Source organism: Gymnogyps californianus, chromosome 2 (genome assembly GCF_018139145.2).
Source record: "Gymnogyps californianus isolate 813 chromosome 2, ASM1813914v2, whole genome shotgun sequence".
NCBI classification, from domain to species: Eukaryota; Metazoa; Chordata; class Aves; order Accipitriformes; family Cathartidae; genus Gymnogyps; species Gymnogyps californianus.
The window spans coordinates 133,807,662-134,961,094 of record NC_059472.1 but is presented as its reverse complement, the minus strand read 5'-3'; the positions used below and the strand labels follow the sequence as shown (position 1 = coordinate 134,961,094).

The 1,153,433-nt window shown below is 39.1% G+C and overlaps 6 protein-coding genes across 7 annotated transcripts; 2 read left to right on the top strand and 4 right to left on the bottom strand.

Moving 5' to 3' along the window:
* The first annotated feature begins 52,090 nt into the window (after positions 1-52,090).
* AHR (aryl hydrocarbon receptor) lies at positions 52,091-118,127 on the top strand. Its single transcript, XM_050890844.1, has 11 exons — positions 52,091-52,419; positions 60,280-60,467; positions 96,227-96,342; positions 100,081-100,170; positions 101,960-102,083; positions 107,196-107,326; positions 108,209-108,411; positions 110,107-110,216; positions 111,720-111,861; positions 112,675-113,938; positions 117,929-118,127. The coding sequence occupies exons 1-11, from the start codon at positions 52,364-52,366 to the stop codon at positions 118,082-118,084; spliced, it is 2,580 nt and encodes an 859-aa protein (XP_050746801.1). The 5' UTR covers positions 52,091-52,363; the 3' UTR covers positions 118,085-118,127.
* A 155,251-nt stretch (positions 118,128-273,378) lies between these two features.
* On the bottom strand, positions 273,379-348,408 carry SNX13 (sorting nexin 13). 2 transcript variants are annotated; one of them, XM_050892727.1, is made up of 26 exons: positions 348,358-348,408; positions 326,633-326,745; positions 321,007-321,109; positions 315,862-315,951; positions 315,326-315,447; positions 312,796-312,917; positions 312,538-312,639; positions 311,785-311,873; positions 311,298-311,381; positions 308,687-308,825; positions 308,035-308,123; positions 306,803-306,902; positions 303,209-303,402; positions 301,538-301,642; positions 299,853-299,985; positions 299,071-299,108; positions 292,613-292,682; positions 289,794-289,966; positions 286,968-287,075; positions 285,949-286,059; positions 284,479-284,640; positions 283,189-283,260; positions 280,567-280,712; positions 278,716-278,784; positions 277,439-277,551; positions 273,379-276,942 (listed from the first exon to the last, which is right to left on the bottom strand). In XM_050892727.1, exons 1-26 carry the CDS (start codon positions 348,370-348,372, stop codon positions 276,695-276,697), a joined length of 2,910 nt encoding a protein of 969 aa, XP_050748684.1. In that variant the 5' UTR covers positions 348,373-348,408; the 3' UTR covers positions 273,379-276,694. The 2 variants fall into 2 exon arrangements, with proteins under 2 accessions (XP_050748684.1, XP_050748685.1); XM_050892728.1 differs by having other exon boundaries at positions 289,794-289,933.
* Positions 348,409-405,746: 57,338 nt separating this feature from the next.
* Positions 405,747-894,510, top strand: HDAC9 (histone deacetylase 9). Its single transcript, XM_050892726.1, has 27 exons — positions 405,747-405,852; positions 445,751-445,863; positions 613,026-613,088; positions 665,941-666,182; positions 667,137-667,287; positions 669,481-669,607; positions 671,587-671,708; positions 686,721-686,849; positions 689,696-689,811; positions 695,794-695,916; positions 698,327-698,537; positions 698,952-699,169; positions 707,769-708,038; positions 748,799-748,976; positions 755,380-755,513; positions 763,238-763,358; positions 768,988-769,037; positions 783,907-784,014; positions 796,629-796,684; positions 796,927-797,014; positions 801,363-801,482; positions 801,802-801,899; positions 838,022-838,140; positions 870,145-870,278; positions 879,797-879,881; positions 885,030-885,183; positions 894,471-894,510. The coding sequence occupies exons 2-27, from the start codon at positions 445,845-445,847 to the stop codon at positions 894,508-894,510; spliced, it is 3,276 nt and encodes a 1,091-aa protein (XP_050748683.1). The 5' UTR covers positions 405,747-405,852; positions 445,751-445,844.
* A 48,613-nt stretch (positions 894,511-943,123) lies between these two features.
* On the bottom strand, positions 943,124-945,311 carry TWIST1 (twist family bHLH transcription factor 1). Its single transcript, XM_050892167.1, has 2 exons — positions 944,514-945,311; positions 943,124-943,799 (listed from the first exon to the last, which is right to left on the bottom strand). Exon 1 carries the CDS (start codon positions 945,124-945,126, stop codon positions 944,557-944,559), a length of 570 nt encoding a protein of 189 aa, XP_050748124.1. The 5' UTR covers positions 945,127-945,311; the 3' UTR covers positions 943,124-943,799; positions 944,514-944,556.
* Positions 945,312-962,939: 17,628 nt separating this feature from the next.
* On the bottom strand, positions 962,940-963,509 carry FERD3L (Fer3 like bHLH transcription factor). Its single transcript, XM_050892748.1, has one exon. It carries the CDS (start codon positions 963,507-963,509, stop codon positions 962,940-962,942), a length of 570 nt encoding a protein of 189 aa, XP_050748705.1.
* A 186,112-nt stretch (positions 963,510-1,149,621) lies between these two features.
* On the bottom strand, positions 1,149,622-1,153,352 carry POLR1F (RNA polymerase I subunit F). Its single transcript, XM_050891997.1, has 4 exons — positions 1,153,135-1,153,352; positions 1,152,817-1,152,958; positions 1,151,495-1,151,703; positions 1,149,622-1,150,085 (listed from the first exon to the last, which is right to left on the bottom strand). The coding sequence occupies exons 1-4, from the start codon at positions 1,153,350-1,153,352 to the stop codon at positions 1,149,689-1,149,691; spliced, it is 966 nt and encodes a 321-aa protein (XP_050747954.1). The 3' UTR covers positions 1,149,622-1,149,688.
* Positions 1,153,353-1,153,433: the final 81 nt, after the last annotated feature.

The window sequence follows — 1,153,433 nt, the reverse complement described above, 5'->3', positions numbered from 1 at the left end:
TGTGTTTTAGACACCCTTTAATCCCTCTCCATTTGATCCAGAATTACTCAGCATTAAAGGTAATATTTAATGCAGCTAAAATTAATCAATAGTGTTCATGAGTGATTGATTCATTGTACCTTAAATGTGCAGGCGGATCTCACTCAATGAAAGAAACTAAAAAAAAAGTTTTAGAAATCCAACTGCCAAGGTTCCTCTCGGGCTGAGGTAGACTGATCAAATTCAGACCAAATCTGTTTTTCTCCCCGCATCTGCTCACAGTTTACATGCAAGTACATGAATTTGAAATCAGTGGAATTACGTATGTGTAACTGAGAACAGAATTTGGCCCTTCAGCTGTCTCTGCACCTCTCCTTTCTCATAAAATTTTATTTTTCTTAGCAAATGATTTAAATATGTTCAGTTATATTGTTGTCCAAAATAGATATCTGCTCATTAGGCATCTGTGTTGTGGAGTAAGCTGTGGATCAGCAGTTAAACATGAGATTTTAAACAGATTCCTATAAACCCTGGTTTGTTTCAAGTCCAGCACAGATGTAGAGCTGTTCATCTTCATTTAATAGCTAGTATATCCCTGAGGTTTTGGTATTCAAATGGCATCATTTTCTCTTCTATGCCTCGTAATCTTCATATTGCACCTCTTCATTAAATATTACTTCCAGGCCATGATACTCAGCTTACTGTTATTTAATTTTCCTTACATTTTTTCCCACTACAGCTCTTTCTTCAGAGCCAAAATTGGAGTGTTCTTACAGGATGAAATCTTGGTGAAACTCCCACTGAAACTGATGCAGCCAATATTTGGTGCTCTGTTTTCATTCAGACAAACTTCTTTTTGTGGCAGCTGGCACACATTTAAGAACGCTCAAGGCACCCTTGGCCCCTATGTTAGTCCCACCGATTAAGACAAGGAAAGGAACTCTGAGCTTGGCCCTCTGTGAGTATTTTGCTACTACTTTTTTTGCTAAACCAATTGTTTCTTATGAAAATCTTCCTGCAAATGCTCTGTTAGCACTCCATTCCCTCCCTATTGGTTCAAATCTGATGACTGGGTTACTTTTCCGAACACCTTAAGTACAATATAAACAGTGTTTACGTTATATATTCATAAAACAAACAAGAATAAATTTCCATGACATTTATGCAAACTTCTGGTCTAGCTTGTGTAAATTGTACATTCCCTGTGCATAAAGAATGGACCTTATTACATTAGTGAAAATAGGCTGAGCAGTTAAAAGAAAGTATTACTTATTCCAACTCAATGTAAACATATAAAAAATGAAAATTAAAGATTATAATGTTTGGATCTTGGGGATTAGGTGGAGGGAAAAAACAAACAACATGAATGTGAAAAAAAGAACAAGTTAACCTTAAATTCCCCGCTGGCATCCTTAGCTTGCACATGTGTTTGGCAACCATGAAATATTTGAAATATGAGACCTGGCAGTGTCATGGTGCCAGACATAGTTAGCATTAAAAATATTCTTCCAAATTATTAAAAGGTGCTCTGAAACTACTGCAAAAACAAAGAGTTCCTAATCCTAAAATATACTCCTTACATTGAGCATACATATGCATTATTGTCCTTTAACATTAAAACGAATTGAGGTACGTTTACGTACTCAGGACTGATTATCCTCCATCAAACGCAACTACGCAATGGCTCCAGGTTGCAAAATCACTGGCAATTTGACTTTACAAAGCTTTCATTTTCCCCCATGATGCCATCATATAGACAACTGCTACAGCCTGCAGTGGCCAACAAAGGCTCTCTGTCACTCGACAAGTCCTCTGTGCGTTCTCTTGCCAGAATTTCTTTTTTTTACATTGATCATAAGAAAGTGAGTGGGGTCAGCGTTCATTCAATTTTCATAATCTTATCAGGTTCTAAATGGCACTGATAAATAAGGTATATGTCTTAAGTGATTAAAGTACAGTAATTATTTTAACTTTATTTCAAGTTTAGTTGATGTCAGTTCCTCTAGAATGCTTGTCCATCCGGAATGTGGTGATTACATGAAAGGCTGAAGGTCACTTAGAGGTAAACTTTCCTATCTTTGCACAGGATTTGTGTGCATACACAGTCTCATTTGCCTTCTACAAGTATAGTGTGGTTTAAGGGGAACTGCTGCTTAAATCAAGAAAAATCAAAAGGCTGGAAAAGTGCACTGCTTTGGATGAAAACTCAGTTTGCTTTAAAAAAAAGTAAATTGGGTTATCTGAAAGTGACAAAATAGCCTTTTTTAGTAATATAAAAAAAAAGCTTCTCTGACACCTTAATGGAATGATCCCTATTTTCCATTAAAATGACTTTTTAAAATAAGAAAATTCAACATTTTTTAATATTGGAAGTGGAAACTTTTAAAATGTTCAAAACTGGAACATGATGCTTTATTTTTTTTTAATGAATTAGCTGGATGTTATGTGGGGTTTTTTTTCATGGGGCATTCCAGCACTTTCAGTTAATGCTCTCTATCAGAAAGCAACGAAAGAGAAGAGCTTGCCAATGAAATGGGCAAGCTGGTTCCCAGCCAGCTTTACTGAAGTGTAACTAGAGACAGGCAAGCTAGGTGACTTCCAGCATTACGTTTTACTCGTAATGTTCTACATGCACTTAAGGAATTCTACAGCCAAAACAGGCTGTAGAGAGAGATCCATCACACACCTGTGCCACAAGAGCCCCAGCATATTCTGTAAGTTAGTAAGAATAGCATCAAACTAAGAAAAGCCTACGCTAAGCTAGGCTGACAGTTTCCACAGTTACAAGATCTTCTGTATGAAGAAATATGACAAGTTCCTGATATAAAGACTGTTCAACGTGAAGTGGAAATAAGTTCCTTTGCTGCTTTCTGTAATTTTAACCTGCCCCTCCTTTGGCTCGCTTACTGGGCTTTGCCTGTGTTATGAATCCTCTGGTGATTTTAGTTCACAGCCCTGCTCAGCTTGGTCATCTTCTGACAAATGACTGCAGCTGTCAATCTGTTTGCTGCCTGCAAGGGAGGGTGAGGACTGTGCTAACTCAAGGCACTGCTATCTGTATGGCTATGCTATTATCATTATACGATGACACTGTATTTTCATAAATCAAACTGTGAGTGTCCCTTGGGGGTATAAGTCCTCCAGCTTCATCAAATACATAAGTAAATGTTCACCTGCTGAGGCTGAAACAGTAGAATTTCATGGGTCTTCTTTTGCAGTTAGGCTGCTGGGCTGTTGGCAACAAAATTCTAAGGTCAGTGGACTACTGGCTGGATAATTTTTCTTGTTCCCAGAAGTATTTGTTATATCCTGAAGTTGTGATATTTTGCTGGTATGTACAAGTTCCTTTAACATTCCTATAGTGGCATGATCACCAGTACCCAATGCTTCATGTTGTGACGACACATCGTGTTTTCAGTTTTGTTGAGTAAGATTCTGAATAGAATGGTGGCCATTTCCACTTCTCAGCAAGGAAGACTGCTCCTCACACTTGGTTTCTAGATGGAGTCAGATTTTGAGGCAGAGCATCGATCTATAAAGACTAGCTACTTTTGTTGTGCTGACATTCCTCAAAGGGGGAATGGATAGAGGTTTGACGGTTTCTTTTCCATAACTGGTATTTTATAAGCACATATTTCACATACAGACTACAGCAACAGCTTGTTAAACTTGACCTAGGTAAACCTGCCTCCTGTCATCCCAATATTTTGCTGTGTTTTCACAGCTTTTTGTGCTGATGGGTAGGAAGCTACGAGCTAACACCTTCCTGCATACTGTTACTTTTTCTAGGCATATGTTGTAGGATGTTTTTAGCTGTGGCCCAAGGTAGGAGATTTTACCCTATCATCACAAGAAACTCCACCTGCTCTGAAAGTTCCTTGCTATCTATTATGGTAACTAGCTAAACTGTGCATGCCTACATTGCACAGTGCAACTCTATATAAAGCTATTTAATGATATCACAGAGGCAGTATGACTGTGCAACTGTGTGACAGAAGCAGTAAAACCACGGTCATCTGGGTTGACTGCCCCAGTACTAACATACACTTGAAGTCATGCAGACCTGTAGTAAAGAAAGTTAACAGCACTTTTCTAAAACAGTGCTCCATCTCCCTTCTGCTCAGATGCTCTCCATCAGGTAGTCTGAACATGAAAAATGCTGGTGGTTAATGACTACCACTAACACCTATAGCATATAAATCTGGGCACTGAAGAAATAACCCATGCTTTACCCATGCTTTGCTATCTAGTGAGGGCTAAGTGAACACTATTGTGTGGTGTAATCCCTTTACCAAAAGCAAATTTCTGAAAATATCTGCTTTTGCTTGCAAGGCTTGTGGGCCTTCAGTTGTCTTTCTTTAAATCTGCAAAGGCAGTCCTAAGAGGCAGCCAGTGTCTGCATGGTTAAAAATTTTTTTTTTCAATATTTTCAAAAGAAGATGGGGGCAATGAGCTATGGAAATGCACCGTTTGTCCTCTGTCCCTAAGAGAAACTAAACATGCTTCAGGGAACAACAAAATTCTCTGTTACAGTAACAGCTCTGGCTGTAACCCAGCAAATTCTTCCCTGTTTATAATCCTCTTTCCCCTATGCCAGTTACAAATATGATAGAAAGAACTTATCAGCTGAGAGTATATTCCCTATCCTGGCTTTTCTTCAGAAAACTACTCAAGGTTCTGGCTGTCACGTATCACTCAGTGTAGCGATCCTGGTTAGCTGTAGGTCAGTAAGGGCCAACTACACCCTGGTTTTGATCACTCTTTTTCCCTAGCTGCTTTATTTTTAGAAGATCAGTTAGAGCAAGACATAGTAGGAGTTAAGGGTGCACAAGCTGTCTGGGATGGTGTACAGGGAAAACAAAGATTAAACATTGAGTTTAGTGATATAAAGCTTTTGAAGCTTAGCTGAGTAAGAGAGGGAATGGCAGTCAGAAGCTTTAGGTACAGAGAAGTACTGGAAGGAGGGAAGGAGACAAAAGCCCCATTAACGCTATGCTACACCAACACTGCAGAGTTGTCAGCCTAGCCCACAGAAATGCCTACGCTTCTCAAATAAACTTATCTGCTCTACCCACTTCTGTATACTTGTATAGCTGTGAGAACTGGTGACAGACAGATGTGGTCAGTGAATGCCAGAATCAACAAAACTTTAAGTATAGTCCAATTCTTACGTATCCTCTCTGTTGAAAGACCAGCCTTCAAGCCTCCATCTCTGACAAGGGGATATGCTAGTGTCAGATTGCACGCAAGATAAAGGAGGAGAGACGACATTCATGACCACTATATTTGTGCACCTGGGGTCAATAATCAGCAATTATTCAGTACATAATTGATTATAAGGAAAGAGTAACTAGCTCTATAAAAAGACATACAAAATAGTATCTGAAATTCCCTGTACTGCATGTTTTGCGTTTGTAAATCTCTCTAAGACCGTAAAGCATCTGTTATGTGGGTGTCTAAAATGTTGCTAATTTAACTGGCAAGAAGCCAAAACATAATGTGTAAAAGTAGTTGGTGGTCTCTAATTTAAAATTTCTTACACCCTCCTGCTGGTAGTTTTTCCTGTACACCTTTCTCTTGTGGTTCCTCAGAGTGTGATTTTCAGCAGCCAGAATTTTAACTAACTCCGTCAGATTTAAAGTGGCTTGCCATAATGTACATGCTGAGAGTTGGAGGGAGGTTTGAGAGTCTTTTCGGCTTACCTAGGAACTTGGCACTGAGTTTTGAGGGCAGGTCCTCAACAAAGAAATCATGAAATACATCTACTGCTTCCTCTTAATTCAATGACAGACTCTCAGACTCTGTGGAAATTGTTAGCTTTTAAAGACCAATCTGCCTTTAATTATGCCAATAAACTCTGTATGTCTATCTGTCTATTAGGGAAAACATTGCTGGCATTGTTTTTAATACAATGTTTTTAATTTACTTAAAGGATAGGAAAATAGAGTTAAAACCATTGTCCTCCAAGCAGGACTTAAAGGAGAATGAAAAATAATGCTGGGTTTGCCAGTGGCTAAGAATGGGTTTTCAGCAGTCTGACACAAAATTTTCCTTCTTTCCATGCCAAAATAATGCAATGAAAAGTAGAAACATAAATGAAACACGTGCTAAAAGTAACAGGTCATGGGCCACATCCTAGAATTCCTATTAGTACCCAATAACTTCATTAAACTGGGAGCTGTGGTCATGGAGCACTTGGATAGGAGCTCACTGCAACCTACAGGAAGTCACAGACAGGATTTGGGGCTCCGGATTGGGGAAAAACTAGCACAAGGGGCCCATCATCAATGAAATCATAATATGGGTTTCCACAGAAGCCAAAGAAAGAGGTTTGTGTCATGTCTGTCCTCACTGTGTAGTAGTTGAGGAGCCGCTGTTGGCTGGACACGCACTCTGAGTTTTGGGAGCCTTGTTCCCCTGCCTGTACTCTGAGGGAGGGATGGGGACCGTTTCCCCAGCTGCCCACCTCGCATTCCCCCTGAGGGACTTTCAGGGCTGGCTTGGGGCAGATCCAGGCCGTGTTTGTGCATGTGTGGCATGGGAGGGAGATCAAGAGGAGAGGAGGGGAGGGAGCATGCACTTCCCAGGAGTCCACTCCGCTACTCATGGATAGACCTTGCCTCTCCCAGCATGGACCAAGCCTTCTGCTGCCCAACCTGCCCATACCCTGGGCTTCATCCTAGAGAAACAAGCATTTGTCTCACAGGTCACTGAAGTTCATAAGCAGCTGTGACCAGATGACTTATACCTACTGACAGGACAAGAGGTTGGGTGTCCTGAGCACTCAGGACCCAGGCAGCTAAGGCACAGGTTAGACTTCCTGCTTTTTCTTGCTCTTCCTCAGCTGACTATTTTCTTTGTCATTATAACTATTCCTTTTCCTTCTCATGTTTCTGATCTTTTTATTACATTGAAAATCTTTTACTCCATGGCAATTTCAGGATTTTTTCTGTTCAAAACCTGGTTTATCATTCAGTAATTAATCCTCAAGAGTTTATAGTTTTGTCTTAGCAGGGGCACAAATGATGCGTTGTACTAACATTTCAGAAAAGATAGTTACAAAAGGGAACGTCTTGCAAGTTGAGTCTCTTGGAAGCTTATTCTGTTTGACACTAGTAAAAGGCAAAAGTCCCAGTTAAAATAAAATGACAGTTGTTTATATAAGCAAATCCTAGTTACTTTAATTATTGCTTTTGGCAGGATCCTAGAAGTTTAATCTTTCTTAAATCCCACAGTAATGTCTGCTGGCTAAAGGATTTAGTTACCATGAAAAAATATTCAGCCACTACCTAACCTAAATGCAACTATACACTAGGGCAATGTTACCCAAGATAGTTTCACTTGGATGAAATGGGAAGATTGTTCTCATTTACTAATTCAGTTAGAAGCCTGAGGAACATGAGATACATATAAATCTAATTTCTTCAGCACAGCAATTTAAAAAGACTTTAGGACTTTGAAGTTAAAAGATCTTATTTATATTTCCTGATGTAGGTCGGTCATTGCAGCACAATTGCCTAGTCACCTTTTTTGGGGAAGCCAGTTTTATAAGAAGAAAAAAGAATACATTCATAATATGGATACAACAGTGAAAACAGTCTGTCAGTTGGGAAGGAACTATCTCAGTGTGCATCAAAGAAGATTTCACTACAATTGCAGTTCCACGCCTTCAACTTGTTCTTGAAAACATCACACAAAGTATCAGGAAGCTGCAATGGGCTGTGATTTCCAGGGCTGCCAAGCTGCCCGGTGGGTGCAGCTTCATGACGGAGAGTGTAAAGTCATTCTTTGAGTAAAGTGCTATGCAAGCCGACTCTAACATTGATGGTCAAAAACAACACTGATGGTCAAATACACCAATGGTCAAAAGGAAATTCCTGCTCACTTCAGTGAGATTTCTTTAAAGCTCTGACCTATTACTTTGAAAATCTACTTTGGCTACAGAGTTAGCTGAAATATCTGATTAGTTAAGTTTTCTTGTATAAGGGATGAGTTAAAGCTATCATTTGACAGCACTTTTTCTTGCAGCCTTTCAGCACCATCAGGCCTTAACAACCTTTTCTATTCTCCTGGGCTTGTGATTCAATACAGCCCCATTAATTTAAGAAAACCAGTGCCATGACTTTTTTGGGTTGGCTGGTGATAAAATGCCCTTTTGTTTTTTATTGCAACTCAAGGTGGACTAAATCTCTACTTCTAGTTCTCATAACCCAAATAGAGTAATTCTTTGAGACATTTAAGAAATAAAGATTATTGGTACATTTTACTTCTATATTTTATTTCTATTAGAAGAATGTTTGGGTTTTGCAAAGGTGATTGAAATGTAAAAGGCAACTCAAGGCATGGTTTCACTTATTGTTAAAAGTTAAATGAAAGTTTACATTGTACTTTAAAAAAATTATATAAAAATAACATATGAGATTAAAAATCTAAATATTTCTGGAAAGATAAAAATCTTTCTGGTGAAAAATTTCACTACTGGCAAGCCCTCACTTTTTCAACTAAAGGTTTCAGTCAAAAAGAATCAAGCAATCAGATCTAGTGGCCACACTATCAAAGTATCCAACCATTCAATCAGCGACTGCATGTGGCCAAGCCACATTCACATGACAATTTTGTTAGCCATCAAAGCAGCTGGTCTGTATCCAGCTACGTTATGCTGAGATCATGTATCACCACCAAATAAGCATTTTATTAGTTTAATATAAAGAAGGGTGACATCAGGAAAAAATAAATGACTGCAAAATGCTTGACAGTGACCCTCTGTGAACAGCACTTTACTCCAAGAATGACTTAACTCCCTCCCTTAGTATTATAGTGCTGAGAATCTTTACATTCTTGGAGGAGCCCTTTTTCAGATAAGGTATAAAACTCACGTACTCATCATTTGTGCTAGCTGAAGATTCCCTGATAACATATCTTTCTGTAAAAAAGGTAGAAAAAATAAAGAAAACCCCAACAGATTTCTTCTTAAAATATATTTCCATGTTAAAAAAAAAAAAAAAAAAAAGAAAGTTTCCTTGGAAAAGATTATTTGGAAACAAATCAGTGGCTACCTATAGCTGTCTTCTAGAATGAGTAGGTGTAGTATACAGAAAAAAGTATATATTGTTATGTATACAACACACGGTACATTTTGCAAAAACAGTGATTTCAGCCACATCCAGGAAAAAATAATGCTTGGATCAAAACGTTAAGTGGCTTGTAGCTACTGATTTTTTTTTTACATTTTTCTGTCATCTAGCATTGAGTAAAGCAGCCCATAAATATCTTTTTGTTCCAGTATGTGTTGCCTTAGTGGATGGTTTTGAATCATTTTAGTGGGCTCTGGCATAAGACACTCAAGAAGTACAAAGAAAATATATTCCATACACAGTTCTATAACAAGCATCCATATGCTGTGTCAGAAATAATGTTGGAGATAGTGCTGACAGTCTTTTTGGTAATACAAGAGAAAAAGAGAATGTGTATGGAGGTTAAATTGAATTAATAAAATGGACTAAGCTATTTCTTTCTCATTAAAAATTGAATCTAACTCATCTCAAAATGCCTTTTGGGCTATTGGGTATAGATCTCCTGACAGCTGCAGATGTAGTCACAGCAGTATTAGAAAAACAGAGATTTTTTCTTCCAAAGTTCAAGACCTGAGCACTGCCTAAAAAGGGAGACATGCCTTCGAGCATTGAACTTTTGATATTTTTCTGACTTTAATGCATACTAACACTTGGAGTTCAAAGCATGGATTTAGTAACCCAAGGAAAAAAAAACATTAATTTCAACCGTGATTACATAACAATGCACAATACAACATAACTTTAACTTGGGAAACCTTGAAAATGCCTGGCTGGTTTTCTGTTTTTCTTTTCTTTTCACAGTGAAAAGGGAGCAGGGAGAGAAAAGGATGTTATTCACAATTGTTTGAAACATTTCAAAGTTAGCAAACATTTCCGATATGTGTAAAAGTAGCGATCTGTAGTAGGTAGCAACATGAATGCCTTCAACAACAATATTACATGCTTCCATGCTGAGATAGATGGCTATCCACCCATCAATCCAGACAAACAGCCATCCATTTCATTTGGACCCCTGTAGTGGTGCTCTGTGCAAGGCTGAAGCCAGGGGTGTTTTCTGGCTGGGTGGCAGGTTGGACCTCAGATTATTTTAGGAAAGTTTCAAGGCTGCCCTATGTTTCAGTCAACACCAACTGCGCTATGATTGCAGCCACACCGCTATTTTCACCCAGCCACAGTGCAGGTTGCTGGATTTGTTTTGTCTTTGCTTTCACCAGATCACTCTTCAGGCAGACCGAATCCCTGATCTAGTTCCTGGAGCAGCCACTTGAAGACTAGAGCTGGCACGGAGAAGGACATCAGCCTTCCTCTTTTCAGTGGTGGTGCAGATTGTTGTTGAATTGACAAGGCTGCATAAGTAGAATCTAAAAGTAACTGTTCTTCCAAATGAGGATTTGAGAAGAGGGTGAGGGAACAAGGATAGACCCCTTCTTTTAAGAAAAAAGTCAGATAAAGGGCTGCTATGTCAGACTGCAGCCACCAGGTATTTCTATAGAAAAGAAAAGAATATGTACCAAAATTCTAATATTCTTTACCCAGACTGACCACCAAAAAAAGTTAGGTGTAGAGAAGGGTATTAAAAGATAGTGATGGCACCTTAATATCAATCACGTGCTTAAAATCTCTTAAACATACGAGCAGCTTACAGCATTGAGACAAATGTCACGTCTTTAATGTTGTATCTATAAATTGTCCTTAACTCAGAAAATTTGCGTTAGCTCAGACTACAAGAAATACATTCTTTTGTATTTTTAAGTTAATCTTACAATACTTGATGTCTGGAAAGTGGAAAAAACCCCAAGGCATTCTTTCTAGTGGTAACTGAAGGAAAGTTTCTCAACAGGGGTGTGCTATTCAGCCTCCCTTCTGGGCATGAAAATATTATTGAGAAGACTCAGAAGAGTGCGGTCTATTCTCTCAGAAGTACTAGACCCAGTATTATCCTTTTTCCTATGGGTGCAAATCCCTCCCTTCAGAAAAAATCAACAAGAAAGGTTTACAAGTAACCTGAGATCAAATGGAGTCCTCTAATGTAAGAAATGTTCTCAGGTCCTGGATTACAGTCAAGTCCTGGTCTCACTGAAGTCAATAGAAGTTTTATTGTTGATTTCAAGTGAACTAGTTAAAACTTAAAATTGTGTTAAGAAACAGTTACCATCTAAAATATGCTTAACATTTGACACAGGGGAGCTTCAAGGGAACTTGAACATGAAGCAAACAGAGCTTGGCTTCCAGCGGGACCACTGACCCTGCTGGCCACATTCACAGTTATAATTAGGTTCCTTTTTGCTTGTTTGGCAATGTAATGGGTCTTTGAAGTGTATATTTCCTCCCTGCATTTCTCTCCAAGTCACTGAAGACACAGGGCTCCGCTCCAACCTTGCCTGCAGGTCTCTCACATAAGGCCATTGCTGGTGTGCCACATCATACTCTCCACTGGTTGTCAGCTCCCACCTAGCAGAGGCCCCAGGGTCCCGGACACAGCAGCCAAAAGCTGGCTGAGAGCCACTGGCTCTCTGTTCTTCCCACGGGTTCCTTTAATCTGCTCTGGGGCTGGGTAAATAACCTCTCTTTGCCTTGGTTTCCTGACAAGTTAAAGGAGTATACTAGTGTGTGCAGTAGACCATGGAAAGACAAGTTGTGGGGAGCGAGATCTTCTGCATCAGCACCTTGGAAGTGGACTCCAGTTTCAGTCATTGGCCCTTACCTAGCCAACTATGCATTGCAGTAAAAAAGCCAGTAAAAAAATATTTTCTGGCCCCAGAAAGAGATTATATTGTGCCCCGAAGAATATAACCTGATCTTCTTCTAAGTCTTTCTCACACTGCGGAGAGTCTAACAACAAATGTTAAGCTTAAAATATACCTTATTATAATAAGCTTATCTATATACCTATAATTATTCATTATCCTTGTTTATTACACTTTTTATCTCAAGTGGATTTAAACTCCAAAAAAGGTAGGAGATTCATATTTTCTCAGATGAAAAACACTGGATGCAAAAGTAGACATTGAAACTTTTTGTTGAAATCTCTTCCTAGCTATTTACGTGTATACATATGTATAAACATAGATATGATTACAAGCAAATTTTATTCACACAGTTTTTGGGAAGACAGAAATAAATACCTCTGGTCTTCACATGGCCCTCAAATTTGTATTTACATATATTTAACAGTTACAAATGTGTACAGATTCTTATTAAAATGCAATTAGCTTTTCTAAACACCTGTATGTTTAGCTATATTTACTTTTCATACTGCAAAAAGATGTTGTACAATATGGTATTAAAAAGAAAACATACATAAAGTGGGATTATACTCCATCTCCATACTTCTTGTACTACAGAATTATTCCTTCCATAGGTACTAGGTTTTGATAGTAATTTAGGGAACTTGTAATTTTTAGTTCTTGAGGAATGAGACAAACTATAAACAGAAAGTTCAAAAAAATATTTTTCCAGTTATTTTCTAATTGTTTGTGACAAATTAAACCAAAACACTGTAACCTTAATGAATTCCTAGAGCATGTTACTCATGGTTATTTTGAACTGTAGCAGGATGTTTGCCTTAGAATATATTCTTATTAAGTTCCTATCTTATTACAGCCCTGATGTTAAAGGAACACTCTATATAATTTCAAGTAGCTGGAACAATGAGAGCTAAGTCTTTGCTTAGAGTTAAGAATGTAAAAGTGCTTTGCTGGACCAAAGCCACCATGTTTAACACTGAATCGGGTGTGCCAAGACTTCTTTCTGCCAAAACGCAACTTAGTAAAAACCAAAAAGTTCTTCTTGTTTGGCAAAAAAAAATTAAAAAATGGTTGAGAAGAAGAAGAATTTCTAGTGAAAGTATGCCACAGAGCATAGATTAGCCTGGGGTGTAGGTTTTACTCTGTTGGTAGAAGACATAGGTTTAAATTACTTTTCTGATTGGCTTGAAGCAAAGATTTTGTCTCAGGTCACGCTGAACTGAAAAAAGTATGGACTTTCAGTGTAGAATTTCTAAACTCCAAGTTTGGAATAAGTGCCCTTCCCAGTAGGGTGCGGAACTTTCTCCCCCTCCCATGCTTTTCTTGAATTCATTCTGTGCTGATACAAAAAGAGATTTCAAGACCAATTTTCTGTGTGTGACAAGGAAATGTTCCCAATGCAGATCTATCCAGCAATTTGTAAAGCTCAGCCCTCAGTGAGAACAGGATCTCTAATAGGCAAACCCAAGAAACCTTTCAATACTATGATAAGGTAAATACTATGGTACGTAAAATAAACTAATTTTATTGTTTATTAAGAAACGGTTTTTCTTCAACCTTTCTTTTTCTTCTACAGTGATAGACAGAGACCTGTCTGAAGAAGGCTAAGGATATCACTGAGTGATTCCACAGGTCAGTCTAAAGTATATGTGGGACTTTCTAAAAAATTTTGAAATCATTTCAGCTAAACTGATTTTAAAGTCAGAAAGTATAGGACCAGTCTGAAATATCTGTATCATACCAGGCCATAAAATCCTCAGCAAGATGTTTTCTTTGGAGATCAGTTGTTTGAGCCTAAAAAAATTCAGTTAAAGTGTATTGGATGCCACTTCAGTTCCCTATCCTCAGAGCAGACACATCTGGTGATAAGAATGCCAGTCTCACTGACAGTGAATAAGATAAAGGAAGTTTGCAGTTCATTGAAAATGTTGAAAAAGATTGATGTAAAATTGGATGTAAACCACATTAAAAATACAAAACCAAAAAACCCAGAACATTTTTTACAAACCACTTTCATGTACCTCCAATTTTAGGTTATTTCTTGTTGAAATGGTTTCAGAAGTCAAGAAAATACTTCAGTAAAAACCCATCAACCCCTTTACACAATTCAAGATTCAGGGTGTATTATAGTTTAAATCACTTAGCAGAACCAATTTAACAGTTTTGCAGAAGGCAGATTGGAAGCTGCACATCGTATTGTTCTTTTCTGGTGTGATTTCTAGCTAGCCACTGATAGCTCTAAGCCATAGAACATAACGATGATATTAAGAAAACCTATTTTACACAGTTATTTTTTACAAGAAGTTGGCATTTAGCAGTCATAAACAGCAGCAAAGCAATATTGTGGCTTGACATTGTTTTGGTTGTAGCGATGATGTGGTAGGAAGTGGGTGTCAAGTTCCCTTGGTAACAAATAGAGGATAAATGACACACTCTGAATCACCAATGAATCATTAACAGAGTTCTGCTTCTGATTTTTGGCTTTTATTTCCAGATTCTAAAATTATGATAGTTTTAAGATGATGGATGAAGGTGAGCACAGCATTCACAAGTGTGTGGTAAGGGGTAGATTATTATTAGACTTCCCAACACCGTGAAAACAGGAAGCTTTAACAACCAGCATTTACTGTTTCTTTCAGCCAATGTCATTGAGAGTTAAAGGGTGTCCAGGTTCTTTGTAGAACAGAGAGGATGAGGGTAGAAGTATGAACTCTCAGTGGCCAGCAGCAGAACCACTAAGTTCAGCACAGTTCAGAGGTCTGGATTTCGCTTACAAAGTTTACAAGAACTCATGCCCTGTAAGCACATGCTGTACTACACACTGCACTGGAAAATGAACTACAGTATCTTTTACTGTGAATAAATATATGGATTTTTATAACCAATCAAAATAAAGTGATAACATAGGCTAATTTGAGCAAATGAGAACTCCCTCAAACTTAAGACATGATGCCACAAGTGAAAGTAAGAAATAACAGGCTGTTAAATGGAACAACAAGATTATCTACTTAGAGTATGTGTGTGTATGTGTGTGTGTATACATGTACATACATAGGTTCATTATGTGTGTGTATAGTCATTATCATCAGTATTCGTGCTGAAATTGTTTTAAACAGAAGTTGCAAAAGCAATACCAGATTTCAGACTGTCACTTTTGAATGGGTTTAATTACATAAATTATTTACTATAAAGATACACATAAAGTTTATTCTGCATTGATTCTTAATTCCTGTGGGAGTTCACTCAATAGGACCTGGGCCAGCTGAAGGTCTAGGCACTGGTGCCTTGACACACCAGTTGGAATTGGACAGCAACCAGATCCACCCCATCAGAAGCTTTATCCTCCACTGGTTTTGTCGGTTCAGTACTATATGACAAACGGCACTCATTGAGTAGGCAGGACCAGAAAGAGCCTGGGAAAGTTTTGGTACAACAAGTGAAGAAATTTATTCTGCAGATTTTCGATCTGAATATTTCTAGATGTAAATGTTTATAGCAATGTTTGGATATTTATTGCCAACTGTATTGGCTGTAGTTTTGTTTTCTGTTATTAAGTGATTGCATTAAATTAGCAATAGTCTAGTAATATAATCTATCCAGGCCTCTGTGATGGTTGTCACGTACATTCCAACACTCATGAGCTTATAGAATAGTTGAGTTACAATAAGCAAATGATGCTGATAGAAAAATGCTTTAGGATTATCTAGGGCTATGACATAGTGACAGTGTAATGACTATGATGAAAATGAAGTGTGCCTTATAGACTCACAACATTATATGCTCTGTATTAACACTCGCATTTCTACCAAGAGAAATTTCCTCGGAAGAGAAGCACCATGCTACATGTCAGACTGATTTATCTTTGTTATCATCTAAGCTCTAATAACCCTTTTGTGAAATGTTTAACTCTGGTTAAAAGAAAATTGGCGAATTCAAAACTGGTTCTGGCTGCCATCCCAGGGCACAATAAAGAGTAGGTTTAAATTAGTGCGTAGGCTATTATCTTGGGAACACCACCACCACTACTTTTCTTGACTTTTGACTTTTCTGGTGCATGTTTTAAATTATAGAAGCACATTCAACTGCAAAAGATCTTGTTGGGTCATTTCATACCCTTTTCTTTCTAAGTTGAATTCAATCATAGAAGTTTGCTTCCAGCAAAAGCTTTCAAAGCAAGGACACAATGTTCTTAACTGTTACTTTCCTTCTGTCTTATGAAATCATACATACATCCTGCCAACTTGGAAATCAATGTTTTTAAGAAAATGAGAGGGTTTTGATGTCTTTACTGGAGCTAAGTAGCTTCTTCTTCCATTCCTATTACATTGAATGGTGGTGAATAAATCTCTGTGCGGATCCAGAGGTGAAAATTGAAGCCAAAAGCTTCCAAAACTTTCTCCCACATGTAAATGTGTACTTGAATGTTGAGGTTGTGCAGTCAAAAGCACAATGTAATCCACATTATGCCAGTTCGTGCTGTTGTCAGCAGCAACTAGTGAATCTTAACATGAGAAGATGATAAACTAGTGGCCCAATTAGACCAAGATTCCATCTAACATTGACTTGATACAAGGTTGTTGTCCACTCTGGTTTTTGTAGTATCAGACTTCAGAATAAAGCCTCCATAGCCATAAGGAAAACTGAAGCCCATATTTCTCTATTGGTAAAGGCCCAGACATCTCTGTGCTTGAAATTACTGGAAATAAGTGCAGTTGTGTTGACTCAAAGGTTGAGCAAGGAAGGCTGACTATCGTCAGCTGACTATGCTTTCACTGATTCCTGATACACACTGCCAGCTACTCAGCATAGATTTATGTACATCATGGGCTTCAGCCACCCTGGAGATTACACCAATGCAGCTTCATCAGGTGCTTTTCATGGACTGCTGAGCTTAGTTCTACCAATTGCAGGTAATTCCTCCATGTGCTACAGTTACCTACTAAATCTTCACAGAGCAGAACTCTGATAAAAAAGTGAATGCCTGTTTATGATGCAGCCTCCATCTCTATTTCTACCAGTAGCAGTATCCCAGGTGCTAATTTTGTCAAAGTATTTGAGGTCTAAGAATGGTTACATATTGGCTGAGTCACATTAGAAGATAGATTTAGCCTTGTCAAAAGAAAACTAGACAAGTTGGCCCATGAAGAGATTGATTTGTCTAACATTTTTTCAGTTCCTTATACCCTCACTAGAAGAGGTGGATATCTGTCTAAAATTAACTGGAGAAGATTTCATAAGTTGCCTGTGCATCCAAAGAGATGGAAAGCATCTGTGGTAGATGGACTGGATTTTCCTCACCTGGTCTCCAGAGATGTCTCCCTCTGTCTATTGATTGTACAGAAAATGAAGGGCCTGTGTTGGTGGACTGCCCTTTCCTGGGGCAAGCTAAATAAAACTATGGCAAGGCAGCACTAAAATGAGACTCTGAGTTAGGAGACTGAGTCACTGTAAAGATTTTTGCTGAAGCTACACACAGTTAGTGGGAGTGATTGGCACCATCTCTCTCACCATGCTGGTAGCTCATCTGAACAAAGTTGGGGAGCACACGGTTGCCCCAGTCTGTACGAAAGTAAAGTTTCACTGACTCTGGATCAATGGTGAGAAAAATTCTGTGAGTTTTCATGAACAAACCCAAACATACATATTCAGCATTTACTTGTTTTCAAATATAGTAAGTGCTTATACTGACATTTAAATTTCACAAGTACAAAATTTCTGCTTTTACAGACTAATCTGATCCATCTTTAAAACAGACACAGTCTTTCCTTTGTGCTATTGTGCAATATTTTTTCTCATTTTTTTTGCTTCTACTTCCTTAGTTAAGGAGCAAAATAAAAAGTATACCTTGGGAGTTTAGGAAGTTATTAAGAAGAGAAACTTATTCAGAAAAGGAACTTCTTGTTTCTCATAGATGCCAGACTCAGACAGAAGACATCTTTTTTGTCTCTCTTTTTTTTTTTTCAGCCACAACTTACACTCTCGTTATTTGACTCATTATATTCCACTACAGAAATCATAACTGAACATTGTCCTTATGTTTATCTTCTTCAAACAAAGTCCTGTGTCTGAATATACAGCCTTTTCCAGACAGATGTTTTTATTTTACAGTTGCAACCTCTACAGCTTCACCTGGCCGGCTTCACCTCGGTATTTCATCAGTGTCAAAGGTGGAGATCATTTGCTATGACTTCAAGGTTATTATTCTTTCTCTTTGCAGATGAGAGATAACAGATAAGCTATTATTGTCCCTGAGGGGAAATTATTTTCTCTTGTACTAGCAATGAGTCAGCAACATGTTATGATGTATGGGATCATCTCACTGCATGAATTTTCAGGCAACTGTACACAGGGTGTTAGCTTGTTTGCTGTGCATTATCTGTTTCTTATTGAAGTATTGCATTCAGAGAATCCTTCTGGGTTGAAACAACATAAATAAAATAGTATGAGAAAACAAAAAGAACAGCTTTTACACACAGCAGGAATTAGTGTAATTCGTTTTACCCAGGCTCTGTCATATCTTTACCTTCTAAATTTGTTTGTTTGTAGATACAGGATGCATGTCTCCTGTGTGTTTGACTTCCATCACTTTTTCTATATTCTTGATTTCTGGAACCATTGGTACTCAGAAGGGTCCCACAGAGGTAAGCACAGCCCCCATGCCCAGCATCACCAGCACGCAATCCAGTGCAGAAGAGGCTCCAGCTCTGGAGCCACTGAGATCTACAAGATGCCCTTCCTCTCCATAGTTGAAATTTTAGGAAAAATCACAGAGGAGTGTGTAACAGAGTGCCCAACTTTCAGATGTATCCATGAAACCAAATCAGGTGCTTTGCCATTTAGATAATGTTCCCAGATTTGGCTACACTTACTCTGTCCTGTGATCACTGTCTCTTTACCATCTTGTTTTTTCCTCAGCTTCATTTTACACTTTGATTCTTCCCCTCTTTCCTTCAACATCCTTCCATACTATTTTTTTCTATTTACTTTAGTCCTTTCTAGTCAATAAGGAAACTAACATGAAAGTGCTGCCTTCACACAGCTCAAATATATAATTATTTTACCACTTCCTCTATCTTGGGTCTTCCCTTTCTATTTGCTCGATAAGCCTTACAGGAAACCTATGTCTCTATTTGTATAGATGCTAGACAGAATGATGCAGGGCTTCGTTCTTTGTTGGCCCTCAGGCACTACCAAACAGTATCACAACATATGTTCTTAAATTAAGACCTATGCATTGATGACTGAGAAACTCACCTGCAGAAGAGTTTCTTTCTTCAATTCTGCTTTCTACTTTCCTTCCAGATCAACATGCAAACTTTTAAACTAAGATTCTTCATCTGAAACCATGGAGTTACATGTTTCACAGGCTGATCCTTAAACCCTCATTTTGAAGCTGTTTTACTTTGTCCAGTTAATGACCAGATGAGAGTCAGGCACATAGTGTAATTACACCAGCATGTCAAAGTATTGCACAGCAGCAGTGGCAAAGCAGGTCTTTGTAGGAGAGCCTTTAGTCTGTGACATACACAAAGGAAAGCAACCTGGTGTAATTCTGTCAATGTTATATTGTACCTGAAAGTATCTACTCTCATCTTTTAAATGCTTGATGATAGTAGATTCTGATTTTTTGCGGGGCAAAGGCTGTTTTAGATCACTCATGTAATAAACCAAAGCAGGGGTCATCTGCCTTACCTTCATTTTTTAACATTATTCACTGAAGAAAGAAGACAAATATGTTTACCCAACAATTTTTGAAGTATGCTTATGTTTTGAAAAATTGTGAATGTAATAAATCAACCCAGATGTCTGAGACAACTGTATTTCACATATCTGCCACAGGATTTATCAGGGAAATAGCTAATAAGGGTCAGTTTTGTATAGTCAATATAGCCCTTGAACGACACTTACTGCAATACTCCACTGAGCCTTTGAAAAACTGCAGGGCATGCCGGCAGAAGTCGGAGGTTAGAGTATAAGAAGAGAGACTGAGGAAGGAGACAAGGCTGGAAGAAGAGCTGCGGGAAGGGGTGAAGGTGATCTCTGAGAAGTCACCTGTTGATTATACTGTGCAGATGTTATGTTGCCTGGCATGCCAAAATTGAAAGAAACAACAGAGAAGGAAAAAAAAAAAAGAGGAGGAATGGCATTTCCTTCAATCCTGTGAAACAGAATAAGCACAGTTATTCAGGCCATGCTTTAATCTGAGTTATTGCAATGTGAACAGAATTACGTGCATTGACTGGCTGTCTCTGGAGTGAAAGAGCACAAAGGCAAAAAAAAGGTGGGCAGCAGCTGGGCCCGGCCGGTGCCTGCACTGAGATGTCAGTGGGAACATCCTGGGCTTCACCAGGAGCTTCACTGAAAGTCTCAGACTGGTTTGCATAGTGAAATGGTAAATTTTAGTTTCTGCTAATTTTCTCTTTACCTACCTGTTGAGTTTTACCTCAGGTTCCCTTCTGAGATGTGAAAGAAAACAGAGGAACTGGAAAGTTTTTTCTTAAGTCAGAGGGGTTTGGGGGTTTGTTGAGGGGGGAGATTAAGTTAAAACATTGTCACCTCTTACTGAGAGACTGTCATTGACGACAATTTAGAAATATCTGGAAATAATTTATTCTTTTTTAAATTTCCTCCCTGAGGCAGTGTGGACTTGCGTCCCTTGGATACATTTGTAAAGCTTGTCTTTTGTTATCAGTTCCCATTCTTTATATTTCCCCTTCAGGGAAGAAAACTTCTCTTCAAGTGAAGTCAGTCTTAAAACAACAGAAACAAAAAGCAGGTGGACTACTTATTTTAGATAAAAGGATATATTCTTGAAAGTAATTTGGTTTGTCTGTTTCTGCTGCTCATGTCAGGACCTATTTACTTCACCTGCAGGAGTAATCTAACTTCAGTTATTTCCACACTTCAGGCTGAAATTCTATCAAAAGACAAAAGCACAGATGTGTCTACTACAACCTGCACCTCAAACTTTGTAACAGGCTCAATAAAGCAGTGTGTGGATGTGTTCAGCTTTCAAAAAGTAAATATCTATCTCTTTGAGGACAAATGTTTCAAATTTTCTTCATAAATTAGGAAGAATATATTTACAAAATAGCTAATCAAAACAAAATATACTCATAAAGCTTCCTCTTAAGGATGAAGATTGATTACTTCTATTCTGGAAGATTGTAAAGACATGATCGTTATTTTTGGGTTCTTATTCCCAAGCAAAATAAAACATTTTGCTATTTTTTTACCTTCAGTGGAAACATTCTCCTTTAATGTAAAATACAGACTGTTACTTTCTCATCGCAATACCTTAAATATATGACCTGATCAATTACTTGTTCCAAATAGTATTTGTGTCCCTGAGAAACACATTTCTGTGATGTTTTCTTTAGTCGTGTGTGCACAGAACTTCCTCTGTGCACAGAATCTCCTGCTTCTCATCATTCTGGAGACTGCAGACAAATTACCTGCTTTTCATCTTTCTGCTGGGGTGGGGGAAAGACTACTAGAGGAAAAAAAAGGCTTAGTAAGAGTGTTTGTGTAAGAGAGTTGGAATGTGAGACAAAGATAACAATTTCAGGAAGAAAGACTTTTAAAAGAGCAGAATGGAAAAGGAAGATGAGAAGGTAAGTTATGCCTTCTTTTACATTTATCTTTAAACTTTCTCCCCTACTTTATAAAATTCTTTAGTTTTTATTTAATAAAATGTACCATTTATTAAATCCACTATTGTTGCTATTAACCTTCTGATGGATGAACAAGTCTCAGGGAAGAATTTTAATTTGGCTGCAGAAGAAGGAAGGGAACATACTAATCTGTTTTTCCTTTCTTTTGAAGCAATGTTAGGAAGTAACAATTCAGCTGCTAAACCATTAAGTCTTAATAAAACAGGAGACAATCTAATCACTCTGTGCTTTATATTGCTGTAACTACTCCAAGTTTTCTTGATAAAACACTTGCCATAAACTTGTGGTTTGCCTATATCTCAGAACTACATTGCTAGTTACTTGTATTATTTAGTGATGTTTCATTTTGACTATCAGATTCTAGCATCCCTTACTTCTGTGATTCATTTTTACTAAAACAAATCATCAACCTCCCTCCAAAGTTGCTTAAAATCACTGGCCTGAATTATTAAGAAATGCAGTTCCACAATATCAGAGGACTTCCCAAATTCTCTTTCTTCAAATACTATGTCCTGAAGTTCCTTTAATGCTGTTCCCACAAAGTGACTCATGATTCTTTATTAATTATGAAAGATGTTAACTTAATGATTGCACTAAAAATGTGTTTTTCTCTTCTCACCATAGCTTGAAGGAAATATCATTGCCAGGGTACTATCTCTGACACTGATCTCATACTAGTAGTGTACGTGTAACCTTTTCATGATTGATTCTTTAAAGTCTAGCCAAATGGGGGTTTTTAGCATGTTAATGCAGACCTGATTTCATTTCAACAGACGACATCTTTAATTGTATGAATAATTGTAGACATTTAAGGTTAAATATTAATTTCATTAAAAATGAGGACAAGAACTCTCTGTCTGTAGGGTGGCCAGCATTTTGCTCTGTTCATGCATAAGTTTATTGCTGATATGGCACATTGGGCTTTTATTATTGTTTTTTGCACTGTTATAATCTGAATAATACTACACTGGAAGTAACCTGCTTTTGTGAGTTTGATGGATAGGTTATCCCGGTGTCAAGAAGTAAATGGGAATATTCCAGTGTTAGCTTCAGATACATACTCCTGGTATCATCAAGGGCATGTCTGGAGAAAAATCTTGTGTTTGTATAGAGATGGTAAGTGGAGTAGTTCATATTCTTAGTTATGTTGTGCCCTCTGGCAAGCCTGCCAGGAGAGTGCTGTGCTTGTTTTGTGAAGAGAAAACTCCTCCACATTCCAGCTTGAGCATATCTATTGTTTTCAGACATAAACAGATGTGTTCCTTACCTAAGGGAAGCTCTCAAAAATATGGAAGTAAAACAGAAGAAACTGATGTGAAACCACAACAGTATTTGACCTGTCTGCATGCATTAATAATCCCAACTTTAGCTGAAGGCAGAGGTCTGTTGCATTCAGTTTTATTTATTTGCTTGGTTTCTGCCCTGCAGTATGTAAGAACAATAAAGTACATAAATATTAACTTCATGTTTTTAATTTTAATTAGGATTTTGTTAAATGCATACATGCTTATTATGTCATTATGTCAATCATTAAATGCAGGATAATTCAGATTTGCTTAACAAGAGCTAGGGAAAGGAAGGTAAACATATTCTTTGTTCTGCCAAACCACCCTCTATTCCACAGGCCAAAATCTCAAAACTTGTGACGAGACCAAACTATAGATCCAGAACAGAGCTTTTTATAATAATTCTGATAAGGTGGATGAATTTTATTCGCATGCATCTCTGCTGATTGCTAACAAAATATATATATTTGTTAACACTTGGATTTTTTTACTTCTATACATTTACTTTCTGCAACATGTTGATCTGTCTTTTCTAACCTTAAACCAATGTCTGTAGGATGTTCAGACATGTGTTAGACTTTAGCTGTCCGTGGGAGGTAAAATGATAACCCACAAATGGGTCAGGTTTACAACTCCTTCATGAAGGCAAGGCACGCCAAACTTGTGTAGCTACTGGGTGTGCACCTTCTCCCTTGAGTGCTACCTCTCTCTCCTCTCTCTCATCACCCATCTATGCCACAGTTACAACACAGACTATATGATGAAATTAAAAAATGCTAATATTGAGTAACTACTACTAGTACTGAGAAAAAGTACTGTGTGTTGGAGAAGGACAGCAGGATGAGCGTATCAGCGAAGGGGAAGAAAGGGAAGTGCGGAACGCAATGCAAGTACAAAGGAAGAGGAGAAATATTGGAGCGAGGGGCAGTACCCCCAGCACAGCACTGTACTGGAGCCAGCTCTAGGCACGCTGGGAAAGCAACACGTCACAGCACAGCACTGCCCGATCCAGCATCTCTCCAGCACACCATGCTGCACTGATGCTGGTGCTGTCTTCTCTATCTGTGTTGTATTGCAGAGCAGACGCAGCTGGCCTGGGTTAGAGATCTCCTTGCAAGGTTACATCCATTTGCAGAATTAGTAGCTTGGCTGTAACAAACCTTATTTAAAAGCAAAGATGCCCAGAAACTCAGGTTTTTTAATTATTATTTTTTAATCCACAGATACCAGATGGTCAGAATAGAAGCTGGTTGCAACTCCCTAGTCCTGGAATGATGAAACTTTAGTGCTACAAGAAAAAAAGAATCAGAATCTAGAAAATGGTATGGCAAAAAGTGATGGAAAGATTCAAGAAATAGAAATTAACTTTGTTTTTAAATCTCATAAATTCCAAAGTATTAAATTTTAAAATTTAAGTGCAAGTAGCATCTTACTTCCATAAAAATCAGTGAGACATAATTTAAAATATGAGACTAAACGTAAACTAGAACTACCTGCAAAAAAAGATAATTAATGGTTCAAAACCCTTTTACTCAGAGACAGAAGAATTTAATCAGTCTCATTCATAAGTAAACTGTAAAGTTTAATTTGTTCATAGAGCAAACAAGATTTCCTGTAGAAATTCTTAAGAATTATAGTTATCATGATAGACTGCTATCTTTGTTCTTTATTTGTTATTTCTGAATGTGCATCGTATTAAAACCTTGGTTTCCATGCTACTGCAGTGTGATTCATATCTTGTGGTTAAAAAGACTGGCTTTTGTTTCCAAAATTTCTGCTGTGAGAAAACATCTGCTGAAATGTAGATAGCTTGTGGTGTGTGGATGAAATATGTTTTCTTTATAACCTCCTCCAGTAAGAACAGACTCATCACAAGACATATGACAACACTATTCACACAGTTGCAATCAAGTTGGCACATCACCCACTAATTGTATGATCAAACATTTTTCCTATTTAGAAAGAAAGGTTTCATGTGATATTTGCACATGTATGATTTGCATAATTTCCAGGTTGTAGATGTACGCATTACTCTTGTTGCAGGACAGACTATTTCTATTGCTTAAAATGATATAATCAAAATTATTATTCCATAGAATATAATCATTTTTATTACATAGAGCAAAGGCTCCTTACGATACCAAGAAACACTTGTTCAACTGAAAATCCAGCTTTAAGTCCTAAGAGAAGAGAGTTTTTCTTATTCAGTTGCAGTTTATTGGGCTGTAATGGGAACTGTCTAACACGTTACAACACGAGTACTCATTGACAGGAGCTACATATTGCTGGTCGGATCTCCCAAGCTTCCAAATAGACTTCATATGTCTAGACCAGAAATCCACACTTTTGTGTCCCTGTGCTTCTCTACCCCCTTTCTCAACTGAGGACAACTCCCAGAAGGCGTGGAAGATCCCCAACCTTTCTGTTGCATGCTCCATGGTGTCTACCGAGTAGCCACCTTACCCTCCTCAATACTGGATGGCTTGGGAAATTTTCTTAGATAAGAAATGCAACCTCTTTCTCACCAAATTGGAGCCCCACCTTGTATTTCCAATCTTAAAGCAGCCCAGGCCTGCACCACTTACAGACTGCCTAGAAGTGCACCCATGCCACCCGGATAGAGACCAAAACAGCTCTTCCTTGCTCTGTACATACATAAAAATAAATCGTTTCCTTTGCAACCAGTAGAATTAGTACCACAGTTCAACACTATCTTTCTGGAGAAATGGTATTACTGTTCACACTACAGAGTGGTGGATGCAGCTGGGCTTCCTGGAATCCCTCTGTGGCTGAGACAATGCTGTCATTGTGTATTGTAATGTGGAAGGGAACTGGAATTCCACAAAGTTTTGGTGTGAGAATTTTCATAGACTCCTGGAATCATTTAGGTTGGAAAGGACTTTTAAGATCATTGAGTCCAACTGTAAACCTAACACTGCCATGTCCACCACTAAACCGTGTCCTTAAAAAAAACATGATGGACAGGTAACTTGTGAGGATTTTGAAATTCAGGCTGCCTTAATTGGATTGCTGTATATTTGCATATCTTCAGCAACTTCAAAATGCTTGTATTTAGTGCAAACATAGGTAATGAAATCATTAATACACTGGGGTTTGGCAGTCATGTGAGGAAGAATTTTAAAAAGACAAAACTTGCAGCTTTTTTTTGTGTGTCACAGTATTTGATATCACCAGCTACTCAAACAGCTTCTATTACTTCCTCAGTTAAGAGCTTTGCCAGACTTTTGAATGAATCAGAAATACCTCAAGAATGTTTTTATTCTCTACTTCAGTACTAATTTTGAGTTGCCAGAAAAATTTGCCTAACAATTGCTATCACATAAGAAACAGGTTATATTTCACTCCTATTTTCAGTGCATAAACAGTGCAGTACACCACTGACAGACCTACAGATAAAACTACCCCTCCAATGTTTTTTTTTAGCTGTCGTGTGAGCAGACAAATGTGGATGAACAGGGAAGAATGGGCTATCCGTTCACCCACAAAAAGTGCAAGCACCATGTAGGAGCCTGTACCGCTGTTTTCTGTGTAACACCTGTTTTACAGAGAAAGATGAGCCTCTAGCTTTCACCATGGTCAAGAGGTGCTGCTGGAGTGCACTCATCCTGCTAGAAATCCTGATTGCAGCGGTGCTGAAGAGGGTTGTTACTCTGGCAAAGAGAAAACTAGAAATTCGTTACAGAATGCCAGCGTGACTATAATACTTCTTACCAATAGATTTCTTCTCCTACGTACACATACAGTCTTTGGGGACGTACATTGCTTCCTCTAAACTATTGATACTTTATTTTAATGGCACAGATATAAATGGATTGCCTGGCTATCGCATGGGAGGGTAGAAAGCATAATGAATTGCTTTAAGATTATAATTTGTTCCAATGAAACCTGAGTGTTGTGGTTTTGATGATATGTTTAACTGCATTAAGGAAAGCACCAGGTATGCAGACTGGTAATGAGGGGAGGGAGAGGCTGGCTTCTCTGAAGTGGTTATAGTCTACAAAAATCTGTCAGAGTTTTCTGGTATTATATACCTTTATTGGCTGTAGCTATTTAAGCTGTTAAATAGCTATTAAGTTATTTAGTTTACTTATTTAATCAAAAGGCATATAACAATGAAGAAATGTGCTTCTTCCATAGTGAAAGTGAAAAGAAAGACAGGGGAAAAGCGAAAATTTGTATTTAAAGACTATTATCTTCCTGCCACAAATTCTTCACTAGAAAACCAGCTAGCAGATGCTTAACCATTTCCTAACCATTTCTAAGGGTAAAATACCTCCCTGCAGCCTCGAACAAAGACAATAACAAGATGAGCTATTTACAGGAGATTGTGGTAGTTCCAGTCAGTAACAGTCAGTACTGTATAAATCAACCCTTCTGCTGTGTCTATGCATTTTCTAAGTTTAAACAATACAAAGGCAGATCTCTGTGAAATCCATCCTTGTATTTAAGTGGCCTCCTTCAAATTCTTCACGTGATCTAGCCTGAGTGAATTCTTAGAAGAAAATAAATAGTGTGCTGGCTCCTAGCACAGTTACAAATTTCCCTGTGTATAAGTACTCCTCAGTAGTCATTAAGGTTAGCATTTCATCTGCTGTTAGGTATCCCAAGCAACTCCACTGCAATTGTCAAGAACAGAGGGATAATGCAGCAATGTTTGCAGCAGACTTCACTCTAGACAACTTTTTCCTGTTTCTTCAGCCTCACACATTTAACAGAAATTTCACAGATCCTCTTCACAACCCCCCCCAAAACAGATGCACCTGCTCTCCCTGCTCTATATACCCTATAAAATACAATTGAAAAGAAATTTTTCCCCAATATCATGTTAATGTTTTGCAACACAGTTAAAAGTTACACTTCTTTCACAGGAAAAGAGAAAAAGAGAGTGGCTGAAAACAGCCATTTACTCATATTTAAATAAGTTTTTAAAATCAATGTTACGCACAGGGGTAACACATAGTATGCTCACTTGTCCACAGGAAAGCTCAATTAATTTCTTAATTATTAAAATTAAACTGCAAACTGCATTCTAGATTTTAGAGAATACGGGAAGTAAAATATGTGCTTATATATCCTGGCTGTGAAAACATGTGAAAATGTATTCCCAGAGCTAAGTAGTTAATGTAACAGATGTCTTATCTCCTCCTAGACTGATTTTTTTCTTTGGCTGCTTCCTATTACTGAAAAGCAGAAATATGTATTATGTTTGGTAAGCAGCATGGTTTTCAGACTGATGTATTCAGCTATGATCCTAAGAAAGATTATTTCATCATTGGTTACGACTTTCCCCAGTGGTGGTGTGCCATAATTTTCTCTAACTATTTTTCTTTGGATTTCTTTCTTTTTTACGGCTTGAAATGGAGCTTACTTTCATACAGTTTGTAGGAGTATCATATATGTTTTATTGCTGTTAGCCAGCACTAAAAGAACACTTCTGGTTTGAAATGCTTGAAGAAAGCAGTCATGGAGTGAAGTGGGTGTTCCCCTATTCTCTGACATTTTAATAAGCTGAGCTAAACTTTACAATCATATATGCCTGTTACCTCAATGGGATTGCTCTTGCATGGAAGTGATCAGATGCTCTTAAGAGGGAGCCTCCCTTGGATAAGGAACTGACAGTCTGATCAGCAGAACCTAGGCTGTCTCTGTATGCAACTGTGACCTCATTCAAAGCCCCTTATGGAACTTACGGCATTGGTGACATTTTGAGAAGTCATGTTTCCTTGATTGTCTCTCATTTTTATACACATGACTGCTAACAGTCTGGTTATTCAATGTTAAAAGATTTTTTTTTTGTTTTTTTGGTAGACATGGGGGAAGTCGTGGAGGAAAATTATTAATATAGTTGTTCTGTGTGGGTGTGTGAGCCTATGGATTTAAAAAACCACAGGAGTACAGAAAGATATAGTGGGAGGAGAAACTGCACTGAAGATTTTGTCAGCTTTAGAAGCAATGGGTGTAGCTGCAGATCTATATTTCTCTATTCGGCTGTATCAGTGAGAACTTGGTATTAGAATGAAAACATGATTTTTCAGTCGTGGTTGGATTTCTGTCATTTTATCTGATTAACAAATATAGTAACGTCTTCTCTAGCAAGTGGTTTAACATCTCTGTGGTATAAATGTCAAGAAATGGCAGAAATTTTCACTTCTGAGCCAATATGCCTGAGTATTTAGCTCTGCGAAAAATGGTAAGGGTACAACCCCTCTCTAAATTAGATGGATGAATGGATCAGGAGAGTGGGCCTTAAAGCATTACTAGGCTGCTTTGGTCTGAAACATATCCAGGCAAATGCACACTGTGCAATGGCAGGGGTTCTATAAAAGGGAAAGGTGTGGGAGGGGTGCCAGCCACCCTTTTAGAGACTTTTTAGAGCCTACCAAGAATGCCAAATTGAAATGCCAACACCAAAACAAAAATGCTTTGCTGCAGTATTGCAGACCTCAGTGTCAACATGGCAGCGCTGAATGCAAATCTGCCTTAAATGACTAATGTTTACTGCTCACTATACATCCACTCAAGTATAAAATTTAAATTAACAATAATAACCACCCTGCCCCCCACTCGAACGCTGGCAGCACATGTTTTTTTAAACATAGCTTTAAAGAAGGAAATTTTAGAGACAAATGCTGCTCTTTCTTGCCAAGCCTGGCTAAACTGGGAGTAATGGGAGCTGTTCCTGATCCCTGGCTCTGTCGAGAGACGAGGGAAGAATTCCCTCAATACTGAGGTAGGCTTCTGGCTTACCAAGCGAGGTCTGAACTTCTCCCTCACCAAGCTGTTGAAGTCCCCAGCAGAGGGAGCTTGCCTGGGTGCAAGGGGAGATAAACCAGGTTTCTGGACTATGAAGGATTCTGGCTGCAAGAAACATCTCACAAGCTATCAGCTAAGGGTAGTTTCTTCTCTCTGTGAGGTGTAAACAGCCTCTTAACTTTCACCGGGGACCACAGTGGCTTCTGGTGCAAGCTAAATCTGACAACTTGAAAGCAGCAAAAAGCTCTGCTCTCTGAATCCTTTGACCTGGCTCTTACACTGCAATGTCCCAAGGCAAAATTCATTATTTCTTTGCCACTAGTAAATGTTTACATTTCAAAGGTAGCTTGGAGGCCTTTCAACCTGTACAGAAGCTGTGGATTTGGAGAATGGTTGAAGAAGACTGTCTCCCCACAGTTGCCTTTTGTTTTGATTTTTATTTTTCTTGTATACGTGAAGCCACTGACTTGTAGTCTGACGAACTAGAAATACCACCTTCTCTTTTTGTCAGATAGGTGGACTTCTGAGACGAACATTAACACCTATTCAGTACAAACACGCAGGAGAATATTAATGTGCTAATGTTCAGTGCCTGCTATTGAATGTAGCAGACCTTTCCATGAGAAGCTGACCAGACACAGAAAACATGAGTGATCATTTTGTTAAAAGGCTAATGCTTAAAATCAGAGGCTAAGCTGAAGAAAGAACTGGAAGGCAAGAGTGTAGAGAACTTGCTCTTGCTAAAGGCCAAAGGAGCCTTGCAGACTCATTTGGTAGGCCATAGTTACACATGCATCACCCTGTACAGTGTGGCAGGGGAAGACACCCAAAACCCACGTGGCCACAGGATTTACAAAAGGGAATCGTGGACCTAGTCTCGTGCCCCAGGTCAAAGGTTCTCCAACAGAGATTTAGGAGCTCACAATTAAAAGCAGGTCAGGCTCTGTAAATTTTCAGTGCCTGCAATTAGGGAAAATATAAGGTCATGTTTTCAATTTACAATTTGTTCCTTGCAGTCTGGCATTGCTGATGATACTTAAGTAATGGTTCTTAGAATAATTTACTCATCATGCTCATATTTGGCTCAAGATTTCTTTTGTATTTGTATACATTTAGAGTCGCCCATGTCTAGAGTTTGTTAATTACAGCTTTTGAATCTGTTCTCTTCAGCATTGCAGAGATCCTTTTATTTAAAATAACAGTAGGAACATAATAAACAAAAAGAGGAAAATAATCAAACACAACTGCCTTTAAGCCGATCCACATCATGTTATATTGGATACCCCATCAAAATAAAAACACTTAGAAAAAAGTGACTCTTTTATGGCAGTGAAAACCAAATGTGTTCAAGTTCTTATTGGAAAGATTAATCAAATTGCATCATGTTGTTGCCTTAATCCCATTAGGGCTTAAACAACATTAGTTTATTCACAGCCTTCTTTCATAAAATACTAGACAAAGCCCTATATTAAATCATTATTCAGAGTCGCTTTAATATTGTAGATCCCAGTTCCATGTTCCTCACTTGCAGTGAAAATGGCTCATTTTAAGAACTGACAGGTTAACATTCATATTTCTGGCAAATTAAAAATAACTTTTTTTTCTACTTGTCATGTAATAATGATGTATTAATAATCTCAGTTGTCTTTACTAAGAGAGATGTGGTTTTAGCTTATCTGCACACTAAGGCTTTGCAAAATGATACTTAGTTCTGCTCAGTCATATTCCTAGCAATGCCTCTTTTGTGGTTCACCCTTTTCCCAGGAGCCTCATATTTTAGCTTTTCCATATTATTATCAACACAGAATCTTTCTCAGTCCCCAGAAGGCTTGGTTTTAAGCCACTTGTTTCCAGTTTGTTTCAAATCTTTGCCCACAATATCATTCCATGCCATACAGAGCAGCTATTCACCAGATGCCAGATGCATAAAGTGCTCTTCAGTTGGCTCCTTTCTTCAAAATTACTGATTTCTATGCCAAACTAATTTCTAATTTTTGGACTTCATAGCTGCTGATTGTGCTGTTTCCTCAGGGCAGTTGTTACTGGAAACAGTCCCAGACATCAGTGACTACTGTCACAAAACTTTTGAAAAAATCTCGATATATCCTCTTTCTCATGTATTTTTCCTGGAACTTCTAAGGGTGAGCAACCAAACCTCAGTAGCAGTAGGTAATTGTGGAACCCAGAACTTGCTGCAGAGCTGAAGTATCACTTTCATAATCTATGAGAGCTACATTTCAACAGCTGCTTTTACATCCTAAACAATGTTCTTTTAGCACTTTTTTACAGATATTATTTTAAAACATATGTAGGTATATTCCATTGGAATTAATTTTGCTTGCCTATCCTATTAGGTCTCTTGACATTTTTTCTCAGAAGATGAAAACATGCATAAAACTACATCACAGTTGCAAAGTTGCTCCATAGCTGAGATATCTTACAGCTGACAGTTTGAGGGCTATCCCAAGTTTTATGAGTTACAGAACTGAAATGTATGAAGATAGAACTGCTTAGTGTAAAATGCTACACACTATTGAGTCTGGAAGACAAGCTTTATAGTGCAGGAAAAGATACCAGTAGTGCTATGCTGCATTTGTGTATACCTATTACAATACTGCCTTCGATTACATGATCATGTGCCATCTTATTTCGTAGCAGTCTATGTTTATTCTGACCTCTCAAGAATTACATAAGAAGGAAGATTTAAGGTTTCTCAGACTACTGTAAATCCTAGAATTTTTACTTTCTTGCTTTACAGTAAGCTAAATTTTATTATATTTTTTAATGTAATAATGGTAGATATGGCAGATGTATCTTTGGTAGTTTACAAAACTACATTCAAGCAGCATGTTGGATTCATCTTCTCCCTCATTCTTCTTTAGGCCTATCAAAAGTCTCTTTTTCTAACTACCTCATACCCTACAGCAGATGTTTTGCTGATCCTTTTCTCAGAGAAAGAAGAGAACATAAAAGCAACTGCTCCCCAGGAGCACAATCTGATCCCTTTAAAGGCTTACTTTAAGCCTCCCATCTGAAGGATTTTGTGGGAAAGCACCTGAGTGAATACTTCTGATTTGCAGGGACCTGCTTTCTCTGGAGAAGTGATGATTACAGGGAGACGCTGGGGAGCCGGTCGTCCCTCCCACTGTTCCAGTCACAGGAACACAGAAGCACAAAATAAAGGCCAGAATAATGTATTTGACAATATTTACGTAGTGAAAAGCACATACAGAAGCCCCATAGGTGATTTACATACGCACCTGTGTTGGGTAAATCATTGAATAATCCCTAAAATAAGGATCAAGGTACAGGTTGTCAAACCAACCATTGTTCATATTCCTTTCTGCGTTTCAGTTCATTTTACAGGAAATACTCTTCCTGTATTAAATATATTTTAGAGAATCTCAGATATCTTATTTTTTTTATCTGCTACAACCTCTGTCTGCTGACTATACCATACATTAGCATAGGGCTGAATTCTCTAACCTATAATCAGCCCTTCCTGTTTCTAACTACTATGATCAAATAAAGTTCCTTTAGTTTATACGCTGGCTATTCTGCTTTAGGGCCTAGCTTCCTCAATGCTAACAGAATGGTTACAGCTGACCATTGACAATAGCTGACAGTCTTCTCACTGCCAGCCCTGTGAGATTAACTATATCCAATTGTTTTGGACACAGATGAGGAGAAAGAGAATTCAGCTTCCTCTTTGCATTGTTTCTTATCAAAAGACAGAATGCTCTTGGGTAGTGGTTAAAGAAATAATGTTGTCTGTTCTACACATTCCCTGGCATGACAGACAAGTTAAATGACACAGTAATCGAGACATTGCATCTGCTGGAGAAACTCCTGAGAGTCTTCTGAAATCCATTCCCGTTTAGGAAAGTTTAGGTCCAAATGTGAGTGTTGGGGGTTTTTTTATTATTTTTCTTTTTTCCCAAAGGTTAATGCACATATGAGCAGTATTCCTGAGCGGAGGTGCTGTCCTCATTCAGAGCTTTAGAAGAGTCTCCTGCAAAGCAAAAAGTTTACCATTTTAGATTCTCAAAACTATAATAAAGATCATTAAATACAGATAGGCCTTAGCCATCAGTTTTTGTTTTGCATACCAGCTTCTTCGGTGCGAGTGTTTAGGTTAGAGTCAGTAGACATACCGGGATTTTCATATCTGGATTTGAATGTGCGCAGATCCTGAGAGTGTTTGAATAGCAGATTTGGATCTCAGTCTTCCATCTTCTCCCATCTTTCTAAATAGCTGTTTCATATTGCTGCACCAAAAAAAGACCTTCTTGAACCACCTAAGCTATAGTAGAAATCTTTTCAAAGTTAGGAAAAGACTATGACTATAATTTAAAAGTGTATTGCTCACTTTTTATTTTGTACACACCAGCCACAGAATTTTATTTAATTTCTTGTGAAACTAGTGGACTGGAACATCTTTGTTATTGTTGTTACCATTTTTATGATGTTAAAGGGAAAAGGGAAGTAAACCTGAACTGAGGGGACTTGTCAACACTGCCAGTGTGTTTCTGTGTGGATTCTGTGTGAAAAAAGACAAAGAAATTCTGAGAATAAAGAAGTCTGACAAGGTCTGGGAAATGCTTTACCCTTTACCTCACTATTCTTCCGCTTTTTTTTTTTTTTTTAAAAATCTTCACTTGTTTGCCCTTGTTTTGGTAAAAATAATAAAATGAGCAGATGTATCAAGTTGAATGAAGGAATGACTATTTATAGTCACACTTTTTTTTCTTTTTCCACTCTCCCTTGCTAAGTAAAGCAGTTAAGAAAACTGGAGTCTTACAACAATTAGCAGTATTTGTTTAAAATGACAGTATCTTTAGATGAAATACAGAAGTATTATGATGGATACTAAAGTGAGACAGGCAAAATTTTCCCTTTGAAGAAGAGTTAATTCCCCAGCATGGCAGAAGCCTTTGCTTCTTTTGCTTTAATCCTCAAGAGAGCTGACACCCTTACACATGACATATTACCCTTATACCCTCACGTTGGCCTTAGGACTATATTCTGGTTCATGCCTTCATTCAATATCTTCCCAACTAATGCAGAGAGGGATCCATCTCTCTGCTGCTCTGTCTGGAACAACCTTTAAGCTCAATGTTTCCCCTGTATGTTAGATTTAGCGTCCAGTTGCTGTAAAGGCAGTAAAAGGAGAGACAACTGGTGTCTTGTTCGGAGATGGGAAGTGGTTGAACTTGGTCACACTGCCTAGTCAACTCAAAAGGTCTGCATAGGTTTCTTCTCTTGTGAACTGTGAGGCTCCAGAAGTTTTCCCCAAAATAGGAGGCAGTATGAGTCAAATGTATTTTTCAAATGTCAGTTCAGCAAGTTGCATAACCATGAAAACCATACAAATGGGTTTTACTTTTCTGCAAAATAATTCACACACACACAAAACTATACAATTACATCATGACACAAAATCCTGAAATCTTCAGGTCTATTCACAACTCTGATATTTTCTATTGTGTTAAGACAAAGAAAGCAAGGTAAAAAAAAAAAAAGAAAAGAAAAAAAGGAAATACTGCAGAAGATGCACTGGAATACAAAATATACCTTCATTTCTAATAATCCAAAGTACTATGGCTACCCAACATAGGCAGCAAATTTTGTTATTGATATTTGAAATAGTCCTACGAGAACTGACCTTTTATAGTAGGAGAGGAGATGGGACTCTCAATTTAAGGAAATTTAAGAAAATCTTTTAGGAAAAGAAATCCAGATTAAAAAGATATTGTGAATGTGTCTTAATAATAGTGGCTATACTCCAAAATAAATGGCTAATTTAACCATATTATATCAATGCAAATATTGATCCTTATGGTTAAACAAGGTTTTAAAAATATATTTATATATATAAGATCTTTCTATCTTTTAAATAAAAGGCTGGCTACTTTTTCACAGGAGATTTGTCAATATACTCAGAAGTCACCTTGGATTTAAAAAAAAGATAAACAAACCTGCTGACACTTTGTCTTTTTATATACTGCATACCAGCTACAGACATAGCCTTCAGCATTACGATAAAAAGTATCCATATGCTATCTTCCTTCCCCCAGCTCTCTCCCAGAAAGCATTATTACTGAGAAATTTTCACAGGTGGGAAGAGAGTAAGGAACTGTTTGATGGTTTTTATTTTCAAGTCATTGATAACTTATTTTAATTAAAATATTTCTGAAACTGCATCTGAGCATTTAGTGTGTGTAGAGTGCAGTACATACTGCGCTATGCTGTGGAGTCTTGCAAAAGGAAAAAAAAAGCATCCATGCTTCGTAAATATATTTTTAGTGCCTGGAAAGTTCTCTTGCACAAATAGTTTTGTGTCATGCCATGTGCTGACACCTTTGAAATCTTGCTTGAAGTAGTCCATAGCTTTGTCTAAATTGGGGTATTTGCGCATGATGGTTTATACAATGACGAATTACTCTTTGCGTGTACAGGAGAGTACAGTTGTTAGGTTTAGCACTGCTATATAAAGCATTAAGCTTATTACACCCAAAAGAATTAAATTATGCTGGGGCAATTTGATTAGTTGTGTCCAAAGGAAGACACAATTGTAATGAGCTAAAAGCTTGAAGCGAACATTGTTAACAGTAATACATCGTAATTAAAAAAAAATATTTGCTTAACTATTTTCATTAAATCTGTTTTCCCTTTTATTTGGTCCATTTGCTGTTCTTGTAAAAATGTTATTTGACTTCCAGATGATTCAAAGCATGAAAGATGACTGAGCTTTCTAACCTTATTTCAGTGTTTATACACACTACACACAATCTTGTGTTCACAATCTGTATCAGAAATTCTGGATTTGTTGGATTTCTTTCAAAATGTTAAATTATAGGCATCTTAATTTAAATTTTCTTGAAACATCTAGGTTTGTGTATGAATTGTGATATGAAAATTAAATAGCACATACTCATTTCAGTCTGGCAAACTTAGACCAGTCATGAATGGAAGCTGGTTGATATTTCGTTAGCATTATTTTTAGTTGAAGCAAAGGGAAAATCTAGGTGCCTCGTGGTGGTCTGCTAAACGCTGAAGAGAGAAGACTACTGAAGCAGTGAGGCAACACACTGGGCAAATCAACAGATTCCTGCAGAAGCAGGTTATTCAAAATCAGCACCTTGCCTTCAGAAGCGGGTAGTGATGCAGTGATGGCAAGTGATGTCTCATGGGCAGCCTTCACGGCACAGCTATTTTAGCAAAATATAATTTGATAAGCATTTTCATCTCAGCACAATTTAGCATATTTATTCCTTCGTATGTTTTAATTTCTCTTAAGAGGAATGATCCTATCAACATAAAGGGGTCATACAGATTGCTGCATGATCAGATTAACCTCTCTTCTACTTCATTGCCTCCAAGCTTCAGATCAGTTCTGCTTGATTTTGGAAACAGTTTGTATGCTGTTTCCAGAATGCTCCTTCCATTTTATTGTCATGATACTATATTTATTTATTACTATCTATTACTTTATTTGTTTATATTACTATTTATTGGCCCATTCCTACCATATAGCCTGATTCTATGAGGATTACATATCAGCACTATATTTTGGGACTTTTCTGTCTCTTCATTTTTGTAATGTTTTTTGTAACTAGTTAGTTGTACCAGACATATAACATGGATTTACACCGATATCAATAATAATCTCTTTCCTTCTTCACAAAATGAGGTGAACAAGCACCTGTTAATAATAGGGCTGTTCGCAGTATTTATGCTGAAATCTCAGAGCCATCGGAACTTCACCTTAAGACTAAGGCTACATGGATTTATGAATCTTAGCTCACTCCTATTGAAGTTTTTAAATGCTTGCTATGGTGGTTGATAGGCTAGATGTGGATTCCATACTGTGGTTGACCTCTGAAGCTGCTTACAACAACCCCTAAAATCCCATGCTTTCTCACTGCCTTTATTGAGCTTGAAACACCTGATTCCTGGAAGTCTTATGGGGAGAACTGAGAGAGGAGGCTGACTTTGTTTCTCTCCAAGGTGAAAACATGGAATGCAAGCGAACAGGCACGACTTAGGGTTTTGTCTAGTCAGGGTTTGTGCAGTATGTTTATGGTTAAATAAGTATTTATTAGTTATTTAAATTAGTGTTATTATGCAGCATAACCACTTAAGAGCAATGATTCCTTAAAAACTACATTTCCCTGGGAACTCTTCTCCTGCTTTGCATTGTTTTCCACCCGGTAACAATAGCTCTTTGGGAGCAATTTGGCAACTGGGCATCCATATATTGCTACTGGGTTTTGGTATTTGTTATTACCTGTGTTGTGTGCTAATTGTGTTATTTGTATTTGTAATATTGTTTGTTAAGGAATGTAAGGTATTCCGTATTCGTTAGATTTCAGGCAAGATGTTCAGTTTAATTCTGACTTTTCAAGACTCAACTTATCAGGATAATTCAAATCTATTTAATAATTATTATGCAGAATATAAACTGATGCCTATTTATTTCAGCTGGAAAGCTTCAAATGGAATACATAACACATGGAAAGTGTGCCTGGGAGTCCATTCAAAATCTGAGTCTGAATTGTGTTGGATTAATTGTGCATGCTATTGTATAAACGCATAGCAAAAAGCAAATTTGCATCCATTTCGAGTAGAGCGGGATCCAAGTAGTTTATTTATTATGTGTATGAGATTCACTTATTTCAGCAAATCCACTGAGCACTAATCCTGATTTTGTTTCAACTGACATTGGAAAAAAAAAAAAAGATTGCAGTGCTTTTTAAAGTGTTTATTCCAAAGGCTGGAAACCTTGACCCGTGCCTAAATGAAGGAATTTTCTTTTGGACAAGAAACTTGGAGATAAAGAAGTGTTCATTTTTATAGCAAGTCTGAATTATTGCTGTTTCAGTTCAACACATATCAATCATTTTTCTGATTCTCTCCCACTTTTTTTTTCCCCTCTAGAAAAAAAATGAGTCTACATTATAAGAACAGGTCTCAACTTACACACTACACCTGTAATTTTCCATTATGTTTACAAGTCAGTATTATTGATATCTTCTTCTAATTTCAGCCTCTGTATTTGTTTACTAACATAATAAGAGTCACAGTAGGTAAAACTGCATGTAAGCATTGCCGTAAGAACTATTAAAAAAGAAAAGTATTTATTTTAATTGCATCTAATATAACTTCCCATTTATTTAATTTAGACACCTTAAGCATTCATTCTTGAAGAATACAGTTTAATTTCAGTAAGAAAGCAATTAAAGAGGATATTTCTACTCCTGGATTTTTTGCTTGTTTTGCTCTTGTTGCTTGTTTTCCCCATGCCTTCAAAACAGCCAAAGTTGTGTGTGGTTTTATGAATGTGTCTTTGTGCAGTGTACAGCTGCAGAAGAAACAAAACACATTTTGATGAAGGGTGATGGAGGTACTTTCAATGACTAATGTGTTTAGCTTTGTATTGTTGCCTGCCTGTTCAACAGCTAAGAGTTACATAAAAGAAAGCAATAAAGGAAGAGTTAAAAAAGTGAGAAAGAAAGGTAAAATAATGGTACTGGTACAACCTCCCCACACCTCTTCAAAGCTACAGAGAAAAGTGTTTGCACATTGGGTATATTGGGATAAGAGTGCTTGGGAGGAATACAACATAGATAAGTCAATAATCCTCGGATCAGGGGAAACCAAAGATCTCGAGAATCCTTCAAATAGGAGGAAGCTTGAAAAGAAAGGAGAAACTATAAAAAATGTGCCATTGATATCTGTTCAAAACAACAAGGCGATTTTTTGTCGATTTTCTTTTCAGTGGTAGGATTTGCTCACAAAGAGGATTTATTTATTTATTATTTTTCCTCAAGGCTTTTTACCTTGCAAAAAGTAATATAAATTACTCTGTTTCTAAAGCCCTCTGTCAGTGCAAACATGCCGTGACAAGTTCCCCCAAGGAAAGTCCTGTAGGGTCCAAATCCCAGCTGAAATTCCTGAGTGAGCCATGCTGAATGTTTGAGACTGTTACCTGATTGCCGGTCGGAGTGACTGGATTGCAGATTACCGACTTGAAAGGTACAAAAGCCTGAGGATCTGTACATCTGGCAGTACAGGTGGCTGCTCACCAAACCAAAGAGCGCCACTGGGTTTTTTTTCTGAATCCTATCACTCCTTAGAAAAGTATGATGAAATTGCAAAAGTACTCATCATTAGTGAGCTTCTGTTAACTTCATATTTCGTAATATCTCTTCCTGGATTAGACTACCAAGCTGGAGTGGTTTGTAATTGATCCTGCAGTTCAGCTACCCTGATGCACAGCACACACCGACTTTCCTTCCTATTGGTGTTTCTTCTTCCAGTGTAACCTGGAGTATAGGAAATAAGGGGAGAGGAAGAGAGAAAATGATATTCAATTGCAGCTCACCTCATCCCACCATAGGATGCAGCCAACACCTGCACCCAGGCTCGGGGACTAACAGCACCTGCATTTTGGATGAACCAGTAATTTCAACAGAAGCCCTTGCAAAGCAGCACGCTGCTCAGAGTTGATGAGGAGAGCCAATTCTTCTCTTAAATTGGAGTGATTTCTGGGAATAAAATAGGCTGGATATTAGATAATCCACATGGCAGCCATAGTTTTCTAGAAATTAATATGCTTTTTCTTCCCATATCACCATTGCAATGGTTTCAGTTACAACAGAAGACAGGAATAGTGTCACCAGCTTGCTGTCCTGGTTATTTTCTTGAACAACAAGCTTGAAAAGGACTGATTTGTTTCGATCTGTGTGCCTCTGTGCATCTGTTAAGCTAAATAGATTGAAGGGATTGGGAAATACTACCAGACTAAACACTGTGATTTCTGTGTTTTTTATAGATGGAAATGACCTAGCTACTCAAAAACAATGTTTTATTTCATAAAGAAGACACAAGTGAGTTAGAATACGGAGTACTGTTCAAAGCTTATTCTGTAAATTATGTCATTCTTACCAAGTATTTCTGAAAACATGTAGTATCTATCTCTGCTGTTTGGATACATGCAAATATATTATCAGTGTGAAAGAGGCTCAATTAAAGGAGCACAATATATCAAATATTACCAATATTGGCTGTTCTTACACCATGTGAATACTAAGAAACTCCATTAAATGCCTAGTGTTAGTAATAGTAATTCAACAGCAAAAAGGATGTCATATTCTTTCCTTTCCCTCCCCTGCAACACATTGTGGCTTAAACCAGAATAATTTGTTCATTTGTAGAAAATTCTGCTCTAAGTCTGCATATAGATTGATGTTAGAAATTATTGTTTTTCTGACTGTATGTTAGGCATATATAAATCTTTGTAGTATAGTTTGATGCATATATATGTATATATCTCATGCAGCTTGCACTGCTTATGGACTGCAGTTGTAATAAACTTGGAGAGGATCACAGTAGGTTGTTCTAGCCACCACAAGCCTAAGCTATCTACAGCATCATCATCAAGTTTAATTTCATTAATCATGTCTGTGTGAAATTATGTTATGGTAGCAACTATTCAGCTGCTTATGGGTAGACTGTACATAGATGCTGAAGGAACAAACTCAGCAAAGTCAGAGCATCAGTAACCATAGCAGGAATAGAATGGCACAAACATACCTGAAATTCTTGTACTTAACGTTATTTTCATCTAATAAAAACAGTTCAGGCGACCCACATCCATGATTTTAAGGTAACCATATTTCCAACTGTCAGGAACTGTAATATTTTAGGCCAAAAATCCTAAACTGGCAGTTTTCTTTATTCTGCCCTGCCTACAATAGAAAAATTTGAGATGAAGGGCAAAAAAACCCACTGAGCTGTGTTTCTTCCATCTGTGTAGCTACAAAGGGAAGGAAAACAAGGGGAAAACACACACAAGGTAACTACCATGTTCTGCCTTGATCAAGATAACTGCCTCATTGTGTCCATTATAAATGTTGTCATGACTTTAGTTCAAACTTAGGCCTTAAACAATGGAGACCACAAAATATGTATTTGCTACATATTGAGAATGTTATGGGAATGCCCTAAATATTTTATACAAGGGTAGCAATACATCTTGAACAAATATTATCTAGCCATAACATTCTGGAACATGGACTGCTGAAACAATTGTGGCTGGGGAGAGGTTCCTACAGGAAGACTAATATCCCAAAGTAAATTTGTTTTCAGGTCTCCTTTTAGAAAGGCTTTCTTTTTTCCATTTACTGCAGAAGGACTGTGTGGTGGGGGAGGTGAAGGTTTCCCTGTGTATGCCCTTCCCTGAGGGCTTCACTGAGGAAGAATCATTGTAAATTCACAAGATGCTCTGTGGAGCCAAAAGGCCAGCAGAAGACTCTACGGGAATAAGCTGAAGATTATTCCCATATCTTTCCCTTTCTTTGTCCATTTTTTGGACTGGCTGATTCTAGAACATGGGCGTAAAAGGCAACATCTACCTAGGAAATTAAGTAGAGCCTAGATGTTGGCAATGACCCAGATACTGCAGCTCAGACATACATACACTGTTAAATTTGTAGAATACCTTTTATGGCTCTCTGCCACTGTAACTACTGCCATAAAATGAAAGGTCTTTTTAATGTAACAACATATTGATCACTAGATCCTACAGTGACTTTCCTAAATGAGCTATTAGAAAATAATAACTTCCATGGTTCTGTGAGGTACTAGAGGAACTTTGTGATTTTCCCTTTTGTCTCTTTTTTTCAGATTTTTTTTAATGTCTTCTTTTTGATCACAAGTCTCTCCCTAGCCATTGCCAGTTTTCTCTTCAATAACCACCTCTTTGAACTATTGGCTTATTGTTATTTGTGGGTTTCCTTGTCTGCTGTTCTTATTCTCTTTCCTTTTAATCAGTTTTATCTTCCTGTTCGATTCTGGTTGCGTTTCTAGGAATGTACTGTATGAATCTCACTTTTAGAGAGTAGGACTTTAAAAGGTCTATGACTGATAAAATGCCACAAGACTTTTTGTTATTAAATGTCTCAGGATTGTATAGAGATGCTTAATTACTTTTAACAGAAAACGAATGCATAATTGCACCGAGAACAACATGGTGTTCTCTTATTACTTAGCATGCACAAGACTATTTGCCAGATTTTCTGATCTAATGGAATTAGGGAACTGGATGAAACATAGACTCAATTCACTGCATATTATCATAACTATTTATATTTTTAGTAAGGATAGTAGGAACATTTACTAGAAAACAGAAAAAAGAAAATGTAACTGAGTTGTTGCATTTCATTCAATAAGATAACTTCAGTAACTGAAGTAACCTTCAGCTGTAACTCCTGATTCTTTTAGGGTCAAGGTAGCCACAAGATGAGAAACTATTTCTTCCATCTTTGGAAACACGCTTAAAATAAATCACACTGGTCTTGGGCCATTATGCAGACCACAGGCCACCTTATGCCAAGCCTGAAGGTCAGCTGAAAGGTTCAGATAGACCAACTTGCAGCTGTTTGTTTCTTTCTCAACATAGATGAGACCACCTCACCCAATTTCTGTGCTTATTGCTTGGTCTTTTTTCAAATCCTACTCTACTTCAAAATACTGTCATATGTTCCTTGAAAGGATTATCAGCTACTTTTGAAGGACCATCTATCATGCTGCCCATTATGAGAGAAACCTCAAACTTAATTTTGTAACCTGAAAGAGCCCAGATCCAAACTTACCAAGTGTGGAGTCAGGGAATTCTTATAAGAGAAATTCTGGATGAAAAATTCATGCTTGTTGGAGTCTTGCTGCCTCTAGGGTATCTGTTTTAGTGAGCCTTCCTTACGAAAGAAGTTGCGAACTGGCTCCAGATATATGCCCACAGAAATAAACCAGTAATATTTTATACCTCTGAAATGAGCAACTTTTAATCTCTGGCAGATAGACTAGATAGCAGCTCCATTGACTATTTAGAGGAAATTATAAGCTTCTAAAGCTTTGTGGTATCTTGGTGATGCAATCTATTGTAGCTATAGGGACGCAGTAAGAATACCCGTGTGAAACACTGAAGAAACAGTTCTGAACGCTATTGTGCTGAGATTGCTGGAATTGCTAAGAGCACTGATGGTCATAAAAACTGGCACTGTGCAGCTTTTGAAGATGTTTTTATCTACTGTTTTCTAGAAGATTAAAGACATACACTAAAAATAAGCACTTCTTTTTAAAAGATACTTTATTACAAAGAATGCCTATGATAGCTTTTTTCCCACTTCAATATTTTATCTGTCAAGGACATTACAAAGTTACATATATAATATAGAATACAAATTATAAATAAGGCAACTTCCTTCAGAAGAAACAGAAAAGCAGCTTTTTTCACTGGACAGATAGTTTTCTAATTCATTATCTTCAATGAAATTAATGTAAACAGAAAAATATTTAAAGAACATTCTGAACCGCGAAAGAACATTCTAGATGTTGGTCTGTTTTTTTGTACATCTATAATATACAAACATTTAAGAGACAGCTTCTGCATAGCTGAGATGATTGTTAAAACTTTACTTTTTAGACAGCACCTGGGGCTCTACATTGAAGCTGATGCTACATAGCTAGTTGTGAAAATTAACAGGTAAGTCACTATAATTGAGGAGCTAAACATTTATCTTGCATGCAGGGCACATTGATTAGAAAGTTTTCAGAAGACTCATTACCAGCAAGCGTTAAATACTACAAGTTACTCTGTGGGCCAGATTGAATTCAGAGAACTGGAGATAATGGGACTATAAAGATGATATGTAGCTAGCAACAGTTGTGGCTTGCTTAGGGATACACGTAAACAGACTGGTTAGGACACTTAACAGGGTAACTGTGGAAAAAGAAGAAAGGATAAAGCAAACAATGTATCAAAGGGTTTGTGGGCAGTTTTCAGTGTATGCATGTTCTCCTGTAATGCTGAGAAGAAACAACACGCCGTGACTACTATTTGTAGAATAAAAGTGTTCAAGTGTTTCCCATAGCGAACATACCTGCTCCTGTTACCCTTTTCTCCAGTGTTATTGTTTGCTCTATGTAATGTAGTAGCTCTCTGGATTCATGCTGGCTTTAATTCTCCAGAGACAACTGTTTCCCTGCTTTCCTGCCCTGACAGACTCGCTGTCCTCTCTCTTCTCTTCACTTCCTCAGGTGTCTCAGTCACAGCTGAAATCAAAGAAAATTTATTGTTGGAGTGACAGAAAGTTACAGTCATTCTGGATGGGAGAAGAAGTTACAGGTCGTCCTGGTTTTGGCTGGACAGAGTCTAAATTACACAGATCTAAATGACAAAACCTACAAAAATTACAATTGCTCATTGAGAGACAGTCTCTAAGAGTAAGCGCTGGACAGGTTACCCAGGGAGGCTCTAGTCTTCTTGTGACAGGAGGCTGTAAACGATGGGTAGGGCAATTAGCCATCAGGCATGACACAGGTACAGCTCACTATGCTTTCGAGAACTATGGTCTCAATGAACGACTGCATTTTGTATCATGTTAATGAAAATAGTTTTAATGGAACTAACACATACCACATTTTTTTCTCAAGCAGGCTATTTCCTGAGTAGGTATTAAAATCACTGTGTTTGGGCTTTCTTGTTTGTTTGTTTGTTCTTGTTTATTATTAATTACACATTATGTTCATGGAAATCTCTCTGTGCAATTATACAGATTTCATATTGGTTTTAGCCTTGGCCTTTGGCATTCAGACATCTGTGTATCTATTTGCTATTTTTTCATATTCTTCTCTATGTATACCTACTAGATTTGATAGGAAGTCCCATTAAAAAGAGAGAGAATACAATTGCCATTAATACAATACCTGTAGCTTGTCTTAGTCACGGAAAGGTTTTATGAGGCTAAATTAAAATTCATGACAACTAGGTATATTTATTAAAATTAGCTCAGGTTTGTTGGTACAGAAATTAAACTCTGGCATGGCAACTGCATTGTCACTTCTAATTTAGATAATTTTTTTTACTCGTTAGTCTTACTTTGTGTATACCCTTTCCTCTTAATGAGAGCAGAAAGAAAATTTGCAGCCTACTGAGTTAGCATCATAATTGTAAGCTCGTTTCAGGCCCTCTCAAACCACAGGTTTTGTTAATATTATAAGCCAATTTAGCAACAAAGCACTGTTAATAAATACAGTTCAGCGGTGTTTTTAAAGCAGAAGTAAAATCATCAGCTTTTTGTGTGTTTGTTCTGTGTATAACAGCACAGAAGGTCTTGGTGCAGCAAGATCATATGTTGGTGCAGCTGGATCATATGCTGCCCACATCTGCTGATTGTCATGGTGATTTACTGTTGTGACCAAAACTTTTGTGCTTCTGCATACTAATAATTGTAGGCTATTTGTAACATTTATGGCCAAAAGCATTGGAAATACACTCTAAGGTTATATCTGTACTAGTAAATTTAACGAGTGCCATGGAACTTCCTGGACATTAAAACTCAATCATCAGTAGTTTTAAATGATTAGAATTGTCTTTTACACAGTTTTGGCATGTTCCCACATCATTCCCAGGGGCAGTTCAGGGGTTAGCACAGGCCAGTGGCCATTTGCAGTTTGCATGCAGCCACCTTAGTTTGGAAACTAAGAAAATATAATAATATGGATCTGATTTGTTGTATGCCAGTGAGCCTCCGTGGCAGGGAAGGATCCTGGGAACAGAAGGTATTTGTTGATCCTGATAGTTTGACTGTCAGAAATATTGTACAATATATGCAGAAACACTATTTTTCTTTAAACGGGTTTGTAGTTGCAGACATAACTCTTTGTATATTCATGTAACAAACATAAACTTACCCCTTCAACAAGGAAGGAGGGGAGAAGGAAGGGGTGGCGGTCGGTCATACAAGTGTCTAACTGCTGGTGTCTTAGTTAAGAGGCTCTACCAGGTCCTCCCGACTTGCCCTTGGGAAGGAATGGCTTGTTACCACTGATTAGTTTATGGCTCTCAGTACTTGGTTGGGAGGGATTACATTGGATTAAAATAATGAGTGACTCTCTACTTTTCAGGACAAAAACATGAAGCTCGTTGGGAATGATAATGTAAGACTATTTTAGCTATATAATAAAATTTACTTTTAATGCTTGTGGGGGAAGAAGGTTGCTGAATGTTTTAGGCAGGCAAGGTTAATTTAAGTTGCTTCCTATATCTGTATAGCTCTTCAGAACTTTTTTTGTTTTAGATTTATAAAAGAGAGTTCTCTTGAACTGAGAGGCAGTTTCTGTATAAACTTGTTCCCTTCTGCTCATTGAGAGAAAACCTGAGAATACTAAGCAAGGTACTGATTTTTATACTTACTCTATAATGATATTGTTCCTTTATTCCTGTGCTTACAGGTGAAACATGCTTTTCATTTTACATATAATAGGATCTGACAGAATCATGATCCTGCCTCACAGATTATGCTTACTAATTTCTTAAATTTTCTCAAAGAGGAAAAATCTTGAACACTGTCTTTAAAAGTGTTTTTTGTCTACTCAGGATTTTTTCCTGGCCCCCATTGGAACAATTAAGACTACAGATTTCACTGGATTAGTGCAATTGAATGAATTTAAAATAATTAAAATACCATTAATAACAAAGACCTTTCAGCACTAACCATTATGTGAGGATCATGGTTTACTTGCCCAAATATTAATTATGTTTCATATTTTTCATCCTTTATATGGCTCCTCAACTTCTGGAAATGCTCCCCAAGTTAAATACTCAATAGAAAACCAAGTGTAATTTTAAACACTGGCATATCAGAAGCACCTGCAAGGGTAGTGAGGGTGGGGAGCCAGGTGTAGGGATGGGAGAAGAGAAAAAGAATGTGCTGGTTCTGTCCTATATTGACAAAAATGCAAATAGCAGTGGAAAAAAAAGTATCTTGTCAATCTAATTCTCATTAAAACTGTATACAGTTCAAAACTAGTGCCTGCAAATGAGGCTTCTGTAAGAAAAGTCATCATAAAGCAGTGTACTATTAGTCCCATTACCGAGTTTCTTTTTTCTAGATACAATTATTTCTGTTTAAGTTTTTAAAAGTGGGGCAGAATTTCCCTCAATATTCCTGGTTCCTCACAGTAAAATGTTTGTGTGACCTTCCCAGTCACTAAAGAATCAGTGTATAGGCTATTCACTGACTCTAATTCAACTTCCTTAGATGATTAGTTCCCTGAAATGAGTATGAAGAGAGTCATCTGAGTTACCATAGATATTCTTTCTTAGCAGAACAAAGGTGCATGGAAAACAACGCCTAAATCAGCGGTAGTTCTGTATATCCCCAAAATTTGAGCTGCATAAATCATAATGTTAAATCACAATCCTCTTTCCTCGTCTCCAGGGAGGCAGTAAAAAAATCACAGATAACCAAACCAGATTTCTTCTGTGTTATTTGCACTGGAAACAGCTAGAACAAGTCAGCACACAGAATTAAGCTGAGGGAAGTAAAATTTTGGCCATGGACAGAAAGAGTAGGATAAAGGCTAGAAATGAGTCAGAGATGACTCTAAGATAACAAGCAGTGTTTATAATTCTTATAAATTCCTCCCAAATGACAAGATTTTTGTTGGTCTCGTGGTGATCCTGTGAAACTCCAGCCCACTCAGGAATTTCTGTCTGTTTAATAAAAGTCCCCTCTTCCAAACAGCTCCCACCTCATGAAATGAGTGAGGGGCCAGGAGACAGAGCTGAGGAGGGGACTATGCAGGGCAGGAGAAGCAGAAATGGGGCAGAATGGATGCATGGAGCAAAAGAATACCACGCATTTTGGAGTCAGGGCAGCAGATGTGACTGCTGACAAGCGAGAGCTCTGGAAGCTTCAGAGGATGATAACCACAAAGCATACTGGATACAGAAGAATGAGTTCATTAACATGGCACCTCACACATGCCCAGGATAGGGAAAGGCACGGTTCACTAGATGCACAAACACATTTTTCTTAAAAATCTCATCATTGGATGGCATCATGATTCATTACTATAAAGGCAAAAATGCTGGATTTGAGCAATGAGGAGAAAAGTGATCGCTAACAGTTTGAGATAATTTCTTAAGGGAAGATGTGACCTTTAGTTTAGACCTAGTAAGCCACCTGGGTAGTAGCCTGGAGATAAGATGAGAAGAGACTAGCTAGAGCTGTACAATACACATGAAAGTGATCTGCATAGGAATTAAATCCTTTTAATTGTCCACGACATCAGCCACAGTCATCTTTTGCAAGACCAAACACGTTGTTAAACCTGACAAAATATTACTTTAAAAAAGTAATAATAAGAAAAGCCCAACAAAAAACTTATGCTGTAAAGAAGGCTCTAAGATTGCTGAATCATGGTTGTATAGTTTTTGCTTGTTTTACACTGAATATGAGGCAAGAACTCTACTGTACCCAAATTATCAAATAGACAAGAAAATACTGAGACAATGGATTAGGCAAAGAGACAGTAAGAGCATCAGGTGAGGACAGATTTGCAAAAGCTGCAGATAATGTGATACAGAAATTTTTAGGTAACCGTGTCTAAAAGGCCCCAGTGACCCATAAGCAAGTTCTCCATGCATTCTGTGATTCTCTGTGTGCTGAACATCTCTGAAATCTCATATTTGTTGTTAAATAGGTGGCTGACCCATAGGAGTGGATTTCGAACAGTGGGCAGTGGATTGCGAATGTACAGAAGATGTGGTTTCTGCCCAGCAGCATGAGCTTTCCTTACCCTCCAATTAGGGTAAGGAAATTAGGGAGTTGAAGAGTAACCACAGTAGCTCACTGGTGCCATGCAAGTTCCCATGGCCCCAGAAGGGAACTGGGAGATGAAGTCCATCATGGGAGGCTAAAGCCTACTTCTTTCTTCATGTAGCCCCCAGGAGATTTAGAGCTGGCGGATGAGACAGCATAAGTATGGGTGTCTCTGACAGTATCTAAGTAGCACAAAAGGTCAAGAAACAGTTGAGATCTTGAGGTCCAGTGAAGAATAAGAAGTTGCTGGAGACTTTGTTCAATCTCAGTGAGGAAGTAAAAGACAGACTGGAAGCAATTAAATTAAAAATTAGAAGAGGAGCCTTAAACAATGCCTGTAAGCTTTCAACACAAAGATAATGTAGCTGAAGAGAAGAATGAAAGCTGAGCAGCAATTTATGTTGTGTATGGAGTGATCACAGCACACTTGTGTGGACAGAGGAAGAAAGCAGTGAGCAGGGAGAGGTTAAGGGTGAAAAGAGTACTGAAAGGGACTGGGAAGTTTAGGCTGGAAGAAACCAAGTGCTTGGATAGATGGATGGGTTTGGAGTGAAGAAAATGCATTCATTTCCACTTTCAGCCCTAAAATCAAAAGAAGAAAGGGGCTGGAGAAGAGCAGGAAGGAAGTAAGACATGGTATACAGTATTGCCCACCTGTTTTTCCAGGATGGTGGTAAGATCTTGTGAAGAGAGAAGAGAGTGAAGCAGAAAGGGACTGAGGAGAGACAGAAGCCAGCGAACTGTTGATGTCCTCTGCAAAGGTGTTTGGCCAGGAATGTGGCAGGAATGTGGCTGCAAGGCACTGACCTCGTAAGGCGTACGGTTCTTCTACTATATTTTTTCAAAAATTTTGTTTGCTGAAGACATATTTTTCAAAACGTCATTTGATCAACTCCTGGCGTACCAACAAGCACACTAGCATCATTAAGGTTTAGTCAAATTAATTTTATCTGCATCTTGTGGCTTCAGCTTACTTTGCATCTGGGATAGCTTCCCAGGCAATTAAACCCGAGCAATTAAGCTGGTAAACAAGCGCGCGTTATGCTGCCTAATCCCAGATGAGAGCGCCCGCGGAGGAGGCCCGGGCGGCGGGACGCCCCGTCCCGCGGGAGGCAGCGGCAGCCGGCGCCGGAGCGCTGCCGCGGCCCCGGCCCCGGCCCCGGCCCCGGGGGAAGCCGCTGTGCTGCGGGGCGGGCGCTGCTCTCAGCCCGCCGGTTGGGCTTTGCACGGTAACACGGTCCCAGGTCTTTACCGTACGGTTAATACCTGGGCCACCCCTCATCGCCTCCGTCAGCAGAGCGGAGCAGAAACGCTTGCATAACCGGGGCTTCAGTAACCAGCGAGGGAAGGTGCGAGCTCCCAGCCGCCGGTGCAATGCTGACAGCCCGGCCGGCCCCTGCGGACGGGCAGACGGACACCAGCACCACGGACACTGCCCCAGCCTCCCGGCTGCCGGGCGCGGGCGGCTGCGGGGGGACCGAACCGCGGGACCGGGGCTGAGCCCGCAGCTGCGGTCGCTCTCCGGAGGCTGGGCTCGGCCGTCCCCCGCGGGACGCGGGTGCGTTTGAAGGGGAATGAGGGGAGCTCTTCCCGGCTCTCGTCTCAGCCGTGACCGCGTACAACTTGTGTTTACCCAGGGCGAGTCCCAGGCTCCCAAGTTTAGCGCTGAGAGAAAATTTATTGCGGTTATTCCGGGGGAAGAGCTCTGCTGCTGCTGCTGCGAAAGGAAACAGAGGAAGAAAATGGGCGAGAGAAGCGGCGGCGGGTCAGAAAGGCACCGGGGCTCTTCTTGGATGGTTTTATTTGTCAGCAGTTTGACAGCACCTCTGACTTTTTGCGATGCTGCTCCTTTCCTTTAAAATAAGTGTTTAGCTTAAAATGTCAGTGTAATAATTCAGAGATTTATCCCCTAATGAGATATGAACCACGTCCTCGTCCAGTAAGCCCCGTCGGTCCTCTCGGTGCTTAGCGAGTGGCAACCTTGCCCCCCAGTGACTTCCTCTCTTTCCCCAGGTGTTCTGCTGTCCTTGTCCTCGGGGGAGCCTGGTACCTTTCCACTTCTCCCCCCGCGGACACTCCTACCCAGGGCTCCCCCCCCCACGTTTTGGGCGGTCGCGTATTATTTCTGTTTTTTCTCTGCTAGGCGATCTGCGGCCGTGACGGTTTCAGCCCGGGGGAGGCGGGAAGCGGGGGAGGTGGCAGGCCTGGGGGTGGGGAGGGGTGACAGACACAGGCCTCACCGTGCCATGGAGGTGCTGTCATTTTTCTTTCAAAACTGAGCGCTGTGATTTCCCCCACCCCCGGTTATTTTTTGTTACTGGGGCGACACGGGCGCTTGGAGCTGACCGTCCTTCTCACTCGCCGCGGGAGCGCCCCGCACACCCCTCCCCGGCCACCACAGGCTTGGGGGTTTTCCCTCTCCGACCCCGTCCCCACCTCTGAGCCCTCCCGTCGCGGTCCCCCCGCGCCGCCGGGCCGGCGCCCCACCGCTGCCGCGCCGGCCCTCCCTCTCCTCGCGTGACCTTCCCAACATGGCGGCACGGCCGCCCCCTCCTCCCTCCGCCCCGCCGCGGCGAAGGGGCGGTGGCGGCTGTCAGCCGGGCGGGGCGGGCCCGGCCGGGGGAGCGCGGCGGCGGCGGCGGCGGCGGCCGGCGGCGGGAGGAGCGGGCGCGGGGCTGGGCTGGGCCGGGCGGGGCGGCGCGGCCCGGCCCGGCGCCGCGCACACTGACAGGCGCTCGGCCAGCAGACGGCGGCCGCGCCGGGGTGCAGAGGGAGCCGGCCGGGAGACGGCGTCGCTCGGCGGGGAGAGCGGCGCTGGAAAGCCCCGGCCGCCCCCACACCTGTGCCCTCCGGGGGCGGCGAGTGGGTGTAGCCGCCGCCGATCACCTGGGATCCCCGCCCCGTAGCGCCTCCGCCTCCCCTCCTCGCCCGGCCGGGGAAGGCGCCACCGCCGCTGCGAGCGAGCGCGCTCCGGGCGGCCGCGGGCAGCAGGGCCGGGGCCCGCGGGAGAAGCGAGGCGAGGGCTGCGGTCGCCGGTGAGGCTCGCTCCCTCCCTCCCTCCCTCCCTCCCTTCCGACAGCCGGGGCGAGGCGGGCAGGAGGGCGGCGGCCGCCGGCCGGTGGAGCCTGCGGCGCGGGGCGCTGGACCCGCGGCAGGATGAACCCCAATGTCACCTACGCCAGTCGGAAGCGGCGGAAACCTGTGCAGAAAATGTAAGCGGCCCCGCGGGGCGGGAGGGGAGAGAGGCAGGGAGGGAGAGACCGGCTTCCCGGCGGCTCGCCGTCCTGCCGCGCACAGCGCCGTGGAGGCCCGGCGGGGGCGGCCGGTGGCGCGGTGCGGTGCAGGGGCGCCCGGGAGAGGTGGTGCTTAGAGGTGCCGGCAGGATTTTTATTGTTTTTAGCTTTTTTTTTCTTAAAAAAAAAAAAAAGGGGGGGGGAGTGTCGGGACGCGGAGGGTTGAGGCGGTGGAAGGAGGGAGCGGTGCCGGCAGCGCGGCGCAGCCGGCTGACCTAGATTGGGAGGCATCTGAGGTGACGGCTCCCGAGCGGTGGCTGCGCTCACCCCACCGGAGCGTGTGCCGCGGGTGGGTGCCGTCCCGTCCCGGGCGGGCCCCCGCGCAATAGCTGCTGCGCGCCCGTCTGCGCGCAGGGCGCTCCCGCCGCCCCCGCCCCGCGCTGCGGCGCGCCCGGGCCGCTCCGCACCGCACCGCTCCGCACCGCTGCGCGGCTGCCGGCGCGCTCAGGTGTCTCTGCGGGGAGCGCGGGGTCGGAGCCGGGAAAGGCTCGGCCGATTCCCACCGTTTGGGGCTATTTTTAGCCTGTCTGGGAGGGCTGAACCAGCTTTAACCCTCCGGTATTACATTAGGTGTTTTTATTTGTTCGGCTCCAAACAAACCCAAGTGCTGCAGACCGGTCGGGGGGGGGGGGGGGGGGGGGGGGGGGGAAGAAGTCTGGCCGTATGGTGGTTTTTTGTTTATTTTATCTTTTTGAAACTCTGGGAACAGCTTAGTACCCAAGTAATTTCGTATTATGCACCTGCTGTAGGTTTGAGTCCTAGGCTTTGCATGCTCCACTAAAAGGCTGGTCTCATGAGAGTGATTTTTCAGGCTAGAGGAGCTGCTTAACTTGCACTTTCAACTGAAAGTCAAGAATCTATAGGTCATAAAAAGTAGCAAAGCTAAACTACCGAGTTGCAAGAAAAATAAGCAAAGATCAAAAAATCCCCGTGTATTTCTGCAGGGTACTTCTGTAGATGTAAAATAACTGCCAAGGCTACAGAAGCATTAAAGGAGAGAATGACAAATATTTAATGAAATTCTATTGTGAATGATATGTTTTTAGATTTATAACAGATAACTGTCTTGGGGGGAGGGGAATTAGCTTGAGTGCTTGCTTCTTTACGGTTGGAGTTGTTAGAATGAATGCATGTACATAGCTGGGTTTTCACCCTACAAATTAACACAGAAAGCCTAAAAATGCTTTTTTTAAAGAAAAAAAAAAATTCCCTTGCTAAAAGATGCATTCATTATGAAAATAGCAGGGTTTGCTTTTTTTGACGATTCATTTCCAAAGAAATGTAGAGGTACCTAATTAAATTAATGCTGTCGATCTGGATTTTAAGAATGAAACGAGTGTTTCTTTGTGAAGAAATAAAAATGTATTGGTGGTTTTTGTAGACTATTAGTACCTAAAGGCAAATAATTCTTAAGTTCTGATTGTGAAAGGGCGAGGCGTTCTGCCTTGCTGGTAAGATCGCTTAATGTCTGGCTTACTATTAAATTCTGGTTAGTCTTGGTTAGAGGATGTGAAACCTCTTTTATATTACTGTAGTATCTACATAAGTAATCCTTTTCCATGTATCTGCTCTTTATGTACGTTGGCTGAGCTTCTCTGATTAGTTGAACTTGAAGCCTTTTTTTATTACTAATGGGAACCATTTATCTATTGAGGGACTTTGCCCTTTATGACCAAAGGGAGAAGTAAGTGTTTCTTCTTAAAATAAAAGTATTCATATTAAAATAGTTTGCTCACCCATAAATTGAAGTGGAGGCTGATTATTAACCCACCTTGCTTGGGTTACTAGAAATTATTTTTATGCAAGACGAATTTCTCTCGCATGTAACGCTTACATGTTTCTTTTCTCCTCAAAATGACTATGCTCTTTGGTTGCTTCTTCTGTTAGACCAGCCTTACAGAACATTGCTCGTGGGTCAGAGGGCTCCAATTTCTCACATAACTAATTACAGACCACCTTTAGGCCAAAAAAAGTGAGAGGCAATAAGCTTTTGTAACTGATTGGGGGGGGGGGGGGGGAGGGAGGGAAGATGTACTTGCTGCTAGTTAATAAAGGTTTGACACTACCATGATTTTAATCTGTTTGAAGTTGATATTTCCTCCCCCACAGTAGGGGGGGAAAAAAAAAAAAGGAAGAGGTGATACATTGTTGGGACTAGTATCTTTTATAGAAGAGATTGTTTCTGTAGATAGTTCTTCTAATGTTTTATTTGCCATATATGTAACTCTGAATTGAGCATGATAATTGGTAACCTGTGGCAATAGGCAGCTAGTTTATAGAAATGGAAGAAGCTATTCATATAATGTCATAGTTGCCACGGAAAAAAATGAAGTAGAAGAAATATTTCTTGCTTCAGGTGCAAATAACTCATAAAGCCATGGTGGTAACTCAAAACCAGTTTAAGAAACTTCCCCTCTGCAAATTTCCCTTTTTATTATGTGCCATGTAAAGGACTGTACTTGAGAGGGAATCTTGGGCTATTGCCTGACAGTGCTGGGTGCTGAAATGTGCTTTTTTGATTCAGTAGGGATTTACAGTATCACAGCGAAAAAGAAAAGCAATCATGGAGGAACTTAATAGGCAACTGTTTCTGCAGTTCATCTTGTTATCTTGTCATCTGGAAAAAAAAAAAGCCCACTAAACCATGTGCACTCCAATTGCATGTGATATGCTACAGAAATCACTTTCTTAAAACCTTGGAGCCTTTACATTTCCTCCCCATTTAATGTTTGTACATTGCGAGTCCCCCTGGTGGTAGCACGTCTGTGGGGCGTTTCACTCCCCACTGAAGCTTGGAGAGCAATGGGTGGCCCCTGCTTTTTGTTTGTTGTTTTTCTTTTTCCCCCTAAAGTTTTGAATTCCTTTTCTCTAGTGATTATTAACTGAACTGCTGAATTAATGTACTAATATTGCAGTAGGAAGGATAAAATGCAAATTTTATGGAAGTGGGTTTTACTGTAGATAGGTTCTAACATTAGGTGAAGGATATTATATCTAGCTCTAGTTTTTATATTTTTCTGCCTACTAGCTCTGATTTGCCTTGGTTTTTCTTTTTTTTCCAGTGTTTGGATAGGAATTGTTTTGCATAACTGGATAAATGTAATAGACAAGGAACGGGGTAGGGACATCTAAGTGTTTCATACTGTGCAGGCGCAAAAAGCGTAATGGCATGTTCCTTTAGCAGACTAAATAAGAAATTATGATATCGTTTTTTTCTGTGTTAGCTTAAATGTATTTATGATATTAAGTACTCCAGAGAAATACGTTTGACTGGTTGATCCTTAATTATGAGTAGACATGGTAATTTCAGAAAGCAGTGCAAAGATATTTTAATTTGAAAAATGAAACTATTTATGTATTCTTTCAAGGCAAACAAACAAGAAGTGCCAGAACAAGCTTTCAAAATGGAAGTTCATCAGAAAAGAAAAATAATCATTAAAAGATTCCTTTGTGTAAAGCAATATCTGCTACAAACAGCAATTTGCACCTCTTATTTGAAATGGAGGCAATAAAGGTGTTATCATATGTAGAATAAACTTATTATGTATAAATTATAACCTTGCCAGTCTTGGGGTACCTGTATGTTACATGTAGGCTGCTACTTAAAATTCACTGTTTTTAAGGTTTGTGGGGTTTTTTGGTCGTTTGGTTTTTGGTCAATGCTTCTTGCAAAAGTATGCTTTTTAGAAAGAGAATCTGCAGCAAATGGAGATAGACAAATGTCTATAACATGGTCAGTAGATAGGAACATACTTTTTTTTTTTTTTCCTCTTTCCAAGTAGCCTTGGCTTGTCGTCTTAAACAGTAATGAAATATGAACGTTTCACAGTCAGTTTTAACGTTCTTGGTTGGTGTTCTGGCTGTCTCTATCTGGTGGAGTCCTTCATACACCAAAACAACCTGAGCAAACCAAAACTCTGTTTACTGCTGGAGGACAAACAGTTGCCCAGCATCAGACAAGTAGCGTGCCGCTGATTGAAGTTTTTTAGTAAAAACAACTTTATCCCTTCAGTGGCCTAAATCTTTGCTGGTTTCATTGCCTGCTAAAGGAGCCACTGGAAAGGGTCTCTTGCCCGTTCAAGATAGGTTGACAACAACTTTTGATCGAAGAGGTCGACAGTCTGTGTCGTATCTGTTGCTTCCAAAGGAATAGTCAGCTGAATTTTCAGTGATCGTAAATTCAGTGTGGGAAATAAGAGTAAATGCTTAGAAGTATTTTTCAGTTGCTAAAGTAAATAGAGAATTTTGGAGGATGTCACCTATTATAATACTTGCTTAGTGGTAACTGATGCATTTCAGATACCTGACCTACATTGAATTAAATAACATATGTAAGAATAACATATGTTATTGCATTACTATTAAATGAGATGAAAAAATATACATAGTTGAAAAGATTAAATCCATTAGCTAGGTGACATGTATGTTCTTCCTTATGTCCTTTTTTCCTAAGCAATAAAACAGTTCTGATGAACTTCTAATTAGTTTTTTTAACAGAATTAGTTTTTTTCACGTTGCTGTATCTTCAGTGCTGCTCTTGCATGTTCTTTTATTTCCTGACTTCATTTCACACTTCAGTCTTGTTAATAAGGTATCATTCTTTTCAGTGCTTGGTTGTTGGTTTTTTCCTTCTTTTTCAAAGTTTTTGTTGTCATATTATAAACAAAATAAATTTGTGCTTTCTTTTAATTTTCTCAAAGAACTCCTTCAATTTCCCTTTAAAAAATACAAATTAGCATGTAAATATTGAAACTTATTTTGGCTTTTTGATAATAATTAAGACTTAAGTACTTGTGCACTTTCTTTTTAATAATTTTGTGTTGTTAATGTCTGTGAAGGCACATGTGGTAAGCATGAGTAATGAAAACTACTGATTAAGTAGCCTGTAGCAGACCTGTGAAAATAGTAGTCAGCTAATGTTATGAGGGCAAATCCTTTAGAATTGTTAAAACAAGAATTAAGACTGCTTGCTTGTCTTGCAGCTGTTGGATGATAAGGATTGTAGCTCAGTTCGGAGGCACTGAGTGTATAGAGACCTCTGGCCTTTGATTAGGGAATTCAAATTTCCTGTGAAAGGTAAAAGATCAAGAACTGAAAGATCAGCTTAAAATCCATTCACTCCTTTAGTCTTTTTTTTTTTTTTTCTTTTAAATAAAACACATGCATGGATTTAGTCTTGACATAGCACATAATTTTCCTTGAAGATAATTTTCTGCAATGCAGCTAGGGCTGTCTTTAGCATCAAGGCTTTACATAAGTGGATGGAAGACGGTTTAGCTTGCTACTTATGCCCCTGGCATTTCTGTCCTTATTCCCTTCATCACTGAAGAATCCATTTTTATATAATTGATTTTAGTTGGGTGGCAAAGGGGAAAATTAGGGAAAATCAGTGTTTGATTTGGAGGGAGAGAACACTGTAAGATTTATGCTGCAAATACTGGTAACTTAATATTCAGAAATGTTGTATACTACACTTAGAAAATCCTTATGCTTTGAACTAATCAGAAGTAAGAAAGAGAAATCATTAGAAAGTAAAGCAAAAACAATTAGATCTAACAACTTGACGAGATAACTGCACAGTTGCATATAGTTTCAACTAACTTGTCAAATTGCTTATAGAAGTTTTAAGCAAAGTGGAGGACAGTTGTGAAAATAGTCTAATATTTAGTGCTGATTTATTTGGAAAAGATTGCCTGTTTTGAACAATTTCCATGGGGACTACCACTTTTCGGAAGCAGACCTGTTTGATTTGATAGTAGTGAGCTGTTCACTGATTGTTACACAACTGTTATCTGCTTAAAGTATGGAATTTATTATTCTGTCTCTACATTTATGGCAGTTTAATACATTAAAAATATTTATGAAGTAACTTTTAATGTTACTAGTAATGTCTGGTGATTTTGAGCTTTATTTTGTTAGGGTTATATTTAAATTGTGTTAATGATATAGCTCATGCAAGTGAATATTCTGCCAGAATAAGAGAATGTGAAGAAAGCTTTACTAAGTTAAGTTTAATATTCACTTGGGGATATGGTGAGCTCCAGGTCTCAGTCACGGCTTGTGACTGAAGCACACATCTAGCCAAACATTTAGTTTGTCATCCCTTGCAGTTGATGGTGAACCTATGTTTTTTTTCGAGAGAGAGGATTTTCGTATTTCTTGATTCATCTGTTTTCCCCGCTTTTCCAATGTTTTTAGGCTAAAGCGCTACTAGAACTGTGTCCTAGACAATCTTTACCCTACAGCAAGCTTAACTTTTTCCATCTGGGGAGTAAGTAGTTGCTGCTGATATATTTCTGTGTGTTAACAGCACTTTGTATTATGGCATCTTCAAGTTTCCAGGCTCCACATAAGGAGCATGCCTCCTTTAATGTGCAAAAGGGCAGCCGTAGTGCTAGGGAACAGGCAGCCAGACTTAAGTGCAAGTTTTTGACAAGTGACTCTTGAAAAAACAATGCCTGTAAAAAGAAGGGCTTGAATTTAAACTAACAAGAAGTGTAATTGAAACATAAAGTAAAAACAAGCTAAAAATAGGAATGTCCACTCTCACTACTTATTTGACTGGAAATACAAGGTGAAATTATTTTTCAGTATGGTTTACTTTCAGCAGTGGCAAAAATAACTATTGGAGCTTTTGCAATTTCTCATTGTAAAATTGATATAAGGATGAAACTTGGAAGCAGACTAAATGAAATACTGAAGAAATTAACTGCGCAAGTCTTTATGCTCAGTATTTTTGCAAGCGATACATCTTGCAGAACCAACATGCCTATGACAGCAGCACAAATTGATAACTGCTGCAGATCTCAAGCAGAACTGCAATACTGGAAAAGTGAGAGTGAATCACTCTTTAATTAGAAAACTGTCTAATACATATCATAAAATCTGCTATGGCTTGTACAGATAAATTATTTGGTTTCAGTATTGGCTTGTAATGACTAATTATAATTCAAATGAGTAGGGTTTAAACCTATTCCTAGACTTCTGCGTATGTGGGAAGGTGTGAGCATCCAAGTATCTGGAATTGGAGCTCAGGGTGGCTGTGAATGGAAAACAGCAAGTTTACAAAAACTTCATTATGTAATTCATAGCAGAAAGCTTTTTAAATTGTACTTTGTAAGGTACAAAGGCATGCCTTCATCATGCTGTACTCAAGTGAAATGCCTTCAGCTGAGAGGTGACTTAAAGGATGAGCTCAATAGTGTTTGCTACAAAGATTTTTACCTGCTGACTGAGCTGTAGCTCTTGTTTTCTTGTGCAGTTTTGGATGCCTCATTGTCTAGCAAGTTACTAAAACTTTTGTTGTATTCAATTGACGATAGCCTGTTCCAAACATTGACAAAAATTAAGGACACCTGTGAAAAATTGTAACTGAAGTGAAAAAGTATACTGTCAAATGCATTTGTACACAAATATTACTAAAAGTTATTGAATTATTTGTAATATGAACATTTGGAAGAATTCAAGTGACATTTGAGTGAAAGTGTAGGAAGCTTTTTATAAAAAACGCTGAATCTCAAAGGTTTCAAATGTTCGTTACGTGTTCAAACAGCCATTGTAGCTCTGACTGCTTCATTTAACAGTGTGTGTGTTGGGGGGGGCGGTTAAACTATCTTAGATGAATTTTTTTTTTTCCAATGGGAAACAGAAGTCACTTGGGAGAAACATTTTGCTTGTTAAAGTTTAAAAGACAGTTTGTAACGTTAGGTTTGGCAAATATTTACCTTCGTTTTGGGAAGGAACTTACATTTATATTGTGTTTTGGTTTTTTTGCCACAGAGTAAAGCCATCCCCAGCTGAAGGAGTCAAGTCCAATCCATCTAAGAGACACAGGGACCGCTTGAATGCGGAGTTGGACCGCTTGGCTAGCCTTCTGCCTTTCCCTCAAGATGTTATCGCCAAATTGGATAAGCTGTCTGTGCTTAGGCTTAGCGTCAGTTACCTGAGAGCAAAAAGTTTTTTTGACGGTAAGGGTTGGGAATTTATTTGGTTTTGGACTGCTTGTAAAATTCTGTTCATACTGTATGTTGATTTCAGCTGTTTAAGTATTTAAAACTGTTAAATTTAGCTGTATTTTAATGGAACATCCAATTGCATGGGTATATACAAGGTAACTGTATAAAGTAAGCTTTCCAGTTTCTTGAAAACCAAATGTAACTACTTGTATTTCACTTAAATCCCCAGTCTTTCAAAGGTTTGCATTTGGAAGTAATATTGCCCTTAATGAGTCTTCCAGTCCTTTTCCTTAGACTTTCAAAGATGCTTAAGAGATTTCTTTTTTCCCCCTCTGAAAATCACCTTCATAAAACTATTACTGTTCAAAACATGTCCTATGAGTTCTCATCAGCTGTATGTTTTGCTTAATGATGCATCAAAAATAACTTTGTTTTAATATAAAGTAATTGCTAGTGCCTCTTCCTATAATTTATTGCAAAGGTGACTTGTAAAGAAATAGAGGCAAAGTCTTTCCTGTGTTCAAGCCCTGATTAATGCGGAGCAGGAGGCATTAAGACGACAGCTAAGGTTCTCCAGTTGTGTGGGCAGGTTTTCACTGACCCCAGCCCTGGAAAGGGTAATACAGCAGCGCTCGGCGTAGTAATCGTGCCAAAAGCACGTGTTCTCTTACAGTGTCTCGGAGCTGGCCAAGGAGTCCTACCCCTCTCCTTCACTGCCTGAGCTGTTCTGTAGGGTGAGATGCGATGGCTGGCTTCATGCCAGTTTCTTCAAAGGCAGAAATAGTTTGGTCTCTTTCATTGCTGGAGTAAAGCAGGGAGTTTGTATTTAAATAATTGTCATTTTTTTATCAGTCAGTGAAGTTTCACAATATTATACTGAAGATGGAATTATATTGATCAGCTGTAGCTAAGGAATCTTACTTGCAATGAAGTTGATACCAAATTGCAAGGGTTTTTTTACTAAGTTTTTTGGACATTAAAATAACTTCTGACCTCATCAGTTTAAGATTTAGTGTTTCAGCCTCTTGATAGTGATTCCATGCCACGGATGAAAGGACTGAAGAAACCTAACTGCCTAAGATAGTTCCACTTTTTCCTGTAGGAATACAGAACATTTATTTTCATTTATTGTGTCTAGTGGCTTCAATTTAGTAATGCTCATAAATTTATATCCTGTGTTCTATTGCTTGAAGAATATATGCAAGTGTCTTGATTTCTGTACTTGTTCAGGACAATTCTTAGTATGGAATCTACTCAAGGCTAGAGTTGGTCAAATATTTCTAGCGGTGTTTTTTCAAAAGAAAATATTTGCTCCTGTGAAATGAAAGAGTTCTCTGGGCATATCAGTTTCATCAAAGTCTTTGTGAGACATTATCTTGGGTTGACTGCCGTAAAACAAATGATTTGGGTTGTCTGTGCTCTCTTGATGAATTGAAGAGGAAGTTCTAGTCTCAATGAAATTTTTTTTGAAAAATTATGTTTTCTGAAACAAATACAAGATTGCAAGTTTTTTGCTTTAGTTGGGATGGAGTGATAATAGCAAATTTCAATTTCTCATGCAATGGAAGTGCTTGATTTTTGTTTCTCCCCGCCCTCCCCCCCGCCCCCACTTGAAGGTCCTGGAATAAAGGGGTTTAAGGCTATGATTTCTGTATAGGAAAAAAATTCATGGCTTTAGCTGTAAAGAGACAGCCAGAATCACTTCACACCAAAATTTGCATCAGTTGCTTGTTTCTAATTTGAACGTAAAGGTAGCTTTCAGCCGTTTAAAGTGGTGGTGAATTAGATGTATGTTAATGGCAGAGAAGTTATATTTGCATTTCAGGTTGCAATTTAACTACTGTGGATCCAGAATTGAAGCAAACTTAACCTGTGTTTTAAACTCGGTAGCATACTATTAGGATAGTATCCACATCAGACAAACATACGCACCTAATGCTACCATACTGGACCACGGCTGTAGAATATAGGGTATTTAATTGTGTTATAACGAATTAAGTAGCAGAAGTTGGATTTACCTCGTAGGAAAGGACTTTTCAAGCAACAAGTAAGTGCATATAGTAGGTGCATTACAGCAGAATATTTTTCCTATAGTCTCCATAAAATAAAAAAGCCTGGTAAATGTGAAAAGATAAATAATTTGATGTTGCTTATCTTGTGCAAGACATTCTGAACAGTGTAAGATGAAGCAAGTTTAATTTATACCTTCAGTTAGAATAGCTTCAGTAGAAGGTGTCTTAACATTTTTCAGCAGAAAAAGGCTTTTTGCTACTTCTTTTCAGGCCTTTGAACTGTGGAACTGCAAATCAGGTTAGTAATCAGTATGTTTCTGAAGGTGTTTAAAGGCTGACATCAATGACTAAAGTGAAGATAAACAAGAGTAACCAATCTATGACTATGACAGATCCAGTATTGAAGATAAGATCTTTTATACTATTTTGATGTGCTTAAGTAACATGGAATCTTTTTCAGTTGAAATTTACCCTCCAAAAGAGAAATTAATGCTTTGAAGTACAGAATTAACAAAAATACCCTGAAGACCCCTAGGTTAGAGTTTCACCATCTGTCTATGCAGTACTCCTCACAGAACTGCTTTTTTGAAGGAATGTTTTGTGTAGTTAAATATATGTGGAAAGACCTATAGAATAAATCTGACAAATGCAAGAGTGAGCACTGATTGTCACCTCGAGTGCCTAGACTGAGCCAACAGGTCCACTTTATTAACGCAGCATGCTGAAGTAAAGGGAAACGCTAAATGAATAACAGGATGCAAATGGGGGGTGTGTAAATTCCTGCGGAAAGTAAAATATAAACGCGTAATCATATGATCTTGCTTGAAAGGAAACCCAAGTTTTTGCTGTAACAATAGATATTTTTTTAAAGAAAACACTTGCATTTTTCCAAGTTTAAATAATCCAGAGTGAATGTCTGTTTTCTGAAGACGGAAGTCTGGGGGGGGGAAAGAACTATTTTGTGAAAGACATCTCAAGAAGTTACATCAATTTGAATAAATGTACCTCACTTAGATGTCTACAAGTTTTTTTGTTGTTACTTTAAAAGCTATGTGTGTGTGTGTATATATATATATAAAAAAACAAACAAACAAAAAAGCATCTTCCCCTGCCCCCAGTCATTAAGATGGTACAGAATTATCTCCAGAGCTAAAGACAGGTGAGTTTTTCCATAGGGTTGACTGAAACATGGTAGACTTCTGCATGCTTACCATATTTCAGGTTGTAGGAAACAGGTGTACATTTTTTTTTCTCTTCTACAACCTCAAAACATCTTACTCTCTTCTGTTGGTGATTTGTATTCTGTTAAGCAGTTGCTTTTGATTGATGTAGTTTGTTAGTGAAGTTATTGGGCTGCTAAGTGATCCTTCTGTATCACTGCTCTTCAGATACACTAGTTCTGTGTGGTTAGGTTAGTCTCAAGTCCACATTGTGTCAGAAGGCTTTCTGTATCCCCATGTCAAGCACTCTGGCATGCTCTTATGTGTATGAATTTGACGTTGTAGTCAAGAAGGAAATTTCAGTAGTGGCTTAAAATAATGTGCCTCGAGTCTGTTTCTTTATAAAGTCAAAGTTCTTGTGTGGTGAGTCAAAGCTAAGAAGTGATTTAAGGTGGTGTCGCTTCTCAGCGATGTGGTGCTACCTCCCTGTACTGAAGTGGATTAGCAGTCCTCAGTCAAGCACGTTAGCTTAAATCACTGCTGGAGTATTTATTTTGTGCATGTAAGATACTTTCTGAAAGTGGCTTAAGGCAAGCTTTTTATTTTTAAGAGACTAAGATAAATCACGCAGGTGTCTGCTGACAGTCAGTAAAGAAAGACTTTATATGTTGTCCTGGTATTATTTCACTCCGTTTTGATGCTAAGTGCCCATGCATGTGTGCACTCAGCAGTGAAAAATATAAAGTGGAGTATGGGACAACAGCTCTTTGTGTGGGTGCAGGTTAGTGTGAGTTCAGCATCTGGAGCACAACTGGACGATCATTTAGGCATAGCCAGTGTTCCCCATGCATACTAAAGGAAAAAGCCCTTTTGCCTCTAGCTTTGGTCCTTATATGATGAATTGATAATCATTTAAATACTTTACTGCAGTAAGGAAGAACATTTATAATGAGTCTTCTTGGGGTTTTGGTGGAGCGGTTAGATTAAAGGGATAAAAGTAGAGTTCGTACGATTGATCACTTTTTTTAATGTTAGGGGCATGATTTTTCTTTTTAAAGGTATACTAAGAATTAAGGAGAGGCTTGCAGAATCTAAAATGAAGTAGCTGTGCTGTGTGTGTATTGATACATTAGAAACAAAAATTAACATGTTGCTTATCCTTTCATCCATTTCACTAAGAATTCCTGTGGTTTAAAGTATGCGGGTTTTTTCCCTCTTGCTTATTGGACAGTATTCTGCAATTACAGAAGAAAGTTTGTGCTCAAAATTAGTTTAGAATTGGTTTCTTATGTTGTATGCAAGTGATTCTGGCAAGCACAGCAATAACAAAATAATTAAGAATTTTTTCCAGTAAGTTTGCATTGCTTAATTTTACTTTGTAATATAATTAACACATGTTCCTTGGCATAAGATAGCTTAAACTTGCAATGCACCCATTGTCATCACATAAAATATATTCTTTGATATAATATATTTTTCCTGTGATGCCTGCTGTTCTATCATACTGTGTATTGGAGAGAACAGACTGCATGTGGTTCCTGCTCTGGAGGGTATAGCTTAAGGTAGGATGTACAGATGGGAAAGACAGGCAAAGTGGGAGACAATGTATTTATTCTGTCACACTGAGAAGGGCTGCAACATATCTACAGTCTAGCGGATATAGAGAGCCTTTCTGCCAAGTGTTAGGTGGTGGTCTGAAACAGAAACCTCAAAGTACAAAAAAACTGATTAAGACTCAACCTGTTAAGGCCAGGATAATACAGCAGATCTGGCCTGACTTGCTTTTATTTCAGACTGTTACTATATTTACCTGCCTTGTTTGTCTAATGCAGCTTTCCTCACGTATTTTTTGAAAGTGTGACTTCCCTTTCACGTTACCCTCTTTCCCTGTTCCTCCTGTTGCATACATAGACACTCCCGACTCCTATGTCAGGAGAAGCTAAAGCCCTCCAGGGTAGAGCAGTGGAGTTGGGCTGCACTTACTGCTTTCAAGTGTTTATGTTGATGCCAAATAGGAATTTACTGTTGCCAGCAGTTTCTGGTGGGCTTGACTAGTCTTATTTGATTCATGACTCCGTCTTGAGCCATTTTTGTACTCCCAAGGTAGAAAACACCTCATAGTTTGAGAGAGATTGATTGTGGTTTTTGTAGAACACCATCTGATTCTGATGTGAAGAAGTTAAATGGAGAATCCACCACATCTCTTGGTGATTCTTCTAGCAGATATATCATCCTGTTAAAATATTATTCAGATTTAATTTTGCTTGGTTTCCAGCCTTGGAAGTTATGTCATTCTCTGTCTAATTAGCTTTTCTGTATTCAGTGTTTCTACCATGCATATGAATTCATTTTCACATTTTTGAATGAGCTGCTTTGAATCTTATCTGAGAGTTGGAGGAAAAAAAAAAAAATTGGAAAAAACCCCAAACAAACCAACTGTGTTTTCTTTTGTACTCTCTTCCCCCCTGGCCCCAATATGAAATTATTACAAAATGTGAACCTTGGAATTGTATGGTTATTTCAGTATCAGACTATCGTACCATTCAAGTTATTTCCTAATCCATGCTTGTTCTTCCACATTGCCGAACTTGTCTCTTTTTCTTTTCTTTTCTCCCCCCCCCCCCCCCCCCCCAAACTTTTTCCCCCCTTGCATCCCCTGAGATTCATAGTGAGCATTTGTGGCTGTCTGCTACAGGCTATTTTAGCCTGTATTTTACATAACAGAACATAAGTAGGGATTTAGGCTTTGAAGTCCTAAATTCTGATCCTCAAAAGTGATGATTAGAGCCATGTGGCTGTGGCATCACCTTAAATCTCAAAATGTGTATGTTTTCATTGTTACATGCTCGTTCTTAGCTTGCTCAGAAACATTTTAGTTTTAGGAGTGCTGTGTCACTAGGCGTGTCATGCAGCTAGGCAGCCCTATACCCCTATGGATTGATATAATTGACATTTAATATACCCCAAACTGAACACCTGAAATTGAAAATTCTGTTTATATCACAAAGTAAGAGCTTAGTATGTCAATATATTTGTAGGATAAAGAGGAGAAACCAGGTACAAATACTGATAGTTAATGTATTCTCTGGATTTTCTTTTCCTGTTGCACTGTAGTATTTCAGTGATTAATGTTAATCATTGTTAGAACTCCTTTTGCAAGGAAGAGAAATAAAAGGTTATCTCTTCTTCTCTGCCCTATATGTATTATTTAATCAAAGGCAAAGGGAAAGTCAGTGTAGGAGCCTCTTACATTCCACAAAGCTGTTGTAAAATTTCTTGAAAACCCTCTCCCAGTATGCAAAGCATTTGTCTTTTCTCTGTAGCCCTTGTTAATAGGGAGATAAGTTTTAAGCATACTGTTCTGGGCTTTGCTCTGGATACCTGTTGCAGTGAATATTCTCGTTTGCAAGATCAGAGCCTGAAATATAGTTTATCTTATGCTAACCATATATAGTATTGTCCTGGTTTCGGCTGGGACAGAGTTAACTCTCTTCTTAGTAGCTGGTACAGTGCTGTGTTTTGGATTTAGTGTGAGAATGATGTTGATAACACACTGATGTTTTAGTTGTCGCTAAGTAGCGCTTATCCTAAGTGAAGGACTCTTCGGTTTCCCATGCTCTGCCAGCAAGCAGGTGTGCAAGAAGCTGGGAGGGAGCATAGCCGGGGCAGCTGACCTGAACTAGCCAAAGGGGTATTCCATACCATGGAACGTCATGCCCAGTGGTTAGCTCAGTTGGTTAGAGCATGGTGCTAATAATGCAAAAAAGGTCACGGGTTCAATCCCCAAATTTCAAGTATATAAACTGGGGGGAGTTGGCCGGGAGGCGCAGATCGTGGCTCTGGCATCGGTCAGCGGGTGGTAAGCAATTGCATTGTGCATCAATGGTTCCCCCCCCTTCCTTTTTTTGTTATATTCCTTTTCATTACTATTATTATATTTCATTATTACTATTGTTAGTATTATATTTTACTTTAGTTATTAAACTGTTCTCATCTCAACCCATGAGTTTTACTTTTTCCTTTCCTCCTCCTCACCCCACTGGGAGGGGGGAGGGGGAAGCGGCTGCATGATGCTTAGTTGCTGACTGGGGTTAAACCACGACAAGTGTTCTGGAGACTGACATTGTTAGGGTTAGTATGACATTCAAACCCAGAACAGGTAGAAAGATAAAAAGCCTGGCCTCAGGAAGTACCACTGCTTCTCTCATGCTGTGTATTCCAAATCTTGTAATCTTTGTTAACTTTTTTAACTACTATACTGTAGCACCTAAAGATAATGAGATTTGGAGCTTTTGGTTTTGTTATACAAACCACAGTAACTGTTGGTCCCTCCTCCAAAGACAGTTTGAGTGGAGAAGTATAATTAGAGGTAACACCAGGCTCTCAACATCTGTCTTCCGTGGTCTTCGTGATTCATCCCTTTGAATTTGTGCAAGTAGAGTTTGCTTGACTACGACCTTAAAAATATATCCAGGTAATTTAAGACTTCAGTGTGAATACACTTTAAAAATGTGTACAAATAATCTATAATAGCTTTTAATGCTGTGTGTGCCTTTATGACTCAGCAGTTTTCCTCCTGTGTGTGCTTGTTGATAGGAGAAATGCCCTAGCTTTTCCTGTTTGACTTTATCTGTATTCTGATAAGGAAATAAGACTTGCTTGTATGATTGAGCTCTGTGTATGTTTATAGTTCCAGCCAGTTATAACACTGTTTATTTTTCCTGAGTAAACAAAAACTTTAGCTCTGTTAAACCAGTTTCTGCTCCATATATGCTTTGATATAGTACTAACTAGTTAAAGAATGATTGCTTGGTGAATCGTTTTGGAAATCTAGCTACATAACTAGAAGCTAATTCTAATTACTAGAGCTCTGTTGTTGTAATGAATTAATTTATGATTTATTTTTAAGAGAATCTGAAAAAGGTAAAAGAAATAACCAATTTCAAAAGTGCTCTTCAGAGTTTCAGATGATGTATTGATAAATGTTTCATGGGAAAAGCCTCCTGGGAGTTCCTGCACCTCGGTGCGGTGATGGACTGTCCAAGCTGTATGTTTTAACAAAGTATTATGTTAATGATAAAACTTACCATAGTTATTCTAGAAACTTAAATGAAGTAAACTGTAAGAACTAGAATAATCTGAAACTTCCTTAAGAACATGTAGGTTTGCTGTTTGCCAGCTGTGAACATTAAAGGGGACAAACAAATAGGAATTAGTCGCCCTCAGTAATGCATGCTAAACTCTGGTTTTAATTGAACAAAGAGATGCTCATTTTTTTCCACTGAATAATTGCCTCTTGAAATTCAACCCATGTGCTTTTTGAATTGCTCAGTACTGCACACTTTATGCGTGGCATCATATAACGTCTAATAAGCTGAAAGACATACATACTTGGCCCCTCAAGACAAATTCTAACTGATTGCATAAAGTAGGAATTTACTGGAGCAAGTCCATGGCCTGGCTGGTCAAATATTCTGACTCCTCCATCAGACTCTGTTCTCATGTCTTCAGCAGTACAGTTCCTGTGGGCCAGCACGAGACACTAGCTTTTTGAAGTATTCAGTTTCAATGAATTAATTTTTGCCTCTTGGTGTCTACATCAGAGTGACAAACTGAAGGATGATGTCTTTCCTTTATTGATTTTTTTTTTTTTTCCCCCTCCAATGTGCCTCATAAATATTTTGCATGTTTGGAGGAAAAGGTAGGGGTAGCCCCCAGTCTCCTCCTTGCTTATAACATTTGTTGTTTGATGTACTTTTATCAGACAACCGTAAGAGACGTGCCTAGAACAAACAATCCCAGTCTTTCCTTCTTGTCCTCACAACTGCTCTTAATTTTACTTTGATACCATCATGCTCTGTTTGGTGCTATATGTACTAACTTACCAGAGACCAGGCTGTTGATTTGATCACATTAAAGGATGTTGAAATGTATCTGGTGTCCTACAGCACACTGATGGTGAAGGCTTTTGTTAATATGCTTTCTTGACCTATTTAACGGGAAACTTTGTAGACAGTTGGAGCCTAATATATATAACTTTGTGTTTTGTAGCTGATCCTTCAGAAGGATAGCAATGCAAATATGCATTCCTGGTCAGTATGCTAATCAGGTGGCATAAATGCTAATGAGTAATACCTAGTGATGTGGAAGGAAAAAAAGTTGCCCCTCTTCAGGCACCCCGTCAGCATTTGAAGGTAGAGCGCAAGGCTTACGCTCTCCTGCAGGAAGGGTTTGAGCCCCTGGCTGTAAGAGTTTTTAGCAATGTATCAGCCTGTGTATTTCTGAAGTGTCCACCTTTCCTCTGCTTGTCTCAAGCTGTATTAGCTGACAGCAGACCCTCTGCTGGAATACTTGCAATTACTTAACTTCAGTGTTAGTAGCGTCAGCTGCCCTGAATCCCTCCGTATTTCTTGTGACATGGATGTACTACTCTGAAATGGTTACTGTCTTAGTTAAGTGAAGTTCTTCCTCAGCTTTTACCCTGTGAGAACACTAGTCTTAGTCATCTGTAGACTATGGGCAAATCATGCCTGACAAACCTGACAGCCTTTTGTGAAGGATGCCTGGTTTTGTGGACAATGGGAGAGCAGCGGATATAGTTTCCCTTGGCTTTAACAAGGTCTTCAATGTTGGCTCTCATTGTTTTCATATCACCAAGCTGGTGAGTTAGAGTCTCTCCAGAGCATCCCTCCAGTTCTGTCCCAAGCGATCCATTCCCCTTCCCTTCTGTGTAGTACAATCGTGGTCTAACTGTGTCAACCTCAACAGCAACCTATGAAATGCAGGGGGTGACTGGAGGTTTATGCAAGGGACAAGGAAGGACTCATCTTTCAGACTGAGGACATGCATGTGGCTTTAACAGGATATGTCCATGGACCTTGACAGTGAAATAAGCTGGGAATAAGTCCCATATCCCAAGTAGAGAAAAGACAGTCTTGGGCTGGAAAGGAAGCAACCCTCCAAAAGCCCACGTGACTCCCTTGCCATGCTTCAATCATTGCAGAAAGTCTTCTGCTAAATTGCTGAAAAGTTTTGAGTTGGCATAAAGAGACAACTTCATCTCTTTTGGTGGAACATTGGAATGTATGGTTTTTTCCTCAATTTAAAGAAGAGATGTTTCTGTTAGAAAGCGCTTATTCATTAATACCCTTATATAGCAAGGGTTGGACTTGAATGGTCTTGTAAAGAAACCTTCCAAACCCACCTCCATACCCTTTTAATGTAATAGTGGCAAAACTCAGCATTGCATTTTACTAGTAGAATAATTAAACTGTCCTGTTTCATACATGAAATGTAATCGACTGTTTCCTTTTTTCAGTTAAAATCATAGAGAAATTCCCCAGGCAAAAATTCTTTGAAGTTGCTGTTGAGCCATCAGTTGGGTGAAGCCAAAGTTAAGGCATTGTTTCAGTAGGGGGAAAAAAAAACCAACAGATTTGAGTTAATCATTGAGTACCAGGTCCAAGTTTGAGTGAGATGAGTTCCTCAGTGAAACTGATAGGTAAGAAAATAACTGTGAACTGTAAAAGGAATTTAAAAATCACTTTAGATTCCTAGACTTTATAATTAAAAATGACTATTGATGTATAAAACTGAGAGAACAGTTATTTCGACATGGTTTTTTTTAGCGAAGAGTTTGACCATTTGTTTCAGAATTAGTGATTTAATTAGAAAAAGGTATGGTATTAACTGTCATTTTCTACTTGGTGTTAACATGTCTTTTCTACAAATCAAAAGCGTAACAAATGGATGATGATTTTTAAACAATATGTAATGTCTGATTAGCTTTTTGCATATAAACTTTCTGCATTGTTCTAAGGTGTGGAAAAATTAAGTTATAGGAAAAGAAGACTCTTTTAAGAACCAAAAGTTCAAAAAACCAAAAATATGATAGGTAGGTACCTCTGTGCATCTAGGCTCAACTTCCCATAGATCTCATTCCACAAGGAAGTAAATCACTTGACTTTCTTTTTTGACTTTTCATCCCTCACCTCAAAAAATTTAGCAAGCTTTTTTCCTCCCCTTTTTGTGGCTAAAGCAGTATCATACTAATAGGTCTGATGGTAAGTTATAATTTACAAGCGTGCACCTCTTGCTGATGCTTTTTCTGTAGAAGCAAGGAAGATGTACCCAGACAAGCAATTGAATGGGAAATCCCTCAGAAGAAATGCGGGTGTGCCAGGATATGGTTTTGGTGATTCAGCAGGTGACTGTCATCTCTGTGATAGTTATGGAACAAGAGTTCATTGCCTCTAAGTCTTGAAACCACAAGCAGTATATGGTTTGGTATGTGGTTGTTAAGCTTCAAAGCCCGAGTGAGAGTTGACAAATTTGAACAACTGCGTGTTTCCTGAGATTTACTTTTCTGTTTTAAAGTAAGTGATAAAAGCAAAAGTAAAGTTATTCCCTATGTGTGTTAAAAAAAAAAAAAAAAATCTTGAACTAAAATCCTGGCATCAGGTGACTAGGTACAACTGGCTCGTTGTAAAAGCACTGCACACTAATTGCTGTTCTGCTGTATTATAGCTATGTCATGTACACTCATTCTTCAGGGTTGTGTTTTCTCAAATCCAGACTGTACTTTAAGTTGAGGAGAACTACCACTGATGTATGAGAAGCTCAGAAATTCCCAGACAGCGTATAGATACCATTGACGCTCTCGGACAAAGACATAATAGTTTATTCCTGATCTGACACTTCATGGTCCTGTAACCTTCTGCCTGCTTCTTGCTCTCAAAAATGGCTACTTGCCTTTCAACTCCCATATAAATCTCATTCTGTCTCCCTTTTACATTCTCCCAATCTGGGAGCCTGATGGGGGTATTCTGAGCAAGAAGCACACACATGCTTGTAGGCTTTAAGGGAATGAGCTTTTATTGCATAGTGGTTGTGACAGCTTCTGATTCTTTGGTTTTTTTCTTTTTTTTTCCTCTTCTTCCCCCCAGCTCGGGAGTGGTGGCTCCTAATGCCTACCACACACATAAAATAACTTTGAAGTGTCTTGCATAGCACAGTTTGGGAACATCTGCTTTAGGTAGTGCAAGTGTTTGTGTGAACAAAGACTTGAGTCTTCCAAATGCAATGACTGAACTCTGATTTTTGGAGGTAGGCACATGTTGACTTAGTGTGGTGTTTCTGGAGTGATCAATTAGCACGCTGTGAACTAAGTTCAGCATCACTCAGTCACTTAAGGAAAAAAAATACACAACTTGGTGGTTGGTTTTTCCTTCTACTTAAGAAAACATAGCAGTGTGTTAAGTACCACTTTGTGGCAACTGAAGATATGTCCCTCATTTAAGGGAGACTACTGCATAAACACTTAACATTCCACACTTAATAATGCTGTTACTCTTTCTTTAAAATGCAATGTTAAAAAGGATAAGAACATACAAAACACCTGAGTTCAGCTGTCCTGTGTAGCAGAGCTTGAGTTGGTTTCAATCCGTGTTGTGAGCAATTCAGTGGTGTATAATGGTTTTTAAGATCTTTAACAGGAGATTTATTTATTTATTTATTTAACTCTTTTAACCGTCTTAAGAGAAACACCAGTCTGCTTCAACAAACAGTTCAGGGCGTACTGAGCTGCATTTTGGGAATGGCTCAAAAGAAATTATCTTATGAAAGTTGAGGAAAATCTCATACACAGTCTGGTTAAACTTCAAGTTCTTGGGTTATGTGAATGTTTTAAAACAGGTTTTTTATACCTTTATGGTATATATGTTAGGCAAATCTAGTAAAATCTAATGTCTTTGTTCTGTAAAGTGCTTTTAAATCGAGTAAGTGTTTCTTCAATGTCATAACTTCAGCCATGTTTAAGAATGCCATAGCTACTGTTAATGCTTTTCAAAGAACCCCTGACTCTATGTGGGTGTGATATTGTAGGGAAAAGAATTCAACTACTCTGCAACTTACATTTTGCAAAGCATTTTGTTCTAAGCACGCAGCAGGCATTTTTGTATAAGCCAGTAGGGTTGATTAACATCATCTGCCGTGTAACTAACTTGATAAACTATCCCTCTTCTGATGTCTCACATGGAGGACTAGAATATTATGCAAGGTATTGAAAACAGAATTAATTCTACAGGTGTGGAAAAAACCCAGTTCATTACTTCCAGTCATAATCTTTCTGTAGTTGCTAATACAACTTTATTGTTTGGTAGCAGTAAATTTTATAGATGGTAGCAGCTGTGACTTCAGGAGCGGGATTTAGCCAACAGTTTGTAACTTGTCGGGGTGGGAGGAGAAAACAGTAAGAGCTCAGGCATTAAACTGCTGATGCTTATGCTAGTTTTCCATTTTAGCGGGTCTAGTGCTAGAATGTTTTTTTTCAGAGTTGTGACATTTCTGGTATCTCAGCAATCAAGAGATCTCTGTCAAGAAGTTTTTGAGGATAAACTGCTGATGTTATGAGGTTTGTATATATGAGCTGAATTAGGAAGAGTTTAGCAGAACACTGTCAACAGGCTTTCCAATTGCATTTAGGTTGACTTGTATATTTTGAAAATGTTTTAAACCCAGCACTTAAATATTTAACTCACTTCAGAATTCAAGAGCAAAATAGACATTTGCTTGTCTCAAACCGTATCAGAAGAAAAGGTTACTACGCAGTTTCAGTTCATAAGTTACGGTGTTTCTGGTGCTGTTTTAACATTTTTTGCATTAGTGATACAGAAAGAAACACCAATTGAGAAAATGTTTTTAAAAAGTGGCTAATTACCTGGACTTTTGAGTACTATGTTGTGCAAGGTGGTTTTCTTCTCAGACACAACTTCTGCTTGCTTAATTGAAAGTGCTTGCGGTAGTAGGAACAGGCTTAAAAAAAAAAGATCTTGTTTTGCTGTACAGGCCAAGTAAAGGTTAACTTCTGTAAACAATAAAAGGCCTTGATTGTAAAGAAAAAAAAAATATTTGTGAGAGCGTGTGCAAGCAGATCACCCTTCACCAAATGGATCTGAGCTGCCTACTCATAAAATGTGATTTAGGGTATGTTCAGAATCAAAAGTTGGGGCAAAATTTCAAGAAGCGATGAATGCATGAAATGGATCAGTTGTTGTTTTTTTGACCTCTTCAGCAAATGCTTTTCCAGTAAAATACAGACTGTAAAAAAAAAAAAAAAAAAAAAAAAAAAAAAAAAAGGGAATTGGAGCCAAGACTGAATAAAAGCAGAGGACACTTCTACAAAATCATTAGGATGCTTGGTCAGAGAATTAAATAAGACAGACACCTGGTAAAAGAGAGAGCAAGCTATAAAATCTGTGTATACAAACGAGAAGTTTAAAAGCACAGTTAGACTAACAAGAACATTTTACGTTAAGCAATAAGGAAGCCTGCAAAAAGATGGAATGGTGGAATATTGTAGTAACTATTATAAGCTATATAGGAAAAAATAGTTCAAGCACAGAGTTGGATTACTAATAATATAAAAAATGCAGTAAGCCTTACACTGCCTCTTCTAACTTAAGAAAGGATTAGAGATACTAATGACAGAAGAGGAAGTGCATGAGGAGGCAAACTTTTAAAAATAATATGACATCAGGCTCTACCTGTTATGTGTGCAAGAACACTGGAGGAATCTTATAAGCTTTTTTCTTGCAGGATTTGAATCTGTCTGAATTAGACCAAAACAGAAGAATGTGACAAAAAACTTCCACAAAATGGGGAAACATGGCTGTGTTTGAGAGGAACCTTGGCAAGCGTTTCTGTTCCACACCTCCCAACTTCACATTACTTTGCTGTCATTTTATGTCACCTGCAACATCCATTCCAGTCTATGTTTGTCTAGTGCAAAGGAGATATCTTTCTGGTGCTACCATTTACTTACATTTCCATTCATCAGTTCAAGTAGCAGTGCTGAGGAGCAGCTTGCATTGTGAAATGCATCTCATCTCTGGAACAGTATGGCTCAAACAAGTTGCTACATCTATATACAAAGACATGTTTTTGGGAGGGCTATTACATTTTATAGATAGTTTTCATTCTGTCTTTTAATGGAGAGACGCTATCTGAAGTGCAAGAGTGGGGACAGATTATCTGATGTCTTTTTGTGCCTGCCTCTGACTGAGGTCTTATACCTGACTGTTAGTCACTAACCTGGTGATAAACAGCTAAGACTCTCCCTCATTTTTAGCCCTTCACCTTATTTTCCCAGTTTAAGCTCCTAAGTGTTCTAGGAAGGAATATAGCCGTGTTCATTTTTGCCTGTTCTCTCCTAGGAAACCCATATGTAAATTACTTTATAATCTATTGGAGAGGACTTGTCTGATTAAGCAACATAAATGAAAATGAATAGGGAGGGAAGGTGATATCAGGTGGAAGGGGGCAGATTCAAATGATACACTATTAGATGGTTATAACAGTTCAGAAAACACTTCTCCTTTAAACCTATCTCGGAGAAAATGGCCTTTGCAGAATCTTTCAGTGCTGTTCAAAGTCATGTGGTGCTTGAAACTTTATGGGATCTTATCTGTGTGAAATCGTACAGGAAAAGATCTGTGTCCCTTCTGATTTGGTAATGGCCCCCAAGCCTACAGTTGCTCTCTTTCGTAAAGTGGGTCACATTCCTTTCAGGATGAAAATAAAACATGGGAATTTACACTGTATATAAATATTTTCATACTTGAGGTACCTTTCAAGTATTCTGAAGATTGTTTGGCTGCATTAGCCAACCCCATACCCACAGCCATATTAACGTAAATGTCAAATCAGAGCCATATTAAATTAAATGGAAGGTACAAGAGACTTTTGGAGGAATTGCCTTAGTTTATCTATCTTTTTTTTTTTTTCCCCCTTTCGCAAGCTACAGCAGTGAGAACACAGCTGTATTTCAGACATTTTCAGATTTTCTAACTCAGGATTTCATGAGGGCACTGTCTGCACAGCTATCTGATTCTTACAGACATCCTTCTAGGGCTCCATGATCTTTCCCTGGCAGGAATTCCTGTCTTTATATAGGTGTTTACTGACTTTGTGTCATGACCAGATTCTCTCCTTTCTGTTCACCTTCTCTGATGGAAGAACCCAGTAGGTGCTATTAGGACCCTTCTTAGCCTCAAGAGTTTGAACTCCATGTTCAAGGGACTTTTAAAATGCAAGTCATACCATTAAATGCTCGTAGGCATACTTCAGACCTATAGATATGTGGAAGGTTCTCTGGGAAGCTATGCAGTCAAGATTATCGCTTTCAGTGTTACCACCAGGATATGACACAGGAGGATTTCATCTCCCTTAATTAGAAACTTAATGCTTAACAGAGGGTGTAGCTCATTTGGCAGTATCTGTGAGATGTCTAGGGAATCAGTTCTGTATTTTAATAGGTTTACATTTTTGTTTGTGATTTCATCATTACAATCAGTAGGAAGCAAAGCACTAAAACATTTCACTAAATGTTGATTTTTGACAAAAAGTAGCCTAGGAAATAAAAAACCCATATTATGGGATATTTACTATATTTAGATATGTATTAAAGCCACAAACTGAACTCTCTTCCTCTCAAGACATTGATAATAGCCTTAACCGATTTACACTTAAATGATACTTGTGTAATTTCTGGTAACTCAAAAATTAATCTCAACCTGGTAAATTGTTAGCTGTCTCCTTTCTGAATGTGATAATGGACTGCATGTTTCTCAAATTGAATTTAAAGATGAATTATCACCCCACTTAAAGGCTCTGTGTAAGGAATTTACATGCATAAGATAAATGGAGCTAAGAGATGCAAATAATAGTTTTATAAAAGCTGATTATTTTTGTATTTTTATGCCATGCAACAATGTAAGTTGTAATCAGCTGTGATACCCAAATTTGATTTTTAGTTTTATGAGCAGGATGAGTTGTTTATAGCAGAAGCTTTTGCTGTTTTGCTTGCTGAGTAAGTTGCTTCCAGGGAACAGGTTGAATGTCAAGTATTTTGTCACTTGAATTTATTCTGCAAAGCTGGAAGCTATTTATTTATGTATGCATAGTCGGTGTAATACTGCTAAATGTTTGGAATGAAATAGTAGATTTTTTGGCACTAGGATCTAAGGATGGAAATGCCATTTGGTACATAAAAGAAGAAAGTTGTAAATTACTACAGTACTAACTAGACTAAACACTCATGGTTCCTTTCTTAAGGAATACATTACTGAACTCCATCTAGTTTATTTATAATTCACCCTTAAATTATGCCAGTTATGTTTGAGGGGAGAGGCAAGTATCGGTAGTTTTCCCAACCCTCCATGCGTGAAGAGCAGGAAAACAAATCTGATACTATAGACACTACTTTTTTAATAAGTTCTTTTGTTGCTAAAGCTAGAAGTAGGCTAGGAAAGTTCATAGCAATATGATAACTTTTTGTCTGTCCTAGAAAGCCAGGCTGTCCTGAAGAATGAATGCCTGGCAATTTCATGTCTGTCTTTTATGAGACTGAATGAGACCAGTTCCATCTCAGAGGTTCCAGATGTGCTTTGTGTAAAACAGACCATGTCTATCCCACCTGCCGTTTTAGCTTTTTACAGGTCGGTACCTTCCTCTGCTCACACATTAGTATAGTCATCACCAGTAATATGCCTTTTTAATTCCCTTTTGCACTTGAACATTTGTGTTTAAACGTACCCGAGAGACCAGTCAGAAGTTATGCTTTTAGCAGGGTGAATTTTTTTTGGCTGAGTAGTTGATGCACATGTACCACAAAACTGGAGACAGTACAGGCTCATTTTGTTCTTCTTAAATTGATAAAATAACATAAATTACTAACTTTTCTAGCAGTCTTGCACAGCCTAGTTGTTTTAATTGAATATGTTTGGGTCAGACAGAGTTAAGAGCTGTTTATGGAATATTAATGTTTGTAGGGAAAAGATAGTAGTGGTCATCTTCTCTCTGATCATAAATGCAATGTTGGATTCAGTGACATTTAGTATTTGGTCATCACATTTGCAAATATCATTTAATATATGCAAAGGGGGCTTACAAAATTGGGAGGTTGGAGCTGATGTTACTAAATATGTTCTATTAAACTTTATTTGGGCTTCTGGCTCACATTAGCATTGCTCTGCAGCAATGGCTGAAGCTGGGTGGTTGTGAATGTTGAGTTGCAGCAGTCTGCTACTCGCTGTATTAAGGAAGTGCTATTGTTTTTGTTTTACATGAGCACCATATGCTGTGAACTATCATAGCTTAAAGGCAAATATGTCCCCTGCTAAAGCTGCCCAGGTTGTAGAGCTGGTAATGTCCACTTTCAGGTGGGAAAGGAAGCTGGGGGTAGTGTTTGATGGCTGTCTTACCTTCACAAATCAAACCCTTCCATTCTTTGAACCGTTGCATTAGTTTCCATCTTATTACTTGTGTTTTGCTATAAGAATGAAGATCATTCAACTTTATACTCATTTGGAATGCAGATCTGAAACTGAACTGCAGAATTAATAAACTATATCCAAAATTTGTCTGTATGTAAGTGCTATCAAACTCTTCTAAGAAGTTTTCATCTTTGTTAGAGAAATAGAAACACTTTTCTATTTCCTTTTATAAACTTATGTGAGGTATTAAATGTAAAGGTGTGCTGGGTTGACCCTGGCTGGATGCCAGGTGCCCACCAAAGCCGCTCTATCACTCCCCCTCCTCAACTGGACAGGGGAGAGAAAATAAAAGGAAAGGCTCGTGGGTCGAGATAAGGACAGGGAGATCACTCAGCAATTACCGTCACGGGCAAAACAGACTCGACTTGGAGAAAAAATAGTTTAATTTATTACTAGTCAAATCAGAGCAGGATAATGAGAAATAAAACCAAATCTTAAAACACCTTCTCCTCACCCCTCCCTTCTTCCCGGGCTTAACTTTACTCCCGATTTTCTTGACCTTCTCCCCCCCCGCCCCGAGCGGCACAGGGGGATGGGGAATGGGGGTTTTGGTCAGTTCATCACACGTTGTTTCTGCTGCTCCTTCCTCCTCAGAGGGAGGACTCCTCACGCTCTTCCCCTGCTCCAATGTGGGGTCCCTCCCACGGGACACAGTCCTTCACGAACTTCTCCAATGGGAGTCCTTCCCATGGGCTACAGTTCTTCACGAACTGCTCCAGCATGGGTCCCTTCTACTGGGTGCAGTCCTTCAGGAACAGACTGCTCCAGCATGGGTCCCCTGCGGGGTCACAAGTCCTGCCAGCAAACCTGCTCCAGCATGGGCTCCTCTCTCCACAGGGCCACAGGTCCTGCCAGGAGCCTGCTCCAGCGCAGGCTTCCCGTGGGGTCACAGCCTCCTTCGGGCATCCACCTGCTCCGGCGTGGGGTCCTCCACGGGCTGCAGGTGGATATCTGCTCCACCGTGGACCTCCATGGGCTGCAGGGGGACAGCCTGCCTCACCATGGTCTTCCCCATGGGCTGCAGGGGGATCTCTGCTCTGGCGCCTGGAGCACCTCCTCCCCCTCCTTCTTCCCTGACCTTGGTGTCTGCAGAGTTGTTCCTCTCACATATTCTCACTCTGCTCTCTGTCCGGCTGCAACTGCTACTCCCCTGTAACTTCTTTTCCCTTTCTTAAATATGTTATCCCAGAGGCGCTACCACTGTTGCTGATGGGCTCGGCCTTGGCCAGCGGCAGGTCCGTCTTGGAACCTGCTGGCATTGACTTTATTGGACATAGGGGAAGCTTCTAGCAGCTTCTCACAGAAGCCACCCCTGTAGCCCCCCCGCTACCAAAACCTTGCCACGCAAACCCAATACAAAAGGTAAAATTAATTCCTTAAATTATGATTGGCAGTTTTGTTACAGAAATGGTGACGTGCAAAGCAGTAAGGGAGATGCATATAGCTTTTCCCAAAAATTGTTATGTTGCTGTTCCTTCTTTTGTACTGTAAGGTCAGGGCAATAGTATGAAGCTGTGCCCAGAATCAATCAGTGCTCATTTCTACAAAACACTTCTTAGCACCAGTATATTTGAAAAAAAATTATTATCAGAATATGATGTAGTTGACAACCACTAATTAAAACAGTCTTGATGAGTTCTGAATCCTCCTGCACAAAGGCCTGGGATGCAGGAAGGAAGTGGGGTTCCTATCAGTAACAGTCACCATCTGAATCCTGGGGAGAGCTCTGTGTCATCTTGTAATCTGTCCTCTCTGTGTTTCCCTCACTAACATATTAAAACTAGTAATAGTTTCTTATTCTGTTTTATCAAAGCTAATCTTTAATTAGATTGATTAATTTTACAACTAAAGCAAATGTCTTAAATATAGGAGTAAAACTTAGTTTCTATTAAGATTAAACAGAGATGGTAAATAGTTGCAACTGTACTGAATTGTTTTATATAAAAATATATTTTGTCATTAATGACAGTTGTCAAAGGAATATATTTATAAATGTTGTTAATAATTCAAAAGGCCTAGTAAAGCGGACGGAGTCAACTGAGTGAAATTGTCAGTAGAGTATTTCAAGGTATTTTTGCACAATTTTCTCTCATATTTTAAACTGTTGAGCTAAATGCATATATTTCTGGAATTGTGTGGGTTTTTTCTGGTGAACATAGTGAATAGAAATAGTTAATATAAATCTCTTTACCTAAGAATCAATTGTGCAAAGACAACTTGATGCACATTTTGGGGAGGAACCGCTCAACTACCAGAAGTGCTTTTGCTTTTCTTCCTGGCTAAATCTCAAATATTCTGAGCATATGGAACAATTTAGCAGAAAATACATAATTATCAAACAGATCTGTCTTTGCCACCTTGAACATTATTTCTTGTGGCAGGGTAAGTGAAACCTCATGTTTAGATTTTATTTCATTTGATCTTCTGCTGTATTGGCAGAAGATTACAAAAAAAATATGACAGATGGCACCATTAAAATGAGTTGATTTGTGCTTACTCTAATATGAATCAGAATATACTTGATAAAGGCATGGCACAAACTTCCAACTGAAATTTTGAAACAAAGAAACCAAAGTACATTTATCTTGGTAAGAGCCTGAACAATCTATGTAACTGTAAAAACAAATTTAATATCATGCAGGTGTTCGCAAGCAAATGTATGCACATTATTACATTCATTATAAATAAAGCTGCCATCAAATTTTGGCTCTAAGCTTGTTTCTCTTTTTCTTGTCTATGTGGAGGCCAAAATCAGTGAATGCTAATTCTCCATTGCAGTGTCCACTCTATGGGCAGATATCCTTACTGATGTTGTAGCCTTATCTATAAAACCACTTTTTACATCATAAGAAATGTGCTGTCAAGATTAATTCACTATGCTCCCTGTTAAATGACTTCTGATGTCTCTTAATTAACTTACTTGATCTAAAGTCCTTTCAAAACTGAGTTTTCTGGACTAGGTTATGCATTTCCCATGAAGCATCCATCCCGTAAGAGTGGAATGGCCCTTTCAGCGGGGACTGCATCAGGGACTGATCTTGTCCTTTGTGGTCAGTGCCCCAGCTGGGAACCTGCTTTCTGATTTTAACTTTCAGGCTTGGGAAACTTTTTTTTATTCTTTTCTGTATGATAGAAAATTTTCAACAGAAAGAGTACATATTACCTCTACCCCCAGCTTTAAGACTTACTTCTACTGCAGTGGAAGAAAGGAGTGGGAACTACCTGTAGCAGAGGGGGCAATGAGGGGGGATATCCTGATACTGTAAAAAAGGGCTGTGTAATTTTCTCCAGACATATAAAAGAATCAGTGGCTACCAGCTGGATTTAGGCCATATGGAGGAGAGTCAGGAGAACACCTAGTTTCTGGACTATGCTTGGGGTCAGGGTGAAGTGAGTACCAAGCCATTCTATCCCATCCAGAGGGAGGTATGGCAGCTATACATGGTGGGGCTTATGGTGAAACTTAAGAAACTGAAGTACATATGGTATTTAGACTGTGAGGTTTCCAAATAGTATATTGGGTATAGAACCCCAAATTTCATGTATCAGGTCCTTTATATGGATCTGGCCTTCTGGAGTTGAGTTGTACAGTACTCTGGCCTATAGCCATATCAACCTCTATTACAATTGTCCATGTCAAAACAGTATTTCCTACTATGTAACTGTTTTCAGAAGTCTGGGAGCCAGATAGTAACTGTTCAAACCACCTACTAAAATGTTAAGAATGTTTTTCACTTCAGTAGCTGCAGTTAATAAATACCCATGAAAAGTATTTTTGTAAACTTGTAGTTGTTCTTGTTTCAGCTTTTCTGGTGGGACTTAAATACAGGGATGGGGAGGACTGTTCATTAAGTTGGACTGGTTGTCTTTTGTTTCTTCCTTCTGAAGATTTTGGTGGAGTCTCCTGAAGCAGTCTTGGAGATACTATTGGATGGTCTGTTCCTATAACGCATGGTTACTCCATTTATCAAATTCAGTTTAAAGCAACTGAGATTCTCTAGAAGATCTGAGAGAGAGAGAGAGAGATGTCATTCAGATTGTAAAGTCAAGTTAGGGTCTTACGAATATAATTGGAACAGGTGCAGAGAAGGCCTAGAGAGTGTATACTATAGGAGATGACTCTGAGTTCGTGTATTGGGTTTGCGTGGCAAGGTTTTGGTAGCGGGGGGGCTACAGGGGTGGCTTCTGTGAGAAGCTGCTAGAAGCTTCCCCTATGTCCAATAAAGTCAATGCCAGCAGGTTCCGAGACGGACCTGCCGCTGGCCAAGGCCGAGCCCATCAGCAACAGTGGTAGCGCCTCTGGGATAACATATTTAAGAAAGGGAAAAGAAGTTACAGGGGAGTAGCAGTTGCAGCGAGAGAGAGCGGAGTGAGAATATGTGAGAGGAACAACTCTGCAGACACCAAGGTCAGGGAAGAAGGAGGGGGAGGAGGTGCTCCAGGCGCCAGAGCAGAGATTCCCCTGCAGCCTGTGGTGAAGACCATGGTGAGGCAGGCTGTTCCCCTGCAGCCCATGGAGGTCCACGGTGGAGCAGATATCCACCTGCAGCCCGTGGAGGACCCCATGCCGGAGCAGGTGGATGCCCGAAGGAGGCTGTGACCCCGTGGGAAGTCTGCGCTGGAGCAGGCTCCTGGCAGGACCTGTGGCCCTGTGGAGAGAGGAGCCCATGCTGGAGCAGGTTTGCTGGCAGGACTTGTGACCCCGCGGGGGACCCACGCTGGAGCAGTCTGTTCCTGAAGGACTGCACCCAGTAGAAGGGACCCATGCTGGAGCAGTTCATGAAGAACTGTAGCCCATGGGAAGGACTCCCATTGGAGAAGTTCGTGAAGGACTGTGTCCCGTGGGAGGGACCCCACATTGGAGCAGGGGAAGAGCGTGAGGAGTCCTCCCTCTGAGGAGGAAGGAGCGGCAGAAACAACGTGTGATGAACTGACTGAAACCCAACCCCTTCCCCATCCCCCTGCGCCACTCGGGGCGGGGGGGGAGAAGGTCAAGAAAATCGGGAGTAAAGTTAAGCCCGGGAAGAAGGGAGGGGTGAGGAGAAGGTGTTTTAAGATTTGGTTTTATTTCTCATTATCCTGCTCTGATTTGACTAGTAATAAATTAAACTATTTTTTCTCCAAGTCGAGTCTGTTTTGCCCGTGACGGTAATTGCTGAGTGATCTCCCTGTCCTTATCTCGACCCACGAGCCTTTCCTTTTATTTTCTCTCCCCTGTCCAGTTGAGGAGGGGGAGTGATAGAGCAGCTTTGGTGGGCACCTGGCATCCAGCCAGAGTCAACCCACCACAGTTTGTCATGTTTAGCATGGCAAAATGAAGGCTAAGGGTTATGATTGCTGTCTATGAATATACCAGGTAGGGTAACACTGAGAAGGGAGAAGAGCTGTTGAAGTTAATGGGCAATGTTGTCACAGGAGGACGTAGGAATAAGCTGGGCATGATAAAATCTGCACTGGAGATTTGAAGGTTTCTAGTAGCAAAATAAGCCTTACTAGAATTTCAGAAAAAAAGAGGAGGGACTAAGTATTCTTAAGATTTAGCTTGATATTTACTGTGGTGATGTGGTCCCTCTCACGTCTTATATTCTTACAGCAGTTAGTGACTGAAAATGTTGCTTTGTCTCCTTTAGGATATTGCATCTTCCAGCTTAGCTTTCTAATGGCATTTCAGCTGCAATGAAGGTTGACTGTGCTTCAAAAGCATTTTGAGAGGAAACGGTAATTACTTATGTAGAGCCTTTCAAATGTCAAAGTTTCTTTAGAAATCGGAATATATGGAATTCCCAAACAAGAACGGAATGTGTGTGAAACAAAGAGTCAGTGAAATGGGCCGTTCTTTCTATACATCTAGCAAAGTCTCATATTTTCTGTAAAACTGTGGAACAAAGTTATGTGGAAATGGATGGAAATCCCTTTTAAACTGTGGCATAGAATTGTCAACTCCAGGGATACAAGACACTGCAGCAACACATCATGAGTACCTTATCAGCTCCATGGCCAGGTAGTGTCACAACTCTAGAAAGGTCCCTTGTGCTCTCAGATTCTCACAGTAAGTTGTATTTCTAAATAGTTTGAAAACAAACAAAAAAACCCCCACAACACAAACAGAAAACAAAGAACCCCAAACCCTCAAAACTCCTCAACTCCTGCCTTCCCCAACCAAAAAAAACTCTGCAAGTCCACACAAGTCACGTAGTTCTTCTAAAGCGTGAAACTGCAACAAGAAACTGAAATCTTGTATTAGAAGTCTGAGATACTATTGCTCATCTTTTGGTTTTGTGTGATTGCCCTCCAGGGCAATCTTCTCAAGGCAGGAGCTTTCTTTGTGGGTCAGTTAAGTGGTGATGCTTAATGAAAACTGTTTGAATATCTATCTTGATTTCTGAGGCAGTTTATTAACAGTAGAATGGAAGTATTGAAAATATTGAGACAATTTTATGTGGTTTTTGGTTTACTGAAAAGCTTGGGCTATGAAAGGGATGTATCATTTCTGTCTTTAGAATTATTGGGAATAGAGCCTTAACCGGACTGATTATTTAAATCATAAGTCATGATTTAAACTGTAGATTAATTTTGAATCTTAAAAACATAAAATAAGTTAAAATATTGTTAAAGCAAAACAAAAAAGGTTCTGTCTATGAGAACTGGTAGATGTGCCTGGTAACACACTAATCAAACTAGCCTTTTGCTTTATCTTTACTGTGGCTGTCTTCATACACTTCCCACTCAATTGAGCAGTTAATTTTCTGAAAGACTAGTAAATGAGTTGTCCAGTAGCAAGTGTGTGTTTTAATACTCAGTGTAATGTATCTAAGGTATATTTTAGTATTTATGTAGTTCTGCTGTCTTAAAACGCTGCCATGACTGAAGCCGTGGGGAAAGACAGCTGTCACTTCTGGAGACTGTTGCAGTTAAAACATCATTCTTTTAGGATATTTAACAATAAAGTTTGTGATGTTTCTCCAAAATAACAGTGGAAGCCCAGTGTCTTGTCCAAGTTCTGGCTCAGGAAGTTGCTATGCATTTAGCCCATCACAAACTCATTAGGTAAGGTCTAATTCCTGTCCTGTTTACCTGTCGTTACCTATTCAGCTTTCTGTAGGAGAGCAAGGTTGAGGTTCATTTCTTCTAAGAGGCTTTCTGGTGGTATAAAAATAATACCAGGAAGAGCTGGAGCTTTTTCATAGAGGTTTTCCCATATTTCAGGTGCTAGAAAGAAGGGGGTTATGGTTTTTTTTTTTTTCTTCCTCCTGTTTAGTATTTACCCACGTAGTTACGCACTTAGCAGAACAATGGCTTGTCAGTACAACAAACTATTAAAATATATGTCCTAGTTTTATTGTAATGAGTTTTATGATTGAAATTGTGGTTCAGTAAACATATAACTTTATATGCTGTAAAATGGCAAATAAGTTACTGACTTTCTGGTTCACCTTGTGTAACTTTAAGACATTTTAAAACGTTGCTGATAGGCATTTGTATGACTTTTTTTCTATAGATATGCCATGTAATAATTATTTAAATGACAAAAATGACAAATTCAAATGAAAATTTTCTTCTATAGAAGATACATATTCAAATACATACTGTGTTCAAGTATAACATATCAAAACCAGACTAAAGAAAGGGGAATTAAAATATTATGTTACAGTATTCCAGGATAAGGTGGTTTATCAACAAAACGTGTACAGAAGGGTTTTGAAACTTTTTGAAAGGTTTTTTTCTGCTTTTGTTTGTTGTTAAAGTTGGTAAATTTTACCAAACAGCAAAATTAGATTAAAAAAAATAAAGATTTTTTTATTATTATTATTTTTTTCAGGAGAACAGTAAACTCATTTACTGTCTCATAAATAATCTTGTGAACCAGAAATGTAATTTCTGGGAAATTCGCGGCTCCCTTTGAGTCTTGGCCAGTGAAATTTGATTGAAGTTTAGGTAGGAAAAAAGGTGATACTCCTGCCAAGTTTTTGTCCGTCTTATGATTTATAACTCTGAACATTGGAAATGTATCCTTGCCATAGACCTGGAAACCAAGTAGCACTGGTCTGAGCTCACAGACATGTGACTTTTGAAAGGGCAAGCAACAGACTTCCTTATGCCAAAAATAGCTTTTGTGCTAAATTATTTAAGCATGGTATTTAATCACAGATAAATGGAAAATAATATTTTGCACTTTGGACCTTTTTTATATAGTGGGGGAAACCCAAGGTCATTTTAAAATTAGATGGGTTTTGCTGGGTGAATGTGAAGTATCACACATTCAAAAACCATGGTACTTGGCAATGAGAAAAATGTTGCGTACTGTTTTTATTCCTCATGTATATTTGTTATATATTGATTGCAATGAAGAGAATATTTCAGACTCTTGCAGCAGTTCAAGTAATGTGTGCCACTTCTGCGCTTTTCCACTGTTGAGTGTAAAATATGTATGAAGACATGTCTGAAGTGTAACTACAGCGGGCTCTTGGGAGGTTCTGGAGCTGTACCTTGAGTAATTTCAGTCCAATGCTGACAAAATATTTACTGGTTTATTTGTGATTTGTAAGTCTGTTTTCATCCATGGTCTGTGAAATGTTCAAGGATGATTCTTAATAGAACCTTAATACTGGAAGTTCTTTATCTTGATTATACCAAAAGTATAAATAGTTCTCTTCAGTCTAGCAAACAAATACGGCTTTATTGTAGTAGTTGCTTTGGTGGCAACCCCTAAAGGTTCCTAATAGTTTCTATTGAAACCTTTTGTATTAAGGCACTTTTAACCCTCAGAATCATCCACTTTTAGAGATAAAAATTTCTTTTTTCTGTATTCTCTCTAGCCTAAGCATTTTGGGGCAAATCCTACATTTCTTCCTCCCTTAAAGAAAATTTCTTGTATACTTGAACATCCGCACAGCTGGGTAGACTTGTGCGCTCTCTGCCATGTCTGATTATATAGCTGGTGAGTTTGCATTTTACTCTGTTTGAATTTGGGTTAAACTATGAAGTACTGGATGACTGGAAATTGAGGAGTGCACATGCACAGAACTTGCATCGTGTTCAGTGCAGGTCTGTGGAACTGAGGGCCTCTGGTTTGAGTCACTGGCACAAAATCTGCATTGCAAATGAGACAACCTGGAAATTCTTGATTTCTAGAGATTTATACGCATCAGTAGGCGATCGGTATCTGTACAGCAGTTAAGTTATTGACTCTCAAAAGCCCAGGAAATTCCCAGAACCTGACCACTTACTTTTTACCATTGTTCTCTTCTCCTTTTTTAATTAGTGGAAATAATTTTTTCAAGCTTTTTTTTTTTTTTCATCTCTCTTGTTAAAACTTGTTCTGGTAAAAGTGTTATTCCCCCTCAGTCTCTTTTTTTCTTCCTTCACCAGCCATAACCTACTAATATTTCTTTGAAAGTATTCATGGTGGTATGATTTATCCTCTTGTGATAGCTGCTTCATGGTGTCTTCTTTCTCTTGAACTATGAATAATTTATTTGAGGCCAAATCAAGAAATACCTGTCTCCCATAGGCTCATAGGTTCTTTCAGTTGCTTTTCGTAAATATGTAGACATGTTTCTATGTCTCAGCATTAGCTGAAAATATGCTCATGAATCAAAGCACCATGTCCTCTGAGGTTGAACGTTGGTTGTTACTAATTTTTTAACCTTTGTTTGGCTTTTGTTATGGAAATATCAAAATATAGGCAGCTCCTGCATATGTTTTATTGGTATTTTCCTGCTTTAAAAGTAAAATATATTCTTTGAAAGCAATTCCAGTATTGTCATAATTTGGCACATTCAGTCATTCACATGCTTAAGAGGAAAAAGGTATCTTTTGTTACTAGTCACTCACAAATGTACAATTTCACCCTCATTTTGCTTATGTTTACAAAATCTGGTTATTCAACTTCCATGACTAGTTTTGTAAATTGTTTTCTGCATATATTGCTCTGGACTGTGTCAGAATAGTGATGTATTTTTTTTTATATTTTTATTTATGTATTTACATTTTGGTGGTTTGACAGTAATGGAAAATACATGTTGTTATACATCCATCCATCCACAGTTTACTGTAACTTACAAGCTGTATTGTAAATTGTAATACTGCTTACAAGGAAGACTGCCTTTACATTTTTTCCTCTTCAGTCATGTAAGAAATTAAAAGGCTGATGCATATCACAGCTTTCAGATTTAATTGTTAATAGATGGCAGAATAATTGGAGGCCAAGATACTAGAATTAGAAAATGAAAATGTGGAACTCTTCAATATTAAAAACTTGTCAATATTAAAACCAAGGACGTGTCTACCATACATTGCCTTTTCTTTTTTTTTTTTGTACTTTAGTGTAAATACTTGCTCAGCTTTTAGTAGGATATAGATAAACAATATAAAGCTATCTTGAAAAGTATTCAGAATTCATAAATGAAGGGATAAGAAATGCAAAACTTAAGTATGCAAAATATGGTGAAAACTCTTTTTTCCACATATATGATATAAGTTTTACTTGTACATGCAGCCTACACAGAAGTCTGTCTTACCTCTTTGTGTAACATAACTAAAACTTTAGAAATACAATTATGATAATTCTGAATTGTATTTATTTTCTCTTGTATCTCTAAGTACAGAGCAATCCTTAGCAAGTTTTGTTAATGAAATGTACAGTTTATGCTATCTAGTAGAAGTGTAGCTATTTACAAAATATGCAATCAATGCATGTTTGATCTTTCTAAAAATATCAATGCATTTTTTCTTTGTGTTACTTAATAACTTTCATAAACGTTTTTCCCTTTACAGTCTCAGAGATAGCAGGTGCAAAATGTTTCGTATAATCTTAAGTAATGGAGATCGCTAAGGTTGCGTATAGATACATGGATATATATAATATTTTCTCCCATTTAAAATGGATCTTTTGCCAGTATAAACAGTTTAGCCTATGTTAATGATTTAGGCAAGAGCTTAATATCAAACTCGGTTCTCTCAGTAGTGCCCTCCTTGTCTTGTTTTGGCTGGTGAACTTCGTGTTGGAGGTTAGCATTTGTTGCTGAAGTGAGTAAGACCACCCCCCTCATGAGAACTGTTGTTTTTTAAAGTAATCTAGAACAGACTAGTTGAATTTATAATTCTACTGAAAAGGTTATGAAACAGTCTAAATTGGCTCTGACTGCAAACTTTGACCTGTTTGGCTGAACTGTGGGAACTGTGCCAAAATTTGATAGAAAGCAGTTCTGGGAAGCTCTTTAAGATTAAATTCCAGGACTGCATGACTGCTGTGCTAACGATATACTTGTGATATTAGGCAAGTGTTACTTCAATACAGTTTTAGGCTTGAACAGATCATTCACCTAAGAGTAAAAATTATCTCCAGCCTGATCCAAGTAATTTGTTGCATCTCAATATGATTTTAAAAGACCCAGTTAAAATTTGGCATCTTGATATTCCTTTCTTTACACCTCTCTGAGGTGAGCTACCCTGGCTCCTCAAAAACTTTTTGCTATGCTTTTTCTTTGGGGAAGAAAAGGTAGGAAAGAGAAAAGGTTCTAAGCACAGAGTATCTTGGTGTGCTTTCCATGAAGCTTTTCAGCCAGCAATCACTGAATCAGTTTGTATTCAGCACTCTTATAACACATGGCTGGTTTAGGCAAATTTTGAGATGGAAAGTCTGTTTAATCATACATTTCTTCACTCCTTTAATAATAATGAGACATTTGGTGTGGGAATGCTCAGGTTTCAATGGAGAATAATCTCCCCAGACTCCATGGCTGAGCACCAGCAATGTGGTATTTTTTCTTCATTTATGTCAGAAAAACTTCTTTATTCACTCAACACAGAAAAAATTACTTTTGTTTTTTTTCTTGTTTCTTTTGTTCTTTTTGATGCTTTGCAAAAATGCACTTTTTTCAAATTACATGGTTTCTAGATTTGAGGAAAACAGTATAATAGAACTTGGTTTGGCTGAGTTGAGTATTGCCAGTGTCCTGATATACACTGCTAGGGATGCTCGTCTCTTGTTCTATGACCAGACAACTGAATATTCCATAAGACAGTAGTCATGTGCAGGTTAAAGGCATTTTTATTAGATTTCGTTTTTACTGATATTCCTTTTGAATATTTGTGCAAGTGTTGCAGGTGTCATTTCTTTCATGGAAAGGGGAACTGGAATGGTTTTTGAATGCCTCTTTGTATCACTTTAAGAAGTTTAACTGCCAATATTATTTTCTTAAAGTAATAGTAAAGTAGACAACTCAAGTATTTGAATGTTAAGTCAGGCTTCTATATGAATGCCTGTCAGAAAGTTGGCTAGATAGTTGCTGACATATACCTTATGCTGAATTCTCTGCATCTCCAGTTACTTTATTAACTTTGCAACAGTTAGTACAGGTAGTGCCCTCTTGAGTATGTCAGTAGAGTGTATTTGCACTTGCTCTGTGACAATTTTGCAATTCTCTGCTTTTGTAACTTCTGGTAAACACGGTAAGGAATCACCATTTACAGGATTCCTGCCGAAGGTGCTCTGGTAGCTACAGGTGGCTGCACGGTCATTGATTTTGCAAGCTGAACTGGATGAAATAGTGGAGATGGGACTTCAAAGCAGCTGGCTGTCAAGTGAGGAAATAATGGCAAAGGTTCTCACTGAGAACAGGGGCGACAGCCCGGAAGGAAGAGGACGTCAGTTGCTGTGGGTTGCAGCTGAGGGGAGCATATCTACCAAGTAGAAACCCTAGAGATCAAGAGTTTGAAGGTGAAAAAGGTCTTTTTCATCCTGGTCTAGGGCCTCTCGTGGGGGACAGCATGGAGATTAAATGAGATTGTGGATATACTTTTTTTTTTTTAAATAATTTTCCTCAGATTAACTTCTGAATATCTCAACAGATAGTTCATGAAATTAATCTATCATGTATTATCAGTTGATTCAGCACACTGCTTATAACTCATGCAGTTTAGAATATATCCCAAAGCAGTTTCTCATACTGAATGTTATTCCCTGGAAAGAAGGAAGACTGCTCAATACCTGTTGTCCTTAGGTACTGAAAATAATTTTTCAATGAATACTTACATGGTTTTAAAATGAAAGATGACTTTTGGCAGTAGTTAGAACTCAATTGCTTGAATTCCGTTCCAGACCTGAAGAAGTAGTTGTATGTCAGACTTCCCCCCCCCCCCCCCCGAGACGTACTGTTAGTCTAATAAAGTACACTACATCTCTGTACAAATCTCTCATCACCTGAATGTAACAGTTAGAACCAGAGATAAGAAGCTGGTAAACACTGATGTTACCATTGTTATTTAATTTGTCTTTGTAGATATAATGTAAAACTGACTATCTTTTACATTTGCTGGTTTGGGTGCTAAAGCATTTCACAACTGTAAAACAAATGTACCAGAAACTATAATGTTGTTCTGTGTCTAGAAAAACCTATTAAAGGTCACTATCTAGTTTTGTTGTCTTTGGGATTTAGCTTCTGCCTCAAATCAGGAAAGTCTGGGCAATGGAAATGATGCTTGTTGCTGAACATAGGATTAACCTACTTGGAAAGCAAGTGCTTACAATCTAGCCCTCTTGCTAAAATTGTGTAGCAAAATCTTTTTGTTGTTTTGGTTTTTTTTTACAGGTATAAACAACTTTGCTTTATTTTTGTTGCTTTAAAGTTATTAATGGGAATTCTGAGAAGTAATTTGATTATGTCTTTCATGTATTTTAGAGTACGTATACAGATTTTTTTCTATTTACTCTGTGGGAGTATTCATGTTTTAATTTCCTGTGGCTGAAAATTAAGAGGGGATAGGCCGAAATGTGTAGTACTTAATTCAGAGATTCAAAGATTATAAAGCAATGAACTATTGGGATTATTTCGTCTGACTACATGAGTAACACAGACTATGAGAAGTAGCAGAATACATGGCTGATTTTAAACTAGGTGATGTTGACTGTAATATTACCTTTGGATAAGTTAAGCTTTTTAGTTTTAGTTCTCCTTATCATCAACTGTTACTGTATCTCTAGCTGGTATTTCTGAGGCCACAGCATTGTGTGCTGTGACTAAGCCTTTTCAGTATTACTGCTTTGCAAGATGGCCCTCCCATACTGTAAGGCCACTCGTTGTCAGGATCTGGTAGCCTTCAATTTGACTGTATTGAACCACACATTGCAAGTTTGCATCCAGGTAGCCGGGGTTGCTCAGTCAGGGACCTGTGTTGTCTCTGTTACTCTCAATATTTGTGTCAACCTAAAATCTTACTAGCAATTTTTTTTTAATGTTTGCTTGAAGAGTAGTGATAAAACAGTTTAATCACACAAGGCTAGTAATTACCTTACCTTAATTATATTAGCATTGTAAACTTTACAAGTTACATTTATAGTTTCTTTTATTAAAGTTTATACTAGGTTTGAATACTGATTTTTATTTTTTTTAAATACTTCTTTCTTTTAAATGTTTATTATTCAAAGTTCTGTATCATCCATTCCGTTGTCTTATGTCCCCAGCAGGAAATTCAACAAGCTGTTTTTAAAATCTTGACTAAAATTTATCAAGTCTTGTTGATCTAAAATGTACATATTTGGTCATTTCTGTTTAGCTCTGTTGGACTAAAAGGACTTTCATCATGAAATGTGAATATCTCACTTGTTATCCTCAGAAGTATTAAACAGAAATATTTGGTCATCTTTCCTGGTTTTTTTTCTACATTATTATTTATATTTTTATCACTTCCACCTAACAAGAAACCAATTTTGTTGTTGCGATTATGTGCTTCTAGCTGATTTGACTTTTGATTTTTATGAAATTGGCTTTTTCTAGCACCAGCTAAACAAAATTTATTTTTATTTAATAAAGGGAATTTAGTTTTTATGAAATCAGTGGAAGACCACACCTACCTAAGCACTGCAGTTTTGATGCCCTTTTATTAATCGAGAAGAAGGATGATAAAAATTTTCCTTTCCGTAGATGGAACAGTTAACCTTTTTCCAACTTTAGTCTTTAAAAGCGTGTGAGTGTTTTAGAGCTGTCACTTAGTGGTGCATCTCCAAAGTATCAGAATGTGAAGTCCCCTGCAGTGCGATCTCTTCACCCTACCTATGGGTGTTGAGGGCGGAACTCCAGTGACTTGGGTGGCTTGTAGCAGGCACTAGCAGGCCTGTGACTTATCTGTCAGAACAAGGTAAATTTGGGTTTGGGGTTTTTTTTCAGGAGTTGTACACACCCAATGATGTATACAGCTGTAATTTCCAGTGTATCTTCCATTTTTTTAACCCAGGTTGTCAGCAATTTTCCATCTGTCTCAGTTTACAACAGCTTGATTTCATCCATGTTCCGATTTCTGCAAAAGGTGTAGGTTCCAATTCAGCACAATATGTAACTTCACACGTACCTATTGCACGCTTTGAAAGTTAGGAAGAATATAGCCATACCAGTGCATAGGCTGTGTTTGAGCTCTAGAGCTCCGTTAATTGATAAAAGTAGAGCAGAACATCATTCCCTAGTCAACCACCTGTAATTCCTCCCCCTCATTTATTATTTGCACATTATAAAAGAAAAAAACACCTGTATGTAATTGTATATGGTATTTTTGAGAATGGCAAGCATGGTTAGGTATCTTTACTTGCAACTTCCAAAGCTGAATGTGGGCTTTCTCAATAATCATACAATATAAATTAAGAGAGTAATAAGTTTTCTTCTACTGCCAGTGGACTTCAGGGGGTTTTAGTGAATGTTCTAGATATCCTTTTAAAATGTGCTTAGGAAAAAAATATTGCTACATCTTCCACTCCCTTGAATTTAAAATGAATTTGCAGTTGCAACTCTGTGTGTCCAACAAAACAGGACTTTTTGACTATCTGGTAGGAATAAGAGCATTAAGGTTTTAATTTCAAAGCAAACCCTCAGATAAATTCCTCACTGATTAATCAGTTAATGTCTTTTTAGAACATGTTTTCCCTCTGCGGTGCCTTTGAGGGATATTTTAATGAAAACTGTCTGGCTTGAAAGTTGTTAGCTGCAGTGATAGCTTAAAAAAAACCTGAAAGACATAATTTATCTTTCAGTTAATGTACTTAGTGTAAAATATCATTTAACAGAGTTGAAAAGTGAGTGAACAGGCGTTCTTCAGGATTCTTGACTGAAGTTCTGAGTAGCTGAAAAATGAAGGTTTTTCAGCAGGTTGAAAAATCATTTGGAATTTAAGGTGACTATCTCATTGTTATGAGAGAAACTGTTGGTATTTTACAGAAATGTAGTTGCTTTTATAAACTTCCCTCGCTTTGCAGCTTAGAAATTTTGGGATTGGGGGCGGGTGGTGGTGTTTCGCTTTATGGTAAAGTTTAAGGTACAATTACTCAAGTAATTTTAAGCTGTTTAGACACTACAAACCCACTCAGACTATTTCATATTTGGAGACTTTTTTTTTTTTTTTAAGAACTATGTGGAAAGTAGATAAATTCTGAGTTATGGACAATATTTGAGTATCTAGTTTTACTTGACAACATCTTGTTTATTAGAAGACATGGTACAGAGATGGGAGGTAGTATGTCTTTCATGTACTTTGTAGCAATTTGGTCTGATTCTTCATCCCTTATTCATTAAGTAATTTTTTTCTTTCAATTGGATATATTTGTGACCTGAATAATGATGATTCATGGTTATAGTATTTTATCTGAAGTTGGAAAGTTTGCTTAATTGTTTAAATGGTTACAATTTAACTATGGCAGGAAAAAAAAAAGCCGTTTTGTTTGAAATAGCTTTCTTTGTTTTCTTTAATGTGTAATACGCATTTAGGGTTCCTGTTTCTTTCCTTCCTTCCTCTGAAGGGAGCTTTAGGTCTAGAGCAGGCTTATATCTGAGGTACCATAGTTTCATGTCTGAAATTAGATGGGATAAGAATAAGTGTTGTCATACCTTAAAGCAGAGTTGCTATCAGGTCATAGGAGGCTGTTGTATGAAAACAAAAATGTCCTTTATTAACAAAAGTGACAAACTAAAAGTGAGCCTTATAGTAAAGAGAAGGAGAAGAAAAAAAAGGAATAAAATAATGAGATTTGGATTTATTTCAATAATACTGATTCTGTTGTGAAAGTATTATAGTTTAGAAAGGAGATGGACAACGAAGTTGGTTATCTCTAAAGGTAAGGAAAAAGTCTGACACTGAGAGAGAAATCTTTTATTAGATTGACTTCATAAGCATTTTTAAAATATAATTTTTTCTTACACAAAATAGCACATCATCACAAATTTCTAGTGAGCCTTTCAAAGATCGCTCAACTTTTTTCTTTCTTTTTTCTTTCTTTTTTCTAGTTGCATTAAAATCTTCTAACTCTACAAGACCAGAAAGAAATGGCATTCAGGAAAACTGTAGAACAGCAAAATGTGGAGAAGGGATGCAGATCCTGGAAGGAGAACTCTTACTGCAGGTATGTTTTGCAGTGGATGTATTATACAAAGATTTACATTTAAAAAAAAAAAAAAGGATTATATTATATTTAACATACCAGTTATTCACTGATGAGATTGAAAAATGAAGTTTTATTATTGTCAAATTCTTTCCTCATTTTCTTTAGGTTAATATTATACAGCTCTTGCACTTTTCTCTGGTGGTAGTAGTGACTTTGAAGAGCGGGTGTTAGACTACAGGGTCCTCTTAACTCTTTCTGAGTCATTTCTTAGAGTTATTTTTTTCCCATCTCTTTGCATCTATTGTTAATAAAGATATTAATATAAAGAAACAATCTTCATAAAGGTCAGATAGGTTAGTCATCTACTGTAAATTTGATGACTAATTGTCTAAAAAAAAAAATTTCTCTTTAAAAGACCTTGGGCTTGCTGGAATATCTTGCTTTCTCAGTGGTTTGAAAGAACTCAGAGTTCATAGTATAGGTTCAGGACAAATTTTAAAATGTTTTCAATAACTTGTAGCAATGTGAACTAATGGAAAGTATTAATGAAAAATAGGGTTTTTTTAAATTATATAGTCTCTTTTATGGTCTGTTTTAATGTCCTAGAGTGTCAAAGCATATGAAATATAATGATATAGTACTAGGTCCAGATTAAACTCAAGAAATGACTAATATAAGTATTCCAATGTTCTAATTAGTTTCACAAAATAGATTTTACTGTGACCTGCAGCTCCATTTGAAATATGCTGATAATCTATCTTGTACACAGGTTTCACACTGATGTATCTATCAGAAGTGGCAAATCATTAGGTCAGTCAGAGCCAAGGGTTTGCTTAGAACAAAATTAATTTAACTATTCAAAGGGTAGAAATGAAAACAGGTTCTAAGAATCCCACAAAACAATTACTGTAAACTAATGCTAGTTGAAAATTGTTTCCTAACCAACTAAAAAACTAGGACATGTATGGAGTTTTCTAACCATACTGAAGTATGACAAAGAACTGTTACAAAGTTACTGCAGGTGAACAGCTTTCTTCTAAACAGAAATTATCTAAAAAGGTACAGTATATACTTTATATTGGAAGCATCTATTTGATGTGAAATTTAGTTATTTTTTATGACTTCTGAATGGAAGTTGTATAAGGGAACTGCTATAGCAAACTGCTTTCCAGTATGAAAATGAAATGGGTGATATACTTGTTACTGTAAATTCTGCCCTCCTTGGGAAGTAAATAAATGAACTGAATTTCTTAAATGAATTTGTTCTGTAAATATTTTATATATAAAAAAAATTATGAGAATGAATATGCAGATAGAGTTTTCTTAGGGAATGTAAGAAATTATAAGTGATGACAGGTGGGAATTTTCTAGAAGATACTGAGCATCAGTAAGATGTAAATATTGGTAAAATGCTTCCGTTCTGCCTAAGCTCAGAAGTCTTTTACGTCACAGAAGTTTCCATAAATTATAACCGATGATGAACATTTCCTTTTTATTGTCTCTCTATTTTTTGCAAAGGTGGTATGAATATATACCACATTGTTTATATTTGTTTTTCTTTGTTCATCAGATGTTTTTTCTTGTTTCCTAACAAACAGAAAATTGTTTCTTTAATTTCAAACATAAAAACTGTCTTACAATTCAATATATTGTGGAAGTAGAGATCAAATACATAGATGTGCCTTCCTTAAAATTAAGCTATATCTCCTTTAAAATTATTTAAATTATTTCAAATTCTTATTTTAGATACTTAATCTATTACAGTCTAAGCAAGTTTATGATACGAAGTGCAAGTCAAATGATGACCTCTAAGAAATTTTGAAACATCTTAATTCTCACCAGTGATGAACAGTTTTGTAATTGCCTTTGTATTAGGAATATTGAAAGTATTTTTGTAGAAGCACAAGTATTATCTCCAATGCTCCAAAATAATAAACTCACTGAGAAATTTCATTATACCTTTAAAGATAATTATTTTTAGGATTGCATTTTGCCAAAATCTCCATCAGAACCGATCTCCCATTTATTGGTATATCCTGGATACCTGTGTGTTTTAAGGAACTTCCAGTAATTTGTTGCATTAGATTTTTGGGCAAACAGCTTGCATTTTACAGAATTTTTGGCTTACAGAAGGCATCTGGTTTCTGCAGTAAAATCCTGTTTCAAGATGAACTGAGTACCAGAGCCACTGTAAAATGTGATTGAATTCCAGGTACAGGAGCTGTACATAGCTTTGTATGAAACAGAGCAGAATAACCAATTTTAACATGTGGGCCAGAATTAGATACTGTGCAGCTTGCAGACTTTTTATATCAACCACTTGAGGTGAAATGCCCTGCAGAATAGGTCAACAGAGGACACAAGCACCTGCCATTGTGGCATTCTGCTCCCTTGGAATTACTGTGAACTTCATCAAAACTAAGGATTCTATGTAACTACTCAAGATATCTTGGATTGGCTATGCTATTTAATATCAGATTATTATTAAATTTTTTTAGCTCATACTGTATTCAGGTAAAGTTCACTAAACTTATATAAGGAGTTTTTATAGAGCTCACAACTGTTTATGAGAATAGATTAAGAAATGTCTACACATTAAATGGAAGTGGTTCACAGCATTTAAAGACCAGTCATTTAATCAGATATTTAACTTGACTTAACTAGACCGTATTAGTAAAAGAACAAGAAATAATAAAACCATATCTGTGCGAAATATGGAAAAGCAACTATGGTGGTTACCATAGTGTGGGGCTATGGGAGTTAATGTTTGTGGAAGAATGATGTTGGTTTATAATAAAAATATATTATTATGTTGTTACAGTAAGATATAGGATATCCTTCACTTTACATTTTCTATGTTACAATAATTTTGCATAATAAAGAGTTTTAAAAAATGTGTTTTGAGTGTGCTGGCCAAATTTGACTTGGAATGCGGCTGAGGAAATTAAGTGGCACAATATACTTAATCCAGTCCCTCAAGACAGCCTTTTGTTAAATCTTGACTGAAATCCATAGAAGTAAATCAGCACCTTTCAGATGAGCTGCCAAGTCACAAATGTACTGTTTGCTATCACAACAATTGCCATGAACTGTATTGATTGGGAGTTCAGATAAATGCCCTTTGCGTGACTTTGAGTAAGGAGCCGCTTAGTCTGCTGCTTCATGAAGGGGGAAATCTCTTCAAAAACATTGTTTACTTGCAGCAGTCCGCTTGTGCAGAGGTTTTCTATTTTAAGTAAGCTATAAAATGTTTTCTTGGACTATATAGGGGAGCTTGATCGCTTGATTTCCTGTCCTCTTAGTGCAGACGGGCCTATGAAAAGAACAGATTTTGGGAATGGGTTTGTGACATGGCTCCCGTTCGTGCTGTGGGCAGCTAGGTGTACCGAAGGCTTGAGCCACGCGAGCATTGTGAACTATGGTTGGTATTAGATAAACTTATAGTTGTTCATACTGCTGTCCTGCATATCCTACAATCAAGAGTAATTAAAAGTCATCAACAGGGTTTGGCTTCTCCCCTGAATTTTCCAAAAGAACATTTTTTTTTTTTCTCATTAGATGCGGTTTTCTTCATTGTGCCACATATACTGTAGAGAGATGCAATGAAGAATCCTTTTGTTTTTGCTGTTAGATAATGATATGTTTTTGCATGCTTCACATTTTATTGGGAGACTAGGGTATAGGTCGACTTACAGCCACAATAATTATCTGGAATTTTGTCTCTGAAGCTGACAGATTGGTGTGTTTCCTCCCCAGGCATTAAATGGTTTTGTATTAGTTGTTACGGCCGATGCTCTGGTTTTTTACGTCTCTTCTACTATCCAAGACTACTTGGGGTTCCAACAAGTAAGTTTATTTTTTCCTCTATCTTTTTTCAGAGGTTTTGCTTAATTTCAGAGGGCATCAGTGTTCATATTTAGGGTCTGATAGTTTGTGTAATAAAAATCTCAGATACTTTGGATTGGATTACTTGGAAACCATATTACTTTTCTATCAGCTTACATAGCTGAAATAGGACCTCAGGCCAATCACAACAGGAATATAATTTCCAAAGTTGAGTTAGGCAAGATAGGAAATTTTCACACTTAATTAGTCTTTACTGGAACAACTGTTTGAAATTTATACTGTGGTGTTACCCAGTTTATGATGCTGAGTGAGACATAATTCAATGGGAAGGTAATTATTTTAATAGAAACCTTTCATACAAAATTCACTCCATATGCCTTGACGTTTTAAGTATCAGCTGAGTGATTTTAGTATTTTTAGAATTTTAGTGTTCTCTCATTCATATTTACTTTATTTCAAAACAAGCATTTGTTATTTACAATTTATAGTGCGGATCACGTATGGCTACCTTCCTTGGGCTTGCAAGCCAGGTACCAAAGTAGTAAAGAGCAAGGCCTAGTGGACACATGTTGCCTTCCTTAGAGAACTCCTGGTATTAGTTTATGTTGAGATGATAGAAGCTTAGTCATAGTTACTAATTTATAACTTTTGGTACTGGATGATGATAGATTCCGTTGCTGTCTTAAAAATAGGGAGAAACTCTGCTTGGTCTGCAATTTTAGCTAACTGATAAGAGATTGGGGAATGTTTGTGTAAAAGAAAATATTTCAAACAAAACATTATTATTCCTGGGGTTACAGATTCTTTTGGTCTTGGGGAATGAAGAAAAAAGCTTGGAAAACAAACTGGGCATAAAATTTGTATAGTAATGCCAATAAATCAAGTGCATGGTACAGAAGTGAAGTCTTAAAGTTACAAAAGCTAGCATTTCTGGCAATTTATTCTGGAAAATACTGATTCTGTTATGAAATTCATCAAAGCAAAATTTGAGCTAGGCTTCTGCTTTTGCCAGCTCATCTTAATTTCTTTAGATCTATATTTTATTTTAGATATTTTCTGTTTATATAATGGTTGGGTTTTCGATCCATGCAGAAAACAGGCAATTTAACTCCTCTCAGTTGACTGAGACTTTTCTTGAGTATTTTGGGTGCTTTTTTTCCCCTTTCCTTCTTTCAACCACTGATTCTGGCTGTTGTAGCTTTGCCATTTAGATCACATTCCTAACCACGCAATTGGTGGTGATATGAGAGCTTAATAATTACAGATTTCAATGCATCCTTAAGGAGTGACAAAGCTTTCAGGCAAACAAAACCAATGTTCATAATCTACTTGGCTTAGTTTTGGAAGTTGTTTGGTTCAGGGTCTTTGGCTTCTTTTGTGTTCCTGTAGCACCTGGAATGGGTCAGGTCCAAGTACCAGTTGGCAAGTACTTTATTTACCAGTAAGTAAAATTAAATGATTTAAACAAAACCTAAGCATAACAGTTTCAGGCTTGCTTAGATAAAGCACATAAAGAAATACTTGACATAATGTTATTTTTTCCTAAGGTAATATTTTTTTTTAATTATTTCTTATGTTTGCAGTCACGGATGTGACTGAATTCTTCTCTGTGCTGCTAAAAATTGTTTCACGAAGCTTTGCCACATGCATGCAAATGTATATTTTTATCCCCGAGCAAAATGGATTTGGCTACATCCATAGCAGTCTTGTCAACCAGACAACTTAGATCATGTTGTCATATAAGTTTCTTATTCTCTTTCTTTCCTGCCTTTTTCCTTTTTGTACATAGTCTGATATTATACACCAGAGTGTATTTGAATTGATTCACACAGAAGACAGACCTGAGTTTCAACGACAGCTACATTGGGCATTAAATCCTGCCCAGTCTGCAGATTCTGGACCAAGTGTACAAGGTGAGAATGCAGCCAACTTATGTGTTTGCCTGTCTGATTAGATGAGGGGTTTTTTTATTTGTGTATGTAAAAGAGTTTAGATTCTTTTATATGAACAAAGGAAGGAATAACATCTTTTAAACTTACTTGAATTTTATGGATATGTTTAGCCAACAGTGGGAATTACTGGTTTTTTGCACTTTAAATAAACATTGCTATTCATAGCACAGCACCATTAAAATACTAATTATGCTTTAATTTGGAAGACTTTAATTTGGAGCATAAATAACTGAATGTCTCACACATCTGATCAGTAGTCCTGTGGTAAATAGCAAAGCAGGTAATCCTGTGTGTTTGTGTTACAAACAGGGTACTCAGAAGTGGACAGTTTCTGTTGGTGACATAAGAAACAAGGAAGTTTGACTTTTCTGGGTTCACCCTCAATTATACGGCTCGTCTTTTAATGACTGTTTGAATGAGAAAGTGATTTCTCTGAAGTAATCATCTCTCTTTTTACGTCTGCTTCTCCTGGTTACAGATCACAACACCAAATTTATTAGCTTAGGAAGACCAGCAGACAATTGAGTACAACAGCTTCTTTAAGCTCTTCAGGCTGGTAGATCCATTCCATGACTAAGAATGTGTTAGTTACAGTGTTAGTATATGGAATAGTGCATTCCTGGTCATGGAAGAGTTTTACTCTTCCACATCTATCACTGTTATATGCAGGCTGCCACATAGACCAGTACTTCTCTTGGGAATAAAAGGGTAAGAGGAATAAAAGATGAAATAGATGAGTCTTTAAGACCAAACAGTATGCTTGTTAGAGCATCAGATTGTCACGTTATTGACCGATGCTTAAATAACCTGCTATATTGAGAAACAGCTAAGGAGAAACACATTGCTTATATATTGGAAAGAGATGTGTAGATACAGATAGTTATGTCTAATATGGGAAGGGTATGCCTGCCTCATAATGATGACAAAACTGTTGAGACAACTGTAATGCTCCATTTCGCACAACAGTTGTTTAAATATGTAGGTAAAGCTCTCTGTTACTATAAATTACTTGATTATAGATTTTTTTTTTTTAAACCAGAAAAAGTCCATGTTATTTTTTAATAAATCTACCATTCATAAAGCAACTTGATTTAAAACTCTAACAGTTTCATATTTAATATTTTAGAGTATAGAAATGACATGATTTGATAGAGAAATAAAAACCAGCAAATATTATTTACGTTTGGCTGATAGCTGAGTATATTTCAATTTTTCATTTAGTGCTCAATATTGCTATGTCATCTATGGATCAATCTACACTGTCCAGTTGAAAACATGCTACACAACTAGTTAATATTATAATTTGGTATAGCAAACAGCTGCTGGCACTCAGAAACCAATTTTTTATCTGGTGGCTTACTGTTTGCTTTAGAGTGAAATGGTGTTCTGTAGCACTTAAGCAAGTACCTATGAATTTACAAAAGGTAGTGTTTGAAAAGTACAATGCCAGGTTGACTTGGCATCAGATTTGACTGAATGATGGGAAGTGCTGAGCAGGATTACAAATAATTGTTTGTTTTGTACCTTGTGTTCCTAGCTTACTAAAAGCTGCTAATTATTTTTGGGCCTCAAGTAGCATAAAATGTTTGGACGTTGAGGCTTTTTAAACTGAATTCAGATTTATAACAAAGGATAGTGCTATGATCATAAGGATCCCCTCCATTTTTGCTAATATAATCCATTTCCTTTTTAATGCATCCAGCTAGCATTATGTAGATATTTATAGACATATTATAATTGTGCTCAGGCTTAAGCACAGATTCCAGCCTGAGTCTGGGAACTACTTCTGTTTCAGTTAGCCTGAACTGGTTGTTTCTCACTCAATACTCCGGTGTTCCCCTAGACCACTGGTTTCCTCAGCTGTTGCAGTGCTTCCCAGATGCACCTCCTAGTCCTGTCATGTTCCCAGGGAAGTTTGCAAAATTCTGATTTTTCAGTCCCAAATATCTGCTTCAAGGCCATAAGTCTGGATTATCTTTTAAAGTTCGCTTGCTACGCAACCATGTGTGGTCATGAGCTTAAAGACAAAGAGAAGGACTTAATGCACAGCATGTTCTGCACATTGCTCCATGGTGTTGATGAGATCCAGTGTGAGCTTCATGAGGGATATGGGTTCTAACCCCTATAATGTTAAGTGGTAGTTTTGCTCCAGGGATTGCAGATGCTCTGTAAGACTCTTTGCCTTCTTACAGTGAGTCACTTCCCAAAGATCCTGGCACTAAAACCTCTCTGCCTCCTGTCTGCCTGGGAAAGTGCAGCAGCATTCCCTTCACAAATGTAGAAGGCTTGGGCCTGAAGCCCATTCCCTCCTGTTTTGAGTTCTGTTCCCCTCCTCTCGCGAGCTACAGACTGTGTTGCTTCTTCCACCAAAGCCCTGTTCACTCTTGGGTACTGCTGGTTTTACTAGGGAAGTTGACAGACACTTGAGAGAACCCAGATAAGATACCTGCATTCAAATTCCAGCTCTGTATTTACCAAAAGAATAACACTGAGTTGCTCCTGTGGCAGAAGTGCTGAAGGGCATGCCTACCAGTGCCAAGGATGCCAGCAGAAAGCCTTGCACTGCTTACTGGATACTAGACCTACACTCAGTAGGCGCTCCTCAGCCAGAAGATTTATCTGAGTTGGACGACTTAATCAGAGCCCTTCAAGGAGCCTGCTACTGATGATTAAAGTCTTTCCCTACATCCCCTCCAAGAAGTTGCCCATAGTCTCATTAATCTCCATGAAAGAATCGACTGAACAAACACACACAGGGCCCTTAAGGCACCCTAAACTCAGTGTTCTCAGTATGCTCCTGCCTAGCCAGCAGCTCTTCCAGTGAGCTCTTCTTCTGCCAGTAGCCAACTGTTGATACCAATTTTCTTTTAGCCTCACTAGCTGGCACCTTTCTCAGTAGTAGCTGGTCTTGCAGGAATAAAGTTGTGGCAATAGAAAGGGAATACAAATATTGGGATTGGTTGGAGGAAAAAAAAAAGTGTTTTAGTGGCTTCCTTGGTGCTGATACTTGTGAAACGCAAATGTTGACATGTGGTGTATTAACCATTTTGAGGAGACCTCAAGTAATGTATATGCAGGGATTCTCAAGGATGTCAGAGTTGGCATTTTTGAAAGATGAGTTGGGATTTGCAAGCTGTTTCTTTGATGCCCTTTCTTCATAATCATTGCTTCTTCAGAGAGCATCTAAGCTGTTTCAACACCTCTTGAAGAAGCACTACCTCAGAAGGGTTGAAAATTCTCACCAGCAATTAGGCAATTAAAAAAAAAAAAATCTGCAGCTGTAGGAAGTAAGGAAGTAAGTTTGCTTTTGTGTGTTGAGAACCATCCATATGACAAGTGTGGGAATTTGTTATTTTCTAATATCAAAGTTAGGTGGTAACTATCTTGGACAACAAGTATCTGAGTTTCTGTACCTCTGCGATCAGCTCATAATGGTGGCTTTGGCCAATACACAGTTCTGCAGATGGCTACAATTTCAGATTATCCCTTTTCATACACACTATCAGTTAGGGTCCTTTTTCTCCATAGCTTGAAGTTTGTTCAGCAAAAATTGACCTTGCATAGCAGTTCTTTTCAGGAAAAAAAAAAGATATCTCCTGATTTTATCTGAAAAGCTGGATAACTCAGCATTCTTGTTGAATTTATATGGCCTTAGGTTGCAAGGCCTCTTGCTGATGGTAAGCCATCAGCAATCTCATTTGACTCCAGTTCAGTCACTTGAATTAATAGGAGATTAAATGGAACTGGCTTTTGGTCATGATTTGTTTTCCTTTGGGTTTGATTCGCCATTGTACAAACCACCTAGCCTACCTAAGTTTTTCCGTCTGGCTGAGAGACAAAATTAGGTTCCAGAGAACATAATGTGGTGTGTGGTTAAGTGACATGCTCTCCCTGACTTCATCTCCAAGTCTGGAAGGTCAATATGGGTTCTTTCTTAAAATCTGTATTCTTCTTTTGTCCATACATAGCAATCACGTCTCTCAGAGTATATGGACTATTTTTTAAATTACAGAGTATTTAGCACTATAAAATAGCATTTTACACTGTTTTTTCTTAATTTTCTGCGTGTATGAATTCCTAGGGAATGACCAGCTTGTGGTTTTTTATATGTATTACAAACAAGATCACTTTGCTGAATTTGCTGTGAGTAGACAAGCTCTGGTATCTCTGTATGTGTAGCCTCATGCAGAACATATGTATTCTATCAGAAGTTTATTGATTTACCTTCTGTTTTTACTTTGTATTCCAAATGTTTAAGTGTGTTTTCTAAATACCACTTAGCAGCAAATGCTTGTCCTGAAGTGGCAGAAGAATATCGTGTTATTATCCTAGTTGTCAATCATGTTTTTGAGTCTTTTTTTGTCTTTTTTTTTTTTTTTTAAACAAACAAACCAACCCCACAAAACACAAGTGCTCCAGGTTCCTCTGGAGAGGTAAACATGGTGTTTTCTTGATCAGCACAGCCCAGAAATATTTTCACTATTTAGTAGGGGGTTTTTGCATCCATTCGAGAAAGTACTCACATTGAGTTATTGTGGTAGTACCCTAAAGATGCTTCTTTTTATTTATTGCTACAGCTTTCACCTAGCTTTCTGGAAAGTAACAGTTTCACAGTTTGATACCATCTACTGAGCTTTTGAATACTCAGTTCCAATAGTTACTGTGCCTTTTGCAGATTCTGCCGTTGCAGAAATGTGGGTGTGCTCCCTGCTGAGAACCCTGCTTTCTGCAACTGATTCAGAATCTAGATTGTTGACAAACATAATGAATAAATTACAAAACCAACCAAACAACCCAAAACAAAACACCAAAAAACACCACTTAAAAAATAAATAAATAAATTGCATGCAGTTTCCAAATACCATAGCCTGTAAAACATAATCCCATCAGAAGAACTGATACTTAACCTAGTGTTATAATCAGTATAGGTTCTGAGGATGTTTCCAGTTTACATTGTTCTTGCTCAGGTCATGACCTAACGCTTTGTTTGTAAGACGGAAGATGATTTGTTATAGATAGCCTTCACTAGGTGTTCTTCTAAAAATAATCCTTATAAATAATCCTTTCCTGTAGGAGATAATGGCTTTTCACAGCCAGCAACCTATTATAACCCAGACCAACTTCCTCCAGAGAATTCTTCCTTTATGGAAAGGAATTTCATCTGCAGGTTACGATGCCTCCTGGATAATTCATCTGGGTTCCTGGTGAGTATGGAGTTATGTAAAAACTTCCGTGTATGCTTGCAAGTTGGAAATCTGCATTATCCTTACAATATGTACAACAACTTATGTTACTTGTTAAGTCTCCATAGATGTCTGAGCTGCTTGAACCAGTATGTTTCAGTTAGTGACACTAAATGTGTCCCCTTTAACATGTTGTTACAACCAGGTGCAAGTTCTCTCATTTCCTCATGGCTCAGTTTCCTCAGTGAAATACGAATAAGCATCTGCTTTTGTAAAGTACAGTGTGATTTGTGGATAAAAAAGGATTACAAAATTATTTTCTGTTGGGTATCTTGAGATGCAATAAGTCATAATAACTAACAGAACCATAGTTTTCCCTTACTTGGGAAAACTGTGCTTGCTCTTTTTAGTACAATTTTTTTGTTTGTCAGTGCTGTGGATTTTAAAAGAAATATGGGTTTATCACCCTCTAAGTGACTTCGTACAAATCGAATTGTTTATATGGGTCTTTGCAATGGTACACATTTGCATACTTTCTACTAATGACTGACAGAAATGCAAGAGAAGTAATGTTAAGTTAATTGTATTTATGTATAGTGCCATGTTCATTAGAATATTAGAAGATTCAGTTGGCATTTGCTATGACATGTTTAGGGTTTTTTTACAAAACCACCTTCCCATTAGTTCTTTTTCCAGTAAGTTTATTAGTAGATCTCAAAGTGACATGCTCAGGGGTTTAACAACAGTATACAGTACTTGTTAGCTAACTTTTGTGTATGCCATGCTACAAAGCTTGAATCTGATGGGTCTTGAAAAAAATAAATAAATGTTTTACATCATAACAGAAATATCTCACTCTTAAATATCTCCAACATATACAATTACTTTTTTCCTCATCCTAAGGCTATGAATTTTCAAGGACGATTAAAGTTCCTCCATGGACAAAACAAGAAAGGGAAGGATGGTGCTACTTTGTCTCCTCAGCTCGCTCTGTTTGCAGTAGCTACTCCCCTGCAGCCACCATCTATCCTTGAAATACGAACCAAAAACTTCATCTTCAGAACTAAACACAAACTGGATTTCACACCTACTGGCTGTGATGCAAAGTAGGTGTAAATTATTCTGCATAATGCTCTAATAATTTGCTGATGAGATAGGTTTCAAGTATGTATTTGAAATATAAAGCTGGCTACTGTTTCAGTCAATACTGATGACTGTTTAGGAACTGTTAGGATTTTTCTCTTCAGCCCTGCTAGTAAGTAAAGAGAAATGGGATTGTCATAGTGTACTTCCTTGAAAAGGCATATTGCTTTCTGACTTTCAGTCATTAAAAAACCAAAACTCTGAAACCCCGCAACAACCAAAATAAAAACCTCAAAAGACAGAATACTAATGAATTAGGGAAGAAGAAAAGTTTAATGTTTAAATCTGGTTGAAATTTGGTTTTAGAACTGATAGAACAAGTGTTTCATTTTGTTCTACATGCATATTTTCTCCTTCAGTTCAAACATGTAAAATGCAATGGAAATGTTATTTACTTCAATATAAACAAATGAAGTCCTTTTTGATACTATGACTTTTACCCATTTCCAAACCATTCTTTTCCCTATATAAAAACTGGAAACACTGTTGCATTACTAGATCAACATAATGTAACTATGCATCAACATGTCAAGAAGCCAATTAAGATGCTTCTTTATCAAAAGAAAAGCCTCTGGCCTCCTTCCTTCCTTCCTTCTCCCCTCCCTCCTTATTTTGGCTGATAATGCTTTCAGCTTTCAGACTCATTTTCAGTGAAATCTCTCATATGGATTTCCCTGCCTACTTATAGGATAATGTAGAGTCAAATTACTCTCTACTCTGTCTACTGATAAACCAAAATGTTTTTCTTGGGTTCTTTAAACTGATACGATTAAAAGTTGACAAAATGTTAATACAGGCTTTTCTTTCCTGTGTTTGATCTTTTTCATTATGCTTCACTTGAAACCTTCAATTTTTGTCACATTTTACACTTTTGCATGTATTGTTCCCCATCCTTACTTTTTCCTTTCCACCCCCCCCATCTTTGGATCTCCATTTCTTTGTTCCAAATGCTGTTTCAGTCTCTTTTTGACTATTTCATTCTGTCATGTATCTCGTAGCACTCACACAAATGCTGTTAAGTTCTTCATCGCCCTGACCTCTAGTAAAGTACTCTAATCTTAGGTACCAGGGTCAAACATTACTCTATTGCCGGTACTCCTCTGAGGCATATCTTAGAAAGCTTAAATGCAAACGCAGGGGTCCCAAACCACTCAATAGCAAAGGGGATGTAATTCTGAGATACGCCTTGTTTTGAATTTTAAGCTACTAAAAATACTAAACTAGTTTTAGATACCTAAAGTTAAGACCCTACTTAATTCTACATGCAAGCACCTATAGGTAAATGCTATGAAACAGAGATAAGCAAACAGTGTCTTTCATTGCAACAAATGGGAGCTGCCTGCTCTAAGTGAATATGTTCGAAAGTATGGAATTAAGAGTCCAGCTGAACTGTAGACATACTCTTTTTTTTAATGATCTAACAATGTTGTGAACCCGTTCCTAGTCACTGAAGGCAACTTGGGGGACTAGTAAAAATTTTATGATTTGTTAACTGTATTTTTTATTAGAATTGTCACGCTTCCACATACAATTGATATTGCAACAAAATGTAGTCAGCACTTGCGTCTGAAATGTTCTAGCCATAATTAACTTGCTTGGCATTCGTTCTGTGAGTTGGTTCATCAGCAGTGTTGCAATTTTTTGTTTTTACCTTCCAGAGGAAAGATTGTCCTGGGATACACTGAAGCAGAGCTGTGTATGAGAGGAACAGGATACCAGTTTGTTCATGCAGCTGATATGCTTTATTGTGCTGAAAATCATGTCCGAAGTAAGCTTCATTCCCTAAGAAAAGCTGAAAAATCAAAGCATGGATTTTATTCATACTAAAAAAATACTATAAATTACTCTTAAAAAAAGAAAAAAAAAAGTGGTCGTTAACAAAAAGAACACTATTGATTTCATGTGATCTTTCCCTCCCTATAAAAACTTAAACTGAATGAAGAAATATTTAATATTCCTGTCTAGACCCTTTTAGGTTATATGTTCCAGTTTCTGTCACACCTTGCTCTTCTCGCTTCCTTCTCTGCTCAACCCAACTTCTGCTATTTCAACAACTTCCTTTGGGCAAAGGGACTATTTCAAAGATAGCTTATGTGTTAGGAAGTTAAATAAAGCATTTTCTTTTGATATCAGTGTAAGATTTTTAACAGAAATTAATCTCTGATTTAGCATGCTAGTGTCCTATACGTTTCTGGTTTTGATTCTTGGCAACTTGATTTGGTTTAAGTAACAACTTAAGGAGAGAAGTATAGTGTTTTAAGCTAAGGAAATAAGTATCAGCTATCTGATATGTAACTATTTAGTGGACTTCTTTGCTTTTTTGTTAGCTGTAACATATTTGTCTTTGGAAGTTACAGAAACATCTTCAGGATATTTTGGTGCTGCTTCTTTTCTACTGACTTCTCTTGAAAAACTTTTTTTTCTTTTGTCCCCTTATATACAATTAAATAACCCCCCTCAGTAGGTTAGTTCTCAACCTATATTAAGCAGGTTTTCTGTTTCAGGTATAGCTCAGTCACTGTTGCCTATCAGTAGTTTTGTTTGGTAAGGAATAAGAACAAAAGTATTTCCAGAATAGAATGGGGTGAAACTTTGGTTTGAAATTTTGGTTTGAAACTTTGTCTTAAAACTGGTTTTGCTCCATTTCTGATGCTAAGATAAAGTCTTGTAGCAAAGCTTACTTTTCATTAGGATTCTTAAACTTTCCTAATTTTTTTTATTTAATTTTTCCATCTAGAAATGCAGTTTCCAGCAAAGTACAACAAAAATGTAGTATGTTTATCAAGCATTGCTAGTGAAGTAATAGTGGGAGTGAAAAATAATGGATTTTGAAGTACCTCTGCGTTAACCAGTCAAAATGTGAAAGAATTGCATTCAGAGCTAATGTGTTTTCTAATTTCTTAAGTAATAATCACTTTTTGGATGTAAAAGAGACTTAGGCTTTTGTCATTTACATGTTCTAGTATTTATTAATTTCTGTTATTGCAGAAATAATGGATGAAGCTCCATATAGGATGTTGCAAATCTGTAGTGGATATCTTACAATTGCTTGCAGTTTTGGCTTTTATTTTACCAGTAAATTAAAGTAGACATCTTAAAGTGATCGATCATCCTGTTTCACTAGGAATACATTAGTGCCACAAAGAAATGGGTGATTGAGGACATGAGATTTGTAAAATTGCTCTACAAATGGGATTAATTTCATGACATGCCAGATTTTCCTAGTTTTGTTCACTGGACAGTAAATGGTATGCTTACTCTTTAACTCTAGTGATGAAGACGGGTGAGAGTGGAATGACTGTATTTAGGCTTCTAACCAAAGAAAATCGATGGGCCTGGGTACAGGCAAATGCACGTCTGGTCTACAAAAATGGAAGACCGGATTACATCATTGCCACGCAAAGACCTCTTACGTAAGTCGTCATCACATAAAGCAGTATACTTAAAAAACTGAAAACTTTTGAGTTTGTTTATATTTGGAAAGGAATTCTTTATTTTTAAATAAATCCCCTTTAAATCCTGAACTCCAAAAAGAAAACCTCTTTCAATTTGCTAACAAACATTGAAAAGAATTCTGATATTTCAGTACTTATGTGGCATAGTCCTTTATGTGTAAGACTTTAGACATTTTGATTTCGTATAAAGAATAAGAGCAGCAGTACAAGTGCCAAGTTATTCCATCCAACATATTTTTAATTCAGTATCCCCGTTAGCAAAAATTAAGAAATCCAACTGCAGTTGTGTAGAAGAAACAAGAGATAACATAAAGAAATTAAGTCCTTTATGGTGTTGAACTAAATTCTGCATAATATGGAATTCAGCATTATTATACAGGTTAAATAATTTTTGCTAAGGAGTCTGTAAAATGGAGAAAGAGATACTTCAGTATTGAAGTATTCATTTACTTGTCTTGCCAAGAAAAACGTAATGCATGGAACAAAGCCCACTTATTTTCATTTCAGCTCATAATGCACAGAAAATGGAGTATGCTATCTAGATTTAATTACAAATGTAATATGTAAAGGTGGTATTACAGTCATAAGCTCCTTATTTCATAATCTGCCTCTTGGTTTAACTCAGCCAAGTTGAGCTGGAATAGCTAGGAATTTAAAAAATGCCTACAAATAGAATAGTTCATTTTTTTTAATATTAATTCCAGGGGACAAAAAGACTACAGTAACTGTTTAGTACTGCAGTACTATGCTATATATCTGATTTATTTTCAGAGATGAAGAAGGGGCAGAACATCTACGGAAGCGTAACATGAAGTTGCCCTTCATGTTTGCTACTGGTGAGGCTGTGTTATATGAGGTATCTTTCCCTATGTCGAGCCTTATGGATCCCTCTCAGCTGAAGAATAAAAGCACGACAGCAAAAGGAGCCAAAGCAACGCTACACAATGATTCCGTGGATCCAAACTCCCTCCTAGGTGCCATGTTAAGGCAAGACGAGTCTGTGTATCTCTGCCCTCCAGCATCACATAAACTTTCCTTTGAGCGGAACTTCTTTGCAGACGGCAGGGATGAACTGGGCGGTGTTGTTAGCAGCGGCTGGACAGATAATCTCCTGCCTGCTGGAAATCACAACGTTCTCAAACGGGAGCTAATGGAGTGTTCCCAGGACAGTACTGTTCCACTTCCTGAAGACAGTGCAGCACTCTTTCAAGACAACAAAACCAGTGATTTGTACAGCATCATGAAAAATCTGGGTATTGACTTTGAAGATCTAAAGTGTATTCAGCAGGATGAGGAGTTTTTTAAAACTGAGTTATCTGGTGTGGATGATATTGGGGACATCGACATAACTGATGAAATCCTGACTTATGTTCAGGATTCCTTAAATAAGTCTGACTTTTTATATTCAGGCTGTAACCAGCAGCAGCCCGTGGTCCAGAATGAAGGTTGCCTGGTACAGCAAGAGTTAGATCCACATCAACTTCATCAGCACCAGAAACAGCTCGTGGAGCAGCAGCAGCAGCAGCAGCAGCTCTGTCAAAAGATGAAACATATGCAAGTCAATGGGATGTTCACAAATTGGAACTCTGACACCAGCATGCCTCTTAGCTGCTCACAGCAGCAGCCCCAGCAATATGTATTCCCTGGCATGCATGCCACTACATCCGAGTTCTCTTACAAATCAGAAGTAAACGCTTCCCCTTATGCATGTAGGCAAGAGTTTATGCCTTACAGGCAACCCACAGCGATGATGCCACAACTTTCTAATTTTGCTCAAGTGGATTTCCCTGTAGCGGGTTTTGACAGATCGACCTATTCTGCTTCTTCCAACTTGGAGGATTTTCTCAGTTGTTTGCAGCAAGTCCCTGAAAATCATGAGTGTGGGATAAACTCTGAGTCAGTTATGCTAACTCCTCAAACATGCTATGCAGGCGCTGTTTCTATGTACCAGTGCACACAAGAAGCACAGCCCAGCTGCGTGGATCAAATGCAATATGATCCTGTGATGGCAAGTCAACAAACGTTGTTGGACAAGGTAAGGTAAACAGCATTGCTACATTGCTTGCATTTTGAATCATGTTTTTAATGTTTTGAGTGGCTATCGGGATGCAGAGTTTGTCGTAATTGAATCACTGAGTTTGGAACTGATGGGTTAGCAGTGTGTGAATGTCCTTGCTTTATTTGTTCATTAGATTGAAGAGAGTTGCATTTGGTCAAGTTTTTGTGTACACGTGTCCACAGCCTGGTAGCTCTCTTTGGCAGTATTAAAGCAAGAGTGAGTGAACTAGTCTGTTGTACCTACCAGTAGTTTTCCCAGTAGGAGCAAAGGAAAAGCAGATTGGTCAAAAGCTTGGAACTTGCCTATATACCTTTTTAGAGGAGTGGAATAACGTCAGTAATGTTGTCTGGCACGTTCATTTTCATGAAATATGTTGTAAGGATCCAGAAAAATATCTTGTTTTTAAAGTGTTAGTGTTCTCTAGCTACTCAGATTCTTCAATGATTTTAGGATTGCTTAAAGTATTCAGATTGTAATATCACATAAATAGCATGAAATATTATGAACTATTGCATTTCTACACACAATGATACTGCAAAAATATTTTTATATATTGCCATAAGTGAAAGTCAGTTTGTTCCTCAAGCTGCTGTCTAAATTGTCTGCTGAAGACAAAAGAGAAGGAAAAAATTATATTCACAGTAGATAAGTTGGACCTTTTTCCCATTGTGCAAAGGAGAATGCACGATAAAAGCCACGTAAGAGAGGAGCCTGGCTGTAGCACAGACTACAGTTTTAAGCACAGTTCTTCATAGGTAAAATTAACTTAGTAATTGATTTTTTTTATTTCTAAGGTAGTTCCTGATTCTGAATAACCTTTGTTGAAGTACTTTAAATTGTACCATTTATTTCTGTTAACGCTGCTGAAGTACAGAGCCACAATTCTTTCTTTTTTTTTTTACCTCAATGAATTAATGTTCTAAAGTACTGATCCTACAAATGCTTATGCACAAGCATTTACAGAATTAAAGTATTAATTGGCATTTAACTTACACAAGACAGGTGAGGAATGCAAGTAGAACATAGGCAGTTTTTTGGTATGCTTGATACAAGTACAAAACTTACCATTTTTAAAACTGCTTCACTAGTGGAAAAAATATAATTGCAGAATTGCAGAAATTTAGCTAAAATGTAGGACAGTTCAGCAAGATGAATAGCTTCTGCCCGAGTGCCCAAGGGCTGAAATAGCATGAAGTCACTTTGGCAAACTGCAGTGCGCAAGCTTGCACAGTGCTTGCCTGTATGTTGCCTGGCTGTGGTCAGTGTTATTAGTCCTTCATAGTGCTTGATAATAGGGTTGCAAAGCGGTTCCAAGGTCATCCAAGTTCGTCCCTATAATAGTATAGAATTGTTCTTTTAGCAAAAGCTATACTGGTGTGGTGCATCAGTTTTGAACAGCCACTGCATAAGCAATTCCATTTCTTTTTTTGTAGATTATTTTGTTGTTATGCTGCCTTAATAATTTTTGTTACGCCCCCATTTTGTTATTTTCTTGCTTACTTTTTCCTCTCATCTATCTCTAAAAAGTTTAATGACCAAGACAGCATCTCTGAATGCAATAAATGAATATGTCTGTTACTTCATGTTTACTAGAATGCTGTGCTGCAATAATAATACTGTGTTTAGCTTGTTTGTCATTAAAAAAATGAACAAAGGCCGCTTTGTGGAGAATTATCCTTATTTAAGTTGTTCAAAGGCAAATTCAGCCCCTCTTGCTGTGGTATACCTATGCTGTGTGGATCTGGATAGCATTGCATAAGCAGAAGCCTGGTGCAGAACTGATGTTACCCTTGTGCACGTTAGCTCCTGTTTACCTCTGAAGAAAACTGCTAAACATTTGTCCAAATGAGCTTAAAAGAGGAGCACACTTCTTGATGAGATAAGGAAGGATTATTCCCCCAACCGCTTTTGTAAAAGAGTGGTCGTAGATAGCTGATAGCTATCTCCAAGTCCTCGGGGGTCCAAAACTTATATATGCCAACTGGGTGCAGTGGCGGGTGGGAAGAGACTGCTTGTTCCTAAACCAAATAGCATTGACTTTTGTAGCCCATGCTGCTATATACTGTTCACATGAAAAAACCCAGCATCTCTCGTATCAGACTGTACTCAATTTGACCTCTAGTCACATCTGCCAGTTAACGTTTTTATAGACTGAGGGCAAAGTAAGGCTCTATGTAAACCCAAGTTGTTATGTTGAGAAATGTTATAATGTAGAGACATTTTTTTACCTAGAAATGTCATTGCTCCAGAGAAAGATAACCCTATATTTATATATGCTTATATTACAGAGATTGTATTTAGTCTTGTATCAGAGGAGTTAAGAACTTTAAAATACGTGAACCCGTGGGAAGTAGTAAGTCAGAAGTATAGCTACTGCACTTGAAGTAATCTTGTAAAATATCACCTATGCCAAAGCCATGATGGCAAATAATATACATTTCTTTATTGTAAATAGGGAGAATGTATCACTGCTTATGATAATAAACTTAAGGTTTGATTTTTATTGCTAATTGGTAACTTTAGTAAGGATGCGACTAAGCAGATAGGATACTGCTGTCTGAGCCTACGTTCACACAGCCAAACCAAAGTAGGGCAGTCTGTGTGGCTGGATTTAGCACACTGACATCCCTATCAGCGGTTGGAGTCTGGAGAGAGGACAGACGTTGCTACGCAAGCCATGATTGCTATCCTTTCCTCAGCCTTCTAACTCCCATCGATTTCTACATGAAAAGGCTAGGGGATTAGAAAGCCAGAAGGGTCTGTTGTGGTCATCTGCCTTGACCTTCTGCCTAACTTGTAATTGCGGTAAGATCACAGCCAATGTAGTCTAAAAACACTTTCAGTGATGGAGAAGGGCAGAAAGGCCTTAGATAATTTGATTGCTTGTTTAAGGTCGATATTCCTTTATTAAGCTGGAGAAACCTTGCTAAGTACTAGATTCTGTGCTGAGAACTTTCTTAGAAATTTTAATGAGTGTGCTCATCTTGTTAATGAAGAATATTGCAATAATCTGCTTCTGTCAGAAGTAATCCTAGCTTATGTTGTTATAGCTGTCTTTAAAAGTATGGCAACTTTGATTAAAAACATAATGGCTATAGTCTTGTTGTTAAAAATTTAGAAGAACTGTGCACAGTTAGTCAAATTTCAATGTTTGTGTAGAAGGAAAAAAAAGTTTCCAAAACCCAGCATATTTTGATAGATGAATGAATGAATGTATAATATATGTTTTTAAGGACCAACCTTGAATGAATGAGTACTTACGATATAAGCTACTCCCGAAGAGATGATGGAAATGTTTAAAATACTTTGTTGCATTTTCTTTGCGTGACTGAATGGAGTATTTTGTAGATAAAGTGACTTTGCCATAGCATGACAGGAAGCATTACATCAGATGATTAAAATAATCCTATGAACAATTACGTCAAGACTGATGAAAGCCATTCATTGCTCTTACTTGGCATTGTCAATATGAAGACTGTCAAAAAAGCCCACCCTACAACAGCTCAGCCTGTGGATTGAATGCAGTATACTTCAGCTTACTAATAGGACTGCACGTGCATTCCTGGAAGAGCTGTAAAGTCTGGATCCCATTGCAGACATGAAAATATGTAAATAGGTTGCTTTTAAAATGTAACAGCTGGATGTAGAAATTAGGAGTGCTCAGTCAGACTGTACTTTCTACAAATGGAAACTATATTATGCTTTAGATAATAGCAATGTTTCTTTACTTAGCCAGAAGTAGGACTCCCACTGACTTCAACATGGGTAAGTTTCACTGATGATTCAGACCCTACTTTAATGCAAATTAACTTCTCATCATTCATCATTTAAAAAAAGAAGTTTTAAAGCTATTAATTGTATTTTAAGATTATTTCATCCAATCTGTGTCTTTAGGAGGATTTTTAAAAACTTATAAATGAATTTGTTTCCCATACTAACCGTTTATATTGTCTTTTTTTCTGCAAGTTCCAAAATGGTTTCAATGGAGGAAACGTAAATGAAGCATATCCCTCTCAGTTAGATGTGATCAGTAATGCAAATACTGCCACACATCTTCAGCCTCTTCATCATCCGACAGAACCCAGATCCTTCTCAGATTTGGCATCTAGTGGATTTATGTGATTCAGATCTAGAGCTCCATCTGTGATTTTTGTCTGGGCGTCAGGCTGCTCTGAGGAAAAGCTTGATAAGTCTATCTTTGAGCATCGGACTTTAACAGCTAAATTACATTTTGAGAATCTGAGGTTGGTTGCACTATATACTGGTGGATATGTAATCCAAGACCTGGCTTTTTAGAGTGACAGGTGGAATTAAAACTTCTGACTAAAAGTATGCATGTGCTGTTTTCCATCAGATTGACTGTGTCATTGCAGTATGGATTACATATGTACTACAGACTATGTCATGCTATACAACATAAGATAAGGCAAATGGTTTTGTTGTTTAGAAAATAATTGGGCACTTTACAAATAGCATCAATGGCACAAGGAAGATGATTTCACATGTGGATTATTTCCAGACTTTATTTTTTGAAAACTATTGAAAAGCTCTGAATTCATGAGAATCAAAAGCACTTAATTTTAATGCATAGTAAGCTCTTTAATCACTTATTTTATATTTAAATCCTTTTGTTTTAAGTCTCCATTTCTAGCACTTTAATAGAAGGCTTAATACAAGGATATGATATGCAACTTCAGGTTTTCTATGAAACAGACCCCTTGCATTCCTCCTTTTCTTGTCAACCTTAAGTGCCTCACAATTTAGCTACCTTATTTCTGATGGGAGCTTATTTTAGCAAAACTCACTATAAATGTCATCATTATTATGTGAACTTTTATCTAACATCTACAGTGCTACTGGCTGTATCTTTTTTTTTTTTCCCCAAAGGTAATTTGTTTAGTGAATGACTTAATTCTTTATCTGTGGATTTGTTACACTATTATCAGGAGTTATTAATGTTCTGAATTTAGTTCAGCTAAAGAGTTTTGGTTTATTCTATACTGCTTTTCTGCTTTCTTCAGGTAATACAGGGTATATTAAAAAAGCAGGTTTTGCTGAGGGGGAGGAGCAGATCCTCAGGATTAGTTTTAGATTATTAATGCTGAAAAACATGTGCCTTATCTTGTGTTAAAACGCTCATAATGTTCTTTAGAAATAAAACAAGGCTGCTCTATGCAAATATTTTCATTAAAATGGATATTGAAAAGGATTGCATTTTAAATAAGGGGGAAAGGAGTCTCAATAGTGATTGGTATTGATGTTTACTTCGACTGCGGTTTTCAATGTTCATAGTGGGGAAAGGGTCAGTTTTGGTTTAAACTTTATCCTTAGCAATTGCACTGCAAAGTACAGAGAGGTTATTCTTTTTATGTATGTTGATCCATTTGAAAAGCTTTGTGCAAAATACGAAATTGGAAAAAGAAAAAAAGTCATTAGAGAAATTCTCCTTGTAATAGGTTTTATTTTCAGGAAAAAAGCCCCACATCCATGAAAACATTCTGGGGTTTTGTTTTTATCTGAGAGGATTGTTAGAATTGCAGACACCAATGTTTGGTGCAAAATAATAATCTACGTGAAAAATACAGAAATGTGTATATGTTCAAAATATTTCATACTCTTGTGTGTTGTATAGTTCATATGTAATAAAATGTCTTTGTAAAATATTTTAAACCAGTTATTTTAAAGTGTTACATCATTACATGTTAAGAACAATTTTAGTACATTTGTTATATATAATATAAAATGGCAATTTAGCCAGTTTGTTTAAAACAGGCAAAAGTAAATTGGGTCCCTCCACACGGTTGTTAATATTGTTTAGTACAAGGACAATCACTTAAAATTGGAATCCTTTCATAGCTGAAACATGCTTTCTTTGAAGAAAAGCATATTTTCTTCCATTCTGTGTGATGTGATATGCTAGGCCAAACTCTTAATTTGGTTACAGCTTTTCAGATGAATAACTTCAGCAGTTCTTTTAAGTGAAATTACCATATATGAAAGGGACATTAAGGAAGCAATTACTGTTCAGGAAAAGCCCATAAAGACATTGTGGGTTGTATTGCAAGGTTGCTTTTTTTTTTTTTTTTTTTTAACGTTTCAGATTTTGTTTTCAGCACAAGACATCAGTTACAGATTTAATTAATACCATTTGAATTAATTTGTGATTCTGTCATTTTTTTATTGCAGGTCTTGTTTTAAGCCAATATCTGAAACGTCTTCCATATCTAGCTAGTGTATCATGTTTGCACTTGAACTTGAAAATTAGAAAAATGCTGTAAAACCGGAAGGTTCAAAGGGATAATGTATGTTTTACATCTTACAAACCAGTATATATCCTGTTTATGAATTTAGTTAAACCAAATACATGTTGTCCTATCACTAAGTGCCAAGGATGCAGTACTACAACTGTGCTGCTCTACTTACTGTAAACAAATTAGTTGTTTATATGCATATCAGCGTATTTTGTGCATTACCTTATGCGTACAACATTGACTGTATTAGTGCACTCTTGATCTGCACCAAACTGTCCCTACAGTGCACAGATGTTTCTGAATTGGATCTCTATTAGCCCTTCAGGTCTGTTATAAGTAAGATTATAACCCAGTGTTAGTCAGTATTACTGTCCATTTTTGTACAAGTTTTCTTAGCTTGTTTGTCTTTCCGGTTCTTATCTCTCCTTTGCTATGCCTGCACATACCATGCAATACACCTCTTGCGTTAAGGTATGGTTTTGTAGCGCTCTTGCTCATTTCCAGTAAAGTTTGTAAGACATAATATATGGTAATAAAATAATCACTTGAATGTAGCTGAAATGTATGTTCTTTTACCGCAAAAATGTTTGATTTCAGCAGTATACAAAAAAATATGTTATCATACAGTTACTGATATCTTTTGAGAGCTCGTCATCTAATAGTTTACAAAACTATTGTTATTTACGTCACTGTGGACTTTGCACTTCTCTGAATATTAGACGCAAATACAATGTATATAATTTAGAGTGGTGAACAAATGTGTATTTGTCCATGGAATTAGTATTTTATACTTGCATGAAAATGAGTTTATAAATAAACTTTGTAAATAGTAAGCCACGATTAGCAGTTGGAAGGCTTCTATCTTCATTGCATAGTGACAGTAAATTCACAGTTGAACGGTACTGAGGCAGGAATAGATTTCTGCATAGATGCTGCTAAAAATAAGCATTTTCTCTTTTGAGATTTGTAGCTGGCCATTGGTAGCCTATTTACTGTTTATTGCTATTTGATAAGTAGTGATTTCAAGAAAACAATTCTTTTAGTTTATTTCTAATTACTGATATTACTGTTTCCTGTGTGCTATATTGGCTTTGCATGATAATCTTTTAAAATCAGTTGTAATGCTGAATCAAATGTTTCACTGTAATCCCCTATGCAGTTTACCAAACTTACAGTAGTTCTTTGACTTAGTGACATGATGGACAAGAATTTAATTGGTTTCAACTACACTATTATCTTGTAGTGTATTAAGACACGTCTTATCCAGAATCAGTACTAGGCTATGAACTCCGTATGTAGGTCCTCTTGTTTACTCTTCTTGCACAGCGCAAAAAGACAAGCTAAGATACAAGAGTAATTCAACAAGGCTGCAAATCTATTAAGTAACATCTGGAAATAATCAGGCAATAATATACGCAACACAGGCCATGCTTTTTTGTAGTCTGTTGCATTTGTTAAAAGGATACATTCAAGCCACATATGAACCTGTTCCCAGAAGTGTAATACCTCACTGTCCAGTTTTGTTTGAAGGAGGGAGATACTTTCTTCTGGACTAAGCCATTTTCTTTATGATTTATGGGATTCCACTTCTATTTCTAGTTCAACATGAGAGTTAACAACCATGGTGGTACCTAACCTGCAGTAGGCCACTGCATCATAAGCTCAGACAGTTTGTTGGTGGAAGTCATTGTCTTACTCAAGGCTCTGTCAGAGGGAGACTTTCCCAAATAGCTCTTTTGGAGATGCATTTTCCTAGTGAGGAACCACATTTCCCATTCACACACTTAAACTGAGAGCTGTTTTATTCTCAGGTGAGAGTAGTTAGTCTGAGAACTGGCTTATGAAGTTAGGTTAAAGTTACTATCTAGAATAAGAGCCTGATTCTGCTTTTAATATTTTTATTCTGTCCATTGATTAAGTTGACAAATTATCTTCCCGCCTTCTTCCCTCTCTGCCTAGGCATCCTTCCCTGCAAGCTGACACTTCTAGTGCTAAATCAGTAATACTAGACCAAAACAGCTTTAGACATCCAGAATACAGTTGACAAACTAATAATGAAATTCCACCCATCGTCTGCGCTGCATAATCTGAACATTTAATGACTTCCAGCATGGGCCACTGTTCACTTTTCCCCCTTTCATTTCTGTTACCTCCAGTGAGCAATATATTCACTTTGATTGCTTACCAGGGAGTCTGAGCCAGCTCTCCAGAAAAACATTCATTCTTCCTCTCAAGCAAGTTCTAGTGCATTGATTTTTGTGGTGATCCTATGTTTTATAAATCCTCTTATCTCTTGAAGTTGATCTTCCTGACAAGTAAAGAAGGACAATAATAGTAAGGCGTCAGCAGCTAAGTGCAAAATTTTCAAAGATTAAACCAAAGATGTGAAACCAAAGATGTGATCAGTCTATGGGATAATGAGGTTTCTTCTTTACAACCTAACCTTTCTAGTCAAGGTCCAGCAGGCAATGTTATTAGGATTAAACAAAGCTGTACACAATTTACTTTCCAACGTAGCCAGTCTTTGAGAAAGGGAGAGGTTCCTCAAAGTTAAAGTTACTGTGGTTTTTATAATTTATGCTGAAGCCAACAGGTTCTTATCTTCTCTTGAATCCAGCCTGGCTGCAAATAAAAGTATAAGCAATATTCAGAAATTAATAACTTCAACAGATTTTTTTTTTACACCGTTTTGAAGATTGTGTGTGATCATAACTGTCTGGATGTCTAAAATCCATACAAATAAGTTTGAGAAGTTTCATTATAAAAAGAAATAAATTATAAAAACAGAAGAGGAAGCCTGAGGGATGTTGGGACTAATTGGAATCCTTCATACTGCATAATAATATTCAATGTAACAATTCCTTCTGTATTTACAGAATGACAGGGGAAAAGAGAAAAATTTTTGATCAAATTTTCCCCTTTTTACTGACATGAAGACTTCCCTCAACATGGAATAGTGGGCATCTGTTGGTAGGTGGTATGAGCCAGAGGAACTTGGCTCCTTGCTAATGAAAGTAAGAGGTAAATTAGAAGAAATTATTGAATTTACTTTGTGACACTAGTCAGTGAAGTTTTGAGAGGGAAGTGCAGGAAGAGAAAGGATGGTCTCACCCTTAATGTACTCGAAAGGTGTCTGAGGGTATTTGTATTCTTTTCTAGTTTCTGAATCATTATCCATACTTTTTTAAAGAGCAAAATTTAAATCTTCAGAGTCTCTGCTCAGCTGCCAACTACCTCAATTCTTTCATAACCACTCAGATCCTGGCAACACTGAGCTACTTGGCTACCAAGCCCTTGAGAAGTTGCATAGCAGGTGTTTCCTGCATCTCTGTGGGGCCCAAACCAGTAAGTGGTTTCAGAACATACTGAACAAATTTGTCCAACAGAAAGCAGCTAGAAAGTCTTCTGTCAAAATGAACTAATGGGTGAGCAAAACACACAAGTTAGCTCCATCCTCTACCTTGTTTGGAGTCAGGTGTGAATGAAATCAAGGTCTCTGAAGTGGTTTGTAGGATATCCTGAAATGAAACAAATTCTCCTCTTGAATTGTTCCACTTGGAACAAATAGGTCATGAATAACTGACAGAGTGAGAGAGCAAGGGATGTATCCTTTAGGACCTAGGAAATGCACTTAGGACAACTGGATTCTTCAGTAGGAGGTGCTGGGTACCTAGGGCAATCTGTGGCCCAGCAATTAGGGCACTCATTCTGCTCTTCACCAGCATCTTTTTCATTCTCTTGAGGGGAGAAGTGTCATCAATTCTGGATGGAGGTTTAAATGTAAAAGCCCCAAAACAAACAAAAAAAAAACGGTCTGACCTTCATACTTAGTTTTACATATGCAGTAGATGAAGGATCTCTGTAGCTGAAATATGCTATAGGTGGTCTTATCAGAGAGGTTATTCCCTTTGATTTTAGCTGTCCATGCTGCCATGTATGGTTTTTAAAGCACATATTTTCCAAGTTCTCATCAACATTATAATCATCAGTGTCTCTGAGACTTGTTTCTACAGAAGCTGCAAATTGCTCTTCCAAGTTATAAATGGAACTGTAGAGAAGAGGAGAATGACTTTCTACCAGTAGAGCTTCAAATACAATGCTAAGAGCTGGTCAGGGCTTCACAGTAGTGCCAATCATTATAAAAAATAGAACAGTCTTTTGCTTGCAGAAGTCCCTAAAATTACTGGACAAAATGGTATAGCATTTGTGAGTCCGTGGTGGGTGGTGGTAGCATTGCTGTGTAACATGCACACGCATGCACACAGAGCAGCCTGTGATCATGAAAGCACATGATCATGTGCCAAAGAATGTTTTAATTACACTGGCATCTAATCAAACCTTGAAAGGCTAATAAGAGCCTGTGACACCTCATTCAATATAAAGAAGGATCTGCGTTAAACTTCAGACCTAGACTTATAATCAGCACATAAACTTTTATGTACTTAGCTTTATGGCTCAAGTCTACTTTCAGTCCCTCAATAGTTCTTAATAAAATAAATAAAAGGAAAGAAAAGTTTTGCTAACTTAATGCTTCAATTTTAATATTGCTAGGTAAAACAACAATGGCAGGAACTTCAGACCAAGAATATTATTGTTAAGCAGCAGAAATATGGGAATGATCCGCTAAAAGAATGTAGATAAACCTCATGAACATGCTTCTAAACCTTGCTTTTCCCCTCAAATATAGCTGTGTGAAGTCACATTCATCAAGTTTGTTCCATTCCCTCCTTGTTTTGCAGACATCTAAAACCAACATTTAAAATGTTTCTTGCTACAGATGAGAAAGATACAGATTTTCTGATTCAGCTGTGACTTCAAAACTTGTGGAAGTTCAAAATGCTTTGAAGTCAGCATGCCAGTTGCTCTCTAATGATAAAATCTGGACAAAAGTGAAATGTGGCAAAAGATCCAGATCTGAGTGGATGCACCACTGGAACATTTTTCATTGCTTTTATTTATTTTTAGAAGTAGAGTATTTGTGTGTTAATGGACACGCTTGCCTACCTACTCTCAGGAGTCATATAAACCTTGCATAGTATCTGCTCCAATAGATGCCAGCAGAATAAGACCGATTTAAGGTTGTCATTTAGATGCTATCAGTGTTGTTTGTAGCCTCTGCTGCTTCCTAATGAAGACAGCTGTGTAGCTTCTGCAGAAAGGGCCAAAGTATAGTATGAAAGTCTGTTCAAATCACTTTGGCAGGTAGCTCCCAGATGGCAAAGGCAGACAAGGAGTTTAGATAGCCTATGGGAGTCTGCGTAGCAAGAATGGTTGCTTCATGGCTGGAGCAGTTGCCCATTTCCTCAGGGAACAAGGTAGCCGGACTCCTGCCGCAATGCTGCACAGTAGCTGAAGTCGTGAACAGGACGTGCAAAGGACAAATATGGCTCAGAATTGCTGCCAAGGCTCTTAACCCCTTTACAGGCACTGCGGGGAGATCCGTATTGCTAAGTACTGCTCGCACCACAGGGCCCAGAGCCGACTGTGAGCTCCTAGACCAGACTTGTCCGAGACAATTGTGGAGAAACTGGTGACTCCCTTTTATGCAATAGCCTCGTGGTTCTAGTACAACCCTTCTGCCAGGGCTTGACTGGCAGCAGGAAGGACTGCATTCAAATGTAGAGCGTTGCAACAAACACACCAGTTGAGCTCCCACCCAGGAACTTGGAATAACTGATCTAAATTACTTGATGCTCAAAACGAGCTGACTTCCCTGCTTGCAAACACAGATCACTTAACAGTTGTTATTTAAGGGCGGGCGGGGGGAGAAAATTCCAGTAACTTGGGAAAACAGGATGATTTATAACACCTAATGCCTAAAGCAAATAGCAAACTATTTTAGAGTCTGTTTTCTGATGTGGCAACTGTTGGGTCAACTCTTGTCCACTTTCCAATATCACTTAAGTAGCAGCCCTCAATTGATAAAACCTGTTGGGTAACATGACCCAATTTGAACAGCTGCTAAGTTGCTTGTGTTATCTGCTTTCTGTAGCTTTGCCACACTTCTTTGCTACTGTTCTTTGCAACTTCTCACTGCTCTCGGTGCATTGCTCTGCCAGCCGCTCTCTTTACCACGGCACATTGGTGAGTGGTTCCTGCTATGGTAACTCAGAGCGAGTAACACTGAAAATAACACAGACATCTGACATACATGTTTACGTGTGTTAGCTTAAACAGCTCTTCCTACTTTGCAGCATACAGGGAATTTTTTCATAATAGTCCTTTATTCGACTTTAGTGGAGAGACTGATTTTTTTTTTAGGCCTTGGCCATCAGTCTTACAGCGGAGCTGGCAAGTAGAATACCTGTCTTGGGTCCATCCCTTGTCATCACCGTTCCTCCTCTGCCCCCTGCGTGCTGGGAACAGGGACCTCACCCCAGTGACAGACTCAAGGCGATAGTTCAGCGCTCTCATTGCCAGTTGCTTCTGAGTCATGTCTTCCCTCAAAGCAGTCTTTCTCAATGTTTTGGCCTGTCAGTCTTCATGCAGCCCTGAGTCAATTCTTCTGCCCGGGAGGAACTAAGCCGCTGCCAGCAGTGAGAGGTAGGTAGCAATTCCCTGGCTAAGATAAACATACCCAGCCAGGTATTACAGCCCACTCATGTTCCCTCGTCACTCCCCACGTTAGAGGAGTAGAACTTCTACATACTTCTTCCACCCATTACCTCTTGCAGCCTTTTATAACTTCCTAGTTGTAACCCAGAATTTGAGAAACACTACTTTAAAAATAGCATGCAACAAATGATGAAGGACCTCCTTCCATCCCTCAAAAGCCAGTATTTGACCTTTCATTTACCATAATATATTTTTAGTAGTATAATTGCAGATACAATTATCTACACTCAGCTTCTTAAGTCATGCATGAAATGCTTTTTCAGAGCCACATTAACAACTAGATGCTCAGCTTGCTGGAATTAGAAACCAGATATGTTGTTTTATTTACAATATAAAATCAGACTGTGGTTTTGGTGTAGATTGCTATAATAAAGAGGAAAGGTCCCTTTGGTGTTCTTTAATTTATGACACACTGTAAAATGTCCAGGCACATTTTGCCTAGTAGCAGGAGGAAAAATAGTAACTCTTGGCTGGAGATTAAAAAAGTCTCACCCACCATGAATGTATTTTGAGATCCTGCACGTTTGAGAGCAAATCGGCTACTTATCTGCTTCTGGGATCATGCTCATTTGTAACCACAGTGCAGGCTCTGTGGCTTTTAAGATTTTTTTTGTTAGTCTGCCTAAATAAAATCATTCATATCAGATGAATGTCAGTACAGTGCCATTAAGATCACATTAAAGAGATCTTTAGGCTAACATTTTTGGCCTTGCAGGATAAATTGCATCCTGTTCTGATTTTTCTGATTCTTAACGTCTCAAAGCCTGCTTTTTAGGCACACTAGAAACTAAAAATAGTCAAGTGCTGTGAATTGCAGCTATATTGTGCTCATTGCCCTGCTCATGTAAAGTCTGGTCATCATTCTGCTGGAGTGTTTCCTGGGGAGCTGCATAAACAAGCTATGACCTATGGCTTTCTATAGCTTGTGATCAGACTGTTTAATCTCTGCTTATCAGTCAGGAACCTTCAATATTGCTATTTCACAGCAAAGCCTTTAGTAGAAGTACATCACCTGATTAATCAACTGCATCAGTAAGCAGAAATATTACGAGTGAATCACAGAATGATGCAAAGGCCTCTTACATCATCTCCTCTCACTGACAGAACAGGATTCCTTGTTGTATAAAAGCTTCGTCTGTCTGAATAGGGCAACTGTGGTAAATCCTATTCACTCAAGAGCGCGGTGAGCCTGTACAAGCTTTCCATGGGAGAAAGATTTCTCTTCATTCATCCTACCTTTTCCTGCTCTTCATTTCTTCCTACTAGTCTCTTTATGTCAGTATCTCAAGATACTGCCTCCCAGACAGCCACACAACAAAATATTTCTTGACTATTACCATTAGTCATTTTGTAGTTGAACAGTATGTATTCAGGAACTGGCATTTCCATACAACATGCAATAAAATAGTTGATATGAAGAGACAAGTTAAAAGAAATAGACCAATCCAGCAGAAGTGGCAGGTGACCAGCTACTATTTTTTCTTGAAAAGAAAGCAAGTTCTTCAATAAAAATCCTCAATCCTTTCCCTTGTAACACAAGCCCGTTTTTATTATTGTGTTTCCCAAATAGTTTCATTTTAGCAAGCTGGGTTTTTTGGGGGTTTTTGTTTTTTGGTTTTTTTTGTGAAACAGAATACCGTCCATTATGTCAGTGCTGGACAAAGAGACAGTTGACTCAGTTGTTCATCATATTGGAGACATACATACATGGGAAAATCTCTTGCCTCCTTCTTTGTATGAGGAAATTCCTTATGCATGCCAGATTTGTATTGGTTTGGTTTTGCTGAATATTATGTTGCAAACTCATGTCAAATGTCCTATCCAGTGTCTCTTTCTCCATCACTAAGAATTCTTTGTTTTCTTTGTACTTTGAAAGAGGTGACAGTGCATTTCCCAAACAATAAAGATAAAAAGGAAAGGGAGAACTGTTCTGACAGAAGAGGATGCAGCAGGGAGCTGTTAGATAAAATTGTGAAAGAAAGATAGACCAAAATATTAAGGAAGGTTGGGGGAGTAATAGGAGATCCAGTGACGGTCCCTTGGGGGTTAGTTAGAGGTGCCATGGTGTAGGGCACTCAGACCTAGACTGAGCTAGCTTGTACTCTGGGAACAATCTATATGACTTAATGGATTTCTTCCATCTTTTATTCATGACTCTGCTTAGTCCATGACTGGGGCCTTTCATTATATGGGGAAAACATGTGTGCACAGCCCAAGAGTGGATGCTTGCCTGTGTGTTTTTAAAGGGCTCCTAGTTGCCTACCAAATTGCTTTTTCTTTTTGGTTTCATGTATTTTTGAAAATTATACAAAACCTTTGGAAGTGACTCACCCAAACATTTCAAAATCCATCCAGAAAAATTGGAAAGGGAAGGTGTTTACTCCCTAGCTGACAGCCTTTGTGTGTTATATCTCAGCCTGCAGCGGGTGTCCTCAACTATCATCAAGATGCTCTCATAGCAGCTGAACATACATCTTCCTTTGCTCATGATATTGTTTTATCTCATGGAACTTGACAAACTGCAGCATAAGTTATCTGAGATTCTTTACAAAAATTGCATGTAAATCCTATATTTACTGCTTTTAAATTTTTCTGGCAACATTTTATGGAATCCTTTTGGCCTATGGGAAAAACAAACACACAGTATAGATTTACCCCCACTGACTTTCTGTCTTCCCCTCCATTACTGCCTGTGTCCGTACCCTGACTGTTCTTCCTCACCTGGAGGCCCAGTCACAGTGGATTTAGTTCAGTCTGCAAAGAAAACTAGCTTGTTTAAAGCTGACAGGTGTGTTTAGAAGTGGCCTACCTTACTTAGAAACTATATGCCTCAGGAAAGAGATCACTTCTGCCTATCCATGTAGAAAAATACAGACCATATTTGTGAAAATAACTGTATTCTCCTCATGCACCTAAAACAGTTCTGGCAGTCTCTGGCTCTGAATTTCACCTCTGGGTCCCCTAATTTTGCTCCCATCCCAGCAGTAATGGTTACTGCCTCTGAAGCTGGAGATGATTGTCATTCATATAAAACACAGAAAAGCTCTTATGCCCATTTTAAAAATGAATATGGATCAAGCTTGAAAACACTGACTCTTGTGGGGTTTTTTAACCTTAGTTTTCTGATCTACGCTACAACCTTTTTGGCATCAAAGCAGAGAAGATAGAAAATATCACATTAGAATAAAAACAGGGCTCTTCCCACATTTCAGTCCTGCCACTACTTCGTCCATTAGACAGATATTTTTCATAAATGATGATATACTATTTGAAGTGGTTGAGGCAATAGAAAAAAATTTATACTTTATTTTCTAAACACCTTTTGGAATATTATATTTTCTACAGGTGGAGAAATCAGCTTTTGTGTTTTTCCTTCTGTTTTTTTTCCTCAGCCACTCAGCCTCTCCTCAGCATCTGTGTAGTTTCAAAGAATGTAATCCCTGCCCTTCACTGAGAAATTGAAACCTTTGCTATATTAGCAATCTACTGACACAGTCTTACTGGTATGCATCTTTAACTTCTCGCTCAGCAATAATATCATCATCCATTTTACTCTTAACTCTGAGGAATGAAGAGTGACTATTTGAAATACTTCACTGTTGCAAAGGGAAAGGATCTGTTACCAGATGTAAAGCTAGATGTAGCTTTCTTCTGTATTTTACAGAATATCAAGAGCATGACTAAGGTATAAGATCAAGATCAGCCATTTAATTACTCAGGGTATACATAGCTAGTGGTTACACAAATAAATCTTGAAATTCTGAACTCGTAAATTCAATCTCCTACCCACATCAATGAATGACACACTGGAAGATATTCAGGGACCTAAACACAGGCGTCTAGTGCCATTTTAGCTATAGGCTATCCAAAGCATCTACATAAGCAATCTTGCAACCTTTTAGAGCAGCGCCTGGTAGGCCAGAACAGATTGATGCCTACACCAGGCATATGAATCACTGCCACATTGGGGCATCCTCACATTGTTGAGGAACACTTAGGAGGAAAAAAATTAGTAAAGAATTACATCCCTTTTACATTCTGACATGATCAACATGTGGATTTGTTTAGCACGTTAATAGGCAAACAGTTTGAATTACCTACCATCTCACAGACCTGAAAATTAGGAGGGCGAAACTGAATTTAGTAACATCTTGTCTTTCTAATCCACCAGGTCGTAGTCCTTTTGTGCTCATAAATGGTTAACGTTGTACTGATAAAACTTTATAAAATTTTAAAAAGTTAATTGTATCACCAAAGCATCTGGAATGCAGAAGCAACTTACATTTTTATGTGCAAAAACCTGCCAGTCTTATCTCACTAAAGAAAATGCAGTGCTTTTGTCCAAATGTGACCGCATGATAGCACATCAGTTCTGGCCTCTGGTGCTCAGCCTTCAATATAAAACCATTCTGATCAATTATCCAACATATTCAGCTAGGTTGCATCCTGCTTGTAAGTGTTGTGTGAGCAAAAGACCTTGGGAATCATCCATTTGCTACTGCCGGTGGCATCTTGCCTCTTCCCCTCTCTGTGACAGGGGATAAGAAAGTTGACCAGAAAGCTTTTACAGTGACACGGTGCAGGCTGTTTGCCAGTACCACTGGGTGTTACTGCGATCAGTCCAGGCTGCCTTAGGCAGACAGGAAAGCCAGATACAGTCAGCACAGCACTTCAGCTCTGCTGGAACTGCTGGCACTCAGCTCAGTTTTCTATGCTAATTCTTCTTCCTCCAGGTCTCTGGACTGGTGAGGGAGGAAGAACATTTCTGAAGAGATATTTTTGAAGCAAAGACTTTTAAAGCTGATTGTGATCCCTCAAGCAGATGCTTTCTGTGTATCTGGGAAGCATCAGCTAGCTGGAACTGTGCTGGATATTTTTCATAGATGATGCATCCACTTCTCCAATAGTAGCTCTGCCATAACTGCTCCCCTCTTATCTCCTATTTCTCATTCTGAAGCGTCTTTCTGTTTGCAGATGAGGTAATGGGCCAAAGACAAGCATGCAGACCAGGCCAAAAATTCTGTGGACTGTTCTGCATAGTTTTACAAACTGGCTGATCTGTGACTCAAATACTCAGAGAACCGTGTGGAAAGGCTCGTCTGGGACATATGCACAATGTAAGCCCTCATATTAGCTGTTGTAAGTGATTAAATCATTCAGACTGCCTATCTAAGAGAAGATTTTACTCTAAATAAAATTAAAATATGAGCAGAGAGGTTTCAGGTAGTGTACTGAGAATCTGCATCTCCCCCATGAAGTGAATGAGGCTGAGAACTCCTACCACTCACCAAGGTCTGGGCTCATAGGGGAATCAGGCAGTTTTATCTATATATATCTAAACACGCATACACACATGTACACACAGGAACCAAATTCCCACTGAAATCAGCTTGCTGGAATAAATGCGGTAAGAGCCACTAAAAAAACTATTGTATTTTAGAGAGTCCTAATCTTTAGAAAACCTTCCTGTCACTTCTTCCAATAAACGTGCTCCTTGTATAGATTTCCTCCTGGCCAAATGTGTGTATTGTCAATAAAAGAGGTATTTTATTTTTAAAACACATGCAATTTACCTGACGCTTTAAATTGCCTTTGAAAAAGTTTTCCTTCAAAGAAGTGCATAATAACTATCCCACACCCATGAAGTGAGTAATAACTTCACTTTCTCTGAAAAGCAGTGGTACAGCATTTTTCTTTGGCTTTATGCCAAATGCAGAGGCATTCATTAAGATTTTACTGCATTTTTTTTTTAAACACAGTCTGATTTACCTGAAATCCCAACATGATCTTTGCCAGAAAGGTCATTTACTTAGGGTTTTTTGGTATGACACATTTTTCTTGGGGTCCTACACACAGAATGACTGTCCTTTGAAGTCATGCAGCCACTGACCACGTGTGCCAGGCTCTCAACATCGCAGATACATTCTGACATCCGGCTCCTGACAGATGCTAGGTAGGATCAGGTCTTCAGACTCCTTCTTTGTGTTTAGTGTAATGATAGCATAATATTTTGCTTTCATCCCCTTGACTCACTTAGCAGTCTTTCTCCATCACTTTGGTTAGTTTTGTGAAAGCCCCGTCTTCTATTTGAATTTATGTTTATCATGATTTATTACATTTATTTGGATTCTGCTGTCTGCTGAGAGCCACTGACTTACGTTGAGGAAGAAAAGAATATATACAATGTCACATCAGGCAAATTGCTAGCGTAATTTCATTTAGTTTCGCAGTCTTCTTTGAGGTACCAAAAAGGGAACTAGAAATGTATGGTCACTTCCTCTGTCTACTGCAGTGGAAGAAGTGTGCATTGTCCACAAAATGGAAAAATGAAGGTCTAGGGTATAACATGATCCTTATGGATCTCTTCCAACTTGAGATATTCTATGATTCTATGACCTCCTGCATCAACCTCATTTTCAGTCCCAGGCTAAAAATAAAATGTAAAGTAGTAAATGTAGACTAGTTTTGGGTCCTATTACCTGTATTTCATTTTTTACTAGACATTTCCTGCTTTTTCTGTCTTCACAAATATGTCAAAATAGATTCAAAGAAAAGTAGCTCATTTGATGTACTCACAGAAGTACTCTGGTCCTTTCTCTCCTGACAGAGTCAGGCTCAGCCAGAGAAACTGCTGGGCAGCAGCAACAGACAGTCATGGGCCAGCAGATGTAATGTCAGGGCACACGGGGCAGCAGCAGGACTTCCAAAAGCAGGTAGAAATTGAGTTGCCAAGCACCTGGGACAGTGATTATGAAGACATGCACAGCAGGATTGGGGCCGGGGTGCTGTGGTTCTTGAGCAAGTGGAGATTTTGAGCAGAGGTGACTGGTGAGAGAGGACTGGAAAAAATGGAAAAAAATCCCTATCTGTGTTCAGGTGTGCTGATGTCATCCCCTTATTGCTGCCTATCTCCATCCCTTTTTTTCTCTTGCGAAGAAGTAAGCATAGACCATCTCCAGCATATCATTGCTGAAGTCAGAACTGCTTAAGTTTATTTCTAAACTTTCTGGTTTTCAAGACTGCATAGGCAGACATTGTCAATGCCACCTCATGAAATCAGGCAGGAGAAGGGGCAGGTATTACCGATCTGAAACAGCATAGGCACTGAACAACCCCACACAACTGCTAGAGATAGACCTTTCTGGTCTGGGCAGGGAGAATGAGTGAGCTCCCATGGAAAAGGTTGCTTGTTTTTCTTTTACTGCCTTTGCAGGAGCAGATTTTATTCCAAAGTGGGCCGTTCATCTCCCCCTATAATTATGACTAAATCTTGATGGAAATGAGGAACCTGCAGTCCTGGTTGCTCTCTTGTGAAGCACTGAGTCATGTAATGGGGCTGACCCAAAGCACTGGAGATTACCCCAGTGATAAAATGTAACTACTCTCTAGTTCCCCACTTAAATATGAGGCCCTTTATTTTAATTAAGGTTGACTCAAAAAAAAAGTTTTCATATTCCCTGTATGCAGACCTCAGCATCTGAGACCATTTTACTGAGCGTTTGAAACTTCTTTTGATTTACAGATTCATGGATGAATCAGAATGATCCGTGCCAGCTAGTCTGCATGGTCATAACTTAGCGCTGTCTTGACTTACACGATTGAAAAAGTGCAACAGAAACAACAGCAGAGTGAAAGGGTGGGGAGTCAGCACCAGGTGAAGACGCCTTATTTTAGAATCTACATGTGAGCTTGGTGTCAGTACTTCAATTATTATTGTCAGCAAAGATCTTGACCTACAGTCAGTGAAGTTTGGAGAGTGATTCAGATATTGGAGTCTGGTCTAGTGTAAACAGAATGGCTCTCCAATACCAGTTGAGGGGGACTTCTGGGTCACTAGAGCTAGCCCTTCAGTGTTAGAGGAATCTTCATATCATCCCACACACAAAGTTATCAAGCACCATTGAATTTTTCTGATGGCTAGAAATTTTCTGATTTCTGGCCTAATCATGGTCAGTCAATGATTATTTATCCTCCAAAGCAGGGGAATCCAGATCATACAGTGATAGAACAACAGGACTTAAGGGCTTGCTCCTCACATCATGCAGTCACTTAGGTCCAGCTCAGTACTGTTTTGACTACTACAGAAGTTTCAGGCTCTGATCTGACAATTTCTTCTGGATGAGTTCCTGCTGTAATACTATCGCCTTGCACTGCATGGAGAAACCACACATTCTTCATCAAAGCAGTGGAAAACTGTGCTATTGACTGTATTTACTTTCAACACTTAACCTCATCCTCTGAACTTTCTTTGTGCTGGCTGGTGACCATAATAACCGTGTACGTCACTCTATGTTGTAGATAATGTTTGGATGATGATATAGCTTGTGTAACATTATGCCCATCATCACATCTATTCTGCTTTTCTGAAAGTTCCAGATAGTTAGATTTGCTTCTATGTCAAAACATGTTACCGACTTCTTTTGCAAAAACACTTGCAAGCACTGTGCTTTTTGATTTTTTATTTTGCTTTGGAAGTCCTGTTCCAGAAAGCGACCTGACATCCACTTTTTCTAAACCCAGCTATTTGTAAAGCCTAGCAAATGTTTTCTGCCTTAATCTCGTCTTGAAAATCTGAAGTTCTGCTAAGTTTTTCCTTAATGTTCTAAGTAATAACTTTCTTGTAAAAAAAAAAAGAAAAGGCAGGCACAGGACATGTCCTGCAGCTTTCATGTTGCAGAAGATCAATATCTCTTCCCAATATAATACAGTATCTCTAAAATAGGAACAAAGTGAAAGTTTTGAATCAATTTCTTCAGTGACAGCTGAAGATAGCCAACTGTCGAAACGGAGAATAAAATAAATGTAAGATGGCTGAGACAGGTCTGAAACATGCTCTCAAAGTGCATTTTTACAGCTATTCTATTTCATTCTCTTTGTGTTTTCATACCTTGAAATATTATACCAGTTGTTATATTCTTAAAGAAGTTATTTGAAGAATGGTTCACAGTCCATTTATTGTTATTCTGTACAGAGATGTGATGAAATCAATGTACTCTGCACCGCAGGCATAATATAAAGCAGATGGTTTTTCCTCAAGCAATGAGTACATTAAAATCCAAACTATAGTACAATGTATATAGTGCTTCTAGATTAAAGCTCTTGCATGCCAGATTTGTAGCTTTGATTCTCTCTGATTTTAGTGCTTAGTAGGATTTATTCCAGTGATTCTGCCCTTGGGCCAAAATGAATCAGCTTTTATCTAGGATGATCATATATTGGCTAAGCCCTGTAGTTTTTCTTTTAATAAACATGTAACTTTAACCTACCATTACATGTACATAAAACATTACAAATCAAGCTTGCACACAACACTATAGCCAAAACAGAATCCATTAGAGTTCAAAATGGGGTTCATTTGCAGAATGAACACTTCTAATGTGTGTCCTTTCAATTTCTCTGATTGCCTTCTAGTCAGCTTTCTTATAATCAAATTCATTCTTGCCCAGGCTTAAGCTTATTTGTGGGCACCATAGAAAAGCATCTTCAGGCTCCTGCCTTCAGAGTGAAAAGTCTTCACAGAGTTGCAATTTCTGACTAGAAAGTGACACTGTCATGTGTGCGAAGTGACTCTCTGATTTTCTCATCTTCCTTGGTAGCATGAGTACCAACTTTCAAAAAATGTTTATGTATCTATTTAGCTTATTTTCTTAAACTTTTTTGTTTTTCAAGACTTTCAGGGCTTTGCTCATACTCTAAAAGATTAAATTTCCTGAATCTGGAATTATTATTATTCTTTTCCCAACTCTCCCAAAATACATTTTGTACTTTGAAAATAGTCAAGCAGATCCTCTTGTCCAACATATTGTTTTACCACTGTTCAAGAGGAAAAGCAAAAATCTCTCTCTAAGGCTCCTGCCTGTGATACTTGCAAGAGACATATCAGTTACAGAGTTAACTTCATATGCTCCCCTCTTTTTGGTCCTCAGTGCACATGATGTGACAGGGACATAAAAGCAAGAGGGCAAGTTGCCAGTCTGTTCTAGAACATTTTTGTTTTCTCAGCACGTGGGAAATTCCTGCAGGGTCATATTCAGGCTGTAATTGGAGGGCAGAGGGTCATTAGCAATCCTTGCCACCAGTGATGTTTTCAGTGATTCTTTGAAAGCATCCTGAGATCTCTGGGAATACGGGCTGGTTTTGATTGGGAAGATATTTACAGAGTCTGAAGCTAGAAGAGAATAAGTATCAGGCATGCAGTCCAATCTGCTGTCCAAAAATTTGACTGATAAGTTCCAGGAAAACTAGAAAATAATTCCCTCTCACCCCAAATTGATTTTACATATCTGTCTAGACAACTCAAAGAGGCAGGAGGAGTCTGACCTGAGATATCTCTGTGGCATTAACTATATGCTCCAGTTTCACACATTTAGCTCATTAACTCAGCTATTGCCCGAGCAGTCCCACAGAGAAGCTCTCAGTAGGAGAAATAACATCTAGATAGGGCTGAGCTTTTCAAGACAAAGTGAAAAAATTGTTTCAGCCAAGTCTACCGTGTTGAAGACTACATTTTACTCAGGCAAGAGTCCTGCGCCTGTTTGCACAGGGATGTACACTGCTCCTGCCCTCCCACCAGCCGTTTCTCTCTTTGCCACCAGTTTCATAGATCTACTTAGATTCACTACAGGGTGTCATTTTCACAACTAGAACGTCAGCTCCTCAACAAGACTACCTCAAGCACTGTGCAACATGGTAAAAGAGAAATACTATCATTCATACAAATAAATTAGAGGGGGTTTCCCTCCTGCCTTTTTCTCCTACATGCAAAGCAGAGGCCTGCTTATCATTTCCCGTAAGTCTTTCAACTCTGAGGTTTGTATTGACTCAGAGCAAAATCATTTACACTAATAAAGAAAGAAGGCAAAGCTTTCTCTCTAAATTTAATGCAGACTTTTTCCTGACTGTTCAAATTCAGAAACAAGCAGTATAAGGTTCTCACTGAATGTTAATATAACTCACTTATAAAAGACCAACCAACAGAAATAGTGCAGAAGGTGAAGATAAAGCAGACTCTTCCTACGCTCTCTGGTTTCATGTTAAGATCATTCAGCATGTGACTTACAGCACATTTCCTGCAGCCTCTAAAGATGCTCAGCAGGTCTGTGGCAGGTCTGTAGCAGGTCAACAGGTGAAATAAAAAAGAATAATTATTTGAAACGATTTGTATATTTTACATGTTAATTTAGCATGGGTGACTTTAATGCTGTCTGTCCTTCAGACATTCCCACAGCAAGCTTTCCCAAACCTGTCCTCCAGGGGAATATTTCTAGGGGTAAGAAGTAGGTGCACAGTCCCGAACGCTAAACTCCTGCTTGGTGTGCTGGAACAGCCCGCAAAGCCCCTGATGACAGTGAGAGATTTACTGGTCTGTGGAACTGAAACTACTGCTTCATTTCACTTAGAAAACAGACTTCAGAAGATCTTTATCAAGGACAATAAAAACTTTCGGTTACTACTGACCTGGGCTGCTTCAAGCCAGCTATAGAAAGATGAAAGACGCTGTCTTGCAGTACTTATCTACTGAAACCTTCCAGTCTTTTTTAGCTCTGGATTGAAATATGATCGTTTTTAATCACCATATTGTTAGAACTTGTTCACCCTGCCACAATTAATGCAACGAGAATGCATCTGCACAGCAAATTGTTTGATCATTATTTCATTTTAAATGGAGGATATAAAATTACTGCAGTGCAGAAACTCCCATTTTTTTAATTGAAGAACTCATTGTTCTCTGTGAGATTAACAATGACTCTCCCATATTTTTGCCAACATTTTCTTTGCCAGTCAGAACAGTGGTTTTTTGTGACTGGTAGGAATTCTATTAACCTACATTGAGCATTTGGCTTCAAAGGAGTAATAACAAATAGGATGAATGACTGACATCTGCCTGCACTAATAAATCCCATGTCTAATAATATTGTAGATAGAAAAGTGTTATCTTCCTAACGTATGGAATTCACTCCTTCACAGAAAGAAGATTGCCCTTTTTTTTAGAATCTCAGGTGGAATAAAATGTAGGATTATATATTCCAGTCTTGTTTGGGGTTTTTTTGTGCCATGTACAATTTGTTTCCGAACAATTCAGAAATATGACTTTTGGACAAAATTATCTGTTTAGTATAAAGCTATACTAGAAATGATAGAAAATAAATGTTTTTTCTACTTTTGAAAATTTCAACAGCTGTTTAAATCAGTTCAATCCTCCTTCCCACAAAGGAATGATTTTTTAAGAGGAAAAAAATTCACAACAGAGATAAATCCAAAGTACAGCTCTCAATATGAGAAGAAAAAGAAGTAGTGGAAAACATGCTTGTTACAGAGGTTGCATTTGAGAACATGATGATATGATTGCCTGTAAGTGGTAGGGCATGGTCCTTCTCTCACTTGTATTGACATAAATTAAAGGTAACGGCTGTGTATTCAAGGATATTATAGAGAGGAATAAAGTTCAAGGGATATTAGCCAATGTTATGTTATACATATATATGTATATACATATATAAATATATTTATATAGTCTCCATCGTCATTTTGCTGAAAAATGTTCACGGAGGTAATTTTCATTTTATCCTACCATGCAGGCAACATAATGATTCTGTGGGGCAGTAATGGTTTCATTTGGATATATGCTGTGGTTTAGTGCCGAGTTAATTTAGTTTTTGTTTAAATTTGCTTTTCATTGTTTTACTATGTAGTTAAACATGTATTTGAATTACAGTTTAGTTATGGTGGCTTCTGTATTCAGGGAAAACAAGAGTAAATAAAACTCAAAATACAATAAAACTATACACCAAGTATGAATGCTTTGAATCTTTGCAACGACAAAGGAAGTGAAATGTGAATTCTTTCCTGTGAAAACATTTGGGGAAAGTATGAAATCTGGGAACTGGCTGGGTTCTGCGCCCTGTTTGTTTACCAGAGTGAACACATAATTGCACCAGGTTACGCAATACACTGTCACGTGTTACCTGCGGTCCCTTCACAGAGAAGACTTTCAGGAAGGAAACACTTAATAAAGAAAAAAAAAAAAACAAAAAATCTGCAGTTCCCACATAAAATCAGCCCTTTCTTCTGGAAACTAGTGCTTGCTCCACAGCTCTGGGGAAGAGCAGCAGTTGTCGCTGGGACTGGGAGATCATGGAGGGATCCTGACTGCAGCCTTAGAGAAAATTGGGAGATATTTGGGGAATAATCTGAGGCAGATCAGCCGCAGGCGTGGTGCATGGCCGGAGCCAGGAAAGGCCGTGGGGAGGGAGACTGGGAGGAAAGGCCAGGTTTGGACAAGGTCCTCGCAGGGAGGACTGGGACCTGCCAGGGTGGGACCAGGCCTGTGAGTCAGAAGAGGAGGTTAAGTTTAGGGGCCAGGTGAAGGGATGGAGTCAACAAGAGGTGAAATAAAGGAATATAAGCAGACAGAGAGGCAAAGACCCATTTTAGAAAGGGAAGGGATGATTCTGTGCACCAGTTAATGCACTCTAAGTGGGTCGGATGCAACCAGACCCTGGATTCAAGCTAGGAGTCTCGAGCAGAATTTGGGTGATGAATGCAAAATTAGGACACCGAATACCACCGCACAGCTGCCACATAAGCCTGCAGGCACCTAAACACCAGAGACGCTTTCCTCTTTCACTGCAATTCACCGGTGCCAGGGTTCACATCTCAGCACATTCCCAGAACGGGCCCATTTCTGACAGGGCCGAGCAGCTGGGAGCTGGGGAACCAGGCATTCCTCTGCCTAAATCCCCGAAGGGGCATGATCGGAGAGGCATTTGCAAAGCATGCTGAATGCACTCGTGACTGCCACTTTCCTTTAAACACTGCCACGAGCAGAGGGGCCCCTTTGCAACACTCGTGGGGTTAAAGTGCTTGCCTGGGCTGCAGAAGAGCACCTTTGTTTCTCCTTTGATTCCTCCAGGATCTGGGAACCGAGCCTAGACCTGCACTTATCTTTCCTAGTCAGGCCAGCAGCACGCTATGGTCCCTGGAAGAGGTGTTGGAAATAAGTTTGCATCCAGTTTGTAGCAGTATGTGGGCCCCACCTGGACTAGTATCTGGTACAGATCTGGGGGAATCACATGGCTGCACTGCGGCAGAGACAGGGAGGAGGACGCTCTTGCAAAAGAGAGGGTGAACCAGCCCGGCAGCGTGGACTGCCAGCGCTGCCGCAAGGTCAATGTCTCTCCAGGCTGCCAGCCATGCTGGTTCCCATTGCCAGGTGTCTGCTGGCCCCCATGCACTGCCAGGGAGCCCCGGTGCAGGTGCCGGGGTGCTGGTAGATAGATTAACATAAAAAAGGAGACCCTTAGTAAGACAGAGCATAGTTGTGTTCGCAGGGGCAGACCTTGGCAGCAAAGGTAAAGGTGCGGTTGTGAGCCCTACCTGCTATTGTGTCCCATGCAAGCTAATTCCTATTGCTATGTATTTTTGCAGTAAAAGCACCAAATAAACCTGACTGGCACTTTACACGATGTTGATTTATGGCTTCACTCTCTAAGACTTATTTCCTTTTTTATCTCTTCTTTATTGATTTTACTCAGTGGCATACCATAGACGAGAGCACCCTAATATTTATTACACCCACATATCTTTATCATACGTCAATGCATGACTACAGTAACAGAAGGCAATAACAAAGGAATAGTGTTATAATAACCACTGTGTGTACAGTCACTGTGATAGCTGCTTGATTATGTTATTAAGTACATGCTTTACTTAACCACATATAAAATGCAGTCTGTGTTCCCCATGTGTTGTGGTCTTTAAAACCTGTATCCTCACTCAAAACGGTGATACCTCAAGCTCTGAATTTCTGGCCATGTCTCCGCTGCACTTGGACGAGGCTTTCTTCATGGCCAGACTCCTCTCTATGTACTGTGTGCCTGCAGACGTGACTCCAGGCATACCTGGAGCCCATAATCTGGGGTGCCTGCCCCAGCATGCTTGGGGGTGAGTGTGCTGTCAGGCACAGCCAGGCAAGCTGCCTGTGAGACCTGGCTGTGGCGGGAGGAGGCTGGCACCTGGGCACCACTCAACCTCTGCTGACTTTCATGACTATCTTGGAGATAGTAGTTTTCCACTAGAAAAATATTTCCACACTTCCTCTCAACTCACACATTGGACTATGCAGAATGGGAGCCCGTTCTCTTTGACAAGCTTTTTAATAAGTTAGTCATTTATTTCCTTGTACTTTCACCAGTCTTTCTGTCCTGAGATAAAAGTGAACAAACAAAGAACTTTTTTATCCCTTTTAAAAGCTGTCAGTTATTTCTTGCTCAAGCTACTGTTCCACTGGTAGTGATAAAAAAGTGGGAGGAAAAGAGGATGAAAAAGGCACTGAGGTGGGCTTACATGGCAGCTCACCATTTTATTTTTAAAGGGGAGGAAACACAGAAATACGTGGAACATTCCTTAAACTAAATTTATGTATCCCAAGTTAGGGATTACCACTGGGACCGTGCTGGGAAATGAAGCGGTCTTGCCCATGGAGACCTGACAGAGTTCACACCTCCGCTATAATATTTGGACTGAAACATCTTATTTTTCCCCTAGTAATCCTTGGAATCTCACCACACTTGGATTAATTTTGAGCAAAACAGACAAGGAGTCTCCCCATCACCACCCAGCACACGGAGTGCAAGATAAATCCTGATTTAAAGACATGAGAGGTAATTAGAACACAACTGTAAGAGCTGAAAGTACTGGTGAGAACAACGTATACAATCCATCAACAACCCAGTGGTAACCCCAGGCCACCTTCCAGGTCTCCAGGCAAAGCAGGACTCTGGTACAACTCTGATGGCCCCAGTGTCCATATGTGTAAAGCTACTCAACAGCCTTCCCAGCCCCAAGTAAGTGTTAAGATCCAGCTCCATCCTGACACTATCCCTCATCATATCTCTCTGTATATTCAGTCTCCTGAAAAAATAACCTAAGCCATGTGCCATAGACATCATGATCCTTCCTCAGTATAAAACCTGGTTTTGTTGTTGCTGTTGCAGTCCCATCAGAATCAGCCCCCACCGCACACCCCTCACGTCATTTCCCCTTGAATTCCTTTGCTCTATTCACCTCTCTCTCCATTTACTGCTTCTGTATGTGTCTTGGCATTGGACACTACACACAATAAAAAAAGATTGTGGAATTTCATTATCTTTTATTTATTCAATAAATCTCAGAAAGGGATATCTTTTTATAGATAGGAAACCTTCTTTAAGGAAAGGTAAGAGGAATACAGATTTAGCTATTAAGTAAGGAATCAAAAACTGTAATAATAATGCATGAAAGCCAACAGCTCCTCAGGTGGTATAATATATTATTATTAATCTTATTATGGTATAATACATAACTCTCCTGACATCATAGGAGTGACTCAAACTAAACCAGTTGAGAGTCTACCTACACTTTTTAAGGGGCTTTAAAAAGGTACATAAAAGTCTAACTATATGAGATGTCTGTAATCCATTGACAAAACAAAAATACAGTGAAAGTGTATGCCTGTGAAAAACAGTGTACACGCTCTGCAGACAGCTTCCAAACCACAATATCTTAGCAGCTTTCATTTTCCAAAACAAAAAGCAATAAACTATATAATGCATTGTTACACTGCCAAAATAGTTTTAACCATTATGGTTAGATAAGCACAAACACATCCAAAAAGAATAAGGTTTGGGGCTTTTTTTGTGTGTATATGCTTTAGAACAACCATATTAATTTTTGTCTTATCCACAGGGCAGAAAAATTACTAACACTATAGTACACCACAAGTAGGGTTTACAGCCAAAAACTTAGTCTATTGTATTGCAACTAAACTAGTTCTGTTTTGGCTATTAGGTTTTGTTTTGTGGGTTTTTTTCATCTCAAGAAAAATAATAGGGCTAGCCAGCTGCTCATTTGAGGCATGTCAATGATTTATTACTTGTTTTTAAAGTAAATGGAAAGAGAGAAGTGTCAGTTCAATTTGAAACATAATCTGAAGTGAGAGTGTGTATGTTAACCATTTTGGTTTTTGCCAAGCGTGATCTAAAAATGTGTCTAAAACATCGGTGATGCCTATGCGTTCTTTCAAACAGTAACACAGACCAGACCAGTTCATAAGATGCTACTGGTAGCAATCCGAGTCAAGGGAAAATACACTGTGACAGTTGGCACAGCAACCTGGCCTGAGCTGACACATATAAAGTAACCCGAGTCAACTTGACTGGCATTTATTCCCAGTTCTACATTTGCACCTTGGACATAATGACACTGATGTGTCTGAGGATTTCTGATCATTGCCTGTGACTGAGTGGAGATGGGCACTCAGCTTGCCCTCATCTGGTGAATGTTATATTGATAAATGTTATCAGTTTGTGAACTGGACCAGAACTCCAAGTTAATGCTCTTTAATTATTAGTTACAGCTATAAAAGTTCCCCTGTTATGGGAGAGTGTCAGCTGAATAATCCCATAAGTTCACATATGACATTCTATTAAACCTCACCAATAAAATTAATGCAATAAGCAATGCATTGCACAGCTTGTCCACCTCAAAAATTACCGTACTATGCAGCAGTGGGAAGACTCATCTCACACTCCTGTCTCCCATCACCAAACTTATTCTCCCACTGGAGACGTTTTTCCTCTTTACTTTAGATCACCATGTTTGATTGAAATGTTGCCTGACCTTCAACTTCACCAAGCAGTTGCTCTTCTTGGCTACCCAGGATTCGGGGGAGCAACTGAAAGAGCTACTTAGTATTTTTAATCTTGTTCATCCATGGGCACTGTGAGCAACCACCAAGTTCAAATACTGATGCCCAATTGACCTTACAGCGCCCAGTGCCCCGGCCAGCACAGTTGAGGAGAATGGTGTTTTAGAGCTGTGAATGGTATCATCAACTGGCATGCAGAACTCTGTTGCACACAGTAACATGCAAGGTAGAAACACCACAGCTTGATTTTCAAAAACTGGCTAAAATTAGCATTAAGAAACACTTTTTTTTTTTCTGTACCCAAAATACAGGATTGCACAGTGCCATATTTTCAACTGAAAGCAACACTTTAAGGGGAAGCTTGAGGGTTCAGCAAGGGCATGTCAAATGAAAAAGGAAAATTGAAGGCCTTTCTATGATACTCGCTCTCATGTTTAAACTACTATTTTTCTTATTCCCATCTCTTTCTGAGGTTTTGTTGAGGCAGTTCTTGGTGGATGGGAAGAACATCAGTAAGATGTTCCAATAGCTGAGACCATTACACCATTACTGGGGTGGCAGAAGCTGACATGTGCACCCACTGACCGTTACCTTGAGTTTGCATCTTCTCAGCTGTTCCTGTTCTGCTCATACCCATGATCAATTAAGACAGCATGATGTGAAACAAGGAGCTTTTCCCTGGTGCAGGTTAATGCTTCGTACTGCCATGCCTGGAATTTTTGTTAATGGGTTGTGGCTGGAGATCCCAGAAAGACAGTGCTACATATGGGTCATGCACTTCTCATGTTCCTGCCAACAATAGAGGTCTCCAGTCAAAACTTAACTAACAGTTAGCATGACATTTTGGGAAGGAGGTAACTCTGTAACAAAACATCTTTTAGTCATAATATAAATAAGCTTTAGGAGCTCTAGGTGTCTACATTCCACCGCAAGCTGGGTCTTTAATTCCCCTAAGTTCTTCAAAAATCCTAGGCTTTGTTCATGTAATAATCAACATCATCTCTGTGCTTCAAAAATTTGCAACTAACTAAGCCCCTTAATTCTGGAATTAGCTCTCACTAATGCAAATGAAGACACTAGGGAACCTGATCAAATTTAAATCTGGGCCGTGGGATAAATTCACAAGTGATCTTTAACTGTTTATCAGAAGATTGCTTCTGGAGTCATTTCTTAGAAATTGAATCCAGCTATTAGCAGTAGGCATTAATTTCCCATGAAAATGATCTGAGCTTATAAGCCAAAATGTTGGTTTTTAAGAACAAGCTAAACATGGTTCCAATAAATTTTATGTTCTTTTAAATTGCTTGATCTCAGACTTGGTATTGCAAGTCCTAGAAATAACTACACATTTAAGGTTCTTTCTTCAACTATTAAAGCATAGGAAAATTCAAGGTACACTTATTCATTTTTATTTATTTAATCCTTCTTCTGATTTCTTAAAAACAAGAAATTATATTTATGGGCCCAAAGAAATCGGTACACATTGGGCTCCTACATTAACGTGCTCTAAATTACTGTGTTATGAATTTCTGATGTAGAGAAGGAAGTGTGAATATTGACATTTGCCAGCTGGACAAGCTGAGACCTGGCCTTTCATTATCTTACAGCGGAACTTGCAAGCACATACTCCCTATGTGGAGCCCAACACAGGATTTCAGAAAGCGCTAATTGACGCAGTCTAGCAATCCAGTTCACTTCTTCCAGGCAAATCCATAAGTTCCTTGGGAAAACACCTGGCAAATGTCCAAAATTAGTTACCTGTTGCATTTAGAATGGAGTTCTGAATGCTGTGGAGTAGAAATATTTGTAGCCCTGTGCTCGGTCACACAGTTTTGGTGTGTGAGACCTTTCACACGGTCTACCTACTATGTGTCAAGCGCTTTATTGATGTGAAAAAGCTGTCTTTCTATGGATGTAGCAGAGTTTCATGTATCTTTGGCAGACTAGTCAGATATTCTTATTCTGGAACTGCTGATGTGAGAGAAGTGATATGAACAGAAAGGATGGAGAATTGCTGACATAAAAAGACAAGGAAATTAAGAAAAAAATCTATTGTTTGTACAGGCTTCCATATGATGACACTTCAAAGACAAAGGGAAAACCAGTTAGTGATCGGGGCAGGTTTGATATTGCCTTTTCTGTTCAGAAAAATGGTGAAGCTGATCTGCTGAAGGGGTTTGACTCCCTGAACATGGAAGAGAATTCCAAATTCCTGAAGCGAAAAATTAATTATTTACCACAGATAACTATGACTCCAGAGAGACTCCACCTTCTCTTTTTGGTAATGGACAATATACTATATACAAATAAAACCAAATAGACATAAAGATCTTGAAAACAATGCAAACAAATATAGACAGCATATTCTTGTTCCTAAGTTTATCCTAAGGCTCCAGGTGACAAAAAGAGGGAAACATTTGTTTCAAGAGGATTCAAATTATCATGAATTCTGCTCAAGCATCAACGTACATGATGTTTCTATTGAAAGCAGAACAAAGTCAGAGAGAGGTCACAGTCACTGCTTATTTATTTACTTGTATATTTTTGGAGGATGATGGGAAAGGGATTGTGAAAAAAGTAGCAAAGAATGATACACACAAAAGAAGCAAAGGGGTAGCTAACAACATTAAAAGGACTAGAGGCTGGGTTTAGAGAAAGACTGTAAAGACACCATGGGCTAGAGGGATTTTTTCTGTTCCTGAATTCTGTGAGATTTCCTGTTTGAGTTCTGCATCTTCCCATGGATTGCTGGCAGTTTTCTGCAATTAGCTGTGATTTGTTCCTCTTCACATCTGGTACAGTTTCTAACTCCCGACTCAAGAGTGTCAATGTTTTTAGCCTTTCTGATGGGTCAGGGCTGCATTTTTGCTGCATCCCACCTAAATGAGTAGGACTTCAGAGAGCCCACAGGCTCTTGTGGAGTGCAATTGGGGTGAGAAGACAAACAGATGTGCAGCAGACAACACAGAGGAGTTTGCTACATAGATCAAAGTACTCAGAAGTGGCATCACTAACTCCAAATTATTATGATCCTTTGGTATGAAAGAGGTAGGCTTTAACAAGTATTAGAGGCACCATTTTGCAAAGAGTTTAAGTGTGTGTTCAACTTAAAATGCTGAAGTGTCACTTGAATCAATAGGTTTTAAGTGTATGTCTTGGCATATGCATTGTGTAGTATATGTTGTGAATATTTTGCAAACGTTGATGGTTCTGTGCCTATAGAAAGGCTAGCATAGGAAAAAGTATACTCCAACTATACAGAGTATAAATATCCTTGGAAGTTTCTCATTTGAGATTTGCTTTCATGGACAGAGATATCAAACATAATATAATCAAGCATAGATATAACAACCCATGGTAAAACTCTGTGCAAATGGAAATGAAACATGATTTCTAATAAATAGTGTGCTTTTGGAAAAGGTCTTTATACTGTGTGAGAAGTGCCATGTGCCAGTTTTATATATTCCTATAAACCATCATTTCCTAGAGGCAGTCATTGACTGAAGGTCTATAGGGAAGAGTTTTTTCCATGCTTTCAGAGAGATGAAATATTTTCCTTCTGGAAGCTTCTGGCACCATAAAGTTTTCAGAAAAATCTCTTAAAAATTATTTTCCACTTGGTGGCAAATATATCATGAAGGCTCTGTGACCAGCCAAGAGGAGTCCTGCTGTTGCTGAAGAGGAATAACTGGGTGACACACAGACAATCTGACCCCAGTTTAAGGAAGCACGTTGCAGACAGGCATTCCTGTGCAAAAGGAGCATAGGCCATCCATACCAGATAGGCTTGAGGTGATGGGGGCACGCCTTAAGCAAAATTCAAGAAGTCCCTACTTCACATTTAGAAAGTATTTTTCTATGTTTTTTCATGACTCATGCATCCCAACCTCCCCAACTTCTGCCCACTCCCCATCCCCACAAGTCCCTCTTCCTCAAACCCTTTCAGCCATACACTAGTTCTAACCTTATCGCTGTTTATACCCCTGTGGCATAGTCTTACTTATCTGTGTCCTACCTCAATCTCCAAGCACCTCTTGCGATGCCACAGTGCAAGACCAGGCTCAGAAGCTGTTTCCATGGGCAGGCTATGGCAGAGGAACTTGCTAGGAGAAGGACTGGGTGGGACAGACTAAATAATTCTGGAGCACTCAAACACATGGGGTCTATGGAGCCATTTAAACTGCTTGAGCTTTAGGCCAGCTTTGTGTCAGCATTTCATTTTTCTCACAGAACAGATGCTTGTTTTATGTTGTGTCTTCCATATTCTCTCAGTATCGAGCATTTCGCAATCAACTCCATCCATGACAAATAAAACCTGACAGAATTCAGTGTATGGGAGACAGATGCAAATGAGCAGCGTTGCTTTGACCAGCTGTATCTGGCTGAACCTCAGCAGCAAGCTGTCTGTCAAACTCTGCCATTAAAAAAACCCCCCTCACATCTTGTGAGCCGGTGTGTGTGTGTGCTGCAGAGGCCTGGGCTAGAATAGCAGTCATGCTAAACGGCGAAGAAGAGAGCCTGTGATGGAACAGCTGCTGCAACTCAGCGCAGCTTCATTTAGCTTTTCCCCCTCCCACAGCAAATGCTAAATCTACCCCGCTAAAGAGGAGTTCAAACCATGAAGCTATTCCCCACAGAAGAGGATTATAAAGCCCTGTGATGAGCCTGGAATTAAATTAAAAATAGCCTGTGAAATGAATGTGCTTTTCTTAGTCTGCTTTGGGAGGTTTCGTGAAGGAGGTTTTGCTTCTCAAAGCAGTACGTGTAATCTCTCATGGATAGATCCCAAGTTGTCCGCTGTGTAACAAATGTAGATGGCTGTTCAAAAGGAATGTGGTCGCCTTGTCTGGGGTCTTTTTTTGTGGTGCTGGGGCAAGGGGAGCGTGTGTGTGCATGTGAGTATCTGCGTAGGAAAAGGAGGGCTCAGCCAGTCGATCAGATTTCATTAGGTTTCTAACTGCCAGCTTTAGGCTAGTGGTTTTGGAATATTACTTGGGATCATTTCAAGTATTTTCAGCTTTGAAAAGCAAGTTGTTGTAGTTTCTAATTAAAAGAGAGGAAAAAAAGGCCCCTTTGTCAGTTAATAAATAATGGTCATTGACACTTCAGTTCAAAAAAACAGGAAACTGGAGCTTTCCTTTCTCCCATCTCAGCTAAGGGCTCCTGGCAAGGGGCAGTGTCCCCAGCAGAGGACCACCTGCGGCTCGGGAGCAGCCAAGTTCTTAAGCTGAGATAGAGGAATTTTATACATGACCATGATGTCCACTTCCACTCCAGGCCATCTTGATACCAGATGCATCTCAATTTTCAAGATACAGAAGTGGAGGGTGCCAGATTTACAGTATAAAACACCTTCTTTTAGCATTACTCAGTCTGTGGGATCCTTGGCTGCTTATTTTATCCCTCATAATATTAGAAAAGAATACGGATCCTGCCAAGTTTAGTAGTTTCATGTAAAACACTGACAAATAACCTTAGATGGTAAATTCCCTGGGAGCTCTCTTATGCCTGCAAAGTACCATGCACACTCCTGCTGAACTATATATAACATAGTCTCAAGGATAGGGAGAAGATACGCTTAACATTTCTTTCAGTTCATGCCTCATTCATGTCACTTATTCCATCATGTTGTGAATCATGTTATCCATACACTGATGCCAATAAGAGGGATGGATTTTCAAGTATATCTAAGCACAGACTCCCTTGCTTTGTGGCAAAATAGTTGGTATGGGTACATTTTTAAGGGTGCCTATCACAATTTTATTCCCAAAAGTGTGGCAGCTATGTAGATCCGAAGGCTGCTGAGGGCTGTTAAGTGAGATGAATTGCCCCATAGGTGTTCTTATCTCTTTCTAGTGCCTGCAGAAGCAGCTTTGGCAACCAGCTTATACACAGTGACTATTACATGCCTAAAATCATATGAGATTAATCCAGCCCCTCTCCCTAAGCTACTGTGGAAAATTCTTACCCTTGCCTAATAGCATCAAAATTGTTTCATGTAGCTATTTTATTATCTTCAGAAACTATGGAAAACAGTAACACCTTCATATCTTCGCCAGTTACATGGAGTTTGAGATCCTACATACTTGACTCTGCTAAACTGAAACTACAGATACAATTCATCCTTGGTTTAATCAAGGGAATAGGAAGTTGATAGGACTTGTATCTGTTATGCTAGTGCTATACACTGTCCTAAAACTCACTGTATGTAGGTGTCTGGAAGTTTTATGTGTAGAGATCTGCAGAGACTATAGGTGAAATTAAAACCTAGCTCTAAAATTAACCATGGCTAGAGAGAGCACTACACTCACTGGTTTTTCTGTGGCTCGTGTGAATGTAAGCATGGCCAGGAACAGCTAAGCTGAGCCTTGTGCCTCGATATGAGAAAGGTGGGTTAGTAAAAATTTCTCTGGTCTTTCAGACACTCTTCTTCTCTTTTCTATTTCTGTGATAATGATCCAAAAAATTTTGGAAGGGTCCCTTCATAGAAGTTTTAAATGACATCAGCTTTTCCTGTGACCAGCTCAAAAAACAACTGTAAGAGGTATATATGGAAACAATAAAGACCTACTGTTTTTTATGGAAGTATAATGCCATCCAAATAAAATCCACCATCTATGGAAATTTTCATTAAAAACATAACTGTGAAAGACTCAGTACTAGTAATTCAACAAAAAGAACTCTTGTGTTCTAATGTAAGTGAGAGTTCTGTAATGTCAGGGTTATCACAAAAAAAAAGAGCTATTCACAAACACATCAGAGAGAAGCCTGCATGTGAAGATAATGAAGGACAGATGTTATCTCAGGGAAGATGCTGAGCTTAAGATTTTTTGTGATGGAGGCTCAAGAATAGGTGTTTTATGCATCATATGCCATTGCAAGAAAAATATTTTTTTTTATTATATTCAGTAATATGCCTGTACTTTACAGGGAACACAGAACTTCTTGGGCAAGAACAAGCTCTCCATCAGCTGCTGACAATGTGATAAACTGTCCCTGCTCTTTTTCCTCTGTCTGAACGTCTTTCAGCTCCCTGTACCCAACCCTCTGCCAGTCCCAGAGCACATCTGTAGGAGTTAGGAGAGGGGAGAGCAAGTCTTCTTGCCTGCTTGACAGGGGGAAGAACAGAGATTTCAGGGCGCTCTGTGGGCAAAGGGTGACCTGGGGGTAACTCCTTGCACACCGCTGTCAGGGGAATCACAGGCTCGCCTATGTGGAGAAATTGAGTACTACTGATGGAATTTAGTCCCGGCTCTAAAGGGTTACAAATGTGAGTGGAAGAGGCTCTGACAACTCCTAGGAGAGATGAAAAGTAATTTTACAAGGGCCCGAGCCCTCTGCACACCTAGTGTCTGTCCACTGTGGTTAAACTACTCTTTTATATCTTCCACACATGGAAAATTAAGCTCAATCTATCAGAATTATCTCACTGTATGTACAAAAATATGATTGCTGAATAAGTGGCTGATAGAAGTCCTGGAATAGCCTAGAAAGAATTAAATGCCCTTTGAGAAATATACTTATTATTAAGATAATGAGGTAATATTAATTCAACAAAGGGGCAACAGCATGAATGGTAAAGGTCTATCATGGGTAGGGATTGGCTATAAAGCGAGAAGAAATAGCTTTCAACATGGGAAGTGATTATTAATGTCTATTTTTAATGAGATGAAAAAAACACTACAGTATAAAAAATTAGATGTCCCAGTGTAATGTAGATCAGAATGAAATGTACTCCTGGAACTGTCAATCTGAGGATCAAAGAAGGCTTGCATTCATTTTAGATGACTAACAACTTGTTTATTTTTTCTGATGTTTTCAATTATGTTATTGAAGCAAAAGTTTTCATTTTAGTTGCATTGAGTAATAGAATGCCCACTGTGCTTTTAAGTGAAGAATTAGTTTGGGTCTCATAAACCATTATCTTTGGTGCTTTTCAGTGCCCAGACCTGCTAAAAACGCAACTGCTACATATCATCTGCTGACTTTTTTTTTTTTTTTTTAAATATACTGGTGGGGAACCCTGTGAAAGGGTCTTTAAAACATTTAGCAGGGTTTTAGATAACTAAGTTACAGAGCATGGCTATCATGTAAGCACTCACTGCTTACACGATAAGTACGCTGGGTTTGATAGGTAATACCTTGTACCTACTGTAATTGCTTGTTCCTGCAGATTGCAGGGTAATCCAGAAAGAATTCTATAGTCACTCTACATCATTAACAGAAAACAGGAGAGGTTGCAATGTGTACATTCCTTCTCTGATAACACAGGCATAACAAAAAAATTAAGTAGGTGTGCCACAGACATGTTTATTTCCCACAATACAGGCTGATTGTTTCAAAGCAAAGACAGCAGACGTACTGGTGTGGAGAGCAGCCCTGGAGTAGCACAGCAAGTTCAGACAGGTACAGAGAGCAGCAAAACATATTTACTGCATTTCAGGTGCACTAGCTGAAAAAGCTTAATGTTGACACTACCCAGTCCTTTTCAAGGCTATTACAGAATAGGGCTGAAATATATTTTGGCCTGAACAAGGTATTTCAATTTTAATAGTTTTTGGGGTTTTATCTGTGTTTTTTTAACATACGTTCTTTTATCAGTTCATTTGTTTAATTTGTGTGTGGTACTTTATCTAACACTAATCTTTTTTGTATAAATAATTTCTCTTAGTTTTTCTGGTTATATAAGCAAAATTCTTAAATTTGCCTACGGAAGAGAAACACGATTTATTTAAGGAGAACAAATCATTGTTAGCTTTGTTCACTGATGATGTACAGTTATCATCAACTTTAAAAGTTCCAAGTTTGATTCTCAGAAAGATTAGGTGCAACCCACTGTTGATCTTAATTTATTAATTAGAAAATGTTAGTTTCATGTATCCCTTGACAATAGCCTTCCTGTGATATATTTACACATCATAAAACAAACATAGAACAGGAAGCAAAATAAAAAAGCCTGTGCAATATAAGCACAGATGAAATCCAATAAGCAGCTCAGCTGCAAAAAATAATTCAATTAATTGCATGCTTACAATTTACTCCATCCCAAAACATTTTTATGCTTTGAAGGGTGACTGACAATTGTATTCAAAGAAAGAAACTTCTTCACTCATATTTGCGGTATGCACACAAAACAAAACATTCACAGACACTTGCGGTGGCTGTGCTTGCAGCTGTGCCATGAACAGCACACTGCCTCTGCCAGCTCTTATTTTGCTTGTGTTCACCATAAAAGAGGCAAGGCGCGCTGCCATAACTGATGGGTCAGCAAAGTATTTTGAGAATAGCTTAGCTGCACTGGTTCAAGTGTACTGCTGGCTTTCTGCTGTACTATGGTGAGCAGATGCGCTGAGGCAGGACACATTCCTCTCTCTCTTCAAATAAAGGGAATGGGCAATAGCAAATGGAGCAGGGAGGTAATGTCCTGACAGAATTTACCTGGGGTGAGCTGAAGCTTTTGCTTCGTACACAGTCTCGGAGACCACACTTTCTTATGGGAACGTGAAGGGATGGGAACAGGAGGGAAAAATGTGGATAACAATTTTTAGGAACTCAAACTGCAAGTGTACCAATCTGATATTGGTTAGCCATAGCATTGCTAACGATTACCTCATACCTGAAATCTTGGCCAAGGGTTTCTGTTTGCACAGAAAAAGGCTGGTAGTACCCACAGCTTTTGCTTCAGGCTAAGCCTCTCAGGTTGTTTTCCGTGTTTTTCATCTTTCTAAATGCAGCCTTTTTATAAGGTTCCCTGATTTCATTCTTTCCATATGTTTTCTACTTGGCTTTTACACAGTCACCTCATGTTGTGGGGCTGGGTTCTGCCCCAGGTGCTGTCAGAGAGAGGAGTGGGCTGTGCCCCACCTGGTGCCCCCCCCGGCCCTGGAGCTCCCAGCACTTTCCCCCTCCGGGTGCCGTACCCCGCCGAGGAGGCAGCGTCACCTTTGCTGTCCCTGCAACCTCCAAAGCGCCCCTAGAGCCATCGCCCTGTCTCCTGTCTGGCCTGAGCACATATGGGGGAATTGAGTCCCAGTTGCACAAATGGGAGATCCTCAACAGCCAAATTAGTGCCAGGCAACTGGTAGAGTGCATTTAAATATCTGAAGCCCAGGAGGCTCAGAAAAGACAGCCAGATGCATGTGAGGCAACTTAAGCTGGCCAACAGGGAATTCCCAGGCAAGAGCAGGATTTAGCTCTTTTCTTAAAGGTGGTTCATCTGCAAATTTTGGAGTAGAGGGACAGAGGATTCCTTTAACATATACTTCACAGCCACGAATCATTTTCGGTAGGGTAGATGCAAAAATGTTAAAAAAAGCCAGGAGACAAAGACTGTCTGAAATAAAAGCATTGAACCCTTACGTTCAAGTTGTCATTACATCTGATGTAGAGCAAGGCTTTGAAATAAAATTGCTTTCCTCCCAAGAGAGCTCCCTTACATTTAGACCGTAGAATAAGCTGTGCAAAGTCTTTGTTTGTTGAAGGTGATCCACTTTACACACATTAGTAGCTGTATGAGCAGAGGTTGGGATCTAAATATAGTCATTTTCACACTCTTTCCAAGCTCAATGAATATTTAAGTATTTTTTACACAGTAGGACAAAAGAGACTGAGAGGATATCAGAACTGAACATCTCTAACTTTGCAGCGGTTAGAGGATCTAGGTTTAAATCCCCCACACAGATCAGGCAGAGTAAAATCTGCACTTGGATATCCCCATCCTGCCTAAGCCCTCTCAACATTGACTTCTCAGTGATGAAGGACAGGGGAAGACATGGGCTTTAATCAGTGTGTTTTGCTTGAAAAGCATCACATCATAGGCTCCTAAAAAGAGTGGAGAGGGAAGGCGTACTAACATATTTCTGCAACGTGCTAGAGCTTAGTCATGAGTTACACACTTACATGTTTTATGATGTCAGGATTTAGACAGAAACATGCAAGAATTTAGGCCCTGAAGATTTTAAGCATCATAGGTAAGTCAGGAAGGAGTATGAGCTGAATGGACAGAAAGGCAAGTTTAATCAATCTCTCTAAACTTTCCTAGCTTGAATTTGTAACAGAAGAAAGATGTCTTGATTTGCAGTCACTTGCTCTAGTGAGAAATCTACACTGAAACAAAAATCCATTTAAACTCTGGTAAGAACTCTTGTGGTTTTCAAGGAAGAAAAAAATTCTCAGCAGATTTATAGAAAGGCTGGATCTTCTAATTTGAATTCTTTGGCTGCCATATGTTAAAACTATACACACAGAGCCTATCTCAAAAAAAACACAATATAAAAGCCACATAATTCAGAAGTTAGGAAATGGTAGACTTAAGGGCTGTCTTTGTGACAATAACCCAGCTGTTTTTTGCATATGCGTTAAGGTAGGATCCCAGATCACCCTTGCCTTGTCTAATGCTCAGCATGGATGGGGTGTCCCTAATAAATAGGTATTTAAAAATTTGTTTTCTCTGTGTTTAGTGTGTGGTCCCCAGGGGTGTTTACTGCGAACTGTTTAAATGCTAGTCAAGACAGAATTGATTTTTTTTCCTTGCTTTTTCCTGTGGTCCTCAGGACCATAGTGCCTATGTGGGATAGCATCTGTATTTTTCCCAGCTCAGTGGAAGCTGGGAGCACACAGTGGGCTCTGGCATTGTGCCCCCAAGTCTCAACTGACAGGATATTGGAGGACCTGGACGTCTTCAGCAGAGCTGTTTCATCACCATCCTGTACACTTAACAAGTCAGCAGGTCTTGGAAGCAATTAAATTAGTTAGTTAAAATCCCTATTGCCATATATACATGGAGGGGCGGTGGGGGGTGGTTGTTAAGATCGCTCTTTTGCATGCTTCAGTTGGCAGCCTTAATAACTTCATCACAGCTCAGTAATTTTCTAGCTTGCTTGTTTTTCAGGACAAAACTTTGAGACGTAGCTGGTCCGGGATGATGCCTTCTTTTAGCTATTTGAGGATCCCTTTGGGACAATTTTCAACTCCAAGGTCCCTCAAAGGGAGTGGTCTCCACATCTTGACATGGATAACAACGCTTTCACAGTTGGCTCTTCTGCAATGCTGCCAACAGCAATGGGGACAGACTCTCTGTAGATGATCATCTCATAGCTGCCACTCGTGGCACCTTCCCTCAGCTTCAGCAAATAAATTGTCGTCATCATACAAAATACTCATCAAGCAGCAGTTTAAGATCCCAGCACAGATGAATTTTCTTGTCTTTTCATGCTGCTTCAGATCAGCCACACCCGTTCCAGCTATTTGATTCTTGTGAAATATTTTTTGTGATCCTTGAGCACATGATAAAAGTAAACTCTATGGTTTCTTTTGTTTCTAATAAATCTTTTCATGTTTGCCCGAAGTACCAGATACATCCTATAAATTTTCCTTAGTACTTTCCTTGACAAATGATGAGTGGACTTCAAAAGGCAAAGAGATGTAGCATCTTTAAGCACCAATCCAAACTGGAGATGCTCTGAAGAGCCCACAGTTTCTTTCTGAAAAATATTTCTGAAGGTATTTGGGTTTACAAAGCTTAAAAAAAGACTAGTCAAATTGTATGGTGTATCTCATTTAAAAACAGAAGCCTGTTGCTTCTTCTTAAGTGTTCTCTAAAAAAAACATGAAAAGAGTTGTTTCCTCAGGGTAGCTGAGCTCAGAGTATAGCTGGAGTTCCCTCCTCTGCCTGTGGTTTTCAATATCTCCTCTGTTCCTGTTTTTAATACATGGGCAAACTTAAGACAAGGGCACAGTGAATATTGCCTCGCAATTTACCTTAGCCTGTGGAGTCACGGTGTGGTCTGAAGAAGGGATGGCAGCATGGCTAAACCAGAGATGATTTCTCATGGTATTTCTGTCTGTCTTCTGGCCTGAACTCAGGAACCACGGAGTCATGTAGGAGTTATTAGCATGGGGTTGGAGGGTTTCACCATTATTTTCTTCAGGTCAGGGGTTTCACCTATTAACTTCAACTTTTCCTGTGGAAGATCTCATGCTGGTGATTCACAGAGGAGGGAGTAAGCAAAGGGGCAGATTAAAAGAAATATGTGAACTGTTTGTTATGTACCTGGATTCTCCTCTGCCACTGTAATTAATGCTCTTGTAATGAAAACGATGGTCAGACTCACATAGGAGAACATCAGTCCCCTGCTTTTATGGGAGGAGAAAGTCAGGTACACTTACAGGTTGTAAAAACTGTCTGATGCCTGACCCAGATCTCAGCTCTGCACTGGTAGATTTGTTAGTGCACATTTTGGCTTCCATTTCTTATTAATTCCCTCTTCTGTGTCCTACACCATATCAGACAGATCAGCCTAAAGTACTGACAATTGCAGCCAGTTGGTTCCTGCATCTAACTGAAGCAGCTCTGAGGCCTGAGTCCTTTCCTCCATCCCCTCACCGAAGCCCTGAGCACTGGGAGGAGGTTTACCACCCTTACAGAGACTCTTTGCAGAGAGCTGCCATGAAGGGAAAGAACATCTACTGAGGATCTGGGCCTAGAGACCGTATTGGTTAAGGGGGGTGATTCTCTGTGTTCACCTAAAATCACTCATAAGTGCTGCAAATTACTGGCAATTAAAGCTGGAGTCCTGTGTATCCTTACTTCTTGCTATTAAGATCTAATGAAAAATGAAGCCATGTTACCTGGCAGATGGATGGGGAATGCAAAACTGAGCCAGAGTTTGGGACTGAAACAATTGTGTGTCTTACAACAATTTTGGGAAGCTGGGCTTAGTCTGGAATTTTCCCTATAGTAATTCATATTATTTCTCTAAGTGACTTGAGTGACCTTTTTGTGGCAACACTCATGTTGCTATGGCAAGGTTTGTATTAATATTAAACGGTGCTGTCAGACCGCATGCCTCCACTGAGACATACAAACACTTGAAGGTGGGAAATCTGCCAAGATATTCTACATAGTTAAGAAAAGGAATGTATGGTTAATCATTGTTTTGCTCAGAAGGAAGCCACGAGAGATACATTTGTACCTTACGTATGCACCACTCTTCAAGCTTCAGAACAGAACAAGGCCCAAAACTGCACAGAATTGTTTGCAATTATTACAAAAACATTTGAAAATTTTTCATAATTACAGGTGTCTACGTTTACTCTCAAAAGAGGAAGCAAGACAAAGCTCAGAAAGATATGTTTTCAATCTCGGTTATACCTAAGAAACTTCACTGACTTCACTGGGTTTGTAGAACATTTGGAAATGTGTCAAAAGCCTATGAAAGCAGAAAATAGAAAAAAAAATCATCTTTATAATTATTCTAGAAGGTTCTTTGCAATGTTTGAGGATCAAATACTGCTTTCTTAACTGTCTATGATCCCACATTTAGGAAGAAATGTTTTTCAGTATTACTGCTCTTTACTGGACTAATCTGAACACTTCCTATACTCTACTTTCTTTAGGTTTACATGAACACCAGCCAGTATATGTGGTTGATCTATGGATACATTTCATATAAGTTCCATAAGCAATAAAGGGTTAAACAAATACCAGATTCAGTTAATTGTTTTTGAGAGCCACAAACCCTGATTTTGAGTTTGGCCTGGAGGCATAACTCTGGGTATTGCCCAGACCAGTGATGTGATGGATGGCAAACACTTCTGTATTTACAATGGCACAGTGCCCAGCCTTTATACTGTCTGCTTCCTCCTCTTCACAGCCCATGAGGTCTTCAGTTATTTTTCAAAATTACAGTCCTCAAATGATACCAGAATGCCAGACTATAGCTGAGACATACATGTCTCCAGCGTACCCTCTTAGTTTATGGGAAATGTCAGTCTCTAGATAATGAGCCCCAATAAGCTCTAATTAGCAGAAAGCCTCGTTATATCCCTAATAACAGAAAGGTCAATTGTAAATCAGTAAAGGAGGTCATTATTTTCAATCAGACTCTTCCGTCAAACACCAAAACTTCATAGCTAAGAAAGCAGAGACTTCTTACAAACCACTAATTCTCATTCGCTTCGTAAGTAGCTTAGCAGAGTTCACATGAACATATGAATCATTCTATTTATCTTCTTTCATCATTTTATTTTATAACTGTTCCAAAGAAAACTTTTTTATAACAGTGATTTATAATGTAATAAACTTTCCAGTATATATTTGTGCTATTATTGTTGCAAAATGAAGATCTTTTTTTTTTTCTTACTGTTTTTGAGGAAGTGAATATTTGGATTGTGAATAACTATTTCAGTCCCATTAGTGATAAAGTTCAGAATCCTTTTGGCTAATTCAATGAACAATTCAGCAACTTTACAAACCAGTAGTTTCTGCAGACATACTTTTGGGTAGCGACAGAGATGCAGATAAAGAGAACAAACCTATTTTATGTTTAGGTAACAGAGTGAGGCCACTTTTAACACTTACTGAGCAGCGAGGCTCTTTTCTTTACTTTTACACTATTGGGTGAGAATGGAGTTCCTTAAGAATTCACATGCACTTAAAATGTGTACTATCTAGAGCACACTGAGGATTGAAACTCTTTTTAAATGCACAGAACAGATGCAACAGTGCCACTGACTAGTGTGATTCAGCTGTGGTTTGCAGAGAGCCAAATAGCTCTGTGATAATACTGCTGTTACCATGCTTACGCTATCCTTGAGATTTCAAACATAAAGGCCTACTGACATCATCCGCTGCATTTATTTCTGTTATGCCTCACTAGGAATTGAAGACAAATCATGAAAACAGAGATTTTAAAGTTAGTGGGAGACAATATCAATGAAAGAGAATGGAGGGTGAAGTCTGCTGGAAGTTTTATGCCTAGAGAGTGCGTGTCTGCATACAAAATAATCCTTCCTGTAACAGCATTAATATCAGAGTTTAAACCACTTATGAAATTTGTTGATAAACAATAACTTTAGGCTACCGACAGCCTGTGAGGAATAGACATCCTTTTTATAACTTACAAGGAGATTCAGTATGAGTTAATTGTTTCTAGTATAGGGTTGGGGTGGACAGTTCTGCATCAATGGTTAATAACAATGCTATCCAATGAAACTTCATTAAAGTGACTTCTGCTGGGTGGAAACCTCTGTTAACTGGAGTTCATTGTGCATTTCTACTGCTGTAATGGTGGAGGAAGCAAACTTACTTACAAATTATTTGTTTTCAGTAAGAACAACAATAAAAGTAATATGTGGCAACTCTTTAAACTTTCGCTTAAAAACTATTTTTAAATTATATACAAAACATCTGTTACAGATATTCAGATATGTGGGACTGTCTTCCAGATGTGAAATAATGTTTATTAAAGGATGGAACAAAAAGTAGTTATCACTGAAGTAGGTCAAGAGGGAAGTCTCTGAATTATACAGATCTACCAGCGCTTCACAATAGGCAAGGGGTTACGAAACAAACGTGATCATGGTCAATATAACTTTATTTGCCTTATGAACAGGGTACTTCTTAACAGGACACATCGCTAACTAAGACAAACTGGGATTCAGTGGAGTACACTGTAAGTAACAAGCAGCCTTACCCATACAATTTGTGTTGCGAGTACATTTAACTTGAAAAGTATCTGTCATGTTAACACGGAGATTAATTGTGGTGTTTAGGCACAGCTCCATCTTGAGTCACACCTTCCCTGAAGGAGTTTGGAGAGACGAAAATACTTCCCAGGACTCCTGAGCTTGTGGTGTGAACTTGGCATATGCACCAGCCACAAGCCTGTGCTTTGTCCCTCTCGGTGGGCTGGTCCCTTCTCAGTGAGACCATCAACACCTTCTGTGAGCAGCAACCAGTAGACCCCAAGACTGAACACAGCCCCTACTTTATAGCCATGCTAACTAATGTCATCCTTTCTACAAAGGCTTTCTCTTAAAATTTGGGCTTCCAGCCACGTCTTTAAACTGCTTATGTATCCTCTCCTCTGGAATTAACTGTCGCCCTTTGTTTTCTGATTCACTGATGCATCTGTTTCTTCTGTGCTGCTTTTATGGACTTTCCAGTCATCCGGTATTGCAGTTTTCTCATGCTGTATGTGCAGCCATTTATTTTACTGCCATTATTACAGAGTTTATTTCTCCCAATAAATGGATGTCAGAATTTTAAGAGGGCCACAGCATCAGAGGCATTTTAGGATTCTGAGATCATCCTGATTCAATCTTTTCCTGTTGAGAAGATAGTGCAGACCAGGGCTGCCAACTGACCCACTAATGCTCACAAAGCTTTCATAATGTATTGGTGGTCCCAAAAGTCATGTGAAGCTGTAAATATTGCATGGTTTCAATGTAACCTTTTCTGATTCTGAAATCAAACGTGAAAGCTAAATGAAAACATCAGGAGTGATGAGGTGAAGGCTCCCTTCGCCAAAGCTAAAGAAAGTGCTTGTGTGGGATCATGAAAAGAAAACTACTGACCACGCACTCTTTAGCAGTGCACTGCAATAACGAACGATGGTAGAACATTGCATTCCAATCAAAACCACTTTGATCTTTGCTTGCAAGCAGAGATATTCTGTGTCCAGATACATAACGATGAAGTTGTACCAGAATTCCTATCAAGCTTCTCCAGAACTTCTCAGTCTGCATTACAAGCACCTAAATGAAAGGGTCAGCCTTCTGGAATTGCTCACCATTTGACAGCTTCACATCAATTCAATATTTAAATGCCTCTTCTTTTCAGTAAGGTATAATACTTTACGATGGAGAACCTAATTGACATCAATCAAGTAGACATGAGAAAAATAGTTAGAAACTGTCCTTCTGATAGGTTAATAGACAACGTGTGCATTTTTCCAGTTTGGGGTTTCAAGCTTTAGTGCTTCCACCTGTGTTGCCACCTGGTTCTTGGTTTCATGGCTCCATATTTTTTTATATTCAGCCCACTTCTAAAGCAACACGGTATCTTTAGACCTACTTCCCATGGTACTTCAGTAAATCCACTCCTTGATTTGGCAGAGTAGGATGATTAGGTACTGTTGGTATATTGAAGCAGCAAGTGGAGCTGGTTTTAATGTCTGAACAAATCTGCTTTGGCAGAAGGCCAGAAAAAAGGGAAGGAAACAAGCTCATGACCTCCAGGCAATTGCTGGCAGCTCTTTGGGGAGGCTGCTGGGTCATGATAGTGAAAAAGTCATCACTATAGGTTGTGGTATTTTGTCTCTGAGAAAAAACTGTATTTTCAATTTATTAAATTGTTTTACATATAACAAGAATTCTGTTACACTTCTAAATAGAATTATAAAACAAATTAAAGTCTTGGTATATAAAGCAGATATCATCTATATGCCAATGCTTCCCGTGCAGTGATCCTGGTATCTGAATACAAGTAGTACAGGGTATTGCTTCAGATCAAAATGTATGCTACTTTTTCTTATACAACTGTTGACCTTTTAAAGATGACTGCTGGACTGTGAAAATACATTCTTGCAAAATAGAATCTGTACACCTTTGTATATAATTAGATAAGCCAAGCTCTTATTTACCCAAGGAGAAAGAAAAACAACTCCCCAAAATACCCTCCCTCTCTAGTTCAAATGAGTCATATGATTTCTAACAACATCCTGGTTTTATTCAATATTCCATCTGTGTTGACTAAGGCACCAAGAGGTCAAGTGACTTCAAGGGTGGCTTTCCCATAAAGGCAGAGGCAGCAGCTGTCTAATGGAGAAAAACATAAAAGCAGAATAATACTGGTTGACACTGGATCATTTAAATAACTGCGGGCTGGGGAGAGATGACATTTTCCCATTTCCCCAGAGCAGCTAAGTCTTTAGAGAAGTTGTTAGTGACATGGCTACAAGCAGTGGGCTTTTCACTGAGGTGGCAGCAGTAGTTTTGCATTTCCTAGCATGGATCTTTCATCTCTAGGCAACGCAGTTATGTCCGTAAACATTTACCTGGTCTGCACCTATCCTCCTGATGCCAAAAGAACATTAAAATCAGTTTAAAGGGAAGAAGAGGATAGTCTCATCACTCCTCATAAAATGTTAAAATCACTCATAAAATGTAAAAAATCCCAAGATGGAGCTAAAGCCTTTTATTTGGTCTTATTTTCTCTTTGATTCTTAAGAGCAGTGCTAGACACAAAAAAAGTCAACGTTTGCCAACATCTACTCCGTGGCAGAGGCTGAGGTAAACAGTAATCCTTTCAGCCTGAACAGAGGCATAATCTCTGTGTGGGTGGTAATCTGCAGAAGGTGTTGGATCAGTCTGGTACTTAACTCCTGGTCAGAGGGCGAGGGCTCCCGGCAAGTACAAAGACAGACACTGGCAGCGCTGTTCACACAGACACTGCTCTGCTGCCTTCCTCCATGGCCTGCTATTGAAACAACGTCCAATGCCATGCAGTGCTTTTGTCAACACAGATGAGCTAGCCACCACCTGAGTGAAAGCTAGGAGCAACACTCTCGCTCATGTGTATCTTGATCTGAATATGCTTTTTTCTTATGCCCATCGGTTGTGAGTTGCATCCTGCTGTGCGGCCAACATGTAGCCAGGAAGCCTAGCAGATCCTGAGTGGGGACATCCTCTTGGTGCAAAGGTAGCCCAAGTGGCCCTTGCAATAAAACTGGCCTTGTCAGTCAAAAAGGCTGATGTTATCCTGAGTTATACAACCATTTTGAACAAAGTAGGGAAGCAGGAAATCAACTCTTAATATCTCTTGCAAAGCGGACTGGTATTGTCACACGAGCTGTCCCCTTCCTTCTGTTGCAGACGAGGCATCACGTAGAAGTTCAGCACAGCTGTCTCTGTCCCCTGGCCAAACCAGCTGCGCTTCTGTCAACTCTACGAAAACAAAACTTCACACACACAATTTCACTTTCAATAGATTTCTAGAGGGATTTTTTTTTTTTATTTTGGCCTTCAGTGCACTCCATGCCCAGGCCTCTGTCCAGCAACAATATCCGAGGCTGCAGCATGAGGCGAGCAAGAATTCAGATACCAGTGAAATAAATTTCCCTTTGTAAAACAGAGATAGTGATGGCAATTTATTCAATGGCAATAATACTTAGAAAGTTCCCATTAATTGGGACATTACCGACAATATTCATAGGCATCAGTCCAAGAATAATACTTTTGATCTGGACAGTTTCACTTTAAAGGGCCAGGAAGGAAAAAAATATTAGGCAGGACAAAGTGGATCTTTGAAGCAGTGCATGAGAAAGGAACTACATGATGTTCCCTGGCATTTCTAATGCTTTCTCCCTGGCTGCTCTGTTCTGAGCCCATTTATATAATTAAGACAAAGAACAACTTTCTGACAAAACAAATTAACGCAGCTGACTTGTCTGCTGGAAGTGTGTCTTTATACAGCTGTTGCCTTAGTACCAAAGGTTTCTTGGGTCAATGGACTCCTCTACCAATATGGAGTGAACAAAGACAGGGAAGAGGGAGCCCAAAACAATCTTAGGAAGCTTGTACAGTTACAGAGGGATGTGTCTAAGAAGAAAAGGACTTAAATTTTTAAAGAAGACAGGGGTAGAGTTTCAGGACCTATACCCAAGAAGACAATCTAGAAACTTCCAAATAAACTTGTTTCTAACTCCACAAATCCTTTACTCTTTAATTTTAACATTCTTCAGGTACTCAAAATTCAACCTTGCTCTGTTTTGAAGTGTTTTGCCTAATTTCTCCCAAAATTAATTATATAGAGAGATTTTTCCATATAAGACTCCTGAGAAGAATAATTTCCCAGACCTCCTTCTCTGGCAGGACCAGACTTCACAAAAAAACAGTGGTGATGGTGCCTACTATTAGTTTAGAATGTTTCCCTAAGAAGTGTGAAGAAAGGTTAAAATTTTTCCTCAACTTGAGGAATGTCAAATCTGTATCTTCTGCCTCTTATAAAAGGGCTGCTCAGCACTTCAGAAGTTTTTAGGCCAGTACATTAAGGTAAAGTGAAGTCATGGTTAGTTTACATTCATGCTAGACTGAAAAGTGACATTCTTAGTGCATATGATCAAATATTCTCGTGAATAAGGGCATTAGGAGGAAATACTCAGTTTTGACAGTGTTAGAGTATTTGGTTCAAAGATTCCCGTTCCTGAAACATAATCCTGGAAACAAAGACTGTTTATGCACATTGAACCTCTCACCTTAGAAAATGTATATGCAGCTATATATAAGGGATCCAAAGGTAAGATTCAGCACTTTAATGCTTTTGCTGTTCTTCTCTCCCCATGAAACAGCAATCCTTTCCTAACATTATCAGAGCGTAAAACAAGAGGACTGGAAAGTTCCCTCACCCAGAATATCCCATATCTGGTTGCAAAGTTGCTCTCCTGATATGTGGTTTTGAAATCTTTCATCCAGACGGAAGATCTGATTTACTTCAGCTCTTAGTTCCTGTTTGTAAGCTTTAGCTACAGGGTCATTAAACATAACAGGTCAAAGGTACCCATTCGTCCTTTCAAAGAATACTTTCACTGCCATACTTTTTGGTGTCTGCATCCTTTAGTAGCCTGAGCACAGAATTTTTAACATGAAAGATTAAGGAATAGTTGTCAACTACTGTTGATGAAACTTTCCTTCTGCCATTTCCCTTACCCTCTCTAACAGAGCTTTCTTGCTCTATTAATTAGCAGTTCTGCTTAAAATAGATCCACTAGCCTGAACCAGACAGATGTTTACAATGTGAAGTATTCTGAGCAAGAACTGTGTGAAAGCTGTGATTTTCATTAAATTGTTCCTGTTTCATTCATTTTATGTCTGCTAAATTAATAAAAAATCTGGTAAGCAATACTGGAATATTTAAATTAGCATATAAAATAGTGTAAGTTAGACACTGGAGTTAAACACTTAAAATGTTTATAAACACATTTTATGATATCACACATATACAAACAGACAGTTTGGGCACTGAGAATAAGAAGCTTTACTAATTCCCTCCCAAATTCTGTTGCATTTTATGTCAGCTCTTGGACACTGCAGAGGAAGCTTCCCCTCATTTAGAGTTTAATATATATGAGATAGACCTACAGTAACCAGGTATTATGTAAATGGACAAATTTGGGGAGCTGGGGTGAGATTGTCTATTCAGATTTTGCTGGAAGATTTTTTTCTGTTTCTATTCGCTTTTTTTTTTTTTAACTGAAATCACTGATTAAGAGGCATTCAGTGAGTAAAATAGCATAAGTCCACTACCATTCTTACTTATTCAAATGTATCTTTTTCTCAGAAGGGTTAAAATGAAAATTTCTTTAATTTTTAGAGATTTGGGAACCAGTTTTCTTCAAAGTACTGATAACCTCAAACACTGGTGAACAGATGTGTTAACAGTTATCGTTATTACAAGACATGCAGTGTGGTCAGTCATCAGGGAAAGGGTTAAATAACATTCAAAATCAAAGTTTTATTGGTTTCTGGTCTGGTTAAATCACCGTAAATGCCTACATTTAACAGCACCACGAGACAATGAGATCTGAGTATCAGCTGGTGTCTGCGCTTCACCCTCCATATGATGCAAATACACCCCAGAAAACAATTTAGAGCGTACTGCATATGGACAGCCAGAAGTGACATGGGGTTCCAATTACAGTAAAATGAACCATATGTCTAATTAAATATATATGTTTTCTATTGATCTCCATACTAATTGCTGAAAACAGATGCACATGTTTCATCTAAACAGCAATTAGCTATGGGTAGCTATAATCTGTGATTTTCCCCCATACATCTTTTTCTCACCTGCTGCTCATCTTACCCGTTGTGGAAACACTTTTTTTTTCAGGCTATACATTTCTTTTAACTTGGAATATGCATGAGTTTTCATGCTTGTTCATATGTCACACATGATTAGCTTTCCCTGGTAGAAAGAAATAAGCAAGTATTTTAAAAAGTAGTGATATGACATTTCTCCAGTTTTATGGGAGACATCTTAAAGATTTCCTGAGGGTGGTGCTAAGCACATTATGAAAATCACCCCTGCAAGATCTGCCAAATTAGGAATACACAGAAATACTGCAGATGTTTGAATGGAATTAATTTTCTTGGGTATTTCTTGATGAGGAATATTTCTGTAAAATTATTATTTCCCTAAAACTGTACAGAAGTAGGAGTGACAAAAGTTTTCAATGCATTTCCAGTTTTAGCAAAACATGCCTAAAATGATCGTCTAAATAAACTGCCTTTTTTTTCAAGCAAAAATAAAAATACAACAGCAATTCTTTTCATTATACTAATCTAAGAAAAGTTATATCTCGTTGGTAGACACAAAGTCAATGAAAAAAGACTTTTCAGAAAGAGATTCCTGAAGTAAGAATATGACTTACAAATTTTTAGAGTTGAATAAATTAACTCTGAAATCATCCTGCCCAGCTGCATTCTTAAATGCATTTTTTGCATTTAAGATGGTTTTGCAAGCAGAACATTTAAGGTTTTGCAAACAGAATTTTAACAGCGGTGTAAATTACATTCTGAATAGCATAGCATCTTTAGCTGCAGTACTCCAGCTTAGAGCAAAGATAACTTGTCAGAGTTTTTCTGCTTTTAAATATGACTGTACATTAAAGATTTGTCATATAGAGTTTTTTCCCATAATTTTTAAAATTATCCTTGTAGGCATAATGCTGTTGAACATCCTCATTCACTGAAAACATTTGGAGAGATAAACAGCATAAACGAAGTAAATTCTTTAAACAGTTTTCCATTAAATTTTCAGTGAGGTCTTTTTATAAGAAAAAAATGCTGCTTGGAAACATTCTCCCAGTAACAGATTTCTCTTTCAGTGGACCATGAGATATGTGTGTAAATTCTTAGTAGTATATTTTTCCAAAAGGATTGCTCTGCATTGCTTCTACACTAGGTGTAGTTACACACGAATGGGTATTATTTCCACCATCTGCATTGTCTCAATTTAGGCGTGGGGCTTAGATGTGTTTCAACAAACTGAGAGGCTTATCTTTTCCTCATAGTCAAAGGGAGAAGGGTGGAAGCTTTCAGAGGGTGGGGAGAGGAAAAGGGGGAGGAAGAGAAGTGGTACCTAAGTTAGATGTCTGAAATGGTTTAACCAGTGTCAATGTTCAACATGATGTCAACCACATTCCCTGTATTTGTAAATATTCCCAAATATGCAACTTAAATAAGGTGAAACACAGATTGAGAGCCAATTTAAGTTTAGTATGAGAATATTGTGATCAACAAAAAGCAGTTTATGAAAGCCTGTAAATTTGCAGGTGACTTGCACACATGCTGAGAAGCTTCCTGACCTTCTGGAAGAGATCAGAATGTCGAAGAATGATTCACTGACAGAGTAATGATTTCACTTGGTGAGTAACCTACATAACCAGGGATTCGGTCGGTTATACGTTTTCCTTGTCTCACTTTCAAAGTCCACAAGTTGTTTTATCCAGTGTAGGCAGAGGTGAGCCACACTGTTTTAATCCTGATTTGAATGCAATCTTTCACACAGTTCAGATGCCATTCTGTTTCTGGTCTTTGCTTTGGTCTGCTTTTTGGGAATTAACATATTCATAAAACCTCTATCAGCATTGCTCAAGAGAACAAAAGCCCCCAAAAGATTATGTCTCCCACCTCACATGGTCATTCTCCATTGATAATCAGATTTATTCTTGAATTTTTGAAGAAGGAATGAATTCTATCCACATCATTATCAGGAGAAGTAGTCACACACATTTCATCAGGTGTATTCATATAGCAAGACATTTGTAACGAGTGAGGATGGCAAAACTAGTCATTAGTCTGTTAAGCTGGATTCTTTAATATTACCTTTTTAATGGAATAGACTCTTTTATTTGGTAATACATATTCATTTCAGCAGCAGGATCTTTTATTATGGCCCTGAGAGATGGAATTTGGAGAGGTTTTGTTACATTTACACTTCAAGGAAAGATCTGAGTTAAATGCAGCACTTGCAATTCATATTTTTTCTAGAAAATTAGTTTCTTGCTTCACATTATGTAATGCTTCAAGAGATATATTTGAGAACCATTTTATTCTCTTTTGCCTAACTTTCAGAGTGGAATTTCCAAAATGAAAATAGATCAGACTACTTCATTATCGTACTCTGATGAAGACTTCCTTTTCTGAAACAATTGACTCCCTTTTGTTCTGTTTACATTCATGGGTCATATTGAATAATGCCATCTACTGACAGAAATACAGACGAGTGAGTCATACAATGCAAAAGCTATGGCAGAAGATAAGAAATACTCATGTTAAAGACAGACTAAAGGCCAAAGATCCTGCCTCTGTCAAAGGTCTGAAGCTGATATTTAGGGAAAGAATGCATGAAAACTGTAAGAATATGTGTCTCATGTATCTGCAACAGCCTGTCTTTGAGGCACTTAATAGTATTCAATAGTCCTTGATGGACTTTCTTTCAAAATCTCCCAAGTCCTTCTGTAGCATAATAACTGTTAAAACTACAAATTCAATAATGATCAAAACTACCCTTTTGTCTTATGCTAAATGAAAATCCTACTTACTTCTCTGCTTATGGGTGGGCAGAGCAAAATGAGGCAGTAATGGTGTGAGAAGGATGAGGACAAAAGTAAGTTCAGTAAAACTGAAAATACTTTTTTTCAGGTCTTTATGAAAATTCATCATTACATACACAAAGTTTTTTTCAGCCTTCAGTGGTTGCCTTATCTCTAACTAGATGTGCAGCCTTGCATGAGTAAAACAGCAGAGTTTTGGCTGATAACATCTGACCTTAAAAGAATGGTTGGGGTTTTTATTGATTTTTCTGCCTAAACTGCATTTACAGTTGGGATGATTAATTAATGAATTTCTAGTTCCAGAAAGAGATTACTGCTACTTAAACTGATTAGCACAGAAGTATTTTATGGCTTTCCAGCGATTAATCTTTGTAGCTAAACTGACGTAGGAGTATCTTTTTCACTCTAGCATTTCTAATTTGTACAGCAACTGTAGTTGACTATTACTGATGTCAACAAAACAATAATACAGTTATATCAGAAATGAAATGTATAGAATGTCACAAGACATATGTATCATTTATTAATAGGAGAATACATTAATGACACTGTGAGTTGCACGTGGACCTCTTTGTCATATACTGTACAGATACAACTTTGTGCACATTGTTGTGTAGACAGTGTGGTGGCTTGCTGCCACAATGTACTCATTTAGACAGTGACTGAGCTGCAATACACGCTCTCCTCACCATTGAGAAAAATTCCATGGACTGCTGGTAGCAATACAAAACAAGAATATTTATAAGAAAAAGAAGCTCTTTGGGTCCTGAAAAATAAAGAGGAAAAAGGAAAATGGGAGAGACATTGAAACGTCGCCAGGTTTAGTTTGAATAATCATGACTTGCTGCGGTACTGTGTTATATATGTGTAATGTGCATTACACAACATTGTTTGTAGGAACCGTGCTATATTGGACAACAACTCTGCATTTAAGAAAGAACAAAAAATTCCAAAAGGCTCTGCCCTTGGGAAACTGCCTCACACTGACCTAATTACTTCATTAAGCTTGGATTGAATGGTTGATCCTAAAGTAGATAAAGCTGGAAGCAGGAAAACAGAAAATTCTCCCTCTCTCCCTCTTTCTCTCTCTCCCTCTGGGAAGAAATGTCATTAGGATGATGCTTTGTATCATAAAAAAACAATCTTGCTGTGTGTCTCTGTTCAGGAAATTGGCGTAGGTAACAAATGCATTACACTGTGCAGAGCTGCAATAATTCATGAAAAAAGAAACGGCCATAATCTTCACTTTGAAGAAGGTGGCTGCAAACAGGAAGAAGGTTTGTGTTTTGTGGGTTTTTTTTCTTCAAGTACAAAGGAAAACATGAAGAAAAGAAGAGAGCTGAAACAGGAGAAAAGGAAGGAGAAGATGGGAGAAAGTGCTTGGGCTGTCAAAAAATGTGAAGTGTGAGGGAAGGAGAGGGGGAACCGGAAGCTTTCAAGAAAAAAACTAAAATTTGAATCCCATCATAAATGACATAGGAAAGCAGTGAACAAATCTGATGAGAAAAAATACATTTTCCTCTTTTAGGGACAAAAATTGAAGAGCAAAATGGGGGAAGAGCATGATACTTCTGTTGTCACTAACTATAGTGCAAACCAGTCCCCAGTGAAAACAAATTCTTTATGTGACCACTCCAGTATCCCCTGAGTGATCTGAAATCCCTTGTTAATTTTGGGATTAGCAGGATAGCAAAGGCTCTCAGCTTTCTCTCAGTGTGCCTGCAATGTACCCAGAAGGTGCAGAATCTCTTTCAAGAAGATTTCCAAATATTTTTTAAAGATTACTGGGGCTGTACCAAAAATGAAATTATGCCAGTGAAATAACTAGTCTTAGCTACAAAATTCTTCACCTTATCTCTGAATTGTTCAAGCTTCCCCTTGCAGCCATGTGACCTTGATAAGTTTTTGTCAGCTGTATTGGAGATCCCCATACTGTAAAACCTGATTTTCACAGATATGTGTAACTCAATGAACTGTTAACCTTTGCTTTGAACTAAATCAATAGATTGCTGTGATTACGGTCCTCACAAGAAGCACTTTTCTGAACTCTGTCTCATAAGATATATAAAACCAAAGGTTATAGCACTGCAGTCCTAATCTCCCTAACACCACAGCAACTTGATATTCCTTTGCCTATGTGTCCATATTTGCTCTCTTACCTACAGTGTTGAAGTGGGAGCTGACGTTTAGCTGTCTGTCTGTCATGATTCCCAAGCACATGTGGTCAAAATTTGGAATTTTTATCTTGTGGGAAACTTTGAAGCTTCCATAATTTTTGTTCAAAAATTGAAGCTTCATGAGAAATAAGAATACCAAAAATAAGTTTTCACAAGAGTTCTTTCAGAATAAAGATTCTTTTCAGAATCTCCAAACTTCATCTCAGATGCTATTTTTGTTGCTGTATTGAGAGAAATGTTTTAACTTTACCCCATACCATACTATATGTCTTACAGTCACTACTTACCACTCCTGATACTGAGATGTTAAAAGATGACACTATATAATAGTTGAAATAGTCTATTCTATCTTTAAAGCCATTAAAGACAGCTGCTATTCAGTGCTGATTGAAACATCTTATCTCCTTTTATAGATCAAAGTGTCTACTGTGACACTGACATAGCGTGGCATTTGGATATTCTAAATAGATGGTCTTCAGATGATCCCTATGGATCTCAGATTTAAATTCCACTGGGAAGTAAATCACATGATCCTGACTTCTTCTGGGTTTCGAACAATTGTAATACTCCTTTCAGAAGACAGGTTCTTCCAGAGAAATATGAAGGATTTTAGTGTAAGGGCTTCCTAACACCTGAACTGACATTTTACTGGTAGTTGGAGAGCTCAGTGAAATAACAACTTGTACATAGCCTTGCAGAAAGCTCTCAAATGTGGAGAAAAGATGGACAGTAAAATAAAAAAAGGCTGGATCAGTGGCTGACTTTTCATGTAGAGGCTTTGCAACCATAGTTCTCAGGCTGGACAAAGCTGCCTTGATTGAATTTCCCTCATAAGGGTGGTACTTTTGAAAGATCCAGGAAAAAAGTATTTAAGTTCTACAGGTGGAGAATAAGCTTCAGTTTTGCTTCCAAGTAAAATTAACATTTTGAACACAGGCTGTATTTAGAAAAGTCCATGGGGTTAAAAATTGAAGGAATATCAAAATACCTACAAACCATTGCTGTGCTAGCCACCTTTCTGTTATATTCAGTGTACCTAACAAGGACACAGATAACTCCAGGTTAAATAGACTTTAAATCACATGACTTACATCTCAGACACAAGTAAAGAGGAATGGACACAAGTAAAGAGGAATGATACTGTATTTTAATTTTTTTATTCAGGAGTTTGGTTAGGGATCTGTGTAGGAATAACCAATCACCAGACTCCAGCCTGGCTGGGTGTAATATTATTGCAAAGGGCTGATGGCTGAAAATGCTCCGGAAGAATGTGAGTAAACAACCATATTAATTCAACTTGTATAACTGTATATTCAGGATCCAGATGCTTGAGAGTGAACTATTAATGGCCGACTTGGCTTGTATATTTAATTGTATGTTGGATGCTTCATTTGCTGTACTCTGCTATCCATTTGGACTTGAGGCACAAACAAAAATGGGATAGTTATTTTAATGTAATAAATGGAGACAATGAATAACAAACGTACTACAGTCTCCTGCTTCCCCACTGTTTTCCAAGAACAGAAGTCTCCTGAGAGTAGGATACTTTTCTCTAATTTTCTAATCAGCCACATTTGTGGTTAGTTGAGCTGCTTCCATTTGCTACCATTTATTTTTATTATCCTTGCTCCTCCATATAAGAGAGATATTCTGTGGGGGGAGGGCGGGCAGGAGGGAGAGAGAGAGAGTTAAGGGGTAGAGACAGACAGATAAAAAATAGACAATATCATATTGCACAAATCCTGGTTCCCTGATGTTACAGCTTTAGCTCCAAACTGGTACCATATCCTGAAAACAAACCTACTATTTTTTATTATATGAGTTGAGTAGAGTAAGAAATTTAGCTCAACTGAGAAACAAAAAGCTTTCCACTGTGACAAGCATTAATGTTTCATTGAAGTATGCCCACTGTGTCCAATGCTACTTCATAAGATAAAGGCAGTGTCATTGACACAAGCTTTTGTGTTTCAAAAGTCAAAGAACCACCCTGAAATATGTTTTTAAAATATGCCTTGTAAGATTTAGCCACAATAAGAACATTTAATTGCATTACTTCAGTACAAAAGGACATTAGCCAATGCACTTTCCAGTACTGTGTGTAGGCATGGACTTTTGCAACTTCATAACATTCCAGCTCTTGTTGAAGTAAATAAGTTCTGCATGATCCTTGTATAATTATTTTAGTATTCTGTAGGTAGCAAACATCATCAATAAATAGTTGTGGAAATTTGGTTGGATACAGGCTACAACTGAGTCATTTGGACCAAAAGTCTCTTTTCATTCACTTCCTGTGAAACTTTACATTCATTTTATCTGCAAAGCTATTTATGGGATGAGACGCTGTCATGATTAGGTACTTACAGAAGTGCTCATGCCAGAGGTATGCAGTGGTCATTAGAAACACTTCTGTGGGTTTGGGAACCATCCAGTGGGGACCAATAGGTAACTCACAAAGAGAAAATAGAGATATGTTTGCTGAGTCAATTGCTTGCTAATAATAGTTCTCCCTGCTCTAGCGGCTTATCCCTTGCTTTGCACGTATTGCTGGTTAGGCTTGGGTTGCACATAAACACAAATGTCATGACCCATGTGTGTCAAAAACCTGAGAAGATACTATCCTTGGAAATGTAGCTTTAAGCTCTGTTTTCATAAATACGGGGAAGTAAAAATAGAATCACCATGGATAAACACGTGGAGATGTGAAATCCTCACTGAGTACGACGGGGCCCCGAGGCTGTAGCATCAGCCAAACCCTGCCTCTTGGTGTTTTGAAGGGCTCGTTACTACCTGGGCCCAAAATCCTGTGGCTGCCTGGGCATTTGTGTAGAGATTTTTCTCTAAGGAAAGGCCTGATTGTAACTTCTTGCCGCATGATCTGGTTACATTATCAGCTCTCAGGAGAAAGGAGATGATATAATTGTGCTCTGAATTTCTAGTCAAGGATCAGTGTCCAAACGAATTGGGAATGACTGACAAAAATATAGGTAGGTAGATAAGTAGATCATTGATGATTTGACTGATTGGTCACTGCTACATCAGAGCACCCAGAAGAAAATCGTGCAAACACCCGCTGCATATGTATACAAATACTACAGAAGTCTGATCATGTGTTCTCTGAGGCAGCAAACTTATTTTAGGTGGCACAAAACAGGATGCATAACCTGGAGGAGTGACAGATTGAATGGGAGTTTGGGAGGACAAGAGTAATGATGAAATTAATGGATACAACTCAAATAATACAATCTCATGTTGTAAGAAGCACAATACTCACCTTTATATACAAATAGTGCAATCCTGCCATGTTACAAGAAAATCTAGGAGTATAGAGGCAGATCTAAAGAAAATTTAATACAGCTCTTAAGTCTAAGGAGTATTGAGCTAAGGCAGATGTTGATGGGGCATAGGACTGAGGAGTCTGAGAGACAAGGGTTGAACAGAAACCATGTTCAGCTGGTGATCACTGTTATTGCATCTGCAGAGACATTACTGTTTTCCTTCCAGCTACTACTATGCAGACAATTGCATAGAGTTTATTAAACAGTTTTCCAAGTAAATCCCAATTTATTAGTGTAAATGCTTTCATTTGCATTCTGTTTGCCTTCATATGGTTCAAAGCAAAACTTTGTGATCTGGGAAAAAGCAACAATTCTCAAAGAGTGTCAGAACTTCGATCACGGACATCTTAAATGAGCAGTAGTACTCAATATTGATTCCCCCCCCCCCAGAAGGCAGGAGTGGGCATTGTGGAAGCTCTATCCTTGAGCTGAAATTAAGAGAGATACTATTTTATAGCATCTTGCTTTCTTTAAAACATACTACTGTCAAAACAGATGTTTCTGATAGTCCCACAGGCACTTCATGCATAGCTAAGATTGCAATTTATCAGAATACTATCAGGTGGCACACTGGCTCTTCAATAGATCTTTTGTATAATCCTGTGCACATCACTTCATCCCATTGATTTCTTTCTTCTGCTATGATTTTTTTCACCAGTGTATTTAGGTTGAAGGTACTGATACAGGAATTGCTTAATCATGGGGTCCTGATTACTACTGGAACTCCAGGAATTACTACCACATTATAGAAAAGTGTCTGTACAAAGCACAACTTAGCTGATAAAAAGGACCACTGGGAAGAAAGGTAGATTAGATTTTAATATATTTAACTTTTCATAACGTATATTTGAAGAAATACATTACATGTAGTGTTTATGTCAGTTATCCCTCTGCCATTTTCTAAAGACAGGATAAGGAGGTTGGTATGTTTTGTAACTATGACTTTTTACAGATCTTAACCTTGTAATTTCAGACAAGTGCTGAGATAGCATGAAGTTTTGAGCCCTCCACACTTAGTGGAAAACTAGAAAACATTTTCATAGGCACTAAGATTCCAAGGAACCTTTTGGATCATCTAAAATCTCTGATAATACAGGTCCTCAACTTGTATTCAATAATTGTTCCCACCATTGTATCGCTGTATCTCCTTTTAAATCAGAATCCAATCTACCAGATACAGATAGGAACAACAACATAACCCAGAGCTCTGATAAGAATGGGTTTGATAACAATGTTCTCCACCCCTTCTTCCATACCATTTACGTCATGCTCAGGTACCATGCTATCCAATACAACTTCATTAACCACCACGCCCCTTCCCATTCTTTGATATAATACACAGATATCATTCCATATCCAAAATATCCATAAAATGCCCATAAAATGTCCACAAATGTCCGCAAAATGTCCACTGAGTTCATTTAGTCCATGACTTTGGGCTCCATCTGTTATGGTGGTCACTCAGGACAGGAGAGGTGGTGTGTTGTGTGGAGTTACTGGGCACGAAAGCCAGCTCAGGTCGGGTCGCTGCTGCACTTGCACTGCTTCTTGTAAGGCTTGTCCTCCATTGGTTCGGGTGGTTCCTGCTATAGTAATTCCTATAACATGCAACTCAAATCATGGGTTACAACAATTTAGAGGTATATTCATTACAATCTCCACCCCTGGTCCCTTTGGGCCAGGTTATAGGGTTTAACATTGCAATGAACTCCTCCCCTTGCTCCTGGCTTGGCTAGCAACAAGGGGTTCCTGCTGTAGTAATTGACATAACATGCAACTCAAATCCTGGGTTACAAAAGTTTAAAGGTATTTCCATTACAATCATCTCCACCCCTGGTCCCTTTGGACCAGACCATCAGGTTTAACATTGCAACGAACTCCTCCCCTTGCCCCTGCTCCAGCTTGGACTTATCCACAGGCTGCAGTCCCTTTGACTCGAGTTCACACTGGAGCTCCAGCCTGTCCAGTACAGCAGCACAGAAACAGCTGCGATGCCCTGGCTGTCTGCCAGCCCAGGCGCATCGCCATTGCTGTTATCAAAATGTTCCCAGGCACAGCAGAGTAAGACGATAAGCAGTACAGCAGTACAGCAAGCAGCAAAAGCAAAAAGCAGCCACTAACGAGCACTAGCCTCTAATATACAGTAAGGCAAGCAAGCCCCACGGCAAGCACAGGAGCCTGCCAATTAATAGCTAAACAGCAATAACAGCTATAAATTCGATCTCGCACATTCCAATCAAATCTGTCGTTATCTCAAACCCTTCGAGCCCCACGTTGGGTGCCAAAAAGGACTGTCATGGTTTAACCCCAGGTGGCAACTAAGCACCACACAGCTGCTCACTGTGGGAGAGAATCGGAAGAGTAAAAGTAAGACAACTCGTGGGTTGAGATAAAGACAGTTTAATAGGTAAAGCAAAAGACACACACGCAAGCAAAACAAAACAAGGAATTCATTCACCACTTCCCATCGGCAGGCAGATGTTCAGCCATCTCCAGGAAAGCAGGGTTCCATCACACGTAATGGTGACTTGGGAAGACAAACGCCATCACTCCAAACGTTCCCCCCCTTCCTTCTTCTTCCCCCATCTTTATATGCTGAGCATGACGTCATAAAGTATGGAATATCCCTTTGGTCAGATGGGGTCAGCTGTCCCAGCTGTGTCCCCTCCCAGCTTCTTGTGCACCCCCAGCCTACTCGCTGGTGGGGTGGTGTGAGAAGCAGAGGCGGCCTTGACTCTGTGTAAGCACTGCTCAGCAATAACGAAAACATCCCTGTATTATCAACACTGTTTTCAGCACAAATCCAAAACATAGCTCCATACTAGCTACTATGAAGAAAATTAACTCTATCCCAGCCAAAACCAGCACAAAAAGTTATGAATTTATGTTTTTTCTGCATCAGTTGAGGTAACATGAGAGTCTTGTAAGGGATGTATTGACTATGCCAACATTAGGAAGTAGCACAGACCCAGAGGAGTGGGTCTGTTGAGTAATTGGTCCCCTCATCTGGTGCTAAGGACCTGATGCCCATGTTACACATTTTGGGACTTTTTATTTCAGGCTGTCTCTAGCCTGGTTCAGTGGACTGAATGCCCAGTGATGGCTGGACCACATCAGCTCCGCTCTTGGACCATATAATTGTTTAGTTTCATCCAAAAGAAATCCAGTTGCAGAAGCCCTAGAGACATTGCTCACCAAAGTACAGCAAGAGGGGACAATCAAGAGACTGACTTCAATAGTCCTAATCTGAACAAAAATTACTATGTAAACGCCATAGTTTTCCCATTATATTTCAGGTACTGCAAAAAAACCCCTGGTTTCTGAAAACGTGCTGGTAAGACAAATGCTGCGAGAGTTGCCATAAATCAACTGTCCATGCTAAAGAATCAAAATAACCTTTTCTAATATCAGAGAAGGCAGACCGCTTTCTGTGTTACTTAGTTTTTAGCTTTGAAGAAGAAATAAACAAAGCATTAAACCAGACTACCAGCTTCCCCAAAAGGTCATACCTGCCAGTAACATATCTCGGGGGGGCAAATTTCTCAGTAGATCATGAACAAACCTGTGCTGTAAACATCAAGGTCCCTTCAGATGTTAAAACTGAAAATTGTCAGGGATTTTGTGGAATTACGAACTCCCAACAATAAAGTGGATTTTATGCCTGGCAGGTTAACAACGCGGCGCACTAATGAGTTCCAGTAATGCTGCACTAATTGTGCTCTCTCTGGTCTATCCCTAAAATTCCAAAGATTTTAAGCTAAGCCCACTCCACCCTGGTCTGCAGGCTGCTTACATAGGCTGCTTGAGAATAGCCATACCACCTCTGCCTGTGATTCTCATACATTAAGCAGCATCTGGCAGGGCCATAGCTTCAAGAAAAATGTGAAAGCAAATGGATGGTTTGGTGCTGGAGGCCTTAGACAGTAGTTAGGAAATCTGGATTCATCCTCTTGCTCTGCCACAGGGTTTCATGTGGATCCTGGATCCAAAACCTTAAAGATTTAAGATTTCTTTCATCCTCACACTAGAGCTTTCTTCTCTTTTTGAAGAAAAATTTCCCAGACTTAGACCTTACCTACGTCATCAATCTCTGGTAGAAATAGGAAAGAATAAAAACCACTCTGCAAAAAGCAGTGTTAAGGACTATTTAGTATCACCCTTCCCCAGGAGTCCCATTGTATCTATCCAGCTTGACTTGGGGATATTGTCCTTTTTCCTATTTTAAGCTGACGCTCTAATAACTCTTGACTTTAGAAATGCATTTTTCCATGGGACAAGAGGTGTAATTGGTTCAGTTGGCTTATTTAAAGCTCTGCAATGCTGCACCTACTGGCAGCTAAGTCATCAGAAGACACTCATGGCTCCTCACAACCTTTGAGGAAATTCTCTTCACGACAGCCATAACAGCAACAAGGAGGGAGACTAGAAAAGATACACTGAGCTGTCCAGAAATTTAGTGACATGCAGAATACAAACCCATGAAAGGAAGGCAAGTATCAGTTGTCAAAGCTCCATTATCTGGGCTGTCCCTTTCTAAGGTAAGGGTGATGGTTTCATCTTGACCAGCAGCTCAATAGTTACTTTATACAAAGCCTGTCTTCTGGTTTGGCTCAGAAAACTAGAATTTTATTTATTTGTGCATCCAAAATTCTCATAACAAAAAGTTAGTGATGTGATTTACTTTCTTCAACTGTACTGGGTTATTCAAAGACACTTAGGCAACTGCCACTTTTCTTAGTGTTTCAAGGATGTGTGCAGTTTGTTAGGCACATGGTGAAAGATGTTATGCAAAAATGTTATTATAAAGCTAAAGCAGTAGCCCTTCTAGCCAGAGTGGCTAACCAATAGTTGTTTTTGCTGGGATATTTCAATTAGGAGAAAAAATGGTGCTAGACTTGGGCGTCTTTGAAGGAGCTCTAGTTAGAATAGAAACAGTACTGCTAAATTCTAGCAGTGGAAAGCACAAATGCAGTAGAAATGTTGTACCTCTAATGTGGTTGGAACAGCAGAAAAAGTCCTTGCCTCCTACCAAGTTCTGAGGCTGAGGCATGTGGCAAAAATGTACAAAATCCTTCTTTCTTGGCCATACAATGAAACTAACACTTTCTTAGCCTTCAGCCAACACCTCCACCCCAAAGCCCACTGTCCAGACAGGCTTTTGCAAGCTTTTCTGAAGCTCCCTTCTTTCTCTACTTCTCTGTTCTCCAACTGAGAAGCTTCTTTTCTGTATATACAGTTGAGTAAAACAATATTAAGCAACATCCTTCCACACAGATCATCTGAATTGGCATTATACATGGGTTTTTATTTGTGGAAGCATAGCCTTAGCTCTCTCTTTCAGCTACCTAAAAAGCAGGCTGAATTAATTAATTCTGGTGAAAGATCAATCCAGCATAGCTTCATTTTTTGTTCCAATAGGTCTAAAAGGTAGGCACTTAAATCACCTATTCAAACAAAAAGAAAGAGAAATAACTTAATAGATTATCAATGATGAAAAATAAAACACTGATATATATGCAGTCTTTTCTGGAAGTGTTTCACCTTGTCATAATTCAAGTCCTGTCCAAATCACTTTTTTGAGTGCGTTCCAAGGCCCATGGTAGTTTTTCTTCCGGTTACCAAGGAAGGGCCATGCTCAGCATAGCCCTGACAAGAAACTACAGTTTCTGTAAAGTGTGCTAGCTGGAATGTATTCCGTCCCTACTATTCACTATTTTATGACACTTTCTCTCTTTACTGGAAAATCCTGCAGCAGTACTTCCAATTTTCAGTGGAGAAAAAGGTAAAAAAAAGATGCCTAGAAGCCCTATCTTACAAGCTTCTTAAATTTTGGATTTGTTTCTCTGGAGGCTTTCCAGAAGGAAAATAAGACAGATATTTTTAGCATATGCCCAAATGTAAGTACTGGACTACATGTCATGTATCACAGGCCTGTTTTCTATAAACTATCTAGAAAAAAGGAGCACAATGCTTAACAGGCAGTTAAAACTCTATGATTATAGTTAATGTTTCCACTATCCAAGCAGAGCCTTGCAAATCCAGGATCCATACAACCTCACAGTTTTCAGATCTGTGTTTAAATTTAACTGACAGGGGAATCTCTGCAGATTTCATTCACTAGTGCCATTGCCATTTCCACAGCCTTTTGGTATTTGAATGGATAAGCAGCGGCCAATATTTGCATGTAGCTACAGTCCGTCATGCCCTTTCTCAAAAATACCTTAGCACTTTGACAGCTACATGTTGCAATAAAACTTGTTAAAGTAACCACTGCATATGGGGCCCTCCTCCCTTAGGACAGACGATCTTTGGTAACGCAAGCACTGCCCTTCCTGCACTAATAGCTCTAGCTGAACCTGTAGGCCTCATACGCTATAGATATTTTTCCTTTGTTTGGACAAGGTCTTTTATCTAGAAATACCTAAACGTTTTAGAGCCATCCTAGGAAGGGTATCCCTTTTCAACATCTCAGGTACAACTATCTGATAGTCTGTCTTACTGTTTGCTACTTTTACCTCATTTCTTAGAATCTTACTTGAACTCCTGTTTCTCCCAGAAACCCCGAGATCCTGATGGGATGCTGAATTTGATAGCAGTTGCCTTAGCCAACAAATCTGCTAGCCTCACACGGATTAAATATATCATTTTCTTTAAAGTTATGTGGAAGAAAATCCATTTCATGATATAAGTGCACTGTCAGAGCATCTTAGATATAACTCTGATTGCTGAGATGAACAATCTGGTCTTATGCTAGGACCAGTGATATGTTTTAGCCAAATACAACCATCATTCTACATCTTCACAGTGCTTATATTGAACACTGGATTTACCATTCTGTGAAAGCAACATGAAATACAAGTCCTATCAGGTGTATCTAGGAGTAGCCCTGGATCAGACTTCAAATTTTCAAGGACATCTAAGGAAAACAGCTGCAAAAGCAAGGACATCTGTGAAGTAGATTAGCTGGCTTAGCATGGGGTGCCTAAACACAAACCTTTCTAACATCCGTACCAGCCATCTGTTACTCAGCCATTCTAGCCTGCTACTGATTGTCACACACAAAGCTGGATGATAGCCAGCTATATTTAATCGTGCATTATATCATAAACCTTCTGATCCAATCTTTTGCCATCTCTGCTAGTGCTTCATAACATACCAGCACTGCACCTGTGGTGTGAGCATATAACAGTCAGCTCTACAGAGGAAGTCCCGGACTATCATTTTATATGGATCCATGCAGCTCATCCAGACTGCCTCAGGACATATCTGTGGAATCTCACTGTTAACAGGAATGGTCTTCATTAGTGGTAACTAACTTGTAAGTTTGTTCAGTAGCAAATATAAACCTTCTGATTTTAACCTGCCACATATGGGCCTTGGCAAATAAGTCATGCCAAGGTTGCTTTAGAGCCTACATTCCTATGTGGTCCTCTCTCAAGACTGGTGACAATGACTACAACAAATTAACAGTCTGTCTTGACAAGTTATATATTAACCTAAAAAAGAAGACAAAAGTTGTTTGAAATCACCCCAAACCAGCTTCAACAACTCGTGGAGAATACTAAATTGCATTTATACAGTTGTGGCAACTAGTTTCCATTTTCTTTGTTAAAGACTGCTTTTGCTGCCAATGCACTGCTACAGGAGTCCAGTTTCTGAAGAATGGTCTGAACTTTTTTTTGCAAGCTGTGTGACTGATGTTGATCTTAGTTATACCAGTGCCATGTACACTAATGGAGACTGGTAACAGGGAAGTATTAAAGCAGGGAAAATAGTTTTTGGCGATACACTGGAGAAAAGCTGAATTGCAGTAAATGTAACATGTAACCCATTAGTTAGTCTGTTTACCTCGTACGAGAAAAAATCTTTACTTGTTGCACCTCTAAATGCATTTTAGCTGGTAGGGATCTCAAAAACAATTGTAAAATAGAATTGTGTGTGCATGTGTACAACTTAATTAGAATTTAAGAGAACAATATCACACAAAACCATTAGCAATTAGCAAAGCATTAGCAAGATAGTACAAGGCAAGCATATTTCATTCTTATATGTTGGAAAACAGAAAAAAAGACATTCTGTCTCCTGCATGCCCCTTTCTGCTCTCAGCCTGGATTGCCACATGCCTGCCTCTGCGATTTCAGGGTGAGCCAGAGAACTGCCCATGTAGGGCTGACATGCGGGTGCAATATGCTTTCCAATTCCATGGGTTGTGGTGCCAGACTTGATGTGAGCATACATACCATCCGCACCTAGGGAAAGAGGGAGATAAGATCCAGAAAGATTTTACCAAGTTATAAATTTCTGGTAGGAAATGGGCCTCTGTATCCCCAACGTAAGAGCCACAACTGATCCTCACAATAGTAAGGATTTGGAGATATCACTTCATTTTATAGTCAGTCAGCCAAGTTAAGTCTGTAATCAAAATTAATGTGCAGTGCCATATGAGCCTTCTCCAATTCTGGGATCTATAAAAAGCATCTCAGTACTATCATCTGTTATGATAATATTAAATCTTTTGGAAAATGGTCTGGGGAGCAGAAGGAGAGATTTTTCAGAAGAAGGAGAGATGCTTCAGAAAATTGCAGAGGGAGACAATGATCTTTTCTTCTAATCACATTTGTAGATTTGTTCAGCCCTGCTGCACGCTTCTTTTGCAAGCTGCATGACAGCATGCAGAATTGCCTTCCTTATGACAATTCCCTCCCCTCACACACTTCCCTTCCCTGACCCAGAGACACCAGTGATCCCAGACGTAGAGAGCTAGTTGTCTCCAGCACTTTGATGGGCAGGGAAAGGAGCACCCTCCATCAGGGGAGGCAATGGAGGTGTGAGGTCTGCCTCGCAGTGGTGAGTGATGTGTAGAGAGCCCCGTCATTGCTCTGGACCACGGGCAGTGGAGGCTGAGACATTGCAGGCTGTTGGGGCTCAGGTCAGGGCTCTTCTGAAACACCTGGATAAGATGGAGGAGTGGTATCAGTGAGTACCCAGGTGAAACAATTATGTTAGAACTGGCACCTTAAATTTTTCCCTTTTCAGTACTCCCAACGCTGACATACCATCAAACATAACTTATTCTTACTTCATTCAGCCCCTCATTCATTCATTATAGACACAGGAACAAGATACATGCTTATGTATTTTATTGCAAAGGACTGCAACACCAGCTGACCATTACAGGAGCCGTTGGAGTCCACTCAAGTGTCCTCAGAAACACAAGAAGACCTCTGATGGACCACACCAAGCTCCTCTTTAAGAAGTGCCTTTATAAATCTACCCTAAAGACTCAGAGATACAATCAGACTGCTAATTAAACTTTGACAGACACTGAAAGAACTTTTACTGCATATGAAGATTAAATAAGATGTTCTTTGTCAAGTTTTTTTTCTATCTAAGTGGACTGGATGAAAGACAGGAAGTTTCTCTAGTCTTGTATTTTCATAGAGTAGATTAGAGAAGAGTTAGTTCCGAATTTCCACTTAAAAAGTCCCTTGGAATGCATAGCTAATTTCCTGCAGACATGATTCTTAGGCTTTTATGTAGTGTTGCAATAAATCTCTTAAAAATCTGTCCAAATAACTTTCAGGCATAGGATTTTTTCCTTCCTTTTCTTTTTTGAGTTCTCTTTTTGAATATAAGCATCAAGGTAAAGTCACAACGAGGAACTTACTGTGGTTCTGCTAGACAGTCACTTACAACTTTTTATACAGATCTTCTGAAAAACATTACACTAGATAAAATGCAGTCAATAATGTAGAAGACCTCCATAACAGCACTCAGTAGTACTGAATTTATCAGAAAAGGTAGGAGGGGTTACATACTAGACAACTGTGTTAGACATTTGGGATGACAGTGGTCCTAGACATCTCTATTTTCTCCTGGAAAACCGTAATGTAATAGAGCTACAATATGGAAATCTCATGAGCCATCTACACAGCTTCACTGTGAATCCCATGATAGTGTTATGATGGGATTCCCCAAACTGGATTCCTGCAAAACATTATGGCCACTCCAGCTGGGACTCAGAAATCGTAAAGAGTGGAGAATCAGACTTAATGCGGACACTTCCTGTGGTATACCCTTTTCATTTCCCCCCAGCATTCAGAACTGTTGCAGTAGTGTATATCTCTGCCTATTTTTCTTTTGGTATCCACTTCCCTTCGCTAGTTTCCTACTCTGGCTTGTCCTTTTTTGGTGAGATTTGGTGAAGAACAGTTCCACATTTTGTTTATCTACTCTCTTCACAATTGTGTAAACTTTGATCATATCCCGCCCCAGCCTTCTGCTCTGCAGGCTGGAATCCCAGCTGGCTTAGTCCCTCTGCAGAAGGCAGCTGCTTTATCCTTAAAGTGTTTTAGTTGAACTCTGCACCTTTGACTCCACTGTCCCACTGTCCTGAAGACCAGAGCTGCACACAATGATCAAGATATGGGTGTACATGATTTTGTACAATGGCAAAGTTATGTCTCCAGTGTTCATCTCATTACTCAACTACACCTTCTTGGGTTTTTTGACTGCCATTGTAAATTGAGCAAAAATTGCTGAGGATTTTAAGTGGTGACTCAAAAACCTCTTCCCTCAGTTGTGACTTCCACTTCCAAATTCGGCATTGTATATCTATCCTTAGGAGCATTAACCTTGCATTTATCTACATCCACACTCTGTTCAGCTGGTCACTCAATTTTGCAAGGCCATTCTGCAGTTCATCACCGTGAGTATGTCATCTGACTACACAAAAGAGCATACTATTTCCTCCAGGTTATTGATGAAGATGTTGAACAAATCTTATCCCTGTAGTAATCCCAAGTGGATGCCACCAGTAACTCTTCTGAGAAGCGACCACTAAGACCCTCTTTGCTTTTTGTCCTTAAACCTCCTTCAGTCCATAAAAGAACCTTTCTGTAACTTTTCCTCTTTTCCTATGCACAAGGAAATTCTACAAAACTTGAAAGTATATGCCAATTATCTATTGGTTCATATACACAGTAAATAAATACTACTAGGCTAAGCGGTAATACACTGTGCACCAACGAGACACCCAGTGAGCCTCTCCTGGCCCAGAAGGCACCAGTCAGGTCTCCACTGCCCCCTGGAATGTATCAATCCTTAATCCTGCTCATTTTACTATCTGTTGGTTTTTTTTAAATTTAAGAGAGATATACCTTTTCATGTCAGTATTTTTCCTCTTGAGTCCTTGAGCTCCTAATGATTACTGTCTCAGCAATTACCATCTCATCTGTTTGCTGTGTTTCTATTTTTCTTATCCTGAACACCTTCAGTTCACGCACCTTCTCTCACTTTTAGCAACAATCTTCTTAGCAAAACTGAGCTAAGGTTACACAGTTTTAACACATGAAACTTGTATCACAGGCAGCTGAACCCCTGGGCTGAAGGTTACATTTGCTCCAATCTCATGGCAACTTAGCTTCTTCAGTAATATTTATTGTGAAACCTCATCAAAGGCTCTTTGAATATCCCAGTTTTGGATGTCCAGTGACTGTTCTTTATCCGTATGCTTATCAACACATTCAGAGAGTCTTTAGTTACGGCACTCGTTTTACCTGGCCTGTTAACACAGTATTAGTAAATCATGTAGAAGCATATCCCTACTATAAGCAGAGGTCCAGCAGAAGAGAAAGAGAAAGGAAGAGAAGGGGAAGGAGGGAAAACATTTAGAATGGTAGGATATTTCTTGCAACAAATGCTTTCTTTGAATAGAGCTGATATAGATGTCATGGTGAAATATCTAATGGCAACATATTTATTTCTGAGTTCACAGGTCATCATCTAGAAGAAAAGTGTGTCCCCATATAAAATGGAGTTAAAAAATAATAGTTGGTCTTGAAGGCATATTGGATTTGGTTTAGTTTCATCTAAGCAAAGTTGTTGTTTTCAGTAAATCTCTATTGTTTTCTGCAGGCTGAAGACCATTTCTTTTTCTTTTGTTAGTGACAGTTCTCATAATAAATGGGACTGCAATATGCAAATAAGAGCAACAGGTGGCTACATATCTTGATAGTAAAAAAAAAAAGGCAATTTGTTAGAAACAGAGAAGTTATCCAATTATTTTTAATGATAAAATAGCCTTTCTTAAGCATTCCAATGATCCCAGTTATGATAACATAGAATAAAGCCCTTTTTGGTTGTTCTATAAATGTATTGAATATTTTGATACCACATGACCATGTAATTTTTTCTTTCCACAAAAGCTTTCACTTTTTAACATTTTGTTTCAAATTTTTTACTATTAGGCATGAAGCAGACCCTTAAAAGCTCCTGTAAATGAAACCTGTCGCAGAAGTTGACTTCAAGTTACATATTCACAGCTCACAGACTCAGTGCTTGAGCTTAGTGAACGTGATTAGTGATACACTCCATGAGCCTTTAAAGCTATGTCCATGATATATGGTTATAACCATTACTGTTCAGAATTTGGAGTTTAATGACCTCTTGATCTGATCCCCTAATTGAAAAGGTGATAATCTTTCGGCCATGTCCAAACTGCCGAAATGTAAGACGTACAATATATCTGTTGGTGTCCTGCAGTGTGGACGTAGTAAGTATCCAAGAAGTAACCAGCTGTTGAACCTTTCTTGTATGCATCACTAATGACTTGCTTCATTCATGGAAAGCCATATATATGTTATATTTGCATGTAGACATTTGCTGAACTGGACCTCAATGAGGTGTGAGCTATCTCAAAAATAGAAAAGAACTGAACTACTTTTATCAATCAATCATCAGCTTTATTTTATGAGAGGAGATGGTCAAAAAAGCATTTTCCATAGATCAAATGAGGAACTGGCAGAGGTTTTAATGGTTGTTTCGTGACTTGATTTATCATTTGTTATTTTCAAAATTCTGATAGTGTCATTTACATGTAATGGTGGTGATACAAGAGTATCAGTGACACAAATTTATCCCAACTGTACTTGACTTCAGAGGAAAATTTAGAAATCTCCTATTTACCATCTCAGCTCTCCAAGCAGCTAACTCATTGCTGCTCAGGTAACAAAAAGTCCTTCCTCACCTCAGCAGTCTCTAGGTACTAAAAAATTACTTGGAGTCACAAGCAGCTGCTTAAATTGGTCAGGAAGGAGCAATTCCATGCAGATGGGACCTGGACTGAAGTGTACAGACATGGAGAGTTTCTACCCCTGCCTAACCTCCAGAATTATCCCAGTTCCTTTCAAAGCCACAGCTTACTGCCTGGTCCTAAATTTTTGTAATCTTCATCGGAACCATCTTACACTGTTCTGCCTTTTGCCTGAAATACTCCCTAAATGGGCTATTATTCTTGCACACCAGATACTGCTGCATGGTGCTATGCAATGTTTTGAGAGCTCTGCCTTCTCTCTCTGTCCAGACTGGATTCCTATTACAAATCAACAAATGTTAGAGATGAGGTAGTTACTTGAAAATTAAACGTGGTCCTCATGTGGCCACACATGAATTCTGTACTATTTCCTACTATAAGCTTATGCCTGAAATGATAATTAATTCAACCTAGCCATAGAGACTGATGCACAGACGGAACATACCACTACTGAACAGAAAAAAAATGCCATTCAATATCATGTCCTTTATGGGCAACTGATAACAATCTACATGATACAGTGATAACAGGGTCCCTCTACAAAACACACGGTGGACTTGACAGCCATTTATCTTGCCATGCTTTTTTAAATCCTTGTCTTGGGATACAGAAACTTGAAATAGCCTCCATTAAGTAAAAATAAGGGAAAAAAAAAATACTCTTAAAAGCAGAAAGCCAGGAACTTTACCCTTTATTGGTGACCTTTAAAGACAGAACTAATAAGTGGTTGTGAAAGAGCAGCACTCAGGTAACCTCAGTGATCCTGTCTCTTAAATGTCACTTGATGAAAAAAAATCACAGTGCATTTCCAGGTTCATAGAATAAAGGTATGACTGTAATAATGCGTTCAGGTTAATATGCTGTTACAGAAATATGAAACCATATTACAATTATTAAATACACGTCTGATTCCAGAAACCTTCTATATTTTCTAACTTAGTGGCAGTTTCTTCTGTATACACTCACCTTGAACCAAATGCTTCTCTCTTGGAGGGCTTAAACATTACTTAATTTCTTCCTTGAACAAAAATGCTGATTTGATTCTCAGATGGTCAGTTTTTAGCAACTTGTTTTAGAGTTGATATTAGAGCTATACAGTTTATACATTAACAGTCTGAATATTCACCTGGATCTCCCAGGTGAGTGAGAAAGAGACATTTGGATTTTTATGATATGCTGACTGCTTTGCTGATGACAATGAATTGATTTCTCATGTACGTAACACCCAACAAGTCAGTACTCTCTGTGTCCCTAAATTCTTCAGAAACAGACCTAGATTTGTATTGATTTGTTTTTCCATTTAGCACTTTCTCTGTACAAATGCACTTCAGCCAAAGAATTGCCAGTAAGCTCTTTGATATTCATTATTTGCAGGCTGGATATGTGGTTATAGCTACAACTAATGCTTATCCAGTTCAGTTTAGATTAGGAGTGCACTTTTAAAATTAGTCATACAGTTTTCCCACTTCTTGTGCTTTGGTTCACAGAGCAAATTGGGTTCAAAGTACGTGAGCTGGACTGCTTATTGATGAAGCTAAATTAGAAGACAATGCAGGTGCACAGGAGACGCAGGCTGGCTGTAGTGCAAGAACTGCACAGAGAGGCACATTTTAATTTCCCTCTGCGAATTCCCCAGAAAGTACACAGCTGTGCCATATTCTGGGCACTTTGGCCTTCCCTGGGGTCCCCCAGGTCACGTGTAAAAGTCACCATGGGGAGGTGCCAAATAGAGGCCAGGGATGGAGGTATAGGGTAGTTGAAGGGACTTTTTCCACCGTTTGAGTAGCTGGGGAGGAAAACAGAACAGCGCCTCTACCCATCTTAGGTTCTGCAAGTATCAAGGCCACAAATCCTTTAGCCTTGGAGCTGTAACCACTAAAGAAATTTCAGACACATTGGTGAGGGGTAGAGAGATGTCTTTTGTTTGGCAGGGATACCAGCAAGGTCCCTGCTTTAGCTAAAGAGAAAATCTTGTATTACTGGGAAAAGTTGTTGGCTTGGATCACTTTTGTTTTAAGGGAATAAGTAGCCCCTCGAGTAAAAGATGTGATAAGAGACTAAATTTGGATCTCCAATTGCAGACAGCTGTTAAATAAGTCACAAGTGAAATGGCTTTGGCATTGTTAATTCTTGAAAACAGATACAAGCTGAACATTCAACGTGCCTGACTTCAGCACCTAATTTTTCACTCCATCTCTGTTTTCTGTGAGTCCTTAAACAGAGCAACTTCAATTTTAAATTTATAGTCTCCTGCCAAGAATTGATTGAAAAAATATGGTTTACAAATAACACTCTCTAGGTATATTTTTAACAGTAGAAACTAATTTTAAAGTAGAATAACTATTATACCATGAATTACATTTTAATAAAATTCCTTTGAATAGTTTTAAAAACTAAAATCTTCATAATCTGCAGAAATTATTTTCTGCTAAATTACTTATTATCTGTCTCTCTTGTTAGATATATTTTGATGCATGTCTGAGCGGCAAAAATTAAGATTTTAGAACCATACTACAAGATAAAACATAGATGCTTGCAAAGAACATTATATTTTCATGTACATAGCTTTTTTTAACTTAGATTTCTTGGAGCTCCTGCTGGAGCGCAGGCTAGGAGCTTCCCACCACCACCACCACCGTTGGCTAATGACATCTTATTTGGATTTTCATCTTTCTTTTCTCTTCGTCTTTTCTCTTACTGACCATGAATACTGCAGCCATTTGTAAGGCTGAGTAGCTCCTTTCCTTTTCAAGTCCATCTTGACCAAATCCTTCCAGTGTGCTTCTGACAGAAGACAGTCCAGTGTGCAAGGAGTTTACTTAGGACCTGGGAGATCTCTGTTCTGCTCATTACCCCAGGCAGCCACTGGACAAATTACTTGGTCCCAATATGCGAAATGAGGACAGTAACCCTTACCGCAGACCAGTGGACATGCAGACAGTAAAGACATTCAAAGGCAGTTGTCTTCGCAAACTCAGCTTAGACTCCTTTACCCAACGCGGTGTTCATGGTCAGCTGGTGGTCACCAGCAGGAGCAGATAATCCACACTGCAGAAGCCAAGATCCAGTAAATCAGTGTCTTTGGAAGGTCAAAATATTTTCCAAACCATAAAAAGCATGAATTTTACTGTTGCACAAGAGGTGGTTTTTAGGACAGTGGCACAAATTCAACTAGTGGACCAGCAGTGGTGTCCTCTGAGGAAGTGCCTTTCAGAACAAATATCCCTATGACTAACACCTCTGACAGTGGTTTTACAAAAGGAGACAGATGTGGCCAGATGCGTTTTCCAAGCGAAATCCACTGAGGAGCGGGAAGCCTTATCTGCTTCAGTTGTGCCCACTTGACTCCTTCTTGTCAATGAATCCCTTTCCCTTATCAAACTTGTTTCGGCTTTCAGGGGATTTGACCTTTCTGAATTATACACAGAGCTCTTGTGTAACAGCCCCTATATCAGTGTGTTTACCATCTGTTCTCCCCTTTCAAATGCAGACATGTGTTACTGTTTATCCACTATGTGTCACCAGTTTACTACAACAAATTCAGTCAAGTGGAAATCAGGTCAAGGTGAAATTTATTTCAGGCACTTTTGTTCCACTTCGTTTTACAGTTTGCCACATGCTAATCATATGAATTCTGAACGAGGATCAAAAAAATAAATAAAATTATACTCTGGCTTCTCACTGACATTTTCAATGGATTGTTTCATTCACCTTTTGGAAAACCTCATACTGTACTTGGCTTCACTGAAAAATCTAGCTGCTGGAAATTTTTAGCAGATTGTTGGACAATATGGAGGGCGAAAGCTGTACCCTTAATGCAAAGCCAAAAAAAAGGAGGTATGTTCTTTGTATTTTAATGCTATACAGTGAGGAGAGAAGTTGTATACTTCCCCTCCTTTCCCCATGTGTACCAAATGCGAGGAACATAATGCAAAATCCTGCAAAAAATATCCACACCCACTGTGTAAAAACTTGCCGCCACCCTAAAGATAATGCAAATTTCACTTTAGTTCCCTGGAAATAAGTCTGCATTTTGCCTTTGTGTTATTGAACAATAAAATATCATTAACTAGAGTTGTTATTAATTACAATTCTGTGAGAATGGGGCATAAAGATGGGTTCAGAAGTGAGATGACTTCAGAGGACATGTAAGAGAGGACGCCTATTACCCCGGGCCTCTGTGACCACTGCTGGTGGGAGGAGGTATGGTGGGTGTATTCAGCCCTTTAGCCCTCAGAGAATACACCAGAACATTTACTTGGATTGTGCAAATTGGCCTTAGCTGTGGAAATTTCATGAACTGCTTTCCCCAGAAAAAGCAGTTTTGCAGACCTCAAAGTACATACCAGAGCTATTACTGCTCTACTTATGCAAAGAATCCCTTCCTCCTTACATAAACATAAATTACTTGTTTCTGTAGACCCCTGAGGAAGTTTAAATCTAGACAAGCTTTAAGACATTGAAATTTAGTCAGTGAACACATTTTTCCTTAAAACATGCAGTTCTTTCACATGATAATACTTCTCAGTATTAGCTTTTCTGCAGCAATCCATTTTTATCAAGGAAAAAAAAGACTCTCGCGAAATGTTTTATTTGCCCCCAAATGGGGGCATTTTCTGTTCACTCATTTTATTACCATTTCAGATGTGTTTCATGGCATTTTATTAACAATCATGTTCTAGTCTGCAGGTCAAAGAGCTTTTAGCAGATAGCAGTAAATGGCATCAACCCCAATAACAGCAAATGGAGTCCTGAGCCACCAAGACAGCTGATCTACGGTAAGATTGAGCAAGGATTCACTTCTCTGGGTAAATGTATTGTCACAGGTCAGGTCAGTGTAGAAAACCAACTACGGTTATAGAACATGTTGATAAACTTAGTGGGAGAAAATGTAAATTAATTGGAAATATGGGTTAATAATATTTATCCATATTGCATAAAGACTCACCATTTTGCTGGTTTGCACCTGCACAAATGCTGAATATTTTCAGAGAGCTGTGTCCTACTGCTTACAGATGTGAACCATGTTACCGATTATATGTTGCCATTTTTTGAGAAACTGATAGAAACGCATATGTAATTGAACATTATAACACACTGGAATTATTTTACTTGTGACTAAATATTTATATTTCTGTAATCTGGAAAAGAATCAGCTAGCATGGAGATCCATTAAGCTAGGTAATATAAAAAATATAAAGGAATTGTTGGTCCTGGCCCATATGAACATGTGATCTCTCTTTATATGATGGGGACATTGTAATCCCACCAGGGGAATGGAGGGTGCATGCTGCATACGGGGTTTTCATGGTACTTCCATTTCAAACAATCAATAGAAGTCTTGAAGTCAGCTGCTAGTTCCACAGGACTCCCTGTGCTGTCAGTGGAGAGAAGGTCTCCTGCAGGGTGATGCAGAACAAGAGCCTACACATCCTTTCCTGATTTCCTCGTGAGACCATCCAGATTTCCAGGTACACACACATCTTCCATATGGTCACAGATCTACTGTCAAGGAGCCTCAAAAATAAATTTAGTTGCTGCTGGAGCCAACAGAGTTGTGCTACAAATTTCAAGAAGGACAGGACTTCTTTGCAAGCTTTTTCTGCTCCATCCTGCATTCACACATTCCAACCTGTGGGCTGGTCTTCAGAGAAATGCTGCCTGTCACAGTACTATTTTTAGTACCTGTAAGTTGAGGATTTAAATATTTATTTCCTTTCTCTAGGCCTCATACAACTCTTACTAGGTGCGTTCTCTCTTAGCTGGGGAGAAATGGGTAGGAGCTTTTAAATGTTACACACATTTTTAGATACTTAATTATGATATAAGTTAAATAATGTTTGATGAAAAGAGCTGTATTTTTATAACCAGAAATTAACTGAGTGCATGGAAGAGTTCCTACAGAACACTGAAATTCCTGTAGATTTCAGCAAATTTTTTAATCAGAATAGAGAAATGGCTCTGAGCCCACCACCAGGGAGTTCAGAGCAACTGTGATAACCAGAAATGATTTCTCCTCTTTTTCCCCAACACGGCGCACTGCAGTATGGATGTTTAGGTCACAGCTCTATGTTAGGTTGTTGAGTTGGGAACACAGCACTCCTCGAGGCTCTAGTATTATAGTAAAGAAACATAAAACAGATCCAAAATCAAAGCACAGCAAACTATGTCTTTCTGCCTTTTCCTTATCTAAGCTAGATTCCTAGACTGCCTTCATACGTGGAATAAAGCTGTAAAACGAAAGAGTGCTATTAAATATTTGACCTTTGTAACCTGGCGCCAGTCTTACAGCTCAGTACAAAGGCTCACCACCTTCTCCCGCACCCTCCTCTGCACGACTGAGATCAGCATCCCTCAACTCTGATCATGACTGCTATAAGCCTCAGCTCTGTCAACTTCTAACCAGTCCCACAATTTGTCACCTACTAGGTACCTGACAGAAGAGCTACTTGTAGTGGTGCCTTCCTTTGTAATATTCAAGCCTTATATTTGTGGTACTGTGAGTAATGCTCAGCTCCCTCATTAAATCCATTAAGGATTTACAAATTAGTTAATATTTTCCTAATGAATACATGTTAAAAATAACAGAAAACATAAACAGATGTCTTAAAATGTAGATGTATTGGCAGAAGTTTCTGCACCTTTACTTGATATCTAATTGATTTTTGCAAAATGGTTACAATAACAACTTAATAAAGACTCTTTTGGCTCAGCTCCGGAAAGCTAATATTGTTCCCTTTTGAATGTCAATAAAAAAAAAAACTTTACACTATGAGCATAATAATAAAAAAATAAAATAAAAAAAGAGAAATATTTAAAAGTCCCAAAAGACTGTTTGTGTAAAATTGTGTGGTCTCTTACACAATAAGAGTCCTTAGATTGGGCTTATACAAAACAGTCTACTGTACAAAAAATATCTTATTATTCTAATGAATAGAAAGGTTAAAGGGTTCTATCCCATAGAAATATTTGAAAAATGCCTGTGTTACATCCATCGTAATGTGGGTAATGCTAAAAACTAATAAAGCTCAAGAAACAAATATCTTATCATAAGTGACTGCCAGAATGACTTAACTTGCGCATTATTTTGTAATATGATATAGAATGACCTTATATAAACCTTGTCATTTATAAGATGACTGACAGTAGTTCAGTTGCTTTCAGTAAGAGTTTCAGCATTGGTTATTTCACCACATACACTCCCATTTATTAAAAATTCATTCCATTATTGTTTTTGCAGATGATATTTGTATGTACTATAAACCAAATCAGATTCTATGAAACATGAGCAAAATACCTAATGGTGGAACTTAATTTTTTTCTGAAAAATAATCATATTCTGGAAAATTGTTCCATCACCCTCTAGTCTGTTTCCCACTTTTCACCTAACACTGCTGGAATTCTAAGGTGATCATTCCTCACCTTTTCCTTGTTTTACCTTCAATGCCACCTCATATCACATTTCTGCATGACAGAAATAAAATAACTGCAATTACCAGAGAAAAAAATGTTGTCCCTTGAACAAATTTATTCTATGTATGAATTTAGCCTATTGATCATTACTAGAAAGAGACATTAATTATAACAACTTAATTTAAGAAAGCACAGCCATATCTTGAAGGACTTGGTAAAATATATTGGCACCGTGATTTGGACATTTCATATTTAATATGCTTCATTACTCTTATCACGTATGTATGTCAGCTACAGTTCTCTCACCTTCATTCACAGATTTCTCCTCCTTTGGCTAGATATTCCCATCATGTGAATCCTTTCCTCTTTTTCAAATTATCTGTGTAATCAATCCGAAGAATGGGGTTTCACTTTTCCCTCTACAAATTGTGAAGGCATTTGTTGCAAACCCTGAGAATGTGACCCTGGAAAAACAGCAGAGCTCACCCAATCGAGACCTCCCTGTAAGCAGATTTACTGAGTCAGGTCTCTGCACCAGGCCTGAACAAAAATGGGTCAAAACCAATGGGTTCCATTCATGTGCTTCAGTGACGTTCAGCTCGGGTGGTTTGTAGGTCAGAGGGAATGCAGCAGAGAATGCTCCTCCACTAGGACGTGGAGTTTACTGACGTGGAGCTGGTGTCCCCATCCCAACTCAGAGTCCCTGTCTGAGTCTGGGCCAGCCGCTTGGAGCACATAATACACCTGCAGGACACCACACAACTCCCAGCAGAGATGTTCCCTGAGATCCTGGAAGAGGTACAGCTGTGCTGGCACGCAGTGCTGGAGCCGCTCCCGTGGCAGTGTCAGAGCTCTCCTGTTTGTAACTCCCTCGGGTATCCCCGTGTGCCTGCACTGTGTGCCATGTGCTCCCACGCAGGTGTCCTGATTTCCTCGTCTGCACTTAGAGGCAGCGATTCCCAACTGCAGCAGAAGAGAAGTACATTAAGATTGATGAACTCTCATGCTGTGGTAGTGGAAGCCCAAAGGATAGCTAACGTAACTTATGCATAGTGATACAGTACTATTTTTGCAAAATAAGGAAATGAGAGAGCTAGATAAAACTCAATATTGGAAAAAACCAAGTATAGTTGATTTGAACCGCAGCTCTGAACTTTTTTTTTATTTTTACCAGAATATTCTGTTATATTTTTCAGAACAAGTTCATCCTACTTGTAAGAGAAAAGAGAAGAGGAGAAATAAGGAAAACAGAAAACTTCCAAAAGGCCATCGATCAGTCCCAGAAACAACACAAAAATTAAGAAGCAAGCAGTTCATCCGAATAGAAAAAAGGTTAACATAATGAAAATGTCTGCACTATGGAAATAACGCACTTTGAAGCAACCTGCTTATAGCAAAGTTTCACTTACTGTATTACTTCAAGTATTTAATAACTTGTTGTACTGCCAAAGCTCAGACTAAACTATAGTTATTTTCCCTGTCAAAAACTATTCAGCTGTGCAATGTCAAGCCACCAGAAGTGTTCTTTATTGCATCCGTATGAGAAAACCTAACCGCATTTCATTTTTGTAGAGTAACAGTTTTCTTTTTGTTAGCATGCTATGAATGTATTCAGAGATCAAAAAGCTGTTATTTAAAACAAAATGTTAGAATGGTTCAAATTAAAAATAAATTATATTCATTTGTTTAACTGGGAAGACGATGAGCAATCTAGCTGTGTGATTGTAAATAACACAGACTAATGACATAGCAAATGAACTTATGAAATATAGGTATATTTGTAAAGATTTATTTTAAATATATCCATTAATAATAGTCTTCCAGCTTTCAGGATGTCCCAAAGTCACTCAAGCATGATGATAAATTGATCACGGAATAATATAATCTGCAAGTTTTGTTGCTTGAATGTTCAAGGATAATCTGCTTATGTGGTCAGGTCACCTTGTGAAAAGAAATAGCTCATCCGACTTTCAGAATGCACAAGAAAAGTTTGCATGTGCAGAAAAATGAAGTATGAAGTTCTCCTTTTTGACGTTATACCTGATTTTTAGCCTTCTATGTAGTAACTTATTAAGATGCCTTTGAAAATGTATCTAGCCTCCTGTTGTACCTGGTAGTTCAGTTCAAAATTAAAATACTGTATTAATGCAACCAATAAAATTAGAAAAACTATGTAATTTAAGATTTTTCTTGAGAGATCTTGACTGAAGGCAGATGAAGCCTTCTGAAAATATAATCTGTTGTTTAACAAGCTGTTGAAGTTATACAGTCCTCTCACCTGCTACTTTGGTCCAATATTTCTCTGTTCACTTAAGAACAGAGTCTACATTTGCTTTGATATATTAGAAAGCATTAGCTTGCACTTGTGCATGCGTAATGCCACACTGACAAAACTTTGGGCTAAATTATGGAAAAAAATATCTTCAGTTCTGATCCAAACTTTTTTTGTTCTCATTTATTTTGTCCACAATTGTGGACAAATGTGTGCACGGTCTTTACAGATTCATTTTGATATTGTGATAAAGAACTCTGGACCTTCATAGAATAAAAATTAGGAGAGGATTGCCACTTTGTTTATGTACATAAGTCTAAAATACTTTCTAAGAAAACCATGCCTGCACAGACATCCAGACAAAGCATTTGTTTTAATGCCATTCATATAACTATTAAACACTTTTATGCTTTAATGTCAGCCATTGCTTAGCCTATCTGTCTTTTCTACAGAAATTCCACATGCAGTGGATTGTATTTAGCCAACCATAATTAGCACTTTTGTTTTACAGAATGTCTTGCACAATAAAAACTCATGGAAAGTGAGGTCTACAGAGAAAAAAGTAACAGTAAACACCTTTAGAGACTGCAGGCAGAGGAATGGAAGGACTGTAGAAATAAGGAAAGCTAGAGACAGTTGCTACCAAAAGGTAAAAAAGAACAGGGAATAGTCTGTGTGCTGCCACGTGGAAACCGTAGGAAGAACACATCAAGAAGTTAACAGAAGCATTTACAAGAAACATATGGCTTGTAGGGAAGGCAACATACAGAAGGAACGAAAAACTAGTGAAGAAGCTATAACAGCTGATATCACAGAAGTAGATGGAAACTGCCGAAAGAAGATGTTACCACTGATATTTCTTGGGATAGACATGCAGCAAAAGACCTATCAATACCAGGATTTTAGGTAGACAATCTAGCAAGCCTTTTACTATGTTCATATGTAATGAAGTTGACAAATAGAATTATGTAGGCATTCATTATTCAGTAGCTATTCATTAGGTTCTGTCACACTTGTGAAAAAACAGATACTCCACAGATACCTGGATTTGCCACAAACCTGCTTCTGCATTGATGCTAGACATTCCCTGCACAGTTCTCAAGAACTGCTTCTTAAAAGTCTACTCTAACTGAATTCAGTAGAGAAACTCACATCAATTTTAATGTAGAGGGTTTTTTTCCAATTAGGATATAAAAAATTTCTCTTTCCAGTCCATCTTCTGGAATACATTTATTTTTCAAATGTGTTTTTGGAAGACTATTTTAAACACATGGGCAGCCTATTAGCTTTTTTATCTTGCTGGGTTATTACCACAGAATTAGCAATAGCAGAACCATCTATTGCATATTCAGTATGCAGTACAGACTTCTGCTGAGCCCTAAGGGAATATAATCCAGCAAGGAAGGAAAAATATTCCTCTTTTCTTTTTCCACAGGGTTGTTTTCATTTCCTCCTGCCTTCCACTGGAAGACATCAGACCTTCCCAAGAGAGGCCAGCTTCAGAGTCTGAAAGCCAAATGACCTAGAACAGAGACACCTGTGGGGTTATTCTTCTTTTTTATATCTATTCAACATCTCCTGCATGTAAAAGCTATATACAGCAATGAAGGAGAAATGTTTGTTAATTATTCCACTTAATCGCAGGCAGAAGCTACGCTGTGAGACTGTATTTATTTTATTGTACATGAAGACTTGTGCAAATGAACCAATATTAATGCAGGTAGACAGGAAACAAAGGCAACCAGCAGGTCAAAAGTGCAGTAGACTTGCCATGCCTGTCTGCATAGCTTGTCCTCAGCACAGAAGACAGGGAACTGTGCATCACTGGCAAGAAACAATAGGAAGCAGCCAGCCCTCGAGTATGATTATAAAATAGCCCATCTAAATGTTATAACTAAACTTTCAAGTGTTTGAAGTAAATGTTTAGGATAGTTCTGTTTTTCGTCCTTGATATTTTGAAATTCTAGGGTGCTATGTAACCTTATTTTACTTCTACATCCCTATCTCATGAAAGGTCACGTTAGCACTATAGGATTAATTGAACAGTACAGTAAATGAAATTATCATGAGTTATTTTTACATATGCTATTATTATAATTTCAGAAAGCAGATGTTAAAATCCAAAAAACTTTAACAAAGACAACGCCATGGTCAGGGACAAAAATGCAGATGCTCCATGAGAGCTAGGATTTAAGCTATGGTGCTCTGGGATCATAATTCTCTTAACATTTGCTTCGTAGAAAATAATTCTTGCGCAGCTTCTGCCTTCAGATCTTGCCATGGAGAATGGGATTTATCCCATGTAACTTTCACTATTTAAAAATGAGCTTTTAGTTAAAGTCACTGTCCTAATTAATGAAGAGCTCCGTACCCCCAAAGGCTTCATTTCATCTCAAGCTAGGAGCTGTAAGTCACTAGTTCCAGAAGCAATGTTGTCTGCCTGTTTTCTCCAGTGAGTACCGAGGCAGGACATCTAGACGTGTAGCTCAGGCTACCTATCTAACTTCTGGACACCCAAAGTGAGATGAAACAACTCCTCTCATTTAAATACTTAAATGCAGTTAAATGGCATGAAATGCCTCTCTGTCTTATTTTATATTAGGCCTCATGTCAGCAGACATTAAAGGATGTAAGAGGGCATGTGACTTCACTGTGGCTACTCACCCTTACAGCAGATAATGCTTTAGTACTGTTTTTAAGGGCTGGGACTTAGATAAAGTCTGGGAAAGGGACTATGGCTATAATTTTGAAAAGCAGCTAAATGATTCTGAAATCTGGCCAGAGCAAAGCAATTTGATTTCTTGTTTCTAGGAAACAAGCTTGCTTGTTGTTTCCCGCAGAAGAAACCATCACCTTGAGTGAAAAGGTTCAGAGCTTGTCTCGGTACAGCTACAAGGAAGAGTCATATAATTTAGAAACAGTCTGACACATACAATCATCTCCCCTATGCTTGTGCTTTTTCAAACTGATAAGAGCAAAAGTTATATAGCAAAAGGCTAAAGGTATTTCCTCTCCAAACAGGACAAGATATATTTCAATTCTAGAAGTCTTTGACCTTCCTTAAACTAAGCATGACTTCTGCTAATGATCAGAAGTTTTTTCCTGTAAAGTAGTTTAAAGTTTATCCGTTTCTCAAGCTTCATTTTTGGGGGGAAAAAGATAGTTAGACTTTAAGAAGATAGATTAGAGGCATTTTTGACAAGCCAAGGCAGCTGATTATAGTTATATTACCACAAGCCAGCATTTTCCATTTTATATTCAAAGCCATGAATAATTTACCCAACACACTTTGATATTTCTTCAGACTATTAATTGTTAGCTGACCAGTCTGGATTTCTCTGTATGTAGGGGGTTTTTTTAAAGTATTTTCAAAATAACTTATTACAAAATTTAGCCTCAGAGTTACTTGGGATCTCTTCTTTCTGGGCTTGTTCTACAGAAGTGGTTTCAGCAGGGAAGAAGCATGCATTTAAAAATCCAGTGTTGTGTGTATCATGAAGAAAAAATGGTCTGGATGGAAAACTTAATGGAACTGAAGAACCGCAATGACTCAGAGCAACAGAACTAGGAAATTATCAGTGCACCATAAAAACCTAGTGAATTGTTATTAACATTCACTAAACTTTCAGTCTTCATGTTGGTTTTAGTGAACAATTAACAGCCATCCAAGTAGTCATAAACTGCAATTATAAGATATCACAAAAATCCAAACAAAGCCAATATAGTACTTGCTTGTATTTATGAAAATATTTCTGAATCATCTAGGATATCTTGAACTGATAACCAGTCAATAAACATTCTTTTTAAAGAGATTTTTGGCAAAGAAATGTAATTTTAAAATTACTACTGTTTTTAAGCATCTATCAAATGGATTGAAAGAGAAGAATGCTGCTGAGCAAAATATTAGTATTCATTTTGCCTCAAGAGTTACACTAAACCATGCCTTGTGGGCCATTAAACCAGTCTGTAGGTCTCTGCAATCAAGGGTTAGCTGGCCCACAAACACAGGAAACTACATTGTGTAAGGCTGGGGAGTTATGAGGGTAAGTAATCCATAAGCAACTGTTCCCTACAGCATGCTACAAGGAATGAGAATGTTGGCAAGGTGTCAAAATTAAATATACAATTTGACTATTCCTGCAATATTACACAGAAAGCACCCAAACTAGCTGCATTTTCTGCATTCTCTAAATTACAACAAAATTCAATCTATCAGAAAATTCTCCAGCACTGGTTTCTCTCCCACTACTATGTATGGCTGTGTAATTCAAAATGAAGTGTCTTACAAAGACAGTAATATGCATCTTTAAAATATAGTCCATGATATATATATATATGAACATATATTTATATATTCTAGATATATATATTGTACATAAACCTGTCCATAATTATTGAAAAAGTTCACTGATTTCTTTGTCACAAATATTTGGACGTTTGCTTTTAACCCGCTCTAGTAACAGCTGCTTATCACTTAAAAACTCTTTTGGCAACAGAACCCAGACTGGTCTGAAATCCTCTTCCTGCTAGGAGGAGCGCGATCACCCCTTCTAGCCAGGCAAAGCTGGAATCCCAAAATGCGACAGGGAATCTCTGGAGAGTTAACAGTTCAGGAGTGACTCACCACTTCTGCGAAAGAGAAGGAAGATGAGGACTTCTGTGGAAGATGCCACAGGGGAGCCAAAGGAGGCTGCTAATTTGAATACCCAGTGCAGGGCTTCTGAAGTTCTGGGCCGCCCAGCATTCAGACACACGAATAGCTACATGTGTGCCTGTAAAAATGCACACCTTAAAAATCATATCCCACTGATATTATTTTGATGAGCAGATATCATGTTATCCTGCCAATGATGGGATAAAAGTCCCCAACTTATTTTGGACTCCATGCAGGAAAGCGGCTGAAGTTCGAACCGTAAGGGTAAGCCTTAGGTAAGCCTTCCCAAAACAACTCCATGGTACGACAGAGTAGGCATCCCACAGTTTGCCAGGAGGGCAAGTAGAGAGTCTGGAATTTGTCTGACCTGTCTCTATCAAGTTTGTACTACTAAGCAATCCAGAAAAGTAAAAGTTAATGTTACTGACCACAGAACCATGGTCTGGTAGAAACCAAGATCATTGCTAGACTCCGTGTTTATAAGATGAAAACAGATTTTGATATACACTGCTCTGCTTGAAACTTGATGCAAAGGTGTTTCTTCTAGACAGGAGGTCTCAGATTTTTCTAAATTATGTTAATGACATTCCTCCACAAAGATTTTTAAATAAGGAAAGCAACAAAAGTTAAATTTAAATAGCTTTTAGTGAGCTGTTGGAGGCCATTGGCAAAGGAGCACACAGCTGGAAGCACAGAGAGTGAGCACAAAGTCTGTACATAAAGGGAGGTGGAGTAGCTCAGCTGGTCTAAATCAGTCGAACCCTGACTTTATAAAAGGATTTCAGTTTACGTCAGCTGAGGACACAGCTCTAATATCAAGAAGAAAAAAAAAGGGGGAGAGGAAATGCCACCTTCAGAAATTAAGATAAGGAATCAGCGAATTTTACTCCTACAAGTAATGTTTACAACAACATTTAGCTTTTGGACTTTGATGGGATTACTCACTAATCTTTAAATTAGCAGATCAGAGCTAGTACATTTTAGATTAATAATTTCCATGATGTTTCCTAGGGTCAGTCTGCAGAGCCATACAGTTAAATTTGCCCAAAGCTACATAAAAGAATGAACCCAGAAAATAAAATCTGTTCTCTGGCTAATGTAAATAAGAGAGGTAAAACCACAGATCACATATGGGGACAGAAGTGTAAGGAAACAATTAAAGATTTAAGAAACAGTTTAAGTATGCAAAACACTAATTCTTCCAGGGACTGTCTTCCAAGGACAACTCAAGGAAGCAAAGTCTATTTTCAAAATAAATGCTCATTCCTTGGCCTGCAGCAGAGAAAAACATTAAACAAAGAGACAGCCATTGGATTACCAAAAATTTTCAGGATTACTGATCTTTCTGCCAGATAAGTCATTGAAATTAATTATTAGTCGCGACAAGGATGTAAATTTTAAACAGCAATGACTTAGGATTCCACTTTTTTGACCTTTGATTGGCAATGCATTTTTCTATGTTTTCTTCAAGAAAAGCAGTTTAAACAAGTACCTTAGCTTTTAGCAGTTCATCTGGATTGTGAACAGCAATGAATTTACATGAGCAAGACAAAAGAAATCTTACTTTGAAATGTCATTTGGAAAAATTCTGTTTTTTCCTTTTGTGAACCTGGGGCTTCATTAAGTTCCCAGGCACACTAATGAACATCCCAAGTTTTACTCTAAAAAATCCAACCCATGTAGGGTGTGAAAGCACCAGAGGGAAAAGCCACAGGAGAAATGTTATATGAACAGCACATGCTGATGGCACCTGGCTAAGCAGGTCACCCGGAGCCTTGCACTCGCAGCTTTTCAGGACATCAAATTCAGAAGACCAAGTACAGTGAACACGTCCTGATGACAGAGGTGGGATGGGATGGGATGGGCTGGGCTGGGCTGGGATGGGCTGGGATGGGATGGGATGGGATGGGATGGGATGGAGAGGCTCAGAAAGAGCATAGCCTAAAGAAAGAGATGGCTGCCAACCCAATGGGAACCCAAGAGATGTAAGAAGCACTCAGCAGCTGACATCCTTTATCCCATGTCATCACAAAGAATCCTAAACAGAGCGCCTGGATACATGTGTCTTGTTGCCTGCATGTTGAACAGACTACCTGTATACACACATCTTGGTGTGGGAGTGACGGTGTGAGTATAAATGGGTAAAATCGTTTTTACTTCAGTTTTAATTTTAAATGAAATCATCTTCTCCTCCCATCAAGGCTTGCATTGATCTTTGTTAAATTGTTGCTACCATATTTCAACAGTATTTCCTGTATCTAGGCCTAGGGCATGCCTGTTTCCAAAATTCAGAACCTCAAAACTCCCTCTCAGTAGAGGCACTGAGAGTCCACACATATCTGTATTCCTGCTCATACAGCTCCCCAGACACATGTGCTTTTTCTGGGCCTGTCCAGGTCTGTGTGACACCTGCCCTTGCCATTGGGTTTGATCCTGGAGACGTGCTCTGAACAGAGGAGGAGGCTATGCTGGGGTGGGGCAGCCTCAGCAAATCCTCTCACCACGTGGCAGGATAGCATGTGTTTGCATGGTAGGTCTACACCCTTCCAGGAAGAGTTAGATGTATGAATTAAATCCTGATTTACCCTACACATGTGTAGCATAGCTGGCATTTCCACCACAGATCTACGACACCAGTGCAGAGCATCCAGCATTCTCCTGAAGCACAGGACTCATCCCTCCACTTCTGGTAGAAACCTATACTGCCACTGCCAGTGCTTCTGAAGTCCTGGGCTGCCCAGCACTCTACACACAAACAGCATGTATCTAAAGCTGGATTTGATAATAACAGTCTTTTATCCAACAGCCAAAGGGCTAAATCACTCACCCATGCTGCTGCTTTCCCTGCTCTGCTAGAAAGGCATACTTTCTGAGCAAGCACTGTGGCATCCTGAATAGAAGTCTTCCTTACACAGTTTTTTCAGTCCCTGTTCTTGAACCTGTGCCATCTTGTAGAACTACCTAAATGATTTTTGACAGAGAGAATGAAATCCAGATTTCCACTTTCTCTGAGTTTTGTGACATTGAGCATCATTATAGCAGTCACTTTCATGAGACAACGAATGTTGGATTAAAATAAAACAGCCTCAACAAGAGAGATATATTCCTTCCAGTCATTGTCTGTCCCTTCCTCTGCAGTTATACACACTGATAGAATTATCATCAAGCTTATTGCATTAGCTTGGAAGATGGCAAAGACTCAAAATTCAGCAAGCAGTAGAAGGAAATGAATTTGGTTGTCATCTCACATTCACATGAGTGTCCAAATCACTGAATTACTGCATATAAAGATGGTCAGTGTGGTAGCACCATGGCCACTACATAGGAAACAGGTAAACATGAAAGGGTATCCAATAGTGATCGCCCAGCAAAGCAAGGCATTTCCCTCAACCCATATTAAGTGTCTATCTTCATGGGAGTTTTCTCCTGTCTAGTATAGCCAGTTTTTCACTACAAGTTTACTCCAGATCCCACAGTTCCACTACTTCAGGTGCTAAATCTACCCTAGTTAAGGTTTTTCAGATTTTCTTTTATATTTTCCTATAGACTATAGTGTAGATGTACCTGGGGAAGAGACCACACGTCTCAGAAAACTTAGGTCCATGCTTTTACTAAACAGCAGATGGCCAGAAAGTTACCCCTTCAAAGAAAGCAATCTTGAGGCTAATTAGTTCAGGCATCACATCATGTTTATTCAGCTACGTTTCTACTGAACCCCAAGCTGGTTACTATTGATCGAGCAAGATATGGTATTATGCCACATAAACATACCAACTTGTTTGGTGATAGGTTCAGCTTTCTAACATGGTATTGAATTATGTCATTCTAGCCATAACCTTGCTGATGTAATCAAATACCAAAGACTGTGGTATTTGAGACTCTTTTTATCAAATTCATCATCTTTTGAGCAAGTCTCCAAAACAAAAGTTTGAACCCTTCACTGGTAATACCACACTACCTGGCTGAAAAATTACATTTGGCTTCTGCATCATAAGAAATCACCTTCAATCAGCATGAGGAACAGTCCACCCCAGCATAAGATCACTGTAAAAATCAAATATGAAATCACTCCTCAGGACATAACTGTTTCAGAGAAATGCTGAAGATCTAAATTCCCCACTTACAGAAGTCAGAGGGTTCAATTTTTAAGCCGTACAGTTCTACTTACTTAGAAATCGGCCCTAAAAACATAAAGATAGTGCACAGATTTATGGAATAGTGTGGACCAGTTTTTAAGTTAAAGGAGACCATGCTGATTATCAAGTCCGATCTCCTGCAGGTTTTTTGGGAAGAATGTTTTTTTAATAAAGGCATACTTCGAGCAATCATCTCAAGCAAATTCAACTTTTTGTTTCACACAGTGATATTAAAATCCAAGAATAAAGCTAAGAAAATTCATAGTTACAGTTTACATAATTACAGCTTGTGGTTCACAGAAGACCAGAATCATGGCTCTCATGTAAGCTTTTTACGTTTTTCCTAATTAAAATGGGTCTAGCTTTCTCATAACTCTCTGCTGGTGGTCTGGTTATGTGACCACAAACTCATTTTATTCTCTTACTTCATTGCTGTGAGTGCCAAGTAAAACTTGTTTGTAGGTCTTCTGGAATGTATACTACATTTACTGCTGGACTGCATAGTTTTTTAGTAATTAAATAGATCTCATAAAGCTCAGTAAACCTGGCTTTGCAGCCAGAGGGAAAGTGAGTGGATGGCATGTAGCAGAAAATTAGAATGGCATGCAGCAGCCCAAGGAAAACTACGCAAAGCAGGAATGGGGGTAGGGCAAATGTTAGATATGGAGAGAATATCAGAACATCAGCTAGGAGAGGGAGTAATCCCAGAAGGCACAGAGCTGGCTGAAGGTGATGGAGAAGCAAGAGAAGCAAGTTCCCCTTGCTTTGAGGGATGTTTAAGCAGGAGATCAGACAGACCCAATCCACCTCCTAGATCATCTCAGTAGGTGTGTAAAAGGTGCAATTTTAAAAGAAGGAGTAGTGAGAGATTTGTAAAAAGGACAGAGAAAAGTTGAAGTCTAAAAACAACTAGTTGTGACAAAAAGGAACAAGTCTGTTTCAGCTTACTGTATGCAAGGTCCCAAATGCAATATAGTATATAGAAAATTAAAATTTATTATTGCCAATGTAATAGAAGATAGTTCCCTCCCCACCTGGGGAGGTTTTTTCCACTTTTTTTTTTTTTAAAAACCACAGAAGGTTTGAAAACATGCTAAGTTGCAAAAAGGAAAGAAACAAGTAAAAAGTTAAAGATTATTACTATAATAATGACTATTAAGAATATAAAGTGCAATGTTAAATAAACATTGGGAGCATAAAATACAAACACATGTTCAGTAAAAAATTTAAATAGTTACTTCAACACAGAAGCAATGTTTTTTTCCACAGGTGCATTCTTACTTTTTGCTTTTTGCCTTTTGCTTTTTGTTTGTTTGTTTGTTTTGTTGGGGTTGGTTTTTTTTTTTTTTTGAGTGATCTATGAAGACTCAAAAGAGCAATTATAAAATATAAAATAACTGCATGAAGGTGAAAACATTACATTTCTATGATTTAGTAAGTATTTGTAGACACAACTGTTGAATTTTTCTGGAGTTTATAGCAACAGGTTCAGATACTGTAAAAAAGCTTTTTTAGGAGCTCATCAGCAAGAAGTTTTTAGATTCAGTGGGTAAGATTCGGGTCAGCTTATTTCTGACATCCAAATCCAAGGCACGGGGGAGCTGCTCTCCAAGGTTCTCTTTGCAGCTGAAAAGCGGCTGTATTAAAAATATTAACGAGATGGACATTCCTTCTACTACACTTCCACCAGTGACAGAAGTTTTTGCAGCCAGGCTGTGCAATGTCATCTAACTAAGTAAATCCATAATATTTTCATTTTTTTCAGTGACTTCTATTCAATGCCATTGCCAATTCCAAGTGATTTTGGAGTTCTCACTTAAAGCAGAGCACACTGCTATAGAGAAATAATAGTTCAATTCAGTAAATCCGGGCCAGGAAAATAAAGTAAATAACGTAGGACAAGAGCTACATTTAAGTCACTGTGTTTTAGACCGTGGTTGTTGCAGAGTTGAGCAGAAAGTTCATACTTGTTTGACAACAGGATTAAAAATCACTACAAAATTCTGACACTGAGAAGAGATTGCAGAAAGATATCTGATTTTTGAAAAGGTAATTTGTGTCTTGTTAAATGTCAGCTCACATTCAGAGCTCTAAAACTGGCAAGAAAGTTTTCGCAAAGCAGAAGCGAATGAATTCCGAGGTCTGATCATCTCTGCCACCCTTACACTTTCTCAGATGACACTTCTGCCTATAGGCTCTCAACAAAATGCTCTCTGACATATATTTTAGCACTTTCAACCAATCTCAAGATCTCTGCGCCTTAAAAATTTGGTGCCTCTTTTTTACGTTGGAAAGTGAGACATGGAGATTTAATTAATTGTGTTTGCAGAAAGCTTCAATGGTAAAACCAGAAGAAAAATACAGACATAGGTATTTTTAGGCTTCTGCTACCATTGGAGCAAAAAACAGCAGCACAGCTTGCGGTATTTTATGGGCCTGATCTCCTCAAGGGCTGCTGGTGGTTTCCTGGAGCTGGAGTTCTGGGTGCTCAGCTTCTCCCAAAACCAGATCTATTTTTATGCCTTGAATAGAGAGTCCTCCAAATCAAAACCTTATCTCAGCTCTCTGTGTCCTGATCTCCTTCACTGCTTTGCATTGTCACCACTCAAGAAACCGCTTCTTGCTTTTGTGCTTAAAACCATTTAAACTTAATTGAGCTTTCATAGAGTGCCTCGACTCTGTGCTGATGCTCCGGGCTCAGTTACCTCATGGGCATTTTAAAACCCAAACAAAAGCACAAATCTTAAACTCTTTAATTGCTAAACAAAACCACTCTCAGAGGAATTTAGAAGATGTTCACAGCCGTTGCAATTTGGGAAGGACGGACCGCCCATCAGCTTCTCTCAAGCCTGAATCTCTCTTTGGCTTGAACACATGGGGGCCAGCTGGCTGTCCTTGACAGCAGGAGTTAGTTTTGTATCCACTTTCTATAATACTGAGTTAGATATTTGTCTGAAGGACATCTTGGCATCTGCAAATAAACATCACATTCAGGAAAGCCTGTGTGTACACAGTCTCAGTCGTTTACAGAAGAGCAGGATGCTTCTGAATAAAATGCTAAATTTAGACTGAAACTTCTCATTCACCAAAAAAATCTATTGAAATTAAACTTTTTTCTTTTTTTTCCCAATCACTTTTAAATCTTTCCTTTTGAGTTTACCAAACGTATATGTTTTTCTCCTTGAGCATAATAGCACAAATTTTTCATCCAGAACCAAAGAGAAGGTAAGCAGCAAATAGATATTTATTCAAATGATTTTTTTTTTCAGCCAAGATGTGTCTTCTGTTAAGTACTTTCAACTTTTCTATTGAATACTAGGGTGTTTAGTGTTCTTTGAACTAACTTTAGTGTTACTTTGGGAACAATTAAATGCTTGCTTGCTAAACAGGTCATTCTAATGCCAGACTATAAAAATTAGGAAATAAGTTATTAAATGTACTAGTAGATATGCATAGCTAACAAAGCAAAAAAGCTACTTTCTTTGAAGTGAGCTTGTGTTTTTCATTTCTCTGCTGCACTGAAAATTTGTATTTTCTCACAAAATTTTCCAGTTGATGTAGCACTATAACTGGATATTATTATATTATGTGGTTATATTACTATAACTGGATATACTAGAGAATGTAAGCATAAATGAGGACAGATTTTGTGAGGACAAACAGATGTTGGAGCGATAGGGAGAGGATGGGACCAGGTAGGTGGAAAGAACCTCTATATTATTTACGGAGAGAGCGCGCTTTGGAATCAGACTGTTCTGTCAGGAACATTCACATTTCAAAGGCATTGATTTTAAAAATGCAAAATGTAAATATATGACATACCATTGAAAATGTTGAAGTCTTAGCCTCTATTATTAGGATGTAGTCCCACAGAAAAAAATTTTACATTTCTGTATGCCAGTAATGAGTTCAAGCACATATATGTCTTGAAAAGCAGCAGAAGAGAAAGAGCTATGTAGTGCATAGCATGGAAAACCTCAGCCCTGAAGCTGTAATGGGGGAAGAGCTGTGTGCAACCACTATGACCAGGTTGTGCTAACGCTACTGCACAATCTTCTCCTCTTCATCTACTTGTCGGACAGAGCACATCCTAATTCCCAACATAAAGTTCCTTCTTTGGGGTCCCTACACAAGCATGCAAAGCAGAATAAAATAAAGGTATTTGTTGGACCTGGAAGCAAAAGGTACCAATGCTGAGAGAGTTCTGAGAGATGATTTATTTTCATCCCATTGCAGGTATCACTGGAAATTTATGTATGTGTCATAAAGCAAGATTCTATCAAGTGTGACTCCAAGAAAAGAAACCATAGTAGAAATTACAAATAATATTCCCCTGTTACACGGTTTCTTTTTAAAGATAATTTGTTCTAAATATATATAATAAGATCTCTCAGCAGCTGATGTGGCATTTCATTTCTGAACAGTCAAGCCATCTGTATATTAGTGCCCCAGGCAGCAGCTGTAATTTCATTAGGCAAAAAATAGTTTGGATTTGCTGTCACTGATAGCTGAGAATAATTCTAAAGAAAGTAAACAGACAAGCTGTCCTTTAATGAATGTATTTGTGTGGTGAAGAGGGTAGAATTAAGCTGACAGATGACATGAAAAATATACTGATTCTTTCCGACTAGGGCAAAACCTCTGCTACTCCGTCTATTCTTAGTTTAAAGGTTCTGAATGTTGTAAATAGTGACACTGCATCTTCTGTAACAACATTCCTTGGAGTAAAACTTTGTGGGTTTGATGGCAAGTGAATAGGTAGGATGGTGCCCACCTCTGCTTACAAGGTGCAGACATATAGGCATTGGCATTGCGTTGTGCCAGAGCAGTGGGGAGGGAAGGGCAACAGGTTTTTCTCTACAGCTACACTGTGTTATTGGCTGGTGTGGTCATAGCTTGTTCAAATCCCTGTGCCTTTGATCTCAGAGGAGGGGAGCCAGGACTGCACTGGACCTGGCTTTGTGGAGTGATGGGACAACAAAGAAGAACTCCTTTGCCTTTGCCTTTCTATTTCTTGCACAGAGAGTCTAGAAATGCTCCTATTTCTTCCAGGTTTTGTTCTCTTCCTCATCCTAATCAGCCACCATAATAGAGATCTGCTGTTGTGTTCTCAGAGATGATGAACATAAATTTCATCTCACTCAAGAAACCGTTCGCTTTCCCCATAACACCTCTAGAGTCTAGATAACTTCTGATTAAAAATAATTCCATTTATTAAATCTAAGGTATACAAATATAAAGAAAAAAGTCTGGAACTCAATTCTCTTAATGCTAGCATCACCTAATGGTATTATTAGTCATAATACAAAATTTCACAAAGTTTTCTTCTTCTGGTGTATGGGCATGATTCCAGTCCTTGAAGAAATGCTGCACTGTTTGTAGTTAGGGCTGCCAGACTTTTAGGAAAGCCATTGCATGCAGGGGAGTTTGCTTTCTGCTTTCATGTCTGTAATAGGAACTTAACTCTTGAGGCAGAAAGGCTTGCTGTAACGCAGGCATTGCAATGCAGAATGACATTCCTGAGAAAAAAAAGGGTTCTATCTGTCTGGTTTCACCACCTCTATCTAAGTCCTAGCCTGCGTATGCATAAAATAGATGGGGCTGAAATACCCATGGGAGATGGAATCTCCATGGAATGTCCCATGGAATCTCCATGGGAGAATGGACCTTTAGGCCCTTTATAATCTGATGATACTCAGAAAAGAGGGCCTAGTATAAAGTTTAATTGCTAATAAAGCCTATAGTAAAAATTTGCAATGTTCTTCAACTCCCTTCCCACAGTTCTGTACAACAGACAAAACTGTAGCAACCTCAAGTTTCAAACCAGGATACAGAAACACTGTCGCTGAGATAAGTTAAATGTTACGTGTACCTAACATAGTGTCACCAGGGTGAAGTTCTCTGTTTTAGAGACAGGCGGCAAACTTGCAGCTTACTCCTCTGCTACCTGAATCACAATATGCTTTCCCAGTGACTTTGAAGGAAGAAGAGTCCAGCTGTCATGACTTGATTCTGTATTATCTCGAGATCTGGCAACACTATTATCCTCAACATTTCATAGAGATGCTTCAGACCTTGAAGAAACTACTCAGCACCTCTTAAGAGTCAAATACAGACATGTTTTTGGCAGCTAGATGGAGAAGCAACCCATGTGTTAGGAACATATGGGTTTGATGGGTGCATATTGAGTCATTTTCAGTTCCCAGAAACATGAGATTGGCTCTGAGCTGGTAGAGAAGTGAGTTGTTCTCTTTCTTTTTTATTTTGACAGACCAGGAGATATCCATGCTCTTTACTGTCTGGTGATATTCGTAGCAACACCTGGAAGCCCCAGGTAACACAGGAGTCTTACTCTAGTACAAGGCATACAGATAGATGTTGAAAAGGATATTCATATAATAATCAAGGCTTGTAATCCCGCGTCTGCAGTCTGAAAATTTCTATATGTGCCTTGCCATACTGAACTTAATGAGACGGCTTACCAAAGCAGTGTTATGGACATGCATGTGAGCATGACTCACCCCTCTGATAGATATGTAGGTGGAAAAAAAATGTCCTGAGTAAATAAGCCAAAAGGCTTAACAGTCAAAGGCTGTAGACCAGCCCGTCCTCCAGGCCCTCCTTCTCTTTGAAAAACTGTCTTCATTAATTACAGTGGAGCATGTGGAGCTCTGTTTGAACAGGCATGGTCACCAGCGTGGAAGGGGAATGACTGGTACCTGGCGGGGCAAAGCAGGGATATTGTAACTGTGCCAGTCATCAGGAATGAATCAGTAAATGGAAAAGAGCAGAGGCAGCACGAAGGCTTTTTATGCTGTGTCATTTGGACACATACATGACTCTTTCAGTACATCAGTTAAAGGTATGCTCAGATTGCAATGTCACCTTTATGACCTCAAATTCCTTTTAGGCTGAAACTTCACTGAATGCATTTCATTTAATAAATTTATCAGTAAATATTCATTTCTTACTGTATTTTCACAAGCCTTCCCAAATACAAGGAATTGCTTGAAAATGCTCACAAAAAAAGTTTTAAATCACATTTGCACAAAAGCTTCCTTTGTTCATCAAATATGTCTAACAAAAAAGAAAAAAGCATACTGTCTAAGATTTTTTTGCAGGGGAAGATGTTAAATGATTGTGAAACAGTCTGTTTATGGAGCCTTAATTTTCCTTTAAGTAAAGAAACCCAATTTAAAGAGGTCCCTGTGTTGATTAGTACATACTGTACAGGAGCAGGAGGTTCCTGTGGTGGTGTGTGCTGAGCGGATTCTCATTTTGTGGGTGTTTGTGTGGACACAATGCAGAAAACAAAGCTGTGGTGATTTATTAAATGGTTTCTGGGTATGCAGGTCTCTCTTCCCTCCCTTCCTCTCCTTCCTCTGGCCAGGCAAAGGTCAGGAGGAAAACAGGCATGGAGTGGAAGAAGGAACTGTGGCAGTAGCAGTTGTATCCCCAAACAAAGGCAGAAACACCGCGGTTTGCCTCAAAAGCCCAAAACAAAGTCAAAACCTCCTCAGATATGCCTTCTCAGCACCCTCCACGCTAAGGGGGTGAGAAGGAGTGTTGTCCAGCCATGGTTCACTGGGCAGGAAGGGCACTCAGTGAACAAGAAGTTTATTTGCCTCCAAGAGGAAAGCTGCTAAAATCAAAAGCACCATTTTGCCATGGAGACCAGGAGACTGCATCCTTCCCACACCCAGTTTGCCCAGGTACTTACTCATACACATGCACACTCACCTCTGTCCTGGAATATTACTAAAAGAAGGATGAAAAAAACAGACAGCCAAACAAATCCCAGTTCAGCAAAGCAGCAAGTGTTTAACGCTCAGATGATTAAGCCTTCAAAGTAAAATGGGTGAGATGAACAGCTTTCTGAAAGGCACAAGCAAAAGACTCTGGTGAAAACTATTAGTTTCAATCAAAAACCATATAATTCTTGGCTTAAAAACAAACAGCAGACAGTGATCCTACATTTGAGATATGGGAAATTAAAAAAACCCAAACCAACCTGTATGTAATCTTCCCTTTTGCCTTGTGACAGATCACCAGGGAGTACAGCACATTGCTTTCCCACACTAGTGAGCAGTCCCTTGCACATTTGCTGTACTGGAAAGTCACACAGCACTGCCGGAGAGGGAATAAGCTGTGCTGAGATGTGGCAGGCTTTCAGTGATGGACATTTTCCATACAGCCCTGTCAGTGACTATAGGGAGCTTAGGTTCACTACGTTCTCCTTTTGATAGGATGCATGACACCATTCCTGCTTTAACAGATATGTTGCACGTACCCACGCACTTGGAAGCTCTCCTGAGCTGTCAGTTTGAAGAAAAATGGAAAGTTCATCAATGGTCCAAAAAAGCTTTTTGTGGGCCATTGTTGTTTATGTTGCACTGTTCGCTCCAGGGGTTATTTTGGAATGTGCTTGCATTGGGGTTTGAGGTTTTTCAGAAGAAAAACCCTGGTTTATATTTACATTTAAAATACTCTTTTTTAGAAGAAAGGGCAGAATAATTTCTTTTGTATATTTATCCAAGATGCACTTTATTGTTATATTTTCAGTTCTTTATCCTGCTGTGGTATATCTTTTTGTTTAGGTCTTTGCTCTAAAACATATGGTATGGGCCACTGAGGGATTTTATTTGTCCTTTTCCCATCTCACTCCCACCCCACCCCCACCCCCAAAAAATGGAAGTTGTATTGTCTTGAGTAAAGGTCCTAATCTCAAGGAAAAGACAGGATAATATGATATAGCCCCAGCCACCTACAGAATTTTTTTGGATCAGAAGACTTTAGAAAGCAGTGAAATCAAGAATCAAAATAGTTTTCTTAGGAAAAATAAATTATTTTAAATACCATGAAAATGTTTGTAACATTTAAAATTATAATGCCATTTACCCAAGAGATTATACATTCCACTTCTTCACCAGTAAGGGACCTGTTTAACCCATGGGCTGGAGTGGTAATTATAGTTCTCTTGGTAAGTAGTAAAGGAGTCAGCGGGCTGTGATTTGATACAGACTTGTGGTCTTGTTTAGCAACAATAAATAAAAGACGTCTTAGCCACTCTACAGCTTCTGATTCCCTGCGAAACAATTTTATGCATTAATAACTCTCATTTACCAATGGATACAAGATTTTAGGTCTAGTATTCATGAGTTAATATATCTAACTACTGTAAGTAGAAACATAAATATGGATTTCAGCCAATCAGAATGATGCAAATAGTCTTAAGAGTCATTGCTAAGTAATTACAGAAAATTTATAACTAAATAACATCGCTACTTGAAATCAAACGTTTCAAAGTTGTACTTAAAAGATTAGAACTCCGAAAATGTGAGGGTTAAATCTGCTATACTACAGCTTCTCTAGCATTTCTGGTGCTGCAAAGGAACAAAATCCCAGACAAATAAGAAGTACAATATCTCTGTGTTGTCCATTTTGCAGCCCCAGTATAGAAGGCATGCAAAGATCATGCTTATGGTAGATACAAAGTGTGAGGGATATTTCTCTGCTTCAATGTCTTCTGGAGAAGACACAGCTAAGCAAAATATAGCAAAGCCCTGAATAAGGTTGTTCTCACCTATACTATAGGCAAAAAAGGGGAGACTAAGAAGTAGACTAAAATATTCTTTCTTTCTGCTTTCTCCTCCACTTGTAGACAGAAAATGGTTTGGCCAGAGCAGAGGGTCAGGGTCAGTGTATGCTTTTATTTTGACACAAAACACCATGGCCCATTTAAGCTTAGGGGAAAGACATTGCATTCAGATGGATTTTTAGAACAGACCACAGAGAGGCTATTCTGTACTTTAAATTAACAAGGACATGCATTCCAAATTGTGCTCTGAACGGGATCTGGCTTTGGTGAGGAGCAGAGGTTTGTTGCTCCCACAACAAGGACTTATGAAACATTTTAATAAACAATAAGGCTTTGTCTGAAGAGAGCCTTGACAGCCAGTATGCAGAACTCAGATATATGCACGATACGTTCAAACTGAACCGCCGTTGTATTCTGAGAAACCGTGGCAGACTAGTGGATGAAATCTTTATTTGCACAATTGCGCACTTATTGAAGTGGCCTTTCCCATAGTACTTTCACAGGGGGTTTAGCTCCAAGCCAGTCATGTTTTCTCCTGTCTTCTGTCCTGATGTGAGCATTTTCCACCCTTTAAGTAACAAGGGATCTTGTGTGGGAAAAAGTTTTCTCATTATACCTTGCAAAGAAAGGTTCTCTCATAATCTCTGAAAGATTATGTTGTCATTAATTGCTCTAATCTCATGTTCTACATGTATGCATGTATACATGTATCCAAGGAATACTCTCAAAATTTTATGAACCATAGTTTTTCTTTGTTCATGTTGCTGAAAAACTTCTTAGGAAAACATTTACAGTACAAAAACTGTAAAATTTATTCCTAGCTCTTTTAATACAAGAGAGATACAATTTAGACAACCATACATTAGTTTTACCAGACCTCTGCACCATTCTAGGCTTTGAATACCCACATCTCTGGCCATACATGAGACACATCAGGCTCAGAAAGGCTGGAATGCAGAATCAGAGCTCTGGGTACAACAGCATGGACATTTGCTTAATGGTTCACATATGGGGACGTACTATGACACTGCTCTCTATCTTGGCATTCTCCTAGAAAAGACAGAAGTAAAAAATTTCCACTTTGTAGGCTTACATAGAGACTGAAGGACGTGGAGACTCCCTTGGAGTTTGATTCCAGATTTCATGACTCACTAATGGCGACTATTTCATTTTGTTTTCCAAACTATCTCATTGTTTACTTCCACTGAAGTTGCAGGCAAAATTTCCATTGACTTCAGAGGAAGTCAGATGGCGCCAGTGAGGTTCTTACAGTTTAAGAAAGCTATCCAAATTTGTCACTAGCTTCAAGAGTTTGGTTTGAAAAGTCCTTTTATATGTGGGTTAATTACTGTGGTAATAAATACAGCCACTTGTATGTACCAAGATATTTTAGCTTCGCTTTATACTGTAATTATATGTATTATCTTACATCACTAATTAAGTTCAAATGCTCTCTTCTTAACGCTGTCATTAATAAACTGTAAAAAAACTGTCCAGAACAAAGCTAAAGAAAAAATCCACTGTAAAGACCACTTGTAAGAGCGTAATCTGTTTTTTTTTTTACTGCTGGCTTTCAGATACTGCCTCAGGGACTTCATTTGGGTGGTCAAGTAATTCTGCCTGATGAGTAATAAACAAATAATTCTACACCAAATTCTGTTTTATTCCCACTGAGTGGTAGCTCCTTATGCAAGTAGTTCCACTTCAGTATTTAGGCATGCAGTTAATCCTAGCTATTTATATGGCTAGATACCACTCCCTGAAACAAGGGATACAGTATTAGGCCATGTGTAAAAAAGTAGAAAATTGCCCAATAAAATGCGAAAAACTCCTATGTTGAAAAGATTGAGATTATATTCAGGACTCAGACACCAAACTAATTACAATTTTCAGTTAAAAATAAAACTTCTCAACATCATGTCTTAACACATTTTTTTTTCCTAAATTTGAGAGGGGCATTCATAAAATTCACATACATGTTTTTTGAGTAACAGTGATTTTAATAGGTGGATTATCACTGCTGCCTGGATCTTTCACACAGTCAGGTACTAATGTTAACAAGAGTTTTTTTCGTGCTAAGAATATTTCACTGAATATTAAGTGTTGTTTTATATTATCTTTGAGTAGCAGCTGTTTTGTAATATTAACCAGTTCTGCTTTACTTTTTTTTTCTGGCAAAAATCACTCATCAAGAACTGTTCATGTTACTTCTGCTACCAATATCAACCATAGGAGCCATACGATACACAGAGCTTTGGGACACAGTGGTGTTGCAGGAACCGAATATCTTAAAGATCTGTCAGACTTTGCAATTTCAAGGAAAGAAGATTGTTTATTTGGGGGGGGGGGGGAAGACATTACTGTACCTTCTGGGTACCCACTCCAAAACACTTGCGTGGAAAATCTAGAAAGAATTCCTTTATTAGTGGTTTAACTAAAAACAGAGTTTGGCAGCTAATCTTCTAAACATCTAAACGTCATCAACTACTTTCCTCCTCCTTTGGAGCAAAACATATGCCATACTTTGGAGAGCAAAATTCAGGATGTGAAATAAGTATGCAGACATTTTGATATACGCATACTCTGGCAAAGGTTTTTTAGAAAAATATCACTGCAGCTCAAGTTCAATAAAAAGCTGAACAGTTCAGCCTAGGAGTTTTATCTGCTAGTCTCTAGGGGTGAGATTTTGACCCTTTTATTCAAATTAATGCATCAGAATAAGCAGTGAGGTTTAGTCAGCATCAGTGAAAGCTGCAGCAGGCAACAGAGGCCCGTGGGTCAAAGCACCATGGAAAACATACAACGTGTGTGTTTTTTTACCCTTGTAACCCAGCTGGGTTATAACTGCAGGTAGAAAACACAGTCAGCCTCACTTTACATAAGTATTTAAGCATCATAAAAGGTGCTACATCTGAAGATTGTTTCCAAACACTTCCCCATTTCATAGTGCATGCAGGCACACGCTTGTACACAGCTACATGCCTGCATGCACTGATACATAGCACAGTCTCAAAGGGTCCTGCTGCAGATTTCCTTTTATTGGGAACACCTTTATTATTATTTTTTTCAGATTTCAGTTCAGTCAAATCAAAGATAGTTTACTTACGAAACAAAGATCCTTACTGCCGCTTCTGGCAAATTAGAGAACAGCATCTTAACCTCTGATTTCATAATCAGCATAAGGTGTTTTGGTTCAGGCAACTGCCTGTCTTGAACTTCAGAGACCACATTCTCCTCTGCCTATTCTCAAGCACTTCTTTAAAAATTAAATTTGGAAAAGGTCATGCAGCTGTGGCTGGCACGTTTTTGGCTCTGCATTGTGAGACTGAGTGCTACCGTCTTGTCTTCGTTGTTTCTAATAAAAAAATACCCAGAATAAATCTCAAGGACTGCCAGCAAGTATGATTTAAAAGCAAAATATGACAATATAAAAGGAAATTAAGGATGTTTTATTGTGCCTTAAGATAACTTTCTGTCAGAGTAAATTTTTTAATACTCCTTTCTGTTTCAGGGCAGCAGCAACTTTGAAAAATATATTATTCTTACTCTAATAATTTATAATTATAATAATAATAAAAAGATTAGGAATGAAGGTTAGGAATGACAATTTTATGTCAGACAAGATAAGGATAATTCCCAGGAAGTATATGCATTTGAGGACTATAGTAACTGGCACCTCTGCATTAGCTCTGGAGATGTCATACTCAGCCACAGAAAATACACATTAAAGAGATGAATGAAGATCCTGTTTAATATTGCAATAATAAAGGAAGATAAAGTAAACCAATGACTCTCCACTGCTTCTGGGCAGACACTGTCTTTCCATAGCACGATTCTCCAGAAAGGCCCCGTCTTTGTCATCTGACAAATTGTCTCAATGGAATGGGGTAGAGCACAGCTGCCAACCTCTGACACCTGCAAGATATGTTTCTTGGTTTGGGATCTACCCAACGGTCTGTTAAGCTCTTGTCCTGAAGCTTTTGTAGTTTAGCTTATCCAGTGCGATTTCTACCCAATGTTTTAAAAGTTTAAAGCACAGACTGTGAGTTATCTATGGGGGATGTTTTGCTCCCAAGTATGAACTGGGGATGGGTGTGGGGAAAATCTTTCCTTCTCTAGTGCTCTGTTTTCTTGCTGAATTCACTGGGAACAGCAGAAGTTCAGAAACTCTGAAAACAAGCCTCTCTTATTTAAGCCACTTAAACTGTTGCAACTCTGAATCTTGTTGTCAAAGTGCATTAATTCAAATTAGCATAATAAATTGCACGTTTTGGGGTTTGGCTCAAGAGAGCCTTTAAAGTCTATTTTGCCTATGGATTCCTCAGATGCTAACTATTAGTTTGTTTTCCTGTAAAGTAGGCTATGAATAGAACAGGAATGAAGAGGGTTTGACAAGAAACAGAAGTACGTAATTCAAAACACCAAAATGCTCACATTCTCCCTCACCTCCACTAAGGGTTTCTTCTTTCTTTTTTTCCCCCTCCCAAGAAAGTAGAATTCTGGAGCCAGCACCCACAGCCCTTTACAAGCCTGTCTATAAGTGTAGCTGTTGCTTCATTTAGGACAGAGAACAGAAAGACTTCTTTTTTCCCAGATATAACCATAAATCTCAGTAGAAGGCATCAGTTCCAGCTCACTGTGCCACAAGGCTGACTTTTGCATTTCATTGGTTTCTTTGAAATCATCTGAGTATTTGAGGGAAGTGATTTGGGACATAGCTGTGCCCTGTAATGAAACCCATTTTTTTTAGAGCTCTGAAGGCATCCTCGCAGAGCGTGTGAACCAGTCACACCACACTTCTGTTCATTTTAGATGGTGCTTCTTTTAAAGATGCTACTAAAGTCTTGACCATCTATTATTTTTCCTAAAGAATAAGGTACAAGGCATGAAATGATTTTAATTTTGATGTCCACACCTATTACACAGTGCTGCTGTCAGCTCCGATGGGAGTAGAGCTGTTATAACTGCGTTGTTCTATGAAAGAAAGGCAACTGCTTTAAGGTCTATATACAGGAACGCAAAGGCATGGCTGTACTAAAGAAATAATGACATACAAACTAACCAAAACAACATAGTTAAAGGATAGGTACCATGCAGTAGTTTTATCTCCTGGAAATTCACTTGAGTGCTGTGGAAACTAAAGCATCATGTGATGTGGCTACTAATGGAACAGAACAAATGAGATTGGGAGAGATGCACAGACCCTGAACAAGCAGGGGTAAAATCCATAAATAGGCACCCAGCAAGCCAGTTGCTATGTCCTAATGTCCTTCTTTAATAAACAGCAAAAGGACAAGATGCAGCCCATTACTAAGGACAATCCTGCTATATTGTCTGTCCTGGGAAGCGTACGATGTTAAAAGATCCATTTAACTACAAACACAGCTTTTTAACACAAGACATTACCCTCACATAGCGATGTCCAAAAAGAAAGATGAAGGAAACATTTGTTCAGCCACTCAGATTATCTGTATGCTTGATAAGGAAGAAAGCTCTGCCATCCTTCACATAAATAAATAACCATCATGATCTGGTGCCTAAAATTCTGTCAAAATTATAAATATTTTATATAAAAATGTTTCAAGGCAGGTGGTGCTTCATCTGAAAATATAAAATAAATGTGATTTTATTTCAATGAGACACAAAAACATAATTGAAGACATTAAAATGAAATGTAGAAAATAATTTGGGGAAGCTGGTTCAATTACAATGACATCAAAGAGCCCATTACTGTATCTTGAGTTAAGTGAGCATGCTGTCACTCTAACAGACTGGTTTTAATTTGTTCAAACTACTCTGTTGGGATGATTTATATTCCAATATTTCTGGCAAACACATTTAGGAGAATTAATTATCTTTCCTGAAAGGCACAACAGGTTTTCATTGACTGAACTGAGGTGCACAGTATCTAAGTATATATTCAATAACTTTGAACAGGCTATTTAAATTGGATATTCTAATTAAGCACGTCCAAGCCAAATGAGAATCTACCACTTTCAGTTTAAAAAAGGCCTTTTAATTTTCTTTTTTTCTGATCTTGCATTTTCCATTCACTGTTTAGTTCTGGAGGAAATTTATGGGATGGAATTTATGGGATGGACTGAGAGCCATAGTGACCCCACAGGAGCAAATACTCCAGGGTAGTTTGCTGCCCCTTCAGCCACACCAATGCAACCCTTTACGAGAAGGGGGTTTTTTGCTTTGTTTTTTTTTTTTTTTAATATGTAGATAATTTCAGTAATTCAGCTCACTGAGTAGCCCCACATGCTGCTGTTCTTGTGCAATGAGGATGAGGTTTCTCAACAGCTTAAACCAATCTAAACCGGCTTTGCCACCATCCTCCCGGCCTTTCTCTTGCAATCTCCACCTCTCTTATGCTGGCGCTGATGGTTCCCAGTGACTCGGAGCTGGTTCAAAGGGCTTAACAGAAACCTATTAGGGCTTTCTGTAGGGTTTCCTGGCACTCTCAGTGCCACGGGTAGCACAAGAGAGGCGGTGGGGGAGCCAGAGCAAAGTATTAAGATGAGACCATGGCTATGCTGACTCAAATTGGTTTAATTTGTCACAGAAGTGCAACCTGAGGGTATGTTAAACACTAGCATGGGGGATACAAGGCGCCAGGGCAGAGGGGGGGACTGGAAACTTCTGAAGCCAGCTTTTCCAGCAATGCCAACGTCTTGAGCAATTTCAGCCACAGGGCTAAGATTGGCATAGGTGGAGCCTGTAGCTGCTCACAGCGTGTCCTGTCACAGCTGGGCCCCCTGTGTGTCCCCGTGCTGCCGATTGCAGTAGGGGAGGGAGTGATGGGAGGCAGAGGACTGGCGGATTTGCCACAGCTACAAGACTGTCCTGTGAAGGAAAATTCTACAGGCCATGTTCAGACAGTTTTTAGATTCTTTCCCTCTTTTAAGTAAAAAACTTATTAAAGACACTGCCTGTTATATCACTTTACAAGTTGGGTTGCTGCTTGTCTTTCTACTCTTCCACTCATTGCATCTGCAGTGTATTAACAAGTATTAACAGCTAATCCTATTACTTGGATTCTTTCTTTGGATGATTTCTCACTGGGATCATTTTTGTGCCTTTTGTGGGCAGAACGGCAGATCAGAGTGAACATTCGGGACCCGCATTCACCCAGTAAAGGGTATTCATGTTCAAGCAGAGAAACTACAGTCAAGCCTGCAAGGATAATGTCATGTCTGGTCAGTGGAGGAGGACCGCGCATTCGCTTTACAGACATAGCACTGTTAGAACTGATTCGCAATGAGGTTTTTAAACCCTGTTTTAAGCACCACATTTAAAAAAAAGAGATTGCCCCATACACTGAATTTATGCCTTCAGGGGGTAGTGATTTGAGAAGCATTTCAGGATTGGAAGGGATTCTTAGAAATTTTCTAGACAACTCATCAGGGACAAAATCAACAGTATCATGGAGGAATTCAATTATGTTCTGTACAAATTAATCTAAAAACATGGGGGGGGGGGGGGGGAAGATGGCACTTACATAAGTTGTTTGTTTTGGCAAGCACCCTGCTCTATGTAATTCCATAGGAGCTGCTAGAGAGTTTATTGAAGGTTCAACATTTTTATTTCAATCCTTTTGGCCCATTTCAGAGGACAGTGACCTGTGGGAAGTCTTATGCATGCTTACTCAGAAAAATATCTGAAATACCACTGTATGCTCTGGCTGTTCAAATGAGACGGAAGAAAGATTTAACTGCTGGCCGTGACCAAACGTGGATGACAATAGTTAATGTGGGATTCCCGTCTCAGTAGAAATTTACTTCAGCATCTGCGACATTCAACAATAGAAGGAAATAGTGGAAACCAATAGCAGGATTTCCTTTGACAATTCACTTTTATTCTTTCTTCCCTTAAATCCTTTTATTCTTGCCTAGTAAAAATTGTATACATCAGTAGCAGCTGGAGGGAATGCAACTTCAGGCCTGAAAACACTTCAATCCATCAGCAAAGAGGTGTGGCAGCTGGTCAGTCTGCTGTCACGCAGGAAGGAAGCCATAGCCTTCACTTTGAGTCACGAGAAACAGCCAAGGAGGGAAACATCTATGCTTAGATGGTGGATACAGTAGGGTCAAGCTCTGGAGGAAAGTTGTGCATAGAAGATATCGTGCAAAGCTGCTCAGTCACCCGTTTCCAGCAAACACCAATATATATCTATGTTCACAACAAGAAACTGAGATACTGCCTGTATCTGCATTAGTAAGTGGTGGATTGTAATAGGAGCATAATTTTAGAGAGAAAAGTTGTTCCTGAGGACCCAGCTTCTCCACTTTGCTCATTAGAGAGGATTTTACTGTAGACTAGTTCTAGTCTGGCCCAACAGGTCAGAAGTGGTGTGAGTGCATGAGGAGCCTGGCTGGATCTCTTCTGATTTGAAAGCTCTCCAGTTTGGTCCACATTGTAATGTGGTCTTGGAGTGAACAAACTGCAAAAAGTGAGCATAACAGGAGAATTGTTTCAGAAGTTAACTCGTAATATAAACTAAAATGATAATGCTGATGGTCTTACAGCAGCTGTTTTTCCTCTGCTTCACTAGAGAACGGGTTGTGAGATCAACATGCTGATAACAGGCAGAAAGGAGATATGCTGACCTTGGAAAGGAATGACCAGCAATGATCCTTGGAAGGACGGATCCTATCACTCCCCATGGGATAACATTAGAGGGGTGACTTCTGGTCAGGAGTTATGAGATCACAGCAAATCTACTGCTGAGAATACTCAAGCAGCTACGGAATGACACAAGCTCTCCATTACAACCAAAAACACCTGTGAGAGAGGGTATACAGTTTAACCACATAATACATCTCCGATGAAAGTCTCTCCTATCCATCACCTTTACAAGCTTTTTGAAGTTTCTTAAGAATGAAGGCTAAAAAACTTTTCACCAGACAAGAATAACATGTTCATAGTTGGTGAAAATAAATACTCTCTTTCTGTTCCTTTTCTTGTCCAGAGCTTATTGTGGTGCATCGTAGTAGTATAAGCACCAACCAACAACAGTTAGTTGCACAAGGAAGCTGAAGGATACTCAATCAGCTCTTGATTGGCTGCCTGGCTTCCTCTGAGTTAGCAGCAGGCTCCAAAGAAAACACTTTGAAGAGTTCAGAAAGACTACTTGTGAAGAAAAAGATCATATGCAATACTGACTTCTACCCACTATCAAACAGTAACAAGCCCAAACCTTTGGAAATGCAAGTCATTTATCTTCAGAAGACTACAGGAGAAGCAGCGCTTTTTGGAGGAAACATGAAAAAGCAACCTGGCAAAACTCATACTGTGCCCATCCTGCTGACGCATGCCATACAAGAAATAAAAAGGAAGAGAGGCTGATCTTCTTACACTCTGACCTGGCTGTTTGACTATATGCTGTACAAAACATAGTCAAACACCCAGAAATATTACAAAAACAATGTTACTGTTCTGGCTTGTATATACATAGGTGGAGGAAATCAAGAATTATGGCTGAAACTCCAGCCTCAACACATACAGTGATACTCAAAGACTTCTTTTAAAAGTCTTGGGATGCTTATATATTTAGGAATATGTGGGCCTAGTTATTTATAGAAAATCCAAATCTGCATTTCCTGATTTAGCAAGCTCCTAAAGTCATTGAGTGTTTTTAATTTCATTTTTGTGTATTTTTTTTTTCCACACATAATCAGCTGACTAATCAACATCAAGGGGTTAGCTACTGTCATTATTTCTTCACTGAATGCATCTAAAGACACAGATTTAAATTCTTCATGAATCATATATTGGGGGGGGGAACCAAAAAAAACCCCAACAAACCAGGATCAACTGAATTTAGTACAAAACTCTATTATTTTACCGGAGCTGAGATTTTCCTGTGGTCCAGCAGCAGAACAGGGAATGAGACCAGGTCTTTCTTTTAGTCTTTTCTTTCTGTCTTGCTGTGCCAATATGTTGGTATTTGACTCTGTTGCTAGTGTCTAATATGTTTCAACCAGCATGAGTTTCATTATCATAAAAATTCTTATTTTAAGAGGAGCTGTTTATTGTTATTTTTGTTATTATTTTAGTAAAAATCCATTTTGCAATGTCTATGAAATTGCATCATTCTTCCCTGGCCCTTCAGAGCTGAATATTACTAAGGCAATCCTTGAATGACCATTCTCATTCATTTTAAACAAGAAATCTCTCTCTGTAATGCTACAGCTCTTGCTTTTGATCATTTCCATAACTGATGACTTCTGAAAATTTCCAAAGTAGGATTAAGTAACAAAAACAGTGAACCTGTGGGTTCAATATCTATTGAAAGAGATGTCTTTATGCCTTATCAACTTCAATCTTTCGAAGAGAACACGGTGTTCTTGGGTTGGGAGGAAAAACACGGGGAAAATTAGCACACTGGGACTGAAGCATGTGTACGAACATAAGCACACACTTCATTGTTAAGTCAATCTCTGTGTTGTAAATTTGATTAATGAAAGCTGTTTTCTTCTATCAATGATCAAAGCTTCTGTTAAAACTAAATGGCTTATGTAAAATCAGATGAAATCGCAATCCATCATCCTCAAAGAAAACCTCCAAAGGCGCGCGTGTAGGCACACACACACTCGCATCACCACCTTTGAAAATGTTTCTAGCTGGCTGATCTCAGAGCAGATCTGTGGATATCTCAAATCTGATATGATTGTACTGAAACTGGACACTTCATAAAAGGGCTTAGAAGGAGCAAATGGGAACATGTGGCCCAACTCTCCTCTCACACTCCTATCAGTACAAATTAAGACTAATACTGGATTAACTTTTTTGACAAGTTGCAGAAGTTGCATGAAAGAATCCAGTTTTTGGGAAACCCAAGGCTTTCGCAAATTTGTGTTTAGCCTGACAAAACATTTCAAACAGGAAAGCATTTTTGGCATTTTGCTCAGAAAGCATTTTCATTTTGAAACCAACATTTTTAAAATAAAAAAGTGTTAAATAAATCAAAAGTAAACCCAAACTTTATGGATCATTTCTTTGTCCTTTCTGCAAATGGGAAAATCTTACATCAAGGTGTCGTTTCCATTTCTGTGGTGAAAAAAAATAAAGGTAAACAGATAATTTAATATAGTGCCCAAGTCAGCTCACACCATCCTGACTGTACAAAAGCAATAATGCACTCTCTTTCCATGGGTCTTTTTTGCTTAAACCCTAAAATCAATTAATATTTTCAGATTGTTGCATTTCACAGATCAGAAATGGCCTCCAGCAAATTTGATAAATTCCTTAAAGATTTCTTGCATTTAGACAAAGAAAATTACAAGGAGCTTTACAGAAAATCCATACTTATGAGCCCTGATTAAAGACAATAGATTCCCACTTGCAGTGAGTACCCTTTTCATTGCTAGAACAGCACAAAGTAGTAATGTAAGGTATACTCAGTTCATTTCTATTTAAATTTTAATTTTCCATCTCCCTCCTAGGAAGGTTCAAAGGGGTCTTAACATAAACTGTCAATCAAAACCTAAGTTATATTGCCATTTATGCTTGCAACAACCTTTCAATAAAATGGTAATGAATGTTTTGTTGCAAACAGAACTCAGTGCACTCAGCCAGACCCTATTGGCCTGCAATTCCAGCTCTGACAGACTACCTAATGTTCCACATCTGGCCAAAAGGGAGTTAAAATGCCAATCCTTGAGCTAACTCCTTTTGAGTTGAAATAACAATTCATTTTCTCTACTCAAGAACAGAAGCAGATGCCTCTACTGAAAACTGTGCTAGCTATGAGGGCAGGTTTTGTGATGGGCCCATCTCTGCAACTACCTTACTACTGCAGACTCAGTTTATTTACTTCGTGTTGACAACTTTCAGACTTTTTCAGTCTAAGCCTTGTTTGAATTGGTAACAAAAAAGTGAACCGTTGGGTATGTAATTTTTTTCCAACTGAGCTTTTTAAAATCTTCATAAGGCTATAAGTATTACTAAATTCTAGCCTTAAGATTTTTCCTCTTTAGCTTAAACTCCAGTTCTGGTAAGATATAATTTTCATACACTGACGGTTTGTTTACAGGAGGCTCACTGTGATGGCCTGGCCCTCTTAGTAATAATAATAATTTAAAAAAAACTTTAAAAAGGAAAAATTGTGTATGCCCAGCAGCTTACCAGGGAATCAGGCAACATTCTTGATTACTGAGGAGTTGTTAACATACCGGATTGATGTTACGTGTATGCATACACACCCACTTTGCCTTGTTCACTTGAGCAATCTTCAACATTATTATGACTATTTATCAGTATCACTTGACAGCCAAGACTGCATGATGTGGCCAGAGAGCTGATCCAGTGTCCTCTAAAGTCAACAGAGGATACATTCCCACTCTTTGAAGGATTACTTCTTGATCTCTTTTTGTCTTTGTAAAGTATTTGGAACTTTATCTTCTATGCTTAGTCTTCCCTGAAAGACAGACTTTTTAAGGGTTAAATAACCCCATGAATGGTAGCATGGACTGCTGTCTGTGATGTTTTAAAAGCTGGTAAAATAGCTCCTCCCATTGTGATCTCATTTTCTTAGTTATCTACCTATCTAGGTTAGACCGATAGATAGCTGTCTAGATTAGACAAGCAGATATCTAGGACGGCAGGAGGGAGACAGTAAAAATATCAGTCCTAGATGGACAGGATGGACTGATGGCATTATTATTGGCTAAGTATTCGTTTAGTTCAGGCACAGGAAAAACACTTAAAAATTCTCTCTGTCTTTGAAGGAAAAGTTGAAGAATGACCACAGCTCCAAGATGCTTGTTGGCTTTTACCAGACAAAATGTCTATTGAATATTGTCGTCACACAGATAAGTCACTGGGAAAAAGCAGGAGTGAGGTCATAAGGATGAGTTATGTCTTGCCAACTCTCGTAAGCAGAGAAAGGATATTGCCAGGCCACCGCTGTTAACAAGTTCTCAGACCTTTCCCGCACGCTGTGAAGGACTAGGTCATTGTGTTGGAGCTGCAGTGCATTTCCTTACCAAACCTGAGGCAGGAAACAGGAGCACAAGGGAACAAAAGAAGAAAGAGAAGTCCAGAGATAGTTCCATTATAACTACATGTGACACTGCAAAATATTTCCTTTCTCTTTCTCCATAAAAACATCTAAATTAAACTAAGCTATGAACCTGGACAAGAAGTGGTCTTCAGTGCTCCTTGGAGTTGCCCTCTTTTACTCTATGTTCAAAGTTTTGTCATATGATTGGTATTACTTATTCTTTCCTTTCCTGCCCAGCAAAAAGCCTGAAGTGCCTGACTAGCCAGCCAGGAAAAAGACACAGAGAGATCAGTAAGTTACCAGCAAACCCTCCTGATTAGCTCCCTGTCATTTTAAAGGGGATTCAACGGATTTATTGCTTAAAAATATAATTTAAAAAAAATTGCTTTTCTTTTCCTCCTTTTCCCTGAGCTAAACATTAGTGCTCATTTTTTCCTGGAAAGATATCCATCCTAGTCTAGCAACCGAAGATTAATAAGTCACTATTATTGCTAAACCAAAGGCACTGGAAGAATGCTTGCTCTCCAAGCCTCCATTGACTCCAGTAGGCTTTGTACTGGGACCTCTAGGGGAAACATAATATGACACTAAACAGGTTTTCCAGTAATCGCATTTATTCATTCTTTCTAGTGCAATAAGACGCACCAAAGATCACTCATTATTAACCAAGAACCTTTTTAGATTTCCAAATATATTTTTCCCCAGTTAAATGCGTATATAAACAGCTTGAGGATACAGTTTAATAGTTCCCCTCAGTATTAATCATTGAAACAAAAAAAAAATTAATTCACACTTCCACTGAGATGGTTAAATGATGAAATTTAAAAGGGATCTTTCTGTAACAGGATTGGGAGTATTACCTCTGGGCTAATGCATACAGCAAAGGAAATTAAAAGAGGCTACAAAGCAAAAGTAAAAGTAGAACTGGCTCTTACTGAAGTCAATGGCAAAATTCCTTTAAACTGCAGTAAGACAAGACCAAGCCCCAGCAGCCTGGATTCACTACAAAGTCAAGGGAGATTTTAAAACATAAGTAATAAAAATAAGGAACAGCAAAACAATTATTAATACTACGAAGTTAGAAATCACACCTATTAATATTTAAAACAGTTCTCCAAATGCACATTTTAATTTGTTTTTAGGATTAGTATGCTTGTTATTAATACAAAGCAAGGATCTATTTTCTTAGTCTAATTGTTTTTTTTTTTCTTCACAGTATACATACAGTGTAAATGCATTCATATTTGTATATGTCTTTACCATGTGTGCCTGCAGAGAGGGAGGGACCATAGTTACATGGGCAGGAAACAGAAAATGTTCCATTTTCCAAGCTTATCCTTGCCTTCAAATCATTACAATGCCAGATTTTATCAGGAACGCTGCTTTAAAAAAATTAAAGAGAATTTCAGTTCCAGATGGAGTCTACAGTGATGTTACAAAGATAATATAAGGAATAGAAAGTGGAAACAGATGGGTCATTTTTGCAGAGATGGATTACATTAGCGTAAAACTCTCCAAATGTTATGTGAGTTGTGACATCTGCAGCAATATTTTCAGACCTAGGTAGATCTCTTCCCCTCCCCCTGTGGATTTCCTGGTTTAGATGGTCATTTCTTTCTTTACAGCTTCATAGATTGTAAAGGACCATCTAGCCTGACCCTCTCACAGACTGCAGGACTTCCCAGAATTAATTCCCAAAACAGGCTTGCCTTGAATTGCAGCAATAGACAACCTATGACTATACTCGCTAGGCATACTAATGAATTTTTTGTTGCTAGACCAAAAAGCTAAAACCAAACTTCTCAGAAGAGACGTCCTCTGAGCCTGCTCACAGGATTGTCGCCACTTTTGCACAGTCATTAACTCCTCTGTTGCATTGCTGTAACTTTTTATTCTTGGATGAATGACCTTCCTGTATGAAAATAAATTATTCTCTCTCTCTCTCTCTCTTTGCATCAGTACTCTGAGCCCTTCCTTTTGTATGGTTTCCTTCATGACTGGTCTCAGTGTCCCCTGAAAACCCTATCAGAAATAATTTTCATATTTTCTTTTGTATCACTGATGAAAATGTCACCAATGTAAAGGCCAAGAACCACCTGTCCTCTTATTAATGACAGCTCCCTGAGACGCTCACAATTTGAGACCTCATGCTGAGGTTTTAATCTATGCTATATTACTGATTGTCCCTTTCATGTCTTGACCACATTGCCAAATGCCAAAACACTTTGGTGCCATTGTCTTTATCAACTAAACTTATCTCAATTTTTTAAAAATAAGATATCAAAAGCTGTTTTCTGTAAACCTATGTCAATTGATGCTGACACTAGAACGCTCCCTTCATTCTTCCTGTAAAAGTTCTTCAGCACTTTCCCACAATTCCTCCAGCTATTGGGGTCACCCGCTTGATCTTTTAAAATATTGGTATGGGATTAATTTTTCCCAGCTCTAGATGAGAACAAATATTTAGAGGGAGGTTTATCAAGCTAGCTGATTTTAAAATACATAGTTTGAATGGCATTTGTTCGATGTCCTTCTTAAATACTGGATGACTGGTGTGAATATATCTCTTGGCTCTTTCTCTGTATTCAGGACATGACTACTTACTGAGCAGTTCTGCCTCTTTGTGTCATTATAGACAATTCTACCACTTTCTTTTAGCAATGGAGCAATACAATTGTAAGATTTCTTAGTATATTTTAAAACTTCCCTCTTACACTTTAGAAGTTATCTGGAGTTCTCTCTTTGTATGCTTTTTTTTTTCCTTAACAAGTGTTGAATGATTCCTACCTTCTGACTTGTACCACTGTCAAATTTGCCTGTCTTCCATTTTTATATACATTTTCATTTTTCCTGTTTAGTTTTTGTGTGTGTGTGTGTGTTTCATATCTGTTTCCACTTTCGCTTTGAGCCAGGGGTTTGTTTTGTTTTGTTTTGTTTGGGTGGTATTTTTTTTAAAAACCAATATGGCCTTCTCTCTCAATTGTGGCTTTTGGAGCATTTGGTAAAATATTCCTAAGCAGCTCCCAATTATCATTCACATTTTTCTGTTTAAATGCTTTCTCCCAAATGATTTAGCTCTTAATTGTTTTCAGCTTTATGAAACTGCTCTTTCAAAGCACTAAGAGAGGGTGTGTGTGAATTATTTTTTTACGGTTTTTGCTAGTTTGAACACTGTTTTGCTTTCCTTTACCTAATATAATATTGCTGAAGATGTATAGCTAAGCATTAACTATAGTATTAACACTGGGTTTGAATTTCCCTTTTACCCAGATCTTTTCAAGAGACACGCTCACCACTGCACTTCAGATTTCCACCATTCCTCTGAAACGTTCCTCAAGTATCTTGACTTTTCCTGAATCAATTATCCTGACTTTTGCTGGATGCTTGGTGGAAAGGCAGGCAGGCTTTTCAGTAGAACAACCAATCTCTTCAGGGAACTGGGGAGAATGGGCTTTGAGAGAGCAACAGTACATCAGTTTCTATATTCAAAAGCAATAAAGCTTATATATTCAAAAGAAAAATACAATAAAAAGTTTGATTTTTCAAATGCAGTAAGTGCTGAGCTGCATCTGATCAGCAGGTCAATAGTCAAGCTGTGTCATCAAGCTGAGTTGACAGATGCTTCAGTTTGCTCAGAAGAATTACAAGTGGATGACAATATTTTTTTTTTTTAGAATCCATCCAATCCCAAATTTTTAAATCAATTCAGTGGTGCCTCCTTCTTTGTGCTTGTCAAAGTTAAATACATTTGAAACTGATATTCATTGCTGACCCACTGGAACAAGCACAGAAATTTCTCCCAAGTGTTACATAATTCAATTATGGGCTTTGTTTAATGATTCAGAGCACACTTTAGATCATTTTTCCAATGAGCTCCTTAACTAAATAATCACTATTCTCTTCTTAACAGGATTAAAAGATATGTAGTAACTCACATGAATTACAAGACAATTAGTTGAAGTAGTCGCTTGAAGAGATCCAATGTGGAATAGGCAGAAGTAATTTGGATGCCAAGATGAGTTTCCTTATTATTGTAAGAAGGGAGCTGGTGCTTCTGAAACTAATGACACTGAATTGAAAGACTGTCAAGATTATACTGCCAAATAGTTTTAATAAGTTAGTTGGAAGGGATGAGGGACGGTGACTTATGCAAGATGTGCCAAAACAAGTAGCCTTCAGGTTTAGTGACATATCAAAAGTGTTTCCAGACAACTTTTAGGTATGTGGTCTGGATTCCCCTTTTTACATAATCATCAACTACATCTCTCACTGCTGATGTGTTTTGTCTGTGCCCGGTCAGTAATAATGACTATGAGGGGACCTGGGTGGTTGGGGGAGGGAGAGTGTTTGTTTTACAGTGTAGGCATGGAGATGTTTATTCTTCAGTGGCAAACACACTGACACATCAACCACTGTGCTGAATATTCCCACAGTCAAGAACTATTTCAAGAATAAGAGCAGACTTAGTCTGGTCAGCCACTTCCATTTTGTGTACCAGAAGAAAGGCACAAAATTTTTCAAAGCAGCTAGTCTTCATTTCACTTATCATGGCAAGAAGTGAACGATTTAAACAAGTAAGCAGAAAAGTTCAAATAATTGCTTTTCTCAGTTTGATGACTGATTTGAAGGAAACAAAGCAGCACAGAGTGGTTAGAAATAAAAATACTGTTTTGGCTGAAAGAAAAAAAAATGTTTTTTAAAAGAAGGTGTCACAGACTGAAAGGCAAGTTTGATTTAGAGAGAGAGTACTTCCTTCAAAGTGTCAGAAACAAAACCTAGATTTAAGGAGAATGATTAATGCTTTCCCCTAATAGTTCAACACGTAAAATAATGCCCATACCTCTAGGAACTTTGGTTCCATTTATTAAGGAGTTTTAAATCTACATCACCTAGATCTTTAATAAATGTCTGAACAACCAAGCTGTAGACTGGTGTTGGAGAGGGTACCCTCAATCTCTCATTGCTTTTCCTCACTTCATATTAAAACACAAGGATTGGAAATAATCACAGATCGGAAATCTGGTTTCCCATCTCCCAAGGCATTGGACCTAATTATTTGGCTGGAAAGTCATCTTTTTCTGCGCTTTGAAAAATATTTAGATAACTTGCATAAAGCTAAACACCACTGATAGAAGAGGGCAGCCTGTATCAGGATACATTAGAGAAGATGACTAGAGCACTCTTCCAAGTGCAGTTTATCCATTTTATGTGTACAATGCTGTTAAAACCCTTTAGAGTTGAAAAGTGCTTAGGATCTAAATCTCCCACTTTCCGAAAAAGACCTCTGACTTCTGGCTATTATACAAAAGACTGCTCAACCCTCTTCTCCCAAACACACACCCACCAGTGTGTTAAGATGAATCCTACATGATTACTATGTATTAGGAACCCTAGAAATCACACGCCTAGAAACAAAACTTTCAAAGAACTAAGGCAAGGGGAAGTCTAATTTCTTGACCCCAAACATCATTAAGCAGAAGGCAGGCTAGTGACAAGAGTTTAGTCAAACCAGACGAGCTTCTGGTGCACGCCCAGTCATCTTCTCAAGCAACTGAGAATGCCTTTTTGCCAGTCATCACTGGGAGCTGTTGCATCAGGTATGCTCCCAGGGGCTGGATCAGATTTCTCGCTCTCCATCCTCTACATGTGTACCAAAATTGCAACTTAGCTACTATTGCAAGTCTTGCCTGCCATGCATTTATCTAAAGCTTTGCAGTTATCAAAGGAAATTACTGGTTCTGCATGCACAGATGTATTGAGAAAGATCCAGTAAAACCATTCAGTATTCTCCCAGGCTTCTGCTGGATTTCCACATGCCAGCTGTCCACTGGAGCTCCACCTCATGCTGAGTCTCTCCACTACTGAGGCCAAGTGCAATGGTTGACGGTCTTCTCTTCCTCCAACACCCACATTATTAACACCAGCTCAGGAGTTGTGCTTTACATTGTCCATTTCCGCTTTACAGGTATTACTGTCAGTCCCTAGCTGCCCGGTGAATTACCTTCCTTCCTTAGCAGCTGCATGCTAGATGGTGGCACTAAGAATCTCAGTTTTTCAAAAAAGAGTAAAAGGATGCTCTTAAGTATATTTTGAGGTTCCAGTCACCTCCTCAGTAATAGAGCAGCAGTATGATTAAGGACAGGAGAGATGATAGGGAAGGGAAGGGAATAGAGACCTCCAATGATGGAGAGATACAAAGAGCAAAAGAAAAAAAAATACATACATACAGATATACATAAGCAAATAAAAATGGAAACTAATAAGAAGATAAAACAAACTGAAAACAGAAACAAGATTCAAAAAAATGGTAGTGGAAAAGAAAAACAAAGAGCAACAAAATATAAGAAACCATTCAATCAATCACATTTTTAGCAGTCAGGCTGAAATTAAAAGTGAAAAAAAAAAACCTTTTTCAATTAAAAAGTTCTGTTTAGAAAATGCTTTTCTTGGGAAAAAATTACATTATGAAACTATTTATTTTTATTGCCTTTAAAAGCTATAAGTGTTTTTTCTTCTTTTTTTTTTTCTTTTGTAAATAAAAAGCACTATCAAAAGGTATTACAGTTTTTCTGTTGATGTAGAAAAAAATTCTTAGCTCCACTGAAGTGAATGGAAAAACTGTTTAGGACCGTTTTAGTACATGAATGTTATCCATGCTTTTATAAAAGGTACAAGCAGAACATTTCCAACCTGGTCTTGCCACTAAAACTTGAAAAGCTATAACAAATGGGGTAAAAATACCCAACAGAGAGTTTAATTAGGAGATCCTGATGGATTGTGTCAGCTTTCCTTCTATTCAAAATTTAATCTATCTGGTGTAAATCTGAAGCTGACATGGATAAAGTAATAATGATCAGAAGAAAATATAAAGCAAATGCCCTTCTCATTTCATTCTCATTTATGTATAGTTATATGACTCAGCTGTCTCTCAAACAAATTGGGCAGTGGGAGAGATTTAAGAGAAGTAGCAACTCATCTGAATGGCAGCAGTTTTCCAGAATGAAGAGGAAAACGAATTTTATTTACAAAAACTCAGCTGCTTCAAAGTGGCAGAATATGTCTGTGAGAAAAAACATCTATGGTGAACATAGTTAAGAGACTGAAGCTTTGCAATTGAAAAAGCCTCCCCTCTAAATGAATAAGACATACAGGAGATCTCTTTCCTCTGCTGGTAATGGGCACAGACAGCGATGCAGTGTCACAGCTGTCCCTCTCCCCATGTCAGTGACAGCAGTGATGCTGCTGATGAAAATGAGATTTCCCTGGGTGCACATAGTGTCCGAAAACCAAATAGGAAGGGACAGTGTCAATGAGTTTTTTAATAATCATAGGAACGCTGAGGAGATTGTCAGGGAAATGAGGGTTGTGGGGAGACAGACTGCATTGAAGACTGAAGGTGATGTCTTGAAATTCTGGAGTCAAGGGTAAAACTTTTCCTGGCATCTGCAGGGCCAGGAGCTCACCCTCAGTGTGTAAAACAGTGAATGCAAAACTTACTAAAGGGACCGAATCATTTCCACGTCAGAAAGAATTTTGTCAGGGAATCAGTCCCCCTGATAAACCTACTATGATGATTTAAAAGCAAATCTTCTCATTGCCCACTAATGGTGATGTAAATGAAGCTTAAAATGACCATGAGAAAGAAGCTTCTGAAATTATGGAATGCTTGATATGGCAGCATGTTAAATTGTGACAGGAGTCACAAGACTTCTCCCTAAGCTGAATAATTTGAAATAAACTTCAGAGCACAATAGAGGTATGTCAATTCTGGTATGTCAAGGGAGTTATTGTGGAAAAGCTCCCTAAGCACCCAGGGACCAACACGGGTGAGGGTCTTCCTAAGTTCTAACACAACTGAGTAACATATCTGCAGCCAGCCTTGGTCAGAATACACATATTAATCATCTTATTTTACCTAGTAACAGGAGTAATGTTCCCACTGAAATAAAATGTTAGGAACACCAACAACCCAGAAGAGAATTAGCCTGGATGAAAAGCTTACATCCTGGTTTCCAAAAGCTAAAATCTACCCCAGCTCCTTCCCTCTCCGCTCGTTTTTCTTTGCTGAAAAGCAACAATGATTGATGTCTTCTCCCACCCAAAGTATGCTGTGGTTATTGGTCCTTATGGTTAGAATTAAGCTAACAGCCCAGCTCAAACACTCACCCATTTAGATGAAGTATTTATTAGCCACGAATCCCTCTGTTCTTACACCACCTCAAAGTTCTTGTGTGCGTCACTGAGGAACACAAAGGGAAGGACTCTGGCGTTCGGTCGGAGGCTCCAGCACCAAACCCTCTAATAAGGCGAGCAGGCATGGAACAGCTCTGAAGGCCCAGATGTTTAAACCATATGAAGCTGCAGAAGAAAATAAAGAGCAGCTGAATTACAAAGGAGGGAAGGATACAATGTTTGTCTATGGTTAAACTACTGTAAACTTTGAAATCTGAATTATGGAATCCATTAGAATACCCATAACTTTGATTTAAAAGTAATAGTCGTAAGATTCTTACTTCGCCATTATTTATGGTATAATGAGAAGGTACTAGAATCCCACAAACTAAATAGATGGATTTCATTAAAACTGTCCTGATGAAGAGTAAAATTGAAGGAAAAAGGAAATAACAATTTTTATTTGATGCCAATTTATTTTCATAGAGCGCTTTGCATAGCAGAAACCTAGGAAGATGAAAAGACGAAGAAAACTTTTCCCTTTCTTCCATAGCAGAGTGGAGCTTTTTAATGGTATTTGAAAGGCGGAAATGACCTACTTCCAGTTGCTTCTATATTAAGAATCTGGCTACATATCCAAGACTTGCCTGAAGAATCAAAGCAATGTACAAATTCAGATCAGGATTGATTTGTCAACACATCGGTTAAATAGAAAATTTGTTGCTAAAGAATGGGCTGTAAAAATGAGTACTTGAAAGTCTGCCCTGGTAGGGTCCTTCAGAGACATAACTCAGATGCTCGCCTTGCCTCCCTCCCTGCTCCCTCCTGCTCTCCCTTCCTCTCTCTGCTCTGATGGCTGTCCTGGGGAAGCAGAAATCACAGGAGCATTACAGCTTTGTGCCCCTCTTTCAGGTCGGCTTTTCACTCTAAAGGGCCCACAAACCACGTCTGCCCAAGGTGAAAACAGGACTGTTGTAGTCACTGCAGTTTTTGCAGGGATCCCCTTCGCACTGGACTCAAAGGAGCCCCAGGAGCTCACCCATCCACCCCTGCCCCAAAACTGCTCCTGCCACAGTGGTTGTTCACACGACAAAGCTCTTCCAGGAAGACTGCCAGGATCAGAGCAAAGTGACTGTCCTATCTTATGGATTCAATTTCAAAATAAGTATCAGATGAAGGAGACTGGCAGAAGCCTGGAGGCCTCGTCTTCTCGCTGATAAACCAGCACCGCACCAGTGTGTGCACAGGGTGTACAGCGGAAAGGCTGCTCTCCTCTCCCTCCTCCCCAAGAACACTATGTGGTGGTTTATGCTCGAGATGATAGGTCACGTAGCATCTCTTCTGGGGCTGCACCCCACCCCATGCAGAGTGCAGGTGGGAGAGGAATGAATGATCCAGCATTTGCATATGATTATCTCATGGAGACACAGGAAGCACACAGGACCTCCTGAACTGTTAACTCCAGTCTTGTGTTACAATTAAGGACATGATATAGTGTATTGGGTTTGCGTGGCAAGGTTTTGGTAGCGGGGGGGCTACAGGGGTTGCTTCTGTGAGAAGCTGCTAGAAGCTTCCCCTGTGTCCGACAGAACCAATGCCAGCCGGCTCCAAGATGGACCCGCCGCTGGCCAAGGCCGAGCCCATCAGCGATGATGGTAGCACCTCTGGGATAACATATTTAAGAAGGGGGAAAAGTTACTGCACAGCAGCAATTGCAACCAGAGAGAGGAGTGAGAATATGTGAGAGAAACAACTCTGCAGGCACCAGGGTCAGTGAAGAAGGAGGGGGAGGAGATGCTCCTGGCGCCGGGGCAGAGAGATTCCCCTGCAGCCCGTGGTGAAGACCATGGTGAGGCAGGCTGTCCCCCTGCAGCCCATGGAGGTCCACAGTGGAGCAGATATCCACCTGTAGCTCGTGGAGGACCCCATGCCGGAGCAGGTGGATGCCCGAAGGAGGCTGTGACCCCATGGGAAGCCCACGCTGGAGCAGGCTCCTGGCAGGACCTGTGGACCCATGGAGAGAGGAGCCCACACTGAAGCAGGTTTGCTGGCAGGACTTGTGACCCCATGAGGGACCCACACTGGAGCAGCCTGTTCCTAAAGGACTGCACCTCATGGAAAGGACCCACGCTGAGGCAGTTTGTGAAGAACTGTAGCCCGTGGGAAGGACTCCCATTGGAGAAGTTCATGGAGAACTGTCTCCTGTGGGAGGGACCCCATGCTGGAACAGGGGAAGAGTGTGATAAATCCTCCCTCTAAGGAGGAAGGAGCGGCAGAAACAACGTGTGATGAGCTGACCGCAACCCCCATTCCCTGTCCCCCTGCACTGCTGGCGGGGAGGAGGTAGAGAAAATCGGGAGTAAAGTTAAGCCTGGGAAGAAGGGAGGGGTGGGGGGAAGGTGGTTTTAAGATTTTGTTTTATTTCTCATTATCCTGCTCTGATTTGACTGGTAATAAATCAATTTTTTTTTTTCCCCAAGTCAAGTCTGTTTTGCCCATGACAATAATTGCTGAGTGATCTCCCTGTCCTTATCCCGACCCATGAGCCTTTTGTTATATTTTCTCTCCCCTGTCTAGCTTAGGCGGGGAGTGATAGAGCGGCTTTGGTGGGCACCTGGCATCCAGCCAGGGTCAACCCACCACATATAGTCTATAGTTAGTTTTACAGTAAATAGAGGGGGTTCTGTCACCAAACTCCACCTCTACTTTCCAGCTCAAATGGCCACTTCCCCCCTACTAGTTCTGTGCTGCCACTTTCCTGCACCCTAGATCATGTTTCTGGCATGCTACAGTTGGCTTCCCCAAGCATGCTAGTGCTTTTCCACTTCCAGCCCACACTCACCACCTCCCAAGGCAAAGGACCAGAGCTGGGTGCAGCCTTCCAGGTGAGTGCTCAGCCAGCCTCAGGTCAAAGGTGCTAAAGCTCTTCTGGCTTCACTGGAAACAACTCGTCTCTTTGATTCTAGGCCATACTCACATTTTTCAATGACAGATTATATGAGCAGCCCATTAGTCACTGCCATAACTCGAGCTTTCTTCTCTTCACTTGTTGCCTACCGATGCACTTCTGGCTTACGGTTCCTAGGTGTGAGCCTTTGCATTTCATTTTAGTATGTATATCCCCTTTGGATGGCTGAAGCCCTCACGCTCATCCACCCTTTCAGCACTACATGCCAGTCCTTACCCAGATCAGCAACATTTCCCAAATATGTGTCAGCCACTCATTTCATAAGGGCCTCCGGTGCGTTGTGCTGAGACCCACAGCCCAGTGGAAGCTGAAGTCTGCAAACAAACCACATCTCACTGAATACCTGGAAAAATAAATATTTTTGTTTGCAGCTTTTCATTATGAAGTTGCATCCACTGGTGCACACATGTGTTTCTCAGATGTACCCCTGTGTGCACACACAGAATGTAAGCATTAAAAGAGTAGGCTTTAAAACTGCTCAGTCATTTTGGTAATTTCACACTCTCAACTATTAAGCTAGTGGCCTGAGCAGCTGAATTTTCTTTGGGACGACATGTTCTCAGACAGACTGTAAATTCAAATTACGAAGAAACTTTGATGCTACCATTTCTTGTTCCTATTCTAAAGTTTTAAACCGTTGATGTTGATTTATTAGGAGTCAAATAATCATTGCAAGAAAATAAGAGCCATGAAGTCTTTTTCACTTGTTTATTTTTAAATCTACAGACTTTTTGACCATCATTGCCTTACAGTGACACCTTCTGGAAAATCTAGGAGGAAAGGGAAAGCTGCTCTGTAGAGGAACAGAGCGTGTGTGGGACGGGCGTGAATCAGCACAGATCAGTTTTGGAGCACTCATTCCTGGCAGACTTCTGATGTTAAAATACCTGCGCAGTGTTGTTATAGCCTTCCTACAGCTTCAGCTTTCTTTAAGAAAATGAATCTATTGCTAAGTCATTAGTCTGGTCATATTTGTTTTCTTCCATAAAAGAGTACTCAAGTGTAGGGTGGCAGTAGTATCACATTCTTCTTAGCATCTTACAGAGGTAAAAACAAATAAAAACCAGAAGAAATTATTTTTGCTTGATAAAAATGTATTCTGTTTCAAGTCCTCTCTAAAAATATTGCTGTGTGTCAAGAGGGACATTTGTGTTAATACTAAAAGTCTTTAAGGGATAATAGTAGTCGAAGTACACCGACTTCTAGCTTGGTTAGGCAGGCAAAACAGGGGAAAAAAAACCTCAAAATCCATTAGAGGAGAATAACAGAAGATGTGAAAATACATATTCCATTTCTAGACAGCAGTTCAGCTGCTGACAATCCACTGTCGTGGCACAGCTCCCAGTTTCTTCCGCTGCTCCCTCAGTGTTGAACTCAGAAGGGAGTTACGCCGGCATCAACGGTAGTTTCTGAAGCTGCTCGCAATACACTGTTGCACGAGCGGCTCTGTCATGTCTCACTAGACTTACAAACAAGAAGGGCTTTGAGGTTGGTTGCCATTTAAGTAAATACAAGTTTTACAAGTAAGGTCCGGGGTCTGGGGATGACTGTGTTTGGTCCGTTAGCAGCGCAATGCTGAAGAATAGCTTGTGCAGGAATGGTGTAGAAGTAGACACGGTTTATTATAAAAAGCTGAAATCTAACTGAAAGCAGAGCCGTTAGGCCCCCACAAGGAATATGGCAGGGTGATTTTCCAAATTCTCAGCTATGGACGTCACAAGTAAGAAGTCCAAAATGTCTCAACACCCTTACTCACGTTGTCACTGATGATCCCAGTGCCATGAGTCTCCATCCATTTGTATAACAGTGCTAGCTGTAAATTTCCAGCTCGTTAGTTAGTATACGTAAGCATGAAATCAGCACAGCCATGTGGATTTAAACCAGATGAGGGTCTGACCTTTAGTTTGGACACAGGATCGTGTGGGAGAGGAAATGGTATTATATGGGAAAGAGCCATTACAACTATCAAAACAAAGCATTAATCAGGTGAGCTTGGCTGTACTCGTAGGGGACTGAACCTTGTGCCCAAACCCACCAGGCTGGCTGGCACTGACTCAGCCCAGAGCACAACACGCTGAGTGCTGCTGCTGCCGAGCCCTTACCCCTGAGAGGCAGGGCAGGCTGGCAGTGCAGTGTGGCAAACCCTGGCCTGACCTGCCACCTGTGCCCTGATGTACCTGACGTGGGGACATCCCAGATTTCCAGTCTCAAGAGCAGTTCGGGCTGCACAATTGGCCCATCTGGTCCCAACATGGAACCAGCACATGGCCAAAATCTGCATTCAGTCTCAAGAAACTGAAAATCATCCCGGTGCTGCCAGCAAGAGAGGACTTCAGTCTTCAGGAGTCTGCTGAATTCACAACAGAGATCTTCCCAATGCTGATTAGCCCAATTATTCATTTATATCCAAAGGTTTCCATCATCCTTTGTGTTTTGGTAGTTCCTTTTTCTGATTCCATCTGAAAGAGAACTTTACCAGTCCCAAAAATAAGTTGTACTTACATCACAAAAAGGAGTCGGGGACACTTTGCTATGCAGACACAGTTTCCAGAAGAAAAGAGGAGAAAAATCCATGGAGCAATAAAAAAAGATCTCATATAATCAGGGTTGATCACAGATTTGGTCTAAAAACCATGAAATTTCCAGACTTGTGATTTCCATCCCTTAGAACTGATTTAGTTAGGTCCTCCAGCCTCACCCAGAAGGTGAGGTCCTCAGGTGACAAACCCCCAGCAGCTGGGGGTTTCAGAAATACCAGGTACTGTCAGATTTGCAATAAAGCAAAGAGCAGTCAATCCTGATTTTATTTCTATATAAATCTAATCTCATTACATCTGTGGTGTTGTTCCAAAGGTTGTGCCCTCTTGTACCAACCCACTACAAAGGAGGTGGCAAGGTTGGGTATAATAGGTGTGTTACGGAGAGTGTAAGATGGAAGGAAACATAACATGTACTCACTGGAACTCACAGGAGCAAAAAAGGAAAGGAGAAGCAGCAGGAATGATGAGACTAGTGAAGAGAGACTAGCAGAGTGATTTAAATGAAAGGGGCTTAGAGCCGGAATGCAAGCAGATGGCTGTCATCTTAGAACTTTATTTTCTTTTTAAAAAAAATGGTAATCAGATTTGTCACAATAAGCTCAGACCATTTTTTGCAGACTTGCTATAGCTGCCCTCGCTGAGACTCTAGAAACACCACTGCAGTGGAAGCATTAGAGAAACTGAAAGAGGAGGCTTTTGCAAAGAACAGCTTAAGACAGTGACTATGAGGTTTTCTTTTTTCCTCAAGATCTGCTGAATGTGAAGCAAAAATTATTCAAGGTACAAGGGATGCATGCATTTTTCACTGATAACTATGAGAGTCACATGGCTATAACAAGAAGTTTATTTCAGCCTAGATGTAAACCATTGGTCCTGAAACCACGAAATTAAAGAGAAAAAGAGAGAGGGAGACAGACATAGAGAGAAAGAGAGAGAGCGTGTGTCTTTGCAGGACACAATATGCTGGCTGGTATTGCCCGGTGAAGGACAGGGAACCTTCTGTACTGTATATATAGTTACTATAAGCTGCCCCTCATATAATATTTAAATGCAAGTTTCTTTTCAATTCAAGAAGCAATCTTCAAAAAGGACCCTTTTACTGTAATAGTAATCCATATTAATTTACTACAACAATAACAGAAGTCAGTTTGCCAGTTGGTGTTTTGCTTTTACTACAAAGCTTGAAATGGAAACTGTGGCCTTGATGAAAACTGTAAAATTCCAGTAAATGGGATTAGTCATCCTTTTGTGTGCCCCAGTTCCACATATCACATAACAAGCAGTGACACCCTCAGCTACCAAGTGGAAGCAAACATACTTCAAAAAGGGAAAAAAAGCCACAGAGAGGATGAGTAACATTTGACATTTTCATGTCTGGAATTTCTGTAAATGTCTCTCTCCCAGAGGAGAACTATCTTCCAAAATATTTAGTTCATTGTGGTATTTCTCTTTGATAGAGTACCGTGACATCCAGAGAGGGGAAACCCTTAATGAAAACTTCTTAATATTTAATTAAATCTTTGCAACCTGGGACGGTTTAAGGCATTTCAAATCAAGATGAGTATAGCAGATGGCAAAGGGGAATGGATTTCAATCTAAAAGATTCCTGGTGGTTGTGGAGAACTTCACTGCCTGCTCCCTCCCCATCCAATAGTGCCCTGAGCCTTTTAATTTCATCCTCAACAGAAGAATTCCATCGAACAAGAAGGTGTTGATCACACAAATATTGTACGCCTAATTGCTTTGGTCTTGGTGGAATATGAATTGCATCAGCCTTTAGAGAGGATTAATATTTCCATCCTAAAGCTCACTGTCCCCAGTGGAAACCCTATATATTCTCTTTCTGCACCTCTTGGTCACACAGTATATTGAGTCAAAGCCGGATGCATTCTGCTGCTTGTGCAAGCAAGGCAACCGCATTGAAAAGATTGCATATATAAGTTTCTGAGTTAATTGTCTGTTGTTATTGAGTAAAGCACCCAACTTTCATAAGATTTCAGCATACTGAATGGATCTTAAACAGATTTCCAGTGCAAACATGCTGCCAAGCACGTTGTATAACTGGGTTTTATTATTCTGATCCACGGTCAAATTACAGCACAATAAAAATACATTTAAAAAATGTAGTTACAAATTTCAGCAATTGGCTCAAAATGAAATCAACTGTAGCAAATCCAAATCCTTGCAAGTGCTTAGCGCTTTTATTATTCTAACTTCATGCCATGGATCAGAAATAAAAATCCCAACATAATACCTCACTAGCATCAGTTAAATCCTCACAAATACTGGTAACCCCACAGCATTGGAAACACCCTAAGTCACTTCTCTCCATCTTGCAAGAAAGCCATGCTCCACAGCAATCCCACCCTTCAGCCTGATGAAGAAGGATCTTCCTCCAGAAACTCAGCCCTGGATGTCTTCCTTTGGTAATGTTGGTATAAAAGTCAGAATGGGAGAGCTCTGACCTCCAGGATGCCCATGGCCCGTTTCTAAGTGGACAACTGAAGTTCAGAGAGTGGCATCTCTTCTGCAATGGCAGGATGTCACCACAAAGGGCCACATCCCAGTCTTCCCACCCTGACCAACTGGCCCAACAGAGTGGTGTACAGGTGAAGAACGGACTGAAGCCCTCATAAAAACCACCTGCTCTGCTTCTCTTGGGCACCCACAGCCACAGCAGTAGGTTTACACCTCAAAATGCTTTGTTTTAAATAATAGCCCCAGAAGGAAGACGATCCTGTCTTTATCACTGATACAGACATTAGTTGCACCGTATTCCTAATTAGGAAGGATGAAAATTTAGCTTGCCTTTTGAGACAAAGGGGAGAATCCATACTACATAACCAGGTAATTCTTTGTACGTTGCATACAAGCATTTTGTGGACTTCAGGTTGAAATCCACAGTATTTCAATGTTTGGTTTTCACAAGTTTATGTCTTACATTTGATAGCAGCTCTTTTCAAAGGAGTAGTAAGTTGAATGAAGAAAATTAAGGTACCCTTCACTACGTTCACTCACAGACCATGCCAGGCAATGCCTGTGGATGAAAGAACAGCTGACACAGGCTGGCCAAGGTAGTTTATACAACAATAGGAAAAGGCTGTGTTCTCCAGGCTCACAGCAATTACAGCAGCGAGGGCAGAGGGAGCACACACGTGTTGCACAAAGCCTGGCAAACCCAAGTGAGGCTGCAGGCAGAGCTGGCAGCGATGCCAGCAGAAAATCCCAAACGCCCTCAAAATTCTCCTTTTAAGCTACAGCTGGCTGCCAACTGTTCAACAGCTGCAGAGAAGAGGAGGAGGAACAGGGAAACTTTACAATTTAACAGCATATAACTTTGGTACAAATAATTTCAGGGAGAAATGCAAGAAGGAAGAAAATACATTAAATATATATTGCTCTCCCCCTATTTTAAAAGGAAATACGAGAACTGCAGGAAAATGACATGGCCATTTACAAACACCAAGTTTCTGCACCAGCTGAAAGACCAGCGGTAACAGAACAACAGAGATTATACCATTTGCTAGATGGGAAAAGGACTGGAGTTTAACTGCCCTACAAATATTCAAAGGAGACTCTTCAAAGTATACAAAATACAGATGCACAAAACCCAGAAATTTTGACATTTAAAGAAAGCGAAGGAATATGAACAGGTGACTCAGGACACCTGAATCAGAGCATGATTACCAAATGAGACACAAGACCCGTCAGTACACTGCTCTATGCTCATAGCATCTGCTGATGAGAAGATGTATCACCCATTAAGCTAAATTAAGATGCACAAAGGAAGAGTGGCTTCTGGGAAAGAATTTCCAGTAAAGCCACACAGGCATGAGTAGCACAGACCGCATAGTCTGACACAGAGCAGACCCACCACAGAATAAAAATTAGTATCAGAGCTTCGTGGTTCCCCAGGCTGCCTACTAAAGGAGGCCAATAGGTATGGCACAGAAGAGAAAACCCAGAACAGCATGTTGCTGCTTTTCTAAACACACTGATATGGGAGATTTAAACTCATATGCTGATGATTTCCTCATTAGAACAGTGCTATTGGACTATTTGTAGACTAAGTTACTACTCAGCATGTGCACTATGTCCCTAATCTGGCCCTTAATAGGAACATATTGATACACGCTCCACCAGATGGAATGCATTAGACATTAAATATAAAAGTTGTTTTTGTTTTTAGAAGTCTATGTAACTTCACACACACACAAAATAGTATCCCACAGACTATATATTAATCATGTTTACTGATCTCTGGAGAGTATTAGTACACTTTGAAGTTAGCCTACACTGCCAAGCCTCTGTCAGTTGAAGGCATAAATTTTCTTCTTTGCTCCTTGTGTAACTTTTTCTCTCTCTCCGCACCCCAGCCCCCAATGAAGCAAGGTTAGATTGGAACTAGATGCATTTTTATACTAGCCTGCAAGAGCTTACGAGATGTGTGAATGGGTGACTTCACTTTGAAGGTACGTATTCTAGTACGCAAGCCATCTTTTCCATCCAGTAAACTTCTCAAACAGGCATCTTTTTTGAATCATTCTGCAACAGAAGGAAAACTTTCCAAAATTACAACTCTATCCATTAGTACATCGTTAGATAGCCAAGCTTCAAGCCTAAGGCTGCAAGTTACCTTTAGAAAGCAGTGATTAGAAATAAAGTAACTGAAATATGGTTTCCCCCACGTTGTGAGGCATAGTAATAACACACCTCCTTTAACTGAATACATATTTTGCATCAGAATACAAAAAACATAGGTTCCAGTCGGAAAAAAAACAGCTGCCAGAACATAATGAAAAGATGTGCTGATAAAACTGAGCACAGAGGGCCATGCAGCATTTCCTACCTTAAGACACAATGCCATCTCGCAGTGGAAAAGGAGTTATCTTTCAGCCATCAGCTCGTGTAGGCATGCATAGACATGGCATCAGCAGGGACATGGCATCAGCCAGTCAGCTAGTGGCCGATGTTCCCGGCATCTCTCTACAAAACCTGGTACAGTGGAAATATCTCTGGAGAGTCTTTTAGCAAGAGTCACTGAGAATTATTATGAGTGCCGTGTATGAAAGCACTTACTGGACACTAAAGCATAAGCACTGCTTGATAAGAGCAGCTCAGGAAAGTCAGTCTAAACTATACATGCTTCCAGCATTAACACCATCTTCAGCAGAGCAAACAAGTAAATGCAATACTACAAAAACATAATCCTGTTCCTTCACTCAGAAAAGAAACATAGACTGCATATAAACAAGAAAGGCACACAGAAATCTCAACTATAGCTAGCATACAAATCAAAGTTGAGGAAGCAAGACGAATTTTCCTTGCAGTCGCATCAGCATAAGTGATTATTTGTGGCTATGCATAGTCGATATCTATATCCACCTGCATTGCATTTGAAAATTTAAGCTTCTGATTTTGACCCTCTGAACTGTATTGAAGCAAGCTGCCTGTAGTAGCCTGAAACTAGTGATGAACATACGTGACGTTCTGTATGTTGTGTATAGCAAAGAATGACTTCAGTCACTAGTCGTCATCTGACTACAGTCATTTAAGATCAAAGATAGCTATCGCAGCTGGAAAGGACAAAAATCAAATGGCCTTGAAAGCTTATTGAGAGCCTTTTTCCTCTGCCTTCCAAAAAGACAGCCTGCACACAGCAAATCAAACAGAAATTGAAAGACAGAGTGCACAGAAAGCAAAGGTGCCGCTGAAGCTACCAATAGCACCAAAAATAGCAAAACTGGCAAAACACACTAAAGCATTTCAAACATATTAACAGTTAACTTTATTTATTTATTTATTTATTTATTTTGGTGTGAAGTGGTTTTTTGCAGAGCCAGTGTTAAAAGCCAACCTGCAACCAGTCCCAGTGAGTGAACCTGCTCCTTCAGGATGGACCCAGACCACCAAGCAGGGGAAGAAAGAAGCGCCACCGCTCTGGGTGAGGGAATCATGAAGGGGCTCATACTTGCCAAACGAGGTTTTCTTTGTGCAGCCATGATGCGACGCTGCTCAAACACTACTTTTCTTGACTGTTGATATGTTGAGAATGTATAAAAGACAAGAATGGGAGCGTGGGAGGGGTGTTTAAGACAGGGATGTGACACAAAAGATTGCCTCCCCAGCCCGGGGAAACTATCATTTACTCAACAACACCTGGAAACTCATTGGTTTGACTCATCAGTGGGCAAGTAAATGTCTTTTTTCTGACGATGCAGTCAAACAAATATAGCCTTTCTGAGCGTCTGAGTTGTGTGATCCCATGCCAAGGCCTGTGCTGGCTCTCAGAAAGAACAGGTTTGAAAGGTATCTATCTCCATCTCCTTGGAGCTGCCTGTTCTGTGCTGTGCCTGTAAACCGTGGGTGCCAAAACCTTACCCCAGCCTGGGATCCTCACCATTTTCTACTTTGCTTTTTTCTGGCATTGTCTGGGGACAAGAACCTCAGATTTCTGTAAAGCTTTGTTAAAATATTAAAGAAAAATGCTACATTCGTTTTGAAACTCTGAATAAATCTTAAGACTTTCTAGCCCACTGTCTTCCCACTGTACCCTAAACACACACATTGAAGAGGAAAAATTGCATGATGAGGACACCCATAAAATATATTAGTAGGTCAGACTAGTCAGTGTTACATGATCGTGTCATGAAAGATCCTGCTATCAAAACAAATGCATGTTATTCATAAGGGAGTAGTATTAAGGTAACAATAAGCCACCGGAACTCTAAATTCCCACTTTTCGGATTTATTTCTGAAATTTAACCTCATAGGAGTATGATTTAGTGCATTAAACAGAATGGCCTCTTGGAAAAAAATACCTGCCAGCATGCTTATTGCATCCCTATTCTTAGCACGCCCAGAGTGCATACACTCTTTCACCCACAACCCAGTATGGATAAAGATAAAAGATCAGAGACCCTTTTGAAGGCTTTAGAATTTGTTTCTACTTTGAACAGATTAGTTATTAGGGCTACAATACAATTCAGAGGCAGTTTTCTGATGAAGCTGTAATGGCCACTCTCCTGGGCTGGGAAAGGATGTTACTTAAAGGGCTCCATTAGTCACCAAATATTTTTCTCTTACATGCGCAAGGTTTTGACCTTGGAGGTCAGCAATAGACTGTGCATCTGTTGTTGGTTGGTTTTCCTGAAGACTCGCATCTAAGTGCTCAGGCTGATGTTTCCCTAATTGCATTTCCTTTCTACAACAATTTGCCGTGGCCCCATTCAAGAAGGGCTTCATCCAGCCTGGAAGTGCTTTTTGAGGCACTCGGGACACAGTCTGCTCCATTATTTCTGGCTGAGAAAGACCCGCCAAGCAGAGCAATCGCAGACCTTCACGTCCCAGTAAAACTAACCAAAGGGATCCATTCAGAGCAAGGGAGGGAAAAAAAGAACAATAATAATATACAACTAAATTAGAGCCATCCCACAACAGAGTCCAGTCAGCATGGGCCGGGCCACAAGGGAGCTTTTATTTGCACTCAACTACAGGCAGGGAGCTCCTAGCATATGAACAATGGTATAAGAAGGGGAATGACAGCAATTACTACCAAAATCAACAAAAACTGCAAGAAAGAAATAAAGAGACTTTTTTCCTAAATAATTCAAACAAATGGAGTAAAACTACAAAGAAAAATTTCTCCTTTAAGAATCTCTCTCCTTGCAAAAGACAAATACGTCAAAGCAGGAAGCAAGCACTGTGACGCATCAAGGTTATTGATGGTAAGTGTTCTTGTTTCCAGTAACTATTTTGATCTCAAATGTGTGTTTCAGATGGCTTAAATAGAAGAAAGAAAAAAACCAAAAATACGAAAAACACTTCAGCCAAATATTGAGAGGCAATCTTTTTTTTTCCTTGCTTTTCCTTCCATGTTTCTTGAATCACTCCTTTTTTTGTGTGCATATTTTAAAGCAAATACCTTCAAAAACCTGTTTGCATTCACCCAAGTTGTGATATACAAGAAAGGCAAAACACTGAGTATCCTGTATATATCTTCTGCGTGTGTGTAAGACCTAACGCTTTACAGTGCACATCTATGCGCAAAGTTATACTATTGGGCTACGACGGAGAAACTCAGTTTCTGTTTACCCTACCAGCTGAGCATGTCATTAGTAGTCAAGACAGTGCCTGAAACCACTCAGGATTTCAACATGTTAAAAACAGCCTCTTGAGGAACAGAAAGCAGTCCCCCAGATCACCATGGAGATGATAGATACAACATATGTATTAATATTTCGAATCAAAATCTGAGATTTCAAAGTTCCTTTTTCCTAAAAAACAAAACAAAACAAAAACCCGAAAAAAGTCCAGCTGCACTTGATTTCCTGTTGTCATATCCTTAAACCCTGCCCGTGAAAATGTCACTCATGAACAGCGTTAAATGCACGTGCTACCCCTGTGTGCATCCTTGAGCATAAAACAAGTTTATACAGACACAGAATGGGAAACTTTTCAAAGAGGTCATGAAAAATAACTCGCACTGGCTTTATGAGAAATTACATACCTGAAAAAAAAATGGTCCGTGATGTAATACATACCAACTTGTGGCAATACTTTGTCAAATAGACAAGCCTTTTCACAGTAGCATCAATACAGTCTGTTATTTAAAGTCCAAGCATTTCAGGCTTGAAATCCAAGGAAAATATATTTACTTCTTAAAGCTACTCTTTTACATTTTATGGTATAATTGTAGAAGCTGTAAATTCATTTACTAGAGGGTTGTATAAATTTGCTAATTCTTCTTTACTCGCTAGGTGGCAATATCAGTCCATCAGTCCTATGATAATGAATTTAAAGCTCATCGGCATCTCCTCCTATAGTTGTTGCAGACATCTGTCTGAAAAGCAATGTTATATTTTTAAGCCTTCTTTAAGAGCTCTTCTGGGTTTTAACTTGAAATGCTTTGTTGTCTTGAGCAGGAGAGCAATTTTTCAAAAAGACTGTAGAAATTAAAGCCACAAAATGCAGCACATACATATATCACTTTATATTTATAGTGCTCTGAATGGTGATATAACCACATAAAACGAAAGATCCCGGATGGGGGGGGGAAGAAACAACTAACGTGTGTCTGAAGCTTGACTGAAAGTGTTTATGCTTTACACAAGTTTCCTGTGAAGAAACTACTGAAGAAGCAAAACAAAAAATAATTCTGAGGCAGCAGAAAAATTTATCCATTTCTAAGTGTTCGGTTATGGGGCCTGGGCTGTAATAATAATACATGATACTTACTTTGTATCCATTTCGTTATTGATTACTAAAACTTAAAGCAATAGCCCATGTAGTAGAGGTTTGCTGATCTTTATTGAGAAAACAATGTGAAAATGAGGGGAACTGAAGTTAGAGCCTGATTTTTCTTAACCTGAAGAGCTAATAACGACGGACGCAATGCCCAGTGCTGTCCACCGAGGACCATACACTAACAGGGAGGGCAGATGTACCAGCCCAAGGGTTTCTCACTAAAGCGTGCAGCAAGACTGATGGTGCAGTAAAATGCTCTGAAACCCGGTCTGATCTCTAACGTTGGTTTGGTCAGTAAGTCAACTATTTGCAAGGCTGATTAGAAAGAGAAAGGTGGAAAGAAAAAGCTGATTTTGCTTTGATGGCAAAGGAAAGCAGTAGCCCCTGCTGTATGCCTGTGCTGTTTCTCCGGCACGCTTGGTGGATTACTTTTCCTGGAGACCCCTGCAGCTTGTCCACAGGCTGTGGACACGGTGGGTGCAAGCCAGGAGCTGGCATGGTCTGTCCCCAGCACCAGCCCATGGAGAAAGAAAAGGCAAAGGAAAGCCAAAATAAGAAATAGCTGTGGCACTGCTCAGTCCAAGTGAAGACCCGACGGTTGCCCGTGAAAGGCCGGTGCCCGCTCCCCGTGGGAGTCTTCTCCTTGATGTAAAGGTCACAGACAGGTTCTGCTATAAAGCTCCTTTCCACTTCAACAGAGAAAGAGCCTGTACGTGCGAGGAACAGTTTTTAAGTGGTCTGTGGTCTAGCTACAAAATAGAGCTAATGCTGTAGGTGAGAGCTGAAGAGGAGAGGCCAGAGTGCCAGGGCAGGTCTGACAGGTACCCAGTACCTAGGGAGGAGGTGCATGAGCTCTTGCAAGGGCTTACGAAGGCCACAATCCATGTCTAATTGGTGCATCACAGAAAAGAAAGGTCCATTCACACGTGTGTCCCAGACTTCCCACAGGACAAACTCCAGCCTTGCTCAGAGAGTAAATCATGCACCAGGTTTCCAAATGACCAAGAGGCCTTTAGGATTATGTTTTCAAAGGCACTTACCAGTTTGGCTACTTCTGAAAATCTGGATCTCAGGTGGTGAAACAGGAGATGGGATAAATCTGACTCTTAGAAGGTGTCAGAATCATAAATATTAGAGATGAAAATCCCTGTTAAATCATCCCTTCCACATTAAACATATTTCCAGTGTTTTCATGTGGGGCCTTTTTTTTTTAATCATTTATTAATATTCACAGGAACGGGTGCTTCTGAGTAATTCCCGAGGTCCTTTAAAAGTATTTATTTGAATGTTTTTCTTCTTCCAGTTTGTCACTTGCTCACATATCAGAAGTTTACAAAAAGGCACAGAGCACCACTGTGCTCACAACCAGCTCCCTGAATAGTCCCTCTGCAGCTGTAACTCAGCAGGAAAGCTAAGCTGCTTGCATGTGTTAATTAGTTGGCAGCTCTCCTCAAATTTTCAGCAGTAATGCTTAGTGCTATAGGTCTGTCTCCAGGCACACACTTTCATTTTGCTATTTCACCAAGCAAATCCTGTAAAAGGAAGAACAAGTGCCGAGTTTAATAGGAGTTAATGCATTACTTTATAAGCGCTTCATGGTTGAGAGTCTAAAGTCTTCCTTTCGGTGATGTAACTGAAACAGCTGCAAAACCCTAGTAACAACCTCCGCTAAATGAGTCAGTTGGTTCAGTCCAACTCCCAGCAGATAAATAACGGCAGATATATCTACCCTTCAGCTATTTGACCCAGCCTTGGGAAGGAAACAGCGTATGTGAGCCTCATCCTGCTGTAGCTGCACATAACCAGCTGTACCCTAAGTGAGCAAGCGTGAGGTTAACCCCGCAGATGCGATCTTGCAGCCACAGCGCGACTGGATGTCCCTGTCACACAAACCACCCGAGAGCATGAGCAAACAGCCTCCAACATGGCATCAGTTCATTAAACATGGACCTGGGCAACTTTTTGTTCTGTTTCGTGCTGTGTCAGTGGCTCATTGCATCTCCTCAGCCAAATGCATGATCACCCAAAACTAAGATGGGGATATTTTTTACTTTTTTTTTAAATTCAGAATAGTATCTGCAATGAACAGTTAGCTCAAGTGGTTCTTTTTCAAAGCAAGATTTTAGAAGTGCTTATTTTGTACGTTTACTAAGTTATTTTAAACACATTTGAGTATCATGCTCGATCTCCTCAACACCGAGGGTACTTTCAGACAGCACGTTACCTAGCACTTTCCACGTTATGTGCACTGCAGGAGGCTATCATCTCAGTTTTCAGAAACAATGTTAGACAAAACCAGAGTCATCTCTGAGCACTAGAAGGGTCCAGTTTCCAAAAGCTTGGGAATTTTCTTTTTCTCTGTTTCATCAATAAGCAGTAAGTAATTAGCACCCTCATTATTATTTCTACCTCTGTTTTCTGGACTCCATTAACAAAGTACACACTGAAAAAGTTTCTTTCATAAGTAGGTTTTCTTCTGCAGCTTTTCCTTATTGCAGGGTAACGTTGTGTGCTGGTTTTGGCTGGAGTAGAGTTAATTTTCTTCATAGTAGCTAGTATGGGGCTATGTTTTGGATTTGTGCTGGGAACAGTGTTGGTAACACAGGGATGTTTTAGTTATTGCTGAGCAGTGCTTACACAGTGTGAGAGCCTTTTCTGCTTCTCACACCACCCCACCAGCGCGTAGGCTGGGGGTGCACAAGAAGTTGGGAGGGGACACAGTTGGGACAGCTGATCCCAACTGACCAAAGGGATATTCCATACCATACAACTTCATGCTCAGCAATAAAATCTAGAGGAAGAAGAAGGAAGGGGGGGATGTTCGGAGTGATGGCGTTTGTCTTCCCAAGTCACCGTTACGCGTGATGGAACCCTGCTTTCCTGGAGATGGCTGAACATCTGCTTGCCGATGGGAAGTGGTGAATGAATTCCTTGTTTCGTTTTGCTTGCGTGCGCAGCTTTTGCTTTACCTATTAAACTGTCTTTATCTCAACCCATGAGTTGTCTCGCTCTTACTCTTCCAATTCTCTCCTCCATCCCACAGGGAGCAGCTGTGTGGTGCTTAGTTGCCACCTGGGGTTAAACCACAACAGTCCTTTTTGGTGCCCAACGTGGGGCTCGAAGCATTTGAGATAACGACAGATTTGATTGGAATGTGCGAGATCGAATTTATAGCTGTTATTGCTGTTTAGCTATTAATTGGCAGGCTCCTGTGCTTGCCGTGGGGCTTGCTTGCCTTACTGTATATTAGAGGCTAGTGCTCGTTAGTGGCTGCTTTTTGCTTTTGCTGCTTGCTGTACTGCTGTACTGCTTATCGTCTTACTCTGCTGTGCCTGGGAACATTTTGATAACAGCAATGGCGATGCGCCTGGGCTGGCAGACGGCCAGGGCATCGCAGCTGTTTCTGTGCTGCTGTACTGGACAGGCTGGAGCTCCAGTGTGAACTCGAGTACGAAGGGACTGTGACCTGTGGATGAGTCCACGCAGGAGCAGGACACTCCAAAGCGTCTGTGGCTGTGGATAAACCCATGCCAGAGCAGGTACATCTTGAAGCGTCTGTGGCTGTGGTTATGTCTGTGCCGCAGTAGGTATACCTCTGAAGGGATTGTGGCCCAAGGATAAGTCCACGCTGGGGAAGATACACCTCAAAGCATCTGTGGCTGTGTATGAGGTCATGCTGGAGCACCTCAAAACATGTGGCCATGGATAAGCCCACGACACATTGTAAGAGAACTTCAGTCAGCTGTATGCAGTACATACAGGGTCAGTTCACTTGAGATGACGTATTGGAACTGACAGTCATATATAATTATTTGTACTGGTGCAAAAGAAATGCATGAGGTAAAAATAAAATACAATGCACTAACATATTCAGAGGTCAGTTAAGGTAAATGGAGTTTACCTAGTTTTGTTTGGACAATACAGCATTTAGCCACTTCTCATATACTTCGCATAAGTGGGTTTACTTTTAGTTTGGATGTATGTCTATACAACTTCCATACCGTCTGTCTGCTCTTCCCTTACAGTTGAAAAAAAGGTCATGGAAGCAACTTCAGTCTTCATAAATAATTTTGCATTATGATGGTGTAGCAAAAGTGCCATTTCAGGTGGCATTTGAATGGCAGAAAACAGCTGACAGTAGGTGTGGCCCTTCAAGACAACAGGTCAAGATGACTATGTTTTTAGGCAAACTGTGCAAAGAGCCAAACATGTTGCTTATCTCTGTTATTAGCATCCCAGGGGAGAGATCAGTCACAGTGAGAACCAGTAGCCAAGAGACAGCACAAATGTAATCTGGCAACTGGGGAGAGGACTGGCCACTGTAACCCGTGCACACGGCCAAGGCAAAGGCACCCATCAAGGCAGAGGACCTGCAGCAGGGCTCTCTACCCACAGTGGTCCCAGCCAGGCAGCTTTGAAAAATACTCCCTTCAAAATTATTAAGGATAGAGTTTGTTTATAAAATACTGTGTCATAAGGTCTGTAGCCTCGCTTTCTTCAGACAGACTTATGCCAACTGTAAATATATGTCTTTAAAAACAGTATCTGCAGTAGGAAAGTAAATGTGGCGTTGCTTGCTCCACTGGAAAAATACTAGACTACTTGATCAGTGAAGTGATTCAGTTCTGATACTGCAGTTTCTGCTTTTTAAGGAAGTCACCCTTGGTTTAGAGCTGAATAGGACTGCAAGTGTTCACCCATAGAGCCATACACTGAATATTGAGATATTAACACAGTGCTTAAAACAATATTTGCTAGCTTCATTTCCAGGCATTAAATTGGGGAATTGAAAAGAAATTCTGAAAACAAAGTGTTACTGGTAAACATCCACATTGCTCACCATTGGTTTTTCCAAGAGAGAGTTTAAAGAGATCAAATATGAAATATTTGCCCTTTCTTATCCCCACAGGAATATTTGAGGCACTACAACTCTTTTTTCATTTTTAAGGCAGCAAAACCAGCCCTAACTGGTTGCACTTCCCACACCTATAATTACTTAATATCTTTAAATTGTTTATTATGTATGCCCCCCTGTATTCTACGGCTTAAAAGGGGCCACAGAGCTGGATAAAGGTGATGAACGTCCTCGCTGTGATTGCAGTGGCTTCCCTGCGTGATATCCCTCTCCCCGGGGTATCACAGACTCATCACGATGGGGGAACTCAGTCTTTGACCAGCCGTGCAGTTAGCTAGCACATAGCCAGAAAAGCAGACATTAATACTTACTGTCACCTTAAATCTGTTTAAAAAAAAATATCCCAAATTGCAATGCATCCCATCCAGCTCAGTTTCCAAGGTCTTTCCAGAAGGTGGCAATCTTGTTTCATATTTATGCCGTTTCCAGCTAGACTCCTGCAGCAGGACTGCGACCTGTGCTCCTGCAGAATAAATACAGAAAAAACAACTCGATTTTAAACTGGCAGCTACAGGCTTATTATAGGCACAAAATCAAAAGAAAAGGAAAAAAACCCTCATCTCTAGAAATAAAGATATTATAAAGTTGAGCATTTTGACTGAAAACAATATAATTTTAAAAAGTTGTTCTTGGTAGGTAGAATTATTTTGCAACTGTCCTTTTATTTGTAATTACATTTAGGACTGAGAAACTGATCATAGGCCTATTTTTGTAGGCAGAGCTTTTTAAGTGGAAGTACGTGCAATGGAAAGCTTTTGTTTCTTTACTGGAGGTGCGATCTGCCTACCTCACAAAATGAGCACAGAGGAGCTCTGTACAGGAAAGACGCTGTAAATTTTGCTTCCTGGAAGATCCTGGAGTAATACAAAAGTAATAGGTGTCTGAACACACAAAAAAGTTATTTAAACAGGTATTTGAAAAAAACCAAACACACTACAAAGCAATCCAGCCCTGGTTTGCAGAGAAATAATTTCCCACGAATAAAGGGGATGGAATTACTTCTTGCACAGGGCCTAATCCCACCTGCAACACCTTACTCAGTGAAGGAAATGAGAGATTTACCACAGTAAAGTCTGTGATCCTTATTGAACTGGAGGAAACATGAGTCCAGGATGATTTTTCACTCCTCAGGTCTACTCTTCTCCCACAGCTTTTCTGTGCGTTTTGGGACAGTTTGGCTGTGCTGCCTTTCCAAGGTCCTGGATGCAGACAGAGACACTCTGAGGCACCAAACTGTGTCACAGAAAAGAGTTTTACTGGGAACTTTTACAGGCGTCACAGCCGCAGGCCTAGTTATAACTTTTGCCCTTATGTGTGCTCTCTGGAGGGATTACCGTAACACATGCAATATTTCACATAATTTGATGTTTTGCACCCCAGAAATGTTCTCCAGACCGAGGACCTCTTGAAAAAGAATTCCCTCTTGCAAGCTGTGTGTAAAACCCAGAGATCAGTCTCTACAGAGGTCTAATCAGATAGTAAGAAACCATTTCTGATGTTAAAGATTTCAAAACATGTAATGTTAAAGGAAGAGCTTGTCCACAAACAGCACCAGAAGCTGAGGTTTCTCAGGAGCACTCCATAACGTGCCCGGTGTCAGGATTTCCCGTCACTGTACCTCAGACACATGCCGAGTCAGGCTTTAGGTGCATTAATGTACTTCTGCACCTACAAAGGCGGCAGCTGAAATGGGTTGTTTTCTCCAAGACTCAGCTGTGCCTTGTGGCAGATGCTTTTTCATCGTCATGTAAATTTTTTCAAAGATCCTCCCTGATACTTTAAGCAGTCATATTTTAAAGGAAATAAGAGCATGCAAAAGTAAAATAAAAGTATTTCTGGTTCTTTGAGGCATCATCCATTCAAGCCATGCTGTGGCTGCTGAACCGCAGAGGTCCTCATCCCCTGGCTCTGAAAATACTGGATTAATTGTTGACATGCAGAGGACATGTTTGTGCTAGTGTCTGTAAGAGCATCAATCTCTCCATCCTCTGCAAGTGGCTGTTGTTCTGGGCATCAGTACAGCACAGTAACTGTGAAGGACAGAAAGCAAGAATTAGGCCAATAAATTATATGTTCCAAAGCATAACAATCATTATGTTGTGCAGAGGCATTTGCAGTTAGCTTAATGAAGTGAGAGTGAAGGCCCCACGACCAAAGGGTGTGGAAACCTTCAATCTGCAGACATGTAATAGCAGCAACCACCCAACTCAACATAAGGCCAAAATAAATCGCTAAGATAAGAGAAGATTTCTCCAGGAGACTGAAAAACACTGGAACATCTGGAGAGAAAAAAAAAAAAAAAAGATTTAGTTGAATGTGTGTTTTGGATGCTTTGTAGGAAAAATATCTGCAAGAGACTGTCTTGTCTTTAAGCACTGAACATTGAGACCCAGGACGTTTCCTGGGGATTAATAACTACCTAAGAGAGTTAACGACCCAGAGAAAAGCTGAGGGTCATTAAAACCAGTCAGTCATCAGCTCATCGGGAAATACTCCCTGCTGAAGTTTGTTACGGTTGCTGCTAGCACCCCTCCTTCTTGGTAAATACAAGAAAAGAAAGAAGTAGCAGCATACTTCTTTCTGCATAGCCAGAAAGCCCTGCAGCCACGCCTCTGCAAGGGGAAATGTTGGGGGGCACCACCACTGTGCTAAGCTTTCCAAAAATTCTCCCTTTGAATTTAGATTACATCACATAGACACTTAAATAAAATAGCACTTTTTAAAAGCATTCGGCTAACAAGGTACCGATGAGGTATCAAGAGGAGAATGTCACTAACAGTGCAGCACGTTAACGCATGACAGAAGCTGTCTCTTTCCTTGCTGTTAGAAGAACATCACGGACTACAGGGAAGGGATGGAGAAAAATCTCTGCCAGTTTTCTATGTATCCCCAAAAGTGAACACAGCACAACTCAAATTATAGAGGGGTTGGAAACAAACCACAAAAACATTTCTAAACCTGAGAACAGTTTCTCCCTCCGTTACTTATACTCAGCGAGCTGCTGCCCCTCTCCTGCTTCAAAGCGCCCCTTGCGCTGAGCTGTGCTGCCCGTCAGCCCGCGCATGGGGGATCAAAGGGACGCCCCGAAGCCCAGGTCACCCCCCGGCGGCTCTGTCTTACCCCAGGATTACGGCACATGTGTGAAATGGAGACCTGCTGGGGCAGAGCAGGCACAGCACGGGCTGGGGCACCGCCAGTAATGCACCCAGCCCCCAGCGCAGCCTTATAAAAAACAGCGAGAAGGAAGAGTAAAAGCATGATCTAGAATATATGGTGACAATGTACATTTCTTGCAAAATTTTGTGTAACCATCACTTTCTTCTCAGTTCCCTTAACTCTGGAGTGTGGAGATGCACAAGAGGAAAGGCAATGTTATGTTGTGAAACAGACTGAATAGACCAACTCAGGCAGCCAGACAAATCTTTGCAAAATCAAGTATTTAATCTATAAAATGAGGTATGTATGATTATTAAGGCATTTTACTATCTTGCAGTTTGGGATACATACGGTATCTGCACATTTCAAACACGAAAAGTAGTACTGTTATATCATATTTCAGTGCCCTTAGATTAGGTATACTTGTGCCTGGAAAGTCTCGGACATCTTTCAGTAAATGCTAGATATCTGTCAGTTTAAGTATTACTTAAGAGGTTCTTTACATAAAATATTAACTTTATTAATAAGCGCTCTTACAGTTATTAATAGCACTTTTAGCTGAACAAGGACAGAACAGGTTTCTGTCTAAAGGCACCCAAATATTATCAGTTACTTGTACTCTCTGATTTGGCAATGAACATTGGGAGAAACGTGCTTGTCTGAACATTTTGTTTGTCTGAGTGTTTGCCAGTAACAAGGGCAAGTACAAGATAGGCAACAACTACAGTCACGTATTTCCTACCTTAGTTATACGTCATGATACTGTTACAGGAGCCAGCAGCCAAAAGCAAAGTCACAATTGCTCTGGAAAAGACGTTCTTTCAGGGAAACCTGCGTCTGTATTTAAGTTAAGGCAGTCAGCTATAAAAACTTGAGGCAGCAAAGTTTCCTTTAACAAGTAGATTTGGTAGTGAAGCGTGTCTAATCTAAAAATTCATTCTTACAAAACCTGAACAGTAAGAGACAGGGGGGCACGTTTAACAAAGATAGCTTGAACAAATATCAGTTATCAGGTACAGCCATCAAAAGACCTTAAACACCAATTTTAATTCTCAGCCATGCAGAAAGATCCAAGTGGGCATAGACGGTCTAGGCAGCGAAATAGCGCGGGCAGTACATGACTAGGGTCCTCCATATTGTCCTTAGGGCAGATACCAGGGCAAGAACAACCAGGGACTGCCCAGGCCATCTCCTTCAGCAGCAGAGTCTTCAGATAATTTTCAGAGAATCATGGAATCATTTAGGTTGGAAAGATCTTTAAGATCATAGAGTCCAACCATAAACCTAACACTGCCAAGTCCACCACTAAATCATGTCCCTAGCTGCCACATCCACACGTCTTTTAAATACCTCCAGGGACTGTGACTCAACTGCTTCCCTGGACAGCCTGTTCCAATGTTTTACAACCCTTTCAGTGAAGAAATTTTTCCTAGTATCCAATCTAAACCTCCCCTGGCGCAAATTAAGGCCATTTCCTCTTGTCCTGGTGCTTGTTACTTGGGGAAAGAGACCAACACCCACCTCGCTACAACCTCCTTTCAGGTAGCTGTAGAGAGCAGTAAGGTCTCCCCTCAGCCTCCTTTTCTCCAGGCTAAACAACCCCAGTTCCCTCAGCCGCTCCTCATAGGACTTGCTCTCCAGACCCTTCACCAGCTTTGTTGCTCCTCTTTTGCTGCGTAGTAAAAGGTCTACTGCGTTCTTCCCCCACCATGCTGGGGTGGGCAGTGGAGCTGAGTGTGAGCAATTTAAGAAACACAGGGCAGGAGTTGTTCATCTCAGACAGAAAAATTCATATAGACACTGCAGTATCTATGTGGTAGGGACCTTCTGGAACAGAGAGGCAATTCTTTTAGAAGTCTCATTTTATTGATTTATTTGGGTAAGTTATTCAGAGCTGATAAAATAAATCTCTGTGTTTTCTTCTGTACAGAATCTTGCTGCACTTTCAACTGGGAAACCTTCTTGCTTCTCTTGACTGAACATATGGCTCCTCTCAAGGGAAGCTTTCCACCAAATTTCTCTTCCTCCCCATCCCTGGCAGGAAAAGGATGCACCACTTCTCCTTACAGACTTTGTTTGGATGTTACTTCTCATGACTTTTCAAGATGTGCTGGGCCTGAAATACTCAGGATAGCAACTTTTACTGTAGGAAAGGGAGAAGACTTATTTTTAAGTGGTCCTACTTTTGAGCCAAGTGCCTTAATCGTTTTTTATTACAGAATTTCTCTGCACTTAGAAAAATGAAAGGTCACCAGGACACAGAAGGATCTCAGGAAGTTCAATCCAGCCTGCTCTCACCAGTGCTAATTAGGCAAATGTATTTTCTCAGTGTTTACTTCCCTTCCAAGCTTCACTTTCATTTTCTCTATCTCATTGTGACAATCTTAGGCAGCAGCACCCTTTATCTGGGAGAATGGAAGAGAAATTCAGCAGCCTCCACAGATTAACCCACACATGCTGGAGTTTTACCTGACATTTCTGTCATCAGCAATAGGCACACAAGTGAAATTATTTGCTGTATCAATCAGCCCTGGGATAGCTTTTTGAAAGGGCAGGGTTCAATGTAACGGTTAAAATAAACATGGAAAAGTGAGGCAAGGGAGAGGGAAGACTGCCAGCAAGTCAGAAATCTCTTCCAACATTTTATACAAACCTTTCACTTTCTGAGTTTAGCTGGAAATCTGTCAAAATAGGGTGCTACCATCCACACGTTTTTGACTCAAAATAGTGGCAATCAGCACGAAACATAAGTAAATATAGGCAAACAAACAAAAAAATAGCCTAATAATTCTATTATAGCAAATCTGCAAGACTAGGAGAGAGGAAAAAGAATATATGGAAATTCAAAACATAGAGAAGCTTCCAATTTCACTGGCATAATATTGCCAAATATCAGGGACTACATGGAGAGCGAATGTCAGCAAAATGAACCTCTGTCACTCGGTAGATGGATCTCATGCATCGCACCAGGGCGATTAGGAAGGCGCTGCCGTGAGCAGACCCAGGTCTCCTACTAGCTGCAGCAGCAGCCACCGGACCTCACCTGGGCACCAGCCTCTCTGCTCCACATTTGCTTGAAGAAACATTTGCTGTACACAGAAAGCAGGTTTGAGAGGAGCATAAAGTAGTACAGCTGGGACAGTTTCTTGGAAAAAAAAGTCTACTGCAAATCAAAATGAGGATGTGGAGGTTTTTTAAATATCATATGCTAAAAATTGACAAAGAGGACTTTTCAGACTTTGTTATGGGATCTCTCTGCAGCTTAATTTTTCCTCTTACAATTACTGTTTCTACAGGTTCTTGGGGACTAAAAAGACCACATACTCTGAAAACAGCTACAGCAGGAAAGCAGAAAATTATAATAGTCTAAGTCAAAAATATGGTCTTTGTGACAGCACTCTGGAGAGGTAAGATTGCACTTGCCAAGGCCAGGGGAAAAAGCAAGCTACAATAACCTATATGATGATAGCCTTGACACGCGTTAAGTTTCAAGCTTCAAGCAGTAACCGGCTGTGACAAGAGTGACTTTTCTAAAAATTCCTCTTTAGTCATCATGGGCAAGCAGAGACTTACTAAAAATCAAAACCTGAAGACTGAAAGATTGTTTCTTCTCAAATATCCATCTTACATCCATGAAATACACGCAGAACGAGGGTAACATTTTAATAGATGTCGGTTCCTTTGCCCACCAAGAGCTTTTACAGATACATGGAGGCAAGAAACTGATAGAGAAGGGCAACAGATAATGACCTGCTGAAACTAAGTACGATATCGGGCCATCCTTAATACAAACAAGGCAATTGTTTTGGGGTTGGGGAAAATAAGAAAGGGTTTCTAGAGCTTCCTTACACAGTCCCTGTGAGCTGGCAGGGCTAACAGCTCAGCCACAGCTTCCACCCAGGTCTTTGCCCTTTCTACCTACAAGATCGTGTGTCCGATGCCTGCTCTGCTAACACCATCTGCAACCACGGACTGTGCTGACCAAAACTGCTTCTAAATTAAATGTTTTTCAAATTTTTCCCATGAAGCCAGAAAAAAAAAAAACCTTCATGCAGCTCCTCAGTTTAGGACCCATTTTCAGAAATGTATTTCAATCTAACTTATTATTCAAAGACAACTGTTAATATATTCACTCTCTGGAACAACTTATGGAGAGGAAAAGGAGCAATATCATTTAACATAGGGAATGTACTACTATCCAGGGCTTTTCCCAAATTAAAATGACAAAACTTGGTAACAGCAGTCATATTCTTGCACCAATAATAGCAAACCAGTAATTGTGACAGTGAGTTTTGTAAGACAATGAGCTTATCAGGATGGAAGTATCCTGAGCTAATGGGTTTCAGTGGTAGTCAGAGCTGGTAACTTAGATTAGCTTCTGTAGAGCAAATTAACAGCCTATTTAATAATACGCACCACCGCATACAAACACTGTGATTTTTAGAAATTCACAGAGCTGACAGAAGACAAGAAACATTTGCTCAGGGAGAACAGGGCTGGGCAATTTTCTTCTTTCTTGACCTGGAATGCTGAGATGCTCTAAAGGGAAGCTCTGGAGATAACACTGGCTTCTGTATCTTGCAAATTCGTCATCTTTCAGTCTGTCTGTTAATTTTGCCAGATAGCCATGCATCTTATTTTTGAAGATAGCTGTTGTAGAGAGGAAGGATTAAGCTATCATAGCCTGAGGTCCAAGAAATTAAATTTGCTACCTCTCTGAACGTCACTTTGGGACTGCCTTAAACTTTTCTGGGGCACAGGGGTGGGATGTTGGATTTCTCCAGCCCTGCTGCTTTTTGTTTGCTTGCACATGGGAGGAAAGCAGAATGCAACCCTTATACGTGACATACTCACAGTACAACTGCCAGGCAGCCTACCCTTCTGCAAATACCATTAGGAACTTTTCTGTTCAAAAAAACAAACTTAAATCAACATTAGCACCATAATTATTGCAAAGCTGCTGAATGGGCCACTCTGTTACCCAAAGTCCATTTTAATCCCAAAACAACATAGTTAGGATGGGAAAGACTTTTTAAAAGTATTTGAAATATGCATACTCCATTTCAGGTCCAGGGAATCAAATTACCAGCCTGTAAGCGAGATAAGGCAGCAAGAGAGCGCAGAGACCCCGGGCGGCTGCGGGACTTCGGTAATTTGTTCAGCTCAGTCCTCGGGCCGAGCAAAGCCCCCAGTAACACCAGCTGGAACGTGTGCACTGCAGCCCCGGACAGCTGGGAGGAGAAAAGGCCAGTCACAAATTAAATTAAGAGGTGTAATATGGTGTGAGAAGAAAAACAAATTGAGATTGTGAAAACAGGTGCCAACTGACATTTACTCAATACTCAGTCACACTTTCCTTTCTCTCTATGTGATTAGCAGCTAAGCTGAATTAGGATAGATTTCATGCTTTTGTGACCTTCTAGAACCCCCCTACAGAAAAAGAAAAAACACCTGTAGCTAGAAGGTTTTTTCCAAGTCAGTAAAAGTGTCCAACGACTGTCGAGCTGGGTTGGCCAGACTGACACACTAAGGCAAAAACATATATATATGTTGGGTGATGGCAATCAGATTTTTTTTTTTTTTTTAAATTAGTCCAACAAGTAGCACTAAACACAGGGCTTTAAAGTAACACTAGGCTGGCAAACTAACGGATTTAGTTATCCGCATAATACAAGGCTGTCTTAGTTGTTGTTCAGAGAATAAGCTGAAACCCGTGGGCACTATCCTGAAGTTCCTGGGAAGGACCAAAATGAAACGCAACGGTCACGACATGGGCCCAGTCGTTCCCCGCAGAGCCTCGTGCTGTTTCTGTGCCTCTGAAAGCAGGACTGTGATTTTGTATCGGCTCCATTCAGGGCTCCCTGAAAGAGAGGGTTTAGCTGGGAGGGTGCAGGAGATCACCCCGATACCACTACACCTGAACATCATTCCTCCACCAGAGCTACAGCTGGTCACACCGCACGGCAGGAAACAAAACTCTTCTTCCACTGCCTGGGCAGCCTCTCCTGTTTGAGCATGGAGGCTCCCACAGGCTCAGCACCGAGCCCGGCCCACTCTTGGCTGGAGGGCTCACCGGAGGTTTCTCAAGGCTTCTCCTGCTCAGTGCAGGCTCCGCACAACCAGGTCCTACTCTGAGCTTCTCTCGTAGCAGGGAAGGTACTGCAGATTTTCAGCAAATCAACCTGCAAACACGCCGGTCATTTCTCTTGATCTGATTCAGACACCAAGGAAGTCCCTGACTCAAAAAACCCCTTCTGGTAGGATAACATGAAGTAGAAGATGCACCAGGTCTAACTGCTAAATCCAGGGCAACCTCCTCGTACGCCCCCAGCCCCGGTCATTTCAGAAAAGTCTCCTTTGAAACAAAAGGATTGACAGGTCTGTGAAGTAGGGTCTGTGGCCATAGAGCAACTCTCAAAGCAGACATTTCCCTCTTTCCCAAAAGCACCAGAATTATCAGAACAAAAGATTTTGGTGCAGTTTACCACCAGCTATGTAAGGATATACCCATCCTGCATCATGCTTGGCTGCAGCAAATATTCAGCCCTGTCCTGTGGGGCTCAGAAATACACTCAACTCCTGCCCCTCCTGCAAAACATGAACCACCCCCGAACAACCCCAAACATGCCACGATGCACGGATCCCAAGTGCTTCGGGAGAAAATACTTCAAGCTACACCTTCCGCTCTTTTTTAAGCTCACTGACTTTTATGTGATAACACGAAGTTTTGGGACTCTGTTAAACACAGCAGCATTGAATTAACATTTTTTTCTCAAAACTCTCCACAGCTGAACAGACGATGGCAAGTGCATACCGTAAGACCACTTGATGAAAATGTCAGGGGCCTTAGAAATAGTTCACATTCTCTGGCCTTCAGTTTCATGATCATTATCATAATAAAATGTTTTTGCTTATTGCTTGCACACCTGCTGTGTGTCAGTTTTCCCCCCTTGCAGCTCCGTTACAGCAAGCACTGCTCACACTGACACACACAATCACTTTCTTTGTGCCAAGCAGATCTTAGGCACTATTGGCCCATCACACACTGATAAAAACCACAGCACATAAAACACTTCGTAAAAAGAGAGGAATGTAGACCGGGAACGTGGTTCAGGGTTAGATTAAATGAGAACAGAGATCTGGAACTTGCTGTCATGAAGTTTTGGATCAAAATTCATAAATATTTCTGAACTATTTGTTTTCATCTCATATGACCAACTATTCTTACAAAATGTCAGCAGCGAATCAAGCCAAGAGACAAGCTCCTTGAATTTTGAAGCCACAAGCCATAACCAAAACACTCTGCAGGGAGCGGGAAGGATGGACGGAAGGACAGATGAAAGGGGTGTAGATCCAACAACTCCACCGCCTGACTTCTTTTTAACCTCTACAGTTCAAGGGGGGTTACATTTGGAGTTTAGGTCCTCTATCCCACTTCTTCCTAACTGTGCTCAGTAACTTCATTGCCTGTCCATGAGTACCTTATTACATGCGTCATTCAACCCTCTACACATGCACTATGCAATCATCTCCTTCAAAATAAGTTTGCTTTTAGAAGCATATTATCCTGGTTATTCTTGTAACAGATCAATCGGAGGAATAAAAAATGGTTAAATATTGACTACATAACTGACACAGAGCATGTTTTAAATAGTGTTTTATCTGGTTTAAATGTATTTGGAACTATTTTAATTTTTTGGTAAGTTTAGTTAGTTTAACAAAAAACAGTCTCATACATATTCCTACAATAAACAGTAAACAATAACTGCTGCAGCAAAACCTACTTAGCACAAACAAGACTAGAAATGTCTGTTTTACTTCAAACACAATTTAAAAAAAATCAATAGCAGAATTTTTTTTTAACTTGACATGTTACGCTAAGCAAATGTTGAAAATCTCAGGTAGTTATCCTTGCAAGATTTTCTTCTTAGGTCTTGTGAACTGAAATGACCTAAAAGATGCAGCAGGCTATTAGTATTAAGTGATAGAATTTATCTTACATGTGGAATTGTTAAAGAGAAGATTCATTTAAATGAAATTATTCCAGGCCCATAAGAGACAGGCCCAGAAATAGAAGTCCTAAATGTGATTTCTTTCTCTATTAACTTAAGGAACTGCCACCATGTAGAAGGCAAAAGCATACACGGTCGAATCAGGCTCAAAGACAGTAACTCATGAACGCAGCATTTGCATTACTATTTTGTAATCGGCTTCTGTTAGCCAAGATTTCACCCTGTGTCCTTCCTTTCATTTATACTGAAAAAGCATTATTTAACAACGCAGGCATTTCCATGCTCTGAACATCCGTAATTCCCCCAACGCAATTCTTTGCCCACATCTTCTCTAGACACAACCTCTCTACCTTGAAGCTAGTCCAGTGCTGTTTGAGCAATGCATGGAGCCGTGGCACCACTCACCATAAAGGTGTTTACATTGCCCATATTTCAAGAGCAACTTCATAGAAAACATTCCAAGTAGCTGAAAACATTCCATGTCACCGAAAAAGACATGCAAATGTATGCTAGTCTTTTTTTTTTTTTTTTTTTTGCCACTTCTGGCATGAGGGATTACTGCAAATATAAAAGTACTATGATTAGATTAAAAAAAAGTCAAGAGAACAGTCAACCAAAAAGTTCTTCAAAACAGATGTTAATAGTCATATTTTTTATTTTTAAATGAAAACAAATCAAAAGCATAATTCTTTGTTTCCCCATATCAATTTTAAAACTGTAAAGTTCCTCAAAAGATGGACAGAAGCATGTATGCACTTACATGCTTTGCAACACGCACACATACATTTATGTTTGTATATATAACCTAATGTTATCAAAAATGGTAACGGGTGCATAGCCTTCCTTGTTGTAGGTTTCCTTGGAAGAAGGAAAATGGGATTTGCTGATTGATAAAAAAAAATAATCAGACAAAAAGCATACATTAGCTCTGGCAATTCCTAGTGGTGGTACTTCATCCTTTTTGTCTTTTAACAAAAAGACAAATATTTACTAGCTGAGTTGACTGGCTGATAGAGATTTAACTAATTTTTTATGTGATCAACAAAAGCAGTTTGCAAAGACTATGCAGTTTATTTGGAGAGTAATTCTCTCAATCTGTGATAAAACCTACAAATAGTTTATGGGAAAGGAAACAAGAATATTTCTTGTGAAATAGTATTTCTCTGATGTGAAATGCTTAATGCGAAATGTTTAAGTCTCAGAACCACACATGCACACAATATTAGAGATGCACAAAAAATTTAATAGACCGGTAAAGAAACTGTCCTTTACAACCTGCAAAATTCAATTATTTACACTCTAATTTGTATAAGCAGTATGAAAGCTTAAAGTGTTGGGGTGGGAAGGGAGGTTGGTGGGGGTTTTATTTAAATTTCCAAAATAATTCTGAAGTTGAGGGATATTTCTGACCCATCTTAATTTTTCTTCTGCAGTGCTTTCTTTTCAGTTTATTCAAGTCTCTAAGTTAATGGAAACAGTGAGAATATTGTACTTCACATGCTGTTACTAAATGGGTACAAAGTTTTACTGTTTGTTTTCTGAAGAAACGGGTTAACAGACCCATTATGAGAACACAACTCTTTCAGTTCAGTAAACAATCACTTGACTTGGCATAAATCATCAGTACAATAGTTTTCAGCTAAAATAATTTTTAAAATTAAAAGGTAGCTTCTTATGGATTCTTATTAATTCTAGTCCACAATACTAACAGTGTTATGGTGGCCACGAAAGTGCACAGTTTTATTATATGCATTGATGAAAATCAGGTAAAGGATTTGTTTTCAACACAGCTGAAGCTGTGACTGTCATTTTATTTAGATATGAATTAGCAAGCCAGTTTTCTTAACTACAGATTTAGTAGATGATCTTCCATATAGAATATAACCCAATCACATTTTCATATGCCATTTAGAGTGAAGAGTGTAACAATTGTCTTCCCTCTTTGCATAGAAGACATCGTCAGAATGGGCAGAGAATGCAGAATTTTCTCTCTCCCATCTCAGTCAGAAAAAATGAGAAATGTTTTCCTGTCCAGTATCCACCTGCACTCTAGTCCATACAAGCTAGTGATAATCTGTTATGATAACCTGCTATGATTACTATGCGATCGATTCTAGTGTTTGAATCATAGTACAGCCTTTGTCACAGTAAAAATCTTGTCACATGAAGTACCATAATACCAACAATTTAACTTAAGAAATCAAATGACTGCTCAAGTAATTCTTGTTTATTTATTCTTACTTCAATAAATTACTGCTTTATTTAGAAAAATACTACTCTAATATCCTCTATAGCATCATCCATGAATTTTACTCCTCTTTCCAATACTATCAAGCCAAAAGAGTCCACCTACACAAATAGCCATCTACTGAATATTACTACACTTATGGCTCAAGAAGACACACCCTCTAGAGACTACAATATTCTTGGTAATATCACTACTATTGACAAAAAAAAAAAAAGGATGGATTCTATAGCAAGTGAAATAGCACAAATGCTTATATGTGGAATCACTTGGAATCGCTCAGGTACTTCAGCAAGTTCTTTCACTGGTGACAGCCCGTATCTTGGTTCTAAAGAACCCTTGTCAATAACGCACTTCTGCAGGCTGTATTTATCTTATTAGCAGGATGTGTTAGGCTGTAACGCATTCAAAGACATTTAGCACAACTGCTAACTGCTAGCCTCAGCACCACTTAGAACCTACCTATAAGAAAAATACCTTAGTTTTCTTTTTATATATGTGATGCACAGAGAACCTTGGGCCCATGTTTCCTTTACAAGGCACTGCACAAAAATCAGTAAAATCGGTAAATTTCCAATTGCATGACATTCCGGTTTCACTTTTGGACTGATACAATTACCCAAGACAGCAGAATATTGAATGAAGCTCCTATCCTTTTCTCCCCAAAATACCTCTTGTGTTTTTACATTAGGTATAAGCAGGCCTTGTTTGTTTGCAAAAATGATGTTAGGGATTACTGGGAAGCCAGTGATTTAAATCAACATAGACAAAACAAAATTGAGCAGATAACATGTGAAACCAATTTTTTAAACAGACTATAAAGGCATGTTTTGTATGAAGTCCTTTAAAACAAAAAGGAAAATGTTGTCTTTGATAATCAAATTCTAACTTCACCTTCAAACTGAAAAATAAGAAACCTGTAACTTGCTAACATGAGATGACTTCTGCAAAGAAAGTTTTGTACCTACACTAGTACTGGCTGGCTATTTTAAGAACAAAAAAAAGTAAAATCTCTTTCAAATTCTGGCTATTTTGCGCGTGGAATAACAAGTAACTCGCAGAATCATCTACCACATGTTCTAAACAAAGAAGAGTGTTCCCAATTCTCACAATTTTATGAGAATCTCGTACCTAAGACTCCAGTAAGTTGGTAACAGAAAGTTCCATCGGTATCTCTCGACTTAATTCAGAATTAGCATGTTTCTAGACCTCAAGCTGAGAAAATTCAGCACAAAGACTCAAAAGACTACTCGGGATTCGCTTTTAAAACTGTTATGGTAAGAAAGAACAAGTCAGTTTTTGAAAGCTACATTCCTTACTCCCAATAAGTACCTCTTGATTGCCAACAAATCCAATATAATCTCGTTCTCTACTTAAGTCCAACCTTAGAATTAATTTATGTACTATTCCAATTCTAAAATGTCAAATGAGAATTCCAGTTAGCCCTTGCTGAACCAGATATCAAATAATTTAACTGAGCCATGCAGATTATCCCAACCCCAACATGCCATAGTAATTCAAAAGAGACACAGCATGGGAAACCGTTATTTGAGATATTTGAATACGAAAGTATTCAAACATACTTCTGTGTGCGTGGGAGGGAAACTGCACTGGCATAGATGGTTCAAGTGTTTCATTAAAATAAAGCTTAATTTCTTTCAAAATACATAACAAAAGTGAACTCATTGTTTTCATTATATAATTTCCTTTCTTCCAAGACATAAATCATTAAATTTGTTGTTAAATAAACCAAGGCAGAGTGATGCTGACTACTGAACTTTTACAAAAACTTTAGCAATCCTCACACATTCACTAGACATCAAAACCAAAATAAACCAGATAATGTGATAGACTGGAGAGTTAAATAAGCCACAGACACGTATCACCCTCACTTAGCAAATGGCAGATATTTTTAAGACTTTTAAAAGAAGTTTATAATGGAGTGAATTTCTTGGCATGAAATTATCCTAGGACAACAGCTTCAACAAATAAGAACTTGCCATCAGCTAGATGTGTCCTGAGATGTGTCTATATCCTGTAGCAAAAGTGTGTAAGTTAGTGAAAGCAGTAAACACTTTACCCTAGGGTCAAAGAACTAACATCTCTGTAGCTCAGGACATCTTTTTGATGAATGTGAAACAGCTGGAATAAATATATCAAGGGTAACAATTGTGCTCCCATGGTAGATCCAGCTGCTGCAAAAATAAACCCAGGGGAAAAAGCCGAAGAGTAAAAAACCGCAACAACATAAAAAAACTCCTATACCATACAATCCCACTGTTTCTGCATAAGTCCTTTTAAAATACAGCACTCTCTGCAAATGCTGGTTGAAAATGAATTATGAATTAATGAGATCAATTTGTTAAAAGCAAAACCAGTTCATAAAGTGTTTAAAAAAAAAATCAAGGATTGTTTTATTTAACAGCAATATTTTTATCTTTAATGACTTTTTTCCAGACTTGAGGAACATTCGTACCTGCTAGCAAGAAAGTTATTTTAAAAATAAACAGAGACTCAAAATAATCCTGTTAATACTTTATTAGTGTAATTTTTTAGCTTTCTATCGGACAGAACATAAATGCAAACTCCAAAAAAAATTCAGAGTCCTCTGCCATTCACTAGCAGTGACCATGGCAGCCTGTTTCATGTTCATTCTTTGTTACGGAAACGAGAGGAGGGGAAAGGGAGGGAAAAAGCATCAATAGAACAATTAGGCACACAGCTGACACTTACTGTACAATGATATGCACAAGTAATTTATAACAACTATATTCATGAGATGTGCTCTTCAGATTTTTCCCTTGTAATATATGAGCTTTGCTCAGATGAGCAAGGATCATTGAGAACAAGGGAATTAAAAAAAGGAGTAACAAATAAGACTTTTAAAACAAGTCCTTAAATAAACTAACGCAACAACAGAATGCAGAATTGTTCAGCTGAGAAGACATTTTTAACCTAGACTTCAAAACATTAAAAATTCATTTATTTTACAGTTATTCAAATACACATGCATTAAATGAAAATATTGCACAAAATTAAAATTTAGATTGTGGAATTCATGTATTTTTATTTTGGTACACATTCTGGTAGCACTTAAAATTTACTGTTTAGTTCTAGCAAACACCAGCAGCACAAGCTTGAGGATGAACCAAATGAAAAATTCAATTGCTCATTTTCTCTAAAAAATAATTAAGGCTAAAACAAGTGCATTTGTTGACAATGGCACAATTTTCAGCGGCCAGTCACAGCACCCAAAGGCCAGAAGATACACCCAGACACTTAAGTGCTGTATATTAACATTCAGTTTTGGAGACTTTCTAGGATAATAGGCTGCATGGGTTGACAGGGCAGGTATTTTAAATTGTCAACAGGAAAACCATTTAAATAAAGACATATACAAACTCTTTTTAACAAAAAGCATTCGTTTCTGATGATTCTTGCCAGCCAACAGGCACCAATTAGGAAGCCACATTCTGTAATTAAATACAGAAGACAAAACTTCAATACATATATACATATGCACACACATGTATATAAATGTGTGTATAGGTATATATATGTAATAAATTCATTAAGTAAAATGACTAATAAACATGGCGTATTATGTTCAGTTCACATTCCTAGAGATATTATTTTATTTTTGTACAGAAATGTACCAGATAATTAAAAAAAATCCCAAATTTGCACATGATCCCTATTCTCTTGAAATTTTTCGTGGTACCTACAAGATAGATAAAAGGTTCCACAGATTTGACAGAACAGTATTTGAACTTCCCACCTTCATACTGCATAACAAATTCGGTGATTTAAAAGACATAAATTAGATTTGGTAGGATCAATGATATATTTACTATATCGCCAAGAACAATTGCTGAATGATCTTTCATCAGTCAGATGTCAGGTATGCTTGAGCACCCTAACATCAGAGGAAGATACAGGCATGTAAACAATAGGAGCTGGCTATGTTGATTACTTCACACAGAACTCAATAATTTTGTTAAATTCAACAGCACTTAATCATCACGCTTCTACAGAACCTGCAGAGAGGAAGGGGGAAGGGTTCTTACGGATTTACCAACTTGTCTTCCTATGGATTATAAAAGAATGGGATTTCATTTACAGTATTTAGTTCTGCAATAAAGAAAAAAACAAACAAGTGCACTTGAGCCCATGCATACTGTATGAGAATGTTAACAGTACAATATAATCATCATTAAGTAGTATGATAAAAGGCTACATTGCATTAATAGAGTCCATGAGAAAAAATGATCTATATAGAGGCTTCAGTTGATTTAACTAGGTCCTTTGAGAGCCTTCTATCTTCTCTTAGAACACTTTCATAAAAGGTCTATGTTCCTCCCTCACATAAAAGGATCATTTGTTCCCATTAAGACACAAATTACTATAAGGATCCTTGATCAATAGCTGTATCTTACCCTGTGTTTAGCATTCAGAAAAAAAACCGGACTCTATAGGATTACTTTCTGTTCACCCAGATAGTGGTGCTCAAACAGTTAGGGACTATGAAAAAGAAAAACACAAACTGAGATATGCTGTGGCCAAACAGGATTATTCAGTTGTTACTTCATTTTTAATTGGACAGAAATTCTTCAATGAAACTAAACAGATGGATGTGGGGCCTTGGATGTCAAATTTTTATTAAAATTTTACACTATGCAAAAAATAAAAAAATTATTTAAAAAAATATTGTAGTTTTATCTCCTTTTTATTTTCATATATACACTGAGATGCGTTCAGGAATTTCCAAGTGTTTGCATATGACTAATGAAATCCTTTACCTGTGAGGAACCAACTAATTCTAATATTTTTCCATATGAGGCTTACACACTAAAAGGTAAGGAATCTTTCAATTAAGTAGGACATAGTCTTTTACACCCAAAAAAGTTCCAGATTTTAGTGGGGAGTTGTGTGTAAACTGTGTCTTAGTGCAATTTCCTCATCTTCTAACATGATGTCTACCCTCTTTGAAAAACATACCCCCTTCCTTCTACAAGTATCAACTTGACCTATGTTCAAATACACCAATTGAACATAAATATGATGCCCCTTCTCCACTGAAGTTACATGCAAAATGTATGCTGGGTGCTGTAAGAGCAGAATATGGCCCTTAAAGCTACAGAATAATCAGAACAAAGGGTTTATTTCTACTGCACCTCTGCCTTTACACTAAAACCCCCATTAGACCTAACGTTAGTTTGTTTTTCAAAGCATGAAAGGTGAAGTAAATGTGGCATAAAAGCCACATTACCTCAACTTTTCTTTAATAAATGTACTTTTATGATGGGGCTATAACTATCTCTCCCCTCTCCTCTGAACCTGCTATTCCAGAGACTGCTTTTCCTGTTAGCTCAGCCTTTACAGGAATGTTAAGAGAGCCCTACAGAGCCTCAACAGGCATAACACAGAACAATTCCACCTGATTCTCACACATTGCACTATCTCCCAGTGCCAAAACATCCTTTTCTTCCATTGTATAACCACAGTTGTGCTTTACTTGAACAGTCTGGCACTATTCATTGCGGGCAAAACATCGACTCAGGAATGGAAGGAATCAGCATTCTTATATATTGGGCCAGTATTCTTCTCAATGTTGCATGAAGACGCACCAAATCATTTAAGACACACAAACCCTTCTGGTAGTGGTTGAATTACAAGTGAAGATGAGAAGATCCACAGGTCTTACAGACGCATTAATAATCTAATATGTGACACTAGAAGACTGGTGCAGAAATAACAGCATGTGAGTTTGAAGCCCCAGAGAATCTGCCCAAGTAATTAGTCCTGGACAAACATACACCAGCTTAATAGGTTTGAAGTGTCACCTTTTCTGCAAGGAAGGCGCTTGAGTAGAATGTAGTCTCTGCTTATACCTCTGCATCTGCTTTGACCGTGAATGCAGTTTGTTGAAGAGCTCATGGAACTTATTTTGTGGAAATAAGGTTTCTAGGAATCTCTCCAGAAACACATACACCATTCTCTTATTCAGTTGAGTGTGCTGGAACATTTCAAAGACCCGAAGAATGCCTTTCCGTGTTGTCTCAGCGCCTATGATGTGCTTCAGTTCGTCTACAAAAATGAAAGTTACAGAGTTGTTTAAGCTAAATTCTGCTTCTGTGTTAACAAACTTAAACTGAATATTAACTCTTTCAAATTACGTAGCTTGGAATTTGAAGTAACAGTACCTCTATTATACATAACATGACTAAACTAAAAGTTCTCTTACAGCAGAAAGGATTTCTGAAAATTACTTCACTTTTACACTATATATGTGGAACCATGTTATTTTACATGAAATCATGCTGTATTGGAATATAGGTATTTCATGCACTAAACTTAAATCCTCTAGTGAAACTAAATACCGGGTTGGTTCTAAGAGAATTAGAGTTGCAAAGTCACAGTACATGTGAAAAAGTTCAGTGCTTTAACAATTAAAAACCTTTTTTATTTAAATACAGTTCATATGTCAACATTTCTTTTCAACATTTCAACACTCAACAAGAATACTGACATTAATTCCAATATATGGTAAGAATTACAAGGCTTCAATCCCCGACTCACTTACCTGGCATTACCTCCAGTAATTTGGTCTTCCCGGCCACTCTTGTTCTCATTCTAATAGCTTTGTCCCTCCGTGGAACAGTCTCTGCTAAAATGCCATTGGGCCAAAAAGCATCTCTGTAACAAAAGCAAATCTGTCAAAATACATTAAAATTTTACCAAGTGAAAGGTTCTTTTTAATCCCTCAAAGCTATCTCATAAAATAAATACAAGAAAGTAATTTGCACACAACCTAACACACACTTCAAATATTAGAAAAGGGAAAAGGCGAAAAAGAAATCAAAAGCAAGAAGTACAATACACTCAACCTATTAGTAGCTACCATATACTTTTTTAGTAGAAGAATAAGATGAAAGAAAGTTTTAAGAAAATATTACACACCAAAAACATTCAAATACCACATAGTTGTTACATAAAATACACCTAAGATTTGCTTTTACCAATCAGTCTCTATTGCCACTAAGACTCTAGGCTTAGGTCTATTAATTGCTTCATTAAATCTCTGGCAGTAGTTAACCCATCAACAAGCTAAAGCTGAGATGAAGTAGTTTCAGTGTAGTATAAAGCCCAATGCAAAAGACATGCCTCTGTCTAAAAAGGTATCTTGCCCCAGTGAATGACATACTCTTTTTCTGAGTAAGAAGCACACATTCTTATTCCGTTTTATTAAAGAAAAAACAGAGTATCTGCAAAGTATGACCCTTTGGCTAATACATTATCCTACTTTATCTCTTTCACCCCACCCAAAAAAAACCCCAAAACCAATGAAAAAAAAAAGGCAAGGTGGGTGGCTCTCGCTGAACAGCATTGCAGAAGCCATTAAGATTTTTAGAAAATGGAATGACAGAGCCTTTGATACAACAGAACTGAAGTCTGAGTTTGAAAGTATCTGCCCACATGCAAAACATATTAGCTTAGAGCTAGGGTTTTTTTAGTAATAATTGTTTGCCTTTTAAGGCAAGGCATGCACATGCCTTCATCAAGGTAAACAAGACACTTCATCCAGTAATATGATGAAATTCGTAAGTATACCCATACTCTAGCTCTTCTAGACTGGTTAACAAAGAACTTTTTAAGGAAGAGCAGAAAACTAAAAAATATTCTTCTTCATGTGACAATTAATTTCTCTCACTTAACACACATAAAAAGCAGTGTATGCTCCAACTGGAATTCTGTACAGCAATAATAATTTCCTTACATAAAAAGAATAGGAAGGATACACAGACATTAGACATCAATTGGCAAGTACTTCATATTTAACATCTATGATAAAAGACATACCTGAAGCGTTTCACTGCATCTGCAACTTGCTCAGGAGATGTCATCCAATCAACATGATCAACTATTTTTCTAAAATCAAAGCAACAAGTCTCTCTCATTTCATTTTTAAAACAGAGAACAAATAAGTATAGCATTTTAAAGAGCAATCTAGGGCAAACAAAGTATAATTTCAGTTTTCTCCAACTCCATAAGTAAGTTCTATAAAACTGCACACTAGGAAGGCAAACACCGATTCTCCAGATAAGAATCTAAGCTCCCTGATCACTCCTAAAGCTAAAGCCTTTTTCTTCCTGAGTAAACGTACGATGACTAAGCAGGCTGGAAAACTGATGTTGCGTCTCCCATCAGCATTAGATAAACGTTCTGCTTGTGGAGCGCTCCTCTTCATGGAGCACTCTTCAAGTTCTGCTTCTGTAAGCAAAGAACCTACTTAAAAGCTCAAATTACCATACTTATGTATGCAGTTACTTCATAATCTTTAACAGGAGATACAGCCTGATCATAAACTTTGACCTTCATTCATCAACACATACACACAGCTCAATATCCAAATCTAGTATGTTTACAGAAATGATACAGGCATCTGTGTATCACCATAATCCCAGGATTATTTCCCTAAACATAATTTGAATTTCGTTTTCTAAGAAACAGGAAAACACAGTTTTGCTGCAGAATGCCATTAAACCCCAAGAATCTGGTAGGACAAGGTATGACTGCTGAACCAGAGGAAGCTACGAGTATCTGGAATAGCTCCAAATGCATAAGTAAAATAGTTCTGCACACATCTCTGCAATAAGAAAGCAGCAGCCTGTGCACAAACCCAGCTAGTTATACTACAATCTGAAAACAGCAAAAAGTATTCAGAGTTGTTCAACAGGGCAGCATGTTTTTGGAAGCACACATCTCAAGATAATTGTCACCTGGCCATGAGGAATTATTGGAAAAACACCCAGTGCTATTATTATTACATGGCTGCATCACTACTGGTACCACAAGAACTGTCTATATGTTTAAGAGTGATGATGAAAACATCAAAAATATACTTGTGAAGGGCAAAAAGTAATGATACAGTGAGGAATGTCCTGAAAAAGTAATATGAAACTACTTCTCACCTGCCAGAAATTAAGTTTTTGATTCATGGCACTAATCCAAAGTGACAATTTAGTGCCAATCCTGTTTCTAGAAATCTTTTTGTTCTATATTTTTATTTACTTTTCAGAAGCAAATTATTAGAAGGGAAAGCCTGGAAACAGATTGCCAAGCTGCGGGCAAGAAACATTACTTATTCAGCACTATTAATTTGCTTTGCATTTGCACAAAAAAGGGTATATGTGAATTACAGAGAACATGAAGGGGCAGAATGGACCCCATAACAGTCGCTTCCCTTCCCCCCTCTCCCTCTTTTAAAGTGTGAGAGCAAAACAGCAACTCAGTACAGTTCACATAATTTGATAGTGCCAATTTATCATTTGTGGCATCAAAGAGATGTAAACAGAAATAGCGCAAAAAGTAATAAATAGTACTAACAACAAAAAGTAGAGTGTAAAACAGGGCAAAAAAGCATAGACACCATCAGTATTAAGTTACATTCACAGAAATGTGAACTCTTGTTGATATGTGAAAGCTCTTTCGGAAGTTCTCTGGCATATAAGAGTTACTGGAATTTGTCTTTCAGCAATGTTTTGTGTTTATCTCCATTTTACATCACATTTGTACTTGGTTTTTTGATCCTCTTCAAAGGGGAATGCATGCAGATCTAAACCACAATAATTTAGTAATACCAAAAAGGATTTATAGACACAGTCTATATAGTCTCACTCACACGATCGCTCTATATAACAAAAGCGGTACCTATTAATTGTGTCACCGTATGTTGCTCTAATAAGTTGCTGAAGCAGATTTTTTATATTTCTTCTTAACCACTGATTTCTTTCCTTTAAATCAAAGACTTCATCCATAAGGAGAAGCATGACTCTCAGCGGAATATTGTCATCCACCTGATCAAGCAAGTAAAAGTATAATCAGTAAACTTTTATTTCAGTTCAAGAAAGCTACAGTTTTAGTAGCTACTTCACAGATCAAATGCTTCAGTATAAGCAGAACAATGACAGAACAAATCTTCCCTAAATCTTCTATAACGTCACTAATAGCAAAGAAAGATTGAAAATGAAAGACAAACTAGGCTTAAATCCATTGCATTTTTAAAATAAGACAAAAAGAAACAGTTATTTCACCAAAGTTGAACAAAGTTAATACAAGTAAATATGTCCTAAAGAGAGAGCTTGTCCCTGAACTCTTCCTTTGGTAGCTGTGCTTCCAATTGCCTAACATGAAAACTCTAGAAGGAGCTTTTCTTTGGCATCTTTTTCTTATGGATGCACTGCGCCAAATTCAGAACCTCCTAAAACCAATGACACTTCACTGCAATGAACTGCCTTTTATTTAGATATTGTTCTAACCTGCATGGCCATTAAGTGCTTTTATGCTTGTAGATTAAGAAAAGCATCATCAATTTATTATTTAATAGAAGATGTTACACAGATTGGCTTACAAAAAACAACTTTTATGGAAATCTTAAAACAGAGGATTCAGTAACTATGTAAAAGTTTTTAAAGATGGATGGTGTACACTTGCAGTAACTGCCAACATTTTTTTTCACATACTAAAATTTGAGGGAGAGTTGACTAAATTCTGTAGTATGAAAGTATGAAATTTTCATCTTAGTTGTTATTAATGTTTCTCTTACAGAAACAACAGCAGCTTCTCACGGCCTGCTTATATGCCAAAATACAAGCCTACATATTGTTAAGCTATTGCATAAAAAGATAGCATTTGGAGTTACGGTTGTATTGCACAAGAGACCACAAAGGTTTATCTCAAATACAACAAATGAATTTGCTTTTTGACTGATACATTATTTAAACTTTATATTTACTATTAAAACTTTATGGAATAGCAAGCTAAAATTAAAATCTTACTATATCCTCAGCAAAATTTATTTGAAGACTGAATGCGCTTTCTCTGTGGGTTTTTTTAATTAGGATTTTTACATTCTAAGCATAACATTCAGAATTTTGTTTTGCATTTGAAATCTGATACAGGTCTACCTGGAAGAGTAGTAGTTTGCACTATATTGTTAATCCTACGCTGGAAGAAGTAGCAAGATCTCACAGCTATGTGGACATTTTTTTGGTGGACTACACAAGTATATCTTTATATACAACTGGAAGACAGACAGTGGATTCATAATCCAGTTGGAGTTGCTATAGATCCATGCCTCACTTTTACAGTACTACTTCTCCACATAAGATTCCATTCAAACTGCCATATTTTTTGTCTGATTGAGTGACTAAGTTGTGAACAATGCATCTTAAAAGAGCAGTTGAGAGTTGAAAGGTTTTGAAACATTTGAAATCTGCCTTTCAGAAACACTTGGTATGTTAACTTAGAAGCTATCAAGAATTGTAGTTTCTATTCATTTTACAGAAGATCAATGAAATATTTGCAGAGAAGCTGCCCATATACTTGAATAATACTATTTTGGTTTGCCTGTGCAAAACAGAAACCTCAGGAGTATCAAAGATATAAATTTGTAACTACAAATTTAAGGATACAGTCTGATATAGTGAAAAAACAATGGGGAAGAAGAAAACCCTGAAGAACTCAAGGCTATGTTATTTGAGCAAAAATACATCTACCAAGCCATCACAGCAATTATGCACAGGAAGACAAACTGGAATGCTTTGATGTTACCAAAAAACTCTAAACGTGAAGGGCAGAACAGGTGCAGATTTATGACCATAGTAAATTGTATATAATCACTGCTAATCTTATGGCCTTTCTGTCCTACTTAGAGATAAAAGTTTTTTTCCAATTGTTTTCACATATATGATCAATGTTTCAAACAAAAAAATAGCAAAATACCATAGCTTATGATAACATCAAGAGCTTAAACTTCACTTTCAAGTTCCTAATATTACTACTACGTACATTTTAGGTATCCACATACTAAAGGTTTATTATTTAGGAAAACGTTCTGAAGGTTTTTTCCATAGAAACATAGCAAACACTACTTCTGATCCATTAAACAAATGCCCCCTAAAAGGTCACATCAGAAATCAGAATCCATAAAATGCCAACGGAAACAAATGCTAACAGTATGGTACCATATTATCTTTGAACAGACAGAAATTTGGGGGGGAGGGGAACCCAAACAAACCCCCACCCGCAAAACACAGAAGCAGTAGCATGTACACCCTAAGTTATTCCACTGTTGTGCAAACCATTTTAGTACTAACAAAAATATTAATTTTAGACAGAAGCATGTAAGTTTCTTTTTAAAAAGTTAAGAACTGTTTGTAAGTGCCTGGTATAATATCAGAAAACAATAAATACATAGTTTAACATAAAATAAGTAACTCATTAATTTGGTTTTAGAGGAGTCAACTTTGAAAGGACAAATGTCAGACTCACATTGTCATCAATTGGTGCTGCAACACGGCAATGGTCAGGATCTGAATAGGTTTTCTGGATCAAAGGAGGCACCTACAATGAAAAAAAGGTAATGTTTATGAAGTAAAAAATACCTTAGAATACCAATAAGTCAGATCAATTTTCATAATCAATTTGGTTATGAAAATGAAAACCAAACATTTGGTCAAAAGTCAGTTGCATACTACCGCAGATAAATATACAGTAGTCCTTTCATCTTCCAACAAATCAAGCCGGTAGGTATTCTCCTATAGCTATCAAATTTATCAACACCTTTAAGACAATCCACATATATTTTCTCAAGTGCCTAATGCTTCAACTGAAAAACACCTAGAAATTCACATGGGACTGATATTTCTTCTGGTATTTCCTCTTAAGTCCTGCCCAGTCACGGACTACCCAGTCAGTATAACTGCAGATAAATTGTTAGTCACACACCAGGGAAGTTACCAGCAATGAGAAAGCCCAGAGCCAACCATTTTATCTCACAAGTAATGAAAAAAACCAACCAACCTGCCCCACACCCACCCACCAGATTTATTGTTCCCTTTCATGCTTTCAGGGTTAACTCATCGTGGTTGCTGTTCTACATCTGCCACATATAATTGTTTTGGTAACACAAAATGGAACAATCCCTGATCACAGACCTTACAGCTACACACAGAAAGAGGAGGGCAAGGGAAAGGAAGGTAAGATGGACATGTTAGGAAGATTACTACTTTCATAGGACTTCTAGATATCATGCCATGCTACTATTCCCCACCTCTAAGGTATTACATTTTAGGAATATAAGAGATGAGGAAAGATGGCAGGAAAGACAGAAAGAAAATTTAATTAAAAACAGAATTCAGCAAGGAATAAGCAGAGAAGAAGCTATCTCCTTATTCTAAGTTTCATAATATATGGGTTTTTTTCCTAATGAAAGCAGCAGATGCAGCAAACTTGCTTTACAAGAATGGGTGGTAAAAAAGAATAAGAAAATCAGTGACTCTCTCACTCTTCTCAAATGGCTGCATTGAATTAAGTGAAGAAGGATCGCTGTAACAGTCTGTAGATGTCATCTTAAAATGTGTTACTTAATAGCAAAGAGAACTCCATGCTTGTAGTATAATGACTGCTGAACCTTATTAAAAGGGTACAGGTATAAAACAGATTGCTTTCCTGTCTAATTACTTGACTCTTCATTATAGAATACAACAAAAGTTTAAGTGAGTCAATAGCTAATCTCCTATTAATTCACTAGTATGTATTAACTACCAAATATTTTCTTACCTTGAAAAATGATTGCTTTATGTCTTGTCCCAATCTCTCTGACATTTTACCCATGTTGTCTGACATTTTAGTCATTCCCTCTGCCAGGCTGTCAGGGAGAGACTTGACTGCATTTGATACATTTCTCATAGAGTTACGCAGTGGGTTTACAAATGTGTCCATCTGAAGGGGAAGATGTTTAACCAGAATTGTATAATCTATGAGGACACCAGTATATTAATACACTATGAGAAGTATCACACTGTTCCAGAGAACAATAAAATAAAGAACAACTCAAATTGCTTAACTTCATTACAGAATGCAGAATAAAGTTTTAGCTTCACTTTCATTTCTATCTCTCATTGCTTACAGCCCTACTGTAACTATTTACATCTTTCAACAGATCTTCTTCCTAAGTCATTTCCATTTCCCATCCCTCAGCTTTTCTTAGCTTGAATTTATTTTCCTTTTCTCCTCCATTCAATGCCATTTCTCCCTCCGAAGCTTCCTACTTCCAGATGTTTCACTTTTGCTTTCAACTCTTCATCTTTGAAACATGCCTCTCTTAAACAGTACTGGAGTAATATGCTTTAATATCATGGCAAGTATAATTAAAAACATAAAGTAGTTCCATAGAAACTGTTACAATTTTTCTTTCAGTATATACTCTGCATTCAGTCCAAACAGAGGCACAAATACTAGTGCAATGCCCTTAAAAAGTTAAGTTTCTGAAGAACCTGATAAGCTGGAAATCAAATCTTGCTCAGTCATCACATAAACCTTGATAAATATTTAACTGTTTCACTGTTAAATATTTAAGGAATATAGGCAGAACAACAACTTGAAGTGACAATACAGTTGCAGATGCTTTATATATCAAATTCACTAAAAGTTTAGAAATAACTATGTTTGCAAAGCAGATTCTTTGCAAAGCAAAGAACAAAGAATCACTTGTCTGAAGAGAGTTCTAGTGGCTTAACAAGAAGGATGCACAGCTCAGAGCTCTGAATTTGACCAATGACTCTGAATGGTTACAACGACTAAATACATAACAGCTGCTTTGGAAGGGAAATGCATTTCATCTTTTGGACTGAAGAGTGGAGAGCATGGTAACAGCAGCAAATACAGAGTAAAGAACTGAAAAAAGAAATCAGAAGGATTGAGACTATGAGGAAAAAAAAAAATCACAGATGTCTAACAAAGTAAATTGCAACAAACGCACTTTTAAAGTAGTCTTGGTGCAATACACTGCCTGATTTGAAAATTTTATCTCCTTGTCATACAAATAAATTTACCTGTTATAAAAATGGCAAATTTTTGGTTCCATATGTCCTCAGATACTTTGCCACTCAAAAAGTATTAAAGTAACTCACTTGCAAGTTTTTTTGAGTGCTATATAGCTGTTTAATATCAGTTCAACATCCCTGTTTAATGCAATCATTGCACTAATGAATGCTCTAAAGTTCACCTGACAGTGCAAAACATTCTTACCTTCCGTGCAAAATCCCCCTTCCCTTTGCTGTAGGCTTTATTCTCCAGGAAGTCATACACATAATGGGCTAAAGCTGGAGAAGCCTTCATCACTTCAGGATTTAACAAGAGCTGATAAAACAATTTTTAAAAGGTGCTTTTTAATAAATAATGAAAAGGTCATACCATTCAGTTTAGTAAAAGTTTACTATGCACAATCAAAGACACTACATCTTGCAATGTATTTTTTCATTCATTCTCTAAATTTTATTCCAACATTACACTATTCTCAAGACGGAAAGAACATGCTTCTTGGTAATTCCCATAATTTTAACTAGTATGTTAATTATAGCATCTCACAGAAAAACACACACTTTTATGAACGCTCAAACTGCTTCTAAAACTCCAAGAAAAAAAAAAATAGCCGTGACTGAAAAAAAATATTGCTATTAAAAATGGGGCACATATCTCACAAAGGAGAAAATATTAGCACTCTAAACAGAACAATCAGATTTCACAATGTTTTAGTCATCTTCATTATTTGTTGTTAACATGTCCATTGAGTTGGTCAACATATTTTAGTGCTAAATGATCAGAAAGTCCCTATGAAGTAGGAAAACTGAATTCCTTTACTTGGGCTGATACAGGCCTTATCTGAACGGAGAAGTTGTGTGGTTGTGCTACACCCCCAGAGCGGGCGCCATGCCAATCCTTATGCAACAGCACAAGAGAAAGTAACCACAAACATGAGTGTAACAGAAGAAAGTTAAGCGACATAGAGCTCAAAACCAACACAGCTAGAACCTCACCAGCTCAGAGTTGGGACAGAACCATCTGACAATAAACCAAAACAGCAAAGAAAAGGCAAACTTACTAGATAATATGAAGTTCTTATGGTATACTATTTAGGATTGTATACCAGCGACAACATAATGCTTCCCCCCCCCCTTTTTTTGTTTTAAAAAGCATGCTAGCGAATTTTCTGCCTCAGAAAAAAGAATTCCAACCTAGAAGACAACCAAAAAAAGGTATCAGCTTACCTGCAAATATGCATTTAAATCTTTTTTCCTCTTTTCCAAAAATTCTCTGTCCATATTGTTAAATGTCTTTTTGCCAGGAAGTTTCAGTATATTTGCAAGGTTTTCAAACTAGAAAAAAGAGAAAAAAAATTTTGTTCTGTTTTCAAAGGAGTTTCAAATCACCATATAAGCTCAGAAATTATAGAGGTTATTATATTTACCTATTCTTATCTACCATATAACACATGACAAAATTTCTGCATCAAGCCCAGAACTCAGCTTCCTTGGAGAAGCCAAAATGAAAGGTAGGCCGTCAAGAACAAATGCACGAAAACTCTCAGGAGACTGTCATGGGCAAAATTTAATTTTTGAACACACACATGGTACTCACTTTTGAAATACAGACTAGTATAGCGTGAAAATTATTCCTGTCATCACACCTGCTCAAAAAGGTTTAGGCTCAAGATTTATCATTATTATTTGTGCAGAAGTTAGTAGGGTTATGAGACTACATCAAGAGAACTTGCAAATCTTTCTAAAACACCTTCCCTTTCCTTTCCTGATCAAACCTACTAAGGAAATGATTAAATTTTTATCCCTGGAGTGAATGGCAGCACCCGGTTTACACAAAGGTTATCACACCATGCTTGATATGCCATCAGCTGTGCCTTTTCTCCAGGTAATGACAGTGATTGGCATTGGTTGACATGCCTTCCACTGTTCCAGTTTTACAGAAAGAACTGGTGTTCCAGGGAAGCAGCAGGGAAAGAAGAGGCCCTGACACTTAAGAAGGTTGAACATATCTGCTACAAAGCACAAAAATGAAAGAGTGACAAGAATAAAACTCAAAGAATCAGGATTATCCACATACAGAATCCAGACTTCCTGTAAATAATAAATAATATTCTAAAGGGAGTAAAAAGAAAAAGGTATAGTATCAAGGCTTTAAGAAACAACCTGGAAAAAGGTTGCATCCTTTTCTCTCTAGAGAAGACCACAAAATTACAGATTTAATGAGATTGATTCCATTCAGTCCCTGCAAGGTGTCTTTTTGCCATTAAACTTTGGAAGGTCACAAAGCTCATATAACATTTATGGCCTGAGAAAGCACCAAAGAATAAGTGTTTCCAACTTTACAAATCCCATTCCCTTGCAAATAGGTCATGTGGGAAAATAACTGAACAGAAGATGGTCTAGTTTTTATTTGGATACTTGTATCTAAACACAAGCAATGTAAGCAAAGAACAGGCTCTATTTTAAATATAGGTATCTACTTCAAATGATATTTATTACATTATTGACTAAAGAAACTGCTGTGAATCTATTCAGTACTTTAAGGAAAAAAGCTCATACAGATACTATACACAGGTAACTTCAATTCCATTTTGGATCAAGTACCTATTTTCTCTGAAAAACATGAACAATAATCCCTGCCCTATTGATTTTAAATAAAAGATTCTAACCTTTACCCTTAACATGTCAATAAAAATGTCTCAGGCAAGCACACAAGAAGGGTGCTCAGTGTATCAGTGACATTCCTGTGCCCATAAACTCAGTAGGAATGTCTATTTTACTGTTAAAACAGAGCAAAATTGTTGGGAGTTTCTGAGATGCTACAACGAAGCACAGGAATTTCTTTACTTTTTGCAGACTTAGTGTTGGAGGATAACGTTTCCATTTTCTGTAAATTCAAAGAACTCAGATTTAGCAACAAGAAATTTTTGAGCTTTCATACTTTGAAAATTTTTTGCTTCTGCCATTTTTTCCTAGTCATTTACTGGTAGGTCAGTTTTAAATGACTGCCCCATATCAGCAGAACATTAACTCGCTATAAGGTCAGGGAAGCCATACGTGTTTCAACAGGTCAGGGATTCTTCAAAACAGTGAATTAATTAAAAAAAAAAATCAATTTGAAGAGGAGTACAAAAATTGGTATTTCAAATTTATTGACAGCACACCAAGATAATCAGAAATTCAAAGGAAAGTCAGACTTTGTTTATAATACAAATATTCAACACTGTTTGTTTTTTTAATAAAGCTTTTTCCATTTTTACTACTGTTGTGACTTTACAATGCTAACCTACCTGCACAGAATTTGTTCTCTATGCCTCTCTATTAATAACAGAGTAAACGGATGTAATCCAACACTTCTGACTAGTTCAAAGGTTATGCAGTCAAATCTGACTTCTCCAAAGGCCTGGTTTAAAAGCATTTCACCCTCCTCTTAAAAGCACTGCATTTTCGACACTTTTTCATGTCAGCAGGTTCTACTTTGCACCAGCTGGTGAATTACAAGTCTTTATTTTTTCTTCTTTCATTTTAGGAAGGTTAAGAGTCTGAGAACACAAGTACAGCAATAAAAGGCAGATTGTCTAGCAGTACACTGAACTGCCAACAGCTGTCCCTTTTGAGACCCCACTGATCCTTAACATTTCACTTAAAACCTAAATACCTATTTCCCAAGCTCAGTTTTTATTTCTTAATCTCTGTGACAAATATAACAAATGAAATATGCCACTGTTTGAGACCAATAGCACTTCCATACAAACATTTTCAAGTAAAATTAAGCAACGGGGGGTGGGGGGAAAAGCTTTCTAAGTTCCATTTCCTTTTGTTAGAGCAATTATACAGCCATCAGGTACTAAACTATATAAACATGCACCTGTAAACTGCTTAGTACAAATACTGTATGATATAAATGGTAAAAAAGTACACTTTAATGGAAAATAACATAGTGCTGTAACTCCACATCTTGTCACTTTGAGAAAGCCAATATTCATGCCATACCATCACACAGAAAAAGCACCTTTCAAAGAAACCTTAAAAGATTTTTATGAGATTAATTACCTGCTCAGTGATTCTCATATGAAAGTCATGGAAATCACTGTAGCGTCGATATGTCTTCCATGTCTCTTCGCTGTTTGGATTTCGCCGATGGACTGTGATAGCATACAGTGCATATGTCTTGCCATGGTCATTACACACTCCTGCCACAGCATATGGGTCATAGTCAGCATAGACTAGTAGTTTAAAAACAAAAATAAAAAAGGAACAAACAGAAAGAAGGAAGACGAAAGGACACAAACGTGAAGTGAAGAAATGTCTGGAATGACAGACTTGAGAGACAAAAATGGACATGCAAGCAGAAGAGTAAGCCATCCCTTTATCCAAAACACTGTTTAAGTGATATCCTCCAGAAACTTATTATGTAAACTTAAATATAGAGATTAAGCAGCCTTAAAGTTAGACAAGTTTCACTGACATGCAAAACAAAAAAATTAAGAATAGTGAATAGATCTTTTAAAAAATAATTTTAACCTAAAGAACTCAAGATAGGGGTGAAAGACAACTGTGAAACCAGAAGAAATTCCAGTCTGCAAAGTACTGTAATCATATTGCAAAAGTTTGTCCATCAACAAATCTGTAAATACAAAAGACAGTGCCAGCAATCTGTAAGCTTCATTTTTAATAACAAACTGCTGATGTTAACAACTGTAAGATAAAAAAATACCCCACACACTATTTAAGTCAACAGAAACTATATATACATAAACACGTATGTATTCTGTGTGTGTACACACACAGGCACACATTTTATGGAGAAGTCAATTTATGAACGGAAAGAACATAGTTATCCTAAATAGAAGCAAACACCTGTTTGTTCTCCACTGAATATTTAAGTTCTCTTGGACATTCCTGCATCACAGAATTCCTCCCAGTATAGAGTTTGTTCCAGAAACTTCCATTTAATCTACAGAATAACCTAGAACCAATACTGTTTACACTGCACACTGTTTAAATTGGTAGCATGTTGTATCTCTAAGTATTGAGCCAATACCCAGTAACCACAATTTTCCAGTGGCTAGATGAAAATACTTTTTAATCAAGTTCTGTGAATTTCTCAATGCACCTGCACTCCATAAAATACACTTTTCCTGACAAATCATCAGCTCCAACCTCTGTTGTGCTTCCAGCCTTGACTTCTCTTAAGTATAATGCTGAAGTCTAAGCAGCCAGGGAACACCTGTAGGATAGGAGCACCTGCTGCCAATGTAAGAATTACTCACTAGCAAGGTGCACAGTGGGTACAGAGCATCTTTTCTTTGCCATCTACTCTCTACAAGAAGAATGTTGAGTGCTAAACCTCAAGAGAAAAGAGCGGGCCAGTCAGGATGCTGCCAAAAGACTACCCAGAGAATGGAGCTGGGAAACCCCAGCTCCACAGATGCTAAGCAAGCCCTATCCTCTGATCTCAGGTTGACCACTCTGCCGTGCAGCCACCATACCACATCTCAGGGACACTGCTAAGTTGCACCTTTATGAATACCACTTCAGGACAGGCGTGGCAGAAAAAGAAGGAAGTTGTCCCTGCCGCCCCTTATGTCATAGCCTCTTAATAAGCATTTATTTTCCAACACAGGACAAAGTAAATCCTCAAAGATTATGCAGAAGATCTTGTATACACCCCACAAGCACAGTAAAGGGTAGTAATCGACAGAGGAAAGGAGCCTGCACACAGATGCAAGATGCACCTACTGCCTGTAGCATCCAGAAAGCAGGGACTTGTATTTCTTGTTCAAACATGAGGTGAAGAGGAAGAAGATGTCTTGTTTAATCCTATCTTACAATACGAACCTGTACATATCCCCTGGTTCAACTGGAGTATTATGGATTCACAGAGTCAAGCTGATAGTTATCAATACGCACTGCCATCAAGATTATAAATTTAACATAATTTGTGTGGTTCTAAGTTTACCTTTTTTCTTAGATCAAAACAATGAAAATTCTAAGTTTAATTCAGAAAAAAGTATCACATGCCAATTTAAATGAAAAAGTAAAATTGTGATTCTTAACTTTTAAATGATTTTTCCCCATCTCTAAGGACTGACTACACAAGACTGATTGCATCATGCTCTCACACCTGGTTGGAGTAACAGTTTAATTAAAATGTCAAGTAGTTGAATTCTTGCTCACAGCTCATGTGTCTGCTATATAAATGCATAGATTTAGAAGTCTATTGCATAGTAAAATCTACCAAAAAAAAAAAAAAAAGGTATCTGAAGATTCATTCACAATTTAATTACCCAGTGCAGTCTCACCTAACTAGCATATCTGCAAATAATATCTGAGAAGTTTCTGTTATTTACTCTCACTTAATAAAAATCTTTAATATATTACTAGGCAAATTCTTTCAAAAGATAACCAAAAATTCCACCACTGTAAAGACTGAAGTCACTAACTTAAATTAAGCTAAGTCAATAAAGAAGCACAAAAAATAGGGGAAAAGTATTATAGCAACAGAAGTAAATAGTCAAGAATTAGAATTGTGTGACTAGAAAAAAAAAGAGATGGCTTTTACAATTTGTTCTTTAAATAATTGCTAAAATAAATGCTACTCAATATTAAGTTTAATGAATCATTCTCCAGAGACAGGAAAAATAATAATACCGTAAAAAACAAAAATTAATCACATTTTAAGTACAGATATATAGTTATGACCTACAGCACCAATTCCCATTACAAGGACTTCATGGGAAATATGAACTCAAATGTTCTATGAGGTTAAGAAAAATGAAAGGATTAGGATTTCAAGGGCCTGTAATATTAAAAAACTCAAAATAAATGGTGAAAAACAAGTAAGCAGCCATCATAACAGATTCACTTACCAGTATCTGAGATGTATGCATGGAGTTGAACTGTCTCATCAGAAGGGACATTTGAAAGGTCATCTAAGGACTGCAGAGTGGGGGGGGGCAGAGAAGGGAGAAGGAAGAAACAGGCAAGAGAGAATAAGATCACAGAGACATCTCATTTAAGAGATGCTTTTTGATTAATCTACTTCATTTTCAAACTTTCAGTTCACTACATTAATAGAATAGCTTAATGCACTGTAACAATGCAAATAAGTGTTTGTATTACCTGGTTACTAAAGCCTTTCTTTTACACAGAGTGTAGGGCCCCTCATTTCCCCAACCAGTTTCACATAGTTTTGTGACCACTCTAACATATTTGCCACTTTCATTTGATATCTCAACTCTAAGAGATGAACAGCTACAAACAGTCTTTTACTGAGCATTAAAAAAAAAACCCCAACAAAACCCCCCCGAACAATTGTGGAATCATAGAATAATTTAGGTTGGAAAAGACCTTTAAGATCATCAAGTCCAACCATAAACCTAACACTGCCAAGTCCACCACTAAACCATGTCCCTAGCTGCCACATCCACACATCTTTTAAATACCTCCAGGGACTGTGACTCAACTGCTTCCCTGGACAGCCTGTTCCAATGTTTTACAACCCTTTCGGTGAAGAAATTTTTCCTAATATCCAATCTAAACCTCCCCTGACACAACTTGAGGCCATTTCCTCTCATCCTGTCACTTGTTACTTGGAAAAAGAGACCAACACCCACCCTGCTACAACCTCCTTTCAGGTAGCTGTAGAGAGCAATAAGGTCTCCCCTCAGCCTCCTTTTCTCCAGGCTAAACAACCCCAGTTCCCTCAGCTGCTCCTCATAAGACTTGTGCTCTAGACCCTTCACCAGCTTCGTTGCGCTTCTTCGGACATGCTCCAGCACCTCAATGTCTTTCTTGTCAGGCAGCTTTCCAGCCGCTCTTCCCCAAGCCTGTAGCGTTGCATGGGGTTGCTCTGACCCAAGGGCAGGACCCAACACTTAGCCTTGTTGAACCTCATACAATTGGCCTCGGCCCATTGATCCAGCCTGTCCAGATCCCTCCGTAGAGCCTTCCTACCCTCAAGCAGATCAACACTCCCGCCCAACTTGGTGTCGTCTGCAAACTTACTGAGGGTGCGCTCGATCCCCTCGTCCAGATCGCTGATGAAGACATTAAACAGAACTGGCTCCAATACTGAGCCCTACGGAACACCACTTGTGACTGACCACCAACTGGATTTAACTCCATTCACCACAACTCTTTGGGCCTGGCCATCCAGCCAGTTTTTTACTCAGCAAAGAGTACGCTCATCCAAGCCATGAGCAGCCAGTTGCTCCAGGAGAATGCTGTGGGAAAAGGTGTCAAAGGCTTTACTAAAGTCCAGGTAAACAACATCCACAGCCTCTCCCTCATCTACTGAGTGAGTCACCTTGTCATAGAAGGAGATCAGGTTAGTCAAGCAGGACCTGCCTTTCATAAACCCATGCTGACTGGGCCTGATCATCTAGGTGTCCTGTATGTGCCATGCGACAGCGCTCAAGATGATCTGCTCCATAACCTTCCCTGGCACCAAGGTCAGACTGACAGGCCTGTAGTTCCCCAGATCCTCCTTCTGGCCCTTCTTGTAGATGGGTGTCACAGATGATGTATAACAGATCTTTTGGTTTTATCTTTATACCATTCGGTTTTCTTTCAACTGACTTAAAGCACTACACAAAAGTTACAGTGCAGTAAAAGCTGAATAATTTCTCTGCTGTATGTAAAAAATAGTAAACAATTTTCTCAGAAATGTCTTCCCTCGTAAAAAATGAACAGGTACGTCCTCAGCTAGCTAACACCCTGTCTCCCTATTCAGTAATTATTGGGATCAAAAGAAGCCCAACAGGTCTTTTAGAGAAGCTTTGCTATTATTTAAAATTAATACATCTGACTACTAAGATTTAACATAATACAGCTCTACAAGATTGTTGGGTGGAAAACTTGGATACGCAACTGAAAGAAATGGAGGATGGGCCACTACCCATGTGTTCCTAATCTTAAATTACCAGGTTAAAAAAAAAAAAAAAAGATGGAGGTATTTAAGTAGAAGTCATAGGCACTGGGATCCCAGCTACTTTATGTATTTTACCCCAAAATTCTAAAATTCTTCAAAGATAGCTGCATATTCATTCTGAATGTGTATCAGCTATCTTTTATGGTTTAACCAAGCCAGTTTAATAGTGAGTTGCCACAAAAAGTTACCTAGAATGGGACCTACTGGGTAGCAGTGCCATACCTGTGTCAAACTAAAACCTCAATATACGTCAATCAAGTTTCTAAACTCCTCTGCTTCCTTAAACATAAACCAATCTTATGCAATTACAATCAAAACATAGGTTGGACTTGAAAATGTAAGTTATTTAAAGACTCTGCTCTTGCCCCTTCTTCATCTGAATCTATCATCTCCACGATATCCCTACATAACACTCCACTCCTTCCTTCTCAAGCTCTCTAGAGAGAACGGCTCTTCTCTGCTTCAACCACCTCAATCAGTCTCTGCCTAAATATCCACCATGGAAGGCAAGAGGAATAACATTTCTTTTATAAAGACTAGATACTGAATAAATGGCATCGTTAAAAAGGTCTGAACAGACTAACTATGCTTTAACATGTATTGCAGTAAGGAGTTTCCTAAATATCTTATGACACAGCTTGTAGACTTACAGTACAAAAGTCCCAGACTGAAAAAGGGTAGAAGAAAGAGGAGCCCATTTGGGAAACCTGTTTTGCCACTGCATGCTATAGTGCTGTCATGGTTTAACCCCAGACAGCAACTAAGCACCATGCAGCCACTTTCCCCCTCCCCCGCTCCCAGTGGGGTGGGGAGGAGGGGAAAAAAAAAAAAAAGGTAAAACTCGTGGGTTGAGATAAGAACAGTTTAATAACTGAAGTAAAATAAAATATAATATTAACTAATAATAATAATATAATAATAATAGTAATGAAAAGGAATATAACAAAAAAGAGAAATAGTACCCAAGAAAAGAGAAGCGATGCACAATGCAATTGCTCACCACATGCTGACCGACGCCCCAACAGTGATCCACCCCTCCCGGCCAACTCCCCCCTGTTTATATACGGGGCATGACGTTCTATGGTATGGAATACCCCTTTGGCTAGTTCGGGTCAGCTGCCCTGGCTATGCTCCCTCCCAGCTTCTTGCACACCTGCTTGCTGGCAGAGCATGGGAAACTGGAAAGTCCTTGGCTTAGGATAAGCGCTACTTGGCAACAACTAAAACATCAGAGTGTTATCAACATTATTCTCACACTAAATCCAAAACACAGCACTGTACCAGCTACTAAGAAGAAAATTAACTCTATCCCAGCTGAAACCAGGACAAGTGCAAAAAGTTTGTCTGTTCAATGGTAGAATAGATGAATTCATGCAAAAATATTTTGAGAGCAGACATCATCTTTACCTCAAGAATTCCCAAATCTGTAAGTTACTTTACCAGAATACTCTCCAGCATCCAGTATCACCATAGTGGACTGTTCCTATAATCTTCATTAGAGACTTGCTTTTGCTTATTGTTGGATACAGGGTAGACTTTCTCTGACCTAGTCCACTCCTAAGCAAGTCACCCTTGGACAGCAATAACCCTGTAAGGTGTGCTCTATACTGCAGTGTCCCAATTTAAGAACAGAATATCACCTGAGACTGATGAATGGCAGGAATTTGTGGAAGCTTGGGTAAGTGCTTGATATTCTGAGAGCTCTAGGATTTGATTATTAGTAAGATGGAAGGGATGTTATTAAAGATGACAATAGTCAACTGCTCTATTTTGTTTGCTATGAAATACTGACATTAAGCTACTGTTGTATTTTTTAAAGGGCATCATTATTTCTTGTTTTCCTGCCTCCCTTCATTGCCACGCTAACAGTTCAGGTTTTTTCTTGATAACTGAATGGGGTTCAAACTGACATATACTAATGACTGTCAGAAGTTCAACCCAGCCATTTCTGCTGCCATTCAAGGTCTTGGATATGTAACACCTGTGTAACTCCTTTTATTTACTCAATGCAAAAGCAACATGTAAAGCTCACTTTATGGATCCATTTAGATTAAATCTGCCAGAGTCTATAAATACTCTGCAATGGTTTTATACCCATCAAATATGCCCTACTGGTTTACTATAGTAAACTAATGTGTCAAATTACAAGGCAGAAATTAAGAAGATATTTTTGTAAAATCACTTCTCCTCAAAATACTTTTGAGCCCCTCTTCCAAATAATCCTAACATACATTCTTACAGTGAAAGCATAAACTGCAGGTGATGTATTTTATAATGGAAACTTTAGGAAACACTCAACTGCTGTGGCAAGGCACTATACAGCAACAATTAATACAAGTAAATGAAATGGTTGAAACTTGAACAGATAACACAACAGACAGTTTGTATTTAATATGACCTAATATCTTCGACATTACGTATACTCACAGGAACACAAGTTAATTAAAGAGCAAAAATATCACACCACAACCCAATCCTATTTAATGCACTGTCATTAGCTAAAAGTACAGAAATTCCCTGACCTTTGAAGTAACCTTTCCAAGGTCTATTTTTCTTCATGTAACTGACTAACACAAGGGAACTAAACTATGTGTACAGAAATTTACTCTTGACATGGAATTCAGCCAGGAAAAACTAATCTACCAGTATTCAAACACCTGTAAAAGCACTGAAAACCCTGAACAATATGGACTACAGAAAGCAAAAGTTCTTCTGCACAAACAGAGATTTATTATGCATTTCTGCTAGAATGTTCTTCACTCTTTATAAAAATAATAAATGTAGTATTCTGCAAATATACTTTTCACAACAACAACAAAAATCAAGACTTTGAATTGTCCCATGCAAATATCTATTTGTATTGCAACAGTGCTTGATAAAGGCTTTAAGACTTTCTCGCTTAGTTTGGGAAGGCCACATGAAACTAAGCAGCAGATAACCACTAGCCCCATGAGCCACTGTAATGGCAAATCCCCATCTATAAAATATGACTTTGTCAGAACATTCTTAGAAAAAGTACTTAAGAGAAATTTAAAAAGATCTTTTTTGAAAGATCTTTCAACAGATTAGTAAGTTAAAATAATCTCTTGTGAAATGTTACCAGAATTGTATGTAAATTTATAAGAAATATGGCTAAATTAAGTTTTCCTTCTGCATCTAACAGAAGTTTGTGTAAATTGTATCAGCTGACCACCTCCCCTTTTCTTCATATTTCAAAATGTAAACAAGAGGAAAACAATAGGGAAAAAAATTCCAGCTTCAAAAAAACCCAAACCAAACCAAACAAAAACAACCAACCAACCAACCCCCACATAGAAACACATTTACATTTATGTTAAATGTATTCCTTTACAAAATAAGCTCTGTTCCTCTGCGTGCAAGCATGATCTAACCAATGCACTGGAACGCCTAAGGAGCTACAGCATCTTCCAAGAAGGGCCTATGAATCACATAAGCCAGGAAATTGCATGCAGATTGCAAATCTTTCTAAAACTAAAAGATTTGGAAAAATACTCTCATATGCACAATTGAACCTTGCGTATCTTGTGGCTCAGCTACATGTACTCTGAAGAAACAAGTAAGAGGGAGGGGAGGAAATACATCAAAATTTTTATGATTTTTTTCTTTTTAAATAACTGTGATTTGATTTTCAGTTTAAAACGTTTTAAACCTCGTAAGGTCTATGTGGGACAGGTTATGTGGAAAAGGCTTGGTAGAAGCATACAGTTCTCTTCATACTTATGCAACCACTAGTACATGCATAAGCATATTTCAAATATTGAGGTACATTCATGTAACAAAGAAAAAGTTCTGACAAATTGACCCAGTCAAGAATTGCTTAAAAAAAAACAAACCAGAAATTGAACTTGAAATTGGTCAGATTAGAAAACAAATTCATATTCTGAATAAACTCCAGATACTTTTAGGTTTCCAAATCAAGTCCTAACTCAAAAAACCCAATAACAATCAACCTATAAAAATGTAATTAAATGTCTCATTTTACAGTCTATTTGAATTTAATCCTTCGAGATTTCAGTTTCAAAGGATTTGTTTTCACCTATTATTACCTAACTCCAAATTTATGTCTATTTAAAAAAAACAAACAGGGATAAGAAAGTATGCTTTGCATAAATTAACTATAGATTATCACTGTTTCTGTGAGAAAAAATGCAAAGTTTCATTAAACACAGGGGAAAGTACAAAAGGGACAGTTTTATCTTACAGATTAATTGATACCTTATGTGTATTTCCATTTGATTCAAGAACTTTTTCAGAAATTAAACTGCAGTGAAGTAAAACCTCTAACGTACATAATTTAAACTATTTTATAACACTGTCCCTAATGTAGGGGAGAAAAAAAAAAATAATAATTAAAAAAATGATCCAAGCACTTACCAGATTTATGCTGCCAGTAGGAGACCCATTAAAAGATTCTGGGAGCAGTGAGGAAGGGGAAAGGAAAAAACAGGTTAGAAGATTTTCTCCAATGTAGGGCCACACACAAGAAATAAAAATGCAAAGACAAAACATTATGGAAAATAATGGACAACCGTGGCATTGGGCAAAACGTCGCGCCCAACATATAAGTACTTCAAGTTTCCAATAAAAACACCTAAAGGAAAATGTAAGTTTATGCAGCTATAGATATGAAATAAATACTCCAGAGAACATTCCTTTTTAAAATTTATATCACCACATGAAACTGCTTAATTAAAGAGTCAAGTTTAAGAGTTAAACAATTTCCATTAGATTTGTACTTCAGTTAACAAGAATGATTTTAATTGCTTTAAAAAGCCACACCTCCTATGTACTTTAAGTTTCTATTTCCAGATGAAGAATATAGTTATGTATTAAAACAACCCAACATGTTGAAGAACCTCAAATATTTCTGAATAAAAAATGAGAAAGTCGCATATTTATTTTAGCAACACACTTGTTACCAAGACTTGACAAAAAATTTACATGAGATTAATAAAATTACTACAGAAAAAAACCCATTTGACTCCCAGAACAATTTACAAAAAAAGCACAAGGAGGAAATATTAATTTAAAAATCAGAGATACTACAGGAACTTTTTGATTTCTCAAAAACAGTGTGGTTGTGTGTTCTTATTTTCATTTTAAAGCAGAAAAAAAGAACGGTCCCAGGAAATCCCCCTTCGAGATATAGAGCTCACCTCCTTCACCATCATCTGAACCTCTGAAACTAGGATCCTTCAGCATATCCAGCTCAGCTAACATACGCACATACAACACATTCTGTTTGAACGAAGGGTAGAATCTTTCATCTCGCAGCATCAATTCATACACCTTATTGAAATAAAAATGCCAACCTTAGAAATACTTTTTACAGTTTTTAATTAATCAGACAAGCTTCATAAATTCTACTTGACCAACATGTATCTGTGCATTCTATTATGTGTCTCTCGGTTTCCTTTAAAACCCTAATGCGAGTTTGTGACATTTTGATTCAGGCTTACTCTTAATGGAAAGGTTATGAGAACTAATTGTGCTAAAGTATAATATAGTCTCAGAAAATATCTTTCTAAATAGTGAGACATGCATGTATAGGAAGGGAAGTTGCATATTAACTGCAAATGTTTCCTTCCTCTCCTCTTAAACCTTCCAATTGCACTACAAACATATTTGGTCTTTACCCATTTCACAACAGGTTATCTCTCAGAGTGCTGCTTTGTTGAAAAACTCTAAACGCAAACCTGCAAACACTTAGGGGGAGAGGTGAGAAGAGGGAAAGGAAGGGAGGGAAAACACCACATACTACTTTCCTGAAAATTTCCAGTTCAGCCAATACAGTATAACCCTACCTCACAAAGATTTAACCACACTACCTCAAAAAGTTATCTATATAGTCTATACAGTGACAGTATATATACATACACACATGTATCTATATGTAGTGGGAATTAATTCATAATGTTTAGATATTCATGTCAACTCTGGAGTATTTTAATGATGATTTTTTTTTTCATGGAACACTGAAGTGCTATCACCTGGTAAGAATGGAAAAAAATTTCATGCAGATCTGCAGAAGTCAATTTCTTTTGTAACACATGAGAAATTTATGCTCTTCAGCAGAAACCCCATGCAAGGCCCTGTAACCTACTTTGAGCAATACAGATTTCACAAGGTGTTTCCACTAGTCTTAAATGTGGGTCTCAAGTACAACAGAGTGATTCTAAGTTCTACAGCTCATATCACTAATTTTTAGCATGAATGAGAACATTAAGTTAATGACCTAAAATAAAAAACCTCTCAGACCGTGTATATAATTTACTGCCAGAATATTAATCATTCACTTTTTAAAAAAAAAAAATATGTATTAGACTTGAGTGATAAAATCTATGTATGCAGGTAGTAAAAAGACTGTTTCAGTACTTGGTGCTTCTCAGTGCTACACTGTGCAGGCTTGCAGAAACAGAACAGTCAGATTCACTTCCGGAAAGAGATATAGTATTTAATATGGTAACATGCTTACATCCACCTTTAAAAAAGAGCGCTAAAACCAGACCAAAATTGTACCACTTAGTTATTCTACACAGGCACTTTTCTTAAATTGGTGCACAAATACAAATAATAATCCCATAATTCTAAATTGTGCTTCATAATTAACTTCATACAGGACACCTACTCTTTCTGTCTATTGCTTTGAAAACCATGAGCTACGTATGGCTAAGCAGAAGTTGGCAATTTAGAGTAAGATTTTTATAGAATATGAAAATGGTAAAACAAGTTTTAGGTTTCAGATATTTGAGTTCCTTCCTCCTTTTTCAATGGCTGTAGTGACGTTTAATAGTCTATAGCATTAACAGTTCTTATGAAATACAGGATGAATACAGTATACCTTTCTCTGAATGTCATCAAAGATTTCAGGTGTTGGATCCTCATGGTTCAGTGTTTCTGCCAGTTTTGCTACTAAGTTGTCATCAATATTAACTCTCGGAGATGCCTGTCATAGAGACCTAAATCAACTTTTGCAGCATAAAAATAAGAAAGCTTCTATTTTCACAAATAAAATCCTATACAATTCTCCAATTCTCTAAGTAAACTAAATTTCTTCTTGATGAGTATCTCTAGAACGGACCAGAACACACAACAGGAGTCAGACCCCCTCCTCCTCCCAAAATTAAGTTCAGAGTTTGTATTAAAACTCAGAAGTTTCAGGATTAAATACAAAGAATCACCTCAAAAACAATTTATGCACATTATTTTGAAGCAATATCTAAACCAGATTTACTCAGACTTAAAAACAGATTGTATTTATTTATGAATAGAAAGATCTAGATTCAGAAATGAAGAACAAGCCAGTAAGAAAGTAAATGGATGAAGTCCTGAAACATCTGAGGAAAGGCTAACAGTTTTTCAACTCCCAGTTTCTGGAGAGATTACCAGTAGCTGTAATCATGCTAGCTTTTTATGCAGACTCTATTACAGCTACCAGCATACTAACTATATCAGCCATCAGATTCCCAGGTGTTCCTTGGTGTGACATATTTCAAACCACTGCACGTTAAGTATTCTTTTAGATGGGCCCAAGTTCACACACTTTCCCCATTTCCTGTAACAGAGACAGGGACCCAGCACTGAACCAGACCCAACATAGCTCACTTGATAGCACAGCTGAGAGGCTGAGTTTATCGGCTTTGGAATAGATCTAGTGTTAGGTGGCTTCTGACTTCAAACTGGCAAGCATTCAGTCAGCTCAAAAACCCACCAGAGCAAGCTCTGCACAGACCACTACGTCGATAGACTATTGAGGTGAAAAACCAAAGTGAAAGAAATGATGTGGAAAGAGAACCATTACAAGATATTTGAGGGATAATTTGTTGAGGAAAGCTTTTGAGTGAGTTGAGAGGTGATTTTTATGCATATACAAATTCAGAACAAAGATCCTTTGTTAACACAAGTTGACAAGTGTTTTCTTTCACAGAAGACTCCGTTATTACAAGACTGCTGGAAGCATTCAAGCTTAGCCTATTGAAAGATACCCAATGGTGACATCTGAGCAATTTACATAGACAATTGTAGAGAGGCACAGGAAGTTATTTCATTTGAAAATCCGATCTTAATCCAAGTTTGTACAAATATTGGGTTGCATTTTTTTTAAAACATTTCTTCTTAAGGTGGGGGCGGGGGTGGAGGGCAGAGTAAAAGGAAGGGAAAGGGGAAAGGACAGCATACACAAAGGGACAGAATTTCTTATTCTGTCTTCACATTTTCTCTAGTTTTTCTCTATTCTAGAAAGCTTCTGAGGAACACATTCAGTGCATTTGACAAGACAGTCAGTGCCAGTATGAGCCTTTTTAAATGGAAAGGGGAAAAAGAAAACAAAAAAAAAAGAGAGGAAGACATTTTCTTAATGCTTGACATAAGGAGAGAGAAGATAGCTTAAATGTCAACTTGTAAACAACTTGTGCTACATCACATCCATTTCATATTAACGTAGCCATAACTATCAAAGAAGCATCTGTACAAAGAATAAATTCCCAACAATGCAGAAATAAGTTATTCCTACCTTTTCTGATAAATATTGCTCATAAACTCCAAATGCAGCTGCTCTTAATAGACCCTTGGTTTGATTAGTCTGATGTTTTCCATCTTTCTGCCGGCTTTGAAGTACCTCCAGCTGTTGCTGTGCTGTAACCCTGTATCCTTCCACTGTCATCCAGAAAAACAGATGTGCTTGGCCACCAGTCTGCTGCATATAATCTACAGAAAACAGCCACCACACAACCATAGTTATTGTTGTGCATCTTAGAATAAGAATTCTCTATGAAGTTAACTACATATGGAACTCCAGGATCTGGTTATACATTGGAATACTTATCATCTAGAGTCAAAAAACAAAAAGTACTATATACATATTGGTGATAATCAGTAAACAAAATTGGGAACAAAGTCTAGGAACAAAGCACTGAATCGTAAAATACACATGTAAAAGTGAATCCATCATTACTGTGTGGATGTAACAGGCTTGTACAGCATGATACAAGTTGAGAGGAAGTTCAAACTGGAATTCTAACAAATCACATGCATAGACTTATCGAATAATTTAGGTTGGAAAAGACCTTTAAGATCATCAAGTCCAACCATAAACCTAACACTGCCAAGTCCACCACTAAACCATGTCCCTAGCTGCCACATCCACACATCTTTTAAATACCTCCAGGGACGGTGACTCAACCACTTCCCTGGGCAACCTGTTCCAATGTTTTACAACCCTTTCGGTGAAGAAATTTTTCCTAATATCCAATTTAAACCTTCCCTGGCGCAACTTGAGGCCATTTCCTCTCGTCCTGGCGCTTGTTACTTGGGGAAAGAGACCAACACCCACCTCGCTACAACCTCCTTTCAGGTAGCTGTAGAGAGCAATAAGGTCTCCTCTCAGCCTCCTTTTCTCCAGGCTAAACAACCCCAGTTCCCTCAGCTGCTCCACATAGGACTTGTGCTCTAGACCCTTCACCAGCTTCGTTGCCCTTCTTCGGACATGCTCCAGCACCTCAATGTCTTTCTTGTAGTGAGGGGCCCAAAACTGAACACATTATTATTTGAGGTGCAGCCTCACCAGTGCCAAGTACAGGGGGAACAATCACTTCCCTAGTCCTGCTGGCCATACTGTTTCTGATACAAGCCAGGATGCTATCGGCCTTCTTGGCCACCTGGGCACACTGCTGGCTCCTATTCAGCCAGCTGTTGACCAACACCCCCAGGTCCTTTTCCGACACAGAGCTTTCCAGCCGCTCTTCCCCAAGCCTGTAGCGTTGCATGGGGTTGCTCTGACCCAAGGGCAGGACCCAACACTTAGCCTTGTTGAACCTCATACAATTGGCCTCGGCCCATTGATCCAGCCTGTCCAGATCCCTCCGTAGAGCCTTCCTACCCTCAAGCAGATCAACACTCCCGCCCAACTTGGTGTCGTCTGCAAACTTACTGAGGGTGCGCTCGATCCCCTCGTCCAGATCGCTGATGAAGACATTAAACAGAACTGGCTCCAATACTGAGCCCTACGGAACACCACTTGTGACTGACCACCAACTGGATTTAACTCCATTCACCACAACTCTTTGGGCCTGGCCATCCAGCCAGTTTTTTACTCAGCAAAGAGTACGCTCATCCAAGCCATGAGCAGCCAGTTGCTCCAGGAGAATGCTGTGGGAAAAGGTGTCAAAGGCTTTACTAAAGTCCAGGTAAACAACATTCACAGCCTCTCCCTCACCCACTGAGTGAGTCACCTTGTCATAGAAGGAGATCAGGTTAGTCAAGCAGGACCTGCCTTTCATAAACCCATGCTGACTGGGCCTGATCATCTAGGTGTCCTGTATGTGCCATGCGACAGCGCTCAAGATGATCTGCTCCATAACCTTCCCGGGCACTGAGGTCAGACTGACAGGCCTGTAGTTCCCCAGATCCTCCTTCTGGCCCTTCTTGTAGATGGGCATCACGCTTGCTAACCTCCAGTCAACTGGGACCTCCCCGGTTAGCCAGGACTGCTGACAAATGACGGAAAGTGGCTTGGTGAGCACTTCTGCCAGCTTCCTCAGTACCCTTGGGTGGATCCCATCCAGCCCCATAGACTTGTGTGTGTCTAAGTGGTGTAGCAGGTCACTAAGCATTTCCCCGTGGATTATGGGGGCTTCATTCTGCTCCTCGTCCCTGTCTTCCAGCTCAGGGGGCTGGGTACCCAGAGAACAATTGGTCTTACTATTAAAGACTGAGGCAAAGAAGGCATTAAGTACCTCAGCCTTTTCCTCACCCTTTGTCACGATGTTTCCCCCCACATCCAATAAAGGATGGAGATTCTCCTTAGCCCTCCTTTTGTTGCTAATGTATTTACAGAAATGTTTTTTATTGTCTTTTACGACAGCAGCCAGATTAAGTTCTAGTTGGGCTCTGGCCCTTCTAATTTTCTCCCTGCATAACCTCATGACATCCTTGTAGTCCTCCTGAGTTGCTTGCCCCTTCTTCCAAAGGTCATAAACTCTCTTTTTTTTTCTTGAGCTCCAGCCAAAGCTCTCTGTTGAGCCAGGCTGGTGGTCTTCCCCGCCAGCTCGTCTTTCAGCACATGGGACGGCCTGCTCCTGAGCCTTTAAGATTTTCTTCTTGAAGAACGTCCAGCCTTCCTGGACTCCTTTGCCCTTCAGGACTGCCTCCCAAGGGACTCTGTCAACCAGGCCCCCAAACAGGCCAAAGTCTGCCCTCCAGAAGTCCAAGGTGGTAGTTCTGCTAACCACCCTCCTTACTTCTCCGAGAATCGAAAACTCTATCGTTTCATGATCGCTATGCCCAAGACAGCCTCCAACCGTCACATCACCCACAAGTCCTTCTCTGTTCGCAAACAACAGGTCCAGCAGGGTGCCTTCCCTAGCTGGCTCACTCACCAGCTGTGTCAGGCAAATTATCTTCCACAAACTCCAGGAACCTACTAGACTGTTTCCTCTCTGCTGTATTGTATTTCCATCTACTGCATTAAAAGGACTATCAAAACCAACAAAACTGAGGGATATTCTTAGTAATGACATCAGCAGCCCACTTAATTCACAGAAGAGAATCAAACATTAGAAATTATTAAAAATAATACAACTTTAATCCATCTATCAATTTCTTGATTATATTAAACCTAAAATAGTACATAAATTACTGGTGTATTTTAGCTTCTCACGTAGACAACCTTCAGTAGCCTTGTAATCCTCTAAACTTCAATCTAACATCTATAGTCATTAGTTCCATTAGCTTCAGTGAGACCAGCAAAAGTAAGACTAACAATTGTGGTAAGTTTCAGCGTCATTCCAATTATAAACCTCTCAGCAATTCTTGCAATGGTTCTGTTCTAAACAGAACAAACTTGTGAAGTGACAGACTAAGAAACATTGCAAGAACAGTCTTACAGAGAGATCAGTATTGAAACAAGCTCGATACAAGCTTTTGGAAGTATGGTGTTCTGAACAGTTAATTACAGACTGATTTGCAAAAAGGTTTTGGTTCCCTCTGGCAAGTGGCTTACACACATTTAGCTCTCAGTAGACACTTATATTTAGCGATTTCAAGTGTACAGTCCTGTGAGTTAGCATATTCTTTATAAATAAAAAAGATCAGCTAAATTAACACTTACCCATAAAAAATTGTAGTGCAACATTGTCTACCAGAATATGGTCCAGAGGGACTGTGCAAAGTTTTCCAAAGTTTGCCGCCAGTTTCACAGTATCTATTTCCTGTAAGACACAGTTCAGTGTGTTCATAGGCTTTATTTTTTTTAAATTAGCTTTTAAAACTTCTACTTACCACAAAGCAGACGTAATAAAAAAGAATTTACATTATAGATAATAAAGCAGCTTCTCAATGATTAGTTATTTTCACAGTCACTAATAAGTGAAGATCTAGATCATAAGGTCATGTTCTCTTAACTATTTGCCTTCAACATGGATGATTTCTGCTACATGGGAAGCTGGCTCTTAACACTGCCGTTCATGTAATACCATACAGGTCAAATTAACGCCAAATCCCTCACTAACAGTGACAGTAGCATGAAAATGAATTAACAAGATGAACTAATTTCAGCATTTGATGGGGTGCAGGTCACCACAACTTAAATTCATCTCTGCCCAACTTCTGTCAATATGACATTTCTTGGTATCACAGTAATGCTTCGAGGTCCAGCTGTAGAATAGTCAATAACAGTCAATATGCACAAGATTACATTATCTTGGAGTCAGATTTAGGTCCAATTAAGAGTCAAGAAACTAAGCTAAGTCAAACATACTGACTGTCAGCCTTAAAATATAAAACGAAATATACAACAAGCAAACAGAATAACATGAGGTTCTCAAATTTAACATCCAGTTTGCCTTAGCCTTTTCATTGAACAAAAAGAGGTAAATATGTCTAACAAAAGGCAATACATGGAGTCTACAAGGTGTTGCTAAATCATCAGCAAGTGCTACCTTTATCAACAAGAAAAGAGGTCTTTGCCAAAGACTAAGCTTGAGGCACACAAGCTATGCACTGGAGCAGCAAAAAGAACTGAATCTAGGTGTATAAATACAGAGATGCTTTGCATCTATGTAATATTTTGGGTTAACTCTTTTATTGAGAAAGTAAGAATAGTTTTAAGATGTACTGACATCTAAATTGCTAAAGCCAGAATCCAAAAAAGCCCTAAATATGTGAACCTTTAGAAATTTTTCCTTACTTAAACTGCAAATACAAGACTCACTTCAGTTGTATAATGTATTCCTATAACTGCCTACTTCAAGTTGTTTCAAAATCAAGAATTAAAAAGCTAGACCGAATTAAGTCATTTGCAACTTCACTCTTTCAGAACTAAGAAAATTGTAAAACACTTACTTTTCCTGACTGCAACCTCTGAATTCTTGAATCACATACTTTAATAACATATAATAAACTGTTTATTTGATTTTTTATAGTGTTGATATCTGAAAGCAAAAACAAAGAGGATTAAGCAATGCAGATGAGTAAACAAACTCTTGTTCTGAAATGCTCTAAAAATATCATACAAAAAGTGACATACCACATACAAAACACATCAGCTTTGAAGAGAAGGGGTTTTTTTCAAAACCTAACTGATGGAAGTGAACAAGAAGAAATATTTTTTAGGTTTTTTTCAAAACCTAACTGATGGAAGTGAACAAGAAGAAATATTTTTATCTTTCCTTTTTCAGATTAACTATTAGCTGATTACCCATTAATACCTAAAGTATTACTGAAATTCAGAATCACCAGTCAGGCAAGTTTCAATTGAATGGAAGTACACATACCAAACCAATTAGTCTATATTTAAAAAAACCAAACAAAACAAAACCACACACTTATGAAGATTCAAGTTTTAACACTTCACATATAATTTTTTTTTTTTTACATAACGAAATATTTTATACTATGCTGCATCAGAATTTTTATTTTCTAAGTTTTTGGAATATTTTTCAGAGATCGTGCTGGTAAATGCATTTCATATTTTGCAAAAAAATACAGCACTAACCATCTCCTGCTGTATCTAGAGATCGAAGATATTGCAGTTCTTCACTTGCTTTATCTTTCACTGCTTCCAACTCTCCTATATTATCACTTAATTTAATAATATTCATAAAGGCCTCATAGTTACAGTTGGAATCACGAATCTGAAACAGAAAGTTTTACAGTGTGAATAATGTACTTTTAGCTGTTTTGCATGACATGATTTTTCATTAAGTGAATTATTTTGATACAGCACTGCAAAGCGGCATTTTGAAAACACTTTGATGCTTCTAAACCTTCCTTTTGATACTAAAATTTTACATGGACCAAGAAAGAAGAAGCATGCACACAGTCAAAACCTATTTCACACCATCATTTTCTGTTTTCAAGACATACAACAAAGACACACAGAAAGTCTATCAAACTACTTAATGAAGATCTTGTCCGAAACCCGATCAACCTTCTTCTGCTATTCCCCATCTTCTTAGCTAAGTAGGCAGAAACTAGTGAGACCACTGAAAAGGTTTCAGCTTTGCCAAGGTCCCCTGCAAGTGTACATGCTCCCAACGTAATGGCTTCTTAAGATACAGAATTACAAAAGGAATTAAAACATTCTACAATGTAATCATAACCTACTGGGGGAAAAGAGAAAGGAAATGACTGAATTAATATTCTCTCTGAAACCCTAGTTCAGATACCCTTGTAAATACTATTAAGCTATTTCAATACATACTATTTTCCCAGTATTGGCATAGGGTGAACCTGCTCTAGGGACTCAAAGGAATTTGCGCAAGTGAAGGAAGCCTGCTGTGCTGCCGAGATCACTGGAAACTGTTGTGAATGCAGCATGGAGATCAGGGGAAGGTTGGCAGCTTTACAGCATGTGCACACAGGTGCAGAGGGTTGAGTTCTAATGCTGTCTTTACCATCTGAAGCCAAAAAAAGTCACTTGACCCACATCTTTCATAAATGCTCACTTTGATATGGAAATGTAACACTTGGTCTGTACTGCAGAAGTGCATTGACGTGAGTTGCACAGAGCAGAAAGAATGGAGACTGGATACCTTTGACCAAAGTTAATGGAAAATCTTCCTAGAAATCTGCTTTTAAAAGTAATAGTACAAGCAATACTTGCACTTCAAACATTTTGTAAAAATGTGAATTTCACAGTGAAGAGAGACAAGTTTGGATTAACTTCTAATTTTATATTGAAGCTTCGTATTTTATTGCAAGAGAATTAGTATCGAACTGTGGTGTGCCTAGAAACGTGGCATTAACTCATTTTCAGAAATTGAATTTTTTCATTCAAATCTGATTTTATGCCAAAGGTTCCAAAAGGAGCCAGAATTTATTTCAGTCATCTCTACTTCTGACCTTGATTTCTGCAACAATCTTCATTTCATAAGACTTGTATTAAATTTTTGAAAGCATTTATTCTTCCTTATCTTTCCCCCAGCACATTTACTTCCTCATCTCAGAAAGCAATTATGAAAATTAATATTTGGGACTTTACCATCACAACAGAAAGCGTTATAAAAAAACCCCAGAATTCTATCTTTGGATGCAGCCGGGGACAGTGCTCAGTAAATAAAGAATGACGCCAAATTACAAATAAAGAACATGCGTAGGAGGAAAGGGGAAACAAAAATTGAAAAGCTTGGTCCATATGAGCAGCAGTATTTTTTCTTATTAAAGCTAGGTTCCTGTAGAAAAGCAATGTGCAAATTTTTACATGAAATGGAAGTGGCCGGAGTGAAGGAAACGTTGTACACGTTCACTTGAATTCATTCCATATATAGGAACTTTTACTCTGAAATCCAAGGGTGTTTTCAGCGTAGTACTTGAATGCACACTATAAGACTAAAATATATGAATAAAAGTAGAGATAACTTGGGGAAAGGGAAAAAAATAATTAAACTTGATTCATGACCTATAAGGGATAATAAACTATAAGAGTAAGTTTTAACTTGCTTTGCAAAAAATCAGTAACATTAATTAAAGTGTGCATATTCTATTTATGTTAATTTTACTATATTTTACTACTTTTAAAAGTTTGGGGCTTTTTTTGCAGGTGTATTAGAGAGATATCAAAGTAAAGACTTTGTTTCTTCCCATTCAGTTAAATTATTAAGGGTTACCATAAATATCCCTAAAACAATCACCCTGAGATTCCTTAGCAGAAGCAAAAAAACCCCCAGTCTTACTACTTGTCATTCTGGAGGCCTCTTAAGCTTTAAAGGACACATCGTAAAAACAGTCAAGAAAAAAAAAAACTTCCAAGGTTACTGCCATACTTCTTGAACAGCTAAGTAAAACAGCCAAAGGACTCAACTTCACACTTTGTCATACATCTGTCCTCAGTCAGGCAACTTTTGCCAAACAACCACAACACAGAGTACAGATAATGCAGATAGAGTGTGAATGTGTGTGTGCGTATATACAGAAATATTTTTTTATATATATATACACACATATAAAATTTAATATAGCAGCCCTAAGTTCACTATCTCTGCCAATATCTCCATTGGTAACTTTTCTACCAGATGTCTATCTGCCATGATTACAGGGAACACAAGTAAAGCTTTATATGAAAATATTCTGGAAATATCATTCATTTTAAACATTATAAATCTTACCATCCATATGACATACTGATTAATATAATCAGGATCACTGAGCTGGTTTATTAATGGAAGAAGAATTCCTCGGGAGAGGATTTCCTGAAAAACAAAATATAATAAATCATTTTATACATTTATTCATAAAGCTAATATAACTGCAACAATTTAAAAATCACTGTGTAGAGGCTAAATAAAAAATGTGTAATTACAGAAAACATTCAATAAGCACTAGCGCATTCCCTTCCAATTAACATTAGAAGATGTTAATACCTCAAGAAAAACAACATTCATTTTATCACGCTTTTCTAATGTTGCTAGAGGTAAAAAAACTTCAAAAACATTTCACACAAACTGTTCTCTGCTATTAAATACTTATCAAGATTGTACTGCATTTAAAATAACCTTATATTAAATTAGATCAATTTTACAAAATAAAAGAAGAGCAGCAGTTCAGATCTAAAGTTTTTTACGGCATTAAACTGCTTTTAGAGTCCGTACTTACCCTGACAAAGTATCGCATGATCTTGTTCTGGAAGTCTCCAGGAGGTAGCAATATATACAGTAAAACCTCACACAGATCCCTTAGGAATCCTAGGGAGGGAGAAAAAAAACCCTCAGCACAATTTTATATTATGTTTTTTTACATCTTACCTGATATCGTAAAAACCAACAGATAAATCCTTAAAATTAAATTCAAATATAGTTATATATATTCATATAGTTCAAGCATCACAGTAACACCTTTCAGACTGAACATAAGCAGCATTGATGTTAACCTGAGACAGATGTAGAGTCTCAAAATCAAGACAAAAGACAGACAAATTCCAAGAACCAAGAAACTAACTCCAATGTATTTTCCTTATTTAACATATACAGGGTTTTTTTTTCCCCTCCTTCACACTTTGCCCAAAAAGATAAACTGATTTTTTTAATGAAGACTACGGAGTAGTGATAAGGAAGGCAGATCTAACAAAAAGCATTAAGAATCTGAGAAGCCATCCCCTGCCTCCCAGAAAACATATTTCTATCTTAAAATTCTTCCAATGAAAAGAGCAATAGCTACATATGTACATACTTCATTACAATTGCAGCATTAATAAGTACAAATTAGAGGAAATATACTTGTATGGTAGATAGTCACGTTTTGAAAGTCACGTGCTAAGACTTCAGTATATTTCATATTGTGAATACAACTGTTAATATTTTAATTTAGTCTGCTATACTAAAATAACTTCAGAAAATAATACTGAGAGACCTTCTTCATCTTTGGGAGAAGTGCAGACTAGATCACGACAGATTTCTTTTTCCATTTCAACTTCAACCTCAAAGAATGTATCTACAAGTTCCTCAGCTTGGTCTATACAAAAGAAAATAAAAAGAAACATACTTTTTTGTAAAGATTAGAAACTTGAGAATAAACTTGAATTATAAAGCAAAGCTAACTATATTTCACACATGTAAGATACCTGCCTACTCAGACTCAAATCAAAAAATATTTAAATCTTTACACTACCTTTCATCTGATCGCCTTTCTCTGCTATTCTTTGCTGAGCTTTTCTGAAAACTCGAAGATGAGTGCCAAAGTCATCAACAAGCCGTGTAGTGAAATAAGGCTGCCAGTCTGTTTCCTTTGACCTATCAGACAAGGACATCCATGAAAATGAATTATTTTATCCTGAACACAAAGCACAATAATAAATTTCTACTTCTCCTTCCTCCCTGCCAAGAACCACACTGACAGTAAACATGGAAAAGCAAAGAAATAAATCAGTCTCCTAATTGCCTATCCACTGAAAACACATCAAATATTGTAAAATACCACTCTCACACCACATTAATATTTATGCTTGAATTAGTTTAAGGTCAACGTTAGTATCTGGAATAGTGTTCTGATTCGTGACATTGTCAAATATCTGTGAAAAATCCTGATATAAACAGTGTACAACCTAAAACTAAAATACTCCCCAGGTCTTTTTCAGCCATACTTTCTATCATTTTGGATAGATAAATAAAATCATTTTCTTCTGAATCTGCAGTATATGCATGAGTGAGAAAATACATGTTTCACTTGAAACTACAAGCAACCTAGTATTATCAACAATTGATTCCACAGCTTATGTGAGAAGTAATTAGTGTGCATCTTCAACAATACACCTAGGTTAGCATCAGAAAATAGTCACTGTTAGATTTGCATAAAGCTATTTCCTTAGTGGTATGAAAAAGATGCAGAGATATTCTTATGATGTCCATGCCTGACTAGCCAAACTGAAAAGGCACTTGTGCCTTATAGGTTTAATGAAGCTAGATGTTAGTGACAGCTTTTACTCTGGACTAAATATTCCACTACCTGAATTCTCTCAGATACCTACTTTGTTATAGCAGAATCCTTCTACAACACTTCCTTTTTTGTGTTTGTTCCCTCATCTGCTCTTTCTTCCCTCAAAGAGAGAGAAAGGGGTAAGGAACTCTGGAAGAGAGGGAAGCCTACTGCAAAATCTACATGTGGAAATGAGAAGCAGAGCTGTCTCAAAGGGCAGTCAGTCAAAACCATCAATAATCCAGATCCACCATCCGCACAAGCAACAAATCACACAAAAACACTAGGTGGCAGCCTTACACCACGCTCCCAAATGTGCAACTCGAGGAAAAAAAAAAAAAATCCCACTGTATTCATTCTCTCCAGAAGCTCACAGGGTGTATGAAATCAGAGGTGATGGTACTAATCTAAGACTGCTACAGCTATAACAAGCTACAGTCATTATACATACACTAGATCATTTTCTCTTAATAACAGCAACAACTGCTGCAGCCCTGTGAAACTGATTTGATTTGTACAGAACACCACAACTGCACAGGAGTGGTGGCTATTTTTGAAGAGCTATAGTACTGTAGGGAAAAAAAAAAAAAAATTAAATTTGCTATAACTTGACCTGCTTTGACACAAACCCAGTGCTTGATACTGTTCAATGAAGTAACTCTGCCAAATAGACAAAAACATTGAAGTTGGGTAGTCAGGTCCATTTCATGTAAGCACAGGATTGCTTGCTGTAACATACAGTTTAGTTAGCCTAGTTTTCACTATTTCCAACACAGTTTCCTAGGATTTCCATTATTTCACAATCAATAAGTTTTTATTATAATGAATTTTTCCTAGCATTAAACTTAGCTCTCCATCTTTCACCTTTCTTGCCAGAAAAGCACACTGACCTACATTTTCAAGTCAACAGAGGGAGGGGATAAGACCACCTCAAAATTGCTAAGAAGCTTATTATATTTAGGTGACCCACAACCTCTTCCGAAGAGAAAACGGATAACAATCAGCACAGTGGGATGAATACCTGAAATCATTAATTAACAAAGCAGACGGATAAAAAGGCATGCGGTACCTGGGCTGAGAAATCAACGATACTAAAGAAGATAAATAATTTCCCAGACAAGTTCCCTGACTGTCTGCTACTTGATTAAGCAACAGCACAAAACACATGGGACAATTAACAAACTATTCATTTGTTCTGAATCAACCCTATTTTTAAAAAAAGATTTACATACATGACATATCATTTTGTTCCCCAGATTACCATTCCTTTAAAAATACTCACTGTTCTTACATATTGAAGAGCAATACCACTTTTAAAAGTTATCTGAGCTGATACAGGTGTTTGAATTAAAGGCTTTCAGATTGACTTACCTTGGGAATATCCCTGCTGTTTGTGTGAAACAGACCTGCATATAAAAGTGTGATGATTCATGCAACTCAATGCTGAAGTTGCAGAAAAAAAGCTATTTGGTAATTTTAGACATTAATTTAAATTTTGAAAAGGCCATTTTGCAAAAGACCATGACTACAAACATCATCTCTCTTCATTCTCTAAGGGATCAGCAAAAGACTGTAGTTCTTAGATTATGATCTTAAAATTTTACATGTTCTTTCTGTAAAATGCACTGAACTATGCCAATAGATAAACTTAGTTATTTATCTACCACCATACAACCCACAGAGTTATTCGTCCACTGTGTATTGATGCAAATACAAATAATCCTACCTGGCAGAAAACTGAACAAGTGCATACTGAAGAGCCTGCCTGATTTCCAGAAGAAACGATTCATCATCACTTAGTGTGTAATACCAATACTGCACATAGTCTCTCAGGGAAAACTGGATTACCTGAAATTGGAAAGGTGAAAATAAAGATGAACTAATGAACAAAAGACATCAAAAATAGAAAATAGCTTTTTGTGCCTGATAATGCAACAGCAGTCTTCTTAAAAGGTTAACATAGTGAAGCATACTCCCCTACCATTATGAAATTGTGAGTGAAACAATACAACTCACATACTGAAACCTCTTTTTCGTATTGGTTTGCATGCATTCATCACCGCTATGCTGAGAAACTACAATATACAGAAAACAGACTCAAATATTGCCCAATATCCTGGCCCATCCTCAATGTTTTTTCACTTACCACTCTCAAATATGATAAAATTTCTCAACTTCTATTTGTCTCTCAACTACTTAGATATTACATAGTCAATACCTGCAAAAATAAAAATAGGTTAAGTAGTCCTGGTTAGAACTTACCTGTTGCAAAGGCTCATCAATTATATTTGCACCCGTCAGTCTTCTGTCAATCTTAATAGGTCTGGCTTCACGTTTCATTTCTTCTATGCACTTGAAAGAGATTAGGAAATGTAACTTTGCAGGTTTTAGCTATAATTAAAAATCAGCTCTACTGTTTATGATACATGTATACTTCCAGTAACTACTTCATACAACATTTTCCCTATTATTATAATTTATAGAGTAGATAAGATATAATCATAGCATCATAGAATGGTTTGGGTTGGAAGGGACTATTAAAGGCCATCTAGTCCAAACCCCCTGCAATGGGCAAGGACATGTTCAACTAGATCAGGTTTCTCAGAGCCCCGTCCAACCTGACCTTGAATGTTTCCAGGGATGGGGCATCTAAAACCTCGCTGGGCAACAATAACCTGTATTTTTCACTCTACAGTAAATAACGGTGAGGAACTAACCTGAAGACATACTTCTTGCTTACTGTAAAGGAGCAAGTTTGCTAAAATACTAGATCAGAAGGAAATAAAACTCAAATAAAAGGAAGGAGGGGGGGGACACGACAGCAGCACAAGATAGTTCATGGGTAAGACCCCAGTTCCATACTTGATTATGAACTTCCTGTGCAACCTCAGGCAAGTAATTATTCAGTTGGGGTTTTTTTGTCTCAGTTTCTTTATCCATCTCAGTTTATTCTATATGCCAGAAGAGAAATTACTCTTTTGTACCATCGCTACTTGACAGACGAGTCTTTAAAAAGTAATTGATGAGGGGGTAAAAAATTATTTTATATAAGGACTCGCAAGTCAGAGCAGTTAACTCCAAGAATGACTTCATCAGAGCTGACTTTTGGCAAGTGACACTGAAAAAGAACACCCTTTATCAGTGCTTCTCTGAGTGGACTAATACAGTGTCCTTCTACAAACTTAAGATGAAATCTGCAATAAACCTCTTTATTTTCACAGAAATAACCCAACAATCTACACTATTGTTCAACAAAAATCAAGTTATTTTATTCTTTAATCTAGAGAGAAAGTTATGACTGTACTGGACACATAGAAGAACTGCCAAAAACCATAAATGAAAAAATTATAAACCATACGTCCAGTGTTTCTATTCTACATGACTAAGTATCTCTCATTCAAACCAGTTAACAGTGAATGGCAGTGAAATACCTGAGGCCAGAAAACATTCCTCCTCCTACTTAACCAACTCTGTATCACAACACAAAAGTATTTTGTTGTAAAATTCTGTATATTTTTTAACTTTCAAGACAAGGGAATGGTTCAATGTTACTTTAATATTAATAAAGTTAACTCATATTCAAACATTACTCCAGCTATATACTAATGAATTTGCAAAATATTTTTGTCTTGACAGTGTCAAAAATACCAAAACAATATAGAATGGAATGATTAAATATTTTTACTAAGCACAGCATAGTTCAAATTGCCAAACAAAATTGTTAAAAGAGAGTTTTGAAGTTTGAGGACTGCATGCATAAAACCACATTTGGAAAACAGAAGAAAAAGCAGCAGCAAAAAAAAAGCAGCAGCCAGAAGAAAGAGGGACACACAGAGAATACGCAAGGTTACTTGGTAGAAATCTGAATGTTCATAGGCTCATAGGATTCAGGTTTAAGTCTGGACTTCAGGAAGTCATCTTGTCCAACCTCCTGCTCAAAGCAGCACCAACTACGAGGTCAGACCATTCTTTCAGATTCTTTTTTCTCCAGTGAAATGTTTATGTACATGCAGTATAATTTCATTTGTTTTGATATGTCTGAAGACATCTAAAATTTAGAATATCTGCTTTTATTTCAGTGCAGCTACAAGAGCTGACCATAGTTCTCACTTGGAAAGCATTGTCGGTTTTAAGCCTGGCCTTCCAGATGCTGACTTAGAAGATGGACTTAAAGGAAGGACCCAACTCACATGAAGAAAACTGTCTTATTTGACTGTCATTTCATACACAATATTAGTCTGATGTACTCCACCAGTATTGAATCATCAGTTAGGAAAAATGAATATCACTTGTTATTGTTAAATTTGACACCTACTTCACTTTAAGCAGGTAGGAAGCACTTTGAGGAACGTGGGACATACACTCCACAAAGTGAGATGCTGTACAGAGTAAAGAAACCCAGGCTCCACAAGCACTTAATTGCAGTGACTGAGTAGACTTCAGACTTTTGCTTTGCTGCACTAATAGATATTTTTAAAGTCCTTTTTTGAAACTATGCTAGGTAACTGTTAAATATGAAAAATGCCTCATTTGGACTGTGCCACTATTTCCCAAATTGCATACTTGCGGTCACAGGCTTTCATGAGCGGACAAGACATGGGATTTACATGTCTGCATCAAATCCATAACACAGCATATGACCAACTGACTCAAAATAAAGAGATTCAGAGACTAGTCAGGGATCAAATATGCAACAAGCTCTTAGTAAGTTATCACTGTTATGTTATAGTAATTTTGCAATATTGTACCCAGCCTACAGAAACTCCTTGTCTTTCAGATGAAGCGCAAGAGACATCAGTTATGATAATAACTGAACAATCCAGACTTCTGTTAAAGTTGGACTGGATCTATAATTGTTATTGAAAATAGCATTCCAGTTAACTGTTCACAAGGCTCTAAACTTGCCTTTCATTCAACATTATTTTAATATAAACCTACAGACAATTGTGCATCTTACAGAGCCAGACCATCATGGCATCATCGAGTACATTCCTGACACAAAAGTTATATACAACAGACTTCCAAAAAGAAAAGCAAGTCTAATCCTGATTTTTAAACCTCCCTGCATGTATGCAAACAACAACAACAACAAAGGCAGAAAGGTATATAATCTTCCATCAAACTTACGTAACTATTTCTCCTTAATGTGAAGCATTCATTACATATTTGCTAATAAGCATAATAAGCAGCAACCAAGGAAACGAATCAGTACCAAATCCTGCGTTGTAACTTAGACTCTGGTACATTTTACCCATTACTTCCATCCACAATTTTGGTGCTCTGAATTGTAACCAATTTCTTTAAAATCAAGCATTTGAACGTTAATCTTAGCCTAAAAAAACCCCAAATAACAAAAAACCCTCAAAACAATCGATAAAACTCTGCCTTTGGGGAAAAGGGCTTCTTATAAAGAACCTATATCATCACATGACTTCTCAAAATACAATATCACAAAATACTTTCATATTAAGGTGAATTCAGTTTGTACTTGGTTCATGGAAGAAGCATAACCTATATACTAGCCACTTGAAAGAATATTCATTGCTCAAGGCCACTTAGGGCCACAATGGTTTTAAACATGAAAATGATTTCACGTTAAAAATATTACTTTCCAATAAAGATAAGTCAGCAGAAATTTAATACATAAATGGCAAACACGAATCCCAAACAAACCACACATTTGGTTTTGGTTAGGACTCATCTCTTCTTGAACAGCTCAGCTAAACTAGCTAATGCTATTTTAATATAGTGGTAAAAAAGAAATACAAAACGCTATTGTAGAAGACAAACAGATTTCAGTTGGAGAACAACTTCAAACAGCATATGGTAAGCCAGCTAAAAATAAATACCTTTGTACTACACAACTTAAATCCAGAATTAGTCAGGACAGGTCAGTTAAGAAGTGATGTGTCAATAATCCACACTCAAATCAGAAGTCAAACTACTGAATTTGTAAAGATTATGAAAAAAAACCCACAACATTTTATTCTTTCAGAAAGCAACCAGAGCATACATATGTACTGAGCTCAAAAAAGTAACATTAACATAAAAAAGTTTCAGCAATGTAGAGGAAATTTAAAAGAGAAAAACTTCTTGTAAATCTGCTCTCAAAACACGAGACATAAGCAACACTCCACAATCCATACAATATAAGCACTAAAGTCTATACAGCACCAAGAACCTTAGTCCTCTAAAATGAGGTTTCATTAATGGAACCAAATCATTAGTTGATTGCTGACTTGCCCTTTTTCAGCCTTAAACTTTATATTTTTCATTTGGACCAGTGACGTTACTTTATCATTTAGAATATACTTAAGTTCCAGATTTATCTCAACAGATTCAAAGACTTAAATGAAAAGGCCACTTACCAACTGACCTATGAGCCAGTCACAAAAACAGTTCTGTGATTAGAAAACACACTGCTGAATCACAAAATAAATTTCTAAGTTGAACACACACACCCCCTTTCACAGGCAACATGAAGTGACCTGACAGCTAAGAAAGGGCAGGATGTTTCAGTCAAAACAGTTGTGAGATTAAATATAACATAACTAGCAATCTTTGGGTTAAAGTGTTTTCTCTATTCTGATGAGTACAAACGGATTAGGCCAAGATATATCTAAACTTCTGAGCTGCCAAGATGTATTGGTTCATAAACCAGGAATTCCTAGAAATTCTACCTCTTGGCTATTAAGAATTTATTCTGTACTAAACAGATGCAGGTTTATCCAATTAGGAACCCTGAATTTAGGTCCATCAACCAAAATGATGTGACTGTTAAGAATTCAGAAAAAAAGAAAAGACTTGAAAAGGGGATCCCACTGCTGCTTCACATTTATCTATGCACTTCCAGGATTTTTGCTTGGTCTTAAAGATGCCAAAGATAACAACTTCTACATCCCTGAAGTACTGTAAATCTAGACTTTATTACAGTTTAATCTTCTTAGTTAGGCAAACAACTTTCTGACCACAAACAATCAAAACTGGAGAGACTACAGATCCACTGATGGAAGAATCCTAAATAGTCACAACAATCTTGCAAGAAAAAGCAAGGAGCTACCGCTCCTGCCAAAAAAAAAAAACCAACACGCACAAGTAGTCTAGAAAGGAATGGATTAGTAATTCCCTCACAGATAATACTAGCCAGTTACCTCTTACTCATTTCTCATAATGAGGCCAGAAACAATACTTGAAACAAACTTTCCATAAATGCTTAAAAAGCTTGTATTTCAAAAAGGAAAAATCTTGCATTTCACTTGCACATTGCAGCTGACTGAAAACGTAAAACCAGGCTCTTTTACCTTGGGAAACGGGCACAATTCTTAGATTAAAACTGATTATTAGTGCCATTCTAATTTTCAGTTATAAAATCTGGTCTAGAAGTTAAGACCAGTAAACTCTCCTTACCTTAGGGATCCCAACTGACGTACAAGGAAGAAACGAATGTTCACACTGCTCAAGGTATTTTTCCGAGTTGCTTTTTCCAAATAAAAGAGTAACCACAAAACCTCTAAAATGGAAAAAGAAAGACCAGCTAGAACAACAGTTACCTTCCCCCCCTCCAGAAAATATTTCACAGAAAGTTATAAAATGACAATATATGACAATTCTCACTGTTTACTCTCCTAGTACAGTGCTCTTCCACAGTGTAGCACGCTGCTCAAAATAACTGACACAAGTTTCCCAGTCTTGTATTATCAGTCTTGATACACTGTTATCACATAGCAGATCTATATAGCACAGTCCATACCACACAGCCTGCTGCATGAGAAGAACCTGTGATGGCATGCTACCTATGCTCACAAATATTAGCACATGGAAAGAGGGGTACATACATAAGCTGCTCTGGTTGTATTTATACAAAAATACTTTTACTTCAACACTATGAAGAAATAAGCTCTTTAGAGATACATTTAGGCCACTGCATTGTGGCATAAGCCACAAAAACACAGACCAGGAAGAAACTGGTGTAGTAAGTGTAGTAAGTAACTACTGATTGCATATGTTTAAACAAGTAGTAAGAAAATTTTCAACTGTGAATGTATTTTAAGCTGGGGGGGGGGAACCCAAAACCCAAACCAAGCAGTAGTCCTGCCAGGCTGCATAAGAACAGCGTCAAGGAAAAGGCCTAGAGAGTAACTGAAGTCAAACACAAGGTGTTGGGTTTGGAGTGTTTGGGTTTTTTGGTGGTTTTTTTGTTGTTGTTTTGTTTTTAATTAATTCAGCATATAAAATCTAAATAAATGCACTCCTAGACCATTTATTTTAAAAGAATGTTAGATCAGAAATTCATTATCTTCTTCCCTTACAATTCTACAGTGACATTTAAATTATGACTTACAGTTAAGCAGAACAGCAGTTAATTTTATTATTGTTTTCTTTATGATATAATGAAGGCACAAGGGAAAAAGCAACTACTACAAAAAGTTCAACCTTGCTACAACAGCAATAATTTATTTACAGCTTAGGACACTAGGGCACAAAACCACATAAACGTAAAGCTGGTTTTACTAAAAAATAGATTAAAAACCTAAAGGCTGTGCCAATTATATCATAATCAAAGTATGTAGCCTTTGAAAAGTCAGGCATAAAAAAAAAGAGAATACAAAGTTACTGCTGCTCAGACTAGCCTTGGGATGGCTAAACATGCATAGCTTTTTACACAAATTTCAAAGCATTCAATTTAAAGGCCAGCTGACCAACATTTGTGACCACAGGAACTCACAAAGTTATTCCAGGCTTGAAACATGCTGAAATAATACATTCTTTTAATATAGATTGCTGTTGATATACGATACTCTTATATGATTAGAATAAAATTCCTAACCAAGGTAAAATATGCCATTTGAAGGTTTTAATTCCCAAACCGGGAACCATTCTTTTTAAGTATTCCAGAGGCTCAGTAATTCAGAAGCAGGGAGGTGGTCATTTATACCTGAACAACTCCAGGACAAAGAAAAAGTTACACAAAGTTATCAGTAATTTGCTAATGCATAAGAAAATTTCACTTGATACTCTGATTCCCTTACAGCCATCTTTATCTGCCAGTCTTGTATACTTTCTACATATGAGGACAAAAAAAAAAAAAAAAAAAAAAAGCACGTCTAATTGCTCTTCTGCTCCAGACACTTCCAGATACCTTTAAAATCATAACACCAATGGTGCTAGTAGCATCATAATTCAGTTCAAGGACAAAAACTTGCTTAGAAAAAATCTCAATATTAGTTTCACTATGCTTAAAAGTTAACTAATGTTTTGGTTGGGGGGGGGGGTTGTTGGGTTTTTTTAATTATTAAAAAGTTTGAGTTTTCTTTTTATTATCTACCACTTTTCTATTAGAAACCTCAGTCTTCTTTTAAAGAAAACACTATACCCAAAATGCATTTTTTGGGAGCCTAAAATCAGTTTTAACTTCAAACATATATCAGCAACCGGGGGGGGCGGGGCAGGCAAGGAGGGGAGAGGTGCTTTTCTTTTAATCAGGATTGAAAGGATTGAAGCCTTGGAAATAATTAGCTATAGATTATATATCTGTTTTCTCTCAAATGTTAATGACACTTAATGACTCATTCAAAAATACTAATATGCTACCAATATAGTTTAAATATATGCTCATCTTCTTAGATGCCTTTAAGTATTTCCATTTTTAAGCTAGAAATGCTAGAAGCTTCTGCCTCTATAGCAGAAATTAATAAATTTTATTCTCTAAAATCTTGTGCACATTAGAGAAGATACATAGCCTGACCATTCAGTGTATCTGTTAGCTAACCAGAAACTTCTAGTGTAAATGCTTATATAATTCATCAAGAGGATATTCAATACAGTAAATGAGAAATCATTTTAGTCTTTTCTCTAAATGAATAGAGCAGAAAAAGGAAGATATTGTATTTTACTTAAATTTTTGTTGTTAGTTTTTCCAAAGATTATTGGAAGGCCAGTTTTTCACAGGGACAGATTAACAACAGAACAAAGGTAAAAGACAGAAAAATGAAGACTACAGATTTATCATTTTCCCCTCAAGTCTGAAAAGTAACAGCCTCAGCTGAATGCTTTGTGAAAGTCAAAAAGCAGCTTCAGAACTGTTTCCAATTTGGTCAGCAGTTAGAATCATCAACGTAGACAGCCAGTCACATTTATATGGATGTGATTAAGTATCAATAATTATGTTTTTTGATGACAGAGCAAATTCCTTTAAATGGCAAAGCAACTGATGGTCCAAGAAATTTCAATTCTCACAATAGCAGAAGCCTAAGGCTGTTGGCAGAGCCGCAGTTCACATCATTTTTATTTTACTTCCTTAGGATGGAAAGAGGGAAGGAGAGAGAGTAAGGTAAGAAACACTCATAGTATAAAGAAAAGGCAGATGGTAAAAGACAGGCCCAGCACTCACGTTAAGGGGTTTGCACCAATACTTGAAGTAGAGGCAAAAAACATTTCATGAAGATTAACACCTTGTAATAGTCTTGGCTACACAGGTTAAAGAAACAATATCTATCTTTTGCCTCCTGCTTTTGTGGTGGAAAGAGCTCAGTTCCCTAGGCGATGAGTTACCAGATCCTGAATTGAAGAGTGATGTACTAAAACCCGAAAAAGCTAACATTTTATAAATCAGTCTTGAAACAAAACAAAATGAAACAAAGAGAACTTTTGATTTAGAGCTTTTATTCATATGCACAAACGGTTTCAGTATCCTTCCATGCACACAAACAGTAGTACACTTACTATTGCACAGCTATCTGTGCAAACACACAGTTAAGAGTAAATAAAAAAGAAATAATTAGATAGCACATAACAGAAGTGAAACAGTATAAACAGATTGATTATGTTGATACAGCTATGGCATCACCATTGTTTTCCTTCACAACTCACTGGCGTATAATTTAAATGCTTAGATATGCAATACTAAGAATGCAACCAGCTACGATTCAACATTTTCTTTTGTTTGAACTGCAAAATGGGACAGAAGTGGACTCCCAGGTAGTGGAAGTCAGAAACCTTTGATACAGGCCACTGTTTTTAAGCAAGTATAAAAAGTTAGAAAACTACGTGACAAATTGGATAAGAACTCCAAGTTTCAACATAAAATTCTACCATAAAAATCCATGTCCAAAATGGTTATTTTGCTCCAGATAAGGGTAAGGTAAGTATTAAGGACACTACTATAATCACGAACCAAAATTAGACTTCTATTTTCTGAATTTATATAAATGATGTTATGATATATAATTCCTAATCATAAGCGAAAAAGTTACTTCATAACATTAATTTCTATTTGTTTCTAAGAGAAACCTGACCAAGTGTTTTGTGTAACTTCACAGGAATTAATTCAAAAAGAAAAAGCAGGCAAAAATAATTTAGATATAAACCTATTTGACCAAGTTCACACTCATGGTTCTGCAGGCTGAATGTTAAAACTTAAAGTAGGTGTGTCACTCTGACAAAGATTAACAGTGTAAAAAAGGGCCAGATCACAGCCTTAGCCAAGAAGACGTGTATGTTAAAGTAATGAAGTAATGACATTCTACTTGAAGGGCTGAGACTTCATATCTCTCTACATAAACACATAGTAGAGAGATGGATACAAATTCTGCTTTAACAGATACACTACCACAAGATTAATTTATCCTTAAGATGATCAATGTTCACTGACTAGCTACAAAAATGAACCAAAGCAGCAAAAGAATCACAGCAAAGAGATATCAGAGCTGACTTGAGAATGAGTGAGCTCAGGCACTAGAGGCAGTCTCACGGTGGCAAACTGTAGCTGACTTCACACATACTCCATGAGAGACTGCTTTGACTGTTAGCTCTGAAAAGCCAAGCAACTGAAATTGAGCAAGAAGGAAGGATAAGCTTTTAAGAAATGATTATATCCCACATTATTTTTCATACTGCAAATACTAAGGAAGTGGTAATACAAAAGAGTAAATGGATGAACTCTTGCCCTTTGGACGAACTCTTTGCCTTCTGCCCTGGACAAACAGCCAGCAAAATATGCTAATCATACATGTATCAAGACTTAACAAGACAAAAGCATTTACTTAAAAGTTCGTTTAACTAAATCCTTGCTCTAGTAGACTGACTACTCTGATTTCTCAGAGATGGAATTCCAAGTTCAATACAGTTGAAACCCGAGTGTAGCAGCTCTAATTCTAGCCACTAAACTCTATTACATTTTTTGATGAGACATACAGGAATACACATACATTCTATACTGTATCCAATAAGAACGTTAAAAGAGTGTTTCAAGGGAAGGAAAAAAAAAATTAAAGATAGTCCAAACACCCCATTAGAAGACAAGCAGATCTTGGAGAGCCTAGAAATGTTACTGTCCTGCAGATTAGTCTTATGAGTGAGAGGAAGGAGGAATATCCCACTAATACATTTAGACTTGGCATTAAAAATAAAAGTTTTAATGGTTACAAGGCAGATATAATATACAATGTAACAATGGTGCTAAAGACTATAAAAACCATCACCTGTTTGCTCCCTTCCTATCTATATGGATAAAGTATGAAATGTCTACAGCTGCTGAACTGATCTACTTGAACAAGATGTAGCATCATTTCCACACACCCAGGAAAACATCCACTCACTTTTGTCATGAATGAAGTATCTTAGGTAGGAAAATGAGATTGTGATAAGGAGAGGGGACATAATTACTTAGTAAGTACCTGGGAAAAGAACTGACACAGTAATAGAAAGCATGAACTGAAATTAACATTGTTTTTATGAGAGTATTTGTCCTTTAACACTCATTATAAATAACTACCTTTTTTTTTTTTAATCAGAAATCTTTTTTTTTCCCTGGGCAAAGGTAATATAAGCACTATTCAACTGCAAAAAAAAAATTACTTTTGATAAAACCGAGATTTCAAGAAAAAAAAATTTTGCCCATAAAGAGCTGCTTAAATGTGGAAATATTAATTACAGAGAAGTGACTTCAGATTTTCAGAGCAAACTATTTGCTAATATACACATTTAAATTTTACTTTCATATTAAATTATACAAAACACTAAGTAGTATACTTACCCACCCACAAAGCAGAGGATATAAAATGCAAAGTAAAATATAGCGAAGGGTCCAAAAGTTACTAGAAAAAGCACAAGGCCAAGACTTCCCCATCCCCATATGGAAAGACTGGTCTGTAAACAAGAACACATGGAAAAGGAATAATTAATATGATATTTGTACAACTTTAAGTCTCCAAAGCAGTATTTGTAGTTTCCACAAAGCTTGATACATTTTAACTAGATATGAAAGTTTTGCTTGATGAAATAAAAATTATCTTTATTTTTTTAAAGCATATTACTATCAAGTTATATTGTGAGCTAGCAGTCCAGTTTAGCCAACAATGGAACATTTTTCTTTCAAATATTGTTACTCATCTCTCACATCAGATGCAACTATCACCCTTTAAATTGTCATTTCTTTTTCTTCTCTATTCTCATTTTGTACACTTCTGTTTCTTGCGATCTCTTCCCTCCCCCCCCCCCCCCAAAATTCTCCAGTACTTCCAAGAAAAATGCAGGCTTTGTAACAGAACAGGAAGAGATGAATACAACCTCATTTTACACAACTAAACGTGTCATTTTCCACAACCAAGCAACACTATTTTTTCCCTAGATCAAAGCAGTTGCAAGACCAAAGAAGTGTCCCTTTCTCCAGTCAAGTCACAAATGGGTCAACAGGTGCACCAAATATTTGGTGCAAGTTTACTTTTACTATTCCTTTTAAATAAAAGGGAGGGAAACTTAAGAAACCAATTACTACCTCTAACAATTTTTACCACAGAAATCAAGAGCATTCATACAATTCTCTGAAATATCTAAATACCATTCTGTTTTAAAATCAGGAAATTTTATATATATAAAAAAAAAAAAAGAGATCCCAGATTAACATTTTCTCATACAGGCATTATCACGTTCCTAGAAGAGATCTAGCTTAGCAGGCAGGACTGATACTTTGGCAGTGGCAGGGAGACAAGGGTTGTTTGTAAAGACCATGGTGCAGCTAAAGTCAGCCACAAGAGCATCTGTGGGGCTGGTGGGATTTTGGGGCTGGTGTCTTGCATAACGCAGCAGGCAAAACTTCACCTGTGCTGGCAGATTCACCAGGAGTATGAAAAAAGCAGCAAGATTCAGGTTATTGTGCCGATATAGGTTACAGCATAAGTGCATTCATATACACATATATATACATACACTCTTGATCTATCTAGATAGATAGGTGTGTGTATGTATATATATACACACATCTATTCAGGGTAATCTAAAAAGCAAGGTAGTGAATACCTGACTGAACTGAGCTACAATAGTTTTGGACCTTCACAATACTGCAATGCAGTCAACAAAGATTATATAAATTTAATTCAATCTAGTCTCTACTTCAATATGGAAAGCATGTTTCAGCCAAGTCCCAAGAGTGTGAAACCGATGATGACAAGTATTTATAGGCCACCAAAACTGTTCCAGCTCTAAGGTTCTCAACTTTTCTTTTTTTGTTGTCTAATTTACGCCTTTCCTACCAGTGATCAAATGACACCCTGACAGGAACTCAGACAACTGCTATGTCAACAAGTAACACTAAGAAAGTATTTAAATAAACTCGTCTTGCAGTTTGACATTTAGAAAACAAGCAGAGATCGAACACCATATTTGCCGAGAGCCCTTTTTTAGCTTTTAATACGGAGGACAGGGGAAGCTTGCCTACAGCTCTCATTTCTCTAAAGGGACTATTTAGATTTCATCCTTCCATCTTAGGCATGGGACTGAGAAAAATCAACTTCCTCACAAAAAAGTTTTAAAAGTTCTATAAACAATGAAAAATAATATAAAATAAGGCTCCTACATAAAGCAGCTTCGGCTCTTTTCTGAGAGCAAGACATCAGCCTGCCCAAAAGCAAAATTGTATCTAAGGAGAGACTGTTTCACAGATGTAAATTGTAATCATCAGAATAATATAATTCTTTCTAGTTTATTCTAAGTTTAGAATTTCATCTCAACGTTCCACTATTTTCTTCCTAGTTAGAGTTTCTTAGCAGGAGATGGAGAAGCTATACTGGCTTTTTTCTTGGTGTTTGAGGCTGGAAAAAGTTACACTCATCTACATACTTATATGTTAAACTAAAAGTGCTGCAATTAAACTGGATTGCAAGCTATTCAATTCTCTTTAAGACGAAAAAGTGCTTTATTAGATGCTATTAACCATACAATCCACACAGCTAAAATGCTTACAATCAGTGCTACAGTAAATAAAAATAATCTTGGCCACAGCTGAGTAAAAGATTTTGTTGACTCATAATAAGTAAATGCAGTAGATAAACTGCTTGGAGAGTAGGGAAGGGAGAGACAAGGAGAGGGACACCAATCTAAAAAAAACTGGCAAATACAACAATTAACTAAAAAATACATGAGCTCTCATACATCTCCATTTCAACACACAAAGAAGATTACTCATATTCATGCCCTCAGAAATACATTTTAAAACTTCTGCAGAGCACTACAAGCAACAGGAAGACATACACACAGAGAAGCTAACATCTAATTGTGGTCTTTTTTGTCAAAAAATCAGTATGCTTAATGGCATTATTCAAATAAGTTTAAGTTCTAAATATGGGATAAGGACTTTAAGTGACTTAAAACTTAATTAAACTAGATAGCAGGATGCATATTCAGAGTTGGATGAATGCATAATTAACAAAGAAAGTTCTATAACTCTAATAAATAAAACAGTGACCTTTTGTCCTATGCTCTAGTTTTGCAATTTAGCATATGGCTACAGAGATTCAAATCTCATTTGGTATTTTAATAGGATTTCTTCAAACTCGCACAACTTGGTACACTGCAGTAAGTACAACAGATACTGGCCCAATTCTTGTATACTTTAGATGAGTGGTTTATAGTCTTACAGACTGAGACATTCAAAGGGATCTAATCATCAGCATGGTTCCCTTTAAGCTGACTGTAAATAAAACTTCCCCTAACTTCAGACTTCTTAAAGGGACTTCAGCAGTATAACTCCCAGACAAAAATGAAAACTTTGTTTAAAGTTCCTTTAACACATCAAAATCAACTATTAAAAGAAAAGTCCAAACATTACACAAATATGACTATGCAGGTTGTCAGTATGGAACTAGCTCAGGTATTTAAATTCAACCCCCCCTACTTACAACTTATTTTCAAATAAGTTTTACTTATAATGTCAAGTTTTTAGAAGATTCACAGATTTACTGAAGCTCTGCCTAGCCTTACTAAAGTTAACTGCAGTGTGAATCCTTGTCACTCTTGACAGAAAGAACAAGCTAGTTTTCTGAAGAGATGGTATAACGCTGGCGTTTAAGTCACAGCTATCCAGACCCTTTAGAAGAAGCTGACATGCCCTATGCTGGGAGGGCAAATTGCCAAGCTGAACTGCCACAGTACTATTTACTGAATTTCAAGTAACTAGGGAGAGTTACCTAAATGCTAAAGAAAAATATAGGCCTTAATCCTGTGGTAGCCGTGTATGGGTATATACTGTATGCATACACACATGTGCACATGGATAAAGGATCTTTATTCCAGATCAACAACCGTTCCACCTCATCAGTTTTAGCCACTTTTGCTTACCATCACTACAGATGCCGTACGTTAGCCCCACCATCACTACTTCTTATCTTTCATGTCTAAGATCTTACAAAGACAGACTTCTGTGGTGCATTAGTATGGTCACATACGCAAAGGGCTAATGTAGCATCACGCTCACACACAGTAATTTTCTTCCCACAGTATGGAATTGCTTTAGCAAAATAAACTGCAATTGAAGGGCTGCCTGTAAGCCCAAACAGTGCACTGAAGAGCCTCATCAGGTGAGATGAGACACACTAAGGTGAATATTCACATGAGCTTGATTCAGCTGTTACAGATAACAAGACTATCACCTCTCAATGACGCTTGCTTTTTTTTTTTTGACTAGGCTTTGTCCATTTTTCCCACTCAATGTTTTTTCCACAGTATATGTACTACATTTAGTAGTTGGCTGTAAAGAACTTGCTTTCTTATATACGTCTGCTTTTCCTTTCTTTGGCTTCTGCTTCCTAATTAATGCAGCATTCTGATGGTCCCAGTTGCATACTGTTATGACTAGCAGGGCTGAGCCAAGACTGACTACACAACTTAACATGACCAGTCACACAGGAGCTTATGTACATCCACAAGATTCACTGCCTAGAAACCGTGTACTAAGGCCACACAGACAGTCTTAAATCAACAGTTTAAGAGGAGAAAAATCCCACTGTAATTTAGTATGCATGCAGTTATGCATAATATAATTTACTAGTTATGAATTAGCTGGAGTATTTTGCAGACAAATCAATGGGAGTGTGGCAAGGATTTAATGTACCAACCACAACAGCAATGATTTACTCCAGTAACAAACACAGCTATGTCTTACTATACTTCAAAGTAGCTTCAGTAGGTTTCTTGTTCGCTTAATCCAGCTGACAAGCTTTCAGACCTTTGCCTCCATCCCATGTTTAAAGCAGAATCCTCAGCCTTGACACACCTTTCACTAAAACGATTCACCAAGGTAACTATAGGTTTGTTGTTTGGATTTAAACTGGTGCTGTCAATTTTAGCTTGCAACTGGCAGTAAGATACGTGTTTCTAGTTTAGTGCAAAACCAGTGCTACTCTGGAAGTCCAGCCGACAGGTAGTCCTTTTCTTCCTGTCTTCCCCTTTGCCACCGAACAGCAGACACAGGTGTTTCCTCTCATGAGGCTCTGGGTGCCACCATCCTCCCACTCCAGCCAGGAGCTCCTGTTCCAGGCACTTGTCTTTCTTCACCGTTCCCCCACACGGTCAGAGTAATTGTGGTTTCAAGTTTGGAGACAGGGCAGGAGGGGAAACAAAGAACATCCATACAGGAAGGCTGGGTTCTGGAGCCATCTGCTTCTCAGTCTTAAAGCTTCAGCAGAATACTACTTAAGTCTCACAGCTGTAGCATCCAACAGGCCCGTACCACTTCTGAAGATTGCCATTTGTGATTGTTTTCAAATTTAATGGTTGCAACAGAATAATCTGAACATTGAAAGAACAGTGTCACTTAAAAACAAAGACACACTTCTTTGCTCACATTTCTTTTACTGTGTATATCCAATTACGTTTGTCCATTAATATTTTAAAAATGACAGTAGCTGACCTGTCCTCAACCAGACATTGATAAGCAAACTATTATTTGCCATTTGAGTAGGGTTTTTTTTTTTTTTTTCAATATGAGGTTTTGCCAAATGCATTTAATGCCACCACTGGGCTCACATTAAAAAAAATTGTCAAGGATTGCATATACAGTAGATGTCAAGTTTAATTTTGTTAATTCTACACATCTGCCTTTTAATTTGACTTCCATTTTGAGTGTAAATGGAACGGGTTCACATATAAACCTTTCTATAATTAGGGTGAGTGTCATTTTTGTCAAGTGATTAAAAACATTATTTTAGGATTCAAATTACTGTCTCTTCACTAGCGTGACAAGTAAAATTGGAAAGCTGTATCAACTGGAGTAACAATTTCACCACAGATGAAACTGGCATGTTACACTACTAGGAGAAATATTTAATAATTGTGAAATAAACTATTAGCATCTTTGTAGTTACATTCTCCTATCTGCCAGTTACAGTGATCAAGTGAAAAACACGTCAAGCAGGGTTTTGAAGAGTTCTGCATATCCTCGTTTCCTAACATCACTAAAGGTCTCTTTTTAACCTCTTCCTTCTTACCCTTTTGCCCTTTTTCTTCCTTAGCCCAAAAATGCAAGGCAACACAAAACCCTAAGCTGTCTTCCTACTCCAGACTATGTAAAAATAATTGTAGTGACTCTTCACAACAATTTACTGCAGTAGTCACAAGAAAACTCCTGGGATTTTTTTCTTTTTTAAAAAAAGGAATTTTATATAGTCTATTTTGCTTTTATTGTTCTAAGTTTAGATTTATTTTTTCCCAAAGCAAGCTTAAAATATTAAAGTATATAAATATACACTAATCATCTTTTAAATAAATAAAAAAAATCACAGAATTAATGTTAAGAGTTAAGAAGTTAGGCCAACGAAGTTTCTTCTGGATAAGTGCAGTATTCCTGCTGACCCTCCTGATTACAGAGGCTGGTAACTCTCCTCTCCTAAGCAAGAGTCCATCTGTCCCCTCTCTACCTCACCTCCTCTTCCGCTCAATGCACCCTTTGTATGGCAAATGGCTTAATTGGTTACCAGTTGGATTAATTCAAGTGCAATCATGTCTAACTGTATTCAGTTTGGATTTTCCTGCTGCTCCTCACACTGCATGAGACAGAAAAGCTTTTGGGATCATTTTCCCCTACCCTCCCTCACAGTTATACAAGGTGGTCTAACAAAGCTCTTATGGACAGGCAGTAATTTTTCATCTATATTCTAAAACCACAATTACTGCACTGTTTCAACTATTCATGAAGTTAATTTTTGGAAGTGCAAACCTTTAAATGAAAATATATGCTAACATTTTCTTGAAGTACATAACATTAAAGTACAGTATGTAACTAAAAAGTTTAAAAGCTGTTGTGCATGTTAATTCAATTTCAGTATTTATCCAGAGAGCAACAAATTCCATTACTAAAATAAAACCTGCCTGTTTGCTATAGTCAGAATATTACTATTAAAATAAAAATAGAAAAATTATTTTCCATATTTTGATATAGTTAGTTTGTGCAATGAAGCTGATTAAGAAAAAGAACAGTCTTCTGATTAACACTGATAATTGTTCTACCAGAAATGGTAAATATTTTCAACACCAAAATTTCTTTTCAAGTGAAAAAAACAGAGTAAAATTCAGCCTGGATTCAAGAGTCAAGATTATTTTTTTTCCTCTCTCACACCTGCTCTGCCAGCATTGCTGATCACAACATGAAATTAGGAAGTGGATTTTTTAATTTTAAACTGACCTTCATTTTACTAACCTTTATTTTCAGCACTAACAGCTATTTTATTATACAGCAGAACTATCAGCAAGGGACAGAAAGCCTCATTTCATGTAACCTATTTTGAAAGTGGAATAAGTATTTATCTTACTATGAAAAACAAGAGGCCACCTTCACAGACACACACTCTTTCTGATAAGATGCTTGCATTAAAACCCACTCTGAATCGTATTTAGTCTAAAAGGATATGGAGTTTCGGTCAAGTTTAAAAGCAGCACTTGAACATCTGGGATAACAATGGGAAACAGGAGATGCAAGCCCACTTTCAGCTACTTTCTTAAATATAGAAGTGACATACTCTAACTCATTTTTTAATGTAATTTCAAAGAAAGTGATCCTTTTCCTTTGTAATAATCCATATTGACTTGTATCTAAGCTAGTTTAGCCATGTCAACAGAAAACAGACAAAAAGGATCAAAGCATTTTGGATCACCTTAGGTGATCGACACAGGGCCAGGCTTATTGCTTGACAGGATCACCTAAGGTGATCTAAAGTGAGAAAATAAAGTAATCCCTCTAGCTTGAATTCAAGCCAATGAGTTAATCTAGACTGTTCTATGTTCAGCCTCTGGATAAACAGATTACATCTATTTCAAAACACTGGCAAAGGGGAAAGAGGCAGAAGCCCCCAGAATCTTTATCAAGTAAAAAAAAAAATCTGTTCTCCTAAATGGCTAAAAATAATGAAGTCACATGTTCTTTAGTCAAGAAACTGTTATTGCATATTTCATTTGTGATTACTGCTCAAGCAGCATTTTGAACTTTTTACTTTCTTGACTAAAACTGCAGCAAGGCGTTATTTAAAAGTTCCTTTCACCAATGTTTTCCTTCTTTCACTGCTAAAGAAAGCTGATCCTACTAAACTATTTTAAAGAATCATCAACTTTGCTTCTAGAACAATTTCTACCACTTAAGATTCCCAATATTTATGTTGACAAAAATATATTAAATCAGTCTCTCTCCATAAAAGTCAGATCTAGTAGGCCGTCTCTATGTTCCATCTAATTAAAAACTCACGGGCAGAGCTCAGGGCTACTGCAGAAACAGTCGTACATGACACATTTTTAAAAAGGTTTCTTCATACCTTAACAGCTATGCTTTTTGAAGGTAGAAATGAAATTTCTTTAAACTCTTGTTCCACGGTAGCGGTAACTTCAACTGAGCATCCTTTCTGCCAAGCCATAACCAGCTGCCTAGTCCTTGAACTCAAATCTCCACCATACTGCCCAATTTATGCCATAACCTGTATCAGCTCATACTCACTAAGAAAATATATATAAAGATTATTTACATATAAATGGTTTGGAGCACAGCCTTCTGTTCAAAGGCAACCCATTCTTGTCCATGATCTTTAGAGGGAGGAGAAAGTGGAAAAACGTGGGTTAGAAGAGGTCTGATGAACAATTATTACTTTTCTTAAAATAAATCCATTATTTCTTCTGTGGATATACCACACAATTTCACAGCAGCTGCTGTGTGCAAAATACTTTGCGCAATCTTAAATTGATAGAATTAGCTTAAAAAAAAAGACACACAATGATACAGTATCTAACTTCAGGAAATCTCAGAAACTTCAAACAGTAATAGCCCCACAAAAATAGAAAGTGAAATGAAGTGAAAATGCTTAGTTTTTGCAAACACAGAACTGTCAAAGACATTAACGTATAAAATAAATGCCATAAAATTATGAACATTTCAGAATTGCACACTGCAGCAGCAGTTATTGTGCTTATTTCTTTGCTTTTTCCTAAAAAACTCATCACATGGGAAAGCAGACAATACCTTCAAATTTTATACTGAAAGAGAATAAAATTTTTGTTTCTACCACTTAACGACTTGCTTAAAAGCATCTATAAACAAATAATTATTCTCAAGTAAACTCCTTAAAATCAGTATTTTTTCTAAAAAGACTGATAAAACATACATTTCAATGACGTATCTGCGGGATGTGTGTGATTTTTTTTACTGAGAATTAAAATTATATGTGTTTATATATATTTCACATATACATAAATATTACATATATACACAAAATCCAGTACTTAAGTTTACTGTAGAAAGATTTAGTCATTAACTTCTGAATAATCTTTTAGTACCCTGGCTTCCTCAGGCTATAAGATTAGTCATCTGAGAGTTTTGTTTAATTCTCTAATCCACTGGTAATATTATATCTGCTATTTGCTACTTGCAGCAAAATTTTCAGAGTCCTCTGAACTACAACATTATTCCACCAACTTTAAGATGAAACTGCTTTGGATGCAGTAGAGTATTTTACTGTGGTTTTTTATTATTTTAAAAGTACATACAACAATCTAAGAGTTCCCAAATAAGCAACACTCCTCATCTAGACAAAAAAGTTACTTTAAAAATATTAAGTTAGCAACATAACTTTAGAATATTTTTATCTGAGACTGGACTAAATATAAAGAGAGACTCTAATTGCCTTATTAGGTCAGGTGACAAATGTGAAAGAAGCTAATTCACATTATCTATCATAATTGCCAGAAGGAGTCCTCCAGTAACAGACACGCTCAACCAGACTAAAAATTAATTTCCACATTGTCCCTAGTGATCAAGGCTGTTGTCTCTAACTACAGTCAGTCGTGTCACATACCTGTGGAATTATTTTGGTAAATGAAATAATGTGGTTAAGATCCCCATCCCTCTCTACCCCTGAAAAAAAGTCTTTTTTTTCCTTTATTAAAAAGGAGGAGAAAAGCTATAAACAATAATGTAGGGCTCAGAAAGGAAAAACCACATTGAGTTTCTCAGCTGTAATGTCAAATGGCACCTTGACTACAGGCAGTACTGCAACCGTTATTACGGAATCCAGAAAGCCAAAGCTCAACAGAAAGCCAACATAAATGATTTCTCAAATTATACTGGCAGAAGATGAGGATCTGAAAGGAAGATAGGTCCAGGCCAGGAAGGAAGGAAAATACATGCCAGTCAGCCTCACCTCAGTCCCCAAGAAGGTTGTGAGCAACCAAAACAGATTTACCAAGTGCAAATTATGTCTGACCAACCCAATTGCTTTCTGTGGTGACGTGACTGATGTTGAGGACAAGGAGGGGGGCTTAGATGTTGTGCACCTTGCCTTTAGCAAGGCCTTTGACACAATATCCCAGTCTCCTTATCACAACATTGGTGAGGTATGGGCTGGATAAGTAGATGATAAGGTAAGTGAAAAATTGACTGGATCGCTGGATGCAGAGACACATGATCAGTGGCGCAAAGTTCAGCGGGCAGCCAGTAACCAGGTGGGAACCTTCAAGGATCAATATGGGGACCAATGCTATCTAACGTCTTCATTAATGACCTGGGTGACGGGACACAGTGCACTCTCAGTAAGTCTGCACAGAATACCAAACCAGGGTGAGTGCTCAGTACACTGGAGGGTAGAGCTACTGTTCCGAGGGATGTCGACAGGCTTGAGAAATAGGTTGACAGGAACCTCATGAAGTTTAAAACCAAGTATGCAGCTGGGGTGGAATAACCCTGGGCCACAATACAGTCTGGGAGCCAACTCTCTGGGAAGCAGCTCTACAGAAAGAGACCCAGAGGTCCTGGTGGGCAGTAAGGTGAACACAAGTCTGCAGCGTATCCTTCTAGTGAAAGCAGCAAACAGCATTCTACCCTGTATCAGCAAAAGTGTCACCAGCAGGTCCAGCAAAGCGATCTTTCTTCTCTATTTGGACATGTAAAACCACTCCTGGAGTACTGTGTCCAGTTTTGGTCTCCCCGTTACAATATAAATCCATCTGGAAACCAATGTACAATATTCAATTGCACCACAAGGGCTTTTGTGCCAAAACAAAATACATCCATATACTGAAGCCACATACTGGCAACATTAGCCACCAAGGAAACGGTAGATTTAAAAAGTTTATTGGTGCTCCCAATTAATATCCTGATCCCCCTTTATGTGACTGGGAAATAACACAACTTTTAAAAGTATTACCCCCCCCGCCCCCCCCCCCCCCCGTGCTCACCTTTGTATTCAAAAAAAAAACCAAGCAAGAGCAGTAGTCTCCTACACACCTACCACCAACATAATAAAGGGCATCTACTGCCTAAACAGTGGAATCTGAAGAAACAGCTACCAACATTATATTCATTGATTTTAATACTTTGGGGTGTTGTTTTGTTCTTCTAATTCCAAGACCTCAATCAGTGCCAGCACCATGAATCTAGTTTCAGTTTGGACTCCTGCTTGCAATGATCAGCCCTTCACTATACCTAATATCTCTTCTCAAAAATTTACTCACAGTTCCCCAACATTCAAAAGTATGTAGTGCTTTTTAACCAGCATCATAATTAACAAACTACAAAATGAAATGGATGTAAAAATAGAGGAACCTCAAAGATCAGAGTATGCACCAGAAAGAAGCAGCTTTCAGTAGCCAAGTAACAAATAAATCCCAAGTTGCAAATACAGTGCATTTTTAAGAAGAAACTTAAATCCACTGACAGAATACTAGCACTTTCCTCTGAAGATTGTGATGTTACTCCACTGTTTCCTTCTTAAATTTAAACTTGCTGCAGTTCTTTAAGTGCTGTAAGTTTTCTCCAGTTAAAAAATACAGAAACTGATACAACCACTATTTCACTACAAATTCCCAGTAGTCTCTGAGAGTACGTCTAAAATCCTACAAGGCCAAATTTCCTATGAAGCATGATTACTGGATGAAGACAAAATAACCATGGAAACAGATGTTACACAAAATGACGAAAACCTTTACAAAGCTAGAGTAAGCCTCAAAACTTCCAGTTCCTTGCAACCGTTTTTCCTGAACAGAATATCATCCAGTTGCATAAAATAAAGCAAGAGAAAGATTAGTTCGGTATCTCCAAATTATTCAGTAGTCCACAATATCCAAAGACGACTGCAACTTCTTTAATGAGCAGTTGATGCCTAACAAGAGTTAGGCAGAATGGACAGTGCCATCAAAAAAAGCAGCACTGAGGGTATGGCAAAAAAATGCCCTTACTTAAGAGGGGAAAAAAGTGTTTAAAAGTTATTGTGTTTTTCCAATGGAATAATTGTAATGGGAATATTAATAAAAACAATCCCAATCTTTCCCCTTCATGTGTTTAATATCCCCTTTTCCAATCCCTCCTTCAGTCCTTATTGCTTGTCTGCTTTACCCACTTACTTCCAAGAGATGTTTGGTTCACCATCCCTTTTGGGAAAGCATCGTTACTCTGTGCATCTCTTTCACGGTCCTCTGTGCACTTTTGCCTTTTCCTGAATACTGCTATTGAGAAAACCATTCTGCCTGCTGCCTCCACAACCCCTAAGAAACTTCACAAGTTTTATCCAAGTGATTTGCTACATAACGCTGCTGCCAGGCACTGCAGTGTGTAGCCCAGAAGCAAACAGTTACGCGTAAGTAGAGTGGAGCCTCCTACAATTTCTTCCAAGACTCTGCTCCATAACCTCTGTCCATCTAGCCTCTCTATGGAAGCCAAGAGCCTGTTGAGTATCCTAGATGACTCTTTTAGCCTCAAGTAGTCTTCCTCTCCTTCCTCACAAAAAAATCAGGGCCCAGAGTTACTGTGCCAACTACTCCCTGGATATCTCCCAAGTGCATATACTACCTCCTCCCCACTGCGACACTGAAGAGGGAAAGCAAGCATGAACATCTGCAAATAAAATTTACATAGAGGGACAGTTCTATGAACTCGGTGGAACACTTCATTCCCAAACATCAGGGCATGGAGTATTTCCAACAAATTTCAATGAATGGGGGGGGGGGGGGGGGGGGGGGGCGGGAAGGAAACCACAGAAATGGCGCATCAGCTCTTGCCACTAATACTTTAAGATTATAGACCAAAACTAATTATAGATGAAACTAATTAAGTCATTAGTCTGTAAGCTAAAACAAGTTTACAGAAGATATCTAAAGACCTCAATCATGGCCACTTGCTCAAGAACATCAAGAACAAAAAAGAAACCTAACCAAAGTGGAGCTAGCTAACCTTACTCATAACTTTTTCTGGAAGCAGAGATGCATTCAGAAGTCACAGAAGGAATTACAACATACCTTGTTTTCAAAAGGACAGGAATTATTTTGGATATTGATTCTCTTTAGATCTAAACAGAAGAAAATGCAGGAAAGCACTATGCACTTCCCTCGCACCAGACCATGCAGCTGTTGATTTGACAACTTCTGTGTTCCCACCCTCATACCTCTCCAGGAGGCTGGTTCACCAAGACGAAACAATTCCTCATGCAGTTGATGCTTAGCTGCTAGACCCGATACAAGAAGCAGGGTCACACCAGCTTGTGTCTGGTGGGAGGGAGATAACTGGATCTAGTTTGGGCTGCTACTAAAGACATTAAGTCAAATGTGAAACGGCACTCTCAGTATCTTAAATTCCTTTATGCATGCAGGATATCTAAAGAAAAACATATGGCCAATCCCGTGACAGCAGCAGGAAAACAAAGATAAATATATTAAGGAAGAAAAATAAAGGGGAAGGAAACACATAAGAGCAACAAGTAATAAACAAAAGAAGAACCATACAGACAGCAAGGTGGAAGCATTCATAGACTAACTCAGGTATACTATTCCACACAGTAGCAACACAGTTACTTTGATCACTGGAAAACAGAAAAATGCTTTGCATAATGCACCAAAAAACCAGAGAATAAGAGAAATAACAGTTATGGGCAAATCTCTAGAAATCCAGAGAGGAAAAATTAAGAAGAGTGCAAGTATAATGTTATATTGAGATTATTAAAACAGAAAAATAATTTCAAATAGAAAACAAAAGAAAAGAGGGTATCAGTAAAATAAAGCACAATTAAAGGAAACAGTAATGGGCAACAGCAGACCATCATTAATTGGAGAATTCAATAAAGGAAAATACCCAATAAAGTAATGGAAAAGCTTAGAAACATCCATAGAAACATGAAGTTTGCCTTTGGTCTCACTATTGCTAACTTGTAATCTTCTCAAGAATTCTTTAAGAAGCTGTAGTAGGGCAATTGCCAACTGAAAGACACAAGACTAATACTATTTGAAGTCCAGACCTTAAAACCAACATAAAGAAATAAATAAAACTTATTTCAAAGTTTTAGTCACACACGCAAGTCAAATTAATGCAAGCATGAAGCACAAAGAGAGAATGCAGTATATAGTTTTAAGACCATAGAGCAAGGTGCTAGTACTAAACACTTGTACACACAAAGCGAGAGTAAATTATGTTTAACACAACTACTGCAGAGTACTCAAGTTAGAAAAAAAATGTTGACTGTGAAAAGGAAAGCTGGTAAGAGTGAAAATTTAAAATAAAACCTTATTCTCCTAGCCTAGCACTGTAAAGAAATATAATTTTCATTGTTTTGATAAGATATTTACACAAAACAATTTGTTTTCCACAAGAATTTTAAAATTATATATAAGCAATAAATGAACCGTAATAAGTAATGCCCATTTCATCATATGTACCATCAGATTAAATCTATAATTGAGACATCACAAGATTTAAGATTTCCATAGTATATGATTTTACTTTACAAAGCTAATGAAATTCCATTTTGTTAGCATTGTGATCAGAAATACTAATTTGAGTATATAAACTATAAAAAAAGTATTTTTCTTCCAAGTATGTTAAAAGAGGTTAGCTACCTCAATCAAACATAGATTTCATTAAAAATTAAGATATATCAGTAACAAATATGCCAAGATATACTGGGGAAAAAAAAAAAAAACAAAACACTCGGCATCGCATTTTGGGGTGGGGGGGGGAGAAATCACACACCGAAATACAGATGCAATTTCAAGCACAGATAGTTCCTTCAGTGGATAAGGAATACATATCATTATCACTGATCCTATTATTTTCGACATTTAACAAAAATCATTACATATGCTTCAGAAAAGTAAGATGATACAATGTTACTAAATACTACATCATTTGGGAAAACTGAAAATAAACAAAGTTTTGAGTTATTATAAAGGACATGGAATGCAAAGGTTTAATTGAAGAGGTGCCAGGCCTCACACAGAAGAAAGGTCCCGAGACTCATCAGACACGTCTCTCCTCGGTCTGCAGCAGCAGTTGTTAGAATAGCAGCATGGCAACGAGCAAGGATTCATCATGTCTCTAAGTCAAACAGTTCCAAGGTCATTTTGATGATCAGCAAAACTTTAAAGCAATCACTCTTTCTACAGTTACACAGGTTGGATACTTATTTCCTAAAGCATATACACCACCAGATTTTTAACTCATCCACACAGTCTGGAATGCCAAATGCTGAATACAGGATGACTGGGAACATTAGGCATGTTCTTTCCCATTGCTTTCAGTACCGATTAAGAGCTATGAGAGAAATTATCCCAAGTCTGAGGCACTGTTTCATAATCAGTTGGTTAGCTGTGGCAAGAGTTTTGCGATGAACTTCTAGTGTATTTTCTACTTGACCTGGTCTGACACCACCGACAGACAGGAAGAGTGGAAATGCAGAGCATCCTACAGGATATGTAGCAATCCAAACTTCCGGCTCAAGTTTGTTCCCTTACATCACAAGAGATACCCTAACCTACACTGCCTTAGAGGCACTAGCAAAAGTGTTGAGTACAGTTATTTCTTGGAATTGCAAAAATATACTGAAGAACAGGAATACATGGTCTCAAAATAGTGATATTTATGAAATAGCAGCATTCTGACACAAACAGATTTGATTAAAATAGAACTGGGATCACCCCATTCCTCCCAGAAGCATGGGATTAAGGGAAGGCAGGCAGAGGAATGGACATTTAAAAAAAAAAAAAAAAAATCACACTGTAACAAAAGCACAGCAAGCACCCAAATTCACAAACGTTCTTGGAAAGAAAATGTGTAAAGCTCATCTTCCTACGCAAAACTCCAACTGCAATGGGATACTGAATTAAGCATTTTAGACATCGATGTTATAGACTACAGGTAGCTGTGAACTTTTAATTAGGCCACATTACTCCTCACTTGAATAAACAGAGCGCTATTTCCACCTGTGAAATAAAAAAGCCACAGTTCTGGATATTTAATATTTCTGATTATCAAAAATTCTTCCAACCAAGTCAAGGCACAGAAAGGACATTATACAGGCCATCTGATGCAGGAAGGGACTTAATGGAAAGTAAGCAAGCAGAGATGATTTTATATCTCCTTCTCCTGCTGGCAACTGGTGGACTGACTAACTGGGGAGGTTCAAATCAAATTGGTCTTGTACTTACTTTCTGAGAAAATATGCAAAGGAGCAGGGCTGAAGAAGTTTAAGGGCCACTGGTGAAATAGCTTGAAAATAAACTACTGAACTAACCACTATGGTCAAACTCTGTATTCTGTCCTGGGAAATTCCTGGATTTTCAGAGAATTTCACTTGAACAAAACCAGTTAAAAATTTGCAGGGCTTTTTAAGTGTTTGTAAAAAGCCAATGTTAAAATACAAGAATAAATTTGACTCATGCTGTTTTAACTGCAACACTGAGATCGCATCCCCTTCTATATAGAAAACAGAAAGCCAATCGACACCGTAACTTCTTTAGAAATCCACGTCCCCTCTCTGAGGATTTTACAGCTACTTCTGCTTCAGAGCAAGAATAAAATCTTTAATAGGTATTCCCAAACTCTGACAGGGTAGGAATTGACCTCTTTTCCAAAAGAAATGGCAGTTATAAAAGGAGTCCCATAGCTGAACATACCTATCATCTATGCTTACTCACATTAAAAAGAAATGCCTGTTTCACCTCGTATCTATAATCACAATTACGCAGTCATCATTTTAAGGTGTAATACTACAGAAATTACGTAAACAAGGTTAGAGTGCTCTTGTTAAAACATTTCAATATGTTTACATCATGAAATAATGCCTCATTTTTTCAGTTCAGAAATCAGACATTACTTATGGGGGGGGGGGGGTGGGGGCACGGAAGAGAACAAGCAATTAAGCCCAAGATCACAATGCTTTGTACTTCTTGAAGTTTCTCTCTCATGTAACTGTAAGTGCCAATTGTAACTGATTTTTCTGTTATTCCAGTCTTGGTACTGGCAATGGTGAAAAGTGCTAATGGGACTTCAAAATATTAATTCTTTAAGTGTTGCCAATAACTTACATACAACACCTATGGTTTCTTGTTTCTACTAATAGCAACTCTCCTAACGCTAGTTCAAAGGAAAACATGCTTTGTCATCTTTGTAAGGGTGGGAAGAAAGGGACGAACATATTTAAAACAGAGATAATTCCCTAGAGTGTAACCAGACAGAGGAAATCACCATTTGGAGCTCCTTCAGCTATCTAACCGGACAAGTTATTACTATTTTTATTGAACTAAGGAACTTTACACTTTTCTTCTTCCACATTGTTCTGGGGAATGGTCCAGACTGACATTTTAGAGTTGTTGCAGAACTCTGCATTCAGTATCAGCAGTTTAGGCCCAACTGTACACTCTAAGAACAGTTCTGAGCGTTTAGACACTACCTTTTACTAATAGCCAGCAAAATATTTAAAAACAAATACTAGGAACATATGACATCCATTCTTTGTAAAAGGTTAGTTTTCCTAGTTTTACCATTCCTAGTTTTACCATTCCTGACGTAATTTTAACTGACAATCCACAGAACATGGAGTTATTAAAAGAGCTGTCATAGCAACAATTAGGGACACAAAGCAGATCAGCAATAGGGTAGACTTTGTTTACAGAATATACTGAAGGAGAAAGAGGGGCTTTTTACCTCCCAAGGGCTTGCAACTGATGCTCCAGCTAGATCTCATCTGGCAAAACACTGGCACCAAGGCAAAGCCCCAGCATACAAGTTTCACAAAAGGACAGAAAACTAATTTCTTTCCACACCCTGCTAATTGTCTACACATTTGAAGCTGTCTCTACCAGCAAAACATTGTTCAGTCACATGAAGCATCAGAGCAACCTTCCACAGCCATGTATCAAAGAACAGAAAAAATTAACAATGCTACAGTGAATCAAGCAGTTAACCGTGTTCTGCACCTTTCAGAGCTGGACTAACATATACATTGCAACATGCTACTGTTTCAGTAAGGCTAATTCATTAGTATTCTAAAGCAAGTTAAAACAAGTTGCTGAGTCAACCTTTACTCTTAAACATCAGACTAATTTGCTTGGTTTTGCTCAAAAAACAGTTCTCAATGGTTAGTAGCTATCAAAGTTCAACAAAAAAGTTTGCTAAACATGTCTTATAAATAAAAAGTAGATTGTTTAATGGAAAGGAAATACTACATGTCGTTAGTGAATTATCTTGACTGGTTGCAACAACAAGAAATACCAACACGACAGAGCTCATTTTGTATGCCTCATTTTTAGCTGTGGACAAGGAAAAAAAAAGTTTTCCTACTTCATCAAACATCAAAAATCTTCTCAACCATCACTAGTACTGCAACAAAGTACCCTTGCTAAGCTGAGAATTAAGTTGTCGAAAATTTAGCCGCTGATAAATTCAGAAGGAAGTCCTCACTAAGCATCTCAAAGCAGTTCAATGAGCAACTGGAGGGGAAAAAAAATGGAAAAAGAAATCTACTCCTCACTTTTTCTAGAGTGCCTTCTTTAGAGGCAACATGGGCTGCAAATGCAGACAGCACAGACCATCCATTTGAAAGACATTCTAAAACTTCTTGTAAACTAGGTCCCATTGAAATCCAATTTAATGTTTGTTCCCACCAGAACTTAAGACACTATGGACCAGCAAGAGCCAGAGTTGTAAAACACCAGCTGCTTCACTGTAGTCAGGGCAGTACAGTTGCTACCGCACAAGAGGCAAGAATGGTGAAGACAGTTGTCTGAGAACACAAGAGATAGACCATTGAAACTTGTGGCCACAATGACCTCATCAGATGAGAAAGTGCTGAAACAGTAAGTCGCATGGAAACAGGCTGCACTGGGTCTTGAAAAGCAAAGGAGACATCTGATGAACAAGAAAAGGGGAACAAGTGAAAAGACACAGAAAGGCCAACCCAACAGACTAGGGAAACGATGACTCCAGCAGGACTCTGAACGCATGCAGATAGAATGTATTCAACGTGACTGCAGAAGTAAGTTCCGATGGCCAAGATGATGAAAAATTGGGGAATGGTGTTTGCTAAGTAGGTAAATAAGTATATGTGCTTGGCATCCAACAACATGATTTCTGATGCAACTAAGACGACCTGAAGTAAGGGCCAAATAAAAAACACACCCGGTATTTTTTCCTGATGGGAAGTGCGATCTTCCCCTGAAATTACTGATTACAAGGTCCTAATCCTAACTGCATCCACACAAAACTGGACCGAATCTGCTGCAGTCTGCATATGTGGATACAGTCAAAGGATGTAGGAAACTGATCTTCAGAAACTGTAAGTTATGTTTTAACTGCATGATAACAATACATGTAGAACCAAATTCTGCCTTTCCTTCATTCCTAAATATATTTAAGAATAATATTGTCTACATTGTTACATTATAAAACTAACAGTTATAGTGGGGGAAATGTTTCTAAATTTTTAATGGCTCAAAAAAAAAAAAAGACAGTGATCTTGGCCATTCTAGACAGCAGCAAACTACACAAGTCAGCAAATACCCAGCAATTTTTTTTATCTCATTTCACTATATGTTCTTAAATAAAATAGTTACTTTGAGAGAGGGGAAAAAAAAAAAACCAACAGCCTTACTGGCTGTCCAGTGTTCCCCCTCCTCAAAGTTATTAACATAAATTTAGGCAGCCTCCAGATACGTGCAGTTTTCACTACTGCCCTACTCTAACGTCAGTCTGCCATACATTTCACTTCAATTTTCACATATAAAGAAAAAAAAAACAAACCCAGAGATTTATGTGTTTATAGAATACTATACATATATCTATAGGCTTGAAGCAATCTGCATCTTCCTTCCAGGGTTTATGGGTGTGACTGCACGCAGCTTTCACAAGGCGTTTTAGCTACGAAATCACTATTGGAACACCCAAAAAAGCATGCTGGAAAGGACTCCTTCCAGTTCACATGTCAGGTGGATCCTCTGACAGCCAAGAGCTGTCCAGTTGTTTGAAGAACTCCCCACAACTGCTTTTCAGGCAGGCAAGCAAAGTCTGCAACTTTGCTAGACCCCCCCACAATTTAAAGTCATCTCCTTGGCAGAGACCAACCCCGGAATACTTCACCCTGAAGCATCTTGTCTACAAATATTTTATATACAGGAACTAGAAGGAAAGGACATCAGAACCCAGTCCTCCAGACAGCAAGGCTAAGCACCATAACTGATCATCACATGCGTAAGCACTAGCTTTTACCTCAAAAAGCCAACGGAGCAAGTGTCATCCACGCTGCTACACCAGTGCTATTAGAAAAAAAAAATTCAATCTCAAGACAACAAAGTGTCTTGGACAGGCACACACAGCCATCACCAAACAGAACAAACAGTCCAGTATGGGGCACTCACCCAGAACGTTCTATGCCACCCTTAAAATAATCTAAATTACTATGATTAATGCTTACGTATCACACTCACCAACACTATTTAACGCAGATTATTAACCCTGACCACCCACCTTCATGCAAAAATAGGTCATGTATTTGTACAGGTTTAATTCACTCCGCAAAGTTTACCCTCCCGGGGAAATCTGAGAGCTCATGGCACTACAGAACCACTTTCCTAATGCCCTGAAAGTTTGAACTGATGCAAACTGAAAGCTTCAGGATACTTTTTTAGCTATCATTCAGGAAAGCAAAACTAAATTTTTCAGGTGTCGGAAAGCAAGCCTTCACCCTTCAAGATTTAAGACAATTCAGTTTTAGACAAATAACCTTCACTGCAGGATAAAGTGACAAATTATAAAACACAGGTAACGCAATCATCATGTTGGAGAAGCATCTGTATGCCAGACACCTTGCTGACATATTAAAAATAGAAAATCAATCAGTCTTTGTAGAGAAAACTGAGTATGGGGGAAAGTCTCATTTCCAGCAACTAGAAAACACCACCAGATTCCCCCTTTGAGAGCACCTTTGGACACAGTAGCCATTTCCAGCCCACGCTGATCCTCAAATACCTGCTTGCCTCACAGCTTAGCTGCCCAGCCGCTTTGGGACAGAAACCCCCTACCAGGGAGAGGCGAACCGAGGCAGTTAACTTCTACCGATTACCTACAACCACAAACTCCTGCAACAGCAAAACTGTTCGGTTTAAGAAGAAAGCAAACACGGAGCCTTTATGAAGCTACCCCAGAGGAGGAGGCCAGAGGGGCTGAAGTCGGAGCCGGCGTTCGGGGCCCGGGCGGGGACATCTCTCCGGCGAGGCCTAGGGCCGAGGCAGGCCCCCTCCTCACCAGGTGCGCTCCTCCAGAAACGGGGCCCGCCGCGGAGGAGCGGCCCCGCGGCCCCTCGCGGGCGGGAAAGCCCGGCCGCCGGCGGATCGCAGGGGAGGGCGGGCCCGCTCCGGCCGGCTGCCGCACGGAGCAGGCACGGCGGGCCGGGCTCCACCGCGGCGCTGGAGCGTCCCGCTCCCGTCCCGCCCTGCCGGCCCCTGACGGGGGAACAGCGCCCGGCCGGGGAGGAGGGAGGGGTGATAAGAGGGGCCCGGCGCTGCCCTGGGCCAGATGGCCGGCGCCTCTGCCCTCCCCGGCCGAGGGGGAGGCTGCCTGCTACCTAGACAGGTCGGAGGCCCCGGCGGAGGGCAGAGCCTCCTCTCCGCCGCGGGCCGCGGCGCGCAGCTGCCCGCTCGGGCGGACGGAGAGCCGCTCCCTCCCCTCCCGCACCCCGCCGGCCGCGGCAGGGCTCTTACCTCTGCTAACATCATTACCCCGCTGCGCTGCGGCGCCTCGGCGGCTCTAGCCCCGCAGCATGGTGAAGCCTCGCGGCCGCGCGGAAAGCTCCCCCTCACCCTGCGGGGAGGCGAGGCGAGGCGAGCGCCGCCAGCCCCCTGCCGCCTCCCTCAGCAGCCGCCCGCCGCCCCCAGCCCCACAGCCGCCCTCGCAGCTCGGTCCGGAGAGGCCGCCATCTTGAGAAGGCTACGTGCACCGCCGCCGCCGCTCCCTGCCCGGCGCGCCCGCCGATTGGGGCTGCGGGACGCGGGGCCGCCCCTGCCGGGGCCGGCTCACTCCCCTCCCCGCCCCGCCGCGGCCCGGCCCGCTGTTCTCCAAGTCCGCGTCGCTGCCTGCCCGGGCCGGGGGGACCGTAACCAGCACAAGCGGCCCTCTTCCAGGGTCCGGCCCCAGGGCTGCGGTGTGGCGGCCGGGAAGGCGCTGGGGCCCCGCGGACTGGTAAATCCGGGGGCCGGGTATGGCTCGGGGGGTCAGTGCCGGAGCCGGAGCCCGTCCCGCGGTGCAGCGGCCCTGAAACACTGCGCAGCCCGAAGGGAGAAGTTGAGGGCAGCAGAACTTGGAACGTTGTTGTCAAAGCCGCTCTGGTGTGGGTTTTTTTCTGTCCTGTCTCCCTTGAGACGCTGGCCTGCCTTCTCTCTGAGCTCTTCCGTGCCAGTCAGCTGTTCTGAGAATGCTAATTGAAGTATTTTTTTAAATTTCTGACCAAGCAGCATGCCTCTCAGCCACCAGCAAGGTGTGCAGCACTGCATGTCTTTCCCTGCTCTAGATGTTAAGAGAGAGACATCTATAAGTCTGTTACCTACAGTCTTGTTAAGTAGTGGCATAAATTGTGGAACCGAAACACATCGCCTCAGAACCGGAGCTGTGTCTGCACCAGACCAGCGAGCCCTGCTCACCAGGCGACATACCCCCACAGCTCGGTATTTGAATACACGGAAAGATTCCTGTCTGAAACTTGTTGCTTTTCCTTTAAACACTGTTCTGTGGGGGTTTGCTTGCTTGCTTGCTTTTTAACTAGACTTTAAAGTTACAAAGTTAACCTTAGGTGCATTAGGAGAGTAGAAACAAGATGCGATTTTTTTCTGCATTGCCAATAACAGAAAATGCAAATCAAAGAAGAAGCAATGGTTAGCAGTGAAGATGGAGGAGGAGCAACACTACTATTACAATGTGAAGAAAACCAACCTTCTTCAATTACAGTGTTTTTTCTCCCTGAGTAAAAGCAAAGCCCCTTTTCTTGCAGAGGTGCAAAGGGTGTTAGACAGCCCTTAAGGCTGGTGGGTTTTGTAGAAGTTCTCTAATTTTCCCAGGGGTTGTTAAATACTTAGCACTTCACGGTTGCCCACTTCTTAGTTTTATTTCTGAGTATTACTGAGTTTCAGTTTTACTCATACAACTGTTTTTCCCCTGTCAGAGACCTAGCTGTTAGTCATGTGGATCGCCCTTTCAAAAAAGCAGACCCTCAATATTCATAATCATTTATTTGCCTTTTCTAAATAATCCAAAATATTAACTTTTTTGAGTATCTAGTAAGCTTTGTACTTCTGAGTCTGTATTTTTGAATGTTTCATGTTAGCATTACTCTTTCCTCCAAGCTGATCCCTCAGAGAAAATCCAAATCTCACAGCACACACAACTCTATTTTAAACAATAGGTTTAACAATAACAGAACCATGCAGTGGTCTTACACATGGTATTTCACCATCTTGATAAATTAAAAATTGTTCAAAAACATTGAGCAATGGGACTTGTGAAATACCAATTCCATTGTATTGCTTGGGTCCCCTAATATTTACTTACAGCATTCTGTAGATGCTTATTTGGAAGACAGTCATATATATACACAGCTGTGGTTCTCTATTCGTGCCTTTCATCCCACTTCAATTCAGCCAAATAATGCCCTGTGCTTAGGTCTGTGGTAGAGGAAACCCTGAAGGGACCCATAATATAGCAGAGTGCTCAGTAAATCATCAGTTGTATAATTATGCAATAACATCAACACATACTTAGCTAGGTAGGAAACAGAATCAAAATACTTAAAACACCTACTGTTTGCCATGTCACTTAGTCATAAATACATTCTCTGGGCAAGGCACAGTATCATGCACTGATAAGATAAATTACCCAGCTTAAAAAATGTAAGGGGTAAACAGGAGGTAAAAGTCTCATGGTATTTATGAATATATATAAATGATAGTAGTTGAAGCAAGATGATGGTCTAGCAAAAGAAACTGTCTCTTGGCACCGTATTTCTTTACCTTGTATGTTTAGACACATCAGGTAAGGTTTTCAAAAGAAGTAATCATCACTTTTGAAAACTTACTGCAAAACTGTATATATCCTAAGTGTGATAGATGTAAAAGAAGAGCAAATCTTATGCAAATCTCACAGCAAGATGAAGTCACAATTAATAATTTGTACTTGAATTTGAATTTGCCCCTACTTATGCTTGGGATTTGGCAGCCCAACAGCATACTAGTCAAGGAAGCACCTTCTATTCTTGTACTGCTGGAATAAACCTACCGATACTTCTACTGAAAACTGTTCTCTGATTTTACACCTATCAGCATAGCCTTAATATTGTTGCAAAACAGTTATTAATGTTATAATTTTGCTTAATACCATCTCAACTTCAAAAGGGAACGGTAGTATAATTGCAACAGCAGGAATGAGGCTGTGATGAAGGACTGAACCACACAAAAGTAGACTCAAGGTAGAAGAGGAGGCAGCATCGTAAAGGAGACGTGAGAAGAGGCAGCAGCTTGGAAAGAGGATGATATGAGGGACTTCTTGAAAAACTAGTCTGCTGGGAGTAGCACAAAGGAGGAAGAGAAAAGAAAGCTGCCCATCACTGAGGAATTAAACAGTTATGTTGCCTGTTCCCATTCTTGGAATAAACTGAAAAATTGTAGGTACAATTTTTTTTTTTTTTTCTGGGTAGGAGGGTGTTTCTGAATTGGTATAAGCAGGTCTAGAAACAAGGCTTCAACTGTGATTGAAAGGATTATCAATCGTAGGCCAGAAGCACTTGAACACTTATTTGTTTCCCTGAGCCCATCTTCAAGTGACAATAACACTATTAGACTTGATGAGTCATCCATAAGAGAGTCATATTCCTTACATTTTGTCCTTGTTACACATACAGCTTCGGACTGGCAGTGCAACGAGCTAGCATACTTAACGGAAGCGGTGCAGCCACATTAGCACCGTGCTCATCCAGGCAGAGCAGCACGCTTGTTATTTTCTTGTCACTTCCACAAACCCACAAGCACTCTGCGAAGAACTGTGTTAGGGCAAGTATATATATCTGTAGTCAAATGCAAACCTAGCAGAAAGTTTTTGCACCCAGTGCTTAAAATACTCAGAGAATTTTCTTTCTCATAGGCCTAGACAAATGCTTAATTCAACTAGAAGGAGTACCTTAACGCTGATGGCTGCAAATATCTTCATATTTGTAAGACAACTCCTACCTGTTGCCAAACGTCTTAGTGTTCTTTGCATTTATTTACAGTTTTCACCGACTATAAGCAAAGAAAGTTGTCTGATAGTCTAGATCCACAGTTTGAAATCCCACTGCAGACACTGGAAGATGTGGGGGGTGTCTACGGAAATTATGGATGAATGCAGCATTAAAATCTGAAATAGAGCAGGAGGAGATAGGGATAGCACCGGCAGGCTCTCCATCTAGAAGTTTATAAAGATTTTTGTAAAGTGAAGCATAGGGTGTGCACTAAGTTAAGAGGCAGGCTCAGAGACAAAAATATAGTTGTGAGGGGGCGGACGCAGCACACACAGAAGAAGGGGCACAGGCAAGATTTAGCAATAAAAGAGCAACTGTGCCAACTTGCAGCCAAGCACAAAGAGCGCAGATTATTTTCCAGCCCTGAAAGGAGGGCAGTCCCACAACCTGAATAACTGTTAGCTCACCAGCTTATGAAAAGTGAAATCGGTGACCTAATTGCCATTAAGATAACCTCTGAAACAGCAATAACCTGCATTTGGAGAGCAGAAGGATATGTTCTCTTGGCATATACAAGAAGACAAGTGAAGACTAAGGAAAGGGGAAACTACAGGCAGGGTTGAGGGAGGGACAAGCTGAACCAACAACAGACCAATTTTGCTTTACTAAGCAGTTTCATCAGAATGGCTATGAGACTGTTTCTAACTTCATCAGCAACCCTGAACTTTTGTACCTTTCTCTACACTCTAGAAAAGATCTTTTACAGAATTATTTCTGTATACTATAAATTAGCTCTGATTGTCCATAACCAACCGACATAAACCAAAGTTTGGCTTCTGTTCTCTTGTTAAGTTGTTAGTAGCTCAGGCTGGCAGGATGGTTGGAGTTTGCTTAGGGTTGTTTAGTTTGGGATTCATTTTTTGGGGGGGAGAAGGTGAGCTGGAGGAGGTCTGAAGAATTTGTAGTCATTAAATGTTTCAAGTGTTAAGTCTTACTGTTTAAAAGCAATTCTCTATCTTTATGGTTGCATTCCATTACATTTCAAGTAAGATCAGATGACCCCAAAAGTCTACATAGCAACATGACTGAAAGGGAAACTCAGAGCATCTTTTATGTGTGAGATTTGAATATTCTGTTATTTCAGGATGCTGCCTATTCTAAGCTCTTTGGTCTCAGCTGCCTGATCAGAAATTTTGCTTCTGATCAGGATCACAACTTTATAATTTCCAATTAAAGATCTCATTCACTTTCTACTTTCTCAGCATTCACCTGAGATGCAGCACAGACAGAAAATGCAAGGGTGTATGTGAAAGGGCCACTCGAGACAGTATGATGTGAATGTTGGGCATTAGATAAATAATTACTGAAGAAGCATCAGCTGTAATTCCTGCTTCATCCTTTGCAATAAGGATGCAATATCTGCCCAATGTTAATGTTCTCAGAATTGTTTATTGGAGGCTGAAATTTCTTTTAAAGCTTTTGCCAGCTTACATGTCTTCACTGTAGTGAACTTTCTGCTATTCAAACAGCGGTCTCCACCTAGGACAGACACTGTTTACCTTAGCAGCTTAATCCTAGTTGTCTAAGCAAGTATTAGAATAAAGATAAACTATATTTCTTAATACAAAGGAAAGTCCCTCAAAATTATAATGGTGTCTCTTTCAGAAGTCTATAATGACATGACTAGAGTCATCTCAGAATTGTAACACAGACGTTAGTCATCAGCTGCTTAGCTTCTGCCCGTGGATTATCTGTGAAAATAATGCACACAAACAGAAGGCTTCCTATGCTATTTGCACACTGCTGCTACAGAAGGGAGCAAAATAGGATACAAAACTGTTTAGAAAAGTCACCTTAATTCTTAAAATTCCTTTGGAAGCATCCAATGCAATTCTTTATCTGAATGAGACGCTAATTTGAAGATAAAACTGTTAAATGCAATTTTTATTCTACAGTATGGTAAACGATCCCATTCCCTCCTTTCAAGTCGGTCAGGAGTCATGAGAACGTATCTGCAGTTTGAAGATATTTCTGTTGCTCTTCAGAGTATTTGCTGTTACCCATGCTTGACCTGATGACAGCAACTATCTGTTGCAAAAGGGTTTGGATGGTTTCTCTTCTGAGACTTTAACTCCTGAATGTGTCTGGCAGGTAGATCAGCCTAAGTGATGGGCCCACAGGTCTGAAAAGTACCTCCTTTTGATATCTTCTCGAGCATACCTATGACCATTTTTAGAACATATTGCAAACAATTTGTGTACGTGGATTTTAGTTTTGTTTGGTGATGGAGACCCAGTACACTCAGTTTACTTTTCTGGTAAGAAGAACTTGTTTGCGTCATTATATCATGGTTATCCTTCCAGGCATTAGGTGTATGTCACAAGCAGATGAAGTCTGGGCCTGAATTTTCAGGTTACATACTGCTTCAATAGTGATTACAGTGATACTGATACTGTGATAAAGTGTTACGGTGATACTGAACTTTGCCAGTGACGTAAGATCAAAACGAAGGCATTCAATGGCATGGAGAACACAAAATGGGTTATATCTAAAACATTTTGATAGAAAATACCCGCTTAATAAGAATGACAGCTAGCAAAAGAAAGACAAGTAGGAAGCAAAGCTATTCACTATGCGTTAAAAAATTTAGCTTCATTTACCATATTTGTATTCTACAAAACTGGTATCAATGGTGTCCTCTTTACATAAACCCAGATGAATATATCATTCTCAGAAGTCTGAGAAACCTGACTAACTGTACTGCAGTTAACACATGATATGAGAGGTTCTTTAGTTAGGAAATATATTTAAAAACCAAAAGCTGAGCAGACGGGAATTAGAAATAATTCTAAAACTTTTTCCTCTTTTTTTTTCTTTAAGTGCTGTTTTCCACTGAGTCCTAAATGCCTAATCCATAATCAACAAATTTTCTAAGACAGTTAATCTGCTTATGGGGGGGGGGAAGGGGTGGGGAATGAGAAGAATGGAATAGCTAAGAGTAAAATAAATATTCTGTCTGCAGTATCAGCAACCCCAGGTGTACAGAGCCATTAGCCAAGCTCTAAGAATCATGACATTGGAAATTAAAGTTGTTTACATTTTCCCTGCTTCCTGAATCTCTAAGAAGCAGTCAAGTCGTATTTTCAGGCTTTGCTTTGCAATCATAAAGGCTACAAACTCTTTTTAACGCTTATTTCTTCTTGCATTGAATGATGTGGCTCCACAAACTTTAAGATAAAGAAGCTAAATATTGTAAGTTATAATAAATTTGTAGGACTTGACAAAAACTGTGAGGATGCTGGAGAGCTTATTATACTTTTCTTCCATTGTGCATCACTGGTGTTTGCGTCTCCTCTCCAGATGAAGGAGTTTATTAGTATTGTATATGCTCCCAGAGCTGAAGCCCTCACTGCCTAGACCTTTGAGGTCACTTTGCAGATTGGCTTCATTCTTCTGGTTGTTTGTTTTGCTGCCCACTTACAGCAGTTTGTTCATAACAAAGACTGATGCAAAAAACCTCTACAAAATGTAGATTTAATTTAGTCATCAAAAAGAGCCACAGGAAATCCAAACTCCTGAAATGAAATGCTGCTTGTAATGCATTAGGAAGAGGACAATACAGAGGAGTACAACAATCATTGCTTTTTTGAATGATGACATTTCCCCTGGTTTTGTTAAAAACAGACCCAGAATACTCTCCCCTATGTACTTTACAAGTCAGTTGCTGCTCCCCTGAAGGAGGGTTAAAAACTGGTCCTGTATCAACTGCAAATTGTTTTTCATGTATTACAAGGACTACCAGGTCCCTCCTTCACCAGAAAAACCTGTTCCTCTAGCACTCCTCTTCCTCATAGTTAGACGCATAGTCAGAGAGACCATTATGAAGAATCTTTAACTGGGTGGATTTTATATACAAAATGTGTCCTTGATTAAAGATTTGATACCTCTGACTGTTTCTATAGTTTGTTTGGTTTATCTTTGAGATTCTGTTTTTCTCCTCAAGTTTTTCACAAGATTTTTTTTTAATGTTACTTTTTGAAAAAATGATTCTTTCTGATTGTAACACTCACTCTACAAGGTAGGAAACCTTCTGCAAGACCACTGCAAGCCATTTAGGATTAAATTAAGGATCATTACACTCTTAACTTCAACTTCTACTGACATGTTGCCAGTACTCCCCTTTCTGCTAACACACAAGACCATCTCATCTATCAACCTGTGCCACCTAGACAGGGAGGTGTGAGGTGGAGCCCAGCTTTCCTGTGTGGCTTCTTCCTTCACTTTACCAGGAGGACTAATTGCCACTTGTCCATTCTCATAATTTACATCCTGTTCCCAGAAAGACAGACAGGTTTCTCCACAGTTTATTGTGAAAGAATTGGAACAACATATGCCGCTGCTGCTGACATGCAGACATCAGCAATACATCTAAGATTATGAAGGATCAGTAAAGGCATAATCTTAGATAGGCTTTTGCAGAGTGACTCACACACCTGAGTATTAATCCTTGCAGCAAAGGCATATCCTAAAGTAGGACAGTGAAATTCTCCATATTAAATCCCATAATTTCCTGATAATTCCCGTCCTCTCTTGCAATAGTTCCTCTGGAAATGCCAACTTGGGAAGGATTTGTAAGCCTAAAATGCATGTTTCGTCTTTCTTTTCCTCCTTGATGTCAGTGGGTTTAACAAAGGGTAGCACTTTTTCTTCAGGCTAAGCATACAGTACTTCAGGCTTATTTATGCCTCATACTACAAGCAGTACAGGTGCTGCAGTCAAATTATATCCTCACATTAAACCAACAATATAATCACATAGATTTTATTTGGAAACACTGAATATAAACATCACTTGACCCAGACTACTCTGGAGTCAAAGTTGAGAATGCAAAGTAACAGACTAAGCTAAATTCTCTTAAACAGCTATGCACAGGAGTCTGCAATGCAGTTTTGAGTTGAAATTCAGATCTGCTTAGTCATCATACTGATAAGAGATTTTGGATTTATGCAGATCAATGAACAGCCTTTTATAAACCTGTTCTTGCTAGATTCCCACACGGATCACCATTTCACTTTTGAGATATGAAATAACTGTCAGAAAAAGCCTGATTTACTCCAAACTCACCAGTGCTTTGGAGGTGAAAAAGGAAAGAAGAAAAGATGTGTTCTGTCCAACTCTGACACATGACTGCTTTTAACATTGTTATTTTGAATTTTTATTCATCTATTCAATTAAAAACTTGCCAGTTTGTCCTGGTTTCGTCTGGGACAGAGTTAATTTTCTTCTTAGTAGCTGGTACAGTGCTGTGTTTTGGATTTAGTGTGAGAATGATGTTGATAACACACTGATGTTTTAGTTGTTGCTAAGTAGCGCTTATCTTCAGCCAAGGACTTTCCAGTTCCCCGTGCTCTGCCAGCAAGCAGGTGTGCAAGAAGCTGGGAGGGAGCATAGCCAGGGCAGCTGACCTGAACTAGCCAAAGGGGTATTCCATACCATGGAATGTCATGCCCAGTATATAAACAGGGGGGAGCTGGCCGGGCGGTGCGGATCGTGGCTCGGGAACTAACTGGGCATCGGTCAGCGGGTGGTGAGCAATTGCATTGTGCATCACTGGTGGGGTTTTTTGGTGTTTGTTTGTTTGTTTGTTTTTTCCCTTCCTCCCCCTCCTTTTTTGTTATATTCCTTTTCATTACTATTATTATTATTATATTTCATTATTACTATTGTTAGTATTATATTTTACTTTAGTTATTAAACTGTTCTTATCTCAACCCACGAGTTTTACTTTTTTTTTTTTTTTCCCCCCTCTTTCCTCCTCCTCACCCCACTGGGAGGGGGAAGGGGGAAACGGCTGCGTGGTGCTTAGTTGCTGGCTGGGGTTAAACCATGACACAGTTAAGAACAATATTAGCTACATCAAGTTCTTCCTCAATACAAGATGCAATTAAAAACTTATTTAATATCTTCAAGTGTTTCCACAGTTAAAACCCGAACAGCAGCTAGTTCTCTAATTTAAGCTCCAAATTATCTGACAAAGGTGATGAAGAGCAAGGCTGGAACAGAGATTTTCCAGTTACAAACATAAATCAACTGCACTAGATCTTTTCTTGCACCTTTCTGGAGTGGTCCAATGAACACACAGTTAGAAAATATATCGGGGAAAGAAACAAAACCAAGTTAGAATAATATTGTGCAATTTTAAGATTAAAAGAAAAAAACAAACCCACAGTCCCATCTACATCCAGCTGTGGAAGATAAACATCTGCCCTGCAAAGTCTCCTAGTATTCACCTTCATCCATCTGTACTCTCTCTGCTCACCCAGTGCCTTTTTTTTTTTTTTTTTTTTTGTTCCTCACCCTGCAATATCTGGACTTAATACTTCTTTACTTCTATTCCTCCTTTTTCATACTGGGAATGTGCTTCCCTCCTCCTTTCTGCTCCTATGCCCCTAGTGTGGCAACATCTCCATATTCCTTACAGAAATACCTCTCTTTCTCATGGCTGAGCATGAATATGGGCTGTTGTCTTCTGCTTTGCACCTGGGGAGGGTACCATCCCAGGGGAGCAAGCAAGCTGCCAGGCTTTGTCCGTCTTCTGCCTCTCCCTCAAGCTGAAGAGCTTCTGTCTCCGAGAGGAAAGGTGCTCTGGGATAAGGCCGATGGTAGTTACCAAAAGCACTTCTGGATCTAATATATCAGTCATTCTCACTAATGGGGAAAGGAAATGTCTGCTCTGTAACTTTAAACTGTATAGCTTTTCAATAAATATGAAATAGCTTTAAATAGACATATTGAATACAGTTACAGTTCATCATTATAGCAGGTCCTGTGGTTGGTTTTGTTGTTTCACCTAAAGCCACCGTCTGTGGAGTCATGTGTCTGAGCCATGTGATGATGAAAGATTCTGCTCTAGGCAAGCAAGTTTTCGTCCTTCCTCTTGACACAGAATTGCTTACGTATATGAATCTTTAGAAAACCAGGGAAGTACAGAAGATGCATTTCTGTTTTGTGATACAGATACCCCTTGATTTAAAACCCTCCATCTTTGTTACTCCTAATGCTTTGAGCCTTCAAAAACTTTTGCACCTGTTAACTTTGCTACTGGAATAACTTTTATAATCACTCAATGCACAGAACTAAAGCAAACGTGCTTAAGTGTCTGTAGGATTGTGACCAAAACACATTTAGACATCTTCTGACACCTGCCTACTGATTGGGATTGGGTAGCTCTATTCCAAACAGTGCTCCACAAGCAGAGTAATATTTCAAAGGACGTCATCAGTATTCTTCTCTGAAATCTGGAGATTTCCAGAACTCAGAAGACCACTTTATCACTTTAGCATTCTGTACCCAAAAATAACTATAAAAAGACAGACCTTTGTTCCCCAAGGACATTTATTTCTGGGACAGTAAGGAAAAACACCTTTCTTCTCTTACCTTAGGTAAGAGCTGTGAGTAGAATTGCATTAATTCATTGGGATGCACATAGCTAGGACTGGGCTAGTTACACAGAAGCTGTCATAGCTTTGTAAACTCCTTCTTAAATCTTTGTCTAGAGAAAGTTCAACTGTGGAATGAATTACAATGAATTGGAATGAATCTAGAATGAATTGGATTGCTGCACTGGAGCTAGAGAAAGCAAAATTACATCTATTTCCACAGAACATTTCCTTTTTTTTTCTTTGTAGTTAACATTCTCCTCATGTATGTAAGGTACACAGCTGCTGATTAAAAGATTGCAAAAGGGATGTGGAAAAAAAATCTTTTTAAACATACAGAATGAAATAGTTTGAGTGGCACTTTATGATTTGTTTTCCAATTAGGAATGACATTTAATTTTAAGAGTTGAGCTGTTTTTAAGATAACATTTTGTTGGTTCAGGTGCATATGCCTACTACTGTGATTACTGACTGTAATTTTCAGGATTTTAGGCACAGAGTAGGCCACGTGCTCCCTTGTATCTTTTTCCAATAGTCTCAGTTTTAATGTGTAAGACTATACTTACTGTTGTGAGTGACACAACCCTGAATTTATTTTTGGTTCCAGTTTTTATGTATTTCTAGATTATTAAGGAAGCTGTAGGTTTTAGATCTTCAGTGACTTCACAGGTATTTGGGGTAGGCCTTTCTCTTCAAGAAGAACAAGGGAAAACACAGCTTGTTATGCAGATCATAAGTTGTCCTAAGGTCAGTTTTGAGGTATGTAGGCATTGGCATTGATTTGACAGTTTTTGCATTAAAATCCAATGGTTGAACTAATAAAATGTACTTTCTTCATAACAAATATTTGTAAGTTGTTTAGTTAAAAATGGCAACAGTTACAAGGAAAATACACTTTTTTAAAGTACCCCAACTGTACGAACAGCTTCATAGAAATAAGTAAAACTAGATCTCTACTGCTGACTTGCAAATAAGAGGCCTGCAGCGATGGCTACACGCTCACGTTAACCTGACACAAATTGACACTGTCTCCCCGTGCGCCCAGTTGCTTACTCCCATCATCTTCCGTATGCTGCTACAAGCACTGAGGCTTTCGAGCGGGCGCAGTCAGGCAAGTTAAGGAGCACACGCCACCCATTTGGCAGCAGCATTTAATCAGCAGGATTTAATCACATTAAACTGACTGTATAATCATGACCTGATTCTGCAGAACCGTAAGTTCGAGTTTTGCATCTTAAAAGACTGCACATTTTAATCATGTTACAGCTTATATGGTACCAAGCACAAAGCAGGAGACCTATGGAAAAGAAATCTATTTCCACTTCAATATGATACAGCTGACAGTAGTACTGAAGGGAAACTGTGATGAGAGAATTAGTAGGTTGGATATGTGCTTTTTATATAATATCCAAAATAGGTGTGCCACAAAGTAAAAAGAGGAAGGACAGGGAACCGGATTGTTTCCTGTTTTGCTTTCAGAAAATTGTTTACTTCGAAATGCTTGCATGTCTTTAAAAAATGCTTTAAACAAACTGCCTGGATTAAATCAAAACAGTAATTATGATTTCATGAGTTATTCTGTATCTTTTAGGACTGAGGCTTTGATCTCTGACATGCTATATCATATTAGTGTTTATTACAGTATGCTGTTACTTGACAAATAGGGAATCTTTCATTATGCTAGGACTTGCATATAGTTAAAGTATCTTGCTGGGACTATAAAAATAATCTTTTTTCCTATATAAGCTTAATGCTATATTTCAATTTTGTTTTTCATAAGCAATAGGGAAATTTTCCAAACCAAATAAATAGTCAGCTGTTCTTTATGTGTTTGCTGTTGTATAACATGCAGATTACTGCTGAAGGGTTTGTTTTAAATTGCATTTTCAGATTGTTTTTCGTAAGATAACAAAGTTGCGTGTGTGGGCGCCTATGTATGTGTGTGACTCTGCATGCATGCACACATGCATTTTATCTCTCTGTTTTCCGTTAATAACTTTGAGCCCGTTGGCTAATTCCAACCAAATTAACTTAGGATCAGAGTTCTAAAAATAAATATGTTCTACAAGGCTTGGAAAATGGCCAAGTAAAATAAGGAAATCTTATCAGTGTTCTGATTAAAGGAAAAGTTGTAGTGTAAGTGCATACATTATTAGACACTAGAGAATCTACTTTGAGGACACTTTGTATAAATATCTCAGATGTGGAAAAGAGGGACTTTTCTTGGCCTATGCCTAAACTGGATGGTGCATGTTATGATACCTTCAACACGCATAGCTGTCTGGTTTTATGTCTTCTTTCTTTACCAACCTTAGGAGTATTTCCAAGTCCTCCATTCATGTGTAGCCTTTGATGTTACAGATGTAATATATACCCAGCTTCATGAAGCTACTTGAAGAGTTTTAAAGGATACCTGTTGCCTCCATCCAGCCTGTGTAGATGTTTGTTGCCTGCAGACAGCAGCGCCAAGCAGGTAGAGCCTGCTACAGGTACATACATCCAGCCCTGCTACCCTGTCTTCCACCCTCTGGGATCCCCCCATGGTTTGTGGAAATACTCTGCAATCAGATAGCTAACTAACTGAAATGTCTAAAGATAGATTTGCAAAAGCTTCTCACCCCATTTTCACCTGTGAAGTCATAGGCCAGTCTCCACAGACTAGCAGAGACTTAGTGCTGCCAGCTACCTTCAAAGGTCTCCAGAACACATAGCTTAAAGGAATTGAAAGTGCATGAAACTTTGCAGGACGTGCCCCACTTGATACTTTACAACTGGGGTTTTTTTTCCATTTGTCTGATACTTCCAAGCAAAATAATATATGGCAGTATAAAAGTTTATCCTTTCTCATGAGTCTCACATGTGCCTCAGGTACTTTTGTCAAAGCTCTTAAACTTACTTATTCTTATGTGATCTTGATTTTCTTTAAAAAAAAAAAACCACACACACAAAACATAAGTTTCTTAATTTTGTGGTTGAGGAGAAAACTTTAAGGAGTGATATAATGACGAAAAAGCAAATCAAAAGAAATAAAAAACCCCACAACCCCACACTTATAATCTCAGATTGTTTGTAGACTGGTCTCATGATTTTGACTCATTATTTTGAATGTCCTTGTATTGTCCTCGTATATTAATAGTCTATCTTAACTGGACAAAGAAGTCAAAGGGGACATGCAGAACACCCATAGCAACAGCAGTACTACAGTTACATACTACTTTTAGATTTTCTTGTTTGCTGTAGCCTAGAAAAGGCACTCTCCATTTGGCATAGGATATAACTCTACTATAAAAATGTGTTGTAAGTTGTAATTTGGTCTTTTCTGGTTATTCTATATGCAAATATATTCAAAATGCTTGATGAAGAACTAAAGTTTTCTTCTCTGTGAAACTGCATTTAGTATAGAAACTGGGAGGAGAAGAGACTGGTTTATTGTTACTCTTATTTTAATTGACGGGCATTTGATTTGGCAATAGATTTTCGAGGTTCTAAAAGGCTAAGAAAATATAAGGACAACTATTTACCTCTTTTAAATTAATTATGGAGAACATTTTGGGAAATAATCATCATCCCTGCATGAAACTATTGCTTTAAAGGCAAACAGCAGTCAAAAATAAGTGGATTATGTAGCTTTTTCATGTAGTGGTGTACATATATAGTAAGAATTTAGAAGCGTTTATGATCTTTTATGGCACTTTTTGGGAATGCTGGTATTTCTAAAATATTTTACTATAGAAACTCATATGGAAGACCACTGATGATATATAAAATGGAGTCTAATTAAAAATTTTAAGTATCTGTGAATGCATTCCATAGTTCGATCATAAAAACATATTTTTAGCCAAGCTGTTTTATAACTAAATATATATTTACTTAAATCCAAAGGCTAAAATGCACAATGGAAAAAAGTTATCTTATTAAGATACAGCTTCTTGCTATTTCAGTTAAGGTATGAGATTTCAAAATAACATGGTTGAGGCTCCTGTAATGTCTTTCCACAAGACCTAGAATTACAAAACTTAACATTCTTGATAATTTTAAGTTAAAAAAATACTTTCAAAACCTAGTTATAAATGATAAGGAGCAAAATAAGCTGCCTTAAAAATGGGAAATTAATATTAAAGTTTGTTTTCGTGTGGATTTATGACCTAGTCCTGCATATACTTTCACAATAATCCCGTGGTGCCCCAGGTCCATATAGCACACCCACTGCAGAACTCCGGTCTTCTCCAAGACCTTTGCTGACCTCCTCCCTAGCAGTATCTATCATCTCCAATGTCCACCATGATTTGCAAGTATAACCCAAATACCCCAGCACCCAGCATATCCTAAATCTATCTTATTTTACCTGCTGGCTGTACAAGACAAAGCACATGGTATGACTAGCTCAGTTATGCATGTGCTGGCCGGCTGGCCAGCGTCTGTAGATCAGCCGAGCACTTCTGTTACATAGGATGTAAAATGTCTGCATTCTTCATGTCTTTCTTTTAATGAACATTAGTAGCAGCTCTCTTCTCTCCCTAGGTGTCACTTTTTTTCACTGAACTTGAGGACATATACCAACTGTGAAACCTCAGTGCTTTTGTTGTTGCTGATGCTACTAGGTTCCAAGCTACCAGAAGGGGAACTTGCAGAAGCAGAATCATTTTGTAACCCACATTTTCTGAGGAAAGCACACAAAAAAGAACCAAATTCAAGTTTTAAAAAGTCACATTACCTTCTGACTCTCTTCCGCATTTTTTCATAGTGGTTTTAATATAAAAACCATGAGCAATTATTATATAAAAGTAATTCTGAGCATGTTCTTTTTGAAGCCCATGCATTTCAGCATCATGCATTGGCTCCTACAGTGATATTGGGTTAATTATATGATTCTGAGCTACTACAAAAGTGGAAGACCAACACATGCTGAAGAAGAATGAGCCTCTGAATCAATATGTCTCATGTGAAGTCAGATCATATTCCCTGGATATGTATTCAGGGATGACCCTTTAATGCATGGCTCCAAGCATATAATACACTAGGCCTGCCATTTCCACAGTAGTTTTGCCATCCCTAGATTTTGAGTACAGGGTGTTGCTGATAAGCATTTCAGTTGTGAGGCTCGTTCTACATTGTCTCTGTCAATCCAATTATAATTATGTTTATTCATGAAAATCTGTAGTAGTTTCTGATGCTCTCCCAAGCTTCTAACATTAGTGCAGGAATACCGTAAGATTCTTTATTTTGCCAACTTTATAACAATCTGTCTGAATTTCCTCTTAATCACATTATCTTCTTTTTTTTTTCCCATATAAGCCCCAGAAGACCTAATTTAATGCATTATATCTTCCACAGTCATGGCTCTACCTTTATGCTTAGCTGAAGAACTGACTAAAAATTAAAAACAAAACCCTCTACAATCAAATGAGGAAGCTACTAATAGGTGTATAAATCCACAAAATTATTTAAAAGTCAGAAAGTATATCTAATACAGTTGCTATCTGTCAAACAGACAACAATGCCAAAAACCACACTTTTAAAATTTGTGACAAAGTATTTTCAAGAATTACTGTCTTTTATTCATCACCACAATTGCTTGGTACAAAGTCTCTTGAAGACTAAAAATTGCATTCTGTGCTGCAATGCAGATCATAGCTAATGGCAAATAAGTGAGTATTTTCTCCGCAGTCTTTGTCCCAGCTGGTGTTGCTAATGTTTATAAACGTATACCTATGTTCAATTATCTTTTTAGGGTAATTCTCTTTCTGAGCGGATGTCAGAGGCTGTCTGGTTGTTTAATTATATCAGTTGAGCCGTTCAAGGCAATATTTTTGAGTTAATGTTTTTCAGCAGGATAACTGTAATTCTGTAACCAGAGGAATTCTCCTGGTGAATGAAGACAGATGGTTCATGTCAGGGCCCTGAGTGCACAGAGAGGCTGCAATTGCTGTGAGAGGCCTCACCTTGGACCTTCACCCACACAGCTGCTGCCACTGGCCCAAGACCTCCATTTAAGCTCTGGCCCAGGTCATCAATCTCTGTTTGAGCTCTGCTGTAAGTGTACTTCTTTTCAGCCCTGTTTGTTGGGGCGTTGTTTTGTTTAGATTTTGTGGGTTAAACTTGGATTTGTTACCTTGCCTTTGCCTGATGATGGCTGGATAGTTGGTGGGACCTGTTGCTTCACTGTCTCTGCTCTGCTGTGGTGTGGTGGGACTGTGCCCTGTTGGTGAGGTCCTGCCCATGCTGTCTGTGCTCATCCTCAGCTCCCCTTCCCTCATGGGGCAGCCCTGCTCGTGCTGCTCCTTAACAACTTCTGACTCACTCTGCTGGCTACCTTAACTTCCTTGCTTGGATTTTCTTTCATTTCTTCAAATACAAAGTCCATCTATAAAAGGAGAACATGGTGAGTCTTCATCTTAGATTTCATTGTACCAATTAAAAATGGGAAGAGGGACATGCTCCTAATTTTGGAAGAGTATTGGGAGATCTCTGCTAATCTAAAAAGTTGCTGATACATACAGAAATCTTAGCAAACTTAGCCAATTACTTTTCTTTCCTGGCTGTAACTATTAGTCATTTATTTACTTATGTGTCAGCTTAATATACCAAGTGTTGCTCTTTCAAGCGTATTACCATATATTAAACAAACTGGAAAATGTTTTGTAGTGGAGGATTGCATAATGTGCTATTTCTATATGCCAGAAACAACCAATGTTCAGTTTGGTGTGCTGAGTTTTAGTAAGAGTATAACACTGAAGAAAAACTTGGTGTAACCTTGTCTTGTCTCTTATCTGAAACTTAAGGCCCTTACCATTGACTGTAATGGATGCAGAAATATGCCAAAACTATTAGTTTTCCCTGCATGCTACCAGCCTATTTCTTCTGAAGCCCTCTTGCTTGACACCTCAGAATAGAGCTAATAAAACAAGTTCCCTGTCTAAAAGTCTGCAACTAATTTATTGCTTGATCTAACTTTCCACAGTAGCACGTGAGAAAATGGAGGAAGGAGGGGTGGGGAAAGCAGTATGAGTAAAATAAGCAAGAACATGCTTTGTTAAGGGAAGCAAAGGTACTGGATGTTTTCTTACATTTTAAAAGGTCTTGGGTGGCTTTTCACTCATCTGACAGATGATGTTGGTTTTATATTGGGGCTGTGAATTGTCATGCTGATCTGTTTACCATGTGTAATTCTGCAAGAAGTGTTGGAAAATACGGTGCAATGTCTTGTTTTGGAATGTGCCAGAACATAAGATGAGTTTTCCACTTCAGTAGAGCAAGTCAAATCGTGGAACCTAATTATCTATTCTGAGAGTTGGGCTCTGCTTCCTGTAGGAGTGCTTTGTAGGTGCCAAAGGTATTTTGGGTTAGCAAAACTAATTTCTGTCAATGAGGGATCATTTTAGCGTGAAACCTAAGGGTTCCAAGACAAGCGCAGAAGGAATGCTCTCATGGGGAGCAGCTGAGAACTGCAGCTGCATATCCAAGAAGTATAATGTATTTTATACATCACTTCTCCATTGACAGGTGTAACTCCAGATCAATGCTTTGGTTTTGTTTGCTCTGTGGCAGTTGTAGACAGCAACTCTGAACCTATGAAATGCCAGACAAGGGCAGGAAAACATTGTTGCTCTTTCCAAGACATCTAGTTGAAATTATTGCTAAGGACTCTTTCCAAAAGCCGTTTCCTCTCCTGCTGCATACGCTGGTGCTGTGGTCTCTGCTAGCACCCTGTGGTGATGTTTGGGAGGGCCGGCAGTGCCTGAGTGCGGCTGCAGGGTGGGGAATGGGGCTGCGACTCAGCCCGCTCCTTCCAGTCCTCTTTTACCCCAATTCGGTGCTGGCTCAAGCACGCTTTATCAAGATTGTTTATTAGTTTAGTTTCTTTTTGTCAGAAGATCTGATTTGTACCGAATAAAAACACCAGCTATTAACTGATAACACTTTACTGATCAGTGCTTGGAGAAACAGGACTTGACTTAGCTTGTGAAATTTAGACATAAGAACTTCTTTCCTCAAGCAAGGACTTTATCCAAACTAATCCTACATCTCTAGCGGTACTTGGTGTATGCATTAAAAATAGTAGAATTTTTGAAGAAGGATGGTAAGGAAAACTTGGTATGTATTTGGGTACTGTGTGTTCTTCATTGTAAACTTATCTTTATCTCTTAGCCTATTCAGTGACAACAGAAATAAGAGCAGGTTATTAACTGCTGCTTTTAGCTAAGCTCTGCAGTTTAACTTCCAAATTGCAATACAGAGGGTTTCTGCAGCCAGAGGCATATTCAGAGTGAAGCAGCATCTCTGTTCAGTGCAGTACTATCTCCAATGTCACTTGTGTGATTTCAGTGGTCCTAGATGAAGTTGGCAAAGTATGTGACTTGTGAATCAACTCAACTGCAGCGAAGCAGATAGTGTTTGGCAGGTAGAGATGGATATTTCACCCCTTCTCTTGTCTTCCAAGATGGGACTGAGGTTCAGAATTCCAGACTGTGGAGGTCATAGGTTGTGTTTGTTCACATTAGAATTAGATTATTACAGTTTATTTTTATACCTCCTATTTCTTACCTTGCAAATATTCAGGCTGCTTATTGAACAAAGGCTGCCTGGGCTACTAATAGAGTTAGAACCCAGCCTCTGCATAGATTTAAAAAAAAAAAAAAAGGTGTCATTAGCTAGAAACCTAGATTTTGAAGGAATTCAGTTGTCTGAAGAAAAAAAGAACGCTTTTCCGGAATGCTTTTCCGTTGTCTATCATTGAACTTAAGTACAGAAATGCACAAGTACTTGAAGAAACCTGTCTGTAAATACTGTAGATGAAAGCAGTTCTGCAGTTGAAAAAATTTATAATGACCTGCTTCTAGGGAAGAATCATGCATTTATGGATAGTCCAGGTATTCACACTGCTTGTCTTAGGTATCTGAGGCCTTCAAGACTGACTGCTATGATAAATGTCACTTTTGTTACTGGGTAGGGTGTTGTCTTGAACCTCATGATGTGGATTATCTACAAAGATAAATGTACTTTTAATACAAAGTATGTATTTCTAACTTTTTGGAAAATATCACATACCATGTCCCTTTCAAATAATACTAAATGATGCTATGATTCTGAATATCCCAGGTACACTCAGAAGGAAGAAAAGGATCCTTTAATTACTGCAGACAAGAAATATCCCTTATAATATTGCCTCTTTATCTTCTATATTTAAAGAATGCTAGTGATAACAAAACTAAACAAACATTTCCAAATGTGTGAAATGGATTATCTGCCATTATTATGTGTCCAAATCTTCTTTTCAAAGTTACTGGACTTACACAAAATTAAGAGGATGGGAAAGAGGAATTGCTGTGCATGAGGGAGGCAGGAAAAGCTTAAAAGCAGAGCAGACTTACAAAGTAGGGAAGCAGTCATTTATTACTGTATAACTATACTTGATAAACAATTATTTGACATAAGCTGAACTGCACAGTTTCCCTGTATTGTGGGAACTCAGTACTTGAACTGCAAGAACAGATGCAACTTTTTGAACATCTAATGGCTTGTAACGAACTTCATGCAAACTTTTTTACTACTTCAATATTTGTGATGTGACAAGTCTTCACAAACCATGATCATGATATAGCAACAATAACAGCATGGCTTCTACAAATGCTTCTGAAGTGCTAGTGACAGGCTTAATGCTGCACAGCAGCTCTGTAATGGGAAGTAACATGGTTATAAGATGTCAGCTACTGTCTGAAATAGAATTTACTGATGGATTTGAGGCTTGCTGTAAGCTATTACAGAGGAGAGGGACATTGTGCTTCCAGCATATAGTGACAATACAGTGAATATGCACAAAGAACCCACTTTAAAGTAGTTAATAGCTATTGCTATCCAACTGTAGAAACAAACTCCCTGTGGTTTAATTCCCACTGTTGGGAGAGGGAGTATGTAATTCTGGTCAGGATGATAGACAGGTGTTAAGGAGAGGGGTACAGACAGTCAAACAATTTAGTACTCTTCAGAAGAAGCTGGAGGAAAAAAAAAATGTTGATGTATTTGAGAAAGGGATCATACTATCCTGTCTGCGTATCCTATACCTAGTGGCAATTTAGAGTGAGGCTGCTAGGTGCTTCTGCAATACAAACATGAAAGCTTCTAAATGAATATGTTACTGATTTTTTTTTTTAAAGGAAAAATAAATGTCTTCTATAGTGATGCAGAAGACTGACATACTTTTATACAGGGAAAAAGTCTTTGCACTGACGTGAATGTTTCTTGTATTTCACTTTGGATGGTGGACTAGGAGGCCAAATTTCAAAGAAAGACAGTAAGTCTGAATAGAAAATTCATTCCAGAGAGGTCAGTTCAAGAAGAACTTACTGAAACTAAGAAAACCTTGAACCCTTCTGTTTGAGTCAGATGTGCAAGCCTGCTGGTATGCAATTTTACCATAAGATAACTTGCTCAAATGTGATTTTTGAGACACAAACACAGAAAATGCAAAAAAGTAAAACTTACTAATTAGGAGAAAATGACATAATTATTTTGGATCCTCTGTATCTGACTATGGTAAGTATACTAGACAGGTTTATTAATGGGATTGTCATTAAAATTAATGCAGTAGCTTGTCTTTATCAATAAGATAAACCAAGCCCTCAAAGCTAAGATTTCTTTACTATGTTTCCCAACAACCCTGTCTCTGCACATCACTAATCATTTAGACATCAATTAACACCTTAGACTTCCACCTTTATCAAGAGTCAAATGCGTTTAACTAGGATGGTCATTTTCCCTGTTATTCCGTTAAACAGGAGTACATGTTGATAAGATGGCTCTGAGCTTTCCCTTCTCCAGGTTGAACAGTCACAGCTCTGTTTCTCATGAGAGAGAGGGACTCCAGTCCCTTCATTTTTGTGGCCCTTCACTGGACTCGCTCCAGTGTGTCCATGTTTCTCCTTTACTGGGGAGCTTTATCCCCAGAACTGGACATCAGATGTGTCTGCCTCACCAGTGCAGAGCAGAGGGTAAGGATCACCTCCCTCGATGTTGTCCAGCTACCTCAGCACTCCTGGGTGCATCCCGTCAGGTCCTATGGAGTTCTGTATGTCCAATTTGCTTAAATGTTCCCTAACCTGATCCTCTATGGATGGTCCATCCTCATTGCTCTAGACTTTCCCACTGGCTTTGGGGGGCCAGGGATTTCTGTGAACAAGTCTTACCAGTGAAGAAGGCATTTAGTACCTTGGCCTTTTCAATGTCCTTTGATATTAGGTCCCCATACCATTCAGCAAGAGGCCCACACTTTTTTCAAATCTTCCTTTTGTGGCTGATATCTCAGTAGAAGCTCTTCTGGTTGCCCTTCATGTGCCATGTCAGATTCACCTCCAGATGGGCTTTGGCTTTCTTAACCCCATCTGTGCATGCTTGGATAGTGTATTCCTCTAGGGTCTCCTGTCTCTGCTTCCACCTCTGTTTTACTTCTTTCTTGTGTTTGAGTTTTGTCAGGAGCTCCTGATTCATCCATGCTTGACCTCCTGCCTCTCAGCTGGAGGGATCCTTGAAAATCAACCAGCTCTCTTGGACCCCTCTTTCCTCTCGGACTATCTCATGGGATTCTTCCAGGCAACCCCCTGAACAGGCCAAAGTCTTTTCTCCTGAAGTCCAGGGTTATGATTCTGCTTATTTGCCTTGTTCCCTCCTCTCAGGATCCTGAACTCCACAATGTCATGTTCACTACAGCCAAAGCTACCCACAGCCTTCACATTCCCAACCAGTCCCTCCTTGTTTGTCCAGCAGAGCACCTGCCTTTGTTCATTCCTCAGTTGCCTGCGTTGGAGATATGTGAGAAACAAAACAAAGGATGCTACTTGGGTAACAAGGCACGACCTTGAGAAGAGAAACAAGATGACACCATAAGTCAGACGGGTAAAGAAATACCAAGATAAGCACAAGGGCAACCAAAGAGCTACTTGAAATTTGAGTGAACTATCCTAATTAACATAATAGAAAACCCACCCCTGGGTAGGGAGAGACCCCTACCAACAGAAACCCCTCCCAACAGAAACCCCTTCCTCACAGAACACGCACAGTAAAAAAGGAGGATGCTGTGACTTTAAGTGGAGATGAGGCTTGCGAGAACCAATAGGAACGAGGGTTACTAAGCAAAACTGTAAAAGTACTGATAACTGTTTCTCCAAATGTATAAAATGCTTTACTGAGTGTGCTAGCTTTGTGGAGTTACCACCTAGCACCCACCTCTACGCAGACATGAAATAAACAAATATCTTGACTCTGTGTGTTAATCGGCTTTTTTGCACAGTGGACAGAAGAATCCTGATTTTTGGGACAACACCTGTGTCAGGAAATGACCACCAGTGCCCTCCAGAAACCTCCTGGATTGCTTGTGCCCTGCTGTGTTGTTTGTTCAGCAGATAACGGGTGGTTCAAGTCCTTCCTGATGAACATTAGGGATTGCAAATGTGAAGCTGCTTCGGTTGTCTGAAGAGGCCTTATCTACTTCTTCCTGATCAGACAGTCTATAGTAGACACCCACCACAACATGGCCCTTGTCGGCCTGCCCTCCTGTCCTGGCCCGTGAGCTTTCAGCTGCCTCATTGTCTATCTCAGGGCAGAGCTCTGGGCATCTGTGTTGCTCTCCCATGTGAAGGGCAGTTCCCTCTCCTTGCCCTCATAGGCCTGTCCTTCCTAAAAAGCCTGCATCCACCCATGACAGCTCTCCAGTCATGTGAGCTATCCTACCATACCTCTCTGGTCCTGATGAGACTTTAGTCCTGCTGTTGCAGAGACTTCTACTTCCTCCTGTTCGTTCCCTATGCTGTGTGTGTTCATGTTCAGGCACTTAAGAGAGGCACCCAGTTGTGCTGATTTCCAAGAAAAGGTGTAAGAGCATTCCATGTCATGCTTCCCCCTGTTGTCAGTTCCTTGTTTCCCCCTTCTGTCCTGTTTTGTTGTTTTGAAGGTCTGTCTCATCTGCGTCTTCCTGCAACCTTTGCTTACCAAACCTGGTCCACCACTTTCTCACTTGATTGTTGGTTGTTATCTCCCTGGTTTAAAACTCTCGTCACCAGGTTGGCTAGTCTGTTAATGAAGATACTTTGTTCCCCCGCCTGGTCAGGTGAATCCAATCTCTTTCTACCCATCCTCAAGAGGCTCCCATCATAAAAGCTGAATCCCTGTCATCAACACCAGCTGTGCAACCAGTTGTTGACTCATACATGAGTAACTGCAATTCAATGTGCATGCCAAACCTGGGGGTGTACCCACCTTTATTTGCCAGGAATGAGCTCTCAGAGGAGATCTCTAGGATGTCAAGACAATCTTTGCTGTCTTTTCAGCCTTTGATTACATGCTTGCTGCCAAGAGTGCTTCAGATTCTGTTAGTTGAAACTTACTGCTTTCTGGTACAAAGTTTCTGGATTCTTCTCTGTTGCAGTGAATTTCTTACAGATAACTTTTATTGGATGCTTATTCATTTGAAAAAACACTGTGCACACTGGATTTTTCAAAGTGCATATATTTTCTAATAAGTTACTGTTGAGTATTTTCTTGGTTAGGTTTCATTTTAATAGATCATTTGAGTGGTCACAATCTCTTAACTGAAAAGAAGGCAAGGATTAGGAAATAATTAGCAAACAAATCTGTTGAGGGCAGAAGTAATGATTTCTAGTTTGTTGTAGATTTGCCTCTTATTTCTAATGCCTCCCTCCACTGCAACAGCCCCAATTATCTCTGATATTCCTTTGAACCTTACCCTCCATATGGCAAATCAGACAAAAGGTAGTGTGTGGGTTTTCTAATGTGGAGTTATGCATAAGTTGATCAGTTGGCTGCAAAAGAGGGGAGAGGGGGAAGGTAAAATGGCTTAATTTTGTTGGCCTTTCCTTTACAGGTGGCTAATAATTTAAGTTTATCCCCTCTACTCAATCATAGATTTCTTCAAAGCTTGTAGGAATTGAAATCTTCTTTCCAGTTTGGTTTGTAGGGGCCAATGCATTAAAATCTTACTGGGGACAGGCTTCCAGAGTTGTGAACATACAGCATGATTTGGTCAACCTCATTGTATCAGAAAACTAGCTGAAAAAGGGTATGTAATAAACCTGTCCTACATGAAAGGAGACAGGTGTTAGTGTAAGGGAAGGTATCAGAGCGGTCTATTTCCCTTTCTGCCATAGACTTGTATGCATCTGTAAAGTACTTCTTGTTGTATCTGTAATAGGGAGATAATTTTTTTATATAAAATCTGTGTAAACTGCTATAGGAAGTCAGATTACAGAAACCATCAGTGTCTGGAGAAGCTAGGTATTCACAGGACTCTGAGCAATGACCACCTGCAGGATTAACTGCTGTCCTCAGCTGTCACAACTGCCTTACTGCAGAGATTACTTTTCTACAGGACAACACAGGATTTCTCAGCATTTCAAAGTTACTTCTTGTACTGGGTCTGGCTGGGACGGAATTAACTTCCCCACAGCAGCCCCTATAGTGCTGTGGTTTGTGTTTGTAGCTAGAACGGTGTTGATAACCCAGCAATGTTTTGGCTATTGCTAAGCAGCGCTTAGCACAGCATCAAGGCTGTCTCTTCAACCCCACCCTGCCAAAAGGCCAGCAGGCTGGGGGTGGGCAAGCGATTGGGAGGCTGGGACAGCTGTCCCAAACTGACCAAAGGAATATTCCATACTATATGATATCACGCTCAGCAATAGAAGCTAAGGGGTGGGAGGGTGGGGGAAGCAGAAATGGGGCACTTGATGTTAAGGTATTTGTCTTCTGAAGCAACTGCTATGCATACTGAGGCCCTACTTCCCAGGAAGTGGCTGGACATTGCCTGCTGATGGGAAGTAGAGCGTAAATATTCTCTTTTTTTGCTTTGCTTCCATGTGCAGCCTTTGCTTCATTCATTAAAGTGCCTTTATCTTCACCCACAAATTTTTCATCTTCTTTTCTCCCCGTCCTGTTGAGGAAGGGAAGTGAGAGAGCAGCTTGGTGGGCACCTGGCAGCCACCACACTTATTTAATATAATTAATAGTATTTTAGTTTAAATACAAATGTGAAAATAAAATTCAGAATTCTTACAGCAGGTATAGAGGACAGTAGATATTTATTGGCTTTAAAATGTGTCTATGATGAAATGAACCAGCTAATGAATTTGTGGAGACTTGCTAATACATATGCAGTCCCAGTGGACTGAAAGTGACTGTCAAGAAAAAAAACATATGGCCCCTTGTTTTCAATAATACTTGCTCAGTCTATTGATCACCGTTAATAGGGTGAGAATAACATATGCTAGTAATGATCTCTGGTTCCTTAGTGATTTTTAAATAGATTGATATCTGTCAAGAAATTAAGCACATCATCAGATTCAATTTGTAATCTATGACAAATCTGTACTCGCTTTACCAGTGTTCAAAGACTATGCTTACTAGTGATACTTGGGTCCTGAATATTGTAATACTAAAGCTGTCTCTCTTGAATATAAATACAACCAATATTAACATCAAGGATTTAACTCTAGGTGGCAGTTTATTCCATCATTTTTTAAAAAAATGCAGGCTTAGCAGCAGCATATTGATCAGCAAGCGTTTGTAAATGCAACATTATAAATGTTGAAAGAGACAGCAAATCAGGCTGTGATAACAGCTATTCTGATGTTTTTAAAGATATTTCTTCCTATAGCCCGGTCACTGAGCAAATGGGTTTTAGAGGGTGTGACTCAAATTTTACTTTCCTGAAGATTAGTCTTTTCTAGAAATCTGAGATGGCTGGGAAGGGCCTGATCCTGACTCCCAAAACCCTCTGCCAATTCTTTTACGAAATTTGGGGTCTAACCAGTCCGTAGCTATTGAATAAATTGTCTCTATTCTTGCTATTGCTACTTCAAGTACTTGATGTTGGTTGCTGCTCCCGAGCAGCCTGCAGTTGTGTTTGCAGCCCCTTGCTGGGGTGTTTACTGTTGCAATGTGACCTTTTGTTCTGGCTTTCTGCAAGCCATTTGCACCAACACTGGGTTCACAGCAAACTGTTCTGTCTGGTTGCACTGTGTGGTGGGTTAACTCTGGCTGGATGCCAGGTGCCCACCAAAGCTGCTCTATCACTCCCCCTCCTCAGCTGGACAGGGGAGAGAAAATATAACAAAAGGCTCATGGGTCGAGATAAGGACAGGGAGATCACTCAGCAACTACTGTCACAGGCAAAACAGACTTGACTTGGGAAAAAAATAATTTAATTTATTACCAGTCAAATCAGAGTAGGATGAGAAATAAAACCAAATCTTAAAAACACCTTCCCCCCACCCCTCCCTTCTTCCCGGGCTTAACTTTACTCCCGATTTTCTCTACCTCCTCCCCGCCAGCAGTGCAGGGGGGGATGGGGAAGGGGGGTTTCGGTCAGTTCATCACACGTTGTTTCTGCCGCTCCTTCCTCCTCAGGGGGAGGACTCCTCACGCTCTTCCCCTGTTCCAGCGTGGGGTCCCTCCCACAGGAGACAGTCCTCCATGAACTTCTCCAACGTGAGTCCTTCCCACAGGCTGCAGTTCTTCACGAACTGCTCCAGCGTGGGTCCCTTCCACGGGGCGCAGTCCTTCAGGAACAGACTGCTCCAGCGTGGGTCCCCCGCGGGGTTGTAAGTCCTGCCAGCAAACCTGCTTCAGCGTGGGCTCCTCTCTCGATGGGTCCACATGTTCTGCCAGGAGCCTGCTCCAGCGTGGGCTTCCCACGGGGTCACAGCATCCTTCGGGCATCCACCTGCTCCGGTGTGGGGTCTTCCACGGGCTGCAGGTGGATATCTGCTCCACCGTTAACCTCCATGGGCTGCAGGGGAGTCTCTGCTCTAGCGCCTGGAGCACCTCCTCCCCCTCCTTCTTCACTGACCTTGGTGTCTGCAAGTTGTTCCTCTCACATATTCTCACTCCTCTCTGCCTGCAATTGCTGCTGCGCAGCACCTTTTCCCCCTTCTTAAATATGCTATCCCAGAGGCGCTACCACTGTCGCTGATGGGCTTGGCCTTGGCCAGCAGCGGGTCTGTCTTGGAGCTGGCTGGCATTGGCTCTGTTGGACATAGGGGAAGCTTCTAGCAGCTTCTCACAGAAGCCACCCCTGTAGCCCCCGCCCGCTACCAAAACCCTGCCATACAAACCCAATACACGCTTGCTGAACTCTTTGTAAAACTGCTTCCTTTCTAAGACACAGGAATTATAAACAACTAATTTAGGGCGAATGAAGAATCACTAAGTGATGGTGAAATAACACTGCATTGGTCCCAGATCCAGGCAATGGAGTTTTGGAGGGACTCTGATCAGGTCACTGACGTTTTGAAGCAAAAATAAAATAAAAAAAAAAGATTGGAGCAGCTAGGAGTGATCCAATAGGTAGGCACTATGATGAAAAGTTTTTGGCAGATTTCTCCAGTGCTGGAATTGCAAAAGATCATGAGCTTTCAGCACCATTTTGGCTCTTTCAATTTTGCTCTTTGCCTTTTGCAGTGGTGAACATTTGTCATATAACAGGCAAGAGTCCTCACAGCCCATATACACCCACCTCGAGGATGATATCATTAGATAAGCAATACTGACATAGTAGATGAAAGCTATACTCCAGTTTCTTCTAGAGGTCAGGCTTACTGCAGATACCAGTAAATGCAGTTACATATTTGGGGAGGCAATCTGTCTGGGCTACATAATTGAAATAAGGCTTGTCCTAAGCAAAGTATATTCGCTACTGAGCTCCACAACCCTTCACACAGATTGCTGTGCTCAGCTCATTCTCACAGAGGTTTGCTACCAAAGTGGTTTCAGATGGGCCTGATAAGATGAAAACAAATATAAGCACCAGTGGATTGATGGTTGTAAAATGGACTTTTTCATGTGAAGAAGAAAATCATAGGACCATAACATAATTCAGGCTGGAAGGGAAGAGCCTTGGAGGTTTCTAGTCCTACCTCCTGCTCAAAGCAGGGTCAGCCGGGAATCAGGCCAGGTTATGCCGCTCTCTGCCGAGAGGTTCATTTTGCAGACTGATGACTCAGATGTTGGGTTACACATGCAAAGAAAGCCAAGGGAGAGGAATGGACATCCTTCATATTGATAGGAAGTAATTTCTGAGACTGACAGTATAACTCATAATTGAGAGAGTCAGTGGATATTATTAGGTGTTACTTACAAGGAAAACTTTCCCTCTTAACAGATTTTCCCTTTCCTCCTACATACACCTGAACTGTATGAAGACTTTTAATAAGTCTCAAATGATGTACCATGATACTTCAGCTATATACGTTTGCAATGCAGCAATGAACAAGACTTGTGATTTGCAGTTGCAAAATTAAAATTTAAAACCAAATGAGCTGGGAATGTCACTACAGAACTCCTTTGCAAAACCATCTACGTTGGGAAACATCAATAAAAAATATAAAGACAGGCAGGTACAGTGGAAGGGCATAACCTGTCATAAACAAAACTCCAGCAGTTATTGCTGATGGACCAAACTCTGGTCTATCTGCTAAGCTAGGTATTTAATACATGAACTAAAAATTTAGGCCAAGAGAATACCTGGTCACAGAAAGTGTGTTTTGTAACACACAGCTAAGATCAGACTAGATGATCTAATGTTCCCTTCTGGGTAGAAAAAAACAAATCAGTGAATGCTTCAGACTTCATCTGCTCATTATGGGAGGGAACTCAATACACAGTATGATATATTCTCAAGCACTAAGCATTTGGTAACTGGAAAAGATATAGATCAGCCTGGTCAATTCTTTTGTATGTGTGAAGCTATAGATGATTAAACACTACTTTCACAGAAATTACTATATAAATAGTCAAAACCTTGGTGTGATATGGTTCACCAAAGGAAATAATCTAAATAGATGATACCTGAGGAAAAATAAGAAACACATACTATGGGGCTTAGAAAGAAGAATGAATAGGAAGATAAGAAGTAGAATTAAAAGAAAATGTTTGAAGTTAAGTTGAGGAGTATTAACTTGGTATACTTTGAAAGTAGAAGCTGGAGAAAGAATTAAAAATGTCAAGAAGGAAACAGTGTGTAAACTTTTTAAATTTTGCTTTTAACTGATTCAATAGCAAACAAACCCATCCTGCTGTAATTGATGCCAGTGACAAAATATTTAGTGACGTCAGCTGTGGCCAGATTAGTCTCACTAACTCCAGCACCTTTAACTAAGGTTGGAACAAATGTGTGTGTACTCTACCTAATCCATATGCAGGGTGTACCATATGCTAGCTGTTTGGTTTAGAGTTGATTGGGAAAAGTCCCCACCTTAGACTGAAATGTTATTTTCTTGCTTGTCATAAACTCCTTGTGGGACAGTAATTCAGACCTAATATACTTTGGATGGTGTTCAGTATTGCTAAAATTAGCTAAATATTCAAAAGCAACTAAACATTTAGGGGTTAGCGGAGAGTCTAAGGAACCGTGTCCCTGTCTGCATTGCAGCTGATCCAATCCTGTTACATAACATAGGTTTTGCTGATAAGACTGACAGTTCTAATTTTTAATTTAAATAGCTTTATGAAGATAATTTAAGTTTTGGGGAAGCTATATCTATCGTTTCAACATGCAGTGTTGCGTATTCATAGATATCCAACCCCAAACCCTTGTCTAATTGAGATGAGTCTGATGACTAAGGAATATAATAGATTGCTGCAAGAGAATATGGGAAGTAGTCCCAGCAATTTACATATCTGTTTTTCATTTTACGAGTCAGAAACCCTCTGTGGATGACCATTGAAATCCTTGCACACATTCTAATTGCTTTAAATAAAGTAAGGAGATTTTCTATTAAAGAAGTTTGTACAGTAATATGTGTTTTCATTTTAAGTATTACTCTGTTTGAAGGCATATTAGACTGTACACAATCTAGATGGACTAGAGAGACATAGGCACCAAACTGACATGTTGGGTACCTAAAATCTAACGTAGTTTCCAGTGTTTCTGTAACTCTTGGTTAGATGCACGCAGTCACCAAAGTCCAGACAGTGGAGGTTTGATAACTAAATCCTGATGGATCTGCAAAACATGCTTCATTATCCCAAACACAGCCTAAGAAATCCAGTTCAGATGTTTACAGAATATTCCCATTTATTAGCTTCTTTCTCTGAAGGTTCTCACCCCCACAGCAGATGGGAACATCTTTGGCTACCCGATGTGACACTGCTGACCATGATGGTTTAAGCTACATTGATGGGCTTTGTCCAGAAGCAACCGAGACCCGTGTACATATGCTGCACTCTGACGCTTCCACTGTGGGGGCAGAGTGACCGGACACAAGGCTGTAACAGACACCTGAAGGAACAGCAATGTCTCCGTTTTCACAGCCATTTGCTAAGCAAAAACATGTCACCGTTTAAATTACAGTTGTGAATGCTTAAAAGTCGTTCCCTATTCTTTATAAGCACATATCGGTTCTTAAGAATGCATGTAACTGGACTTTGTCTCAAACAAGACAGTTAAGTAAAAAGACATTTCCAAGAGGTGAGAGTCTTCCACCAATTCTGCCTAAAACAAGCTTTAACAAGCCTAAAACAAGGTTTCCTATCTTTTTTTCTCACTTAAGACAATTTAAGTCAAGGCAAGATATACAATCAACTTTAATCATTAACTCCTTATGTGCAATCATTAATTATCTCTCTTTTCAAAACCCCCATTCTCTTTCATTACAACCAGCTGAAATATCAGATGTTGAGAACTGTAAGTGTGGCCATGGAGGCCTGCTCTTGTGCCTACTGAACACTAAGAGCACCATGGGTTCTTGTAATGGTGTCATTAAAAAAGGTTGGCAGTTTGGTTCCAATGCTTTTAAAAGCTTTCCATATGGTATAGTGCTCTCCTGAGGTTCAGTGACTGCTCCTTTTTTGTTCTCTTATTTTTGTTGTGAAAACATCAAAATCCTGAACTCTCAGGCTTCTGGCTCAAAAGGACTTTGTTACCAGGGTTTCTTCCATCTCTTTTTCCAGATTCAGAAATTCAGTTAACTCCCTTAGAAGAATGCCTTCTTTACATGGTTATACATCGTGTCACCTAATTTTTTCCTCAAAAAGACATGATCTGAAAAAGACTATGGGCCAGTTTAGGCTGTTGAGTGCAAGCTCTGGGTGGTACTTTTTCAGTTTTGGCAGGTGTGTGTCTACATGGGATGTGCTAGAAACTTCATCCTTGTAGCAGAAAGCGTGATGATAAAGCGTCATTTACCATGGACTGGATTTCCCTGCAGTTATCTTCATAGCGAAGTTAAGGGGCCCAGAGTTTGTTTCATTTAATGCACTGTCATTTTAAAGCACTTAGTTAAAGGTCACAACCACTCTAAGCATTAATATTAATTACAATTGTTTTATTGTTTTATCATTACTATGACTTGTCAAAACAATGTCAAATTCTACAGATTCAACTGCTGAAATTGCAGTATTTCCATTACTACATGAAGAACAGAGTGAAACTTTTTTTTAAAAGAAGCTAGCTAGGAAAGGCAGAAATCTCCATGGAAAAGCTAATTGTTTTTAAAGTAACTTGGTAGTTATTTTTATACTCTTCTACATTTTAAACTGTCTTGCTTTTTCCCTACATCTCATATTCTGTCAACATGGGAACTCCCTGACTTCACACTACTATATAAGCACATGTTAGGAACTCGTCATCGATACCCAGAAATAAATAGTCAGAAAGGTAAACTCAGCTCAAATCAACAGAACAAGTCTCCGTCTTTCTCTCTTTCTTGTATATGCTTGTATATGCTTAACATATTTACTATAGCTACTGTACCTTTTCCAATGCTGCAGAATTCCTCCAGAAGTGCACATCCTCAAACAGATTTCCAGCCGTGCTAATAAGAAGCTTCATTCTTCGAGCAGACTTGTTTTCCGTGGCTCTGAATGAAATTTAGAAAAAAACCAGCCTGTATTCTAAAAGAACAAATGAAGTTTATAACCTGAGACAGCTTTCTTTTCTCTAAACGTCAGTATAGAAACACTATGCTATGTTATCTTCTGTCCAGATCACTGCTCTTAGCATTAGGCTATCCATTGCACGCAATCCTGTGTTCCGTATTATGAAAATAAGAAACTGTAATAGACCTTATCTGCTTATTAGGTGAAAATATTCTGTCAAAATAAAGCCTGTCAGAGTTTTGTGGATTGATTCTCCCTTTTTTTGGCTACTGTTTCTAATATCAATTAAAAACTTGTATTTAATAATTGCTATGGAATGTGACTATTTTCCTTACAAGTTTAAGCTCTTACTAGTCTCAGGGCTATTTTGAAGATACAAAAGTTTCTGATACATAAAAATTCAAAGAGCTTTTGAAAAATAGGTTTAATTCTAAAATATTCTTTTTGAACAATAAATAATTACAACATTCTAAAAATAAGAGACATGAGCTGTTTCAATAAAGATGGACTTGGGCATTTCCAAACTCTTCTTTTAGGTACTGAAGATAAAGGGAGAAGGAAATTTCTCTCTGAAGTGGTGGGGGTTATCACAGAAACACAGGCTTCAAGCAAAGACAAATTTGATCAAATATAGTTGTTGTTATCCTTACAGACAAGCAAAAGTGGATTCCCAAAAGAGAAAAGTCTGGGTTGTGAATTGGGCTACAGGAATATATCACAAATAGAGGTAATTAAGAAAAAAAAATCTGAGCTAATTCAAGTATTAGGTATTAAAACATTTTGACTCACTTTAAAAAGTGACTCATTTTTTTTCTGGAATTAGGCACCCACTAGGTTCTCAAGCATCCCAGAAACTGCTCAGTAATCATCAACACCCAAACGTTTTTGAATTCTGTAGTAGTTGGGTACTTAGGCCTTTCTGAAAATTTCAGCCTTAAATCAACATCTCAGTGATTTAAAGGGAAGTTATTTTGCTGAAATAAAGCAAATATTGTAACAGTGCACCTGGCAGTATTATAAAGATGAATAAAGGCAACCTTTGGAGGTGATTTAATCAATCTATCTGAGCAGAGCAGGAATATTATGCCAGGTCTCCTGCAGTCTCTGTTGCTGTTAATTGATTCCACTGTGATGTTTGGCTTTTTCATAGCAGCATGAAACTGCTAACTCATCGTCACCTTCTAATAGGATATACCTCTTAGCTCTTGTTTCAAAGTAACTTTACCTAAATATTGCGTATTTTTGCACTCTTCTTGCCCAAACATAGTATTTTCACTTCTGTAATTGTATTTAATCCTTTTTTTTACACGTTTCCCTGCTAATCTCTCAATATAATTTTGAATTCTGATCTTCTCCTCCAGCGTACTTATGGTTCCTTCTAGGTCTGTCTTTTCCTCCGATATAATAGCTGTACTCTCTATTCTACCATCCAGGCTGGGAAAGACATAGACTGGAGCATGAGACAGGCCACGTTTACATCCACTATGTCCATTCATTTTGCCAGTGAACCAGGGACAAATATGTTTTTAGGTATTCTACCCAAACAGTTTGCACCAGCTTTTGGCAGTTTCGTCTGGACCATGTTTCCCCTGCTTGCATAAAAAAGTACGCTGGACAGAGTGATTACCTTATTACGCCAAGATTTAGGAAACTAGTTTCCTTTCTTATAAGAGCAAAGCCTGTTTTAAAGGAAAACAGACTAGTTTGACAAGACAATGTGATTTCTCTGTAAAAAAAATTCACTTGTTTGCATTTATTTTTTTTAAATACACAGTTCTGGGTCTTAAAGATTGTGTCTTTAGTTTATTTCATAATTATTCTGAATATCGAAGTTAAATTAACAGCTCTATGGTTTATCAGCCCTTTATTTTTTTAAACATAGGTGTTATACAGGCCTTTTTTCAAGTCTTCTAGAAAGTACTCTATCCTTCATGAGTTTCTAAATACACTTGTTAATTGTCTTGCAGTTGTGTTGATTAGGTCTTCATGTATGTGAGGAAGTTCATCAGATTGAGCTAATCTGAGAATTTTTAAATTAAGTACTTTCTTACCTGTTCTTTCCATACTCTAACACAGAAAACTTACTCCTCTGTTACTGGTGTTAATTTTCTAGGCCTTTGCTATCAGTGGGTCTTCTTAGTAAGGACAAATAATTAAAAAAGACTTAAAGCCTGTTGATCTTCTTCGTTCAGTAGCAGACCAATGCTCAGTCATCACCTCAATATTGCTTATAAAATTATTTCTTGTTACCTTTGGTTTCTCTTTTTATTTGCAGATCTGTGCTCTTTTATTCTGATAATTACAACTTAACCTAGTTTCCATTTTCTCCCTTTCTTATATTTGTATTTACTATCATTTATGTGAGAAAACACCTGTTCTGCTTAAGTTTAGGTTTGGTTTTCTTAGATTGATCTTAGGTTAGTCTTTTTTTCTTAAGATTGATCTTTTTTTCTTAGCTTTCCTTAGGTCATTATGATTTTATCAACCAAATCTCTGGGTCTATGACACTACTCTAAAAAAACCACTACAATGCCTAGTTCTTCCTTGGAAATATGAATAACAGGTTACCTGTATCACAGCAATAGTTATATTTCTGTGAAGCTACTTGCGTGTTACATTCCTTCATGATAAGTGTTATCATCATAAAAAAATATGTTTGTAAACTTTTCTGTCCAGTGATTTGAGTTTGTTTCACTTCAGTGTGCAATTTGACTTACTTCTGAGCAAAAGATGGAATAATATTTTTTAAAAGATAGCACTGTTATATCTGTGTGAAAAAAAGCATTCCCCACCCAACTCAATTTGCTTCTTATTTAAAAAGCCTTAGCCTCAAGAATTGAACTGCTAGCTTATTTCTCACTGCATCACTTATTCACATGTGTGAAATACAATCTTTAGACAGATCTAATGGCTTGTGGAAAATGAGCATTGAATTACTGGGCAGTGTTGCTACCTTAGTGTAGTGTTCATTTCAGAACATGTTTTGCTTTAGGTAAACTTGCATATCGTGAGCTATTTTGTTCATGGAGCTGAACATTACAGAAGAAGCCTTACGAGAAAACAACAATGAACAGCACCATTTAGGCAAATGGTTCATTTTATCTTTGTTTTGCCAAGTCACAATTCATTGTCCTTCTTGATGGTGCAAAACTAATTGGCTCTTATCACAGTTACATTACCTCCAAAGGCAGATAAAATTAATGCAAAGTAAACATCACCATGATCAGAGATTGGCTGATTAAAAGGGAAATAGACTTGCATGAAGTTGACGGTGAAACCCACAACAGGCTCTCTCAGAATTATAAATCACAAAGTTCTCTAGGTTATCAGCTACTGCTCCAGTTCATTATTTTGTATCCTTTGCTTTAACCTTGGGTCACCCTCAATACATCTGCTCTGCAGTGAATAATATGACTGGTGAAAATAAACTATGGAAGAGCAATGCTGTATTGCATGACTAATTACTCTATCAGGTTACTTGTTTACAGCTTTTAAAAAATGTTTTTGTTCATATAAATAAATCAAAGCCTGTTAAGCTCTGTGCTGTAGGTGAAACACTATCGTATCTGACTGTGGAACTTCCAAGGGGAGTCCTTCACTTTCAAGGAATTATACTTTGAACTGCAAAACCTCCAGCCTTTTATTTTCTTCCATTCAATCCCTTTAATATTTGCCATGTTTGCAGGAAGGTCCTGTTTGAGTGTGGGAGTTATGTTATTTCTTTCCTCAGAGAGTTCACACTTGAACAAATCTATATACTAAATTCCTTCTAAGAAATCTCAAATAACTTTGGCAAGAGGCAATCACTATTGAGTCTGAATGGATCAAGGAGTATAGGGCATGACCACACCACTGAGGGGTCAGGATCATCATTTGTCTTTTTAAGTTTAAAAATGGAAACACCAGTGACTTTATTTAATCCCAGTCTTCAAAAGAGAGTGCAGAAACCTTCTTGGAAAAACAGACATTTCAACCCAAAGAAAATATGTTCTATTTAATCAAAAGTTGCAGTTAGTGTTATGTGAAGCAAGTAAAATTCTAGAAGACATGAAGGAAGATTTATATTTACATGGGATTTGTATTTGAAGACTTGACAGTTACTCTGTACAGGATAATTGATTTTACAGAATATGATTCTTAATTAAACTGAATGGCTTGGAGTCTCTTATGGGGAAAAATGTCTAAGAGTTGTTAAAACCCACACAGAAGTAGGAAAACTTTAGAAATCACTGTGGTCCACAAGCTCATCCACACACTTATCAACTGGACAAATATGTAGAAGACTATTGTAAAGAGGAAAGAAATTAATTATTCCCCATGCGCACTGGTGATTGTACAAGAAGTCTGAAGCTTAAACTGTGAGAGAGGGTGCTCACATGAACATGTACATACCTGGAGAACAGGGGAAAGAGGAGCTTCTCTTCAAATTATTCCTGGACAAGACAAAGCCCATCTCTTTCTCGTAACCTTCATCACAGAGGATCCAAACAAGACATGTTTGTAATATGTGGAATATTAAATACCTCAAAGAGAATGTATTAGGGTATTGATGTGGGAGCCTGAGTGAATCCAAAACATTAGGCAAAGTGGGAATTGGGAGCCTCCATTCTATATGTGAATATATGGAGCAACAGAGAGAAAGACAGAATCTAGAGGATGAAGAAGTTACTTGAGGAACGCAATGAAATATCCATATGCAGCTTTTCAAAGGAACAGTCTGTAATGACTGTAGGTGACATTCTGTTTATTTTACATGCAATTTTTCATTTCCAGTCCTTCAAACCACAATCTGAGTCTCTCAATTTCTTAAAAAAAAAAAAAAGGTATGTAATTTTTTCCATTGTTTTACCAACCGCTTTGTCTATTTTCATGTAACGTGGTGGGTGGGTTATGTTGCCACCAGTAAACTGTGTTCTGTCTCGTCAGAGACCGAGAATTAGTATGTAAATGGGGTGCAGGCAATCTGGAAGCAACTAAGCTGTAGGGGTTATGCTTTGTAAGTTGAGGGTCTGCACAGCGTTCACTGATAGTTCCCAGAAGCTCACCATGCAGGCTACATTGTCAGATAGTGGCTTTGAGCGTTTTTTTGCTAGGCCTAGGGAAGTGTCCCTCTTGTAGGTGACAATGAGTCACCGAACTGCCTCGGCCCTTCTGCAAAGCAGCAGCAGAGAAAGTTTAAATTAGACAAGTACACTCTTGGGGTAAGGGTTACTAAGTGCTAGACTAGATGTCATGGCAGGTTGTGTAATCGTCTTCTTTAGAGGTTTCTGAGAGCAACAGTAAAGCAAAACCTCTCTCAAGTATGACAAGGTACAGCTGATCTATTTTTCTGTGATAGTCTTTATGTGATACTGTGATATTTTACTTTCTAAAATCCAGCACCTATAGCATTTTACAGAAAAGAAATTGCATTACACTTAATATTGTTGACACGTGGTGTCAAAATATTCACTTCCAGTTTATCACATTTCACATAAAAACCTGAGCATGTGATAAAGATGAACTGAACTTTTGTATCCATTAAACTATTTTTCAATGAAATAGTTTCACCTTAGAGAGAACAACTGCAGAACAGAATTCAAAATTAATTTTTTGCCAGTGTATTTGTATAGTCGTCTTTTTATAGTCACAGAATATCATAATCACTGTATTTAAGAACAATAAACAACGACATCTGTATTCCCTGCAGTTGAATGGGTAAACAGAAGGTGAAACTTTTTTCAAACAGCAGCTAAGTCATCCTGTAATGAGGAAATTAATGTGGGGCAAACATATTGGAGAAACATAGACATTTCAGATAAGCTTGTTCTGGTTTAAATGCAATTTCTTACTTGTTAAGCCGTTATTGGCCCATTCTGAATCTGAAAAGCTTATTGATGTCCTTTTTATGTATTTCCCAGTTCTTTTGCTCTTCTGCAGCACATTTGTGAGGGTTACAGAGCAATTCTTTCTCTCTTTCCATCAAAATCAGCTTTTTATCTCACATAGAGAAGCTTTCTTGCAAGAACATTTAGCTGAGGCCTCTGACAAGCACCAAACCAGACCTTCCCATAGACCTCCTAACAGATAGCTAATGCCAGTGCCTCTGCGCTGCTCTGATGGCCATTAGCCTGCTGGCACCATTTCACATTTCACGTAAAGTTAGCATCTTTGTATCATAGCAACACAAGAGAATGCTAAGCATGGATAATACAGCGGTGTTTTGTTACAAAGAACAGTTGGAGAATTCCTGAATTGACTCTTATGTTTGAATGATCTTTATGTGCAAATTCACGAAGCAGGTTTCCCACATCAGATGATATGTAAATAACGGTATTCTAGCATTAAACCAGTTTCTAGATGAGCAAAACGACGTCTTTCTGTCTTAAAATGTATGACTATATCACCTGCTCTTCAATCATGCAAGGAGAAACAAGTTCCACAATGTTATTGTGATGAGGGCAGGTCAGCTGGTTATTTTTAGCTTGAGCTAGCACATTTAGTAAACTCCCACAAGAGGAAACATTCTTTACCTGCAGCTGATTAGCATTCAGAGCTGCACAACTCCATCCATTTAAGCATCAAAACAGCTATTTTAGTCTTACTTTTACAACCAAATGCTTGCTGTTCAGTATTAGGAAAAAGGTGCACTCAGAAGAAATGGCATAATATGTTTCTGATCTCAAAAGCTAAATGCAAATACTGATTACTAAAGTCTCTGACATTGGAGTAATAAGCACATAAACATTAGCACAGCTACTCTCTGTCATTAATGGCTGTAGCCATTAAAACTTTCCTGGAGTAGGGAATTAAATTTTCACTGTATTTTTTTAAGGTTTCTTTTAAATTCTTCATATCTACATATTTAACATTTTAACGGACACTCCCATTCAAGTTCAAACCCCTTTATTTAGCTCTAGTTAGGATGATATTTTAGGATAGGCAGGATCTCTTCTAATTGTGCTCTTTGACCCGGTTGCACAGGTTCATACACCAAAGAGTTTATCTTTCTCCCTACTTAGCTAACCAGACACAGGTACTCCAGGGGGAATGCCAAATTAGCATCTGGAAAGGCTTGGAAATATGATCTACAGTTTAATATTAATTGCATACCTTAGCAGAGTCATGTGGGGGAATGTTCTCAGAAGGAACCTTGCAAAAACTCTTTCTGCTTGCTGTCATCTCCTGGATTTATTCCCATTGCAGGGTGAGATTCTGTCTGAATTAGTAGATATACACAAGGAATCATAAAACCGAAAAGAGAGAGGGAAAAACCAATGCTTTGTTTAATTACTATACTGCACAGGTGTTATAGTTGATTAGAAAGGTAAATTTCAGTCAAATTTTTATTGTTGATTGTTTACCAGTAAAAAGCAGAACTTTCTTTCCTTCCCTTCAAAAGAAAGGCAACCTACTTAGAATTTGTAAAATATCTTTCTTTTTTTCTATCAATTCTCCTTATAGATACTCGTTGATAATACTTATGACCATAAATGCCGAGTTTTTGAAACCTGACATCGAAGGAGTTCTGTCATTCACTTTGCAGTTGCTGAAGGTGCTGAGCATTGCATTTATCAGAGACTTCTTGAGGTCCCAGTGTGCCATTTTCTGTTCCCATCCATTTTAAAGATTTCCTGAAATCTCCTGCCTGCTTCTGTCCACTTCCCTGTCAAGAACTCCCTGCCATTTTCCTAGAATCCTAGCCCAGTATCCTTTTTTTTTCCCCCTTGCCAAGATTTCTGCATGTGTTCTAGGTGGTTCTTTCTTATCCTCACTCCCACAGAAAGTAATTCCATTCCCTCCTTTCATGCTAGCATTTCTCTTTTCCAGCTTCCTTATACCATAATTTTTTTTTTAGGTCATTGTCCTGGTATGGGCTGGGATAGAGTTAATTTTCTTCTTAGTAGCTGGTACAGTGCTGTGTTTTGGATTTAGTGTGAGAATAATGTTGATAACACTCTGATGTTTTAGTTGTTGCTAAGTAGCGCTTATCCTAAGCCAAGGACTTTTCAGTTTCCCATGCTCTGCCAGCAAGCAGGTGTGCAAGAAGCTGGGAGGGAGCAGAGCCGGGGCAGCTGACCTGAACTAGCCAAAGGGATATTCCATACCATAGAACGTCATGCTCAGTATATAAACAGGGGAGAGTTGGCCAGGAGGGGCGGATCGCTGCTGGGGCATCGGTCAGCGGGTGGTGAGCAATTGCATTGTGCATCACTGTTTTTTTTCCCTTGAGTTTTATTTCTTTTTTTCTTTTTTTTTGTTATATTCCTTTTCATTACTATTATTATTACGATATTTCATCATTATTATTGTTAGTATTATATTTTACTTCAGTTATTAAACCATTCTTATCTCTACCCATGAGTTTTACCTTTTTTCTCGATTCTCCTCCCCATCCTACTGGGAGCGGGGAGAAGTGAGGGAGTGGCTGCATGGTGCTTAGTTGCTGGCTGGGATTAAACCACGACAGTCATTCAGGATGCTAAAGTTTAAAAATTGCATAGCGTAGATCAATAGAGAGACAATGAAACTATTGTTTATCTGGAAGGTGTTACTAGCTGGCAAAACCTGAGACATCCATCTGTCTTCAGTTACAAAGGCACTTGAAACTGCTGGATATCTGACCACAATGTCAGCATCTAAATTTGTCCTATATTTCTAATATTTTCTCCTCCAGCTTCCATTGACCCCAGTAGCTGCTTAGGGGTAGAACTCAAAAGTTCTATTGCATTATATACACCAGAGGAATAAGAGCATGTAGGTAGGAGACCGGCTTTGCTAAGCAAGCAACATCACTGAAACATGAGAATGTCGGAAAGTTCCTAACAGATAAAGGATATATAATCCCAGATAGACACAAAAAAACCCCACCCAACCCCCTCATTATTAGTTGCTCTGACTAACTGAGTCTGATTTTTGGGCACATATTAACTTTAAACAAATCTAAATGGACCAGTAGTAGTAATTTCGTATGCCCAGATAACTAATTCAGGCCTATGATCCATTTATTTATTTGCTTCCTGAAATAAGTTTTCCATTGTTTAAGGATACTCCTGACAAAATGTACTGGTTGCCAGTACCTCGGTGTAAACATGTAAAAGCTGATAGATACATTAATTGGTTCTGTTCCTTTAAGCATCTTCTGATGTCTTATCAAATGCCATGCAACATTCATGAATGTTGGACTGTCCTTTTCAGTTATATTTAAGGAAATGTATTTGATTAGTAGCAGTTATTAGTTTGTGAGACTCTTTCTTCCTGTTTCTAAACTGGCTATTTGGTGGGTGTCAGATTATTATTTTATGACTTATTGTTTGAACTGAAACTGAGCTTTGGACTGACTACACCGTGTGGCCATCCTATCTGACATCCAGGTTTGTAGTGTGGCGTCACTGCGGACAGCTGTTATGGACAATTGTCTGTGTGAGAAGGAATCAATAATGATTGTGATTTGAGTGTAGGAGAGCCTTAACTGGCAGTTAAATAAAGAATATAGTGTAGAGGAGTCTTGCAATTAGGACTGAACACATGGAGAAAGTTACTTAATGCAAAATTGTGCTCTCACTTGTACAGCAAATCTTTTTCTTTTGGCTTCCCAGTCCATTTCCAAGTCAAGCTCCAGTCAGGAGGAAATGTTTAGTACATTTACTGACTCCTCTAGCCAACAGAGGAAGGGTTTACCATGCTCTTCCTCAAAAGCCCCATGGCAGCACAGTACAGACATGCCAGGTGGCAAACACTTCTCACCAACAGTGCACCCGGCAAGGGCAGGCCAGGCAAGCACGAGTAGATCTGGATCTGGGGACACCTGTTCTTTGCATGCAGTCCTGCTTCCGTGTCCCTGCTGCATCCATCACATATGAACAAGTACCAGTTCTAGTACCAACGCTCCCCAAAGCGCAGATTGTTGTTTAATTTTGTCAACATTCCTGTGAATAAAATTTGATTGCTGGATGGTTTTTGGTAAATAAACGCAGAAGAACCACGAATGCTGCCAAAGTGAATTAAAGCAATACTGCTGGGGAGCATTTGCTCTAGTAGCGGTGACTTTTAGTGCTCAGTACTTCAAGACAGCAATTAAGACATAAACTCTTAGGCCTGGTAAGAGTTTGCGTACTTCTGAACCATCTGGGGAGTTAATCGGTTATGCATTAGTTGCAGTCCCAACTATATAGACTGTTAATGCCCAAGAGACAGGTCTCATTTCCCTCATCCAAAATGTTCTTTCTGCTCTCACGCCAACAGCTCCCATCATGGGATGGGAGCATACAACCAACAGCTCCCATCACGGGATGGGAGCATACCACCAACAGCTCCCATCTCCATCCTGCAGCAACATTTATGGTTGCATTAGGATGACTATATGCACCAGACTAAAACTACATAACATTTATTCAGAGTAACAAAATGGCAAATACTGGGATACTCTTCCCCCTTTTTCACCTTGGTTCCTGTTGTGATATTCAGCAGAGTGCCTATCAAAACCAGCTCGACATTCAGAAATTTTCAGTGGTGTCAGTATCTTGGTAGACATCCTTACAATATTTCTGTTAAATTGCTATTGGTTTCCTCAAGCTAATCATTCTTCTTTTAATCTGAAAAGTTCCAACTTCTGTCACTGGAAAAATACTGAAAAGAAAAAAGGAACAAAAAAAATCCTTAAATCTGACTTGCAACCCCTAATGAGAAAAGAAAAAAAATAAAAATCTGTCATCTCATTCAGAAGAAAGAAAAAATGCTAGGTTTTTTTAAGTGAAATAAATGCTTTCCCTAAACATGATCGCAGTTGACAAAATGCTGGATGTTTAGGTGGCAATTATAGCTCTTTCAGAGACTGTCAAATCTTGTCACAACACATGTTATAAATGAGGACAGATTTAGACATCCTTTCTGACAGTTATGTGTAGGATGTGGATGGTTGGCAGTTAAATTTCAAATGCAGGGAAATTTTCCTTCCAATAGATCTTTGCTTGTTTATTAAGAGGGAGTTGCCGTGCGCTGAATCTTGTATCTACCATGTGCAGCTTTTCATCCCTACAGCTTTTGACATTTCACTTTAACTTTCTTTGTGACAGCCATCTGAACGTTGTTTTAGGTAAAAAGTAACCTACAGTGCTCTGGAGATGTATGAAATTTTTAAAGCTCTTGGTGTTTTCATACTGAGATTAGAGTAGGAAATGTGTCATTATACATGGATGGATAGATAGCAAGACAGCAAATAACAGAGACTGCAACAATGCTGATTGAAGGGAGCAGCTTCATGATGCACACAGAAAATGGGATAATGCACTAGCACACATTCATCATGTGAGACATGCACAATGTTGATGAAGTATTAGTAATAATAACGTGCATCACAAAGCACAATTCATGTGATGATAAACTACTTGAGTGTCATTAAAGGCCAAACCTGACATGGATTTCAAACTGTTTCTGATGTTAAGAGGTCAAATGGCACGGAGAGAAGAGAGAGAAGAGGAATCATACTGCCATGGGCAAGAGTCCTGGCTGGGTCAGACAGAACTTTTTTGGAAGCTCTGAGGGCGAGCATGCTGGAGCAGCCTCAATATCGCATTTGATGAGTGCAGCATAAGCCTTTTTGACTGCAACTGCCTCAATCTGCTAACCAGCACAGATAGCGACAAGCTTTGCGTTCATCCTTTCTGCAAAGGTCAATAAAGAAGTGGGAAAGGGAGAGGCAGCATCTCCCAGTTAGGTGATGTCCAGCACAGCTTGCATTATATACAGCTAGCGGAGAGAGGGGAGCTATAGCCCCTTTAGCCCTGCTCCAAATTCTAATAATCCCTTCAAGCTCCTGGAAGCATCTCCTCCTGGAAGAAACTGGTAAGAGGAAAAAAAAATCTGTTTACCCATTTTGTAGTCCTCTCACACTTGAATATGGCACATTATAGACTAACTTTTATGAATGGTGGTGTATAAAACCCCAGGGAATTAGGTAAGTGTAATGCTAACATTTCATGGAGATAGTGAAGAAGAGATGTCATCTATGATATCAGGACCTTGTGACTCTTCTATTTAGCTATAGTAGCAGTTTAGCATAACAGACTTATTCACGTGCATACTGTTAAGCAGATATTTGAGTAGTTTGCTGGACTGGGACCAAAGTACTCATTGCGTTGGAGGACTGAACCCATAAACTGGAACACTGTGGGCAGCTATACCTTTTGCAGAGCTGAAGTTTTTGTACTTTCTATTTTTGTAAGAGTGACAGTGTTACGTAACTAGCATATAGTTGAACTTGTGTTCATTCCTAAAGATCACAAAATATTCAGAAATATTTGTGAAATTCTATCTTGAGTAATACAGCTTAAGCCCTTGAATTCTGAATGGGTAGCTCTCCTGTTTCTGTCTGCTTACAGACCATTCACTTAGCCCTAATGACATGCATCCAAATAAATGCTTGCTATTTCACAAATGTGAAAATAAATGTACTGTTTCTATGCTCCAAGACATCAGCATTTATTGCCTCATTTGGGAAAACAACAGACTTATTTGGTTCATTTATACTCTATTCAAATAGTGTTTTGAGAACAGGGACCGGTATCTTGCATCTTGGAGCTCTTCATGAATAGGGCTATATATTCCAAGGCATCTTGCCTTCTATTCACTTGTATTAAAAAATCGTAAGGGGTAAAAGATTACAGGATGTTTCAGGTATACATAATTAATTTGCCCATAAACTGCTAAAATGTAACATAGTGACAATTTTTTTACTATTTGTTCAATTCCTTACTAAGCTGAGTTTTTATGTCTCTTCTTGACTTTAGAGGTTGATTTACTGTGTGTGAATAAATTCTACCTGACAGTGTCTCTCCTTCTTAATCATTTAACCAATGAAACCCTGTCGGTAATAAAATACTACAAAATGTTTGTCTATTTGAGAAGTATTTTTGAGTATTTTTAACTGTAAGGAAATGTCATATTTGTGTGTATGCATTCAGAATAAAAAAAGAATTAGCTACCTCAGAAGTAATCTTCACATTATTGGTTTGTTATGGGAGTACACCATCTAATTTTACAGCTTTAGGCAATAACTCTGATTGTGATGGAGCCGATCAGAAAATTAGAAGCACCAACAATTTCAGCCCTTTTTAACATCAGAAAACTAATCTGTAGGATTATAATTGTTTGAGGTTTTGTCAGACTTGTTCTCCTATTTGTATTCACATATTTCTAATTACAGGAAAAAAAAGAAAGATAGCGCCTGTAAGAATAAAATAAGTAACATATTCTCAGATAATATTTGTAAGGGAGCCATTGACCGAACTTGAGAAAAATTAAAACGCAATAGCAAAACATCCATGTTTAGATGGAAGCACTTTAAGGTTCCTTTCAATAAATGGTTTTCCTTCAGGGCAAATAGATCTTTCAATGCCCAAGGATATAGGTATTTCTAAACCATACCCATTCAAAATCCTGACCTCCAAATTCTTATATTCAAGAGACCCACATGTCCTAGATAATGGCACTGCCTTTGATGCTGGGGAGGGGAAAGGCTATCATACCATTCTGTCACTATTTCTGCTCTTAGTGTCACGGTGGTGACAGAGGCCATCTGGATCAAAACAATACTCTTCAATGAGAAGGAGAAATTTAACCCATGTGGGGATGAGTTCCTTGAAGTTAGTGCTAAAGATAAATATCTGGAAGCCTTGTTATATTTTCAGGGCACTGGGGGCACTGCCAAGCCTTCCTGGCCCTGCCTGCCCTCCCCTGGGGCTCACCCCAGCCTGACCAGAACCCCAGTTCAGCCCCCCCTGGGGCTGTCAGTCCTTGCCCCAGCGAGGCGGTAGGATGCAGTGCTGCCAGTGCCCTGCCCTGCCTCCTCCCCAGGGAGTCTCTGCGGTCCCAGCCCCAGGGAGACCCTGGCCCATGTATCTGGAAGGTGCCTTCCATTAGGTAAAGAAATCTGAAACGTGAAGAACCAGCAGCATGAGGAATCACATCTGCTCTCTGGCAAGCTCTACATGAATTGCATTGTGAAACCAGAGCAAAAATGATCTGATCTAAAGTCGCTGTATTTCACTGAAGTCAGACAGAAAAACATGTAACTGTAGATTTGGGTACTTAATTCTATGTACCTGTATTTGAAAGGATTTGGTGTAAACCACAAGACGAGTACTCCATATTGAAGAAATGACTGCGTAACTCTTCACCCTCCAGCTGCCCGCCGCTGGGATTTGGAGGTTGGTTTGTATTTCAGCTCCTCAGCCTACCATTAAAAACTACCTGCAATTGCTGATAATCTGCTTCTGCATCACTGGCCAAAGCACTGGCCCAAAAATCCACAGGACGGTTTTAAGACATTCATGCCCAGTATGCAATCAAATCCTGACGAGTTGCTTGTTAGTTTTCTTCAGGATCTGGGTGAAGATATAACAGCCATTCCTTATCTGAGCAGTGTATTGGGACAGCTTGACAGCTTAACATGAAGCTAGGTGATCTCAGTGAGAAGGTAAAAAGCAACAGAGAAAACACCGGAAAAATATATTTGGGAAGTCTGGTTTTAGACAGAACAACAGGAAAAAAGCAAATTCATTGGACCTAATGATTGCCAAAGATAACCAAGTTTGAACTGTTCTGTTCAGTCATTGTCTGAGGAGTCACAAGCAGACCTGACATATTCTGGATATTTTGACAGGGACTATTATTGATCACTTTTTCATTAATAATCAGAGGTAGCCACCAGTCAATAATATGAAGAAGCACTGAGATGCTAAACTTGATACCAGTCCCCAGTTTCTGCTAAAAAAAGTACTTTTCTGCTTTCAGAATCCCAGTGCATGGACCAAAATAATCCTCTTTCAGACAATTTTATTGGCACTGGGGTGCTGATGGGGTTCTAAAGGAAATGATTTTTCCATGGACTGATAATAAGGATTTCCCATTCTTTATCATCCAACAAGGAACAATGCTTCATCATTCTGTTTCAGCAGTGCTGACAGTATTTAGCTTTTTACTGGAGCCTGCCAGACATCAGCCATGGGTACAGGCACAGACACAGGAGTACAAGAACATGACAATTTTTATAGCATACAACACTGAAAAAAACTTTTAATTCAAGATTACCAAATGTTTGGTCACCACTGACCAGTACAGCAATCCCCAACACCACCTTTGAAGACAAAATGGGTTTGAGTCATCATCATGAAGTAGTTTCTTCCTAGATTCTTTTATTATGCCAAGAACTGTCTGTACTCTAAAATTTTAATGGTATCACACTATCAGAACATAAAAATAAAACAACTATAAAACAAATGTGCAAATACCTTTGTAAGGCTTTGGCAATTGGCCAAAATGTGGCTTGCTACAGAATGGACAACGGTCCTTCCTTGTATCCTAGTCAAGAAACTGTACAAATCCAGACTTACTTGGGAAGGTGTGGAGGGAAAAACTGAGGACTGGAGTACTTCGATTTTCTCTTATATATATGCCACTGACAAATAAGTAAGATGATAATTGTTATATTTAGCTATAGCTTTGACAGTTTATGTGATATATAGGCTGAACACTCACACAGAAAAATGTATGTATGTATTGGGTTTTTACAAACAGCAGTAAATAAATAGAAACTTTCCAATCAACAAATCCTTGCTTAATATGAAACTTTACAGGTGAGTTTAAGATTTTCTGGAGTTTTAGTTAGAGTGATGACTTAAGTTGCATGGTTGTATCCCTCAAGAAAAAAATATGTAACACTTGTTTCATTTGAACAGGCTTACACAAATAAATGTGTGTTAAATGAAATCTGTAACAAATAATGCTATTGCTATTTCATTAGTCTTACTTTTAAAAAGACATGAATATTCTCTAGTAGCTATATTGTATGCAGAAAAGATTTAGGGCAGAGATCATAGTTCCCCTGTCTTACATACAAAGACAGAAATACAGAAAGAACAGGCTTTGTCTATTTTTCTTCTTATGTAATTCTAGTACTGTGACTCGGTGGAATAGGAGGAGTTTCAAAGGTTATGTACAGGTGAATTTTGTTACACTCCTGAATTCCTTTTTTCCAGGAAAAAGACTGCAGGAAGTTGAGATAAAATTTCTCGCTTCGTGCGGGGGAGGTGGGGTGCAGAGCGAGAGAGAGACTTTCTCTCCAGCTCTCAGTTATAACCTGGAATATATCTGTACGTGCATGTTTCAATATTATAAATATATTTATATATACTTATGTATAAATATGATATATATATACCTGTATGATAGAGATTATATATATATGTGTGCATATATATGATGTAGAAGTCTTATATAGGTAAGATTTTATGCTGTACTGCATAATTCTTTAATAATCATTAGCACAAAAAATACATAAGCCTCCAAACCCCGGAATATTTTACTCCTACAGGAATAGGTGGTATTCAGCGAGCAAGTACATTTTTCTCTTCAGGGTACAACACATTGTGTGAAAGCTTTCAGAAACTGGGCATTCATGCAGTACAGTGAGTATGTGTGACCTCTACAAAGTTATTCAGTTACGTGCAAAAGAAATGGTAGGCTGATAAAAGTTAAACGTGGGCCTCTTGTCAGCAACGTTTCCTGAATTTCTTTAGCTGACAGATAATAATTGTGGCAAACAATCAAAAAGAAAAGAATGAAACACGGTAGAGGACACAAAAAATTAGAGTTGAATATTTAAAATAGGCCAATTACTAATGGGATTTTTTTATGTAAAAGACCCCCTTTGTTAATTCCCATTTCTGACTTTCCCCTGAAATCATTTTGGCCACTCTCAGATTTGTCAGGAGCCTATCAATGTCCCTAAATCGAATGCATTAGTATTGTCAGTGTCCACTTCATCATGTAGTGTTAAAATTGCAAAACACTGCAATTTTAGAAAGAGTATCCATTTGATAATCTTGAACGCAATACATCGCCTTGATGGCATATGCATTTGTAAATGAATATTAACCTCACAAATCCAGAGTAGACATGTCTCTCTTTGGTGGTCTGTAAATGAGATGGGCTTTTTTCTGTCAACTTGACTGATAAAAATTCCCCTATAAGACTTCATGTAATAAAAAGAAACCTTGTAAAAAGTGAATAAAAGACAGCGGACACCTCGGGTGTGATCCATCCCACCTAATTTTCGGCATCTACATTTGAATGAAGAGTTGTTCTCTGGAGGTATTTCTCTCTATTGCCTGAACAGGGAGCCGAGGGTCATGCAGTCACCTAAGTTAGGGCAAATGAGTTTCACTTCTTGTGTGAAAGCAGGATGCCGATACAGATTGCTGTTTGTAGGATGCGTCTGTTGGAGGATGCTGATACAGTGTGATAGAGAAAGAAATGTTTTTTGACATTCATTGGAGAAGGAAAGGCTTGATGCTGCAGGCACCGAGGCTCTGTGACTCCCGTTGGCTTGGACAAGTACTGATGGTGCTTTGTACCTCATGTGATAACAAGTTTAGCATGTCGCCTTCCTCCTGCGTGCTGAACGCCTGCTGTGAGGTGCTGAGCAACCTCAAACCTCATTAAAGTCGTTGGATAGAGCCCTAGGCTATCTCATGAGATGAAGTTGCACTATTTATACTCTGAGAACATATGCATACTGTACTATTAGTGCTAATATTTTTGTCAGAACACTTTTTTAAAGCAAAATGTGAGAACATTTGTGGGCAGTAATCACAAAACAGGGTTGACAGCTCCTTCCTTCTCTTACTCAGTCACAAACGTTTTTCCTTTCAACAGATTATGAAATGTAAATGGAACTGGTCATTTTCAGAAACTAGTGTTATTTGGTTGATAATACGTGAATACTGAAAGGGAGCTGACAAGGTTATCGCCAAGTAGAAGCTGATAATAGCAGGGTGCCTGCAGCCCTACCTTAAATTGAAAGAGGAGCTACGCAGCCTGACAGTAATACCTGCGAGCGGGGAGCGCATACTGCATTTGCAAAAGTTCATAAAAGACAAGCGGGGCTAAGCCGCTCTCTTCCATTGCCACCTACCTAGGAGTTATACGTCAATTTTTATTTCACCAATAGCCTTCCATAGTCATGGATGTCAATTGATAAAAAGAAATACATATTTTGATGTTAATATCAAATGTTATTACAAAACTATCCTATGTCTGTGTAATTATCTGTTTAACAGTGGAGCGGCCATGACAATGGAATCTATCTTTAAGTCAACCAAGACAACAGAAACATCTACAGCACAGCTCATCTACCCCAGTTGGAAAAGCCAAGACCAAGTCAATGATAACCTTTCCTCACAGCTGAGAACTGTGCAGGAAAAGCTCTCTTTCCATGGACATCATGGTTCATACTGCCCTGGTACTAAGCTATAGGATCTCAGGCAAGAAAAACTATTGGATATTGCCATTTCGGAACAAGAAGTAAGAAATTACAGGGAGGAATAATAATGTCACCACATTGTTTTGTCCCCCAGAAAACGACTTGCTCAGACATTCACATGGAGCAGTTCATTGCACTCGATCATCATCAATGAATCATCATCAGGCCCAAGCTGCCTGAATCAAGCTTATTGACAGAGGCTCCCAGCAGTAACTTCTGCCTGTTCTCCATCACAACTCTGTCATCACTACAGAGCGTGGGATAATTAAAAAAAAAGATAAAGCAGAAAGCTGAAACAAATCCTACCTGATGAATCATTATAGTGAGAAAGTCTTGTGTAATTTCAGGCTCACTCTTTCATTCAGAATCACATATTATCTGCTAATGCAGTTAATTGCAATAAGCGCATGACAAAACCAGATGCAGTTGTCCACCCGAACAAGCACAATCTGGTCAGGTTTAATGACAGGGTGTTCCTCAGGGAGTTCCTCTTCTCAACTTAAACATAGATTGTTTTTAAAAGAGTAGTTCAGTTAGGAACTGAAGAAATTCACCTATAACATTCTTTACCTTCTAACAATGATTACGAGCAACAAATAAGACACACCAAGTGCAAAGGCCAGGCATTTTATATTTGTAATTATTAAGCACTTTTACAAAGTCTAATGCATCTGGAATTTTGTAAGCTAGATATATTTATGATCTGTGGGCAGTTCTTGATATAGTTATGATCTATCCTTGTTTGGATAAAATCCATTTTCTATTCAGAGTAAGTGAAGGAATACTTTAATGCCTGCTAACTTAGTAATGGCAAAGAATAGAAACTACCTTCCAAAATGTGGATCAGCATGACAAGGCTGAAAAAGGTGCTCAGTCCTGTAAGATGAGATTTGTACAATCAGGTGTGAATACAACTGCGCTCCTTTGGTGGAACTGTACGTTGTATGCCAGGAAGAAACAAGGACATCAGAAAATCAAGGAGACAGCAAGAAAACACCGGGAATATGTAAACAGGGCACAGAGTAACCGAACTTGCTGCTTGGCCTGAACAAGACTCTCGATAAGACAATCGGTGGAGTCTATCGTCAGATGACTTTGGGAAAGACATCTGGTTCAGAACGAGCAAAGGACAAGGTCAGAGATCAGAGCAGGGTTAGGACACCTGAGGGGTCACTTGCACCAGTATAATGGGACATACCATAGTCTTCAACACAAAGTTTAGAAAATATAGCACCTCAGCAGCAGAAAAAATGGGGAGAAAGGATCCAGACAAAAAGCAGGCAAGACCGCAACAGTCAGAGGTGTTTAGGATCGGGACAGAAGAGGACTCAGGATCAAGAGTGAAGGGCAGTACAGGAAAGCAAGGACAGGGCTCAGTTAGTCCAAAGCTAACGGGAAATCTTTCAACAGAGACCCAAGCCTGGTACTTAGATCCCCTTTTTATATGAATGATTGCAAGTTCTGCACAGTTCACCACAGCATTAGCGGGCACTTAAAAACCTTTGCTTCGTGTGAGTGAAAGAACCACTTTGGGGGCACAGTGCTGCTGCAGGACGGTTGTGTGCAGGCTTGGCATTACAAGCAAGCAGCTCAGTCCCGTCACTCATTTCACGACTTACTCTGTTCACGGAAACAAGATTTGTTTATATTCTCTGCATACAAATAGGTAGGGATCAAAAACCACTTGACTCTATCGTGTTTCTGAGAAATAGTCCACAAATTTCCAAACATTGGCTAACCACTGGCACTAAAAAAAAGGGGTAATAACATGTTTAATTTTAACCACCTGAATAGTCCTATCGAATGTAGGTATGTGTACACATTCCCGAAAGCCCAGGCACTGAAAGAGCTAATCACACATTAAATTATCTCCAGTGTGCAGGAAATATATTTTCATAAGACATTTAAGTATATATAAAACTATTCTTTTTTTTAATGTTAATACCAAAATCCCTATTATCTTTAAAATGTTGGCATCTGTGTTGATTTATTTAGATTGCCTACACTTAACTTAGCAGTTAAGTGGTTATTTACAAATTGCGTAAAACTCTGAGCAGCTAAACCGCTGATCTTTTTTCATGAAAAAAGCAAACACTTTCTGTAAACAAAATCAACAATTATACCCAATCTGATACATGTAAAATTTTAATCTTTATGAGCCACTGAGCAAGATACGTACTAAAAGGCTAGCAGTCTTACCCAAAAGAAGACCTTTTAACTAATTCTCAGTCAAACTAACAGACATCACAAATAAGTTACACCCCTTCCCCCCACCAAATTTCGATGTTCTTCTTAGAGAAGACAAATCTTAACATTTTAGAGAAGGACTTCATGCAAACATTCTTAGTAAAATACAAATAATTGCAACAGCAGATACTCTTGTAAGGATTAATACATACATAGAGCATACATAGAGAATTGCACAACACTGGTTGGAAGGGCCGTATTTTCTAGGTACCTGGTGCATGGATGATCTGTGCAACATGCTAGGTATCAGTCTATTAATTCCATTAAAAAAACAAAAACAAGTGATCTGAAGCATCGGAAGGATCTAGCCCTGTAAGGTGACAGATGAGAGGCAGCTGGTATTGATTTCTACAAAGGAGTACAGCATGACTTGAACTTCTCCGAACTTTGAAGATAAAAAGCAGAGCCATGAGTTCCATTGAAAACTGGACAGGAACCTAAGGAACAGACACCAGCTAAGTTTTGGGGTGTTTATTCATCTTACTCAGCAAGTAGGTGGCTGCCTCCTTGAACTTCAAGCTGAATTTAAGAATCATCTCTGTAAAGTACGTCTTGTCAGTCTGCTCTGGATGTGACTAGAAGCACAGGTGTGTTGCAAGATGACACCCAAGAAGAATAATGGAAGCCTCTTGACTGCCAGAGATAATGAAAAGGATCTGCTGTCTGGCAGTTGAGGAACAGAAATACATCCAAAAGGACTGATCATTTCAGCAAAGAGCTGGCATATAACATCAACTAATGGGGCAGACTTAGCTTTTGTTCATTCCTCAATGGTTTTCACGGACAAGCGTTACTTCCATCTTACTCAGATCCACAAGTTAACAAGCACGCGTATGCTGGAAGTACAGTTTGGTCTTGTTAAATATTAAGGATTTTTTTCTGTTCATCTCGATGGGTTTCACTTTTTCTGAAAGGATGGTTTATGAACTGGATTGGAAAGGGACATAGCTGAGTATCATCTTAATTTTAATGGTCAGGCAGTACAGAACATCCTACATGTTTCCTTTCAGTATCATAGTGAGGGAATTGCTCACTGCTTGATGAGCTGTTATACCTCAGTGCCTTTTTAATACCTAGTTTCCAGTGAAGGCATGGAACTTCTGAAAGCTATTTTTCCACAGTATTAATGATACTAAAATATGTGTCAACGTGAGAAACGGTTTACTGAATGCTACAGAGTTTTGTATGTATTAGTTTTTTCAATGTTTGTAGTATTTTCAGTGTTTCTATTTGACTAGGGGAAAAAAAAAAAAAAGAATGTTTTTTTCTCCTAGTGCCTTCACTAGGCACTACTGTAAGTGAGGAACCACGGGGAAGACAATTTTTCTGTTCCAGTGTGGTTTCCAAAACCTTTTGTAGCCCTCCCAAAAATGACCTTACTGATCTTCTGTGTGATAAATACGCAAGCTTTTTCCATTCAAAAATCCAGTTATTGTAAATTAGAGTGTATGTGAAGGGCATCATTGCCCTAATGGTCAGCAGACACCAGTTCACAATGTGGCAGAGATGAAGCTGCAAGGATGATGCAAGTCTCTTTTTAGGGACAAAAATGTTTTAAGGATTTCAGCACCTCATCTCAGGTTTTATAAATTAAACTTATAAATTATAATGCAGGCATACCACATTCTTTTCTCACCCCCATGACTTTCAGTAAATGTTTGTAATAACTCAGAAAGACAGTGATAAAATGGGGAATGCTACATTGGAAAGAGGAGGTACACATATTCACTCCAGCAAATCAGTCAAGTCTAGAACTCATTTTTTGGTCAGTAGGATTAGGAGTAGATAATGTAGTAATGGAATAGCAGTAGTAGATCTAGCAAAAGCAAGATAAAAGCTGCCTGAATATTACCACCATGATATTTATTAGCACTTCATGATATTTATTAGCACTGAATGGAAATGAGTAGGGCAAGCACAGCAGTAACCAAAACATGAAGGTGTCTCAGAGATGCCTGTTATTTTCCAGAATAAATTCAGGAGTTCCCAACATAGCATTAGAACAGTGACTAGTCTTTTAGAATATAATTATAATGCCGATGCTTCCTTTGTGTATACAGAGAACAAGAGTACATAATGAAACAAAAGTATGTATCAGTTTGAAGTTTATTGATCTGTCAAAGAAACAGTGCTGTGTGATTTCATTAGCCAATTTGGACTTAGATCTGCCACATGGCACTCCATGACTTAACATCTAGCAATACCGCTGAAACCGATTCCCAAACTACAACACAAACCAAAACAAACTAATGAGATTCCTCTCCAAGTTGAAACATACGCAGACAAGAGTTTTATTTCTAATTTTGAAAAGTGACATTTATTTTGAGGGTCACAAAAAACACTGCTTACCACAGTTGAGTTTTCATCTGTTGTATTCTCTGAGCAATCAATGACATTCAGGCCCAAATTCCAAACCTCTTTCTTTAGCTACCAGCTTTACCTTTTAGTCTTGGAAAAAACAATTTTAAACATTTGTTTCAGAAAAGCTGACATCTGAAAACAATACAGTGGAAAGAATAAGTACAATCAATCTTAAAAAATGTAAAAAAAATGAGTAAAACACAGCCTGAAACTTCTACGGTAATAAGTGGAATATATGTAAATACAAATGCAAATTCCAAAGCCTTTAGGTGGAAGATAGAGAATGATTTTTTTTGATTGCTTAGATTTCCAAGAACTAAACTGAGGCTAACCTTTGCCTGGAAGGGGAGAAATAAAAGGAGACACTCCCCTCTCTCCCAAGTAATGAAGAAATCTATCCATAAATTTAATTAGAAATAAATGTGGTTAAGCCAGATTCCATAGACTTAAGTGCTTCATATGCTGTATAAAACAGTATTAGGAAAAGGGAATCTGGGAGACTGTTAATCATTACCAAAGAGACCTAATGTGGGTTCAGAAAGATGGACATCCTCCAGTTGAAGATACTAAGAAATATCAAGACTGATAAAAAGACCACGAGGGGAGAGCAGCACCAGAGAAAGGTGCAATCATCTCAGGATGCGACAGCCCAAGGGAACAGAAACACCTACCATGCAAGGACGATACAGTGGCTTGTACACTTTCTCCCTGTGGCGAATGCTAGAGACCCGGTGGAAGCAGCGGCGGGTGCCGTCCCAGAGGCCTGTCCTCACTCCACCCCGCCGGGCCTCGCTGGCCTCTCCTCGGGGGGCCGCACGGTCGGGCGCAGCACACCTCTCCCTGCGCTGACAGGGGAGCCGGGGGAGAGGCAGGTGCATCCCCTCCCCTGAGGGCTGAGAGAGGTTACCACTGGGAAGGGTGGCAAGGGGCGCGAAACAACCGAGCGGCTCCTCCGCAACCGGCCGCCAGCCAGTCCCCGCGGGGAGGCAGTGAAAGCCCCGCGGGGCCTAGGCCCAGCCGGGCGCGGCGGGGGCGGCATGCGAGCCCTGCCTTCCCAGGCCCGCGGCGAAGCCCTTCCGGCCGCCAGTGGCAGCCGCGCAGAGCCGCGCTCCCGCGGCTGCCAGCACCCGCAGAGCCCGAAGGCGGAGAGGGGAAGCAGGGCGCGGGGGGGGTCCGAGCACCGCCGCCCCCCTCAGCGGGCCGCGCCCTCCGGCCGCAGCCGCAGCGCTGCCTGACCCCGCCCGCCCCGGGCAGCCGGGCCCGGGAAGCCGCAGTCGCTTGGGTTTCGTGCCCAAAACGGCTCCCGGGGAGCCTCCCTGCCCCTCTGCTCGGGCGACGCGCCCGTCGTCGCTGTCCCCACCCCGGCCCGGCCCGCTCGGCCCCCAGCGGCCGCGGCGGGGAGCGCGGCGCAGCCCGGCGGCCTCCCCCCGCCACCCCCCCGCCGAGCCGAGCCGAGCCGAGCCGAGCCGAGCGGCTATTTTTAGTAAATCTCCTCGCGTCGCCACAGGCTGCGATCGCAGCGCGCAGCCCCTCGCCAGCTGCCGCCGCTCCGCCCCGCCCGCCGCGCACGGCACAGGCTCGCCCCGCCGCCGGCTCTGCCGCCCGCCGGCGCTATGGCCACCTAATCCCCGCGGCAGTTGCCGCCGCCGCCGCAACTTTTCCTCCCCGCTCCGCTCCTTCCCCCGCCGCTCCGGTGGAAGATGGCAGTTGGGGGAAGGACTGGAAGTTGCAGCCCGCGAGCGAAGAGATAAGGCGGAGGCGCGGGAAGGTGAGTGGCACCGGCCGGCTGCCGCTCCGCTCCGCTTCGCTCCGCTCGGCCGCGGCCGGCAGCGAGCGCGGGGCCGTGGGGGCCGGCCGGTCCCGCCGCCCGGCCGTTGTCCTTGACTTGCCGGGGTGGATTTTTGGGGACCTTTGGGAAGGTTTCGGGAAGTTGGGCCGTGTCAGGGCGGGCAAGGTGGCGCTGGGTGGGGGGCGGCCGCCCGCCGGCAAGTTTTGTTTCGCGGGAGGGTGAGTGGAAGAGGAGTTTCCTGTGCGTCTGCCCTGCCGGGCGTATGTGTGCTGTACTTTGCGACCCCCTCCTCCTGTGGGGCCGTGGCCGTGTCGCGGGGTGCCGGGGGGCACCCACGGCAGCTCGGGGGCTGGCAGGGGCCGCTTGCTGGCGCCTCAGCGGGCGGAGAGGACGGTGCGAGCTCCCCACGGTCGGCTGGGGAGCGGGGAGCTGGGGAGGGCGTCGGGGGGAGCTGCCCCGTTGGGGGCCGAACAGGTGGGAGCAGGGGCGGGCGGCGGGGAGCTCCCCTCTGGCACCGCCGCCGGGCCGGTGTCGGAGCTGCCTGGAGCGGGCGGTGGCCGGAGGGCGGGTACGGGTGCATCCTGTCCCGGGTGCGTGGCCAGAGTTGCGTGTAAATTGTATTTTCGGTGGCAAAGCGGTGTATGCAGCCCGGCAAGGCAACTTACAGGTTAGCAACGCTGGGCATCGGATGGGTGGTTTCCAATAGGGGTACAGTTGTTTTGAGTCACCTAAAATGTCTGAATTTTGATCTGAAATAGACTGTAATAGCAGTCAGTAATCATTTGTGCTTGTCACCGTTATAGAAAAAAAGGAGGTATTACTTGTAATGCACAAAATGCGTATTCATCTCTGAAAGATTTACACTGAGCCCACGGCAGTTTTGTATTTTTAAGCGCTCCAAAGAGGTCCAAAACCACTGTTAAACTAAGTGAGAATTTAAGAGGGGAGAAATGTTTAAAACAAGCTGAACATTGAGAAAGAAGTAGCGAAGCGAATTGCGGAGACCTTTTGACATATGAAAATGCATGAATGTTCTTTTCTGATGCAAAAGCTGTTGAGAATATCTGTCACAAACAGCAGAGAACAAGCACTGACACAGAAACCAAGGAATTTTAAACATATTTGTCTTTCAGCATTGTCAGCTTTAGTTCCTTGACATTTTGTTTTCTGTGACAGAAGAATAGTTTTGTGACAGTTACTCACGGTTTAATTTGCAAGCTCACAAAGGCCTGTAAGCTCTGCTGAGAACTCATAAACAGAAAAGGAAGGTATTTCACATTAAGGTTTTTCAAATGCCCTCTCCCTCTCCTATCTCCCCTCTCTCATTTCTCTCCCCCCCCCCCCCCCGCTCCCCAACAGCTTCCCTAGATCTATTGAAAATGTTTAAAATTATCTTTTTATTGAATGTTTCTAAATTTTCTCTCATGTCCAATGCATTCCTGTATTAGTGGCCCCAGCCCACATATGTTTTGTACCCAGAACGCCTACTTTGTTCAGCGAGAAATGCAGGCTTGTTCTCTGTCATAATACCGGAGCAGTCTTGGAAGGCAGTTCCATCCCTTCATACACTTAAGTTGCATCGTTACTTGTATAAAATAGATAGGTCTCAACTATATATAACTTTCCACTGTCAATGAAGCAAATAATACACTATTTTAACACCTCTTTTTCATTACGATGGCAGAGATGTGATCCAAAACATTGGGAAAAAACATGTCATGGCCCCAGAGAAAAGCTGCACTCAGTCATATTTACGTACCACTGGTGCCAACTTCTTCATATAAGTGTTGAAATAGCTCTCTTTTGTATGAAAATGACATTGTCAATTCAGAATTCCAGAAAAGAGAAAAACACGCTGTTACACTTCTTGGTGACCAAGTTGATGCAAGTGCAGCACCACAGTTAGTTAAGCCTACCCAAAACACTGTTCTGGGTGTCAGATTCCTTTGTATTTTGGTGTCAAAGTCTATGTGAATGTGTAATATGCCCAAATATTTTCAACCTGACATTAAAATGCCAGTTTTGAAAACAGTAGTGTTTGGTTTTCCATTAACCTGCTTTTCCACAAATGAAGAGCAGTCTACAGGATGAAACGGGAATAGTAGTTTGTAAGCTGTTGTGTATCTTCTGTTTATCACCATCTTCCTGTGCCCAGAGCAGTTTAAAAACAAAAGTAAAATAGTGTCTTCACTACTGAAAGTCCCAGTACATGCTTCATTTGGTGCAGCTGTTCCCATTAGAATTTTTCTGGGAAAGAAGATAATATTGTGATTGAGTGGCATATATATTTTCTAATTTCTTAATCGAAGATAACATTAAAAAGAGATTCAGTTATAAAGACTGTGTACTTTCTAAAAAGCATTTAAAATGGAAAATAATTTTCAGTTGTTCATCTCACTACCTGAGATAGTCCCATAGAAGATGCTGTTAAAAATGTAATTTGCGTACTGAAAACATTGATTAAATTCATGTTTACCCATCATGAAAATGATATGAATCCCGGTATGAATTACCATGAATACTGAGGGTGACTAAATGTAGCTGGAATAGTTTGTTTCTTAGTAGTCAACTAATGCTTAGTAGGAGAAATGTAGTTTTGAAAATAATCAAATCCTCTTGTGTATAAACAACTATAACCAACGAAAAATGACAAAAAAGTTGGGATGTAGCCTAGTCATCTCCAAAATGGTAAATTAAGCACATATTTACCAGACTGCATGTACTATTGCCTTTTTATATTCATCAGTATTCAGACTAGCTAATTTAAAGCTACTTAGGGTATGTGTATACAAACTGCAATAGAAAGTACTTCTGGTTTACAGTGCAGTCATAGCTGAATCGTGTAGCTGAGAGAGCTTAGTATATCTCAGGAGTGAGGGTTTTTTCCCTTTTACAGAAGACTGGACTATTCTGTGATAAAAGATACTTGTCATGCTTCAAGGTTTCAGTAATGGTTTCCAGAGAAGTAAGCATTTTTTTCAGAGAAAGTTGCATTGCTGAATCACTTAAGGTTAGATTGTTTACTGAAACTGATATGTGAGTAAGGCACTTTAGAGCTAACATTACTTGATGAAATCACCTTGCATTTGCTCCTTTTGGTTTTGCGTTTTTAGATTAGGGTGATCATATATGACCAAAGAATTCATCACTTATTTGATGTAACTTACTTGGAATGAATGCATTATATTGTGAACGTCAGCGCATGCTGGGTAAGACTGCACTAGTGTTGACTTTATTATTACAACTTTTATAATATCGTGAAGTTTATTTGTACGTGCTAATCCATAGCTTCATCTTCAAGCAGCTTAAAAATTACAGTGAAACAGTGCTTAACTACTGGTTCAAAAATAATGTTTCAGTACTTTGAGGCCATCCTAAAATCTTTTCAGCTACAAGGTATGATCTAACTTTCCTGTGAGGACATACCCAAACTTCTCCATGCTTCTGCATTTTTATACAATATATAGTTATGTAACTTTTTGCCAAAGACGTTTGTCAATGCAAAAAGTTAACATGAGTTCAATAACGATTTAGACAAACTCCTAGACAAAAAACGTATCAAAGGCTAGAAAGCAGAGAGATAATGGTTCTGGATCAGAATGTCCCCAACCTGCAAATATTCTGGAGACTTCAGAGTATTCCAAGGAGGAACCATTACATGATTGCATTGCGCTTCCGCACTTTTCCTTACTTATCTGCTGTTGGGCATCTGGGGACAAGATATTGGGCTAAACAGATCTTTGGTTTGATTAGGTTTTACTGTTCATACATTCTTACACAGTTGAGATTGGCAAGGTGAAAATGTGCAATTTAGAAATTCCTTTATGGAGAAAAGTGATTGAAAACTTTTGTTACACAGCTTTCGAGATCAGATATTTACTTGTCTTTAGCATGAATTCAGTGTATTATGTAGATTATGACCTGGGAAGCTAGTTGGAAGCAAGTATTTGTTTTTTCCAGTAATTTCTTGTTAATGGTATTTTTCAATACAAATGTTAACATTTATCGCTCACAAATCAGGATACATTGTTGAAATTTCTTTATAATGTCTAATAACTATCAGGGTAGTTTGGTTTTAAAGCTATTGCATAAATGTAAACTGTTTTTGTTTAAGGAAATGAAATGGTCTTCAGCCAAAGTAGCTCCTAAGTGCCTTTAAGAAGATGACTACTTACAGTACATCTTTTATTTGTCCCTAGTTCTTCAGTCTTGGAGTAGAAAATGCTGGATTCTGTATCTCTTAATTTGATTTCTGCTCTGAGACTCTCAGTCTTTGTTTTAAGTTCATTTCTGTTCAAGATACAGAGCGCTCTTTCTCTAGAATGGATGACTGTCACTCTTGCGGCTTTGTTCAGACTTGAGTCCTGTATCTGGCTCAGGCTGAGCACGTGTGAGTCTCTGCCATCATGTTCGCTGAGTCCAGCTTCTGATGCCATGCTGTTTTAACCTGGAAGAGAAAAGAAGGCTTTGTCTAATGAGTGTCTTGAAAAGGTGGTGCCTGGTCCACTAGAGAAATTGGCAGCCCTGAAGGATAAGTCAGTCTTGTGTGCATGCAAGATATGAGAAGACTTGAGCCTGAACTTATTCATAAAGAAGGTGGTGTGCTGCACAGTGCCTTTGGTACCTCAACCTTTTGCAATGCCAAAGGTCTTCCATTTGCAACGCTTCACTCTGCCTTACCCTTGCAGCTCTGTAACCTTTCACCAAAGCTGCTGGGGCAGTTGTTGCCCTTGCTGTCCTTGTGCTGTTGGTCTCGTACTGTTGTTTTCATGGCCTTGCACCTGCACTCCATGATACTACTGTTATGTCAGGTTTCCCGTGGGAAGTGATAGCCACTGTTGTAAGAGTCACTCTTTTTCACCATCCTTTTCTTGCACTGTTTTTTGCAGCTTTTAGTTTGCATTAGGAGAAAGACAAGTATCTGATAAGCATTACCCAATAATATATGCAAAGCTTAACAGCCAGTTAGCTTGCAATACCAGCCTCTGATCAAAGACTACTCTAATCAATGCTAATAGCATCATAAGTGGGGACAGGCAATAGGGAATTTGACCAGATCATGAGGAAATCTGTATAGTTTCCATGGGAAAAGTAGTATGGTGGACCACCTGGTGCACTGGACAGAACACCTGGGAGAAGATGCTTATTGAGGAGACCCTGTTAGTTCTCTTTTTGACTAGCCACTGGAGGCAGTTTTGCCTTTCCCCTTTCCATTTTCTCCTTTTGCTTTTCCAGTTCCCTTTCCCTTTTTCTGTGTTTTTCTCTTTTTATCTCCCTTCCCTCCTTTTTTCCCAAAAGAAACTTTTGTTATTGGAGTTGATGCATGTCATCAGCTATAAACTGTGCAAGCAAATCAAGAAGGGATGTAAAGACGCTTACAGACTTGTAATGAGAAGTCTAGGTAAGTGTGCTAATAGATTGGTATATGGTCGATTTATACCTGTTTAAGTACGAATTATCTGATAACTTTCCTGGTTTTACTTTTTGGTCAAACAGAAATCATACATTCTCTGAGCCTTCATTTAGTCAGCCTGAGTTTACCCTTCTGGTTTGTTTTCATGGAAGAATATCTCTATTCCTCCAGATATCTTTGTGCCCTTCTCTGTATCCTTTTCAGTCTGAATTTATTTTTCTTCAGCCAGTGTGACCAGAATGGTAGCCTGTGCCCATAGAAATCTCATTAGTGCCTTGTCCAAGGGTGGTAATACTCTATCTCTTTTTTTAAAAAGCTTGACTGATGTGTCCTAGGATGTATTCAGGTCAAACTGGAAGTTTTATTTCCTGTAACTTTTTATAACGCTCATGATTACACTAAATCACAGAAGCATTCAAGCTGGAAGGGACCTTAGGAGGTCTGTAGTCCAACCTCTTAGTCAAAGCAGAGTCAACATAGAATTCAGACCATGTTGGTTAGGGATTTGTCCAATTCTGTCTGGAAAACCTCCAAGGAAAGAGATTCCACAAGCTCTCTGGACAATCTGACCCAATACGTAATTATCCTCATAGCAATTTTTCTTCTTTATGTTGAGTCATAACCTCCCAGTTTCAATTCATGACTGTTGTCTCTTGTTCTTGCGCCATGCAAGTCTGTGAAGAGCCTGGCTCCATCTTGTTGGTAGCCTCCTCATAGGCACTGGCAGGCGGATGTTTGCTTCCTGCTAAAGCCATCTCATCTCCAGGCTGAACAAGCTCAGCTCTCTCAGCTTCTCCTCACAGGGCAAGTGCTCCAGCCCCTGACTGTCTTGATGGACTCAGGAGGAGGCATCTTTCAGTTATTGGGAGCACCAAAACTAGATGCAGTATTCCAGATGAGGTCTAGTGCTTGAGTAAAGGGGTACCCTAAAACTTCATATTGATAAATCTACCAAACAGTAAATAGCACAAGATTCTGAAAATCCATGATTAAGGCATTGAGCAGAACTGTACTGTCTTGAGACCATAAAATTAATGCAATTAATGTAATTAATGTAAGCTATTGTGTGCTTTTAAGAATTTGTTACTGCGGCTTACATAGAAACACAGTTTATTCAATAGTTCTTATCAGAAAAGTTCTTGAATCATGTTATTTTGGAGTAGGGAAGTAATATGACATTGGAATTTTATTTTAAAACACTTTACATGCATTAAAATATCTCCTTTATAGAAGCATATAAAGAAAATGGCATGACACAGATATTCTGTATGTCTAGGCTTTTAATTATACAAAACTCTAATTATTCAAGTTTTTGACAGTTATCATTAAGTCTCCAGGGTGCCTAACTATTGAACTGAAACCTTGCTTTGACAAGAGGTGGGTGAACTGTAGGCGTGAATATAAGGTTTCCAAAGAAAAAAATTGAAACACTGAACTCCAAATGGAAAATAAGCAGCATGCGCATAGTAAATGTGTTTAGTGTGTAAAATGTATAAATTATTGGCATTTTACCTGATTCATAGCTAGATAGCTATTCAGTTGTTCATATATAGCTTAAAATTAGAGGAATATGTTGACAATATACAATAGATACAGTTACCACTTTAATCTTTTATGTTTCCTCTTTTGGTAGACGATATAACCAATATTGATTAATAAGCCATATTATTAATTAAGTGGAATTTTGATATTTCATATTGGAGTTGAAACTGTTTTATTTGGGATATAAATAGTTACTCTATATATTCTCTGAAAACATATTACAAATTGGAAGATCAGTGAGTTGAAATGGAAAATAATACTCAATAGCTAAACCAGATCATAAAGAGTCTTCTAATGTGGGTTAGGTCTGCCCTGCTGACCTCCATCATCCACACCAGGGATCTAGCTGGAGGTTGCCACAGGATCGTTTTTGGCCTCTGTGTACTCAGTTTTCCTTCCATAAAAATCAGAATACGTAGGGAGCAGCGGGGAACTGAAGTTCAATCTCATCAACAGCAACAGAGTGAAAACATGGTCAAGATGCAATCCTGTGGCAGTCAGGGCCACAGAGCTGGCAAGAGTGAATAGTTTGGAGGGGAATCCAAACCAAGATATGAGTCAGAGAAAGGTATTTTCATTTAGAAATGATATATCTAGGTTTAATTTATGGATACCGTCTGTAGTAGCAGCCTAGCAATTCATTCCTCTTGCACGTGTACATTCCTTGCTTGAAGGTGGATGATCTGCACTGAACACAGAGCACTGTTGAACATAATGTAACAAAGAAAAGCTGAGTAAAACCTTTTAGAGGTGCTGTTTCTCCTATTTCAAACATTAGTATTTTATGAAGATCTGTGAATGAAGTAAGCATCAAAGAGAATATTCAACTGCTGTCAATAAATCCAGGTTTCTTACACAAAGTCTCTTGGAAGAATGTGAAGTATCTGTATTTATTGTATGCTGTCACACACACCTTGTCTCCCACTCCACCTGGCTATGCTCTTCCCCCCCCCCCCCCCCGAAATAAAGACGTTAGAGTCCTGATACGAAAATGCTATTGAATATTCTTATCTTTTAATCATTTGGAACAAAAGAGTTCAAAGCTTCCCTTTGACTGGAAAATGAAGTTAGTAAGTGCTTTTTTTGGTCAAGAAGCTTTCATCAGAAACTAGTGAAAAAGATACAAGATTAATGTGATTAATGGGTGTGTAACCCTAGGTTTTTAGTGCATTTCGGTGAGATACATATGAATAGAGCAATACCAGCCTGTTAATGTGATGAGACTTCTTTTAGGACTTCTAAGAGCTGATCAGCCATTCTTTTTCCTTGTGCTAACGCATGTCATTGATACTGATTCAGATTATGAAGAAAATGCAGATTTCAGAAGAAGGTGATAGGAATGGGCATCTTCTAAACAGGACACTGATGTTAACAGTGTTAGGACCTTGATTGGAAAGGTCAAGGATTTTACTTACCTATGAGAAGTTTTGCCATTGACTATAACGAGGTTAGGATGTCACCTTTGCATGTGAAGTTGTCACCTCTTGATGGGCTATTTGTATTGGGAGAAACAGGTAAGATTACAAGGAGAACTTGTGAAAGCCCTGTTCAAGGTTCAGACCTACTGAAGACGTGCTGTGGAAGACTGTAGTATAGCCCTCTCTTTCCCAGCCAGGAGCAGAAATGGCAGGGAGCATGGAAGTTGGGATTGCAGCTAGCAGCAGTTAAGTGCTCATTTAGTCATTAGGGCAACCCAGAGAGGCTGATATAGTTTAGACAGACCATGAAAGCAGTGGAGGAACTACAAAAGTGTATCAAAAATGATTCTTGATGAAGAATTTTACTATCTTCTTTGCCATCTTTTGTCAATTACCTTTAAATGATTTTAACAGATTTTGGCATGCACTCTTGGTATATTTTTCCTACATCAAAATATCTGCATGTTTCTGTCCCCTCCATCACTAGTTTTCCTTAGTAATGCCTAAATATAAGTTTGTAGCTTCTTCAGTGTATTCTGATTACATGCAAACAGAGTGTGCTGGTATGCGTAGGAGATTTTTTTGGGTGTCTGGCAAATGAAATCCTTTTTCTCTAGGCCAAAAAGTAGCAACAGAGCAGCTTCCACAATTTCACTGCAATTTTTATGGAGAGTCTGTATACATTGCATGTGAGAAACGTGGAAGTGCTGATTGACTTTGTAGTGACAAATTGAGTGTCATTTCTGACCCTGCTTCCCATTTACTTATCCTCAGAATGGTCATCCATACTTTTGGAGAGAGCTGCTGGGTTGTTTGTCGCCTGTGAAGTCTGTATGCATCATTTCTCCTCACTCCTTTCATTTCTGTGGAGTGTTTGTATTGCTGTCTTTGTAAGAAGAGACTGGGCTGGGAGAGAGGACAAGAGACACAACTGAGAGTCTGTCTTTTTCAGGTGACGTTTGGATCATAACTTAGGTTTTATGCATAGAAATGTCAGAAAGATCAAAATACACTTCTGTATAGATAATGAAGCAACATAATAAATCCATTATTGTGTTAAGAAAAAAAGATATGTATTCTCTGCAGTGATTTCAGTCTAAGTACTTCAGGAGAGAGACTGAAAGGGCATATTTTTCGTATTTTAAGGCCACAGAATTATAATCAAAACAAATTAAAAGTAAGCTAGATTAAAAAAATACTTTAAATTCTGCTTGCTTACTCTGATGGAGGGCAATTTTCTTGCATGAAATTGATTAACTATGTGATACATAAGCTAAAGTGTTTCTCTTAAAGCATCATATGATTGCTTCTTTTTCAGGTCCCTGTTGTTGTGGTGTATTACTCTCCTTTGTGAAAAAGAACACTATATAGCTTCCTGCTCCAGATATGTTAAAATCAAGATAATGAAAAGACCAAAATCTGTCATTTATGGTATATAGTTATATTCTGAAGTGAATGGGAGCTGCATAGATTGCCAAGGCCAGAACTGGGGTCTAATCTATTTATCTTGTTTTGTTCTTATTTGTTTTTTTTTTAAAGTCATACATCACAAAGGGATGTGGAATATGTGCTAAGCACACACAAATCAAAGCAAAGGCAATGACTCTTCATCCTTAAAGCAGTTACTGAACATCAGTGCAATGATCTGCCAGACTTTAATGTGCAGGCTATTTCCACTAATGTTGCTGCTTCAGTTAGGCAAAGGAATAATTAACTATACTGATATTAACGGAGCTGATATTACTGACACGTATCAAGGTAAATAAAATGAGAATCTGACTTGCATCAGGTTGAAAATGTGTTAGCTAGCGATTCAGTCTAATTATACTGAATTAAATCTAATTGCATATTGTCATCCAGTCCCCAGAATTTTAATAGTAAATGGATTCTCACACTTTGGGTGATTTTTAAAAATCTGAAGCATAATGTAAATTCTGTGGAACTTTTTCTGTAAAATGTAAGTTTCTGAAAAAACTAAGCAAAGAAAATTACCCATTTTGGTCAGGAAGCTTTTGTCAGAAAACTACTAATAAAGACGTAGGATAAATGTGAATAATCAGTGTATAATTCTAGGTTTTCACCTGTTTTATTTTATTATATATTACTTTATTATGTAATACAGAATTACAGAAGTTTCATATTTTGTTATGAAAAGAGGGTACTACTAATAATATTTCTGTTTTGAAAGATGACTGCTACATCTGAATTCTCTAGGCTTACCCTGGTGTAGAATAGTGTTGGCTGTGGCATCACTAGAACTGCAAATGTAGATATAATTTTTGTGTAGAAGATAGCTGAAGAAATAATTGTCTCTGAATCAGGAATTCATATGGTTCTAACCATTTTCCAGCTGGTTAATTGTTTAAAGTCAAAGTAATGCTGTGCACATGGGCAGTAAGCATTGATGCTATACAGCAAATGGTACTTGAAACCAGTTATGTTTCATTCTGCATCTGTCTTTAAAAAATGTATTGATTAGACACTAAGAACAGTGCTGCCAGAAGAAATAAAGGGAAGTTTAAGGGAGTGAAAAATATTTTTTTTTTTTTAATCTGGAATAGATGAGGAGGCTCTTCGGTTTAGTAACTGCAAGGTTACTCAGTGCTGTGGTTCCCGTTTCCTAATAGAAATAAATTGGAATTCTGTTGTTTCACTTTACATTGATTTTTCTTTGCAATGCATACAAAAATTAATAGAAGCTTTGCCTATTTTATTGCAGTTCTGTAGTAAAAGGAGAAAAAATAACTTTCATCCTAAGAATTGCATGTGACAATAAAGCCAGTAAAATCTTAATGATTTAAATGGAAGTGAATATTTCTGAGCCACAAATGGAGGCTTTGAACTTGGATATAAGGGCTAACACAGGCAACTGGATTAATCAAGATCATGTTGGCTGATGACAACTAGAAAATACTCAGAGCCAGCCAACGTTGCTGACACGAGAAGTATCACCTGGGAGCAATAGGAAGTGAATATGTAATCAAAGAACTCTTCATCTCCATCCTGCCTCTAACCTCACCCTGGAAGCTGTAAGAAGAGGTCACTACAGAACTGTTCTCCGCAGCATGGTATCTTGGATCTATTCCAGAGAGTCTCATTTTTCTTCTCTCTCTCACTTGATCAAGAGTCATAGCAAGGGTCATACCAACACCTTATATACCATGGAAGGAAAACATCCCTTTCACATAGCTATAAGATATATCATGAGTCAGATAAATATTGAAAGAGCTAATGAAGAGAGTCTCAAAGTAAAACAAACAAACAAACAAAAAAACCCCACCACATTTTTGTTATTTGAATACCCATATTCCCATTGTGTTGGAAATGTATAGGATGTACAGAGTTGAATAATGTATACCTGGATATGCAACAGCATCAAATAATAGTGAAGCCTGATTGTTTTTTCATTTTTTGAAGGCCCACTCTATTTTGGTACTGAGTTCCTGGTTAGAAGGAGTCATCTTTCATGTCCCAGTGGAAATAAACTAGATTTAATAATATAATAGAATTTATTCACTATTCAGTGCATAATTCCTGGAACGAAAAAGGATCAACAGAAGAGCCCTCCATTCTGTGTAAGGTTGTAAAATCTGCCATTTTGTTGTAGAATGGGGTGTATTTTCCCTTTTTTCTTATTACTGACACATAGAAGGTAATTACAGCTTTGTGTATAAGCACTGGAGACAATTTGAACTCAACTGAATAACTGAAGTAAAGAAGCTGAAGGAAAGAAGGCACTTTCAACATTCAGTTTTTAGAATAATGAGCTATGAAGAAACTGTGGCCTCACCTAGAAGAGAAAGAGCTAAACTCTAAATTCCTCTCTACAATAAGGTTAAATGCAATCAATTTCAATATGCTGTTTCAGTAGCAAAGGAGGACATTTTCTGCATGATTCATGCAGAAAGAATGTTTGTTTCTTTACAATCTTATTCAAATTTCAGTAACCCTCTAATTACTGTGTCCCATGGGCATAAATACTATTTAGATAAAGTGGAATGCTGTGACTATGTCTAAGCGTGTAGAGTTTTATCCATGATTGCTCATGAAGGCTGGGATTCATCTTCCTGCACAGAGAAATGTTAGATGCCACTCTAAAACTATGAATCTGAATTTAGTTGTGGTGAAATTGCTCTTGATTATAGGACTAATTTCCCTATGTGTACAACTTTATATCCTCTAGATGCTCAGGCCTACATCCCAAGCCATTGCATCTCTCTGTAGGCTCATCTAGATGTCTAAGCATTCTTAAGCATGCAAGGTGCTGGCAATATCGTCCAGCAATCCAATTAATTTTCTACTTTTTTTTCTTCTGTGTTCTGACTACTGCACTGCACCATATCCCATAGAGAAGGGTCTGGAGTCCAGGAATGTTGCAAGGTGCCTGTGTGCATTGTCTCTTCTCAAACCCATCGTAGACTAGCTGGTTAAAACAATGAGGAGAGGAAGCATGTTACCCAGGGAAAACAGCTGGCTGGTATATTGGCCTAGTGGCTATGTAGTCATGGGTAATCACAATGGTATTACTTATACACACTAAAGGGCACACACTGAGCCAATATTGATACATCCTGTGCTGGTACGAGACCTTCTTAAACATGATGGTACCTCCTCATGTGAGTAAGGATGTTTTCTTTCCCTATATTTTTCCCCACAGCTTTTTCCCAGTCTCCATGGCAGTCTGAGTCCCAATCTGTCTTACAGCTCTAAACAGAAAGCTCTCTACCAGCCATAGGCAACCAGCATGGACAAGTCTTATCCCAATTTTTTCCCTCTTCCTGGCCTGAACAATGCAGAATTTTGGATTACAGGCCTCTTAGTGACTCAGAATCAAGAGCGGCAACTCGTTGTTGGAGGAGGAGGAAAAAGAAGAGCTCATCTTTTCCCGAGACAAGTCCTGCCATGCTCAGCATCCAAATCACAGAAACTCTCTGGATAATGAGTGGATTCTTCCAAGTCACAAGACATGCAACCGCCACCATTCAGCTCTGCCTGCAACTTCTAATGCTTCCTGTCCAGCTTTCATGAAACTCCAGCTATAGGTCAGGAGAATGTCTGCGTGTAGCCAACCTTTGATGGCAGAAAGGAGATGACAACCAAAGCAGCACAGGCTTGACAGACTGAAAACAGCGAAGCTCGAGCAGCATCCCACCATTGTTTAGAGTACAAGTGATTACTAGCTCACAGCACACAATTCTGGACAAGCTGAGTACAAAACTTGGAGACAATAGAGAGGCATGAGTGCCTTCTCAAGTGTCTTCAGCACTTGGTGCTCCAAGCCTAACTAGAGATCAGTGCAGTATGCTTAAGCAGTGTGAGTGTGTGCTCCTAGCATGGACAGTCAGCAGTTTTGGCCAGGTCCCACCCATGTTGCACATTCAAAACCAGCTTAGGTTTACTATTTGTTCCTCAAGTCTGGTTCTCCAGGTTGGTAACTTCCCACATGATTCTGATCCTTTGCCTGCTCATGACCAGGAGAATAAGTCTAAACAATGTCTGGTGTGTTTAAGGTACAGGGGAGTGAGCAGGTGTCTGGAGACAGTAGCTGTGATCTTTGGCTTTGCAGACTGTGAAATACATCTTGGATAGGGGACCTAGAGAAAAACATGGTTTAAAGCAACTTGGTAATGCTCCATCTTCATTTTGTGTGTTTCTAGACTGAGCTGAATAAGAGGATCAAGATACTCTTGATTCAAGTCCCCTTCCTTCAGACTGGAGTGGACACTTGAAACTAGCGGTTGTGTGCTCTCTCTATTTATGACAATGCTGCTTTACTTGATGATCTGTCCCAGTCATATCCAGGAGAGAGCTGACATAGCAATGCTAGAAGTGGGACAGCTGTGTTTGGTCTGAAATCAAGCCTGGAGGTCCTGCTGTGTAAGAAGTTTTCCTGTTTTGCATTTCTTAAGCAGTTAGGTGTCTACTGAGCTGCAGGCAGGCAGTTCCGTAGAGAACAAGAATGCTGGGAGAACTGAGTCTCTACAGCTGTATTCAAGAGGTCACGGTGGTGCTTCAGTGCAGGGCTTCGTTGCCTGCCTTGCATGGTGGAGTTATAAGTCCTTGTTTCCCTCTTGTTCTGCAGCTGGGGGATGGTTGTATGTAAAAGCTCGCATCTTCTCCTCCTGTCAGATATGAGTAGTAAGATAGGTTGGAATTCCCCCACTTCTGGGGGCTGGCAATTGGGTAGGATGTATAGCCTATCACATCTGGTTTTCTCTTCTGCTGAATCAGATTAAATTACCTGTATGTGTATCTAGCCTAGAACTTCGGCTTCTCTGAGGCCATTTTCATATATGACCAAGTTTTGGGGTGATGAGTGGGAAAGGATAGTTCTGACTTCTTCAGGTGTCAGCTTCCATGTTTTTACTGCTTAGGCAGGTTGTCTTGCAAATATCCAAAAGGGCATGTGTCCTCTAGGCAGAACCTATATATCTTTATCCTTGAACTTCCTTTCTGTCCAACTGGCAAAATTAGTAGCTGTAGACACAAACTTAATCTAGTTCTTCCTCAGTACCTTAGGGGAAGTCAGTGAGATCCAGGAAACTTGTCTGAGGGATCTGAGGATTTGTTTCTAGGCTGTGCATCTGGAATGGGTCTGGGAGAAGGTCCTGAGGCAGGAGAGGTTGTCTGGAGATTATTCTGGCACTTCACTGAAGGTGCCCCTAGGATACACTACCAGGGTTGGTGGCAGCCTCCAAATGTTTTATATAGAGCTTCATGGAAGGGGCAGATAATGCATGAAGCCCAGGATAGTGCTCATAATTTCTGGATACTGAACTTTTTTAAACTTCAACTTAGAATGTTTCCTTCTCCTGGAGTACCTGACATTATTCATGGTCCTGACGTACGACCACAAAATTTTACTGGTAGCGCAGTTATACATCCACATGCGGCCTTCCAAATGTGGTCACATATGGCTCCCAGATCTCCCCATTGCTATATAATCTGTACCACCCTGACTTGTGCCAAGGGATTTCCTTTAGAAATGAAATGGCTGTTTTTCTAATTTTCACACACAAGCTTTGGTAGAGATTTGCTAAGGGGAGGGTGAGATATGATGGCTTGGCAATGTGGCAACAAACTGTTTTTAGTTTGTTCCTTGAATGTTTTTCCTAGAAAGTTGCCTTTTAAATGATATCAACATATTTCTTCCCAAAATGAACATTTGAGGAAGTAGGTGAACACAGAGTATTCAGCAAGTGCTCCAGCAAGTCTCACATCCATAAAGATATTAGTGAAGAACTTGTTAATAGCACTACTGCTTCTCTGCAGCTCCAAGGGGAAGTACACTGCTATTGCTTGAAGAGGTGACTTCTTTTCTCTGTTCAGAGTGATCATAACAATTCATCCTTCCTCCTGTGGCATTTATGGATCCCTTCTGTCAGATCTCGTTTAGATTAAATACACCATCAAATGTAGATACGAAGACAGGTTATAATGTGAAAAAGGACCTTGGTTCAGCTTTTAAAATTGGCATAGATAAGTGACAGCCCAAAGCTTTCTGGGCTTAAGTCAGGCTTATGCACCTAAATCATTTAAGACTCTTAAAACAATAATTCATGGTTCTTCTTAACTGTTTTCACACATTCATAAGGGAAAAGTCACCTACAGTTGCTATGAAATTAACAGTAAGCATACAACCAGATGAAAAAAAAAAAAGTGGTTCTTTACCTCTTTCCTCCAAGTGAGCTTTTAATTTTCTGGATGAATGCTTTTTCAAAAATACAACTTTGTCTTTCAAATTCCTCTTTCAAACTACCTGTTTTAGAAATTCTTCTCTTTTTCCCAACTCATTTCTCCTTCCCGCTGTGTAGTTTCTTGAATGGATTGTAAAAGCGCTCATGCTGTGGTCACTCTTCCCTAGAGTAGTTTCCACAGCATTTTGTCTTTATATTACAGTCGTACCTCTGATGAGTCCTCATCACTCCAAATGGGATTACTTTTTCAGTGTTTGTGGCTTAAATTCTCATAGAGATTTCACTTTTTTCTCCAGGTGCTTCTATGAGCCATGAAGATTTTGTGTCTTAGAATTCTTAAACACAGTATTTTATGTAGAAATGTTTGGATACCTGCAATTTTGAATATTGCAGCTTTTTCACTTGATTTATTTCACAGGGCTTTAAACTGAACTTCTTTCTTTCTAAAATACATGTCATACCCTTTTAAAATCAAATTAATGTAATTGAAAGCAATGGACTCAGTAGTAAAGTATACTTAAAACGGTGTTCAGCAAAGCCAGTTTTGCTAAATAAAAATTTTAAGCTGCTATTTATTAAAGCATGTAGTGTGAAAATTTTGTGAAAAGAATGAAATGCATTATTACAATACGTACATGCAATATTATTGAATACAATATATTTGTACATACATACAGTGTGTACAGAACTTAATTTCTTGTCTGTACAATTTATTTTTCATTTATTTTCGTATTTATTTTAAATGCTGACTAACATAGAGGAAAGGTGTCACACATGTAGCACCAGCAAATGGAATGCAGTAAGCAAGTTATAGTCAGTAACTAAATTTTGTATATAAATCCATACTGTGAGTTGATGTTATCAGAAATACATGTCTGTTAAATCTAGTCTTGTACTTTGAAGTTTGTTCCTTTCAAATTTTGATTTTATAGTTTAGAACTTGGTCCTGCAAAACATACACTGAAGTAGTCCTAGTGAAACCAAGGACTGATACTTTTCAAAGTATCCGTGACAGATAATAGACTTCAGTGCTGTATAGAAGTACTACTGTGCCTGCCTAAATTTAAAGATGTTTACCCTGTAGTTTTTGATTTTTTCCTGTCAGTTTGATTATAGTAGTATTCTTTGAACACTTACTCAGTGATTTTTTTTTTTTTTTTTTAAGGCAGAGAGGTTAAATATGTTTTATCTAATAATCTTGGTAGAAAGCTGGGGTTTTAGCTCAGAGCAAAGATTGCACAGATTGAGAATTTTATCTGTGTTTTCAATCCACAGAGACCTTTTGAAGAAAACAATGATGACACATTACCTAGCTAGCAAAGCTCTTAGATTTGTTTTGTGAGTTTCAGTTTTCTTTTATGCCTTTTCTTTGAGTTTTAGTGATGAATATGACTCATATGAGATGAAGGAACCCTTTGACATTCATGTGTTTCAGCAACAGTGGAAGTGCTGTAGTCAAAGAAAAAAAAAAACCCATAGATGGGAGAAGGGAAATCATAGAATTTGGTGACATCAGTGGGCAGTGTTGAAGAGAGAGGATTTTTAAAAATTAGAATAATTGGATTGGTGGCTGGGGAGCACATCTAAACAGGATGGGCTCTGTTATATTATTAGCAAATAAAAATAAGTATATAGACAGATATCTGAAAAGAAATTACAGAAATATACAGATTTATTCCTATGCCATAGATTGACATAGGTTGACATAGATAACCAGGCAAAATATTACCTTGATCCAAGCTGATTAGAGAAGCCCAGGTTGAAAGTGGTTCTGGATGAACACCTGGGACACTCAACCAGTTGGATGCATATTGTCTGCGAGTGGGAATGTGCCAGTAAAGAAGGGAATTATAGAACGTTGTTAAAGCGTGATCTGAGGAAGAAAACTATCAAAATTAATTGGTTGTGGGTGACACTAAAGTTGTGTAAACAAAGGTGTACATTGGCAAGGTAGTTGCTGAGGCTGTGTAATGAGATGAGAGAAAATGGTTAAAATATGAGGAAATCTGTAAATTTAGAGGGAAAGCTGACACAAGATTGGTGGTAATATTGGCAGCTGGGGAGAAAGGCATGATGAGTAGATGGGCAAATTAAGGTGATGAGGGGGAGCATCTGAGTAGCAGGATGATCACTTGTATAGGAGAAGGGCTGTTTTGAGAGGATGGGTCTAAACTGAGCATGAAAAATGTAAGTTTTGAGAGATAGGCTAATGTTTTCCTTAATTATGTTTGAAGAATGTTCTGGTAGATACTGTTGTGGGGATGTCAAGCTGTGACATGCTGGAAGAATCTGGTTTAAGTGTCAAGACTTAGTACAGGTGCTTAGTTGGAGTGTTACTTTGGTGTAAGACGGAGTGTACAGAGAACTATTGAACTTGGAGATGTTACCAGTTCAAGCTAGCTCTTACCTGAAAAGACTGTATTTTAGCCTTGTGTATGTTTGAAGTACATATTACAATGTAGGTAGGACCTGATGTTGAGCATTTCAGTATGTTAAGAGCTCAAGTTGTTTTGTTTTGGTTTTTTTCCCCTCTTGTTTTTAATCATACCGTTAACTTAGAAGTTCCTGAGCTTGATACAACCCTGATATACTGATTAGGTCTTTAATGATGTTGATAGTAACAGGCTCAGGTTTATTCTATGTTCTGAATATATCCTTCAAGTATTCATTATTAACCTAATCAGATTATTTGTAACAGTCAGTTTACAAACTATGTTTTTAAGTGCCAGCAAGATGTAATTGCATTTAAGCATGGGTTTGGGTTGGTGTGTTTTGGTTTTTTTTTTATTGAGACTAAATCAGTTGCTTTTTTGGTGTTGTTAGCCAGTGCATTTCAGATACTAAACTTGTCCTTCCTTTTCGTGTGTAACACAGGTGTGTCAGCAATCACTTTTCTCTTTCTTTTTAGAAGCACTTAGGGGGGTCAAATATTGCACTGTAATTGAATAAGAGCCTGGCTTTTTTTCTTTTCTGTGATTATGCTGCACTTTTTTGTTGGTGAAGAGTAAGGTATGTGCCTAACTTCATGTTCATGATTAGTTTCATTGATTGTTTTTTGGATGACTTGGAACAAAGTTTGCCCTTGTTAGATCAGGTCTTTAAATCTTACAAAGAACATGCATTGTAAATGTGTTCACAGTTGTATAAATGCAGCTCATGAGTCCCAAGAGGCAGATAAAGACCACAGCATTGTGAATAGAATAACCTGTAATGAGCGTGCCAACCCTTTCCAAAAATTGGTCAAGTTTGAATTAATACTAGGCAAACCCCTTTGAAGGGCTAAAGTAAGTCAACGCAACAGGCAGTGTGTATAGCATGGAAGATGTGGGAGATACAGGAAAATGGAATATAAAAATAAATAGATTGAGTTTAACTTACTGTCCTGCAAATGACTGAAGCTTGTAAGAGTAAAGTAATTAACTAATAATGTATGAAAAATGGATTTAGTGTGTCTGAACAGGAGAACCAGAGTAAATTCTTTCATTTGAAGCTGCTGCACTGTTTATGCTTTCAGCACAATTTTGGTCTGACTATCTACTGTTCTACCATATTCAGAGCAACCTGTATGACCAACCCAGTGTTCAGTTGAGTGATGTGGCAATCCCAGACAGAGGAGGTTTGATTGGTGGAAGAAGTGGTGTTGAAAAAAGCTTTGGAACTGTTGATAGCAGTCACTGAGTACCAGCTGCATCTCAGAGCATTAGTCATAGCTCTGACTTCTGGGGTACCTGTTGTAGCCAGTGAAAGGACCTCAGACATCTCTATAAGCTATTCTTTAGTCATATTTGTGCAGATGCTCAGCTGGATATTCCTAATGGTATTTTCAGAAGAATTGGAGGTTGGAAGAGGGCTGTGACTGCAGCAGGTTATCATGTAAATGACAAGAGACTAGGAGGTATGGGATAAATGAAGAGGACTGAGGATCAAAAAGCCACTATGATTTTACAGTGTGTGAACTGGAGAGGAGACAATGCTATAGAAGAAGAGATGGTTACGAAAAATTCCCTAAAAGTGGGTCTAAATACGACCAGTATTCTGTTGTGTCTTAATTTCAAGAGAGCTTTTATGTAGGAAACTTGAAATGGCATTAGAACTAGTTTTGGTTTCAAAACAAATGGGTTGCTACTGAATACCTGAAAGTGATACGAAGGCAATGTGTTGCTGAAGACTAAAGGCTGCTATTCCCTGTAACCTTTTTTTTTTCTTAAAGAAACCTGTGTATAACACTCATTTTCCTTGAAGACTTGAGTTCCTCTTCCACCCCCCAAGTTAATTAGATATTGACTTGATGTAATGATAGACTAAGAAATTTAGGATTTCAGATAGTTGAACCAAGCCACAAGACACTTTCCAAAATACTGACAGTAAAGTTTAACTCCTTCAGTGTTTAGAAGAACTGTTTTAGTGGTAGAAGTGTCTGAACAAGAGATAGCTTTACTGATGTAAATGCTACTTGCTCAGTGCTGCTTGTGTATTTAAAGGGATGGAGGAAGGGAGCAGGCTGTAGCACAGGTGGAGGAATGGAGCCGCACAGTGTCTAGATTAACCTAGAAAGCAAGAATCTAAATGCTGTTTTTTCTGGACCAAATTGTCCAAGAATGGTGTGCAAACCATAAGGAGAATAATTTTTCTTTTTGACAGCTCTTAACATATCTTTCTAAATGGAAGATAGAAGTCTACTAGACACATGTGCTGAAGGTTGATTTCCTTTGTGTGTCCTATTCTTGCATTCTTCTATTCTCAGCTTAACTATCCAGACCTGCCTCTTTCACCTGACCAAAATTAGGTGATTGGCCTTCCTTGTGTTATGGACTGCGCACCACAATATTCTTGTGTCTAACAAGCACAAGATCTAGGCCACGGGTACTCTGGGAGTGGTTTGCAGGCAGGAGGCAATGCTGGTTCTGTTGGGTCCCACCTACAACTTCACTATAGGATGTGGCTGATTTGGAGAGGGCGTGCAGCTAGACTGCAAGCTCTCTGTCAGCAAACTGTGCTGTTCTGCTTTCTTCTGTAGCTTGAGGATTCTGCTTGTGGGCGCAAAGACTTCTAGAAAATATTAGAAGAGTTTTTTTGTTTCTTTCCTCCCCATTCCCCAACTTTTTCACAGTAGGAACCTAAGGTCTTGAGTAGTGTCAGTGAAACCTTGGCTTGATGTGAGTAAGGTATGGTGTTAGTTAATTCAAGTTTCCCAACTTTATTTTTTTGTCTTAATATTTTACGGTTTAATTTCACATAAGCTGTGTTTGCAGGTTGTATTTTGTATCTTTTATCAGCAGAAATCCTTAATTCCCTTCTCTCTTAAATGTTACTGTAGTATTTTTTTCCTTGTGCAATCAATAAGAGAGATTGCAGATCAGTTCTGACATAGTGTGTGGATTGGATTTCCAATGTGGGGGGCACCCTCCACCCCCAACAACACGGTCTTTGGAATTGCGTATTTTTAGTGTGAAACCTTAAAACAACTCTTATTTTTGCTATTTTGCTGAATGCACCTAAAAGTATGTGTAGATGCAGCTTTTTGGTTTTATTGCTAATACCCGCGCACTCTATTATCCCTGGGAAAACAGTGAGGGGAAAAAAAAAAAAAGCAAGCATGTGAAAGAAGTAGACTGGTGCAAACACTCATTGGACAATGCTTAACTGTCTGCCAGAATTGCTGTCATAGTCCCTTCTACATTTGTACAGGCACCAAAAGGAGTCTCTTGCCCTAGTAAGCAGCAGGGGGAAAGATAGCTTTCGCTCTCTGATCTTTCTTTTACCAGGAGGTGAAGAGACAGTATAGAGTTTTGTCCGTCAAAGTTATTAATAGTAACAAGTCTTTTGTGATGATTAGTTCATGTCAGTGTGTATTGATATGATTCAAGTCTTGCACCCTGGAAATCTGAAGTAGGTTGCAGACAGGTGTGCATCCACTAACGCACATTAAACACAACTGTTGGGGTGAGGTTGAGAAGTGCATATCTGCTTCAGGCAACATGCATCTCTGAAGTTTAATATCCTCATTTGTAGGAAGAGAAGGGATTTACACACATCTAAAAATGGCTTTTTTGACTTTTTTTTTAGTGTTGTCATTCAGTAATGTAGGTTATAACCAAAAGAAAATCTTTTAAGGTCTACTTAGTGCAAGAGACTTCTGGCTTGGGAAATCCATAAACTGTAAATCACTGGAAGAGTAAACTTGGGAGACGTCAGTGTGCACTTTTTGTGTTTTTGTATACTTTATGTAAGCATCAGATGTTGTGGGAGATGCAGTTCTGGCTGAGATAGACCCACAGCATTTTCACTTGTATACAAAATGCTTTAGAATTAAGAACTTGATGAGAATCTGTGAAGTTGTAGATCTACCTGAAATAAAATTGTGGTGTCGCTTTTACTTTTCTGTCCTGAGTACACAGAGTGGCTGCATGTATTCAAGACCTACAGTTTGATATAAGGTAAGATGCAAATGCCTTCTGAACAATGTGGTATTTGGAGTGAGGTAGTGATCCAGAGGTAACAAAGGCAACTGATGTCTTTCAGTAGTATATATTGTAATAGAATCAGAAAGAGGTTATTTCTTACTCTAATATCCTAAACATTAATAGTGGCAATAACATTTCCATCAGTGAAATAAGCTCTAGAATTCTATTTTGTATTTATTATGGGACTGACTGATCTAATTTTGAGAAAGCAGACCTGTAGCTTTAAATGCCTCTCTTTCTTAACTGAGGTTTTGCTGTGGCAGGGAAACAGTAATAGTACATATTTTTCATTAAAGCAGCTGCTGTAGTCTGTAATGCATTTTCTTTGGCAGATACATTTAATTATGACTTCCATGCCTAAACATAGGTAATGAAAGCCTCTCCATCCCAAGGAAAAGGTGTCTTTCTCACTGACAGTATTAGCAGATATTCCTGACTTGAAAAAGGTATTGTATTATTCAAGAAAAGCCTATCATTTTTCTTTCTGAACCTCTTACTTAATTCTCTTGCTATACATCATGGAAAAAAACCACATTTCTGGTGAGTTATCAGTATCTGTTACTTTTCCCCACCACAGTTAGTCATAAGACTAGAAAAAGAGCAAAGACAGACAACGTTTTCCTGGGTCTTGGCACATTGACTTTTTTGTCTGCATGTGAAGATCTTTTATTTTTGTTAAGGTAAGGATAAAAAAGCATGAAACTTTGAAAGAGGCAATAGATACCACTTTTTCTTTATTGTCCAGAACTTGAATCATGTCAATAAATATTTAAGTGTTACGAAACTGAAGTAGTAGAACATTGGAACATTGCTGTAGATTTTAGCAGGATCGAATTTTTATTATTGCATTAATATATATATTTTCCACTTCCCCTGAAAATGCTTTCCCCCTGCTGAAATGGAGATGTTTGCTGTCTTGCTCTATTTAAACATCAAAAAGGTACATGAAACTGTGTGTTCTTTGATTTGCCTACTGCATAAGTTGCCTTGCACCTCTTTTTTAATTCCCCTCCCTGCCCCCGTGTTCCCCCGTCTGTGTCCCCCTCCCCCCCAGCAGATGCTGTCATACTTCTATTTATCTCTGAATGGAAATTCTGCATGTCTGAACACCATTATAACTTTTACTTACTGCTTCTTTTCCTTGTTTCTTTATCATAATAATTGACTATTTTAGCTGAAGGCATATCTTGGGATAAAGCTCAGTTTCTTAGATCTTCTCGCAGCCTAGCAAATTCTCATAACCTTTTCCATGTCCTCTTCTGTCTCCTGTTCTGCTTCTCAGCTTCGGGGTTATTTTTTCTTGACTGGCTGCAACTGGGTCTTTTTACCTGCCTCTAAGAAATTGGGTTTCTTCCTAGTTATACTAAAAAAAAAAAAAAATGGGGTTGAAAATGTAACATGGCGGCTTTATAAGGCTTTGTCAGTGATAACGAGAGAGATGCATCTTTTTGATATTTCTAGGCATTAAAAAAAAAAAAAAAGCTTGTAGGGTGATTAAACTGAACAATGTTAATGGCCTAATACAATACATGTGTAACTGCAGCATCTGCAGAGCTATTTCTTAGCCCTGAAAAGTCAAAAGGCTGTGTGCTGTTAACTTCTGTCAGCATAGGTTCAATTGTGTGCTTACTGTATTATTTATGGAGTTTTTTTGTAGTAGTGTTAAAAATACGATAAATTACTGATAAGGCTTTTCTTTGGTTCACACTGGTAGCTGTTTCATCAGTATTTAGCTGTTTCATCAGTATTAAACCTCAAACTAACATCTATAACAACTTTTTAAATTTTTAGCACAAGCATCAACTAATCTTTCTTTTAGCATACTCAAATAAAAAAAAAATGTAAATGTGAACTTAGAATAATTGAATGGTTTGGGTCGGAAGGGACCTTTTAAAATTCATGTAGTCCAACCCTCCTGCCATGGGCAGGGACATCTTTCACTAGATCAGATTGCTCAAAGCCCCATCCAGTCTGAATTTGAACACTTCCAATGATAGGGCATCCACAACTTCTCTGGGCAACCGGTTTCAGTGTCTCATCACCCTCATCATAAAAAATTTCTTCCTTATGTCCAATCTAAACCTACCCTCTTTCAGTTTAAAACCACTGCCCCTTGTCCTGTCACTATAAGTCTTGGTAAAAAGCCCCTCTCATCTTTTTTATAAGCCTCCCTTATATATATTGAAGGGCCACAATGAGGTCTCTCTTAACTTATTCGTACAAGGTAATATCAATTCCATGAAACCAATTCTTCATTTTACTGGGAAGTCAGGTTGTGGACTAGTGCTGAAATAGCTGAATACTCAATAACTGTCTTTCTGTGGGCAAGTAGAAGGTTACTTTTTATTATTATTTTTTCTTCAATCAGTTACCTATGTCACTTATTTTCTTAAATTTTATAATTGACATAGTAATCAGAAAAAACTTTAGTCACATATCCTGGATATTGCTTCTTAGTCTTACTCAATCTTTAGCTAGACTAGGGATCCCTGAAAAGAAGGCTTGTGCTACATTTGCCTGGTTGTTGTTTTTTGAGCCTGAAATGACCTGAGATTTGGCTCACTCTGAATTTGAGTGGGTTTTGAAAGGAGATGACGTCACTATACTCATTTCTCGGGAGACCTCATCCGGTTTTACGCAGGCTATTTTAGCCACAGGTTTATGGTTAGGGATGTTTATGTTCATGAGGAAAGTAGCTTCTTCCAGCTGTGGGACAATGTAGTTGTTCTATAATTACTAGTTTTAACCTTGAATTTTATATTGCCAATAAAGCATAGTTGAAGTCAAACAAAGAACTTTCTCATTGTGAATGTCTGTGCCTTTATTTAAGGTGTCTGTGTCTTTATTAAATAATTTTAATTATTTAGTAATTAATTAGGCTAGGCATTTTCCACTAGGTAGGGCGTATTTTTTTGCTGTTCTGCTTGCTTTCAAATTTTGTGTTAGGTTTTACTTTGCTGTAACTCTGTTTAGACAAATCTAACCATGAAGTTGTCCATGTGTTCTAAAGTCAAGAGGAATTTGATTACCATGCTATTAAAGTTTAAAAATAAAATAAAATAAAAAATATAGTAGTATCTTTATACTAAGTTGAAAAAACCTGAATATACTGGAAAATGTTGCAATGTGATGTTTATTTACCAGTCTGTGGAATGGCATGCATAGTATCCTCGAACATAATGATGCGGCTTCTGTTGAAACTTGTTTCTAGTTGAATTTGCAATATGGTTGGTGTTTTAACAAAACAAAAGGAGTTAGGTATCCACGATGAGGAGTCTGCAGCAGGAAATCTGCAGCTGTATGAGCTGTCATGGACTGCAGACAGGTTGTTGGGACTCTGCCAGTAAAAATAACATAAAATCTATTCCTGTTTGTTTGTGCTTCTGGATTTACTTGCTACAAGAGTTTAGTAGTAAATTCAAACATAACACTATAATTTTAATTATTCTCTCTTGCCTGTTGTGGGAAAAAAAATCTAGGACTGCTTTCATTAAATTCTCTTTTTCTATAGAAATATGGTTACCGAAGTGATTTATGCTTGAATGGCAGATGACAGTTCATTTGGATACACGTGTAATTTTTGTACAAGAAAACAAAAGGTGAAAATTATATTTCTATCAGTTTAAAACCTGAGTTTTCCTAGAAGTGGACTGTTAAATTCTGTATTGAATATCTTGTAAACTCCTAAACCCTCTTTCCTTTCTGGTGTACTCACAAACCCTGCATCTGTGCTTTTATCTCGATTCCAGTTCGTTCAGAATGTTCCAGTACATGTGTTAGGAGTTACGACTTGTAAGTCTGGGTTTGGATTTTTTTTTTTCTTTTCTTCTTATTACTGGAAAATCCATCTTGCTGAAAGTTACATAGAAAAGTTGCTTGTCACATTGCTTCCCCCAGAAGTATGCTGGAAACCTGGTTCTGTTCCACCTCCCGCGTTTATTGTGTCCCTTCCTGCCTCTGTGCCTTTGCTAATCCATACGTGTACTTTTTCTTTGAGTCCCAAAGGCTTAAATGATGTCCTATTTTGTTTGACATTAGCTTTGTTTACATTAGTTTGACAGATGATGTTTTGATTTAGAATTGCTTCTGCAACCTGAAAATCTTTTTTTTAATGATGACGTATTTCCCTTTCAGTTTCAAATTCTACTGGCCTCTTAAAGTTATGCAGCAGTAATTAAAATCATTGCATTATCTAATGTTTGTGATTAACATATCATAGATTTGGATAATTCACAGCCTAAGTGCTACATTACCTACCAGCTAAGACAGGGATGAATACTCATTTTTTTGGTGTAAGAAAATAGCTTTTGCTATTCTTTTACCTATTTTAGAGGCAACAGCAAAAGGAATACAGTCTCATTGAAGCATAAAATGAATTCTGTGATTCTGTTTGACTGGTTGACATCTGCATACCTGTTCACTCCTACAGAATAACAAAAAAAACCCCAACCAAAACCTTCTTTCACATCTGAGCACTCTAAGTTCATATCCTTAACAAACTGAGGGGCACCAACTGAATTTAACATCTCTGTTCACAGATGCCGTCTTTTCCATGGATGTTCAGGTTGCTGATTATGAAAGAATAGGAAGAAAAAAAATCAAGCTTTTAGTGCATTTAAACAACATCTTTACATGTTTTTTTATAATGTCAGGTGCAATGTTCTGCAGTGCTCCTTCTGAAGTGTTTGCCAAAACAATCGAGTGTTAATTCAAACTGTTTTCATCCAGGAAGGATTGCTTGTTTAAGTGCGAAGAAGTGTTGAGTCATCTTTAGCCCTAGTTTGCTTGTTGTTTTCATCTGAATCAAGTGGGATTTTCTTGCATGTGCATAGGCATGGTTTTGGGTGTATTTTTTGGTGGGGTGGAGTGTTGTTGTTCCCCCCCCCCGGTCTTCGTGAAACATGATGGTTTTAGCTGTAATTTTTCTTGAGGTCTTGAGTATATTAACTCTGCAATTCAAAACTGAATTCTAGTGTTGAAAGAACAAGCCCATGCAGTTGAAACTGAAATGACTGCACAAGTGAAATCTTTCAAATTAGAGTACTTGCCACAGTTGTAATCCTAACAAGAAGGGAAACTGAGTCACTTGATAAGAAGCCTGTTATTTTTTGTATGTATGTAACTAGATGCAAAAGTGCATGGATACAGAATTAATTTTATTAAATGAGGAGATTTACCTGTAGCTTGTTGCTAGATAAAATCTTTAAACCTTTTTCTTGGAACTGATATCTGAGCTGATATTTATATCTGAGATTTACAAATGTGTAAGCTTCCTTGTAACTAAGTTGATGTACAAAAATATTTGCATTAAAAATAGTCGCAAGTATATGTATATCCATCGTATCTGATGGGGGCAAAACCAACTGGTTGATTTGATGTGTGTTGGGTCTTCCCCCCCCCCCCCGCCAGCCCTCAGGCACTGAGAGTGGACAAGAACTTGGTCAGAATGTGGGTTGTGCTGTTCCCCCCCGCCGCCCCCAAGACTTACTTTCCATGACCTTTATGAATGTTGTTAGCTTTTCCTGTTATTTTGTCCTAGTGCTATTGCTAAATGACAATATGCACTTGCAGCAGAGGTCAGAATTTTCTCCTAAGTCCTGCTTTATGAGTTCAATTTATCAGCCAAGTCCATTAAGAAGTCTCCTGTATTGTGGCTGGCAAGTTCCTGTTATCTTTAATAATTTGTAAGTTAGTATTATAATGTTTATTTTTTTTCCCCAGTGACATTGGTGAAATCGCAGAAAACTAATAGCGCATGAAAATAAGTTTCAGACTTCTACCTGCGATGTGGTTTAACTGATGCAGAAAGTCTGTTGTCTTGGTTTATATTCCACTGCTGAAAATGCCAAAGTATTAATCGAACTTCCATGTATCATTTAGTTCCTGCTGAACCATACTCTTAACAAATGTCAGTTTTAATCCTAAACTTGTCTTGTGAAGACAAATAAAGCTCTACTGTAAGGAAATCCACTGTCAAAGGACATTCCATGTAAATGTTCTCCAAAGCATCAGCTTTAGTGAAAGGTTTACTTTTTTGTAATACAAGCTCTACAATATTTCTTACTTGTCAAACAATGCAAATAACTGCTTAAACAATTAAAGACTCTGTGGTAATAGTTCTTTAGACATTGAAAAGCCAAAATTGAAGCCTAATGTATGTAGAAGCTTGTGTAAAAAAAATTTGTCCAAACTTTGCTAAAATTCAATGACAGCAAATGTAAATTTTTTTAATGGGAAGTTTATATACAAAAACTGAGCTTACATGTTCTCTGGCCATCCATATGCTTTTCCTGAGGGAAATTTGACTGAAACTTGTTTCCAATGAACAGAAGAATACTTGGCTGTTAATTAAGCAACAAAAGCCGAAGGGTTCTTGATGGTAAAAACAACAAAAATCCTTTTGCTGCTAAGCAGACAAACTCACTTTTCCATCATAGATTTAAATGGAAAAGTTTGATTCATCTCAGCTACTTTTAATGCGTGAAATAACATTGGACAACATCTCATATAATGTATCACAACTATGAAAACATTCTGTGTAGTGGTTGCCTCTACTTCCTGCTAAGCTTACTAACAACTTTTATGTACCTATAGCCCCTCTCCTATGTTGATTCTCTTGTTAGTCTGACTTTATCACTTTATAAAAATCTTTCTTAGAGTAAAGGTGTCAGTCGCCGCTCATCATTGTGCTTGGTGCCTGTACTAAGCCCTGTTGTCCCCCTCTGCCTGGTTTGTTGGCACAGGTTCCAAGTTCCTTGCAGGAGGAACTCCTTTAGGCGCTACATAAACACAAGATGGTCTTGTTCTCACCCAGGACCTCTGTGTGCTACGTGATGGAAGTAGCTGACTGCTTTCTGTAGGTGATTACCATGGTTCTTGGCTTGTGTTTTACCTATTTGCAGATGCTTCTCTTTCTTTGTATTCTTAGGACTCTTAACCTACAATGAAGTTGTCATGAGTTTGTATTTTGCATGCCTTACTCCTGTGTCATATTTATTTTTCTGGAAAATTTTCTGTCTAGTGGAAGTCAGAATTACCAAAGATCCAAATATACCTGTGGATTTGAAGTTCTCTGCTTTGTATTTTTTTTGAATACTCATTTCTCAGGTTAATATTTTAAGGCCGATAAGTGATAAAATTCAGAAACTATTTTTTAAAATTTTTTTTCTAAAATGATATCTTGTATCATAAGTGGCTTAGACTTTCTCAAAATCAAAAATATTTGTAAGTATAGAAGAGGATAATAATTTAACTGTAAATGAGGTAACACTTGTGCAGCTTTTTGAATATGCCTGTGTCACTGAAGGAATGCGTCCAAGACTGGATACTATTGCTTTAGGGGGGAAGGTGGTACGCATGAGACATCAGAAGGTCATGTTTGAGACCTGTGTTCCACAGTCCACATGAATGTACTAATTCAAGACCAGGTGTAAGGTGAGGCATGGTGTAAGAGCTCTTTTCCATCTCTTTACATTTCAGAAAGGTTTTGATAACTTTTTAAGATCTGTTAAATAACAGAGTACTGAATGTCTTACGAAGTGGTTTGAATCCTGGATGGGACATCTAGGTCCTAATTTAATGGAAGTAGCAAGAGTGGTTCTGGAGAAACCATGGACGGCTCTGTAGCCTCTGTGGAAGGGCTGGAGAGCAGCAGAATATTATGATGATTCACCTTGAGATTTGTCTGGATTCATCCAAACCAAGTGTCAAACTAAACTTAGAGAGACATATTGTGCTCTAAAAATAAGAACTGTTTGCAAATCAGGTTCTTTTGAATATGATTATCTGTGCTAATATCTATACATAAACGTATCTGACATGAATTTGGATTTTTCAAGGGTATTTAGCTGTAACTTCACTCTAGCCTTTTTGAAGGCAGTGATGACAATCCCAAGTGTTTATATTTATCTTTATGATCACATCAAAATGTTTAATTGTTACATATTGAGGAAGGTTTCAGTGAGGGAGAGAATGTCCTTTTGCCTTAAAACCAGAAAAACTTTATTGCAATATGTCTAAGTGAAATGAATCCAAACAATTATACTGAAAGTAAATTTTTGATGGTTCCAAATAAAATTTTTATAATGTCTGAGGAAGTTTATACATGAAGCTGCTCTTCTAAAATTTTTTTTTTTTTTTCCTTTTAACTTAACTAGCACGTACTCTCATGTTTCCTTTAAGAGCTGAGAAGGAAAGCAAGACTGATTCCTTCAGAGGGCGATTCAGAACCCAGGTCAGCCGTCTGAGATTCCCTTTGGAGGTTTTATCTTCTAGATAAGTAGTCTCTTCCTGTAGAGTCTAAGACAGGCAGACTCCCCTAGGGAGGCTAATAATTCTTGTTGTTTCATGAGATGCATTCTGTTATTCTAAATAAGTATGATGTTGCAGAAATGCAAAAGTGCATTTCTGTATGAAGCTTTGATGTTCTGATACATTCTAATTACAAAGTTCCCCTGCCATAAATATTCAGGTGCTGTGCATCTCAGATTAAATTTGAAACATAATAAACTAGTTGTTACGCTGCCCTTTACTTGAAAAGATAGAGTAAATAAGGAATAGGGGAAAATTGTGTCACTATCTGAAGTTCTTTAACGGTAGCTATATGTTAGTTAACACACTGTGCAACAAGGTTCAATAGCAGCTGAAATAGGATTCAGTTTAAGAAAAAAGAAAGAGTGGTTGAGAGAAGTTTAATTTTCAACTGGTAAAAAGACAAATATAAACCAAAGCTGAAGTACTGTGGGCTACGTATTATAGGCCGAAACGGTTTCAGGAGTGCTCTATTTACTGTCTATTTCTTGTTCTTTTGGAAGATTGTTTCTAGTTCTAGTGCTCTGAACTGGGTTGGGTTATCTGAACCCATGGGAAAAGTCGTATTTTAATGACATGAATGGTAAAAGTTTACAAGTTTACTTTTTTCTTCTTGTGTAAGACCATTTATTAAGAATGTGTGTTGGAGTGGTGGGTTTTTTTATTCTGTGTGTATGCATACGTAGAATAAACAGTCCATCATCTTCCCTCCTTCCCTCCTTCCCCTCTGTAACCAGTTAACGTCCTTCCCCTCTGTTAATCATTTTAATGGGTTAAAATTACATTTAATCTCATACATTTTTAGAGAAATGGATGTTTTTGGACACAGCAGGCAGAGATGGGTAATTGGTTTCAGCAGAGTTGTTTCCTTTCACATAACTTAAAAGGTTTTTTGGTGGGTTTTTTTTTAATTATCAGTGAATAAGTTATTGATGATGAATGATAATAAATTATTGATTAATGAAGTCTTGCCTCCCTCAAATATCCCCTGAATTAAGCACAGTTTAGGTCAGTAGTGCAGAGCTCACGGTGCTCATGTAAGTCTCTGTACTCCTGCTGTCATTGAAATTTGCCTTTGCTCTCTACAGAAGTCCGCTTAAAATTTTTCAAACGCAAATTTAAGAATTTAGAAAGCATTTCTAAATTAGGTGCTTGAGTTCTGTTTGAGGCTTCCTTCCCAGGAGCCTGGATAATTAGTTTTTGTAGTGCTGGGGAAGAGAGGTAAAATAAAAGAAACTTAGAATTTGAGATTTCCTTCAAAATAATCGGGGCTCTATAATTTCTTGTAGTGGCTCACTTTGTCCAGCTTTTTAAGAAAAAGAAAAATTCATAAGAGAGAGATGCTTTCCTTCAGTTATATTCATCTGGTGGAAGCTCCTCCACACCCTTGTGCGTCGGGAGAGGACTATACCCACTTTCGAACCACCTACAAGGGCTGTTCTTCATGTGTCTTGGAGCAGAATGGCTGCAGCTGGAAAGCATCTCTAGAGATTGTCTAATTCAATCCCAATGCACAAAGCACAGTCAGCTAGAGTAGGCTGATCAAGGCCATGTCCACTTGGGTTTTGAATATCTCCAAGGATGGAGACTACACAGCCACCCTGGGCAACTTGTTGCAGTGAAAAAGGTTTTTGTTTGTTTCTTTCCTTACGTTTAACTGGATTTCTTCAGGTCTCTGATGGTATTTTTTTTCGTTGCTAGGCACCAAACTTCAGTTTAGAAGTAGTATGTTCCCTTGTGGGCTACCCTCAGGGCATAGAGAAGCATTAACTTCTGATACTTCCATCCCTCTCTTCATCAGGCTTTGCGAAAAATCTGAGAAGTCCATTATGTTTCCCTGGTTCCAGCAGAGCCCATTGGCAGGACTCTGGGAATGCAGGAGAGGACTCTTCCTCTCTGGAAGTGCCTGCGTATGTTGATTAGTGATGTAGTCTCAGCAGTAGTTATATTTTACAATGCTTCAAGTGGCAGAAGTGGTAGAAGTCAAATTTGTGCTTCAGTGACCTCCTAATTTTATGATTCATTTTTCCCTAGCAGAAATTCTTTTTGTTTCCAAAATGTTTTTAAGCAATACTGATTAAAATCTGGCATAATTGGAAAAAAAAAATGTGGACATAAAGAGGCTAGCCTGTCTCATATTTTCTATTTCTGCTATGAAAGCATCATACAGGTCAGTCCCTCACCTGGTGAGGTCCCTGCTACTGCCTGGTAGTACTTGATGCAGGATGAATCTTGTACCTCAGCTCTATGTTGTGAGGGCACAGCTTAATACACACTCCTCTTGGCCGAGCCAAGGGGCTAGCGTGGACGAGGGAGCCAGGACAACTTAAGCTGTAGCAGAAGTATTTCTGCAGCTGCGTGGTGAACAAGTTCAAAAACCTGATGAGGCTGAAAAAAAAGATTGTTTTTAGCTAGATCACGTTTCCAACTGGCTTCACTGGGAAATGGAGCAGAAGCTTGTGCCAATTTGTTGTAATTGGCATAGCAGAAGTCCAGCCAGCTGTTTAGCAGCACATTATTTAATCCTGATGATTGAGGCCTAAGACTCATTTTTGATGGAAGGCATCATCTCATCGTGCTTTTTAGAAATCTTGTTTGCTTCATCTCTGTAGTAGATAGTGAGTGTAAAAGAGATTGACTATATGGCTGTATGGCTCTTTTGCTTGGTTAAGAGTTTCAGAAAGGAGGATTTGTCTTACTGGGCAGAAGTCTGAGCCTTCCCACTTACAACAATGTGAGTAGTATGCTCGCAGCATGCATGAGATACAAAACGGCTTAATATTGCATATGAGTAATTGGAATAGTACAGTGATGTAACTTAGTCTTCAAAAGAAATAGCTATATGTTAGTAGTATAACTGAGGATTCCATACAGACGTAAGACATACTTTTCTGTTAGGCAATGTGTCAAAAAATGCTTTGGTGGGGAAGCATAAAGAGTATGACAGTCCAGAACTTACTGCTAGAGTAGTTCTTTAATACCGAACCTTCAAAGATATGTTCTGCAAAATTGTTATAGACTTCAAAAAGTTTTTAAGTAGATACCTAATTAAGAATAAGATACCTGAATACCTTACTGTAAAATACTTAATCCTGCACTGAGCTCTGGATACTGAAAGCTTTGCTGTGGAACCGCTAAATTCTCACTGAAAGCAGTTATATACCCCAATATCTGTTGGACTAGACTTTGATAATGCTGCTAGTAAATCTGCACTGTACTTTCATATAAAGGTCACTGCATAATAGCATTATGCTGCATAATGTCCTGGTTTTAGTCTAGCTTATTTTACATCTGTAAACCAAATATAATAGAAATGGAATAAAAGAGCATATAGCCATTTGCTCTTTGAGCTGATGTCTTTAAGTCCTTCATGTTTAGAATTCACACCAACATTTCTTAACACGTATGATCTTATTTTTCTCCTTTTCCATATGCCAGCTCACTTCCTGATCAAATTTTGAAGGTTCATATAAGGTTAGAAGGGTTGGATTTGGCACTCTGGGTTTGGCTTACCTGGGTAAAATTCACTTTAGCAAAAGTTCACTGTAATTTGTCTTCTAGTCTTTATGTTGCCATGCATTATTTTTTTAAGATCTATAGCTTGATCTCTTTTTTCCATCTAATTTTCATTATATACAGTATGAATACCTATTCAAGAATTTTTTTGTAAAATATCTTTCATTTGAAAGACATATTCTTTTTTAACCATCACGGTTTTCATGTCCTGTAGAGAACAATTGTTGTTGTTGTTGTTGTTTTGTTTTATTTATTTTTATTTTTTTAACCTTTCAGATTTCTTTTAATTGTGCTTTTTGCTAAAATGCTCATTGGACAACAGAATTTGTAGCAATTCTGACAGCTGTTTTAGATGCTTAGTTTTTTAACACACAAGCTGTTGTGAGGAGAAGTGATTACTGTTCCTTTCTTGCGACACTTGAGGTGAATGGCCTCCAGCGTTTTGTTAGCAATTCCAAACAACAATTTTGTTGATAAGTAACTGAAAGCTATTTTAAAACAATATAGGCAACTGAGAATCGACTAGATGTGTTATTAGGGGTGCCAACCTGTCGTGTTCAGAATTTAATGAAGTATATCATTGTATCTTTTTATCTGCAAAATCTTTGCATAACGATTTTCTAAACCCCTTTACAAATAGAGATATTTTGGAGTTGAGTAAAAAAATCCTCCTGGAAGAGAAAGATCTGGAAGATACCTCCAGGATGTAGCTTTGAAAAACGTGTGCCTATGGATTCATTTCAGAAGTTCTCATGAAAAATTCATCTTGGGGAAGGGGGAAATAGAAGTAGAAATATCTATTTCATCTGAGTTCCGTTAATTTGTATTCATTGCATCCTATTTCAGAAACTCAATTCCCAAAAGAATTTTGAAGTATAGGCACAAGATAGAAAAAAGGTAGTCAGTGAATATAGTCTTGGGACAGCACAGTGAGAGATGATAGTTTAAAGGAATGGTATTAACTTGAAATGCTTAGTTGTGTTTGAAAATGTTATACCTATTTACAGTCATGAGAAACATAAGCTTTATGGTGGCCAGTGGGCATGAAGACCTACATTCCATCTTGCACTGTTCTTCTGTAGCAGTTTCAAAGGTGCATCAATCCTTGGAACACATGAACTATTCCCTTTGAAGAAGATGGAGAAGGTTCATTGTTCCTGGGTGAGCAAATGCAAGTCACTGATGTGTAGCATCACCTCCAGTGACATATCTGAAAGTAGAAGTTAATTTGCTGTATATTGTGCTATAGCCTAATATGCCAAGTTGATAATTCATCCTTTAGTCGTTATCATCTAGTTAAAATGGAATGCCTTAGGAAGTGCAGATAGTCTATACTAAATCCTGGAGCCACTTGCTGTACTTTAGTATCGTCAAGATTTGACTGATCAGGAACTGCGTGCTGGTTTTTGTGGGTGGAGGTGGAGTACAAATGCATCTCCCAAGGACCATAGTACCCCGCGTGAAATTATAATCTACTGTGGCCAGCCGTATGCTTTTTTCCTTTAGTTCAGTGCTAACATTAAAAAATATGTGGCACTGCAGTTCATAGTGTCTAATTTACACTATGACACTCCTTCAGTAAAAGGAAAGAAATGAAGCATGTCAACTTATCGGTAGAAGTGTATTTGAATGAGAGTGTCTGTGTTGTGAATATAATTCTGTATATAGTGATGCGGCATTTTTCATGGTTCTAAATGTGAGCTTTGACAATACGAGCCTTGTATCGTATTTGCAAGGAGTTTTTAAAACTGAACCTGAACAACAACATTCAGTTTGGTGAAAGCTTTGCATTTACAAGAAATATATGGAAATAGAGTATCAGGCAGGATGCCAACCACCACTTCATAAAATATAAGACTACCAGTGCAGTTGAATTTACAAAATTCCTTAACAGAAATCTTTTTATGGGGATCCCAGCAGAATGCTTTCTTATACAGGAGTTATTCTCAGTAGGTTTAACCGCAATGAATATTCAGTGCTGATGCTGTCTGTGGTGATCTTAAAAGGGAAAAATCCTTAACTTCCACATCATGTAATCATAGAGTAGCTGAGGTTGGAAGGGACCTCTGGAGATACCTAGTCCATGCCCCTCTTCAAGGCTGTGTCAACTACAGCTGGTTGCCCAAGACGGTGTACAATCTCCAAGGATGGAGACTTAACAAACTCTCTGGGCAGCCTGTTCATGAGATGTTTGGCCTCAATAACAGTGAAAAAGTGCCTTTTAATGTTTAAATGGAATTTCCCATATTTCAATTTGTGCACATTGCCTCTTTTTCTGTCACTGGGCATCACTGAGAAGAGTCTGGCTCTGTCTTCTTCACTGCTCTTTACCTAGCTGCTCTGCGATGGAGCACCTCCTTTTCCTCTGACCTTAGTGTTCTTTCTGTTTCTCACTTTTCTCCCCCCCGCTTCTTCTCTCTCTGTTTAGTGTTTTCTGCCCTTAAATGTGTTTTCACAGAGGCTCCACAAACTTTGGTGATGGGCTAATAAGCTTTGGCCTGTGGTGGGGCTGTTGCAGGGCCAGCTGGACCCGCTGTGACTGGCACATGGCAGCCCTTTACCTTCTCCCACAGAGACCATCTCTGCAGCACCCCCCACCCCTCCCAAACCTTGCCACATACATTCAGTAGACCCATTTTCTCTAGCCCGTTGAAGTCCCTCTGAATGGCAGCAAAACCATCTGCTTTGTCAACTGCTCCTCCCAATCCTGAATCATCTGTAGAATTGCTGAGGATATGCTCTGTACCATCAGCCAGGTCCTTAATGAAAAGCAGTACTGGCACCAGTATTGACGCCTGGGTGCTCCATTGAAGTGACTGGCCTCCACCTGGACTTCGGGCTGCAGATCACAACCCTTTGAGCCTGGCAGCTCAGCCAGTTTTCAGCTACCCTGCTGTCCACTTACCTATGTGTATTTCACATTTTGTCTGTGAGGATGTTATGGGAGACAGTGCTGAAAGCCTTGCTAAAGTCAAGATAAACAACATTCCCTGCTCTTCCCTCATCCATGTTGCTAGTCATTTCATTCTAGAAGGCTATCAGGTTGGCCAAGTATGATTCTCCTTCATAAATATGTGCTGACTGTTTCCCATCACCTTCCTGTCCTTCACGTACTTGGAAATTGTTTCCGGGATTATTTGCTCCATCACCTTCCTAGAAATTGAGGTGAGGCTGACTGGCCTGTAGTTCTCTGTATTCTCCTTCTTGTCCTTCCTGAAGACAGGAGTAATGTTTGCTTTCTTACAGTCTTTGTGAACCTCTCTTGATGGTCATGACCTTTCAAAGGTAATCTGAGAGTGGCCTTGCAGTGATACTGTCCAGCTCCCTCAGTGCTCATGGGAGCATCCATCTCATGAGGTCACATGGACTTGTGTATGTCTAGCTTGTTTAAGTCTTCCCTAACCTGATCCTCCTCCAAGGGTAAGTGTTCCTTGCTCCAGAAAAGCATGGAAGAGCTGTGAAGCAGCTTCTTTCTACAGTGTTTCAGCAAAGCTGATATCTATACCCCAGTAGTTCAGGATTGATGGGACCATTGGTTTGATGGAGTGTGTAATGTCAGTATTTGCACTGACAGGAGCATGCTAGTCATATCCACAGATCTCGCTCGCTCGCTCTCACACAACTATCCCAATTACTTGACATTATCTTTATTGGGGAGAAAAAGTGAAGATTTGTTTGTGAGTTGAAACCTTAGCTATTTGAGCATGCAGTCTGAACTGGCTGCATGTTCTCTGGTCATACTAGCTTCAAATATCCACTTAGATGGGAGTGTCTACACGAAGTGAAATTAGACAAATTTATAGTTTTAGCTATGGTGATCATAAGTGTTTTCCTTAGAATATTGTCAAATCCTAATGCCCAGCATTTTCTATTATGTTTAGTTTAAATCTCTACTGAAAATTCACTCTAGTGAAGTCCATAGTTAAGCATTGCTATCCATTTCTTTACTTTTTGTGAGATACCGTGTAGTCACAGCTGAGGCTGGAAACTGAATGAATGGATGTTGGATTCACTGGAAGATGTTCTTCCTGATCTGTGTAGCTGCTAAGATAATAATAAGCTCTCTGAAATTAAGTAAAATCTTAAAACTCGTCTAGCCTGAATTGTGCATTGGTTGTACATATATTGATGAGTCTTGGAGCTATATGGGGAAGTAACTTGCCTGTCTCAGTCAAGGTAAAGATATGCCCAAATAGAGGTTTTGGATTAGATTAACAGTAGAGGCTGTTCAGTTTAATAGCGATTCCATCTGATATTTGATGAAATTTGATGCGTAAGGTAAGCAAGGGAAAGTAATTAGGATTTTCATGAAGTATCATGAATTTTGATTTTACAGATGCTGTCTGCTGGAGTACTGGATGTATCCAAATATCATGCCTGTTTGAGCAGGCTACTTTAGTGGGCATAAAAGCAGAAGTTACTTATCTAAATATGTGATTTCCCTTTCTTGAATGATAATGATGCTAAACTTAAATGATTATACTTGGTTAAAATGTAATTTACTATCTGAAATTTGGCTGAGCTCAGCTTGAAACTAAATGTGCAGTTGGTGGTTTAAAAAAAGTGACAAAAGCTGCTAAAATATTCAGCACTAAGAATATCTTTGACTACTTAGATGCTTCAGGAGCAGTGGCTGAATAGGATAGTCACAGTCGTCGTAATGCACTACAACCTTCTCTCTCCCATTATGCTGTTTATATCATGCTTGAATGAAAATATATTTTAGTTCCCTGAAAGCCTCTTCTCTGCAGCTTTAAACTTTCAGCAGATGGGAGTATTAGAGGAACGTTTTTGCTTCTGCTTCTGCATTGAACTGAGAATGCCACAGGACTGTGAAAGGATTCAGCCAAATTGCAGAACCTTCCTTGCCCTACTCTTGAGCAGCCCATGCTATTAGCAGCTATCTTCATGGTGTCAGAGATGTCATTAGCTAGTTGTGGGAGCTCCGTTCAGCTATGCTAATTATTTCAACAAGTTCCGTTCATGAACGGTGTAAACATCGGAGATTAAGGAAGTAGTAGCTATTCCAGAAAGGCTTTTGAATGCAGATCTGTTTCTGCACATTCATGTTTCAATGCTGACTGCAAATGTCTACAGTAAGAGTAAAACTACGAATTGGCCACTGCTTAGCCATAAGGATATAATCCAGCTATTTCTTCCTCAAATCTTTCAAACTCTAGTTCATATAATTCCCTGATCTTAGCGGAAAGAGAAAGGACCAGTTCACCCTTCACTTTCTGGTATTGTTATATGACTATAGATGGGCTGTAATGAAAATTTGTATCTGAATCTGGACTGCCCTGAAGCTTGAGGATTTTTTAATTTTAGTCTTGTTTTCAGTGGTCATCAGCTCTTGAATTTACAGCAAAAATGTACGTGAAAGAAAGAACCTTTAGTGTGAGAGATTTCAAATGTTCTTCTGTTTAAGTGTGTTTGACATAATTATCATCTCTTTAAAAAATAGTATGTTGTTAATATATAGTCAAAGGTGGTTTTTTTCTTCTTTATTTTATTTAGATTCACCCCACTTCTGGAAGAACCTCAAAATCTGAACAACTTCTGCCACAGTTTGGCTTTACACTGTCAAAAAGTTACCATTCCATCAAGAGCAATGAGCTCCACAACACCAGGTCAGTTTGTTTATATTTATATCTCACTCCTGCAGAACACTGTCCTGTATTAGGATGTGCGTAATTCTTTGTGTTGATGAAATGGATTTGGCAAGTGACTGACATACCAGCTGCGCTTCATAAGATATGACTGTCTTATAAAACAGGATAATGGCTATACAGGTGGAAAAGGCTATTTTGAGGATACCTTATCTCAGTTGAATTATAAAGGCAGTATAATCCTACAGTGCTTTTAAAACATTTTTGTAGAGTTTATTAAGAAACTGAATAATCATGATTGGACATGAATAGACATCTTAAAACATTTTAATTCTTAATATTTGTATTCAGTCATTAATTTATTTTCTGCCTTTGCACAATTGCTTCGTTTAAAGAAAGACTGCAAATGGTATTCTGTTATTTTTCTTCTTAGCTCTGAAGTCATATTTGCCCACATTGGGCATTCTCTGCAGAGCTTCCTTCTTTAAGGATGCGTAATTAACAGTGGTCTCTGAACCTGCTTTGTCTGATGCCTGCAAAATGAGTTACTGCAGGATCACCTGATAGAAAGTGAACTATTAGTACCTGTACCCAATGTTCAGACTTCCAAGAAAACAGAGTGCTGCATATGGAACATGCCTTGACTTCAATTCTTTTGAGGAGTTAAAGTCCCCAATTCAAATCTGTGCAACATCCCATATGGTTCACACTTTGTTCACCCACCCTTGAAGTATTTATTTCTAGTACTGTTGGTAAAATAACCCTTTACAGGTGGCTTATTTTATGACTGCTTTGGTTTTGTGCAAACAGCCTATAAAAGCATCAGGGAAAACACTGTAATAGTTAGTGAGCTGTATTTAACTGCTAGATGCCCTATCTCATAGAAATGTAATTCAGCGAGGATTTTTGGAGAATTGCTTATTGTAGTGTAGAAAACTGACAATAACTGCTTTTACATTGAATGGAGTCAAGCATAGCTGGGTTTCATACTCGACCTCTTTTTCTTGCTGTGCAATTTGGTGCATGCAGTGAATTATCCATACAAAGCGTGATGGGGCATTCAGCAGAAAGGCATGTCTTTGCTTTATCTGCATCGCAGTGGTGACTAATATGAAATAATCTTGTACTTTTCTAAACATGCAGTTCAAATTCCAAGATACTCCAGTTGATTGGGTATCTTTCTAACGTTTCTTATCTTGCATGAGATATAGTCTGCGGAAATAGCCAAAAATGAAAGTAAATCTTCCAATACTCTTATTGCTATGAAGAAACAGATTGTAAATATGCATTCATGTTTGCTGTCTTTCCAAATCCAATAAAAGAGAAACAGTCAGTATAATCAGATTACCTGTAAAGGTATTTAGACACTTCGGAAACATTGTTTTCAGTAAGAGCTAGGTGCCTAAATATCTTTGAATCTAGTCCTTAGTGTCCCCCAACATTAGAGTTTGCCTGTGAAAACGCCGAGTTGCTTCACCAACCATGTCAAAACACCTCTGTAGCACGTACAGAGTTGCAGTATTCAAGGGCAACGTCACCCATGGGATCCTCATTTTTCTTTCTCTCAGTGAAAGGGAAATGAGGCAGGATTTATTTGGACTTCAGTTTCACATTCTGCTTAAAGTAAATGCTGTGGACTAAAGAAGGATGAGTGTCTCCTTGTGGCATCTCTTCTGTCCCCCGATCGAGGGAGTCTGAGATGTGTTTTGTGTAGTGTTTTGTCACCTTTTGGTGGTCACTCAAATTTCTGCTTTCAGTGCAGTCACTGTAATAGACTGGCAGGGAACGGAGTGGTTGGAAAGGCCTCCCATTTCTGTGAGCAGTTAACACTTGATTATTAGAATTTTTTAGAAGATAAAAATTGCTGCATTTTCTTATTGCATCCATAGTAAGTGAGTTCCCGCTTCCTAGTCCTTTTCAAGCATGCATATTTATTCATATGTGGCCAATATGTCTTTGTCCCATTGCAATTTTTATTGCTTCTTTTTCTTTGTCCTGGAGTTTGTTTTTATGAAGGTGAACCTAATGAGATGAAGAGATAGAAGGGCAGTTCCATCCAACTTTAAAGGTCCCTTCCAACCCAAACTATTCTATGATTCATCTTCTAACTTGAGGTTAGAAATATATACCAAAATTTACTTGTTTCACTTGTAAGACACTGCAGTAGTTGAGGAAGTATCCCTAGTATTCCAAAAGAAAAATTAATTGGATTGGCACTGACATGAGCAGCTTGTTCCTGTGATGGTCAGCCTGTGGCAGGCAGTTATTGCGTTGATGGCACAGAGTTTAAATGGCAAAAGCCTGATGGAGATGTGTCTAATAGAGTAGGGAGTTTTGTGCTCTTGCCTTTTTACTCCTGAGAATCTTGTGCTGCTTCAGGGAATAGGTTGCTATATTCAGTTACAGCCAGTGGTTAGGGCAGTTTAAAATAATTTCTAAGCAGGAAATTTTAGGCATTCCCGTTTAATACAGACAGTATTTTGAAACACTCTTTCTCTGTTGTGTAATACCAGGATGCTAACTCATTTGGATACCTATCCGTGTGTCTTATGTATAAGAACTGTGAAAATTTCCATAATATATTGTAAATGTCAGTATTTTAGGTCATGGTTGGAGGTTACAACAGAATGGTAGATGTACCTTTTCATTTTACAGTTTATCTAGCCCACATATATATAGCTTGTGTGTGTACATTCATACGTGCTGTTTACACAGAAGATAAGTATACTTAAAAAAAAGAGAATAAAAAAAGCAAGAGGCAAACTGGTAAAGCAGCACTACTCTGTAGATGAATGGTATAGGCCAGCCCACTTCATGGATTGCTTGTTCTGTCAGTGAAAAAATTCTGAAATGCTGTAGAAATCTTCAAATATTGTGTGCTATGCTAAATTTCTCTGTATTTTTACAATGGGATATGCTAAGTGGAGAAAATACTTATTTCTTTAGAATTGCTTTCCCTTCATACCTAAGTTGTCAGAAAGTCCGTTGAAAGACCTGATGTGGAACAGGCAAAAATTATGCATGTTTTATTCAAATATTACCTGAGGAACCTCTTTGGATAGGGTTTGTTTGCAGCACCAATGCACTTAAGTGTTTCCTTACGTTGTATGATGCAATGAACAGGTCTCCAGTGTAGCAACATCTACTTTCAACAACACTGTAACTTATTAAATTGATCTCAGCTCTTTGAACCTTAAGGGACCAGGCTCTTGCTAATCTGTAGAGCTATGAAGTAAATGCTGAATCCCAACAGGGGAAGGTGCTGATGTTTGGTTGTTTGCTTTGCTTGTTATAAATTGTAAGATCATTAAGGAAATGTTTACATCCTGTTGCCCTTGCATGGTCTGAACGGATCTGTGTACATAAAAAGCATTAGACAGAAAAAGAAAATATTTATTTGATCTTACAGGAAATAGTTAACTTACTGTTTTGAGAGAGACTTTTTTTTTTAAATACTAAATAATATCCAGTGGTGAGTTAATATTTTGCAGTTACTTGTCTCTAACTGTCTAATACTTTGAAATAGATCTTCTATTAACATGGTGGTGTGGTTGGGGATTGTGTCTGTTGTGTGCCTACCAGCTCAGTTTTGCAAAGGTTGGAATCCTTGCAAAGGATGCTATTGTTCTGAACAGGAGATTGCTTCATTTAAAGCATGTGTTGATTTAATATAGTATTCCTTACCTAGATTTTTTTCAAAGAAAAACAGCACCTATGGGGAAGGGTGGACTATAAATACTTCTCTAAAGATAAAGATGACAGAGGCGTGAAGACCCTAGGTTTTCTTTTTGTAACCTGAGAAGGGGAATAAGTCCAGAGAGATCTCATCTCTTCTCCCCTTTGCTTCTCCTGTCACCCACATCTTTCAGATTTTGTGCTTTGCTTTTCACCTTGAAATTAAAAGTAACATAGGCATAGTTAAATGAAATCAATTCTCTTAAAAAAACAAAACACCAAAACCCCTAAAGTAGTTCATGGAATCACTTGGGGTAGAATAATTTCTGTTAGGGAAGAGGGGCAAGTAATATTAATAGGTGATACTAATAGATGATGAAGAAAGGAAGATACCTGGAACTCTGACCCATCCAGCAGCTTTCTAGATGCTGCAAACTATTGCTAAATTAGCAGTGTTTGGTATCACAGTCTCCCAGTGGTAAATCACGCATCCAGCTTATCCAGTTTCTTCCTTTTACTGTTGCAAACAGGCGGAATGCTGCTGTGGAAAGCTGGTCATTGATTAGGGTGAGAGAGCTATTCACTGTCCCTGATTTTCAAAAGCATATCAACATGTGCCTGCTGCTGAAGAGAACAAGTTCAGAATGTGTACAGTTTACTTACTTGCACCTAAGTGAAATCAGCTCTTTTATCTATCTGTAATTACTGAATTAAAATCCCAGTCTGATATATAAAATTTTCGAAATCCCTGTTCAAACTTCTTTCTGCTCTTCAACAACATTGCTTATTTTTCCAGGTCTTCAGTATCTTGTAAGAGCTGCCTGTTGCTGTAGTCAATCAGAAAGTGATTTTTCTTTTCTTAATAAACTGAGTGGGAAGAGAGAGGAGCTGTGTGCTGAATTCTGCCAGTTCTTACTTCTGGATCGCTTTTCTGTCATCTTGATTCTGAATTTCTTTAATAGGGGTTTGTTTGTTCCTCTTGAGGAATAGCTTGTTCTTCCTCTCTGCAAAGCTGACTCCCCCTGTTTTCTTGTTCTGCTTTGCTCTGCTTTTTCATAAATCATTTTCCTCATATTAGTGAAGACTAAGTATAGTAAATGCTCCAAAATGGTATTTCCACTACTGTTTTAAAATTAAAAAGCAGTGAAAGGTTACTTTGCAGTCCAGTAACCATCTCTGCACCAGCAGTAGACGCCGTGAACAGATGAATATTTTGATGAATGGTCATGTATGTAGTTACTCTAAAATATGTTCTGTCAGTCTTTTTGTAAAAAGATTTAAGAGAACTTTGAGTCCAAAACAAAGTAGTAAATGAAATGCCAGAAGGCTAAAACCTCTTCTTTCTACAGAAATAGGTGTGTTTCGGCAGGTGTTTAAGTTCCATTGAAGCTGAGTGCATGGATGTTTTTTGGACCTCTGACTATAGACTGAAGGAATCAAATGCTTTTGTTCCTTGTGATGACTTTGTGATGATTTTTCCTTTGTTTTAAAAAAAAAAAAAAAATCACTTGCAGAAAGGCTGGATTAGATATATGTTTGGTTAATTCACTGAATATGGCCCAATAACTTTCAGGATTAATAGATATGTTATCTATTAATAGATATGTTATCTATATCTATCTATATGTGTGTGACACAGTACTGCTCTTTAAGATATCAAAAAAGAAAAAATAAAATCTGTAAGCTCAGCATTATGAAATGTGTAAAAGAAGGATTCTTCTTTCTGTGCTTCAAAAAGCACAGGTCTTTTTGAGCAGTAGCGCTTTAGCAGCTAAATTAGCTCTCTGGGAATCTTGAAATGTTTTTTCATTTCAGTATGGTTTGTAAAGCTTGTAAAGATTCTTCAGAATGACTTTTTTTTTAGTTAGAGGTGCAAACTTTTTCTCATTTTAAGTATATAATTTATCCTCAGTGTTCACTTGGACACTTAAAACACACACCTCTAGAAATAGCAATCAAATTTATTGTCTATTGACAAAATAGAGTATTTCACTGTCCTTTCAGAGTTATCAGAATTTTTACTCCGATTAGTTGATTAAACCAAGATGGCACAGTTATACTTTCACTAGAGTCTAGTGAACAAGCCCAGCTAAATTTAATTTAAGTCAATGTGGCAATATAAATTGAATAAATTACTTAAATGGCTTTTGGCTCCCCAGCTAGTTTGCTTTGGTATATCCTGAAAAAAAATTGAGTTTACTCACAGAACAAAACTCTGAACAGCTCTCTTGTTATGAGACATCTAGGCTTTCGATGCAGAACTATTCTGTAAACCATTTTCCATGCCTTAATTTTTGCTGCTTGCCAAAGGCTGTTTTCAGTGTATGTAAACTGAGACTGTGCTGAATTTTGCTAGGTATCAGGATATAACTGGCTCTGGGTAAGCATCTGATTCTGCATGGGTGCGAGACAAATGGTACAAAAAGACAATTCCAGATTAAAAGAATCATCTTCAATGAAATATAATTTATTCCCATTGTATCTTTTTCAATGATATTGGCCTGTGGTATTGTTTAGTGTCCATAAAGGTGTGGAAGGGGCAATAAATGCTTCTCTGTTAGCTGTTGGGGAAGTTAGGTTTTGGTTTTGTATCTCAGAGCAACAAAATAAAAAAGTTGTACTTCACCAATACTCAAATATTAAACATCAGGTGTTTATTAACACCTTATTAAGTATGAAACATCAGGTGTAATGCTAAACATACAGACAAAGATAACTTGCATACAAGAATATTAATATAACTGGCTAAACAGATTTTTAAATGTTCTAAACCAGATTTCAGAATGCTGTAAAATAAAGCTAATGCCCTATTTTATGTTTTAACTAGGTATACTTATACTTTAAATAGGTAAATATATATGTTTATATTTTGAGTGACCTTAGGAAAAGCAAATCAGAAAATTGCATTCTCTATAGAGTGAAAATATGGTGTTATAACTCATGTCCACTAACATGGTTCTAAGAAAAAAGTTTTCAGAGAAATGGTTAATGTTTTTGATGATAGAAGGCTTGCTTGATAAAGATAATTGTTGAGGAACATAATTAGACTTATGTGGTATGTGACAATCTGTTAAAAATAAAACTATCCAAAATCATTACAGCCTTAAATGAAATAAAAACTGGCTAACAGGTTTCAGAAAGCATTGTACATAGGGAAAATTGTTATCCCCCGAAGGTTTTCCTAATAGATATCTGTAGGAATTTATTATGAGTTTAACATTACTTAGTATTTTTATCAGTTATCTAGAGGAAAAGAAATATTAATTCTGGTAAAGCTAAGATCAGTTATACTGGAATAAATTTGGTTATATAAGATTATATAATCCCACTTGATAAAGTAAATTCTTTTGAAAAATATGCATTTTACTCACATAAAAGTAACTAAGAATGTAGCACTTAAGAAGAGGAGAATCATAGTGTATTGATTAGAAGAGACCTCTAGAGGTCCTGTAGGGCTATTGCCAACACCAGATCAGGTTAGGCATGGTGTTCTCTAGATGGGTCTTGAAACCCTCAAGGGCTGGAGATTTGCAGAGCTTCCCTGGGCATCTTGCTCAAGTACCGCACTCTCTTCCTGGTGAGAAGCCTGAGCCTCCAACTTAGAATTTGTGGCCATTGAGCCCTTCGCTGTCATCCAGCACTGTTGATAAAAACATGCCTGCTTGATGTTTTTAGTAGTTGCAGGCTGCTCTTAAACCACCACCTCAGTCATCTTCTCACCAAACTAAACAAGCTCTGCTTTCTCAGCTTCTCCTTGTAGGTCCTGTGCTCTAGGGCCCTGATGTGATAGTCCACTCTTGATAGCTCTCTACTCTCAGTTTTTCACTGTCTATCTGTACACAGGAATGCTTGATCATGACTTGTAGGTCATGATAAACACCCTGAATCACGAAAAGGGAAGCTAGGGCCCTGTGGTAGCTAATAAAGCACATGGGCTTCATTATGACATGGGAGCCGAATGCTGAGAGTAAGTAATGCTTCTGCTTCAGTGGTCAGATCCAGTGTTAGGGATGGAGTAAAGAGAAGCTTTGGATTAGTCAGGAATGAGTATGCCTTAGTTTCCTTTTCAACACAGAAAAGAGACATGGTTAGGGTCAAGCAAAACTTTTCCTTCAGTCTCCATTTAGACTAAGTGAACAAAACTGTTCTTGGAACAGAACTGTTCTGGTTCTAATTCTGATAGTGACACTTCATAAAGGGCTTTGAAGAAGAGTTTACAGAAATAATACAAGGTCTGGAAAATACACCTTATTGAAAGAGGCTTCAGGAATTCAGTCATTCAGTCTGTTTTCTTTTGCTGAAGGTTAAGAGGCAAAGTGATTGATGACTTTTTTTATACATATGAGTGCCAATGTGCAAAAGATTTCTGGTACGTAAGATCCTTACTCCTAACAGGAAGATTTAATGGTATCTTGTGGCTGGAAACTGAAGCTAGACAAATTCAGATCAGAAATGAGGCTCCTTTTTCCAACAGTGTTGGTAATTAACCATTGGAATATGCTGGATAATGGTGGGGGGGCTAATTCCTCATGTGGCTCATCCTGACAAGCTATAAATCCCAACAGCCACCTAGGAATTGCTTCGATTGTCACTAAATGTATGACAAAATATTCATGTGTTTTTACTGAGCAGAAGTCTACCATCACTCTAAGTGAGTTTGGAAAGCCTCCAGACTTAGAAGTTTGGATTCCAGCCTCCCAGGAAATATTTAACCAGCTCTGCTTCTACTGCTTTACTGCCTGTAATCCTAAAGTCATTGTGCTTGCTGGAAGCTTATGCAATGGAAGCATTCTGCATTGCCTTAGAAAAGCTTGGCTTCACTTGATGTAAACTCTTTAGCGTAACCTGTAAAGCCTTCCCTAAGTATACGAATTTGCCCTGGGAACAAAAATATTGTGTAATTCCAAATCAAGTCAGGATCTGAAGCAGCTCAACTAAAGAAATGTCCCTGCCCCATCTAATTTCAGCAGTTGCCATGCGTCATCCTGTGCTCCAGCTCCACACAGCGCAGGGCCTAGATTTTTATATTACTGGGGAGGGGGGCTCACTACCATCTTTGAACTTCCTACCTATGCAGCTGGACTGTCACATATACAGAGTATTCCTTGGACCGTGCCAAGTATGAGAAATCCTAATGCCTTGGTGGGTGGAACCAATCCTGGATAAGTGCATCTACTCTTGATGTTCCTTTTAATTTTTTTTTCTTTCTCCTCCTCCCCCCGGCATCTGAATTTCATTCTTAGTCTTGGCATACCCAGTAATCTGTTTGATCTTCTACAGACATTGTTTGCTTCAATGTACTGTCTAGCATGTTGTTTGAGGGGGAGTTTGGGGTGTTGCTTTTTTAAAAAGACCTAATTAATATCTCTCAGAGGCCATAAAGTAAAGTTTGGTCTTTCCAGGTGCTTCATTGCTGTATTCTATTTGGCAGGTCAGTTGCTTTCCTAATTTCTGACTCTGTCAATCCTCACATTTTGATCTGAAGAATTGCTTTTGCGGTATCCAGATAAACAGCAAAAAAATCCTTTCCCGATGTCATTATTCGCAGCGTTCTTTATATCTGAAAACACAAGTAGTGTGGAAGATACTCGTGGTTCCCTGCATCGCTGCAAACTCAGTTTACCTCCTGAGTGATTTTACTCACTGGTTAGCTGTTTCGCTTCAATCTTTCACTAAACGATTCAGTGTCAAGACTCATTGCTGTGTGTCTGTCTTGCTGGGGGGAGAAGACAGGACACAGCCACCTCTAGTGTGGCAGAGCAGGCAGGAGACTGTCGGCAGGGGAACTGCATGATTCAAAAAGCCACCAAGGGGAGGTTACATTTTGAGAAATGACTTTTTCAATGGCAATGCCACAATAGGCAGCTCTAGTGACTGCCTGCCTGTTGTTCTCACCCTTCTTATTGACTGCTCGATCATGCCAGGTGTATTTACTTGTGTGACCACAGTATGAAACAGATTTGGGAACTGATCCAGGCTTAGCTGTTCCCAAGAAAAGAAGGGTTGTTTTTAGCCTGGATTGGTTCCTCATTGTGGTTTACTACATAGCCACACAATCAATGGTATTGGCAAGGTGAGGAAGGAAGAGGGAAGAGAAAAGAGTGTTTAACTCATGTACTGCCTTTGAAAGAAACGATCATGAGTGATCCTTGAGCAGGAGAAGCATGGTCAGCCTCCAGAACTGTGGGGTTACCTAGCCCTTGGTAAAGCTGGAGAGAAATACTAAGGACTTCCTCACACATCTTCACTGGTCATTTCTGTTTTCATGTTAGGAGTACCCAGTTCTGTCCATGCAGAATTTGGAGGCTCAGTGGACATTCTTGTTTTTCAGCTCTATAGCTGAAAGAAAAGACCAACAAGGTCACATCATCTGTCATACAGCATACCACTTAAAAAAAAAAAAGTGATATTTCAGCATCTGACCGCCAGGCATTTTTTCATATTCATTAAGATATATGCAACACAAAGCAGTTAGAAGTGTGTGAAATACACTGTGTTGCAAGATCGTGCAATTAATGTTTTCCTATGTGAATTTATAACATCTAAATTTGTTGTAGCGATCTGTTTCTAAAATGTTACATTATATGGAAAGTTAAATAAGACAGCATGAATAAAAACTTTCTTTTAGTTTCTTCATTCATTAGATTAGCTGCATGAATGTTGATTATATTGAATACCCTAAAAAAGGCGTTTGCCAACTTTCAATTTTTTCCCACCCACACACCACCTCCTTATTTTGTCTCTGGCAGCCCAGATGTGTTTCTGCAGAATAAGTGTTTCTGCAGTGATAATTATAACACTTATAAAAGGTAATTTGCAGATTAGGTAACTCACAAAAAGCAGGACTATTTTGTAGCACATTCATTTTGAAGCTGGTGACAATTTCAAAACTTCATGACAAAGTCTGAAGTGTTATAGTGTGTGGAATATCTTAATCTAGAAATTAAGTACTGCTTTGTAGCATTTACCAAATGAAGGTCTAAAGGGACCTCAAGGTATGATTTAAATCGGGGCGGGGGGGACAGACTTCAGGGAATGATGTGCATGTTGTGGGGTGGATCCAAGTTCTGCTGAACCAACAAAAGTCATGGTTTGAACCTGCCTCAGGGCATATTTTTTAAAAAAAATTATTATCTCTAAGACGACTAGATAAATGCCTGTTTTAAAAGCTAACAACACAATCAGTTCCACAGTCCCCCTTGATGACCTGTTCCCATGTGTGATTACACTTAGAAACATAAGGTTCTTATTCTTTCTATTTATATTTCTACTAGTTATATCTATTTCTGTTTGACGTTGTGGTTTAGATATGCAAGATTTGTAAACTCTGAGAATTTTTTTCGAAGTTTAATGTGGTCTGAAACGGATTAACACGAAGGATCTTACTTTGGACTGTTGCTCACTGCGGAGGATTTTGAAATCATGTGATACCTAGATAATGCTTTTTTCTTTCTTTTTTAAAAATTTTCTTAGTTATGACAAAGCTGAGAAGCTGTCACGGGTCCTGGGGTAACGCCTAATTTTGTTAAGGACTGTAGTTCTTGGGGCTGTGATGTGTCGTGTTGGTGTTGTCAACCTCAATGTCTGTTCCAGAGTTGAGTCTCCTACAGGTGCTGGCCTCTGGCTCAGAATTCTGGCAGAAAGGAAGGCGACCTGAGATGGTTTGACGAAACTGCCATTCATTAAACATGGGATATTTTGAGTTTAAAGTTTTTGGTTTAACACTTTGGCAGTTTCTGCCGAAACAAAGCACTGAGCTGTTTTAGTATTTCTGAATTTTTACCCAAAGTGCCTTTTGTTCCCAGTTGTAGTTAATGGCTGTTTGATCTGAAGACATGAGAACTAGTGACTGCTGCCATACTATCTTCCCCCCTCACTTGTTCAGTGTTCTTCTCCTAGGATAGCATTTGCTAGTGTTTCTTTCCAGTCTTCTCTTTACTAGATTGTAAAAATCCATTTTGTTAACCTTTTCTCATAGATCACACTTTTAAATCTCTTCATATTTTCAGTTTTCTCTTAGATTCTTAAGGCGCCACCTGGAAGTGACAGGAAAATTTCTGTTGCGTAAAAGTGAAATTATGCAAGTAATTGTTGTTTATTACTCTCTCGTTGCTTAATAACCCTCAATTTGCAGGTATAGTTACTCTCATGTGTCTGGATTATGGATTAACCAGGTTCTGTACCCCTCAGTACTTGACTGTAGGACGTTGCCATGGCATGAATGATGTAGATGACAACTGCTCACGTGTGGCTTCCTCTATGTACTGCTGTTTAAGGCTGTATCTGTGCTATGCAGAAAGGAGTTTACAGGTTTTTCAAAATTGAATGTCCATGTCATCCATTTATAGAAGTTTCATGTTGTCTGTATTCTTGATTCTTCCTACATTGGGTAATGGAGAATGATCTGACATGAGTGGGAAGTTCATGAAGGATTACTCATCTGGGGCGTGGTAGAGGAAAAAGATGTTTTCTGTAAGTATGGAGACCTGTGAGTTATTGTGTATGCTCTGTGTTGTGTGACTCGCATCACTTGCTAATCAGAGGAGGGAAAAAGATATGTTAACCATTTCAGAAAATGGTCAGCTCTGACTTAGGAACAGCATTAGCAATCCTTTGTCTTGCTAGAACAAGCAACCCATATACTGTCTGCATTTAACCAGATCTCCTTGTTAAGGATAGAGGGAGTTGAGTCTCAATAGTGATGCCAGCACTGTCTTTCTAGAGAAGGTAATTAATACGAAGAGGCATAACAGAACCCCTGCTTAAAAAGAAGGGGGGGGGGGCAAAAAGCAAAAAAAGAAGCATAGACTGGTATAAAAAATACAGCTACTCTGTATTTTGAGACAGTACTATTTTGAGGAAGTACCCTGCAATGAAGGCCAGTGCACAATACACACACTTTAAGCTGTATGAAGAAAACAGACATCAGATATCTTTCACAGTTTCCCCTAAGGTGCTTGCAGCTGTTCCTCTAGCCTTGAAGTATATCTTTAGTGACTTAAAGTGAATACAGCTCATTTAGATATCCCCAACTCAGCTTTCAGTAGTTGCTGTGGGTGCAGAGAGCACTCTTATATTGCTCAAAAGCTGCCTCAGATCCTGATGAATATCCTTTTTCTGCATTGAAACATTCAGCAGTTGCCCTAGACAGTTTTTTTGTGGACAAATTCACAAGTAAGTGTAAGCTAAGACAGGAGAATCCTGAAATAGCCACTGAGTGCTTTGTCTTTTCTGTTCAGCTATTTTGTAAAGAGTAGAAGAAGAGAGCGGAACTCAAAATATAGTGCTGCTATATGTAATACTACATCACCTTTCCCCTCTGTTATTTCTGTGACTTCATCAATGTTTTACCTTTCCAAACTGGTATATTAGAACATGCCTTTCATGCTGTGTCCCAAGTCCCAACACTGGGCTTGGCTTAAAAGAATAAGGACGTAAGAAAAAAAGGTATGGAGAGAAGACATATGCAGAAATATAAGAATACATGAGAATAAGTGTGTCTAAAGTGTGAGTAAGGAAAAGAAATTTTTTAAAAGAACTTCCTGGGGAAATAGACTCCCTTCCGCTTGGCACTGGTCCTCAATGTCACGAGGGAACTGGGACCAGCTTCTCTGGTGCTCTGCATGCCTGGCTGCTGAAATGGAGATTTGTTTCAAAGCTAGCTAACACTTCACAGCTAGTCAGTACTTTATGGTGCTGAAAACATTCCCACTGATGGGATTCTAAGGTATTTAGCTGCCACTAGTTTCAAAGTCTGTTCTATTACTGAGGTAGCTCAGTGGATATGGACTGGAAGAGCAAATTCCTTTAATTGCTTGTTAAAGGGATATCTGGATTACTTTTGTTATGTTTTGTATTTTCTTACCTCTGGGAAGTGTTTCTGAAAGCAGTAAAAACCTTTTACTTTCAGGATTAATAGTCCTTTCTGTATAACTTTGTCCAGAACCAAACTCTGGGAGTATACCCTCTTGAAGAGCGCTAGCAGCTCCCTTTACCAACTCGCGCTGGCTGGTGCAGCTGCCTGCTTTGGTTTGGAAGCGTAAGGGATCAGAGGTGGAGGAGGTCGCATGTACTGCGCACAGTAGTCTATGCAATAGAATACGTTTCAAGTCCACGCAAAATGGAATTAACGTTGTAAAATTGTACCATGGATTAGCTTTAGCTTAACTATATTTAACTTCATTATAGCTGGTTACTGGTCTTTTTTTTTTTTTCTCCCCCCAAAATATGATGTTGCAGTTCAGTTTTACCATGGAATGAAAAAATACAAACCTTAAAAAACCCCCCAAAACAACCCCTCCCCAAAAAAACCCAAAACGTGTCCTACCTTTAACCTTTCTGGTGCATGTGTTCAATATCCTTGTGAAAGGGATATTTTGATGGTAGAGGAATGAGCTGGTATTTTACATTTAAAAAATCATGTGTAAACACTGTGCGTGTGTGTCTATAAAATAAATCTGCAAATAGGTCTGCTAATGCTTCCTGGACTTGCAACTTCCACTGTTCTGACAATTTCAGGGCTTTAGTAGTAGATTTCAGTCATTCTAAATTGTACATTGTTTTCCTGTTCAGCATTAACGTTCTTAGATGGCAAGGACAGTATTTCCACTACCTTATGCATGTAGCTGCATAACATACAGAGATAAGCTGTCTGGGCAGTCTATAGATTCCATATGAAAAAAAAAAAGAGACTTTTCTGGGGAGGGGTTGGGCCAGGAGATATGTACTCTCTTCCTAGGAAGTGCCACCCAGTGTTACCTCTGAAGTAAATCATCCTGTTGTCTAGCTCCTTCTTCCTGCTGTTCAAGCTCTCCAGAGATGCTTTCTGAAGTCCTGTAAAGAGCCAGGAGATGGGCAAGCTCTCTTTAATTAGTACACATGATGTTTTATTTAACTATCCATCTATGTTGCGCAGTGACTGTGCCACAAGAATTGTACAAAGCTTTTCTTAACTGTAGGCGGTTGTTCATTTATTAATGTAAACACCATGTGCCTTGTGTATGTGAGCCCTAAAAATAAACTTGCAGAGTTAAAAATAGATCTCTGAGAGTACTGAGATGCTGCTTAATCAGAACCAGCTGCAAGCTGTCTAGAAAATGTAAGTTATATGGAGCCAGATGGCTTTTGCCCTTTTTGCTTTAGACAGCATGTAATTTGGGTAACTACAGCTACAGTAATATATTTTCCCAGTCAAACTGTTTGATAAACATATTTGTTTTGAACAGACACTTCCAATTAGAGAACCAGTAAAATGTTAATTTATTTTAATATTTCTCCACGTGGGTAAGCCAAAGGAAGGTTACGTAATACTAAACTCAAAGGCATGTACAGTAACTGCTCACAGCTGTATTCGGCAGGAACTAGATTATGGCTATGCATCTTTGTACAACAGGGCTCTTACTCTGGGAACAATCTCACTGAAAGCAAGGGAAGAATGATTTAAATGAAATTAATGGCTTTATGATCAGTGGGACTTGTGTGGAGTAAGTTTGCAGGGGCAAAGCATTACACAACATGTAGGAAGTGTGTCAGAATGATACCTGGCAAGTGTACATCAAAACAACAGCCCATATGATTTCAGGAAAGGTTCCTTGCAGCACTTTTGCTTAACTGATGGTATTAAAACCAAAACCTGTTCTGAGGCTTGGCACTTTCCACGATTCACCAGCCTGCTGTGTTCAGACTGTATTTAGGAGTCTCAGTGACTAGTCTAGGAAGTGGGAAACTGAAGTTCAAGTCTGCTTTATTTGGTTTGGAACCACCTGGGACAGGGAATTCTGCTTTGATTGAGAAGCTTGAAGGTGAGTATCTCAACCTGCAGTATCATCCTAACTCTATTTGTGAGGTCTACTGATCTGCATCTAGGGGAGCGTAGTGTGAAATTGCACAGCCTCCAGACCGTTCTAGTTGTGTGTGTATAATTTGCTATTCAATCTGGTACTTACCTAACTGGACCTATGTTACGATTATGGGACAACCTGGGGGAAGGAGGTGGAATGTATTTGAGGAAGTAGCCGCTTTTAGGAATTGTCGTAACAAAAGCCAAGCTGTACAAACCTGAAAAGCAGTGATCAGGTTTTTAAGCCGTGATGTCAGATGAAGACTGTTGTGCAGAAGATCCAGAAATGAGTCTTGGTTTAAGCAAAGGCATTTGAAAACCAGGATTGGTTAAGGTGCCTACTTTACAAGCAGACAATACAAATTACATATAGCTGGCATGAAGCCGTCATACTGAGTGGTTAAATGCCTCTGCATCCTTCTCCCATCAGTGTTTCACATATTCTATAATAACTGGATTTAGTTAAGATCTTGATGTTCTGTTGATGTTTTCGCTTTTTAGCCTTAGCACTATTTGCTTTAATGAAACGAATAATTACATTTTCTGAATGAAATGCCTTTTTCTGCATAAAATCTTCTTTACATTCAATAAGGATTTTTCTTTCTGTGCTTCATCCAAGCTGCCAGAATTCCTCAATGTCAATGCTGTCATTGTCATGCATTTGTCATGCATGCATGCCATGCAAATTGTCATCATCTTATAAATTTAAGCCTCCTATGAGAAACTGCACAAAGATTCTAGCCTGTCTCTGAAGGTAGCGCTAGCTACCTGAACTAGCTCAGTGATGGGTAAGATAAGATTGGTTGGTTTTTTTTTTTTTTTTTTCCTAAATGCTTATATTTAAATGTATCTACAATGCAAAGCTGTCTGAAATTGGTACTGTGGTATTCTCTCCTTGACTTTAATTCTTTTGCACCTGTCATGCTCATGAGTCATGAGATTTTTTTGAACTGCAGGAAGTAGATTAATCAGTCTTTTTGTGGCCTGTAATTTTTTATACTAATTGATGCCAAGCAGAGTTTTAGGTTACAAGCTTTTTTGGAAGCATTTCAGGATGAAAATAACTTTCAAAAGTGCTTTGAAAATGCATTAATTTACATTTTTTTTAAATTGCACTTGTTTTGTCTGTTTGATTATTGGCTGAAACACCTAGTGATTTAAGAACTTGCAAATCTGTCCTTGCCTGAACATGATTGCAGGTTCAATTTACAAGTGGATCTTAAAATAGTAACACTTGTAGTCAGGTTCTAAGATGTTTTAGGTTGAAATCAAATTATAAGAATTTACTAGATTTTGACAGCAGAAGCGATAAAGCTGTGCAGATGAATTTTTAAGTAGCTGTATACATGACATGCAGTCTTAAACTCATGAGTGTCTAGATTTAGATCATCCCAGCTGTAGGAAAAGCTCTGTGATGATTTGATTGCTGCAGGCTTTCTCAATGAAATATTTTGTCAGTGACCTAAAAACAGTTCCCAGTCTATTTACCATAGGATAATTATGACCCACTCCTAAACAGGAGAGCAAGAAAGGAAGGGGAAATGAGATCCCTTGAGCTCCTCGGTTGAGATTTCAGCATTTTCTTTATTAAGAATCTGGTAGAGGAGAGAAATAATATATTGCATATCTATTACTTATCTCCATTTCTCACTTACCCGATGAGGAGGTTAAGATTAGACATAGAATTAGCTTTACGTTGCTTGTGCTTTTCAGGTCTGAATGGGTACAAGCAAAGCAGTATGCTGCACCAGTAAAGATATCTGCCGTGAATTATTTGTGCCACAGGAGCTGGTTACTTTTCAGGGAATGAAGAATAAGAAGGGATGATTTTGACCAGATTTAGAGCAAATAATTGACTTCTGAATTTAGTGATTGTACTCCCATTTTTAAAAGTTCAAGTAACTTCCTTCTCAAATGCCACATGAAGTATTTAAATGTTTCACTTAAAAGGCATCACAAGAAAGAATTTCTCATTCCAGTGTTTTTAGCATACATTTTTGCTGGAACAACTCAGTTTCATTCAAGTTCAGAAATAATTTTTTGTTGAACTGGTTCTCATTTGTTTGAAACCTATTTAGTTTTTGCTTAAATCCAGGTCTAACGCTGATCATGTTAAGATGTAGACTGAGGTGCATTCAGCAGGAAGCTGTGCTAGAAGAGGTTGCTCTCTCTTATCAGTCTTCAACTCAATGCTTGTTTTTCTCCGCCAGATATCTCTGAGCATAGTGGTACCTAAAGTGCCTTCTCTGAATGCACTCTGGTCTATTACAGCAATCAGATTGCTATCAATAGTTTAAATATTAGGGCTTTGCTAATCTGGTACCTTTTGACTGAAATACCCTTGAAATCATTTGCAGGAGCAGCTCAACGGGCAGCCTTTTAGGGGATGGAAGTTGTGAAAGGCCGTGCTGATTCGCAAGTGAAGACAGGCTAGGAGGAGGCAGCATTGCGCTAGCTTGCAGGATTTCTTCTTAGCTGAATGTCGTGGTTTAGCCCCAGCCAGCAACTAAGCACCACACAGCTGCTCGCTCACTCCCCTCTGGTGGGATGGGGGGGAGAATCGAAAGAGTAAAAGTGAGAAAACCTGTGGGTTGAGATAAAGACAGTTTAATAGGTAAAGCAAAAGCTGCGCACGCAAGCAAAACGAAACAAGGAATTCATTCACCACTTCCCATCGGCAGGCAGATGTTCAGCCATCTCCAGGAAAGCAGGGCTCTATCACGCATAACGGTGACTTGGGAAGACAAACACCATCACTCCAAACGTTCCCCCCCCTTCCTTCTTCTTCCCCCAGCTTTATATGCTGAGCAGGATGTCATATGGTATGGAATATCCCTTTGGTCAGATGGGGTCAGCTGTCCCAGCTGTGTCCCCTCCCAGCTTCTTGTGCACCCCCAGCCTACTTGCTGGTGGGGTGGTGTGAGAAGCAGAAAAGGCCTTGACTCTGTGTAAGCACTGCTCAGCAATAACTAAAACATCCCTGTGTTATCAACACTGTTTGGAGCACAAATCCAAAACATAGTCCCATACTGGCTACTATGAAGAAAACGAACTCTATCCCAGCCAAAACCAGCACACTGAATTAAATGAGCTCATTACCAAATTTAAGAAATTATGGACTTGCTTACTGAGAAATACTCAATATCTCCAAGTATTTAGTTATCCATTCAGGATTCTTCCTTGTTCCATTGTAGCAGAGCCCAGCCTTTCTTAGTGTTTTTAAGTGAGTGTTTTTCAAACATGGCTTCAACAGAGTAAAGGCAGCTGAAGCTGAGAGAGCTGGGCTTTAGTTGTCCGGCAGTCAGCTTGTGTCCGTAGACCTCCGTGTTTAGATCAGACTTCTGTTCCTCCTTTTCTTCTTGCTGTGCATGGCCTGAGAATTACTGTAAGCAAGGTAGTCTTGATGTTCCTGTAAGCAATGGATAATTTTAGAATATTTTACTACTTGCTTGAGTTTGTGCATGAAAGTAAATTAACATAGTTTTTGCAATGTTTAGGATTGGTTTATGCCTAGATATAGATACGGGTTAAACACTGAAAATAGCAAAATGATTACAGATTTCACATAGTGCACTACTTTTTAGATTTTTAAGAATAAAAACGTATGTTGTTCTAGAAAATGCTAAATTTCTTTCCTAGATAAAAATAAATATTCACATATGCGGAAATGCCTGTTTATTATGACTGTTTCTAGACTTAGCTGGAAATCTCCCTCTGTGATTACTTTTAGCATTATTCTAAAAGTACATCCTTGTCCCCATTTTAACACCACCACCAGAAACGAGAAATTGATTTATTAAACAAAAAAAATTTCCAAATTTAATAATTTAAATGCAAATGTCCCCTTTTAAAACAAAATTAAGCAAGAAAAAAGAGAAAGCTGTAATAAAGGCTAATACTTTTTATAGAGGGTCTTACATACATTATGGTTTGTTTAAAAACTATCCAGGTCTTTCTGCATCATAGCATTTCAAAGATCTTTGGGCTTGTTTACACAAGGACACTCAAAAAATTAATCTGCACTAACTAGACTTGAAGTAGATTAGTTAAATTGCATTAAATCCTTGTTCAGAATGCTTTCAAAATTAGTTTCCTTAATTTAATTTGTATTAATTTATTTTGGAAGTGAACTAAGCTGCATGGAATTAATTTAATCCTGAATGAGTATCCATAATAGAGTTGAACTAGTTTAACCACTCTTCTTTAAAAGTAAATCTGGATTGTTTTCATATATTTTGATTTTCCTCTGAATTTCTTCTTCATTTAAGATGAAATTTCTAAAAATGCTGTTATACATGGGTTTTTTGGGTTTGAGTTGTTTGGGCTTTTTTGGTGGTTTTAAACTCACTATGTTACCGTAAGCAACACCATGTGCTCACCCAAGTTTGGCTCTTACTCTTGTCTCAGGAAATCCACACTAACTGAAACCAGTGAAATTACTCTGTTGTAGCATCACTACAAAATCATCCTAAGACACTTGAACTGATTATTTGTAATTCATAATCTGAATAAATTGTAGAACAGTCTGTAAGTACAATTAAGAGCTGCCAAGTCTTTCCATCTTTTGGCAGTAGGAAGTCAAGCCGCAGTGCTCCAAAAAAAAGCATTTTTCAATGTCTTTCACATGGCGGAGCACTCGGAATATCAGGGCTTGCCTGAGGTTCTTGTTTCGTTGGGGCTATGTGAGATTTGGCTCCTTCTTTTCAATTTCCCAAAAAGGGCCTCATTTGAATTGCACAGTCTTCCCCTATGTGCTTTTATTGAACATGATTTTCCAGTTCCTTTAAAGTGATTTGCATTTTTCTTGGAGATGTATCTTTGCAAAGTAGACTGCAACCGTGACGTTTGTGAAACACTGAAGATCTGGGTCCTCTTGTTTTTCCCCTACCCTTGTAGCTGGACACAGAACAGTTTCATAGCCTCTCTTACAGTTGATTGTTCAATTTGAAAATCACTATCAGACCTTGTGTACCACCCTCTTCCTGAACGTCAGCTATGCTTTACGGTTACTTGAGTAGTTCGTGCCACTCATGCCTTGAAAGGTGTAGGCATTGCAGGTCTTCCATGTTACTATTCCTTTTGGTAGTAGAAGTGGTAGAAGAAGGTCCAAAAGAAGAGGATGTGGTAAAAGAGGATCTTCCCCTGTTGGAGGTTGTCCCCTCTTAGATATATTTAGTTTTCTGAGTAGTTGTATTTTAAGCTAGATTTGTGAGACATGTTGGGTTTGTTTGTTTCTGTTTGACAGAAGCCAGCACTTCTGGCAAACGGTTTCCAAAACTCTGATAATTTCAAAGACCATGAGGAGGCAGGATGAGCCAGAACAAGTGAGGGAGTGGAAGTGTCTGATGTGGTAGGGGGAGCAACAAGCACTGGGAATGGTGGGGAGAAGTGTCTCTCTCTTACCAGATCTACCATTGATGGCATAGTAAATTTGAACTTCCTTTTCCTACAAATTTAATCAGGTGTGACTGACAGGATTTACATTCCATACAGACCTGCTTTCTCTCATTAAATTTGGGCTGGCCTATTGTACAAGCAGAAGAATATTGTGACACAATTTTAACATGTTCCCTTAGGTTCCCTTCATGATAAACTGCCACATTAAGCCTTTCAAAGGAGTACTGTCATGTCACACCCAATCATACTGCATTTTAGAGTAAATATGACTCTTAAATTAAAGCCATTTTGGCTTTAGAAGATGGTAAAAGTCAGATATGGTGTTGTCTTTGGCATGCTTTTCTGATTTGAAGTAGGTCAGTATTTGTAAGGCAGAGGACCCATTATATCTTTTCATGGTTAGTGACCAGAAGCCAGATGAAATGAGTTAGTCTCAGACTAGTTCTTAGAAAAGAGCTGAGATTTTTCTTCTATTCCCTCCTGTGCAGTGTATCTTTTGAATTGTACTGTTACCTGGTTGCTTTTCTCTAGCTTTCCTTACAACTGTTAAAGTGATGCATGTCCTTTTTTGTATTTGAAAGGATGTTGATCTTATGGCAGAGTTTGCTGAGGGATTTCCATATCATTTGCCACATTAAATTAAAATTAAGGAAAAGAAGAAAAAGGTCCATGAGGTTCAGTAAATGAAACCATTTTAATATTAATTAGGGTAGATGTATAGCTATTAGTTAGTATCCAAGCTAATCAACATTGGAATAAATTTTTAATGTCATTTGAGTTTTCTTCAAATATATATTTTTAAGCAATAAAAAAAATTCTCAATATTTCTTTAATAGTGTTAAATATTTTAAATAACAAAATGCTAAAGCAATAAGTGCAGATTATTTCTTTGTTACTTCTGAGAATCGAGGGATTATGACAACAACAGAAATGAAAGAGGAAAGGGTCATCCCTTTTCTGGTCTTTTCTTATACATCCTAAGTAATTAAATGTTCAGTAGTTTTATTTTGGTGGATATCTAGCTAATTTCATTAACTGCGATGGTCTGTGTGAACATATTCATTATGTGTGTACTCTGCAATAGTTTTTAGTGCTATATCTGATTATAAGAGCGTGCTCTTCCACCGTCCATATATGTATATAAAGTTTAACATGTTTGAATAAATAAGTATTTGTTGTCATTCTTCCTCCCAGACAGAAGTAAAATGCCTGATGCCTCTGATAGACCTCTTTCCTGTATTTACATAAAATATCTTTGGGAGGAAAGAGAAAGAGGCAAAAGGAGGGTGCGTTAAGAGAGAGACCTGACAGCGGTACCCAACACAAGGTCTTCTCAGCCTCAAGTAACAATAAGACGTACTAGCAGCTCTCCTCTTTCTTACATTAAAAATACTATTTTTTTTTTTAACTAACCTATATTATTGTATATTGGGCTTTTCGTTGAAAGAGTTGTATTATTTTGCTGGATTTTCTGATATTAGTTTGAAAATTATTGTTGCTACTCATTGATTGCAAGGCACTGTGAACCCTGTTAGTGCTTATCTGATAGCTGTACCCTTAGAAGGTCTCTTTTCCAAGCTGCCACACTAATACTTCTCTCCATTCTCCCCCATGTTATCATAATTATATTGAAGTCTCATTGCAGTCTTCTGTGCTCAGTATGTGTTCAAAAGATTTATTTGCATTTCTGTCCTGAATAAATTAAAATAATTTTGTTGAAAATGGCTTTACAGGGCTTGAGTTTCCATATCTTTCAATTCCTGCATACTTATATTCTAATCTACTGGAAAAGCTAACAATTTAAAGGTAAAAGAAATGCAAATACTTCTTATACATGCATTGAGCATGTCTCCTGGATGCTTGAAGAGATAAAACTACTTATTAAATTCAAAGAAGTTACTAATATTCCTAATCAAAGCTCAAAATTCTGGATTTTGGTTCACTGCCATGCTTTATTGATAGGAGATTTCTTTACCAAAAAATGCAAGACTTGCAGGAGTTAACAATATTGATCAGGATTATTATAACAGTAGGCGGAATATGAATTTACAAGAAGTTAGTTTTCTTGTAGCTGGAAAACTAAATCTGGTTTATGATGTAGAAATATGCACTTCAAATGAAGATATTCACATTTTACTAATAAATGTGTCATTCAAACTCCTAATTCTTCTTTGCATGTCAAACTATCTTTCTGGTATCTGCTGAATAGTTTGTGATTGACAATTTCTTGAGTTATTTTAATGTGAATGTAGGACTGTGAGAAAGATACTTTCCTTAATAAGCAATATTAATTTCATGAAGCATTTCTTTTAAGTTATGTGCTCTTTTAAAATATACACAAGTAATGTAAAGTATGCTGGGTTTTGGTTTGGTGTTTTTTTTTTTTACAGTATAAGAGATGCAATCACAATAATATATGACATAGGAATTGAACAGCACATGTTTTAGACAGGTAACTATATAAGGCTCTCATCCAAAGAATGGTTCTTTTTCATAGTGGGTCAAAGTTTAAGTAAACACAATGAGCCTGAAGTGGTGTTTTATAAGAATCTGGAAGTCTTTCTGTATTTTCAGAATTTTAAAGATCCAGCAGAGCTGGACAACAAATTCACTGGGAATTGGCTCTAGGAAACCAGGAAGGTGCAGTCCCAGACATTTAAGTTGAATAATGATTCAAATATTCTAGTAGGGTTTTTTTTTTTTGGTAATTCAGATGAGTGGCGTTAGTTAGCTCTGGAGCTATTTAGTAGTATGGTGTTGGCCAGAAGAATGTTTCAGGTGGCAGACATCAGGTTTTCGACTGGCGTGCATAAGCATAGCCATGTTGTTTGCCAGTTGTGATGGGTTGACCCTGGCTGGATGCCAGGTGCCCACCAAAGCTGCTCTATCACTCCCCCTCCTCAGCTGGACAGGGGAGAGAAAATATAACGAAAGGCTCGAGGGTCGAGATAAGGACAGGGAGAGATCAGTCACCAGTTACCGTCACGGGCAAAACGGACTTGACTTGGGGAAAATTAGTTTAATTTATTACCAATCAAATCAGAGTAGGATAATGAGAAAATAAAAACTAAATCTTAAAACACCTTCCCCCAACCCCTCCCTTCTTCCAAGGCTTAACTTTACTCCTGAATTCTCTACCTCCTCCCCACCAGCAGTGCAGGGGGATGGGAAATGGGGGTTGCCGTCAGCTCATCACAGGTTGTCTCTGCTGCTCCTTCCTCCTCAGGGGGAAGACTCCTCACACCCTTCCCCTGCTCCAGTGTGGGGTCCCTCCCATGGGAGACAGTCCTCCACAAACTTCTCCAGCGTGGGTCCTTCCCATGGGCTACAGTTCTTCACAAACTGCTCCAGCGTGGATCCCTTCCATGAGGAGCAGTCCTTCAGGAACAGACTGCTCCAGCGTGGGTCCCCCGCGGGGTCACAAGTCCTGCCACCAAACCTGCTCCAGCATGGGCTCCTCTGTTCATGGGTCCACAGGTCCTGCCAGGAGCCTGCTCCAGCGTGGGCTTCCCACAGGGTCACAGCCTCGTTCAGGCATCCACCTGCTCTGGTGTGGGGCCCTCCATGGGCTGCAGGTGGATATCTGCTCCACCGTGGACCTCCATGGGCTGCAGGGGAACAGCCTGCCTCACCATGGGCTTCCCCATGGGCTGCAGATGGATATCTGCTCCACCGTGGACCTCCATGGGCTGCAGGGGGACAGCCTGCCTCACCAGGGTCTTCCCCACGGGCTGCAGGGGAGTCTCTGCTCCAGCGCCTGGAGCACCTCCTCCCCCTCCTTCTTCCCTGACCTTGGTGTCTGCAGAGTTGTTCCTCTCACATATTCTCACTGCTCTCTCTGGCTGCAATTGCTGCTGTGCAGCACCTTTTCCCCCTTCTTAAATATGTTATCCCAGAGGCGCTACCACTGTTGCTGATGGGCTCGGCCTTGGCCAGTGGTGGGTCCATCTTGGAGCCGGCTGGCATTGGCTCTATTGGACATAGGGGAAGCTTCTAGCAGCTTCTCACAGAAGCCACCCTGTAGCCCCTACCCGCTACCAAAACCTTGCCATGCAAACCCAATACACCAATAGAATGGTGCAGCTTCAGCTCGGTGAAGAAATGGGCCCCATGGAAACCAGTAGAAAAAATCCTCCCTCTACTGGACAAGTCAGCAGAGCCTGTAATGAAGAACAGAAGAGAGGACACCTAGCTAAAAAAGGTGCTCTTGTGAAAAATAGCATGACTTTAATAAAGGCTTAAACCTTTTTGAAGGGTTCAACAGTCATGTGGAGGAGAGTAGTTTGGGCACCATGGTCTGTTTGGATTTTCAAGAGGCCTTTGTGGAGGACAACAGTGAAGGTTTTTAAGGAAACTAGGCCTGAAGTGGTATAGGAGGGAAAATTCTTTGTGAACGAGATGGGTAGGGAAAGAAACTGGGTTAAGGTAGGAAAGAGGCAGAAATAAATGGTCAGCTGTAGTAGATGTTGAAGGTCAGAAGGGGAGTTCTGCAGGGAGCTCTGCTGGAACCTATTCTGTTCAGCATTTTATAATTAACCCTGGAAGGGGATGAGCTGTAAGGTAGGAAAGTCTGCTGGTAATACTAAGCTGTTTAGGTAGTAAGGATGTAAGAGAGCTGAAAAGAAATGGACAAAACCCTTTTGACTTTGAGCAATAAAGTGGCAAATAAAATTCAGCACAGGTAGATGTGAAGTGATGCCCATGAGAAACAGCAGTTGTAACTTCGTAGAGGATGTGCTGGGCTCCAAAAATACTGCAGTCACTCAGGAGTGAGGTCTTGAGGTTTTAATACTCCCGTGCAAATACCTAATGAGTAGCGCTCAGTAAAGTGAGTTAAGTGTTTGGAATTATTAGGAAAGAAAGAAAAAACAAACCTGAAGACATTATTATGTTAGTATATAAATCTAAGGTTTTCCTACACCTTGATACAGTGTGTGGCTTTGTTCTTTCAGAAAGAATTCTGAAATCTCAGAAATGATTTAGTAAAAATGGGAAGAATTCAAGTAGGGCAAGACCATGACCTGTGTTGTGGAAGAGCTTCTGTATCAGGGAAGAGAGGATTTAATAGGACCTGGTAGAAGTCTGCAAAATCATAAATAGCATGGGAGAAGGTTGATATGAATTAATTGTTCTCTGTCTCTTCTGGAAGTACTAAAGGATATCAAATGAGGCTAGTAGGAGACAGGTTCAAAACAAAGAAAGGTTTCTTCTTCCTAGCAACAGTGGTGGAAAACCTTGCTGATGATATTGCTGGTGATAATTTTTTTTTAATCTGGGTTTAAGGGTAGTCTGGACAAGTACATGGGGAGAAATGCATGAAGGTTTCTTAGTACACAGTGATCATACCTGCCTCAGAAAGTTCCTTGAGCGGAAAGAGTTTGGAGTCTGGAAGAGTATTCAGAGGATTATCAAATATGTCCTATTCTTACGTTTCCCTGGACATCTGCTTGTTAATATTGATGAAGACAAGATATTGGTCTTATCTTATACTTCATCTAACAATCAGTTGAAGTTGTCGCCTATTATCTTTGTTGACTTCCTAATTCTTAAATTAAGAGATTTTGTAGTTCATTCCTGTTTAAAAAGAAAAAAATTATAGTCCAAGCTCAGCTCATCATCGCTTAATGGAGAGAAACTGACAAATTAGTATTGAGAAATTTGAAGGCTCTCTTAGTGTACAACTGTATTACTTTTGGATAATGTGTAGTTTCAATAACTGAGTGTTAGCTCTTTCAAACTGTGTACCAGGACACTTTTAAGCAACATGCAGTCTAAGATTTCAGTCCAGAATTTCTGTTGATTATATTTTGAACTTTTTTAATCAAATGCACTAAATTCAAACGGTGCTTTGATTCAAGCATGTCTGATGTATACAGAGGTCAGATTACTTAATTGTTTTCCCTATTACTTTTTCTTCTACTATTTATTAATTTACAGCTGGACCTATTTCAGGTTGTAAGATCATTCACGTACATGTAGACAAACATCGTGCTCTTGTCTTGCGGCTAATTGTATTTTTGTTGGAGTTCCCTTTTTGTTGGTAAAGTATTCGTTCATCACAATATGCCCAGCAAAGACACTACCGTGTTAAAGAAGTTTTTCTTAACTATCCATTAATGTCTAATATTGAAAAGAGTGATTCTGCTAGTCAACAGTACTATAGCAGCAAAAACATCTTGTGTAGACTTGACTTCAGGTTGCAATTTGTGATTGTATTACGCTTCTGTGGAAACAGAACATGCTAGTTTCCCAACATGAGATAGAGTGGTACCAAGGGGCGAAGAATACTCCAGATGAGCCATGTCCGTGTGGCTGCAAGTGGGTTAATGATAATGATTGATAGTGGCCCTGCTGTGCTGTGCTGCGAGGCAGTTATCTGACTCCCAAGCAGATAAACTATGGGAATAACTTGGTAGGAGAGTTCTTATCCAAATAACTTGGATTTCTGATGACTAAACCAGCATGGCAATTACACTTTTTGTTTTTGTTCTGCTACTTTTACATAAGCCGAGTAATTTACTTACCAGTAGCACGTGGAATGCAGTAGAATATGGAAAAGTGAAAACAGAAGGTCAGTACATTACTGATGTCCCCTCCCTGCCTCAGTGAACAGCCTCAACTTCCTCCTTAGAGCTTTTTGCATCCTGCTGAATTGTGTAACGTGGAGCAGTCCTTAGCAGGAGTCGTGTAACAAATAAGGAAAACGCTGCAAAAGTAGCTTACAGGATAGTTAATATTGATAGGGCAATGCTAATAGAAATATATTTATAAAAGAATAGTTTTATTTCTGTTAGCTAAATGTGGGGCTAACACTCTAAACTGGTCAGACCTCTTTTGGTTCTGCCTGGAGCAGCTGAAGATGTATTCCCCTTCTCAGTTCTTTCAGTGCTCTCCAGCTGGAGGTTGCTTCCCTCACAACTCATTTGTGTCCTGGCAGTTTTACTTATGATCACAAACAGCTTAGGATAATTTTTCCTAGGGTAATAATTGTCAGCTCTGAGGTCTGTAGGGAAAATAGATTAAAAAGCACTGAAATTAAAAAGTGGTAAGACACACGTAAGGGAAAGTAGAGTTCACAAAGTTTTGTAGATTATTTATTCATGTTGGATATCCAGAAACTACCCAATGAACTAGGGCTCTACTGGACTGGAGCTGTGCAAACAGCGTATGATACAATCACTGTGTGATGAAGCAACTTCATTTGCACGCAATTGTCATAGTTCTTGTGTCCAAAACATTTTTTTTTTTTCTGTTGCTTTAAGCAGTTCTTGAAAGCAGTGTGTTTCCTCTCGGAACATCCCCAAACAAATGGAAACTTTCTGGTCATTTAAATGCTAGTTCTTCAAAACATGTTGAAGATCTATCAGGACAGAGATTTAATAGCTTCCTCAGGGAGGAGCTACAGAGGAAGGTCAGTGGCCCAAAGTGACTTAAGTTTAGCAAGGCCTTTTTAGGCTTAACATTATAAAATCAGGATTCAATAAATTACTTGGGTCAAAATTATTTTAAGTTATAGAATATGCATTTTTTTTTAGTTTAGAAACTATTTACATGCCTGTATGATAAATTTCTGGTTCTGTAGACTTTAGCAGTATTGGGTAGAATATGTACAAATGATGTGATTGAACAAATGAGATTTTTTGCATGAGGATGTATTACTTTATATGATTAAACTCCACATAATGTGGTCTAAAATAGTTATGTAAGACAGAAGAGAAAGCATATAGTTGGTAAGAAATGTATACATACTTAGAATAGAAAACTAATGTTCTAGCTAGTAGTATTGTGTCATGCTAAATTCGTATTTTTTCCATATCTGTACAAATTTGAATCTATTGTGATGATCAAAATGGAGAGAAAGACCATCAGTTTTGATTTTCAAATCCTGTAGGAAACAAGCTGCTACTTCCTTTTGAAGAATACTGAAATACTTTATGTGAAGTGTGTGGGGTATCTATATTTTTAAAAGTACATAGGAAAAACCACATATCTCTATGATTGCAATAAATTACTTCTAAAGATAAAATAAGACTTTGTTGCTGAAATAGGTGACTTGCACAGTCATATTCGTGATTGGGGGCGAAATGGTATTGGTGTAGTAATGATGACAGCCGATGCAAAAACATCGTGGAAGAGGTAGTATGTAGTATGGCTATTAAATTCAAAGATTGCATAACATCTGAATAGCAATTAGTGAGGCAATGGTAATTTATCTAAAACATTTGAAATGTAAGTTGCTGAAGCTGAATGTATCAAATCAAAGTTTTAGAAAGATGCTTCCAGATTTGTGAACAGTTTTGTTAAATCTTATGGATGTTTAACATTCTCTTTCATCCACCCTTTAATGAGATGATCTTACAATTTGGACTGCTACTATTTTCCATTCAGAAACACTTAAAATAGCAGAAAAAGTCATCAGAGTTACTAAGAGATAGGATATGATACCGTTCCTGTCCGAAGGACTTCTGCCAGAGGGGAAATGTGCAAGAACTTGTCCTTTTTCTTCCCCCCCATCCCCACCAGTTGACTGGGGACTGATAAACAACAGGTTTCGCTGCCCTTGCTCAAAGCAAACTCAAGTTTGGTGGAGGGGGTACAGGAGCATGCTTCATTAGGTAGTCTTTTTTCTGTCATTAAAGTAACATGGAAACTAGCCAAAAAGCCGCGAAGTTTATCTGAAGTAACACTTGCAGCTTTGTGGAAGTATGTGGCTGAGTAATAGTACAAAAATAGCAAGTTATTTTGAGGAAGAGCGTATGTTCTGTAACAATGAGAAATTGGTATACAGATAAAAGAAATTACGGATCTAAATATAAATTTCAGATGAGAAAGATCTGTGACTTAGTGCCACAGTCTTCTGTAGATGCAGCCATTAGAAGTTGTTTAATGCTCATTCTTGTAACATAGTTATTTAAAGAAGCACCATCATTGGTAAATTGCTGTACTGCCTTAAAGGTGCACATTTTGTAGTCTGTAACAGTACAGATAATAAGCACTTTTTATATTCAAGTGCACACTGATATACAGGGTACCATATAGTGATAATTGCAGGCTTTTTTTTTTCCTTACAAGAAAGGTACATTGCAGAGCCGTACTATTTGCTTACTATTTAAAGACACTGACAGCCAAATGCAGCTATCTCCTGTTAGAATCAAAAATGAAGACAACATTGGAACAGATTCTCAGGTTACTTGAGAAAGCAGTTAGGTATATGTGCTTAGAGACTGGAAAACAATTCCAGTACAATCACTTGTGCAAAATCATTCAAAATTCTCCATGCTTCAGCAGATAATAGCAAAGTTTATTTTGCTTTAAAAAAAAAAAAAAAGGAGGGAAAAAAGATATGAAGTACTGCTTTGAGGATTAAAACTTTCCTCCATAGAAGTTGCTCTGTTTCATGGAGGAGATTAGTTTCTTTACAGAAAAGTGAAGAGTGCAAATTGGCACCAAGGCCCCCAAAATCTCTACCTTTAAATGTTTCTCCTTCTGTTTTTTTCCTTTTTTTTAAGCTTGTCCTTAAACAATTAGAGATTGGCATATGTAAAAGTCATACTGATGAGCAGAACAAGAGATTAGCAGATTAAGCTGCAGTGAGATGTGGAATAGCTAGAACCTAAGGCATTACCAAATAAAATCCATATAGAGCTGCTCTGTTCATCAAGCTCTACAAAGTCAGTGTAAAGCTGAGTAGACTGAGCTGACTGAGCTTTGAAAGCTTCAAGAGTAATTATGTAAAATAAAATCTTTATTATTAAAATTTTACTTTTCAGGAGGTAGTTTGAAAATATTAGACCTTAGGACAGTCTTGGCAAAACAAAAATCAGTTCTCATTTGACTTGTGAGTAAATCTTTTTCTTCTTTTCTGAACCACTTGCACTTCAAAAATCTACATGCCACTTGCTGTCATTTGCTGTCTATAAGCATGATCTTGCAGGACTTTTCTTTCAGAAGAGGAAAAAATGTTGGCGAAGGAGAGACATACAGAATTTAGAGGGGAAAAGCAGGGAGAGGTTAAAGAATTCAACTGGCATTAGGCATATAGTCTGTCTCTCTCTCCCTCTCTCTTTCCCCCCCCAGTCATTGAATAACCAGCCTGATCTCATTAGTGTCTGTCTTACAAACTACCTGTGTTGCTACTGCTGAGGAGAAACAAGGAGAAAAGGAAGTTTCCAAAATTGAGATAGAAAATTATTGAGAAATCAGGAGAAAAGAGGAGAAAAAGAATCCTTACGGGGTTTTCCTCCTCTGCTTTTTCAGATATTTTCTCTGTAATGCTGGAAGTATGAGACAAAGTAAATACAGTAACTTTAGCTCTTGCATTTACGATTCCCTAAAAAAGGGAGGTCACTTTCCTCTGAGCCAGCAGTCATCTCTATCTAAAGTAGTGCCAAAAAAGGGAAGTATAGGAGGTAAGATAGTCTTTCTACTGTTAAAACTTGAATGCACAAGTGTGTATTTGGTGTTTGGAGTTGTCTTCTAGTAATAAAAGATAAAGTAAAAAAAAAAAGAAATCCTAGTGAATGTAATGATCTTTGTGTTTATCCAGGATCTGTTCCATGGGTACTTACTGGTACGTGCTGCAGTTCATGGCTGGGCTACATACCCAGTTTTATTTTCTGTAAAAATACGTATGCAGAGGAATAGCTGCAGATCTCATCCTAATACAGATTTCAGATGCAACCTGGAAACTTAAATGATAGGTAAATTATTGGCAAAAAGGCAGGAGAATACAAAAGCATCGCTAGCCACTATAGCTGTGAAATCTGGGCAGTTTGGGAGTAATCCTGTTGAGGTCTTCCGGCCAAAATCAGCAGTTGGAATATGTTCTCTGACCATTTTGATACCGACTTTGGAGAGAAAGTGGAAGATATTTTTCTTTGATAAGAGGGAGCAAAGTGTTTTATATGGTGTTCCCTCTGTAGAGATGCTCCTAGTACTCTATTTTACTTGTTTATTCTTGTGAATTTAAAAAAAGCTCCATCCAAAATGCTCCTTGTTTGGAGCTTTGTGCATCCATGCAATATGTTAAGAGTAGTTGTAGAATCTATGCAGCAACACTTGTCCTTTCTCCTTCTCCACCCACACTGAAATAACAGACTTGGAGTCTGTTATCCTCTGCACCATTTTTTCCTCCTGCAAATGTAAATTTTCCAGCTACACCAGGTCAATGTTCTTCAAATTGACCAGGGATTTTATATTTCTTTTTTAAAAATCTGACTCACATTTTGAGGATCTATTTTTAGGTTCTTTAAAACACTGGACTGGTAGATCTGGAATATATAAGTTAAAAATTGAAAACTTAAAAGCGACTAAAGGTGAATAAAAAAAATCACTACGAGTTTTTTTTGAAGTACTGCTGCAAGCACCAAATCTGTAGCACGTTTTATGGCATTTTTCATGTTTTCAGTATGTCATCTAGAAGTTAAAGGAAATTTTAAAAGGGTTTTGGAAGCCAACTTTAGTATTTTTGAACTCATTTGAAATATGTAGTCTCCAATGAGAAATTATGCCCAATTTGACATGTACATGCTAGTATTTTGGCTTATTTCCATAGCTGCTGTGTACTCTGAAATGTGCAGAGTGAGAGGGCAAAAGATCTCATCCTGTCTGATCTAATCTTGTTTAAAGTTTTTTCACTCTTAGCATCCTGTGACAGTCATTTTTAGCAGTGAGATCATAAACAGCCTTTAATGCTTGATTTGTCTTCTTTCACACTGAGAGTAAAGGAAGCGTCTAGAATGTATTATGAAGTACAACGTGTGTGTAAGCATGGAGAACACAGAGCTGTTACAAGAAGTGTTACAAAAGGTGGTATTTCACATGCAAATGCCTGTGGACTGATGTGAAACTCATGATTTTCATTATGTAAGCATTTTGCAAATGAAATATCACAGCATGTTAGATAGAAAACCATTATGCTTTTGTCATCGGTGGTTTGGTCTTGTGCGTAAGGTGCTGATCTCTCTGGGTTCTGACAGGTATATGTAAGAAAATTTCAAAAAAAGGTATGTTTTAAAATGAATAGTAAATTTCACTTAAGGGTTTTACTTCAGATGTGCAATCCTCTGTGACAGTTTCACATATCTTGCTTTGGTCATCTGTTCTTTTAAGTCAAACTGTGAAAAATGGCCCAGTTCACATAATCAAAGGTAATGGGATATTGGATCATAAGAGAAAACATTATCTAGGAGAATGACCTAAAATAGCTTTGGAAGTTCCAGCATGCTCAGAGTCTTTTCAAACGGTGAGGATCCATGATATAAGAACAAATATCTGCAAAATGCCGTTTCTTTTCTGGCTGTGGAACATGAGTAACATAAGAACGTAGAGAGACGCTAGTTTGTGACTATCACTCATGGAGGAGGCAGTGCTGAACCTTCTTGGAGTGACTCCATCCAGGAACAGCTTGAGGGACCCATACCAACAGTGATCCAGACACAAGTTACATTTGTCTTCTAGACTCTGAAAATACCCTGTCTTTGTAAAGTAAATTTGCTCCTTGTGTAACCTGAAACAGGATAAAGAGGGTTCTGATTTAATTTAGTACTTGTTTAGTCTTAGAGTCTTTGTGTGTTAGAGAAGCCTCAAGGTGGTCTGAAAAAGGACAGCTGGGATTGATTCTGCTGCAATGTGAATAATTCTCAATGAATGTGAATAATTCTCTGCTGCAATGTGAATAATTCCTCTGACGGAGCTGTCGGCTTCAGGAAGAGCTACTGCAGGCAGCACTGCCTGGACTCCAGGAACAGGAAGACTGGAAGAGTTTCGCTATTCGAAAAAACTTCCAGAAAAGCAAAGTCCTCTGACTAGCTGAGGGCTACACTGTAGCACATGGCACACACATTGGGATGTGCAGCCCTGGCATTGTAAAATTAATTAGGAGTTTTTTCAGTCCATTGAACAGTCCAAAACTTTTAGTAATAAAAGATCAATTTTAAAAAGATACCATTTCTGTTTTGTCCATATGAACACCTTTTTTTAGATTCTGCTGGGCGTTTTTTCCCCCGCCCTTTCGGCAAAGATATTATAAAGAAACAGCTTAGGGAAATGAAACAAGCTGTCCAAATTTGTAAAAGTTGCACTTCCTCAAGGAATTTTAGTAATGTGTAACAACTGGTCTAAACGGGGATTGGAACAGTTTAGATATTTTTATTTGTTTTTATTTTAAATAAGAAGGAGAATTATAATGATTTCTCAAGAGAGCAAGGATGATTTTTAGAAATTGGCTTGATACTTGCATAGTTAACAGTTACGCTGGAAGAAAAATAGATATTTAATATATAAAACAAAAGTTTTCGTACTTTATCATGTTTTGTCTTTCAAAATGAAACGTAGCTATTTTTTTCTGCTGTGGTGGTGTTAACCTAGTAGAAACATCCAAGCAAACACGGCAGCATTTGCACATGTAGAAGTAGAATGAGTGGAGTAGTAGACACTATAGTTAACTATACCAAAATATGTGGGGTGCCCTGATGTCTGGCATGTTTGTCATGTGGCATACTTATTAGTTATCTATATCATGACTAATGAAGAAAGCTTTATGCTCCTACACTATCTCCAGTACAGTAACTTATATCTGCTATCAATTTTTAAAGTTTACCATTTCTTGATAAGCCACTGTACAAGTGACTGCTAAGATTTCAGCAGATATTGAAATGATTTTTTAATTGTTTAATCGTTTCTTCTAGAGCAGAAGATATTGTCCTCTTTATATGATGCAATCCCTAGCATTTAGCTCTGTTCTTGTTATTTAAGTAACTGCTCTGTCTCATGCTGTCTCATAATCTGTAGAAAGGCGCAAGCAGATACAGAGGAGCGTCACACGCAGGGCGTACTAATAGGATCTCCAACTTTGTTTCTCTGATGAATTCCAGACACCCCAGATTTGTGGATCTTCAGGAAAAATGTTGAAAGCTTTTCATGGAGGTTTGAATAATAGTTTGTTTATTTAGTAACTAGAGATAATCTGAGAGCTGCCTTTTGGGAGGCAGTTCTAGGGTAGTTTTTTTCTTTTGGGATATAGTTAACATGCATAAAGCACTGCTCCCCTTTTGTGTTTATAGGAATGTTTCAGTTGACTCTGATTTGTTTGAATAAATGTGTCTTGAAAGTGTGCGGGTAGTGATGATGTTAATGTAGGTAAGCACTTAACGTGGACTTCTGTGATGATTCCTCAGTTTTCTCCACCTAATACCTATTTTGACTTAAATTGGGTGGGTTAATGTCTGATTCTAAAAGCTACAGATTACTATACTGACTACTGAGTAGATGAAAGTACTGCAAGAGGTCCTCTTCCCTGTCCTTCATTGATGAGGCTGAATCAGCACGGTTCTACTGAAGTCAGTAGAGGAGTACACATCTGCTGCAGCTAAGGGTCTTATCCTTTGGTTAAACTGAATTCTGTTCCAGGCTTTACTACAGACAACTTTCTGTGATACATTACAGCTGAAATTTCTGGATCATCCACAGCTGGAAATCCACGGAAGACTGTAAAGATGCCTAGGTGATCTTCTGAAGTAGAAAACTTCTGATTTGCTTGACTCTTTTTTCTTATATATGATGTTTATAGTAGCACTGCACCATGATTTAGCCAGTAGTAGAAAATCCAAGTGTAGTATTCTTGGGGCTGTGCTGTCACATCTAGCACTTGGTTACCTTTGCTTTTTTTTAACTATATTTTAAACACCTGCTTGTCCCGCTGTCAGCTTGCACAGTGATTTTCTTGCTTTTCAAGCCTTTGAGGTAAATGAGGCACCATTGTTAGAATGTTTGACTTGAAGACAAGTGTCTGCGCAGTAAGCGTGACAAACACTTGGAAAATAGCAAGGGAATGCATCCTGGATAGAGGAGATTCAAAAGAGAAATAATATCATTCTCTATTGGAATAACATAAATAATGTGCCATTCATTTCACAAATAATAAGCAGAATATGATATTGCGCATAGCAAGGAATTAAAAATTGAGTATACTTTTAAATGATGATGTTTAAAAGATGATGAAAATCTCCTACATTAGGAATTACTTGCATTCAGTAACTCTACTAATTCAAATATATATTTATATATTTTAAAGAACTAGGTTGACAGAAATTCTGTAAAGTGTGGAGAAAGAGAGGAAAATTCTCCTGCAAATTATATTTAATGCAAAAATTATAAATACCTTAGGGGATAAAGGAGAACATTGTTTGCATGGATAATGATAATTTCACAGAGTGTGTATCGCACATAGATAGTGCAGTACATGCTAAAAGTATGAGAATAACTTTGACTTTGGATGAGCCAGTGTAGTAATTCCTTCAGAAGTGAAAAGGAATAATTAAAAAGCCTTAAAAGAACACATTTTCTTGGCATGTGCAACATGGCTAAAGACACACCCACCTGCCCACCCCCAATTTCCCTGAATAAGTGTAGTGGAAAGCCGCCAAAACTGCTCCAAATCTATCAGGCTCAGATTTCTTTGCAGCAGTGCAGCCATTACAAGGGAGGGAAAAGATGTCCTTAAGCTAAAGGACATCTTTAGTGTTAAGAAGCAATGGTTACAGACCAGCTACGAGTACATGTATGTTGGAAATCCCATAAATGTTTGAACCATCAGGGAAATGAAACTATGGGACAATATTTTAATAGGGAGATAGAGGGAACGCACAGCAGTTATAGTGTGATGTGTTTATGAACATGAAATATTTGCTTACTATACCAGGAAATTGCTTCAAAAACAGGTAGCATCACCTAGTCCACATTTCTACTCCTGAGTAAAGTCCTTTTTCATAACCTCCACAAGTTACGTTTTCACCAGGTTCTGGAGGGTCTCTCTCTCTCCAGATCCTGTCTTCTTTTCCTCCCAGGAGAAGGGCAATGATTCCACAGAGACTGTTTAGTAAGTAAATATTTAAGAAGTTAACAGTACTATTGTAAGGTCTTTTGCACTGTCAAGCTACAGCAGATGGGGCTTGGCAATATACAGCTGAATGCCAAATTACTGGGAAGATGCAACATGAATGCTATTAAAAGTGTCCGGCCGTGAAAGAGGATGGTGATGTATGCGTGATAGACTTTTGCTGGGTACGTTGAAAATTATTACAAAATGTAGCTTCTCCATTGTGTTAGATGGGCAATCGGTATGGATGGAAGAAAGAAACAAACAAATGTGAGAGAAAGTGAAGTATGACAGTGTCTCTGCTGGGTGGTGGCAAGGTCATTCTTTCAAGAAAGCAAGAGAGCTTTTGTAGGCTGCTGGCTGGGGCACTGCATGTGTTGCAGAGGGAGGGACACAGAGAGTGCAGTTCCTTGTGGCCTCACTCAAGCGTTGGTTTTTTGGTGTGAGGGCTTTTTTTTGGTAGGGAGAGAAGTTGAACATTGATCTAGTTTATGATTTATCTGAAGTACTCAAAACACCCAAACCCCTGGATTGTTTAGGCACTAAATCTTTGATGTACTTTACAGATGCCAAAGGAAAGCATTGAGTAAACCATGAGACCACAGATGTAAAGATAAAATTAAGCTATTTCTGTGGCTTATCTTTAACCAACTTGTCTTAATCTGTTTTATATTATTTTAATGCACAAAAACAAAGGGAAATGTCTTGGTTTTTTCCAAATACTGTTGCTAAAAGTGGAAGTTCTTGTGTTTAAAGGAGCTTACTAAATCAGGACGCAGAGATTGTGTTAATTCTTTCAGAGTCCATTTTACATGTGGTGTTAAACATTGTGTATTAGGAAAAAATCATGGCTCAGCAGTGAAATTGTAATTTGAAATAAATTCCAGAGAACCAGATTGTTACCTGAAGCGAAACAGCGTACAGTGCAGTTATGAAAAGACGTTTACAAATGTGGCTTTAAGGCAAAAATTAAACATATTAATTAAAAAATAATTATGTAATTTTTAGTTCTTTTCAGTCTCTCATTACCCTTGGTCACTGTCGTGGTTTAACCCCAGCTGGCAACTAAGCACCACGCAGCCGCTTGCTCACTCCCCCCACCCAGTGGGATGGGAGAGAGAATCGGGGAAAAAAAAAACCTCGTGGGTTGAGATAAAGACAGGTTAATAGGACAGAAAGGAAGAAAATAATAATAATGATAATAATAAAATGACAATAATACTCAACGAATTAGAATATACAAAGCAAGTGATGCACAATGCAATTGCTCGCCACTCGCCAACCGATGCCCAGTTAGTTCCCGAGCAGCGATCTGCCCCGCCCCGGCCAACTCCCCCCCAGCTTTATATACTGGGCATGATGTCATATGATATGGAATATTCCTTTGGCCAGTTTGGGTCAGCTGTCCTGGCTGGGTCCCCTCCCAACTTCCTGTGCCCCTCCAGCCTTCTTGCTGGCTGGGCATGAGAAGCTGAAAAATCCTTGACGTAGTATATAACACTGCTTAGCAACAACTAAAAACATCAGTGTGTTATCAATATTTTTCTCATACTAAATCCAAAACACAGCACTATACCAGCTACTAGGAAGAAAATTAACTCTGTCCCAGCCGAAACGATGACAGTCACTTTGACCTGTATGGAGTGACTATAAAATACTAATATTTTGTTAGATAGCGTCGCCTGTTCATGTACAGATGCATAAATGCCTGCATAAAAATTCCTGTCTGACTCCAAAGTCAGCTAGATCAAGTCTGTTAGGTAACTTGACTAATGATACATACAGCTAATTTATTCTTCCATCCCCACTAGTGCAGGGTGGTTTGCATTTTATTAGCTTCAGTTCAAAGCAACAATGAGAAAAACTACTCTTAGGTAGTTTTTTGGTTCTTTTTGATTCCCCCCCCCCCAAGTAAGCAGAGATTATTTCTGCTTGGATGTTGTATCTAGTATCTTATTATGGCTATAGGTATTGAACATCTGGTTTGAAACACTGTAATAATCCTACAAAACTGGTGTGGTGGTTCTTTTATTTTTTTTTTTTTTTAAAACAAACAAAAGGAAGAACTGGGACGGTAAGCTGAATTATGAGCCCACAGAGTTAGGTACTGCTGTAAGAAGTGGGAGGGAATAACAGAACCAGCTAGTTGACTAACCACTTCCCTTCATTGTTGCTTTTAATATCAGAACAGCCTTGCTAGCTTTCTAAATCACCATGAATTACATAAACGAGACTATGTACACTCTAACTGGTAAGTTCCTTTCATTTAAGATCTAAGTTGAAAATTGAATTGGAAATGATCCTCAGTGATTAAAATTTGAATAAGATGTATTGCTTTGTGTTATTTTTCATAATCATAAAAAAATATGATCTTATATGTTGTTCATAGTAAACAAATCTAGACATATTTCTACCTTAGCAACAAACTTCATGCAGGGTCGGAAGGGTATATTCCCTTGACAAATTACAGGCTAACTACCAAAATAATAACAGTTGAAAAACCAATGCAAGCTGGTAGGGTCTGAAAGGTGGTTTAATTGATGGTTTTTGAATAAGTTGAAAAACGAACTTGCATTTCTCTCCCAAGTACTGTATCTTACGCTGTGCTGTCCTTCACAAGCTGAAGCCATCTATGTTGGTTGCTATTACTACTTGGTGGTTGGAAAATTCTTGTTTCATGGTTTCTGTTGCAGATCCTGTTAGTAATAATTATTATAGTTAAAAATCCTAAATAATAGGCTAAATAAACAAGCAAATACTTTTCAGTAGTTTCACTTCTAAATACACTAGATAACCTGAAGTAGTCTTACGGTGGAGATGTATAGTTAAGGCTAAATAAGCTGGTTTTACGCTTACTGTGCTCAAAAAACTGTCAATCAGCCATAAAGTCTGTATGGAGTTCAAGCCTGGTGTCTCGGCAGCAGTACAATTGAAGGCTCTAGCCTGTTTTTACTGGTCTGAATGGGAGTTAGATTGGATTCTTAGTATGCAGCCAAAAGTTTTAATAGGGGTTTCAGCTGTTACAGCTATTTCTTTTTGTCTTATCAATAATGTGTCTGTGATGTGGCTAAATATACCCAAAAACTAGGGAAGGGCACATCAGTTCAGAATCTATTTTATAGCATTGTTTGTTTAGTGGGATGTGCTAACTTCTGTTGTCAGTATATTTCTTTACTTAATAGCTTTACTTGAAATGTATTAGCAGCTTTTTAATGATACTTTTCTTAGCAAAACAAACTCCAAACACAAAACAAACAAACAAACAAACCCAATAATGGATGTTTTTCCTAGGGAAGGCATCATTAAAAAGTTGACAATACATTTTAGGTTCTTCATTCAAGACATGATGTCAACATCTTAATTAATTTTATTTTATTGCAAGCTGTCTGTTCACATTGATACTTTGTAGTTTCTACAACATGTATTTGCAAAGCGGCTTCTATGTTTTCTGCTCATATTTGGATATTTACTTCTGAAAGACAAAAAAATTAAGCCAAATGTTTCAGGAGTTTCATGAGGTTGATAAAAATAAGGTTTTGAAATTATTATAGTTTTATTTGTATTCTCATACTGAAAAACAGTACAAGTAATTCCATTTGAACCTCGCATAAGAAAACATGGTGGACCATGGAAGGTTCAGCTAGGAGAGACCTTGTGCTTACCAGCCACTCTTCCCCTAAAATATGGGTGTACTGTAATGAAAAGGCTTTCACATAACTTATCTTTAATACCGATGTTTTTGGAGAACCATCAAGGAAGACATCCAGTAAGTCCTGTAAGGAAAAAAAAAAATTAAAATCTAGCAGTAGTGAATAAGTTACAGAGTAGTAATAACTGCAGAATGTGTTGCTCATTGAGGCCATCCATATCCCTCATCTGAGCAACATGAAGGTAATTCGCAAGTTCTTACTGAAGTGACAAAATAAGCTTGTTTTGTAGACATCTTAACCCTTAATATTGCCCTCTGCTTCTTTACACCGAAGTTTTTTATTATTATTATTATTCTTTTACCTAGTTCTGCAGCTACAGGAGATCCTCTTGGAATTCTTCAAATTTTTCCCTCATTCACATCAGTAACAAATTTCACCACTTGAGTCTTCACTGCATTGCAGTATCTGATGCTTGATCCTCAGCAAATCTACACTGTTCTTAAAAGTTTTGGTGGACCTGTGACAAGGCACACATGAGTGAGGGATTTGGTCAATGCTACTTTCATTTGCAACTGAACTGGAATTATGCAAATATATGATCATCCCAGCTTTCATTAAAGCAAACAAGCCAATGAAACAAAAGCTGCCTTATCCTTTCCCCCTTCCACCTACACCCTTGAGCAACACAACTACAGCAGCCTGGTCTCAGAGATGGCAGGGAGAAGGTCCCGGGTATTCTCCCTGATGCCCAGCGAAGGCAACCCCACAGTGGGAGCACTAGTTAAAGTCTCTTTCCTCTCCCAGCTGTCATTTTTGGGAACCTAACATATTTTACACCCTGTCAGACCTGGCAGAAATCATTCTATGAATTCAAAAGTTATTGTGATGAGGGCCTAACGGATAAGTTTCATTTCCTTAGGAAACCAGGCTAAAAATAAGTTTTTAGCTCTTCTGTGTGCAGAGGAAAGTTTTTTAAATGTTAGTAGCAAATTTGTTGCAAAATGGGAGGCAAAAAGTGATTGTTTTAAAAATATGACATTTTAGCCGAATAGTGTGGGGGACCTATTGTTTAATTTTTAAGGTGATGGGTTGTCAATTCTTTTTCCTCTTCTCTCTAGCACTCAGATATGCTTAGTGCTGTTCCTGAGTCCATCTCTTTTTGGTCTTAGAAATAGCCATCATGGCTTAGAAGTCTTAAAATTTAATTATCTGTGTTACCAGAGCCTAACCTCTGGGACCCCAAAGCTGTCTGGTATTTCAGACCAGTGTTCCCAAGCCAGTATTTCCTCTCAAAGCAATTGTTATATTATCCATTCCAAAATTTGTGATGTTAATAGTCATAACAAGTGTAGACTTACTGTTCATATTAACTGTTCAATTGACTATCACTGAAATTAATGAACTTCATTGGATTCTGAATATTGGGGGGTGGGAGGGGAATTCTTTCAAGACAAGAAACCTACTTTTTTGAGATCTGCCTCCAAGTACAGCTTGCTGCGAGACAGTTCTCCTCCTCTAGTTAATTTTTTTCTCTTGCAGTTAGTTGTAAGTGAAAGGGTGTGCAAACAAATGTAAAATAATTCCAGGGTGACTTTTTCTGTGCTGTTTCTGTGCTATGTGGTGTTAATGTTATGGAAAAGGTTGCTGCACACCCCCCACCCTCTCCCAAATATATTTTTCCAGTTTAAAACAGTACCGTTTCTGTATCTATAACATAGGCAAAATAAATAATGCTACAAAAAGGCAGATCAGGTCTTAAAATCAAACTTCTGACTAGCAAATAAGTAGCACTCAAAGTAGTCTTCAGTTACTGGGGTTTTTTAATACATTAAATGTAATGCAAGTCAGCATACTGTATATGACCACAGCTCTGAGTGGGAGGGTACGTAGGATATTTTAAATAATGTTTCTAAAATCTGATGGCGTAATACTTCTGTAGGTGGGAGGAGGTCAGAAGGAGGAATGGTGAGGGAGGATCTTTAATATTGCACTATCTATGTAGTTGTTTTTGGAGGCACGTGGAAGAAATGAAGCTATCTAGAATTTCACAGTTTATAGGAGAAGATACTTAGGAGCTCCATCGGACTGTCTCTGTGGCAATTGCACATTCCTTTGCTTCATCTGTTTGTAATCTCCCTCCCCATCATAGGTATTTGGAAGGTCCAGCCTGCATTTGTTGTCTTCTGTAGCTGCTGTGGAGAGCACACGACATGTGGGCCATGATTAGAATTTTATATCATTTCCATGGTCCACTCCCACCTTCAGTGCCTGAGCACTTATAGCAAATGTAACTTCAGTCATGTTTAGAATAAAGGTGGGGTTTGGTATTTCCCAGCACTTTTTTTAACCCAAAAGGAAGATTGTGGTTATGAAGCCTAAATTAGTCAGATTTGGAGGGTTTGTAGCTTGTGGGAAGTAGTAACATTTTAAAGCTTCTCTGAACCTTGTAAATTGCTTCCTCTGTATCTCAGATAATGTCAGCACATCATTCTGGCAGTATAAATTTCAAGAGTTAATAGAGAATTTTGAATAATACGATTCACTGAGTAGTATGATTGATTTTGATGATCCAATTTTCTACCCAGTGTTGGTGGAAGATGTAATGGAACAGAATTAGTTTGAATAGTATACAGGAATTCTGTACGAACAGAGTTAAAATTGTCAAGTAACAGCTTGAGAATATTTTAATAGAGGCTGGAAAACATTTGTCCTATTTGAGTTTCTGTCTAGAATGGCACCTCTTGTGTCACAAATACTGGTAAGTCATTTTATTCTCAATCATAATTTTTTCATCAAATTTCCTTGTATGTGGAATGATCATTGCACATCTGTATTTGAAAGTAGAGGAAGCCGGAGAGTGTACAACTCTGTGAGAAAGCTTAAAAAGCCCTGTATTTACAGCTGGATTTGATGTACTATTGCAGTGAAATAGCAGATGCTGACAATTATTATCACTATGACCGCTCTTTAGTGCTGTTACATTTTTCAGATTATGCTCAGCTCGCTAATTTGATACTCTTAACTAAGGCTGTTACTAGAGCTCTCTTATTTCATTATTTATAATTACTTTTGGCTTTGTAAATGAAAACAATGCTGCTGCTGATTCTGTAATTTATAATCCTGGTAATTGTAGATTTTCATTAACTTATTATTATTTGTCAAATCTTTGTTGTGCGAAAGATTGTTATTGCTGCCGTTTATTTAAGAAATGGTCGTATGACTCGGGAGGTTTATTTTTCTTTCACATGGGATCTATTTGCAAATTCTATGCATTTTGTACAAATAAGACACAAAGATTGCAGCACTTAATACATTGTTTTCATACAGCAGAAAATATTCACTGAATAAATAATTTGGAAGTAAATAGTACAGTTTGTTGAATAACTGTGAACAGCATTATTCATTTCATATTTGGTATTGTGGTTCCAATTCCTTTCATACCTGTCTTCATAGGGAGAGGAGTGAAGAAAAAAGGTCCATAAGCAAACTATTTTAGGCAGATGAACACAGTATTTAAGAATAAACAAAACTCTGAATTTTAAGGTGCGAGGTCATAAGTATGCTTTGGAGATTGCAACCATTTTTTACTCTCTTACAGGTTTCTGTTTGCAGATATTCTATCAAGATTGCTAGCTTAGTCTAATGTGATGATTTGAAAGGATGAACTTTTATATCAAAACGTATAGCAAAGTGGGAGTAAAGTTTTGAAGTTATGCCAGGAAAATCTTTGACTGACAGATGAAGATTTTTCTTACGAATTTTTTTTCCCTGTTGTAGTGTTTTCCCAGACTCTGAAGAAGTTTTTAGACTGTGTGAACCAGATTTATCCTTTTATGTACTCACTTACTCTGAATTGCTGCATTTAGAAATGTTACATACAGTTGAATGCTGTTTAATAATAAATTGGCAAAAATTCTAAAGAATATAATCTTTTCTCAGACATGTATTTGTCTGAAAGGGCCATGCAATAGTTCCTTAATGAATATTTATGGTTTATAACCAAAACCTTCTCTCTCTAATGTCATGCGTGTCTACAAAGAATACTTAGTGTGGAGATTGAATTAGGAGAGCTACTTTATTTTCCGTGAAGGCATGACAAAACTTGGAGTATGTCTGCTGAAGACTCTTCTTCCTTAAGTTAGTTATTTGCTAATTAATTTAGGTTATTTTTCATGCTTGAAAAATGTGGAAGCCTACATGCTATTTTACAAAACCATGTTTGGTGCCTTGAATTAACTCACAATAAGTTAACTTGAGGGGGGAAATATGGAATCATTCCAGAATTTGACTCACGTTTAAAAATGACATTTTATGTTATTACTATGTGACTCTTAGACACATAGCCAATAGTCACTTATAGCCTACAGGTTATGTATGTGAAGAAAATAAACAAACCAAACCTTCACTTGGACAGTAATGTTGTGTTGTGTATGTAGGTAGGATCATCTCGTTTTCGAAGAACCCTCTTCCTTCAAGTACTCTTCACTGTGATAATCTGTTCCTTCTGCAAGATAGCATCCTAGACTCTGTCTTTGGTTTTACATGATTATATGAGGATCTTGGTTATCTGCTGTCTTATTTGCAAGGAATTATGTTCCCAGGGATGCAGGCTATATGCATACAAGTGTAGTATTTTATTACATTTTCCATAAGACACAGTAGCTTATTTGACAAGCTATTTTCTTGTCCAGAATTTTTCTTTATTCCCATATAAACCAAAAAAACCCTCCAAAATTATAGACCAAACCCTCCAAATTGTAGACCAAAAAAACCCCTCCAAACCCATGAACAATTAAAAAATACCTTTTATTTATGTCCTTCTTGCTGAAGCACAGTTTGAAGCAGTTTGGATATAGTGCATTACTAAGCTGCTTTTTTGCATGGTAAAGGTGCAACTTCCCCTTGGGCCTTTCTAAATCTCACCTGGTTCAGGAAGCTACTTTGGCTCTATTTTCAAGACCAAAGTACAGTTCAGTACTCCCCAGCAAGCTACCCACTTCTTTCCATCCCATTTTAATGCAAATAAGTCATATTGCACATATTTTATCTACTTTCAGATTTGATTCAGCTGCTTCCAGTCATCATTCCCTGATCAGTTATACTTCAGCAAAATTCGTAATCCTAATTCTGCACTTATAGCTGTAACATCAGTAAGTCAATATGCCCTTTTTAGACAGATGCGAGTTTACTGTTTCTATGCTGCAAACAGCTGGAAGGCAATTCTGTCTGCATCCTGAGATTAGAGAGAGATGTGTTGGTACTATGCCCAAGCTAATAGAGCCTATTTCTTAGCAGCAAGGGTTCTGTGCTGTCCTAATTGCAGTTAAAGAGCTTTCAGTTAGCCCAGGAGGCAGGCAGGCTTTATTGCATATGCCTTCAGAGAGGTTAATGGTATTTCCATTTAAATCTGTGGCAACTCCTCCCTTCCATACCCGTCCATGAACTTGTGTGTAATTTGTTTCTGATTTTTGATAGAAGGCATGAAGATAATAATGGATAATCTTCAATTAGGCTTTAGAATAATGGCTAGAAAACATACTCTACTAAAGAGGTTTTTAGTTTGTGAATTTGCAAAGTTATGTGCAGTACAGGACAGTACATACAGGACAATGTGTAAGTGGTGTTTGCCTGGAACCTGAAGTTGGAATTGTCTCTTCTGAAGTTTGGCAGCACAAAGGAATTACAGCCACTCCAGCCAGTAAGTCATCGGGGGCCCAACTTAAATGCCTCTATGCAAACGCACGTAGCATGGGGAATAAACAAGAGGAGTTAGAGATGTGCACACACCTGCAGGGCTATGATCTTATTGGCATCACGGAGACATGGTGGGATGGCTCCTGTGACTGGAGTGTTGGAAGGGAAGGATACAGGCTCTTTGGGAAGGACAGGCAGAGGAGCTGAGGAGGGGGTGTCACCCTTTACATCAATGACCAGCTGCAGTGCATGGAGCTCCACCTGGGGATGGATGAGGAGCTGACCAAGAGCTTATGGGTCAGGATTAAAGGGAGGGCAGGGACAGGTGACTTTATAGTGGGGGTCTGCTACAGGCCACCCGACCAGGAAGACCGAGCGGATGCGGTCCCCTATGGACAGATAGGAGCAGCCTGACATTCACAAGCCCTGGTTGTCATGGGGGACATCAACCACCCCGGTATGTGTTGGAGGGACAACGCAGCAGGGCATAAGCAATCCGGGAGGTTCCTGGAATGTGTTGATGACAACTTCCTTCTCCAAGTGATGGAGGAGCCAATGAGGAGAGGTGCTATGCTGGACTTTGCTTTCACCAACAAGGAAGGGCTGGTGCGGAATGTGAAGCTCAAGGGCAGCCTTGGCTGCAGTGACCATGAAATGTTTCAAGATCCTTAGGGCAGTGAGGAGGGCGCACAGCAAGCTCGCTACCCTGGACTTCAGGAGAGCAGACTTTGGCCTCTTCAGGGATCTACTTGGTAGAGTACCATGGGATACAGCCCTGGAGGGAAGAGGGGCCCAAGAAAGCTGGTTAATATTGAAAGATCACCTCCTCCAAGCTCAGAGGCGATGCATCCCAACAGAGAGGAAGTCAGGCAAAAATGCCAGGAGGCCTGCATGGATGAGCAAGGAGCCCCTGGACAAACTCAAATACGAAAAGGGTGGAAGCAAGGACAGGTAGCCTGGGAACAGGAATACAGAGAAATTGTCCGAGCAGCCAGGGATCAGGTTAGGAAAGCTAAAGCCCTGATAGAATTAAATCTGGCCAGGGATGTCAAGGGCAACAAGAAAAGCTTCTATAGGTATGTCGGTGATAGAAGGAAGACTAGGGAGAATGTGGGCCCTCTCCGGAAGGAAGTGGGAGACCTGGTTACCCGGGATATGGAGAAGGCTGAGGTACTTCACGACTTTTTTGCCTCAGTCTTCATCAGCAAGTGCTCCAGCCTCACCGCCCGAGTTGCAGAAGGCAAAGGCAGGGACTGGGAGAATGAAGAACCACTCACCGTAGGAGAAGATGAGGTTCGAGACCATCTAAGGAACCTGAAGGTGCACAAGTCCATGGGACCTGATGAGATGCATCCGCGGGTCCTGAGAGAACTGGCAGATGAAGTGGGTAAGCCACTATCCGCATATTTGAGAAGTCGTGGCAGCCCAGGGAAGTTCCCGCTGACTGGAAAAGGGGAAACATAACCCCCATTTTTAAAAAGGAAAAAAAGGAAGACCCAGGGAACTACAAGCCAGTTGGTCTCACCTCTGTGCCCGGCAAGATCATGGAGCAGATCCTCCTGGAAACTATGCTAAGGCACATGGAAAATAAGGAGGTGATTGATGACAGCCAACATGGCTTCACTAAGGGCAATTTGTGCCTGACAAATTTGGTGGCCTTTTACGATGGGGTTACAGCATTGGTGGATAAGGGAAGAGCAGCTGACATCATGTACCTGGACTTGTGCAAAGCATTTGACACTGTCCTGCATGACATCCTTGTCTCTAAATTGGAGAGACATGGATTTGATGGATGGACCACTTGGTGGATAAGGAGTTGGCTGGATGGTCACACTCAAAGAATTGCAGTCAATGGCTCGATGTCCAAGTGGAGAGCAGTGACCAGTGGCGTTCCTCAGGGGTTGGTATTGGGACCGGCGCTGTTTAACATCTTTGTCAGTGACATGGACAGTGGGATTGAGTACACCCTCAGCAAGTTTGCCGACGACACCAAACTGTGTGGTGTAGTTGACATGCTGGAGGGAAGGGATGACATCCAGAGGGACCTTGACAGGCTTGAGAGGTGGGCCTGTGCAAACCTCATGAATTTCAACAGGGCCAAGGGCAAGGTCCTGCACATGGGTGGGGGCAATCCCAAGCACAAATACAGACTGGGTGGAGAATGGATTGAGAGCAGCCCTGCGGAGAAGGACTTGGGGGTGTTGGTTGATGAGAAGCTCAACATGACCCAGCAATGTGTGCTTGCAGCCCAGAAAGCCAAACATATCCTGGGCTGCATCAAAAGAAGCATGACCAGCAGGTCGAGGGAGGTGATTCTCCCCCTCTACTCTGCTCTCGTGAGACCCCACCTGGAGTACTGCATTCAGCTCTGGGGCCCCCAACATAAGAAAGACATGGACCTGTTGGAGCGAGTCCAGAGGAGGGCCATGAAGATGATCAGAGGGCTGGAGCACCTCTCCTATGAGGATAGACTGAGAGAGTTGGGGTTGTTCAGCCTGGAGCAGAGAAGGCTCCAGGGAGACTTTATAGCAGCCTTCCAGTACCTAAAGCTGGAGCGGGACTTTTTATAAGGGCATGTAGTGATAGGACAAGGGGTAATGGCTTTAAACTGAAAGAGGGTAGATTTAGATTAGATATAAGGAAGAAGTTCTTTACTGTGAGGGTGGTGAGGCACTGGAACAGGTTGCCCAGAGAAGTTGTGGATGCCCCATCCCTGGAAGTGTTCAAGGCCAGGTTGGACAGGGCTTTGAGCAATCTGGTCTAGTGGAGGGTGTCCCTGCCCATGGCAGGGGGATTGGAACTAGTTGATCTTTAAGGTCCCTTCCAACCCAAATCATTCTACGATTCTATGAAAGTTATTTCACCTTCAGGTTTTTTAGTGCCTTCACTGTCTTTCACCATGATGCCTCATTCTCAGTCACAGCTATTCAAAGATGTAATATGCCTATTGTAAATAAAAACAGAAAAAACCCCTATCTTGCCTTAGTCATTTTCTTCTAAACAAAGAACATATTCCTAAAGTCTAAATATGCCTGACCATTTGGAACTGGGGATGTTTTGATGTCAGAAAAAATTAAATGTTAAACAAGTCAATCTTTGTGAAGTTAAACAACTATATATGCAAATAAAGTCATTCATCTAATTAAAATTCAGTTGGTTATTAAAAACTGGATTAAATTGACAGTGAAAGAACAGCCTCAGGTGTATGACTGTGCATTTTAAAGTGCTACATTTAATGTTTATGCAGAAGGTTTTTATGTTTTAGAAAGTGATTAGCACCTTGGCTGTACTGCTTTCAGGAGATTTTTTTTTTTTTTTTTAACAGTGCATAAGATTTCAAGATTTTCTTTCAACTATTTGACCTAGTTAGAAAAAAAAGTTCTGATTAGTGCCATGTAATATACTCCCTCAGTTTTGGAAGTGCCTTTGGGTAATGTATTGTAGAGAAAAGTAATCTCGTCTAGGAGCGTAAATGGACCCTATCACATTTTAAGATATAGATTTTTTTTCCTTCTGTTCCCTATGCCTAATTTAGTCCTCAGATGCAGCCCTGTTTAATGAATCCACATTCAAGTGATGTGCTTTACCGATAGCTTAATTCTGTTTGCATACAAATTCTTTTCTTCCTTGCCTGATCAAAAAGAATCCCTCCCTTTAAAGTCAGGTTGCACAAACAGAGCTGAACAAGTTGTTTGTTATGAAATTAAGCTTTTGGTTATTACTCATTTTCTGAGTTCTGTAAAGCACTTCATAGTTAGCAGGGCCTAAACTACTGTGTCCTCAAAAGGCAAAGGTGACTGATTACTATGGGTGATGCTCCTAGTTAGGGAAAAATCTCTGGGCAAGCAGAACACAAATTAGAGGGTAGCCTTCCATCCAGACTGCAGTCGGAGTAGGACAGTTTGGAAAGAACTCCATAGTACCCATTTCTTTCTTTACGTGCCTTCCCATGAAGTGGAGAATTTGTTAATGGGATGGACAGAATGGGATAATATGCATTCATCTGGGAATTGTTGATGGAGTTCCTAAATATCTCTCATTCCAAGCAGTCAGTAGCTGCAGGGAAGATAGTGCTTCCCTGAAGATAAATTTCAGCAGCAAGAGTTGGCAGTTTTTCCATTTCTTGCCTTGAATTTCAGGATAAGAGGAATTTCAGCTGATAAGAGGAATAACTAATGTCTTAAAAAAAAAAATCTAAACCAAAAAGTAATCTTCTGCACTGCTTCAGCTGGGACTTACAGACTGGCATTGGTGGGTGAGACCTGTCTATTACCACCATAATTTGCCTGAGATGAGGATGGATAAATCCCAGTTGGTGGGCAGATCACGTAAAAAGTCATAAAGATTTATGTAATAAATTCATGAAGGTGCCTTTTGTAATTAAAAGTAACCTTCACGGCTTTGTGGCTTTAGAGGCTTATGAAGCTACAAAAGTACAAACTAATTTTTAATGGTTTGGGATTCTGCCCAACCCCTTTCTGAATTCAGGTGCCAGATTTGCTTATGGCAATGTGATGTAAGTGTAGTAAATGATGAACACGTTTAATACCAAAGCTAGACTGAAGGCTTGGCAAAATTGAATAAGGCAAAGTTAGTGAAGTAAAGTAAAATGCTGTCCTCACAGAACAATACTACCACTTCAGTCTTTGGTCTGTTTAGAGTAATGGTTCCCAATTTTCCCTGAATCGTGAGTAACGATTCTGAATGAATAAAGCAGCGTGGGCAGCCCTGTGCTTTGTTCTCTGTGTTAAACTGGTATGTAACTTCGCCATTTCCCCTGGGCACCCAGAGGTCTTGGGTTTGTGTCCTGCTGACTGAGGTCTGTGTCTTTTCTTTGCAGCATGAGTTTAAATATATTTTCTTACGTATTCAGTGCAGCGCCTACAAACTTTTTCCATAAATATTTTAATGATAAGAAATACCTTTCTAATGAGACATTAATTCTAATTTGTAACAGTTAAAAAAGAAAAGTATTTTCCAGTGTTGCATAAAATTGATTTTTTATTATTGAGTCAGAAAATTCAAAGTTGATTTATTTGTACTTTTGGTATAGCTGTATATTTGTGTGTGATGAAGAAACACTTCTAAAGGTTTCTAGATCATGCTCCCTATATGATGTTTCTAAGAGGGCCATCTTTCCTGTTTTTTGAAGATGGTTGATAGCAATCATACAGAGATATATTTTGCATTTTTTCCTCAAAGTTACTTCTTGCACTAGTGTGAATGGAGTCAGATGGCAAATGTTTGGGATGCGTATTATCAGTCCTTATGAGAGCTGTCTTAATCACACTGAATGACTAGAACCCTGCAGAGAAGGGTTTTTATTTTTTGTTTGCCCTCTTTCTCTTTCATTCCTCTTCATGTATTAATGTAGATAAGGAATACAATACTGGATTACAGTTATTCATACATCTTAATATGTGACATCTGTGTTTGACAAATACTTGTCTGCACTGCATTTTATCTGCTCTGAAATCCTGGAACAGTATTATGAATTCAGTCATTCACACCATAGACCCATTCCCTGCTTGGTAACAACAAAGAATGGAATGCTCTTTCCTAAATAGGGCCATTCTGTCATTTCACTTTGTCGTAATCATTTTTACCATACTAAAAAGTACCTCTTTGGCCATAACTACTTATGTTTTCTTCCCCAATCTAATTGCCTTTAATGGGAATTGATACTGTAAATGACTGTCATTTGTTCATAAACTTGACAGTGAGCAACAAAAAATCTTATCTGATTTGGAAACGTAAATGAGTACAATGCCAAAGCATTTAAAATAATATTACTTGCTTCATATTTATTACATTCATATTACAAAAATATTCTGAACAGTGCAACTATTTCCTGGATTTTCCAAGATGGCTACTTTGGCGAAATAATTTGTCATTTAGTAAAACTGTGCATTTTCCTTAATAGATTAAGTCCAAGCCAACAGCAGTGAAATACATGAATTGGTGTCAAGGCCTCGAAGAACATCTGAAGGACTAGCTAATTAAATCTTGACTCTTGTAAAATCATCTTCAGTAATAAATGTCTAAGTGTCAGGCTTTATCAGAGAAAATTTTTGTTTTCATGCTGTAGGTAGAGATTTTTCTAAATATGGATCCATGCAGCTATTGCAATGACTTAAAAAAAAAAAGCACACAAATTCCATAATTATTTATTATAATGCCATTTCAACATTCAGAGTTGCAGTTTCATAAAGCGATTCGCACAACTGAAGAGTTGAAATATCGTAAGAACCATCTCAATGCTGCCAAAACCACTTATTTTTGATCTGTTGGGGTTGTATAGTACAAGGTAAAGATTATGGTGGAAGCAGGTAAAGGAATTGGAATTTACATAAAAATTTTTATTCCCTACAGTATTTCACAATACAGCTAGTCTTACTTTTTTTACATAGTTTTATTGTCTATAATTTCTTTTGAGTTCAGGTTTGTAAAAGAAATTGATACCAAATTATTTCAGTGAATATACTAACATTATCAAAAATAGATTACTACAATAACACTCTCCTCGATTCTTTTGTAAACTAATATATTACTCAGATATTTATTTGTCAGAAATGGAGACCTGAACTTTGTATGGAGGGCTTTTCAATAACTTAAAGCTTGTTAAAAGTGAAATAAACCAACTAGGAAAGCCTAAATGACCACCTGTGGCAACCCATGTTGAAATCTGTCTATGTACTCTGCTATCTTTTAAAAATACATGTGGAATGTTTACAGAAATATTTGTAACACAACTTTTTTGTATGTCAGCATTGTCAGGAGTAGAGAAAAGGCTGAAAAGATGTGTTCATAAAAGAAATGGCATTGTTTGCAGAACTATGTACATTTTATGTACATATTTGTGTAATAGTTGCAGTGTTCCTCTAGTTACCTATTTTCTTCATGTAGTCACATATCTATCAAGTTGTTATTCCTGTCTCAACACAGATGCCAAGTTGGTGGCTATCTGTGAGGGTTTTTATAAAGGCAATGATCTGCTTATGTCCCTTCATTGCAAAATGAGATTTCAAGTATATGGTTGTAAGTGTATGCCTTTTAAGCATATGCTTAAAGTACTTTGTATGCATATCTTGTCATATGCATTTTTCAGATCATCATAATAGTGTAGTAGTATAAATGTGTAATGCAGAAAGAAATGTTACTTTAGAAGCAGGAACGCAGTTAATTCATTATAGATGCAAATTTTGATCACATTAATTTTTTTGGTCTGGCTTACTGACTGCACCTGTTGCTTATGCCAACAGTAGCAGTTCCTGTATCAAGTGGCTGTATTTTGTTTGCTATGTTGACATTTCAGGTGCCTACAAAGTACTGATACTGGTAAATAAACAGAAATCATAAATTATGAAGGGTCTGTGATGATGGCTTTTCAAGTCATGGACTTGCACAGTGAAAAGAAACAAATACACTGTTGTAGTGTCCCAGGGTAGAACTATGTTGCACAGACTCCCACAACAGTCAAATCTCTTGAGCAAAGCAATCAGTTGCTGATCTGAATGGTGGGTCCTTGCAACAGTGTCTTCGTCTGGATTGTGTGAGACTCCCCAAACCACAGTTCTACTGAATTCTTACAACCCACCTGACTCATGGTCTTGTGTGACCTCGCTAGCACATGCATGATCCATTGCTATAGAGTATCTTCAACTATGTACAAATCATCTCCTAAATAATCTTAACTACAAAGACTGTTGTATGTGACCATTTCTGCATCTAGAGGAACAGTTTACTAACTATTTGCAAGTGTCTTATCTATGTACAATTTGGTTAATTCTGCTGCAGAAACTGCCTGAGTGTCTCTCTGGAATGGCCAGAGACTCCATTCAAGATGTTAATCAGCACAGTGAAGCAGATGAGTTTGTCAAGGCACAGCAGAACCTGCCTGGGGGAATCATTAGAACCATGCAAAATTCCCACACGGCGAGCTCCTTTAGCAATTAGTCACATACTTAAGTATTTGCAACTGGAATTGCAACTAAGTCCTTTTATCTCATCTCTGTAGAGAACTACCTGAGGAGTTCCTGGGGCACCCAGGGAATTAATGACTTAAGTGCACTGGGTGTGCACACAGGCACAGCCCTGATACCAAGCTACACTACAGTTAAAATAGATACGATCCTGGAGAGAAGAGGGATCAAGAAGAGCTGGTTGATTTCTCAAGGATCTCCTCATCCAAGCTCAGGAACGATCCATCCTGATGTGTAGACAATCAAGCAAAAGTGCTGGGAGGCCTACATGGATGAACAAGGAGCCCCTGACAAAAATCTGACATAAAAAGGAAGCATACAGGAAGTTGAGGCAGGGACAGATGACTTTGGAGGAATAGGGAGATACTGGGTTAGGAAAGCCAAAGCTCACTTGGAGTTGAATCTGGCAAGGGATGTTAAGAACAAGAGCAATGAGAAGGGCTTCTGCAGGTATATCAGCTGCAGAAGGGAGACTATGAAAAATGTGAGCCCACTACTGAATGGCGCAGGGGATCTGGTGCCAGGGAACATGGAGAAGTCTGAGATACTCAACACCTTCTTCACCTTTATTGATAAGGCTGACCTTCAGGAATCCCAGGCCCATGGGACCAGTAGGAAGGTATGGAGCACGGATCTTCCCTCTGTAGAGATCTGTACTGACCCTCAGTAGAGGAAGATCGGGGAACACAAATGGGACACATACAAGGCCATGGGAGCTTATGGGATGCACCCATGAGTGTTAAGGGAGTTGGCCAATGTCATTGTGAAGGCCGTTCTTGATTATCCTTGAAAGATTGTGGTGTTTGGGATAAAGCAAACATCATTGTGTCTTCACGAAGGGCAAGGAGGAGAATATAGAGAACTACAGGCTGGTTATCTTCAACTTGATCCCTGGGAGGGTGATGGACCAAATAGTCATGGAAATCACTTCCAAACATATGAAGGAAAAGGTGATTGGGAGTAGTCAGCATGTACTTAGGAAGGAGGACCATGCTTCACCAACCTGATAGCCTTCTGCAATGAAACGACTAGCAAAATGGATGAGGGGAGAGCAGTGGATGTTGGCTTATCTATACTGCAGTAAGGCTTTCAGCACAGTCTCCTGTAACATTCCCGCAGAGGAACTGATGAAGTATGGATAGATAAGTCAACAGGGAGGTGGACTAAAACCAGGCTGAGCTGCCAGGCTCAAAGGGTTGTAATCTGCAGCCCAAGGTCCAGCTGGAGGCCAGTAACTAGTAGAGTGCCCCAGGGGTTGATAACTGGTGCCACTAGTGCTTAACAGCTTCGTTAAGGACCTTGACAGGTTGGAGAAATGGACCAAAAGGAGTCTCATGCAGGACTTTGCATTTCTCTTTTTTGAACTTCAACCTGGGGATGAATAACCACATGCACCAGTACTGGCTGGGGGCCAACTGGCTGGAAAGCAGCTTTGCAGAAAAGGACCTGGGAGTCCTGGTGAACAAGTTGAAAGAGGAGCCAGCAATGTGCTGTTGCAGCAAGGAAGGCCAACAGCCTCTTAGGTTGCATTAGGCAGTTCACTGTTTAGATATGTGGCTCCCTTTTGAGAAGCATTCAATATATGGTATTTTGAAAAACATTTAAATATCTACATAAGCAGACTTTTTTGAAAATATACTGACACACAAACATGCTGGTCTATATGTTGTTTTAGTCCCCTTAGCTGCCTTTTTTTTTTTTTAAATGAAATACATAGCTATGAGCAGCTTTTCCAAGAGCTTAAAAATCTGACGCTTTCAGGGAAATGAAGCTTTTTGATTCAGTCAGTTATATTTCCCATTTCTCTTCCTCCCTCAAATATGATTCTCAGAAATTAATGTGTAAGAATGAATAGGTTTAACAGAAAAACAGTATTTGTTGGAAGTTGCAAAAACAGATTAGCTTTATTAAGTGTGTTTTTCAAAATCTGCTGTATTAGACAAGTTACAGTTCAGTAGCAAAATCCATGTCATTTTTTGTACTATTATAGTGATATATTAGGAAAAGGCCCATCTGAAATATAGCTTTCATAGCTCGAAGGTCAAATCCTGCTTCCATGGACCTTATGCTGTGTAGTACCGACTCTGTTTTTCTACAGTTATTGAAAATGAAAACAGTGTTGGGCATTTACTGCTTTCACTCTGGGGCTGTCAGAGTGCCTATTTTATGTGAATAACCTAAGCCTTGTTTTGACTGTCTTAACATCCTTCCCCCCCCCCCAAAAAAAACCCCAAACCAACCCACACCCCTGGCACTGAGATTTTATGGAACAGTGCATGTGGAGTCACACACCATTAGATGTACTTCTGAAGAAGGGAAGTGTGTAAATTGTATAATCCCAGAAGCTTTTTTCGATAGTGCAATTAAAGAGAGAATTTCTTCTCACTAGTGTTTCTTAATGCCAAACCTGAGAGTCCAGCCTTTTTTGTTGGCAGATATTTCTTTACCCTTCAGGTGTTTTCACAGGAGCTTGTTAGAGACTTTGAGTATGTAACTATTGCAGGAAAATACAGGGAAAGTTAAAAAAACTATGCTTTTAAAAAGAAGAAAAAGATTATATGGGAAATCTCATATTGTATGAAATGGCTGGGAGCCGTCTGCATGGAGGTTCAGGGAAATGACATCAACATCTACCCTGCCCTGCCACTCTTGACACATGGTAGAAGCTTTTGCAAAGCCCAAACTTAAAGGAATGGCTGAGGATTTCTTTGTCTTTTACAAAGCAAAAAAGCAGTTCTTCAAGGACTTTTTCAAGCTCTGATTTAGTTCTGAAGTGAACTCCGATGAGGCATACAGACGGAAAAGTGTTTCAAGAGGATCTGATACAGCACTTTTATACAATTCTAAGATACATGAAACAAACTGGGGACATTTCTATAGCTTGGAAAGGCTCTTGAGACTCCTTTAAATTGCATGGAATAACTCCCAACCCTGCAGTGTTGTGCAGAAGTGGAAAAGTTCCTGCAGGACCCCAGGGTCCACACAGCGCCCGCCTTAGGCAACCTGGGTAGACTCCAAGGCAGGGGCCAGATCCAACCAGGAATTCATAAGGCAATATCATAGTGATGAGACACATCCTAGTTTTAGGGCTTTTGTTTTTTTTTTTTGTAATGGATAGTATTTCCCAGCTCAGAAGTGACTCACTATTTGGAGAAGCAATAGTCTAGGCTGAGTAAAATTTTAGTTGAAAGACTGGCAGGTAAAGACATGATCTATTAACTAGACACACTAATGGAGCATCCACAGGGAACTGAAGCAATACCAGACAGATTATTAGGGGTGCTAGGTTTGGGAGTTGGACTGGTAGAGGTGCTGGCTAGGCAAGGAGATTGGCACAGGGGAGCCGTGTGGCGAAACTGGGGCTAGGGGTGAGGGCAGCTTACGTGCAAAAGGCCAGACTGGGAGAAGACTGGTTTGCAAAGGAAGCTGGTGACTCCACTCAACATCTGTAGTATAGACGATTCTCTCGTATTGGAGGGATGTTGAAAAGGTAAAACCTGTTTCAAAGTGATTTTCTTGAACACTGTAGGGAGCTCATTGAAGAAGTCCTTAATTTCGTTTTCAAAGGAGGCTGTAGATAATGTTCCATAAACTGACTTTGGAACCTTAATTACTGAATAGGGGAGAAAAAATATCATAAAAGCTTTTTGTTAAATGAGTAACAGTCATCCCTGATAGAAGGATCCTAAGTAGCATGTGAATACTTAATTAAAATTTTTGCCGCACTGCATATAAGAACAGCAGCCAAATTAAAATGTCAGAGACAATCCTAATCCAAAGTTTTGTAATTTCAGAGTGCTTAACTTTGTAGCCTTAATATTCTTTAAGAGTTTTGTGTTTGTAAAATATGTATATCAAAAGCATGAAAATAGAGTCATGAAACAGTATATTTCTGATTTTTGCTTTTTCCTGGTGGATAGCTGTTGAAAATCTTAATGGATAAGTGTTTTTATTTGTTTTGTTTTCTGGGGCTTTTTGTTTGTTTTGTTGGGGTTTTTTTGTGGTCTTTGTTGTTGTTTCCTTTTTTATTGTTTTTTTGGTTGTTTGTATTTTTTTTCCTAAGGAGATGTAAATGAAGAGAGGAAGCCTGCCTAGTGGTATATATAGTTTCCCTGGAGCACCTATTGTAATTTTCGTTATCTAAGTTATATATGGTAAACTGTAGCTTTAGGCAAAAAATGGAAACTCAGTATTCACTGTCTATGTATTTTACTACTTGCATTAGTCTTTTGCTTAAATACTTTTATCACAAATATAGCAAAATCCTTCAAACTCTTCTGAAAACATTTTATCTCTTTGACAGCTTATTCTAAGTAGCTCAAGGAGTTGGGTTTGATTTTAAGATTGTTTTTGCAATTAAATATTTTGACAAATTACTACCAGCTTTATTCTGCTGGCAATATTTTGACAGATGGGAGAAAATGTTTCAATCTCAGAAAAGTATTTTAAGGTAATAAAAAAAATTAGAAAGACTTAGAGGTGACATCTTTGAAAATAACACATTCAGACTTCTCTAATACTGGAATGAACTGGAACTAGGACTCAGTGTGCTCATTGTGTTGTAGGCATATTTCATTTATTCAGGATAATTTAAAAAGAGAGAATGAAAAAAATATTTTTAAAAAACTTAGATCTATACGAACAACTTCAGGATTTATAAAATCCACTTTACTTGTTGTTTTATGTCTTTGTATTTGCTTTTATGTTACTTGAGCTAGATAGTGAAATGTTACCCTAGAAGCCCTGTTCTCATGCACGTATTAATTATATATCACACAATTTTAATTTTTTTATTAAAGAATCCTGTTATTCTAACATACCACTGTTGAAAGCTATGCTGAATTTGTGCCTAAAATTTCTGTAAAGGTGTCTAAAGCACCTTCTGCAGACTGTTTTTGTTGGTTGGTTGGTTGGTTTTCAGAATTACGATCATATCTAGGGACCCTTACAAAGACTTTTGAGGAACTGTAGGGAGTAGTGTGCACCAACAGAAATAAGCAATGTATTCTGATTTGTCATGTTCGTGACATGTTTTGTTGTGTGCAGTTGAGTTATTTCACTGATGGAAAACATATTTAAAACTTCAAAAGATATACAGTTTACCTACAAAATATACCAGTTTACCTAGAGAAAGAATAGAATCAAATTGGTCTTAAGTACAACCTATTAGTTTAACTGGAATTATACTAGACATAAACTTACCCTATGGAAATGTTGTTTGCTAAAGGACCATGCAGTAGAATCAAAAGCTTTTAATATTTGGTCCTTTCTTATCAAGATAGGTTTTTGAATATGAAGAAACACAGATTCTTTTAAACAGTTGTATTTCAAAGCCCAACTGATAACATATATGAAGCATATCGTCACTGGTAGATAGAAGACTGTCATGGAAATACGACTGATTTCTCTTTTTGTTTATGTATATGCACACATATGTGCCCACACACATATAACATAGCAACAATATTTCTTCAGTGCAAGCACATTTTCTTGTGCTTTCTGCAGTTTTTCTTCCAAACATTAAGCAGTGCCTAAGTTAACTAGCATTCTGCAAAGTAGTGAAACACTTGCTATAATTTTGTCTGAATCAAATCAAACTGGATTTTAATAGAAATTTCTACGGTTCTTTAAAAGATGCAATGGCTTCAAAAGACTGTGTTGGTTCTAGTGTTGTATATAATTTTCTCTATGCTTTTCAAATACTGATTATGGAAACAAATTCTTCTTAAAGATGAATTTATATCCAAAAACAGGGAAATGTGAATTAAATATTGCTGCTTTTATCTTTCATGTAGCTGTGTCTGTTTTCATTCTTCAGAAGACAATTATCTATGCTAAGTGTATGTAAATAGCAGCTTGCTATCCTATAACCTTCCTTCAGGTTTTCCTGTCAGTGCCAGAACTTGTGCCACAAGCCATGTCCATGTGGAATACAGTTCCTTAGTATGAATGTGTGGGAAGATGAGATGTATCATGTGGTCTTCTCTGCATCTACACGTGAAAACGAAAAAAATACTGAACAGTAAACGATGATAATTAGTTACCAGATTTCTGTTGGCTTGTAACAGACGTAGAATTGTGCCAACTGATCACCTGGTTGAAGATAATATCTACAAAGAATTTATAATGTGAGTGGTCCTTGAAGAAACTAAGGCCTTGCTGCCTCCTAGCTCTGGACAGTGAGTACCACCGCCACTTCAGTGACAGCCTTTTAACCAGGTTACCTTTCCCTGGCTACAGGAAAAACAGGGCAACTCAACTGAACAAACAAAAAGCTCTGTCTTGGCCTTATGAGAGTTCTTTCCCCAGGTGCATACCGTGCCTGAGGAAAATGGTGGTCCCACCATTAACTACGAATGAAACCAGAAATACCTGCCTTAAAACTTGTAGTTTATATTTATACTCTTCAAATCCTGAAACATGTTTGACACGGGTGTTTTTAGAGAAAGTAATGGAGAAAGGGCAGACAGGAGGTTGGAGTTGGTCTTTAAGAACAAAATGTCTTCAGCAAACACCAGAGGAAATGGTTTGATATAGTGGGCTCAAGGGGCAGTCATCTAATGTGAGTAAGGACACTCTCGGTGCAGTGGATTAGAGTCCAAAACTGGTAGCCAGTGTTGTTGTCGGATGTGTCAAAAAAATCTGATCTTAAGTTGTTATAGAAGAATCTGAAGGGATGATCTTGGAGACTCCTCAGGTGAACAAAGCTTCTGATTTATTTTTGTGTGACTGATATTTAGAAATGTGTACAGTATAACCTCTGTGAGAAGTTTAGGGAAAAACATGCTGTGGGGTGCATAAACTTTTATTTGCTTTAGCATTGCTGGAAGCAAAGCCCACTGTGTTTGTGGCATTTTGCTAGTGGCTGTGAGCATTAGGTATCTTTTCTCAGGTGGTAGCTATATTAAACCACATAGTGAAAACAAGGTCAAAAGAGGCAAGAAGCCTATGTCTACTTGTGGAACAGCCATCGCCGATAGAGCAGGCTTCCTGCTTGTGAAAGGTAGATGGTATAAGTCTGCTAAATAAATACCTCTCTTTATCTGAGGGCCACATTGTTGCCTTGTTAGTGCTTCACAGCTTGCTTTGCAAGGCACTAAAAGAAGCCTTTTAAAGTGGCCAGTTTCATCTGGGAGCTGGTGAAGAGAAGAAATCTCTCCTAAGCAGTATTGGTGCAGAAGGTAATGAAATGCAGTCTCATCTTTTTCAAGAGTAAATATTTCTTTATTTATTTTTTGATTTGATTCAGAATCAGAACCAGTGTATTTCCAATGTGGATTATGGTTTCTAGGAGGCTTTTCAGTGGCTCTGATGAACAATGTAGGAGCTGAAGTGGGATAACCAGCCTTCCAGAGGACATTCTTTCCCTGGGTCAGGAGTGCAAAGCTAAGTGAGATATTATTGTTAAAGTCTCCTGAGATGTTCCCGTTCTCACATTACCACTTCCTCAAACATCAATCTACTCAGTCATCTTCAGCAATGAAGATCTCTCTGTAACATCTGGTTTGTACACGGTATTCTTCTTTCCTGATCTAGAAGACTGTCTTCACACCAAAAATTAGTAACAAAAAATAGCGATCCTCATTAAGCATATTGCTTTCCTCTTTAAACAGCTTTTTTTTTTCCCCTCCCTGTTTGATCACGTTCTGTGTCTTTACACAGAATTAGGTATTTTCTCAATTTAACAAATGGTTGAGGCCTACTGTAAAAGTTATAAGGAACCAGCCAAACCTAAACTAGGTCTGCGACCACTTCCTTAATCTGTAATGCTGTTCTCCAGCAGCAATGCTTCCAAAGTTTTTTTGCAGCATTTTGATTTGGAGCTGTGAGTGGGTGTCTGTAGTAGCGTCATTCAGTACTGCTCTGGTTTAGATGATGCTTTTTAGCTATTCCATGTCCAACTTCATAATGGGCAAACTCTGGTTCCTTCTAAAATAAAGTGGCGTTCCTGTGATATTTTGGAAATGAAGACAGTGGTTGTGCCTTTGTAACGCAGTTGCTTTTGAAGTTCAGCCTGTACTGAGCAGCTGTTAGCTTTCAGAAGGGTGGCCAGCAGCTTTCTGGGCACTGTTCGATCTGTCGCTGGTCTGCGACCGCACCACATAGCAGTGACCCATACTTGATGCAGTATTCACAACCGTTAATTCCATGGATTGGGTGAAGAGAGGGGTTAGCTAAATGCCAGGAAAAGGGGTCTGATGGGGACAGTCCAGAGCAAGAAGAATTTTTGAAGGGCAGATTTGAAAGCTGGGGAAGAAAATGGGGCTGGGCCTTGGCTTGGCTGGAGGTCAGCCTGTGTGTGGAGGGTCAGGATCAGGCCCAGTGAGGGGCAGGGAGATCAGACACAGCCCCAGGATGGCTGGGCAGGGCTGTGGGGACGGGTCCATGTCAGGGTTATGGGAATATCCCTTAGGAGAGATGGTGCTCTGTAAATACTATGTCTGCAGCAGCCCTTGTGTTATCAGGAGAGCCTGCAAAACTCGCCAGCAGGCAGAGCTCAGCCTCCTCCAGCGGTTGCCTGCTGGAGCCTTCACGTCCTTTGGTTTTGTCTCACCTTGGGCCTGCCCTGGCCATCCAGGCCGAGGCTGGGCCGGGACGTGGGCCCGTGGGTGGAGCCCATGGCTGGGCAGGGCTGTGGGGAGCTGGAGACCATCCCTGCTGCAGTGTCGCTGGGGCAGGGACCGACAGCCCTGGGGGGCTGACACAGGGTCCTGGGCCGTGCGGGAGCCCTGGGGAAAGGCTGGTCATGAACAGCAGCTGCTGCAGAGCAGAGCTCCTCCCAGGGTACCTGCATACCAAAATTCTTCTGAGCTTCCTGTTCCTGAGCGACGACATGAGTAAGCAGCATGAATCTACCTCAGGCATCTGTGGGCAAATTGTATTCATACTTTATTTGTCATTAGAATGAATACTCTGGTAAAGCATGTTCCTGTTTCCAAGCCCCAAGTATAAGTATGCAAACTTCAAATGTTAATGCCGCTTAAATTTCATCTCAGCGCAGTGACACCTCAGACGGCATGTACAGAATCAGATTAAGGAGAGAAATAAATCGTTCATGCACTTCTGACTAAAATAGATGGCCTAACTGCTTTTTCTATGATTAGCTGCTGGTACTTTTAACTATAAACAACAAGAAGACATGACCTACTATAATTTACTTTCCTGGATAATCTAAAGAATGAGAAAAATCAGACTTTTTTTCCTGTTCATTTGGTTTTTATTTGTTCTGACTGAGTAATGCCTTGCTCTGGTGCAGTCCTTTGACCACAGTGAAGTTACTCGCGCGCCAGGACACGGTTCAGCTTGACGAAGGGTGTTGGATCCTTGCCCTGTCCTCTTGAGTCTCTCTTATTTGATCTGACAGTAATTCTCTTCAGCTGGCTGTCCTGCTCTGAAGTGTGCCGCCCTGACACCCTTCTCGGATATGGAGAAGGAGAGTCTCCGGTCTAACTCTGTTCACTTAATGCTGCTGTGCGTTGAAAGTGCTGGAGTCATACCAGCATGCTGCTCTGCATGGGATCAAAAAAAAAACCAACCCAGATCTTTTTTTGCATGTTTTATTATTAAGGTGAAATACTGGCATGAGGAAAGCAGAGGAAGGAGAAAGAGTTTATTACTTTTTAAGTGCTGAGACTTCTTTCTTCCTACTCGAGCTGATCTTTGCTTACTGTCGTGGTTTAACCCCAGCCGGCAGCTAAGCACCATGCAGCCGCTCGCTCCCTCCCCCCCCCACCCCTGGGGTGGGGGAGAGAATCAGGAAAAAAAAAACCTTGTGAGTTGAGATAAAGACAGTTTAATAGGACAGAAAGGAATGAAAAACAATGATAATGATAATAATAATATGACAATAGCAATACTAAAAGAATTAAACTATACAAAGCAAGTGGTGCACAATGCAATTGCTCACCACTTGTTGACCGATGCCCAGTTAGTTCCCGAGCCGCGATCTGCCCCTCCCAGCCAGCTCCCCCAGTTGATATACTGGGCATGATGTCATATGGTATGGAATAGCTCTTTGGGTCAGCTGTCCTGGCGGTGTCCCCTCCCAGCTTCTTGTGCCCCCTCCAGCCTTCTTGCTGGCTGGGCATGAGAAGCTGAAAAATCCTTGACTTAGTATATAAACACTACTTAGCAACAACTAAAAACATCAGTGTGTTATCAACATTATTTTCCTACTAAATCCAAAACACAGCACTATACCAGCTACTAGGAAGAAAATTAACTCTGTCCTAGCTGAAACCAGGACACTTAGTTCATAAAAAAAATTACCACTGCTGCTGAAGTAGCAACACAGTAAATGCCCTTATCTGTATGTTCTAACTTGTGAATGTTATTTCCTGTTTGCTAAAAAAATTAGGCTGAAAATGACATTTAGTTGTGAGAACATGCTGAACAAATACCAATAATAGAGTAAGAGAGAAAGTCTGAGGAAACTGGCTCAAAATACTTATTTTTGAACTGTTTTATTCCCCATAGTTTATTGTGCAGCTATTTCTGATGCATGCATTAGCTTATCCAATGCAGTAATTGGATTTTTATTCATTGTATACATTTTTCCTCCCCGCCCCTGCCCCCCCCCCGCCATGTAGAGCTATCAGTATTTTGTCATAATAAGAAACTTTAGAAACTTCACCTGACTTCAGTTGCATGGATCCAAGGGAAGGTACAAGCTTGCAGTGAAATGTTCTTTGTCAATGAGAGATACTGCCATATGGTGACTGCCCAGCAAAGGGGCCGTGGTGCAGATGCTGGCACAGACAGCAGTTGTTCTGCTCTGGAGATGTATAAACCTCGTTGTGAAGTGCGAGCATCCTCTCCCTACATCTGTTAGATTTGCACAGCTGAGTGTTATCTGAAGCATGCAAATGCGTGCTTGTAGGACCAGCCTATTCTGCTACTGCTAGAGTAAGTCCTGATTGGAAATGGTCCTATATTGTGTGCGTGGCTGGGGAAGACGTGTTTTAAGTGATGAATGAAAGTGTTTTGGGGACCAGTGTTTTAGATACATACGTTTGTGGAAAATGAGTAATTTAGGTTTGTTAAACTTCTATGATTTTAAAACTATGAACACGAGAAAAGGAATCTGCCTGCAAAACCCCTTGACCTAAGATGTTTTTTTTTTTAAAAAAAGACCATAGTTTTTTTAGTTGGAAGTTTGTTAGTATAAAGAAAACATGCTGAATGCATTTTTACAGTTTTGAGTCTCCTTTTATGTAGGATTCATCAAAAAGTAGGGTATCTATGTAAACACTTCCATTTCCAAGGAGTATTAGCCTAATTTCTGAAGAGGAATTTAACATTTCCAGCTGGCAAGATTAGCATGTGTGTGTCTTTACGCCTTCTCAGAGGCTACAATTTCTCTTCAAGTTTTTGTTTGAAAACAGCATTTAACTTTTGGCTTTGTGCAGTGTCTTTAAGAATTGGAAGGCACCTACTTGGTTTTAATTACCAAAATGATCAACTTTCATTAAACAGAGATGCTTTCCTGACAGCAAGAAGATTAAAAAAACCAACCCAACAGACTAAGCATCTTAATAGCTGGCACAGTAGTAATTCTCCAGCCACATTTCTGCCTAATTCTAGCTTAGTATAATTAAACAAGTATGGAGGTGGTGGTGGTGGTTAGCTGTATTTCAGTTGCACCTAAAGGTTTCAGTCGCAAGCCAGGACGTTATTATGCATGGTGTTAGGTGAACGTAGAAATGAATGGTTTCCAAACAGTGAGCTTTATAAACACCTCTGGGCTACACAGGTCTGTAAGGGATGGCTGGAATTGTCATGTTGTCAATGTTTCTATTTACTAATGTTTGCTATAGTGTAGAATAAGGAATATGAAAGTGGTGTAAATGTACTGCTGCTCTTTGATAAAAGTATTTGATGTATTTCTTGCAGATATATGCTATATAAATAGTTGGTATATCTGCTGCTTTCCCATTCGTGCTAGATATACGGTCAAATACTGAAGTGAAAACAATTCATACTTTCCATCATGTATATATACTTCTCACTTATGTTCTGAGAAACAGCTGGAAGGAACTAAAGTTTTCTGTTACCATGCCACACTATGTCCCATTGAGAGGGAAGAATTTTTAGGGTGCAGACTGGAACTATGCTAGGAGCAGCAGAGCTCAGCAGTGCTGGCATTTTCCTTCAACAGAGAACATGAGAAGGAAGAGTCCTGCTCTGTATGGGAGGCTTGCTCTGGACAGCTCTGAGAAATCACAAAAACAAACAGAAATCCCAATGCTTTGTATCCCTGTCTATTACTACCTTCAAGCAAGAGCAAGGCTACTGTATTTGTGTAATGACATGGTATGAAAGTCTTGGGGCTACAGCACTCACTTTTCCATGGCCTAGACAACCTGGGAATAGTAGCACAGATGTTCATGTGTGAGGTACATTACCCCATGTAAATATCCTCCAGCAAGTGAATAATTCAGTAGATATTAGATGACATTCAAAGACAAATCTATACTCTTTTGGTCTTCCATTTAAAATTGGAGTCTCTAGTGATGATGATAGTATAACAAAGATGTAACAAAACAATTTGCACTTGAACTTGCAGAACAAAGACAATAAAAGCATATTATTTGGATACACTGTGCAGTACTCAGATATGTCTAACTTCAGTGTTACTCAAAACATTTTTTTCTAGAAGTATCATATATGTCAGACAATCAGCTACTTACAATGACTTTCCAGATACACAGACATTTTCATTTTTATACTGGTATGTCCAGCGCTGCTTTTTCAGAGGAAGAACCATTTCGTTACTACATGAAGAAACTCCTCTGCATATCAGCTTGTAAAATACTTGGAGTTGTAAGGATGATATGAGTTTTTACCCTTCCAAGTCCCAGCCTTATATTGACTTGCTCTGTGTTACAGAGGGAGAGACAGACTGACCTTGGAATATTTGGGACTAGTGACTGTTTCTCCTTATAATTTCTCTGAATCTGTTGGCTGTTTTACTATCAACCTTCACGTCTCAAATATTTGTAAAATAGTAGTAATGAAGAGGCTATTATAAAATTTCAGCTTTTTTTTTGTGTTGTTCTGATTCTGCAAGGAATGTTGAAACAAAAAGATGTCCCTCTCTGAAGAAATTTAGATTGTAGATGTTAGAGATAATATTGTTGTGGACACATATAGACCAGACACAAAAAAATGCCTTTGCTGCTCTTCACACAAGTATCGCTATAGAAATTATAATAGTTTCTGCATGTATTTGGTACACTGCTTCTATTATTAGAGCTGTCTTTTTATGTAGCACGTGGATTTTAACACTATACTGTAAGCAATCAGCTCATGTAACAAAAGACAGATTGGAATATTGTCTTTGAGTAAATTCCTTTTGCCCTGAAGGGAGACTTTGCCAACTTGTAACTCTGAATTCAAGAGTCCTTTGAATCTCAGTTCTAATAGCTACTGTGTTCTTGAACTTGCCCTGTTCTTTGGGGATTCAGCTACTATGTAAAGACACAAGGTAATAGTTGAAAAATCTGTTTTCTATGTCATATCTAAATAGACAGAGTTTTGTCAGCTTTTGCTGAATATTGTGAAGTGCCTTGAGACTTGTAATGTGACAGACTCCATTTGTGTTGTACTATATTAAAGAAGCGTTGTTTAAAAAAAAAAAAAAAACAAAAAAAACCACCAACCACATTTTTTGTTCCAGATCTGTTTGAATGCTTTTTTAGCAGAAAGCAGACTAGAATTTTCTTAAATTTATTTTCTGGATTTAGAAGTCATAATTCATAAGCATTCAGTGCTGTCAAATGACATGCATGTTCTAGGAAGAATGAATACACTGAATGTATCTCTGCCTCTAATGGGTGCTGTAGAAATATGTTGTAGTCATGGGAGCGTACATGATAATAGAGAAAAAAAGTGGACTATGAGTTTTGGGAGGGAGATAGGAGATGATAGTGAGATCTGTTAACTAAGAGAATAGCATATTAGAATAGAATACCGAACTCAGTTTAGGAAATAAAGACTGGGAAATCATCTTGGTATGCTTTTTTCCTATTGTGTTTCTGTCGTTTAGTAAGGTGTTTAGTTTTGGACTGGATTATATTTAATTTCCTTCAGCAGTATTTTATCAAAGGGTATCAGTATCATAGGTACTGTATATGTATACTTCACTATATGTGTGATGAAGCTACATCAAATTTCTATATTCATTTCTGCATTATGCAGAAACAATTTGCCATAGCTTATAATTATTCACTAACCTCAGAAAACTGAAAAAACCCACCCAAACCAGACTGACAGCTGTCAACTTTTACTTTCAACTTTCTCAAAGAGATTATTTAATTTTTTTCTGAAAACCAGGCCTTTAACTGCTGTAAATTTAATCCAGTTTAAAACAACTTGGCAAAATTAATCATCTTTAGGTGTTACAGCTTTAGACTAGAAACTCATACAACATTTTTGCATTATCATTCTATCAAAGCACATTGCTTGTAGGACAAAGATTCTATGCACTCACGTGAAATCCAAAACAAAAAGACAGTTTCTGTAATTTGCTGATTCGTTAATAGTAGGATAATTTTACTTCACTTGAATTTTTCATTTGAAGTTCTTTTTGAAATGAGGGTCAAGGACTAGGCAAAAAATATAATAAACATTATTTAAAAATAATAAAATATTATGTTTAATTTGGAGCACTAAGAAAAAAATTCTGACACCCTTTAAAATACAGAAAAAAACAAATTCATTGGTAAAAGGAAACATTTTCAAGCTTTGTTTTAAAGATAATTCTGATAATAAGAATATCAATAAAAATAACAGTGAATTTCATAACATTCTTTGAAATAATAAGAGGAGAGAAAATTAAATTATATGTTATATATTATTAGTAACAGATTATATGCTCTGTCTTGATGCATTTTAAAATTAGAGTAAGAGCGTACCAGATTGCTTCCAAAAATCCTCCCAGAACTAAAACTCTCTTCCTGAGGTCATACTGGGAAACTGGACCTAAATATTAGTGTAGTGTTAGCATCTAACTAATTTCTTACATTTGCTTGCACCCCTGCTTCTAATATCAGTGTAACCCTTACATAAAAGCAAACACTGGAGAGTCGCAATTGCTTGATTTTGTCATTGTATCTGGCTGGTGGGGAAGATCTATCAAACAGAATGAACACAACTGAGTTTTGTGCAGCTACGTTAAGCCTTGGTTGCTGAGAATGGCAAAAACATTTTTCACTAGCTGAGATGAACTAGTGTGGCAGAAGGACCAGGAGTAGAAGTAGATGTGTACAAGGTTGTTTGTTTTTAAAGTTGTGCCCAGATGTACTGCCATACTTAGGGAGGTTATGCCTTGCTTGCATTTTAGTTTTTAGTTTTAAATGGTTTTCAGATCAGTTCCTAAAAATTCAATTGAGTTCACTCTTGCAAAGTAGTCTGTATAACAACTCCCTTAAATTTATTTTAATATTCAAACCTTTTAGACTTTGACAGTTTAAGTCTGTTATCAGGAATTTGTTTTATACATGCAATTTTTATATGAGTAGAAAAAGGCATTCATATGTCTGTGCAAAGACCTCAGTCCTGCATTTTTTAAAAGGCTCGGGAACTTTTCTGTCCTAATTATTACAATACCAGTGGCTAAGCAGTATATTCAGAAATCTGTAAATCTGCAGTCTAGCTTACCGTGCTGTGGTGTGTGCATATGTCTGACTACCTAGAAACTGGCAGTTCCTTTGTGCCATTAAATACTTGAGAATTTTCCCCTCGATATTTGATTTTAATCTTTCTGGCCTGAGGCTTTCCCATGTTCTGTTAGCTTTCCAGAAAATACATGACTGAAATCAGTATGAGCTTTTCACTTGCCTCCTTGGCCTAAGCACAACTGCAGAAATACCAATAGGTAAGTAGGTGGGTTGGCATGTAAACATTTATTTTGAGGATGTTTTGCAGTCCATGTGAGCTAGGGATATTTTGCTATAATACCAAAGTATTATACAGTTTATGCATGACTGCTTACTTTCTCCCCCCCCCCGGCTTCATTTGGGAGTTTAAGTGAAGTGTGTGTGCGAAAGTGATTGCACAAAATGTGGTCTTCAGTTGTCTGGATATCTGTTGTAATATTAGATTAACTGAGCAGACATATGGTTGTTTTGTATGAAGCTATTATACAGTCTTATTCTCATTACAGAGAGAGAGATCTCTTGAGAGCCAGGTAGGTGTTACAAAAATATTGTTTTCTTCACTTTTTTTGTTTGTTTCCAACAAAGGTTTTATTTGGTGTGAAGAATCAAAATTCTTTGAACAAAATGAATTTTTGTCTTCCTGTCCTCAAAACAGAGAACCTCCATCAATGTTGAAATCCTACCAAGAGGTTCCCTTGTGCAAAGAAAAGGACGAACGAATCCTTTGTGAGGAAAAACTTGTCAATAAAAATGGAATACACCAAAGCATGGGAACAAATGTTACAAAGCTATGCATGCGCTAGGAAATACAAAGGAAGAGAGTTGTACAATACTAATTTAAAAGTTTGGCTTCAGCCACGAACAGGCAGAAAATGTATTTAGTACAGAAAGCTTTTTCATAATATATTGTACTGCCAAATTACATAAAGGTACCTGCTCTTCAAAGAATCAGATATATTCCATTAACTGGTCTCAGTGGAATGGGGTGGTGAGTCTCATTCTTAGCAGCACTTCCTTTCTCATGTTTGATATGCTAAACTCTTGGTGTTAGATAACTTTGTACTATGTTTTTCATACCTTCAACATTAGGTTACATTTAAAACATCTTTACAAAGGTGTTGCCAGCGAGAAGGCTATTTGCAAAGGATGTGGGAATTGTATTTGAAATCTCAGAGTTGGCAAACTTGCTTGCCAAATTTGAAGTAATACACAGTCTTGAAAAGTCAGAGTTACTAACTCAGGCTTGACATCACACAGACATAGTCCGGAAGCAGGGCAAGAAGGAGGCTTGTCCATATTATGCCATGTGAATGTAGCCTAGGATTGTAATGGAAACAGTTGTATCTTTGTAATATTTTAATTACACATTCTAAATGTGCAAATTGCAATCATATCTGAATTATTTACATCACATTTCTTTTGGCTTTCCTACTTTTTCCCTGTATGTGCAACAAAATTGGTAATTAAAGCACACTTATTTTCTGCTTTGCCTTAGATAAAGAGCTAGATCAAAACCTATGAAAACCATAAGCAAAATTTAACTTTGCACCCTCAAGGTTGAGGAAGAGTAAGCATTTTATTTAGTCTCAGTGATAGAAAATGTCAGGGCCCTGAGCTCATTGCCTTCTTCTGGGGTCTGGGTGCCTGGGCTCAGTGCCAGTTTTGCTAATGCAGTCATCCAGTCTTGAGAAGTGTTAGTGAATCTGGAAGCCTCGCTAAGATGTGGGAGGAAGGTGAGGTTGGTTGGTTGATTCTCAAGGAGTCTTTCTGGGCATCTTTCCTCTTCATTAATGCGCACTCCTTTCAGTGGCAGCACTGGCCTGGGATCAGCATGGACCAGCTTCTCAGAGCGCAGACCTTTTGGGGCCTGATCAAGAGTTAAGGTGCCCAAATCACTTAAACCAGAGCAACAAAAGGGTTTTGGCATTTTAATCGGTGGGAGTTAGTTGCCCTGTGTCTTGAGTCTCAGCTTGCCTGGTATTGAAGAAACACTTTCAAAGATTGTGAGGAATGAAGGTAATTCAGAAAGGGGTAGCATATAATAACAGATAAACAATCTATAGGTCCTTGCTCAGGTAGAGTGTTGGGCAGTGAGGTCAGAAAGTATTCTTGTGACACTGCTAATATTTTAGATTTCATAATATCATTAACAGGTGATCCTTGTGCAGCTCTGAAAACTAGCAAGTTTTTTGAATTGACAAAACCCTATAAAATAGCTCAATTATTTAAAAAAAATCCTGATGATGTCTTTTCCCAGTATGTTCAGTCTGACAGGGAAAACTAACCTTTCTAAACACAATATTAATTATCAATTTCAGTTGTTATTTCTTAAGCATCCCAAACCCAAAGGCAGAATTCTACATGCATTATCACCCTAAAAATAAACAAAACAACAGATTCTTAAGCTCTAAGAAATGCTGTAAAAATCTCTAGCTTCTATTTGTGTTTTACATTCCTATAGGTTAATATAGCCAAACTGATTTTCCTCCTGATGTTCAGTGAGCTGAATTTCCTCCGAGGCATTGTTTTGTGATATATGCCATATTTTAGCTCAGAGGAGATTTTTATATGCAAACTATAACTCTCAGAAGCACACTCCATTGACACCACTTTAAGTACAGTTGCACTGGCAGTAATATATCTGCATGGGAAGAATCCACTAAACAATGAAATTATGTAAATTAGACCATAGGAAGATTATTCATAGGCAAATGCCTAGATATAAGCTTAGTATCTCCTATGTGGTTCATGGATTTTGTTGAAGTATGACAAACAATCCTGGCAGAAGTCACAAGAGAAATTAAGATCAAAGCCTAAACATAAGCTAAAAGAAATGAAGTATTTTCTGCTGATCAATTAACGATGTGCTTTGCTGCCAGCCTGCAGTCATAAACCAAATAGGAAATCACACTAGGCTGCTTTTATAATCAGGAATAGAAATGGCACTTACAGCTAAAAAGAGAAAAACTCATTGCATTTATCTCTGTATTGTTTTTTAATTGTTTTTTTTATCATTGTTATTTTTCATCATTCATATTCAGATTAGTTACCTAATTTTAGATGAGCAACCAAGTGTGTAATAAATGCATGAATTCCATTTGGTTTAAATATCCCCATCTAATTATCCTGTGCTTTTGTTATCAATCTCAGATGTTAACAGCCTAATGGCAGAAAGAGTTTTTAGTAATTAAATTGTTAGTAGAATTATTGTAGAGCACATTGACACACCAAATACACTTAATTATAACTATAAATAGTCTGTAAAGGCTCTTAGTAGGAATGAAATTAAAAAGCAAAAGAGTAACAATCTAATACTATATTTTCTGTCCTCTCTCTCTAGTTGGAACTGTTTTATTCTTGTCTCCAGTATTGCTTGCCATTTTATAGGGTATTGAGCTTTTCCTTTTCTGAATTTCGTCAGCTTCTCTTAGGTGCTGAAGAATAGTACAGTACTGCTGGAAATCACAGAGCACAGAAGACACTTTCCTGTTTGCTCCTGTAAACGAACGCTGCAATAGTGGTAAATGCAAGTAAGAAGTGATAGTTTGTCATGGTTTAACCCCAGCCACCAACGAAGCACCACAGAGCCGCTTGCTCACTCCTCCCTTGTGGGATGGGGGAGAGAATCGGAAGGGTAAAAGTGAGACAACTCGTGGGTTGAGATAAAGACAGTTTAATAGATAAAGCAAAAGCCAAGTGCACAAGCAAAGCAAAACAAGGAATTCACCACTTCCCATCGGCAGGCAGGTGTTCAGCCATCTCCAGGAAAGCAGGGCTCCATCATGTGTAATGGTGACTGGGGAAGACAAATGCCATCACTCCGAACATCCCCCCCTTCCTTCTTCTTCCTATAGATTTTATTGCTGAGCATGAAGTTGTATGGTATGGAATATCCCTTTGGTCAGTTGGGGTCAGCTGTCCCAGCTGTCTCCCCTCCCAGCTTCCTGTGCACCCCCAGCCTACTTGCTGGTGGAGTGGTGTGAGAAGCAGAAAAGGCCTTGACTCTGTGTGAGCACTGCTGAGGAGTAAAGAAAACATCTCTGTATTACCAACACTGTTCCCAGCACAAATCCAAAACATAGCCCCATACTAGCTACTCTGAAGAAAATTAACTCTATCCCAGCCAAAACTAGCACATAGTTGCTTTCACAATGTTGCTTTTTCCTTTCTCAGAAGGTATTTCATTGAAAGAAAAATGTGGGAAGCTATGCTACTGAAAGGACAGCCGTGGTGTCCTTTCATGTAGCACAGTAAGGTTAGTATGAGTTTTTGAATGAGATGTGTGGAGTTGCACCCAGCTATAAATTGTTGTGTTGATTTCCATAGCAGCAGGGAAGGATGAATAGTGGACAAGAACGTTCCTTCTCATCTTCAGAATGAATATAGTGAGTTGCATTGTGTCTTAGTTTTTCAAGTAGGACACGTAAGGAAGGAAAAAATAATTGTTTGAGTGTCTTCAGGCCAATATAATTGGAAAGATTTTTTTTTTTTTTGCCCCTCTTGCTAGGCTGCAGGCTGGCTTTTCTGCCCTCCCTGCAGTTAAAAACAAAGGAGAAGAAGGGAGAAAAAGGGTAAACTGTACGTGGTTCAGAGTGTGATATAAAGCCACTTTCCCATCTGCCGCCACTCTTTTGTCACGTAAAAGTTCTGTAGGTGAAACTGGATGTCATCTTGAAGTTCAGTCTTGCTGCTGGCGTTTCCTTCTCTGTGCCTCTCCCCATCCTGTCACTGCCTCCCCCTGTGCCTCTTCCTTGCACACCTTTTTCTCCGAGGGCTATTGCCTCCTTGCATCCCTTGCCCCCGATCCCCTTCCTTGCTCTGACCTCAGTCATTGCACCGCCAGTGTCACTGCTGGGTAGCCTAAGTCAGAAAGCCCAGATTAACTGGCACACTGCATGGTGTCAGAACTGGTTAGGGAGAGGTTAATACCTACGCTTTGTGCTGTGCTGTGTTTAGCTAGGTGGGATCTGATGGTGTAAATCATGTGAGGTCCAGAAACGTGGCGGTGGTTTGAGGCCCAGTGAAGCAGATGCTCTGAGGTGCTTTGCTGTAGCAGGGGAGGGGGGAAACGCCAGGATCTGAAGAGACTTGGCCGGGTGGCACGTTGTGCATGCACGTTCAGGTTAGACTAATGGTTTGATTTTTAGGATAGGAAGGAATTTTCCTCTGAGTCATATTGGCAGGAACGAATGCGGTTCTTTTTTCTTCCTTTATAGCACAGAGCCTTGTTCATTTGCAAGGATCACTGGGCATGTTTCACCTAATAAAATTTCTGCAAGGCTACTGCAACACCTTTGGTTTTTCTCCCTGCGCCCTCCCCCCCCCCCCCGCCCCGTTCTCTCTCTCCCACTATCTCTTTCTCGCACTTTCTTCTTTTCAGTGTGCTGCTGCTTTTGAGGCTCATGGTCTGTCAAGTGAAAAGTCTGACACTTGTTCTAAATATTTTGAGGAATATTCTGGAAAAATTTAGAAGAAAGTAGAATTTTTTGGCTTCTGACATTCTGAAGGGCTGGTGTCGGTCTTGGTGTGCACCTGTCTGGAATTAAACTTAAGTCGATCTTTTTAATTGTGAAGAGCTGAGCCGAGTGACCCAGGCAGTGTCTGTCTGTCTTGGGTTCCTGTTAGCTACTTTTAGGCTATTTCTTGCTCTCTGCACCAGTTTTGTGGTTTGTCCTCTGAGGTGACTAATTTTTCCACAACCTGGAATACCCTATAACGGGAGCAGAGGTACTTAACATTGTATTTTGCATTTGAGTCTGTTTACCACACAAAAGTTAGCTATTACAGCATTAATTTCCTTTATTGAGTTAGTCCTTGAATTTACTTGTGTTTTCTGAAGTGCATGTGTAAAGTAAAATCGGAGAGAGGATGCTACATTACATATCAGTAATCGAAGGCTTTTGATTTTGAAGATTTTGTTTCAAGAAGAAATGCAAGGGTTACATTCTTGCCCCCCCTTTTTTTTCAATTTAAAAAATCTGGCGTGTATTGTAGGAGTTGCTTGTGAGTATGTAGGAAATGTACTATAACATACAGCAAGTCATAAATCCTAAAATCACAACAGCTGTTGTAGTTGGCCATAATGTTCACTCTGTGTTTACTAAAACTTTTAAAAAAGTTTTATATTTCCTAATTGTTCGTCACTAATGAGGTTCCCACATCTTGTAGGGGTCACTTCCATGCCTGTATCAGGAGATATTCAAATGCAGTTTGATTGTGCTTGTCAGTGGGCTTTGAAATCTAATTAGGCAATTATAGCTTAAATTCCACAGCTCAAAATAAGTGGAGCTCCATCTTTTCTGTGAGCTATTTTCTAACAATGAAACCTGCTGAGTGCAGACTAACTACAACGGGCAATGCACAGATTTTGTTCATCAAGAATAAAAGTGATGCTGAAGTATGCTATTACACTCTGAGAAATGTTACGGGCCACGTTTTGAAAAATTGGCATTTAGCAGTAAAATGTACTGTATATGCGCAGTGTATATGAAGCCACCTATTTTGTGCAGACTGCCATTTACACTTGCAGATGAATTATTGTTTGTCATGAAGAACGCACCTATGAGTTTAAAAGGGTGTTTCGCTTGCTCCAGGCAGGTCTTCAGAGAGATACCCTTAAGAAATTAACTGCTTTAAATGAAACAATCTATGTTTCAGAAATGTGAAATAGTTGATTGTCATGCCTTGACCTATAAGTACCCAGAAACTTTTGCCTCTGACGATACTTCTTAGCATTTTTTTTTTTTTTAAAGCTTACATAGGTGCCAGGATAGGCACTGGTGTTTTGGCAAACAAAAAGTCTTTTCGGGTATATTAGCACTTGTGTGTGTGTGGACTGCATGTATAAAAGCACTGTTGAACCTTTGCTGGTTGCTGACTATACGGTCATAGGCAAGCTTCACTTACAATGAGCCTAAAAATTCTTGCTTACATTTTGTACACAGAGACCTGTAGATGAAAAGACTTGTGCTAAACAATGTGTTAAAGGAGGGGATCTGTCTGTATCACAGTCGACTCAGAAAAGACTGCCCAGCAGTGGGGACAGACTGATACCGGGTTGCAAACTGTCAAAGCTGCACCTGGGTGCCAGCTATGTTTCCATGTGGCAACAAAGCTGGGCATGCTCTCCTGTTGAGAAGCCATAGCCTTTGATACTTCCAAGCTGTGAATCAGAGTAGCCATTGCAATGAAGTGGTTTTTCAAACAGAAATTTCCCCTCACCCTTTTGAATCTAACATAATTTCAAGATGCACAGCGTTACCATCCAAATGGAACTTGGGGAATAACTCATTTAAGTCTAGACAAGAGTTGCGTTGGCCCTGAAAAAAAACCCCCACATCCTCAGATTTTTTTTCCAGATGAGGTTGTGCAAATTTGAAGAGGAACAGTTAACACAACCAGCTTTCAAGTGTCCTCTTTTTCGTATTTCTCTAATGTATTTATAGAATTGTTCTTCACTTGTTCCTTTGCTGGTGGGTGCCTCTGAAAATGACCAAAACCAACCTGGTGCAATTTTTTGCTGCTTCTAACCATGCTAGTCTCTCTCTTCTCGTGACAGTTCCATTTAGATTCAGCTGAATGCATTACAAAAGCATATTTATTTTTTAAAAAAGTACATAGAGGAACAAATACTATCTAATTCAGTGTTTCAGTATACTGTAAAGCTATGTCAGTCTGAATAACTGCATTATCTGAGAGAAAGTAGAGTTGTAGTTTGTTATGTTGCTTCTTACTTAAGGTGTTCTATGGGTTTTAGTTATATAAAAGTGGCTTAGCCTTTCTCATTCTGCCTAAGTGCTCTGGTCACATGAGCGGACTATTCCTTTTGGGTGTAATAGCTTTTAAGGAGAAACTCTTCACATTTCTACACTCACCTCCATCTTTTGACCACCTTTTTTTCCCCCATCCTTATTGTCTTTGATTTTTGTTTTCTATGGTATGTCAAGCTCTCATTGAACTACCTGGGATGTCAAAGAAGCTCTGCCTCTTGATTCCTTTTTAGAGTATGTTGGTCTAGCCTGAGAAATTAGCATTTTATCCCAAATCTCTGACCGTTCACTGTGTTAAAGTATTACAACATGTTGGACATAGTCGTGTAGATGACTGATTGGGAATGAATGCTTCTTCAGCCTTCAGCGAAATCACCAAATAACAGAAACCTGCAGATGGTGCTTTAAATTAGTGTTGATACGATATTGGGAAAAAAATCTGGAGCACTGAGATTATTTTTAAGGCTCCTCATTATCACGTAAAATCTGCAAAATTAGAAAAAGAGATTTTCTTTTTTTTTCCTCTTCTTCATAACAACATCTACACAGATGATCTAAAGGTGAGACTTAGCAAATATCCATCCCAGTAGGACGCTTTGATTTTACATGTTTAAAAACAGGTTTTGGATTAGTCCTTCTTACAGCATGAGTTTAACATGTATGTGTTACTTCAGTTATTCTGATAGAGTGAGGTATTTTGGTGATGACATTTCTTAAGCTTCTTAAGAATGAGTGAGATGATGTTTACTAACTAGGATCTCTCCTGCTTAGCTTTAAGCCCACAGTGCACTATAATCAAAGATATAGTTTCTTTTTCTTATATGGTAAACTAAACAATTGTCTTATTTTCCCCCCTCCTGAGAAAATTCACAAACACTTTTCTTTTTTAAGTAGCTTTTCATAGCCTATTGAAATTTTTATTCCCTCTGAAATGACTACTGTGGATATAAATTCTTAGCATATCTCATCTTGCTTTGTTTAAAAGAGCTTAATGTATGGAAAAGAAAAGGAAGAAAGAAGTCTTGAGGTTTTGTGAAGACTCTTTCAGTAACTTTTAAATCCCTTTTCAAAATAAAGTCATAATATGGTAGTAATAAATTAAGAAAATGCCTGTTCTTTATGAGACTGTATGTTTCAGCATATTTACATTTGAAAAATGTTTGCTGCATTAATATGTTGTTGAAAATAAAATTAGTTCCCCAGCTTTTTTAAGATCAGCTCACTGAAACCTATTGCTGCCAATACCAAGGTATTTGTTTGTTTATTTAGTAGTTTAATCTCTTTGGCTTTTAGGACAGAGAGTTCCTGTTAGGCCTTATGCTCTCTGGTTATTACACTGCACATTTAAGACACCCCCCCCCGCCCCTGCCCCCAGAGAACCTGTGTTAGGTTTTGCCTGCAGGGCTCTGGCTGCTTGGGCCAGTGGTAAGACAAGGGGTAGCAGTGCACTGCCACAGTGGTAGGCACTATTTCGAGAAGAAAAGCGAAGATATGATGGGCACAGAGTGTTTGATGTCTTCCTGTTAATTTTGGAAAATATTTGCTGGAGAAGAACTTGCCAGGCCTTGCAGCTGACTGTTTATTCGCTGTTTTTATTTCCATTGTTAAGTTTTTATCCTCTGCCAAGGTCTTAATATCCTAAAAGACAGATGAGATCCAATCTTCTCTTTTCACCCCTCTTATGTTTTTCTTTCCGCATAGCTTTTCTTTCCAGCCACTTTGGAAGATCTTTCCTAAACTGATTTCCAGCCACTCCCCTGTGGTCTAAACTTCATTTCCTAAGTTCTCCCTCTTTATAGCCCAACCTAAACTGCCTCCCTCATCTTAGCTTGCTTTCTCTCTTTTCCTATCTTGAGGCATTTTTTGATATATGTATAAGTATTACTCAAGATTTCTGTATATTAAATAAAACAAAGCAAAATAAAATACTGCCCCCCTTGAAAGACTTCTCTGTTATCCCAGTGGTCAAATGCCATCCTATTTTTCATCTTCCTTTGCTTGTAATTTGTTTCAGTAGATCTATGGCAAATACCATAATGTGGGCTTTTTTCCCCTAGTATCTCCAAAATGTCTTCTAATACAGACTCCATCCATGCCGTAGCTTCTTCTAAGGAAGGTGTCTTAATAGTGTCAGAAGTCTTACACTTCCTTACTCTTCTGCCCTGCTTTTTGATGCTGTCATTACGCTTTTGGAATTCATTCTAATATGTTTGTATGCAATTTTTTTTATTTTTCCTCCCTTCATTTTTTAAAATGTCATTGAATATTCACTGAATATTTACATTTTATTTACATTTAATAATTATACCTGGTTTTCCTCCAAAAGAAAATGGGTTAGATGCAGTCACGAGATTGAGAAAATGGCATAAGTAGCATTGGATGGAAATTTTTTACTGGTGAGAACCCTCTTCAGAGAGTGCATTTTCAATACAGACCCATCCCCTCTGGTACCTCCCTGACAGCAGGGTCAAGCGATGTGGCAGCAGCCATAGCTATGGTGATGGCACTGCCAGATGAATAGTTTGCAGTACTTACTCCAGAGAAGAGGTAACACAGCTCTATGAGGAGTCCCAGTACTCTTTAGCCAGTCTGAAGAGTTGTTGATAGACTTCAGAGGGACCTATCAATAAAGAAGAAAAGAAGGAGGGATAAGAGAGAGGGACTGTACTGTTCTTTAAAATAAAAATAAAAAAATTCCCTGCTCATGCACTAAATGTCATGAAGCCAACTGGCAAAACGGCAGCCACACTTACTATCTAGTAGTCATAGATTGCCATAGGAACCATAAATGTATCATCTTTTCTGTTAATTTTAATTGCCATTCATAGTGTTAGAATTAACAGTGACTATCAGAAACCACAAATGTATTAAATATTGTGACCTTGAAAAATGCTTCTTTTTTTTTCCCCTCAGTCTTTTTATATTTTTGTTAATGTTCACCTTAGGACCTTAAGAGCATATACACAAAATAAATGAGGGAACCACTGCAATCATTCTGCCTACTGCTGCCATCTCCCGGCTGGAACCGACCCCACATATGGACAGGTTGCTTTTCCTTCTGTAGTGAGAGAAAGCTCAGACAGTACAGACCCATGTGTTTGAGGAACTAAAGGCTGTACAGTATTTCAATACCATATGTATGTGGGCAGTTGATGATCATGGTGTAAGTACAGCCACAGATAGTTAAATTACATTGCTTTACATACAGACGGCACAATTCTGTATTTTATTAACTATCCAAATGAAAAAAAAAAAAGCCAGATCCTTCCAATTTGTTTGCATTGCTGTAGTCTTTTCTTTGAACGTAAGCCCTGATCTAACAAAATGCTGTCTGCACCTTTTTTCATTTCCACGGTTCATGTTCCCACCAACAAACTTCCCCAATTCATTCTGCAGAGAAGGTCATCTTTATCAAATATATGTTTCTAGAATAAATATATATAACCTCCTGTATATTTATAACTGATATGTAGGAGTGTTTCTTTGAACAAAATCCTGTTGAGGCAGATGTCTGGAACTTTCTTTAGTTTTATGTCAAAGACACATGGCTCATATCTCATCTAAATTTGCTCTATCCAATTTACATTGAGCAAGGATCTGGTCAGAAGTGGTTAGCTGCTAGAACTCACAGTGGCATTACTATGGGAAGTTTCTGATGGATACTAGTCATGGGATCACTATGATGATTTAAGGCAGCCACCTAGATGTTACAGAAAAACTACAAGTTCATTTCCAAACTGTCAAGTGTTGCTTTAAAAAGAAATTAAGATATATATTATTTAAGGGTTGTACCAGGGAGTGTTTAATAATAAACTCCAGTAATGCTTGTGACAGTAGAAATGGTAAGAGCAAATTACTAGTCAGTTGCGACAGGTTAAAATCACAAAGTAGCCTGTACATCATTGCTGCCCTCTCTTTGTAATTTATCCCTCTTTTGCACAAAATTGCAGAGTTTTCTCCAGTGTGTCCCAAAAATGCAAAATTACTTTGAACTCACTGTCAGGTGCCCTAGTATTTGGAGACTCTATTTGAAGCACTTTGTGCATGGCTATTTGGGTAAATTCCAGTGTCCGGGTAAATTCCAGTGCAGGGTGCTGTTGGCGGTTGGGATTGGTTACAGCAAAGCTTCTAAGAAGTGTTATTTTCCTGAGACTAAAAGTGGTTTTTTTTTGATATTGTGGAGACGTCATTGTTTCACAAGAGGAGGAGCATGTTCTGGGCTGTGCTTGCAAGCAGGCAGCTAAAAAGTCCGTTCTGCCTTTGTAAGACTCCTTTCCTTAGACAATTCATGTGGTGATTTCATAGTTTTATCAGCTAGCTTGTTATAAGCATAATAGTTGGTTCTCATTTGGCATAAATATCTATGAACATAATTTGGCTTTCATAGTGATTATTAAACAATTTTTCTATTACTTCTCAGCAGTGTTGTAAGTCAAGAGTGTTATGAATTGAATATCATGCCAAAAAAGGAGGACAGTAATTATGGGTACTCTATGTGAAGTGCTGATATTTTTTTTTCCCTAGCTGTGGTTATGTGAATAACATTGAAATATCAAGAAAACACCGTATTTATTGAGTGTCTCAGGATTCAAATGTTTTATTTTGGTGGCAAGATGGTTTCTATACTTTCCTGATAATTCTATTGAATAGAGGATTGCCAGATATTAAGGAACACTGTTTTTCAGGCCTGTGAAATTGTGGTTATGATTGCCAGATAGTGAATTGTGAATTTATGGGTTTTTTTGTTTGTTTGTTTTGGGGGGTTTGGGTTTTTTTTATTGTGAATAAAGGAGGAAGTGTTGATCCTGATTTATAAAAGGTAGTGGTACTATAAAATTAAAGCAAATTAATAACATTTAGGGATGCAAGCGGAGAACTGAAGCAAAAAATGTTACCTAATGCCTTGCACTAAATTTGTCACAGTGAGGTGACAAGTCTAATAGTGTAGCTAGAACTGCAGATTATTGTCCTTTGTTATCATAAAGTAAGGGAGTATTGAGATAGGTCTTCCTCATGCTTACCAGGATGTCTTAATAGCTTGATCTGATTAGCTGTTGCTTTGGCTTGACAGGCTGGTGGAGTCTTTCTGCTGTGTTTTTGCCCTCTCATTTCCTATGATGCTACTGTGAATGCCATCAGGAGAAGGCTGCTGCCTTGTGAGACTGATATTACCCAGCTGCTCTCCTGCATTGACCTGTGGCTGAGGAACACCGGGGCTGATCAACAGAGATAACACTGCTTAAATTTTGTCATCCTTTCAAAAGCAGTTTGAACAGAGCCAGTTCAGAGTAGGTGACTGACTGCCTGACCTCTCATCTCGTACAAGCCAGCCTGTGGGGGGACAGGCGCTTCATCCTGTTGCCAAAACTGCCAGGGGACAGCAAGCTCACCCTCCAGCCCTCCTCAGTCACCTCACTTCCCAGGCTGGCTGGTTAAGGGGGAATGGCAGCAGTGAGGGAGAAGAACGAAAAAACCACAACCCTCTTCAGAAAATACAGCACAAGGAGATCTCTATACTGGGCAATGCACTTAAAGATCTGCACGCAGTCTGTGGGAAGCCCTTGGGAAGGGGGCACGCAGTGCAAAACTCACCGTAACCATCCCAAAACTACCCTCTGAATAGAAATTTCTTGTGATCGCATAGCTGCATGACTGTTTCTGCCTTACGAGTCCCTCTGCTGGCCTTATTACTCGATTGAGTATTTTCAAATAAGGTTCCAGTTTGTCCTGTCTATTATCATCATTAGTGCTGCAGGCGTGGTAAGAACAAACCCCAGCTTGCAGCTCCCGGGTCTCTTAGCCAGATTCAGGTCCCTGGTAGTGCTGCAGAGCCTTTCGGAACCGGGAAGGAAACGACAGGTCCAAACTGGTCAGAGTGGTTAAGTTGCGGAGGTAACTAACAGAAACACATGAGGCTTTATTTAAGTACTCCTGTGTGTTAGGCCAGGAAGAGGATACAGTTTTCTCAAAGCAGTCCAAATGAGTTTCTCAACTATTTAGAAAAAACGTGAAATACATTGGAGTTATTGTTTATTATAGTTTAAGCTTATCATGTTTGCCAAATACATATCTATGTGAATGCACAGACAATGTGTGTGGCAGAGAGGGATGGAAATATTCTTTTTGAGCTAATTAAATTCTGAAGATGAAAAAATGGAGTACACAATCTATGGTGTTTCTGGTAGATTTTGGGTGGGGTTTTTGTTTTGTTTTGTTTCTTTTACTTCCTTCTGTTCTCTTTTTATATTGATGATTATTTATTGGCTTTGCATCTCAGTTCAGTAGTTGTAATGCTTCTTTATTTATTTATTTATTTATTTTAAGTTTCTATCCAAAGCTGGTGTCATAAATTCTGGAATCTTCAGTTTATGGAGTTTTGTTTACTCTTTTTCACCATCAACCTGGATTTCATTCCTCTCTTCTACAGCTGAACAAACAGAAGGCCATATCCATCAAAAACATAGTCTTGAATTAAGTGAACTCATATAAACTGTATCCCTAAACAGTACTGAATTAAAATTGATTTGTACTTGTGGGACAAGAAGTCGTCTCAGATTTTCTGCTTATCTTCTAGGTTAGTTTATTAGTTACCTAAATTTAGCTTATATGAGAATGGACTTAGCAAACTAAGTTCTAAAGAAGAAACTCCTGCCAGAAATAGTGGTGGTGTTTGTTTGGTGGGGTTTTTTTTGTTTGTGTTTTTTTTTTTTTCTTTTAAATCTTTCTATTAAAACTGCGGTGAGGGAATTCTGTCAGATTTATCTTCAAATAAGAATATTGGGAAAAATCCAGCACTCAGTCCCACTACTTTTGCCTTAGAAAACCTTTTGCATGTCTATTGCTCTTTTCATTTTTATCAGTAAAACCACCATCTGAGCTGATTCATATAGACTGCTGCAAATACATTTCAGTTGCCAAATTCTGATTAAAACCCACTCATGCCTGAAGCTAGCTTGAGATTTTCAGGTTATCAGATATCCTTGTGCTTTTCGTTGTGCTAAACCAGATTTTTGTATCGAGCCTTTGCTTTCAGTGTAATTTAAAGGAAATTATGTAGAGGGAAAGAAGAAAAGTAGAAACAAAAAAGCCTGTGACATTAAGTTGATTTTGACTGAGCAAAGTAGGTTTTAGTGATGTAATGAAAGGTCATATTTTACATATACTGTTTATTTATGTAATAAAACAGAAAAAACACAGCCTTGTGTTTAAATCCAAAAGTTGCATTTGTGTTCCCAAGAATGCTTCAGTCCGGTAGGATTTCAGACAAGTCATTTTACCTCTTCATACCAAATCTCTCAGGATTTTGCATGACGCTCAGGTTTGTGCTCCCCTCCTTTGTTCTGTTTGCAGAGAGGATCTAGTCCCTTCCTATAAGCCATACACTGTCTGCTGCTGCTCTAAACCAAGGTATTGTGCAAGGGAGCTTTGATAGTTCTGGAATACAGTGTGGATTAATAAACTTCAAAGTGGAATTAAATCCCGTGCACAAAAGAAACCTGGATATATTTTATTCCAGTCTTGTTTCACAGCTGTATTTTCATACAAAAGCTGAATTCTCATTAGTTAGTATGGGCATTCAAATGCATTGGTTTTGAAATTAATTATAGTAGTGTTACACTCACCTTGGTGGTACTTCGTGCAGTTTGTGCACTTTCGTTTATGTAATTATTCAATCTCTAATTTTTACAACATCATTATGTAGAAATAATAAATGATATTTCTTTCTTGAGAGTTTTATCAGTTTGAAAAGAAGCTAGAATTAAACTTTTAACGCAGCCTTTTAGTTTTATTTCTAATTCTTAAATAATTTTATTCTGTTACTTAATATAATGTATTAAATATTTTATCTTTATATTATAATGCCATAAATATTCTGGCTATGTGAGAAACACACTTGCATCAAAACATCTCTTAGGTGTCATAAAAGGGTTCTACAATTAGCTAGAGCACTACACCATGTCACTACAGCACACTACAGTACAAATAACAGCATAGTTATTTTGTGTCCATACACCCAATTTTTGTGTGATTTCTTGAAAAAGCAAAAAAACCCAAACCCCTGCCAGCCTTGTCCCCCAACTCCTCCCAACCCAACGAGCTATTTTTCTAGATGTGTGGTTCACAAGATAGTTCTAGTAACAGATCTATCTGGTTAGTATTATTCCATATATTAAAAATGTGATTATTATGCCATCATGTCTATATATTTGGTATTTGCAAGTTTCTGGTAATGAATAAATAACTGTTTTTATAGTATTTTGCATATAGACTGAACCTGTAATTGGGATCTGAGCCTGAATTTAAAAAAAATGTTAAGTGGACGATAGAAGCTGTGGCAAGCAAAAATTCATTCATCTCTGTCCTCGTTTTATGAAATAAGATCAAAAGCTCATATGCTTCCTGAATCGGACTTATGGTTTGGACTTTTTCTTTTTTAATATTATACTATAAATGTCTTATGAGGGGTTTCTTACTGTAGTTCTTGCTGTATAGTCCATATATATGGTCTACTATATGTTTAAAAATTTCTTTATTTCACACTTCTTAAAGTCCCTTCCACTTCTTAAGGATTAAAAAAAATATATCTTTATGGGTATAGCTGCTTTGAATTTCATTTCTACTTAAAACAGTAGAGAGACACCCTGCCAGCAGTGGTTAGCTGAGTGTAGTCTATTGCCATAAAGATAAACTGCATAGGTTTCCCAGCAATGAAGGTCAAAGGACACATGCACAGCTATTTATTTGCTTTTAAAACAGAAGGAATATGATTTATGCAGGATATTAGCTAATGTCATAGTGTTGAGCTTTGCAGGTGCGGCCATGGGAGCCTGACCCCCCACTAATCCCCGTAAGAGCAGCGGGCATGCATGCAATAGCTTTGTTGTTGCCGTACTGCTTCTTGACTTGCCTTGTGCCGCGGTTTGAGAGGTGAGGCTGCGATTCCCTGGACAGGCTTCCAAACTTTTGGTTAGATTCAAATTAAGCAAGTTACATTTGGGCAATACATTTGGATGGAATTACTGGTACCTGGAGTTGTTTTTATTCTTATTGCACGTGTTAGCTTGCTTGGGTTTGATGCTGGGTTTGCTTAGTTCTGTTTTAAACTTGTGCTGGAAGTACTTTCTAGCCTCCCACCTGTCTGCTGATGCAAAGCATGCTGAGCACCCAAAGCTGAAGTGATCGACTCTGCAAGGGGTTCATACAAATGGGTCAGGCTTGATCCAGAAACACTCTACAGGAAAATGACGTTTCCGAGACCTGGCTGTAATTGTTAAAAAGGGCCTAATAACACCCCTTCAGAGTTTCTTTAAATGATGCATCGTTGCCCTGTCTTATCTGCATTCTGTGAGAGGCAAAATATGGATGACCTGCTTGATCTACAGCCTAGTAAAGGCAATGGAAAGAGGCACACTGATTTTTAGGCCTTGTTACCTTGTTTTGCATATGTGTAGAGAGCAGAAGTGTTTCATAACAGATTACAAACAGCAATCCTATTGCTTCTCTTTCTTGCTATTTTTTCTTAAGTTACTGTTTGGCTTAATTTGAAGTGGTGACCTTATTCCTTGTGTGCTAGCAGTGTGTAAGGTCCAGCTGAGATGTAACTAGATAACAATCTTTAGAGCAGGGTTTACAAGAAAGTCATTCATTCCTTTGCTTGATGTTGTTTGATAGGTTCCAAACATAAATATAGGCTGTAATTTTAAATAATAATAATAAAAAAAGATGTTTTAACACCATTCAGAATAATAGTAATAACAAAACCTGGAATGGATGAAGTGCATAAATATGACAGATGATTGTACTTGAAGAAGAAGTAATTAGTGATGGTTCACATCAGAGTTTGACTGTGAGATTATTAACTATAAAGATGTGGACGTAATTGCTTTGGTTTGAAATATTTTCTCACAAACAATTTGGAGATTGTGGCGATTTAAGAACAAAGGCATGTGGAATTTTTGCTCTTAGGGTGAAGAAAAGGAGGGCTTATTATACCTGTAACCTTTTCCACACAGGGAGGAAAAAAGCATCTCTTCCCCAAAATTGTGAAATGTACTATTGGCATGTCTAGTTATATCAGAATCATATAGTTCTTCTCCTTTATCAGGATATAAGAGAGAGAGAGATTTTCATAGGGTATTTAAAAAAATACATTTTGTAAAGGGGCAGGTAGAAACCCCTAGAGGGAGCCAGAAGTCTTCCTTACAACTGCAATGGCAAACTTTTACATGGAGTTGAAACTGTTTCCTAGAGTAAATTACTCTTTTTCCTTCTGATACGGTATTTATTCCTACTTTTTTAGTTTGAGGTTTAAACATACTGTCATCTGTACTACTCAAAAATGTATTTCACAATTTACATGTTGAACTTCATAGCTATTGAGCATGGTGTTTCAAGGAGGGGAGCGTGCAGCGGCGATATGTGCTGGATGATGGAGGGGGCTGTGAGTGTGTCCTGCTACGCTGGCACAGCACTTTGAGGGGGTGTGTGCGTGTGTTTGTGTGTGCACTGCTTTGGGCAGTGCTCAGGGGAATGAGGAGATGCTCCCCTCCCTACCACGAATCACATCTGTTTCAGTTTTGAAATACAGCATTAACAATTTCTTTAATGCCTTACTTCTTTTTGAAAACTAAAGCTAATACAATTTGTGAATGTTTATATTTTCTGTTTAGTCCAGCAAATGAGGAAAAATCCTACTTTTCACCTTTTTTCCTCTCTCTATAAGTAGAAGCAGAGGATGAGAAAGTGGTTTCATCCTTCTACTCCTCTCCACCCTTCCTTTTCTAGTCTTAGCACCCCAATCCCTGCAACCTGTTCATACACCCTGTGCTTCATAAGTGCCAACCTTTTATCCCATGAGCAAATTTGTTGGCAACTTCACTATAAAATATATCTCCTTCTGGGAATGTCATGCTACGCACTCAGCAAAATGTCTCCCAATACCTTAGCGAATCAGCAAAATATTTTAAGAAACGCTTTATTTTTATGAACCAAATACCCTGATGGTTATGGGATTTGTCACAGCGTATAGGGTTTCTCCTGTAGCCGTACTGACCTTCATATGCTATTGTGTTGCAAACCAACTCTTTATGTAATCAAATCAGGAAAAGAATGCGTTATTAACAATAAATGATCCCATTTAAAAAAAAAAAGTAACTAATTTTGTGCACCATTATTAAAGCTTACTTTTTTTAAACTCTGGTGGTTTAGCATTTTAACCCATGTTTTGAAAACACAGCAGCACATAGAACTATTTTTAATCGAAAGGCTATCAAACCGCTTTCAGCAGGACACCACACTTAGGAGTGGACTTGGATCTCGTAACTCCTGAGTGGCACAGAAATGAGCAGGTTATGAAAGGCTTTTCTCCCAAGAAAAATATATGTGCTATTTAGCCATAAATCATGATACACTCTCATTATACCACAAAGAATTAAAGAACGCTAAGTAAATGACTTTTTCTCTCCTCCCGTGTGTTCCTGAGTCATGTTGTAAATGCTGGATTCTGTTGTTGAGTGATGCAAAAGCTACCGTCACAACCTTTTATTCCCTGAGTGCAAATTAATCCTTTGTAATGTAACTGAAGGAAATCAGTGACATTATTTGCTGTATCCTGGGCTTCGAGAGCATACAAACAGGAGGGAGTGCAGAACCAGTCACCACTCTGAACTACCATTGTGTGAAGGCTCAGGTCGGCAAAGACTTAAGTAATTATTTAGTTTGTGAACTCCCTTGCACTTTTTTAGTATTCTTCTAATTATCTTCGTATGTTTTTCTTAACATGATACAGTGTGCTTCTGTCCTACACGAAGTAAAATATCCATGACGTAAAAGAGGAAAAGTTATCCTAGCAGTTACTGCTAGTGCTATGATACAGTTAACATGTGGAAGTGAGCCAGAGCAATATGAATTCAATTGTATTTCATTGAATTAAGTGTAAACTTTATCATGGCTTTCAATATGAGAAAACTATTAGTAATAATCTGTGTAACTGAAGTTCTCTCTCTTGCATAAATTTCTTCAAATGTTTGATACCAGCTCTGAATAAATACTGCCTTGTTTTAGAGGCCAGGTTCTGCTCTTCAGCAAACAAACTTCCAACATTTGATGTGGATGTTAGAGGGGAAGTAGTCAAATCTGGAGTATAGAAATATGTTAGTCTGCATTCCAAGTATATAAATTATACTTCTAGCTTGAAAGTACTGTATAAATGTACGTCTTATGAAGGCAGATTAAAAACTACCAGATACTAAGAAAAAAAACAACACACAAAACCGAATGAGAACAAAATACTGTGGTTTATAAAGTATGCTTCTTATAGCAGCATTTCTGAGTTTCATGTGCTAAGCACCTACTCTTGACCTTGAATTGACCTTGAAGTTTATGCGCTAAAGGTAACAATTATGCAACAGCTAAAATATGCAGACAGGACTTCACTGCCTAAAAAGAACTGCTATCGTGTGTTTTGTTTGAATTAACACACTTCGCTGCTTATGAAACTTAACTTTGTCCTATTGGAAAGCAGGGGAAAAGGAGTGCCGGTAGCTAATGTGCAGCAATCTCAGAACAAAGTGGGGGGCGAGCGTAGGAGGGTGGCAGATGCATCGTGTTAGGTGAGTTCTGCAGGAGAAGTTACCAGCTCTTTCTTTGTGTTGTTTCTGAACGAAACAAGTTTGCCCAGTGAATGTCTGCAGCTAGAGATTTAATGCTGAGAAAGCTCAGTTGCAATATAAACTTTCAAGGAGGGTGAAATGAACCTTTGTGATCTAAAGCACTTGCTCAAAATAAAGTGGCCTTGTCATAGACTTGGTTTTATTAATTTTTATCGTGTGTTACAGCCTCTACAAGGTGTCATCAAACTTGAGCCTTCCAGTCGTGGTACACTGATGAGGCAGTAAGGTGACTGTATTGCATTTGCTGTACATTACAGCTCTTTTTCTGAAGACAGAAATTAAATGTGAGAAATAATGTGTTTAGACTGTAATTTGGACAGTGATCACAGGTATCCCTGATAATTTAAATTGATACCTCCATTTCTTATCCTTCTGTAAACAGAAGGCTCATTTGTCTGTTTAAAAAGAAAAAAACCAAAAAAAACCCCAAATCTATTGCATTGTTCTTCTATTCCACTGAATGATGCAATAGACAATAAATTCCAGTACGTAATGACATTTTGAAAGTAGAGGCACCCAAACATAAATATATAGTTTTACAAAAATACTTTTTTGTTGTTCATACTTTCTAGTGACGTGGAATCTCAAAGCAATACAGGCGGTTCGTGACATACATGCAGGTCACTAATTTTGGCAATAAATGAAGCATCCCTTGGATCCTATTTTACTCTTTGCATTGGCCACAACCACCTGCTTTTTCATGAGAGGACTGCCAAAGGTGTAGTTTCAATTTTCCTACTGTTTTTCTTACTCTTAAGACCTTGGAACAAGTCACACAGTGTCTGCATCACGTGCACAGTGATATTTATATCTACTTATCTCACGGATGTGTTTAGGGAAGATGTTGATATTTGGAGAGTATTTTTAAGATAAAAAGGGCTGGAACCTTAAGGTCTGTTCCTCTCAGGCAAAATCAAATGTACTATCTGTTGTGCTGTCCTATCTCTGCAACAAGGACTGAGAAAACTAACGAAATTGCAGGGCATTGCTTTGAACAGCAGGTGTTAGGTTGCTGTGTCTTTCCCAAACAGATGTTTTAGCTGCAGAAGAAACAGACCAAATGCACATACCCCAACTCTGGAAACATTTAAATCTAAGTGTTTAAATGCATGGACATATTTCCTTTATATTAAAACTACAACATTATCATCATTAAAATATTACCTAATGATAAAATTGTTCTTTGGATGCTTTTTCATGACATAGAGATAATGAATATGGTATCATGTGAAAATGAGGCACATTTTCCCTTAAGAACTAATCATTATAGATGCTATGAACTCTCTTGGGCATAATACAGATCTTTGGTGACAAACTTCCCTAAAAGCATCAGAAAATGTTTTCTTTCATATTTATGCTTTAATGGAGAGGTTTCTAAGGGCTGCAAAATCCTCTAAGTAATAATGAAACCCTGTTGTTTTATATTTTCTCCAAAATTAGGTGTGAATGCTGTTCTTCTTTTGGAAATTATAATAAAATGCGTCCCTTTGCCCAGCTGGCTTTCCTGGGAACTACAGGGGGTTTTTTTAGCAGAATAAAAGCGATCTCTTCAGTACTGCTAGTGGGAAACATGGTTTGTCCTTCTTGCTACCTTAAAAATTTGTTACACTGCTGTTCTAGGCTTCATGGACCTTAAGGTAAATTATGACATCTCAGATATGATTCTTTTTCACAATTTCTATAAAAATAGCTAGTTATCTATGCATGAAAGAATTTCCAATGGGAAAAAAGAGAAGCTTTGTCCCTGAGGCTTGTGATGCAGTGTATTCTAATGAGCTGAGAGACCATCCCTGACCTTTGCAGGTTAAAGAGACTCCTCACAGTACAATGGGCATGCTTTAAATCAAGCCCTGTGTGTCAATTTTGCTGTAGTGGAGTACCTAGGAAAGAATTTTCTTATTATGTAGTATGTATCTGAATGCTGTGATGATGACTTTCTGCCTGCTCTCTCATTTGGAAGATCCAATAGCAGACTTTCATCCAGAGCTTCAGAAGGTGCTCTCAGTGGATCCAATTAAGAAACTTTTTATTGCAGAAAAACTAATTTAACTAACCCAAAACAAAACTTCAATTGGAAAGGTTTATGGAGCCTAGAGGAGAACTGACACCTCCTGGAGCATTCAGTAGCCCATCTTTCCCTGACTCAGCTTTGGCCCTGGTTACATCTGGGGCTGACACCAGAGTGTCCAGCTGTGCAGCTACTCGACAGTTTGAGGCTGAGTCTCTTTGTTGTTTTCCTTTTAAATGCATACATTTCATCCCCAGAACAAAGTGGGAAATTTTTTGAAGTCTAATTATTTGGCAGCATGGCAAAAAAATCTTTTTCCCCAGGAGAAGGTCTGCAAGGCTCTTCTTGTCTGGAAAGGAATTATCTTTCAGAGAGGACCCCAGAGCCCTTTGCTTAGCAGCATCTGGTAGGCTTCAGTAAGGTTCAAAAGCCATTCTCCTGAGCCTCGGTCCTGTAATGCGTCACTCATGCTCTTTAAGGCAGTCTCAGAAATTAATAGTGCACTGCAAGTATATGATGTTTCTTGTCCCTAAATCTTTAGGTCACTTACTGTACTGGCTCTCCAGAACACATCGCATTTTTTCAAAGTTGAGAGTGGGAAACTTAGACATGATGTCAGTATGTTGTATGGAGTTTTATTAATATTGAAAAATTGACGTATGACTTGGATTAATATTTTAAGTTAGTGCTATCTACAGTAAAATGCAGAGATCAGGAATTACAGTTGTTGCATGTATACTTTCCATGTGAATGCTGCAACCTTGTCTTCACAAGGTCAGAAAATCTTTGCTGGCTCTGGGGGTAACTGTCAGTTTGCTGAGCATAATGATAATGAAACACAACCTGCTATTCCTGATTCAGAGTGCTGCCTCTTAGAGGAAGGTGCTAGGCAGTGGGATTTAAGATTATGAATGGCACATGAAAAAGATACCATGGGCTGAATGAGGCATCATCTTGCAATGCATCACGGACTCCAAGGTAAATTGTAGTGGTGTACACTTTTCCTGCATAGGAAAGGCAAGAAAGTGCATGTCAAGACACCACTGGGTAAGAATGTGCCCATAGGTGAATAACATCTAGTAGCTGTAGGGTTTGCTTTCATGCCCTGTGTTTTTCACAGTAATGTTTTCATCTGCCAAGGAGCAATAATCTCAGTGTTTAAAATGGCATTTATGATGATGAATATAGTTGAGGGTTTTGGGGTTTTTTGCTGTGTATGTCAACTTGTTTTCTCAGCTTCACATATGATATGGCCTTAGTTTCTACTGCATATTAATATCACCATATGTGAGAAATAAAACCCAGAGAAAGGATAAGTGCCTTTTCCAAGACCACACAACAAGTCAGTAGCAGAACTGGAATGAAACCACAAGAATTCCTGGCTCCTTATTAGATTTTTAAGGCATTTTAGAGGGCCTCATCCAGACATGTAGAGAGTAGTTTCTGTAAAAAAGTAAATTTTAAACATGTCCGAAGAGTGATTTACACTAGCCTGTGTTCTATAGTACAGTATAAACAGGTGTTTGATGGCACTGTCTACCTGCTGGCCTTCTTCTGATTGATTTTTCCAGCCATTTGGTGGTGCTTCTGGTAATAAAGAAAAGCTAAGGTAAAGAGGTCAGCAGTAGCTACAGCAGATGGTTAAACCACATGTCTTGTCCTTAGTAGCATTCTTACAATTTGGTCCTTTAAGGGAGCGACTGTGAAAGATAGGGCAAAAAACCCAACCGTATGCAGTCCAGTGGTATGGGGTAGGTGGTATAGATAAAAAGTTCTTTTGTAACTAAATTCAGCGAGTAATGGGCATTGCTTCTCAGGGGCAGAACTGAACATAGATGTTGCTGTGGGTACAGTTGCTCACTGAGACAAAAGATGATAAAAACAATTTGCTGAAAAGTTTGTATCAATTCCTATCTCCTTGAATGGGAATAATAGATTTGGGGGGGTGGGGAGGAGTGGAAGTAAATGCTCAGCATCGTATGCTTTCAGAAAAATATTTATAGTGTCTTTAAAAGCCTGTTTATCTTTAACCTGAAACATTTGCTTTCATTTACATCAGCACAAAATCATATAAAAGTGGATGGCTGTCTTTTACATTCACTCTCAAATGTTGTAAATGACAAACTAAGGAGAATTAGCCCTATTATTGTTTTCTTTTCAATAAGTTCTTATAGCAAAGGTATATGGTAGACTCCCCTAATTAAAAGCAAATAAATACACAGAGAACTGAATTGATGGCATCATTTAGAGTACCCACGTGATTTGGAGAGCAGATTGTTCGTAACCTAATGGAAAGTTTAACAAGCCGGCCTCTTCCTCGGTCCACTGCACAAGCGGCCTGGGAACCGGTGGGCTGTCACGACAGAACCTGGTACAGTTGAATGCTTGGCCAGATTCATTGAATATTGAATTTATGCCTTACAGCTACTTTTTTTCTTTTGTAACAGCAGCAAATTTAAGCTGCATCTTTAAGTTCAAGACGCTCAAGCATGAGATTCTTCCTGCTGCACCTTTTGCAGACTCTTAACTCAGATTCCTTTGAACTGGGAAAAGGAAATCACATGTTGTTTCTGGCCTGGCCTACCTGGCAGCAATCAAAACGAGGTCAGAGAACTCAACATTTTTAATAATAGATGGATTTTAAGTAGATGATACCTACTTTTTGCTTTTTAGCTGAGTTTTGATTGTTAATAGGGCAAAAGAATTTACTCAAGCTACTAAAAGCAATACTGCCCCCAGGATTTTTAGTTATCTGTATTTCACGTGGGCATTTTAATGTGCCATTTCCTTTCCTATGCAGAGTGAGAGGATTTTTTCATCTGTGCCAGTCCTGTACTGGGAGAACTCCTAGCCAACTTTTCTTAATTCTTGAAAGACTGATTCCCTTCCCCAGCTGCTTTGGTCCGAGTGCAAATGCTAACTCAGCGCTGGCAGGCTCCCCTTAGCAGGAATGCATTCCTTCCTTTGCAGGATTTGACACCGGGAGAGCAACTGGCGCTCTGGACAAGTCCCGGAGGATCAATAGCTCTTTCAGTGGGATGCACTTTGATGGTGAGAAAGCAGCCAGTTTTGTTAAGCTGTACAGATGATCAGGTCGTAGTCTGGACTGCACGACCCACTGTTCGCCAGGCCAAATACCTGTTTCTCAAGACCCTGACCAACACAGTGGAAGGATTTTTCCTATCAGAAAAAAAATTGAGAGAGTTACGGAAAAGTTTGGTATGAGAAATAATTTGGTATTGGTACGCATAAACCTGAGCTTTGTCAATCTCTCTTCCGGAGTTGCTGTTTTTTTTGGTGAGAAGTGCTGATCTTTTACAATTTTGAGATTTTGTGGTTTTTTCCTTTTTAAAACACCAACAGGAAATATTGTGAACTTAATGCTGGAGATAAGGAACTGTGTAGTCATTGAAATGACAAAGAGTTTGCTTTCATGAATTTGGGAAGTTTTAATCTGATTTAATCTAGAAATGAAAGGAAATTATAGGAAATATAAGGAACTGCTATAGCTAAAATGTTGGTTGTTCCAATTACTTCATCTTAAAAAAAGAAAATTCTGCACATCCTTGACTTAATACCAAAGTATGGCTCTGAAATGTTTTTTTCTGTCACTTCTTTTTTTAATTGGAATGTCAAGTCAAGAGTCCCGTATGACTGGAACAAACTGTTTCAGTATAATCACATTGCAAGCTATATTTATCAGCTTCTTTGACTGTTGAGATTTTATAGCAACCAAAGTTTCCCTGCCCAGAATCCTAACACACGCTCAGAAGATGTATGATACAACTGAAGAGTTTAAATTTGTGTTGTAATTTATTTTTTTTTTAAAAGAAAACCAAAAACCTGTAATAGAGCTGTGAGTCTGGTTTTGAACTTCCTATGAAACAGTAAAAATAAAAATAATCTTGAGGGTAGGCATCAGGACCCAGATCTTCCCTCATCACTCAGCCAGAGCAAGGTACTTTTTTTGCTTGCTTTTTACCTTGTGCCACCCTGACTGTCCGACTGTCTGAATTCAGGTACCTTCTTGGAAAGCAGAAGTTACACTTGGGACCTCCTCCAGCTGAGAAGTGAACTGGATCTAGGTCTCTGACTTCCTGCTAAACTAGGCTTTCAGGGGAAAGTTGGCTGGGATCTTGAAGCAATATTACTTTTCTGGGACACCTATGCTTTAAAAAGAAAGCTGCTATGACTGCATTTTGAGAGAAACCTAATTTTGCTGGTACATGTTAGTTATGTACAGAGCACAGCTATCGTTAGGGTGATTGGGGTGCCACTCTGCCTCGTTTCCAGGCTAGTTGGGGGTCAGGCTCAACTGAGGCGCTGCATAGCTTGGACCAAAGAAGTTGTGGTTTACACAAAGACTGGCTTTTGGGCAACTACAGCATCTTCAGACCCAAAGGAAAGCGCTTGGTGAGCTTTGGTGCTGCTTGGGCTGTATGGGAGTTCAGGAAAACTTCTTTGGAGATTTGGAGTTTGAAAAACTTTAGTTATTTATATTCTGGTTTGGATCTGGTCTGTAATATGACTGAGTATTGGATTCCCTGTGTGCAGGAGAATTACTCATGGAAGTATTTCGTGAAGCACTATGTACTCCCTTAACTCTTAAGTAGCTGGTGTATCAGCCTGGGCATGAGTGGCTGCGATTGCTGTCTCTTCATGACCTAATGTCCTTTACAATGATATCATTTACAGGAACTGTGACTACTGAGTTCAGAAGTTGTGCTATGCCACTGGAGTGGCTTTTTGAAGCAGACTTGAAAATGTGTTATATGATTACTGCAACTTCGATTAATGCTAATATTTGGGATATTTTTGTTCCATTCCTCATTTTCTATGGATTCATGGAGTTTAAGACTAGAAGGGACAAACTGATCATCACATTCAACTGCAGGAATATGAGAGTCAATAAATGTTGCTAAACATTTGTGTTTAGCATAAAACATATGCTAAAGCATTTTCTCCGGCATTCCTATCATTGTCAGCACATATTGTGCACATATTACCTTTCATCATGAGCTAATGCTGGTTTTGCTGTAAGGAAATTACGTGACTGTGAAATAGAAACAGAGGTAATCATTAGGTTGAGGACATGTGTTCTGTTTCGTAGGATGATCTCTGTCAGTATATTATTCACCTTTATAGAAGGAGAAGAACATGGAAAATCAGTGAGTAATTCCATCTTATTCTACACACAGCAGTCCTGCAGCAATCTGTGCTCAGCAAACCTTGGTATTCTTAACTTTAGAAAAATATTTCAGTTTTTCTGAGCAGCCTTCACTGGATTTCCTAGTGGGAAATGCAGAGCACTCATGCACAAATTCAAGCTATTTTTCTTTTCCTTGATCCTGGTATTCCTGGAGAGCCAGTTTTGCCAAACTCATATAGATAATTTTCCTCCTGTAATCTCTCAGGAAGTCAGTGTGCGTCATGCCAGTTAGGATGATAAGTCATTACTGAAAGAAAAACCTTAGTCAGGTTTTAATTCATGGCACACCTCTGCATTGTGGTCTTTAATGTTGCTGTAAACATGAATTAAGAAGGCAGGCTTGACGGTAGCGGGCTTTCTTGCGTGCAGAGTTGCTTTGATCTTTCTTTCTAGAGTGAAGCACATGCAGACTTGCACTCTCAGTTTTTGCATCTAAGATAGGCTGGATAGAGCTCTTCTTTAAAGCAAGCAGAAGATGTTGTCTTGCAATCTGTTGGTAAGTGAGAGACATGGGCCGAGCGGCTGGCTGCGCTGGATGGGAGTGCGTTGCTTGACTTTTATTTTGCCCTGGCTGGCAATATACCTGAATGTTGCTTGGCACGTTTTGCGTAAAGATTGTATTTAGCCCATAACAGTTTGTCTCATGAACCATTTGTCCTCTAGTAGCTGACGTTTTAAATCCTTTAATGAGATGTCAGGTGGATTGCAGTGGTTAGTACTGATGGACGAGGATACCGAAGCACTGCCAAAGTGCTGGTGCAGGGGTACTAAGGTAAAGGTCTTGTTCAGAGCTTCCTATCGTTTAGGCAGCAAAGCTGTAATTACATAAACAGAACCGCTTCAGCCAGCCCAACATGTCATTATGGATTTTCCAGCTAATCTGTCCATTCATCTTAATGGTGCAGAACTTGTGCTTCATGTCACTCTCTGCCTTTGTTCCACTCCTTCATCTCTTGAAATGTCTGTCATGAAGAAAGTGTTTATCTTGAATTATGTGTTGAAGAAGGTTAGAGTGCACACTTCTGAAGCTTGGCATGAAATTTCCTAAACAAACCTTGCTGGTTGCGTCGTGAAAATAATGAGGTATGGATTTCAGATTAACATTGTGCATTAATGTTTTTGGAAGCACTTTAAAATAACGGCTGTGATGTTGGTGAATGAAGGAATCCCGCTGAAGTGCATGTGACATCCGCGTTATTAACAAATCAGCTTATTCATTGTAATGAATATTGTTATGATAAATGTTATCTTAATGCACAATGATTAACAGTTATTACAGAGACTTTTTATTAACTGAAGCATTTACTTGTATTACATTTTAACTTAATACAGCACAAGATTAAAACGCTTTTCTACTTGGATGTTTTTGTAATGGGCTAATGCTGGTATTGTGTTGCTGTACAAACACTTGCAGGACATACGTACGTGGGGAAGTGGAGAGCGCAGTGTGAAGGCTCAGGGACCTGCCGGAGCTTGAGGCACAAAAAGGATTACACTAGGAACTGCAGAGAGTCTCTGAGTCACAAGTAGCTCACTGCTATGGAATGAAATGATTTCACTTCAGCCTCTCTGCTTCTCTTTTTCCAATGGCTATCTTTAATTTAAGCTGCGATCTTTTCCTTACCCTTTAGTAAGAGATGGTCTCTGATGGATTTCTTCAAGTTATACATAATATTGCAATTCTGTTGCTGTAGCCAGTTGTGCCTATTCTTATGTCATGCTTGTTTTTCTGAATTTAGTATCTTTTTTATAATTTTCTTAAAATCAGTATTAGTTATAGCTCTGTGTCTTTTTATATATATTTTGATTAAGATGCCTGGAAAATTTGTTAGGGGGAATGAACAAACAAGTTAAGTACATTTTTAAGAAACCAAATATGTTCAGGAGGCTATTGGGGTTCTCAAGGTTTGTTTTTCCTAAATTCACATGTAGAAACAAAAGAGCACAGGTTTATTAAATGCATCTGGCTACTTTGCTTTCTTAGAAGTGAGGATGCTGCATCTCCACTGCACTTAAGATCTTTGCTGTTCAATTTTCAGCACTTTATGGAGATATATACTAAATCTTAAGAATATGAATACTTCTATATGAATCAATAGGATTACTCGTGCTCAAAACTGAAACTATGTCTGTATACCATTCTCACTGAAGCCTAAAATGTGTTCTGTAATCCAGTTAGCAATCCTTTACTTTTTTTTCCCCACACTTCTTTTTTTGTATTTCAGAAATAGCACATTGTTATTTTTCCTGTGGATTAAGGATTTCTGAATGGCCGATATCAATACTAAGGTGAATTTGGAAATGCAGGTAGTACTCTGTAACGCAGCTAGACATGGTGAAACTGATTTCTGTAACTAAAACAATACTTCCAGTTTAAATTCAGTTAAAATCTGGTTGGTGATTTCTGCTTTCAAATAAAATTCTTGCAATCCCATTAAGCTCAGTGGAATTGTCAGCTTGTGTTTGAACTCAGGATTGGTTTTCTTCAGGGTCCAATATTAAATTGAGCAGAGTGTGTGTGGGTACTGCACCTACTCTGAAAGTAATGTCAAGATCTTATAAATCCTCATTAAAAGTAACTATAAACCAAAAGAACTGAATAAGAGATCTGTGGGCTTTGAAATGTCCACATTCTTTTCCAATCTTGAAATGTATTACATTTATTATAGTTTATATTTATTTGAAGTGTGGAGTAGAACCAACTGTTTTAGATCGACTTCCTCTTTATGTATAACTAAACTGCATAAACAGCAGTGGAAGACACAAATAATTACACTCCCTTTTGTCAGAGGAACAGGATTAAGGAAGACGGAACCAGAATGGTTGTCTCTAATAGAGATTAGTTAATATAATACCTAACAGCAGCATTGCCAATATCTAGATCTATTTAGGAAGGGTAGTGGTGTATCAGTTTGAGAGTTTTAGGTTTATACAGATGCTAATAGGTGACTTCTGCTTTAGGAACATAGAAGGGCAGGAACAGATGATTTATATGATGCTCAAGTGCCAATACTTGTCGGGAGACTTTGTAACAAGATTGAATTTCTCACCAAAATTTGTGGAACTTTGTCTTGTGCTATGTGATTACTTTTGTTTGCTTCTTACGTCTTTGAGGAAATGAGTGCATCGTATAATTGCTTAGGAAATAAACTGCTGCTATAGTATTTGAAATGTCGATTTTGTGTTGCACTAGACCTCTCATAAGTGAAAAGTAAGAGAGAACTAGGGTGCCATAAATGACATTACAATAATCTAGGTCACTGACACGAAATTAGCTCTGGAAGGGATGTATTCGGTACTGCTCCCAAACTTTGAACTGTTCAAGTAAATCTCTTTTATTGATCATTAACATTCCTCAGCTGTTCCTTGAAATTCCGGTTATCTCTGGGTGAGAATGTTAGGAAATACATTATTTCTATTTTAGGACCATGGAACTTGCAAATAAACTTCTAAAATTGTTAACAGATTTATTCCTACTGTTACTGTTTTCTGCTGTGATCCACTGGGCTACATTTTGGAATGGAATTTATTTTTCATTTAAAAAAGTATGAAAAACTTCCTGGAATTTGACACTTACCGGCTCCTCTCTTATTCTTCGTATGAAAATCATGCTAAATAGTTACAAATCTGATATAAACCAAAACCCTAGAATTAAAAAAATGGAAGGCTTTGGCAGACTTTATGCTGCAGAATTCTCCTCCGTTCTGTCTGCGTGTTGCAGCTCTTATCACCAAAATCCTTCTCTCGGCTGCCGTTGCATACCAAATTAGATCCTCAACATAGCACTGAATTCAGTGTTTATTAGACTAGATTTTCCCCTAGACAATTAAGCATTTAAGCTGAAATCCCGAGTTTGTTAAAATAAAAGCCTGTATCTTGAGTACATTTTAGAGTTATTAGGTTTTTTTGCTTTCTATTTTAGTCCATTTATTTGTGATATAATCATAGTAAATATGCTGGTGACATGTGCCAAGTCTCTGTCATGAGGAGCATTTGATGGAACTGCTAAGTCCATGATGCTTGCTTATTAAAATAGCTCTTGTACATGTAAACAGTTCTGTTGAAAGCTAGATTATTAATAAAATCAACCTTGTTTATAACAGGTCTCTGGCACTGGCTTTGCTACACCCTCGCCCAGTGCTGGTGACTTCATTGACTCTCTTGGATGGGGAGTTCCTGTGTGTTTGGGAGTGTATTTACATTGAATAGACACTGATTTTGCTATTCGTAATCCTGCCAATTTAAAAGCTGTCCCATTGTTGACCTAGACTGATCATGCTCACATAATTACCTATTGTCGTGAAGTTTTCTAAAATATAATTATATTTCACCAAAACATGAACATTCGATTTAGTTTATGTTTATATCACAGGACAACAGATCATACCATCTGAAATGAATTTCAAGTTTTTTAATGGTTCTGTTAACGACATGAGATCACTTTTGAAAAGGATCATTATGCAGGTACCTGTTGGGTGTGGTGAGCAGGGACTGAGGAGGGGGAGCACGAAGGCACAGCAGAGTCGGAGGACTGGCAGTAGCACTGTGCGGTGGTAGCAGCAGTAACCTAAGTGCTGCCAATGCCTGTGCCTAACTCTGTGAAGGTCCCTGGCGTGAAAGCCGCCAAAAGAAACCTCTCCCTACGATGCCATGAGATCTTAATGAGGTTATTGCCTAAAGGGTCATAGGACTTTATGTGGGTTCCTGCGGCCACAGTATTTTGGGATTGTATAAAACTTATTATGAGGTATTTTAATGGGATTGTGAGAATGTGCAAGATTTGGTATGGGATATTTGGGGGAAGAATCAAAGGTTGATGAAGGTGGGTCAGGAAGGAGAAAGCATGGGAAGATGGAGGGAAAAGAGTGTAGAAGGAGCTTGTCACTTGTAAGCAGGTTGCTGGTCATTACACTCATCTGACTGAGCACTATGCCTGATTGCTGCAGTCTATGTTCTTATAACGTACTATTTCCATCAATCCCCTACGTACTCGCTCTGCCCTCAGCCTGCCTGTATGAACCCTAAGAAACTTGGAGGTGGGCTAGCGGGGCTGAGTGCCAGCCACTGGCATGCGAGGCTGTGGACCTGGTGGCTCCTGGGTGCAGGGGATGGCGGAGCTGGGCTTTGAGGGGCAGCTGCTGGATCCACCGAGCATCTGGGCCGGTACGGCTGCTGCTCTTCACAGGACTTTGTATGTTTGTGCTGTGGCTGGTTCATATTTAGTGTTTGGAAGTCAGGGATTACAAGTAAAACTGTATGGTTAAAGATGGTTTATTTTCTGCATGTTTAATATATGAAAGTAACTAGCAGATGACTAGTAAGAAAGAATTTTGTTCTGTCCCTCACGTTAAGTCGATTTACTATTATGAAAGCAAACACAGATTTCCTCTCGTGTAGACTTGGTGCTTGAGACTGCACACAGGGTTTTGTACAGCATTCCTGAGATGCCTGAATAAGCATGTGGACTCTCTTATATAAATAGTAGTGCACATACAGTAATATATGTGTATATAAGAATATTATTTTTTTCGGTTTAATTCTACAGGGATTTTGTGAAAGACAAATACAACATAATGCAAACGCAGGTAGAGAACTTCACTTTCTGGTGAAAGATTTTAAGAGCAAGAAGAGGAGAAGATAAAAGGGTGTCTAATCAGAATAGGAAAAATTTGTTGACCGTTTCTCCCCACAATGGAGTTTGCTAAAAGATAAAGTAAATTCTGTCTATCTACAGATACATGATCAAATAACTATTTGTAGATACACATAATATTTTCCTTATATTGTTAACAACTAATGAATTGATAAAGGTTCTCACAGTAATTAGAAATGTTTTTTTGAGGCACTGCATTTGACTGATTTAGGAGCGTAAGTTAAAGTGCAGGAGGTTGTTGTCAAGTGTCTTTTGTGCCTGGAAAAGCTGAACTGTAACATCTATCAGTGATTCACTTATGTCAATGGGGACAAGGTTGTTTCTTAACTGCACTTAAAATTGGAGGTTTTCAAATGGTATGGTTTTAGCCACATAGTGTCAATCAAAAATGTCGTGTGAGTTGAATGAGAAATGTAAGTTACACTTACAGGAAGTTTCTAACATGCAGCTCCATGAATATGCTGCAATATGTTGGTATTCTGAGAAAAGAAAAAAAAGACGTAAAAATGGGGTCTATTCAGCTGTTCATTCTGTCTGAGATCACAACATTGAACACTGTGCTTGTGCTTTTGCTGTGATATGCTTGTGAAGGAGGTGGTACATAGGAACCCGGGAGTTGGTTCCTTTAGGGTTGTAATTATGTGTCAGTCTATGCTGTACAGAAATGGCATGTGGCAGTAGATGTGAATCCAGAGTCTACACACAGTATATACAAGAGTTATTTTGGAGCGCAGGTTTCAGGTATAGGTATGCTTTTTACAAGAGGAAAAACAACAAACAAATTATACAGTTTTTTCCTTCTAGAGAGCTATTAAAAGCTTTAAATCACTCCGTTTCACAATTGAGTATTTTATATACTCACCAAGTATTAGGGAAACCAATAAACATTTTAGAGGGCTTTAAATGGTATTAGAGGTATTATTTTTTGTGCTTATGTAAGGTATAAGTACCTTAGTTCAAAGAGAGGTCTTAGAGAGTGTCATAAACATAATCCTAAATGAACTAAAATAGATTTCTGACTCAAGTATATCACAACTTTTAGGATCAACATAGTGGATCTTCTTAAGTATTCAAAATATGTATTTACATGTTTCACTGGGAATTTTGGGAATCTTACATTTTCAGATGTGAAATTCACGTTCTAGGCCTGCTGCTGTTACACTATACTATTAATGTATCCTTTAGAGTCAGAGGATATAACCATATGTGAGTGGAAAAGGGAAACGGTGTAAAGCAGAGGAAAACATTTTGATTAAACATTTGAGTGTTTGGTGGGGTTTTTTTAAATTTGTTGTTTTGTGGTTTGATTTTTTTTTTAAGGAAGGAAAGCAAACAGCTATTTGAAGCTACTCAGAATGTTGAAAACTGTTTCAGAACTGAAAGTCAGTGCACAAATCACAGATGAAATGCTTCCAAAGTATGAGATATGCTGGCTGGATATGTGTGCACAAGACAGGTAGATTTATCTATGTACTGTGTAACATGCATAAGCCAACTCGGACGTCTGGAGATGTCTATGTGATGGATCACATAGCCTCATGATAAATGAGTTCATTCTGTGTGTGTAGCTGAATACAAACAATGTGTGTGCTGTGTGTCAAAAAACCATTGTAAGTTGCCCTTGAGACTTAGTTAAATGGTTTTCACAAAGGTATGAATAGAAGTGGGAATAGCAGCCTTCTGATATATCTAAGAGGATGTTGCCATGAAGGTGGAGCTAGGCTTTTTATGGAGATGCCCAGCTAGATAACAAGAAACAGTTGTCATAAATTGGAAATAAAAGGAAAAAAAATCTATATGAGGATAATTAACCAAACAGATTACTCGGGGAGGTTATGGAGCCTCCCCCCTTAGAGGTTTTCAGTGCCCAATGGGATAAAGCCCTAAACAATGTGATCCAAATTCAGTGTTGATCCAGCACAGCAGGAGGTTGCACTGGAGTTGTCCCAAGGTCCCTTTGAACCCAAGTGCTTCTGTGAGTCTGTGATGCTTGCAGTGAACTCAGTCAAATTCTGCCTCCAAATGTATGCCATTTCCTATTGCAGAAGTTGATGACTGTCCTTCCAACACAACTGTAGTAAAATTTACCTCTCATTTTATAAAACAAAATAGAAACCCTTTATCTTGTAGGTTTAAACATGACATTACAGTTAAGTACAGTATTTTTTCAGTGACTTGTAAGATGCTCTCTGTTGAGGCATTGTCTGTGGTATAAGCTTCCTTGTCATCACAAAACTCTGAGCGTGAGCCTCTGCGCTTGTATTAAAATTTTCCTGCTATCACTGGAAAACTTGTCTTTTAGTTCACAGTGCCTTTGAATCCTAAACAACTTCACTTTTTGCTTCTCTTGATCCTCTTTGTATTGGCTGGTAGGGGGAGCTGTTGGTTGGAGTTCAGTCCATCCGGTTAGTATTGTTTTTCTTTTTTATTATTATTCACTAGAGGACTGACTGTTTAAATGCTTGAGCGAAAAGACCATTTTTTCCAGTTACTGTGTTCAGAAAATATTCATTTGGGTACAGAAAAGGAGAAACCAGGAAACATGAACAAGAACCTCTGATGTTCAGCTCCAAACTGCAACAACTTAATCCTTGTGAAGAATTAATTAGTAGCATGTATTTACCTAGTATTGCCATAGCTCTGTAAAGGCTTGAGTACTGTATTTGTAAATAGCATGTAGCCTTGAAGTGATACCTTGATAAACTTCATTGTGCAGATCATAAAACCAGCAGGGTTCATTTGTATTTAGGATTGTGCTCTGTTCCAGCATTTGGAAAGTGTTTGATTTGGCTGCAGTATCCTTCCCGGCTCCCACCCTGGTTCAGATTGTGCTTTCTCTCTTTTCCTTTTCTGTGCTGGATGGTGCAGCTGAAGCAGTTCTTTGCTTTCCATGCTCGGCTAAGAGCAGTATGACAGAGTTGTTTCTTCCCTGGGGGCTGGTGTGGGAAGGAGTCAGAAATGTCCTTCAAAGAGTCTTTCAAAGTCAGGAGTAATTGATGCTTTTTGAATTCTCCAGACTGTGGTCTGTAGCTTACCAGTAGACATGTTATGTGGTTTTGTCCCCATCTGCTTGTTCCTGGCAATTTCTAAGAGTTCATACAATCTTCATCACCAAGAAGAGTCTGATGTCTTTTGTGAAGACCTGGAAACCAAGAGAAGGCGGCCAAGTAATGTCAATATTCAGAACTTGTAATACAAAACTCTCATTCAGCTCCCGTTCTGGTGCTGTTTCTAGTGTCTCTCATGATTCAAAGGCAAGTCTGGAAGAAGCCCGAGAGCAATAGCTGAGGAAGGCATCTAAACATGTGAGATGTGCCTCACCAGGCTTGTGCCGCGGAGTGCAAAGGGGGAACAACTGATTTTTAGGGGCACTCTTGAAGGTAGCTTAGCTTATTTGTTCGCAAACTGCTCATGCCGTAGTCAAACCACTGACCTTTGTTTCAGAGTGCAGATACTTCTTAATGTACTGTGTCTTCTTTATGGCAAGGATCCAAACTGCAGCCACAGTTAGACACTCAAAGTGTAGGCACTTGAGTTCAGATATTATACCTAGGTTAAAAAAAAAAAACAAAAACCCACAACATTTATCTTAGGTTTCTTTTCCAGCCATAAGAAGTGATCTGCCCACTTGTGCATTTGTTTCCCACTCAGACACAGAAATTACGTGCAATTATAAGCTCTGAGGGTGAAACGTGCTCGCCAGGATTGCAGCCTAACCCCTGCAGAGGGAGCTGGCGCAGAGGAGTTCCCGCACTCTCTTCCCCGCTACCTTGGGCTGCTGGAAAGATTTGCTCTGCATACAGATGAGCCTTTTCCGTTCCTATTTCTTCAGTTTGAAATGTTGACTCTTTGCTTGCAGATAATCTTTTGATCCTTCTTTGTCTGGCCCACAAACTTGTAAATCATGTCATTCATGTCCTCATAGTTGCCAACTGTATTAATGTTTAAAAATAAAGCAAGCCAGTATATTTTCTTATGGCAGACATCCTGGAGCCCTCTGTTTTGGATGTTATAGGCATCATGCTACACAAGGGCCAACAGAAAATTCCTGAGCATAAAGTGATGGAAACAAATTTATATATAAGATATCCAGCTTAAAAAAAAAGAAAAAAGAAAAAAAGAAGGGTTTTGCAAATTAGGAAACATTTTGGGGCAGCAGATTTTCAAATAAATGGCCCCGATTCAACCAAAACTGCAATGACTCATAATCGTATCAGTATAAAATTTCTCCCTCCCACTGGGCTGTTTTGGCTTTTCCAACTGACTAATAAGAGTATCTGACAGTCGTCTGTATTTCTGATATACTGGAAATGTACTCAAGGATTTCCAAAAACATTTTTTATACAGGCATAGTATTATTGAAGAGCTCATGGGATTCAGGTGCTATTTGCTAAATGGTTTCTTTTCCCCCACTGTTTAAAAAAACCCAACAAAGTATTTGAAATTAATTTCAGTCACTTAAAAGGATTTGACAGGCACTCTGCTGGTGAGACTCAGCTAATTAGTGATGGTTTATTTTCCAGGGACTGTTTCTTTTCAATTTGGCAACAGGTAGATATCAAAAAAGTTACAATCATGATAACACATTTCTCTGTGCATACCTGAATAGGCACACATTATTTTAGATGTGCAATTCTGGAGTGAACTGGTTGCACACTCTTTTGTTGGGTTGCTGTACTCTTCCCATTGTATACAGTTCCACAATTACATTTTGCTTTGAGAAGCTCATATACTTCCCTTGCTTGTAACGTGCTTTGAGCTATGCCAGACACAAAGATTCTTGTTTTTCTTTAGCATTGTTGGAACTATAAAGTATTAAAAATTACCACTTGCTTTAAGCCAGCTGTAGTGCTGGGGAAAACTGTGGGTGATTGATTAAATGATAATTGCATGTGAGCATTCCAGAAGCTGAAGCCCAAACTGCTCAAGCAGCAGCAGAAAGAGCAATAGAAGGCAAGGCTGGAAACATCTGGGAGCTTAGAGCAGCAGAAATGCTTAAGGAAAGGGAAAGACAGCTGGACAGCCCACTTCTCTGACTACCCTCAATACCTGAGTATATCAGAGGTCTGCCTCTTCTTAGAGAGGACCACTTGGGGGATGAACTCTCCTGATTTCTGGGATGTGGACAGAAAGCCATAATAGGCTTCCTGCTGATGATCCCTTCAAATTCAGCAAGTTACAGCTGCGGTGCATCCTCTCAGCCCTGTCAAGGAACAGTTTTCAGTTGCAGGCCAGTTTTATGTTCAGCAGAAGTGCTGCTGCTGCTCGGCAGTGCAGTGAAGGGCTGAGTAATGGTTCTTCGTTCAGCTGTGGTGGTATTTGATGGGGGGGGCTAGCATGTCTGCATAAAACAGGATTTATTTTTCCTTTTATTTCTTTAAACACAGTCCTACACACTTCATTTTGCCGCTTTAAAATTGTGTTGTTTGCATTGTGAACTCATGCATGCAAATTCAGGATATGCAAGTTTTCAGGAGCTTGCAGAACCTTATATATGTTCATATATTAGATTTATCTTTAAATGCATAAATACACACTAAGATTTCCAAAGGAATTCTGCTCTATTCAAAGCACAGAGGAATGTAAATAGCTGTTATGCATCTTTGCATGTCCTGGTAATTTCACTTGCATAAATATCTAGTAATGGACTCATAATTAACAAGCTAAGCTTTCCAGAGTGTGCAAGCTGCTCCTGCACAAGTAAATAATTGCAGAGCAAACTTACTAAATTAATTTAATTTTACCACTATATAGTATGTGCACAATTGAGAATTACAGGAGAGAGGAATATCTCTGTGAAAGTTGGGTTCAGCAAGCTGGGATTTGAAGGAAAACTAGTTAGTTGAATCAGTCATGAGTTCATCAGATCAAAACCATACTTGTAGGATGTTTTGATTCAAAGAGCACACAGTCGTGTACAACAGAGGCTGGAAAAAAATATTCCTAAATTTACTGCAGTTTTTGTTTTCATAGTAGCTTGCATTTGGATTTTGGACTTCATTTCATGTACCCAGAACAATGGGAAAACTTTACCCCTAGTGAAGTTTTTACACAGCTGTAAAAGGTGCTTTTTCTGAAGCAGCGTCTTCCTGTCTGTGACACTGTGATATGATGTTTGGTTAAAGAAGATTGAAAGTTGAAGGTTATTGAGTGCGATATTCTAATTAAAACAGAAGCATAGTCTAGTCTGCTTCTGCTTCCAGGTTCTTTCCCTGGCATCAGTTGAAAACTTGGGCTGGCCCTTGACGTAAGTGCCCCTCTGCCCACTGTAGATACTTAGTACTACTTTAGACAAGTTGCCTCATCTCAGTGTTTCAGTTCTTTATTTATATTACAGAGCTAATATGCTGCTTCTCCCCTTCTTTGACTTTCACATCTGTTTTATCTCCACCCAACAGAGCCCTGAGTTAGTCTTTTTTTCCCCCCTCTGTTTTAAAAAGAGCCTTGCTTGGTGGTATTCCCACGTCAGGTGAGGCCCCTAACCATTGCTGTAATAAATCGATCTAACAATAAATAATCATATTTTAAACCCACAATCCCCTATATTTGTAGAGGATTTTACACTGTATCTGTGCACCCTATAGCGAAAAAAGATCCTGCCTGCAATATTTCAACTGACTCATAAACATTTAATCAAAATTTATGGCAATAACCATAACCTTGATGTAGTCTGAGACCTTTCTGCTGTGAATTCATTCAGTTCAGTAGTATTTCAATGTACGTTTTGCAGAAGTTTTATGTTCTTTAAAAATGGATGTTTTAAATTAAATATGAAAATAGAATATGTTCAACATATTATATTCAGTTTATTTTTTGTTCTGTTTTTTTACTGCCTGTGCAGTTTCTGTTTCCAGTATGTCAGTCTTTTCTGTGACTGCGTAAGTACTTCAAACGTGTTGTTGGGAGGCTAGATGCTTTGATGTTGTTGCCAAAGCCTTGAGCGATGGACCAGCATCTGATCGGGTACGGTGACTGAGGCCTGAGCGTGTCCGATGAAGTGATGCAAGGTGGGCAGGTTTATCGCTGCTGGCCACTTGCGGAGCAAGGCACCATGTCTGCCTCAGCGGACACTGAAGGCACACGCTGGCAGTGTTGCAATGACAGCAGCTGCCCGGGGCAGCTCACGTGCTCAAGAACATGCCGGGGAATTTCCAGCAAGCTTTGAATAGGTGGGGCAAGTCAGCAAGTTAAAAATATTTAGGTTTTTGGTTGAACTCTGCATGGACTGATGTGTCAAGTAAAGAATGCTGCCCACCAGCAGGGCTCTCCCCAGGGGAGACTGGCAAACTGCATGAGTGAAGGCAGGAGCTGAAGTATAGCAGATAGATGAGCTTTGTCCTCCCATAGAGAAGGCAGGCATGTCCTTCCCCTAAGCTGGTTGTCATTCACGTGACTCCTGGTCAATCCCAGGAGTCTGCTGGGCCAAGCTGGGGACCTTGTGTAGATTCAGGATTCTTTGCTGGTCCAAAAGAGCTCTGTTAATAGGACTCTGAAGGTGTCCTAGAGAGTCACTCTCCTCCTGCCATCAAAGGTGGTTTGGTTCCTCTTCAGCTTGAAGCGGGGAGTAGTGTTACACCTGCTCCCTGCAGCAGTACTTAGAGTTGTGGCATGATGGGGTGGACAATTCTACTGAAGCAATTCCGTGCACGCTGATTTTTTTTAAATTTGCTTCTCTGCTATTAGTTGCTGGGTGCTTATTCATTTCATAGCCCCATGACAATGGCAGGTTGCATTTTACCAGGGCAAATCATATTTAATAGTGCAGCCTTCTGAAAGGTGTGTGGTGAAAAATAGTATGACAACATCATCAAGGCTTGTTTGTTATTATCACTAAATAAATGAAAGAACAGCAAAATTTTTTTTTTTTTTAATTAATGATCTTTTTTTTCCCAGGCTTAATTAACTGATCAAATCTAACTGCCTTTTCATTTGTTGTTTAACCCCAAACAGTGACATACAGATGCAATCTGTAGGTGTAGTGGCTTAACCCCAGCTGGCAACTAAGCACCACGCAGCTGCTTGCTCACTCCCCCCACCCAGTGGGATGGGGGAGAGAATTGGAAAAAAAAAAAAAACCACACGTGGGCTGAGATAAAGACAGTTTAATAGGACAGAAAGGAAGAAAAATAATGATAATAATAATACTAATAAAATGACAGTAATACTACTAAAAGAATTAGAATATACAAAACAAGCGATGCACAATGCAATTGCTCACCACTTGCTGACCAATACCCAGTTAGTTCCCGAGCAGCGATCCACCCCTCCTGGCCAACTCCCTTCCAGTTTATATACTGGGCATGATGTCATATGGTATGGAATACTCCTTTGGCCAGTTTGGGTCAGCTGTCCTGGCTGTGTCCCCTCACAGCTTCTTGTGCCCCTCCAGCCTTCTTGCTGGCAGGGCATGAGAAGCTGAAAAATCCTTGACTTAGTATATAACACTGCTTAGCAACAACTAAAAACATCAGTGTGTTATCAACATTATTTTCATACTAAATGCAAAACACAGCACCATATCAGCTACTAGGAAGAAAATTAACTCTGTCCCAGCTGAAACCAGGACAGTTAGGGTAGATGAATTCTGGTTTCCACTGGCATCAGTGAAACTTCTATTAATTTAGTGAAGATACCATATGGTCCATAGCTCTTTGCTTTCCTTCTTAGATAGAATAATGTCATTTCACAAGAACAATGGGGATTTCAAATGGATGGAAGACAGCTTAGAGAACTGAAGGAGTGAAGTGTTTAATGAATTGTAATGTAAAACTGAAGAAAAATAGTAAGTTGAGCATGCATTGTATATGAAAATTCTTTAAAAAATAGCTGTTTTCCTAAATGGTAGCAAAAATGTATCATGACACTTAAAAACCTGTAATCCTTTATTGTCAAGATTTGTAGGGCAACCAAACTACAGTTTTAAATTCAGGACTTTTGGCCTTCATTCCTGAGGCAATGAGGCTAAAATGATAACACCCTCTGCCTTTCCCCCTCAAGCTTTAAAACACATTGGGAAATTTCAGCCAGATTTAGCAGAAGAGCAGAAGTTTGGAATTCATGACAGAAAGTCTGCAGCACAGGCAGTGACTGTGTGATAGCTTGGCTTGCTAATTGCTTACTGAAAGCATTAGAATTTGTAAAGCTATTAAGTGTTAAATTCACTACATGATTTCAATTTGTGTTCATTTTTCAAACAGAATTTAATTTTCCCTTGGCTTTTTTAAAGTACATAGGTGCACACAAGCCAAAGTAGTATGTACTGTTTGGTACAATTAGAATAGAAACTAACCTTGAGGGAAGAAAAAAAAAAAAAAAATTTTTCTTGCGAGTGGGGACCTGTGTTCCTGTTTACTCACAGTATTGGGAATATGTATATTTTAAAAGCTAAAAAAAATATTTTGAGGAGTCATATGTATGAAGAAAGTATTAATTCTGTCAATTTGTTTTCTTGAATCTTTGGCAGAGAATCATCCTGCCCTCTGTTGACTCTGAAGTACACTGCAAACTCAGAAATTCATACCAGTTAACAACCTGAATTAATCTTGCTTGCCTATATAAGTTACCTCCTGCTACTTTCTGCTGCTGAGAGCAGTGTGCAGATGTTCTTTCATGCTAATCATTAAAGGGAAAATAATATGCTTCATTTCTTCTGACGTAGGCGTTGGTCAATTTTGAATAGCAAATCACTATTGTATGCCTAGTTCCTAACTCAATTTTAAGTGCTCCTCGTTCTCATCCATAATACAGTTTTTTTGCTTGAAGAGCATTGCTTAGGTATTTTTCTCTAATGTAGTGCAGTACCTCAGTCTGCAAAGAGTTAATTTTAATGTCATTATGAATGAAAACTGTGAAACAAAGGTTTTGAAGTCTTTTCCTCAGATTTTAAGAATTTGCCTTTTTTATTAAAAAAAGATTTTTTTTTTTTTACACACTAGGCATTCCACACATTTGTGTCATAAATATATCCCAATACATCTAAACAGACAGTCCCAGTCACTGATTTGCATAGTTGCAGACAAAACGTTTCCAAATTTGGTACTGATATCACTAAGCAGTATCACTCTTATAAAAATATTTTGTTGCTATCAACTGGCATACTCCTTTTGTTGCACAGTTTCCCTGTGGAAGCTTCCGTCTTTCCTACTCTTAATTGTATGATGGTTTTTCTAAACCATTGCTGATGAACTGGACAGTATTGAAAGATTTAATGACTGATACATAGTAAGATACAATATTACTTTATGTTAATATACTTTAAACTATCTTATACATGTAAATTTTTAATACCAATGATGAACCACGGGATAACTAGACTGATGCAAAACAATATACAGTATGAGGAAGTACTTACGCTTTATTTTTACTTCTTACACGTGTTTCTCTAAAGCTCAAATTATCCCTTGACTAGTGGAAGACAATCTGTTAATTGAAACCTAGGCTACTTTTTTCTTTCTCAAGGCCCAATTTAGACTGGATTTCAAAAACTAAATAAACAACAGTCTGCCTGCCCATTAAAAAGGAGTGTGTCAGGTTTCTGTGTAATTAAGTCTTTTAAATAATCTCCACTTAACCGTTCACGAGGGGCCATGCAATCTTTAAGGACTTACATTGCTGTCGCCTTTTGGCCCAGAATGATGGGGATATGCTTGGGTGTTGCAGGGTGGGAAGGATTTGCTCACTGAAATACAGCTGCAGGTAAATCACCAGCGTGTATTGTATGCCACCAGCACTATGTGCAGTATGTACATTTAAAAACAGTGAGGGAACGGTTTTGTCTACACTGACACTTTAGTTAATACGAAACCTGTAACAGATGCGCTGACTAGTTAAATACAGGTTTTAAGTGGAATAAGCTGCCCATCTACAATTTGTCTGTATTACAAAATTTACTTTAGTAAAGGCATTGCAAACATTGGTGTATAGAAGATGTGCATGACCCCTGTGCATTTCAGCTTTGCACTGCTCTCTTCCCTGAGCCCTGGGGACGGGCAGGACTCTCCTGCCATTGTGCTCCTGCTGCCTGTGGCAGCCACTCCGGGTCGTGTGGATCAAAACCGACACTAGAGGTTTACAGGTAGGAAAACCGGTACAAGGTGGGTTTCTGAGCACACTTGGACTTCTTCAGAAAAGAGACCAGAGCAGGGAAGGTTAACAGACCTCACAGTGCATAAGGAGAAACCCAAAGAGTTGGAAGTAGCAAGACATTTGAAGGAGGGGACCTACATGGCAGAGGTGTCACAGTGATCTCCTGGGCAGGGACACTGGCACTGTGACTGGAAGCTGTAGGATTGCAGCTTGGGGCTGGCTAGACACACAGACTGGGAAAGGAGAGAAATCCACTGCAACACTTCACTGCAGATGAAGCATAGAGTAGCTGTGCTTGGATCGCTGTAAGTGCTGTGCAATGCTAAGCACTGCTTAAGGACGAAGGTAATGTCACGGGTAATGTCCCAGATCGGCAACTGAGAGGAGTGGCTCCTCTTTACTTTCAGTCTTCTAGCGCTGCGCTTCTGCTTTGGTGGATCAGTAACCTGCTGCACATCTTACCAGACCTTGCAAAACTCAAAATCAAGCATGTGGCTGCAGTGTGAATCAGAGGAAAACCTGTAAGGAATTGTCAAGAGCCTGGAAAGAAATGTCTTTATATCTGCATTGCTATTCCGTGCAAAGAATAAGGTGTGAGTGAAGACTACATAATGATCAAAGAGGAGAGAGTAGAAGATGTAATAGAGCAATGACTGCTGTGAGCAAATGTGTCATAAGTTCTGTAGAAAAAAACAGCACATAGAAGTGTGGTTAAAGATTCAGTTACAGCAGCCATGCACACGTGTGTTAAAATGAAAGTTGCGCCGTTGAGATTAATCTGGTATTTCCTGCCTTTTTAATCAGACCTTTTAAAGTTTGTTTGAGTTGCTGTGTATGTGTGGTCACATACTGGTGCGCAGGCATGTATCATGCTATCACTATATCTGTATTGAATCACTATAAATCATTAGCGTTTTATGTGCTAAACCCAAAGAATATTCAGACTCAAAATCTCCAGAGAAATTTACAGAATTTTAACATGAAATTTTTACTCTTGCAATGGTTTAAATATATCGGAAGACACATCTGGCTCAAGATGTTGTTGAGCTGAAAATAGTGGGAGGCTGGGAAAACAGTATGTTTGTTCTGTTCTTACTCTTTCCTAGGTACCTGCTTATGAGTCACTGCATCAGGCTGGGTACAGAGCTAAATGAACCTGTATGGTGACCTAGGACATCCATTCCTATGTTACTATAACTTAATAGTGCAAAGTAAATAAAGGCAAATTCATTGAAATATTTTTGAAGTTTTAATGCCAGCACTACCAATACATTAAAAAAACCCCAACAACCTATAAAATAACTATTAATGCTTGTCAAAGTTAAGTGGAGCATCTTGCATTTCTTTTTCAGGAATCGAATGAGAAAGTTATGTTTTAATTTAATTGTAGTTTTGAAAAATATACACCTAAAAGGAGGAAGATTTGAGAGAGCATTTGAATATTCATGAAAGGGTCTGGAAGGAGCAGTCTTTGAAGATAGTGCTGCAATGCTTAGGCTGCCCTATTGGTATTGCTGGCTCTGCTGTGCCGTGGGGGAATATCAGGCTCGGTCAGGCAGATGGTCACTGAAGAGATTATTTTTGGCTTTTGGGGTCAGTACTTCAGATCCAGACTCAAATCTTTGCAGGTGTGGAATTTCTTTGAATGTTTGGCACTTTACTAATCTAAAAATAGCTAAACTGAGGTTTTTTTGTTTTTTTCTTAAATGTTCATTGAAAAAAATTGCTGCTGAACTGAGTCTTTACATGCCGTATTTCAGCCCCAAGCAGATTTTTACGGCTGAGTAATAAACCCCTGGAAATGGGGTTTTATAATGGAAAATGCAACTTAACCTTAAGTAGAACAGCACCTTACAATAACACATATTTGGAATCTACAAAATCCCTTGCTCCCGAGGGTGGTGTTATAGTGAAAAGGAGTGTAATAACAGTTTAATTTATCATAAATACATAACATATTTTATGATGATTTGATTGTGTTGAAAAATTTCACCTTATAGATTTTAATAAAGCAACCTACTGGTAAACTTATTGCAGTTGGCTTTCTTTTCCTTTCACTAGGGGTCTCGGCAGAGTGAAGCATAAATGACTTCGTTTTAGAAGCTGGTTAATAAAAAATAGATTTCCTTTCCCTTTGACTTGTTTATGAAGCTGAAAAATGACTAGGCATGTCACTGGTGTGTGGCAGAGCTAATTTCTACAGTTCTTCAACTGGCAATGAGTAAAACATTATGGTTAAGCTGAATAATCCATTTTCCTTCGTGAACGTGAAATGCAATAAATGATCTAAGATACGTATAGCAAGCCCAGGAAAATTCCCATCTTCTGCAAAACAGAAGAAACAGATAAATGTGGACTGTGCTACCTTTTGGGCAAATTGGTTCCCAGGAGTGCCCCATATCAGGGATAGATCGGTCTTGCTTTCTTAGTTTGCAGTGGTATGGTGAGAGCTGTGTTTCTTGGCCATACTCTGCCTAAACTGAAGTGGCGTCAAGGACTGCCGCAAATCAAAGGAGAATTCATGTAGACAGTTTCCTTGCCCAGTAACCAACCTAACGTTTGTGATACCTTCCTAATGAAATAAGGATTATTGAATTTTCAGCTTTCTTTATCCTTCCCATCCTGCATAAATTAGAAATTGAGAAGTAGAAGTTAGGTTTTTGTTTTACTGTACATTGTTGTGTTTCACTATTATGTTGGTCTTATCTAAGTTATAATAATTTAGGTTAAAAAAAAGTGTTACTTGACTTAATTTTTTGTTTGGGAACCATTAGGATTGTTTCAATTAAACTTGGGAGGACTTTTGAATCAAGCATATGTTGTACACTGACACTGTATACTGATAAAAATAATAATAAAAATGCTTTGTATGTAAAGTTATGGTGCTTACAGGTGGAACTTAATACTGTATGCCAAGCCCTTAAAACTTGGAAAAAATTATCTAAAATGACTTGAATAAACACAATAGTTCTGAATTAAAACTCCTATTGAACATCTAGAGAACCAGAAATAAATGGTATTGCTTGTTCCTTTTCAACAATTCTTCTGAGACCCCTTTCCTGAGAAGCCAGGAATCTCTCCAAGACATTCTTAAAATGCCATTCCTACAAAATGTGAATGCAAACTGATTTTTATTGTTTTTATTGGAATGTGAATTGGATTGATGACTAGCAATGGAGTATGTGCTTGATGTTATAGTATAGATCTAGAACCAAGTGAAAGATAAATTAGGTATTACCAGAATGTCACATCTTTGCTTTTTTTTTTGTAAAATATTGTTTAGTCTGCACTTGTAAATGATTTTGATCTCCTTTCCTCTATAACAATGAAATTAAAATTACAGTAGATAAGAATAACATGAAGTCAGAATGTTTCCAATTAGGGTTTATAGCCTATGTCTGAAAACGTTTGGCCTATGGGCTTTCATAGTGGTTTTTTGGTTTGTTTGGTTGGGGTTTTTTTCAGTATGGTAATCTCTTCCTTTCTCCCTTGACTCCTGCAAATACTGATTTTATTGTAATTCTCACAGAGACACAAAGAATTTACTAAGAAAAGTGAGTGACTAGGCAGAAGCTAGATTTTTTTTTTTTTTTTTTTTAAATATGCTGGAAGATGCTTTGAGTGTGCCATAAAGCCCACAGCTATTTCTTCAGTCAGTCTGTGATCAGGTAAGGGAGCACAAATGAGTTGCTGGGCAATATTTCAGTTAATATTTCTTTTCAGTGGTAATGGATGGCGGTCTCCTGAAACGTGATCTTTTAGAAGACAGTGCACAGTAAACCTGCAGACCTAAATTGTAACTTGGCTTGACAAAAATCTCAGCAGTTTGAAAAATGCTAATAATGATTCTTTGAAATTGCTTGATAGTTCGTCATTGCCTAACACTTATCAAGTTTTAAAGCTTTTCATTACAGATTGCAAAGGCAGAAAGATGGGAAAAAGGGATAGAAAGGGGAAGAAAAAACCAAGTTGAGATTCCTGTACAGTAGAATCAGTTCAAAGCTAAGACTCTAAGAAAAATGCTTGCCCTTGTCCTGAAACTGGACTTTGTGGTACAAAAATTTACTCTTCTTTTATCATAAAAAAAATTTGGTATTTTTTGATCAATAATGTTTATATAAAATAAAAACTATTGTCTCTGAATTCAGTGCACCTTCTCTTCATTGAGTGGACTGGAGAATTAGAAATGACCTGAACCTGCATTCAGGGTGTTTCCAGGACTTGTCTGGGGCTATTAATTAGCTCCTGTAAATTGTGTACACTCATTTTGCATAATATCAGCATTTTTTGACACCCTGGATTCAAATAATTTTTGACCCGAAGGCAAGGTGTAACTGCAGTAGTCGAACTGCGCTGTGCCTTGAAGGTCCCCTGTGAATGCAGCCATGTGCTCAGTTGTAACTCTGTAGTGCCAGGGATTAGGTTATTCTGCAGCACCTGCATCCCTATGGCAGAAAGATGTCGTGTAAACCCAAACTCTTTTCCATCTATCATTTAGTTTCATCCTGTTGCCTGTAGGCCCTCTTTTTTTTCAAGTCCTTCCACTTATGCCCTAAGCAATTTGTGACTTCTTTTCTCTCTCTTAGCTCCCTTTTTCTCATTTGCTCTCATCCTCTTCAGACTGGATATCTCTCCAAATAATTTGTTTGGTTTAATTCCATGAAGTTCCAGGTTTGCAGTTCCAGCCACGTCCCACTAACTTTAACTTTCTCCTTTTCTTTTCTGCTGCTTCTTCATGACATCTGCTCTCCAGTAGCGAAGATGTATTCTCACTTTGTTTGGTCAACAGCTTTCTTTACCAACTTGTGACACTTTCAGATGGACATCTTTATGCTTTCTCATTATATTTCTCATATTTAGGAGATCCTGTATTCACCTGCAAAACTGTGTAGTGCCTAGAAAAAGTTAGCACTGGTTAATTTGATGGATATGAGTTGCTGCCTGTTATAGTTGGTGATCGATATTGTCTATGATTTCTTTCCTGCCAATATATAGTAGACTTCCTTGCTTATAATTAAATCTCAGCTCTCAGAGGTGGATATGTTTTTATTGTTCTTTTTTTTGTTCAAGCCTTAATGGGAGTATTGGTCAGTGCTTAGGATCCATGATTATCAATGGTAATGCCAAAAAAATTTATACTTTGATATGTACCTCCCAGTCCAGATCTGCATAAATATAACTATTTTGCACTTCAATTTGTGTGTTCCTGAAAATGGTTTGAAAGCTGATACATTCCTATCCAGTTTTTAAAGAATTACTGAAAACCAAGATAGTGTTATTTGACCTCATTATTTCTTTGATGCAGTATCATGAAATAAATTGAAAACTATTGCACCGTACTTCATACCTTGATTAACCTATATTGAATAGCTGAACTCTGCCCTTACTTTCTATGTCCTGTTTGAGAGGAAATATGAGAATGAAAGCCTTTTTTTTTTTTTCTTTTTTTTTTTGCCCCCTTCCCTTAACAAATAGGTGCTTTTTATTCAGAGTTGGCTTTGGCAGGTCTACTGTCATGTATAAAAATTGATGAATTTTTTGCATACATAATACACTTATATTTTTCTCCTACTACTTGACTTGTAATAGATCGGATCAAAACTCTGGCTAGCAATTTTGTGGAAATATTTTCTGTATTTTGTGAAAAGCTCTTGGAAGCAATCAAAATATTGTACAAGGCTGGAACTTTACCTAGTTGTTAATTGGCAGGTTAAACTTTTATGGGTTTCTGGTACCCTGGCGATACATGACTATTAAAAATTGCAGGTGGTTCAGGGGAAAGGGGGAGGTGAGTTCCTGTGCTAGTAATATATCATAAAACTATATATTTCATGCGCCTGTTGTGAAAGTGGAGACTTTAATACTTTTTCACAATGTAAGCTGATTAAAGAATCTTTATGGATCTCATTAACTAAAGTTCTTCTCTGTGAACATTGAAAAATGTAATGCTTATGGATAAGAACAGCAAAAATAATTAGCCTCTGTGGTGCCTCCTTTGGTTTAACAAAAGCAGTGTGGTATCAAATGGGCTTATTCATTCTGAGCTAAAGTTTGTCCTTTGCACAAAATTCTGTCGATTTGGCCATTTTCCCTAATTCTGGCATGATCGAGCATAGGAAGTGAAAGGGTAGGATTGTTGCATGCTCCAACTACAATAAAATACTACAATGTGTTTCACAGAGTCACAAAATCATGGAATTGTTGAGTTTGGAAAGGACCTCTGGAGATCATATACTCTCACCTCCCTGCTCAAAGCAGGGTCAGCTACCGCAGGTTGGTCTGGGCCAAGTCCAGTCAGGTTTTGAATATGTCCAGAGATGGGGACTCCACAACCTCTGTGGGCACCATGTTCCAGTGTTTGACCACCCTCACAGTGAAACAAGTCTTCTCTTATGTTTAAATGGAACTTCTGTACTTCAATTTGTGCCCATTGCCTCTTGTGCTTTTACTGGATACTATTGAGAAGAGTCTGTCTCCAACTTCATTGCAACACCATCCCCAGTCAGACATTTGTACACATTGGTAAGACTCCCCTGAGCCATCTCATCTCCAGGCTGAACAGTCCCAGCTCTCTCAGCCTCTCATATGAGAGGCTCCAGTCCCTTCATTGTCTTTTGTAGACCTTTGCTGGACTTACTCCAGTATGTCCGTGTCTCTCCTATACTGAGGAGCTTTATCCCCAGAACTGGACACAGTCTTCCAGGCATGTCTCACCAGTGTGGAGCAGAGTGAAGGATCACTTCCCTCAACATTGTCCGGCTCCCTCAGCAATTCCTGGGTGCATCCCATCAGGTCTTATGGTTATGTTTAACCTTTCCCTAACCTGATCCTCCTCTATGGATGGTCAGTCTTCAGTGCCTCTTCAGTGCCTCAGACTTTCCCACTGGTCTCAGTGGCCTGGGATTCTTGCAGACAAATCTTACCAGTGAAGACGGAGGTGAAGAAGGCATTGAGTACCTTGGCCTTTTCCATGTCTTTTGATATCAGGTCCCCTGCCCCATTCAACTGTGGGCCTGCATCTTCTCAAATCTTCCTTTTGTGGCTGATATCTCAGTAGGTGGTCTTACTGTTGCCTTTCATGTGCCATGTCAGATTCACCTCCAGATGGGCTTTGGCTTTCTTAACCCCATCTGTGCATGCTTGGATAGTGTCTCTGTATTCCTCCAGAGTCCTCTGTCTCTGCTTCCACCTCTGTTATGCTTCCTTTTTATGTTTGAGTTTTGTCAGGAGCTCCCTGTTCATCCATGTAGGCCTCCTCCTGCCTTTGCTTGGCCTCCTGCCCCTCAACTGGACTGTTTCTGAGCATGGAGGACTTGATCCTTAAAAATCAACCAGCTCTCTTGGACCCCTTTTCTCTTCAGGACCATGTCCCATGGGATTCTTCCAGGCAACCCCCTGAACAGGCCAAAGTCTCTTCTCCTGAAGTCCAAGGTTGTGATTCTACTTAATGGCCTTGTTCCCTCCTCTCAGGATCCTGAACTCCACAATGTCATGTTCACTGCAGCCAAGGCTGCCCATGACCTTCACCTTCCTGACCAGTTCCTTCTTGTTTGTAAGTATGAGGTCCAGCAGAGCACCTACCTTTGTCCATTCCTCAATTGCCGGTGTTAAGAAGTGACCACCAATGCCCTCCAGAAACCTCCCGGATTGCTTGTGCTCTGCTGTGTTGTCCTTCCAGCAGATAATAGGTGGTTGAAATCCTCCCCCTTGAGAGTCAGGGCATGTGAATTTGAGACTTCTTCAGTTGTCCAAAGAAGGCATTATCTACTTCTTCGACTGATGATTTTAGAACCTATTTTGTTCTGCTTGAAATGGACAGAGCCTTAATGGTTCATTTGACTTTGTCTGGCATTCAGATTTTACATCACTTGCAGTGTTAAATGAAGGATAAAAATATTGAATAGTATTTGGAATGACCTTACTGGACCCTCTTCCAAATAAAATGTCATTTCTTAATACTGCTTAATAACGACAGTTTCCCACTAAGAGATAGTTTTGTGTCTGTTGCATGGTGTTTAATTCATTTAATATGTACTTTATTAGTAACAAAATAATGACATTCAGTCAGATGTATTGATTTTAATTAAGATAGACCAAAGATAGGCATTCAAGTACTTAAAAAATGTAAGGATTTTTGCACTCACAATTCCATCTTATCCAGTATGTGAGTGGCAGATTTCATTATCACCTAAAGTAAATAACCTTAGAGGTATTTCCTCTATTATGTATCATAGATATTCAGTGAGAAATATCCCACACTTTTTTTTTGAGACACTTGCTTTTATTATTTTCTAATAATCATTTTGTTCCTGGTATCAAAACCAGCAGAATGACATGTGAAGGCTTGTTTGGAATGGTCCACAAAGGCCAGAATGGTCTTTCTAATATTGGCCAGACTTCAGAGGAAAGGTAGGTGGTTACTGGCGAAGGCTGAAGAGGTTTATGGTTGGATTTTTAGCATGTCGTTGTTCTGTTGTGTTAGTCCTGGGGCTGCACAGCCTCTTTTGCAGAACACAGGATGTTTCCACTTGTGAAGAAGGTGCACCAGGAAGTGAAGCACAGCACCGAGCTTTGAAACGCGAAGCAATCTAGTCTGGGCAGGGCTAAGCTGAGCCCTGCTCATCTGACTTTATCAATTTCTGAAACCCAGGGCAAGACCTCCCTAAACTTTTTCACTGAGGTGCTTTGGCCTTCTTGGCATCCCTTCAGGGCTTTTTGAGTGTAGAAGTACCCCAGGTTGTCTGAGATGGCTGAAAGAAAAGCAGTCTAGAGAAGTATAAGTGTTTGGCTTTGTCTCCTTGTATAGGGAAGATGTCTTCAAAGTCAGGAAAAGTGTTTCATACATATGTGTATAGATATGCATACATATTCATCAGGATAGCCTTTTTTTAAGTTGTGAGATTTGTACATGTATTTCTTTCTTCCCTCCCTAATGACATTGAAATAAGCACTCAAAATCCTAACATGAAAACTTGAAATCCTGGTTGTTGTTTGTAGACGTCACTCTGTGTGTCATAATTTCTATGAATTTATTCACTTTCTGATCACTCTGGAGACAATGTCACTGGAAGTTGTGCACTGGGAAGACTTCTCACGTCACTGGGCAGCTATGAAATTCAGTGTGTTCCTTCTTGTCTGTACTGAAATTCTAATGATGAATATTGGAAACAACTAGGCAGGAACCTGGAATGTGAAGCATGGCAATTCAAGAATGAAATAAAAATATTTTGATAGAAAAATCAAGATACTTTGGTTATTGGAAAGATCTTGATTTTTCTCTCCTTTTCAAAGATTTTATTATTACAAATATGGCAAGGACTTAAACTGTTAAATTTACATTTAACAAATAGCTTTATTTATAAAGCATAGCTTTATCTCTCATACAATTCAAACGCAAGATTAATATCTTGCATTCATCATTTTAATGTTGCTTAGTAATTTAAAACTCAATGGCTACAAACCAATGCTTGAAACATATCTATGAGCTGTCACTGTACTGGAAGAAAAGATGAGTTCTCATGCGTTAGCACAAAGAATTTATACAAAACATATCTACATATTATTTCTAGCTGTGTGATCTTCATAGAACTTCAGAAAAGCAAGTGCAAGGAATACAATTAAAAAAGTACAAAGATTTAAGGTAGAAAACTAACATCTCAATACAGAATAATATGCTTATGAACAACTGTGAAGATACAAAAATATACAGACTTATCATCTTGAAACAAAAAGGTTAGTTGCAAGGATGGCCCCCAAAGGTACGTGTTTCTTCATGCAAATAGAAATTTGAGCATATTATTTTTCCTTCAGTAAGACATTTTATACTTTTCATGGCATGGAAATAAGAACAACTCCCAATATTACATGAATGGGTTCCAGAAATTTCAAAGCATGCCACCAACGAAGCACTGACTTTCAGACACAGAAAGAATAAAATGGCTATTCAAAAACTGCACGCTCCTCAGCTATATTTAATACTAGAAAATAGAGTACCACTTTTACGTTATTCCATAGGGCCTCATTCCAGAAAACACTTCCATGAATAGAACTCAAAGGCACTGCTTATATGCATAAAGGTGCTTATGGGCGAGAGCGTTTCCAAGAAGAATTGTATGTGCTATCTCTATATTTCAGAAGTGCAAGAGTTTAATTTATTCAGTTTTAAATTGCTGTTATAAAAGCCATGCAAATGCACTTAAAGCCTGCTTAGCTTAATTAAATAATTATCGATGCAATTTTAATTGTTATAAGAGTACTTTAAAATGAGCATTAAATTAGTATTTTATTTAAACAATTTAAGTAATTATTAAACAAGTATTAAGTGAGAATGTGTTATCTTTGTTATTCGCATGAGTTTCACCAGATTTAATTTAAAAGACTTGGGGTTTTTTTCTCCTTTATAACTAGCTATTTCTTATAAAATCCAGGATCATGGATTTTATAAGAAAAGAAACATGTATTCCATGTATGCTCACTTTCACTTAATATATGTTGAAATTCTAAGGCCTGTAAAAGAAGTGCTGAGAATTTCAGATATGGGTGGTGTGGAAATGGGAATTAAAGATCTAGGATCCTTATAAATGCTATTATTTGAGCAGTAAAATTTGCTCCTTGAATGATAAATGGCTGGATAGAATATGAAGAATGAAGGCATTCAGATCTTGTTCTTTCAGTAGTAGCTTTCAGCTTGTTGTCCTCCAGGTTCCCTGCAGCAGCAGCATTATAATTTTAATAGTATGTAAAATCAGTCCTTCATTATAAGAAAGCTCTTAGGCAAGTGCAATGACATCTGCACATTACCAGCAATGAACACCAAGCAAATTTGTAATGAAGGAGAACTTCATGTGCTACCACACATCAGTGATCCTGGCTTGTTTCCCTGATTTGTTTTGCTGTTTACATTTTCAGCATCGAGTCCTTAACACTCTTGTTTCCTCGTACCCATACAGAAATGACTGTTGTTTCACATCTGAATGCTGTGAATTTAAATGGGCTGTGAACTAAGTTCTTAGCTCCTTTGTCAGGTTATTCCATCCTGTTCATAATGAACAATGCCATTTCTACATGGTGGACTGCGATACTGGGGGACCAGGGGAAAAATAATGATGGTTTTCCGTCTCCTGTTTTGTCCTGCAGTGTGTGAGAGTTGTGTGCACAACAGGTTGTGCATCTCACTTGTACATCTGCTGATCCATCCAAGGAATACGCAAAATTTTTGATGAGACCTTATTACCTCCCTGCTGCCCACTATTCCAGCCTCTGCTTAAGTGTTGTTAAGTGCCTGCTGCTTAAGTGTTGAAAATGGAGGGTCGTGATTCTCCTCTTCTTTGAGAAAAGCTAGAATAAGTGACACGTAAGACACAGCTGACATTCAGCTCATGTCACTGGGGTAAGCTCAGTCTAAGTGAATTGAACATGCATTCATCACGTCTAATGTCTTTAACACTGGTCAGTTTTGGTTTTAGTGTGGTTAGAAAGCAGAATATGCCTGGCCAGTGATAACTTGTCTCCTGAGTTAGAAGAGTGAGTTAAAAAAAGTGGCATTAAGATGCACAGAGCACAATTCGTCTCACGCCACTTTATCCATGTAAAAATCAGGCATCTGCTCCAGGATAGTCCGCTATGTTTTCATTCACCGCTCAATCGAAATTGGTGGTCTGGATCACACTCTGAGGGTGCCCACCTCAGCTGCCTTTCTGCTAACTTGTGGAGGCATGCAGTCAGCTCTATGGTCACCCTTTAAAAATATAAAGTGTATGTTTAATTCACTGGTAACATCACTGTAGTTGTCCTATGATATGCTTTCATCCCCTTAATTTTCTGACAGGATGTGGTTCTTTGTTACCAGCACAAGAGATACTCAGATACCGACTCTAGAGATCAGTGTTTTGATTCTATGCAATTCATTAATAAACACTGGCACTTCCATGAAGAAAGTAAAGAAATTCCACACATTCACTGTAGCAGTGCTAGGTCCTTAATGAGATTTTTCAAGCAGATTGCACTGTGATCTGCTGAGGAAAGGCCAAGAATCTCTGCATCCTAGGTATGTTTGTTAGGGAGTACTTAGAAGAGAAGAACGCTTTGCAGGGACATGGCTGTGATGGAGATCTCAGTTGTGAGTCTTGGGAGCCTCAAGATTTTCACAATAAACTCATGTCTAGCATTCCTATTTATATCTTTAGAAAACCACCCTTCAATTGCTGCCTGTATTTCGGTACCTCTAGGCAGTTATGTATTATATTAAATGTTAGAACAAATGTTGGATAAAGCCATTGACATTCTGACAGTCTTGGAAGAGGAGAGCTCTTATGAAATTTAATATCCTCACTCCAGAACAGGAAAAATAATCTTACAGGTTTCAGTAGATGGATGGATGTATACACTATTTTATTTTTCTACATCAAGCTCAACAGTCCTAACTGTCATTAATCATTTCAGAATCTCTGCATTGCTATTTTTAGGAGCATAAAGAATTTCAGTATTATAACTTGATCTGTACTAGAAAGAGGTCAAATAAATGGTCTGCAGTGGAGATTTGCTGCTAGAAATACATTGGTATAAAGTCGAAAGTAACTTTATAGTGCAGGACTACTGGGTGGGTGTACAGTAATTTACTAAATTACAACAGATTTAAGCTGCTGGAACATTTTTATTAATACTCCTATTTGTTTTTACAATCCAGTTACCTCAGAACACAGCAGTTTATTCAAAACAGTTGTCTTGGATTTAATTTCTAGAAATATTTTGATATTTTTTATGAACGTTTACGAGAGGCTCTGTGTGCTAAAAACAAAACATAGACATTTTATGGCTTTCTCACTTTTTGTCACCTATTATAAGGCTGCGCATTTTGTACCAGATCACCAAATGGAGGCAGCTCTGATATAGGAGCTGGGGGACCAAATGCTTCTTTGTCTGTGGGAACTGGTCTTTGCAGGACCACGTACAAGGTGTGAGGAGCTCAACTGATGTCCCTCATTTGCATGCAGATGTGTGCATTTCTTAAGAAATTAACATCAGCTAGAGACAAATTGAGAGCTTGTGCTTTTATGAACTTACTGAAGGGTGTCATGTATGTAAAACACATTATATATAATATGGTGAGACTAAGCATGTTCTGATGATGTCTTAAGGCCAAGGTTAGTTTGTTAAAAATGTCACTGGAGCTTAAGTTTGAGGATAAAGGCATCTTTGCAATGCAGAGGTTTGCTGCAGAAAACCTGTTTTTAACCAAAGCATTACAATTTTACTATATCTCCAGGTACTTTTTGTGCAGTTTAACAGTCAGCAAATACAAAAACATCTCCTAGAGATACAAAATATGCAGCCTAAATTTCTGGCTTGCTAACAGATATCTTTTGGGTTTTGGATCAGCCCAACTGCCCTGCTTTCTGTCTCTTCTTTTGAGCTAACTTTTTTTTCTTCAGTACCAATCCTGCTACTTCTATCACGTTGCCATAAGAGGCAATAGAGTCTCCTAGACTTCAGTGGGGCTGGATTCAGACTTATGCCTATGTGAGTTGAATACACAACAAGTTTAAGGAAAAAAAAGAATAATCTGTGCATATTGTTATTATTTTTATCAAATTTACTATATGGATGGTAGTTAAGCATAGAGGTACATTTATTAGATAAATCAAAGGCATTTTCTCCGTGAACACAGTCCTTGGAGAATCTGTGTCTTTTTGCTAATGTAATGAAAAACAGAACAATACTGGAAAGGTGGCAGATACACCTGCACATGGATATAGACAGAGCTTTAACATATCTCGTGTGTTGGAAGAGCATTTTCTTGACCACTGTATATTCATAATGACTGCGTAAAATATAAGTAAACTAAAATGCAGCAATACACACTTGGCCTGTGATGCTGTTAGGTGTCGTAAATGAATATGACTTGGGATTGTGCACAAATTCAGGGGCTGATTTAGGAATTGTTTCTCTGGAAGATGGTATTTTTCTCTTTTGAGTCCTCACTAAAGCAGTATTTGGTCACAGCATTATGGCTGCAGTTCTTCTGGACATACTTTTAGTGGGCTGTAAAACGGAGACAAGGTGATAAATGTTTGGGACAATTAAATGATCTCAGGAGCTGAAATCCTGACATAATAAAGTCAATAGCAGAACTCCCATTAACTGTAATGGGGCTAGGGGTCTGAATCATCATCTCGGGACTTTGATCAAGAGTCATGACACTTAACCCTGTTTTCATAGTAGGTAGAGCTACCAAGAAAGAAGGTGATTCCTTGTCATTAATTGTTCAGAGCACTGTTCAAATGCTCATAGCTTGGAAAAGTAACATACGTAGGTGTTTCAAGGGTCGCACTGAAGTCTCTCTATATGTCCTCATGTTTTGAGATCTTTTGCTGAAGTGTCTCACAGGGGAAGAGACAGAAAACTGTTCATTGTTCCCCATATTGTTAGCAGCCTATAACTGCTATGATATGTATGCATTAACATAAAGAAATAGTATTTTAGACTTAAATGGATGTGTTGTTCCCTGCCCCCCCCCCCCCCCCCCCCCCCCCCCCCCGCCCCTGGAATCTAATGTATTACTGCTTTCAAGCTCAGATATTTTAAGTGGAAAAACAAAAGTGCGTCACCAAACCCTACCGAAATGGCAAATCATATGCTGCTAGAAGGTTTAAGATGCTGGGAATTTTAGTTCTAAAAACAATAGAAAAAGTCTTGCTATTCCCTTTGTTTACCACCCTTGTCTTTATTTCAAGTGTATACTTTATGAATCTACAAATTATTGCCTTTATTGAAAAGTTTGTGTGTTATTCAAGATGACTTGTAAACTCGACTCAATCTTCCCTAGCAAGGGAAACAGGAAATACCAGAGAACACTAGACTCAGTAAACCTATAAAATTTGAGAATGCAGCCCATTATTTCTAGAGACTTTTCACATAACACTTTGGGAAGCAATGACTAATTAGTTTTTGGCTTCAACAATAACAGTTTGAGGGGTTTTTTTGTTTTGTTTTTATAGCTTTCATATTAGGTAGAGGAGGGAAAGTGACTCTGAATGATGAAATATTGGCAGTGTATACACTTGCTTCTCAGTCGGAGCTCAGCGCTTTGATCCCTAGTACAATTACATTCATTGCCCAAGTTTTATTGCCATGCCAGAGAGTTAACAAGCAGCCGCTACATTCACGACAGCATCCTAATAGATTTTTGTTCAATAGGTAATTGAATATTTAAAATTAATGTCTTTGATTCTCTGGATTCTTGGTAATAATTAAATGTTCACAGCATTTTTTTCTTGACTACTTCACAGCAGTAAATAGAGTATTTACATTCATCTGATCTATCAAACACTCCAACAATGGTTCTGAGCGTTAACTGTAGCTAGAGCAACATTTTAGTTATTGTTCCTTTTTCATGCCTGAATACTGTGTTGAGTGTTATTCTGTTGAGTGTTATTCTCTGAATTCATAAAATGGCAAAGCTTGACTGGCAGAAAGCTCCACAGCTTCCTGATGAATATTTAAATTTGTACTCAGTTTGGGTTCTTACCATAAGAATGGACTTCTTATCAAGTACTAATGAAATTTAAAAGTTGCAAATATGATGGAGGCATACGTAAAACAACATTGCTTATTTTCTTTTTTGTTATTTGCTGCTGTTATTCACTTATTCCTTAATGATCCTTCAAGATTCTAGCTGATATTTCAGCTAATTATGTGTGGGATATATTCTATGGGTAACTTTCTGAAAGGGAACTGGGGAAGATGCTATTATCCAGTGATTAGAACAGGAGACTGCAAATCAGAATGACCTGATTTCATTTGCATTTCCTCCTCCTTTGCTAAGTGGCCTTGAAAAAGTGACTCTACCCATAAGTGCTTTAAGTCTTTCTCTTTACCCTTCTATCTTTTCTTTTTAGGTTTAGGGTGTGACCTTTTATGCGTGAAAGGTATATCACCTGTCACTAATAGGAGAAGTACAGGCTACAGCAGTCAGACTACAGTCAACATGCAGTATTTTTTTTAAATACAGCTGCACATCCCAGAATAAGTTAAAAAGTTTTAATGATTTTCATTTCTATTACCAGCTCTTAATGGGATAGTGTAAAAACATGGGCATGAGATAAAATAGAAATAATTACCCATGAACCTGAAGGGTTCCTATCTGCCAAGTAAATGCAACATTATGTAATGTCATACAGAATAAGGTGCTAGAATTTATGCCACAAGTTATAACTTGTGCTGTAAGTAGAAATGCAAGTGAATACCTTTGTGACAGTAGGTTTCATAGCATCCTAAACACACAACCCTTTCTTGTTTCCAGGTTCAGCAGGCCTCACTGGAATAACCTTCTCTACAGATGGTTTTAATTTTCAGGGTTAACTGGTAGCCTGATAGGTTGCACTTCTCTGTGTTCTCCAAATCATCCCAGCACGATTATCATAGCTCTTGGAGAGGGAAAAAAAAAAAAAAAAAAAAAAAAGTCTGTATTAAAAAGATACGCTTTCTATTAAAAAGCTAAACCAAGATAAACCAAGACTGAGTAATATTCCACGTTCTATTCGATCAAGATTTGTTCGATCAGTTGACAATAACAAATTCAAGGAAGGCATATTAGCATCAATACAAATTCCTTTCTCCCAGATTAAAGAAAGAGATTGCATACTGGCAGGTTTCTTTGTGTTTTGATTATACAGAAAATGGTTGCTTGATTATGACAATGGAAGTACAAAAGAAGATGAAAAAAGGCCTCTTAGAGCATTTTCTCTAGCTGTCCTAACAGTGGAATGCACCAGCACCTCTAGCCATACTGGTGACCTTCATTTTGGCAAGTGAGGAGGATCACTCCATGCTATTGGATATAATAGAGGTCTCAAAAGGCACAAGAAGATGTGGACTCAGGCTGATTAGCTCAGTGGCTAATCGACCATTTAGACCTGGGTAGGTTTAAAATTAGTTTCTGATCAGTACCTAAATCAGGGACTTTAGTGCTGTATTATACAGTGATTACAGCAGAGCCTACCAGGTATGGATGCCCTAAATCAGTGGCGCCTAACCTCTGGTCGCCTGTGGAACCTCAGTGCACAGGTAATGGGCTCAAGCTATCACAGTTTCCTCTTCCTGGTGGCTTTGATTTTAAGGTCTTGATTTTCTATGGCTACAAACAGATTTAAGCAATTTCTCAGTCAAGATGTTGTCCATGTAGTATGACTGAGTGGGATGACTAAGTTGTGTAAAATTCCCTGATAGTAGCACTGTGACAGGCCATATCAAAATTAATGTGTTCAGACTTGATGATTGATATCTACCTTACATTTATTCCATTCCTGTATTTTACTCATTTAAAAATAAACACTTGGAGTGCAGCCCAAGTAAGTTTTGTCCTGATTACTAGTATGAGTAAGGCTGTTAGGAATTCCAAGTGGTTTTGAAATATTTTGTGAAGTTTGGTAGTCACCTGGCATAGAAACATAGAAATAATTTTTGGTGATGGAACATTTTCTGATTTAGGATATTGTCAAAATGAGGTTTTCTGGGTAACAGTAGAGGTAACTAAAGCAGTAATAAAACTTAGTAATGCCTGTTTAGAACACTGAGGGGGGAAAATGATTGAAAAGCATTAGTTCTTTAAAAGATTCCTCTGTCTGGGTTTATCTTTGTAATCTGCCTATAGAATTATAGGAGCAAGACTACAGGATACTTGTAAATTTTTTTTTTAACTTCTTTATGTTTGCAAGGGTGAGGTATCCCCAGTCCTGAGAGTAGGTCTGTCTTGTAATTCAAAACATAAATGGTTGAGTTTGGTCTATGGATGTTGTCTAAAAAACCTTTCCGGTTTGCTGTATAAACTTGTTGAAATGCAGTATGTTATTATGAAACCTGCTATATATCCAGAGCAGTTTACTTGGGAAACTAGCAGGGCTGGTTTGCAGTATTTGTTTTTCTGGAAGGTGAGAGGTAAAGCTGATGTGATGGAAACGACTGGCTCCCTCATCCTGAAACCTTAGACCGGTTTGCGCTAATTCACTGATGTATGTGCCTAAACACATTAATAAGGCTAAAATAGACAGGGGCATCTAATGACGCATGCTGGGCTGGGGATAATGGACTAGCAGAGGGGTTTACTGAGGATCTGTTCCACTGGGAACAGAGCCTTTATATCCTAATTAAAGCCCTGTAAACCTCCATTTAGTACTGGAAATCCAGTATCAGGTTAACTGAGCTGATTTTAATTAAAGCTGATGTTAGCCTCATCTTCATGTGGGTTTCTGACCAAAATAATCTTTTGTAAGTAATGTGTATGTGTGTATGTATGTATGTACATATACATGTGTCTGTTGGAGTGTACTTGTGCATATGTTTGTACTCTGGTGTATTTAAATCTTCTGTAATTAAGAACAGATCATCTCTGTGTTTAAACTAGTAATTGTCTGACTTTGAAGGGAATACTGACAAGTTATTTTTACTTCTATGTTGTCACCTGTCATGTTAAATCTGGTACCAGGTAAGGGCTCTGTGACCCTTACACTGGAGGAGGTGGGAGGGGCATTTGTACTTCCCTGGTCTATAAATAACCATCTTTGTGTAACCATTGCAGAACCAGATGTCATGTTGTAGAGGAATAAAGCACTACTCCTACATATAAATAGGACTGTAATATCCCAACAAAGGAAATAGGGATTTTTTTTTTTAGCTTGATTTTAGAAACCTGGTGTATCAACATAAATTTACAAAAAGAGTGCACTATAAAATCTGAGGGAAGCCAGCCGCCTTCTATTTTCTGGTCAGGTGGAAAGGGATATCCTTAATTAGAAAACATATGACATATATTTCTGTATTTAAAGTGTGTGCATGTGAGAGAGAGAGAGAGATACCCATGTGAAACTGTGAAAAAAGGGGGGGAGAGAGAGGTTAAATAGTGGAATGGTAAAACAGAAGAGTTAAACTGCAGTTAGATTGTTCATATACCCTTAATTTTCCTCCTTTCCTCTTATGCATAGCCATTTCATTTTCATTATCATGACTTCTTTTTTTCTCCCCACAGAATCTGGCTTGTTTGGTAATACTTGATAGGTGGTCTAGCTGTATAGGTTGCTCTGTAAAGATGTCTTATTCTTTCTCTTTTCAGTAAAGTTCTAACTTTATTTACCACCTGCCCTCCAACCCTGCACTGAATACAGAATTTTTTATGTCCTGTAGGATTTTTGATAGTGGTTATTGACTATTTTATCTAATTTTTTCTCATAATGTCCTTAAAAGATGAGATGGTGTTATTTTTATTTTATAACTAGACAACTCAAACTCAGGGCAGTGCTGTGCTGAGTTACTTTAGCTAGTTCTGGTTGAGCTAGGTAGTCTATCAGAAGCTGCATAATAAGATGTTCTGCATTGTGCTTCCCAAATTAGCCTGAGTGAAGCACTGTGGTTGTGCTATATTAAGACAGAATATCTCTGACTTGCAGAGCATTCTGCTGTTTAGACGTATCCTCAGAGGTTATCTAAAATAGCAATATAGCTACCCAACTTTAAAAATTCTGTTTCTCAGAGTACTTAGTAATATTATCTCTGTGTATTGGGTAAGATCCATTCAACTTCAATTGCAAACATAACTCTTTTAGCAGAAAATCAACACTGAACCCCAGGCCAATCATACCAGATCATTCAGTTAGAAAACAGCAAACACACACATGCCACTTGGGATAAATTTGGCTTAAACACTGTATCCCAGAAAGGTCCCGTGCAGCTAAAGCTGATTCCTGTACTGTCTAACTCTTGGGTTCCTGCAGCAGCATCCTGGGCAGACAGACTCTGCCATCCTGGGGAGAGGCAGGAGTGCCAGTGCGGGTTTCTGGGAAGCGGGGAGCTCTGTGATGGGCTGCTCCCATCTACCCAGTAAGAAACACTGAGGACAGAAGTACGTGCAAAATCCTATTCCTCTCTGCTGCATTACCGCCTCACTCAGGGATTCAAGAGCCTGCCCCCATCCACTGGGCGTCCGTGGTGCTGAGGTAGATGTCCAGGCTCCGTCCTTCACACAACTGAGGAGAAACTGTTGTTCTTTTAAAGCACGGCCATGGGAAAAGGATGATGTTTTACATAACGGAATGGCAGCTTTCCTGGGGAAACATGAGCTGCCTTCCTGCAAGCAACGTGGATAGTAAACTCAATACAAACCACAACAATTAACAGCTCAAAGGCAGTGCTGCTAGTTACTCCCTTCTTGCTGTGTGTTAATGGTTGTGCAAACAGCTAGCTTAAACCACCTATAATTTCTTCTAAGGGTAAGCATCCTCTCCATGTTAGGGTGGAGAAGAGGTGCTGGTGGTTCCACCACCTGAGAGACAGCTGGCAACAGGGAGGATAACTGGGCTGTTGATTGTCACCTCTTAGCTAGAGAGTGTTGTACATTGCATTAGATTTTCACTCCGCTCGGTGTCATGCCAGTGTAAAGAGAACTGACAGCTAATTTGGTTTCCTCTGCCCTCTAGAGAGAGAAATTCTCACAGCCCACTCCAGTTGGCCAAAAGGCTGCACATAAGCAGCACAGGAGAGGCTCACCAAGCCCTGGGCGTAGGGTTGGGCCAAATGAGCAGTTTGAACGTGCCTTTAGACTTTCACACGAAGGGAAAATGTCTCATATTAAAGGCTGCGACCCATAGCTCTCATCTTCCCAGAGACTTCAGGAATCACTGGTCAATCACTTTAGCTGCATCGAAAAATGAAACAGTAGCTAAGTATTGCTGTTTTATCGCTTCTGCTATCCTGCCGACCTGTCAGTTCCAGTCCAAATCTAGTTTGCAGTCACTTTTTGCTGGCCAGCACACTGAGGGACTGGCCCCTGGGCATGCAGGAACCATATGCCAGGGTAAGGAGAGAATTCAGGTCTCAGGGAGCATTCAGCTTCTGTAATCAAGAGGAGGACTTTTCTCTACTTACAATTTCTTTCCTCATTCACACAGAACTTCCTAACCCTGTAAAAACCCAAGGAAGTGTTCCTGCAGGTGAGTCTCCGAGCTGAGCATGCATAATGTTGAATTTGGAAAAGAAAAATACTGTCTGGCCCAATGCACTTGCTTTAGACTGTCTAGACCCTTCCAGGGTCAATCCCCTTAACTACATTAATTTACCCATGGTCAACTCCACCGGTTGACAGCCAGTAGACATTCTTATGGTCTGGTTCACATTTCTGGCAGAAATTTCTGGCATTGCCAAATAGTAAGCTCAAGGAGAGTCTCAGTCAGCTGTGGGCTGGATTGGCCTTTTTCAGATGACAGAAACAATGAAAAATATAGGTTGGAAGGAACCTCTAGAGGTCTTCTGGGCCAATACCCTCCGTAAAGCAGGTCTACCTTAGTATATGATCCACAAAGAATTTTCGTATTAGTCCCCAGAAAACATTTTTCTTGTGCAATATTTAAATGGTGCTCCTCAGATCTGTAACACAACAAAAGATTTATTAGGTGGGAACAGTAAAAGGCACCTCTCTGGTCAAGTGATATCTTGTCTGGCAAATTTTGAAACCTATTTCTAAGACTGTAGGAGTGTGGATTCTAAAATACTGGAGGTGTTAGTGATAGGAATTTTGCATGGGCAAAACAATTTTTCCCTCTGCCCAGACTTCCTCTCCAAAAGAGCTGTCTTAGCTGGCTCAGTTGTTTTACCTGCAACTTTGCTGCCCCACACCTTGAAAATGATGAGAGGCAAACAGCTGAGCTAAGGAAATGATTAAGTTATTTTGCAACTATAAGGAGCCAGGTTCAGGATAATATAATGAAACCACTGGGCAGCCTGAACAGTAGCTTCTTCACTTGCTCTGTCCCTATTCCAAAACGTGGAAAATCATGGTTTAATTGGAGATGTAGTCAGTCTCTGGTAAAGCCATTGGGAGCTGAAAGGGCTGAAGCCTCTGTTGATATGGGATCATTTCTGAAATGTTTCAGGAAAAAATAAGATCTGGCACCCTGTTTCTCAGATGAGATCAACAGCATTAGGAAGCTTCTCTTGCATTGTTGTGGGAGTAGTAGTCTCAGCTGTGGACGAAGAATCGCCTCCCCTCATCTTGGCTTCCTTCATATAACCTTGCTCCGGAAGGTCTGGTGTGCTGAGGTTGAGGAGGTCAAGTTGCCCAACCAGAAGTTTTGTCCATTTTTGCCTTTTCTAGTCCTGCCAGTGACAATTCAGCAATGAGCCTGGCTCGGAACCAGGAGTGACGCTTGGCACGTTCGGTAAAGGAGAGGTCTGTTTTGGTTTACCGCAATCTGCATCGTACCTGTAAAAATGATCCTGAAAATGTATGGCTCAAAATGCGTTTTCACATGACACCAGCGCATACAGACTCTTTTACAGGAGGCTGCAAGGCATATGGGTAGTATGCAACTCTCATACTCTGAAACTTGTTTTTGACACTTGTTTTAAAAACACAGAGGAAAATAACGTGACAGTCTGGACTCCATTACAAATGGATACATCTCAGGTAACTTTATGAACTACATTGGAGTAACTGGCTATATATTGTGAGAAGGGCTAGCGTTTGGACCAATAACTTTAATGCTCATTTATTGAAGGACCTGGAAGAATTTTATTTTTTTGATATGGGTTGCTGACCTAACTGCTGTATCCAAGATCAAAGCTTGCTTGCTGTTCTAGATCAACCTGAGTTGATCTGATAAGAGTACAGCATTCTTCATGATCATCTGATTATACATCTAATTTATTTTACATAATAATAATGTTTTCCTTGTGGTAGATTGCAAATGTTAATAGTATGGTCTGTCAGGGTTTATATTGTAGGGCTCCAGCAGATGGCAGAGGAGACAGGCTTTGAATAGGTGAAGTTTTCAGGTACTCTGTTAAATTAGTACAAGAAAATAAGTTTTATTTGAGCTTCAGCAAACCTGCCAGTTTCACTTCACTCAGTTTCACTGAAGTGGAACCAGTGTGTAGGGTTTATGGGGGCTCAAATGCCCTTCATGGTTGTTGGGTCTTAGTTTGTGAAAATAAAACATGCTCTAATAGAGGTTGCCCATTTGGGATCTGAAAAGATTACAAAGGTCTTTTTCTCCTGTCAATTCAGTCATTGATTTTAGAATCAGCGCCTGAGGGGAAAGCAACCTATGGGGACAGTCCTGCTCTCTAACTTAAAAATACTTCATAAAAGAAGCATAAACATAAAGAGCTCGGATGTTTGTCGGTAGGAGCCAAGGCCTGTCTCTGTTCTCATTTACATCACAGTAAACCCCAAATAATAAAACTGACATAGTCCATACGCATTATTAAGAGACTGGGTTTGGATCAAGATCACCTGTGTGATCCCATAGAACACTCAATAAAGCAGCTGTAGAAATCTCTAGGTAAGTAAGAAAATGCCACGTAAACTAATAAGCCATACACAGCCGTAGGTAAAGCACAGCAAATCATGCTGAAACAGCTGTATTTTTCCTCTTCCAGAATGGTTTTGCAATACGCTCTGTGCTCACCTGAATGAGAACTACAAACCTCTCAGCTGTACAGAGAACAGCATAGGCATAAGTGTGAACACACAGGTTGTGAACTGTGGTCTAAATTCACTGAAAGTTAGCATGAGGAGACATGAAAAAGGGAACACACAGAGGGAAAAGGAACAATATTGCAACAGTTACTGTCATAATTTTTTTGGAAGGGACATGAACATTTATTGGTAAGAGGACCCATATTAGGACATGCTGATGTGGGAATTTACAACCTCAGTGCATCCCCTGATGTACCTCCCCTTTCTCATTGATCTTCCTCCAAACTAAATATAAATGGTTCTGGATCCACTGTGATCCCTTTTGCAAAGCAACATTGTGGCTGCAGCAGTGTTTCTCTGGCGGGCACCCCCTACCCAGGGAAATTTCTTTATGCATGAGCTCTACAGGAAAGTTACTGAGTTTGTCCTTGAGAAATTCTGTGCTACTTTAAGAAGAGATACCAGAGCAACTCTGGCCGTTGAATTCTTTTAGAGACCACGAACAGCCATGGTTAAATAGGAAGCTCCGCTGAAGAGAATGCACCCACTTATGTCAAGAGCTGAAATGAATTTTATGATTTTATGTTACTGCTCGGGTCTCTGTAAGTAAGTTAACTCTAAATGAACAAACAGGGGACTATGCTTTTCTAGTGCATGTTGCACAAACAAGGCAGAGGTTGCTAAGACTAACCCTACCTTAGTGATAATTTCTGGGACTTTTTAGCTGAAGAAACAGATATGCCGCTGGTCACCATACGGTGAAAAAACATACGCACAGGTGAGGAATTTAGTCAAAAGAACAACAGCTACCACCACCTTCTTCATCAAGAACATAATACCTCAGGTTTTAAACTATTTATTTCAAGTCTGTCTTTTCTCTTTTTAACTTTTTCTTTCTCTTTTGCCCAAACAAGCAAGGACAAATACTAAGTTACTAGATTTTTGCTAAATTTATGAAGTGTATATGAAAATGAAGAATTTTTTCATCTACCCTTTGTGATGGCAGGATAGAGAAAAGAGATTTTTCACTTCTTAATATGAGGTTTCATTTATTATTTCTCTGAGGGATTAAACCTTCAGATTTAAAGACACAGGGAAGGTTTAAAGATGTGGAGAAGGAGGTGAATATCTACATGATTATTTCCCAAGTTGTTCTTCTGTCTTCAGTTCTAGATTCTGAGTTTCAAGCAAAGCACTAATTCCATTAAATGAACGAAGTATCATTAAACATCCTCGCTGGCACTGGAATGCAGGGTGAAATCTGCCCCTCTTCTCTTGAAATAATAGTACCCATTGCTAACATTTGTCCATTATCAATGACGCTACTTCACACATCACAATATTCAAATACATGTTTCAGGTCATGCTCTAGTTCTTTTACCACATACTTTATAGTTCATATCCAGTTAGTGAGACCATTTGTGAGGCACTTTGTTGCCCGTTCTTGATGAGGGAATTGCTATCTGGCCACTGTGGAATGCCAGACATTTCTCAAGATCCATTAGACAGTAGACGTCTTGTCAGCCCCACCTGAACTGCTGTAAATACCCAACTGTCCTCTGTATCTTTCTGCTATGTCTAGTCTTTCTTCGTGTTTCAGTCTGAGCAATCAAATAATTTGTCACATGAGTAAAGGAAATTAAATGAGAATTGTGGCTAGATAATTTCACCATTACCATATTTACCTACCTCTTTCGGAATGTCTCAATATCAACTGAAGCCTGTGAAAGTTTTAACTTCTGTGTATTTTTTTGCTTTTGTGTAGCATTAGTGACTGGGACTGTGAGAAACCTGAGCTCACTTTATAGTTACATCTCTCTTATCTCTGAGAATGTAGATCCTAAACCAGTGGTTTCTCAGTCCTTCACAGAATTCAGTCTATACTGAACAATGACAAAAGCTCCTGAATTCTACACAAGAGTTTTGCGTGTTATAGGAGAGCTTAATAATATATGAGTAATTGCTGAGCATACCTGTTAAAGAGAAATTTGTAGCTGCAGTGAAACTAATGAGGCATTTTTTGTAAGACAATAATCATGTCAGAGCCAGCAGATAACATACTTAATTCTAATCAGCTTTCACTAATCACGGAAGGTAAAATTAGTTATTAGTGTTGAGTCACAACTTTCTTTAAGTAGCAGTCTAAATCTAATTACCGTAAATTACTTTACTTTCCACTTAATACTTTATTGTTGTCCACAAAGGTTTTGGTGAACCGGAGGCTATTTATACCTGAGTTGATGGTGTGCTATCTTTTTCTTCAGTTTATTTGTATGATTGATGTGGAGTGATCAGATACTAATTCAGATACTGATTTTGCTGCTGAAAAGTTCGTAACTCTCATTAGAGCTAAGTCTGGTATCTTGATTAATCATATGTTGTATTTTGAAGCTGGTTTCAAATTTGAAGCTGGTGTAAACTGGATGATTTCATGACCTTCCAAATTCAGTAAAACTCGTGTCTGCCTTTGTAGGAAGATGAAGAAATGTAAGAACCTTAACCTTTGTAAGAAGGTTAAGAGAAAAGGGAGGAAAAATAATTTGTTCTCTAAGTTGTATTAAAATATAAACCAATTTAATTTTAACACTGTAGTTTATTTTTTAAAAATCTCATAAGAGAATATGTCAGTTTCTACCAGGTTCCTGTTGGCTTAAATAATAGTATGACCATAGAGTCTTTAGAATAGTAGAACTGAAATAGGTAGGAACATAATTAGACCAATGCTGAAGACTTCCAAAAATTCTGTCCTAAAAATACACCTGCTGTCTTATGAGTTCATTCATGTGATGAGGTCATACATTTCAACTTGAACTCATCACTCAATGCCTTTAATTCTTTAACTGGGAGCATCTGAGGCCCTAACAAGTGGCTTGCTGATGCAGCTCCTGATCTCTACCACACACATAGCCTGCAGGATGGGTGGCTTGCTCTGGCCTGGAGAAGCCACCGTAGCTGCAGTACGGAGGCTGCAGCATGGAGTTCGCGAAGCAGCGTGAAAGGGCTTGGGCTTGGGTTATGCTATCCCTGCCAGTATCTGGTGGTCAACTGTAGTGATGAAGGCAGCTTTGCTATCTTGGGTGCTGCAGCGTGTGTGTTGGACTCCAAGTGGCATCCAAAGCCTGTAATCCCAGGGAGCGGAATCCAAATAGACGTGTCCTCTGCCAGCTCTGTGTTGGGGATGGAGAGCAGCTCTGGGCCTTTCAGCCGTGGTAGCTCTGGAGCAAAGTCAAGATCCCTGATGTGTAACAGAGCCAGGGCCTTGCATAACTCTGCTCCTGACATGTTTGGACACAGTGAACGGGTCCAATTCTGACACTGAGAGGTGGTGGTTGAGCCAAGGGGCATGACCGCAATACTGAGGTTTTCAGTCGTCTCCCAACTTTCGTCTCATCTATGTCCCTTTAAAATAACTTATGGATTTGTAGTCCTGGCAGCAAGTGTATAATTTATCCCTAGATGTTGCAATGCTATAAAGTAAATGAATCAAAACAATTTTCTGGCTCTTAGGATGACTATAGTAAATATTTGCTATGCAAAATTTAGCAAGAAGTGTAAATTCTTAAAGAACTAATTTTCTCTCTGCAAAATAGAACTGTGTATAGAAGTTCCAAGCCAATTTTAAAAATTTTCCCAAGTATTTCATTGAAATTTGTTGGGTTTTGGTTTGTGGTTTTGTTTTTTTTTTTCCAAAAAGCAATTTCCACTTTATATTTGAAAACTATTGGTACCAGCACTTCTATAAATGAGGGCTAATATTGCTTGTGAGTTGTGAGAGCAGATTCTCTGCATCAGTTCAGAAAAATACCAAGCTTTTTTCCTCCAGATTTTATGCAGTTGTACATTGGTCAGGTAAGATAGCAAGCTCTGATCCCCACACGTAGTTTATAAAAGCATGCTTCCACCTAACTCAAGGAAAGTGATTATCCACGTGAGAATTTTTGCATTGAAGTGCTAAGGCTCTGTTTTTAAGTCAGTGGAGTTAAGCCTGTCTTTAAACCTGAACTTAGCCTGAATTTGAACCTCTGAGAGATGGGTCAGTTTGAATTGAGATTGTTTTGGTTTAGCTGATGGCCGTGTCTGCTCTATGAGTAGCTGTGCTGGTTGAAGGCCTTGTTATCCATGCCAGTGGCTTGTTAGTTTCCATCTGGGGCTTAATATTTCCAAAACTTTGCCAGAATAAGAGCTTGTGCAACTTCTCCACTGAAGGCAAAAAGTATCTAAGACATCCTGATAGGTCATCTGACTGATGGTCTCTTTGAGTGAAAATATCTTCTGCTAGCAGAGTTTTGCAGGCAGTGGACTCCAGCTGCTGGATTGAGACGGGAACACTAATACATTAAACCAGCAGGGCTAGATTTGGAGCAGGTAGTCTATTCATGGCTTGAATTTATTAGCTATGTGTTTAAATTAAATAAAATAGGCTGCTTAAATAAACCTGTCTATGCTTGACCCACCATCGTAAGTTACTTACAAAATAAATAAATAAAGTATAAAACCCATGAGCTTGTAAGTGTAGATCTAAGGTGTAAGTCTTGCACTGAAAGGTGTTCCGGTGGTCTCCTTAATCATGTGGGGCACCACAAAAGATGGAGGATCTCTCTGCGAGAGCAAAGGGTCATTCATGCATGCCATGTTGCTGGGCTTGGTCTCAGTAAGTTCTGACTTCTCCAAAGAAGTTCTATTTTTTCCATTTTTGGAAAAAAAATTGTCAGCTATAGCAAGTTTCCCAGGAGTGTGTCCAGTCGGGTTTTTAATATCTCTATGGATGGAGACTTCACAAGCTCTCTTGCCAAACTGTCCCAGTGTTTGATCACCGTCACAGTAAACGAGGGGTTTTTTTCTTATTTCTAGACAGAATTGCCTGTATTTCAGTTTGTGCTCATTGCCTCTTGTCCTTTCACTGGGCAGCACTGAGAAGACTCTGTCTCCTTCTTTACTATCAGGTATTTATACACCTTCATAAGATCCGTCTAAGCCGCCTTTTTCTCCAGGCTAAACATTCCAAGCTCTCTCAGCCTCTCCTCGTATGACAGATGCTCCGCTATGTGACCCAAACTCTACTTGCAGATAGCAGGCAGTCCCTTTTAATCAGCTGCTAGGTAATTAAGCAGGCCAATGTGGTTTTACCTAAACTCTGCTTAGAGGACAAGGACTTGCTATTTAAAAGTATTTAATTTAGTCAAAATAATTCATGTTCTTTGAAGAGCAGAAAACAGAGTCTCTGCTATTATTTCTGTCAAGGTTTTTTTGGTTTTGTTTTGTTTTTTAAAATTGATTATTTCATCTAGCTTTACCTGTTGGTAAAAATCTGCACTACATGGCAGGAAATTGTGCCTGTTTTGCTAGCCCTCACCCTTCATTCCTGGAAAAGTATGAGAGTATCTTATGTTGCTCAGCTCTGACTTCATAGTCCAGTTAAGGAAATGCATGAGAGACAGTGAGGCTATATTGCCAACCCAGAATAAAAGTTGTGAGTCAGTCCTCAAAAACCAGTAAGCTCAGAAGCTATTTACTGAATAATTATATATTGTTTAAGTATCTTTAGGAGAGTCGTATGTTTGCCTTCTGTTTGGTTTTTTTTTAGTCTGAGGATTTATGTCGTGTTCTCAAGCTTTCATTTGAACCTTGTGGGATAAAAATACTTATATATATAAAAAACAAGTTTTATAAGCATTTCATTTTATATGTATATATTTATATATACATATGTATGTGCATATGAAAAGGTAAATTCTTAACTAACATTCTAACTGTTGAATTCAGATATTTAGAGAAAAATGGATGTAGTATAGAAGGGATCTGTGATAAGCTTGTATGACATATTAAGAACTGCACGATGGGTACAATTCCATCAGCCGAAAGACAATAGCCAGATGTAATTATTTTGCTTGGAGATTATTTGTGATGGGACATTCTGTGGAAATTATCTTTGTCTCCACTGTGGATTCAGTAATGCACTAAGTACAATTTTGTGGACTTGAGTCTTTGAGAATAGTTTTGTTTACTCCTATGTTTCTTATATTTGATTATTTACAGGTGTATTTGAGGCATAATTCATCCCTCCAAACTCACTAGTACAACTCTGAGCAGAATAAAAGGAAATGGTTTCTCTGTCATAATCTGCACTTGTATCTCCTTACCTCACCTCAGAATATTAGAAAGCACTCTAATACTTTACTACAGAGAAATACAGTGTAAGGAGGTAATTCTTTACTACCGCCCTGTAGAAATCCAACAAGTTCCTAAATTACATTTAGAGGATTACAAAGGGGTTTTTTGTTGTTGTTTGATTTTTCTCTGTTCTTTAATATTTTACCTGTAATTATTTTGCAGCCAGTGTGAGCATCCTTGCTACCAGGCAACTACTTTCCTGGCTAAAGTGTAAATACATGATTCATTGTCCCTGTGGAGCCCTAAGCATAGGCCTTTAATGGCATCACAGTTAATTATTAGTATAATGTTATGGGGACATATTTTTCCTTTAGCTGGCTGGGGATGCTATTAAATGAATGGGGATGGCTTGCTTAGCAAAACTTGTTAACTATTAGCTTACTGTCTCTTAAGGCATAGCTTATCTGAAAGATGACATTGCAGGCATTTCATTCAGATTACATTAGATTTATTATATTCATGAGGTTTTGAATCTCTTGAAGATTTACAAATATTTACAAATAGGTTGAACAAACAATGCCAAATATAGTTAAATTTCAGAAAAAAAAAAGCATATTCCTTTCTTTTTTTCTTGGTATACAATATATTTAAGAGTTTGCATTTTTTATCACATTGTAAATAGTAGGTCATCAGTCCAGATGCTTTTTTTTTTGCAGCAGCAGCAGCAGCAGCGTCTTCCTTCCTGCCCTATGGCCTGAGTGAGAGTGCCTGCGCAGTCTCGTTCTGTGTGTTAGGCTGGCACTTCCATGAAGTGGTTTTTGCAGCGATTGGGCGTTTCAGCTATAATGCTCATGCACTGTAGATTTGTTTTCTTGGCTCTACCAGATTTTGCTGCATGGAGACCTGTCCAGAGCCCGCTGCCTACCTGGGAAGAAGGAAATACGGCAGGTGGGAGTGGGCAGTCTCTAATGGAGTGAGTTATCTATTGAGAGGAGCTGCAAAGAGCCCCTGGGATGGAGAGAGGCTGAGCACATCTGACTTGGGCTGTGTTGTATCTGTGTCTTTGCTTTCTTTGGTTGTTCTGAGGCACTGAAGCAGACACCTGAAAATAAGGCTTGCAAGGAAGGTAAGATTTCTGCTTATTTTTGGCTAAATACAAAACCAGTAAACTCCACCTCTGTTTCAACAAGATTCTTTTAACAGATACAAGGTGGCCTTGTCTGAAGGTCTTTAAATGCCTAATTCACTTACCTGAGTGACGGCACCCATCTAACTAAGACAATACTTTCCAGAATGGTGTTGGAAAGTGTCCTGCTACAGTGTCACACACAGCTTCCTTACTATGCCATGGTGGTACACCACCATGAAGAAATAGGTATCCTATCTCCAGGACTGGCTGTAAACAGGTATCTGGGATGAATTTGTATGGTATTTCTCTTCAGTAATCTCACAACCTTCAGCTGTTTTCACCTCAGGGGACTTGTTTTGGCATCCATAACATCCTTTTTCAGGGAGTTCAATGGGTCTATTATCTAGTCTGTGAAAGACTGCATCATTTTGCTTCATTTCAAGTGACTTGCTATGAGTTTCCTTCTGATGACATTTAGCTCTTGTACTTAAAGACGCTGAACAATTGGTCCCTATCCACCATCTCTATATTACTAATGAATTTGCAGATCTTCATCGTATCCTTCCTAGGATATGATATCCTTTTTATCCAGACTGAAGAGTTCTAACTTACTTAGTAGTTTCTCATCCAGAAGTCATTTTATATCCTTGCTGCCGTTCTCTGAACCTTTCCCAATTCTACTATATCCTTTCTGAAATGAGGGGACCCAGAGTGTAGCAGGTATCAAGGTAAGCTGGGGATTTATTCAGTGGTGTGATGATGCTTTCAATTTTGTTCCCTGTTCCTTTCCTAATATCATTTTCAATTATTTAATATCCTTTTTCTGACTTCTACTGAGCACTCAGCAGATGTTTTCTTGTGGAACTATTTACAAATCTAAGATGTCACTTCTGAGTGGTTGTGATTGTAAAATGTCATTTTATATGTGAAGCTAGGTTTGCTGTACCTATGCACCTCCCTTTCCCTTTCCCTTCCTTGAATTCATTTGCCATTTTATTGCCCATTCAGTTTCAACAATCTCTTTTGCAGTCCTGCGTGGTTAGCTCTTGTCTTTACTATTGCAGATTTACCATTTCACTCCTTACACCTGTTTCTGAGTGAGCCAGTGTTCACTATGTGTGCACAGTATTCATTTAGCCTCACTGCAATGGCCTTGTCTTCTCTGGATGCTATTATCATATCCTGAACATTAACTGGGTCTACAGAGTCTCTCTGACAGTCTTTTTGCACCTCATGTGTTTGAAGGCAGAATTATTAGTCAATTTGCTAGCTGATCCTTATACTTTTTAGGGTGGGATGGGGGGTTATTGTATTCCTGTATTTAATTTACTGCTCTCTGTGATTTTCATCTCGGCACAACTTCAGCTTTTCGAAGGACGTCTTTTTGTTCTCAAGCTCTCCTTACTGGGCGAGATTCATTAGTACTGTGTTTTCAGTTGGGTGTTTTTCCACGTAATCTCTCTACAGCCTCTGAGGATTTAGCACTTTTCAGTGTCCCATTTCTGTTTCAGCTGTTCTCATTCTTTAACTTAAATACAACTTTGAAAGTAAACAAAGGAAGAGTGAGAAAAAAAGAAATCTACCTTGTTGCCTTTGGCAGTAGTCTCGCTGGATCAGGTCCAGCTGAGACCTGGCTGCTCAGGTCAGACAATTACTGTTTGTAGTTACATCCACTTTTGTGAAGTTATGGTGTATCGGACTTTATGCTTCTGTGTTTGCAAAAGCCACAGCTTTTTATATTTAAGAGTTCATAATATCCTTACATGGTGTTCTTCAACAAGGGATTTCCCTGCAATGAAACTGTTCATATGTGTAAGCTCCAGTGGGACATTTTTATGAGAGGTAAACTCTTAGATTACTTGAGTGCAAGATGGGGTTTTTTTGTAACACCAGTTAAAACGGTGCAACGCCAGCTCCTACCTGACATTTGCAGCTATGCTGCTTGTTACGCAGGACTGAGAAAATAAACAATGCGTACAAGAAATGCTAGAAATAGAATATTTGATTCATGTTATCATTAGGGATAGGGGAAGGCACGACATTCAACAGATGGGTCAAATGGTGAGCAATCTGTGCATCCACTGCTTAGCTTTAGAGGTCCTTTTCTTACACATGGTTGGGAATACTGAAAGCCTTTTGTGGAATTAAGGACTGCATTTTAAAAATAATAAGAAGATCTTGTTCTGCAGTTTGGCAGGTGCTGTAGGTCTTTGTCTCCTTTTCCCAGCTTCAAGGATCCACCTGGTACTGAACTCGCGATATTGAGATTTGGTCACTGGCTGTAGGTGACTTCCTTGGCTTCCAACACACACTGCACCTGCAAGTCTATCTATCCAACTGTGTAGCCAGCCTTGAACTCAAGGCTGCAGGGCTTTTTACCTGAGTGGGTATCACAGCTCCCAGCAGTGTGACACTAGGTGCACGGTCACTTTGGCCACTTGATAACGGAGCTCTGTGCGCTCCTTACGAGGGCCAGCCTGGCACTCCTGCGTGGTAGCACTGTTACACAGATGGACCGTGAGCACTCAAGGGATGTGACACCTTCGTATGTTTTCTCCATCAAAGCAAAATCAGACTGCTATTGCATTGCTATTAGTGGTAAGAAAAAATATAAAATGAAATAACTTACAGCTTGTAGAGCAGTATAGTTTCAATTACAAAAACAATGTAAAGACATGTTATACCAAATAGGAAAGGAAATAAAAATCTGTTAGGTTAGAAGACTAGAATATACTCATTAGGTTAATTTTAGATTGCATAAGTAACTGATTATAGCTGGGATATAAATATTGAAATCATAAGTTCAGTACCAATTATCTGCCAAATAATAAAAACTATTTTCTGAGACACTGATGTAGATGTTGATGTTTCTCTATGGCTTGAGGCAATACTGCAGAAAATTATGAATATAATTTTAAGAAAATAACATATATTTGGGAATATATTTGTTTCACATAACAAAGCAGCGTTGTGCCTCATGTTTGTGTTATACTTCCTTAGAGTAAGAAGGCGATTATACCTGACACAAACAGCTGTTTCTACCCAGATGCATACTTTCCCCATGGAGTCCTTTGTGGGATTTTGACATGTCATAGCATGGTAAAATCAGGCTCATATATGCTTTCCAATTAGTTGTGATAATAAGTTGCCAAGCTGCAACACTTAATTTAGTACAATTAAATTGGTTTTTAGTGGTTTTGATAAGCTTGTGAAACAGTAATAGACAATGCACCTTTTTTTATTTATAACTGAACTGTTTATGGTGGCAGATTTTTATTGAAGCAGTAATTCTGCTAACAATTGCACTGTCAACTCTTTATCTCCAGGTGGGAAAACAAAAAACATTTGTATTGAACACATATTTCATTGCTAAGTGATACGGGAATTTTAATTTGTAACCTTTCAAAGGAAGTAAATAACTTTTTTTCCCTTTCTGTTTAATGATTTTTTCCCCCCTCCTAATCAATCCATTTTTCCCTTTGAGATCAATTTTACTCTATTTTTGGAGCTTATCAGTTGTAGGTGACAGCAGGCAATTTCCTATGGGTTGGACAGACGCGAAGTAAAGTCTTTATCCTTCAAATCAGATTGCACGTGAGGGGAGGGGACTATGAAGAATTTGCACCTTCGCCTTGGTAAAGCTCCGACACTTGGTGTTTGATTCTTCACTTGATCTTGTCTGTGCCACTTCTAAGCTGGAACAGAAACCTCTCAGTTCAGATAGCTTCCTGACCATAGTACCAGAAGCTTAATAGTTTGAATGAAAGCTCAGATCTTGCCATAGCTGGAAGCCAGGTTCGTTGGAGAATATATTTCATATAACATATCTATATGAAATATATATTCTGATAAGTAAGTTTGTTGATTTTTCAAGTTTTCATACTTCGTCTGTGTGGTCATTGCACCAACTTTCAGGCACTTGTCTCTATTCACTGTGATAACGGTTATCCTGAATGGCTCACTAAAGTAAAATAAAATAGCGAAAAGGTCTACTGATCTTTTCACTGTACCTTATGCTTTGAGACAGACATATATGTTTCACTTGGCTGTATTTTCTGTGTGCTCTTTTGGATGGGGTGCAGGGGTGGACTCCAGAGCTGCTTGGGCCAGTGGCAGAAAATCCCATCGGCTCCACTAGGAGAAGCAACTCAGCCCATGTGCTTTACTTTATTGAGAAGTATGATATACATTTGCAGCTTTCACAGTCCCTCTTGGAAGTCATACATTCTGAGCTTTGGACACCTAATGTGCGGTGTCTTGTCAGAAAGTCTATAATAATTACATTTGAAAGGTTTTGACACAGTGTAATCTGAAGAAAACAAGCTTTTATAAAAGAGAGATGGTAAAGCATATGTTGCACATCTTATATGGTAGGAGTGTTGCTCCATCGATGCGATATGTTTTCAAAAGAAATTTCATACCTCATGCAACTACATATCTTTGCCACATTTCCCAACTTAAATGGAAATAAATCAAATTGTGTTCCAAATAGCTGTAGACAAGCTAACTTGCCTAAAAATGGATACTGGTAATGATTTAAATTTAGAGTGACATACCAGTCTTCCTTGATTCATGACGTTGTTGTTATAAATGATTATAATACTTTTTAATCTGGTATATTGACCATATCGAGTAATGTACAAATGGGGTTAGTTACTGAACTGTGTGGAAAGTTTGCACTTGAAGCGGAAAGACAACACAAAAGAATGTGAAGTGTAATTCGATAAATTGCAAAGTAGCAGGAATTAGGAAGTGTCTTGTTAGCTTCATAGTTTTGGCTTTCTTTTTTTTTTTTTCATATTCCAATGTCTCCCCCCCTTTTGTGCTCTGGGGTAATTTAGAAATAGCTAGTGATCTCATCGACCCTGTCAGGTGGTATACTGAAGTAAATAAGGTCATTTAAAGCTTATCTTTAATATGCAATGTCATTATTTTTTCTGTGGGTCAAATGGCCCACAAACCTGCAGGGCTTAATATAACTTGAAGCAGGTTTAGTCCTGTCAGCCACTGGCTTAGATTTTGAATTGAACTTTAAAAATTAAGAGCATGTTAGTCTTTAGAAAACATTCCCCAAGTATTATATATAAATGGATAGCACTAATCTTGCCATTTTCTACTCTGTTTTCCTGCAGTACCTATTCTAAATCTATCTCTATTTCTTTTTTTCTTGATTGTTTTTTCATTTTACTGTTGTCTTTTGATTTGCTGTTCTGCAATCAAAATCTGTATGTTGCTGAGAACCCTCGAATCCGTTTTCCTCTACCTCTTGGAAGACGCTTAGCATTTCTCAAGGTTAGGCTCAGTGTTAAAATCATCACAGTTGAGATTTGTTTCTAATTTTAGATGTGACACCATCTTTTGTGACATGATGTGACCATGTTTGTGAGCAAGGGGTTAGGACAGCAACAGTCATATCTTTAGCTATGTATTTAATAGAAAACCAACAAAGATGAGGAAATCTCAAGGAGGTGATTTTGCTGGACTACTATCTTCTCACTCTCATATAAATAAGAAAATATAAAGTGATCCAGGAACTTTTGCAACTAAACTGTCAGGACTTTCTTAAAATAAGGATGAAGTGGAAAATTGACGTAATACTTATTAATATTTATCAAATACAGGAAACAAGGAAACAGCTGGCTTGATGCAAGGTTTACTAATGATGCTCTTCTCAACAGCTCTACTAGTGTATTTGTAGAGCTCATAAAGGAGATCTCAGAGCTGAAGGCAATAATAAGTTGTAGGTGTGACCTAACCTAGTTCATTGCATACCTCTAACATAAGCTCACAATGGTTATTTTAAGCTTTTCTTTTAATATAACCTAGTAATTTCTTTGCTATTTTTTGCTTAGTTGGTATAAAGCACCTGTAAACACTAGGGTTGAATGTCTTGGTAGAATGATAGACCTCACTCCCTTTTGTTATTGTTACTTCTAGAAAGTTTGTTGTATCATGAAAACAGACTGAGTCATTCAGATGAGCTTTTTTTAAAATTTGCATGCTGCTGGTATATCTTCTTTTTGAGTAGCTTAGCTTTCTACTGTTTGGTGTAATGCTTGATGATATTTATCAATATTCAACTAATAAAGGAGGACTGGTGCCAGTCTTGCAGACGCTTAGATGATGAATTTTGTGAGCTCCGTTCAGTCCTATGTGAGTGTAAGCGCAAGGCTGTAAGGTGCTTCAAAGTAAAGTCTCCTGTTGTTTCTGTAGCACCATCTGTGTGCATCGTTCTTCAAGTAAAAAATATGAAGCGTCGCCCCCATGAGAACACACTTTTGAAGTGAAAATGTAAGGATTTAGTAGATCCTTATCAGATTTAGCATGTAAGATTGTCAAGGCAGGATGCACATGACTGAAATGTATGTGGTCTGCACATGATGCAGACTGGGGGGAAAGAGAGGAATAGTGAAAGGGTGGTAGTGAATTTGCAGACCCTATCCTGGTGATAGTCAGAAGATATGCTGAATTGGCTAAATGAACAGTGTTACTGTATGCCAGGTTTATTTGCTTGCCTTGAGCATGTTTTAAACCAGGCATAGGAAAGTATCCATAGAATGCTGAAGAAGTACTAGAAATTTGGACATCTCTAATAAGTTTTTTTTTTTTTAAAATAGATCCTAGACATATTCGCAAAGCTTTGCTGTATGCTTTGCAAGCTCGTCCTGTTTTGTGACGTTGAACATATGCTTTTAAGTCATTGTATCTTGGTCAGTCTCAGACTGGTAAACAGTGTGGTTTTTCCCAAACTGCCATTTTTCTGTGTTTGTTTTTCTACCAGGCTTCCAAGTTGCATAGTAACTATCCCTCTTCTGCAACCACCTCCCAGCTCCTCCTCCTTTTCTATTCAGGATGCAACTCCCTTTCTGTGCACTGTGGGAAAACAGTGTTTTCTCTCATGGAATAAAAAGCCTACCTTTGTTTCATGTTGGCCAAAAATAGGGCTTTATACCTCTCTGTTTTTCATATAACAAAGGATAAAACTGGCTCTTGAGAGATGATTACAAATGATATTAAGTATACAAGCCTCATAGTATGTTGCCAGTGTCCTTACATCAGTTTTGACATGATGAGTCTTTATAATCAAAAGGAAATTATGCTTTTTGCATGCTTCCCCTTTCACTTGCCTATCCATTGGTATTGCATCAATTTATAACATGAAAATGTTGAAGTCAAGAGTTGCCTCTGTTATTTGAATAGGTGGCAAAACAGGAGAGGTCTCTCCCCTTTCCTTGGCTTTTTAAGAACTAGACATTTGCAGGAGGAAAGACACACAATGTTAGCAGCAACGAAACTTAAAACATGATGTGGGATGATTTCTGAATGCTATAACCACCATTGTCCTCTCCAAAAAAATGGAATGAGATGTGACAAAATTGGCTGTGTTTGAAGTTTTCTTTGAATTTGAGGACTCAAAGGAAGAATTTCAGTAGTTGAGAAAACAATTTCTGCAGCATCTCTATAGACAGAAAAGATGAAAGTTTGCAAGTACAATAAGAAAACAAGTGGTAAGGAACATGTTCTGAATTGTATTTGATGAAGAATGTTCAGGCTGTTAATAAGAATAAAGAAATTGCAGGGTACGATGTCTATTAAAGGATCAAAGAGTAAGAGATGAAGTTGTGAAATATAGTGATAAATATAGACAGAAGAAGATTAAAACAGAGAATTAGTGATCAGAAGCTTCTGGGAGGAGAGATTGTGGAGCACTCTTTGTAGAAACTATAGAAAGCAAATACAAGAGAGAAAACAGTAAAAGAGAGGCATTTATTTATGCATGAAAAGAATGGGAGACCTGAGAAATGTTTAACATGAGCTGTTCTTTGAGGAGTGCTTTGCATCTGCTTTTTGAGTTCAATATTCAGCAGAGATTATGGCAGTTAAAACTCTGTGAAATGAAGTCTGAATTAGTGGATTTGGAATAAATATGACTTCTAATGATTGCGGAGTGTTTTCTTAGCTGGTAGCAGGTCAGTGAAAGAGCTTTTCTTGCAGAAGCAGGCTGTCAGTGAGTCTGTGGAGGGTCTCCAAGCCCCTGGAAGAACAGGAAAGTAGCAATGGCAATGGAAGTACAATTACAGTAAGAAGACACAACCTCTTCTTTTATCTGATGGAGGGGGGCACTTTATGTTCATCATCACAACAACAAGGCCTCTTCCAAATAATTTTTTCAGCCTGGATGGAAATATCTTGGCTGAATGTATAATCTCCATACCTATTCAGATATGGAAGAAAAGAACCATATTGCCTGGTAATGTCAGCGGTTTTCTGAGCAAAGGAGCTCAATTCCTTGTATTGACCTAAGGAGAAAAGTTTTAAGCCAGCTGGTGGAAGAACAGCCAGGTATTTGGAGACTTCTTCACAAACAACAGACTAGCATGGGAGAAACCTTAGAAGTGTGTTTTGTCTGAGATTTTAGTAAGTAAGCATGGAGGGAGTCAACATTTCAGTAGCGAACGAAAGATGGAGTTAAAGGAGGAGAGCAGGACAGACAATCGTGTGTCTGCAATAACTGAAGAGAGACTAACAGCAAGAAAGGAAGACGTAGAAAAAATGGTCATCAGTTACTAATTTTCTCTTGGAAAACACCATCCTTTTTTGGTGGGAGTAGTAAACGAAGAAGGAAAGGATGACATTTATAAACACAGGCCCCACGGCAATACAAAGGCTGTTCTGGTCAGTTTAAAAGGAAAATTCTGCAGAAATATTTACCCCTATTTGCGAGTGGTGTTTCCAGACTCATGGGAAGAGTATAAAGAGGACTGGCTAGTTTAATGTTGACGAGAGCACAGGCAGTTTATCGTGGTCAATCATTGATCAAATATCCTCATGCCAAAAATAGACCGAAAACTGACCATGCCAGGGCTGTGCTGGAGAAGAAATAAAGAGAGCAGATGTGTATGACCACAGCTTCAGCTGAATGGGGAAAAAAGTCCTTCAGTTGATCTCATTAATTCATCAATGTACAACAGATTCAAAGACAGAAAAGTTTGCCCAAAGGCATGCGTTTGGTTTTTAGGTTGGTTTTTTTTTTACTGCGTTATCTTGAGCTGAAGTAGACAATTTTTTTTCTTTAACATCAAGCATTTAGTGTCTACATGAGTGAGATTCACTGCTTGCCACAACTGTTGCTAAGCTGTCTTGTTTCTCCTTATGAATTGAAATATCTCTTAAGTTGTAAGCCTGGGAACCTAGAGAGAGACATAAGAAAGTTTTTTTAGTCGTGTTTTTTTTGCAAGTGGCAATGTTCTGTTTACAGAACTACATAAAATGTTTTGAAGAGAAGGAGAAGTGAAGGGAACACAGGTAAAAACAAAAAGATTTTGAAATATGAAAGAAAGCACAGGCTTTTTGTGCTTGTCTCTGACTTTTGAGGAAAAACCAGCTACTCTTGTGGTTTGGGGAAATCACGTGCAATTTTATTTTGGTAATAATCAGCTATCTGAAATAATGCAGGCTTTAAAAAGTATTGACAGTCATGGATAGTAATCAGAGCGTTGCCAGTTCCCTGTGGAAGGACGCAGATTACCAGTTCCTAACTGACTGTGCACTGTAGAAGTAGTTTGGCAAAAATATTTTGGCCTAAAGAAAGTGTATGTTCTCCACTTCCACGATGTTTGAGCACCCTTAAAGCACTTGTCCTCTAAATAGTAATGTGAAATATACTGCTGTTTATTCCCGTTTGACAGATGGGGAGCTGCAACACAGAGTGTTATGGGGTCTCTGATCACTGGAAATCTGTGATCAGCAACTTCAGCTCAAGAGTGCTAAATCCCGAGTGCCCTAACAACCAACTAGACCATCTTTTTTTTTTTTTTTAACATTCATTAACCATCCCTTATGGGCACTTTTAAGAAATATATGATGAATACATAGATGTAAAAAACTTCACATGATCTTTTTCAGTGTTGCCACAGGAAAAGCAGAAACCTATAAGCAAAAAAAAAAAATCAAACAAAAGAAGTCCACTAGGGTTTTGTATGTATCTAGCGGGTATTTCCTTTCTGTATGCAAATGAAATGCAAATTTCTTTCTTGATACTGCCAGACTAAGACTGCTGCAGGTCTCACTTTCTGCCAGTGCAGAATTACATTGCTTCAGGTAGAGGGACGAATGTTACCTTGTCAAATATGGGAACAGGCCATCCATGCGAGTCAGAAATAGATTATTGGCTCCACTTGACAGTGAATGGCATGAGACGTGCTCAGGCTGGTTTCCCCTGTTGTATGTGAAATCATGTAATAAAGCTGTACTTTCCAAGAGAACAAGGATTCAACCCTCTTTCAGAATGGATAGGATATTATCATATCTTATAGGATATCATATCATATCAAAATGAAAATTTGAGAACTGTATTATTAATTGTAACAATGGGCAAAATTAGTTCTCTTCAAGTCTGTGTGTCGAGCAGAATAACATATAACAAGCCTTACTGTGTATCGTTTTTCTCTTGTGCAGACGATAAAAATAAATGTAAAGCTTATCAAATGGGGTGGCCAAATGATATGGATTGTTTATCAGCCTCTCCTGTGACGCCAGCAGAGCTGGGAACGTCCCTTTGCCCTCTCAGTGCACAAATGGCACGCTCTGATTGCTGCCTCGTCTAGGACAGGAGAATTACGCACTGGTGGGGGAGTTTTGCACATGAGCATTGAAACATGTGGAAGAAACAGAGTCCGTTAGTCTAAGTCTTAAGGTGGCCTAAATTTAGTCTGAAATTTTATGAAAAGTAAAAGCATCAATCAAAGTCTTGTAGAAGTTACTTAACCCAATATTCCATTTTCTGCATCACGAGAAAATGCAGAGCGTATCCTGTATAGAAACTAATTGAAGAATACTGTTCTCCCTTTCAAAGGAGACGTTAGTTGTTTATTTAACTAATGCAATTTAGATCTCTACCATCATGACTACAAATTGCTAGAAACTTGAGTTTTTAAAAAAACTTTGTTTATGGAGGTTGAAGACTTTTTTTTTCCCCTTAATGTTCAAAATACATCTGCTGTTGACTTTGTGCGTATCTTTAAATGATGTTGGCTAGTTGGGGTAGTCAGTTATGTTGATTATATATATTGGCTTGGCTGTATAGACTTTCTGTGATTTATCAGTCTCTTCAAGATGCGACTCCTCTTGAATACCTGTCATGCCACTGGTGAATAGAATTCTGGGGTAGTATAGCACTGTCAGGAGTACTTTGAACTGTCACTGTGCTTGTGGCTTGATGAGGCAGAGGACCTCATGATGATAAAAAGTTCTTGCTTTTCTTGCTTGTGCTTTTGGGGTCTTGCTTTTCTTGCTTGTGCTTTTTGAGCTGCGTTGGAAAACTGATCTGATTTCCTTTAGAATGAATGAGTAAATACATGTAAAACTTTGCCATGCTGAACAAGGACAGGGGGGAGCGGGAGCACATAGGGAACTCCTGAACATGGTGTTGCCAGTGAAGTCCCTGCATCCCATCCAGGCAAACATCATTCTACTGATCAGCAGTGCAGCGGCACCAAGACTGCTGCAGTAGCTGGTTTGGTTTAGATGTTCCATAAATGTGTTGTTTAGTACACATGGTCTTATTTAGGACATGGTCTTATTTAGGACACGTCCTAAATAAGAGTATTTGGGCTGGAGAAATGGCTGTCCTCGGATTCACGCACTGCCTAGAAACACAGTATTTCCCAATGCCGCTTGAGAAGAAATGGCTGAAGGAGTTACCATGGTCATTCAGTCCAGCCCTCCACAGCTGCAGATCACTCTGTAGGGGATATGTAGCCACTAAGGGTCTAGTGACCATCTCTATACCTTCCTTCTCTCCTTGCACCGCAACAGTACACACAGACCCCCTTAGCATCCTGTGACAAGCTTATGGTCTTTGGATCAGAAGACGAAGTATCACAAAACAGCTGAGTGCCAGAAAAAGAGTGTGAGAAATGAAAGCAGTTACCAAACTTGTTGGTTGCTGGTGCCTGCAGTGCTAAATAACTTGGCAAAAAATGAGATGGGAGCCACGGTACTGTAAAAGACTGACTGATGAAATATTTCTATTGGCAACCATCCTAGTATATTTCTAGCCTGAAATTCTTGTTGGTAGGTATGCCTCAGAGATTTCCCCTTGCAAATATAGTTAGTTGCTCAACTTCTCAACTCATTCATTTTCTGATGGGTCCCAGAATAGCATACTGCCTCTCTGAATTGCTGGAGGCTTTCTGCTGCATCTGAGAGGACACTAAATGAACAAAAGTGAATGTAATGATTTAGGCCCCAAGTCAATAAAATAATCGATCATCACATGTTTTAAGCTAGACACTTGCTTATGTACCTTTCAGCTTTATTTTTTTGTTTACATCAATGTATGTGCACTTTAGTATTTCAACTGCAGTGTGTGACACCAGTAGCTGAAAGGGTGTTGTTTATCTGTTTATATTTGTACACACACACACACACGAGACTTATACGTATAAGGTCTCTAAGAGAAATACACTTTGTATGCCTGTAAATAGTGATCGAAAGAGAATCCTGTGATTAGATAGCTTACAGTAGCATTTTCTTTGAAGTTGTCTAAATAAAACCCGCTCTGCTGTGTTACTTAAGTAAATTACTCCTTAAATGTAAGGTTGTCACATTTGTGTATAGTCCGAAAATGGAGACAAGCGTTTGTTTAGAATGGTAAGCAAATTAATGTTGTAAAGCATGAGGATGCTATTTTTAGAAGCATTCTTACTGGCAATTAAAAAGAAAAAAATAAAGCTTGACCAAACTTAAGCCTGTTTCATCACACTGATAATTTACTTATGTGGGGTTTTTTCGGCCTTATTATTACAGTGCATCTATTTTTAGTTAAGGCAGTGCCCAATTTTGCTGCACCCCTTTATCAGATAACACAAAACCAGACTCATAGCTTTAGTTATCTTCCTTTGTCTTCTGAGACATAGAAAGCTTCCTTAGTCATGGCAAGTAAACCATTTGCAAACCGTATGTGCGCTTCTTAGTTGTCCAAGTTTTCTGTCTCCACCTTTTTAGCTTTTCTTTTTCACTGGAATTCTGGCAGAGGTAAGGAGAGGAGATGGAGAATACAATTAAGGTTTAAGATAATCTAGGTTATGATGTATTTATTCATTCCTGTGGACACAGTCACGGGTGATACCTGCTACCTTGAACAGTCTAGCTTTTGTCGCTGGTTACTTTTAGCCAAAACTGCCACTTAGCCTGTGTACAGCATTATTTTGTGGGCTGCTGAAAACACACTCAGTTTTTCATGGACTAATGATAACACTTTAATTGCATTAATTTCAGATTCAAAATGAAAAAATATATTCCAGACCTCAGGGAAATGTTCTTAGCAGTTTATTTCATTGGCAACTGCTTTAACAAGCAGGGGAAGGGGCTGGAAATGAAGTGCAATCATAACATACACAGGCCAGTCCATCCACGGCTGGTGACTTAAGTGAGACCTGACTTGTGATGGTGTAGAACCTCTGATTTGTTGACTGAAAGGTTTTGTTTTTCTGCCATTATCACCTATCCTGCCACCCTGTTCTCTCAACTACCAGTCGACAGAATATGAAGTGCGTAGATGACTGCCACAGAGCTATGCTATTTTTAGAACAGGCCCTGAGCCCAAGTTTGATTCTACATTTTGACCGCGCAGAAGCTTAAGTGCATCTAAAATACTCTGTCATCTCTCCTTGTGGCATTGGGATTCCAGCATTTGTGAGTTACTTCTCGTTTATTAATTCATTTTTGAACTGCCTTTTCCCAGCAGCTCTTCGGATTGAAGTGAATATAAGAGCTTTCCCCTCCCAGGCTCTTTGCAAGATAGAAATATACCTGATTAGAGTTGATTAGAACAGGAGTGTTGTCTGAACATGGATTCAATGTACGTTCTTCCTGGTTCCCCATGCTTTCAATACAAATTATCAATTCGGTCCTGTGCATTTTTTTAGCCGTTGCATAGTGGTTTGAGGCTCAGAAAAATTTGGCAGTTTTTTTGTGAACAGTTCTCCTTCCAGAAAACTGGGACTTGGGACCAGACTTGCCCCTTTGTCCTAGAGAGCTTGAGCCCTTGCCTCTTGCTACTAAGAGCCAGAGATGGGGCATATGAGGGACGCATGGACGCAGCAGCTGCAGCTGCCCGCATCTGCCGGCTGAGGTGTGACTTTGCTGGGCACTTGCTGTAGCCTCCCTCTCCATTTGTTTCATCCCTTCTATGGGACAGACTGCCTAGCAAACTGAAGGTTGCATGATTTGGCTAAAAGAGCTTGAAGTATGGATAAAAGCCTTCTTGGGGCTGATTCTGGCCTTAGGAATACCAGTTGGATGCCTGTATTTACAAAAGTCAAGTTTGTGACACATTTTAGCAGTGTCATAGTATATTGTAAAGGTATTTTCAGTTACAGCAAGTAGCTGCATTAAGATTTTCAAGGTGGTTTACTTAGCTAAAGGGAGAGGTTATATTTAATTGAAATGTGTTGTAATTTTCCTTTCAGAATTATGAAACCTTTCTTTCAGTTGTATTTTGATTTTTTTTCTCTTTTGCAGTCTATAAATTTGTTGCTTCCACAAGGAAAATTAAGACCATATTGCTCTTCGGGAGAAATCCTGGTTCTGCTGAAGTCAGGCAGAATAATTACAGTTCACCCACTGAAGTCACAGTTTCATCCTTTTAGATTGCCCCAAATTCACCAGCACAGTAAAAACAGCTCCCAAGCTGGTGTATTGATAATTTTTTGGCTTGTGGATCTGTTCCTTATCAGAGTTGAAGACGAGGAAGAAAGTTAGATGAAAACTGGGTCTGGGTTCACTGAAATATTTTGAAAAAAACAGGAGAGGACCGGGACTGAACTTCGCTGCCATCCTGGTCCAGCTAACCAGGAGGGTTTCGTGTGGTTTCGTAACAACAGTATTGACCGGCATGAGATGTGACCTTTTCATAGCACAGTAGCGGTCAATTTGTTACTGCTCCCCGAGGCATGTTTGTGCACATAACGCTGTTTCTCCATGTGCTTGAATGCTCCCCAGTGAGCGGTGGAGGAGCTGGGAGGGGAAAGAGATCCCAGCAGGCGGCGCAGCGGGAGAGACTGGTGTGTGCCCACAGCCCAGCACGTGGCCTGGCATCTCAGGTCCATTCCTTGGCCCACACATTAAAGAAGGCCCTTTTTAGTGCTTTATGTAAAATATTTTTTCTTGGCTAAGCTTCCAATGGCTTGTAGTGGCAGTTCTCTTACTATATATATTGTTTGATATTTAAGAAAACATCTTGCTTGCTTCAAAATTTAACAGAGCAATTGTTGTCCCAATCTACATGGGTATCTATCTACTATAAATCTACTATAGCTTTATAGTGTGGTTGTAGCATGTTATGTAAAGCCATCTTGTCCTTCCATGAATCCAAGCCTGGATTTAAAAAGACCCTACTTTTGAGATCTAATTATTTGACTTAAAAGGGCAGCTTTGAATAGCAAAACAAAGCAAACACTTTGTGGTTTTTTTCTTCACAAAGACTTTTTTCCCCAAGATGTTTACAGTGCACTCCATTGTGCTACTCCTGTAAAAATTATCGAATCTCATAGAAAAATAAACTTATTTTGGATTTAAAAAAATAAACAAAAAACACACCTATGCTTTTCAGGAGAGGGTGATTTAAAAGAAGAAAACTATTTCTGGTGTAGGAATAATTATTCTATTTAGTTCTTATTATTCCTATCAGTTAAGCAAAAATTCTTACTAGCTTAGTAAGAATTAACTTAATTCTTAGTAGCTTTGGAGGTACCTCCATGGTCACCAGGTCTGACCTGTCTAACATGGAGTCCTAAAACAAAACCTGCCTTAAGTTTGCCCTACAGAAGTGTTAGAGCTTTCTTTCCAGAGACACGACCACTGTTGATGTAAAGCTAATTTATAAGTTGCTGCAGTGCTTAAAACGTGTTTAAAATGTGTGCCCACTTCTGGCTTGAATTTTTCTAATTGATTGATTTTTCTTAAAGCCATATTTCTTAAAATAAAGACCATTTTAGTACACCACTGGACATCTTGCCCTGTGTATATATAGACAGTGCCAAGCCACCCCTGAACTTCTTCAGTAAACTTAGTATCTCAGGTCTTTGAGTTTCCAGTTTCCAATGGTTTTCCAAACTTATTTTATGCTTGTGGCATGTCTATCCATCCTCAGTTTTTCAGCATTCTTTTTCAGGTATCTATACTGGAACAAGTTACAGTATACCAAGAATATTCTCTTTGGTATATGCATATCACCTCACTACTGTTACTCAATATAACCTTGTTTATATATCCAGGGATTTTATTAGCCTTTTTGGTCCCGGTGTAATCGTAGGAGCTCATATTTAGTTGGCTGTCTTCTGCTGTGATCCTAAATCCTTTGCATAGTCATTGGTTTTCACAATGCAGTTTTCTAGACAGCAAGCATGGCCTACATTTCTTGGCTTAAATCCAAAAAAGCACTTAAAACCAGGCATATATTACAAGCTAGAGATGGCGTTCCTCTTGGTTCTCCAGCCATAGGGACTTAGTAGTCTGTTGTCCAGGAACTCTCAGTGTCCAGGTCAGTTGATCTGACCTGCTAGACTACCCGGCATCAGGAAATCCTGTGCAAAACACTGTATGGAGGTACAGATTATCTGCTCAGTAGATGTGCAACAAGCTTGAAATGCCTGAAGTACACTGAACTTACTGCAAGCTGTCACAGGTAATGTATTGCAAGCTATCATAAGTTATGTGCTCTAGGGTTCCTTTATGTATGTCCATCCAGGTGTGTCTGGTGGAGCTAGACATGGCAGACACAGTGCACGTATGCCCTAATGTCTCTCTAAGACAGCTGGGCATAACCATGGAACACCCGGTAAATCTCATGTTGCTCATATCTCCACTTGCCTCATTAATGGCACAAAAGGGGCAAAGTGCTTTGCTGGTCTGAGGCATTTATTTGTCAATATCTGATGTTGCTTTTGGCTACATGGCTTGTATTGTTTGTATGCAATTTACCTCAGCCTTGCTGCAAAATATGGAGATTTTAGTTCCAACCTGATAAATAACTGTGTCAGCAGAATAATTGAATTGTGTATGTATTTCCTAACCTAAATATTATTTATTTATTTGATAGCTCTCTGTGGTTTTTTAAATTATTTAAGCTTTGTGATTCAGGAAAGTACTTTTGAATTTATGAAGCCCTTAAGCATATGCTTAACTTAAGCCTCGTGCTTATAATCAAGTATGTGTTGTTGAGGGGTTGTCCTGAATCTAGGACTTCATTTCTAGTAGACTTATTTATGTGAACAGAAGGGTATATTTTAGGAGGAGAAAGAAGTGATAAGTCATCAGCTAGTTCCAAAAACCCTGAGCTAATTTGCATGAGAAAGATGCGAGGCTATCTATATTGTTATATGAGAGGTGGTAGAGACCCATACATTTATCTAGCGTAGTGCTCCTTATCCTCAAAACTTTGTAAAGTTTTATTCTCCTATTGTTTGTCACAAAATCCCCTAAAGCTACAGATACGCCTTTCTTTGTCCCAGAAAATTCCTTTGAAGCTTGAATTGAGCTTAAACACGTTTAGAATTGCAGTTTTCTCCTCACTTGAAAAATGCCCATCACATGATTTCACGGCACTGCAAAGAAAAAACAACATGTATTCCTGCACAGACAACGCCAAAGGCTTGCTACACAGAAAATTGATCAGAGGCATTCCCGCACTACATCTTTCCAACCAGAGCACGTGGATTAAGTGATCCATTTTAACTCCCACAGAGGCTTGGAATATGGTCCCTTGGTTCCAGGAGGGAGCAGAACCAGACCACTTGAGCATCTCCCCTGATTTCTTTCTGCTCCCGAACCATCTGTTTCTCTGTGGTAATAGTCTTCTGCTGTTTGTTAACCTAGTTAATCCTCAAGCATAAACTGTAGTAATTTATGCTGGGTGTTTGGGTTTCACATGGTACTAAAGGTATCTAATGAACTGTGGCTACAGAAACATCTGTTCTGTACAATAGTTAATTTTTTTCCTTTTTTAATTCCAGTGATTAGATATACAAAAAATAGTTAGGAGCTCTTCAGGCTGCGAAGATTAGAGGTCAAGCCTTCAGTATTAAAATAGGCCAAATTTAATACCACCCATGCAACCTTAATTTAGCTCCCACTTTTTTATGCATTGTTTGATATTGATGCATATTATTAGTTACTGCATTTTCACTTGCCAAATGAAAAAGGGGCTGAAGGAGAGTGGAATGGGACACCTGTAAGACTGCGGTATCCTCATTTAAGCATGCAACTAAAAGCTAGAGAATATCTCTTTATTTAATTTTGTATGTAATTTGTATGACACAATTGAGCAATATGGTTGAAAAATCTATGTAAGAATTCATTTACAAGTACGAAAACTGCAAAAGTTGAAACTAAGCTTTTAATATTAATGAAGGCTATGCTCCAGAATAACATGAGTGAGAAATGGGATATGCTAAAAACAACCAGTAATATACTGTTTGTACTTAAAAAGGAAAGTAGGAAAAGTGCTACTTAATTATAATGTTGCAGAGTTAATAATGCAGTAGAAATCTTAGCTCTTTCTAATTTGAGTGCTTAATTTCTCAGTCTTAATGTTGTAGTAATGTGGTTTCCAGATTTAATTTCCTTATATTTATTTGTTTTTAACAACTCAGAAGGAAAATAAGAGAAACACATTGTGAAACCCCTGTAATGAGATCTTAGTGCTACTAACATGCCTTACGTTTTCTATAAAGTTGCGGATTGCATTTAGAGTCACCTCAGCAGCACTAAATCATTTCAACAGCTTACTCTTACCTCCAGTGTCATTAAAGTTCTCCAAGTTTAGGAAAAGCATTTCAAAAAACAGAACAAAAAACCTCATGTTCCTGTATGAAAATGTCACCTTATAACATCCATAGCTTTAAAAATAAAAACCAGATTTTCTTCAGGCATGAACCCTTTATCCTTCCCCTGTGGGACTCTAAAGGAGCTATTTAAACTCATGTGATCGTGCAGTTAAAGGCTGGGCTGACTCAGCAAAGTGTTTAACTATATGCTTAAATTCTATTGCGATCAATAGAATTTGAGCATGTGCTTAAATATTATGATGAAAAGGGATGGATTTACGCACGTGTTTTAAAGCTAAGCATGTACCAAAGTAGGCCCATAATACGTCAAAGCAAGTCAGAAGAATTCAGGTTGTAAAAGCCCTACCTTTGGGGTGACTTAATGAGTAAAACATTTTGATATAATTTTTATATATAATCTAAAATATAAAGCACAATGCTGTAGTTATTATGGTCTGTGAATTAGCTAACATAGGCTAGTTTATGTGTCTGTCAGTTTAAAATACATATGCCAAAATGAAGAACGCTTGCAGCTAAATATCTGAATGTACATTTTCTACTCTTGAATATAGTTTCCTTTTATTTAGTTACTGAAGTATTTGAAGTCAGTTAGAGCTGTGAATGCTATCTTTAAAAATGCAGCTGCATACATAAGAAGTTATAAACACATATGGGTACCTAATACCAAGATCCCACACGCTACAATTTTCCATTTTCTGACCTGTTTTTAACTTATTCCTCCAGTGTTTCCCTGTAATACGAGATTTGATTATTTTGAGGCGCTGAATCACTAAACAGGGTGATGTTCTAGCTCAAGGGCATAAGCATTTCCACTTTTGTATTTACTTCTGTCTATAAAAAGCTTTTTCTGTGTTAGAGAAGATTTCTGTTTCTACTGGTGACCCCCCTTGCACTCGTGTTAAACGTCTTCTGCCCCGGACCATGAAAGTGCCCCGTATTTCCCACAAAATGTTTGGGTATTTTTATTTTCAAGAGAAAGTGCTCATGATACCAAATTGTCAGCTGTCAATAGTACGATGGTATGCGTGATGCTCATCCCCTGTCTTGCGCTGTAACACCCTACCTATCGCTGTGCTGCCACTGCCTGTGTCCGTGCCCCTTTGCAGAGCTGGGTGTATGCCGTCTGCAGAGCTTCGCCGCTTCCCCAGGAGGAGTGCTCCTGGGGAAAACTGGGGGGAAGGAGGAGAGAAGGCAACGAGAGCAGGGTGTCGAGCAGTGATAGGTGCTAACTTGAGGATCCTGTAGGGAAAACCCCCTTGTCAGCTGCTGCGGTCTCTGTCTGTCCAGGGGACAGATCCTAACTCTCAGCAGGACCAGGTCATTTGGCACATGGAGGAAGCAAAGGTTTGGGATGATGGAGGAGACTTGAGCCACAGACCTCCCAGGTGCCATCGAGTATCCAAACGTCATAGGATTGTCACAGTACTTTGTTACTCTGAATCTTTTCTTCGGTAACACAATTGTGAGAAGTTTAAAAAAAAAAATATCACCCTTGGCTATGATCTATCGTGTTAGTTGAAGAGCAGACAGACGATCCTTCGCCAACAGGCAGAACTGAGCCTCAAGTGTTGGGCAGGTTCTTGTGTCTTCAGGAGCAAAAAATGCTGGAGATAGTTGAGAATTTGGTGGATTTCTAGAAAGCTCCGAGACGACCTCTGTATTGGCTTCTTGATTACAGTGAGCAATCACGTCCCTGTGGCCATTGTTGCTCCCCTAGAGCAGGGACATGGAAGGGGACTCGTAATTCTGGTAGGTGAGTGGTCAGGCTGCTGTATCATATATGTAGGTAGTGACAGGTTTTGCTCACCTGTGTAACAAGTGCTTATGGCAGAGCAGGACCCAGAGAAATAAAGTACCATCTCTAACAGTGAAATGAAACTTATCTACGTGTAGGTATATTAATCAGCAAAGACGATAAGCAACTTTTGAAATATCATTATGAAAAATAAACTTCACATAGCATACGTGAAACCTGCCAAGATGCAGAGGAGCACGGTACTCTTGTCTGATACGCTGTCAAACACTGCTCTTCTGAAACCACATCATCTTGTAAAACTGAGAAAGGCGCCGCGCAAATTGCCTAATGCTTCTAAAAATAAGTGTGAGCTGCTCAGCCCCTCTCCAAATTTTAGCAAGTCAACTGAATAGTGCATAGTCGGTAAGCGTGTCTAACATGCTGTGCCACAACTGGTGACTTACTATAAGAATTAGATCAAGCATGCTAAATACGGAAAGGCTGCTTATAACTGCACGCACAAAACCCGGTCTCTCATTAACATCTGCCCCCACCTTCTGCTCCCCCCAACCCGATTAGCTTCAGAAATCGCCTCTCCCGAGGCGGCTGCAGGTCCTGCAGGGAGCAGGCAGCAGCCCGGCTCCCCCGCCAAAGCCAACTGCGGCGTAGCCAGAGAAACGGGCAGCAAAAATAGAACAGCAGGATGGCTGCGCGTGGGTGAGGCAGAAACCACATTGCCAGCAAAACCTCCCGGCGTTATTTTAGGACCGATACAGAGGCCGTGGCGTTTTGCTCGCTTTTCACAAAATACTCCCCGGGGGAGGGCAAGGAGGGAGAGGGGCGCGAGTCCCGGGTGAGGAGCGTTTCTGTCCTGCTCCCTGCCTTCCCTTCCTCCCTCCCTGGCTTCTCCCCACCGAAACGGGCTGGGCAGGGGGAAGGGGTTAATCGCGCTCGAGGCCGAGCAGCGGAGGGAGGACTGCCGGCAGTTTGAAAGACAGAGACTGGACAGCTGTGTTTGCTGTGGTATTTTTAAACGCATTAATGCAGGCTCCAATCACCCGGCCATGCTTGACCTATTTTTGGCTCAGGCTGGCCATTGTTCTATTTCTGCCGCCGCTGGGCCACGCGGGTGTCGATTCAAATGCAAATGAGTTATCGCTGCTGCTCCCGCCAACTTCGCCCAGCCGCCCGGCCGAGGGAGAGCCGGCCAGGGAGAGGAGAGGGGCACGGGGACAGCAACACTGGTCCGGGCTGGGGTAATTCAGACTAATCCCTCGGGGCCTCCCGGTCCCTGGAAAGGTGGCTTATTCGGTTTGATGGTTTTTAAGAGGCTGTGTTTCCCCCCCGCCCCGCCAGAAAGCCCGAAGCGCAGAGATATTTCTTCATTTCTTCTTCCACCTGCCGTTGGCTGCCCGAACGCAACTGCTCAAACTCGGCGGCGCACAGCCCCCCGCGCGCTCGCAGCTCCCTTCCAGCAGGCGGGGGCTGCCGAGAGTGGATTTGGGGTTTTTTCCCTCTCCCGATAGATACTTGTGCAAATGCTTAAACATTGCTAATTGCCGAAGCGTATTATCTTACAACCCTTGCTGGAGGAGGTAGGACCGCAGAGGGTCGTGCCTGACGCCCCTGTGCAAGTGCAGTGATGAATCTCTCGTGTAGCTGAAGTGCAGACCAGTTGGAATATGCTGCAAACAATTTACGAGAGTGAATCGTGTTTTTCCTCAGATGGGGTTTCTGGACGTGAACAGCTCTTGGCTCAGCAAAGAATGCACAGTATGATCAGCTCAGGTAAGAGACAGCTCCGTACCTCAGACTTCAGTGGCTGACCGGGAAAATACAGCCTAGCACGACAAGAAAACACCCTTCCTTTAAAGAAGTTACTTTATTTTTGTGGGCTTTATGTAAGTCGTTGTTAAATAATTATGGTAGTATGTTAGATAGCAGCTGCTGCTTTTACGGGGAGTTTGTCTCCTTCAGTCTGCTGCTTTCCAGCCAGAGCAAAATGCTCACAACCAAAATCTAGTTTGGGATTCCTTGTTTGTTTTGTTGCGTGGTTGCAAAATGGGACTTGTGGTACACGCTTATTCACAGAGAGAGGCTTCCTCAGACAGACCTTGTCAGGAGGCTGCAGTTAGAGCCCCTCATAGGCAATTCTGGTCATATGTCTATTGTAAACAGGATTTGGTCTTTCTGTGAGTTTCCTTTTCTCCAGTTTGCATACAAAGGGAGTTTAATACTAATTCCTTTCTCTTTTCATTACAGTGTTACTTTAAAATGTCTTTAATATGCATGGCTATTTTGTTACTTTAAAAATATTTGTGAACCTGGCAATGGTAGTCATATGTAATGACTCACTGAGATGTAAATTAGATGTGTTTTTTAATGAAAGTATTTCAAAGCTGCTCTGAAAGAACACTGAACGTTTCCTCATGTATTTGAAGCTACCCTTGTATTTTCTAGTTTCTTTGCTAGCTGTGTTTGAGACCTGCAAATGATGTGCTGAGGATGAATTAAGTTGGAAGAATTGTTACCATTCAGATAAAATGTCAATTTAGACAGGCTAAAAAAGTCAAAATTTCAGGCTACTCTTGCCCATTCTCTCTTAAACTCTGTGAATTCCAGTTCTGTTTTTATTGGGCTGAAAAAAGCTCTGGCTTTTGAGGCACAATGTTGTCTGTTTTATATCTTTTTAATCGTAGGTTTCTGACTTTGTTTTTCGTAAAGTTGGCTTTATAGAGGACCTATATGTAGAATGCAGGGTGAATTGTTTACATGTACTTTAGTCTTAGTTTACCCTCCTTTTTCTCTTTTTCTTTTTCTTTTTCTTTTTCTTTTTCTTTTTCTTTTTCTTTTTCTTTTCTTTTTCTTTTTCTTTTTCTTTTTCTTTTTCTTTTTCTTTTTCTTTTTCTTTTTCTTTTTTCTTTCACAAAACTTGGCAGTGCTTCTCAGTTTTTAAGATTAATTATGTGTGTAGACCACAGCTCTCTTCATGTATTGCCTGTTTTTGTACACCTGTTGAGCCCATGTTTGTTTGTTTGTTTTTAAAAAAACCTGTTTCTTTTCCTGCTTTATAGAAAAAGATCTTAAAGTTTTACTTGTGTTTCTTTCTTACATACAATTTTAGAGCGGACTTCTAGTTTCAGATATGAAAATAAATTGTGAGAGATTGTGTCAAATGGTAATATCTTTTCTGTTAGAAAAGTCTTAGATATGTTTTAACCTCATGATTAGTGCTTTTCAGTATAGAAAGCCAAGGCTACCTCCTTATGATTATAGACTGAAGGAGGGAATGAGAGATTGAAAAGCTATTATGTGCAGGTTAAAATCATGAGAATACCTAAGGGGAATGGAGACTTCCAACTGGTAATGTTTAAGATTGACAATTTTTCTATTGCTTTATAAAGCTGCTGGGTTGGTTTGTTTCTTTTTGGATCGCTCAAAGAATTTACTATTTCTCTAACTTCTTAGAAGAGATGTTGATCACCAATTACAGTTCCTTTGTCAAGGACAGAAATCAGGTGAAAGACTTGTTTACAAATATGAACAACGAAGCTCTAGCAAAGACAGTGGGTAAAAGCAGAAGTTTCTCTGAAAATGTTGTAGTTCTGCAAAGCCATCTACAGTGTCGACCTCTGGTTCAAGAATTACTGCTTTTCTTTGGTTTTCCTGAACAGCTCAGCAGGTGTCCAGTGCTTTTGTATTGGTCAAAGAGATAAGACTGACTGGTTCCCCTCCCTCCTTTTCTTTTTAATACTATGTCAAGTTGAAGTTAGCTGTACGCAAGTGAAAATCTGGGTTTTTTAGCTCACTATGCTACCTTGTAACTGCCAACTAATGTTGCTTGAGTAATAGCAATTTTCTCATTTGAAACACAAGAAAAGGAGGTAATTTTCTGTAAGTTTATAGCTCTGCTTTTCTTCACTGGAGACAAGAATATCATGTAACAGTTGATTTTTATCTGATATTACATTAGGCCCATATAACATATACAATTTCCCCTGTAGTACCAAGTAGAACAGAGGGGGTTTTTAGACTTTAAAAAAAAAAAAACAAACCAAACTTAGTCAAGAACATTATCCAGGTAAAAGATGTTTAAATATATATTCTGTAGAACACAAAATATTCCTCAGCGTTTCTGTTGACCTTTAAAATACACAACTAGACTGCAAGTAGTTGACATTGTACATAGTCTGCAGTTTAATTCATGTCACATGAAACCACAAAGCCTGGTGCTGCTGTCGATTACCTTCGGTTCCCTTGAGTCCAGGATCTTGCAGGATCAGGCCTGATAACCTTTCAGGTATTGTCTCCCTCTATGCTGCATGTAGGGGAGAAAGAAATAGCCAGGATATGACGATGTGCTCTAGTGTTTGGAGTAGCTAGAATCATTTATTTGAATTTTGCTTATCACAGTGTCCTTAAAGTTATCTTCAGTTACATGTATGTGACTTTTGCTCAGGTTAAAAAGTTGCACATATTTAAGAAAAGTGCAGATCCCTGAACATTTACATTCTGCACCCTTGATATTCTTGAAGTCTTTGAAGCAAGCACAACTTAAACACTCAATGGATTTTTAGGTTTGCTAGTTTCCAGATACAACGGGCATGTATTATGCAACTCTGATTTTAAACTGGGCTGGAGCCACCCCCAAAGAGGACAGATTCAATAGCCAATGGATACGTATTTGCGAAGCAAACTGTCTAAGGAATTTCTGACAATAGCAGGCATAGGAAATACTTCTGTCATGTGAAGCAGTTCTTCTGGTATTCCCTCAATTACTGCTTTGCCTGTCTGTCTCCATCCCTGCTTGTAAATCATACTATGAATGAGATGATCTGGATAGGTACCAATCAAAAGTCTAATTATGAATGGAGCAATCTAGATCGGCACTGACTCAAGAAGCTGTGTAATTTGCAGACACCTACACCTTACTGCAGAGAGCAGTTTCAGCTATCTTGAGAAGACTGAACTAGATTCTCCCATATGGTACCGTTGCTCTAAAATGCAGCAGTAAGTGCTGTGCATCTTTATTTAAGAAAATGATGCTGATGTATTCTTATTTGACACCATAATTATTTTAGTTTCACGATTTAAAAAATAGATCTGGAGTCTAAAGCCTCTAATTTAGCTGGAATTGGTGTTTAACTATGCTGTTGCTTTTGTTTTACCCAAAAAGTGTCAACTTCCATGTGTGTGCAATGCCACAGTGGACCCTAGCATTCAGCTGGCCTCTTATCTTACCACAATATAAGTAATAAACTACAAGTCCTTGAAAAAAACATTTGGTGCAGCATAGTCCATGGCAAGAACGCTCATTAAAATGTAGTCAATAAATGACTAATGCAGGGCTACATTACTCAAATAGATGTCAGTTGTGTGAAGGAGAAGAAAGAACCTACCCAGCTGTGGTATCAGTAGATGTGAGACTTTAAGAAGTAATGCCGAGTTCATTAACTTTTGGTGATTTAATGTACTGTGCTGTTTTTCCAAAGGGTAAGGTTGCTACGTTTGCTTCACTGGCCGTATTTTGACGTACAGCCTTGCACTGGCCTGCCTAAATTCCGCCTTGGCTTTTATTGGATAAGGCATCCTCTGCTTCCTGTCCAAAGCTGTTGTGTTGAAAAATCAAGAGTTCAAGGAGATCTTGAGCTTAAAGCCTTGGCTCGTCACCAAGTTGACAGGTGACCTGAGCAAGTTACGCAATCCTGCTTACGTCAGCTAACCCTTTGTGAAATGCAGAAAATGATACCTGTCAGGCTCAGGAATCTATAGAGCAATACTATTCGAAAGGGAATATAATGATTAAGAATGATTAATTTGATTGACTTCATCTAGCTACAGGCTTGCAAAACACCTGCAATTTCAGAAATGTAGTAAGTAAATGTAGTCACAGTATTTTATTCTCTGCACCAGTCAGGAAATTCAAGCTGTGTCACTTGAATATAAATGCCAGAATCAATGCTACACACATCATGTTGTATGTGGGTTGACAGGTCCTCATGAACTATCTTCCTTCCGTAAACCTCAATGTACAAAATTTTCAGGGAAAATTCTTTGGTATTTGCTCTCCCGTTTTTTTTCTGGCCAAACAAAACTTTCACCTGCTCAGCTGTTGCTGTGGAGAGATTGCAGAAAGCAAATTCATTTAAAGGTTTGCTCTGATATTCATTAAAAACTTGACATATTTGCATATCTGAATCGGGTAATGTAAACTTCTTACAGATACAAAATGTTGCATATGTGGTATCTCAGGCAATAACTCTTCAGAGAAAGCGAGAAAAGATATGCTGAGCTTTTACTTTGCGATTCTCTTCAGAGTAATGAAAAAAATTGAGTGTGAAAATTCAGTTCAGGGACGTTCTGGATAACAGCCGGAGAGGCTTTTTCAATGCCTGTTGTAAAGGCTAGGTAGAAAAAAATCTTGTGCTTCATAGTAGTAGCTGAAGTATTTGAATTAATTGTTACAGAAGAGTAAAATCCTAGCCTTAACAATTAATACAACAAGAAGAGATGAGCAACACAGACCTGCAGGTCTTATGTAGTTAAAATCTCACTGGTTTTGAGTAGAGGCTCTGGCCAGTAATGTATGCTGGACAAGACATTGGTTACGAATTCAGTTGAACAAAAATGTGGTAAAATGGAATGAAGCTGCTTTTTCTGTTTTTACGTTATTGAGAAGACATTGAGTACAGACCAATGTTGCCAACTTCATGTGTCCTCTAATGCTGTAACATTGCTTTTTCTTTCTTTCTTTTTTTTTTTAAGTCCCAGCTTCTGGAGCCACGTGATTACCTGACAGTCTTACTTTGTGTTAGAAGATATATTTATAGGTTGTGGGAAAAGCCTGGAATAAGAATTTTAAAGTACAAGATTGACAAGAATAGCAAGCTAGAAAAGCTGGAAAGTAAATAAAAAAGAATGCAGAACATAATTTCAAAACCTCTTTGAGCGTCTTTCTGATACCATTAAACACTGCATTTAATACAGAGGTTCACTAGTACTGGCACTAGGACACTAGCTCCCCTCTCTTTGGTGTGTTGAGCTAAATGACTTTATTGGAAAAGAGCTTTTTACTTCAGCCATTTATTATTTTAGCTGTTCAGCTTTATAACACCTGTTGGTTTGCACTGCACTCAGACACACACGGTTTCAGCCAGTCTTCCCTCCTGTAAATCTATGTATAGAATCCATTTAGTTCATTAAGGTTTGCATTGGATATGAGGAACATTTGTAACTCTTCCTACTGCCAGAGCTTTAATCAGACCTCTGTTTCTGTACCGATTGCCTGGCCCCTTTCTTCCACACAGTCTTTGCAGAGAAAGCAAAAGCTGTGAGAAAGCAGAATAGATAGATAGCCTGCAAACATATGTGTATATACACATTAATTTCAGGTTTTGGTATAGATGATGGGGAGGGTTTCAGGTGTCATTGTGTTTTAACCTTTCCCAACTACTGTTGTGGGTGGGTTTTTTATATGGTGGGTACAATCCAAAATATTGTAGAGAAACTAATTGGCAGATATTGTTGTTAAACATATGAAAATCTAAAATGCCCTGTTCTGTGGAACTCTTTAACAGGCTGACTCCTCTGGGTCAGTTATTCTTAGCCTAGTTATTTTCATCTTATGGCATTACAGGTCTAAGATTAGCCTGTTAGGCGTTATCATGCCATCTGAGTTACCTCCTAATATAACTGTACACCGGAATGATTATTTATAGACAGAGCATTCTGTCATTTTTGCTTTATTTTGGGTAGTTTAAATAAAGAAGAGCAACATTCAAGAAAAACCACAGATTCCTTCCTGCTGCCAAAACAACATGATAACTGCCTGCTGAGGGGCAGGGATATTGTTTAAAATATGTGCTTGCAGCAGATGCAAACATCCTCTTTATCTCCCCCACTTCTACTAAAACGAGGTACCTCAGAGTACCACCACTCCTGTCTCTTCTGGAGGAGGCAGAGGTGTGCCAGATCGATGCACCAAACGATGGAGAAGACGAGGTTGTGGTTGCTGATGAGAACAAGGATATCCAGGTGCTATTTTTAGGGGCTGGCACCATCAAGCTCCATGTTCAGTGTGAACATGTCACATATGCACACAGCTCTTCCAAAATGGACCCCTCTAGTTTTGTTACATAAAAGTGATGTCTGCTGTTCAATTAGCCTTCTAGGTGCTTTTCACAGACATAACAGGAAGCTTCAGCAAATTGACACATTTTTAGCAAACCATTCTTTGTGGTTGCTTCGCAAACATTTCTGCTCACTAGAAAAACTTGAATCCTAAAGCAGAATTGTCATTCAGAAACACAGTGAGGCACGTTCTCTCCTAAGGAAGTTCACTGGGATCTTTGTGCTTACACGTGTTTAACTAGGAGCAAGCTTTTAGTGACAGTTTAGTAAAGAGCAGCAAAAATTGTAAAGTGGCAGATCTTCAGCCGGGTGTCGGTGCAGCCTCTGACTGTAGTTGTTGCTCAGGAAGCTGGCAATCTATAAAATAGTGAAATATTAATGGATTATAATTATCTAATGAACTCCATCTTTTCTTTTTTACCTTTCTCCTCTAAATAAATGGCGTGTTTCTATCTTTGTGCACATTCTGAGTGTAATCAGAGGGCACCTGATTTGTTCTACTTCAAAATGTTACCGGTGTAAAAAGGCTTGCAAAATCAGTGGAAGCCTTTGCATGGTTGAATGATATGGTGCTGGTTTAACTTCCATTATATAATAAGCAGCTCGTTTCTTTTTGTCAGGCTGGCAGTTCTGTGTATGACTGTAAAGGTACTTCGGCATCTAGAATAATCTGAGCATAGCCAACACATCTGTTTTATTTGTTTTGTGTCTCCCAGTTGTAAACTCCTTCCAGCTTGTGGAGTTTACAAACACGACGAGATCCAAGCATTCAAGCCCTTTGTGGATGAATGTGCTGGAAATGCAGGATGCTTTATTCTAATGATAACACGTTCCTTCTAGTAATGAGACTGAGTATCATCAGAGGGAGACAAGGGAAGGAATGGAATGAATTCTTTGGAAACGCCAAGTATATAAATCATGTTTTTACAATTAAAGACTATTGTTCTCTTTTGTGATCCCTGTGGTTGAAGGTATGCATGCCACAGGGAGGAACCACAGCTATTCAATTTCAGTGAAGTCTGGAATGGAATAATAAGGAAGCTCAATGTTAATTTAATAATTTCCCCCAATTGTTCTGTTCTTAATCCAAGTTTCCTTTTTCTTTCTTGGTGCCCAAGGCCACCACCTTGTTGGTGTTGGGCAGTAACTACTGAGAGGCAGTAGGGAAAACAGACTGTTAGTGCTTAATCTTACATAGAGACTGTTTTTGGTGTTTGCTACTCCTGTTTACGTCTAGTAAAATGTTAGTGATGGCCTTTTATTTACCTGTTCACAACTCCTTTTCTTGCAGAGACAGTAAGTTCTTAGTTCTCTTCATCTACTTGTTTGATCTCTAGATCAACATCCCTATTGAAAAACATGTATTTTTCCTAAGCCTTGTGAAGTCTTTTTCCTATGGATACAAAAGAAGTAAAACTCCTGGACTGTTCAAGTTTTTGATATTCTGATTTGAATCTAACCTTGAAGTTTTAAAATGCATAAGAGAAAACATGTATTACAATATCACCAAGAAACATAAAATAAAATACCTAGATTTTGGGGGATTTCATGCTGACATGAATAGTGACGGAATTAGTATGAGGCACAGAATGCTGTAAGAAATAGCAAACGGAAAATCATCAGTATAAGTCTTTATATTAACATATCTACTTTTACATGTAGATACATGTTGTTAAAGGACTATATAGAAATTACTTAGACGCCTCAAAATGCTCATCATAAAAATGTGTGCACAGCAGCTGCTGAAATCTAGTGGGACCTAAATTCAGGAGAGCACTTTACCTTAGAAGTCCAGTAGATGCTCACCAGCCTGTGTCATGCATATGCTCAAAACTGTTCCAGGCTCCAAAGACAGATCCACTCATTCCCACGCACACGTCAGAAAGTTGGCATCCTTTTATTTGCTGTCACTGTTTTTCCTACAGGATCTGTTTCAGAAGAGGAAGAAAGTTTTACTCTATTGTGTATTTTAAGAATTGGCAATAGTTATCATAGAAGGAATTCCATAGGAAATAGTCTTACCTAGGTTTCTTCAAGGAGTATGAGGGAAGGACTGGCAGGAGGGAAAGAGGTTTGAAGAAAATATGAGAGAATTTTGTAATGGAGTAGTAGGGCAGAGATGAGCTATACAAGCACTTCCTATGTTAAAATGCTGTTGTGAGGGAGGATGGGGAAGGCACTGAAGATACAGGAGAACTGTGTGGGAGGTGAAAATCAGGGGAGTTTGATGTACAGTTCTGTCCACGAACAGAGGAAAAATATAGGTGAAAACAGTTATGAAAACGATCAACTTCAACTGAGATGAGAAAAGTTTCTGTCAAAAAAAAAAACAACCTCCAAAGCCATAATGAAGAATACATGGGGAAGCAGGAATATTTTAGAATCAACAAAAGTTGTTAAAAACAACTCAGGGCTATGTTACTCTTGTAATCACACAGTAAGCTAGTATTCAGGGATTTCCCTCGCCATTGTACAGACTATTTTTCTGTTGTTTTTTTTTTTTCTGAGAATGAGTAATTTGTTTGGGAGAGGGAGAGGTGTAGGACACTGAGTCCTACGTGCACATACTACAAATTCTGCTGCATCTCACCACCCCGAACTCCACCCCCCACAAATGTAGCTCAGCTTTCCTGGAGAACCTGCAGAGCAATCTCACCAGAGCTTTGCCATAAATTCCCATCACTGTGCCATCTGCACCATCCCTATCTTGCCTTTTCTGCTTGGCCTCGTAGGCAGTTTTCTGATCTCTGTGCTTATTTTCTGGGTTTTTTTTTTCCTCTTGTGCCAATGCATACAGAGTGATAGTGGGGCAGCTGGAGAACTTACTGGGGAAAGAAGGGAAATCACAAACGACAACATCAAAGGGCTATAGGCAAAGAAAGAAAAAAGGAATGCTAATGTAGCTGAATTAAGTAATGGTGATGCTATGCATGATTAAGGATACAAATACCGACACAGCTATTTTGTTTAGAAAATAAATGGTTAGAAGTGGGAATATTTAGAAAAAATTACCCTCGGGATAAAATTCTCAAACCTCGTCTAAGAGTGAATGCCTCTCTCTGGTCACTGGTCGTGCATATATACTTGTCACAGGTATGCATTTACAGAAGATGTATATACACAGACTTATCACCAATCTTACTCTGTCCACTCTCACCGGGGACGTTTTGGTATGGCTGTATTAAAACCTGACAAAAATTTTAGGAACTCTTGGTTTCACAAGTTAGTTTAGGTAAGCTCGAATGAGTGTCTAAGGCAAAGTGATTTTCCTCCTCCTGCAGGCCTAGCAGCCCGCAGGAGGAGGATGCACATCCCGTAAACCTCCCCGTCTGTCTGCTGTTCTTCATCTGCAGATATCCAGAGGTCTGCAGCGGCACACGTTTATTCCTGAAGACTTCAGGAACTCATTCTTAAGGACCTGTTTTTGTTATTCCCTCTAGGGAATACTATGCTGGATCTGTTCTGGTAGTGACTAGGAGCTCCAGGTGCAGGGCAGGTTATAAAACATTTAGCAGCCAAATAGGCTTTAGTGTTCTCCTGCAGATTCAGAAAGATGTGAGTAAGTGTAGAAATCTGGACTATTCCCTTTCTTCTTTTTCCTCTTTCTCCTTCTTTTTTTTTTTTTTTATTTTTTATTTTTGTTATCTGTGAATACTATGTATGTAGTTATACAGATGTAAGGCCTCAGTACATAGGAGGGAGGGAGGTCTGTAGAGATGGCAGCTGATGTTGCTGGGAAAGGAGAGCAGTGGTCCCATTCTCTCCTTGGTCCTGGGCTCTCATTCCTCCACTAAACAGTCACATCCCTTGTACCAACACAGGTATTCATGTGTCCATTGGGACTGATGGAGTGAACAGCTGACCCTGGTTAAAACGTGCCCCCCCCCAGTTCCCCGTGCCCCTGCAGGTGCCTGCTGTGGTGTGGGGAAGGGGGGCATCATCCTCGAGCTCGGAGGGGCTGTGAGCAGGGAAGGGAGGCACAACCGTTTCTCTCAGCTTCAGCTATGGCATATGGTGGCCCCAAATACATGTCAAACTGCTGCCTGGGAAATATTCCGTGTCCAGAGAATACACCCCTTGCTCGTCTCAACATTTAAAGGACAGAGCCTAAAACTTCCCACCCAATTAGCACCTTGTTAAACTCCAGTTAACTACATAGCACTTTACCATTAAGTAGAATTTATGTTAATACTGTCCCTATGAAGCTGTCAGTAATTACCTTTCACCATCCATAGGGCACATTTCATCTGTTAGTATGAAAGGAAAATACCCTACAAATGTATGTTGTTTCATACTAAGTAGAAAATTGTATCTGTGTTGGCTTCAGCAACCTGCACCAAAATTGAACATACTGGAAGCAGTAGTCATCCGCACCTCTGAACTATATCAGTCCTGGTGCGGTGCCATGTGAAGAGTCTGCTCCAGGAAAGCCTTCGTGGCTCTTGTGTTCAATTTCTGCTTCATTCTTTTTTTAATCTTTCTTTGTGGAGAAAATGTTTTGCCAGACATTCTCCCACTGTAATCCCTCCTATCCTCCTTTATTTTTGTAAAGTAAGAGTGCTCCAGTATGCCCTTATCATTCCTAGGTAACCTGGAAATCAGTAGAATTCCAGTTATGGGAGGAAAAATTTGCTTCGTGTGATGCTCTTCCCTGGTTGCTACTTAGGTACTGGTATCAAATACTTCCGATGTAAACCAAAACCATAAAATAACTCTAACTGATGCTGACATGCTAGCAAATGCAGGTGAAAAGGACCATATAGTTGTCACGGTTGTTGCTGTTCATTTCTTAGAGTGCAGTTTCAATTTGAAGGCACAGTTTGACTCTCGTGGCTGGCACGGGGCTGTGCTGAGCCTGGCGACATGAAGTGCAGATGCTTTTTGGATCAGAACCCTTCAAAAGGACTGTGCTCTCCACAGTAACACCCCAAGTAGAAGATGCCAGATCTGAAAGGAGAGAGATTTTCATTGCCGTTCCTTTGCTGTGAAAGTCTGTACGTCTCAACTGGGGACAGCCACAGACTGTGTCCCCAGTGGGACAGAATGGAAAAACAGAAGCATTAGTTAGTAACACTTATGTAGGAAATAATGTGTTGTGTCCAGCTGTCAGGACTTGGTATTTGACTAATTGTCCAAACCCTCAGTAAAGAGAAGAAAACTCAGCGTTCTCCTTAGATAACATGTTCAGATGTTTGAATTTCATGATTATGAATGCAATTATAAAGTCTACCCGGAAGACACTAGTTACTTTCTGCAAAAGAGAAAGGCTATATAGATTAATCTTACATTTCTTCACTAAAACTACTTTGTTGTTATATAACCCTTACTTGCACTCCCCAGAAGGCCCGTAGTTATGCAAATAATTCTCATTTATAATATGGTTTTCCTCTTCCAATATAGATGGATGGATGCTTAGGTGGATATAAATAGTATGTGTTCCATGCAAAAAAAGCGCCGTAGTGCAAATGAAAATCAGACTCACTCTACTTATGGAAGTCTTTCCAAGCTCTTAATCATCTTAAATCCAATTAGCCTTTTCCTGTTTCTGACATGTCTCCCTTTGAGATAGGATAACTGAACTGGCATATTCCTGATGACAAAGCCTCGTTGATAAATATGAAAACTTACTTTTATCCTGCTTTCTGTACTTCCTGTTTTCGTTTCTGAATCTTGCTGTACATTGACCACATGTTGTCACTGAGCTGTCTGCAATGACAGCCATCTGTTTTTAAGGTTATATTAAGGTTAATGAAGCACAGTAAGGTATATTCCACTCCTTCCTCCCAATAGAAATTACCATGCACATACAAAAAGTGACTGAACTCTTCTATTTTGTTTCCCAATCACAAAGCTTTATGAGGACCTCTGGCATTCCTCAGAGCCTTCCATGAAATATCCTGAAGAGATTTGTTTCATCTGTGGTTTTAACCCAATCAATCTTTTTTCCATTATTCTTCTTTCCAGACCTCTATTAAAATAGCAATTACTGTTGCCTCACTGCACTATCAACCTTTTCTTAAATTCAAAAAGAGTATTTATTTCCCTTCTGCTTTTTATCTTTAAAACTGTTTCTGATCAGTGATAGAGTTCTTGTAACTTCACGTAAAGGCCAGAGCGGGACACAAGCTTCGGTGAGACACCTTGTGAAGGACATTTTGCAAGTCCAGATAAGTCTGTGGAGCAGATCCATAACAGGTACCAAGTGTCAGAGCCCCACTGAAATCCAGGCCCTTTTTTAGTCATCATTTTGTTAACCCTTTGAAAGAATTTGTTATGCTTTTGTGTCTCAAAATATGCATGCAATTATAATTCAAAGCTCATAACTGCATCCTACAAAGTCAGTTTGCATCAAACTTGATTTGTTCCCTAAATGTCTGTGAGATTAAAACAAGTCAAATTTAAACAAAAATTGGCTCAGTTGTGGCTGTTAACGGAGGATATAGTTTCTGAGAGAACATATGGGGAAAGAATATCTCTTTCCCTTTCTTCTTTTAAAATTACATACATGGATCTCGTTTGGCTAAAATAATTTTTGCTAAATCTTTTGTAAGATTAATCTGTAAGCTCAGACAAAACATTAGAAATTTTAAATTCAAACCAACTTTTTTTAAAAATATCAAGAGATTAAAGCAATTACAGTAGTTTAGGCATTTCAACCTTGACTAGTGTGTTGACAATTATAGTGCTATAAGCAGATCATATTTAAAATGAACAAAGTATTTTTGCTTTGCCACTCATTTGCAATACTGTCTGTAGTTGTGGTCCAAAGAGTTTAAAATGAAAAGAAAATATAAAGATTACAAATCTGATATAAATACTAGAGGATAAAACATATGAAGAGGGATTAAGGGAGCTGTATTTATAGTCTATAACAGAGAGAGCTCGAGGGACATGGGCACAGGCTATAAATAACTTCAAGGTAACAATATAAATGAAGGAAGGGAATTATTTGTTCTCAAAAGATGGTGAAGCATGGAATAATAGCCTGAAGCAAAGAAAGGAAAAGTTTAGGTTAGAAGTTAGAACTTTTTTCTAGCAGTAAGAGCTGTGTAGAGCAGAGACATAAATAACTGAGGTAGGAGGCTGAAGCAGTACCTAAAGCACCAACTACAGCTATTTGGCTACAGATTAAAATTACTCGTAGATGGAGTCATGTTACAAAATTCACAAGGCTAGACTTAGTGACACCAACTTTTTTTTTATTTTCTTACCGATTATATTTTATAATGCACACATTTCATGGTATGCCTTAATTTCCCATGAAGACTACATAGATACAACATTCCTTCCAAGATTATTGTGCAGCTTTAACCAGATTAAGGGTAAAAAATAACTTTATTAGTCAATTATAACCTCATTTAATAGTGGGATTATAAAGTCGTATTATTTTAATCAAAGTGGTGGAGTTTCCTGCTATTATTTGTTTTGGTGAGAAGGAAGGAGTCCTCTATTCTCATCAGTCCCTAGATGAGATGGTAGCTTTTGAACACCATAACCTTAGGTTGCTAGTAAGCAAAATACCTTGTGTGAATTGTACATGGTGATGTCAGAACACTGGCTGTTTGCTGGGTACTGCTGACTTCACTAGAGTGAAATGACTTACGTAGGTTGGGTGCTGGCCTGCTTCAAAGTGAACCCTGATATGGCCATGACAGAAGGAAAAGGGGGGAGAAAGGGCACAAACCCCAGAATGAATTGGAGTGTTGTAACCATGCCATTGCCCCCAGCTGTAGACCTCTCAAAACAATACGGTTCTAGTTTAGGTCGTTGCTTGTACATGTTTTGCTTTGTTCCTTCTTTAGTTCAGTGTGTCTGAGGGGCTTCCTAACGCTGGAAATTTTATTTTGTGATTTAAAATTTTTAGACAAGATGCTTTCACTGCAACCCAACTGAGAGGTCATATCACACCATGCCATCAAGAGCAACAGAGAAGGTTTGAAAGACCAGAGTTCTTTCAAGGTGGTATCAAATACGTTTGAGAGTGTGTGTGTGAGAGAGAGGGACAAATCAATTGAGTAAAGGTGAAAAACAGCACAGATATATTTGGACCTCTACAAATGACATACCACTGACTTGATCATTCAGCAGATGCATGACTTTTCCAGTACTTACGGGCTTTCTATATGTCATGAAAGCAATACGACAAAATATTGCAATATGACAGTGCAAATGTTGCAATACTAAATTAGTGACAACTGTTTTTATCGTTGCTTGTCCAACATGTAATCTATTAGGCAATAATAGTTTTGAGGGACTTACGGCTTTAGTTGTTACATGCCATATCCATCGTAGATATTGTTTGAGTTAACGTTGATCAAATCGTGTAGAAGTGTTCGGCTTGTGTAGCTTCAAGAAGTATGTGTATTTGTACAAGGAGAGGAATATAATTTCTGCTCATTTCTGCCCAAGATTTCATGCTCGGTAGCCTTATACGCTTGAGCTGTTAGCACCATCAGACATCTCCACTGCTGTTAAATCAGGCAGGGTCTGCTCTTGAATTAGAGGCTTTTGGGCACACCTGAACCTGAGATTTTTAACCAATAGTGGATTGGATCCACTGTGTAATAGCTCAGAACATGGGCCTTCAATCTCTCAGGCATTTAGTTAATACGTGGCTCTTTTCCCTATCTTTCCTCTATACCTCTTAGCTGTTAATTTTCTGAGCTTTCAAAAATCTCTGTCTTAATAAGGTAGTTGATAATATTATTTCATGTGGATAATAGAGAAAAAATGAAAATCCTGTATGGCAGAGGGCAGCAGTGGTAGGAATTTGATTTTATACTCGCCATCTCTTTTTGTCATCGCTTCTTGGCCGCACTCAAAACTACATTTCCTCTTCGGCCACATGGCAACACTGGAAGAATAACTTCTTCTTACTCAGTCACCAGCCTTTTAAATATGGAGTGCCCCACGTGCAAGGTGGCTCTGGTGGTATGGTGCTGTTAGGTAGACTGGATACCTGTGGTCCTCCTAGATTTGAAATAAGTTTTTAAGAGAGTGCTGGTCATAGCCTTGGAAATCAGTGATAACTGCCTGTCATCTCTCTCTGTGGAGCAGGCACCAGCTACCTCCCAGAATAATTTGCCTCATTTCCTTCCACGGTCTTCAGATCTTACATGTTGGTGTCCAAATATTGACAATTTTCTGGGTACTGATAATTTCACTTGTGTGAAATAAATGCGCTTTGGGAAAGCTCCAGCCTTTAAGAGATTAGACTGCTAGGAAATGAGAGATCTAGTTTAATTTATGAAAACTTTAGTACAGAGCTGTATGTTTGCAACCTATATAAAGAAAGCGTAGTATTTCTTAGTTTTTCATTCTTCACAGGGCTTGCCGTGATCTTTTCTTCTGTCACCTGTGAGTCTGTTTTCCTCTGAGCTGGGAAGGTTGTATCTCATGTGCCATAAAAGGTGTTTCTCATGGGTTTCTTTTCGGGATGACCCATACAGTATACAGCAGAGCTTGCTGATGCCTCTTCTTGGACTTCCCTGAATTGCAGTGCTGTACACTGGCAGAAAGACTCCAGGGTGTTGAGTCATCATAGTAGCTACACAGTGATCCTTGTACACACAAATGTACTCCTCCCATCATGAAGGAAATAAGGTGAAAGTGTTTATAATCTGGCTGGCTTGGGATTCTTTGACCTGAACAATGTCTTACGTGTGTAAGATTTGTTTATGTTAGTTATAAGGCCCCTATGCATTAAAAGAATAAAGAACCTTGGGGCAAGCTGAAAATTAGAATTGACTAAATTTAATTAAGAAAAAAGAACTGTTAATTTCCCAAGATTATTAAGATGGCACTTGCATGTTTACTATGACTTTTTAGATCCAAGAATAAAAAAAACCAATCTGCAGCCCATCAGATTTCCAATGAGTGAAAATGGCACTAAGATGAAAAGTCTAGTTATTTGGCATGCATAGTGGCACATTTCAGTATTTAATGTTTGTTGTATTTTGAATGAGCTGTCCATAAATACTTTAATATATTTTTCTGCCAAGAGGCATGTCTTACACTGTAAAAGTCCTTATCACTTTATTTATTTCACCTTCTTGACTGACAGTATCCTTGTTTCATATTGACCTTTCCCAAAGTTAAAGAAGAGTGAGTCAACTTTTTTCTTAATTTTTATTTCAATTTGCATTTTCTCCTTGTTTTTTCTCAATTCATCCAAAGCTATGGCTTTAATCATAACACCTTTGGAACGCTTGGACTCTCCCTTGGTGTGGTGAAACTTGTCCTTGTGAGGGGAGAAATCACTAAACAAGAAAATCCAAAGACTTTAGAAAATAATTTATAATTTGAAAAAAACATTATTTGCATTTTGTCTATGCAGATTTTAGAATTCATTCAAATTACTTGGATAATTTATCACAAAATAGGAACAGCTCTCAGTTATACTGGTAACAGTCACTTTCTCACAGTGTTCCTTAGGGCATGTTTGCTTACTTGATAAAATGTAGAGAAAAACTGTCTAGTAGGTGGGTGCCAGTTCCTGTCCACTTCATGTTGTGACTTTGTCTCCTAAATAATGCAAAATGTTGATCAGTTATTCACCGTGATATGAATAGATATCCAACTTGTCCAAAATCTAAAAAGGTATTGCTGTTTGAAAATTGATGATCTTAATTTATGCCTGATGCCAGCTGGTAAAGTCTGGGATTAAATTGCCATTTTCTTTCAATCGCTTGTCTTTATATATGGAAAAATATTCAGAAAAAGTTACCCTCTGATTTGAAATTTCATTTGCTTGTACTTAGGCCAAAAGCAAATGTTGTGGATGTGTGAAGGCTTACATACTTTTACAAACTTGAAAAGGGAAGCATGATATTAAGTATTATTCTTACTTATTATAGAAAGAACAAAATCACGTGCTGATGTTCTTCAGTCTTTCAGGAAATATTTTATCTTTAGAATGGAGGCCCCAGGGCTGCCGTGCACAGCTGAGCCTGAAGCCTCTGCAAAACTACATATTCTTACACATTTCTTCTGGCACCTGTGCCTACACTGCCGTTGTTGTTGCTTGAGAAGTGAGAAAATTATGTAGGCGGTTAGGCTATGCTGAGTTCCCTACTGCTGAAGCTACTTTGCTGTAAGTAAGCAGAGAAGTAAATGAAAACTGTTGTCCCAGTTTTATTACTGCACTGTGACCACGCCATTGGTAAGAGCCCCAGGACATGCACAGACATCATTGTGGGGAAAGGGCCATAGTTTATTCAGTTTTCTAAGTCTGGAAATAAATTCTCGATAAATAAAGTTATGAATAAAATAATGTGTTATGCCTATTTAGCACTGTATGAACTTTCTCCTGCAAGCTGTTGAGTATTCTGGTTCTGATCCAAGAAGGCAAGTATCCTATGTTTAAAGCTCTGATGTTTAGAGACCCATAAATTCTTCATCAATCTGAAATGGTATGTATTATACCTGGATCTCACTCCATGAATCTATTATACAGAAGAGTTTTTGTTGACAGATTCTGAGAATGTCAGGTCAAGAAAAAGTTCCTTACATTTAAAGAGTTAGGTGAAATTAAAAGACTGTATAATCATTTTTTAATGATTACTTTCTAAGAATGATTACAATTGCTGTGGTAAAATGATTAAGTCCTACACTTTCTGCTGTCATAATAAATGTCACCAGATCTTTGACTCAGCAGATTGAAAAGTTTTGTGTGGTCATAAGTGTTCAAGAGTTCAAAGTAATAAGGACTTTTTCCAGTGGCATTGTTAACTTGGTTGGGTGTTCATCATCATCTTAAACTTGATTGCAGCCTTTGAAAGTGCTTTTTAAAAATTATGTTCCTTAAAGCAGGGGCAAATGTTTTGAGGAAGTACCTTTGGTAGGAGGGGAAATGAATTTCTGGTTTCATGCTTACAAAGAACTTGGTGAAATTATTTGAGTGTTTAGGAAACAACAGTACTCACAAGTTTATATGAGGCCTGGAATTGTATTACCTGAGCTTTTCAACAGGCAAGGGAAAATGCATTTTAGGATAGCAAAGCAGAATGATTATCAAGTCCCATAAGTTAATATGTTACCCTTTATTTTTAACCATCTGTTAACAGGAAAGAACTAGTAAGTCTTTTCTTTCATTACCGATAACTGTTTCATTCTTACCATTCAGCTTATCAGTGCATTGGTTTTTCTTGTCTGTTAAAGCCACATTTTTGTATAAGATTAGAACAGAATCGTCATTGTAGCAGTGGTCAAAAATGATGAGGCTTACTTGTAAACTAGTTTATCTTTGAGATTTTCAGACTAGTGTGATGTGCTACTAACATTTGTGGTTTAGAAGGAAATGACACTAAATATTTGTGAGGCTTGTGAAGGTGCCATTCAGCTGTCTGCTAAAATGTGGCTTCTTTTTTTTTTTTTTCCCTGTTATTTTTGGCCAAAACATTTCAACCATTTTTGAGAAAGGAGCTAGACAAAAATAAACTATTCTGTCCTTGAAAAGTTCCATCAGTCTGTCTTATTCTAGAGCATGAAACTCTGGTGCTTTCTGTGCTTTAGATCAGGAACTTGGCATGTGATATTTGTGGCTGAAAGGCAACTTTTCACTTTCTCTGTGCAAATCTATTTTTGTTGGCCAAATTTAAATTGCAGATCAAGTTTTACTATTGTGTTGCTGGTAAAATGTCAAGATATTCTGTCTTCAATTAGCATGTTTTATTCTTGTCCTTTTTAGCAATCTTGTTTTTCAAGGCAGGGCAGCTGAAAGCAGCTCTGGTGCAATTCCAGGTGCCTGAATTGAAGGCAGGAGCCTGTTGTATCTTTAACTGTCTTGCAGACCCCTCCATCTCCATCACCAAGTGTGGTAAAACTTTGATGAAAGGCCAGTTGGAAACTGGAAGCATAAGGGAGAGAAGGGGAAAAAAGAAAACTGAATGGGGAGGGAACTCACTGGTCAGCCAAGGAGGCTGGGTCTGGCTGAGAACTACTGAGAAGCTGGGGCATGGTGGGACGTATGGGACTGCGTGAATGACAGGAGCCAGGAGCAGCTTGGATGGAAGCGGCAAAGAATGAATAATGAACTTGAGAAGCGACAAAAGTGCAAGGAGCCAGTAGGAATAGGAATTGCATAATCACATCATGTTTTCTTCCTATAGGACTTCTGCCTTATCTATGTCCAGAGTGGATGAAAGTTAAAAATGTCTCTATAACTTCATTGTTCCATGCCTGGCTGCAGGCATTATTAGCTTCACCCCGTTTGTACCCTACTCAGTATGCAAAATTTATTAATTTCTTCATGAGCTCACCTTTTGCAACTTTCCTAAATATTAATATATTCACACAACACCTTTTGTGAAATGTGGGAGGTTGTTGAGGCCTTGAGATTTCAGCATGCTTACTTTATATAGTACTGTTATTTAAGGCAGAGTTTGGGAGCTTAATGTTGCAGTCTGAATAGAGTTCTATTAACATAGTCAGTTAATATAAAAAATGTTTAATTCATCTTATTCATCTTTAAAAAGCCAAACATTTTTGTGAGGCAAAAGATGATTTATCTTTATCCAGGGTGAAGTGAGCTTCAGTACAGGCAAAGAATAATTAACTGAGCCTTCTGCCCTGCTTCGTGAAAATGTTATGTATGATTTCTCAGAGTCATAACATTTTCTTCCAATGTATCATTGGTTTGGATTTTGCTAAAGCCTGTTTAGGTAAGAATTGCTGAGAGTGACTGATACAAAATAAGTGCATAATATAATATTTCTAAGAAATGCTATCAGTTCTTGTGAACTATCTTTAGTGGTTCTTCTTTGTTTCCAGTGGCTTCCCTACAACATGCAAGCCGTTATTTTTCTGAGTCACTGTTACGATTTCAGAAAAATCCTGGAAACAAATAGTATCCCTCTGTATTCATTAGCATGTTCTCCATTGTTTTAGATTAACTTCAGATATATTATCAAAATGTCTATGGATATTTTACCTTTGAATCCATAATTAGCTGGCAATAGCAATAAAAACACCTAAAAAGTGTTCTCCAAGCTTATGAAGATCGCAAAATTGGGAACTCAGGGTATGTCAGAATTAAGCTACTTGTGCAGGTGGTTATAAATCATATGCTTGTTCTAGGGAACACCTAGAGCTTGTATAAAGGAGAGAAAGCATTTACTATCATGTGCAGATTGGGGAACACTTTGCACTTTGATTACAATGACCACAGGCTTATTCCAAACCTGCTACCTCAGGATAACAAAAGCTGTCCTTTCCAGTGTTTTTGGGGTGACCACCGTATCTCTGAATCTTTCTACAAGAACCTGGGAATTACAGAATTCCAGTCTCTCAGTGGTGGCTCTCAAGCACTTCTTGGTGGCTTCTTAAGTTAGGACAAGAAGGAAAAGCAGCAGCTTAAGTGTAGTAACTTACCAGCTGACTCCAATAACCGCCTGGACAGAGCTGTAATGAACAGAGTAATGCTGAAGTGGGATGGATGAGGAAGGGAGGAAAGGAGGAGGAGGAAGCTGTAATGTTTCTTCTGGGAGTCTTTGACGAAAACTTCCAAACAGTCATGAGGAAGTGATTTACTGTCAGCATCTCTCCAATTAATCAGCTTGGTTTTCAATGTAAGCCTGATTGTGTTCGTAACCATATGCGGTTCATGTCGCTCATACTCAGGAAAACTGAGAAACAGTGGTTCACTATATGTGCAGTTCTGACAGGTAGGAGAATTTTTTTCTTCTTTAGTGAATTAATTGGCAATTGTCTGCATTATAAAGATGTAGATACTGTTTGTACATCTTAGTTAGCATCCCTAATTAATGGAAGTTGGACCCTGTGGAGATCTTCCTCTGATGCTCTGCAGTCACTTTTACAGCGAGGCAGAGTGGAGGAACTCTGCAGTGCTTCAGTGCTCCTCCAGAACGCGCCAAGCTGACACCTCGCCGTGCATCTCTCCCTGAGTGCTGTGGCGAGATCAGGCTTTCTTGCAGCCAAGACACTGGGTACATTTAGTCTCGCATGTATAAATGTTAATGTGTTAAGGAGGGGTAAGGATAAAGAGAGGTGCATCCTGATTTTGCTTAGCTGTTTCTTTTTAAATACTGCTTTGTCGCCTTAGTTTCTGTCTAGGAAGCAGAACTGACCAATTTCTCATTGCCTTCAGCAATTATCTTCTCATGCAGAACATCGAAGCTTTGGGCTTATATGTGGCTTACCTAGAGCCAGGAATATACCTGTCTGAATGGGCTTGAGTGAGTGGAAACTCGGTGAAGTGTTTCTTATTGGTAATGCTCAGGTCAGGGATGACAAATCCATTTGCTTTATAGCCACAGTTTCTGTGTTGTGGTCGCTGTTCAGAGCTGCTTTGCTTTCTGAATTAAAATGAGCCATGCAGTGAAGTTACCAGATTAAATTCACCCCTCTAATTCTCTGCTCACCTACTAAAAGCGTTAACCAAATGTAGTGAAAATAAGGCCTCTGATTAACCAAGTATATAATTTGCTGATACGTGAAAGAGCCTTGGCTCACTCTTTGCACTTGCTTGTCCTTAAAACGTTTGCATTGCCACAGGGATTCCTGTAACGGGAGTGACATAAGAACGACTATTCCGGATAACAAGCCTGGAATCAATATAATGTGTAAGTCTACATCTAACTTAAGCACACAAATAAGCAATTTTGCAGTCTATATACTAAAGTGTCTTCCTGACACTTGGACTGTCTTTAGCAGGATATCTCGTAGCCTTACATAGGTCAGCTTCATTTATGGAACATGCTACTCTTTTAAAGTAAAGCTATCATACTGATATAGATCTTTTTTTGTAAGCTGGATTGCAATCAGTCATGACTTGGGGAATACATTCATACCTTTATAGCCTGTCTCATTAGATTTAATATTTTTCATTTTTGTAAGTCCCTGATTTTTGCAGTTTTAAAGGAAGTATTTCAAATGTCAGCACCAATTTGAATTCATGACATGAACTACAATCATGCTTCCTTATGATAACTACAGCTTCTGAGCTGCAAAGGAAGGGCAAGTGATATGGAGAGAAGGAAGCTCCATTTTGTTCTTTCCCTCCCTTTCATGTTCAGGTAACTCCCACTAGGAACATAATTAGTTATTAGTTTATAAAGCTTTAGGAGTACGCAACTATTTATTAGTAGTAATAACAACAATATTAATAACCGCAACAGTAATAGTAATGGAAGTAATAATAAGTTTGGACTGTGTTGCTTCTCCCAGTGGTAATAAGCCACAGGTATGAAAGCTAGATAGAAAGACAGGAGAAAAACACGGGTGGATTTTCACTGGGAAGAGCAGTATTTTATTCCCAGAGCAGTAAGCAGTTCTTGTTAACATCAGTTCCTTTTTGTGTACTTCTTGGTACACAGTGCAGAATGGAAAGGGAGCATGGAAGATATTAAAGGTAAAAACATAAAAAAGAGTTGGGAGACAGGTTTCATTAGTGGGGAAAAATGAGAAAGGGGGAGTGGAGAGAAAGGAACAGTGCAGAAAGTAACATCATGTAGGTGGAGGTAACTGGTTAATACTGTGAGCAACCTCAAGCTCTTTTGAGGAGGATGAGAAGACATTAAAGAAAAGCAGGAATGATATTCTATTGAGTTACAAACAGCAAACTGGCAAAAAAGAGTTAATTAAGTTATATCCTGGCAATAGAAAATCAAATGTGAGATGACATTTTAGCTGTGAGGCCCACTTTAGGCTGTTGAAAAGTAGTGGAGTACTAACCATGTTCTATTTTTTCCACAGCCTCAAGAAAACCTCATGGCTGCAGTGTCACTGCTAATTTGCTTTTACATTTCATCACACGTTAGTTTTATAAAGTTCATTATACATCTTCTCAAAGCTTTTGTTAGACTTTTTTACATTTTAAAGGTAGATAGTTGTGAAGGATGATTGCACCTTCTTTATACTATTAGTATAACAGCTTACATCATGATTACGTGTCTTAGGAGAATTAAGAGTAAATAGTCTGCCTCTGTAGAATTAATTCTATAACTTACTGGAATTTTACTGAAACAAACGCCACTAACAAAGGTGAAGAGCTAAATGGAAACACATGCTCTGAGCTTGCTGTTAGGTAGTTTGAGGGTGTATCTCTGCTGTTACGTTATCTCTTCTCTTTCATTTGGGTACAGGATTGTTTTCCTTATTCATTTAAAAATGAGAGAGAGAAGGAAGTGGCCATACTGAGCCTACATTGTTTCTACAAGGGTAGCTTATAAACAGATTATCAAAACAAACATTTGTGCCACTCTTCATTCCACGAGTAGAGAGCTATCTGATAGTAGTCAGCATGGTGCATCTCATGGAGAACTTGAATTTAATACCAGTGTTAGGCTTTATGTAAGAAGATAGCCTATAAAACTGGAGCCCTGCTTTGCTGTGTCGACATGTCTGGAGCTCAAAATAAAATTGAGTTTCCTGCTTTAGCTGTAGCTTGGTCTTAAAATAACCTGAAGAAATTATAGTTCTGATTACAGGGAAAGTGAAGGACTTAGAACATTCTCCTAATAAAGCCACAGGATGACACAAGACTTAGTCATCTGTAGTCTGTCTGTAACGGGCATTTCAGAGAGGGAAACAAGCCTTTGAAATTGGATAATTTGATTTGCAATCAGGCCTAATTATTTTAAGAACACAGAAAACCTTTGTTTTTGGCAAAAATAATCATCTGGAATCCAATTAGAGGAGAACAAGCCGTTTTAAATATAATGGATGCCACACAGCATCCATAGGAAAACTCATGTCTCGGGGGAGAGAGCTATGTTTGAAATGGACTCCACTTCTCATTTTTCTTATTGCCATTTCTGAAATAAACAATTGTGCTCAAAGGACACATCATCCTAAAGGATAAATAAAATGCTTGTGACTGAAAGTACATTCAAAACCAATGCATGATAAACAGTAATTTAAAAGTCCTAGGGAAGTCTTTCTATCATCTTCTGACTATGGTGTAACTTTACAGCGGTGGAAGACACTTCAGGAAAGTAAATAACACTAGAAGAAAACATGGCCATCCTCATAAAAAATGCAGACTGAGAGCACCACTAGTGAACTGAAAAACAATGTATATTTTGGAATTAAGACAGTTTAGGTTAGCTAATGTTATTAAAGGTCCTTTGGCTCTTCTCTGGGGTTTCTTTTTGCATGCTATAATTTTGGTAAATTACTAGTGATATTTAAAGGCTTTGTCATTTAGCATATTGAGCTTATAAATGAGCGTATGTAATATGGAGAAGCGAGCCAATGAACTGGTCAATTGATACTACCCTTCTTATAGATTTCCCAATGGAGAAGGCCAGTGCTACTTTGTGCCTATATAAGAATCAGAGAGTATCCAGTGCGAGCCTAAAGGTTTGTTGCCTATATAGTTTTGCTGGAGGGGGGCCAAAGGCATACCGTATTATTTACACAGTGAATAAGCTTTCCTCATTTGCTCCACTAAATGTGGATAATTATCACTCATTTTAGGTTTTTCTGTATAGATTACACAGATGTCCAGACAACACATTTATAATTTCACCCCATCTGTGCTAATTTTTCTATAAATGTCCTTTTAGTGCAGCAATCATCCTGTTTTATCATCATTATCCACCGTGTTGAACAACATGTAAAGATGTGACTAATATTCAGCCCTCATTAAAAGAAAACATACACACCCCCACCCCATCCCAGTGTCATGGCACAGTTGGAAATTTTCTGGAGTGTCTTGGTTGGCTTTGCTTTGGTGGGTTTCTAGGGCTAGCTTCCCTCAGCCCAAGGCGTCCAAGGCTGACACTGTTGTGCCGGGGGGCAACAGACAACAAATCCCCCCAGCTTGTGTTCAAGGTGTTAGGCAGCTACATGTATCTGATTATCCATAAAGAAAGAACTCACAGAAATATATTTCTTCTGTAATTGAGTGCTTTGCTTTAGAGCCCTTAATTAGAGCCCCCTCCTCTGCACATTGCTGGGTGGAGTGAGATAGCTAACTAGAGACTTTTTTTTTTTTTTAAGTCCTGAACTGGGACCCAACTTTGTATGGTACCAACAGGAAAAGAGCGCGTAGTGTATGGGGACTGTTCTGCTGTCATTTGCTTCTGATGTGCTGTAGGTGGTTGGTTTTCCCCTCTTCTCAAAAATTTCCACATCTTGCCACTGCAGGGGCAAGCTTGCATTGGAAAAAACCCCACAGTGTTTAGCATAAAACCTTTTTGAGGTCTGTTTCAATAAATCACCTCAAATTCATCAACCTTGCTCAGACTCACCTGTACAGATGTTGTGTATATATAGTTATTAGAAAATTTACATGGGAAGTAATTAATGGTCATTCAGAGAAACTGTATTTCATGAAACAACTTGGTCATGTATAATTTGTCCCACTGTGTCCCCCAATTCCTGAAAGCCACCACTGCAATTTACAGTTTAATGACCTGGAAAAAAAGTATTTCCAGAAGCATGGCCATATTAAATGATAGGAGCAAAAGAAAATAGTCCAGAATCATAAAACAGCTAGGTATTTCCAGTCCCAACCTCAAAACCTTTTCTGTTAAATTAGCAAAAGCAATTGAGAAAATGGGGTCAAGACCTCCAAACTCAGTCTTATTTAAGAGCAAAACATTACAGCAATGGAAATTCTAAATAGGGTAGAGTTTAAAATGGAAACAGTGTTATCAGAATCACAGGCTTCTGAATGCCCTCCTACTTAAAGACGTATTGAAGTACTTAAAAGTACTATTAAAGTACACTTTTCAAGAAAAGTAGTATCAAGCTTCATAAGGTAAATTTCTTCTGCTTCTGCAGGTTTTTAAGTTATTTGATCAATTATGTATACTAGCAGGTTCACTAGCACTAACTCCTGTTTCCTCAGGAAAGAGTAAACTGTATATGATAGTATAGTTCAATCTGGTAAATAATGACTATACATAAATGAAGCAGTAGCAAAGAAACCATGGACATTTTTCCAGTTTCGGAACTAGGATTGTGCTTGTGTGCTTGCAGTGTAATTTGAGCACTCACAGAAGAACTCTACCTATACCACCTTTTAACAGTCCCTATGGAAATGGAAGGTTATAGGAATTCCTCCTCTAGGTATATAGGCAAGGGGACAGCTGATCTTACTGAGGTAAAATACTACTTAAACTCTGCAGTTTCTCCATTACTTAAGATCCACATTTCAAAATTATTTAGGCATGAAGCAACTTGTGCAAGAAGGAACTTAGGATTCTCAAAAGCACTTGGAAGGCCAGTGGCTGCTGAGACCTGACACTGGGCACCTAAGGTCTTTCTTAAGGGACTAAATGTTTTTAAAACCTTCCCCAATTTTCTCTGTGTTGCTGTGAGTGACTTAAAAGTCTCACTTTGGAGAATCAAACTTTTCTTACTAGTTTTTTGTATCCTGATAGGATTTCTCTATGCTAGTGTTTGTATACCAGTAAGAGATGCAGCTTCTGCTCGATGTGAGCCCTAGAAGCGTATTGCTGGAAGGGTAAAACTGCTTCTTCCTATTTTATCAAAAAAATTCTTTCTATCAAAAAGTTTTGGTCTGTAATGGGGTCAGAGGAAATTAAAGTAGCCTTTCATTCTGTGTTATAGGAGCTTCCTCTGAAGTTTCAGACTACCAGACTAGCAGGCTAAATTCAGCAGCAAGGATGCCTTCAATTAACTGTATCTGTTCTATTTGTAGTATAAAGGATATGAACAGCCTACATAGCTTAAAAGAAAGGAGGCTAAATAGAACTTAAAGAGGTACCCTGCATATAGCACTCTCAAAGGAAAGCAATGGAGTCTCTGCCAGTCAGCAGTTTAAGATCATATCTAATGCAAAGACTTGGATTGAATTTATACAGGTGTGCTGTCTAGTCAATAAGACATCCAGGAAGAATTTCTGTAGAAGAGGTTGCTCATAATGTAAAGCACTCCACTGAAAACAGTGGAAAAGTGAGCAATGCAAATGAGTTTTAGGCAGAATTAGCAAGTTCATTTTAGAGGAATGCATAGTTAGCTCAGGGGATTGGTAATAATCTTGAGATCTTCATCTCTAGAGCACCAGTTTGAATTTAACCTGGTTGTTGATGCCAATCAAAATACATTGTCCTTGTTATTGATCTCTGTGAAATGACTTTCCAATGTTTTTGGAAGAAAATCCAGATCCTGCAGTTGGCACATAAAAAAATTGAGATAAAAGAATTTGACATAAAAATAATTGACATAAAAGAATTGAATGAGCATGGTGATTAACTTACTACTTACCTATTGCAGACCGATTCAGCTGGACTTCTTTACAGGGAGGCTGGCAGAGAGCGTGGGGAATATCATGTTCCTTGCCTCTCTCAACTAGCATAGGTCTTCAAGCTGTAATGCGACAATAGAGTGAAGTAACTATTGAGCTCTCAATAAAAGAAAAAGGAAGATGAATGAAAGGAGTAGCTGGTATATTTTGTCATTGTTAGAATATCTAGAATCATCAAGAAGTGTGAAACTTCACTACATTTCTCTATGCACTGGAGTTGATCATCTCAGGATGCGCTATCTTACAAGGCCAAATTCCTGAAGAATGAAATGGCTGGGATATGCCTCCATGAGACTGAAAGGATAGCATCGTCATCCTAGCCACATTATTTACACAGTCTTCATTTTAGCAATCAGTCTGCCTATCCCATCTACATGCACAGTTATTTACTCCCCATAGGGAGTAGATGTGAGGAGACTTAATGAAGTATCCTACTCAGAAAGCATAGACGATATGCACAGAGAATGAGTGGAACCGCCTTTCCCACTGTGGCTGGATTTGACTTTCAGTGACTTTTCAAAATCCCCTTGAAAGCATCTCCAAATTTGAGAGTCTGGGGGACTCTGTCCCTTTTCATATCAAAAGTGATACTAAAACAAGGTTCTTTGGCTTCAAGTGGCATTAATACTTAGAGTACTAAGTATGTTGGTGTTGGACTGTCATCTAGCTTTCTTAAGAATGTGGCAGAAGTAATTTTTCATGATTTAATGGTGTTAGCTGTAGATATGTACATGTTAGATGTAGATATGGAAGACAAGGAAAGAGGTTTATTTTCCTTGGTTACTATACCCTAGAAGGTCCAAAGAACAAGGAGAACTCTTGATTCAGAAGGCAGAGGAAAGGCTGGCATATAGTCAAAGTGAAAAAGAGGACTGTAGCACTCAAGCTTTGAGTTTGTTTCATATCGTTAGGAAATCACGCACCAGCAGTAGTGGTTTCACTATCCATTTAATAGTGCCAGAAAGTGGAGGGATTGTGGATTCCAGTTTGTTTTGCTTTATCTAGCAAAATGTTAAAGGTGGCACAGATTGGCAAAGCTTCCATTTCAGTCGGCAGAGTTACCCCGTCATCTGGCTTTAGGCAACTAGATATTCACTGATGTCATTAGTTCAGACACATGATAAATATGCAGTAAATCTTCTGTCTATTCAGTAACTGAGTAAGGTAGGGTTTCACTCCAGGGAAGAATGAGCCAAGATCAAATTAACTCTCTATCAGGAAAGGTAAAACACTTAGAATTTCTATTAAAACAGGTTAATATGACTACATTTAAAATAATTTTGCTTAGGACAAATTTTGGGAGTGTATTCCAAGCTTAGTATCACAAAGGGAAAGTAACATTGTCTGTCTCCTTGGTAGGGAAACTCCCTCACATAAATTTTGTCCATAGAAGATGCTTACTCATTCCAACTAAACCAATAATCTTCAGTGGATTTTACTGGATTGAAAAGTAAAAGATTTCTCCCAAAATTCTGTTTTTCACTAGATCTCTGTTTTTCAAAAGTGCAGGGCTTCCTCTTTCAATAGGAGGAGGAAGGGATTACCCCTATCTGCTAAAAATGCAACCTCTTACTGTCAACATCTTGCAATGAAAAGCACTGATGCTGCGAACTTTCGTGTTTTCCCTGATGGAGGCTAATTCCAAAGATACATGCCAGCTAAATTCTCACTAGAAAAAATGAGAACTTTGGCATCATACATTGCCAAACATTTCATTCTTAGAAACAAGATTGCATGTGAGAAGATTTCGTAACTTAATGCCATGTATCAGCTGTTATATCCACGGAGATCCTACAAATGTTTCTTAAGAGCAGCATTGCTTCAATTGTGTTACCAATAGAATCCATCTCCTCTGTAATTTTTTTAGTGTTACTGTTTGCCTTAGGAAAAAAAACTTAGTTTTTTAGCTGAGGATCTTTGAAGGATTTAATTACATTCTAAATTAGTTCCAAAATAAACAATAATATTGAGAGAATATACATTGAGATTTTAAACATATTGGATTGTGTTTCTTTGTATCACACAGAAATTTTTTTTTTTTTTTTAACCAATGCCAAAGATTTGCCCAAAGGAATAAATTCATGTATATTTCAAGACACTTTCAGGAATCGTGCAAATCAGATTTTCATCTAGATTAAGCACATCTACCTCCATATGACAATTACCAAATTCTGAAAAAAACCTCAAATATATTTCATGGGTGTTCTCATCTCACCCTACTACGCAATTAATTTCCCCCAGTGAAGGGACTTCACTGAATTCGGTGAAGTGTGAATTTTGTAAACTGCATCCTTGCCAAACTGAAATCCCTGTGGCATCTGAATTATATTCTCCGCTCAGTTATTCTGAACCTTCCAAGTTCTTGTACTCTATTCCTTGATTTCAGATCATCTGCTTAGTCAAAAACTCATTTACAGTAGCTCACTCCCACCGTTCAGAATAGTACAAACCAAAGATGAGCATGGAGCTAAATAAATTATGATAAGCAGCTACTAGAGGCTGGTGGTATTACATTGGCAGGGGAAGAATAAACAAACCTATAAAAGTTTTCCAAGGCTTTAACATTATACCTTTTTTCTTTTAGTTCAGGAAACTAAAAAAATAAAAAATTGAAAAATCTCCTGTGTATTTAAAAAATGAGAAGATAAAAAAAGATAGTCTTATTTGCATTCTGCTTCAATACATGTGAGTGCACCGGAAATTTTAAGACTTGTAGTTGTATGAAGTAGTTACTCATAGCTTATGGAGCTCTGTCTCAGTAGCAAATCACCTTCCATCCTGACTTTTGAAATTATTCCTCCATTTGACTGTTAAAGTAGAAATTAAGGTTTTGTAATTGACTTCAATCAGAAGAAGAGGGGGCCATGGATAACAAAATAAATCTGAAAAATCATTGAGTTCTTAAAAGCGTGTGTAAAATTCATCCTTGTTGAAGTACACGTGAGATTTTATATTCACTTCAGTGCAGTCAGAATTTCCCCCCAAATTTCTAAATTCATTGTTCATAGATGTGTGACCTGTGCTTCTTTGCCTATAGTACTCAAGACTGGTAATGGTAGATCTTACCAGATTTTTCCTTTCCAGCTGAAGTTTTTGAGGGTGAGTAGCTTTTCAAAGATGAAGAGTTTTGTTTGTGTTTCTCATAAATTTCAGACATATGTAAAAACCAAAAAAAAGCAACACAGAAGGTCTAATGTCAGGCCTAGTTGGTCATTGATAGTCAGTGGGGTTTTGCATGTAGTCTCATGGGCGTTGGGTTCCTGAGGCTGAATGACTGTTTTACAGCTACTCAACTACAGGTATATTGAGCTTGCAACAAGGCATGCCCAGCAAGTCTTGTGCCTGTCACAAGTCACTTTACCTGCTTTGCTGCTGTGGCTCATATACAGTGCTCACATAAAAATTTCTGCTGATCTTTAAGAGCATGTGGTGTGTACATATTCAGGAGCAAAAGTTTTGGAATTTGTCATGGCAGGGAAAAGTACTGTCATACTAGAAACATGCATTTTATTTACTTATTTTTGTAAACATCTAGCCAATATAAAGCCTTTGGTAAAATCACAGTTCCTATGTGATAAAAGTTGTAGAACTGCGTAGATAACGTGAAGATTTCATCTGTAGTGAATGTGCTCCATTTCAGAGCTCAGCTGTTTTAGTTCTTGGCTGCCGTAGGCAGAATCTGAACCTGGATCCAAGTACCGAAAGGACATCTGTCGTTCCTGTGCTCAGTTACTCTTCTTGCTTTCCCTGGGTAGGAAGGAGAAAAACCTGACAGGATAAACTGGAACGCTGAGCTTGTGTTGACGGCTAGGAACTGAGAATTAGAAGCTGAGTGCAGGGAATGTGGCGGGGAGCTGGAGAACAGATGAGAGGAAAAAGCCCTTTGGAAAAAACAAGCATTTGTGATTCAATGTTTGATGTAGACTAACAGCCATAAAACTACTTTTTCCTGTACTTGAGTGTCTACTTGAAGTTAGTGCCAATTAAAAATCTAATTTAATAACCGTATTCTATTTAAATATACATCTATGCAGTTGATTAACATTTTCTCTTCAATTCTGTAGACCGGTTCACTTCTTACGAAATAAAATGTTAAGACGATTAGCAGAGTTGAGTACTTAGTAGCAATAGCCAAAGAAGCCAATATATTGCATTAAATGGAATTATTACAGATGTCTAAGAATTCTGTGAGGAAGAGGCTTTTAAAGCACATCAGTTGGATTCTGTATGAATGAACAAACATTTTTGAACATTGTCTCTGCAACAGTTTTCAACTGGCAATTGATCTGTGGTAATATTTATGGTTTCTGCATTCCCCTGCATGGTTTCCTGCCGAAGAACGTGGCTGTGGCATCCTGGCCAGTGACCAAAAACCATGTGGGGAATCTTTTTACTCCTTTAAGAGGTGTGTCTAATGGGGACCTTTCTGTGAACGCATATGAATCTTTAGGTAGAGCAATCAGTCTTGAACTGATTTCAACTGTTCATTACCAATTTGGGCTGTAAATTAGAAGTCTGTGTGAGATCTAGTTTTCCACAAAACACTAATTTCTTGATGTTCTGCATATTCTCTCTGTATTTTCTTCCTGACAAAAAACAGGGGGAAATTAAGTTATGTTATACTTTGAGTCCTAATTTGAGCTTCCATTTCTCCTCTGTAAATCTGTCTATGGATGCTCATATTGGACATACTACAATGGTGGCAAGTGCTCTTTGGACAGGTTTTCCACTCTTCTCCCTTTCTTTCTGCCTTATGGACAGGACAGAAAGCAAAAGCAGAAGGAATGAGGAGTAAGTGGCTAGCTGCAAAGGAAAAGCTGCTATTTTGAAACTATATGACTGAGAGAAGCAAGGTTTGATATATTTCCTGTGATAATAAATATATTGAACTTTATAAGACGGTAAGATTTTATTGAAGTATTAAAGAAAGTGTTATCTGTAAGAAGTGTGGCAAGTATGTGACTGCTTTCTTGTTGATTTGGGGCCATACTCTCCTTTCTTATGTTTCCTTTAAAGAGAACTGGCAAGACAAGGACAGAAGAATGATATGTCCAAAAGATGCATCTCAGGAGGAGGCAGACAGCCAGAATGATTCTTATTTTGTGCATTTTAGGAAAGGAGTTAGGATTCTTTGGCGGATAGTGAGGTGGCCATAACCTATCTGGTGCCCATTCCACTCCAAATAGATGAGGAAAAGCTGTGCAGCTAGGGTTCTCAAGAGCACCCAACCATACGGTGCTCTTTGCCACTCATAAACAAGGTTTCCCTGGGGAAATTAGTCTTAGAGGCATTGTATACCTGAATTGCCCTAGCTGTGACTGTGTTTTCTAGGAATAGCAAGTCTCTCTTTTCTGTGTGATTCTCTGTAGTCTCTCACCCAGTACGAGCAATGTTCAGGAATATGCAATCTTGTTTTATTATAGGCACGCATCACAGGACCGTTCACACAACCCACATTAAAAGTGTTTCTGTTTTCTGACTTTTTACTCCCTTGAGATATAGAATTAACATACAGAAGGCAATAGAGCTGTGTCAAAGATTCATGCTGTGCTCTGCAATGACAAGCTTATTCAACACTGATGGCAGCTGATTTGTACTGATGGAGACTTTCCACATGTTGAACACAGACATAATCTGTACTTGTGCCAGAAATCATTGTTTCCCACCTGTACAGTATAATCTGCTCCTAATACCTATGACCTATTTTTAAATCTTTGTCTTTATAGCTGCTTATGTGCAATATTTATAGAAACACCACTGAAATGGTCAGTAACAGAAGTGCAGATAACAGCTGTGTAGCTCTCCCCATTTTGTGGTATATTCTTAAAATAAACAGTGGTACAGCTATTTGCTGTGCATACTTACTACTCACTGGAAGAAATCATATCTTTCATCATTTATCCACAAAGAGCTGTTGTGCTTTGAATTTTACATAAATTCTACTGTCTTTTGTGTACCTGTCTGAGCAAATGATATCTGCTCTTTATCTTTACTTTCACAGTAGATCTGACTGCTCTGTTAGCTGTAGTTTGCCATCAAAACTGCAAACAAAAATGGGGTGGGAAAATACTGTCTACAGATGAACGTGCTTATAAATGAAACACGCCATGCAACAGGACGTTCAGATTACAGACCATTTTTTAAGCTTTAAAAGGGTTTCGTAATGGAGAGATATTAAGTTGCACACAAACTACACTGAAGTTAGTAAGACCAGCTGTTTGCTAACAGCATAACAAATAAAAAACCATAGCAGTTTAATCCAATAAGGGATTAATTAATATGACCTGAAAAGCAAATCATATGGTGGTTTTCAGAAGGGAAACTGGCATTAGAGAAGACTTTCATACATGTAACACTGCACTGTAGCATTTCTGACTAAAGGATTATGCAATAGTCACAAAAACTGCTGAGGTATCACATTAATAGATTGAAGTGGTAATCGAAAGGTGCAGTTTAAAACCCAGACAGACATTTCATAAGATCATTTCCAGAAACCGCAAATTCTTGTTTATCAATCCAAATATTAAGATGTAGTAGCAGGGAAATTTCCGGTGTAATCAATCAGTTTTTAGTATGTATATGCGCAAATATATATGCCCAGATAAGAGAGATTGCAAAATCTCCATATGAGGGAGATTGCACTCTCAGTGTGAATAAATATGGCATCTGCCAGTCGATTTGTCACTGCCATTGCTCTGCTCTGTCCCTGCAGAGAGAGGGAGAGCAGAAAAGAGTCTCCAGCTCGGCCATGTGGTATACGCCAGTCCCCCTTTTCTGAACATGCCGAATAGCGTTACTTTTAGGGGACTGCCATAGCCTAGAAAGTATTGGCAGACTGACTCTGAGGAGGACTCTGCTGAGAGCGTGGGTCAAAGTGGGGAGGAGAAAGGTTATGAATTAATATGAAAGGCACAGATTTTCTTTCAAATGCCTTTTATCTCCCTAAATACTATAAAAACTTGCAGATCTTTGTACATCTGTTTGACTGAAGCCCGCCCCTTTTTTACATGAGATGGGGTTAAATGCATGACTTCCCTCAGTGCCTTTTCACCCGTTTAAGCTTTTCTCTCCAAAGAAATGATCTGCTTTATGAAAATATACTTCTCACAGTAGCATCATAGATCAGCAGAATAGTGTGAAATGGCTATTGGGCTGAGAGAAGTGTTGTACTGGTGAGTGCTCTGGTAAGGGTTAACAGCCAGCTGAAGTTGGCCAAAAGATGTGAGCAAAATCTGTAGGAATTTCAAGTGAAAGCAATACGTATTTACTTGCGATCCTTATTTACATCTTTAGGCTGAAGAGAGACTTAAAACTCATTGTCCTTTAAGATGAATAACTGTCACATCAGAAGGATACTGGCAACTGGTACATCAGTATAGATAAACAGTTGGCAGACATGGATTATTTCAGTCTAGTTTACCCAAACTTCAAAGTCTGCCATAGTGCAGTGGTTCATTAGAGCCATCAGCCTTACACCAGGAGTTTGTAGTCCTTTTCCATTATCCTGTCTTAATAAATTCTGGGAAGTTCTCATGCGCTGTTCCTTCTTCTCCAGCTCACTTATGGGAACCGCTTCTACTGTGTGCCCCTTATGGATCATGAAGGAAGAAATTATTTCAGTTATTCTCCTGTCTTACCATGCGTGCTGGTGGCATGAAGCCAGCTGTAAGCAGGGAAGTACTGGGAGAGGACCCCAACCAGAGTCTTAGAAAGACCAAGAGCATGACTTCCACTGCTCTGTCCTTACCCGACTGTTCCTGCTCCGTACTGTGCCAAATCCTCCAGCAGGGAGTGGCAGAAGAGAGGGTACAACAGGGAAATCGGTGTGTCAGTAGGGGAGCAGAGGTTTGTCTACCGGTGCAGGCCCCCTCCTCACCCCATTGCCCCTAGTACGCAACCCCAGTGGCAGCCAGCCTCAGCAAAGCAGTTTAACAGCCCTGTGGCTGACTGGCTGAGATTTCTTGCCAGATGGTTTTCTTCACTTAGATTGAAACTAGCTAAAGACTAGATTCGTATTGGTGGCTGTGTCTTTCACAGGCTGCAGGAGCGGTCACTGAAATGGCTGGGGGGTTGCTACTGGGAGTTGTCAATATCAGTTATCATGGGCTATTTTTTGATCTCAAGTGGTGCTCCTGTGCTGTAAGAGTTCTGCTTAATGTAAGAGTGGTTTTATCATTGCTGAATGAAGGCTGTTCCTAAAGCACTAGGCTACACAACTTGACAAGTTTTAAAATAGTGTTCATATGGTGTTAATTGGCTTAATTGTATTAAATACAGGATTCTGTTTTACTAGCTAAGTGTGGGATGTAGGATTCATATTCATCCCTGAAGAAATAATTCCTTGCGCTCGCTGCTTACACAGCTCCTGCTTGTTTCACAGCGCTCACACTCGCTTCTTCTGGGCTCTGATAATACATACTGGTTTATTAAGGCAATCAGGGCTATCACTGGACGTATCTCATGTGACTGTCATTAAGACTCACGCCACACATACTCAGAGTGACTTCAGCCAGTGTCTCACCTCCTTTCATAAAACAAGACCAGGGAGCTCCTCCTTTTCTCTGGTGAGAGGATTATGACAGCAGATCTGTTATGGTCTGCACCCTGCTTGGGAGGGCTGGTGAGAACCGCTGGGAGAGGAGATGTGCGGCTTACGCACAGCGTGAAGCAGCTTAGCTCCCTGAGGTGTAATTTTAAGCTCTTCTCAGATTTAGGAATAATGGTTATACTTGAGGCATTTTTCTCTAGCTTTCCATACTAACCATTAACTGGAACATTATGTAAGAAGAAATACTCTATTCTAGTATGATCAAATAGTTCTTTGTTTGGCAGCTCTTGGCATAGCCTTACAGTGTCTGTTTCTTAATCCAGCTCTCTTTATATATATATATAAAGTTCAAATGTAAACTTCAAATAAAGTTGATGTTACTTTTTTATTAATTGCTCTTCCTTTTTAGCTTGATTGTTTTATGATAGCAGACCCCAATGCTTCCGCAGCTTTCTACTGAATTGTGTGTTTGTGGCACGTTTTAGTAGTAAAATAAAATAAAAAATATTAAAATTAACATGAATATAAAATTATATGTAGATTTATAAAAATATAAATATAAATGTAACAAAATTTCAAGAATTTCACTTTTAAGGATACTTTTCAAATAATATTGCTTTCAAGTAGATTACTGATTTCAATGGCACACAGAGATGCGGTGGAGTTTATGTTATGGCCAAAAAAGTGTTTTGAGAAGAAACCTTCATGGGTTTGTGTTTTTATTCTATTCTTTTATGGTGGTGCAAGCTAGAGATTCCAAAAAGCCTGAGAAAATGGTTAAGAACATACTATGCTAGCAAATACAGGTATTTCGATGCATTAATCATTTTACTCAGCAACTGCAGTAGCATGTTGATACTTCTGTACTCAAGAGACTGTGGTCAGTCCCTGGTGCCCAAGGTCAGGCTGAAGACTGGAACCGCAGTCATTTAGCAGGAAGTTTATACTGGTTCAGACTGTGCCTTGGAATATTGGGTAGCCTACTGTGGAAAAGGAAACCGCAGGGAAGGGATGAAAACAGCGCTGCGTGCCCATGCCAACATATACCACTGGTTCAATGACCCTACCAGTAAAGTTTCACAGTGGGGGGAGGTACCAACGAATGTTACATAGTCAAGAGCACTACCTGGAGGTGATGGTGAAGAGCTTATAAAGAGCATGGGAAGGGAGCAAAATACACAGTATCTGTTGAAAACACACAAAAAAATCTGAATTTCACTACATAATCTCCTTAAATACGGTTGTGTTTGGGTTTTTTATTTTGCCGCAGTTCCTTTGCTCTTTTTGCTGTCTGTGCTGTGGTCCTCTGTATTCTTTCAGAAGGTTTATATGTATTTGAACTTTTTTTTTGCTGAAAGTATTGCGGTATGAAATAGGACATAGGTGGTGTAGTTTGAGCAGAAAAGTAATGAGACGAGAGTAATAACTATGCACGGAGTGGATTTGTGGGAAGTGGATTCCCTTCACTCTGCCAGGTTTTTTTGGAAAGTACAATACATCATCTTGAAATTACTTTAACATGGAGTCCACTGTATTACAGGAAGGAAGAAGTGCTTGTAATCCAATGTGACCATAATAGGTGAACAGACAATAATTTATCATGAAATAGTTGCAGATCTGTTTCTTGGAAGAAGGTCAGTTTTGACATTTATTTATGAACAGTAAAATGGAAACTGTTTATAGTGTAATACAATTATCTCCAATTGTTCCTTTTATCTTAAACACCTTTTTACTTTCTTCTCTCCTTTTCGGCAAGTTCATGGTAGGATCAGTAGGTCTTGAAAGGCCAACTGCATTGATGCCCGTCTGTGAAGGTTTGGGGTTTTTTTTTTCCCTCTGGAAACAACACTATACATATATTATAGAAATCAGTCTTGCTTTCTTGAGACATGTTTGTGTCTTTCTACCCTTTGTTAATATGATTCTCATTTAGAAACAGGAACTGTGAAATGTGCTGAGGAATAAATAGATCTCTTCTAAATAGACATTGTCAAGGAAGAGCAAAGGAAGTGAATTGTGCGAATTCTTAGAACCGAGTAACGTTTATTTCAGAAAAAGACATACTTCTCAGGTCGGAATGGCTTTTGCTTTACAAGTAAGTTAGTTTTTCTCTCTCTTTGTAATAATGGTAATGGGGAAATTTGTGATGGCAGTTTCTGCAGATGGGAGGTTGCAGAAGGTAGCTATTTGAGTGTATCCACCAGGTTGATATCAAAATTGGAAAAGCCAGCAGAGTTTTAAGCCTGGGTGGGCACTGCACTGAAGCTTGTGTCATGAGCCTGCCTGGCGTTACCAGGATAATCTCATTGCTGTAGCAGTGTTTTGAACTTGGAAGCACGTGGAACTGAACACACACATGGGGAAAACATGCCCTGTAAGGTCTCAGCAGAGGGCTTTATTTAAAGGACTGGAAAGTTTAGTGGGTAATTTTCCATCTAGTCTCCCTCTTTCGTTAGAGGGAAAGATGATCAGCAGGTCCACACTGGAAAGGCAGAAGATAGCTCTGAAGAGGGTTAATGTCGCTCTGAGATCTCAGAAATAATTGAAATGAGCACTAGTTTCTCTACCTGCCGTGCTCTGGAGTAGTTCCATGTGGGCACCTATTTTTCAGGAACTGACCGAATTCTGAAGATCTTTTGTGTAGTTTGCACACAGGTGCTTTCTTAGGAAATTTGGACTGTAGCAGATAACTGTGTATTGAGCTGCAGGATTTTCACTCAGTTCTGGAATTTTGGGGCCTTTAGCCAGATTTCTGAGTGATTGGCAAGATTTTGTGTGTGTCTTCAGATGGTTGTGAAAGGCCGTCATTGGGTGAAAATCGTAAGGTGCTGTTTCAGTGGGTTTTATTGAGGGTTTGAATGGCAGAAGGGACAAAGTTTATTGGGTTGTTTTTTTTTAATTTCATTTATTGTGGTACTAAACTGTGTATCTGGATATGTATGTTGTGTCCTTTGGCTGGCATACAGGAATCAAAAGCTGAATATCCTGTTGCCAGACATCATTTCCAGTCAAAAATTACACTTTTCAATAAGCTAAGTTTCAAGTGGGTGGCAGCAAAAATTATGTCAGATGGTTCAAAAAAAGGGATTTCAAATGATCCCTAATGATTTGCTTGTTAACTGTTAGCTGTAATAGTTTGTCCCGTCAACAGAAAGGGTGATCCCACCCAGTAGCGTTGGTGAGATCTTCACCTTATGCCACAATAATATGCTGTCAGTATAAATGTATTTGCACAAAATTGTATCATATATGGCATACAGCCATATATATGTCATTGTTGACTAACAAAGAATCCTTGGTGTCCTTGTTCCAAGGAGTGCAGGATCTACAGTTGTTCAGCCTTCTGACCCCGAGTCGTGCAGCTTTATGGCATTTGATTTCCATACCTTTTTAGAGGTGGGTGATAAATACAGCATGGCACTGTCTGAAGTCAGCCTCCTTGTAATTAGTGGTGAGATCTCAGTAACTTCATCCCAGTCTGCAACTAGTCTCCTCTTTATCAGACTGTCCTCTAAGAGGAGGTGAAGCAAGCTCTATAAAAGATGGTGCAAGTTCTGGAAATGGATGAATTAAGAGGATAGCGGAGAGTGACATTTGGTGGTTTCCCATTTTTTAAGAAAGAACACATGCTAGTTTTTTATCATCTCTGGCATGGAAGTTGAGCCATTCATTTTACCTGTATTCGAAAGGCTTTTAAGGTAAATCCTTGAGAAGCCCTTTTGCATGTGTGTTGACTATCAATTTCATTTTTCTTTTTTGATCTGGCAGACGTAGGTGTGATTGGAAATGAAATGGAATTTTGTGGGTGCATAAGCGAGCTCTTTCTGAACCAAGAGCTAGTCAGTTTGTCACTTTGGGACTCTGAGTTGTGGAGAAAGTGAAAGGTAATAGTATTGGGTATCAGCTTTGCTTTGTGGTGTTTCATCAGGTGCATAGCTCTCAATTGACACAATAGTACTCCCGTACTTGGAATAAGTGAAATCAATGACATCTCCATTGTCTGTATTTCGAGACCTCCTTTCCTTCAGGTAGCCTGACTCTTGGTCGTTCTCTCCATATTTATGCTATGTCCAGACCCTATTATTCCTGTACTTTCTGCAGAGTGCTTCTGTCCACAACGATGAGTAGCTAGTGGTTGTGTAGATTTTGTGGTAGTTCTAGGAAATGGTGTTTTATGTTAGTGAGTATGGGGAAGTCAGCTTCATGCGGTATAGCCATCACCTTCAGTTCCTAAGACATGGCATGAAACATGCTTTATGGATATACTACCATGGTGCCAGCGTTCATTTAATTAATTAAACTTTATAGTCAGCAGAGAGAGTGCTGGGCCAAGGTTGGCTACAGGGAAATCCATAACAGTGCAGAAATTTCAGTTCAGGTATTCACTATCAGATGCTAATTAAGGGAAGAAAACCAAACACAAGCATATCTAAAAATTAGTGTAAATAACCTCATTACCCAAAATAAATTCCTGTTTCTTAGCAGCATAACTCTTAAGAAATATAAATGTGCATGGCATAAATATAAAAAGCCATAGAGAGTGAAGCTGTACTTTCTGGATGCATCAGAAATGATTTGCATTTTGTTCTTAATATGCTTCATTATAATATTTTCAATAAACTAAAACTATTGAAAATCACTTCCTGGTAGCTTTTGAAATACTTTGAGTAAGAAAGAAGAAAATTCAAAATTAGTCAGATTACAGCAATCAGGAAGAATTTTTAAATTTCTGAGAAAGAAAACAAATTATACTGAACAGAAGAACCTGGTAAGGGATGCTGCTGCTGCAACTAAGATGCTCTGTTGAAAATCTCAGGATCCAGCCTTCTGCAGTGCATTGATGAGGAGGTTTCAGGCTAGATTCCAGTTTGTCTCTTGTTAAAGTGAACATGTTAATGACTTCTGTATGGTACCAAGCTCTCTCAGTGCTTTGCCTCAAAATCAGTATTACAGCCTTTCCATGGCAAACCTTAAATTAGTTGCACTGCTTTCTTCTCCCAGTCCTTAATATGCAATGCCTAATGCAATAATTCTGTAACATATTGTTAATGCAATCTCATTGATCACAAAAAGTTCTGCTTAAAGTGCAGAAACTGAGCACTTACTTCCATGTTGCTTCTTGTATTGCAGATTTTAGTTTGTAATGACATTTGCAGCCAGGTTCAAAAGCTCAGTCAACAGGACTAAATGTGCTTCTTATTGCAGTGTGCTAAGATTTGTTCATCTTAGGTCTGATGAGAGGGAACTTCTACTCTGAATGATTAATGTGTTGAGTGGGGGGTTGGGGTTTCAATATGACTAGGGTTTATTTAAATAATTAGGCTGAGATTCTCAAAGGACCCAAAGAGTTTCTTGAAGAGTAATTTTGAGTGCTTGACTCCATTCAAGCAGTCAGTCTAGTGTGCATGTTCCAGGCCTGATCTGCAGATTTCTAAAACTTGAGTTTGAAATTTGAGAAGAGTTCCCGCTGATTTTTGTAGACTTCTTAATAGGAAATTTAATTTCTGGAAAAGCTATCTTGAGAAAAAATATCTCATTTGAGACTGAAGAAATGCCCCCTGGCTTGACTATCAGATGACTTTCTGCCTGTCAGATGAGTTGAGATGAAGAGAGAAACAACCAACCCACCAGTAAGAAATGGACCTACTGAAATGCAGAAAAACAAAAATGGGTAATAACTTCTGGATTTCCAGTTTTCTGAACTGCGCTTGCTAAGTGGCATCAGAATTGTGTAGAATTTTCCTATGGCTGTTGTTTCTTTTGACATAACAGATTAATTTCTAAGAAGTGTTTCATTTCATTAGTTTCTGGAATAATACAGAGTGCAGAACTGTTTTTCAGTGTTTATTTAGAATAATAATCATGGAAAATATCTTCAGCTAATGTACTGACAAAGTTGCCATCATCTTAATAATTCCTATAGTTTGCTTTTCCCATCCTGAAAAATTGTAAAGACAAATGTTTGGGAGAGTGAATAGAAATGTCGGTTTCTTTCTTATACTCACCATCAGAAGTCCGTAACTCTACTTGCTGATTAAGGTGACTAAATCATAAATAAACTGAAGAAAACCTGCTGTATTTACAGTTTTGAGTTGAGCCAGCATATGTCTGAAACAGACTTATGAGTGTGGTAGTGACTTGAACTCAAATGAAGAAAAAGTAGTAAGTTGGATAGAAATTTGAATATCGTTCTGATTATATCTATTTTTTTTTAATTCCTTAAAATCTTATTAATCTGAAGTCATACAGGAAAAGTATACTAACAGGAATTTTGTTAATGAACACCTAAAGCAAAAAAGGTAATTTTCTTATCTCAATGAACAGAATCCCAATTAAGCTTTGTTTTCATTATGTTTGGTATCCACATATATCTGGATATAAACTGTTATTTGTTAGGGATTTTTTCCCTTCTCAGTGCTTTTTCTGTTCATTCTAATTTTTTAGTTGACCTGAAAAACCAGATTGACTCCCTCTGGTGGTTGAAATCATGTCTCTGCATTCTGGAGGGAGCCTTTCAGAGATCCCTTTAGTCTGGAAAGCACAAATCATGAATAATATTTTCTAAGTTGAGTGTTACATCATTATAAAAAAAATAGCAATAGCTTTTCTTTCTGTCATACAGAGTGCAGTGTTAGTGATAAGTTGCTTTTGCTATCTGAAATCTTTTGAATTTAGGGCAGATATTTACAGCACATGTTTTCAAGGAATCAAAGTAGATACTCAAAATAAAGTAAACACAGATATGGACACAGTAGGATTGAAATAATGCACTGTGCTAACAAGCAAAAAAATAGGAAAGGAGGAATTTAGATGAGTAGTGTAATAGTGATGATGCTAAGTATGTCACAGAATTACATGAACAAGATGTTATATACCTAGCTTGGGATTTTTTTCAGCTCAAGGACATTATTTGATTTTAGAAGTAAACATCTAAAAGTTTGCCTTTGCCAAGACACCCTTTTGTTATAAAATGGAAGAGTTCTGCAATATTTAGATTACAGCTGTGAACCTGAGATGTCTGTCTCCTTTTTTCAAGTAATTCCCCTGAATCCCAAATGGCAGAATATGAGAAGGGACTTTTTGTGATTACTTACTGCAAATGATTATGGTTTGGATCTATATGCTATAAAACCACAACTGTCTTCACGTTAATGAGACAAAAATACAAGTAAGCATACTGGAAGATTGGCATTTCCTTGCCTGTGAGTTCATAATGCTTTTTGTATATTTTATGTAATCTCTTTTACTGGAGTGCCCGCTTTATGTAATGTCTTAGTAATGGAAATGAGGCCATCCGCATGGTAGTCAAGGTTGTTCCCTGAAAGACATACTCTGTCTGCAGCGGAAAATAGATTAAATCAAGACCTTTAAAACCTTCGCAACACTTTCATCAAGCTGAGAGGGATCTTCCTCAGAAACTCCTCCTTACTTTCTTTAGAGCAGCCCATCTTCTCTGCCTGTTGACGTCGTTATCCATCCAACTTTGGGGCTTGACTGCTGCATAGTATTCCCATCAGCTGTATTGCCATTGTTTGTCCCTTGTCATATTCTGCCACTCCTAATTCAGGTCTGCAGTCTAATAAACTCTGCCTTCTTTCCTTTGCTTTGCATCATCATTGGGACCGTATCTTTCCCTTTCACTTTCCCTGCCTTATCCATAGTGTTTTCTCTATGCATGCTGTAATCTCTTCTGCTGCTAGGTGTCTGTAATGCAACAGGTGGACTTCTGAAAAATGGCAAACCAGTGATCTAGTATTATTTATTCATTTTATTTCAGTCACTATGCAAATGTGCTAGACGTTTTATGTGAGCAGAGGAAGACAGACTCCCCTGAGTATGCTGCAGTCCAAGGCAAAGTGGTACAAAGGGGAGCAGAATAGGAAAAAATGTATAATACAGACAAATACATCTTTGCTAATAAACATCTGCAATTGTTAATTTTGCACAGGGTACATAAGAGTTTTATTTCTGAGCTAACATAGTAAGTAGTATTGCGTTGCCAGTCTCTGACTGGCATCTCATTTACTCTCTCGTTAGAAGGATTCTTTAAAAGGTATTATTATCCTTCTGTTGGATTTTTCCCCTCCTCTGTGGGAGATTTCAGTTCGGTCCTCCGTTTTTCTCTGCTTGGGATCAAAACCATTTTTAGCCCCACGCTTGTCAAAGATCAGGACATTCCCTAAATATTTATTTAAAACATTGGAATAATAGGTCTTTCTTGATTTCCTGGGTATAATAGAGAGGTTGTGAGCTTAGTAAGTTAGATGTACATGATAGTTTTTGCTATGCAGTAAAAAAGAAGAAAAAAGAAAACCCTAAATATTGTAGCAACTTGGGGAGCACATACAGCTGCAAAAATAAAAAACAGTAGGAACTGGAAAATATTCTTTTCAATGCATTTTGGGGGTCAGTCATCTTTTTCTCTAAAATACAAAGTTGCCAACAGTTCCTTGAAAGATTTGCACTGTATCTTGCCTTCCAAGGGTTGCATTTGGAGCACTGGCTGTCACACCCCTGAAATAGCAAAGCTATTTGGGGATACTTGTTCAGCAAACCTCCGCCCACTGTCTAATTTGCCTGGAGCATGCTGCCCTATGATACTTCAGGATATACTGCTGGCATGCCCAAATGGTAGCTGTTTACCTTTGATATCCTCACTTCAAGGAAGAGCTTTTCCCCGTCTCCTCTTTCTCTGTGTCATCCACGTGGGATTAGAACAGTGGCATCCCCACTGTTGGGAATTATTCAGCAGGTGTAAACTTGACATTGCCACCAACGTGCCTGCAGCATTCACAGGTGGAGAAGAGATGAAAGAAAAATAAGTGAAAATCATATGTTCTGGATCTATTTGGTGCCACTGTAGCAGCCTCATATTGTCTCTGGATGGGGGATGAGGCAAAGACTGTAGCAGGTCTCTAGAACCCCTCATGGTGCCCTTTCAGTCATCCTTAGCAACCTGGGGGACTTTGTACACTGTCTTTTAATCTGTAATAATACTGACACAATTAAGAGCATATTGCCTTTCTCATGTGTATGTAGCATCTATCATTATACCTGTTTTAAAAAGGGAGGTGAGAGGAATCTGTTGTATCATGTCTGGTCTTTGCTTTTTCTTAGCATTTCAGGATATGACGCAAGAATTATGTACGTATGCAAGTGCACACACACAGATTTATATCACACGTGCTTTCATTTTAATTAATTAATTTTAAGGCTTTAGTGAAGTAACTAGCAGATAGCGATAAGCTGGCACCTGCTGATGTGGAGACATTGTACCTACTTAGTTCTCCAACCGCTAAGTGGTGCTGCCACCAAATCAAACCTTATTTGGCATCTTCAATATGATCTCACTGACAGTGGTGCTTATCCGTGCACAGAAGATACACAGCCAAAAGAAGGCTATTTTACATTCTTCCCTGTCATTTCTTGTGCATGCATGCTAGGGGGTGGGCACATTGTGGTCAAATAGGCTAACCTGATACCATGTATCAACAGCATAATTAACACTGATATGTTATCATTATTTAGTAGTATCACCAGTGTGTCATAGACTTTGGAACTGGGAAGAAAGTTACGTAGGAATTCTACATTTTTAACTATATGTGCATTTATCTTTGTCCTGTTTTTATCTTGCCTGCAGCAGTAGTATCTAGAATTTAGGATATTGGAATTCTTTATATCAAAAGGGCATTTTCTGGAAAGTGAAAATATGCCTGTGTGCTGATGGGTATAGAGAATGTGTATGTAAGAGTTCTCCTAGCTGAAATATCAGTAAGTAACTCAGAAACCCAAATATAGCTCAGCTCAGATTTCTTGATAACAGATCATCCCAGGTTTGAGTTTAAAAGCATTTCACATTCTGATGTGATTTACTTGGCGCATTTGCCTTTATTCCTGCGACAAAAGTGGTTGGCCTGATATTTGTATGAACTCTGGCAGGCTCCTGAGTGGAACTTTTGCTCTTGTATTCAGTAGAGAAGAAACAGCGAACACTACAATATTTTAAAACTTCTTGGCTATAACAAATTAGATGGCATTTATGTTTGTGTTTGTTATGACTGTTTGACTCAAAAGCCTATTTGCAGAGAAGGAATCTGATTTTAGTAAATCAATATAATAAAGCCTTTGATTTTTTTACAAAAGCCAGCTAGCTGTAACTTCAGTGTTGGTATTTCAAGGCCTCTCACTGATATTTTAGAAGTTTGTGGTTGTTTGAGCTTCCTTTCCAGGCCCTGGGGAAATAAGAGAATGCTAAATCAAAGCCCAGATCGCTGTTTGCATTTATTTTACTTCTCATTATGACATGTATGCAAACACTTAAAAGAAATAGGGAAAAGGTATAATCATGATAAGATCCCTTTTATAGAACAAAGGGGAATACATTTCTACTCTAATTTATTACACTTCTCCATAATACTATAAACTCAATTGAGTGCCTCATCAAGTTTGACAGTTCACTTCTACTTCTAATTCAGTGATAGTACTGTTTAAAATAATTACTGACTCTTGAAGGATAATCCAAGAAAATAACTGGAAAGTATTTTTTCTGATCTGAAATGTGTCTTAATTTCTTGTGCTTTTCCTTTCCAAGCGAGGAAGTTTTAAAAGTACAAATTGCAGTCGAGTACTTACCTGCCATAAAAAGTCATTGTGTTACCTTTAAAAAAAAATCTTCCATTTGCATTTTCTCTCTTCTTTCTGCTTTCCTTGCCTGTGACAACCAAGATCCAGAGTATGATTGAGAATATATAATTAATCAAAAATATTTAATAACATTCAGTGAAATCTAAGTGACACTTTTTTCAGCTTGGATGCATCCTTCAGCATAATTGTGAGAGTGGAGAAAAAATTCTGCTGATTTTAAATATTGAAAAAAGTTTTATAAGTGTCATCCTAAATCTGGATGCTTTTGTCCCCATATTAAAATGAGATTCTCTCAAGGCTGTCTTCTTTCACTCCTATACTCGTGAGAGAGATTCTGCATCAAGCTTCTCAGGTGGCATAAAGAAGCTTTGCCTATATTGAAGTTAACAGAGGAATGACAAATTATGCCAGCTGAGAATTGAGGTACAAGATTTTACCCACAAGAGCTGGGATGATAAAAGCATCCCATGGGAGGTAACCTAACCTTTCACAGTTTATTGATCATCTGGCTTGTACTTCTGTTGTCACTAGTTATTCTTAAAATTTCATCTTCTCGCTCCTGCAGTCTGCTGCGCAGGTCTTGCCATGGCACAGCTTCCCCCAGAAAGCCGCAAGCCGCCTCTCCTCTGGGGAACGGGCTCTGGATTAGGACATTTTTCTGCAAGTTTGAACATTGAACAATTGCTGTAGTAGTTTTCATGCCAGACTGCGTCCTCTTTAGTCATGGCTATTCAAAACCTCGTTGCTCGCTTAATTTCCCAGCATCCTCACAACAGACACATTGCTCCTCTATTAGCTCTTTATTTACACTGTGGCCTCACTGCCGCCTTATCAATGTGCCAGGGCTGCTCTTAGATTACAGAGTGAGCAATGCTCTTGTAATGCTGCTTCTCAGCGCAGAAAGCTCAGAAATTTTAACTCCTTTTCCTGTGCTCCATCTCTGGTCGGCTGCTCGTGTCTTATTGCCTGGCCAGTCCTTTTCTGCCCCATCTTCTGCCAGTTACTTTGTGGCTCACCTGCCTGCCAAAGTTTCCCTCCTACCCTCTGTTCCTTATTCCTGCAACTTTCAGCCTGTTACAGTATTTCATTTTTTCAATCTTTTCAAGGATTTTTTCAATCCATGTTCAAAGACACTGCTACGGCTTTTCAGGTATCGGTGCTTTTCAAGTCCTGAATGAGGTAGCACATAAATCTGGAGAATTCTAGGTTTAAACTGGAGGATAAATTTAAATTATGATCATTATTGGAGTGGGGGAATCTTCCACTCTTTCCACCATTTAGAACTCTTTTCTGTAAATTCTGTAGTGCTCTGATTATGTCATGACTGACTGGTGGCTAATCCTGCAAAAAGGAAGGTTTTTCACTTTCTTTGAATGAAGAGGCCAAATGGAGGCAGTTTCTTTTACACTAAAATGTGCAAAACTGTTCTGGTTTGTTTTCATTTTATGAAAAGCATATGAAAACTATGAAAAGTACTGTACAAGTTATTATTAACTTTAGGTGGGCTCTGTTTTGTAGAGCAGAGTTCAAAAGAGTACCACTAGTATAAACAGCTCTCCCATTCTCTCTTTTCTTTGTAATACTTCACCGAGTTGATGTCTGGGGTAAGGTGTGGCCATTTCTTGGCAGAAGGATTCTTCTAGATTTTACTTGGTTTGGTGTGTTTTCAGGACTATGCTTTTATTGCCTAATACTGAAATTGCTAGTTGGAGGAGCTTGTCATCTGTCTCTTGTCACATGTAATTTTAATTTAGCATTCCAACTTCTGTAGTCTTCCTTGCTCACTTCATAAACCTTAACTGCTTCTCCAGTAAAAGGCTGCCTTGGATGACCAAGGCAGGAGAAAGAGCCTCACCGGCTTCATGCCCTGTTCCTCTCTCCAGCCTTCCTTACTGTCCCAGCCCAAAAGTGTAACCAAGAAATTCCTTTGGGAAAGGGTTAGCTTGAATCCCTGCATTCCCAGCAAATTCACACGGTTCCTCTAATGTAAGAATCATAAATGTACTAGATGATGTTCTGGTAAGCAAGTCTACTAGAATTCTTCTTCATTGCATCTCAAATAAAGAATGGCGACTGTTCAGCTGATGGCAGCGTACCTTGTTTAAGTTCCTGTTTTTAAAGATGGCATAAATGTCTGCCAAGAAAGGTAACTGCCAACAAAAAAAGAAGATTGCCCCTCTTGGGAGATGATGGTAAGAAAGTGGGCTGTTTTATTTTCTGATTATTTTCCTTTAGCACTTGTGATTCAGAAGATTTGTGTATTCTAAGACACCAGAAATTGAAACTAGTCACGAGAAACAAAGCTTGAAATGCCATCTCTTAGAGGAAGACTTACAGTTTTTCAGTGATTCCCATTCTAAGGAATGGTTTCAAAAAGCAAAGCCTCGGGGTTAAAAGAAGCTCTTTTACCTCTTTTTGCATATGCTCCAAGCATCTAAATCTACTCAAGAAGCATGCTGTTTTGCAAGTATCTTATTTTCTTTCCACAGAATGTGAAAAGCACTGTGGGAAGTGCCATCTATGGAATATAATTGATATAGACGCTCTTCTGAGACTATTTTTGTTGTTATATTTCAAGATAAAGGCAATCGAGTATTTATAGGAAAAATAAATATATACGCTTTTTGCAGTGTGTTGTAGCTGAAAATTAAATATTTTTCTACTCAAATTTTGGCATATTTCCTGGACTCACCGAGCTTTCAGCAACGTTTTTAGTTAATATTCTGCAGCCTACTGTTGTATTCACCGCAGCTGACATGAGCTCAGAGGGTTTGTCTTTATTTAACCTTAGAGAGGAATCCCAGGCTTGCTCTGTAGTCGGCAGGGCTGTTGGGAAGGATCTGCTCCAGACCGCAGTGGAGAGAGTGCGGGCAGGGTCCCACTCTGAATTGTGCCTGCTACAGCGTTGCTCCATTGGTGATACGGGAAATCCTGCGAAACAAGGCTCCTTAAAATGAAGTTAGCCTTTATCAAGCTCTGATTAATATTTTCTTTCATTATCCATGCTTTTCCTTCCTTGGCTAATATCTTGATGAATCCTGTTGTTAAAGTCCTGCATCCCGCTGCTTCTCCTGATGTTTGGAAGTTGAGGGCACTGATTAGGACATTCCTTTTCTACCTGAAAAATATATATCTCCTTGTGTAGAGGCGGTGAAAAAATACAAAAAGCCCCGATGAGCATAAACATCCTGCATCATCTTTGCTCTTTTGAGACTTAAAACTGCAGTGGGGTGGCAGGGGGGAAGATGCTTCAGCTAAAAGTCAAAGCTTTTAAAGACACTGATTCCAATTCTGTGCTCCATTACACATTTTTCACACTGATGTAGCTCCATGGGGCTGCTTTGTCTCTTTCTTGTCAGCTGATAACAAGTAAGGAGAATGTAAATGACCAGTGGCATTAGGACCGCCTAACAGACAGTAGCAAACCATTCAGTTTGATCGGTGATTTTATAGTTATTTGTTTAGAATAATTTCGTTGATGAGGTTGACTATTATCCAGCTAACTATTAGCTATTACAGTTTTAAGACAGTAATCACCCGAAAAGTTAGTATTCGCTATGTCAGCTGTTATTAGTAGTATTGGCGGTAACCTTACTGTTAGCAATATTTATGCCGGGAAATAAATGCTTGTCTTTTTTTGTCAGTAAACATTGTCATTTAAATGACATGAAAGATTATGTATTGATTTCTATGGATTCAAGTCTCCAGAACTACCTTAATGTTTCTTTTCCCCCACATTAAGGAATGAGGTAAAGTTGAACTTGATGAAGTAGATATTCCAGCGCTAGATTTATTATTTGAGTCTGTGAAAATTCTTGAAAATGTGTATCTTATCAAACTGAGCCTGATTTCAGTTGTACATTTTACTAATAGTGGAAGGAAATTTCCATTGTTAGGAAAATCTGGAGGCCTCCCCTCATGAGAAGTGCTCCGAAAATGAAGAAGTGGGATGCTTGTCTGAGATAGGAAGTGTAGTCAGCCTGAATCGCCGTGCAGACCTGTAGGGGTTGATTTGTAGCCAGTATCTGCAAAATAAACTGCAGGGTTCAGTTTGCAAACAGTATTGTGAACCAAACCCTGCAGGGTTCAGTTTGCAAACACTATTGCGAACCAGACCCTGCAGGGTTTGCCGAGCTCCGGTTACTATTATTGCTTCTAGTAAGGCTTATTATCCTGTCACACAAGATGTAAGAAAATCCATCTCTCCACTTTAAACATGATAAGCCTTTGTCACCTACAATGCAATTAATGTTAAAAATAGAAGAGCACCGATGATAAGATTGTGACTTGCAGGCAATGAGCCATTGTCCAAGTACCAGCGACTTATCTGGAGGGCGAGTCAGCCTACACTATTTGCTGTCAGTTTGCTGATTGCCATTGCTCTCCGAATTTGATGAAATATTCATGTCTTTGCTCTGCTCTCTGCAAGCACTATTGATTTCTTGTATAAACGCGGCTATATTTAGTCTAGACAAATGGAATGTGGATTGCTGCTGAATAAATGGGATGAAAGGCTGGGGCTTTGCCTGTCCGTTTCTCTTGGTCTGTGGCAATTATTTATAATCAAGGGTAGTTTTTGTAAGTTAAAGGTGATTTTTTATAATTTAGTGATTAGTCTCAGAACAAAAGTAAGCACTTAGACACAATCATTCTGTTGGGATAGCGGGTTAAGAAGGCAAATTATGCTCTGAAGTTTACAACCACAGTTACTAGGATTTTTTTTAAAAAGGCCCAGAATATTGACAAGAAAAGAATATAATCAGTAGAAGAGATTTGGTGCCTCGTCTCTTCTTTTTATAAAACTTTTTACTAATAGATTTGATCGTACAGTTAGAATTCAGTTCTCTCCATTTGCTGCAATTTCAACTTTTGCTGCTTCAATTTTACTGCTCCCGCTTGCTAGAATATTTCTGTTTCACTTTGGTTTTCTCTTTGAAAACAAATACAGCTGTAGCAGAGCAAAAGGAGAAAATATGCTTAAAATCTTCTTCCCTAGTCATTTCCGACAGCATGTTTGTTTTCAGTTAATAATCTTATTTTCCTGTGAAGATAGTGGAGCAGTAGGAACAGGAGTGAATGTGTTTGTGTTCCACTGTCCTCTCGTGGATGGAATCAGAACTGCTGAGCTTTAGCAGAGACCTTCAGCTGCTCTTTATTTTCCTCTTGTTGAGGAAAATGTAGAAAAGTTACTTGCTAGGTTTTTGTGCTTTTGAAACAGATAAAGTTATACTCTGTCTCTTCACTTAATGTGAAAACTTGACCTTTACAAGTATTGTAGTGAAAATCATCAAATCTCTCTCTTCTGCTGCTTTTTAGTCCCTTTGATTTAAATAAGGAGATAGAAAAACACAGGAGTCTTCATTAAGTACTTCAATGCTGGATTAACAATATATACCATTACTGCAACAAATTGCAATATTCAAGATGTTTTCATTTTCTTACAAGCCATATATAGTGTATTATGTCTAATCCACTCCAAGCATGGTGGTCACTTTTCAAAAAGCTGTATTAAAACCTCTCCGTTTGTGTGTCAACTTATTTTCCTATAATTTTATATGTGTTATTCCTATGTGTTTGCCAGGTATATTTACATGCAGTAGCTATATAGCATTGGGTAGCTGTTCATGTGTAACACCATCCTCAGAAAATCTACACACTAGCTTTGGTAAATCTCTTGCAATGCAGTGAGAACTGGAAGGCCTTCATCTTACACTGAAGAAGTGCCCTGAGTGCTTATTGTGAAGCATTAATAGTGCCTAGGAGATTCTCACTAAATACTGCTCCATTAGGCTGTGACATGGTTTTAGAACTGGGTTGCTTGTTAGTCTATTTAGTGGAATATTAATCTGGGAGTATTTTTGCAGAGAATGGAAAGAAAGTGATAAAATAATTTGTAAAATCTCCAGTTGCTAGTAGGAATGTCTGAAGTTTCCACACAGCATAGATTGCATTAGTATTTTGTTAGGTCTGTACATTGAAGCAGTCTTTGAGTGAAATTGGTCTTTTCCCCAGTAGGAATGATCTCTATTCTCCTCCAGTTATATTTTATATATATACGTTTTGTTGTTTTCTTCCCACAGTGGATGTAAAGTCGGAGGTTCCCGTGGGATTAGAGCCTATCTCACCATTAGACTTGCGAACTGATCTCAGGATGATGGTTCCCATGGTGGACCCAATTATGCGTGAAAAGCAGCTACAGCAGGAACTACTTCTGATCCAGCAGCAGCAGCAAATTCAGAAACAACTGCTGATTGCAGAGTTTCAGAAGCAGCATGAAAACCTGACCCGCCAGCATCAGGCCCAGCTCCAGGAGCACATAAAGGTAGCAAAATTTTTCATTTATCTCTCACTTTATCTGCAAACTGAATATGCTTAGGCAGACATGAAAAGGGAACATGCCTGAAAGGTTCGCTGTGACTCAGAGATGGTGTTTGAGTGCTTATTTCTCTTTATTTGGGTGATAAAAGCCTTTTCAGGCAAAACTGCTGCACCTACCAGCGAGTTGCTCACAGCAGACCAAGGCAGTACTATAAGAATCATCAAGCTCATGAAGCCACCACATCCACAGAAAATCAAACTACCTATTTTACAAAGCTGGATTTTCAGCCAGACTTCAATATAGCTGTCTTTTCTGTATGTGTAGTTTTGAGTATATTAAAAGGCTGCTTTTTTGGGCTACTGTTTGAGTTTGTGCCCACAAATCAAATTGATAGGCAAGTGCATAATATTTGCATTTGTAAAATGGAGGCAGGCCCTGAAAGTGTTGTGTTTTCACTCTTCTCTGAGCTGCCTCATATAATTTAAAAGAAAATGATTTATGGGATTACATGAACTATGGTAGGATTGCTGTAATGGATTTTGTCCGGGAATTTATGATCTTGCCTTTCTTTTCATTTTTTCCTTCCGATCTACTTGCCATTATGCTACTGTGCTAAGCTTCCACTCGATGGAGCTGACAAATGCAGTGGAGCACAGCAGCCAGAGTTGGGTGATGCACTGGCAAAGAACCCTGTGCAGTTTCCAGGCATTTTTGCCAAAAGAGAAAGAAGTGAAACCAGAGCAGCAGGCTGCTACCTGACATTGCAGTTCGTTTTAGTGACAGCCAGTAATGCACTATCCTGCTTAAAAGACTGGGGAAAGTCGGTTAAGAGATGAAAAGAAGTGTAAGCACAAAAGCAAGTGCTGATACTCAGTTATTCAGGGGGTTGTTTTACCCAGGACTGACCTAGAAAACAGTGCAAACTGCACTTTCTCATGTCTTTTTGTTCTGTGCAAGTTACAACAGGAACTCCTAGCCATTAAACAACAGCAAGAACTCCTTGAAAAAGAGCAGAAACTGGAGCAGCAGAGACAAGAGCAGGAACTGGAGAGGCATCGCAGGGAACAACAGCTTCCTCCCCTCCGAGGCAAAGAAAGAGGCCGAGAAAGTAAGAGCCAATGTACCATGAATCCTAATAAGAAATTAATCTATTCCCCTTTGCGTTCTCCCACCAAAATGGACAATGAACAGCAACCTGAAGCAAGCCTATTACTGTGTGAAATATGCAACTAGAGAAGTCAAGACTGTGCTTGCAGAAAGGCAGGGCCACCTGCTGCACCCACAGAAACGCATTGCTGGTTTGTGTGCGGACTTGGAGGACAGTAGGAAAGCACATTTTGACAGACCTGTGTATATGCCTCTCAAGAATCTAGCTCTTTTTATAAAAAAGGAGGGAATTTGAAAGCTTAAAGCTTCACTTGAGAACTTCTTTCTGGAGAGCTTATTTCCCAATACAGAAAGCACTACAAAACAGCAAAAAATCAAATTACTTGCTGATTAACTAATTTGAGCGTTGTTTCAAGATTGAAAATATAACAAAATGTTTAAGAATATCTTTGGCCAAGACTTCTGAATACTTTTGCTAGTACTTTTTCAAACTGCCTTGTGTTTGTTCTTGATGCCATTTCATGAGGCCCAACCAAGAGTTATTTCTAGCTCATATGTAGCTCTAAGGCAAATGACAGATATAAAGGATACTGTTAGAATTTGGTGCTCGCTAGAGGGAGACAGATACAAGTAATTCTCCTTAGTGAGGTCAGTTTCAAAATCGGGTTGAAGTACGTTGTGAAGGTATTCAAAATGAAGCTGCCATGAGCAGATGTTGTTACTTGCCCTGCTAAATGACCACAAGAATTAACTGACAAAGACTGAAGCAGAAAAGAGCGATACATTATGCTCCTGCCTTTTTTTCTTGGGTGGAAAAATGTATCAGTTCAACAGTTGTAGGCATACCATATTGTAGGCTTTAGAAATGAAGGTGTCCTTGGTGCTTCCAGTACTTTGGTGAACGATGAATCCATGAAAGCATCACCAGCCTATTGACCCAGCAGTGGGAGGGTGGCAGAAACTGCAGGAACAAAAGGTTCCTGTAAGTGGTGTGAAAAATCAGCCTCCATATGAACAGTTGGGCTTTATTAGTGCTCCCACCAGTGGAAGAGCAGCGATGTGAACTCACTGGTTCCCTTCTCACTTTGGCTTGCTGGGTGGCTGTTCAGTATGTAGCAGCCAGCCAAGCAGCACTTGTGACACCCCCAGGCCCCACCCCAGCGTTTGCTCCTGATAATGATCTACTTAATGAGTAGAGGAGGGAAGGAAGGTGTGGGGAGGGGAGTTAGGGTCTGAAGCTGGGGGGTAGTAGAGGTATTTTATGGGAACAGGGTCACAGGGGGACATGCTCACCAGCTAGCTGTGGTGTGTCAGGGTTGGATAACCAAATACTTAGAGTATCATTATGCCTTAGTGCTGCAACTTTCAAAGAAATGTTTTTTCTTCCCTTTTCTGTCACTGTTAGTGGAAAACTGAAAGAAGATTTTTCTTTTTCATGCTTTTTTTATGAAGAGAATTATGGCTGTGAGTAAAGAAGCATGTCCTATGCTGCAAGTAGGAATTGACAGTTTAACCTGACATTGACATGCCCTACTTCTTGTACTGTATTGAGCTAGCCACCAAAAGAGGTCAAAATGCATGTCTTCCTGGCATTTTGGTCTTTCTGTTGTTTTTATGTCATAAGAGTAGAGTTGTCAACTAAGACTCATGTTTCAGACTGTGGTCTGTCTTCCAGACATCACAGGTACAGGCTCTGAAGTGGCTTGAATAAAAAGGCTCACTGCTGGCTCTTTCTGCGGCGTTCTGCTCATAACCAAGACAATGTTCAAAGGGCAGTTTTGCTGTGCTATTACTATTACTTTACTAAAAGAAAAAATACTCTTTACCGCAAACTCAAAGTGACCTTTTGTCACTATCTTTTTAGTTCTATCCTTGGTTTTGTATTTGGGAATTATTAGGAAATAATTTAAATTCTTTAGATACATCTGGCCCTGGACAAATGGCCTCATCTACTGTTGAAATATTCCTTATGACTTCACTGGATTTCTGGATTATGGCCAACTTCAGTCTTCTACAGACAAACATTTAATCTGAGTGTTATCTCATTTTGACTGATTTCCACCAATATTTTTTATAATGTACAACACTTCCAGCAGCAAGACACCGGCTCTTTTTTGTGTTTTGTTTTTTGTTTTCTGTAAAAATGTAATTTTTTTAAGTAAAGATAAGATATATTTAATTCTGTGTGTCTTAGGGGCAGTGGCCAGTACAGAAGTGAAGCAGAAACTTCAAGAGTTCCTGTTGAGTAAATCGGCAACAAAAGACTCTCCAGCAAACGGGAAGAATCATTCCATGAGCCGCCACCCCAAGCTCTGGTACACGTATGTTCAGTATTAAGCTGTTTCCTTGCCTCGTCGAGGTATCTGTTAAAACTTGCCAGAATGCTTCTCCAGCAGGGGTATTGAGAGTCTGCCTCCAGAACAAGACAGAAGTTCAACCGAGAAGTTAGGAGAAAGCCAGAAGTGTAATATTTCTGGTTGAACTGAAGAGTACTCAGTGTTCAGTGATGAGATGAGAGCTATACAGAACAAGATGCTGTCAGAAATTTGTATAAACTTTTTATTTCAACTGCTGCATCTCTTGACGCTATCACAAATTTTACAACTATACCTCTCATTTTTTCAAGTCTCTTCAATTTTTGCAGTTAGAACAACTTTGTGTTTGATTTACTTGGATTTTGACTCAATCAAAAAACTTGTTTCTTCTTGAAGAGATGCTGCTTTCCAGTGAAGTTACTTGAATGGTGTAAGTAACTCACAAGGATTTTGAGAAGGATAATGGTCATTTAACTTTTCTTACTCTGATGGATTTTAGTATCCAAAACTGCATATTCTTATGATGCCTTGGCCTTGATTAAGAATCTGCTTAGACCATTGAAACAAGTGATTTTGTTGAGTCCTGTAATGGGCCTATTAACTTTTTAAGAGTTTACAGTTTTTACAGTTTTTATCCCTTTTTTTTTGTACTAATTAATTTCTTTTTTAACTTCCTTATTACAACAGACACATAAATCAATCCAACAAAATGAACTCTGGCTGCATTTCTGAAAGACTTCAATGTTATGCCCAAATTGACCTTCAATCGGACAAACAGAAATGCATATGGTACACTAGATTTCCGTCTTGTACTTGTTCTTTTTAAAAAGAATTACTGAGGGCCTACCCTTGGAGTTTCCATTCTGAGCTAATCAGAGCATTGTGGTAACATGATTTAATACATAGTTACATTGTTTCTGGTGGAGATACAGTACTTAAATTTTTTTTTCCCCCAAATAATGTGTAAAATTCTCTTGAGTATGTAAGATTTCTGGACTAATAATCCAAACTTAGTTCTGAGTCTTCAGATGAGTGAGAACAAGGAGCGCTGCAGAGGATGTTTTCTGCTACACTAGGGAAAGTAGTATTATCTCTGATGGTAGTGCCCCTTTTGACAGAGACATATTATTGATTAACCACACTACATTGGAAAGATAGGGAGAGAGTCTGTAAAAGGCCAAGTAAAATTATGTTTAGATAAACACAAAGTTTGAAAGTTTCCCTCCTCTCCCTCTCTCCCCCTTTAAACAGAAAAATCAACCAAACAAAAAAAAAAAAAAACAAACCTGTCTCTGGGCCAAATGATGCAATTTCTTTGCAATTTGCAGTTTCCGTGTTCAGAAAGATCTGCCCACACTATTCCTTTCATCCAGCAGTTGTCAGAAAGCACGCTTCAGCTTGGAGCTTCTCTGCTGACGTGAGTGCTACATGCTGCAGAGTGGTGTGCTCACAAAACTTAAAAACTGAACTTAAATGCAAGGTTTTATCTACCTTGTCCACTAAATAGATTGCATTTTTTTTTCCAACAGATAATAATAACTCAATATTTCTGATTAGTTTTGTATAAGGCCCCCTGCCCTGAAAATCCCCCACATTTTGATAGAAGAGGCTGGATCAATGTACATCTATTTGTACGTGATAAACAAGACTTAAGTGGCTTTTGCTGTGTGTCAGCTGGTTCATATTAAAATGCAACAGTCTAAAATGGTCAATTCCCCAAACTGGTGACAGATCCTGTCTGTAGGGCAACATGACTCTTATCCTATGTGACTTTTATAATGAGTGCAAAAAGCGCTTTCTTGGGAATCCCAAGGAGTTCCATAACTTACTGTAAAAGTGAAAATGGTTACATGAGCCTGTGGTTTGTGCACACTTAGAGGAACAAGAACATAAACACAGCTGAGACATGTGTACAACATGTGTAGATAGCTACTGCTGGTCACCTCAGTGACTGCTAATTTGTGACCTCTCTGTGTCTGCTGCAGGGCTGCCCACCATACCTCACTGGATCAAAGCTCTCCACCCCTGAGCGGGGCCTCGCCACCGTACAAATACACTTTACCAGGAGCACAGGATGCCAAGGATGATTTTCCACTTCGTAAAACGGGTGAGTTAGCGTAGTTTATTCGAGCCCCTTACCCAGCAGTTCTCCCACCCTTTATTTTAACCAGGCTGTCCATCAGCAAGGCATATATCATAATCCACAAATCCTGTTCAGGATGATACTGTGGGTAAGTTTAAAGGTCCTGACTGCATCTTTACAAGGTCGGACTGACCACATGGTATTAAGAGTCGGTGTTGCCCAGTGCTAACAGCTAGAGCAAGCTTCAGTCCTGATAAATGTATTTTCTAAACAGACCATCATTTCATGGACCTTTTATGGCATTATTTTCTTTGTCTCAATATTACTTCTGGGTTTAATAGCTCGCTCTCTTTTGCGTGGTATCTGTCTTCAGATGGTATGCTGCCTTTATACAATGTTTTTCAGAACATTTTGAGGGGAATTCATGGAAAGAGGAGGAATTGGATTAATATTATATTTTGTGTCATTGGTTGTCAAAGTTTGTATGCATATGTGCGTACACACACATACGCACGCATTTGTGTGTGCTTTTTACACATAGGAATGTGTAATATTGTACAAGAAAATGTTCATTTGAACGTTTCAGAATGTTTTGGAGGATTAGCAACTGAACCTTTTGTCTTGACAGCAGGTGAACTGTAGACTTGACTTTTTCTGCACCATAAAGTAAGCTAGAAGGATGGTGGTGGAGTCCATGTGGCTGTTACCTCAGGTCCTTGATGCAGTGACCGGTATCCAGGAATGCAGGGAGACACTAAGAGGAGGGGGGAAAAAAAGAAAAGAAAACATTAGATTGCTTATTGCATGAGTCTGCTGTTGAGTGATATAGTTACATTCAGAGAGAAAGCCTGACCCCCTACTGTGCTAACAGCCTTTGAATGTGATTTAGCCACTGGGAGATTGAAAACTAACTGCAAAACTGGTACTGACTTGAAAAGAAGTGGCATTTGGAACCAGCGTACATTCAGAAAGAAAATCCAGTCTGTATCTAATACTTCGGGGCAGACTCTCTAAGCTCATATTATATCCCCAAATATTTTCAAAGGAATGAAAGCATGAAAAGCAAAATGCTAATTTATTCTAGCTGAATTACTCTTTGTACAGTATGGTGGCAATATAACAAGATTCTATAAAATCTTGTTCAGGCTATTCAGTCACAATAAGCCTTTATGTGGTTCTCTGCTTAATACCACTACAACATATATTTTCTGTGCCAATAGAATACACATTTTCATTTTTTAAACATAAGGATACACTTTACATCTTCTAAATGCTGTGAATTCATCTTTAGGTTTTTGAAATGCAAGTTTTAATTTTTCTTCCATGTTTATGTATCTTAAATGTTATGATTGATATTTATGATGTGTCAGACTGTTGATCTGTAAAACAAAACATTTTCAAACATTGTAACAGTAAAGTTCTCGTGCAGCTGCTAATACTTTTATATCTCTGTGGGGGTTTCAAAATATTCCTTAATTCAATTCCCATTGTCTGCATAAGAGGACTATAATATAATTAAATCCAGATGTTTTCTATATGTTATTCCAAATATTTGGGCATGCAATGCATCAGTTCCAAAATTGAACAAAGGACATGATGACTCTCTGAAAAGATATCTACAGAATAAATAGACAAATACTAATATAATCATTAGCATAACCATTTCTATGACATTTACATAGTGATTCTGATAAGCAAATATGAATGAAGTGTACAGCATGCTGTATGTTAGCAAGGGCGTGTATTTGATAGCTCTCCACATCCGTGAAAATAGCAACTGTTAAATATCCTGTTTACACGTCCAATCTGTCTGTATACTAGAGTTGTTTAATTCCAGCCTTCAGCAACATCCCCACAAAGGTTGCAATGATTGTTCATCAGGTTGAGAGTAAAAGCAACAGGAACCAGAGCGACACAAGTCAAATGACCCTAAACTGATCCGGGTAGTTATAAGGCCATCCTCCAGGCAGAGGGGACATTGTGGAGCCTGTGTCATCCTCATGGGACTTTACTAGACAAAGATGTCCCACGAACACTCATGTATATGGACAGGCTATAAAGCCTGCAGAAATCTGACCTTTGCCATGAGGGGTGAACCTCTTTTCCTTTCCTTTAGGCTATGAACGCTTATTGCCACTGGCTCCTGGTAAACCCTCTGTGGTGCTGAACCTGCATGAAGTCAGCAATTCATATGAAAGCAGACCTCACATTCCTTTCAGCCTTAAGAAAGGAATACCTGTTGTGGGTTTTAATCACAGCTTTGTTTTGCTTCTCAATTTTATTTTCTGTATTCATAATATAAAATAGAGAGGTATCTTTCTCTTCTCCAACTTCAATATAATGCTCTTGGAAGATAATTCTGATTGAATCGGTTACTCTAAGATCAGATTTAATGGGCAGCAAAGCTGAATGATTCTCTCCTGACATCCTAATGTGTTTTTCAGTGCTAAGGGAACACCGAGTGTCACACAGGCATTGTAAATCATGAGTTTTGCTTGCTCACTTTCTTGTTCAGTAATCTATTTAACCTTTGCTTAATTAGTTCTGAAGTGACATCTCCTTATTAATCTTTTAAAAATTAATTCAGAAAGACTATGGTAAAGAGGAAAATGTTCTGTGCAACTTTTACTCTTCTAGCATCTAGAATGATGGGATGCATAGGTAACTAGGGAAAGACTTAAGAGTCTTGCTCTTTCTGTGTTTACAGTTAGGTACCAGAGTTAACATCCTAGTGCAGTGACAATGGTTACTCAATAACTCTCTTAGCCATGTGGATTATTCTTTTCTGTACAAGATGCAGCAGAACGTGTCAGCAGTGGGCTTCACACAGCTTAGCTGCATGGAGGATTGGGACTGTCCTAGGGGCTAGAGGCCAGGATATGCAGCTCTTTGCACAGCTGCATTCAGATGCTCTGTGTTGACAGACTTTCAAAAGAGCAGAGTGAGGGGAGCTATTGCTTCACTGGACAGATAAATATACCATAAGGAGAAGCTACACATCTGTAGCTAAGAGCAGAATTTAGCCTAAACAGCGTAAGATCAAATTTTAAAAATGCCCACGACTTTCACCATGGATACCAGTCGTAACGTGTGTTTTCTGCAAAGCACCCAAAAGCCTGAGCAGCACGTGGCTCATTAACTTTCAATGAGACTAATGCGTCTAAATTACCCAGAGAGGTTTGAAAATTCCTCCCTATTACTGAACACTTTTGAAATTCATACTGACTGTTGTAAGAGCTCTGATGGGAGCTGTGCACTTTTGAACACCTGATCATTTAATATGGGGAACTTTTGATTGTTGATCTCCATAATTCTGTGTCTGTCTGTCCGGGAGAATATTATCTGCTTGATGATGTTGCTGTAAAACTAACAAAAATGTAGCAAACAACATGGGTTTGATAGGGTAGAAGTTCTTTTCAAAGAAAGTTTTTTGGGTTTTTTTTACCTTGTCAAAATAAATGCAGAAATTCTGGCAAATGGCCATAACATTTCCATTTTCTTCAATCTGTAACATTTCATTTTCTATGTGCAAGTGTTCATGCAAACCAGCAAAAGCCAGTAAATTCCAATAAAGGTTAGCTCTCTAACCAAAGCTGCATGCTTTTTAAAAATGTTACTATAGATGGAATTTCTGCATTTTGCCTCATGTTTTGGCTTTTGTTGGAAGAAATTCCTGGGGACATCATCATATCAAGTACAAACTGTTTGTTCTTTCCTGAGTTTAGCACAATCATGGCAGAATGGGAATGTCAATCAGTATTTCTATTTATTTTGGTTTTATGCCAGTTGAATCTTTCCTTGCTGATGGAGTTGTAAGCTTACAACTTGCATTTTGCTTAGAGATCTGAAGATTGCTCACAATAGTACTATTTGAGAAGATGTTTGTAGCTCGCTTTCCAAAAATTGGAAGCATGCTCAATGGAAATATAGCATGGGTTTTTTTAAATAGCAAATAGTACAAGGTTCTTGCTTGGAGGGGGGAAATTATGTAATTTCATACAGGGAAAAAGAGGAGATGAAGGATTGTTTAATATTGTGATGAAAGAGAGGAAGAAGGCTATGCTGCACAATCATGAAGATCACTTTGTAAAAACCATATTAAGTTAACCTGATTAGGCAGTAGAATAACAGCATAGCTCTTGTGTAATGAGAGTGAAAGATTCCTGAATGAGAACTCAGCAGATGTAATTTTTTTAAAAAATAAATTAATTAGCATATTTCCTTACTATTATTCTTTCTGCATTTAGCGATTCAGTAATTTACTGGAGCAGTTGAAACTGAGAAGAAAAACATTTAGCGTGTAAAAGTTTTTCTCCCTTTCCCTTTTGTGCCACCAAATTCCATTTCTGTTTGCATTTTCTAGGAAAACACTCTCCTGTGAAGTAACAGTATATGAAAAAGCTGGATTTCTTTTGGTCTTTGGTAAAAAAAAAAAAAAGCTTAGAGGATCACAAACTCTCAATTACCATGTCTGCCAAAATGAAGAAGTCAAGCTCAGTAGAGAGAAGCGTTATTTTTCTCTGAGTTTATGAGTGAGCACAATAAATGAGAGAGGCACTTTGTTTATTGAAGCAGGGAAACAAGGCAAACATGATATGATTCTCCTCATTTTATCCCATTTTTAGGGATGCTAAGCGTTCCTGCCTCTGAGAGTCCTTGTTTTCCTGGGTTAATGAAGAGTCTTGACAAATTTGGACTAGGTGATGTGCCCAAAGGAAATCACCGGTGTCTATCACAGAGTGAAGGGGTGGGGGGGGAAGTATCCTGATTCCCAGCCCTTCTTTTTCTTGACTTCTCTTCCCATTAATCACCAGACTTTTTTAGCCTTCCTAAATTCACCATCAATAACTTGAGAGGGTGTAATTAGTTGTAAGAGGTTTTAGAAAGAGAAGAAACTTTCACTTGCAATTGAAGAGTGAATCTGAAGCAAACTGTTGTTAACAGCTTCTTCCGGATTCATGTAATGAACAGGCCAAAACAGAGTTCAGCCCCTGGGAGCCAGCAGGTCTAAGGAAATGTAATACCGTTGTAGCTACTGTGCTGGGCTGCGGTCATCTCAGGTCCATCAGGGTTCTGCAGCCTCCTAAGCTGGGGGTGAGGAGGGATGCCCTGTCACGGTAATTTAGTTCGAGTTAGAGGGGAAATTTTTTGAGATAGCTTAAAACTAAATAAAAATGAATGCTCGGGTAGGCTTAATGACACTGTCGGAGAGAAAAGAACTTGTGTAGGTATGCCAGGGCCTGCACCAGGACTCAACAGGAGTCATCACCAGGGTGATTCCTGTAAAGCCCATCCTAGTCTTCCTGTCAGTGCAAGATTGTTCTTCTAATATATTTTATTTAACGCTTACTTTTAATTGCAGGAAGTGAAGGTGTACGCATGGGTGATTCTTACTCAGTTTCAAGATGACGTGGATAAAGGTTTTTCACTGTATTTCTGTTTTAGCAAAAATGCTACTATTGTATATACACTTTCTGTCTTGCCAGTAATTACTCTGTTGTGCTAGATACTGAACCTTCTTGATGGCTAGACTAATTATACAATCTTGGTCTAAATACTATCTTAGTTCTCCTTTTACTGCCCAATGCATAGCCAAAATTGAATTACAAAGTTCTGCTTCATGTGGTTACCTAAAGGTTTTCTTACACAAACTGTGTATGTTTTCATAAATGTTTTATAAATTAGCATTAACAAGTAGCTTGCGTAACTTTTTGATAAGCAGGTAATCAGATACTAGACACCTTTTTGACTTTTGAACCTAAAGGAAACAGCTTAAATAAGGAGCAGGGAGCAGTCCTAAAATCTAAAACACTTTAAGAGCATAATGTCCATTGAAAATGAAGTGAAATGGTTTTAATGGGCATTTCAAAGTCTATTCCCTCTGGATAAATACGTTACAAAATGTTGCATATAAAATCTCAGACTCTTTGAAGTCGGTAGAAACTGTCCTGTTTGATTTCAGTGGGACTAGGATTTTTCTTCCACTGTATCTAGGGCAGGGACAGTTGAAAACTTTTAGAAAAGTAAACAAGAACATCTAAAAGATGGCAAAAAGAGAGAAACAGAGAGAGAAGTGAAAAGTGGAAATCACATGGTATCAGATCATCCAAAATAGAAGACGTTGGTTAGTAAAGATTGCACTTCTCCAAACTCCTGCAAAACATAGTTTCACTGAAAAATCTGTTCAAACCCACAACTCTAATTAAGGGTTTTAGCTGCCAAATAACATGTTCTGGCTAAAGCCAAGTAAGTATTACAGAGCCATTCATGAACAACGGCATACGCTTTGTACTTTGCTTTTGATTTTCTCATGGGAAAGTAATATAAATGAGAGTGATACCTCCCTGTTGGCTTTAACTGTTAGAAATGCAAAGCATGCTGAAATTGTACATAATTCTCTTCCAAAGGAAAGGAAATAGCATTTCAATGGTTTTCCTCAGTGTCTCGTTGAGTTATGGTGGTGCACAATTATTCCTGTTAAATTACTCTACCAGATGGAAGGTTACATTGTATATTTAGCTAATTAAGTTGTAGGGGACTGGAATTATATCCCAGAGCATAAAGAACCTATCTAAAAGTAAACTTGTTTTAATTCAGTTTCGTTATGAAGGTGCAGTGTCAACGTCTAATTAAGGCTTTAAACAGGTGGGGTTTTTCTCTTCACTTCGCTTAACATGGAGAGATCCTTTCACAAAGTCAACCTTGCCTACAGAAGTTAGACAAACATGTTTTGAAAGTCCAGACAACTTTGGGGCCAGTTTTATCTTCATTTGTCTTCAGTGGAGCTGAAGTGCCGTCCTACTCTTGAGCTGAATTTGGCGCATAGTTCTCATCTGCTAGGAAAGCAAGATACACTCTGTTTTGGTTGTTTTTGTTTTCTTGGCATCCTGTACTCTGTGTTGCCTTTGGACAACTCTAAAGAGTATGCTTCAGCAGTCTAGATCTGCCCAGCTCTCATCTACTGATGACATTGATGCCCCGTTAAACTGGGGGAGAAGGTGATGGTGTTTCATCATGAATTTTTGAAGGTTGATGAAATATTGGATTATACTTTTTGCCTGCCATCGATGAGTTATCACTGCTGGATATTTTCCTAGATTAAAATCTGTGGGATTTAATCACTCTATTAACTAATTCCTTCTTGCGTGGGGCTTGGGGAACAATGTAATCATGGACATGATTATTCTATAAAAAATAAGTCATGTATCTAGGGGTCAAATTGTAACCCCGCAAAAGCCTCAACTTTTGGGGCTAGAGGATTATCTCTGGCACTTCTTCACTGAAGAAAGTACTTTTTCTCATGCAAAATTAGTGATTCAGTGGATGTTGAAGGAGGATTTAGGCTGAAGAGTGGGATTTGCTATATTTGCGGAAAATATGGTATTATATTCCCATTACTTCTTCCCAGCTAGAACCAGCTGGTGTATATGGTCAGCAGTGAGGGCGAGAATAACCAGGGGAGACCTAACCAGAAGGACTGCCAGTCATGCATATCTAAATTTGGTTATTACCATTCAAATGAGGGACGCCCTCTATTAAATGGCCTGTTTCACCTTCTTCTCCTCTACACCTCCTGAGAACTCAGATGCAATTTGGCTCCCATAAGTGCTATAAAAGTGCAAAAAAATTATAGAATTTGAAGATGTGCAGGGAAGATGAGAATTAATTTAAAAATATCCTTGTTCTTTTATTCTGTTTCAAGACAGTATAGTATTAATTTGGTTTTTAATCCCCTATTTATTATTGGAAAAGAATATTAGTTTACATGGAAGAAGATTTAAGATGGACCTGACATAGCAATAATATGCCATGGTTTCAGCAGACTTGACATGTATTGAGGACTCAAGAGGCCCAGTGAAACCATGGCCTCATTGAAACCACTATATAGCCCAGTGGTGCAAATGCAAGGAGATGCTGTTTCTGTGCTAAGGAAAAGAAATTATTAAGAATTCTATCAAGAGACCTGTTCTTTTGCCTCACAGGTTACATGCAGAACAAATATCAACAGGAAATACATCACGCTGATCAGCTTTTCATGAAAAATAGAGATCTCTAATTCTGGCTAAATGCAAGCAGTACACTAAGTAATTCCTATATCTAACTCAATAAATCATTCCTAGAAAGATAACGCTTGTTTGCATGGATAATAAAACAGAAATTTTATGTTTCATATGGACTACAATGAATAACAAGGAAAAGTTAGATATTTAAAACAGCTTCAGGGAATATTTCATTTTTGAACCTTCTTTAGGAAATCAATGAAAATTTGCTAATCTTGTTAAATTGGCTTCCTTAGCCTGAAGAGAGCTGAAGGGCTGCGAGATCCCCTCTAATCTAATTAGCTCTTTTACCATGTGTTTCACTAAACCTGGTTTTTTATTTAGGGAATGGATATTTACCTTAGTCTGAATAAATAAAGCATTCTACCTTTTACAAAAGTAAGATAAAGCAAAGGACTAAAGGGTTTCACATATGACCAGCGCTCCCCTTAAAGTGAATGGTTGTACAGGAAACAGTTTCGGTATATGCTGAAAACACATTAGGCGATGCAAGCCAGAAAAACAAAGTGTCTCCATCCTGTACTGCTGTATCTGGTGCTCCCGCCTCATTGGGACCACCCAGCGGTCAGGTCCATGTGGTTCTTGGAAGAGCTTTAGAGAGCATGTGTAAATAGCTTTCAGTCTCATTAATCTAATTTAAAACTCTTTCAGAAATGGCATTTTAAATCACCAGAATTTAGAAGTCATTGAACCTCCAGAATTGTACTACATGCTGGTATCTCCCAGTCTGTCAGCCAGTGGGGAGGATGTCCACTTGTTCATTGTCCAGTATTGTCTTGTATCGGGACGTGACTTTCTACAGCAAATTTGAGTCAGTCATGTATGAAAACAAAAAGTCACTACTCATCTTGCCTATGCCTAATATATTCAGCTATGTGGAGGTGGCTGAAACAGTCTGTGGCTGCCTACAGGAAGCCAGAGCAGAAGTCAGAAACTCACTGCAGAGCAGAGACTATTTACATGTCTGCAAGAACCACATGCAGCAGAGGAAAGGCTGTGAGACCATCAGGTCTCTCAGAAGGACAAACTCATTCGCAGCTCTCCACGAAGTGGCTGAGGAAGCTGGAAGCAGTTTTGGTCCCTGACCTGTGTTCTCTGCCTCTCTAGCTTTCTGCCTGGCTTTGATTGCATTCATAGTTTTGGTGAGGAAGCCCAGATTATCTTCTAATTTATCCTTCCTGATGGTGCATAGTGGTATCTTGTGCCTTTCATTCTGCCTGCATCACTGAGGGTGAAACTGGGAAGTTTCTCCCTAGCCCACTATGCTCAGATGAGCTTCTTAGGAACCTTAGATGTGCCTCTTCTGGCTATTTTCATTGGTGCAATAGTAAGGTGGGATTTGACTTTTTCATTGATCTCCAGGTCCTGGCATCGCATAGACAGGCAGGCTGCTTTGTTACTTATGTATATTACTACGGTGACTGGGAGCCCACAGCATGGACCAGGAACCTGTTGTGCTATGCAATGGACCCAACGAAATGAGGATCTCTTCACAGTATGTTTTCTCCCACTCTGCTCCTCCTGCTTCAAGTGAAATCACAACAGAGATCTCAAAGTTACCTCATTATCCACATTCAGTGTCTTTTTGAAAATTCTCAGTTGCCACAGTGCTAGAAAGAAACTTGACAAAAGATAAACCAGTGGTATGCTGGCAGTACCACCATCGTGCTAACCAGTACAATCTCATTATTTTCTCTCGTACCTCTGATGGTCTGTACCTATACATCATCCTTTTGTCCTATAACTTAGACTTCAAGCTATTGCAGGCATGGACTGCCATGGTTGTGTGTTGTAAAGCACGTAATGCTTATCTGTGCATGGGTCTCTAGTACAATAGTATAAAAAATAACAACCTATGCGGTGTGAAAAAAGAAAGATTCCTTGACTATGTATTCCTTTATTGATACTTGTTAGATATAAGGCAGGAAAAAACAATTAATAACTGCTGCATGAAAAACAGCATAGAATATATTCAAATCAGTATAATATGTGACCCTTCACAGCTTAAAAAAAATGACAGCTAAGAAATAGAGAATACCAGTGATTTACTTCAAGATCATGAAGTCTTTGTTTCTTAATTGTTTCTGTTGACTTAATTACGTTAGAGAAGTCGAAGTTATTGTTTCAAAACGATCTTAGTGATAACAGCTGGTGCCTGGGCAATAGGGAACAATTTATCTTTCTCAAGTAAGATGTGAATTTGGCGCTGTTGCTCATGCTGTTGTTGGAATCTTTGTAGCCAAATTTAGCATCATTTACCTCGACTGCCCCACAGCTTTTCTGAGCCAGCCTGCCAGTGAGGAAAAGGAAATGCTTTCACTTTAGAGCCTTTCGAAGTCTGGACAAAAGCTCACTTTCTGTTCTTCAGGTTTCCTATATATGGCTTTAGCCTCGAGATGAGGACCTGCTTGCTGTGCACCCTCTCCCACCCCCCATTTCCTGCCTGGGTTCATTAAATGCTGATTTGAAGTTGGCACACGCTCTTCTGATACAAAAGTAGTACTGTGTTCCAGGAACCGTCAGAAAGTAGTGCGTTATTATCTTTTACATTCCCTTCATATGTATGTCCTCTCCCCATGCGTAGAAAGGATTTTTATCCCTTCTTCTTAAATATCTCTGTGTGTTTAATAAAAAGAAACAGTGAAGCAAAGCCCTGTCAAAAAAAACCTCAGCTCATTTGGGAGCAGTCTGGCCCCAGGCTATATTCTTTAATGCTAGTATCTGCAGATTGCTAATATTAAGCAAAGTGGAGTACAGGACATAATGACTTCACCGAATCATTTTCCTATCTCTCATGCTTGTGTTTCAGTATCGTGTTTCTCAGGAGAGGATAGTTTTCTTTCACCTGAGCAATGATGGTTGTTGTGATGAAATAAATGTGTGCCTATATAGAAGCCTGTATCTTTTCCATTTTCAACAGTACAGTTACTTACTTCTTTCCTGCTACATGAAGCCACCATAAAAGATGAGAAAAATCATTGAGACACTGTCTTTCCTCTTCACCTAGAACCAAAGTTCTCAGTTCTGTAGACATAATTACAAGTTATGCCAAGGAGTTAGGTAACCAGTCCTTGGGTTGCCTGTGATATCTTCTGTTGTTGTTTAAACTAATGCTTTCTGTATCTTTCATACCTGTTTCCCACTTACGGTCATTTAAACAGTAATACCAGTTCATTATTACCAGCACTAAAAAGAGAATAAGCCAGGTAATAACAATGAGGCTGAACAAGCCATATTACTGCAACATCTTATTCCACATTATGCTGCAGTTACATAAACAAAGTCATTTTCAGGCTAGTCTTTCCTGAAATCCACTCAAGTGAATCGCTCAAACGGGCATCAGCTGATTCCCATCGGGATCAGTGACATGGGCTTTGATGGCCTTCAGAGAAAATAGCTGTGTCTTTTTGTTTTCTTTGCAACAAAACACTCTCAAATAATATATTTTCCCTTTCTCCAAGCGGGAACTGATTATTACTTGTTCCAAAGTGCTAAATGTAGTAGAACTGCAAAGATTTGTGGAGCAAAGGGGCTAGACTAATAGTGACCAATTAGACCAATATCAGATGTATACTGGTTCTTAGCAGGATTTTAGATGGATAGCCCAACCTACCAGCCTGCTGCCATGAAAACGTGCAGTCCTGTTTTCCCCATCTGCCACACTCCTGGCCACGTGCTCTTGTTTTTCTCTTGTCTCTGGCATTCTGGCTCCTTGGTCAGATGATTCAGCCCACTATGGTTGCAGGCATCTAACCCAGCAAACCCCACCTCATTCAGCACCTCCAGCACTTTAGAGAGGCCCTATTTCCTCAGGAAGGTGAGATACAGGACGTATCCTGTATGGGGTAGAATTAATCTAGTTTTGAGTCCTGGACCCCAGTGGGATGCTTGGTGTACAGAAGGTTAGCCACATGCATTAATTATCTTGCTGAGTCAGTGTCTTGGTTTATGGTTGAATCACCGCATGAAGTAATAGACTATATGAAGGTCTTTTCAATGATTTTGTGGTATTAATGGAGCAAGAAAGGTTAATTGTTAGGGGCTTGTATCTGCATGAGGAAGCTACTCTGCAGCAAGCTGGTGAGTAAAGCTTTAGCCTCAGAAGTTATTTGGCACTGGCTCCCCATGTGACACTTCTTTTCCACATGGAGAATGCCTTTGGGTGATGAACATAGTCAACCTTGGCAGTGGATTAATTAAGCTGAGCAAAGGTGCTAATAATGTGCAGCAGAAATACTTACAGGGGTGGCTAATGCAAAACAGTTATTTTGAGCATTATCCCTCTATAGACCGCTTCTAAGAACCACTAGTTAAGTATTGAACCAAATGCTCATTTGAAACATAAGGCAGGTTAATGATAATAATTCTTCACCATTTGCCACTAAGGCTTTCCAAGTGCCTTGCAAGTACTAGGGGAACAATTTAATTAAAAAAAAAAAGTTTGAAAAATTTATTTTCACTTTTTGCTCACTTGTTTGCATTTCAGAGTTTAAACGATTAAAATAATTCCTAAATAATCTCATGTATGTGCTTTGGGGCAGTCTGTGTGTATATTTATGTATATAAGTTTATAATTTTAATCCACAGCTCTATCCTTGAAGCTTAAAATACTTAATTTTGCCTTTTTAACTATGGGAAGAGAGTTGACAATTATAGATGTGTTATTACTGCCTTCATGTAGGAGTGCACTGAAGCACATAGGATTGCTGTTGTGATCCATACCTGTTGCAGTCAACAATAATTCTGCTTCAGCTTCGGTGGGGCAGGATGGTACAGTGACCTCTACAGTCACGCACCAAGTCAATACCTCAGCCACAGACAGGTATCAAGAAACCACTTTCCAGTTCTGCATTTTGTCCATTGGAGCAGACATCCTCAAATTGGTTAGATTTATATATTTAGTGCACTGAAACCTGAATTCTTATTGCCAGCCATCAAGTCCTAGCTGGTACCATGTTAGGAGCTGGCAGTGTCTCATGGGAGACATTCAAGAAAGCCAGTATTTGAAGCAAACACTCTTCAAACCTTGGCTTTGTTTTTTGTTGGGAGGTTTATTTTATAATTTAAAAACCACTCTTCTCCATGCCTTTTCATTTTAAAATTGATTATTTCCATTTAAGAATGATCTTTGTCTTTCACGCAAGGGCTATCTTCTCAGACAGCTCATAAATTCAGACATTGACATCAAAGTCTGCTTTCTCTGCTTATGTGATTGATTCAGATGCAGAATATGATGGGAATGTGGTAAAAATAGAAAGGCAGTCGCTGTGACTAAGCATGAAACATTCATATAGAAGTGGAGCATTTCTGCAGTGAGTGTTGCAGAGGATTTGTATCACGTTAGTCTGTCACAGGTATGGAAATATTCTCCTAAATTTTAAGAGTATGGAATAGTATAAATCGAAATAACCGTAAGTGCAAAAGGAGTGAGCACCTTTTCTTCCAAATATCATCGTACCTGATGAGATCTGTGCTGAAAGCACGTAGTGTAATCTTAGCCCATTGTTATATTTTATAGCAAATGGTATCTTAGACAGCAAACGAGTCATCTGTAGTCCATTGCTAGAACCATTGCTCTTAACAATGGTAGTAAGTGATAAAAAATAAATTTCTTGTTAATATTTTTATTATTAAAGATTTCCAGTGTTGTGCTAGCCTGTGTATCTTGGTCTGAAATGTACTCAAAGCACAGGCCACTTAGAAGGGAGCGCTTGCCAAGAGTGATGTCGTACGTGACAAAGGCCGGCCCGCGACTGCAGGTACTGCAGGTTACAGCAATACTCCGGCGGAGGTGCAGCCCTTCTGCTCTTGCGTGAGCATTTCTAACGTCCCTATCCCTGAGGGAACAAGTGGGACAGCAGGAAAAAGATGTGCAATATTACATGCTGGGCAGGGACTGGAATTATAAGTGTAGGATTGAGTTCCTGCCCCGAAGTGACAAATGGTATAATGCTGAATTGAATAAAGATTTCATTTATTTGGTTTTTCTGCTAACTCTTGCTCCTTCTTTGGGGCTGGGCTTATGTCTGTGCATAGGAGAGAGAACTGATCCCAGTTTCCAGCTCTATTTTGAGATATTGCTTAGCCAAGCCTCAGTTCCAGAAAGGGAAATATAAACAAATTCTATTCCACAATTATCTTTCACTAGCTCTTAGCAGTCTGTTTGATAGAGGGTTTACTTAGCAGAACAGATAAGTGAGTACATGAAACATTTTATCATGCTAAAAATATCACAAAATAAAAAGCACAGCAGAGCTTCGTCTCTGACCTTCATATGAAAAGACCGTGTCCATTTAGGAAACAAAGGTGGAACTTGCCCAAGGTGCATTAAATGTAATCCTAGGTTTTCTGGGAATCAATCCTACTTCTTCATTTTCAGAGCATATATTTTTCTGTGTAAATGTTCTTAGGACACTGTCATAAATCTAGTTGTTTGGTGTGTTACTCAGAAAACATTGAAGTTCTGGGCCTAAAATTGCTGACCAAGAAATGTTCTGCCAGCAAGGCTTGTCGTAATTTATATTTCTAAGAGAAATCAAAAGGCACCAGTGGAGGCTTCTCTCTATTTCTGTCATCAAACCATAATCCAATTATAAGGTTTGAAGTTCCAAGCTATATTTCCATCCAAGTTTTCACCTACAAGGGAGATGATAAAAATGATGTAGAATAAAAGTTGCGTTCATCTTTAATTAATACTTATGGTATTAACAATAATTAATGGGTAACTTCAGAGTTGAAATGGGATGAGAAAATACTGGGATCTGAAGCTTTTCAGCTCTCTTCCTCTCTTTCCTAGCCTCCAATCTAAAATGGAGTTGTATGAGGAGCAGCAGGATGGCTGGGGAGGATGGGCAGTAAAATCTCTGCCTCCAAGCCCTCCTTGGATCAGATGAGGTCCTACAGGGAATGTCAGTGGTGTCTGACACAAAGCGGTAATTAGATTTGTAATCATTTATTTTCTTCTCTTCGTTTCCAGCTTCAGAGCCCAATTTGAAGGTACGTTCCAGGTTAAAACAAAAGGTGACAGAAAGGAGAAGCAGTCCTTTACTCAGGAGGAAGGATGGAAATGTCAGTTCATTCAAGAAGCGACTCTTCGAGGTGACAGGTAAATAAGAATAGAGAAATTCTGTATCAGCTGCGACTGCTCACAGAATAGTGGTGGTATTTTGGAATTGAAACTGTTTGCTAAACAAAAGTTTCTTTTTTTTTTTTTTTCTGCTGCTGAAAAGAAAACCATATTAAATAAATGGTTGTGTATAAATAGCTTGTAATCTACAGCTTTTGACCACTTACTAAAAAGTCATTGTCAATTTGAAAGCCATACTTTCAAACCAGCTTGGGAACCAGTAGTTTACAACAGCAAGTACAAGAACAAATAAATGGTAGACTGTTGGTGGCAAGGGACATCAAAGGAGAAAACAAGAATAGTCTCTTCCCTTAATTTGTGTCTTCTGTACATGGACAACATTTTGGGTCTTGCATCTCCCACTTCCCATCTCCCATGGAAAATGCAGATGTTAATAGCAGGCGCAAAAACACCTATCTGGTATTACTTAGGTTAGTCAAGGACATTATGGAATCTCGTGTTTGGCCCTATCCCTCTGGTTTCTCTTGTTTGAAAATGTCAAGATTAGTTGGTTTTGATGTAAGGGCTCACTAAGCTGTTTTTTGAGAAGAAAGGGTTGAAATGTTTAAATACTCAGTGGCATATTGTTCGTCATAGCAGATAGTGAGTATTCTTAGTAATTGAAAGGGAACTTTTAGCATGTAAAAATACAGAATTATGCATATAGGGGGGGAATAAAAGGGAAAAAAAGCAAAGTAAAAATTTGTCATCAAGTAGTATTTGTTTTCAATATTTTTCCTGCCCTTGAACTTAAAAAGTGACAGGGTGGATGAGCCATGGATGCTAAGGCTTTCTTTCACGTGTTTGGTATTGCAGAGTAGTAAATTTTATCATGTATATTATTTTGCAGAATTGCAGCCAAGTTCCCAAACAGCCTGAAGTCCTCTCATTTTTAATCCTTAGGATTAGTATGCTGCCAAGGCCTTATCTGTTGATTTGAAAGCAAAGAGCATTTACAGTATTTGGCATCATGCTCATGTTTCTTGCTTTGATTTTGCATCAATATTTGGTAGCTACATGGCTTGTTCAAGTGATGTTACCATCAGGCCATACGTTTATGCAACCGTTACTAGTCTGTCAGACATGTTTCTGAATTCACTTGGTATATCACAGTTGTGTCACACCAAGATGGAAATGTAACACAATGTGAACAAATTCACGTCAGTGTCCCCATGCATGCAATTCTCATAACAACTTTTCACAGTATGTCATGTGTAAAACTGGGACATGGATGTGAATGTAAGTATGAAAGTAACTAAATAAGGTAATTTCCCTATAAATTATTTCCAGATTAGAATTTTTTACAGCTAATTTGTTATTTGCATTTGCTGAAGCTCTTATGAGATTCTTGATCTCCACTTCCTTAGTTTTAGCTGATTTCTTTATATTTTGTACGCTCACAAGTAAGCTATAAAGCGAAATACTTATCCCAGGGTTTTTTTCTGTAGCCATTGAAAAAGGAGAAACCTGAAAATAAATGTGTTCTCTTCCTAGCTCTGACAATAATTCAGAGCCTTACAGATTGCCATTATAATTATTAATATCAGCTATATGACATTTTGCACCTTTCATAATAAAAAATTCCCTGATCAAACATTTCTGGCCAAAGCGTTTTTTCCTCCTTTTTTATTCTTTTAACTGAAAATAGCCCTTTATTTAAATGCCTTTATACAAAAAAGGCTATTATAATTTTTAAAAAACTGAGGAAAAAGAATAAGTTTGTGTTTCTGCTGTTCTATGACAACTAGTGAGAATACGATGCAAGAACTTTACCTGACCAGTTAGTATAGCTGGATACGGATTGACTTCAGTAAATCGAAGTCAGCTCTAGTAGGAAAGAGTAACAGGTCCAAGAAAGAGCTAGGAAATCTCCCAGTAATTTCAGTCAAAATGAGAATATATTTTTGCATATGAACTGAGGCAGAAAGAGTGAAAAAGCAAAGAAGTGGCTATAGAATATTTACTGCCACATTTAGATATTGATTATTTTAACTTCTTGAGTACTTTAATTTGAAAGCTATCCCATGAAATAGGCTTACCTCTACTAATGCTGTGCTCTTCCATCTTTAGCCTTGTTAACTGTTTCCATTGCATAAATTTAATTTATATCAGTGTAGGATTAGAATAACTCAATACAACAATACACAACAAGATCATCCTCTTCCCCTTTGTCTTAGACAGAACTCGGGAAATTTTAAGTCAAGATAACATACAGCCTTTCAAATGCTATTTTAAGATTTTTGTATGCTGTAAATATTTCTTCATATTTGTGCCGAAGATGTAGTGAAAGTGGTGTATATTTTGCCATTATTACTTGCATATGTAATGATTAGACCACAACGGACTCATCCCCTTTCTAAACAGAAAGGGGATGGCAGTAGGCCTCATGAATTGACGACATGTTATCATGACCTTTGCAAGCCTGCTATCTCTGTCATTTTGATCTCTTACAGAGGCAGGACTCTTTGTAATCAAAAAGAAAAGACTTTCTTTTCTTTTTACTCATTACTTGTTCTATGTCTATATCTCTGCCTGATACTGAGTATCATACCATCTTTGTGCGAAAAATAAATAGTAAATTCTTCCTTTGTGAAGCAGACAGATCAGAAGGGGAAAGACCAAGAGTGTCTTTCCTCATTAGTACTGTGAAAGGAAAACCAAAAGAAATGGAGGATGAACTAAAAATCTTTAACATCAGTAAATAGCATAACTGATAGATACTTTTCAACAGCAAAAAAACCCTGTGCTGTAAAGAGTATACAATTAATCAAGATCATGTGTTCCTTTCCAGTGTGAAATTCATGTATGCTTAATCTGTTTTTCAGAATCCTCAGTCAGTAGCAGCTCCCCTGGATCAGGTCCCAGTTCCCCAAGCAATGGTCCGACCAGCAGTATAACAGAAAATGAAACCTCAGTTTTGCCATCTAACATTCAAGCTGAGGTAAGGCTCTTTATTGAGTAGATAATTGCTCAGATTTCCAAACTGAAGAGATTTGAAACTTCAATTTGATCATACTCACAAGCAGAGTAATTGCAGAAGATATAATTATCAGGGATACCAGGACACTGCAGGCTGACATCAGAGTATGTTATATATGAGATACATCTTCATACACAAGATGCTTGTTCAGGAGGCCGTAATATGAGAGATGCATGTTCAGGAGACTCTTTGGTAACAAAAGTCCAAACAAAAGCAGCAGTAATGCTACTGGAAGAGTGGGAGGGAGCTATAGAAAGAACTTGGAAGCATCTGTGTTGCAGAACATTACCTTCTGGGATAACCTGAAGAGGTGCACAGTCCTGAATGCTCTTGAAGAACTTTCACATGCAAAAGAGTGGTTTAGGCATTGGTGACCCTAACGCATATGAGTTAAGGTGATCCCAGGTTCAGATGGCTGCTGAAGTAGATTTTTTTAATTACAGTATTGGAGTTAGGTGACTAAATCCTTTTTCACATCTGCCTTTCATTTTACTGTACCTCAGTTTCCTTATCAGGGCAGTACTTACCAACCTAACTGACATGCCAGGAGTCTTGGATACTTGTTTTGTAAAGCAAGATTGTATACGGAAGGAATCTTAACTACTCCTTATTCTGTTTCATACATACGTGCCTATAACAACAGGAATGCAGATGGTAAATCAGTTGTGATAAACCTCATTTAGCATAGACGACATGCCTAAGTCATGCTTTCCGTGGCAATGTTGTAAAGGGACAATAAACTAATGCAACTAAGAGAGAATCAAATTCCACAATATTCTGTATCCAGTGCCTATACTTATAGCAATTCCTGATTTGTGGCCGAGTTTTCTATTATTTATTGGTTTATACTGTTTATGTTAGAAAAATTGCATAAGAAAATGTGATTTAACAGAGTTTTAGCTAATGGAGCTATTTCTCCAGGTCAGTGGCAGGACATTCACCTCAAAAAAACCTGGAATGGGCAGTTCAACCTCCAGCAGTGACTTTTCCCCATAATGAATTAATTGTGTGTGTGAACTATGATCCAGGGGGCAGGTGGGTGACCTCTGCACACTGATTAGTAGCCTCTCTCTGGCCCGTAACCAAAAAGAAAAAAAAATTGCATTGATGGCTAACATGTGGTCTTGCCTCATAGCCCCCCTGTATGCGACTGCAAAGAAATTTAAATGATGCAGAGTAAGATCCATCATTTGGATTAGATCAGATCCTAGTTCAGTGGAATTAAATGGTATATTTTAATATTGGGAATGTCTTAGATAGAAGTTTGTAATATGTGGGTGTTAGTGCTGTATTAAACAGGAAGTCTTGTCCAATTGGATCTTTTATTGACTTCAGGATACTACAAGATGCAAAAGGAATAATGTCTCAGACTGATATGCAGTGCTTGTTACTTTGCATGTTATAGTTTCTGGACGTTTGCCCACAGTGTTGAACCGCCATGAGAAATGCATACAGTCTGGTCAGGCTGGCAATCTCTGGGGAGATTTGGAAAGGTTGTAGCAACAACCAGCAGAATTAATATTCTGTTTGTTAATAGAACACCACATTGCATATCATTTGCCATTACTGTGCCAGACATCAGAAGTTATAGCCCCACCATACAATCACAGATGCTCAAACGAGCCTAAAAAGTTCCTTTAGAAGTTGGACTCTGTGTGCTGGAGTCGGTCACTTAGCTCGCTGGAAGTGTGCTAAGAAGCTGAAACTACGGACTTCCATTTCTGGATCCAGTCGGGGATTTCTTTACCACTCTGGTTACTTGACTCTTAATACTGTGGTCCTGTGGGCTCAAACATTTTTCCATAAATCTCAGCTGCAGTGCATTTTGATTTCATTGGGATTTTCTTTGGTAGTTTAACAGCAGCCAAACTCCTACATATCTCTTTTCTAGTTTAGCATTAGCTGCCAGCTCTCAAAGGCTATATATCTAATCAATTTTTCATCAGATACACAGAGTACAGAAGTTTCTAATAATAGGATAAGTGTTCCAAAATCACCCAAAATATCACTTGTTTTGCTGTAATCCCACATGACTCACATTGCTGTTGTTTCATAATCGTTATTGTGACATTTGCAGTAAGTGTTGTGCTCATATCTGAGTGGGTGGATAGCCGCGGTTTTCATGGCAGCAAATAAAACACTTTTTGCTCGGGGAAAACAGGTTGCTATGACAGAGAGCCATTTACCAGTAAAACATGAGTCAATACCATAAATGATTACACTCTAGTGCATAGACAGAATTAGCGCATTATCAGTAATGAAACAGAGTTTTAAAGTATTTTTGCCATATCCATTTGAATAGCGAGACTTTTAAGTGGTTTACCCTCCGGAGCAGACAGTCTGGTGGGTAGACATTTACATTTTTTTGAATGAACAAAAGTGCGCTGCAAATGCTACATTTTTGCAGATAATCTTTTACTATCACAGTTCCCTTAATGGTACTTTCAGTACCATTTGTTAAAACACTGGTCTCATTATATGAAACTTGAAAGTTAAACTCAAGATTTTAATTGCACCTTATAAATAAAATGCTGTTTTTATTAGGCCCAGTTGTCTCCAGTATCATCAAGGTTCACCGCAGTAGCTATTTGTCTCTTGCAGCATGCTGTACACTTTCAGGTCACCTGCTGTGCTGGGGCTAAATCTTACTTGCATGAGAAGTGCAAGCAGGATTGAGCCCCTGCACAGCACGTCCCTTGAGTTCAGAGGGACAACTTGCCTTAGTCATATGAAATGATTAATTTTAGGCATTCACAGCCTGGTCAAAAGCCACTGAAGGCAATTGAAAGTTTGCAATTGGTGTAAGCGGGCCTCAGGTCATTTTCTTTCTTTCATTTGCGCTTTGGAGAGCAGCATTTCCTAGAATATCACCTGATTATACAGGAGACATAAATAATACGCATGGCAGATAAACACAAACTTGATTTGTGCAGCCCCACAGCGCTATGTTTCTAATACTCAGCTCCTTGAGGTGCTCTTTGCAAGTGGCTAGTGGAAAAATGTGTAGGTTTCTGAACAGCTGGTGAGGTTTGCTTCAAGTGTATGTGCAGAGAGTCTAATTAATTACAAAAAAAACACCCCAAAAGCCTTAAGAAATAAGAGTGTAAGTAATTGTGAATATTCAAAGCTATGACAACCTTACTGTAGCTCCACAACTGAGAAGTATTAAAGCCAAACCATTTCCTCTTCCCCTCCTAATGTATAAATGTGCATATGTAGATGTAAGGAAGAAGTTCTTCACTGAGAGGGTGGTGAGGCACTGGAACAGGTTGCCCAGAGAGGTTGTGGATGCCCCATCCCTGGAAGTGTTCAAGCCCAGGTTGGATGGGGCTTTGAGCAGCCTGGTCTAGTGGAAGGTGTCCCTGCCCATGGCAGGGGGGTTGGAACTAGATGATCTTTAAGGTCCCTTCCAACCCAACCCATTCTATGATTCTATATAAACATGCACACATGAAATAGGTGTTCCTGCTTCTCAGCAGGTCCCTGTAGCACAACAGAAGTACAATAACTAGTCATGGTTACTTGCTGGTCATCGTGCACTGTTACGTTTAGTTATTGTACTCTATTTTAAGAAAGAAGGTAACTCTGTTGACAGGCTATTTTAAGTGTCAGGAAGCAGGATCCATGCACCCAGTGAGTAAGTATATAGAGGAGCAAGTAGGGCAAGTTGCTCTTTGGGGTAATTTAGGTGCCAATCCAAACCATCAAGTCTGCATGTAGGATGAGGACCATGGCTTAGCCATTGTGCTGCCAAATGACACTGCTGGCAACTCCAGCTTGTGCCACCATTTCAAGGTATTGTCAACTGTGTAAAAAGAGAAGCTGCAGCTGGGGTCATGCAGTTCTGCCTTAGCATACACAGGACCCTAATCTATGCAGGTGGGCTACTAAACATATTTTGGGAGATGAGGTTTAATTGATGTTTAGGCTAATACTGCCTAAAAATATTTTTAAAAATCAGTTACTTACCAAAATGAAAATGACTGATTATTAGCAGTATTAGAAATTGGCTGGAAATGCTCTTACCAGTAAACTCCTGTTTTCAACATTAAACTCCCATGGTACGTAACGTGATTGATTCTGCCTCATGAAACAATCATGCCTGACCTTAATGTATGAATGTGTTTTACTGCTATACACTCTGTCACTGTTATGTTTGTTAATTCAAATCTTAGAAGGTAATAGTGGCATACTGAAAATCAAAAAGGAAACATGCATTTTTGAAGTGTCTTTGTATAGATGCTGCAGTTGCTACAAATTTTGTTATATAGGCACATTAGAGCTGCTGCAGTGTCCTTTTTCAGTTAAATCTTTGTAGTCTCCCTCAATAGTATCTCCATAGTCTTGACATACTTTGTTTTATTCATGGTCAAAGGTGGATGTTATCGAGGCAAGACACTCTTAGCCAGGAATTAATGTAGTATACAAATGAAGCTTCTTTGTTTCGTATGCTATCTGTTGACGTTCCCTAGGTACCAAAAGAAAATTACAGAGATAGACTTCTACTGTTATTGTCTCAGTGATAGGTCGTATCTCCAAACAAACTGTATGAGGAAGGTTATGTTTTGGAATAACATCCTGTGTTTTTGTGCTTAACCACTTTTCATTGATGGTCTGAAGTTGCATTGTATTAGCACAAAGTATTTTACAGAGTTAATTGATATTCCAGGTTTGTCCAGGGGAAAGTCTACAGCTCCCCACAACATGCTTGACAAGTTATTATATTTACTTTAGTCAAAGCCCGAGTGTGCAGTATCCCTCTTGGAGGTGGTCTATTATTGGAGTCCCATATGCTTTTTGTTTGGGAAGAAAGCAGTCACTGTGTCATACTGTTACACAGGGTATTCTTTTTCAAGGATGTTGTTCCCTTGGGGACCATATCATGCCAGAGTTCCTAAGTCTAATAAGACCTTTGTAGCTCTTATTGTGTTAAAGTTCTGGGAGGGAAGCAAGAGTTAAACAGAAAATGTAATTCAAGCAACTATACTAGACCACATGTTGAAAAACATGACTGTTAAAGCAGAAAGGCAAAGGCTTCAAAAAGATTCCTGTTGCGGTAATGTAACTTTTTATGTTTCTTCCCAATGAATCTAGAATGGAAAGACAGAGGGTGATCTTTGTAGAATGTCTGGTTTTACTTGACAGTAATTAAAAATATATCAGCAATTCCATGTCCTTGAAAATTATATCACAAGGCTTCAAAAGAAGTGTTAAAGATTTCAACTTGAAGGGAATTAGGAAGTCTGTGAGGGGTATCCCACCATCAGAGAATGATAGCACGCTGGTTTTGTATAGATGCATAGAGAGAGAGACAGTACATTTTTTTAAATGGCAGGTGTGGCAATCTGTCTCACTTTCTACCCAAAATTTCCATGTCAGTGGAAATAAATAATGTGCCTGAAACATCCCCATATCACAATCTGGGTAAGAAAATACATGGACTATGTAGAAACCATATTTCATACCTTACAACAAAAATGATAATAACCATGGTAAAGTAAAGGTCTAATACATCCACATTCATGACACCTTCGATTCAGTTAGATATACTCCTTAATTCATTGGCTGAATTCCCACTGAGTTTCTGGTAGTGAAAGTGCAGTTGATGAGAAGAAATGATGTTGAGTTGATGAGAAGAAATGATGTTGAGCTGATGAGAAGTTGATGAGAAGAGATGGTCTACGAATCCTCAAGATTTCAATTTTGCATGGAAATTTGATTTACTAACCAAGGAATAATCCCAGACCTACATCAGTTGTTTTCTTAAGAAATATCAACAGCTTTTTCACAGGGACGCTACTTTTCCTTATCTGGAACCCCATTGGGATGCAAACCAGTGCATGATATATAACTGACTTTCAATGTAGCAGGATAACGAGGATAAAGTAACCAAGATAAAAAGCTTGGAGATTATACTTCTGTTGTTTTTCCCCTTCATTCCAGCATCTGGTTTCACAGCAGCGCCTTTTGATACAGGATGAATCAGTGAACTTGTTGAGTCTGTACACATCTCCTTCTCTGCCCAACATTACCTTGGGACTTCCAGCAGTACAACCTCAAATCAGTGTAAGTGACCAGTCTCAAGCCTTCCTGTCTACTTTTGCTTCCAGAAAGCCTACTTTCTGACTATTCTCTTTTTTTAACATTTTGGAACATAAGCAATTCAGAGTAGGAACCAGACCTTTCTTTGCATTGGGCAACATTTGAACATTTAAAGGCACAACTTGAAAGCAATAATCACTCTTAATCACAAATAAACAAGTGCCAACGTGGAGCTTAGCTAAGTATGGGCCACATGCAATTCATTTATGTCTGCAAAACAGATAACAGATTTCAGACATGGTGAGAAGTATATGAGGAGATCATTTAGTATAAAAGTTCAGATTATATGATCACCCCTACCTGGTAAAGTACAGCACCTGTAATTTTTTATGAGATTCCAGTAGCAACCTAAGCTGGGCTGGAGCATAGTGGGGGAGGAACCTCGTATTCCTGCAGCTAGGTTTGTTATTTGAGGGGTGTGCTATCAATCAGACAAATAAAATCGGTGATATGTGAACAACGCTCAATATTTTAATGACAAGTTATATTCATATGCCCTTTGTTCAGTCTGCAGCAATCACCTTTATGTAGAGCTAAATGTTAAATTCATATGTGAAATGTATGAAAACACAGACATGGTATGTGTGGAAATCCATACTGATGGACAAGGATCTTTAGATCTAGACCAAGTTACAGTAACCTAGAGGTGAAATCTGAGGCTCAATAAAGTATCTGAAAATTTTGCCACTGGTCAAAACTTACCTTTTCTGATTTCCAGCAAAAAATGTAAAAATACTGATATACGTTATATGGTGGTTCTATACAACAGTGTATAAATTCTGAAGAAATTTTAGCAATTTCAATTTCTTAGAATGTGAATTGGTAACTTCTATAAAAATACTAGGGGTGGAAGTATAGCTTTCCATGGTGTAAAAAAAAAATGAATCAATACGATCCACTATGGTTTGTAATAAGTACTACTTAATTCCAGTGCTAAATGTAGTTTCAACTTAAAGTTTCTTGTTACTTTATGGCTTTTTCAGTACATTTACTGTTCTCACCGATAATATATTGCTGCAATCCAACTTTTTAACATCAGATATAGAACTTTGCAAACAAAATTGTGTAAGCTTTAAATCAGTTCTCTAGAAGCCTTTCATGAGATATTTATAAGCAAATTACTGTTTTTAAGGGATGGAAAAATTGAACTGATCATGACAAGTAGTGCTTACTTTTGCGGACAATATCATCAAAAATGTCTTAGCTATTTCACAAAAAATATAACTAGCTTCAAATTATATAACATTAAAATGGAAATGAAAATATGTTTAATTTTCTCACTGAAATCACATGAGCTTTTGATGTGGCCAGCTAGCACCAAATATTACTTGTGACATGAGAAAAAACAAAGGGGTTGATTTATGCAAGTAATGTTTATTTCTGTTACCTGAATAAGGAGTTGCAAATTGAATGTAAAGTTTACTTTGGTATTTGTTTTTCAGGGAAGGGTGTCAGCAGAGTGTGAAGTAAACATACACCCAAAAAATATTAGTGAAAACCTTGGTTTGCCTCATTAGAATTTATGGAATTTAGATTATCAGAGATACTGTTTTTACCATGACATACCATAAGTGGTTATCTGCAAGCCTCAACATGCTCATTTCTGTTAGGTTATTATTCTTGCTGTAAAAATTGTTATTCTGCTTTAACTGCTCTTTTAAGAAATATTTTTTTTAACCTAGACAAAGAACAAAGAAATATAAAGTACATTTGCAATGCTGAAGGGCCAAAACTTCCAAAAGCTTTAAATCGATAACTGTGCAATTTATAAGGGCGCTTTAAAATGCCACGCACATACAACAGCTCTTGATGATTCTGTAGATGAGAGTTTAACTATACAAATTTACTTTGCAAAGGGTAAAACTTACATTTGTGCTGTCCTTCAGGGAGTCAGGGAGTGCTCCAGGAAAAGTAATAGCTTCCCACTACTACAGGTAATTATTTTGTTTTGCTGATTGGCTTGCTGTCTGATGGAAAGTTATGTGAAAAACCAAGCCTTGCCTATTCCAAACTCAATGGAAACTATTTCCTCTGATCCCCTATTTTCCTGTGCAAGAGTCTGTGGGAAGGTCTTTAGGAATTTTAAGGACAGGTCCTGTCTTTTCATTAATAACCTTCTAACTAGTAATTCCTTATGCTTTGGCTTTTATTACTTATTTTTTTCAAGTGGTTTCATTACTTAGTTTCTCACAGTGTTACATTTAACTGGCATGTTCTTCCTCCCTTTTCATCTCACAGTCGAAGTGTAAGATAGGGATGTTAACCTTTTCTTCTGTATGTATTCATAAAGTATGACATAAGACCATCTAATCAAGTGGAGGTATAAATAGCCAGTCTATGAAAAGCAGTTACCAGTGCTGTTGTTCTTTGACAGGCTTCATCGTCATTCAAAGAAAAGCAGAAGGGGGAGACCCAGTCGCTCAGACAAGGAGTGGCCTTGGCTGGACAGTATGGGGGGAACATTCCTCCATCCTCAACTCATCCTCACGTTGCTTTGGAGGGAAAGCCAAATAGTAGCCACCAAGCTCTCTTGCAGCATCTGTTACTGAAAGAACAAATGAGACAGCAAAAACTTCTTGTGACTGGTAATGATCAAGGCTTCAACACAATAATAATTTAAGATGTTTTTAATGACATTTATATTCACATTAAACTAAATGTGGTAATACAGATACTATACATCCTAACTGTTGGGAAAAGTGGAAGGGTGGGAGAAAAAAGAACAGCAACTTTGTTTTCCCCCTTTAGTGATTCTGCTCCAGCCTGTTAGCCTGAAGGAATTCAGTGATTACAGAAAACAGAAAATGATTACTTCATCACATTCTTTTGCAGCTGCTGAACTTCCCAGTGTGGCGAGGCACGTGGTACACATCCCACTGCATCTGCACTGATGCAAAGTTCTGCAATATACACCTCTCTTCTCGCTGAAAGCTTTCTCTTCTATTAGAACTATTAGTTTGCTCTTCTTCACACAGGAGTGAAATGTCCCTGTTTTGCAGGAGCGGTTCCTCTTCATCCACAGTCTCCTTTAGCAGCGAAGGAGAGAGTCTCACCTGGCATAAGAGCTGCCCACAAACCGCCTCGTCACAGGCCACTGAATCGAACCCAGTCAGCTCCTCTTCCTCAGAGTACTTTGGCCCAACTGGTCATCCAGCAGCAACATCAACAGTTTTTGGAGAAGCAGAAACAGTACCAGCAGCAGGTCCACATGAATAAGGTGAGCTCCCAAAGTAAGAAATTTCCAATAAACATACAGGTTGAAAACTAATAGGGAAGTTTAGGTATTGGTGTCATGTGGTCATGGACAGTAGACAGGTTCTTGCACGAGTATCTTGTTTATGCATAGTTGGAGTATACATTAGTATAGATCTTAATTTTCAGCTTCTGAAATATGCTACAAAGGTAATTTGTCATTCTTGACATCAGTAAGAATACAATTCAACAAAATAGGGTTCAAAGCATCTTACAGGTTTAAATTACAGGTGGTTTCCTGTTGAATGGTAAATGATGCCTTAAAGATTACTAGGTCTCTATCTAACTTTTTAATGTACACTTTTGAGCTTCAGCAATCATTCCATTCAGCTGCCTTTGAATTGTATTTTAAGCTTTCTCATTGTGGACTAGTATGTGGAGTAAATATATAACTCATTTGAACTCAATCAGCTGATTAAATTGGTCTTTTTTTGTGTAAGAAACTTATTAAACATCTGGAGAAATTTTTAATTGGCTATTATCAAACCAACTTTTTCTCTGTAAGTCGATTAGTAACATGAAAGTTTGTTATCTATATGGCAATATAAAATTACCATATAAGGAGAAAGAGAATGTGCTATTGCTAGCATCAGATACAGAGTTGAATTGTGCCCCTCTTTCCCTGTAAAGTAACACCTTATTCTGAGGGGCAGAACAGAAGAAGAGACCATCCATTAATAAACAAAGAGAAGCAGAATCTAAATAGATTTATCAGGAGCTAATGCTTCTACAACAAATGTGATGCTGTTCCCTGCTCTGAAATGAAGATACGCAAGTAATTAAATGCTTTTGTCTGGAGAACATTTTTCTGCACTCACTACATAGCTTTCCAAAAGTTGTTTGCTGGAGCTCCTCTAATAATTCAAAGACATTAATCATGCATCTTTAGGTGTCTTCTTTTGTTTTAGGGTTACTTAATAACTGTGTATGAGGCAATGGCAAAGACAACAAGATGAAAAGCGGGCATTCAGCCCTTGTACCTAAGAGAAAAGAAAAAAAGAAATCAATCCACCTTACTGGGTGAACTTCCCAGGGGGTACTGATTCTTTGGAATCTACTAAGAATTCCCAACAAAATGAGAAACAAACCTAGAGTTTAAGTACATAGTTTGTACAGTGGTTTGGTTATTAAATCTTGTCTTAATTAGGAAGAATGAAGACCAGAAAACTTCAAAGTTCAGAGCTGATCCTTGCATGTTAACCCCTCTCAGCTTGGGTGTTTTGATTACTCAACTAGGACTCCAGTTGGCTTTTCTTTGAGTATGCATTCCATATGTTTAATCAAGATGGCATATGTATATCTCATAGCCTCAGGTTTTGAAAATATTTCACCTGCCCTCAATTGTCTGAAGAGAAAAGAATTTTTACCAGTAAAGTACTGAGTCTTTGTGCTGTTTGTGGATATTCACTACAAACCGATCAGCTCATGCATTCCTCACAAAGCAAAGAACTCCACTGACATGTTTTTGTTAGATCATATGCTTATTGACATAAATTCTACCATAGCATTTGGGCATATGTGCTGTGGCATATAGGTACATTTGTCCTGAATGTGAAAATTAAACTTTAGTCACATAAACATATTCCTAGTCGCATAGAACTAGGAATGCATTGCGCCTCACAAGAGCTAGGCTGGATAAGGAAGTAAAAAGACTGCAGCTGGTTTGGGATAATGCTTGTTTCGATAACATTTTTTTCTGAGTTAAACTGCAATGAAAATATATGTTAAGGAGAATAATTCCCTCTCAAAATAATGCTTTCATTCTCGTGTGGTTATTTGTGATAAAGAGACAAAACAATTCCTTCTTTTAAAACCTAGTAAACCTAGCTTTTATTCTGCACAGTATAGGCTATACATATATGCAGATAGTAGAAATTTAAGTTTATCCTAGGGCCTTTTGCTGCCTTGAGCCTCCATAACCTACTTCCTTTGCCCCAATAGCTTCTCAGTCTCCTTTATCCCTACTCCCAGAGCAGTTAGCCTTCATCAGGAGCACAGCAACTCATCAGAGCAGCAAACACCTAAGGAGGAATAGGATCGTGCTGCAGCCAGAGAAGGAGTGGGTTATCTGAGGATGCGGGTGGTTTATCAGACTTTGCAGCATCTAGGTTCTTCTACAGCACTGTTCTCAGAAGAACCATTCTGGTGAATACTACTGAAACATGTCAGTGCTCTAATCATGTATCTGTCCTCTGCAAGTATACAGAAAGCCAGGGGGCTTTCTTACATACTTAAAAGAAGAAACCTGATTTTTAACAACTGGAATTTAAGGGTAGCCCATAGACAAGAGAGTAAGAAAAGATCGTATCGTGGAGTGGCTTTTAAGTACTGAATTTAAAACTATATTCTTTAACCCTTTAACTTAAAGCTTCAGATTGAACACCTGTGCCTACGTAAGGTTTTTGAACTCTGCTAGCATGGTGGAATATACTTTGTTCAATCTTAAAGCTTGCCTCTATTCGCAGTTGAAGTTATTTGTTCATTATATAATTTGCATGGCTTTACAATCAAACTTAAACTCTGCAAAGCAGAGCTGTTTGAACCTTAAAACAGTAGATATTCTAGACCAAGTAGCAAAGCAACCCAATATCTTCTAATTTCTTAGGACAAGTTTGGGCATGTACCAAGTGAATACGTACACTTGTTGTTTTCCATTGTTCTGTCCCTTACTCTTCTGTTCATAGGCTGTATAATGAAATCTGCACAGAGGTATAATTCCCTCCTTTTCAGTCATGAGAAATGTAGGGAGTTTTTTAATAAGGAACACTCAAACATTCTCTTAAAACTTTTGATGAGAAAGACCAGAACCATTTTAAGCTGACAAGACTATGAAATGCCAGTTGATCAAGGGCTTTGAAGAAGTTAATATCTTCTTTTTCTTTTGCATTTCTATTTCCTTTTTTCCTTATGTTTAGGACTTCAAGTACTTAAGGCTTTAATATATTTCAACCGAACCCTGTATTTGAATGTTTGCCCTGAACTAAGATGATACGGCATGTGTCAGCACTCCCTGAAAACTGTTTTTGGTCAGATCTTTTTGGCGGACATGTAGGTGAATCTTGCTGTAACAACAAAAAGAGGAAGAGAGCAAGTTTCTCCCCACCCCATTGATCTTGTATTTATCTTATATTAAAAAGCCATTTCTTTTCTTTGAGAAAAGAATATACTTCAGCAGCAAGCCAGTGCTGCTGTGAGGGTGATAACAAGCAAAATCTAACATGGGTCAGAGGTAAAGAATTCCCCTGGATCATTTCCATTCTGAAAAGAAACAAATCATTGCCAAGAGGTGTGCCTCTGTCCTTAATAACAAAGAGAAGATCCCCTATGGATTATTTCTGGTCAGCTGTCAGATGCCAGGCTTTTGATGTGGGAAACGGTATACGTCTCCACTGAAGTCTGACATTTATACCTGCGGGATCTAGTACGCTGACCTTCTGAAAACATTCTGCAAATGTTGACATCCCATCCAAAAGTAGGTAGAAACCCTCGTCCCAGCTTTCTGGGGAAAAAATAATAATGAATGTGAAGTAACCTGAACTCCGCTTGTCTTTCTTAGGGAAGATTGGCCTTGCCGTTGTCAGCTTTAATATACTTCTGTCCAAATGACAGCTTATTTCCTCATAAGGCCCTTTGATCACCATTGCTGATCTTCGTTCTGCTCAATAAAGGGAGTCCAAAGTCTGAAACCCCCATTTCAAATTCTTGCAGTCGGGTACCAGAAGACCACTACTACAATAAAAACCTTAAAATCTTGATGTTATTTGTATATCTCTGTATCTAGAAAGCTTTGACCCTGACATTTGCAGAAAAAAGGATGATTTTGATGTAACTAATGTAAGTGCAAAGCCCCTAGAAGAAGTCTGTGTTCAAGAAGATCTCAGAAATCATAATGTAAAGAGTACATGAACAAAACCCTCTGTCTTTAAAGGTTATTTTTTGTCACGTATGATGAATAAAGGCCTGCCTCTGCTGAAGCTAAACTAGCACTGTCTTCACTGGGACCAAGATCTTATTTGATCAGTGTGGGAACCCTACATGTGTTCTTAAAATAATGTATTCATAGCATTTTGACAATTTGTTTTCAGTGGTAAAATCCTCCTCTGTATTGGAGTAGTAAAGACTAAAATAATGGGGCAGTTGGTAGTGTGTGCTCAAGTATGGGAGCAGTATGGATAATGTTAAAGCTTAGATAAGGAGTACCTGAATTTCAGTTTTCATTCCAGGATGTTAATTGGTTTAAAGCGTCTTTGTATAGGGAACCAGTGACTGGGCAAGACTGTGAGGTAAAAAATCCATGACAAAAAATATATAGGAAGTGAAAATTCCTATGGAATTGGATGGTGATCATAATTGACCAATATCTGTTAATAAAAAATGAAAAATAATATGGAAGTTTCTGTTCATTTATTGATGGAAAAAATAGGAAGATTATTTGTTGTCAGTAGGAATATTGAAAAGATACAGTTAACCCCAGATTAATCATTGACTTCTCTGAATGATATTTAATGAAATACGGAAGACTGGATCAGATTCAGCTGGAGTAAATGAATCTAGTTTCATTAAACGTATTACAACTGAGGTTTTGGTTTTCCAGCTTACACATCTGACTGGCATCTTCTGAAGGTGAGAGGTAGCACATTTCTTCTATCATCAAATATTGCTTGTAGCAGGGGATTATTTGGACAAAACTATAGCAACAGTTGACTGTGTTTGGAACTGAAAAATGCCCAGAGCATTTTCTCCTTTATTGAGAACTAATGTTTAAACCATAATGCAGAAGAATGATTTTGAAAGATAAATACATCCCTTAGAAAAGTTGTACTACATGAGTAACAGAGAGAACAGTAAGCAGGTGCCAAGTTGTTTCAGTACAGCTAACAACATAGATAGCTGGTCAAAGTAATCTGATTGATAACCATAGGAGAGAAGGAGAAAAAGTGTGTTCCGTAAGTATATACACGAGTTCTTAGAAACAACTGCCAGGTATTTAAAGTGAACAGTTAATTAAGGAAAGAAATGTATGGGGTGGCTTTTGCAGGATTTTGTGCTTTGTCTGTTTGTAAAGACATTTTATTTAAAATATTGTATTTTACAAGAGCTTATCAAAACAATGGAGAAACAAAGGCAGGGGCTGTGACTGAAGGACCTATAAAATGGTCTGTTGCGATGTCCAGATTATTTATACTTAGTCTTCCATTTTTCTGCACAAGCAAGCGAGTTAGATTGTGTTTGATGTCTTTTTTGGTTGGACTTTTGCAGTTATACAATGGAGTTGATGTCTGTAAATGCTTCCTCTCCTGCTGCCACTATTTACTTTGGCTCATGCATATCCCTTACAGTTTAATTTCCTGAAAATAAAAGGAAAAAAAATATAGGTTACATTAGCATGAAACCATTTTTTTGAGTGACTCCTTTAGTTGGAATAGTGATAACAGTAAAGTGTACTGGTTACAGAAGACCAATCTGTCCAACTCTAATTTATTAGTGAAATAAACCATGGTTTTATTATTATTTTTAAATGTAGTCTTATTAAAACTCAGATTAAGCAATCGCTTTTTCAAAATCAAAAATATGCATTAAAATGAGGAGAAAGTCCTGCATGTACCTACAGATAAATTCAGAAAAAAAATGGTAAGTGGGGATTTAAAGTGAAAGATTTAAACATTAAGTGTAACCAGAAGTATCCAGCTGCACAGTGAAAGGACTTGAGCAGTGTTTCATTCAGGACTCATTTTCTGCTATGTAATCCAGCTTTAGATAGAGAGATAAGATAGAAATATTGACTCTAAACTGATATCTTTGCATGTCTCCAGATATGTAATTTTCCACGGTAGTACCAGGAGATACAATATATAATAAGATGTTTCTGACTTAGGAGAACTGAACAGTCTCCTGGTAATGCTACTAATGTAATTACTGGAATAAGATGGGGCCAAGCTGCCTTTAAAAACCACTTTAACAAATATGAAGGCATCCTGGCGCTAGAGAGAAAGCAGTCAGCTGTGGCTTAGCAGACTGAGCAGCAGGAGTGGTTTTCAGGTTTTAGGTCGTGCCCCCCCCCCCCCGCCCCATGCCATCCACTCATTTTTATCATGCTCCATCATATGAGAAGACATGATTATAGTGCCTCATGGCCCCTTGCCTGAGGCTTAGTTAAAGTCACAGCATAAAGGAAGTTTTTAATAAGATTTTGCAGTAAAGATGATAATATGAATGCACTTTGTAAAATCTACTGTGTAAATATCTACAGATTTTCATTTCACAGAGTTTTAGAAAATTTAATTTGTTTAGCTCCTCGTGTCACCGAAGTCTGGAGCAAATCACCTGCTGACTTCCATGGCGTGGGAGCAGGCCCCAAAACAGGAACACTGCAAATTGAAATGCACACAAATACCACTGTAGTCTCTGCAGCCCCCTTACGTATGCTTGTATCGGTCCACTGACTACATGCAAAAAGCATTTGAACGTGTTCCACATATAGATTATAGACTGCAGTCCATCATGTTTTGCCTCAGAAAGCTCAGCAGCAGATCTGTGCCATACAGCAGTGAAGAAGAAAGAGCCTAACATAAAAGTGAAAAAGCATAAAAGAGAGGAGGGCAGGAATGAGCTAAATATGTGTCTTAACTTTGCTGTGGACATGCACTCATTTTCCCTTGGCTTCCCCTCCAGAATAACCCACCTGATGTCAAGTATCTGGCACGTGGAATGGTTTACAGATGGATCAGCATCAGTGACTCTCGTAGCTGTATATGATTATGTCACACAGATGTTTGAGCTTGTATTTGCTTGCTAGCAGCCAGCCCAACAGCCAGCCCTGCCTTTCTTCTCTTGCTTGAGGAGTGGAGAGGACTCGCCCACAGATGTTTAACTAAGCAACAGAGAGGAGTGTGCCCGAGCTGAATACATGTAGTTAGCTTCAGTGCCTTCTTGGTCAGCGTCATCCCCTGAGAAACAACTGGAAAAGATTTATGGGTTTGATCTGAGAAATTTTCCAGATGCTGCTTAATAAAAGGAGACACTCTGCATTAGTTGCAGTAGTAAGGATTCCCCAGCTTAGAGCATGCCACCTGCAGCATGCAGTATACACGGGTTGTGATTTTCCAGTTACTACAGTAATGAAAAGGGATTTTTTTTGTTTGTTTCTTTTTAGTAAGCCATTAAACTCCTGTTACGCCCCAAAAATGAAGGTTTGCTATGACCGAAGCCTGTAGACTTCCACTGTGGAATTTGTTTCTCCACTGATGTGAGGCGTATGCATCAGAGCATCAACTGGAACTGCACAAACAGATCTTTCAACTCTTCTTGTTGACTTTGTGGGATTTCCTGAACCCAGCTGTAGCTTCTTGATCATAGTTTACATGACAACCCTGCCCTTCACTAGGGTGGCTTTTTTCTATATGCATTAGCAAGCAGAATGAAACTAGACAGTCCACAGTTTGTGACAAAAATAGCTGTACTGAAGCCATCCAGTAACTCAGCATATAGCACTAGCTAAAACTCAGTTTGAAAGACTAGATAGTTGGGGGGGGAGGCAGATGGGAAGAGGAAAGTATGTAAGAATAATGGTAAAAGATGGTTTTTCCCCCTCTCAGTATATTTGACCTTGGTGATACAAATCGGTATTTGCTTGAAATCAAGTGGGCCAGTTGAATAAATGATAATTACTCACTTGACCCTGCAGATGCTTACTCACATGTCTGATTTGTGCCTCTTTCAACAAAGCAGGGATTTTTTTCAGTTTTGGCTTTTTGGATTACATTTGGACTATTTTGGAATACATTTGCTGCATCTTAAATAGTAAAACATAAACTGTACTTGATTGCAACACTCAGGCATCTGGCACCTCAGCAGAGCTTTACAATAGCAGTTAATGGTGTAAAACCAGTATTGTCTGGGTAGCTGCGTTATATTGTTATTGCTGAAACTGTGATACCTGTACCATGCACGACAAAAGCTGTAGTCTTTCCAGTCATGGACAGACATGCTTGTAGTATCTTTGTGCCACAGGAGAGGGGACTGACACCAGCTCTTTGTCACCGCTCCTTTGTTGGCTTTCAGTGCCTTCATGCTTTAATTGATAGAGAAGCTTGTGTGAACATTCCCTAGTTTGCTTATAACAAAATATTAACCAGATTACTAATTTTCTTATATCTTAGAGTTCCCTTATTATTTTGTGTTGTGGAAAATGAACTGTAATATAGTTAAATAAATTTCTGCATTTATGTTTGAAGAGTTTGAAGGGAGACTAATTTCTCTTGATTACCAGCTGTAACAGTGTAACAGATGTGTAATGTTTTCATTATTATGCCTTATTTTTAGTTTAGTATTACTGTATTACTGTATAGCACTCTCTACATATATGGTATTTTCTACTGCAGAATAACAAGTGACCTTTTGCTTAGGAACTTTGGTTCTTTTTTCACTGTACATTAATATTTTAGCAATGCATAGCTACATGGTTTTGCTGCAGAAGCTTGAATTTTGTCGGTGCAAATCTAGTACTTCTCGGTGTTTGGCATCAGTGAAAGGAGTCAATAACTGTTCCCCCCTTCTCTTTCCAGATGCTCTCTAAGTCCATTGAGCAGCTCAAGCAGCCTGGCAGTCAGCTGGAGGAAGCTGAAGAAGAGCTTCACGGAGATCACTCGATGCAGGAAGAGCGAGCTCCCGCCAGCGGTGCCAGCGTTAGGGCTGAGAGCAGCAGCGCTGGTGCGGATGACAGAATAGGACAGCAGGTGGGGGCTGTGAAAGTCAAAGAGGAGCCACCGGACAGTGATGAGGATGTTCAAACCCAGCACATGGAATCTGGGGAGCAAGCTGCTTTTATGCAACAGGTAATAGGCAAAGATTTAGCTCCAGGATTTGTAATTAAGGTTATTATCTGAACATCACGTGCATTTTCTAGGCTTTGATAAGCAATTGTGTTCTGATTCACTGATCTAGCAAATCTTGATTTACTGTTCAAAGAATCTAACAAAGGCAGAAGTGTTGTATGCACACTTGAAAACATAGTGAAGCTCATCGTTATGGCCACTAATTGAGAAAATACCTGTTGCAGTCAATTATTCTACATAAATCTTTGCGTAATAGCTGATAGACTTTCTATTAGCCCGGGATTACATTACATTGCTTAGTTCTAGTGAAAGAGAACTCGTATCACCTAGCTTGTTGAGATCAGCAATTGCTGGAATTAGTTTCCAGACCTGATTGATGAAACATTCTTCTTCTCTGATTTTGAGTCCTCTGACTTTTGCTTTCAGCTATCTGTATATACTGTATCATACTGTAGTCTTGAACACTGTTAACGTTAGGGTATTTTTTCCCCAGTAGACAGGTACTGACTGCTATATCAGTGGTCCCAGGCTGGTGTATAAAGTATAATTTAGAGAAGAATACAAGGTGGATGTAAAGAGGCAAGGCACTGTTTAAAAACTGCATTGTTTTCTTTTTTGCACTGCTTAGTTAATTTTTCATTCTGTCTTATTTGATGACACTGTCCGCAGAGACATCCTTAAACGCAGCAGATGCAAATACTGGCGAGAAGCAAAATGCAGCATTAGGTTCCAATCAGTTATTAGGATATTGCAGGAAAAGCACAGAACTGTTATCGTTACCATCTGATATCCAATCACTTGTTTATTTTTTTAAAATAAAGACTGGTCATACAATATCGCATAACCTTTACTGCTAGGTCTCATGGACAAATACTAAAATAACGACTGTGCATAAAATGCCAGCTTGGCAAAAGGAAACTTCAGACTGTCGGCGAGCATTTCACCAGGGCTGAAATGCGCAGTGCATGTGTGCAGCCAGCGAGCTGGCGTCCCTTTCCGTTGCTGTAAGATCAGGCGGAGCAAGGCTGGATGCAGTGGAAGGCCCTGTTTATTTAAGACGATACTTTGTCAGGTCCCCGCTGTTCTCCTGCAGAAAAGTGATTTTGGGAGGGGGGGCAGGAAATGCCTTATGGAAACAGGAAGCCCAAGTGATTCATGTGCTGAGGAATGCGGGGCGGGGGGGGGACGGGGACGGGGCAGCGCTCCCTCTGTTTTTAAAGGCACTCTATGAATTGATTTATTGTCAAAGAAAATAACAAAGCGAGTAGGGAAATTGTTAAGGAAGCTTTCCAGTGAAACATTTCCTTCATATTCCCTTTTGATATGTTTACCTTGTTTTATAGGTTTACTTTTGTTAAGCTAGTTAAAGATTCATTGTATTAAGATCCCCTTTAATATGGATAATCCCAAACTGACCTGGAATCCTTGTCAGGTTTTTTTTCTATTAAAAATATTTATATTTCTAAAGCTGAGGTATTTTAAGGTGCAGTATCCAGTTTCAAAAGAGATAGCTGTTTTGCCAAATGTAGAAATTGTTCCAAAATATGTTATTAGCATGTGTTGTTTACATTATGCTCTAATACTATTAAATCTCTTATAAAATGTTGCAACTTCTAAAGATACATTATCCTTTTTCCTAGAAGGTCACCAAACAAATGACTAAATAGTTGCTGTTAATATGAAAGGCCTCCTTAGATAGGAAAGATTGATTAATTGAGAAAAACACAGGTGATTTTTATGTATGCATCATATTTGAACAGAAATCTTTCTCCATCTTGGATGAAAAAAATCACATTCGCATTCCAGAAGTGAAGCATATGAAAATGAAATTATATGTTTTTCCCATTCTGTATAATTTTATTTTTCTTTGAAATCTAACTTCAGCCTCATCAAAAAGGGATAGTGCATCTTTTAAAATACATTTTGTTTGGGGAGAAACTTGCAAATGAGAAGACTTTTGTACAATATCACTTCAAAGACAAAAGATATTTTTATAATGTCATTCAGGTGAGAAACCCCAATACATTACTGGTCTTTAATTTCAGAATCTTTCAAATTTGGATAAAATTAAAATAGAGAAACTACCTGGAACCAGTGAAAAGGAAAACTGGGTTTAAACAACCACATTTCTAATTGATTATTGTCTCTTACATTTTAAATCTACTGTATTTATTATAATTTACACCCTTAGAGGTGATCTCTTGTTTTGTGTTGTAAATATATTCTGTTTGTATGTTCCCTTTTTTTGCCTTCTGATACAAGTCTCTTCCTTTCTCAAATAAAGTTTTTTTTTAAAAGATCCCCTTTCAGATATCTGACTTTGTGTAAATTTGATAACTTAGTTGTGCTTTTGCTTTGTATAACCAAATATGTTCGCTACACATTGTTGAAACAATTCAAGCTTTCAGGAGCAAGGTTTTTATTACACTATTCTTACAATAATTACACAAAGTCTTTTTTTGGTCTCTTGTTTTATCCTACATCAGCCATTATAAGTTCTAGTGAATGTGGAATAGTATTGATGCATGCTCATTTTCCCATCATGGCATCTGTCTTGAACATGTGATCATATATTGTACCATACAGGAAAGGTAAAGGTGAACCCCAGTTTCTTGGCTCCTAATTATCAAAAATTCAGATGAACTGAAATAATTTCCATGACATTTCTAAAAGCTGCCTGGAACCCAAAAGATGCTGATCTGAAACTGAGCTCATACTGACCTCTTTGATATTCCTCAAGACCTTTGCAAAACTACAGTCCACCTGTAAATATGTTGGGGAGGAGGGAATCCACGATCTTTGCAGACATTAAAGCGACTGCGAGAGACAGTGAAGTCCTACTTTAGAGAAACACCTAAGCACTTCCATGAAGATGTTAAATGCTTTGTGACATTTCCTGAACTTTGCTTCAGATCTACAGAGAGAAATAGTTTGTACTGCGTAACAATCCCTGTTGCTACAGTACATGAATTATTACTACCAAAAGAGTTCAGAAAATTGTTGCTCTTCTAACTGTTCATTTAAATTGCAAAGGCTCTTAACAGCTTTGATTCTGGTATAATTTTAACTAAAATAAAACGCTTTCAACAACATAAGTATGTAAGAATAAATATTTCCCTAAATCAAATTCAATTATTTTCACTGATGTAACAGCAAAGTAATGTTTCATCAGTAATACACCCCAAAAAATTAGTTAAAAAGTCAAGTTTTAGCTCAGGAAAGCTTAAAACTAGCATTAACAGTATAACATTATACTGCTTGCCATATTGTTTATTACGTATTTAGAATCTTGTGTCTGTAAGTAAATCATGCTTTCAACAAGGATTTTATTGAGATGCCTTTTGTTTAAATACTCATGTCAGAATTAGAAGAGCAGCCATAAATGTTTTCAGTTTACAACATTCCTGTTTTGGAGGCTACACCTAGATTTTTTTCTAAATTACTTGTTTACCATGCATCAAAGCACCCATAATGAAGAAAATAATTCTAATTTAATAGAATTCACAAGCCTTATCTTTTTCCAGGACTGATGTGCATCTCTTTTTTTTTTTTTTTTTTTGGAACAATAGATGTTTATTCTGTCCTGTTGTCCAAAAAATAAAGCCAGTATAGCTGCCAATTTAGAAGCAATTACTACTAAATGAGGGAAAATGCTTCATAATGTTTACATACTCAAGACAGACACACATTACTGGAACGTAGGTACTATAACGTCAGCCTTTTTTTCATCTTCTGGCATTAATGAAATAGGATTAAAAGCTGAATGCCTCAGCAAAGCAGGAGCACTCCAGACACTACCACCACTCATCCTTTCTATTCAGCAATTCATTCGTGCACTATCTTCATTCCATCTTCGTTATCATCAGGATCACTAAGACTTACTCCATGTTACTTAAGCCAACTCTACCCTGTTTTTATCTTCACTGGCATTCTGAGGTAAAAATCTATGAACATTAGTCCCAAGCACCAATCTAAAAATGTTTACTTATTTCTCCCCTTTACGAACACTTCACAATTTGCAGCTAAAATTAGCTAAGCCAAGTTAATTTCCTTATTGTATTCTGTCCCACTAGCAGCATGTCCTACTTATCCACTTAAGAAATGTTTGTTTGCTTTTCATTTATTTGTTTAGTTTCTGATTTCCTTATGCAGTTCCCATCATCTGGGTGGTAGCAGGGCTTCTGTACCTCATTTCTCAGTGGAGGAATATAGCTTAGAACATCATGTGCTGAATTGCTGTTCAGGCAAACAGAAGAAGAGCATCCTGGATAAAATTATCTTCTCTGCACTAGAGCAATAATCCCAGTGATTTTCGTGGCATTTTACCGCTCTATTTGGTAGACACTGTACTTTGCATTTGGTAGACTTTGTGCTTTGCATTTGTTTTTTTCTCTTCTCATTCAGCCTAATTTGGAATTAGATTTAAAGGCAAAAAATACAATTAGCTCAAACTGCATAGCCAGCGGAAAAGCTGGGTTTCTCGGCCATGCTCACTCACTCACACGCACAAACAGGACTGGGAAGGGGCATCCTTTAGGCGTGTCCTGGTTTCTGGTCCCCGTTTGCTGAGCTCCAGTGTCACGCTCCTTTTGCTTGTTTTGATTCTGGCCCCATAACTCATCTGGCCCATACAGGATAACTTCCCCGGCTACCTGTGGGCACGCACAGCTGTTGGAGACCCCCAAGGGTTATTTCATCAACAGCTGAGAGTTAAAAGGGTACTAGCCTAGTAACTTGAAATCATTCAGCAATGTCTCATTCTCTGTGATGACTACACGGGGGCCTTAGTCACTAGAGTTTTTTTCACAGACCAGATACTTATTTGTAAAAGTGATTTAGTTCCTTAATTAGCTGATTAAATGAGATGTTTTGAGTCTGGCTGTGGAGCCTTTGTTTGCTTTTGTTTTGCTTTACTTTCCATAGCTGCCTTGAAGTAACTGTATTGACTCTTAACAGTACGTAGCCCTGAAATACAAGGGAGGTTGGTTGGAGGATACGCTGTTAAAAGTACCCCTCCGCACACTTGGTCCTTCCAAGGTAGTAGCACATTACAACATTTTTGGCCTTGAGAAGTGCTGTGAAGGGCAGGATAAATGGAAATGTAAGTTTTGAACAACGTCAGACTGCCAAATAAACCTCCCAAAGTGCCTCTCCTCCCTCCTAAATGAGGTTGCAACCACAGTCTTATATATACTAGCTCAATTCACCTTTTTTTTTTTTTTTGTAGACTACGTTAGTTGTCTCCTTTAACTGTGCAGCCAGTAAGAGAGGCACGAACCTTGTACCTTTCTGCCCTTCCTCGCGTCCGTGAGTGCACAGGCCCAGTACAACCCCTACATAGTGCAAGCTGGCACTATGATTTCTGGGATCGAACTTGAGCCATAGACTATCTGGATGGAGCGAGGGGGCAGAGGGCTGTGTAGTTGGATTTGTTCTGTGAAAATTTTTCATTCATCTATGTGAGGGGAAGCCCCATCTGAATACTGAGCCAGCTTTCTGTTGTCTGTACTCTTAAGGGCCTGTCCATCTCTATCAAGTTTCTAACTGTGGTCTTTAAAAATGATGCTACAGGAAGAATAATTCTTTTTTTTTTTTTGTGCCAATTCTATGTGAAAGTGCATAATAATGAGAGTAATTACAAGTAATTATTCTTTCCCCGTTGGATTTGAAAATGATCCATTTTTTTCAGAAAGTATCAAATTACTTTCTTAATGATCACCAAGGAGATATTGTTATTTTTGTTTGTGTCTCCTATTGTAAACTTTCAGTTACAGAAGGCAGTAAGACTTATTTTATCACATAATTAAATCAAGGACTGAATTGTCCAACCAACCATGTGGCATTACAACATAACAAAATTATTTCATTTCACTGATACCCGCACAGAATAATGTTGATACTGCTTTTATTTTTTGATCCAAGATTTTTTATGCTTCTTTTCCTCCTTCAGATACTTACAATATAGCACCTCAATATTTTTGTTACTGCTCCCTTTTGTCGGAGAAAGCAGCATGTAAGGAGGCTGCTGGGGCAACACTAGGCAGAATTACTTAATCGGGGTACATAACTAGCATGAATCCAAAGTCTGTAAGTCCAGATCCCAGTAATTATCACTTCACATTTTGACAGTCAGATGATACTACTTTCATACCAATTTATCATTTCCTGTATCAGACAGCACAGGGGTTTATTATTATTGTCACGGAAGAGGATTATGTGTTCTTGGAAAGCTGCTTCTTTAAATGCTTCATTTTTGGAAGAATTCTGTTTTGACCTCTGAATGTCTCTGTCAGACACGCATACACGCACACACAAGTTTTCGCTTTCTTCCTTCCCTTAATACATGAGAGTGAATAAATGCATGCCTCAGTATACTGCTGGCTAAATCTTCATAAAGCTCTGTTGTTTAATGTCCTGGAAGAGCAGCTCAGCCTGAATGCCTTTGAGACCTAGGTGCTCTAATGCAGAAAGCAGTGCATAATCTGTCTCCTCTCATGTTCTGGCCTGTGACCTTTGGATCCCCAGGAGACCAAGGAGGTCTTTCTGTTCATACTGCCTGTATTTCCTCAGCAAAGGGTCTTGTGAAAATTACAGCTATGAGATTGCAGCAACGCAGTGATGGCAAGGGCTTAAGAAGGCTTTCCTCAGGTTCTCTGTAAAGCAGCTAGTGAAGCATGGAGGATTCATTCTCCAACCCTTTCCTTAGCCTTTTCCTTTTGCTCCCATCAAGAAGGGCACCGTGACAGTTTTTAGGTGGCAGCTTGCAGATTTTTAAAGCAGATCTCTCTCATTGAACAAACCCAGAAAGAGCACAGGGCAGAAGTGCTGTTGGGAAATGCTCTCCCCCTGTGCACAGAGGGATAGCTACCAAGACCAGCTGCTTCTAAGGCTTGCTCTCCTAGAGCTTTACTGAAAATACAAATTGAAGAGTTACTACACATCAGAGCATGGCTCTGTCCCTCAGCTACCTGACTGCACACAGGGACAGGTGGTGATCAGGTTTCCCTCATTTCTCACCCGTTTTGATCCATTTTGGCACCTTGCCTTAGGGCATCCAAGGCTCACAAGCCCAACAGCACATCCCTTGACATCTTCCTTTCTTTCTAGAACTTTTTGGTTCTCACCATTTACCTAAATTTGTACAGGTCTTTTGTCATAGCTTCCCATTACTTTCTGAATAGATTTCAGTTTTCTGAAGCTACTGACTTTATACAGAGAGCTTCAAAACCTCTCTGTTAGTGTTTCTGACCGAAAAATAAAAATGGCAGTGCTGAATACAGGTGCCATCACCACAGGCTCAGCGCAGGGACACCTGACTTCAATAGTTCTGATTTGGCCATTTCTGCAGGTAATCAGGCCTCACGAAGGATGCTAATGATTTCGGTTAAAATACATGCAGCATTACCCTTTGTGCTATGTGAGAGAGTTTTTTCATAAGAATCTCCGTCCCTTCTCTGAGAACACAAACACAGGCAGCACAGGACCAGCAAGAAAAAAGGAACAGGAGCAAGATTCATTCCCGCAGCAAGAGATTGAGAATGAGCATGGGGACTGTTACTTGTCTGTGTTGATGGATAATGCACTAACCAAGCAGGCTGATCATTTTCCCAAGTCAATCGACTGCTTTCAAGTTAGGTACTATTATATGTCACTATTATAGTAGCTTGCACCCTCCTGTAAAAGAAGCAATCCTTTCTTTTACCTCTCTGGCCCTTTCCCTCCAGCTTTTAATGAAAGAAAAAGCCTCAAAGCACATTAACTCATGTTCATTTTCAAGTTCTGCTTTCGTCCAAGAATCTGTAATTTGGTAAGAAGCTACGTCACGGATGAGCTGACCAGGGTGTGTTTTGCAGTTGGCATGCTGAAGCTGATGCTTGTTCCCAGCTCCATCTGGGTCCAGCTCCGTGAGCGATCCAGTAGCTGCACTCTCAAGCCTTGCCCTGTTTCATCGGCAAGTGGTTCCCACAGCCATTGACCACCAAGGTGCTTTCAGGCTGTGAAATCGGTTGACATAAAGCACATTCAGTCAGAGGAGAGGCAGTGGGTTCAGTCTGGTGGGATGCCAGACCCACAGGAGCACAACATTTGTAAAGCTGCTGTCGTAAAGGTGAGCTGCAGGTGGTCACCACAGAGAGATGGTTTCATAACACAGTTTCCTTCATAGATCTGGTTTTCAGTACCCAGTCCTAGAGGCCATGACTAAGTGGATCATTTAAGCCTGAAAGGATACTGTGAACTTAGCTGGTCAATGATAGAAAGAAGCCAGTGTTTGGTTCTCTTTCTTACTGTCATGGCCACCTGCATATTTAGTGTCATTGCAAAAGGCTGAATATTAACTTATAGACAGGTACTCAAAGTGGGTTAGGTACATTAGAGAAGAAAAATTTTTGGAAGCTCTTTACATCTTCTTACCAAGATCAGCTCTACTGTGTCTACCTGCTCTTCTGCGTGATTACTTCAGCTAGTAATTAAGGAAATCACAAGACGGGGCACTTGCTTGATGCATAGCAAGTTGTTATTATTCATGTAGTCCTGGTATTTCCTATTTTTTCTTTCTTCTGCTTTAATATGGATGCTAAGTATTGAAAAGGAAAAAAAAAAAACCAAAAGACTTTTCAGGTGGGGGTTTTAGAAGTAGAGGAGGATTTGGCAAATTGGAAAGGAGGGTCACAATCCCACTGAGGTTAGTTGCATTCAGCCTGCAGAATCTTGTAAATGCAACAGTAACGTATGTCAAGAAGGACCAATATATACATATTTTGCTCCTCTGTGTTACAAAGTTCATCCATTGAACTAAGAGCTTGGGCCTAACAAAACAAGGAGATTCAAGCCATGCAGCTGATGACACAGTCGAGATACTCTATGCAAAATGAGAAGCTGGAAAATACTGTCTCACAATGTGACCCCTACCAAAAGACAGACCCGCTCCTCAGCTATCGCCTTCTCCACAGATCACCGTTACAGTGCTGTTGCATCAGCAATGAACAACTGCCGGTCACTACTGCTGCTGTACTCAATTCCTGTGTTGCGTAGCTTCTGAGAAGTGCTGTGCTGGAGGAGGTCCTCAGGGCTTATAGCAGGTCTTTGGAACGAGGAATAGGAACCAGGACAGGAAAAACAAAACCGTCCAAGTCCTTTGGTCCGAGTAATTCACCGAGAGCATCACCGAGGGCAAAACTGAATTGCTTGCTTTGACATTGGCAGAAGCCACTGGACTGAATTTCACATGCTTTCATAGGTCTAAGTACACAACAGCATTACAAGAGCAAAGAAATGCTACCAAGTTCTTTCTTTAGGCTAAATCTCCTCTGTGCCACTGAAGCAGCTGTGGTGGTTCACAGGGATGGAGGCTCCTCATAGCATATAGCTTGTGTCCCTAAAATGGGTAATGCTGGAGAAGCACCAAAAGGTGAAAGGCAAAGCTGCTTTCCAATAACATATTTTGCAAAATCAGAACAACAGTTATGCCCAAAGCTACCACAGTGTTTCTCCCCTTCAGTGAATAACTCCTCACCAGAAGCTTCCCCAGCCTCTTCTCTCTCCTGTGGCCGTCCTGTGGGTGTCCCCTGGTGTACCAGCCCCTCTGCCAAGCTCTCCAGATTTGCCCCATTTCTGACAATCGGAAGGCATAAGAGATCCTCTTGGGAAGGGCCACGAGCCTTTAGTTACCGCTGCTTCACACACGCGCTTGGCCACCCCATGGCAGGGTTGGCTCCTGGCAGGGAAGGGACAGTGGCTGGAGGCCAAGGCCAGCTGGGGAGCAGGGGAAGCGGATGGAGAGGCGTCCTCCTGACTCCGGCACTGCTGTGGGATGTAATGGTGAGGGGAGGCAAAGGAGGTGAAGCAGCAGCCATAAAATGTCTTACAGGACACCTTGTAGTTAGGCTTGAGAGCCCTGCTCGGCTTGGAGAGCAGCTCCGTCCCTTCCTGAGGATGACAACGTTATTTCAGCCAGAGGCTCCAGATTTCTACCTGCTGCAAAGAACTTTCTCAATTGTCTTTGTTCTCAGAAGACAAGATGGTAACGAGGGATTAATTGCTTTGCCTTTTAACTGATTGTTTTAACCCATTTTATAGAAAGTTCAGGCTGAACAATTTAAGTTGAAATGCACTGATCCTTTCAGGGAATAGAAGAGTTCAGACAGTTAAAGAAAAGTTGTTTAAAAAAAAAAAAAAGAAAAAAAAAAAAGCTCTGCCAGCTACTACCAACATGAGTGGTTGGTTTTCACTTTCCTGTCGTTGTCTCCTTTAATTATTTTAGATTCACTGTTGAACACAAGTTTTCCTGATCAAACAATGGAGATTAGTTAGTAAAGAAAGGATTCAAAGGAGTAGAAGAAAAAAGTCCCAAATCCTGATTCTCCATACTGACTACATCTTGAATCTTTGAATCTCACTTCAATAACTTGAGAAATACTATTACTGCTAAAGATTGAGTGATGAGTATCAACGTTCTGTCATCTTTGTTACACAACTTTTTAAAGATAGATTGACATTTGTTTTTCCAGCTGGAAGCTTGTACTTTGGTTTCATTGAATTATTATCAATTATTAGACTTAATACTGTAGTTCAGTGCTGGACCTGAAATTGGAAGCACTGAAGTTTCTGTTGTTTCTTATCTGAGCATTCTGGGTCAAGGAGATAAAATGAAGGTGGAATATCTAAAATGCTTATGAAATTATCCAGTATGTATTTCACCAGAAAATGGTGAGATACATTTTTAATTTACTTTCCTGGACAGGTTTTCATGTGCTGAGATGGTTTTCCCCAAATTCTTAGTTCTCTTCATGTTAAGAGCATTTTGCAGTCTTCAGAATTTATCATTTATAGGAAATGTTCCTGTATGTAATCTCCTAAAAATCTCAAGGAGTGGACATTTGAGTCAGTGACCTCACTGATTAATAGCTCCTTCCAAACTGATTTGCAGCCTTTTCCCTATTGTGAAAAACATAACAAAACAGAAATACCAGTGATTTAATCTGGCATCATCAACCACTGAAAGATGAGCCGGAAATAGATCAGCAAGTGTTCTAGTTGATCTTAACAGTGCAGTGACAAGTAAATTCAAGGATGACCAATGATCCCACTGACTAGCAATTCTTCTGACTGTATTATGGCATGGATAAACGTGCTGTCTTTTCTAACAACTGGCGACAAAAACGAAGAAATTTGAGTTCATATTGCTGTGGAAAACAGAACTGAAACAAAAATTCCTTTTTAATACATGTTTGGAGGCCCCGACTATTGCAAAAGACTGACAGAAATATGTTTGGATCTCAGTTTGTAAGATACCCAAGATGTTTCCCTAAACTTTACTGGGAGGATTTTTTTTTTTTTCCCCCTCTGAATCAGAGCATCAGCACTACCCTCCAGTGTAAACCCAGTCATGCTTCCTGAATGTTCACATGCTCAGGGCATTTTGAGCTACACCTTTAAAAATAAATAAATCAGGAATTAACTTGTTTGGCATTTCAGGCCAATGACCAAAGCCAGGGAGCCTGGTGAGTACGCTACTATATTCCCTTTAACTTTATTTTTGTGGGCATCATGCATTTTTAAAATGGTTATACATTTCCCTGAACCAATGTAATATAAAAGATTTACTGTTACAGTTTGTGTGTGGCCAGGCAATGGCATATGGAAAACATGTTTCCTGCTATTTAATTTAATTACTCTAATCACGTGCCAGCCCCGGGCATGTCATTCTGGACCTCTGAGGCTCTTTGTCTGTCAAAGAGATGGACAATATCTTGGCTTTGTTTAGTTGCTCTGCAGGCTGCAGATAAAACCACTGAAATACTGACTGTTTGTTTAACCAAAACTTTGCATTTTAACCATTTGGCTTTGATTTTTTGTTTTACAAGAAAAGATGACATTTTGGCCTTGGTGAGCTGAAAAGGAAATATTAGGGATATGAAGAAGAACTGACACTTTTGGGGCTTAATAGATGAAAAAGATACTCTAGCCTTCTGGTCAGAAATCAGCTTTGTTAGCAGAAACTTAAGACATGCATCGCTGTTATTTTAGAGTTGCCTGTTAGCAAGGGCAGCTGGAAAAGTCTTGTTTATGACTGCTCCTTTCTAATATGGTTAGCCCTTCATTCAACAGTTTCAGTAGATTTTTGTTTCTTTCATTTTAATAGATGAAACTGTAATGGGTGAAACTAATTAAGATTCCATAGCAAATAATCATACCAATAACGTTGCATCCAGGTATGTTAGCTTTTATGTTAACACTCTACAGTTATTTTTATATAAGAAATATCTGCAAATTACAGCTTTAAGTCTTTTGACAGAAATTTAAGAGCAGATAGACAGATTACAGTACTCCATTCATGTTATAAACCCCAAATCTACGGAGAAATTAATCACACACTTAGCTTTAAGTGTGTGCTTAACGCCACCACTTCCTTCACTTGTAAGCAAGTGCTCAAGTCCGTGTTTTCCTGCACCCAGAAGCGATACTAAAGAGTACTTTAGACTACACGAGGATATCATTTCTAACAATCATGCTGTCAGAAGAGGAAAGAATAAGAACCAGCTTTTAATCAAATTAGTTCCATCTTACAAGGAATTACTACATGTAGAAAGACTTGTCTATTCTTACATTTTTGGAAGCTGAATGAACTTCAGTTACTGTAAGTTTCAACGGTAAATAAATCTACCTCTTTATACGGTAGTGTGCCAGCATCCTGCCACAGTAGTTTTCAAACTATATTGTATGGAAGAGAGTGGGCAGAAGGTCTATGAATATGCTTTCAAGAAGTCTGCATCATCAGAGGGAAACATTGGGTGGGATGGGATACAAAAAAGGAAAGTGTCCATCTGAGCAGAGCTTACATATTTCTGATATTTCAGCGTATGGTTCTCCAACTGGCTTTACTTCCCCCCCTGTTTTCTGGTTGAATTGATGAGATACAATAAATAAAAATTATTTCCTCTAAGTTGCACAGTACAGCAACGCAAGAATTAAAAATTTTGTTACTATATACTGAATTACAGCTCCTGTCCCATTTAGCTTTGAGCTAACCACTAGATGACACTACTTCCCACTTACTTAACAGGTGTGGGTGTATGCTCCCATCTCCCCATATACCAGTTCATATAGTTACATGCTTCTCGACCAAAGAACTTCAAAAAGAATGTTACAGAGGAATTGCCTTCACCACTATACATTTTGATGAATTTTGTGTATATATACATAGGTATTTAGGTGTGTGCATGAAGGTGTACAGAAGCATTACAAGCAGTGGGCATGTGTCTCTGCATGATTTATAGAAAACATGTATTATAACTCACTATGCGAGTCTTTAGGGTGTTGTAACTTAGCAAGTGTCGATGACAGCTCTACTTAAAAGAAACCAGAGGAACTCCAAGAAAAACTTAACAGGCTGGAGTTTGTGAAGAACATTCCCCTTGTCCCCTATCTCCCCCACCCCTCAAAAAAAAGGGATACTATATTGGCTTCTGTAGTGTGATTCTGGAAAGACTGGGCATGGGGAAAAATATCACGCTGAGGAGTCAGGCAAGAGCAGGCTGCACTATTCAAGTCCAAAAATGACAAACTGTGAGGAGAAGGAGAAAGACACAGAAGGGCTGTCATGCATATCATAAGGCGGCTGCTGCTACTGCTGTGGTTTTTAAATTAGGAAGAATGAACTTTCCAGAAGGATGCGTGGAAAGAATCCCACATTTCTAAAAGCCTGATTTTCAGAAATCCAGAAGCTCCAGATTACTTCAAAAACAGCTCCTCCAAAGTTATATTTATGCTACTAAATTGCATGCACAAGGGCATGTGGATATGGAAGTGGAGTAGTAGCACCTTCAGATACACTCTTGTTTTTGCCTATATCAACATGCATCTTGCTTTGTTAAGATTAGTCTCAATGATTTATAACATATTTGCTCTATATGTGCTATAACTGTAATACATACATTGTGTGATATACTTCATTTAAAGAGTATTTTAAATGGCCATACTAAAACATGTCTTTAAAATCTGCCTGTCATCTACTAGCGTGACAATGTACTGCCCATAGTCAAAGCAAAAGTAAAAATTACTTTTTGGTTTAGGAATCTAAATTTGAAATATTAAAAATCACCTTCATTTTACACCTATTTTAATCCTGATCCCCCATGACTGTGGCAATACGGGTTGGGTACATCCTTATCCTCTATCACATTAGCCGAGTACTTCCGTACTCCTGTCGAAGGGAACCGGCAAGTAGGGAGGATGAGCCTCCTTGCCTTGAAAGGATGCTCTGCTCTGTTTACATTTCACATTCTATCGCAACCCATTATTTTAGCATTATTTCTTCTGCTTTAATGCAAAGAGCTGCTACTAAAGTGTAGTAAAGCTTTACAGTCATGTAATATGAAGTCCATATAGTGTCTACCTAGCACTAGATTAGCTAGCAAGGTATTTCTGCTAATAAGCTACTTTTGTTATATCAAGTTTGTCATAAAAGATACAAGCTCAATTGCTGATTTGTAGGACTTAAAGAAATTACATTGCCTTAATAGTGTCAGTTTTGCTGTACCTATGCAACAGTTCAGTTAATGTAATTTTTCCTGTAGTTCTGTTTAATGTTTGGGAATTGTATTTACAGATAAAACCTGTCCCCTTCACAACTAAATTCTTCCAGATTACAACAGTGTAAGTCCGTAGTCCCTATAAAAGAGTGATGATACACCATAGACACAGCACTGTATTTGCAAAATTATGTTTTTAAGTCATTTGTCCACAAAGAGAGATATGTTTATCTGTTTGCAACCAACAGCTTAACTAGATCCAGGTAAGAACTGAGATTTTCTCAGCAGTTTAAGGGTGCCCAAGTCCCCAGGAACAACAATGGCTGGAATCAAGGCTACCTAAATTGCAACCATAAGCAATGTAATCACAATCAAAGATATAGTTTTATCCTGTGCATGTCTTATTTGGACAGATTAATTTATTGGGGATTATGGATCTAAGGAGAAAATACATCTAATTTTAAACATAAAATAAGAGAAAGAATGAGAAATAACATTAGCCAGCGGTTTTGCTTGTTTGTTAAAATGCTGTCTTGTATTTAATCTAAACAAATGTAATTACTTTTTCAGACTTTGGTTTCCTCTGCAAATCTTGTGCTCTTATATTTCATTTAGACAGGACATTTATGTGAATTGCTTCTTTTTCACCAATTTCCTACAGTTTCTTAAATTTGTCAGTGAACATGCTTAAGCCTCCCTCCAAAGACTGCTTAGGAAGGGAAAAAGCTTTCCACTCTATTTGTGGCTAAGCATGAGCTCCAGGAAGGTTAGCTAGAGCATACAAAAGCAGGCAAGACAAGAAAGCAGCTTATCTTCAGACCTGAATCTGGGACTTGCTGCAGTAAAAATACCCTGTTGATGCATACGCTACCTGTGTAGGGACAAGTTCCCGGCTCAGTCTGATTGTAAAAGCACACACTGTGAGCTTTTGCATTGCGTTTGAAGGGAGAGAGATAAAACAGAAGTTTTAAGTCACTTTTGTTCTCTCCTTCTTACAAAAGGACTTTAATCTAAGTTACAGCGACCCAAGAAGTGCAGTCCTTTGGGGCTAGCCTCTTCCCTTTCTCAGGGCTGGAAGCCTTAGGAGGAAAGCAGCTTGGTTATACCTGCTATGCTTGTGGAAAAGAAATTATGACTTAATGATGTTTCATTCTTGCCCTGTAGCAAAGGACTTCTTGTTAGTTGGATCTGAGATGGCAGCAGGAAAAAAAAAAAAAAAAAGAAATCTTTCCCCAAGTAACTTGAAAGGCAGCAGAACTGCCTCAAAGTACAAAGTGTGCAAGCAGTCAAATGGATGCGAATCAAATTCAGAAAGTGGAAAGTAACCTATGCAGCTTTGCACAGCCCTGGAAATGAAGTATTTATAAGCAAATACTTCAAAGTCCTCCCTCCTCTCTCACTCCCCTGTATTACTGAGGCAGTAGGAGCAAGCATTTTGGAGCAGTGCAAACAGTGACTGAGGTAACAAACACCCAAATACAGCCTTTGGTGTGAAGCTGCCTTCACGTCAGCCGGGGACACACACGTGCCTTTTGACAACTGCTGTGAAAGCTCTGTCCATATAATCCAAAGTCACTGCATTTGGATTATCATTTTCACTGCCTTACTGAAACTTTTGCTTCTGTACTAAACCGGGATTTGGATTAGAATAATCTACCATGTTACAGACTATATCAAACTCTCAATTCCAATGCACAGTATGGAGCAATAGTTCAAAACATGTTTTAAACTGAGCATATACCAGTGGAGTAGAATAGAGTTTTATTTTTGATAAGGAGAAAAAAAAAAAGTACCCTTCCATGCATAGCTGTTCAGGCAGTTTATAGTGAGGAGTGATTAGGAGGAGTTATTACTTCCCCACGCCTTCAATAGCATCAAGAATTCATTTTAAGCTAATCTGAAGACAAAACCATTCAGGGTTAAACAAAGCCCTATGACAATTCAGTGAGATTTTGATCTCAATAGATATGAATTTGGTCTGGCATTTTCAAATCTACCTTTTACCTAAGGCAGCAATGGTGAGGTCCTTCCTTATGTAGAATCATGTGTGGAGATGTTTTCTGCAATGGTAAGATATGTTTCTTAGCTCACAAGGAATGCAAGAGACCACACAGGCAAAAAAAAAAAAAAAAAAGCCACCAAAAAAACTCCAAACTAACACCAAACAAACAAACAAAAACAAAACAGAAAAAAGACAAGAGACAGAAAAACAGAAAAAAGCATCAGCAGATACAAAAAAGAAATGGCTTCAAGATTGCTAGAGGGAAGCTCTTGAATTTTGAGAAATAAAAGATGGAGCTGTATGAAACTATCTCCGTGAAATGTGTTACACCTACAGCACAATCCCTTTCTAGCAGTTGATCATTTTACTAAAATCGTTGTAATAGCTAGTTTTACACGCTTGAGGTAGCGAGTAGTGTCCAAGGCAAAAGATTTATAGTTTGCTCCGGGTATAATGGTATGAGAGGAACTGGCTGCCAAAAAGGACTGTGATTTGAAGAGGGCGCCTTTGGTTTGGTAGGTGGTGTATTTGTTCTGTGGCTGGAGTTCACTAGAAGAAGTTGTTTGATGCATTGGCCAACGATAACTATCTTGGGAGAGGAAGAAATCCAAATCCTCCAAGTTTCAAGGGGAGAGCAGAATGAAATATTTGGGTATATGGAAAAAAAGAAGATGACAAACTCCATGGCAACATGAAGTAGATCAATTCATGGGGCACTTTGTGGTTTATCACTTAAAAAAAATAGAAGATTTATTGACCCCCAAATCATGGTAATTTTTAGTATTAAATGGACCTCTTTTGAAGACTAAGCTGCTTGAGAAGAGGAGACAGTAGTTTTGGAACAGAGCCCCCAGCCTTAGAAATAACACTGCTGGGTTTGGCTCTGCTTCCAATATTGTTGCCTAGTTTTAAAGGTTTTCAGCAGGACTTCACTCCAGTCTGGTGACCAGCATGAATCACTGTGGAGTAGATTAACACAGTGTTTTCCCAAGTGTCTAATCTCGTTTTAGGATCAGAACACAAACAGCAGCAAAGCATCCTTAAGACCCAAGGAGTCCTAGGAGCAAGCCTGCAATTCAGCCCCGGTCAGCGTTCGCGTTACCTCAGGCTCCACGGCATTGCTTGGAGTATCCAGAATTCTTCGAAAGTTCTGAAATTTCTGCTCTGACCTAAAGCTTTACCTTTGCACGCTGAGTGCAGCTCTTGGCTTGCTTGTGAGAACGGTGTTATATGTATAACATCTTATCCTCTAAATCCCGCCTGCTGAGTGGATTCTTCCTTTCAAGCTCGCTTTTTATTGCTAGAGGGAGAGTTTTTGGAGGAGCCGTGTCTGTATTCCTTCTCTTTTGCTTGATGTTTTTTCTGCTATTTTAACACTCCTGAAATCAGGGAAGAGCTTTGCACTTTTGAACCAACTTCAGTCCTTCCAAGAGGGGATGGCTGAGAGACACTGATTGAAAGTTTGCTAAACTGTGTGCATACTTCTACAAGGAAAGCAGGGTAGTCAAATGCAGATTAAGGTCTTTTCAAGTTGTTAACCAGAAAATTCCTTTATTGTTGCTGGATTTGGCATTTTGACATCAAGAGACTGATCAATATAATTAAAAAAAAAAATAAAAATACATCTGTGGCCCATGTATGAGGATTAGGAGATATAAAAAGAATTAGGAAAAGTAGCAATAAGTGATTCCAAGACACTGGTGCCAAAGGGAATCTGCGTAAGAAGGGACAATGGTAAAAGATGTGGCAGGGAACAATAAAGCATGTGTAGAAATGAAGAAGGACAAGATAGGCGTTAGGCATGCTTCAACCCAGTTCCGGTCATTGACTGTTACAACATACAGGAGCTTCTGTGAAGTCATTTTAAGTAAAACCACTAAAGTGCTTAGGCAGCTATTTTGAAGATGCCTACTTGCCTGTAAGTATGTGGATGACTTCCTCGAAGGTCCATGCAAGTAATGCAAGTGTGTTCTCAGCTATCTAGTGAAAATATTTGTGTATTTACTTATGTATGCAAAAACAACAACAACAAAAAAGAGCTCATGTGTGAGAGGAGCCTATATAACTAACGGTGGAGACAGCAGGCCCATAGACAGCCCCCTCAGGAGGTAGGAGATGTGTCACAATCTCAAAGTCACTTTATATACTCTGAGGATTGTTATATGCTTCTCTGTGGATGAAAGGATGATACGTTTGTTTCAACAAAAAGCAACAACCCTGAAGTTTGTATGTAAAATTCCTAGCTTTCTGTAATAAAAGATTGAAGTGAGGGTTCCTTAAAAACATATCATATGAAAAATTGCCAACAATATTTTTAATATATTATGAATTAAAATGAGCACACATTTTTGCCTGTCACTCCACTGCCTTTTCTCATGTTACAGTTAGGTCAGAACTAAAAAAAAAAAATATACAGGGACTGTAGTAAGTACCATAATATAAAATTATATGTTGATTTTTCCATGGGCTATTAATATCTTGTTACTGTGAGACTGTACTGGTTGGTGGTTTCTGGCTTAGTGGTGTTTGGCTTGTAGGTAAAGGAAAAAAGAAAAAAAAACTAGAACAAGACCACCTCTGACATGAATACTGACCTCCAACTGCTATTTTATGTAACCTATTTTTGGTTATTTCCACATTTTTACCTTTAATAGAAATTAAATAGCATTATATCTTCTTAGCCTGTACACATTTTTGTGCATGCTCAAAAAATATGTGCGGAAATAATTTTATCTTGCTTACAAGTTTCACTAGTATCAAGATCAAGGCTCTCTTAACTTCTGGATCCTGGGTGGAATTCCAAGGGACATTCCAGTGGGTAATAGAGTAGGAGATGTAAAATTGCCAGTAAGGGGGAGAGAAGAATTTTCTCTCTCAATCAGTCACAGGAGAGGGTGGGAAAAGCAGTCTAGGACTGGTGCCTAATGTGTTCTCCTAGGGCAATGCCTTTTAGACACTCATAAACACACCAGTCATAATCCAACCTGCTTTCCTTCTCCCACTCTTTCAAAAATAATTGTATTCCTAAATATCGAACAACAAAATGTTGAAGAAGTTCCATTTTTATCTCTAAGACAAACTCGAATTTCCCTTTGCTTGTGAAATGACTCTTAATTAGGAGACTGAAAATGTTACCACGTAGCTTGTAAAGGTTAGTGGTATTTAGTTATTGATATAAAAGCCTTGGTGAGGGACTGCATTTGTAGGGGGTTGCTAATGGAATACAGAGCCTTTCGCCTTTGGGTCACTGGATCAAATCTGTCTCTTGTGGATAGTGACCAAAGTTTGCTACAATTAAGTTTTCAGTGCCCTATATAAATTAAATATGTAGAATTTAGAGATGGAAAAGACCTGTTACAGCTTGCAGCCTATCCCCCTACCAGTACAGAATTGTTCTCTCTAGTGTATTTCCTGATTATAGATTTTCCAGTTCCTAGTAGGTCCTGTCCACCCTGCAGAGCAAAGCAGCTGGTATTAATTGATATCTGAGTTTAACTGGGTCCTGGTGAACTCCCTGCGCTGGCACTGGAGCTGTAGGAGGGATTCAGCAGACACCTCTCTGCTGCCTGCCTCCGCGGGGGGCACTGAGCGGGCAGCAGCCCAGGGAGTGCCCATATCCCCCCCACTGCCACCTGGGATGGGGGAGCAAGCAAAAGTCCTAGCTCCTTCCCACCCTGTGCAAAATACCTTATAATACAGGGAGATTACTGAATCTCATTTTCACTGCCTCACTTATCCCCCTTTAACGTCCTACCAATGTCCCTTCCATAACCAAACAGCTGCAGGTCATAGTTCTAAATTGTAGGTCTGATGGATTAGTTCGGGTAGCTAAAGGGAAGGCCAGATATTAGTTCAGACATTGATATGGACTAAAATTTTCCCAAAGTTTGGAAGAGATTTGGAAGCTTGCTCAGGGCTTCTTTTTGATTTAAATGAAAAGGTTTGAACCCTATTATCTTTTACAACTTCCATTTGCAAGTAATTAACTATGTTGCAGAATGCCCATTATTAAGTGCTAGGAACTGCGTACTGACAATATTAAGGTTAGTCTTGTAAGGTATTTAATGACTACTGCTGGCTATAGTGCTATAGATACACAGGCTTTGTAGGCTTAAAAAAAAAATACAACAAAAATCCACACCACCAAAAACCAAACCAGTAACAGTGGCCCATTCCAAAGGAATAGAAACATGTTCTCATTCTCTAGAAAGAAGTCCAAGTGGGGCTACTTCAACTTACCCACCTTTGAGTGCCTCAAGATGCAAGTTACAACACTGGGACAGCGTAGAGTATAAGTGGGATTTCCTCAGCACTTCTAGTTTTGGCCATATGTGTCTGTCCCACAGACACTATAATCCAATGCTTCCTGCTAAAAACGCTGGAAGTACAAATGCAGCCTTCAAAATATCAGAATGTTTTTAAAAAGAAAACAGAACTTTATTGCTGTTGCTTCCTCAGTGCACCAAAACCTGAAATGCCAGCGAGGGTGGCATGTCGGAGCTGCCTCACGCACCCCGGCTCACTGCTGGCAGGTGCTGCTGGAGGAGCAGAGCTTGCTGCTGCGCGGCCACAGCCCAGGGCTCCCAAGTACCCCATAAAATGCAAGTTTCTCCATTCGTAGCGCAGCTAACGACTGCTGTGTTACCAGAGTTAACTTATTTCTGATATTCACAGTGCCAAAGTTTCAGCTGTTGAAAAAGTCAAGCCATCATAAAGGAAGATCCTTTGGGCTTCAGAAATATTACAGTCAGGTGGTTTAAAAAAGAAGGAAAGAATTTCAAACAAAAGAACACCAAACAGGAACACAAGTAGTACAAAAAAATTGCAGTGAATCTGCAAAGGGGACACTCCACATTTTTTTCCAAGGTAAAAAACCCACAACCCTGTGTTGTGAAATGTCTTTTTAAACACAGATTTAGAGAAAGAAATTGAGGGTTATAAACTAGTAGCCAACAAAAGCAAGAAAGGCTGGAATGTTGGTAACCAATTGCAAGCACAGGATCCAAGCAAAACATCTTGAATTGCTAGTACTGTAATAAATTACAGTTTTCACTTTTGTATTCTGCAAGTGAAAACAGCACTAAGACAAGCTTGAGAGAGGGAGAGTAAAGGATGACCTTTTTAATTCACCCGCACCCATTGCAAGTAGAGGAACTGTAACATGGAGCAGTGAAAAATGAAAATACAACGCCCATCATTGTGTGAAGGGACAGATCCTGCTCCCATAAAATGGGGTTCCTGTGTCGCTGAAGAGTTAATTGTCAGGTAGCAATAGATGAAAGCCAAACCAGACTCTGGGATGGTCTGCTATGGTGGCTGTTATCTCATTTTCTTCCATGGATTAATTTTCCCCTCTTTAACTTTAATTAGATAAAAGTCTAGGGGCGGGAGGTGGCCCTGGAGTGCTCAAAGGGCAAGAAGTGGTCAAGAGCTGGTTTCTCTCAAACTTTGATTACCCTATTTGATAAGTGATACTAAGCACCCCAATTGGTTAATGAATGAGGGGTTCCCATGAGGTAAGTGGCTGGGAAATTTAGCCTCCCCCACAAGGACAGCGAATATGTAAACTTCTGTCCTTCAGTTAGGTGTCTACTGTGGTTAGGAGTAAGGGTGATTTATATCCTATCTGGGTCCTGGAGTGTATCTACATTGATTGACTCCCTTGATCTTGACATCAGTCACTTGGGCTTTCAGAGAAAGGGGGAACATAGGAGATAATGAAAGCTACATTAAAGAAGACCTTAACATTTATGTAAACGTTATTCTATCTTCAAAGGCAGAACTGTCTTTCAACAGAAAGGAGATTTATTTCCTACTTGAAAATATTAGAAAGAAAAAATTGCAATATATTTAATATCAAACCTCCAGCTTTGGTGCTGGTCTCAGCCTTTGGGTTTTGTCTTGTTTCTTGACTAAATTGCACTATAGTTAAAAGTTTTACTGCATACTGCTTGAAAACACTGGCACAGGCACACTAATGTCTTGTGCAAAGAGACATCATTCTCTCCCAGTGAGAAGAGGGAAGAAGAGGGAAAGAAAGACAAAATGAAGAGTTTAGAGAGTAAAGCAGAAGTGTAGAGAAAACATTTGGAAAGCTCATACATTACTATGTATTAAACGTGGGGCTTTTATACACGTAAATCCATGGCAGTAGAAACCAGAACATTTAAATAAAACTGAAATGCACCTCTCAAATGCTCCCCTAGTGAATATCACCTACATAATAAGATTTCCCCGGCTGGCTGCCAGGCTCTCCTTGGCCCGGAGAACAGGGGGCAGATTTGGGGCACGCTGGGGCCGGGAGGGAGCCTGGCGGGAGCTGGCAGTATCCTCATTCCGCTCAGCGGGTGACCCACCAGGCCAGCTGCATCACAAACATCAATTAAAGCAGCGTTTTCAACAATGCTGAGCAGAAAGGTAATTTGTACAACTGAGAAGCAGAGCCACGTTATCACCCGTGAAAGGCTGAAAAAGTGCACAGACTCTCCTGGGTAAACATCTCTAATTCTGCTACAGAATACCTTCCCTCAGAGAGACATTTACAAAATCATGAGGGCAGCAGGCAAAGTGGATGAAGAACTGTTATTCACCAAATCCTGCAATATTAGATTGGGGAGCTTTTGCTGCAATTACGAGGAGATCAGTTTAAAACAAGCAAGACTTTTTTTCTTTGCTTCATGAATGGTGAAATTCTGGAATTTGTTGCCACAAGAGATTGCAGAACCAGCAGTTCAAAACAGGATTAGACAAATTCACGGACAACAGGGTCCATTAAAGGAAAGCGGCAGGGATGTATCTCTAACATCTATAATGCAAAAATTCTGGATGCTGGGAGAGCATGAGGGGCATGAACTGCAGAGAGAAGCCATGCTCATGTGCTCTCACTAAATAGCATCTCCTATTGTCCGAGACAGTATTGGGCACAATAGACTGGCCTGATGCAGTAAGGCATTTCTTATGTTCTTATCTTCTTAAATCTGATTTGGCTTTATCTAGTCCTTCAGTCATAGCCAAACTTACGTTCTTCTATTAAATTTATGTATTTTTTTCTGTCTAGCTTCAGGGTAAAGCACATTTCTGCTTTCTTTTTCTTAAGCCACAAATTATTCTCCTCAAGACAAGTAGTGAACAACACAAGCCTTTTTCCTTTTTAGCAATGGGTCCCAAAAAGCTTCAAATCTGTCTTCACAACGTGCAAAATGCAGTAGTTGTATTCCTAAGGAAAAGACTAACTGTTGTTAAAGACAGCCTAAAAGTGCAATAAAGTGGTAACTTACAAATTACGAGGTAGAGAATTTATAGTCCAGAATCACCTTATTAAATATGTCAAGAACTAGGACAAGTATGTAAGGCTGAGTAATTAAGGTAAAAAAAAAAAAAAAATCTGTGGGAAGTCTTTGTATTAACTAGTATGTTTTTAGGCAGAGGACATGCAAATAAAGTCTTAGTTGCTAAGTCCTATATGGCATGTTTGGTAACTAGCAGACATAACATTTGCACTTCTAAATGGAATATGATCCTCTGTCTGGGAGAACTGGTCATTAATATGTAACCTGCAGAGCTGGGATATTCCTGTGGTAATGAATAATTTCTTTGCAGTGAAAACGTTAGCACAAAAAATATATAGCAAGGAGAGAAGGGAGAGGAAGTTTTCTTCCTCTTCATCCCATGCTAAAAATCTTTCCTACTCAGAGCATAGAAATGTAGAATTTCACAATTTGAGTCAAAAACTTTATTTTATCAGCAATATGAGGTCACTGAACTGTAACTATGCTAATCAAGAGAAGCACCAATGTATGGTCTTCACAATCCTTGTCTTCTATTGAGATAAAAGGAAATGGAAGGGCTGGCATCTTGCCTAGGTCCAAACCAAAGTGACTTTAATACACGTGGGCAGAGCAAGGTAGCAGGAAGTACAAATTGTTTCTTGGACAGTATCTCTGGAGAGATAACATCTACAGAGTGATATCTGTAACATTACGCTAGTTCTGCTATATTCCTTGACCCTTTTTTCTGCAGTACTTAAACAAACCAACCAGCCTGTAAGTGCTAACCTCCCACCTAAAAACACCTTTAAAAAAAAAATATCTAAGAATCAAAGCACAGTCAAGATCGCATGAAAAAACCCTCTGCAAGGAGCTGTTGTTGAGGTGTCTCCCCTGTGTTAAGGGGGTTGAGCTGTACTTGACTTTGAGGTTTCAGCTCTCCCACTTCCTCACTCTTAAATAAACAGTAATTTCTGGCAAATCAAAGAAAACCACTCCTGACCTTACATTTATACCTGTGATTTCCTCAGGTCTGCAGTGTTATTCTGAGAGAATAGAGAACCCATGAGCAGATTCCCCAATAGATTTATTGGCTGCTTCTTACAGAAATAAACAAGCATGACTCCTGTACTGGAGCTGCTGAGCTGTGAGATAATATCTGTGCAGATATCATCAGCCTCTAGATCAGATTTTGAACTCTTCACTTAGTGACCAAAAATCCAGACCCATAAAGCTATTCCTAAATTACAGTCCCAAAGACTCTTAATTACTCACTACAGGGCAGGCAAATCCCTGTCACCAGCCATCAGACCATCCACTGGGCAAACAGCCCAGCTAAGCAAATAGTTTGGCCCAACATACGCACAAGCCCACAGCATTAGATGAGAATCACACATGTGCATAAAATCTGCTCTAGGTGAAAATGTTGTCTACAGAAAACTGCATTCATGCTTTGTCGGGGTGTAGCATATACTCAAGGTGATAAATCACCTCTGTTTCTCCACCCTCCCTCCCCCTGCTGCACAGTGACTAAATACCTCTATCAACCAAGTCTTTTAAGTCAAATCAACCTTTTAAAATTTCCTCTTTCTTAATGCTCTAACATGCATGGGTTCACAAAATTAAATTACAATATTTTTATCTGTTTTGGGATCAGTACTCTTTCCTCCTCCTTGTGTTTACTTTCCTTCAGTAGCTGACATCAAAATGTTTTCTGGAATGCTGGGACTAAATAAGTTATGCTTAACTCAATATCTAATACAAATAGCTCTGGGGAAGCTCCAGCAACACAATCATAAAAGCTACAGTTTCTTTTAATAGCTTGCCACACTTTGCTGATATAGTATTTCTCTAATCACCAATCTTTACGTGCCTTCCTGACCTTGGAGCACTCTGTCCGAATGACTTTGTGGTATCAAAGGCTTGTGTCATTGGAAGAGTGAATGGCTTTCATTTTTCTCCCTGAAACTTCCGGTTCCTGGCATCTGCAAAGAATTATTCCAAGCAGTGTTTTGCTGCCTTGCGGCCACTGCCCTGTAGTGGCCCGACTGATGGAAGTGACTTTTCCCAAAAAGGTTATTGTGGTCAGCGGTGGGCGGGTGCCGCAGTTGGTGCGCAACCAGCCCTGCTTTCTCAGCTGATTTTGTCCGACCATTGGGCTACCACAGCCGTACGCTACAGCAATTAATTACTGTGGGTTTTTGGAAGGCATCGAATAAATGGGGTATATGCTGTTTTATAGTAGAATAGAGCAGTGAACGAAACCCCTCCAAAATAACCACAGATTTCAAAAACCTTGGTACTACAACAAAAGTGAAGTCCTAAGTTTAAAAGCTTTTAAAGAAGTAATCGTTGCAGGGGGACCTAGGGGATCAGGGTTCACTCAACAGAACCTCATACTATATGAATGTCCAAAAATCACATTGTGATGCTCTGACCATTTCCAGGTGATGAGAAAGTCGGTGCCTGGATCCAGAGTCTCAGTTATTTATGATTTGTCTCTATTAAAGCTCGATTCTTGTTCTCTCCACCCCGCTCCCATCTAATTTCTCTTCTCTCACTTTTTGTCCTTTTGCTCTTGTTCTTTATATTTGCCTCTATCTTTTTTTTTTTTTTAAATATGAAATGTAATTGGACCTGTACGGGTAATCACTATGCTGAAACAAGCTAAATGAAACTCGTAGCTTTTTCCTTTTTATTTTTTGGAGGGTGGGCGAGGGGGTAAGGAAGAGGATTTTTAAGATAGTTTTTCATTATTTTAAGTGTATTACTGCCTTAGCTCCACAAATGCAGTCAAGCACCCTTAGTGTTGAGCACTGAACTGTCACATTGCAAAGGACAAACTGCTTGAAATCTCCATAGTTAGGACAGATAAAGCCAGGATGAGATAAGGTGACACAAAGGCTCAGAGAGGTTAGAAGACTGGTGTAAGCTCATATAGCCGATCCGTAACAGATAAAATTTGAAAATCCTGCTTTTTCTTCTAAGAGACAAGATTAAGACAGCATTCCTTAGAGACGGATTATGTATTTCAATTACTTAAATTAAATTTTAATTCAAAGAATGAAAACAAAACATCTTCAGAGATCCAAATCCTCCCAAAGCAACCTAACTTGACCCAAACCTCTCTCGAAGCTTTCAGCCCCTGGTGCAGCTCTTTCGGCAGCATGGCCCTGTAACCCTTTCTTAGATGAAAAGGAGAGGCTTTTCCACCCACTCTACCCCTGGGGAGAAGACAGCCACCAGGGACACAAACATTTCACAGCCGGAGGGAGCCAGCCGTGGCCCCCTGCTCAGGGCTTCTCACTCCCTTCTTTCTCATTAAAATACAAAGATTAGGTGAGACAACTGACACCTCTGGTTTAAGCACCAAGTATGTGCACTGGTCACCCCAAGCTTTCTCCATGGGAATGCATTGCTTACAAGAGCACCCACAGCCTGTATTCCCTCTCTTGGCCGGGGTTACGTAGGCACAAATAGACACCTGTGATGTGAATGCCTCACAACAGCAAAGATGAATTTACCAACTAGCTTTTGTCTCAGATGTTCCCCAGGTCTTTTTGGTTAAGATTCAATGGGCCTAAAATCTCAATGCCTTCAGATGGCAGCGGCTCATAAATTAGCGCAGTGTTTTTCTTCCTGGCATGTGAAGTTGGAGTGTGTTATTTCCACTGTAACAAGATGAATTTTGCTCTTAGCAATCATTGCATGAGTAGCAAAACTTCGTTTTCAAGAGTTTGGACTTACTAGCTTGGGTAACTTCATGTAACGCTTTTTGTACTGAAATAATACGTTGAATCTCCAGGTATTACAGATATTACCCCAGAAATACAGCCAGCTCTGAAAGGGAGCTCAGTAACTGTGTACTGTCACACACACAAACACGCTACAGATTAGATGAGGTAGCAGATGCTTCCATGTGAAGTTATACTGAACGCAAACTTTCAAAGCATTGTCTGGGATTTTGTATCAGGACCAATTCCTGGATATACCTAAAATCAGGAGAATTCTCCAGCTAATTAACAAGTTTATATAAAATTTACTAGAAGTCTTGCAACTTCATGATCCCTCCCCCCAAAAAGAATAAAACTCTGGAACTCCTTTAAGATGTAATGTGTAGGATGTACTGTATTACAACATTGGAGAATATTGCTGTATGACAGCAACAATCATCAGGGCTTAAAATCAGGTTAAAAAAAAAGAAAAAAAGAGCCTGGTCGTAGCTTAGATTGATGCCTCACAACACACATGAGGAAAACAATCCTGTCTCTTTTTTACAATGGTCTAGTAAAAGGGTTCTAAATTCTCTATAGGCTGACTAAAAATAAGCAAAAAAGGCCAGGTAGCAGCAGTCAGATTCTTCTGAATTAAATTATATCCATGTGTATAGCATATTTCAATGTCCAAAGAGCCACTTGGATGTGTGAATCTGAACTTTTATGACAAAAACCAGGGATATTTCTAAAATTGTCAGTAAGAGTCAGAAGCTTGGCCACAGTCTCACATATTTTTCCCCTTTTTGAATGTCACTATTAAGTGTTTAATTGCTTTAATTAGGTTTGTCTACTGAGACTAGCAAAGAGAAACCCCAATACCCATTGTCAGAGGAGGATTTGGAAAAGAAGAGAGGGAAGGAGCCGAGAAGCTCATTGCCTGCAGTTGGGCCTGTGGATAGTGTTAGCTCTCTGGCTGGGCTCAGGCCTAAATCTGTCATGTTTTAGCATATCTGTTGCTATTGCAAACAGATCGAGTTTAACCCCCTGTGGTTCCCGGGAGGAAACCTTCAAATATGTCCTGTCTCATAGAGTTCTGACAGGAACACACTTTGCTGAGCTGGCACAACCCAATTCTTTGAACCCAGCCCCAAAGCTTTCAGCCCACCTTTGCAGCTCTGCCAAGGCTTTGGGATACATTTGCCAACATCCATTCTTTTTCAAAAGGTCCTCTGTGGCCAGCAGGGTTTGCAGGCCACCCCCAATGATGGTGGCACGAATGCGGGGTGCCAGCTATCAGGAGTGCTTTGGCACTGCCTGGCTTGGAGCGCTGTCAGCACAGCTCTTGGGACTCGTGGTGGCCCTGAGGGTTGGCTGTGGCACCACGTGTACACTACATACTATGTTATGGGACCACCTTTCTTCCTGGTTTCTCTGAGTAGGTTTAATCCTTCCAGAGGCTGGAAAGAAAACAGACTGGATAGTCCCAACAAGACTGAGGACAACAATGACCCCAAAGACACAACAGCTGAGAAGTTTCTGGGGCCCCTTCACCACAATGGCTCTGTGTGGGTCACAGGGATGATGAGCCTTCCGCTACTCACCCAGTCTGTCCAGAGCCCTTTTGCATCCATCTTAAAGCTATAGAGGGGGGATGCTTTAATTTGTCCATGCAGTGCCTAAAAGCTGTGATATTTTATAGTGCCCATTGCTCTGACCTCTTTCTCCTACCCTTTTCCAAATCCAGCACAAACAAACCAAAACAACTTCTGACTGTACCTCTACTACTATCTGTTGTAATAAGAAACACTGAAAGCCACAGTGCTGCATTATTTTGTAATTAAAACGGCCAGAAGTGGAGAATATTATTGATGCAATGCAATTATTACTGATGCAATGGTTAAAGGAAGGACTTAGAAATCAGGATTTCTAATTCCTGTTCACTTTGGATTCATCATTCCTACACCTTGAGTTCTCCACACAAAAATACTCTCTTTGTAGCAGATGAATTACAGATTATTTTCATGATAGCCTTTAATAGGATGGCATCATGCAAGGGATATATATGCATCATATACATAAAAGTTATTACAGAGGAAGAAAGAAGACATTCCTAGCAAAACAAAAAAAAAGGGCAGTAAGTGCAATAGCATATGTAAATGCACATATATTTAAAAAAAAAAAACAAAACAAAAAAAACAAAATCCAAGCCATCCTGTGTGACATTACATATCTGTCTGAAGACAAAAAGGACATCTGAGAAATTAAGCCTGCGAAAAGATTTAAAAACTAATAATCCATTGTCAGACAATAAGCAAGCACAGCCTTGTTTTCAGCGTGGTAGTAGCTACACTTCTGCAACATAGGGAAAAAAAAATTCCAAGCACTAAAAGATTTCATTTGTTACAGGCCCCAAATCTAGAGCATTTGGGGACAGCTATAATGTTATCTTGAGTAAACACAGGGCCAACATAATTAGGAATAAAGAGGTAAGAAGCAAGGGGAATTGCCTGCATAACTTCACTTTGTAAAATCCTCCCATGGAAGGTGGCAGGTAGGAAATCTGCATAATAACAAACTTGTCACAAGACAAGGCCAACTAAATTCAACAATTAGAATTAACATTTTGCTTTGACTGGTTCTCAGGATTCCCCCTTTCCCTCCTCCCAGGTTTCACCAGATGTAGTTAAAGTTGTGGCTATTGATTTGGTGCAATATTTTCCAGTATATATTTTTTCCAAGTGTTGTGCGGCTGCAAGGAGACTGTCTCTCTTCTTTGCGGGCATTGCTTTAAGAAGCAGCTGTTGAAGTGCCAAACCCTCCTCTCAGATATCCCAGTGAAAACCCAGAATAAATTTCTTGGTTCCCCTCTAGTCTATCTAGACTTAGATCTGTGTAAATAAGCCAGTCTGGCCCCAAAACAGAGCTACAATGTGTTATAAATTATAACTTATTATTGGAGTAGATTACCTTCTCCACTGACTGTCCTTTCTTTTGAGAATTACTGGAAGCCCTCTGCTCTTTGACTGCACCCGCACAGCTCTTGGGAAGCTGGATTTGTGCTTCCCAGCTGGCTCATCTGCCCCTTCCCGACTGCTTGTGGTCTTCCTGCTCAGCCACTGACTCCGAGACAACCTCCAGTATGTGGATGCCCTCCCAGGGTGCCATCAGGTTACACTCAGGGAGGTGCTTTAAGGGACTGCACAGGCAATGGAGCTGATCTTCAGGGCTGCCTTCCCCAATATACAAATTGAGACACCACTGTCTCAGCTGGCATTTAAAACAAAGAGAGAGTGATTCCGAGTACTAAGCAGCCATCCTCTGAAAAAAATAGCCATTTTCTAAATTAGAAAGTTATTTTTGTCTTATATTTAGGCAGTTTTGAAAACTTTAATTAATGTACCTAAGATTGTTGTATTTTGTCTTGTTTCAGGAAGGACATGATTGTAGTAAGGAGTAACAGAGCCCATATGAGTAATATAGACTAGGGTCTGGTCTCTAATTTTGCGTCCTTTGGTCTCTTAAGCATTCAGACTTCTTTTCTGTAAGTTACTCCTGTATGTTACTCCTGTATACTTCGGATAGAGATATCTTTTAGACAGAGAAAAATATCATGTCGGCTAATGCAGTGATAAGATCCTTACGTAGTGTGATCAAATCAATGAACCACCTTCCAGAACTGCTACACTGGGACGAGTGTTCTTATTGCCCCCACTTCCCTTCCCCAGCTAGTGTTCTTTTTACTTTTTCTTATTGTTTCCATTTCTTGTAATTGTTGTACTATCTTATGATATTTGAGGATTCTGAAGATGTGAATACATGGAAGACTCAGCTTTTGCTGGAAAAAGAATAAAGGCAAGAAAGGACTGGAAGATAGTTGAACATACAAGCAAAATAGCTTTCGAATTTTAAAAACAGAAAGAAAATGGAAAGCATTATCATAAAGAAGAGAGAGAGTGAGAAGGGTTGGAGCTTATGATATTTGATTGTTTGGATTTTGTAATACTGCTCCCTCTCTCTTCTCCCTTTTAGTCCCACCCAGTCTTCCACATCCCTCCTTCTGACAGCAATCTAGCCCCTTTTTTACTTTTTTAGAGGGGACATTTGAAGTACATTGTGATGAAACAAGTTCAAATAAATTCATTCATCCTTCCCATGAAATATAACAAGTATTATGATCTCTTCTGAGCTGTACTTTGCATTTTGAGGGCCAAGATTTGCTCAAGGAATGAGAAATTGGAGAATTTATTTTGCAGTCTGCATTATACAGTTAGTGCTATGCTAGCACATACTATTTTCCATGTGTCTTTTTAACCCTTTATTTGTTCCTAAATCAGCAAACATAAGGGTTTTCCCCCCCCTTTTCAATTTGCCCATTCTGGCAGTTCTCCCACTTGTTAAAAGCAGCAAACCCTATGCTGAGAAGCATATTGTAGGAAAGTCCCTGGTTTCAAGCAATATTTAAAAGTTATCTTTAAGTGTTCAGCTCAGTTTTGTTCAAATTACAAGTAATTTGATCTTAAAAAAAAAAAGCACAACAAGCTGTACTTGTTTGTTGCAGAAATATATTTATTCTATAAATATATAGAGCATTCTGCAAAAATATAGAATACTTTATAGGTATATAGAACAGATCTGAAAAGATTTATTTTGTGATAGTTTCTCTTTTTCCATCCACAGCATCCTTCCTATATTCAAATCCTATATTTTGTAGAGTCTCAAATTATATCACCATTTCCCTATATACCACTATTTCCCTGTGTGCCAAAATCAATGAAGAGCTGAGCACCGGAGAGAGAAAAATATTTTTAAAATACTTTGTGATAATTGCAAATGTGTGTGTGTATTTTTTCAAGGTACTGTATAACTCTTACTACAAATATGTTGGAGAAAGGAAGTCTGTTGACATTTTAACCACACTGAAGTAAGGTGTGAGATTTGGTAATATATCTCTCTGAAATCTTCAGAGGGGCAGAAGTCCTCCAGCAGAGGACTGGAACCTGGTATCCATCAGGTTACAACTCTGCTGTCACACAGGCAACAGCAGAAATGGATGGTTTGTGCAGAAGAGCTCTGGTGCGGGCAATGGCAGTACACACACCTGTTGGAGTTTGTGCATTAGATACAGTGATCTATGGAGGTGATCTATAGAGAGAGAACAGAGTTGGTGAAACACCTTGGTTACAGCTCTTACATTTGCTGACCCTATGGTCCATTGGTGCTTCCCATTCTGACTTCATGTACCTCCATACAAGAGAAAAGGTATCTGCAGAGGGCTTCTATACACCCTCATGATTTTATGCTTAGACACCAATGTGTTAGTGTGCATGGACTCTACGTTGAACAGCAGGGTTTTCCAAGGTTTTCTCTTTATATGTCAGACCCAAGTAATTTCCACTACTTCTACAATAAATCCTGAACTCAGCAGAGTTGCCTATAAAACCAAAGCAGAATCTGTTGAAGTATGCAGAAAACACAGATCTTCAGTAGGGCTGCTGCTGAATTTAGCCTGGAGACTATTATTTCTCTGTGTGAAGGCCAAACTAATGATTCTTCACTTAAAAAGAAACCATACAAGTCTGCTAAGAAAAATAGTTCCAATGAACAGCAGAAAAATGGAAGTGGTTGAAATGATCTGCATAAAGTAACACCAAACTGATTTGCCAATACTGTTGAAGAGAGTTGAGTGATATTTCCCAGAACAATGAAACAGGTGGGACAAGTGATTTTTCATTAATTAGTTTTGGCCAACTAACAGTTTAACTGAATGATTGCTGGAAAGCTGCTAGGATTAGGTGGTTGTAACCATTAAATTCTATTATAAAGCCTATTTATTCTTCACATCAAAGTTAGGGCAAGACATGTGGACAACTGTGTTTTCCCACTGGTATTCATTTCTGCACTTCTCTGTATTCTTTTTTTGGAAAGCACCAAATGGCTTCAGGAAAGTCTTGTGGTATTTCTAGTAAAAGTAATAAAGTAACAAGAATCCTCTACAGAGGTGGGTTTTTTTTAAAAAAAAAAAAAAAAAAGAAACAATGCGCAAGGTGTTCAGATGGTCTCTTTCTCCCCTTCATTGTACCCCCAATTATTTATATTGAATCTCCAGGAGAGTCAGAAAGTGAGGAAAAGATTCAGCCAGGAGTGCAAGCTTTTGAGGAGGTGCTGCATTTTCTTTGGATGCATGCTGCACACACCGCAGAGTCAGCACTTTAGCAGAAGTGACAGAAGTCGAGTACCTGCCAATGTCAGGAGCGGAGAAGGCAGGTCTCGCAGGAGCGGGAACTGGGAGTGAAACCAGCAGCTCCGCTGGACTCCTGGAATTTCCCTCCAGTAGAAAGTGCTCTGTCTTTAGGGCCCTCCTTGCTATCGCTCCCAGACACCACTTCCCATCCCTCCTTTCTTCTTAATCATGCCAGGTTTCAACTTAATGACTGCCTGGCTCATATTTCTTCACAAAGACAGCTGAAAACTTCTCAACCCATGTGGCCATCTTGATTCCTCACCTACGTTGGACCAGGATGGCTCATGTTTAGATGCTCAGATTTTTGGAAACTCTCCATCGAAGGGAGGCAACTTTTACCACCTCTCCCTTTGAAACCACAGGTCAGCAACACACCCACCCACCTCCCCATGCAACAGTAGGGGTAAAAGGTAGGATCCTGACCCTGCTGTTATGTCCGACAACCAGAGGCAAGGGGTGTGACCCCAGCCCTGACCTGCATATTTGGTCATGCAACCCAAGGCAGGGAATGCGTCCTCTCCTACATGACTTGATGAAGGAGCGCACTCTTGTCACCCCATTAGTAGTCTTTGCTCTTCCCCTATTCCTTGGCCCACTAGACAAAAATGTTGTCATTTTAATAACATGTTTCACCATCCCAAAGGTGCTCCTGCCCTAGAAGGGAAGGGTGGCAGGAGAGGGGCAGAGACCTCTGCAGCAGCAGCTTTGCTGCTCCAGGAGCAAAGGGGGAAAACAAAGCTGGCTGAGGGTGGTGACCATGCCCTGGGCAGTCACTGCAGTAGGGCCACCCCAGGTACTAAGGTCTATCTTGGCAGTAGCTGGAATAACGCTTTCCACAGTCCTCCAGAAGGCAAGGGGAGGGCAGAGGGCACAGGGTTGTTTTGCTGTGAGCAGTAGGTTGCTGCCCAAGGCAGGTCTTCTCTGCCTAGGACTCTAGGCAGTTCTGGGATATGGCTTTCATCCCACTGTTCTGTATCTGCACCTGACATTCAGTTGATAAGACTTCATTTCTGTTTACCCATTTTCTAGTCAACACTGTGTTCCTTGGATTACAGCATGAGAAAACCAAATTCTATAAACATCCTGATAATATGTGACCTAATATACCCAGATGCCTCAAGGCTAGCTGCCCTGTTTCTTCCTGTCTATGCTTTTGCTTGCTCTAAACCCATTTCTACCTATTCAATCTATGTGTCTGCATCCATACTTGCTATTTATTTACTTTTCATAAAAATGCTGATTCTGAATTTGTGGCTGACTACATTTCAGATGGTGATACTGATTTTTTTGAAAGTGATGACCATGGAAGTTTGTGGCTTTACATGTGGTTTTGTCAAAAATAGTATTGGTAGGGTTTCTTGGTCATGTGTTTTCTGCAAGTGACAGAGCAGTTTAAAAAATCTCTCAACATATTCATTTTCAGGGATATCTCAGAGTAATTTCTATTTTAGGTGGTATAGATTGACAGAGATAAGCCATTCCTGCACTTTCACATTTGTTCACACAAGAACTTTCAGGAGACCTCATGACCTATTTTTGCTCAGTTCCTGAGGGCAACTAGTTATAGTTTTGTTTGAGGACAGTAGGCAGAACAGTAGTTCACAAAACTCCTGGGTCAAAAGTGCTACAACTTCTGCTTACCTACAGCTCTTTTTGTCCCAGTACTCCTTGTTTAGGAATGCATTGCTCTCTGGTTTTTTTTCCTGTCACATCTGGGGATAACCAAGGTCAATCCTATTAATATTTTCCACGAGGTCTATGATTTCTGAAGCACTGTTAACTAGCTACATCTGAACCATACGAGAAGTTTCTGGGTGCCCACGATTTCTGACTGAATCAGACTTTGGATGATGCTGTCTTGGTTTGGGCCAAGGCTGCCGTCATGGGGACCTTAAAGCAGGACTGTTTGCTGCAAGCAGAGGCCATTTTGCTGGATGCAGCCACTGGCTGGCCTGGACACCCCTTGGATGCATTCAGCTACAACTACAGTGGGAAGATAGGAAGTCAAGGAGGGTGGTGGGGAAGACAAGTGGCAGGACCTGAAGTTTCTCTGTTCCCATGTTGCTACAGGGGCCTGGAAGAGGCTAAGAAGTAGGGCCTCCAACAGGAGCCATGGGGTGAGACAAGGCAGCAGAGCAGGTGTCAGAAATACCCTTCAGAGGAAGGAGCTGGAGGAAGTACTTGGAAGGCAGCAGGTCTTCCTGCTGGGCAGGTTTTGTTTTCATCCTCACTTAGGGCGAAACTTCCTGCAGCACACATGTATTTTTCCTCCTCAGTAATAATTTGTCCTTTGGGTAATTTTCAGAAAGCAACGTGGGTATTATATGAAAAAATTAACTAGCGAACAGACCGTCAAAAAATGCTTTGAGAGGAAAAACCTTGTAAGGAGAGTAGTACTGAAGGTCTTGGGGAGAGGGAAGAGGAAGGGAGGATAGGCAATACATGAATGATTTTTAACAGTTAATATACATTAGCACACATTTCATACTTCAGCAGAATGCAGTAGAGGCACAACAACAGAGGACTATAAAGCTGGCCACGAACATATGAGAGACTATAAGCAGTAGTTTCTCTATTAAGAATAGCAAATTTTGAATTTCTTAAGAGAAAAAGTTTTCTACCACAATGAAAAAAGAGCCGAAGTATAAACCCTGAAGAGAGGTATGCATATGCCCATACACACTTAAGATTATGGTACAGACATACAAATCTTAGGATTTATTTAGCTGTGATTAAACTAAATATAAACTTATCAAACTAAATTAAAAAGCAGACTGTTGAGAGGCAAAAAAATTTTTATGAGTGAACCCCACATATTTTTTCTCTGCACAAAACATAACAGCTTGAAGGAGCATTAATTCATAAACAATTCACCTATGCTTTGTCATTCAACATAAACCATCTAACAATCCAACTGAATACACTCGTGGGTCACCAGTTCTCACAGCCAGTAGAAACAAGGAAGTAGTTCTCATTAAAACCCTCAGAATATACAAAACATTAAGCACCAAAATGTACCAATCACACATCTACATGAAAGGAGTATTCACACCAACCCAAATTAATTCCAGCTCCTCCTAAATAACAAACCTTACAGTAATACTAGGAGAATAACAAATATTTACCTCCCATGCCTCTGAAAAGGTCATCTGCTCTTTAGATACTGATTCTAAAAATCCTCCTCAAAATAATTACTGAAGGCCTAAGCTGGTTTCTGGGGAAGACGATAAATGGCCCTCCACACGCTCCGGCAGAGGCCCTAATTGCCTGCCTCTACTAATGAACTAATCTCAGGCACCTGGAACTAGCAGGCTCCATGCCGGGCAGGCAGGGCTCGAGTTACCTAAGAAATGCTCCAAATATATTCACACAAATCACTAACCCTGCAGATGTGCAAATACTGCTTTTGTCATATTGCGGGAGAGATGGACATGTGTTTGCAGTGCTGTAGCACATAAAACCTGAAGATGAATTCATTGTGTTGCTCTAATCCCTTCCAGAGGCCAGGTGGGCATTTGGGGAGCCAGATAAGTGTGTTGATTGTCCACATTACTCATTGCATTAATCCACTTGTCTGTGTGACACAGAGTATCTCAAATGCTCACAGCATAAATATGTAGGTGGCTGGAAAAAATGTACGTATTTCATGAGTGCCTGTTGTCTGTAAAATGAAACCTAATCAGGAAGCTGGCCTAAAACTTTGACTAAAACTTAAACAAATCCAAACTTTGCTAATGCCTAGAGTTTTTAAAATTACGGTTAAAGGATCTGGAAGTCACCAGAGGATGTAAGCAAGCCTCGGTGTAAGCCTTGTGAGACAAACTACTGCACTTTTAACAAATTTTAAAAGGTTTTCACAGAGTTTTCCATGACCTCAGAAATTAAAACAGGTGTCATGCAGCTTTCCATCAAAAAATTCCATCCACAAATTTCTTCTGCTTCCCTGGACTGATTATGCTGATAAACATGTGTCAAATTCTAGGTATGTGTCTGGTTTCATTTGAGGAGGGAAGAATGATATAAACAAAACACAGTTTAGCAGGAAAATACAGGAGAGCAAGAACAGGCTCTCTTCTTGGTCTTTGACAAATTGCTGAAATATATGGCTGTCTGGCTCTTAGGTGATGTTCTCACAGGTTGATTAGCATTAAAAAAAATTACCTTGATTTGTTCATATGCCTGAAAAAGTGTTATTTCTATTGCTTACATAGACACAAACACCTAATCTTTTTATAAGCAAAGGTAGGAACATCTTCCTGAATTATCTACATTTCGTAGTGTTCCAGACTGTGCTTTTTTTCTTCTTCAAGATACCATTAAAAAAACCCCAAAACCCACTTAAATCGACTTTTTCAGGTCAGAGACCTGGCTAGATTAGATTTTAGATATTGATTGAAAGGCAAACTTACAGCTTCACTGAAAAAGATTGTGCAGGTATTGCACAAGTGAAGTTCAGGTCTGAAAGTAAAAGAAAGGCAAGGGCAGCTCTGGAGGCTCAGAGCTCGGAGTCTACTGGCACTGAGAAAAGTACAAACAGAGACATTTGTGCACAGTATGAATCCCCCCTCTCTGATAGCTGAATTTCCAAGATTTCCTTAAGAAGTATATTTAAATAATACTGTCTAATGCAGGCTGCCAGAATACACTGATGCACCCTTACTAGCTTGAAGAGCATTCCAAGAGGGAACAAACCCTTTTGTCTTCTGTACTCTAGTAATTATCAGAAAAGTGAACTCAATTAATGAATTATCATTAACTAGTGTGAACACTGAAAGATAGTATCAAAAATCCCCTTGATTGAAAAACTACACAGATACCAGCTGTTTAATTAATGCAATGAATGCAACCTATGAGGTTGAGGAGAGCAGCAGAAATAACCATTCTGCTGATTTCATGTATGGCAATAAAGCTCTGTGTGAAGAAGGGCTCCTGCACGTAGGAGTTTGGCTTCTTCCAAACTGCTCAGCTAGCTCTTATGCTTTGGAAGAGTAGGCAGGCGCTGGTGAATACACTAGAATCAGACAGACAGTGCTGCTGTCACCACTTGACCCTAGGATGCAGGGAGTAATCATGCCACAGACAGCAAAATACCTCCTGTGCGTCCTTTATTGAGCACTAAGCCAGCATTGAGGAAAGTGAATGCTAAATCCTCACAAAGGTATTTATCTAATTCTGTTCTCCATACGGAGAATGTTCGACACAATAGTGTCCATGCATTCTTCACTTCTCCTCTCCAATCACACATACTCCCAGCAAAGGTTGCAGAAGATGTGTATGCCTGGCAGCACAAAAAATATCTCCTCTGAAAATTAATCACAATTAAAATAGTTAGTGAAACTAAGTAAAAACAAGGCACTTAGGCATTTCAGGAAAGAATTCCTGAATGTTAAGTTATGTTCATAAGGAAAGGGGATACATAGACCTCTTCAGATGATACCTCAAGATATTTCCTGGAATATATAACACCATCTTGTCATCGTACATTAAAAAAGCAATAGGAAAAGTTGGGGACTGTATTTAAAGAAAGGGAAATGGTTCAATGACCCCAAACCAAGACACTTCTTGTAAAACCTCTTTTTGCTTACTCATATTTTCCTTCTTTATTTAGTCGCTTATGACAAGGTCCCAGGTGATTTACCCTTCCCATGACCTTATGTCTTTTCACTGAAGTGGTGACCCTAGATATTAATGTGGGTTTTGAGGCTGCCTTTTAAAGCATTTGTTCTCATTTCAGCTGTTATTGATGAGTGCTCATTTTCATAAAGGCCTCTTTTTTTACCGGCAGGGTAGACATTCTCACTTCCCATGAGCTGTGGATTCATTTTGCAGCATGTGAGGGGCTGGGGTACTCCCGGGTACCCCCACCTGCCTTCCCGCACAGCCTGAACTCGCCTTCACCTTTCCGAGCACCCAGCAATCCCCCCTTGGCCAGGCCAGGCCTCTGAGCTGCTGTCCCAAGCAAAAGCATACAGCACTGCTAATTGTTACTGGGTTCAAAATATTAAAAAAAAAAAAAAGCCATATATACACCATATATATACCTGCATATATGTATACCTAGCCCAGGTGAGGATAAAGAGAGTCTGCAGTTCTAAGACAGAAGTGTTAATTTCAACTGAATTTATAGTGCAAAGTGGTTTGGAAATCACTCTCTTGGATTCACTTTCTGATGAAGTTCTAGGACAAAAAGGAAAAAACAGAAAGAAAAGGGCTTGCGAAGCACTCCTACTCTGTGGAGTGAGTGAATGCCAAGGTTTCTACTGACTTCAGCAGGGTTTCAGCCTTTGTCATGTCAGCAAAAGTCACCATCTGTTGACAAACAAAACAGAGGAGGAAATCTTCCTTTCTGCTCTGTCTCAGTCTTTTCACACCTGCCTACCTTTCCTGAAGCGTTTGGCACTGCCTACAGCCGGCAGCAGTTATGACAAAAAAAGATGGTCCCTAAGTGGGATCTCATGTAACAATTCCCGAATTTCTAAATGATTTGTGAAAACCTATGTGCAGATTGCTCCTGTTTTCCAGGGAGCTCTGGGAACTGAGTCCTCTGTAGGAACTTGACTCACAGTTGCTCAGCGAATTTGGTACTGAGTAGCAAGGACACTGCTTTTCACTTTCAGTGCTGTAGGAAGATTTTATTTTTATTTATGTAGGGTCATAAAATGCATATTCTAACATCATATTATGTATTCAATATATTAGAAAAACCCTTGTCTTTTATAAGCCTCTGCATGTGAAGCCGTCTTTTCCTCTGTCAGGGAGAACTGACAGGTTGCCTGCCATCACCTACTCTCCGGCAAAGTCAGCAGCCCACACTGTCAGTGTGAAAACATCTGTTGAATGGATTTATTAGCTAGGTCTTAGGTGCGAGTTGTTGGGGTCTTTTTTTTTCCACACTGTTTATTACAGCCCTGACCTAATGAACTTAATTTGTTGACATGTTTCCCTCAGTGTCTTACTTGATCCCGTCTCACATTTCTTTCTACTGTGCTGTTTTCTTGGAAACAGGAGTTCCTGGCACATCGGCGTGTCCACCAGTTGCAAATCTACCAGGCTCAGATGGCCACAGTTGGCATGGCAGGATTAGATAAACATCGGACAATGTCCAGGACCCCGTCTTCCCCTGCTGATTCCACATTACCTCACCCAGACGTGGACCAGCCCAGCCAGCATGTCTACACGACTGGTAGGATTCCCTAAAGTCTACTTTTAATAGGCAGGGCAAATGCGTTTGTTCATGTAGGATCAACAGATTTAAATGCCTCAAATACCTCCTGCAGCAATGCATCCAGTTTTAACCTTACTGTTCCTCGGTTTTATGACGCTGTACTGGCATCAAGTCAACCAGTGCAGCTGATAAATCACAGGGTTAATATTCACACAGTCATAAATTATTATCATTGACTGGCTCTGGCAATATAGCGACAGGTGCATTTTTGGTGCCTTTAAGTCATTTATAGCTTTTTCTTTCATTTCCCTATCCTCTGGTTCTTTTCTCCATGTTCTTGTTGCCTGTTTTGTAAAGAGACCACCAATAAGTTGAAGAAAGACCACCAGTAAGTAGGAAAGCTGCAATATAATTCTCAATGTCTTCATTTGACAAGTCAGTCTATGCTACAAGGTTGCTTTCCCTACAGAAAGAGCAAAGCTGTAGCCATGACTAGAAGGCGATGTTGGCTACAACTTTGGTGTCTTTCAGCAGTTGTGTGGGGTCTAGAGGGGAAGGGTTTATGGTCAGGCCCTGGAGGGTCCAGTCACTCAGGGAGCATCTCCTATTGGTACGGTCTGGTCTGTCCAAAGCAGAGTGATTAGAACTCCCAAAATCTTCAGCGAAAGGAAGAAAAATGACCACAGAAACCCCATTTCTTATTATGGGTAATCTAACCTTGCAACAGGGTCCATCTTTTTAAAAGCCTGAATCTCAGTACAACATTACAGCATGGTTAGAAGTGAAGATTCACTTACTCTGTGCACAAGAAAGGGGAAATGAATACTTGGAGATACTGTTTATTCAGGTTTCTGCCAGAATTATTAATTCCTTCACATCGGTTGGCAGAACATGTCATGCCCTGAAAGTGTACAGCTCTTCCGGCCGTGACCATGGATTGATGTAGGATGGAGTCCTTAATGCGCACTGTATGTGACTGCACAAGACAGTGTGCTCTCCCATCGTTCCAACTAGAATGTGAATTTGGAAAGCAAAAATTTATTATTTCAAAGAAAAAAACTGCAAAAGAAAAAGATGTCCTTAAAGCACTGCAAGTGGGTAAATGGATGAAAGATGACATTCAAAGATGGAAGACATAATTTCTTCTTCTGTAAATACACTGCCAATTTAGGAATTTCACTTGTTGGGTAACAAACATTTGGATTGTACAGAAAGAAACATGCTAATTCACTTTCCATGAGTTTCTGCAAAAAGACCATCTCTGTATAGACAGGATTATTAAACCAGGCCACTCTTTTTCTAGTTGTGGTTCACAGAGTCCCCAAAACATTGTAAACTCATTCTAAAAGATTCACAGAGCACACCAGAAGTGAGCTCACTGTGTGTAGGCTTCAATGTCCTGTTCAAAAATCTGCAGTTCCACTGGAAAAGTTGAATGGAGTAACAAATGTTTCAGTCTGATTGTTAAGACTTACTGACACCTCCCTTTATAAGTCCCCAGAAAGGGGATTAGGGTCAAGAGGGTTATGTATATCTGGGGACTTGTGGCATCAGTGGAACTGATCAAGAAAGAAAATGTGATGTTGAAATGGAAGAATATGAGAAGGAGTGAAATGATGTAGGACAAACACTGAATGGAAATGGTGTAGGGAAATGGGACATGCCAGGCATAAAGGGCTCAAGGTCTGACACAAGGAAGCCTGATGGGTTCTGCAATGGAAATGCAGACAATGCATACGCAGAGTCAGCGTGTATTAAGACTTGAACAGTTTAACCATACCCCTTTAGTAAAGCATTGCTACATGAACAACAGCAGTGGAAAGAGAGAAAGAAAGAGAGAAAGAAAGAGAAAAAAATGCGTCTTATTCCAAATGAGACTCTCAGTCCTTCACTGAACTCCTTTCTCCAAATCAGAAACATCTTTTTCTTGAATCCTTGTTTCTTCTTTTGCTGAATCTTTTTTTTCCCCTTCACCGCTCTTTCAAGATAATAATTTCTACTCCTTAAAGAAAAAAAAAAATCCTCCTATTTCCACTTTCTCTACAATTTTATGCTTCTGCTTCTCCACTTCTACTCTGTACCTTCACCTCTTTCATATCTTCTAGGTACTGGCTGAAGACATAGTGCAGTGCTGTAGCTGCTTCCAAGCTGTATCTGTGCTAACAGCCAGTACCCCCTGGCTGATTGACCAGTTCGTTTGCAGGTCCAACAGAGCACACACCTCTGCATTCACAATGAAACCTTTCCTTTCTGCTTGAAGAAATCCCTTTCCCTGACATGTCTCTAGGCTTATAGACTTACATATGTAACCTTTGTCACTGCATTTTCTGAGTACATTGAAAATAGAGCTATTTTCTATATTATGAGATTAACACCTTTGGAGTGACAATGAACAGAGACTTTGCAATATCAACAGGTCTAATACAGTTTCTGTGAATAACTAGATCGATATGTGTATTATTAACATATGGTATGGTATGGTATGGTATGGTATGGTATGGTATGGTATAGAATGGCTTTATTTGTGCATGGTATTTCCTGGGTCTGGATGGTACTCTAGCATTTATTCATTGGTCAGTGGAAAGAAAGAAACCCAGACTCAGTTTTTATGTGTTCTTATACAGCCTTTCCAAAATCCTTTGGGATGAAAGCCCTGAGTAACCTGGTCTGATCACAATGCTGACCTGCTCTGAGCAGCGGGTCAGACTACAGACCTTCGGAGGTCCCGGCCAAGCTGAGCTATCCTGTGGTTCTACGATTTGCTCCCTTAAGAGAGCACAAGATGCAAGCAGCCATTGTCCACAGCAGTTGCAACACTACCATTTTTAAAAGCACGAAAGGAAGGAATGGGTGGGGGAAAGGGAGAAAATTCTAGTACAACATGAAGTGAGGTCGAATTCAGACTTTAGAAATTAATGTAAAAACACCTCCCCACCTTGAATTATTTCTTACTGTTTTTTTTTTTCCTATTTAAAGACAATGTATTCTTGGAAGAGAAAAAAGGTAGAAGGAAAACTGCTGTAGCAGAATACTACATGAGGATCAAAATGAGCCTATATTTTTGTGAGTCATGAGAGAAAATGCTCTTAGTGAAATATCTGAAGGGAATCAGAATGGTGATGGTTGTGAGAGCTATGCAATATATACGCAGTATATGCACAAGATGAGTTAAAGATGGAAAAAAATATGAAGTCTACTTGATGTTTGTTTAGATGGTTTACAGAATATTTGACATTATTTAGTTCAGATTTTTCTTCTGAATAATTTATTAGTATTCTTCCCTTGGGTTTTCTTATTGGTACTGTTGTTCTCCAGGGCATTTCACCTTCTTCAGAGCATGCTGTTAGCCAACAATTTTTAGGTCTCTTGCTCTCCCCTCTGTTTAAAATATTATTAAAAGAAGCTGACCCAAATAAAGTATTTTGGAAAAGAATGAGCGTGAGGGAGTCCCCATCAGGAAGACCTTGTTTTTTCTGACTTAATGCAAATTCAGTTTCTTTTGTCCTGTGTCCTCGATCATTATATGGTTCAGTGGTCCCACCATTCCGGTCTGTCATCAGGGCCACATTCTGACCTCAGTAATATTGGTGTAAATCCAGAATAAATCCACCAGTCTCAGTGGAGCTGCTCAGATTTACACAAGGAATCTGAGAGCAGAATCTGGCTGTAGGCATTTGTTCTGGAGAGACAGAATAACCATCTTTTATTAATATTTCACAGCAGTCTGCAATTGAAAACAGTTGTCTCCCTCTCTCTTTCTGTGGGGGTGGGGAGATTATTGGCTGAATCCTGTTAGGGAAATCCTACAGGCTATTTTTAGCAGTGAGCTCTACTGCTGCATTGTGGTATTGTACCAAGCACATGTGCTATATGACCAGCAGCCACACATCTGAATTACTTGCACATCCTAAATCAATTTAGATGCTTGCAATAAATGAAAACATGTATTTCAGTCTTTTCTTAAGTCAATTAATCCTGCTAGAAATAAATTTTACACTCAGTGGTGTGAATATCTTAGTATTTAAAAGTTTGGAGCAGATGCTTCTGCCATGCAATACTGACCTGACCCAATTAAACTGATTTTTGATTCAGACAAAATAATTCACATACAATAAAATTACATTTTTAGTTATATTCTATTTTGGGAAAAATACTAATGCACTAAGAAAGTGATGTTTATATCTGTGTCAACCAGAGGAGGCATCCTGAATACATAGTTTCAGCATTTCACTTCAAAACCACTGTTTAGTTGCAATCCTGATATAGGTCATCAGAAAGTGTCATTATTATGTAACATCTTGATTCTGTATAAATAACATAGTAAAATATATATATTATTTCTATTAACTGCAGTTTGGACTATGCAAACCTAAGCCTGTAGGGAGCATTGATAATTGGAATAAAACATTCATTGAAAGAGTGGCAGGTGGGAGGTATAGATACTTCCAACTTTCAGCTAATTTTATTAACATTTAACAAGTGTTTCCATTCAAATCCATTGGATATAATTGCCTACTCTGCCTAAGAGCTTCTGAAAATCCTGATGCATGTACATTTAGCATCTAAACACCTTCTCTGTTGGGCAGGGGGATGGGAGGAAAAGTTTTCTTATCTAATGGTATAATGACCACTGGCAAACTGTACAATCTGGGTATGCAACAGACTGTAGAAGTTAAAACTTTGGGTGCCAATAAAAGGAAAACAAGGTAGGTGAGCATGCACTTGCTTGTGTGCATACTTGCTATTTCAAATAACTTATAAGACCTGATGATAGAGCAGCAAAGCTTATAAACGGTACAGTGCAAATAACAGCAGAGAAAGGAAATTATTAACTGCTTTGACAATGCCAGCAGAGATTTTAGGCTGCATTAGTTTATTAGCTCCAGATTTTCACTGGTTCTTTTTTTTTTTCTCTAAAAGAAAACAAACCAAGAAAGTAAATACAAGAATTTATTGCTAATGAACTATTTTGTTTGTTAGATAATCATTTAGCATAAACTTAGTCATGCTGCACATAGGTATTATGTTTACGTTCTCCTTATGCTAAACATAATTGTTGTATTATCATTTTGGCTTAAATAGCAAGATCCCAAAGGATCAATTCTAAAGTGCATGAGCTAAGAAATATGGCAGCATAAATATTTCTAGAGCAGCATAATTTCTGGCTGGCTTCTAACTGAATTATCTCAGAACATTAACTTTGCATTGCCCACAATGTATACAGACTCTTATTCAGTAGAGTTTTTAAACACTTTAATAAAGTTCAATATCCATTCAAGAACTTTGCTAAATAAGGGTGGTATTGAGCATGTTGTTGAATCTGGACTTTAATTTTGTATTTTCTTCACTGGCTGACTTTTCAGTAGCAGGCTCACACAGTTTTCCCGAAACTGTGTTGGCATCCCCAGTAGTGGTGGCACATAAGAAAGAGGTTTTGAATGCCAAGTTTTGCAGCTTGGAGAAACTGTTAATTTGAGTCCCTTTCAACTGAAAGGGGAATAAAAATCCAAATGTTTCACAAATGAAAATCATTCACAGCGGTAAGGAAAATATTTTTTCTTCCAGACATTTCTGAGGGAAATGCAAACAACAAGTAAATAAATAAAATCATTTTTCAGTGTTTCAGACTTGGTTTGAAAGCCTCGAAAATTGAGTTTAGCTCGAGCCCACTCGCTAAAATTTCTCTTTTGCTCCCAATACACAGCTACAGAGCAATGTGATATTGATAGCTGTTCCATATAAAGTTGTTCTGTCCTTGAATAAATGAGCGTAGAAAATTCAAAAGGACCCTTGCATTGCAGTCTAACAACAGGATTTGGTCCTAATTAAGTAGTGGGTGGAACTTTTCTTTTTAATGAAAAAGGACTCTGGCTGCCACTCCTGTAACTCTCTGAAACTTTCATCTGATATGCTGTGAGATCTGGAATTAATATAGTATTAATTAAGCAGTACAAATACAGAGTGGCATTGCCATTTCAAAATATATTTTAAAAGATTTTTCTGAATGATTTTCGTTACACTGCTCTAAATATATAACCTATTCTTTTTATACATACGTTAACAGCCTTAACTGACCTTACCCATTAGAGAAAGAGAAAACAAGCGATTCAGTAATAGGACTGAATTTTTTCTAGCCATAAAAGGTTTAACAAGACACCACCCAGTTTCCTTTCTTCTTTACAGTTGATTGCATTAGTATAATTTCTTGAGAATTCATTTTTACCTTATCAGTATCACATGATGTACCTTGTAAGTCAAAATTCAGAGTCTCCCAGAGGAAAGGGGTATTAAGATCCATAATTTTCATCTTGTTCTAGCTGTCAAATAAAATCTAGTTGCGCTATAGTATGCATGACACGGAACAGTATAACTTGCATTTGTTTCACTTACCGTTTCTTATTGTGCTGTCTTTGTGCTGAAGGTGTTGTGTATGACAGTCTGATGCTGAAGCACCAGTGTATGTGTGGCAACTATGCTAATCACCCTGAACATGCTGGAAGGATCCAAAGCATCTGGTCAAGGCTGCAAGAAACTGGGTTGCTAAACAAGTGCGAGGTAATAAAAAATAAAGACCAGATACTTGACTTGTTAAAATAAATAGCAAATTTATTAAATCCTAAATCTTTCTTACTTCTGTAATAAGAGAGTAACTTGTCTTAGGAATTACTTGGACTTAACTAACAATATTAAAATAATGCATTTTAGGAAAGCACACTTCCCAATCAGAAAACAAAGAATTTACACAATGAAAGGCATTTATCCACATGCATCAGAACATAAAATCCAGACATGACTGTGTTCCTCACCATGATATAGGAAGGTAGACAAGCAGTAGTCAAATGGCAAGTGCAGTCCTTTCAATAGCACACTTCTTAACTTTTTCAAGCAGCTAAGGATTTTACTTCTGTAGTAGCACAGAACACTGCTTTTTTTTAATGTAGTTTGTATCACTCCATAAGCACATTGCATCTTGTCTTATTTCAGACTCTAAAGTCTGTTTTCATAGCATTTTCATTTGCCTGGTGTACAATGGGTACCACGTCAAAACCTGAGCCATTCAAGCGCCATCTTCTAGACAATATCAGAGCACATGTGGAACTTTCTTCTGCTTTGATTTCCCTCACAAAATTGCATATTAAAGCATCATGCTTAAATCAAATATGGGCTCTGAGGTTCATATATGACTTGAGTTACTGAAAAACAGCCTTTTCCTACCATTCACTGCTTCTCATGAGTTGTGCAGCACTGTCAACTTCTGCAGAAGCCCATGGCAATTGAGGGTGCTTACTGCATTGCAGCACAAGTTAACGAAGTTCAACACAAATTTGCTTATGTTTTGCAGGATCCCAAAATTGCCAGGGCTCTTATGCTCTGTTTTCTTTAATTACTTTTCTTTATATACTTAGGTTTTTACAGACCCAAAGGAATTGGTACAATAGGTCCCTTTGATTAGCTATTAGTGACTGTCCACGAAGATTTTCTGCAGGTAGCCTAGCATACTGGGCAGTGAGATATTGCAAGCACTATAAATGGATTTGTTGTATACACTCATTTAACTAGATGGCAGCACTCTAACAGGCTAATTCTTTTTTTTAGCTTGGATAATTTTTTCAATCTTCAAGAAGACTTTCTTTCAGCAACACCCTTAAGGCCACATATCACATCAGTGGTTTCACTGGTGGGATCACATACTTAAGGAGTAAGTTAAACACACAGCCGAGTGCTTTACTAAAATAAGGCCTAGTTTCTTAACTCAGGACCTGTATTATAAAGAAAAGACAAAAAAGAGAGAAAATAAGTAAAATGCAATGTGCTACTATGTATTGTTTTCTTCAGTAGTAAACAGATATTGCTGAACAGTAAATTGTGTGGATCTGCAAAAGGTGTAAATAGGAAAAGTGGTATAGGTTAGTTTGAGGTGCATGCAGTCCAAGAGTTTCCTGGAAGATCTAAAGTTTCCTCTTACAATTCTGCAATTTCAAAAACTGAAATATAACCTATTAGGTCTTGCAAAATCCAGTGAGTGGGCAGAGAGGAAATAACTCACTTTGTGTCAAATGGCATTCAGTTAATTTTGACACCCATTGTGTGCTTTGAAATGAGGCTGGAATGTGAAATGAGCTGTCAAAATGTAAACTCAGATGATAAAACTTTGAGGAACCTCGGTGTGAAGCTGGTGCATAGATCTGGTGTTTATCTTGATCCTCTTATGTAGCTAAAGACAGGATTATATTTGATGATGCAATCTGTCCTTTGCTTCACTGAATTCTCTAGCACTTGCTTGACATTAAACACGTCCTTAAATCTGCTCACTTTTCAAAATAAGGAAGGCTGTGGTGATTCACTTAATTGGTGCTCTGGTTCTTTAGAAAAGTTATTCAGCTGAATATATGACTCCTCATGTCACTAACGGAGTGGTTATTGCATTATTCAAGAAATAATAGGCCACCATTAAGCTGCATTCTGGAATATACCGCACTGAGGAAGCGGAGTCAAAGCATCATGGGCAACTGCACTGTTTCTTTTACTGACTTCTGAATGCCCCCTCATGGACATTAGTGTTTCTTAATATAATTTCTCAATATAATTTCCCATGGTTTCTGTCAGAAGGAGTGGGGAGATCGCTGGTCAGGTTTTACCACATGCACTGCCTCATGCACCAAGTCTGAAGGGCAGCTTAGGAACAGCAACCTGCAACAGCCACTTAGGAAATCCTCTGCAGTAACCGTGAACCTTCTTTTATTCTCTTTTACTAAAAGAACAGTCCCACAAGAGGGCTGCAGTCCCACTCTTTGTCTGATGAGGAGTTTCAGGATCAAAACTAGTTCAGTCAGAGGTAGCTCAGATCTTGTTACCTTGCAATTTGTGTATCCATAGCCACGGGCTTGTGCCAGGAGGCCCTCCCTATTTCCTTAATCTAACAAGAAACCCTTATGAAAATGAACATCTATATCTATACAATCTTTGTTATCTATAGCAGGGAGCAAAATGTGGTTCCTAAATCACATGGTGTGGATTAACCCCTCTCATGCAGCTCAGATCTGTGGCCCTGGAGAGACGACTGGGCAAGTGCACAGAGATTCGTCATCTCTAACTGGGCATGGGATGATGGAAGTCATATATATTGGGCTGACACCATGCTTGCTGCAGTTAATAGATTAATCTAGGTAGATTAAGCTAGACTTAATCTAGACATTTTTAAAATATAACTTGGTAACATTTTTGAAATAGCATATATGCATAGCATTTTTAAAATATAACTTGGTAAAATCATAACAAGGTTTGACTGGGGTACTCAAAGCTATGTCTTCACTACAAAATAAAATGTGCCTGGGACTGTTCTCCACCGCTGTGGCCAACTGGCATGGAAAGGCCCATGTTCATACTACCAGGAATGCTCCCTGGCCCATGCCAGTGACCAAACCATGTCTGGGAGTTGTTTGGGAGAGTGCTAGTTGCTGCTCAGCCAAAACGGTGTGAAGGACCACTTTAGCAATTTAATAGTACAGATGATTGTGTTCCTCTGCCTGGGAATGTTTCCTGGCACTGCTTAATTTCTGCTGCAAACACAGCCAAAAGGACTTGCTTCTCCAGACTGTATTTTGTCTTTCTAGCCATAGATATTTGAGCTCTAGAGTTATTCAAACAACAGTTTAGAGCATTTTTTCTGAATTGAGAAATTAGTTATAGCTCTCGGAATTGTTTTTAATCATATCACTTTTCCAAATAGATAGATTACTTCCCCCATCAGCTTCCCCAAGACAAAGAAAAAACACATTCAGACCTGGAGAGGAGGATTTGAGAGACCAGTCCCTGACTGAGTGCAGGGCAAGAAAGTGGAGTAATTTCCTGCCGTAGTGGACTTTTTTATAGTTCTGGTATATATGTATTGGAAAAATAAAATTCAGACACAATATTTTTGCATTAGTTTAAAAGTTTTGTGTATGTTTACTGAAATACCTATTCTGTGTTCGTTAAAGGCTGACAGATGTAGAACAGTTATCAAATGCAGCACCGGAACAGGGCAGCTAAAAGATGCAAAGATTGGCATAAAAACACCCATTATCTTTTTTTGCAATTTTCTCTAAAGAGCAATGCATAGCTGCCCTACCTTTGGGACAAAAAAAGGACTGAATTATGTTTTGGTAGTGGTGTCTGCTTTCTACTTGTTCTAGGGAGAGGAAGTATTTACATAACTCCTTTGGGGCCATAATTTATGCACACATGACTGACATTAGGCTACACTGATCAGCACAGTTTTAGAAAAGAAAAGAATGTAGACACGGTCCCACTTTGTGCCCCCACCTCTACTTCCTGTAGGGACTGTGGTCCAGCAATATTTTTCTTTTCAGCCTGGAATTTGATCTGAATTTTGGTAGTTTTCTGGATTAGGGAGACATCTTACACCTCCTGTCGTCCACATCTCATGGACCGAAGGGGAGAGAAGGAAAGAATTTAAAGATTTAAAAACCTTTGAGTCTGCCAGATCACATAGACTGAAATAAATGAAAAAATTCCATCCTCTCAACCTCAGTTTACCACTAAAGAAGAAATAATACAGGAAAAGTTAGTCTTTAAGAACAACAATCTTTGTAGTGTTGAACATATTCAGGTTAGGCACTGGAGGACCAAAACACATGAAGAGTAAATGCATGCGTGTCAGAGATATGTTTGCAATTCCCACATAACGGAGAGGGAGCAAGCGATGTGGGTGTACTGACTGGCAAAAGATCCATGTTATCTGTGTGTGTTTTGAAAAACAAGAGAGAATTTAACAACTATGAGAAATCCCAGAAAAGTAGGAAAAACTCTGAAGACCTTGTTTACAAACTAGATAGCCTAAGAGAATTTCAGAGACACCATCTCCATATAAATAGCTGCAGGAAAGGCAATGGACACCTTACACTGAGAGACCTGAGTGAGAAATATTCCTTAAGCTATGTCAACAATTCCTGTTAGTTTAGTAGAGAGAAACAGGCGGTGTCACCTTTGTCTTTTTGAATCTCTGACTGTGCAAGAGTTTAGTCTGCTGAAAGTCTAACCAAAATCTTCAGGTTAATAGAGGCTATCTGTGTGAAACTTTAATCATCTATTTTAAACAGAACACCAGACTAGACAGTCCTCTTTGACCTTAAATTCTGTGAAAGGTGAAAGCATTTTCCCATCGTGGGGAGAATAACTTTCTAGTTCTAGACTGATTTTTCGAAGCACTCAGGTGCAGTATTTTGCTCTCCTGAAATGAACAAATGTCTCTGTTGTTGAGAGAACTGCATATATTAGAGGAGAAAGCGAACACACAAATTGTCATGCACATTAGAAAAGGATGACTTGCCTTCTGCTAAGGATGTAGTAGATGGATGGATGTAGTATTCAAATCCCCCTGAATGAAACAAATACTGTTCATAAGTTCTCCTATGCTATTTCTCCTTTTTCATTTGCTTTATGCCAATTTTCTGCTTTCTTCTACATTTTAGGCTTTCGATACTACCATGGCCAATGAAAATTAAGAAAGACACTTTAAAATAAAAAAGATGTGGATAAAAGTGTATGTGTAAGGTTATACAAATGCATATGTTATGTTGTCTGATAACTCATGCCAGTGAGAGCCAGAAACTATCGCTTCGCACAACTGAAGTTGCATGATTCCAGATTCTGGCAACAGACTTATGACATGTGCTTTTGTAGATCTGCTAAATCCTGACATCATTGTGTAAGGACTGTTCTTAGCAATTATTACAGGTAATTTTTAATATCAATTATTTTTTCCTTTGTGTAGAGCCTTAGATATTTGGAATTTTAATGTTATTGAAAATGGCTTGACAGGCAGAGATACTGCAAGAGTGGGATGAAAGGAACAGTAAATGAGGAGATGGGAATGCAGAAACAGCACAGATGTGTGCACTGTTTACCCTTCACTTTCCTCCTGCCATTTACTGTGTGAATGTGCTTGCCGATGCTCAAGGTTAGAGCTGGAGAAGCCGTGGAGAAAGAGCAGCTCTGGGCTGTGCCTGCCCTGGCAGCTCAGCTGTTGGCTGCACTCCGAGGACCTCACTGCTGGGAGCAGCCTGGAGTGGGGCATCCTCTTTGGTGCTACTTGATTTCTGCACCAAACCTGTTTCTGCCCAACCTGTTTCTGCCCTGGAGAACCTGGCTGGCAATATTGGGTAGTAGGTAGCTTGTTGGCAAAACGTTTTGGGGAGGCCACTTTCAGACCCTACCCTGTTAGTGCAAATCACTATATTCCATAGGATATCACAGAGCTCCCCGTTGTAAGAATAATGGCTAGCTGTGTGTCTTTTTTATAGTTAAAGGGATATGGCATTTAATAGCACTTTAAAAAGAGCCAGACAATTAACTCTCTTAAACATCTCTTAAAGAGTTTTTGTATAACTTGTAGAAAATATATGACCAGAGAGTATTTTACTCAAGGTTCTTTGATGTGACCTTCATAAAATACGCCTTTACTTTTCTTATACTTTTTTTTAGCTGTCCTGAAAGCCAGCCTCCTTTCCAAGTTTTGCTGTGGAGAATTGGGTATATAGATTTTAAAGCAGCTTATTAGAAACATAGACCTTAATGAGAATGGATGAACGAATAAATATTACCAGTCACCTCACTTGTGAAGATAAACATTTTATCTGATCCAGAAGAACCATTACAGAGTTTACTGACTCCATGAAGTAACATAATGTGCTGATTCTGATTGTGCAACTGTGTGTTAAAAGGATGTGAGTGCACTGCTACAAATTCTCATGTGAGACTGGGAGAGGCTTGAAGAAATTAGAGATGAAAAAGGATTTATTAAGTCATTTAGTTCTTGGATCATTCCCTAAAATGTTTTTTCCACTGGTGTGTCCAGTGAAGTTTTAAACACTGCAAGAAATAGGGCTTCCACCATTTCCCTGAGGGGGAGCTTGTTCTTCTGACCCCCCCCTAGGCAGCTCTTTTCTTCCGCAGTGCACATTCTCTTTAATATTTATAATATTGCTTTCATCTCCTAGTGAAGAGGTTGGTGCTTTCTGATGTGCATGAGTAGGTGATGGATATAACAAGAATTGCAACTTAACCTCTAAGAAAACTAGAACTGAGTGGCATTTCTGTAACAGGTTAATCAGCCTCTTAAAAATAGGATGGTCTATTTAGATAACTTCTGTACCTGTTTATCTGTAGACCTTGGCAGTAGGACAGATCCACAGTCTAAGTTGTGAGAGGTTTTGCCCCAGGTGTTCATAAGGACCAGATCTGCAAATAGAGTCCAAGACCTTAAAAATAGGCTGTTTTCTCTCCACGTTATCCACTATCAACAGGAAAGATGATCTTGGGACCAGAACTTTGTTGACAGTGCTGTTTATTAAGCCCAAACCTGAACAAAATCTGCTTCATCTTGCTGTGTCTGCAAAGGCTGTGCAGCACTAGCACAAGCAGAGAAGTAAATATTTTTATGACAAGCTGTAACTCCAAATACATACAAGGAACAGATCTGCTGAATAAGAAAGAGTCAGTTTTATCTTTTCTTCCTTCTTTCCTATCTTCCTTCCTTCCTATACTGATTAAATTTCAACAGATTTCTAGAAGGACATCCTGGATTTTTTAACACTGATTTAAGTGGGGAGAGTACAGGCTGGAGAAACAGTTAAGGAGACAAACTCCACTTACAAAAATGTAAGGAAGCAAGTGAGTCAGCATGTGTAACAGCAAAAATGATCCTGGGATATTGAACATACATTAAAAAAATAAAAAGATATAGAAATGTTTCATTAAAGCATTTAAACTTTAATTTTCTTCTTCTCCCTGGCTCTCCTCACAGTGATCATGTTCTTCCTAGCAGCATAAATCACAAGTACTAGTAGTGGTGCAAAAAACATTAATCCTCATTCAGAACACATCTGCAGCTTACAGGTGTGAATAACTTTTGCTCTTTAAACTAGGATTTTTCTAGCCAGATTTCTTACTTGAGAAATATTTCAGCTTTTGGTTTATATCTCTTAATATAATATAGAAAAGAGGCAGAATCTTTTCTTTTTCTTGTATGTGAAACCCTGTATTAAGTTAACTCTGCTAAGACTTAAGTAAGTGAAGCATTTGTGATAAACCACACATGCATTTGTTTTTCATATAGCATTACTTTAATAAACAAATCAGTGTCACATTCCTGCATGACGCAATTTCAACCCATTATTAATCATACTAAATGTTATTTCGGACCTTTACTTTTTTTTTTTTTTTTCTCCCTAAATATTGTCAGTGGAATATTGTAGGCCTCTGCTGTTTTCTTTCAGCGAATTCGAGGTCGAAAAGCCAGTCTGGAGGAAATACAGCTGGTTCACTCTGAACATCATTCACTGCTGTATGGCACCAGCCCCCTGAACAGACAGAAGCTGGACCCCAGGAAACTCCTAGGTCTGTACAGGCCTCTATTCTACTGAGAACAGCACATTCCAGCACTGTCATTAGTCATAGCTGGTGTCAGTTTAAAATACTTGGCAAGCAGTGTGACAAAAATTCACTTTTTCCAAATGCATTGCTACGTGGAAGGAGAATGTTACAATGGAAGCCAAATATAGATTAGCAAAATGCACAGGCTGGAAAGCGGCAATAGAAGTTTCTCCACATTCGCTTTAAAAATCATCAAAGTGTTGACCCTTTACTGTAATTTGTTCTCCATCGGAGGTCAATGGCAATTTTGAACATGGTTGGTCTTCTATCTCCTTGTGTTCTTTGATTTGAAAATGGGAGTTTAAGATACACTTGCTTGTCAGAATTGCTTGTTTGCTGTTCTCATTTGCTTTATTTCAATTATTTCAGCCACGCTGAGTGCAGATACCTTGCCTAAGTCTTGCTAACAAGTGAACTTTATTTTAATGCCTTCCCATTATGCAGGATATGATATCTTTCTGAATAACAGGGGGAAAAACCCATTAAAATATTAAGTGGACCTATGGATGTACAGAATAGGAGAAAACTGACAGGATTTTCACATCAAATATCTTCATGCACAGCCAATGCTCAGTGTATGCTTTTTATAACAGAGAAGTAGGGTTGAATTGAGCTCTGCCATGAGTGTGGCATGAAGCAGATCTACTTGTCAGACCTGCTACAGAGAAGGTGAAAAGAAACACACAAAGAAGTAGTGCATTTTGGAAATAATCTGTGAGTGAAATCCTGCCCTTTATGTCCCAGCACACTGGATGCAACACTCTAATTCTCAGCTATTTTTATAACACTTATTCTAAGAGGTGGAGCTTTTTCTAAGTGTAATGAAACCCAACCCAAACAAAAACAATACTAGCCATCAAAAGAAATTGCTGCCACAGTTCTAGCAATACATAGCAATGATTTTGCTTTGGAAACTAGTGCTAAGAGTTTCTTCTGTAAGGCAGACTGTTGCTTCAGTGAGTCATAAGAGTAGATAAGAAAAATGTTTTGATCACAGTGTTATCTAAGTTTATACATCTTCTTAGCCAAGGCAACACCAAAACTGAAAAATACAGTATGATAAGATTCTCAGGAGCTTGAATTTAGAAGGTAGGAAATTCCCCTTTTAAAACAAAACAAAACAAAACAAAACAAAACAAAACAAAACAAAACAAAACAAAACAAAACAAAACAAAACAAAAAGTGTTTCCAAGAAAAAGCTCTAAATTCCTGCAAAATGAAAATTTGGAAACATTTTGATTTGAGCTCATCAACATTGTCAAAATGTTCCATTTTGATAGAGTCAAGCATTTCATTTAAATTTTGTTGGTTTTGATTCATTTCATTTTAATTTTCACATTATTTAATATAATGTACATTGATATAAAATACTGTTCCCATTTTGGATCTCAGTGGTTGACCAGCATATGGGATGCAGTGTGTAATTGCAGCTACGAGATGAAAAAAGGAATGGACCCAGGTATCCTCACTGTGTTTCTGCCTATCTATAAAGAATGCAGAAAGCTTTGTTTACCCAATCTCAGAAAACCATTTCTTCGCCCACAGTTCTTTACTTGACTCTCTTTGCCTTTTTTATTTCACACGTAGTCCAAAACATTTACTCTCTAAGTTTATATCAAGATCATACTCCTATCGTATATTCTGAGTGTATCCTTGGCTTGATGCCCTTTTCTGTCTCTGTTTCTAGGATGTTTTCTTGCTGCATCTCACATGGCCTTTTACCAAGACAACAGTCAATGAAACACCCTTCCCACATGCTTTTGCATCTGCTTGTTTTTTGGCTGGAAGCTCTAATCATTTGAGCTTCCAGACTCTCGTATAAAGGAACTTAATTGTCTCTTACATTTTTCCAAAATGCAGCATGACTGTTCCACCTTTCATTGTCCCCAGTTCAGTGAGGTTGAACCTAACCAATCCTGACATTAAAATTAACATCTTGGTCTAGTATAGAAATTCAAAATGATGTGTAGTAAAGGAGAAAAATCTAAAGGAAATGTTTCTCATCAAAAATTCATCAATAACAACATCGTCTCATAAAACATTTCAATGAAAGTGCATTTTTTTCGTACAGAAATTGTTCCATCAAATTATGGCTTTGCATCCTAATGAAAAGGAGGACCTAACCATTCCTTTCCTTACTCCTCTACCCACCCAAAAAGAGAGGCACCGTTTGTTCTCCACTTGTGCTCCAGAAAAGCATTTGTTCCCTGTCCCTGTTCAGAAGAGTACATCTACTTTGTCTGAAGCTCTTTTTTTTTTTTTGCTAACAAGCAACTTCTGTATCTTCCAAATAGAAAAGAAACACTTGAAGGAATTAAATTTAAGTGCGACTAGGGCTAGAAATCTGCTACTTGTCAATAAATGCTTATTTCGGTGTCCCTGTTCAGGAAAAAAACTCTGTTCTGGAAGACTGCAAAGCAAAACAGCTGTGAACTACTGAAATCAGTGAGAATTATGCACACAGTTATCGTTCACATATTCTTAATGGTTTCAGAGTATAAACTGGCTTTAACTCTTAGCTTTATTCTCCCTGCATCAGGGCCTACAAATGCACCTATTGCAAATGACCACTTCAACTTCTACACTATTGCGTAGTTAAGCTTTTGACTGATCGTATTTCAGTGTGGTGTGTTAAGCAACATGTTATGTTACACTACATTGTCTTGACATGAAGGAAACTGATATGCAGACTGTGTGTCACATCACATTATGGTTTCATGTGACAGAATACAACCTTTCAAATCTCTTTGAATAAGCTCAAGGGCAGAACAGTTATCAAACAGGTCTTACAAATTTGTTTGCTTTTTCCCTCTCCCATTATAATTAAGAAAGGGTTTCTAAAAATCAAGTTTCCAATGATTACAACCTTGTAAAAGTGAGAAATATACTGTCAACACATCCCTGACAGAGAGGCAGTATTTAGAGTACAACTAAAAGATGCATTCACAGACCATCTGTGCAATTGCAATTTCAAGTTAGTGAAAAAATGACCACTTAGCAGAAATGACTTCATTCTTGAGGGATGCTACTGAAAACGATCGGGTTCCTCGCACTGCGCCTTTTCACAAGTGAACACACTTTTTAATTTGTTTATTTTTTTGAAAGAGAGGTTTTGCCCATCACTTTTCCTGCTCATTAGACTCTCAGTCCCCAATTGTCAACCTCCTGAGCAGCTTCCTTGACTTCTGTAGGGGCCCTGACCTCAGTCAGTGATGGATGCCTCAGCACCTAATTTGACTAACGGGCTTCTACTGCCTTTGTGGGTTGAAATTTTAGAATACAAGTCTTGGATAATTTTTCTAGCTTTATCAGTAAATTGTTGTACTGAATCTTATCTAAAAGATCTTTTGCTCAAGAGATTTGCTGGTGACTGCAAACTCTGTCCTGATGCAAAGCCAAAAAAAGTATGATTATTTAAAATTTGTCTTCTATCTTACTTGAAGTATCCCAATATCTTTTTTTATTATTATTGTTATGGAGGTATCCTGGGGTGTGGAAGGGTGTTACTGGAAAATGACTGCTATTTACCAAGTTCTGCTGGGACATCAACTCCAAAAATTATGGGAAATTCTCACTTCGATTCATTTTCAGAGTTTGCTTTTTGCTACTGATTTTCATTTATGGCAAAGAGTGTTGTGAGCTCTTTTCTTTTGTGAGGGTAGCTAAGTGATGGCCTCGCTCTCTCTTTGTAGAACCTTTCCCCACTGTTCTTTTCATGAAATCTCAATGTTTTTCTTGTTCTGCAAAGTCTGTTATCTGCTTTTTTTTGACTATCGTGCAATAAGAAGTCAGTATCCTGGAAAGTTTCTTGATACACTGAAAAGGCTTCATGCTTTTTTCCCCCGTTTTAGTACTATCTATTGACTGATTTTAGTGTCCTTCCTCACCATCTGCTTTTCTGTTTTTACTTTGTGTTTGTTGTTTTTAGTAGTGTTTACCATGCACAATGTGCCCGGCTGCAGGGAGATAAATGAAAATTCATCTGTTCTCTCTTACGTCCTAACTCTGCAATGGAATTTAAGAAAAAAGGTCTAGTCGTTCTATATTCTAATATTGCCTTCTTTTATCTCAAATTACAGCTTATGTTTCCATTAATGTGTCCTGGCACTTTAACAGCACTAATTTTTTAGTTATCTGCTCAAGACTTTTTGATCTTCCCCACAGTAAAAAGTGAAAAATTGCTGTTCACATTGGTCCCTGGATCTGCTTAGCAAGAGATCTGGAAAATCCTCCTGTACCTCTATTCTGACAATCTCCTGCAGCCAACATTTCCTTGCATGTCTGGGGCCATTAGGACTCACAGTATGAGAATACTCTGCATAGCTGCTGCACCTGCATTTCCCCTGGTAGCTCCACAGGAGGTTTTGTTTGGCTTCTCTCGCACACTGTGCAAACTGATCAAAGGCCTCTAGTTGGTTAAAAATGCATCTTGGATTTTACTCGAAGCGTAAAGCACTTTCTTCATCTCAGACCTTGCCGTCTGGTCTCTTGTACTTCAAAGATGATGGCTTATAATTGTCTTTTTGCATTTCATTGGCACCTGCTAAACATGAGTAACTGCAGCGTTTGCCCCTTCCATAACAATGGGTGGCTCCTCTAGATAACTTGAGTGATTCGCTATCTAACGTTTCCTCCAGATGGCAAAGTTACAAAGCCAGTTCTGTGATACGGCAGGGGAAAAGCTTATGTTCTCTTCCACAGCTGCCGTAGGATCAGATTACACACTGGGATAGGAACTGCATCAAATCCTGAGATCCTTACCCGGTTTTCATATTGTCCTTATCAAGACAAACAGTGAGTCTAGTGGTACAAAAAAAGAAAACATGAATGAATAAAAAGTGAGTATAAATATTAAGATAAACCCTATCACATTATCGAATGTATAGAGCAGAGTAAGCTAGAAATTAGATTCTAAAGCCTGTTAAGGTTTTGTTCCCTTTAGTAGAATGTATTTACTGAAACAAGTAGTATTTCATTTTATGTTTTTAAAATATTAATATATTCATTGATGGTATGTAAATGAAGAGAACAGCATTTTTGCATAGATAGGAGGACTAAGGCTGCAATTTTCAAAGGAGAAACATTTTTTGAGAGATGAAGTTAAGAAATTAGTTATCAGTTTCATGTAAGCTTAATGAGGTTCCCTCTGTTGTCAGTGAAAAGAAACAGGCACTTCTCAAGTATAATTCATCCCATCAGTCATCTAGGCTGGGTAGAGGTGCCTACCTCACTCCACTGACTGTAGAAGAAGCTGAGATGACTAGCTTAGACAAGCTGCTTATCAGCTACAGATATCGAGATGATTAGTCACCCTAGTTCAGAGTGACTTTCTGTGGAGATTCGATCATTATACTCCTTTGAAACTACTGCTTACCAATCTTAAGGTTTGTCACTGTTGCAAAAGAGTACCTGAAATGTCCCATGGCTGATTTGCTTTCTTTGCTTTTCTATTAATATTTTTTATACTAGTATATGGCATTTTCATTGTGTGATACCGAAATCTGAATTACAGTAAAGAGTGATTACTGTTCCAGTATTTAAATGTCTTTTTGATAAATGATGCTTATTGTTTCTTTTTTTCTTTAATATATAGGAAACGTGTCTCAAAAACTCTTTTCCTTGTTGCCTTGTGGGGGACTTGGGGTAAGTAGATGTTTGTTTCTTCGCAAGAGGGACAGCACGCAACATATGTATTCATTCATGAATTCTTTAGCACTATTGCACTATCAGTTCAAAGTCTTCAGAAGCTGATAACAAATGTAGAGATGAAACCTGAGCCGTTATCATACTGTGTTTTCAAAGACACAGAAGACAGTACATTACAATAAGCATATGAAACAGTTAGATAGGAACATATTTTGTGCTAATGTGCACATTTCTTAGTTGTCCCACTTTGGGTTTTTTACCTGAGCTCTGTTTTTGAGGAAAGTAACATGGGTGCAATTGTTATAGCAGAATGAGCTTTGCAGAAGCTGTTTTGTGTACTATTGGAAGGGAAATATAGCTTCACATTTCTCAGAAACGACAAAAAAATTACCAAAGCTAACATATAGCATGAGAAGTGCTCACTAGCTGCTAGCTAATAACTTGGGTGTTGTTAAACTAATAAATTATTTGAGCATTTTTATGTCCTGTTTTGAAATGGATTCATTCTGAAATACAAGCTTGTGAGTATTAGGACACAGTAGACAAAAATCTGCAGACAAAAATCTGTTGCAACACTAGCTAAAAGAATTAATCTAAATTATTGAAAAACATGTAGAATAGAGAATTTCTACTGGTGTTGGTATCATGCTCCTATTAAATTCTAGTGAAGATAATACCAGGGAGAAATAGTTTTTCATATACAGAGGTTTTTCACACAAAAGTATTCTACACTTTTGGTCCAGCTGGGTCCATTATTTACTGATGTCAGCAATATCAAAGTGAAATGATATTACTAGATATTGATGGGCTGGCTGGATGATGCATATATATTTCAGTTCCCTTTCACTGTTTCTGAGTATGCAGGAACAGAGTCACAGTCTTGGAGGTCAACTTCCAATGCAACCTTCTAAAGTTTTATTTACTTTTATCCTTCACAAAGGATAAATTCCATACCATACTAGGCTTGTTGATAGTGGGGTTTTTTATTAAGAGATATCTGACAGAAAAAATACTAATTTTGTAAGGTTTTAACACATGAAAAAGAAAAATTCCATTTTAGCTTTCAGTGTTTAGTAATTTTTGAGGATTTCTGAACTATGAGTTAAGGAACAAAGAATCAGGAAGTGGTAATCATTCCAGCTCCTCTACTGTGGACTCAGCTTGCTGAGGATTCTGCCTAAAATTTGGAACTTGGTGACTAGCAACTTGCTAATGTTGAAACTTGGGGGTCATTTCTGTATGTGGATCAGCTAACATTACACATTGACAAGTAGACATGCATGTCCACATGCACCTCTGTGCGTTACTGTGTGCACATATGCACACATACGTGCATATATGCACACATTTCTGTATAAAAAAAGGTAATTTTTCACACTGTTGTTGCAGTTATTAAGTTTAGAGAAAATTGAACAACAGACGAATGAAGCTGAGAAAGAATGTTCAGGCTTCTGAGTAAAGAGGAGCTGATGTAAAATTTCTTGAGAAAACTTTTTGAGTGCTTTGGAAAGTAAATAGAACTGTGGTATATTTTGAAAATTAAAGTATAAGATTTTTCTATGAAACAAGTTACTGTGGTATTAAAAATCATGAATACAGATGTGCTTTGAAATCCTAGTAATGAAACTATGTTGTCCATTCTAAAGCTAACACAAGTCAGAAATGCTCAGTATCACTTCATTTTTTTAAGCATTTAAAGTTATCTACACTTTTTTGAGTCTGTTTGCTTTATTTCTTATTTAAAATCATGGAAATTGGATTAAAGAACATGTTGTAGAAATGGATCTTTTATTTATTTTTTTTCTAGTTGGTTTGCCTTTCTACATATTATTATTGTTAGGCTTGCTGTGGGGCTCTTTTAAAGGAATGGGTTATGACCTTTTTCAAGGTAAATAATCAGATTAGGAGCTCTCTTTCAGTGATATTTAGCTGTCTATTGGTTAAGATGAGCTCTGGGAAAGGGAGCCGCTTCAAACTGTGTGGAAAGCAATTCTTAAGTTTACTTTCAAAAATGATGGTGGAAAGAAAGAAGAAGCATTGCTACTTAGTAGCTTTCAACTTAATTGAGGGTTATAAAGCAGTAATCAACGTAAAGCAGTAAGAGTAGTTCATGCAAAGATTTTAAGGAGGGATGGAAGAATTAATTTTTTAAATTTTTGTTCTCATTTATTTTCTTGCTTGATTGCTTGATTACTTGTTTGCTAAAGAATACAGTGAGAAAGTATTAAGAAAAAAAAAGAATTCCATTCTTGCAGGAGACTTTATGGCTGCCTCTTGCAGGATGGTTTTCAGAGTTCTTTGATCCTATTGTCTTCTAACCATATGGGGACCTTGCTGGCTGTTACTATGCAGCTCTTCTATTATTAAACAGATTAGTGGTTAGACTGCTCACACGGGGGATGGGAAACCTAGGCTCATTTCTCTCCACTGCCAGGCTGGATTTAATATCAGAGTCCTCATCTCTTAGTGGATGTTGTTACCACTGAGGAGATCATAGATTGTTTCTTGTTGGGGACCCTCACACCATGCACTGAAGCTGTGCCACTGTTGGAAAGAGCACTGGACCAGTAAGACAGAGCAGAATTAGGATAAAGCCCATGTATCTAAGGCTATGATTTACCTATCATACATTTATAAATAACGTGAAGTTGTAGCTCTGAGCCCCTGCTCCACAAACAGCTTATATATTTCACGTGAAAGAATCACCGGACAAAATGGAAACTGCTCTTGGAGCAACGACTGGAATCTAGGACTTCACAGGCATTGAAGACATGATGAGCTGATGGGCTATAAAGACTGTATCGGCATGAGTTTGGTATGGCTTGCATTGTTCACAAACAAAGGTCCAACATATCTCTGTAACCCTGAATTCTGCTATATTATTGATTTTGTTGTTATCTCTGTTCTAACAGCACCAACAAACTACAGTTAAGATCAGGGATCCTGTTCTTTGGACATTACTTACAGTTACAGTAAAAGAAAGTTTTTTTCAAGAATTTTGAAAAGCAAACAAGAGGCAGTGTCCATAAATAATATTTTCTGATCCTGTTCCATCATGGCTCTAAATCTTTTGTACCAGTGCAAAATGCATACAAAGCTACTGTTTACTGATTTTGTAAATATTTTTCATCCATATGAATTTTCTTTCAAGTAGTGGTAGGGACTGATTATGTCAGGGTCATTGGCGAATTTGGCTTGGTATATGTTAGGCTTTCAGAAGAAATCAAATAATAAACTTTATAGTTTTATAAGAAACTATGTAAGTAATAATTAGCTCTGTTATCTAAGAGCACAAAGCTGTTTCATACTGACAGCCAAACTGAACAGATCTCACAGAGAGAGAAAAAAAAGTTGTCTAAACCTAACCTCCTACATTTGCCCATAACAGGTTTTCTTTCAATGATGGTTAATTTTTTATCAGAGAACTATCCAGGGTCAGCAGTATAACATCCGCTGAAGTATGGGACCTCCCTCTTGCAATAATGCTTTTTATTCTTTTTTTCAAGCTTAACGTTGTTCCAGAACCAACTGTTGTTAAAGAATTCTAATACCGGGGGGATGAAATTCCTTGTGTTGGAGAGAGACTAGCAGCTCTACGGCCAGCAGTTTTAATAACAAGAGATGGTTTCTTGCAGCTGGTCAGAGGTTTGGAATGTGAAAAGTTTTCCAGGAGAGGTGGGTAGATTGCAGGTGAAGTGGCCAAATGGGGAGAATAATCACAAATTACTTTTTGGTTCTGCAGATTATCAGACCATTCCACAATTTTTCATCTGTAAACAGCCACTAGAGCTATTACTGATCATTTGATCAATGCATCCATCTATTGCAATTCCTCCCCTTCTGTTGTGCTGTGAAAACGACAATAAGAGAAGCAGAAATCTACTTTTAATGGGAGTAAGTTTCATCTCCTTGCCTCAGTCTGTCACTAAAAATAGTGATTGTTTTCCTGCCTGTTTGACCTGCTGCTGTGTGAAGAAATCTTGAAGTCATTTCTCAGCCATATTTTTTTGTCTAGTTGATAGGCAAAAAAACCCACAAAAGCAAAGAAGAGCAGGCTTTTATGATAATGTCATCATCGGCTCCCAGCTTCAAACACTTCTGCGGCTTTTGAATTGTCATTTATAACTTGGAACTGAACCGACCCATAATTCCCTTGATGCATTTAGAGAAATTGATAACAGACTGCTTCTTTTATGGCTCAGAGGAGGCAACTCCAATCACATCACTATTGGCAGTCAATATTATTTTCTGACATGGTTGTAAAAGTATAAAGGGGCTTATGGCATTTGTTTAGATGAGGAATGGGCTCTCAAGCTGTGCTGGGGTTTATGGGTCCAGATTACTGAGAAGCAAAGGGAATATGATGTTTGCAAACAGGATATGATTTTATTTAAGTTTGGGTTTCATACGTTGTTCCCTGGGGATTGTCCTGCAGACAGAAGAGAATTTCACTTTTATCATATGAAATTGGGCAGTGATCCAATCCCCCCTGCTCTCCCCCCACCCTCAAAAGACACTGCTCCAAACCTGTAATGTGTAAAGTCAGATCTTTAAATTGCAAGAGGAGGAGCTGGGGGAGAACACCACCCTGCAAGAAATCAGACTTTAGCAGAATAAATGTTTAGTGAGCTGAACAGAGTGGTTCATGGCCTAAATATTGAGCCATCTGAATGGCTAGGAATGGCTCGTACATATTGCAGAAAGTCCGTTGCATTTCCTCTGATTTTGCTGTTATGGCAGTAAAATAAAGATGAGATTTTCTGCTGGGATAAGCTGGTCTTGTTTCATTAACTCCTGGCCTTGTTTCATTAACTGAAGTGTAGCTTAGATCTTTCATATCAGAAAAGAACTTGGCCTGTAACTATCAAGAAATGTAAAGCTATAAAATCTCTCTACATTTTTACAAAACTTACAAAATATTCTTATTTTCTGAATGTTGAATTTCTTCCTGGCATTTCTTGCTGTTGTAGGTAGCTGGACACTACTACTTTTTGTCCTGACCACACAGGAAGAAAAGCAATAAGAAAGGCAAGATTTCACTAGTATACAACTTTAGTAACTCATCCAGGCAACAAATTGTTTTCTGCTGCTTTTCATTCTTCCCTTGATCTTCTCAGTCTGGTCCCAGGAAGACTTTTCAGCCTTTACACATTATGACTCTTCATTCCTCTTATTTGTATAAGAGCTAATGGTACCAACCTGGTTCCATTACCATGGTACAACAGTGTAAAAATTAAGAAAGTATTGGCAATGGCATTGTCTTCTTGTAGCAGATTTCAGGCTCCAGGCTCCTTAGGGGTCTCTCCTTCTATCTGCATGCAAATCTGGCTGTAAAGAAATCAGACTGCCTGTGGTTTGGGCACTCAAATTAAACATCAGCTCCACACAGATATTAGAATTAACTTGTGTCCTTCCCCTATATCCCAGGCTGTACCAAAATAGGTATAATCCTTTCATAATATCAACCAAAACTATGTCCGTTTCCTCGTTTGGGGAAAGCAATGTGTTATTCCCAGAAGCTCATCTACTCAATATGATGTCTTCCATTGTGAAATCATTAATATACCATGCTACCAATATATTCACCTATTAATTTAAACTAGTTCCCTGAGTCGCCTTATTAACCTACTGAAATTTGCCAGTTATAACATTTTGGAGCACATTGCGGGAGACTTCTGGGAATAAAGGACTTGTTTACCTCCTGAGCCTCTCTAGCAGCTACACCATCCCTAAAGAAATTCCAAGATTTAATCAAAACTACCTCGTATGCACATTATACTTTAATTGATATAATTTACATGACTATTTAGGACTCACAGTTACACGGCGTTGACTGTGTGATATTTTCTGCAGAGGTCATCAAAACATGTGATCAAAAAGGCCATCCTGGTACCACCCCAAGGCACAACTTAAGGCCAGTGAGGATGGGACTGGAGCGAGGGCTGGAGGTTTGTCATCCCAGAGCATTCAAGGGTCTGCATGCTCAGTCACTTAGTGCAGTTCCAGATAAACCTATTTATTTAGGCTATCCACAGGATGAGGGAATGAGGGTGTAATGTACTCCCAGCTTCACTGGTGAACACACTTTTTAGGTGGTATACCCCATCAGTTCTGGCAATTCATGAGAGGCAGCTGTTTCAGTGGTCTATGTTTTGTAGGAACGGACCAATTGGCATCATTACACTTTAGTCAAGCTCTCTTACGCACAGAGAATTGTAGGCTTTCTAGCTGACAAGCTCACAGCTTCCTTGAGCGGGCAAAAGAAGAAATAGGGAAATGAGATAAAACCTGCACATTTACGTACTTTCAGTTCAGAACAACAGTTCCCAGAAGACTCACTTGTCCAGCTTCACGTACCTAATTTTAGACAAATTACTGAAACTGTCAAAGCAGGACCCTGACCACCCTTTCTTGCCTATATAACCATTAGAGAGCCATGCGCATCACTACAGCAGGAGTCAATCCACCTAAGATCAGAAGAACTGACTGGAGGTGCTTGATTTCCTTCATTGACAGGGACTTGAAGCAACTAAGTTCCTAATTTTAGGCACATTCATTTTAGAAAAAAAAGTTAACAAGTGTGATAACATGAATCTGGATGATCAGAGCAGAAAATAGATATTCTTCCTTTACTGAGTTACAGAGACTTCATCTTCAGATATGGAAAGTGCAACAGTGTCTCATCTCTGGGCAGGGAGGGGATGCCACATTTAGCGTATCAATACCATGGTCACAAAAAAAGGAAAAAATCTCTTCACGCTAAAGGGCAGATATTTTGTCCTATTCTTGTCCTTTCATGGCACTGAGGTGACACTGTGCCATCCACCACAGAGCTTGATGTTTAGACCAGTGAGAGGTGAAACTGTTCAACTGAAAGACAGTTCCTTGGCATCGCTGCAGACACAACAGAATATTTTAGAAGAGTCCCAGACTGCTTTTACTTGCAGCAGGCAAGGATAGAAAGCTCAGGAGTGGTAATCTGCCAACTCATCAAATACAGAATTTGGTCCCTCAGATAATATTTTTTGCCTTTTTTAACAGAGGACCTTTTTTCCTTGGTACTAGACCAGATTAAAATTGTAAACAAAGATACAGCCTATGGAACACAGAAAATTGTTGTGAAGTTAATGAACTACCATAAAGTCAAATCTTTAAAGGTCTTACCTCATTCTGTGCATTTCCTAAAAACTATTGTGTTGCCAAAGGCCAGCATGATGCAAAGAAGCCTTCTTACTTGCCAGAATATGAAACATTTTATATGTATACATACACACACACGTTAAATGTAAATAGTGGAATAGTACCATATACAATTTACTAATACTATTCACTCTCCTCAGACTTAATCACACACACATATGGATTTGATAGGAATTCTGTAACTAGAGCAGAATTCACATTTCTACTTTAAAAACACATCATGTGTATATTGACAGAATTTAGCCCCCAAGATGCACAGAAAAGCCCTCTGAAGAAGAAATGTTCATGTGTTGCTTTTCTGAATAAACACCAGCTTCTAGCATAGCTGCATGGTGGCCTCTAACATAAAGATCATCTACATCCTTGAAGAAAGCTGAAATGCTATGTATTGCTAAAATTTGTTCAGTAGCAAATGGTGAAACTTTTAAAAAATAAGGCTTGAATTCTGCACCTAAAAGTTGTATTTTCTGTAACTGTATGCATTACAACCAAGTACACGTTGTTCTATCTATTTGCCCACGAACTCCTGGAAGCTGCATGATCAAACGTAAGAAGGCAGTTGCACAAGCATTTTCACACACTAATCCATTAAATACTAAAACAGATGTCAAGTTAAATTAATAGAGTACTCAGGGCTAGGTCTGAAAGTGCAGTAACATTTTTTACAAGCATCTGGTGATATATGCCACATATCTGAGACTTGAATCTGGGCCTAAGTGTTTTATTTATGAGTTTTTTCTAAAAACAAGTTCTAATCCACATCTAATCCATTCTATCCTCCCTCCATTCCCCCTACCAATGATCCACACATCACTGTTTCACTGAGGTTTTCAGATCCTTTAGGGTGTCTAATGTATGCTTTATGAGACCCAGAGATTCTGAATGCCTGTCATAAAAGTTAGTTTAAGAGAGTAACCGAATCAAACTATTTCTTCTGAAGATGTTATTCTATTCAGGCTTCAGCTTGACTTAGCCTGATTCTTTTCTGATTCTCATTTTGAATACAAAGCTATTTATTTTTTAATACAGACCTCACATATTTACTTGCTTTTTTACAAACCTTCAGGTGCATTCCATTTGTACAGAAGTAGAGATGCTGCATTTTTATCAGTGGCTGACTAACCACCATCAGTAACTCTGCTAGACATTCAGTTATTAATTTTTACTTAGAATTTTTTTACTGAGTATTTTGTGAAAATTGGCTTTGATTTATAACAGCTTTACAAGTTAGATCACTATTGGCAGGTAAAACTTGAAAGATCTTAAATATTCTACATACAGTGGGTACATGTACTGTCCACATTTCGTGTTCTTGCCTGGAAAGAGGCTTTTGGGGTGAGAATTAATAGCCTCTAAAATTCTTTTTAGAAGTCCATTTCCAGGAATATTATTGCTGATAAATTCTCCTACTGGAATTATTCAAACATAACAGAGGAGCCAATGCAAGCCCAAGTGAATTCCATGGGTTTTGTTTAAGCAATGATTTATGATGATCCTTTGAATTATTCATCTCACTGGAGCCGAAAGATTGCATCCCCTTCACAATTTATTTGTAAACCACACTGGTAGGCAAGAAAGTATGAAAAGCTGATATTCTGGGTACTCTCTATGGCAGGCATTTTAGATTAAAGCAGCTGGAAATGCCTTTGACAGAACAAATCTCTGATACAGCTGTAAAATAGCAGTAAAAATAAAGTAAGCTCACTGTACGTATTTTTCCTAAAGTAGCCTGCTTTTACACACTTCCTGTATGCGGGATTTATGGAAGAGACATCAGCCATGCAAACTTTTTCTCCTTTGTTCCTTAACGAGAGACATGGCTGACAGGCCATTCATTAGAGGTTGTTCCTTGGAGATGATGTGCACACCTTCGCTTCTTTAGTCATGGTGAGATGAAACAGCAGCTGAGAAGCACGTTGAGGACCTTTTGCTTCTTAGTGGAAATCACGGAGGTGATGAATGATCACCAGGACATCTGTAGGAGTGGGAGGTGAGAGCTATGAGCGTGGCACCTGGGAAGCTGCACTGCTCGTGGTCAGGAGCAAAGTATTACAAACTTATGTGCTAGCGTTTGCTGGCACCAACTGTCTCCAAGAATGACAGACTCCTTGCTGGAAGTGATAGCAAAATGCCACACACAATTTTTAGAGGTTGCAACACTTCAGGAAAATATTTAATTTCTATTTTCATGCCAGGGAACTAAAAAAACCCAGTGGTGAAAACATGTTTGCTCTGGCATAAGTGGAAGAGTGTGAGACTGAACACTTTTAAAGCTAAAGCACAGGAATTCATTCTGCAATACACAAGTTTTATTAAATTGCAGTATCACTGAGGAGGTCTGTACTCGCCTATATTATTTCTCACAGATTTCTTAATCAGTTTGTTTACTGCATATAGCTACACTGTTGTTAGCTGACTAGATTTTATTTACTTATCAGTTTTATAACCAGTTATATCAAAGGACAGCATTTTTTTTAATGTAGTAGTTTTTCCAGATTTGTGTTGAAATGTATCCATCTGAAATGCATACTGGATTACCTTCCATTTAAGAACAGCTGAGCCCAATCTCTGCTCTTTAAAGAAAGGGCAAAGAATCCTTTTAAACTACTGTAAAGAACTGCAACTTTTTAGCTTGTTGTGCAGGATATTGGACACATAGAATACAATCACGGCTATCAAAGGATCATCACAGGTCAAAATTTCCATGAACAGGTAGATGACAGATTGCATTTTTAAACTATTCTCAGAGAATGAGTATCTCTGGTAGGGACATGTGGTAACTCTAGGAGGACTGTTTTTGATTTTTATGATGGCAACAGTTGTGCAGAGAATCCAGAGCAGGATGAGCGATTCAGTATATTTTTAGCTCCTTTTAGGAGTGAAATCAGAATTCCACTGCAGAAGCTGGGTTTATGTTAAATCACAAATTGTGTGTATGTGTGTGCGTGAGAGAGAGAGAGAAAGAGAGAGGGGGCAAGCTCTAGGATGCTTTGTCAGAATCCACCCCAAAGCAGTAGCTTGGGCTCTCTTTTATATTGCCATATAGTTATCAGTGGATGTGTATTTAAGGCAACTTCAGAGTTTACAATAATTATTTAAGAAAGAGAAATAACTCACACAGATGAATATACCATGCAGGGTGAGAAAAATGGAAGGGTGTGTCAGACTGTGAGCAGCATCTCTGGTCAGCAGAACTGTGATCCAGTGACCATTAGGCAGATCCCAGGAGGTTTCTGGAGGAAGGAGGACTGAAACAGAGGATGAGGAGTGAAGAGGTTCTCTAGCAGGGGAAGGGACAGGTAAAACAAAAGTCAGTTATAAGGTAAAACAAAAGTCAGTTATAAATATCTTTCAAAAATACTTCAGAATTATTATTCATGCTACTTTTTTGCCTCTCTGAAGTAGGTTCCAGATAAATGTAAATAGCAGGATAAGTAACATTTCCAGTTTCAGCAACTGCGGTGATTTCAGAAAGGCCTTTAAGTAAACAATATCTCTCTCAGATGTATTTCCGTATCCTTCCTCTCCACCTTCACATACAAGTGCCACAACCTGAGCACGGCATAAGGAGTTGGTAACTTTCAAACTTTATAGTCAGTCTTCCTTAATATGAAATATTCCAGCCATGAGGGGTTAGAGTACACGCTTTCTATCTGCTGAAACATTTCTTAGGCTTCTTGTTTCTTAGCTTGTTTTCAGTACGCTTAAAGTCTTCATTGTGAAAGTCAAGTTATCACATAGATATTTGTCGCAGGAAGCATTCGTATCAAGTTCTTTTTGTAGTGCAAAGCAGGGAATTTCTGCACACAGGGCTTGAAACATTAGTTGTGTTCAGTCAGGAAAAGTTACCTACATTTCTTTTCACTTAAGTCATTCCCTTCCTCTTTAATGCCTCCACATCCACTTCAGGGACAGGTAGCTTAATTTCTATCATCTGTAGCTTTACAGAGTATTAGCTTTGCTACACATGCCAATGATTGAGCTATACTAGATGTGCTTGAAAAAGCCTACAACCTACAGTGCTCATTCAGGAAACTCGGAGTGAAGTAAATCCATATGTGTGTTAGAAAGTCAGCGTTCAGATAGGGCTTGTGTTTTCTGGCTCTTGGCGCTATCATGCACAATCCTTCTTTGAAGAGCTGCAGCAGTGATAGGATTTTTGATAACGAAATGTGTAGTATGCTCATAGTTTTACACTGACATTTTGATGCTTTAAAAAAAGGTTCTTTTTCATTTGGTTAGACATTCAGAACATTTTCGTACCCTGACAATTTTTTTAAATGAAGATAATATATAAAACTAAGCAGAAAGAAAAGGGCTAAGATTCTGTGTTAGAATCAAGCTACAAATGCTGTATTTTCTGTAAATTTTGTTTAACACTTTCTGAAAAAATTCTGAATCAAGACAGGGTTTTTACTGAATTCTTCAGCTGCTCCAGAGCACTTGCAGAACAAAAACAACCTCTTATAAAATTCCATCTGACTTTTTCATAGTCTGTGATTCAGAAAGCATCAGATTTGTCACAAATTCATGCATACTCAGCATCTAGATAGACTGTCAGATATATGTGATATATACATGAACTAGAACCAGAAACCACAGTGTCTAATCCTATTCCCTTTACTTGTATAAAATCCAACCTTTTCATCTCACAGGAATAAAGAAAAGCATATCTAGTACGATTTTACATAGCTGCATTTCATACGCAGCTTGACAACTGGGCCAGCTAGTAGCTGTAATTTTAATGGGTTTGCCATTTATATCACTGTATTTCAACAGCAATTTACAAAGTAAACATTGCATAACGCTAAAAGAAAATCTCTGTTTAAACATCTGAAACATTTAAAGCAATACATAGAACTAATAGAGATATAAAATGGAGTGAGATGGCATTTTCCAGTCATTACAGCTAAAGAATTGGCTGTGTGATGAAAGTTTTTCTAGGTTGTTCTTCATGAGATGTTCCTCAGAAATTCACTCTTAATTTTGCATGAATATGAAATAGAATTTGACATCTAAGTTTGTAATACTGTGCCTTTTCAGGGTAGTTATTCATATGTTTATGGTAGTTTTCTTGTATTATAATAACTGTGCACTAAGGTGTGCAGCTTCAGTTGGCTACCCCTGACTTTGAAAGTTTATCATTTATTACATGTACCATGCCCAAGAGATCAGCTAAAATATGCTGAATTTCCTGTGTACATTTAGGTGGTCATTTTTGAAAATTCCTCAGGAAACGCTGTTTTGCTTCCTGATTGCCCATTTTTACTTCCAGTCCAGGTAAAATTAGGTAGCAGTCATTCAAGTGGTCTGAGGGAAATTTTTCAGTGGAAGATATTTGGTCTTATTGTCCCAGTTCAGTCTCCTCACACTCAGTTGAAAGCAGAAAATGATAAATGCTGTATCCTGGCCAATACTCAGCATTCGGCGGTCAGAGAGACTGCCGTCTCATGTGTCAGAGCAGACAACTGTCTTGAAGGGTGGGTACTCCCAAGCTGTGGTTACAATTTTAACTTAATCGGCCTTCCTGGAAATGAATCATAGTCCCTTTGAGGATGCAGGCTCCTGCTCGTGCCCTGGTGTACCGAGCAGCTGCCATTGAATCATTTTCATCAGCCACTCCTTCATGTTTACCTTAATTTGCTAGCCATAAAAATGCTAAGAAAGTACTCCCTCCCAGCCCTCTTGCTGATACTTCTTTAATTAAAGTACTGCACAGTATTTTTCAGACTTTATTATGGTTTGATTAAATTGATTTAACCGATGACCTCTACTTATTTATCTCCTTATTTGTTTTAAAAATGAAAATTGATTCACAGTTGCTTTAAAGCAACAGAGAGACAACCTGAAGGTCTGCCTAATGTTAAATATGTCATTATTTTTTTTACTATTTGGTTGCTTTCTTATTTCTTGTTGTAATTTTCTTAGTTACCTATAGATTTTTGTGTGTCTTTGGGAAAGCTACTTAATTTCTTTTAATCTCAAGCTACCAATTTCTTTTAATCTCAAGCTACCAATCTGCAAAACAAATATAATAAATCATCCCGTATCAAGCTGATGATGCTTAATTGTGTTTGCACAACATTTTGAGTTTCTCAGATGAAAACAGTGTGCTGTTATTACTGTTATTCTAAACTTTGCAAGCAAAATCCAGTCTTCTTATTTAGGTCTACTGTGAATACGAACTATTTTCATTAGTTCTGCTGCATGCACACAAAACTGACCGAAACGATAGAAAACTCAGGTCCAGTATACTGAAAAATAAGATCACTTTAGTAGCTTGAAATATAATATTATTGTAACAGTAATGACGAAGACATTTGACAGGTGTAGAGAAGATCAAGCTTCTTTCTGTTTCAAATGACTAATCAGAGAAATTCCTCAGAACCTCCAGAGTCGAGTAGCAGTTGCATCCATTTTCAATTACTTGATTTCTTTCTTTCTCTCTTTCTTTTTTTCTTTCCTTTTTTTTTTTTTTTTTGTGTAGAAGAAATTAGGAACAGAAGCTTCTGGTTCAAACTGAAAACATGTCTCAGTGTGCTTGGAAGTTATCCAAATAGCATCTGCCACAGTATTTTGTCTATCCCTAAATGTTTTTCTTTTCATGATAAATTTGTACGGTATGATACAATTAAATGCACTTCCCATGGAGCATCGAGGAAGTCTGGCTGTCTCTTTGGATGACTTTTTCAGACTATTTCACACCATCATGTCTGCTTGGCATAATATCATAAAAGGGATATACAACATTTCACCTATATTTTTTGGTATGTTTCTGCAAATAAATAGTTACTAAAAATAGTAAAATCTTAGCATATCAGTTGAAGCTGTAAAGCAGTGCTGCTTAGCCATCTTTATATTTCCTTTATAATATTTTATCTTTATAATATTGTGTCCTTCTATTTTATACAATATTCATGTAATGTTTTATGTGTCACACTTGCTCATTTAGAAGGCGCAAAAGATCATTTTCTCTGCTTTAAACAACGACATTCATCTGTCACAAAGTGGGACCTAAAGCCTTTCAGCCAAAAGTTATTAGTTTGTCAAAACTGGAGATACAGCAAAGGTCACACTTTATTTTATTTAATTTTATTTTCTGTCTGTGGCAATAGTGACTACTGAAATGAATCCAAACAATTAATCGTTCTGATTTCGGTCACTTAAAGACGACTCCTGCCTGGGTAGGAAAGACGAGTGCTTACTGCTCTTCTTTTTTTAAAAAAAGGGGCAATGACCTCAGCCACTGGTGAGTTTTGGCTGCTGGAGCCAGCGGTGGCTGTCCCCGACGGACGCTTTGTCCCAGCGCTGGCAGGTCCCCGTCCCCCCGCTAGCGTGAGGACCTGGCGCACGGCGGCTGGCGGCTGGCGAGCAGGCCCGGCCCGGCCGATGTAACACTGTTTGTAATGAGAAATCTAAACAGGGAATGGCAGCGAGGCATGACAGGAATGTGTTTCCATTGGAGAAGCCCGTGCAGAGAAAAAGCATAAGCAAAGCCATGTCCAGAAGGCCTTTCAGCTGGCCAGGACGGAAGACTGATGTTATTGTACACGGGCTGTCACGCTGCCAGCCCTCCCTCACGGGTTTGTTTTCTCTCATGCTCTCCCTCTCCCTCTCCCTCTCCCTCTCTCCCCTGCCTTCCTCCCGGGGCTGGCTGTTTGCTCAGGTGGACAGTGACACCGTTTGGAACGAGCTGCACTCGGCCGGGGCGGCACGCATGGCGGTGGGCTGTGTCATCGAGCTGGCGGCCCGCGTGGCCTCCCGGGAGCTGAAGGTGAGGTCCGGGCCGCGCCGTGGGTGGGAGAGCCGGGGCGGTGGAGGGGGGGGGCTGAAGGGAGGCGTTGTTCAACGGCTCTGCTCCGGGGAGGGTGTCGGGAGGAGGGCTGGGAGGACGGCCATGAAGGTGTGGCAGCCCAGACGGCTCTTCCAGGCCTCACCGGGGGCGGTCTTGCCGTCGATATGCTGAAGCAGTGGTGGGTACTTACAGCGCAGGGTTGCTACAGCCCGAGGTGAAGTTACTCATAGCGTGCACATCTCTGGCGAGTGGCTGTGGCACTGCCTTTTGAAGTGAATTTTTTAATTTTTTTTTTTTTTAATATGGTTGTTTAGTCACGTGCGTAACCTCAGGATACCACCCAGAGAGAGGGGAGGCAAACAGTGGACGTGCAGGCGAGGGGGAAGAGGGAGGCGGCTGGTGAGGAGAGCGATGACCCAGGAGGTGCCTTTCCACCAGGCTGACTGCCCCGCGTTCTTGTCCCTGGCCCCCTGCCTTTCCTATCTCTGTGCTGTGCGATTTGCAAGGCATGATGTACAAAACCCAAATTATCCCCAGTCTAAACAATTTATAAAAGCTCCAGACCTGACAGACTTTGACATTTTATTTGGTATTTTAACAGCCCTATTTAAAGGTACACCATATGCAGCCAGAGTGCAGGCTTGCCCCAATAAACATTGTTGGAGCTAACATGTCTCCTTAATGAAACTGTTTATTCACTTTCCAGTCCAAATACTAATGGATTCGGTCCTATTTCCAAAATCAAGATAGAAATAAATATTTTAGAATTAGCATTGTATGACGATTTTTAAAATTCCAAATTTTATTTGAACTTGAGAATTTTATTCCTGTATATCTGTCTTATTTCAGTCAAAATACATTAGCTACATATTTGGGGAGGGGTGCATATGTTTATGTGTATATATACATAGATATAGAATATATAGGTACACGAATGACAGCATGCTCAGTGAATCATACTATAACTCTGACCCAATCGAATGCCATTACTAAACTTTCATATTCAGACACCGAAATCATTAGCCAGGTACTACACAAAATGCACAGATTTTGAAATCTCAAATCAAGGACAGGGCGCATCATATGGGATCCTGTTGTGCATCCTTTCTGATGGGTACTTCATCACCATTAAGCTTTTTGGGCACAGTAGGATTCAATACACCACTCACTTTTTGCATTATTCCCACCCAACAGGATTAATGAAAGTGAAGAAGGATTTTTTAGTTAGTTTTTACCTTTGGTGACTGTAGGACATATCTTAGTCTCGAAGGCAATATAAAAGAAAGTTTTGATAAGAATAATGAGATATGTCCTGTGTGCAGTTGACGCAAGCAGGGTCCACTGCAGAATCTTTACCGCTTACCTCTGTACATTTGTGGTGTCTTTCCACAGTGTGAACGCCTTTGGTTGTTTGTGTGTGTGTGATGGACAGCTGAAAAGAATCAAACATCAGACACTGTGAGACCTTGGTTGCTACTGGTGTTGCAACAGTCTGTAAACAAATATTTTAAGTTTAGTACTAGTTTGAAGTTTACTGTAAAATTATTGTTGATCCTAAATAAAATCTTTGTCTACAGTGCAGAGAATTGAAGCAGTCTCATGCAACCTGCAGTTGAGACATAGGAAAAGTAATTGTTCAATAGACGTGCCAAGTAGTTGGTTTATACCAAATCATCATGAAAATAGGAATGGAAAGGATTTGCTGTGAAAGAGAATTGGGAATACTTATGCCGTTCCTGATAGGTGTTTATCTAACCTGCTCCTATACTTCCAGCATGAAGCCCAATGACTTACATGCCACCATGCCAACTGTATGAACTAACAATCTGCATGTGGTATTTATAATTTAAGGTTATGGAAAGGTTATTAAGGCCTGACTGACATAAGAAAAGCATGCTAGCAGAAGTTCCGGAAGTGCACCGATCCTGTCATTAGCTATTTTGGCAGAGTCCTCCTATATTTGCTTTGTCACTGCATCCATACAAACCTGAGTTTTGCTGGCAAGTTGCTCCCAATACCCTCATATGGTAAACGACATTAGGGGATTTTTGCAGTGTGTTCTGGGGTTTTCTACATGGTGTTCAGGATGAGATTGTAGGTAGCTGTAAGATTTTAGCTCCACAGATCTGTATGTTCCAATCTGCCTTTATGACTTTACATGTTGTTTTTCCATCTTGCTACCATTTTTCCTCTAGAAACATATGTGTTGCATCGATCACATGTTTCTAGTACAGGGAAAATGCCAATTCTGTAGTGTACTTGTGAAGATCTGAGGGGAAGTAAGTGAAGCTGACCATTTCCATGTGCATTCATTGAGCAAATATGCATGTGAAGCAACCATTTGGGGCCTGTACTGTGAGCACTGAGTGGGAGGATTAAGCTCTGATGAGAACCTGGAATGATCTGCCACAGCTTCAGAATCTTTGGAAGACAAAAAAGCGCCTTTCAAGAATTGTATGTAACCTATAACAGCTCTGCAACATGTAAACAGCAAGATGAGAGCAGTAGAGAAACATGCTTCAGTTTTTCCCTGGAAGTTTACCACCATGGATTGCTATCAGATGGTGCACTGTCAGTTTGGTGTCGTCTTAAGAAAAAAAAGTAAATTATGAGACAGGACATACTGATTTGTTCTGAAATCCCACAGTTCTCTGAGAAGAGCTGCATGTCCTGAAGTTCACAGTGGCAGACTTATAATACACAGCAAGGACTTCCCACAGGGCAGTGCTCCAGGTTGCAGCAGAGGAGGCAATGGATTATCTACCCACTGCAGTGGAGAATCACAGATGCCTTTTTCTGAAACAGCCATGGCGACATTAGGATAACCTCAGAGTAAAACTATCTAGCATAGACAAAGTCTGAGACAAGAAGCCTCAGGAATGAGAGACTGAAGTCATTCATTTAACAAGTGTTTTTCTGACACGAGAATTATCAAATTTGTCGGTGTAGTTGGGTATGAGCAGCACAAATATTTGTTACAGCTTGATGAATCAGTACATATGTCTTAAAAAAGGCTAACATGGTTTTCCTAAAATTAAAATAAATATAATAGTTTATTTTATGGACATGTATTCAATTAATTTAAAAACCAAATGATTTACAATACTGAAGATAAATGTCTTCACTGCCTAGCTAGAGTGTAGAAACTAACAAACATAAACTGCCCTGTATTGACTGGCATCTGACATTTAAAGTCCATTTCAGGAAGGACAGGACATTTCAATTTCTATGCTTATTCCATGGTCTTTACTGATATTGCTTGCTATTGCATAGAGTGATAGTAATAGGTTGGAACTGCTAAGGTAAGTAATAGGTATGTGCTGCTAAGAAAAGGGTTGAGACTACAAAATAAATTATGCAAGTCTGCATAACAATTGAGAGATTCACTACAGAGCTGGGCATGAGTCAAACTCATACGCAAGGCAAAAGGTTCTTTAGTTTATTCTAAATTTCCTGAGACTATCAGTCCCATTTCACACAGGTCTCGTCTGAGAACAGCAACATTTTGTTCATCTGATTTGGACAGTGTTCAAAAACTGACCAGGAGTTAAGAGTTCTCTTCACTGTAGTTCAAACCCCTTGTGAGACATCAGATTTCTTTGATCTCCTTGACTAATGGGGAAAGCATCAATATGACAATGCTAAGGATGTAAAACAATAGGGTTTACTGAAATTCTGCTGCTGCCATAATAGTAAATTACTGTGGTGGTGTTTTTTTTTAAATCAGGACAAATTGTCCCTTCTCTGGGGAGTCTTAATCTGGATGGTTTTTATTTGATTATATCAGACAATCAAAATTAAGGATTTGGGGGTTTATTTAATAAAATAATGAGCACTCATTGAGATCCATTTGATGATACACTTTTGAGATAATGTTTAATAGGGAATAAAAAATGACACCACTGAAATATATAGTATGATAAATGTGATGTTATACTGAGTTGAATGCTATGCTTTTCCTTTTTTCATGAATTTATTTACATGTATGATGAATGTCATTTTGGCAATAGTACAATAGGAGATGAGCCTAAATATTGCATGAAGGTCACTCTTTTTTGAGCTTTTTGTAATTTAGGAAACCTGCTGATGTACAATAAGGTATTTATGTTGTATGGAATTGGTGCCACAGCTCTCGTGTCTAGTTGTTTTTCAGTATCTGCCTTTGCTCCTTTCTCATTTCCCTAACAGATTTATGTAGATGGCTTTTAATAATCTGCTGGCTGACACAGATCCTTAGAAGAGTGGAGTATGTGGTACTGGGTGAATATAATTCCACTGCAGTCATTAGCTATATCCAATAAATAATTTTAACAGATAAGAGAAGTTTTATGATATATTCCGTGGGGCTTGGGGAAGAAATACAGGTAGTGCCCTGCATAAGATTTTTTGCATGCAGTATAGCTCATGAACTTGGAAATCATTGTCTCTAGCCTCTACATAATGACTGCACCTTCAGAAAGAGGGCTCTAAAAGATCTGCATCTGCAGAGAGAGCATTTCTTTCCTAGAAGTGTCCCCTAAGGTTCTCCTTCCTCTATTCCATTGCCACAGGAAAACAGAGATGTGCTAGAAGTATGTTGCAAAAGGCACACTCATAGTGTCCCAGTCACTGCTCTGCAATAACAAGGCAGATTTCAGGAGCGTGTGGTCTAATGGCTTCGTGGCACTGGGAGGTGCTGTCCTGCCCTAACTTCCCACTTATTTCCCAGCCCGGCCCGGCTGCTTCCCTTCCATCGACTCTGATGCTCAGCTCAGTTCACCTCCCCTCCCTGCCAGCATGCTACTCCACTCACAGGCAGCTAGGCACAAAGAGACTCTCCCCTTGCCTGCACTCGTCTATCCTGCGCAGCAGGCGCTTCCCTCCTGCTGCTGAAATGGACGAGTACAGAAGTTGTCCAAACCCCACATTAGACGAGTCTCAGAGGAAAATCAGGAGGTTTTCTGCATCTGTGGTCTCTCTTGAGTTTCAGATTTCATTTGTAACTCTTAGAGCTTGCAGAGAATCTCACCTTTAGAACTTAGCTTGCCAAATTATTGTTTTTTCTGAAAGAGTTTAGGTTGTTGATATTTCCAACTTGTTAACCAAATTATTCATGCTGATGCTGCCACCTTTTTTGTTGCCATATATTAGATGTTTACTAAATGATTAATATTACTTTTAAGAAGTTGGAATTCAGATAGTTGATTATGTTAGTATGATAATTTTGCAATAATTATACTTTGTTGAGTAACGTCCTTCAAAATATTATCTGTTCTTGTAATGGTTGTTTTATTGTGTGCTGTTTTGTGAACATTAAATGTGTCTTAACTTCTTTTCTGATAACAAATTGTACATTTCTCTGGCTGTCCCTTAATATCTTACAATTGACTGGCAGGAAAAAAAAAATATACCAGTGAAAAGTATAATTTAAAAAGAGTATACCTAATAAGAACATCTTTTTGCAATGGGAGATGACTTTCCATCATCATGGGCAACTCAGTGCCAGAGCAGACCATGGAACTACTGAAAATCCAAAGGAACATTTCTGAAATGGTTTTCTTCAGCCTCAGATGACCCTATTCAGTACCATTGTAAGCTGGAATTAATTATTTTAAGTACAGTACCCATAATAAGGATTACTGTCTAGTTTACTTTGCATATCCTTTAAATATGTCAACGTTGGTGATCGCAGCACTCTTTTCTGTGATAGAAACACATAAGCACCATATATTTTTAATTTGACAAATTTGAAACAGAAGAGACCTACACAATAAAATATCAAGAGCTGGTAGGATTTGTATGGTTATTGCCTATTTTTAAAAAAGTTTGCATGAATTAAGAAGCAATTTTGCAAAAGAACACTCAAGAAAAAAGGCACATAAGTTAAAAGTGTGGTCTGAGACTGTCTTGAGCATCCATTTCAGCTGAATCGAGTGAAGCACAAGCCCTTTCTCTGCCTTATCATATGTACGTGTGTGCACACACACACGTGTAAAGTTGCCCTGTTGGTAGTTAGGGGTCATTTAACAGAATGAAAGCAATTGAAACAAGTTTCCTCTGAACCAGAATCTGATACGTTCCTGGGATGGTTCTTTCTGATATGTCAGGTTGAATCAATACCAAAATAAGCCTCCTGTGTTTGGTCATTTCTACTCTGGTGTCTTTGTATAATCCGTGGATAACTTAAATTGAACTTGAAAGTCTCATTATAAATGAGCTTGGTTATTACTGTTCTCAGGCCTTTGTCACACAGGGCTGTGGAGGAATCATCATACAGTAAATTGTACTAATTAGTGAAAAAGCAGAATTAGCGTAATCAATACCCTCCCCCCCAGGCTCTTAGTTTTCTAGTCTTAAAAGTATTCTGTATAAAAATCACTCAGCCGTCTTTCACAGCTCTACTGCTATGTTTTCTTAGAAGAAAAACTAAAATGAAGTATCTTTCGAAAGACATAATAAACAAAAAGAGCTGAAAACAAATGTCTCCCTAGTCCCACAGCGTCCTCCCTCCAGTAAAGCTTCAGGCCAGCAAATTTCCATGCCTGCCTGAACAACACAAAACCCGACACAGCTCCTCTGGTTGCCTACAAAAATCTCCTTTCGTGGGAAGTGCGCTGTGCTCAGGTGCCTCCTGGGCAGTACACTTCCTGCAGGCTCTGCCCTACCCTTGTTTCTACCTCCCTGTCTCACCCTCTGCCCTATAACATTCTCCCTCTGCCTTAAAAAAATTTCTGAGCAATGTGTGGCAGCCAAAAAAGAGGCATTTTTTTTCCACGCCCAGGTTTAACAACGCGTAGTGTGTAAGAAACAGTAACACATGAATGCTTATTTTATTAGTGTTAAAGATATGATTGATAAAAGCCATCAATCAAGGTTACCAATGAAGTCTTTTAGATAGTAGTTTGTATTCTTTGCTTTTACAAAGTTACAAAATTACAAATTTCATATGGAACCCTCTCTTAGATACTTTATCCCAGCAATTATGGTTATATTTATAGCTGAATGACTGTTATTACTTCATATAGTAGTACAACTTTAATTATATGTGTGGTACATAGCTTATCTCCATGACCATTCTGTTCTTAAAACTCTTTGTCTGCTTCCTTTCCCAATATAGTTAACACTAGTTGCGGCTAAACAGGCCATCATGGTTGTATGTAAGTTAGCCTACAAGCTCCAACTTTTCACGTGTATTTTCTGGTGCTATCCTCTTAGACCTTCAGGAAAGCAGACAGGGAACTCTTTGTTTCCATCACAGAGTTAAATGTTTCATGTCCATTTCTGTGTTCTTGGCCTCTACTAGCCTCCTCTGCAAGACAAAATGGCATTCCCTTACGTCCATTACTGTGTTCTTGGCAAATCTATGTGCTGCTAATACTGCTCTGTTAAATCATGGGTTCTTGTTCACTGCATTCGTAGACCCCCAGGGCCAGATACTGGCTCCTGCTCTGGCAGTATGAATAGCTTGTAAAATTGTCCTAAGCAGGCACCTGAGGATTGCCTCAGCCTTACACCACTCACTCTTATGCTTACCCTCCCTGCTGGATGGCATAGCTTGGGATCGTGTTACAGCATAAGTGACACTGGTAAGAATATGGTTATCTTCTTCAGGGTACCAGTTGCAAGAGGATTGTTGTAGGCAACTGAGCCTTAAGGCAGCCCTGATGTTTGCTATTATAGGAGTTAACTAAGCCAGAGCTAGCAGGGTTAAAGATGGCACTAAGGCCACTTCAGGGGTTACGCCCTGTCAGATACACTGTAAGGAGCATCTTTTAAATTTAAAGAAATCGGTTTTTATATAACTTTATGAGGATATAAAGTTGTATATATATAAAACATAAGGAATATCAATTGTGACAGAAGGAATGGATACATTTCTGTATAATAACTAAAGAAGTTTCTACAAAGAAATGAAATATTAGCTTCAGTGATTTACTTCTCATTCTGAAGCCTGTGCACATTGAAGCAAAAATAAAACCTTTCCATTAAAAACAAGTGAATATCCAAGAATGCCATGTTCAAGCACTGCTAACTGTAAGAGCTAAAGGCTAGATAGGTTAAGGGATTTAGACATATAGAAAATAGAAACTTTACCACCTGACTTTAGGAGGATGTTGAGCTTCAAGTGTGGAATCCAGACCGTGAGTTAGGTACCTGGTCTCCACATGAAATACACGGAGGTTCCTGAGAAAGCTGTCAACAATGTGTACAATTAGCTAGTGCACAGGACAAGGTTCTGCTGAGAAATTTGCTCATCGTTAGGGATTACACCCATTTGCCTGAAAGCCTTTTTTCAAAGATTATTGACTTCTGAATAGAATCATAGAATCACAGAACAGTTGAGGTTGGAAGTGACCTCAGAAGGTCATCGGGTCCACCCCCCCTGCTCAAGCAGGGTGACCTAGAACTAGTTGCCCAGGACTATGTCCAGATGGTTTTTGTATATCTCCAGGGATGGAGACTCCACAACCTGTTCTATTGCTCGGTCACCCTCACATTCAGAGAGCATTTTCATATGTTCAGATGGAGCCTCCACTGTTTCAGTTTGTGCCCATTGCCTCTTGAATAGTTGGGATAGATGGCATTGCTCTTTCATACAGGGGTTCTCAGCTTAAAATACAAGAAGAGCTTCAATTTCTTATCTTTTCAGCTGGAAGGAATCAATTTTTAAACTTCATACAAAACTGTCTTATCTTAAATTTGAGATTCATTGGTGGTGTTTTGTCCTCTATTGAAGGACTGCTACTCTGCAGGAAAAAATTAAAGATTCATAAGTCTGAATAAGAGCTGAGGAAGAGCATGACTCTAGACCTATTGTTAGAAAACTCACTTAGACTGAAAAGATGTGTCTCATATCTGCTTTACTGAACACATAACTTAAATACACAAACAAGTATGGGAACAATATTTACAAAGTCATCCCGTGTTCAAGAAGGTGTTGAACCTGAGTCTTCTACCGCTTCAATAAGTGCTCATGGAGTGCCTGCTGGGGTTCATTGCTATTTCTTGCATGGCACTAGCTTTTCTTGGAGTCAACAAAAAGCCAGATGATTTTACTAGAGTAGTACCAGACTGAAGCTAGTATGCACTGCTTCTCAGCCAGGCTTCTCAGCATACCTGGAGTGCCAGACTGGCTGGGTCGCTTTTGGTCCACTTGGAATCTAGGCAGAGCAAGCTCCTCACTGTCAAGCGAAGGGAAGAATGATTCACACCTTGGCACAGTTACCACATAGGGAAAAATTGCCTACATCTAGTTTTACCTCCTTGTAGAATAGAAACACCAGTGGAACTCTGCTGTAGATGGTAAGTCCCAGGCCCTGGAGTAACCACCCATGTTATGGTATTGTCTTGAGTGCTTGTCTTGGAAAGGTTCGGGGAGAGGCATAGTAGATGTCCAAGCATGATGTAGCCCAGTGCTCTAACCCAGCACACTACAGAAAGGAATCAACTGTACCACCAAAGACAAGAAGGTCACTGTAAGATGTACACCTCTGTTCTTTGGAAATCAAGCATCCAACTACCTTTTTAGAGTCATGAAAGAAGAGAATACTTAGCTTACTGTGGAAAAAGACTAACATTTTTTCTTAGTTTTCATTAAAGATCCAACTAAGTGGGTCTATCTGCAATGGATCTTCTTTGTAAACTGAGTTTGGGCAGACTTCTCTTGTTTGTTGTTCAAATATGCACAGATTTTAGAATATCTCTATTCAGGCTTTACTCTTTACGCTTAAATTTAACTAAAGGTGATCATATAATAGCACAGACATGAATCCTTTTTCTAATGTTCATGTCTGTCAGTCAGTTTAATGTTCTGTCTACATATAAAGGTGTCTGTATCCTAGTATAAATAAGGCTCTGTACAAAAATGCTTTGAATTTATGTGTGTTGGCTTCATTTTCAACATATTGCTCTGTGTTAGTCTTTCTATCTTTAAAGCAGATTTTTGCCCTTCTGTCTACTGTTCTGAGCTCACTGTCTGGTATTTAAATATTGCCTAAATAAATGAATTCATGTTCCGTTGTGCTAATGTACACTGTGTTCATACAAAATTTGAAAGTAGGAGAAATGAAGTGTTTTATCAATTGCAAAAAAGTTGCTGTTAATACTGTATGGTAACTAGTTTTCAGTGTTTGGTAAAATTTGATTATGTTACATGCTTTATTATCAGTATAACATATGCACTGTATTTTAAGAAAAGAAAATTTCCATGTGAACACTGAACTTCTTGTAATGTAAAAACACATAAAAAATGGTCACAACACAGATGTGAATGTCCTGCATGCTCATGGAGAGCTGTAGTAGTTAACTTAAGCTCTGATAGCAGAAACTAGCTAGCTATAACAAAACAGGGCTTCCAAACAGTCTTGTCAAAGTAAAGGAACAGAAAAGAGAAGCCTATACTGTAATTGTCATGTTGTCAAAACCAGCAGTGTTGATTTTTTCTGTCTGTATATTGCCCCATGAAATCCTTCCAGAGATAATCATCTTAATTATATTTGATCTTTTGGGAATGCTGATAAAGTTAGATGATAATGAGCTATGAGCTGAGCAGGGGCAGCTGTAAGACTTGCACGGACTTTTTCCAAATTCTTAGAAATATCGAGAGAACAAAATACAGGTAGCATGATGCTCTCTCTCTAGTAATACCCTTTTCTCTGAGTCTTTTTTCACTTCATTATCTGTACATTCCTCAGCATACACATACTTTGTTTTTTCATAAATGCTACAAAAGAATTCTTCACAGAATTCTTCTCTAAGTCATATTTTGTGTGAACAGGAAATGTTAAAAAACCCTCAGAAGGATAAGGAATAGGATTTTAGCTAAGACTGTAAAGCTGGTTTGGTTCTGAAGATTAGTGCAGTCCATAAAGCCTTTTTTTTTGATGGTGTGTTTGATCTAGGCAATTTATATTCCACTTCCAGGAATGCCTGCCTAAATGTGAACGTATATATTGGTTCTGTCTTTTGGCTTTTTGTTTGTTTGTTGTTGTTTTTTTTTTAAATGTGGACATTTAATGCAAAATAAGGCATGATGTCAAATCCCCCAGATTCTTTAAATGGTGGCCAGAAGAACCACTCTTACAGATGTACTCCATTTGCATTATAGTTTAAGTTTGCTGTAGTCTGATAGAACTTTGGCCACGCTCCACAAAACTTTGCAGCTCGCTGCTTGGATTACATTTATTAGCAAATTATATGAGATAGTCTGGTAGTACTTGTTTATAAATTAATGCCAGTGAAACAACATAGGTAGACAATTGCACAGGTACACACAAATAGATATTCATAGGATCGTAAATAAACAGATTTCACAGGCACCAATGTAACTCTATTAACTGCCATGTTGTTCCTCCTTATTTACACCTGTGTGAGTGAAAGTTTAGTGATTATCATGTTTGTTTCAGATGAGTAAAGGCTGAAACATTGACATTTAACTATCTTAAGTATACCAAACTGGACTACTTTAATACTGATTATTAAAATATAGAAATATTCCATCCTTTTTCTTCCTGTCCCCTCCTCTCTGAAAATACAATGCTTGGTTGGTCTTGCAGCCATACATATACACATGGTATTTGTATGAGGCTGCTTGAAAATACAAGTTTGGCTGATATACTCATGCACAGATTATAATTTCTTATTTTTATGTATGTGTTAATTGTCATTAATTTGATGTCAAATATATAGCTGAATAGAAGAGACTAGCTGTCTTGAGTAGTTGAAATAAAGAGTAAATTTGATGAAGTAATGGTGTTACTCCTGAGTCTGACTGTTGTAACAGAAATTTGATATGATACACACCCTTATGGGACACTCTTTCTTGAATACATAATCCGACTTTCTGAACAGAGCTACCTTGCCAGTACTTCTACGTTTTCCCTTTACCTTACCCACACTGGAAGGAGGGAAATTCCATTTTTCTTTTATCTTCAGTGACTCTAGAGGCAAAAAATTCCTTGATCATCACTGATCCTAGTGCTGTACTTTATGACATCTATATACAATTCCAGAAAGTGTGTTAGAAATTTACTTTAGGGAATCTGTTAAACTTGCGAGTGTGGCAGGTTCCCAAGTTTAATTTATGGTTTGCAGAAATATGGGACGTTCATTGTCGTCCTTTTTCTACTGTTAGGAATTACATGTGTGTGTGTGTGTCTGAATTTATCATTTAGTCCATACAGAAGGCAGGGTCAACATTGACTAATCATGTAAAATATACACCTCAAGCTACTTTTATTTTGAAGCATCTCAAGCTGGAGCAATGTAAGATTACATGAACTTAGATCAAGAATGGATCAGTGGTCTCTGCTTCCTTTTAAATGTGAATTCTAGACAGCAGAATTGATAACAACAGCTTTCTCATCCTGCCTTTTTCCTCTGCTTTAGATCATGTGGTGTGTGTATGTATGTATGTGCATGTGTGTATTTATATAAGTTTATATACCACTGTTCTCAAATATATTATTTCTGGCAGTACTATGAAAGGGTGATTGGACAGAAAAAGTGCTCAAGAGCCGCTAATAGATTTCAATCCAGTCTGCCTGCTGCTCTGTTTTGCACTGAGTCAAGTATTTTTTTAAGCTGATAATTGAAAACCTATCTTGTTCTTACAGAATGGCTTTGCTGTTGTAAGGCCCCCAGGCCATCATGCTGAAGAATCAACAGCCATGTAAGTACCAGGGAATATTGCCCATCTTGGAGCACTAAGGTTACTGGCAATCACCTGTGTTGTGCATGTCTCTGAAGAACTGTAATTGTTAGCAGATGACTGAAAAGGGTTTCTAGGTACTCCCAGAAGCAGATTTATGGCCTCAGAGATCATATAGCATTTTTAAAAATGCTCTGAACATTATTTATAGCTGTTTTCCTGACTGATTTGCTTTCTTATTTCTGTTCTTCTCTATTCCACAGGGGGTTCTGCTTTTTTAATTCGGTTGCAATTACTGCCAAATACTTGAGAGACAAGCTAAATATAGGCAAGATATTGATTGTAGATCTGGTATGTATTCTTGGCAAGCATTGTACTTTCAGTGCATCTAGATAAAAGATAATGAATTTGTATTTATATGTCAGACTTTCCTGCTTTTAATACCTACATGTAATAAAGGTGTGCATTTCCTCTGATTTTGGGAACTCATTAAAGCCAGGATGGCAGTACTGAAGCCATAAACATCTATGTTTCACTTTAATGGTGTTAACTGCAATTTAATGAGAAGAAGGCACAGATCAGGGCAACTTTTATGGTCCTTAAATGAATTGATACTTCCACCGTTAAAATAACCCTACAGAACCCAAGTTTACTTTTCCCTACAGAATACAAACTTTAAATAGTCAGATGTGCTTTAAAGAATGTTGTTGCTTTGGTAACCAAATTGGCCACTTCCCCCAGCTAGCAATGATTTGACTTCTTGTGTAACTTCGATATTATTAAACAAATCAACAGGTCATTCCCTCTAAGAAGTTTTCAAGTCATGTATGCCAGCTTTTGATGGTTCCCTGAAGGAAAGCTACGTGATTAAAAATCCACTTCATTGGATTAGTCTTGTATTTTAATAGAAGGCATTCTTACACAATACTTAATATGTTTAACAAATGGATTATTTAAATGCAGATGACATTTGGCATGTTGTCTATATTATTTTCATGAATAATGAATTGGAGCTCTGCCTTGCACTTAAAGGATCAGGCCAATGCACAGCCCAAGGAAAGTTGAATGCTGATTTATGAGCACCATTTTTGTTTTCCTACAGTTCATGAGGAGGTGTAATAGGGTGTCTGACAAAGCATAGACAGGAAATGAACCCTGGCATCAAAACCTAACCTGTTACATCTGCACTTAATTAATTTTTGCAGGTGATAAAAGATTTAAAGACAAAATATGTTAAAGGGTTTTTGAAGTGCAGGGCTTAATAGTCTAAATCTTGTTCATATCTGCACTCATAATTAAATCTTATTGTGAAGTCATGGCCTTACCATCTAGCACTTTTGTTCAGTTAAACATGCGTACTGGCTGTTGAAGAGAAGCAGAGAAAGGGGGAGTGTGGGAGAAGGAATGGCAAGTGAAAAATGAGTGGTAGAATAAGTATATGAGTAGGTTAAATATTCTTAGAATGTTTTTCAAATATTTCTCAGAGTGTTCTACTATCACTTAGAAACATAATTATAAACTGCAAGAAACCAGTATTTTTGAAAAATTCACTTCCACTGTATGTTGTATCTGTTTGCTGGCTTGAATCTTACAGTTCATCAAATTTTACTGCTGTAAATGCTGGCCAAAAGTGATCTCTCTGTTTATTCTTTTTTTTTAATAAGAAAAGCCTATTCAAAGTTTGCATTTTGTGAATGTTTTGAAGTCTTTTTGACTGTAAGTGTTACATTCGCCTTGTCGGGAAAAGAAATCACTTCCATTTGACCTACTTAGCCAATAAGCACTTAGGAATTCCGCTTCAATTTTTCAAGGCAAGGCTAAATGTGTAAATCATTACCTGTGCAAATGATTACCTGTGAAGCTGCCTGTCCTTACCCAGGAAAGTAGATAGGGAATGCTCAGCCTCTCTCTGACTCTATCCCATTGGCCAGAGTAACTCAGCTGGTGAAAAGGGAGAAATATATGGCTGACACAGATTACTTCATTCCTGGAGCAGCTGCAGTCCAGTCCCTAGTCTACTCCATGGTCAGTGCAATGATGTGCAAAAATTCATACGGAAAATTTCTTATGTATGCAAACTATGGACAAATCACAATCCAAACTGAAACAATGAACAAGTTAATAGTGATGTCTTTATGACCACCAACAGAGAGTTTTGGGCATCTGAAGGAAAGAATGGAATTACAGATGTTAGACTTGAAATTAACCTTTAAGACTGTATTTTGATAGTGACTAACACAGCAGGACCCCATGCAGGTTGGCAGCTATACATGTTACTACAATGTAAATATTAAAAAGTAATATTCAATCCCACACATTAAACTGTACTCTAGTTACAAATTAAGTGTAGTCTTCATAGCTGCTACATGTGTTCATATATAAATTCTTAACTTTTTAATTTTTAATCTTTCCTTCATTTATTTCTACACAAAAATAAAAGACCTCTTTGTCAGCTTTTCCTTCCTCGTTCCATCATTTGAATAAATCTCCATTTTTGCCTGAATACATTTGATCTACCAAGGGCAGAATATGAACACATTTCCCACATGGTAACATCCGCAGTCTTAAACAACACATTCCTTTGTCTAACCAGAGAAGTTACTGCTCTTCAAAATAGAGTAACCCGTGGCGGAATTAAAGTTTAGACAAGAAAGCTAGTTTTGAGATTTGAATAATAAAAAAAAAAAAAGAGCTCTATGCCCACTTAATATTTTTTCTTCTCATTTGAAAACTGTTACATCAAGAATATATCTAAAGCCCCAAATATGCATGGAAAAGAAAGACTAATTAAAATCACAAAATGAAGTCGTATTATGTTTTTAGTCATAGCCTCTGCAGATCTATCTATATGACCCACATATAGCTTCTCAGGTTGCTGTTGCAATCCTTGTTCCAAGATCATCCATACATGTATGTACGTTAGCATGATCTGGGTCTGTTTTGGAGTAAACCAATTAATTCTGTCTCAGTTGAAGACTGAAAGGGATTCTGGGGTTAGTCTGCATGCCAGATTTTGCTTCATTTGCCAGTCAGAGCCCTCTGACACTATGCTGGCTGCCTTCAAATCTCCAACACCCTCACACCAGTGCGTGCTCCCTTGCACCTCCAACATGTGTTACATTTAACCTTGGCATTAAGTCACAGTTGGGCTGTAACTTCATCCTCATGTTGTTTCAAGTACTTTCAACTGAGAAAAGAAAAGTAACCATTATAATATTACCCCACAGAGGTCCCAGAGGAGGTCCAAGTCAAGTACAATGCAGTACAAGTAAGACTCAATCAATGTAGAGAGTCCTGAACAAAGTGGGTGAAAGTCATGGGCTACATCAGCTGGCAAAGAGTGCAAGCAATGGGCAGTGCTTGCTGTGCCATTGGCAACGTACACCTAACTTGAACCTTCCTGGAGTCTAGGCATCCTGAGGAAAATGTGACCATTGTTTCTTTGATACTAGATTTGGTTCAGACCTCATAGCATTTGTAAAATAAATACAGTCTGGGTGATAGTGTTGCCATTCAGAGTACTTTGTCTGTCCTCCTTCTGAATTCTCTCTTTAAATCAAATTTCAAAGGGATGGATTAAAGAAGGAGAATCAATAATACCTATAATTCTTCAGCTTCTTACAAATGCCAGTGGAGAAACTTACAAAAAAGACTCAGTTTTCTTTTACTGAAAGGCAAGTGGATTTTCCATTTTCACTTGTAAAATTTCTTGTGTGTCTAACCACGTAGTACAATAGTAGAACTATGAAAACAAAACTAAAAAAGAGGAAAAGTCCACATCATCAGCCTTTGTTAGATAGATACACTGTCAGCATTTCTTTTTCAGTATTTTATTTAGTGACAGAATTTCTTTTCACTGGCGTTATATAATGTTTGAAATATGGAGACTGGCCAAGGTTACTCCTTGATTGTGGAAAGCACCATCCTATCTGCCAGATGATTTAATAGCTAATGAGATCATATTCCTATGTCTTCAACTGTTGCCGTCATGATTTTGCAAAAATGAAGTATGAAGTCCTTTCCGCATCTGGCATCTCTTTTGATGTGGATCTAACTGCTGAGGGACTGCTAACTGAACTGAATGTTTCAAGAAAGCCAATTTACTCAGCTGGTCGCAGAGCCTTTGACCTCAATAGTGGAACTTGGCAAATCAATGAATACACTTATGTTTAGTGTTCTGTCAAGAATTGTGAAAAAGCTCTGTAAACCATAGATCCTTCTGCAAAATACTAGTTTGTAGTTTAAACATTAGTCTTTCTTCAGAGGCCAATGAGGCTAGTTAATTAAGCCTGAGGGGTTATGAACTGTTGGCAGTTAATAAGTCATAAAATTCCTCCATAAAACAGGATGCTAGATTCCATCACTGAGGCAAGGAGTACAAAGAGCCGGTGTATAAATATCTAATTGTACAAAAGGACTGGGATTTCTCAATGACTGCTCATCTGGAGTCTCCAGGGCACGCTCGCTATGGTTTCCTGATTTTTAGAAGCCAGTTTAAAAAATGAGTGCATTAAAGAGTAATTTGCCTGAAAGTTCAGGAAGTATGGGGTGGTGAAGGGAGGGGGAAAGGCAAAGACAAAAGGAGGGCAAGGGAGAGGGAGAGAAACAGAAAGCGGGGGGGGTAAAAGAAAGCAGAACTGAGCTCTCTACACTGAGTTGGACATTATTACATTTGTCATCTGTTTTCTTTCTCCTTTAGGATGTTCACCATGGCAACGGTACACAGCAGGCTTTTTATGCTGACCCCAGCATCCTGTATGTTTCCCTCCATCGCTATGATGAAGGCAACTTCTTCCCCGGCAGTGGAGCCCCAAATGAGGTTAGGTTTATTTCTTTAGAGCCCCATTTTTATTTGTATCTTTCAGGTAATTGCGTTGCATGATTACCCCTAATTTTCTTGTCCTTCTCTGGTTCTTTAAATTACACCAGATTACCAAATTGTCCACTGGGAGCAGGGGACCAGTGGAGAACAAGTGCATAACCCAGAGCAGTCCTTGTCAAACAAGGCTGGGCTGATCTGACATGTTGTTTGATGTTTGTTTCTAAAGCACACTTGAGAATTTTTTCTTTTTTTTTCCCCTCTCCCTCTCTCTTTTCCTCCTCTTCACTCCTTTTGGCATTTTATTCCTATTTTTCAGGTTGGAAGTGGCCCTGGTGAAGGGTATAACATAAATATTGCTTGGACAGGTGGCTTGGATCCTCCTATGGGCGATGTTGAGTATCTCACAGCATTCAGGTTGGTACCTTTTTCTTTTAAAGTTATGAAAACTGGTTGTAAAACATAAGCACGTGAATAAGAGCTAACGTAATCTTGAAGGACAGGAGGATGACCCATGGTGAAACTAACTTAATCCTGGTGTCCCAGTATACAAAAGCTTAGTAAATAATCAAAAAGGATAATTTAATTGTTGTGATCATCCCCTCAGAATCAACAACAACAAAAAAAGTCTAATGATTTAACTGGTCACTCATTTTATCATTATTATATCATGCCAGTAAAATTACTTTGAGCTTGCTCACTTCTCTACCTACAAAATTTGAATGCAAGCATTTATACCAGGCAGAAGAAAAATACTGTTCACGTTCACGTTGATTGCAGTTACATACAAGTAGAGCAGATAGAAAGCAATATGAAGTACAGTCCGAATCCAGCGTTCCTCATTCACTTAAAAGTCTCATCATGATGCACACAGATTTGACCAACTGGCTTTTTCTATGAATTTCAGTAAAGTGTTATTTACTTAAAAGTAAATAATTGTGAAATGTCTCAGTGAGAATGATAGGAAATATTGCATGCTATATTTCTCTTTGCTTTCAATAGCTCATTCTAAATGAAATTTTATTCTTTCATAGATGATGCGTCATAATCTTTAGTCTTATTTTCATGGGACCAGAGGAAATAAAACCAGTTTAAAACACACTCCTTTAGACTTTCAGTAGTCCTGTCTTACATGCACCATTTCCTTTCATTGTAAAGCAGTCCAGTGGAAGGGTTTAGTGGGCACTCACCTCTCAAGACTGGGCAGATGCTACGTGTTTGAAAAGAGGTTTCATTTAGTGGAAACTGATATGCAAGAAAGGCAATGAGACAACTAACATGTATCTCCAATCACTTTCAACACTTTTAGTTTGAAGTAGTGCATTTACCTTATATAGCTTTTGACTGTATTCTATTGAAAATACATCACAAAAAGTATAAAACTCATTTTTGTTTTTTTTTTCCTGAAGTACTCTCATGCAGTCCATGAAATAATATGCAGAGGAGCTGAGAAACAACACACCTGAATTCAAAGTCTAAGCCCTAGACACAGAAATAGCCTTACATATTCACAATACCACGCTGTTACTGTGAAAAAGGTTTTAATTTTATTTACAACATTTGCTTGTATTTAAAAAGAGTCTAAACAAATAGTCAGTGGCAGGCTCCAAATTTTCTACACCTCAGTATTGCCTCAAGCTCTTTCCAAGATCTGTCTTATTCTTTGATAAGATTTTACGGAAGTTAGGGGACTGGATGGTTCAAATCACTGGTATTAGTGTCTGATATTAATATATCTGGTATGATCACCCCTAAATTCTTGGTTTGGATCCAACCTGTCCCAATAATGATATAGGTAATGTGGCCATATAATGCTGCAGAGAATGGTGGTCCCAGCTTATTGAACAGAAGACTGACATAACTGAGATTGCAACCGTAATTGGTACCCCTGCTATCCTGACAACAAATACCTGGGTTTAATGATACCTTTTCAAATATGTACTTTGCAGTTCTAGTTTAAGGCACACTAGCAAATAGTTTGGAGCAGCTAATATTGCTGCTGTACCTATTACTCTGCTTCAGAGTTAGAGGGAGTTAGGCACAGGAATCTCTGTGCCTAAGCAAAGCAGCACTCTTCAAGAAAATAAAATTCATGTAAGCTGCTACACACTGACTAATCATTTGCAGACACACCACTAAATAATTATGTATTTTTTTTAATGCAGATAAATTCAAAGTAAAGTTTGGGATCTCCCTTAAAAAAATTGCTAATGGTGCAAAATTTAATGCTGCTATTTTAAATGCATCCGTTTAACCTTGCGATTAATGTTGTAATTAATGTAAAGGTTATACATTGTGTTAAATAGGTTATTGCTTTTTTTTTTTTAAGAAATACAATGCTGTTGACTGATTACAATAGATACTGCTGTTTTTCTTTTCTCCCAAAAGAGTAGGAACGACAGGAAATGTTTCGCTACACCCTAAGCCCCTTTTTGCCTGGGCACAGTCTTTGTGCCCTCTGTAGGGCGTATTGATATGGATCTGGTATGACTGGTATGACAGTTTTAAGTGGGATCAATGAAGCAAACAGCATGGAACTTTGAAGAGTGAATAAAAAAATCTGTAAATTACGTAGGATAGACCAGGTAGCTATTTTCTATGGATCTGGTCTGAATGGCAGGTAAATTTACAACTCCTGGTAAAGACATACTTAATCTGTGGACCAGAATGTATCCCTGCTATTATCCAAAATGTCATAGATGATGTAGCCTGCGTTCTTAGTTTGACCAGGACAGAATTGTCAGACAGTAGTCAGGAAAGAGAGATCCACAGTTCAGTCCTTTAGCCATAGATAGAAAGGAAGGTACAGTCTTGGAGAAAATCAATAGAGTTGCTAAAAATCCCAGCAAGTCAGCTGTTGTTCTGGAGTGTTGACCTGCAAAAGGTCAGTTTTTAAGAAAATAAACAATGAGTTTTGTAGATAGGAAAATGGGCTTAATTTTTTTTCAAATAAATTGATTTTAGAGACTGAGTTACAGAGAAGATCCTAATTAAGGGGTGGGGAAAATGTTGGACATCCTCAATTTTAAGAGAAAAGTAAGGGACAAAATGGAGAGATTTTCTCTTCATACTCACTCCCCAGTAGACAGAGAGGTTATGCAGTATTCAACCCCTAGCAAAGGCAGGAGATGGTGTTGGTGAAGGTCCTCTCCAAAATAACCAAAGTGTGAATAAGTTTGCACACAGGTGGAGCCTGTTTGGAGAGAAGCCGAGGCTTCCTGCTTTCTGGCTGCCTCGAGAGCCTAATCCTTTGAGTTCTTAGGAACTGAGAAATTTGCATTAAAATCATCTAAAGCTCCCTAGGGGGTACACATAACCTTCACTTTCTCACCAGCAGAGCCCTAGTTTCTTCCTAGAATTGCACCAAGCACATATTTGAAGTGTCAGCAGCCATGACACTAGGTAGCTCGTTACTGCTTGATTGACTGTCAAATTTCACAGCAGAGATCCTTCTGAATGATAATGTCCACAGAAACAGAGACTAAGGCTTTTTTTCTGCCTCTAGAGTTTTGCCCATAATCAAGTATTATGTATGATGATGTATTTAATATCAGGTATATTGTTTTTAGGCCAGAATCTATTTGTAGAACAGTATAAGCATTTACATACACACATATATATACATGCAAGTAGCTGAATATTAGTTATTTTCCATTGCATAAATCATTAGATAAATCTATTTTAAGTAAATCTTGTTGGGACTGAATGAGATTCCATCTCACTCTTCCTCCAAACTGTCCAAGAAAATATTTCTATTTCTTCAGAAAAAAGAAATTTTCATGTGTAAAAATGCAGAAAATTTGAAGATGAGTTAATTACTTCAAAGGCATGCTAAGTGAGTGGCTCCAGTGGGACTCGAGTAGGAAACAAGCATAATTATGGTGCTGGTTTGTGTCTGCCATTTTGATTTCAGTGCTACATGTATTTTATTTTTAAACTAACTCTTTCTAGTGCAAAATCAAATTTAAATGGCTGTAGCCAGTTTGAAGATGAAGACTGCTCTTTCATGTATAAAAGAATATGTTTTCCTTTCCATTTCTTTCCCATTTCTACTAAGAAAATATGTTTGCTCATCTTAACTACAAGGAGGTAGTAGAAAATGTAGGAGAGAGAAGTTTCTGTGGAATGGAAAAGAAGTGCAGTAATCAAACCACTATAGCTTTTAATTTTGCCAGAAAAGTTTAGTTTGATGTTTACCATAGTTAAACAACTGGTCTAGCTACAAAAATCCTTGAAATAATGTCCTTTTTCTAATGGGCAGGCATCTCTTCTTTTCCCCTATGATAACAAAAAAGCACAGCTCTTTTCCATTAGTTTCAAGGCCTGATGTATCTTTCCCTCTAGAGAGTTTTGTTTCATCATTTACTTCCACCTATTCAGATTAAATTTGCTTTAATCTCTTTGAAAGCAATAGAAGATGGTGGCTATTTTCTAAGAGGATGATTCTACATTTGAGTTTATGAGGATGTAATCCACTCTCTTCTGCCAACAGTTATAGAAAAAATAAGAGCAATGGTCAACTACTAATGTTCAAATAATTATTTTCATAAGCTCCACATTATACCAGATGTGCTCAGTAAAGGAGGCAGCAGACAGAGGCTCAGGTCTGTGTTGTACATGCAAATGTGTATATGTATGTACTTGGAGTTTACAGAGGACAGGAGAGATGTGTTTCCGTAGAGCAGAATATAGAAGATGCAAGAGGCAACGGAAAGTGTTCAGAAGAGTGAGGGAGAAGCAAGAGACAGAAGGAAACTGGGGTGTGCCTTCCAACCGCTTTGCACTGCTTTTATTCAACAAAGGAGCTGTAAATTTAGCTTAACCAGCCAGTATGCTCTGGATGCTTTGCTCTACTCCAGAGTAGCATAAAACAGCCACAGCATATCAATGAACCTGGCCATAAAAGCTTACATAAAATGAAACGTGTGTGTGTGTGTGTGTGTGTGTGTGTGTGTGTGTGTTTCTTGGAATGATTAGAAATAGCTCATGATAATATTATCTTTGAGTTCAATTTTTAGCAGTCACATGTATGATTTTAATTTAAGAACGTGAGCAAATTCAAAAGACATAGGTGACATTAAGACAGAGTTAAGGATGAACTATATCCAAGATTTAACTTAAAATACAGCACAAAATTCATAATTACCCCAAAATAATCATTTTAAACAAAGGGAATTCAAAATTAAAATCATACTTGAAACCAAATGTTTCAAGTATGTTAAAGTGTAAAAATGAAAGAAAATGAAGGTGTGCAGAAAATCTTCATTCTGTCTTACACTTCTCAGTGCTTGTTTTGAGAGCAAATAAATATGTTTAAAACTCTTTGTATTCTAATCTCTGATAAAAAATATTAAGAAATATTCATTGTAGTCTTGTGGCCTTACAGGGCATAGTTAAGGTTATTTGAGAGGTTGCATTGATGTATACCAACCTTTTTTTTTTGTCGTATTTTTGTATTTCCTGATCTGATGACATTTAATTTTGACATTTCAAATGAAAAACTTTGTAAATGTATTTTTATTGTTTTTCAAATATATTCTCCTTGTTAACTCTGTTTCAGCATATGTACTGACTATGAATTTTTTTGACTTTTTAAGTTGCGATTTCATACATAAACCCTAAAAAGAACACTCAGAGAAAATATTGCTATGTTCTCCTATGCTTTTTCATATAAGTATACGTAGATAGTATATATTTATATATATTTAATTTTCCTGTAAATTTTACTTTTATAACTTTTTGTTCACTAAGGAACTGGAGATAACAACTTTAATAAGTTTTGTGTATCCTGTTGGTATTGAGTTTCATGCTCTTAAGTAAGTGTGTGTCTGAAAAACAAGAATTCTTTGTTTTAGCTCAAATCACTAGTCTTCCACTTGCGTTAAACATCCATTTGTTCATGTACTACATGTGTAGATGAAATGCACATTCTTGCCTATCCATATTTATTATTTTAAATACATTTGCATTATCTGTGTCGTGTCCTTTCCTATTTTTCTTCTCTCAAAATAAAATATTTCTGATCTTTTCAATCTTTCTTTATTTAGAAATGTATCCAGTTGCCAAACCATTTTAATTGCTCATCTCTGAAGCTCGGCTATTTTCTAGAAATGAGCTAAATACACCACATGAGGGCGAACCATCGATTTATATTATTTTGAATATTATTATGGCTTTCATTGACATCACTGTTCTGCAATATTGTATAAGTCTCTGAATGAGTAGAAACCTTGGTTTCTGATAAACATAGCAAAAGAATGTAGGAGACAAATATCAACATTTTTCCTAGCTGTGCCTAACTATTTACAGTGAGTCATAGAACAACGGTATATTGTGATAATGTTTAATGAATTCCACCAAGAATAGCTTTTGAGAAAAAAGTTCTTTTAAACAATAGTTCTAAATACCCATAACTTAATGCTATTATTTTTTATGGCTGTAATGTCCAGAAGCTGCTGTTGAGGCTATATTATGTTAGACTGGGTCTAAAAAATGTGGTAAGACTCAGTTTCTGATTCAAATCTGAAGAGATAAAAAGACAAAAGTGTGGGAGAGGAAATAAAAAAGCCAAGTTAGCTGATCAGCCTCATGAGTCAATAAAAGAACTAGAATTGGACAGAACTAACTTCTTCAGAACCTTAATCTGTTGTGTTATCAGTGAACTCCATTGGCAATAGCCTCAGACTAGCAAAATGCCATGTTTATCTTTACTAGCAGAAATAATTTATTTATTTCTCAATATTTTGCTTTACAATAACTGCTAAAGATTATCCCAGCTATTGTTATCTCTCTTGTCTATTTGCTGGCAGCAATGTGTTTAGCATTTCACTGCGTAAAGAGGAAGGCAGAATCTCTGAGTCATATGTATGACAGGCAGATAATGATTTACCCAAACGTGGATGGAGATTATTGAGAGTGCTAATTATCTGCAATCCTTCTGCATTGTCATAGGCATAGTACTGCTTTTATGAAGAAAAATATAACTGAACAGAACACAGTCATGGAAGCTCTAGGAAATCTATACAATGGTTTCTGCATGGATGTATATAGTTTGCTTTCAGTCACTCACAGCATTCTGCAGAGTCATAAGTTATGGTTTCAATCAGTTCTTCATTTCTGATCTTGTCCACTTCTTCCAAGTGTCTTTAAAAGATGAGCATTTCAACCAGAGATGTCTTTCTTTTCCCTTCTGCCGTAGAAAATGTCTTAGGAGAATTCAAAGAAAGGTACACCAAACAGCTATAAAAAGATTACTTAAGCAGTTCCTTTTGAAGAAGTTTGAAGAAGGTAGAAGTTTGCTTGTAATAATATTTTTTAAATCTGCTTAGAGTATAAATTTCATATGTAAATATTCAGTAGTCCAGAGGACTTGTGGCTTTTGAATTTTTTTTGAGTGTGGTGGGGGAGGTTTTGTAATAATGGTAAATTTTCATGCTTTTTTCTTGTTTCTTGACAAATGTTCTGAGCATTCAGATGATTAGTGTCGTGGGGATAGAGACAGAGTCCTTAGGAAATGGAGAAGCAGAGTTAAAAGCATTTGAAACACTGGTATAAACGGCTTTTCAACATTTTGTTATACTTCAAAGTTCACCATAAAACTAAAACTGGCAACACTGTTTATAACCTGCGACCTCTTGTTCTTCCTACTTGTTTATTTTTATTTGGAAAATCTAACTTCTTCTCACCAAACTACCCTAAATTTTTGCTTTTACTGTACCAGGATTTTTAAAACTGTATACGATGCTCCTTTCATTCACTGGAACTACAGAAATGAAACCTTTCATTATGGAAATTAATTAGTGTCGGCTTACTTTTCTACAGATGCACAGTTTCTTTTATTGACATGGCAGAGTAGGGGGTGGAGGAGAAAGGATAATAAAATATGGCATGTGTCAGGTTTATGTGGTTCAGGTTAAAAACTATTTGATTAAAACCCCAAGCCATACATGGTCTGTAGTTTCAAAGTACTGAAAAGTACCTGAGCTCTTTTCCAATATAACTGTTTTCCAATTTTTGTCAAGCCAGAAAGATGAAAGAATAGAGGTGTATGGATAAAGAATTGCCATATTGTCAAATACTTTGATGGAAAGGTGAGAAATATCACCAGAAACATCCTGGAAGAAATTAAACAGCAGCAAGAGTACAGAAGATATTTTTATCCTAAAAGTCAAAATATCTGCGGCATTTAGATGGAGATAAATTTCAGGTCTGAATTAAAAGTCCTACAACAACACTGAGTGATTGTATAGATGTCCAGCCCCAATTTAAATTTTGTTGCTTTATAATAACTTTTGAGAACTACACTGTAGCCTGTAAAAAATATCCACATGTTCTCTGCTGGAACAGCTCCAGACTGTAACAGAACCACTAGATTGCACCCTGGTGCTTTATGTATTGTTTAATTGTTTTCCTTTGGTGGATATTTTTATTAAAAGCCCATTATCCAGAATCAGACAGAAGTGTTGTTTCAAGAACAGCAGAAACAGAGGCCTTTCAGCTACACAGTTCTTATTCATGCTTTCTTTAGCCAGCTTAGCTAATGAGACCTCCACTATTCTTCTTTTAATACTTAAAGAAGAAAAAGAAATGTTTTATTTTTTATTTTGCTCCTTTCAAACATAAGCAGGATTGCAAAGAAGTATTGTGAGGTTCTGTGTTTGCTCACGCACCTGTGTCTCAGTGCAAGTTTGTGTGGGTACCTCCAGGGCATGCCTGTGCTTATAGGTGTTCTCATACTTTTGCACCAATAACTCCTTGGAGATACTTTTTAATCCTAATGATTTTGTGTACCTTGCTACACTTTGCCCATAAAGTAATTGAATGAAAGGAATAAGCATTTTTCATAGAAAATATATTCTAGTGAATAAAGCTCCAGTAATTCTGAAGAAAAACAGAAAAATCTGGCAAGAGTCAGATTTTGAAATCCTGAATTATGCTGAATAGCACTGTACTCAGTGCTGCAAGATCTTACAAGGTTTCTTGTTACTGGATACTGTTGGAGCCCCAACTCTAAGTATTTTATTACTTTTTAAAGTCAGCTTTTAGTCTTGTGGAGAGATGTTTGAAACTATGAAAACATAGAAGTCTCAAAAATAGATATCTAATGAAAAAGTTCAGGGAGGTCTATGACTCATGATTATGTGGTATTAGCAGTACTGCTTGGGCCACCAGTAATCCCATTATATCAATGCAGCTTCTTGAAGAATAAGTTGTTACCCGGTGTAAGGGAATCCATCAGACTTCAAACTCCTGGACATTAATTGTTTCTTACAGGCAGTATAAGAAAAATGCTCAGTCGTAGAGTGACCTACCATGTTTGGCATATTTGTATATTTTTTCATGCAAAGTGGAGTCTTTGTCTTGTGATCACATATACTAGGGTCAGGATTTAGAAGTCAACCGATCATTTGTGTCATTAGCTAATGCAGGTCTCAGTTTTGCACACCAGCATAATTCATGGCTAAGATATAGTGTTGTTACTTATACGAAATAGTAGCTTCTTACAAAAGTTACTGTTAAAAGAGTTTGTGAAAGCAGAGGCTCTTCACCAAGTAAATGTGGCAGGATCTTATCTTAGATACTGTGACTACATTTAACCTAATTAAGCAATCAAATGTTTAAGATTATATACAAGCACTTTCATGAGTTGTTACACCTTGAAATAAAATAAGCTTTTGAAGTATTTCATTAGCAGATTCATATGTTTATCTACCACAAGCATTCTAGTCATATTTATATCAGACATTAAAATAAAGTTACCAAAACTATTAATTTATAAAAAATTCATGAAAAATGAAACCAAACAAATTACAGCACAGTATAAACCAGGTTGAAAATAGCTATGTCTGGGATGCCTTTCTCCTATGTCATGCATAGGAGAGTACATGCATATCAGATGATATAAGGTGAAGGGCTGAAGGGAAGATGCAGCTTATTTGGTTCTTTTCTCCCTGTCAGTAAATTGACTGGTCTCCGCTGCTTTCTCCCTCCTGTGCAGGGTATGCATTACTAAGTAGAGATGACTAAAGACAGCAGTTCCAGTAAGTAGCAACTGTCCGTGGTTTTGACATGTGATTTTCTTCTACACTGGAACAAAACCAAAACTATTTGAAAGTTTCCAAGAAAACAACTAAGTGTGTGTTTCAAACCCTTTCGTGACAATGTTCATCTCTAGCCTCATGGTGAGGACATCACTCTAGGAAGCAAAAAAACCTTAAGCGAAAAATCCCATCCCTGAATGATTGAAAACAATTTCTTGTCCCCCATTCTTACAAATCATGGACTTGAACCTGACCTTATCACATCTGAAGTTAATGTCTTTGCTGTCAGACTATTTGGAAAGGTTTTTTTCCCCTCACTCTTAAAAGAAGTCCCCCTCTGAAAAATAGCAGTGATGTACATCTACAAAAAGATTATGTTTTAGTAAAAGAGTACTTTCTTGACAAATGTTACAGTTCTAATCCTGCATTATTAGGCTGATGGGAGAGTGTGGGCTAATTACCTCCCTATCCAATCCAACCCTCCTACCTCTCCAATCAAGATGTTTACAGATTAAGAAAGTATTGTTGTTAAACCTCTGCAAGTGCTTCAATTCCTGTGTCACAGGGACTTTTCACTCCTCATGCTTTATTAATATCTGCTTCACTGCCTATGTGATGAACTCTCTATGGAAACTGATTCCCCTTGGATCTGAAAATGACAATTTATTATCTGCTCATTTACCTCATTTTGTTCTACAAAGAAAAAGTATTTCAAAAGGTTGCCCATTGTTTTTAATATAATTCATGTTGGAAGCTGCAAGTAAAGTCAGCAAAAGAAATGCAGAGTTTGTAACAGCTTGAAGACCCTGTGATTTCCAACTGATCAAGAAGGCAGTGATTTTTTTCTCACTCTGTACCATCAGATGGGCCACTGCTAAGAAGAAGAAAGTGAAAACATGCAGTGGATGAGCATTCTTGAGTTAATTTTGACTTGCTCTGTGTCAAGTTCAGTCATTGGCCCCTATGTAAAAAATCACTGAAGAAACCCAGAAATTTTTATGTTGTCTTTTGTGGTCTTGCAAAGCAAATTTAAGAACTTCAAAGTATTGGAAATACTTTTCCAATAGTACCAAATACTAGAAATACTTTTCCAATACTGAAAACACTCCCCCCGCCCTTTTCCTTTCACATTTCTCTCTTGGAGTCATAATTTGAACTCACCAAATTCTTCACGGCAGCCCTAACTCCCCTTTTCCTCCCACAGCTCTGTCCTATGCCTCTGATCACAAAGTTGCTCCTCATCTGTTCTTCTTCTCAAACTCCTTTGCTTGGCATCAGGGCCTCATTCTTTTTCATCTTCTGATCTACCTGGGACACAAGTTTTCCCTTCCCTTATTCATCTATTTAACCTCTCATTCCCCTCACAAGAGGCTCTTGTCCCTTGTGATGCAATCATGTTTCATTGAAAAGAAAAAGTGCTGTTAAGCTCACTCTCTATCATCCTCTCTCCTTTCTCCCTCTCTATCCCCAAGACCATTGAGTGTACAGATTGCTGTCTGTCCTCTGGTTCAGTTCTAGACCTTCTCCAAAACAGCATCTCAGCCTTCCTTTCCTCTGAAACCATTCTTAGCACAAACCCCTCCTAGCCCAAAGCTCAGAGTCTATATTTCACCCTCATTTTCCTTAGCCTGTGTGTCATCCACTTTTATTGACTCTGATGATCTTTGTCTTGAAAATTCATCCTTCCCTGGTTTCCATGCTTGGTAGTCCCTGGCCTCCGCCCAACATTTCAAGTAGATCCTTTAACTTGTCTTTTGGAAGAATCAACATTCTCCTCCTTGAGCTTTCTTCGGTGATTCCATGGCATTCTGCTTTTAGTCTTGGTCCCTTCCCCTACTTCTTTGTGTCTGTCTAGAGGACAGTTCGTCCACACTGCAAATCCAATTATTGTTTGTGAGCCAATTACTTCTCTGTTCTAGGTGTGTCTCCTCTGTGCATCATGAAAATTTATAGTAGCTTTTTGATATACTAATTGAGGAAATCTGCCTTTAGTTCAAGCTCAACCTTACCAAACTTTTACCCCCAAGGCATTCCTACTGCCACTTTCTATAGGCATCTTTCTGTCTGTCAGTCAGACAAGGTCTTGTGTTACCTTTGACCTTCTCTGTTGGAAGTCACAATGCAGCAATGTCTAAATTTTGCAAATTCTTTCTGTAGCGTGTCTGTGAAATACAGAATATACTACCATTCCAACCAGCTAAAGTGATTTCTAAGCTTCTGCCATTTTGTTTGTTATTGCAATGTCATTCTCAGAATGCTCCTATGAATTTCATTTTCCAGATCATGATACCAGGTACAGGTTTTCTGCTTTTTCTGGTCATAATGTTCATACTTGTAGAGTATTCTCATAAACAGTTACGGAACTACTTCATTAGCCTCCTTGAAATCTTTTGTTACATTTCTATTTTACTATATTGCCTCCCACAAAACTGGACAGTAGTTAAATTCCTATACTGCTAAGATTGCTTCTAATTTTCTAGCTTGTACAGCTTCTGCCTGTAGTTCCCCAAGTCCCCATAGAGTATATAGATGGAAGCCATCTTTTTATTCCTTCTTTGCAGTGTCTTATGCAGTGGGGTTTTGATTCATGACAGTACCTCCAATGCATTGTACTAATATAAATTTGTTTGTTATTATTAAGGATAATAGTAAGATGTAAGGAGTTAAAAGGTTAATTTGGGAGACATAAGTTGTTCCTCTCCCTATCACATTGCATGAGAGGTACACACCCCCAGTACTGGTAGACAGTGGCTGCATGTGGGACATGGGGTCACACGAGCTGGTGCACTGGCTGGGACCAAGGCTAGAACCAGGCTAGAATGAAGTCCTCTGATCTGATGCAAAAGGGGTTGTCTTCCCAGGGCTTGAAAGAGGGAGATGGAGGGATTTAATCCTCTAGCCCAGATGAAAGACATGGAGTTCTTTGTCTTTTATGCAAATTTTAATGACCAGAATTTATTTGGGACATGGTGACACTGACCTGTATTCTGGAACTGTTCTTTGTCAACTGAGACATAAGTATGCTACTGATAGGACTCAGTCCTTACCCAAACAGGCTTTGGAAGTGTGATCCACGCTCTGTCCATCCATCTCGGGAGCACAGATATCGCTTAGTATCACTTCCACAGTGTCTATGATCTCATTAAGCCCATGAGCATACGTATCTTGTTGACATCTGAGGAAACATGATGATTATCAACAAAATGTAGGGCCTGTTATACACTGTATCACTTCAAACACAATGAGGTTATTAAGGCTTAATTACATGAGAAACTGTATACATGTTTTGCAAGCTTGTAGAATGTCACTTGCAGAAGTTAAGCAAGATATAAGAGTTTCCTAAGTTTCTATTATAGTTTTATTTCCAGCAGTATTCTTTGACAAACTAAATAAATTACTGCATGTATTGGACCTCTGAGGCTTGGGGCAAAGAATGGAAAAATTATTTACAAAAGCTTGAAAATATTTAATCACTAGAGGCAGGGGGCAACTGTGTTTTAATTAGCAGTTCCTCAGGCCATTGGCTGGCTGGAGGCTTTCTCAAACAACCACACAAACGCACTGAATAGCTGTTTGCCAGCCTTAGGGTCAGGCCTGAGATGAAACAGATAAGATAATTGGCTCTAATGAAATCCAGAAGGCCTTGGCTTTCTTGTTTGAGCTTGGATTTGAAAAGTGCGTGTGGAAGTGAGGCTTAATTCAAACCAGTCCTGAACTAGGCCCGTTTTTCAGTGACTTTGATATTGTTTGAAGTTCTGAAAGTGTTCGCCACACCACTAGCCTGCTGGGCTGGGCCTCCCCGGTCACCTTAATTACTGAGCTTTATTGCTGACTTTACTACACAGGAAAGGAGCCATTATATGTTCCATCAACATCAGCTCTCCTCAGATTGGAGGAAAGGGCAGGGTGAAAGGCCACTGTAGGAAGGCAAAAACTTCACTTTGAGGTAGTCAGATCATTTACCCGTGTTAAATTTCACTGTGCTATGTGTGTACATTCCTCACAACACAGAAGCCCAATTTCCATTTTTTTTTTTAGCAAGTGATTACTTTTCAAAACATTTTGTTTATGTCTGATTAGCAGAAGGGGACATTTATTCTTAGAGGTGGAAAGAAAGCAAATTGTAACAAACGCCTAATTAATCATCACAGGGGAAAGAAATCTAGTTAAAATCTGTAATAAAGAGAAATTGTTCTTAATGCTTCTTTGAAGTGGGAATAAGTGAGGAAACCCCTATGGTGTGTTTGCAGATCTGACACCCTACAGAACTGACTCCTTACAGCCAGCCTGATATCTTGAGGGTAACTTGTAATGTGCTCTCCAAAAACAGAAAGGCTCCTGTGAAATACTGTAAGGGCAAGCAACAATTGAGGTATTCTAGCAATGTTAGTTGTGAGTTATTCTCTTCAGGATAATTACTTTCAGAGTTTGGTCCTAATCTCTTTAGCTGCTCCAGCTGGTGGTGCTGCTGGAAAAAAAAGAAGCTGAACTTGTGTGCAAGAATGTGTTTTCAGATCTAGACACTCTATAGCAGGAGAGACGTCTCTCAGGCTTCAGGATCCAGTGTCTGGGGCCACTGAGGTCCCTGGGAAGACTGCTGTTGGGAAACCTGGGACAGATCCTGCAAATGCTTACACGTGTGGCTGAATATATTTACATGTTAACTCATTATTAAGTCAATCAGGCTACTACCCTGAGTAAAGTTACACATGTGCATTTATGTTTGCAGGATTGGGCCTCCCGAGACTAATGAAAGTGTATAATATTGGCCGATTTGGGCCAGATCCCATATTACCAACACTAGCACATAATAAAAGAAATATTGATGAATATTACTTTCTAGTGGGACCAAAACTGTGAAGTACAGATCAAGATACACAAACGTTTTTGCCATGATCTCAGGAGCCAAACTAGAAAGGACTGAAAAATCAGTTCTGTTGCTGCCTACTCTGTGAGCATTTTATTTTGTTTTTTATTTCCTTTGTGCTTTTTTTTTCATGAAGCTAATATTTCTGTTTTTCTTAAAAGCTTGAAAATGTCTTGGATTCCTTCATAAAAATTAGAAATGTCACAAAGATACATTCTGCAGAGTATTCAGCCCTTTCCTTAAGGCAACACTGTTTCACAAAGAAGGCTTCTGTAATTCGAGATAGTTCCACCTTATGTTATTTTATAAATAATATATTTGCTATAATGCAAATTTTATGTATGTACAGCCGAAGATTTTTTAACACAAAGGACTCCTATTTAAGAAGCCTGAAGGCTTCTTGTTTTTCTTCCCTTTCATATGGCTTGTCATTTTAACATGTTTTATGTTAGTAGAATGGCAAACTGGTTATATACTTTAAAGAGAAGCAGCAGGTTTTCATGTTTTTATCAACATTTTGTGAAATTTTAACCTGTTAAACTCATAGCCAGCATCACAGGGAGCTGGTTATATCTTGATGCATATTTTATTAGCACTAATGAATCTCCCTCTGAGCTGAGAAAATATCTTTTGAAATCACCATGATTCATTAAAATTATCAGAAAACAATAATTTCCCTTCTAATACAAAAGTTTGTTTTGTGAGAAAATAGAGGTGTAGGTGTCATAGCGTGAGAGTGTGAGAGTTCCTATAAGCAATATTTCCAGATGGGCAGATGTTCTGCTCTTTATTAAACAGAAGATTTTGTTTGCTTTTGGTTTTTATGACTAAATGATAAGACACAAACTTCCTTTTTGATACCGTGCTTCCTAAGAGGTAGTTTGGGCTATTAATGTAAATCATAATCCTTGTCTGACTGTACTTTCATCTACATTCACATTTTGTAAAGGCTAATGTGATTTAGAGGAGCATATATGATGATATAATAATATTATAGTATATTGGAAAAGATTTATTGACTAGGAGAAGTGAGATTATATAATGTATTAGTGATTTAATTCATACCTTGCGCATACGCCTAATGATCTCTTCAACAGAAGGAACAGGATTATAAAATCTACTGGTGATTTAATTTGACCTTTGCACATCTGTCTACAAACTTTATAAAGTTAAGCTTAGGTGGGTGGTGTAAGTCAAGCAGGGGATAGTGACTGAGGAAGCATTTTATTGCAGGAAAAAATTCCCTGGATGCTTAAACCACTTCTTTCCAAGGTTTCCAACAATGTTTTTAAGGTAGTACAATGCTTATTACTAAAAAGGGTCTTTTTTTATGTGGGGAGCTGAGGGCTACACAGTTTCATAATTTCCACCTTACTTACAATTGCTTGTAAATTTGCAATTTAATAAAAGGAAGTCTAACAAAAATATTCATAAAGTAGCCATTATCTGATGTAATGGTGTTGTGTTGTGTATTTTCAAAACACTATAGAGACCACACAGCAAATCACTGGCTGAGCCAAGAATAAATGTTGGTCTTCATTACTTTCACTAATTCCGTGAAACTCCTGCGTCTTTAAAATGACAGATCTAAAAAAATGACCATTCGATGTCATCTTTCTATGTATCTGTCTGCTTTCCTCTTAAAATTTTCAGGTAGAAAATCCATCTGCTCCCCTATTAAAATTTGAAGGTAGATTTTGATTCTGCTTCTCATTATTATTCCTTTGTATCATTTTAGAATGTGTAAAGAAGAGGTAAATTGAACCACTTGGGTTCAGTAAGTCACTTTTAGATGCAACAACCACGACATATGTTTTGGCAGCACTGCATTCTGTTGTTCATTACATGGTTTTTTACACTCTTTGATAACAAGAGAGTAACTGGAAGATAAATGCCATAAAGAACATTTAATTGGATGCTGGATACTTTACCTGTTTATATAATTATAGATTGCTTTCAGGCATCTTTTACCCTGGTAAAGAATAGAGAAAGAGTTTATAAGGACATTACCTACCTAAGGTATATACATGTGGCTTTTTGACTGTGACTTTTCATTCCTGTACTCAGTAACAACAGTGGGAATAATTCACTGCAGAGAACTTTCACAGAGGATGCCATAGGTACGTATTTCTTTTGACTGAGGAATTCAACTGGGATACATTCCTCATATCATGGCATATGCTATATTCTCATAGATTACTTTTGTGTGATGTGGGAGATCAAAGGATTGTACTCTTATTTCCATGACTACAATAAACTTGAAAAGAATAAAAGGGAATAATGGTGAATATCACATAAAACAAATGGGTACTAATACGATTTGGAGAAAAGAACAATTAGAGGAAAAATGAGGACAGCATGCTTCTTTATTGTTCTTGGTTGTAGTGTGAAGTCTTGCACCTGCTTGTTAACAAGGTCAAATTTAGGATTAAGAAAAAACAGGGAGTGCTTTTAGTTGCATATTTTCTCCTAATAGCTCTGTTTCCTTAATTTAATTCATATGTACAGTATTCCAAAATAACTAAAGTGATTGATAGTGCTGTAATAAAACACAGGAAAATACACACAAATTCAACATTTCTTTAAAATTTAAAAGACTTCCCATTGCATTCTATTTATTATTGTGCTTAAAACATTTTTACCAGAAGTGAAATTCTATTCTAATAGTAACATGAAACATTAGTTTGAATTTGCAGTCAATCCTGTCTTAGATGTCTTAAAAAATGGACTAATAATTCACATATTTTAAGTTAAAAAACAAGTAATTTTTAATTTAATGGAAGCTATTGTGTAACTGAAATTCCATAGTATTTGTGGCATATTAGGTTGTGTAAGGATTGTGGAATTAACAAAGTGCTAAGTCCTGTATTGCCCATGCTGCTTATGAATGCTATTATTCTTAGTAAAATCTAGATAATTATTGTTATAAGTTATTATAACAGTATTAGCTGCCCAGATCAGACTACAATTTTTGCACTGAAAAAGGAGCAATCTACAAGCTGTTGAGAGGGAACAGAAAGTTCAGCCTGCTGTGTAGAAACCATTTGTATTAGTACCCTGAAGGAAATGTGGAAAGCAGCCATATGTTTTCACATCTTAGTTGAAAAATTTGATTATATAGATGTGATTCACTTCCTTATGTCCTTTCTGCTTTGAACATGAAGAGAGATGACTTTATATTTGGAAAAAGAAGCTTGAGTTCCTGTGCTCTCTACCCAGGAGACCTTCTCTGCCTCAGTACCTTAAGACTGGATGGAGAATAACATTAATGGAAGGCTTCCTAGAAGGGTTTCTCTGCTGGAGCTTTTAGCTTGATTGACTCAATAATATTGAAGAAGTTGTGATTTTTGGCTTCTTATTTTGCTCTAGGTTATGGTTAAAAACTAGCATATAGACAGAGACAAATTCAGGGTCAAATTCAGAAATCCAGACACGTTCCTGCAGTGTAGGCATCTGCATGTGAGCAAGGTGTCTACTTTCCCATTGTGGAGCTCTGGGTGATAGAGTCAGCCAAATCGAGAGAGCTGTGTGACTCACCCTTAAGCAGGGATATATATTGGTTGTTTGAATAACTTTCTAGACTTCACTGCCTGTACCGACTAGGACCTTGATTCAGTTCTCAAAAACATACAAGTCTAGTGCCACATGAGATGCACGGGAGGAGCTGAGGTTTACTGCTGTGGCTGACAGCTATAGCACAGGATCTCTGGGAGACTGTGCCCTTTTGGAGAGTCAGCAGATGGCCAGGATGGGTCCCCCTGCATCCCAAAAGCCACTGGGTATCTTCACATAGGTAACTGAACTGAATCCTCTGTCTCCATGAAATATAATGAGAGTTTAGACCCTCAGCTCACATATAGACTCCTACAGTATACGGTCAGGTGTCTGCATCTGGATTTGGATGCCATTCCTGGTTAAATTCATCTCTATTCTAGGTAATCGTTATTTACATACTTCTGGGAAAATTCAGTTAACCATGATTTCATCCATATATGGTTAGGGATATTGTTCTAAGCCAGTGTCTCAGAATATGCCTATACTTCTGTACCTGCAAAGAAAGTGTAGACGTGTTCAATCCAGCTTTAAGCTACCTATGAAATGTCTGAAGAATTCTAATGAACCACCCATGTTAACTGATTTTTTCTTTACTGCACACTGTCAACATGTAAACACACACACTGTAAGTAGTTTATATCTGTCTCCAAACTAATCTTTCAGGCTGGAAGAAGCTTTAAAGGAGCTAATATACTGTGCTGAGATAAATTACCTTTTCTTAGCAATATGAAATACCCTGTACAAAACCAAGTCCCTCTGGCAAAAGTTTTTCAGTATCCATGCTGACTCATTTTAAATCTACACATCTTTGCATCTTGCTGCAGCGTGCATTGTAGTCGTATCCCTAGGCAGGGTATCCACTTCAGTTTATTGATGAAGTAAGTGGGAGGTTTGCCACTTCGGTTGTACACTTTTTGTTATATCCTTGTACTGCACCTTCCGTAGCCAATATTGTTGGCTGCACTTAGACCAAAATACATGAGAACAATAACCTGGGATGAGAGTGTACTTTAGTCAGGTTGTACTGTATACTCCTGAAGGGACTACCTCTCAACAGTGACCCTTTCCAGAAATTTAGAGCTGATAATATTTATGAGAGTTCAGAGCAGTTGAAACATTGGCTAGAGATCTTTTAAATGGCGAAATTTCAACACACTCCCTAAGGAGCTGAGACGGAGATCATTTCAGACCTGTCAGAGGAAGATCATGCCTTCATTGTACTTCATTGTACTATAAAAAATGAGACCTCTCCACTAGATTTAAGAGCCTGTGGTATTGTGATCTGTGTGAAGTCTTAGGGGAACTCATCTGGGATCTTAGAGTGTGTATGAAATAAGCTTGTGTCACTAACAAAGGTAGAAATAGTCACATAAATGTGATGGTTTCTGTAATTGATCTTTTCTAAAAGTATCTCCAACTTGACAGGGAGCATCTTTTCAGTGTGATTTATTCTGTAATACAGTACACTCCAGTGGCTGCCTGCCAAAAATGCTGTCTTGAATATCTGCTTCTAAATAGAGCAGCTCCAAATCACTCAGGTTCATGACTCCAGCATTTTATTGAAAGATAAATACTGCTTTGGCTGTGGCACAGATGCCAACTTTCAGAACAGAGCCTCTCTGAAAGCATGAAGGACTGGTTACCTCTTTCAGTAGCAACCCTTACTCTGACAGTAGGGTGACTCCACATCAGCACCTCAGCTTTAAAAATTTTTGTAGTCTTTAAAAAAGAGTACGATACGTCACGAGTGTGGAAAGACATGGAATAACACTGCTACTTTTATCTGATAAAATCCAAATCAGCCAACTTCTTCTGTCACTTGTCTTTTTGCCATTCAGTGGAGAACAGTGCTGTCAACAGAGATCCTTTCTCCAGTCTGTTTCAAATCTTTCATAGTTTTCACAATCATAGAAAAGAGATAGGGACTCTGTAATTAAGGCAACATACAAGCTACCTCTCTAAACCTCATTTGTAACCTCCGGAAAGTTGTAGAAGTCTCTGGAGTTTCCAGAAGTTTCCTCCACAGCAGGGCACTAATTTGTAGTGATTTTCCTCCTCCACTGACACTGGGAAGAGCAAGAACATTACTATTTGTTCCTCCAGTGCTTGAAAATATTCCCTTGGACAGCATGAGGAGAAGGGCAGAGTTTGAGGAATGAAAGCTTTGACCGATACAGATCTCTGCTGGCACAAGGGCAGAGGTGGTAAGTCTCAGAAGATAAATAGGGCTTTCCTACTTCAGGGACGTTTACTTGGAGCAGGTGCCTTTTACTGTAAATGGGAGCTGTCCCAGGGAAAAGAGACACATAGCACAGCTGGACTTCATTGAAGCTGGTAGTTCAGTTAAGTGTCCAGCCAGTGTTCCCAAGCCTGAGACATAGAAATCTGTAGGTAATTCTGTGAATTATGCACCAATGCACCCTTTAAATGATGGACCTGATGCTGAGGTGATGACCTTGTCTAAGTCCCTTTGGCATTGCATCTCTGGACTTCTGTCACAGGGGACTGCACTGGAGAGATCACAAGGTAAAGTGCACAAACATGAGAAACTAGTGAAGGCCCAAGGAGTGAGACCATATGCACACTTCTGGAAGGTCAATACTTTACTGTACAGTTTTGAACAGTTGTGAAGAGTTGTTCTTTATTAAGAAAGAAAAAGAAAGAGTTTCAAGCTGGAAGTTTTTGACTGAATTCAATTTAAGGATTAATGATTACACCTAATCATCAATGGCTAGATTACAGCTTTAGATCAGGGAGTTGTGACACCCATGGTGTCGCGACGGTAGCTGTAGAACATTAAGCCTGCCATGTTAAGCCATTTTCAGTGATAGAATAATGTATGTATTTGGGTCCTGATCCTAAAAGGTTTTAAATGCATGTTTGTATATATTTTTTTTTTAAATTTGAGATACTCAAATTTTTGCTTGTATCACAGCATCATTATTAAATTAATTGTATTAACATTAAAATGAACACATTCCTGAATGTTCTTCAACAGATACAATAACATGCAACAATAAAATATTTACAGTTTCCCTTCAGAGTTTAGTAAAGTACATACCATGGTATTGTGTTAATCTGTGTGCAGGTAGGACACTAGGGAGTTACACTTTTCTATGAAAAGTACAAATGGGTCCTGTAGAAATTAATGCTTCCAGGAATAAGAACGCAATGTACCTTAGACAACATTCAGAAAAGTAACATGCTTAGGTCAGTGAAGATGTCCAGGACTGCCTTAAAAAATAAATAAAAAAAAGAAATTAAAGTTTGCAGGTCAAAAAAAGAAGTTAAAGTGGTCAACATCTCTCAGAACGGAGCTCTCAGGTCTCATGCATTCTCCACCTCTGTGAGATAATTGGGAAGTAAAGGGGAAAACAGAGGGCTGGATTAATAGTAACGAGCAAGCAGATGAGAGAAAACAGAGTAGAAAGAGAATGTAGATGAGACAGAGTAGAGGAAAAGATGAGAGAAAACAGATGGAAGCCAAAAAGCCAATGAAGTGAGAGAGACAAGACTATAATGATTTACACAAGACATGGTGGAACTAGTCTGGATAAAATAAAAAAAAGAAACTTATAGCCTCAGTCCAACTTCAGAATAAAACAGATCTTTAACAGGATTTTTAAAAGGTTAAGGCAAAACTTTGTGAATCTTTTCATCCTGGAATTAGAAACAGAGATTCTATAACAGGATATTCTGATAGTATTGGTGACCTTGCATAGATAAGATTGAAATAAACATCAAAACATTTACATGTTTATATGAACCAAACTTCAAACCCCTTGAGGTCTATTCTTTGCTAATATATACTTCCTTTTAAAGCTGTACAAAGCCTGAACTGAATGCATGGATAAATAGATAAACAAAACTCATGGTTTTTTACATGCATCCTAGAACACCATTTTTTCTCACATTAGCCTGGTCTAATAATAATCTTCATTCTCTTGATAATAAATCATTATTTACATTTATATGGGTTAGTGAATTAAAAATATTCTAATTGAATTTTTTAACTTATGGAAGGAGAATGTAGGAACTGTTAAAGAGAGCACAAGTCTGAAGGAACTGTGTATCAGGATTTGGCTTCACTTGTAATTAGAAATAGAGCCAAATTGGAAGACACATGTGTACCCTGTAGCTGTTGAAACAACATATGCCTTTTTCAATTTTAAATGCTTTTTATCTGTATGGTATCTGCAAGAATTATAGAAATACTTAGTATTCTAGAACTGCAGCAGCTTCTTTAAGCCATTCTTGAGCTGTATTCACCAATACTTAGCAATCCTGCTAAAAGTAGTTCTTCTTAGATTACAAGCTAGAGTATTTCTCAGTTGTTGGTTTAGTCACTGATTTTATTTTTTTTTACTTTTTTTTCCATGATCAGGCCAGAGTTCTCCTTTGGTGATTCAATGGAATTTAAAGAGAATGGAGTAGAGCCAGAGGGAAGATGAAAATATCAGCCTTGGCAGGATCAGCTTATTTTTAAGTACTCTTTGCTCTTTGATACTCCTCATCTCTATCATTGCTTTTTTGGTGAAGAAAGCAGTGCAATGAGGTGGTGGGAAAGCTGGCTTGCTTTGTGTCATAGCAAGCAAGACTTTACCAGTTCTCATTCCACAGTCAAGTCTCTTCAAAGATAACTGTTTCCTTCCTGACTGTGGGTTTCCACTTGGACTGACAGGTAGCCAGGATTCCCAGTGTCAGGGCACAAATTGCTGTTTGAGATTGGAATTAAATTTCAAGATTTAGAATTAAAAGCTCATATTTTTACTAGAATTCAAGGTAGAAAATAAAATAAAATAAAGAATTTGTTAACTATTTAAAGGCTATGACATGAAATTTAAAATTATATTTGTGCTACTGCAATGTCTTTTTAAAGCTATACCAGGTAAATAATATAAAAAATACAAATAATTTATTTGGCACTAGATAAGAAAATTCGTTGCAAACTACTTGATTAGCAATGTCTGTCAAGTGTGCACAGCTGGATAAAAAAAGAAAAAGACATGAATTGCCCAATAAGTGAGAAGAAAGAAATCAAATTTTAGATATTATTTGATTAATGTTATGAATTCACAAAAGTCAGAAAGTGTTGAAATTAGGACTGCAAAATCAAAATCAACTTAGATGATTATATATACAGGCCTTCTGTAGTTATCCTTAACATTATACTAACTTAGGATTCTGTATTTTCTTCCAAAGACTGAACTATCTTACAGAAAAACAATACAAAGATTACAGATTTTAATAAGTAATTTTTTCCTTAGCTGTTCATACTGAAGGGCTGACAAATTCTTTTTGCTTAGGTGCCAAGAGTCCTCTAACCTTTCTTGAAGGGACCACAACTTAAAAATCTATTGGATCACCTCCCATGTATTAGCAATGATAAAAACTTCCTCCTATTCACTGTAATTGCACAACTCCCTATGACAGGTTTGGCAATTTTATGTTGGAAGAGTGTGCCAAATTTCTCAGCTGGTGTAAAATTCCTTGTTTTTAAATATAGGTTGGCAACTGGAATTGAAGAACTCACAGCAAAAAGATCTTTGCAGAGTTTTTGGGACTGTTGGTAATCCAAAGATAGCAGCACGAAAAGTGCTGCTTTTGAACTAGTCCTTTGCACAGTTTACAAGCTCTGTTGGCAATTTTAAATAAGGAATTTAAAATGAAAAAAGGATTTCATAAATAAATGGTAACTTATCTGCAGTAAGCACACTAAAGCTGATTAAAGTCAAATCCTTAGGAGAGAAATGATTATGAACTCCTGAAGCGGTCTGTGAAATACTTGGAAAATGAATGTTTTATCAAATATATTTTGGCTTCAGCAAAAGTTCAAGTTTTTGGACAGAGTGAAGAATTTGAATTACATGATACCTAGGTATTGTATCATCCAGATATCAAATCTGAAAGAACAACTGGTTTTGTTTTTTTTTAATGAAGTCAATTTGAATGTACATTTGACTTACATTTATTACAATGTTTTCTGAAACTTCACAATTATTTTACTGATGTATCCAATCTAAGTTATTATATTATTTTGACTGTCACTCTGCGAGATAAGTGCAACAAAAATAAAGCTAGAAGTGGAAATCATGCTTAGGGATGTTTTTGTTGCTAGTTTCAACATTGTAAATTGAGACAGACGTTGAAAAAGGAACTATGTGATTCAGTTCATTCTTACATTTTCTTAAAATTATAATCAATCTCAGTTTCCAAGGCAACTGACTACATGAGGATGGACCAGCCAATAATGGGAAACAGCTTTCTCTTTTATTACTGTAACATATGGTAGAAAAAGTCTTTTTTGTTTCATGCTGTTGTGGAGACTATCCAATTTATCACTCCGAATAGGATCCAAAAATGATTAAAAGAGGTGTGAGCAGTTCAGTTTTGTAACAGAAGTGCAGAGACATAAGTTCATGAGGGAAAGACAAATTCAAAAACATCGAAATGTAATTTTTAGATGTTCTTCAGCTAAATCCCAAACTTCACCTTGATTTTTCCTCTGACCTTCTTCAGGGGTCCTGGCAACATGAAGAGTTGGTGCAAGTGATTGTATTGGCAAATGGATTAGCATTGTATCAGTATGACTCTCTTGGGGTGAGTGGAATTGCCTTTCTGCTGTAAAATGCCTGGCACAAATAAAAGGCTTCTTCCATGTGCACCACTGAAAGAGTTATGATTGATCTAGGACCACAAGACTTTATACATTTCTTTTGCAGACGTCAAATAAAATCTATTAGGAGAAATGTTGGCTCCATGAAGTCAATGGAAGCTTAAGTAAGATATTAAATCACATCGCAGTGTATCTACATTTTCATGTTTCGTTTCTCAGGCTGAGATTTCAAGTGCTTTGCTGTTCACTATTCCTTCCCTGTTAAAAAAACAAGCTGTGAAGCATTTATGCAGGAGTCATGTTATTCCTGAATTCTGTGGTGTTGTCTTCAATCCTTATTTTTCAGAGCTCTTTATTTTTCCTTTTTTCTTCTCCTTCCAGATGTGCTTAAGAAAAACTTTTTTGTTTCCCTCATTGTGTCTGTGAATGGGAATATATATCCTTTTTTTTTTATTATTATTTAAGTTTCTCTGAAACTGACACAGTATCTCCTGACCATCTTGGGTTTTGTTTCAGATACTGTGTTAATACAGATTCCTTTGCTACTTTCGTATTTTATTAAACTTCCTATTTGTGACATTGATTCCTTAATATTTAAAGTTCTTTCCTATATGAAAATGCTTCCCTTTGAATTTCAGGTATAAAACCCTATTTTTTCATGCTACTGAAGTCAAAACCAAAATTCCTATTGTCCTCAACAAGTCATATTTGGCTTCGTATTTCCCTAAGCCTTAGTTCCCTCCAGTCCTTTCCTTGACTTCACTCTTTAAGTTATAGGTGTAACTTTCTTGCAGGAGTGTTTCATATTTTAAAACATTAGTCTACCTGATGTTACTCCCTGAGCAAGTCTGGTACTTTTCTTTGTGAGTTGAGCTCTTCTAGTCACATTCAATTCAGTTAAGCACTGACATCCAATTTTCTCTGTCTTTGGAGTCTATCATATTTCTTCTACTTTGTTGAGCAAAATGAGTGTAAGGGAAGAGAGGGGATAGGATAATATAAAAGAGACAAGATTCCTCCAAACTACCCAGAGCCAACACCAGATCACATTTCTAACCAAACAGTAGCTGAAACTGCAACAGAAAAAGTTGTAGTTTCTAACGCTATGTGGTACCTAGGGATTAGTGCTTTAGTGTGAGCATTCCCTCTGCTCCCAGAAATATCTCCTCTCTTTCTCTCTGAAAATTTTGCGGGGGGGGGGGGGGGGGGGGAGGGGAGGGGAGGGATTGAAAAGTGCTTTTCTGGGTTAACTTACATTATCTGTAAATATTTCCTCTAGACCCCCACTAAAATTATATCAGTATGGGTTCCATTAAGTGGCATTCAATTTAGGTAAAGTGAGAAGACTTGATGTTTCTGTACTGTATAAAACCTTCTCATATGAGGGGTGCTGTATTTTTGGCTATCAGAATGAAGCCCAGCTGGTCTGTTTAAATACACGCTAGAGCAATGGGACGGTCTAAAGTGGCCCTTATTCCAATGACAAAGTTCTGCCAAGCCTGAGACAAACAAGTAGGCCTGTATTTACTGATACAGAAGTGTTGGGTACCGTTGCTGCCTGTAGAATCAGTATCTTTGTGCTTGAGATCAGAGACACTTCCTGTTGGTTAATTTGGTTTGGGTGTAAGAAAATGTCCACATGTTCCTTTTCTACCAGTGTATGTTGTTCCTCAGCAAAAAAACAAGAGGAAGTGACATATGCCTGTATCTTCCCTCTGAAAGAATACCTCGTAAGAGCTGAAAAATAAGATTAGCCATATGAGCAATTTTCTGAATAGCGCTACTTCAAAGGAATAGTGACAACATAATATATAATAAAATAATAGTGGCTATCCAGAAACTTGTGAAATTTCTGTTTAATGATAAGCCAGAAAACCACACACACAGAAAATACCTTTAAAAGTAGTTATGAGTATATGGAAGGAAATACAAGACAAAGCAAGAAAGCATTTGCAAGAGAGAATATGTAGAGACCTCTGAGAAAAAAATTAAGACAACTTCATGTACTTTGTATTCACAACCATGTTGATGAACACAGCATGTGAAAAATCATGCTTTTGCAAATGGCCGTGACCTTGATGAATAATTTGATTTCTAGAAAAGGTTTGTTTTCTTTTCATTTAAAATGAAAGAAAAAAAAATCCCCTTCTGGGCAAAACGCACTTTTCAAAAATTTAGCAAATTTTGTGGTAAAAGTATTTTTTCCAAGGGATTTCTGTATCTTTTATCCACTCAACCTATTGCTCCCATAAAAAATGCAACCCCTCCAATTCATCTCCCCAGGTGTTTTTAAATAAGATTTACCCTCCCTTCTTCCCCACATCTCACTTCTGCAAGAATTGAAAACTACTTTAAACTTCTCTAGTAATCACTTCAGTGGTGACATAAGCAGATTGTTAACATTGCAAAGTGAACTGTTGTATAATCAATACCAGTAAATTTTAGGTGGCGTGTTTTCCTCATTCGTGCTGTTTGTCAAACTGTATGCTATATGCCCAAACTGGAAAGCTTTTCTGAAGTTTTTTTGTAAAGGCAGAGGGTATATTTTGGACCTAGAGACAAACTTCATACTCCAGAGCCCTCTTCTCTTTTTAATTTATTCAGAACACCACCATTTCCTTCTTTTCCCCAATTCCACCATTCCTGTGGAGTGTAAGTAAGTACGGTCTCCTTTCTTTTACACTGTTCTTAGATTACTAAGTAATTTTAAAAGTGTCAAGTACTCTAAAAATACACTAAAAGGTAGAATATGCTCAAAATAATGTGCTCTTTCATAGACATACAAAATTCCTCAGAGAGGATACCATGCTATCATTCATTTTGTGAACTCTATAAATGCAACACAGTGGCAAGTTTTTACCTCTGTATTTAACTATTTCTCATATTATAACACTTACTTTTGTCTTCTTAAGAGCAATCTTATTACTGAGTAATAAGATTTACTGGGAGCAGTGAACTGTTTTAATAGTATTATTAGTTTATTATGTTAACATTTTAGGCCAAGTCCACTGACTTTTATGATAAAATACTATTGGAAGAAATCACTTAGTAGAAAGGCAAAACTGATAGTTATTTTGTTATAGAAAATACTGTAGCGTACTCAGGCTTGATAGAAATGTAATACGTATTCTAAGCAGCCATGCAGATTTTAAAACAGAAAACTTAAAATACTCCCAAATGTGATTATTATATTTATGGCAGAAAAGCTTCTAAAGATTTACTTTTTTTTTTTTTTTTTCCCATAAAATAAAGTAGCAACAAGAAATGGGCACTGAAATGATTTTTCTGATAGGAACATGTTACACCATAAAAGCTAAATGCTATCTTAAATAATACTTGAGGGTAAAATTTGGCAGTGTATATGCATGTGTCAGTACCATTTCCCATACATGTTAGAATGGCTTTGATAGAAAAATAATTGACTTAAAATGATAAGATTCCATATTTATTGCATTTTACTTTCTCAGTGTTGGTGATATTATTTTAAGTCATGCTGTGTTTTATTTTAAGCCCCATCTTTGCAAATTAAACCTCTGTTTCCTCCTTCTCATATATCATCTTCAGTTGTATAGCTCTTGGAAGCCACATCAGTCCTTTAGCTACCAGCTGGAACTTAGTAAATAAGTTTTATTTATGTTGCACAAGATGGCACGGTACCAACCAGCTTTATTTGAGATCTAAGAAATACATAAAAGGTAAAAAGACAGTAAATTTTTCTTTCACCATACCAGTGCTTCCACAAATAAGACTCTAAAAAGACAGAGGAACATTTAATAGAAAAAGCAGATTTTTTTACTCCGTTACTTTTCAGGGTAAAAGTGTTCTGTAAGGAGATATCCTGCTATTGCATGTGCTATCTTGGCCTATATTTCCATAGAAGGCTTTATATTTGCATACTGGACAGCTGGAAGTCTTTGATCTTTCCAAAGTAACCTCTTCTTTCAACGTATAATCACTTGAGAGATACTTAGACCTATAGCCTTTGAGCAAGCTTACTTACCACAATTTTTAGCCAAACCGTTTACCTAATACCACTGAACTTTGAATTTTACTCCGTTCTGAATATGGATGTGAAAGTGCATGGTACATGTGTATGTGCATTTGCCCATATTTCTAGAAGTTGGATAATTTTATTTGACTATACTATTAATTTTTAAGTGACTTCTGAAAACCACAAAGTAATATATTTGTCATACTTCTGTTTGTTAACTTTTTCTTATTTTGGTTCTTTTTGTACTAGTTCAGAGACTCTGACTGAGGCATACTGTAGATCAAATGTAGAAGAGTCCTTATAATTACATTGAAACCACCTTTCTAAATAATAATAAAAATGGAAGGATCAGCAGATATTGTAGTCAATATTTCGTATGCTTTTTGAGTGCTTGAGATGTTGCAATTCCAGCTGTAATAGAATTCAGAAAACTTGCACGCAGGATGCCAAAATAATTATTCGTTTAAAAAGGAACCCACAAATAATAGCCTTAGGCTCTGAAAATGTCTTCAAAAGCCAAAAAAAAAAAAAAAAAAGAGCAAAGCTGATCGTGCTTCTAAAACTTTTCATTCAGTGGCACTTAGATACTCCTACAATTATAATGTTTGAAATTACTAACTTGGGTGCATCCATGGAAGACCTTGACCCTTTAAACACTTTGGCATGTGTTTAAATTTAATACCATGTGTAAATCCCAGTGAAATGACCATGATTTACAGTAGTGAGGATTTTGTATTGATGTGGTACCTTTTACCCCTTGAAGAATAAAAGAAAAATGTATTTTGTATCTCCAGAAAGCAAATAAGGTAACTATAAAACAAAAGTAAGGACAAGAATATTGACTGTGCTTATAAAAAATAGAGGAGAAATAAAATTATTAAAAAGATATAAAAAGAAAACCTAAAAGGGTAAAAGAAAAGATATAAAAATAAAGGCTATAAAGATAAAACTTATATAAAAGATATAACTTAGAAACTAATACAGATAAAATCTGCAGAATTTAGGCATACCTTGGAGGATAAGTCCAGGACAAAGCTGATGGTCAGATGACAGTCAGCAAGGAGTTTTGGGGGAAAGTTCTCAGGTTTGGCCTTGGTGAACTTGGGTTGATAGTAGAACTGGCATAAAGAAATGTCATGAAGGTAAACCAAAATTTTAGTGAGAGACAATAGTATAAACTCAATTAATACAGAGAAAAAAATTTATCCAATAGTTGTACAGAAATGCTATGTAGCTTTCTGTGAGGATAGACATTACTTGATATTGTGTTACATTAAAACATATGTGCAAACAACACATAAAAATAATAGATACCATAAGTTCCACATACCTATCAGGGCAATCTTTTAAATACTTTCTGATCCATTCATATCAGGGTGCATTCAACAACGTACTTAAACTTGTGTAATTTTAAGGTAGGACAACATAGTGATTGTTTGGAACAATATTTTATTTGCAGGATGTGAAACTGAGAAACTGTAGGCAGACCTACATTCTTTCAAACAACAGACTGGGTCTCCATTTGGTGGCGGAGAAGCCCACACTCTAATAGCACTAATGCATTGTATATATACTTCTTGCCAAATACAGGTCTGGTATAACTGAATAAATAACAGTGCTTTTATAGGTTTTTTTACTAGTTGAAGTAGTGGAATTAGAGTCTTCTGCATTTTCTTTCGAGGTTTTTCCAGAGACAACTAAAAGTAATTTATTCAAGTCTTTTACCAGCTTTTAGTTTTAGCTGATTCATCTGTGAAGTGGGTACAAGAAATGCTTGCTTTAGAGGACTATGCAATCAGAAACAGCTATACTGATTTATACCAGCTGAAGATATGAGCCTTTCCATTTATTAATGTTCTGAAAGTACTTTGAGATCATTGGATGAAAACACTGGAGGATTTTAGGGAAAGAGCAAAGAATTTATGTTACTAAGCCATTCCAATCTGCAGTTTTAGAACAGTGTGGATTTTTTTTCTTGGTTACATAAATTACTGTCCTGGGCTGGTATTCCTGCTCGTTTCCTTTTTAAATTACCAACACAGCAAAAGAATTGTAGCTATTTGCATCAGCTTAACTTTCTTTGGAGATTTCCAGCTCTTTGTGATGGTACTTGCAGAGTCATTTCTGGGTTGGGTACTTCTCTGCAATCTCTTCTGGGAGAACAAATGTTTGGGAGCATCCTAACCATGTGCTTTATGTACAAAAATAGAATGGAAGAATAAAAGGAACAGAGTCCCTTGGTAGAATCTCTTTAATGTCTTGCATCTGATGTTCAGATTGGTGGGGAGGGGAGGATCACATGCCTGATGTTTTCTCTAGGACTACACCCAACTGGAAGCCATCCCTTGGCTTCTCTGCAGACAGCAGCATACCCAAATGGAACATATTAATTCTTTGGGGAAATCTCCTTAGTAGGACAAAATGGAATCTTTTCAGCTTCCCAGACACATGCTCTGTTCCCAGTACCATCAGACTTAAAGGAGGATCTGCACTACCTTGGGCTGGAGGACACAGTTTCATTGTAACTGCAAGGTTTAGCATGGATAAATAACTCTTGTGATACAGCTGCTCAAGCTTTCAGGTTTTGACATGTTTATTAATGAAAATGTGAGAAAAAAGAAAGAAACAGTCAGCCAGGCAAGATGCCCCTGTAACTCTGCTGTCATCGTTAGGTGAATACGGTATACCAAATATTTATGCTTCTATATGATTCAGGATCACAGAAAATAAATATCTCTTTTATGTGTTTTGTTTTCTTTGGAGAAGGGAGTAGAGGAGAGTGTGAGTCATAGTGGAAGAATAAAATTCACTTCTCTTCTGACAAAAACCACTCATTTCATCGGAGAAGGATCCTAGCATTAACTTCTGTTTGCTGATAACGCCTGCAGCCCAACTGGCTTCAAGCAGGAAGCTGATGGCCTGCCAGTCCCCAGTCCGTACCTGTCTGGTGACCTATGACCAGAAGCTAAATCACATTTCTTACTCCTGCTGCGGGTAAGATAATAACTGTTCCTACCTAGGTCTGAGTGCAGGCTGCCTATGCACCCTTGCAAAGGATTTCTGATGAGCAGAGTTTTGACCCTTCACACCATAACAAATCCTGCCAGCTGCAGCCTGACTTCTGAGCATAGGGTTGGTCTGAGGAATTTGAGAAGGTTAACATGAATATCTGTTAGTGTATGACCAATGCTAGTTGTATGCTTTAAAAAAAAAGCATATTTTCTGTTATGATCTGATTCAGAGAATTCTGTTCTTAGGCAATTGAGAAGGGAAGTGCTATGGTTATGGAGCTCCTGAGGAGGCAGTCGATGGATGATTTCTCTTTCTTACACCTTGCTATGCCCTCCAGAGTATAGATGAGATGGGAAAGCAGCAAGATACAGGGTCTGATGATTCTCTACTCCCAAGAGACAGTGAAGGGTCAGGAGCTGTTCCTGCCTGTCCAACCATCCTCAGTCTCCTGAGGTAGGAGAAGCCTGTTTATGAGGGAGAAGTGAGCTTCATGTTGCTTTGGGGTAAAAAAAAAGGATGGAATCTAGTACTTTGTGTAGGCTTTCTTTACAGCTGCCAACCTCAAAACATTTTTCTAAAGACAGTTATTCAGGGATAGTGAAGGTGCTGAAGCCTCAGAGGTGGCAAATGTCAAAAGGTTTTATTTATGTCCTGGTGAAATTTAGTCCATATTTAAAAATGTATGTATATGATTCCTTATAGCACTTCGTAAGATAGGAAAGTATCTGTCGCTTTTGTAAAGGAATTTCCACGTGTTTTTTGTGCCACAAAGGAGCTCCTGCCAAAGCAAGACAAAGGTTAGAGAGGTCCTACCTACACAAAATCCAAAACAAAATGCTGTCATGTTTTCCAGACATTAAGCTGCTCTTCTTTGGCAAAGATCTCATAGTAGTTATTCAAAAGAGGAGCAACCTTAAATGCATGTTGGTTAACGTAGAGGAAGACTTGATTAGAGATTTAGGAACTAGATATCTATATGGTCCTCTCTGCAATTGAGAGACTTGCATCTGTCAGCTTTTTGAAAGACCAAATAGTAGTCTTGGCTGCTGTAACAAGGACCACGGACACCCTGAGATGTTTTAGAGAAGAGTCAAGCTTGCTATCTTAGTAAACAGATTACATTTTCCATAATGTCTTTTTTAAAGAAAAGTCCTTAGAGTTTCTGTTCAGTGTTAAATCAAGAACAGTGTAAGATGGATGAGCTCTGACATTCCAAGTCCCTCAATATTATGGAGGATGAAAGAGAAATGAACAATGACACAGGCCTTGTGGGCACATAGGTTAGCTCTTCTGGTACGTAGTATGCAGAGTATACATGTAGTATGCAGCAACAAAGTTCTGTCATAATTTGTGAGACAGTATTATAACAAAAGTAGGGTGCTATTCTTCTGGTGAAATTTAACAGACACTGTGTACATTTTTAAAAGAAAAAAATCTTTCTTTCAGAAAAACCCTCTTAGGTCTCATTTTAGTCATGTGAATTCAGGTAATACCGAAAGCAGTAACAGAACAGTGAATTCTAAATGCCACCTCTGGTTATTATCCTTATAGCCTTCTCCTTCCTTTAGCTGAGATTCCTATATATCATTTCTGTAGAGATTTATGAACATGCTACTATTTCCTGTTCAGTACTATTAAAGATGGTGTTAATAGCTATTCCTGGTGCTTTGTGTTGAAAGACCTTGCTTTCAGTATTTAATAATTTTACTAATGTTACCCAGTGTGGCTGGCAGTTTTCATGTCAGACATATTTATTTGACAAAAATTTTGAAGAAACTGTGGCTAAAAAATTTTTGCTGCTTCTAAGAATGAGATTAAGGGTCAAATGCATTGTTTTGCTCAAGTTATAAAAAAATGTGCTGACATCTTTATGCTTTTGAGCAAGGTCTTGAAATGTGGTAGAAGTGTGGTAGATTTTCCCAATGTTCCAAATTATAACACTCTCAAAAATCTCGTCCTGTGTTAGCCTGGTTAGGTTTGTTAGTGCTCAGCAACTTGAGTTTCCAGAGCTTCTGTCTGCACTGAACACACTCCATCCTCTGACTCCTGAGCATTGTCTGTGCCGTACTCTGTGGTGCTGCCACTTCATTTGACATGAAGAAATAAAAAAAAGAGCCTGGCTTGAATATGAGGAAATGTGAATGGAGAGGAGGAGGGCAAAACTCAAGTGGCTGCAGATAGGGAGGGTTCTCCATAGGATCCCTCCTTCTTTCAGTGTATAAGATATATGGTGCTATGGGGACAGATCAAGATTGCATATCAGCCACAGTCCTCATCACTAATCAGGATCCATCCGTGCCACATGTGTTGCAGATGTGGGGAAGTTTGGGAAGTATGTGTTGCTTCAGACAATGAACATATAATTAGAGTATCGGAAGGTATGTACATAAGAAAGATAAGATGTGGTTGCATAGGAGATCTTTACTCCTGATATTGTTCCCTAACTTTGTGGAGATTAGCCTGCAAAAATGTTCAGTCACTGTAGTGTCTAATGTAATTATTCATATGTGTACTTTGTGTGTTATATAGTTATACATCATGGAACTATAGGAAAAAGAACTAGAAGAGAAGTAATCTGACCTCCTGCCTCAAGGCCATGTCAGCTTGAACCTGTAGCAAGCTTGATGGATATTTGTTTTACCTATTATAAAAAACTCAAAGGGATGGAGACTCTTCAATTTTCTTAAACATTTTATTTAAATGATTATCTATCCTTACTATTAAAAAGCTTTTTCCAGTGTCTGAACTACAGCTTTCCTGCTGCAACTACTTCATGTCCTATCCACGTGGAAATGCAGAACAGGTTATTTCTTTCCTCTTGCAACAACCACTTACATGTTCGTGGACTTTCATCATGTTTACTCTCATGTTATGTGAATCAAATAATTATAATTCTATCATTTTATCTACTTAGGTCACATTTTTTAGAATTTTTTTCTTTCCTTTTGTTCTCTCAAGTTGGTCTAGGTCCTTCTTGAAATGCAATGCTTAATACTGGAATCCATACTTCAGCAGAGGCCTACTAATGACATGTAAAAAAATGAATATTTCATAAATTATATCACTTTGCCTGCAGACATTCATGGTGCAATTTCAGTGAAATCACCAGAAAAATTAAGTTGCCGCTATCTTTTTTTTCTAACGTAAAACAATATGCATTGAAATGCTGTATGCTCTGACAAAGCCTTTTTATTTAGTCTGAATTGTCCTTTACTCTGACTAACAAGTAAAAGGAACACTTTCCTAAGATTAAAATTACCTTTGAGGAAATCAGAACAAAATAAAGTTTATAAAACACAGATCAAAAACTAAACTAAAGAAAAACCTATAGAGTTGTTAAAATATTATTAATACGCTTTTTTCCCCCAGAAAATCTTAATCTTTCAACAAAAACATGATTTCTCTGGCCAAGGTTGATTAAATAATAAATAAATAAATATTGAACTAAGACAAATAGTATTACACATGTGCAAAATTGATCTTCAGATTTTGACCCATGTAGACCAATTGGGATTTCCTTGAGTTAATATATTTGGAATAGAACATTCACTTGTGTATTTGCCTTTTAATGTTAGTGATGTGCCCCTGAATCAGCGCAGTCATTACAGACTCGGCGTTTGTTGCACTAGTGTAAAAGCCATCCTGATGCCTTCCCTTCAGAAAATCAGCCTGAAAGAAGGCATCTGCGAGTGCAGAATGCAGGGTTTTATCTTCTCCTTCAACACACCTTTAAGGCTTTGAGTTTGGAGAAGAGTGAAAACAAAGCGACAAAATATCCCCATGGAAGTTTGTCAAGGAAGGGGTTAAAAAAGTGGAATCTTTGTGACTGTGAAGGGCTGAATTATCTTCCTGACACCAGCAGGGGTTGCTGTCACTAGTTTGTGGTTGTCACATTCCTGTTATGCTTGACCTTGGAAAGGCTTGACAACATAGTCTGGATTTGATTAAGGGAATTTCATGTTTTTCCTTTGCTAGAGTCACCCCCCACCTCGACAAACATTTAAAAATGTTAAGAAGAAAAAAAAAAAGTTTGGAAAGCAAACATTTTCCCAAAAGAAATTTATAGTTCAAATTTACACCAAGTTCGCACTAACTGGAGCAGTCCGGGTTTCCACTCGGGCTTTGAGTGCTCTCTATAAACCATTAGTCACTTCCCTGGAAGAGGCAGCTTTTTATAGGCAGCAGGATAAAACAGGCACAGATGTGTGTGTAATATTAGAGGCTCTCACAAGTACCTGCTTTTTTTTTTTTCCTCAATCGGAGAAAAGAAAAAAGAGTGACTATAGACAGAAATTAATTGAAGCCTTGGACTTTGTTTGGTTTTGGACAGCTACCATGAAGACTGGTTTAATTAAAAGAAAATATCTTGTGTTGTGGATTTTTGAGATTGTGGCAATTTATATCATGAAGATAGAAGTTCTTTTAATTTTTAACAGGTTGGGTTTTTTCACTCTACAGGACTGTGATTATGCCAGCTGCCAATGAGTTTGATCCAGAGATTGTCCTGGTGTCAGCGGGATTCGATGCCGTGGAAGGCCACGACCCTCCGCTGGGCGGGTACAAAGTTACGGCTAAATGTAGGTATCATCATAAGGCATATGTTTCTGAGATGGTATTTTTTCTAGTTAGGAACCTCATTTTAAGTCCAGCTTACATCCATATTTCTATTTTGTGAGATGACACCCGTGTCACTGAGGGCAGGGACTGTCTGTCAGTTAATACCCAGAGATGCCCATGGAGCTGCGGGTCTCGCCCAGCTTACGGACAGGGTGGAAATGAACATGTTAGTGTTTCTGGCTCACTCCTTTCTGTTCCTCTTGGCATTTTTGTCTTGGCTTTTTAAAGTATTACTTTTCTGGCATTCAAATAGCATTTTAGAGGTTTCATGCTTTTCAATAGGCCCCATTTTCCAAATACTGGAGTAAGTTATTTCTCTTTAAATATATATTGGAGATTTTAGACTTTGGAGGCCTAAGTCCGATCTCATATTGCTCTTTTGTTATTGTAATCTTTTCAGTTTGATGGCATTAATCCTGAATTACATCAGTGTTCATGGAGGCCAAAGTTTTCTAAAAGACTACTCTGTTGGGTCTCAATGTTTGGATGTCCATTTCAGTTCTCCAAAATGTGTGTTCATGGCAGAGATTTAATACTTTCTGAAAGACAGGTCTGTCTGAGGTGTCTCATATATAGCACTCCAAAGTCACTAGCTCTTACAGGATAGTGTGGCCAAACTCATTCTGAGCCTGGGATGTTAAGCAAGCTGGGTAATGTAGTAGCACCCTGTACAGTAATGTGCACTATAACATCACTATATATAAATTGCTTTCCATGAGACAACACAAAATGGTTTCCTAATGCAATGCTGTGAATAATTTTCTTCAGTATATATACTTTTCTTCAGTATATCTCAAGAAATACCGTAATAACACTTAAATAGTTATTAAATATGGATCCCTGCTGCTAATGACAAATGCCTTGCGAAAAGTCTGGAGAAGTCAATGAGACCTAATGGCATTTAACACGCTGCACAAATGGACTCCAGCTCAGAGGATTTTGTCCTTGTGACCTCTGCCTTTTGTTACAGGTCAGTAGAACGAAGTTGGTGTTTACCTCAGGAGGAGCAGGGAAGAGGCACATACCTTTTATTTTCATTTTAACTGCATGCTGCACAGGCTCCCCTGAATACCAAGGACGAAAGGATAGATGGAGAGCTAGAGTGACTGTCTATAGCAGCGTGCTGTGGAAAGCAAGAATGCAGAGAGCAGTGCAAGGGCCTACCCAGAGACACTCACACAGGTGCTAATGCACAAGTGGATTGGAAATGGAACATCCCTGTGGCTGCAAGTAAGGCATATTGAGTTTTAGCACAGCTTTTCAAGTTAATGCAGTGGTTGTACTAGAGAGGAAAGAAACATAGCAGCCTGTATGCATGTTTGAGTACCACTTACCTGTGTATTATGATTTTTAGTAAAACATTGTGCATGAAAAAGCCCTTTATAAGAGGTTTATTGACTATTTTTTTCCATAAGTATGGTTCCTGGTCAGAGGCGCCGTTCCATGAGCCTATGTGGTAGGGAGATGAGCTTCCAACTGGTGCAAAATATATATTTTGTTGAGAAGCATTGTATAATTGTCTGTATTTAGCAGCTGAGAATGCATGCTACATGTCCCTTAAGCATGCATGATGCTCCAATAAGATGCTTTGGCATACATGATGCTCTGGCATAGCAGCTTCAACTACTTAACTAGAAATTGCAATAAGATTCATATTTTCCTCTCAGGTTAGACTGAATTTCACCCTGACAGCAAAGAAAAACTGTTTGATATTGGAATCAGTGTTAATGTTAATTAATTAATTAATTAATTAACTCTTCATAACATTTTTTTAGAAACTGAAATCTTAGTATGTTTTTTATTATTAAAGGCTGCACATCTACAAGTTGCATATGTGTCTGTAAGCAAAAAAAAGGTGATTTACAGTAGGTGGCTCTTGTTTAAATTAAGAGAAAAGCCAAGATAGACCCAGATAATGATCATGTACCTGAGGGATGAATAAAGCCTTTTGTACAGAGCCAAAGGAATTTATTATTTCCCCAAAACAAAATTCTCCACATTCCACCATACCATTTTAGAACATAGCATGCTATATGTGGTATGTAGAAAAATGAACAGTCTGTTAAAAAAAAATAAAGTCCAAAGAGAAGTCATATTAAAGACTAAAAATAGAAATTCATGCAAAATTTGAATATAATTGGTTTATAATAATTAGAAATTGTGCCCAAAACAAGTAAACGCAAAGTGAAGTTTAACCTGTAAATATTCTTTCTTTAGAAATCTTCAGCACTTTGTGTACACTTAATACATTGAATTTTCTGATTTCTGTGACCCAATACAAACTTTACACATATAAATTAGGAAGAGATTGACATCAAAGGAGAGAAGATGGGTCCTTAGTTACTAACCTTGCTATTAAAGAGAGTTAGGGAGCCACTAGATACTTGATAAGGAATTATTTATGTCTTTCTTTCAAAGTACAGTCAAAGAGAAAGAATTAAAATGTATTAGCCAACCAGCATTCTCAAGTCATAAAGTAAAAACCATAGGATGAAGATAACAGATTGGACTAATTACAGCCCTGGAGTAACCATATAGCAGGCAATTACAAACAGAAAAAATTGGTCTACTAAATCTACACAGTTTGAGAGGTGTAAATTATAACCTGCTTTAACCCAACTTTTTAATTTTTTGCTATATCGACATACAATCTGATTTACTGAGGAGTTGCTAGTTCTGACTAGTAAACAAACACATCAGCAACAAAATAGTTGTATATATTTTTGCAGCTGATTTTAAGTGCATGGGTCTCAAGTGCATGTCAAGATTTCTCACAGTGAGGTGACCCTCAGCTCCTCTAGAAGGGTGTAGGATGGAAGAAGGCCAACCGAGATCAGTGATGACAGCAGAGCTAGGAGATATATCACTTGCCTAATTTATCTCCAGTCTGATTAAGTAACGAAATCACTAACTGTCTTTTTCCATTGAAAAAAAGAGATAGTGTTTAAAAAGGGTTGGAAGGGAAGTTTGAATCTTGCCTTTCTTATTGCACCTTTCAAATCACTTTCCCTCAGTAAATCTTTTTCTCCAACTGCCTTTGCAATTTGTCCTTGTCTGTTGATTTTTTGAGGAGAAAAATTTTTACTAAACTAATGAATATTTAACTAACTTTTACTTGGCCGCAAAACAGATTTTTTTTGGTGCAATGTAAAATTGAGAATGAGCATTAACTAAAACATGTTTTTCAACCCCAACTTTGAGGATTTCACAGACACATTTTATTTTGTGTTGGCTCTTTCTATCCTTTGTTCCAATCCTCTCTCTCAATGAAGTGCAACCATTTCAAAAGGTGCTTGTATATACCTAGGTACGCATACATATCTTGAAACATATACTCAACCCGTGTGCATAAACTTTGTGATGGATTTTATATTCTGTTAAGAAAAAAAAATGGACTTCAAAGACTTGAGATGACTGGTGGCATATGGCAGAACTTTCTGCTGCCGGGAAGCTCTCAGGCCTTTGGTGCCAGCTATATTCCTAATATCCTTGTAAGAAAAGGCAAGCTTTATCGACAACACGATTTACAAGACTACCTAGCATAATTAGAAACAACAGGTATACTTTCGAATGCACAACCACTTTGTCCTGAAGAAGGTCTTCGCAAAAAAAGGGGTTGTGTCTGAAAAGGAGTTTCTTTTTCCAAATATACCTTTTTGTTCTGATAAAGATATTATCTCCACTCACAAACTCTGCCTTGCCTGTGTCCTTATGCTATGATAACTGCACCAAGTTTAATATCAAAAAGCAAAGAAAAGAAAGCGAGGCACATGGCACGTTACACCTTTCTGGTAGTCCTCTTGGCCCAAGGTCTTGCATCAGTTATAGGTGCCAACTCCTGCTCAGGAGCTTCTCTAAGTTCAGGTAGGGTCTGGCTCAGATTGTCAGGGATATTCAAGCAACTTATCCCAGATTTTACTTTCTACGGCCCCTCTCTTATGACTCAAGCTTAACTTAATTAGCCGAAATATAGCAGAATATCTTTTGTATTGCAAAGTCCATCTTTAGTATTGGCGTAGCTCTGTCCATGTTGCTTGGTTAAACTGGTTCCCCAAGCTGTGTGGTGAAGGTGGATGCAGCAGCGGAAGCTCTCCCTTGCACAAGTCTCTCATATAGAGTAACTATTGATGTCATTGTGATCCCTTTGTTTAGATCAGGGACTATAAAGATGCTTTAATTTTACTGTAAACTGTAATCAGATAAGACGAAAGCATGCCTCAGTTCCTGACTAGCCTAATATTTCCTTTTTATTACTGGAAATGCATTATTTTTTCAATAAAATAACAGATAAAATATCAGCACATTATATTACATATTACAAAAACATAGTTGTATCAAATCCACTTTTTGTACTGGAGTAATAAAAATTGTATTGACAATAAAGTATAAGAAAAATAATGGGGGAAGAAATAAAGGGGATAAAGGAGTTTTATATTTAGAATAGTAAAGAGACTCTAAATTTAGAAGAGTAAGGCACTCTAAGTGCCTAAAGAGTATGAATCTACTCTTCCGTCTTATCCTGATGACGTTTAGGTGGAACTACTGAAGACAGAGCTGATATATTCTGTGCTTCATTTCATAGTTAATTTTTACAACCTCTGCTAAAATGTATTGTGTTATCACACCATTTGAATTCTGTACAATGAACAGGTCTGAAAAAGAGCTGCAAGATCAGATCATAAATTTGCACATTGTTACATCTTGTAAGAGCACTGTTTTTAAATTTAGCTCTGCTGACACAAGTTCTCCCTGTAACATTATCCTGAGGTGAAGTACTTTCTCTTTGTTTTATAGAGCAGACCTTAGAATAATGCTTGCATTAAAGTCACTGAGATCACTTTACTGTTCAAGTAAATACTGTACATAATTGCTCATTAAAAGGTGACGACTCCATAAAAAGAATGAAGTAAATAGAGAAGTGTCAAGCAAGAACAAAGATCTTTTTTCAGGGTACTTATCTTCCTGAAGCACTGCGTTTGTTAAGGGCTATGATGATTTACTGGAGTTTTCCTGTTGTTTTACTCTCTTATTCCAAAGATGCTATTTGACACCAGAGTCCAAAATAAGATCAGCAATTAGCGGTAGGAAAAGATACCACTGCAGGCATTTAAAGAGTAAATTATATTTTGTCAGTTTGGATACCTGTCTACTGTTATGCCAAATTTGTGATGCAAGGTTGATCCAGTGTCTAGAATATAACTGACTCTAACAGCTGATTTGCAACTTTTAATGTTTTTATTTGAGAAAACTGCAATAAATCCCTTAACTTATCAAAAGCTGCATTATGCTGTGATACACTCCATTCAAGTGGGACCAATGAAAAAAGTGCTAAAGCTATGAACAGTTTCCCTCCTCACGAGCCCTTGGCAGGTAGGGCTTAGAGGACTTCACTGTAACAGTGTACAATCTGTCTGATTAATCACAGCAGAGGAAACAATTAATGCTCTAAACAGTTTATTTCCAAAGGTTATGTCAGCCTAAGTGGTAGAAATTAATGTGTAAAAAGGGCTGCTGACTTACATGTCGCCTACAGGTCTTCCGTCGAGGAATCTCTTCTCATGGCTGGAACTGGTACTTCTCAGAATACAAGTAAGAGCAACCAGGTTGAACTTGGGTGCCTGTCCTGTTGGTTTCTGCTTTGCCCTTCACATTTCAGTTCCAACTTCCCACAGGGAGTAATGATTTTTGATAACAAGGTCTCTGAATGTAGCGTACAATGCTATAAAAATGTAAAATACCTAGCATCTGGGGACAAGCAAATTCAGCAGTAATGTGCACAGTTTTAATAATGACATGACTGATAACTGAAACAAATGATCTAGCATGGTGTATTTGCCATCACTGGAAGGCCTTAAATGAGACTTATAAATAGATGGCTTACAACATCCTTACAAATAGGTGTGTCATAGCACACTCAGACATTAGAGGCTTCATGCAAAAATCACTTAATGAAATTTCTCTTCAATGACCACTGTTTTCTTGAGTCTTCACAATTGTCCTACTGTGTCTTGGAATTCTTTTCAGTTTCCCACTGTATGTCATGTACAGTATATGTGTTCGAAACAGACCAAAGGAAAATGCTAGAACTGCATATGACTGAATTCAACCGTAGAACTGATCTGGGTCTAAGACTGGTCAGATACGTTTCAGAGAAAAGGTTTCCTATGTGCCAGCCTCACTATTTCTAAAATGTTCTGTGTTACTATTCTGAGTATTTCAAGTACTGCAAATGATACATATGTTTCTTGGTTTTTTTCCTGGAAGCACTTAATTTTTAAAGGAGTCCCCAAATAATACTGTAACTATCTACTGGATGGTACCTTGCACTGCCTGTGAGTAGTTTAGGGTAGAGTGATTGTAACATCTTTGGGGAGGGACTACACTTTCTTGTGATTGTCTGAAAGGCTTCCCTGACACTTGACTCCAAAAAAGAGTCCTGACTGGGACTACTGGGGCTAACGTAACAGGTAAATGTTAAAGTAAGGCAGGCAAAAAGAGTCCATGCAAATTGACAGCTGACTAAACAGAATAGTAGTTTTGACTTGGTACCTGTCTAAACATAATTCAAGCCTCTAAAAATAGCATTGCAGGCTTTTATGATGCCATGTCTAATTTCTTCTCTTCACAAGCAAGAACGTCTTTTTGACTCAACTATCAGCACAAGAAGCTATGATCTTGGAAAGTCTGTCACTAACTGCTTCAGAGTGCAGTTCCAGTAAACAGTGTAAGCTGCTCCAACAGCTCATTGCCGTAGAAAAGAGTGGTTGTATGCCCCTTCCCCTTCTGAATTGTCCATTACTTACCTTGCACTGGCTCTGGTTCTTGTCAGATCTCTCTGTAAACACATGCAGCATTAATCCATCAACCCATCAGAAAACTTAATCAACCAAAAAAGTGGAGAGATTTCTGTTGGGCTATGAAGCTGAATCAGATTATGGAGGGACCAATGTGTGCCACAGCTAGTTGAAGGAGGGCAGGGGCAGTAGAGAAAGGGAGACATGGACTAGGATACCTTTTGGTAGCAGAAAGCTGTTAAATTAACTCAGTTGCCACAGCTGCCTTCTTGTCTGAATTCTTCTGAGTTCAGAGATTTGATTTCAGTTAACATAATTTGGCTATCTTTGTGGTACTGGAGGTGATAAGATGGTTATCCAGCAGGATAGAACTTGAGCTTTTGACTCAGAGCTAAAAGCGTTGGAGGTGGGGTGGAGCAATGATCATGCGTATAGTATTTCACGGGGCAGTCTCTTGATTCATATCAGAAATTTTCCTTTTGTTCCTTTTGTCTCTTGGAAACTATAGGGTACCCGGTGACTGGCAGCAAGAAAACATAGCATGAAGACTTTGCTTCCAGTCGTTCACTTTGGCAAGCAAAGTTTGGGTTTTCTCTAGGGTGATTTCTTAAATACTAATTGAATGGTTGCTTGGTACAATACAAAAGACATCAAAATAGATGACAAGTTCATTGGTGACCTACCCTTAGATACTCAGACATGAGTATTTTCATAGGATTTATTGGGAGAAGGAAAGCATTTTGATTTCTTTTTCCCCCTAGCCCACAGTAGTGGTTGCTGTAGCATCTCCTATGGCTTGGGCATGGCCATTGGATTACCCAGCCTCTCAAGTCAGATTATGCTGCATTTACTCCTGCATTTGTACTCTTTAAATTTGCTCTTGCACTGCAAATATCAGTGAATTATTTGCCAGTGACTTCAGGATCCAATACATTATTGACATTCACACTACATTTACATTTATGAATATGAGATGTAGAAAATTCCAGAAATCCTGTTCTGTGAGGAAGTGTAGTCCATTGGCTCCTGCGAAAATTGAGCAGAGATTGGAATTCACTGTATAAAATTAGCATCGTTCCTAGGACATAACATAGCAAAAGGCAAAGATGAAGATATAAGAGGATAAGTCCCCCCCCTTTTTTTTTTTTAGATTTCCATTTAGAGAAGGGGTTAATGCTTAGAGAAATACAGAAAAAAATATGAATAGACAATTCTAATGTTGGGTTGAGGAATCTGCCTTCACATGCTGTCAAGTAAGCATGTGTCAATGGTTTAGACTGTGGATTTGGACCAAGAGAAACAGATCAGTGAACAATTCACCTCATTTAATGAGGGCAGGGAAATCCTCGTCTTCAGACTTTGGGGCACTCGTGTCTAGCTGAATACGTATTTAAAATGCATCTGAAGGATTCAGAAATCTTAGCACTGATTTTATTATTGCCCAGTGTTTTCAATGACTGTCTGGTTAACTGGTGTGCCTTCCAGTAAGGGCCTACCAAAGCAGGAAGTGAGAGCAATTAGAAATATTAATAAATAAGTGCTGATTTGACCTGCTCTTTCACTTAGCCTTTCTTTCTGTAAATCAGCCAGGAGAGATTACCATTTTCCACTCCCACTCCTGCCCCACAAACAGAAGATCTATCTGCTGGCTAGTTAACTAACTCGTACAAGTGAAAAACCACCTGTATACTATGTTCCAGATATACAGTGCTGATCCATCTGCAGAATGCATCAGGTGCCAGTTCCTTGATTTAGGGCAGTTGCTGGGGACAGGGCAGAGGATAGATTACAATGGAAAAAAAAGAGGATCTACAGAACCATTAAGAATTATTTTCCCTTTTCAGTCATCTTCCCTTATCTCTTCACCTACCTCTTGTTATTTTTCCTTTCATGCTACAGTAGTGACATTGGCTAATGACAATAACTGATGTGAGGGGTGCAAAAAAGGTAAAATTTGTCGAATCTTCTCTCAGTTTTGAAATTTAAACTTATGAAATCTTTTTCCTTATTGAAACCAAAAGACTGTCATTTAGTAGAAGAAAGCAAAGGAAAAAGAATTTTTTTGCTTAGGCAGTATTAAACTTGTCAGATTACAATTGAAATACAGCAAATTAAATGTAAGTTTTTAGGGCCATTTTGAAACTAATGGAGCTTGACACAGTGTTCAGCAACTTGCATGTGCCTTTCACAGGATTGGGTCCTGAGAGAAAATTGTTGAAAGACATCTCCAAATGTGGATTTCTCCATAACAAAGTGTCTGATCTTTTATAGCATCGTTGCATTGGGAATTAGGCTTGTCTTTGGGAATTTGTAAAGCCTTTAGTAGAAGCGCATGATTTATGTCTTAGAATTTAACTATTCTCTGTAATAAATAGAAATGTGCCACAAGTATTTACTTGGTTGCGCCATGGGAAAATTTTTAACATATTGTTCACAGCTTCAGAATGCTATAAAAGAAGACATGTAATTTGCAGACCGGACTATGCTTTGTGATTTCTAACCAATATATTTGATTAATATCTTTCAAAAGAGGCACAAGCCAAAATGTTTACATCTCATTAGGCAGAGAAGAAGGGAGCGCACACAATTTTGATTATGAGCTTGGATGGTTCATTTCTTTGGGCTTCACATCCCTACTACTTAAGGCAGACTGTAACTTTAAGATGTTATCTCTTGCGTGCGCAAATAAACAGCCAGTTATGCTTTTTATGGTGGGTAGTTCTCAAACCAACAGGGGATTAGAAGATATTAGCTGGAGTTTGTGGTTCCCTGCTGAACGATCACGGGGTCCACGGATTCCTGTCCTGAATATTTCACAGAGCAAACACCTCTTATCTGGGGTGATATTCTCACACTGGCCTCTTGGCCATGGACTTCAAAAGCTGATCACAGGGAGGGCTAGAGAGGCAATAACCCTTAATATAACAGTCTCTCCTGATAGGGACAGACAAGGTAAAGGTAAGGCGTCTCTGAAGTTTGCTCTTGTGTGTTTAGCCCCATGGGGTGATAAGGGGCCATCTGTTTTTTTGGTCTGCAAACTCATCTTTTTCACACTGTCCCAGTATCAAGTACACTTTAGGTCTGACTGGTATCAGCACCAGCAATTCTTCACTGATCTGAAGAGATTTTCTTGGTCGTTTTAGCTTTGATCTCAGGCAATTGTCTTAGTTGCTGTTGTGTTGGTTTTTTTACTCAAGCAAACATATAAAATAAAATTTAAAAAATTAAGTTCAAGGTACTAATGGCTCAAAGAAAAGAAATTATTAAAATAGGACTTATAACAGGTATGTTAATTATTTGTGGGTAAAGGGAAATGAATGCTTACCCATGTGATTAAACTCAAAACATCAATTCATGGCAGTAGTTTCAAAAAGTCACATATTATGCAGCACCACACAGGATGCTTGCACCTTAATTAATTGTTCAAAGAGAACATCAGTACTACCAATTCTAGAAGTTAAAAACCACTGCTTCAGACCTCAAAAATATTGTAAGAGTTATTAAAATACTACCCAGATTTCTTTTTGTTGTGGAGCTCCCAGGACAAAATTCCTTCATATTTTAAGCTTTTGCCTGCAGCCATGTCTTTATCAAATGAACAGTGAGATTGCATTGCAATCTCCTGATTATAACAGCTTTAATGCAAACACTTAATACCATGAAATCTGCAATAAAATGGTGCAAGTTGCCAACACTGGCACATTTAAAAAAAAAAAAAAATCCCCACTTTTTTTTCAGCATTTTAATTACCTTGGTTTGTTGTTTTGGGGGTGGGGGTGGGGGGTTTTTTTAAGGAAATTGTTCTTGCTTATACCAACTAATTGCCATAAAATTACTGGAAATGCAAGAATGTAGGTCCTAATCCCACAAGCTTTTACTCACTTTGAGCAGTCCTGGTGATTGAGACCACTCCACCAACCTGATTAAGATTTACTAAAATAAGTAATGTTTACAGGGACAGACCTTGCATTGTAAGTATTAATATAGTACAAAAACACATGCTAAAAATTCTTCAAAAGCATATTCACATGAGAAAGCTGTTATTTAAATACTTCCTGAAGTTTTATAGAATTAACTTGGAAAGAAAAAGGAGTAGTTCTGCTGTAAAATAAATCAATTTGAAATGCGTTTAGTAGTAATTTATTTACTTCAGATTCCTTCTTTTCTCCCCATCATTGATTATGATTCATATACACTAAAATGGACCAAAAGACAGATCTTGGAAGATCTTCTTTGGAAGAAGAAACTAAAAATAAGTATGTATATAGAACAACAAAATATTGCTAATTAATCAAAATTCAGTTACTTCCTGGTTTCTGTGTATGACAGTAAATGTTAGCATGAATTAAGTATTTCTTTCCTTTGATCCATAGTCTTATCCCTTTTCCTTAGATTCCTCTGTGTAAAAAAGACTGGTCCTTTAGCTATATGGCAACCAAAAACTTTTTGGTGTCTGGCATTGCATCCATTTAGGTGCAGTTTGGTTGTGAGGGCTGGTTTCTAAATCTGTTTTTTACTTAAAATGGATTAGCAATCTCTAAAAGCAAAATAAAACAAAGCTGTTCCATTTAATAGTGGAATATATCCTTCAATAAAATGTCTGGGTTTTAAATGTGCTAGCTTCAAAATTATTTTCCTAATGTGATTACTTAACGTCGGATATGAATTCAGTGATTGTGTTGTATGGAAAGATGATTACTCACACGTATTGCCACATAACTTATGTTCTCATTTATGATTGCAGTTTAGGCATATTGTGTATGTTTTTCTGCATCTTTTTCTTATTACTAAGAAATGTTTAAGGTTTGCAAAGAATAACTTACAATTTTTTTGCGTAGTATTTTTATGCTGCCGAAAGTAATGATCAGTTTAAAAATTGAGATATATATATATATGTCAATTTAAAAATTGATATATTTTCACAAATGTTTTCTTTTGAAAATTTTCATATTAATTTCTTTCTTTTTTAAATTAAAGACAAAAGGAATTATTATTTCTTTCTGGTAAAAATGTGTAATTTCTAGAAAAACTATGGAAAAAAAGAACAAGCATATATTTTTTGTAGAAAAAAGGTATTGACTAGTAAGAAATCAAATCCATTTGTTATTATTTGTATCTATTTTATTTCTATTAAAAAAGCCAGTATCTGTAGTCTCAGATATGACTATTGCAAAGAATTCCTTTATTTTCAGCTGAAAGTTATAGTTCCTTCCAAGTACAGGAAGCATCCTTTATGGGTCCTACATTGGAGGAACAGCTTTGCAGTAAAATCATGTTTGAATATGACTGCTCTGTGTCCTAACAAATTTACCAGGAGTTTCAAGAAATTTTGTGTAATCAGCTTTAAAATAGTTGCATATTTATGTCCAATGTTTCAAAGCATCTTAGCACACAAGGTAAAGTGGAACCTAGTGTTGTCGAAACTTCAGAAGCCAGCATAAACAGGTTAAAAGTAATTTTTCGTTCACCCAAACATTTGAATAAGCAACCTTCTTAAACCTTCATCAAGCCCTGGGAAAAACAGTAAGGAAAGTCTATTGATCAAGTGATAAGATGTTATTTCAAAACTTGTAATTTAATTAACAAATATGCTACATCAAAGGAGTTATCCAAAAAATTGTGATGTTTATATGACCTTGTGAACAAAACTTTATTTTGCTAGTGGTGTCAACTGCATCAACTGTAGTTTTGTAGAGTATACATGAAGACAGTGCATATGTTCTGAGCCATGTAATTTTTTTCTTTTGACCCTTTTTGGGTGTATACATTCCCACACACAGTGCACACCTCTGGGAATTTCCCAGCATGCCTTTTGAGGAAAAACATTGAGGTCACAAAAGTTGAACAGAATTACTAAGCCAAGATCTTTAAGGAACATGGAAAAAAATAGTAGATCTGAAATGTTTGCGTCCACCAGGATTTTCAGCCCTTCCACTTCATTGAGAATCACCAGGGGTTTTTTCCAAGTCACGTTACAAATTTGAAAATTATCTAAACCGGCACTGGTTTTTATGATGGTTTAGGTTACTGATAGGGAATAAAGAAGATTACTTTAAAAAACTCTTAAGGGAGTCTGTGCAGTTTTAATAGCTTGAGTGAAACAAAACACCAAACAGGATGTCTTTGTCCCCTTTGAACTTGAGGCATCACATGGACATGAAGCTACTGAATTCTCTGATTAGTTATGTGGTGCTGGACTCCCAGTGGCACTTTATGAAGATAAGTTTTTACGTAGTACTTTCAAAAAAGTATGGGAAGTTGAATCTGCCTGATCAAGTTTAGTACTTTATCACAGACATAAGAAAGTTGGGAAATGGAGACAAAGGAAAAGAAAGGAAAAGAAAGGGAAAGAAAAGAAAGGGAGAGGAGAGGGAGAGGAGAGGGAGAGGGAGAGGGAGAGGGAGAGGGAGAGGGAGAGGGAGAGGGAGAGGGAGAGGGAGAGGAGAGGAGAGGAGAGGAGAGGAGAGGAGAGGAGAGGAGAGGAGAGGAGAGGAGAGGAGAGGAAAGAAAGGAAAGGAAAGGAAAGGAAAGGAAAGGAAAGGAAGGAAAGGAAAGGAAAGGAAAGGAAAGGAAAGGAAAGGAAAGGAAAGGAAAGGAAAGGAAAGGAAAGGAAAGGAAAGGAAAGGAAAGGAAAGGAAAGGAAAGGAAAGGAAAGGAAAGGAAAGGAAAGGAAAGGAGAAATGAAGACGACAAGAAAAGAAAGAAAAGAAAGAAAAGAAAAGAAGAGAAATTTTAGAACATAAAATAAGAAAAGTATCTTCCATTCAGACCAAATAAGAGTTTCCTTATTGCAATCTGCATTTCATGGTTAAAAAAGAAAGGAAAAGGAAGAAAGATACTGCTAATTTTCATTTTTTGCATAAAATTTTCAAAAAGACTTATAGATGATTAGTCTGATTTTTTATTATGTTTCATTACATTAAAATAATATTTTGTAATTGATTTTAATGTAACTGGCCATCTTATAACATAACAAGGGTATCTATAGCATAACCACTTTACTCATATAGCCACCTCTAGCACAGTGTACACTGACCATCAGAACTTGGCACACCTAAACCCAGTATTTTTAAGAGACAAAGTGGAAAATATCTTCTATTCCAAGGTAGGACATATACTTCAAGCAGAAACTGTTGTAAAATATACTTAATTGAGTAGTCAGCACTGTTCTAGATATATTTCATCTGAAAGACAATAGCAGTCTTATGGCTTGGCTGACTACTGACAATTAGAGTATCATAAACCAGATGTCAAACATTATGTCTTGAGTAACCTACTTTTTTCTTCAAAATCTGCCCATCCTTCTTGACATTGTGACTCAACTACCTAATTTAGTCCATTGGATAATACTGTCCTTGCTCGGTACCTGTTTTTATTTTTTGTTTTATTAACACTCTAGTGAGAGACAGTGCATCTGGGAAATATATTGGTTTGCTCTGAATGTTTCCTTAACTTTTAAGAAAACTGATGCTCAATTAGTAGACTCTGCTTCAGAAAAGCATCAAAAATAAGCATACAATCAAAAAAGTTCAGAGAAAAGGCCTCTCACTACTACCGGAATATTCCCTAGTCTATTTTATTATAATTATATCACTATGTTACTGAACTGTACCTTCTGTGTTAGTTTCAGATCAATGACTTGTACCACTTACTACCTTTGGGAGACTGATCTGTGCAGATTTCACTCTTGGAGCATGTCCCTAGAGATTCGATTTTCATTTGCTTCAATTTATCTCTCTGAAGTAAGCAATCATTCCCCTCTTTTAAATGTCTCCTTTTTGAAGCAATATAGATATTTATGGTGGCACTGTTTAGAGATATATCAACTGCTAATCTGAAAGAAAGGGCTTGAGAGCAGCAAATTAATTCATGATGGAGGAGAACATTTTCCTGTGTTTCAGCCTGGGAAATCCTAGGTGTGAGGATGGCGAGGCTGGACGTCAGACATCCAAGCTGGAGCCGTTCTTTTGACCGGGTGGCTTAACATCTAAAACACCAGGACAAATGGCCAAATTCCCTTTTTTTCTGGGATATCTAAAAGCCACCCTGGTAAACACATACCACTTACCAAGTTTTTGTCCTGTTATTAGCAGAGAAGTGCCAGTATATTCAAAGGAGAAGAACAGTGGAATAAAAATGCATTAGGGGAGACAGACCTAAGTACTGAGCCAAGCTTAAAAGAGCTGATGATGTATGTCTTAGCCAAAGAAAGCAAGGCACAAAGAGGGTTGATAGGATAACATATATTTTGAGTCAGAAGAAGTGTAGTCTGAGGAATTATTACTGGGAGTAATAAAAAAATTTGGCATAGAAATCCTCTGCATATAATTATTTTCCAAGTTTATGAATCTGGAAATATTCTGCAAGATATTAATAGATGAATAAGCTTTAAAGCTAAAAAGATTATTATTACGACAAGCTAATATGACTTCTTCCATGTTACAAGTAGAACAACCACAATTTCTACATCATTTCCATGATTTCTGTATAAAAATACCCCTGCTAGCTTGAGATTTGAATGATTATTGTAAATATATTAGATAGTTTTATTATATAGAAAATATTTTTATAAATAATTTCCTAGTAATCATATAGTTAATGAACTAATATTGTATGATTATATTAGCATTATAGGGCATATTGTAACTTGCTTAAATAAAAAAAAGAACTTGAAATCAGGACTCTAACCTACAAAATCTCTAGCTGGAGTAATTTTTATTGAGGTATTAACAGAGGCATAGTCTACTTAATCTAAATGCATTCATCTCTAATTTCATATTTACCTGAGAAGCTTCTCACTGAGCATACTGTGTTCACAATGCCAAAGCATGACCTTGGTAGATGAAAGCAAGTTTTACCTGCCTTGATGTAAATAGTCTTTCAGAGCCATAGATGAGCTTCCCCTCTCTAAGTTTGGCTTTCTGAACATTATACATCTTAATAAGTCCAGATTTGTCCATGACAGTCAATATAGAGAGGTGTTTAATTCCAAAGTGACCTTCATCCTTTCTGAAAACTGATGCAATTGATCTTCCTGGGGAGATTCCTCTCTCCCCACTGAGCAGTAAATAGCCTGGAGGAGTAGCAGAGGCAAGACAGCTAACTTTTCCTTGATTAAAGGTAGGGGAGAAGAATCCTGACGAATGTTAAAATCAAAGGTTTTTTTCCCATCCAGCAGTATTTGCTTCAAGATGTAGAGAGGTCATGGATTAAATATGAAATTAAATGAAATCATAAGCAAGTTTTCTGTTAACACAGACCAAGTTGCTAAAATTGATAGCTAAATTCCATAAAAATAAAATAAACTGCAGAACCTTCTATGCTCAGTCAAAATTTTACACAAGTTCTTCATATGGATTTTAAGAGAGGTATTGTGGAACTCAGAGGTGTCTTTGCAATAAGCTTACCACTACACTTTGCTGGGAAAAACTATTTTAACATAAATCCAGGTGTCAATGTTGGTGATAGGAGATTCTATTGGTTCTGTTATTTTGCACTAACCCATGAATGAGCTGGAATACAAAAAGAACTTTCTCCTCAGATGCAGCTGTCATTATTTCACTGTGAAGAGTAAGCAGTGTTTTAAAAGGGGTGCAGAGATGAAGCATATGGATATGAGATGGTGAAGGTAAGGGAAGATACAGTGAGTGAGGAGGTCCCCAGTAAACTCCCGATACGCAGCTGTTAACCTTTCTGCAACGCCTCAGACAAAGTCCAGCTCCCTTGTCAGCCCCTGCTTCTCTGACTCCCTCAGCTATCATAAATGCCCTGCACGTATCCTTCTACACATACACACTGGTACTGTACACATATATATTTGGGCTGACAATTAAGAATTATGGGGTTTTTTAATGTTCTGCTTCAAACATCTGGACACTTTCAGGACTTGGTCTGTCTAGAAATTACTTTTGATATGTTTTGAAGGTAGTCTGCAATTAAAACCGGTCTTAGTAGCACATGGCATTGGTACCTTTAGACGACACTAGTACGCACTAAAATTTTCCAAGGGATGGAAGACCCTAAGGAGGAGAAAAGCTATAAAGCCAGTTGTGGTGTTTTTGTTGTTGTTTCAACAATTTAGTCCTTGAGCTGAAAGGGAGAGAGAATAACAGGAAGAAGCCGGCCACAGAACAAATAAATATGGCATTGGCTTGTATTCACTACAACACATTGGACAAAAATGAACAACGGCAACTATCAGCTTTCATGTGCTTCCTTGGAAAATGCCAGTGTTGTGTAACTTGACCGAAAGGACCACGTACACCACTGCACATGCGCAACCCAGAAGGGGAGTCCAGCAAGCACTGGCAGAAAAAAGCCGTTTCATGTGGAGGTCCTGTTTACTTGGAATATTTATTGTTTTCATCCAAAAATATCACTGCACATTTTCTACTCTTTCAATTTTCAGAAGAATTTCAATGAACTCATTTGCTACTGAATGGGAACGATATTAGAAAGCACTGTTCAGAGACTTGGGGGGATAGGAAGGAGAAAAGAAAGGTCAACGCAGAAGAAAAGGCTTAGATGAATAAAGGTATGTCAGAGCAAAGCTTCCCATGAAAGATTATTGAGAATAAAGCTTTTTTTTATCAAACATAAAAAACAATATATAAATCAAGAGCACAAAAGCCCTGTTTTATGATTTTTTTGGTGCTGTTTAATTTCTTTATATCTTTTTTTGCCATTGTTAAAAAAAAGCCAAAACTTCAAAGGCAAGCTGCATGTGTTCTAAATCAGGACTTCAGTGCTGATGCATGACAGCAGAAAAATTAAAACTAAATAAATGTGCTGTCTAAACTCCCATATTTCTCAAAAAATTGCTTTAAAGGCTTTAAAAAATTAGAATTATTGCTTGATCTTGCTTTACCAACCATAATGTTTTCACCAGAGTAAATGACAAAATATTATATTAAAAAGAGGGAAAGAAAAAAGAGTGTTGTCTGAATATATCTGAACACCTGTATTTGGCTGTCTTGCAGTTTTGTCAGACAGGCAAGGAAGAAAATGAAACTTTGCAGTGATTTGTCTGATAGTGGATATGGACTGCATAAATTCTCAGCTTATCCACTGTTTTCTGGAAGGCTCCTTGACAGTCAGGGTAAATCGATGAAAACAAGGCAGTATGTCTCTGAAGGAAAGAATAACATTCCTGGTTTATCACATAAAAATGGTTGAAGAATGGATAGATTCTCATGAAAAAATTGTTTGTGCAATTTTCTACTCTTTTCTTTTCAAAATATGAACTTTGTAACAGGTTATTATTCCATTTTACTTACTGTCTTTGGACATGATCTTGCTGTTTTTCCTTAAGTGACTCTAAAGGTGTCTGGCCACAGTACACCAGTTAAATCTGCTTGCAAAAAAAATTGCGCGACTGGGGCCTTTGTGGTGTCCCTTTTCCTCTAGCCTTTACTTTTACAATGGCCATTTGCTGTTCTTCTACTAAATTGTCTTGATTTGTCTTGACTCATTTGTTTTATCAGGTTGCAAAAGGGGCAAGTGGCCCAGGCAAATAGGAATGCAAATGCTGTTCTTTTTAGTAAACATTTATTTGACTTTTAAAACTCATTCATCCCATCCCTGCTCGTGTTCCTTTTTCATTTCCTATTAAGAAATAGTCACAGGCTCTAATTTATGTTCTCGTTTAAGTCTGAGGAGTGGAATTTCTTTGCAAAGATTCCTGGATATTTGTGTGATCGAGAGAACTGGTTATTTGCTAGTTATCACTTTATCTTAATAAATCCCTATTCTGTTGTATATAAATTTCAATTACACATTAAGAGAGCAGATACTATAGGATGTCATTTTATAAGCACTAATAAGAAATGGATAATTAAGGTTAGGAAGTCAAAGCAAGCAGTGTGCGGGGAGCCTCTAAGCTGAACATAACATTTGGCAAATACTAACATGTTTACGAACAGTATTATGAACATGAAGCAAGACTGAATTATTTATTTGTAATTAATACTTCAATCATTTCTAATAATGTATAAAAGATTGGCCATACTTAAATATAATATAGGGACAGGGATAACCTCCTAGTGAGCTTGAGATATTCTGTGCGGCCCCAACTTTAACCACCCAACCTTGGTGTCTGAATTGAAAGCCCAGATCCCTTAGATGGCCAGTGGAGCCTCCAGAGGCAGACTCAAGAGTACCAGAGCTCTCCAGAAGTGGCTAACCAAAAAAGCCTGCCAGCCTAAGAGAGATTTGAAGAATCTCTCGGGGTTAATTGCAGATTTTTGGATATTTACTAAGCGCTGAAGTTGCCTCTCCCGCATATGGACTTCAGAATTTGCCAAGATTCATCTTGGAGCCAGTTACTTTGAGATTTTTGATGCACGCTACTGATACAGTTAACACATTTTCATTTTTGGTAAATTTTCTAATAAAGGCTTTACAATGTTTAATCAAGGAAAGGGTTTGTCACTGTTTCCATATAGATGTCACTTAGAACACGTGTATGGAAGTGATATGTGTGCTTTGCATATTGAACTTTTTAAAATGTGGCCTGAAATTTTTTTATAGAAAAAAGAACTATGAAGACTTTAAGATGCTGGATAGTTAGAGTAGGAGCAAGTAGAAGCTACATTTATGTTGCCTATGTTTTCTCTTCTGCCTTTTTCTTGGAGAAGTCCTCAGAATTTTTTATTTGTAGCAGTCCTTTGATAACTGACGAGGGAATGCTCTCAGGCTGGCAAAGTGTCATTACCTTTTCCTATTATATTCTCTGCTGTCCAATGAACTGCTAAAACTTGTCATTTCTCTTCTCCTCATTTCATTCCTAATTAAGATATCAGCAGCATGTGAAAATAAATAAATGAAAAATTTGAATCTGGATCCACTGAAAGTAGCATCAATAGAGACTCCTTCCAGAACAAGTTTTCCAGTTTGGCGCAAACTTTCATCCAGCTGTAGGATGAATGAGTTGCTCACTTTAGGCTCAGCTGAAATTGTTTACACACTCTTTCTTTGAAACAGTAAATCTAGAAATTGCATATAAAAACTGTGCACAAAGGAACATTATTTGGGTTGTAAGGTCAATTGCTCTGAAGTTAGGCCAAGTGAAATTTATGATTGCTTGCACAATGGACCCCTTTTGCATATGTTTTAAGATAGAGTCGTTAATTAAATGAACATCTACTATTCTGGACCTTTGCTGTTCTCAGTATAGAGAGGGCCAGGTTCAGACCGTAACTATAAACCAGCAATAAATGCTAACTTCAACGTTTCTGCCTAAATCTAAAAAATGGAGGAAATAAATATTCCTCTACCTTTCTTCTGTATATCAGTTTTTTCTGTTATCCTCTTTTCTATAATGAAAAGCAAGCTTAAACACCACGAGCTCTGTTGTTAAAAGTGGTTGATACAAAAATGGCACTGTGGAGCCCTAGATTTCTCGATTCTTGAATCTTAATTTCAGATTAAATAAAAATGTTACTATTTTTCTAATCGTCCAATTTGTAACAGCAGCTAGCAGGTCACTTATGCATTGCAACTGGCCATGAAAAGCCACAGCCAGAAATTCAGACAGAGCTCAGATCCAAATATTAAATTGCATGCACTATATAGTAGTCCCATAGAACAGATAATAGTCATGTTGAAACAAATTTCTCTTGAGCACTTTCAGACACAATGAGGATGCAAGATGTACAAGAAGTCAGAACATCCTAGTCTGAAGGGGTCACAAGGACTATTCCTGCCTGTTTCTTGGGCAGCTGAAACAGGATAGGATGAAAAAAAACCCTTTTTTTTTTACTACCCCCTCTGCCTGCAGCCACACACCTGCTCCCTCACACCTGTGCCAGCCCTGCCAGCTGCGCATGTTGAATTTCACACCTCTTGAATAGGCAACATCCAGATCTTACTCTGATTTGTATAGATTTTAGCACTAAAGAAATGTGTTTTATTAGTAGCTACCGCCACCAAAAATCACCTTCAGTTTGGAAATGACTTTTTTCTTTACCTACCTGCAAGCACTTGTCCTCACACATGTTTTCTACTCAGATCTGAGCACTCAGTCCTTGCAAGTGTTATAATAAATACATAGATTTACTGTTTGTGTTCACAATGGGTATGAGGAAAAGAAAATGAAAGCTTTCTGTTTGTGATCTTTGTTAAAAAGACTTCCAGGCCATCTTTGAGCTGTTCCAGGTTGGGCTAGGTGTATGCCAGGGTTCATCGGCTTGAGATGGAGTCACACATCACCTGGGAGAGAGAGAGAAGCTGCCTTTTCCACTGCCACTAAGGATTCGTATATATGGAAAGGCAGTTTGAGTTTATTTGTGATGACCCATTAGAATAAGGCATGGTCTGGTAAGATATATAAGTAGCTAAAAGGTTAGAAGGAGCAACTGCTGTTGGCTCCTTGAGTCCAGATGAGTTCAGGAAGCTGTTGTGCATTCACTGTAAAATCTCTGTTCTGGTTGATAAAATGTGGATCTCCGAATACGAGTTTGAACTTTCATGTGGATTTCATTCACAATTTCTAAACTTATTTCACTACGGTTAAATGAAGAGAAATGTTTGCACGCACTTGGCCAAATTTTGCTCACAGTTCCAGAGGTATAAATCTGTTGCAGCTGTGGGATTACTTCAGATTTTGTCTCTGTGACAGTATGGTAGTATGTCTGAATAAATGGCAAGTGATGTGATTGCTCCCAGGGAGACCAACTCATTGTCAAGTACCTGCTTGTTTAAATACCTTATTTGCTTTGAGTGTTATCACTAACATTTTTGCCTGCACATACAAACCTGTCACCTGAAGCACACTGTATTTTCAATTCAGTGCCAGCTGCCTGAGTTTAGACCTTGTTTGAGTTAGTAACTGGTCACTGAGGAATCCAACGTTCACTGCAGACAAAATCTGAATCATTTTCATGTCAATACAGCTGTGGGACTACCTCACCTTTCTCTGTATATAAAGGATACAAAAGTATATCGCTGGTGAAGATTTCAGAAATGCTCTGCAGCCCTTTGCAGAAATGAAATCATAAGCCTTCTCTGCTCTCTTTACTTTCTGACCATTCCTGATGGTTATAAGAAAATCTAATTCCTTGACGATGTTTAGTTTCATATTCACGCTCATTTTTGTTCTTGCTCATCCACTCAGTCATCCAGTAATTTTGCTCACATGCCTTTATTGTCTTTTAGTCACAAATGTATTTATTTGTCATCTTATTTAATAACAGTTTCTTTTATTACCCCAATATACACTTTTCTCCTTTTCTCAATTCTCTCATATCTCATTTTTTTTCTTTCATCTTTCTCTCATGTGTAATTAATATTAATTAATTAATTCCCTCTAACATAGTGTCCAGCTGTAAAATTTAGGTAAAAACAGTGGGAAGATGCTAGAATTTTGGTCCATGACCATTTATTTTGTGAAATGAAATCAGCACTTCGGCCAAAACTGAGAATGACTAAAAAGTGCATCCTTCTCTGCTGGAGTGACCACTGCACGCTCTGATAAGTGGAGCTGTTCTGAATTTGATATTTTTCCTTGTTGATCTTCTCTGTTTATCTGTAGTGAGACAGTCAAACATCTTTGTTGTCAAGGGTTTCTAAGTGGCTTTGTTATGAATTTTGGATAATTTTTGCCCAAGCTTTCAGCTGCTGTGGCTCTTCAGCTTTGTCAGAAGGAAGAATAAATGCAGTCCTGATGTTGCAGTTTGGTATATGTTGTTTGCTAAGTTTCTGGGGCCTCTAGGGAGCTTTGAGCTCTGGCAGCAGGTCGTTTTACTTCTAGCTGTTAAAACACTGGAGGGAGAAACAGTAGCTCTTCTGGTAGTAGATTTTCAGTGTCTCCATTTAGAAAAGCCAATGTACTGTTTTCGCTTGAAGAAGAAATTACTAATGTTGCTCAAGAAACAGTATCTTAACACTGAATGAATGATTTTTGCCCTGTTATGAACTTTCCACTTTTAAGAAGAATGACTAAGATGACTGGTAATGCAGCTGCAACAACATCTGGAGTCCTCAAATTACCTTGACACTAGTTAGCTGGATTTAGGTCTGAGTGTAGCACAGAAATGTCATTGTTTGTCTTGATGTTTCTATTGTTTGATGAATATTACCAATTATTTTAGGTCTGCCAGCTTCCCTGAATATTGCTGTCATGCTATGGTAACAGCAGAGATAGTGGTAATTTGCTTACTTAACGATCCTGCAGAATCAGGTCATTCCTGAGTGACTCTGCTCCTTACTCTGAGAAAATCCAGAAAGTAGTACTCCATGACTACTCAGCCACCTGAAGGCATTTTTCACACAGGCCTTGTTATGGTAATTGTTTTAAGTTTCTCTAAGAAAAGGTAGAAAACCACTGGGTGAAGAAGTGCATGAGGGTTTCTGGAGCACTAGTTCTCAAGAAGTAATTAGTGGGTCACCACTTGCCCGCAGAAGCTCACAGAAAGGCTCTTTCTGAGAACTGTGTGTCAGAAGACTGGAAAGACAGGGATGAGGTATTTGATATTCTAAGAAAAGATTTTATTCTCATATGTTTCCGGGCAGAAGAATTTCCGGGGAAACAAAGAGGCCACTCCTATTCCAATTATCTTGTTCCAGATCACAGATAGTATTTTACATGAAGCCCTCTCATTCACCCAGCAGCCAAACCTGGCCTTAATGTCTACAAAATGAAAAAAAAAGGAACATCTTTACTCTCATTCTTTAAAAATTTTACGTATCTGTGATGAGGATGAGTCACATATTTCATTCTGGGGAAGAGCAAATAAAAATATCTTCTACATATTTCCACCTCCTGTGCATCAGAACAAAGTGGCATCAGTCCTGCCTTCACCTGAGGCCCATACAATTCCCCACCACTTTTTCTTGTGCTCCCAGCAGGTTAAGGCTCTTGCAAACTCTGCTGTGTAACAACAGGAGTGACAAGGTTCTGACATGACTTCTCTATTTGGGAAGAAGGCTGGATAGAGCCACCTATGTCATTCAAATGGTAGCTACAGTTTCTTTTACTCTGTGGGGTTTTACCTGCCATTTCAAGGCATCTGTGTGTCCTTTTAATAGTACCAAAAGGGACAAAGGGGCTGTTGTATGGGTTGAAATCACATCCTTAATTCTTACACGTTTTTGTAATAGAACAGCATAATAGAAAGTTGCTCAATGTATTTTACTTGGAAATTGCAATTAATCAGAAGACTGTAAGGAGTCAGACCCCAAACCTAGTTTCAATACCATTTCCTTTAGTGAGTTTTACACATTACCTTTTCAATAAGTGGTGACAGGCAGTGCATTTCTGCGTGATTATAGCATATGGCAGGTGGGGTTAACGGGCACAAGGCCAGAGGGAAAGTGAGTAACTACTTGAGATGTACAGTAATCCCTTAGAAATGCACTGCCTTATTCCCTCCTGATATCATAAAGTGATGTTTATTAAACAATGTGATCCAAATCCTGAGGGGCACTAGACCTCTGATACTAATACTGAGTTCACCAGGAGACTTGATGCCAAATTGGTCAGGAAATAGAGTATTTACCTCAAGTCTATCCACCTACAAGAACCCATCCCTGATATGCTTATTGTAGCTATGTCCCTAGTCTTGGAATGACGAATGATCCACATCTGGAGGCCAGGTCTTTAGATAATGGCATATGCTGATTAACACTGGCTAAGGAACTAGCCCTTAATTTAATGCGATATGTTGATGTGGCAGGGTCAATAAATGACTGCAAATAAAGTGAGAGCCTTAATTTGTAGACTCTGAGAAACTGTGTATGTTGGAAAGATCGTTTAGTCCATGCTGCTTTTCTTGGCAGAATTTTGTAGACCATCTTCAGAAAATGGCAGTCAGTTCTCAGCTTCTGAGTGATGGGCTTTAAATCAGATCCTTTGTGTTAGTCTCTTGGGTCAATTCAAAATTAACTGACTTGGCTTTTCATCAGTTAAAAAAAGAAATAAGGCTAGATCTTCCCATCAGATTGTTTTCAGTCATAACTCAGTGCCCACATTGCAGTTATACTCATTTATAACAGCAGAAACTTTGCCCCACATATTTAAAAAATGTGTCAAGTTCATTTTATAGGCAGTAGCATTATAATAAATTTCTCCAAACTTAATCAAGCTTACTGATTTATTTGGATAGTCAATAGTAGTATCTGATTTTCATTCCAGCGTGGATTAGAAACAAATTCCTCATACTTTGAATTATTTTTTTTTCAGATGTCTTGTTTTCTAGCCAACCCCTTACTGAGATTTGGAGATATAATCATCTGTAATTTGTAACATCAGATGCATCTATTGTATATCAGTTTAAATCAGGCAACTTGATCAGGTTTGGAAGAAGTTAGCATGATAACAGTACTACCACTTGGCAGATTTCACAATATGAGGGACAGGGTTTTGGTAGATAATTATCAGTTTGATTAGACTATCCCCGTAGAATCTCTTTAGAGGGATTTTTAATCTCCGGGGCGGGGGGGAGGGGAAGAAAGAAAGAAAAAGAAAAAAAAAGAAAGCCCTCCCAAACCCCATGGAGAATCCCCTCCCCACCCAGATGAAGCAACAGCCTTTTTCAGAGGGACCTGAATCTGAGATTCTGAAATGCCACCTTGTTGTTTGCAGTTCTACATTTCCTCTCTTGGCTTCTGCTTTCTGATGCAGAACAGCTACATGTTCTTGAAAAAAAAACATTTAAGAACTCTGTGGGATGGATAATCTTGCTTCCTGACCAGCTTTACTTAGTAGAAGATTCACTAAATAGGAAGCAAAATAAAAAAGAGGGGGAGGATGGCAGGACAGTGGAGAAATTATTACTTGGGCCAGGTGTGAGATCGGGAAGAGATGAAGAGAATGTGAGGAAACCAAGAAGAAAGGAAGGCATGGAGCACATACTTAGTAAGGACAGGGCTAAAAAATCCAGCCAGTTTTGGGAATATCCAAAGGTTCCTGCTTTGACTCTGGCAGCTGAAATCTGTGGTTGAATATTTTCCCTCTGAATCCTCATGACAGCACTATTACAGCTCTAAAACCATCATCATTATTTTGTACATCGCTATGACCTTTCCTGGAGGATGCAGAATGCCTACTGCTTGATAATACAGGGTAAAAAAGAAATCTCTTCCTTTTTTTTTCAGTATGAATTAGTTTGGAGAAGAGGTTGGGGAAGTTCTCTTCCTCCATGTGTTTTCTCTGAGGTGGAACATTTTGTCAGGCAGTCAGTGCTGCCATTGCGTGGCAGAGGTGTACAAGTTCCTCCTTCCTGGAGGACTAGAGCAAATGCAATGGACTATATGACCCGCTTGGATACATACGTATCTCAAGAGAGTTGAAGATGCCCAGACCATCCTACTGAGCATTGTCAAGGTGGCCTTTTCCTGTAGTGAGATAGGTTTGCATTATTTGGCTTTCGAAGAGGTATCCTATGCATCCTTGAATATGTACTTAATAGAGATTTAATAAGTTATGTTCAGTGTAGCAGCTAAAGACCAGCTAATTATGAAAAACATATTACTGTAGAACTAACAGGCATGCAATAAAAACATCTATTACATAAACTGTTAATCCATAAAAAATGTGTTCTTGTGACCATTGGTATTTATTTAACGTACAATTACTGTCTAATTTAATCTAAATTAAATGCCTGCTTGAGAAATGTAATTTGAAGTGTTACTGAGCTTCCTTCTCCAGTATTAAAAGCAAGAAATCAGCAGCTAATGCCTGGAGGCCAGACCTCTACCATTTAAATTCAGGTACCTCAACACTAACATTCGTAATTTCAGCCATTTGGAAAATGTTTTTCATAAGAATGTATTTGGCATTAAAATCTCCATTTCCCCCTCACTCAGGGCCACATCCTGCCAACTGAGTCAAACCTCTGACTTAATCCAAATGAAGTTTTGATTGAATAAAAGGTCCTGAATTAAGACCTGAGAAGAAAATGTGTTCTCTTATCATAGAACACAAGCTTTGCAAAATGTTCTAGCTCCTGCCAGTGCTGGAAGGGTAAATTATCATTTGACTCCTGTATGGACATATTTATTTAGGACACGTAGCCGGTGACTCAGGAAGTTATGTAAAAACTGACCCAGTTAATTTTAGATGCTATTGTTGGAAGAATATCAATGAAAATTAATCAAATAGTCACGAAGGAACCACAGGGAAGGAGTGCAGAACACTGGTGGGTAGACTTTTGGCAGTGATCATCGCAACAGTTTTAATGAGAGGAAAACACATTCTCAAGTAAATTAGAGAGTAATGACATGATTAAATGGTAAATAATAGTTAAATACATGCTTGGAGGTCCAGGACAGAGACTGTGGAGTTTTTGTGTTTTGCATGTATTCCTCTCCAGGCTGCTCCGAGTAGCCAGAGGAGCTCACCAGAACTCTGCCTGTAATTTAGGGTTGGATTGTAGCTTTTAAGATGCTGAAGCTGAAAGAGCTGTTGGGGCCCTGCTGCTGAGGCTGAGAAAGCTGAGGCTTTCTCCGTAACTCCAAAGCTTCGCCAGCCTTTCAGTTGTTGATATGTCCTTGTTCCTCCACCAGCCACCTCCCCTGAGCAATGGCCAGCACCACAGCTCTGCTCAGCCTGCTGTCACCCAAAAAATGACTGTGCAGGAGACATCTGCTCTCCTCATGCACAGTGGGGGAGAGGGAGGGAGTCTGTCTTCTGCTAAGGCAGGTTTAGTTCCCACTAACTGGGTGTTTGCACATTTGCTGGCAAGCAAATTGAGTTGCATATATGGCTGTTTATGCAAACAAGGAGTGCTGCGGTGCTGGCTGGGAGTGTACCCTGTCCATATGGTTCCTTTCCCTGTCTGCTGAGGAAAGGATGTGAAAAGAATAACATTCACAAGTTGTCTTCATTCTCAAACGTTTCTTTCTCAAAATGGGAGGCTGTACATACAAACTCTGACTTGTTAGTTTTACTTTGTCTAGCCGTAATACACAGTTGTGTGATGAGCCCATTGAAGGGGAACTGGCCTGGTTAAGAGGTGTTTTACCTGCTCTCTGTTTGCCACTTTCTATTTTAGGTTGTCAGAGCAAGGATACCTCAAAAACAAAAATAGAAAACTGAAATGACTCTGGATTCTCTTTTTATAGGGTTTAACATTTTTTCTTGGTTTTCAGTAAGTCCAGGTAGAGTATAGTTGCTCCAGCGACTTTGGTCAAATGAGGCAGAAGCCTCACCTATGTCATTCATTGCTGTTTGACAGAACTGGAAGGAGTACATGGGGAGCTTGTCTGTTACAAAAGAAAAAAAACCAGGGCCCTTACTGGGACATCAGTCCACTAAAAGCTGAATTACTTGCTTAGATGGTAATTCAAGTGATCAGCACACTGTGTCCTTCAATAACAGCCTGGCAGCTTGCTCGTTAGTATAATACAGTATTAATCTTCTCTCTTTCTGCCTTCCCACAACAGAATATTTTCTTACGTAAGGCTGAATATTGTATCTCCTCCACTAATAGCACTGGCGGAGGGGAAAGAGTATAATTAAAAAGTACATGTTATATTTTTGTTTTAAAAGTTTATATTTTTACTTCAAAGGTCAGCAAATAACAGCTCATATGCTGCATATTTCTCCAATATATAACATGGTTCATAATGGTTTCAGTTTTAATCTAGTCTTTTTTGCTTAGATGTACAATTGTGTACCCACAGGTTTTTTGTCAGGAAAATATAAACCAGTTAGTGAGTAGGATTTTCAGAACTACTTAGTAGTGTTTTAATGTTGTTTCTTGTGTAGATTGAAGGTTTATCATTGTCTTTAATAGGATCATAGCAAAAGAATATTAAGTGCTTTTGCAAATTCTACCCTGGATGTCTAAATATTGGATCTGTGAAGGAAACAGGTACTTTTAACATTTAAATTGCAGAAATTATGAAAATAATAGTTGGCACAAAACCATGCTCACAATTTCCTGGCACACGGCATGAGCCTAGTTTTAAAAAATGCTGCTGCTTCTCTGAAGTACAAATTCACTGAGCACATTTACAAGAAGATTTGAGAAATACCCCTGTATGTATAAACTTTTCTCACTTATTGACTGAAATGCTTGGATTTTTAAATTTTATTTCTTTTTTATTATTATTAATATGTGACATTTTTACTCATGTTTATGGACACAAATAATTGTGGATACTGCCAGGGCCATTTCAAGCCCTGATTAATAGATGCCTGTCACGGAGTCAGGCACTCAGACTTTAAATGGTCTGAAGGCACCTGCAGCCTCAAAGAAGCAATGCCCATTTAAGGCTGGACTGAAAATCAAGCACTGATGTTTTAACATGACTTTCCATTTTGTAACTGAACTTTTTCTGTTTCTATAAAATGCCACTAATCTATAACTCTTATGCACCACTGCGAAAGCATACAATTTTAGAATATGGCAAATCCAAACTGAAAACATTTTTTAAAGCCAGCATCACAGCTGGCATCTTTTTCAGCAGGCACAGTAGAAGGGCCAAGAACTGCTGCTGATTTCTAGAAATTCATGTGAGTTGGAAGATCCAGGATTCAAAATGCTTGTCTGACTCCTTTCTCACCTTAGAGTTGGTCAGTGGGGCGTTGAATATGTGCTTGATCTCCTTATATCAGGGGAGATGACTGATTCTTTTCATGGTGCTTGTTACTATTTTCTTCTTGTTTTTCTTAATTATTTGGCATGAACTACAGCCCATCTTAAAACCATTACTTGACTGGGATTCCTTTCTTTCCATTTTGTTACTTCTGCACTCCAGGGGATTTCCTTGAGGAAGCTAATATCTTTCCTAGGTTGCTGCAGTGACACAGGATCCAAGTTTCTTTGTTAAGAATTTCCATAACTCATTCGGTCACTGGCAATTTTGGTACTGTTGGCTAAAGTTATTTCCTCCCTTTCTCGCAAGTCACCTTTACTTTCTTGGAGTAATTACACTGAAGAACAGCCCCCATCATGTTGATTTGGTTTGGCAACACTTTATCTTGTTACCGTGATCTCTGTTGGGAAAGATGCTTTCTGTATGGCTCATTGCATCCTGACTCAGCCAGGGATGATTATTATAACATTGATACTAGGACAATCATTAGGAAACCAAGCAGACAAACTAACATTGTAACAATGTCTACGAGTTATGTTATGTATGGTTACCTAAAAGAAGAAAAAGGCATTGCGAGAGTCTTTACATTTATTGCCACACATACCTCAGAAAATTACGATGTGGCAGTAGCAATATTTGCGGTCATACAAAATTTTCAAAATGTGCAGGGGAAACATGGTAGAGCTTTCCCTTCTTCACAGAAGCTGTATAACATGAAGGATAATGTTGTCTTAAAAGTGCTGTTGGATTTCTCACAGACCCAAAGGGTGAGTTGTAGATGTGGGGAGTCTGTGCCTCTTCATTCTTCTTCATTTCCTTTAAATGCTGTATGTACGACTCACTTTACACTGTTGGCAGTCTCTTCTTATGAATCCAAAGATCGCATGTGTAACATGCAGACAGAAATAAATCCTGTAGGTAAAAGAAAGTAGAAATTGGCTAAAGATCAAAGGTTATCCTCATTCCACTCCTTCCTTCACTTTTATTATCCTGTCTAAATTTGGTCTTTTGTAGAGAGGATTGGGTGGGTGTTTTTTTTCATGAGGAAAGGCTGAGCTTAAATGAGAGTTTAAGTTTTATTTGTTTTTCAGCCCTGTATGTAATTTGAACCACAGTGTAGTTACTTTGCTAGAATCAAAACTGCAGTTCTTAGAGGGTGCAGAAGATTGTGGAATGGCTTAAGGAAACAATATTTCAAGTCAAGTGGTCTGTGATCATCTATAGATTAAGTGGCAAGTAGCAGGTTTTTTGTTTATTTGGGTTTTTTTGTCTGCACAGCTAAACCATATCCGGTATCATTAAAGTCGCTATTCTAAAAACCGTTGGGCATGTGCTTAACAAAGTCCTAAGAGGTAAACTGAACTAATTGTGAGATTGCTTGTTTGCCAGATCAAGCTTTAAGTCTGTGTCTTGGAAAATTTCTCTAGAAAATATGCCTGTAATTTTTGTAGTTATTAATTTTTGATGACCTTCTTCACTGGACCATAATAAAAAGATGTTGATTTTCCTGTCTTTAAAGAGCCCCAGGCTTTAGCAGGTACCTTCTAAATGCTTTATTTAAGGCTATGAAATGCACTGGAATGAGTAGTGATGACCACCAGTAGAGCAACTAGAACAGACCAAGTGGAAAAGTTAAGAACAAGATGTCATGGGTATTTAACTTCAATAGTTTCAAAGCTTTACTTATCATTACTCACTTAAAGGAGATTAATCAAAAACAATAGCTGTCCTAAGAAACTACCACAAAACTTCTCTCCAAAACCTTTTCTCCAAATTAACATTTTTTCATGCAATTTTTCTTGTCGTTAAAAATGAAATAAATTAGTTTTACTTGAATCACAGATGAAAACTTTGTGGTAGTGTTTATGTAGTTATAGATCACCACATAAAATGAAGTACCACAATTTTTGGCTGTGGTGCAGAGTTGCTTAGAACATTGTTTGTCAGGAGTGAGCGATACTGGTAGAGATATCTACGAAGTTCTGGACAGTTTCAACTTATACCAAAACCTTGAATCAAAATAAGTGATCTAGTTGTTAGTGCTGCTTCCAAAAACACTTCAAAATGGAGCCAAGAGGTAACATATATTTCCACTATTTTTCAGTCCATGGTTGTATATTATACTCAAACCCCAAATACAAAGGAAGAAGCAATTTGTAAATAAAAATTTCATCATCTCATTTGAAAAATACAATTATTTTTAATTATAGTATTATAATTTAACTACCAATATTATTTGTCATATCGATGCCATAAGTGACCAGGGTTATGTCAGATCTCTCTAAATAACATGGATATATGTTACACTGATGTGCAAATAAGAAGAGAATCCAGGGTGATGATGGTTAACGACGGTAAGGAGAGAGACAACCTCATGTTTCAACTGATCTCCAGCTATTAGGGATCAGCATGAGGGACATTATCTCACATCTGCCTCGTACAAAATTCCATATACCTAACTCCAAAGCATCTGGTGTGGGCCATAGTCAGAAACAGGATACTGGACTAAATATATCCCATGCTCCCTGTGCAATATCCGTGAGCTTTCTACATTCTCATGCAGCAGATGTGAAATATGCCAGTAATATCTGTTCTGCTTTAATTATTTGCACTACTGTATTTGAATACTAGGTTTTGGTCACCTAACCAAGCAATTGCTGAAGCTAGCGGATGGCCGTGTTGTGCTGGCACTGGAGGGAGGACATGACCTTACTGCCATCTGTGATGCATCTGAAGCCTGTATAAACGCCCTTTTAGGAAATGAGGTAAAACATAAATCATAGTAGGTGGAGAGAATGATCCAAGCTTGCTGAAACCCCTATCTTTGATTTTCTTTTAGTAACAATGGCATCAGTCCTTTTTTCATTTGTTATAAAACCCATGCTATTTGAACATGTCTTAGAAATGAGCAGACCTCAGATGAGCTGGTTTGGATAAATAGCTCTGAATTAGATGATTATATAAATCCTTTAGTGTTCACCTAAATTATTCCCAGTTCTGAGTAAGATTTAATACCTCAAAATTGCTTTTGGTGATGTGCTGAATACCAGACTTGACATCATTGGTAGTCATTGGTGTGCGTATCATCTATCAGGATCAGACCTTCTAGCCAACTATCATGGAAAAAAAATGGCTTTTGCAAGGTATCTGGTAATCTTAGGAACTGGATATTGCAAAGGCACGCTTTCTGCAGTATTTTGACATTTCAAATGGCATGTGAAAGAACATATTTCAGAGTTTTTTGAAATTGAACAACATTAATAAAAATGTGTTCAAGACTTCAGAAAAAAATTTTTTTTAAGTTATAAATGAAGATTCAGGTTGATCTGTATGTAATTTAAATGGAGTGTCCAAGATTTATCAAACACTGTATATATTATTTAAAAACTTTCGAGAGTGGACTATCAGACTAAGTGAATATGAGTACGTGCTATTTATGTACATAAACACAAGATAGGCATTCATATTAGTGAAAATTGTTCTGTTTTCCACTAGAAAATATCTTTTCTCCTTTAAATATGGTGAGAAGGAAAATAAGCTTGCTGAAGGTGCGGCCAAAATGATTTAAGAAAGAACAAAAGCCTTCACCATAAATTGTGAACTTTGCAAGATCTTGTTATAAAGTGCAGTATGTTACTTTTTTTTCCCCAGGGGAAGTGGTAATAGCTATATAATTTCTCCAACCAAATGTATTAGTGCCAAATTGCAAGCTAGTCTGCCAGTTCCCTTCCACTTCAAGACTTCATACCTATATGAACAATGTGAAGTAATGTGTCTTCTGATGGATATTGGATAGAAGGATTTTCTAAATGTTCTTTTAAACCTTTGCTTTTCATCTTTATGACCCATCGAGAAAAATATTTTTATGCTTATTATTTTTTACATTATACATGCAATGAATAAAGTGATAGCTTTTTCAAAAATATTCTCAGAAATGGAGAATATTGGGTTTTATCTACTATCACCTTTGACAAGTCCCATAAGGAGAGTTTTCCAGTGTGGTAACACGCACTATTGGAAAAAGTGCTCAGCTCAATGTTGGTCCTTATATTTAGGTGCTGAAATATGGATTACAAGATCTAGCTTGAGGCATTTGACAATCTTAGTGAGCGCAGTGTTGCCGTCCTGATCAGCTGCCATTCCAGGGCACTCTCATTGATATTCTCTGCCATCATCTTCCCTGTGGTAGTATCTTATGGCATCAATGGCTTTTCATAGCCCTTCTAAACCCATTCTCTGAAATTTGCACCCTTGTGGGACTACTGCAAATGGCACAACACTGATGGTGTGATGTGTCTTCCTCTGTGTAGGTGCCTGGGTCCCTCTATCCAGCTATGACCATTTGGTGGTACTACCCATTTATGAAAACTGCCTTGTTTTGTTTTAACACTGTATCACTCTCGACTACTATTTCTGCTGTCACTGACTAGACATTATCTGAGAAAAAATACTGATTGTGAGAAAAAGGAACGGGATAAGTGTACTCGAACAGAGACTTTCTTCCGTTTTATTTTAGAGTAGTCAGAGACCAGGAAATTAGATAAATTGTGAGTCTACCTGTTTGCAAAATATAGCAAAGCAAATTTCAGGAGAGACAAAAATTCAATAACTGAGAATGAAGACAAACATAAGCATGCAGCCATTTTTAATTCACTTGTAAAAGAACATGATCATTAATAACTTGAAACAACTCATGCAATAAGCATTATTCTCATGTGCTCTTACTCACAGCATTGTCTTCAGGGACATGCATTAAATGGTCTGGTGCAGCAGAATTTCAAAGGGAAAATATGCTGTGGCTGCTAAGAAGAAAAAAATACTCCAGAGAGGATGTTGTTACCAACACTACCAGAAGAAACTGATGTTTTCTTAAAAGAATAAGTAAAGGTGTTGCCGAGGAGCAGACACTAATGAGGAAGTCTGATACCTAGTTAGCAGTTAGAAATCAGCACATCTGTTGACATCTATAGATTTATGGCAATCTACACCACATGGCCCATAGCATATACATTGCTTGATTTCAGCATAATATTCATGAACTTGCACAGCAAACTCCAAGCATGTTCTTGCCAAGGACAGAAAAAAATGTTTTTCTTCAAACAACCAATTATTGTAATTTGAGGATGCATTCTTCCTTGAATGCAATTCTTTACAGGTGATTAATAGGATAATTATAACTTATTATCTGCCCTTCACTTTTACAAATAATGGTATATAGTGCAACCCTAGTTTAAAAACATTGGCAAGATGAACTTCAGTTTCTAAACACTACACATGTAATTGAACTCAAATTAGAAAGGTTGGGAAAGGCCTTTGTAAGGTACTCTGCAGTTTGTCAGATGTATTTATTCATGTGCTGAGGATTAGAATTCATAAACATTTTACAGGGTTTTTTGAAAACTTTTTCTTTTCTTTTGTTGTTTTTGGCCAGGACTTGTCAATACAGAAATTCACTGCTTCATATGTTCTATTACCAGCAGAATAACATTTTTAAAAAAGAGTAATTGTAAAACTAGCCACAACTTCCAATTTTCATGGAAAGCTGGTCTGATATGTAGAGGTAAAATCAAACTTACAAGTGCAAAATGCTTTCTTTTCTTAATTTGTCTCTGAACACCAAGAAGAAAAAGAAGTTGACATCCAAAATAGATATATTTTGCTCTTACTTATACATGGCCTGTAGCACAGTCATCTGTTTAGCAAGATAACTACTTACTCTTCTCTTAAAAAATGCAAGTGGAGCCACTAGGAACAGAATACACTATCAAGTTAATCTTCTTTAAATAATTTAAGCATGGCACAGGAAATTCCTGCATACAGTTGTTGATTTTGAAGGTTGACCAAAAAAACTATTTAAAAAGGTCTCTTTTTCTTGGAAGAGATCAGAATTTAAATGAGCTATCAGCCCCATCTATGTGTGGTCAATACTTCTGAACTTCTCTGCAGAAGTACTTTTGCACAGTAATTTCAAATTTTGACAGAAACACAAATGGGATTATAATTGTTGGTTTTCTCTGATTGGAAGTACTTATATTGTGAATTATTTCTTTCTAAGACCCAGTTCCCTAAACAGAGGTGCCTAGTGCCTTTTTAGATACCTTAGGGTATCCAGGACATCAGCACAGGACTGGTAGATCTAACACAGAACTTAGAGGAGATCCACACCCTTTCTGAGTGGCAAGTGGAAATCAGGCAAGACACCCTATAGTATCTGAAAAGGCTCTATTTGGTTTGTTTGTGTGAATCCCTCCTTAAATGATGAAAAAACTAAAAAGGAAATTACAGAAGTAAAGGTAAGGATAAATTTTATAGAGATAAAATTATTAATTAGAAATTTTACATATAAAACTACTTAAAAAGAACAGATTTCACGATCTTAGGTTTTCTTATCCATGTTTTTATGTACAAGCAGAAAATTTCCATGTCACTTTGAGAAAAATCCATTTGACCATTTGCAGAGCTAATTAGGAGTACTGTAGGTTATCTCCTTGGAAGGAAATCTTCCTAAGAGGTGAGAAGAGATTAAGCAGCTGGATTCCCTTGAAATCCAAAATGAAAACATGGAAATCCTTCTGGAAGATAAAAAGGCAGGATGAGCATCAGTTGCTTTAAAATATCCCTGAATTTTCTGAACATGATTTGAGAACTTGTCCATTAAAAGAGCATCTGTCAAAACAAAGGAAATGATGGATTCAGTTAATTAGAAAAGAGACATTGCTTTTAAACCTAAGCATTTCTGAGATGATGATATACTCTTGTGCTTAAAATTCAATTCTTTCATTTATTGTGATACTCTTTAAATGATTCTACAATTTTTCACAGATTGGTCGTATAGTTTCAAATACTTATTTGTAAAGCATATGTAGATATACATATTACTTCAATTAAGAAAACCATTAAATGTTAAGATTGGTATGTTATTCCAAGAAGTGTGTGAAAATTGGGTTGAATATTGAGATTTTTCCCCAAAATCTTTGTCATGGAGAACGGAAATTCCACACTATTTTGTCCATCCTAGCTTCGGTGCTATAAAGACCTCTGTTATGCCTTTCAGTGCTAGGTGGTGGTGAGTAAGACTGCTCTACACATGCAAGGATATGTTCTAGTTTCTTTCCTCCACATTACTTTTGAAGAGGCACTACTTGGATTTAAAGAGCCCTCAGGGATAAGCTTTTCTTGAGTTCAGTATCCTAAATCCTGCAGATGATTTCCAACATAACTGCTCTCAGTTGGGAGTTCTTCTGCAGCCAGAGAGAGTAAGGAAGGATTCCTTCAAGCACAAAACTCTTTGAGTCAAAAACTGAGGATTTAGTTCTTCCTTCATCCCATCCCTTTTCAAGCAGCCAGGTGGGATATTTCCATGGGGCATAGAAGTCAGTCTAACATCATGGTCCCTCTGATCTTTCTATAGGTTTGGGCAGTGTCTCTTAGCTCTACGTGGTACAGCAGTTTGCCGTGGTCTATAACAAGTGATAATTAGTTGCAGATGGGGTCATGCTCTTCTTTGCATAGAGGAAACAGAGAAGTGCAATCCACAGTGTGCTCTGCCCAGCGGGACCCTGCAACAAAGGCACAGAGAGGATGCATGTCTGCTCTCATTGACTGTGGCGGCCAAGGCTGAATTTGGCCCTAAGTGCAAAAACATTTTTAAGTGACTAAATTTAACATCTTCTAGTAAATATTCTTCTGGCTTGAATTTCAGTCTGAAGCAGAATTTGACAAAACATTGTGATTGGTTGGCTCCCAAGCATGCTTGAAAACTTATACTGGACAATTTTCTTGCAGAGTGTGAAGTATGTGCTTCTTTCTTGCAATCTGTTGAGATGGCATTTAGGAGAGGATGGTAATTTAAGTGGAAAGCTCATACTCTGCAGCTTTCCTGCTGATGATGAAAAGTTGGCATTTTCTCCTGTGTGGAATTCAGTGTGAATCTGGGGCTGCTTGCCAGCTAGGCAGTGAACTCTGCCAAGAGGGCCTGGACTGCATTAAAAGGGGTTATTTACCAGAACAGGTAAGCATTTCTCTCTCCAAAATGGAAATATTCATGGAAGTGAATATGGCCTGAGATCAATTTTAAATTGCATGGTAAACTTGGTCACAATCTCACATCCTCATTGTTAATCTGAGTCTAATACTAGAAAATAATTAACACTGAGTCTAAGCCACCTGTCAATTGCTGCTTGCATAAACCCAGAGTCTAGAAATTGGCCCAGAAATAGAGAATTAGATGGGGTAGGAAACTGCAGCAATGTATGTGCCAGAGGTCAGCATGGTGACATCAAAGTCCCCAAGGTCGGCAGTGCTAGTCAGGAAGTGGTTTGGCCAAGGAAACAGAGAATATGCTGATTCCAAAGTTACATAATTCCAAGGCATCCCTTGGTTTTTGGGGGCTGGTAGGTGCTAATGACCCTTTGTGCCTTTGAACCTATTCCCTACCGAAAACTGACTTGTTTATGTAGCACATTGTAACAGTGGATCACAAAAATACCTGCCTAAAGTTCTTATATAGAAACAGAAAGTGCAGAAACTTTGACAAGATTGCTAATATAAGAACACAGAGGACCTGTAAGATCTTTGAACTTAGTCCTCTGTAATTATGGGCAACCCTAAGAGCAAATATGTTTCTTGCACAGTGTATCCGAGAAAGAGAGGTTGTAGTGCTTCCCCCTGCAGCCTCGGCATCCCTGAGGAGCCTGCCTGCCTTCTCCCCTTCCTCTGCTTCTGTCAGGACTCTCCATGCTACTTACCTTATGCTTGCAATTGTCTCGCTTGTCAGATATCTCTAACTGCACTCCACAACGATTTTCACTGAAGATAATCTTGGTGCTTTAAAACATGACAGTGCTAAGGACAAAGCAGATATTGCTAGAATTTCCAGCTCAGTACAGACTGCTGTAGTTTCAGATTGTCTCCACGTTCCCAAGGATCAATTCAGATCATTTTCTGGGCACATGAAATTTCCATCGTTAATTCCTTGTTCAAACATTTGTTGATATGCCTCTGGCAGACTTTGGCAGCCCAAGTGATTTTTGCCCATTTACATTGTTTTTCCTATTTTGAAAATGATTAGTGGACACAGTTTCTACTTTCATCTGCTACTTTGGGGACAAAAGCCCAATTCAGTCATGTAAAAGCTTTGAAAATGTGGCCCTTTGTGTCTGCTCCAAACTGTCTCTCCAGTGGTTTGGTTATTTCTGCAGACTTGAGTTCTTCTCTGAAAGATTTCTTTCCTGACAGTGTATTTCCAGTGGTCTTTTCAGCTTCCTTTCTGTTAGCCTCCAGATTTAATAGACTTCATGATCTGAATGCCAGTAAGTGTAGGAGGGAAGGTGATGGTGCCATACATGCCAGGTGTAGAGTAATTTCTTTTGTTCACTGTTGGGTCTAACGGCTGATATTTTCCAGGGACACCTCTATGTCTATACAGTTGTATCCAACCAGTGGATAGCTGCCAACAGAAATCATTCTGTCAAATGCAGACAGTCTCATTTCAAAGTTTATAGAAATAGCTGCCATAACCCACTGGCTTTATTTCTACAGTGTTTTTGTGATGGTACTGCATTTTGGGCTGAGCAGGGCATATGATGTAATGAACTTACTTGTGGAGCCTGATAAGGTTTCCCTGATATGGAAGAGGATCCAAAGTCTGTCTGGCTATCCCTAAGGATGAGGAGGCAGAACAGCTCTGGAGCAAAAGCCAAGCTTGGGATACGAAATGAAAGTTTTGTGGCAAAAAGAGTTAAGGAAATGATCAAACATGACTATTATACTCACATCACCTACAGATCTGATAGTAGAGCCAACAGATAGAGTAATGATTGGGATAATTCATCTTTTCTTTAATGATTCATCAGCTTATCCTGATTTCTAAAAGCACATCTGCCATTTCTAAATATTCATCTGATATGTCTAGATATTCAAATGCAACCTACTTGTTAAAAAATTTATTTCTGTACAGATAAATAAAGAGGTGTCATTGATATATTAGGAAAAATCAAGAGTATTTTTGGCTCCTGCAAAAATCCAGCTCTCAAGAAGGCAACTAAATATTCACCTTTTAATAGGAAATCTCCTCTAGCTATATCTACATCAGTTGATCCCAGCTTAATAATTAGTACAAGAGGTCTGCAGAAAGAATCTCAAGGTACTCAAAGGGCAAAGCAAGACACAGCTCTCACATCTTGCAGTATGGCAATTCCATACCTTGTACTATTATTCCTACTGTTAGAGCCTGGAGCTATTTTGTCCTACTTCAGGGGAGTGAATTGGTCATCAAAGCCTTAGGAATTAGGAAATTGCCAAAACAGAATGTTAAGCTACTGTTTGCTTCCCCTTCTGTGTTCCTGCACCCAGTACGATGAAATAGAACTTCAGGATTTTGTTCTCTTCCTGGCCAAATGATAGATTACTTTAAACAGAAAATAACAAGTGATAAAAGCAAGCACTATTTATCTACATAACCCAAGGTATGGATTATTAAGATTATTATATGGATTATTGTTCTAAAATCTGTGAAGCTTGATCTGTTGGTGGGCATTTTTGTAAATACGCAGTTTTCCCCCAGGTACCTGCAAGAGTTACCAAATAGAGTAACCTATGAAGATCATGAAGTAAATGTGGTTTAAGAATTGCAAATGTATCTGTAAATATTATTTTTATTGTAATTGCTCTCTTTGTTCTAATCCATTATACATATTAGATAGCAACAATCTTCCTTTGCGGTTTGGCCACCTCGGTAACCGAGTTGGGACCCAGTCAGGTCCTACCAGCACTTCTCTGCACACTTGCTCACTGCGCAGAATGGAGTGATTTATGCTATTTCAAAACAAAACATAGTGCTATTGTTTCTAGCCACAAGGAAATCTTTCAGCTGCAATCCCATATGGGATTCTAAGGAAATAAAGACATGAACAGCCCTATTCATTTTAGTCACCAAGACTCCAAAAGACTGGTGATATTTGTAATGTCTTTATCACCAACAGGCATTCACTGCTGATCATAATGGTAGGATTCCAGAAGTTCTGGGATTTGTAGCTGAGCTTGCTTAAAATAGCACCACTAAGGGAGTATCTACATTGCAGTTACTTCCCACTTTGTGTACTTGGATCAAAGCTGATTTTATCTAGTTGGTGGGTAGCAATGCAGCAGTAGCAACCTGGAGGACAATATATGATGGCTACTGAACTATTAACTTCACAGAGGAAGCTCCTTGGGTGGGCTTCACTTGTCCTAGTTTAAAGTAGACCCAGGCATGCTTAAGAAAGGAGTTTTGTCTGCAGTACAGATGTCTCCTGTCAACGGTGGTCAAACTTCCTTAGCTTTAAGAGGAGAAATCGGTATTGATATTGCTCTTCCTTGTCCACCTTGACACAGTTGCTACTCCTGGCTCCACAGGAAGCATGCCTCCATGCCCAGCCCTAGCAGTCTATGCCGGAGAGCGGAAAAACTGGCTGGACTCTAAGCATAGTTCAAGGAGAATACAGTTACTACAGTACAAGAAGAGGCATTTAGCCCAAACAATCTTTTACCCTTTTTCTAGGAGAAAATGTATGGAAGGTGGACAAAAAACCACATGTGGATGAATTTCAAAATGTAGTTTGCTTGATATATCTATCCATTGCAGGGCAAAAATAACTGTGCAGTAACTGAACACTTCCTTCTGCTAATTTACTATGATGCACCCCTACTCAAAGCATATACAATTAAAATGCAGCTGACTATAAAAAACTGACTTAGAGAACTCTTACTGCTGATCTGCGTAACCATTTTTTATCTACTACTTTATTCGAAATTAATGCAAAGCTAGTAAAAGCAGCTGTGTTTTACAGTTTTCCCCTCTAAATCTTAAAATGTGTAAGATGGTTAGATGTAATAACACCAGAAAAATAAAGATAATAGAGTGCACACTTCGGTTCCAGTGTGGCTTCAGCAAGGTTTTATTTGGAGTGCCCAGCTGCGTATACAGACACAGTGGAATTTGGTTTGTGAGGAACCTACAAAAATTACACAAATAACTAGCATTTTTTTAATGAATAATACACAGACATGCACCTGCTTCAGAGACTCCATAGATTAGTCTTGCAGCCAATAGAAAAGCCCCTTGGAATTCAATTACATGGCTGGAAAACAGAAAACAAAATCATGGCTATACTTTTAGAACTGATACCAGCAAAATGTTAACCAGTTCTTGGGCTGAGCTTTTCCTGAGGATTAGATTGTTTCAGTTTGTTTTACTTCCCTGTGGCTTATTGAAAATTTATATTATTCTGTTCTATTCTTGCAGCTGGAGCCTCTCCCGGAAGATATTGTGCACCAAATCCCCAATATGAATGCAATAGCTTCTTTAAAAAAGACCACTGAAATTCAAAGTATGTTTCTCAGTTTGGGTTGGTGGGTTGGTGGGTTTGGGGTATTTTTTATCATTAATTAATGTCATAGACATTAAACTATTGTTTCAGAGAAAAGAGTGGGCAAATGTTTTATGTATAAACCAACATGCTGTGTCTAGTGTGTGTATACATATATGCTTTTATTTTTGTTGCTTTGACAGCCCTTTGTTTCTGCTACATATTTAGCCCTGAAAAACGAACCCATTGAAATTATTTAGAGCTTTCTGATTCCTGAATATTCCCAAATCTTTCCATTCCAGAGCAGCTTGGATGAAATAGATGTTTGTCAGTGAGGGACAGGAACAGACAGGTAAATTAGAGCTCTAACAAATTGTTTCTTCAGATTCTGTTTGCGCAGCCCTTTACAAGTTACCCGCTTTGAGATGTATAGGAGCTTGAGATAAAGTTGAAAAGCTCAAAACGGGCACTGATCCATGGAACAATGCTAACAAATACATTATTTTATTCTGTTTCTGGTGCAGAGGGTACTTGATTGCTTCACTTGTGTGCCCTGACCCCAGCCCTTTACTACCCAGATGCTTTAAGACATTTGCTCTGGTCTCACTGAAAAATTTTCTCTTTGCCACCAGTTGCCTTAATCCAACTGAGCAGAATTCCCTTAAATTCTCTGATCTTCTGCTCTCTGCCATTTTACGAAAGCAGTGGGAGCTTCCTGACTTCTACTGTTTGCTGGCTCCTTAACAATAACAAATGGATAACAAATGTTTTCCTTCATGTTAGATGAATCACAAATAATTGGGATTCATCTGTATAAAATAAATGCAGTTTTTAAAAGGGACACCATGCATTATCCATTGATCATGCAGTAATTATCAACCTGATTTTAGTTGTAAAGTAATAATTAAAATTCATTGTAGATATATAATTCATCCTTCATATCCAATAGTCACCCAGATATGCAAACGCTCTAAGTAAATCAGCTGTATATGATAAATTCCAGTAAGTTGTTTTTGCTGGGTGGTATGTCCTAGGGTAGCTCATGAGTTAGTATCTTCCTTAAAATTCCCTGTTAATGATCTGGAAGGAATCAGCAAGTTAAGGAAATTCAGGTACTGTGCAAGATAGAGCAGATTTACAAATGATAAGGACAGAAATCTGCACACAGGCCACAGACATGAAGAAAGAACATGCAATTCTGTTTTAAATCAGACACGTACTAAATGAAAGCGGATCTGAAACAAAAAAAGGGTGAATTGAGAAAAAAAATAAATACTGGCTCCAGGAAAGCATAGTGTCTTACTAGAAATACACACAAACGATGGCAGTTCAGAAAGTAGGAAGGGATTTAGGAACAAATATATAGTGTGTGTCTAAAAACATTGTTCAGAGCTCTGCAGAGTGGCTTAACTTTGCTTGTTCAGAACAAGCTTAGGTTGAGCTGAGCTGGTACAGTCACGGCAGTCCAGTGGGCTGTGCTTCTGAAACCTAAGTTGGGGCTGCTCAGGGTTTGGAGTTGTTTATACACAATATTCTGTCTTTTCCTGCAGCTATTACCTGAAAGGTTATGCATACATCATTTTGTCTGGAGAGAGACCAAGTATTAGAGAGGAATATGCTTGGATGACGGAAAGGAGCATTGAGGAAGTTTAGTGCAGCTTTATGGAGGATGCATATTTAGACAGAATTAAGAGAAGCAAGTACATGTTGAATATTATAGGGAGTTATACAGGCTGAAAAGCATTAGGCTGTGGGGTAGCACCTCGAGAGATACTGAGAAAGCCTGATTTGTTTGGATGATTGCATGTATATTGAGTCTGCATTTCTGTGATCCAACTTTGATAATGAATATTAGCAGTATTTTAGACAAACAAACCTCTTCTGTGTTTGCTGCAAAAAATTGAAGATACAGTTCTTAGTTAGACAATTAGAGGAAACAGCTTTTTTCTAACTAGAATGGAATTTGTATAAATGTTTTGTTTGTGACAGTGAAGGACATTTCCAAAGCTCCTTTGGAAATGTAATGCATTTGGAAGTAGTAGTTCCCACACCCATGTAATATGGTATTTCTAAACAATCCTGTTCACTAGCTTGAATACCACCCCCAAACTGTTTTTTTCAAGCAAGCCATGGTACGGCATGTCCAAATCTGTGAAAGGCAATTACAAATGCCTGTAACAGTGACAGAAATATTCACTTTTATTATTTCCTGGTAATAATCAGTGCTCCCACAAATCTTTGAGGGAGACTTAAGCACATTTTCATGCTGAAAGCCAAAGCATACCTAGAAGACTGATTTGGTTTCATTGTTTATTCTTGCAAGCCGTGATTGCTCGTCAAGTTTTGTATGAATGAAACCAGCAGTATGCTTCATTCTTTCCCCTGAGCTCCACCAAGTTCTTCTCAATGAATGTAACAGGACCGGTAGAATTTCACATTCCAGTATAGCACAGTAGAAATGGCATTTTCAGAGATGTGAGCAGTTTGAGGCAGATGCTTTTCGAGCTCATTTAATTGTCAATCCACAGCATACCTAGGGTTTCTAACAAAGCTCCTTTGCAGCTGCATGCTGTGATTGCCTCTCCGTTCCACAAGACTTTGCCTACAAATCTTTTGGTTGAGCACACATGCAAGCCCTGTATGTTTTGTGCACAACATATAAATGTTGTTCTTTATAAAAAGAAGCTTGCAAAGCTGTTCTGCTTACCACAGGTGTTTGTAAGGTACAGCTTTCTGATTTTAAAGAAAAAGCTACCATTGCTTTTTCACAAGCGTCAGAAAACCCTCTTTGCATGAAGTACCCACTGCTACCTGGATGCTATTCCTAATTGGGACTGCTTTAAAATTTGCTCCCACAAACCACGAACACCCTGCCATGTACTCCCCTTCTCCAAGACCCTCCACTGCAGCATAGGTGCTGCCACCTGCTTCCTGGCCTGACTCTGCTCTCCCTCTTTATCGCTGAAGCCCCTCTCATAATACAGTTCTCAATGCAGGGAAACAAGGAAAATCACCGATCGCTTGGGAGTGAAGGGCAGTTAAATGGGCACAGAGAGCCCACTAATATGCTTGAATTGGCCCTGAGTTTTAGTGTTATAAGAAAGTCAGGATTCAAGGGGCAGCTGGTGTGTGAGCCTGTGTGTGAATGAACGAATGCGATGTAGCAATCCTCACTGATGCTGTTTTATTGTTGCTGCAGGAGAGCAACACAGTGGTAGCTGGGTACTAATATTTTATTTTATGAATAAGAGCCCTTGAAAACTCCAGCAGTGAACATGGGTTCATTTCTTTTATAGGCAAGAGGGGGTATTATTCCCATGCCAACAGATTTGATTTTCTTGCACATCTGTTTCTGCAACAAAAACCCCACCCACTCTGCGAACATTTAGCTCATAAATTATAGGGTTTGAATTGGGTGTATATTGCAAAGACTGACTTTTGCACATATGATCTGTGAGAACATTGTGGAATGCTCATATAACTTTTTTGTTTGTTTTTAGTGTATTTTTTAATGAATAGAGAATATGGTCTCTGAGCACAGTAATAATAGAGAATATTTTTGTCTTGTTTGTATAAAATTTGCCAGGCTCCAATCATAGAGCCTACTGTTATGTACATAACTTTTTAGCTGTGTCTTTCATGCTTTTGGAGTAAAGCCAACCTCCTAACACTTAATCTCAACTTTGTAGGATACTTAATACACTTTACATTTTATCCCCAGAAGGTCCCTGTTATTTAAAGATTCTGTTAACTACTCAAACGTGCACACTATTAGAGTTCAAAGAAACACGCTGGCCATGCTCACTGGTTGTTCTTGCAGATTGACTTGGGCTTTCATCTTGCAATGATGTTTCTGAATAAAGACGTTTTCAGGCTTTATTGACAGCTGCTTTCTCACTAGAGGGAAAAGTTCATCTTTCGAAAAGCCTGAAACTCTGTTGAGGGCTGTGTTACCAAAGAGGGAGTTTTCAGCAGCCTTTGTGCAGCACAGGCAGCACCACCGCTGGCCTGGCCTCCCAGCTGTCAAAGCCTCCAGCTACCCTCTGGATAAGCACCTCAACTCAGCCCGCTGCCCAGCTGCCAAAATCCTCCTTTTAGCCTTCGGAAAAGTCCCCTACTTGATCCCCTCTCTTTCACAGCTGTTGAAACCCTCCATCTAATTCCCAGATAAGTACCCTGATCCAACCTCTGCAGCAGCTGCTGGAAGCTTCTTGCTAAACACTGAACAAGCTCTGGTCCAGAGCTCCCAGCCTTCCCAAAGCTCCTAATTTCCAGGTGTCATCCACCTGGCAATTAGTGACTGCTCGGTGAATTACTGGACCGTAAGAAATACATATGTAAATTCTTACTTGTTCACCTGGTTACCACTAATCAACCTCTGTTTCTTAGTAACACTGCAGCAGCAGACCATTTTATATGTTGACGAAGAGTCACCTGCCATTATTGTTTGCGTTGCTTGAGAAGCTTCTTACTGTCTCTTCTGTTGCAGGCAGAAAGCTGAGAACACTCATGCTTTTAATCCACTGCTGTGTTTTTACACAGCAAACCAGAAAGCTCTGTTCCTTACGATATCTGGCAGCTTTCCAGCAACGGCCAGTTCATATATGAAAGTTTTAAATAAATTATTGTTCTAGTATACGCCCTGAGGTTGAAGGAGAAAGAACATCCAGGACTAACAAACCTGATTGTTCTGGCAACATCACTTCAGTCCGAGCTGGCATTTCTGACTTTTTTCCTTTTCAAGACAGTGCTGTGTGAGCACTTTGTACAACAATGTTCATTTTTCTAGTCCTATTTGCTGTATATGCATCAACTGTCTGCCATATCAGAGCTTCTAGGTATTAACCCTGCCCTGAACTCCCTTCACCTTGCGTAGATAAAGCCAATAACCTGTCTGACAGTATGCGTTCATTAGTCTGTGTGTTACTCCTCCAGTTTATTACCTTCTGGGGAAGGGCGTGACACAGCCCTTGGAATGAAAGCACTTTCCAACTTGGCATTCTTAGGTTCAGAAATATACCTCTTCACTGCAGTCTGAAATTTCAACTGTACTGCTTACACCGCAGTGATTTTAAATTATAATCACTCAGTGTTGAACTAAGTGATTATTATGCTTGTACCACCATGCTAGCTAAAATTCCCATAAATTATTATGTGTGTTTTCCTTAGGCAAGTACTGGAAGTCAGTGGAGCCATACTCTGTGCCAGTGGATTGTGCTCTGGCTGAGTCTCAGAAACAAGAGAGGGAGGAGACAGAAACGGTATCTGCTATGGCCTCTCTTTCAGTGGATGTTGAGCAGTGTATCCCTCAGGAAGGCAGCAGGTAAGCGTATGCAATTATTGTAGGGAACAAGGCTTTTGCTCCAGTCAAGTGAGATGAAGACAGTGAGACTAAGGGTTGTTTCAAAATTATCTGCTAATTGAGGTACCCGGAATTTTTCATCCCTGGATTTGAATTCTCTCACTGGGCCACTGAAAGCAGAGGTATTCTATGCTAGCAGGTATTTTTTTGGCATGTGTAATTCTTTACTAAGGTTCATAATTAGTACAAGAACCTTGTTTTCTCCTCATGTCTAATGCTGTCCACTACATAAAAAGTGCAATATCCTTGTGAGGAAAATAGACATGATCAAGTGTCATCAACCATATTCTTCTCATTGGAAGCTATTCAAAGCTGGTTTAGTTTTAATTTTCTAGGAAGGTATTTAACACACGGTCAGGTAAATTTAATAAGGATGGACTTAAATCATTATTAAATTATATTAGACAAGCATTAAAAATTACTTCCCTGGAAGCAATGGAACGGTGCCAGTATAAAACTTAAATCAATCCTGACCAGGATTAGGGCCAACATTTTCTGTCTACCAAGGTGAAGGTACACCAGCAAAGAATGAGAATGCTGTTTTTTCCAGCTTGTCAGCTGCTTTTTATGTTAATGAAGATTGCTTTCAGTTTCACAAATTGAGAAAATGATACAGTAACTGCTGTTGTGGTTTTTTGCCAATTAGAGATGAAAAAGACTGATAGCTACTGAATACTGTGTCATCTACAAAACAGTATTTCTTCAAAGAGTTGTTAGGAATCAGAAAAGCCGCTGCAGAGGTTCCTGGAGTTCCCTGTTTACTTGTTTTAAGGACAAACTTTCCTGGCCTTCACCGGTAGAAGAAGACCCAAAATGCAGTGGCACCATTCGGTTTCCATCACACAGAGAAAACAGGGGAGGGTGAAGGAAAGGAGAAAAAACCCTTATAAGGAGACTCATCAGCTCCCTGCAGCCTGTGGAGCAGAGCTGTGTAACAACAGGAGAGAAAGGAGGGAGCTGTGGGTAGGCAGAGCGGTGGTGGGAGTGGAGCCAGCAGGATCCATGGCTCCTACGTCCTGACAGCTACTTGTTTGATTCGGTTCTTGCCTCCTGCGTTGGCTCTTAATCGGAACTGAACTGATAGGCATCCGGGGAAATAGTGCAGTGCTAAAAGCTATGGATGCGTTTGGGAGTGAACATCTCCCACAACAGTGAGAGCGCTCATCTGTCAATGAGTTAACAGACATGGCTCAAAGGGACACACTAGCAGAGCTAGCTAGTAAAGTTCACAGTATTTACATAATTACCTTTCTGATTGTAATTATATTTTAATATGCTATGGCTATTGTTGTGCTAGTGTTACTGCAAACAAACCCATAAAAGCTTAGGGAAGAATCCATGATGAACGGCAGACATATTTTAGATTTGTGAGAGTGTTAATCAGTGCTCATCTAAGGAATAGTGTAAGGTTTGTCGTATAAATTTGTGACAGTTACGAGACACTTCTGCTAGCCAGGGACATAAAGGTGCCTGCTCGTGTGTGCATAGCTCTGAAATATAAAGAATTTTAGTTAAAGTGTTGGAACTAATGCAGTCAAACAAAGCAAAGCTTTAAATTGTCTGAAAAAGGGTGTGGATAATTTTGTGTATTTTTACATTGCTCAGAATAACAAGAATTGTATTTGTTCTGCGCCTCCACTCACTTAAAACTACAGCCATTGAGAGCAACTGCTGATCCTACATGATTTGAACAAAATAACCCTTTGACTAACGCTGCACTTAATTATTGTATTTATTACCTACCTACTGATAACCTGTGACAGTTTCCACCCATTCTGAAAACAGAATTTCAGGGCGGAGCTGAGAGAAATGGAAAAAAACGGATGTGCTGAAATGTACACAAGTGGAATTCATGTGGCTGCCAGATTCATTACACTTCATCAGTTCTGGACTCTTATAGGGATGAATCCGTTGTGATGAATTGTTCTGTGGAAAAATGGCTTCGTTTGAAATTTCTTCTGTGGTGCTGCAGAGATTTTTCAGCAGCACAAAAAAAACCTATGCACCCATGCGTTCCTAAGTCTGTGTCCACATTCGTAACCCACAAAGAAGTCACCCGAAGCCAGATTGCCATCAGAGAGTGACAGGACAATATAAGTGCTGTCCCACTGGGCCAAAATTGATAGTTAGGTTTTCTGAGGCTTCGGGACATCATTCTCTTTGTTTTCTTCCTGCTGAATGTAAGGAGGAATATGGAATCAAAAATGGTCACCCTGAAGGTCTGATTTCGGGAGTCCTCTGAGCTGCGGGGAGACCTGAGAGGACCTGCCTGCACTTTGAGCACGAATAAACGTCCAGCGCAGGTTCATACATCCAGGGACTGATTCAACATTGCACACTCTGGTTTCATGCCAGTACAATCTCATTCATTTCACGAAAACAAACCGTGCATTTCATAGGCACATACCGACACAAACTGCAGTAATGGAGTGATGAGTCCAATTTGCTTTTTCACATTTGTTATGTTTGTTGTAATTAAGGACCAAGTATGCAATGCTCCTTCTCCAGCCCCTTTCTACGGCTGAACGACAGGGTTGCAGAGACGTGAGGAGTTGTCTGGGCTCTCAAGCCCTCTTGATGAGGCCACTGTAGATGTGCCCCTCCTCCCCCCATTGTAGATGGGGGCCACCTCCTGAAGACCTGTTGCAAGCCTTTGCATTGAGTGTTTTTTGGGGAAAGTTGGTTGTGACAGGTAGGGCGGGATCAGAGCAGAAAGTGCCGTGGCTGAGAGGGCAGCCTGAAGGGTTCCTTCATTGTGCCAAGAGCCGATTTACTTTCTTTTAGTTCCCACCATGGTCAGCCAGGCTGATAATTCTGGCCTGCACCTCTAACCCTGTTTCACTGAATTGATGGTAGAGATCCTGTTGACTTCAGCTTTGGATGGTCAGGCCTCCAGATGAAGAGAGCGGCAGCAAGAGTCTCTTTGCGGGAAACTCTTGCCAGTTATGTTGGAGGATATATTGGTGTTTGGAGTGAGATGACTCACTTTAAACTCAGATTTTGGGTAAAGCAGCTCTTTTCCTGGCCAACTCATATCTGACTCATTTACCACTGATGAATACAGGATAAAATGCTCCTGGCTATGGCCCATCTTAAGTATTTCTCTTTCTTTCTTCTCTCTTTCTTTCTTTTCTTCAAGTGACAGTGCCGATTATTTTTTTATTTGATTTTCTCTGGCAGGCTAAATGAAGAAAACCGTGAAAAGCTGCTATGCTTCTAGTGTTTTATTTTACCAAAGCACAACTCTGCATTTTAAGGTCCAATTGAAACTTGATTATAGACTTTAGAAGAGAACAGATATAGAAAAAAGAGTTTGTGGATAGGAAAGAAAACATGAATGATGCTAACACAGATTTAAATACAGATGCAATTAAAGGAACAGGCATGCCCTATAAAATATTTCTAACTACCATAACTTTTGTGTGTTGATAACTGCTTATTCCCTATGTGAGGTACAGATTTAGCTGATTAGAATTTTGCTTTGGCCAGACATCCATTTCAGAAATTGTGCTATGAAAATATTTAGTACAGTGCTGTCCCTGATACATTGGAGCTTCTGTATGTTTCCTTTTAAAATGGAAAAATAAAAGGGTGTGGAGGGAAATCTCTTGCACTTACTGTTTTTACAGCAAACAGTAAATCTTGAGAATGACATTTATCCGAATTTGACTTTACAGCCCTCATTCAGCTGAGCATAGATTTTACTCAAATGGAAATGGAAACAAGGTGTAATTTTTAGGTATTACTCTTAGTGTTACAGAGCTACCAGTAGCAGTTTCAGTCACATTGCATTATATTACATACATTCTATTACATACTAGAGCAACTGATTGGATCATGGGGTATAGCTAGCCACCACCTAGGGTCGCTTGCTGTGTTTGTGTATCAACTCATAAAGCTTCACTCAGCATTTCATTATTTGGGTATCCACCTCAGCTGTGCTGAGTAACCTGCACCTACCTGGACGTACCCCACAGGATCTGCAATCACAGCCAGGCTCAGGAGCTGAAGAACAGCTTCCCCAGGTCAGGCTGCAGCCTTATCTGGCCCACCTTCCTCTCAGGCCCTGGTGGTGGGTGCATAAGGAAGAGAATCAGGAGCAGAGGAGTCTGAGAGCCAGCCTTGCCCTGGTGAGTCAGTAGATCTCAACAGTTGTATCTGACCCATCTGATGTAGAAGCCTCCAGGATACCTACCCAGGCATAAAATTCTCAAAGCTTTTTTTGAACCAGCTTACACCTTTGGCAATCAGGTAGTGAATCCCACAGCCTCATCAGACATTGCACTTTTTCTTTGCTCTAATTTTATTAACTGATAAATTCACTGGGGAACACATAGTTCTTGCATCGTGAGAAATAAAAGCAGCTCTTTTCTTACTCATAGTCTCTGCCCCATTTCTGGTTTTAAAGGCTTCAGCTGTCTCAAGACTCTATATTCCTCCTGGTATGAAAATAATTTCTTACCTCGGATGATTCTTGCCCTGCTCTGTGCCTTTTCTAGTTTTCTTTGACATGGAGTAAGAACTGTATGCAGGACTCCACATGTTGGGCACACTGTGGATTTACACAGTAGCTTAATGTTGGGGATTTTTTCTTGTTTCTGTTGCTCTCTGCTCTTCTACCATTAACTCCAGGCTCTCAGTCGTAGCCATCACTATTTGTAAACAATTAAAGCTGTCCTCCCTGCTATTTTGTGTATTGTGTGTTAGTTTGTTTACCTTCTTTTCCACTCAGAAATGCTGTTATGGGCTTTAGAACTGACTAGTATAGGTAATTTGGTATCACCAACAAACATTATCACCTACGTCTATCTACTTGTAGTCTGCCAAGTCTTTTTGAGATGCTCTGGAGAATCCCTCCATGGTGAAAATTCACGAATATTATTATCCGTTTCCTACTTTTGATGGATTGTTAATCTATGAGAGGGCCTTCTCTCATAACCTAGGTTCCTCAAAGCATTTGGATAAAATTGTTGGAAGACTTTCTTTGCACAGGGATATCACTTGATCTCTCTTCCTTCATTTTCTTCAGAAACGTCTAATAAATTTGTAATGCTTGCTTTCTCTGTAAGTGTTAAAACATAACTCTTACCCAAATTACTATTACCTAAATGCCTGCTAATTCTGTCACTGATTATAGCTGCTTTCAATTTCCCCATACAGGCTTACTGTATCTCTGGTAGTTTCCAAAAGGGGAATTGCATTTCTTACCTTCTCTGCCTCTTGTGTGGATGCTGAGTTAAGCAGTAGAATATGCTCAATAATTATTTCGGTAGCAACATCATAATTGCATTCCCCTAGAACTCAGTGGACAAATATCATCTGCTCTTAGCAATTTGGCAATGTTTAATATATCATTTTGTTCTAGTGCTGATTCAGTTTAAGATAGTTCATCTGCAAATAATAAAATCTCCCTGACACTTCTCTAGTGAACACAGATATAAATAGTTCATTTTGCTTTTGCGGTCTACCTTCCCTGATGCTCCTTTTATGCTTTGATCATTTCTTCTGATGTATTTTGAAAGATCTTTTTATTATTAGTTTTGTATGCCTTTAACATGTTGCTGTTCAGACTCTGTTTGGCCTGCCTCATTGAAGGTTTGCATTTAACTTGCCAGAGTTTATATTTTATTTAATTTGCCTTATTTGGACTTTACTTCCTCTTTTGAGAGTATACGTGTAGTTACCTTATTCTGCTCTTAAACTATGATGGTTTTTACTTTTAGTTTCTTTTTCTTTGATCCATGCAAAGTCCATTTTTACTAGGATATACACTTACTCAGGATCTCTTATATGATGTCTTTAGACACTCTCCGAATCATCTCCTTGGTATAGAAATGTACCTCTTTTTCCCCAGCTCTCTGCTACCAGAGGATCACTTTTCAATTACAATGATCTTCCCTGAGACAGCTGAGTTAAATTAGGAACAGATTACGGCATAAAACAGCCATAGCACGCCAGAAAATCTATCTTTTGTTCAGTAGTTTCTGTGACTTGGAAACATACCTTGAATTTTTATTTTTCTGTGTGTGATGATGTAGCTATGAGGAATCTCTGTAATTCTAATTTAAAAAATAAGGTAAGAGAAACATATACTTTTTTGGATTATGTACAGGGTTTATCTATATTCTTAAATATTAACTTTTTTTTAAAGTGTAGATATGATCTATTTTAAATAATATTCTCATAAATAATATGGTTGCCATTTATTCTCAACTGCCACAGAACAATACTTAAGATGTCACACGTTTTGCCAGATTTTATCTATATGGTAGGATTTTTGCCTCATCTATTTCTTTTGTTTTAAGGTTGAAATGGAATCATTTTGTTTAGCATTAACTGCAAAGAGACTACTTCATTCTGCCATACTGTGAATTGCACATATAGAGAACTATAGGTGAGCACTCTTTCCAGCACACCAAAATAAACAGAGCGAATGCAAGAGGGCTCTGCTCCTAGGAACCTGCCGTTTAAATGAGCCACAGTGAAGCCTTATTGAAAAATCACAGTTGTGGTTCTACAATCATTACAGTCCCAATCGGTGTCTTTCTGAATCTGCTGACCACATGGAATCAGCCTGGATCAGACCCGAGCTCACAGCTGCATCTCTGAGGAGCCAGTCAGAGCATACAATACGTGGAGTTTTTTGCCTGTTTTATGTTGGTATGCCAACTTCTTGTCAGCTACAGGAAGACTGACTGAACTGATGTAACTAACAGTGACATAACTGAAGTAACATAAATTTGGCCTGTCAGACTCTGCCCCCTCGATTCTTTTTTTGAGAACTTCTGATGTCGGCAGAACGGGTATATATTGATTCACCGCTCAGTGTTATGGGACTGCAGTGTTTTTCTCTCTGTACTAAGGGCCCTAAAAATTTACTGGCTCTCACACAAAACCCTGGCCTAAGCTGTTATCCCATAAAAATGTATGTTTTTAATGATAAGCCATTGGATAGATACAGCGACTTCTCTGACACCAATAAAATGAAGTTAAAGCATACACATAAGTTTCCAAAAGAAGACCTGAGAAGGCTGTGAGAGTACCCAGTGAGAGACAAGAGCTGGATTCGCGAGGGCACCCTAACCTCCTCTCTTTTTCCAAAAAGGACCTTGCATCTGGCACTTGCATATAAAAATTTCTATTGGTGCCTAGGCTCTGACTGATGCAGAACATTGGCATGTTGTTGGAAGGTATTGGAATATATTAGAATATAGCACTCAGGGTCAGTCCTGGCACTCAGAAGCACCCTCATCAGTGAAAAATTGTCCAGGACTAAAACCCTGAATAAGATCATCTCTCAATTGTACTATGGTCATGAGAATGTCAGTCCCAGAAGCCAAATACAGACTGTTGCATGTACTGCTTCCCTAAATCCTTATAAATAACCCAACCCCCCACCTTCACTTCCAGAGGTTTTCCAGAGCTCCACTCCTTCCTGCTCCTGCTTTCTCCAGTTGAAATCTATTGACAACTGTTTCTTCTCATTTGCTTACTCACAGCAGAACCTAAAAACTGAACTGTTACCAGCTTCCAAATTATCCTCCTTCCAGACAACCCCATAAGGTCTTGGATGTTTAACAAGGGCTTGTTGCAGTTTTGCATTATGCCAGAGGACATGTAGGTCTTCCAAAAGTGGCTGGAGAAAGTGGAAGCATGTGGTCAGCACAACAGCAACATACACTATCAATATGAATTCCCTACATTGTGCATGATCCTTTATCGCACCTGAGGGCCTGAGCAGCAGGCTGGGCTCCATCCCACCCCGGCTGCCACTGTGCCGTCTCTCCTGCAAGCCAGAACAATTCAAGAGGGGAAAAAGAGGGAATGCAAGAGGGCTTCACCTCACCTCTCAGGAATGAGGGAGCTGCAGTGGTTACTGCACATAGGAAATATTCTCCACAGTGTGGTGAGGAACAAAAGATTTGAGATTTATAGATTAATAATCTTTTAGGGTCAATAACCCTTTGGAAAGTGATTAGTCTGAAAAATATCTTCTTTTTCATATATCACTCATCTGACGTGTTTTTCAACACACGAGCTGTGATCATTCCAAATCATAAAGGAATAACCTATATAAAATCATTTAAAGACACACTGCTGAATTTTTCATTGGGAAAGACTTTAATAAACTCCAGACTCATTTAAAATTCTCTGGCTTCCTTTCTGAATAAACTACCAAAGCCCATGCAAGCCCCCATTAATTACTTTCTTTTTCCATGGGATCTCATGAGTTTGTACTTTCTGAGGGATGTTTTACTGAAGCCAGTTATTAGACTGGCTTACAAGATTTGACTGGTAAACATCTCATTTATTAATTTGCATTTACTTTTTGCTCTCGCCTCATTTCAAAATTGCTTGAAGTGACTATTTTTAAGGAAGTCTTAAGCTCATTTGTCATATGGTATTCTGCCAGACTGAGGTGAAAAATAGTTTATGTCCAAATTCTTATGCCCTTCAATAGTGAGGTCTCACCGTGATCTCAGAAGCTTCCCATTTTATAATTGCAAGTATAATTCTCAGGTGCAGTAGCTTGTCAGAATCAAGGAATTACGACACGTTACGTGAGCTCAGCATATCTCCCCACTGTTTTTTTACTGGATGTTTTAAAGAGCTCATCTTGGCTAAGCTAAATATTTCCCAGAGGCTTTCAAATAAAAGATATACATATAATCTGATTTGATATTATTAATAGATACCTTCTCTATGACAGTGATCTGCTGATCGAGTTCAGAATTTGGTCTCAGAAGTTGCAGGCAGGCAGGCAATGCATTTGTGAAAGCACAGAATCAAAAATCAGAGGACTGAAGAAGAACCCCAGAAGAAACACCGCTGACTACTTGGCTACTAGTGAACTATTCTGCTTTAATGGTATCGGCCCACTTGAAAAAATAAATGCATGTATTTTTAGTTGCAAAAGCTTGTAAAATAAAAGTATCACAGCTATTTTTTTCATGAAATTATTTGACTCTGTTGACACAAAGCATGTACATTTCTGGACAAAAAGTTATAAAATATTCTGACATATTTTAATATAAACAGGAACATTTTCAGTGATTGCTTGGATCTAAAATGTTTTTCCACTTGACATTTGTTTATACTTCCTAGGAAAGAAACTCTATTTATGGATAGCTGAATAACACAAATAAACATCAGAGAGAGCTGAAAAATCAGCTTTGATTATGCATGAAAATCTACAATGTCATTGTGTACTCTTGTGCCGTATTCTGATTGCGTGTTTATTTTTACAGAGCTGCTGGCGAGCCCATGGAAGAAGAGCCAGCCTTGTGAAGTGCCAAGTCCTCCCTGATATTTCCTGTGGGTGACATCATTGTGTATCCCCCCAAAACACCCTCAGACATGTCTTGTCTGCTGCTTGGGTGGCACAGATCAGATGGAACATAAACACTGGGCACAAAACTCTGAATAGCAGCTTCACTTGTTCTTTGGATGGACTTGAAAGGGCCCTAAAGATTCCTTAAATGTAACCGCTACAATTCTAGAGTTACAGTAAAATGGGCTTGGGAGAAAGAGCCTAGAGCATGCTTTTTATATGCTGTTTGACACACTCACCAACATAAATTGTGAAATAGAGTATTACAAAATTCTACATGATAGATTATAGATACAAGAATTGCAACAGCCAGCAAAATACTCGGTAAACTCCATGAATCACTTTCTGACACTTTTTACTGGGTAATTTTTTTCATACTGTGTTAAATTGTTAATAGAGTTTGTTTTCTTTGCTCTGTGTAATGAAAAAAAACCCCACCTTTATTTTACATGCCATTTTTTAACCCCCTGTAATGAGTTCTTAGCTGAATAAGTGAAAGGTGCGTAAATTACGATGAGGGATTTTAGCTAAAGGGAAAGCACTTCTTATTGTACTATAAATCCCCCAAAGTACGGTGCTTGGTGGTACTTTATTTTCTTTTCCCTTTTCCCAGCCATCCCTCTCCATTTCATGTAACCTTTTCTATCATAAAAACACATTCACAATTCTCTGAAACGAGCGATCTTCTGCCTTTAAAAAAAAGTGCTGTACCCTCCGTAGTTGACAGTAGCTCTCACCATATGTGCAGCAGAGATCAAGTAGTCTCTGAAAAATGGATGGCTTTTCAAATGTGTTTTTAGTTTGTTCTGAAATGTTTCTACGTCCTGACTAAGAGCAGCGATCTTCAGTAACTGCGTGCAACTCATTTGAAGCTCAGGTGTTTCTGTGGAGGTTGTGTTGGGGGTGTTTTTTACGGGTCGTCGTGTGAATACGAACTGATTCTTTTATGTAGTCCTGCACCAAGAGAACTGATGTTGCTTAAGAAGCTTCAAAGGGTTTAGGCTTTATTTTAGATCCCCAAAATGCAGCAAGATCTCCCTGCAGTGTGACTTTAGCTGTTTAATTCCATGTTTGAGAACGTAACATAGAGTTGTGCCTTTAGCTGATAATGAACGCTTAAACTGTTACACGTGTTGCCTTACCATCAGAGAAAGAGATAGGGCATGTATGTAAGACTACTTCAAATGAACAAAACTCTGCTACAGCAACTTTTATTTTGTTTACAACTTTCTCACCTAATGAACCCTGGGAGATACCTTGAAGTATTCAACTTGCAGTATTTGATAGCTGGCTTAGCTTTTAAAAGCAAGTGATGTTCATTTTTATATATTCTCCAAACTCAAAAGATATATTAAAGCCATAAGCGAAGACTGTCATGCTTTTTATTCTGAAATCTGAAAGGAACCTTAATTAAAACAAGATTTTGGGGAAGGCCATGATATGAAAGATATGGAACAATATGGTTTCAGTTATAGGCAGACTCAAACCTGTAAATCAAAGATGAAAGATTTCACTCAAATAGAATTATATAATTCTCTTTTGTTATGCAGTCAGACTATATCTTTCATGCATTTGGGTTTGTTTACGATTAGCATTTTAATTTTAAAGACTTTTATTACTTATACAAAAGCTCTCTGCTACAAGTTAGAAATCTGAGGCATGCTTTGAAAAGGGAAATCTAAAAAAGGAATGTCATTTCCTATAACGTGAAGTAAACTTTTATTCTGAAAGGCTTACTCTAAAATGGATGTATGCCCGTCAGAAAGTGAAATAAAATTCTACCCCCCATTTACAAGCCAAAATCATGCTCATTTTAGTAATGCAAAGAGTCCCAGCAGGCTAAATTAACTCCTGGTGTAAGCCACCTTGCCTGACTTTGGGCTGTTCTGAAGGGGTTGTTCACATGAATAAAGCAATCAGGAGTTCATCCTGCATTTTCAGCAGACTTGTGATGGCAATCTTACTTGCCATTTACTGCAATTTTCTTGTGGTCATCAAAGAAATTTCCCTTCAAGGAAACCAAAGACCATAGCTGATGAGTTGGGTAATTTGTAGAGCTTTTCACATTTTGAAATAATGGCTGCAACATTTTAATTGACTGCATAGTAAGATCATTTTAAAATTAACCTCACAAATACAAAATCTGCTTATGTCCTTAGCTTGCATGAAATTGAATATGAATTGCAGCCTGAAATGTGAGTTACAAACTTTACCAATTAAAGTCTATATTCTGGGGTGGAAATCAGCTAAAGCTGTCCTTTGTAGCTGGAAATGCTTTTAAAATGCCAGAATAATTTGAATTAAACCACATTATAAACTCACACTTATGCATTTGTACAGGCGTACTCCCAGACAGACATCTAGACACGCTATTGGTTAAAGTTAGGAGCATTTGGATAAGCAAATGTGCAAATAAACTGCACACAGATTGTGTCCAGAGCTCTGTTCTCACTGAAGTCAATCGCAAAATCCTCTTTGATTTCAATGGGAGACGGATCAGGCCCTGCTTTCTTTTTCCTTTAAGTCCAGAACACCATTACTTTTTGATTATGTCATTACAAGGCACCGTACAGCCCTCTGGGAAATGATTGAGGCTTATGGTGAATATCAACACTTCCTTCAAAGCAGACCTGGGCTTTCTGAGAGGGCAGTTTCACTTGCTGCTGTTTTCTTCTCACAGTATTTTTTATTACCATCAATAGCTCCCCATGGATTACAGTTAAAATATCTCCCAGCAATTTTAGACATACTTCCAGGGAAATATTCACATAGACACTCTTAAAAATGCCCAGTTTTAGCTGGATTCAACAACAAATTCCAAGAATTTCAGAAAGATGCACCAATTGCATGTTTCTGTTTCTAATGTCCAAATTCAGAGGCTTAGGCGCTGTTTTTGAAGAGACATCACAGTCTCATGTCTCCCATGGACCTCAGCTTAGGCTAGGGAGATTGACACCTCTGAAAATTAAGTCCCAGATATTTCAAGCTGGCTGCCAAAATATCTACATCTGAGCTTACATTACTTCTAAAAATGAGCTGAAATGCATAAATGAGGTGGGGGAAATAGTGGTTTCTCTGTGTGATTCCATAGAGAAGGTGAAGCTGAGGAGGTGGCAGAGAGCCCTCAGAGCCAGGGTGACCCTCTGCCTGGTGCTGGTGGCATGGGGGCTGCGGGCAGGCGGGAGGACGTCCCACAGCACCACCACCCCAGGCTGCCATTGCCGTTAGCAGCAAATCCTTGCCTCGCAAGGGAAGCGTGCAGGAATTTGCACTCTGCCCCTGGATCAAGGTGTCCCTAAGCCACCAACCTCCAGAACGAGGGATGCCTCAGCAGCAAGTACCACTAACATACTTGCTCCAGTTCATATTCTTCCCTGGTGTTAGGGACTAAATATTAAGCTCAGTGGGGCTTTTCTTGTATTCTTGTATTTTTCTTGTATTCTTAGGTCATAAAATACTTTTCTTGTATTCTTAGGTCCTTAAATTCATAGTAGAAACTGAAAACTAACAAGAGATATGACTCAGGATATCAAGAAATAATGATTTTTATCCAGCTTAATGCTTTTACCTGGGCTGGGAACAATGATGAACAGTAATTCTCAGAACTGCTAAAACCTAAGAGTGTCTTGCACTTCATTTTTTGGACTCTGTGTGCAGGAATTCTGTACGTGCTCATTCGGCTTTAATATAATCTGCAGCAATGAAGTGCTTGATTATATGATCCTTTTTCAGGAAAAATTCCCAGCGAGTAATCAAAGTTCATGGGAATTTTGCCAGTGTAAAGATGACAGAATTAGTCCCTTTTTTAATTATGTATCTTCCTAATTTTACTTTCAGTGAAAATGACGTAACTAATTCCAGGCAAGATAATCTGAGGGAAATAAAATCATTAAGCTATCTTAAATAAACATCATAAAAGAAAAAGAAAATATAAACAGCTGTTATGCAAACAAAGATGACTATTTCTTTACTTTGCAAAAAAAGTCAACAACATGCTGCCAGCTGAATTAAAGTGGCAAAATGAATCCCTCTCTAGAGTATGTGGTATTTGAGTTGGTGTCTTATCTAAGTGCAGCCTCCCTAAAAAGCTGAGAGTCATAACCGGAGATGAAATATTAGAAAGGTTTTGCTGCAGCCAACACCAGAGGTCCTGTAGAGAACAAGAATGTAGAGACTGACTAATTTGTGTAGACAGACAGCAGGACACTTTGGGGGTAATGTGTCTGGGACGAAGAATTAGAGGGAACTTTTCCAAAGGCACTGATGGCTGTGAGGCAACTAACTTCTCTTAGCTCGCAGGGGCAAGGAGGTGCTCAGTGAGCTTTTATTCTTTGACAAACGCCCCCTCTGTCCCACAGGCATGCCCACACGCATGCAGACATGAACCTCGCTGTACAATTTTTTTGTCCTAAGCAGCAGCAGCCAGGTGTGCTGCCCTGATGTGTATGCTGTGCATTTGCCCGAGAAGCTATCAGTCCCCAGCAGACACTTCATAACATGACTGATACGGGAGATTTTTGTAATTTTTTTTTTTTTCCCAATAGTGGCCTTTCCAGAAGTGTAGCAGTGCATAGTTTTTTTATTTTAAAAGGTCACAATAGAGCTTTGTGAACCATTGTACTTTTTTTTTTTTTTTTTACAGACTCCATATGGAAGTAAAACAGAGTATGTACGTGGGGGGGAACCTGCTGGGAAAGAATTTCTCTTAAATCAAGCTTCTGCTACCTGCTTTTCATCCTGGATTTGGAGGAGTTTGGGTTCTTAATTATCATTTAAGCTTTTACTTTGTCGTGTCACTTGCTTTCTTTTTTTACCTATAATCGAATTCACCTTTGTAGCACATAGAAAATCACCAAAAAAAGTCTGTCTTTTCTGACAGATGCCCCTGCCCTTGGTGTGGGAATGAGACTAGCTTATCTTTGTCACTTCTAGCAGCAATTAAATGCTTCATTTTTGTGACAGATCCAAACTGGAGTGGTATTTTATGAGTACGATTTAGCTGGCTGTCTGCTGATTGTTAAAAAAAGAAATTGTGAAACTCGCATTCCTCTCTAACCTCAAAAGGGACCCATTTTGATTTTAACAATGTAATATTTTCACTTGATCCAAAAGGTTTTTGTCCCATGACATCTTGTTACTAGCTCAGTTTTAGTCTCTAGCAAATAACACACCACAGAGAGCGAAGACCAAAAAGGACATTCCAGCAATGATTAATTATCTCTCTTCTACACAATCCTTCATCCTGCTCTAGTGCCATGCTCTGTGGTTCAGCATATTAGAATAGTTTATAGCAAAATATAAATTGTTCTGCGCCATCAAAGATACTACTATTCAGATGTTAATTAGCACACTGTGAGTTGGGCTGTAATTTATAAGGAAGACATGCTCCTGCGTAGATGGTCTAAAGGCAAGTGACGCATGAAACCAGTGGCACTGGTACTGTGCAGTGAGAGTGATTCTATGCTAAGATCTCCATACATTATCCCCTTCCCGATGGTACTCCTGCATGGCCAGAGGCATATTTGCAATAGCAGAGCCATAGGATGCCCTGATTCAAAGACCACTGAAATCCCTTCTCTAACAGGCTTCGGGTAAGATCTGGTAGGCAGCTAGAGAGGAAACCTTAACTTTGCACTCAGCCACACACAAACCGTAAAAAAAGTGCAGATACAGATCTGAACTTGGCCACATATCCCTGTTTCTGATACAAAGTGCCAGTTCTGCTTCTAGAAAAGTCTGTCTGAAAGAGCATTGACAGTAGTGGATATATTCTATTGGCTTTAGGAGGGTGTATATGTCATGTGTTATGGGAACGGGTTCATACTCGTGTCTCTTGCTGCCTAGTTTACCGCTATTTTAAATTTCTTGATTGGCTTAATATTCCAAGTTAGGATGCAGTAGGAAAGCATAAAGCAATACCTGGTGAAGTCATAACTAAAGCTTTCAAAGCAAACTTATTGCCGTGGGTTTTTACAACACTGACTTTTTGGTCTAGGGATGCACAGCTGAAATGTCTATTTTTTTCTTGGGAAATTGATGTTGCTATCTGTTTCTATGATAAAAAACAGTCCTTTGGCTCAGAGCACTAAAAGTTTATCTGTAATTTGTCTTTCCAGGCAGATCAGATTCTAAGGGATAAAGCATCAGTGGGACCGACCCAAAGGGCAACATTTTTAAAGGTCAATAGTAATATTTCCATAAGAGTAAAAGGAACCATTGTTGTTATTCCTGATACATTTTTGTATCTGAAAGTATCCAATGAGTAATGTTAAGTAATATTGTGCTCCAAAACTTTGTTGATTATAGATATACGAGCATTGAATTGGCGTGAAATAGTCTTCAACCGAGTTGTTAAAATCCCTTTTGTTTTGTGTTTTGTATAATTCTTTGGCTATAGTCTTGTCCTAGTGTTAATAAAAGCTATTTGAGGTAAGCTTGTTTGATTCTCTGAGCTTTTCTTTTGCCCTTTTTTTTTTTTAATCGGCACTAAAAAGAAGTGGCGCTTTGAACATGCCACCCTCGTTGGATCATAGGAATCTGACTGTTAAAATATAAAGGGCAGAGCATGGTGAAGCTGGAGTGCATAAAAAAGGAACCACAAATGTTAATGTAAAAGTAATGTTACATAGCAGGCTAAAACGCACACAAAGCAGAGCATTGCAGAGCTCCAGCTTTAACACCAAGCTCATATTCTATAGTTCCTTTGGCTCATTGTCCTGAGGCATTGCAGAACACATAATTCTCCTCCCAGTGAAACAATTTAAATAGTACATGCGCTGTTTTGAAAGCTGTAAGGCCCCTACTTTGTGGGAGGTGGGGAATATCCAGCACGCTGCAGCAATACTCTGGACCATGGTATTGCGCCAGCCCTGCTGCTGTAAAACTTGGAGTTGTTATGCTGATACAACAGACCTGTTTTGAGAAAGGCACTGTGCAAAAGCAGTGGAGTGAGGAAAGAGCGTGTTTGCTGCAAGCACACTTTGATCACTTGCACATCGTCAAAAGCAGCTCACAGATTTAGGCCTCTGAAATTGCTCCTGTGTGTGGAGCTTCGTGCACCTAAACTTGAAAGCTGAGCAGGCAGAAGGGTAGCTGGGAAGTACAGGCACTTGATTTCCACATGCAAATCCCTACCTCCTGGCACCTATCCAGAGCTGCTCCAGAGGTGGTTTAAAACCAAAATGAAGCAAAACAGCATCCTATAATCTTAGCTTTATTTCATTCTTCAGAATAACACATCTTTTTCCTTTCTGGGGAAAAGGACCCCAGCCCCAGAAAACCATAGCTCCATTCCAATCAATAAAATATTGTTTGAAAATTTGGACATGTAACATGTAATTTCCTTGGCATATTTCAAAGGAGTTCCATGCCCAGAGGAGCTTAATCTATCCAGTCTATCTATCTGCTTCTCTGCTTTGCTTGTTTCCTGTGATTCCATTGTGATAAATTGCAGAGCTCTGTGATAAATTGCATTCATCGTGTCTTTCTGGCTGCCTCACCTGCATTTTGTACATTAAACCCTCTCTCCTGGGACTACTTCTAACATTCCAACCTTGTGAGAGGTTCCAGCTAGACACCGTTGCTGCTTTAAAATCAACCTGCCACAGAAATGACCCTGTCTTTGAGAAGTGGAGTGGGTTTTTGGAAATCTTCGAGCTAACAATGCTTCTAGGAATCTCCTGTAGGTGGGTGGGAGTGAATTCTTCCAGATTTCTTCTCTCATGCTTTTTCACTGCTTCCCCTGGAGATCCTCCTCCCCAGGAAAAATCTTTCTTTCCACTGGCAGCTTTGAAAGGAGTAGCAAGAGTTGGATGGCTCCTTGTCAGAAAGGGTAAATAGTGAGAGAAAAACTGAATGAGTATGTGTTGAGCCATTGCTCTTCTTCCTTATTTCTGCCTCTTTTCCCTGCCAAATGAGGGGAAGATGATGTTAAAATTATGGTTTCAGCATGCTATTGAGATACTTCTTTTCTTTTTTTTTAACAGAGAAGGGTTTTATTTTTCCCTTTGCTATCACAGTGGCCTGGGTACAATACTTCATTCATACAGGCCTCCTGGAGACTGGGAAAATAGAGTTTCAGGATTCTTGTTACATCCTTTTCTGCACTTGCCTATAAAAGGGAGCAGGTTCAGTGAAAACCCAAAATGAAGTTCTGTACTTTACTAGAAGCTGAGTAAGGGCATGGGTCCAGGATTTTGTGCAAACTTTAGCTTATTTACTACCCTTAGCTTGTATGCTGCTTCAGGCTGAACTTCTCTGTCCACATATCACTGAAAAATACCCAGCCTGTTATGACTGCCACATTAATGTCTTCATAGATTATTAAGAACTAAATAGAGTATTGCTGATAAGATCCCAGATTACCTCTTTTGTGGTATATTTTACGTACAAGCAACATCATTTTACATCATTCAGATCATTATAGCATTTGAATGCATTGTTCTTTAACTGTCTAACGTAATTAAATATTACTCTGTGCTAAAGTTATTAAGTGTTATCAAAACAAAATATCCATCAATCAATCAATCAATCAATCAAGGTAAAAGCATGCATTACAAATATGTATGTTCCCTCAAATCAGTACAGGTTCACTTTCCATATTCACAGTACCTGATCTTAACTGTGAGAGAGGCCCAGCCTAGCTACATGCACAGACTCTACAAAATAACAAAGGGTATGAACATAACTGGGGTCATTTGTAATAACTTCTTCTCAACTTCTCTTGCCTTTCATTGTCTAAATTCTGCTCTCCAACTTTGGCTATGTCGGGCAACACAACCAGTAAAGGTCTAACATTTTTCTCAGTATTTTAGATAATCTAGTCTTGAGAATCTTATTGGAACATCTATAGTTAATCTAGTGTAGAGTCTATAATTAATCTAGTCTTGTTGTAATTAATTTGGTCTATGAGCAGGGATAAATTAGATGAGTCCTTGTTCTAGCTACCAAATGCGGCAGGAAAAATAATAACTGATTCTTAGGAAACTAAAGCAAAACTGATTCTGCAATTGATTTCTCTCATTCTCAGCCACCTCTCCTCCTCCCTTCAAAATCATCTTATATAAATATGTATGATGTTAGCCAAAATGCAAATGCGTATTGTCTGTCACTAGATCTGATGTGTAGCAGTTCTGTTTCTGCCACCTTAGCCAGAAGGAACCAGTCCATGCTCCTTCTGAGCTACCGCCTGCAGTGGGCTTTTGGGTTCATACTGAAAATTGAGTATGTAGTTTAAGAACAGCTGCAACATCTGTAAACAGTAAAAAGAACAGAAAAACTTTAGAAATGAATATGTGGACTCCAGTTATCCTTTAAAATGTCTAGCAAATTATTTCATGAGAAGCATCATCACAATGTAGTATTACCTTGCAATGAAATCTTCAGAATTTTTAGGAATATTGGATGCTGAAAAACCTCTCCATCTTTATTGACCTACAATAGCTCATGTTGCCTCCTTTAGAGCCTGTATCTGCACTGGGGATGTAAATCTAGAGTGATATCAGATAGCTCCTCCTGAATCCTCTTTGTCATGTCAAAATTTGCATGTACTTATAATTGCTGTCCTTTCCTACTCTGCAGGTGTAAGTAACTCTTTCTTTGATTACTGGTTGATGGCACAATATGGAAGGAGTGGTCCTGGTCACAAATCATGATTCCTCAGGCTTTTACGTATATCTTGCTGTTTCTTGCTGTTGCTGAACATGTCTCCCATGGAAATGTAAGTGGTTTATTGATTGAGCTGATAAGGTCTACTGAGAATTGATCATGGCTAGCAAGTATCTGGCTGCACAGAACTTTTTTTTTTTTAGGTTAGGAGAAAAATACGCCAGAAAACATTTTATTGGTATTAATACTGAAGTGCTGACAAACAGTCAGTACTACTGCACACTATGTCTCTGTTTCTCTTCCATTTTAGTAGGAAGTAGACTTACTCTGAATAGCAAAATGGCTCAAACTAAGTTACTTTTTTAGCACTTTTTAAAACTGAGTGGATTGAAGAAATAATTTTATTTCAGTGGCACTCAACATGAAAATCCAAGATCCTTGTAAACACCCAGGGTTTCATCCTCACAACAGCCACAAAAGCAGGCCAGTTGTTACCTCTTTTCACAGATAGATAGGATTAAAGGAGTTGTTTGAGGATCCACAAAGAGCTTGTAGCTGACAGACGAATCTCCTGAGCTACAGTTCTAGTGCCAGCACCCAGACAATCCATGTGACTATATTTCTTCCAGATGCCTTCACACTATAAAGTAAGTGTGTGTGTATTTGTGACTTTAGATGCTGAATCTGCCTCTTCTAATTTTAGCTCATTGTTTTGAGCTTGCTTGTTCTCTGGCATGTGTATTACTTACTGGAACATTGCTAAAGAACAAAAACTTTTATTTATTTTTTCAAAGAAGACTGTATGAGCATATAGAGGAGATGTGGGATTTTTATGAATCATATCCTGTAGTTTCCTTGTGGTTTTTTTTTTCTTACTCGCTCCCTGTTTTTCAATGACCTTCACAAAACAGAGAACAGTTTGAGTTGTGTAAAAATCCTTGCACAGGAACGAGACCTTTCCTTTACCCTGGTAGATGTGTTGGCTGTTGTGATTTGAATATAGATTGCAAAGAACACAAAAATATCAATAAATACTGCACTTGTGTAAGGGATAACAACTGAACAGTCTCAGATGAGGCTTCAGGGGATTTGGAAGGAAGTTATCTCAAGACTCTCACTGCTTATAAGCATAAGGTCATGGTTCTTATTACCAAGCAAAGAAACATCAGCCCAGTCCTTATGCCCCATATTAACCTTAGGGGTTCAATGAAGGGACAGGCCAGAACAGGTATAGGCTGCATGCACCAAGCCCTCACAAATGAATGTAAAGCAAAGCCCTAACTCACATGGCAAGTTGAGTCAGGAATTTTGGAAAAAACTGCTTCTTGCTGAACAGGTGATTTCTCAAATCTGCTTCTATTTTCTGCCTACTTAGACTTCCTTTGAGCAGTGTTAATGACTTTTCAAGACACATTTTGTTTGATCCTCCTATGTACAGTTGTCTAAGCATCTTCTTGAACGCATGAAGGAAGCAGGGTGGTACACGTCATGGGATAACCCTTGTTAAGCTGTAACTTTGGAGTGCATCTTCCTGTAAGGCTCTCTTAGGCAGTCTGAGTCTGAGATGTTATGCTCAAAATACATGCTCTTAACTATAGGCAACCAAGAAGCTGGAGACAAGTATGTGCATATTTCAAGTATAATGAGTAAGACCTTGTGTTGGGTTTGTGTAGCGAGGGAGGGGCTACAGGGGTGGCTCCTGTGAGAAGCTACTAGAAGCTTCCCTGACTCCAACTCAGACCTGCCTCTGCCCAAGGCCAAGCCCATCAGCGATGGTGGTAGCACTTCTATGACAGCATATTTAAGAAGGGGAAAAAGACTCCTGAGGGGAGAGGGTAAGATGAAGGAGGAAGAAGAAAAAGAGGAAGAAGAAGAGCTACAGTAAAAAAAAAAGGAGGAGAGGAAGAAGATGGGAGAAGGAGAAGAGGAGCTACAGTGAGGAGAGCAGTGGGATGTGAGAGAAACAGCCATGCACGCACCGAGGTCATTGAAGAAGGCAAGGGAGGAGGTGCGCTGAAGCAGAGATTCCCCTGCAACCCATGGCGAGATGACAGGCTGTCCCGCTGCCGCCCATGGAGGTTAACGGTGGAGCAGAGATTCCTCTGCAGCCCATGGAGGACCCCATGCTGGAGCCAGTAGCTGGGCCCAGAAAAGGCTCTGACTCTGTGGTAAAGCCCACGCTGGAGCAGTTTGTGGAGGACTGCAGTGCATGGAAAGGACTTGAGTTGGAGAAGCTCATGGAGGGCTGACCCCCGTGGGAAGGACCCCACGCTGGAGCCGGGGAAGAGTGTGAGGAGTCCTCCCCCATGGAAGGAGCGGCAGAGACAATGTGGGACAAACGGACCGCAACCCCCATTCCCGTCCCCCTGGGCCGCTGAGGGGGAGGAGGTAGAGGTATCGAGAGCAAAGCTGAGCCTGGGAGGAAAGGAGGGGTGGGGGGAAGGTGTGTTTTTATGGTATGGTTCTATTTCTTATCTTTCTACTCTGATTTGGTTGTTAACAAATTAAATTGGTTTATTTTTCCCCAAAATCGAGTCTGTTTTGCCTGTGACCATAAGTGGTGAGTGATCCCTCCCTGTCCTTGTCTCGACCCACGAGCTTTTTTTGCTGTATTTTCTCCTCCCCATCCCACCGGGGGTGAGGAGTGAGCGAGCTGCTGCGTGGTTCTTTGCTGCCAGCTGGGCTTAAACCACGACAGACCTGCGTGGGTACTGTGCACCACGTACCCACAGGATCCATGGTGATGGGACCTTCACAGTGTAGAGCACTAGGACATGATTCAAAAGGTCTGGGCCGTCCTTCATCCCCTTGCAGAATCAGAATAAGCTGCTGGAAAGAACCCTGTGAGAGCCCACAGAAAGTCTAAGCCCAGCCTCACACACTGTGAATCTTAGAGTTGAGTGGAAAAGGATGAGAAAACTCCACAGTTGCACCTGAAAATGAATGATTAACTGGTGATGGTTAAAGGTGTCCAAAATGATATGGACACCAACTGGTATCTGAGCAGCTCAGAGGAAAGTTTAAAATGAGATCACAGCAAAAAGTGTCTGCTGAGCTCCAGTATTATGTACCCATCTTTGGTCCAACAAGAATGAAGAAGCAAGGCATGATATAGGAGGAATTATCCCAATATGTAACATCTATCACCTCCTCATGTTACGCACATGTCTTTATGAAAGGAATTTTAAGGACAGTGTGAACTATGTCTAGAAATTGAAAGGAAAATACACTCCAGGGAGAGACTACACTGTACGCTGTGTAATTCCATGATTGAATTCACAAGTGGCACAACCTTTGCGAATGGGGGTGTGCTAGGTCACACAAACATGTCAGAGGGGAACAGACACATTGATCACATTGGCTCTCCCATTTCTTCTCCATACAGTAATAACCATATAGATTCTCCACAGCTGTGTGTTAATGCCGAGCTTCCTGGCAGCAGCCTGTGAGAGTTATTGTACATGGAGTCAAGCAATCCTGACGTGGCTGGGACCCTGGCAGGAGTGCTAGCAGCAGCACATCTCTTTGCTTTGCAGTCTTTTAGACCAAATTTAATGTGTATTTGAGAGATACTAGACTGACTGCCCAAGAAAGACGAGATTTGAGACACATGCAGTATGTTTTCTGGTGCTATGATGTATTTCCTCAGGCTTCTGCTTTTAGTTGTGTCCATGCCTATAGTATCTGTATCTAGTATCTATATCCCTGGCCTATAGCAGGAACAAACCAGTGTGAGGTCTGGTGTGTGCCTATATAATCACACAAATCCAAGATACTTTTTTACAATAGATATAATGGCATTAGGCTGACTGAAGTCACAATCCTAAAAATGTAACTAAAGATTATTATTGAGGAATGCTACCTGTAGAAAGAGAGTGAGACTATTGTTAAAATAAGGGATCAGTATGTCCTGTTCCTGGCGCTAAGCTGCATAAATTCTGTGATGAACGTTTCTCTGCTTCTTAGTGCAGCAGTCACAATATATAGTAATAATTACCCTGTGTCTAGATATGCTGTGAAGCAGAGAAGGGCTCTGTGAAGTGCACTGAGGACACCCGACAAAAGACACTGAGTTCTGTTGAAAAACATAGATTTTTAGAACCACAACACTGCCTTCTTTAAAATCCTAAATTGACTATACTATAGGCATTTACAACTTTTTCTTTAAGATCATACTTTTAGATGATGTTTTAGTTGGTCACCAAACATCAGTGCTAGGCTTTCAAAAGCCTGGCTTCTTCAATCCAGTGGGCAGTGTCTGCTGCCATTCCCAGAGCTGCTGCTGGGCTGCTTCCTAGTGCTGTGAGCATCAGCATTGCCTGAGCCCTGCTGGCTGCCAGCTCCTGGGCTCTTCTCCTGCCCGAGCTCCATTAAGATCCTCAGGGTAGGTATTTTCAGAGGATGTCACCTTGCTCGTGCCCCACCGAAGGGGGCTTTTGTGATGAGGCACCTTCCCTCCCCTCTGCACCCACGGTTTGAGCATTCCACCATTTTCCTGGGAAGACATGCTGCTGGCAATTTTAGACATATTCATCCCCAGTCTGCCTGATTTGGTAGATGTGTCTATTCTTCTCCTGCCCAGTCACTCCCATTCTTGCAGAGAGACGTAGTTTCCGGGACATTGAGCAGAGCTGGGCAGACTTCAGGAGACAGGAGAAGCCAGCTTTTCAAATGCTGCTTTCATTCTTCTTTAGAACAAATCAGTTTATCTTTTCTTTTTCAATCCCATGAGTTTAAAACCTTGGGGAAGGGGAACAAAGGGAAATATTCAGCCTTTTTTTGTTATTATTGTTTTTTCACTTGGCTTTGGAAACAGGGCCATGTGGTTATTCCCAGGATGAAATATATTCCCCAGTACCCTGTCAGCTGCTGATTGCATCCGATAGTCCTGTCAGCTTCATAGCTGCTGTGAACAGCCATGCCCTGCTTGCTGTGGGACTGCACCCCAACCTCCCGGGGCAGCGTCTAACTGCCGAGCTACAGTCATGCCTGCTCTCCTTCTCACTCTCCCGACGGATATTTAACTAGCATGCATATAACTAACACATAAGTTGAAGCTGCCTTCAGTGCCCCCTGTTTCAGTTCCTTTGTGGCTGCTTTGAGTTGCCATCCCCCTTTGGGCAAGGAACAAAGCTGTGTCTTTCTCAAAGCTTTGCTGATCTAAACGTGGGAGAAAGGGCAGAAGCGCATCGCTCCAGCTGGTTTTGTGCATAGCCTAATCCTGGAGGTGTGCTTGGAGAAAATCTGGCAGAATCGACCCTGTGGATGGTGCAGATTTGGGTCAGTTGCCTGGGGCTGTGGGTCCTAAAACAGGTGTCGCCCCAGACTGGAATGGCAAAAGCCAAAGGCAGTTTTGAGGAAATGGACTCAAATTTTCATCCTAAATTTCAGCAGCAAGGTCTATCTCTAAAATGAGCCAAGCACAAATATTTATGTAAACTGGATTTTGGCCTGATTGAAATTCAGATCCAAATTCAGAGCTGCATTTAGACTGTAACATATCTCTAACATCGCCGTATGCAAGGGGAGTGAACTGCCCCCAAGGACTAAACGACTACCACCATTCCCGTGTTCTCTTTCTTTTCTTTTCCAATATATCTTCAAATATATTTTACAACGCAGCCAGGTGTGGAGCAGCCAGAAAGGAGCAGGAGAGCTATTTGTGAAGATATGCATAACCACCTTCAGGGTGGGCTGCAACTCACAAAGCATGAGCAACAGCAATCTGGACAGAAGAGCCCTGGCTTCTGAGGTAAAGGCAACTACAGCTGGTATCTTCCATGAACTGGACATCCAGGAGGGCCAGGGACAAATATATCCTGTGCTGTGGATTAAAATATCAACAGGTGGGATTCCTGATGGTGTTTTGGTTAGCTCTTAAAAGACTAAAGATATTCTTTCCTTTCCCTGGGCCAAATAATGAAATGTGAGGAAAAGACTTCACTGCCTGTTGTAGAGTTGGGGTTTTTTTGTCTGAAGAATTATTCTCTTTTTTACCCCCTGCTACAGCTTCTGCTTCCCCCTTATGTCATATATTTTCTGTGTATGTTATAGCCCACTCAAATAAAGATACTAAAAATAAAGTTCCATTAGCTGTATATGATCTGAGAGGGCAAGTATGCAAAAAGAAGATATAAAGCCAACAGAAGATATAAATTAACAGTCATGTTGCTCTTAACAATTAATTGAGGTTAAGAATGAGAATAAAGTACACTGATTGAAACTTGTCCTTCTAGCTATAGCTTTTATACCCATTTGATTTAATTTATTTTTCTACCATAACCTTTGCCTCATTTGAATTATTGTTTCCCACAATCAAATATGTTAGTGTAATGGTAAAGATTTCCAGAAGGACTTTTTTCCCTCTGCTACTTTGGGAAAGGCTCTGCATGTAAACTGCTATATGACTGCATGCAAAGTACACAGACTAAATATGATACGTTTATTTTATCATTTGTAGCTAAAGAGATGTAATTATTTAAGTGGGTGTAATTTAATGTTATGGCATCCCTCAAATTGCAGTACTGAAATTACTTTAATCTATACTTTGGCTGGGGAAATGTATGAGAAATTTAAAAGCTCACAAAAAAACCCCCTGAAACCCAGAAAGGAGCTGTTTCTATGGATTGCATAGAAGTCCTTATGACATCTTTTCAGGAAGGATTCCCACTTTTTCAAGAGCTTTACTATCTATTGAACTTTTTATGGACTCTATCATGTCATCACTGAGGGTGGTTTGCCACTAGGCTGCTTATGTGTCAAACTAGAAATGGGTGCTCTAGGCAAGTTACATCACACACTGTGCCTTCTACAGCCTGTGCAAACAGAGAGGGACTAGGCTGTCCATCCTTTCAGGGACACTGAATGTGAACTTTTGCTGCTTTTAATCTTAACGAGTCTCTTAATTAGAAGTTGTGAATCTTTTCCCATTGTTTACATGCATCTTTCAAAGCCAGCAGCAACAACAAAGCAGCAACAGAGTTGTGTGCAAATAGCAACAACAAACTACTGTGTTCAGGTTCTTAAATATTTGTCGTGGTTTAACCCCAGCTGGCAACTAAGCACCACACAGCCGCTCGCTCACTGCCCCCCCACCCCTGGGATGGGGGAGAGAATCAGGAAAAAAACCCTTGTGAGTTGAGATAAAGACAGTTTAATAGGACAGAAAGGAATGAAAAACAATGATAATGATAACAATAATATGACAATAGTAATACTAAAAGAATTAAACTATACAAAGCAAGTGGTGCACAATGCAATTGCTCACCACTCGTTGACCGATGCCCAGTTAGTTCCCGAGCAGCGATCCACCCCTCCCAGCCAGCTCCCCCAGTTGATATACTGGGCATGATATCATATGGTATGGAATAGCTCTTTGGCCAGTTTGGGTCAGCTGTCCTGGCGGTGTCCCCTCCCAGCTTCTTGTGCCCCTCCAGCCTTCTTGCTGGCTGGGCATGAGAAGCTGAAAAATCCTTGACTTAGTATAAACACTACTTAGCAACAACTAAAAACATCAGTGTGTTATCAACATTATTTTCTTACTAAATCCTAAACACAGCACTATACCAGCTACTAGGAAGAAAATTAACTCTGTCCTAGCTGAAACCAGGACAATATTATAAATTTTGCAACAAAAACCTCTCTAGATTCATGCCTGAGCTTTCTAGCAACCAGTAGTCTCCCTGAAAATCAGTCCAAGTTCCTTCAAGAGTGGCTTCATTAAGAATCTGTGCTTTATAAACTGGGTATGGTATCCTGGTTTTTTTAATGACTTAAGCACATTTTGAGCTAAGTAGACTAGTTGTCTAATATTTTTGCTAGAATGGAAATACCCAAGTCAGCTCTTATTATTACCGGAATCTCTTCTATGAGAAGCCATCACAAACAGAAGTTTGTCATATCTGGATTTAAATAAATTTAGCTTCTTAGCAATTCTGTAATGACCATGGGCTACCTCCTGTTCCCATTGAAGTCAGTGGGAATGTTGCCATTGACTTCAATGAGCTTGGGATTTGGTTTCCTTTCATCAAAGATTGTTCTAAATGTAGAGCCCTGCAGCTTCAGTTAGGTATATGTCTCCATCCCAGTTTAGCGTGAAGTTAAAAGGACTTCTTGCAATAAACTAAAGCATTTGACTTCCTTTTAGAGCCACCTCCTGCTACCACCCGTTGAGACTAGGAGAGCTGCCCTGTTTTTTTGGGTTTATGAGTATGTTTCTTTTTCCACTGTGGATGACTGTTAGCTGCTCCAAAGTTATTCCTCCAAAACCCCAGAACCTCTGTGGGAACAGAGGTGGAGTGGTTTGTTCCTAGTCTGTCATCCTGCCTCTATAAGAATCATGAGGGGAAAGTTGCGTTTTCTCTCTAGGCACCTGGCACCAATAATAGCTAATGCAAACTGGGGCTTAAAGCAATAAGCAGACCCTGTGAATATAAGTTGAAGAGCTCATCTGTGCGTATTTTACCTACAAAAACAACCTGCTTGTAGAAAAATCTTCTGTCAACTTAAACAGTCCTGGAACAGAAGTTATTTTTTCTTACTTTTATTCTGTTTTGATATACACCAGAAAACAAGAGACAACCAAACATTTGCTTAGACAGTGAAACAGCAGTTAAAAGAACCTGAGTCCAAAATCTCTGTTTCTATCAATCAGGGCAGCTTTGTCCATTGCTATCATTTCTGTAGTTGCAGAAGGTACTAATTATTCTGTCTCCCAACTCATAGTTTGTTCCAAGTTTGGCTAGAGAGATAGATCCTTAAAGAACTCTGTTTATTCAATTAATGCCAAGGAGGAAAGAGAGTTGCCTCAAAGCTGGTGAAAAACAGTGTGAGCAATAATGGGGAACAGGAAGAAAGCAACTATGCAAACTGATCTTCAAAACGGTGTGTGGCAATACACAGACAAGGTGTTGTGGTTTAACCCCAGCCAGCAACTAAGCACCACACAGCCACTCACTCCTCCCCCCTCCCAGTGGGATGGGGAGGAGGATCGGGGAAAAAAAAGTAAAACTTACGGGTTGAGATAAGAACAGTTTAATGACTAAAGTAAAATAAAATATAATACTAACAATAATAGTAATAATGAAATAATAATAATAGTAATGAAAAGGAATATAACAAAAAAAAAAGAGAGAGAAATAAACCCCACGAAAAGACAAGTGATGCACAATGCAATTGTTCACCACTTGCTGACCAATGCCCCAGGAGTGATCCACCCCTCCCAGCCAACTCCCCCGGGTTTATATACTGGGCATGATGTTCCATGGTATGGAATACCCCTTTGGCTAGTTCAGGTCAGCTGCCCCGGCTATGCTCCCTCCCAGCTTCTTGCACACCTGCTTGCTGGCAGAGCATGGGAAACTGAAAAATCCTTGACTTAGGATAAGCGCTACTTAGCAACAACTAAAACATCAGTGTATTATCAACATTATTCTCACACTAAATCCAAAACACAGCACTGCACCAGCTACTAAGAAGAAAATTAACCCTATCCCAGCCAAAACCAGGACACAAGGTAAGCCAATCAAGCAGAGCAGAATGAAAGCATCTCAAAAAGGAGCCTACTCAAACTGCTGCCTTCTGCAGTACTGGTAGAGCAGAGCATCCCATCCTCTCTGGATACACACAGTTCTTGAGTGCTTTTACTATGATCAACAGAAATCCCTTAGCTCTTGTATGAGGTTTGGGAGGTTCCCACCCAAACAGCTCCATTACATTCCATGGGGTAGCTTGCCTGAAAATAGGTTTTAAAGGAGCAAAGTTTTAGTTAGAATTAATGTTCATGACTTTCAGTTAGAATTATTGTTCATGTATGCAGTATGTCAGAAGCCTGACCAAAACCGACTGAAATAGAAGTAATTCTCTAGTTATTACAGTCAGCTGTGAATAAGACCTCCAGAGGACTCAGACTTTAAATGTCCAAACTCTGAGGATGCCTCTCTCTCCCACAGGAATTTATTACTGAAACAAAAATGCACTACTGAAGACAGCTATCACTGACATATTAATATGCTTGACTTATTTCCAAAGGTGTTTGATTTGCTGTTTGTATGTGTGTCTGTAATAAGTGAGTGGTTTTAATGTGTGTAGGAGAGGAGTGAGTAGTGGCTTTTAGCATGTGAAACACGAGTCTCCATGGGAATGTAACAAACCTGGCTGAACAACAGAGCTGCTTGCATTTCTATATATGTATCTGTCTCTTGGTCCATTTCTGTCATGCTATCACTTGGGTTATACATTCAGTTGCACTATTAGCATCATTATTGGCCCACTTTTCTGTCTGCTTTCTTCATCTGATCTAATTAGAGTGTACCCTCCATGATAAATATTCCCATATAAGCTAGATTTGCACTTTTGCTTGTTTATATCTCTGTGCATCATTTTGCCCCAAAATGTATTTAGGATGGCTTCAGCGTTTTATTGCAGTAAATGTGAAGAGCAGACTTCAGCCACTTTACATTTGGTCAAATGTTATTTCTCAATTGAAATTGCTTTGAAATTGTTTTGAAAATGTAAAATAAAGACAGGAATGCAAAGCATACTGCGAGGTCAGGGGAGAGTTCAGGGATAATAGAACGGTAACTCACAGAGATGTTCTGGAAAATGTTCTGTGCTTTAAAAGAAGACAGATTATTGTCTTTGTCCTTTCTGATTATTGAAGCAATTTATACTGTTCTGCAGGGATGGGGTGATTGCTCATCGGGTTTGAAGCACAGTTTTACTCAGAAGTTATTTACCACTGTCACTTGTGGCAAGCACACCTATGAGTTACAGAGCAGCATTCCCCACTCCTTTAGGCATTGTTTAAAATGTTGTTCATGGTGCTCAGAGCAGAGCAGAATGCAGCCCTATAGGTGTTTTAGCCAAAGGCTAGATTGTGATCACTTCATTCCCGCTGGGGAGTAGTTTCTCAAATGAAAAATGTCATTGAAGAGAGCAAGAGTGTGAGTAATTTACTTGTGTGAGTAATTTATTACAACATTTTTTGTTCTGAATTGGCTTTTCTCCTACATATGATCCACGTGCAAGAAATAACAGCTTTAGTTTTCACATAAAAAAGCTGAACCTGCAGGGGTAATGAGGTGTGTGGAGGGGTTTCCAATCACTTGTGTATTAACCTGGAAATTACAGAGTTGCAGAGATCTTCCCAGAATGCTACTCCTACAAAACCATTTCTTCCTCAGAGTGCAGGACTGTCAAAAGTATGATTGACAAAAATGAGCTTCAGTTGTTAAAGTAAGCAGCTAAGTCACCAAGTACCCACGGAAGATGAGCTTGTTGAGTCAGAAGATGATACTTTAATGAAGTCATTTTAAAAAGTAGAATTGTATTTTAAGATAAATTAGATTAGATGGATATCTGCCAAACTACCATGGCTGTATTTAGGTTAGCTACCCATCTAAAAGCCAAATTATATGAGCATCGAGTACTATAATGCACCATATATGTCTATCTCTAGCTCTGTACATACCACAGCTATGAATATATGTACCATCATTGAATCGAAACAATAGGGGAGCTGATTCTTAGCTGTATATAGTATTTTAGCTCCACTGAATGTAAAGTCTGTTGATGATTTTCCTCCAGGGAAAATCCTGGCCTCCCTGAAGTTAGATTTCAGTAATTGCATGCACCAGCCCTAGGAGGGTCCAGCCACACTCTTGGGGTGTGCAGCTAGATGCAGCAAGCTTCAGCTGAGGGGTGACCATGATGTGTCTAGACCATGAAGAGATCTCTTTTCGCAAGTGCTCCCGGCTGTTTAGCATGTCACCAAGTACATTGAGGCCATTCAGAGGTAGGCAGGTGTGAAGAATGGCAGTCTTATGGTCCCTATGGACTTTTCAGCAAATATGCATCAGCACAGAGGCTGTGACTTCACACTTCAGCATTTCATTTTTTAATCCAGTCTGTAATCCATTTATTCTATGAAGTGAACCATTCCAAAATTACAAAGGGATTTATGTTTCTTGAACATGTGTGAGCTGGCTGGAAAGACTTGTGAATTCTTCATACCTTTTCCTATAGCTAACTTTTGGTCCATCTTCACAGCAGTTGACTAACCTGCATTTCACACACCTCTTTAAAACTTTCAATTTCAGACTACTTTCTGATATAAGTGATACTGAATGAGAATGGGGGTTTTTAGAAGAAAATTGCAATAGAGAAGTCAAAACATGAGGATAACTACAGAGGGAAAACACTCTTAAATGTGTGCCAAACATTAACTCACAGAAGCTGACCAAGTTCTCATAAATGACTGTTGACCCTGGCAACAAGGTGGTGATTTTTCTCATTGCTAGCATTAATGAAAAGTCCATAAAGTAGCAATAATAATTAAATAAATTCAGAGGCAATGGTGCTAACCAGGTTAGGTAGTGGTAGTCATTGTGACCATGCTTATTATGTTACATTGGTTTAGCCAAGAAAAACCTTATCTGATGAAAACAATAGTTCACCAAATGCACTCCTTTTAGAGAAATTAATTCTCTTCAACATGGGTTTCCAAAATAAATATAACACAATATTTTAAATTTACTTATGCAAATCCATCAGGACACACTAGCCAAGCAATAACCCAAATCAAGATAACCTTGGTTAGTATGTTACCCCTTAGCTATGAAGCTGCTGTTAGTTCCATTTCTGGTATGGCTTCATCTACATATGTTAGTACAATGTGGCTTAGCTCTCTCTCTTTGAGTTTTCTTTTTTTCAATAGAGCTGGAAAGAATGTTTTTCACCAAATGGAGTGCATTCCATGAGTGATGGTTTTCTGTTATGAAGTTATGAATTTGAAAAGGATCACTACCTCCCATTGAACAGGCCCCAGAATTTATGTACTTTCTTTGGCTAACATTTGAATCTGGCTTTGAAGCCAGATATGAGAAACAAAGCATGCTGGAAGATTTTCTTTCTTTTTTTTGGTTTCTTAGCCTATGCACATACTGCATAGAGGAAAATACATGCAATTTGTTCATTTGACAGCTTCCATCCCTTTAGATGCCTTTCCTGACCCCTTTTCACTATCTGTACTCCCTTCACACACCTTCTAAGCAGCTTGGGATGTGTGCCACACAGTAAAAGGAAGAAATAGATTTTACATTATACAGAGAAATGGTCCAGGTTCTTTTTCATCTGAATCACGTGAAAACCTAAGAGCCAAAATCACTTCTTTCCCCATCTGCCTCCAGCCTCCCCCAGCCCCTTTGAAAATACTAAAATATTGTTATTGTGAGGTTAAACATTGACACAGACATCTCAAATTTCTGGACTATCTTTGGTACAGGAAAAAAATGTTGATTAATTCTTTGCTTTCTTCTCCAATCAAAGTTTAGTTCCAAATGCAAGTTGAAGAGCTTTAGAGAAACTATACCCTATATCTCAACAGAAAGATCCTTACTTATTGCAGAAGCTGGAACAATCTTTCCTCCTAATACTTTCACTTCACTGTAGCAGAAGTTGCCTTAATTTAGTCATTCTGATGCTCTCTCTACTTTTAGAAGAATCCCTGGAGGTCCCTCAATCCCTTCAAAAGAAAGAAAGAACAAACTGAAAGTAGCCTTTAATCTTTAAAAATATTAAAATTAAATTAAAGCAATTAGTTTCAAAGTCACCCACAATGTCTTGAGTCCATTTCATGAGTTATATTTGTCATATAAGAAACCTAGAAATGCAATGAATAGCTGATGAAGTTTGTAGTTTCCATACTATATCTATCCCACTTACACAAATCTGTTTTATGTATTTCTTCTGTGTTTTCTCGTATGAAAAGTACTTTTTTTTACTAGGACGCCGTAGCTGACAATGGGTCAGAATTGGCATGAATACTTGTAGCAGTAGTTAAGGTATCTATCCGTGAGATGGTCTCAGCACCCTACAAAGCCAACCCAGCGGAAGAGCTTCAAAACTGATATTTAAAGTTTTTCCAGATTGGAAATACCCCAGGGGGCAATAGTATGATCTGCTCTTCCTCAAGGATACCTCATCTATTGAAGCTGCTCCATGGGTTAGCGAGCAGGGCTACCACTGCAGCTTTGGGACCTAAAAAGGTGATTGTGTTAAACGTCAAAGTGCAGAAGGAACTAAAATATACTAGGTTATTAGAGCTAGAGCTGGGATGGTTCTGGTTCACATCAGAGAAAACCCCCTGGGAAGGAGCTATGCCCAGCAAACCTTCAGGCTGGTCCAAGAAAACTTCATTTTTACAAAGAGTTCAATGCATTCAAATTCTTTCCCATGCAAGCAGTGGATCAAAGCCTTTGCCGTTCTGCCGCACAACACAGCGTCACCAGGCTCATGACACAGGCCAAATGAAAGCAGTCTTGGGTGGGATCTCATGGAAGGTCACAGCCCTGGCTAGTTAGAAAAGCATTGGCTTCTTCAGCAGGACTGTGGAAAGAAATCCTGTGAGAAGTTCACAACCCTCTTAAACACATGTATGCCCAGCTCACATTTAGGCTTTAGATCCTGGTGGTTGCTTCATCATGCTGTTCCCTATGACTGAACACAGCTTGTCTGTTTGTGCCACCTTTTTGTGCTTCAGGCTATACTCCCTCACATCAATTACGTGATGCAGAGATGGAGGGGGATCAGCAGTAGTAATGATGCTCCTATCCAACTTCTCCGTCAGGCCTCATCTTGGCTTTCCCTGTATTCCCAGCTCAGTGCCTGGACTCCTCACATACTGGGATGAGAGATGTTCAGTTGTTCAGAAGCACACTTGTCCTTCATTACTGGACACCCTACTGGATACCCTCACAGGGTGAGGCCATGATCTTTCCTTAGCTGGTCTACCTTAAAGCCACTAAGCTGCTTTTGGTAAATAGCTGGAGTGTGACTTTAAAGTCAAAGGAAATTGCAACCTTCTACTCTGGGTATGTATTTACAGTAGTGAGAGGAGATCAAAGCATTGGCAGCAGCTCTGAGCAGACCAAGGAGATGGGCACTTGAGAAGGGTCAGAGATGGAGTGAAGAGACGAGAACTTTAAAGACAGGAACAGAGTTTTAATCAGTTTCCACTCTCTACAAACAAACAGAAAATGTTTTCTCACACCATCCTCATTTGATAGGAAAACATTAAGATTTACTAACTAATAATCCTACAAGACAGTGATCAATAAAATAATATGATAAAGAGAATGTAAAATTTTATTATTCTTCAGTTGGATACAGCTTTTCCAGTCAGGGCTATAGGGATATAAGCTGTCAAGTAAAATGATTCATCTTCAACACCTGTTTCATTTGAGGGATTCCTTTGCCTAAAGTGAGTCTCCAGAATGTTTCTAGCATCTCTAATATCAAGGGGAAAAGGAAGGTTATTGCAACCTCCAAATTTAGCCAGATGCACGAGCAAGGTTGCTGCAGCAACCTCCAATAAAAGTGGACCCCAGAGTCAGAGATGTGCTTTTGTTAGCTGGCAAAGAGCTGGGGAAAATGTAAATCTGCCTTGCTGTATAAGCTTGCATTTCCCTCTCTTTCTGTTTATTGCATTCATAATATTTTCTGTCACCACTTTAGCTGAAAATAATATTGAAAAGGCTTTTCTCAGTTTCATTTGCAGTAGATTTATGTATAATATCACAGCTGACCACCAGTGATACCCTAGATTTGGAAGATAAATATTTCAAGTGAACTCTTCAGCGCATGCTCGGCTTTTTCCTCTCCAAGAAATTTTCCATACCACAAAGAAAACAATGCAGAACATTGACTAGGGATATTACAGCAGTACTCCAGAGTTAGAAAATTATTTCTGTTTCTCTTAGAGTTTTAACATCCATCTCTGATCACTGTGAAATCTGGTGTGAACCCAAAGAGTTGGGAGATGGGGTCTGCAGACATTTAAAGAAAGGAATTAGTAACAGGAAGCTCTTACACCAAATCACCTCTCGATGTCTTCTCAGGCTAAGGTGAGTGAGAGAAAAGAGTCACACCGGCTATCCTGAAAACATTTGAGGTCACCCACTGCTTATGTAATTTAGTGCCTTGGTCCTGCATCTTCCTTGGGGAAAGAAACAGAAAATGGTATTCCAGAACAACTGGGTCTTGCTATGGAGTGAGTTGGGAGGCTTACCTTGTGCCTGTATAAACTGAGTAGGCAGCAAGCTGTTGTCTGTTTGCATCCATGGGTCCTGTGCATCTCAGAGGGATAGTTAATACACAGTGCTTACAGTTGCTGCCTATTCAAGGTTTGTTTGAATGTTTGACTATTGGGAGAAATCTGAACAAAAGAAGCTATTAGTTACAATAGTAAAATAATCTAAACCCAGCAAAAACTCAGTGGATGAAAGGAAAATAAATGATGCACGTGACTGCTCTTCAGCAAGTTAAAAGTTGAAAGGAGGAGGACTTGCAGCACAGAGTGAGCAGGATAAACAGGACATGAAGAGGACTTGTGGCAACCCAGGGCACGGCAGGGAGGATTAAGGCTGAAGGGCGTGTGAGAGAAAACTTGGAGGATGCCAGGGTTCAACAGTTAACGAAGAGGGGATTTATGAGGGCTAATGGCTGTCAGCCCTACATTCTTCCCTTCCTAAGGGCACTGCCTTGCTCAGGGGAGGTTTTAATCTCTTTCACTCTCTGCTCCATCTGGTTATGCGAAGTGTGAAAGGTCCATGCTCCACTTCTTACTGAGGCACACATCCATATTCCTCTCCTCTTTATAAGGGAAGGGAAGGGAAGGGAAGGGAAGGGAAGGGAAGGGAAGGGAAGGGAAGGGAAGGGAAGGGAAGGGAAGGGAAGGGAAGGGAAGGGAAGGGAAGGGAAGGGAAGGGAAGGGAAGGGAAGGGAAGGGAAGGGAAGGGAAGGGAAGGGAAGGGAAGGGAAGGGAAGGGAAGGGAAGGGAAGGCCCTCTGTTCCAGTGGCTGTTTAGGATGCTCTATGTACTCCATCTCATATGAGTTCTGGGGCCCTGCTCAGCAAAATGCTGTTTGTTTCTGCCATCTCATATAGTCTTTTAGACCTGAAGAGGGGTTTAGTCATTCTTTCTATGCCTCCATCCACCTCTGAAGCTAGGACTCAGACTGCAGAGAGGAAGGGACTACAGGGAGAAAGTATTCATGGTCCTTAACCACTCACCAGAGCTAGGTTATAACATATTCCTTCTATGCAAGGAATTAAGGAGAAGCATCCTCAGTGCATGGTAGACACTCTAAGGTATTGGTGCTAGTGCCAAGTAATTCAAACACCCACTAGGATGAATAGTTGCTTTCATGTCTGTGTAAGCTGTCTTTTTCATTGAAAGGGTGATTCTTCTATGATGTGTTCTAAATGAAGTATATTTGGGCAGGTTTCTTTGATATCCAGGATGCTTACAGAGGTTCAGAATACAGTTAATGATCAAAATGTGGCAGCATTTAAGCCACAGTAATACAAATACTACTCTTCAGGAAAACATTCCCAAAACCAAGTGAAACCAAAGCAAGCAAAAGCAAAGCAAGTCCAGAAATCTCATTCATTTCTTGAAGTTTGTTTCATATAGATCCAGGCAACTAAATTCTGGCTTTGCAGTGAATCCAAGGCTTTACCCTAGCTAGTGCTACCCTTTGGGGAAACACCACTGAACCTGGGATTCTTGAAAAAGTAAGTTCTAAGAAAGACTGAAGTCTAATACTTGACATCTGGGATGTTGAAGCCTTTCCCAGGCAGGCTGGAAAAAGAGAGGTAGCAGATCTTTCTAGTATTTTCAGCAGCTCATTCTACCACTTTAAAATGCACCCAGTCCTCTGCCCTGGCCCTAGCATACCCAAAATTATTTTGCCCTTCTATAGGCAGTGAAAAGCCAATGCTGGTGTCACAGATTGGCCACCTATACGAAGGCTACCTGTTGTGTACCTAAAGAGGTTGCATCCAAATCACCTTTTGCAAAGTGGGGTCAAAGTTGCACCATCTTGTCTCTAGATAGGGGGTGTCTCAAGCACTGCTTTGAGACGTGTTTGGCTTCTTTCTCTGCCACAGATTTTCTACAGTCTTTAGACAGGTATCTTATGGTTAAATATTTTTAAAGCCAGGTCACTGCTCTTACCTGCAGATGACAGACTCTGAATGTGCTAGACATATACTCAGTTCATGTGTTTTATAGATCTTCCTAGGTATCTCTTTTGATGCCTAATAGCTTTTCTGATTCAGTTTCCTCATAAGGAAAAGCAGGCAGCAAAACCATAAAGGATTTGGGACACTCACCAATAACAGGAGCAGGATAGATAGACTATTCATAACTGATCTGCTTTAGGTGACATTCAGTTCAGAAGAAACAAATAAACTTTTTCATCACAACAGAAAGATAGGGATAGAGTTCAAGTTTAAAAAATTAAGTAGCAGTTAAAATAAAAATGCTGTTGCTCTTGGAAAGAAGGAACAAAATGTTTAACTAAAAATTGATAAAAACTTCTAAGCGCAATCAAAGAAAGGTGGATAAAATTTCAAATGTATCCAATCTCAAAATGAAATTTAAGTGTGAAGGGTGGGAGCCAAGCACACATCAGGGGTGGAAACATTTAAAATTGCCAAAAAATAAGATAGCAGAACAATGAAGATCTTTTTCTTTTTCTGCACCACCCAATAGGAAGCACAGTTATGTCCCCTTTTCCTTAAACTGTCATATATATATATATATATACACACACACAGAGATATACACTTCAGTTCTGATGTGAAACATGCCATTCTCTTGGTTCACAAGTTCTCATCACTGATCAGTCTTGAAATCTCAGATAAATTCACATTTGCATTTATTTCCAAGAAAACAATTGATTTGCCCTAGCTTTCAAGAACAGGGCTTAATATGAAGTCAGCATCGTTCACAGATCAGCTCCTCCTCCCCCTGATGTCAACAGGAATATATCCAGTGCCAGTGTGTAGATGTGATGTGCCTTCTATAACCCATTGAACCAGAGGCTGAAAATGAAGCTGTAGTCAAGTGTGCTACTACAGCTGTTCCTGAGCCTATGACCAGATTCTCTTCCTCCCCTTCCCCAGAGGTTATTTCTCCCTAAAATCTACCTGCCCAACTGTGTATATAGTCTCTCTGATGTAGGTGTAAAAAAAATATTGATTCACTTGGATACTTTTGATCCATTAATTTTTTTAACTCCAGTCATTTTTTGTCTTGTCCAAGCACAGTGAGAGAGTAAAGCAAAGGAGAATAGCATAAGGACTGAGGGAAGTGGACAAATATGAACAGAAAGTCTGTGACTGAGCTCAGCTGCAACCAGAACTACCTATCCGACTGTAGTCTGAATACAGTCTCCTTCATTCCCTGCCTGCCCCAAAATGCCCATATCAAACATAATAAAGTAAAGGAAGAAGAACCCCAAGCGGAGCGAGAGATTTAAACTACTGGAAAACTGGAAAATCTTTCCACACCATGCTTCTCATTCCTAAATGGTAAAGGGATATATAGTCATTCTAAAAAATTATCATTTACAGGTTCTGCAAAAGCACAGCCATTGCTATCCCCACAACTAGAGCTAATTATGCATCGCTAGGAGGGAGTCCTGGAACCACTTTTAAGAAGTTGTCCCCTTTATGCCCAGACTCAGTGTGGCCAATCTCATTTGGGAATGGAAAACAAGAGCCAGGCTAGCAGGGGAGGTTCACTCCACCTCAATTTCTCCTTCTCTCTTCAAGAGGCGGAAGTGGCAAATGAAGTTTGTGGTGTTTTCAGGCAATGATTACTTGTCCCTCTAGGCATATTCCACTGTAAGGAGTTTTAAACAGAACAAGTACACCAACAAGCAAAGGACTAGTGAGGAGAGCAATGGTGGATATGTGTCTCTTTCAGGTAACTCATTAAATCATAGCAGCTGGCTGTTCCAGCAGACTTCAGGGGATGATGCACTTCAGCCCAGGCTTCTTAGATGGGCAGTTTCCTTTACAAACTTTATTTCACTGCCCAGTAGAAGGAAGAGTAATTTATGAAAGATATCCCTCATTTCTGTCCATTTTCAGGTAGGATTCAGAATGGTAGAAGCTGCCTTCCTATCCCCTGAAGGATAGAGCTCAAAGCACATGTTCCCAAACTGGCACAAACAATATCCAAGAGTAAGGAAAAGATGGGAAAATAGAGCCCAGCAATAATATTTCCTTGCACTAGAATATTCATCAATGCTTCATGCTGTTCAAACTCCACCAGCTGTGGGAGTTGATGGGAGTCCTACTAGTGATTCTCATTAGTTCAGGATTTCATCCATAGCCTGCACCACTGGAGATGTCAAGTAAAAAGCAGGGAAAATAGAACCATGTAGTCACAAAGGATTTACGTTGAACATTAGACACAACTGTTATTTCCAAATGCACTTTAACAAAAACAGCATTAGGTGGCTAATTTCCAGCAACCAAACTTGAAAAAGGCAAGTGGGAGATTAAGTTTGGAAGAAAGGAGAGAATTACCTTCCAGGAGAGTTCAGAGAAAGTACTTGAAGAAGGGACTTCATGGAGGAGTGTACAAAGCTATTTGTGAATGAGTGGCACTAACAGTGGTCAAGATTATAACTGCAGGCTGTTCTGTGTCTGTGTGAATTCAGGATGAATATTCACTCTGAGAAACATTTATTTTCCAATGTGTACATTTTTTTCAACCAAGGGATATTTTCAGACAGCATCCATTCTCACCTCCTTGTCATATTGCTGTTCCACTTGTAATTTAAATAGGGGCAGAGATACTGGTCTGCCAGTGCCATACATTCCTTCAGAGGTTCCACCTCCACATCTGTTGCTCTGCTTAAATCTATCTGCTAAATTATTGGCTGAGGTTCAACAGAGTCTGTAAGTTTCCCCAATTAATCCATCAGTTAGCAATTCCCAATTGATGACCTTAAAGTGCCTTGTGGATAAAAGGTTCCAAATCTTTTTCTGATCTGAGAAAAATAGACGGGCGGGGGGTGGGTACCCACATGAAACAATGTTAATAATCTTTCAGCTGTGAGTAACCATACATTTGCAGAGCACTGTGAACATGAGCTTTTTACAATTATATACAGTTATTACAGATAACTAGTGCAAGTTTCTATATGCTAATGCATCAGCCAATTAGTTCACATCCACAATTAATCCTCCTTTCTCTCTCACCTAGTTAGCATTGAATGAGGTCGGTGCATACTTGAATTCTCATGTGATTCTTGATTGCGTTGTAGAATATGATCAAAAGGCTCTGTTTGAATGTGAATGATTGTGTTGCTCACTGTACTTGATGGCAATTTACTTAAATATGATACTCTGCAGGAGAACTCGTTCAAAGTAAAGTCACAACAAGCAGTTTATCGTTTCCATGCGCAGTATTTAGGATTATTGCCTCTTGAAAGGCTTAAAAAAAAACCAACAGAAGATAACGCCAAGAGGAAGAGTTAAAGCACTAGTATGACCATACTCTCCATTATCAGTGTGTGGCAAAATGTGTAAGCCTCAAATTAATAATGTGAATATCTTTACCCTAATAATGAGCAGCCTCCTAGTCTGAGAGAGCACAGAAGTAATGTCATTGAGAGCATAAGGTATTACAAATTCTTCCAGCATTGCTACATTCCATGCACCAATCTCGTCTGATCTCAGCAACTAAATCCTCTCAGCCCTGGTGACTTCCCTGAAGACTTGCAGTCTGCCGGCACAAGCCTAGGAATTATTGTCAAACATCTGGCAAATTTACACTATTATGGTGAAAAAGATTAATATAACTTGATTGTCACAGATAAGCTGATGAAGCATAATGACAAACACACTATAGAAGATAAATGCTGTAAAATACTGGAATTTTGGTCAGTAATTGTCAGCTCTCTACTAATTCTCCCACACTTCTCACTTCATTAATAAAATCATCCTTCACTGCAAATTAGGCCATGGGTAGAATATTAGAGTTATAATATTCCACTGGTCTAGACTGTGTTCACAGCATAACTTTTGCCCTGACTTAACTGATTAAGGGCCTAAATAGATACATGTCATTTAACAGCTTTTGTTGATACTAAAAAAGAAGTCAGTGAGTCTCAATTGGTTTCACAGTGACATTTCCTTTCCTATATCCGCATTTCTTAGGAGAAGCTTTCTGTCTAGTTGAGACTTTACTCTCAGTTAGCAACACAGAAAAGGAAAGGTGGATACAGTTCAGCACCTGTTCAAGAGTCCCAAAACCATCTCATCATCTTTAGATGACCCTATCCAATTCATCTGAACCATCCAGTGAACTGGTGGTTTTAATCTTGAAAAAAGGAATATGAGCTGCACTATCTTATTATCAGGTCCAGACAAGCTGTTTTTCTGAAAGAGCTGTCTCAAGTACTCCATGGTGGTTCCCAAATTGGTTCAGTTTTCCTCTGGCTGACTGGCAAAGAAAGAGAAGAAGCAAAACTCCACTTTCTCGCTGCCTCTCCCCTCTCCTTACCTGCTTGTGAATAGAGAAGAAAAGCTGGTGTATGTAGCAGGACAGGACTGTGCTGTACCTAGATCTAAATACAAAGTAGATTGAGCAAGGTAGTGTTTCTTCAGCAGAATAAGAGAAGCATAATAAGAAGCATTTGCTCTTTTCCTTGTGACACAGCTCCTGAGGCAGAGCAATGCTATGACAGCTCTTACTCAACAGTTTTGCCTGAGGTTTGATCTATCAAAAAGAAAAAGTCTTTCACAAGGGAAATTAGAAGAATAAATAAGAGTTAAGGATGAAACTGTCATTTGTTACCATTTTGGACAGTTAAATAATAAGAATATGAGTAAAACCCTGTTGGGTCAGAGCAGTGGTCCATCCAGCCCACTTTTGATGTCAGGGACAACAGAACTGAGTCTGGCACAAGAATGCCTTGTACATCTTCAGCATCCACAGCTGTTATTAGAGACCTTGGAGCTACACCACTCACTAGGTTTCTGTTTACCGACATACTACCCATGAATTTGTCTAATCCTTTTGAACCTACTGATACTGTCTGCTTCCACAGGCTCCTATGCCAGCAAACTCCATAAGGCAAGTTAGGCTGTAGTGACAAAAAATCCTTTGTGAAGCTGAAAATTTCTCAAGTGAGAAGTGACCTGGAGTTTTTTCCCTCCTTTTTAACAATGATCATCTGTCCTGTTAGAAAGTTAAGGTTGTGCCTAAAGGTACCACCTGGTCAGGTACCTCCTGTTGACTGTTCAGCTGGTGAGAAAAGACAAGGGCAACCAAGATGTGTCTCTCACTGCCCTGCATTAACTTCCATGGTTTCATCACGTGTCACTCCAACAGTTCCCTAGACCCTAATCTTACAGTTTACATCTCTGTGCTTGATTATTGCTATTTATTCTGTATATACCAGTGTGCCTAGGTGTTCTGGGTGTTTTCAACACCCTTTTCTTTCAACCTTTTGTGGTGGATCCAGAAGATTCTGTTGCATTTATTGACGGAACAGTGTCTCAGGCAGGTAAAGGCTTGTGGAGCACACAAAGTACAGTGGAACCAGTATAGGAGAGAAGGGTAAGAGCAAACCCAACCGAGTGATTGCTGAGATCTTCTTGCAAGCAACAAAGCAAACCTTAGGAGTAGCTCATCATTTGACCAGCAGAACATACCTAAAGTTAGGAGAAAGCCCTGACCAAGAGCTGTTTGGGGCAGGCTAAAGGAGAAAATTTAGCCAACAAGCTATGGAGGTAAAGTTAGCAGTGGCTGTGGAGAGGCTCCATGTGACCATTCATCCTACTAAATTAACCTGAGTATAAAAAGGGGTCACCCTTCGCAAATTCTCCCTTAGCACATTCCTGTTTCACTTAGGCTGTTGCATCTAGGTGCTACAGAAAATGCTTAGTACTCCGCCCAGCAACATTCACTCCCTCACTGGAGACACCAGCTGTACCTACACCCTATGAGGTAAATTAAGGCTGGAGTATCAGATCAGAGTTTCAGCTTTAACTCTCAATTTCCTGGCTTTTTGTGGGTTTTAGGCAGACCCTTAATGTTACTTTAATGTAGGAGGTTTCTTGTGGTTTAATATTTCTAAGGGCAGTAAATTATTTCCAGCATATGTAAAAAAGACAAATTTCTCCTGTGGTTAGTGACCACAAAGCAAAACAAGAAACAGAAATACTCAGGAGTAGGGTTCTTGAGAAAAGGTTATAGAGCTTTAAACCTCCCTTTTGATGTTACATGCAGAAAAAGAAAGTTCAGTACGAGGCTGATGATTAATACCTTTATAAAGCATAGTAGCAAACAAACACAACCTGTGTCCATCATCTCTGCATATCAGTACAAAAAGATTTTTGTCTGCTGTATGAGCAAACACCTTTGAGACCATGCCCCCACTCCCGTATATACATCCCGTAAAAATGAACTGCTGAGTAATAAATGTATCCCAACTTATGAGGAGAGGTCCCAAACTGGCAAGCAATGAAGAAAATGCTGCATCAAAAAATGGTTTGTTTCCACTAGTGAATGATTATTCTTATTCAGACATTCCCATGGAAGGGAAAGAGAGGTGAGCTGATGCCTGAAATTGCAGTAGGATTGTTACTACAGTTGAGTGGAGAGAAGTTGTGAAGAGCTGACTGATATTGTCAGATAAAGTTTAGGAAGTCACAATCTGTGTGGCTGGACAACAGCTAGTTTCGTTGTCCCAGACCAGTCTCCTCCAGTAACTGTTTTGACTACAAGGCTTGAAAGCACTGGTTACAGCCCTTGTAGGACAGAAAACCACACAGGCATTAGGACTACTGGACCTGTGGAGTCCCTCCTACAGCAGTGGTGTGCCCACTGACGCCTACTCTGCACCCCGCAAAAAGCCAGCAGGTCATGTTCCTGCGGGTCCCCAAGGCTTGGCTAGCTGACTTGGGGCAGGTTGCCTTGGGAAACCTCCTGCCCACGTCTCTAAGCCAGGCTTGTGCAATGAAAAGAAACTATCATTGGTTCATCATAGCCCCAGGGAAGAACTTATCTTGCCGGGAATAACAAAGTCACTGTTTCCTTACTTGTGAACATTTGGGTAAAAAGAGTAAGTGTTGAGTAAACAAGACCTTTTTCAGGAGGCAAGATCTTTTGGCAGTACTGACAGTCAGATATATTGAGGATTGTTCATACCAGCTTTGTTCTCAGCACCATTTAAAAACTCTGGTTGCATCACTCTCAGAGCAGATTTCCAGAAGCAATTGTTTGCTTCTGGCTTGGGAAAGAGAGGCTTTCTGCTGGCATGATTTACCTTGTCTGATGCCCAGAGGGACCAAATACACCAACATTAAGCTGCAAGACTGAAAAATTAATTTGCTTGGTTTTCTCATAACATTTTCAAGGTAGCTCCTAGGATAGTACGGGAGAGAATGCTATTAATTCAATTACATTTTCAGGAGCAACTCCATAGGCTCCTCACTCCAGAAATGTTACTATAAATTAAAGGAGAGGTAAGAACGGAGGAAGAGATTGTTTGCACTGTTGTCCCGTGCATTCTGTTGGAGCTGAATGAAATAAAGATGTGTTGTGTATAAGAAGTTAAGAAAACTGCACATTGCCTTGAGATTGTGATCCTTCTCTTCACAATACAGCTATTCTTGGCCCTAACAGTGGCGACAGGAAGAAGAGGTTTAAAACAGAAAAAAAGTGAGTGGAGTCTCAAATAAACACCAGCTCATCTCTCTCAGCTACAGCTTTTGAGAGGGATGTTCTTCTGTTAATACAGCTGTGAGATCTATAGTCTGCACTGGAAAAGGCAACCTCAATGTATTTGACGAGGCTGCAAAATGTCAAGTCTAGAAAGTTACATAAATGTTGCTTCATTGAATTATTGAAGATTTCAAAAGAGAAATTACTGAATTAATTAAAAACTAACAGTTAATTTAAAATTCATTTCATGGACAATTAGCTCCCATGTTGCTAACCGATTGGCCATATTCTTCTTTTGTGGAAAGAAGTTAAAAAGGTTGCAGTCTCCCTTGCTACATTACGGTTTGCAAAAATTATTCACTTCATGCTATGACTGGAAGACATACTATTACTGGCAGCATGTGGCACAAAATTCGCTCGACGAATCACATCCTACTTTGTGAATCCTTTTTCCTCAGTGACATTGGAATTCCATTCTTCCTTGTCAAAAGCCTATCATTGCTTGCAGATATTAATACCTTTTTTTAAAACAAGAATTACCACGGGCAGTTCTGGGATCCCAACTCACAGTGAGTAACTCCTCACTTCATTAATGCCTCCATTGGCTTTGGTGGGACTATTTATAGAGTGAAATGCTAGTCAACGTCAGTAAAAGGGTCAGTGCTTGACCCAGTAAGTGTAGCATGCAGCTTGACTGTTCCCATAAAAAATCTAGGCATAATAGTCCATACTTTCTTGGGAGCATTAGGTTATATTTAGTTTACAAGCAATACAGATAAAGGTAACCTTAACAGAGTCTACTTGTTCAGAATGAACGAGCTTTCATTTTGTTTTGAGAGAAGAGAAAGAATTAAATATTGCAGATTTTAAGGGGGCAACATGTTTACTATTGCTAATGTAATATTAATATAAAGGTATCTAGTTTACCCAAATTCTAAATTAAAATTAGAATTGAATTAAAAGCAAATATTCAGAATGGCAGTCACACTCTTCTCCATGGTCTGCTATGAACAACTATTAAGACTGCTTGGTTTAAATCATCTTCATACATTACACCAGTGGGAATATAGCCAGTAGTGTAGGTGTATAAGTATTCTATAGAGATGTAATTATATGCAGTTAAGCTATATGGTATATATAACGCTATACATAGATATAAAGAATTAAATACATTGTACTTAGGTAGCATCTTCAATTTGATATACTCAGATTATTTAGAGGTCAATGAAGTAAGCCCCCCACAATCCTGTAACGTTTGGGCAAGTATTATTAATCTGTAAGAATTTGCTTGTGTTCTGCAGGGAGTGTAGGACACAACTTTGAAAAAGCTTGGACTGCCTCATTTTCCTGGCTGATGTTAACTGTTTTCTCTACCATTATAGGGCATAAAACGTACATAACCTTATGGTATATTGATGGTACTGGCATTCATCTGGGATGCCTGCATTACTCAGCAATGGTGAAGCTGTGTATGAATAAGGTAAAAGGTAAAAAAATTAGTATCAATGAATCCTTTAAACTACATTTTGCCACCAAGCAAATTCGGGATGGAGGAAAGGAAGGGATTAACAGTGCATGGGAAAATAAAAAAAAAAAAAGAAAAAAGAAGAGTTTATTTTTTAAACCTGAGAGACTAACAAAGCCCCTATAAAGCCAAAATGTTCTAGTTGCCCTTCCTCCAACTGCACAAGTATCCATGGACAGTTCTAGAAGCAGGTGGTGTATTTGGACAAAAAATGGAAAACTGTTTTTTACCGTCATCTGACCTAAATCTAGCTCTTCTCCAGAACTTTTTTTTTTAGAACTTTGCTTCATGTGCTGTTCTGTACCGAGATAGAAGAAAAAGGGAAGGCAGAAGAAGATATTTATTTCACATATAAAGGCAGGAATAAGTCAACCTAGAGAAAAGAGATTGGTGACCAAAGAGTTGGTGAGACCCACAAAGGAAATGAACAAAGGCTGAATGCTTGAATGTATGAATATGTTCGGGTTAGATAGACAAATAGGGTGTAATTTAAATGTATATTGGTTTAGGTACCTTATAGAGTTATAGGTACCTTATATAGTTGTTATTCTTAATTAAAATAATGACAGTGATGGCATGGATGTGTGGTTTTATTTCAGCAGATACTGGTATGTATCACCTGAAACAGTGGTTCTCATGTTTAAAATTGTCACTGCCTAGATCTGGATTGACGGCAAGTCTTGCTAAAGGAGTCACATATGACAATAACATAAAGGCCTTCTCAGGCTGTTCCACGTCAGTCCCCTACTACCTTGTCAGATTGAATTTCCCTTTATCTAACACCTAGTTTGGGATATGCTGAAATAACTCAGTAGTAGCCTGCTCCATTGCCCCAAGAAATGAATTGAGGGACTCCCACAGAGTTGATCCCGTTAGATCAGGCCCTACAAGAAGCATTCCTCTGCCTGACATTGCTAATGATTGATATATTGAAGCTATTTTTAACTTTAGAATTGGGGATTTCCCTTCTGTTTCTTCAGGAAAATGTTTGGGATTTTTTCACTCTCTTCCCATACCCACGTATACGAGGGGAGATAACTCATTTCAGACAGCAAGAATCTTATCAATACAAATATTCTCTTTCCTGTTGACCAAAGAAATGATAAACACATGTTTTTCCCTGCATATAGACATTCAGCACCACTCTATCATTAAGTGGGGTGCAGGTAATCACTTCCTTGATCACTGACCTGTTATATGCTAGTTTTAGAAACTCTGTCAGGATTAATTGCAGTTTCAGGGGCTTATGTTGTCTTTTGGTGGGGACACTGTCTTGACCAGCAAATATGAAAGTGTATTGTTGAGTTTCTTCCTGATATCAATACACAGTATCACATTTTTGGTCTTGTAAGTGCTCCCATATGCTACAGAAATAATTAAATTTTTATTGACTTTTTGGCCTGGCTCCTAAAGATGAATATCCTTCAGATGCTAAACATTTGATAGGTTTGAAGTTTGGGGAAGCTTTTTTTCATTCCGTGGAAAATATGCATGCGGCAGCACAAACACAATCTTAAGTCTTTCGGCATGGTTGGCCGACAGAGGATAGGAGAGAGGAGCAAGGTTGCCTTTCATTAAAAGAGCATATTGTCAAACTGCCAGTCTTACATATATTAACTTTTCTGTTGGGGTTCTGATTAGGGTTCAAAGCAACAGGATCATTTCTGCGCAAAACAATAGAAAATGGGTTTGACCCATTTATTATCAACAGGAAGCAGATACACTTGTAAATTGAAATAATGTGGATGCAAGCAGAAGGGTCTATTTTCCCCTTCCCATTAACCTTACACACAGGCAACAAGTATTATCTGGGAATTTTCAGATAAATGCTGACAACCATGCACGAGACATTGCTAATTCTGTATTCAGGAAAATCTCTTAAGGGCTTTCCTTCCTTCCTTCCTTCCTTCCTTCCTTCCTTCCTTCCTTCCTTCCTTCCTTCCTTCCTTTCTCTGGCTTTCTGGCTTTATTCTTCTTTCTCTCTCTTCCTCTTTTGTTGTTTTTATTCCATATGGCATAATTTGATCACAGCAATGAAGAATCTTAGAAAATCAGCCTTACTGGATCATATTGACATTCCATAGAGGAAGTGATCAGATGACAGTTAGCTGCTGTTGCAATGCTAGTTCTAACGTGGTGATAGTCCTTTCCCCACTTAGTACTAGCCAAGCTCCATGTTAATTGTTTTTGCTGATGTATTCCATTTGGGAGGAGGGGCTATTTCAATTTCAGATAGAAAACTCTGTCTCCTAGTGAGATCAAACATCTGAGTCCACCTGCCAAGAAATGCAAGGAAGAAGTCACCACATAGTGAATTTTGATCTATTTTTGGTTTTATTTCCTGCTGTTCATGAGAAACAGGATTGCAGATCAGGCTCCACTGTCCATCGAGAGGCATGTGTTAGCAAGGCTTCCGTTACTTCTTGGAGAACACCCATCCCCTTGCAGTTTTTGGCCAAACCTTTTGTTCTCTGTGGGCCATTGGTAATTCATCTGTGACTCATCTCTAGCAAGGGAATCCCAAGCCTGTTGGAGTAGCCTGGGAGAGTTCATGGTGATTGATGTCCTCTGAAGATGAATGCCCCCTGTCTTCCTGTCTCAAATTCTCACTCAATAGTTGCCCTCTGTCCAGAGAAATCTCTGAAAAGCCTTGTATTAAAAGGATCTCCAGAGACTCCTGATGGCCAAAGACTCCTCCAGAGACTCCTCAGCCAGCCAAATGACAAACAGGGCAGAGAAAGGTTGACAAGCTGACTGAAGTGCAACTTAAGAAGTCAATCTGAAGGAAGGATTTGGAGGGAGAAAGGGGTTCCTGCATTCCTCTAGATGGATAGGACAGGTTCAGTGTTGCGTGTCAGTGAATAGCCTGGATGCTGGAAGGAGGTAGCAACCATTGTAGAAACCATTTGAACAATTGGCAAATCTCATAAAAAGGTTCCTCACTGGGCTTGCATGCCATCTTATTACCCCAGAGCAGCTGTTTTAAAAAGCAGGCATAAACTCACCCTGGCTATTGCGAGCACGTTTTCTGCAAGGTGAAAGGTTTGGCATCTGGAGGTGTCAGAAAGGAGCCTTTTGCCATAAATCACACCAAAAAGCACTCAAATTTGACAAGCGCCTTGAGACCACTTATAGGTTCACCCCTAAATTCCAATATCAAAGAGCAGCCCCTCAAGCTGTAAACTCCTATAATACACCAAGTCTGACATGAGAAGATGCATTAGTGGGGAGTTGAATGGCAGGACTGTCTCTGACACCCCAGGACTCACAAACAGGGGCTGGCACACACATAGCTGCACGAACTCCCTGGCTCCGGTGCCCTGCTCCAAGGATGAAGGGGCTTTGCCTTCACTCAGCTGCAAAACCCTTCTGCTTTCTCTCCTTTCCCCTCCACCTCTCCCTTTTACTGCCCAGGTCCTAGCAGTGGAGCCAGCTGCGGGCAGAGCCAGGAGCTCCTGGGCATGAGTCCCCTACTCTGTGCTCAGGGCTGTCCTGGAGCTGAGCCCAGCACAGAGAATCAGACATCTCAAGCTTCGTTCTTAAGGATAAAGGAAATATTTTTGTCACTATTTCCTCAGCATCCAGCATTTTTTCTCTGATCAGAAAAGAAAATACTGTGGCACCTCTGCCCTTGGGATAGTCACCAGTGGTCATGAACTCCCTCCATATATTTTTTTCCTGCTGAAATGCCTCCATAAATAAAACAAGCCTCCATAAAACAGCAGGAAAAATCCACTCCCAGTGAGACTCCTCGGAGGCAGTGGGAGTGGATGACAGTGTCCGAAAGGTGGGGATAGGCAGCTCTCCCCCCTCTTGCTCGCACAGACAGCTGTCTCTGACCAGTTCACTTCTCCTGGTGATTTATGAAGCCCTTTGATCAGAAGCGAGTTTTAATTGCCTGAACTGCAGAATCTGACACGTGCTTCATCAAGTCCAAAGCTGAGCGTCTTCCCCACGCCCTGCTCTTCTCTTCTCTTCTCTTCCTTGGATTCAAGCCCTGTACGATTTTAGGAATCCACCCAGTCCCTAACCCCATCTTTCAGTATAACTGGCCATCGGCTCAATAGTTGACAGATGAAGGAAAAAAGAAAGAAAAAAAATCCAAAACACTTCTCTGCCTGAAGCACCATCGGTTCCCCAGTCCATCCACTCCAAGGTCTCAAGAAGAGGCCCCGGGAAGGGGAAGGGCGGGGGAATCCTCCTGGTGGGGCGCCTGGGGGAGCCCTCCCGGCGGGGACAGACCCCGGGGTAGCCCTCCCGACGGCGCCCGGCGGAGCCCTCCCGCCGGCGGAGCGCCCCGTCCGCCGGAGCCGGGTCCCCCGCGGGGAGCGGGCGGCCCGCACCGGGCCTGGCCATCACCGGGGGGGAGCGGGTATCACGTTACTGCTGGGCAGGCAGAAGAAAGGCGAGTGTCAGGCATTGTCAGGTATTAATAGGACTATTTCTTCCCATTAAAGCCATGCCTTTGAGCAAAGGGGTTTCTTTCATGTTCTCCCCCACCAACACTCTGACAGAACTCCTAAAACTCAGGAATTTTCCAAATCAAAGACATAATCGTTGTCCTTCTGTCCGTTTCCCCCCTCTCTGCCACACACACTACACCCCAAACTGCTTTAACTGTCATTATCCCCAGCACAGATGCCTGTTTAAATTCTTGATTCAAGCCGTAGGACATTTAATAGCTGACTGGATTAAATATTGCAGACTCCAGCCCAGAATCTCTTTGAAAATACAGGTCGAGGACTATGCCTAAATTCGCTGGATGAAAACTGATCTATGATATATGTTTTAAGTTCAGATCTGAGGACGGAGGGGAAGGGGGAAGGGAGTCTGTTCTGGATCTGGTTTATATTGGTGTAAAAACCTTGAAGTTGAAAGGTGTTCCAGAATGTTTGGAGAGGGAGAAAGAGAGAAAGTGAGTGGAGAGAAAGAAAGAGAGAAAGAAAGAGAGAGAGAGAGGGAGAGGGAGAGAGAAAGAAAGAAAGAGAGAAAGAAAGAAAGAGAGAAAGAAAGAAAGAAAGAAAGAAAGGGAAGGAGGGAGGGAGGAGAGAAAGAGAGAAAGAGAGAAAGAAAGAGAGAAAGAGAGAAAAGAGAAAGAGAGAAAGAAAGAAAAGAGAAAGAAAGAAAGAAGGAAAAGGAACTACAGGAAGAAAGAAAGAAAGACGTAATTAATTAGCTAACTTTCTACGTGGGAAATAGATATATTTTCTGTTGCAAGTAATTAAATACGAAGCATAGCAAAGCACTTTGAAAGTGCTGAGGTTCCGTGGATAAATTAGCCGCCTGTTTGAAATTAACACTAATTTGGCTCCTACATCAACAACCCCTCCGTAGACAGCATCTCCCTCAGTCACTAAACATGTTTGATAGCTGCAGGGTTCAGAAGCGAGTGTGTGTGTGTGTGTGTGTGTTTGTGCCTGTGTGTCCGGAACATGTACACTTTCACACGCGAAAAGCCTTACTTCTTTTGAAATTCTGAGACAAATGTAAAAACCATTCTCCCGTTGTTTTCTAAATTGCATTAAAGAATGCAAGACAATCGACTTGTGCTGAAGATTGTGATATCAGCTGAATATCCCGAGTCCGTCATTTATAGCATCGATGGATAAGAAAGGAAAAAAGGACTCCACAGTTAGTCTTTTATTTTAAAAAACTTCCATTTGCATTCACTTTAAACGTTTTTACAAGATCATGTGATTGGGATTCAAAGGCAATAAATCTAGATTAAGAATCCCTAGGGATTTTTAGACTGATGCTATAGATTATGGGTAGCACCTCAGTCTATTTATCTGCATTACATACGCCTGCATTGTCATTCCCCAAACTAATTATGTTTAATGTCAGCCTTTTTACCTTTGAAAACATTTGCATAAAAAGAAAAATAAAGACTGAATTCATTTCTGTCTGGTGAAGTTCAGTGAGAACTCTTCTATTATTTAATACAGGTACCTATTACAAAAGCCTCCACCACAGTTCAAAATTAATATCTCAAACCCACTCGCAAAAGCAGACGTGCAGAAATAAGCAAGGCATATTTACAGCTCATCGAAATGGTTTGTGAATGAAACGTCCAGAACATAGGCAGGTGTTTGCAGAAGTCCGAGAGCCCCCCGAGCCTGCCCCCGGCTCCAGCTCGGGTCTTTTCCTTGGCAATGGCTACGTCTCACTGACCCGCGTTGTGCCTCCGGGCTGGTGGGCTTGCAGAGGGACGACCTTCCGCCCCCCCCTACCTGCCAGCGTGCCGCGACAGTGATAACCACTGGCATCGTGGATGTAACACGAGCCATCGTTTTTAAACTAAAATAACAGAGGACCGTCTGGAAAACAGCAATAACGGTACGAAAAGAATAAAACCCACCCACAGTAATCGCACAAAAAGAACGCAGGGCTTGCAGCTAGCGAAGGACTGACTGCGCCTTTCTGAAAACGTCAAACCGAGGACAGCTTTTAATTTCCTGGAGAGCCGCGGCGCTGCCGCTCTCCCCGCCGCCGGGGCAGGGCAGGGCAGGGCAGGGCAGGGCAGGGGGTCCCTCCGCCCGCGGCCCCCGCTCCCCGGCGGCGGGCGCGGGGCCGGGAGCGCCGGGCAGAGCCGGGCAGAGCCGGGCGGCGCCGCCCGCCTTCGCCGCGCCCGGAGGGCTCGGGGCTGCCAGCCCAGGCTCTGCTTTGCTCCTCTTAGCAGTCCCTACCCACCTTCAAACAGAAGGCAATTGATTAGTCGCAGTTTCTCCTCCCAGCAGAGATCCGATACTTTCCTTGGGATCAAACGGACCCGAGACTAAAGGAGGGGGTCGACGGACAGGAAAGAAAAAGAAAGAAAAAAAAGAAAGAAAGAGAGAGAGAAAGAGAGAAAGAGAGAAAGAGAGAAAGAGAGAAGAAAGAGAGAAAGAAAGAAAGAAAGAAAGAAAGAGAAAGAAAGAGAGAAAGAGAGAAAGAGAGAAGAAAGAAGAAAGAAAGAAAGAAAGAAAGAAAAAGAAAGAAAGAAAGAAAGAAAGAAAGAAAGAAAAGAAAGAAAGAGCGAAAGAGCAAAAGAGAGAGAAAAGAGAGAGAGAGAAAGTGAGAGAAAGTGAGAGGCAGAGTGGAAGAGAGAGAGCAAGAGGAAGCGAGAAAGAAAGAGAAAGATAAAGAAAAAGAAAGAGACCAAGAGCAAGAAATGGGAGGAGAGAGGGAGAAAGAAAGAGAGAGGTAAAAAGAAAGTAAGAAAGAAAAGAAAGAAAAAAGGAAGGAAGGAAGAAAGAGAAGGAAGGAAGGAAGAAAAGGGAGGAAGGGAGAAAGTTACTTTGGCTCGGCACACTGGAAGAGGATAGCAAGTTTGGCCCGAATAGCTGCCTTTTCTTTTTCGCAAACAAACAAACAAATAAAAAGCGATATTAAATAGAACCTACATATTGTACATCTGTGTACAAATACACACATATAGAAAATGGCAGGAATGATTTACGCTTGATTTTCTGTGAGCCTTTCTCTTCCCAGTATTTACAAGGCGGGGCTCCATTTGCAAGTTGTACATCTGTTCGCTTCACGTGACATTTTCATAAAAGCTCTAACATCTGGTCAAAATAAACCTCCTTCAGGTACCTGCTTAACTTTTCACATGTCAAAATCCCTTCCCCTCTGAAGCTCCCCTTTCCCCCACGGCTGCAGCCGTGTGTATTGCTGCTTTCTTGACTGCTTGTTTAATGACTCTGCCTCTTCCCAACCAGAACAAAGCAACCCCAAACATGAGGGGGCGACCCCGACCCTTCCCAAGAGCATCCTTCCCCCCCCCCCGCCCCCTCCCATCTCCAGATTTCCCCACATTAGGAGGGCAGAGCGAGTCCCCGTCCCGCCGCAATATTGCGCGGCGGGATTTCTGCATCGCAGCAAACACGATTTGCTGCACCCCCCAAGCAAACCCGCAGTCCTGCTCGGGCTGATATTTTGCACGAACACTGGTAAAGCTCCCAAAGCCAAATGATGAGCACTTAATTGTCCCAAACCGATTCCGTTATTATTTCTGCTATTATTAATTGCTGCTATTATCATTGTAGCCGTCTTGATATCAATGTGGTTCATCGGGATTATTTTGGAGTGAAACGCGTCCTCTTTTGCCCGTGTCCATGCAGTGAACAAGGGAATTTTCGTAAAGTTCCTGCAAATTTAATGTCACCTCTTTATGAAAAGATGAGGGAAGTGTCGGCTACCCAAGACAAGAAGACTACCTAAATCAGAGGGGTGCAAGCGCTCCTGAGCGGGCGGAATTACTGGGAGAATGGACAGCTTTTCCCCCGATCTGAATATTTGGTTTTGTTTTGCGTTTTATTTCGGATTTTTAGGCGGGTGTTATCATCATCATTATGTTTCCGGAGCTTTATTGTTTCTGCTCTGTAAAACCGCTCTAAGCCTCCCGCAATCTCGATCACTTGGTCCTTATAAATGGCCGGCTGTTTGCTTTTAAAAAAAGAAAAGGGGGACTTTTGTACAAGTGATTTTAACCTGCTCCACCTTCAAGTGACCTGCCAAATGCTCCTTCTTACTTTATAGACATCTGGGAATTCCATACATGCCTTAAACTCCAATTACACACCTTCTTCAAAGGACACGTGCTTTGATTTGCCAGGAACATTAAGTGGACTGAAGTCGAAAGAAGCTGGTGCAGAAGTTAATGTAAAATACATCCTGTGCCATGTTTACTGCGGGCAGGTTATGTGTGCAGCAAATAAAACAAGTCCTGGTGGGATGTGGATGTGTGCGCCTCTTTTTTTCGCCTTAGCCTCCCGGATCCCTCTACGGGGTGGACTGGACTTTCCGTCACCACCACCCTCTTCCCAAAGATGCTAATTTATGGCGGTGCGCTCCCGCTCTCCCCGGCGGGCCCGCTGCCTGCCGCAGCGGGGCAGGTGAAGGGGGCGCCGTGTGAACCGGACGGGCGCAGCCACCGCGGGCGGCTGGGAGCAGCGCCGGGCCGGGGGGGCACCGGTGCCGGGAGCTGAGGCCCTTCCCAGGAGTCGCTCCCGGAGACGCCGAGCCCCGCGGTGGCTCGCCCCGGGCGGCAGGTGCCCGCGCCGCCGGCGCCGCAGGTGAGTCCCTCTCCCCCTGCGCTTTTCCGTGACTTTTGTGCCGTGTCCCCCCCCCTCCCCGTCCCCGTCCCCCCCCCCCCCCCCCCACCGCGCGTTTGTTTGTTTTGCTTAAAATTACAGATGAAGGGAAAACCGCCTGACATCATGGGAGCGGGACAAGCGCGCACTTTGAAGGGCTCCTGGGCAGGACTTCAAGTGAAATCATACGCCTGGGAGGAATCCGATACCGGCCTGGAGAAAGCAGCGGGGCGGCCCCTGCCAAACCCAGGAATGCGCGAGGGCCCGCGGCCGGCGCCCCCCGCCCGCCGCCCCGCAGGAGGCGCAGCGCCGAGCACCCGCGGCGGGCGGGCGGGCGGGCGGGCAGCGCCGGCACCCGCCGCCTCCGCGCTCCGCCAGCTCCGCGCTCCGCGGGGCCCGGCGGCGCGGCCGGGGCCGTGGCGATGAGACGGGGCAGCTGCTTGGACCCGGACCTCTTCTCCGCTCGGGTTCGCTTGTCTGCGAATAAACGGGACACACTGATGCCTCGGAGAAAGAAGCAAAATCAATCAGGACTTCCAAAGGCGGAGTTCATTTTCTGATTGCAAGAGTGTTTAAAATTCCCAAAAGACAAATTAATATACTTCTTTTTTTTTTTCTTCAGTAGGCCCGACTCCGACTTAATCGCTTTTGACTCTAGCCCTAGGAGCACCAGGCCTCTGCAGTCCCCAATTCCAACCCAGGAAAGGGCACGTTTGTATTTTTAAATCAGGATTATCTCCACTCTATGATTTTTTTTTTTTTTTTTAAATGAAGCAAAGGTGGCAGTTCGCAGCTGGGAAAGCGCACCGGCTGAGCACCCGGATGCTCGGGGAGGGCTGCGGAGCCAGCAGGGACCCGGCTGGAGGGACCCAGGGGTGAGACGGGAAGACCTGACGGTGGCATGAGCCCCAGGGACAGGAACTGGGGATTTTTCTCACCCGGGTGCTTCAGCTTGCTGGAAAGGGCTAGCACAGGCTGGGCCAGAGGCCTCTCGCTGGTTGCGACGGAGTCAATCAGGTTTAAGTCCATCAAGCGGAGTTGCTCCGGATTTCTAAGGGCGAGCACAGCTTCGCCCGTGGTTTTTAAAATGCACTTGATTCCTCATTCATATTTCACACGTATCCCCGTCCACGAAACGCGCCTTCCCCTCAGCACCGAGCAGCTCATCTCTTTTCTTTCCGAACCTGTTTTCTGCCTAAACGTGGGGCTTTTTCCCCCTTTCCCCGGTGTCGTTTCTCCCCCAAAAGGAACAACCGAAACCACCCCCAACCCCTCAAATCCCCCCAGCCCCAAGGCCAAAGCCCCGCGTCGGCTCCCCCTGCCCCTCGCTTTCGCTGCAGCCGAAGAAACGCGGTCAGACATTACCTCCTCCTCGGCAGCCGGGTCGCATCGGAGCGGGGTTTTTCGAGAGATGCGAGTCGCTGAGCGGGGAGCTGCGGGTGCCGGGGCGCCGGGGGGAGGCAGCGGCCCCCCGGGAGCTCGCAGAGGCTCCCCCTCCTCTCCACGACGGAGGGCCGGGACCACCAGAGCCCCCATCCAATTTCCAAGTCCTCGCTAATCCGGCAGTGCAAACAAGCGCTGCGGGCTCTCTGCTCTAAACATTGCGCACTGGCCTAAAATATGCACGATATTAAATTCATAACACTGTTATGTCAGCAATAGACGGTAATATGTGGATACGGAAACAAAAACATTCAGGCAATAAAGTCAACTCAACCTGGGCTATGCAAACAGGCTCTGTTTTGAAAAAAACACCCCATCCTATTTACCCTAGACACTGGCTGAATCCCGGCGGCAGAGTCCCTGTCTCCGCGGGGGACTCCGCTCGGCTCCCAGGGCCGGGGCGGGCGCTCCGCGCCGGACGCCCCTGCGCACCCGCGCACCCTTCGCAGCCGCGGAGGGGCCGGAGGCGCCCCTCCCCGGGCATGGACCGGCTGCGAAGCGCTGGGAGATGAGCAAGTGACAGCAGAGGCGGAATCAGCTGTGCGGTTACAAGGGTTGGGGTTTGGGTTTGTTTTGGGTTGGGTTTTTTTTTTGGTTTGTACAACTTCCCTTTTCACCTTCCTTCCGAGCCCTCAGAGCTGGAGGTTTCCTCTCTCTTACAACTGGGGTCTCGCCGCATACTGGGACCCCGCGGAGGGTATGGTGAGAAGAAACAGAGGCAACATGCGCCCTACATGTAGAAAAGGAGAAGAGGGCGGGTTAGCGTATCCCTCCGTGCTTTGTACAACGAAAATGTGATCGCTAGTCTATATATTATATAAAACCCTAGAGAGCAGACCAGTCAAACATCACTTCCACCGGAAAATCCCACTCGCTAGACACTTCCCTATTTCAATCTCACTTTCTCTCGCTTTGCCTGTGGATGGACGAATCCCTGTTTAAAACCGATGCCTCTTCCTCAGAAATATCAGCAAAAATACCTGCGCCGGGGGCTGGGGAATGGGCCCTGCTCCTGCCTTACACTTGGGGGGCAAAGAACAGCGGCAGCGCCGGAGCTCTGCGGTGAAAACTCCGCTCCCCACAGAACTCCGTGGCGCTTGGCGTGAAGATTAAACGGGGAGAGGGAGAGAAAGAGAGAAGAGAGAATATCTTCCCCCCCCAAATGCAGTGAGCTTCAGCGCAGAATAATAAAGCTGTCTCAATAAATAACGTGCCTGTGTCTGTCAGTAGCTAGTTTATTTGCGTTTTTCGCCTGGTTTGTTTATACTAGTGCCCCCTCTCTCTTGGGTGTCTTTACAGCTCAACAAGCAGGTATTTATCTCCAGTTCCAACCCTGAGTTCTCAGAGAGACCAAACTTTAAGGTTATTAAAATTTCAATCATATTTATTTATTGCAGAAAAATAATATACAATGATATTTACAAAACAATCATAAAAATAGGAATGCATTTAGACACCGGATCTATTTGCATTTTAACATGGGTCATCAATAAATAAATAAAATGTTTATTTTTTTCTCAGAGGAAAAATAATAATAATAAAAAAGTTAGGAACCGGGTATATAACAGCTTGAGCCCAGCTTATTCCCCCCTAAAAAAAAAAAAAATAAAAAAAAAAGGTTTTTCATCTCTACAGGGATATTTTTTGGTTGGTTGGTTGGTTTCATTCAAGAATGAAGAAAGTCCACAATAATGTATTTCCTTTCATCAGTGGCTCATAGGCACGACCTCTTGGGAATGCATGCAAAAAAAGGCAAATTAAAAAAAAAGTTAAATTCCAACATTCTTCGTCAAAATTAAAAAAAAAAAAAGGAACGATTCAGACTTCTATCAGAATGCAGAGATGTGTGGATTGTACCGACGCCCAAAGGGTAGTCACTGTCCAAAGCCCTTGTCTCTTTCTCTTTCCTTAAGTGCTCCCCACGCCCTGCTTTGAATTTGGATATTGCTCTTCTAATTTCCAAGAAATCCTTGGTACTTTTTTTTTAGACAAGACCAAAAAAATCGTATCCAACTTCAGAGTCTCTAGATTGTCCATTTTCTCCTTCTGTGGGAACAATGTCATCTGCAAAAACCCAGAGAGGGCGGAAAACTCGTTACTGAAATGAAAGATGCACATACATCTACCTACACCTCTCTGTCTCTGGAAATACACATATCGGGCATGAATAGAGGAGGGAGAAACGCGTGCCTCTGCCGTGCAGGCGGTGCGGTGGCCGTGTGACACCCCGGCCCGGCAGCCAGGGGTGTCAGAGCCGAGGGAAGGGGGCTGCTGGGGCGGTGGGAAACGCTCATCGGGAAGCACACAGGCGGACATGGATTCACTTCAAAATACTAGCAGCAGCAGCAGCAGCAGCAGCAGCAGGAGGAACCATCCCAGCAGCCCCGCTGGCTCCGCAGCGTTTGGTGAAAAAGTGATCTCAGGCCGGCCCCATCTGGCTGGGGCACACCCGCACCGCCGCCGCCTCCCCGCCCGCAGCCCACCCCCGCCGGCCGCCGGCAGCGCCCCGCCACGCGTGGGCCCCGCGGGGCCGGGGGCGCACCTCGGGCCGCGCAGGGGGAGGGACGCGCCGTGGCGGAGGGGGGGGGGGAGCGGGGGCGGGGGGGGGGGGGGGCACCTCCAGCCGCCCTGCTCTCCGGCCGGCCCGGGAAGCCAGGCCCCGCCGGACGGGGAGGGCCCCTCTCGCCCCACGGCCACGCGTGCCCGGCCCACGGCGCAGCCGGCGGCCCCTCGCCTCCCCCCTCCTTCTTCCCGCCGGTTTCGGGGTCCCTGCCTTACCTAGGGCTCCTGCCGGGGGGATGCGGGTGGGGGACGCCGCCTGCTAGTGGGATGCGGACATGGACCAGGCGCCCTCCATTCTCCACACCGAGAAGGCGTAGCTGAGCCGCTCGTGGGCCACATAGCTGCAGCTTGCCATCTTGGAGTCCAGCTCGTCGCTCTGTAAGACCTGGTAGAGGAAGTCGATGTACCTGGCCGCCAGCTTGAGGGTCTGGATCTTGCTCAGCTTGTCCGAGGGCAGCGTGGGGATGATCTTCCGCAGGGCGGCGAAGGCTTCGTTCAGCGACTGCGTGCGCTGCCGCTCCCGCACGTTGGCCATGACCCGCTGGGTCTGCAGCTCCTCGTAGGACTGGGGGCTGCCGCCGCCGCTGCTGCTGCCGCCGCCCCCGCCGCCCCCGCCCGCCCCGCACTTCTTGCCCCGCTTGCCTTGGGCCGGGCTGCAGGGCTCGTCCGCGGCCCCGACGGCGCCGCCGGCGCTGCGGCGGCTGGAGCGCCGCTTGCGCCCCCCTCTCTTGTTGTTGGGCAGCTGCTGCCGGTCCGGCTCCTCTTCGCTGTTGCTCAAGCTGTCGTCGGCGGGGGAGACTGGCGAGTTTGACTCGTCCTGCTGCATCATCTCTGGGGGGAGACGCGAGAAGCGGGCCGGGAGGGGGGGGAGGGCAGGGAGAAGAGGGGGGCACCTAACCCGCCAGCTCCCCCTTGATCGGCTGCTTCGCTGGCCTGCGAGGAGAAGGAGGAGGAGGAGGGAGGGAGGGAGGGAGGACCTCACTTTGGGGGGAGGGGGGATGGCATCAGGATCCAAGAGGAAAAAAAAAAAATAAAAAAGCCAACCAAAAAAAAATCCCTCCCGATCCCTCCTTGGAGCCCCTTCGAGGTGTCTGGGATTGGGAGAAAGTTGAAGACTTGGAGGTTCTTATAGCTCCTGCTGGCGGAAAGTTTGGGGGCAGCAGTGTCATTGGCCTGACGTGGAGAGGAGGGACTTTTGCTGAGTTTTATAGGAAAGTTTCCGCTTCCCCCCCTCCACGCCCTCCCCCAATTATTTTTTTCAAGCCATTCACAAGTGATCTGGCCTCCCCCCCCTACACATACATACATCCTTACCCCAACCCCTTTCTCGGCTTCCCTCTCCGCGGTTTCTCCCTCAGGCTCCTTCGCTTCGCACTCGGCTTTGGGGTGGCGTTGGGGGGCCGGGGCGGGAGGTTATGGGGGTGCCCGTGCACCCCCTGCGCTGCTGCGGAGGGGACAGCGGGCCGCTTAGTGGCTGCGCTGGGGGGCGGCTGCCCCGGAGCAGCCGGGGGCAGCCCGCATCGCTGGGGCTTTCCCCGCCGCAGCGGGCACGGCTTGCAGCGAAAGGGAGGGAGGGGAAATTACCCGCGGGGAAGCATCCAGGCACATCCTAATTCTGTCCCACTCTCACACGCACTGCGCTCCCATCACCGAGCGACCCCGGGGTCTGGCTTTCCGAGGGAGCCGCACATTTCTGGGCTGGGGACGGGGGGATGGCACAGCCTTGTCCTGTCAGGCTGGAGGACTGCGCTCGGAGAAAGCCATCTTCAGAGGTGGAAGCAGAGGGGAAACTAAGCACTGGCTTTGTACATACGCACCAGTCCTTGAGCTCGTCTCAAGAGAAGAAGCCCGGGAGGATCCGCGCCCCTGCAGCCCCCAGCCTGGCATACTGGGAGACGGGAGGGTGTGCAGACCCTCTCTGCCCACGCTCTGTGCCTGCTGACCGCTCACTTCAGTTCGCCCTCCCTGCCCTCCCTGAAGGCGCCCGAGTCCGGCACTTCCTGGGAACCGAGCTTATTTATTCTAAATTCTCTTTTATGTTTGCAGCCAAAGCTATTTCTCCCCATCCCCCGCCTTTGTGCCTCCTTCCCCGCTCGCTGGCAGCACAGAGCAGGTGGTGTGTCTTTTAACAACAGCTCAGATTTAAACGGGGAACGCCTGGGAAGGAAAGCGAGAAATTGCCATCCATTAATAAATGGGGCGATGCACTTTTGCTGCTCCCTGCGAGGGGACCGCACGCCTCCACTGCCGGCCTGGCAGCGACCGCTTAGACGGGGCACCTCCGGGCGTGCGGCAGAGCGGGCAGCGCCGGGGCAGCGCCGCGGCTCCCCGGCTGTGTCTGAGGTGGGAGGGCGGAGAGGGCGAACGAAATAGCAGAGGAGCGGTAAAACCCAGGGACGAAAAAGACCAGGCGTCTGGAAGAGCGCTGTCATCTGCTCCGGGGAAAAGAGCCGTCTCTCCCCTCTGCCTGGGGGCTGTCTGTCTTCCGGGCAGAGGCCTCCCATCCCGGGCGCTGCGAGGGGCCAGGACCCCGGCGCAGCCGCCGCCGAGGGGCAGCGGGCCCGTCCCGGCGCGGCCCGTGGCCCCGCTCCCCGCCGCAGCGCCCGTCGGGCACCCGCCGCGGGCGGAGCTGCCCCGCCGCTCCTCCGCTGCTCCCCGGGGTGAGCTTTCCTCCTTGGGTCGTCCATCCCGCGAAGCGAGCAAATAGCAGTCTACCCTAAACCCCCTCTTTTGGGAAACAGCCGGAAACAGGACCAGGGGAGGAAAGGGACTGACTTACCAGGCGAGGGAAGGCACGGCGGCACACAGACCCACAGGGAGCTAGCACAGCTTCCCCAGCTTTCGGCTTGTCCCTGCTGTGTGTGCTGCGACCTGTAGGCCTCTCCACTCACCTTGACACCACGGCTCCTCCGGGGAGCTTCAGGGGTTCCCTTGTGTTGGCAGCATTCTGCCCCCAAGGTAAGAAGAGCTGGGTGTCCTGCCACCTCCCTCTCACCAATAATTTTGGCTGTGCCCAGAGCCTCGGTGCTCCTCTGGGGTGTTGAGTAGTGTAATTACAGAGCAAAGGTTGGAAACAGTGGTGGTGAGCATCTGTAGGCAGCTCTGGGGCTTGCCTGCCTGCCTGCCTGCCTGCCTGCCTGCCTTCCTTCCTCCCTTCCTCCCTCCCTCCCTCCCTCCCTCCCTCCCTCCCATCCCTCCATCCCTCCGTCCTTCTCCCCCTCTTTCTTCTCTCTCCCATTCTTCTTATGGAAAAAAACATCAAAATGAAAAAACAAACCCCATTACCTTGCTGGGAACAGGACGCTGCGGCCATGCCTGGACGGTGGAGCCCCACATCAGCAAAATCAATGGAAGTGATCCACTGCCTGAAAGGAGGGAGAGGCAGCGTCTCCTGAGGTGCTTTGGCAGGAGGCACAGCTTGTCTGGGTCAGCTGAACTTTCAGTGGGACACAGGATGTCATCTGCTTGCCATGGGGTGGGAGGAGGGTGTGCGGAGGAGGGTGTGCAGGAGAGCCAAGGACAGGTGGACAGGGCATATTACATGGTTTGGAAAACCAGAAAACACAGAGAAATGTAGGGAGGGGGTGACCTTGAGGAGAGAGGAGAGGGGTTGACCACAGTAGATGGTTGGATTTAGGGTCAGTTACTCTTCACAGAAACTACAGCAAAAGCAACCAGCAATAGTAAGCAGAACATGTGTGGCGCTACCTGGGACCTGCACGCTGCTGTATGACCCATGACTACAGAGAAAACCCCATCGTTTTCATGTTGGTTTTTGCTTTATCTTCGACTCACAAATCATGTGCGCATGGGCAAAGGAAACTAAGCCCATGCTGTTACTGCCAAGACCCACCACAGGAGTGCAGGGGCCAGGCGAGCTCTGGTGGGAGCAGTCTGGCCCAGGGGACCTGCCGCTGTGGGAGCCCGTCTGGATCCCCCAGGCCTGCTGGTGGACAGCAACCCTGCCTAGTGCTGGGGTGTGTGGAGCTGTGCCTGGAGGAGCATGGATGTGTCAGAGAGACATGTCTGGGGGTCTGTGTGAAAGAGAAAGACATACTGGTGTGTTTACATGTGAGGTGTGTTTTGTGTGTGTGTGTGCACATGTACAGTTGGTCTTTTGCAGTGTGCATACTTATGTGTGTTGGGAGGGAAGGAGAGTGGGGACTGTGCAGAGTTTAAAGAAAATCAATTCAACTCTGGTTTATTTTGAAATACGCAGTTCTGGTGGGGATGGAGGTGGAGGCTTTTTATTCCACACTAAAACAGTAATCATCATGTAGTTTATACAGTGTTAAACCATGTGTTTTGAACCTCCAAAAGCCACTAAGGTAGATCTGCAGACCACTCTGGAGCATGGGATGAAGGATGCCATGTCCTGTTCTCTGCTATGCATAGGCATGGCTTGGGTGAGGATTCCCCTGGCTCCTTGGGCAGGCTCTCAACCCTGCTTCGCTCTTTGGAGGTGGCAAGCAAAGCTGCAAGCAGCTCCAGGGCCTTTCTAGGGATATTTCCAGGTCCATTCCTGCAGGCTTTCCTGAGCCCCAGCTCAGGAAAATGTGTGCTGAGGGACCAGCCCTGACATGAGGCACTGTCAGGTCATAGAGAACTCAAGCATGTTTTCATCTGTGTAGTAACATATAACACCGGTAAAGTAACGACCTAGATTACAGACGTGGGTGTGAACATGGAGCTAAATAAATGACAAGCTCCTAGGAAAATGAAATGAGGAACAAACTTAGCAGAATGACAGAACAAGTTGGGCTGTGATGATCATTGTGGTCATGGCTGATCACAGGGAAACAGCTGGAAGGGATCCCCCCAACTATATGGCGGTCCTTGTGTAGGCACCCATTAGCTGCTGAGACACTCTCAGGCTGGGACAAGCGGGGTCTGCCTTAGCCAGGCAGAAATATCACAGCTTTTGAGGGGAGTAGGCCGACAGTTTGATTTTTTCTTTGATTTTTGTTTAAGAAAGAATGAAAGGTCTCATTTTGTCTGCCTGTTTATAAATCAGTGCAGAAGTTTAAGAACTAATGTGCACAAGATCTGGTGGTTACAACTACAACGTTGCCCAACAATGTGTTATGTGCGTACACACAAATTACAACTGGGTTGCAATAGGCTGTTCAGTATTCCCCATACGGCATGCACATACACACATTGTAATTTAGCCCTCAAAGGCTGTTCACTGTGGTAAAATACCAAACTCTCTCACTCGTGGGGATTTCTTGGGATATTCAGCAATGTAACTATTACATACATGCACACTTAGAGACAGGCTGCCTGAGTATTTTCAATGTGGAAACCTTCAGTCCGGTGTTTCCTCAGAAGCTGCACCTTTAAGACCTGTTTCAAAGGCCACTGAAATCAATCGAAGTTTCCCCACTAATTTCCATGGCCAGGTATTTTAATTCCTACAGGTGCTAGGTGAAAGCCTAGTCGAGAACCAATCCCTTCAAACGGGACAAGAGAGCACCCGGCAACTTTCCTCACTGACATTTATGCTGTGATTTGCTCCGTATTCAAAGCACACCAGGAAACCAGCTGAGAACTCTCACTGTGCCCTGGCACGAACTTGTGCAGAGCAACAGCAAACGGGCAGAAGGAACGTGTAAGGGCTCTGAGAGCGGGACCCATTTTTCGGCTTCTTTCTCCTCCTCCTTTCTTCCTGTTCACCGCGGCGGCTCGTACAACCAAGGGCGCGGAAGAGCTGCCAAGCACCTCGGTTAACGAAGCCTCCCTACCTGGGCCCGGCGGGGGTGGGCGCGGTGCTGCTCGGCTCCGCCGGTGGGGCTCGGGCTGCCGGGGCCGCCCGTCGGGGCCGCGCCGCGCCGCGGGGGAGCGCGGCCGCCGGGCTGTGCGGCCGGCGGCCACCGGAGGGCACGATTCCCCGCCGGTCCCCGCTCTGGCCGGCGGCGGCGGGCACGGCTCCCAGGTGAGTCGCTCCCCCCTCGGGCAGGGCAAGGCGGGCATCCGCCGGGCTCCTGCGGCAGCCCGAGTCCCTTCAGGCTGGGTCACCCGAGTTTCACGGGCGGGAGATACCGCCCGCCCGCTCCCGGGTCTGTTTTCACGGATTCCTTCAAAAGCCGCCGTGTTTCAGCGAGCCCCGAGTGTTTTTTTTTTCTCGCGCCGGGGCAGCGGGGCCGGGGCTGGGGGGCGGGGAGAACCGGCACACGGATCCTCCGCGGACACACGGACACTTCTCACTGGTGCGCTCCTAGCCCACGGCGCTTTGCCACTCGGTTCGTTTGGAAGCTCTGGAAAACAGAAGGATAACACGGGAATCCTTCAAGGAATCAGTTTCATTGTCAGAATGACTACAATGATTTTTATTTTATTTTTTTAAACTCGTTGTGACGCGGTCGCTCGTCTGAAAGTCCTAACGGCTTGCTGGCACAGGAGGATGTGACAGTGCCTTTTTTTTTCAACTTCCCTGAAAGGAAGCCTCGTTGCTCCCAGTACTCCCAGCCTCGCCGGTGCGCGGCCAGCCCGGCGGCCCAGCGCTCCCCCGCCTCTGCCCTCCCGGCCGCGCCGGCGGCAGGGAGCGCTGCGCCGCCCTGCGCACAGGGCTTTGGGTTGTTCTGCACCGTCCTTTCTTCCCAATTTTCGCCTCAGTGCAAGGCCAAGAAATACCTGTGTCCCATTATCACACTAGCGATCCCACATAGAAGACAGGTGTCCCAATAAATTAAGATCTGAAATGATTTGCAACATGTGTTTTAACATAAAATCTTTTATTTATATGTGTTTTACGCAGCTCCAGAAATAATTCATGGCAGTGGATGGGGCTTTTTAAGCACAGCATGAGTACCTTGGTGGAAGCCTGAGTGGTATCCTCTCCTCTACCCCAGAGAAGACCAGTCCTTCCCATTGCAAGAGGTCAACACATCTAATGCTGTGGTGGAGCTCTGCCCCTGATTATGGCTCTGGGTCTTGTTTATGTGGTTTCATGTCTAAATCTGAAAAGACTGCTTAGTAAAACAAGCTTATCTACACTCCAGGGGATAATAGTTATTTATATTAATAATGGAGCTTATTTGCTGTTTCAGCTCCTTTGATTTTTTTAAATTTTTTTTGCTTTTCCATCTCTTCCATCTTTCCTGAACTATGTAAATATATCTTTTTTGTATTCTTCCTGCTCCCACACATTACTCAAATCTATATATTCAATCTTTCAGTACACTTGGCCCATGGAAACTCCATAAAACTTCAGGCCTTTTTAGCCACAAATTCTGCTTTTTCTTCCAAGGTGGGGGAGGGCACACCTCGGGCATAGATAATGGATAAAGCATTCCACAAAGCCTTCTTCTTAGAGGTGGACTCAAACTCTCCCTGCAGCTCATGCAATTGGAGTCAGAGTCCTAGAGCCAGAATTTCGGCATGGAAGTGGGCTTTTCTCCTGTTAGCCATGTCTGCACTCTGGGGAAGAACCCCCTGTGCTTCCTACTCAGTGTGGTCTCCTTTAGACTTACAGTCGTTCTTGGGATCTCACAGATGAAGGTGAAAAAAAGGGTCATGTAAGAAACAACTATGACTCACAAGAGCCCCGAAGGAGTTCATTAGACAGGGTAATAGGCTCTCCTTTACCTCTGAGGCAGGCAGCAAAGCCTGGTGTGAGGGAAAGGGCCTGGAAGGTCGTCCTAACATACACATATGCTCTCCTAGGCAAATGGAAATGTTTTTTTGATTGGTAGCCTGATTGAATGCCAGGTCTGCAAGTTGGAAACCATCCACCTCCTCCTCCTCCTGCCCCGAGACCACACAGGGGCTGACTGTAGCCATGCAGAAGAGGGGAGCCTGGAGAGGAAAGGTTCACAGAAATGAACACCTGTCTCATTCTTTCCACAGTTATCTTACTTTTAAGGACACCTACTTGGAGCTAGAAGACCTTTTGAGGGAGCAGGGATTTATTTCCATCTCTGCCAGGCTGTATTTCCTTTCAGAAAAGGCAGTCAGAGTGGAATCAAAGTTTACGTATTTCTTTCTAAGTGGGGAGGTTATAATTATTTTGTGCTATGGGCTATCAGCTATGATGCCTAAAGATCTACTGTACACCATTACCCCGCATTTTACAGCCCCATCTCATTTCCCTGCCTCTAGAATACAGGATGATAACTAGTCAGGGCACCTTGCTCACTAGAGATTGATCTGTCCATACGTTCACACCCTCGTTTTAATTTCTGACCAAAGGTCACATAATAGGTCACACAAGGAAGCTGATCTAGAGCACAAATCTTGGTTACCAAACTCCAAAGGCAATTTTCTAGAAGAGGCAGTAGTTTATTAATATGTTAAAGTAAATTAACACACATTCAAGGTTCTTGTAGGTATGCATGTATCTATGTGTCTATGTACTCTGACCTCCAGACAAGCATCTGTATTTTTATCTATGCTGTATTGTGAAACACCATACTGCTTCTGCTTCTGCCTTGAAAAGTATCTATATCAAACATATTCTCATGCCAAAATCTACTATTTGACCTTGCAGCACTAAAAATAGTTCATGTCAGAAGCAGAGAAATACTCGTTTCTCCTTTTAGAACATTTGTGCTTGCATTCATTAAAGACTTGGTCCAAAATCCTTTGATGTCAAGGGGAGTGTTTCAGTGGGCTTTGGATCAAGCCCTAAAATGGGTCAATTAAACTTTAAATAAAATAAAAATGAAAACAGGTCCAGCCTGAGAGTATTGTTAAATAAAAAGAAACATTTAAGAGAGGCTGCCTTTGGAGTAAAGGGTCAGTCATTGTTCCCTAATATTTAGCTGAATTTGTGGAATTTTCCATGATTAAAAAATAATCCTTTGCACGAAGATTGTAATTTGTTTTCAGTCTTCAAAACATCCATATTTTGCTGCATGGTAGAAATGTTGTTGTCGACCTAGTAAGTGATGATTTGAGCTCAATGGTACGTATATGGGCTGGACCCTAAGCAGTAAGATACGGCTCAGATTTTCAAAGTCAGAGCAGAGACTTCATTCCAAAATACTCTCCTGACTCTAGAATATGTTCAGGTTTGTGTCTCAATTCATATTCAAGCAGTTTATGAAATTTTCTAATGTCTAATCTAATGTTGTTTTTGCTGTTACACACTTTGCAAAAGGGCTAATGCAGCTCTTGGTGACAGCAGACGCTGTAATTAATTTAAAGGCAGAGGATGTGCAGGGTTTATTACAAAACAGTGAAGTTTACACCTTCAGTTGGTAATCCTTTTCTCTACAATACATTGTATTTAAGAGCATACCTTTTAATAAAAAAGAAGGCAATATAAAAACAAACTACAGTCTCACAGAGTTTATTGCACTGCTTCCTTGTAGTCATTGTATCAGAGGTTTGGGTAATTTGAATGACGTATGTCTGCAGGAATTTTTGCTGAATGGGGATTATTTGACAGTAAAATGGTCGTCATTCCTTTCAAAGAGATAGAAGTTTGATCAATTATATTGCAATGGCTTACAGCCATATGCTATCTATAGTGACATTTATGATCTATTTTGGTTATCCCCAAATGGCCTTCAACCCAGCTATTATCTGCCAACATGTTAAACTTTTGGTCAGTGGAAATCCTTTAGTGTCTTGGAAAGACTCATGATGTTGTTTTCTGGCCAGATGCCATTATGGGTAACTACAACTTTATCTACGTTCAATGTATGTAATTGAGTGGCTGTGGTATGGCACACTGTCATTTGGCTTAATTTCAATCAACTAAGATAATTTTCTGTATTTTCTTTCCTATAACACTGTGTCATGTTGCTGTACAAAGTGAAACAGCTGCCACATTCTCCTTCTCGAAGATGCATCCCAGAATGGGCTGTCTCTTCTGAGAGGACAACGTAGCCTCCAATTTGGCAGGTAAAATTTTGCAACACCAAATCCTTCCATCTGTGGTTTCATGTTGTCAGTTCATTGCAGGAACTAATAGTCTGGTCTAGATGTCAAACTATCTGATTTGTTAGTGTAGCTGGCAGGTTAACTGTCTAAGTCTTACCATTTCCGCACAGAATTCACTGTGGGTAGTAAATTTCATCCAAAAAAGAAGAAAAATAACCATGTTTAAAGATTAGACGCACAGTTGGGAAATTAAGTTCTTAATGCTAAATCAGATGTATAATAGCAGGTACTTCATAATTGTTCACATCAAGGGTAAGGGGCAAACTGAAAGGCGTATAGAGAGGAGGGAAAAAGACGAAACAGTCATTCAGCTATCACTACAAGAAACAGCCCTTCATATTCTCACAAACCTAGTGTAGATCAGAAGCAAGCTATACTGCTATAAAGAGACACAAAATGCTTTTTCATTCCTTGTGGTTATGGGAGCCATTGTATTTTTTCACACATACCCCTCCCAAACTGTTCATTGAGGCAAAAAAAGGATTTCCACTGCTCCTTAAGTCATAGAGGTTAGCAAAATATTACATGACAAAAAGTTGCCGTTAAACTTTGCTCAAGAGCATTTGAAAATGGTATCTGAAATACACACTGGAATAGGTGCTACTTCAAGGGCACCAAAACTGAAGGGAATGGATTAGCAGCTCCCCAATAACAGCTGTGGCACCACAAATGATGCAGGCAACATCACCCCATTTGCAATTCAGATGCAGGAGAGCAGTGCCATACAGGTAGTAGTAGCATAATACATAGAGTGGAAAGACACCACAGCAAATGCAGCTCGTGTTTTCCCTAGATTTTCACTGACTAGGAGACCTCCATGGTGTCGCCAGCGTTTCCACCACGCTGCTGCAAGGCAAACATTACCAATCTCCATGTAGACTTCCTGTCATTTGAAAATGTGTCATTGGATGTTTTCAGCAAAAGAAAAGACTTTGGGCATAAAGCCTTCTCTTTTCATCTCTGAGGTCACACTGCATCTTCGGGGTGATATTGAGTGTTTCTGTGGTATGGAAGTGATTCAGAAACCCTCCCAATAAGTAAAGCCATAGCTTCACAAGAACTGTGTTTTGGGAGGAGAATCAGGGTCGAAGGAGGTGTCATTAGAACTTTTCACTTTCTGTGCCATTCTCAGCTACCTACTATGTTTTTTCAGCTTGGAGGCAAAAACCACTGACCTTATAGTCCAAAACCCTCTCCAGTCAGAGACTTGGCTTATGCATTGGATCCTTCAAAGGATTTGGTGAATGGGACACTAAAGATCTGTGCTTTTACTGCTCTCAAAGAGAATATGAGAAATCTCTGGGTTTTTTAGGAAATATGCTTGTATATTTTAAATATGACAAGTACCATATGTTCTCTTCATAGCTTTGGTAGAACTCATTTCTCTCCAAGGGCAAACCCCATGCTATTAACATCACAGAACTTCCTCGGTATAATGTGGTTCAGTCTATAGGTGTGGCAGTTGTGATCTGAGAGGCGATACGGTAATCATTCAGTTCCTGGATGTGTGGAACATATAACTGTGAGAATTGACTTCTGGTGTTGTCAACCCACGTATGGTTGACAGAATAAAATAATGGACATGTGCATGTCTCCAAATTTAATACCTTTGGGGCTGGTAAAGGTGTTTTCAGCAATAGAACTCAAACTCCATCTTACGAAGGCTTGGTTTAGTAGTTCAAGCACAGTTACCAGTACTTTGGTGAAAGCTCCATTTGCTCATGATTAAAATTTGGGTTCTGTATGTCAGGGAGGTGGCACCTGATGAGGACCTAAACTATAAGTTTAATCATATTTGGCAACATTCAAGATATCTGCAAAGAGAATTTAAACTGGCTCAGATGTAGTATGAAATGAATTCCACGCGTCTTCAAGGAAGGCAGGGAAAGATCTGAGATAGCCCTTCATTTCACAGTCTCTCAATCATCTTTTTCTTTTTTCTTTTTTCTTTTTCTTTTTCTTTTTCTTTTTTTTTTCCCCCATGACTATTATTCATCGTCCTACAACTTCTCTTGCATCTGGTATTTTGCAGAGTTATGAGAGTCAAAGATGCTGCAGAGTTACTGCAGTGTTCTGGCATATCATTAAAATATGATTAAAATAGATTAAAACATCTTTCTGCATATTCACTTAAAGCTTTTTACTTTTTGTTTTATATGTGATAATATTAACAACAAAAATGTGAACTACTTAAAAGTGTAAGCACTCCCAAATGTCCCAGATGATATTGTTGAGTCCTAAATCTCTGATTCAGCTCAAAGTTATTTAAGAATAATTTTTAAATCATTCCTGTACTCCGAAAATTTCCTGCCAACTCAATGGCTTAGTTATGTACATTATTCTAAAAGACTTCATAGGTGCTTAGATGGCCAAGATCAGGTCCAAGAGCACCTTGAAACATCTGAAACACTTCAGCATTTGGATAATTACATACTTTTGGGGCCAACCCACGTTTCTCTTTGGAAAATGTTTCCCCTGCATGGCTGCAGACAACAGATGGATCATATGATCTCTGTATTTGGAAAGATGGCATAATTCTGGCAGACTGTCAGTTAAGTGAAGGGGGCTGATTTCAGATCCTCATTAAGAAAATATACAACCACATAGAGTGGACTGAATGGCAGAATGTGATCACTGGCGCCAGCTTTAATTGAAAATGTAGCACACTGTTGCAACATGAAATCTGATGTGCTGTGGCTGGATCTAGCTCTACCGGGTTTTGCGTTCATTTTTCAAACAAATGTGCTTTAAAGGAGACATTCTTTGTACTGCAAGGGCCCTCTGTTCGTCAGGAGAGAGAGGAGCAGAGCAGTGGAGGGGTAAAAGGCGAATTCAAAGAGCCACCAGCTCTAGGGTCAGAGCGGGAAGTCAAGGCATTGTTTGGTCTTCCCTTATACTTGCAAAAGTTTCTGTGCACTGTCTGTGTATTGAAACTTTTCTTTATATTTCTAATCTCTCGTTGTATTTATTAGGGTGGGTGCTTTTTGCAACTGGCATTTTACCCAGAAACACCCTATGGAGACAGCATGGCCCCTTCCCGCTGCAGGGCTCTGGGAGCAAGGCCCAGTGCCTCCTTTTCACCCAAATTTCCACAGAGAAGCAGCCCTGCCAAGCACCTAAGAGCTTGAGTAGGAATCCCAGGGCACTGTAAAATGCAATATAGTTTTCCAGCAATACTGGATATGAGCAGTAAGTGCACTGTAATCTCTACCCACAGCTGAAGAGAGAAGGGCTAGTGGAGCTGCACACCTTCATTTCACCATCAAAGACCAAAATAATGGCTATGGCTTCAGGTTACAACTTTTTAACGCCCTTTGTTTCATCAGTGACCTGCAAAAAATCAGGATCTTTATATCATAACTCATCTTGGCCACACAAAAAGTGAATGATCCTAAATCACTGTTTGTTTTGAAAGTCTTTGTTAAGCTACCTTTTATCCAGATCAGAGACATCATCTATCCCACATGAACCTGAAATCTTTAAGCAGTGATGGTATTTGCTGTGGTATATTTATTCCTGTATCCTTTGTGCTATAGTCACCACTCTTTCCTCTGATAACTGCAAGTTTCAAAGGTCAGAATTCATTAACAAAGTTAAAGACTGTATAGTAAGTAAACAATGCTAGAAAAAAAAAGAAGTATTGACACCTGAATTAACAACTTCTCCTTTTTCTCAGTTCATTTATTTACGGTGAAGACCCTCCATGCACGGATTTCCTCTTTGCTGTGTAGAAAATCATAAAATACACTACCTTCCCTTGAACCTCTGTAAGGCTTGGAGCAAGACAAGATGGAACTGGAAGTTACATGGACAATTATTATCTTTCTTCAGCTTTCAGAGCTAAAGAGAGACAGTTAAACCAACAGCAGGCTCTTTATCTCTCTTTTTGAAATTATGGCAGAGGTATGACAAAAGCATAAACAGGCCTAGCATCTCAGGGTGCCTGATTACTTTGGTTTGAAATAAAGCTCCGTGTGACAATAGTGAAGCCTGTCCTTCTGCACTACAATAACTCTGTGTGGGAACCGTTCAAAATCCTTCAGTGTAGGAGGAGATGGTCTGAGTCACAGTTATGGCACTGAAGCCTTTGAGAGCAGTATAAGCCACGCTAAGATAATAGAAAGCACACAACAATTTGAATCCCTTACAGTCCTTACAAGTATGTATTCATGCGAAAATTGACATTACAAAAGTAAAGATTACAGGACTGCTGCCCTTACTTTGACTTCTTTGAAGGAACAGGAATTTCAGGTGTGTAAGGACCACTGAACTGGACTGTGGTTGGTGATCAGCGGGGTGGTGGCTACGAAAAATTTCAGGGGCTTAAAATTTAGTGCCAACCAGACCAAAGGTTACCCCTGAAACTAGGATAGAGAAGGGAAAAAGTAAAATCTGGATGAAATACAGGCAAATTTTAAAATAATATCTGACCTGCATTCTTAAAAAGCTAAATTTTTAAGGCAATTGCAGTTGAATATTTTTATTCCGTCAATTCTTTTATTCTGGGTATACTGCTGTGATGAATGTTCATTTCAACACCTGAAACAAGCATGCTTTTTGGAGTAAAGTTTAAGAGTAAATAATCTGAACTGATTATATTTAGCAACTTTTTAGGAGAGACAACAATTTTTACTGTACTACAAAAAAGACTATAACCAGCATACCTATCCGTCCTTGTAACTGTTCTGTTGTGTAAGCAGTAGGAAAAGCTTGGCTGTCATTGTTGCAGATTGGTAGTATTCAAGCCTAGTGAAAACAACAAATTCTTATGGAAACAGGGACTCAGCATGCACAGCAGTCACATTTTAAGCCTCAGTATTTCAGCTATTTTTAATTAAAAATAACCCAAAAGGTTCAAGTTCATTGGAAGGACCAAAAGGGCTACGTAGAAAATCTCTTTGAGAAGCACCACTGATCTGAAGGAGAACAAAAATAAATCAAAAACTCTTTTCCATCACTTTTGCTTAGTACCCCCATGACTTCAAAACCTAATTTATTTTAAAGTTTGTAAAAGAAAAAAAAAGTGTTGTTGGACTAAGACTTCACTTATCAAGTTTCATCCTGGAGGGAATTTTTATAGCTGAGTTATAAACCCTCCACACTAGAGTGTTTATAATGGAAACACTGACAAATGTGATAATAAACACCAATCATGGGGCCATAGTAGCTGGTCAGAATGTAGATGCAGGAGTTTGCAGTACTATCATAATATTTTGTTCTGTTTCCAGCACTAATTTGCTTAAACCTGCTTTCAGGTTGAGCAGCTGTAAAACAAGATCAGCCTGACTATAGATTGCAAAATCATTTGATTATTTAAACTTCTCTTAGAAAGCTTGCAAGTGTCTCTCAAATATGATTTCATTTAGACTTATTTTTTGGTTTACATGTCTGAATACTAATCGTAACGTGATAGTTTCAAGGGAACTCAACTTTCTACCAAAAGGCAGCCTTCAGTGGGCAAAGAGAATATAAACAAACCCGCCTCAGACCAGGATCTAAAAATGGGCTATGATGAAACAGCTCTAAGGCTTTAAAAAACCCCTTATTATCTTTTCCCAGAAGTAATTGACACTGTCAGTTTTTGTTCTTAATGCGGTGATAATGGCATGGTGCTTTGGGGAGACCAAGGACCCCGATTGGCCTCAGCCTTGGTGGCAGCAGGATTTCTGAGCAAGGGAAAGGCCTTTCACTCCAGTGGGTGAAATCCTAGCCTTGCTGAAGTTAGCAGCACTTTTGCACTCACTTCATTAGGGCCAGGGTTTCACTGGCTTCCCAAGCCTGACTTGCTGCTTTATTGCACTGTGACTCCACAGACGAGGATGCAGCCATCTTGGATTGAGACGAGGGTGAGGGCAGAAGGGACCCCACAGTCTTGTTACTTCAGGGAGATGGGATCGCACTCCGGCAAGAAGCTTGTCTGCAATGTTTCCATAATTTGTTTCTGTTCTTAGCAGACTGAGCTTTCAGGACTTCAAGACATTGACATGGGCCAAGTGATGGGTCAGTATGGTATCGCGCTGTTTCACTGAGCTCTTCATGGGCATAAGGGCATGCTTTAGTTTTAATACAGGTGTCTAAGAAAAAATTGCATCTAGACTACTGTTCTGGTAAATCTTTGCCAGTTTTGGGAAAACATGAAACATAAAAAATTAAAGCCCCCTTCATCAGATTCTCAGCTTCTATAAATCAGTGTGCGGCCGAGAGGCTCCTCCGAAGTCTTTGACACAATACAAAATGTGTGTTGATACTTTATCTGTGCTGTTTGCATATTGTGTTCATTGGCTTATACCGCAACTGCATTTTTAATTTCTAATGTTATTTTTAGAATCAGTGGCTCATATAAGAATGTTACTACTGTTCTGTATTGCTGCTGCAAAATTTCCAGTGATCCGTTAAAAATCAGGATTTATAATGCGAGATCCAGATTTTGATTTGTATTTAAAAATAAAATGTAACATTTCCTTTCTGCTTTTCTCTAGTCTTTAACACAAGTATGGAAAAACCTTGGATCTTGAACAAATTCCAATGTTTTGTTATTAATCCAAGCAGAGAAAACCAATAATTTTTGAATTATTTGTTACAGACATGTTTACGTTATGAATCTCTTAACTTAAGACTCTGTGTGCTATAGAGTTCTAATTTTATCCAGTGACATGAGCGAGAAAAAATGTGAAAAGATATATAATCATGCTGTGGAAAGCACAGTTGTATAGAGATCATAAAGAAATAGTGCTAAGAAGTGAATATTGAATTGCATACTTCATTGTCCTTAAAGAATTTGTCTTCATCATTTTGCTTGAGACAGTGGTAACAGTAAAATGCATCTGGGTCATGTGAACAGTTGTTGATTTTGGAACATTGTTCATTCTTAGTTCCTTTTCTCATTTTATTTTTAGCAAAAAAAAAAAACCAAAACCCAACACAAAACCATCTGAAGAGGTGAAACACCCCAGTTTCTAGAGAGGATCCAGCTGCGTTAACTATCCAACTGCCTCTTGGAGAAAAAACATTCTGACAACTGGAAAGCAGATGCAATGTGTGGAGTCAGGGAGGTCAACAAAAACAAGTGGAAAAAGAAACCAAGGAAACAAGTGAAAAGAGAAAGAATATTAGAGTATTAATACAGGATATTAGATCACTCATGATAATATTAAAGTGAATGGAATGAGAAAAAGAGGAAGAATCACCACAGGAGCTGACAAAACATGAGAGAAGACATCAGAGATATTAGGGTGGGATTTAGATCTTAGCCATACTAGCCTGAATCCAGGGTAAATCTTGATTTCACTAATATCGCGACAGTTTTATATAGCGGAGATAAAAGCTGTGCTGCGAAGTCATGCAGAACCACTGCCCTGGATGGGACATTTGCTCTCAAGTTGAACGCAGGCTGGACTGGGCCCTGAAGAGGCTGGTTGCTGCCCATCTGCTGCAAATACGGGGAGAAATCCAGGTCTTTCCCGGGCAGCGGCGAGGGAAGGTGCCAGGAGCAGGGAAAGTCGGGCGGGGGGGGGGGGGAGCGGGAGGGCAGAGACACATCAGGAAGGGCCGGAGAGGCTTCTAGGGGAGACCCTCGGGCCCCTTGCCTCACTCCCAGCCGGGCCACGGCCACCCCCTCCGCTGCCACTCTCCCTGACTCTCGCCCCTGTTAACAAGCGGCTGCGAAGTATTAGTAGATAACGCTAAAAAAAACCGATCCCCGCGGTGGACCCTGTCCCTATCCCCATCCCCAGGGTACGACCGGCCTGGAATTCCCCCTTCCTTCCCGTTCCGGCTTTTCAGAAATTATTTATTTATTTTCTCTCCTTGCAGCAATGAAACATGGCGCGGGGGGGGGGGGGAAGGAAAAAAAATCCAGAGAGGGAGAAAAGGGCTTTCCGTGACCTCCCCAAAATCAAAGCCCACAAGCTCACAAGTTTTCTCTCTCAGGAGGGCGCAGACGGTTTCCCAGCCGGGCCCCGCCGGTGCCGGGGAGGCTGCGGGGCGGCCCGGCCAGCCGCAGCGCCTCGCCCCCGCCGTGCCGCCCCGCACCGCGCCGGGCCGGGCCGGGCCGGGCCGGGCCGAGCAGCGCCGGGCCCTCCTCCGCCAGCTCCGTCTCGGTGCGAGCGACGGCTCTGGCCGCCCACACGCAAGGGCAGAACTGGTCCCGGGAAGAGAATCGTGACAACAAACGGTTGTGTCCAGATGTTCCGCTTTACTGGCCCAGTGACACACGGCATGCACTTGGCAGGCTGGATTTCAAAGAAAAGGGAGTTGTTGTTTATTTTTTAAAAAAGCAGAAAGCGCTAGGTTAAGATGCACCCGCCGAGATTTTCCTAGTCGCTGGCAGGCAGCTGGGCAGGCAACTGAATCCGCTGGAAACCCGTTCCGCAAACTGCTGCCCCGGCCGAGCCTTTCTCAAAAGCAACAAATTGCAAAAATTTTAAAGCAAGCAAGCGACGCAACACAAACCAAAGGGCCTCAGACCTTCATCTTTTTCCCTTCCCTTTACAAAAATCAAATATATTAGCAAATCTACAAATACTGAGCCTCTCCACCCCTCCTCTCCCCCACTCCTCCTCCCGCCCCCAACGCACGCTTCCCCAAACACTCCTCGTTTTGCATCCCACACCTACATGGTCCTGGCTGCGGTGTGAGAAGCCAAGGCAGGAGCCACGGCTCTGCGTCCCGAGGAGGGAGGCGCCCGGGGCCACCTGCTCGGTGCCGTGGGTGGTGCCCGGCCCCCAGCCGCGTCCCGCCGGGCCCCGGCGCTCCCTAGCTCGCCTCCTGCCTGCTGCAGCCGTCCAGGAGCTCAGTCATGAAGGAGATGTACACTATGGCCAGGCGTAATGTCTCTATCCGGGAGAGCCTCTTCTCGTAGGCGAAGGTGGGCACCTTCTTCCTCAGCTGATCAAACGCCTCGTTGAGGTTGAACATCCTCTTCCTCTCCCGTATGTTGGCAGCCTGGCGCTGGGCGTAGGTGATAACCCGCTTTCTCCTGGGTCTGTCCAGGAGGGAAGCGCTGCGCATCCTCTCCTCTTCCTCGTCCTCTTCGTCGTCTTCGGGATCTCCATCTCCGAAGGCAGCCAGGGGCAGCCCCCGGGCCATCCCCTCCCGGAGCGACAGGGCTCTGTCCCCAAAAGGAGGCCCGGAGGTGACCTCGCAGAGCCCCAGGCCCGGCCCGGCCCGGGGGGGACCCTGGGGGGTGCCCAGGGAGAGGTCGGCCACGAAATCCAGCACCGAGGCGCCCAGCAGCCCCTCTGGGCAGGGCACTTGCGGGGCTCTGCTGTGCAGCTCATCCAGCAGCCCCGGGCGCTGGTGGGCTGGGAAGAGGCTGGCTGACATCTTACTTCAGAGAGAGCTTAATCTGGTCCCCCATCCCCAGTCCCAGCGGCGTTAATATTTATAACCCCCCCGATAACAGGATTAGCAGGACTAGAAAGAGCGGCTGTAAAATTTCTCGCCGTGATGCTGATGAGAGGAGACAGGCAGCCCCCTCGGGGACGCGTGGATGCTCCCGAGAGAGGAGTCCCCAGCGAGTCAATCCTGTCACAGCGATCAAGGACAGTTCCTTCTTGGCAAAACCCTCCGCTCTTACCTGCTGAGCACTTTTGTCTCTTCTTACACACCCGCAACCAAACGATTTTCAGCCTCTTTAAAGCCCGCAGCAGCAGAGCCGGGTCTCCACTGGGCTTGTTTTCCTGCTTTCTGTCGGGATCTCTGAACCCTGAGAGCTAGCCTGACAATTGATGTCAGGCAAGTGCATGTATGCTTTTAATGATGTCCTGAAGAGGGGACCTGCACGCAGAGGGTCACCGGGGAATGTTTACCCTGTATCCCAGCGCAATGGGAACTGAATGACAGGACCTCCATTAGCCTAAGTAAGCATTGTAGGGGACCCGATATTGCATTCCCAGTAGTAACTGTTGGAATCGTCTCTCCATTCCCTCTAAATCCCCTTCAACTATAGTTCAAACATCTTTCCAGTAAAAGGCTGGCTCGTAAAGCTCATTTCGGTTCGGGCAATCTCAAAGCACTTGCTTTGAAACTCCTTCCTCCTGCCCATGAGACGAGGATAAGCTGGTCCTAGTCAGGGCAGCGGTTGCTCTCACACCTTTGGTAGAGCCGTCCCGGTCACCGGCGGTGCACAGAGGAATCAACCTGACTGCACGCACTGATAACGCTGGATACATAGCGCAAAATACCGTGAAATGCATATAAACACACCCGTACACCCGACACCGCTGAATACCTTTCTTTGATCAAGGTTTCCTTGGGGACGGACGTTGGGGATTGTTTTGCTTTTGTCTTGGGAGGCTGGAAGAGGTTAGGGGTTGTGTCTTCACCCTCCCACACCGTAGACTGTCTCTAAATAAACAGCCTGGCCCTGGCAATCCCTGGCAGTGTTAGACACACCCAGGTTGAATCGGATCGATTTTCTTTGGCACACGATTTGTGCACACAGCTCGTTGAGGAGTGGCTGGCCATTACTCTTGCACTGCCTTCTTAAAGCCTAATCTTCCCCTTTGTCATGCATTGTTGCCACTCTCGCTCTGGGGCTAATTAGTCTCTAATTTCTAAGGGCTTTTCAAAGCCCATCAGATCAAAGGAGGCGGGTGGGGGCGGCCGAAGGATCCCGCTCCGCGAAAACCCTTCCTGTTTGCCTACAGGACCGCAAACATTTCCCACCGCGGACCGGGATCTGCCGCCGTTCACAACACAGTGTGCGCATCCCCTTTTCCTGGGAAAGATGCCGCGGGAAAGACACTTCCCCTTCCATCCTGCCCCCCGCCCCGGCTCCGCGGGCTGTCAGAGGCGGGGGGCGGGCAGGGCGCTGGCTGCGCGGCGCGGCGCGGAAGGTGAGCGGGAGCGCAGCTACGTTGGACAGCTCCGGAGCGGGGCGCAGCCGGTCCCGGCGGCCGGGGCGGCACGGCAGGTACCCGGCGGCACTGCAGAAGGGGGGACCTTCCCTCCCCACCCTTCCTCCGGGCCGACAACCAGCCTCTCCCCATCCTGTCGCACCGCCACCATCGCCGCTGCTAGGGCAAGTGATCGGCGGCGTTGCGTCCGCTTTAATCATTTAATGGCATGCCTAAGGCTAAATAAAGAGCAAATAGCGGGGAGACTGCTTTTATTCTTACCAGCGCTAAGAGGTTTCTTAGCGAAGAGGGAGACAGTCGCTCAGAGACGTGCTTATTTATGACAAATATCGTTCATTAAAACACCTGGTGAACGAACTAATAAGGCAAAGAGGAGTTGTAAAACATCTGTTAAGAGAAGTGTTGACTAGACAGCATCCAAAAGTAACAGTAAGTTGACGAGCTCTAAATGTTAAGTGTTATATAAAAACGGTCGGTGGACAAAAGATCAGATAAATGTTTATAATCGATCTGCAAAGGAATGTAACTTATTTGAGCTCCTTTTAGGGGAGGTGGCAAGCATTTCGTTTAAAGACATGGAGGTATAAATTAAGGACAAATGCCAGCAAAGATGTGTCACCGCAGGGTGCAAAATTATCAGGGAAATACAAATACTTCAGATAATGAAAGAAATGAATGGAGAAATGTGAATTCGTCAGTTCTGTGTCAATCTTCACACGAATTTCCCGTCGTGTGGGAAATCGGCGTTTAGAAGAGGGTTAGAGGAGCCCCCCACCACGGTCTCTTCAGAAAGAAACTCTTGCTCACATCTCTAGTTTCAGATTTTTGCAGGACACAAACTACAAAAACAACCAGAACCAGAACCGTTTTATATTGCAAGAACGTAAAGGGAGAATGTTGTTGAGCCAGTATTGCACCACAAAGCAATATAACATAAAACATAAAAGATTAATGCAGGGTGTGCCTGTCACTGAATCCTTAAAGGAAGCACTAAAGCCAGAACTAAGCCAGGACTGGGAGGTCCTAGCAGAAAATGAAGACTTGTAGCCAAGGTGAATCCTCCTGTCAAACTGATTTTTTTTGTTGCTGCTTTGTTTCTTGTTTTTTTCCTCTTAATTTTGCTAAAATATTGATTTTTCTCTTATATTAACTGCTTTAAACTATGTATAATAAGCTCAATGAACTGTGATTTGAGGCATGTTTTTGAACATTTTTTCCTATTTGGTGATTTTTATCACATTGGGGAAAGTATGGAGCTGAGGAAATGCATAATGAATATCCAATGCTGCAGGGGACAGTTTTCTGTGCACAGACAATGCAACAATGTAGGGGAAGCAGGAATAACTCTCATGAGAGGCTGCTTTATACTCTGACATCTTCTCAGACCAGATTAGGTGCTCAAACATGTGTTCTAGATTTGTTCTACCTAAGAATACAGTTTGCTTTATGATTGTTTACCTTCCTTCACTCACCTCTTATCCTACCTTTTCATTTCACTTGTTTATCATAAAAAAATTTGCTCACAAGATGCTTACAGATGCTGAGCACTGATGGCTACATCTTCAAGCCACTCTGCAGCTATTTCCATAATTATTTTTCTTCAGAAATATCTATGATATGATTCTTGATGCTCATGTAGGGTTTGGGTTTAAAACCCACACCACAACAGCTTTTCTGATCTGTTAGCCCTATCAGAAAAGCATCTATATCCTCTTCTGCCCACCCCTGATTATGTCCCTGATTTTGAAAATCAATGTCTTTTAACAAGTCTCCCTATATAACAAATCCAATATCCTTTGTACTAGCAGGAATGAGGGCAAGATGCAGTTTAATTCAGCGTGCTTCTATGGAAATAGTTTTACTCCTTTTATAACCCTGTGTGCTGACTCTCTGTGCCGATAATTTTCCACATTATCACACAGGAAAAGACAGCCACTCTGATGAGTTAGCATTACTGATTGAGTTGTTATAGATTTTAACAGTGACCTGTACTGCACTGGAAAGTCAGTGGTGATCCTGGGATGCTGAAATAAGGGGGCACTGTCCATCAGGTATGACTCAGTAAGCAAGGAGCTGAAAGTTACTGTCTACTCTAGAAACCACAAAAAGTTAGATATGAAACTGAAAAAAAAGTCTACACACTTTTCTTGTAAAATGGGAAAAATCTTCTCTCCTTTAATTGATCCATTAATAGTCAGAGAGTTGCTATCATTATCAAACTCTGGCCTGAATAGCAGAAACAGATATAGTGTGTAGCAGACTAATGCTGTCTCTCTCAACTTACTGACATTGCAGCTGTCTGATCTTCTTGTTAAACCTTAAAATTACAGTAATGTCCATGGACCTCATTACCTCAAAAAACAGGGCAATTTCTGTCCTGTTGAGCTCACAGTTTGCATTCCTGACAGACCAGACCAGACCAGATCAATGTAGTATATATGTGTGGAGATGGGGCCAGCTTGCAAGGGAATGGGCAGAGTTTGGACAATATCTTGTCTTGACACTTGCTTAATCAGTGGTGGAGAGGAAGGCACTATGGGCACCACTGATGAATTAGTACAAAAAGGAAGTATTTAAGCAAAGCTAGCTGAAGACTGGTTATTTTGATACTAGAAGAATGTAGTAGTATTCAGACGAAAGCAGAGCAAAATGTGATTGAATGTGATATCACTGGAAGGGTAAAGGAGACCTCTGATATCTCAATGCATTATGAGATTATATAGGCAGGGAACATTGGACTGTGATAGAGCCTATGTTCAAAGAGTCTATGTCAGAGTCAGTTGTGAAGCTGAAGGAGGCCAAACAAAAAGCATCAGATGAATTGGTCAGTGCTGTTTTGAGTGGTTTGCAATGAAACCAGAAAGAAGGATACTGCTGAAGTCAAAGTCAAAGCTAATGTAGAGCAGAAGAAGCAGTGCCTTGATGGTTGAAACAGCTGGGAAACCCTTTGGTATGTTGGAGATAGGTGAAGTGTACAGAGATGAGGACAAGGTTACCTCACTTTGACTTCTTCAGGTCTCGCATGCAGAAAGAATTGATTGACTCCATCAGTTAAGAAAAATAAAATGTATACTAGAAATGGGCTCTTATTATCTAACTGCTGGCTCTTGCCCAAGTGTCAAGTCATCATGGAGACACTCCGAGTCCTGCAGAGATCTGAGCACCTGTAGTGGACTCCGCAGTCCCCTTGAAGTCTGTCTCTCCTGACAGACTGTCTAAGGAGCCTGGGGATACTGGCTTCTAACTCAGATAACTTCAGTCCTCTGGGATGAACCTTGGCTCTAGAATTAGTAGTTTGTGCATAAACACTAAAGAAAAATCCAGTAAGATATATATCCACAGTATGTGGGCAAACACAACTGGATATATTTGGGTGCAGTGACTAGAATTTGAGTCTGTAAGAATTCTCTGCAACCTTTTTTTCCCAAATACTTTACCTGTACAGGCAGTGTAAGAATTAACTTTATTCCTTATGTTGATGGTATATGTGAGTGCCCTCTCCTTGCAAAGCAGGTGAAGTCCAGCGTACCAGTCCAGTGTAGGGACCAGTTCTGTTCTTAAAACTAGAATATATCCAGTGAAGCCAAAGCATCACAGTCTGGTCCCAGAAGTAGTTTCAGGCACTGATCCTACGTGCATCTGACTGTATGAATGCATTCCTGTGTCACAGTCTGTCTTTAATAGGACTCCAATTTGAATACAAGCACCTACTTACAAAGATCAGGTTTCACAACTTGGCTCTCCCTGACAAAAATGTGACATTCAGTAACATCATTGTTCCCCGACACAGGAAATCATTAGCAAAACTCAATATTTTGGGCAAAAACTAATAAAACTAAGTACGTTCTGCCAGTAAAGTGCAATTCATTTCTATTTACAGCTGTATTACACACCATTTGAAGAGTTTAAAGAAGTAACTGTTGATATTTCCCCATACAGGACCAAATGACGAAGAAAAAGTTTGAAAGTGCAATTTTGGGTAAATCATAGACAAATGAAATGAATAGTTGTGGTTAGGATGTGACATGATTCATCATGCTTGCAAAGTTTTATGAATTATACTTTTTTCCTTAATCATAACCTTAGGGGTGGGAGGGATTGAGAACAGGACATGTATTAAGGTTGGAACGTCAACCTTAACTTTGAATTTCCTGGCTTTTTATCAGTGTGCATGAAAAAATGTAATGTTATTTAAACATAGCTTCTTGCACCTTGATTTTGTTACATAAACATTGTTTGTGGAATGGAATGCAATAAAAGTGTGTATTGTTTACCTAGGAGTCTAGATTTTTTCTAAGTCTTTATTACAATTAACTAATTTTATTATTATTTAATTATGTACTAGAGCCATTAATTAATGTTTTTTTCTCTTCCACTTCTCACAATTTGTAAAATGCAGGGAAATGTCAGGCTGAAAGCTATAGTTACTTATAGATTTTGCTTATATATCAACAGAATAAATGTATGTATGATGGTGGACTAAGATTCATTACCAGAATCCTCTATGTAGCCTCCATTTTTTATTTGGTGGGACCATCTTGGGTCAAATGAGCCATTTTGGTTTTTGACCTACTCAGCTTTGGATCTTCTGATACTGAGTACACATGCCAGGTAGGATCTTCTACCTTTTATTTTGTTTTCATTTTTTAGAATCTGGACATTACCTGCTTCATTTTATAGAATCTGGAATTACCAGATGATTTTTCATAGTTCACAGGTGCATCTCCTGCAACTAGCAAGGAGGCCTACACTGAAACTCGTCTCTAAAGAACGGGTCTTCTTTGCCAAGCTTCTCAACCATTCACTGCCTTGCTAGCTTCTGGCTTTGTTATTCTCCTAAGGATCTGGAATTTTTTCCTTGCTAGTCCTGAATATCCTCTTAACAGCTTGTGGCTTTGTGCATATTTATGACAATAGCCACAAATTACAGTATCACATAGGATCTTTCCCACTGAATTTCAATTTAATTCCGATTCAACACATTAGAAGCTGCTAATAAAACTATAAGTGTTTTCTTTCCATCTTGTTGCTCAGTGTTTCACATTCATTTTTTCCTCTGTGCTACACAAGCCATGAATTAAAGACAGGATTAATAATTTCATGTGAGCTTTTCAAAATAATTTCTCATGCTGTATTAGCTGCCATATCAATGTGCTTGATAGATGTGGACTGAATAAGTATTGTTTCTGTTTGCTGATAGGAAGCAGAAATAGAACAATATGGCAAATAGAAATAGACCAATTATGGCAAGTAGAACAAAATGGCAAATTGGAATTGAGGGTTCCAATTTGAGTTATCTAGGATTTAATTTTAGGGAACATTTGTGTTAGACAGCCTTTTTACCTTAAGAAGATCCCATTAAGCTACTAGGCCCGTCCACAGGTGATATACAATTTTTATATGAATTAAATGTAATATACGTTAATCAGGTGGCTTACTAACTTAAAGGGTTTGATTCTGCAAATGTAATTTTTAAAATACCTACCAGTTTTATTGTTATTTGCTAGATTTTTTTAAAGTAAACTGCAAAATGAAAGCTTCTATCCTATGTTCCATCACATTATCCTCACGTGTGTTTGTGGCAGGGCTGAAATCTTTAGATCCATCATGCTACTTGCTGCCTTTAAACCTATAAAGCCAAATGTTATCCCCCCCCGCCATCAGGACCTGAGGGAAGATGGCATACTTTGCCGGAAGATTTCACAGATATTTGCTGGCAGCAAAAGCGTACTGAGAAGAGGACGATTTCTTCCTGTCTACAAAGGGAATGTGACTTATTGGCACTTCTCACTTCCGACAAATTAGATCCAGCCTGATTTATCCCCTCTGGTCTGTCCTTATCAATGTCCTGTCTCTTTTTTGTGTTATGATACACTGTTATGTCCCATCTCTTCTCCCTTAAAACTGTCCTTGCTCCAGTCACCACTTCTTGGGCTTGTTACCTCAGTTTCCATGTGGAACATGGTTTAGTCTTACCTCCCTGGGCTTCAGTCTTCTATTCACCTCCTTAGGTTCAGCTGTCTCTACCCCAAAATCCCACTTCTCACAGTTGGTTTATTTTTTCTCTCTCTCCCTCTTTAACCATATTGCCCATTTTCGTTTGCAGTTAGTGCTATCCATTCCCAGGCCTTGCTCTGGCATAACAGCTCAGAGCTGCCTTAACTTTGCTTGGCAGCGAGCTCAAGCATGGCTAGAATCTTTAATGATTTGGGCTACTTTAATCCAAATGTATAAGCAATCTAGAATATTTGAAGTCTTATAATTTGTAGTCTGCTTTAGCAGGGCAGGTCTTCAATGAGGTATCTAAAAGTACACTCCTCTCAAAAATGTTTAATTTTCAGAATTTTGAAACATAAGGAAAACAATGCATTTCCCAGTAGCTTTGCGCTACACACAATCATTTTGACTGGATTACAGAATAAAAAGATATCATTAATGTCAGTGTAACTGATTTTAACACTTCATGATGTTATTAGCAATAATTATATTAACATCAACATTAAAGTTATTTAAACTGATGTTATACAGATCCTTTTTATAGGCTCAACAGCTAGAAGGTAAAGAAGCCCAAACACTTTTTCATAAATTATATGTTTTTAAACCCATTTATTTGATTCATATGTGTATGTGTGCAGGGAAGGAGACTAACCTGAGAATTTTTTAGTAGAAACATTGCTGGTCTAACATATCTCTAATCATCTGTGCCATACCAAATAGTTATCTGTCTTGTTTTTCCTTTTCATATTTTTGGTAAGTATGAGATTGAATGTTTTGAACGCTCCTGAATCTGTATTTTCCTTAGAAAATGTTTCAAAGATGGCGGAAGGTGTTGCTCGCTGCCAATTTAGATGAGAGAATCTATCTTTCTGACAGAAAAAACTTGGGAAAGGCAAGCATTCGGCTATTTCAAAATCTTGTGTAAGCTTGTCTTTTCCAATTACAGGATTCACTACATACTGGAGAATTTACATATAGGCTTTTAAATATTATTTGAGCTCCCTTTGTTTGTTCCCCTTAGAATTCAAGAAAATAGCTCATTTTCAGGTACCTGGTGACGTTGTTCATTCAACAAAGAAACTCACATGCAATTGTGTCACAGATGCTAACTTGTACAACACAGCTAATATGACACTGTGATTTTATTTGTTTTGGGTAAAAATAAAATAACATATTAATCTTTTGGGGTTATTAGAAACAAACAATGAGTCAGGATGCTCAATTTTTTTTTTTTGGAACAGCCACACTAAAGCAGTCTCTCGTCCTCACTGTAGGTGGGTCATTGCATCACTTGTTATCCTTCCTCCCATTTTCTATGTATTTTAGGTTGTGACAAAACTGAAATCTTGGTATACTGCAGAGTTTGGTGCTTATCAGTAGTTATAATGAAGGAATTATCATGAATGAGTAGAAGGTTTTTAGAACTAAATAAGGAGCAGCTGAGTATGTTAATACCTGGGAAAGTGCTGGTGTGGTCCTGACTACCAAGGAAGAAGGCCAGACATTACTTTTGTGAAGGTGAAGTGTTTCTCCCATTCCCTCCCCAGTATGAAGAAGAAGGGGAGACTTTCCTCTGTTATGCCTTCTGATTTATGACAAACATGTTGCTTCCCATCACATATTAGATTAGAAGATCTTCCAGGCAGGGACTGAATCTTCCTTTATACTTCTGCTGTGACTAGTAAGGGGGGAAGCCCAGACATTACTGGGGTCTTTAAGCATTACCAGAAGATGAGGCAAAGATTATCTTTCATGCTGTTTGTGACAAAAAAGTATATTTTAAAGGGAGGAAGATTTAAGCAGAGTCACAGCCTCGCTGCAGAAGGGGAAGTAGGAGTTATGAGTACATACTGCCTTGATGGTGGTGGCGTGAAGGGAAGGTGAACCCTTTCCTACTGCACCAGTAGGGCTGGAGATTTAGAAGGGAGCTAGAGCTAGTTCTGGCTAGATAAGCCAGATAAACAGATAAAGCCCATGGCTCTTGGGATTGAAAATTATTTCAATTTTTCAAATTCCAAATTCTGTCCAGTGAAGGGAAAATACAACGTAGGCTGAACCTAAAAGTTGTAGCAACTATTGTAGTTCTACTCATGGACACAGTGATTTGAAGGCACGATAGTAGATACCATACTACCATACATATGTAATAAATTTTACAAGCAAATAGTAAATAAAAAATGCACCCAAGTGAATGTTCAAGGCTAGAGAGTGAGGAATGAGGACTCATACTCCACCTGTTCTGTAAACTCACTGATCTCAACACAGTTTCTTCATGTCCGCTTCCCCAGGTCATCTTTGCTCCCGATTTGCCCAACTTCAGAGAATTTCTGAATAACACAGTCTCATCCCCCTTTAGGGATTTTCCCCAGGCGATCGATGAGGAACAACAGTTTCAATTCATTTGCACAAAGGACATGGTGAATCACAGACAACTTCATCCTTGCATTTAAAATAGCCCCAGACCACAAGTGCAATTACGTAAGCACTTAAAAAAGGACCTGCAATTATTTACTGCTACGCAGGTAGATACAGGGTCCTGGCTGTCCTGGTTTCAGCTGGGATAGAGTTAATTTTCTTCGTGGTAGCTGGTATAGTGCTGTGTTTTGGATTTAGTGTGAGAATAATGTTGATAACACACTGATGTTTTTAGTTGTTGCTAAGTAGTGTTTATACTAAGTCAAGGATTTTTCAGCTTCTCATGCCCAGCCAGGAAGAAGGCTGGAGGGGTACAAGAAGCTGGGAGGTGACACAGCCAGGACAGCTGACCCAAACTGGCCAAAGGAATATTCCATACCATATGACGTCATGCCCAGTATATAAACTGGAAGGGAGTTGGCTGGGAGGGGTGGATCGCGGCTTGGGAACTAACTGGGCATCGGTCAGCAAGTGGTGAGCAATTGCATTGTGCATCGCTTGTTTTGTATATTGTAATACTTTTAGTATTATTATAGTAATTGTATTATTATTATTATCATTATCATTATTTTTCCTTCTTTTCTGTCCTATTAAACTGTCTTTATCTCAACCCCCATTTCCCCCCCCCCCCCCCGATTCTCTCCCCCATCCCACTGGGTGGGGGGAGTGAGCGAGCGGCTGCGTGGTGCTTAGTTGCTGGTTGGGGTTAAACCACAACACTGGCTATGGCATGTTTTCTAACACTAGAGTAAGTGAGCTGCAGAGAGTAATATTATTCTGTTACTCTGTCTTTTCGTATTGGCTGCCATTCAAACATCATGTAGAACAGTCTAAACTGCAAGTACAGGCACGTACATAAAACACCTGCAAAATGTATAAGTATATCACCTTGTGAAGGGGTAAACTGAAGAGAAGTAGGTTCAATTATTTGCATCGGATTACTAAAATACAATAGTTGCAAAGCTAAGAACAAAACCACTATCTCTGGTCTACCAGCTTAATTCTTTAATTACTAGGTAATCCTGGGTCACAAACTCAGGGAAAGTCAAATCACTCACTTTTGCTTTCAAAGCTAAAACTCTCTGGGATTATCTCATTTGTGAGACCAGATCCAGAGAAAATAAGTTAGGAATGGAACAATCCCTTTTAACTTTAGCTCCAGAAAGATTGAATAATTGGGCAAATCTATTTTCTTTTCTACTTTTCAGAAAGAAAAAAGGACACACATAAATCTGATTTTACTTAGCTCAGGTAGAAAATCAGCATTGTGAATTAAAATCTTGATATACAGTAGTACACAGTATTCATTCAGAGGGAGTGTCCTAGGATGTTAAAGATTAGCCATGGTGGTTTTGGTTTAGTCTTTATTGCTATGAGAGATTTTTTCCAGGATTTCTTGACTCATTCCTCTAAGCCTGTGTTGAAAGGGAGTTTCTTAATGCATTCTGAAGCAATCAGATAATTTGTAATTTTTTTTTCGCTTACTGTTTAGTACTAGAGTTAATTTCTTCAGAATATTTTAAAACATATATGTTTTAATTGCATCATGTATTTTTGAAAGTATTAATATTATTTATTATTCAAAGACAAACATAGCAAGGATGTTTTAAAGAAGCTGGTTAGAACAGGGAGTTCTGGCTAATAGCCTTTTAATATTCAAACCCATTATCTTATCAATAATTAAACTAAAATTAATCACTGGATAAAACCAACTGTAGATCTAGGTAGTTGCATAAAGTTACTAAGAGACATATTTACCCCAATGCTCTTTCCAGTGACAAGGGATTCAGGAAAATTTCCCACTGGCCATATGTTATGCATATTAGGCCTTTTACAAAAAGGTTCTGTTCAGAGGGATGAAAATGAAGGAGAAACTTGCAATATCATTCTGCAGCTAAAACCACAGGTGCTATATTTTCAGTTGATAGAACTTATTGCTATATGGCTGATGTTACACTTGACAGAAAAATCTAGGAAAAATAAGGGAACTTAAGAGGGCAAGAATAAAAAATTTTAAAATAAACATTTTTTTTCCCCAGTAGAGAATATTGCTCTAACACTGACTCAAAAGAAGACAAGAAGGTCCAGTGTGTCCCTTCCAGAACTTGGACTTTTCAGGATTTTATCTGCCACTGTTTCCCATTTTACTTTTCATGTTTCCTAAGCAGATTGCTTACGCAAAAGCACCATGAAGCCACAGGAAACTTTTTTGTTCATCAGCCTATGGAAATACTTCCTCATTCCAGCTTCACAAGTCAGAAAGTGGTGATTGGAACATCAAGGACTAGCGTAGCCTTTTGCATCCACTTGACCAGTCTAAGACCTCTCACTAGCTCTCCTTTTGGTTAAACAGGAACCTTCCTTATGAATTAAAACACAAAGGGAACATGCAAGAAATGGAAAGAAAACAGTTGAAAAAGCATGATTATCGTACTTTGTTTTGGCATTTAGGGACAAGAATTTGAAGACCTATATCTAGTCAGAGCTAAAAGTAGTCAGAGACATAAAAGGTGATGAGAGAAGACTCTGCAGATATCTTAGTTGCAAAATAAAGTTCAGGAAAAATGTGAGTTTGATGAGGTAGACAACCTAGTGAGTGATGATACAGAAAAGGTTGAAGTAGACTTCATCTTTTTTGTCTCAGTTTTCACAGGCAAAACCTGATCTCCCACCTCTGTGTGGACCAGTGTAGTTTGGTAAAGAGGGAAAGACAATAATGCAGCAGAAACAGGGTAAGCATTACTGAGAGAAGTTTAAAAATGATGGAGCTGGATGGGATTCACCCAAGGCCACTGAAAGAACTGGCTGCAGTGATTGCAAGGTTGCTGCCTCTGAGGAAAACTGTAATTATCAGGGAAGATCCCTTACAACCAAGAAAGGTTAACACTATGCCCATCTTTAAGAAAAGTGATAGAAAGACTTGGGGAATTATAGTCCATATTAATCCCTGTAAAGATCATAAAGCATGTCCCCTTGGAATCTGTCTCCAAACACATGAAAGCAATCAGGAATAACCAGCACAGACTTTACAATGACAAATCATACTTGACCATCTTGATTGCCTGCTATTACGAGATGGCATATTGAGTGGACGGGAAGAAAGCAATGGATACTTGGTCTTCATGATGGCTTTTGGCAGTGTACCCAAAAAGATTCCCTGTGGAAGCTGAGGAATTATGGACTGGAAGAACGGTTTCTCAGATGCATTGAAAATTGGCTTTACCAAAACAGTAAAAGGGTGGTAAAATCTGTGATTTGTGTTCCAGTTGGTAACGAGCAAAGTACTCTATGGTTTGGTACTGGGACTCATATTGTTCAGTATTTCCAGCAACAACTTAGATGATGACACAGAATATGTCTTTAGGCAAATCTGTGGATAATACTAATTAAGAGGAACGATTGACGTGAAGAATGGGAAAACTTTAATTCAGAGGGTTCTTGAGAACTGGACCGACATAAACCTCATTAGGATCCTGAGCCTGGGGCAGAACAACCTCGTGTATCAGTACAGGCTGGGAAATGAGTAAAGTCCCCTGAAAAGGACAGAGTTGTGATGGACTACAGGTAGAATATAAACCAGTAGTGCAAACTGCAAATAAGGTAAATCATGTATTGGACTATGTTAGGTGTAGCATGTGAGCAGACCAAGGGAAGTTATTATTGTCGTCTGCTTGGCACTGATGAAGCTGTATAAGGAAAATAAACACTAATTTGGAGACCCCTAGTACCTGGGGGATACTGAGAAATGAGAGTTTGCAGTGATGCACTTTAAAGATGATCAGGAAGAGAGATTGAAGGAGCTGGACTTGTTTAGTTTAACAAAGAGAAGCCTAAGGAATGATCTATTAGCAATCTAGCAACCTGCAGCTACTAGAAGGGGAGATGCAAACACGACAAAAACATGTTAATTGTGGCAGATAGGTAGTACAACACTGGAACAGGCTGCCCAGAGAGGCTGGGGAGTCTTCATCCTTGAAATTTTTCTACACAGGACAGCACTAAGATATGTCTGACCTGATCTAGTGTGTCGTGGTTTAACCCCAGCTGGCAACTAAGCACCACACAGCCACTCGCTCACTCCCTCCCCAGTGGGATGGGGGAGAGAATCAGAAGAGTAAAAATAAGACAACTCGTGGGTTGAGATAAAGACAATTTAATAAGTAAAGCAAAAGCCGCGCATGCAAGCAAAGCAAAACAAGGAATTCATTCACTACTTCCCATTGGCAGGTAGGTGTTCAGTCATCTCCAGGAAAGCAGGGCTCCATCACGCGTAATGGTTACTTGTGAAGACAAAAGCCATCACTGTGAATGTCCCCCCCCACCTTCTTCTTCCCCCAGCTTTATATGCTGAGCATGATGTCATATGGTATGGAATATCCCTTTGGTCAGTTGGGTTCAGCTGTCCCAGCTGTGTCTCCTCCCCACTTCTTGTGCACCCCCAGCCTACTCGCTGGTGGGGTGCTGTGAGAGGCAGAGGTGGCCTTGACTCTGTGTAAGCACTGCTCAGCAATAACTAAAACATCCCTGTATTATCAACACTGTTTGGAGCACAAATCCAAAACATAGTCCCACACTAGCTACCATGAAGAAAATTAACTCTATCCCAGCCAAAACCAGCACATAGTGCTAGCAAAAGTCAGCTTTGTGTGGGAGAGACCTCCAAAGGTCCCCCACAAACAGCATTTCTATGATCCTGCAATTCTTGGAATCCAGAGTTCTGAACCCTGACGTCTTTTTCCTTTGAAAGAGCATGATTCCTCCCAACAGGAGGGGATGGCATGTCCCCTTGTCCTCAGGTTCTGAAAAAATTTCCACAGAGAGTTTATTTAGGATAGATGACCAATAAAAGTTCTTGATTGTATTTGTTGTCATGGCATCTGAGAAAATATACATAAAATACAGCTGAATATTTTGATACAATAGATCTGAGCTTTTTAGCCAATGATTAGGTCCCAAAAAGGCAAAACATTTAATTTTATTCATAGATATCCATACAGAAGTAGTGCCATTCACTTCAAGTGTGATGAGAACTTGAAGTTATCAAGTGCTTAAGTGATATCCTGGCTTGAGGCTTCAGTTCTTCTTTAAAACGAAGTAATGAATGTAAAAGGCAGGGGGCTATGTAGAATGCTCACTACTCACAAGCAAGCAACCGAAAAAAAAAGTAATCAATCAGTCAAATTATTAACTATCTAAAAAACTAACCTGGAAGATAGTACCTCTTCTAATGGCTTGTTTACAGAACTGTTCAACCAACCAGAACATAATTTCAGTGTTCAGATTCTCACCTTGGAATTTGTTCCTTTTCAGTCACTTGTAGAGAACAGAGAACAAACATCTGGAATGCTACATTAAAAGAAAACATCAGCATAGAATTGTCTTAATGATTAGATGATATATTACTTAAACATAGAGTGGAAACTCATTAATTTGTACTGTACAGGTGAAGGTATGGCGTGTCATATATTTTCCTCTCTGCTTCTATTGTACAGAATTCCAGACTGAACTGCAGTTTTTACAACATACAGAGTACTCCACATGCATGCAGTTTGGATTTCACAGGACTGTAAATAATTTTAATTGTTTGCATTGGTTGTTGGTTTTAATCTTTTAGATGCATGAACTCTTGAATTTTTAGCAGGTTTTCACAAAACTTTGATACAGGATTATGCATCTTAAAAAATTGTGTGCCTTTACTGTAAGTCTGAGAAGAATTTATATCCCTAAGGCTTTCCTCTAGGATATCTTTTGACATCAAAAAGGTAAAATTTTAAATAGATGCTATTTCTTTCAGATGTCCATTTAATTTTTTTTCTTCCAAACACTGTAATTTAATTTTAAAGTTCACTTTGAAAATAAACAATAAAAGAATGTGTTTTCAGAGATAAAGCTTTCTCTTTGCTCAAAATAAAAGCAGACATCTGGTTTCTAAATTATTATCTTTTAATTGTCTACCTAATCACTAGTTTTGTGGAATTTCAAAACGGCATATATTTACCAATCAGAAAAATATGTTGCTGACAGAAATCTCTCTTTTTGCACATGTATATGCATACAACTTGTTCTCTTTTATGTTTCATTTTATGTATCATTTGCATCCACTTACAAACAATGCTATACATTCAAAGTGTTGTAAATACAACAAACATTCTTATTGTATAGTGCTTGCTATTTTATTTAATAACAAAACCAGTTTATTCCATCAATGGGCCTATGTTCAAGTGAATACTACTAGTGTTATGTTCATAGACATGAATATATATTTAATATTCATTTGAACTCTACTGTTTCTGCTCCTTGCTATCATTCACAGTCTATTGATATAAAACAAGTTCTATCTATCCTTCCCCCCAGATGGTTGACGTTACATGTGATTGCATGAAAGCTCTGATATGAAATGCCTATGGCTTACTGGATTACCCTCTCCCCACATGTTTCAAATTAATAATGAAAAAGAAAGAAAAAAGAACCAGTGCAATCTCGCTACAAAAGAACAAGAGTTTATTGTATAACAGGATTGCAGATGTGGAAAGGTGCTCATAATAAGGCTACACTATTTTTGTTTCATTGTGCATCTGGAATGCCAAAGGATCTTTAAGGCACTACGAGCTCTTACTAGACAGTCTTGGCTTTTTGATTAACTTACTATTCAGAGAAACGATTCATTTTTGTAAACTCTGTGCCATTCATCATCATATTGTCATTTATGTAATCACAGAATGATTTACAAAGTCAAGATTTTTTTCTAATTTCTGAAACAATTTTAAGACATCAAAGACTTTCAAATATAAACATCAAAGAGAAGCCCAAATCAGAGATTGCTGGCTAAGACAGTTTAGTTCATTTAATATCCTCTGGTTTTCTAAGGATTAAATTACAGCATATAAAATTCTTGGAATCTAAGGAAGCTGTACTGTATATTTATTATTTATTACAGTATGGCTTTTTTGTGGGGCAAAGGACTTTGTGGTAGAGAAGATGCCATCGTTTCAATTTATCAAACCAGCAGCAAATTCTTGTGAAATATTAGAGTTACAATGATCTAATCCTACTGGGAATGGAGAGACGTGTTAACTGAGGAAATATTTGCACATGAGCTCAGGATGAAATGCAGTTCTTCCCTCGTAATCAACCTGTTACAGAGGAATACTTATACAAATTTAATAAGAACATTCGGGGGAAAAGTAAGACAAATCAAGAATGAAATTACTTCTTCACAGGAGGAATAATTTCAGTTGCTATAGTTTATGGAAAACAGTAGGCCAGGTTTCTAGTATTGGCTAAGGATGTAATTCAGAAATGCTTTTCATTATTTCCATGATTTACAGCAGGGTGACACCACAGAAGCTGGTCATATGGATGCTGGGCATCGCATGCCACTGGCACACATGCCAAGTCCTAGCTGAAGAATTTAGAAAGCACAGTGTAAATTGATCTAGTCAAGAAATGAATCAGTAGAGACACATGAGGTTTTTCTGTGCAGAAGTGAGAATATAAGCAAATACAGTTTCATCCACTATCCACCTAAGAAAGGCAGGATATTAGGAATTGCATTCAAGTAAGCAAGGTAGGTAGACATGTGAGTCTGGCTTACCAAATATCGAGGAGGATCTGCCAGGAAGAACAGCTACATGAAGTACAAGCTCTCTACAGAGCCTGTTCCCATAGACTAAGTAATTAAACTTCTAAATGTTTATCCTTGAAAGACATGCTACCACCCTTTCAAAAGCACCCCACTGACTAGAGGAACTGAGTTTCTGGGAACTGGATCTCATACTACTATACAACAAGGTTTTGCCCAGATGGATTTCTATTCTAATGTTCACCACAGGCTGGGTTAGCTTCAAGGCAGTTCAGAAACACAAGCAACAAAATGCATGGTTTCTGAGTGAAAAACCATAGTTCTTTTATATTTACATTCCTACTCTCTCTCTCAGGAAGATAATGAGATTACTTGTAGAACAGTCACATCAGACCTTGAACACAGAATTATTGTTCAAGATAAACCTCCAGGCAAAAAAATATTCTATAAACAGGAACAAACACTTGACTTTTTACCAAGATTTTTATCTTTCAGATATTTCAGTGCAAAATTCTAAATTGCATGGCTGTGTATAACCACTGGAGCTCAATTATATCATTCTCTTTGCTGATATCCATGGAACTTTATTTTATATAAATACTTTGTAAAAATATTCTGTTGGTCTTGTGTGAGGATGTGAGAAGAATACAAGGGGCGACATATACCATACTGATATAGACCTGCTACCAGCATGAAGGACACCTTGCACATTAGTTCTTGTTTCTATCCAACATTTTACAGTCACATACACCATTCATGAAGCCTTGTGCCTAATCACTTGGAGAAGAGAGAAAACAAACTGGTATGTGAGAGAGAGACAGCTACATCCTCCTCTATACAGTTAATCCAGCTGAGACAAATATAATTAACATTTTTAGACTGGGAATTGCTCTGGCTCTGGTCCTTTAACGTATTTGCAAGGTGCCCATCATGGTGCACTATGCAGAGTAGGTAATTTATAGTCAGGTATAAAAGAAATTTTGTCAATGGCTTGCATTTGGTGTAGTTTAGCTTGAGTCTGGGTTAGAAGAGTTCCTTGAGAAAGGAGGGGAGGGGAGGAAGGGGACAAAGGCTCCTCTCAGCCTTCATCAGGATTGGATTAAACCCAGAAAAGACAACCAGGGCTCTAGAAGCTTTCAGGGCTGAATACAAGAGGCAGCCAAAAAGGAAGCCTAGGAACAAAAGCTTAATTTTAGCAGGCTTTTGAAGATGAATTTTAACTTAAGTAGGGGCTGGGATTTTCCTTTCATTGCTACCACATAACTGTTAGAAGGAAGCTAGACACTTTGATATCTAATTTAGTTAAGAAAATTGTAGAGGTAGGGTTACAATCTCCTAGCATTTGAATAAATTCTTGTCCCAGTGTTAATACAGGGAGCTTTACTGAGGGATTTATTTTGTTCCAGTATGCATCTCTGTTTGCATGTATTTGGATGAATTGTGTATCTGCTGAAAGGGTTGTGGTTCTGTGAGGATTCTTTGAAAAAGGGGTTATAATTGTGGTGGACTGGAATTTTGTAAAAAGTTTGGCTGGATTCAGAAAGGACATATAGACTTTTAAATAAACAACATTTTGATCACATTTCTATTTGTCGTTCCTCAGAATATTATCCAAGGAGAACAGGAAGCTTTAACAGGCTTTATTTTTCCTGAGACAAGAGCCATTTTTTATGTGTTTTGTTCAGTGCCTCTATGCAGTGAGGCTCAAGTTCTGCCTTCAGGCATTGTTAAAATAAAAATGTTACATTAAAAATCATGTCATATTTGCCCCACTCCAGTGAATAAGAGAAGTATTATTTTAGGATTAACAGCCAAATGTTTCCACCACCCAGTAGCATCCCCAGAAGAGCCATAACACTTAAGCACCTGCAGCAGTCTCTCACTCACACTCACACTCACACACATTCACACTCTATTCTTACCTTGCAGGCATTCCTCCTTTCTTTAGGTTCCCTACAGCTGGCATCTGCTCCTGTATATTCCCTATATGCCCTAAGTAGCAGCAGCCTACCTCATTCAGGCACTTGGCATCTCTAACCTTTCCCTTAGCTCTGGTTCTGTTCATCAGTGTATTTGCACACTAGTCCTTGCCCTGGGGGTGCTTTTCCTTACAATATAAGTGATTTCTTTCACTCTTCATGGGCATATGGACACTGATTTCTGTACGCTTTTGTCCAAGTGACCATTTATGAACACTCACCAATGTATTCTGCAAGATTTCTTTTTATTTTAGATTCTAATTTATTGTCAAAACCAGATGCAGTGACATTCCTTATCAGTTTGATCAGCAGGCAGTGGCAAGCAGCTGGCTTTGCCTAATAATGTTGATGTAACTAATAAAATGTATTGGGAGAATGTTGAATTTTAAAAGTAAAATTTGACATTACTTGCCTTAAAAGTGGGGAGAGTTAAGTATGTTCATATTTATAGTATTTATAATTTTAAATATTAGCAGCTCCATTTCTTTTTCACCAACTTGAAGAATTCAGAAACAGCAGATGTTCTCATCTGTGTTGTATCCCTTCCTATTAATTGCACAGGTGGTGAATCTTCCAAGAGTGTGGTATCACAGTATTGCTGTTTCACTGAGTAAGCAGAGCAGCAATGACTTCCTTAGTGCTAGAGATGAATCCAGTCAGGCTTTTTTATTAAAAGAGGTTTGGATTCAATGAGAATTTGGGGTTGAGCAGAACTTGGCCATATGATTTAGTTCTGGGTTCTTTTTTTTCAACCCCAAATTAAGTATTATCATTTGTCTGATCAGTCAGAAAATGTTGCAAAATTTTGGTTTGGAGTTAACTTAAATCCCTCATACCAATTTTTTGTGGGTCCCTAGTCAGCAAGCTAAAGAAGAAAAACTGTTGTTCATAAAAGACTACATACAAAATTGTGTCATCTCAAATAAGCCATTTATAATAGGTCACTAATAACAGCAGTATACATAATCCATGGAAGGTGCTCTCAGGAGATTTATTCCGAAAGACTATGAGAAGGGTTTTGAGATGTGAATTGCTGGTATGTTTTTTCAGACCTTTCCTCATATCTTTGTGGAGGAGGAGATAGAAAAATCTCTAGAAGTCGCTCCTGTGGCAAGACATGATTTCTCATGTTCCTACTCAAAGGCTGACCCCAAGAGGAGAGACATAGACCGAGCAGAGATGTGCAACATGACATCCCTCTAAAAGAACGGCAGGTCTGGAACCCTGAGGGCTGAAAGGGTACGACTGTTCTATGTCAAAGTTTCCCCACGCATGTTCCTTTTTCCTATGCAGTTATTTAGTCCAATTTAAAAATGTGGACTTTGGCTGTTTATTGAGAAGACCAAGTGGGCAGCTGAACTGTGTGGGATTTCTTTAATTGGGGCTTAACTCATCTGTAAGATGATTCTTTACAACATAAAGTGATTTCCATTCTCTTGATTAGCTGACCCTATTGAATAAATGGCTTATGCAGATGTTCAAACAGCATTGTTACATGTACAAACAGTATCAATGGGCTGGTGAGTTACTGAGTGGTAGTGAGGTCCTGCATGGTATGTGTGTTCTCTGTTCCTAGTGACTTCAGTGAGCATTAACTGTCACTTGAGAGATGAAGAGCAACTCATGGACCTAAACCTAAATGTACTGGAAAAACTCCAGCTGGTAAAAATTTGCATGTGCCAACTTCCAGCTGTTGAATAGTTTGTCTGATATATTGAGTCCTCATGGCTCAGAACTATGTGTAAAGCTTGGAATAATAAAATCAGTACTTCTTAAGGGCATAAACGTACTCCACATGTTTTGTTAAATTAGTCACTTAATGATTGAATTATATTTTAAAGGAGTCCATTCTAGTTCATCTTTGTTGGTATGAACTCTTTAAAATATGGTCCTTCTGAAGATGCCTCGGCTACTCTAGTACATGCCAGATGCTCACCACGGCTCTCCCTCTAATTTCTCTCATTCCAGATAGGTTAACAAACAGAAGTGATGGATATGCATGATGATAATGCTAAGTTTCATATTTCAGTAGTCAGGCTGTTCACTCTTCATGTCTTGAAAGTCCTGGGAATTTAAACCTGACCCCCAAAAGATGTATGCTCTTAACTTTTGGACTTCCTTTTAGATCATGTATCATGTAAGTACAAAATTCATTTTATCATTACTTGTAAAGTCTATGCCAAATTGCAAAACTTAACTTACAGAAAGGATTAACCAATCCTTTCTGCTTCTATTATTTTCTTGTCTAAATGGCTCTGCAGGGATTGCTGCGGTCTCATTATTTGTGAGACATGATACAGTATGGGACATGATAAAAAAAAGGTAAGGAGGCCCTTGATAATTGCCCTAGGCAATGCTATCTACGTCTCAGACAGTTCATATGGTAATTGTGTTTATGTGAGCTCACCCTGGAACTATAAATCTCATCTCTTGTAATGGAGGGGGGTTTGAAGTGTTTTGGGCTAGCTTTTTCTGCTGCTTCAGTTATGACATTATATCCATATAAATAAAACAGTTTGCTAGCAAAAGTGACGCCTGCAAATGGATGAAGAAAGACCACAACTAAGATGTAACCTTCTACCTAGCTGTAACATAAAATATATAATTCTAAGTCAAGTAAGTAATTTTTAATAGTGTACCACATAAAATAAATTTATTGTTGTACCTCTGCAGTTTCAGGATTTCACAAGACAAGCACGATATTTCTTGTCAAGAGACACCTATATGTTTTTTTTCAGACTGATAAATATAAACATGGAAATAAAAATGTGTTCTTGACATAGAAACAGTATTGGTTTAGAAGCCCATCCATCTTTCTTAATATAAAATATCTGGGGAAATTAGCATGGGACTTAAACCATTTGGAAACCTGACTAGGTTTTGAATAAGTGCTTCCTTCTTTTCTGTAAATAGTGGAAAAGATATTTCTCAGCACATCAGCTGCACTCTAATTACAGACTATGATACTAAGAAATAAGATAATGATGGAGACTGTCAGCCATAACACTTTCTGGTGAGCCACTGCTGTCATTTTTTCCCCAAAATATGACTGACATCCTTCCTTTAACCCTCCCACCCCTTACTCTTTATGTATGTTGGCACAGTGGCCCTGCAACTATGTGGAGCACCATATTTTTGTTGCTAAGCACTAGGAGAGAGTGAGCCATGGGAATCTTTAGCTATAATTTGTACTGAATTCTTTGAGGCTTTCCTTCAGCATGAACAAGCAGTGGAACTTTTAACTCATCCATTGGCATTATTGCTGAAGCAGTGCTTGGCTTTTAGCACGTTTGAAGGCCAGTGTCTGCTGAGTGATGGCTAAATAACAGAATCACTGGACTGTCATTTATAAAGGTTTAAACATGGTGAATCATATTCACAATTATTAAGACCAGGCACACTTGCAGTGTCTTCAGGGAATGGCACTGTAGCTCAAGTTAATTTGGTCCTGAATCTTCAAAATGCCCTTGTAAATTAAAACTATTCTAATTAGAGTTGATTTAAAAATTAAAGTGGAGCTTACATTTATGAATAGTGTGATTGACTAGAAATCCATGGCAATGCTGGAGGTGCCAAGTTCTTCTAGACAGCATGCTAATTGAAGGTGGGAATTCTGCCATCCCACACAAAATTCTAATGCCTTAAATTTTGCTTTAATCTGAAAATGAAGATATATATTTTATTATCTGTTCTTCCGTATGTATATTCTTCCAGTCTCACAATCTTTTCTTTCTCTCAGGTTAGCACTTACTCAACATTTTATTCTTCTTACTAAAATGAAAAACACTGAAATAATTAATAAAAACATTAACAATTGGAAGTGGAACTCAAGAACTGATGATCCAACTTCTCATTTTGCCATTTCTGTTAGGTCTGCCTCCAGGCCCAGGTAGATGCCAATTCACCATCTATTGTCAGTTCTTACATGGAAGCTTTTCTTTGCAACACTGAAGCACAGACACTGTTTCTTTGCTGCCCTTCTTTTTTTACTCCATTCTTTACCAGAAGGAAAAAAATGCATCAGTGACTAATATAATTTCAGGTAGACTACATACCAGAACAGATATTTGGGGCAATACTGGACTGATTGATAATGGAACATCTTTACATACAGTGTACTACATATTTGACAAGCTGGATGGGATAATAGCCGTTGCTACTCTCTGAATAGATGATTGAAATATTTTGAGCAGTACGCTTTCAGAAAGGAAAGAATAAATTATCTATGTAGGGACAGCTTTTTTTTCCACAGTCATTCACGCAAGCATTTTTGTAAAAATTAGAGGTATAGAAACAATATCTCCCAAATATTCAGCAATTGCTTGACTATAACACATAATGGAAAAATGTCAATCCATTCACCTTTAGTCATTATTATTAATGGATTATCATTATTACTTTCATAATGACACTGAAAGATTTCATTGAATTCTTTAGAAGATTCTAAGTGTGAAATTACTGGTTAGGAGTCTGAGGGAAAGGACAGGAAAGCATTAAGGATGAAATTGTTGTTTTGCCTGTTTCACAGCTCAAGAGTATTTTCTTCTTCCTCATAAATATGAGAGGTAAAGTCCCCAAAACTGGGCTGTTCTAAGAGATAGACAATAATGTCAATAGGTTAGATGGAAAGGGACACCTAAAATCACCAAATGCTTGCCTGAATAAGCACAGCTTCATGTTAATAAAGTTATAAAACCTTTTCTCTAAAACATAAGCAGAAGTAGTTTGAAACTTACTTTTCCCAAGATAAATTATTGGTTGTCAGTAAAATCCACAGGCTTTTCATTCTGTTTTGCCTCAGTACAGTTTTGTTTACTTTTCTGGAGATGGCAAGCTTGTTACTGGTTTCCAAATCAGCCCCTCACAATTTTGAGACTTGAAAGCCATAACGCATTTTGGGTTTTCTTTTATTTGTCTCTGTATATGGGACTCTTCACAACTTATTTGTGTTTGATATTCAAGTTTTTTTTCTAGAACCACAAATGAGCAGAGCGAAATCTCGCTTTCTCATGAATTGCCAGGCACAGGGTCTTTAAGAAAACTAATACACATTTTGAGACTCAAGAGAAAATCTCAGTGGTTACCTGATTTAACAATGAAATCCAGGTTATGCCTTGTTAGTGAAGACAATCTTAAAGAATTTGTATGCTGAATACATTGGCAGAAAGTATTAGTAGTGAACGTGCCCTTCGGTGATTAGCACTGTAGAGGATACAAAACAAATAGACGTCCACTGACATATGTACTAGATCATCTCATTTTGACTGAAATGCACAGCGCTGAAGTGCACAATATGGAAATCAGATACTCTCTGCTCTATGGAAAGGAGCTGTTCTTTCAACATCTCTGTGGCAGCTGTGTGCTGTCTGATTGCTGTGTCTGCCTGTAAGCTGTCATGTACTTGCACTTCACAGATGGCAAAAAGCGTACGTGGACATCCCATTTGCTCTGTGTCCTGGTTTCAGCTGGGACAACCAACTGACTCAATAGTGTCTTTCACTACACTAATGCTGTCCTTCTCCTCTTGGCTCTTCTCCTTTTGTGTGTTTGTGTTAGGGCTTGCCCCCATAATGTCTTTCAGGAAAGCTAGCTTAAATTCTTATTTCATTCAAGTGGATTGTTTAATTTGAATTAAACACTGGTGTAGACATAGTGTAGCTTATGTCATTTCTCACTCAGACGAACTTTCCTGAGTGGCCTTATTTTGTTGTCTCTTTAGAAATGGTTTGTAAAGACCTGCCACACTTGTATCGTTCTTCAACTCTTCTATATACCTACTCATTCAAAATGCTCTACAATTCCGTCCACCCCCCCCCTTCTTTATCTTTCTCCCTTTTATTAATTTTTCTAGTAGTTTTGGCACTCTTTGACAATATGCCTTCCAGGATAGGGGTACATTTTCCCCCTTCCTGGCAGTTCACGTGAAGAGCTCTTATTGTGGACTTTCCCCAGGACTCTCTGTGTGATTGAATGCCTGAGGAAAGGTCTTCCAATTGACATGCACTTAATCAACTTTCTGCTACCCAGTGTTTCCTGCTCATTGCATCAGCTGGAATTTTACTGCCTTCTCTGTAATAGCTTTTTCTTGGACATTCTGCTGTATGTAAGTACAGTGTTTTTCTCCATATCAGGTTCTATCTGGTTGACTTTAACAGGATCATATTCTCCACTGATATAAAGTAATTGGTTACACTTGAATTCCTTTGTATCACGAAAGATTTTAACCCTTTTCTACTTTTCTTGAGAAAGGACGCTTTGCTGTGTTAAATGAGCCTTACTGCTTTCTGTGTTATCTTAAGCTGTGTTCAGCATGTTTTTAGCTTTCTATTTTTGAGGCATGAGGCTAAAACCTTTGGCCTGCAGGTCATGATTGTTAAAAAACTACAAGTTTACCCTTTAGCTCAATAGGCAGAGATAATAAAGCTATCCAAGTTAACTTTGGATCACAAAGTTAACTCAGTAATTAACAAAAATACATAGGATCTCTATAATAATTTTTCATTCACTTGTTTCATGGGTTTGAGATGCTCCTACAAACCTCAGTAAGGCCAAAAGAGCTATGTGCTTTCTGCTTCCCTATAAAACGTGAGACTTTATAAAGTCTCATTCTCGACTGTTGGCAGCCAGCTGTTGATTGTACTCACGTTAAAGGAGTTTTCCTTGTCCTGAATCAAAACATTTCAGATTATAACCCTTGTCTTTCCAAAGCTGGTGAGTACACTAGGTTATGGGTATATTACCCACACTGCTAACAATAGAAATGTGGTAGTGTGTTGGGTTTGTGTGGCGGGGGCTTGTGTAGCAGGGGAGGGGCTACAAGGGTGGCTCCTGTGAGAAGCTGCTAGAGGCTTCCCCAGCTCCAAGTCAGACCTGCCTCTGGCCAAGGCCAAGCCCATCAGTGACGGTGGTAGCGCATCTGTAATAACATATTTAAGAAGGGGAAAGACTGCTAAAAAAAAGCTGCAGCGGAGAGAGGAGTGGGATGTGAGAGAAACAGCCATGCAGACACCGAGGTCAGTGAAGAAGGAGAGGGAGGAGGTGCGCCGGAGCAGAGATTCCCCTGCAGCCCATGGTGAGATGGCAGGCTGTCGCCCTGCCGCCCATGGAGGTTAACGGTGGAGCAGAGATTCCCCTGCAGCCCGTGGAGGACCCCACGCCGGAGCAGGTGGCTGGGCCCAAAAAGACCGTGGCTCCGTGGGAAAGCCCGGGCTGGAGCAGTTCATGGAGGACTGCAGCCCGTGGAAAGGAATTGAGTTGGAGAAGCTCATGGAGGGCTGACCCCCGTGAGAGTGACCCCGTGCTGGAGCAGGGGAAGAGTGTGAGGAGTCCTCCCCCCTGAGGAGGAAGGAGCGGCAGAAACAACATGTGATGAGCTGACCGCAACCCCCATCCCCATCCCCCTGCTCTGCTGCGGTGGAGGAGGTAGAGAAAATCAGGAGTAAAGTTAAGCCTGGGAAGAAGGGAGGGGTGGGGGGAAGGTATGTTTTTAAGATATGGTTCTCTTTCTCATTATCCTACTCTGATTTGATGGGTAACAAATTAAATTGATTTCTTTTTTTTCCCCAAAATCGAGTCTGTTTTGCCTGTGATCATAAGTGGTGAGTGATCCCTCCCTGTCCTTGTCTTGACTCATGAGCCTTTTGTTGTACTTTCTCCTCCCCATCCCGCTGGGGGGAAGGAGTGAGCAAGCAGCTGCGTGGTGCTTTGTTGCCGGCTAGGCCTAAACCACGACAGGTAGATTTGTGGAAACCTCTAGAAAAAAATCCACGAGGGGAACTGATGTTGATGTGCTCCGATCCTGCTTACTGGCTGTTACTTGGTGGTGTTCCTTGGTCTCAGGAGACCAAATGCCACATAAGGAACGAGAAGAATCTCCTGTTTGGTGGTTGCAGACATAGCAGTAGTGGTCTGACTACTAAGAATAAGCCTGAATTTGATGTTTACTTATTGCGTCAGCTTTTGGAAGCAACTTGTCTGAAATTGTACCAAAGGAGTGTGGGCAGAGGTGAAGCTACAGGGTCTAAGCTTCACCTGCAGGAGACCTGCCAGCCAGTCCCAGGGAAAGGACCAACAAGCATGGTCCTGTATTTTCTACAGACTATTATAATTCACCTCAGTGATTTTATAATCATGTAGTTTTTCACCTTGTTATGTGTTTGACATAATTTTTTTTAAATGGTAGCTAGACAAAGGCATGAAACTTGCACTTTTAAAGGATGGCTTGTTTAGTGTCATGTTAGATAAATTCAATACTGCACTCGTTGAAATCAGTTACAGCTTGGGCATCCTGTCTAGTAGGACTTGCATTTATTCCTTTATCCTGATTATGCATCTATTTACATATGTACTGAATAATTTTTGAGGAGGAGAAAAGAAAAAAAAGGACTGCAAATTAAATAAGAAACTCGTAGTTCTATTAGATATGGACCTGGAGAAAGTTACCACCTTTCTACTTCCTTTTCCTTGCCTAACTTCTTTCTTTTCCTTTCTCCTCTGATCTTTTTATTTTATTTTATTATTTTATTTTATTGAAAAGAAAGCACAAAGGAGGAAGTTGAGCCCCAAATGATACAAATATGAAATATTCAGAATGGAATCTAAGCTAGAAGAGGTCAAGAAATTCAGAGATAAGATTTCTTCAGTCTTAGGCCCCTTCCTTGATCTCCTCTCAACAGTGTTCTTGCATCTTTCTTCCCATACCACCCTTATCTTGGGTCCCTTGTGAAAATGAATTAAGATAGGACTTTCTGATAGGGAAATTCCTGGATGTCAATTTACCTGTGCCATCTGATAACTTACTGAAAACAGTGTAGGAAACGTGTCTGTGCTCCTGGCCTAATTAACTCATATCTGTAAGATCAATATTGGCCATTGCCCAGTGCTAAATGGTCATGTAATCAAAGCCTCTATCGTAATTCTGAGACACAAGGGAGAAAGATAAGGGTCCAATGTAAAGTGGACCATAGAGAGAAACAAGGTTAGTCTTTTTGCATCACAGACCTATTCCAGCAGTGCATTTTCATGAGCTAAGCATGTCAGTAAAAAGAAGGGTTTGCACAAGGAAGGAGTTGTCTATCCATCAATTAGTCAGCAAACCCAAAAACATGTAAGAACCTGTTTTGGGACTGAGGATGTAATCTAGCAGCTTGACTAAAAGTAGTTAGTGCTGAGCTTTCCAAACAGCAAGGCAGAAGTTAAGAAACAGGTGATGCTTTTATTTTGTGTCTGGTGATGAGAAGAATCCACAGTCCAGTGCAAGTCTCAAGCAACATGATGGCTTTACCCAGCTCCATATTATTCCAGTGTTTGGCTCTTCCATTTCCTCTGAATTATTTGGATAAGTTTTTCAATTATCTGCCTTGTGTTTTATCTAAAGTAATTAGACAAAAGCACCACAGAGAGGTGTGATGGGGACGAATGATTGTATGGAATTTTGAAGATCAAGATTAGCTGGTCAATAATAATACGTGGCAAAGCTTCAGTCAGCTGGTATCTATTTATAGACATGTCCACCAAGTATGAATTAGGTTCTGCTTGAAATGAAATCAGAATAGTTTTGGTTTTGCTTTCAGCTCCAGTGGAAATAAGATCATATGCTTTATGTCCAAAATAAGAATGTTCCAGTTCAGGACTGTGTGAAAATAAGATACATTTTTTCATATAGTGTGATTTCTTTACTCCCTCCTCCAGGCTAAAATATGGTACATTACAAAAGAAATGCTTTAACGGTTTTGGCAAGCAAGCTATGGAGTGACTTGAGTTACAGTGTAGCTAGCAGTACTGTAGGCATCATAGGTAATTAATTTCATTATGAGATGTTTATTACAGAGTGAAAACAGTGATCTGATCCAGCTGACTTAGAAGTTGATACCAGCGCTTGCTTCACCTCTTTATTTGTTGGCGAGTGTATGTAAATATTAAATGCTTTGAACAGCATGGACAGTAAATTTTCTTCCACCTTGTTGATTCTACATTTTTAATATTGTCTTTATGCAAAGAGACATTTCTTACCATTAAATTATTAATTTAAAAAGGACCCCCCTCCCAACCATACTCTGATTTGTTTTGCAAACCTAAAGCTACTCTGCTGATGTTATGTATGAGGTCCTGGTTTGGTACTGTAAGTATTTTAGCCTAGGTTCTTCCTTCCTCTCCTACCTGCCCCAGCCACCTGAATAAAGATATAACATGTTAAGTAGATTGATGTGCTAAAGCAACCCCTTTGTATTCTTTCTGTTAATGAAATGTTGAGATCCAGTCAACTGTCCTATGAAACCACTGTCCCATGTTAGCTTTCTTGGTGGATAAAAATGAACAAGACCAATAGTATGGTCCCATTAACATTCATGTCTCAGGGATCCATATTTATTGAAAAGAACTTTTCTAATGTTCATAGAATCATAGAATAGTTTGGGTTGGAAGGGACCTTTAAAGGTCATCTAGTCCAACCCCCCCTGCAATGAGCAAGGATGCCTTCAACTAGATCAGGTTGTTCAGAGCCCTGTCTAACCTGACCTTGAATGTTTCCAGGGTGCAGAGTTTTCATAACAAGCCATTATGCATTTCTCCACTACTCCACAGTTACTGTCACTATAATAAAGAGGAATTTGCATTGTTGGAGTTGTGTTTGATTAAGATAAACCAAAGGCAAAGCCAAAGACAGGCTCTGCCCAGACAAAAAAAAAGAAGAAAAAGACTCTAACAGGTGTGAGGTAGTAGATTAAGTTTAGAATCTCTTGCTGCCTGCAGCTGTCTGTCTTGCTCCTTTGACAGATGTTGTTGCTTTTGAGACAAGAATGTGAATCAACTCTTGGACCCCTGCAATTTCCAGCCCAGCCTGACTTCAATTTTAGTTTATCTTTATATACTGGTTTGGAAATTTACAATGGTTCAAAAGCAGAATTACAAGAAGAGCAGATGTTCTTTGTTCATTGACAGCAATATCCATCCAACAGGTAAGGAGAACAGCAGGAGAGCCTTAGCTGCATGACTTTATTCTGTTGCATTGCACACTGAGGGGGTTGACCCTGCTATGATTAAAGTTATACAGCTCTAAATGCAGATCTCATTTGCAGCGCTTCTTCAATCTGACACTGACTCTTTCTAGCTTTGAGGGCTGTATGTTATATGCTCAGGAGAGAAGCACAGGCCCAGTTCTAGCCAGGATGAAATAATATCACAGATAGATAATATTATTTCCTCCATTTTTTCTTCAAGCAACGCTCATAAGAATAATCTATTATAACAGTTACAGATCATCTAATATGGTAATATATGTCATTGCCCCATATTAAACTCTGAGACTAGGTAAATAATGAGCAGTGTTTTATGTTCCTAGGAAACTCATTTTCCATGGTACTATGCTCTGATATCAGCACTCACTGTGTCCAAATCCTGTCTTCATAACTGAGTAATAACTTTGTCAGGCTTAAGTTATAGCAATGTTGCCAAAAGACAAATAGCAGTTAGTAACACTTCTGCATTCAAATACAAAGTATAAAAATAATCTCTCTCCCAGAAATACAGAATATGACATTGTAGTTACTGTGATTTTCGTGCATAGTAACAGAAGCAACAAAAAGATGTCATTGTGCACTATTGAAAGATATCAGTATTTATAGTTCCTTCCAGTCATATGGCACTGTAATGGGAAGGATCACAGAAGCCATTTCAAAGCCAAGTCCTATCAACTCTGGGACTGCAAGGTTTTTCATCTTTTTTTACCTCATTTCTTGGCGTGGCTCAAAAGATATAATTCTTGGCTTAGAGAGATGCAGCTTTCACTCTGCTTAAGAATTCTTTAAATAAAAAGGGGCCAAGATTTTCTAAAAGAACTCAAGATTTTCAGTGCCTTAGTGACTGGGGGCTCAACTTGACTAGTTGAAATTCAAATCTCCTGTAGGTTTTATGTTGAATTTTCAAATGAAGAAAATCCTATAATCACTGGCTGCTTTGAAAAGCCAAACAATTCTTCTCCAGATTGACCATGAAAAATAAATTTTAGCTGTTGTTGATCTGATAAACCCAGATGAACATATATTCTGAGGACATGGTAAGATACACCAGGTACTGTAGCTAACTTACTGCCTGTTGGAGTATCAAAGTACCTAGAAGTCACCTACATTCCACCCAGTAACATAGCTTTAAGTTATTAATTAGTTATTTATAAAGGCATTTATCTGTCTCTTGGTGGTAGTTGCTACTTCAGCTTCCCTTATTTTCCTAACAGAAAAGGAAACACAACGCTGCATTCCAGGCGTTTCTATGGTGAGGCAAGAAACTGCAGCTGTAGACCTGAAGCAAAAGGGTGAGGTAATTTTAGGCCCCAGAGACTTGGTAAATATTAACTGTAAAAAAGAAAGTTAAAATAAAGTAACCAAAAATATACTCCATTATATTGATGAGTCAGTTTTACAATGGCCAAAAAATGTTATCTTGAGATTAGCTGTGTCTTGTAAATATTTTTATGGGGTTTCATGTATTTATATGACAGCAGTCATTGCAACCCCCTGGCCCCCCCATCCCCGCATCCCCTCAGGATTAAATACTTGGTTTCAAGTTCAAATTGGCTTAGTCCTGACCTCTCTACATTGAAGTTTCTGTCCAGAGCCAAAGAGTTAAGGCTAGGGCTAGCAGTGAAGGTGCAGCTTGCACAACGGAGAGCCAAACTAACCTGACCTTAGGAGCCTCAGCAGCCCGAGAGCCCCTGGGCATGCTGGGGAGGAGAGGAGCTGGTGCCTCTTTGGTTGGGGCAACCTCCCTCTGCCAGTTCACCCCATCTCTGAATGAGGTTGGTCAAAAGGGGAGAGAGAAGGCTGCCTTGCCCCTTCCTCACATCCAACCTTGCCCTACTGAGGGACAAGAGGACTCAGTCTCTGTGAATATGGCACTACGTGTTGTCTCCCACAGCAGTGTCAGATCCAGCGTACCCTCCATGTCAAAACACCTCCTAAACATTCATGGAATTAATAATTTACCATCAGCCTGAGATGATTTCAGTGGGGCAGCTAATGCCTAACCCAGGGTAAGATCCAGTTGAAAGCCTTTGGCATTACGTGGTAGAGGCTGCTGCTCCTAACTGTAGGCAATTTCCACAGTGGAATCAAGAAGCCAGAGCTAAGTGTTACAGTCCTTATGCATTGCCTGGGAAAAGACAGTTGTCTCTGAGTGGTAATAGGAGAAATGCTGTTGGTTTTTACATGAAGCAGTCATTGCACAAAATACATTATGTTGAGAGAAAGCACCAGAGCCTAAGGCTCTGCCTACCAGAAAAGAACCTTAAAAATTAAACTACTCAGTCACACTCCTTCTAGGTGGTCCAGTGAATCCTGAATTGACTTCTATAAGGGAATACTTCCTGTAGGAAGGGTGGCTGGTCAACCCTGCTCACAGGAGCCTGGTGGCTAAGTGTGAAACATGGGTTTGAATCTCTTTGGGCTTAAGACCACATAAACTGGAATATGAACAGACATCTCAGTCTTAAATATAAATTCTTTGAAGCAACAAACTTCACTGGAGGAGGATGGTTTCTTCTAACATTTCTCTCTCCACCAGTCTTGAAAGATTTTTGATGACCAGGCATAATGATACCCCTCTCGCTTGTGTTTTCACTCCACTACTCAGTTCATTGTATTAGGTTGACTTTAAGTATCAATGAGTGTGCAGCCTTGGAGCGGTATGCAGACAGACTGCCCTTATCTGAGATGACATCATCTTTTGCAGAGAATTTCTTCAAATTTTCGTCACTCTTCAGAACAAACTGAATAGTAGCAAAATTCTCCACAATAAGACATATGTTTTCTGACCAAAATCTACCATTTAACTTTGGAACCTTAATATTGTTTAGTGAATTAATTATTTATGTATATGTGCAGTATTCAAACCTTTCTGAAGAGTCTCTGAGGGATGATGCTGAGAATCATAAGTCAAAAGAATGAAGAGTTCGTAAGTTTATCTATAGAAAATAACTGAAGGAAAGATTCTTGGAAATGCAATGTTAGAGGGCAATATTCAGGGTGGAAAAACTGAGTGTCATTAAAAAGTCTTGGCCTAAAATATATGATGAAAGAAATTATTGAAGAGTATATGAAGAGGAAGGAAATTATTTATGGAAATCAGACATTAATATTTGGAGTGTCCAAGGTGACGAAAAGAATAAAAGTAATCCAATGTAAAAGATGGTATATCAGATGACTGTCTCAGGATATCTATTTTTCATGAACTGACTGGTTAGCTAAAAATTTTCCTCCATTAATCTACAAATTGAATTTAAATATGAAGGGAATTTTTTACATTTCTTTCAGGAATGTGTAGAGGAATCTGACAAAAAGTGTTTACAAGAAACCAAAAACTATTATATATGCATTAGCCATACCTGCTTTTATCCCACTGCTGAAGTGTGACCTAAAGAAAAAGTGGAATCATCTTACTTCATTTCATCCCTTAAGAAACTACAAAAGAATCTACAAGCAAGTTTTATAAAATTTTTAAGATAAGAAATTGACTCCCAATACAGTATAAATGTCTTTCTTAGAAGAATAAATGTATTGAAACAGAGCTAATCAAAGTTACAATTCATATAGAAATACAGGATTTTACAGTAGGAAATAAGGACTTTGTGCAAAGCACTATTCGGGATATATTTTGGAATGTTCCTGCTTGCCTCTTTAGGCAAATATATTGCTCTAGTCAAACACAGCTGAAGGGGCATTAGGTGGGTAATATAAATCACTTGAAAAACAGGAAATGGGTAAACTCAACTCTGAATTATGTCGTCTCATATACACTAAGGTTTAGTTTCATGTCCTCTATTTTTGGCTGTCTAGAAGTTAACTGTCTGGTTAAAGGTAGTCATCAAATCCTCCTCAGTCATTAGCAGAGAAAGATAGCTATTTCCAGAACAAGATTTTCGTCTCTGATATTAAATGTCTATTTTATGCCCATGGATTTTTTGTCTTTCTTCATTTACTGCTGTGGGACACTAGATAATTAATTTTGATTTAGACTAAAAAACCAAAACAAAGTGTGGTGAGATGAGACTGACAGCAATTAAGAGAGTAGAAATCACAGAAATATACTCCAAGTCACTCATATAATGTAGGTATCTTCACTTAATTTTTCATAGTTAGGTTCTTAGTTGTCTAAATATTATTTTGAAGATGGGAAATGGGCTCCTAAAACATAGCACTACTTTAGAGAATGTTGGTGTCACAAATCAAATAGTGTGAATGAGATACCATCATATACACTTTCATTGTATCTTCTGATTCAGAAACATAGTAAAATCACAACAGCTAAATTAGTCTCATCATCCCTTATAGATTAAATTAATTAATCAATTAGTAGGATAGACATTATCACCAAGGAACATGATGAACCTATGCCCAGTAAAGCCGATGTCAAGGCTCCTTTCACTGATCTCAGTGGGAGCTGAATCAAGACTCTAGATGCACAGCGGTAATACTTTGTTGCCTGGAGTCTTCTAGCAAACTTCAATTCTCCCCCTCTCCCCAAAACAATCATAATGAAAAGCAAACTTTCATTTTAGGATGAATTCTTAGTTATCCTTTCTTGGCTCATCTACTTGTCTAGGACTTTCAGTTTTAGGTATCATGGCATTTCTTCCTCCCCCAGTGCCATAGTGACACAGACGCCAAGTTGATAAAATGCACAGATCCCCAATTTCCTGTGCTCAGCTCTGAGAAAAGAATGATGGAAACTCTTCTACACCTCTGTCTTTGAAGTCAGGAAAGCAAAGTGATGGCAAATAAATACAGCAAAGAAATGCTGCCAATGAATATATCAATAAAAGTTCCACTAGTAGGGGGTGGGGATGGGGAATTAACATGCCATTGGCTGATTAATTGTCCATTTAGATGTTTTATATGCCTTGTAGCTTGAAAACAGAATCCTGGCAGAAAGTTAAAAAATATCATCAATTCAGGAAGACTATCTAGGATGGCAAAGAAGCTTTTTGGTATCAATTGCTTAAAATATTCTTGACAAACAGCTCACCAACAGAAGGCTCAGTCCAACGCTTTTAGCATGAGACAATATTTGTTATTGACTTCACTGATATCATTATTTCATCCATTGTCTTCAAATCAACAAGACACTTCAAATTCATAGGCTCAAGTTCTTTGCTAGATTAGAGTGTTTTTAAAAAAAAATAATTATTATTTTGTGAAAATGATAGAGTCTGTGAAATAATGATCTCAGTGGCTGAAAAGTAATTACCTGTCCCCCTAAGCTGGGTAACAAAGATCTCATCTTGAATAGAAAGAAGTTTGACAGCCCTATCTCGAGTTCATTCCACAATTTGTGATGGTCATAGTATTACTTCTCTTAGCACACAAAAATAATTTGCTTTATTTGTAAAGGCAGTCAGCAGGTCTATTCATATTCCAAATATTCTTCTCTTGACAGAAGAATCTTTGTTTCACTGTCTTAGGGTAAGCAGTCAGATGAGATGGAGTTGTTATAACAAAGAGCTTTACAAGTAAGTAGTCTTTTGACTTTGATGATTTACAAATTTGAGTTTTCTTCCAGCTATCGCAATGGACCCTGAAAGAAGAGCCTTCAGGCTTCCGCACTCTGCTAATTCAGAAACACCATGTCTCTGTATTGGTGCAAATTGAACTATTGTATTTTGCAGTCACTCAGCCTCTTCACTGTCCTTGCCACCAGCAAATATAAAAGGCCTTTGTCCTTTCCTCAGGAAGACAACAAACGAGAAACATACCCATGAGGAGATAGGATCACTTTCACTAACAGAGCACTGTAGGTAAGGAACTTGAAATATGTCCTACACCCAGGCAATATTTCTGCAGGGTTTTAACTAACGACTGGCCTGAAACTCTCCTGTGTAACAAAGATTTCAACACATAGAGATATCTCAATGAAACATTAAACATGGTTTTGGTGGAAAGTAGAGTGTTATTGGGTACCTGGGTGAATGAGAGATAAAATCTAAAGAAAACCTATCTGCTAAAATAGTACGGTCATTGGTATATAAAAATGTGCACACTGAATATCATATTTACGCTGGACAAAAAGCTTATCATAAATCTACTAACAAAGGCCAGACTGCAGATTTGCAAACATGAACTCAAAAGCAACCCTGAACCTACAGAAAACTGCATTACCGTTCAAATCTGTCAAAGAAAAAGTTCTATGAATAATGAAGCACACATATACCTGGGAATCTTCTGGGACTTTATGAAACAGTAAATCAGTTCGCTGCCAAATTTGCTTTCCAGCAATGCCAGAGTTGCATTAAAACTATGTGGTTTGCTGCTCAGGGTAATTATTTGCCTTTGAGGTTGTGGGTTATATTGGAAAGCAGATGAATGCCAAGCAATCTGACTATGCAGGATTTTTAATTGTCACGATATGTTCTACTCACTTGTAAAACAAAAAGATAAAACTAAGGAAGCATGTACTGAAAAACATGATTAACAGTCTCTTCCACTTCCTTATATGCATTGCTTATCACAAATTCCACCATCACTTTTCCATCCAAATGATTTGAATGCAATAAAAACCTTATTAATTAAAAAAATGAGCAAGTTACTTCCAGGGCTCAGAGAATCACTGGTGGAATGATGCAGCTGCTGAACTTAGGAACTTGATACAGAAATGGTAAAAATGGGTTGTGATGAGCAATCAGAAATCTATGGACGTTTTAAACAATGCTGCAAAGGAAACATTGTAGGGAACAGCAGGGAACAGTATGGAGCTTGCCATGATTGTAGTCATAACCTGATGCTCCTGAGCCAATTTTGTCAACATGGAAGTAAAATGAACTAGAGAGGAAAAAGGACTCACTAATTTAGTGTGAGGAATGGATGTCTGTGTAGTCAAAACTGCTGTGGCTGAAGCCAGTAAGAATGTGCATACTAAAATGAGTAGCACCAGAATGTAACCCTTTATATCCTTTGTCTTCTATTATAGCCCGTGCTTTGAAATATTTATACTCTCCAATGCAATGGCTTTTTTATGCTGTTAAATAATCCCAAGAAGCTGCTTGCAAATAAATAAATAAATAAATAAATATTTTGATAAAATAGAACCGTTATTACAGAATTTGTCAATTTTTCCACAGATGTTGAGTAACCCTTGCTAATAAGCTTTTTATATAGTATATTTCCCATGTTAACCTCTTTCTCCCATTTTCTGTGTATGTAATGAGTGAGTGTGCGTGCATGTGCACACAAGTGTGGCACACTGAATGCAGTTACATTTTCCATTTAGATTCTTCTTGCCCTTTTGGTAGTGAGGCTGGGAAATATTATATTACACAGAAAATTTTACTCCTAATAAAAGTAACTCCTTCTGTGACTGCCTTCTGTGCACATTTTGGACCACCATGTGTTTTAATGACTTTCCACTCTTTCTTGTAATGGAACACTGTGAGGCAGCGTGTAATGGTACCAAGGCCGAGCAAGCCCCTGTTCCTCCCCAGGACTACACAGGACTGCATTATGTCATGTCATGCTTCTGATAATGTCCTAGTCAGAAGAATACCACATGTTACAGAAAAACTTCAGAAATTTCTGCTCTGCCATCTGCTTCGGCCAGGCGTGTTCACTGAACCTCAGCCACGCCACTTTACAACTGCCTCACTGTTTCCTTTTCTCATTTACATTCCTTCCCATCTGTCCCTTAAAATATTCACACACTTTCTCCTGATTAATGGGTGGCTTTCATAGTATATATTTTCTTACTATCTTCATTGTAACTTTCAATGGGAAGTGTCCTATTCTGCATCTTTCCTTCAATGATCCAACAAACTTCCAAACTTGCACGTTCAAAACTTCTCACCTTGGGTGACCTTCAAGTAGTACAGTGAATAAAAAATAATACGAAAGGGAAGACACAGCGGGCAGGAGCAGAGTAGCTAGGTGGTTTCCAGTTCTGAGGAGACTCTCATTTATGTGCCTTTGGATCCAGGACCTGTCCTCATTTTTTCATTTCACACCAGCCCATCCTGCACTAGCCCTGACAGCTTAGCAAAGGAGCGTTCAGAAAACTCTTCAGTAGCTTGATCCAGTTTAGGATTTTGGATCCCACAAAAGGAAGATGACAGCCCTGAAGAAAAGTCTTGGAAAGTCTGCTAGGTGTCTTCGAGTGACTAGATTACTGTTATATGGAAATAAGATAGCAAAAAAAAAATTAACATGTTTTATAAGCTGCAAAGTGTAAACATTGTTCTTATATTCTGAAACAAACACCTGAAAAGCCAGACTTGAGCCACACCTGTTTATAAGCTCCAAGGAAACACTCAGTTTCATTCACTTAAAAAATTATTAGGCTGTCAGCCATAATCTGGGATACAAACTCTAAGTGAGACTCCTATCTTGATGTTTTTCCCTTTCCTGCATAGGACACCAGTCTGAGGGCAAGCTTGCCTTTTATTCATGTTGTCTTGCAAGGTTGCTTTCTGAGTTTGATCTGAAGTCCTACCCTGCAGGTGAGCTCTGCAGTTTACTAATATAGTACCTCAGAAATCAGTCCTCAACAAATTTCCCCCCTCTCAGGACTGTTACCTGATGTCATCTAATATTTTCTTGACTTTTAAAGATACTTCTGAAATGCTGATGTTCTTCAGATACTTTATGAGGGTTTATCTCTAAAACATGTATTTAAAGATGAGTGCAAAGCATACAGTTATGACTTTTTAACCAAGCTAAGTACAAACAGTTATCCTATTACAACATTCTCCCTGCAGGTTGACAAGGAAGGTTTTAAATCTTGTGATTTAGCTCCACTAACATTTTCTTTTGCAGGTAAGCCAGTTTAAGAGGTTTCCTCTCTGATGCTTTCTCATACCCTCCTCCCATCCCCTTGGTTTACTGCCCATTTGACTCTCTGCTAATTCATTGGCTTGTGGGGCTGCACTGTAAGGTGGATCAGGGAAATGACCCGGGTTTAAAAAGCAGGAGTATCAACTGATCCAGTTTACCATGTACATCTAAAAACATTTGCATAGGTGTGCAGGAGTAGCAAACTGTCAAAAGGAGATGGAGTAAATGGCCAAGAGAAGGTGAAAAAGAGAAAGTTCTTTATATTGTCTTGCCATAGAGAAGAGCTATGTCTGTATTTAGTATATAACCCCTTATAACATTTCAATGAGCATGGAAAGCTGTGCTAGATCATTCAGAGCATGCAGAAGCAAGAGTGTCATCAAAACAGTTGATAAAGGGCCAACTCTATAATAGCAACAATAACAAAGAATTGGCCACTTAGGTGAAATGATAATGGGATTGTATGTTCTTAAAACTCAACAGACAGTAATTGAATCTTCACAAAACTCTCCTGAGCTAAGTACAAAGTAATAACTGTATAGTTTCCAGCTTTGGTAACTGAAGCAATAAGCTCAGGTGACATGACTGAAGCCATATAATGACTGAAACCTTTGTATGACTGTACTCTTGTGTGTCAAACAATAAACTAACAAATGGCTTCAGGAAAGATATGGAAGGGATATGTCTAGCTCAGAAGATGCTGCATGAAAACAATATTATTTTCTACTTTAAAAGTATCTGTAATGTCTTAAAATGTCTTGAGTTTTAAATTAGATTATGTTCACATTAAATTCCCTTAAAATACCTTATTTTTTCTATTACAAGGGCCCATGTATTCCCAGATGGCATGATCTGAATGACACATTTTGGTGCACCAGTCATAGGTTTACTCACCAGTTCATGATCGATGTATTCTATTGAGTTATTTTTTAAATAACGGATTTTGCAAGGGAGTATGTAATAAGTTAATAAGTAAACTTCTACTTGTGTGGAGGTGAAGATCCATTTCAGGACCTTGATATATCCCAGACCACTGCTTCTAATGGAGTGACTAGTTGAAAGACCTAGAGCAAAGAAACTCCTGGTGGCCAGTATTCAACGTTGCCTGATTAGAACAAAATCATGTTCAAAACTATATGATATTTAAAATTGTGGTGTTTCCTCAACAATAACTATTCCTAGCAGCACTGCTTATATCACTTTAATAGTAGTGTGAGACTCCCCAGGAAAGAGGCCAAAAAGTAAGTATATTTTACCAGCAGAAACTTCAGCCAGTCAAATGGATAACCCTCTCTTTCGTAAAGGCTGCCTGCAACACCATCTTTAATTAAAGGAGAGTAGCTTGTTAACAATAAAAGCTGGAATTTGCCTTGGAAAAGGACAGAAGGTCAAGTGATGGCTTGGCAAGTTGATATAACCACATCACTAGCTGTGAGCTACAATCAGATCTAAACAGAGCTGGCAGCTTTAATTTCTGCTGGAAAAAAATGATCCCCCATTATGAAAAATGCCATTACAATTGGCAAACAGTTCCTGGTTCCACCCGGGAGGTGCTTAAATTTGGAATTTCACACTCCCTAGACTGTCGTCCAAAACTTTGATGACTGCTAAGGCTACTTAATTAAAAAATAGTAAGAATACACCAAGAGTTTTATGTCAGGAAATAAGTTTGGAGGCCCACTGTACGATAAGGAAATGACCTAAAGTGTTAAAATCCAGAAGTTCATGAATGGAAGCTGTAAGATCACAACAGGAACAACCAAAAATAAAACAGATACATTTCTGATTACTATAAAAAACCCAATACTTACTAATGGCTACCACACTGACTTTTAAATTACCTAGCCTGTATGATGTGTATTATCTTCAAGCATTGGTCTTCTAGACTGTCTTAAATATTTAATGCCCTAGTACTGCAGTTTTTGATATTAAAAGCTACCTTAAGAAAAAAAAAATTGTTAAATACACACATATTCAGATATAAGAAAGAGAGTACAGAGACATGTACATATTTATATAAAGTATGCACATCTCCCAGGCACAGCTTTCTTATACATAGATGTGCATACATGTAATGAAAACAGCAAAAGATTACCAATGAGAAAATAGTATGACAAATACATATCCTAATACATGGAAGATAAATATTATTAATCTGAGGGACAGAGTTTGGAATGGCTGAGTGAGTCTGGAATGGCTTCATGGGTAATAAAATCAGGACTGGCTCACCCTTAGGACGTACCAACAAGGTCTTTAAACCATAACACATTGTCAAATACTCTCTACATGTCACTTGCACTAGAGAAAAAATACTTTGCAGATATGTAAACATCTTTAAAAATATACTTGGGGCTATTTTTCTACTGAAATGTGTCTTAATTACTGTAAGTCATTATAAACAATTCATATGGTGTCATACAAATTTATAAAGGTCTTCATAAGGTTTTAAAGTGCATTTTTTCATTCCAGAACTGAGCTATGTACTGTATTTTATGGGGAATGAGAATTTTCCCCTCAAACCTATTTAAAGGTCTTATTTCTATTCCTAAAAGGCAACAAAACATTGCACTTCAGAAGAGTATCTTTCTATATATATTGAACTTAATTATGCATGGTCTATTTCTAGGGCAAGTAGTGAATTAAGTACCCTGAATAATTCTGAGTGACAGCATTGGTGTATTAATGTCTTCCATAGATTTGTCTATATTCACAAAATGACTGAGACTGGAAATTTTCTGTCCACTAGAAGTCAGCCACTAACATTGCTGTTAGTGTACAACAAAATCAGTTTTAAATTAATTTCTAATAACTCTGGTAAATGACACTGGACCACCCTTATTTTTGAGATAAGGTAGCTGCTGAATGTGTTTAGAAAACATGTCACTTGTGAAATGCCTGAGATCAGCTGATATAAAGAAATACTGGAGCAGGTTGCAGTAATGTTGGAAATATTGTCAAAACAAGTCTGTAACCATAATTATGTGTTTGCTCTATAATGATGGACTGCTCATCTTAAGGAATGTCATTGCAAGTGGGAACATTATACAGATGGCCAGGTTCAACAGCCATGATCGTGTAAGCATGAGCCCTTCTTGTTTTATTTATGAGCTGAAAATTCATCCTAAGGTTTTCCATTGTCAAGGGGCTACCACAAATGTTACAACATGTTTGCCAACATGGTCTTGAAGATATACCTCTGATGTGCTATTGTTGCCAGAAGGATGCCGCAAAATCTTCAGCTCTTCTTAAATAAGGATTCCAGCGCTTCTGGCTTACATTCATAAACAACAATGACTAAAGCTGAGGCTCTGATTGCAGCCTGCTATTACAAAACTGTGTGTTAGCAGTCATATTCTTGGACATTCCCACAATCATCTGTCAATCAAAAGCCTATTACGGAAGAAGTGATGATGCAAACACAAAAAATATTCACTCAGAAAAAGCCAACTTCTGGCTAGCCTAGGAATGAAAGGCTACATTTGGTTTCCTTTGGTTTCTGAAGAGCTTCTGAATTTGGGCTTCCTTTTCTTGCACTTGTTTTAAATGAATGTTCCCATTGTTGCTTCCACTGCAGACAATTGAGATGTGTTTGTCAGGAGGAGAAGTACCAGGTGTTCCAGTTTTATCTTTTAAGCTTTGGTGAATTAAAGTTGGTATCACCTCTTCCTGGAGGGATAAGATTGAGAGCCTGTCTTGTCTTGGAGGAAGTTTTGAAAGGCTCAAAGAGAAGTAATGAACACAGGTTCCTCCTCTCTCTGCAGCTATGTCTCTGAGAAATCTGCTTGCCCTTGCTAAATATTTCCCCAGTGTGCCAAGAAGTGTTCTTACGAAGTCAAATGCCATATCCCCTAATGTGGTCTATAGCTTAATCCTTAACCTACTCTACCGCAAGGCAATTCTGGACTTCTCAGACCTGTACCTATGCAGGTGGGTTACAAGTGCCAGTTCAGATGGTAACTGGACAGAAATTTAGCTGGTCAGACTTTCTGGCTAAAACCAGATCAACCCAAACTGCAGATTTTAGTCTCTCCTCAATCCTGGCAGATCAAAACTTAGTTCCTTGTTTCTTTCCAGTGCTAGTCGCAAAACTGATCTGGCAGCTCCCTATGAAGCAAGATACCTCACTCATCCATGTGTAAGCCCAAACCAAGCCTTCACATCAGCTCAGTACGCTCCTGCCAACTTTAGCAGTGAACATAATATGTGTAAGGTCAAGAGTAGTCAGCACAACTATAATTTAATTCCAAACCCTAGGCCTAAATTACCCAGCAAAATCTGAGTTTAGTGACCATACTGGCAGGCATTAGTCTGTCTGAGTCAGGTTTGAAGCTGTCAGTGTATATTAGGTTAACACCAATGCTAGGACTGAGCAGGTGGGGTTATGGACTCAGCGAGTTTGTGGAGGAGTCATACTGCCAGGTTTAGCAACTGTTGGAAGAGAAACAGGTGTTAAATTACCACTGGAAATGGCAGGGGAGATGGGGCTAGGGAGGAAGATTATTAACTTTTTTTTGGTCTAGTCTTGTCAGAAGCCACTTGGTGATGTGGCCACAGTCAAGACCAAGGTTAAAGTTCCAGGTCAAGTAAAGAGACACCAATGGCAAAGGGTTGATAATGGTGCTAGCAGGGAGAAGCTGCTTTGGTTTGGGTCTGGAGCTGGGAAGAAACTCTACGCTGGACTAAGGTGAAGGCCTGGGACCTATGATAGACTGTGTTGTTACAGGTTCTTGACGTTGAGAGAATTAATTACTTGTGAGTTTAGTTCAGATTTGGTTCTTAAGCTAGATTTGTGGGATCCACCTTTCCATTTTAATGCACAGAGGTGTGCCAAATGGCCAAGATAAAGTTTGGAGTAAGGATCATGTTTTCATTGGCAATGCCCAATGGGTAAGGCTGGGTCTGGAACATGATGACAGACTGGATTTCTGCTTGATGACCTTAGGACCCTCTGTGTAGGTTTAGATCTGATACTGGCCGAGGTTACTTTGCTGAGGATAAGGCTAAGGTTAGGGTTAAGTTTCAGGCAAATGGGAAGAGGTTGCAGTGACACAATATAAGCATTAGGTTTAGGATTTAATAAAGCATCAGCTTAACTGCGCTTCACTATCTTCAATATGAACAAAGTTAGTTCATTACTGAGCGCTTTCGTAAATCCTGCCCTTAACATATTCTGACAAGACACTTCACATACAGTCAGCAATTTTCTTGTGTCATTATAGATACTGTCATTTCTTAGATTAGATTCTCAGGACTGAATACCATGATAATTACACCACAATTTGGAGATTTCAATAGAAAGGGAGCTGTATAAGAACCTTGTATCTTTCTATTCAATTTTATCTTTAAGTTTCTACTTTGTCACTGAATCCTTCATTTTTATCTCTTTCTCCGCAAAAGCATCTAGCTGTCTCAAATTCATTTATGCTTTCCAACATATTCCATCAGTTCACTGTTCTTTGAATGAAATATTTCTGCTCCAAGACTTCCTTGACTCCTAACTTATACTAAGCTTCTGCCCCTAGTTTTTGAACTGTTCTTTAAAAATGGTAGTATTCTGCTTCTCCATGCCAGTTTCAGTCAATTATTCTCTGTGTATATGCATGGTGAGCTTGTGATCCATATTAAAATATCTTTATTTTTTCTCCAATATGCACTGAAATACTAATTTTAACAGTTCTGGAACACGTCTGTACAATATGGTTGCTTTTCCTTTATTCTTACACACACAAATCCCATTGAACTCCAAGTGAAAATCAAAGTTAACCCTTAAATTTTCTTGTATATAAATTTTGAGATCTCTAAGCATATCTGGTATGCTTTAGAGCAACGGAAGTAAGAAAGTTTCTTGTACATGTTGTCCATAGTGGTAAGCATGTCCTACATGCTATGCTTAATGAAACAGCCTTCCAGAAAGAGTAAAACAATTAATGAGTGGAAAAAGCACATTAAAATTCCATGGAAGAAAAGGTGCTCTAGGCTTAAAAGGTACTAGCATGATTGTTTTTGTATGGTAAACAACAACCATCTATAAAGTTATATGAGGAATTCTCTGTCTCTCCATTATGGTCTGAACATGCAAGCTCATTCTTTGGACCACACTGTCTTTAACCAATGAAACACTGCTGAGTTTCTCCTTTATCCAAAAATATTAATCAGGACATCAATAAACCTTCTCAAGTTCTTGTGTACATTCCCCACCTTCGACTACCTTCAATCCAAAACTTTGTCCATATAATCATTAGTCTTATCAGCATTATAGTGTTTACCTTACCTGCTCTCTTCTCCAGGTTTGCTGTAAGTGAGCTTACTAAAAACATGCATAGTAGGGAGGAATTGCATTAAGTGAAATGGAAGACAGCAGGGTTGGTTCTAAAGCTATAAGTACTTTGGGGAGAGGACTTTTATTAAATCTTGTTGGTGTTTCTGAATTATGTATAAAACCCTACTGCCATGTCTCACTGAAAATGTACACTGAAATTACTTATGCCATATGGCATGCTGCCTTTTCATGCAATGTATAACAAGTTTTAGAGAAATGAAGGTATGTATAAATCTTTACAGAAATGTCTAGGGTCAACCTCCCCTCCATTGAATTCAATGGGAGTTTTGTCTTTATGGACAGATCTGAGAGCTTTGGGGAAATACTTCACTCCTCAAACTCTAAGAATGATTTAGCTCAGTTTTGACTAGAAATATATTCAGAATTAATTTGCTGCATTGCACTTCTTAAACTTTAGGACCTTTTTTTTTTGCTAAAACAGAGATGAGTTCTGATAAATTATCATTTCCTTTCTGGGAGCAAACAATCAAACCACTGTAGAGTTGAGCTGGGAACATAGAGTCCAGCACAGACAAAATGTTATTGCTGCTGATGTTCACTTTGAAGTTTTTATTACTAATATTGGCAGGAGTGTTTGTAGGTCCTTTATATCAGGAACTCTGAAACCAGAATCTAACAAACAGCTTCATTAGAGCTCACTTCTTACTTAAAATTAAGGCAAAGGAGCCATAAATGTGCGCTACTTGTGGTCAATAAGAAGGCACTTTGAACCATGTAAAACTGAGTCCTTTGACAGACAAATTCCAGTTGTGAGGAGGATGCCTGTTTCTAAGGATGATTCCTGGGATATCCAATTTCTTGTGAGTTTTTCCTCTTCCTGTACTCCAGAGCAATCTTTGCAAAGTACTCTTTATCTGGTTCTCTGCTTAAAAAATCCTTTGGATATCGATACTATAAATAAATGTGAGACAGAATTAATACATGAAAATAGTTTGGTTTTAGGGCAAAACCGTTTGGGGAACTAGGATCACATAGGCATCTGGCATTCCTTTTCACTTTATAAGGCAATGTGTTTTGTTTAATGATACTGCTTATTTAGTTCCTCAAGAATCACGTGGTGGGACACAAGGGTGACATTTGTGATATTTGGTGTTGTGGAATGGAACCAAAAATATTACCAAATTTTAGTTAGATCCTGTCAGTAGTTGTCCCTAAACATCCTTTTCTGGGACTATAGCTGGAGAACTGGCACCAAGTCAAGAGCACAGACTGTGATATTGTACTATATAGCTAAAAATGAGCCTCCAAACTGAGCATTGAAACTCTGGTTCTTGTGAATACTTGCTTCTCATAACATTTGGCCATAAAATCTTATTTCTCAGCAAGAAAAAAACAAAACAAAACACCCTACAGTTTGGAACTTTCCTGGCTTTTTATGAAACTGCAATAGGCTTATTTGCTTCTCATTATATACCTGATATGTTTTTACTAATAACATGTATTTTGTACCAATAGTTAAGAAAAATAGTGGCTTAGTGGGAATAAAACGGTAATAAAGGAAAAGAAAATGGAGAAACTGCTTACTGGTGGAACACCCCACTATTATTAATTGTGAACCATGTGATCTGGCAACCTTTTGATTTACCAGCACCGTCCACTCCCTTGTAAATTCTAGCTGGCTTTCCCATACGTTATTATGTGGATTCCTTGCAACCACTTCCCTTTCTGATTTTCCAGAGACAGAGTATAAAGTTTCCCCAAATGCCAATAAAACGTGAAATCCTATCCCACTCTTTAGATTTGCTTTGTGTAGTCATCTTCTAAAATAAGAACCAGCAAAAGTTTTAAACATTACTCTCTTCTATTTTTACCTTCATTCAATAGTTACTATTCTTCATAAACATCACAGTTTTTGTTTCAACATCTGTATGTTTTGGGTTTTTTAAACTGTTGGCTCTAATACTGAGAAAAAATGTAAGTATTTCCTTGCTTCTTCTAAAAAAAAAAAAAAAGACTTACATGAATATGTTCCACTTCCTCATCTTGATTTTGCTTACAGTTATACTGTGCCATATAACACAGATGTCTATAGGTGAATGAAGTTTGAGTAAAACACGTTAAGTAAACCACATTTAGCATGTCATTTTATAGGTAAAAATAACCCTAAAGCAATGTACAAATATTTGGCCTTAGAAGTTCTATGTTTTTCTGCTTGCGATGTCCTCTACTTTTCAAATACATAGTAATAATGCAGACACTGTTGTTGACTGAAGCAATGAAAACATGGGCTATTTTCTGATCCATTTTGTTGACAAGTAGGTGTGGGGGAGGAGAGAAAGGCTGAGTGTGGGTGGGTGGTTTGCAGCAGACTTCATCATCTATAATTTATTCTTTGGGAGGAAAGGCTTTTGCAGGACACTGGTATGTAAGAGCCTGAACACACTTACACAGCATTACATCATTCCCGTTAAATTATTTCATTTTCTTGGAAGGCTAGTCAGGTTAGCACTCGGACTCATGGAGCTGGAAGAATAAAAACATTCATGAATCTCTAAAAGCTGCAGCAGCAGCAAGAAGTCAGGTCTCATGAAGGCTGGCAGAGGGAAACCAGTGAGACTGCAGCAGAGATAAGTTTAGCTCTAATTAACAGGTGTTAAGGTAAGAAATGAAAAACACCTCATCATCCTTTATGGGCCAGTGGTTCCATATCTGCCTAGAGCGAGATTTGTCCTGCCTCCCTGGGAGGCGACCAGGACTGATTACTTGAGCTTGGGATTGCGCCGAACACGGCTCTGTTCTAAAAGGGGCATGCCTATGTCCTCACAGGTGGTGCAACCAGGCTATCATAGTCTCTTAGGACAGGTAGATAGGTAGGTAATCAGTAAACTGAATTTAAAAAGAGAGGTATATGCTCCAGATATTTATGTATCTTTATACATTGAAATAGATGTATACATATATGTATTTTGCAAAACATGAAATTATTTCTTAAAGATGCCGTTATCTGAAAAGTGTCAGAGGCTACATTTCAGCTGCATTTGAAGATTTACACAGCACAGAAGTATTCTGCTAATTCTCCCAATACTTCCTGAACCTCTAAACTCAGTCAAGTAGTAACTTTTGTAATTGCTACCATCCTCACGGTAAGCAACGCACATTCCCACTTCCTTCCATTACTCTTGCTGCCTATTACTCTTGTCTCAGGCACTTAGCCATTGTGCATTATTTCTCTTTCTCTAAAACTGCAACAACAACCAATTGGCAGCTTTTGGGGCCAGAATTTGTCAGCTGGTTGGTCTGTTTGTCTGGTTACATGACAGAGCACACAGAGTTTCAGCTGCTTTGTTGTTTTCTCCTCAAACCTTGATCAGAGCTGGATTCTTGTCTTCTAATTTTGTACCTTAAAATTTTGGCAGCTAGTCTAAATTAGTCATCTAAGCTTCTCTAATAGTTGGTAGAGAGTAATAAGCACCTCTTGAGAACAATTTGTCCCATTTTAAGAAAGGCGTTTGAAGACAGGTGGGATAAATCCCCATTCATATGTGTCTACTTACTCTCATGGATTATAGCAGGGAGCTGAGAGATCATCTGATTTGACAGCTAACTTTTAGGTGGCTAAAATGAGGTGTGATCATTTCCAAGCTGGTCCAACAATGAGGGCATGATGGGAGGTAAAAAAAAAAAACATTGGCACATGCCATGGGGGAAGAGTTTCTGGGAATGTGCCAATGAGATAGAATTTAACATAACCCAGTATACGGGAAGCGACAGTCAAACTGAGGGGAGTTAGCTGGTGTGCAGCCAGCTCTGCTCCTGCATTACACAGGGGAGATCATAAATATCTGTGATCAGCCCCCGGGTCTCTGGAAACTCTAGAAAATTAGGATTAAGATAGTCAGAGAAGTTAGCCTGATGATTTCAGAGGCGTTTGGACAGCTTGGAAAGTTATTTTTCAGCTAGCGCAGCCACTTCAAATTTGGCTGGCCTGCAAAGCATCGATGTTCACTGCTTTCCAGACGGGAGGACCAGGAAAGAGGGACTCACTGCTGGCTGGGCTGGCATTTTCAGTGTGATCTGGGCATGGGGAAATCTGGAAGGCAGGCTTTCTTTGTTGGCTGGCTGGTAGCTCCACACTTCGCTCTGGGCCTGGAAATAGAGAAGTCAGTGACAAGTTCAGTGTGGCCCTTGGGGACATTACAAAACCTCCGTTCATTGGGAGCTGCAGTTAAGAAGTGCCCAGTGAGTTATGGCTGCACTGTGCTAATGGGCAGAACCCAACTCTGGGCAAGTGCCTTGTGCTTTTTTATTCCTTTCAGTTTAGTTTCTTCTGCTCTTTTCCACCACTATGTATGCAGAGCTGGATAAGTGCCTGCCTGTCTGTGCAAAGATTTTGCACATGAAGGCAAATGAAGCTAAACAAAGCAATAGTCTGAATCCTGTTTCTTTCTCTTCCCTTCATTGCCTCAGAATTGCAATGTATCCAGAGTTCCCATCTTTTCTCCTAATAAAAACATGACATACAGAATCTAAAATTTTCCCTAAACACACGTAAATACACAGAGGAACTGGGACATTAAAAGAGCTTAATTTCATTTATTTTTCTTAGACATTTTCAGCACTGATTTAAATTAAGCTCTGCCTGAGTAACCCTACCCAAAAGTCTTGCCTGCACTGGATGTGAAGAGAGTTAATGAGCACTTTTGGAAAAAAAACTCATGACTACCACCAAAAAAACCCAGGGAAAGTTCAATCTAACAAAGCATCTACTGCAAATTGAGGTTGCTTATCTAAATATTAGTAAACTGTTAAAAAAGAACAAAGAACCTTGTGAAGCAAACTTCAAATTAGGGCCACACAACTTTGTATAGCAAGCTTGCTGCTAATTGAAAATTAGGCGGCGTTGTGGTTAGTTTAATGACAAGGCTAGAAACATTGGGCCTATGGCAAAAAGACCCAAATCCAAAGACAGACAAGCCTTGCTTGATTATAGTGATTACATCATGGTCATTAGAATTTAAACCAACTAACCCAAACACAGACATCATATCTTCATTTGATAGCTGCAGTCTAGTAAATAGTGGGAAAGGATGTTATGTATGGATTAGCCCAGCTGAAATGAAAACAGACATTCTTTTTGAACCTGTCTGGCATTGAAAACAAAAACTTCAAAATCAGGCTGTAAAGTGGACTTATAAAGCCAGAGGCCTTTGATTTTTAAGGATCTGCATAGTGTTTTAACCAGTCTTTGTTTTGCAGGAAAACCACCTCAGCACCCGAGTATGAGGCATCTTTGTATGCAGTCTATCACTGTGCAAGATGTTGAGTTTATCTGTGGGAACACATGAAGATTAGCAATGTCCTCCTTTGCGCTCCACTGCTAGAATTCCCTCCGAGTTCATGAGTCATTGTCAGCTGCTTGCTAAAAATAATCCCTTGGTACTGCTTGGACTCGTAGTCATGATGGTGACGTGATGAGATGACTAGAGACAGCATAGACAGTGCATATTTAAAATGCATTTAATGTAAATTAATCTTTAATGCTACAATTTCACAGTGTGTGTGTGAGGAGGCATTCCACTGTCTAACATGAGACATCCCCGTCATCCCCCCAAAAGAGTTGTGTTCTTGGTCTCCCCATATACACAAAGAAGAGATCAAGTGCTCTGAGTCATGCTTGGTCTTTCAAACAAAGAGGGAACCTTGACACTGAAAGCTCCCTTCCCTTTTTAATTTTTGAAGTTAAAAGTTATCATATTGATAGAAATCAACATTTGAAATCTTTCTTGCATTTCTTTCTAATAAACCTGTATATAATAAATTTCAAGGATCAAGGTCATTCCCATCCACACTTAAAATATTTTAGGTCAGAGACAGTGCATATAAATCAAAATAGCTGCATTGATTTTCTCGGCCCGAAGACAAAGAAGTACAGACTAAAGGGCAGGAAGGTCTTCAGAGCATTGCCTTTGCCTACTCTCAGAGTATAGACATTTATTATAGTGCCATTATCATTAATACTTTGAGAAACTCACACTTGGAATTGCACACATCCAGGTTGTTACAAAATGGTTGTGCTGCAAAGAATTGTGTTGTTATGAAATGTCTCACACCAGAGACAAACAGAGCCATATTTAACACATTTACATTTAACATTTAATAGGAGACTGCATTTCTCAGAGACTCCTAAAGATGCTTCACAGACAGACTCATCTCATAGTCCTAAACCAAAATCCCTGTGTCAGCTAACAAGGGCCTTACTCATTTCACCAGAGTGTTATTTCAACTTTGCCTGACTTCTGCCATCTAGCAACTGGAGACGGCTGTTCGACACAATAAAAGTATGGAAAAGAGAGTTCTGAAATGGACATCAGAACTAGAGACAAAATGGCCATTTCATTAGTTGCACTTGATCATCTGTCTCAGATCTAAAGAATTTGCTACTAGAGAAGCATTCAAAAGGCAGAATTTTTTTCACACTAAACATCAGAGGCTTTAGAGGCATAACACACCGAACTTTTGTAAGTATTAAAAGGATATGAAGTCGTGTAGTTAATTTTACCTCTCTTTCTTCCCCGCTCTCTCTCTCTCCCCACCCCCCCCCCGTTCTCCTTCCCCCCTTCCTCCCTTCCTTCCTCTGAACATGTTACTTTATTGTTAAAACTTTGTATACCATTGCACCAGAGAACACCAGTAGACGAGCGAACAGAAGACACACAACTTGAGCCTCACGGTGACAGTACTAGAGAGAAGACAGTACTTTAGAGAGAAGCTAGTCTGGAGTCCACAAACCCTTGTCTTTCAAGTATTAAAGTATTTTACATTAGTGTCCTGGGATGAAAGCTAAGCAAAACAACAGTGACAATAAGTCAGGAGTAGTTCATCCTCTGTTCACTGGGCTACGGGGATTTTCCTTTTGGTATGTTCTTCGCCCAGCCCTGTGGCTCTCCCTCTCCTTGCTGCACTGTGGCACAGCTTTACCAGGAGGGATGGAGAGTTATCCCTCCATCCTGGGTGGACGCAGAAATTGTGTTTTCAAGCCTGAGCAACGGGATGAGAGCTACCACCTAGATCTCAGACCTTGTAGATAAATAATCTAACCACTAAAATGTGTTGTAAAAGGTAGGTATTATATTCTCCTATTACCCTTCAGGATGACGTACGTAATGCCTGACTTAAAGTCCTTAGTGAACTCTCACACCAGCGGTAAGATGGTGCTGGTGAGCAGGCAGTCTGGATCAGTAGCTGAGCCTGTTATGTGGATTTAGGCAGTCAGATCCTGGTTCTGATTAGTCCAGTGCCCCCAGACAACTGCCAATGCAATTATTAAAGACAAAATCTGAGAGCATAATTGTCTGATTTCCATGTTGCTTCATGTTTTCATGTCATGAAGCACTGCAGCCCAAATAATTTATGCATGGCTTTCTGATATAACTGGACCTGCATCTTGTATGTCACTCCTACTTGGGTAGTTCAAAATAAAATAAAATAAAATAAGATGAAACCTTACTTTTTTAAGGAAAAGTTTTTAAAAGAAAAATTTAAAAGCTATGAAAATATGGAGGAAAAATTACTGGTATTTGTAGAGAGCACAGCTGGTCACCAGCAAGGCACCCAAGGTGAGAGAGGGCACCAGTCCACAAATTATGTTCTTGAATCAGTCACTGCTTCCATTTGGGAGCTTTATGGAAGAAATAAGCGGAATAATTTTTTCTGAGGCATCATCTCTTCTGAGATAAGTTTTGCTCATCTGTCTTAGATGGCATGTAGAATATCAGGCTGCTGACAACCACACCAATAGAATCAGAGAAGGATGATAAAGAATATTTTAAAACTCAAATAGTCATTCTAGTTAAGTAATCACATGGCTATTATGAAGAGTGAAATACTGATTCCACTGATTTTGTACTTTCCTAACCTTCTAACCTCTACAGTGGCACAGGACCCTTAAAAGCTCTCTACGGACATAACAATATATGCTAAGTCTGAAACCTAGCTATAACCTAAGACATCTATGTGAGGTAGATCACCTCCTAGATGTGGCTACCCCTCTCCACTGGTTATAGATGGAGCCTAGGCAACTACGTTAGAGAAGACATCTTGCTACTGGGGGACAAAATGACTTGAATCAGATCCAAAGTCCTTGATATGAATCGGAAGAGCTTTTGTATGTAACTGCGTAAAAAACGTATGGCTTTTGCACAGCTAACATAATAGTTTATTTAAGGCTATCACAAGCATATTTATAAACCTGCATATTCAGCAAGTTCAGTTCACAGAGGATGAGACATGATTAAGACAGAGACTGAAATATCTATTTATACAGGGAAAGCAGCACATGCAGGTATGAGTCACAATACAGTGGCAAAACTCAGTAATAGGAGCAGTTCCATCCATTCCCACAAATGTTAAATCTATGCTGTCATGCGAAAAGAAAAGAAAGAAAAAACAAAGAACCCCAGAATAAAATGTGCTACTCCGGCAAAAATGGCAAACCACTTTTGTCTACGGAAAAACTCCATTTATGAAGCATTCTATGGTACTTGTTATCTTGTTTCGTGTATGATATATCAGTTGTAACCTTATTGATCATTCAGTGTTACCTCAAGTGCAATCAAAATTTGAAATCACAAACCAGTTAGCTAATATGGGGGCACTGGATTCAAAAAACCCCATGAGGCAACTATGGACAAGATTGTCTTGCATACTTTTGCAGGAGAATAAGGGAATGGAAAGTAGTACAAATTATAAGCTGTATAATATCTCTATAACCTATATCTAGTGCATTCTTGCCTAACATGTAATGCAGCAGAATGTGCAGAACTATCTGCATTATTTAGCAGTACTGGCACTGTTCAGATTCATGTTATACTCATGTATCCAGCTAATACAGCATAAAAATTTATTCAAACAAGCTCATTTCCATATCATGCCATTTTTGGTGGCCAAATACACTCACCAGTCTCCTTGATGAGTTTGTCTCTGTTTTGCTTGACAGTGCATTAAACAGATTTCCCTGGGTTTTGGTATTTCAGATTTCTGTTCTGTCTTTTAAAATCAACAAGTTATATTTCCTATTGCTAAGGCCTTGTAATAACTTTGTAGCTTTCCTCTTTCCTAATGCTAAAATAAATGTTCTTCAGAGCCGGACTCTTCTCCAGGGAATCCTAAATTACAAAAATTTCAAGTCTGGGTATTTTAGAAGGTGCCAATGAAAGCTAATGACCTTGAGGGGCAATTCATATAGTAACAGCAAGTTAAAAAAATCATGTACAGAATGCCCATTCTAGTTCATTAACTGAAATCTTCATTGTTAAATGTGTAAATAGAAAAAGAAAAAGCAATAATGTGAAAAAGTGTTAATTGCTTCACAATGCCATACTGCAAAGAGCAGTATAGTAAACATTTCAGCAGCTTACTGCATACATTAACAACACAGCCCAGAAACTGCTAGGTGTTTGAAAACTTTGTACCCCGATAGTCTTCATGTATATACTTATTTACTCAAGATACATTCCCTTTTATCCGGTGATATTATACACAACATCATTCCATTAATAGGAAAGGTAGGCAATGGGGAGCATAGCTGTCCTTGGGGCTACCAGTTCTGCCAGTCATTTTTCTTCTGTGAAAAGCTTTTTCTGCACATTTCTGGTTACATGGCAGAACCTCCTGGCAATGGAAATGATATTTAGAAACATGTTTTAATGCTTAAAAATAAGCTGAGATTTCTGGGGTTCAATGGTAAAGAAAGCATCAACACAAGAATTTTTTGCAATAAGTGTAACACTGAGACATCGATTAGAACAAAGGTATAACCTGTAGATATGTGGGACAAAATACCAACTACAAAATCTTTTACACCAACACTGCAAGGTGTGGTTTTTTCCCCGAATTCATCACAGCCTTAAACTACCAGTTCCAGCCCTGTGTGAAACTCAACGTTCTTGTGTCACACAGGGTTCATTTTGCTGTGTGCGGGTTTGCACCTTCTCACTTCCCTGCTCAGGTTTCAGACCTGAAAGGTCTCAAGCTCTCCAGTCGCAGCATGGAATGGGTCATGCTTCCTGCTCCCCCATCAGAAGAATTGCCCTCTTTAATGAAAGAAAAAGAACAAAGAATGAATAACAGTGTGTTTCTGGCAGACGCTCGGAAATCTGGGGTGGTTGGTGGGCTTTTTCATGAATACCAGTACAAAATGGGGTATCTGGTGATAAGCAGGATCCTGAATCCATGAATAAAGCCAAACTGAATTTGAGTCATTTATTTGTGCACATATTTGCAAATCTGTTTTTACGTTATTTGGTGAGATGTAGCAAATAAGCATTTCTTTATTTGTTAATGGAAACACGTTCTATAATAAAACCTATTAATGAAACTCAGATGGCAATGAATCACAGTGCATTACTATTTTGTCATTTGCTTAAGAGGTTTGTGATGTGCTATAATTCCACCTTTCATCAAAAGTCTCATGGCTACATTTCTCCTCAACATAGGGACTGTTGATGGCTTTTCTGTAATATTGACTATAACTCCTGCAAAGGCAACCATCCTCTCTGATGTACGGCTTCCGCCCAGTGGCAGTGTGTTGAGGAACCAAGGGAAACAGAGATGGGAATGAGGAGTGATTATGCACAGTCCCCAGAAGCAGCATCAGAGCAGTTCCCAATGATTATTGCAGCCTTAGGTTTTAATATTCTTCATCGCTTCTCCTGTACATCCGTGGCAGAATTCTGAGCCATCCCTCTTCCAAGAGGATCTTTCCCCTTCCTATTAAATGCCTTGTATACATGGCAAAGGAAACATACAGGGGCTAAGTATAGCATAGCCATTCTTCTAGAGTATGAACATAATCATTATGTCCTTATGGTTATGTCTCTAGTTTTCTACATTGGTGATGAGAGGATTTGCTTTTACATTTTGCAGAGAAGGGGCATCAGAGCAATTGCCAATAATTGCATCAATGAAAGAATAGCTGAGATCATACCTTACCGCCTCTCTCATCTGATTCCAACTTCCATACACCCTTAAAAATGCATAATAAATCTGACTAATACTTTAAATGTGTGCTGGTATGCACATCTTGGGTGATACTCGAATGGTAGTCACTAGGTGACCACCAGCTGACGTAGCTCAAGAACAAGGGTTTGGAGTAGGCAGTACTTAAAAACCATTTTCCTTGTCCATGAAACTACCTTTTCTTTGGCTGATTTGGCAGGGATTTCTATTAAAACCTTGCTTTATCTTTTATCCCTTAAATATCAGTCAGAATAGTGAATAGAGGGAAAAACAATTTTGCCTCTAATATCTATACACTGTTTCCCTAGCTGCACTTTCCAAAAGCAGTGGGTTACAGCCAGAGTTGAAGGCTGACATTTTTCTTTTAAACTCAAGCTATCAGAGAGTCACAAAGACCCCAGAGTCTATTAGTTAGAGTAACATGGCTATATTCTGGCATGGATAACTCAGAATAAATGACTTGAAGCAACCCTGCCAGGAAAAAAAGGAAAATCATGTTGAAACCGAAACGATAACTTCATTGTCAGCGTGCCTTAAAAGAGAAAGTTTGTGGCCATAGCTTCTGTGAGTGACAGTTCAGGAAATTCGTACTGGTAAAGATTGAAGTCTTTAATTTTTGCATTCTTTAATGTGTCCTCTAGTGTAGAAATGAGAAACATCACACAAGCAAAGGAAAATATTTCAAGGAAGAGAACTTAGGGGGGAAAGTTATTTTAAATTTAACTTTTATATGGCTTTTATAGCACCTACAGCTGAGAAAAATGCTTTCAGCTAACCTATATTTCATTGTACCTATAACAGTCAATACACGACACACTAATTATAGAGGCTACTTTTAAAAAATGGTACTGCTTTGTGAAAGGTGCTGAGTAAACATTGTTGTGTTAAATTCTAACTTTGTGCTTGCAGTCTCGCTGACTTGTTTTGTTTGAGACTCACTGTGTCATTTCGATATATGTTAGAAAAAAATTTAAAAAAATCCCCAAACCCTAAGCTTTTGAAAAGAGGACCTTTTCCACCTTTTGAAAAATATCTCATGGCCGTTTTGAGCAGGGGTGATCTGGAAAGAAAACAGATTAGAATGTTTGATAATAGAGGAAGGAAATATTATTATCACAGCTTGAAATCTGTTAACAGGGCCTTCCAAATGGGGCAAACATTAAAGTCAAATAGAAACTCAATTACAGGAAGATTTTCAACTTGTCAAAAATAATTGCATTAATGTCAGCAATGCTGAAGGTCTAAAACAAGGAAACTATTGTACAGTGTCTCTAGAAAGAAAGATTAAAGGAATGCATAGCGTAGTTTTAGCAAAAGGTCCAAAAATGCTGACATTTATTTTGGTTTTAGTTCTGAGGCCAAAGACCACAGTACTACATAAAACTGAAACATCGATCTATAACTTTCTGACAGATGTTACATCACACAAAGACCGTGGAATACTCAATAAGAGGAACCATTTATCTGCTTTGCTCTGAACCAAAACTTGTAGTAAATACCATGTAGAGGGCAAAGATTCAAGGAGTTTGGAGGAGCTGGAGCTTTGAGATATGAACTGGTCTGTGCTTGAATGTTTAGCTCTTATTACAGGGGTGATGTTCTGTGTTTGCAACTAAAGCTCCAGCAGGGTAAACTTTATTTAAGAAAATCTATTGAACTATTATAGAAAACATATATCCCTTACTGATTTAAATGGGAAATTTTACAATTTTTTACAAGAAAGACTCTTCTTCTTTGTCCCCTGATTTCCCAGCCAAGGCTGAGATACTATTTATAGTACTGCTGTCTTCATAAGCAGTTCCTGTGTTCATTCTGAGCAGGAGCTGCAAAAACACATCAGGGTAAACTAGAAAAACAAAGTATCAGCATCAGAATTTTTCTTTTCTTTTCTTTAGCTCTTTGTTGTATTATAAAAATTCATATATAAAGCCCTGCAATGCGCAAAAATATTTCTCTCAATTTTTTTTCTTTTTCTTCTTCTTCCTCCACATGTAATTCCAATAATCTGTTGTTGCTTGGACCTCTAACTGGTCAGTGCCTAAATTCTGCTGAAATTAATAGGAATGAGACCTATATAAACAAGCACCTAGTGAGCTTTTCAGAAGTTCTTAGGCAGGTTAGCCATTTTTAAAAATCTCACTATAGGCCTGTTTGCAACTTTAAGCCTCCTGATATCTTTTCCTAAATGTGTAAGTCATTTTCACAGGGCAGTAGATGTTCTGCAATTAATTGCTTTGAGAGATTGATATTTTCTTCACTTAATTAACCTCTTGAAATCTCCCTCCTTCTTTTTTTTTAGGTGTACAAAATCAGGAGCTGATTATGCCATGTGACTGGAATGGCTTCTCATGAAAGCCTGGCCCATGGAAGTGACACAAATGTTAATTTTCCTTTAATCTTCACAAGCTATTGAAGTTGCACAGCATTAACACTCCATAGCTCATACCAATATTTTAATAGCCAAAGTGACATCCACACTGTAAGAGCCAGTATTCTGCTAACGGCCAGGGTCAGTAACACTTTTACAGGGCCAGACCAAATACTTTCCCAATCAGTACATTTCCTAAAACTATTTCATGGACCAGTGATGAGAAAGAAATGTTCGACCTCTGGTGTTGTTTGTTTAAGAGTTATAACAGGTCCTCTCCTAACATCCCTCCACCTTCGGAAATCTGTTCTCCTTTCCTTACATCAGATCTGCTTCCAAATGCCGTGCTTTGTTACAAGAGCACAGGATTTTTTAATCAACAAAATAAATGTACACACCAGAAACACTCTGAGTTTGTGCTAGCTATTTATTTTATTCCCATCACAAAGAGATTTGCATATCACCTTTTCAAAGCTGCATGCGGCTGGATTTCTACACCAGGGATGTAGAAACCAGGCTGAGTGACTGCTGAGCTAGGATTCAAGAAATTGTGGCGTAGCTTGTACTGTAATTCCTTTGGGCTCTTCTATTTCAAGACAGGGTGCTCTGGTAATTCTGCATCAGAAGCAACACATGACCTTGATAAGGTAATCAACTTCGCGTTTAAAGTGCATGGATTGCCTTTAAATGGCAGAGCTGGAGAGCACAATTCATCCAGACAGGAGACCATGGCAGAGTATGTCATAGCCCCCTCCATCTCATGTGCCTGGATATTTTTCTTTAGAAACTAGGGCATGGCAGAAAGGGGAATGGATTGTGCCTCGTTTTTCTCTGGCATGAAAACACAGTGCAGTGAGGAGGTGCACCAAGATGCAGGAGGTAAAGAGCAATCACAGCTCCAGGAACTTGGTGCCTCTGGGACAAATAAACTGATTATTCCACCCACTTCCCACTCAAGCACTATTTTAATGACGTGGATCCACTGAGTATTGGGCTCCAAAGCCTTGGGTAGGATTTACTTGCAATTGTGTCTAGCCAGTAAGGAGTAAGGGGTGTCCTTCAGGAGAGACCCATTCCACAGCATTTGATGATAAGCTTAGGGGAGATAAATCCCATTCCCTCCTTCCCACCCTGACTAGTTATGCTGTTTCAGATGCTTGCAGTTTAGGGGAACAGTGTGGAGATTTGTAGGCACAGATTTATCCCACCCCACAGAACATAGTTACCTGAGGCAGCTTCAGCAGGGAAATTCTTTGCCCCAAGAGGTGCTTCCCGGTAGTAATCGAGCAAACTAAGACCCGAATCATTCTCCAAGAGTACCTGTTTCTCATTAATAACAGCAGAGGCTGAGCAGAGCAACCCAGGAAAGCATCTAACATTGGGTGGGAGGAGCCCATCCCACATTTTCTGCTTCTGCTGGGAAGTCTCACACAGCTCCCTCATACTCTGGTCACAGTGAGAGAAAAACCTCACTTGCCTATAATGTTTGCATACATCAGTTGAAAACCTGCATGAGCAAATGAGCATGTGTGGAAGTGCAGGATTTTGCCTTTTGGTGGGTAATGACATACATGAAGATTTGGCCTCACGCATGTCAGATGGGACTGTTCTGGCCCAAAGAAGCCTACTTTAGAGATGGGCAGTATACATTTTTGTTATATGAATGTTTACTCTTTCATTTTACGTCATCAAACTGTCAGAAATCTCAGATGCACAAGGGAAGCACAAGCAAGCATGAAGTTCACAAACAGGTTCAGACTGAATTTGAAACCTCAGACTTTTTTTAGGGAAGACTCTGCTGCTTATTTGCTGTTTCAGTCTTGTTACAGCTACTTAGTTCTACTTATTGGGGTTTGCGTTGCTGATTATTCGTTATTATTATTATTTGGACAGATCATATGCAATATGATCAGTGAGGTTTTAATCTGTTATCAGTATATGACTGCAACGTATTAACAGGATTGTAAGATACAATTTTGTCCTATTTTAAAACGTTCAAGTGAGTGAGTTACATAGAAAACCGAGTGGAAGACAGCCTCCTATCTTCCCTTAGTGTAAGAGAGACATTCCAGTACATTATCAGACTGCAATTTAGCAAGGACTCATTCAAAATGTTGATAATGGATTAAATAGTTTTGAGCAGAAAAGCATAAAGAATCTCCTCCTACTGACTAAAATTTATAGCTCTGGCTTACATAGTAGCTTAGCAGTTCACATATGGCTTATGTCAATGGCAGAAACCATGTTATTTTCTGAATCACATTGATTTGTTATGTGGTACTGAAAGATCTTAAACAGAATCATTGGCTATAAATTACAGAATCTAGTCTTCTACATTCTTATCTGTGTTTCAGATCCGTCAAAATGAGCCCAAGAGTCAAGTCTTCTGTGTACACAATGCTACTAGTCAAAGAATAAGAACTAAGACCATTCAATTTCCTCCTTTTTTGGAGCCAAGCCAGGCTGACATTTTCCTTTCTGTTAGTTTTGGCAAAGAGGAAAGAGAGGGAAAACTTTACTGCTCTGTTACTGATGGTTTTTTTATTTTGTTTTTATTAAAAATGTTGAAACATGGGCCCTCTGTCAAAATTATTTTATTATTGAAAGCTGGGTGGGGTGAATGAACTGGCAACAGTTCAGAAAGCCATTAATGGTACTGATAACGGAGAATCCTATTCAGCCTCCACAGCACTGCAATACTTAATTGCAATAAATTTTACTGAAATCTGGTGACTGATGTGCACAGTTAATGAATCGGTAAAGATTCAAAGGTTAATCTGCTGGGAGGTAACAAGCTCTGCCCATCTGATATTGTAACCAAAATATGATATTTGTTAGTTACATGATGATAGTTGTTGGGCATACAACAGAAAAAATGGGTTTTTATTGGCTGCAGCTTTGTCAGGTCTCCAAGACCAAAACACAGAAAAAGCAACAACTCTAATGGTGATTCTTGAACCACAGACAAAACTTAAATATATTAGAGGTGAAACCTGACTCCCTGAATAAAATATATTGTTAAACATCAAAGGAATTGCCCGAGAAGCAGAGTGTTCCCTGAAGCAGAGTTGCACGCATGCCCAGGAGCGCCCCCGCCTCAGCCCTCAGCCCTTTTCCAGCCAGTGCACCCCATCTCCTGAAAGACATGAGAGACAAAATGGCCGTGCAGAATTTGGAAGGGGTGGGGGAAAGTGTGTAGTGAAGACTCGTAAGAACTTCCCTAACAATAACGTAGCTTTCTAGAAACAAATGAGCAAGGTCCAAGCAGCCTCAAAATTTAAGTGAAAACAGGAACGGAAAGGAAGCAAAAGACAATTCGACAAACAACAAGAGGGGTGATTGAGGTTAAGAAAGCTGATGATTAATGCCCTTGCTTTGCCCTCAGGAGACTTACCTTCAGATCTTGTTCTGCCACACCTATTTTGTGGCTTTGGACATGTTGTTTACACTCTCTGGGCCTAGAACCTCCCTTTTCTCCCCCACCCATTTATACTAGGGTAGCGGTAGCTACCGCACAGTGAGGATAAAAATGTCGAAGACTGTGAAAGGTGCAGATCTTGCAGGTGTTCATGATAGACAGAAACTGCCATGAAAAAGCACTCCCAGTGTCTTTGACCAACCCATGGCTTGAAAGATAACACTACATACTAGACTCTCAATTACCAGTTCACAGCAAAGGGACATAGTCTAAGTAAAGCTGCCAAGGAGTGAAATATGATGATTCCTCCATCATATTCATTCCTCTGTACAGTTGCCCATGGGCCAGCAAAGCCTGGAAACAAAACAGCTGCCAGGAACTTGTGGAGCAAGGTCCTTCATCTCTTCACAGCTCTTGACACAGGGTAACAGCCCATGAAGAGAAATCTTGCTGCATATTCACGTCAACTCTGTTTTAGGACTTCTGCCTTTTCCTCCTGTCTTTCTGTGCATAGACCAAAGGTTTGTGTGTTGTATTAAAAATACATTAGTATTTTATTCCCTGCTTTGATAGACCTCTTTAGCACTGGGGAGACAATAAAATAATATAACCATAAATTTAATGTAGTTTAATAATTTATTTAACAATGAAACAAGGATGGTGAATAACACATTCCTTTTCTGTAGCACTTTTACAAATAAATCTTAAAGCACTTTCTAAGCAGGGTGCTGTAGACATCATTACAATGCTGAGTTGAAAGACAAGAATCTGATGCACATAGCAGCAAAGTGGCTTGCCCATGGTCACTCAGCAGATGAGAGGCAAGGCTGCTTTCTGTTTCACCAAGGTCTCCCCAAGGCCAGAAGACCTCCTCTTAAGACTTATGCTATTCTTTGCTATCGATTTTTCAACAGGTTATGACAGAGCCAAGCTGTACACATTCTGGTGCAAGCTAGCAGGATAAAGTAATATCTCTGTGTGCCAGGTTGAAGTCTTCTACTTTGGGATAAATCAACAGTTCCTTTCTCTTGCAGGATTTGCAAGGAACATAGAAGTGATATTTCAGTCCAGCTCAGATGCATGTTACTTGAGACCCAACCTGAACATGTCCTAGGCTCCAGTCTGGAAGTCAATATGGGCCAGGGACCATTCCCAATAGGCAGTGCTAACAAAGTCCAGGCACTTTGTGCTGAAGAACAAGTAGTTACCAAAGGATGAGTGAGGGGCAATTGATGCATTTGGAATTTACCCCAATTTATTTTGGAGTTTATAATTTTTTAGTTTAATTTTATTTTAGTTTAATTTTATTTTGGTGTTTATTTTGAGTTCTGAATTTTCTGCGTCTGGAAACATCCCTCTCTCTGCAGCTGTCTTGGTGACAAAGAGATGGCAGCCACAGTGCTGATGGAGGGTTGAAAGAGGAAGGAAAGAATCTACTACTGTGTCAGAAACCTGACTGTGGGCTCCTCTGTGGTCCTTTTCTTTGCTAGGCTTCAGAGTGCTTTGTTATAATGTAATTATTCTTTATAATGTGATATTATTTAGTAATAGCCTACCTACAGGTAAATCTGGAGGTAAAATGTACCTGTAGCAGGAAAATTCTGGTTCCAATACAGCTTAATACTAATGCAATCAATTGCTTATTTCAGAGTCTGTAGAAGTCACTGAAAGACCTGTGGGGTCTGGACCAGGATCTAACTAGATCTAACTACAGTTTCAGGTTGTGGGTCGCAGCAACACTTTCACTAAAGGGCATGGTGAAATCTCACGGAAGCCGGTTAGTTCAGGACCAGATACCAATCTAAAAGTTTAAATTTACTTTAGATAATGTACTAATAGCATTTAGAGTAACTAAAATTTGTTTCCATTCCCCATGACATTGTGATTAAGGTGGCAGTCAGAGTCCACAAGACAAATGTACATTGATGGGTTAAGTAACTAAATTTGCTGCCTTTTTTTTGAAACTCCTAACTAATAAAAATATCACTGCAGCACTTTCATAGTACTCTTCCGGCAGTTTGTTCATTACCACCTTTGATGACATTATCCAGTTTGGCTGTTCAACACTGAAGTAATGATTTTCAAATAAAAGTCTCAGAAGAATAAATTTGAGAGTGGGAAACCCAGTCATTAGCATAGGATGATGTGAAGACTATGATAATCTCACATAAAAGCATTTTCCTTATTTGCAGATAGCTGCTTGCATCAATATTTCAGGACAGGTTTTTTTAATTAGTAATGATGAAGATTTGATTACTTTTTCAGATCTTTGCAGGATGATATAAGGAGACCTTAACGGTGTTAATAATATTAAAGATATCATACGCTATCTTCCAAGTTCAAGACAAACACATAGAAAAAGTTAGAACAATACTAAGTGGTGGGCTGATATGGGACTGTTAGCCAGGATATAAAATTGGGTTGAAAAGAGATAAGACAGTGAAGTATCATTTTCACTGAAAGACAAGCAGGAAGGTGGGCAGCTGAATTTTAAAGGTACTTTGTTTCTTTCTTCTTCTCCCTTAATATACATTGAATATGCAGGGCCAGGAGGTAGTCAGCAGGAGTTCAGCATAAGGGCTTGAAATAGCAAAAATATGTCTTTATACTTAAGCTACCTTTTTAGTGCTGAAGGAGGATTTATAATCTGAGAAGGAGAATTTGAAACTTTAGCATGGTAATTCAGGACATTTTGAGGAGAGGCAGGGTAGTTTTTGGTTTATATTTTATTACAGATTCTGTGCTTATATTGAGATTAAATTAGTATAAAATTAAGGAATACCAACAGAATAATGAAATGTGATTGCCATGACTGTATATTTTAGAAGAAAATATTAATTTATTGGAAATAAAATACGTTTATATATTTGTATAAATACTTATGTGAATCGAGCAGGTCAGTTATGAAAGGTAAGGAAGGGTCACTGCAGAAGGCTAGGCTGAGGATTATAACAATATTAACATTGTAAAATAGTAAGTGCCATGGTGACCAAAGCAAGCTCCAAAGCATATTAGGGTAGCATGAGAAGGACTTACTATACTGCAGGGTAAGAGGTCAGAATCCAGAACTGGAATTCAGCACAACAATCTTTGAATGAAAAGAAATATTCCTGAAATACCCCCTAAATATATTTTTATTGTAACTGCCTAGTGATCAAATTTAGGATACTACCACCTGTTGACTTACTCCATGAAATAACCTCTTATGGACTGTCCCTGAGCTATCTTTGAGTAATTTAATGTCTGTGGTCTAACCAGGGAATATCATGTTCAACAGCAGGAACACATGATGGATGATGCATGGTCAGAGTCCATATCCTGAACATGGTCACACACAGATCATCTATGTTCATCTACAGCAATGTGTCTGAGAAAAGTAATAAACTGATCCCAAACAGACTTTGGCTTGTGTGATCTTTAAGGGGGTGTGAGGAAAAAGAAGTCGCTATATCTTGAAGGAAAACACAAAGTTAGCAGGGTGATGAAAGGAGCAAAGGTGCACTGTGGCTCAGGAACTGTCAAGATGGTGATGGAATGACGAAACGATGATCATGGGATATCCTTGTCAAGAAGAGAAGAAGAAAAGAAAAGCGTTCAAAGACATTCTTGATGTATTTATTTTCTGCTCCATCCAAAAGCTGCACACAAAATTAAAAAAGAACCTATTCTGAAAATGTTAATACACAGAATTTTGCAATCAGATGGTTTATATTGTGAATAAACTTGCCACTAATACATCATACTGATGCACAACTCAAGTATGCATTTTATGACTACTGAGATATTCTCTGAACACCGTTTTCCTAGTTCAATCCATTTGATTCTGATTGGCAGAAGTAATTGGTGCTTCTGGGTATCCAATATAAGGGGCCAGATTTTCAGAAAATCATCACTTTCCAATGTGTCTCAAAAAAAAAAATTAAATTCACTGGTTGCTTTTTAACATTTTGACAGCTCTGTTTTTAAACAAATTCTCCTGCACAGTTCTATGGTACCAATGACACAATCAGGCTGTGATATCCCAGTTTAGTGCAATCATTCCCTGTGACACTTTGTGGTGCCATATTCAGAAAATTCAAACATCAGGAGCAGAAAGAAGAGATCAGGCAGTGAAAGCAACATATCTTTTAAATTAAAAGTATACAAGTTATCGTGTAGTTTTAGATATTATGTGGAAGTCTGTCACTGAGCTACCTTCTGCTAGAAGACTTCTGTTCTTCTAGGTTTTTCTCAATTGGCAGGGATGTTTCCTAAAGAAAATATCATACTGTCTAGCCCCTTTAATACTTATCTACCATCAAGATACAAAACAAAAACAAAATTGAGGCTGCTTCTTTGGCACACAAAACAGGTGGAACATTTCTTCTTTGTCTTTGTCCAACATGAAAGATTGTTGCATCTCTGAACTTTAAGGCATGTGTCCTTTGGAGTAATGCCCCTTCCGCTGGTTCTCCTCAAATATTGGCAGCTGGTCAACTTCTTTCCTTGGCTTTGCCAATGACAATATTCTGTGCTTCAGTGTTTCCTTTGTGTATCTGTGTTTGACATGATTTTCCTTGCATACAGAGAGAAGTATACAGTATTTTGGTTTGAATAGTGTAAGTAAAACAAGTTGCCTGCAGACTTTACGCAAACGAATTTTGCAGTGTGTAATAGTGAGAAGAAGTCCACAAATGAGTTTAAATATAAAAATTGCTGTGAAACAGGCTAATAAAAATATGGGCCTTTCCTTATTGCGGTAGCTGGACTTTTGATTCTGGGGGAAGAAGGCTGAGACGCTTCTATTCTGTTTAGACGCTTATGTCAAAACCACATGTGCATCACTAACCACAATGCAAATCACTTCAAATGCTGATGCTGCCCTGTTTGTCCTATTTTATCTGTCTGTGTCTCCCCTGCCCACCTAGTTACCAAGCACCAGTTCCTCCCCAAACAAGGCAATGTATATGCACGTTGAAACTGAATGCACTTTTTCCATTCTTACTGTTGTGTCTCATGAACAGGTTGCTTATGATAAGTAGTAGAATGTCTCTGGAAAGAAAAAACAAATGTATCTTTAGGTCCTTAAAAGGCACGTGTCCACAGTGGCATATTTTTAGCACGAGCAATCCACTGTTAGGAGAGCTAAGATTTGCAAGAAGTTATGTGGTTTTGTGATATTTTGTCACTCGGAAGCACTCCAGTTTTCATCCTACTTGGATCACATATTAGGTAATATTTAAATAAGGGGTCCAGGATAGTTTCAAAGACTATCTCATGTTTGCAGAACTTTTTTTTTTTTTTATGAACTTGGTGTTAAAATATACTTCAGCCTTTCATTTTCTTTGTTTTAATATGCAACACTGATCTACATTGGAACAGATGGAAAACGACGACATTTACAGTGCACTCAGGAACATCCTTTCATTTTCACCTGCAGAAGGAGTGATGAAAGTGAGCAGCTCTGTACATAATTGTAGATTTGTTCTTCATTACATTTAAAATGTTTATAGGGTTGGCTCCAAGATTAGAGAAAGTCTGCACAGGAAATCAAAGTGTTAAATACACACATCTCGATTTGACATCAAATGTAGATTGAAAGTTTTCTGATCTCAGTTTACCAGAAATTCAGATGATGATATCAAAACAGGACAAGAAAGGGGAAATAAAGAAAAAAGTTTAGTATTATCAAATTGCAGCTCTGGACCAGGATTCGCCTGTCCAGCACAATAAAGTTCTTACTGTCTATGGGACTTCAGAGAAATCAGTCTTCTTACTTGGCCTTTGAAGTCACCAAGACACCATTGCCTGTGATAAAAGAGTTTATTTATAACTTGGTCAGCTTATGTCTTTTCCCACTGAACCAGCAGGCTTTCCAAGGTTTGGGGATACAATTTCAAGGGCTGTTAAACCTCTGTCAAAGTTTTTCTGGCCCCCTAAGGAGCCTGACTATCCAGCGTTCTGTTTGCTATGACAGGGCTTCATGTGAAAGCATTCAGAAAACTGACAGCTTCAACTGCTGCAGTTTTTGTAACAGAAAGTGGCATTTAATCTGAAAAATAACATTAGCAAATCAGCATATAATTGGGTTTTTATTTCCTGCCTTTTTCCTCTTTTCTTTTCGCTGTCCTAAGAGATAAGACAAAGCACAATGCTGTAAGTTCCTGATCTCTGTGGGAAGATGCTATTTATATATAACCCGGCAAACTGCAAGAGGCAGGAATCAAGGATTTTACTATGATGAAAGATGTTAGAGCAAACCCTTAAAAGAGATTATAGCATAGAATGTAGCACTGTTTTAGGATAATATTGTAATCCTTCTGCCAGTTGTCAACAGCAAACATAAAGACTGGCTTAAAATATCTACAGTGCTAGCTCTCAAAGTGCCTGGTTTGTCATGTCACACCGAGCATGTCTACTGTCAAGAATTTCATTGAAAACTCTGCCTAAAGTGTTGTTGAGAGTTAACACCGGATCACTTACTGTAGCCCCACAAGCCTCTACAGTTTGGGAACCCTTGATCCAAAAGTCCTCCCAAAATGAGCAAATACCAGCTGGGTCAATGAAAATCTGCCATCTGGAGCTCCAGACAGTGTTTTGGTCTTTCTGTATTTAAAATCAGTCCAATAAATGAGATTGCCAAAATCATAAGACTGACTAAAAAAACACAGAAGAATTCGAAAAACACTAAGAAATGTGGGCTATTCTTGTGACTTGACTTCCCTTTTTGAACCCTGGGGTTCCCTACTTTCAAACTTTCCTTCACAGTCTTGTGAGCAAGAAGTTTTCTTCTTTTTTTAAATTCAGGCCAAAACTCTCACACAATCTGACTCAAGATATTGGGGTTAGTGTAAACACCATATTTTATGAGACGGAAGAAAAAGTCATGGAAGTTGTCCGCACTTCTCTGAAAATAATTGTACATATGTTTACCTTCAGATAGTAAATAGCACAGAGATAGGCACAGTAAATTAAGAATACTGCCAGCTTAGTAGCAGAGCAATGCTTAAAAGTAGCCATTTGGGGGCAGAGCAAAGGTCCATCCCAACCAGTATCCTGCTTCTGACAGCCGCCAAGGGCAGAAGCATGGGGAAGGGTGAAAGGACAGGACAGCTGTGTCATGCTTCTTCCCTGGCATACTTCTCCAGCCATCAGCTTTTGGGGACTTCCTAGGCCTGAGCAGGTTAATTCAATGGATATTTCAGAATAGTACAATTAAAAGTAAAACAAGGACAAGGAAAGAGAAAGGCTGACAATAAGACAATAGGGACTGTTGCATTTATTAGACTGAGTAAGGAATGCTGATGAAATAGGACAAGTGTTTGCTTTAGCCAAAGCATCATAAGCTTCCAGAATTGGTGCACAGACTGTTACTGCAGCCACAAAAATATTTTATCAATAAATGTATTCAAGTACATTTGCCCAGACAATCACGGCCTTAACACATTCTTCTTAATGACTTCTGTTAACATTAAACAAGGTCTTTGTGAATGTCATAGTGCAGGGAAGTTTTCGTCTTTGTCTTCTGTTGATATTTTGCACCAGTCAGCAGATAACATCACACTTCTGCAGGAGGAGATAGTGTTGTAGAGCTGCTCTTGCATGTCTGGTTTTTCCTCCCTTAAAATGGAGAAAATCCTAAGCCATAGTACAAAAGCATTGTCCTTCAATGTGTGTAAGACATTCTGTGTTTGTATATATTGTGTGTGTAAAGTGCCTTGTGTTCACTAAGCAAAAGGTGTTATAAAATGGCAAAGTAGTATTATTATTGTTAAGTAAAAATTTCTACATGTTGCTCCAAATGATCAAGCTGGTGTAAAGAAATTTGCACTCTGTCAAGGCAACTCAAACAAAAATGCATTAACACTTTCTTGCTTTGATGTCAAAGATCTTGAAAAATATTATGATGGAAAATAAATACTTTGTCCCAATAGCTGTATCTGTTTCCACTGTGAATTTATTAAAATAAGGAGTTTCTCTTGCAGATTAGTGGCACCCAGAGCTGATTTAGGCAATGGCAACTTTGGAAGTCAATTTATATTTGAATCAGGAAATGACTCAGTATTTTCTAAAGTCTTACTTCAAAGCTCACTCTTTTACAGTTAGGTAAAAATGATATCACATCTTCAGAATGTTAAATTAAACAATTGCACTGAGGCCAGGATTTATTTCTGATGGTGCTTTAAGCTGGTTTTTCATACTGTATATACATCTCCCAGGATGATTTTTGTCATATCTGGACAATTAGTGAATAGTGCGATATACCTGTTCCCCAGTTTTATGACACCTTTTGTAACACTGCATGTCACTGTTTTATGTTACCATACATATAACTCGCCTGCAGTGTGTTAGAATTAGTGGTCTTACGGTTTATGAATCTCCTGACACTATATCCTATTATTATGTTAGCTGGAATGGGACCTTCAAGTGAAGGTGATAATAAAAAAAGATGTTAGCCAATAAGAAGCATTTCTACAAATGGTCAAATGACAGTGGAAAAGGAAATATTTTAACAAAGCAACGTTAATACAGCCCAGAACCAGTGCAAATAAAATCCCCGAGGAAGACTATCTGAAGAAACATACCATACTTTTGGCATAGCATACTTTACTGTATGCCCAACACATTTTCCACAAAGCTCTTGTATATTTTCTGTATGAAAATCTAAAGCATAAAGTCTTACATTTAACAGTTGAAAAAATACAGGAGATTTAAAACAGCAACAGTTCTCTTGTATGCCTACAGATTTTTTTTGGCAATTGGATCTGAAGGAAATGATCTATCTCAAAAAAAGAGAAAAAAAAAGGCGGATGAATATGGTCATATAATGTGATTGAGCTCTTTCTTTCTTTAAATAGGAGGTTTGCATGGACTACAGAAACACACATAAGTAACTATTATTGTTATGATCACTAAGCGTATTTTCAACATGATCATCTTCAGTCTTGGCGCTGATTGAATTAAGGAAGTGCTGGGCTCTGTGACTGAGCCCTGCGACCGAGCCCTGCTTGCTCTTGCCATGGTCCCCTTATGTGAAGGACACTGAGATGCTCTATAAGCTGGTGCTGCAGACTACTCTGTCAGCAAGGCTGCTCTTCTTGGCAGCACAGATGATGATAGGCTAACATGATAATTGCACTATGCAGTCACCTCAGACAAAAAGTATTGTAGCTTTTCTCTGTGGTAGCAGAGATTTTACCACCATATTTATCCACTTCAGCCCTATTTTATCCTGCTTTGCTTTACCTTGTGAAGTGCCATAGTGATTTTACATATGCACTGTTGACTATTTTTAAACCTTGGACAATGCAGCCAACATAACTTTGCAGGAATTCGAAGGTAGGCACAGGTCACTCACATTCACGAGCCTGTCGTGCTGTGGACGGATGCATCCACAAGAACATAAAGGAAGCCCATTCCACTAAATGGGAATTTCCCTTTTATTGTCTCTTCCCTCCAGATGAACAGAGATGAAAAATCACAAGTTTCAAAGAGTTTAAAAGGTGTTTCAACAGCCTACAGACAGTTTGTTACTACACTTGGAATATTTTGAAACTGTAATTATGGAAGACTTCCAGAAAATCTCAACATGACTGAAAGAGTCAGAGATAAAATGTGCATGGAAAACCAGAGATCCCTTTGCTTAGTTTAAGCTTCAGGCAGAATAGTGCAATGGCAGAACAAATGAAGCTTCATTCAGAAATGTAATTTGTTTAAAAGCAATCAAACAGAGATGGCCACAAGCTGGAAGAATGAGAGAGCTCAATATTTTAGTCAGGAAAACACTTTATAAAATCTTGTAAAATCTAAACAAATGAAGTGTTTGTGTAACCAAAATCAAACTGTTTTAGTAATATTTGTCTTAAAACAGCACCGTGATGAAGCACGGAAGGTGGGTTCGAAGCATGTCTAATTTAAAAACATACACTATGCTGATTTTTTTTTAATAAATATGAATCACTTTGAATTTAATGTAATAGAAAAAAAAGATGGATAAAAGGACATATATATAAGTACACTCTATGCAATCAAAGTGCCAGTGGTGGCAAGTAGAAATACATTGAGTCAAGGTTGGTAAAATTTGAACTGATATTTTTATAACACTTTAATATGTTCCGATCTTGTAGGACTACATTCATTGGTCTCCATAACTTCCAAGACTCTTTATTGCAGAGAGGAAACTGTATTTTTTCTTGTTTTAATTGTCAGCAAAATGCTACAAAACATCTCTCCATTGTAGTTTAGGCTGTGCAAAAACAATTATTAAAATCACCTGTAAATCCTTAACTCCATTCATCTCAGTTAACTATCTGAAATAAATAGGCAGAGGATTACCGAGATTCAGGGAGACGCAAGGTGAAAGCTGACATCACAGTGCTCTTTATTTCTTGAAAGAAATAATATAAGCTATGTACCTACCTTTTAATATCTTGATCATCTAACACCAATGCGAGAGAGATTCGGTTTTCCTAGGTGACAACATCACTAAGCAATTATAAATTGCAATTATTCTTGAAAAGATGAATCTACCACACTTCGTTACAAACCCCGCAGATGATGGACAGATTATGTCAGCCAAGAAGATGAGCTCCTTGCCTTCTCTTTAGCCCATTTCAGCCTATGAAAATAAAGCCTGTTTTAGATTGATCCGCACTCCCACCACCACCGGAAATAAGACAGGAGGCTGCTTTTCAAGGAGCGCTCATATAAACCTTTGTGGAGGCTGTATGATCTTGCTACGCAAAGCGTCACAGTGCCTCAGAAACGTTACTGTAATGGAGATATAGGCTGGCAGGCCAAGGTTAGGTTGGAGACTTCAGCACTGTAAGCAGCCCAGTGAGGAGGGCACAAAAGGTGGCTGTCGATGCAGATGCAGAGTGTCACCTCAAATATTAGTTTAATCAACCACTGTTATTAAGAAGCCGAATGTAGTTTATTGAGAGAAATTTGTTCCACTGTAATTAAAATGAAAAGCCAAACTGGATGAATCTCAAAAAGTTTGGAAGATGAATACCTAGAAACGTTGAAGACAAATATCCACATAGCTGACCTAAGTGCAGGCCTAGAAAGTCAGATGTCATAAGGGAATGCCCATAGCCAGCTTAGCTATTCCTTCCCACAGTAAATCCCTGTTCAGGTACTACCGTTATGATTATTTTTTATTTATGGTGTTATGGGATCAGATTCTTTCACAAGAATCCCAACAATGGCCAGCATCCACAGGTGTCATATTTTAGATAATGTTCCAGTGTTACTGGTCTCAGATATGGAAAATGAAGAACTGGTTCCAGTTTTTCAAAAATTTTTTTTTTCACATCACAATTATTCCTGAGTTTTGGTACAGACTTAATTTATTGTTTTACCCAATATGATTCAGAAACCATGCTCATCTGTTATTTCAGTAGATCTATGGCTACAGACTGCTGTCAGGATGAGCTCTGGATTCCAGACAATTGCTGTAAGATAGGAGAATGGAGTACATGACCTTCAAATGTACCTTTAAACTGTGTTTGCTACAGTTGTCTTCACTTGATTTTAGCCCAGTAGAATTTCTAAGGGAGACATTGTCTTAACATTGACATAGGAATTTGAAGTGTATTTTACTGCTGTATCCACAAGCAACAAGGAGCTCAGATGTCTTTGTAAGGCTTACATCACTTGGATGTACAAGGGCATTCCAAAAAGACAAACTGAATCGTCCTCAGAAAATCCCCTGGGCTGAAAATAATTGTGGTCTGGAAGAGTTTCTCTTCCCTCTTTGACTGCTTAGGTCCCTGGTGGATACTCACTCCTGGGTCAGCAAGATCTTTGGTACTAGTCCTGCTGTTCACACGCCAGTGGATACGGTATCACTCCAGGGCAGCAGCAAAGCTTAGCACATAGGCACACTGCGGGTGAGTATCTCCAGGAGTGGGTGTATGGCATGACTAACTCCATCAAGGAAAAAAAAATTACTTAAAAGCCTTGTTCTTCCTCTTTAATACAGCGCATGGCTATTTCATCCCATCCTCTGAGCACTTTTGCCCTGCTATTTTACAATTCTGGCATACTGACAATGACTTAGATTTCTCTTGCTGTCCTGTAGTACAGTGCAGATATTGAATCTTTTGATTTTTTGTAACAAAATTCTTATATTTCTTACAGAGTGCTGGGGATGCAAGGGGGGGATTAGGCAGACAGAGGTGCAGAAATACACAAAATAAAAGTAAAATAAAAGTTTGTCCTGGACTAAATGTCTCCTACATGTTTTGTGGAAAATGCAAGAACATGCAATTCTGCTCTTGTTCAAGAACTTGTACTTTGCAGAAGCAAAACACATGAAAACTCGCACTTTCACTGGTAAAATCTTTGGGCTACATATAAATAAATGGCAGTGAATGGAATTGCCCGTAACATTTTGTTTCCCGTGATCCTTGGGTCATAGGTACAGTTCTGACTGTGTTTAAACAAGCATGTGAGAGGGAGCAAGTGCAAAATGAATGAACGCAACTGAATTGTTAAGCCTCAAGTGATGAAGGAGTAACTGGACACTGCGGCAGGAGTGCTTCAACATAACCATTCTGAATGCTGTAGAATAAATCAAAACACTACATTTGAAAAAAATCTTGCTGCAGTTTAGAAAGAACATGTAATTATCACATCCTTTCTGGAATGAGTGTTGGAAACAAAGACTTGCACTGCTCCTTGTGTCTGCTCAGTGGAGTTTTGTCTCAGAGATACCTACACTTGGGCAAGATTGGCCAGATTTTTTACTATACTGAAACAGTTTTGCATAAATGCCCTAAAATCCATCTCATCCCACCAAGAGGGACCCTTCCCCTCCCCCCAAAAAACCCAAACCCCAACCTCAACCCCAAAACCAGATGAGAATTTGGGCGAAGAAATGTTGGAACGCATGCATATATTTGCAGCTGGAGCCATCCTTACTCTCAGGTGAACTCTAACGGTGAGAGCAAGCCACTGCAGCTCCAGCCAGGGCAGCCCAGAGCAAGAGTCAGACTGGCGTGGTCTGCACTGCATAACTGCACTGATGCTGAGCTCCAGGAGGACCTCGCTGCCCCAACAGCCGTTTTGCAAGTCTCCTATTTGATGTGAAATGAGTGCTCCTGCTTAGATGCTCTGGATTTGAGTCTTCACACTTAATTTTAGGCAATTGATCAGCGTGTGTTTTTTAATAATGAATGACTGTACTAAAAAATTAAACACAGGGGAATTGCCTCTTGGCACTCATGCTACCAGCAGTTCCAGGAAAGATTACTCTATCCACTGCTGCATCAGAAAGCATTATTCCAAACGAGGAGTCCAGATGTTAAATTTATGTATTATCTTCCTGATTTCTTCCCCTATGCTTAGTTCAACTTTTCAAATACTTTATCTCTTATCCAGATATGCAAAACCTTCTGCTTCATGGGGAAGACCATGAGATCACCATGTCTGCAGTCTAAAGAACTAAAGAGACTAGTTGCTGTTTCAGTCAGTTTTAAGTCCTTAACTCATGACATAGGAATATAAACTATTATCCCTAAGCCATTTTGAGCAAAGTACTTCATAAATAGTCTGGCTGACATAAGGATTGTACCATTTAAACAGCAGAGTAAATGCATAAGAAATATTAATTTATGCTGTAAGCTTTGCCTATGTACGTGGAGTACTTTTAAAAGCTGCCAATAAATCGTAACAGATAGCTTAACACTTTGAAACACAGTGGAAAAGCCAATTAAAAATATCTTGGAGCAGCAGCTGGAAATACTGTGAGCCAGTTGGTCAAAGGTTGCTTTCAGAAATAATTCTGAGCTTACTAATTTTACCACTAACAGTCAATCAGAAATACAGCAATCAACTGGAGTATCCTTATTTTACTTTGGACTAACACTAGTTTCATAACCAAGAATACTCAAACTAATGCCATCTCTTTGACACGAGTGTCAGCCCAGAACTTCTATCATCAGAGACAAAGTGGGAGCTAATCATGAAATGTTTTCATGAATGTATTCTATTCCTTTTCTTCATAACATTTCTTTTAAACTATGGATTACAAGCTAGCTGGAGCCTGGGACAGGGGATCTCCCTTGTCAGTGCACATGTGTGGAGCAGTGAGGTCCCAATTGATGACTGGAGTTATTCAGTGCTAAAATGATGTAAGTGATAATTCATAACATCTGCGTTGTCTTTCAGGAAGTATTTGTTGTATTCTAAAATATAAACTTAGCATATTTAGAGTTCTCAAGCGACACATTTTGGCTATCTCGTGTTGTTGATCGGTGAGTGGTAACTTTAACTGCCATTTTTGCCTTCTGCTAAGTCAATGCACCATCTTTTAACACATTTTCCTGGAAGCCAAACCTTAAGGAAAGCTCCCTACTCTGTGTCATAATTTCTCACAGTCCAGAAAACCAACTTTTTGAAGGTGCTTTCTTCAGAGCTGCAGGTGGCAAAATGAGTAAGTATCAAGCAGGTAGCAATGCTGGTAGCAGGGTTTGGTGCTAAGCCTGCACAAGTGTCATCTTTCTGACCAGTCAGATCTATGAAAAGGCAGTCAGTTGCAGCCCCTTTACGTGGAACTGGGAGATCTCACCTCTCCCTCATCTATTCACAATATTGAATCAATGGAGCTTCTTTGACTTCACATGCCCCTGTGAGGGGGAATGAAGCCTCTAACATTTCACCTGTTGTTTTTCTCTGCTTTTTTCCCGTGGAGTTATGGCTGTGATAAACTGGTAAAGAGACGTCTGCAATAGAGCTTTCTCTGTCTTTCACCTCAGTAGGCAGCAGTGTGCTCCCAAAATGGGTCATGGTTAATCTCTGAGCAGAAGCATCAAATAAGCATATAACATCCCTTCCATTTCTCTCCTACCCAGAGGCAGAATTTGACACACGTTTTGACATGCATTACCCAGTTTACAAACTCTAAAAGTTAAACTGAAATGTTCTGAATTTCTTTTTTAATGTCTTGGAAAAATATTTATAAAATAATACGGACAAACAACGTGGGGACATACAGTAGAGTCACACAGGCTACTCATGCCTCTGACTTGGAAAAAGGCAGTCTTAGGTAAGACTTGTGTACATACACTAATATTGCATATTGTGTTCACTTATACTGTCAGCACATTTTCTGAACAAGTTACCAGTTGAAAGCATCATTTTACATTCTCATCTTTTATTAGCATTCAGACTCATCTAAAAAATGCTTGGGGACTTCATATAGCTTAGTCATGGTGAAACATCAAAGTAGACAGGAGATTAACAGTGTAGACAAGCACATGGATCTCAGAGACAACTTCAAACAATTTGAGTGATTTGGTCCAGCTAAAGTTCCCCAAGGAAAACACCACTTCTTATATGAAACTTGACCCTTGAAAAATGTTAAAATATTTTTAACATGATCACCTCACTATCTGTTGTTTTATAGCACTTCTGGAGGTCTAACTCATCATTTCTATAAACAAAGTGACTTCCTGTCTTCAGTCAATTGCTTAAGAAGAATGAAGCATGCCAGCTGATAGATCTGATTGTAGCAGAGTAGCAAAGGAAGAGCATTAAGAAAGAGGAGAAAATCCTGCTCGAGGACATGCTACAAAACAGTGATGATTTTTTGTCGTTCATTTTTAAGAAATACTTTCAGGATTTAGGAAGAAAAATCTCTATTTTAAATTCCTTATCAGTAGGATTTATAGTGCTATAGATTGCTTCAGGCAGAAAAAAAAAAGAAAAAAAGAAAAAGCTGCCTTTTCATGACAACTGGATGAATACTGCCAAAAAACATATTTTCATGTTTTCATTTGAGATAAAACAGCAAACCTTCCCTTTGATAGGATCTACAATCCGTTTCAGTTAGGTTTGCTATGAATATTCATATGAGTGCTTTTTCCTCTACAAGGAAGCTCCCAAATGAGAAGAACTGATCAAGGCACAAGATTATTAATGGCTACAGAACAAAAATTTTCCACCTATGCTCTCAGAGTCCATATTTGGAACCAACATGTGTATTTTTTCTGGAGGAAGGCTCTGATTCCTCAACCTAGAGCAGTTTCCACTAGGCATGAACTATGCACCACAAATTGCAAGCTAAGTATTCTGTACCAAGACTATGAAATATGTAACTAATGTATTTCCGAAGTTGTGAGGATGTTCAGTGGCTACAAGTAGGACCATTGCATCTCTATTGATCATAGTTTAAAACAGAGCTGTCCTAGCCCCGGAGAATTCAACGTGACTTTTGCATTAGTTTTTGACAGACCAAAATTTCACCCCTTGTTTTCTCTGACTGAGAAAACAGATTTATCTTCTGGAAGCTCATTGGCCTGCATATGAAGTGCAAGTTCAGATCCACCAGCTGTAAATTATTTTGTATTATAAATAGACTTTTTGAACCTCTACTGAAACAGAGAAAGGTAAATGGGGAAAGAATATAATCCACTTTCATTTGGCCTTTGTTTTTTCAGATTAGCAGTAAGTACTGATTTCCATCAGTAAGTAACATCTCTTTTTCAGGCAGCATTTGGTAATACTTTTCAGAGATGAATGGAAATCATGATAGTATAAGCATCATTATAGGCCTGAAACTGAAATTTCAGCTGACAATTTTATACCAGCCCTATATTCTAATGTTATCATGAGGTTACACCTCCTCACGTGTTTTCATTTTGTTAGTACAGCAGAAAGCTAAGACTTCAGTAAAACATTACACATAGCATAAAAGATTATACTGGAAATTTGCAATATGTCATTAATTTCTTGCCTCCTGTGCCCTGGCACATTTTGAAAGGAATTAGCAGTACAATATTTACTAGTTTTGTTGGAGCGTTTCAGCTGTAATTGCCTGGATGCCATCTGCTGAAGTGCTCACAGGTCAGAGCCCAGAGTCAGGAAGGTATTTCAATAAAAGAAAATTCCTTGTACAATCAGGTTCCGAGGGCAGTTGGCACCTCATGATTTGCTCTCCATGCTACACAAATTTCCATTGTTTGTTCTCCTGGAAAGGACACTTTCTGTGTGACCAAAAAGAAAAACAGTGAAAAAACCTATAAATATTTAAGTATTGCTATCATTAAATTTTGCTGTGTTTTATGACCATTCCACAGGAAAACAAACAAACAAAAGGCCATGCCATAGCTGGTCATGTCTCAGGCTTCCTCAGTCCTGCCTGTTTGGACTGACCCCACAGCTCATGGCCACCAGTATGGGGAGCTCCTGCTGGCCCCAGGCAAACAGCAATGCTGGGCAGGGCCATCTTGCAGGGTGGACGGCTGACTGATGGTACAGAAAAGTAGTGCAGCAAAGAAACCTTGCCACTGTAGTGAGAAAGAGTGGCCCTATTTTTGTACCCTTCTTTTCTTTTGAAGCTCAGTCACTCATGCTGCAGCAAGTCAAGCCCAAGCAAACATAGTTTGCTGTTCACAGAGTGACAGGCTCACAGCTGGGCTGAGGCTGGCTGGCACCTCTGGATATGGCCTCATCCAGCCCCCTGCGCAGAACAAGGCCAGCTACAGCAGCTTGCTCGGGGCTGCGTCCAGTTGTGTTTTGAATATTTCCAAGCATGGAACTCCACAGCCTCTCTGAGCAGCCTGTTGTTAATTTGCACATTGTACCTGCAAACCCCAAGAGTTCCTTTGCTTTGCAGAAACTCCAAAAGGCACCTTTCAGTAGCTTCTGCAGAGACAATGCTGCCTTTCACCTCCTGTGTAGGTGGTTCTAGAGGACACTAATCTCTGCAGGACTAACCCAGAGCACAGGCTCTAGCCTTTAGCCAGAGACAGGGTGCGGTGGCAAAATGACCACAGCCTCGCTGCTTACTTTGACTAAGCAAGAGCTCAGGCAGCTGGTCGAAGTGCTGCTGGCAGCCCTGGCAGGGTCAGCCTCCCTCATCTCCCATCTCTTGCCTCTGTCTTTTCTCAGTGCCATAGCAGAAAATGGTCCACCTCAAGGGAAGCAAAACTGGCTTTTGAGAAGCTTTAGGCTTTGGGTCTGTTGCTTTAAAACCCAGAGAGAGAAAAACAATCTCTGAATGACGAAAATGCCCGTTCAATGCATAATCTGTATTTATGAATCACTGCATAATTAGCCTAACTAGTTTCAGCCCACGTTAAGACCACTCATTTTGCCCATATTTAACAGCACAAATTATATTTCTAGAGATAGAAAAGAGAAAGGGCAAACCAAAACAACCCTCAAACACCTGCGTTGTTGACTTGCTACTGATTTTTTGTCTTCTAGGACTTGATCCTGCAAGCTTCCTGCACTTGTGATCCTTCCTGGCAACATCAGCTTAGAAGATGTGGATCTCTACTCATCTAGTAATACAATTCAGTTACATGCTAAAGCAAGTACAGATTCAACAATATTTTAGCTCTGATTTCCTCTGATATAAAGCATAAAAACATACAGCATAAAAGGCAGCCAATTCCAATTACTGAGTTATCAGATCACTGAGGAGGTCTAGAGATGCTGAAAGGCATGGGAGAAAAGCTCTAGCAGCAGAACTCATGCAGGGAATTTTGGGCCCATCACCCAACATTTGCTAGATCTTTTTTATTCCCACCCAACAAATGAATCAATATATGATGCTTGACCCCCTCCTCACTCCTAGCCTTTTCTTTCTCTGCTACTCTTCAAGTAGGCTTTTAGAGAAGGCTGGGTGGAAATACCTTTACTCCTCCAAATGCTGTGAGAATGGCTGGTCCCCTTACACTTCCAAAGCAGCTTTACTTCAAATGCCACCACAGCAGCAAACAGGTCTGATGAGGATTAACACCTCCCTGTAATTGGTGGATTTTGATCATTTACAGGAGTGACGTTACTCCCATTGCTCTCATTGATTTTGGTTCATAAATCCCAAGTGTGATATTATCCCCCTGTAGTTTAACTGCTTTTTAGGTGGTGGGAAGGATGACGAAGGGGAAGAAAAAGGGGGGCAGGTTGCACAACTCACACTACATATAATACTCCAATCCATATGTTTTATTTCAACTTTCTCTGGTTTAGGCTACCTAATTTTCATTTTCAGCTTTGTTTGTTTCACTTCTCATTACTTCCTTTAGCTTGCTTCAGTTTGCGACGTGTTACCCTGCTTTCTACTGTCTAAATTTGCTACGTATTTACAGGTGCTTAGATTCAGTCGTAAAGGAGGTCACACAGAGTTCAGAAATGTTTGGAAAGGGAAAAAAAAAGTCTGAGAAAGATCCCCTATTTTTCTTTTCTTCATGAAGGGTGCTGATGGCTTTGTGATTTGCATGGTAAGTGTTATTGGGGACTAGCTCTGGCATGGCTTGTCCACATGCACTCAGGACAGTGCAGGGTTGTGATGCTGTGTCCTCGCATGAGATCGTATCTGCAAATGAGCAGCAGGAGATCTACTGGGGGAGGCAGGGGGGAGGAAGGGAAGAGGGAGATTGTATCAGTCCAATTCAAAATAATTAATCTAATCTTCCTGTTACTAATCTGACCAATTCATATCATCCTTCCCCTCAAAACAAACTGCTGGATGTCGCATTCTCTTTTATAGACTTCCTGTAGCCATTAGCCCTACATCAGCTTATGTGATATATCACATAAAACTCTACATTCATTTGAATGAGTTCCTGAGTTATGAGTTCCTCCATCCACCCACTGATCCCTCCCCTTTCCTCCTCCCGCCCCAGGTAATCAGCAATTCAGCAGGACACTCAAAGCACCTACTTACAAAATTACCTAGCCAGGAGGATGTTAGAGGTTTTATGTACATACGGAAGAGGACTAAAAACAATTGGCTGGGTAAAACATTTACACATAACTTCTGGCTTTCTCTCAGGCAGAGCTTTTGCAAGGGATTTATAGGTCAGATCGGCTCAGCAGTTTCAGCCTATTGCCCACCCTACCTTAACAAAGCTTGTGTGTGTTTGTACAGCTGTGCTCGTAGCTGTGGGAGTCCCAGGGATCCCACAAGCCTTCAGTTCCTCTACCTCCCCTTCATCATTTACCAGCACACAAATGTGCACAGAATGAAACTGTAGAAAACTGTCTGACTAGCAGGTTAAAGGCCCAGGATTCGAACCCTGTTTATTTTCTTTGCTTGATTTCCTGCTGCTACAGTGAGTAAATGGTATTTTTCTCCTTGCCTTTTTACCTGTTTGTCTATCACTGTTTGGCCAAGAATGAAAGAAACCATCCCTTTCAGGCTCCTTTAGAGGACTTCAAGGGACATACAGTGTTTATGTGCTGCTCTGGGTCTTCAGTGTTTTGTTCTGTTTTTGGGGGAGGTTGGTATAAAATGGAGGTGGGCACACAGAAATAAAACCATCTCCATCTCCTGAAACTTCTTGCTGAGGAAGGGACTTATTTTAATTAATATTAAGCCAATTCACGATTAAGTCCAGTAAATGCTTGACGCTGAGCAGTTTAGAGGCAGTTAATATACCTTTTTGAACTGGTGCCATGAATTACAAAGTCTGCCATCTGGGGAGGTATTACATTTGAAATTAAATGAAAAAAAGTCAAGATGTTTCTGAAGAAAATTAGCTAGCAAATTCCAGCCAATCTTACGTTCATTAGGATTTTTTTAAACAGCAAAAGAAAACAAGGAGGAAAAAAAAAAGGTTCTTAAATTATATCTATTGACCTAATAAAGTCCAGAAACTCAGAATTTCAATAAAATATTAGCTTAGCTAGTGATTTCAAAAGAAACTCTATTTGTATTTCAAGTATTATTGTCATTCCTAAAGTCTGATGCCAGTTTGATAAAAGCTCTAATTCAGAAAAGTATAAACTCTACTAACAAAAGAAATTAAAAACTGCCACATTTTCAAAGGATCTTATTACTCAGTTCTTGCAGACATTTCTAATTAGAGAACTGTATTCATTAACACTTGATATGTTAGCAATCTGCCAAGATTTTTCCTTTTCTCTCTCAGGCATTTGGGCCTCCGTTCTGCAATGAGTTAAGTGAAGACACACGTCTACATCCAGATTGACTTGGAGGGTAGAAATGCAAACAGAGGGAGTGGAGGCAGGAGGTGGAGAGGCTCTGACACAGACAGCTTGCAGGGGCAAAGCAAAGTGACATTTACGTTCTTTACTGTTCTGATTCCCACTCCTTTTTTTCATTTTATACTTATGTAGACATAAAAAGGAAAAAGGAGAACCTCAAGTGTTGTTTCCATTGACACTTGTTTACGAAAGAGAACTTATTGATCGTTGTAAAGAGGATTCAGGCACTGGTTGAGGACTAAAGATCATGTCCCTGTTTGAAAAATCACATTGATATTTCTGATGATTAAAAAAAAAAAAAAGTCAGGCTGCAGGTTCTGCTGCAGCACTCAGAATTGTATGGGAAAATCTGGCACATTTGAAAAAGTGAAATAAAAGATCCCAGTTGCTATATCTTTTCTGGGGTGCTCTAATCTCCTTCTGTTTTAGTTTGTTTTTCTCAGATTAACCCACACTTTACACACCAGGTAAGATGCTCACCAGTTGAAAAAAAGTGAAAAGAGAAAGAGGAAGCGTACGGATATGCAAGTAAAAGTCCCTTACAAAATGACCATGTTGAAGCTTTGCATGACCAGTTTCAGTGAGATGCCCCAGGGAAGTATTATAAAGAAACACTGCACTAAGAAATGTAATTAAGGGTAAGAAATCTCCAAACACAGTATTCTTCTGCACAGTATTCTTCTACCCATACTACTGCTATACCAAAGCTTTCAAAAATCTTGAGATTGACTTAAAAGCCTGAAATTAGAAAAGGCGCATTGAAGATTTTTTGGGGGGGAGGAGAGGAGTTGCCTTTTGGATTTTCACACCTTTTCATGCTTCCTGTCCAATTTTGATGGTTGAAACATTTTTTCTTTTTTTTTTTTTAATTAAGAGCTGAAGTGATTTTGTCATCACACAGTGTCCTTGCTTTAGGATATGGGGGGACTGGAAGGAAGAGCTTCATGCCACACTGAATCAAAGGTCCTACTTAACAGGTGACTACACACTTTGTTTATTTCCACTGACATACGCACAAGAGACCTTCAAGAGTTCTCTGTTTTTCACAATCCTGCCTCTTGACTCAATAGAAAGTTACCTCTGCATCCTGGAAATAACTGCAGAGGCATTGCAGAGATAAGACAATAGGACTTCCATTGTCAAAGCTCAGGATAAAGTGAGGGGGGAATAATATTCAAATAACATTACAGATTGTCAAATTCTGTACATTTTCACTAAGGAAGTAAGATAAACTGTATTCACTGCTGAAAGTATGAATAGCTGAAGAAGAAGCTAATCTTCTTTTCCAGTTAATGAAGAAAGTCAGATTATAAGCAGACAGTACAGGAAGGGGGTGAGGGACTGGAAAACTCAAGCCCTTCCCCTGAGATACATTTGGAAAAGATCTGTGGGAGAGCTGAAGGAGTTTTTGTTTGACTTTCCGTTTGTTTGGTTTGTTACACTGCAAAACAGAAAAAAGACGTGGGTATAATACAAATCTCTCCAGCGTTACAGAAGATCCACCTCCCATATTAATCAAAACATGTGAAGATAGGCATTTAACTGCAATAATTTGTACAGTATGGCAAGAAGGAGAGATTATTGCAAAAATCTGGAACGGAACTACTCAGTGAACAGGGATAAAACACAAATATATCTGGGAGTAGATGAATGTGTTTGAAGCCTCTTCTTGCCACGCGTGCAAAATTCATGATGTGCTGTGCATCCAATTAAGAAAAGGTATCCGCAAGACTATTGACCTAAAAGCTACACATATTTCTGAAGAACTCTAGGAGCTTAGTCCATAACTTACTCAGGCCAGGGAACTTTCCTTTACTTTCATTCATTTTCCAGGTACCAATGAATTTTAGACCTGCCTCACCTAAATAACAAAGATAAAACCATTATAAACAAAGGAATTAGAACAAAGTAAATATGCTGCCTGCCACTTTCTTACCTCTTTTGTCCTCACTGAGACTAAAATTAGAGGAAAATCCAAGTATGCAATATTTTTTTCACCACCTCATGCCAAATGTTTGTTTATACTGATTATGATAGGGACTACATCTTGTCAAGAAGCTTCAGTCTGCTTGCAACACATAATAAATACACCTACACACAACATGTTAATAGCTTTCAGAGTACAATGGAAAGTCTTAATTACAATCTGCATGTTTTCCTCACACTTCTAAGGTGCTACACATACAATCCTGACCGCATAGGTCATCTCCAATTATAGGCTTCTAGTATGATTAGAGATATAGAACTTCCAAAGAGAAAATCTGATGTGACTGAATGACAATCCTTTTGTCATGCTGCTATCTTGGGGACAAAATTTCTGAACAGTGGATAATACATTAAGGTAGTGTCCTGGTTTCGGCTGGGACAGAGTTAACTCTCTTAGTAGCTGGTACAGTGCTGTGTTTTGGATTTAGTGTGAGAATGATGTTGATAACACTCTGATGTTTTAGTTGTTGCTAAGTAGCGCTTATCTTAAGCCAAGGACTTTTTAGTTTTCCATGCTCTGCCAGCAAGCAGGTGTGCAAGAAGCTGGGAGGGAGCAGAGACTAGGCAGCTGACCTGAACTAGCCAAAGGGATATTCCATACCATGGAACGTCATGCCCAGTATATAAACAGGGGGGGGGTGGCCGGGAGGGGCGGATCGCTGCTCGGGCATCGGTCAGCGGATGGTGAGCAATTGCATTGTGCATCACTTATGTTTTCTTGGTTTTTTTTTTTTTTTTGTTGTTGTTGTATTCCTTTTCATTACAATTATTATTATTATATTATTATTATTGTTCTTAGTTAGTAGTGTATTTTATTTTACTTTAGTTATTATACTGTTCTTATCTCAACCCAAGAGTTTTACTTTTTTTTTTCTCCTCCTCACCCCACTGGGAGGGGGGAGGGGGAAGCGGCTGCGTGGTGCTTAGTTGCTGGCTGGGGTTAAACCACGACAGGTAGCTTTTGCCTTTAGGTGATCCAAGTACAGGAATTTATCATTTGGTAGATCTGTGCAAAGCAACCAGGTGGTATCAGCCCATATTTTTGTAAGTAGAGGCGCACATTACAAAGAACGCAACGTGGTTGTTATCAATCCTAGCAGAGAAACCAAGGACCAACAAGCTTTAAGGCTTATACCTGGCATTTGTAAGGTCTGGAGATTTGTCGAGCACTCTGGAGAAATTTTAATGAGTAAGTGACACCATTCTCATGCTGGTAGCATTTAGATAAAAATTGTGTTTAATCTTTCTTTTCTCTTTTCAAGATAGTGCTTCACTTAGGACTCATTCACCCTGTATCCTTCTGTGGTTCTCACTGACATTGTGGCATTTAAGCCTACTCCTGTTAATCCACTGCCATTTAAACCTTGACCTCGAAATGCTGCAGAAAATATAGCATACTGGGGAGTATGACGGGGTGGTTGGCAGGAAAGATTTAGGAATATTGGAAAAGCTAATCAAAGAGAAGCAAGAGAAGCACAGAAAGAAGAAGCTGGTATTGAAAAGCACAGAGGCAAATTCTTACAGGAGACTGTGCAATGTAATAGAGATTCCCTCTGGGAGACCAGAAGTCTCTCCCTATATAGGTACTGAAAACACATTTTCCAGAAACAGCTATTGGTGTGCAGATGAATAGACGACGGAAAGAAAGAGGGAAGGAGAAGAAGAGGGGAAGAATTCCATGGAAAACTGGAGAGAGGAAAAGGACAGGAAAGAAATTAAATGCACCACCAAGAGTTCTGGTTGTGATTTTAATGGCTCAAGGGCTCACCAAACCTTACTTTGCTCTGCACAGCTATCACCACTGGAGCAGGCAACTCTGTGGCTCTCAGCAAGGAGGTCTGTTGAAGAGGAAGCTTGTCTACTGCATGTGGGAGATAAACTGGATATCATTCCCCATGTTTGGGTCTCATGAATGACAGTCTTTCATCTCTGCGCTGTGCCTGTGAATCTACTTGTAAAGCCCTACAAACTTAAAAATAGCAAAGGTGAGTGTCAGTTTGGGTACAATAATAAAATAAAGTTGAAAATAAGGCATAGATGCTTATGCTCAACAATGCAATGTTCAAAATCCCTTGATGCAAGAGTGGTTTGTGGGGTTTTTGACCATTTTCTGTAGCACAGAAAACTGCATCTCACACTGACAATGTTGTGCAGTAACGTTCATTTCTACTGCTGAAGAATAAGTCATAAGAGACAATTTTTGTCCCTGCCAGACTCCTGTAACTTCAATCAGGTTTGGGTTTCATCCTCAGCTTTCATTTTAAAAACGGCAAAATTAGAATTTGTAAGTATATAATAAACAATGACATAAAACAATGAGAAAGTTCTATAGAATTTAACTGGGTAAAGCATAGCTATTTTCTATGAAGGCTTATCTAAGCTATTTTCACTTGTGATCATGAAACAGAATACAAGACACTAAATTATAATTGAACATTTTCTATTGTATATATTTATATTTAAGGGGTGTATATATAGGTATGTGTATTTATATAAGGTAAATTAGAATAATACATTCAAATATTCTTAAAAAGCAGCATGAGTTAGCTTCCCTTTCATCTTCATTGCAGTATTGCAATGTATGAAATTGTTCAAGGAGCATTTGTCATTCAGCTGGTTTTGTAGGTGCACAGTCGGCTCCCTTCCTCCTCATCCTCCTCGTCCTTGAAAGCAGCACCACTGTTAGCCTAAGTAGTCTGTTTCCAGTCTTGTCTTCTTTAATCATGATGAAAAGCCTAAAAGCCAGGAGAAGGTCCAGTGTAATGGCATTTTTTAAAGAGAGAAACACTCGGCAAGTATTTGTTGTGATTGGCCTAATTACAGCAGTAGCAGAGACGTGCCAATGTGCCCATTATGGTTTTCTTGCTCACTGCAACATCTTGTTGCAGAAACTGAACTTTCAGCTCTAATAATGGTGGCAAACCTGATGGTTTTTTTATGGCATATAGTAACCAAGGCCTCTGCTTATTTGGGTGTAGTCCAGACTGGTTCTAAGGACTGAAATGACTCCTGGGTTTTTTTTTTTATTTTGGGGATGGGGAAGAGCTTAGACAGTCATGAATGATATGATGCAATGAATCTCTTCCCATCAGACTCTTTGCTATTACAGTTCACACCAAAAGGCATCAGATATTTTGCTTGAGGGTCATGCAATAGGATGTTAGAAATGATAATTTCTGTGTCTCTTTTTTTCTACATGGAGAGATTAAATCCTGAACTAGTTGTTAAAAAATAACTGTGACTATTGGCTTTGGTCTGAGTTGTATCAAAAGTGAGAGCTGACCCAGTGCATTCTCAGGCAAATTTCACAATGAGTAAGGGTGCACTGGAGGGGAAAAGTGATATAGCCTTACTTACCAGAAAGAATTAGGAGGAGCACAGCAATTAAAAACTTGAATGAGAACTCATGGTCTTGGTGGGTCTCCACATAAAGATTCTTCCTTTCTCCTACAAGATTGCTTTTTAGGGTGGTAACTCTGTTTATCTCATTGTATTTCATGCAGACTACTGCAGAACGAAGAGCAGGGCTCACCAAAACTGAGGAATGGTCTTGCATCCTCCAAGAGGGCTGAGAGGCCCGATGTAATGAGAAAGCTTGCATTCTGCATAAGCAGAATATGATGTCATTCTCCAGGTCCAGCAAGATAGCCATCTCCCTGAATGCCAATTAAAGCCAAGAATTTTTAAACTAGGAGCTCAAAGTTAGGACCAAGCATCTGGACAGATGATGTGAATGCCTGTCAATCAACACCAGACAATACCTTTAAACTGGCAATTTAGTGATCTTAGCTGTAGTTTCTTCTTTTGACATTTCTGTACTAAGGAAATAAGCTTGCCATGATCATGGCCACAACGTAGATTTTTAATTTCATTTTCTTACAGAAGTTTGTAGCAAATGTCAACTGCTCCCCTGGATGTATTTATGTACCATAGAGTTACAAATTCAGACTGGATATTTAAAGATCTGTAAGCATATCCACTCTCTAATTTTGAAATCCAAAGGTAATATCATGGTTTTATCTACAGGCAGCGTGAGAAATGCAAAGCTATCTGGCTCCTTTATCTTTCAGAAGCAGGAATAAACAGCAAGACTGAATCTCTTTATGGCTTCAAACTAAGCTCCTTTCATTTTCTTATGTCTAATTCATATTCTACTATGTCTAGTCAATTTGTAACAGAAGTGTCTTTGTTGTCCTCACTTGTTAGTATATTTAAGTAATGCAATAGGGAACAGTAGCTTAGCAGTGAAAGCCTGCTCCATGTTTTCTGTTTTCTAGAAGTAAAAGGGAGATTTCATGTAAAATCAAACATTATATCCTTGCTATGCCTTCTGGACATAGGATTCTTTCTCATCATCTCAGCAAAACCTTTGCAATTATGTAAAATGCAGGGCTGATCTTTTGGACACTGTAAACTTCCAGGGAACTCTCACGTGCCTTTTAAAAAGGCACAATTTACTGCTGTCACCTTATTTTTTAAATAACTGCTGCTGTGACAGACATTTCTATTTCATATAAATAACATTTTCTAACTAACGTTGCCAAAGTTTTAGTTTACTGTGCTGTATGATTTAAAACACAAGAAACCCATTGGTATATTTTCTGTATCTTTCTTCATAATTTTTAAATTTTTTTTATTTTAGAAGTGCATATATGAAGTTAAGACAATTATTGTTTGAGTTTCTAAGTTACCACTAATTGGTTTTCACCTGAAATCACAGAACTTAATTGATCCAGGATATGATAAGTTTGGCCCATATTATGTGATTTTCAACCACTTCATAATTTTTATAGGAAATAACCATGAGGATACAAGCAGTCACCACATTCTTTTCTCACCAGGAATATACATGTATTAATTTATATGCACAATAAGCAGCAGGAAAAGATTAACTCCAAAGGGAGAATCTTATATCACTCAAGTACGTAATTGCATATTCACTATATGTGAACAATTACATGCCCAGCTGAGCTGTATAATCACCGCGATTGTAGGTGCAAATTATGTAATTGTACATGCTGGTAATTGCCATAGCTATTTGCCTGTGAAGTCACTTCATTTGCATGTGTGACAGTGGCCTCTGCATTTTCAAATTAGGGAATTCATTGTGGGGCAAAACATTTAAGGTAATAGAGCTCTAAAGAGTAAGTCTCGTTTCCATACAAATGTCTCTAACCCTGAAACGAATTGGGAGAGGTATATGGAAAAGAAACAAAATCACGTCTCCCAAGAATGTTGTTGGAAGATTTTCACATGGTGTCACAACATTTTTAAACAGCAATTGCCAAATGGCACTGCTGCAGGAATCAGTATGAAAGAGCTCTTGCAGGAAAGTCTGTTAAAAAAATATGGATATTAAAGAGAAGTCATGTGAATGTCAGTTCCATTTTGCAACATTAATCTAATGCTTCAATCTAACAAACATATCCAGCCATTGTATTTTTTCACTTGCATCACCTGGCTTTGGCCTTCTCCAAGGGTAAGCCAACTGCTCCCCAAAAAGAGTTGAGAATGGGCCTGCTTAATTGACTCTGCACTTTCACGATCTCTGCCACAAGTTCTTTTTTCCCCTTACACTCCCACAAAGCAATCTTAAACTCTTACACTAAGAGGGAAGGTCACTTGCTTCCTTTATAATTAGCAACCTACTACTGACTGCTGGAATTTTAGAGAGAACAAATCCTCCATAAAACACCCAGTTTCATGATCTGGATGGGCACATGTCCAAAATTATGATCTAACTCACAGCCTGTTGCTTGAAAATGATGCACGATGCTAACCTAGCCTTAGAAGAAGATTATTAAGAGCATGTCTACACCATCCGGTGCAGCGTGAGAGAGAGCTTCTCAAGGTAGTGCCACACAAGTGGGTAAACCTATAGACACACTGCAGTATAGACCCAAACAAGTAACACAGCACTGCTGGTCCCAAGTTAATAGAGGGATTAATCCTGCTGAGATGTTTTTCTAACACACGACTCCTCAGCAGGGTGGATTTCCCAAGTCAGAGTACAGCACTTGTGTTGTGGGTCTGTTTCTGGCTCCAAGGGCTTCACAGACATCTCAGCCCTTATTAGTAGACTTTAAGCAACCACAGTGAATGAGGGATGCGTATTAATGCTACATTTGATAGTTACTAGTATCTAGCACATTCAGTCTGAAGGCTCATTTTGCAAACACTAATGATGGATTACAGTACCTTACCATAATTAACGTACAGATAGGTTAATTGGAGCACTTAGTGGGTTTCTTCATGATCCCAAGGTAAGTGCCGTGCTGCACATAAATGTAGCCATCTTGTCTAATGATCTTCCTTGGACTTATCAGGTGAGGTTTTGATCACTTGTACTTCGATCCTTAACTTCTGTAATCCTGTCTATTTAATAACCACTTCGATGACAAGCACTACTTTAGTAGTTTAGTGAATTAGTTCTCCTTGTGACTATGCAGCATTAATCTTGCACAGTTCAATATACATCCTAAAACCACTGCCAGCCATGTCTATTTGTCAGCTTGCAAGGTGGGTCTTCTCTCTACATAAAACCTGGCCAGGAAGACAGTACAATCCTATCTGCATTATCTTGTTTTCTGTTTAAAGTCTGTGGTGGGAAGGATGACAGCTATGTCTGCATCCACTAGCTATGTGAATGGCCCTTGTTTGTCCATCGCTTTCCAAACCAAGCTATGTTCTGTCCTCAGGCCCTACCTCATATATCTTCTTTTTGGGAATCCAAAGGCCGCAGAAAACGATAAAAAAAATTTGGCACTTGTATCCTAAAAGCACTTCCAGCCGTCTCCATTTGTCAACTTCCAAGTCAATCCCATGTACAAAATCAGACCTATAGGTCGTGTCACCCACTCCAAGAGCCGAAAGCAATGGGAAGGGCTCAGAGAAGGAAATGTATGGAAATTCTTTCACAAAAGACAAATCCTGCCAGAGGCAGGCTACAAAAGCCCATCTGCTCTGGTGAGCAGATATGTGGGCATGATCCCCTCTTTGTTATTTATGTGGGGCTTAGTTTCGTAACGTGGAGTGAGAACAATACCTCCGTTCAACACCAGCTGTATAATTTTAGATAGCACTCAATAGCCAATTGAGCAAGACCGATTCCAATCTGTCAGCGTAGTGTGGCCTGCCCTGTCGCAGGAAGTGTTGTTTTTGGAACAATGTTGAGCAGCCATTGCCATTTTACTGTCTACTGACAGAAATTAATAGTGAAGGCCTCGTAGAGCAATTTATCAACAGCCATTTGAATTCACACTTTTTTCAGCCCTCCTATCTCCAGACCAGTGAAGGGCTGCCTGCCTATTTATGTCAAAATGTCAGTGGAAGGTAGAAATTGAGCAGGATCGACTCCTGGGAGTAACCGATCTCAGTGACGCAGGGTTTGGTTAAACTCTGGCAGGTCTGGTTTTGAAAGGGGCTGAAATGCCCCAGCTCAGGCCTCTGACCTGTCACAGGAGAGATGTAAACACAGATGCAGCAAGGCCACTGAGAGCCCAGCCCTGCAAATGCAGCGCCCCAGATAGCGTAATTAGCACTGCGCGAGACGAAGCGCCAGGAGAAAACCTCTGAAAGAAGCAATCGTTTTTTCTTCAATTTAGCCATGGAACATAAAGTAAAAAATACAGACATGTTAACTGACATGAGAAGGAAGTTTATTTTCCGTCTTTTAATCCTTCTTTTTAATAAAAAAAAGTACATTCCAACTCAAAGAGAAAATATGAACTGTGGCCGTTTGAAAATCTTTTGTCAATTCAGTTTCATCTGCTGAAAACACCAGGCTGAGATCAGTGTTCCTCCATATCCACAGGCTGTGCTTGTGACACAGATTGTGTTACCGTCCACCTTAAATGACAGTGTAATTCTGCTAGAATACAACAGTACTCCCAGATGTACCTTATTAGTAGTGACAGGGTGCATACAAAGAGCACTAGGGTGGCGGTGCAATTTCAGTATTCATAAAGAAATGAATTAACATCAAAATGAAATTCAAGGATACTGTACCATACAAAAGACAAAAAAGAAAGAAGTTCATGGGATATTGGTATTCCTGTGGAACAAATATTCTTTTTTTTAAGGAAATAAACAAAATTAGGACTATTTGCTAATGAGAAAATTATTTGAAGTAATATTTGTGTGTATATATGTATAAATATAAATTGCAATTAAATTTTAATTAAGAAAATACCACTCTCAACTACATAGCGATTCTAAAAGGATTACCTTTTTAAGCATGAATGACATTTACGTAAAAATACCTTTGTATGCAATAGCTTTGAAAAAGATTAATCTCTAGACAGGTTTGTCCATACCATTTTTCTCACAATCTAGTATCACTGGGGAAAAAGAGACTTTACAGTCTTGCAGAAACTTTGAAAGCACATTTTCCAGTAGCAGGCTTTATTTTCAGCAATTTATCTTTTGCAGCTTCCTTTCTTTGAATGCTACTTTTGATGCTGTTTTGTGTGAAGGATAACAGCAAACTGGCTGAAGAACCTCAAGGGGGGTGGGGGGAGAAGGAAAAAGAAAAAAAGGCTGCCCTGCTTGACAAAGAAAAATAGGCTTTCCCATTCTCTCACGCAAAAAGCTGATTTTTCCAGTATTAAAAAAAAAATATGTGGTTCTTAAATTTCTGGCAGCACCTAACATAACCTTCATTATTTGATATCCTAACCACAGCATCAAAACCCCAAAAATTCAATGAAGAAAAATTCTTTCTTTTTTCGTCAAAGCAACTCATTGTATACTCCACTGTCAATGCAGAGAGAAGGGGTTTTTTTCCTCTAAAAAGTGTGATTTTTATTGCAAATCAGAAAGACTGTGGAGGCCCGGCTATGATTCACACCAAAAGCCTGGCACACAAGGAGCCTTCATGACAAACTGCAAGGTCAGGAGCTGTAAAAATTAACGCAGAGAGTACACCCCCGTTAACAAACAGGTTTGCAGAATCTGATCAGCCCAGGAATGACTGGAATATACTTTTTTCTTAATATAGTATCTGTTTGTGGTTTATAACTCCTTGGGCATACTGGCTTGGTTAGGTACATATTCTTTATTCAGACATGAGATGAAGTGTAAAAGTAGGCACATGAGAGAAACATGGATAGGAACCATCAAGAGTGGGGTGAAGGGTGAAGAAACATTGTTCTCACCGAAGGACAAATATGATTTTGAAATAGCTTTATACACCAACTCATCTTAGTAGAAATCAATTGCACTGTGAAAAGTAATTAGATCCTACCTTCATTTCACCAATCCAAGTGCCTGTCCTGAATGGTGTAGGATATGAATGTGAAAGTCGGATCACTGTTCTGCAAGGGACGCAGGAGAATCCTCCTGCCAGGACCGCCTTAGCACAGCTAGTGAGTTCCAGTTGTGGGTATGTACAGCCGTATAACCTGTTGGATATTTTGAGACAATAGCTCATCTATCTGTGGCATTTGTATAGCAGAGTCTGGGTCATACTGCTCACACACAGGAGATTTTTTACTCCTTCTCTCAATCTATAGGTGGTTTTATAAAGCCTACAGGTGGCACCTACTAAATTCAAGAAGAAACATCAGTTAAACCTGGATATAAAGGTATGTACCTACTTAGAAATGTGAAACTGAAAATGCAACTGTGAATTGATTGTGGCTGTGCTGACCAAGTTACGGATCTGAAGATGGCCGGAATGTAATCAGCAGGTGCATTAGAACAAAATACCTGGGACTTTTAGCAACCCTGTGAGATCTCAGTTAAACCTGGGTGCCCAGTCTATCCTGAAAACAATCAGATTATCCCTATGTACTTCGTAATTATCTGTTTATTAACCTTGTTTCACCTCTGTATACTTTGTAGAAGTGCTTTTCTTTAAGAGACCTTCTCTTTCAGTACTTCTTGACTATTATTGTCCAGGATATTTTTCAGGTGATATGGAACCCAAGACAGAGTAATCACTTCTCCCAGCTTCACAAAATTTACCAGCCTCGTCCGGTGAATGATACTGTTCCATTCAAGGTGTTACCTCTCTCATCCATTTATCTACCTTGCCCTTCTACCAGAGGTAGCAGCTCTGTGTTGGTACAGGACAGCTCCTGGGTGGACACAGCTGGATCTCTGTTGCTCCGGTTCAATCTAGTGTCTTAGAATAATTCCACCTTCACTGACACTTAAGATTAAGGAGCCAGGAGCAGCCAAGGCACAGTTACATGTGTGTGCTTTTAGATATGTTGATTGCTACTGGGTTGGACAGTGGGAAAAAATGGCATCTTAAACTGGCATAATTAAACCAGAATTTATTTAAACTGGCATAACTAAACTAGAGCCCTAAATCAGAGAAAGCTCTAATGTAATTCTGTTTTTTCTAAAATTATTTTTTTCCACTGATAGGACAATATAGACATATAGTTACTTCATGTAAGAGACAGAGTTCATGTAAGCATGAATGTGTTTGTGGACAATGTCATTGGAAAAAATGGAACAAATAAGGGTACCGATATATTATTCATCCTCAAGGTGACAACAAAATGAGATAGCAAAAGTACATAATGAAAAATTTAGGTAAGCAAAATGTATTTATGGGGAAAATTAGAGCTCTTTTCCTGACCTGAGCATGTAATAAGGATGCTGAGTCAGCATTGCTAGTTGTCCTGGTTTCGGCTGGGATAGAGTTAATTTTCTTCCTGGTAGCTGGTATAGTGCTGTCTTTTGTATTTAGCAGGAAAATAATGTTGATAACACACTGATGTTTTTAGTTGTTGCTAAGTAGTGTTTATACTAAGTCAAGGATTTTTCAGCTTCTCATGCCCAGCCAGCAAGAAGGCTGGAGGGGCACAAGAAGCTGGGAGGGGACACTGCCAGGACAGCTGACCCAGACTGGCCAAAGGAGTATTCCATACCATATGAAGCCATGGGCAGTATATTAACTGGGGGGAGTTGGCCGGGAGGGGCGGATTGCTGCTTGGGAACTAACTGGGCATCGGTCGGTGAGTGGTGAGCAACTGCATTGTTCATTGCTTGTTTTGTATATCCTAATTCTTTTAGTATTATTATTGTCATTTTATTATTATTATTATTATTATCATCATTATCATTATTTTCCTTCCTTTCTGTCCTATTAAACTGTCTTTATCTCAACCCATCAGGGTTTTATTTTTTTCAATTCTCTCCCCCATCCCCCTGGGTGAGGGGAGTGAGTGAGCGGCTGCGTGGTGCTTAGTTGCTGGCTGGGATTAAACCACGACACTAGTGAAGGAAGGCCAGATCAGAGATGGTCATAAAACAAGCAAGGTTTCAGGCAAACAGACAAATAAGAAAACAGATAAAAAATATGGTTGTTTACATTTTGCAGGACTGAATTTTTTTCCGCAAAGTTTTCTTAATCCGTGAAGAATCATCATAATCTCACACTGAGTGTCTTAATGGGTTTTGATGGTTTAATTTTTCTATCTAGCGTTGAACAAGCATTCTGTGATTGTGAGACCTGATGAGATCATTGTGAAAGAGCTTGTACTTACACCTGTTTTACTTTTAAGAAAGCGCACTCAACAGACATGGAAATAAGAGGGTCAAATATATCTTGATCAGAGCTTTGCCCACGACAGATCACAGCAGTTTAGCCATAAGGCGGTGAGAGATAATGTTTCAAAGGTGAGTAAGACTGTGCGCAAACTGCTTTTGTCTTGCCAATAGACTAATCTGATTAGCAGACCATTCTTTCACGTTTTGGGTGTAACATCTTAGAAATGAGACTTTTGGTCTCCTTTTCACTGAATTTCTACCAGTAGGAAGAGATGAACAGGCTGGTTTGTGCGCTTTCCACTGAGATATATAAGCACAAGGAGAGCTGGTTTGCAGGTTATTTCAGCTGCTATAGCCTCTCTATGCTTTCTGTATCGAAAATAGTGTTTATTACTTGGAAACCCAGTAGAGAGCTGTCCTTTAATCATTTAACTGTGGGATCTGACATGTTATAAAATGCACCTGTTAGAGACTGTGCTGGAATTCAATTAGCTCTCATGTGACTTTTGCAGCTGAACTAATGGGCTGAAAGGTTATACTGGGTAAATACAAGATCCCAAACTGATTCACAGAGAAGTCTGGAGAAATGTCGTGATTTCACTTTGTAAATTTTGGCCATACCACAATAATCACATTGTTATTTTGCTTTAAATAGACCACGACTAGAGTGATACTGCTTACGTATTTGGAATTTTGAAAACAAAAGTCTTTTAGTTAATACTTCTCATGTTAAATGTCAGACACTTCTGAGTAAGAAACAAAAATTGCTGTACTACAATAGTTATAGTTTTATAAATGGTGACCATTTCTTTCCACCAATTGTTTATGTTACTTGTCATGTCTGACTAGTACAGCTAGACATAGAGCAAATTCATTAAGAAGCTTACTATGATTTGTTATAAGAAAACAACAGTTTTAATTAACAAGCCTAATATTCATCTGTAATTGCATTATAACAATTTAATAACAAGAAACAATTTTCTTTTATCTGCTATGGAAAAGATTTTTTGGCGTGTGTGTCCACTAAGGATTTTGCAGATTTTTTCCACTTTATGTTTTTGTTTGACATTCTGTAGCATGGTCTGGTATTGGCTGCATGATCCGTTTCCTACTCTTACATTGAACAAACAGAACTTTTACTGGTTTACTAATATGAAAGATCATAAAAGCTACATCTTGGATCTGTTTAATGTAATCTTTTAGAATCTTTTACATTCTGTAAATTTTAGATTTTACATCTGTAAATGCCAAATTACAAATACTTGAGCTTGTAAAATGTGTTTACATAGATCTACACCTTAAAGGTATAAAACCAGAATGTAAACAAGATAATACAAAAAGTGGTAGAACTCTATGTTAATATCTACACAGTTTTTGTTATCTTGTCAGATTTTGTCCAGTTCTCCTTTTGTTGAGATTGAAGCTAACAAACTTTGGTCTCTTGCTCCAACCCTTCTGCCTCCACAGCTCTTATAACTGCACTTTTTTCATGAGCTATTGCTTTCCTAATCCAGAAACCCGAGATACATTTTGCTTTTTATAAAGCCTGTGAACAGCCCTTGCTCTAGAATGACCATTAGAGTTGACCTTGTTTCCAGGTGGGATTCCAACTGTATTTTGTTGTAAATAAAAAAATATACGGATGAATAGATGTGTGCTTTACGATATATTAACTTGATGTTAACTTTGATTTTCGCCTTTTGGGAGGACCAGTGGAGCACTGCGCCATCCTGGGGAACTGGAGTACTATTGAGCTGCAGTCAAAGCCCTTCCACCAGCTTCTGCTCACCATTCGTCAGCCTCTGCGAGCAGGGAGAGGAGAGAGTTGGATCATTACCCTGCCTCCTGACTAAGTTATATTTTCAATAAGCTTGTTCAAACAAACCACCAACCCATTTCAGCTGAAACTTTCAAAATAAATACAAATTGAGGCAGAGTCCTGGCACAGAGAATTTCAGCCTAATGGGCTGAAGTCTGGCAAAGTTGTAAGTGGCTTCTGAGAGAAATATTAGGTGTGCTTCTAAATGGGACAGAAAAAGCCTTAAGTCTAGAGGAACAGAGCAAAATCATCAAGTAGGCTGTTTTGTTACTGTGAACATCCAATATTGGCTGAGTTGATACGTCTTCTTGTCCTCCCCATGCTTTCCTGTTTTTAGATTTGGATTTATTTTGACCTTTTTTTTTTTTCTTTAGCACAGTACAAAGCTAAGCTGAAGGAGTAACCTTATTAATTCTTAGAACGGGTATTGCTCTTCATTTCTTGCTCTTTGATTTTTCACCATGTTTTCTTTCTTTCTTTAAGTGAAAGTGAAAGATGCAACAAATTTTGACAGGTAAATAACTGTAGACTGTGGTTTAGTAGAATGAATGCATCCTTTATGAAGTTTTCTAGTTCTCAAGCAAGAGAAACCTAACATTGTTGCTGTGTACTTAAGCTGTCTCTAGTCAGTGCTTGGAGAGCTGCCACTCCCCGCTGGTTGCTGCTGTGGTTAGGAGCCTAAGTGAGAGTAAAGTTATCAGGTGGCTGGGTATAACATTAATTAATATATCATCTTGAATATGTCTTAGCCCACAGCCTTGGAAGAACTGAGCCTACTTTTCTATTTGCAGGTTTCATAGCACAATGTGCATATATAAGAACTTTTTTTGAAAAAATTAGATTACTTCAGTTTTAAAATTAGTAGAGGTTCTTTTTCTAATAGATAATTTATTTTATTATTTAATCCGTGGTGTGCTCCGGGATTTTCTGTCTGGAGCACCATCTGTTTACAATACAGATGTCTTGTCTGTCTCGAGACTGGTACCACACCATCTCAGGCCATGGAGTCCCCTTAAACAGTTCAGAGTATGAACAGTAAGACTGTCTGACTCCATAACGACTAATCAGAGAGCTTCTGGTGAACTTGAATCAAATGTCTTCCTAGGCTCTATGTTAATTCTTGCTTAAATATAGAACTTAAAAAGAAAACAGAATTTAAAAAGATCAGACAAGCAGCCGTGGAGTCACTTTGATCACTTTTACTGTGATGGAAAAAACTGTAGTGCAAGAATTCATAACAGAAGGAAGTTCAGGATGTTCACATTCACAATAAAATGAACATCATGTTATCTCTGTGAGCCAGACATGCCACCTTGAAAATATGAAACATAATAAAACCTCCTTTTTATAACAGAAGTTATTGAAGAATGACTGATGGATTACAAAATTAAAATAGACATCTTTCACTACCTAGGAAGAATATTGATTAAAACTGAAAAATGCAAGTCTTTTGTATTTCTGTGGTGAAAATGCTGTCAAATCAGTTTCAACATTGAAATCAATCTCCCTTCTGTGGTCAGTGAAGATCTAGGAGATTTCCTTCTCCTCACCTATTCTTTTTCTTTCTTGATGCTTGTGTTTGATTTGCACTGAGCTACTATGAAGAGAAAGAAGCAAAAGCAGCCTCTTCTAGTTTACTCCAGTTTTAGCCAAAAGCAATGAGAAGTTGCCACCCAAAGCACCGGGCCCAAAGGCGAGGCTAATCAGAAGCTAAGGCACACCACAGCCCTGCGCCTGCCTGCAAACTGCACCTGGTTAAGGGGATATGTGCATGTCTGCAAGGTGCAGAAAGGCAGATGCAGGCAAAGGAGCGACAGTGAGCATTTCATTGGAACGAAGCCAAGAGAAATAACTTCTTTTGGGCACTGCATTTGTTGTCAAGTCAGATGTAGATTTCTGGGTAAGAAAGCTGGTTGCTCCTATTAGTTTCTGTGGAGTGCAGAGAAATAAAGCATTGCCCATTTTCCGTGGCAGAAGAGAATGGCACCAAATAAGTACTTGGCTCACCTCGTCAGTTTGTTCTCTGAACAAACACAGCCTAGCAAGACCTTGAATGGTCTCTGGTCACCTGAGCCAAAAAGGCAGCAGCTCCTCCCCAGGTTGCAGGAGGCCTGGAAAGTCGGGGCGATGGCACCGCGCCTCGTACCACACTCTACAAAATAGCATGTGCCCAATGTGAGCCAAACTGATGGGGTGGCAGCAGGAGGGGGTTCCTCATCTCTCAGAAGCGCAGCTCCCCAGCCGGGTGCCACTGCAGCATGCACTGATCCTTCCTACCTGCTCCCAGGCGCAGGGGTCTTCTCCCCTCCAGCCCTCCCTGTGTGCTCGTGGGGCTTTACTGCCTTTGGGCTCACAGATTTACTAAGCCACTTTCAGTCGGCAGCGTAGGAAGGCAGTTAGTTACCTCACCGTCAGCCAGCAAGGGGAGAGCTCTCACAGCAGCCGAGGTTTTCCAGGATACGCTCTCAGGCCATGTCTTCAGAGGCTCTAGGGCAGGCCCTCATCTGGTGTAAATTGTCAGCCTTGCCGCAGTCCAGTCAACAGAGATCTGTCAAATTTGCACTGCCTGAGAAGCTGTTTCTCCAGTGACAACCCTGCACGGTTGGGCCTGCTTTGTGTTAGGAGGTGACTGCCTCAACCTCTGGAGAGACCTCTGAGCACAGCTCTCGTTTTAGTTTTAGGAAAGTTTGTTTGAGATTCATATTAATGCTGCCACCAGGAGAAACTTTGTCTGACTTCAGGGTAGGAACACATGTTCACCTTTTAAGTCCTCGTCGGGGTTTCTAAGACAGCAGAAAAGTGGCAGGATCTTTTAATATCCAGCAGAGAAGATGGCTTAGCAGCTGCCAAGCTGCTTGACATTGCTTGGGAACAGGAGCAAGCGTTGCTTTTGCTCGCTCCTCCTACCTCCCTCAGCAGACTGAACATAACAAATATAGTGGTAAGAAACAAATGGTCTCCCCCACTGCTTTACTAGAAACTGGAGTGTCAAGTCTTCCTCTGCTGGATAAAAAATAGAGTGGGCAGGATGTGACAGGATTTCTAAAATAAGCTTTGCAGAAGGTAGAGTGCCTCACAACCAGGATATGAGCAAGAGGGTGGATATGATCTGAGAGGGTCACGACGGCGTGATGGAAAGCCCTGAGGAGGAGTGGGAAGAGAGAAACCATGAGTGCTTGGTACAGAGCAGAGCATTTACAGTACCAGTTCGAGGGGCGTTTGTGGTTTATGAGGTCTGCTGAGGCAGCTGCTGGATGTGTATTAGTGTATTATCACAGTAATGGATTATGTTTTAATTCCCTGTAACGTGCCCAGTCCCAAGTAACGCAAAGAAGAAAATTTGGCTCCTGCGCCAAATAGCAAGTTGTGTCGTGGTTTTAAGACATGCTCAGAAGGGTGGCATGACTCCTCACCACACACCATGGGGGACACAAGTCCTGTATGCAGCTCTGTGCCTCCCCTATCCCAGGTCTTTCTGCAAGAGGAAGGACACCTCCCTGGGAGGAGAAGCACTCCCTCCCCTGTCCCTAACAAATCTCCTTATTAACAGAAAAAAAAAGGGATTCCCTGGTTTCATCCTTTAGTTTAGAACCAGACAGGGAAATGGCCTGGAGCAGCCTCACAAGCTAAGGCAGATCCTCAGCTGGTGCGAGTAGTCAAACTCCCACTGATTCCTGCTAAGCTGTAGTAATTTACCCAACAGAGCTAAAAATAGAGTGGTTACACCTGTCCCCATGAGAAGAATCTCACTCTTTTCTTCCATACTTACACCTCAAGGACAGTCACCATTTCTGGCAGAAATTATCATATAGGAGAACTACTCTGCCCTCAATTTTGGCATGCAGCAACCAGAGGAGTGATGGCAGAGGTGATGCTGGTCACCACAGAGTACGCTTAAAGAGAAGAGAGCAGGGTAAGAGTGCATTTGCTGTGACCAACAGCACTGTGTCAGTGTTTGGGTTGAGATCGTGATAAGCAAGCTCAGGGTGGATAGCCTGTTCCTAACACTGCAGCCCTGCTCAAAACTTTATTAGCTATAAATGCATTAAAAGACAATCTCAGAGAAAAAAAAAGAGACTGAACAAGAATGCTTAATCAGTGATGTAGTATACACCTCTACCAAGCGCTTTCAGCAAACTCTGAGCTACCAAATGATAGCAGAGTTTTGACTGAGTAGCTGGACTTCAGTGTGTTACCAACAGCACCAAAATCAATAGGCAGAGTTCCTATGGTTAAAGTGTAATTGCAATATCAAAGGGATTTAGGAAAATATTTTTACATCCCACAGGGGAAACAGGCAGTTGGGGACCTGATGCCAGCATTTGAATGGATTCAAATACCTAAAACCAATTTAGAGAAGCAGAGATAAACAGCAATCCTAATTCAAGCATGGCTGTAGCAAAAAGAAAAAGGGTTTTCCCTCTGGGTGTGGTCCTAGAAGCTGCAGAGCGATCCCTGGAGCTGTCAGACATACCCCGCACATGAGTCAGAAAACAGTTATACAAGCGGCTTCTGCGCTCTGTATTATTCAGCCAAGGAGAGGAGATATTTACGTCAGGTAGCAAAGGGCACCTGTCTAGCTGGGTGAAGAAGTTATGTTCTCTCTTAAGCACAGCGAAGTACCCGAGTAGCTACTCTGTGTTGGAAATATTCCCCGAAAATGCTATATTGGTGTCCAACAGTGATCTATAGTTATCAAAAAAACCCGCTCTCTACGTGTATTTTCAAGGCTTTCTGTACATCATCAGTAAAAAGGGAAGGTGTCAGACGATGTGATAGCATACAGTTAAAATCTTTTCTTTTAACAGCCTCATTGGTTGTAGCTGGGGTGAGTGACTGGTAAGATGATCCTCTGGACACGTATTTTGGAAACTTTTTGGTCAACTACCATGCAACCAGCAGATTTAGGGCCAGTGATTAAATTACTGAGGGCTTTTGTTTTGAAGTATGTGCTCCTCAATATATCTTTCAGGGCTAGCCATGTGCCGAGGGGTTTGTAACCAAACTGTGATTCTCTTTCTTGCTTTCAGAGGTCTCATTACAGGCTGCTGGCACCGGCAGCCAGCTCCCTGCTTATTTCGGATGACCACATCACTCAGCAGAGGCTGAACAGAGCAGACAAGTCAGTCAGTGAGTGGGTCACAAGGAGTCAAAATGTACATTTCTTCCTCGAAGGCAGAGGGTTTTAGTTGTTACAAAATGGTGGCGTGCAACTGTTATTTTGAGCCTGGAGAGTTATTGGAGCTCAAGCAATTCTTTGCATAGATACTTTTTCACTGGAGCCAAAGTCAGGCTTTGGAAAGCAGCAGGACATAATGCAGAGTTTTTGTAGATTTTTCTGAGATGCAGGCTGCAAAAAGAATCATCGCTTCAGACTCTTGGTCAGGGTAATTTGTGCAGCTCTCTTGGCTTCCTTACTGTTTAGCCAGTAGATTTTAGGGCTAGTGATTTAATTGTGGAGGACTTTTGTCTTGCATCTGTATTGTGGTTTATTCCTGTAATTTGGTTGCCATCCTGCTAGGACTATGCTAAGAAAACCATTGTGGGTTGTTTTTTTTTTTTTCTTCTAAACTGCTTCAATAATTTTTCCTCCTGAAAACGTTAATATGTACTTACTAAATATGATGTTCAGCTCCTCAAGTCAAAGGACAAGCTGAGGTCAATGGAGTTTGCACCAGCTGAGGATCTGGCCCCTGACTTAAAAACAGACAAAAGGAAATACCGTCCAAAGCTGACTTCTCTATTACAGTGTTTCACCCTATGTGAAACGCTTTGAGGACATGATATTGGGATTTTTTTTTTTTTTTTTTCCAAGAGGATCAAATGCAAGGAATAAATAGGCATGCAAAGTCTGCTTCCCAGGTTATTCGGGTTTCGGAGCTCAGTTGTGTCCTGCTGCAGAGTCTTTCCTTTTGCTTTGGTAAAACATCAGAGTGTAGAGGGTGACCCTGTGCACTTGTTTCAGATGAGTGTAAACAGAAGATGATATTACTTGTCTGAATGAAGTGGACTATCCCATGGAGGAGAATAATAGCTGTCTCCTAGAGCTGTTTTTCTCAAAAAGACTAGTGAGAACTTAAAAGTCGAAAGACCCAAGAAGAGGGTGAAAGTTGATTACTTTAAGGATTAAACTGTTACCCTGGTGAAGTCAGCAAATACTGTTTCTAAGCAATGATTTCAGTGTCTCTTGAGCACTGTGAATCTGAACCATGCAATTGGGAATGTATTTCTTAAAGATATAAATACAATTTTATTAGTTTTTTAAAATGTTATTTGGTGTTTTGACTTCAATAAAATACATTCTGGAGTGGTGTATAAAAATCAACTTACACAGAGAATTTCATCTGCACGTGTGTTTTTAAAATACGTAAAAAGCTAGAAGTATATCATTAAAAAAAAAATTACACAGCTCTTAAATTGCATCAAATTGCAAAGAGTTGTGTTCTGTTAAAAATGTACTTGCACTTGGTGTAGATTTTTCCCCACTTATCCTTCCTTGGAATTCCTCAGAAGAGGCAGAGGAAAGTACTGTTGCTCTGGTAGCGTCTAGTTAGGCAGGGAGCGATTTTTCACAAAGTCTTGATTATTGTTTCATCAAGAAAGTAGGTAGATATTAAAGGTTACCCAGATGGTTTATATATTACTATAATAATCTTGTTCATAGAAACTCTCACAAAGAAAATAATTAATCATAAACATACTGTGATCCCCCTAAAGCAGTGACTGTTTTAAGTTGAAATCCCATAATGGCTATGACCTCTAACCCTGATGTAACTGTTTCTATCCTAGCTACTAAAGTGGCTGCTCATGAAAGGCCATCAAATACAGAAGTAAATGCAAAGGTTAACAAAGTTAGTGGACCAAACAAACTTGATACTGAGAATGAACTTTCACATGTAGCAAGAAAATAAACACCACTCTCCCAGACTGATCTACACAGGAGGTTTGAGATGCCAAAATATTAAACGTTATTAAGAGCATAATCTCTATTTTACAGATAAGTGTTTACTCTGGGGGTTACCATCCTTTCATATTGATAAAAAGTCTTCACTCAAATTAAAAAAGAAAAAAAAAAGTTCATGCACTAGTGTGTTTTCAGTGAGATGGTTTTTGCTCTAGACTCCAAGAGAGCATTGGTAATTAGTTTGGGGAAGAGAAGGGGTTGCACTAAGAGGTGTAAATCTTAAACTGGTTTTGTGTGTGGCTCAGTTATTAACATGTCATTTCATTTTTAAACACCTCTCCAGGGTGTAACCTTTGCATGATATTGTGCTTCAGGAGTCTGATTTTTTAAGGGATGGTTATTCTTTTCAAATTTTTAGTGTTCCATTTCCCCCCCCCCCCATAGATGGGGAAAACGTGATTTACCTCTGTAATGCATTGTCTATTGTGGGAGGTTTTTTGCTTCAGAAGTACAGATTACTATGTGACGCTTTGCTGGTTGAGTTCAGCAGGACGGGACTTTGTAGTCTGTAAGCACCAAGCAAGCTTGCAAAGGAACAGAGTACAGGCAGGTTTGTATGTGGGATGTACCGTGTATGCACTGGTAGCTAGAAAAGGCATCCTTTATATATACAAACAGTGATTTCAGCGGTCTTTGAGGAACAGTGTGGGATTCGGTAGTCTGAAATTTATAGCCCTCCCTCATGCTGGCAGAGGAGACACTCACCAGCACCAGGGTGTCAGTGGCTACTGCCTCGACCTCCAGCCGCCCACGGCATCCTTCGGTGGGATCCAGCTGTCTCCGCTGACCGCAGCACAGCTGCACCTCCTGCCTTGAAAAGCACAATTCTGCCTCCTTACTCAGAAGTGGTCCTTAGCATTAGGAGGAAAGTTTCCTTTTTACCATCATGATCCTGTGAACATGCATAAGACTGCCAGGAAGCTAGTCCCAAATGGGAGAACAAAAAAGGCAAGCTCTTTTTACGAGTTTTGAAAAGAAAAACAAAAGCTTTCCCATTAACTTAATCAACTTGGTATCCTAAGCCCCAGTCAGAAAAGGACATTTTTGGGGTCGCTGCGGAATAAATAATTCAATGATGAAAAGAGAAAGAAATGTTGATTATATATAAATCTTGACAGTAGGGGAAACTATTTCCCTGGCCTACAAAGTCATTTTTCAGGTAGATCAAAAAGACTTATTTAGTTCTACACAATTTCCAGTTTTAACAACATTAAATACCTTTTCTCCAGTTAGATATCAGTCTTTGAAGATTATGAAATTGTTATTCCTGTGGGGAGGAGGATATTGAATAATTCCTACCAGTTATGAAACTCAATATCCTCCAGATGGTTATTGAGACAAGTTTTTATACACCATTGTAAAATGGGTTTAAAATATCCTGTGCTATGATTGACTAAACAAGTCACATGGCTACTGCATACAAGTTTGAACTTCTTTTTCAACTAAATGACCTTATTAAAACCATAAACAAAAATGGTACTTAAAGGCTGGCTTTAAAGCAGCAGCTATAAATCCTAAATTTATTGTAGTACTGTTCTGTTATTTGTGCTAAAAAAGACAAAAAAATAGGAAGGCTATTCTGGGTATGAAATTATGCCTTCAGTAATCAAGTGGTTTAAAAAGATACAGTTCCAGGTGTTTTCACAGTCCTCTAACTTTTTCTTCAAATGACTTTTAACAAAATTACATGCATTCACAACCTAGCAACATCAGGTCACGCCAGAACTTGAGCTGGCAAATGTGAAGGAGCAAAACCCTAAAGTAAAGAGGAGTATTACTTGAGCAACACTCTGTCTTCTCTTTCAGGAGAAAATTCGTGCCTGAAGTGGTCCTAAACATTGTTCTTCATAAAACCCTCATGCTCACCTGTGGTCTAGTGCCCATTTGCGCTGCAGCGGTAAACATTTCTAGCAAAGACTCGGCAACCCACGGAGTACAAACAAATAATCCCAGGAAGGGGGACCTTGCCATGTAGCTGGACAAGGGAGCAGGAGTCTGGCTGTTATGGGTGGCAGTGGTTGTTTGGCAGGGCTGGCCTGGTGCGAGGTGGGAAGCGGGATTTCTCATCCATCTGGCTTCTAACGCTCTCCCCCTGCTCCTGCTGCCCACCGTGGGGTGGCTGCGCCTCACTCAGCCAGGTGCAACCCCCCTGGCCTGTCACCACTTCTCCTCCCATTGCACAGATAGAGACTGCAGCACGAGCCAGAGCAAACAGACCAGAAACAAGGCAATTCCATGGGAGAAGAAAAATTATACTTAAGACCTCGGCTCCCTGACAGTGCTTGCACTGCAGAGTTTGCTGCACTTCAGGGGAATAACAGCAGGCACCTTTCACTCTTTATCTCCTGTACCATAAAAACATGCCTACCAAAATGTATTTTTTCTGCATTCATTAAGATGCTGCTCCTGTAACTTTCCTACCAGAAATGGCTGCATTTCAAAATGCTAATCTATCCCCTTAGGGTTTAAGTGCTGTTTAGGAGTCCCAGGTTACAAAATTAATTGTCCCTATTCAAATAAGCACATGATTCAGTTTAAAGATTCTTTGTTGCTGTTTATGGGTCTCCTTTTTTTTAGGGTGAGGGGCTACAAAGGTAAATTATAAGGGGTAAGGCTGTGTAAGTGCAGAGTGTTTTTAACATTGAGAATGACTCTGTGGCTTACGTCTAAAGTGAATGAAACCCTGGCATTTCCCTTGATGGCAACCAGTGCTTTTCCCTGTCACTTTTACATTGCTTATGTATGTATATTTACTACGGCTTATGACGATGAAATATTAGAGATCAGCATTAACAAAAAGAGCTTCAATAAAAAACATAGTGATGAGAAACATATTCAGGGATTTGTATTTCTTTAAGAAATGTGTTTACATGAAAGGGAAACAGGAAGACCCATAAAGTGGTTGAAGCTGGTACTACACTTAAAATCAGGCTGCTGAGATTTCTTTAAGTGATTTTATTTTTTCCTCTTCAGCAAATATTCCGGTTCTAGCATAACTCAACTCACTTATCAACACTTTTTTTTTTTAGCTTATTTAGTGTGCCTGGGTTTCGGAGTTTCAATTTAATATCGCTAACAGTCTTAGTAAAAAACCCAGGATTAGCAGTGTATTTGAACACCTGCAAAGTTCATTTAACGACTGGAATAGCAAATGTTGCGAAATTCAAAATATATTTAACATATTTGTAGTTTGAATGTTAACCACAGCTGCTTAATGCTGTTCAAGAGGCTTGGAATGTACATATTTTATACATCCCAAGGAATAGCTATGATTGATGTCCTTTCATGTCAACTGTTTGATTTGCTGAAAGACGGAACCAAAAATACAGCGGAAGGGGGCAAGTCTGGGAAGAGTTGCCAGGCCAGCAAACTTGTTTATTAAAAGAAAAAAAAAACCTATCTAAGTTTGGCACGTTTCTGAATCTTAATTGAATTCAATCGGAAATGGGGGGGGAAGAAGATAAAAAGCAAAAAATAATAAAAGCAGACAAAAAAGAGAGAAAATGATTTATTGTTTTACTGATTACATTCATACTGATGAGTTGTCCTATCATTCAACCATATGGAAGTCTAACAGATGCCTCATACACAGCTATGAACATTTGATGTACAGGTATTTTACTATCCTTCCACAGCCAGATTTTTCAATGGATCATTCACAAATGTTTCAGAGAAACACACTTTTCTATGATCATTGGCACTGACAATATCATTTTCCATACCAGACTCAATGGTTAAGCCAGATACACTACATTCACTTTTCATTTTCATTCTGAGGAACTGGTTCTCCTCATATTTATACTAGCTGTGACTACTACAGCTCAAAACATTTTACTTGAGTTACTCTTGATTTATTTGGGGGAAGAAATAAGCTTATTAAACATTTCTTTTCAATATTGGTAGATATAAAGTATTTTTGTCCGGTTTTCAGCCAGTTGCAGTTCTAACCAAAACCATCACTATGCAGAAATTCTTTAACATTTAATTTTCTAGGAACTTTTGGTCTTCCTCTCTTAACGGACACTGGAGTAACAGGCACAGATGGAAAGCCTGCAAAGTAAACACACGCTGTACCCTCTTCTCTTTAGTTTTACAGGAGCTACTTCCTAAATTCTTTGCTAATTAACAAATGCCATAGACATTCAGCTGAATTTGCCGGCAACGAGGGCATATATCTTGCATTCCTAGATTTCAAGCGTTCATCTGGAGTAAAAAAAAGTATTGTAGAACTTTAAAAAAAAAAATCTACAATAGCTATTCACGCACACCTTTTAGACCATACATATCTTGGGCAAACTGTTGAACAAGCATAAGCTGTTCACATACCTTAGTCTAGACTTCCTTTGTGTCCAGTGCGAATCATCAATTCATCACTTAGAAGAAGCATGCATGAACAAAGATGAATGTGGACAGCAGAAAGATTGAAATACTTTGTGGTATGATCTTCACCACCTAACATATCGCTGCTGTGGGGGACATTTTAAGAGGAACTGTAACTTTGGTGTCTCTTCAGCCTAAGTAACACTTGGGATAAAAATCTTCATCTCTTTCTATGATGAATCAGAATACTGTGTCCCATTTTAATGGACATGGGTCTGATCTGGGCATCTTCATTCATTCATAAGTACTTATCTTTTTATCTACAGCTGCTCAATATATTGAGAAAGTCAGTCACACTGAAAAAGCTCTAGACATTTCAAAATTCAGCAAGCCAAGAGCTTAGTAACACAGGTGGCTTACCCCCAACTCCATTCACTGGTTTCCCTGCAGAATACAGTGTCCAGATCAATGTTACTATTCTGATACTCAAAGCCCAGTATGAATTTGGCTACAGTTAGATGACGAATCAACACCTCCCTTGAGAACAGGACTTCCCACCAACAGCTAAGTTTTTCTGGAAGAATTAAATTGTGCACATTCCAGAGAGGTGTTTGAATGCAAATGCTAGGGGAAAAAAAGGACAATTCAGAATAAAATCCAAAAAATATCTCTGTGATGTAGTTTTGCTCAGTAAAATCTGGATCGCACGAAGTGTTGAAAAATTTGGCTTGAAGTATTGAAAAATATAGCCAAAACTGTTTAAAAGTAAGTCTACAGCTTTACTTCAAACATGCCACTCAAGTATGTGTTTAATTACTTTTTCCAGGATCTTTTTTGCCAGCATCTTGAAGAAGCAAGCTTTATATTCTTATTTTATATACCTAAATATACAGATGCCAAACACACCCATCTAACATATGGACCTTTTGGGGAGGACAAAAGAGAAACATACATTATAAGGTTTTATATTTTTTGTTTCTATTTTAATAGACTTTGGAGGTGATTGGATAGTGATAGATATATTTTATTTACCTTTTTCTTTATAAAGTTTATAGCAGTCTTCTTCTGTGTAATAAGGTAATTCAATAACATGTTGTCAATAATTTTCTAATTTTTCACAACAGGAATATATTGAAAATTGATACTTTCCATATGCTGATGTACGTGTACAAATGTGAGAATTTCAACTGTATTAATTAGTAAAGTATATTTTTAATAAAAATATAGTAATAAAACATAAGTGGTACATTAATAATTATTGATAAAAACCTGTTTAAATTCCTGTCTAAGCTTCAAGTTTTTTGAAAACTTAAATTTTCACTATTTTTGCTTCCTCTGTCTGAGCTACAGCATGCTGCCTAAGCAGAGTTTTCTTTGCCTTTACTCATATCAATGACACTTATGGAATCTGTCTTTTTTGGCCCTAAATATGATACACGTGTCTAAAAGACCAAGGGAATCATTTATAGCTGCAAGTTACTCTTTGCAATTTAGCTCAAAATCAGGTATATGACTATTAAATTATATGTTAACTGTAATCAGGTTATTCCCCCACTTTTGAGGGCTTGAGTGCATTAGTGAACATTTTCGCATGTAATTGTCTTATTTTATTTTGAAGCTCAGTCTTTGAAGCTCTTTTGGACTGAAACACCCCATCGGCCCTCTTCCAGATAAAAACGTGCAAGTTCCACAATCTGGAACTAATTGTCCAGACACCATCTGGAGGTCCTGTTCCTTGCTAGAAGCTGCTGTAATCCTGTGGCTTTCAGAGCAGAAGTGGCATTTTACCGTATCCTTAAGCTTTCAAAATATTTCAAAAATGTTTCAAAATATTTCTGAATGTATCTGCCAGCTGGGGGCACTGGGAAGTTCGCCATGCCTATAAACACTTACATGCCCGTAAGCAATATAGCCTATTTCAGGTAAATAGGTCCAAAATGAGAAGCTGGGCAGGGCATTGGACAGACATACTGAAATGGGAGTGGTATAGGTGAAATCTCCTGAGTCCGGTTGCATAGTTGTTCCAGGGAGTTGCTTCTTTCAACCTATTTTTAGCACATCTTTTTCTCAGGCAAAACGTGGAGGTTCTGTGGGTGGCTGATCCTCCCGCAAGAATGTAGCCCTAATTACATCCTGCCTTCTGGTATGTGAGGAACCCCCACAAAATGGTGCTCTTCTCTAAATCCTGGACTTCCCTTTCATTCAACATGCCATTAATTTTTCTGCAAGAAAACCCTTTATGGGAATGGGTTTGGCCATTAACAAATACCTTACATTACAGGTTTCCAACTTCAACTGTTTCAGCTACTTAAGCATTATGATGAGAAAGCAGGTAAGGACAATCAGTGGAAAACTTATGTAGAAAAATGAAGACCTCAGGATTTCTTGCATTATGTTTTGGGTTCAGGAATTGATTGCTTTGGAAAGAAAAGTATTGGAGCCAGGAAAGGATAGTCTTTTCTCCTCAGCGCCTCAGTTGCATATAACAATTCGGAGTTTTTCTAAGGATTACCTTGGTCCTTGTTAAACTCACAGACTGCTTATTATTTCTGAGTGGAACATTTAAACCTCAAGCCAGTGCCCACCAAAACCAGCTAAAGGCTTTGCATTTTCTCTAATGGGTTTTTCACTAGCCGCTTAATGGTCAGAGCAAAAGTCTTTTCTTCTGTACCATCTACTCAAATTTCAGATTTTTGAATGCTTAAAACTTGCTCAACTCAAAGTCTGCTTTATCCAGAACAAAGCTATGCAGTGCCTCTCAGTGAGAAGTAATGCCAGTTCAAAACACAATCTACAGCCATTCAGTGGTTGGTCAGTCTGGAGGGGGAAAAAATTGCACAAGTCCTCTTCTAATATAGATTTCTCATATACAAAAATGTCCAAATAATTTTCATCCAGACTTTCAGAAAGTCAGAGTGGAACACTGCAGTCCAAAAAGTGAATTTCTAGCAAATGTTGTCCATGGGAAAATTGGGGTTTATAATAGAAATCATTTTGTAAGTAACAATAGCAGCAGCTGTTACTTATGTTGCTCCCTTAATAATAAAATCCTTTAGGAGTAATTAGCCATGTTCAAACATGAAAATGTTTCAGCCAAGAAAAAAAATCTTGTTTTACTGAGATTCCTTTTACCCCCAACTGGTTTTGTATAATTAAATCTATCCACAAGGAAATGTCTTAGAACTGTTTTTGGTTGTTTATTTAAACTTTTTACTTTTTCATGTGTTCCCTTTACATGCTATCAGGCCAAATGCTGCTCTCAGTCACGAAGGTTTGAATCCAGAATTACTGTATTAATATCAGCCACATGAAAGCCAGCTCCAGAGACTAGAGATATCTCTCCAAGAGGACTCGGTGAAGGCTGTTTTGACATTTAACACCATTCTTCAAGAAGAGTTGCCTTTCTTGTTATTGCTTAGTCATTTATGAACAGATTTACTACCATTATTACACTGACAGTAGCCACTGTTCCTTTAACCATATTGCAGTGTTTTCATACTGACAAGATTTCTCCTCTTTACTCAAAGCCCTTCTATGTTTTTGTGGCAGCTAACTTTCTTATCCTACTTTCTCACAGCAATTCATCTCATTCAACAGAAGCCACAGCTCCACCTGTACGTTCATCTGAACTGAAGATATATCTAAAACTCAGCACAGAAAAAAAGTGAATTTAAATTCTCCAAGGATTTTTAAATGATTCTTGATATAAATGACATTCAAGTGAAACACTGAAAGTTTAACTAAATAAATACGTTTTCCTAAAAGAAGCTTTAAAGAAGTTTGTAACTGGTACCAGACAGGCATCCTTTAATCCATTTTTGTATTGCTCAGTAGCTCTCTAACTCTTCTGCACCGTCAGTTTTTCCGACCAGTTAGTACCAGAATACTATAATAATGAAATGAATATTAATATTTTTATCAGCAATACGATTAACTACTCTGGAAAATTCACTCTTGGTCCTGTGAATGAAATTATTAAGATTTACTCTCTTTTATGACCCTAGTGAGTGCAATATATGAAAAAGAAAAGGTAATCTGTCACTCATCAGACTTTCCAGATGTAAAAGTAAGTAGCCAACTGTCATTTATGGCTTGTTAGAATGTAGAAAGAATCTTAATTAACTTAGGGCTAGCTGGAGCAATATAGGCAATTAATTTTCTTTCTTTCTTTCTTTCTTTCTTTCTTTCTTTCTTTCTTTCTTTCTTTCTTTCTTTCTTTCTTTCTTTCTTTCTTTCTTTCTTTTTTCTTTCTTTCTTTCTCTTTCTCTGTTTCTCTCTCCTTCTCTCTCCTTCCTTCCTTCCTCCCTTCCTTCCTTCTTCCTTTCCTTCCTTCCCCTTCCCCCTTCACTGTCCCTTTTTTTTTCCAAAGCAGAAAAATGACAGATTTTTTTCTAGTCATATATTTAAGGGGAAAGGCAGGTTAAGAGTTTACAATTTCTGCTGTGAGCAATAAAAAGTTTACTCACTTATATGGCCTGAAGGTCTGGAACAGTCTGTATTTACTCATTATTTCATTTCTACCAGCACCTCCACTTTTTCATTAAATATTTTCAGCTTGCTTTTTCGTCTTTGCTGTCTCATGGCTCCTGTGCTCTCCTTTCCTTGGAATGCTAAAGGACTTGTCTAATGGCTAACAACTGCAAGATTTCCCATTTTTCTGTTGTGGGCTTGGATGTATCGAAACATTCAGAAATAAAGACTTTATCTCTGCTCATTTGTATTTAAATTAAGTAAGTATTTGCTTACAAAAGAAATCCTTGTTTCCATCATGTTCTTGAGATGCACTAATTCCATTGGTTCCCCAGTCCTACAGAGATAACCAACAAAAAAATGGGCCTTCAAAAGCAATTATTCCTATATAAAAATGAGAGAGGACACTGATACCTTTAAGGGGATTGTTTCATAGCAGGAGGAGCATTTCAGTGGGACCATGAATTTAGCTGGATGGTGTTTGGCAAAGCATTGACTGCTTCTTTTTATTCAAACTTTTTTCAAAATTAGCTGGACCATAAGACTAATAGGGCAAGGACTTACTCAAAATGCTCATTCTGTTTTATGATTTTCACTTTAACTATTCCTCCTGAGTGTACAGTATGTTCTTTCACCTTACTGAGCATGGTACAAAGCCACATGGACCACACAGGGAATACTCTCTGGGGGTTCACTACTGTGTGCTCGGCTCCCAGAGCTCAGCTATGTTGTCTCTGCAGCACAGGCAACAGTTTTATCAGCTTACATTCACACTCTGTACCCTTTATTGAGACTCTGTATGGCAATCTGAGGTAGTGGACACCGAGTTTGCTTTACCAGCATATTTTTTCAGAGACCAGATACAGTTCAGACCAAGGTATGGCAGGGGCTCAATAGCCTCTAGCAGGATTCATTTCTAAGAAGAGTTAGGCAAGCTAAGCCTAACTGTCTGATAAACAAGACATTAACACAGTTTCAAGTACAACTTCCAGAAGCATTCATCAAAAGTTGCTGAAATCCTGAAGAAGTAAATCAAATTAAAAATTGCCTGTTTTGTTGTGCTTCATTACAGACAAAACCTCCAATGGGCTTTGTTCATTATGCCACAAAGGTTCATTATTTTTGCAGTGCAGTGGGCATGCATTTTCTTACCAAAGAACTTATTTTTTAGTCTCAGCATTTCCATTTTGACATTAGAAAAATATACAACTAAAATCTATAAGACTTTGATTAAATGTTGATACAGCTGATTCCAACACAGCCAAAGCCAGTGACCATACATGGAATCTAAACAACAGCTAGTAATTACAGTGTCAAAGGCATGTATACACTGTGTGTTATGTTTCATTGTCTGGCATGCAAATATAGACTTGGTTTCCTTTGCACTATTTCCAAAGTATAAAGAAAGCTAACCAGAGAGTTCTGTTTCGTTTACACAAAAGAACAAGGTTCAATCATGTTTGATAAGTTGCAAATTACTGGTAATACCACAAGTGTTGTTACAGCTGCTAAGAGTGGTCAGGAGGATGTACAAAATACAGCAACGGCATGAATCAAAAGAAAAAGTCTAAACAATTTTGAATGATAGTGTATAATACTTCTAACTTTAACTTGGTGCAAGGGCTTGTCAGCAGCATCTCGGGCAGTGGTGAGATATGTGGAGTAAGTTGCCACGTATATATTCGATATTCTGTGCTTCGGCAGACTCCCCACTGACCTTGTTCCTAAGAGGAACAGTGGGTGCAAAAGGGAAAGAAAGAAGAAATAAAACTCCAGTGACATAGGAGACCCCTGCACTTCTTCAATAAATGCATTTGTAAAGTTTTCATCTTAGCAATTTGCCTGTGGAGATTTTCACAGCTGAGTACATCCTTTTCATTGCGTCTCTAAATACGGTACATTTGTAAAGGCCTTCAGGTAGAACCCATCTGTTTTCTGCAGATCATGGATGTCGAAAACCTGCCCTGGGGTGGAACAGGTCTCAGAAAAGGGGCATGATTTGGGAGGCTGTGTAAAAAGGGCATGCAATACAAGTCCAAGATTTGCCCTTTCTAAATCTTCAGACTTTCTTGACACAGCAGATGAAGTTCCTTTGCATAGGGAAACCTGAAATAGTATCTTACTCTATTCTGTAGCTGACTTTCCTAGAAAAGTGCTCTGGGAATATAAAGTCACTGGAATCTGGAAGTCCCTTTGGGAATGCTTCTGATCATGGGACAGAAGAGTTGCTGCTCCGTGGGTCACTGCCTATCTCCTTTCAGAGTGAATTAGCCTCCTTGTCTGTGATTACATGGGATCCTCTTTTGAAATATTGGAAAGCTATTGGAAGGAAGTACTCACCAGGGCCATACTTAACTATAAAGAAGGAACCACGAGCAGGATCCTACACATGGATCTCCCTAGATATGCAGTACTTTGATGGTGGTGGTTTTGTCTTTTCACTTTATATTTGCATAACGTCTTATTAGGTTTAGGTGGTATTTTGTATTTGCTAAAATTTAAAATAATGTGAAATTATCAACAGTGAAAAATACAGACTTATCTGGCTCCAGTTGATGTAATAGAAAAAGAAAGTATTCCAGGAAAATTAAGTATCAGTCAAAACAATGCAAATACTGCAATGTGCTTCAAGTACTGTGAAAATATTCCAAAACTGCTGCATAGTGTTCAGCTTTCAATGATAACCAAGGGGAACAGTACTGGACCTGTGTTTTGTTCATAGCTGGAAGCATATATGAGGAAGGAAGAGAGGAAGGGAGGGAGGGAGGGAGGGAGGAAGGAAGAAAGGAAGGAAGGAATTCTGAAAAGTAGCACTAGGAGAAGTCTGTGTTTGCATCAAAATGAGCATAGAGTTTCTTTGGGCCCTGCTAATTAGAATCAGGAGAATACAAGGAAATAATTGTTTTTTATGAGAAAAAGAGTGACAAACTTTCCTTATTACAGAAATAAAATTAGAAGACTGAAAAGCATAACAACTAGAGAATGAATAGCTGAAAAGCAAGCTAATACCACATTTATCCATAATATCTCACAATTTTTAAAGCTATATCAATATTGGGGGGCAGGGAGGGGACAATGCTTGTTTCCAAATATGAGAGGTTGGCAACCCTGTGAATGCATCCCAGGAGTGCTGGGTATTATTCATACATCAGATGACTGTGATACTCCTAAACCTTCAAGTAATTACCATACATAAGACTCTGCATTTTTAAGCAAACTGTTTTCTGTAGTCCTGCCTCTTCAGTCAGGATGTGCTCCACAACTGGAACAGCTTGCGCTGGGCCAGCCCCCTGGGAAAGTTCTAATTTACAAAACCCTGTTTAGAAAAATCAAATCTATTTAAAGGCATTACATTATAAACATAAACTCCCTAATGAGCTGTAGTGAAATGGCTCTAGGCTATAACTTGCGAAGTTCAAATGATTTAGCCGTTTTCTGCCATGTATTATTTTCATTTAATCTGCATCACAAGGACTGTAAAGAGTCCAGCTGTTCAAAGTGAGTCTTAAAGATTCCTGCCAAATGCAAAGCCTTGTCCAATTGTTTCCTTCTTTACCATGTTTGGTTAAAGACTTATTAATTGATAGATCAAATGTTTCCTAAGTTTAAAAAAAAAGGAAGTCAACATTTCTAATAGAAATGCAGATGCTAAGAAAGATTACACTTAAAGAATAGGCAATTAGAGGTCACAGAATCACTAGGAAAGAAGGAACGAAGGAAAGAAAGAAAGAGGCAAGGAAGGAGAGAAGGAAGGAAAAAGAAGTCCACCAAACATTCACATGGCTGTGCCCTGTGCCCTGGTGTAGTAGAACAATCTGTGCTTTCATGTTCAGATCTTCAGCCCTTTGGGACCAGGGGTGTACCCTGAGGATGTGATTAGCCTCTCTCTTACCTACTTCACCATCTGCTAGCTGCAGTGCAATTTCTTCTCACCTATACTTGCATGAGAGACAGTACAGTCTCTTTGTATGGCAATTCAATTCTACTGTGTTGAGCTCTTTCTAGGAGACATTTCAGAAATCCCATCTATCATCTTTGTTTAGAAGCAGGGCTAGAGGAAGTGATGGAGGACACACAGGTACTTCTAGAAGAAATGCAGTGTCAGATGGAGAATGAACTGATGACTAATAGGTATTTCCTACCATTCTTTCAGAGACCATTCTCCTGTTAAATGCAGGTCTTGGTTTGCCTCAGGTTAGCTTTAAGTAATGGAAATATCCACTTTTGAGAGATTTATTACCTAATTCTGTAATAAAAAGGTAGACTATAACATCAGCACTCTGTACCATTGATTACCTGCTCTTTTCAACACTTACATTCAGCATCCAGAAAATGCAAATCTGTACCTGTTACAGGATTCGGGATTTTGGTCTGGTCAAAATCACTTGACATGTTTAAACATTAAAAAGTAATATTCTGAAATGTGTAAATGTTAAAACCACAGCTTCCACGTAGTAATGGAGAATAAATATAACAAACCTGGTCTGTTTAATAAATGAAATGGTATAACGTTAACTGGAAGAGGTGGATTACATTCATTTAACTGCTTCCTATTTTAAGTAATTATTACAAAAACATTGTATGCTGGTGGGTTTTAGAATGCCCTTATCAAAAGCAAGTATAAGGACATAATTTTGACTTTTTATTTTAACTTTTTCTTAATAGAAAGATTTGGTTTGTGCAAATATTCCCTCTACTTACGATGGGGCATTGTAGTAGAACTGGTAACACAGCTTTAGGTGGTAAACTTTGGGAGATGTGTCAATTAAAGAAGCAATGTGGTAAAAATTGTGGTTCCATTTTTCAGCTCAATTGAAAACCTTGTAACAGGGCCCCATGGTGAAGACAAATACAACTGTACTGGCATTTAAACTGCATAAGGATTGTTTTATGTTGCTAGAGTGGTGTAAAAGGATGAGCCATAAATGAAGATCCAGTCCGAGATATACTGCAATATGTATTCTGTACAAAAGAAATTAACTAATTTTCCTGATTTTCACCTATTTTCTTTGGTTGTTTGCCTACAATTTCATCATGCAGCAAGCATATATAAAAGCTATTCAGTTTTGGTAACACAAAATCCAGTCCTGAATAGACTACAAATATAAATGAGTTTAGTGGCCCCATCACAATCCTGGAAGGGAAAAAAAGGGGGGATTCACCACAAAACCACTATACAGCTCAACAAAATGTGTAGTTCTGCTTTTGAGACTGTCAGGCATATTACATATCAGTACTGATTTGAGGGCCAGATCATTGGCTATAGCTCAGGAGCACTCAGCTGCAGGGCACAAAGGCAGCTTTAAGCCAAGTTTGCACTCCCCCTCCACTAATACTTAGGAGACCCCTCTCCAAATTTCCCCCTTGGCATAATTTAAAATATTCTGAGGGGTCAACAGCTCTAGGAAGACAAGCCAGAGCCCAAGCATGAGTTGTGCATGAGAAAACCTGAGGCATACTCTATCCTTTAGTTGCAAGGGGTAGCTTTAAAACCACTCTACTACATCATGAATACAGTAGCACTGTAGCATTTGGAACAACTTCTTCTGTAATGATTTAAAAATTGAGGATTCCTCTACCCATTCCTCCAGTGACTTGCCAAGTAGAAATTAGCATAGCTCTGCAGGGATAGAGAAGAACAAAGGTTCCTCAGTGTACTTGAGATTCAGACTGGAGGTCTAGACGTTAGGAAGGTTGGGTATTGCATGGTTCTCCTGCCAGTGTGATTAACTTCTTGCTTCCAAGAGGACTATATTCACACATACCAAGGCAAAATTGGCCTGTATACTTCACTGCAGTGTTGCACCAAAATACAGAAGGTCAATTTTAATGAGCTTGCTTGGGTACACAAGCAGAACTTGGTGTCCCTTATTTATCAGACCTGGCTTTTCCTGCATAAAATTAACCCATGCAGTGTTCCACTGCTACTAGTACTTGAGCCAGCTCTGGTGTAATGTAATATAGACCTTAGATTAGAAGAGCTTCCATGACCTGCTTCCAGCTGATGTAAATCAATATAGTTCCACTGAGGTAAATTAATAATTGAAACCCTTAGCTCATGAGTTGGGCTACAGTGCTTTGACCGGGCAATCAGTCTTTACTTCTATTTATTTTGTTAGAATCAGGCAGTGCTAATGAGATTATAGCCTGGGGATTAGGAAATGCCTTTTCAGAAAGGTATGCTGAATTGAAGAGAGACGACTGACATGCTAACCATACACAATGTCAGTGGAACACGCTGACTAATTTAATCAGATTAATGAACTGTGGACCACTTGGCATGTGCTCCAGATAACATTGTACCATAGAAGTGGCCATAGAGAAAACAGTACATCTAAACCAACAAAGTAAGGAGTTAGTCTCTAATTTGTGGTGTTGTGTGCAGTTACAGACATGTTCATACTTTACTCAAGTGCACACATACAAACAAATGTTAATCACAGGTTTTTGTTATCTCTTCATGTAAATACACTGTCTGTTGTTTCTTTTTCCTGCAACTGGACAAATTTAACTTCATCCTCCTGGGAAAAAGATGTCTGCTATGCTGTTTTTCATTTCCCATCTGGTCTGCTTTTTGGAATACAACTGCCTGGACTTTGGAAGAGTGTTGCTTGCTCTATTGTCATCACTGGACACAAGATGGAGTTATAGAATCCATCCTCTGGATGTTTATCCAGTTACACAGGTTAGAAGTGACTAATAACTATGAGATAAGAAAACTCAAGATTTCATGTCCTCTTCTCTGGTACAAATGGTTTGGGAACTAGTGAGAATGGAGATTTTGATCATTCAGATAAAAACTGGAAGTAGAAAATTAGTATCAAAGAGTCTATAAGTGAGCTAAATCATCTTGTAGTAGTTGAGGAGTTTGCTTCTGAGTTCCTGATGTCTCCCAGTCTCAGACAGAAATTAGTACGTACTTCCAGTACTTCATGGAAAGGATAGCAAACTCAATAGCCCTTAGCATGACAAAGCTGTGAAAAGAACTTCTAAGAAGAAACATACCAAGATAATGAAGATCAATGCAATGTTTGCCATTGGAAAAATGTGCAGTTCAAACAAGATCACACTATATGATGTAACCAAGCAAAGTTAAAGACAAAATAGTTTCTTCCTCCCCCTAACATTAGGTCTGACTGAGGTGAAACTTACTTGAATTATTGCAATGGTCGTCATGATTGTCACCCTCTAGAAAGCATGATGGGAGAACAACGACACTACAGCTCCGTTTGGCCATGACTTCAGAAGAAGCGCTGTGGCTTGTGGAGTTATTTATCTGATTATCCTTTAATCACTGAGGTGACTCAGTTAAGTAATCTACTGGCTCTGTCTTGTTGGCCCTCCCAGTTTAGTCTATCACTGCATTTCCAGCAGTTCCCACACAGCCCGTGCTTGCCCATCATCTACAGTGAACCTCTCCCTGCTGCAAGGTGCTTCCTGCAGGTATTAATGTATAGTGAGGCATCCTGGCACTTACCTCTGCAATTCACTCACTCATTTAACATCACCACTAGCACAGTCTAAGGCTTTGTGAAAGAGCTGATGAAATTGCCCTTAGCTACAACCTAGCTGTAACTCACTTAGTAAACTTAGTAAGTGTGCAAGAGACAGGGTGTGTGTTAATCTTACAAGTCTCTTCAGTGGTTCTAGCACTTTTTAGGACTGATAAACACTGCCATTTACCCTGTCAAAACACTTCTTGTGTTTTGAGCTTCTTGAATCTTCTTGTCAGAGTTTCATAGTGTTAATATTCCCCGAAATACAAACGCCAGAATAACAGCTGCTGAGTTAAGATGGGAATGATTTGCTAGTGAGACAGAGTAAGGACTATAAACTGTAGGAGGAAACGCATTCACTGTTAAACAATATCTGTTTTGGTTTTGAAGGGCTAGATTTATGAAGGATTTCTGATATGGGACCACCAAGTTCATCTACGTCCATTCAGTAGATGATGTGCCTCAGGATTGTTTGACAAGGAGGACTAAGCAGAAACAATTTTAAAAGAGAATATCCACCAGCTGTGCCTACCGTGTGTGGCAGGATGATCCCGAAGACCTGAAGCAGAAACAGCTGCAATTCTTGTGCTGTAAAAGTGCCTTTGCTGCTGGCTCAGAGACCACCTTCAGTTCACGCTTAAAGCAGCTCTACAGACCACGCTCATCTGCAGCATGGAGGTCTTCCAGCCTCCATCCATCCCTGCTACTCCTGAGGTGCCAATACCGGGGAAAGTACAACTTCAGGCTTCCTCTTGCCCGGAGTCCCTCAGGACTGCAGTCTTTCTTTCTCTCTCCACACATAAAGCAGAGACAGACAGCTCTGTGTCTCTGCCCCAGTGGGAAGCCAGAGCTTTATGGCAAGCACTGTCTGGTACTAGGGAGATGTAGTTTTCTCCATCCAGACTTCTTCACATTAACATTGCCAGGACAGGGCAACGTCCAAGAACTGGCACTGTCTTTATCCCAGTTCTGAGATTCTTTACACTCTATCAGGGCATCGTAAAGAGGCCATAGCTCAAATTTATGAGAAAGCACTTTTAGTTTTGCATGTGTCCTGAAAGTTTGATGTTCTCTATGATGTTCATCTAAAGTTAGCCAAAATACCGAAGCTGGTGATTTTGAATCCTACTTAATCCATATGAGACACAGATGCCCTTGCAGGCCTTGCAGGCCTTGCCCCTGGCAGGCATATGCTGTAGGAAAGGGATGGGAAGGAGGCAGCCAACAGATCAGATGGAGGTTGAATCAAGGTACCGGGGTGGGCTTACTCCAGGGAAGGGGATTTAGTGCTGCCTGCCAGGACGCTTGTGGCAGGGAACTGATTCCAAAGAAGACTGCCTCTATTCTTCAATAAGACCTACTCAAAGGAGTTTTGAAAATAAATTAGAAACACGATAGTGCAGTATGCAGAGCTGGTGTAAACCTTCAGTGTCAGCTGATTTTGTTGAATGCATAGTGAAAGAAAAAAGGACTTGATAGTTAACATCTACTGAAAAATAAACCTTTGGCAAGTAATTTGAGCCAGTGTAACTTTACTCAGCAGGAAAACAGGAAAAGTCATTATTTGCCAAAACAAATCTTTCAAAATCTGATAATGTTTAGGAAATAAACAGCTCAATCAACAGACTCGAAAAAGTTCAGGCAATTTCCTTTCCTGAGATGACGTTGGGCAATGTTGAGTATAGCCACACAAGGTGCTGCAGTTGTGAAAAGACATCCCCTAGGACATCCCCATGCTCTGATTGCTCTTAGAGAAACACATTTCATGGAGACCATGAATGAGTATGTGCAGTGCACGTCTCCTCCACACACAGTTAGCTGTTTGGCATCTGCATCATTGAACCAAAGGCTTTGACTTCACCTCTGCATTTTTACATGAGATGAGATATTTCTCTTGTTGTTAAGTTCATGCTGTAATCCATTACCTCTAATGAGTTAAGTCAATTGTAAATTATATGATATAAATGATGATTGCATTTAATTGAAGGCAGTATCCTTTACTACTGTATGAATCAGCAGTGGAGGAATCAGAAGGATTCTGGTTCTGATTAAGCTCTGATTTTGGCCAAAGGCTTTCAGTAATCTTTACCTTCTTTTTTTTTTTTATTTCAATTCTAGCCAGCACCTGTTAGATAACAGAAAAGACTAAAACCACATTCTAAAACTCTTTAATCAGCGAATAAACTAGCAAAAAGACATGAAGTCCTGAAATCACTTTCCAATCAGAATATCTGTTACTAGCAAAGCAGAACTCTTTGCTCTTGCCTCGGGCTCAGGAGGAAGAGGAAACCTCGTCTTGTCTTTTTCCTGGGCATGGCTGTGATCAAAGAAAGAAGATATTAGTCAGTTTTCCTGAGTCCTTCTGAAATAATAAAGAAGTCTGGTTTTCAAAATATGGCATGAAGTTCTTGCCTTATATATCAGCCAGGGCAGTTCAGAATTTAGGACTGCAAATTTTCAGGGAAGAAAATGGCATGAAGCAGAGCAAAGAGATTAGGGTAAAGGACCGCCATTCTCTTCTCCTGTGCCTTTTAACATTTTGATTTTTTTCACATCCTCGTTTTGCCTGGAGTGTTTGTAAAAAGCATTCAAAACACTGGATTTAATAATCTCTATGTTTCTAGATTTTATTGGGTGAATCCTGGCCCCATGGTTATAGGAACTGAAAGGTTACTGGAATTGGAAGCGCAAATTCCCAGTCCTCTCTGTCCTGTTAATTAAAGGTGAAGGGTTGGATAGCAGGAAAACAACCTCTTTGTTATGTTGTAGAAAGTGATTCCTAAAACAAAATGTGCCTTTTGTGCATAGGAAAACTGAAAGACATCTTTGTGGTTGCATTTCTCTAGATAGAATTATGTTTATGACTTAAAAATCCTTATATACAGATTCTGAGGCTTATCAGATGACAAAAAATAATACAATCTCCATTACTCCATGCTACATATGTGGAGAAATTTCAAAGTCAGGACAATATAAAATTATATACTGCAAGCCATTAAACAGGGCCTTTTGGCATGCAATTTCAGATGAACTAATTGCATCCAACAGCCAGAGGGGAAGGAAAATAGATACCAAAGGATTCATGACAATAAAGCAAGATGCAGAGACATTTGTTACTCCACTGGGTCTAGTGAAAGCCTACAGTATATCTCTGCACAATTGTTCTCAGGACCTTTTGTTATTTTGTTTTATAAATCCTGGGTGCTCTTCAGATGCAGAGGCTTTGGAGAGGGGAGCTTGCAAGCAGAGAGATAATCACAAGACAAATTCAGCTTTAACTTCATGTATGTTGTGCTCCATGGTATTTACAATAGCAGCAATCTGTTTTCATGACAGCATGTTTTTGTAAATCCAAAGAGATAAACTTTCTCAGCTGTTTATAAATCAGATGCTTACATTATGATCTCCTGCCAGTAACTCTGGTCGCTGTTGAACTTCGCTGTGTTCAGTTTAACAAATCTGTTTGTTACTGTAGTGCCAAAGGTGAGAAAAATATACTGGAATCCTGTAGAGAAGATGCAATAGCTCTTTGTGTCTGGGACAGTGATGTCCTGCCACTATTAGGGTAAAGGGAAGTCAAACACCTTAGTCTGAACACAGCTAGGAGCCAATACTCACAGATTCTGTCTCAGATCTGCCACTAACTTGCTGTGTGGTCTTGGAAGAGAGTTTTGCCTTGATAAAATGAAATTAATGTTCTCTCTCCACTATTCAAGAGTCTGATAATCCTCTATTGGATAATACATGTAATTAAGAGAATTGTAATTAGCATTTTTCCAGTTTCCTTAATTTATTTTTGCTATTCATTGTACAATTATTAGAATTATTAACAAGAAGCAAGATGGATTTCATAGCCTCCAGGAAACATACCACAACAAAAAAGAAAAAACAACTTTTTTGCTCTTTAGAGTATCCTTGGTTTTGAAGGAGCTCAGCAATTTGCTGTACTCTTCTCAAGGTAGAAAATGCACGCTTAGCATAAGTGAATAATTTATAATGAATCTTTTCTATGATGAATAACACTTTATTGTAATTCCCACAACTTGCCTGTGTGAGCAGATCACAGATATCCTAATGGGGCTGTTGGGAGCTTTTTGCTGAGCAATTTGCACAGTTCTTGGGCTGTTTGTAATTTCTGGGTAGTACATTTCAAATCCTTTAAACAGAAACTTCAAGGTCTTTTGACATGTGTTCATAAGAATATAAGACCAACCATATTTGATCAGGCTACAGGTCCATTTAGTTCAGTGACCAGTCTTTCACAGTCGCCAAAAGTGGATAATTAGTAAAGCATGTAAGAGGAGAGAAAGCATATTCACCAGGATCTGCTCACAGCTTCCACCACTTTGTGGCTCAGGTACGTAACTTGATAGACGACAGCTACTTTAGGAATCATACAAAACATACTTAGCATTTTTATCCAGACCATCCAGCAGTTATCACATATAAAAGTGTATAGTAAAGTATGAGAAAGAGAAAGATATATGCAGTGTTAAGCCATAAGTGCAGTGTATAGCCGAAGTTAGTACAGATTGTTACAATAACCCTTTTCCTTGTTAACTACCCATAAATCTTAACTCATCCTTCCTTCCCATACACACACACACACACACACACACACACACTCTCTCTCTAACCTTTTGAATCTCTCTCTCCTTCAGATTAATAGAAAAAGATGTTGAAGTTTGGGAGCCTAAGAGAAGTATGTGTAGAAAAACCCTACAGAAATATGTGCTACTGCAATCACAATGGAAACACGGTAGCCACAAGAAAGAAAGAAGTTCTGTATCTTCAATAACGTAGGCAGTGAGAGCGCAAACACATGAACTAAATACCGTTCACAAGTCAATACCTCAGACTACACACTAAAATTGCTTTAAAAGCAGGAAGATTGTAGCTGGATCAGTAAATGGACATAGGTAACGAGGAAGAATATGGCCAATTTTTTAAGTATTCCCATGTTTCAGTAACTTACAACTGGTCTTTGAAACTTGGCAGAGCTGAGCCTGGGGTTGGGGCCTGCCTTTTGCTCATGCTCAGATTGCCACAAGATACAAGGCTGGGCTGAGTTCTGAGCACTGGAAATCTCCAGTGTCCTTGTGCTCTGCTCAAATTGCTCAACATTCCCTGTGCACCCAGCAGTCTTCTCAAAATCTTCCATCAACAACCCACACGTACCATCTCTTCACTTCAGATGCAGAGAAAAAGGATCTTTCCTTCCCTCCAAAATACCCTTGCAGCTACTAAAAGACACATTGAACTGCTGCTGTTTGTACTTACCTTTAATCTGCTGCTTCACTTCCAACTTTAGCTGTCTGAAAGGAAGGTCTTGCAAACATCTGTACTAATCATAAAACCCATGACTGGTTTCCTGAACATCACTCATCTTCTGTATCATCTCAGAAAGAATGGTTGTAATGCAAAAGGAATGATTGTGCCTTAGAAGACCATTTCCTATCACACATCTAAAGGTGAAAAGAAAGAGGGAGCAAGGGGTCAAGATTTAAGGTACTGACATTTCTCTCTTTCTGAGTGCCAATGTCATTGATACCTGTATCAATAAAGGTAGAGTAGCTTTAAATGCAACTAGAGGAGTGTGTAGGCAAACTCCCTCCCTTAACTCTGGTGCATGACAGAATATATGCTCTATCTTTGGGCATGTGTGGCCCGGCTCTTCACAGTCCAGCGCAAAAGCAGGGACTAGACTTTATTTGACAAAAACTTTGCTAAAATATGCAAGGGAGGGGGAGTTTGCTAATGAAATTCTACTTGTTTGGGGGTCTCCCTTTACCCATGTGCTGCCCAGGAATGCATATGGAAGTACAGAGAGTTTTCTCTAGTGCTACAGCACTGATGTGATGAAATGCAGGAGGCCTGATGTCCGGTCCTAGTTCTGCCCTCACCTGATGGGTGTCTCTGAACAAGCCATGTCATTTCTCATTGCCTTAGTTTTGCCATTTCTAACATGAGGAGTGTAATATATTGCTTGCAAAGTTCCTTACACACACTCATGAGAGAAGAAGATACTCTAAAGGCCACATACTCATGTCTGGCTTTAATGAACAAAATATTGCAAGAAAGGCCAAAATGATGTGGTTTTAAGCAACAACAGGATTAGTTGAGGGACTGCTTAAATGCCTGACAGAGATGCAACAAAACAAACAAAAAATCCATGCTCAAACAGAAAATTCTGTGCAATTTAAATAATATTTTCTCTAAATTTCAAAGTTTTCTACTGTTGTTTTCCACTGGCATTGACATAATGAATGTTATCAAAATATTCTGATTGGCACACTTACTTAATAAATCATGAACTATGAAGCATGAACCATATTTTGGGGACAATCCATATGTTAGTATTTCCAATTATGAGACCAGAGTATGCCAGAAACAAATGGAAAATTATTGTAATTAGATCCTTCAAAATTGTGTTAGACTTTTTAATGAACAGTTTAATGTGATATGAAATTACCTTAAGTCTGAAAAGTGTTGAGAGGCAAATGGAAAGCATAGGATTACTTTAGTTCAATTAAACACTTATGAAACACTTTAAAGACTTTTCCCCTGTACTGAAATACCATGACTATGAACATTTAATTATAAAATCTTAAACAATGATTCTGAATCATAATACTGATATTTTTATTGAAAATAAAATTTGATTGCTTATAAATATTTTGAAAAGCCATAAGCGATTAGTCAAAATTGACCTACGTGCAATATAATTTCTCTACAATTGTCAAACTCATGCTACAACCCTGTCTTAAATTCCTTCAAAATATTGTAAATGTTCTTTGAACCACAAGTTTTAGCTTTATTCAGCATGCCCAGCAAACCAGAACTTACTGCTGTGCTAGTGCCTTATGTAGCAGTATGGGATGCCCACCTGAGAGGGACACATGGCAGAGTCCTTTAGTTACTACGTTCTACTCAGAGAACATGCAGTATTTCTCATTATCCAGGAGATTAGGAGAACTTCTCTGTGAGGATACACACACATATAGGTAACTGTCTCCAAACATAAATGGCAGTTGTATTTCTGAGAGTTCTGAATACTCATACTGCAAATGTATATGCTTGCCTTCCTCTACAAGTCTGATTTAATGATGCCTACAAACCTTGAACTTCATTTAGCCTTCCAGTATGAAACGGGTAGGCATGTGTGTGTATTGTCATGAGACTGTCAAAGATTTAGTTTCATTTGACAAAGTTTTATTTTCCAAAAGAGAAGAGAGTGTATTGCATATCATCGGCCAGTCTGGGTGCTGAAATACTTCAAAACAGAAACATCAAAAGACTTTGAAACAAAAACAGTTTCTCCTAATCTTGCGTCCAGGGTATGTACTGACTTTGCAGAATCACTACAATTAATTCTAAATGATGTATGAAATGAGTAATCCCTGCCTAGAGACTACAACTAGTGCATGCAATCACTGGCTGACTGTGAAATGTGCTGTAATATTATGCTTAGACATGTCCAGAAAAAAAGTCCATACCGTTCCCATCATTTCTAGCTATTTTTATTCTCTCTTTTTTCCACTTCTACTACTCCTCCACCCCTATGCCGGTCCCTGCACTGCAGGGCTAGTCCGTTCTCTGATTTCTCACTTTCTTCAAAAAGCAGCCATGATGATCAGCTACAACTCACAGGGGTTTCCAATGGGCTGGCTATGCAAAGTTCTGTTGTGAAAATATAATGAAAATACAGATAAGAATAGTATTCTTCCATTCAAAGGCCCTAGAACTATTTTAATATAAGTGTCTAGATTGCACTAGTTTTTGCTTCGGTCCCTGATTATTTAAGAATTATGTTCCCCATGCAACACCAACTAAAGCAATGACTGTACAAAGAATTCTATGTACTCTACTAATATCATACAAATCAACTCCTGTTAACCTCAGTGGGACTATTTACGCACTTAAGCTTTTGAAGAATTAGGATTTGAAGTGTGTACTTCAAGATGGATGAAGGGACATGGGGCCACGTGAATGACTATGTAAAATTCTTCTCATATTAAAAGTCTTAATAGTTGGCTGACTCAATGGGTATGGATGGCACAAAACGAATTCTAGATTACCCATACACTTTGAGAAAAAAGGTGGAGCAAGTTTTTCCCACTCAGATCAGAAAATAGATATTACTGTAGTTTTATTCTCTAAACATAGAATCAAACATCAGTATTCACTCATAAAAAAACCTTGCATTAGCTATCCTGCTCAAAGCCAAGCTGATGTGAAAGTGTTGTGCAGTAAAATATTGAACCATATTTTCCACACACCAAATTAGCAAAATTTGGACTCATTCACTTTATGGACTTCCTGTGTTTGAAATCAGAGATTCCAAAGAAAGATTTGCCCAGTTCTTCTAGGGACCCATATACTGTGTAATCAGAGAAAACCTGGAGCAGACCCTGTAAGATGATCAGCACTTCTTTAGAATGCTAAATGAGATCAGTTAGACCAGCTTTGATGAGATCTAGCTTTGGCAAAACGTGTTTGGTAGAAATCAAAATTTTTTTACAAAAATGTTTTGTGTTTGAAGCGAGTCTTTGTCAGAAATGCTGGCTGGTTGTCAGCCAGGAGATAGAGAAGCACACACAGCCGCCACACACACACTGTATAGCTCAAGAGCTATGCAGAGTTGCTGTGTGCAGTGTACCCAGAAAAAAAAAGCCTTCCATTTCCTGACTGAGGAGGAGGGAAGCCAAAAAGCTGTGCCTTAAATGAGGTAGAGCAGATATTTGAATCTCTGTGCCCCACGTCCTAAGTTGGTGACCTACTCCCTCAGCTACAGCATAAGCATATACAAGTTTGTTCGTGTAAAAAAGTTCAAAAGATCTATCTCAGTGGAAAGACAAAACAAAAAAACCCCAAAACAATCAAGACACCATAACTGTTATAGAAATTAATCGCTCATCCATGCCACCCAAGTGACCTCCTATACCACCACCAACATTCAGTAATACTCAAGGATTGGTGGTATGGTTTGCACCTACATATGGTCATTAGATTTCAAGGTGCCTTGCTGGTAAAGACGTAGTTTGTAGAGGAGTGTAAAGGCATGTGTTGATAGACCATATGGTTTTGTACTGGAGCTCAAGATTCCTGAATGGATTCTTAAAATAACAACTTGACAGTGTAATAACTGTTAACCAACAGTGTAGCAAGGGAGCATGCTTAATGAAAATGTGAATATATCCACAGAGATTTCTCTTTAATCCTGCCTTGAAAATGAATTTTTAAATGAGCTTCCAAGTCATTGATAATGTTCTTAAATTTCACTCCAGTGACTCTTTAGTTCGTAAAAAAATGGCTTCAGTTCTAGGCATGTGGAAAATACTTGCTCTTACTTGATGGTTATAGAAAATATTGGCAATGGCTCTATACATAAAGTAATCCTTAAACGATTCTTGTTAAAAAAATAGGAAAAAGAAAGAGAATAACAGAAAAAAGCAGAAACCCCACCAAGTGCACAACTAACTGACAGCACACTGGCTCCCCAAATAGCGGGGCTGCCTGTTACATCAGCTGTAGTGAGGACCCTGCTTAGAGATGGATGGAACTAGAAATGCGAAAGAGCAGTGTGTGTGTTAATGCATGGCATAGTGAATGATAAATCGTATCAAGTGTAGGAACACAGTCAAGGCACAGCAATGCCATAGTGCAGGCAAGAGCTTATTTTGTGGGTACAGAAAGGCACTCCCTTTCTGCAGTGCACAGAAATCATCCCTAACACTATGCTTCCTCTTGCTCAACGTAAAAAAGCTGAGTGCCTGCGCTGCTCTGAGTACAGCGCATGCTGAAGGTAACTAAGAGCCCCATCAGACACAGAGAAACACAAGCCAAGAAAAAATAAACAAAATTCAGATTTGCCAAAACCAAATCCACCTTCCCCCTAGCCAACTCACGATTGTTGTTTTGCTTCTTTTCATTCACACCTAAGGAATCAAACAATCTCCCAGAAGGTGATGGTAAGATTTACAGAGCAAAAGTACCTGTATGGTGAAGGAAGCAGAGATTTTCCAAGGCCATGAACAAGGTGGAAAGTGTGGTTTGTCTGGGACGTGCCTGTGGCATGGGAGCTCCAGCGACATTTTCTGAGATTCAAGGGTGAGGAGCAGGAAGCTGCAGTGCACCAACAAAACACCTACAGGAACATCTTCATTACGCCAAAATCAGGTGATGCACACCTACAAGGTGGTAATGCTCAGGCCAGTAGCAAATGATTTATCTCAGGTCTTCTGTGCAACCACAGAACAAGCAGTACAGCCTGCCATGTTACTGGTGGCTTAGGAAGGAGAGTTCCTAAAAAAGACAGGGCAATACCTTAAGTACATCAATGCCAAGAGCAAAGATCAAGTGTGTGTTGACATGCCTGGTTATAATTATCCATGCAAGAATGAACAGGGGTGCCACAGAAAAAAAGAGTGCAACATGTTTAGAGTGCCCTATAGGGCAAAAGGAACTGTCAGTATTATATTGAATTATGCATTATACAAAGCAGGCCCTCTAACTGTAAAAACATTGTAGTTTGTTTTTTAATAAAGGAATAAAACCCCTACTATATTTGTGTTCATTTCTGACCAAATAGTGCTTCTCTGACATCTGCAGCAACAGTTTCTTATTGGATCTAGGGCCAGGCTAATGTGATTCCTCTGCCAGGGTTCACTGTTCTCCAGTGCTGCAAAGTCACAAGAAACCAGTCAAAGCAGCTTCTGAGTGGAAGTAGATATACCATGTTTGCATTCTGTTAGGGGGATATTCACACTGCTTAATTTCAGGAACTTGGTTGCTTACTTCGAAGGCCAGTCTTTGTTTTTGGTGAGAAAGAGATGCTCTTACAAAGTGCCAGAGAGGTGAATCTAGGTGATCTTAGTCTCCTCCTGGAGAAGCCCCTCTTTCCTCACTGACTACCACGATATTCTCAAGAACTACCACGCCCTGTGAAGCATAGCTGGGAACCTGTTATGATGCTTGGACTATTTTATTTATTTTTGTATATAAAGCTAAAGAAACTACACTCATTTGAAGAAATAATATTAGAAAAATTGTTTAAGGATTTCAATGTAGAAACATTTTCTTAAAAAAAAAATAAAAGCAACTCATCAGCTGTCTTGCTTTCTGTTCTATTTTCTGACTCTTGTACCTATTTCTGCTGCTGCTTTTCATTAAATTTCTTTTTACACCCTTGTTCCCTCCTTCTTTGGCAGCCATCCCAGCATAGGGCTGCTCCTGTGACGTGTAGAGGTTGCTGTGAGTGTCCATTTGCGCTGGCACTGAAGTCACACAGCACCCCTGAGACAGCACTGTTTGCGGGACAGCTGCAGTTTCTTATCACTAAGCACTTGATAAAGTACTCCACTTCTTAAAAAAAGCCATGGATAATTGTTTCTCTTGTTGCTTGTGAGACTGACAAACCTGGAGGAATTCTCCCAGGGGTATCTATGGAGACTGAAATGGGAACTGGGAGACGGCATCTCAGCTTAAGCCATGGAAGGACGTGCTGCAGCAGGTCAGAGGTGCTGCATGAGCCCAACTCATGCAGAGACGCCCATGTCCCCCAGACCAGAATTAAGCTCTCTGGCCACTGGCCCGGCCTCATTTGCTGTTCGTCCTGCTGAAAGGATGATTTTCCTCTTTCATTTCAGTGAAGGTTATTTGGTTTAATAGCCTGTGATTCAACTAAATGTCTGCCATGTTTTAATGAGAAATTTTCTAAAAGTTGTTTTAGGACGAGAGCACCCCATGTGATTTAAAGGTGCCAAATAGTAATGGATTAACTTAAGCAATGGTTAATCAGCTATAGTCTCACTAAAAAATCTGCATCTCAGTCCACCTTCTTTTGGACCCAATTTGTCTATGGTAAGGAAAGAAATCCTGTCCTGGAAATAACACTGCTGCCAGGGTGTAACCATTACCTACCTTAGCCCTGTGCCTTTTGCGTGTGGTATGCAGACAACCAGTGGTCACAGAGCTATGTCTGAGGAGGTGAAGAGAAGTAACTGTGAAAAGAAAGACTTTTGTCAGTAAGCTAAAAGTCTTTTTACTGGTATCTGCACCTCTACTGAAATATCGCTAAGTGGAGACATGTATCGAGAAATGTTGGGAGCCACAGCCCACTGTCTTTCTACTTTCATGAGTATTTACTATGTTGAATCCCTGAAATATAAGTACTATATTTTACAGTTGACGTGCAGATAGTGGAAAGAGTTTAAACCAAATGTAAAGGGGCCACTGGATTCCAATAAAAACATACTTCTCTTTTTCAAGAGCAGACAAGAAAAGACTTCCCATATCTAGCCTTTCTGACTGGAAACAGGACCCAGCTTTCACATTTTTGTGATTCTATGTCTGGCACGTACTTCCAAAATCTGTAACGTTTTTATCCCTAGGTTTGAAATATATCAGTCCCCAGAGGTGATTCAAAACAGGGCTGTCTTGGTAAGGAACTACAGGTTATTCCAAAATTTGACAAAAAGAGCATCATACTTTAGCCACAATCTTCAAAATAATCATCAGTTTTACAAAATACAGTTTTCCCTTTTGAAGGCTGAATTGTCTTGGCCGGAGTTATATACACTAAAACAAGAGTCTAAGGTGCCTTTCTTGGCTCTGCCATTGGCTCACTCTTCGTCTTTTAGCAAGCCATTTAATTTTTCTGTGCTTTCATCTTCTCCATCTGTGAATTCCAAATATTAACTATTTATGGTATTTACTTGCTAAGTCACAAGCAAAACTGGTCTAAAGATTGTGGTCTAAACTTCCTCTTGTCAAAAAAAAAAAAAGGCCTGGCATTCAAACTAGTCACAACGAAGCCACAGCAGCAAGGATAGTAACAGCAGCAGCTTGGATGAGATCCTCACATCCCAAACCAGATTTGATGTCAAAGATGAAATTTCTCACAAAAAAAAATAGTGTGGCTCCTCTCCTGCCAGTGCCCTGTGAAAAGACCACCTGGATGAGGAAACACAGAGCCCAAGTCCCTGCCTTATTTGATTCAAACTTCAGTGACTGGTATCTCAAACCATTATTACTATGGAGAGATTTTCTCCACAGAAGTCTGCAGAAAATCTTCTTGTTCTCTGCAATATAGAGTGAAATCAGAAGATTTTCTGCTATTTTATATGCATGCTTTTATCAAATCCTCTGTGTTTTCTTTTTTTAGCTTCAAGTTTGCATAACTCCCAACCACAGCTACAGAATGGCACATATCCTTTACAAACAGTTTCTAATGCACCAGGTTTTCAGCTAGAGAATATGGAGGGTAAAAAAAAAAGACAAATATTATAAAAGAAATCAGGAGTCAAATTCAAAAACATAGAAACCAAGCCATAAACAAAAACAGAGCCAGATACCTCAAAGCCAAAAGGAATCCAAACAACATCCTTCAAAACGTTCACATGTTTATGAATTTGAAAGGTGTGAAAAAGCTGAAACTGAAATCTGAATAACATTAAACAGAACTAACTCTAAAAGCAACATCTTAATTTACCTTTGAGAAGAAATATAAATGCTGAAAGATACGATAAGCAGTATTTTTCTTTGCACATATGTTAGGAGAGCTGCCTTTTAGAGTGTGCCAGGTGACAAACGGGCTGTTGCTGTATCGCAAATCCAGCCATCGCCCCGGCTCCTTAGAGCATTGCCCAGTTTAAACTGAAGCATTTCCATGCTATCAGCCACAACTAGGGAGAGTTTATTTTAGCACAGCTATTAAAAGAAGAAAGGTGAATGGTAGTTTCTTGGCTCCCTTTTTTACAGACAAAAAGTAGGTCATTTTATACCACTCAAAGCCTAGTTCACCCCTTTATAGTCAGTGGAGGAAGGAGGTCATCTCATCCAAAAGCCTTTTGAAATTGGTCCCACGACTGACTCCGTAACGGGGCCTGTTTCTCTTCAGTGGCATTGAGGAGAGCCTGGGCTGGCAAGTCCGAACGCCGACGCCAGGCTGCCGCAGCCGGGAGAGCTGAGTCCCCCTCGCACGGCCACGTCCCCTCTGAGCACGTAGCCGCGGCCACGTTTCGGGCCTGCTCTGCTCCTGGCAAGTGCAGGCAGCTGCCTAGGCTCAGCGAAATGCTGGAGGAAGCAAAAATGCCCCAGCTGCCTACTTTGCTTAAGCTGTCAAAAGCCAGGCTGGCTTTTGCTGTCAGGAGAGGTACTGGGGAAGGAGAAAGGTGCCCCACCATTAGCAGACACCCTGTGTCTCCTTTCCTCTGGGAACAGGTTGGATCGAGCAGACATGCACGCACATTCAGCCCTGCTTACCCCACTCTGATCCTTGAGTTTTGTCTTTGTTAAATAGGAAAACAAGAGCATTTGTATCTTATGCATGGCAGTTGGACTAGGATAATTGAATTCAAAGGGAATTACATTGCAGTAGGCTTATACTTACAGATAACTGTTATTCATATGCAAATATTCTATATTTGCATCTTCTATATGGAGTACATATGGATTTTTTTTCCCAAGCAAATTGTTTATTTGACAAAGAAAATTGGTTCTAGGTTGATCAAAACTATTCACTAATTTTTGCCAAGTGCAGTGAATAGTTTTGTCCAAAAAAGGTGGAGGCTTTTTCTTTTTATGTTACAATATTTCATTTCAGTTTATTTCAAAACAGAATGTTTTGTTTCAAAACAGTGATTTAAGATCAAAGATGCCTAAATTGAATACAAAAATACTGTAAAAACAAAATGAAATTAACAAACTCTAAACTAAAGCATTTTTTTGGAGACCAAATGGAAAGGTTCATTTGACTTCAGATAAAGTACTGGGAGGGGGCATTGGTTTTTCAGATTAAAAAAAAAAAAAGAAACATCCATTAACTATTCATTCAGCCTTAATCTGGAGTTTTGGTTCAGCCAGTTTTTGACAGAGTAGCCAGCTGCAGAGTTCAAATCCAAACTGGGAATTCTCCATGCTTTGGGGAGTAGGAGGAGAACAGACAGGAGGAAGCAAGGGGGAGAGAAGGTGCTGGAAAAAACTAAAAATGACAAAGAGTAAAAGCCAAAAATAACCAGTCTGATTTAAAGGAGAAAAATGTCAGCACAGAATTTCCTTAGCATTACCTTATGTGGGTAGTAGAAATCACTGATAAAACTTACATTGTCAAACACAGAATTTCAAACACAAAAGCATCATGCAGTGCCTTGAAAACTGCATAGGAGGTAATGATTTTTAATTAAAGACAAATTAAATGAATTAAGTATACCTACAGTGTAAAAAAAAATATTTTGGAAAAATAATTTTCAAAGAGGTAGAGATAATTAATACCATAGTAAAAAACACTTTCATGTTTTTACCTCTTCTAAACTAATATAGACAAGAAAAACAAGTAAGTCATCTTCAGACTTTTTGAAGGGATTGTTAATTAGCACAATAATAATAATAATAAATGATTTCCTTTTAAAGGTATTTCTGTGTTCTATCTCTGGTTTTTAGGAACTATTTTTTTCTAGTCCAGCAGCTGCATTCCCTATCACACTTTGTCACATCATCAGTCATACGGCTACTGAAGTCAACTCCCCCTCAGCAGAAAGGGACACTTGTGAGTTTATATTACTGCCATAAATTTTTTGGCAGTAAATTTCTTAACAAATAATCCCATATTCTCCTGTATACAGTGCACAAACTGGCTAATAAAATGATTTTTACTTGGGGATTTGTGGAACGCCTCCATCTTCAGTCAAAAGTGTAGGCAAAAGTATCTTGTAAAATGTACTGCAAAGTTCATAAGTTTCAGGGTTTGCAGGGAATACTCCACCTGGTGAGAAAAGCAGATTTAAAAAAAAAAAAAAAATTAAAGTTCTCCAAGTTCACCAGGATCACGAGCCAAGGAAAACCTTAATTAGAGTCAATGGAGAAAATTGAGCAGTTAAGAGCTGGCCTTTTGGGGCTAGCAGCACTTGAAGAAGTCAAATTATGAAATAATAAGTTATTTGTGGTTCTGAGGTTTGCATTGTGAACATGTTAGTCCATGCTTTGTGCCAGCCTCCTGTCTCTGAACTTTTTATCTGGAGATGCTTGAAATGAAGCATAGCACAAAGCTGTAGAGCTCCTTGCTAGTCTTTCTTGCCTTAATTTGGGGCCACTTCTCATCTGTGCTTCAGTCTCTTAATAATCCTTTGGCAGTGCAAACAGACTTTGAGTGAGTATAATGAGCTTTCTAAGCATGAAAATGAGAATCACATCTTGCCCATGTGATAAATATCCTCCTTTATTTTTTATCACTCTTCATACATAAACTCAGTAGCCTCTTAAGCAAGTGTTGAATTTGGCCCTCAGACTTCCTCACTGTCTTGGAGTCATCTTACCATTTTTTAGGACAGAATGAATAGGGAGGAAAAATCATTTTCATGACTTTAAACCTAATTTGTGCATATGCTCCTGTTTCGTTCAGTTTTCTCATAAGTACATGCAAAAGCAAACTCTGGATCTTACAGTGGAGAGTCATTTAAATGCTGAAAGAAATGCAGTTTATAATCACATAAGCTACTTCATAGCATATAAAAATCCTAGGTCAGCCAAAGGAAAAGGAACAACAGTACATGGCTTAGGAGGCAGTCTCATCAAATTAGATTAATGAAATTCCTAGAGAAATAATGACAGTAATCAAGGATGGAAGGGCAAGAAGGGTGGGGATTCACCTCACCAAACCTCATATGTCTAAAAGCTGCCAAATTGGACATCTTCACCCCAGTATGTGAGTCCACTGCAAAAACCTGGTGGTTTTGCCCACAGCTCATTAGCAGTAATGATGAATAACTGAGAGCAAGGTGCTGTCAGGAGCAGCAGGGAGCCCTGAAAACAAGAAAAGCTTTGACTTGAGGTAGGGACAAGGAGGAAGTGGTTAATGAGACTTAAAGAGAAAACGGGATTATACAAAAAGATAAGTTTTAATTAATGTGGTAGGAATATTTCAGATCTACTGAAAAGGACATTTATAGCATGTGGGAAATATAGGAGGTTCATACACTTAAAAATGGAGGGGAAAACGCTGCTCTATTTTCCTCACAGTGCTTAAGTGAAATTAGTAGCTGCAGCTTTGACTCAGCAGAGCAGATACCAAACTTCTGGTCAATGAGATTACTGACGATCTGAAATTAAACATGTTCCCAAGTACCTTGCAAAACCAGGGCCTTAATAAAAGCAAACGTTTCTGCAGAAAGGTAAAAGTTCCTGCAAAGAGCCCAGCAGCATCAGAAATGGAAGGAAAAACCACGGAAGCACCTGCCCTTCGGTGCAACCAAATTTATTGCAGAGGCCAAACAAAGGCCGAGGATTTCATGGTCTCCCCTGCCCAGCTCTTCCAGGGCTTCAAATCACAGTTTTATTTTTTTGCTCTATCAGCATCATGAGGACAAAAAATATCACTATGTCATGTAAACCCACTGTATGTCAGGAGTGACCTTCCCCAAATATCAGTAAGCTGAGGAGAAAAGGGAGTTTTATTATCTCTCCATCGGCAGCTCCAGTGAGCAGTTTGCTGCAGGTCTGAGCTCCAGCGCTTGCCCACGTCGCAGACACTGCAGGCTTGTTGCTGTCCGGTGGTGGCGGGTTACTGAGCATTCCTCGATGCAGCCCTGGAGTTTGTTTTGTTACCTTGGGGAATTCAGCTGTGCCAGTAAATTACAGTTTAAGGATGCCTGCCATTTAATTTAAAAAGAAGTCACTCATGCAATATAAATCTCTTTCTCCAATGAGGTGCATTTTCTAAATAATTTTTTTTTCACCCCTGGTCCTTCGGAATAGAGTATGGCTGTTTGTGAGTTGAGTCCTAATTTCTTTAGCTATTGGAATCTGTGTTTTTTAGCTGTTTGGCTACATTCCAGATCAGTTCACACATATATCATCTGACACACACACCATGTTAACAGCACACAGACTATCCACCTACCTGAATATAAAAGAGGTTCACCAAGGTTTAATTTTTCACATCTTCAATTGAAGTGGGACCTGAAATAAGTGGTGTAATTTTAAAACCCCCTATATTAATGAAGTAGGATTTTTTTATTTTTCTGACTTTCTGTTTCTTTTTTCCTGTGTAAGAACAAATGCTAATATAAATCAAAATAGAGGCTCTTTTATCTTTGATTTTTCTTCCAGATGTGCAGAGGTCCAGTGTAACTCTTTTAAGCGAAATACAGAGGAAGTAAAAATCTACCCAAAGAGTACGAACATCAATAAATATTTGTTACTCAGACTGCGATCTATGAGTCACTTGTGGTCCAAACTACATCAGATGTTTGTCTGCAAAATGACTGCAAACAAATTAGAACAGAATGAAAACAAAAATTAGGTGCACAAAAGCAAACACACAAAAAGTGGTGGAAAATAAAGGTAATAAACTAACATTGAAAGGTTTAGCATCATTTATATTTCATTGTAAATAAAAAAACATTCCAGCACAGCATGAGTAAATATAACCACCACTTTACTGCAGAGGGGAAGCGGAAAGACTTAGAAAAATAAGAAAAGCTCTGAAACTAAAAAGAAATGTTAGAGCTGCCGATTTCTAGCAAAGTCATATCATTCCCACCCTGGAAAGTGAAGAGCGGCTACCCTTCAGGCAAGAGACTTCAATGGGTCAACTCTGAATCTTTCCCTGGGTGCCTCCAAGCGCATGAACCGGAGGCACGATTCTGCTGGGAAGAGCGGTCTTGCAGCCTCCTTCCCACAAAGCCGGTGTGCGGCTCCGGCTGCCCGCGCTGGCGTTGCCCTGGGGTGAGGCGTGCGGGGTGGCGGTGACCCGCTGCGCTCTGCCCGGGGCACGGCGAGGGGCTCCAGCATCGTCCCGGGGCTGTGGGTACACTGAGTGCTGCCACACAGTCCTCAGGAGTTTTTCTCTGCATGTCTTCCTCTGCACGCCTCTGATGAACAGCATGTAAGGAAGAGAACTGTTTCTTACTAATAATAGCTTAAATCGTCCTTGTGGGAGTAGAGCAGCCCCATTAACTCCAGCGTAACGGAATAAGGGAATGCAGGGTCAAGCTCAAAAACAGAAAGACATTATAATATCTCATTTAATATTTCCTTTTGTGTCGTGCGTGCACTCTTTGGACAGTGGAAAATGGACTTTATTTGTGTTTCTAATCCGTTTCTACCCAGTTTCACCCAGCTCTCACGAGTGAACCCAGTGGTCACAAAAGCAGAAATGGAATATTTCAATCCCATGTCAGCAAGTGTAAGTAACTATAATCCATTTATCTGTAAGACTTTTCCTTCAGAATAATCTTGTTCTTCTGTAGTCTGTAATCAATCACAGTCACAAATCTTTTACTTAATGTAGCCTTTTTTTCTGAGTAAAGGAATCCAAGGTTTTATTGTTTTGAATAATTGCAGGTGATGAGAACGCTAAGAGGTGAGAAAGATTGGGAAATTCTCGTTTTTTAAGAAACACTTCTATAAATGCCTGTCATAGTTTGGAACAGGAGAAAAGTGCATACAAAGGAAAAGCAAGTAGAGAAAAAGCACATTCGGTAAGAGTTCTCTCTAAATTTTTACTGTCAACAGCCCTATGTTTGGAAAAGCATCTGGATCAGAAAAATTACAAAGTGTGTGTGCGTTGGTGCATGGCATTTTGTTCTGTGAACGAAGGAGAGCATGCGTGTAACAGTTGAAATTCGGGTTAAAAGAACTGAATATCTTTATTTTTTAAGTATTTTCTCCTCTTCTTACACAGACATTTTTGGCAATACACCTTCTGAAAAACTTGGCACAAAATATTTCAATCCCCTCCTACAATCCTGAGACTAAAAATATTTAAAAGAACTTTCTGGAGTATGAAAATACCCAAAGATCACTCCTCGGAAGGCAAAAAGTTGTAAATGTCACTTGATTCCTGGGGATAGAGGCTGCTCCATGCACGCAGCTACATTCAATTGCTTTCTTATTGTCTGAAAACATATTTTAAGCAAATGTCTAGGCATCTTTAAGGTAGCCACAGTGGAGAATAAAAAGGAATGATGCATAGTGAATGAAAATGGCATATTTAGTGTTAATAAAGACCGACCTATTTTGCTATTTATCTCAAGCAGGGTTGTGTTGTACTAATAAACTCGGAAATAAACTAGGGTGATCGAGCTAAATGCTGTAAAAATAAAAAAAGCTGATGGTAGGACTTGTCCCAGCAGTTCAGCACTTCGATAACTCAGCTTTTGTAATCCATGCGCTCTAATAGCAGCTATGGGATTTAGGTGCAGAACATACAAATACTGACACATGTGCTTAACCTAAAGCCTTGTGAGCCAGAGGTCTCAAGCGTGTCAGATTTTACAGCCTCGGCCTCCGCTTCATGATGACCAGTTCTGTTCCACCGAATGCTCCAAATTACCATTGCTCTAGTTATGAATGAAACAGAGACTCCTGCCTCTGTGCTCTAGGGAAGGATTCAGGTTATTATTAAATCTGTCTTCAACTCTCCTGTTTATAAATCTGGGTGCTTCAAAGCCCTCAGTGAATGTAGGCTCTTTGCTGAAGCCAGGATACACTTCTGCATACCCACATTTTAAAGACGTCTTTTAACGAAGAGGTTCTGCAAACCCAGCAACGAAGGTAAGGTTGTTATTAAAACAGAAGTAAGATGCCTTCACTGGGCTGCCTTGCTACTCAGAATATTTGTGCTGATATTTGGCACAAATCCTATCTTAGCCACAAGGGCTGCTCTAACACAACTCTACCCTTCTCTCCAGTATGCAGAGGGCAAAGGTATTGCCACCTCCCAGTATTTCCCTGCTGTGAGATGTGTTTAAGACATCAACGGAAATGCATGCGTTTTACTTTTTTCCATCTTGCAGCTATGACACTCTAAAACACTATAAGAAGCGTTGGGTTTTCTTTTCACTCAGCAACCGTTATCTGCCCTGGGAATCAGCAGAGATCAAGTTCAAATCAAGAGAGAAAACAAAACCAGAGCAAAAATTTAGCATGCTTAACTGAGTGATAATATGTCCTCAAAATATGTTTTGTAATCAAAAAGTCTAAATAATGTGTCCATTATGGCAAGAAGTCCTACAAAACACTGAAGTTCAACATTTCCATTATTTGACTCACATTTTGGTGAAAGACAACTTGAATTAGGGCTTGCAAAAGAATTTACACAATAAACACTATCTTGGCCATAAAAACAAAGAACAAAGAAAGATGCAGGGATGCAGTGAAGAAAGGGCAATATTAAAAATATTCTAGGGATGCCCTCAAATTAAATTAATTCTTTGGGATTAAGGACGTGAGGCAGAAGAGCTGAAGAGAATTGGGGGGATATAAATAGAAATGATCACATCCAAACGAAGTTAAAAGGTAGTAAGCATGAACCAACACTAACATCTGTCTCAGAATAGTGAAAGAACTCATACATGAAACTAAAAATCTTGTGGCAAGGATTTTTAACAATATATGACATTTGGCAGTGGCAGTTAGGTGCTTACATTGTCCTCTTTGACCAGGACTGAAGAAAGAGGAAAACCTGGCTAGACCTATCAGCTGGAATTCAAGAAGGGCGGAGAACTGTAGAACAAAGTTTAAAGCACAAAATAATTAAATTCATGGAGACACCCAAAAAGTGGTAAAAAATGCAATATGGCTTTAGTTAGGGTGATCATATTAGTCTAATCTGATAACATTATTTGGTAAAATTCCCACATTTTGCAAACAAGGAGAATTCAACCTCAGTCAAGTACTTTGTACTATACCGCTGAAGTTATTAATTCATCTGGAGAAGGAGGGATTAATACTGAAGAAGTATGGTATACATAAAGAACTGGCAGAAAGAGAAATGAGGTCAGACTTAGCTCAAAGAGGAGGTGTTGCGCTGGCAAGAGACTGCTAGTTGAATTCCTCAAGGACTTGCCTCGGGATCAGTTGTGAATATTTCCATCAGCACAGAGGAAATTCAGAGCATCATAGAGGCAGAACTGAGAGTTGGAGCAATAGAAGTGGGATAGATTTCAACAGCATAAATGAAAGGCTATGTACATGGGAATTATTAACAGGAATCTTTGCATAAACTGAAAGATATCTACAAACAAGGAGATGTATTTGGATTCATTAACTGATCACATCAGGACCATGGCAATTACCAGTACGAAAACTGCAGATGTCATGTTAGGATTAACCAAGTGCAGTATTTCCAGAAGCGTGCAGTTAGCCAAGGCACTGGTGAGTCCTTATCCAGAAGAGTGTGTACAGCTTTGGCTGTGAGTGTTCAGAAAAGCCGATGTCAAACTAGGGCAGATGCAGGTAAAAGCTAGAAGAAAGAAATAGAAGCTCTATCATGCAAGAAGAGACTGGAAGGACCTGGTTTGGATAACCTAACATAATGAACCTTAGCATGTTTGTGGTCCATGAATGTATCAGGGAAATAAACATTAACGAAAGAGAGAAGAGGAATAAAAATAAATGTGTATAAAGCGGCCATGGAGAAAGGTAGACTGGAAAGGAGATTTCCTATGATCAAGAGCAAGATTCTGGAACAGCCTTCTGGTAGGAGTAGTGGGCGCAAAAACACTAGCTTATTTTCAAACAAGACTTGATCAGTTTGTGAGTGAGATTATATGGTAAGGATGCCCAAGATTGAAGAGGACCAAATGTAGTGATCCTTCCGTCAGTGTGTTTCTAGCTGCACTGCTCTCTTCCAGCTTCACACTGGTGAGCTGGGAGGTTGCGAGGTTTGCCTTAATCATAGGAGTAACTCTGCTGAAGAGAGAGAGAGGAAGAAAACTGAACAGTTCTGAACCTTTGCCAAGGCTTTGGAGACATTAAAATAGAAACCCAGGAATTCGTCCAAGGTTTTATGTGACCTAGTTCAGCAGTTATGGTTCCCTCCCCCGGCACACACATCTTAAAAGAGACATAGTAGAACTGAAAAAAAGTAGAGAGGGGAGTGACAGAGCTGATCAAAGGTATGGAACAACTTCCAGGTGAAGAACAATTAACTGCACTAGGACTCTTTAGTCTCTAGAGAGATGTCTGAGGACAGATACTTTACAGAGATCTACAAAATCACACACAGGGCAGAGTGGTTGCACAGGGAACGTGTGGTCTCCGCGAGTGGAACCAGAGGACGTCAAAAGGATCCATCCGGCGGCCGTTTTGAAAAGCACGAGACAGGTGTTGTGGAGCTCTCTGCTGCAGGGTGATGTGGATATGACAGGATAAATCCTTTCAAAGAAAAGATGCCACATCTGGCTAAGTTGCTGAAGCATGATTTGCTGCAGGATGTGAAAGTATTTCTGGGAAGAAGTATTATACTCTTCACTACCAACTTCTACTTGCCTCTGCCAGAGGCAAGATGCCGGCGTTAGATGGACTTTTGGTCTGATTTGACACAACTGAACAGTTCTGAACCGTTCAGTACTTAAACAGCATGCCATGGACAGAATAGAGATCACGTTCAGGATCAGCCCTGCATGCTGCGTGGTTGGCAAACGCAGTCCTGGCACGATCACACAGGACGGAGTTCTTGGGCCACACCTGCCTGAATACACCCCGCACATTATCTCAGGGCCAAGCGTGCCCAGGCCAACTGGCTGTGTAGACAGAGGGCAGGCAGGGGCTGTCAAATATGATGTTTTTTGAGCAATATAGCCACAGCTGCCGAACGCAAGATACTTTCAAGAGCTCCTGGCAAATTTTGCTGTTGGAGCACAGCTGAGAACATTTGGAGCGCATCTGCAAGAACATTTGCTGAAATGCTTACACCTGGGTCCTACTGTGTTTGTAACGGTGACCCCATTAAAAGGCTGTGGGCTTTGGCTTCTAGTAGCTAGTCCATATAAGGACAGTTGAGGCTTGTGGGGTATCCATGACTTCAGATTTACTCAATTAACAGGGAGGAGTATGCTAAGATTTATACTACTTTCTTACCATCCTCATTGATCTCAGTTGAGTTAAACAGAACTGGAGTAAGGTAGCCTTAAGCCAGACATTAAGGTTATGCTATTTGTCAGCATTAATCAATGTAATCTCCTCTCCAAATCTTCCATCCTTGCTTTGCTTCCCCCTCACATGATTTGCTCTACTACATGATCTTTCAGGGCATTATCCGAGGTTGTGAATAACATGCAAGAGAAAAATAGGTCTCTGAGACCACACCACAGTGCCAGGAGTGCTTCCAAATTCCTAGGTAAGGTACACAAGCTGGCCACAGCCCAGTTTCATAGGAGAGTGAGACTGTGCACGTCAGGCTTCCCCACGCCTCAGCTTTTGCCAAGCATCACCCCAACACGCTCTCCAAACAAAAGCTCTCCCCACCCAGCCTGTGCCCCCCTCCCAGGCAGTACCCAGGGGTGTCGCTAGAGCCAAAACACCAAAGCTTAAGCAACCCGATGCCTGTATGCTTTAAAGCTGCTTAACTTTAAATGTCCAAATAGCTCAGCTAAAGCTATGACTTACTCACATATTTAAAGTTAAGCACGTGCTTAATTAATTTGCTGGCTAGGGGCCTAAAAGTACAGTAGCTGTTACCTAAATGCCTTACCTACTGCTGCTCTGTGAACTCCCTGCTCTTTTTTGTGGTCTGGGTCTTCTCTTCCCCCCTGCATGAAACCAAAACATCCACCCCTGCAGCCAAGGTAACCCAGGCTGCCATAACTAGTCTAACAGCTTCCAAGCAGCTGGCTACTGGGAGGGCATTTAACCATGTGTGACCTATGACTGTCCCTGGACTGGGACATCTAAAGGCTCTCTTTATTGCTGTAGAAATGATAAATTTCATTGACACATCTCCTGATTCCTGCGCTCGATTGGGAGCACTTCTCAATTCATGCTAATGTTTTTGTTTCAAGGATTTTCCTATCTTCTTTTTCTTTTAATGGATTGCTTTGCTGCAGCAAAAGATTCGTCGCCTTCTTAGAGCCACTCTCTCCAACAAGGAAAAAGAGTTCCCTCTAGCCACCAGCTTTTGTAACAGCACCTATGCTGCCTCCACGCAGCACTTTCCTTTAAATGTGGGTTTATGTTTATGTAGCAGTAAAACTGTAATCTGAACATCAGTGACAAGTCCACTGAATAGTTATTAAGCTTCTAAATTATTATATTGGTTTTTCAGTGGGAAGGAAAAACAAATGTATCTGGGGGCAGAGAGAATGCCAACCTGAGAGAAAAAATATTGGCCATAATAATAAACTGAAAATGTTCGGAATAATTTAGGATAAAATGCTCATTCAAAAATATTTTCCAGTTTTTGGGGAAAAGCCAATATAGCCAAATAGGTCTGGGAAAAAAATATCCTGAGATCAGAACAAGAAATAATTAGCTTGTAACAGAATTCAAAGAATCCTCATTTCAGTTCCCCAAATAGACTCAGGAACTGAAAATATTTTTGTTTCATTTCTATTTGTTTTATATGTATCCCAAGGTACTAACTTTTGGTGTTAAGTCTTGCTTAAAATCACCCTTCTCAGGCTTATTCAGTGATCAATGCACTCTTTAGTCCACTTCAAGTGTTAGGAACAAACTAGAAAAAGCAGATCAACGTTCCATGTAAAAATGATGCTGAAATATGTATGGGTTCTGCCAAACCAATATGGCTATAAAAAATCTCTATCAAGTGGTTGAAGCAGACATGGTGTAGACACCTCACAAACAAACCAGTGACCATGTTCAAACACCACTCAGCTGAAGACTTTATCCATAAACCGCTATCCAAGAATATTGAGGAAATGGGGGTGGAATACGTGATATCAATATGGGAGTGTGGGAGGTAGAACAGGGGAAAAAAATCAATTTAATGTAATATTGAAACAATAATGCCAAAGTGAAGTGAAAACTAGAATAATATACAAAAATGAAGTAAGTGATCGTGAAAAATATCACTGTGAGAGCCTGAGAAAAGATTAGAGAGAGGAAAAACAGAAATGATTGCTGCAATAAGGACAGAAGAGTACAAGAGAAATCAAATCTGACATTAATTGTAGGATTGCATACGACTTATTGTAACTATGGAAAGACATACTGTGCTGTGGGTTGCATACTGCTTTCAATATTTGCTTGATGTTTTTGAGAGTTAACTACTATTTTATTATATCATATGATTAAACCAAAGAAGTGAATGTGAGAAAGGGGAATTAACTCTCAGGGCAGTGGAAAATGTGCATCAGTATTTGTCATCATATTGGTCTAATATTCATTTTCCATAGGAACTAGATTGTCATTAAAGAATAACAAAAATTCCACATCAGCTTTTAATCTCTGCTAGAAAATCCATGATGCTCAAAGATGCATTGAAGCTCTCTATCAGCCCTCCTGTCGGGGTCCAACGCTCTCCCCAGGCTCCAATGCCCGGCTCACGAGGCCCTGGCAACTCTAACAGAGACCATATTGTTGATGTTTTTTCATTAACTTATTTTTTTTAGAAGTTTGGGTTTTATTTAACAGTGATTTTGTTAGTCAAAGGGGGAATTGACACAGAAAGTGTTGAGCAGTGGCACACCATCCCCACCGGTTGCTCCACTGCCTGGTCCCTCAGGGCAAATGGGGGAGAAATCCCTTCTCCTGCTGGTGAGATGCAGACAGTTTTGGGGTGGGACATGGCATGTGTTTAACAGTGCACAACTGGTTCACACAGCCACTATGCATTACTGTATCTACTGGCAAAGAGACCAGGACTGCTCAGCAAGTATTGCCTGAATTCTCTTTAAAATCTTTGTCACTGCTCACAAAATCTGTTTCCTTGCTGAGGAAAACCCTGAACTGATAGGTGCTGGATGCTAGGATGATACACCCGCTGCAGGATCATGTTGTATTTGATTTCTTTCAACGTATGGGGCTATCTCAGTCTTCACTCTGGCCTAATAAGGCAGTTTTTATACTCTTAAGCTTTTTGAACATATTTCTTCAACTGGCACAAGTGTTTTCCACTGAGTATTAAACAAGTTGCCTTAAAATGGACTTTCATGTATCAGTCATGTTAATACATGCGTGTCCTTCAGAAACAACCAGATAACCAATCACAGGTAACTGACTTCACTCAAATATATATTTCCTAGCAATGGCCTATAAGCAGATGATAAATTTTCAATTATTTATAAAAATCAGATTTAAAAAAGCTGATAAATATGTGCACATTGTGATGAAGAAAAAATGATCACGAAAATAAGCCATTCATTTAATGCAAACTATTTATGTATCATTGATTGTTAGTAAAATGTCTATCAGGTCTGGCAGTGGAATTAATACCACTGTCTTCTCAAAAAAACATTTGGTAGATGTAAACTAAACATTCACTAAATCTTCTTGTAGCACAGGCTTGCTACTAAATGAAAGACCAGCTCTACTTCATCCGTGGATGTCGATTTCTTTTTGGAGGACTTTCCTTGTTTAAAATACATAGCAGACCATTCATTTTGTGAGAGTTGACAAGATCGGGGCAGAAGGCTGAAAGAATGACAGCAAAATTAAATGAGAGGAAAGTAGTTCATGGGAGAAAATACCTGGCTTGCCTATTTGAACCAGCAATCGATCTACAAATGCTATTTGATTTGAGTATAGACTTTTTCTGTGACATTTATTTTAAATGTTTTCATAAAACACATTTCAAACAGATTGTATAGGTTGCAAATGAAGTCAGATTAATGTTTCATTACAAGAAAGGAAAAACTCACAAAATGAAAATGCAGGAAGGTAAATTGTTAAAATAAAAAAAAAGGTTGTCTAAATTGTCTAAATCTGTTTGACAAAATATTTTCATACCTGTTATTCCTATCACAATAATGTCACTCAAGCCTCCTAAATACTGGATAAAGATTCAGTTGACATCTATAACATGAAAATGTAGTTAAAATTAAACCTTCTTAGATATTAGGTCTTTGATATGCTTATACCCTAGTTTCTGGCCAGGACAGAAGCATGTCCTTTGAAGACTACCATAGAGCTGGTCTCACTGCTGGAACATTTAACTTTTATGACCTTTACCACTAAAATTGGACAAGACCGCTGGTCTAGTTCACAAGAGACAGCTCCAGTGTTCATTATTTTATGAAGTGGAATACAAACGATACCTTCAGATGAGCAGCAAAGTTTCAGTCATAGCAGATTCCAATAAATACCTCCTCCTTTCATGTGCAAGGTTCAAAGCTTTGCAAGTCTGGAAAGCTCGATAGAGGACAGAGAGTTAGCCAGATTCAATTCATTAGGACACATCTTAACTGGCAGCTTGTAAAATAAACCTTCTCCCTCACCTCTTCCACCTCCTTCAAAAAACATAATGCAACCCCGACAGAAAGGTGATAACTTAACCATGCAAAAGAAAGCCTGAAATCTGCAGACAAGGTTTTTACTATGTGCTGAGCCTGGAAAGTGGAAGGAAAATAACGTAGCATTGTCCCCTACACACAGAACTTCAGGGAGAAATCATCCGACAGAGTAGGAAATGTGTTCATGACGTCCAGATTCTTGCTAAAGCAGGGATAGACAGTGGCTTATCCATCATGGAATTGCTTGTAGAGAGCTATATTGTATAGAAAGGAAGGATTCCTTATATATAGCTGTCTACATCTAACCCTCCCCAAAAACACACAGGAGTGCGAACACATGCACTCCTGACATATTTTTCTTTTATGCATCTCAGACGATTTAAAAGCAAATCCCTAATTTTAACCTACAGACTTGCATCTACTATCTAGAGTTAGTGGTGCTCTTCCAGAATGAGTGAAGTGACAGTTAAATGATATAAATCATTGTGTCTTCTATAAATGTTGTCCTAGGCAAACCCACCCTCTTAACATGTAGCAGGGGAATTCCCAGAAGAGATCCACATAGAGGGTTGGTGTTCCTTCAATCATTTTCTTGATCAAAAAAAACCCAACATAAGGTGTCAGGCACCGCACCGGCAAAGGTATTCTCATTAACTGTCATGCACACGTAAGCACGCAGTATTTGGTGTGCAATATGTATTTATGAATGTGTGTGAATAAATGTATATTAGAGAGACACAACATATAATTCTCTGTCAGTGAATATCAGGCTGCTAGTTTTAGCACAACATTTACAGGCGCAGATCTCCCAGGTTTTACCATGATTAGAACAGTTTATTCACTGTACAGTTTACTAGTAAATATTTCTACTATTGATTAGTTCCCTTTGTCAGAGGTTTCCCCATAGTGATTGCTACAGTCACAGGAATAAATCTTATGATTCTTTTCACTGTTATGCTACAGGAATAAAGGAAAGAAGACAGAAGTATTTTTACTGTTTCTCTAACTGTACAAATAGAGACTGCCAACTTTCTCAAAGACACTTCTGCTTCTGTCCTGCCATTTTGTGATTTTTATGTGAGAATTTGCTTTCATTTTATAAAACCTTTCCATTGTTTTCTTTTTTCAATGTTCTATTACAATCTAGAAACGGTCTCTCTAGAAGTGATTTACCCCTCCAGTAGCTGTATATTTCTTTGGAATAATGACTTAGTACTTAGAGTAAACTTTAGGATTGGACCTGCCTTGATAAAACCGTGCATTATGAACGACGAGCACTTTACTTCTTCATAATATCAAACCCACATTTGCATGCCATTCCCCTAATCCTGCAGAACTTGAAATGGGAGAGATTCAGCGACGGTGAAGCAGAACAGTTCCTACTTGTCCATGCAAAATTTATACAAACTTGTCCAGGGCAGGGCTGGGGACATCTGAGGCTCATGAAATGGATGGTATGTTCTAAACTCAATCCAAGGACTGAGGACAGGGAGGGAGGAGTGATCTATTCCACCTCCCTGAAACAGACCTTGTACACCAGTATCACCTAAAAAACATGTACAGGGTAGCCTGAGGGGAAGGACAAGTGGAGGGAAGGTTTTTCCCAGGTATGTTCACTTTTGCATCTGAAGTAGAAATGTTCCTTGAGTGAGAGGAAAAGAGTGGAGAAAAAAGGCCAGAAAATATCAATTCCCCCCAATGATATTGATTCCCTGATTCTAAAATTCTTACTCAGGTCAAAACCCTGTTAAGAGGTTCTGTGCCTGAGTAAGAACGGAGTAACTCAGCTGCTTACAGGAGCTGGTTCGCTATGCTAGTATTCCCATCACACTATTTTCCATGTGTAACAGTCCTGTATGCCTTTCTCAGAACCTGAAACTAAAGCTGCTAGAAACAAACAAAAAAGGATGTTTTATTCTATGGAATGCCCCAGAATGACTCTCAAAAGACATGGTTTTTGGCTGTTAGGGTGGCTGCCCATCTGGTTATACTTTTCAAGAAAAATGATGATTGAATATTCCTTCTTATGTGAAACAGAATTGCTAATTCAGAAATATCAAAGTGATCTGGTTTTTGTTCTGTCACAGCCTGGTGTTCAGGTTAGTCTATTAAAATACTTCAGCACTTTATTTCACCTACTCCAACTCTGCTATTCTTTAGCCAGGCTTTTGATACAGCAGTCCTGACTCACACTACTTGCAGTTCCCTCAGATGGCCGTAGCGCAAAAATCCACTTAGCATTTAAACATTAAACGTTAGGAATAAGCTTTAATGGTCTTGTCCTGCAGAAAGTGCACTTACTGAACTTGGACACAGTCAGGACCAAAACTGGCCAAAGCCTCTCCTGCCCATGGATCGAGGGATCACTTTCCCTCTGCTTTCTGGTTCTGGCAGAGCTTCACTTACAGTTTCATCTTTTCCTCTTCTCATCTCTTGTGCTAGGCAATTGCCTGGAGTGATCTTTTTCCCGTTTAGTCCCACGTGTTCACATTCTCCCCATTTTCTAAGAGTTTTACTCCATCTCGCTTTCTGTAATGAACTTTCAGCCCTTGTTATCACATATATGTGAGACCTTATATACCATGTACTAAGAGCAAAGGGAGGAAATTGCGCTACATTTACTAAGACTAAGTAACACTTTGCTGTGTCAGTGATACTACTTTAAGTAAGATGCCTGGATAAAAGTGACTGCTAAAAGTGACTGGGGAGCCAGACTTCGCCCGTGCATTCTGTAACAGTGGCAGCCTTCTGTTTGCCACCCAAAGTCTGGGAAATTCCTGTTAACTCACCGTTTAGCATTATCTATCTGCTTTTGGCTGATCACTGATTTACCCTTGAGTTTTATAAGCAATCTTGCACCAAGTGCTGATTTTGAACAATGTGGTTTGGATTAAAGGTGCCTGTTCATCATCATTGCAGCTTGTGAACCACCTACTCTGATAGAAGTGTTTTTGTGTATTCATTAATTCATGCTTGAGAAGAGATTTACAAATGTAAAGCACTACATAAATGCTGATTTATTGTTTTTCTGAGATGTGCTGTTATTGATCATCCTGTTGAGGTTTGTTGCAGAGCTTTCTGGAGACTGTACTGACTGTACTGTGTTCTTGGCAAGTCCATGAGCAGGGACTTCATAGCCCAAAGGAAGCAGAAGAGAGCTGAGTAATGATGGCACAAACTTTTTGTGCTTGGACAGAGATTTTGGCAGTCCCTGGGGCTCTTGTCACTCAGAGGACGCATGAAGCGGTGTGTTACTGCAGAGGACAGCCTCTTCCTCCTCCCCACTCTCCTTAGGGAGAGCCCTGGTGCACCTCCAGCCCACCCTCACTGCACTTAGTGAGTGCAAATGCTTTCCTATCACGTTTCCTCTCCTCCTGAGTGCAACGGCAAAGCAGGTTTGGCATCTCCTCCTTACAAGCCTCACTGCCCTCACACATACATCACACATAGACTCAGATCACAGCTTAAGTAGGATTTCTTGGCATCACATACTGCATGACTCAGTCTGGGTGGTCAACATCCGTTTGCATCTGTAAAGGAAAAAAAAAAGCAGGTATATTTTCAAACACAGCAGAGTTCATCAGATAAAGGAAACGTCTCCTTCTTGTATAACATGTAGTTTTATCAGGCCATTCAGCTGAGTTAGCCAGCCAAACCCTAAAACAGGTCCTGAACAGTGGCATCTCTGAGGAATGCCAGTCTGTGCCTGTGTGTAGCGTCTTTCTGCCTATGGGAACAGCCTATCCATAATCCAGCAAAACACCTTAAAACCAGACTACTAGAACCAGACAAACGTTACAGACACTGACATCAAATCAAAAGGTTAAGTAATTTATTACAACTCCAGAAACAAAATTAAAAGCATAAAATGCAACATCAAACTTTGTCTAAAATTTTAGTTTCATTCCTAGCTGCCCATACTGGTCTTTTCCCTGGGTGTCCCTCTCTGCCTCAGGCTGAAGCCAAATTCACTGTCAGTGTGCTGCTATGGAGAACTGCTGTGTGGGACATCTGAGCCAGCAAAGCTGAGGGACCAATTTAAGAAGCAGTACCTGTACCGCAGTGTGGAACAGACCTTTTGTTCTGGTTTGGCTGCTATTTATATGTTAGCTTGTTCATTGAAAGCAAACTTAGAGGAAGGCCATTTTCATTGTATTCCTCTCTATTCCTATAATTATAATTTCATGTAAAACAACCATATTTTACATATGCTTAAGTCAAGATGTACAAGACATACTGATCTCACCTGCAGGAATAAAAGCTGTATTCCACCTAACAATAGAGGCTCTAACTGCAGCGCGAATGGAGAACAGCGCCTGGAAAGGATTCTGATAACTTCACATAGCTGTCGCTCTTCCTTTTGGAAAATTCAGTATCATTGGTGGCCTCTAATGATACATGACTTTCTCAGCCTAACTGTGGCATATAGAAAAAGGGTCCTGTTGCCACCCAGACTACTTCAAAATATCTAACTCAAAGATTTGTTGAGAAAAGAATGCAGAATTATTCATGAAAATATTGGCCTGCCTAACACAACCATGCTGAGCTCATTCAAACCTACCCCAGCTATGAATAAGGCCCATTCAGTTTAACGTAGGAAGGGTTTGCAGGATTCAGATTCCAAGTTTGACACAATTAATAGTGTTTATAAGTTCAAGAATGTTGCTGTTGTTAGGACGGAGCATATTCAAGACAAGTGATCATATTTCATAGCGCACTTAGAGGGTGAAGAGGCACTTGACATAAGACACTCTCATTTTCATAATCCAAATAATTTGGTTGTTTAGGAAGATTTACATTTTCTTCAGCCTCCTTCCCTCCCTTCTTCTACCAGTTTCATATATAGCATAATTTTTATTTTTCTCCTATCCCAGTGCCTTGCCTTTGGGAGGATCTAAACAAACAGAAAAAAAAAGTTTGGCCTGAGTATCAGCAAAACTGAATAGCAGTAAACCTAAAGCATGCTTTTGCATTTAGTGGGTCTGCAGTTGCATGAAACAAGACTGTAGCATTGTCATGAAACTAGTATCACAAAATGAATAGCAATGATTCTGTCTGTTACAGGCATAAATAGGAAGAGACCAGCCTGAGAAAGGTGCATAAAACTAGTGTATCTTGAGCTAAATCAAAAGAAAATAAAGAGGCCCTGGAAAAATGTATATTTAGGGAATAGAATTTGGTAAATGCAGATTCTGCAGTCAAAATAACTGTGGCATTGACTTTTTTTTTGCACTCACAACATCATTTTTTCCCTGCATGGCTATGCAACTATACTAGGACCACTAGTGAAATACTGTACTGATTTCTGTTCTCTTCAGAACCAGAAAACATAGACAAAAAAGCAGGCTCTGCTTCAGGAAAGCATCTATATTTAGATGTCCAAGTTCCACTGAAATCCACATGCTTTAACTTTAGCTCATATAGATGTTACCTCAAGTTGGGGGCAAAAAGAACAACAAGAAGTACAATCTGAAGGAGATACCTTTCAATAAAGTGTACCTATAAATCAGCGAAGTGGACATGTAAATCATGAACTTTTGGTTTAGGCTGTAAAAGAGACAGAAGAGTTACCTCAGCTACAGAGAAGCATATAAATGTGATTGATGGACTGGGGTAAAGGCAAGAGAAAGCAAGATCAGTATCAAGACAGCTTCAGAGTACAGGAAAATACCTATCCATCCTAGCTCCTCACGCTACATTTACATGCCTCCTGGTGCTGCTACAAAACTGCTAGAATAAGAAAATACTGCATGAAAGACCAATTAGTTAGATGTTTAAAATGTATACCAGAAGGAAAACCTGGCCTTGATCGATTAACCTGGAAGGGATGTTCACCCTGCAGCCTTTATGGTATTGTGATTCCTCTACTTCTCAAAGAGGCGTGAGCACTGAGATACCTTCTGCCTGAGGCCCTCAAGGAGCACAAGGTAGTTTGTGGATCTTCTTGGGAAAACAGGCTAGTCCCAAATTAACGTGAATGAAAGATTTGAGCTGCAAATAGCTCCTAGCAGATACAAAAATAACTTCGAGGGAGCTGAGGCAGTTGCAGAGTCCTAGGCCTGGAGCGGAAATGAAGCAGCCTGTATTGGGCAACTAACACGCATTGCACACTAGCCTGCCAGGTGGTAGACCTGACTTGTGCTTTTGTTATTTATCAGCATTTAACACTGAAGAGCAAAAAAGCCCCCCCAAATGAAACCAACCAAACAACAACAAAAAAAACCCCAAGTCTTCCTTAACAAGGAGTTCCTTTCAGCTGGTTATTAATTAGAGGAGCAAACACTGGATCTCCTGGCCCTCTGCTGAGCTGCTCGCAGTGAAAAGTACAAAGTGAGGGCCTGCTGTGTGGGTAAACTGATGACTCACTTTTAATATCAGGTTGAGCCAGGATCTCGGAGGCTGCCAAGTTAACTCTACAGGGATCCCCACTTCAGCCCACTCACATTTCCTAATAACAGCACTGTATTTCAGCAGGCTGTGCTTAAGCGAGGCACTTTGATTTGTAAACAGAGGCGGTCTAGGAAATAATGTAGCAGTGTGGTTAGCCGTATAATGTCGTAAGACAACAAGGTATAATGGTAGTGCTGCTATTAAATGGCCAGAGGATATTGCTCAAATTTGAACGTGACAGCAATTAATAAGAGATAATTTTTAATGGTATTTTAAAATTCTACCCGTGCCCTCTGTAGTCCCAGGAGAGGTATTACTGCCCCTCTTTGCATCATATAAAGAGGAAAAGACTGCTGGTAAATGTATGCCTACAGAAGCACACATTTTAAAGAGTTTTAATTTATAGTTAGAAGACCAAACAATATTTTATACAAAATAGACTGCATGTTCCTGTGTTTTGACATAAGGGCTTAAACCATCATACTTGCTGGAATACTTTTATGGGTTCTTTAGACATTTATTTGAAGTCCCCTAGTCTCAGCTTGGTGAAATTTAGGATGTGCAGAAACACGCCAGAGTACTGACTCACTCCTGGCAGATTTGCATCTCGTTCTATCCCAGCATAAACTACGACTCACACGCTGTTGCCACACAGATCAAAAGATGCATGTTTATTGTCTTGGCCACATGACTGAAAATATATCGCTGTGTAAGCTCTGCGTTAGGCTTCCTGCTTGAGGACAAACCTCTTTCTGTTCAGACATACAAAGGTTTTCTTAAAAGAGACGTCTGTTTGGTTATAAGACCTCACTGCCAAACTGATTGCAAATCCAGTAGTGTATTCTGAAATGTTAAACAACTATGTGAAAGAGGTTTAAGTCCCTACCCACCCCTCTTACCCTCTTCGTCCACTTGGGTAAGGCTTCAGCTTTCTTTGTGGCAAGCAGCCTTCAACACGCCGTGCACTTGGCGCTCTTTCAGGATTATGGTCTTGTGCCTGCCCCATATACACGGGATAATGTGCAGGAGGTATAAGTCCTGTGGTAGGAAATGAGTGCTTTTCCCTCTCACTAAATCACTTTTGCTTCCACTGGGCAGTCACAGAAAGGGAGGAGAAAAGCTTAGCCAAGGGATATTTAAAAATCTAAAACCAGGCAAATGAAGGGAAAAATCCCCAGCTGACTGATGCCATTGCACACGCCTAATTTCCCCCAGCCAAGGTTATGGGGCAGTAAGCATGCACCACACTCTCAGTCCACTTTTCCTTAGTCTGCGTGCGGCAGGTTGTCAACCCTTAGCTCCCTGCTGGGGTTGTGCACCAGAACGTCCTGTGCTTCTTAGCCCTCAGGCAGGTAACTTCTCTCTACATTAAGGAGCTGCTAGGTTCTGGATGTGCCTTAGGTACTTATATAAACCATGTTTTTTCTCCTGTCATCTCTAGTGGTGCAATACCACGTAAGACTTTTTCAAACTTTATTCATAGTTCAAGCAGAGAACCAATTTTAAGTCTCATATACTTCCCTGTCCATGAGCTGGCTCTGAGGGTCAGCCAGCCCTGGGGGGGATGCTGTGGTGCTCCTGGATGCTCACTTCCAGGCACTCACTCAGATTCTCAATTTTGATGAACAGCCCATCAAAATGATGTGGTTTCCTGATGACAAGAATTCAATTTTTGCAATTAAAAAAGAATTACATGCAGGAGTAGCTGGCTAAATCTTCTCATTGCTACCAAGTAAAACATTAATTAAAACCTCTGTTTAACATGCCTTTGCACACAACATAAAAATTTAAAGCAAAAACTATTTTTAACTATTGGTAATTAATCCTTGAGATTCTCTTTGCCTTCTAGGCACCACAGGTCTCAGCAGGCAGTAACACAGACACGAAACACTTAATATACACGATCTACAATCACTGTTGCTTAGCATTTCAAAAGTGACTTTCCATTAATAGGTATCAGTTTATAAATTTATAAAAATAGGAAATCTGTTAACGGAACTTTTTTTTACAATGGTCATAATGTCTTTTTTTCAAACCAGGGCTAGTTTTTGATTGTTTTTGAATGCTGTGTGGACAGAAAAGATACATTAAAATGTGAATGCTAGTCCAGATGCTTTGAGAAGTGTCAAAATAAGCAGGGCATAAAAGAGTGCTTTTTGGCTGGTGTAAACTACAATAATAACCCTGCGGTAAGAGAGACACCAGTGAGAATTTAGCGCTAACTGTATGCAGTCATGGACACGTACACACACATTCTTACACCTTTTACTGGTTACATAGCAACATTACCCATATGTACCTGAAACACTATTCATAAGATGCAAGGCTCTCAGGAAAAGCTGATTTTCTTGGGATTACACCAACTATTATTTAATCAGTAGTTATTATAAAGGGTTGTGTATGTACAGGAATGGAGGAGAAGGAGGTAAAAGTAGTAGAAGTATGAAAAAGGAAGGTGGCAATAGTCAAAGAAAGTAAGGATTCCTAACTGTACTGGGTGTAGGAGCTCTTAGATAGATTGATGACATTATACATCTGTATGTGTGTGAGGCAGTTACTTTGGCATGTAATCATTAGCTAGCAGCCTGTTTGGAAGGAGGGGAAACAGCCACCAGTTGTTTCAAAGGAAATAATATTAAACAGTGATGTATGTCACTGTGGCATTTGCCGTTCCTCAGTGCCTGGGTGGCTGGTGATTCGTCCTTCATGTTCTAGGTTATGTCTCAGAATGGAGGGTCTTCTAAATTGCAAATTTTGTATGAATAACATCTAAAAATATATCTTTGCCTCAGATATAGGCCAAAACTCAAAGAACTTCAATAGGATTATAGTGCAGGAAGTGCAGAATTTGTCCCAAAGCTTATCAATGTAGTTATAAAAAACGCCACACATTGCCCTTCCCCTATATATGTATGTTTGGCATTATGTCCACCACACTGAAGGCTGCGCAGAGGTAGTAGTTTAATTATAATGGGCCACCACACCTTTTGGCAGTACTAACTGTAACTGACCTTTGTATTCTCAGTGCATTAAAACGGGTTCCCTGAAATGTGTTCATTTTTCATTGCAGGAATATTTTTCCACTGATACAGAGGTAGACTGAGACGCCATGGATATAGCCTGCTCTATTTTGGTTTGATGAGAAAATGCCAAAGCTAAGCCATCCACAGTCTTCATAGCAATTAAATCTGGCACAGGTGCAGTAGCATTCTTTTCTTGCTGTTGGGACTAATCCTAATGGTATTGATGTGACTGTTTCTCATTTCAGTATTTTGCACTTGCTAATCTTCTCAGAAGACAGCCTAGGGCATTGATTTTTTTTCAGCCGAGTTTCCTAAACCAGGCACGTGTTAAAAAATGTCCATGAGCCTTCTACGGATACAGATGGCTCAGGACATTCAGAATGGTAATGAGATTCAGACATGTACATGAAAGAGCCTGTGGATGAGAAGTGGGAGTGAGATGTACTGTATCATTTTCATCTGTTTGATGGAAGTCACAGGGATAAAATTACAAACTTTTGTAACACCCATGTGAACACGGGGGCTCCATCGTGCATTGTGAGCACATGGGAGCACAAGAATGGGGAAAGAAGCTTTCCTGTCCTACTCTATTTGAAGAACAGAAGCTTTTTACAGTTGTGGGTTTTTTTGGTTCCCACCCCTGGTAAAAACCAAAACAAAACCCCCTTTCCCTCCAAAATAGCCATGAGTCTCAGAGTCAGGGAACTCATCTGGGATGCATAAGTAGGAAATGGAAGTGCCTGAACAGCTTATTATCAAGGTTCTTCTGCAATAGATAATTCTCTGGAACCAGAATTTTCCTCCAGGAGCTGAGGGAATTTATCATATCATCTTCCTTTCTGCAAAAGTTATGTGTTTTGACATCAGGGAATTTTCTACCAGACACTTGGCTGGAGTGAAAGGACACTGGTGCACTGACATCAGGGGATTCACGTTGCTTTTATCTGCTGTGAACTCAGGACTAGTTGGGAGGTTTCAGTAAGGTCCTCCATAATTTAGAATTCCATTTACTTTTTTCCACAAAAAATAGCAAGTTTGAAGTTCCAGCTGCTGGACTGGTTTAAAGATTCAGCTTCATTTGATGGCCTGTTTTATAATTGCAGTAGTGACATGTAGGAGACCTATTCTGGCCTCTGAAAGATTAAACAAGATCAGGCCTGCCAGACCTCTGCAGAAACCCATGTGGCAATAAGAAGAGCAGATTCAGCAGATCTCTCTCTCCTTTCTGTAGCCCTAGTTCAGCAAAATAAGTGTATATATGAGCACTTCAAACAGTAATTTGTGGCACTGAATGACAAAGATTATAGATTTGATTGAAGATTTTAGGAGTCTAATTGATTTGAATTGGAAAAAAAGTATAAACTGGATTACGAGGAGAAAGACTAATACCTTGCCATTATATTATTAAAGCAGTCAGTGGTAGTATTTCCCAAAAGCACAAGAGAACTGCAGTTCCACAGGATTAAAAAAACCTTCTTACAGGAATTTTTGTGCTTATTTTCTTGCTTTTCAGGCTAGACTATGGCAGAGTGGCAGAGACTCCTTGAAATCTTCTAAAGACATTACTAAGTGTCCTAATTTATATGGAAGATGCTCAGCTACTTTGGTAATGAGCAGTAGGTAGGTTAGGAATGTAATAGCAACTCCATTTTTCTAATGAACATTTCTGATTTGACACCACTCCATCAATAAAAAATGATTAGCACCTGATAAGAGACCTTATACTGGAATACACCAGTATGTATGACATTCGTGCCCCAGTTGTTGTGCCTATACTGAACAGTTCATGAATGCTGGTGCCTATTACCTCTTAAACCAGATAAGATAATTCCTTTGCTATTTCTTAGCTGTTGTGATAAGGATTCTGGGACTCAGTAGGACCTCACTGATTTCTCCAGTGTAGGACTTCATCTTTCCTGAATTTTCAGGCCAGAAGAATGAGTTTCAAAGAGCACACCCACTTCTCTCTGCAGGTCTCAATATCAAATTGCTAATCTAATTAACATCCGTAACAATTTAAACAATACATTGACTCAACTGTTCTTGGAGCCCCATGGCACCTAGTTAAGTTACTTTCCAACACTGCTGTAAATCAAAAGAGAAAGGCTAAGGTCACTGTGTTTGCTGTACACTTCAGCTTGGGACCCTGATTGCTTTACCAACTGCTCATTGATGTTGTTTTTATAACTTGCTAAGGAATACTTCATCTCTTGGTCCAGGATTTTCATTTGTATCCTCACCTGACACGCACGGTAGCCTCTAGCTTGAATATAATACGCACTAACTTAAAAACAAAAAACATTTCAGGAAAAGTACTTGCAAAGGACAAAGTGCACAGCAAAGATTTAACATAATCAGTAGAATAACACATATTTCTTCGGTGTTTTGCTTTTAAGGTTTCTGTTCCAGCTGGGCACAATTCCCATTCTTACAGGGAGCATTATGGATGTATTCTTTGAGAGGAAAGTAAAAACTTGGACAAAATTTTCAAGAACAGTTTCTGTTGAGAGAGTGGCCCAGCAAAACAAAGCAATGGATAAATAGTGGATCAAAATGTTACTGGCTTGAACTGATAGATGGCAGTGGAAAAGCAGGAGGAGAAAGCGTAGCCAGGCCCAGGGCAGGATCAGTCCTTGGGACAGACATCCATCTCTGTGTTAGCGTCACTGACCTGGATGGGACTGTTCCTCTGCTCGGGGCTGGGGCACAGCGATTCCCTTGGGGGATCGGAGAAGTAGCAGTACATGAATCTCTCACATGGAGTTTTGGGCAGTCTGGGTAATGATACCTACTGTATTTTAAACAATAACTTTTGTTGCACTGAGCAAGTGTTTGGGAAGCATCAGCTCCCAATTGTGCAAATTATGTCACAAAGCAATTTCTAAACTAATACAAAAAAATGACAGTGAAAAATGGTTATCATCCACAGTAGATATTACAGATTCCCAAATAGCAGACCTTTAATCTTTTATACCACTACAATTTAACTTGGTTTTACCTGTCTTTCTTACATTTGTTCTGCCTTTCATATTATACTGTGTAAACCATTCTGTTCAGTTTGAAGAAAAACTAATAGCATAGTCAGGAGTCAATGCAAGGCAAAAGTGTTGATAAGATTTACTCATGTCTCCTATTCAGGGAGTGGGTTTTTGCTTGGAAAATTTTCACTTATTTGTAGACAAGACTGCTACAGTTGACAAAACCTAAGGAGATTATGAAATCAAGGGAGTCTGATATAGTCCTGTGAGTTTGGACGCAGAGGATGGCAAGTTTTCTTCCACTAACACAATTCTGCATAAGAAGTCGTAAGTCTGGGAATGAAACTGAATATATTTGGTCATCCCCACATTTTTTTTCACAATTTTTTGCAAATGTCAAAAACTATAAAATTCAGCCTCTGTATCTGATATCCTTTGTGCAAATACCTTTTTAAACACCTTTCCAAGATCCTCTTACTCCTGGCAAGTAAACTTAAACTTTGTCACTTTTCTGTGTATGTGCTTGTTTTCATCTATAAAATATCCCTAAATATTCCTTGGTCCTCTTTTAGCCCTCAGTGATTTTTTTACTACCTCTGTTTTTATGGTATATGTCTGGAAGCACCCGTTATATTTGGGCTTGCATGCTTGCTCATACTGTCCCATCGTCCCTACTGAAAGTTATATACAGATTTTGCAGGGTGAATACATTGTTTTATTTATTTCTAAATTAATTACTAATCCTTTCTTTCCTCTAATGGATCACATACTACAGATATTATTTCTGAACTAAAGGACTTAAATCCAGGCCTCATCCAATATTTTACATGTTCGGATATTTCAGACGTGGAAGAGATGTTACTTTAAAGACTCACAAATTCTTCTGGAATTTAGAACTGAAAGGACAACATAGGACTCATAAATTATGTGGATCTGGGTTTGAGATGACTCTGCAAAGCTTCTGCTGTCATGATGTAAACAGGAATCGTGTTATCTTCTGAATTTGAAAAGCATCCAACACTGTGTGAATGTGATTCTGATTTGGATGTGGGGATGTACTGTAACACACTTTTCTATTTCTGTGCTCAGTATGTAAATGGATTTTCCTAAGTGTAAAATCTAGTTCAATATTTTTCAGACAACCCAACTACCTTGAGGGTTTTTGTTATTTAAACTGACATATTTGATAATTCTTGGGCATATGTTTTCTATTAGCCTAGTTATTCATTTCTAATTTTCATAGAGTCTATCAAACTGTAAATAGACATCAGATATTATTTTTCTATTCCCCTATGTCCAAACAAATTATAATTTAATGAACAACGTGCGGGTTTTAATCGGACTGGAGAAGAACTGAGGATCAGATTTTACAGCTGCGGTAAACACGGCCTAGCGCCACCCAGTGGGTTTTGTTAAAAAGATGAAATTTCAGCGTATCCCACGTTTCCAAAAATCTCCATAAAACTTTCCATGGCCAGCTGTGACTCCAAGCCCATCACAGATACAGCTGTGGAACAAGTGGGATTTACCGCAGCCTCCTTCTCTTAATCTCTGGAGGATTTCTACTTGCTGTCTAAACAGCTCACCATGTTGAATTATAAAGCAACTCTCAGGCTGCTCGTGGTACCGTGAGATGACAGGATTGCACCGGCTGCTCTTCCAGCAAAGCTAACGGGAGCTGGTGCGGCTGCGGCAGAGCTCTGTCCGAGCAGCCAGCAGGCTCAGGGCACGGGGCTCCGGCCAGGGTCCCGCTGCGTGCCCTCCACCGAGGGCTCTGATGGAAAACCACAGCTCAGCCCTTTGGACTCGTAACTGGATACAATCAACCCGGGAGAGTTAAAGACAGGGCAGAAAAATTCAGGCAAGCTATCAGGATAAGCACATCAAACCTCTGTCGTGACTGCTGGTTTTGGAATAATACCCCACCTGAAATACGCACTCCTAAGCTTCTCCTCCAGTTTCTGGAAGTGATGGTTATTTCAGAAGAAATCAATAAATGTCAGTGTGCATAAAATATGGGACAGATCAAATAAAGGTATTTCAGTATTAAAAACTATTAATTTTGTGCAACATACATTTGAATTACAATATTATTAAATTCCATTAAGCTAAAATGATATATTTAACTCAGACTTCAGAGTGCTAATTTCATAGTCTCCTCCAAGCTGTTCCTGCAAAGGTGTTAGGGGTAATTAACTGACATTTTCTCAGTAATTCGGAATCTGCAATTAATCAAAATGCAGAGCCTGAGTGATTGTAGAAAACAGTAACACTTAGTTTATTATGTAGCACGTTCTCATTCTGGTTGTTTTATGATGGGATCAGCTACACTTTTTCCCCAGAATTTATTATGCTTACCCTTCAGCCAATTAGTTTTTCTCACTTTACTTTAACTTAAAACCTGGTGAGTTTGTTATATATATGCATAAGGTTGCTTGTCAGTTATATTGGTCGGAGACCTGCAGGACTGCATGTGTTTAAGCAATTAGGAACCCAGTATTGTCCAGAAAAATTGCAACTTTTCTTTCTTAAAGCAATGGTTTTCCTTTAAAAAAGACTCTAAGTGGGAATGGGAAAATGAGAGCAATGAGAAAACTCAGTTTGCCACAGCTAGAAGTGCCTGGAGTGGAGGGACACCCAGAGCTGGCTGCTGTTACACTGCCCAGGGACAAGTTGTGGAGTCCAAGTCTACAGTCGCTTAGTTGTGGTATGTGGATACGGCCATGCTTTCAGATCACACATACAGTACAAAATTAATTGCTACCAAGGCATTGTGACAATGATGAAGCAGAGATATTTGATTTTCGTATTCAAAATCAAGCTTAGAGGTAGTATTTTCACTGAAGTTCTCATGTACTTTTGGAACTAAATCCTGGTGCTTTGGCACATGTTGATTTTACAGCTAGTCTCACGGGGAAGGAGATTTTAAAATTATAGCCAGTTAAGTGGCTAGTTTGCTGAATGCTACTTGTGTGGATAACAGTAGTAGGCCTCCAAGACGGCCTGACGGGATAGTTGTAATTGACTTAGTCCATTTTTGCTTCCTAGCCATTTAAACTTGCATCTGGAAATCCTTCTCTAATTTCATAGCTGTGGTGCTGAAACACATACTGGGGTGCAGTGGAGTTTAATCAGTACTAAAAAAGATGGAAACTCCGGAGCGAACCGAACCTTGACAAGATGATTACCAATGTAAAGCCACAAAAAGGACAATACTGAAACACTTCTGCTGTTCCTAAGAGTGCTGGTAGGATTTAATGTCCCAGTTTGATATGACTAATGTTGATTGAACAGTGTGCAGTACGTTAGACACTCACAGCACTACAGCCACTTTGACCAGGACATTTATTTAACACAATTATCATCTAAAAATCTCTGCTGCTGGAGGCATCTTCCCAACCTGTGTTACTAACCCCATCTCCCTGGGTGCTCACAAAACCAGGCCTTTATAATTAAAAATAGCTCTCAGGTGGTGCCTGTGCTCTTATTCTGCCACTGTGATAAGAGATGCCTTGCGCGAATGCATTCAGAAGTCCCCCTCTAGGCTGGTTTTTTTCATGGTTTTTGATTTATAAGGGACTGGTTAACACATTTGGCAAGCCTATAGAATAGTCCTTCATGGTTAATTTATATTATACTGGTACTAGTGCTGCCCTCTACTGAGAGAGAAGTCCACTCTCAGCTAAAGGATGGGGTTTGTTGTTTGTCTCCTACCAGATACTGCTTTCTCTTACTGATCTACAGTGGACAAAAGACACTTTTTGATGGGGTCACAGTCTAGGTCAAGAGTGGCCTAGATCATAGTGGCATGACACAGTGTACTGACAGGTGGGAGACCCAAATATTTCTACAAAGTACGGGTTTTGTGCACAAGCAGTCCTCCTGAGAGCTAACACCAAAGAACGCAAAGGCAGAGGATCTTCAGTTTGTAGACGGCATCACTAAACGTAACACCATGGGCATACACAACAGAAAGTGAGAGGATCAAAACCAAAACCCTGACTTAAAATAAGTGTGGTTTTAAAGATAGACTACATTCCTTTTTGACTTGTGTGTCCTCTTTGGATCTGGATAATCCTAATGACCTCGCAAAGCATCCAAGAGCACTCGCTTTGGCACAAATTTGGCAAGATAAATTGAATACTTGTTTCCCAGGGAGCCTAAAGAGAGGTGATATTGAAAGAAGTGACACAAAATTGAGATTGCACAGCATTTCAGTAGATGTTATAAACACACGAGAAGTGGCAGAATTAGCCAGCGATGGTTGCAGTGATGTAGTCAAAAAATGACGAGTGGTATTTCAGTCTATCTTGTATGGCACCACACAGTCTTATTACTTTGTTGTCTTGAAAAAACAGTGCCAACATATATTTCTGTTTCTTGGTTCCAAAAATATAAAATTATATAGAAAGAGGAAAAAAAAGAGTCTTGTATTTCTTTTAGGCTGAAAAAGAAACACACAGGAAAGTGAAGTAATAGAGAAATTTAGAGAAAAGGAAAACTTCGGAGCAGATGTCACTGTTTATTTTTATTTCTCTCTCCCCCTCCCTATGATTATAATAAATTATCTCTTTTTGCAATGATTAGGAAGAAGGGGATTACAGCAAGGTTGGACAGAAGCATCAGATAAAACAGAATATAATCCCACTTAAATCCTCTATTCAACATTACTCCAAGATGGAATTAAAGCTACTGTGTGAATCTGGTGCTTTAAATGAGTGAGGCTGTCAGAGTAGTGAACTACCTTTAGACACACTTCGGAAAAAAATCTGAGATGGTTTTCTGTCTGGTCCTTGAATTGATTTTTATATTCTGGTATGGATGAACTAGATCATCCACATATTTGGATATTTTATGTTGGTTAAAACATGAATAATAACAAAGGTAAGTAAGGATTCAGAGATGTCAAAAGCAAAGGTCATGCCAAAACACCAGGGCCATTCCACATATTTCTGTGCAACTGACTGTATAAAAGACATTTACATTGTTGAAGAGAAGGCTAGTTTGTCTGAACTGTTTGTAACACTTTAAATTATTAATGCTGAAGAAACAATTTAGTCAGCTACTTTTTTCACTGCTCATCCTGTTTGCCTGCTTTTTTCATATCTGAGCTTGGAAAATCAAAACAGACAATTTAAAGCAGATTTTTAGCTCTCTGTTCCAAGTGTGTTTGTCACGTTCCAGAGTTTAGAATAAGATCCAAATCCACTGCTCCTTGTAATGCATGCCTGAAGAATTCTAGGCTAAAGAAACATATTGTTAGTCACCTTCATTTTATTTTCTAATATAAGCATAGAGATCAAGTAGATAGCAAAAAGTAAAAATCCTAGCAACAAACCTCTGTGTTTTCATGAACACGAACATGACAAATTGTTTTCAAACTTCAGTAACACTAACTTCTGTGATAAATACATGGGCTTATTAGAAGTTTCCACTTGGGAAACCCTCCTCCGTTAGAACATACATAAAATGTGTTTTGGTTTTTGAGGGTTTTTTTGTTTTCTTTCTTTAGAGTCAGACAAGCCATGCTATTTATCTATCCTGTAGAGGGAAACCATTATGTAGTTTCAGCAAGGTGTAACTGAGCAGAGATTCTCAGGTCATGGAAAGCCAACAAGGTCTCAAAAAATTGATACTGATGAACTAAAACCAAAATTATTGGAGCATCTCGACGTAGCCTGAATCACTTGGAAAATCTTAAACAGGGCCAAAATGTGTGTGGATTGTCATGAGCCATGCAAATTCATCTTTTAAGACAAACTGCTAAGTTTTCTTTTAATTTATGAACTATTACTTCTCACAAAAAACGTACAACAAATGGCTTTTTACCTTCTCCTCCCATAAAACCATACGAAGCTTTTTGCCAGGCTAGTAAGCATTAGCAAAAATGTTAGTTTTGTATTGTAGGAATCTATCTCCTGGGATATAGATACAGTAGCATGATTTAAAGCTTTACCATATTAAGGTTCTTTAAGTTTCTGCACACACTGCAATTTTAATAGAATGTGTACATTCTTTCTGCGCTCAAATGTTTTTAGTATTATACTTTGTTCTATCAAAAAAATGACACATATGAAACTGCACTTAGGATTAAGATATGACTACTTCATTATATAATGCTCATACTTTAAGGAACGATTTCCTTAAAAAACTGTTCAAGCTGAAACTTGGCATACAAAGCTCTAGTTTGGGAAAGGCTGGGATGCAGAATGGTTTTACACAGCTTTACGTAAATCAGTCTTGTCATTTTTTAATTATTTTTACAGAAGAGCACAACACCCGTTTTAGTACCATTTCTTGTTCTCTTAATATTTGCCGAGTCTTAAATAGAAATATGTTATTTTTCTGAGTTGTTTTCACAGCCTTTTCTTGTCAGTTTAAATGATTGTTTCATCTTAAATAGAAAGTTTACCAAGTCTCAAATCCTACTCAGTACTTGTTTTGCTTCTCTCACAGCATGTGTAGTGATGAATGTTTTAAGCTAATTTAGTGCTGTGAAAGGTGCCAAACTGTCAGACATAGAAACTAAGATAGTCTATTTGTGCTGAGAATGTTTATTTTATTTTATTGTTAAAATTGCAGTTGGAGGCTTCTCCAGCTTTGTGCAGCCATGAAGACCTGTAACATTGGCAGACACGAGAGCTGGTGAAAGGGATGAGGCTGTAAATGGAAGTGTGCTGGCTGATCTGTGCAATGGAAAAGATGACCTGGCACAGAGCACTGTATTTTAAGTACTTCTAGGATACTCATCTCCCCCTCATCAGTCTATCCAAATTTTTTCTGAAGGCAAAGGAAATCACACTGGGATAAAACAGTGTTTGATAGAGACTCATTGACAATATACAGCAAAAAGATCATCAATGTAATTTCCCATGATTAAGCACAGTGCAAGCTACTGTTGAGACCTGTTAGCTAGAAACTGTCCCCAGTTGCTCCTCTGCAAATCTAATTATTCAGCTAGTTTCCCATAGTCACAAAGCCAAAATAGTAAGAAGACATGCATTTTCTCTGGTTAGGGACAGCAACTTCAGTTCATTTCTTTCCAGTCCAGTACAAAGCACATCCTTCTTCTATCTCCTTATGATTTTAATTTTTTTTTTTTTTTTTTAGGTTAGGAAGCAATTAACCTATGTCTTCTAAATATGTACATCCAAAATGACTAGCAACTAACAGATTTGCACAGATACATTTAAGACAAAGGATGGACATATTACTTGGGTTGCTGAATTGGGCTTTTATTCCCTTTTTAACTGTATCTTGTTATTGTTTTGCATTACAAACAGTACAGTACAGAAAGAGTGGACTCTTTCTTTCCTGGGGCAAGTACCTACATTCTCAGTAACAACCACTAGAATTATGTGAGTTAGAGAATACGCCCCAGTGTACCTTAAGACCTCTGTTTGTTATTTTTCATTAAATTTATATTCTCTTACCAGAAGCATTTTGTTGGTAACAAATTCATAAAAATAATTCAAACCCTTTTGGGGGGTTCTTTTTTTTTTGTAGATTTTATATCTGCTACAGTCTGTTCAATGTCACTGTGTTAGTACAGGAATATGGCTATAACATTCTTGCATGTGAAGCTGTACATCAGGCACATTTTAACAGATTTATGTCATCAACCCACACACAGTATTAATCATTCTTCAAGGTCATTTTTAGCTATCAAAGTAAATGCCTTAGTAAAATTGCCAAGGCAACTTTCAAGTCAGGCCAGTTGCAAGTTTTCAGGTGCTGGAAAAGAAAAAAAAAGAAAAAAAAAAGAAGCTGAGGAATTCACAAAACAAGTTTCTTGGCAAAATGTCCATAAAGGTCTGCGATGGGAGAGTAACCATTCATCAGCATACATGCAAGCTGTCTCTGTTATGGAAACCAGGGCACATTTAAAGGAAAAATAAACAGATTTATCAGTCTGGTTACAATTTTATGAAGTACAACATTGAAAGGTTTCCCCTGTCTGTTTCAGACACTGACAAGATAAACTAGACATGGCTAAGGCTGAATGTGTCCCTTCTGTCAGGTGCCATGATAAGTATGAAAAGACAGGTATGCTTCACACACGATCTCCAAATAAATCTCAGACAAGGTTTATGTTCTTTCATTTTGTTTTCCGTATTTCATCATCGCTGAAGCCAAACAATCAATGACATAAGACTTGGGGATGTTTATTACCACACCAAATGGCTGAAGCTTGCAAGTATGGAAAAACACATCAAATTGTTGGTTTTATGGGAGATCATGCTGACATTTCATAAAAAATATTTCAGATATAGTTACTTGGGAATTCCTCTGTTTGCTTTACATTTTGGAGAACTCGATGACAAGAAGATGCTGGTTCTCTCGGTCAAATTCAATTACAAAGGCTGTGCAGGCACAAGAGGCAGCCTGGAGGACGGTTAAAATACACTAGCATTTTACCAGCATATGGGTACCATATATCTGCTGTGGAGCAAATTCAAGAGCTGATCAAAGCTCACAGTGTTTCTACATTAAGTTTACGATTATTTTTCACAGAAATAAAGCTTGCAGGTATTGTTATTTACATGTTCTTTAGGAACATGGAATGGAAATGTTATGAGTGAGGATGTCTGGAATGAAATCCTTTTTCTCCTACTCCTTCCTCTTCTACATTTTGCTCCCAGAATCCCTTTTGTTTAAAAGAAGCACAAAATGTCACACTAAAAAGAACTTTTGATATTGTAGTGGCCTCCTAAATGACATGTATGGGCAAAAGAGAGGCTAAGAGAGAGGCCAGCACACCGTATGATCCCCTCTCTGCTACAGTAACTGGCATCCCACAAGTGTCGTTAAGATTCCTCCTTAATTTAACTCAGTACTAATGTAAGTCACCATCATACCTAGGAGCTCTGTGGGTATTCACAACTTACTTTCTCCAGATCCCAAGAAAGACAGAAAATGAGAAGGAAAAAAAGAAAGAAAAAAAGAAAAGAAAAATGTGATAGAAAATAAGGAACAAACCTCAAAATACATAGGGGGAAATGGAATTAAAAGAGAAAGCTGATACAAGAAAGATATAACCAATCAAGCCGAAAGGAAAAAATATTGACGGTGAAAGAGTTTAGTGTCAGGTTTTTTCCTAGGTTGAGCTCTTTGTACTCATCTGTTTTTCTTTTCTTAGCCCATGCTCCTCTGAGATAATTAATGCAACTGAGCTCTTGAGCATTTGCCTCACTTTTTTAAAAAACAGAACTGGTGTCTTCACTTTGATGTGCTTGCTAACCTCACAGCAGGACCAGCAGGTTCCTCAGCAAGCTTGCCAAGATGCTCAAACTGCCTTAGAGGCAAGGCCATGAGCTGCACAGGAGCCTGCTATGGCCTCTCAGGTTCACAGTCACCGTTGCTGGCACCGGCCCTATTTGAACTGTGCTGACATCAAATATGAATTATTTCCATTGCCTAGGCCTTCCTTCTTAGCAGCCGGTGTTAAACGAAGATGCAGAGCTCAGTGGGTTTTATTGCATGACGCACAAACAACTGGCTTGATCCTGGAGGGTCAAAATAACACCCAACTTAAATATGAACGAAAAATGAAGACCAAAACAGAGTTGGCGGGGTGAGGAAGCTCTGTTTTAATTAGAGCAACGATGTTCTGGTTCAGGACAGATCCCTGGGGATGGGAAAGCTGTACGAGACATGATGTTGAGAAGTCAGCCAGAGATTAAACCATAACTTCCTTTGCACTCAGTACAGGCAAATAATCAGAAAGTTACTCTGAGAGAAAGCCGAGCATCAGAAATGTCTGTCAAAGAGTACCACTTGGTGACACAGGTAGGAAAAACATGCACCTTTTTTCTGATGTGTACTTGAAGTCATTTTAAATAAAATTACATCATTTTGTGGGAAGAAAGTTCCCTTTACCGACATCCAACTTTCTCCAAGAGTAAGCAAGCCCTTCAGCAAAAGTAATATGCCATCTATTACTATGTAGGAATAAAGGACATCACGTTACACCAGAATAGGGACTGCAGAGAGTTTTTTGTGCTGAGCTTTTTAATGGCTTAACACTGCTGATTACATGTTCATAAAGGGGAACAGAGATATTTTCTAGTACTCAGGAGAAAGAAAAGAGTTGATCTCATTCTGTTACCCAGCCAACATCTTCAAATAGGGAACCGTAACAGACTGACCTTTTACTGTCTCCATCTGCCCACAATGAGAATTACACTCCCTGTTACAGAGTAGTTGACCCTGTTGGTACTTTTTAATGAAGATCATGGACGTTTTTCCCTGTTTGCTGGATCCTCACGTACATAATCTTGGTTTTGACCTCAAAATTTGCTATTTAGGTTCTTGTGATCTCAGACAGCACCATTGTTATTCATGCATGATCATTTAAACGGATTGGAGAATGTAAAAAACAGCTTTCTTATGTAAATACATTTGTTAATTATGAAAAGGAACAGGAAAAGCATGCAAAGCAAAAGATTGGTAGATTTATACTGTAAACAGAGAAAATTGGAAAGGCTTCTCTTATGAAAAAGTTGGTACTTAGAGAAAAAAACTGGAGGATTTAGAAGAGATATCTTCTCAGTTATGCATAAAGATAAAAAACTCTTTAAGCCTAAAAAGAAATTAAAATAAGCTGGATTCCATGAGCTTTATTTCCACCTCTGGTAACTGACTGAACACCTTAAGCCTATTTTCTAAGATTAAAATTCAGTACTGCTAAGGAGACAGTAATGAAGGAATCAAGGAGAAGAGGCAACCTGATGTTCACAGATAAAAATAGACAATAAAAATGTACCTGCTGGGATTCTGGGGTTGATTTCAGAAGCCCCACTACTCTATGGCAAAAATCCTCTTGACTTGATGAAGGCTAGACTTTCAACCTTGGCTTTTAAAAGGTAGAAATAATTTTAAAGAAATAACAGAGGCATTGTGCCAAGTGCACATTAAATACAGATGGAGATTCCCATTTAACTTCTGCTTTAGCTGCAGATACCATGCATTTGTAATTAGAAAAGTAAAGGAAATCTGTGATTCTTTGGAGACTGCAAAGAATAGGATTAATTTGTTGGGGTCACATTGAGAAACATAGAGTGACAGAAAGAGCACCTAGTGAATGGGATCAAAAATGAGAGTTGGGGATGGTGCTAACTCCTGAAGCACAGACAAACCAATAAATAGCAAGGTGAGAAACAGTTCTAGAAGAAAGCCATTATACTAATACAACAAATCAGTTATAACATATTGTGCTCTAAACAACAATTTTAAAACTGAATAAGAGTAGAAAAAAGTATAATACGTTATCACTGTCCAATCTTCCTAAAGCTAACACTCACTGACCAAAACCTGCATGAGATTCACAAAGGTGGGGCAGGGTCCACGGTGTGGTCTCCTTGCACCCAGGATGCCTATATGTGTCCTACCCTCTGGCTTGCCCTGAAAGCCTGCCCTTGGCCTGGTCTTGGTAAGAACCTTTCTTAAAATTCTCAAAAGTCTTAAAAATTAGTTTTGCCCCATCCAACAGTCCACTCCTGTCTCAGGAGCAGCTACTAATGACTGGAACATGATGAGATATCATTTATGTTACTGAGACATACATGTTTAGGGTGATATGAAGAAGGACATCAAAGAGCCAGCTCTCCTCCAAATTCATGACAGTTCTAAGTTTTTCTTTCTTTACTTTTTTTAGTTATTCCAGAATTTTAATTAATCAGGAATATACTCAGTTCTTGGGTAGTGTACATTCCTCCAGCTACAATCATGCTTTGAACTGAGATGGGGCTTATGTGTACACCTCTAGCCCATGGAGAGGAAAGCTGGGGTTCAGGCTGGATGGGGGCAGCAGCACATCCTGACAGTCCCCTGATCCTCCACAGCAGGATCCAGCTAGTGGAGCACATGGCAGAGCCCCTGGCATAGCCATAAGTTACCTACAGTGTGTGTGACTATGATTACCTGTTTGACTTCTTGTTAAGCAACACTTACAATACCTGTAAGCTCACAGTAAGCAGTTTGGAATTGCTGATTGCACTCTGGTTTACGAGGGGTGGTGGAGAGGGATGAAGAGAGACATGAGTCTTGTTACTCTCACTGCAGTTTGGAAATGGGTAGCAAAACTTAACTCACAAGGAAACTAGACAGGAATTTAGTTGTCATCCCACAATACATACATTTATGGCTTGTCATTTATTTATTTATTTGTTTGTTTATTTATTTATTTATTGAATGCACTATTTCTCTTACTAGTTTCAGCTAGAAATGAGAGTATCAATACACGGAAAAAAGGCTCTCCAGATAGCATTTATTTACTATCCAGCCTAAGCAAAACCAATACTGATAAGTGTAAATTCAAAACACAATTCGGATTCATGACATTTCCAGGCCAAACAAGTTAAATGTGCTTGGAAGAAGTTCAGCTATAGATCTGCATTTTGGACACGTGTTCCTTCATAACTTCCAAACTGTTGGACACTTGCTCATCATTTCTTTCTCAAATGATGTTTCCAGATCAACAAACTTATCCTTCCCTGGGATCAGCCATTTCCTAAGTCTTGCCTTTTAGAATGCAACCCTTTTTCTGTCTGTTTTATGACAACTAGTAACACTCTGTGCTCCAGCTCTGTATTAATCTTCTGAGAATGTTATTTATTTTACAGTATTGGCACAGCAGGAGACTTTCCTCTGCTTTTGACGAGGACCCCTGGAGACAGCTGACACACCACTAGCACAGTGCCAAAATAATACTGTAGGATGTTCAGTCTAAATTAGCATAAAATATTAAGATAACACCATTTCTTTTTCTTCTGATACTGATCAGATTGATATGTTATGAAGACCAGACTAAGATCAAGGTTTTACTCTCCTGTAACCTCCTAACCATACCCTCCTAACTGTCTTAGCTTCAGGCCTTCAGCAGAAGTCCTGCTATTCCCCATCTTGGCCTTGCTGCACAGTACTATGAATCATACTACATAAATTACATAGACATACAAAACTAAGAATTTACTTTAGTTGTCACCAACAATGTTTTAGTATTGATCTCACAAACAGTCTGTTAATTTTATATTGAACTTGTGAGAATACTACTCTCCTTATAATTTGTGTGCAAAGCTTTTCCAATTACAAAATCTGCCAACTCAAAGGGAAAAAAGTGGTTTGGATTACATTTTGTACCTGAAAACAAATAAGCACTGCCAATTTGCTAGCACTAAAGACTTTTTACAGAAAGACATTTTTAAAAGTTTTTTTCAAAATATATTTGTGGTGTTTCAAGACTAAGAGCAGATGAAACAGCTCAGTGGTGAAAAGCACTTTTTCATAAGACTAACAGAACGGTATCTGTCAAAGAGAAGCTTCTGTTTTCTAGAGTTTTAATAAGCAAAGTTGCATGAACACTGGTCCCACATAGACTGTTTTTCTTGATAGGTTCCTACACTAATTTTAATATCGCATCCCACTAGAAAGCAGTGTGAACATCTTCCATAGTTCAGTGCACAGTTCCATTATATCCCATTAGCTGTCTTTCATAGCAGACTTATTCAATGCTGCCTCTAAAGTTATGAATTAGTCTTTTTATATTTGAGATTTTAGAGAATCCCCTTAATTCCACTCTCTAGTTAACCTTAAAAAATCATGCAATTCCTAAACTAAGTCAATGCATACTCTCATGACTAAGCCTGAAGCAATTTGAGCCAGATCCACATCCACTCCAGAGCACAGACATACCACAAGCATAGTCGCGTATTCTGTCACCAATATTCACACACATGGCAGAGTCTTACTGATATTTTTGAGTCCCCACGCACACAAGCCTGAAATTCCTCTCGAAGACAAATGCCCACAACCATTCCATAAGCAGAGCTCAGCTTGCTCTCAAAATGTAATTCATTTCTAGAGGTAAAGATTTTGTCATCCACCTTTTCTGCAAGATTCTAACGGTTACATTGCTTACATCTAAAACACATGGATTTCTGTTCAGGTGGGAACATCACTCAACATGCTAAGCAGGATTAAGACACCTTTTAACCTTTCCAGTGAAGCTCTACAGACAAGCACTTAAGACACCCTTATCCAGAACAAGGACAAACATAATTGAGCACATTACTGTAGTTCAGTGCAGTCAAGTGGGTTATGATCTCAACTGCCAGGACAGTTTCTGTATTTTACTTTGTGACTGATACAGTGCAGAGGGCTTAAAGTGTAATCTGATGTCACTCTTTTTACATTAATATAATTCAAATGTGGCAGTGTCACAGCACAGCAGCCTATGCAGGTTGGCAGTATGCAGAGAAATTCCCCCACCTCCAATTCACTCTTTAAAATCTTAATTCCGGGTCTTACATCAGCCATTGTAAGACCCAGAGAGACTTGACATGATCAATGCTGAGCTTTTGATGATTAACAGCAGCCTTATGTGAAAACTAAAATGCCCTTGATGAACTGGAGACTAACATGGTCTTTTCAGCCTCTTTGTCCCATGTAAGCAAAGGAGAACAGATTAGTATACAGCAAACCCAGAAAAAACAGAGGTGTGAATAAACACAAAATAATTACATGTTGTAAAAAAAACCCAAGTGCAGTAAAGACAGAACCAAGTTGTTTTCTCAGCACCAGAGCTAAGGCTGCCTCCCTTCCCATCCTCTCATGCCTAATAAGGTGCAAAGTTCTGCCTGAAGCTTTTCTCACCGCCATGGAGGCCACAGAGGGGTTAGGGCTCACCACAGCTGAACCTGGGTCACCTTTTCTTCAAATAGGGGAGCTAATACAATTTCTCTCCTCTGGCCAACGACTCATTTCCATGAAACATATAGGAATTCAGTATTTCAGTTAAGTAGATGGAAGTCTGCAAACTGGCCAATAACTAAAAATTTACTAAGGAAGGACAAACAAATGTACCTACACATCACAGCATTTGCATGAGCTTGTATTCACAGCACGGCCACATAAGCCTCTTTTCCTATACAACCTAATTAAGGAAAGAATCTGAAATATGAACAGTGAAAAACTGGATGAATACATGTATTAACTGCACTTTGAGATATATGAACACTAGAAAACAAACTAAACTAACACAGTCACAGCAGCTAGGGTAGATACAAAGGTTTTGATGCTGAAATACAGAGCACAGACAAATTTTGTTTGTCTCTTCCAGTCTTATTTCAGTTAGCTCTCTAGCCCTCTCATTTGTGGCTGTATTATACTTCACCCTGCTAAAATATTTTTTAGATTAAAAAAATGCAGCTTTGCATATTAGTTCATTTTCCACCTGAATAAATAAGTTTTCTTTACAGTCAACCGTAATACAGAAATACCATGCTATATTGCAAAGGAAGGAATGAAATAAGTCTGCAGGCTCTCACTGACTTTATTAATTTAAGAGAGTCATTATGAATGTAGTCCAAGAGTGGAACAGCAGCAATCAAAAAGTACAACAAAGTGCAGAAGTGTCCTTTGTCATTCAGAACCTTTTGTGTTTTTGACAAGGGACTTTGTAATTGCTCCAGTAGCACAGCGCTAATAGAAAGTAACGCTCTGAAGCTAAAATGTCTTATGCTTACCAGAAACTTCCTCTCATCAAATACCAGTTCACAGAAGTTTTGAGTTCTTTAGATGACAGACGTGGGGAGAAAGCCCGACAGAAAAAGCAATACTCCACCATGTGGCATTGCATGAGAACAGGCAGAACCCTTCCGCAAGTCCTACATTGATTTGACATATAAAGTGTAAATTCATAGTGGATCAGAGTAGTTTTCTTGGAATCATATTCTAACACATTTCAAAAAAATAAATTCAGTCAATTTCACCAGAATATGAATTGAGAGGAAAAAAACCTTTTGGTTCCTTACCTAACAATGTAATTCAGATGCCTAGAATGGAATACTTCTCTATTTGAAATGACTATTCGCACATTTTAAATATGTTATGTCACATTTCCAAAAACTAGAGAAGCATTTTGAATGGACTGAAAATGCTTAGTGGAGAGAAGAGACAAATGCCTTTAAAGAGAAGTCTTCAAGTTTCCTCCTGTTCTCAGGAAAGATTTTGAAATTTCAAAAACTTCTTTAAACTGAAATTTTACCCTTTGTACTCTGGGTTTATGAAGAAATTCCCAGCTTTTTCTCTTTTTTTAAATCCTTCTCTCCTAGTCAGTTTTCCATAAATTCATTGAATTTTCTTAGACCATTTTCCAAAGTGTGCTCCAGTAAAGACACAAAGAAAGTCTAACCATAAATAATTGCAATAACAATAATAATTAAAAAAACCCCAAACAAAACCTGAAGTATCAGAACTCTGTACTCAAGTTTTCCTAACCACTAGAAATGTTATTTATGGCATACTTTTTGCTCAGAAGCAAGAAAAAACCAACACCACCAAACTAAAAATGCTACAGAAAATGAAAATATGTTTTTTTTCCTTTGTTACATTTCTCATTATAGAATTAGAAGTGTTCCATAGAAAAAATGCTGAGAGAAAGAATCCTTCACCAAGTTTTCACATAATCTTTATGGTATGTAGAAGTGCTGCTTGTGTCTACAGTCCCTCACTGGTGATGTTGAAGTGCCTTGCTGCATTGCAACCTGAAAGGGTTTAAGACTGCAACCTACCTCAAGCCCAGTCAGAACTCTCATAGCAAGACATTGCAGAGATATTCGGTCTATTTTTTTCACTTTACATCCACAGCTACTATTTGGCTAAAAATTGGCAATCTTTTATTCTTCCTTCATGAAACAGAGCTCTCTCTTATTGTTGTTATTGGTATTTGAATTCAATCCAGTTTGTCAATATCTTTCAACTATTTTTTCTTTCAAGTGTAATTCAGAAATTCAAATGCCTGTCTCACAAATACAGTAATTACTCTTCTATTTCTAAGACTTGTTCATAAAATGAGAAAACAGCCTTTGGGGAATTTGTTTTGCCTGAGAAAAGACATTTGCTGCACTTAATTAAAAGGAAGATATAAAGTTGTTTGCAACAGCTTGTCCTCAGATTTGTCATCATAATATTGCACAACCACAGATTTACAGGATAAATATAAATCAGGAATGAACAAGATATAGGCTCTATTTTGGGATCATTTCTGACAATGTTTTTGCAAACCAGGCATTGAAGTGCGATAGAAATAACTACAATACAAATGACTACAGAACTAATCTATGAGCATCTTCGTATTTTGGTAAGTACTTTATAAAGACTACCCAGTTAAAAATATAAATTTGCAAATGCACTTGAATCTGTAATACATGTGCACTTTTTCCTATTTCAGAAACCTTACAACTATTCATAATATCATTCACTTGGCCCAAGGAAACTAAGAGTTCAAGTTTAACTAATGTCTATCCTAAATGAAAAGATGAATTTTGAAATTACAGATATGGAACAGGAATTATCCTCTCTCTGAGAAAACTAGGAAAACATGGGATTTAGTAATAACAGACATAAAGTAGGTAACTTATGCTAAATTCAGTTTAACATCGATAAAATCATATCAAAACAAGTTATCAGTATATCCCATTCATCATCAATGCAGACTGTTCCGTGTACTTATTTTTAACCACAATATATGGAATTTCTTTGAAAGGCAGAGGTCCTCAACTGCTTCTCTGTGTAGGATGTAGATACACCAGAGGCAAAGGTGTGCCCTTCTTCACAAAGCCACAAGCTAACGTCGACAGGCTCCATGAAGAAACTACAAATACCTACACACCATCTGTGCACTTTTTGTTTTGTTGTTGGGTTTTTGGGGTTGGTTTTTTTTTTTTTTTTTTTTTGCAGGGAGACAAACAGCTGTCCTTCTAGGAAAGTGCTTCAAAACACTGGTCATCTTTGAGTCCATGGAGAGCTGACCAAATCTCTGGAGAAAAAACGAGTCTTCAAGCATGAATGTAATAAACTGGCATTATCCTGAAAGAGGGTCAGATGTCACTGGTTTGTTATCTGAAACAAAAAAGGAGCTGATGCAAAAATGTAATAGTGCTCCTAGACTATGTCTTATTTCTCCTGATGTTGATATTAATGATTACTGATGCAGCATAAATTTGCCTTTCTTTTTAGTCCAGGTTTTAAACGTTGGTTTGAATGATCCATACAGAATTTTTAATTTATCCGTACACTAAGACTTTTATTATGAGAAAATAAAAACATAGACTGTGTCTTCATACACAGTAACAAACAAGCCTAAACAGTTGACTTTATCAAGGCCAGCTGTAGCCCAGTCCAACTCTCCTTGAAAACAAGACGACTCTGGCTTCAGCCAGCTTCATGAACTAGTTATTCCACACTAGTTTTGACAAAATACTTTCAATCAATCAAATCTGGGACTGTACTTGCACAGCCTGCATTCCACTAACTGCTGCACTCCCGAGTCTTCAGCAGAAATTGTGTGTTGTGCACATAAGTACCACAACGAAGTCATGCCCACTGATCATGGCTTTGCAGATAGAACTGCAGTATTATTTCTAAATGCAACCTTAATTGCAACTCAGTCAAGGTATTTGACAAAGAACTGCTTCTTTCATCGTCCAAGCTTCTAGTGGATCAACTACGCCTAATGTGAGCTTCTAAACACCACAATGACTGACAGACTGGCTCTTACCAGAGCTTCTTAAACACATGGTTCTCCTCACTCAATTTGTGCAGCACAATGAAATCCTGATCTTGAATGAGGCCTCATGTTTCAGGTGTAGTAGGAATATTCCTAGAGAAGTCCCCATACACCAAAGGCACCAGTGAAAGAAAGCATAAAGGGAGAAGGAGCACAGAGGATAAGGAGCAATAATCCATCATATCTTGGTACCTGCACTCTTAACAAGTATCATATAGCTTTAGACACCAAAGGCCACCTTCTAGTCATCTGAAATATACACTAAAATAATCCATAGAAGAGGAAGGTACTGATAATGAGTTTTGTACCAAAATTCTTTCCTCTATTCATAAGGCTTCTTTGCTATGTACTAAGAACTTCTACAGTTCACTCACCTTCTGCACAGAAAGTTCATTTTAGCTGTTTCTGTAGGTAGATTTCTCAAAGAAGTCTTTGTTGAGTTGAACTGTCTCTGGCCGAAACAGAAATGTTCCAGCAGCAATAATACACTATAGACATAATAGTTCGGGAGATGGGAAGAGATCATCTACGTATTCAATGTCTCTGAGCAGGGGTCCTTTAAAAGTTCTTGAGGATAGGTAAAGTGGAAAAACTAAAGCTCATTCCTTCTTACCCATCTTTACCTGGGACAGTTGGCTCTAGGGGAACTTGAATCCATTGACAGGCTGAAATTGCTCCTAATTGCTTAACATCAGGTCAACTGAATGGCTTGCTACAAGACTTACAGCTGAATTTAACCCAGCCCTAACTTAGTTATGTGTAAAGTCATGATGGAGGACATAAAAATCATGACCTGTGTCTGTAAAAAACTTATTTACTGACAAAGTTGGAGAAGTGCGAAGCTTGATTTTCAGAGTCTTATTTTTGTTCACATGAATCCAGAAGAGAAAGTATCTTCTCCCTATAAACAGACTAAGTCTACTGGATACTGAAGTCCTTCAGGCTTTATTGAAATTACAGAATTTCTGAAAGCTAAATAGCAGAATAGAATCAAAATTATGGTAAGAAAAATATATGCCTTATTAGAATGAAACTATTTCAGTCCTTTCATAGCCAACCCTAATAATCCTGACAGCATCAGATCACATCACCTCTTCATAGGTATATGGAAAAAAAGTACAACTCCAACAGTTTGGGTATATAACTTGAGTATATATCAAAGGTTGGGATGCTTCCAAAGGCAAACTGTTTATTCAGAGGCAGATTTGATCAAGGCTCATGTTTTCCAAAAGGCAGCTAGCTTACTTAGGCCCTTTAAAAAATCCTTTCCTTAGAGCTCTTCCACTGGGCTGTTTGGGCTGCATATCTTAAGCAGCAGAAAACTGCCAAGTCAAAAGCAAAGAATTTGTTTCTACTAGAAGCAAGGAAAAGACAAAGAGCAAAAGTTAACACTGCAGATCATTGCAAGCTTCAGAGAGTACAAAACAATTGTTTTAATGAGAGCTAAAAATACTTTCTTCTAAGAGCGCTTGCTCTTCTGCCTAAGGCATGCAATACACTGAGAAACATGTTTACAGAATCAAAATATTTATAATACTACAAAGAAGCAGTCCCTGCTTTAGAAACTTATTATAGCTGATTAAGTTGGAACTACATTTTTCATAATACAGACAAAAGATTATCAACCACAGACAGAAGTGAGTATTGGCTCTGTTGCCAACTTAATGTTAAAACAGGAAAAAAAACAGCACATGTTTTCTCTAGGTCACCTGATAGTTCCCTTGGTGTAACCATCAATATAATTATACGACAAAATACAATTTTACTTTCTAACCTTCTCTTTGCTATGTGACAGAAGTGAGTTGTACTAGAATGCACTCTAAAAAAAAGGAACAGAAGGGCCATGCAAACAAATATGAAGTCACCTGGCCTCACTGGAAGCTTTACAAATGTTTGTTCTCTATACTCAAAAATCTCGGCTCAACTCAAAAGTCAGTACAACTCTTCATTTGTAGTCCAGAGGAACACAGAAAGCTAAACATTTATAATGATCAAACTTCATAGAAACTTTTATGGAAAGTGTCAAGTTCAGCTTCTTTCCTTTGTAATTTTCAAGCATCGGAAAATCTTACTTTTTTTAAGGGGGAAAAAACAAAGAGAAGTGATTTAAAGTCATGAATAGAGTGACAATTCACTTTTGGAAACCCAAGTTTTCTTGCCATATTTAGCTAATGCCGAAACAGTGTCTACAGCAACATCAACAGTGCAGCTGTGAGGCTGCCAATATTGGCTCCAACTGTGAAAAACACTTCTTTTTCTTCCTTTTTAAAGTCTTTTCTTCACTTTCCCCCTTCCAAAGACACAAAACAGCAGAAAATTCAACTGCTTTGTACAATTGTCAGGCAAAGGAATCTACAATTTTATTTTGTAGCACAGTTGCTATTTGCATATTAACCTAGCAAGAATTTAATGTAACATGTTCTAGTATTTGTAACATTGGAGCAACAACTTGTTCAGCAATCATGAATTGCCAGCTCCTGCATTTAATTTTTTTTTAGTTGCTCTCTTCTGTTGTAAGCCAAGAAAGAAAACCAAAAAATGATACAAGACGGTGCCGGCCACACTCATGTGCCAAAAAAAAAATTGGCTTTAAGTAAGGCCCAAAACTGAGACAGATTACTTTAGGCTTTCAGAAAAGTTGCTCAATACCCTCAAAAAACCAGTTTGCATGGTTTGTTAAATTACAGTAGGCAATTATCTTTCAGTAAGAGAATGGTAAAGCAGCAAAAGTGGAAAAAGAGCATTCAAAGTGCTGAAAGCATTTATACCATCTACTTTAATTGATCCATTAGTTGCAACTTCAGTTTGTCCCCCCGAACGTCTCCTTTCTCTCCACGCTGATGAAAAGGTGGAAGAGAGCAAGACAAAGTCTTGGTGCTACAAGCTGGTCTTATGAACTGGTGGGGCTTGGCTCATGCCATAGTCACCAACAGCGGGTCTGCTGGAGATGTATTTCCCTTCCCTAAAAGGGAAAGTGAGCTATAATGATTATTAAGGACTAACAGATGAATTCATACTACACTCAGAGTCTTTGGTTCATCTGCAGTAGCAGCTGCCTCCATCCTTCTCTTCCCATAGGCATCAACAAAAAATATCTGCACTTGCCATCCTCCTCTCTGATATATCTTCCCTACCTACCCATCTAACTTCTTCCCTCTACATTAATCCATTAAAAAAAAAAAAAAAGAAAAAAGAAAAAAGAAGGGGGAGCTAACAGATAATTTTTGACTGTAAATTATATCCCAACCTTCAGCCTGTCCTGTGTATTTGAATTTTAAGCACATTAGGGTGGGACTTTGTGTTACTCTCTGCAACACTTAACACACCAGAATACTGCCCTCAGTTGACCTTGTAGCATGCTGTAACAAACAAATTACAAACATTATCTGACTTCTCAGGTTTTGTCACAGTACAGGAAGAATGGACAGACGAGACGGCATCCATGAAATTGCATGTAGTTCAAGAGTCAGCATTGTCACATGTAGAAACACAACAGGGACAATTCATGTTCATCTCAGGACTGTCCAGAAACTGGTTTCAAGATCAAGTATGCTGAAGAGCAAGCAAAAGAGGATATACTGAAGTTTCTGCTTCCCATAAACGGCTACTTAAGCTCACCTTATAGGTCTTCAAAAACTCTTAACATGGTTCTTTATGGTGTCATAATAACTTTAAAATGCCTATGATGTACTGCCATGCCATCAAGCCTGGAAGACAGAAACTACATTTGTCTTGGTAAGTTTGGAGCTTTACAGATACATAAAAGACATTAATATAGCACAAAGTAAGCCCTAAAACAAGTATTGTCACACTTTAAATTCAGAACACTTTCAATATGAATGGCTGTTATTAAGCACCACATGTAAGTCTAGCAAAGTGAGCTAATAGCATCAACGTAATCACTAGAGCAAAATATTTTGTCGCCTAAGAACAGACAGATGAACAGCAAGTTTCCACATACTTGCTGTTTACTTACAAGGCTTCCAAAGAGCTGGTTGTGTCTTCTTGTAATAGGTAAATCAATATCAAAGTAATCATTGCCGCCTACCTCAGTTAAAGACTTAGCCTAGACCACGTCACACTACAGTTCTCCCCAGAACTCCTCACAACAGAAAAGAGCTGCAACCAAAAGTACTGATATTCTAAAAATTATCATGTATGTACAACAGGAAAATTAGTTCTTAATAAAGGCACATTTGTTAACGTTTGACTGTCATTTTCCCATTGTCAGAACTTTTCACTAACATGAATTCCAACAGTTTGGAAAATACTGACAGTAGGTACCTGCTTTTCTAGAGAGCAGTGTTTGAAAGTTACAACCAGCACAAAAAGTTTGGAGTTGCACTTTAGCTTTTTTTTTTTTCCTAAAAAACCCCTGTGAAGTCAGTGAGCTTGATGCATAAAAATGAACTTTATCAAAGTATATCCCATTACCAACTGCTTTATCAGCCTGTATCTGTGGTATTCTAACCCGTAAGTGGTACTTCATTACACTAGATTACATTAATCTTCTCCCATCTTCCCTACTTGCTCTGAATCAACTGATCGTAGTGTTTTTCCTAGAGTACCATGAAAGGTGTTTTGAAAGATCCAAGCCACTCAAGTTTGCTTAACCTTTAAGTCAGGCTGCAGTGTCATTCACAGGCATTCATGGCCCCTTACTACAACTAAAAAAAAAAAAAAAAAAAAATCTCGTCAGCCCCTGGGAATTCAGGTGTATTTCCCAGAACCCCAAAGATAAACCTAATCGACTCCTATAAAATCAAGACACTGAGCAGCAAGGATGGAATTAGGGTAGCAAAGATCATAACTAGCCACTGGTTAGTGCATGGAACTGGGAAGCAGACACAGAGGTGATCCATGTGTTCCTGTAATTATGTTCCACTGTTCTTTTGTGCCTTATTTTCCAGTGAGTAAACCAGGCAGATATTGCTTCTATCCTATTTCTTCTATCACTCCTTTAAAAGCTCCTGCCTTTCAAACTGTTGGTGCACATATGCACACGAACATTATCCCACCTAGCAGAGCAGATTGTTTAGTAAAGAAATATACACATGCATTTTGAAAACAGCATTTTATTGGAAGCTTATCAAAAACATCTGAAATCTTATTCAGGAAAGGCACTTCAGACTTTAGTCCCTTTTCTTTTTAGCTTTGGGTTCTTGTGACAGCTGAGATAATTCACCTTCTTCAACTTCATCGCAATGCTTTCTTTTCTTTTTCTTTGACTTTTTATGGTCACTTTGGTAACCACTGGAGTCACTGGTAGGCAATACATGCTCCTGTTCTTCTTGCTTATGCTTTTTCTTTTTCTTCTTCTTCTTGTTTTTATCATCACATAATCCATTCACAGCATCAACACTTTGCTCTTCTGCATTTTCCCTCCCAGTGTTATCCGTCTCACCTAGAGGCTCCTCTGTGACATTAGCTCCCCCAGAGTCATTCAAGCCATTTTCCTGGTGGTCAAGCTTTTGAATTTCATCTCCATTTGTGCTGTCAGTGACGGTCTCAAATTGTTTGGGCTGCATGCTGTAAAGAAATATACAAAATAAGCTGAAGTAGAGACATCTAAGTACACCTCACACAGTGAAATGTCAAAACTTGCTAAAACACAGTATTTACACCAAGTAGATAAAAGATAAGCATTTGCTAAAAACAACAACGAATGGAGAACATGATACTCTAGTTACAGAAAATCATAAAGCTAGTTTAATACTTTCACGGTAATTTTTATTACCCAACTAGCTTCCTTCTTACCACAGAATCAACATTCTCTTTCAAATCTTAGCCTAAATTTCTTCTCTGAAATGCGGTACAGACCATTTTGATATTTCCTCTTTTCTTGCACTCCTTCAGCCATTAATTCATAGTTACACATTGTGTAGCAAAGCTTTTTTTTTTTTTTTTTAAGTTATTCACAAACACGCACAGCCAACGGCCTGTTCAATCATGCATGAGACACACTGCTGGTTTTACCAAGCAATTGCCTTGCTGAAGTCTATACAGTTAAAACAAAGGTGATGCCAGAAAAGTCAAAAAAAGAAGAAAAAAAAACCCAAACAAAATAAAAAAACCAGCAGGTACCTTGCAACTGAGAGCACTGGAGAAAATGTTTAGGAAGACAAATACGGAAAGAATGCAGTTAAAAACCATGGAGGAGAAGATGTCCCCAGAGGCACTGAGGACAAAATCGTTAAGTTTCATTGTAAGTTCACCGTAACAATCCAGAGCATCCTTCCAGATTCAAAAAGAAAAACCAAACAAAAAATGTTATGATTTTGTCAGTAGTCATATCGTACATTTAATTAAAAACATAACCACGTTGGTACAAAAAAATTGCTCAGCAAATGACTGTTTAAAAAAAAAAATCTGAATCAACTTTTTTAAAGATTAAGATCTTTAGCAAGCTGCTGTAAAAATTTAGAGGCATTAGTGAAAGGAGGAAGGTGATGCATTTTCTCGTATCATCTTTGATATTCTTATGTTTCAGCAAGCATTTAATTCATCCACATATAACTATCTGTGGTCACGTAATGCGCGTGCGCGTGTATGTAAACACCAATCTAAACATTGTGTTCAGGAACTGGAGTGTTTTCACTTGAAAAGCCTACACACATTCATAAACACAGCTACTCTAGACATTTGGGGGTGCTATTTTGAACATGTATTATTTATGCAATCAACAGTTCATAGGTCAGCACACTCAGATTTTTGAAGCTCAAAAAAAAAAAAAATCTACTTTTATTTTTCCAGAGAAAACTTCCATGGGAGTCCTTAACACTAGAAACTTTAGTTTAAGATAACTAACACAGGCTATACATAGACACAGTTTTGTATAAATATAAGAAAGCTTAAAGATTAAGATGTTAATTCAAATTATTTAGCTTGTAACAAACCCATTAAAACAGTTAAAAATATTCTCTAGTAGGGCACAATACCTCCTTTTAGTGAGTCCTCCTCGAATGAAGAACACCCCAGCTGCATCAGAATCCAAGTGCAACACTTGAAATTTCAGTTCATCCCCTATTTTTAACCCCAGCTCTTGCCACTGTACAACTGACATTTGTTCAGGTTTAGGGATAGAAGCATTGAAGCATCCATGTATCAGGCAGCCAATATGACTAGGGGCCACTTTATTAATTACACCCTAAAAAAGAAAAAGAATGTCATATGAAGCTATAGTAAAGATCACCCCTTTAAACGCACACGATATGTATTTAGTTTCCTAAATGGACACTTTTCGAAAAGAGTTTATGCACAAGTTATGAAGTCAGTTTACCTAGCAAATAAGCTAACTCTTCTTCACTAAAATCAAAGCTACTCTTATATACTCTTCATACAATTCCTCCCAAAATAGAACTGAACCTGTATCTGTAAGAGAAAGAAAGTCAAAACATGGGATTTAGCCACAGTGAGTACCTGAATAGAACACGTAACTCTTTCCTCACACTACAGCCATCAACTTTGCTTTAAAGCCATTTTAAGTGTGATTTACTTGCCTAAAACGGCCTTCATGCTGGCCCAGCACTACTTAGCACCTAAAGATACAGATGACACATAAAAAGCTTTTAAGTACTCCATTCAGCGGGTTTCTGACATATTTGCATGTCAAACGTTATTCACCTTTGTTTTCCCCAGGGATGAATGAAAGACACTGATGGTTTTTCCATTCTCTTCCTAGCAAGAGGATACATTCATTTCTTAATCACATTCAGAAAGACACAAGCTATGCTGCAAAACGTATGGCACAGCAACGAATGTAAGCCAACTCTCAACTTATTTCTCCCACAAGTACTGAAGCAAAGGTATCAACAAGCTTAAAGCTGTTCTGTGAGCACACATTTCCTTTTACCGAAAGGCAAGCTTCAACATTCCTAAACATTCCTGCTACTATTAAATAAGAACAAACACACCTGTTTGAGAATTAGCTGCTCTTCAGAAAGAAGCATCGATATAAATGATACACAAAATTATGATACAGCATTTAATAGTATGTAATCCTTATGATACAATATTGTAATATATATTATATATAAATTTAACAAATACAGGGACAGACAGCACAGACAGATGAAAATAAAAACTACTACTACAAACTCCTAATAAACTACTGTAAACTACTCATACACGAGGAAACTACTAATATAAACTAAAATAGAACTCCACCTAAGTCCCAGACCTCTGTTGATGATGGAGATAAGCCGAGCTTTGATTACTTAATAAAAAAAATGCCCCATGAGACAACAACGCGTTTGCATACCACCAGTTTTTTGCCTTTCTTGGGGCTGAAGATGACGAAGTCCGCCTCGATGTTCAGGTGGATGAATCCTTGGTCGTCGTAAATGTCCCCGAGCTCACCCACCACTTTGATGTTGTCGTAAGCCACCGGCACACCCTGAAGGCTGGAAGGAGAAGGGGGGGACACACCGTCACCTGTTAGGCCGGAGACAGCCACCACCGGGGCGAGGGGCGCTCCCCGCGGCCGCGGCGAGCCCAGGCGGGGGCACGGGGTTCCCAGGCGGGCTGAGGCCTCCCCCCGCCCGGGAGGGCCCGAGCCGAACCCCCTCCCCGGCCGCACCTTTCCGAGTAGCGCAGGAGCTCGGCGTCGAGCTGGGCGCGGATGCCGGTGCGCTTGCGGCCCAGGTAGCGCGGCGCCAGCGCGACGTGCCTCCGGTGCGGCGCCACCACCAGGCACGAGTAGCGGCGCCCCACCAGGCTGCGGGCCACGGCGAAGGAGGGGATCGCGGCGGCGGGCAGCGGCGGGGCGAGCAGCGGCGGCCCCCCCGCCACGGCCATGCTGCGGGCGGGCACCAGCGGGGCCGCGCAGGCGGCCGCGGCGGCGGCGACGACAACGGGGGCGGCACCCGGCACGGCGCG

What these genes read in the sequence shown, in the direction of transcription:
- HDAC9 (XM_050892726.1), top strand. An exon ending in AAGCTGCTTTTATGCAACAG is followed by an intron (nt 708,039 to 748,798) that starts GTAATAGGCAAA and finishes TCTTGGAAACAG; the next exon opens with GAGTTCCTGGCACATCGGCG. An exon ending in TGCCTTGTGGGGGACTTGGG is followed by an intron (nt 769,038 to 783,906) that starts GTAAGTAGATGT and finishes CTGTTTGCTCAG; the next exon opens with GTGGACAGTGACACCGTTTG.
- SNX13 (XM_050892727.1), bottom strand. An exon ending in TCTAGATACAGCAGGAGATG is followed by an intron (nt 308,124 to 308,686) that starts GTTAGTGCTGTA and finishes TTTTGCTTTCAG; the next exon opens with ATATCAACACTATAAAAAAT. An exon ending in TACGGTGACACAATTAATAG is followed by an intron (nt 278,785 to 280,566) that starts GTACCGCTTTTG and finishes CTTTGATTTTAG; the next exon opens with AAAAATAGTTGATCATGTTG.
- POLR1F (XM_050891997.1), bottom strand. Translation starts at nt 1,153,352, where the DNA reads ATGGCCGTGGCGGGGGGGCCGCCGCTGCTCGCCCCGCCGCTGCCCGCC. An exon ending in CTCCTGCGCTACTCGGAAAG is followed by an intron (nt 1,152,959 to 1,153,134) that starts GTGCGGCCGGGG and finishes TTCTCCTTCCAG; the next exon opens with CCTTCAGGGTGTGCCGGTGG. An exon ending in AGAAAGGCAAAAAACTGGTG is followed by an intron (nt 1,151,704 to 1,152,816) that starts GTATGCAAACGC and finishes TTTCTTTTTTAG; the next exon opens with GGTGTAATTAATAAAGTGGC.
- AHR (XM_050890844.1), top strand. Translation starts at nt 52,364, where the DNA reads ATGAACCCCAATGTCACCTACGCCAGTCGGAAGCGGCGGAAACCTGTG. An exon ending in ACTACTTGGGGTTCCAACAA is followed by an intron (nt 100,171 to 101,959) that starts GTAAGTTTATTT and finishes TTTTGTACATAG; the next exon opens with TCTGATATTATACACCAGAG. An exon ending in CCTACTGGCTGTGATGCAAA is followed by an intron (nt 108,412 to 110,106) that starts GTAGGTGTAAAT and finishes TTTACCTTCCAG; the next exon opens with AGGAAAGATTGTCCTGGGAT.
- FERD3L (XM_050892748.1), bottom strand. Translation starts at nt 963,509, where the DNA reads ATGTCAGCCAGCCTCTTCCCAGCCCACCAGCGCCCGGGGCTGCTGGAT.
- TWIST1 (XM_050892167.1), bottom strand. Translation starts at nt 945,126, where the DNA reads ATGATGCAGCAGGACGAGTCAAACTCGCCAGTCTCCCCCGCCGACGAC.